At 47.1% G+C, this 1,153,433-nt stretch overlaps 4 protein-coding genes and 3 long non-coding RNA genes across 16 annotated transcripts; 1 reads left to right on the top strand and 6 right to left on the bottom strand.

The window, feature by feature from the left end:
* Nucleotides 1-243,200: 243,200 nt before the first annotated feature.
* KCNK9 (potassium two pore domain channel subfamily K member 9) lies at nucleotides 243,201-345,843 on the bottom strand. 2 transcript variants are annotated; one of them, XM_050800239.1, is made up of 4 exons: nucleotides 345,433-345,843; nucleotides 260,432-261,273; nucleotides 253,563-254,898; nucleotides 243,201-243,960 (listed from the first exon to the last, which is right to left on the bottom strand). In XM_050800239.1, the coding sequence occupies exons 1-2, from the start codon at nucleotides 345,713-345,715 to the stop codon at nucleotides 260,432-260,434; spliced, it is 1,125 nt and encodes a 374-aa protein (XP_050656196.1). In that variant the 5' UTR covers nucleotides 345,716-345,843; the 3' UTR covers nucleotides 243,201-243,960; nucleotides 253,563-254,898. The 2 variants fall into 2 exon arrangements, with proteins under 2 accessions (XP_050656196.1, XP_050656197.1); XM_050800240.1 differs by lacking the exon at nucleotides 243,201-243,960 and having other exon boundaries at nucleotides 254,662-254,898; nucleotides 258,611-261,273.
* Nucleotides 277,516-1,150,942, top strand: CHRAC1 (chromatin accessibility complex subunit 1). Of its 4 annotated transcripts, none has more exons than XM_050800247.1 (4): nucleotides 277,516-277,534; nucleotides 1,146,262-1,146,429; nucleotides 1,149,149-1,149,275; nucleotides 1,149,902-1,150,942. In XM_050800247.1, exons 2-4 carry the CDS (start codon nucleotides 1,146,283-1,146,285, stop codon nucleotides 1,150,021-1,150,023), a joined length of 396 nt encoding a protein of 131 aa, XP_050656204.1. In that variant the 5' UTR covers nucleotides 277,516-277,534; nucleotides 1,146,262-1,146,282; the 3' UTR covers nucleotides 1,150,024-1,150,942. The 4 variants fall into 4 exon arrangements, with proteins under 4 accessions (XP_050656204.1, XP_050656201.1, XP_050656203.1 ...); XM_050800244.1 differs by lacking the exon at nucleotides 277,516-277,534 and adding an exon at nucleotides 390,653-390,656; XM_050800246.1 differs by lacking the exon at nucleotides 277,516-277,534 and adding an exon at nucleotides 429,653-429,656 and having other exon boundaries at nucleotides 1,146,268-1,146,429.
* On the bottom strand, nucleotides 373,424-1,096,828 carry TRAPPC9 (trafficking protein particle complex subunit 9). Of its 4 annotated transcripts, XM_050800233.1 has the most exons (22): nucleotides 1,088,688-1,089,281; nucleotides 1,073,281-1,073,426; nucleotides 1,069,273-1,069,401; nucleotides 1,053,393-1,053,419; nucleotides 1,039,894-1,040,015; nucleotides 1,030,804-1,030,929; nucleotides 1,011,192-1,011,408; nucleotides 999,889-1,000,032; nucleotides 951,338-951,464; nucleotides 940,816-940,961; nucleotides 931,054-931,139; nucleotides 927,779-927,905; nucleotides 924,088-924,220; nucleotides 915,912-916,075; nucleotides 894,387-894,539; nucleotides 864,560-864,684; nucleotides 661,858-662,000; nucleotides 622,565-622,675; nucleotides 544,346-544,499; nucleotides 520,470-520,560; nucleotides 375,037-375,260; nucleotides 373,424-374,305 (listed from the first exon to the last, which is right to left on the bottom strand). In XM_050800233.1, exons 1-22 carry the CDS (start codon nucleotides 1,089,269-1,089,271, stop codon nucleotides 374,138-374,140), a joined length of 3,447 nt encoding a protein of 1,148 aa, XP_050656190.1. In that variant the 5' UTR covers nucleotides 1,089,272-1,089,281; the 3' UTR covers nucleotides 373,424-374,137. The 4 variants fall into 4 exon arrangements, with proteins under 4 accessions (XP_050656190.1, XP_050656189.1, XP_050656188.1 ...); XM_050800232.1 differs by lacking the exons at nucleotides 373,424-374,305; nucleotides 375,037-375,260; nucleotides 520,470-520,560 and adding an exon at nucleotides 1,096,810-1,096,828 and having other exon boundaries at nucleotides 542,479-544,499; XM_050800231.1 differs by lacking the exons at nucleotides 373,424-374,305; nucleotides 375,037-375,260; nucleotides 520,470-520,560 and adding an exon at nucleotides 1,096,157-1,096,631 and having other exon boundaries at nucleotides 542,479-544,499.
* On the bottom strand, nucleotides 589,787-605,764 carry LOC126960567 (keratin-associated protein 5-1-like). Of its 3 annotated transcripts, none has more exons than XM_050800242.1 (2): nucleotides 595,966-605,764; nucleotides 589,787-595,785 (listed from the first exon to the last, which is right to left on the bottom strand). In XM_050800242.1, the coding sequence occupies exon 2, from the start codon at nucleotides 593,169-593,171 to the stop codon at nucleotides 592,128-592,130; it is 1,044 nt and encodes a 347-aa protein (XP_050656199.1). In that variant the 5' UTR covers nucleotides 593,172-595,785; nucleotides 595,966-605,764; the 3' UTR covers nucleotides 589,787-592,127. The 3 variants fall into 3 exon arrangements, with proteins under 3 accessions (XP_050656199.1, XP_050656200.1, XP_050656198.1); XM_050800243.1 differs by lacking the exon at nucleotides 595,966-605,764 and adding an exon at nucleotides 595,866-595,931; XM_050800241.1 differs by lacking the exon at nucleotides 595,966-605,764 and adding an exon at nucleotides 595,826-595,925.
* On the bottom strand, nucleotides 813,179-828,858 carry LOC126960572 (uncharacterized). Its single transcript, XR_007728060.1, has 5 exons — nucleotides 814,676-828,858; nucleotides 814,094-814,559; nucleotides 813,918-814,035; nucleotides 813,559-813,705; nucleotides 813,179-813,384 (listed from the first exon to the last, which is right to left on the bottom strand). It is a non-coding gene; the product is annotated as an uncharacterized LOC126960572 (long non-coding RNA).
* LOC126960570 (uncharacterized) lies at nucleotides 829,359-850,701 on the bottom strand. Its single transcript, XR_007728058.1, has 3 exons — nucleotides 839,562-850,701; nucleotides 838,283-839,516; nucleotides 829,359-837,697 (listed from the first exon to the last, which is right to left on the bottom strand). It is a non-coding gene; the product is annotated as an uncharacterized LOC126960570 (long non-coding RNA).
* LOC126960571 (uncharacterized) lies at nucleotides 1,125,288-1,146,862 on the bottom strand. The gene is made up of 3 exons (XR_007728059.1): nucleotides 1,146,807-1,146,862; nucleotides 1,125,988-1,126,086; nucleotides 1,125,288-1,125,440 (listed from the first exon to the last, which is right to left on the bottom strand). It is a non-coding gene; the product is annotated as an uncharacterized LOC126960571 (long non-coding RNA).
* Nucleotides 1,150,943-1,153,433: the final 2,491 nt, after the last annotated feature.

Below are 1,153,433 nucleotides of genomic sequence, written 5' to 3'. Positions count from 1 at the left end.
TGGTCATATAGATGAAATGTGAAGATCATGTAATTCCATGTGGAAGTATATTGCTTGAGGTAATGGTTCTGAAACCTGAACGCACATTAGAATTGGCAGGCAACAGATGTTAATGACCCTGTCTGACAGCTTTGAAGAAAGCAGTGGATCTCCCAGCACGGAGGCTGAGATCTGAGAACGGACAGACTGTCTGCTCAAGTGGGTCCCTGACCCCTGAGTAGCCTAACTGGGAGACATCCCCCACTAGGTGCAGACCGACACCTCACACCTCACACCTCACACGGCAGGGTACACCCCTGAGACAAAGCTTCCAGAGCAAGAATCAGACAGCAGCACTCGCTGTTCAGCAATATTCTATCTTCTGCAGCCACTGCTGCTGATACCCAGATAAACAGGGTCTGGAGTGGACCTCAAGCAATCTCCAACAGATCTACAGCTAAGGGTCCTGACTGTTAGAAGGAAAACTAACAAACAGAATTGCCAGGCAAGCTAGAAATCAAACCAAACCAAACCAAACAAAAAACAGATTAATGAAATTAGACTGCCCAGGTGTGGTGCCTGCAGGTATGTTCATTTTTAAATTCTTCCTTAATGTACAGCTCTGTTGAGAAACACGGCACAGTGGAAACACTTACAAATGTTTATAGGGTGACAAGAATGTTCTTTGTACCACCTGTAAGAGAAAAAAAATGAAAATGATGTAAATATCTACCAATAAAACATTCAATATTGGAATACTATACAATGTTTTAAAATGCATGACATATGCCTAAAAGCATTGACATGGTTGACTCTCACATAGAATGAACAGTTTGCATTAAGAAAATTATAGTATAATATCAATTTTATAGAGTTTGCAAAGATGTAAAAATCTACATATTTAGAGTCAGTGGAGCATAGTAGTTAAGAACTCAGGATCAATTTCAGATATCAGCTTCCCTGCCAACAAGTGAGATGGTGGTGGTTATGTAATTTCTGTGTACCTCGTCTTCTCCCTCTACCCAATAAGGATTCTATGATCACTCACCTCAAACAGTTGCAGGGATTGAATGAGCCGATCAACATTTGTGAAGTGTCCAGCACATCTCAAGAGACTCACGGTTGTCTGTTGTTACTGTTGTTACAATGCAGAGGCTTCCACTCTATCTACAACATTTCATTTCTTTAAAGTCCTTTGTAGCTAATATGGCAAGATGTTCCAGTTTAACAGAACTGGCTTGTGAGTACACATCTGTTTCTTAATGTTGCTTTCTGTTCTTTCCTGCACCTTTAAAATACACCACAAGTAAAGCAATATGAGGCTCAGAGACCATGTTCACAAGTCAGGTCCCCTGTGTGGACTCATTGCTCGAGTTCCCTCCCTGTTGACTGGCCAAGATAATTGGTAACACCAAGAATTCTGAATCTACATAAAGCAGTGTCCTAAATTCCAAAAGTCATCTTGCCCCAAATATCCTGCCCCTAATTTATCAAATTTGATAGTGAGAAATTAAATTCATAATGTGCGTTGGAATCATTTCTATTCCAACCACTGAAACATTGCCTGCCGAAGTCATCGTTTCAAAAGCCCTTTGTGAGTCTATAATTACTTTCTTGTTGTGCTGGGTTATGTTTTTACTTTGCTCGCTTCTCCTCTGTTGACTTATGACTTAGAAAGCTAAATGGTAAAAAATCAACAACAAGAGACATTCCGTTGGTTTTCCACCCCACTCAGAATAAAATGCAGAACCAACCTCCTCAATGCTGTGTGTAATAGCTCACTTCCAAATGCACTGCTTCCCACGTACTTTACCACCTGCCCCTTCTCTCCCTTTCTCTGGCCACACTCACAACAGCTGTTTTGTCTGTTCCTTTTCAGACCTGCCAAGCCTCCCTTCATCTCAGAGTCCTGGTGCTTGCTCTGCCAGGCATCTGTCTTCTGCAGATCGCCTGAGCATGGCTCCTTCCCTCCCTCCAGGTCTCTACTTAGAAAGAGATCCTCCCCGACCAACTTGTCTAAAATAGTCATTTGCACCATTACTCTCTACCGGCCCTGGTGTACTTTTCCTCACAGCTCTTACCCAAGCCAGCCCCCAACAGGCACTAGATCCAGAGCAAGGCTGCAAAGGAGGACCCCTGAGTCTAAGTATTTACAAATTACAAGCCACGTTACAAGTTACTTGCCCAAGTTGTTAGTGAGATGTTTTCTACTCTCCTACACTCACAAATATGCAGTCATAACCACCTACCAGGCTCCATTTGAATTTAGAATTTTCAGGTTCCTCAGTTGCCTATCAGAAAGCAGGGAGAGTAGGGCTCTGGACCCTGGACTCTCTGTCTCACCCCACTCTTTTCCACCACAGCCCCCTTCCTTTCCAGGAATGGCCTCACACATGGTCGACCTGGCTCACCTGTCCAGAGGGTCCAAGCTCCATGTACTCTCTCCAGCTAGTCAGTACCTCTTAGACAGGGGCGTGTGGCAACCAGGATAAATAGGCCCTACCACTGAAATTCAACTGCCAAAAACAGATGTCTTTGCTAATACAAATTCACAAGGAAGGAGCTCTGATCTTCTTGGTTTGACACAGCCTTTCAAGTTATTGGCTGTTTCTCAGACACTACTACCTAACAAATGGCTCAGTGCCACTCCATACTCAGGGTTGTGGGCAGAGACAACTACCCTAAATCAATGGAGGATTGGATAAAGAAAAAGTGGTATATAGGCACACTGGAATACTATTCAGCCTTAAAAAAGAACGAAGTCATGTCTTTTACAGCAGCACGGATGGAACTGAAAACCATTATCTGGTTTTTTGTTTGTTTGTTTGTTTGTTTTTTGAGACAGTCTCCTTCTGTCACCGAGGCTGCATGAGGCTGGAGTGCAGTGGCACGATTTTGGCTCATGGCAACCTCCCCCTATCAATTCCTCGATTCCATGAGGTTCAAGGAATTCTCATGCTTCAGCCTCCCTAGTAGCTGGGATTACAGGCATCTGCCACCCCACCCGGCTAATTTTTGTATTTTTAGTAGAGATGGGGTTTTACCATGTTGGCCAGGCTGGTCTCGAACTCCTGACCTCAAGTGATCCACCTGCCTTGGCCTCCCAAAGTGCTGAGATTACAGGCATGAGAGTACACTGCACTCGGCCTGGAGTCTCTTATCTTAAGTAAGACAACTTAGACACAGAAAGACAAAGGCTACATGTTCTCACTTATGAGGCAGAGCTAAGCAGTGTGTGCACTTGGACGTAGAGTGGAATGATAGATGATGGAGACTTGGAAGGGTGAAGAAGAAGGAGAAGGTAGATGATGAGAAATTACTTAATGGGTACAATGTATATTATCTGGTTGGTGGTTACACTAGAAGCCCTGACTTTACCACTACACAATATATCCATGTAACAAAATTACATTTGTACCTCATACATTTATACAAACAAAGCTGTTATAAAGAAGTTGAGCACTACAGGCAGATTGGGATCGGCCTGATACAAACCTGCAGCTCAAGGGCTTGAAGGAGCTAGCTCAAGTCATTCTGTCATGACGGACAGTGTCAGGTCCCACGCCCAGTGTGGCAGAGGAGTTCACAATGTGGGCACTGCAGTCATCTGGCTCATGTTTAAATCCTGACTGTCCCTTACTAGCCTGATGACTTTGAACAAGTTATGTAACCACCCTCTGCCTGCTCCAGAGGGTGTTTGAGGTGATAGCTTGGGTTAGTACAAGTGATTAGAACAGGGCCCAGCAGTTATTAAATCACTGAGAGGTGTTAGGTAGCAGCAGTGGTAGTAGCCGTGAAAAAACTCGCTCTTCCCTGCCACTGAATCCTGGTGGCTTATAATAAAATGAGGGACTAATTTACAAATTAAATACCTCCTTGGAAATAAGTTCTGAATTGTAGACTTTATATTTCATAAGATTTCAGAGAAAGAAAAGGAGAGTAGGTACTGGAGTCAGAAAAGCTTCTTGGGGAGGTGGGACCAACAGGAGTTCTGCAAATGGGACCCTTTGGCTGGAGAAGAGCTTCCAAAGCTGTCCCTGCCAGGGCTGTTTCATTGGAGTAAGGGTTTTGACCAAAGGGCAATATTTTGAAGGACACAATGCATCTGGGTGTTGGAGCACCAGTTTGAAGACCAGTCATATCCTATTATAGTTGTAATTTACGATACGCTTTCTCCCTGGAGTGGCACAGGGAAAGTCTTCTAGGTCATTCTATTTCCTGTCCCTTGACAAGACTTTCTTTCTCTGTAAGACAGTCCCTCTTTCAAGGGGTCATCTGTGGTCTTGCAAGTGAGCTTGATAGAAACCCTGCCTGGAATGTTAACCAAAGTGTGTCCACAGAGCAATTCAGCTCTCTTGTCTAATTGTAGTTTTCTAGCACTATGTGGACCAGCAATGGTCTCTGCACAGACACCATACTGATTTCAGTCCATCCCTGAAGCCTTGCCTTCCTCGTGCCCACATTATGTTCTCCGCTAATTAAGCCCTGGTGTCTCTGGAGTCAAGCTGGATTCAGGAGGATCTCTCTGCTCCTCAACTTCTCCTCCCCTCATTTCCTAAAGGTTGACCTAAAGAGCAAGCCCAGGACTTATGTTTGGAAAGAGGATGTTTCCATGGTGAAATTAACATGGTGAATTTCCTATATCAAAATTGAACCTGGGAATAAGGTTGGTTTGCAAGAAATCGAGTGTTCAATTAATACTATATTAATAATGTATATTATTAGTGTATAATATACATTATGGATTAGGCATAATATAATACATCTCATATATTATATATATATATATATATATATAATCCTATTGTTGCAACATGTAGCTTTTGCTTTAAAAGCATTCAGCACGATACAATAGCTCTCTCCCAACTGATAATCATTTCCATTTGAAAGTGCTTCAGACCCTCAAAGGAAATTCCCTCCCTCTCTTCTCATTCCCTACTCCATGTTCTGATCTTCCGTACTTGGTCTGCCTGGTAAATGCTGGTGATTACTTTGCTTTTGTTCTTTGTCAGCACTTTTTTCTCCTCCTCACACTCTCCAGGGCTTAATCATGGTGCCTATCTAGAGTTTCAAGAGCTACCTCTCAGCCAGTGCTTCCTAATTCCAGCAATACTGACACTTGGGGCTGAATAAGTCTTTCTTGTGGGGGCAGTGCCTTGTGCATTGCAGGATGTTTAGCCACATTCCTAGCCTCTACCTTCTAGATGCCAGTCGTGTACTAAGCCCCCAAGAGTTGTGACAACCCCCAGTGTCTCCAGACATTATCAAATGTCCTCTAAGGGGCAAACTTCAGCACCACTGATCAAAAATGATGTTTTTCCAGTCTGCACTTGCAGCTCTGAAATGAAGAAGCTATAATCGGCAACTGCCTGTTCATCTCCACATGGAGCTTCCATACGTCCTCCTGCAACTGGTCTGGACCACAACATCCTCTTCCTGATGCTTTTCCTCTTTCTGAACCACTGGCCTCATTGTCCCCCAGTCCTTCCTTCTTCTCGCTGATCATTCAGCCTGCTTCAGCATTTCTTGTGTGCAGCCTTGCCTCTTCATTTCTACCACTATTGTTCTGGGCTAGTGCCTCACTTCCTTTTGTCTCAATTACAGACTCCCATCTTCTCTCTCTCTGCCCTGGGCAGGGGCTTTAACTCCAGCTTCCACAGGGCAGCTGGCTTGGTCTATTGCAAATGCAGATCATATCAGATCACCTATCACCCCACAATTTCAAAAGGGATCAGTAGCTCACTTTCTCCTGCACCATAAAGTCAAAGCTCTGAAACTTGGCCCTCAAAGCTGTCACCTGCTTTTCTTTGCAGGGTCCCTTACTGATATGTTTAGGCTTTGTGTCTCTGCTCAAATCTCATCTTGAATTATAATCCCCCAATCCCCATGTGTCAAGGGAGAGAACAGGTGGAGGTCATTGGATCACGGGGCAGTTTCCCCCATGCTGTTCTCATGATAGTGAGTGAGCTCTCCTGGGATCTGATGGTTTTACAAGCGGCTCTTCCCCCTTCACTTGGGACTTCTCCTTCCTGTAGCCTTGTGAAGAAGGTGCCTTGCTTCCCTTTCACCTTCCACCGTGATTGTAAGTTTCCTGAGGTCTCCCCAGCCATGCTGCATGCTGAACTGTGAGTCAGTTCAACCTCTGGCCTTTATAAATCACCAAGTCTCAGGCAGTTCTTTATAGCAGTGTGAAAACAGACTAATACTCTTCCCAGTTCTTCGGCTCTATTAAAACCAAGATGTTTGCAGTTCACCTGTAAGCCAGTGACAACGGAAATGAGTGACTGAGGCATGCACCAGCTCTAGGATGCATCTCACAAAAATACGAGCCACAGACACATCTGTGACTGTTTTTCTGAAGAGTTTCTCAGGAGGTTTGGTATTTATACATTTCCTTTAAGGGAGGGAAGACATTTAGGAAGAGGAGCTGGTAGGCAGTTAGGCAAATGGTAACAATCCTCTGAGATTTTAATTAGTGCCCAGTAAATCTACATTTTATATAAGATAAGGTGAAGATAAGGACACTGTTTGAAAAGAAAAAGGGAATAAAGTAAAAGTCAATTATGCAGATGTCTCTGGATAGGTGGAAGGAGTCGTGTCTTTGTTCTGTACCTGGGAAGATAAGCTTGTAATGGATATTATCAGTGTGGAATCCAGTAGACTTGAGTTTTAGGAACTAGATGTAGATTGTAAACCTAAAGCTAAATTGGCATGTCCTTATGTATGGGAGACCTGCAAAGAATTTACTTAGGAATGATCTGCAAGGCCTTATTACCTTTACATGGGGATCCAGCTGGTGAATGATGTTATAACAGCTTCCTTTGGAAGAAGGTGTGGCAGTGACTCAGTCTCTGGGCTTAACATTCCCTTTTGCATAAGAAGTTTGGGGGTCCTGATAGTTTTACTTTCCTTTACACCAAGGTTTTAGGTCACAGGCTTTAGTTCTTGACCTTTCCTCTGCTGGGAATATCCTTTCCTCCCTTAATATCCAGCTTTGCTTCTAGAACTTTTCCAAGTCAGCACACAACCTCTGTCTCAGGAAGCCTTGCCCAAGCCCTCAGCCAGGTCTCTCTCTTTCCTCTAGGTTCCCATGGCATCTTGTAAGCACCTCCAGCTGACACTTGCCACAGTGCCACCTTCCTCAAGAGACTGTGACTTTGCTCTTCTCAGTATGCCCAGCAGTCAAGCAGTGCCTGACTCCCGCAAGACCTGTCTGCCACACCCATCTTCAGCCTCTGGCTAATTATTTCTCATCTTCTCAGACTCAGTTTGGGTATCTTCTGCTTTCAGAATCCCTTCTGATCTCAAGTCCTCCCTCCCTACTCTGTGGTTGGGTGACCTTCCTCTCTGCCTTGCAAAGCACCCTCTCTGAAGAACTGACACGAAGTCCACCACATGTCTACACAACGGCCTTTTCCTTTTGCCTCCACAATGATACTTAGGCTCCAGGAAGTCCTAGTCCATCATGGGTAGAATTCTGTCCCCTTAGAAGATATACTGTAGTTCTAACCCCCAGTGTTGTGATGTGACTTTACTCGGAATTAGGGTTTCTGAAGATATAATCAGGTAAAGATGAAGTCATCAGAATGGGTCTTAATCCAACATGACTCAAATCCTTATAGAAGGAGGAAAAGAGATACAGACAGAAACAGGGAGAATGTCATGTGGTGACAGAGGCAGAGACCAGAGTGACGCAACTACAAGCCAAGGAAGGCCACGTACTGCTGGCACCCACCAGGAGCCACGAGAGGATTGGAACCCTTTCCTTCAGAGCCCTCCAGAAGAAACCAACTTGCTGACACCTAGGTTTTGAACTTCTAGCCTCTAGAACTATAAGATAATAAATTTGTGGCTCACACCTGTAATCGTGGTGGCTCACGCCTGTAATCCCAGCACTTTTGGAGGCCGAGGTGGGAGGATCACCTGAGGTCGGGAGTTCAAGACCAGCCTGACCAACAGAGTGAAAACCAATCTTTACTAAAAATACAAAATTAGCTGGGAGTGGTGGTGCATGCCTGTAATCCTAGCTACTCAGAAGGCTGAGGCAGGAGAATCGCTTGAATCCAGGAGATGGAGGTTGCAGTGAGCTGAGACCACACCATTGCACTCCAGCCTGGGCAACAACAGCAAAACTTACCTCAAAAACAATAATAATAGTAATAATAACAATAATAATAATAATAATAAATATCTACTACTTTAAGCCACCCAGTTGTTGTACTTTGTTATGCAGCCCTAGGAGACTAACGCAGGGTCAGCGTGCTTTTCAGCTTCCACACCACATGGTACAGCAGTAACATACAGGGACTTTACTGTTGACCTTGCATCCAGCTTGTCTGGAGGGGCCTCTGTGCATGTCTGTCTTCCTAGTTTTTGTGACTATTTAAACTATGTGTTAAGTTGTTCCTCCTGGATGCAAACTTCTACCATGCTGTTGGATCAATTGATGTAAACTTCTCACCCACCCTGAGTTTGGCCTAAAAAACCAGAAGCAGAAGCTTCTGGAGGAACACAGCAGCTCACCCCAGTGAGGACAAAACTGCCCAGAATTGTCCCCAGGGTGCCTACTTCATTAATCCCAACTGTCTATGCAGTCATCATTCTGAGAATAGATATTCTTTGACATCATTAATTCTTGAGATATGTCTCTTGCATCAACATTTGTGCATTAATCCATTCAACAAATATTTATCAAAGAAATGTTGTATTCTAGACATTGTTCTAACTACTGTAACTGCTGGGGACATAGGAGCAAACTAAATAGACAAAAGGCCCAGCCCTCATAGAACTTACATTCTGGAAGGAAAAAAAAAAAAAAAGAAAACATGTTTTTTCTCAAATTTATTCTAAGAAAATAAGATGTTGTTCTATTTCTTTTTTGAAAAGAGAGACGTGCAGTGAAGACAGGAGGTTTTTTTTAAGACAGAGTCTTGCGCTGTCACCCAGGCTGGAGTGCAGTGGCATGATCTCGGTTCACTGCAAGCTCCGCCTCTCGGGTCACGCCATTCTCCTGCCTCAGCCTCCCAAGTAGTTGGGCCTACAGGTGCCCACCACCATGCCTGGCTAATTTTTTGTATTTTTAGTAGAGATGGGGTTTCACCATGTTAGCCAGGATGGTCTCAATCTCCTGACCTTGTGATCTGCCCGTCTCGGCCTCCCAAAGTGCTGGGATTATAGGAGTGAGCCACTGTGTCCGGCCAGGAGATTTCTTTTTAAATGCCTCACTAAGGAGCTGTTATTATTTTGAGGGTTGTTGTTGTTGTTGTTGTTGTTGTTGTTATTTTTTATTGATCTGATATATTGGGCATCTTTTTCATCACGGTTTTGTTACTTTTCCTCTCATGTGGAACTAGAAACACATTTGCCACCTTCTCCAAAAATCTGGTTTTTATGATACTCAGGCACAAGATGTTTTGGGGATCTTTGCCCTCCCCACTTTACAGTAAATCTCTGCTGATGCTTTTCAGAGACCCTATTGGAGACAGGGAAGCGTGCCCTGGAGAGGAGCTGAGACCACATGTGACTCGGGCAGGCTGACCTGGAGGTGGCAGAAAATGGTGAAGTGGCTCCACAAGCCAATACTCAGGATTTATAATACCAGAACCTGTGTCCACATCCCAGCTCTGCCACTTAACATGCATGAGGCCTTTGGCAAATCCCTTCAGCTCTTTGATAAAAGTTTGCTCACCTGAAGTGGAGAAACAAGATGGCCCTGTTTGCATCTCAGAGTTCTGATAGACTTTGAATAACCTGGTATATGAAAATAACTTAAGACTGGGCATGATGGCTCATGCCCATAATCCCAGCACTTTGGGAGGCCGAGGCAGCTGGATCACCTGAGGTTAGGAGTTCAAGACCAGCCTGGCCAACATGGTGAAACCCCATCTCTACTAAAAATACAAAAATTAGCTGGGCGTGGTGGCACGCCCCTGTAGTCACAGCTACTTAGGAGGCTGAGGCAGGAGAATTGCTTGAACCTGGGAGGCAGAGTTTGCAGTGGGCCAAGATTATGCCACTCCACTCCAGCCTGGGCAATAGAATGAGACTCCATCTCAGAAAATTAAATTAAATTAAATTTAAAAATAAAATGGAGAACTAACTAAAGGCAATGGTATCATCATTATTAAATATGAGAAGGAGGGTGACATGTTCTTGAGAAAGCATACGATTTTGTACATATATTCTATCTTGTGATTATTATTACTCTCAAATGATTGGCTTCCCTTTCCCAGGGACACAATGGCACTGGGTGGGCAATGAGAGTTTGGACTCTTGAAGAAAAGAATGAAAGTTGATTCAAGGACCCTACAACCTTTGAGATCCAACAGTGAGAGACTTCCAGGATAACCATGTTTCTAGATTATACCTAACCCTGCTCACCCCCCTTATCTTTTTCTCCCTTTTCTTTTTATTTCTTTCTCTTTTATTCTTTTGTCTCCATCCCCCTTATCCTTCTTCTCTTGGCAGCGTGGAGGTGCACAGCTCAGGTCTCCCTTGGAGAAGGACCTTGCCCGTCAGCCTGGAGGGGTGTGGTTGGCTGACAGTATCCATCCTCTGGGCTCCTCTGTACATCTGAGCTGACAGCCCAACCCAGTGGCTGAGCCAGCAGGGCCAGCGGTCTAGCCATTTGCACCCAATGTGGGGCTCCTCTTCCAGATAATCTTTGCTTCAGACTTCTCTTGGAATTGATTGAGATACTGTTAGATCTGCCTTGAAGATGGAGGTGTTCTCAAGTCAGCTTCTTCCTTGATGTCCTCTCAGAGGTGCCAGATCTGCACTGGAGTGCAGCTGAAAATTTTCCTTGTTTCTTGGGTTTTCTGACCACTAACTCCATCTCAGTCTCTGCTTACTGACCTCACCCATTTTCCTTCCCTACCTTTTTTTGCTTCCTTCTCCTTTTATTGCACATAAACTCTGGTGCCCAACACAGGTGTGGGGCATGCAAGAAAATGCAGCCCCTCTCCTAAAGGATCTCGTCTTCTCTCAGGGTAGATAAGACACGTGTGTCCATATAAACCCCAAAGGCCTTTCCTCTGCAGACATAGATTTACCAGCTCTGGAGTGAACCTAGGAATTTGTGTCGTAAACACATTCCCTAAGGAATTGTTATAAATAGGCAATTTGGAAAATAGTTTGTAAGAGGAGGTAGGTAACTGCTGTCTGTGGCCAGTCTGGCCCTCTGCCTGTCTGTGTAAACCAAGTTTGAAACACAGCGACACCCATTCATTGATGGGTTGGCCATGACTGCTGTCGTGCCATAATGGCAGAGTTGAGGAATTGCGGTGGAGACCGTATGGCCACAAAGCCTACAATATTTCCTATTTGGCTTTTGGATAAAATGTTTGCTGACCTCTGCTCTAAGGCAGTAGTTTTCAACCTGGGCAATAGAATCACCTTCACCTAGGGGAAATATTTAAGCTTCCCATGACTAGAATGGACCCCAGGCAATTAAATCAGAATCTTGGTAGCTGGGACCCAGGCATCAACCCCAGACACAGCATGTTTGAGATCTCAGGTTAATACAGCACGCAGTCAAGTGTGAGAACTGGGAAACTGAATATATGAATGGACAGTGGCCAGTCCCCGCACAATAGAACTCTGACTGGCAGCCTCTGCAGCAACCTCCCGGGGAAGCCAAGCCATAGCCTCTGAAGCAACCATACCTAAACTGTCAGGACCACCAGATCCCCTCATTTTTGCCCCCATTTCCAACTCAGGACTGACCAAAGAAAGCCAAATATGCTCACCAAACCAATCACACAGGATGCCCCACTCCTGCTCAGCAACCTCCCTCTCCCTCACACCCACAGCCTCCAGCAGGAACCCACCTGCAGTCTTCTTCTTTTCCCACGACCAAGGGTTCCCACTCCCCTGCCTGCCAAATGCAAGTGATGGTGGCCGCCTCTCTCACTCTCGCAGGCTTTGGATATACGGCCTCTGCTTGCTCTCCTCTGTGTGGTCTTCACGTGTTTCTGCAGTGCTGCTGTTCCCAGGGTATCCCTTTGGCCTGCAGTGCAGGGACCATGCATGCTGGAGAAGTCTTTGCTTCTAGAGAGTGAAGAGGCTCCAGGATCCAGATTAAGGAAGGCTGGGACCACTGCTGAGGGACAAACTCAGGAGGGAAGTTTAAGACTTAAAGAGAAGGTGCAAGGTGTCCTTCCCCCTTTGTCTGGCCCGGAATTTCAGAGTGTCAGGAAACAAGCTTAAGAATATTCCTTCAAGGCCAGGTGCAGTGGCTCACGCCTATAATCCCAGCACAGCACCTTGGGAGGCTGAGGCAGGTGGATCACTTGAGGTCAGAAGTTCAAACCAGCCTGGCCAACATAGTGAAACCCCGTCTCTACTAAAAATCCAAAAAAATATTAGCCAAGCATAGTGGCATGTGCCTGTGGTCCCGGCTACTTGGGAGGCTGAGGCATGAGAATCACTTGAACCTGGAAGGCGGAGGTTGCAGTGCAGTGAGCCAAGATAGCACCACTGCAACTCCAGCCTGGGTGTCAGAGCAAGACTCTGTCTCAAAAAAAATAAAATAAAATAAAATAAAATTTCTTCTACTGCGGTCAGGGAGGACTAATGACCTGGGCCAGCACTGTGAAGAAAGCCCACCGTGTTCTGCATCTTAATCCCTGTGCAGAAGCAGAGTGGTGTGGGCAGAAGAGAGAGCAGCACCTCCAGGCTGGGCATCCCTCACAGGAGAATCAGCACCTCCAGGCTGGGCATCCCGCACAGGAGGAGCAGCTACACCATCGGGTGGAGGCAGGGCTGGCCAGCTGGGACCTCGGGGAGGGGTGGAGACATCATCTCAGGACGGAAAATGAGACCAGGCACAGATGACCGAGCAGTGGGAGGCTGCCCGGCATTCCTTTGTCAACTCCTTTTTCCAAGGGGATGATGATACTCTAGATACTGAAGTCATTTTCTCAGAATTTAATCTGGACCACAGAGTCTCCAGAAAGTGACTTGGTCAGTGTCCAGGGAGTCGGGGAGAAATGGAATGGGAAGATGCTTAAAAAGCAGCAGCCAGGTGCTTGCAGGAACACGACCTAGGAGCAACAGGGCAGGAGCAGAATCCTGGTTGCAGGCACCTGTTTTTGTCACCTCCTATCCCTTAGCTTTCCCCAGGCCCACACCCCTGGAGAGTTCACAGCCCCCCTCCACCCCAATCATTCGGGCCTTTTATCTCAACTCCCTGGAGAGAGACTGATGAACAGGCTGTGGCTATAGTGCCAAGACTCAGTAGCTTCAGGAGTTTCTTGAGTGACAATTGAACTTGCCCAGAAGGCATGCACATGTTAACAAGGGTGGAAGACAATGCCTTGAGTCAAATAAAAGAATTTTAAGCAGTCTGAGTCCAGATCTTATGGGATGAGATGGTTTTGTTATGCAGCACTTTACAATACTCAGATCACATTGATTATTCACCAACAGCTCTACCCGTCAAGCAGGCAGGAGGCCGGCCTTACCGACTACTTGCTCTGTGGGTGGCACGGTGCTAAGCTTTTAAACATATATGATTAGCAAGATTTATCTTATTCAAATTTTACAACAGTCTTCTGAGGTAGATATTAAGGAATCCTGATATTCAGATGGGAAGCAAGCATGGGTGGATAAGTGACTTTCCTGGAGTCCCCGGGCTATAGCGGAACTGGAATTGGGCCCCAGGTCTGGCCTCCAGGGCGCCCACGCTTTCTCCTTTCTAAGCTTGCTGCTAACCTTCCTGAACTCAGAGATGGAGACCAGAAATGCAAGTTCTGGAGGTTCCACCCTCGGGGCTCTGATTCCAGTCTGCAAGGGAGGAGTACCAGCCAGCTGCCTCCAGGCGGCTGCTTCGGTCCAGCTCCTGGAAGCAGAAGCGGGCTCTGAGGTGGAAACAGGTGAGGAGACTTACCTGCGAGAGTTCTCAGGGCCATCACGTAGGGCGAGGATAGGATGCAGGTCAGGCTGTTCTAAGTCAGGGCAAGGCCTCAGTGGTAATGATTGGAAGCACTGAAGCTGAGGCCGCCCTTCAGAATTGGCCTAAGTTGAAAGGAGGGAATCAGGGCTCTATACAGCTGCTTGAGCAACCACTGGGTTGAGTCACCCTGGAAGGTGGGAGATAAGATGCACAGCCAGGTAGCTCTCTTCAGCGGAGGCAGTCCCAAAAGTGGCTAAAGGTGGAGAACTGTTAGCCACCCGCCTCCCAGCAGCTGGTGAAATACACCCTTTCATGCTGACCCTTTAATGATGAAGAGCCATTAATGCTGTGGATACACAGGTTCACAACAGGAGCCCTGTATAAAATCCACAGAAACCATGTCTGAAGTCACGAGAGTCTCGCCTAAAAACCATTCGCGGATCCACCTTCATGGTTCTCACCGGTAGTTTATGAGCGCCAGTAGGGGGCAGCAAAGAGCTTCTCGGGTGCTGTTACCCTACGGTACTGAGTTGCCGAAGCAGGAGCCTGGTGCAAGCATCACCCGGGAAGGAATTGCTGGATGCCAGAAATGCAAGCGAGCCCAAGACTCCACCGTCATTAGCCAAATCTGACAGTAAATAGGTAGGTGGGACCCAGATCACAAGGAACGTATGTCATGCAAAGAAGCTGGGTGTTACTCTACAGCTGATGGGAAGCCCCTGAGTGGTTTTTAGCCTGGGAAGTGATGCATTTGATGTGTTTTAGGAAGCTTGTTCTGTCTTCAGGGAGGATGCAGGCAATGGGAATGCAGGAGATGCCTTATTAGGGGGTGCCACTTCTTTGCAGCCATGCAACAAATTACTTAACCTCATTGTCCAGGCCTGAAAAATTGCGAGGAGGTAACAGTGTCCACATTACAGAGTTCCCATGCCAGTTAAGAGAATAAACTATATAAAATGCTTAGCACAATTCTTGATAAATAATGCCTACTCACTAAACCTTATTAGAGTTATGATTTTCATTATATTTAAAGAGGCATTTGTGATTTAATCAAGCGGCTATGGTTACAGATTGGATGTAAGGAGAGGAGGATGGCGAGGCCGTTCACGGACACCAGACATGAAAGTGGAGGTCTGCAGGGAGAGGAGGAACCTCAGGAGACAGACAAGTCTGGGGCCTCCTGCCTGAGGGAGGATGGAGATATTGGGATCTGAGAGTCAACAGTGTAGTGGAAGAAACTATACCAAGAGGGATGCATGCAGTCCCCCCAGGAAATAACCAGACAAAACAGTAAGCATGCACTCCAAACAGCTTCAGAATGGAAAACGACTGAAGAAGAAATTGCAGGGGATGCTGACATTTTAAGGATGTTAAGGTACGAGAGGAGCAGCCCCTGGTGGAGAATATAAAGGCGGCCAGGCGGGTATAAGAACAACAGGAGAGGGCAACAGCCCAGGTGCCAGGAGAGCTGGGTTTTCAAGGAGAAAGTAGCTGGCAAAGAGTCCAGTGCAGCACAGATGTCAGGCAATATGGGTCTGGGGAGGGGAAAGAATGGATGGCTTTTCCAGAACAACCCTAGTGAGGGCAGAGAGCCAACTACAGTGAGCCCAGGAGATCAAGCGGGGAGACACAGCAGACAGTCATATGTGGGTGGTAAGGTGGGCAGCCTACAGGTTTTATTAAGTAGGCAGTGTAGAAGGACAAACATGGATAAATCAAGATATATGATTGATAGACAGATGATAGATAGATAGATAGATAGATAGATAGATAGATAGATCAATCGATAATCAGACTACAGCTTAAGTTCCACTTGTCAATTCTCTCTTCTGAGCACTTACCTGTATTATCTCATTTAATCATTTGAGATGTGTATTGTTATCCCTGTTTTAAAAACAAGGAGAATCTGGGCCCAGAAAAATTATAGAAGTTGCCCAAGATTACCCACTAGGAAGTGGTAGACCCAGGCATGGAATCCAGGCAGACATCTGAAGGCTTTATCTTAGGAAGAATTATTTAGTGATGGCATCTAGGGTGGACTGGTAGTGAGTAACCTAGAGATGGGGAGATGAGAGGGAGTGAAGGGACTGAAGAAAGAGGTAAAGGCCAGAATTTGAAGTGGTCACAAGAGCAAAGTATACTCAAGAACAGGCAGCCTGGGGTGTTTGAGTGTTTATTCGGCCTCACTAAGTGTTGTTAAAAAATTGTAGTGGAATAAATAAAATATTTAGAAAAGCATCAAGGTGAGAAAAAATCCATATAGCATGATTTATTTTGTAAGTAAAGCTGAGCATATATAAATATGCAACCACATAGTTACTTATATAGAGAGAATACTCCTGAAAAGATACAAGAACTGGCTAGGTGTGGTGGCTCACACCTGTAATCCCAGCACTTTGGGAGACCAAGGTGGGTGAATCACCTGAGGTCAGGAATTCAAGACCAGCCTGGCCAACACGGAGAAACACTGTCTCAACTAAAAACACAAAAATTAGCCAGGCATGATGGCGTGTGCCTGTAGACCCAGCTACTCAGGAGGCTGAGGCAGGAAAATCCCTTGAACGCGGGAGGTGGAGGTTGTAGTGAGCCAAGATCACACCATTGCACTTCAGCCTGGGCTACAAGAGCAAAACTCTATCTCAAAAAAGATAAAAAAGAAAAGATACAAGGAACTGAAGAGAGGAACTGGGATTAGGAATCAGAAGGAGGAAATCTCACTTTGTACTACATCAACTCTTATGTTTTTGATATTTTAGAATCATGAATATAGGCAGTGTGCAGTGGCTAACGCCTGTAATCCCAGCACTTTGGTAGGCCAAGATGGGTAGACCACAAAGTCAGGAGATCAAGACCAGCCTGGCCAACATGATGAAATCCCATCTCTACTAAAAATACAAAACTTAGCTGAGCGTTGTGGCACATGCCTGTAATCCCAGCTACTTGGGAGGCTGAGGCAGGAGAATCGCTTGAATCAGGGAGTTGGAGGTTGCAGTGAGCTGAGATCACACCACTGCAGTCCAGCCTGGCAATAGAGCGAGACTCTGTCTCAAAAAAAAAAAAAAAAAAAAAAAAAGAGTATATATCAATATTTTAACTTATAAAAATTTAAATAGAAATTTTATAGAAAATTTAGATATAAACTCATGTGTCCATCAGCCAGCTTTACCAAACATCTGTATTTGTGGGTATATACATTGTTTCACACATTAAAAAATGAAACAGAACAGAACCTTCCTTTGTATCTTCTCCATATCCTGATTTTATACCCTCCCTGTCTATCAGTAAGTCACTATCCTATATTTGATACTTTTCATACCCATGTATTTTTCATACTAAGTCTTTCTATATTATAGCTATGACTATATATGTATATCTATATATCAATATGGTTTAGAACTTTATAAAATAGTATCCTACAGATCCCGTCATTTTGTAGCTTGCTATTTTCATTCAAAAAGTGTTTGCGATATATCCAAGTGGATACATGTAGATCTAATTCACTTTTCATGGCTGTATGATATTCTATTTTATGAGTATATTATACAATTATATAATTATACATTTCTTGGTTTTGGCTTTTAGGTTGTCATTTTTCAAAAATAAAAATCATGTATACTCTTCTGTATGTCTCCATACGCACATGTGTCCCTAGGATTTATACAGTTACAGAAATTGGTGATGTGAAATTGTGGGCATCTTCAACATTACTATATAGCTCCAGTTTTTCTCCCATCAACTATGATGAGAGTGGACTTTGCTACAGATCCTAGCAACACACTGTTATGTCTTTCCAGCTTTATTAGTTTTTGCCAACCTGATTGCTGTGAAATCATATCTCAATGGGGCTTTTTTTTTTTTTTTTTTTTTTTTTCAGATGGAGTCTCTCTCTGTCACCCAGCTGGAGTGCAGTGACATGATCTTGGCTCACTGCAACCTCTGCCTCTTGGGTTCAAACGATTCTCCCACTTCAGCCTCCTGAGTAGCTGGGATTACAGGTGTGTGCTACCATGCCTGGCTACTTTTTTTGTATTTTAGTAGATACGGGGTTTCACCATGTTGCCAAGGGTGGTCTCGAACTCCTGAGCTCAAGCGATTCACCCACCCTGCCGTCCAAAAGTGTGGCTTTTATTCACTTTTCTCTGATTACCAGTAAAGTTGTGTACCTTGTTTCATAAGCTTCTTGTCATCTAATGAACTGCTAGTGAATTGCCATCTAGTGATATTGCTTGCTTATATCTTTTGTCTTTTTTCTCTGTTCAGTCTTTGTCTATTTCACATTGATTTGAAGGAGGTATTTATTCATCCTAGATACTAATACTTTTACCACATATATCTTCTCCCAGTTGGTAACTTGCCTTTATTTTTTTAATTTTCTTTATGGTTTCATATGACACAAAAAAATCTTTTAAGTTTAATTTGCTAAGGTTTATTGATCTTTTCCTTCATAATCTGTATTTGTTTATTGTCTTAAGACTTTTTTTCTTATCTCTAGAGTTATAAATATATTTTCCTAAGTGTTATTCCAGAAGTATTTTTGACTTTTTATTTGGGTCTTTCATATACTTGTAATTAATTTCTGGACATGCGCAAATAAAGAATCTGTCTTTTGCATATATAGAAGTAATAATTTTAGCACCATCTTTTCTTAACACATTTTTAACGATAGCTCTCTGATATATCAAATATATCTCTATTCTGATCCTTTGCCTATTTTCCTATCTCTATGCTAATAGCACATCTTCCTAATTGCCCATCTTCGTAATAAGATTTGATATCTGACACTTTGGGCTTTCTCTTTCATCTATATGTTTTAGATGCAGCTTAAATTAGAAGGGGAAAAAGTTTAGTTATTTGTAGTTATTAAAATTTTGTTAAAATTTTAGATTTAGTGATGACAGGAATCTTTACTATAGTCAATCTACTCTTCCATAAACATAGTATATATCACCATTTATTCCGTCTTCTCCTATATCCTTTAATAATGTGTCAGAATTTTCTACATGAAGCCTTGCATATTTTGTTAGATTTTTCATATTGTCTAATCAAATGGGTAGGTTTTTTTTTTTTTGCCATTACAGCTTCTAAATAGTTATTATTATAGTTATGCCATTGATTTATAAGAGTTTATATTGAATCCAGCTACTGTGATCCAGTACACCTGTATCCAGCACCTCTTTGATTTTTCTATTTTTCTACGTATTCATATTCTCTTAGATTCTCTATGTAGATAACCTTGTTAATATTTGTAAATATGGACAATTTTCTCTCTTCCTTTGTAATTCTTATGTATCCCAGTTTTTATTCTGCTTGTTTTACTGTGCTAATTAGGACCTCTAGTAAAATGTAAATTAGATATGTTCATAGGAAGTATTTAGTTCTGTTTTTAAATATAATTAAAATGCTTCTAATGGCTCACCACAAGTACAATCCTTACTATAATAATTTTTTCTTTCTTCTTTCTTTCTTTCTTTCTTCTTCCTTCTTTTTTTCTTTTTTTTTTTTTTCAGGGTCTCACTCTATCACCCAGGTTGAAGTACAGTGGTACAATCATGGCTCACTGCAGCGTCACCCTCCTCCCAGGCTCAAGCAATCCTGCCACCTCAGTCACTTGAGTAGCTGGAACTACAGGTGGATGGCACCATGACTGGATAGTTTAAAAAAAATTTTTTTTTTGAGATGGAGTCTTGCTCTGTCACACAGGCTGGAGTGCAGTGGTGCAATCTCGGCTCACTGCAACCTCTGCCACCTGGGTTCAAGTGATTCTCCTGCCTCAGCCTCCTGAGTAGTTGGGATTACAGGTATGTGCCACCACATCCGGCTAATTTTTTTTTTTTTTTTTGATTTTTAGTAGAGTTGGGGTTTCAGCATCTTGGCCAGGCTGTCTTGGGCTCCCAAAGTGCTGGGATTACAGGCGTGAGCCAAATTTTTTTGTACAGATGGGGTCTCACGATGTTGCTTGGGCTGATCTTGAACTCCTTGCCTCAAGTGATGATCCTGCCTTGACCTCCCAAAGTGCTGTGATTATAAGTGTGAGCCACCACACCTAGCCAGTTAGTACTTTTTAGCCAACAGAGGCTTCCTTTTGTTACTAGCTTTTTCAAAGAGTTATTATCATAAATTAATGTTGAATAAAATTCAGCACTTTTTTAATGCCAAATGATATAACCAAATCTTTTCTGGGTTTAGATATATTAATGTGTAGAATTACTTTAATGAATGTTCTAGTTCCAGTGTTAAACCATTTTTGTATTTCTGGAATAAGATGTTGCCACTTAAGATTTATTTAAAATAATTACAGCCAATTATCTTAATCTATTAATATATAGGGTTATGTCAATAGCCTTTCTATATAAGTGTTTTCTAAGAAGTATCATTTGTCTTCAGGATAAAACTGCATATCTAATCATCTCCTTCCGTGATTTAAAATCTTTCATTGGCTCTCTGTTGTTACAATAGAAAACATTATTTCCTGTACATGCAAGGTTCTTCATGACTTGATCCCCACATTTTATCGCTGAATTTTCTGCTTATCTCTGGCTCCTTTTCTTTGCTCATTGCATCTAAGCTGTCACCAAAGCCTGTTACCTTTCCCTTATAATATATAATTTCAATATATATTTGTGTGTGTGTGTGTACGTGTATGTGTCCTCCTCTGTCTAAATCTACAATCAGTTGTTTAGTTTAGCCTCAAGGATCTCTAATCCAGATTGTTTTGATGGGCTTCTAAATGATTACCCAGAGTGATGTTGTAAAGCACAAATTGGTTTATGTCACTCACGTTTTTGAAATCCTTCAATTGACTGTGTGCTGACATTTGCTCATACTGGCTTCAGAGAGTCAACTGTTAATATTCAGGAATTTTGCAAGCCAGTTGTTAAATTAATGTTAGCCTGAAATTGACTGTGGTGAGACAATTTAGGGAAAAAAATAGCAAATTCTACAAATCAGTGATTTCTTTTTTTTTTTTTTTTTTGAGAGGCAGTTTTCTAGCTCACCATTTATTCATGAGATGAAGGACATAGCCCATAAACAAGTTTCTACTTTGTGTCCTAGCCAACTTACAGTTTCCAGAGTTTTCTATTTCCTAGATTTTGTACTATCTCACTTCTGGTTGTAATTCACTTCCTTTCTCCATCCCATATGCTCCCTTGCCTGAACCCAGTTCAATGTTCATCCCCTACAGCAGCACCTACAAGATCCCTTTGTCCTGCATTTCTACAACAAGCACTTATCCTACAATAGCTCAGTCATTGGTTTCTGGTTCTGTATAGTCCTTAATATGCAAACTCCATAAAGGCACGCACTCCTATTCTTCATCTATTTGTTGCCCCATAGTTAACATGCTGTCTGGAACATGACAGGTGGTACGTAAATGTTGGCCAAATAAGAAAGGAATAAAAAATATATCTTTCCACTTTCAGCCAGGCACAGTAGCTCACACCTGTAATCCCAGCACTTTGGGAGGCTGAGGCAGGCGGATCACGAGGTCAGGAGTTCGAGATCAGCCTGACCAACATGGTGAAACCCTGTCTCTACTAAAAATACAAAAGTTAGCTGGGTGTGGTGTTGGGCACCTGTAATCCCAGCTACTTGGGAGGCTGAGGCAGGATAATCATTTGAACCCAGGAAGTGGAGGTTGCAGTGAGCCAAGACCACGCCATTGCATTCCAGCCTGGGTGACCGGGTGAGACTCAGAAAAAAAAAAAAAAAAATATATATATATATATATATATCTTGCTGCTTTTTAAAGTACTCACGTTTCCTTCATGCTCATAAGGAGAACTATAGCATGGTGCAACTTCTAATTCTGTCCTCAGTCACAAAGCAGAACTGGTCAATCAACCCCAAATCCAGAGAATATTCACTCATCCAGAAGAAACCAAACAAAATAGGAATTCTTGTCTTTCTTCCCATCTGACTGGACAGTGCTGGAAAAAGTTACTGGAACAAAATTGTTGAAAGTGGTTTGCTTCTGTTATCTGTTGCTGCATCACAAACTACCCAATATGTGGTGACTTAAAAGAACCATTTTATTTGTCCACAATCATGTGGGTCAAGATTCAGGAAACTGCTTGGCTGAGCAGTTTGACACTCATCCATGTGGTCTCAGGAGGGGGTGCCAGGGTTGGGGCACCCACTTCCAAGATGGCTTCTCCACTCAAATGTTTAGCATCCTGTGTTCTTTGGTCTCCCTCTCTCCTTGTGGCATGTCATCTGCCAGGGCCTCTCTGCATGACTTGGGCTTTTCACAGCATGATGATCTCAGGATGCATGTCCTTTTTATATGACAGCTATCTTCCAGCAGAATGAGCCAGAAGCCACCAATCTGCCTAAAGTGTAGCCCCAGAGCAAGCATAAGATTACTTCTCACATGCTCTATTGGTCAAAACAGTCCCAGGCCAGCCCAGATTCAAGGATGGGGGAGTAGACTCTGTTTTCCATGGAAAGAATATCAAATACTTTGTGACCATCTTTAATCAGCCACAGAGGTGACCCATTGTTGTCTCTCTCTGATGGGACTGAGGATAGAAACGCTACAGTGAGAGGAAAATATGAAGTCTAAAGATATCCCCCATGGAATTAGTTACTATCTCCAACAACACACAGTGACACCTGGCATCAGACATTTAATGAAATCCCAAAGGAAACTGCTAAACTCATTTTTTTTCTAGCATTGACCCTAAATCCATCCCAGCTGACATAACACCCTCTTAGCTAAACTCTAGCAATTTCCTAAGTCAGAAGAGTAGATAGAATATGTTCTTAAACTGTAGCTATTAGAGAAAAAGTGTTGCCTCACAATGATGAGCAGTGAGTGAAGAAGTCATACTCACTACAGCAGAGAAAATAGAAAGGATTGAGCCTTCTAAAGATGATCAAAAGGAAAAGTAATGGTGTGTAAGCTGCCTAACCACACCACAGAAAAGGGAAGCCAGCAGAAATGTGCACACTACATGCAAACACACACACACACACACACACACACAACAAGCAAGTAAAACTAGCTTCCTGCTCCCCACCCAAACATCTAGATTTCAAAGCTTGAATGTGTTTCCTGAGGAATATAAACTGTAATCATTAAGGGCTTTTGATGCTTCTAGATCACTGTATCCATTAAGGTTAAGCAGAACACAGACACCATACTCAATAGGGATGATTGAAAATTATGGAGCAAATTGCCTATTAACCAAGGTGAGGGGAGCATTGAGGGAAATCAACATGAGAAGGTGAAGCACAAGGGTGCAAACAAGAGAAGAATGAAGACCCTGGGCCTGAGGGGACCAGGAAGAAGCTAATGCTGGAAGCCAACAAGGAAAGACTGAAGCTACAGGAAAGGAGATGGGCATAGGTAGAAGAAAGCCACCGTGAAACCTTACAGCAGAAAGGAAGGAACTTTGGTAACAAATGCCCTGATCAACTTCTGCTTCTTGTTCCTCTTCTTCTACCAAGGCCACTCTTGGCTAAATGCAACTAGAAGGAGAAACAAAGCAAACAGAGCCTTTTTGATAAGGTCCTCAGAGCCCAGCCTACTGGAGCACAAGACGGAGCAGGGACGTGTGGAAATCGGGCCTGGAGAGACGGTGCAGATACTGCAACTGAGCTGGCCTGGAAACCACACGCAACCTAATCTCTGTAATATGTGAATGTATGTTAACAGCCATACCTCTTTTGAAGTAGAATCTTAGAATTATCTGTATCTCCCCTCTTGGTCTACAGAGCTTTTAAGGATCTGAATCCATTTGGTTTCTTATCTTAAACAATGCATATGGAAGATTTATTTAAGTTGACATTGTAGAACTAATAAGCTCTGGATTAAGCAGAATAAACATGGGTGACGATTGCTGCAGAAGATAGTTTTAAAATAGTGATTTTTTTTTTTTTTATTTTTTAGACAGAGTCTCACTCTGTCACCCAGGCTGGAGTGCAGTGGTGTGTTCTCAGCTCAGTGCAACCTCTGTCTCCTGGGTTCAAGCGATTCTCATGCCTTAGCCTCCTGAGTAGCTGGGATTACTGGCATGCACCACCACACCTGGCTAATTTTTGTATTCTTAGTAAAGCCAGGGTTTTGCCATATTGGCCAAGCTGGTCTCGAACTCCTGACCTCAGGTGATCTGCCCACCTCAGCCTCCCAAAATGCTGGGATTTAAAATAGTGATTTCTGATGAAAAAGAGAAATAGTGAAATGATGAAGGATAAATTAATAGATACGTAGGGCAAAAAGAAGCCAAACTAAGCATAATCAATGGCTCAAGTAAAAAAAAATCCACAAAGGATGCAGATGGTACATTTAAGGTAAAATACAAGAAAAATTTCTAAAATATAGAAATGATAAAGACTGAAATAATAACCCAGGAAAAAATAGTTTCAAATCCCTCAACTCCATGACACATCCTCACTGATGTATTGAACTCAACAGTAAAAATGCTTTTCAGGCAGCAAAAGCAAATCACATTCTAAAGAAGGCAAAACATGAGACAGGATACATACATCTCCAAATCAATATTAAATATCAGAAAACAGTAATGTCTACAAAATTCCACAATGAAAAATTTAAGCCAAGAATATGACTAAATTAAACCTAAGGTGGCCCAACTGACAGACACCCCTCTTATTCCTGGTAACAGACTTCAGATGTCTTTTTGTGGCACCAGGGTGTACATCCATCCAGGATACGAATCACCGTTTGTATAAGGCAGGCATGACAACGTACATGGCTGATGTAGTTGTGAGAATGGGCCCACTTCTGGCTACTGAAAACTGAGAAGTCTGATTGGGATTCCAATAAAACTTTTCCCCAAATGACTGGATAGAGAAAAGTTATTTTATGCTGCGCCTTTGATTCCTGCCTTGGTAGGTGTGACTTGAGAATGCACAGCTTAGAGTTCCAGCAGCCATCTTGAAACCATGATGTCTTCCGGCATCACCACGCAGGAATGGAAGAGCGCAGCGCCTGAAGAAGCCTCAGAGTTTAATGACATCCTTCAAACATTATCATCAAAACTGGCACTGCTCGCTTCTGGGCTTCTTAAGTAACTCAGAAGAGTCTCGATCTTAAGCTGCTATTAGTCTGAATTTTACTTACTGTTGAAATTATCCTAAGAACACTCTTTCCATTAACAAAATCTTTTGCATTGCAATTAAATCTAAGCTCCTTGGGGGCAGAAATTTTTGTTGGTTTTGTTTACTGCTGTCTCTTCATTGCTTAAAAGAGCTCAGTGGCATAGCAGGTATAAAATAAATATTTATTGAATAAATTACAGTAAAAAGAAAAGCAAAACAAAACAAACTCATTTTACTAGGAGTCTAAACATTACAAGCATTCCAACAGCAGAATTGCCCCAAAATGTCTTTAGAATGATCATTTTAAAAACAAATAAACACAACCCTGATTTACTGATGCAAAATCCATTGTCTGTGGTCCATGGCACACTCCCAGGATGTGTCAGGAAAGCTGTGAGTGATTGGTTAACAATGTTGCATCCTTGCAAGGCAGACTGCATGGGTCAGAGCACAGAAAACCAATGCAATGGCACTGACTACTCTTGAATATTCCATAAGAGTTGTGACTGTTCAAATCATTTATATGTTTCAGTAGGTGTTAACTTGTAATGCATATGTGTATATGTATATACTGCATATATATGTGTGTGTGTGTGTGTATATATATCCCATTTTAAAATTTCCGTTGTAGAAAAAAAATTCAGATGATGTGGGACTGGATTAAATCATCTAATTTTTAGATAATTAAACCCTTTTTTGAATTGATTGGTCTAACCTCCAGAAATATTATTTGCCCAGAACAGAGCAGGCGACAGGAATTCCGGGAAAATTATCTTCTAATGCATCTTCTCAGATATTCCTTATTATCTAAAAGAACAGTTCCCAAATATGGTGTCTACTCTCTGATGTATCTCAGTGAGCAAAAAGATGTGTCACAAGTAATCTGAGGCTAATAACCATTAAAGAACTGATGTACTTCAAATGATGTGCTTTATAAATAACTTTGAGAAAATTCAAGGTTACCTCTATGAAAGCATCCGTCTTGCTTGCACTCTGATATTTTCCTAAAGTGTTATGCCAGATCCCTTTCCTAGACCTTGCTCTGTGCCCCAGGCACTGATCTGAATTGACTACATCAATGAAATCTATGGGAGATTGCAAGTGATAGCCACAGATTCCTCCCTTCCCTACATCCATGCCCTTTTGCAAATGTGGCTTTGCTGTTCTTTCCACAAAGAGGCAGAGTCTATTTATGCATTTCCCCCTTCTCCTTCAGGCTGCAGAATCTGAGCCAGCTTATGACTTACTTTGACCTAGAGAATATAGCAAAACAAGTGGTGGGATTTCTGAGCCTGACCCTGAAGAGGCCCCACAGCTTCCGCCCTCTCTTGGAACCTGAGACCACCATATGAGACAGCCTGGGTTACCCTCCTGGAGGATGAGAAACCATATATAGGGAGAGGCCAAGCTGAGAGCCGACATCAACTGCCAGACACGTGATTGAGGCCATTGTAGACCCTCCCATCCTAGGTGACATCCAGACAAGTGTAACTGCATAAGTGGACTCAGGAAAAATAGCATATGAGCCCATTCCAAACTGCTGACCCACAGAATCTTAAATTCAAAGAAAATTCAGTGACATTGCTAATGAGTCCAGTGGCCTGGGGCATGTTAATATATCCTTTCCAAGATGAAGTACAGGTTGCTATATCTGGTGGCTCCTATTACTACGTTAAAAGCCTTAATGCTGTAGGAGGCAAAGGAAAAACTTCCCCCTTCACCCTCAGAAAATTCGCTGAAAAATCAGCTCACAAAAGGCAGGTTAATAAGGGAAGAGGCATACCAATTTATTAGTGTGCACAGGAGAGAATTGCAGAGTTAGTGCCCAATATCTCAGTAAGTACAGAATATACCCTACTTCTTAGGGGAAAGGAAGATGGGGAAATGTGGATGATTTGGGAGGATAGTAAATGATTTTTAGGGGAATTCAATGGGCTTGAAGCATATACAGTATCCTGCAACAAAGTGTGTTGGGCCCACAGAGCAAACACTGGTTTGTGACAAAAGTCTGTCCTGGTTTGTTGAAAAACCTCAGTCTCCCTTCCTATGAAATGGGTTCAGTTAATGAATACTCAGGGAAGGGACCGAGGGTGATTTTTTTATTTGATAATCCCAAACTTCAGGCAGATAAGGGAACTTTAGAGAACAACTTCATCCTGTGCTTTGAGAGGGGTAGAGGATTCAAAGACAGGAGTGGGGATGGAAGGAAAAACAATTGGTCTCCTCGATGGGTTTATCTGGTCTTTACGTAGAGAGGGGAAGTCTCTTCCAGCACCTGTTCATCTCAAAGGGTCTTTAATTCAAAATACTCATTATATCAGGGAGTCATATTTTGGAGTGAAGTTCCCTGTGTTCCTTCAATGCCTAATGGGTCTCTTTGGGTTTTAGAAACAACGTATATCTCACTTGGTCAGGCTACTCTGACCCATTTTCCAAGCAGCATAAAGACTGCCCATTTGGAAGACCCAGAGGGGGAAAAAATGCATGGATCAGGTCAAAGCTGTCATTCAAACTGCTCTGGCACTTAGGTGGTAAAACCCAGAAGATCTGATCATGTTTGATGTGTCTGTGACAGATAGAAATGATTTGTGGAGCCCTTGGCAAGCCCCTAGAGAAGAATCACAGCAAAATCCATGAAGAATTTAGAATGAAGCTGTGCCACCCTCTTCAGATACTATTCTTTTGAAAGTTTTTAGCTTGCTATAGGCCCTAGTAGACAGCAAATGCTTTACCATAATATATCAACTTACTAGGCAACCTGAGCTCCCCTCTCATGAACTGGATGTTGTCTGATCCTACAAGTTACAGAGCTGGTCATGCACCGCAGTACTCCATTGTTGAGTGGAAACAGTGGTTATAAGATTTGGCTAACAGGACCTGGAGGCTCAAGTAAGTTGTGTGATCAAATAGTCCTGATTCCCATGCTCCTACTCTTGCTACTTTGCCTTCAACCTCTCTATTTAGCACATATTGCTTCATGGAGAATTCTCTATGACCAGTCAACTGAGGAAGAAAAACTACAAGCTTGGTTTACAGATGGTTCTGCAGAAGATTCTGAGAGTATCCAAAAACAGACAGCAGCAACACGTCAGCCACATTCAGGAGTAAACCCAAAGGAAAATAATGTCAATAAAGTGAAATCTTTGCAGAACTTCAAGCAATGCACCTCTGGCTATTAAACGTGTCTTTAAAAAAAGATGATTAGATGATTAGATGTTTGTCTGTATACTGATTCATGAACATTGAATAAAAGTTTGGTTGGAAGGATGGAGACTTGAAAGTAAGATGATAGGAAATTTGGCGTCAGGGTGGTCTGGGGAAAAGCTGTGTGGATAGACCTCTCTTAATGGGCACAACTGTGAAAATTATTTGTATCATGTGTGAACGTTCACTGAAGAGCAGCCTTGGTTAAGGAGAATCTTTTTTTAAATTTAAATTTTATTTTATTTTATTTTTCCATAAGTTATTTGGGTACAGGTGGTATTTGGTTACATGAATAAGTCCTTTATTGGTGATTTGTGAGATTTTGGCACATCCATCACCCAAACGGTGTGGAGATTCCTTAAAATACTAAAACTAGGACTACCATTTGATCCAGCAATCCCACTACTGGGTATCTACCCAGATAAAAAGAAGTCATTATTCGAAAAAGATACTCGCACACGCCATGTTTATAGCAGCACAATTCACAACTGCAAAATCGTGGAACCAACCCAAATGCCCATCAATCAATGAATGGATAGAGAAACTGTGAGAGATATATATATATATATATACACACACACACACACACACACACACACACACATACATACATACATACAATGAAATACTACTCAATTAAGGAGAATCTTAATAGTCAAGTGGATACAATGACAAATTCTGTGGATGTCAGTTAATCTCATTTCCTGGTCAACCCTGTCTTTAACCAATGGACTCATGAACAGAGAGCATGGTGGCAGGGATGGGAATTATGCACGGGCTCAGCAACATCAAAGCCATTTTGGCTACAGCTACCACTGAACACACAGCCTGCCAACAGCAGGGACCAACAATGAACGTGCACAATATGTATTGATTAATTTCATCGTCTTACATGGCTGTGGTTCATGGTACCCCAAAAAGTTATAGTAGTAACATAATCACTGACCACAGATCCCCATAACAGACATAACAATAATGAAACAGTTGGACGTGAGAATTACTAAAATGTGACACAGAGACACAAAGTGAGAAGATGCTGTTGCAAAAATGGCAATGGTAGATTTGCTAGACACATGGTTGCCATGAAACCTTCAGTTTGTAGAAAATGCAATATCTGTAAAGCACAATGAAGTGAAGTGCAATAAATGAGGTGCACCTGTACTAAGAACCACTTCCATTATGAAAGAAGCAGTCCTTGGTTCTCAGGAAGAGAAACTTCCCTGGATGTGGACTGCTTTTTTCTGTCCACAATGCTTCTGTCAAAACCAGCATCTCTGGGCTTCTTAGTCGTCTTATTCACCATCATGGTAATCCACACTTCATTACTTCATCCGAGAAAGAAGATTTTATAGCAAATGAAGTATAACGGCAGGTTCGTGCTCATGTGATTTGCTGGGGTTACTATGGTTCCATGAATTAGCTGGCTTTATGAAGTGGTGGAATGGCTTTTTGAAGCCTCAGTTTTGGTACCAGTGGGGTGGCAACCCTTTGAGAGAACAAGTTGTACGTGCCAAATAAGCAATTGATACATAGGAGCTTCTTTCTTGCCAGGGTTCCCAGGGCCAAGTATCATGATGGAATAGTAGCAGTTCTTCATATTTTCCCTTCTTGTTCCACTAGCAACATTTTTATAATCAATTCCTGCAACTTTATACTTTTCTGCCTTAGACAGTTTTGTTCCTAAGGGAGAAATGTCTCCACCACGGGACACAGCAGTCATTCCATTAGACTGGAAATTGGATTGCCATCTGGACACGTTGAGCTCCTCAGTCTCTGACCAACAGGCAAATCTAGTATAATCGTACTGGCTGGTATAGTTGATTCTGACTATCAAGGGGATTGAGGGTTGCTACTAAAAAATAGGGTCAAGGAGGAATATGTCCAGAATGCAAGAGACTTTCTCTGTACCTGTCAGTACTCCTACATTCTGTAATAAAAGCCAATGAAAAATTACAGCAGCACAACACAGACAGACTGAAAATGGAACATACACTTCAAGAATTTAGAGTTTGTGTCATGTGTGAACATTCACTAAAGAGCAGCCTTAGGTAAAGAGAATCACCCCACCAATCCAGGAGACCTACAACCACCTGAGGTGCTTGCTGAGGGCAAGGGAAACATGTAGCGGGCTGTGGATGATGAAAATGTGTAAGTGCCTGCAACAACCATGTGACCAGTTGCAGACATAAAGGTAATAGGAGTTCTGAGCATTTATTTATTGCTTGTGTATGAATATATTTGTATAACATTAAACAAGTATTTTTGTGTTTCTCCTGTTTTCAAACTCTACCATTTCAAACTGTCTAGCATAAGATATATTATTAGCGGTTAACTTTATCTCTCAGGAATCGAGTTACAGGCTATCGGGGGAAATGTGATTCAGCTAAAAGGGAAACAAATACCATCAGATGGATGAAGTGAACATGGGGGACTTCATATTCTCCTTCCGGGGAACAGTTCATGTACTTGCACTTTCGTAAGGAATTGTTGCCTCATGTTAGGCAGAAGCACGATTTTGCTTGTGCTTTGTTTGGAAGGTAAATGTGGTTTAAAAGGCACATGTAGGGGTCAAATAGATGAGGAATGGACACTGTCGAATTGTGCTGTGCTGACTTGGCTGAGGTGGGGGTAGAATTTTCCTAGAATTTTCTTCCCTGAAAGATTCCAGATTATAGTCATCCAAAACAGGAAAATATTCCAAATTTGGAAGGCAGAAGTAAATCCGTCACCATTACACTCCAAAGGTTCTTGAGGTCAGATGCAGTAACAGAGAGATGCAGGAGTGCCCACCTGTTCCACATTGTCACGCTCACTCCAAGCTGCATCCAGCTCTTCTTCCAGGCTGCTTGTTCTGTTGACCCACGGGTATCCCAGATCCACCTCCAGGAGCTTGGCTGTGGACTCACAGAGGAGGTCACTCCGTGAACCCTTCCAGCACCACTTTGAAAGCTGGACACCTTATCAGGTTGACTGGTTAGTACCTCCTTTTCTGACCCTCTTATTCTTTCTTTCGAACTTTCATTCCCTGCCTCCTTCAACAAATGGGTAAGGTCTAATTCTAACAATGAATTCTATATTCCCTAATCTCACAATGACTCAGCTCCCTGAATAAATCCTGATTGATACAGTTTTGTTGTTGTCGTTGTCATTGTCACATCCTGGCTTCTAAGTGGGTTCAGCTGATGGGGATTAGCTGACGAGGCTGGAGGAAGGAGAGATTGGCCAAGGAATTAATTCCCCTGGTTCTCCCCATGTGCTGCTGACTCTGTCTGGCTAGGCTGAGTTCCTCAACCGAAGACCACAGCTCCTGAGACAGTCAGGCTTGCCCACAGAACTCATTCTATGTCCAGTTGCCTGTCATTGTTTCTTCTCCTTATACCTTCAGGTCCTGAAATCCGCAAAGCTTCATCCTATCACTAGCCCGAGGGAATTGCACTATCCCTTCTGTTTCCCTTCATCCTGCCCACACTTCGTCGATATTCACTTCAGTAAACACTCCTTAAGCTTAAGTGTGCCTCATAGACCTAAATGTAAGGGCTAAAATGATAAAACACTTAGAAGAAAACGCAGGAGTGACTCTTCATGACCTTAGGCAACGGCTTCTTAGATATGATAAAAGCACAGGTGACAAAGGAAAAAAACTGATACGTTGGGCTTCAATATTTTCTACTCCTAGGTATATATCCAAGATAAGTGAAAACATACACCAACAAACCAGGCACAGTTGTTCACACCTGGGCCAGTGACTTGGGAGGCTAAGACAGGAGGCTAGCATGAGCCCAGGAGTTCAAGGCTGCAGTGAACTGTGATGGCACCACTGCCCTCCAGCCTGGGAGTCAGAATGAGACCCTTGTCTCAAAAAAGAAAATAAAAAAGAAAGAAAAGAAAAGATATACCAATACAGAAACTTGTGCATGGTTGTCTATAGCAGCATTATCCATAAGCCAAAAAGTAGGAATAATGCAAATGTCCATCGCCTGATGAATAGGTGAGCAAAGGTGCTACATTCTTACAATGAAATACTGGCAATGAAAAGGAGTGAAGGGCTGGGCGCAGCGGCTCACACCTGTAATCCCAGCACTTTGGGAGGCTGAGGCAGGTGGATCAACTGAGCTCAGGAGTTTGAGACCAGCCTGGCCAACATGGCAAAAGCCTGTCTCTACTAAAAATACAAAAATTAGCTGGGTGTGGTGGGGGGCACCTGTAATTCCAGCTACTTGGGAGGTTGAGGCAGGAGAATCACTTAAACCTGGGAGGCAGAGGTTGCAGTAAGCTGAGATCGTGCCACTGCACTCTAGCCACTGCGCTGCAAAGCAAGACTCAGTCTGAAAAAAAAAAAAAAAAAAAAAAAAAAAAGCAGAGTGAAGTACTGATCCATGCAACAACACAGATACACCTTGAAAAATTATGCTAAGTGAAAGAATCCAGTTATAAAAGACCACATATTATATGCCTTCATTTATATAAATGACCAGAATCGGTCAATACGTTGAGTGGTTGCCAGGGGCTAGAGGCAGGGGAAAATGAAAAATGATGGCTAATGGTTATAGGATAGCTTTTGGGGGTGATGAAAATCTTCTAACATTAAATAATGGTGATGGTTGCACAACTCTGAACATACTAAAACCCACTAAATTATACGCTCTGGAAGGTTAAATTTTATGGAATGTAAATTACATTTCAATAAGCCTGTTATTTGAAAAATTAAGCATTCTATCTGCTTCCTGCTAGGACCCTGACTGACAAAGGTTGAAATAATATGTGTTCCAGCCTATTTTATTTTAAAATCTGGTTTCACCCACATTGGTCAGTCCTGAACCCAACATCATACATCATGAATGTCATGAAAGAAAAAAATGTTGTCTCACAGGTAAAAGTCTAAATTCTCAACCATGCCCTATGAGGCACTTCAGAAATAACAATGACTTTTAATAATACCACCCAGCCACAACCAAACCACAGAACGTCAGCTTTAGGAAGAACCTTAGCAGTGTCAATACTGCCCCCATCTTGGTTCAGTCGGCAAAACTGGGCTTCTAGATGGCAAAACACTATTACAAGAGCACAAGAGTTTGGTCAAAACACTATGGATGGGACTTTTCAGAATTTAATGAAGAGAATCATGAACTAGGAATGAGGAGCTTAGGGTTTCCATTTATTCTCTCAACAAACACAATTGAGGTGAGGGTGCAGGAAGGAGCTGAAGTTGCAGTCAAGAGCTGAGGTCTGTGGACCATGGTAGGCAGCCCCCAACAGCAGGACCTCTGAGCACTGGGAAGGTAGTGAAGCTGTCGCTTGCTCATCACTCAGTAGTTGTGCGTGATCTTGGCAAGTTCCTGGTCCTCTCAGAACCTCAGTATCCTTGTCTGTCAAATAACATAACTAAAGTCACTATTGCAGAGCTGCCTAGGAGGATTAAATGGGAGACATAACACATGCGAGGCACTTGGCACAGTGTGGGTGCTGCTGTGGTGTGATGTCCTGGGCGAGTCTCCTTGCCTGGTCTCTAGGTCTCACAAAGGCTGATGTCAAACTAGGTCCCTGACTCCTTAGCTGAACAGGCATCAGAACCATCCAGGAACCTGGTTAAAATAGAGAGGGAAGTATCCTTCTGCTCTGGGGCCAAACCCCGGTCTGCTGGCCTGGGATATGCCGGGGCAGGAACTGGGAAACTGTATTTTCAAGTAGGCTCGCATCAGGGGATTCTAATCCTCAGATGGCTCCATGGACCAGGCTTGGAAACTGCTGCACGAGATGCTCTCTGGGGTCCTGGAGCCCACAGGGCCTCCGGCTCTGGGCTGTGTCAAGTGTGACCCTCCCTGGAGGTCACCCCTGCACACAGTCTATTTTCAGATCCACCTCTCCGGCCTCTGGCAGAGCCTGCAGACTGCATTGGCTGCTGCTCTGTCTCCATCTCTCCGCTTCCTAATCTAATTATCACAACAACCAGATGTGACAGTCTCCCTCTCAAAGCCATTTAAACATCTCCAAAGGCACCTCTCACTATTTGGGTCTTCTGTAATTCTCCCCTCCCTCCTTCAGCCGGACACCTTGGCTCCTGACGCTCTCCTCCCTGTGTCAATTAGCAGTGAAGTATCCTTCCGAGAAAATAATCCAATTATGGAGCACTGAATAGCAGCCATGATCTGGCACAATCAAATCCTTGTCCACAGAGACGAGAAAGCCAAGCCTCTTAGCATCCTAAGGGGTCAGCCTACTGGAAGAGGATGCCATCTTCCTCTGACAGTCGCACTTCTCAACACTTTTGTGAGTCTGTACCTCTCTCCATACCTTTGAAAATGGGATAGATGAAGAGATGTCTTTCCCAGCAAAATGTGCATGTGTGCATTGATTTCTATCCAAATTCCAGAGTCCATGGCTCCTTGGAGACCATCCTTGGACCCCTGGCCTACCATGTCTCCTCGACAGCTGACATGACTGTAAACTAAAACTAAAATCCTAAGCCCCTGGTCAACTGAATGAACCCTTCTCTTGGCCAAGGGGACCTCAGAAAAAACTCAAAAACTGAACTCCTAGCCATGATTAAAAGGGAGGTCAGGCATGCCTCGTTATACCCCTTCCCTTTAGGAGTTTAAGCACAACTGACCAGCACTAATGTTCAACAAGAGAATATAAGACTAACGAAATGGGCCCTTTGTGACAGTAAGATATCAAATTATTAACAGGACCTAAGGTCATGCCAGACAAGGGTTAAATCACACACTCCTGCAGGTCTCTCTGACCCAGTGTATTGGTTAACGGACTTCCTTGTCTTCTCTTCAAACCTTCCTTTCTGCAGACTCCCAATTTTTGGACAAAGCTTTGCTTTCTTAACCAATTGCAAATTAAAGCACCTCTGAATCACCTATAACCTATAAGCTTCTGCCTTAAGATATCCCATCTTTTTGGGCCAAGCCAATGTCTACCTCCATGTAGTGATTTATGTCTTTGCCTGTCACTCCTGTCTCCCTAAAATGTATGAAAACAAACTGTAATCTGGCTGCCACAGGTGTACTTTCTCAGGACCTCTTGAGACTGTTCCCCTGGCCGCAGTCACTCGTATTGACTCAGAATAAACTTCTTTAAAATGTTTTACAGAGTCTGTACTTTCTGTTAACATGACCCAGGCCAGGCCTGTTACTCACTGTGTATACCTTCTGAGCTCCCTTCCAGACCTTGATACTGAATTTTCTTTTCTTTCTAAAATAGCGAGACCTTACTATGCCCGTCGTTCTTTGTGAGTCCTCTTTTCACTTAAGGGTACATCCTGGCCATCTTCCCATGTCAGTAACAGTTCTGTGTTACTGTTAATACTGTACCAACTGCATGATATGGATTTTCCTTAACCATTGATGTACGTTTAAATTGTTCCCTCCCCTTTAAGGCAAGTAACGCATCACTAGGATACAGAGAATTCAGAAATTATCATAAACACTGTTGATCAGAAATGGCTTCAGGGAAGAGAAAACAATATTTTAAAACACTACTACATACAGGTCAAATCACGTTCTAACAAACAGACCTGCCCTAGACCCCCATTGCCTGGCAGATAGATGCACAGTCCTTAGCATGGCCTGATTAAGGCTACCACCATCTGGCCCTAACACCATTTCAAGCTCCGCCACCCATCCTTCCACCTGCAAGCCCTCCCTGGGTTATTTATGATTTCCTGAGCAGGCTGTGCCTTTGCTCCTGCTAGTTCCTGCCTGGAACGCTCCCTCGCGCTCTCTTCTCCCCTTCCTGCAGGCTCAGACTCCCTCCAGGAGAGCCACCAGACACATTTACATATTAAAGGCTTAGAGAGGAACTGCAGGCCAGGCACAGATTTAACTTCCATTCACATAGTCATCTATTTCTTCATTCAGCCATTCTTCTTTCGCAGGATTTTTCAGTTGCCTCCCTCTGTGCCAGCTCCAGGGACAGAAGAGGGGACAAAGTAGATCTGGCTCCCTTTAGGGGACCCTCAGGTGGAGAGGCCACTGTTCAAAGTATTCGAACCAGGTCTTGCAGCTGCGCAGTGGCCATCCTGTGTCATGGATTTTCTCCGATCTGTAGCGTCCTGGACTGTAGTGGTGATTCGTTTCTATTTTTCCAGCAAGCTTGGCCGTCCTCCTTTTCAGAGGACACACCTGACCTCCCTCCCCCATCAGCCCTGGCTCAGATGCCCTAGCAAGGCTTCCTCCCCGACACCCGGAAGCTGTGGTTTGGCCAAGGGAAGGTCACATGATCAGATAAGGCCAATCAGCATTCATCCCTGGAGCTGCTATCATGGGCTCTAGAAGAAAGAAGTTCTTTCCACCAGAGATGCCAAGCTGGGACTGGCCTGGTAGTGAGGTAGAGAGGCTGGGAGATATGAGGCCACCATGCCAAAAAGAAAAAAAGCCAAGCTTCAGAGAGGGACAGAGAGAAAGGGCCACATGGTGTTCTATCCTCAAACCAAGTCTGGAGGCAAGGCTGCGGAAGCTCACTCTCATCCTCCAAGCAGCTCCCGACTGCTTTCCACCAGCGGGGGACAGTAAAATCCTTTTTTTTTTTTCCCAATTTAACTCGTTTTGACCTGGGTTTCCACCACCCCTTGAAAATAACTGTGGTGACAAATATATAAACAGTTTAGCAGCTAGCCCGGTCCTTCATACGAAAAGGCTCTGAGTTCACTGGCATTTCCACTTCTCTGAACTCAGCTTGCTCACCTAAATCCAGAATCAGCCTTTTTTCTGCTTCTCATGATGTGCACAAGGACTTCTGCAGGTACCACCGTTTTGCTTGAAATTGTCTTTGCCCGTATCTTCTTGTTCTTCGAATGAAGAGTTCACAGATCACCTCCACAGAAAAGCCTTCCCTAACACCAAAGGTAGCTTGCTGTGATTCTCATGGGCAGTATCCCAGGTCACGATCCAGATGACATTCTATGTTTACTAATCTCACTGTTTGCACTGTTTCGGAAGGTGAGCTCCAGGAGAGCAGGTAGTTTGCACATCTTGTTCCCAGCTGTGTCTCCAGCATCCAGGACATGACTGGCACATGGCATGAAGTCAGTAAGTACCTGTCAAATGAATGAACCAGCAAAGTAACAAATGAAGGAATTAATATAAAGCAAAGGGCTTAGACTTTGAAACAGATGACCTATCTTACTTAGTTCGGGAAGCTAAAGAGAATGCCATAAACTGGGTGGCTTAGAAACAGAAGTTTATTTCTCACAGTCCCAGAGACTGTAAATCCAAGATCAAGGTGCCAGCAGTTAGGTTCCGGTGAGGACCCTCTCGGTTGCAAACTGTCCGGTTGCAAACTGACGACTTCTCTTTGCATCCCCACATGACAGAAAGGGAGGTTGAGTGAGCTCTCTGGGCTCCTTTTCATAAGGACACTAATCCCATTCGTAAAGGCTCTGTCCTCAGGCCCTCATTACCTCCTAAAGGCTCACCTCTTAATGCTATCACATTGGGGATCGGGCTTCAACATATGACTTTAAAGGGGGCACAAACATGCAGTCCGTTGCATGACCTAAGATTGAATACAAGCTTGACCACAGATCATCTTACTTTCCTTGGGGAAAAGTATTCATTTTCTGAGATTCAGTAGCACCACTTGCAATGGGAAAAATATGAATGCACAATATAGTTGTATGTATTTATATATTTATTTAACTTCCAACAAGACGGGAATATATGAATGTTCTATGTAAACTATGAAGTCTGACCACACGATGATGATGATGATGCTCATAGCAACTAACAATTATTAAGCACCTACTGTATTTCAGACATTGTGCTAATGGTTTTATGATGTTAATTAATTAAACCCTGCTATGACTATTAAGTAGGTATTAACATACTGATTTTAATAATGAAAAGGTGAAACTGAAGCTCAGCAGTATGACTAGTATCTAGAGATCAGCTGCAGAAGGTGAAGTCTGGGATTTGAACATACTGAGCAAATGAGCCAGGGAGCTGGTGGAAGAGTTGGCCTAAGTTAAAAATACTGTTGAACTCTAGGATTCTGCAGCCTTTGAAGTCAACCAGCTGCCAGTCTATTCCTCCAGTGCAGCCGTGTCCTCTTGGTGGCTATTTAAACAGCACACCCCCAACTCTGCACTCCAGACACCCCTGACCCTGACACTTATGGTGAATTCAGTACACTCCATTACTGGATAAAGAGTGCTGTGGGTTTAACTTGTGAGCTCTGGACCCAGAATGGCTGAACTTGAACCAGCTCTGCCTCTACCTAGCTAAATGACCTTCGGTAGGTTGATAGCCTCTCTTTGCCTCAGTTTCCCCTGGATAAAAGGGGCCATAGCAAGTCTATTCTCATAGGGGGTGTGTAAGGATTACATGAGCAACATAACTGAAGCACATTGACGGGCGTCTGACCCAGAGTAAGCATTCAATAAACATGCACTATTTTAAACCGAACTATGAGGAAATGGGAAGAAAGCAAGTCTGAATTAGCAAAACATTCTGGGTTATATAACACCTTTTGGGAAACAAACAAAGTAATCTCAAGGCCAACTCCCCTAGTATAATAGTCTTTTGAATACTTGCATTCATCCACTCATGCATTCATTCAGAAAAAAACATGTTATTGAATGTGGAGAACACTCTTGTCCCTCCCCTTCTCCCACCTGAGACACATACAATTATTAGCCTGATGAATCAAGATGGAGGAAATGTGATTCACCAGAGTTCCTCTAATGAAAGAGTGATGCAGCACTGTGTCAGGAGAAACCCCACGGGAGCCTCCCGGGGCAGGGATGACTCTCCAAAGGCTCTTAGTAAAAATGGCCTCCTAAGAAAGGGATGCCTCATGCAGATGTGAACCCTTTGTGTGCAGATGTGAACCCTTTGTTTGCAGAGAACCAGATGGGTTCATACAGGTATGTGCAGGGAAAAGTGCTCAAGCAGAGCTCATCCCTGCATAATGGAGGGGGAGACTTTGATTGTGGAATTGAGGATGGAGTCTACAAAGAGAGAGGAGTGTGCAAGCTGGATGTTTATGAGGGAACAGGCAGAAGGGGCAAAGGGAAAACACATAACTCAACCATCCCAACACAAAGGCAGGGGTCAGAAGAAGACACACCCTCCATGCTTCTTCAAAGGGTGGGCTCCAAGGAACTGGGTGACTCTTTCAAGATGCCATTTGTTTTCCATATAAGGAAGATTTATTTATTTATTTATTTATTTATTTATTTATTTATTTATTTTGAGACAGAATCTCACTCTGTTGCCCAGGGTGGAGTGCAATGGCGTGATCTTGGCTTATGCACTCAAGTGTTCAAAAGCGAAAACGGCTTCTTTGAGAGGTGGTGAGCTCTCCAGCAAGGGGGTCATTTAAGCAGGAATAGGATGCTCTCTGAGTAAATAATTTGCTTCTGATTCACCTATTTGGAAAAGAGAAAAGTTGACTTGTGGTTATAATTGTGTGTACATTGTGTGTACACAATTGTGTGTGTAAATTGTGTGAAATCTTCAAGCCAGGCTTTTCCACAGGCAGATTATTTTAGCCCAGCATGAGGATGCACCTAGCTCTGTGTCCCAGTTAGTGATGGGATGAACACCAGAACAGTTCATGTAGACAAAAAAAAAAAAAAAATCTGAGGGTAGAAGGATACTATAGACTGGATTGTGTCACCCCAAAGTTCATATGTGGAAAGCCTAAACTTCAGTAACTCAGAATGTGATTTTATTTGGATTTAGGGCCTTTAAAGAGGTAGTTAAGTTAAAATAAGACCTTTAGGATGGCTCTAGTCTAACCTGACAGGGGTCTTTACAAAAAGAAGATATTAGGCTAGAGAGAGAGACATCTGGGATGCACTTACACAGCAAGCAAAGGAGAGAGGCCTCAGAAGAAACCAGACCTGCTGACACCTTAATCTTGGACTTCCAGCCTGCAATACTGTGAGGCTATTAAAAATTAAAGTTAAATGTAAATAAAATATTTAATAGTTTCTATTGTTAAACCAGCCACTCTGTTGTATTTTGTTATGAAAACCCTAGCAAACTAACGCAGAGAAGGCCGCCTCTATTTTATAGACAGGGAGTGTAAGGTTTGGTGAGATTAAGTGATTTGCCCCAAGGTAAATGAACAAAGAGGATTTTAAGCCAGGTGTGTCTGACTCCAATAATACAATGCCTGTGTTATTTCTGCTCTCCTGCAATACTTCTTGATGTAGGATATCATGCTCAACACTATATGAAATAAGAATAGGTGAATCCCAAGTAAATTATTTACCCAGAAAGCATCCCATCCCGGCTTAAATACCTCCATTGCTAGAGAGCTCACCATTGCTCAAGCCATCTCTATTTTTGAACATCTGAGTGTATAAAAATAAATCTTCTTTATATGGAAAACAAATGTGAATTTTAGAAGATTCACCCAGTTCTTTATGGCTGTCTCTTTGGAGCAGCATGGGAGAAGTATTTCTTTCTATCCTCAGAACATCCTTCAAGTTCTCTTAGAGGGCAATCTTGTCTACATTCTGCCTTTTCTTCTCAGACAAAGCAACCACACTATTACAAAAGCATCCTTATATGACAATAATTCCAAATTTCCTCCTTGTTATACTCAAATTAGGTTAACCAAGAGTTGCCTCGTCTAATTAGTAAAACCATCCTTAAAAAATGCAAAAGCAGGATTTGAAATGAGTATAACTTGGCATCTGTACCAATTCATAGGCACAGGAAATTATTCACCAACAGTTTGCCTTCTCCCTGAGCCAAAGGCATATTGGGAGTGACCAGGAGCATGGGCTTGGGCTGCCAGTGTATAAAGCGATGAAGTGAAAACCACCATCTGTCACATGGAAATGAGAGCTCCTGAGAGGTACCTGGAGAAAGCATCTTGTCTCAAAGCAGAATAACGAGTCGGGTGGTCACAAAATCGATGGGAAGAAGAGTCTAATCAAAGCCCCTGTGGCCGCCCCACCCTCCAGCACATGGTGCAGACAGGGAAGCGTGCAACGCAGCACTCGGATTCCCGGGGAAGCTGGCTCTGGCTGGTGAGTTGGAACACGGCAGGGACAGGTGCCTCCCTCTGCGTCTTTCTCTTTCCCTGGCTGTCATCCCCTTACCCCAGGGTTCAAGTCATTCCAAATCATTGTCAGGCCACTTCAAGGTCCCTGCCAAGGAGAGGAAGGAAAGGTGGTGTGCCGTGAGCCATGTTGTAGCCCAAAGAGAGACCAGCAACTGCAGGGGTTATGGAAAAGTCACTGAAATTTTGAAATGGTTTCAGCAAAAGGGCCAGAAGGTACAACAGACACCACAGGACATATTGACAGTGGTCACCAGTGCCAAGCGGAAAAGACGAGTTTGGGTGATAAACGTGCAGGCGTCTAAGGGGCATAATATAGCTGTGGCTATTTGATGAGAACACCAGTGGAAAATATGTTTTAAAATACTTTTAAGTATATCATATTCTACTTTCAAATACATGCAAATATGCAAATAAAGATAATAAAGGGATGCGAAGTGAAGAGTCTCAGAGAACCAGCTTTAATTAAGTTACCCGGTTAAGCGTTTTTTAATGACTTCTAATGTGCCCGAACATTTACTATTAAGTACATTAACACATTTTTCTCTCCTAAGAGCAACAAAAAGGATGAAATATTTGACAACCTTAAAATGAATTAACACAACTTTTATGAAAACAAACAAAATAATGAACACCAAAAATACCGCCTCACCACGCATTTACGTCTGACAAAAGTTTATTGATGGGCATGAAGCAGATTTAAATAGAGAACTGTAATTGTTCCCGGATAGGCATCCCCAACATTGCAGTATTGTCAGTTCTTTTTAAATTAAATTTCCACAACTCCATCCTAAATCTTAGTGTGATACGGTGAAACTTCACAAAGGATTTCTGAAGTTTATCTGGAAAAAAATAGACACAGGAACTAGCCAGGATGTTTTCAAAAAAGAGAACAAGGGTAGTTTGTCTTTCCAGGTAGCAAATGTATTAAGCCTCAGATAACTTAAGCAGTGTCGTACGGTTATAAAAATAGACAGAAAACTGAAATATAATAGATAATCCACAAAAAGACTAAATTACATAAAGTTTCAGACTACTAAGGAGTAGTATTTTAAATTAACAGGTAATTAGAAGAATAGTAATTAAAGAGTTATTTGAAACAATACGTTTTAGAGTAAAGCCAACTGAGATTCTCATCTAATACTATAGAAAGCTAATTGCAGATAGATTAAAACATTCAATATATTTTTTAATGTAGTCACGTAAGTACCAGAAGAATATATAAGTTCATAGTTTTAAAGAAAAGCTCATAGCAGTGGACTTTATAAAGTAAAAAAAGAATGGTTAAAATATTACAAAGGAAAGTAAATTTTACTAATTAAAGCTTTAACTTTCTGTAAGTCAACAAAATAAAATTAACAGATAAAGGAAAACCACAGTAATATTGGTGCTTCCCATGTGACATGGGAATAAAGCCTATAAATACCAATAAATATTCACTGAAAGCATAAAAGTTGGAAAAATCTGTGGACTGAAATCATACCTTTATTTACTCTGTTATTAGCATGATATTAGCTGATGTCTTTATACTTTGATAATAGGCTCTAGTAGACTAGGTGTTTCTAAAATATGTCCGTATCCCCATAGCATTTAGTACCAAGAGTCCAGTCTTAAATATATTCATACAATCAACTCATATACCAAAGCAAAATGATGTAGCAAAGAAGTAATCAGCTTTGAGAACACATGTATAAACAAAAGCACAGTTGACTTTCTAATAATTCTTCCCTCTGGAAAGTCTACTTTGTAAAATAAGTTTGTTTTACATGTTCAAAAGGCAGAATGGTTTCAATCAGTTTTTGCTACATACAAACCACACCAAAATGTAGTGGCTTAATGTAACACCCTGTACTGACTTTCCAGGTCTGTGGGTTGGTAACTTAGGTCGGGCTCAACAGTTCTGCTTATCTACCCAGGCTTAGCTGATCTTAGTGCTAAGTGTGGAGCTTAGTGATAAGTGTGGCCAGCTTCCAGGATGGCTGAGCCAGCAGGCACCCACCAGCGTTCTGTTTCACAGAGACTCTCAACCCAGCAAACCAAACTAGACCTGTTGCTGTGGAAGCTGGACTCCAGCAGTGAAAGTGGAGCTTGCAACTCCACTGGGGACCCAGGCTTAAAATGACATCCTATCACAGCTTTCTATCAGTCAGAGGGTAGGAAAATAGACTGTACTATTGCTGTTGTTCAAGAAACATTGTAAAGATTGTGGCTTTTTTTTTTTTTCAATCTACCATGGAAGTCTACCTAAGAAGTCCAAAAAAGTTCTGAGTTTCATGACAATTTGTACATATATGTTTTGAAATCTAGGCTGTAGACAAACACCTTACATTAAGGACCAGGGGTTGGAAAACTACCACCACTTGATCAAATCCAGCCTGCTGCCAGCTTTTTAAGTAGTTTTAGTGGAGCACAGACATTCATTTTATATTGCCTAAAGCTGCTTTCACCATAAAATAGCAGAGTTGAATACCTGCACCCAAGACTGAACGGCCCACAAAGTCTAAATATTTATTGTCCGGCCCTTTGGGAAAAGTTGCTGATGTCTGTTCAAAACCATTATTCAATATGAAGGCCTTATGTGCATTTTTGTTTATGATCATATTGGTACCAAGTAGGTAGCAATTGCATTATATGTCTCACACTAATGAGAGAAGAACACAGCAGATTAGCATGTAAAATAATGGGTTTGTGTCTGGGCAAGTAAAGTAAAATGATATTATAGTGAGCTATATATATGATTGTAAGCTTTTCAATAGTTTGGAATGAGACATGTGGGAGGAAATTAAGTCTTCATATGACGACAAGAGTGAAGGCATGAGAAAATCAACAGTTTGTTCTGCAGCAACCGAGATTGTCTATACTGCAATTAGCCATAGCAATGCAGAAGATAACTTCATCCATCATTTGAGTGTTGTCATGTTGAATTTTATTGTTGGTATATGTGTGTTTATATTTCTCTTAAAATGTTTCTTTGCTTCTGTTGTTGTGTTAGAGAGTTTGGTTATTCTCTCAAGGCAAGAAGAGAGTCTTTAACTCTGTCAACCCCACTTTTAATACAATTCATTAGGATAAACCTGGATTAGATGTCAAGAGACAGGGGAAATCTCTTTCCTGATCTGGACTTCAGTCATTATCTAGAATAAAGCATTTTTACTTAAACTGTGGCTCTCAAACTTCAGTGCACATGTTAAAAATGCATGGCTCTGAGCTTCATCTCCAGAAAATCTCATTGAGTAACAGAGGGTAACACAAAAGCAAAAGCAAACAAACAAACATGAAGCAAAAACTGGCAGAATTTAAAGTAGAAATAGACAATCCAACAAAAGCAGTTGAATACTTTAATATTATACTTTCAATAATGTACAAAGCAACTAGACAAATAATCAATAAGGAAATAAAAAACAACTAGACCTGCTAGACCAACTGAACCTAACAGATATCTATGGAACACTCCATCCAACCAAAGCAGAATACATATATTCTTGAGTACACATTCTCCAGGATAGACCATATATTTGGCCATAAAACAAATCTGAATACAAATTTTTAAAAAGTTAAATCATACAAAGTATGTTCTCTAACTATAGTGGAATAAAATTAGAAATCAGTACCAGAAAGAAATCTGGGAAATTCACAAGTACATGCACATTGAATAATGCATCCCTCAATAACCAATACGTCAAAGAAAAAAAATCACAAGGGAAATTAACTTTTGAGATGAATGAAAACACAAATGTAGAATATCAAAGCCTATGGGGTTCAGCTAAAGCAGTGCTTAGAGGGAAATTTATAACACTCACAACTATATTAAAGAAATATCTCAAGTCATTAACCTAACTTTCCACCTTAAGAAACTAGAGAAAAGAGCAAAGTAAACCCAAAGCAAGCATGGGAAAGTAAACTCTTGGGTAGACTGACCAAGAAAAAAGAGAGAAGGCTCACATAACTAAAATCATAAATGAAAGAAATGGAATGTCACTATGGACTTTATAGAAATAAAAAAGGACTATAAAGAAATACTATGAAAACGTTTATACTAACAAATTAGACATCCCAGATGAAATGGAAAAACTCCTAAGAAGACAGAATTAACAAAACTGATTCAAAAATATAGAAACATGAAGAGACCAATAAGACGTAAAGATATTGAATCAGTAATCCAAAAAGTTCCAACACAGAGAAGTCCAGGACAAGATGGCTTTCTTCATTAATTCTACCAGTCATCTAAAGAAGAATTAACACCTAATTATTCTCAAATTCTTGCAAAAGAAAAAAGAGTGAACACTTCCCAATTCATTCTATGAAAGTAATGTTAGTCTGACATGAAAATTCAGCAATAATATCACACAAAAACTGTAGACTAATATATTTCCTGATTATAGATGCAAAATCCTCAACAACTATTAGCAAACTGAATCCAGCAACATGTGAAGAGAATTATATAGGATGACCAAATGGGATTTATCCAAGGCATACAAATTGGTTCATCACACAAAAACTGTCAATGCAATACACCATATTAGCAGAAGAAACAACAAAAACCACGTGATCACCTCAGCATATGCAGAGAAAGCATTTGACAAAATCCAACACTCTTATGAAAAAAATCATCCAATAAACCAGATATAAAAGGGAACTTTCTCCACCTGATACAGAGCATCTATGGAAAACCCACAGCTAACAGGAGAATTAATGTTGAAAGATAGAAAACTTTCATGCTACGATCAGGAATAAGACAAGCATGTCCACTCTCACCACTGCTATTCAACATTGTTCTGGAGGTTCTAGCTAGGGAGATTAGACAAGAAAAAAGTATAAAGCAACCAGACTGGAAAGCAAGAAGTAAAATATCTCAAACTGCAGATGACATAACCTGGTATATAGAATCTGAAGGAATCCATAAAAAGAATAGTAGAGCTAATAAACAAATTCAACAAGGTGGCAGAATACAGGATCAATATACAAAACAATCTGTTGCATTCCTATACACTTTCAATGAACAATCCAAAAATGAAATTAAGAAAATAATTTCTTGTATAAAAGCATCAAAAGAATAAATTATTCAGAAACAAAGTTAATAAAATAAGAGTAAAACTTGTACATATATGATGATATATAGCATACATATGAACTGTTAACAAGGCTAAAATATTTATAGTGACAAATGAGCCCATTTATAAAGAGGACATAAAAATCTTAAACGTGTATGTGCCTAAAAAGAGTGCTTCAAAGGCCGTGAAGCAAAAACTGAAGACCTAAAAAGAGAAACTGACAAATCCATAATTACCTTAAGACATTTCAACAACCCCCTTCAATAACTGATAGAACAAATTGAATGAAAATTAGAGAAGACACAGAAGATCTGAGCCACATTATCAACCAAATTGAACTGATTGACATTTGTAGAACATTCTACCCCCAAACAGCAGAATACACATTAAGTGCAAATAGTACTCACCAAGCTAGACCATGTTCTGATCCAGAAGCAAGTCTGAATAAATTTAAAAGGATTCAGATCATACAAAGTGTGATCTCCGATGACCATGGAATTAAGTTAGAAATCAATAATACAAATATAGCTGGGAAATGCCCACAGAGCTGGAAAATAAATAACAATTCTAAATTATCATGCATTAAAGAAGAAATCAAAAGGGAAATTAGTATTTGCACTGAATGAAAAGGAAAACACAAAATTTTAATACTTTGGGACGTTACTAAAGCAGTCCTTAGGGAGAGATTGTAACACTAGCTGCCTGTATTACACAAGTGTCTCAAATCAATTGCCTTGATTTCCAACTAAAGAAAATAGAAAAGGAAGAGCAAATCAAACCCAAAGTAAATGGGAGAAAGGGATAAAGGACAGAGCCAACAATTAGTGAAACTGAAAAAGGAGAAACACAATAGAAGATTTGATTAAAATCCAAGTCTGAGTCTTTGAGAAATCAATAAACTGATGATCCTAGAGGCCAACTGAGCAGGAAAAGTGAATCTGTAGTGACGCCATATTTCTCACTCCTAATATTTTCAATTTGCATCTTCTTGTTTTCTTCTACATTCTTATTCATTGTTATTCAATGTGTTTTATCAGTTTTAAAGGAAAGGAACTGAAATATGCAATGAAGCCACTTTTGCAGGCTCATGTGGTTTTGTGGAAGCTGAGGGTACAAGATTCTAAAGTACATACAGATAGGTATCCCAGCTCAAGTCTCGGAGTCTGTACCCTTCAGGATATAAATGGAAAAATACTCAACATAATGTAGCAAGTTACATCCAACAGTATATAAAAGGATAATGCATCACGACCCATTGGGATTTATCCTGGGACACGAGACTGGTTGAACATTCAAAAATCAATCATAATTCACCATATAAACCAATCAAAAGAGAAAAATTATCTCAATAGATGCAGAAAAATTATTTGACAAAATCCACTGTGCATTTCTGATAAAAATTCTCAGCAATCTGGGAATAGAAGGAATCTTTGCAACATGATAAATGACATCTACAAAAACCTGCAGTTAATGTCATACTTAACAGTGAAAAACAGAATGTTTTCTCCCTAATTTGGAAACAAGGCAAGGATGTCTGCTGTCACCGCCACTATCCCACATTGTGTTGGATGTTTCAGCAAACGCAGAAAGAGAAAAAAAGAAAAATAAATTAAAGCCGTGTAGATAGAAAAGGAACAACAACAAAAAAAAAACCCTGTTTTTATTCACAGATAACAGAGCCATTTACATGAAAAATTCTACTACATCTAAAAAAAAGTTCTGAGAATGAAGGTATGGTTAGCAGGCAACAGGATACATAATAAATATAAAAATCAATTGTTTCTATATACTAGCAATGAACAATAAAAAATTATATTGAACACAGCATGGTGACCATAAGCTCACACCTGTAATCCCAACACTTTGGGAGGCCGAGGTGGGCAGATCACCTGAGGTCAGGAGTTCGAGACCAGTCTGGTCAACATGGCAAAACCCCGTCTCTACTAAAAATACAAAAAAAAAAAAAAAAAAAAAAAAAAAAAAATAGCGGGATGTGGTGGCACACGCCTGTAATCCCAGCTACTCGGGAGGCTGAGGCAGGAGAATTGCTTGAACTAGGAGATGGAGGTTGCAGTGAGCTGAGATTGTATCATGGAACTCCAGTCTGGGTGACAGAGTGAGACTCTATCTCAAAACAAAACAAAAGAATAATGTATATTTCAAAATTGCTAAAAGAAAAATTTTAAATATTCTCATCAGAACGTATGACCACATAGGGTGAAAAACACAGTGGGGCCTCTCGGAGGATGGAGGGTGGTAAGAAGGAGAGGATTAGAAAAAATAATTAATGGGTACTGGGCTTAATACCTGGGTGATGAAATAATGTGTAGAACAAACCCCCATGACACACCTGTACCTATGTAACAAACCTGCACGTGCACTGCTGAACTTAAAAGTATAAAAAAGTTCTCATCATACAAAAACAGCAGGTGAAGTGATGGATATGTTAATTAGTTTGATTTAATCTTTCTACAATGTATACATGGATCAAAACATCACATCATACCCTATAAATATATATGATTATTTTATTTGTCATTAAGATTTTTTAAATGTGATTTGAAGACAATACTATTGAGTCTTCTACTTCCAGGAAGATGAGCACGTGCCTTTCCCTATCCTTCTGCTAATGACAATGGGAAACCCTAGGCATTATACATAAAACAAATGTGGGAAGACTCTGAAAGGTAGGAAGCAGAAGACAGACCTACCAGGAACCTCAGGACCTGAAGACTGACAAGGATGTGAGTTCCCTGTTGTGGGTATGTAGTGGGAGGTACGTAATAGGTGTATATCTTTATGGGATACATGAGATGTTTTATACAGGCATGCAATGTGAAATAAGCAATCATGGAGAGAATGAGGTATTCATACCCTCAAGCATTTATCCTTTGACTTAAAAACAATCCAATTACATTCTTCAAGTTATTTAAAAATATTTGATTATTATTGACTATAGTTTTATATGTGTGTGTGGGCTTCATCTATCCCAGACTTGGGGCAGATGAAAATGGCAACACAGAAACTCCAGCAAGTCCCAAAAAAGTCCCAACAAAAAAGCTTGTTTTCTCTATCCAAAGGCCCAGGAAAGAGGCAGGCTAGTAAGACAGAAAACTTTCAGGCAATAACCCCTTTACTCAGCCAAACACCACAGAAAAAAACTGTGGCCGCAGCCCACCCACGTCAGCAACAGTCGTGGGGGAAGCCTGGAGTTCCACTCTTCAGACAAATCTCAAAATCATTATATAGAGTGAAAGAAACCAAACTAAAGAAATACATCCTGCTTGATTCCATTTTAAAAACATACTGCTTAGAACAACAGAAAGCTGATGAGCATTGCCTGGGAAGCTGGGAGAGACCAAGGGACAAGAAGAAGCTTTGGAACACGATGGATTTGCTCACTACCTTCATTTCCTACACTTCTCCTTATTGACTAGAACAGGAGGGTCTGGAACACGCATAAATTAGGTTGGATGCTCTCATTAGTTATAAAAACAAAACAAACAAAAAAATAAAAATAGAAGAAGATGAATTTCTTCTCTCTCTGAATTTGAAAAATATATATATATATGGACAAGTTTGGGGTAAAATATAAGATTTTATCACTCAATATATTTGAAAAACTTTAAAAGCAAACCACTTTAACAAATGGCAGGGTCCCGTCTGTGAGAGTCCGCAGGCTGAATCCTGAATGTGCCCACATCAGTTCAGAAACAAGGGCTGAACACTACGGTCCACAGAGCTGAAACTCTGAATCCAGGAAAACCCATTAACACCCTTGCATGGGATAAACTGGAATGCATAATGGATCATGGCTTCAAATTTATTTTAGTAAATGGTCCAATAATTTGAAGTGAAAATAAATAATTCATCCTCCTCTCCCTCTCAGCCCTCCAACTCAGAAGATATATCGTAAGCTGAAATCATGGTGCGGTCTTCAGCAGATTCTTTTACTGAATTTCCATCTTAAAGACACAACTGGGACGGTCCCTAATGAGCAGCGGTCCCCTGAACCCTGTGTGCTCCATGCATGGATAGACACAGATTCACAGCTCAGCAGGGACCTGGAGGTGGCCATGGATGTTGTTGTCCACCCTGCTGATTCAGCGTTCCTACTCTTCCCTTCTCTCTCCTTCATGGGGAACCACTCGGATCACTCATTCTGGAAACCTTGCCATGTTGCAGATGCATCATTCATGACGTTTCCTCCCCCACCACCTTGGAAACTACCATTCTACCTTCTGTCTCCCACTCCAGGAATTCAGCCCAAACACATCCAAAAGTGGGACAAAAACATCCCAAGCTGGCTGTGTTCCTTCGGTCCCATGAAGCAAAATCAAAGAACATCATACTAGTCACAGAAGCATTCATCCTCTTGTCGGGTTCCCTCTTCAGCAGAAAGTATTTCTTCGCTAAACCCTCCCTGCATGAAACTAAGCCAGTAAAAGAAAAACATGTTTCAAACTGTATTGTGTCTTTAAAAAAAAATCTTAGCTCTCCTACATATGGAGAAGGGACAAATTACATTTCATTCACAAAAAACACATTGAGCTCCTAACATCCTCCTCCGACACATATTTATTGATCACCTACTATGTGTTTTGACAGCACTGCTGATGACAGCAGTGAAGAAAGGAGACAAAATGCTTGTCTTTCTGGAGGACAGTCTAGTGGGGTCAGAGGAGACATGCAATAATTAACATAAGTCACTGTGAAAGTCTGAAGAAAATACTGCATTTTGGGAAGGACTGTGACCTAGGGAATGGGGAAGGGGAGTGCTAGGAGGAAGAGTTACAACTAAATCAGGAGACAAGATAAGCCCAAGGGGAAGATGGATTTGAGCAGCTGTTTGAAGTAGGTGAGGAAGGAAGCCCTGCAAATATTGCAGGAAAGAGGATTCTTGGCAGAGGAACCAGCAAAGGCCAGTGCTCAGAGCGGCCGCATGCCTGCAGCGTTCCAGGGTCTTCAAAGGACCCCTGTGGCTGAGAGAGAGAGTGAAGTCAGAGTTAGTGGGACCGGATCACCAAGAACCTTGAATGGAATAAATATGGCCTCATTCTGGCTGAAAGGAGATTACTGAGAAGGTTTCAGAAGGGGTGACGTAAGTTTTAGTTTTATTTAAAAATGTTGATTAAATACGCACAACATGAAATTTACCATCTTAACCCTGCTTAAGTGTACAATGCAGCCAGGTTAAATACATTCACATGGTTGTACATCCATCATCACCATCCATCTTCCAAACTCTTCGTCTTGCAAAATGAAAACTCTGTACCTATTAAACAATCACTCTTCATTCTCTCTTCCCCTCGCCCTGGCACCCACCAGTCTACTTTCTCTCTCCACGAATTTAACCACTCCAGGGACCTCATCTAAGTGGAATCATACCATATGTGTCCTTCTGTGACTGCCTTATTTCACTTAGCATAAAGTCCTCAAGGTTCATCCCTATCATAGCATGCATCGGAATTTGCCTTATTTTTAAGGCTGAATTATATTTCATTGCATGGATGTTCAACATTTTGTTTATTATTCATCTGTTAATGGACACTTGGGCTGGTTCCCTTTTGGCTGCAGCAGTGAATGTGAGTGTGCAAATACCTCTTCAAGACCCTCCTTTCAATTATATCTATTGAGTATATAGCTATATGTGCAACGCTGGGACATATGGTAATTCTATTTTCAACTTTTTGAAGAACTGCCATACTGTTTTCTTGCTACAGTGTTTAGGGATAGACTACAAGCAGATAAGAATGAGAACAGGGAGGTCACTGAGGAGGCTGCCTTAGATCTGTTTCCATGCCAGACTCCAAGATGAAAATTTGCCTGCAGGAACTTTACTGGAGATTTCATGGGAAGGGAGGGATGCATGTGAAGAGAGAAGTAGGATATGGCAGAGCAGAGAGATGGTTTGAACAGAGATGTGGTTGCAAAAAAGATTCATCTGATCCCAAAGGACTCTGAAGCTGCAAAGATTCTTTAAAGTTATTCCCACCTTGACACAACACCTTTCTAACCACACATTGATTGGTTGCTGGATGCATACTCACTCCAGAGTTCAGGTGTGACTTTGACTAGGTAGCTCTCTTCAATAGAGGACAATTTCCAGAGAGGGACTCACTGACAGCCTTCATCCACCAGCCCCACCAGCAACTGAAAAAATGTATGCTTCACTTCTGAAGGACCAGAACTAACCCTAACCCTAACCCTTCCCAGGGAGTCAGGGTAGCACACCACAGTATCCACTACAGAGACTTCCACGATAATCTATGCAATTGCTGATGGTGGCTTGCCCAAGGGTATTAGCAGTCGAGTCACCCAGAAGTGTTGAATCTTTGAGCTATTTTGAAGGTGAATCAAAAATTATTTGCTCAGGAATTAGATATTTGATGTGAAAGAAAAGGTTTAAACTAGAATGATTCCAAGATTGTTGGCCTGGCTACTAGAAAGATCAAGCCACCTTGAGCTGAGGTGCAGAAGACTGTGGCAGGGAAAGGTTTGGGGCTGGGCTCAGGCGTTTCACTTTAGACATGCTGTAGATGAGGTGCCTGCAGACATCCACAGGTAGAAGTGAGTAGTTGAGTACGTAAGGGCAGGTTTCAGAGGAAAAATCCAGCTGGGACCATGTAGGGGGTCTTTCGCATATAGATATTTAAAGCCGGAGACTGAAAAAGGTCATCAAGGAAATGTAGACAGGGAATAGAAGAGGAGGTCTGAAGATTGAGTCCTGGAATCGCAACTTTTAGAGGAGAGAGAGACCCAGCATAGAACAGTCAGTAACAGGAGGAGAAGCAGAAAATTTGTGTGTCCTCTGTTCTCTGTGTTTCACTACCACCCTGGATTTATTCTTCGTCCTTTCTCATTGTGATGTGTCCTGGAAGGCTGTCTATCTCTCCTTTAGCCACCTCCTGGGCTTCCATGCCCTCTGGCTTCCCTTTGCATTTAGCCAGTGGGAGGTGCTTTCAGGAAACCAGATGGGGCAGGGAGAGAGATATGGGGACATTTATCCCTCTCCTGCCATTTTTCTTCAAAGCTGTTCTGGCAGGCACTGTCTCACTCTATGACCATACCTTTTGGCTAGTTTCTCCTCCTTTGACTCCAAATCTCAACTAGATTCTGGCAACAACGTGTCCACAATTTACCCCTACAGGTCTCGGAGTGCTAGTGACTTCCTGGGATTGTTATTCTCTGGATACATCAACCTCCCTTTACCCTGTCACCCTTCTCTAAATAGTTTACTCATAACAATGTCTCTTTAAAAATCCCTGCCCAGTATTTCATCTGTATCTGCCAAGACTCTGACTAATGTATGTGTGGTCCTGGAAGAAAAGTAAAATGAAAAAGTTTGGAGGAGGAGGGCAAAATCAACTGTCAAAAACTACTTGAAGTTTAACTAAGAAGTGGACTGAAAAATGGCCAGAGTTTCACAGCATGGAAAAATGGTGATATTATCAAAAGCAATTTCCTTAGAGAGTGGTGGTGAACGGATGCTCAGGATGTGTTTAAGAGAGAAAAGGAAGAAAAGTATTTGAAAAAGCAAGAGTAGGCAACTATTTTAAGGAGTTTTGCAGTAAACAGGAGCAGAAAATGGAGCAGTGCAGGGAAAGGAAAATGAGATCAACTCCGGGCTTTTAAGATGGGAGAAATATTAGCATGTTTTCATGCTTACCAGAATGATCTAGTGTAGAGGGGAAATGATGCAGGGAGAGAATGGAAAATTACTGTAGCCATGTCCTTGAGTAGGTGAGATAGATGCTACCTCATGCATGAGAGAAGGGCCAGCCCTAAAAAATGTCGTGTAGAGAATTTATGAACAGTGCCAGGAAAGGAGGCAGAAGGTATAGGTACAGATGCCTTTAGGTGGGCAGGTGTGGGAGTAGAAATATGTGGAAATCCTTTTCTTATCATTTCTATTTTTTGAACTAGAAGCAATGGCATCACCTGAGTGTGAGGATGAGGGAGACAGTGTTAGAGGTTTGAAGAGAGAGGAATGGTGTGCCACTGTTATAAGTGGGAGAGTCAATGGACCAGGGAAAGCCATCATGATTGCGGCACTACACTGAGAGTCATTAGAGAGTCAGAGTCATGCATCTAAAGTAAGGCCATGATTTTTCTGTGTTTCTTCTGCCATGTTTAGTTACCTGGGTGCAGACACAACATAGAGAAGATTTTTGTGTGCGTGCAGGTTTGAAGTTTTGCTAAGAGAGTATTACAAAGCAAGAAAGGGTAAGAGAGCTGAGAGTGAAGAGAGAATGTCTATGGTTGCCCATATTAAGAGGAATGTGGACAACAATACAAAGGCGTGAAGAAAGGCAGTAGAAGGAATGATCTGGAATATAGGCAGTATATTAAATATATCAACCACCATCCAATGCACACTGAAGGATACACAAGGATTTTTATACACATCCCTTGCTCTTGATAGGCTTACAGTCTGATTGGTGAAGGGGGCAGGTGGAAGAGTTTACTAGCTTTCTTTGCATTCTTGCTAAATCCAAGGAACTTTGCCTACAATTTCTGATTTAAGACCCTTTGCAGAAGCACACTTAGGTGGTACCATTGTTCCTTTCTATAGATGAGGAACTTCAAGCTTAGTAATTTGTCTCATGTTGTAGGAGCTGGGAGAATTCAAACCAAATGTTTTTTGTCAGCTCCAGCTGCCATAACCAAATACCATAGACTGGGTGGCTTTGACCACAGAAATTGCGTTTCTCACAGTTTTGGAGACTGGGATATCGAAGCTTAAGGTGCTGGACAATTTGGTTCCCTGTGAGAACTCTCTTCCTAGATTGTAAATGGCTGCCTTCTCACTGTGTCCTCACATGGCAGTGATGCAGACAATGCTCTCACGCCCTCTCACTCTCGTGCTGTCTCTTCCCATTCTTATAAGCACACTAATCCTACTAGATTAGGACCCTACCTTTATGACCTCATTTAACTTTAATTACCTTCTAAAAATCCTGTCTCCAGAAAGTTACATTGGGGTTTAAGGATTCAACATATGAATTTTGGGAGGACACATTTCAGTGAAGGCACCAAGATTTTCTGATTGCAAAACACCTTGTTCTTGCCATTTGGTCTATGATAGACAAATGCAGAGAACATTTCTAGATAAAATAACAAACAAAATCAATTGGCAAGTTCTTTCAGGTTGACCTCAAAGCCCCTGAAGTGGTTCCTTTATAAAATAGAGGTGGTAATATACTACATTCATTCTCAAGCTTTAAAAAGAAGGATGTAGGGCTGGGAGTGGTGGCTCACACCTGTAATCCCAGCACTTTGGGAGGCCAAGGCAGGCGAATCACCTGAGGTCAGGAGTTTGAGACCATCCTGGCCAACATGGTGAAACCCTGTCTCTACTAAAAATATAAAAAATAGCTGGGCGTGGTGGTATGTGCCTGTAATCCCAGTTACTAGAAGGCTAAGGCAGGAGAATCGCCTGAACCTGGGATGCGGAGATTGCAGTGAGCCGAGATTGCACCATTGCACTCCAGTCTGGACAACAGGGCAAGACTCCTCAAAAAATAAATAAATAAATAAATAAAAGAAGGATGTAACATGGTTTTATAAATTCTACCATAGATACCCCTGATACAGTAAGTGAAAAAAGCAAGCTTCAGATAGTCAAACTCATAGAAGCTGAGAATAGAATAGGGGCCAAGAGGAGGGGAAATGGGGAGTTTCTGTTCAATAGGCATAAAATTACAGTTAAGCAAAATGAATAAATTCTAGAGATCTGCTGTACAACATAGTCCCTGCAGTTATTAATACTGTAGTGTGCACTTAAAAATGTGTTAAGATCACATCTGTAATCCCAGCACTTTGGGAGGCTGAGGTGGGCAGATCACTTGAGGTCAGGAGTTGGGGACCAGCCCGGACAAAACCCTGTCTCTACCAAAAATACAAAAAATTAGCCAGGTATGGTGGTGCATGCCTGTGGTCCCAGCTACTTGGGAGGCTGAAGTAGGAAGATCCCTTGAACCTGGGAGGCAGAGGTTGCCATGAGCTGTGATTGCACCACTCCAGTCTGGGTGACAGAGTGAGACCCTGTCTAAAAAAAAAAAAAAAAAAAAAAAAAAAAGGAATGTGTTAAGAGGGTAGATCTTATGTTAAGTGTTCTTACAGCAAAACAAACAAAAAATCCCCATGAAGGGACAAAAGGAAACTCTTGCACATGGTGAATATGTTTCTCACTTTGACTATGGCAATGATATCATGGATGTTTGTGTATGTCCAGACTCATCAAATTGTATGCATTAAACATGTACAGCTTTTCTGGTCAATAAAGTTGTTAAACACAAGCCTCAGAACATAAGTACGGTACGATAGCATTTTTTTCCCCAAAAAACGTATTAGTTTGCTAGGATTTTCATAGCAAAGTGCCACAGATGTGGTAGCTTAATCAACAGAAATTTATTTTCTCATATTCGTGAAAGCTGGAAGTCTGAGATCAAAGGGTCAGCAGGGCAGGTTCCTTTTGAGGTCTCTGTCCTTGGATGGCAGGAGGCCCTCTTCTCCCTGTGCCCTCACTTGGTTGTCCTTCTGTGTATACCAATATCTAAATTTCCTCTTCTTGTAAGATGTCTTATAAGGACATCAGTTAGATTGAGTTAGGACCCACCCTAATAAATTCACTTTAACTTAATTGCCTCTTTAAAGAGCTATCTCCAAATAGTCACATTTTGAGATAATGGAGATGGGGACTTCAACATACGAATTGCAGGGGTTACAATTCAGCCCATGCAGATATCAACATCACATGTATGGAGTGTCCATGTGTGGGAGCATTTGTGTTTGTAAAACATGTGTGTTTGTAAATACACAAGGTAGCATTGGGGAATGTTCGCAGTATAATAAAGAACACTTGCCTTTGGGTTGAGACATTGATTTTGGAGAATAAGCTGTAAAAGGGAACTTTTGCCTTTGTTTCTATACAGGCCTTCATTCTTGATTTTATAGAATGAAAATAGGTTAATTTGTATTGACAAGAATAAAACATTCTTAAAACAGTAGAAGAAGTATAGAACAAGGGCCGCTTGCACTTCATTATGTAAGTAAAGCTATATTCTGTAGACTCCAAGCTTGTCCAGTTTAATACCAAAACCAGATGGCCCAGGTGGGTATTACAGCACTCTCATGGGAACTTAATGCCTCTGTGAGTGTCTTAAGCTTCCTTCTCTGGGCTCCAGTGCTTTCATCTGTGGCATGAAACATCTGGCCAAGACTATGTGCAAGGCCTTTTCGTTTCTCAAAGCCCACAGTCCATAGTTTACGTAGATTAGAGTGAGAAACAATGGTCAGGAAAGACCACTGAGTAGCCAGAGATGGGAGTTGCAATCCTCATGCCAACACCTATGTCACTGTGTGAATTTGGGAAATTCACTTTTCCTTTCTGGGTCACGGTTTCACCGTGAGCAGAACAAGCAGCTGGAATTGGATCGATGGCTCTTCCCTTGACTCTGAAGCACCCTAACCAAGAGAAGCTTCACAGGTGGCTTAAAGCGCAGTAGATAGGGACCTCTTTCTCTCCTACCACAGTGGACAACTTTGTATCCATCGATAAAAGAACGAACTTCAGAAGAAGTTTCTACTTAGAAAGAGGAAAGAGTTCAAATGCTACAGGAAGCTTCTCACAGAGAAAAGGATAAAAGTTTTGTAGGCTGCCTGGAAGTTTATAGAAGCTTGGGATACTGAGGAGAAGGCAAAACATTGGGTGCATTCAAGCATTTATACATATCCTGGAGCATGGAGCATGCACAAGGATAGAAAACTGGGTAGGTTATTTCTGGCCAGATACAGAGGGTACTGGTTGCCTATTGGGAGAACCCGCTCCCGATGGTTAACGTGGGTTCTTTTCTATTTCCTAAGTGTCTTGGCTGGTTTGAGAAATAAAGGGAAAGAGCACAAGAGAAATTTAAAGCTGGGTGTCCGGGGCAGGAGTCACATGTTGGCAGGATCCGTGATGTTCCCCGAGCTGTAAAACCAGCAAGTTTTTATTAGCGATTTTCAAAAGGAGAGGGAGTGCACGAATAGGGTGTGGGTCACAGAGATCACACACTTCACAAGGTAATAAAATATCACAAAGCAAATGCAGGCAGGGTGAGATCACAGGACCACAGGATGGGGAGAAATTAAAATTGCTAATGAAGTTTCGGGCATGCATTGTCATTGATAACATCTTACCAGGAAACAGGGTTTGAGAGCAAATAACCTGCCTGACCAAAATCTATTAGGCGGGAATTTTCCTCGTCCTAATAAGCCTGGAGACTGGGGCTTGTTTCATCCCTTCAGCTATAGGAGACTGGGGCTTATTTCATCCCTTCGGCTTCGACCATAAAAGACAGCACGCTTCTAAGGGGGCCATTTATAGGCCTACCCTCAGGGCGCATTCTCTTTCTCAGGGATGTTCCTTGCTGAGAAAAAGAATTCAGCGATATTTCTCCTATTTGCTTTTCAAAGAGGAGAAATATGGCTCTGTTCTGTCCGGCTCACCGGTGGCCAGAAGTCTTATCTCTGGTGTTCCCTGAACATTGCTGTTATCCTGTTCTTTTTTCAAGATGTCCAGATTTCATATTGTTCAAACACACATGCTCTACAATTTGTGCAGTTGACACAATCCTCACAGGGTCCTGAGGCGACATTCATCCTTCTCAGCTTACGAAGAAGATGACGGGATTAAGAGATTAAAGTAAAGACAGGCATAGGAAATCACAAGGGTATTGATTGGGGAAGTGATAAGTGTCCATGAAATCTTCACAATTTATGTTCAGAGATTACAGTAAAGACAGGTGTAAGAAATTATAAAAGTATTAATTAGGGGAACTAATAAATGTCCATGAAATCTTCACAATTTATGTTCTTCTGCCACGGCTTCAGCCAGTCCCTCCGTTCGGGGTTCCTGACTTCCCACAACGGTTGCCCTATTAAAGGGCTTGACTTTTACTGTGCTGTCTATATTAGGAAGCTAAGTTATTATGCACATACCAATTCCTTGTATTATCTTGGTAAATTATCTTTTTTCATGATTTAGTATCCCTTTTTAACATTACTTGACATTAACGTTGGTACATTCATTTTTAATTTTATATCCCATCATTTTCATTTCAGCTATTTTGGCTTATTTTTATTTGCTGCTTTTGTTTTAAATGGGACTTTTGTAAGCAGCTTAGATACATTTTTTGTTTTGTTTTATCAAATCTAATAATATTTATTTTTTTATTTTTAAAAATAGAAGCAGGATCTTGCTCTGTTACCCAGGCTGATCTCAAACTCCTGACTCAAGCAGTCCTCCCACCTCGACCTCCCAAAGTGCTGGGATTACAAGCGAGAGCCACCGCACCCAACTGCATTTTATGTAAGCACACAAGCATAATCTATTTACTTTTATTATAATTATTGATATATTTTATGATTTTCATCAGTATACTTCTCTTTCCTCGCTTTTTCTTGAATTGAAAAAGGTTTATCCTTTGCCATTACAGATTATCGATTCTACTTCTTTTTCATTAGAGGTTACTATTAAATTCTCAAAGTATACCTACTTTTCTAACCACCTATGATGTTATCAGGGTCCATTATTTTTCACCATCTTTCTCCCCCAAAATGATAGAACCCTAGAACACTTTAATTATCCTTCAGACCCCTCTTTATTACTGTGCATATTATTATTTCTATGTAGTATTTTTCCATATTAGATAAAAACAAATAAGCAGATATTACTTGCTGTTATGTTTTTATAAAGGTAAGATTTAAGTAGATTTGCCATTATAGTTTACTAGTTTCTCTCTGCATATATTTTTCTTTTACTTGTATCCTAACCCAAGTTTCTGGGTTCAACTTTCTTCTTGCTGAAAAGCCTTCTTAAGGAGCTAGGTCTTTCAGTGAGAGTCAGGCAAGGTTAACTCTCTCTCTGTATGAATGAAAACATCTTTGTTTCATCTCACTTTCAAATAATAATGCAGGTTAGGTTTAAAATTCCAGGTTGATGTTTATTTCCTCTCCACATTCTGAAAATGGTAATCTAGCATCTATTGTCCTATATTGAAAATTTCCTATCAGTAGAATTGTTTCTTTGTACATAACACTTGTTTCTTAGTCTGGAAACTTTTAAGAGCACTCCTTTATCCTCGGTGTCCTAAAGTTTTACCACAATGTTACTAGGTGTGAATTTATTTCACTTAGCATGTCTGTCTTAAATAATGGAAAAGTTCTCCTAGAATATTGCAACATTTGACACTCCACCTATTTTCTAGTTCTGGGGAAAAATATGAGATGCATGTTAGAACACCGCAATCTATCCTCAATGTCTCATAAAATCTCTTTCATATCTGTCACAATTGTCCCCTTCTGTACCATATTCTGAGTGAGTTTGTCACAATTATTTCCCAATTCTGAGCTCTCTCGCTCTCTCTCTCTCCCTCTCTGACCGTGTCCAGTTTAGAGTTGTCCTGCCTATTGGTATTTAATTTTATCAATGTTTAATTTCGCCCCAGAATTTGTAAAGGCTTTGATTCTTATCCACCTGTTCCTAATTTTTTCTCTGTTTTTTTTTTAATTATATAATGTTCCAGAATTTTAGTTGAATTTTTCCTTCGTGGTTTCCTCTTATCTCACTCCCAAACAAGTATTCATTCATTTTTGTTTTCTTTTATAATGTTAAAATTTTTGGTTGCAATTACATCTCTAGCAGTTTTTTTCTTAGTATCATTCTTTCTGTGGAGTCTTCTAAGTCCCCAGTTTAAAACTATGTTCAACATTGTCAGCTCGGGATTCTCATCTCACAAAGATGCTCCTGATCTAATCCTTGAGTCAAGATGTATTCTTCCCAGTTCTTGACTTGGGCTGCTTCTGCTTATTTCGGTTCCTTTGGAAAAGCAGAACACTGCAGCCACAGCCTTGAACCTCAACACGATGTTTATCTGCCTCCTTTTAGAGGACAAGTTCACTCCCTAAAGTGATCTGGGATCACCTATTATCATGCTCAGAGCTTGAGTCCCTCTTATCCTTGGCCCCTGCAGGGTTTGAACACTTAGCTGCACAGATATGCTCCTGGCCCGGTGTCCAGTAGGTTTGCGTAGCAAGCGGTGTGTTTTTACTTGATTTCTGATCTTTGCAAATATTTATTTTTATTTTCAGTGTGAATATGTTAAGCAACATATTCAAGAGTAAGTAGCTGATGGAGCAGAGATACAAAGCCAGGCCCAAGGGGCTGTGCAGCCTCTGCTTTTCCCATTATAAGTCTCTTTGCTGGACTTCTGAAGTGGTATTCCAAGAGACCCAGCTCCTGTCCCTACTTTGCCAGAGTATCTTGCTACAGTGTAAACCTAACCTTATAATTCCCTTGCTCTGTGGGCACCCCTTGGCCTAAGGACTAAGTTTGAGTTACTAGGTTGGGGCACTGCACTCATTAGTTATCCAGCACAGTTTACATATAAGTCATATAGGTTTCTTTCTTATTTTGTTCAAAGACCATAGTATTATTTACTGTTAAGTAGACAGACTCAGGCAACTGGGAGGATTGTATTTTTGTATAAATGCTGTTGTCAGCATCCATACATATACACTCCCACTCCCCCCACACAAACATGCAACACATTATCATTGTTCCACATTTAGATTTGAGTTGGCATTAGTTCAACCTAGTAACTCAAACTTAGTCCTTAGGCCAAGGGGTGACCATAGAGCAAGGGAATTATAAGGTTAGGTTTGCACTGTAGCAAGATGCTCTTGCAAAGTAGGGACAGGAGCTGGGTCTTTTGGAATACCACTTCAGAAGTCCAGCAAAGAGACTTATAATGGGAAAAACAGACGCTGTGCAGCCCCTTCGGCCTGGCTTTGTATCTCTGCCCCATCCCCTACTTACTCTTGGATATGTTGCTTAACCTCCTTAACCTTAACCTTTTTCTTTTTTTATTTTCTTTATCTTTAAAATGTTTAAAATTAAAATGTTTAATTTTCTTTATCTTTAAAATGGGGATAACAATACCATTGACTGGTAATGTTTGGGGAATAAGCTCAAATCCTGGGGCTTAACAGTTCTGACTATAATTGATTGACTGGTTCCTGTGCTAAGTACTTTGCATATATTATTTCAGTCAATGCTTATGAAAACCCTGTGAGGTAAGTTTCATTACCCAAAGTATAGATACAAAAATCCAAGTCTTCAGAGAATTGAAATAATTTACTTGCCCGAGGTTGAACAGCAAGCAAGTAAGCTACGTAATCAGCATGTGATGCTACCTCTATCTGGCTCTTAATCAATAGGAAGATGAAAGCTCTTATTTCACTATTCCTATTTATAAGGCCAAGTCTGGAGGGATAAAGGGAAGAAGGTAACTGTGGACTAGAGAGGACAGATATGGCAGGTGAGGAACAGGGAAGAGTCAAAGTTAACTCAGGGCATGAATTTAAAAAGATACAAGGGGTCTTAATTGCAAAAAGTGAGGTACATCAATTTGTCTTCAACAACTAAGACCTGCAAACTTGGTTTCAAGGCAGACAGAGATAGGGTTAGGGAATCTCTGCTTCCCAACTCTGGAACCTTAGACAAGTCATTTCATTTTCTGAGCCCCAAGTTCCACATGTGTAAAGTGGGAATAAGAGTCCATTCTCTGCAGGCTTGTTGAGAGGATAAAAGGAAATAGAACCATCTCAGGCATAGAGTAGGCGTGCAGCCAGGGGTCAGGGTCCAGGTAATTTCAGAGCTCTTCTTTCCCACCTACATTCTGCTTCCTACTGAGGATGAGGCAGTTGACTCAGACCTCCAGGGACAAGTAGGCCTTAAAATGCAGAGGGAAGATCGAAGGTGTTTTAGTCAGAGAAGGCTGTAAACTCAGGAAAAGCTTTATTCATTTTCCAGCAGTTTTTAACTCTTAAATAGTTTTCATACTTTGGTAATAAAGCCAAATTTGAAACCAACATGAAGAATGTAAAGGTGAGGGATACTTCTTCTGTTTCTTTTTCTTTTTTTATGCAACTCTTGTAATTAAACACAAATCTTGAATAATGCAAACCTATAATTCATGCAAATTGATCCCTAATGAGATGGAAACAAGCCAGGTTTTAATTTGTTGAACTTGCGGGAGACAGCATAATGAGTTGGAAGGAACAGATGCAAAAATATGTCTCCTTTCATCTAAAATGAGCCCAACATTTCATTTCTCTGCTCAGTCTCATAAGCTTTTAGTATCTCTAATGTCTTCAATACTATTTCAATTTTTAAATTTTTTAAATTGTTTTGTTTTTTTGCTGAGGAGATGATCACTCATTGCAGGCACACTGACTCACCTTCGTGAAAACTTTACAGTCATCCCAGTTCCCCTTACTTGGCCAGACTCTCCAGTGACCTCACATCCTAAGACATTTAAGCCCCACAAGAGAACTCGATCCATTAGTGGTATGTAACCAACAAATGCTCTACATGCAACCTGATCAGAAGCCTCAAGATTTTTTGTAAATGGTTGGTTGGTAATTCGTTCCAAATACAGAAAAAAAAAAGGGTAAGGCACTCCTAAACTCTGTTCTGGTGGTAATCCTGAGAATGGAAGCCAAAGAGACAAGCTTTTCGGGCAGAAGAGTTGTATAAGCAAAAGTATGGAAGCATGAATATGCTTGATTTGTTTAGAATATAATGACTGGACTGGGATTATTCTCTTCTTATACTGATTCTTTTCATAGGTACACAAAATAGGAAGTTAAACACCTAGAATTACTCAATGTACTCCTTCCTCTGTTACAATCCTCCCAGTTGCCTGAGTCTGTCTACTTAACAGTAAGTAACACTATGGTCTTTGAACAAAATAAGAAAGAAACCTATATGACTTATATGTAAGCTGTGCTGGGTAACTATTGAGTGCAGTGCCCCAAAATATGTTCCACATTTGTGTAGTGGTTGCAACTTAATGGAGATGGACCTGGGATCCCCAAGGTAATTCACTAGGTGGATCCGTAGGACTCAGAATTTACTAGTACTCATGGCTAAGCTTGGTTATGGTGAAAGAACACAAAGAAAAATCAACAAAGGAAAAGTCAGAGGGGGTAATGTCCAGAAGAAACCAGGTGCAAGCTTCCAAGAGCCTTTTCCCAGTGGAGTCTCATAGGATGCACCTAATTCCCTCAGCAATGAGTTGTGAAACACGTGTGAAGTGTGTCTTCCAGGGCAGCTCACTAAGGACTCAATACCCAAGGTTTTTATTAGGGGGCTGGTCTTGCAGGCAGTTTTCTTGGCACGCACCAAACTCCAGATTCCCAGAAGGAAAGCAGGGGCTCAGCATAGACCACACAGTTTGTACAAACAGTTTACACACAGTGAGCCACTCCCATCAGTTCTGGGAATGGTGAGAACCCTCCCTGAAACCCAGGTTTTCCATCTTCCCTCCAGGAAGGTTGTTTTTAGGATAGCAGTCTCAGGCCTGCTATGCAAAATCTCCTCTTCACATGAGAAAGTACTCAAACAATTATCATCCAAAGAAGAATCAGAAAATTATACTGGAGAGTGCAACATAATCTGAATAGAAATACAGAAAAAACACTGGGCGTGGTGGCTTACACCTGTAATCCTAGCACTTTGGGAGACTGAGGCAGGCGGATCACGAGGTCAGGAAATCAAGACCATCCTGGCTAACACGGTGAAACCCCATCTCCACTAAAAATAAAGAAATAATAAAAAAAAAGAAATTAGCCTGACATGGTGGTGGGTGCCTGTAGTCCTAGCTACTCAGTTGGCTGAGGCAGGAGAATGGTGTGAACCTGGGAGGCGGAGTTTGCAGAGAGCCAAGATTGCACCACTGCACTCCAGCCTGGGTGACAGAGTGAGACTCCGTCTCAAAAAGAAAAAGAAAAAAGAAATACAGAAAAAAAAAGAAAGTATTTCTAGATTAGGACAATGCAATCAGTATTTATTACTGGGTTATGGAGGAACGTGGCAGAGACAATATGAGAGAAACCCATGAGCAGTGTTGAGCTGGATGGCCTTCCCTGACCTGGGTCTTGAGGGATGAAGAAGATAGATAGGAAGGCCACCTCTAGAGATGGAGTAAACAGCATGGGGACATGAGCAGTTCAGAGAATACACAGGATGACTGATTAGAATAGGTCCATTCATTCATGCATTCATCCAGCCTGCATTCACTTCCTATTACTGCTGTTAACAAATTATCACAAATGTTAGTAGCTTAAAGTAACACAGGCTTATTCCCTTACAGTTCTGGAAGTCAGAAATCTGAAATGAGTCTTACAGACTCAAAACTGAGGTGTCAGTGAGGCTGGTTACTTCTGTAGCCACTGAGGGGAGAATCCGTCTTCTTGCCTTCTTCAGTTTCTGTTGGCTACCCCCATTCCTGGGATCAAGGAGGAGGATGACTCCTTCCTCATCACTACAACCTCTTGCTTCCATATCATCACATCTACTGCTGCTCTTACCTCCCTCTCCTGAGGACCCTTGTGATGACATTAGTACCACCCACATGATCCAGGATAATTTCCCCATCTCGAGCTCCTTGACTTACTCACAACTGCAAAATACCTTTTGCCAGTAAGGTAACATTCATGTTTTGGAGATTAGAACATGGACATCTTGGTGGGGAGAGCATTTTTCAGGCCAACACACAGTCATCCACCCATGCATGTATTAACTGAACAAATACATATTAATCTGTTATTTGTCATGCACTGTATTAAGCAAAGGGAATTTTTTTAAAAACCATTTCAGTTGATAAGTATGCCTGTGTGTGTTAAGAGCTTTGATCAAGATTGTCCGTGGGTGTGGTAGGAGTATACAGGAGGCACATAACCCAGCACAGAATTAAAAAAATTACCAGTCATATATGGAAAAATAAGCAGGGAACTTTCTTGGAGCAGCATAATGAGCGTAGGTGAGGAAGGGCCTTGAAAACTCAGCAGAGGGTTTCATACTTTACAAGAAAAAATATTTGTTCCATGGTAGGCCCAGCCTCAGAAGACAGGGATCGATTTTTCAACAATTCATAGATTGTATATAAAAATATTATAGCTGTGGAACAGGATGAATTCTTTAGTCACTGAGGTTAATAGCCTGGGTCAAACAAAGAGGCTATTTTAAGATTAAACCAAAGAAAAATGGTCTGAGATGTTCTGATGCCAAATTATGGAATACATTTATTTGGCCAATTTTTGAATCTATTTTTTTGTAGCAATTTAACCAATTCCATAATTGTTAATGAAGATCTAAGTAGAAAAAATTAAAATATTCTTATATATGTAAAATATTATTGACCATCAGAAATCCAATGTGTGATATAACAGTACCAATCAAAATGTTAAATCTAGAGTGTAAGACACCGAATGAGCGTGCAAGTCCTTCCTTCAAGTTACAAACAAAAATCCCTTCGATATACATTTAGTGAGCACTTAAGATGTTCAATGTATTGTATTAAGGCAAGATTCACAGAACCTGATCTCCAGAAGTCTACAGGAGGAGACACGTACACAATCACACAAAACTCTGACCTTGATCAATGAAGCTCTTTATATGCTATGTGCCATGGAGACATAGGAGAAAATGTTTTAACTTTGACGGAAAGAGTAGCACAAAATCCATAGAGTGGGGAACATTTAAGTTAAGCCTTGAAGGGTGATGATGATAATAATCATGATATCTATATTTTAAGAATATAGAGAAGAGTCTTAAATTCTTGAGGGAAACACAAGACAACACTGTTTAAATGTGATCTAGTTCTTGCTAATATAGAGGAAAAAGCATAGGTTTTAGACTCACATAGTCTAAGATTCAAATGCAGGCTCTTGAACTAATTATCTGTGTTTATTTGAAGAACTTATTCTGTAAGTCTCAGTGTCCTCATTTATAAAACAAAAATGTTAATGAAACAACATTTTAAAAAGTTATTTTCTTCCAGCCCCTTAGCCATTGACTAACTGTGTAAACTTGGACAATTTCTTCATCATTAATTTCTTCAAATGCAAAATATGGAAAATTTATACTCTTTACTTCACAGAAGTAAATAATGCCTAAGTCATAAGGTAACAAAATAATGTATGCAAATATCTTCTCTGTAAATCATAGAATGCTAAATAAAAGTTAATATCTCCAATTTATATCATCTTTAAAGGGATAAAATTGTAGATATTTAGAGGTACAAGGAATGGGAGACTAAAATAATCTCAGGAGGCTTCCCGTAGAAGGTAGGATATGAATAGGTACTATTTATGTGACTTTTGAATCACTAGCTATAAAAACCACAATTCAAGACTCTGTGATAGAGTAGCAGGTACTAACACATCTAACGCAACCCCACTAGGGATATAATCAATGTGCTGGATTTCTACATCAGGATGCTATCATTAAACATGGGTTTAATTTGCTAATACAGTCAGCTTTACTGAAATAGAAATTCTTTTATCCAGGAAGTTGATGGGGACACAGCTCATTCAGGATCAGTTTCTAGTGCAAGGGTTGGTCAAAATCAACAGCAAGCGCATCTAGACAAGCAGCTGAAACTTTGCATTTTCAAGATCATGCTGCTAGATGATGTTGGGTTCAATGGGAGTTAGGGGTAATTAGGGTGGCTACAAACAGGAAGACGTAGTTGACTCAAGGACAGTGTATTAGTCTGTTCTCACGCGTCTAATAAAGACATGCCTAATATTGAGTAATTCATAAAGAAAAAAAGAGATTTAATGGACTCAGTTCCACATGGTGGGGGAGGCCTCACAATCATGGTGGAAGGCAAAGGAGGAGCAAAGGCATGTCTTACATGGCTGCAGGCAAGAGAGCTTACACAGGGGAACTCCCCTTTTATAAAACCATCAGATCTCCATGAGACTTATTCACTAACACGAGAACAGCAAGGGAAAAACCTGCCCCCATGGTTCAATTACCTCCCAGCAGGTGCCTCCCACGAGACATGGGGATTCTGAAAGCTATAATTCAAGGTGAGATTTGGATGGGGACACAGCCAAACCATATCAGATGGAGACTCAGGATGCTGGCCAAGGGAAACAAAGAATCAAAAAGAGGCAGTTAATACCCTGAACAGTGCCTGGAAAGCCTGCTTTGAGAAAGAGATCACTCTTCCTGGAGAAAGAATCTTCTCAGCTGCAGATCTGAGATGTCCCTGACCATCACCCCAGTGTGCCAAAAAAGGCACTGTGTAAACACCCTCTCTATTGGCAAAACTGTAATCTGAAAAAAATCAACCTCATTCCATACTGAATATAGACAAAAATAGAAAAATACATTGGTCCTATGAAGTATGGCATAAGCAGAAAAGGTCAAGTTCATCCACAGAGTATATCAGTGAAGATAATCTATTGCAGTATCCATAAAAAAAATCCTTGGATACTATTTCAAATTGTCAAAAGGTGCAAGGAGATATATGCCCCTGCCAAGACGACCAGAAAACCCTAAGGAGAATATGACTTGAGTCAGCTAGGCAAGATGGGGGAAAAATGAATGAGATAAAGTCAGAAAACCAGAACATGCATATTAAAAAATTGTACTAGAATCTAAAACAAATATTTTAAAAGTGAATGTAAAAATGGATAGAGTCAAATAAATAACATGGATAACAGATTTGCAAAACCACCCCACGATACAGAGAAAAAAGTAGAGAGACGAAAACACCAATATCCAAATTAGTATCTTAAAGCTGTAATGATAGACTTCAAGGAAATTAAAAATATAAAAACATCCTAATTAGAAAATCTGAATTTAAATATTTGTATAATAAAAAATTACTAAAGTAATACTAGAAAACACAGATAACCTGAATAAGACAGTAACTGTAAAGAAACTGGAATGAAAATAGTTACATAATTGCTTCTGAAAACGTGCTCAGCCAAGACCATTTATAAGTGAAGTTTTAAAAATCCTTATTCTTTGTAAACTATGCTAGAACATAGAAATGTTCTCAGTTTTACAAACCCAGTATGTAATCTGTGTCTAAATCCTGATGAAGATAGAATAAAGAAATTTCATACTCAAATCTCACTCTGAAATATTGCTATAAAATCCATATTACAGGCAAATAAAATCCAATAGTAAATTAAAATAATAAAGTATTATTTCAGAATGAAAGGATGGATTCTTAGTTGGAAAACATTAATATGTCTATCATGCATTGAAGAGATACAGACTGCCTGCCCTTAATATCTCTGTGTCCTCTTTACAGTAAAATTCAGCTTACGGTCTATTATACCCGTCCTCATTTCCTCAACTTTAATTCTGCCTCAACTAACTCCATCAGATTCTTGCCCTCAGTACCTCAATGAAACCTGTCCTCCACCGTGCAAAACTTCTTACCCTCAGTACCTCAATGAAACCTGTTCTCCACCGTGCAAAACTTACCCTCAGTACCTCAATGAAACCTGTCCTCCACTGTGCAAAACTTCTTACCCTCAGTACCTCAATGAAACCTGTCCTCCACCGTGCAAAACTTCTTACCCTCAGTACCTCAATGAAACCTGTTCTCCACCGTGCAAAACTTCTTACCCTCAGTACCTCAATGAAACCTGTCCTCCACCGTGCAAAACTTCTTACCCTCAGTACCTCAATGGAACCTGTCCTCCACCGTGCAAAACTTCTTACCCTCAGTACCTCAATGAAACCTGTCCTCCACTGTGCAAAACTTCTTACCCTCAGTACCTCAATGAAACCTGTCCTCCACTGTGCAAAACTTCTTACCCTCAGTACCTCAATGAAACCTGTCCTCCACTGCAAAACTTCTTACCCTCAGTACCTCAATGAAACCTGTCCTCCACCATACAAAAGTGAGGGGTCAACTTTCAGTAGACAGACTCAATTTCTCATCAGTATTAACATAGATGAATATTAACATTTCATCCTTCTTTTAAAAAAATTTCTTTCTCTCTTTTTCTTTTTTTTTAAGACAGAGTTTTGCTTTATCACCCAGGCTGGAGTCCAGTGGCACTAACAGAGCTCACTGTAGCCTCAACCTCTTGGACTCAAGTGATTCTCTCAGCTTAGCCTTCTGTGTAGCTGGGATTGTGGATCTACACCACCATATCCAACTAATTTTTTTAATTTTTTTTGGAGAGACTCTCACTTTGTTGCCCAGGCTGGTCTTGAACTCCTAGGCTCAAGCAGTCCTCCTGCCTCAGCCTCCCAAAGTGCTGGGATTACAGACATGAGCCACCATGGCTGGCCATTTCATACTTCTTGAATTTCTTTTCTACATGTTGCTTCTAGGATACCATACTCTTTGGGTACTTCCTCCACCCTTCTGGTTGCTTATTCTCTTTCTCATTTAAGTGCTGGTGCCCCAGGTTCATGCTAGAGACCTCTTCTCTATCTATACACTTGCTATATGGTATTAGCCAGTGCTATGGCTTTATATACCATTGCCCTGCTATCAACTTCCACATATGTAACTACATGCATTGCTAACTTGCGAGCTCCAGCTTCTCTATGCTACCATCTACTTAACCTCTATTTAGATGCCTGGTAGTCAAGATAACTTCACAGGTCCAAAGTACAGCTCCTTATCCTTTCATCCCTTGCCTGTCCTCTGCAAAGGTTTACCAACTCAGTCATTAGCAACATCAATCTGCTTCAGTCAAACCTTTGTGCCACCCTTCATGCTCCATGCACAATCTGTCAGCACATCTTGCCAGCTCTATTTTCAAAATTAATCCCCAAATTTGGCACTTCACTTCTCACCATCTTGACCAAAATCACCCTCACAGATAAATGTTTTAATCTGTGAGCTGGGAGCATGTGAACTTTCTCAGAATGTACGTAAGAACCTGTATGATATTCCATATTTGCCTTTAATTCCTTCTACTCCTACACTAGAATTAAGCATCTTCAAATAAATGGCATAGCTACAGAGTCAGCCCCCAACCAAAGGCATTGTGTTCAGAAAGATTATTCCACTCTGATGTGTTTCCATTTATTTAGAACCAATCTCAAACTTGAGTGATTGTCTCTCCTGACCCTTTGCCCAAAACTTTGGCCACAATTCTGCACGTGCCACCATCACAGGCTGTATCTCTTCTGGTTTTCTGAGTCTCCCCTCCCACCAATGAGAAACATGTTTCTATAATGTTAGTGGATATTCCTGTCCCACCTCCATCCCCCCATAGCTCCCGTCCCAACTTGATTACAAGCATCTGTGAAGGAGGGACTTACCAAGATTGAGGGTGTATGTGTGTGAGCATATTTTAAGATAAGAGCAAGCACCCCGAAATAAAGGATATTCGTTCAGAAAGAAACCATTTCTTGATAAGCTGCTTGGAGTAAACACTGAAACACTAAAGTCCTGAGTGCGCAGGAGTTGAAGAAACAGAAAGCTAAAATGCTTAGTCCTAGAAAAGAACAGAGCATATGGAGCTTATGCTGTGTCAAGAAGAAAGGAGAGGAGGAAGGGTTGCTGAGAAGTATGACTGACTAGTAGGTGGACCTTTTAAGGTCAGGGATCTAAGATCAAATTTCAATATGATTACAATTGTGTCCATGTAAACAACCTCACTCCTTCTTCTCAAACTCTCAGGATAGTTGACTACGCGCATCAATACTGTGCAATTGTACATGATGGGCGTGCACGTGGCAACTGAGAGAAGAGGCTGAGTTCCACATATGGACCAGCACAAGACAAAATAGGGCAGGCAGTGGCACAAACCAAACTAAGCAGAAACAAGAGCCTAGAGTCAAGGATAATAAAAATATGGGTCTCCTCACACACCTCATCATTAGAAATGTACAGAATTTTATGTACTGAGCTTTCAGATTATGCAGACATTTTATGGGTCATAGGGACAGGGAGACCCCAGTTGCTAGGTGGACTATGCATACTTATCAACCTCCAGTAATCACTCAAAAATTTACAAGCAAACCCAATGCCTACAGACTAGTGGTGGTGTTATTAAACAGTAAGGATGGAGGAAGAACTGCTAGACCCTCTTACCTGATAAGAAGATGTTGGTAGCTTTGATGGTTCAGTAAAGGATATTTGCTAACTCTAAGACATGTCCTTAATAAGTGCTGGTAAATGTTCAAGGTAAAAAAGAAAATATACAAACAGAACAAATCTGTGGTTTATCAAAGGTATAAACAGACGCTAAGTAAATGTGCTTAAAAGCAGATTTGCTTTCTTACGGCTTTGCGATGCAGTCACACACACATTTCCACAAAAGCTCAGCCCTCAAACACATGCAAAGGCACATCTTCTGCCACTTGTATGCCTTATCCCATTACCATCCAGCCTGACTCTATTCTTTCACAGTTAAAGACTATCAGGGGTCACTACACCGATTCCTAAATTTTCATCCCTGGCCCAGCATAGTCCGTAAGGGAGGTGCTCCTGGTTCATCATAAAGTGATCCAAAACATTTTAAAAGAAGACTAAATGGAAAAGGTCTAATTTTATTCAACTGAGGGGATTGAAAGACCACATATCATAGAGGTCAAGAATACAGTGGACTCTGGAGCCAGACGACCTGGGTACAAATCTCAGCTCTACCACTTCTTAGCCACATGACCTTGGTGAAGTTGCACAACTCCTCTCAGACTCAGTTTGCTCATCTGTAAAATGCAGATTATACTAGTGATATTACCACATAGTTTTGTTTTGAGGACTAAATAAAGTATTATTCGCAAAGCACTTACAACAGCGCCTGGCATATCGTAAGTGCTACATAAATGTTGGTTAAACAAATAAAATTTCATTTAATCTTAGATGATGTTACAACCGTATTTCTGGTGTTTCGTTTTGTTTTGAGATAGAGTCTCGCGTTGTCCCTTAGGCTGGAGTGCAGTGGCGTGATCTTGGCTTACTGCAAGCTCTGCCTCCTGGGTTCATGCCATTCTCCTGCCTCAGCCTCCCGAGTAGCTGGGACTACAAGCACCCACCAGCAAGCCTGGCTAATTTTTTGTATTTTTAGTGGATATGGGGTTTCACTGTGTTAGCCAGGATGGTCTCAATCTCCTGACCTCGTGATCTGCCCGCCTCGGCCTCCCAAAGTGCTGGGATTACAGGCGTGAGCCACTGCACCCGGCCCATTTCTGGTGTTTTTAATCGCTCATGAAATGCTTGGTTTAGTGAATTACATGTCCTTTTGTTGATTTGGTTTTCATATTCTTATTTGACAGAATGGTAAGTTGGTGCCCAGCTATAAGGTGGTTTTTTGCCCTCCACACCTATTTTTTCAATTCTTGCTGAAGTCTCCAAGTTTCGGAAATACTACTTATTCAGTTCCTCCATTTTATAAACAGAGAAACTGATGTTCATAGAAATTAGACAAGTCACCATGACCTAATGATCCCACAGGAGCTGGTTCCCACCTCCCAGAATGTCCTCTCTTCCCAGCACTTTTCCGTTTATTCAGCTTCTTCCAACTGCACTGGCCCTCTTTCTCTTCCTCAGCTACTCCGAGCTCATTACCCGTTAGGATCCTACTTTCTATTTAGAAGGAGAATCAGACACTACCCTTATATCTTTCTGCTAACACACAGCCAGTTGTTGAGTTTTTCATGAGAAAATCTGTTTTTCAGTGAATGGTTGTTAATGGATGTACATGGGATTAAAATTGCAAGGATTATGATATCATGAGACCTTTGCCTGATTCATTAATTCATGGGAGAATCTAGGAGCCGACTGGCTCAATGGGTTGCAGCACACTCGGAGATTTCTGAGCATCAGTTGACTGATTTTGCCAAAAAAGAAATTGGTGAAAATATCGAGTTAATTTTGCTTGAACCCCTAACTTTTGTACCCTCTGCAATTTGTAAAAGCCTTTAGAAATAAATAAATGCTTTCTATGAACATCAAATGTTTCAACTTATATTAACTATACAATCAAATTTGAAATTAATAAAATTTACTACAAATTTTAGTGAAGAGTTCCTTCTCCAAGAAGGTGGTAGATGGAATTGTAAGAGGAGCACTTTATAACCTGCCAAAATATAAAATATGTCTCTTATTTTCTTCCCCCTGCCCCAAAAGTGGTGTGAGACTAAATATCAATAGATGCGTGCTAAGAAATGCCCCCAGATATTAAGTCCTAACTCAGCTGAGAGCCTCGGCAGTCTGTACCACTGTTCCCTAGGACACTGGATACATTGTAGCCAGTCCAAGATGAAAACAACCGTCACTAATCTCTACCAGTGAAGTAAAAATAGTTTCATAGATTTTATTAACTTTAGAATGGTGACACAATCTAAGGTATATATGGTAACCAATGTAAGTCTTAAATAAGAATTCTGGTGTTTTAGGTTTGGGCTATTCTTTTTAAAGGGTTACATTTCTTGATAATGTTGCCTGAAGACTTATTTGTATAAAAATAAAGTACAAACTCTGGGATGTCCAAAAGTCTCTAAGCAGAAGGAAAGTACATTCCTGGTTTTATTCCACAAGATGGAGCCAGCTGCAGCTCTGTAATCTTGGATCTGCAGTCAAAAATCTGTTTCATTTGTAAAACAGTAAACTGATCCCATCGTTCTTATTTTTAGTGACCAACAGTGGGTTATAGCACTAAAGTGTTTTACTTCATTCATCAGTCTGAAGAGCTTTTTTTTAATGCACAGCAGTAGCCCATGTTTTCAAAGAACTGTCAAGAATGTCACCGAGTGGGGACATTTGTGGCATGGATTCTGACAAGATGGCCAGCATGGGAGGACAGAGGGCAGGAGCACTGCCACGCTCTCCGATGAGTGAGGCAGACCAGCAGGCACAGTTTGACATCAGCACACAGGGTTCCTGAAACCTGCTCTTCCAGCAACATATTTGGCATGATTAAAGGAGAGGAGACTAAAACTCTGGGGATATTTATCACTTAGATTCCTGGGCTACTTGGAAAATAAAGAAAATGCTTCTTTGTGAAAAAATTCCATGAATCATGGAGAAATGGGAAATGACTAATGAAGGGAACACTCTCTTATAATGGCCCCTACCCATCAAGGCCCACTTCCTTCCCATGTCCACCCACAAACTCAGAAACAACCAGTTTATGCTGATCTTTTCCCCCCTCTGAAATTCTACAGCAGAATCTACACGCATGCTATTAAATTGGCTTCATAATTTAAGCTGCTTTATCAGCCACTGGAAGGTTTATTCATTAGACAACTAGGGTCTGCTCTGTCTCTCTACGGATGCACCATGTCTCAGGATCTTGGAAAACATTACCTGTTGCAACCTTCATATAACAACTATGTCCACAAGTATATCAATCTCCTTCTTCTCCCTGTATAAACCACTAAGTAGAACCCTCTAGACCTACCCATCCACCTGCAATGCTAAAACTCTTCTCATGTTCAGTTTTAAGCAGTCACAGCAATGCTCGTGATGAAATCACCTGAGAAGATCTACCTGAACTCTACATCTACATTAGCCTCTCAGACCTAAACCTCAGATCCTTCTCCAGTCCAGAAGCTTGGGGTGGGGTGCAGTTCCAAACAGAAATGAATGAATGTCATCATCATCATGATTTTAAAGCACCCATATCCACTACAAGTGCATTTGTTAAGTAGCAATGAATTATTTCACAAAGTAACTCATTAGAAATGCTTGTGGTCTGAGAGTAAGGCCTTGCAGTCAGATAAATTGTGTTCAAGTCCAGATTTTTCACATTCTTGCTTTACAGCCTTGAGCAGTCACTTCACCTTTTTGAACTTCAGTTTTCGCATCTGGGAAATGTAGATAACAGCAACCCACATCTTCCAATCTGGGGTCTGTCCCCAGAAGCATTCTTCGTCCCTCTCTTCTCTGTTGCTGTTTTCCAAATGTAGTACCTTTGCTCCACGTTTATTTGATTGTTTACCAAGAAGTATCCCACACAGAGGACACACTCAATCGTGTAGACAAGATGACCATCCTGGGATGCCAATCAGCATCTTTCCCTACCCTGGTACTTGCTCAGAGTGGTCGTGGTGGCAGAGACAGAGGTCATGCACCCTTTCAGAACAAGAGACACGGGCTCAGCAAGGCTGCTCTGGGCACTGCACTATTATGAGTCCTATGTGCCAACAACACAAGCTACAGCCAACTGGCCAGTGTGGCTGTTCTCCTAGAAGCAGGTTGGTGACACTGGATCCAGTTCATGATGGAGAATGTGGTGATTAACAGTCACTGGAGAATGCGTATATTCTGGCTAAGGATTTGCCGTTCCTGCACATCACGCATCTGCTGGTACTCCTGTCTGTGGACTTACAGAATTACTTGTTCATTCCCTTGGTAAAACATGCTTTGACTAAGAGCTCACTTTATCACAGGAGTACAAAAATGGGCTCATGATTTAAGGTACATATGGTAATGAATTCATTGTATTTACTGCTCTGCCTCCTACACCAGCCACATGTAGAAGTAGTAGCCTGCTAGCTGTGACTACTGATGGGATGTCCTACTGAGGCCTGAGAGATGGCATCAACTAGCAGAAAACTTTTCCAAGTTGGGACCCTGTACTACACTATGTAATACATTTTTGAACTAGTGACGAAAATATGACATCCTTTCTTCCAAAGCCAAATACACAGGTCCAGAAAATAAGCGATGTGAGTAGGAGTGTCCCCATCGCTATGTCACCTGATGATCCACTGGTAACGTGTTTGCCTCCTATCTTGAAACCATGGGTGTTGCTGAGTTAGCAGTTTTAGTTCCCAAGAGAAAAGTTCTTCCAATAGGGACACAGAAATGGTCTAATTAAACTGAAGTTGAAACAACCACCTGGCTATTTTTAGCTCTACATATCAAGAAACAACAGGCAGAGACAGGGTTTCCATTATGGCTTGAATGATTAATTCAAATTTCAAGAGGAAATTGCTGGCTGCTACAGAGTAGGGCAGGGAGAATGATGAGTGGAATGTAAGGGATTCATTAGGGTGCTTCTTAATATATCTGTGTCCAACAGTAACATCAATAACAGATTACAGCAACCTGCCACAAATTAGGACCACTAAGGATCCGGGGACTTCAAGAATAAAGATTTAACCACATCAGGTTAAAAAATGTCAACCGAATGAGAGGCCAGTTGAGGGCAAAAGTGACATGGAGTGGAAGAAAAGGGGAGGAACAAATATCAGCTATGGCCTCATGACCATCCCATACATGGGAACTGTAGAGCTATGTGTATTTTCAACATCAACAAATGAGTTCTTTTTTCTTTTTTTCTTCTGTTCTCCTCTACTATTAGAATGAAGTATTTCATTGATGCTTTACCTCATGATTTAGTTCACAGACCAAGAAAAGCCTCTAAGGAATGGACCACTTATTACCTAGAGACCTTGAAGTCGAGCTCGATATCATTAATCAATGATCCTTGGTGATTCCCCTCACTGGCCAGCTGGCAGGAGTATCTTCATTTATACGATGTAATCTTGCCTCATGTTAGACAGCACGTGCAGGTGCGTAGGAGAGTTACACATGGCAGAAGTAATAGAATGTCAAAAACAGATGGTCTGTGCCCCTTTGGATCTGTTTTCTCTTAAATCCGTTCCTCCCTCTCCCCTGTCCTGCCTGTATCAAAGGAGCTGACCTGAGCAGGCTGATTTTTCCATTGTATTCACCCAAAGAGAAGCACTGGGGAGAGGCTAAAGGATTGAAGAAAGGGAGAATCCAGCATATTCCTTTTCTCTCTACGTAGCTCAGGCAGCGTTTCCATAGCAACTTCATATCTTCCATGGCTTCGTCTTCTACCAGATGGGTCCATGGTGGTTTCCTCTCTTGTCAAGGAATGCTAGCCCCAGGGATCCAGAAACAGTGCCTCCTCATTTTCTCCCCAGAGCCATGAAGGTAGAGGATTTCTGGTGCTATTAAATCTGGATGGCTCACCATCCCCTGTTGATTTATTGGCTTTTCTAATTACCTCTGTAACCGATTTCCTGCTTTAAATTCACTCTTTCAAATACTCAGAATGGTGTCCTGGTTTTATCCTAACTGATAGACTATCCTTCTGGGTTGTTGTAAAGTTATAAATTAATATACGAATGTACCTAGCACAATTCCAGGCACCAAGTCAACACTCAATAAATGGTAATTTTCTGGATACATTGCTTAGTAAGTAGTAAAGACCAGACTGCATGGAAATATGGTTCTATCACTTACTAGACATGTGGCCTCCTTGAACAGACTATTTAAAAGTTCCATGCCTCATTTTCTATAGAAACCAGGAAAACAGATAAATCTACAGAATCAGGATAACAATCATACCTACCCAGAGGGTTGGTGTAAGTATTCCTTGCATTCATGGAAAGTGCTTGGAATAGTCCTACCTATAAATAGAACCAACATATATGGGCCATTTTCATGAGATTATTGCTTTTTTAAAAAAGTCAGTTGATAACATTCCAACAGAAAAGAGAATGGAAAATAAAAGTTTTTGAGCACCTAGTTTGTGCATGACTCCAACAACAAAACACGTATCTTTTAAATTAGCTCAGGAGATAAGAGACATTACCCTGGGTAAACTAAGAGTCTCAAAACTGGATTCTCTTATGCCCTATGGAAACTAATGGTGACAATGTGTGTGTGTGTCTGTGTGTGTATGTCTTCATAATTGGCCAATATCAGCTATAGAAATATGCCCACTGGGTTTTTTCTGGCTTAACTGGTTCTACACCTCTACTGGAAAGAGCACTAGACATGGAGTTAGGAGTCTAGTTATGGTTTCATTGTGGATTTTGTGTCTAGTTATGGTTATAACAGTAGAATTTATGTGATTGAGAACAAGTTATACACCCTCTGATTTCACTTCCATTTATCTATAAATAGGAAATAATATCTGCTTTCATAATTGGTCCTACAGATGAAATGGAATTTCACCTATTATAAGATCACTACAAATTATGAAAAGATTTCAGGTGTTTTCCAGTAAGAAGCAGAGGTGGAATATTAGTCAGAAGAAACCAGAAAACATAGCTCTACCTTTATAAACATTCCAAATAAACCTATGGTTTGGGTTCCATTATTATATAATTTTCTTCAGATAGGAAACAAGTTTACAGAGAACATCAGTATCTTGCCTAAGATAAAGCAAGTAAGTTGCAGACACTGCATTTGAACCCAAGGTGTCTGCAGTGAGAGCTCAGGTCAGTAGCCATGACCCTGCCTCCCACCTCTACCCAGGTGGGGTGGGAGGCTGTAAATGTAGGTCAAGGGTCTGCATGAAGCAGGAATGTCATGCATATGGAGTGAGAACCATCTCAAAGGCAGCTCGGTGAAGGGGTGGGGAGCCAGAGAGATGAAAAAGCCTATGGGATGCTTTAGAAGATCATTCACAATAACTCTTCAGCCCACAGAAGAGTTTTCAACAACACGACTCTTGAGTGAAATTTAATTTATTGATAAGAATGGTGAAAGGCTAGAGTCTATACCAACTCACAGTAACTAAGTAGACACAGACATTTATAGGTATGCACAGAGAAGACCACCAGAAAGTAATAGTAAGACCTGACAGATGTGGGGAGGGTGTACCAAACCTAAGCTCTGATATGGGAGATTCAGGCCTTTGGGCAGGCCCCACGTCACATCAGGCCCCATCATTGCATGCAAAGAGAATCTGCAACATAGGAATCACCCTTTCCTCAGACGCCAAGTCGTGCTAAGAGAATCTGCAACAGCGTAAGGATCACCCTTTCCTCAGACACCAGGTGGCATGAGGCAGGTTCATTCACCTCTGTGTGCATAGGTTCTTAATCTATAATATGGGGACATTACCTGTCGTGTCTATGCCAGACCTTTAGAGTCATAACTCGTCCATTATATGCAGCTGTTTGCAAAATATTTTCAAATACATCATCCCAGTTGAACCTTAAACCAATCTGATCCCAGTTGAACCTTAAACCAATCTGGCATTATTGATAAAAACTGATAGTTACTGAAAACATACAATGGACTAGGCATAAGAGTGAACACTTGACCTGCATTTCTAATTTCATCCTCAAAACAACTCCATTTTATAGATGAGGAAGCTGTGGCAATGAGAGATTAAAGTCACCTGTTCAAGGCCTCCTATCTAGGATTGGTAAAGCATGGATCCCAACCCAGAAAGTCAGCTTCCAGAGGGCCATGAGGGTTGTGCAAGGCACATATGAAACTCCAAGCCACCGATGAGAGTGGCCGTAACACTCAGATGACTAATGGAGAAATGACTTTGAAAAGTATTGGGTGGTTGGCAAAGGGATCCCTTTCATGCAAATACAGACCTCATTGCTAGTGGCAAACATCAGACTTAAGTGCCAAAGTTTTCTCCCCAGCACCCGGACAGATTGCAGCCCTTCTGGTGCGTCTGCAGTTGGCTGACTCGCCTGACAAGTGCCACGCTGGAGTCGGCTTCCGAAGAGCAGGAAGAGCCCTCCCCAGCCCTGACCACACTGATCAAATCGCAGATTTTCAGGCCTTTACTTAGTCACTTGCATTTCAAGCAGAGGCAGGCCTACTCCTCTCGGAATATTTTATATTAGTTAAGACAAGAAAACTGCCTATTGTTTAATTTATACCTGAGTTTTCAGCCTTTAACCCCTCATCATCGCCTGAAGATGGAGTTAGAATTCGGGAAGAGTCTAGGGCTGGATTTAGAAAGGAATTGGAGTCCAGCAGTCCTTGCTTTATGGCATTATTATGTCACGTGTTAAATCAAGTGAAGCGGGTGAGTGGAGCAACCACTTCAACAGCTCAGGGAACCAGGGGATGATAAGGCCGACCTCCAGAGAGCCACAGAGCTGCTTCTTATCCAGAGGTTTCCTTGATCCAATGGAGTCAGTCCTGCTTCTAAATACAAGGCAGGAAGAAAATGGAGAGACACACCCACTTCATGCCCGAACCTCCTTTTTAGTTATGCTGTTTCTGTTCCTGAACATGGTGTTAAGGGGTGACTGACCCCAGCCGGTGCCAAGTCCTCTTCTGTTTGCACTGCTTCCTTGATGCCCTCACTGTTCTGATCCAGCAGCACAGGCGTGGGTGGTTCATCTAAAAACGATGGCCTCAGCTTCTCTGATGCTAGCCTGGACCCTGGCCCTGCACCTCTGAGCCAATTAGTTCATATTCGCAAATTCAGTCTATGTTCTCAGAGCAAACTCTGGGCCAGGTCTACCAGGCAATGGCAGACTTTGCTGCCAGAGCCTTGTACTACGTCAGCCCCTCAACATAAGAACAGCTGAGATGGTGGTTCATAAACTGCATAGAATAAAGATTTCCAGGCCTGTTTTATTGCTACTTCTAATATTAATGCTACTTCCTTAAAAAGGCTAAATAGGGACAAATGTTATAATGAACAAAAAGCTGATATTATCCATATAAACCCATCTGTGCAGGACAAACAGTTTCGACGTCACCAAAGCTATGAGTAATATCAAGTTGAAACAAATATGACACTTCAGCAAGTGGCCAAAACTCTGTGAATATAAATAACTATTTTATGGCATGTCTGCTGCTTTCTTGCATCCTAAAGGACAATGTAACAAAGAGAATAGCACTTAAATCCCATGATGCAGAGGGGGATAGAAAGGGTCCTAATGAATGAGTTTACATTTAAGGCAGGTCTTAAAGGCTGGTAGGATTGTAATCTCCCTCGGAGGAAAGAGAAGGGGGAATCTGGGTGGTGGGAAGAGCTTGGGGAGGGACAGGGAGTTGACCATCGCAGTGGCTGTTGTTGGGGTGACGAGCCTGTGATGAGGGAAGCAGAGGACTGATGAACAGAGAGGGAGGTGGGATGGAAAAGTAGTTTGCTGGGGCCCAGAATGCTCTCAAGGAAGTTTAAATTTCACTCCCAAGGGAATATAGATCCCTGCAGGGGACTGCAGTACAGAAGTGGCCCAATTAGAGCTCGATTTGAAGCAAATGCCTGCAGCTCTTTGTGCTTTTCATTAGGAGAATAGGAACTGGAGGCAGCGAACAAGTGAGGAAGCTGCTGAGAGGGTCCAGATAAGAAAAGCCTATATCAGGGCCACAGCAGGAGGGAAACAGACAAGAGAAGAGACATGGCAGAGAAAATCAACAGAACTCCATGTTCACCAACTGGGCAACGCGAAGCCCTTGTCATCTGCCCCTTCTGAATCAGGAGACAGGCTGAAGCCTGTGAATAATAGATGAAGTGCTATGTTGATGATGTCAATTAGAATGAACATTTTCACAATGTGCTTAAATGAAAATTTCAGGGCTGGAGGCTCCATTAGGAGTGAGTATCATTAAAAGCTCCGCACAAGAGGCTCCAGCTTGGTTCTCTGGGAGGTTTTTAGTGACATAACCAGTGTTGGTGAAGGGGAGAGACATGGAGTCTTTCAATGATGGATGTCACTGGTGTGGCATGATTTCTGGAGGAGTCCTAGAGGGCAGAGATCTGGAGAAAAGCACACTCCACCGCAACAGCACAGATCTGAAGATTTCACTTGATTCAACATTCGTCTTGCACCTGTTTCTGGCAAAAATAATTATAATTAATTTTAGGGTCATCTTTTGGATCCCTTCAAAATAGAACCTGTGTATTTGCACTGCAATTCCCATTTCGTAGGATCCAAAAGCACACTCATCTCAAAAGGGAAGACTTAGATAATTAGCAAAGGCTCCAGTTGGGGTTCTAAAGGCCCTTGCCACGTGTGCCAGTCTGTGACATTCAAATCCACCAATGTTGTGCCAGCCATGTGCCAGCCAACTGTTGCTTAAGCTTGGGTCTTCGGTGAGAACTTAGGCTTTAGAAATTTACATGGTAAATGTGAAATGAAGCTAATTGTCTTCAATATTGTTTTCAGTAATAATAACAGTGGTTGGTATTTGCTGATATCTAAATAAAATAAAGGATTAGTATCTAATCCTTTACTAGTACCAGGCTCTGTGCTTCATGATTCACACATGCTACCTTATTTAATTATTACAACAATTACTGAGGTAAATTCCAGGATCCTCATTTAACATACAAGAAAACGAAGATGAGAAGTGGTTGGCCAGTTTACCCGGAGTCTCCCAAATAACAAGAAGCAAGACAGGGAATGGACATCAGTTCCTTCTGACTCTGAAGATGTTGAGAGTGTGTAGTGTCTCAGACCTGACAAACCACTGTCACAAGCAGCAATTTGTTGTTTGTGGCTTTTTTTTTCTTTTTTTTTTTTCAAGATAACACAAAGATGTTTCTATTAATAGTCTCTTCTTGGAGCCAAAGTAACTGAGGCTCAGAGAGCTTAAAGTGACTCTCTTCAAAGTCATACGGCTTGTAAGCGGCTTGTCAGGGATTTACAACAAGGACTTCTCACTCCAAATTATGGAGGTGAGTCAGGTACAGAGCCCATCCTCTTCCTGCTCTGAGCCTGTTCCTCCTCCTTTCTTTATTCCCCATTGTGCATGGCGTTGCCAAAACCAGAACCATCCTCCCTTCCTCTCTCCCTCTTTCCCACCGACAACCATAGTCCCCTAAACCTGTCTTCTGTATTTCCTACATTTCTTTCCTTTGTTTTCATCTCCCCTGACTTAAATAAAGCCCAACCTCTAATAGTTCACTGGCCTTACCCAGTACTCTCTTCATGTTTCCAGTGGTACTCAAACTTACGCATGCATGAGAGGTACCTAGAGGTCTCTTTAAGACACAGATCTCTGGCCCTCACCCCAGAGGTTCTGATTCAGTAGGCTGGGGTGGGACCCGGGAATATGCATCTTTAGCAAGTTCCCAGTGGAGGCTGTACCTGTGAGTCTGAGAATCTCTGTCCTTCATTAAGACTGCCAAGACGGTCGCTTCTCCTCTGCATATATAAACTCTCCATGGCTCCTCACTGTCTAAGGTGTACAGACACCCAGCTTTTTGTAGCCTTTAGTCCACGTGAGCCCAAGGTAGAGAAACAAAAGATCCACTATGGATCAGAGAAACACCACTCACACAGATGGAGCCAGCACACGCATAAGGATGTTCCTCTACTCAGAGAAAGCCAAACCCTGAGAGTAAGAGAGGCTGAGTGACCAGAGGCAGGGGTTACTGGCCTTTGTTAAAGAATATTTCCCAATTTCAATGTTTCATTTATTTGTTTGACCATTCACTTACCATTCTGTCCATTCTGTGCAATTAGAATACATCTTTGAACAAATGGACAAATATCTTGCTCTCTTGGATTAAGTATTGTGACAGATGCACTCTGTTCCTAAGAAACACAAAGAAGAAAAAAAAGTTGAGTTCCCCAAGTTCTCTAGGAAGGCAGGAAGCACATTCCCTGCCTGGAGCAGCTTTTGGTGTCTGCCCTTGCCACTTCTTTTTTTTTTTTTTAATTGTACTTAGCATCTGTGGTAATTTTTAAAAATTTTTTATTTTTTATTATACTTCATGTTCTAGGGTACATGTGCACAACATGCAGGTTTGTTACATATGTATACATGTGCCATGTTGGTATGCTGCACCCATTAACTCATCATTTACATTAGGTATATCTCCCAATACTATCCCTCCCCCTACCCCTACCCCACGACAGGCCCAAGTGTGTGATGTTCCCCTTCCTGGGTCCAAGTGTTCTCATTGTTCAATTCCTACCTATGAGTGAGAACACGCGGTGTTTAGTTTTCTGATATTGCGATAGTTTGCTGAGAATGATGGTTTCCAGCTGCATCTGTGTCCCTACAAAGGACATGAACTTGTCCTTTTTTATGGCTGCATAGTATTCCATGGTGTATATATTTTCATAATCCAGTCTGTCATTGATGGACATTTGGGTTGGTTCCAAGTCTTTGCTATTGTGAATAGTGCCACAATAAACACGTGTATGCATGTGTCTTTATAGCAGCATGATTTATAATCCTTCAGGTATATGCCCAGTAATGGGATGGCTAGGTCAAATGGTATTTCTAGTTCTAGATCTTTGAGGAATCGCCATACTGCCTTCCACAAGGGTTGAACTAGTTTACAGTCCCACCAACAGTGTAAAAGTGTTCCTATTTCTCCACATCCTCTCCAGCACCTGTTGTTTCCTGACTTTTTAATGATCGCCATTCTAACTGGTGTGAGATGGTATCTCATTGTGGTTTTGATTTGCATTTCTCTGATGGCTAGTGATGATGAGCATTTTTTCATGTGTCTGTTGGCTGCATAAATGTCTTCTTTTGAGAAGTGTCTGTTCATATCCTTTGCCCACTTTTTGATGGGGTTGTTTTTTTCTTGTAAATTTGTTTGAATTCTTTGTAGGTTCTGGATATTAGCCCTTTGTCAGATGAGTAGATTGCAAAAATTTCCTCCCATTCTGTAGGTTGCCTGTTCACTCTGATGGTGAACAGAAGCTTTGCTGTGGAGAAGCTCTTTAGTTTAATTAGATCCCATTTGTCAATTTTGGCTTTTGTTGCCGATGCTTTTGGTGTTTTAGACATGAAGTCCTTGCCCATGCCTATGTCCTGAATGGTATTGCCTAGGTTTTCTTCTAGGGTTTTTATGGTTTTACGTCTAACATTTACATCTCTAATCCATCTTGAATTAATTTTTGTATAAGGTGTAAGGAAGGGATCTAGTTTCAGCTTTCTACTTGTGGCTAGCCAGTTTCCCCAGCATCATTTATTAAATAGGGAATCCTTTCCCCATGTCTTGTTTTTGACAGGTTTGTCAAAGATCAGATGGTTGTAGATGTGTGGTATTATTTCTGAGGGCTCTGTTCTGTTCCATTGGTCTGTATCTCTGTTTTGGTACCAGTACCATGCTGTTTTGGTTACGGTAGCCTTGTAGTATAGTTTGAAGTCAGGTAGCATGATGCCTCCAGCTTTGTTCTTTTGGCTTAGGATTATCTTGGCAATGTGGGCTCTTTTTTGGTTCCATATGAACTTTAAAGTTTTTTCCAATTCTGTGAAGAAAGTCATTGGTAGCTTAATGGGGATGTCATTGAATTTATAAATTATCTCGGGCAGTATGGCCATTTTCACGACATTGATTCTTCCTATCCATGAGCATGGAATGTTCTTCCATTTGTTTGTGTCCTCTTTTATTTCATTGAGCAGTGGTTTGTAGTTCTCCTTGAAGAGGTTCTTCACATCCCTTGTAAGTTGGATTCCTAGGTATTTTATTCTCTTTGAAGCAATTGTGAATGGGAGTTCATTCATGATTTGGCTCTCTGTTTGCGTGTTATTGGTGTATAAGAATGCTTGTGATTTTTACACATTGATTTTGTATCCTGAGACTTTGCTGAAGTTGCTTGTCAGCTTAAGGAGATTTTGGGCTGAAATGATGGAGTTTTCTAAATATACAATCATGTCATCTGCAAACAGGGACAATTTGACTTCCTCTTTTCCTAATCGAATACCCCTTATTTCTTTCTCTTGCCTGATTGCCCTGTCCAGAACTTCCAACACTATGTTGAATAAGAGTGGTAAGAGAGGGCATCCCTGTCTTGTGCCAGTTTTCAAGGGGAATGCTTCCAGTTTTTGCCCATTCAGTATGATATTGGCTGTGGGTTTGTCATAAATAGCTCTTATTATTTTGAGATACATTCCATCAATACCAAATTTATTGAGAGTTTTTAGCATGAAGGGCTGTTGAATTTTGTCAAAGGCCTTTTCTGCATCTATTGAGATAATCATGTGGTTTTTGTCTTTGGTTCTGTTTATATGCTAGATTACGCTTATTGATTTGCATATGTTGAACCAGCCTCGCATCCCAGGGATGAAGCCTACTTGATCATGGTGGATAAACTTTTTGATGTGCTGCTGGATTCAGTTTGCCAGTATTTTATTGAGGATTTGTGCATCGATGTTCATCAGTGATATTGGTCTAAAATTCTCTTTTTTTGTTGCGTCTCTGCCAGGCTTTGGTATCAGGATGATATTGGCCTCATAAAATGAGTTAGGGAGGATTCCCTCTTTTTCTATCGATTGGAATAGATTCAGAAGGAATGGTACCAGCTCCTCCTTGTACCTCTGCTAGAATTCGGCTGTGAATCCGTCTGGTCCTGGACTTTTTTTGGTTGGTAGGCTATTAATTATTGCCTCAATTTCAGAGCCTGCAATTGGTCTATTCAGGGATTCAACTTCTTCCTGGTTTAGTCTTGGGAAAGTGTATGTGTCCAGGAATTTATCCATTTCTTCTAGGTTTTCTAGTTTATTTGCGTAGAGTGTTTATAGTATTCTCTGATGGTAGTTTGTATTTCTTTGGAGTCAGTGGTGATATCCCCTTTATTCATTTTTTATTGTGTCTATTTGATTCTTCTCTCTTTTCTTCTTTATTAGTCTTGCTAGCAGTCTATCAATTTTGTTGATCTTTTTAAAAAACCAGCTCCTAGATTCATTGATTTTTTGAAGAGTTTTTTGTGTCTCTATCTCCTTCAGTTCTGCTCTGATCTTAGTTATTTCTTGCCTTCCGCTAGCTTTTGAATGTGTTTACTCTTGCTTCTCTAGTTCTTTTCATTGTGATGTTGGTGTGTCAATTTTAGATCTTTCCTGCTTTCTCTTGTGGGCATTTAGTGCTATAAATTTCCCTCTACACACTGCTTTAAATGTGTCCCAGAGATTCTGGTATGTTGTATCTTTGTTCTCATTGGTTTCAAAGAATATCTTTATTTCTGCCTTCATTTCATTATGTACCCAGTAGTCATTCAGAAACAGGTTGTTCAGTTGCCATGTAGTTGAGCGGTTTTGAAAGAGTTTCTTAATCCTGAGTTCTAGTTTGATTGCACTGTGGTCTGAGAGACAGTTTGTTATAATTTCTGTTCTTTCTTTTTTTTTTTTTTTTGAGACGGAGTCTCGCTCTGTCCCCCAGGCTGGGGTGCAGTGGCTGGATCTCAGCTTACTGCAAGCTCTGCCTCCTAGGTTTATGCCATTCTTCTGCCTCAGCCTCCCAAGTAGCTGGGACTACAGGCGCCCACCACCTCGCCTGGCTAGTATTTTGTATTTTTTAGTAAAGACGGGGTTGCACCGTGTTAGCCAGGATGGTCTCAATCTCCTGACCTCGTGTTCCACCCGTCTTGGCCTCCCAAAGTGCTGGGATTACAGGCTTGAGCCACCGCGCCCGGCCTGTTCTTTTATATTTGCTAAGGAGTGCTTTACTTCCAACTATGTGGTCAATTTTGGAATAAGTGTGATGTGGTGCTGAGAAGAATGTGTATTCTGTTGATTTGGGGTGGAGAGTTCTGTAGATGTCTATTAGGTCCGCTTGGTGCAGAGCTGAGTTCAATTCCTGGATATCCTTGTTGACTTTCTGTCTCGTTGATCTGTCTAATGTTGACAGTGGGATGTTAAAGTCTCCCATTATTATTGTATGGGAGTCTAAGTCTCTTTGTAAGTCTCTGAGGACTTGCTTTATGCATCTGGGTGCTCCTGTATTGGGTGCATATATATTTAGGATAGTTAGCTCTTCTTGTTGAATTGATCCCTTTACTATTATGTAATGGCCTTCTTTGTCTCTTTTGATCTTTGTTGGTTTAAAGTCTGTTTTATCAGAGACTAGGATTGCAACCCCTGCCTTTTTTTTGTTTTCTATTTGCTTGGTAGATCTTCCTCCATCCCTTTATTTTGAGCCTATGTGTGTCTCTGCACATGAGATGGGTCTCCTGAATACAGCATCCTATGCAACGTTTTGGTGGAAGTTCTAGCTGGCGTTGTTAGGCAGGAAAAAGAAATAAAAGTCATAGAAAGAAAGAGAAACTATTTCTATTTGCAGATGACATGATCTCGTATATAGGAAATATAAAGAAATCTAAAAAACTACTTGAGTTAATAAACAGGTTCAGCAATGGTATAGATACAAGATAAACATACAAAATCAGTTACAATTCTATACAGTAGCGATGAACAAACCAAAAATGAAATTAGAACATGACTCCATTTACAAGAGCATCAAAAAGAATAAAGCAACAAATTTAGTAAAAGGAGTACAATGCTTATACACTGAAAAGCATAAACTATTAAAGAATAATAATTAAAAATAAAATTAAAGATAAAAATTAAAGAAGATCTAAATAAATGTAAAGAAACCCATGTTCATGGATCAGCAGACTTAGTATTGTTAAATGACAATAATCCCCAACTTGATCCACAGATTCTATCTAATCCTTTTTAAAATTCAACTGGCTTTTTTTCCATAAATTGGCAAGATGACTCTAAAATCTGTTAACATTGACAAGGCCCAGAATAGCCAAAACAATGTTGAAATCTAACAAAGTCGGAGGGTTCACACTTCTCAGTTTTAAAACTACCTCAAAGGAAGAGTAATCAAGGTAGTGTGGTATAGATTAATGAAATAAAATTGATAGTAAAGAAATAAACTCTTACATTTGTAGCAATTGATTTTCGACTAGGGTGGCAGAACAATACAATGAGAAAAAAATAGTGTTTTTAACAAATAGGACAACTGATATTCGAATACAAAATAATGAAGGTGGATCCCTCCCTTGTAGTGCACACATGCTCCAAAAACTAATTCAAAGTTTATCAGAGATCTAAATAGAAAATCAAACTATAGAACTCTTAGAAGAAAAACTTGACATAAATCTTCATGACCTTGGATTAGACAATGGTTTCTTAGGTACAACACAAAAGAAAAGAATCAAAAGAAAAAAATAAACAAACTGGACTTTTAAAAAATTAAAAACTTTTGTGCTGAAATAATACCATCAAGAAAGTAAAAAGACAACTCACAAAATGGGAGATAACATTTGCAAGTCATTTATCAGATGACAGACTTTTATCTAGAATATATAAAAATAACTTTTACAACTATATAAGGAGAAAAAAGTATTTTAAATGAACAAAGGATTTGAATAGACATTTCTCCAAAGAATATATACAAATGGCCAATAACCATGTGAAATGATGCTCAATATAATTAGATATTGCATAAATGCAAATGAAAACTATGAGATACCACATCACATCTACAAAGTGAGGAAAACTATGAGATACCACATCACATCTGTGGTGATGTGATGAAAAGTATGATGTGATGAAAACTATGAGATACCACATCACATCTACTAAGACAGCTATAATAAAAAAGATAGATAATAATAAGTGTTGGAAAAGATGTGGAGAAATTGGAACCTTTATACATACCTGGGGGGAATGTAAAATTGTGCAGCCACTTTGGAGAACAGTTTGGCAGTTCCTCAGAAAGTTAAACATAGCATTTCCATATGATCCAGCAATTCCACTCCTAGGTATATACCCATGATAAATGAAAACATATATCCATGCAAACATTCATTACACGTGAATGTTCACAGAATGTTCATAATGCAGCATTATGCATAATAACCAAAAACTGAAAGCAACCCAAATGTCTATGAACTGATGAATGAATCAACAATATATATCTGTACAATAGAATATTATTCTACCATTAAAAGAATAAAATACTAATTCATGCTATGATAGAAATGCATCTTGAAACATTATGCTAAGCAAAAGAAGCCGGAAACAAAAATCCACATATTTTCTGAGTCCATTTATGTGAAATGCCCAGAACAGGCAAGCTACATAGATAGAAGGTAGATGAGTGGTTGTCCAGGGCTGAGGAGATGGGAGGAGCAGGGAGTAACTGCTAACGGGTATGGGGTTTTTTGGGTTTTTTGAGGGTGATGAAAATGTGCGAAAATTAAGTTGTAGTGATAGTTATTGATATGGGTTGGCTGTGCCCCTACCCAAATCTCATTTGAAATTAAAATTCTCATAATTGCCACATGTCATAGGAGGGACCCAGTGGGAGGTAATTTAATCATGGGGGCAGTTGTCCTCATGCTGTTCTCATGCTAGTGAGTTCTCATGAGATCTGATGGTTTTGTAAGTATTTGGAAGTTCCTCCTTTGCATTTATCTCCCTGCTGCCATGTAAGGTATGCCTGCTTCCCCAACCACCATGATTGTAAGTTTCCTGAGGCCTCCTCAGGCATGCTGAACTGTGAGTCAATTAAACCTCTTTCCCTTATAAATTACCCAGTGTCAGGTACACCTGTATTAGCAATGTGAGAACCAACTAATACAGTTATGCAATTCTATGAATATACTCAAAGATATGGAAATGTATACTTTATGTGAATAAAGTTTATAGTATATGAATTATATCTTAATAAAAAAATTTTAAATCACATTAAAACCTTTACTGGATCCTGCAGAAGAGATGGTGCATAGGAAGATAGCACTGATGAAACTGCCTAGAATGTAATATAGAGTGATACATAAACAAAAAATGAAATGAAATAACCTGGCAAGACATACAGAGACTAGATTGGGAACCTCCAACATCCATGTAATAAAAATCCCAGAAGAAAATAAATGGATGTTGATGAGGGAGATAATAACCAAGAATGTTCCAGAAGTGAAGAACTTTAAAAAAGATATGGGCTTTCACATTAGAAGAGGATATTCTGAGTTCTAGGCAATAGGCATGGATGTCTAAAAGCTTTAAAATGTAAAGAAAAATGAGAAAATCCTAGAAGCCTTCCAGAGAGAATAGATTACCTACAAAGAAATCTGTTTAAGAGCAGATTTCTCAACAGCAAGAAAACAGTTGCAGATGGAAATGGAATAATATCTTCTAAGTGCCAAAGGGAAATAACTGTCAACCCAAAATTCTAATCATAACCAAGCTATAATTTATGTGCAATGAAAATCAGTGGTTGAATGCCTAACTCTGAAGCCAGACCACATGGAAACTTAACCCAGCTCTGTTACTTATGATTTATGTGGCCTTGTGTGGAGTTTGCCTCCATTTTCTGACCTGTAACATAAAGATAGCCACCTTATTAAGGGGTTGTGAAAATTAAATGAATGTGTATATGTAATCACACTCAGAACAGTGCTCAGCACATGGTGGCACTATTTAAGGGTTACAAATTCAAGAAATCTAGTTTGACACTTAATACAAAAAAAACCTTCCAGTCTTGTAACCAAGAAAGTTATTTTAGTAATATTTAGTATCAGATTGAAAATTTAAAAAAGAACCAAAGGAGAAAATACTAAAAGAATAGAAATATCAACCAACAAAAGAATAAATTAAATTATCATGCTCAGGACCTTGTTTACACCTACATGCACAAAACATGGCCTCAAATTATAGGCAGCTGATACAAATTAAATAAAAAATTGACAAATCTACAATTATGTTTATTTTAATGTAAAAGATTAGAACAGAAGTAATACAACTGAACAAAGCAACACACACACACACACACACACACACATTCTTCATCTCGCAAGTCTCACAGAAATGTTTCAATGATTGGAAGATTTTTCCCAATATTTTGCCATATAGTAATTAAATTAGAAACCAATGTAAAAAAGAAGTAAAACAGAACAGTAAAAGAATGTGCACTTCAAAATCACAGAGAAAAAACTCAACAAGAAAGAGTAAATATAAATGAGTTCAGTGTTTGCAAATTAGAGAAAACATACAGTAAAGGAATGGAGTAAATAATAGAAGTTTATTGAAAATTCACAGTCCACTAATATAATATTTACTTCTAAGATTCTCCTCCTAGTTCCTCTCAACTGTAAAATATTGCAACATTTGCTTGTTACACATACATTCAAAATTATCTTAAATTCATTAAAATTGTGAGACTAATAACTAAACAGTGTGCCTATGTGCATGTGTTTGTAATGCTTAATTGAGGCTACACATTCCAGGAGGAGATAAATTATGATTTATTCACTACCACATCCTCATTCCATATAATAGTGCCTGGCATCTAGGAGAGTGATAAAAATTTATTGAATATTGTAGTTGCATGTATGAAGTCAAATAAGTCAGAAGTTAACCCTCAGAAAATTTTTCAGAGTAAAACAGAACTGGATTATGATCCTGGTTCTGGAGCACTATGGCTGAAATTTGGGAAGGTTTAATGCCTCTCAGCTACAGTTTTCTATGACACAAAATGAAAATGACAGAAGCTACTTTTCAAGGATCTTACAGGACTTAGAAAGATAACCATCTATCAACTATTAAATTACTGTGTATTTGTTCTGCACCCACCCTTCTATACTCTGTTCTGTGATACTGAGGCTAGGACCACAAAGCAGCTGGTTCTGTTAAAGAAAAATTATTCAATGACGCTGGTTAAAGCACGGTAAGGAAGACAATTCAAGCCCATCCTAAGACCGCTGCAAAGAAGTCTGGCAATGTGGAAGGGAGATTAGGCTCAACTATGAATACAGCACGAGCACGTAAGAATGTATAGCCAAGGAGCGAGGTGGGGGGTAGCAGATAAAAAGTTACTGAGAGGAAACATCAGAGATAAGGATTCTGGCTAAACCTAAACCAACGTAATAGGATTCCTGCTGAAGACAGGACAAGGTGATTAGACCACCCTTGAGGGATGGTGGAGAATGAGGAAACTGATCAGATATTAAGGAAGAGCAGACATGAAGGATGGGTGTTCTTGCTAAACTAAGCAAGGTTCTTTGCTAAAATGGGATTTTATAAGGAAGGGCACAGATGGGCCCAACTGAATATTCAGAAGCTGGAGCAAAGTTTGGGAAGCAAATAATCTTTGTCAGCTCTATGTTAAACTCGGCCAGTAGGGGGCACTAGAGCAGGGCTGAGAGAAGGAGGAAGAAGGGACTTGCTCCCTCCTGTTCCCTCTCCATGCACTTCCTGTCTAGTTCCTGTTTTCCTCAGCATAACCTGCAAGTCTTCTCCATGATGGCAGTAGCTCTTTTCTTCCTGTAAGAGCCACTGAATCCAGTTTGCATTTTCCCCAGCACTCACAGAACCAGCTTTTTCAGGGCCCATCAGACACACCAGCATCAACTGGGCAGCCCCCGACCTCAGATGGCTCCCTGACCCCACTTTTAATGTCTAAATTCCAACATCTGTTCCTCTAGCCATTTCCCTTTTGTCCCTTAGCCCTGCAGTTCCTACCTCTGTGATGTTCTTCAGTGGCCTTTCTGTCCTTTTGGTTACCTTGTCGACTTTTACCTAGTTCACAATTCTTTATATTAAATTCTTTCTGTTCACATTACTGTTGTGGGTTCTCTCTCTGGCCCCAGACTGATAAAGGACTCACAGTTCCTAACATGGTAGCTCCTAGTATCATTCACAAGGGAGTTTTTCATGTATTGTCACATGTAATGCTAAGAATAATGCTGAGAAGTCCTATGGTAGTTCCCCATTATACAGATGAGAAAACAGATTCACAAAGCCTGAATTTCTCAAAGTAACCCTCTAATAAGTGGCTGAGCCAGAGCCAGATCTGCCGTGTCCCAGATGTCACCCTGCTCCTTGTTAGATATCCTTTTTCCGAAATTTCTTGGCCACTATTTTAAGAGAACAACTTGAACCAGATATTACATTAGTCTTCATGGATTTATTTCAGCAGAATATTGAATATGATCAAAATCTTTCCATTCTTTTGAAATGTTTTTCCTTAAAGTGCTGCTCAAGACAATATAAACATTTGATAAATTGAAAATATTTGATGTAAAAGAACACAGGCCTTATTTAATTCAGCTAATGAACAGTCTTTGGAATCTGAAAAACCTGGGTTTGCATCTGACACCTCACAAGTTGTTAGCCATGTGAACTTATAAAAGATACTTTCTGAACCTAAATTTTCTCATATATAAAATGGCTAATGCCTAGCTGGACTTTTGTGAAGATTAAATGGTTTCTGTATCTGGTATATAAACAGCCTCAAATTAAAATTTCCTATCATTAGATACAGAGACTGGTCCTTCCTCAAAGTGAAATGCAATACACTTTCTTTAAAATTTCTTCAAAAATATAGTTAGATGACTTTTACACAGTTCTCTGAATCTAGAGAATAAGTTATTTCCCATCTTGTTGCATCTCTGAAAGAAGAGTTGTATTCAATCCATGGTTTCAGTTGCATGGTTTTCATTGCAGCCACAATGGTCATGAAGTCCTCCAGGGGCTGACATGAAGGCCAGCAGCAACAGAACAGGAGACAAGAGACCAATGAGGAACCTTCAACCCCCATATAGATTCTGGCTGCTGGTCAAGATGGCATTAGAAAAAAAAAGAAACTTAATCAACTCACATAATGGTAAGTACAGAGGTAACATAGGTTTCAGTTTCTTAAGGATACTCACAAGGTCCAAGGTTGGGGTTTTTGTTTGTTTGTTGTTGTTCTTTTCTTTTTCCATTTTGCCATCCTAAGTGCTTATTTCACTGTCCGGCCGGTGGAAGATTGCTTGCAACCTTACAAGCTTCACAGATGATCCACTGATATCTTGTGGAAGAAAAGAGTATCACCTCCTGCTTCTCTGTTAGGATTAAGGAATGTATTTGAAAAAGTTCATCAGACTTTAACTGATAACGCACAACCAGGGTGAGACCGTGTGTTTATTCATGAGAAGTGAATGCGTGCCCTGATGCTGGATGGGGGTCAACTTTCCCTGAGGCATATTGCTGCACGGAAGACAGAGATCCTCAGAAACAGGTTTCCGTTAGCAAGGAAGAAGTGGGACTTGACAAAAAGAGATCCCGTTTCAAATAAATATTAAGAGAACACTGACCCCAAGGACATCAAAGGTACTTCTGGGTTCTCCCCTTTCTGATACCTGTATAAACGCTTACCTTACAGTTCTAGAGCCAGAGTCAGAAACCAAGGTGTTGGTAGCACTATGTTATGGCAGCTCGAAGGGAGAATCTGTTCCTCGTCTATTCCAGTTTCTGGCAGCTCCAGGCATTCCTGGGCTTTTGGCTGCATCACTTCCATCTCTACCATGTTGGTGACATTGCCTCTTCCTCTTCTATCAAATCTCCCTTGGCCTCGCTCTAATGAGATTGGATTTAGGGCCCACTCAGATAATCCAGGATGATCTCATCCTAAGATTCTTAACTATATCTGCAAATGCCCTTTTCCAAACAAGATAACATTCACAAGTTGTAGGGATTAGAGCATGGACAGTTTTTTTGTTTTTTTTTTTTGTTTGTTTGTGTGTTTGTTTTGGCAGAGGGTGAGTGACCATTCGACCATTCACTCCACTGTACCACAGAGATGTCATAAGACAGTGTATTTAAAACTCCAGCAAAGGACTGGCACCAGTAGGCACATGGTAAATATTGGTTGAAGCTAAATTTATTTATATGTCTTTGCAGCCTCAGCTGGCACTTTACTCACTCCCTATGCCATTCCTTCTGGGGATTCTGGAAAAAGACAGCATTCTCTTGGCCTGAACAAAAAGAATGTGAGCCAACAGGACAAAGGGTATAACTGTGGGGATGTAGAGTCCTATGCGGGGAAGAGCAGGTTGACCCAGATGGCAGAGAGAAAGAACAAGATGACCATCACAGCAAGAGCTTGGAGGAGGGGAGAATAGAACATAAGCAAAAACACAGGACATGCAGAATTGCTGGCCACTCTGTCTCATCGCTTTTATTATTCTAGAGTGGGCTGAAAATAACTTAGAAGCATCGGGTCAAGCAGCAACCTTGAAAGTATGTAACTTCTTACTCTTGAAAAATTTACAGTTTCACAAAGGGTATACTTTATAGACCCTACATCTAAGCTTATTTTTCTTCTGAACAAACACATCAATCTTTCCTCTCCCTCATTTTTCAAATAATGAGCCAAAGCCATTTTCTCATTACTCTGTTTTCTGTTTTTCAAAGAAAGGTAATACTGAAATTTCATACTCAAATTTCATGCTCATAGAATTCCCCAATTGGAATGAAGGATCATAGGAATCATCTATCCTAGCCCTGTCTCTTACAGAGAAGGAATCTGAGGCTGGGAGATTTTAAGTTACTTACCCAAAGTCACAGTCAGTGGGTTGGAAGAAAAGGATGCACTGCCTGAAGAAACAGTTTGAGTCAAATCCCGGGTGGAAAAAGTTGCTGGAAACCTATGTAGTCAAGCTGGTCTGAGAATGTGGAATGGTTGATAAAGGTGACAAGCTAGTCACCTTCCTGGGTCACCAACTCTAGTCAAAAATGTCTCTATTTTATCTCTTAAATTATCCCTAATATTCTGTATGCAATCTCATTTGCCAAGTAAAGGTTAGACCCTTAAACCCATAAAAGGGTCATTATTAATGTTCTGGAGACTCTGAGAAAGTAAAGTGAATGCAAGGTATGAAATAATAAGATCCATAACTTTGTAATCGATTGTATTAAATGTACCATTCATCACCATCCATTGACATGCAGTCACCACCCTCATACCAGTCTCTATAATACTCACCTTTTTAAGAATACATTTTTTTCTTCACTTGGGCTGAAAGCCAAACATCTAAAATGACATGATAAATGAAAGAGGCCATTGAATAAAAGAGCAACCTTGAACTAAGCAAGCAAAATTGGAAAACTGCATCTCTCTTTGTGCCTCTGTCCACTTGCAGGCTCCAGCCAGACTCAGTGGAGCCCAAGGGAATGTCTGCCCAGGAGGGAAGACAGACCTAGAGAATTTAAGTGACTTTCCCATGATCGTACACTCAGTTGGCAAATTTGGTGAGCTGGGAACACAGGACATGCAGAATTGCTGGCCACTCCACAACCCCACATTGTTAAACTAGCAACTCAAGATTTAACATTGTCTAAAATGAAAGAATCTAAAGACTTTTGGAAGATTGCAGGTAGAATAATTGCCTTGGCAAGAGAGTAATTGTATCAATCAAGGTTCAATCAGAGAAATAGAACCAGCAGGCTATGTGTGTGTGGATAGAAAGAGACTGCAGGCCGGGCGCGGTGGCTCAAGCCTGTAATCCCAGCACTTTGGGAGGCCGAGACGGGTGGATCACGAGGTCAGGAGATCGAGACCATCCTGGCTAACACAGTGAAACCCCGTCTCTACTAAAAAATACAAAAAAACTAGCCGGGCGAGGTGGCGGGCGCCTGTAGTCCCAGCTACTCGGGAGGCTGAGGCAGGAGAATGGCCTGAACCCGGGAGGCAGAGCTTGCAGCGAGCTGAGATCCGGCCACTGCACTCCAGCAAGGGGGACAGAGTGAGACTCCGTCTCAAAAAAAAAAAAAAAAAAAAGAAAGAGACTGCAATGGATTTATTATAAGGAATTGGATTACACAGCTAGGAGTGAGGACTGACCAATCAAGTCTGAAGTCTGCTGGGCAGGGGAGGCCATCAAGAAGGGTAGCTCACAAGCAGTTGGAGCCCAGCAAGCATGGTTGTCCACTGGCAGAGGTCTCCCTCCCCAGGAAAGGTGTAAGCCCTCTTTTAAGGCCCCTCAACTGATTAAGTCAGGCTCACTCAGGATAACCTAATTTAAAGTCAACTGATTATGAACTTTAACTACATCTGCCAAATTTATTCACAGCAGCGTCTAGACTAGTGTATTATCGGGCAACCAGTGACTATTGTTCAGCCTAACCAAGTTTATATATCAAGAAACTATTGCAACAATCATGGATATCTATTGGCCAAATTTCCAGATGAGTGGAAAGTTGGACATGGAAAGAAATAATTACTGGTGAAGTTCATGATAAGGTTTTCAAGTTTTATTTACAATGGAAGAGCTGTTTCAAGAGACACTAAAGTTCCAGGTGCATCTTTGGACATATGTGGCTATCTTGCTGGATCCAGTTTGCTAACTGTTAAGGATCTTTGCATCTATTTTCATGAGATACACTTATCTCTAGTTCTCTTTTATTACACTTTTTCTCAGATTTCAATATCAAAAATATGCTGTTATAATGAAAGTCAGGATGAAGTGAGCCTTGGGTGAGGGCATATACTGGAAGGTAAACCAAAGGGACTTTTCTGACACTAGTGACGTTTTCTCTTGATCTGTGAGATGCCAACGTGGGTACATTCAAATGGGAGCTTAAAAAAAATGGACCTCATGAAGACAGAGAGTAGATTGGTGGTTCCAGAGGTCAGGAGGGTAGGAAGGAGAAGGTAATGAAGAGAGCTTAAATTAATGAGTATGAATATACACTTAGGTAGAAAAAATAAGACCTGGTGTTCGATAGATCAGTAGGATGACAATAGTTAACACTAACCCATTGTACATTTCAAAATAGCTGGAGGATAATTAGAGTGTTCCTAGCATAAAGATAAATATCTAAGGTGATGAATATCCCAACCACCTTTGATTATATGAATGTATCAAATTATCACATGTGCCCCAAAAATATGTACACCTAATATGTATCAATAAAATATAAATAACATTCTTTTAACATTGTGAAACTTTATTGGTTTGCACACCAAGGAAATTTGCACTTTTCCACATGTAGGTGTGACTGTTGAGGTCTTGTCAGAAGCAGACACTACAAGGAATTAAGCATGCAAGAGATTTATTGGTAGAAATGTCTGTCAGTAGGTATGGAGGGCTTTCAGATCTGACAACCATGAAAGGAGATGGGGAAGGAAAAGAGATCAGAGGGAAAGAGACCACAGTGCCACTCTGGGAAAGTCTCACTCAGGGCAGTGGGGTGGCTCAGAGTAAAGACACTCCATAGAGGTATCTACATTGGGCAAAACTGTTCTGACTATCATGTTCCCATTGGGCTCAGTCATCAGCTGGGAGCAGCTGCAAGCAACAAGGCATTGCCATGAAAATCTCGGCTGATCCCAGAGGTGCAGAGGCTAGGGCTGGCTGCTAATAGACCCCTTGTGGTAGGTTCTCCCTTGAAAGGAGAGCTGAGAGCCTCACTTCCCATCATTGCCATGGTGGGATGGGGAAAGAGCATTTGGGATTTAGTATTACTCCTAGTTTATGGATGAGAAAAGTGGCTTGGACACATTCAATACACTCAGCCCCAAACTAGAAAGTCTTGAGGATGCACAATTCTAACCTAGATCCTCTTGGTTCCCAAATCTTCTTTCCCTTTGTTTCCTTTCTATTATGCCAGACTCCAAATCAAGGCTTATCACATTGTCACATAATCGTGAGAAATCAGGTCTGCCCTTGACAACATTCCTCTTTGTGTTGTGGAAATACAGGAAACGTGAGGAAATGATGTGTTAATGAAGGCAACGTCCTCCTGGGTTATTTTGCAGACTACACTTCTCAGATATTGGAGATAATTAGTATTCTGGCTGTTTTTCTAAGGAAGAGTCTGTCTAAGGTGAAACAGTTCACCTCTGCAGTGCCCGAAACAGATATAACTCGTCATGAGCACAGGGAATAGCCAAGGACCACCAAAGGGTATCCACTTAGAGATTTAGATCAGCCCATTAAGGCAACAGGGCAAAGCAGCAATCCCAGCCCCTGCAGAAGGAAACAGGACCCCATGAAACTGGGGAATCCAGGATGGCTCCTGGGCCAGGCAAGGACGGCTCACCATCCTCAGGCCTGGGAGAAGCAGCCTCTGAGATTAAAAGAGGATGCACAGAACCCTCCCCCTGACAAAGCCCCTGGGGAACAAGCCAGGAGGCCGAGCTAGTATCCCTGTCTTGGAAGCTGTGCCCTCAGATGGACTTACACTCTGTGAGGTCTTATTACCCCTCTATTGGCTACCTATTGCCACTATAGCAAATTGCTCCAAATTTAGTTGCTTAAAAACATACAAGGTTATGCTCTTGCAGCTGCATAGCACATCCAATCTGAGGGTTTCCTATGAGAAATCTTCCCTTTCTCCTCTCCTTTCATCCTTCTTCCCCCACTCATTCTGTTCTCCCAGTGCCACCCAAGGAGATGGTTGTGGGTGTGCTGGTCAATGTGTGGACATCTGTGTGTTATATGTACACATACGAGTGTGTATGTGTGAATGTGTGTGGGTTTATGTCTGAATTTACATGTGTATGTGAATGTACATGTCTCTGTGTTTTATTTGTATGTGTGAGTTTATTGTGTGTGTGTGTTTGTGTATGTGTGGGTTTATGTATGTGGGTTTATGTGGGGGGATTGTGAGTCTATATATGAGTTTATGTATGTGTGCGTTTATGTGTGTGATGTGTGTTTGTATGTTTATGTGTGTTTGAGTGTATGTGAGTAAATATGTGTTTGTGTGTGCATGTGGTGTTTGTGGGTGTGAGTTTGTTTGCATTTATGTGTGAGTATGTGTTTGTGTATGAGTTTATCTGTGTGTATATGTGAGTTTATGTGTGTGGGCTTGTTTCTGTGTATGAGTTTACATGTGTGTTTCTGTGTATGTGAGTGTGTGCACGTGAGTTTATATTTGTGTGGGTTTGTGTGAGTCTATATGAGAGTTGATGTGTGGATGAGTTCATGTATGTTTTATGTGTATGTTTATGCATGTGAGTGCATATGTATGTGTTCATGGATGCAGCATCTTGGTTGTAAAATGAGTTTTCAGACTTCAACAGGTGCTGTCTCCATATGAAGATATTTTCCTCTCATCACGGCCGAGGTTCCTTCACCTGCACTCCAGCACACTCACACGCTTTCCTGGTTTCCTCCTGCTCCCTCTCAGCTCCCCCTCTGCTTCCTTCAGCGTCTCCTTAGCTCCTTGATCCTCATGAGCACGCCTGGGGAGCACTTCCTCTCTGCAATCCCCAACAACTTTGTGCATGGGTGACCTTGGCCCCTAACATGGCCTTAGCCACCATCTGCACATTGACAGCTCTCTCAAATTTATCCAGAGCTTCAGCAAGCTGCATCCACCTAACTCCTTTGCTTGGATGGCGAAAGGCATTTGAGACTTACCATGTCCAAAGCCAAAGTCTGGATCCTTCACCATGGAATCGTCTCCTTTCCTAGTCTTATCCATCTCAGTAAATGAAGCAACCATGGAGTTATCCCCAACTCCCTTCGCACACAGCTCTTCTGTACCATCAAACTCATCCAAAATCCAGTGTCTCCACTGTTGGCCCACCCTGTCCAAACCACCAGGTTTATGAAAATAAACAAAACAAAATAAAACAAAAACTTATTTCCCTGCTTCTATGCTGGCTGCAAGAATCTATCCTGAAAACACCAAGTAGCCCCTTGCCTTCAGTCAGGTTCCCTACAAGTGGGGCCCAAGATGGAGATTCTGGGTGCGTGTGATATTTGAGGGAGCTCTTGGGAGAGAATAATCTGTAAGAGATTCAGAGAAGAAGCAGGATAGAAAAGGAGTAGGAGGTCAGGTGTGGTGGCTCACGCCTGTAATCCCAGCACTTTGGGAGGCTGAGGTAGGTGGATCACCAGAGGTCAGGAGTTCGAGACCAGCCTGGCCAACATGGTGAAACCCCATCTCTACTAAAAATACAAAAATTAGCCAGACGTGGTGGCGGATGCCTGCAATCCCAGCAACTCGGGAGGCTGAGGCAGGAGAATCACTTGAACCGGGGAGGTGGAGGTTGCAGTGAGCTGAGATAGTGCCACTGCACTCCAGCCTGGGTGACAAAGTGAGACTCCATCTCTCAAAAAAAAGAAAAACAAAAAGGAGAAAGAGCAGAGCAAGGATGAAGACTCAAGTAAAGTCTGGCTTTGGCTTGATCCCGGGGCAGGACTCTGAAGCATGAACCATATGGCAGTTGTGACCCCTTGAAGCAAGAGGTCCAGGCATTTGTAACCCCCATCAGTCATTGGCTGGGGCCACTGGTGGTTCTGGTCAACCATGAGTGATTGTCCAGAGAAGGAGGCAGCTGGGAGCCATCAGCACTCAGTGCTCACAAAAGGCCAGCAGTGGTGACCCTGGCCATGTGAAGGGCATCTAATGTTAGACCACAACAACTCCTAGAACAGCTGTTCTCAAACTTCACCATGCATCAGAATCACCTGGAGGTGGGGCTGCCAGGGTTAGTAAATAAAAACTCAGGATGCCAGATACATTTGGATTTCAGATAAACAATTGTTTTTAGTCTAAGCATTCGCTATTGCATGGGACATACTCACTCTAAAAAATTATCCATGGTTTATCTGAAATTCAAATATAACAGAGTGTCCTGTAACTTATCTTTTCCCTGCAGGGTTTGTTGAAACAGATTGCTGTTGTTTCTGATTCATTAGGCCTGGATGGGGTCTGTGAATGTGCCCTGCCCTCTTAACAAGTTTCCGTGTTTAGCTGCATTACCGGGGAACGCACACATTGAAAACCACTGTTGTAGTATATCCTGGAAAATCAGACCAGACTGTGTTGCTCAAAATTTTCTAAGGTTTTCCAAACCCCTTAAAAGAAAACCCAAAGTCCTGACAATAGTGTTCAAGGTTCACATGACCTGGCTTTGGAGTCACCTCTCTTACCTCTTCCCTAAACGCCCCTATTCTTTCACCACTGTGGAAAAATGCTGGCTACGTAGCTGTTTTCTGGTACAAGCCAGGCACAATCCAGCCCGAGGGCCTTTGTACAGACTGGTCCCCGTGATTACACGATTCTCCCCTAAACAGATATAGGGGGTAGTCCTTTCCCCCCATCAACCTTTGCTTTTCAGCCCCGCCCTTTTGCCCTGTTTTAAATGGCACCCCACGCACAGTCCCACACTCATCGTTCCGCTCTACTGTCTCTCTGCAGCTCTGTCTCCCTCTGTCAAGCGAGAAAACATATCATTTGCTTATTGTCTACTTCTCTCCACTAAAATTTAAGTTCTATGAACACAAAGATTTGTGTTTATTATATTCACTGCTATTCACAGTGGTGATATCGTTCTCCATACATGAGAGGTGCTCGAAAATGTGTGGAATAAATATTTAAAGACAAGGAGATGCCCTTATCTGAGACTGCAGGGCCTGCCATTCATTCATTCTGTGAAGCCTTGCATCAAGCCACCCTGCATACAAGGCATAAAGAACCATTTGCAAAAAAGATCTCCTTTGTAAATGGATCAACTGAAGTTATCCAAGGGCAGGGGGGAAATATTAGGGCTTTAAAAAATGCTATTACAAAATGACTTAAGGCGATTTGGACCATTCAGCAATTGCAGTGTGTGTGTGTGTGTGTGTGTGTGTGTGTGCGTGTGTGTGTGTTGTGAATATTTTTGTTTTTAAAAATCAGTGGTCAAGCAATGGTCAGGAAGGACTGCCCCCTGTGCTATACCCCTATTAGCAGACAGTATATTTCAACTAAGATTTACAGCCCATTTTTCTCCCAGTTTTATTGGGGTATAATTGAAAAATAAAAACTGGATATATTTACCTCATACAATGTGAATTTTGATATATGCATACATTGTGAAATGATTGCCACAAACTATTAGAGCCCATTCTGAGAAATGTACAAGAATTCATGAGTAGGTTGGGCACAGTGGCTCACGCCTGTAATCCCAGCACTTTGGGAGGCCAAGGTGGATGGATCACGAGGTCAGGAGATCGAGACCATCCTGGCTAACATGGTGAAACCCTGCCTCTACTAAAAATACAAAAAAAAAAAAAAAAAAAAAAAAAAAGCTGAGCCTGGTAGCAAGTGCCTGCAGTCCCAGCTACTTGGGAGGCTGAGGCAGGAGAATGGCATGAGCCTGGGAGGCAGAGATTGCAGTGAGCTGAGATCGCACCCACTGCACTCCAGCCTGGGTGACAGAGCAGGACTCTGTCTCAAAAAAAAAAAAAATTCATGAGTAATCAAGTGCCAAACAGTCCTATATGTTATTTTTATAAATCAGAGAAGCCCCTACACTCTGGTCTCAGGCACTCCAAAAACAGGGTGAACATTTCACTGAGACAATTGGAAAGATGTCCTCTGGGCAGAACTGGCCAAACCTTCATCTCCTCCGGGGATCTGAGTTCTACATGAAGGCCTGGGGGCTGGGAAGGGAGAACGCAGGGCTGATTGCACAGGAGACAGTGTGCACCCAGGAAGTTGGGGGCTGCCAGGTGGCTCAGTTCTTAGACCTTGTTCACTCAAGGGTAGTGGCATCAGACAGTCTCTCAAGCCAGCCGCCAGGCTTGGCCCCTGCTCATTGTGCCAAAGAGACATTAAATTACTTCCAGTGTCCCTTAGAAACAGATGAAGGTATTTAAAGTGCTCAGCACTCTCCTCTTGAGAATTTCATTAAGCTACTGCCAATGATAACAAAAGGCGCCTAGGGTACGAAGGTGTGTTTATACTGAAACATTTTTATTTATGATACAAAGAAAGGTAACAAATGTCCTTACATATTAAGTTTGAAGTTTGTTAGTTAAAATCACATATATCAAAGTGAAACTTTCTTTGCAAATGGAAGATATTTCAAGATGCTTTAACATCCAAGTTGGCAACTGAAACAAAAACTTTTAATTTACTGAACTTGTTGGATTTCCCAGTCCTGTGAACAAATAAAATTAAATAAAGAAGCCCACAAATATTACAGTTAAAATTCCAAATTCTTAACTCTAGCCATTTACATTGTTTGTAGAATCATCTTTCTTTTATGCAGACAGAACCTTAACACTGAAAATCTGACATTTATCTTCAAAAAGGGGATAATCTTCAAAAAAAAAAAAAACTCCGTGAACACAATTGATGGGTTTATTCATAACAATTGCTCAGAGGTACACATTTAACAAATCTCATAAAACTCTTAGTCTTTTTACCAAAAACTGAAATAATTTGAATTGACAGTGATAGAAAATGCTTACTATCTTTAAATAGGCAAAGTTGGGATATATGTAAGGTAACTCATAACACTAATTTAGGAAAACTCCAGAATGCTTCATGGCTGCAGAATACCTGACAGCTGCCAGTCCCAGCCCGAATGATTGTGTGAGGCCTGTGCTGAGTCCCCTGCCCCAGAGAAGTCCAAGACCAATGGGGACAAGTTGGTCACCCTACCTGAATCAGCAGCCTCTCCAAGGATGACCCTTCCCTTAGGCTTTCCCTAATGGTCAGCAAGCACCTTCCATGTTTTCTTGTTCCAATAGGCTGCTGAGCCTCAGAGCTCCTTGCAAGCCTCTCCCCTCTATCCTGCTCAGCAATGTGCACAGCCACTGCCCCCCCTCAGCCTGGAAAACCAACAGAATGCTAAAGGGGGAAGGGCAGGTAATGGGCTGCGGGCCCAGGTGGTTGTAGTTCCAGCTAACTGGGAGGGTGGAGCGAAGAAAAGAGTATAAAGAGGGCAACTACAGCCTCACTCTCCTCACTGACTGCTGGGCCGGGTGGGGCAGTGCGGTCGTCATGCTATTGGGATTCGCTTGTTTTTAAGTTGGCAAGATTGGGTCTCTCGCTCAGGGTCCTTTCTGAAGATGATCGTCTTTCTTTCTCTCTCTCTTGCTCTCTGCTCTATGGCCTTTCTTTTCTCAGAAAAAGTTAATCGGGGAACAGCAAGTCCTTTAGCTCAGAGACTGGAGAAAAGCAGCCTTAGTTACTCTAAGAGAACAAGATGGGAAGGAGTGCTAGGCCCCAATGACCTACCCTTAGGGCAAAACAAGATGAATATTCCAGTAGGCCTTGTCCCCAGGACAACGTATGCTGTGGGAGAGCCATGGGCAGGGCTGTGCAAAGCATGTGAACCAGAGGCTGGGAGATGCAGGGGAACTGAGGCTCGGGCGGAAGACAGGCCGGCCCTGCAGTAAAGTTGATAGTCATTGCCTGCCTCCCATGAGAATCGGGGTCAGCCTGACCCTGCTAACACTTCAGATCAGAGGGAGAGTAATGAGGGTATTAAAGAGGCTAGCTGGAAATCCGAAACCATGAGACTGCTCTCGCCTCTCCTGAACAATAAGGGTAGCAGCTGCCGTTCCAGGGCCCCTGAGAACCAGGTGCCGTCTGCTAGGTGCTACTTCATCTAACACCTCTTTTGGGGGTAGTTCACATGGCTTCCTAGATAGAAGCCTCATGTAGACCTGAACTGTCCAGTCAAGAACAGCCAACATCATCCTCCAAGCCAGCAGCTTAGTCACTTGGCCCATAAGACCTTAGAGCAAGATAGCGCCCAGCAGCACTGAGATGTGCAAAGAAATCTTTCCAAGCTGTGCCTGGGGTTCGGGATACTGGCTGCCTCTCCAGCAGTAACTAAAACAGGTTCCTCTCCTTAAGCCTCTGACAATGAGATCAGACCACATACTCCTGGAATGAAGAGTCGGGACGGAGGGGCCACACCTGGCCACTAACCCTAAATTGCAAAATGTGGCCATGCTTCCTTCTGTCGCCTGGGGTGCTGTCTGGGTATGAGACCTTACAAAATGAGCCACAGAACTTGTAGGCTTGGTAGAAATCAATCTTCCATGAAGACTATCTTAGAATACTAGGACTTCCCGTCCCCCCGGCCCAGCAGGGGTTCAATGTGCTCCAACAATTGTGATGCGTCTGTGGCCAACACTTGAGGATAAAGTAACACTGATGTTTCACCATTTCACGGTGACATGTTTCCATACTTATTTTCATACAAATGAGGTTGAGAGTACATGCTACCCCAACCTTAAAAGGGAGGGAAGTATCTTATCTGTTGACTTTCTCAAAACAAAACTATTTAAGGGTAGGTAAGCGATTTGGGCTGGTTTTAAGTCCACTGACTTTTATTCCCTGATGGGAGCTAAGTGACTTCAGCTGTAGCTTGACTTCTAACCGCAGACCTGGGCTTAACTACACTGATGTTAAGCTGCCCTCATCTGAGAATCATTTCTGAGGCTTTCCCAGCTCCACTGAAGCATGCCTGATGTTGGGGAATACCAGCTGAATGACTTCTGCAGACAGAGGAACGGACCCTGAACCTGGAAGTGAGGTGCTAACTGGACTGCTTGGGGCAGCTCCCAAATGCTGCTGCGAACAGCCAACAGATGCAGCCCACTCTGAATGCAGATGGAACCAGTGCTCCTTCTGGAGAACTTTGAAATGCAAAAGACCAGAAAATGGCCTCTAAGCATTCATCCTAGAGCGTAGATTAACAGTGTGGGCTGTTGCCTAGCCTTTGCAATTTGCCATAAACATCAATACATTCTGAAATCGCCTTAAGGGGCAGAAAATGCTGCAATTCAAAGTGTATGTGCTTAATGACAGGAAGCCACTAAAAATCATCCCTGTACTAGTCACAAGCCTGCCCTTCTGGTCTGCCTTCTGCAGTCTGCCAACCTCTCTATGCTGGAAAGAATCTCCTTTAGGGATTTTTTTCTGGGCAAAATAGAGTATGAGGCCTTACGTCAGTGGGTTGACAATTCCTCCAGTGAAGCAATGTACATGAAGACTACAACACTCTAAGCTTGCCTCTTTTTAAGTTCTGGGATACATGTAAAATGCAGGTTTGTAGCTGTCTCCTTTTAATTTGGTGCATCTATAGTCCTTTTGAGATGTTGCGTAGAAAGTGTTTGGGTTAACCTTCGTATATCGAAGTCCATAGCCTTATGATCTTGGCCATCTTGTGCCCCAAATCTTGCCACCATCAAATGTGTAAATATCAGTAAACTGAGTGTGTAGCCAGGAGGCCAGCCTCGCTTGTGAGCTGTCCATAACCTTGTGACATCTGTGCTTGGGCCACGTGGATGTCATCCTGCCAGGGCTCTAGTTCTGGTGTCCTGATAACACCAGGTCCTCATAACATCTGGGGCTCATAACACCAGGATGCCATCCTGGTAGCTCTGGATGTTCCTGTGTTTGAATTTGGAGGTGCTGGGTTCTGAGGACACTCATTGCAGTTCCTGGGAGACAAAGCTTGTAACTCCTGGTTTAAAAGCCTGCACCTGTGGGTTCAGGTGGGGGAGAAACTCCTGAGGCTACCATCTCCATGAGCCTTCTGTGCCCCCTCCCTGAGTGAGGGACTCTTGAGGATGTAAGAATTGTTCTTAAACACCTCGGTCATCTAAACAGTGGGTCTTGTCAGACTTACAAGAATATTTAGAGTATCTTGACTAAAGGCTTTCAAGAGTCTTGAGTGACAAGGATCAGAGCTGGGAGGTACACAGCTTTAAGGGCAACATAACAGCAGTCTCTGCCCTTAACTAGAATCCACTCTTCTAGGGGCAGCTGTTGCTCCCGAGTTGGGAATCACTTTGATGTTGGACATTAGGAGAACAAAACATGCCTAAACCATGCTGTTTGGGAGGATCTTATTCTCCAAAATTAAGGTCCAGGCAGGAGCTAAATGGACTACAATGAGCAATCCTTGCACTTCAAGTAGGCCCCCTTAGAATTGGCTTGGATCACCGTGGGTTTGGGTTTACCTAGAGTTCAGGCCGAACTGCTTTACTTTCTCCTGACCCATGCCCCACATCTGGTTTTGGTGTTGACTTAAAGGCTTTGGTAGGCTATTCTAAGACATTCTCCAACCCTTCAGAGTTGCTGCTTCATGCCTTTATGACCCTGAGCCTAGCCCAGCAGCTAGTATGGATTTCACTTGTAAAAGTTGTATTAAGCTCACAAGAACTACCAAAAATTGGACTACCTACCAAACATTAGCCATGGGCTTTGGGAGTAAGATGCATGAGAGAAGTGTGAGTCACTGGTCTGCAAAGAGGTTGCCAGCTGCTGGTTGTAGGGAGTTAGCCCCGTAAGAAGGGGGCCCATCAGAAGGCAGCAAGGGTTTGTGCTGAAGCTTCCAAATAATGGGTATCCTTGCCCCATCTGTGTGTAGTCAGAGGATTGGAAGCTAACTGAAGTCTAAAGGAGACCACCGAACCTGGAGCTTCCAAGTTTCTGCTTGCTGGTCCTAAACTCCACTTTGGAGAGCCATGGAACCTGGGTGGCTGTGACAGGCAGCCATATCTTGCTGCCTCGTTCCCTGCCCAATGAAGCTGACTGGGGTTCATAACACATGCAAGGTGATAGCTGGCCTTCACCTTCTACACTCGCTGTCCTTGGGTGGGTGGGATCTTTCCCATATTTTTGATCCAAGAACAAGTATTCCTATAGTGTTCACAGCTAAACATAACACTGGTATAAAATCATAGAAGTTGACTAAGGAAACTGAACTTCAGGTTAATAGCACTTTGATGCTTGGCACCTAGCCCAGGAAGGTAACTGCCTTGAAGTAAACAAGCAGCTCAATCCAGAGTGTTGCCTTGCTGAGCTAGAGATGGAACGCTAGGATATCTGGGCCTGGACCAATGGCCTGTCTTTCTGTGGCACAAAATCCTGATGTTAAGTCCGGAAACCAGGCCATGTGAAATGCGTATACCAGCTGTGAATCTCAAAGTGACAGAGGGTTAGGATGACAGGATCCTCATGGGCATTTTAACCTGGGTCTTGGATGACATGGCATCCAGCTGAGCATTCCTGTGGCTGGATCAGCATCTCACTTCTTCCTTGTAGTGAAGTGGCATATCCAGGTGCTGCCCAAATGTCACGCACCCTTTGTGTGCAAATGTTATGGCTGGTATAAAACTGCAAAATGTGGGAGATCCGGGGCACGGGTGGGGCCCTAGAGAGATCCTCGTCTCCAGTGCTCCTCCTTACTTGCTTTACTCCAGTAAACTTGAAGTTAATGTGAGATTACTGTGCATGGAACAAGAACCACAGAATCGCAGTTGCATAAGCTTCAAAACCATGACTAGGAAGTTCCTAGTGGAGTTAGGGAACAGGTCTGATGGCCTCATCGGTTCTGGTTGTGCCTGAAGGTAGGGGGTCACTGAAACATTTCTCTGCTTGTAGCTTCTATGGAAACAAGCTGCAGGCGCCTGGTGTGGCTATCTACTATAAACATGTCAGGTAGGTGGTCTGTCTCCTACTTGTAAGGTGGGCTGCCAAAAGAGCTATCAGCTCTTGACCTAAATCATAGACTAGTATCTCCTGATTCTTTCCTCCAACCAGGAAGCACACTTGTGTCACCTGAACCGGAAGGTGGTACCTCAGCTTGTCTTCTCTAGTGACAAGATTACTGACATTGGCAATAACATGATGGTGCCCTCCCTGGAAGCATCACTTTCAAGGGATCAAGAGTGATCTCCTCAGTAGATCTCTGGTGTGCTCACAGGACAGCTTTGAAAACTAGGGCTCTCATGGGTGCATCTTCCTATGTAGTATTGGGGTACACCTTTGGGATGGGCAGTGAATAAGAACACTGGAAACCGTCTTTGTTCAGTCCCCCCCTCAGATTCCTGACTTCTGGAGCCCCCCTGAGAGCGGCGAATTGAGATTAAAGCACTCAGTTCTTAAGACCGTAGCAAAACCAAACTGCTTATGGGCCAAATGGTTGGAGTATAAACAAGTTCATCAAACTTATTCTTATTCCAGCAAATTCTGAGTCAGAGTGGATACCAACGGAAGAGAACTCCCAGGAAAGTGACCAGGCTAACGTGGTCAAATTTACTGTCTCCAGAGCTTTGTATTAACAGTAATCTCTTAAAAACCCAGGGGGTTTGGAGTAAGACTGAGAACTTTAAAAGAAAAAGTGCATCTGCCAGTTCTGACTCCTCTCCCCAGCATAACAAAAGTATAGCTTGGGGTTTCCATCAGGAATCAGATTTTTTGGGGGGGAAAAGGGGTGGCCAATATTGACTTAAATTATTAGACCACTTGAAGGCAAAATTGGTCTCTGCATCTATTCATCTCAAGTCTTAAATCCCATGGTTGTGAGTGGAGGAGGAGAAGGTCTCATTCCTACTATGATCCAGTAGCTTTGTCTGTCTTTGCAAATGATGCTGACCCCATGTCACTTAATACAATGCTTTCCCCCTTCCAGGACAGGCCTGGGTCCTGATCTAAAACAATCAGACCCAGGGGTATTGAAGATATCACTTCCAGGAGTGACCTGTCTGTGCTGATGACTTGGGAGTAAAACCCGTGGCAGATACAGGCCTGCAGCCTCGTGCCCAAGCCTTGAGTCCTAGATCATCCCCTCACACAAAAGGAGGGTACCCCTGCCTTGCATGATCCTCAACACCTCCAGAGGTGGAACTTGGATGAGTCTGACAAATGCTGTCAGGATCCACAAGGCTTGGTCTCAGCCCACAAAGGTCCTGAGAGTGGCTCTAGCAGGACCTGCGGTTTCTAGCCCCCAGGGCATCAGGGGATGAGGACACAAGACTCTCAGCTTGAGACCCAAAAGACCCAGAGAGATGTTAGTGCTTGAAGACTCGGCTCCTTCCTGCCTCTTGCCTGGAGGCTCCCCATCGGCCTAGGGGAAATGGCCTGATGTTGTCAATGAGGTTCCAGGTTACACATGTCACGGTATTCAGGGAAGTTTTCCCATGTCTGGGCCGCTCAAGCAGGTGAACACATCAGCACCTGTCCCCACACCTGGGAGCGTCTGAAACCCTGCCAGGCCACACCGCCTCTCCTTTGGCCGGCATCATTTGCTCTTCCCTCATGGACCCTCCAGGGCGTCTCCGTGGAAGGTATGTTGGGGTCCACATTGCTCTCGGGGCACTCTCCGTCCTGGAGAAAGGCATCTTCTCTGTTCTGCACATCCCTTGCCTCTCTCTGGGAACTCTACCTCCTGACAGGCCCTGATCTTCCAGGGCCCAGGACCTCAGCAAGGGGTCGTTTTCGGTACTATTAATGGTGACATGGAGTGCTCATCGGATCTCTCTGCCCTGCTGGGATCTGAAAACTCGTAGTTCCTCTGAATGCCTCCTGAGGAAAGTAGATTCTAAGTCTCTCTGCCATGAGGATGTGGTCTGAGGAGACTCGGGTCTGAACATTCCAGGGTCTGGTGGTCCACATGCTCCTGGTTATCTTGTCTCCTTTGCAAGCTGTTCTTGGCTGGTCCTCATAGCCCCAGCTGAGGCTGTGCTTTGGGGACACCTGTACCCCATGGCTTCACCTGATACCTGTGCTCCTGTTCCCTCTTCCTGTCTGCACCTCTAGTAGAGCTTCTGACCTTCCACAGGCATCCTCCAATACCTGCTGCCTGCCCCTATTGGGAGTCTCATAGGTGTTTCAAATGCAGGTGATTCTAAATGGAGTTCAACTCCCCTACACCATCTGCATCTCTGCGATTCCCCCATCTCACTCTGCTGTTTTAGAATGAGAGTAAGACATTACTTTTTAGTTTCCCTTTGTTCCATTGACTTATTGATGCCTGGACTTGAGCAACTATGCAGAGCCTAATGGCAAGGAGGGGCTGAGGGGCAAGATGGTGACCCCTTCCTGTTGGGCTTTAATCAGCAATGCTGCACTGCTGTGAGTCCCTCTTGGGTGCAGTGGCCACTCCAGGGCATTATCCCCTTCTAGGCCCCAAACCCACCACCCTTTTCATCAGATCTGAAATCTGCCTGATGACTGAGGCGGCCCTGAGTAAGGGATCATCCATGTTCCAAGGGGTCAGACCAAGCCTTATATGGCTCTCAACACAGTGAATGAGCCACTGAGAAGAGCAGGATCCACAGCACATCAGCCTGCCCTAAGCCTCTCCCCAAACCACGGGGACTGTGGCGGGGAGCAAGGCCCGGTGTAGGAACTTAGCCTGTGCAAGCTTGGCAAGTTACACTGGTATATGTGATTGATTGGGATGGCAAAAGTTAGATCTACCAGCTTTTTAATAGTATGTGTACTTTAATGAAAAGCTGGGGGGGCACTCAAAGGAAGCCTTGCAGAAACCAGTGAGGGGTCAGACTGGAGTAGAATCCAGAATCTTGTGTTGGAAAACAATTATCTTGGCATCCTCTGATAGCTATAAAGCCCTAAACCCCAAGACAGCTAATGGCTCTGCCTCCTCTCAGGTGGCACCCTCATTCTGTAATGAGTCCTCAATACAGTCACTCTGGGAGATTCAGGAATTCTACCACACTTCCTGGAAGCAGGCCAAGTCAAGAGTCATGCGCTCTGGTGATCAAGGGGGTTTCAGGGGAATCTGCAGCCGGTCTCTAGGACCTAGCCTTAACAACTCCAACTGCCGAGAATGGGGCAGACTTGCCAACTTGGACTGTCTGGAAAATTCACCAGCCTGTCTATCCTTTTGTTATTTCACTAAGAGAAGGTAGATTGAAGGAATGTGAAAATGAACATATCCACGAAACCACGACCCAGGAAAATGAGTTCTACCCGCAAACTACATGCTTTCTCAAGTTGCTATCGCCAAACATGACAATGACAATGACTCTCATCTGTACCTCATTCTGTGTATATTTCTATTAACTCATGACTTATGTTGTATGTAGCAGTTTCTCCCTATTTAGTATTTTATCTGCATGTACTCCAGCTTATCCATCCTACTGCTGAACTATACTCGGGTGGTAGCTTTGACTATTACAACTGGTGCTGTCAAAACACTGGATGTGAACTAGTACATACACATATGCTGTCCTGCTGTGTATATGCTTTGCAGTGAAATCTCTGGGTCATGGACCACAGTTGGCTTCAGGGCACACACGAAGCAGTTGTCCAGAATGTCATACTATGTTCCTGGTATGAGAGTTGCAATTGCTGTTCCTATTCAGTGCTTCATAATTCGGTCACTAACATGAGCCCTGCTGGTGGCTCGGAGCAGTTTCTCATAGTAGCCTTCTGAATTACTAAATGTATTAAGTTATAATTATCCTGCTGCATAACAAATACGCACAGTATTGTCAACATGAGGCAAATATGATCAGACTTACTAAATTGCTGCAAAAAGGAATCACAGGTTTTGACATTACTCTTAATGTGAAAAACCAACTACTTTTGCACTGACCAATACATTCTGCCACTTTGTTTGCTAGGACAGTACAAGGAGTGGTCACTATGGCAACAATCACTTATGAGGGATGGGGCACATAGGGGAATGGTGGCCCTCTCCCTTCTAGAACCTGGGACCCAGTGGGTAAATGGGTAAACAAAGACTTCTGTTCTGGTTGCAAGATGGAAGAACATCTTCCCCCAGCTCCAAAAATGCTGTGAGTTGGTTCTTCCCTATTCCCGTAGGTCTCAGTCCTATAACTGTAGACCTGAGTTACAATGGGGGTCCTTCACTCACTTGGATCTAGAGCAAATTTTTGTCCTTTCCCAGGAAGCCATATTTGTTTGCTGGGTCACTGAGTGGCCCTCTTCCCACTCTGTGGTTTCACATGCGTGGTGTGGCCTTGGGCACCTTGAGGCTGACCACACAGCTAGGTTGGAAGTCTTCCACCATCCATTCTTCTAGAGTGGAAGCAACTGGCAGACAAGGCTCCCTTCTTTAAGGTGGGCTCTGACTTTTTAAGACAATCCCTAAGAAAATCCTCATTCCCCATAAGGTAACACTTGCAGAGCATCAGCAGGAATTTCAGGGGTCCCCCCAGGCTCCTCTACACAGCTGCTGCTGGTGTTGGCCATGTCACCTGCTTCCAGGGTAACTTGCCAAGGGTGGTGGCAGCACCCCTGCCTGAGCATCTCCCCAGGCCCTCTAAGGATAAAAAGTGAGTGTGAAGGCATCAGGGGATGACAGTCGCTCACTAAGAACACCAGAGATAGAACAAGGATTGCTCCCCGAAGAACAAGGTAATGGCAAGCCCTGTTCTCATGTCCTTCCCAACCTGGTAGGACAAGGATGCAAAGCATGTTGAGATGGAAAGCAAGGGACTCCTTGGTTGATGCCCTAACATATTGGGTTGCAGTGTAACTTTGTTACTAGGGAAGAACACCAAAATGACTTCTAATCTTGCCCCTATCTCCTGAGCAGAACTCGGATCCCTCGTGTTCTACACAGGCAAGGAAACTGCATTTGTGGCTCTCTGGTTACCTGAAGCTGTGTGCTCTTTAAGAAAGCCAGGGCAGAGAGCTGCAGAAATGAACAATAACAGTCTCATAAAGCTGCAAATCACTTGGGCCACAGTCTGTCCCCAGGAAATGGGCTGGAAGTGCAGAGATGGGTGCACCAGTGCATCTCATGGGAACTTGGCCTGGTAAAGGAGCCCCAGCGAAATGGGACAAGACCCTGGCTCCAAGCCTGTTGGTGCCATCTCGGTCCTGGAGAGTGGGCACCGCACAGAAGATACCACACTCAAAGCCGCCTCCTAAGCCTAGTGGCCAACCCCTGTGCCAAGAAATGACTCCTGTTCTAGGTGCTAGGACTGGAGCTCCAGGAAGCCTGATGAGGAGCTAGAACCTTCCATAGGCTTGTCTCTGGGGAGCCAGGAGCCAGGGACTCCTGATAACACTGGGAGTATGTGTCTCTGCCTACCTCCCCAAGCTGGTTCTGGTGTGGTTTGTGGGTCTCGGCTCAATGCTCCTATAGTCACACTGGGATGGGTTACTTCCTAGATGTGATGCTGTACCACAGAAACATGCTGCTCAGTAAATGAGCAAATTAAAGCTACCAGTGTCTCCCTTTGACCTACTTTTTTCTTTATCTGGACAGTAAGTTACTCATTGAATTGAATTCTATGTGTAATAGAATTCTGCTGAACATATAACTGAACGAGGTGATGTTGACCTACAGCATATGGATGCTAGTCTAAATATTGAAATATCTGCAGCTGTAGTGTGGCTAGCAGAACAAGCATGACCCTGCCAGCCAGCAGGTTATATCCTAGAGAACAGAGATAAGACTGCATAGATACCAAAGTAGGTGTCGTGTTGAGGCCAAAGAATGGGGGGATGGCAAGGCCTCATAAACCTTCGTAAGGACTTTGTCTTCTACTTTGAATGAAATGGAAATGTATTGGTGAACTTTTGAATGGTAGACCTTATTTTAAGGATCTCATTGGCTCTGCATGGAAAACAGCTTGCAGGGGAAGACAAACCACTTGGGAGCATCATGCACAAAGTCAAGGTACAAAGTGACAGCTTAGTTCAGGTGTGTGTGGATGTGGAGGTGACAACTGGTCAGATCTGAGCCCATGTCGAAGGGTGGAAACTTCTGTATACTTGAAGAAGGAAACTTGTATGGGAGAAGTTTTGGGAGAAAGTATAGGTATAAGTTTGACATGCATAAAAGGAAATAGTCAAACTGCTGTTTGCTGGCTCTTAAAATTCTATTTCAAACTGTATACAAATTCCACTCCAGACAGCAGTAAAGAATGAATTTCTTATGCCAACTAAAAGTGATGGAGAGAAGAAATGGTTGAGTCTTCAAGCAAATAGCAATAGTTAGGGCCATCCTTCCTGAGTTGAGGGAGAGGTGGGTTGGGGAGTGGTAATTGGCTATAATAGTGAAAATTAGCCTTCACCCCTAATGAGGGTCCTCACTGTGACCCAAGGGTTAAGTGTGGTGTGGAACGACACTCACTGGCTGAGTGAAGTCGAAACTTGAAGGGTAGTCCATCTAAAAGGTCAAGATGGGGACCTACCGGTAACTATGGGAATTGACTTGGGCTCTTGTGTGGAATGGAAGGAAAGGTTTTGGGAGTAAAGTCGGGATAATGAGGCCGACTCATCTGGCCACATCAACATATGTGTTGACCTAATTGTGGCAGTGCTGAGGAGAGGGAGAAGAGGTGCAAACGGGGAGTCCAGGAATGAGGGATGGATGACCCAGCAGTTGGAGCATACATGCAAAAGTGGTTAAGAAGATGGAGAAAGTTCTCTCATTCCTGTGACATTGGGAACGTGGGAAGAAATACTATAGAAAAGGCTGGCCACGAGCAGATGCCATGCCCTTGAGGAGCAGCCAAGTTTCTTTTCCTGAATCCTGGGAGCTCCCAGGAGTTTGGGACTCTGGGCTTCCTTTTGGCAGAGTTGTCAAATTCTCAAAACCAGATGTGTGTCCTAGGCGATAAGGGTCCAGGCGTCTTAACGGTTGTCTGATTCCTACTTTTGGGTACAACACTTCATAGAATTGTTTTCCACCTTTCTTGTCTGACTTCTGTGGTTAGAGTAGACCCTGGAGCTCTAGACCCATTTTATTCACAAATTTGTTCTTAGTCATAAAAATGTGACTTTTCTGCTTATCTGACCGTTTTTTAAAGCCAGCTGACTTGAACTCTGATTTGCCCTGTTAAAGTACAATAGGTGCTGAAGATAAGAATCTAGAAATGGGCAACTTATCTAGAAAGGATGGTTCTTAAGCCAGAATTCCTCATTTGAGCTGGTCCACAACATGCATTTAGGGTTTCTCCTTTCCTCACTTCTAACAGGGCTTAGGTATTCAAGTCCTGTTAAATACCAACACTGTCCTCCCTAACTCCAAATGAAGGAAAACAATACTGGAGACAAAGTTGCTATGAGGCTAACTTTCAGTTGAACAGAATACTGAACCCAAAAGATAACCAGAGTTGTTGTTATGCTAGAATCAATCATAAGACTCAAATCGGGATCCTGAGCTTAGAACCCCTCCCAGTCATGGGTCTAATCTGGGAAAGCCTCCTGTGAGCCTTATTGTGTCATACTTGGCCTTTGACCCCACCCTGTGTGTTTGCTCTGAGAGGGTTATGGTATTACTGTGTCTTCTACATTCTAGCATCTTACTTGGGAAGGTCCTATTTTGAAAGAACCGTTGGTATCTTTGGCAAGCTCTCGGGGATTGTGCCTCTTAGCTCCTTAATGACAATTCAGAGCTAATAGCATGGTGAAGGCCTTAGAATTTCCGAGATGGTTAGATCTTGAGTTTCAGAAACAAGACTTGGTGCATACAGACCCAGAAATTGACATGGTTCTCCAGAGACTACAGAAATGTACCTATGGAGTGTGGCTTCATGGTGACAGGTGGCACTGGCAAGAAGGACTCCAGGAAGGCTGAGCTGAGAGAACTAGAGGAGGGACTCTGAAGGGTCTTTGTCCTGGGGGAGATTGTATATCCTTGGGAGGGAGGTAGCAGACTGCCTGGGAGATGGGGTTGTAGAACTTGCCATATCCTCTGATCCCAAAGAAAACTCGGGGAAAATTGAAGGGGAAACTCGGTGTTAGTAACCACACTTAGTGAAAAATGTCCTTGACCAAGGACAAAGGCCCATCCACTCCGGTGTTGCAGCTGGGCTAGTCTCTGTTCCTGGGGCTTCAGAGCAGCAACATCGGGCAGTCAACATCAAACTAAATGGCATGTGGCCTTTCAGTTCACCTCAAGATCCAACTCCTGTTTAGGGTGAAGCCAGGCTCTGGGTGTGCCCCGGGGTGGGAGTCTAAAGCTGCCTATGTTCCAAGTTGACATGAGAGGGTCAAATTCGTCTTTCAATCGAATGATAATCTGAACCTAAGTCAAAGGCTGAAATCTAAAGAGAAGCCCCCTACCAGCCCCCACCTCACCTGAAGGACATCGAGGGGGCCTCCTCGGATGATGTATCCCCACACAGCATGCACACAAGTCTGGCAGGAAGCTCCTTGAGAAGCTCCTTGAACTCCTTTCAGGTTCAAGCTGGTTGATTGAGTCCTATTGCCTGTGCAGATTCAACAGATCTGTCGCCCACATGGTTAGGATTCAAATCTAGCCAGACACTGTTGAACAGGCAGAAGTCTGAAATCATGAAATGGGACTTAGGTCCGCAGCAGCAGGATTCTTCTCTAGAGTCTCAGGACCAGCCCCTCCTGCGTCTCGTGCTGCCTCTGCTCCTACAGCAGCTGACCACTGACCTGGGGGCCCTCATCCTGGAGCTGCTCCCACACCTTCTCTAGCCCCCCACCCTGCTGGTGATGGTGCTGCTGTTGTCTCTCAGGAAAAGTGCTCTGTGCTGCAGCACAGAGCAATCTGGACACGTCTTCCAGAGTCCTGGTGTGCAAGCCCATGGGTTTAGTCCAGTCTTTACCAGCTTTCGTAGATCTCAGTTCAAATCAGACCAGAGATTGTTGAACATGCAAAAGTTAACCACAGAACTGGATTTAAATCCACAGCCACAAGGAAATAAAAGCCACATACGTTACCATGCTGCTGCTTATAGCTCATACGGTGAATCTACTTTTTAAAAGCCTGTGTGAGTGAACTTGGGACACTAAGGGAAGCTCCAGAGGCCTTAAGGCAGAAATAAACTAGTAATATATCGAGGCCCACCTTTTGAGGACACAGAAAGGAATAGGGTGGTCAGATCAAAAGATGAGGTTCTTGAACTTCAGCCTGGGCAAGTCCATAGACCCTTCCGGGAAGCAAACAGTATTTCTTACCCTCTGGATTGTCACCAGGGTAGGTATGGGTTCAAGCACAGCCTTTGTGATGACACAGTAACCCTGCCTTAGCAGCCTGACAAACGTCAACATACATCATGTGAGTGAAGGCCTTCCAGTTCAAGAGCCCTTGACAAGGGGTAGCAGGTGGGGTTTGTCTTATGGTCAACACCAGCTGGAGTCCAGTCCAGCAGACTAGACTCTGGGGACTATAGTAGCTACAAGGCCTAAGCTGTGTGAGAGCCCCTAAAGTGAGCCAGGGGAAAATGCCCTAGAACCACTTGCTCCTACTTCCTAAAGCTACTATGAGGGATGGAGACCTCCCTTTGGGACCAACCCTCCTGGTAGAGATCTTGCACCAGGAATATATGAGGCTTTCTATGAGATGGGCTTGGACATGGAGAACAAGTGTGGGAACTCGAACACAGAGGGCAGCAGCTCATCTAAAACTGGTAGCTGGAAACCACCCCTGAGATCAATCTCCTCGGGCAGGTAGCTTTCCTTTGCCTCCTGTCTCCATGCCCCCCACTTGCAGTCCCTAAAGACTGACTTCCTCACTCTTCCATGTTCTTTGACCTCTGTATTAGGGTTCTGTAGAGGGACAGGATTAATAGGATAAATGTGTATATATAATGGGAAATTGATTAGAACTGACTCTTATGATCACAAGGTAAAGTCCCACGATAGGCCATCTGCTGCAAGCTGAGGAGCCAAGGATGTCAGTCTGAGTCCCAAAACCTCAAAACTGGGGAAGCTATACAACAACACAGCCTTCAGTCTGTAGCCCTAAGGCTTCAGAGCCCCTGGCAAGCCACTGGTGTATAATCCAAGAGTCCAAAACTGAAGAACTTGGAGTCAGATGTTCGAGGGCAGGAGGCATCCAGCACAGGAGAAGGCTGGAGGACTCAGCCTGTCTAGTCCTTCCACGTTCCTCTGCCTGCTTTCATCCTAGCCATGCTGGTAGCTGATTAGATGGTGCCCACCCAGGTTGAGGGTGGGTCTGCCTCTCCCAGCCTACTGACTGAAACGTTTAATCTCCTTTTGGCAACACCCTCAGACACACCCAGAAACAATACTTTGCATCCTTCAGTCAAGTTGACAGTATTAACCATCACAGCCTCTCATTGTGTTTGGACAATGAGAAGCTCCACATGAGACGGAGGGACAAAGAGCAGAGTGTGCATGACTCTGCCTCCATCAAAGGTCATCTTGAGCTGCCTGTTCAACTGAAGGTGGCTGCAGTGCCAAGGTGGTTGTCTGTGTCCCAAAATCCATCTCCAAGCATCTGTAACACACCAAGTCTGGGAATAGCTCCTGTTCTTCTGGGCATCTGTAACACCCCAAGTCTGGGAAAAGCTCCTGTTCTTTGGGATTGCTAACCTGTATGCCAGCGGTCCTCAGTGTGTTTCCTTGGACCATCAGTTGCCTGGAAACTTACTGGAAATATGAGTTCTTGTTTTCTCCTACCCACCCCCAACTATGAGAGCAGAAATTCCTGGGGGTAACCTAGCAACTGGTGCCTTAACAAGCTCCTCCAGAAGATTCTGATGCCCACTAAAGTCTGAGCTCTCCTGCTCAGGATCACAAAGATTTTGTCAACTTGGATTGAAGGATGCAAGGTATTGTTTCTGGGTGTATCTTCGAGGGTGTTGCCAAAGGAGGTTCCCATTCTGCATGGTCCCTCCTTGAATCGCTGAGTTCAAGGGGCCACGTGTTTCCTGTCAGATCTCCTCTGATGCCTCAATGCTGTGGAGCTACACCTATATTGTGGCTATTGATCACTGCAGCGATGTGGCTGCAATGAAGGACAGATGCCTTAGGTTTCTGGATAATACTTAAGGTAGTGTTTCCAGGATGAGTGTCTTTTCCTCCCATACTAAAGAGCCTTAGGTAGCTCAGCCCAAGTTACTATACAGGGGAGATGATGGCATCAAACAGCCTCATTGTCATGGAGACCCTGTTGGGAATAATGAAGGCAGACTGTCTCAAACTGTGTAGCTTATCACTGATGCCTACAAAGTCGCCATCCCCTAATACAAAACTATAGATAGGGAAGCCATGGCTGACTGCCAATTCTGTCACTGCAGAGGTTGACATCCCAACTGGGAATTCCACGTAGGATCCCAGTCTGGATACTTGGGCTCAAGACCTGATATTTGGTTGGGAACAAGACCCAGGTGCCTGTGCCATTGGGCAACATACTGTTGGTAGGATATCACTGAGGATACAAAATTACCTTTCCTGGCCTCTTGTTTTGATGCTATAAACCTATCATCTTGGGCCTTAAGTAGTGGTTCACAAGCAAACCAGGGTACATGGAAGGAAAGATGCCTAACAGTGACTCATCTTTAGAAAACGGATGATGCTCTGTCATTCCCCAAAACAGATCTGAGTTATAGCTACCCCTAGGCACAAACAGTCTGCATATGAAATGAATAAACCTAAAGCAATATTGTCTTGCAGGATATATACCCCCTTTCACATCAGAGCTGTGTGTGGCATGAGTTGAGGGTGGGGGTGAAGCTCAGTGTTGGGAGCAGGCACCGTGGATGCCTGAACTTTCCTGCTGAAGTCTGGAGCCTTCCAGACCTGAGATGGCTCTTACTGTATTGGCATTTTACTGTGCAATACAATGCTTTTTGGCCTGCCTGGTATATCAGGTGGCATCCAGCTCGTTGGTCAAAGTTCAGCCACTGGGACTCTTCAGCATCTGATAGTCTTTTAGGTGTTTATTGCTACCAAGACCCTGAAAGAAAACAGGAGTTAATTTTTAAATGTAGAGCACTTACTGGCAGAAATAAGCACAGCTCAGCCATCTCCTGGAGCCCATGTTGTCATTCAATCTGGGCTTTCCAGTAACTGCACGTAGCCTCTGCCACAGGCTCCCACTAGCATACCTGCTGAGACACAGGACTTGAGGCATGGCAGCTCCACATCTCAGTCTGGACATAGCAAAACTTCTCTTGCTGTGTTAAACCCACAATGGCAGTTATAAGAATAACCTGGTTAGTGGATCTGAGTGGACTCCCCAAGTGTTAGATGCCCTCCAATTCTCGGAGCCTACCAAGAAATGTCTCAACATCTAGTGCAAAAGCAGCAGTTCACCCCTCATTCTTAATAGGCTGTCCCGACAAGGTCCAGATGTCTGAAGCACATGCCTGATACCAAAGGCAGAATGCTTTGTCTATGTTAAGCCAGCAGGACAGAGTTCTGACCAGAAAGAATGACATGTCCCCAGCAATGGTGTGTTCTGGCCTGGGGCAATAAAACTGTTCTCATTGCCCAGGGGAATTGGCTGCATGAGCAAGAGCTGCTTGGAACAAGCAGCCTGGAGATGTTAGTGATCAGGTCGACCTCTGGAGGTCTCCCCTGACTCCCTCAGCTTCCAAGGAGGTGGCTATTCTGCCTGGCACTTCTCCAATCTCCCTCAGAGTAGAGGCAGGACCATGGCTAGGAGGTCCATTTGGGTCCATCTACTTCAAAGCTTTGGCATTACAAAGCTTCTATAGGATGCCAGAGCTCCTTGCAGACATTGTATCCCCTGAGATTTTTCTCCCTGACCTTGACCAGTCTCATGGAGTGTCCTGAAGGAAGTCTTCCAGGTGGCCTGCTCCCCAAATATCTCTGGGAGGCCTGAATTTATTGTGGAAATAATACTGACAACCTAGAATCCCTAAGGCTGGCCCAATTTCCTGTTTCTGGAGTTGGGAGCACACCGATCATTCGGGAATGGGTCCTGGTCCCACAGTTCTGCTAGTGTTTTCTCTCCAGATCTTGTCACTTTCAGTAACATACCTTCAAATTCCTTGATTTTTCTCCTATCATCCCCTTCCTGCTACCTTGCGCATCCAGGGAGTTTTAAACCTTACATGTATAACTCAATCCTGAAATTTCCATTTTGTTTTTTTTAATAATCCACTTGTTTGAAGTGTTCACAATTGCTTGTTGGATTATTTTCTAAATCCTTTAATCCTGATATTAGTGTCTTCTCAGTGCTCACATCTGGTTGCCTCTTATTTAAATTGAAATGTTTTCTGGATCTTGGTACCATGGGTAAACCTAGGATGAATATTATAAAACTGAGTTTTACTAATAGCTTCTGTCTTTGCATGCAGTCCACCTGTTAACCTAATTGACCCTTGACCAGCGGCCTGTGAAAGTGCTGTGCATCTGAACATAAACTCCCCATGGTACGGCTCTGACCAATCTCCCTCCTCACCCAGATAGAGACGCCACCCAGGGTCTGCTCAGCACCAGAGTGTATGGGGGCTGCTGGGTGCCTCGTTAGCACAGGAGGGAAGTGTGGAAATCGGCGCCCTTCTCGCAGGCTTGAGCGAGAAGTGGGCAGCCCCTCATTACTGCAGGGGGTGAGAGAGAAGGTTCTTCCTGGGAGCTCTGCTGCATCGTGCCACTCTCAATTCATGCCTGCTTGCTTTGGTAACAGCACAGATGCTAATCTTTGCGGCTCGTTGCTGGCTTTCAGGGGTCTTTTTGATAGAGACAGGGGATTGATAATGTGAAATTATGGACAACACAAGCCAAAAGAGGTGTATATAGATACTCAAATCTTAAAGCCTTGTAGCAGTGAAAGGGGGACACAAGGTCACCAATGTCCCTGTGACAATACCCTGGGATTCGGGTCTTCCAAAGAGGGCTGACCCCATCTCACTCCACACAGATGGAGTGCCTTTTTGCCCTGGAGGACTCTGTCCTGATCTGAAGTGGTCAGAAACACCAGGAGAATAGAGAAATGAGTCTCCCACCAGTGACCTCTATGTAGCTGAGGGTTTGGGGTAAAACTGGTAGAACAAGGTGGTTGCCTTGTACTCATGCCTCAAGTCATAGGTTCCCTTTCCTTTACACAAAAGGTGACCATTTCTGTCTGCACAGGCTCTCATGATCCTCTCCGACAACACTCAAGTGAGTCCTGCTACTACATACAGTCGCAAGATCCTCCAGGCTTTGAAGTCACGAGGCTGTGGGGCTCTGTGACTTCCAGAGGGGCCGTGGTTTCTTCCGCTCCCCAATTTCCAGCCCCTGATGAGCTGAGAAAGTCACATGCAGCCTGAAATCCCAGGGGCCCACACAGGTCTCCACTCAATACCAGGCTTTTCTGCCTCCCTCCTTCCTGGTACTGGCTTGGATTCTCCACCCTCAGCCTGGCCTCTGTATTCCTTTCAGATTTACATCCTCCTTGCATATGTGGGATTTCTGCCTATCAGATCATGATATGCCTGGAGATGTTGTAGCTGGGCCCTGAAGGGCTGGCTCTCTGGGTTGGATGAACACGTAGACCCCAGAATACTTGGGACCTCCAGGAATCCTGCCAGGCCACACCATCTCTATTCTTGCCAGCATCTGTTGCACTTCCCTCATGTCCGTCAAGGGTGGATTCTCTGTGGTAGAAAGCATGTTAGGGTCCACACTGCTCCCTGGGGTGATCTCTGCCCTGGGAGAAGATCGTCTACTATCTGTTCTGCAGGATCCCCTGCTACCTTCTTGGAAAATATCTTACCTCCTGACAGGCCCTGACCTTCTCCCAAAACCAGGGTCTCAATCCAGATTGCTATTCTCTTGCTAGTAGTTGACATGGTTTGTTCATTAGACACTGATGTATGGGACTAAACTCATGTAGTCTGAATCCCCCTTGAACAAGTGGATTCCAGTCTCCTAGACATGCTGTGAGGATGGGGTCTGAGGGAGGGGTTTGGCATGAATATTGTCTGGTCTGGTAGTTCACACACATGCTTAGCTTAATTTTATATCATTTGCCAGCTATTTCTTGGCTTGTCCTCATTGTCCCAGCTTGGGTTGTTGGTGGCGGCACCTCTACCCCTATGACTTCACTGGTCCCCTCTCTACATCTGCACCTATAGTACAGCTCTAAGCTCCATCCGACATCCTCCAACACCTACCCATCCCTATTCAGGGATCTCACAGGGTCCACAAAAACGGTTGGTTCTGGCTGAACTCGACTTCCCCTATGTCAGCAGGATCACAGCCATTGTTAGGAGAAGGCAGGAAGAAGTCAGGCCATGCATAGCGTTTTCTGTTCTTACAGCACTTAATAGGGCTTTGAGAATCTGAAGACTAGACAAATTCTCTTCCTGAGCTACAGCTTGGAGGGACATCTGATGAAACTGAACCACACACTGAAAACATCTGTTTGAGACCTAATTGGATCCATAGAGCCCGGGGTCTCATTTGTTTCTGCCTCTGGTTAGTCAGGGTGCCCAAAGAGAACTGAGCCCAAGCAACACTGTCAATCAGAGGTGACTGGCTGGCTATGTGGGGGATGACGCAAGAGATGTTTACTCTTGCCTTTCAATGGGCAAATGGCTTCTTGAGATGGTGAAACTGCCAAAGATCCGCACTCAGTTTCTGGCAAAAATAACCCAGTGGACAAGTCTCTAGTTTCCAGAAGACTGAGATGCCGGAGTTACCTTAAGCCAACAAACAAAAATGTGGTGCTAAGTCTGCTTGGAAACACTTGGGCAGATCTGGGAGTCTTAGGAATTCTACCTCACTTCCTAAAAAGAAGGTGCACTTATGTCAAGTTCATTGTGACAGTCCTTGCGGGAGATCCAGGTCTGCAGTCTTCTCCAGAGCCCAGGCTGCAGGACCCCAGGTGCTGGGCATGGGGCGGCAGACCTGATGATTTGGACTATTGTGAAAGTTGAGCAACCTGTGAACTTGGTCCTTCTGGATATTTCACTAACTGAATGCCGTAAGATGGAATGTTAAAGTGAACACTCACAAACCCAGAAAGATGGAAATTTACTAGCAAACTAGACACCTTTCCATGCCTTTGCCAGTCACTAGTGCTAAAGGTAAAACAAATCAACAGTGACAGGTGTGACAAACATGGCCATATTTTTTTACTGATTCCATTTAGATATTTGTATCTTCTGAGACTGTATACAGCTGCCTGCTTGTTTCTGTTGCTGTCTAATCTATGAATATACACCGAGCTACTCTGCTCTGAGAACACACATGTGGTATCAGACTGTCATGGTTAACGCTCACATAATACTGGATGTGGAAACTGGTAATTACACCTTTCCTCTTCTGTTGTGTGTACACCTTGCTGTGAAAGCCCTGAGTTACAGGCTTCATATGATTGGCTTCAGGACCACTTCAAACATCCTTTCAAAAGAACATGTGGCCGGGTATGGTGGCTCACATCTGTAATCCCAGCGCTTTGGGAGGCTGAGGTGGATGGATCACCTGAGGTTGGGAGTTTGAGACCAGCCTGGCCAACATGGTGAAACTGTCTCTACTAAAAATACAAAAATTAGCCAGGCATGGTGGTGCACCTCTGTAATCCCAGCTACTAAGGAGGCTGAGGCAGGAGAATCACTTGAACCCAGGAGGTGGAGGTGGCAGTGAGCCAAGATCACACCACTCCAGTATGGGTGACAGCAAGACTGTCTCAAATGCTGCTTTCTTTGCTCAGTGTATGAGTCATTGGTCTACCTACCTGCCAGCACTTGGGAATGTCAGTCTTTAAATTCAGCCCTGCTGATGGCTTGGTGGCAGAATCTTGAAGTGGTAGTTTGAATTCCTGAAGTTTTATTTCTTCAGTTACACCTGCTGTCTGATTATAAAACATATGAGGTGTTCTTGTCAACATACCTGTCATAATGACCAGACTTCTTACATATTTGCTGGGACAGCACAAGGAGTGGTCATGGCACTGATCTGGGTATTTCTATGGGGGGGATGGGGTGAGTGGGGATAGGGGTGGGGGATGCTATGCCATCTAAACATCTGAAACTTCTGCAACTTCATTCTATAACCTGGAATCCAGTGACTAAACAGGTCCCAATTACAAAGTTCTGGCTGCAAGATAAAACCACCTTTTTCCTCAGCCTTCCTGGGGGCCTCAGTCCTATAACTGTAGATTTAGATCAGAAAGTGTTTTCCACTCACTTGGATCTAGAGCTGACTTCTGTCCTCACCCCAGAAATCATTGATTTATCAGGTCACTGAGTTCCTCTCCCTTTCCAGCCTCTGCCTGGGTTAGCGTACTTGGTGTGGCTTTGGGCAGCTTGAGGCTGACCACATACCTACGGTGAAGGCTTCCTGAATCTGGTCTTCAAACACTGGAGCTTTCAGCCAATGAAGCTTCCCTCCTAAGTGGGCTCTGACTTAGGAATTTTCCTTGCATTCAAAACATAAGAAAATGCCCGTTCCACATCATAAGGTGGCAATTTTGGGGGTCATCAGCAGTTTTGAGTCCTCCCCATCTCCCCTACACGGCCCCTGCTGGTCTTAGCTGTGTTCTGTTTCCAGAATAACTGTGCTGCTGAGGGGGGTGGTAGCACCCTAACCTGAGAACTGACCCTGAGGAAGGCAGATGCTAGTCACCTGGTCTATTCTCACTACTTTCTAAATGAAATTCAAGGATTTGTTTTGAACTTGGTGCCTGAGGGATCTTCTACCTTACCTATCAATATATTTCCTAGTAGAGCACAAGATAGTTTAAGACATCCTGAAGTGGATGAAAGACAAATTGTCAAAATGAAGGTAAAACATGATCTTTGCAATCAGATTTCTGGAAAAGGATCACAGGTATGGCTTGGGGTTTGTGAAGACCAACTTGCCTTTTACTGAGGTGCAATCAACTATCATTCCATAAAGTTCTTTACTAAGGGAGGGCATTGTCCAATCGTCTAACATGGCTATGACAGGAAGTCTCTTTAAATGTGGGCTCCTGTATAGTACAATGAGCACAAGACTGTCCATGGAAATCCAAAACTCAAGGTTAAGACCTTGGCCACCATGAATAGGTCATGAGCATGTGGAGACCATGTGGCCATGACACTAAGGATCCTCAATTTTGGGAGATGAAGCAGCCAGTCCTCAAAAGTAGAAGTAGGCGTAGGATAAAGTCATGACAGTAGAGAATAAAGCAAGGCTTTGCAAACCTTTGTAAGGACTTAGCTTTTGCTTTGACTGAAATAGGAGTGGATTGGTGAACTTTGAATGGTAGGCCTTATATTTTAAGAATCTCACTGGCTCTGTGTGGAAAACAGGTTGTAGGGAAGAGAGACCCATTAGAAGCACTATGTAGAAGTCCAGGTGTGGGCCGGGTGCGGTGGCTCACGCCTGTAATCCCAGCACTTTAGGAGGCCGAGGCAGGTGGATCACCTGAGGGTCAGGAATTCGAGATTAGCCTGGCCAACATGGTGAAACCCCTTCTCTACTTAAAAAAAAAATAAATTAAATTAAAAAATTACAAAAAATTAGCCGGATGTAGTGGCGGGTGCCTGTAATCTCAGCCACTTGGGAGGCTGAGGCAGGAGAATGGCCTGAATCTGGAAGGTGGAGGTTGTGGTGAGCCAAGATTATGCCATTGTACTCCAGCCTGGGTGACAGAATGAGGCTATTTTCTTTTTTCAAAGAAACAGTCCAGGTGTGCATGGGCATGGAGGTGAGAACTGGTCAGATACGAGCCTATGTGTCAGGAAAACCGACAACTTCTGGATACTTGAGGTGGGAATACTATATGGAAAACTCTGAGAAAGTCCGCAAGTTCAGCATAAGTTTGATAGGCATAAAAACTGCTAATTTCTTTCAAACTTGCTTTACTTCTTAAATCTTATTAATTGGCAAACAACTGCATATCCAAGGGATGCATAGCCATCTTTTGATACATAATTATAATCATATTAGGGTAATTAGCATAGCCATCTCAAACGCTTCTTCTGTGTTGGGATTATTCAATAGCCTCCTAGCTATTCGAAACCAGATAACTAACGATAGTCATCCTACAGTGCTCTATAGAGCATGAGAACCTCATTCCTATCTAGCTGTAATTCTGTATCCTTTAACAAGTCTCTCCCTGCCCCGCCCCCGCTACCCTTTCCAGCCTCTAGCATTGTCCTACTTTTTTCTCAGATCAACTTTTTTAGCTTTCACATACAAGTGAGAACATGCGGTGTTAACTTTGTTCCCGACTTATTTCACATAATGTCCTCCAGTTCCATGTTGCTGTGAATGACAGGATTTCATTCTTATGGCTGAAGAGCAATATATACCACACTTGACCCATTTATCTGTTGGACACTTAGATTGATTCCATATCTTGGCTATTGTGAATAGTTCTGCAATGAACATGGGGGTGCAGATGTTTCTTTAATATGTTAACTTCCTTTCCTTGGGATAAGTTTCTGGTAGCAGGATTGCTGGATCACATGGTAGTTCTACTTGCAGTTTTTGGAAGGGACCTCCATACCGTTCCCCAGTGTCTGTGCTAGTTTATATTCCCACCAACAGTGTATAAGTCCTTTTTTCTGCAACCTTGCCAGTGCTTATTTTTTGTCTTTTGATAATAGCCATCCTCACTGAGGTGAGATGATACCTCATTGTAGCTTTGATTCGCATTTCCTAATGAATAGTAACGTTAAATATTTTTTCATACTTGACCATTTGTGTCTTCCTTTTAAGAAATGTCCACTCAGATCATTTGGCCTTTTTAAAAACTGGATTTTTCTCTTGCTATTTGAGTTCCTTGTATATTCTGGATATAGATCCCCTAACAGACAAGTAATTTGCAGATATTTCTCCCATTCTGTAAGCTGTCTCTTCAGTGTTTCCTATGCTATGTGCCAGAAGCTTTAGTTTGGTATAATCCCTTTTATTTTTCCTTTTGCTTCCTGTGCTCTTTGAGGTCTAACTCATAACCTTTTCCCAGACTCATAGTCCTGAAGAGTTTCCCCTATGTCTTCTAGTAGTGCTGTTTTGGATCTAACATTTAGATCTCTGATTCATTTTTCGATTTAGGTCTCTGATTCACTTTTTGAGTTAATCTTTATATAGGGTGAGAGAAAGGGGTTGGTGTCTAGTTCTATTCTTCACATTCGGATATCTAATTCTCCCAGCACCATTTATTGAAGAGACTAGACTTTCCCCAATGAGTGTTCTTGGCACCTTTGTCAAAAGTGACTTGGCTATAGACGTGAATTTGTTTTATTGGTCTACATATGTGGCTTTTATGCTATTACCATGCTATTCTGGCCACTACAGCTTTGTAGTACATCTTGATGTCTGGTACTATACCTTCAATGTTCCTTTTGCTCAGAATTGTTCTGGCTCTCTGGGGTCTTTGGTTCCATTAAAAACTTCAGGAAATTTGTTTTCTATTGTGAAGAATTCCATTAGTACTTTGATAGGGATTGCATTGACTCTCTAGATTGCTTTGGGTAGTAAGGACACTGTAGATCTCACAATCTAAGTGTGGGATGCCTTTCCATCTGTACTCTATTTTCTCAGTTTGTAGTTTTCCTTGTTAGAGGTTTTATACCTTCTTGCTGAAATTTATTTCTAGGTATTTTTTGGTAGCTTCTTGAGATTCTTTCTCTCTTGGCTAGTTCATTGTTCATATGTAGAAATGCTACTGACTTTTGTATGCTTTGTATATTGTAACTTAATCTGTTTATCAGTGAAGAGTTTTTTGGTAGCATCTTTAGGTTTTTCTATATAAGACACCACCTGCAAATGCTGACAATTTGACTTCCTCCTTTTCAAGTTGGATGCCCTGTATTTTTTTTTTTTTTTTTTTTTTTTTTTTTTTTTTTTTTGCATAATTGCTCTGGCTAGGACTTCCAGTACTCTGAATAATGAATGACAATAGGCATTCTTAAAGAAAAAGCTCTTAGTAGAAAAGCTTAGCTTTTGCCCATTCAGTAGGATGTTAACTATAGGGTTATCACATGTGCAACAGGCTTTCCTACTGCCCAGGTAGAGCCAATTTAATAAGACAGGGGAATTGCAGTGGGGTTTTACACACACAGTCAGGTAAAGGAGACTAGAATTTTATTATCACTCTAATCAGCCTCCCCAAGAATTGAGGCTAGAATTTTTCAGATAGTTTGGGGAATAGGGGCAGCTAAGCAATGGATGCTGCTGATTGATTGGGAGTGCAATCATAGGGGTGTGGGAAATGGTCCTTGTGTGTGCCGAGTTGCTTCTGGGTGGAACCATACTTTGTCAGAAATGTAAAGGGAACCCTCTTGGCCAATCTTAGCTTCTTTAGTAGTGATATTATGTGCAGGAGTAACTGGAAGTTGCAAATCTTGTGACCTCTAGAATAATGGCTGATAATTGTCTATACTTTAGCAGAATTTAGGCTCCTCTTATCCTTCTAAACTGGTGGGGTCTCACTAGCTTTACAAAGGTGGCTGACTTGGGGAAGGTCTATTTTCATTTAGACTGTAAACTAAATGTCTTCCAAAGTGAGCTTGGCCAAGGCCCAGGAATGAGTTAAGAGCAGCTGTGGAGGGTAAAGACAAAGATAGCAGTTGGTTAGATCAGATCCTTCATTTTCATAACTTTCTCACTGTTATATTGAAACTGCCTTTGCAAAAACATTGCCCTTATTGAAGTGTACTTTTTTCTATACCTAATTTCTTAAGTGTTTTATGAAGGGGCACTGAATTTTTATCAAGCTTTTTCTGCATCTATTCAGATCATGGTTTTCTTTTTCTGTTGATCATGTTTGATTTGTGTATGTTGAACAAACTTTGCATCCCTGGGATAAATCCCACTTGATCATGGTGTATTCTTTTCGATATGTTTCAGAATTTGGTTTGATACTTTTGAAGTGTCTTGTGTCTATATTGATTATAGGTATTGGGTTGAGTTTCTTTTTCTCATGTCTTTGATTTTTGGTGTCGGGGTTATGCTGGCCTTCTAGAATGAGTTGGGAAGAATTCTGATTTAATTTTTTTTGGAATAGTTTGAGGCACTCTAGTGCTAATATTCTTTAAATGTTCAATACAATTCAGCAGTAAAGGCTTCCAGTCCTGGACCCTTCATTGTTGAAGACTTTATTGGTGATTAAAACTTGTTACTTGTTCAGATTCTTTCTAGTCTGTTTAATTTTGGTAAGTTGTACATGTCTAGGAATCCACTTCCTTTACACTTTTGAATTTATTGGGACATAGTTCGTAGTCTCTAATGATCATTTTGTATGTCTAATATCTATTGACAGCTCCCTCTTTGATCTTATTCATTTGGGTATTAATCTAGCTAATGGTTTGTCAACTTTTAACTCTCCTCAAAAATTTTTTGGTTTCATCTTTAGTCTCAATTTCATTTATTTCTGCTCTGATCTACTTTCCTTCTAATTTTCGGTGGGTGGGTTCTTGCTCCTGTAGTTCCTAGAGGTACATCAGTAAGTTAATTATTTGAAGTCTTTTTCTTTTTGACTGTAGGCATCTATTGCTATAAACTTGCCTCTCAATACTGCTTTGGCTGTGACACATGTTGGTATGTTGGGTTTCTATTTTCACTAGTTCCAAGGAATTTAACTTTTTTAATTCTTGCCTTCACCCATGGGTCAGTCAGGAGCATGTTATCTAACTTCAATGTATCTGTATAGTTTTAAATGTTCTTGTTATGGCCTCAATGGAATAAAACTAAACATCAATAAAATATTCTTTTTAAAACACGATTTGAGTCCCAGTATGTCACTCCTGGGGGATGTTTTATATGCTGATAAATATACCCTGCAGCTGTTGAGTAAAATGTTCTGTAAATGTCTGTTACGTCCATTTGGTCTGTGGTACAGTTATTTTCGTGCCTAGATGTGCCCAATGCTGAGTAGGGATGCTGAAGTCTCCAACTATTATTGGGGTCTAGCACTCCTTTCACATCTAATATTAGTTTTATATATCTGGATGCTCCTGTGGAGGTGCATATGGATTTACAATTGTTATATTGATGAATTGATGTTTATTATATAATGTCTCTTTACAGCTTTTAAAGTGTTTAGTTTGACAAGTATAGTTACTATTGTCTACCTTTTTGGTTTCCATTTGCATGAGATCTTCTCACTTTCAGTCTTCATGGGCCTTTTCTGATAAGGTGAGTTTCGCTTAGGCAGCATATAATTGGGTCTTTAATAGACTGGCTGAATGGATGTTTTAAATGGAGAATTTGTTTATATTCAAAACTATTATTGATGGATAAGGACTTATGCCATAATGTTTCCTGGTAGTTTTATGTATCCTTCTTTGTTTTTGTGGTTAAATGGCTTTCTATAGTAATAAGGCTTGACTCCTTTCTCTTTGTGTTTTGGCTCTACCAGTGAGTTATAGTTTCACATATTTTCATGATGGTTATTACTGTATTTTCACTTCTAGATACTCTCACGCATTCTTATGTAAGGCTACTCTAGTGGTAATGAATTCCCTTACTCTTTGCCTCTCAGTGAAATATTTCTCCATTTCTGAACAGCATTTCTGGGTATAATCTTGGTTGACAGTTTTATTCTTTCCGCACTTTCAACATATTCCATTGTTTTTCCCCTGACCTGGAAAGCTTCTGCTGAAAAATCTGCTTGTAGCCTAATAGGGATTCCATTAAATGTGACTTGATGCTTTTCCCTTGCAGCTTCTAGAATTTTCACTTTTGACAACTTAAATCTAACCTCGGACCTATTTAGTTTGAATAACTTGGAATTCCTTGAGCTTCCTCAGACATTGGCACATTCAGTTGGTAAGATAACATTGGGGTTATAAAAGCTACCTTTCCTGGCCCCTTATTTCAGAATTCATAACCCATCTTAGGGCATAACTGGTTTTCAAACCAAGTACATGAAAAGGGACAATATTTAACAGTGAAATCTCGTTAGAAAATGGGAAGACATTAGATTTGATCATTCCACAGAATTGTGGGGTCATAGTTAGAGCTACCCCAGAGTTCATGAGTTTTTGAAATAAGCAAGATAAAAACTTAGGGGAAAGCCATCTTTCAGGATACCACCCCCCATCATGACGCCATGGGTATGAGTTGAGGGCAATGAAACACAACGCTGCGAGCAAGTACCATGAATGCCTGGACTTCCTACTGTTGACGTTTCCTTCAGCCTTCTAGATCCACATCTTAAATATTTCCATTGTATTGGCATTCTGCTGTGCAAGTACAACTTTATCATCCAGTATATCAGATGACACCCAGTTTGTGGGTCAAAGTTCAGCCACTAGAAATTTTCAGGCCTTTGGTGTAACATGTCTTTAGGAATGTATTGCTACCAGGACCCAGGAATGGGCCAGGAGTTGGTTTTCAAATGTGTGGAGTACTTGCTGGTAGAAATAGGCACAGCTCTTCTCTTCCTGAATGTTGCAAATTATCCAACTGGGCTCTCTAGGGGCTCTATGTAGTAATTCTCTCTGCCATAGGCACTTCCACTATTCAGAGACAAAGACCATGTGGCATGGCAGCTTATCTTGGTCTGGACATGAAACAAAACCACCTCTCTCTGCAACTAATTCAATAATTGCAACTATAAGAATGATCTGTTTAGTGGATCTGAGAGGTATCCTAAATGTTATAATCCCTCCAATGCTTGAGAGGTCTACCAAGCGGCAGTGTCTTGATGTTAGCAGAAATGCAGCAACTTGCCCCTCATCTTTACAAGAGCATCCTGTCAAGTTCCAGATCGCAGTATGCAGCAGTGACTCTGGGGCTCACCTTGTCCTAGAGAGAATACTCATCACTGTGTTTGACACATAGCCACTTTCACTTTTTGACCCCTAGAAGTGGGGTACATTGTCCATATTGAGAAGCCAGAACAGACCTCTGACCAGGAAAGACAACCTGTTCCCCAAATGGGGTGTTCTGGCCTGCTCAGCCATGGTCTTACCTGAGACCAGAGTTGTTCTCAGTACCTGGAAGCAGCAGCTCCACAAGCAGGAGCTGCATTAGAAAAAGCATCTGCCTTAGAGATGTTAGTAATAGACTTTAGTTTTGCTTTTCTAGGGGTAAAGGGAATTAATGTTGATGTCAAATGTTAGACAACCTAAAGAAGCCATGGGCAATGCTGTGTCTATTAGTCACATGACAGCTTTAAAATTCTATAGCTTTGTATGAAGGGGAAGGAGGTCTCAAATATCCCTGTCCTAACCGTGTGGTTTTGTCTTTCCCAAGGAGCATGGGCCCTTATATACATGTTGAATGTATCTCTTTTCTCTCTTGAAATGGAGGGCTTTTTATATCTTGACTTAAAATAATCAAGACCAGGAATATAATATAATCTGCCTATAGTGGGGGTTTGGGTAAAACGGGCAGAACAGGACTGTCACCTTGTTCTCAAGGCTCTAGTCCTAGATTCCATTTCCCTTACCCAAAAGGGGAACCCACCCTGCATGGGCTTTACCATCCTCTCCAGAGATGAAACTTGGATGAGTCTCTGCTAAATGCAATGAGGATTCCAAGACCCTGAGGTTGCTATGCACTGTGGTCCTGGATGGCTCTCAAAGGAGCCATGGTTTCTCCCCTTCTCCTACTCCCCAACACTCAGAGATGAGGAGAAAGGAATAGTGTAGCCTCAAGTCCCAGGGACCCACTTAAGTCTTCATTCTATTCCAGGATTTTCTGCCTTTCTAGTATTTGCCTGGATTCTCCTTCATCAGTCTAGGGAGATGCTGGCTTCAGTGGGCCTTTATGCTTTGCAACCTCCTTGTGTGCATGGAACTTCTGGTCTTTTTGGGGTCATGGGGTGCTTGAAAATCTTCCCATAGTGGGACCCTTAAGGGTGCTCTCTAGGTTGGATGAACACATAACCTGCTGGCTCCGTACCTAGGAGTTCCAGGAATCCTACCAGGCCACACCATCTCTATTTTTGCCAGCATCTGTTCTGGTATGTCTCTCAATGGTTCATTCTCTATTTTAGAAGTCAGTTTGAGGTCCACATCACTCACTTGGGGTGTTTTCTGCCCTAGATAAATATCCTATATGTTCTACAGGATCCTCTGCCTTTTTTCTTCGGAATATTTTACCTCCTAACAGGTCCTGATCTTTCAAGACTGGGGTCTCAACCTCAATTGTTGCCCTAATAGTAGGGGTGACATGTCTTGTACGGAGAATTGCACCAGACATATGGGGCTAAACTCATGTAGTCAGTCTGCATGTCCTCCTGAATAAGTGAATCTCAAATCTCTCTCCCCCCAGCCCAGCCATGTGAATTTGGTCTGAGAAGATTTAACTCAATGCTAATTGGTCCAATGGTCCACACATGTCTGGTAACTTATCTCCTTTGTGAGATGTTCTTTGGTTGGACCTCATTATCCCAGCTGGGGCTATGTTTTGGTGGTACTTGTTCCATGGAGCTTCACCCAATGTGTTCAGGTTCCCCTCTTGCCATCTATACCTCTTATGGAGCTCTTAACTTCAACATCCTCCACTCTACCTACCTGTCCCCATTGGAGTCACTTGTAGGTTCTTCAAAGGCAGGTGGTTCTAAGTGGAGTTCATCAACTCGACTGCACCAGCTGCATCTCTGCAATTCCCCATCTCACTGCCATTTGTAAATACAGAATATTTTTTCTTAGTTTCCAATTCCATTGACTTGTGGTGGTGGTCTCAGGAACTTAAGCAGATATGCAAGGCAGATAGGAAGCGGGGATGATTAGGGAGAGATGGTGATCCCTTCAAGGTAGGTTTTAATCTGGCTAATGCTGCCACTGCCGTGGGTCCCTCTTAGGTGCAGCGGCTGTTCCTGCATGGCATTAGATATTTTATATGGTTGGCAGGGGCTGGGTCTGCATGGTCTGGGAGCAAGGGCAGCTACAGCAGGCTCACCACAAAAGGAAAAGCAGGGAGGTGACCCTGAAGGGTATTTAAGCCATGCAGGATCACAGCTGCTGCTAGGAGACAGGAAATAAAGTCAGGCTATGCAGCACTAATTGGACTCCAAGAATTTGAAGGTAGGACAACTTAGCTCTTCCTGAGCTACAGCTTGCAAGCATGCCTAATAACACCAAACCATATGCTGAGTATCTCCTTAAGGGCTGATCAGACCCACGGATCCCAGGTCTTCATTTGTTCCACTCCTGTGTATAGTTCGGATGCCCAAGGCAGACTGAGCCCAAGAGAACACACTGTTCTGTTGACTAGAGGTGACTGGCTATGTGGGTGGTCATATAAGAAGTGTCTGCTTATTTCAACAGGCAACAACATGAGCTCACAAAAGGTCCAAAAACCTGCATTAGGTTTGGAGCAAAAATAGCCAGTGGACAAGACTAGTTCCCAGAAGACTGAGATCCTAGAGTTACTTTAAGCCACTAAACAAAACAAACAAACAAAAATACCCCTGAGTGTTAGTCTGGGAAACACTTAGTCTAATCTGGAAGACTTAGGAAGTCTATCTCACTTTCTCCAGGTCAGGCAAGCCCAGGTCATGTCCTCAGTGACCAAGAAATTCCTTGGGGCAATCTGGGTTCCAGCCGTGCTCTACGGGACCCAGCCTGAAAGATCTTGGTTTACTGGAGATGAGACAGACTTGCCAAGTTCGGACTGCTTGAGAGCTGAACAGCCTATGAACCTGTCTGTCCTTCTTGCTGTGTATTTCACTAGGAGTGAAGTTAGACTGGGGGAAATATTAATGTGAACACACACAAACTACATTCCAAGAAGGTATGGAAACTTCCCACCAACTAGATGCCTTTTTCTCACCTCTGCTAGTCATTATCACTGAAGATGATAAACCAGTCCACGGTGATAGACATGGCAAAACAGTTGCATTTTGAGCTGTACCTGATTCCATTTCTCTGACCTCCTCTGAAATTTACATACATTGCATACAGATGTTTTCTCACTTCTGTTGATGTCTAGTATTTGAGTGTACTGCAGCTCATCCATCCTACCATTCCAGTGGTGGCTTGGGAAGTATCGCACCTAGCATTTTCACAAGTTTGGATGTGAAAACCCTAAGTATGTGTATGCCTTTTGGTGGTGTACCCTGTTTGAAATCTGTGGGTTCTAGGCTTCATATGGTTGACTCTGAGGACACCCCAGTCTTCCAAATCCGATGTGCCTTTTAACATTGTCAGTGTGTGAGTTGCAGTTGCTGTACATACTTGCCAGTGCCAGGGATGTTTAATTTCAGCACTTCTGGTGGCTGCATCTTATGGTAGCTTTTGAATTCTTAATCTCATCCAGATGTAATTACATCTCCTATTGGTATGAGGTATTGTCAACACAATACACGTGTTGACTTCATGATCAGATTCATGTGTTGCTACTTTGTTTGCCAGAATAGACTGAAGAGTGGTCACTGTAATAACAATTTATATATGTCTATCAGGGAGAGGGTGAGTGGGAAGTGGTGGCACATCAGATCATCTGAAACCTGTTCTGTAACTTTATTCTAGAACGTGGATGGGTAAACAGGTCCTGAGTATTTCATAGTCTTCCTACAAGATGAAAGGAGAACCTTTATCACCAACTCAAAGAATTCTACGGTCTTGCTCCTCCCCTTTCTGTGGGCCACAGTCCTATAAACACAAGTTTGGGTCAAAAAGTATTTTCCACTCAGATATAGAACTCTTCTGCCTGTCCCAAGAAGTCATTACTGGTTGTCTGGTCATTGAGTGCCTCTCCTCTCCAGCCTCTGTCTGGGTTCAGGTGCTTAGTGTGGTCTTGATGGCCTTGAGCAGCCTGAGGTTGGCCCCATACCTGGGGTGAAGGGCTTCTCCATCTGGAGAATTCAGTCACCTGGGCTTCCTAAGTGGGCTCCAAGTTATTTTTAAATGATAGAAGGAAAATTCCTAAGAGAATCCTAGTTCCATGTCATAAGGTGATGCTTGCAGAGCATCAGCAGGAATCGTGTGGGTCCTACCGATCTCCTTGACAGGGCCACTGCTGGTCCTGGATATGTCCCCTGTTTCCAGCATCACTGCTGCTGGCGGGGGGCGGGGGGCGGGGGAGGGCTGGCAGGGCATGGTGGTCCCCCTGCATGGACCTGACTGAGAAAGGAGGCAGTGCTGATCTAGCTAATCAGCTGGCTACTCTTTTTCTGACTTTTTTTCTTAAAAGATTTACTCTGAACTTGGTGCCTGGTGAACCTGCTACCTTACCTATCAATATCTTGCCTAAAACTAAAATGTGAAATAGAATTGGTAGCATATTCCATAGTATTTGTCTCCTTTGGCTTTTTCTTGGAAATTCTCCACTAAGATGCTGGAGTCCAGTCACTCTGCCTTGCAAGAAACAACTCAAGCCCAGAAGTGAGAGAGGAGAGATCGCTTGGCTTGCTGCCTGCTTTCTATTTTGAGTTAGGAGTTAGAAACTAACAGGTCACTTGAAAAAACTCCTTTGAGGTTAGAGGAAGAGCCTGAATCCTCTAGGGTCTCATTCTGTGTGAAGCCGAAAAGTGATCTGCTCAGTCCTTGACCCCGTGAAGTTGGGAAGAACTTCTGGTATATCAGTCCTTTGCTTACATGTCGGTTTCTATTCTCAAACTCAGGTGACAAACCAAGGGCCATAGACTTCCATGAGCTAGTTGAATCCTTGGGGCATCTTGACATCTGACTAAATCAGCCATAGCAGACAAACTAGTGGGGACAGGGGAGCTTCTGTCCCTTGCAAGATACAAAAACTGACACATAAGCTATGTAACTGAAGTTGGTGAGGTGAACACTTTTATGGAAACTTCACACTAAGAAATGGCAGGGAAAGGGGCATCCCAGGATGCTTAGAGATGAAACCAGCCTTCCTTCCCAGCCCAGTGTGTCTTCAAGTCCTCTAAGGACAGGATGAATGTTGAGGAATCGTTGAGGGGGTTTGCAGTCATTCACTACAGTGACAGGGTTAGAACAATACTTGTGCTACATAGAACGAGACCAGGGCAAGTTCTTTTCGCCTTGGTGGGACAGGTACAATGTGTTGAGACTGAAAAGCTCACTGGTGACGTCCTAATAGACAGTGGAGAACATGGTTGCAGTGTGACCCTCTTCCTGTTCAAGAAACTCCAGCTTATCTTCCCTGTCTCCTGAGCAGGACTCTGCTACCTTCATGTACCACATTAGCGAGGAAAATGCAGCATTGACTCTCTGGGTATATTTGGAGCTGCATAAAGTTTCAGAGAACTTGCCTTAGCTAATTTCCGCCTCCTAGAGCTGATGGCAACTTGGGTAGCAGTAGATGTCCCTGGGAAATAGGCTGGAAGTGCCAGAGATAGGTACAACCAACACATCTCCCAGGAGCTCAACCTGGTGAAGAAGGCAGGAAAAAACTCTGGCTCCAAGCCCATCAGCACCCACCCAAGCGTGGATAGTGGGTAACTCACAGAAGCTACCACACACTGTGGAAGACTTTCTAAGCTGGGCAGCCAGCCCCTGAGCCAAGTAATAACTCCTATTCTTGGTGACAGCACTGGAACTCTAGGAATCCTGACAAGGAGGTTGAATCTTCCCCAGGCTTGTCACTGGGTAGCAAGGCCTTGGGCTCCTGATACCAATAGGAGTGTGTGGCTCACGCTTGCCCACACAAAGCCAGTTTCTCAACCAGCTTGCTGTCCCCGTAGTCACACTGGGGTGGGTTACTCTCCAGATCTGATGTCAAGCTATGAAAGCATGCTGTCCAGTAAACTAGCAAGTGAAAGCCGCCAGTGTCTTCAATGTGCCAACTTTCCTCCTTGTATTTTCCCCTCATCCCAACAGAGGTTATTCATAGAAATTAACTCAATACATTTTACACTACATACCTCTAAGTGACAATGTGACCTATAGCAAATGGATACTAAAATATTGAATACCTACAACATGTAGCACTGCTAAGGAATAAGCGTGCCCCTGCCAGTTGGCAAGTTATACCCTAGTGACTAGGACAGAACACGTCTACAGTTACGAATTGCTTAACGATGGGGAGACTCTGAGAAATGTTAGGTGATTTTGTCACCGTATGAACATCATAGTGTACTTAGACCTAGATGGTATAACCCACCGTACACCTAGGCTATATGGAATAGCCTATTGTCCTGACTACTGTGGTATAAGCAGTCCATGGTTGACTGAAATGTCATCGTGGTTTATGACCATGTCCATATGTATATAGCCTAAGAGATGTAAAGCAAGACCTTGTAGGCCTTTATAAAGGGTTTGCCTTTTGCTTTGGTTGAAATGGGAATGGGTTCATGAGTTTTGAATGCCCAGCCTTATGTTTTAAGGACCTCGTTGGCTCTACAGACCATAGGTTGTAGGGGAAAAGGAGACTAGTTAGAAGCATGTAGAAGTCCAGATGTACCAGGGCAGCTTAGTCTAGGTGCATGGGTGTGGAGGCAGGAATCGGTCAGATACGAACTCATGCAGGAAGAATTGACAACTTCTGGATACTTGAGGTAAGAAGGCTGCATGGAGAAAGTTTTGCAGGGGAAGGCAAAACTTGGAGTGTAAGTTTTATATACATAAAAGCAAACCACCACTAATTTTTCTGTCATTTCAAACTCTGTCCATATTCTATCCTGACAGCAGCAAGAAATGGATGTTTTCATGTCAGTTAAACTAAGGTAGAGAGGGAGAAAAGGATGAGTCTGCGATGAAATGGTTATGGGGATGGATCATCAATGCTAAACTGGGAAGGGAGGGAAGCCGGTTGAGTGATTACTAACTGGAAAAAAAGCAGGATCCATAGCTGAATCGGCCTCCACTACAACAGTCCTCATAAGGGCAAAAGAATAAGTGCTATAGAATGACAAAATTCTCAGAGTAGGATGACTCACAATATGAAAGAGTTCCTCTGAAGATCAAGATGGCATCTACAAGTAACCACAGGAATCGACTTTCTTGATGGAGAAAGTCTGTGGAAGTGAGGTCAGAACGAGGTTCACTCATTGGTTCCTTCAGCATGCATGAAGATGACATGAGGCCTGACAGGTGGTGATGCTGAGTAGGGAGAGCAAGGTGCTAACACAGCCAAGGGATGAGAGGGAGCCGCCAGGTGGACAGGACATGCTTATAACAAGTTGGTAAAGAGAGAGAACTCCACTGCTTGAAGTTGGAAAGTGCTATGGAGTTGGAGTGAGGAATGTTCTGTAGAAGTTAGGAAGACATTCTCCTGCTCTACTCCCTGTAATGTTGGAGACATGGGAATAAGTTGTTTTCTGTAACCCTCATGAGCAGATGCAGTGCCCTCAAGGAGCAGCCGAATTACTATTTCACCACACCAATAAGGAGCCGCCAAAAGTTTGGGACTCTGGTCTTTGGCAGAGTTGCCAATATCCTCAAAGAATTCAGTGAAATGTTCCAAAACATCTCAAAGGCGTGTCTTACTATGGAATGACAGTTCAGATAATAAGTAATCAAGATCTGACATCTTAGCCTTTTCCCTTTTGATTCTCTATTTTCTTGACCACATTTGAAAATAGTTTTCTGATGTTCACAGCTTGCCGCCTCATGGCCTTCTGACTCTGCTTACCTGATGCTTTAATTATCTTGACTTGAATATTTTGATCTCCCAACTTATGGGTGCATAGTAGCCACTGGGAATGTGAATCCTAGGAATCTATCTCCTCCCAGAAAAGATGACTTTTGCACCAGAACCCCTAACCTGAATTGATGCCATGAAGACAGGGTTTCTCCTTTCTTTCCTTTTTATTCTTAGTCAGGGTTTAAGTATCAACACTTTAGTCCAAAAAGCAGAGAAATTTATATTCATGATAGCCTCATATTGATCTAATTTCCAGTTGGGAACAAAATCTGGACCCAAATGTTGATCTGGTTTTCATGCCAGAATCAAGTATAACAAGACTCAGGGAAACACAGGGAGCTGAGCTTAGGGCTATCCCTGTTCACAAGTCTGATCAGGAAAATCCCCCTCTGGGCCTTTGATGTCTACCCGGCCCTTGTGCCACCCTCTCTGCCAATGCCAAGGGGACTCTTCTATGAACTTTGTCCACTCGATTCTAGCTTCCTACTTGGGAAGGTCCTATCTTCCTGTAGAAAGCCCTGGTATCCTTGGCACAAGGACAAAGGGATTGTGCCTCTAAGCTTGTCTTTAAGGGGCTAACAGCATGACAAAGGCCTTGGAGCTTCTTAGATGGTTTAATCTGAGTTTTGGAAGTAAGGGAACTCTGAATAAGTATCGCATAACAATCACTGATGTGTTCTTCAGGGAACTAAGGGAAAGTGATGCAGGAACTGGGGTTTCCTGGTGAGAGGTGGTGTTGGGAAGGAGTCGGAGGCTGAGCTGGTGAAGTTAATAACAGTGGCCCTGCTGTCTCACTTATCAGACTGCTCCTGTACCCCTGGCAGGAGGGAAGGGGAAGCGAAGCAGGCTGCCTGGGAGACAAGTGGGATTTGCCATATCAGAGAAACCTAGAAATATGGAGGCAGGAAAGCTCAGGGCCAGAAGTAAGTTGAGTTTGAAGGAGTGGAGTGGAGTGCCCTTTAACCAAGGACAGATCACACCCTCCAGGGTTATGGCCAGGCTGACCTCAGAACAGGGGCCTAGAGCACCAACACTGGGCAGTCTGACCTCAAACCGGAGAACACTTAGCATTTCAGGTGAATTTAAAACTAATCCTGGTTTAGAGTGAAGCAGGACTCCAGCTGTGCCCTGAGATGGATTCTAAAGCTACCTATACTCAAACCATCACAAGGACAAATGTATGTCTGATTTACAGGAAAGCATCTTTGCTTGAGAAAACCCCTCACTTCAGGTTGGGAGACAGCGGTGGAGCCTCTCTAGCCAGCTTTTCCCAGCACAATATGCTCAAAGAACTACAAGCCTAGCAGTAACTCATTTCTTTCCTGCCAGGTTCTTGCTGGCTTAGTCCTGATGCCTGTGCACAGATACACCAGAGATTTTGTTACCCATGATGAGGGTTCAAATCAGACTAGATTGTTGAATAGGCAGGAGAAGTTCAAAACCAGGAAACTGAATTCAGATCCTCAGACTCAAGAAAATAGCATAACTAGAGGCAGTTTACAGGGGTTACCTTGCAGTTTTTTGTAGCTTAATACTATACTATCAATCTACTTGAGATCTGAAACTACTTGGATGAACCTGAGCAAATATTGCAAAGGTCTCAAGTGTTAGGAAGTTAATGTGGTCATATATCGAGGCTCACTTGGAGATACTGAGTTTTGTGGGGGCTAGGGTGTCGGATCAAAGGTTGATATATCTTGAATTTCAGTTTAGCAATTAAGACACTCCTAGGAGTAAGAGATGCCTCTTCTTGCCCCCTGTCAATTGTTACCTGAGCCAGGTACAGGTCTAAGCAAAGCCATCATAGCTCTGCAGTAACCCAGCCTTAACAGCCTGACATAAGCCAGGTACTCATAATGTGAGCAGAAGGTGGAGCTGGGCTCTTAGGCCTCCTAGATGAGGAGTGGGGCCTGTCTGGCCAACATGACTTCCTAAGTCCTGCTTGGGGGATGGGTGGGAGACTCCTGTCTTGCTATCAAATGTGAGAGTATAAAGTACACAGCATGGCCTTAAGGACTTCCAAGGTTCCACCATAAAATTGTCCATGGTGGAGCTGATGGTGGAGTATTCCAAGTTTCCACAGCAGTGCCCATGCTTCTGGTGGCTAAGCAATGGAGCCAGGTTTCTGGGAGTGCAGACATTTCAGCGGTGGTTCCATACCACAGAGGTATCCCTGTTCTACATAAGAGCAGACTGGGCTGTGGGCCCTATAGTAGCTGGAGGGTCTTAGCTTGCTAGAAGCCCTAAAGTAGGGGAGAAACACTAGAGTCACTGAGGCCTGCCATGGGATACATCAGGTATGAGGACTCTCCTACTTAATCCTCCCTTTTATGAAGGGCACCCATTGGATGAGACCTTGTCGATGAGTACCCAAAGCCCAGACACAGCTCTAGCTCTATTTCCTGAGCCACTTCTACAACTAAGAGCCACACAGACCAATGGGGAAGGAGGAAGGGAGGGACTTAGGTTTCAACCCTGTCTATCTCGCTCAAACTGACTTCACCTGGTGTCTCCAGGTTTGTGCCACTTCAGTAGCTTAAATGACGGGAAACCAGAGATTGCTCAACTCTTGCTAGGCTTTCTAGATTGAGAACCATGATATCTTTATCTGATAGTTTAATATCTACTCCTATGAGAGCTCAATTGTGAAGATGCAAGACTGTTAAAATAAATATGGCCACTTCTAATGTATTAGAAAGCAGCATGAACTCTTTCCTAAACATTCTTGGGTTGATGGAGCTGTTTTGAAACTGCAAATTTTTCACCAACTGAAGATCAGTAAGACTTTAAAAATTGGCAGCTGGAAAGTCCTGCTAAGACCAATCTCTTTGGGGGCAGATATCTTCCTTCTGTCTCCTGGATCTCTCCATCATACTTCCATACAGATATCTGTAGTTCCTGGAGCCTGACCTCAAAACCTTCCCATAGTCTCTGGCCTCTTGGGTTTTCCCAATGAGAAGTTCCACATGAGACAGACAAGGAAGGACAGACATCAGTAGTGAGTTTGCCGCATCCCTCAAAGGTCATCTTGAGTGGCCTGTGTCCCTTGACTGAAGGTGGCTGCTGTGCCTAGGTGGTTGTGTTACTTTGTCCTCTAATGCTCCAGTTTCAATAACAGCTCATGTTCCTTAATTCTCTGGCCCAATACTTATTTGTTCTCAAGCAATTCCTAGATAACAACTTATCTGGGAACTTACTAGAAATGTGAATTTTCACATATGGAGCCCAACCTACCAGAGCAGAAGCCCCAAGGGTGGATCCAGCAATCAGTGTCTTAACAAGTGCTGTATGAGATCCCCATGCCATTAAAGTGTAGATCGCTCCTGCTCTGGGCAACAAAGCCCCAAGGCTCCATTCCCTTGTTCCAATATTCTTCCTTCACTCTACATATTCCCTCAAATCATTGAGTTCAGGGTGCCATCAGTTTCCTGTCTGATCCCCTCTGCCTCAGGAATGCCATGAAGCTTTAGTTATATTGAGTTCTATTGTGGCTATTGATCATTTTTTTTCATGCTGTGGGTGGCAGGGAAGGACAAACACTTTAAGCTTTGGAGATAATTTTTGAAGGTAGTATTTCCAGAAGGGGGTGGTATCTTATTCCTGCATGCCCCACACAGCAGTTTAGGCAGTTTAGCCCAAGTTACAGTATTAGGAGATAAATGGGGTCAGAAGAGAGCCTCACTGACAAGAAAGCCCTAGTCACAATTATGGAATCGGGATCTTCTGTTGTCTTTAGGGCTGGGTAGCTTCGTACTGTAAAGTTGCCATCCCCAAATTCCAAACTGATCTAGAGAGGAAAGCCATATCTGACTTCCAGCTCTATTACTTTGAGATCACTTAGAATGAAGGAGCCTATGAGATCCCAACTTTTGGAATTCCCAGTAAAATTTCAATCTGGATACTTAAGCCCAAGTCTCACTGCATATAAATACTTGAGAGCCTGTGACATTTCACACCTTCTATTGGTACATTATTGCAGTTACAAAAGTTACCTTTGGCCTCAAGGTTGAAGCTGTAAACCCACCCATCTTGGTTACCTTGGCCTCAAGTTGGTGAGAAGGGAAAAACACTAAAAGCGACTTTGCGTCAGAAAATGCAAGAAGTTTGGCTTGGTCATTCCCTAAACGTGTGGTGTCAGAGTTACTGGTTTTCTAGAATTTTTTTTTTTAAGCTAAACTTAAAACTCCTTCAGGCTACACCTCCCACCATAGAGCCATGAGTTGAGGCGGATAAGCTCAGTGTTGGAAGCAGGCACCATGGACATATAAACTTCCTGCTAGTGTAAGTCTCCTTGAGCCTTCCAGATCTGAGCCAGCAGTCTTATAAATATTTCTACATTGTACTGGCATTCTGTGCAGTACAACTTTGATCAAGTACATTGCACCCAGCTCATGGTACAAAGTTCAGCCACTGGGAATTTTCAGGTGTCCAGGACCCAGGAACAAGCTGGAGTTGGTTTTCAAATATAGAATAATTGCTAGCAGAAGTAGGCATAGCTCTTTTCCTAGAATCTGACATTCAATTGGGGCTTTCCAGTGGTGTCAGGTAGCAACTCTGCCATAGGAACTCATCTATTGAGACAAAGGCCATAGGGCATGGCAGCTTGTTTTAGTCTGGACATGAAGCAATGCCTTCTCTTGCTGTGACCAACTCAACAGCAGCCTTAAGAATGACCTGGTTGGTGCATCTCAGCACCAGCCCCAAATGTGCTACAGGCCCTCCAAGTTTCAAGAAGGCCTATCAAGCATTGTCTTTAAAGTTAGTTACTGCAGATGAAGCAACTTGTACCTCTTTTGAGGGCTATCCTGATGAGTCCCAAGTTACTATAGCAGTGATTCAGGGGCATGTCTCCCTGGAAAATCATTGCATGTGTTTGAAACATTGCCAGCTTCTTGGGCTTTCTGACCCGTAGAATCAGGATGTTTCCCTGACTTCTCAACATGGACAAAGAGAGCTCTGACCAAAGAAGGGAACCCGTGCCCAGCAATAGTGTTTTTCTAGCCTGCTCAGCTGTGGGTTGACAGAGCTGTTCTCACTACCCAGGGAAATCGGTCCCATGAGCAGGAGCCACTTGGAACAAGTGTATGCCTGGAGGTGTGTGATCAGGTTGCCTTATGGCCACCTCAGAGCACCTGAGGAGGTGGCCGTTATTCCTGGCACTGCTCCATGGTCCCCTGAGAGTAGAAGGGACTATTGGGTCCTACTTGGGGCTTTGGTCAAAACTGACATGGGATGCCAGAGCTCTGTGCAGATGTTATACCCAATAAGATCTTTCTCCCTGATCCTGACCAGACTTTACTTGAGATGGTCTCAGTGTACTGAAGGAAGTTCTCTAGCTTACCTGCTTCATAAATATTTTAGAAGACCTGAGTTTGTTAATAAGACCAGAATCTAGACATTCGAGGCTGACCCAACCTCCGACCTCTTAGTGAAGTAGCACATTGATCATTTCAAGGTGGGCTTTGGTTCCACAGACCCACTTAATTGTTTAAACTCCCTCTCTGTTCAGGCTTTATTATTTCTATTGCCCCATCTTCAAGTTTGTGACACTTGTTACTGGATGGACTCGGTAGCAGAATAAAAGTGAGTTTTTACCTTTGTTTTATGTTTGTTTCAGTTCTAAAACTTTCACTTGTTTTCTCTGAGACTTTCTATTTCACTTGTTTCAGGAGTGAACTGCTCATTGGAGTCTCTTTAAACGTTTTTCTAATTCTGATTTTTTAGTGTTCATATCTGATTGTCTCTTGTCTGTTTTGGCTTAAAATAACACATTTATCTCACTTTCCGTGGGCCAGGATTTTGTCTCTTATTCAAGCTGAAATGTTTCTGGCTCTTGGTAATGACATGGAAAAGTTCAGACAGGGTGATCCCAAACCTATATTTAGGGGAGCCAATTGCTGAGGACAAAACCAGTCTTTAGGAAGACCTCTAGAACCTTAGGTTATTAGTCACTAATTCACTCCTCAGACTTGTATTGGGACTTAAAGCACATGAGAATGTGGGTATTTGTTATCCAAGATGAGAAGGCCACATGGTATTACACAGGAGCGGGATGGGTTTTGTTTTCTTTGGAGCAGCAGTAAGTTACAAAGGTTTGTAAAACTCTATAATCCCACTAACATTCCAGCTAAATAAAGTGGCTAGTGGCTAAGCCCACTTATAGAAGACTTAAATAACTTATAGCCAACAAAATCAGTTTTTATCTGAGAATAAGAACAACTCTAGTAAGGTGATAAAACTAGGAATGTCCCTCCACTCCTGCTAGAGGATTAAGCTAAGGGTAATGTCCAAAGTAACATGAAGCACCTAGGCCTATATTTCTCCCATCCCGAGTGCCATGCTCCCAGCCAACAAGGTGTCCACATTTTAGTCTCTTTGAATATCATGTCCACCTGTACACGTTCTGACACATGGGGTCTTATTGAAGTGCCATTAGAAGCCATGGCTTGAGGTGCATGACTAGCTCTGCCAGGTCTATTGGCCTCGCGGAGATGTTCTGGTCCCTGAAAGTTTTGACCTTGTAGTTCATGACTAACAAAACTCGCAGGTTACATGCTCAGGTGCAGCTCCCTATTCTCTTCATAACAGTTGACTGTCCTAAGGATGTATGCTGCCTCTACTGTAACCTGGAGAGCTAGATGAAAGGACTTTTTTTGGTGAAAAAGCAAAAGTCTCGATGAGCTACCTGGATATCCATTAACAAGCTTTTCTTTTAAATCGTTACTTTGGAAATTCTCTACTAAAGAATTGTAAATTACTCACATGTAGGCTTGTTGATGGTATAGAAGGTTCTTCCTAACCCTGCTGCCTAGTTCTTTATACATAGAGCCCCCTACATTGCCATAACTAACATGAGGGGATTGTCTAGGGCAAGGCAAAAACTATCAAGGCTTGAAAAAATCAAAAGGCTTTGAAATTATGTGCTAAATTGCAGTAGTGCTTATTAGTAACTAGCAAGAATATGAAACTTACAATCTGTACAATCTGCATTTTCTGCAAGGAAAATATGGGCTTTAACAAAGAAATACATTGAGTTTTGAGAAGTTTGGTTCTTAAAAGCAGTTCTTTGTTGCCCATAATAGTAGGAATATGGAGGCATTAAATAACCTATTCTTCTTTCCTTCTCCCTGTTAAGCAAGTTTTTTAAAATACCAGAACCGGGAGAAAAAATGTCTAGAGATACAAGAAGGTATACATGGAGGCCATTGCAAGAGGCTGAGAGTTAAATTTAAGAATTTAACCAAGAAGAGAGCCTTTTCTTGAACTCTTGTCTCCTTTTCCCAATGTTTCCCAAGTGTTTCTCCCATTGAGATGGTGAAACTTCCAGGTATCAGTATCCGCTGGTACATCCATTGCCTGCCCAGTGCGACAACTGCCACAAGACTCTCATTAACTGTAATTCTTGCCTTATGCCAGCCACATGCCTTGGACACATGACAAATGTCTAAACGGGTTTGGCTAAATAGGGTGCTGATCACCTTCCTTAGTGGAAAAAGGGACCTTTTCTAATCAATGACTCAGAGTGGCCATGTATCTGAGATCAGTGTGTTTCAGGATGATTCCAATCATAGCTCAATAGTACCACTGAGGCTGGGAAAAGGAAATTTGGTATTTGGAAGCTCAATTCCCTCAACAATGAGGTTCCATTTGCATCAACTGGGGTGAAGCTAGCATAGAATACATTGTGGAATCTGGTCGTATCCTCGGTGCCCTCGAGAAGGCTGAGGCACCGTTGAACAATGAGCAGAATGGATCATCCTTACCCCCTCTTCTAACAACCCCTATGTTGGTCACAGCTGATTCTCTCCTCTATCTGCTTAGGAGTCTCAGCCAATATCATCTTTGGTATAACGAAGGAACTGGTGACCACACAGTTCACATCAAGAAGGTACTAAACAAGGGGTAAAGGCATCTGCCTAGTATCTTGGTATATTGAAAAAGGGCTGTCCTCGCTGGAGTGAAAAGAATAGATGGGTGTTTTGTTTTGTTTTTGTTTTTGTTTCTGAAAACATATGTCCTGTTCAAAGTTTACAAATTGTCAATCCAAGTGATAAGTTTATTTCCATGTAAGTAGCTTAGCCAGTCTTTAATCTTGAAGTCTGGTCAACTCTTGGGTTCTAAAAATTTTGAGGTAGACACTGAGAATTGCATCCTATGCTGTGCTGAGCAATAGATGTAGGTACCCTACCAAGACCCCCATCCTGCCACCTTCATCTCGGTGCACACCTTTTGAATTGGCTTGTACAGACCTATGACCTGAGAAACAGCAGGAAGTGTATATCCTGGGGTGTCTATCTTCCTTTCCTCAATGCAGAGGTTATAAACTCGAATGCCTCTGAAGCCAGGCATGGGGTTTAGATCAGGGCAAAGCACCTGGGCAGCCTGTGGTGAACTGAGCAGGTCAGGACCTAGTGAAAAAAATTACTTCTCAGTTCAGTTACTTTTGCTGTATGTGAATTCAGGCCCAGTGTTGCATCATTCCCTTAAAAATCTAGATTTTTATATGAAATGTCTAGGTTTACAAACCCACAAAGCAAAAGCTGTAGAAAGCTTTTTATACAAAGTGAATATATATAACTAACATGAAGTTCTACAACATGTAAAGCTAATCTACAGTAGGGAACAGGGTAGGAAGGTGCGAAGTCCAAACTAGTAGTTCCCTTTGAGATGAAAAGGTGGGGGGTGATTAGAAAAGGTCTTCAGGGAAGCTTCTGGAATAGAGGTAATCTTGTGGTGGGGATTGGGTTACTGGTATATGCATTTACCAAAACCCGTTGAATGGCACACTGCAGATCTGTGCACTTCATGTGACTTCTTAAAAGTAACAAATATTGAACTTGAGCTTAAATATTGAATAACAAGTATTTAGGGGCAAGAGCTGATGCCAATAACTCATTTAGAAATTTATCAAAAAATTTTTGGATATGTACACAGCAAAGCAAATGTTTAAAATATGTAAACTGTGGCAATTAAATGGTAGATGACTATAAAGTTATTTCAGCTTTTCTATGATTTCCCTTTAATGTTAAAGGAGGAAACAAATAGCAACCAAAGAAAGTGCTTGGAAGTCAAAGCCTAATAGCTTATCACTGTAGCATTTATTCACTTGTAGAGAAAAGCATGATGCAAGGAATTTCTTAGTTCCTCTCTTCGAACTTGATTGTATCAATCCATAAATCACTACTGCACTGCTGAAATAAGGAGTTGCAGTTTGTGTAGAGAGAGATTATAATCAATTATCATAGACATTATAGGTAACAGTAAAACGAAAATAGAAGCCAGTTAATTAGTAAGTACTCTACCAAACATTGTCTTTTAATTCTCACAACAGACCTCCTAGGTGGCTACTCTCAAACTCCACTTTACTCATGTGGAAACTTAAGCTTAAGTAATTTAAGTCTTAAGTAAATCAAGAAACATGAATCAAGCTAAAAATCAGTCTGTAGGATTCATTTACTGGGGAAGTCTGGAGCCAGGTGTAATCTTGCCTTGGTATGAGATTAAGTTTATCAAGTGATTTTTTTGTTCAGAAAACTCTTTGTAACTTATCACAATATTCTGTGAACTCAGTTTCAAACTATTGTGGTGGGCTATCATAAAATAGAAGTGTTAATCTATAGGTACCTTTATAGCTGGAATATGGGAAATTCCTGTAGCTTTACATTAATGTCACGTCACTTTTCTGTAAATTTAGCAAATATAACCATGCTAACTTGTAGTGACAGGAAAACCTTGGCACAAAGCAAATAGAGCTACATACATTCCCGTGGAAATCGGTACATACCATCACAAACGAAATTCTAAGTTGCCAAGAAAGCGGAGCAGCACAGTGACCTGGAGGTGGAAGCCAGGGGCCAGCAGGTGTGGCCGGGACTGCACCAAGCCAGGGCAGTGGGACCAGACCCAGGCCAGGGGCTCGGCTTCCCTGAGGGCCTCTCTCTGCTGCTGTGGCTGCTATCAGACACTTCTACCCAAGCTTCTAGATCTTAACAGGGCCTCTGCCTGTGGGCTTTTCCCCTCTACTCTTCTTGATAGTGTTAGAAACTAGTCCACCTGCAAAAGTGAGTTGTGTGAGAGGGGCAGTTGAACCTCTGGGGACCTGCTGGTTTTTACATGAAATGTCTAGATTTATAAACCCACAAAGCAAAAGTTGTAGAAAGAAGCTTTTTATACAAAGTGAATTTATTATATAACATGAAAGTTCTACAACATGTAAAGCTAGTCTATACGTTTTTCATCGTATGTTTATGGGGAACGATGTGATATTTTGATCTACATATACATTGCAGAAAGATTCAAGCTAACTAATATCACCTCATTTTTGCAACAAATGTTAAATTTATGAATAATCTTGAAATATACAGTATGTTAACTGGTCATTCATGTAGTGCAGTAGACTAATAAGAGTTGTCCCTCCCACCTAATGGAAACTTTGTTCCTCTTAACATCTTCCACCCCAACCCAACCCAACCCTCCCCAACCCTCCCCAACCCTCCCCATTCCCATCCCCCAGGGTCTGGGGACCTGTCCCCCAACCACTGGCAGGGAGCAACGTCTGTGGGGCCTCCAGAGGGGCCTGAGAGAGCCACAGAGCAAGTGGAGGAGGAGGAGGCAGGTCCAAGACAGCTCATCTCCAAGTTCATGTTCAGTCCTAATTAAATGGTACCATTGGGGCTTCTGAAATGCCTACTGCATAATTCCATATTCCTGGTAAGGGCTGGGGCTGGGAAACACAAGATGAAGGGTCTCTGGTTCTGTAGCATGTACTGGGATTGAGTAGTTGGATGTTAACCCAAGAACAGGAAACGGGCTTCTAGGCAGAACCAGGGCCCACCCACACCACCCACACCGCCAAGATTAGACTGAGCCCAAAGCTCAGCTGCAGGAAGAAGAGATGAACCTGTATCAGCTCCTGGGCCAGGTGGGAAGGAGGAACAATGGGAAGGGCCAGCCTGGCTCAGGGGTTCCAAGGCCTGAGGTTCCCAGACCCTCCCCTATGCCCACACTCCATGTCAGCTGACCAACTCTCCCTGTGGCTACAAAGGCCAAGTCCCTCCTCAGGCCAGAAGAACCCTGAAGCTCCCCACTGGCTACATCTAGTGCTCCTCCCAAAGAGATGGCCTCTTCTCTGGTAGAGCAGACCCATGGGTCTTTAGTTCTCACTCTGGGAATCATATGGCCTTAATATGCAACTGGGCTCAGAGGCTCGGGTCTCCTGGAAGATTTGCTGTGGGCCTTCCTGGAACACAACACTCTTACCTGCCTCAGCTGTGAATCAGGACAGAAGTCTCCTCTGACTTCACAACAGAAGCCAGGGAGCTTTCATTCACACAGCCTGCACTGCTGATGCAGTGGTCAAGTTCACACCCTGTGGGCCAGAAGCAGGTGAGACAAGGGAACCAGAGTTGGTCTCGGCAAAAATTGGCCAGTGTATGCCCACGGGTGCCAGGGCAGCGCACAAAGATGCTTTATCAGTGGGGCTGGAATTAGATAAGCTTGTCGACTTGACACTTTGAGATACAGAATCTAACACTCTGGCAAGGACACCATAGGATGGTGTGAACTCACTGCCAGGTGTCACCTAGAAGCCTGGGGAAGCCCATTCTGAGCAAAGTTGAAGTGCCAGAGTCCCTGTGGCAGACAGCAGAGAAAAAGATGGTGCTCAGGACAGTGGGCATGCCAGGGTTGGGTGTATAGTATGAATTCAGAAGACAAGTAGGAGATTACACAATGGCCTGGAGGACATGTGCTTCACGAAGACCACCAGCAATGCACCGGTGAGGGGCACAGCATCACCGAGAAGTGCAATGGCAGCTCCTGCGTAGACCAAGGCTGGTAGTAGAAGAGTCCATGGAATTTATCCTGCTGTTAGCAATGGGGACTGTTCCATATGCTATTCCCATCTAAGCAACAGAGGTCTAGCTGTTGCTGCCTGATATCTCATGGTTAGCAAGGTGACTGCTGTAGCCAAGGGGCCATGAAGTAGGAAGAACAAAGATAACAATTAGAAAATGTCATACTAAGAAGTAGTACTTGGCTGACCTGTTTTGCCCCAAGGATGTAATCAAAAGAAAGCAAAAAGGAAGAATTAGGAAGTCGAGAGAAGTAAAATAAAATAGTCCTGATTTCTTACCCAATTCCTAGACCTAAGACAACTTTTAAGACCCAGAACCCATTGACTGAAGAAGTAACAGACTTCCAAAGAAAGAATCAACACCAAAATAATATTCTGACTTTTACTGGTTCTTTTCCAAAGAAACATGACCATTTATGGGTCTGTATCCCAAAGAAAGGGAAAACTCAGCCATTTCAAAGATTATTTAAACATGAGAGATGTGGAGATACCCAAAATTGCTACCATGATCATGACACTTGGTTAGATGGAAGCATTTGGCAACCAGTTCCCAAGTGTTCACTTGGATAAGGTCCAGCTTCCACTGGGTCTATTGCATCTTTAGACACAACTGGTGATTCCTTCCCCAGTCCCTGTAAAATATGACTGAGGATGACATCCTTGAGTCAGACCTTCACATTGGGTCCTTGGCCTGTAGAGTAAGAGCTGTCATTGCAGTCAAGGTCAAGTAGAAGCTGCTTAAACTACTCCCTTTTTCAACAGGATAACAAATCAAAAACTAGATTGCATGCTGGGGCGACAGCAAAGATTCATGCCACTCTTGAGGGTGATAAAGGATGTGTGGGTGTGGCTATCCTTCCCACGTCTCCATTTTTGCTACCTGTCTTTCCTCTACAGAAACTGGAAAGAGCCTGCAAAGGGACTGTGGGCCACCATGAGCTCAAGAAAGTAGAAATGATCCTAGCTGCTGTGCCAGACATAGCATTGTTGCTAACAGATTGGTGCTGTGCAGTATTGGGTACATGCTATGCACATGCTGACTCGGCAGATGCGCTACTTGAAATCTCAGTGTGGGGGTAAACAGAATTGCTTGCATTCACATAGAACATTCAACAGTATGCATTGTTTTGTTCCAAGACTATATAAGCACCCTGCTCTATCATAGTTCAAGAAGACTGAACTGAGAATCCTATAGAATGTCACACTAGTCCATTACTTTAACAACATCATGCTGATTGTGAAAGATGAACAAGAGGGGGTCAGCATGGGGGAGGCCTTGGCATAAAAAACAGACCTCAGAGGGTGGGGGAGAAACTCTATAAGAATTCTAAGAACATGTTGTTGCCCTTGGCCTCTTTATTGATCAGAGGTTGCTAATTGTTGGAACAAGCAATCACCAAGTCTTAGGTACACTGAAAGGGGAAGAGGAATTGTGGCATTTTACATCTATTACCACAAAGAATTGCAATGCCAGATTAGCCTCTAGATTTCCAAGAGGCATTACTCCAAAGCTAGATGTACTGTTCCAGCCCAGATCCTGGGTGACACACAAGTCTGCTGGCTTTGTGTGTGAGGCTGCAAGCAGGAAACAGCTCTGCAGCAGTCCAGGCTGGCCCTGACATTCAGACCATACAATAAAGTAGACTCTAAGTTGGTAGAGATGTCAATGGTGGGAAAAGGGTACATTTGTAAAGTTTGTGGCAAATCCCCATGGGAAAAATCACACTACAGATCCACAGGATTCTAGACTAAGACATATCTGTTTCCAGCACCACACAGAGCTGTCCTAACAAAGCAAAGTTATGGCCTCCCATACTCAGAACTGAGACTGGGTAACTTAGGAAAGAGGTTTAAGAAACTTGCAATCATGGCGGAAGGTGAAGGACATAGAACTGAACTACTAGCTCAGAGGTGATGCTCCGGGTGGGTGCTGTCAGCCAGGATGTAGAATGCATGCTCAGCTTTAAGAACTCTTTATGGCCTTCTACCCCAGTAGAAAGCACACATGGGTCTGGAAACCAACAGGTAGTAATAGGTGTAGCCCCACTTATCGTCATTCCCTGTGACTCATGGGAAACTTTGTGCTTACCTTCTCTAACTCTGATCTGCAGGATTGGAGATTCCAGTCCCAATGGGAAGGGTATATTCTTGACAAGGGATAAAGCAAGAGTCCCATTGAAGTATAAGCAATGACAACAGCTCAGGTACTTGGGACTTCTGTATCCAGGGACCATCAGGCAAGAATAGGTATCACCAGGATGATGGGAGGTGACTGCTCTGATGATCAGGTACAGGTAGGTAGAGCTGCCATTATAAAAAGGAAAGGGAGGGAAGCATGTGTTTCTCAGGGGATCTACCTGGAGACTTTTGTATCACCCATCCCACTTATGCTGGTGAGTGGACAAGTGCAATAACCCAGCCTGAGAAAGGTATGACTACCAGAGGCTCACACCTCTCAAAGGTCAAAGTGAGCTCATACCACCTAAGCCAGTAAGTCCAGTAGAAGCTGTGGCTGAGGGTCAGGGGAAACTCAGAGAAAGTGGAGGAGGGATACTGTGAGTACCAGTGTGGTTTTGAGACCAATTGCTGTGACATGGGCTGTAGCATGGCCCGCTAGAGCCCATGAAAAGCTGATTACCCCATAGCTGAGACTGTGGAGGTGCCACTCTGCCTTTGATTTGACTTGCATCACACTGTGGCCAACCTGATTCAGATTTCCTGGAAGAACTTCTACTGATGGTACATAAGAACTCGGGGAATGTTTCTCCATCTTCCTTGGAAGAATATCTGTATACTTAGAGGTCTAAAGGTCCCTGGCTCCTCTTCAGTAGGCAAATGTCTATCCTACCCACTCTGCAGAAAGAATGCTATCTATTAGTTTTTCACACTGCTATAAAGAATTGCCTGAGACTAGGTAACTTACTAAGGAAAGAGGTTTAATTGACTCACAGTTCAGCATGGCTAGGGGGAAGCCTCAGGAAACTTACAATCATGCAGAAGGTGAAGGGGAAGTGAGGCACCTTCTTCACAAGGCAGCATGAAGGAGCAATGCCCAGTGAAGGGGGGAACAGCCCCTTATAAAACCATCAGATGTCTTGAACTTGCTATCACAAGAACAGCATGGGGGAAAACCACCTCCATGATTGAATTACCTTTACCTGGTCTCTCCCTAGACACATGGGGATTATGGGGATTACAATTCAGGGTGAGATTTTGGGTGGGGACACAGCCAAACCATATCACTGTCCCATAAAATGAGTCTTACCTTTCCATGAATGTACCTTTTTCTGACCCTCACCAAGAACATATATCCTTCCAAAAGCTGGGTAACTCATGGCTCTGTAAATGGATGGATGTCATTGAAGGTTTAAGTACTTAGAGCAAAAACCAAACAGAACGCTTTTCCAGACTGAGTTGCTTTCCCTAGGCATGCTGGAATTTGGAATTTGGAAATGAGATGCTTTTTTATGGCATGTATGCATCTTTTCATGGGCAGATCTTTGAGAGGAGTCAAATGTGAAAGCTATTGTGATTAGAGGAATGTGTTCCCACGATTACCTTATCCAATGAAGTCAGGATTCTTCTAGGTTAACTTCATTTTTCTGTATTTCACTAGCACTACTCACAGTAGCAGAGCCCATAGAGAAGGACAAGTGCCTCAGAACATACATGCAGCTCTTACAATGGAGAGAAAGTCCTCACTGATTCTTGGAAAGACTTGTGGGAGCAGGTCTTCACTGACTCCACTGATGCCAGTGCAGGGTGAGGGCTTCTTCCTGATACTTTTGCACCACCAGATCTCTGTCCTGGGATGGTCCCACATACCCAGCTTCACTGGACACAGACCAGAGGGGACTCCAGAAGGCACCAAAAATAAAGGAGGATTCTCAGTCATAAGCCTTCAGGCAGAGAAGGGGTCCATAGAAGTTCACACTGAGATGCTGGCATCATAGTGCTCAGAAGAAAGGAAGCTGGAACCTTGGCCTGAATACTCCCCTATTCCAAGTAGGTAATGAGACTCTACCCCACGTCTTGCTATTCTATGTTCTCCTATCTCTGGCTGAGACATCTCTCCTGAAGCTAGTCTCGATATGGCACCTAATGACCACACCATGAGCTCTCCAGCATCCACACCAGGGAGTGTTGCCTGTTTTGGTGCTAAACCGATGGCTGCAGGTATGGGGCACATCAACTGGTCACTGTAGGAAGCAAGGCTAAGACATCCCTTTTGAAGGGAAGGCTTCGTGAGCAGTTGCTTGCTTCTGACATGGTCTTGTTCCACTTATGAGACTTCACAGGATGGCTTATTTATGGTGGCATAGCATGTTGGGCACAATTTGAACACCTAGGATCTTTTGACCATCTGTCTTGGGTGACAAACTGGCCTGTTGCTTGTTGCCCTTCTGTGTTCAGACCTGGTTGAAACATCATACCACGAAATGAGATCTGGGTTTCCAGGAAAATGGTGAAGGGGCTAGAGTGCAGGGTGCAACTCTTCACAGGATAAGCCTTGACCTGTGAAGAGAGGAAGCTGAGAGTCCAGGCTGATGCACTCTTGTTTCTCTTCCATGGATAACTCAAAAGTGCAATTATTCATTGTGACCCTTCTAGGCCCAGTGAATGCACCCGTTGAGCAATGTGGATGTCAATTTACACCTCCTCAAGACAGGGTAGCCAGAGTGGAACTGCATCACATTGCTTTTCCCCTTTCTTTACATCACTTGCTTCCTTATCCTCACCAACTTCACCCTCCTAGTTGGGCCCAGAACACAAGGCAGATGACAGGAACTCCAGAGCACGAGTTGCCCTATGAGAGCCCTGCACTGGGCAGAGAAGGCCAGGCCCTAGTACCCACCACACTCAGTCGTCAGCAGGGCCTGCCTGGGAGGAATAGATCCCCAACTCAGAGGCTGAGAAGAACTCTGAAGATGCTGAGAGCCAGAGGCTGTCAGACAACCGTTCACCTAGAGGGTGAACACATACCTTAAAGGGTGATCCAAGGTGTACACTTCTGTGGCTGCCACAGCCAATCACTTTGTGCCACATGGGTCCATCTCTCTACATGTGCAGAGCATCATTTTTTGCAGCCACTGGTTGGCCTTTCTTCTGGAGGGTGCTGGGGGTGGTGAGGGTGGTGGAACCTCAGCATTTAGGAAGGACAATGGAGGAGGAGGAAGGTGATCACCTCTTGTGGCCCAAGATCAACTTCTGCAACCAGGCTATAGTTAATTCCTCCAAACTCACTTTTCTGACACCTGTATTGCTCTCCATGGCTTACCTAGACCCTCATTCTTGAGGGGCCTGAGCCCCCGCTGCCTTCCTCTCTCAGGCTGGTGTTGCTGTACTCCATTCATTCACAACCAAACAAGGAAGAACAAAGATGTGTCCCAGAGGGCCACCTGAGTTCACAGGATCTCCACTCTTCCAACTTGTGTCACAGCAAAAACTTTGACAGGTCCAATGCCACTACCAAGCTGGTGACCCCTTTTTCTTGCCTGGCGGTCCTAGACACTGAGCCGCAAAGTATCCAAGCAGCAGCCATGGCTTGAGGTCCCATGGGACCCTTGCCAGGTTCCCTGGCAAGCATGTGCTGCTTTTGAGGGACTCTAATCCTGCAGAGCCAAGAGCTGCAAGAATAGGAAGCATGTGGTCCCTATGGGGGTCATTGGAAGTTACAGCAAGCAGGGCCTCTGTTTTTACCTGTTGACCCCCAGATCCATTAGCCCTCTCTTGGGGGGATGCAGCCCCCCAAAGCCATCTGTTTCAGTTCCTATTCTGCATCCAGGAGGATGGCACGATCTATGCCTAAGGATTGATCTGAGCTGGTGCCTTAGCTGCACCTCCAGGAGGCTGTTATGCTCTGAGGCCAACAGTGTCCAGATGGTGCAGCATGTGATGCCACCTGCCGGTCCCAGAGTCTCCTGCACATCCCTCACTACAAAGTGACTCTGCTAATACGACATTAGCCCATGCTATGGGTCAGGCCATTCAGTAACTCCCTCCACAAAAGCAGTTCTTGGTTGGATGTTCTGATGATAGGAAAGGCACATCTATGCCCAGAATGTGTGTCCATTAACATAAGAACAAATTGCTGTCCCCTCAAAAGAATCCAACTGAGTATATGTGATGCAAGGGAGCCAGCTCATCTCCTTGAGGCATGGTGCAATGGCAGGGACTCAAGACTAGGTCCACCCTGCCGGCCACAGAGGCTGTAGGAGTTGAGTGAACCATGCTTTTGGGCCTGCGTGCAGCCTCTGTCATGGATACCACTGCCTCTCTGTGTCTACTGTGCCAGTCCTCGGGTGACTGTTAAAGGCCAACTAAAATATCTAACAGGTTAACAGAACATAACCATTTATGTTAAATGGGTGAACATAAAATTCGCCCAATTAAAATATATAACTCGGGTATTTAGTATATTCGCGAGGCGGTTAAACCATCACCACTACCTGACTTTAGAACCCTGTACCCATTGGCATCCTTTACTCCTCTGCCCCAGCTCTAGGTGGGCACTGCTCTACTTCAGTGCCTGTGGAGCTACCAATTCTGGATAGTCTATGTAAATGGAATCTTACCACATGTGGCCTTTGTCTTGGTTCTTTTGCTCAGCATGTATCAAGGTTCACCCATGCTATAGCACTCGCTTCCCGTGGCCTCCGTGTTGTCGGTAAGCATGAAGGTGACCAAGGTGACCACCCCAGCTGTATCCCACCACATAGTCTGTTTGGATTTGATGGTGGCTTTTGAACAAGAAGTATTTTTTCATGTCTCGTGGCAGAATCACAAAAGACCTGCCGAGCTGGCTTCCTTCTCAGTTGGAAGCCTCTCCCAAAATAAATCAAAGTGAGTCTGTGACCTCAGCAGACTTCAGGCATCCTCCAATGACAAGGTGTCACCATGGCAGAACCTTGATTTGTTACTCAAAGGCAAAAAGTGGCAATTATTCTTCCATTGCCCACTGATGTCTGGAGATGGAAAAGCCACAGGCTTTTGGAACTCGTAACTAAAGGTCTTTTTGTAGCACAGGCCAAAGAAATCCGTTTTAGGTCCTCAACAGCACTACGCATGCCCAGGAAGGTCCAGATGATCTACGCAGTGTCCTCAGTGGACACTGACTTGCAGTTCAGGTTCTGTGTACTCTGCCCAGTCGCTTGTGCTGTTGGGCATCTGATTCAGGCAGGGGTAGGTAAGAGGTCCAGTGGTGTCCCCAGCTGTGACAACTGTTTGTCTTGCAATCAACAATGGATGGTTTTGTGAGGCTAGAAGCAGCTCCTCTGATCCCAACCAAGTCTGGGCCAGAGGTTCCATTTAAGAAGCAATCGTTGCCCTGGATGTTGGTAACAAAAAGGCCATGAGGTAAAGGCTGCCAGGTGAGTCAGCTGACTGCAGCTGCAGCAGTGTGTAGCAGATCTACTGTGCTAAGCATAAAAGTCAGGGGTGCCACTTCCCCAGGTAAGAATCAAGGGGATGGCTCTGCTGGCTTCCAAAACAGATGGATTCTCTACCAATGGAGAATCCACAGCCTTTAGCCTGCTTCTGGACCACATTTCTCACCCAAGTCAAATGGTATTAAGTGGTCCTGTCTCCGAAGAAGGCCGGTCACCTGCTGGTGCCATGACTTTGAAGGGCAACCATGCTCCCTGAGAGAAGGCACTGCTGTCAATGAAATGTATCATGGCTCATCTGAGAGCTGGCCCCTCTCAAGGGGCAAAGTCCTTAAGTGATCCTCCCACCGAACGCCCTCCACCCAAGAGCAGAGCTCTGGGACTGCTGCTGAAATAATCCAGATCTGACCGCTGACTGAAGGTGAATTCAGTGGGGCAGCCTGGTCTGGAGGGAAGGTTCTCCCTTAGAATTTTGGACTTTAAGAGGTTAAGATCCCTCGAGTTCATAGACTTGACCCTCTGCGTTGTTACCTTCTCTTTGCCTGCCTCACATGTGCTGTAGGTACTCAAAAGATAGGGAGGGCATCTGGTCTGGTGGTCTGATCTCTTTTCGCCTGATTGTGTTTTCCTGTACGGCCTTCAATTTGGTGAAATCATCCATGATAGACATTTAAGAGAAAGTCACAAAAACAAACTGGCAATTTTTCTTCAATCCCATCCCACTTGCTTTCAGTTTCTGATGGGTTCCTTTGTACAGATGTGGGTGTAGGGAGAAAATGTATCCTTTTTAATGTAAAAGATGAAATGATATACCATTTACTTGAAATTAGTGTTTCCTTTAAGTGTCTCTGAAGTTATAGCCTATAACTATTGTATCAGGAATAAGTATCACTTATTTCCTATACATAATTACTCTATCAATAGAAACATAATGTAAAGCTATTACAATGTCCCCAGTATTCTGACCTTTCCTTCAGTCCCCAGTGGAATAGAAGCCATGATTTGGAAGATGCTGGAAGCACTAGCTCCTGGTTACAGCAGGACATGTCCTGCTTCTACTTCTGTGTCCTTCACCCCCTCATGTCTCTAGCCTCCAGTGACACTTGAGGGATAGGGGGCAGGGCTTGCCCACTGCAGACCCATCTCAGTCCTAGTCACTCCCCTCCTAGGGAAAAGGCGCCAGACCCTCATGAGGATGCTGTTTGGGGCATGGGAGAAGAGTATCTCTTAGCCTTCATTAGATGCTAGGGAGACAGAACACTGACTTCCTCTGTAGGAAGTTAGAGGCATCTTCTATCTGGAGTGCCACTGATTCTTTCCCAGCCCTTAAGGCACTGAACTCGAGAGGGCAGTAGGGCAATGGAGGGTAGGGTGCAGTGGAAGTCTGACTCCTAGCATTGCAGCAGTGGAGCTGGCCTGGGGGTGGTGGCCCAGTTGACCATTCAGTCTTGCTATGCTGCTCATCTGGTTGGGGTCCAGGCTTCATGGTGCTCCAGAAACCTGGAGAACCTAGATAGAAGGGCTTGCAGACCTATTCTCAGTGCTCTGCTGGTGAGTGTTGAAGGAAACAATTGGTATCTTGGTTACTTGCTGAGGAATCTAGTTTAAGATCAGGGGAAGGTTCTTAGGCTGTGGCTAGGAAATGAATGTAAATCCCTATGTCTTGGTTCTAAGCTGGATACTGCAGACAAAGCCCAAGTGGAATTGCTTGGCTGGTATCTGGAGGTGAAAGAGGATGGATCCTAGATCAACTTGCATAAGTGGAACTATCATGGGGTGAGTGCAGCGTACAGCAGATCTCTTGAAAGTTGTTTATGAGAAAATAGAGCCCAGGTGAGTTTTGTTCACATCAAAATTGATTCTTATAAATACTGAGGCATCCTAGAAAACTCTTCCAAGAAGCTGTTCTTATCTTGCTGATATCTCCTGGATGTTTTTGGAGGATAGTTTCTTGGTCTCTTATTGCTTTTTTTTTTTTTTTTTTTTTTTTTTTTTTTTAACCCTTTTGTTTTATTGACAAATCCTGGCTTGGAACTCTTCAGTTCTCCTTGACTCTACATGGTTCTTCTCCTGCTTTATTTTCTCCAAAACCATGAGGCCAGACAGCACCCAAGGGCTTCAAAGAGTACCTTTGAAGGGTTGCTTAGTGTCCAAATTAATACCACATCACAGTGGGCTTTTCCACCAAGGGCTGTGATGTCTTCAACCCCAGATGCTACTTCTGCATGTTTTCCTGTGACTTCTCCAGCTGGAGTCTAACCCTGGTGCTTCTCATTCCTCCTCTCCAGGCATTTTCTACTTTTTCCTGGATTTCTTCTGGTGGGTGCTGCTGCTTTATCTCCTTTGCTGACTTTCTTTCCACCATGCTCCTTTAAATGGTCATGTTCCATGGGATTCTAGATTTTCTTCTCACGATGCATGATCTGCCTGGGTATAATATCTATCCCACCCTTTTCCAATTTGTTGTACACCCCCAGCCCAACTGTGTACTGAGTTCCAGACACATGTATGCATCTGCATATTTGAATGTTTCCAGTTCCTTCCAACCCAATTTGCCCTAAATGAATTGCATGTTCTTTCTCCCTTATCCTTCTCTCTCTCTCTCTCCCCCCTACCCTCTCTCCAGTGGTGCCCTGCACCCAGATGATCAAGCTGGAAATCCTCTACTTGACTCCTCACCCCACCATTCAAAAAAAAATCTAACCCATCACCAAATCTGGATTATTCTAATTATAAACCTCTTGAATTAAACTATATTCATTCAGCTCTACTGCTTAAATCCAGGTTCAAACCAACTTCACCCATTCTCCCTGTTCACTACAGCAGTGCCCTAACTTAATTCCCACCTTCTAGGCTTACCTCCTTCTAACACTTGATTCTCCCTGTATGAGTTCTGGTCATAGCTATGTTCCATTTCAGTTCACCTTGTACGTGCCTGCCCTGTTTCTGATCCTGTCAAAGTACAGGGAAGAATGTAGAATTTTTAATTGCCTGAGTTCAAATCTTACCCCTCTGCCTTACTAAATAAGACCTTGGACATGTAGTTAGTGCTTCTGTATCTGCTTCATTATCTTAAAACTGATAACCCTCACAATAAAAACCCTAGGAAGTCAATTCATTTACATGTAACTCTTAGCTTCCTATGCTGCTGCTTTGGAAATATTCAAAATATGACTAGATCTTGAAAAAACTTGCTTCCATGAAAGTAGACAGAAATTCCCTAAGCTTAGCTTTCTGAGCATTTGACAGATGACTTGATATTTCTCCTGCCCCCTTCCCCTGCCAGTTTTCAAGGAAAGGTCCCTTTTTGGTTCCTTTCTGATAACCAGAACTTTTCTCTTTTCTAAAAAATTACCACCTCTATTGAGGTAACTGCAGACTCATATGCAGGTATAAGAAATATGAAGAGCTCACATATACCCTTTACCTAGTTTCCCCCAATGGTAGTATCGTGTGAAACTATAGTGCAATACCACAACCCAAATATAGACATTGATTCAGTTGAGATATAAAACAACTCATCACAAGACCCCACACTTATCCCTTCACTGCCACACCTACTTCTACCCTACGCCTCCCTCAACCCCTGACAACCACTCATCTGTTCTACATTTCTGTAACTTTAATTGCAAAAATGTTACACATCTTATGATTCCACTTATGTAACATTTTGGGATTGGCTTTTTTCAGTCAGCATAAACCTCTGGGGATATATCAAGTTGTTGTATTTGCTGAGAGTATATCTTATATATTAATGCAGGAAAAGTAACAATGTAAAGTGATGGGTGTGCTAGCTTAAGTTAATCATCTCACAATGTATATGCATATCAAAACATCACAGGTATACACCTTTAAATATATGCAATTTTAATTTGGCAATTATATTTCAAAGCTGGAACAAAAAAGGTAGACAAGACAGACAGATGGCAAGTAAGTACACAATTTTCAAGACCATTAGTCCTCAGGATAATGGAAACTGAAACCACAATGATTTCACTGTATACCTATGAGTGGCTAAAATGAAAAATAGTGACCACAGACAATGCTGGTAACGATGTAGAGGAACTTAATCACTCATACATTGCTGTGGGTGGAGAGGTAAAATAATTATCTTTTCATGTGTTACTCCTGCCAGTTGAAGAATCATGTAGGGACAGAAAGTGGATTGGAGTCATCTAAAATCTTGGGGTCAGGAGTGGAAATGGGAAGATGGTGGTCAAAGGGTACATAAGCCTCTATTAGCAAGAGAAATAAGCTTTTCTTTGGGATATATTGTACAATTTGAATAGAGTACATTTCAAAACTGCTAAGTAAATTTCAAATGTTCTCAAAGTATTTGAGGTGATAATGTTAAACTTGATTTAATTGATTGTATTTGTAAATAATGACATCACTTTGTACCCTATAAATACAACATGTCAACTTATAATTTTTAAGATGTTTTTAAAAGTAAAATTCTGCCTGTACTTTCTTCCCCCCAGTATGACTCTTTGGCCGCATTTGTTCCACTCTTTACTGAGCAGGCATGTTTCTTCTGCATTAAAGGTACAGAAGAGTCCTCCTGATCCTCAGTCAAGCCCTCCTTCGGGATCTGTTTTCTCCATCGAGTCCTTTCAACTTCCTCTCCCTCCACTCATGACATGCTCAATTATCCACTCCCAGTCTCCCACTCCCAATAGGCCAGGTCACAAGGCTGAAGAAACCATGGAAACAAGCAGTTTGTTTTGGCTACCCAGTGCCCTCACTGGGGCAAGCACACTTGAACCTCCAGTCAAACCCCCACCACAACTCTTGACTTCAGCCACAGCTGCGCTGGACAGTCTCCCCCCGGCCCGCCCACCGCCTGCCCCCGTGAGCCTTCCACCTTCAGCAGGCTTGCAGCTTTCAGCTTTGCCTCAAGGCTTTCTCCAGTGCCCAGAAACCACTGGGCTTTCTAGGCTAGAAAAGTGGGGGCATTAATGCTCTTGGGGCAGCACTCAGATAGAAATGAACCAGTAGGCTCCTGACTTCTGAATTTGGCTTCTGATCCCAGGCGGCATCTGAAGGACCTGAGGTTCTGCTGATGGCAGTGGTGATAGCTGCGATGCTACCTTACTGTGACTCTTCCTACTTCCCTTTCTCCTCACCACTGCTTCCCTAGAATTATCTGAGATAGAGCTGGGTGCAGTGGCTTACGCCTGTAATCCCAACACTTTGGGAGGCCAAGGCGGGTGGGTCACAAGGTCAGGAGAGATGGAGACCAAGCCAGGTCAACATGGTGAAACCCCATCTCTACTAAAAACACAAAAATTAGCTGGGCGTGGTGGTGGATGCCTGTAATCCCAGCTACTTGGGAGGCTGAGGCAGGGGAATAATTTGAACCTGGGAGGCGGAGGTTGCAGTGAGCTAAGATCGTGCCATTGCACTACAGCCTGGGTGACAGGGCAAGACTCCGTCTTAATTTTATTTTTACTTTTTTTTTTTTTAATCTGAGATATACTAACATCCAAGTGCTTTTATCCAAATCTATTTTTGTAAAAATTTGGCCAGCCCAAGGCAACATCATGAGAGGAAACCAGGTTTTAAATGCCGAGACCTCTTTCCTGTTCCTTTCTCTGATATCCTGCTGGGACTCCCCTTAGCTAGACACCAGAGGGCACTGGAGCCTGTTGACAGGTACCAGGGAGGTCAGCCCCTGAGAAGACAGCAGGGAGGGGACACAGGGAGACTGAGCAAGAAGAGCCAACGGAAGGTGCCTTCTGTGGTCCCTTTAAACAAACAAACAACAAAAAAAAAACTCAGGCAAGACTCAGTGGCTTAGACCTGTAATCCCAGAACTTTGGGAGGCCAAGGCAGGTTGGATCACTTGAGGTCAGGAGTTTGAGACCAGCCTGGCCAACATGGTAAAACCCTGTCTCTACTAAAAACACACACACACAAAAATTAGCCAGGTGTGCCAGTGCACACCTGTAGTCCCAGCTATTCAGGAGGCAGAGGTGGGAGAATTCCTTGAACCCAGGAGGTTGAGTCTGCAGTGAGCCAAAATTGTGCCACTGCACTCCAGCCTGGGCAAGAGCGAGAGCCTGTCTCAAAAAAACAACCTCAGACAACAACTAGCTTTCAACTGGACACTAATTGTATTCACAATTACTAATTAACTCTAACATCATATTATGTGCTTTCTAGTTATCTTACATACTCTAAGTTACAGTCATCCTCCTTTCTGATTTTCTTTAGGTTAACTTTTACTTTATTTCCCCTCCAAACTCTAATGTCAAATCTTGTAGTTATGCTAGGGATTTCTATAACACTGACATCAAAAGCTAATATAAACAGACACTTACCTCTTCCTCAGAAAATGAGAGTACTGGTCCATGACCCCGGGAGCACAGGTTCTCAGGGCTTCTAGAAATGCCACTAGACTGTTGATCAGGGCTGCTAGACTCTGCTTTTACTCGGAAAACCTGGCTCCCTCCCTCCATCCCTAACTAGATCTCATGTCCTTGGCCTCCTTCATAAGGGGTTGGCAAGCATGTCAGCCTTTGACCAGTGAGATCCAGAAAAAGGCCTCAGGATGGTCCTGCCAGAGGTCCCTTCAGACATAAAAGCTCTTCTCTCCTGTGAAGTCTTCTCTTCTCTCCTCTAAGAATCTTGAACTGAATATTCCCAGCTCTGGAAGCCATGGTGAAGCTTGGGTTATTTATTCAAAAACATATGTTGGGGGCAGAGATGGCTGCACCCTGGACTGCCCTCACAACCTAGGGAGGTCCCCATCACAGAAATCAGTGACAGGCCAAGGGGCTTCATGCAGGTGCAATAGGGAGAGTAGCTAAGTCCTAGAGGCAGTCTGGAGCCCAAGTGGGAAAGCCAGGCAGTGAAGCCTTTCCTGGAGCCCTTGACTGAATTCCTTCCCATTAATTTCTATTTCTAACCTGGTAATTCTGTTAGAGACAGCCAAGTCTTGTGTGGTTCTCTACTGAATGTAAGCTGTCATGTCAACTTCTACACTGGAAGGTACACAATACTCTTTAGTGGACGTTCCATTTTGTCTGCATAATGAAGAAAATAGCTACCACGGCATTGCCCACTGAGTCGGGCCCTGTCCTCTTGGTGTTATTTAATTCAGTAGCTCTTTTGGTTTCTGAGGATTAAATGGTGATGGGTGTAGTCACTCATCTATCAGTAGATATCTTTGTAAAGCCTCAGCATGTAACTTTCTCAACCAAAAAAAAAACCCCACATTATAGCAGGTGTCCTATGGGACTGATGAGCAGAATTCTTGCCATAAAACCTGGCCTGAAATTCTCTAATGCTGGTTTTTAATCTGAAAAGTAAATGTGACGCTGTTGCCTCTAGGTATCCCCTTTAGTAACAAAACCAGGTCAGCTATTCCTGGGATGAGAGTTGATGATGGGGCCTCAGCAGGAACACAGGAGGCCATTAGGAACCTTCACTGTCCCCAGGAAACCTGCAACTCAACTTCAGTTCAAAGTACTGACTGGGCACCAGCATTACAGTACTGCTGTAAAATTAAACAGTAACTACAGAATTTGAGGACTTGTTTGTGGAATTTAAGTTCTAGTTAATCTCTTAGACAGAATGTCTGTCTCTAATTCCTAGTGTTTCCATGTTTTGTCACTATACCTGTGGGGATATGAGGACTATGGTCCCAGACAACTGTGGGAGGTTCCATGGTTGGGAAGGTGGAAGCCTATTAGAAACAAGGGCCTCAGGGTCACAAGGAAAACAAGCACTCAAAGGTTTTCTCAGCAAGGCAAATTTACTTCTGCAGAAGGGTGCTGCTCACACTTCTGACTGCTGTGAGAGAACACTGAATAAAGGAGGGGGGAAGGGGTTTTTATCCCTAAAACAGTTAGTCCCTGCTTCTGTGTCCTGTCCCCATTTGCTGGAGTCGTACCACACAATCTAAACTGACCCAACTGGCTACTGTTTAAAATTGAATGTGGCTAATTAGGCAGGAAGGGAGAGGCTGTCCATTATGGTATAAGGCATGTTTGGGTATGTCAGGGTGCGGCAAAGCCAGGAAGAGCTGTTTCAGCAGAGGGGCAGTTTACAGGAGTAAGAGGACTCTTTCCAAATAAGGAAGAGATGTGAGTTAGATTGGGACTGGTGGGAGAAGTTGTTTACAGACCAGGTAGCCTAGGAGAAAGAGACAAGGAAGTTGATCTTGAGAACAAAGAACAAAGGAAGTCAGAAATTAAACCTTTGAAGAGGAACTTACTGTATTTGGCACTATCATGATCTCTCTCTACTGAGGTGCACCATAAGCCATTGCCCCTACGTTGGAAGAAGAAACAAGTTTGCTATTTAACTTGCTCAAAGCAACATGGCCAGTTGCCAATGGAGAAGGAACTGACTCCCAGGTCTTCCAATTAGGTTGAAAGACCTTCATCACATGGGTGATAGGAATAAGTGGCATGGAGCTATAGCCCCAGACTTCATGAACCTTGTAACCTTGTGCTGGTCTCCTAAGTGATGTAGTACTGAGTTTTTCACATCTGCAAATGAGGATATATTCCAAAGGTTTTATAAGATATTGCCTCTATGAGTGATGTAGTCAAGGTTGAACACAGGAGCTGAGAGTTGGCCATGTCCCAGGCTTTGTTAGAAGTGGGTTTATTTGACACTGGCTGTGAAAATGCCACTCATCAGCAAACATGCTGCATTAGGACTCTCCAGAGAAATGGAATCTGTGTGTGTATGTGTGGTGTAGACTTACAAGAAATTGGCTCACGTGACTACAGAGGCCAAGTTTCAGGATCTGCAGGGTGAGATTAAAACCTGGAGACCCAGGAGAGCTGATGCTATGGTTCTGGTCTAAAGGCCAGTAGGTTAGAGACTGTAGAGAACCAGTGTTCTAATTGTTCAATGGCAGGGAAAGAAGGCAATGTCTCTGTCTGAAGGCAGGCATGAAGAATCTTCACAAAGGATTGACCTTTTTTTTTCCTACTCAGGTCTTCAACTGTGATTGAAAGAAGCCTACCCACATTACAGAGGACACTCTGCTTTATTCATCCTACAGATTGAAACTGAATCTCATCCAAAAGTACCCTCACAAAAACACTTAGAGTAGTGCTTGAGCAAATATCTGGGCACCCATGGCCCAGTCAAGTAGATACATAAAACTTCACACATGCCAACTGTCTTTAAAAAGTATAGGTGAGATTCAGTGTTCTTTGTTGAAAATGTAAGTAAAGAAATATAGAAGTGCTAGAAAATGTCTCAAATCTAAATCTTAGGTGAGTTAATGTGGTGTTTCTTAGTTTTGTTCTTGTATAACGAATGATACTAAAGACCTCTTATGGTGCGTAACACACTACAGTTTGACCTCCTTAGGATTTAATCGGGAACCTTTCTGAAACCCATCCTATGATGCCCACAGCTGTACTCCTGTTCTGCCTTCAATCTCTGCCCCTAGCACGTTCAGATTGTCAGTGTGTACGAGGGCAATGTTGTAAGATATCTATTTGCCAGGCAAACAAATGGTTCTCAAACAGCAGTATATGACCCCTTGCCAGCATAAAATGATTTCACTCACATTCCACAAAATAGGACTAATGTTGTGACTAACACAGCAACACTTATTGTTTCTGATATTCTTACTTCTGAAATGCTGAGTAGATGGTGTCTTACTCACCAATGTAAAGCCTGTAACTCAGTCATACCACACTTTTGCTTTGAAATCTAGAAGTCTGGGACCGCTTATTAACAGGGCTTGTTTCTGGAGATTAAAATTTGCTGATAACATCCACGTTTTCCCATGAGGTCTGAGTCTGGTCGTTATGATGCTGTGCTGCAGGTTGAGGGAGCCCCCTGTGACCCCTGAGGTTGACGTAACTTACCTCTGGAATGGATGAAGACAGAACCAATGTCATCCCAGGGAGAGAAGCTTGGTGGCCCCTACAGCTGGATCCTGCCACCATGATAGGTAGCACTGAGTATGTTCACTTATGGAATGAGGCCATGAAGAATGAGTGAAGATGTGATACTAAGATTCACACAAGGGATACTCAGGGTTGGAAGATAGTATTTGCTGGGATTGTGCTCACTCTTAAGTGCATGTGGCCACCAGGTTGAGAATCATGTACAAGGCACATGTCAGACAAGTGACAACTGGTCACTTAAGCATCTAATCAAGAATGAGCAATTTGGCTCCACACATGGACATGTTTCAGTTTTCTAGAATGTATTTTCTGGGAGGAACAGCTCACACACCAGGACCAGTTAGTCCTGAAGGCTTAGCGGCTATGAGACTTAATATATTGAAAGAACACCGTCCTAGTATAAGAAGGGTTGGTGTTAGTCACCATGTCAGGACTAGGGTCTGTGTATGTTAACAGCAAGACAGGCATGGCTCAGAATAAGGATTTTCTTACCAGCTGTTAAGAGGTGGAATGAGTTGGCTAGTCAAGTAGATATTTCATCTCCCTACTAATAACTAAGTTACATGGTTTGGATGTTGGTTTCACAATCTCACATTGAAATGTGATCCCCCATATGATGGGAGGCGATTGGGTTATGGGGGTGGGCCTCTCATGTGTTGGTGCTGTCCTCACAAGAGTGAGTGAGTTCTCATGAGATCTGGTTGTTTCAAAGCATGTGGTACCTCCCCACCTCTTACTTGGTCCTGCTCTGTCATGCAAGATGCCTGCTTTTGCCTTGCCTTCTGCCATGAGTAAAAACTTCCTCAGGCCTCCCCAAGGGCTGAGCAGATGCCTGCTCCATGCTTCCTGAATGGTTTGCAGAATCATGAAACAATTAAGTCTCCTTTCTTTATGTAAATCATGCAGTCTCGGGGTATTTATAACAATGCAAGAAATGATCTGATACACTAAGCACAGTTGATCATTTGTTCAATGTCTAGAGATGAGTGGAATCTGAAATGTGCATGACTCAAACAAAGATGAGCATGATGCTGGAGGCTCCTGTGTCCCATCCCCACCCCCTCACCCCCACTCTGATGCCTTCAGCTACAGGGTTCAGCATTAACTGCCCTCATCGTTGATGAGCCATGTGGCTGTTACCATAAGCCATATTGATGACTTGCTTATTTTACACTGTGTTCTTCCCCTTCCAGGACATAGGATGAGTCTCTGAAAGCACTCTGTCTCCCCTGGGTAAGATACCACTGGCTGAAGTGAGTGGAGAGTTTTCTGCTTATGCACAAATTCTTCCTTGGCCAAAATCAGTTAATTCCATTTTTCTATGAGGTATAACATTCTCTCTCTCTCCCTCTTGACCTCCATGCTGATTCTAGCATTCTTTTCCAGCTGAGCGGTTCCATTTTCATTGACCAGTTTTTCTCAACTATTAACCTCTAGAGTCTTCTATTCATTAACCAAATGTGGGTGTCTGCTATGCATCAGGCACTGTTCTGTATACAGGGACATGTCTGTGAACAAGATGAGATCCGTGCTGTCATGGAGCTTCTAGTGGAAGATACTAATGACTGCTCTGGGGGGGGCGGGGAGGGGGTTGGAATCGGGGGGAAAAGGATGTATGGACAAGGGGTGGCCTTCATTCAGCTGTAACACCTTCCTTCCTCCTCAAATGTCCGGTCCCTTTTGTCTCCCCTACACATATGAATTTGGTAAATTGGATACTCAATCTTGGCTGAGGCAGGCCTCTTCCTTATTCCTTCTTCCTCTGAGTTGACTTCCTTGATGTAACCAACACCATTCCAATTCACTTGCAATCTGAACTTTGGTAACTCCTTAGTAAAAGCAAATTCCCTGTGGTTCCTTCTACCTGGTTGTCTAGTCCACCACATGTGGCATTTCATGTGGTGGGTGGAGGGAAGTAGTGTCCAATCTTTATTAGAGCAAATTACACTGGTGGCCAGGACCAAATCTTCAGCTATGTTTTAATAAAACCAAGTTTGTCCCATTGTCTTCACTGGATTCCCCCCAAAGCAGACCCTGAGAGAGAAGCAAAGTAGACCCTGAGAGAGAAGCAGATCCTGAAACAAGGGTTTACCTTGAGCACACAAGGACCAGCCAGGAGTGCAGAGGTGATAGAGTGAAGGTAGCCAGGAAGAAATGTCTGAAGCCAGCTCACACAGGGAAGAACTGATGAGCCCTTCAGGAAAGCTCTAGGAATTCACATATAAAACAGACTTCAGAGTGGTCCTGGACTGACAGCTAGGTTATTGTATACCCCAAACAAATAATGCCATTAACTTAAAGAAAGGGTACTTCTTGGGGATGTTAATTCCAAGGCACTTCCAGCCCATTGTGTGTACCAAGTGGTTCTGTAGCCTGCAGGCAGCCCTCCAAGAAGATGCAGCTGTTTGCTCTGGGAAGTCAGTCTGGTATGCACAGAAATGGTGTTGGTACCCAAGGAGATGGGTGGAGGGTTGACAATGGGTTTAACTAGGGTTGGAGTATCAGGTGCTAAGATGAAGACTGATGTTTTCCTTTAAGTGTGGTCTATAATACAGACTAGGCACTAATAACAGTAAATGAGGCTGGTACAGTGGCTCACACCTGTAATGCCAGCACTTTGGGAGGCTGAGGCTGGCAGATCACCTGAGGTCAGGAGTTCGAGACCAGCCTGGCCAACATGGTAAAGCCCTGTTTTTACTGAAAATACAAAAGTGAGCCCGGTGTGGTGGTGCATGGCTGTAATCCCAGCTATTCAGGAGGCTGAGGCAGGAGAATCACTTGAACCTGGGAGGTGGAGGTTGCAGTGAGTTCAGATCGCACCACTGCACTCCAGCCTGGGCGACAGAGTGAGACTGTCTCCAAAAACAGTAAATGGTAAAGATAAAGGCAGAGTTTCCATCTTATTTGCATTAAAATATTTTTAAAAACGAATAGTATATAAGTACTTTTCTCTATTATAAGTTCATATTCTCATCCTGTGTCTTAAACTCAAAACCATCAAGGGAGAACTTGTTTTCTGATGGTAGAGTATTGGCCTTATTCTATCTTGGATGAAGTCAGCCCTTCATTGAAATCTCTTAATATCCTAAATTTAGTCTTGGATCTGTGGAAACCATGGGAAACATCCAGATAGAGTACTCAAGCCAGGTCACTGGCAGTGTCTGCTCAAAATGGCTAAGCCAAGGAGATGATCCTATCTGACCAGAAGACCATACCACACCCCTCTCTGCCTCAGTACTGCTTAGGATTCTCCAGCTTTGTTAGGAAGGTGAATAAGGTAAAGCTGGGCCTGGGGGACATGAATGTGGCCAACTGGCCAGGGACTTGGTGGCAGTGGGTTAAAATGACACCCAAGGCCCTTTGCAGTCCTGCAGGAGGGCTTCCGGAGCTGGTGGTTTTTAACTTATTAACCGTGTAGTTGCTGAACACTCATTTGTCCAATTTCCAGCAGGCTGTTATCTCAGACATTCTTCAGTTGTAAGAAGATTTTCTGGAATACCTTCAAGTATTCAATGGGGACTTAGTCCTGGTAGGATATAAGTTACCTCAAGGGTTACAGGGTTATTAGGACCCCTGTGATAACCTGAATGAGGACTTGAGAAAGTAATCAAGGTTCAAGATTAGCCTCTTCTACATGAGGAAAGAAATGGATCCTTTTGTTACATTTTTTGCTTCATACACTTGATGCATATGACCCTGAAACAACCAATAATTGCTCTAATTCATAAACTTATATACACATATTTAAAACTGGTTTTATTCACTAGAGTCTGATTAACAATTAATCTCCTTGGGAATTACCAAAAATGATAGAATGGGGAACTCCAAAACTTCATCCCTTCACAAAAGCAACTAATAAGCTGGCAAAAACTGTCAGAGGCAACTTAAGAACACCAGAATCTGATTAAACATTTAGCAAGGGAATGCTTAATGAAGAAATAGCTGAATTTTGGTAAGAAAATACATGTTGCATTTTTACTACCCCTGCTCACTATCTTCCTACTTACCAGCTGGGAGATTGCTACGAAAAACAGAGCCCACATTCCTGGGAGAGGTTGCTGGCACCACAGGAAGCAATGCGGACTTATTCTCGGAACTGTGGTTGTGTGTTTTGACCTACTTGGTGGTAGCTTCAGCTCAATGGCTTGTTCTGGTTTCAACTGTCTGTTTCCCCAGAGATTAAGTGGGTGGCAATTGTTAAAAGTATTTAAAGGCAAATGTGTTGCCACAGCTGCCTGAGGAAAGGAACAATGGTCAAGTGAACAATCGATACAAACGCCTGTGGGGAAGAGACTGGGGAAGGAGATATTTGGAGGAATAATGGCTTTGAAAGCAATTCCCATGTATAATAGAAATCTAGAATGCCATATATATGCACACCTGTCTGGGACTAGACTCCTACTCAAAAGTCCTGAAAAGGCTCTTGGTTTTCACCTCTGGCTGACCTTCAGGCTCTGTATAAGGAGGGAGAGCTATATGAAGGCCATATGAGGCCATATTAAGTCCATGTGAAGAAATCATGGTGTTTCCTTTTGGGGTGATAACTTTCTGGAACTAGATAAGAGTGATGGCTGTATAACATTGTGAATACACTAAATACCATCACTTGTATACTTTAAAATGGTTAAAACGACTTTGTTATATAAATTTCCCATCAACTAGTGTCTTCTGGGATACATACAGCAAACTGAGGAACTACTTAAGACTCATGATGGAACTATTATCCTCTTTAAAGGATCTCATGTCAGCATATCCAAGGCATATTTGTTGGAGCTGTACCATCTTTGGAACAGCCAAAAATATTGGAAAACGTGACTGGCAAAACAGATACACAGAACGGATTATCTTGATAGAATTGATCTCAACCCTCAACCTTGAGGAGCTAATAGTAAAGCTTTAGTTCAAGAATCATCCCATTAAATGAATGTCATCGTGACCCAGGCTGAGACTACCACTGAAAATCCCTGGGCATTGAAAGCCATGTGTTCAATGTTCTGTCTACCATCTCTCAGATCTAATTAATTTTAGGACTTAGGAATGAAGGTATATCAATTACTTCCTCTTTGAGCTATGTTGGATCTTCCTATCAAAGCAAGACCAGCCCTCTACCAAGACGATCTATTCCCTAGCAATAATGGTCTCATGATATGCCACACTTGAATCTCTGCAGTGGAGTTCCCTTTTGTCCTCTTATGCTAGGTCTTCCAGGATGAAGCCTCCATGGCCATTGCTAGCTGCTTATCACAGATTATTTCTGGAAAAAAAAATCGATCATTTAACGCAGAGTATGGAATTGTACAGATTCTCAGTCTGAAACTAACAGAATGAGCTCAGGAAGTCAAATGAGTCTGGCCCTAGTTCTTAAGCACCGACAGGGCTGCAGATTGGGAAGCAGACTGAGAGAGACTAATGCACAAGGTATTTATTGTAGAGTGATTTGGGGATCAATACCTGTGGAAAGAAAGGAAGCCAGGTTGGATAGAGGGGAAATTGAGCTATGACACAGTCCAGTGGAGGCCAGTTTACCCTGTAGAAAATCTTGAAGCTGGGATGATTCTTAGCTATCCCAAAATTGGGAGAAGGCCAGGCTTTTATATCCCTGCCTGTCAACACCATGGGCATGGTGACTGACCTTAGGCAGAGAAGCTCTTTTTGTCTGAGACAAAATCCCATAGAGCAGTGAAAGTTTAGGACTTCCTTCAGGTAGCACTTTCCTAGGCAGTTGAGGGGGAGAAGACTGTTTCAAAGGGGGATTTGACCAGTACATGAAGGTGTCTATCCCAGTCCAGTCCAGTCCATCCTTATACCACCAAGATCCACCTCTTCATATAAGTTCTAAAAGTTACCCTAGGATTTTAGTGGAGCTTGCTTTCTGAAGGAAATATGGAAGAGGGAGGTTAAAGAAGCTATACCGCACGAAGCAGCTGGTGTTGGGGCTGCCACCTGATGGACAGCATCACCCTCTACAAGCAAACTTCCCTCGCCCTCGTGTAGCCCCTCTGCTGGCCTTGGTGGCTTCCCTGATAGCATGACCCAGCCTCTCATCTCTCATGGGCCTGATCTCCTGGACATCACATTTTTCTGAGGCTGTGAATGCTGTTTGCTTGCCCATCTCTAATCAAAACAGAGCGAGAGACTGCCAAGAAGCACTCAAGTAGATCATCTGGGTACCAAAACATACTCATTCCTATTGCCAGGGTGAAAGCAACCCTACCTCCTCCCGATGGCCGGAGTCAATTACCCCTTCCAGGATGGTGTCCCTTCTTCTCTGCTGGTTCCTTAACTCAAGAAGTCTACAGTGCTTAGGGAGCAACCAGGGCTTATGGTTAAATAGGTCTCTTGCCCTTGCCTCTCTTGGGAACCAGTACCTCTGTCTGAAAAGCCCCAAGTTGTAGGATCAAGAACAGGAATTGAAACAAAACATGGGTCACTGAGAGGACAAGTCGAATCCATGTCTCCTCTCAGCCCTTGGTTCTCAGACCCATGGCAATGTCAACCACAACCCACATCTTGCATACTTAAATTCACTTCGTGTTAATGACTTGGCTCTAGAGAAAGATCTCTGACTTGAAGTGTTGTGCATCAGGAGACTGTCACCCAAAAGTATTTCCCCCAAACAGGTGCTTCAGCTCCCAAGGAAGGATTGTGTAGTAGGGGAAATAACTCGGCACCTCCGAGTGGTCTAGATCCTATGTTCCAAGAAAAGTTTGGCCCCTGCCTGGCTGCTAGGAGGTATCCTCTAAAACCTTGGAATATCCTGCCAGATAAGAGTGTCTCCATTTACCTGGGGGCCTTTGGCTATACCGGATAGTTTATACTAATAATGTGGCTTATACTGGAGGGGGTCTTGGGCCACATATAGCCTAACCTCTATAGGGGCTGGAGACTAAGGTTGGCCCCCAATGAAAACCCTGGACAGCAAGGCTCAGCTGAGCTTCCCGGGCAGGCAATATGCTCTGTGTTGTCATATGTCTTCTTGCTGGAAGATCTAAGAGCTGTCTGCCAGCTCTGCTGGGAGAGGACAACAGGAAGCTTGTGCCTAGTCTTTCCTGAACTCTACGCCAATATGGCTTTTTTCATTGCTGTTCTTATCTACAACTGTTTGCTATAATAACTGTAACAGCTGTTTTGAGTCTTTCAAGGGAATCATTAACCCTGAGGGTAGATTTCGGGCCCCCTGAACCGAGTACCCTAGAGTTGATCCCATCATGAATAAAGACCCAGGTTTTTCTACCTGATCGGTCCGTCACTTGTCATTGACTTTCTCAAGGAGGGGTGGGACAAGACCTCCCAAGTTGAGGTACTTTGGCACAGGGAAATTCCCCAAAGAGTACAGCAGCCGTTAGCAGCCAACACTGGGCCTGTGTAGGGTGTCTTGCCTGGGCAGGAGCAGCAGCCACACCCACTGCATGGGTTGTGCCTGAAATGGCCTTGCTTCTCTTCACCCCCTTCCTTGTCCCCCTAATCCCCACCCCCTAATAAATCACTGGCCTACATCCTCCTACAATGCTCCTGGGAAAAATCAGTTTAAGCACTATGCTACCAAGAGTGGTCCTAGGAAGCAGAGTTATAGAATGGGATTTTTGGAGGCAGATTATTCACTGGCCAGATGACAAGGACCCCATTGCTGCCAAAAGGTGGGCTATTGCTAATAATGGTAGAGGTAGGGGAGTGGTTCTCAATGTGTGGTCCCCAGGCCAGCAGCAGCATCTCTTAGGAACTTGTTAAAAATGAAAATTCACTGGCCCCACCCCAAACCTACTGAATCAACCTCTGGTGGGGCCCAGAAGTACATGCTAAAGGCAGAGGCTTTGCCCCTGGGAGTCTGTCTGATAAAAAGGCATGCACTGTCTTGAGCAGTATCTCTAGCATGTGAGAGAAAGAAGGAAATGGTACCTAATAAGGGCTGGAATCCCTTGAGTGTGACTGGGTCAGCCAGCTATTAAGTTGATATAAAGGTAATTGTGGTTTTTGCCATTGAAAGTAATAGCAAAAACCATGACTACCTTTGCACCAACCAAATACATTAAGGCACAATGTAAAGGTTAAAAGGGCCCCGTGGTGGTGATTAGAGGCCTGAAGCTCCTAAGCCCTGTCCTCATTCAGGGAGCCTGGCTTATGTGATTCTACTCAGGTGTAATTTAGGACCCTGTTACTTCACAGGTTTTAAGCTTTTGGTCACCTCTGGCTATTTCCAAGCTCAACATCCAGTGGGCCACAGCATCATGCCCTGATTCTTGCATGGTGCTGTCACTTTTAAATATATCTATTACCTATTTTGAGACCATGGGGCACTTAAAAAATGTACTCACCATATCACACTGGGATTGACTGGGATTTATTTTTTAAATAAAAATCCTAGGTTTATACCTAGGAATGGAGTTTCTGGATCATATGTTAACACAATGTTTAACAACTTGAGTGAATGTCACTGTTAGTCCTACCAGCAATATAGGAGAGGGTGAATTCCTGTAACTTTATGTTGCTTCTGTGTCCATTTTGAATGTAAGTTGGGACTTTCTCTGCCCAGAAACAGGGCTTAGTCACCTCTGATGCAGGTTCTAGTTCTGTGCCTCCTTCCAGTTCCTCAGGGTGGTCAATCCAGACATGTCTTATACAGCTGCCTCCTGGTGATGGCACCTCCCTATGGGATGGCCAGATACAACCTACCTGGTTCACCCCACTGATCCAGGTGAACTGCAGGTATGCTGCAGGAGTGACTACCTCTTGGTCACTGCATGATCCCATAAAACTCACACCTGCTTGCTATAAACCCACCAGTCAGTGCTTCCCACTGGAAACCTAACTGGGTACCTCCTGGACCCCAAAAAAGGCTTTGGCCCTCAAGTTACCCCCAGCCTCCCTTTCCTTCTCCAGAACGAGCTGAGCATGCATGTCCTGGATGACTTCCCTGCTACTCCCATTGGCCCTGTGAGGCATGCTGCTCTCTTCCTGGATCTGTAAATAAGTTACCTCTGTGATCTCAAGTTTCGTTAAGTTGCCACCTCTTTGCCTCACCTGATGGACACATCCACATCTAACTTCTTCCCAAGTTGGGGCTTTCCTTCTTTCTTTGAGTGGCCATAGTGGTAGAAATAAACTGGACACAGGTCAAACAAGAGCTGCAAAGGCATCTGCCAGTATAGACAAGTTTCCTGTGAGAGGTACCACCTGATCATGGGTCAGACGTTTGAGGATTAGGCCATCCTCCAGGATAAAGCAGTATCCCCTCGAAGGCACACTGCATCATGGATTAAACATTCCTGAGCAAACCTTCAGGAGGCCCCCACCAGGGGGAATAATGACTTTAATATTGACCTTTTTACCTGGCTAACCAAGTGTTTCTCAGGTTTCTCCATCATAATGTTCCTTTCATTTGCTCCCTTTCTAAACTGTCCTCTTTGGAAGGAAGTCGCAATACACAGCCCACATGTAAGGAGTGGGAGGTTATACTCCATCTTTCATGAAGCATCTCAATTAAAATTTTTCTGCATGAAAGATGTGTCTCCTCCACTGTTCATGAATGTATTCATATTTGTAGGGACTCATGGATACTTATTTTATACTTTGGTTACAATCTGATACTACCTACTTTTTGCTCAAATTGGCCAGGAAATTTGTTCCTATGCCTTTCTGATTTACTCCCCATCAATGTGTCTTGTTTAGTTTGAGCACATCTTTACTTCCTGGCATTACAAGATGCTACAGACTCACCTTGCAGATTTCCTGCCCCTGTCTCTGAATCATTCATTTCTCTAAGGAGCTCCTTTTATCGGAATGGTCTTAGAAACCAAGATCCCTGTCCTAGGTACACTTGTTGCTATTGAGGTGTCATTTCTTTTTAGGCCCTTGACATGGTTTGGCTGTATCCCCACCCAAATCTCATCTTGAATTGTAACTCCCACAATTCACACATGTCATGGAAGAGACCTAGTTGGAGGTAATTGACTCATGGGGGCAGGTCTTTCCTGTGCTGTTCTCACGATAGTGAATAAGTCTGAGATATGATGGATTTTATAAAGGGCAAGTTCCCCTACACAAGTTCCTTGCCTGCAGCCATGATTGGGAGGCCTCCCCAGCCACGTGGAACTGAGTTCATTAAGCCTCTTGTTCTTTATAAATTACTAGTATTGGGTATGTCTTTATCAGCAGCGTGAAAACAGATGAATACAGCCCTCTCAGCCAACAAAGCAAAGAAGTGCATGTATGTGTGGACACTAACCTTTGTATATATACATATCCATAAGTTTCTGTATGTTAAGCTAAAAATGAGTTCACATTAATGTCTAAAATTTTAATCCAGGCCGGGTGCGGTGACTCACGCCTGTAATCCCAGCTTTTTGGGAGGCCGAGGTGGGCGGATCACAAGGTCAGGAGATCGAGACTATCCTGGCTAACACGGTGAAACCCCATCTCTACTAAAAATACAAAAAAAAAGTAGGCAGGCATGGTGGCAGGCACCGTAGTCCCAGCTACTCGGGAGGCTGAGGCAGGAGAATGGCGTGAACCTGGGAGGCAGAGCTTGCAGTTGAGCCGAGATTGCACCACTGCACTCCAGCCTGGGTGACAAAGCAAGACTGCTGTCTCAAAAAAAAAAAAACCTCTAGTCCATTATCACATAGATCATTCTAGCTCCTTTCCTTGAGCTGTAAATTTCCATTCCTACAGTAAGACTTCTAGGTGCTACCACCATTCCATTTAATTATTCAACTTCCAATACTACTATGTATACACATAGAAGTATTAGAATCAACACCGCCAAGGGAAAGTACATTATCGACAAGAACATGCTTGTGTACATTTTCTTTCACATTTATTCTTACAAACTCCATTTCCAATTGTATTTGGGTCATATTTTCCCTCTCCCTCTCTAGAGTTGGTTTCATACATGTTTACTACAGTTAGAATCTTTTGTCAGTCTGCATTCTTTCATGGGATTCCCTGATCTAGATGATTTTTACTTGCATGCATTAGGATTTACTCCTTGTGCATAAAAGTTCTATGGGCTTTGACAAATGAACTAACATCATATATCCATCATTGCAATATCATACAGAATAATTTTAGCAGCCTTAAATTCCCCTGTGCTCCACCTATTCATCCCTTCCTGCTTCCCCGAACTCCCTGGAAAACACTGATCTTTTTACTATCTCTATAGTGTTGTCCTTGAATGAATGTGATACAATTGGAATCATAGTGTATAGCTTCTTGACCTTAGAAGTGTGTTTGAGGTCGCCTCGTGTCTTTTTGTGGCTTGACGACTCATTTATTTGTTCCTGAAACATCTATTGTATAGATGTACCACAGTTTATTCTTGTCATTGACAGTACCATAGTTGCTTCCAGTTTTGGCGATTATGAATAAAGTTGTAATATAAACATTCACATTCTGGTCTTCGAATGGATGTAAGTTTTCAAATCGATTGGGTAAAAATGATTGAGTACAACTTCTGGATTGCATGCCAAGGTGATGCTTAGCATTCAATCATAAGCATTTTTACCCAATGCTTGGTGAGAAACTACCAAACCATCTGCCAAAGTGGCTGTACCTTTTGCAAGAAGAGGGACAAGAGGTCCTGCTGCTCTGTATCCTTGCTAGCATTTGATGTTGTCACTTTTTAAAATTTCAATCATTCTAATGAGCATATAGTAGTATCTCATTGTTCTTTAAATTTGCATTTCCCGAAATGTGTTGCATCTTTTCATATCCTTGTTTTTCATTTATCTCCCTGAAGTATCTTTTGAGACTTTACCTATTTTTGAATTGGATTGTTTTTTTCCTATTGGGTGTGTAAAAGTTCTTGTATTTTGTGTATGTGTTTTTGTTTTTTTGAGACAAGGTCTTTCTCTGTTACCCAGGATGGAGGGTAGAGTACAATGGCACAATCTCCACTCACTGCAACCTCCGCCTCCTGGGTTCAAGTGATTCTTATACCACAGCCTCCCAAGTAGCTGGGATTACAGGTGTGCACCATGACACCCAGCTAATTTTTGCATTTTTAGTAGAAGTGGGGTTTTGCCATGTTGGCCAGGCTGGTCTCAAACTCGTGACCTCAAGTGATCCACCTGCCTCAGCCTCCCAAAGTGCTGGGATTACAGGCAGAAGCCACCACATCCAGCCTCTTGTATTTTGAATATAGCTCTTCTATCAGATATGTGCTTTGCAAGTATCTTCAGTCTGCATCTTTTTGTTACCTTAATAGCTTCTTTCACACAGAATTAGTTTTTAATCTTAATAAAGTCTAAGTTACCAGTTTTTGTCATGGATGGTGCTTTTGGTGTTATCTTATTAAAAACTCACTGCCAAGCCAAAGATCACCTAGATTTTCCCCAATATTATCTTCTAGTGTAGCAGGATGAGCCACAGACAAAACTCAGACACCAAGTTAAAGAAGGAAGGGGTTTATTTGGCCGGAGGCATTGGCAAGACTCCTGTTTCAAGAGCTGAGCTCCCCCAGGTGAGCAATTCCTGTCCCTTTTAATGGCTTGGGTGCATGTGAGAGAGGGTCATGATTGAGCAAGCAAGGAGGTATGTGACTGGGGGCTGCATGCACCGGTAATTAGATCAGAACAAAACAAGACAGGAATTTTCAGTGCATTTCTATACAATGTCTGTAATCTATAGATAACATAACCGATTAGGTCAGGGGTTGATCTTTACCAGGCCCAGGGTGTGGTGCTGGGCTGTCTGACTGGATTTTTTCTGCCTTTTAGTTTTTATTTCTTTCTTTCGAGGCAGAAATTGGGCATAAGACAATATGAGGGGTGGTCTCCTCCCTTATTCCCCCCTTTTGAGACTCACTCATTTTATTAGTGGGAGTTCTCACTTTCATTTTCACTACCCATGTCTTTTTGCAAGACAGATCAATAGTGATTCATACAGTACACTTGTGCTGAAGCATTTTGGTGAACTAAGGTAACAATGAAGCTTATCACTTGAAGTACAGGGAGCAAACAAGGGAGCAGTAAGTAGGTTCATATTACTATTATAACTCTTATAAGTGTTTTAGATCATCCTAGCACTGGGAACCATTTTCTAAACATAGCCGTAGGATCAAATCTATGCCACACTTGCACGGGCACATGTGCTAGTTTTGTCATATCTGTCTTCAACTACTTGCCCTTGATCATCTATCTGTAGACAGCAATTAGTAAGGTTAAATTTCCCATAGACCCCTTCTTCAGCTGCTAGCAAGTAGTCAAGAGTCAATTTATTTTGATAGATAGCATTTCTCATCTGAGTTTCTTGCCGGGCCAGAATAGTCAAAGTTCTGCCGGTTTTATTAGTGATGATTTCTAAGACAGCTTGTAACCATATAATTCAGTTGATCATGTAGATGGGGGTCCCGGTATCCCCACAAGCCATGTTGTGCCCAAGTAGCAGGCCCATAATAGTGTATGATTCTCTAAGGGGGTCAGTCATCATCTTTCCAATTCCCTATAGCTATGCTTCTCTTTTTTTGTGGGAAACATAGACAGGGAAACCCAGAAGTTTGCCTGTTTATGGGCAGGAAGAAAGATGGTTTAATAGTGCCAATAACACAACTACCTACCCACTGGTCAGGTAATTTGGTGTAAGCTCTATGCCCACATACCCAGTATAATCCAGTGGGGGCTGTCCAGTCCTGGTGGGACTCCAGGTGGGTCCACACAGTTTGCAACTTTGGGAATTTACTAAATGGATTCCTCTGTTTGATTTGAACTCCACCAAGTGATTGTTTTTGTGGTACCATTATACAGTTTCTGTTCCAGACAACTAACTCATCCTACAGGGTGAATTCTTTTCCTTCTCTAGCTACGCAATATTGTCCAATAATTGAGGCTTTTAGGACCCAGAAATTATCAGGGTGATTCTTTTGAGCTGGGAATTCATCAGTAACTGGGTCTGTAGGTACTAATTATCTGACTTCCCATGGCCATTGATCTCCTATTACAGTTCCTCCACATACATAATGTGAAGTGATATTGAGAGACTGGGCTACATGCTCGGCTAATTGCAAAAACAAATTTCTTGTTTTTCCTGGAATTTCTGGTACTGGTACATTTAGTTCATCATAGAAAGTTTGAAACACTGGCTCAGGAGAGTGTTTGTAAACTTCTCCTCGAACCAAGATATTTACCCGAGGATCGAGTCCAGCCCCATCGATTCCTAAGGTCACACACTCCCTTTTTCCAGCGAGGATCAAGGGGATTGATCTAAGCTCTAAGGGGTTACATTGTCCCTTAGTGCAGGAAGGGCCATTTTTTCCTTTCTGAAGGTAGACTGGATCCTTTTCATTTTTTATTCAAGTGGCCCAAATGACACAAGACCAGTATCCACATTCATTTCCACACAGTCCTAATTCATGACAAATGTACTCATTTTCGGTCATGTAGCCTTTTTCCCAACTAAAAGTCACATCCCCTTCCTAACTTATTGCTATTAATGACGGCACAGGCATCAAATTTCAAGATTATGCTTTTGGGCACCCCTTTTTCTTCTGGCTAATATTTGTATCATTTGAGTCCCCACCAATCTTCAGTCTTTAATCTTATTCCAAAAACTGGACATGGGAGACTCAGGGGTCATAACACACATCTGGTTGGTCGTTTGCTGGGCTACATACCTCGTCCTGAGTGTCATTATATAAACAGGTTCCTTTTAAAGTTCCTAGGCACTCGTAATAACTACAGAACAGAAAGATTGTTTTAACTTGTTGCCCTACCTCAGTAACCTGATGTATACACTGAGAGCAGATTTCCATGCAGGGAAAATCAGTGGAAGTTTTTACTATACAAGTCCAAATTATAAGGAAAATGAGTCCCACCATGATTCTCCTTGTGTTTCAGCCATGCAGAGACCAGTTAGCTTCTGGGTGTGACTGGAGCAGGGCTTGTCATCCTCAGTCACTTTGCAGGGGTTGTTTGGGCTCGGTTTTACCTCCTAGGTTTCAGTGGCTGCAGGTTTCACATGGCTCTGGTGGGTCCAGGCTGGGATTCCTTCTACCTTTACAGCCGTGGGGGTGGTCAGGATGACAGTCTGGGGTCCTTTCCACCGTGGCCGCAAAGGGGCTACGTTCCAGTCCTTGATCCACACGCGATCACCTGGAGAGAAAGGGTGAACTGGGGAGAATAAGCTGATGGGACACCTCTCATTTACCCAAGTTGAGATTGTTTGTGTAATTTTTCCTAAAGCCTGTAGCTGTTGCTGTGATTCAATGTCACTTAACTCTTGGGGTGTCTGGAAGCTCCCATAGTATAGGAGGAGGCCTATGATACAGTATTTCCATAAGGGGAGTATCCTGTTTTCTTAGGAGTACAACTAATTATAAACAATACCATAGGAAGGGCCTGTATCCACTTTAATCCTGTTTCCTGATATACTTCCCCTAAACTATTTGACAGTCTGATTCATTCATTACACCTTTCCAGAACTTTGACGTCTGTAGGTGGTATGTAGCTTCCAAGTGATTCCTAATGCCTTTGTTGTCTTCTGTACCAAGTCAGCCACAAACGCCGGCCCGTTATCTGAGCACATTCATAAGGGCAGTCCAAACCCAGGAATAAGATCTCAGAGAAGCATATGGGTTACCTCGTAGGCCTTTTTAGTTCTTGTTGGATAAGCCTCCACCCACCCAGAGTAAGTATCCACAAGAAACAGCAAATACTTGTTACCTCCACATTTTGGCATTTCTGTGAAATCCACCTGAAGATCCTCAAAAGGAGCCGCTCCATAAGCTTGTATGCCGGGTGGAACAGTGGGGCCTTGCCTCGCTTTGTGCTGTTGGCAAGTAATGCACCGTTGTTCTGCTACTGCTTTGGCAAGAGCTGGCAAGTGTGAGACGTAGAAGTACCAGCCTAAAAAGTTTTTGACCTAGGTGAGTGGTTTCGTGCATGGCCAATATGATTGTGGCTGCCAGCAACTGTGGCACAGCTACCCTCACATCTGGCAGTCTGATCCATCCTCCTTTTATTGATTGCCGCCCTCCTGTGTGGAAGAAGTCTTTTTCCTTAGAATAGGTAGGTACCAGGTCAGGTGTTTGAGGGACTAAGGGGGCTACTACTGATGCCCAATAAGGGGTAGATGCTGCTTTTTGAGCTTCTGAATCAGCTCAAGAGATTCCTAAGGCCACTGAGGTGGAGGCTTCCTGGTGTCCCCTGCAGTGCATGACAGCCACCCTGTGAGGTTTCCACACTGCCTCTGATAATTGTAGAATTTCTTGTTGATATTTTATGTCCTTTTCCCCCAGAGTTTAAAAGACCCCTTTCCTTATATAATGTTCCATGCACTTGGAAGGTTGGAAAGGTATATCGAGAGTCAGTGTAGATGTTTACAGTCTTACCTTCACTGAGTTCTAGAGCCCGAGTCAAACAATGAGCTCAGCCTTCTGGGCTGAAGTGCCCTGTGGCAATGGTTTGGCTTCAATGACAACATCCAAAGTTACCACCACATATCCTGCACATCTTTCTCCTTGTGGGTTAATGAAGCTGCTCCCGTCCACGTATAACTCCCAGTCTACTGATGTCCATGGCTGGTCCTGAAGGTCAGATCTGCTAGAATAGACTGAGTCCAACACCTCTACACAGTTATGCTCGACTGGGCTCTCTGATACTGGGAGCAGGGTGACGGGATTCAGGGTGTTACAGACTTCAATAGTTACGTGGGGATTTTCATATAGCAAGCTTTGGTACTTGGTTAATCTAGCATTTGTTAGCCAATGATGTCCTTTGGTATTCATCAAAGTGACCACAGCATGGGGTGCCTTTATATTCAGGTTTTGCCCAAGGGTTAGTTTATCTGCTTCTTGTGCTAACAGGGATGTTGCTGCCAGGGCCCTTAGACATGGTGGCCAGCCTTTGGAAACCCCATCTAGTTGTTTTGAGATAGGCCACTGGCCTTGGCCAGGGCGCCACAGTCTGGGTTAAAACTCCAACTGCCATTTTTTCTCTTTCTGATGGAGTGTAAAGGGCTTTGTCAAATCTGGTAGTCCTAGGGCTGGGGCCAACATAAGTTTTTCCTTTAACTTACAAAAGGGTTGCTGTTTTAGAGGTCCCCATTCAAAAGCCTCCCGGTCACCCCACTTTGTAACCCTGTACAAAGGTTTGCCTAGTACTGCAAAGTTTGGAATCCATAATCTGCAAAACCCACAGCTCCTAGGAATTCCCTTACTTGCCTTCTGGTTTTAGGTTCCGGTAGGCTGCGGATAACCTGCTTTCTTTCTGATCCCAGGCTGCACTCCCCTTTCCGAATAGTGAACCCCAGGTAGCGTACCTGCTGTCTGCATATCTGAGCTTTCTTCTTGGACACCTTATACCCACAGTCCTCCAGGTGCCAAAGCAGGGCATCAGTTCCTTTTGCGCACCCGACTGCCATAGAGTGTCCCAGCAGAAGGTTGTCCACATACATGGAGCAAGACGCAGCCTAGGTCTTTAGCAGGAAACTTTTGCGGGTCTCGAGCCAGGGCCTCCCCAAAGATAGTAGGGGAGCTCTTGAACCCTTGAGGAAGCCAGGTCCAAGTGTACTGACTAATGACACCTGACTCTGGATCTTCCCACTGAAAGGCAAATAGCTTCTGGCTCTCAGGAGCTATTCTGTTGCTAAAGAAGGCATCTTTTAAGTCCAGACAGGTAAACCAGCTGTCCTCAGCCGGCAGCAGCCCTAACAATATGTAAGGGTTAGGAACTGTTGGGTGCAGAGTCACTGTAGCTTGGTTGACCAAGCGCAAGTCCTGTACTGGTCGGTAGTCCTTGGTCCCTGGCTTAGGGACAGGCAGGAGTGGGGTGTTCCATGGAGACTGGCAAGGAACTACAATTCCATAGGCTTTCAAGCACGTGAGATGAACCTGGATTCCTTCGAGAGCTTCTCTGTAAACCGGATACTGCTTTCGTCTAATTGGTTGGACCCCAGGCTTAACTTCTATATGAGTATGGGGGCTTGGTTGACCGCCAGTCCCGGAGGATTATCCTCTACCCATACCCAGGGACGTCTCTTAGCTAGAGCTGGTTTTATCTCTTGGCCTGGCTCAGGTAGAAAGTCTCCATTCTTCCCAGGGGGACCGTAAGGGCCATGATAACTCCTGTTTCCAGTAACTTCAGCTGTAAAGAGCCCTGCTTTGTAAAGGAGATGGTGGCTCTCGGCTTGCTAAGCAAGTCTCTTCCCAGCAAGGGCAAGGGACAGCCAGGCATGTACAAGAAGTGGTGAACTGTGTCATGTACCCCCCACCGAGCAGGTCCGTGATAGAGAGAAAGCCTACTTAGCGGAAACTCCTGTTGCTCCGATTATCATTGGTTTTCTTGGATAAGGGGGTGCCTGGGGGTGGTCACTACTGAATGTTCAGCACCAGTATCAACCAAACACTTAATGTCCTTGCCCCCAATTGTAATCCTGACCGTGGGCTCCTTGGGGGCACTTGGGCCCAGTCCCCTTTAGTCCAGTAGCCCTTCAGCCAAATCAAACAAAGCTCCCTTGTCTTTATCTGAGCTCTTTTGTTCCAAATCACCTTGCTTTTCCTACAGTTGGGGACACTTGTCTTTCCAATGTCCTATTTCCTTACAATAGGTGCATTGGTTACGTTGCAAGCATGGGCAATTAGACTGGGTATTCTTTCCTGAAGCCCCCTTTCCCTCTCCTTTCAGTGGAATTCCCTTAATGGCCGTGGCCAGTAAGTCGGCATTTGGCCTAGCCTGGCGTTCACCTTCCTTACGGGTTTCTCTGCACCTTGTTACATCTCTATTCACAAACACTGGATTGGCTGTTTCCAGTAACTGAGGTATTCATACCCACAAACCCAGCCTGTTTCTGCAATTTTCTCCTGATATCTTCTGTGCTTTTACTATAGCCATGTTAATCACATGCTGATTTTTCAGGGATATCTGGATCTAAAGGAGTTATACATACAGTAAGCCTCACACAGTCTTTAATAGAGTTGCGCTGGACTCTTTTCCTTGGATGACCTCAGAGACCTTATTTACATTTGTAGCCTTTTGAGCCCCTTTCTTTAGACCTTCTATTAATGTCTCACGGTACCATCTTAGCCTCCCCATGACTGGTCCCTTGTTTGGGTCTCATTGGGGGTCTATTCCTGGCAGTTGAATTCTTATATATTCTTGGGGGTTTTGGTAATCGACTAGGACATGCTCCTCTAACCACTTAGTTGCTGCCTGGAGCACCCTTTGCCTTTCATCTGTATTAAAGAGGTACATGAGTAGCTGGTGGCAATCAGCCCAAGTAGGGTTATGAGTCTGTATAATAGTTTGGAGCAAGTCAATTAAAGCTTGAGGCTTTTCAGTGTAAGATGGAGTATTATTTTTTCCAATTGAGAAGGTCAGTAGAAGTGAAAGATTGACATACAAAGGCATGCCTTTCCACCATGTGTCCATCCTCATCTACCCTAGTACATCACTGCTCTCTCAGGGGCATTTGGATTCCAGTCTTGGGCCGTAAGTGAGCTGCCAAGGGAGGAGTTTCTCCCACGGCTTCACTTCCTCTCTTGTCTACTCTGGGTGGTCTAGGGGCGTGGTTATCTGGTGGAGCTGTAGGTGCCGTGGGCTCAGGGGTGGGGAGCCCTTCCTCCCGATAAGGAAGGGGTATTGCTGGTGGTACCAGTTTCTGCCATGATTCTTCTGGTGTTGGATCGGATAGGACTTTTGGTGCCAACTTACCTCAGTGGGTGGAGCGAGGACCTTCCTTAACTGTCGCTTTGCTACTAGTACTGCTGCTGCCTGTCCTCTTAACCACTGTGGAGGGTCAAAAACTAACTGTAACCAAGAATCTATATATGGGAACTGGTCTGGGTTCCCTGGCTTACAGGTTACCCTGTGCCATACCTTCAAGACAAGGGACCTGTCCAGGATTCCTTCTGATGGCCAACCCATCTCTAATGCTGGCCAGTCTATCTCACACAAAGTTCTAAGTTTTCCTGGTGTCATGGTGACTCCATAGTCTCCCTTAAATCCCTTTTTGAAATCTTTCAACATACTTCCTAGTGGAGTGGGCTCACTTTATGCCTGACCCATGTTTCCTCAAGACAAAACAACACGCTCACACCACACGCACACCACAAAACAAAGAACGGGTAAAAAGGGCATATATACACTTTCATAGTTTATGCCAAACCAGAATCAAAACCAAAATCAGAGTATCAATAAATGTAAGCCAGGTCAAAACCAAAGCATCAAGTAATCCAAGTCAAGTCAAAAACAAAAACCAAAGTGCCAGTACAGACACACTGGGTGATCAGGTCACGCTTCCACCCAAGTAGAGTGGGCAAGTTCCCAAGACTGGTCCTGTCAAGCAATTCAAACCAAGTCAAAACCAAAACCAAACCAAAGTGCTGATAAAGGCACGCTGTGTGTGATCAGGCCACGCTTCCACTCAAATAGAGTGGGCAAGTTCTCAAGACTAGTCTTACCAAGTTTCAGATGTCCAGACTCCAAGTGCCAGTTCCTTCTCGGTGTTCAGCCACTGCATTGATCCTCCACAGGGGCCTGCCACACACTGCTCTGGTGAGGTGTCCCACTGGGGCAAATGCCTACCCAGGAGGCTCTCAGGATCCGCGTCGCTTGGACTGGTCAGAGTCCCCCACAGGGATGTTCCACAGGGCAGGCTTAAGCCACCTAAGGAGCTGCCTCGACCATCTGCCAATAACCTCACTTCCCGGTCAGGGAACCAAGAAATGTAGCAGGACGAGCTGCAGACAAAACTCCTCAGACACTGAGTTAAGGAAGGGTTTTTTCCGGCTGGGGGCGTCGGCAAGACTCCCGTCTCAAGAGCCGAGCTCCCCGAGTGAGCAATTCCTGTCCCTTTTAAGGGCTCACAAGTCTAAGGGGGTACGTGTGAGAGGGCTGTGATTGATTGAGCAAGGAAAGGGGGTATGAGACCAGTAATATGAATGCATGCACCAGTAATTAGATCTGAACAAAACAGGATAGGGATTTTCACAGTGCATTTCTAAACAATGTCTGTAATCTGTAGATAACATAACCAACTAGGTCAGGGGTCGATCTTTACCAGGCCCAGGGTGTGGTGCCAGGCTGTCTGTGGATTTCATTTCTGCCTTTTAGTTCTTTCTTTGGAGGCAGAAATTGGGCATAAGATATGAGGGGTGGTCTCTACCCTTACTAGAAGCTTTAGTTTTGCATCTTGCTTTTAGAGCTATGATCTATTTTAAATTTTGTGAAAGGCATAAAATCTGTCTAGATCCATTTTTTTGCATATGGACATCAAAGTGTTATAGCACCACTTGTTGAAGACATTTTTTCCTTTGTGAGAGATGAGTACATATTTGTGTGACTCTATTTCCAGCCTTTCTACTGTTCCATTAATCTATGTGTATTCTTTCACAAATATCACTGTCTTGATCACAGTAGCTTTTATAGTAAGTCTTGAAAGTGGGTAATGTCGGACCTCCAACAATTTTCTTCATTGTGTAGGCTATTCTGTTCTTTTTCACATAAATTTTAAAATCACTTTGCCAATATCTATAAAACGCCTTACTAGAATTCTGGTTGGAAGTACATGAAGTGATATTTTAAATCGGGTAGAAAAGAAAACCAAACCATACATTCCTACTGTCTTTATATTCACCTATGTAGTTATCTTTATCAGTGTTCTTTATTGCTTCATGTGGATCCAAATTACTGCCTAGTATCTTTGATATCAGCCTGGAGGACTACCTTGGTATTTCCTGTGGGACAGGTATGCTGGCAGCTCTTACAGGTTTTGTTTACCTGGAAAGTCTTAGCCTCTCCTTTTGTGTTTGGAATATTTTTCTATCGAGAAAAATATGAATTTTTGGCTGATCAACCTTTCTTTCAGCATTTGAATGTGCCATTCAATTGCCTTCTGGTCTCTATGCTTTCTGATGAAGTCAGCTGTTAATCTTATTGTTTCTCTTACTGCTTTTGAGACTTGTACTTTCTCTTTGGCTTTTGACAATTTCATTATAATGTATCTAGGTATGAATGTCTTTGAGTTTATTCAATGTGGAGTTCATTAAGCTAATTTACATGTGCAGATGAATGTTTATCAAATTTTAGAAGTTTTCAAATGATTGTTTCTGTCCTTCTCTCTCCTATTCTGCTGCTCTCATTATTCATATGATAGTATTGATAGTGTCCCACAGGTCTCCTTAGCTCCTTTTCTTTAACTGGATAATCTCAAGTGATCTGTCTTCAAGTTTGCTGACTCTTGTCTTCTGCCAGTGCAAATCTTCTGTTGTGCTCATTCAGTAAATTTCATATTTCAGTTATTTTCTCCTAAATTCCAGTTTTATTTGGTTTTTCATTATTTGTGTGTCTTTATCAATGTTCTCCATTTGGTGAGACATTATCTGAAGTATTAGGATACCCAACATGTTTGCTCTGAGACAGTTTCTATCAGCTGTCCTTTATTTCTACCTATATGGGCATACTTCCCTATTTCTTGTGGGTCTTGTAATTTTTGTTGAAGATTGGACAATTTAAAAATTGGATCTCCCTTCCACTACCCTCTGCCAGGTTTTTACTGTTTTTGCTGCTGCTGCTGTTTTTGTAACTTTCCTAAATTGTGTAAGATTTTTACTTCTTAGTGGTCACGTACAGCTACTGAAGTCTCTGCTGAGTGTAGTGATCCCTTCATAATTAGAGTTCCTTAAATGCCTTAATCCAATAACCCTTCTAGCCTTTGCCAAGGGAATCTGTGCATGTTGGCAGATAGTTTACCATTCTTCCTCAGTCTTGACCTCCCGTTTTCAAAGAACTTAAAAATCAGAAGTGAGAGATTTAGGACTTTAAGTCTTTCCTGGGCATGCAACATCTTAGCACTTGTATGTGGCCATCTAGATTGACAGGAATATGTTGGAACTTATCACCATATAGACATCTCCACTTTTCCTTTTAAACTGTAGGGTTGGCCTCTTGTTAGCCCCAACTGGTAATGCTGCTTTAGACATCTGTGATGTTACATAATTGTCTGATTATCAGCAAACACCTTGACATAGGGGTGGTTACACAGGCAAAATAATATCCCTGAGGCTGGATCTTGTCATGGAGGTTTTCAGATTAAATAGTGGAAAATTCTGGAAGTGGGGCGACTAGGGAGCTCTGAATTGTTCTGCCTTTTCCAGTGGCTTACCAGGCTGCTAATTTTTAGAGCTACTGTAGTTGCAAAGCTGTTGGAGTTTTCAGGGTTACCATGAAGCTGAGGAGGAGGAGGATTGGAATAGGGCAAATTAAAATGCCCCAAAGTTCACTGATATTACTTGAAATCCATCCATTTTCCTTGAACATACACTCCTCAAATTGTTGTTTTAAGCCTTTAGACTGATTTCCAGGGTTTTGAAAGTCTTTTTGACAAATCGTGCCTGAATCACCACTGGTTTTTATAGAGTAGGTTTTCATAGGTGGTTGTTCAGCCTTTGGAAAAGTGCTTCTTTTTTGTCTCTTGATATCAAATGTTTCCATTGTTCTCAAAATGATACCCATATCTTCTCAAGTGTCTGGGTCCATTACAGATTATCCCCCATTATGAACAAAATCCAGAACTTTTTATTTCCAATATGATTTCTTTTCCACAGAAAATTCTGGTATTAAACCACAACTTCTCAATATTCTCTGGAAAAGGGAGGTTGGGGAGATAAAACTATCAAATGTTTAATATGAAGTTTTCAGGGAAAAAAAAGCACATCTTGCCATTTAAAGAATTATTCAAACTTCATGTGGAATATGTCCATTTACTATTTACTCTATCATAATGATCCCCAAAAGTCAAATGTTAGTACTACAAGTGCTGTTGTATTATAACAACAAACAAAATATCACGGAAAAGCCATGTTATATTTAACACTAATAACAAGCCAAGTAATTGATGCCTATAAACTTGAGCTTCTATTGAAAAGAAATTCACATACATTTTTAAATATGCAACCAGAGGAAGTTATCTCACCTTTAGTATGTGCATTTAAAATTTTGCATAGTTTATAATAGAATATGCCTGAAATTCTTAATTTTGTAACTTTTATTTGCTTAACTGTTAAAATAGCAAATACCATGAGAAGAGAAACTTCAGAAGAAAAAAGCTTTTTAGTGTCAATCATAGAGGTGAAACATGTAATAATGGTTAAATTTTTGAAGTCCACTAGCACTTTACTACAAAAATAAATGTTTACCCTAACCCAGTTAGCAAACTGATAAGGAAGTTACCCAAGTGAAACCTTAAATTTCCCACTTACATGATACTATATAATATCACTTTCTAACTTGTTTAAATTTGTGACATTCGATATTTTCATAGTCACTTTATTACAGGACTTAAAAAGTAAGGAGAACCAGACTAGCCAATTCCTACTTTCCACTAAGGCAATAGGCTCAACTGAGTTTTAAGACAAATGTTCTCGTTTTTCTCCTTTTATACTGAGCCTAAAAGCTTTTAATGTCTTGTTTTCTAAGTTCATGGAATCATTCAAGACTGATTGTTCCATAAAAGAATTCTTTCTCAAATGGGAAATTAAATTAGAAATAAAAGTTAAATCATACTTTATATTTAATGTGTTCAACTATTCAGTGTATTTTGCTGTAGAATACTTGGAAGCCATAAATCATTAATTTTTTTCTGAGCAATTAAAAAACTCAGATTTATCAAACACTCAGCTTGGCAAAGATGCAAACATATTATAAATAGGAGATTCTAAAATAAGCATCTGACAAATTTAGCAGTAGAAATTTCATGTATCCAATTAAGTATCATAATTGATTCTTGAAGGCATCTTTCCAAACAATTATTCTCAACTTTGCAAATACTGAACACTAATTTTAACCCAGTTATCTCTATACATTTGAACAAATCAAAGCCCAAGATCCAGAGTTCTCTAGTAAATTTTTCTATCAAAGGCTCTTGCCAAAACTGGGAATTCTTTTTTTCTCTATTTCAGAACCTGCACATTTCAAAGCCAAAAAAACTGGAACGTATTTTTGTATGTGCACTGGCTATTCAAGTTTGTTTGTGCGAAGAAGAAACCACTATTTTGCTCTCCCCTGTACCATGGGGCTAGAAGTCTAACAACTGTATCTGCAGAGTCCCTTACCTCCTAAGGTCCTAAATACAATCTGCATTTTGCTAGCAAGTAACACAAAAAGCCTGGAAAGTGGAATTGAAACCGCTCCCGTTTCTTCCTCTCCAGCATGTGTGCCTGTCAAATGGGAGCTTTAGCAGCCTCCAATTTCCTTTGTAATCCTGCCTCCGGCCTGTAGAAGAGCTGTAAAACCTGCAGTGAGTTCCTTAAGGACCTAAACCCTGTGTAGCAGCTGCAGCCTGCCTCACTGTAGCAGTGAACCTGGAAGTTGTTTGGTCCTTCTAACTTTCACTCCCCTAGTACTGCTGGCAGTTGATAAATGTGATTCCCTAAGTCAAACTATTTCTGCTTGAAATACAGAGACTTTTTGTTTTCCTGTAACCTGGATTTTATGGTATTTGATGCCCCCAAACAGGGCAGCCTGGCAACTTCTGAAGCTCCTGAAGCATTTACAGAGTGAAGCGTCTCCTCCTCAGCCTTCATTGCCACTGCGAGGCATTGTCAGAATCAGAACTTCTGAGACTTCCCTAATTTCTCATCTCATAGCTATGGGGTCGGTGTATCATCAAGCCAAACCCAGATTTTAATCCTGCATATTACAAAATAATCACAAAAGTTAGCTTAATATCTACATCAGGGATCTATATAAAACTCTAATTCATTCTCACCATCCCCATTCTCAGGATACTATCACTCTCAAATCAATCACCAACTCCCAAATCCTACTGAGCTCCACTGCTGCAGAAGCATCTAAGCCTTACCTGTCTGAGGTTTCAAACTTCCCTTGGCTTGAAGATCCTCTACTGACTTCACCCAAGGAAAAGTACCTTGCAAGGGGACTCTGAATCTCTACAAAGCACACCTCCACCACCTCTCATTTCTTTTAGACCAGTAACTAAATAGTTAGAGACACACACCCAGGGGACAGAGTTGCACATAGAAAGCAATAGCTTACACGCTGTCAGAATTGCAAACTTTGGTTGTTATATCAGCAGAAACCTAGAGGTGTGTCTAGAAATAGATTAGAAAGGTATTAGTCCAGGGAAGAAGAAACATAACATTGTACTGGTTTCAAATTATCAATAGAGCACTTACTATAAAAGTCTAGACTTAATGTGTTAAGCAACTAGCATCAGTTGTTTGGTTTAAACATGAGTTCAGTGTTGGCCTGCATTAAGTGAACTTAAGACGCTAGAACTGCTTTAGTAAAATATAGAAGTAACCCAAAGTCTTAGTTGTAGATATCAGAGCATGGGCTTAATCTTTCATGCCTCATCCCTCATGCCTTGGCCGACCACCTTCTAGAGTTGCTGCAGCAATTAGATAAGGGTAGTCGAACAATGCCCCATCTTAATTGTACCATATCTGCCTTGTTTTCTGCCCAGGACTTCTCTCTTGCTGTCCCGTGAACGCCTGTGGGGGAGCCCTCTTCTCCACTTTTGGCTCGGGCACAAACCTGAAATTGCAAGGTAGCTACTACCATCTGGCCAAAGGATAATGAAATACAGAACTAGATTCCTATCCCATGCCTTGTGCAGCACGTTCTATGTACTGAGAAGGCTCCAGAAAAGCTTAGTTAGCCCCAGTTTTCAGTAGTGATGAGAACTCTGATTATTCTTCCCATGACTTGTGCAGCACATTCTCCGTGGTTGCTCAGAAGGTTCCAGAAAAGCTGAGTTAGCCCCAGTTTTCAGTGGTGATGAGAACATAACCTCTGCTGCAGTGAATATCAGAGCCCCTTTCTGCCTTTTCCTGTAGTGCACATGGTGACCACCACCCTCTTGTCCTCATTGAGCACTGTTTCCAGCCACTGCAGCCTTCTGTCCTTGCACGTACCTCAGACCTCAGGCACCCAGAACTCTGCACCCCTAGAAGTCACCCAATCCTAGGGACTGATGGAAAGTCTTATATAAATACTCCAGCCCAATTGCCACTCAGGTTGAGTCCTCCCACAGGGTTAACTTGCTTGACAATGTGCCCTTCATTCAGAAGAGGATACTAGGAAATGCTAGTAAAGGACTAGGGAAATAAGGAAAAGGGAAAGGCAGAAAGTTAGCACTTGAATTGAGACCTGCTCCTAGGAAAACTTTAAGACGGCTGTTACTGGAAGCAGCTTTAGGAAGTGGATGATAAGGGAGATCTAGACTCGGGTCCCTTGCTGGCCAGACTGCAACTAGGACCCCATTACCGATAGTAAGTACATAGTGACAACCATTGGCATGCTGGAGACCATGTTACCAAGGCCCTTCCTGCAGTTAACTGGGATGGACATCAGTAGAACAGAACAGGGTGGGCTGTCCTGTATAGTAACTTTAGCACAGGGAACATCTGGCAATGTCTGAGACAGTTGGTTGTCACAACTGGGCAGAGGGTCTTCTGGTATCTAGTGGATAGAGGCAAGGGATGCCGCTAGACATACCATGATGTACAGGACAGTCCCCCACAACAGGAACAATTAGGCCCAATATCGCCCAGTGGATCAGAACCCCAGGTACCTGTCTAGTCTTTTGATTATGCTAGTCTCCAAGCTTTACACTTCCTCTTTACATTAAAACATTTAATTTTATTTAAAATGCAAATGAATCTAACAATAAGACTATGTACTAATCAAACAAAATACCTAACTTTTTAAGTGTTCGTAAATCAGTAAGAGATTCACACATTAAAATCCCCAAATAGAAAGCAAAATGACACGTGCAGATCTCTAAACGACCATGGCCAACAAACATGCGAGAAAAGATCCTCATTAATAACCAACGAAGTGTAAATGTATCAGGATTCAGTTAGGTAAACAAACTACTCGATGTTTCCAGTAGGCAGAGACCTAAAACAGGGTACCTGGCATGGTGGCACCTGTAATCGCAGCTACTCTGGAGGCTGAAGTATGAGAATCGTTTGAACCCAGGAGGCAGAGGTTGCAGTGAGCCAAGAACACACCACTGTACTCAAGCCTGGGTGACAGTGAGACTGTCTCAAAAAATAAAAGTAAATATAAAATAAACGGGGGGTGGGGTGGAAAACTAGGTGTTTACAAAACATCTGGGAAAGCTGGAAGAAGGTGGTCCACTGCTAGCTCTCAGATGTTGCTCAAAGTTGCTACTGCCACCCAGGCCAGGGGGAGCAGGAAGTCCCTGTCGATGGTGGTATTTACAACCAGCAGCAAGTAGACAGATGCTTCAGGGAAGATACCAGATCAAGGGCCCTTCAGAGCCCTGCCTCTGTCTACTGCCAGAAGATGGCTGTCACTTCCCGGGCTGCTTCTGAATCTTGCCTGAAGGCTCTTGTGATGGGGTCTTAAACCAGCACAGTGCTGGAGAGGGATTCCAGAAAATGTAGCTTCCAGGTAGCAGTCCCTGTGAAATAGAATAGAGGCGGGTCGGGGTGGGAGGGAAGGAAAGTTGCTGAATGCAACAGATAAGGTTGCACCTTAAAACAAGACACAATGCCAATCACAGCTCACTTACAAGACGCTGAGGGCTGTCAGTCAATGAGACTAGTTCCCTCTAGAGAGGCAGCGCAAACTCATCCTCTTACTGGCAGGATTTCCACTAAGATAAGACGTGATCACTGAAAATCTGCATATCAATTGACCAACCCAACTCAAGGAATTTCTTAGCATAATGTTGACACAAATCTGCAAAACTATATACACAGATATTCCTCACATTAAGATGCAAACCTGATACAACTTAACTAGGATTTTGATTAGTTGTATGTCAAAAGCATGCAGCCATACATGTAAGGTGTGTTCGTATTTGACAAAATATTCTATTTACTTCTATGTCTTTTGCCCTCAAGATAAAATCCAAAATACTTACCTGCAGTAGGTATCTCTGGCCCCTGCTTGGCTGACCAACCTCACCTCATGCCGTTCCTCCTCATTACCAACTATGCCTCAGCCACATGGTCTACCTTCCAGGACCTCTTCCCTTCTGGGGGCCCTCATTCACACAGTTCCTCTGCTGGAAACACTCAATATGATGTATGTCATCCTACAGAGGCACTTACGTAAAAGTACATATAAATATGTGCATTAAAAAATGGATTTTTTGAAAATATTCTTGTATTTCTGTATCTGGTTATATTTGCAACTCTAAAAAAGCTTATTAAATTACTTTGCAACTCTGATGGTTAATTTGAAAATCTAGATAAAATTTATACATGAAACTGCAAGAGATTTGAAATTCTAGCGGAAACAGATGCTTTCCTTATGAAATGTTTTTAAAAGAATGACTTGCCAAGAAGGTGATTTGACCAACCCCACAACCTAGAAAACCTTTGAGTCACTAAGTTATGAACTTCTCTCGAAATACCCTAGAGGTAGATTTTGTTTCATAAATTAGCTTCAATATGGTCTTTTTTTTATAGTGAAAATGTGTCATCCACATAGAAGGGTTTATAACATGAGTGCTTTTTCTTTAAATATACATTTACTGTCCAGGGTAAACTATAAGCTGTTCGCTAGTGTCTTGAAAGCTTTCTATGTGCCTCCCTTATGAAATCTTCTTTTCCTTCCAGCACCCAAGAAATAAACACAAACGTTAGCACACTGATTGTGGCTTATTTCTGTAATAAATGTAAATCCTCAATAGGGATAACAAAACATACAGTATAGCTTTTTAAATGAAGAACAAGCACAAGCCTAGATAAGGAAAAGGTACTGGTACCTCTGTTAGACAAAGAGTCCTGTGAGAAGATAAACCAAATGGACTCCTGGGTCCAAGGCCAGCATGACCTTCTGCTTACAAGGATCAGTTTGGTACAGAGTGGACAAGCTGAGTGAGTTCTGGGAAAGAAGGAAATGCCAAAGTTGCATTTAGCTGATTGCAAGAAGGAAGAGGCTGCTCTGTATTTTCAGCTTCTAAGCTTTCCCTTGCCTCCCTCCAGTTCTGAGAAATGTTTCTGAACAGAACTCTTCTGTTTTGACCTGAGTATCCTCCAGGGATTCCAGCATCCAGACCTGAGGGGAGAGCAAAAACTTCAAGAGCTTAACACAAACCAAATACTGAAAAAGGTGGGCCACGCTGACCTGGGGGATTCTGTCCTCTGGTTAAAGAGATGGGTCTCTTGGATGGCTCATCGCTGAGACACTGAGAACCCAGAAACCAGGCTGTGAGAAGTCCAAGCTCCAGGAAGAGGTCTTGTGAACTCAGCTAGTGTTTACCCCAGCTGACAGCTGAGCACCCAGCGTCAACTGCTAATCATGTGGGTGAGGCGGGATCGTGTCCCTGCCCAGTGGAGCCTCCAGGTGACTCCAGACTGTGAGACAGTTCATCTTACGGGTCAGCTCAATTGGGCTATGGGGCTCAATTTGTTTGGTCAAACACCAGTATAGATGTTGCTATAAAGGCTTTTGTATTATGTGATTAGCATTTACATCGCATAAATATATACACAATCTATGTGTATATATACATACATGCACACACATATACACCATATTGGTTGTTTTTGCAGAGAACTCTGTCCAATACATACACCCGCATTAATCACAACTACAAATGCAGACACAAAAATAAAACCACAATCGCACAAGTAAGGACCACCCAGCTGAGCCCGATTTCCTCAGAACCATGAGGAAGTTATGAATGGTGGCTCTAAATTATTAGGGTCCAGGCACGGTGGCTCATGCCTGTAATCCCAGCACTTTGGAAGTCTGAGGTGGGTGAATCACCTGAGGTCAGGAGTTCGAGAACAGCCTGGCCAACATGGTGACACTCCATCTCTACTAAAAATACAAAAAATTAGCTGGGTGTGGTTGCAGACACCTGTAGTTCCAGCTACTTGGGAGGCTAAGGCAGGAGAATCACTTGAACCTGGGAAGCAGGTTGCAGTGAACCGAGATTGTGCTGCTGCACTCCAGCCTGGGCAAGAAGGGTGAAACTTCGTCTCAAAAAAAAAATTAGGAACTGGTGGGGCTTGTTATACAATAAGAGATCATGGGAAGACTCAGATAAAGTGGGTTTTCTTGCTCATAACTGAAAGCATCTTCAGAATACATTGTCCACCCTCTTAACATACTTTTCCTGTGAGGTCTTGAAAGTTGAGGCTTATTTTGTTCTCTCCAGTTTCCTCTTGGAACTCTACTTCATTGGAGAATACTTGCTTTGTTTTTCCCAGACTAATTTTCTCTTTTGACCTTCTAAGTACTCTAAATATCTGTAGAGGATCTTGATCAATCAGGATGAAAAGACAGGAAATTTCCTTTCAACCCTGATTCTGCAATGATTCCTGATGTAAACATTAGAAGTTCAAAACAGGACTTTTCACAAGAATACACTAGCACTGAAAACATGTCACCATTCGATTGGTCATTTTAGCAGGACTTGGGGATGGTCACATAAGCATAACTGGTCATCCTTAGGGCTTAAAACATATTTGTATTGTGAATCTCTACTAAGCATATTCATATCAACTATTGTGCCTTCACTGTGAGTTGGATCACTTATAAACACAAACTAGCCTTTCATTTTATTTCATACTGTGCTTGAAATCAGTATGTCCCTCCCAGTTTTGTTCATTTGCATTGCCCTGGAATAAAAAGGACGTTAAAGATAAAAGGATAAACAAGTTTGTGAATCTCTTGTAAGTAATATATAGATGAATTTAAAACTGAGGTGTTTTGTTTAATGAGTTTAAATTGTTTACATTCTTTTCTACTAGGATAGTTATTTTACAACATTGTGTAGTGCTTTCAATTCTGGTGGTTCACATATGAAAAAGCAAGATAAGTTTAGTTACGGGTAGCCTTCAAAGTTATTTCAGAAAGCTTTTTTCAAAACAATGACAGTGTGTAAACCCGGTAAGCAACGCTATAATTGGATTAATTATAGCATCTAAGTCATAGAATTTTTGCAAGCATTAGATAATGTGTGTATATAACCTGTGACTCCACATATTATGAGTTAAATCTAGATAGTTTCAATACTGGAATTCCACTCTTAACTATATGCTTGTACAGGGAATTTGTTAGATACTTAATCTGGAATCTAAGAAATCATCTAGATCAAACTATTGCAAAACTTGAAGTGTGCAAAAGCAAACTAAGTTATTTGAGTGCCTTAGTCTATGCAGGCTGCTACAACAAGACCAAAGACCTGGGTGGCTTATAATCAGCAGAAACATTTCTTACACTTCTGGAGGCTGGAAGTCGAAGCTCCAGGGTGCCAGCATATTAGAGCTCTGGCGAGGGCCCTGTTACAAGTTGGAGAGAGCCAACTTTTTCTTGTAACGTCACATAGAAGAAAGAGGGCTGGAGAACCCTCTGGCTTCTCCTTTGCTAAGGGGACAAATCCCACTTAGGAGGGCTTTACCACCAAAAGGTCTCGCCTCCTAACACCATCACCCCTGGGATTAGGTCTCAACATGTGAGTTTTAGGGGCACACAAACATTTAATCCATTAAAGACGGACTTTGAAGGAACCAAGCAACCTAATACATCCCACCCTTCCATTCCCCACTGGTTTGGGAACACGTTTGGAGAGTTTATAAAACACATAGAATTCTAATGTGTCAGCCCCACGGCTGACAAAGGCAGAGCGGGAGGATGTGACTTCGTGTCAGAGTCAAAAATTAAGCCCCAAAATTAAGCGAACACTCCATGGACGTGTGGGACGGCGGCTGGCCCTAAAGGAGCAGAGGAAGAAGCTGTTCCCCTTTGGCAGACTGGGACTCCCAGGGAGGAAGGGAAGAGTCTGAGCTGAGCGTGTCCAGTTCATTGTTCCAAAATTCACCAGTCAAGTCATTCTCCCTTGATGCAAAAGGACAAGCTTGGTCAAAGCCAGGAGTTAACATTAACAGATTTTTCCACCTAGGAGGAAATGGTGCAAGTGGAGGAGCACCATCACGCTCATGCTCACCTTTCATAGGGAAATCAAATGACAGCTGCAGTGGAGCCTCTGACATGCAAACTCGCCTGGGGTTCTCAGGCCTCACCTTCCTCTTTGCCTCCTTCACCATGTCCTTTTCCCTCACTCAACCTGTCCTGGAAAGTCCCTCGGGGTTCACTCCTTGGTCCTATTCTCCATTTCCCTCACCTTCCTAAGTGAGCTTATTGAGAACCTTAAATACCAGAAACAGATTGAAAACTCCTCACTTAATTTTCTATATCTAGTGTAACTTTCATATCAAAATATAATGGTTATATTTATGAATATAAATGCAAAACATGGAACACACTAACGTATCAAAATACCAATTGTAGGCCGGTCATGATGGCTCACGCCTGTAATCCCAGCACTTTGGGAAGCCAAGGTGGGCAGATCACCAGAGGTCAGGTGTTTAAAACCAACCTGGCCAACATGGCGAAACTGTTTCTGTTTAAAAATACAAAAAAATTAGCTGGGCATAGTGATGTGTGCCTGTAATCCCAGATACTCAGGAGACTGAGGCAAGAGAATCACTTGAACCTGGGAGATGGAGGTTACAGTGAGCCAAGATCACACCGCTGTACTCTAGCCCGGGCGACAGAGCAGGACTTTGTCTCAAAAAAAAAAAAAAAATTGTACACATTTTAGTGTCCCACAAGGTCTCTCCCCACTCCTTTTATTATTGACTAAGTGACTACTAGATGATGGGAGTACTGGTGACTGATAGCTGTTAGCTGACTTCCTCTCTGGTCATTGATCTTGGCTGATGAGAGCCACTTTACCCACAGTCCAAGGGTAAACCCCCTTCCTTGCAGATGCAGAGGTACAAAGACCCAGCCACTGTGCCCCAGTCCAAGGCAACTCTGAGCCATCCAGTTCCAGAGTTCCCTGGGGGATTAGGAGTTCAATTACTCCATCGTTTCACCCTGCCTCTCCCATTGCCCCAGGGTTGTGCTGCTCATAAATTTTCATATAATGCTTCCATGGAACCCAACCTGCAACATCACCAGACAATGACCAAGTCAACTTAAATATGATTAGTAAAATACTTCAGGTTTTACAGACTTTTCCGTTTAATAAACTCCTGTGCAACGATTTAACATAAAGCTGCTGCAGGATATGCTGCGACAGAGGAAAGGGGGAGTACAGTGAAAGTGAAAGATGGAATGCATGAAACACATGAGAAACTTCAGGCAATATCTAAGATGCCTGCTGTGCACCAAGCAATTAGTCTGAATTAGAGAAGAGTGAATTGGGAACAAACATTTTAAAGGCTGCTGTTACCGAGACCCACCACCGCTGTTAGTAAGATCCAGGACTGATTTTTGTCTGTGTTTTTATTCAGACATCATATAGGATCATTTTGCTGGGTACAGAAGACAAAGTTGTGAATTTTTCTGTCCAATCTTCCGATAAGCCGAGGTGGGTAGATCACTTGAGCCAAGTTGGAGACCAGCCCGGACAACATGGCAACAACCCTGCTCTATTAAAAACACACAAAATTAGCCAGGCGTGTTGGCATGCACCGGTAGTCCCGGCTACTCAGGAAGGCGAGGTAGGAGGATGACGTGAGCTCAGAAAGTGGAGGCTGCAGTGAGCTAAAGTCATACCACCGCACTCCAGCCTGGGCAATGGGAGTGAGACCCTGTCTTAAAAAATATGATAAAACGCAGGGTGCAGTGCGCAGGGCAAGTGTAGCTTTAACTGAAAATGTTACGACCACTGGTCATGCAAATATTTTCTGATTTCTTTCCAAACTAAAGTACATGCCTGGCGGCTAATCCAGTGCTGCATACGCTCAAAGCACTTAGAGATTCTTGGTGAGAGTTATTTTAAGGAGGTATTCTCATTAATTCTTAGAGAAGTCTGGGAGTCTATGGTTTCTATCAAATTTTGACTGGGGTGAAATCAAAGAAATTTAAGGCTATTTCTACCAAAAGCAAGAACATGAGATTAGCTATGAGTAATTGCAAGAGAACGCTAATATATTGGTGTCTGTGATGACATCTGAAGTCCTGAAGTCAGATGCACGAGGTTTGGATGTTTTATAATGCCTAGAGTGAGGACAGAGCGACCTTTCTACCCCTCTTTAGCCCTTTGACGGTCACAGGATTGAAGATCTGTGGAAACTCCCTACTGTCTTCTCCCACTTGGGCTATCTCCATAGCCGCCTCAGTGACCTAAGATTATTGAAGTTTGTGTCCCAGGTTCCTCCTTAGGGTTGATTATCACCCACAGCACTCTCGTGGTTTCTGAGATTATGTATGCAAAGCACCTGAACCATGCCTGACACACAGAAGTGCCGCAGACACTTGCTAGATAAGAAGTACAGAAGCAGATGTCCCATAAGACCTCGCTTGATTCCACAGAGGATGATTCCCCAACTGTCTATTTTTCTCTTCCAAAAGGGGGCGATACTTGTTGCCTGCTGTGTGGTAGGTACCCTGGTGCTGGGCACTGAAGGTGTACCAATGACAAAGGCTCATTCTGCTCCGAGTGGGGAGATAGGCATATGTAGTCGATCGATTCTTAACGTCTTACAAATGTTGACAAATTTGGAGACAGTAGAATGATGAAGTCAAAGTTGCTAGGGATTGTCCTGGTGTTCACGTGGACAATGCTAAGACAGGGCATTTCATACACCACACCATGGGTTCCCCCAGAAGTGACATGTATTGCTTCTGCTCATCTATCTTCAGCCAGGAACATCTTTCTCCTCCTCATAAAACCCCTTCCCTCCACCTGACCAACTCCCACTGAGCTTTTGGGCTCTCTGAAGGAAAGGCTTTGAAGGCATTGTGAGAAACTAGAGGAACATAGGATATACGTGGCAGGGGCTGGGTGGGGGATGGTCGAGGAATCCCCCTCCGAGTCCAAAGGATGAGAAAGTGTTGACCAGGCCCCAGGACAGGGCATTCCAAGCAGACCAAGGAACAAGGGCCAGACCCTGAGTAAGGAGGACACTTGGTGCCCTGAAGAGGCCAAGAGATGATTGTGGCCGAGGGGCAGAGAGCCATGGAGGAGCATGTTGGAAGGTGAGGTGGGGTGGCTGGGCCAGGCCTCACAGCATCTTGTAGTCTCTGTGAAAGGATTCAGACAATAGGCTTCCTCTGCCCACTCCTGGCTTCTTGTTGGCTGATGATACCAGTATCCTGGTCGTGGTGGGAGCTGTCATGGATCAGAGAACGTGGAAGCTGGTGTTGTCATCACCCAAGCAGAGAGGGTCCAGATTGGAATCATAGCAGAGATTTCAGTCCTTACTCCCAGAGTTTGACTGGCACCTCCAATCCCCCTGTGAAGCCCCAGGGTGTAGGCCCCTAAGAGGGTTTGAGGAAAGGGCTTATCTGTAGAATATTGTTACAATGGGTCTGGTTCACCTAGGTGCAATAGGGAGGGCAGGTGACAGATGGGCGGAGGTGGGTGGCAGCGCACCGTGGAACTACCACTCTGCATTGCTGGTCTTGTCCAGTGTCCTCTGCCCAACTACTGGAGGATGCCTGGTGCTGAGTGAGCATGCATGGAAATGGGCTGTTCAGCCAGTGAGGGGAGGGATGCCCAGGCAGAGGGAATAACAGATGTAAAGGCAGTTTCCTATAACCTGCATTCCCTGCCTGACATAACTGATTAAACACAAACTGTTGCTCATTCTTCCCTATTGGGACTTCAAGGGGAGGTGGCCTGTGAGTTGACCTTGTCATTACAGCAAATAAGCATGCTGAGGGGATTGCACACTGTGTAGTGAGAGGCAGGGAGGAGGAGCACTTATCTCATTGTATTTGAATGATGATGAAACAGTCACTAATTGTGCTGGGGCCTGGGGATACAATCTGCCAAGCAATTACACCCAGCCAGGCCTTCCCAGACAAGCTGTTGGAGGTGGGTGGGAATAGCATTTCTAGACCACCCTCCAGGTGAGGTGGGAACAGACAGGAGGACTGCCTGGTGTCCCTTTCCCTCTGGGCTTTGGTCTCTGCAGGGTCAGTCCCACCTGCCTCCTTTGTGAGGCCTAGACCAGAGCTCCTGGGAGGACTGTGGGCATCTCCCAAGCATGGAGCATCCTCCATGGCTACAACGTAGTGATTGACGCTAGGGTGGCCAGCTGTGCTGGTCTTCCTGCGACTTAAGGGACGGAGAATGTGGGATCTTCAATGTTACCACCAGGATAACCCCTAGCAATTTTGACTTCATCAGCCTTTGTCCTGTGCACATTCAATGGTGCCAGGCCTGGCTGAGCCTTTCAAAGGCTCATGAGGGATGGTGGGTTTTTGCAGGGACAGGGATGCACTGTCTATGTAACACATTTTATCTGAGTCTGTGTTACAGCAATGCAAACATCTTGGGGAAGGTTGTTTACACGTACACATTGATTTTAACATTCCTGATCTATAAATGTCTGTTCTTTGGACTCTCCTTTGAACTAGTTTTAACACTTCATCGGTTTCCTCGATAATTAGATAAAAAGTTGAAATAGAAGTGATGGGAAGATTGGGCATCCTTATTTGTTTGTGACCGTCAAGGAAAAGCCTTCAGTACTGGAAGTCCTAGCCAGAGTAATTGGGCAAGAAAAAGAAAGCTCTGCAAAGCAGCAAGGAAGAAGAAAATTGTCTCTCTGCAAATGACACAATTTGATAGAGAAAATCCTAAAGACTGCACCAAAAAAGCCAGTAGAATTAATGAATGAATTCAGTAAAGTTACAGGATTCAAATTCAACATAAAGATACAAAGTTGCAGTAACATTGGATGAATAAGTCTAACATCCTGACGTATAGCATGGTGACTTCGGTTAATACTGAAGTACATACTAGACATTTGCTAAGTGTAGATTCTTAATCCTACCATTTTGATAAAAAGGCTACTATATTTTAAAAAAGGATATACTAATTTACTTGATAGTAGAAATCCTTTCACTGTATATGTAAATATATATCAAACACATTGTATGCTTCAATATATACAATAAAAATGCAAAATTGGCCAGGGGCTGTGGCTCACACCTGTAATCCCAGCACTTTGGGAGGCTGAGGCAGGTGGATAACGAGGTCAGAGGATCGAAACCATCCTGGGTAACACAGCAAAACCCCGTCTCTACTAAAACTACAAAGAAAATTAGCCAGGCGTGGTGGTGGGTGCCTCTAGTCCCAGCTACCCCAGGAGGCTGAGGCAGGAGAATGCTGTGAACCCAGGAGGCAGAGCTTGCAGTGAGCCGAGATGGCGCCACTGCACACCAGCCTGGGTGACAGAGCGAGACTCCATCTCAAAAAAAAAAAGTAAAAAAGGCCAAAGTCATAATCAGAGTTAGAATGGCAGTTGTCAGGAGTTGTAGCGGGTAGGGAGCATAGGGAAACAGGGAGCTGTTAGCCAAAGGGACAATATTCCAGTTATGCAGTGTGAATAAGCTATGGCGGTCTAATGTACACACTGACTGCTGAGACATCCAGCACTTTTCCTTTACTAGTGCCAACCTGGGCAGTCCAGCCTTGGTCCTTCAGACAGGAGTGGAGAAGGGTAGCCTCTTGAGACTCGGACCACCACCAAGGAGTCTTCCAACGAAGGCTCTGCTAGAGCACCCTACATTGAATAGAAATACAATCAACAAGTATTATCCTTAGCAAATTAATGCAGGAATAGAAATCCAAATTCTACATGTTCTCACCTATAAATGAGAGCTACATGATGAGAACTTGTGGACAGAAAGAAAGGAATGACAGACACGGGGTTCTACTTGAGGGTGGAGGGGTGAGAGGAGCCGCAAAGGTAACTATTGGGTACTGGCTTTAATACCTACCTGGGTGATGAAATAACCAGTACAACAAAACTCTGTGACGTGAGTTCACCTAATGTCAAAGAAGGAAGAAATGTCAGTCACTGATATCTCAGATGCTGCATCCCTGAGATTAAACAGGATGCTATTCTTTAAGAGAAAAACGTTAGGTACAGAATAAAAAATTAACTTTTAGGATATGAAAACATACAGATGTGAAAACCTCAATAGAAGTAAAGTCAATAGAAGCTTTAAAAACAGCTTCCTGAAGACATCCCCAAGAGGAAAAATAAGAAACCTAAGAATAGGAAAAGATGATCTCAGGAGAAGTCAGTTCTGGATCCTAGGAGTTCCAGAAAGGGATATCAGAAGATGACATTGAATACATTTTCAAATGTGTTTCCAGAGGCAAAGGACATGACTCGTTAGACTGAAAGGGCATAACCAAGTACCTGCATATCAATGCACATCATCTTCCAATTACAGAACAATAGAAGCGAAGGGATTGCATTCCTTCCACAGGAAAAACGAACTCCCATACACAGGAGCACCATCGGAATGCCTTTTAGATTTCCCGATAGCTGTGCTAGATTCGAGAGCAATCTTCCTTCATGAATGGGAGGAAAACTAGTATCTAACTTGGAATTCTATTCCTATTCAAACTGCTAGTCATATATGATTAGTAAAATATTTTGGGTTTTAGAGATTTTTCTGTGTAACAATCTCCTGTGCAACCATTCCATACAGCTGCTGGAGGACATGCTGCGACAGAGCAAAGGGGGGAGTACACAGTGAATGTGTAAGATGGGATGAGTGAAACACAGAGAAATTAAGGCAAGATCCAAGATGCCTGCAGTGCACCAAGCAATTAGTCTGAATTAGAGAAGAGTGAATTGGGAACAAACATTTTAAAGACTGCTGTTACCAAGAGACCTAATGCTGCTATTACTAAGATCCAGGACTCATTTTTGTCCGTGTTTTTATTCAGACATCACACAGGACCATTTTGCTGGGTATAGAAGACTAAGTTGTAAATTACTTTTTTTAAATGTTCTGATAAGCCGAGGTGGGTAGATCACTGGAGCCAAGTTCGAGACCAGAGTGAGACAGAGCGACTTTTCTACCCCTCTTTAGCCCTTTGACGGTCACAGGATTGAAGATCTGCGGAAACTCCCTACTGTCTTCTCCCACTTGGGCTATCTCCAGAGCCTTCTTGGTGATCTAGGATTATTGAAGCTTGTGTCCCAGTTTCCTCCTTAGGGTTGATTATCACCCACAGCACTCTTAGTTTCTATGAGATTATGTATGCAAAGCACCTGAACATGCCTGGCACACAGGAAGTGCTGCAGACACTTGCTAGATAAGAAGTTCGGAAGCAGATATCCAATAATGCCTCGCGTGTTTCCACAGAGGCTGACTCCCCAACTGTCCATTTTTCTCTTCCAAAGGGGGATACTTGTTACCTGCTGTGTGGTAGGTACCCTGGTGCTGGGCACTAAAGGTGTACCAATGACAAAGGCTCATTCTGCTCTGAGTAGGGACATAGGCGTATGTAGTCGATCGATTCTTAATGTCTTACAAATGTTGACAAATTTGGAGACAGGAGGATGATGAAGTCAAAGTTGCTAGGGATTGTCCTGGTGTTCACGTGGACAATGCTAAGACAGGGCATTTCATACACCACACCATGGGTTCCCCCAGAAGTGACATGTATTGCTTCTGCTCATCTATCTTCAGCCAGGAACATCTTTCTCCTCCTCATAAAACCTCTTCCCTCCACCTGACCAACTCCCACTGAGCTTTTGGACTCTCTGAAGGAAAGGCTTTGAAAGCATTGTGAGAAAGTAGAGGAACATAGGATATACGTGGCAGGGGCTGGGTGGGGGATGGTCAAGAAATCCCCCGCTGAGTCCAAAGGATGAGAAAGTGTTAACCAGGCCCCAGGAGAAGGCATTCCAAGCAGACCAAGGAACAAGGGCCAGACCCTGAGTAAGGAGGACACTTGGTGCCCTGAAGAGGCCAAGAGATGATTGTGGCTGAGGGGCAGAGAGCCATGGAGGAGCATGTTGGAAGGTGAGGTGGGGTGGCTGGGCCAGGCCTCACAGCATCTTGTAGTCCGTGGCAAAAGATTCAGACAATAGGCTTCCTCTGCCCACTCCTGGCTTCTTGTTGGCTGATGATACCAGTATCCTGGTCATGGTGGGGAGCTATCGTGGATCAGAGAACGTGGAAGCTGGTATTGTCATCACCCAAGCAGAGAGAGTCCAGATTGGAATCACAGCAGAGGTTTGAGCCCTAACTCCCAGAGTTTGACTGGCACCTCCAATCCCCCTGTGAAGCTCCAGGGTGTGGGCCCAGAAGGGGATTTGGGGTAAGGGCTTATCTGTAGGATTGTTACAACGGGTCTGGTTCACCTAGCTGCAATGGGGAGGGCAGGTGACAGATGGGTGTGGGTGGGCGGCAGCGCACCGTGGAACTACCACTCTGCATTGCTGGTCTTGTCCAGTGTCCTCTGCCCAACTACTGGAGGATGCCTGGTGCTGAGTGAGCATGCATGGAAATGGGCTGTTCAGCCAGTGAGGGGAGGGATGCCCAGGCAGAGGGAATAACAGATGTAAAGGCAGTTTCCTGTAACCTGCATTCCCTGCCTGACATAACTGATTAAACACAAACTGTTGCTCATTCTTCCCTATTGGGACTTCAAGGGGAGGTGGCCTGTGAGTTGACCTTGTCATTACAGCAAATAAGCATGCTGAGGGGATTGCAGACTGTACAGTGAGAGGCAGGGAGGAGGAGCACTTATCTCACTGTATTTGAATGATGATGAAACACTCACTAATTGTGCCGGGGCCTGGGGATACAATCTGCCAAGCAATTACACCCAGCCAGGCCTTCCCAGATAAGCTGTTGCAGGTGGGTGGGAATAGCATTTCTAGACCACCCTCCAGGTGAGGCGGGAAGAGACAGGAGGACTGCCTGGTGTCCCTTTCCCTCTGGGCTTTGGTCTCTGCAGGGTCAGTCCCACCTGCCTCCTTTGTGAGGCCTAGACCAGAGCTCCTGGGAGGACTGTGGGCATCTCCCAGGCATGGAGCATCCTCCATGGCTACAACGTAGTGATTGACGCTAGGGTGGCCAGCTGTCCTGGTCTTCCTGCGACTTAAGGGACGGAGAATGTGGGATCTTCAATGTTACCACCAGGATAACCCCTAGCAATTTTGACTTCATCAGCTTTTGTCCTGTGCACATTCAGTGGTGCCAGGCCTGGCTGAGCCTTTCAAAGGCTCATGAGGGATGGTGGGTTTTTGCAGGGACAGGGATGCACTGTCTATGGCACACATTTTATCTGAGTCTGTGTTATAGATAACTGATAGCAATGCAAACATCTTGGGGAAGGTTGTTTTCACGTACACATTGATTTTAACATTCCTGATCTATAAATGTCTGTTCTTTGGATTCTCCTTTGAACTAGTTTTAACACTTCATCGGTTTCCTCGATAATTAGATAAAAAGTTGAAATAGAAGTGATGGGAAGATTGGGCATCCTTATTTGTTTGTGACCGTCAAGGAAAAGCCTTCAGTACTGGAGGTCCTAGCCAGAGTAATTGGGCAAGAAAAAGAAAGCTCTGCAAAGCAGCAAGGAAGAAGGAAAATTGTCTCTCTGCAAATGACACAATTTGATAGAGAAAATCCTAAAGACTGCACCAAAAAAGCCGGTAGAATTAATGAATGAATTCAGTAAAGTTACAGGATTCAAATTCAACATAAAGGTACAAAGTTGCAGTAACGTTGGATGAATAAGTCTAAGATCCTGACGTATAGCATGATGACTTCGGTTAATACTGAAGTACATACTAGACATTTGCTAAGTGTAGATTCTTAATCCTACCATTTTGATAAAAAGGCTACTATATTTTTAAAAAGGATATACTAATTTACTTGATAGTAGAAATCCTTTCACTGTATATGTAAATATATATCAAACACATTGTATGCTTCAATATATACAATAAAAATGCAAAATTGGCCAGGTGCTGTGGCTCACACCTGTAATCCCAGCACTTTGGGAGGCCGAGGCAGGTGGATAACGAGGTCAGAGGATCGAAACCATCCTGGGTAACACGGCAAAACCCCGTCTCTACTAAAACTACAAAGAAAATTAGCCAGGCGTGGTGGTGGGTGCCTCTAGTCCCAGCTACCCCAGGAGGCTGAGGCAGGAGAATGCTGTGAACCCAGGAGGCAGAGCTTGCAGTGAGCCGAGATGGCGCCACTGCACACCAGCCTGGGTGACAGAGCGAGACTCCATCTCAAAAAAAAAAATGTAAAAAAGGCCAAAGTCATAATCAGAGTTAGAATGGCAGTTGTCAGGAGTTGTAGCGGGTAGGGAGCATAGGGAAACAGGGATCTGTTAGCCAAAGGGACAATATTCCAGTTATGCAGTGTGAATAAGCTATGGCGGTCTAATGTACACACTGACTGCCTAGACATCCAGCTCTTTTCCTTTCCTAACGCCAACCTGGGCAGTCCAGCCTTGGTCCTTCAGACAGGAGTGGAGAAGGGTAGCCTCTTGAGACTCGGACCACCACCAAGGAGTCTTCCAACGAAGGCTCTGCTAGAGCACCCTACATTGAATTGAAATACAATCAACAAGTATTATCCTTAGCAAATTAATGCAGGAATAGAAATCCAAATTCTACATGTTCTCACCTATAAATGAGAGCTACATGATGAGAACTTGTGGACAGAAAGAAAGGAATGACAGACACGGGGTTCTACTTTTGAGGGTGGAGGGGTGAGAGGAGCCGCAAAGGTAACTATTGGGTACTGGCTTTAATACCTACCTGGGTGATGAAATAACCAGTACAACAAAACTCTGTGACGTGAGTTCACCTAATGTCAAAGAAGGAAGAAATGTCAGTCACTGATATCTCATATGCTGCATCCCTGAGATTAAACAGGATGCTATTCTTTAAGAGAAAAACGTTAGGTACAGAATAAAAAATTAACTTTTAGGATTTGAAAACATACAGATGTGAAAACCTCAATAGAAGTAAAGTCAATAGAAGCTTTAAAAACAGCTTCCTGAAGACATCCCCAAGAAGAAAAATAAGAAACCTAAGAATAGGAAAAGATGATCTCAGGAGAAATCAGTTCTGGATCCCAGGAGTTCCAGAAAGGGAAATCAGAAGACGACATTGTGAATACATTTTCAAATGTGCTTCCAGAAGCGAAGGACATGACTTGTTAGACTGAAAGGGCATAACCAAGTACCTGCATATCAATGCACATCATCTTCCAATTACAGAACAATAGAAGCGAAGGGATTGCATTCCTTCCACAGGAAAAACGAACTCCCATACACAGGAGCACCAATAGGATGCCTTTTAGATTTCCCGATAGCTGTGCTAGATTCGAGAGCAATTTTCCTTCATGAACGGGAGGAAAACTAGTATCTAACTTGGAATTCTATTCCTATTCAAACTGCTAGTCATATATGATTAGTAAAATATTTTGGGTTTTAGAGATTTTTCTGTGTAACAATCTCCTGTGCAACCATTCCATACAGCTGCTGGAGGACATGCTGTGACAGAGCAAAGGGGGGAGTACACAGTGAATGTGGAAGATGGGATGAGTGAAACACAGAGAAATTAAGGCAAGATCCAAGATGCCTGCAGTGCACCAAGCAATTAGTCTGAATTAGAGAAGAGTGAATCGGGAACAAACATTTTAAAGACTGCTGTTACCAAGAGACCGAATGCTGCTATTACTAAGATCCAGGACTCATTTTTGTCCGTGTTTTTATTCAGACATCACACAGGACCATTTTGCTGGGTATAGAAGACTAAGTTGTAAATTACTTTTTTTAAATGTTCTGATAAGCCGAGGTGGGTAGATCACTGGAGCCAAGTTCGAGACCAGCCCAGGCAACACGGCAAAAACCCAGCTCTATTAAAAAAACACAAAATTAGCCAGGCATGGTGGCACGTACCAGTAGTCCCGGCTACTCAGGAAGGTGAGATAGGAGGATGACGTGAGCTCGGAAAGTTGAGGCTGCTGTGAGCTAAGGTCATACCACCGCACTCCAGCCTGGGCAACGGGAGTGAGACCCTGTCTCAAAAAACATGATAAAACACAGGGTACAGGGCGCTGGGCTAGTGTAGCTTTAACTGAAAATGTTACGACCACTGGTCATGCAAATATTTTCTGATTTTCTTTCCAAACTAAAGGGCATGCCTGGCTAATCCAGTGCTGCATACTGTCAAAGCACTTAGAAAGAGATTCCTGGTGAGAGTTATTTTAAGGAGGTATTCTCATTAATTCTTAGAGAAGTCTGGAAATCTATGGTTTCTATCAAATTTTGACTAAGGTGAAATCAAAGAAATTTAAGACTGATATTTCTACCAAAAGCAAGAACATGAGATTAGCTATGAGTAATTGCAAGAGAACGCTAATATATTGGGGTCTGTGATGACATCTGAACTCCTGAAGTCAGATGAACGAGGTTTGGAATGTTTTATACTGCCTAGAGTGAGACAGAGTGACGCTTCTTACCCCTCTTTAGCCCTTTGACGGTCACAGGATTGAAGATCTGCAGAAACTCCCTATTGTCTTCTCTCACTTGGGCTATCTCCAGAGCCTTCTTGGTGATCTAGGATTATTGAAGCTTGTGTCCCAGTTTTCTCCTTAGGGTTGATTATTATCCACAGCACTCTCATGGTTTCTATGAGATTATGTATGCAAAGCACTTGAACCATGCCTGGCACACAGGAATTGCCACAGACACTTGCTAGATAGGAAGTTCAGAAGCAGATATCCAATAATGCCTCGCTTGTTTCCATAGAGGCTGACTCCTCAACTGTCCATTTTTCTCTTCCAAAAGGGGTGATACTTGTTCCTGCTGTGTGGTAGGTACCCTGGTGCTGGGCACTGAAGGGTGTACCAATGACAAAGGCTCATTCTGCTCCGAGTGGGGAGATAGGCATATGTAGTCGATCGATTCTTAATGTCTTACAAATGTTGACAAATTTGGAGACAGTAGGATGAAGTCAAAGTTGCTAGGGATTGTCCTGGTGTTCACGTGGACAATGCTAAGACAGGGCATTTCATACACCAGACCATGGGTTCCCCCAGAAGTGACATGTATTGCTTCTGCTCATCTATCTTCAGCCAGGAACATCTTTCTCCTCCTCATAAAATCTCCTCCTCCTCCCTCCACCTGACCAATTCCCACTGAGCTTTTGGGCTCTCTGAAGGAAAGGCTTTGAAGGCATTGTGAGAAACTAGAGGAACATAGGATAATACGTGGCAGGGGCCGGGTGGGGGTTGGTCAAGAAATCCCCCTCCGAGTCCAAAGGATGAGAAAGTGTTGATCAAGCCCCAGCAGAGGACATTCCAAGCCGACCAAGGAACAAAGGCCAGACCCTGAGTAAGGAGGACCCTTGGTGCCCTGAAGAGGCCAAGAGATGATTGTGGCCGAGGGGCAGAGAGCCATGGAGGAGCATGTTGGAAGGTGAGGTGGGGTGGCTGGGCCAGGCCTCACAGCATCTTGTAGTCCGTGGCAAAGGATTCAGACAATAGGCTTCCTCTGCCCACTCCTGGCTTCTTGTTGTCTGAGGATACCAACATCCTGGTCGTGGTGTGAGCTATCGTGGATCAGAGAACATGGAAGCTGGTATTGTCATCACCCAAGCAGAGAGGGTCCAGACGGATTCACAGCAGAGATTTGAGCCCTAACTCCCAGAGTCTGAGTGGCACCTCCAATCCCCGTGTGAATCCCGAGGGTGTGGGCCCTGAAGGAGCTGGGGATGGGAGGGTAAAGGTTTATCCGTAGGATATTGTTACAATGGGTCTAGTTCACCGAGGTGAAATGGGGAGTGCAGGTCACAGATGGGCAGGGGTGGGCGGTGGCGCCGCGCCTTGGAGCTACCGTTCTGCATTGCTGGTCTTGTCCAGTGTCCTCTGCCCAGCTACTGGAGGATGCCTGGTGCTGAGTGAGCATGCATGGAAATGGGCTGTTGAGCCAGTGAGGGGAGGCACAGAGGTTGTCACCAGTGAGGTGAGGGATGCCCAGGCAGAGGGAACAGATGCAAAGGCAGTTTCCTGTAACCTGCATTCCCTGCCTGACATAACTGATTAAACACAAACTGTTGCTCATTCTTCCCTATTGGAACTTCAAGGGGAGATGGCCTGTGAGTTGACCTTGTCATTACAGCAAATAAGCATGCTGAGGGGATTGCACACTGTGCAGTGAGAGGCAGGGAGGAGGAGCACTTATCTCATTGTATTTGAAAGATGATGAAACACTCACTAATTGTGCTGGGGCCTCCGGATATAATCTGCCAAGCAATTACACTCAACCAGGCCTTTCAGATAAGCTGTTGGAGGCAGGTGGGAATAGCATTTCTAGACCACCCTCCAGGTGAGGCGGGAACAGACAGGAGGACTGCCTGGTGTCCCTTTCCCTCTGGGCTTTGGTCTCTGCAGGATCAGTCCCACCTGCCTCCTTTGTGAGGCCTAGACCAGAGCTCCTGGGAGGACTGTGGGTATCTCCCAAGCATGGAGCATCCTCCATGGCAACAGCACAGTGATTGATTCTAGGGTGGCCAGCTGTCCTGGTCTTCCTGGGACTTAGGGGACGGAGAATCTGGGACTTTCGATGTTCACACCAGGACAACCCCTAGCAATTTTGACTTCATCAGCCTTTCTCCCGTACACATTCAATGGTGCCAGGCCTGGCTGAGCCTTTCAAAGGCTCATGAGGCATGGTGGGATTTACAGGGACAGCGATGCACTGTCTATGGCACACATTTTATCTGAGTCTGTGTTATAGATAACTGATAGCAATGCAAACAAAACTTGGGGAAAGTTGTTTTCACGTACACACTGATTTTAACATTCCTGGTCTATAAATAGGTCTGTTCGCTGGATGTTCCTTTGAACTGGTTTTAACACTTCATCTGTTTCCTCGTTAATTAGATAAAAAGTTGAAATAGAAGTGATGGGAAGATTGGGCATCCTTATTTGTTTGTGACCGTCAAGGAAAAGCCTTCAGTACTGGAAGTCCTAGCCAGAGTAATTGGGCAAGAAAAAGAAAGCTCTGCAAAGCAGCAAGGAAGAAGAAAATTGTCTCTCTGCAAATGACACAATTTGATAGAGAAAATCCTAAAGACTGCACCAAAAAAGCTGGTAGAATTAATGAATGAATTCAGTAAAGTTACAGGATTCAAATTCAACATAAAGGTACAAAGTTGCAGTAATGTTGGATAAATAAGTCGGAGATCCTAATGTGCAGCATGGTGTCTTCAGTTAATACTCTAGTACATACTAGACATTTGCTAAGTGTAGATTTTTAGGTACTCCTACCATTTTGATAAAAAGTATACTGTTTTAAAAAACATACTTATTTTCTTGATAGTAGAAATCCTTTCAGTGTATATGTAAATGTATATCAAAACATGTTGTGCACTTCAATATATACAATAAAAATGCAAAATTGGCCAGGCGCTGTGGCTTACACCTGTAATCCCAGCACTTTGGGAGGCCGAGGTGGGTGAATCATGAGGTCAAGACATAGAAACCATCCTGGGTAACACGGCGAAACCCCGTCTCTACTAAAACTACAAAGAAAATTAGCAAGGCATGGTGGTGGGTGCCTCTAGTCCCAGCTACCCCAGGAGGCTGAGGCAGGAGAATGCTGTGAACCCAGGAGGCAGAGCTTGCAGTGAGCCGAGATGGCGCCACTGCACACCAGCCTGGGTGACAGAGCGAGACTCCCATCTCAAAAAAAAAAAAAAAAGTTAAAAAAGCGAAAGTCATAATCAGAGTTAGAATGGTAATTGTCAGGAGTCGTGGCGGGTAGGGAGCATAGGGAAACAGGGATCTGTTAGCCAAAGGGACAATATTCCAGTTATGCAGTGTGAATAAGCTATGGCGGTCTAATGTACACACTGACTGCCTAGACATCCAGCTCTTTTCCTTTCCTAACGCCAACCTGGGCAGTCCAGCCTTGGTCCTTCAGACAGGAGTGGAGAAGGGTAGTCTCTTGAGACTCGGACCACCACCAAGGAGTCTTCCAACGAAGGCTCTGCTAGAGCACCCTACATTGAAATTCAATCAACAAGTATTATCCTCAGCAAATTAATGCAGGAATAGAAATCCAAATTGTACATGTTCTCACTTATAAATGAGAGCTTCATGATGAGAACTTGTGGAGAGAAGGAACGGAACGACAGACACGGGGTTCTACCTGAGGGTGGAGAGGTGAAAGGAGGGAGAGGAGCCGCAAATATAACTATTGGGTACTGGCTTTAATACCTGGGGGATGAAATAACCCGTACAACAAACCTGTGACGTGAGTTCACCTCACGTGAAAGAGGGAAAAAATGTCACTCTCTGATATCTCAGACACTGCATCCATGAGATTAAACGGGATGCTATTTTTTAAGAGGAAAATGTTAGGCACAGAATAAAAAAATTAGTTTTTAGGAATTGAAAACAAATACAGATGTGAAAACCTCAATAGAAGTAAAGTCAATAGAAGCTTTAAAAACAGCTTCCTGAAGACATCCCCAAGAAGAAAAATAAGAAACCTAAGAATAGGAAAAGATGATCTCAGGAGAAGTCAGTTCTGGATCCTAGGAGTTCCAGAAAGGGAAATCAGAAGACATTGTGAATACATTTTCAAATATGTTCCCAGAAGCGAAGGACATGACTTGTTAGACTGAAAGGGCATAACCAAGTACCTGCATATCAATGCACATCATCTTCCAATTACAGAACAATAGAAGCGAAGGGATTGCATTCCTTCCACAGGAAAAACGAACTCCCATACACAGGAGCACCAATCGGATGCCTTTTAGATTTCTCAATAGCTGTGCTAGATTCGAGAGCAATCTTCCTTCATGAATGGGAGGAAAACTAGTATCTAACTTGGAATTCTATTCCTATTCAAAGTGCTAGTCAAATATGATTAGTAAAATACTTCAGGTTTTGGAGATTTTTCTGTGTAACAATCTCCCGTGCAATCATTTTCCGTACAGCTGCTGGAGGATGCGCTGCGGCAGAGTAAAGTGCGAGTACACAGTGAATGTGGAAGATGGGATGGGTGAAACACTAAGAAACTTAAGGCAAGATCGAAGATGCCTGCTGTGCACCAAGAAATCAGTCTGAATTAGATAAGAGTGAATCAGGAGCAAACATTTTAAAGACTATTGTTACCAAGAGACCTTCTGCCGCTGTTAGTGAGATCTAAGACTGATATTTGTCTGTGTTTTGATTCAGACATCACACTGGATCATTTTGCTGGGTATAGAAGACTAAGTTGTGAATTACTTTTTTTTAAATGTTCTGATAAACCAAGGTGGGTAGATCACTGGAGCCAAGTTGGAGACTGGCCTGGGCAACATGGCTACCACCCAGCTCTATTAAAAACACACAAAATTAGCCAGGCGTGGTAGCATGCATCAGTAGTCCCGGCTACTCAGGAAGGTGAGGTAGGAGGATGACGTGAGCTCGGAAAGTTGAGGCTGCAGTGAGCTAAGGTCATACCACCACACTCCAGCGTGGGCAATGGGAGTGAGACCCTGTCTCAAAAAATATGATAAAACGCAGGGCGCAGTGCGCAGGGCAAGTGTAGCTTTAACTGAAAATGTTACAACCACTGTTCATGCAAATATTTTCTGATTTTCTTTCCAAACTAAAGGGCATGCCTGGCTAATCCAGTGCTGCCTACTCTCAAAGCACTTAGAAAGAGATTCTGGGTGAGAGTTATTTTAAGGAGGTATTCTCATTAATTCTTAGAAGTCTGGGAGTCTATGGTTTCTATCAAATTTTGACTAAAGTGAAATCAAAGAAATTTAAGGCTCATATTTCTACTAAAAGCAAGAACATGAGATTAGCTATGAGTAATTGCAAGAGAACGCTAATACATGGGGGTCTGTGATGACATCTGAACTGAAGTCAGATGCACCAGGTTTGGATGTTTTATACTGCCTAGAGTGGGACAGAACGACTTTTCTACCCCTCTTTAACCCTTTGACGGTCACAGGATTGAAGATCTGCAGAAACTCCCTGTCTTCTCCCACTTGGGCTATCTCCAGAGCCTTCTTGGTGATCTAAGATCATTGAAGCTTGTGTCCCAGTTTCCTCCTTAGGGTTGATTATCACCCACAGCACTCTCATGGTTTCTATGAGATTATGTATGCAAAGCACCTGAACCATGCCTGGCACACAGGAAGTGCTGCAGACACTTGCTAGATAAGAAGTTCGGAAGCAGGTATCCAATAATGCCTCGCTTGTTTCCACAGAGGATGATTCCCCAACTGTCTATTTTTCTCTTCCAAAAGTTGGTCATACTTGTTGCTTGCTGTGTGGTAGGTAGCCTGGTGCTGGGCACTAAAGGTGTACCAATGACAAAGGCTCATTCTGCTCCGAGTGGGGAGACAGGCATATGTAGTCGATCGATTCTTAACGTCTTACAAATGTTGACAAATTTGGAGACAGTAGAATGATGAAGTCAAAGTTGCTAGGGATTGTCCTGGTGTTCACGTGGACAATGCTAAGACAGGGCATTTCATACACCACACCATGGGTTCCCCCAGAAGTGACATGTATTGCTTCTGCTCATCTATCTTCAGCCAGGAACATCTTTCTCCTCCTCATAAAACCCATTCCCTCCACCTGACCAACTCCCACTGAGCTTTTGGGCTCTCTGAAGGAAAGGCTTTGAAGGCATTGTGAGAAACTAGAGGAACATAGGATATACGTGGCAGGGGCTGGGTGGGGGATGGTCGAGGAATCCCCCTCCGAGTCCAAAGGATGAGAAAGTGTTGACCAGGCCCCAGGACAGGGCATTCCAAGCAGACCAAGGATTAAGGGCCAGACCCTGAGTAAGGAGGACACTTGGTGCCCTGAAGAGGCCAAGAGATGATTGTGGCCGAGGGGCAGAGAGCCATGGAGGAGCATGTTGGAAGGTGAGGTGGGGTGGCTGGGCCAGGCCTCACAGCATCTTGTAGTCTCTGTGAAAGGATTCAGACAATAGGCTTCCTCTGCCCACTCCTGGCTTCTTGTTGGCTGATGATACCAGTATCCTGGTCGTGGTGGGAGCTGTCATGGATCAGAGAACGTGGAAGCTGGTGTTGTCATCACCCAAGCAGAGAGGGTCCAGATTGGAATCATAGCAGAGATTTCAGTCCTTACTCCCAGAGTTTGACTGGCACCTCCAATCCCCCTGTGAAGCCCCAGGGTGTAGGCCCCAAAGAGGGTTTGGGGAAAGGGCTTATCTGTAGGATATTGTTACAATGGGTCTGGTTCACCTAGGTGCAATGGGCAGGGCAGGTGACAGATGGGCGTGGGTGGGCGGCAGCGCACCGTGGAACTACCACTCTGCATTGCTGGTCTTGTCCAGTGTCCTCTGCCCAACTACTGGAGGATGCCTGGTGCTGAGTGAGCATGCATGGAAATGGGCTGTTCAGCCAGTGAGGGGAGGGATGCCCAGGCAGAGGGAATAACAGATGTAAAGGCAGTTTCCTATAACCTGCATTCCCTGCCTGACATAACTGATTAAACACAAACTGTTGCTCGTTCTTCCCTATTGGGACTTCAAGGGGAGGTGGCCTGTGAGTTGACCTTGTCATTACAGCAAATAAGCATGCTGAGGGGATTGCAGACTGTACAGTGAGAGGCAGGGAGGAGGAGCACTTATCTCACTGTATTTGAATGATGATGAAACACTCACTAATTGTGCCGGGGCCTGGGGATACAATCTGCCAAGCAATTACACCCAGCCAGGCCTTCCCAGATAAGCTGTTGCAGGTGGGTGGGAATAGCATTTCTAGACCACCCTCCAGGTGAGGCGGGAACAGACAGGAGGACTGCCTGGTGTCCCTTTCCCTCTGGGCTTTGGTCTCTGCAGGATCAGTCCCACCTGCCTCCTTTGTGAGGCCTAGACCAGAGCTCCTGGGAGGACTGTGGGCATCTCCCAAGCATGGAGCATCCTCCATGGCAACAGCATAGTGATTGACTCTAAGGTGGCCAGCTGTGCTGGTCTTCCTGCGACTTAAGGGACGGAGAATGTGGGATCTTCAATGTTACCACCAGGATAACCCCTAGCAATTTTGACTTCATCAGCTTTTGTCCTGTGTACATTCAATGGTGCCAGGCCTGGCTGAGCCTTTCAAAGGCTCATGAGGGATGGTGGGTTTTTGCAGGGACAGGGATGCACTGTCTATGGCACACATTTTATCTGAGTCTGTGTTATAGATAACTGATAGCAATGCAAACATCTTGGGGAAGGTTGTTTTCACGTACACACTGATTTTAACATTCCTGATCTATAAATGTCTGTTCTTTGGACTCTCCTTTGAACTAGTTTTAACACTTCATCGGTTTCCTCGATAATTAGATAAAAAGTTGAAATAGAAGTGATGGGAAGATTGGGCATCCTTATTTGTTTGTGACCGTCAAGGAAAAGCCTTCAATACTGGAGGTCCTAGCCAGAGTAATTGGGCAAGAAAAAGAAAGCTCTGCAAAGCATCAAGGAAGAAGGAAAATTGTCTCTCTGCAAATGACACAATTTGATAGAGAAAATCCTAAGACTCCACCAAAAAAGCCAGTAGAATTAATGAATGAATTCAGTAAAGTTACAGGATTCAAATTCAACATAAAGGTACAAAGTTGCAGTAACGTTGGATGAATAAGTCTAAGATCCTGACGTATAGCATGATGACTTCGGTTAATACTGAAGTACATACTAGACATTTGCTAAGTGTAGATTCTTAATCCTACCATTTTGATAAAAAGGCTACTATATTTTAAAAAAGGATATACTAATTTACTTGATAGTAGAAATCCTTTCACTGTATATGTAAATATATATCAAACACATTGTATGCTTCAATATATACATTAAAAATGCAAAATTGGCCAGGTGCTGTGGCTCACACCTGTAATCCCAGCACTTTGGGAGGCCGAGGCAGGTGGATAACGAGGTCAGAAGATGGAAACCATCCTGGGAAACACGGCAAAACCCCGTCTCTACTAAAACTACAAAGAAAATTAGCCAGGCGTGGTGGTGGGTGCCTCTAGTCCCAGCTACCCCAGGAGGCTGAGGCAGGAGAATGCTGTGAACCCAGGAGGCAGAGCTTGCAGTGAGCCGAGATGGCGCCACTGCACACCAGCCTGGGTGACAGAGCGAGACTCCATCTCAAAAAAAAAAAAGTAAAAAAAGCCAAAGTCATAATCAGAGTTAGAATGGCAGTTGTCAGGAGTTGTAGCGGGTAGGGAGCATAGGGAAACAGGGAGCTGTTAGCCAAAGGGACAATATTCCAGTTATGCAGTGTGAATAAGCTCTGGTGGTCTAATGTACACACTGACTGCCTAGACATCCAGCTCTTTTCCTTTCCTAACGCCAACCTGGGCAGTCCAGCCTTGTTCCTTCAGACAGGAGTGGAGAAGGGTAGCCTCTTGAGACTCGGACCACCACCAAGGAGTCTTCCAGCGAAAGCTCTGCTAGAGCACCCTACATTGAATAGAAATACAATCAACAAGTATTATCCTTAGCAAATTAATGCAGGAATAGAAATCCAAATTCTACATGTTCTCACCTATAAATGAGAGCTACATGGTGAGAACTTGTGGACAGAAAGAAAGGAATGACAGACACGGGGTTCTACTTGAGGGTGGAGGGGTGAGAGGAGCCGCAAAGGTAACTATTGGGTACTGGCTTTAATACCTACCTGGGTGATGAAATAACCAGTACAACAAAACTCTGTGACGTGAGTTCACCTAATGTCAAGGAAGGAAGAAATGTCAGTCACTGATACCTCAGATGCTGCATCCCTGAGATTAAACAGGATGCTATTCTTTAAGAGAAAAACGTTAGGTACAGAATAAAAAATTAACTTTTAGGATTTGAAAACATACAGATGTGAAAACCTCAATAGAAGTAAAGTCAATAGAAGCTTTAAAAACAGCTTCCTGAAGACATCCCCAAGAGGAAATATAAGAAACCTAAGAATAGGAAAAGATGATCTCAGGAGAAATCAGTTCTGGATCCCAGGAGTTCCAGAAAGGGAAATCAGAAGACGACATTGTGAATACATTTTCAAATGTGCTTCCAGAAGCGAAGGACATGACTTGTTAGACTGAAAGGGCATAACCAAGTACCTGCATATCAATGCACATCATCTTCCAATTACAGAACAATAGAAGCGAAGGGATTGCATTCCTTCCACAGGAAAAACGAACTCCCATACACAGGAGCACCAATCGGATGCCTTTTAGATTTCCCGATAGCTGTGCTAGATTCGAGAGCAATCTTCCTTCATGAATGGGAGGAAAACTAGTATCTAACTTGGAATTCTATTCCTATTCAAACTGCTAGTCATATATGATTAGTAAAATATTTTGGGTTTTAGAGATTTTTCTGTGTAACAATCTCCTGTGCAACCATATTCCATACAGCTGCTGGAGGACATGCTGCGACAGAGCAAAGGGGGGAGTACACAGTGAATGTGTAAGATGGGATGAGTGAAACACAGAGAAATTAAGGCAAGATCCAAGATGCCTGCAGTGCACCAAGCAATTAGTCTGAATTAGAGAAGAGTGAATTGGGAACAAACATTTTAAAGACTGCTGTTACCAAGAGACCGAATGCTGCTATTACTAAGATCCAGGACTCATTTTTGTCCGTGTTTTTATTCAGACATCACACAGGACCATTTTGCTGGGTATAGAAGACTAAGTTGTGAATTACTTTTTTTAAATGTTCTGATAAGCCGAGGTGGGTAGATCACTGGAGCCAAGTTCGAGACCAGCCCAGGCAACACGGCAAAAACCCAGCTCTATTAAAAAAATACAAAATTAGCCAGGCATGGTGGCACGTACCAGTAGTCCCGGCTACTCAGGAAGGTGAGATAGGAGGATGACGTGAGCTCGGAAAGTTGAGGCTGCTGTGAGCTAAGGTCATACCACCGCACTCCAGCCTGGGCAACAGGAGTGAGACCCTGTCTCAAAAAACATGATAAAACACAGGGTACAGGGCACTGGGCGAGTGTAGCTTTAACTGAAAATGTTATGACCACTGGTCATGCAAATATTTTCTGATTTTCTTTCCAAACTAAAGGGCATGCCTGGCTAATCCAGTGCTGCATACTGTCAAAGCACTTAGAAAGAGATTCCTGGTGAGAGTTATTTTAAGGAGGTATTCTCATTAATTCTTAGAGAAGTCTGGAAATCTAATGGTTTCTATCAAATTTTGACTAAAGTGAAATCAAAGAAATTTAAGGCTCATATTTCTACCAAAAGCAAGAACATGAGATTAATTAGCTATGAGTAATTGCAAGAGAACGCTAATATATTGGGGTCTGAGATAACATCTGAACTCCTGAAGTCAGATGAACGAGGTTTGGAATGTTTTATACTGCCTAGAGTGAGACAAATTGACTTTTCTACCCCTCTTTAGCCCTTTGACGGTCACAGGATTGAAGATCTGCAGAAACTCCCTACTGTCTTCTCCCACTTGGGCTATCTCCAGAGCCTTCTTGGTGATCTAGGATTATTGAAGCTTGTGTCCCAGTTTCCTCCTTAGGGTTGATTATCACCCACAGCACTCTTAGTTTCTATGAGATTATGTATGCAAAGCACCTGAACATGCCTGGCACACAGGAAGTGCTGCAGACACTTGCTAGATAAGAAGTTCGGAAGCAGATATCCAATAATGCCTCGCTTGTTTCCACAGAGGCTGACTCCCCAACTGTCCATTTTTCTCTTCCAAAGGGGGATACTTGTTACCTGCTGTGTGGTAGGTACCCTGGTGCTGGGCACTAAAGGTGTACCAATGACAAAGGCTCATTCTGCTCTGAGTAGGAACATAGGCGTATGTAGTCGATCGATTCTTAATGTCTTACAAATGTTGACAAATTTGGAGACAGTAGGATGATGAAGTCAAAGTTGCTAGGGATTGTCCTGGTGTTCACGTGGACAATGCTAAGACAGGGCATTTCATACACCACACCATGGGTTCCCCCAGAAGTGACATGTATTGCTTCTGCTCATCTATCTTCAGCCAGGAACATCTTTCTCCTCCTCATAAAACCCCTTCCCTCCACCTGACCAACTCCCACTGAGCTTTTGGACTCTCTGAAGGAAAGGCTTTGAAAGCATTGTGAGAAACTAGAGGAACATAGGATATACGTGGCAGGGGCTGGGTGGGGGATGGTCAAGAAATCCCCCTCTGAGTCCAAAGGATGAGAAAGTGTTAACCAGGCCCCAGGAGAAGGCATTCCAAGCAGACCAAGGAACAAGGGCCAGACCCTGAGTAAAGAGGACACTTGGTGCCCTGAAGAGGCCAAGAGATGATTGTGGCTGAGGGGCAGAGAGCCATGGAGGAGCATGTTGGAAGGTGAGGTGGGGTGGCTGGGCCAGGCCTCACAGCATCTTGTAGTCTGTGGCAAAAGATTCAGACAATAGGCTTCCTCTGCCCACTCCTGGCTTCTTGTTGGCTGAGGATACCAGTATCCTGGTCGTGGTGTGGAGGTATCGTGGATCAGAGAACGTGGAAGCTGGTGTTGTCATCACCCAAGCAGAGAGGGTCCAGATTGGAATCACAGCAGAGGTTTGAGCCCTAACTCCCAGAGTTTGACTGGCACCTCCAATCCCCCTGTGAAGCTCCAGGGTGTGGGCCCAGAAGGGGATTTGGGGTAAGGGCTTATCTGTAGGAATCTTACAACGGGTCTGGTTCACCTAGCTGCAATGGGGAGGGCAGGTGACAGATGGGCGGGGGTGGGCGGCAGCGCACCGTGGAACTACCACTCTGCATTGCTGGTCTTGTCCAGTGTCCTCTGCCCAGCTACTGGAGGATGCCTGGTGCTGAGTGAGCATGCATGGAAATGGGCTGTTCAGCCAGTGAGGGGAGGGATGCCCAGGCAGAGGGAATAACAGATGTAAAGGCAGTTTCCTGTAACCTGCATTCCCTGCCTGACATAACTGATTAAACACAAACTATTGCTCATTCTTCCCTATTGGGACTTCAAGGGGAGGTGGCCTGTGAGTTGACCTTGTCATTACAGCAAATAAGCATGCTGAGGGGATTGCAGACTGTGCAGTGAGAGGCAGGGAGGAGGAGCACTTATCTCATTGTATTTGAATGATGATGAAACACTCACTAATTGTGCTGGGGCCTGGGGATACAATCTGCCAAGCAATTACACCCAGCCAGGCCTTCCCAGATAAGCTGTTGGAGGTGGGTGGGAATAGCATTTCTAGACCACCCTCCAGGTGAGGTGGGAACAGACAGGAGGACTGCCTGGTGTCCCTTTCCCTCTGGGCTTTGGTCTCTGCAGGTTCAGTCCCACCTGCCTCCTTTGTGAGGCCTAGACCAGAGCTCCTGGGAAGACTGTGGGTATCTCCCAAGCAAGGAGCATCCTCCATGGCAACAGCACAGTGATTGACCCTAGGGTAGCCAGCTGTCCTGGTCTTCCTGTGACTTAAGGGACGGAGAATGTGGGATCTTCAATGTTACCACCAGGATAACCCCTAGCAATTTTAGCTTCATCAGCCTTTGTCCTGTGCACATTCAATGGTGCCAGTCCTGGCTAAGCCTTTCAAAGGCTCATGAGGGATGGTGGGATTTACAGGGACAGGGATACACTGTCTATGGTACACATTTTATCTGAGTCTGTGTTATAGATAACTGAAACATCTTGGGGAAGGTTGTTTTCACGTACACATTGATTTTAACATTCCTGATCTCTAAATATGTCTGTTCTTTGGATTCTCCTTTGAACTAGTTATAACACTTCATCCGTTTCCTCAATAATTAGATAAAAAGTTGAAATAGAAGTGATGGGAAGATTGGGCATCCTTATTTGTTTGTGACCGTCAAGGAATAGCCTTCAGTACTGGAGGTCCTAGCCAGAGTAATTGGGCAAGAAAAAGAAAGCTCTGCAAAGCAGCAAGGAAGAAGGAAAATTGTCTCTCTGCAAATGACACAATTTGATAGAGAAAATCCTAAAGACTGCACCAAAAAAGCCGGTAGAATTAATGAATGAATTCAGTAAAGTTACAGGATTCAAATTCAACATAAAGGTACAAAGTTGCAGTAACGTTGGATGAATAAGTCTAAGATCCTGATGTATAGCATGGTGCCTTCGGTTAATACTGTAGTACATACTAGACATTTGCTAATTGTAGATTTTTAGGTACTCCTACCATTTTGATAAAAAGGCTACTATGTTTTAAAAAGACATTAATTTACTTGATAGTAGAAATCTTTCACTGTATATGTAAATGTATATCAAAACAAGTTGTACACTTCAATATATACAATAAAAATGCAAAATTGGCCAGGCGCTGTGGCTCACACGTGTAATCCCAGCACTTTGGGAGGCTGAGGCGGTTGGATCACGAGGTCAGAAGATGGAAACCATCCTGGTTAACACGGTGAAACCCCGTCTCTACTAAAACTACAAAGAAAATTAGCCAGGCGTGGTGGTGGGTGCCTCTAGTCCCAGCTACCCCAGGAGGCTGAGGCAGGAGAATGCTGTGAACCCAGGAGGCAGAGCTTGCAGTGAGCCGAGATGGCACCACTGCACACCAGCCTGGGTGACAGAGCGAGACTCCATGTGAAAGAAAAAAATAAAAAATAAAAAAAGCCAAAGTCAGAGTTAGAATGGCAGTTGTCAGGAGTCGTGGCGGGTAGGGAGCATAGGGAAAACAGGGAGCTGTTAGCCAAAGGGACAATATTCCAGTTATGCAGTGTGAATAAGCTCTGGCGGTCTAATATACACACTGACTGCTGAGACATCCAGTTCTTTCCCTTTCCTAGCTCCAACCTGCGCAGTCCAGCCTTGGTCGTTCAGACAGGAGTGGAGAAGGGTAGCCTCTTGAGACTCGGACCACCACCAAGGAGTCTTCCAACGAAGGCTCTGCTAGAGCACCCTACCTTGAAGTTCAATCAACAGGTATTATCCTCAGCAAATTAATGCAGGAATGGAAATCCAAATTGTACATGTTCTCACTTATAAATGAGAGATGAATGATGAGAACTTGTGGACAGAAAGAAGGGAATGACAGACATGGGGTTGTACTTGAGGGTGCAGGGGTGAGAGGAGCCGAAAATATAACTGTTGGGTACTGGCTTTAATACCTGGGTGATGAAATAACCGGTACAACATACCTCTGTGATGTGAGTTCACCTCATGTCAAAGGAAGAAATGTCAGTCACTGATATCTCAGACACTGCATCCATGAGATTAAACGGGATGCTATTTTTTAAGAGAAAAAGGTTAGGTACAGAATAAAAAATTAGCTCTTAGGATTTGAAAACGAATACAGATGTGAAAACCTCAATACAAGTAAAGTCAAAAGGAGCTTTAAAAACAGCTGCTTGATACTTTGGCATTGCTATGTTCATATTTATATATTCCTTATTTATAGTTCTGATGGCGTTAATTTTCTAAGCATTCTATTGGATGTGCACATCTGCTGTGCCTGGTTGAAGTATAGTGGAGAACCCATCGGTAGTAATGTGTAGTAGTTATGACTTGTTGACATTTCCATTATAAACTTTAATTTTGAATTGTTTATGCATTATAACTGTGGATTTATATTGTATTGGGCTGAAAGTTGGCAGGATTTCAGCCACCATTCGTGAATTTTGATTTAGATTCATTATGTATATCAGAATCTTGTTTATTAAAATAAGAGCATGGAAAACATTTCTTGTAATCTGCTCTTTAACAAAGAATACTTAGTTTTTTAAACAGTTTGTTGGGCAACCAATAGTGTGAACTAGGTCATTTTTGTATTGAGTAAAAAAGTAAACTTTCAGAAACTTGGATTTTAAAAGTAATGACAATGCTTAGGTTAGTATTTGTAAAATGAATCATTTACATCTAATGAGAATGTTAGTTGAGAATGTTTTCTTAAAGTTTTATACCCTATAGAGGACTAAAAAAATAATTTGTAAAATGAAACGTAGCAAACATGCAAAATTCCCATTTACTTTTATTATATAAAAGTAATTTTAGTGCTTACCTAATACATCTTGAATGGTTATTTAATAAATTATTAGATGGGTGATGTGTTACAAAAAACATTTGCTGTTCTTTGAAGAAATAAGGATTTGCAGTCATTAAACAAAACAAAACAAATGTTCTGTATTAGGAATCTTAAGTATGGCTTTTTGTTTGTCATTATTTTTGCCCTTAAAATTTTAACTCATCAAGTGAAGATTCAAAAACAAATTTTAGAAAATATAGAATAGTATTGATCCTGTTCCTGTAACAATCTCAGTGGAGTTTTTTTGAAAAACTAATATGGATTTAATCTGATGTTGTTATTTCTTAAATTTTAGATTTTGTTGGGTACCATTTATATGATTCTACAAGCATTCACTCTTTAGTATAATTTTTTGTTTTTCAGACAAGCTGAAGTGGTTTTATTAAGATTTAGTAATATGTAAATAGCAACCTTCTCTGCTATTTTTTTTTTTTAATCAAGAATTTTGGCCATTTTGACTTTTAAATGCCTGGCATCTTTACCAAGTAAACTTGGAAGGTCTGTTACTGGTAGAACAGGTTGAGGAGACATTAGGAATTTGTAAAAAGTCATTTGATGATAAACACTACAAATACTATGTGTTATTTATAAAATAAAAAAAAAAGCTGCTGGAAGATATCCCCAAGAAGAAAAAAATAATAAGAAAATATAAGAATAAGAAAAGACTCTCGGGAGAAATCAGTTCTGGATCCTAGGAGTTCCAGAAAGGGAAATCAGAAGACGACGTTGTGAATACACTTTCAAATGTTTCCAGAAGCGAAAGACATGACTTGTTAGATTGAAAGGGCATAACCAAGTACCTGCATATCAATACACATCATCTTTCAATTACAGAACAATAGAAGTAAAGAGATTGAGTTACTTCCACAGGGTAAATGAACTCCCACACACAGGAGCAGCAATCCAAATGCCTTTTAGATTTCCCGATAGCTGTGCTAGATTCGAGAGCAATTTTCCTTCATGAATGGGAGGAAAACTAGTATCTAACTTGGAATTCTATTCCTATTCAAACTGCTAGTCAAATATGATTAGTAAAATATTTTAGGTTTTAGAGATTTTTCTGCGTAACAATCTCCTGTGCAACCATATTCCATACAGCTGCTGGAGGACATGCTGCGGCAGAGCAAAGGGGGAGTACATAGTGAATGTGGAAGATGGGATGGGTGAAACACAGAGAAATTAAGGCAAGATCCAAGATGCCTGCAGTGCACCAAGCAATTAGTCTGAATTAGAGAAGAGTGAATCGGGAACAAACATTTTAAAAAGTACTGTTACCAAGAGACGTACTGCTGCTGTTAGTAAGATCCAGGACTGATTTTTGTCTGTGTTTTCATTCAGACATCACACAGGGACCATTTTGCTGGGTATAGAAGACTAAGTTGTGAATTACTTTTTTTAAATGTTCTGATAAGCCGAGGTGGGTAGATCACTGGAGCCAAGTTCGAGACCAGCCCAGGCAACACGGCAAAAACCCAGCTCTATTAAAAACACACAAAATTAGCCAGGCGTGGTGGCACGTACCAGTAGTCCCGGCTACTCAGGAAGGCGAGATAGGAGGATGACGTGAGCTCGGAAAGTTGAGGCTGTAGTGAGCTAAGGTCATACCACCACACTTCAGCCTGGGCAATGGGAGTGACACCCTGTCTCAAAAAATACGATAAAACACAGGGCGCAGTGTGCAGGGCAAGTGTAGCTTTAACTGAAAATGTTATGACCACTGGTCATGCAAGTATTTTCTGACTTTCTTTCCAAACTAAAGGGCATGCCTGGCTAATCCAGTGCTGCCTACTCTCAAAGCACTTAGAAAGAGATTCTGGGTGAGAGTTATTTTAAGGAGGTATTCTCATTAATTCTTAGAGAAGTCTGGGAGTCTATGGTTTCTATCAAATTTTGACTCAGGTGAAATCAAAGAAATTTAAGGCTGATGATATTTCTACTAAAAGCAAGAACATGAGATTAGCTATGAGTAATTGCAAGAGAACGCTAATACATTGGGGTCTGCGACGACATCTGAACTCCTGAAGTCAGATGCACAAGGTTTGGATGTTTTATACTGCCTAGAGTGAGACAGAGCGACTTTTCTACCCCTCTTTAACCCTTTGATGGTCACAGGATTGAAGATCTGCTGAAACTCCCTACTGTCTTCTCCCACTTGGGCTATCTCCAGAGCCTTCTTGGTGATCTAGGATTACTGAAGCTTGTGTCCCAGTTTCCTCCTTAGGGTTGATTATTATCCACAGCACTCTCATAGTTTCTATGAGAGTATGTATACAAAGCACTTGAACCATGCCTGACACACAAGAAGTGCTGCAGACACTTGCTAGATAAGAAGTTCAGAAGCAAATGTCACATAAGGCCTTGTTTGTTTCCACAGAGGATAACTCCCCAACTGTCTATTTTTCTCCTCCAAAAGTTGGTCATACTTGTTGCCTGCTGTGTGGTAGGTACCCTGGTGCTGGGCACTGAAGGTGTACCAATGACAAAGGCTCATTCTGCTCCGAGTGGGGAGATAGGCATATGTAGTCGATTGATTCTTAACGTCTTACAAATGTTGACAAATTTGGAGACAGTAGGATGATGAAGTCAAAGTTGCTAGGGATTGTCCTGGTGTTCACGTGGACAATGCTAAGACAGGGCATTTCATACACCACACCATGGGTTCCCCCAGAAGTGACATGTATTGCTTCTGCTCATCTATCTTCAGCCAGGAACATCTTTCTCCTCATAAAACCCCTTCCCTCCACCTGACCAACTCCCACTGAGCTTTTGGGCTCTGAAGGAAAGGCTTTGAAGGCATTGTGAGAAACTAGAGGAACATAGGATATACGTGGCAGGGTCTGGGGGTGTGGGGGATGGTCAAGAAATCCCCCTCTGAGTCCAAAGGATGAGAAAGTGTTGATCAAGCCCCAGGAGAGGGCATTCCAAGCAGACCAAGGAACAAGGGCCAGACCCTGAGTAAGGAGGACACCTGGTGCCCTGAAGAGGCCAAGAGATGATTGTGGCTGAGGGGCAGAGAGCCATGGAAGAGTGTGTTGGAAGGTGTTGAGGGGTGGCTGGGCCAGGCCTGACAACACCTTGTAGTCCATGGCAAAGGATTCAGACAATAGGCTTCCTCTGCCCACTCCTGGCTTCTTGTTGGCTGAGGATACCAGTATCCTGGTCATGGTGTGAGCTATCGTGGATCAGAGAACGTGGAAGCTGGTGTTGTCATCACCCAAGCAGAGAGGATCCAGATTGGATTCACAGCAGAGATTTGAGTCCTAACTCCCAGAGTTTGACTGGTGCCTCCAATTCCCCTGTGAAGCCCCAGGGTGTGGGCCCCAAAAGGGGGTTGGGGTAAGGGTTTATCCATAGGATATTGTTACAACGGGTCTGGTTCACCTAGGTGCAATGGGGAAGGCAGGTGACAGATGAGAGCTACCGCTCTGCATTGCTGGTCTTGTCCAGTGTCCTCTGCCCAGCTACTGGAGGATGCCTGGTGCTGAGTGAGCATGCATGGAAATGGGCTGTTGAGCCAGTGAGGGGAGGCACAGAGGTTGTCACCAGTGAGGTGTGGGATGCCCAGGCAGAGGGAACAACAGATGCAAAGGCAGTTTCCTGTAACCTGCATTCCCTGCCTGACATAACTGATTAAACACAAACTGTTGCTCATTCTTCCCTATCGGGACTTCAAGGTGAGGTGGCCGGTTAGTTCACCTTGTCATTACAGCAAATAAGCATGCTGAGGGGATTGCAGACTGTGCAGTGAGAGGCAGTGAGGAGGAGCACTTATCTCATTGTATTTGAATGATGATTAAACACTAATTGTGCTGGGGCCTGGGGATACAATCTGCCAAGCAATTACACCCAGCCAGGCCTTCCCAGATAAGCTGTTGCAGGTGGGTGGGAATAGCATTTCTAGACCACCCTCCAGGTGAGGTGGGAACAGACAGGAGGACTGCCTGGTGTCCCTTTCCCTCTGGGCTTTGGTCTCTGCAGGGTCAGTCCCGCCTGCCTCCTTTGTGAGGCCTAGACCAGAGCTCCTGGGAGGACTGTGGGCATCTCCCAAGCATGGAGCATCCTCCATGGCAATAGCCCAGTGACTGTGTGCTAGGGTGGCCAGCTGTCCTGGTCTTCCTGGGACTTAGGGGATGGAGAGTGTGGGATCTTCAATGTTCACACCAGGACAACCCCTAGCACTTTTGACTTCATCAGCCTTTCTCCCATACACTTTCAATGGTGCCAGTACTGGCTGAGACTTTCAAAGGCTTATGAGGCATGGTGGGTTTTTACGGGTTTGTTTTTTGTTTTGTTTTGTTTTGTTCCTCAACAGCTGGAGGGGCCCTGCTCACAATGGCCTCAATTCCTGTAAGCTACCCCCCATCACTCTAGGCAGACCCCCAACTGACATTCCTCCAGGCCTTGCAGTTGATGAGGGTTCTAACAGGAAGCAGATGGACGTCCAAGTGTTTCCTTCAAGAGAGTTCCTGAAGATACTATTAATAGACGTAAAGTCAGAGTTAAGGGAACCAGGAATGGAGAGTGGGGCACCTGGGGTCTGGGAACCTTGGGAAGCCTCTTTCCACTTTGGAAGCTGTGGGTTCTTAGGATGGGGGTCTTGCTAGACCCCAGAAAGTGACGGACCACTCCTTGACAAGGCAGCAAGGGATTTGAGAGTTCATAGGTATCTTGGTATCTTTCTCTCCACCCTCCCATCTTGTATCAGTGTCTCCCACTGACCAACTCCAAAGGGAAGCCAAAGTGGCCTGGAAGATGCCACCCTAGAATCAGCTTCCCAGGCATAGAGCAGGAAAAGGTGGGCAGAGAACAGATCTAGAGAAAAGCCAGTACATACACCAGTAAGGTAACCCCAGAGCTGAGCCTTGGAGCCTGAGTTCAAGTGCCAGGGCCAACCAGTTACTTTCTCCAAAGATGCAAAGTATCCAAGAATGCAGGGGCCTGGGATCCTCCGATCTTGGCTTGACTCCTTTCCTGACCTATAGGCAAGTCTCCTCTGTGTCCTAAGCTATCACACAAGGATAATGTCACCTCCTGTATGGGGGCATTGAGGAATAAAAGAGTAGAACATACTGGTGTGTGTGTTGGGGAGAGTGGTCTGTCACCTGTTTGGAGAATGAGAGTAGGATTTTTTTCTACCCTTATCAGATTGAATTTGATCCTCTCACAACACATGTAAATTACCTGGCATAGCACCTAATATGAAATATCTCTTTTGGTTTCTGGACCCTGCTGCTGCTTGTGGATTTTAGACTTAAGTAATTTGACTCAACCTCCCCTTTGGTAAATAAGGACTGTTATTTAAATCTGCCCCCCAAAATTCATGTGTTAAACTTAATCCCCAACACAATGGTATTGGAAGGTGGGGCCTAATAAGAGAATGAGCCATGAAGGTTGAGACCCCAGGAATGGATTAACTCAAAAGTGAGTCTTGAGAGTGAGTTTTAAAACCAAGCATGGCCCCTGGTGCCATCTCACACACTCTTGCTTCCTCTTTCCACCCTTTAGCCGTAGGATGACCCTTACCAGGCAACACCATGCTCTTGGACTTCCCAGCCTCCAGAACCATGAGCTAAATAAACTTCAATCCTGTATAAATTACCCAGTTGGTAGTATTCTGTTATAGCAACAGAAAACAGACTAAGACAAGGATCAAAATGGCACCTGCCAGATAGGTTCATTGTGAGGATTAAAGAGATATTTAGAACATGCCTGGAACCTATCAAGCACCACATAAAGGCCAGCTGTGGCTATCACTTTTGTTGTTACTGCTAGTATTAGGTTTAAATGAAATACCTCATGTAGGTCACTTAGTAGCCTCCCAAAAAACGACTAGCTCCATTTTACAGAGGAGGCACTTGCATAGCTCTTTTATGTGTTAAACTTAGACTACAGTCCCAGTTATTCAATTAAATGCTAATCTAGATGTTTCTGGGAAGGTACTTCATAGGTGTGATTAAAGGTCATAATCAGCTGACTTTAAGTAAGGAAGATTGTCCTAAGTAACCTAGGTGTGCCTGGTTCAGTCAGTTGAAAGGCCATAAGAGCAGAGCTGAGGCTTCCTGGATGGAAAAGACACTCCTCCTAGGGATAACACTTTTGGCCCACGCCTGAGAGTCCCAGCCTGCTCATCCTGGAGGCCAGCCCTGCAGATTTCATACTTGCCTAGACCTCACAATCATGTAAGTCAACTCCTTCCAATAAATCTCTTAATATGTTTCCTAATGGCTCTGCTTCTCTGGTGGGATATCTAGCTGATATAACCTTTGAGCCCTTGAGAGGGTGTAAGAAACTTGCCTAGGACTTGTTCTGCAAGAGGTGGAGAGCTAGAATTAGGATTCAGGCCTCCTGACCCCAAGCCCTGCTCTCTCCCATTAACTGTAGAAGACTGGCTGTGTGGCCAGGGGGTGGCCTGATCTCCAGGGCTCACAGGTGAGCAAATATTAATTACTTCCCTGCCATTACCCCAAATGCTCCTGAACTTCATACCTCATTCCCTTTCCATGGCCAGCACTGTGAGCTGCATTCCAGAATAAAAGGCAGAGCCATTGGCTGGCAGGACAGGAGGAAGGGAGCAGCCCTCAAGGGCACCAAAGCCCCAGACGGTAGCCCAGGCCCCTGCACCTGCCTGCTCAGAGGACGCCTTCAGGAAAACTCCTTACCCCCAACATGCTAACTTTTCTTTAAAACAAGATGCCACGTGCCCCAACCCCCCTTCAAAAACCATCTATTCCTGGTGTCCCACTGGGGCGTTGCCATGGCAACAGTAAAAGCCGGAGGCCCGGCAAACAGGGCTACTTTTCTTGATGGTTCTTTGGGGACTTCACTGCTCTCAAAGGCTATGCAAGCCAGCTTCATCTTCTCTGAGCACCAATGAACAAAGACACTCTCTTCCTTTTCTCTTTACCCCAGACCCAGACCCTGGGGGCTGAGGATTTTCTAGCTGGAGGAGCCAGAGAAGAATTGCAGAGAATCCCAAGTTCTGATTGTAGGGTCAAAGCCAAGAGTGGATTCAGCACCCCCTTTGCAGTTTGGGCCAAGAGTCAGGATAGTGAGGTTCCCCAAGAAATAATCCAGAGCTGTTAACTCCTTGAAGGTAAAGGTGGGTGATTCTTCCAAGGGGAATGGTAAGAGCTAAGAGCTGCTGTGTCTGGTCACATCAGCAAACCACATTTGAGCCAGCCATCCTGTAATGCTAGGAAGTTAGATCACGGGACAGCTAGGGGTGGGGACTCTCATTGCACTCCAAGGTTGCACGTATCAACAGCAATCACCACCCTAGGGTCCGGCCCTTCTCCAACTCATCCCTATTTGTCAGTGTAAGTTGGCATCTGCACTAGGTACTACAGCATGTGATGGCAGGTCAGGTGAGTCTGCAGTGGATGTGAGAGTGGCTAAGAGGAGCAGAAGGGGACACATGGACTGCACATTGCATCCTTGCCATGCTTTATTGACCCCACAGAGCAGGCATGTCAAGTCTGCGCCAAAGCCCCAGACCTTATTGTCTCACCATTGTTAGCCATAACCCTGCAAGAGAGAAATCGAAAGAGATCACTGCATGGGGCACGCGTTCTAACTCCTGGCCTCACAGACGCTGGGGTCCTGAAAAAGTGGGGAGGACCAGCAGGCGGGAGTTTGTTCCCTCTTCGTGCCCCCCACCTCCATGTGCCATTCCACAGATGTCCAACCTGCCTCCTGATTCTGCCGGCGACCTCTGAGCCAGGCTCAGCTGACCTAAGGCAAAGTCCAGGAGGATAAGGACAGCCCAGAGGGGTGAGAGCATCACAGGGTCTGTTGCTGGGTGTTGGGAGGCCTAGGGAGTAGAGGCCATCTTCACATCCGAAGAACATAGCAGGGATTCAGTCCCAGGGGCCTCCTGGGCCGCGAGCTCAGACATGTTTCTGCCTGAAGCCTCAGCTCTCACCCATCAGCAGCTGGAATGTTCTTCCTGCCCCCGTCTGCTCAAGCTCACTTTTCCAGTGGAGAACGGTCCTGACTGCCAACTGTGTACAGCCACCTGTTTCCTGCTGGGCTCCAAATCCCTTACTGGTTTTCTGTGTTCTATGACACTGCTTCAAACACATGGTATAATTATCTGTTACGGTGTTTTCTCACCCCATGATGGACTACAAGTTCCTCAAAGGCACTTGTGTATCTAATATTCACATCCTGAGTCCCTAGAGTTATAGTATCTGGCTTATAATAAGCTCTCAATAACTTTCCTAAATGAGATGGATCTTTAAGAAGTCTCAAAGTTGAGCCCACCTTAGATAAATATGGTTTTGTATAAAAGGGACTAGGCATGTACTAACCATACCCATAGGGCTCATCTGCCTTCCATCAAGGTAATACTCCAGCCTATTTGGGGTACAACTTTTGGTTAGTACCAAGGTCTCTGATTTGGCCTTTTCTGCATGGCCTTTGGCGTAATAACTTTTAATGTATCTGGTGTTCAAAACAAAGGCTGCCATACATTGTTGTACCGGTTGTACAGTGCACAGGTGAGCTCAACTAAGGTAACACAAAGAGGTAGAAATAGGGCCAACCCTCCCTAACCAGTGCTTCTGTGACCTGAAGCTGTGCCAGTGCGTGAACGAATGCCTTTGTCTTCCACGAAGGTGCCACTGCTCCCCGGACCCTGTGCCCACTGGACAAATCTCAATCGAGGTGCATGTTTCCAGAGTGTATGTCATGCTTCAATAAAAATTAAGTTTTGATTGGGGGGCGGTGGGTGGGAAACTTGGATCTAGAACTGCTTCCAGGAAAGGGATGAGTTGATGTTGAATGGACCATAAAAAAATGAGATATGGGGTGACCTGTAGATTTCTTCCCTCATAGTAGGGCCATCCTCACTTGCTGGGGAGGCCCGTTCCTTGGGGTGGGGGGATTGTCCCAGTAGGAAACCTGGCATCAGAGGGTGCCCAGCGCACATTGTGCGGTGATAGAGCAATGCTCACTCCTAAGTTAAGAAAATACTTTCCTTTCCTAGATCGCTTACATTATCTTTACCAAGATCTCTGCCTGGGCCAAGACTTGTACCTCGTTCTCCTGATGAGATGCTCTAGTGATGATCACAATGACATTTTGTCCACTTAGTCCAGGCTGTCTGGGTGCAGTGTGTCCAGCAGGCAGGGTCCACCAGGACACAGATGGCAGAGTCTGGCTGGGTAATTTGTGGATGCTTTAATGAAGGGACTATTTTCCAAAGCTCAGCAGAGTATAAGGAAATAGTAAAGGATAGTTCCGTACCCAATACTCACTTTCTTAGGCCAGGAAGAAAGGGCAGTTCATGAACCTGGAAACCAGAGACAGTGTGGAGAGGGCCTCCTGGCAGAGGCTGAGGCCCTTGCTTTAGAAAACATCCAGACCACAGAGTTGCCACAGGGGAAAGGGAATAAATCCTCCCTCCCTCTTTCCTCCAACCTCCTGACTTCCTGCCAGAGCTCCGCATTGACCAAGCCTACATGGAAGCCACACAGGTTTGTTTCCGTGGACACAGGGCAGAGTGGATAAAGGCGGAGAGGGATTTGGAGGGGAGAATAGAAGATTCCCCCTACAATGAGTCAGGGTGCTAGAGTCTGTCATTGCATCCAAGCTCACCTGGTTTATTAAAAACTGATGAGCTTGTATTAGCCAGTAGAGGGGACAGGGGTGGATCTGGCCATGGGGGTGATTTCACCCAGGACTTAAGGACTCTTAGACCTTACAAGATGCTTGAATGCTGGCTTCATCCCCTCCAGCCAGCCTGCCTCGGGGACAGAAAGCTCTTCCATCCAGTTCCTGTTAGGAAAGAATAGGGAGAGCTCCAAGTGGTCAATTTGTGACTGGAGTCTGTCCCCAGAGCCACCCCTGGCCCAGAGGACACACTGCCATAATTAGCTCAGCCTGCGTGAAGGTCCACCCTCAGTCCTGGCTGGGGGTGAGGTCTATTACCAGTGTACAGGTTCTGCCCATTGCTGAGTGTCTATTCCAAGGATGCATTCCATTACTTGGTCAGCAGCCACAGGATGAGTTGGGGAGACCCATGATACCCACTTTGAGATGGACCTGAGCTACAACTCCGTGGATCACCTCACTCCATAATCACCTCCTCTGATTGCTAGATTCCAGGTCTCCTGGAATCAGTGTCAGTTCAGAGCCAGGGTCTGGCAATCCCCAAAAAGTCTGATCTTTCTCCTACTCCCAGTGCACTGTGTCCCTGGTAAAGAGCCTTTCTCGAAGGCAGCTATGGCCATGAGAAAAATTCACAGGATAAATGTGTGGCAGTGTACCAGGGCCCTTCCTCAGGGACACCAGGTCTCCCTGTCATTCAAGGGGTTCTGGGTCTGTACTCTGGCTCAAGTCTGGGCTATTGCAAGGAGTAGCACAAAGGGGCAGGTGCCAGGCAAATAAACACGCCAGAAGCCACTTTCCATGGTAGACGCACAGCCAACAGGAACACGTTCCGGCACGCATACAGCTGAACTAAAAATAACCACAAAGGCAGTGTCTCAGAGTGCCTGGCACATAGCTGCATTTATTACAAGCATTACATACATTATCTCAGTAGGTGCTTTGACTCACAGGGAGATGTTAATAATTCCTCAAAAGCGCCCTGTTTACACGAGAAGCCTGAGGTTCAGCAAGGGTAAGCAGCAGGACCACCTGGCATCTGTATGACTCGGAGGCACTGAGCCCGGAAACAGACCCAGTCCCCGCCCCAGGGAGCACTGACCTTCCCCAGTCCCCGCCGGGCCCTGCAGGGGGACCAGGTGAGACAGTTGCAGATGGGGGAACCCCACAGGGCGCGGGCTCTCTGAGTCTGTTTATCAACACGATTCTTGGTTGGTGAGGCTGACTCATTTGAGCTGCCAGGCAGTGGACTTGAACTTCTCAGGCGATTTCCCCAACTGAGTGACAGACCTTCTAGCTCTGCGGCCCAGCCTTTAAGAGGTTGTCTGGGCTATGCCAGCGAGCCATGCACCTTGAGCTCTATCCAAACAGTTCTCTCTTTGGATGAATGAGTCGGCTCTCAGGCAGACTTGGCAGGATTAGAATCACAGCTGAGGCTTGATTGGTTCCTTACAGCCACCAGCTCTAGACACGTTTTGAAAAACGAGATCCGGATTTTTATCCGAAGCTGGTGCCATTCTAATTCAACCTTTGCCACTGCTGGTTAAGAGATGCTGAGGATCCAGGGAAGGATGAGACTGCCTCACTTACAGAAGGAGAGAGCTGTCGCCGTCCTCTGATGGGGCCGCCCACACAGTCCTGTTTTAAGGAGGAAACACAAAGAATTGAAAGTGAAAATCACATTTAAATGGAAAAGGCTCTATGGATTAAATATTTCACCCTGGATGAGGGTGAAACTGGAGTGGGCAATAATAATTAAGACCCCCTGCTCCTGATGTAAGATTTTATTGCATGTTGGAGCCTCTATAGAGACCCCTCTAATTGTTTGGGAAGATGATGTCAGCCAGTCATTAACTCATATTTATCATGAACCTGCATGCGCCAGGCACTGACCGCCTGAGGAACGGTGTCCCCAGGAACAAACGTGGAGCAATCAGGATAGGCTGACAACCATTACAACATAGCGGCTTGAAGGTTTTTTCTCACCGTGTGAGTCCAGCGTAGGCCGGCTGGGGAGTCCCCACCTTACCTCCTCTCTTCAGGACCTGGGCTTAGCAGCCACTATCTTGAAACTTGCCTGTCAGTGCAACAGAAGGAAAGAAAGTCCTGGAGACGCTCTCACAGTTCAGGTTGCAGCCGGGAAGTGATCTGTGCCGCTTCACCTGTGATTCATTGGCCAGAACTAATTACATCACCGCACCTACCCAGGGGACCAGGAAGTGCAACCTTGACACACCTGGAGGGTGCAGAGGTGGGAGGGGCTGCTGCACAGCCTTGCTGACCACAGGCATACAGGATGGGTTGGTGATGAATGCCACCAGTGCTCCGGGGAAAACGGATTCATCAGATTTGCTCAGGAACCCCCTAGGTTGGCAAAGTTCAAATTTTTCTTTAAGACAGTAAATGCTGTGAGATATCTTGTGGTGTGGGTTGTAAATCTGCACAAAAGGGACTTAGAACACAGCAATGCCTGTTACATTTTTTTGGAGGGTGATGGAGGACCCTGTAGGACCAGGATGCTATGGAAAGCATTTTAGGAGATGCTCTGAGGATTACCAGAAAAGAACTTAGCACACAATGCCTACCACACGATGATAGGAACTACTTAGCACAGGTGATCTCCTATGTCTTATTTGATAACGTCTACTTGACCATTTGCAGATGAGCCAAGTGACCAAGGACACAGGGATACTAAATAGTAGGGCTCACGCCTCTGGGTTGCTTGTGAGAATCATAAAACAAAGAAGTTCTGATACTGCTCATTCTAGAGCGTAACACAGAGGTGCTCACATGCGAAGGAGCTCCTTTGAAAATTGGCACCTGCAAACTGGAACATCTACTGTTGTGGCTCTTAATTGATAGGATTTTCCACTTGCAGAAAGGGAGAGTAAAACCTTTGAAACCTCACATTCTTTACATGGTGGCGTATGGCTGCCAATCACGACCTCTTTGTCGCCGTGGTTTCAGTTGCCCTAAAGCATAACTGCTTTTTCCTCAAGTGTCCTGTTCAGGGACCTCACAACAAGTATGCTGTGTATTCCTGCTGTGGTGTGCTCCTACAGCTCTCATCAGACCATCCCAAATGTAGCCTGCACAGAACATAGTAAATATCTAACCACATGATGGAGGAACAAATCAAGATATGCAGAAAAGTATTTTAAGTGGCCGTTATTTCCCTTAACAGGTGCATGGTGATAACAATGATGACAGTGATGAAGATTCCCTGGAATATGCTCCAAAGTCTCCTGCCTGCCCACTGCCCCCCATTCCTCATTTGGGTAGCAGCACAAGCCCCTGTGTGTTTGGATTGAATGACCAGCAGTAGGGGGATGGTGGGGAGAGGGGAAGGCGCTGATGTGGGGTTAGAATCTCAGGTGTCCTGATCAGAGTTCTCATTAGGGAGCAAAAAAATCAGTGGATCCTGCACTGATTAGCCAGGGACTCGAAAATGCCTCATCCACGACTGCCCTGGGTGTCCCTCTGAGCTAAGTGGGCCTTGGCTAAAATAACAGAAAAGACAAGAAAGGAATTCAGCCATATTATCCCTTGAAGATTCTGGAAAGCACAGAGTTCTTAGGAAGCACTAACCTGGTTCACTGAGGATAGAAACTCTTCCAAAGAGAAGAGAAATAGAAATTGCCTTAAGTCATAAACCAAGAGCCAGCCCTGCTGTGGATCCCCCAGTTCACATTCTTGGAGCCACTGGACACCAGGATGCATTTTAGCAACAGGACCTGCCTGAGTTGGATGGTCCCACAGCCTCTCTGAGCTCGTGTCAGGGTGCTGGGGATCTCAGATCCATCTCTGAGCCAGGAAGTTCTCCTTCAGGGCCAGTGCAGGTCACAAGACTAATGTTTGGGGTAGGAGGAGCAGAGGAAGAGAAGGATGCAAGAGCCTCACTGGCTCTCCAGGGCGCAGACTCTGACTTCATCCCATCATTTAGGTTTTCGGGGAATGCTGAAGGACTATTGTCTGCAGACGTGGCTCTAGGGTAGAGCCATGAATGAATAAAGCAAGTGAAAGTCCCTGCCCTCTGCCCCGTGGGGCTCATGCTCCCCTGGGGGAGATACAATAGACATGTCAAATGTTTAGTAGTTGGCAGATGGTGATCAGTGCTAGAGGAGAAAGCAGGCTGGAGAGGCACCCTCCAAGAAGGTCACATCTGAGCAGAGACACTGGGACGGGAGAAGGTGGGGTGAAAAGAGCTGCTGGTAGAAGGAACAGCAGGTGGGGGTGCCACGTGGGCACATCTGCACGCCATGGAGAGCACAAGCCGGGCACGCACATAGGAGCAAAGCTGACCGGTAGGAAGGACCTGGCTTCTAGCCCAGGCATCCACAGAAGGGTTGAGGAGAGAAAGCAATCTGTCCTTATTTACATTTTAAGAGGATTTAAGACCCCAAGTCACAACGCAGAGAACGGAACACCCAGGAGTAAGTTTTTCCGTATGTAAATTAAGCCTCAATCACTAAGAATTAAAATTCTTACCAGGGCTCTGGCCCATCTGTTTCCTGGATGAGCCCTGGGTAGGCGCCCTGGGGGAAGCCAAACAGAGCTGAGCAGGTAAGCAGGGAAAGAGGAGGCATGGCCTCCAAGACAGGCAAAAAGCAACCTGGCTTTGTGTGGCCAGGTTCAGGAACATGACCTGTGGCCATGGTCTGCTTTTGACCAGCATCTCCCATTAATCTCTGGGACAGCTGCTGCAGCATCACCTGAGTGCTCTTTAGAAATGCACCTTCTCGGCCCCATCCTAGATCCAGACTAAACCTGTCTTCATGAGCCTTCCAGGTGGAGCTCGGGAGCCCCAGTACTTGGGCAGCTCCTATGGAGCTGGAGGGAGCAGATTTGCCTTCGATATAAAGAACACTGAGCACCTGCTAACTGCCTCATTTTCCCTTCTTGTGTCCATACACACACCGGTGAAAAAGGGCAGCATGGTTTCTCATTTTTAACTCAGATTCCTTGGCCACGAAAGAAAAACAAAAATCAGCAAATCTGGTCTCGGTTCAGTTGAGGTCAAACTCTTGGTTTGGTTTCATTGCCTTCTGGAAGTGGTGTTCATCTACTTTCTGGTTCCTGGATCCAATTCAAGCTGCACAATATAACTGAGTCAGCACATAAAATCCAAGAAGGATAGTCTCGTATTTTAAGGCAAATTCCTTACTTGACCAAGGTTGTTAGGGGAACGGCCTCCAAGCAGGCCTGTCCACAACGAGGAAGACCAAGAGCAAACAGGGTATACGGCCAGGACTGTCGACCTTGCTCTCTGCTTTCAGAATGTGGTTTACAGGCAGGAAGACGAGGCATCAAAGCAAGTCTTGCCCAACCTTTCTCAGTGAAGAAAGACCAAGATACATTTGTAAACGTGCCATAGAGATTTTAATGGAAAAAAATTAGAAAAGTGCATTGTACAACACCACATTAAATGATTTTTTTTCTGTAAAGACATTGTAAAATATATACAGGGCTGCGTACCGCACTCGTTACAAAAGAAAGATGCAAACTCTTGTGTAAGTTACATACTCTACATGGGCTGGATGTCTACTAGGACTTGTAAACATTGGTGACTAGGTTTTTTAAATATTAGGTAAGCTGTGACAATAATAAATACATCTGATACTTGATGGTTGTCTCATTCTGTTGAACTTCAGAATGGCATTCTAAGGCCATTTGTGAAGGTGTGCCGTCTCCGCAGACAGAGAAGGCCAGAGAAGATGAACAAAAGACAACAAACAGAAGCAGTAGGCTCCTTTTGAATTCGGTTCTCTGTGGATAAGTTTGAACCACTGATTTTTGCCAAATCTGATACAGCTTCCCACCAAAGGCCTGACACCTTGACCACAGTAGGGCCTGTTCAAATCCCACTCACCAAGGTAGGAAGGTGGGTCCCTGCTAAGTGTCCGGGACCAACCATTTCATCCTCCTGGAACGTGAACACACAGTCCCAAGGTGATTAAGCCCATTTCTGCTAGAACTTTCCTGATTTCCATCACCCTCCCACAGGGAGTGCTCTGGCAGGCCTCTGGTAGCATCTTCACAAGAACCAAATCCAGGTCCCGTTACTGCACAGTCACAAAAATGCCCAGCAATGCTGGGGGCTGGAGAGGAGGAACACAAATCCAAAGACCCACAGATATCCAGTCAATGCACATGCGCACACATACCACAAATGGATGCACGAGGGTCCATATCCCCATACCCCACCCTCCCCAGGAGGCACCCCGTGAGTATATGCCAATCATTTTGATGGGTGTGAGTTCGAAACTAATTCAAGCTTAATTTCTTCCATGCCTGGAGTCACGACAAGTTTTCTTTCTTTTTGATGTTTTAAGGTACAAGGATACACAGTTGGCTGAAGTCAAAATTACTGTACATCTAAGAGGGATTATCAGCAATTTCTTGGCCTGCTGGGAATGGACTAGAAGTTTTTTCTCCTTAATTCAGTGGTTTAAATTCTGCTCATCTTTGATATCTCTGTCCTGTGTCTGTTTAACTGCAAGTTGCCTCAGCAATGTTTTTGGATATACCTGATATCTTCAAATCTCCCAAGTGGGGCTAATCTGTTTTCTTATTTAAATTTAATCAATGAAACCAACAGTTTTGCCTAACCCAGTGCAATGTCTATTTAGTGGACATTTCTGATAAAGCAGAAGGTGGACTGAGATGATCTCACAAGGTCCTTCCCCCCCACCCCCCACCACACACACACAAAACGGCTGTCAAAATGCTATTTGTGGGCTGAACAAACAAATATATAATTAGCCTTTTTCAGGAGTGTGTTCCTCTGAGGAGCTATCAAATTATAGAGAAATCGTGTTAATTGTGGGTTCTGCTTCACTGGGTTCCCACTAATCGTGTTTTTCCTTTCATCATATTTTTCCACCCAACTTCTAAAATTCCAAGTGAGAAAGTAAAACAGTTGCTGAGACTTGTTCTGGTTCCCATTCCTGCTCCCTGCTCCCTGCTCCCTGCTCCTCGGCCTTGCTTCTAGACTCCGTGCACTAGGGAGGCTGTGGTCCGTTGGCATCTTAGTCCTATGAAGGTAAGGACTTGATTGTCTAGCTCACCATCCTGGTCCCCTCTGAGGCTGACAGGCAGCACATGCTCAACGTGCTCAGTTAATAGTGGCTGGAGAAACGGCTGAATCAGCAGCCGGAGTTGCACAAAGGGGCCCCCGGGAGCTGCCGGGCCCACTGTTGCAGCAGCTCATGCCTCGTAGATGTGTCATCTGGGAGAAGTGGACTTTGGTTTCCTGGAGCATGCTTTCACCCACACCACTGTCCAGGCATCTGTTTCACTGGGGACTGAGTGCTGGGGTCATCAAGGACACCCCATCTGATGGGAAAGTCATCAAGGAGACCCCATCTGATGGGAAAATCCATCAGAAAGATCAAAAGTGCTCTGTGGGGACAGTCTCCAGTGAGAGGAGAGGGAGTCTACAGAACCAGTCTACCTGAAACAGGTGATGTCCTTGGGAGAGAGGATCTGGCCCCTGTGTAGGAACCCAACCCAGTGCTAGAAAGACTGGGCCCTGTCTCTCCAAATTCCCCCACTGAAATGTCAGTCCAGTATGTGACTACACTCTCACTTCATCCTCACCAGTATCTGCCTGGAAGACACCTGCCTCTTATCTCACCTGGCCATTTCATCTTCTGTAGGAGGGGAAAAATGACTTGCCAAGGCCAAGTGGTCCTACTACAAATGAGGAGGGCAAGGAACCAGGGTTGGGTGCTTACGAAGGCCCCCGATGTCTACACCACCCAGTGCCTGGTGGCTAGAAGAGGCAAGGCTGAGAGCTCAGACTTTAAGAGGCAAAGACTCATGGCTGAGGCTTACAAGACCTCCCTCCTCAAAATCAAGCACTGCTCTCTGGATACATAGAGGTCTCCAAGGAACTGACTCCCCCTTCTGTTTCCCAGCTGGACCCTTCAGGTGCCAGGACCAACCATCACCACATTGAGGGAGGTGCTGGTGACAAGAAGGACAAGCCCTGCCTCCCCACCAACTCCAGATTCCCTGCCACCCTGTGAGTCCCACGCAAAGCTTCAGACAAAACACAGGCACACCCTGGGGGCAGATTCCCACCCAGTGTTTTGGATGTTTTATCACAGCAGCATCTGCAGAACAGGGGTTTCCACCCCCAGTCCTTCCAGAACAGTCCTGTCTTCCAGATCCTTCTTTCACAGACGGGGAAATGAAGGCTCGGGGGGGCATGTTTGCCAGATGTGTTTGAGCACCGCTGTGCTTCTCCAGCTCCTTGTCAGATCTACCTCCTGGGACAGGCGGCCAGCCTGGGTCACACCACAGTGTGGGAGGGTTCAGCAGAGGCTCTTCCACCCCCCGTCGCAGAGCCCTGTCCTGTGCAGGGGCTGCTGCAGGCTTTGTGGGGCGGGGTGGGGGGATGCCTGTGCCCTCCAGCCACATTCTACTACACAACGTACTGCATGCCGTACCCAGCTCAGGTCCACCAGCCCACCCTTCAGGCCAGAGACCCCACTATTGCTGGTCTCAGATCTGCCCTCTGGGGGCCACTGTTATAGAGAAAAGACGGACAAAGCTCTGTGTGATTAATAACTAACAAAGGCTTCATCTGAACATGGCTCTTGGCTTACGGTTTTGTCTGCGGTGCTGAGCCCAGAGCTGGGCTTTTGAACCTGGTGAAGGAACTGGCAGACTCAGCACATCTTTCTCTGGCTGACCTGGTGCTCCTTCCTCTCTGATGCCTGCTGCCCATGTGAGATGCTCACCGCCCCCGCCCCCGCCCCCGCCCCCGCCCCCGCCCCCGCCCCCGCCCCCGCCCATGTATTTGATTGACCTGGAGATGACACCCCCTCCCTCTTTCTCCTGAGACATGCCCCAATCTATGTCCCTTCCTTATGGCAATCTGAGGGACCCGCCCCGTCCCGCCCTTCGAGCTTCAGGAGAGGTACCTGGAAATGTACAGTCAGGACACCTGACTTGGAGTTCCAGCTTTGCCACTTTTCTGAGCCCTGTTACCCCATATGCCAAATGGGAGTGCTCTGTGCCCCCACACCACCACCACCACCACTCCCCTACCACTCCCCTACCACTCCCCTACCACTCCCACCACTCCCCTACCACTCCCACCACTCCCCTACCACTCCCACCACTCCCCTACCACTCCCACCACTCCCCTACCACTAAGCATGAAGAGTGAGTGTGCCAATGGGAAGAAACATCTTCACTTGCACAGTGCTACACTATAGGCAAGTCTAAGAGGTCTGGGCCCCAGCCGAGCTGAGCTGACCGGAGGCAAGGCCCTTTGCTGGGCCAAGTGGCCCTCAAAAGGCGGTGGGGGACATATTCTCCCATGAAGCAAAGAGAACCCTGGAGTGAGGACAACCCAGAGGAAGACACAGCAGGGTGGAACAGCTGCTTCGGGCCAAGCCCAAAGGTAAATGCTGGGCAGGAGCAGGCCTCTCTCTCACCAGGAAGGGGTGAGCTCCAGGGGCCAGGCCTGTGGGCTGCTCTGCAAATACTGATGACTCACAGCTCAACTGGCTAAGGCTCTCTTCCTTTAGAGCAGGGTACCTCATGTGGTGAGGACGGGAGGAGAGCCTACCAAGAAATTAAGCAAAGATTGCAAAGGGCTGTTGGTTAATTAAGGATCCATATGTCATTAAAAATAAAGCCTCTGAGATTCACTTGCAACAGAAAGTGTCGGGGGACAGATTTTCCAACGCAGCTGAAGTCAGCCCAGCTAGTCCTCCCAGTCTGTCCTCCCCAGACCGGCGTTCTGTCCACAGTGGACACTGGGGCGGGGTGAAGTGGGCCTTGGGAGCTTGGCCAGACCCTTTAGAAGTTAGAAAACTCAGGCCCAGAGGAGTGGGGTGCCTTGCCCTAGGTCACACAGCAAATCACAAAGAGAAAGTCTGAGTTTTGATTCCACCCACATTCCCTAGACTTGACTTCTTTCCTGTATATCATCCCACCCTTACCCCAGCCTCTGCCCTCCCTCAGCTTCCGCCACCCAGAGGCCTCATTTCAAAATCAAGCTCATATTTCTAAGTCCTGATGGGGACAGCTTTGTACCCAGAGCTTCTTACCAGGAGCTGCTACCTCTGGGTCACCAGCACTCACCATGACAGTAGGCACTCCTGGATCATCTGACACCCTCAGAGGACCCTGTGCTGGGTGACAGACCCACAGAGAGGTCTCATCTCCTGGGGGTCGGGGGAGCAAGTGCCTACAAGGTCTTAGCCGGCTTCAGTCCCAGAGGGCACAGATGTAGGGGGTCATGATCACTGTTGTTCATGAAATCAATCAGGAAACAAGTTCCTCATGCCAAGTAAGCGTAAGAACTTATTTTATACCACATTTTCCTTTTGTTAGTTTCATGCTAGTCTTTGGTAAAACCGGCAGAAGACTTTGTCAGGATAAGACCCCAGGATGCTTAAGTGAAAGACCAAGATCTTCTCCAGAAAGTTCTCCATATGCAAATTTGAGCTAATGTCCACCACCTGTCAAAGAAAAACAACCCCACCCAACCAAGAGGCTACCACAGAATTCAAGTTTGAGACTCCAGGATCTATTTTATGAATTATGGGGGGAGGACCCAGGAGGGACATCTAGATGGACAGTGCCTCCTGGAAAGCCTGAGACTCAGGCTATGGTGGTTAGAGTGCAGGACCTTAACATAAACTAACTTTGTGGGCACTAGAGAGCCAGGGAAGGTTCTTGAGCAGAAGAATGGCTTGAATGACTTAGGATGTGGCCAGCTTGTGGAGGGCCTTGAGATTTATGCTGTCTGATCTCTCCCAAGAGTGGCAGGATTCCACTGATGGTGGGATGGAATCTGTGCCCCCTGTACTGTCGCACTCCTGGGCCTTGGCCCATGCCTTTGCCTGTGCTGTGTCTCTGCCTAAAATAGCACCCATTTGCTCCTCTAAGGCTCACCTCAATGATTTCCGAATCCCATTTCCCCAGTGAAGCCCTGCCTGAGTTCTTCAACCAGACTTGATCACTTCCCCCCGCCCCCAGTTTGATTTCAAGTCCAATGCCCCCAGAGTAACTTCCTCTGGGAGACATGGGCCTTGCTTTTATGAGAAATGCAAACATGTATAAGAACACTGGTGGGGTGCTTGGCACACAGCAGGTGCCATTAAATGTCATCACATCACATCTAGTCTTCACAGGCACCCTTTGCAGTAGGGGTTATGTATAATCTCCAATTTAAAGGTGAGGAAACTGAAGCTCAGAGAGGCAAAACCACCACCCACCTGTGAATGGCAGAGGCTGGTCCCAGGCGTGCGAGATGCCAGGGCCTGAGCAGCATCCACACCCCTACGCTGCTCTCTGGAGGCGAGAAGAGCGTGTGCTTGCCTCTCTCAAGGCCCCAGAGCTAGGGGTGGGCAGGAGCCAGGCCACAGAGGCTGGGGATCCTGAGTCACTCATGGTGCATGTCCCCATCCCCTCGCAGCCTCCACCAGAAGTGTTGCCACAAGAAAACAGTGCAGACCCAGTTTCCTGATGACATTCCCATCACGGGGCCCAACTTCTTCAGAGTGACATCGCAAGTATGCTCCTGTAGTCTGGTGCCATCCCTGTCAGCCGCCTTATGAGAAACGCCTGGCGTGGCAGCTTCCGGCCCTGTTGTATGGGGCACGCTCCACCCTGCCGGGCAGGTGCTGTTGAATCACCAACGCTATGATGACCAGTTTTCTTCTCATAAATCTGGATTGGTTTCCAGGGATGGTGCAGAGGTGTGCATTGAGTTACCCTGTTTCCACTTCAGCAAGTTAAGACATGCCTCAATCACGGTGATGAGTGGCCATTTGGGCAAGATGCCAGACATCTCAGTGCCTTTATTCTTGCGATGGTCCTTGCCTCTGGGGCACTGCCCAGTGCTTGCTGCTCCTGTGGCTGGGGCCACAGAAGGTTTGCTCCCCGGTGCGGTCGCTCACGACCAAAACAAGGACTAGGGGAGCCCAGAAGAGGACATTGCCAAGTCCAACAGGGAGCAAAAGGGTCAGGAGACACCAAAAGGAGGTGTGAGATGCTCTGTCTCCACCTCAAAGCTGGAGAGCAACAGGGAGACCTTCCAGGTAGTGGGAACGGCACGGGGAAAGGCGCAGAGGTAGGAGTCTGCATGGACAAATCTTGATCAAAACGAAAGGTTACTTAGCCACAGCAGGCAGACTGCATCACGATAGCAGCACTGAGAAGGCTATAGAACTTGCCAGAGCAAAGATCTCAAGGACAGAGGTCACAAAGGATAGCCCTTAATGGCCAAGAGGCTGCCATAGCAAGTTACATTTTTATGATGATGAATGAGTGGAAGGGCTTGGCAGTCTCTGCTCCTCGTTGAGGAGCTTTGGGGGCGGGTGCCGAAACAGCCCAACTGGCTTGCGGGGACCCTCACATCGAGCATTTCTCTGGGCTTCCCATCTATGTGTAGCTGGACCATCCCCACAGGTGTTTAGGGGAATGAGTAGTGGCATTCGCCCAGCACAGCAGAGGTCCACGTGAGAAGGCAGAAATCCCGAAGCCGTGTTCGGCTTTGGCAGTGAGACCCAGCATCCACGGACGCCTCTCTTGGATGTGCAGTTAGTTCCCCTGACAGAGGAAAACAACATTTAATATGACTTATTTATCCACACTGAAAGCAGTTACCACAGAGGTCCCCAGAGAGCCAAACACCAAATGCATAAATCACGGCTGCTTGACATCAACTGTTTTTTGTTTTGTTTTGTTTTTGTTTTTTTTTTTTTGGCCAAAAGTGTCTTAATCTGAGGAAACAAGCAGAGGAGATCACGGGGCATTATTCTACAAGACCCTGGCCGGGACTCCTCACAAATGCCAACATCGTGAAGACAGAAATGGTGACGGGGACGTCCTATTCAGGGGAAGTCTGGAACAAGACAAGCAATTGTGAGAGGCGGTCTTGGGTTGTATTTTAGACTCAAGCTCTTGACATTTTTGGGACAATTGGGGATTTACATGCAGATTGTTCCAGACAATAATATTGTATGAATGCTATGTTTCTTAGGTGTGACAATGGCACCATTAGGAAAGTGCACTTGTTCATGGCAGACAATTTCTTCTCTGGCTGAACCACTGAAAAGTTGCAGACGTGACAACACGTCGTCCAAACATCTGAGTGAGAGCTGGGGAGCAGGGTGGCAAAGTATTGAGGCTGGGGGGTCTGGGCGAGAAGTCTAGGGAAGCTCATTGGACCATTCTTTGTAATTCTGGGATCTTCAACATAGGTCAGTGTGGGGGACAGTGGTCATAGACTTCCTGTTTTCCTGAATCAGCAGCCTCTATCGGGTGTGGTCGAGAAAACCACATAAAATGGATTTATGCTCAGCGCTTTGGGGAGCCCGGAATGCACGTGGCCTTGGTTTGTGATAACCATGGTGCTCTCTGCTATTGCCGGTCCCTCTGCATCTTCCCAGCTCCCCATCCCCTGCCAAACAAAGTGATTTTTGGCTTTCTTCTGGGTGGCTCAAGCTTCAAGTGTGCCCAGGGATCAGAACATCCCGGCCAAATGCTTTTGTGGGTCAAATTGCTTTTGTGCTAAGTGCCCATAAATCTTGCCCAAGCTGTCTTATGTTGATGGGGAAGCCCCAGAGGCCCCGGGAGTGAAATGACTTCCAGGAGCTCAATGGAGCACAGCACAATGACAGGTCCCCTGCCTGCCACCCTGTCCTCATCTAGGGTGTTTCCAGGGTCCTGTGCTGGCCACAACTCTGGAGGAAACCCACTTTAGACCCCCAGGCAGCTGGCCCGCATGGGACAGACCCCAAATCATACCACTTTCAGAACAAAGTCACAGTTTGCCAGAGTGCCTCACTGATGACAGGGCCAGTGCACTGATAGGACGGGGGCATGTGCCTCTGCAGAGGGCTTCAAAGGGTATCTTGGGGCCTGTCATTTGAAAAAACATTACAAAAAGAAATGGAGCCATAAGCCTCAGTGATGGTGGTTTTTTGGTCATTTTCTCCTTGCTCACCTCCCTCTCCCGGCCAATGTGCACAGACAAGGGAGGCCTCTGAGAAACCCTGTTCTTCCCTCCAGCTTCCAGCTGTAAGTGATTGTCAATGAGAAACAGGACCCATTGGCTTCCAGATACGGATGCGGCAGAGAAAAACGACCTGCCTAGGCTTATCTGTGAGTTTCTCATACTGTCCCGATGTTCTCTTAAGGCCCTGTGCACAGATAAGGAACAGGTGAGCTGAGATTCATCAATCTCCCTCTCTTTGATGGGTGGGGTTTTAATGAGCACCTCCCAAGGAGGCTTTTGTGGGCAGTGGTCTAAGTCTATTTGCCACCTCTCCTGAAAGGATGATGGACCCAGGGGGAATCCTGGGCTGCAAATGAGCTGCTGTGACCATGCCTGAATGCAGGCATTCCCCTCCCAATCAGCCATGCACAGTGGGAGCGTGCAGATGCTTCCAAGAGGGTTCACATTTAAAGCCAGGCAGCCCCCTGTACTTCAGGGGCTGTTGCCAGGGTTTCAAGACGAAGCAGTGCAGGTGGAAAGAGCAGATCTGATACTAGCTGTAGGGATAACCAAGTATCTCAAAACCCAGAGGGGTTCAGTCCTACATAAGAGTCTAACAGGCGGAAGGCCAACACAGCACTTTCCACCCAGGATGGGTACAATGAGGATTATAGCAGGATGGTCTCTAGCAAGTGTTGCCCCCAGGGGTCTGAGAGATATTACTCTCACTTGACTTCTTTTCAACTAAGAGCTCTCTACCTTCTGTCCACTCCAAATAAGAGGAAGGTGGGCAGTGGTACTGATGATCCCTAAGTACCTACAAAGTATGCTGATTTCTAGGTACTGGATGGTGGGCTGATGGTGGGTGATTCTGGTAGCACGTGGCTCTTCCTGAGCTCATTCTAACAGAAGTTGAACCCTACATCCAAACAGCCTGCTGTGACTTTGACCCCCTTACTGAATGGGTATGGTTAACTGGGAGAAGGGTATGAGAATCACTTGGATGAATGAAAGAAATTACTAGGTGCAAGAGGGAGGAAGACCTGGGGCTAAGAAACTAAAATCACCCAGCAACAAAAGATCTTCAGAAGGCTGTAAACAGCAACAGAATTAGCCAGCAAAATGGTAGAGAAATCAGTGGGAAGACCTAGATTCTACCTCTGTGACCTTTAGGTAAGTGTTTACCTTCTCTGGACCTCAGTGTCCTCCTCTGAAAATAAAGGCTGTTCAGTGAGATGACTTTGGACCAAGCTTCCTCCTGGCTTTGAGGATCTGATTCTAATGCTGATTGAGTGGTAGAAGTTGGGCATCTGTTTAGCGCTGTTTTATTAAGAGAAGAAAGAACCCTGAACCTTTAACTTGGCCCCTGCCCTCCCTACTCTGAGATCATTTCATGATATACCTAGGTAACTCCTTAGCCAGACCACAGTGGGAAGAGATGGACCATCTGAGCAAAAGATGAACATCACCAAGCAAACCAAGGTTTGCCTCCATCCCCTAAACACTGACCATAAACAAGGATGTTTAACTTTGAAAGGGAAGACTCAGTGACCATCCTTCAAAGGGCTAAACCAGTAGCAAAGAGAAGACATAAGAGGGAAATAGAGCCAAGATAAATTACAAGTTGCCTCAGATACTTATGTCAGTGGTCATGTGAGGAGAAAAGACTTCATCCTATAATCCTTAATCCTATAGAATAGAGAATGTTTTTCTACAGTTCTTGGGAATAGAGAAGCTCCTTGTTACTTGAGGCATTCAAGCAGAAGTAGGGCTCCTATATGACCAACTTGACACAGATAGTGTAGTGTGGAAACCAGCTCTGTATGCGGGGTGGACTCGGTGTCCCTTTAATTGGCTCCAAGGGCCTGCTGCATGCCCCCAGTGGGGAAACAGGCAGGCGCCCTCCTCCGAGGGCTGAGTTAGGACATGGTGGTGTGAAGTCAGCTCCTTGGACTATCCTGGGCTCCAGACTGAGACACCTGTCTCAGTTCTGTCAACAGCCAGCCTGACACTGAGCAAATCACCCTCTCAGTGCCTTGGTGTCATCATAGATCAGATCACACCCCCCACCCCAACCATTTGAAGGCACCTCTTACAAAGGTTTTCATGAGAATCCCACATTTATTCCAGGCACACTCTTCCGAAGCAAAGCCTTCTGCAAATGCATTAGGGCTTTTATACCTCTGACCCCCTAGAGTCAACAAACTCATCCAAGAGAAAAAAAAAGTGAAAAGAACTGCTGCTATTCTCTGGACAGATTTTAGAGCCCCAAGTAGGGCCTCCCATAAAACAAAATCTTAAAACAAGTAAATCAATAAAGACCTTGAAGGTTGAGAACTGTCAACTTTGGCCTAGAGAATCTGAGGTTCGCAGACTCCTTCGAAGGCCCTGTGTCCTGGACGAAGGGGAAATTTCAACATGGGATGTAGCATTAAAGTACATGCACAGCTTTTTCAGAGGAGTCTTGAATGCTCCAGTGTTTCAGCCCATTGGCCCAAATGCTTGGGACTGGTGGCATTCAGATGTTGTCTCCTTTAAGAAATCCTGTAGGTCTACTCTTTCTAGGGAGCAAACCTCCTTTCTGGGAGATCTCGTTGGGGCCTTGAGACAGGCCAGTAAACGTGTTCCTTCTGAGCACAGCCAAGGTCCATTTCCATGCAAGAGCCATGAACTTCGTTTACAAAAGAGGAATGGGAGGATGGATGAATGGGTGATTTTTAGAAAATGGCAGGGATGGTAATGGGGGAAATTAAAGTCCCCTCAGTGAATCTGGAGGTCAAACTGTCCTTAAATCCTGTTACTATAAGAGCCTCCAATGTGCCATATTCTACAGCCTGATGACTTTGGGGTCATCCCCTATTGAGAGCAGGGAGGAATTTCTACACTACTCAGACAAAATTGTCCCCTGAGATTGGCAAGTTCCCAGTAGGCCAAGACAAAGCTCCTTGCCTCTAAACTCTTCCTGAGACCAATGTGAACTTTCCCCTATTTACAAATCAAATGCAATTAGAGACGATATTTCTTGAAATAGATATGTATTTTTAATGAGGAATGCCCTGTCACTTTTCATTAGGAAAAGGAAACACAGCCACATACTAATACCCATTCTCACCCAAGCATTCCAACACAATAATTATTTATGCAGGTAGGTGCTGCACAAAATCATCAATAAGAGGAAAATAAAACATACTCTAGGGTTCCAACAATTTTCCCATTTCCCCTGACGATTCCAGTTGCATGGTAAATTGTTGGAACTGGAGGTGACAAAATTAAAAAATTAATGTTACTGGCTTTGGATTATTCCATTTCTAGTTTTCTTGTTGATAGTGCATACCAGTTTAACAAAGTGCATGCTTTTTAAAAAATGTTTGAACTGGCAAGCTAAAATGATCTGGGTTTTCTTGCCCACCCGCCCCCGAAAAAAAACCTTAATATAATTTAGAACCTAGCATTTAGAAAACATGGCCATGACACATCAGGGATAAGGACTGCTCATGAAACATGCTTGATTTGGCAAAAGACGATAAATCTAAAACCTTGTGGGTTTTGTCTTTGTTTTTGTTTGGAAGCAGCCAAAAGCAGGCTATGAGATATGATGGGAAAGAAAAAGGAATACCTAATACTTCCCGTTTTGTCACGACACATGTGCACACAGAAGCACACACAACACACGCACACAGCCACTCAGTCCTTAGGGAGGAAAAGAGAAAGGAGTTAGGTCAGAGACACCACTAAGGGTGGGCGATTGAAGGCTCTGAGCGTGGTGTGCAGCTTTGGGGTGGGTATCCTCTCAGCTCTGTCTCCGTGGTCTTGGTCTCACATCTGTCCCGGGAAAACCACTGCAGAGATGGGGCGAGTGGGGTGAGAAATGTAAGGCATAGTCTGCTGGGAAGGAAGGAGGAGATCCATGCTTCATGCTCAGATGTGAGTTTCAGAGGAGAATGGGCCTGTATTTCCCTTTGGCCTGCTCTGTCTGGCTGGAAAGGTGGGGGAAAATGAGACCAAGAGACCAAGAAAAGAGGAAGGAGAGAAAGTAATAATGATGACAATAATAATAAATAAATAAGAAAAGACGAGTTGGACCAATGGAAATTAACACCAACTATGACAAATGACTTTTCTGTCCCGTTTCCCTCCCCACACCTAAACGGACTTCCGGCGTTTCATCAGCCTCTGGTGGTCGGTAAAGCTGTGTAACCCAGGAGAGATGGAGCTAATAGGAGATGGGAAGAGGCTGTTTTTTAATGTGCTTGGTGAGATCTCCTCAATCTTGTAAGAGATGGAGTGGAAGTAGTGGGGGGCAAGCTTGGCGCTGAAGGAGTTCTGAGGAGCCGCTGAGCGGCCGCCATAGTCCTGCGAGCGGTAGCAGGTGCAGGAGCACACAGACTGCAGGTCCGCGACGTCCGCCTTGTACCTGGGCCGGCTGGGGCGTGGCTCCTCAGGGATGTGAATGACCATGCTGTTACGGTTTCCAGCGAGGGATGCCCTCTCTTCGGCATCCCGCCGCTCATCCTCACTGTTCATGGTCAAGAACCTGAGGACGACCAGGTTGAGGAAGGCCCCGATGACTGTCAGCCCCACCAGGATATACATAAAGCTAAAGGCCACGTAGAGTGGCTTCTTCTGCAGGGCACCCTTGGTCTGCAGGGCCACGTAGTCCCCGAACCCAATGGTAGTCAAGGTGATGAAGCAGTAGTAGTAGGCGTGGAAGAAGCTCCACTCCTCACACTGGGAGAAGGCAGCCGCCCCGATGCACAGCGTCCCCATGCAGGAGAAGAAGCCCACAGTCACCATGTTCTCCATGGACACGTCAGTGTTGCGCATGCCACAGCACTTCTTGATGCGCTTCAGCAGGTAGCGCACGAAGGTGTTCATGCGCTCGCCCAGGCTCTGGAACATGACCAGCGTCAGCGGAATGCCCAGCACAGCGTAGAACATGCAGAAGGCCTTGCCCGCATCGGTGCCAGGTGCAGCGTGCCCATAACCTGTGGGGAGGGGACGAGAAGAACAGGGAGAACAAGTGAGGAGGGGTCTAGAGGTTGGGGAGGGGTCTAGAGGTGAGGAGGGGTCTAGAGGTCGACTTGGTGCAGTGCAGTGCAGTGCCGGGGGACCTGGTATGCTTCAGTTGGGCTGGAACTGGGGGAATTTCCTCTACAGGGTAGAAGGGCATGGCCATGTCTTGGAGGGAGGAGAACAAAGGAGAGCCAGTTTCTTAGAAGTCACATGAGGTTGGGGGATGGCACTGGGGGTAGGAACATTTCAGTAGGGAGGGGATTGGGGATGTTACAACCTGGGATGGAAGGGAAGAGAAAAACAAGGAAGAATCAAGGTCACTTGTGATATGCCACTGAGAGGGGATGGAGGGGCATTCCAGTGCCACCTTGGAGCAACACAAAGGCTTTAAAAAGATAAAAGCAGATTCACTACTAAGAGAACTCAAAGTACCAAGCCCAAAGGAGAAACCTCTCTATGTCCACTATGGATTGGCATGAAGAGTAGATTTTCAAAGGATGCTACCCGCCATGGACCAGGCACAGTGCTAAATCCTCTTACACACATCACCTCATTCTAGCCTCTAAACAACCATAATGATTCCAACCTCACTGACAAGAAAACTGAGTGAGTTACTTAATAGCAGGGTAGCTTGATTTCTTCAGAGTTGGGATTTCAGCCCAGAGTTTTCAACTGCCAAGAATGAGGCTCAAAAGCAGAGACTTTGAATCAAGAGAGGCGATTGCGGAGTGAGACATAAATGCCACAAAGGCATATTTTTAAAATGTTTTGTTCGCTGCTGTATTCCCCCATACCTAGAAAGTAAACTATTTAATAAAGGAATGAATACATTTGCACCACTCTATGAATGGAGCCTGGATAGAAATCAGGAAACAACCCTTAAAGACCTTATGTGTGTAAGTACTTTTGAAATTCTTGATGCAACTTCATTGCGTGGTTGCTGCAGGGAATCCAAGTGAAGCCTTTATTTCCTCACATTCAAAATGAAGGCAATGATGTTGAATAGGTGAAGTCAGCTGCAGGGTCACCCAGCTGGTCAGTGACAACGTCAGAACCAGGATGGGCTCTTCCCAATACAGCAGAAGGAACAAGGGACTCAGTAGGTTCAAACTGTGGCACTAACACTACCCAGAATGAAAACCTGGATCATGGACAATATTTGGACTGAAATTTTTGAGGGATGTACCTGGTCTTCCAACATCTAAAATCCTGCCCATCGAGACAGAGTTCCCAGACATAACCCTGTCACATGTTCATGGTCACTTAGCTTGCTTCTTTACCTTGGGTTCCATAAGCTTTACCTTGGGTTCCATAAGCTTTTCCAAACCCATGTGTCTTTATCTGTTACATGGGATAGGTGGCATTGTATGGATCTGCCGAGATCAGACAGCTCCTAGCCCAGAGTCTGATACACAGTAGGGATCTACCAGACCCCAGGATCCTCTACCACTGCCTCTTGCAGGAAGCTGCCCCTGACTGCTCTACCTCACGTTTCTCCATCAGGGCTTCATTGCCTGTGGCTCAGTCTGCCTGTCTCTGGTGGTGCGAATATGTGCCATGACCTACCTACCCCCACGGGCCAAAATGTCACTTGAGAAATAACATCACATATTTGCCTCCAGAAGGCCTTCTCCCCATCCTCTCTGGCCCTCAATCCCAGCTAGCACTGAGCTCTGACACCCCTTAGTCCTTACGAAAGAAGAGATGATGTGACAAAGTTAGTCCAGAAAGGACAGGGTAGGGAAAGAGAAAAGCTGAAAAAAAGAGTATATATATATCAATTGAAATTACCAACCTGAAAAGCAGAGAGGAATAAAAATGGAAAATAAAGCCTTGGGGGAGCTGTGGGGCAATATCAAAAGGTGTCCCAGAAGGAAAGAGAATGAGACAAGGAAAAGAAGAAATATTGGCCAAAAGTAGCCAAATTTAGGCCGGGCGCAGTGCTTTACACCTGTAATCCCAGCACTTTGGGAGGGCAAGGCAGGGGGATCACTTGAGGCCAGGAGTTTGAGACCAGCCTGGCCAACATGGTGAAACCCCATCTCTACTAAAAATACAAAAATTAGCCAGGCGTGGTGGCGCGTGCCTGTAATCCCAGCTACTTGGGAGGCTGAGGAGGGAGAATCACTTGAACCCAGGAGACGGAGGTTGCAATGAGCCATGATTGCGCTACTGCACTCCAACCTGGGTGACAGAGCAAGACTTCATCTCAAAAAAAGCTAAATTTGATGAAAGACACAAACTTATAGATTCAAGAAGCTCAGTGAACCCCAAGCAGGACAAATACAAAGAAAACCACAAGCCACAGTCGAGCTGCTTAAAGTCAGAAAATAATGAAAGCAGCCAGAGAAAAACAATTATACCACATACAGTGAAACAGCAACATAATATTGCTTACTTCTAAACATAAGCAACAGAGGCCAGGAAGCAGTGGAAGCACGGCTGTAAAGAACTAAGACTGCTCACTGGGAATTCCACATCCAGAGAAATTATCCTTCAAGAAAAGCAAAACAAAGACATTTTCAAATTAAGCAAAACCAACAGAGTTCAGTACCAGCATATCTGTACAACAAGATTACTGAAGGCTGCTCTGTCTGGGGAGAAGGACACCAGATGGAAACTTAGGTCTTCAGGAAAGAAGGCACATCTTGGCAAACAAGTAGGGTAAATATAAAAGATTGCAGGGGTGGGAATCCTACTCTATCTCCATATAGCTCACCCATAGAGCTGATACAAAAAAAGCCAGCTGGAATGCTAGAGAATAACAGAAGGTTGTTGGAAACTTAATAAGTGGTAATGTTCCGTATGTGATATATTTACTAGAAGAAGTCAACACAGCATTTTCTGGGTCAAAAACTGCATACCAGGTGCCACAGTCCTCCACCCTGACTTCTGTTCCTGCTAGTAAAAATAAGAAGCAGTTTGCCTTGGCAGGGCTTGGACAGCAGTACACTGGTATGTCCTGTCTCAGGCTTATGTCAATTCTGCTGTCTTACTAGAGCATGAAAACACTTGATCATTGACACCGTGTTTCTCACTGGTCCACTGCATCGATGATATCCCTTGGTAAGATACATGCATGAGAGAGTATGGGAGATGAACAGCACTGAGGTTCGGGGGTCTTCCACATTAACACATTTCCTGGGGGCCCAGTGGTCTGGGGAACAGGACCATTCCCTCTAAAGCGAGAGACAAGTTTCAGAACTCCCCAGGCCTTCGAGGAAAAAGGCGGTGCAGGGTATCCTCCCCGGTCCTGTTCAGGTGTTCCCAGCCACAGCCTGCTCTCAACCGTGGGAGCTACAGCAAGTGTCCCTTTGCCCTCTGGTTTCCAGTTGGGTCCATCCAATGGACAGCCCCAGTAGATCAGAGGAAGGGAAGAGGACTTCGGCAAGTAAGCTGCATCTGCCAGCAGGCTCACAGCAGCTACTCTCTACAAGTTCCAAGAACTGCACCCTTGGTGTGTTAATAGCTCTCCACTGGTGTTCCACATACCCCTCATTGCTGCCCCCCAACCCTGCCTATGTGTTCAAGAAGAATTTATCAATAGCCCATTTATTAATCATTCAGTGTGAGAGCTGTATTTCCTGCAGAGACCCTGTTCTCCCTCTGTTCTCCCCTGGGTCTGTTTCACAAATCTGTTTATGACAGAACACTGCAGGTACTGTGTACAAACAGGTCTGCAAATATTAAGTCCACATGTCAGATGTTCCCAAATACCTGTATGGAACACACATACATGGCATCCATGAAGACTTCATACAGAATACACACAGTATATACTTGGAACCTAATGTGTAGAATAACAGCACATGTGACAGTCTATACAGATAGATTAGACCAAGAGGCTCATAACTACAGCACACCCATATTCACCAGCAAATATTGTCTATGCAGTGTGTATGCCTATAGAACACACATGACACAGGCTGTGCATGTGCCATACCTATGTATATGCTGCAGACTGCATACATGTATGTTTTGGTAGCACACACCATGTCTACAGGTTATATGTAGAAGATACAATAAAGAACATAGAAAATGCCTGTATGCTAGATACATGACACAGAAGATGGCCTCTAAGCTCTTCCTAAGGGGAGAATGAGGTACAAATCTAATATATTCCCCCAGCACCTGTGTGACAACTCAAGTCTTAAAAGACTATTTTTTCCCATCTGCAAATGAACATATCCCAATACCCGCTGCCCGGGGCTCAGAAGACGTATTCATTCATCAACTCATATGTTACCCATTCAGACAACTCCAGAGACTTGACTGTGCCCGGGACCTGCTCTTGGCACAGGGGATTCCTGCAAATCTCCCAAGGGGCTCCAGCCAGCCTGTACCCAACACGAGCAGGTACAGATAGAGGCTGGGGCATGGATGTGGAAAGGCCACAAGTGACTCCTGGGCTATGTTCCTGGTCACCTCCCACCCCACCTGTGAGTTCAGGAACCACACACGCCCATGTGGATTTTCCCTCTAGGACTCCAGGCTCCTGTAATACCCCACACCCACCAGGCACTACAAGGGGTGACCGTCTCCATCTGAGGACCACAGAGGTGACAGAACCTCAGAAGTCCCACCTACCGCTGGCTACCCTATCCCTCGTCATAAAGGGATCACTCGTCCCTTTGGCAATGAGACTTCTGAAATGGATGTGCACAAAATTCAGGAGGCACACATACAGCACCGAAGGTAGAGATAACGAAACCAGGACTCCCAGAGGGGCGCCGCAGCCTGCGGGCGAGGTCCAGCCAAGCAGCCTCAGTCACTTGAACCACTTTACAGATGTGGAAGATGAGGCTGCAGGAGGGAGATTGGATCAACTCACAGCTGCCCTGCAAGAGGCCACATCATCCTTACCCAACCCAATGCCTGGCACCCCCTACAGGCACCCAGCCAACAGCAGGGGCCCTAAGCCAGAGCCCCAAGCCAGAGTCCCACCAACTGAGGAATGCAAAGGCCACACACAGGGTACAAAGCCCCTGCACACAAGGGACACAGCCAGCCCACACTGCTCATCTCCAGAGCTTCACCGCCTGTTTTGCTGATGTCTAAGGGGATGCGGAGTTAGAGACATGCCTGCCTTTGGGACCTGGATGGCCAGGAGTCAGGCCTCTGGGTGTGAGGTTAACCACAGTGGCACTGGTGACAGAGAGAGCACTGACAGCCTGAAATCTGGCCTCCAGCATTGCTCACGCAGCAGCGGCTCCTTGACACCATCCTTCCCAAGATTCCAGGATGCCGGCATAGTTCAGGGACCCTGGAGGGGCTTACAGTTAGTTCCAGTCGAGTGCCTGTCCCAGCTTCCTCAGCCCGGCTGGCCCCCGCATCACTCAGTGCTTCAGGCTCCAAGGTCCTGGTCTGCCCACCCACCTGCCCTTCCATGGCCTGCTCAGCTTTGCCGACAGGTGGCAGTGCCCAGGACCAGGCAGGGTGGGTAGATGTGAGTAGTGAAGGAGATTCAGGAAGACCCCCAGCTCAGCCCAGCCCCATGTCCCAGCACACGGAACCAACTCCTCAAGTGGTGCCCCACCAGGGGTCTGGAGCATCCTAGGTCACCTGCTAAGTGAAGCCAGTACTGAAAGAGAACCTCCAGTTCACCCTACCCACCTCCACAGTCAGAGGCAACTGACACCCGGGGGCCGGTGACGCCCACCTCCACAGGGCCGGCTGGTGATGGGGTTCCTGCCCGATAGATCTGGAAAGGGGACAGTCATTGTAAAAATGACAACGCCCACTTAGAAAAGCTGGCTCTGCACTGTGCACTATGACTCCTGAGCACTCTGGAAGGACCCCTCTGCTTCCTCATCTGTGAAACGGGGCATAGGACGTGCATCAGAGAGGAATGAGAATCGGCCCCACCCAGAATTGACCAAATTCATGGGTCCCTCACCGAGAGCTGGGCCCTACAGCCTCTGAACTGAGCCTCACCTCAGGCTGGTACGCAGCCCTGGGGGTCAGGTCTTCCAGCCCCCAAGTGCCCAGATGGATCCGCAGCCAACGATGTCTGGGCCCAAGGGGACTGACAGCCTGCCTGCTTCCACAGGGCCTTCTCAGCTGGTTACTAGGTGCCTCTTCCAGCCCCAGACCCTGGTGGAAGGCTGGGGGCTCCCAGGACAGCACCCACAGGCTGCACTCCTCACCTATCCAGACACTGACTGGCTCTGCTGGGGAGTCACAGCCTGGGCCACCTTAGGCCAGACCATGAGCTCCCGAGGAGAGCAGAGCCCACTGACTCAGCTGTGCAGATCCCAGGGCCCAGCATGGAGGAGAAGGCAGCACATGGTGTCCCCAGACACCTCGCTGTGCAATCGACTTCCATCTTCCCAGGCCTGCCTGGAAGTCCCAGCCAATCCCTAAGCCCAGGGCCCAAGGTGGCTGGGGGCAGCTTTGCCCAAGACGCGGCATCGCCCAGCCTGATTTTCATGGCCTCTTTAATATACTTAGTGGGTCCCTTTGATCTGTCCTGGGAGAGGCTTTGCAGAGAAGCAGCCTTCATCTCTCTGCGGCAGCTGGCTAACAACACAGAAAAAAGAAACAAATGAAGAGGCTCCATCTTCCCAGAGAGGAGACAGGCAGAGGAGAAGGATAATAAAACTAATCATTTCTACTGGGTCTGGAGCTCCCCAAACCACCAGCTGTGGCTGGAAGGCAGCATTCACTTCCCACTGGCTCTGCGAGATTTCCCAGAAGCCGTGGCGGCTACCAGGTACCAGAAGCTTCCCAGCTTCTCCTGTTCTGAACAGCATATTTCACTTAAAGACACTCTAAGCACATGGGACATAGTAGCACAAGATGCATACTATATGCATGTAGAGTAGACCATAAGAGGCACCTACTCTGAGCTCCATATTTTAATCAGATACTCAAAGTATCCAGTGGGCTGTCTCCACTGGAGAAAGGCAAATAGGGCAGCCTGGGCCAAGTGGACTGCAGACCAGCCTCGCTCCTGCACTCCAGCGCTCAAGAGCTGTCTGTGGCTCCCCATGTCCCCCCCCCCCCCCCCCGGGCAATCTAGGTACATCCACACCTGACCATGAGTGACTTTCACAGACTTAAAGGGTAAAACCCCTGCCTTCCACTGTGGAGCTTATTCAGGAGAGAGGTAGGGAGAGCAGGGCCTTTACCCTCCTGCCTCTGCAGCATTACTACCCCTATTCTTTCCACTTGGGAATGCCCAGGCCATTACCCCACTTACCTGATCCCTTCACCAGAACCCATCAAGCTGAGCTTTGAATTCCCACCACAGTGGGGTGGAGTGCAGGAGCTTAGCTCCTGGTGTCAGGCCAGCCCAGGTTTGAGCCCTGACCGTGCCCTTGTAGGGACTGTGGATGGTCACATCCCTCCCTGGGCCTCTTTCTCTTCTGTCACTGCAACCCCAGTCTCCCAGGGAGCCTGGCTGTTCCAGGAGCTGGAGCGGCTGTCCTGCGGGTGAGGGGTGAGCATGGCTGTCTCCCCTAGCCCATAGCTCCCCGGGACAGACTGCCCAGCACTGGAAGGAGATGGCCACACAAGTATTTAGGCACTGAGAAACTTCCCGCTGACAGAGAATAAAATATAAAGGATATGCAAAGGTTTGTGCTGGTAGGAATTAAAACAGCCACAAATTCCATTAAAGAATGACTCGGGGTGGGTTGGAGGAGGAGCAGGCTGGAGAGGTGAGCTGCCCTTGGGCTTCCCGGCTGGCTCCCACAGAAGTCTGCGGCAAGCATCGGCCCCACTCAGGCCCCCGAATGAGCTCGGCATGATTTAAACCCAGGCATCTGCAAACACCAAAAGCAAAGTGATGCATGGGTCACATGTAGGGTAGGAGGAATCAATGGGTCCCAAAGTCTGGGTCTGGCTCCATCTCCTACCTGCTAACCATGACCTTGGGCAAGACACCTTACATGCTCTAAGCCTTAACCTTCCCTTCTGGCAAAGGCAATATGGAATGAAGCAGCCTCCTCCAGTGGCACGGCACTTTACATCCACTCGACAATGCTTTTCCCAACTTGTTCTTTCATGGATAAGGGATATCAGTGCTGGTGTGTCAAGGGCTCTTGCAACATAACACAACCCCAATCTCTACTGGGCACTACACGCAGGCTTGGTCTCCTGTTCGGCCCAAGAAGGGAATGGGTAGTTTGCAGGCACTCTGATGGTTTCAGCAAAAGCCTCAGGGTTTGGGGCTTGATGGGTGACTCAAAGGCATCTGCTTTTTCCTGCCAGACGGGAGGGTGAGGTCCGGAGCTCCTGCAGTCGTTTCACTATCAGGATGAACTCAGCCGCAGAAGATAACATCCCGTCCCCGATCTCAGAGACGGGAGGCTGTACAGGGATGTTTCACGCTGCATCTAAACCTGTCCTACCTGGAGTCAGCCCATCTCACAGGCAGTTCATTCTGTCCCCCCTGTAAATGTGTTGGCTTTAGCCAGGGTTTCACTGGAGGTGATTAACACCCAACCCAGAGTACACATCCTAATACCCTAGCAAGACTACAAATAACCCACAACAGGTTTTTCAACAAAGCACTTTGCAATTCACACTCTCCTGTGTCTCTTGCTTCCAACTTTCTCTTGGAGGCTACCGCTGATATATATGTCCTGGGGAGAGGGGCTGGAAGGTGACAGGGCTGAGCAGGCAATGGCTAGCTGGCAGGCCAGGGCCTCTCAAAGAACAGCCGCTCCCGTCCCAGCCCCAGGATGCTGGGCCAGGGTGACTCAATTCTGAGTTTTAAAGAGAAGCTGAAAATATGGATTTTTTAAATGTGGTATCTAATTAGTGTCCAATTAAACATTTGAAAACATGGCACAGGCCAAACAAAATAAGATGAAACAGACCATCTGTCTCAAATGGAGGCCACACATGCTCCAGAAATGGTGAATAAGGAAGAGCGAGAACGGAAGAGACCTGGGGTTGTGGGGGAGGAGGGCAGCAGGAGAGTGAGGCAAGTTGGGGTAAGACCCACAGAACGCACGGCTCCCCATTTTCTTTGCCTTCCCTCCCTCGTGGCGAGGCTGCCTGGGACAAGAACCATCAGTTGGCTCCATTTCACAGATGCACAAATAAAGGTGACATAGAAGCACCTCCCACACTGGGCTGAGGTCAGCCCTGCCCTGCACAGAGAGCCGAGGGGCCCCCACCCTGGCAAACATGGTCATTCTGGGTAATCTAAGGCCTCTTCCCACAATCACCATGGAGAACTTGAGCCCCAGGCCCCGGCCCCTCATGCTGTTCAGGCAGGGCATGGCCCCCTCGTCTTCCACATCCACCCATGCCCCAGGATTCCAAGGCCCCAGCCCTGAGCTGCCCTCAGAGCCCTGGCAACTGGCTTATTCTCAGGCTTGGCACCCTGTGTTCCCTGAAGGAAAATCTGGCAGATTTGGTGTTTTATTTAATGAAAGCAATTTCCTCATATGATTTATTATTAATTCTCAAAAAGAACTTCAGTTCCCTTTTGGTTTCCCTTCATTTGATGCCTTAAGGGGGGAAATGGACTAAAGATATAAAATATATTTCTAAAACATGAGCTTGCAAAGCACAAATTTCCAACAACATTCATGAAGGCCTTTCTCCTCCTCTGCTCCATGTAGGGCCTTGGGTGAGGCCCCCTTGGGAGAGCCCTAGGGCCCCTTCCTGAGGAAGGCCAGCCTGAGGGAGCCCCGGCGCCTGGCCCAGGGTTGCACTGGATGGACATCTCGTCCCTGGTTGACCCATGGTTATCACTGACCCAGCACCTCCCGCAGTGGCCTCGGCCAGCCTGGCTCCGACTGTAGTCGGCCACTTTCCAGCTCTGCGGCTTCACCTCCCATGGGCCCCTGTCCCTTCTCATTATGAGGACACAGCTGAGATTAAATGAAGAGTCTTCGTCCCCATTCTATGGATTGGGAGGCTGAGCCTCGGTACACATCAGGTATCATAGTTACATGTGCTTCTCACCAGGTGGCATCAGGAAACACCTTCTGCTGGCCGGGGCCTAGATGCATGGCGGGGGCACCCCTGGGGAGGGCAGGAAGGCCTACACGGTGCACCCTGAGATGTTCTCCATTCCTGGCTCATACCCAAACACCAAAGAAATCCGTTCTTAAAGCATTTTTAGCAACTTCACACCTAGGTGTGTCACTAAAACCTAAACAAAGACTTGTACCCACGTGTTCACAGCCTAGCTTCACAATAGTCCAAACGTGCGTCGGTGGATGGACACCTAAACAAATGTGGTCCATGTGTATGACAGAACGTGTTCAGCCTTAGAGATGCAGTCCTGATGGGCGTTACAGTGCAGATGAACCTTAGTCAGCTCGGGCTGGGCTGCCATAAGAAAATGTTATACCACAGCACCGGGCAGCTTCAGCAAGGGACACTGATTTCTCCACAGTTCTGGAGGCTAGAACTCCACAATGAAAGGGGGGCAGATGAGGTTTCTGGTGGGGGCTCTCCCAGGCTGTCCCCAGATGGTACACAGAGAGACAGTGTCTCCATATCCCTTCCTCCTCTTAGGAATCCTAAACCTGCTGGATTAGGGCTTCACTCATATGACCCCATTTAACCTCAATTACCTCTCCTAAAGGCCCCATCTCCAAATACAGTCACGTTGGAAGTTAGGGCTTCTATGTGTGAATTTCGGGGGGACACAGTTCAGTCCATAACCTTGAGTGACGGAAGCCAGTCATGAAATAACAAGTATTGTAGGAGTCCACAAACACCAGAACAGGGACGCCTATGGGGACAGAAAGCAGGTTAGTGGTGCCTAGGGGTTGCAGGGGGAGGTGGTGTGGTAGGGAGGGGCCGCGAAAGGGTAGGGGTTTCTTTTGGGGGTAATGAAAATGGCTTGGAACTCAGTTCCAGTGGTCGTACAGCATTGCACTGAATTGTACACTGAACTATACTCTTTGAAAGGGGGAATTTTGCTACGTGAATTTTACCTCAATTTTGAAAAAGCATTATTTTTAATGCTTCTAAGCTCTAAAACTCTTAAGCTGAGCCTCAGAGGATAAGGAAGTGGTGGCGGCGAGGCTTTGTGGGTGCTGGAAAGAAAGGGTCTGCTCGCAGGGGCTTGCTACGGGCCTGGAAACTGCCGCCGCCGCCCCTCCCCGGGGGGCCTCTCTCTCTCAGAGGATGCAGGCTTGGGCCAGCCTCCAATCCTAGAACCAAACAGCAGCACCACCCAAGGCTCCAGGCTCCCTCGTCCCACTTAGCCACCTACCCTTCCACCCACTCCAGCCTCCAGGCACAGGCTGCAGACATGGGCCCAAGCCTGCACCGTATCTGCCAATGGAAGGCCCATGGAGTGGCTTTGGGGTGGCAGCTCCGAGAGAGTGTAGGTGAACTTCTCGGGTCCGGGGCCTTGGGCCTGCCCAGGGACACAGAGGGGAAGACAGGTGCCTAGAAGGCCTTCCCCTATGAAAGAGCCACACAAGCGCACTGCACATCGTGTGTCCTGAGCAGGAGGCCGACAGCAGGGTGGATGGAGAAGGCTGGGGTCCAGGCACACCCCTTCTCAGTCCCCCAAAATATCGAAGGCTGGGAAACACAGAAGCCTGCAATCACACTCTTGCAAGAGGCTGGAGGTCATCCATCCCCCAAGCAAGTCAGCTTTTGAAAGCGGCTCCTAGAAAGTGTTGCCAGGAAAGAGCCGAACGGTCCACAAGGACAGAGAGCCTCTGCCTCAGGGGCTCCGCTCCCTGCAAGAGGCGCCCTGCGCAGCGCCGGCCACCGGAGAGGCAACGGCGCCCTCTGGCGGTCACTTGGGTGACTGCAGGGACACGGCCGTGGGCGCGGGTCGGCCGCCCACGATTTCCGGTGACTGTGTCCAGAATCCAGAAATCATCTGGGAGAAGTCGCTAATCTTTCTTTCTCATAGATCAGATGTCATGTGATGAATCTTAGAAGCTGGCATCCATCAATGGCCTTTTAGCATTGACAAAAGATAAATAATGGTAACAATAACGACCACCAGATATTGCAGGCTGGTGCTGAGCCGGGGACTGCGCTAAAATATTTCTCCCCTTCCTCAACCCACTGGTTCTGGGGAAGGGGATACCCTTTGCAGGGTCAGTGGTATTCTTTCTGTGGCATGGGTAAGAAAACTCCCCCTAGCCCTGCGCAAAGCATGTTGCCTTTGTAAGCCCCCAAGCCAGCCTGATGTGATCTTCCGCCTCTGCACTCAGAGCCCGGCCCTGGCTGCAGGCCGGGTGCCCACACCTGGTCAGGCACTCGCGAGAAACCTGCATTTTCCTGCTGGCCACCTCCATCCCTTTCCAGCAAAATTCTCCTCACTCCCTTCCGTTCTACTCTTTCTTCCCACCACTAAATAATTCCTCTCCCACTCCAAAAAAATTTTTAGAAATACTACAAGAAAATGTGGGGAAACAAGCCCAAATTTAAAAAAACAAAGTACAGAGGGAAAAAAAATATATAAAATGTGGCTGACTTTTGAAAAGTCTGTGATAGAAGAACTGAAAATCAAGCCTAGGCCCTAATACTATCTGTAAGTAATAATTGATACATTTTGTTTTAAAAAAGTGAAATCAAATCAAACTTTAATTCCTGCTTTGTTTCTGCTGGATTCTCATTTAGGGCTAATTCACCTTATTGCAGGGTCTGAGAGGGAACAGGCAGAGTTCACCCTGGAAGGATCTACAGGTCAAAAGAACAAGAGCTTTGAATGCCGAGTTACTGGGAGCTGTAAGTTCCGGTCAAATCAGACCAGGTGAGAACCACAAAACCCGATGCCTCCTGGGAGGTCTGACAGTGGAAATAAAGGTAAGACGTGTTGCATGTGTGATGTCTAAAGCATTGCTTCCTAATAATGGGATCGCCTGGGATTTGCTGCAATGCCCATTCTGCATGGGAGGTGGGGGGTGGGGCCTCTGCATTTCTAGCAAGTGTCTCATTGACACGAGTCACCACAGACCCCACATCATGCAAAAAAAAAAGGCCTCAAAAAAGGAGCAGGTAAGATCTGTGGGGTGCCCCAGGCCTTGTTCCTAGCATGTTTTCACTGTTAACACTGAACTCAGTGCACGCTGACAACAGAGTCAGCCCACGCTAGAGTCTGATGGCAGCAAACTGGCTTCCACCAGGGCCTCCCGCGTGGAAGGATGCTCATTTTGTCAGGAAGCAACAGAAGCAGGTGGGTTCTAGCAGAGACCGTCAGTGTCCACCCACATATGTGACCTCTTCCTGCTCCTGGGCACACAGCTGGGCCAGAGTCCCTTGCAAGTAGACATGGCTGTGTGACTCAGTGCTGGCCAGCAGGGTTCCAGGCCTGGCCCACTAAAACCTGCCATATGATTTTCTCTCTGACCCTCCCTGTCTCTGCCTCTGCTTCTCTCTCCCTGCTCCCCATTCCCCCTGCTCCCTCCCTAAACATAGAAGCCTCAGAACCTAAGGTGGGATGATGCCTCCAGCTGTTAGGAGCCTGGGTTCTGAGTGACCTAGAGCAGAGCCCCTGCTGAGAAACAGTGGCTGTGATGCAAGAGAAGTAGTGACCCGTGATGCATGAAGCCAATGGCATTTGGGGGTACATCTGCTATGCACCTAGCTCATAACATGTACTTAAGATGATTCTGTACCAGCACAGAAGTTGAACTTGGAGAGCAAAGACGTACAGACAGGCCCACCCCGCTTATTGTTCAACGAAATGCGAGAAGAACCTCTGTTTGGTGCAGTCATGTCCATGGAACAGGTGAGAAAACTAGGGCTCAGGGACACAAGTAGCAAGGGGGCGATCTGGCAGGGTGCAGCCTGCCGTGTGACACTGACTGGCCATGTGCACATGTGGACACATGCAGAGACACAGATATGCAGACAGGTACACACAGGCACTCATATAAACAGACACACATGTATACAGAGACAGACATGCTCACATACACGAATATAAATACATATGACATGCTCACACACACATCTGGCCTGAGGCATTTGGCTGGGGTGGAATAGAAGTAATATTAACCTGAGGACTTGAAAGCCTTCCTCACTCCTTACCTAATTATAGTAAACATGCAATAAATGCGAACACTTGTAAAAGGCCTAGAAAGCTGCCTGGCACATAGTCACTCAGTCTCCTAGTTGGCCAAACAATGACAATCAGGACCTCCTGGAGCTGTAAGGATTAAATGATTTCAGCCAAGTCCCTTGCCCGAGGACACACGACTAATAGGTGGCAATCTTGGATTGCTGCACAACTACTGTGCTGACCTCCTTCCAAAAATGCTGCAGGCACACACACACGCAGATACACGTATACACTCAACAGGCACACTCAGTGACACATACATACGCAGCCCAGAGCCCCGGCTCTCCCAGGCCCTCCCTTACATAACAGCAACCTGAGGTGTCTCCAAGTCTGCAGAGCAGAGTGGAAAAACCCAGGCTGCGAGGCTCACCAGCTCAGCCCAGCTGCTCTCGGTCTGTGCAGCCTCAGTACCTTGTGTCCTGGTCTCCCATCCCAGACAACCACCACCACCCCACGGCCTGCAGTGAGTGTGAAGACGACGACACACACAAAGCAAGGGGCATGGCCTCCCTAAAGGCAGGGGCCTCTCCCCTGGAGCCTGCAGCCTTTGAATCTGCCCTTTGGTTCCCTAGAAGCCCTCTAACTATTGGCATCGAGCTTGTCACAGGCATCTGCTTCTTGTTTCTTCTGCTCTCTGCCCCAGGGCATTTGTGCCTGCCACACACAGGCCTTATATGTACCAGCAGTCCTCCTGACACGCCACATCTTGCCTGCTGGTTCACTCCCATATCCCTCAACCCAGGGCTGGGAGAGCTTAGCACAGCGCACTCATGGGGCTGAGCCAAGGAGCCCCTACTACTTGGTTTCCTTAGGCTGTTGGGTCTCAAGTTTAAATGGCTTCAGGGACCAGGTAAGTGCCAGTCATGGGGAAGGTGATTCCCTGATGAAGAGATCATGTGCCCGCCTAAGGGGGCAGCTGACAAGCAGCTCCAGTTACTGGCTTGAGGGAATACGGCTCAGGGAGGCCTGACCTAACCCTCCTGGGAAAGGCAGGCATACAGATGCACCTGTGGATGGGCCGTGGTGCCCCATGGCCTCCCTAGCCTCTTGTCTGCCCTCCAGATCCACCTTTCCTGAAGCCCCCACTGCCTTCAATCCACCAGTCCGCCAGTGCTGGCCCTGCAGGACGGCACATCCCGAGATGCCCCCAGCCGCTCACCTCTTCAGGAGCCCTTTTACGGAAGCTGCCTGGATTCTCCATGAGGGCAGGGCCAGCTCTGCCCTGCTGGGATGGACTGTCCTGCCCAGAGCATTGAGGATGGCTCGGACCCCAGTTTGTCTCCAGGTCCCCAGGGCCAGGCCTGGCACTTAGTAAGTAACCATCCCCCAAACAGCTGGACACGGGAGGCTCGCACCAGTGCCTCCTCCCGAGATCATTCGCCCTTGATTGAAAGTGGGGGGAAGGGGAATCATTGGGTGAAGGGGAGCAGGAGGAAGACAACAGCCATCAGCCGAGGCCTGCACTGAGAGCCTCTGTGAGGGGACAAGGCCCCTCCTTGGGTGTTTTACAAAGAGCTTCTGGGGCATCATCTAAAGGGTGTTGCCTGAGTTATCAGCGGGCAGGGACAGCCACCTCAGGTGTGGTGTGAGGTGTCTAGGGCCAGTGTCAGTGGATTCTCATGGATCACTGTCTGGGTTGTTCCCCTGCTGCATGAGGACCCCTGAAGGGTAAGGTGAGCAGGCAGTCCTGTCTGAGAACATTCTAGAGCCTGTTTTACTGCCATGCACAGCTCCGTTGCCTGGTACATAGTAGCTCCTCATCAAAAATTGTTAAATAGATAAATGAACAAACAGAAGTGTACAACAAATGTTAGGGTGCCAGGCACTGTTCTAAACAGAGTAACAGGTACTATCCCGTATCATAAACAAGAAAACGGAGGCCAGGGCGTCCGCCACCTGGTGACTTGGCAAAAGGTGGATGCAAACCCAGAACTCCATCCCAAACCCGTCACCCAGGCCACCTTGTTGCTAGGGCAGAGTCAGATTTTCTACATATGACACAGCAGCACTGCTCACTGTCCCCTGAGGGGAGCCTAGCCCTGCCCCAAAGGGCCAGCGGAGGGGACTAGGGCCAGAAGGAGGACAGCAGCCTTCAAAGAGGAAAGTGGGAATGTCAAAGTAGACAACACAGCTGAGGGCTCTGACACCAGGGACCTGTGGCTTGAGACTCTCCCAGGGTGTACACCTGCCTCCACAGGAACAAGGGTGACAGTCCTGGGTGGCGGGGGCAGCTCCTCCCCTCATGTCTGGGTGGGTGAAGTGGTGTCTGGCATTGCCTGGCACATACAGGCACCTTATCTCAGTCCTTCACTCAACAGATCATGACTGAGCACCTACCATGGGCCAGGCACTGTGGTGGGTGCTGGAGAGTCAGGACCACGATGATAAAAATGATAACAGTGACAACTTGATGCTAACGTTTCAGGCATCACCGTCAGCTCAGTGGAGCCCAAGACAGCTTTAAATCACCTGCCTCGTCAGCAGAGGGCACAGCGATCATGAGGGTGTAGCGGGGCTTGGGGAGAACAGCTCTGGGGAAGGCCTTCGGTATCCTCAGTCGGCAGAGGAGAAACAAGCACAGGGAGGCAGCCACTCACCTGGGGCTCACAGGCTGAGCCCCCTGACCAGCATCAGGCTGTAAATGGGAAACCTGGCCCCGGGCTCAGCACCCAGAGAGAAGGGGAGGGGGGCCCACCCACCCGGCTCTGAGGAAGTGGAGAACCGGCCCAGGCACCTCCAGCCCTGCGGGAGGATGCATTTACAAACAGGAGCTGGCCCCGATTCATCTCTCCAGAGCCATGGAGCCCTTTTAATTAAAGTGGCTGCCTGGCTGTCTGAGGATGAGGAATGGACCTCGGGGCGTGAGAGCAGCCCCGCATCTGTCTTGTTAGTGGCTGGGTGTCCAGGAGCTGCTTGTGCAGGGCTGGGAGACAGCCTGGGCCCAGGGAGCTGGAGGGAGAGGGCTACCCCATCCCAGAGCTGAGCAGGTGGCTGCTCTCAGGACCACACACTCTGCTCTACCCCTGCCCGAGGCCTCTGCCCCAGGAAGAAAGCGCAGAGCGGCTCAGCTGCATGGGCAATGGGCAGTCCCTGCCTAGCCGCATAGTGCTTGTCTGCGGCCACCTGATGCTGGCCCGAGGAGCCCGGCCCAGGGAAGTTGGCCTTCGACGGACCACCTGGGAGGAGCACTGGACTCAGAGTCCAACCCTAAGGTCAGGTTACAGCAGGGTCACTGTCTCCACTGGGGACTCAGTTTCCCCTGTCACAGATTGTCCTGCCATGTGATATAGCCATGAGGGTGCCACACTGGGCCAGCTGGCAAAGTACTGAACTCTGCTGAGCTGTGCCAGGCATAGAGGCATCACTGCCTTTACACTCAGAGCCCTCACTGGTGACCATCTTCCTGAGAGCACCGTGGTGGATATTAAATGAAATCACAATAGCAAGCCGTAGGAAACTGTCCATAGATGTTAGTAGAAGCCGAGTCCCTTCCCTTGACCCCATGGCTCTTCCGATCAAAACCTGTCCCCCAGACCACCACTCCTCCTAGGAGGATCTATGCACAAAGCTGGGGTGGCTGCATAGCATGAAGGTCCCTCCAACCTTTTTCAAACGGGATGAAGGGGACACTCGGGGAACTCTGGCCCACCTGAGAGCAGCTCGCTCAGCCTCTCCGAGCCTCTGTTTTCTCATCTGTCAAAGGGAAGGGTGTCCCTGCATCTTTCCCACAGCGAGTGGTAGCACACACAGCTCGGTCCCTGCCAGCCTCAGTGGTGACTGTCTTCTCTCCCAAGCCAGCCCCAGGTGGCCCTATGTGTCTTTCTGCAAAATCCCAAGTCCCTTTACTTTTGATGCCCCCCAACCACTCTCCCTCTGTCCCAGGCCAGGGTTTCTCAAAGCATGGCTATAGACCCTTCACGGGAATCTGTCAGGTACTGGTCAAAATGAAGAGTCCAGGCCCTGGCCCTAACCCTAACCCACTGAATCAGCCCCGTGAGAGCAGGATGATGACACCACATCACACAACAAGCTGGCTTGTGAGAGCAGCAGCTGTATCATGCACTGGGGTTTGGTACACATTTCTGGGCCTGTGAGAGGGAAAGTGGGAGTGCCAGGGGTCCTGCAGTTCAGAAGGTAGCCCATGAGGTCCCCAAGGACCAGTCCCCACAGATTCGAGCTTCTTGGCCCTCTCTCTGCTGGGAGAAAACCATGCCCTGTCAGCACATCGCCCTTGATACCCTTCCCAAAAAAGCCAAGGGTGACAGCTGCTGGGTGGACACTCTTCTGCAGCTGTCGCTGCTGATTCCCATCAAGGCCAATGCCGGGCAGCACCAGTGTGGGAGGCAGGCTGGCACCTCCGGGAGGGACACTTTATGGTCATAATTACTCTGTAATAACAGGGAAGACCCGGGTCCTGCTGAGCCCACCTCCTGTCTCAACTGTTTGACCTTGGGCAAGTCACCTAACCTTGCAGAGAGTCAGAGACCTAAACACAAAACCAAAAAAGAAATGGAAAAAGCCTGCTGCTGCAAATCCTGATTAATTTATCTCCTGGACTCCCAGCCACCTCTCTTTATTTTCTACTTTTTAGATTTTTCTATTTTGTATTTTGCAGATCACAGGAATAATACTTGCTCACTGAAGAGAATCACAAAGTTGAAAGAAATCTAAAGCAGCAGGAAAAAAAAATCACCCACAACCCCACCACTCAGGAGGCAGTCTGGGAGAATCTTAATAGTCCCTGCTAGTCCTTTTCCTGAATACCTCTCCTCTATGGCTGAGAGGAGGCTATGTAGAAGCAATTATGGAACCTGTTTTTTTCCTACTTATCAGAAAACGTGTATGCTATCATATTTCCGATAAAAATTCTTCATAAACATTTTAATTCCTCATAAGCTTCAAGTAGATGTGGCATGTCTTCACCTTAACGGGCTAAATAGGGAATCTGTTGGACCCCTATTTACGTTTTAGCCGAAAGCACACTGTTTCTGGCCCCTGGAATTATGTTCATTCCACATACAAAGACTAGAAACCAATATGGTGGCCGGGATTTGAGCTGGGCATTGCAAGAGTTCCACCCTTTATTGGCCCAGCACCAGTGATATTCTTCTCATGGCATGCCCAACTGCTAGAGATGATGGCTCTCATTGTCCTGGATGAAGGAACTGGCTCAGAGAGGCTAATTACCCTGTCACAGTTCACACAGTTCTCGTGTGGTGACACTGAGATGCCCACCCTCTTCTCTGACCCCCAGTACCTCAGCTGTTCTCATGCTGGTGTGCTGATGGTCATGGCCAGGTTGGGATGAATGGGCCCTGCCAGTTCCCCTGCCAAAGGTAGAACCACTTCTTAAGCCATTCACCTGGCCAGATGCAGAACCTCTTTTCCCTTCCCTATGTCCCTTTCCTTTCAGCAGAGGTAGACCCAGCTCCTGACCTAATGCTAAAAGTGCTTTCTGAGGTCACAAAACTTCATCCAACTTCCAGAAGGCCAGAGCAAGGACCTCCAGGAACTCAACTCTTCCAGAAAAGCAATGAGAACACTGGCAAAACCATCAAATCAACTTTTTTGAATTCTGGAAGTTAGCTGAAGTCTTGTAACAACTGGAAAAATGTTTACATAAGAAAAATGACTAAATTTCAGGAAGAAAAGAAAGTTTTATGGCATTTGAATCTGCCCTGGTCCTGTCTCCCTGCCTCAGCTCCAAGGTGACCCGGAACACCCATAGCTCAGCAATCATAATAGCTGTGAAAATAGCATCCTGGTGGCCATGGAAGGGCCACTCCTGTCTGGAAGCTCTGTCCCCAGAGCTCACTCAGTGAGAGGGCAGCATTTGTTGAAAACAATCAGAGGCAATGTTTTAACACAGCAGCTGTCCAAAGTACCATGACCATGTAGGTCTAACAAGAGGCTAACCAAAAGACAAAAAGGAAAAATGGGAATAGGAGATTCAAAGGAGGCTTTGGAAAGCTATGACATACTCCTGGGAGCCTACAAGGCCATGTGCATGTACATGGCAGTGCAATTGACATGGCCCCAGTATCTCACCTCCAACTGACCTTGAGGCTGTGCCCAGGCAGGAAGGGAAGGTGAAGACGGAATCATGAACTGCATGTCAGAGTGCTGACTGCATACCCCAACACACATAGGCTTCCTTGGCAGAGACCACAAGACATTTAAGGACATCTGTCCAGTCATCAGCCAACCACTAAGCTGACCAAGTGCCATAAGGATGTTCAAAGCACTAAAAGAACCATGTCTGAAGAATTAAAGGAAAGTATGAGACCAATGGCTCACCAAAGAGTATCTGTAAACAGAAATTTTTTAAAAAAGAGGAAGAAAATCTTGCTCTTTGTGACTAAATAGATAAACCAGGAAGAAATTATGCTAAGTGCAATCAGCCAGAGACAAATACTAAAAGATGTCATCTAAAACAGTCAAACTCATGGAAGCAGAGAATAGTGGTTAATAAGGGGCAGGGAAACAGGGAGGTCACAGTCAAAACATACAAAGTTTGTTATGCAAAAAAACCTTCTGGAGATCTGTTATATAGCACAGTGCTTACAGCTAGCAATACTGTATTGAATACTTAAAATTTGCTAAGAGGATAGATCTTAAGTATTCCTACTCTACACACACACACACGATAATAGTAAGGGAGGTGGGAGGAAACTTTGGGAGGTGATGAATATGTCTAAGGCCTGAACTCAGCAGCAGACCTCATCCCCCAGTATTCCCCACACTTCACTGGGCCACTGATGCCTCCTCCACACCCCTCTTCCCAGCCTTGGCCAGACAGAGGGAGAATGTGAGGAAGCTGTGCTAGTACCAACACATGTGCAGGTCAAACACATTTCCTGACCTCACTGAGCACTCACTGCTGTGACCTCCACAGGGATGTGTCCTCGTCTGTGGAATAAGAGAACAGGAAGTATGTTAGACCACATCCCCATACCTTTAGCTGGAATCTCTCTAACAAGCAGACAAGGAACAAAGAAGGAAGACATCAAGCTCCTATTCATCCTTCAAAACTCAACCCAAATGTCCCCATCTCCAGGAACCTGGGAAGACATGACATGGATAAGTTGCTCCTCACCTGTACATCCTGTTTATTTCACACTTACAAACATGAAAACAAACAGCTGCAGATGATGAGACCACACAGGTCATGAATTACCAAGCCTAACATAATCAGAATTCCCAATGCCCAGCAAAGGATCTGGCACCCAGCAGGTGCCAAATACAGGTGACTATATGAACGAACAGGAGCTATGGAAGACTTGGTGGGAGAGCCGTTCTTCTAGAATATTTGGCCATGATTAGGCCATGCCTTCACTGTTCAACACCTTCCATGGTGGCATTTAACTCAAACCAGAGCAGGACACAGGGCTGGTGAGGAGAGGGGCACACGGGCTACTGCAGGACCAGGAGCAGGAAGCTTCAGTGGTCCCTTTGACTTTCCCTGAGCCAAGTGCCAGCTGCTTTGCCTGGGGATAGTCCCTACCAGCCTCCCTGGATGCCTCTAATCTAGGACACCTGCACCCACCCCAGGCTCTGGGGTCAGGCAAAGTCCCAGCTGGGAGTGCAGTTTTCCTTACGAATCAGCTGGCTCAGCACCCGCTGGGGAGGTGGCTTCCCTGGGAGTCCCCAGGTTCCCCAGCCTGAACACATGGTACACAGAGGCATCATCCGCTCTGCCTGTTTAATTAGCTGAGAACGCAGGAGGCCTGGAGCGAGTCCACCAGCTCTCTCTGGTGAGTTGCCCCTTCTCCCATTCACCAGTCCAACTCCTGCTGGGCCTCCAGCATCAGCCTCCAACTGATCCCCACTCTCGTGCCTTTTTCCTACCCATGTCCCTCATCCCACCCTCCCCCAGGCCCACACTGCAGCCCACCCCTGTGCCCCTCGCTGCTACCTGCCACAGTCACTCCTGCCCCACCCCTTCCTGCAGTCTCTGCCACTGACAGGTTCTGGACAAAACCTGAGCTTTGGAGCCCAGGAGCCAGCTGTGCCACCTTCCTCATCCATAAAGCATCAGCTTTTACCACTCACTGAGCACTCGCTCCATGAAACAGCCCATTGACTCTCACCAGAATCCCCTGGGATGGTTCAAGCATCGTCCCCATTTTGCAGAAGTGGAAATGGAGGCATGGAAGGTGGAGACCGCTAGCAAGTAGTGATGCCAAGATGTGGCCCTGGGTGCTCTGCCTGCATCTGCTCATTTTGCAAGTGTGTCTGGCACGCTGTCTGGTGGGGAGTAGTGACCAACACAGGCTAGTTGTCTCCCTTCTCTGTCCCAAAGCACCCATGGAACCCCAGGACCACAGCCAGAGAAAGTCCCCTGTGCCAAGGAACTGATGAAGGACAAGGACTGGGGCTCAAAGCTGTTTGCCCTACAGTAGCCACGGCTCCCCAGCCCAGCACTGGGGGTCTGGAGTCTGGGCCCAGCATGTGACACAAGAAAAGGCTCAAAAAGCACATTCGTGTCAGGACTTGAAGCCTCCTGCTACTTCTGAAGCCCACTCTCTGGGTGACAAGACCCCAGCTTCCCTAAGGTGTCAGACTTCATGGCAGGGACCAGGCTGAGGACCCCAGAACAACCTCCCTAGCCTACCCACCTGCTAACTGCAGGGGCATGAGCCAGCCCTAGGAAGACCAGCCCCGCTACACAGCTGGCCCTTAACCTTTCTGGGCTCAGTGTCTGCCTCTGCAAGATGTGCTAAGGACCCTAGCTCTGCCCCGTCAAGGAGACGTCATCAGACGAGTGCATGACTGTGAAGGCCAGGACCCAGCAACAGTGGGGGCCTGTCTGGTTCCCATACCAGCCGCCACCCAATTCCTGCCAGGCAGCCCCAGTGAGCCAATACCTGCCTCACACCACACCCAGCCCTGGCTCATCCCCGGCCTCCCAGGCCACGCTCGGATGGATTTCGGGCCCCCTGGGCTCAGGGCCCTCTCCAGCCCCAGCCAAAACGCCCTGTCTGTCCCCCAGACACCATGCTAAGCTCTGTGAGGTTCCGAGGACGTGATGCATGCGACCTTCCCATCTGTAAAGCATCCCAGCTCAGGCACATCAGCAGCAGGGCTTGTGACTAGAATCCTGGTCTGCCACCAGACTTACCTGCTTCTCATCCTACCCCAAAACACCTCCTGAGCCCCTGACACACTGTATATCTAAGAATGAGCCAAATTGAGTAAGACTGCTGGGATGTGAATGTGCTCGTTCCACAGCCTGTGACACCCCACACCCCTTTCTCCAAGAGAACAGTCCAGGGGTCCTCTCCCTAGCCACCCTAGATTGGGTTGGGGTCCTCGCTGGGCTCCACAGCCCCCTTGCTCATCAGCATCAGAGCTCTTAGCATGGAGCACTGTACTTTCTTTGCTGTGTCCCAGTCACATACCTGCACCCCAAGCCACTGGGGCCTGTGCATCCTATAACCACAACCCCCCTTGCCCTGTGGGGCTGGCCAAGGACGAGCCTGGACAGGGCTCCTGAACCCTTGGCAGCTCTGAGTAAAATTCAGGAGGGTCCAAGAACCTGGATGGGGAAAAACCCACCATTTTCATTTCCACCGCCCTCTGGCTGAAACTTAGCATTTCTTGTTGCTGCGTCATCCACAGAAACAAGCTGTATTTTCATGCCACGTTCTGCGGTTGCAGACGTCTTGAGCGTTGCAGACGTGCACCATCACTCGGAGCTCACTGGAGGTGCCAGGCCCACCAGTAGCTCTCATTATTGAATGCATCAGTCAGGAAGCATATTTATCGCTGAATCACAGGTTTTTAAGAATTATTTTCATACCTGTGTTTGTTTCATTGGTGTCTTAGGACCAAATGAGATCACCAGGGAATTGCCCTGCCCAGGGCCTGGCATCAAGAAGGGGTCTAGCACAAGGAGGTGAGGCAGGTTCACTATCCTCTCCATCCCTGAGGCCCTGACCAGGGTGCCTTCCTGTGGGTCAAGGGGCCCAGGGACCTGTACTTTTGGGGGTAGCAGTGGGTGCTGTGGTGAGAACCCTGGGCCCAGACCCTGCAGGAACAGTTCATTCAGCTGCACCCAGCACCCACTCTCGGGGTGCCCTCACAGCACGGGGCTGCTGTCTGTGGGGCTCCCATCCTGCCCTCCTAAAAGTCATCCCAGCACTTTCCCGCCTGCAGTCAAGAGCCCACCCTGGCAGGACACAGGGCTCAGCCCAGACAGTCAAGCCAGCATTTGACTGGAGAGACCTGGGGCCCTGGATCCTGGCACTCCTTAGCCCCCTGAAATGGGCATCATGACCTTTGCTGTTTTGGAGGTGGAGCAGGGTGGACAGCGTCGATGACCAGAGCCTGCTGACATGTGCCCAGCAAAGGTGTGGCACACGGCGGGCCTCTCCAGAAGCTGGTGGCCTCCGGCTCTGCCCCAGCGCTCCGGGCTGCCCCTCATGTTCTCTGCTACACACCCAATTTCCAGGATACCTCGCTGCCACCTCTTCACTGACTGCTCTGAGCCTTCTCTCCCTAGGAGCCCTTGTCCCTGCCGTGCCCACTACATGGCTGCCCTCCTGGGGGAGGACCAGCCAACTTTTCTGGTGAGTCCAGTGCAGCTGCCCTGACACTGCTGCAGTGTGGCTGAGGACCGGGCCACACTGGTGTCAAGCAGGAGATGGAGTGACCACTCAGGGAGTAGTCACTGGAAGGGCTGCCTGGCTGGCAGAGCTCAGCTTCTGTGATGCACAGGCCTCCTCTCGGGCTCTGCCATATAGATGTCCACCTCAGCTCAGGAATGGGGGCCAGCCAGCCATAGCCTGGTGAGGTAGGGAGCTCCCCATGACTGGGAGCATGCAAGCTAGGGACAGATATGTACTCATCCAAGATAGTCCAGAACAGATTCCTGCATCAGAGAAGGGAATTTGAAGTGTCCTCCTGTTAGCCACTTCAGCCACTCCTATAATCCCAAGTTACATGTGTGACACAGGGGCAACCCTTCCCCCACCTAAAATTATAAAGCAACTAAATTTCATTCCCCACCAAGAGCAGCCTGTGCGAATGTAGTGGCTCCTTCAAAGAGAACTGCTGAGACTTGGGAGAGGCGAAGAACATGGCTGGGACCAGAGGTCATTGCATGAAGACAATTCTACCCCCACAGAAAAACTTGGAAATGGCACCAAAGCAATAAAATTAAAAACTTAAATTCACTCGTTTGTTGCAATCAAAAACAATACACAATTTTAGTGAGCTCAAAAGCAATAAATGCATGCTTTATAAAAAATGTCAAGCCTTCCCACACATCCTGCTTCTGCCTGGCAAGGGGACAGTCCCTGGAGGCTGCCCACAGGAAGTCATTCTGAAACCCCTGAGTCAAAATAGGAGGACGCACTGCCCTGGAAGGCTCCTCCCCGCACACCTGACCAGGCACACCCGGGCAAGGAGCACAGATGCAGGGATTCAGTGGGGAGCAACCACTTCCACCGCTGCTTCTCCTGAGACCTGCACCCAGTCCTGGGGAAGGAGCCGTGGATGGGCCCTCCAGCCCCCACAGGGCCTGCTCAGGCCAGGGCAGGAGGGGACAGTACTGTTTGTATGGCTTCATCTAAAGCAAATTCTGGAAGAGGGGATGCCAGGAGAGTGGCAGCCCCCACGGGGAGCCTGAGCAGTGGGGGGTGTTTTTGTTGTATCTGCTCAGGAAACCCCAGAAAGTATCGCTGTTGGCAGAACAAGATGGGGGTAGGTGGCCAAGGAAAAGAACTCGTCTCCTATGGTCAGATAGCTCCTGTCCCCTCCCACGCTCAGGACCCCTCTCTCCACCGAGGCCCAGCCTCTGCATCTGATAAGCCAGTATTCCAAGACCCATGAGCCCATGTGGTCCCCCTGCCTGACCTCCTTGGCCAGGCAAGAAGTAAACCAGCCTGCAAAGGACATGGGCTTCCTCACGAGCCAAGTGGGATTGTCACTCCCCTGTTCCATTCCCATCACTGCTCCACAAAGCAGGGGCTACACACCAGCACCAGGCTGTCACAGCCTAAAATCCAAAAGGCCAGTGAGCCGGGTCCCCTCTGAACGTCCCCCACCATTGGTCTCCACCCTCTGCTGGCCGCTACCCCCACCTCTGTCTGGATCTCCAAGCCATTTCTTTTTTTTTTTTTTTTTTTTTTTTTTTTTTTTTTTTTTTTTTTGAGACGGAGTCTTGCTCTGTGGCCCAGGCTGGAGTGCAGTGGCGCGATCTCGGCTCACTGCAAGCTCCGCCTCCCGGGTTCCCGCCATTCTCCTGCCTCAGCCTCCCAAGTAGCTGGGACCACAGGCGCCCACAACCGCGCCCGGCTAATTTTTTGTATTTTTAGTAGAGACGGGGTTTCACCGTGGTCTCGATCTCCTGACCTTGTGATCCGCCCGCCTCGGCCTCCCAAAGTGCTGGGATTACAGGCGTGAGCCACCGCGCCCGGCCTCTCCAAGCCATTTCTATGCCCCAACATCCTTCACCCAGACTGGGGTGTTCCAGGTGGCTCTCTGGAGGAAATGACATGAAACCTCCCTCCCCCTTCAGGACTCAACTGCAGCAAGACCAACCCCAGGGATCCCAGGACTCACTGGGGAAGGGGGCTGTAGGGACTGAGGGAAACAGGAGCGTTCTGGATCCTGAAGATTTCCCTCCTGGGCCAAGGTCACCATGCATGGAAAAAAGGGGCGGGCCCAGGGCTTGATGCCTGATGCCAGCCATGATGCCGGCCCTCAGCAGGGCACAGGTGTCCCCTGGCAGTTGCTGCCTGGATGAGCCCACGGCTTTCTGTTCTTTGGCTCAAGTCTAACCAGGCTGCTGGCAGCCCCCACCCCACTGCTGAGATGCATGGGGGTCTCAGGGGCCTCTGCTCCCTCTAGTCTGTGCCTGAAACTCCTCCCCAGGACCCCTGGCCAAAGCCTCTCCCCAGTCTACAAGCCCTAGTTCAACTGCTGCCACCTTCACGTAGGCCCCCAGGTTCAGCTGAGCCACAGTCCCCTTCCTCTGTACCATGGAAGGGGGTCAAGGGGGGCTCTTCCCACACCTGCCCTGGACTCCAGCTCTCTGGACCTGGGGTGGTGTCTGCCTAGATCCAGGCCCCATAAGGGCAGTGACTGTGGTCCCCACCTCTGCCACGATGGTCAGGAACTGGTAGCTGTTGCTGAAATAACTGACCCATGGTCAGGAACTGGTAGCTGTTGCTGAAATAACTGTAACTCTGGTTTGATTACCGTGCTTAGGAAGGGTCAGACCCAAGCCCATTGTAGTAAGGGCTTTCCAGGCACTATGGAATATAGGTGCCATTATTGTCCCTATCATCCCTGTCCAACCGATGTGGAAAGAACCAGTATCCACAGCTTGTAGGAGGCAGAGTGGACATCCAAACGCAGACAGGCTGAACCTGACCCAGAGCAAGAAATGTCCTTAGCATCCTGTCTCGGCAGCCATGGATATTCAACCGACATCCTCAGAACATTTCTCCTTCCAGCGGGCTCCCATTTTTCCTCTTCTATTATCTGATTCCATTCTGTTCTGTTTCGTTTTTTAATATTCTAGCTGTGACCCACTAACTTGATTTCATGACCCATTAATGGATCATAGCCCACTGCTGAAACCATATTCCAGGGTAGGGTTTTTCAGCCAGAGGCAGTTCGGGGTGGGCTCCCGCATGCGCGGGCTTAACATACTGAGTGGGTTCTGAGGCTCAGATCCACACCCTAAGGTGGGTGTCACTTCCTCCAATTCAGAGATGAGGAAACAGGTTCTAGGAGTCCACTCGGTGAACCTGGGTAGCACAGGTGGTTTCGCAACCAGGGCCATTCAGGCGCATGGCATCAGACCAGTCAGCCTGCTCCCTGGGGTGTTCCTGCCCTGTCCTCCCCCAGAGCCTCCCACTGCCCTCTGGCTGCTGCAATCCCAGCATGCCTTGCAGCAGTGCCCACTCAGGCACTGACCAGGCTTCAGGGTCACCTCCGCTGGGCCCTGGCACTGCCAGTGCACCTCTGCCAAGAGCCCTGCCTCCCCCGCGGAGCTGTCCACCCCCTGTTCCAGAGGCTGCTGCCATCTCTGATCCATTTGTGCCTCCCCCCACATCCCCGCCCACAGTGCAGACAGACACAGGCTGGCCAACCAAGCCCCCAGGAGGTTAGTGCCAGGCGCGAGGTGGCTGCAGAAGCCCTAGGCTGGTGTCAGACCCACGCATGGGGTGGCTTCCCTCCCACACCGTGGAGGCTTTTGTTGTCCCAGAATTAACAAAGAGAGTACAAGCCACAGACCACAGTCCCTTCTAGCAGGGGCTCCCACCAAGTGCTTCAGAGTCCAGAGTGGGGCACAGGGAGGCATTCTCCAGGTGCTGTGGGCCCGAGGAAGACCCAGGGCACCTCATCATCTCAGGGCCCCAGCAGCCCCACCTTCAAGAAGGGGTCAGGATCCCTTCACCTTCTGAAGGCTCAGACCGGCCCGGGGAGCCCAATGCCCCCCAGACTCAAGGATTCAGTTCTAGAGGGCAGAGGCTGCCCACCCATGCCTGCCCATGCCCACCTGCCCTCAGCATTGTCCAGGGAGGGGCCTTCAGGCTCCAGGTAGGGAGGAGGGGAAGTTGGCATAGTTGGGCAGTGGAAGAACTGGGACCTTCTCCAGCCCACGGCTTCCCTGTCTGTACACTGAGGCCGGTGCCACCTCCCCACAGGGCTGCAGAAAGGTCTACAAGACAAGGCATTCTTGAAAACCCTGAGCCTGACACAGGGCCCAGAGCAGGTGCTGGGTGACAGTCCCTTCCCTCCTGCCCATCCCCCACACTCTAGAGCCCTGGACGTGCCCCAGCAGCCTGGCACAGCTTGTTTTGCAGACAGCTTCAGCCAGAAGGCTCTCAAGGCACCTGGAACCAATTAGCCATCCATCCTGAGCACCTGCCCCGTGCAAGGCCCTGAGCGGTGCACAGGAGGAATCCGCCATCGCCTGGCCCCTCCTCCTGCCTGCTCTCTGCCTCCACCCAGCAAGAGGGAGCTTTCCAAGCCCCAGACCAGACACTGCCCTGCAGGTGCCAGAAGCCCAACCCCGAAGACTCCCCAACGCTAATGAGATGCTACCCCACCTCCTTAGCCCAGTGCCCCACATCCATCCTGTTCTTCCCCGTTCCCAGCAAGCTCAGACACTCCCTGGGGATGACCACAGCTTCCCCAGGGCCCATGCTCTCTGGCTCCCTCACCCCATGCCCAGTGGCTTGCTTTCCCAGAAGGCTTCCTGCTCCTCTAATTGTCAAGTTGGAATTGGATCCAGTGTTCAGAGACTGAGCCAGATGTCACCTGCCCAGGAAGCCCTGCCTGTGAGCAGAAGCCACAGGGTCACAGCCCTCAGGAAACACTGTGGGCACCACCCTTCTTAACTTCGGAGCTCATGGAACCACCTTTCTCTCCAACCAGCCATGTGCTGGTTCCATTTTGCAAAGCCCAAGGCCAACAACGGACACATTGCCAAATTCCTCCATTTCCGAGTTTCTTCCAGTATCCCGTAGAGAAGACATGTGATCACGGGCAGACGACAGTCAGCTCTGTGGCTTCTGAACATTGATAAATAAGCAGGACAGAGATTCTAGTGGCCAGGTCAGCATGGAAGGAGGCATCCAGGGGCAAGCCCCAGGGCTCCTAAAGGACTGTGCCATGTTTTTATGGCTGGGAAAAACAGGGATTCCAGGGACTATTTGCTGACTGACTGAATGAATTAATGAATGCATCCTATCTTAGATGAAAGTGCTGGCCATCTTTCCAGGCTTTTGAAATCTTTTAAAATCTTGAATCTAGCAAGATGAAATAAGTCATGACAAACATGAATTCCTACAAATGGACTCAAAATACCCATAGCAGAAACAGAGAGAGCACCAACCAGTACCTCTCAGTTTAACACAATAAGCAGCCAGCTGTGGCTCCCTAAAAGGAATGGCCGTGTGCAGCTCTATCATCTCTAACGAGGCCTCCTGGCTCTCTGTCCTAACACTGGCCGCCAGCCCAAACACGTGCACAAGGCGGGGTGTGCAGTGCACACAAAGGTGGGCTGGGTCCATCTGGGCACTGGGCTCCCAGACCCTACACAAGGGACCTCTCCCTCCCTCTGTTGGTGGCAGGAGGCTCTGCAGGTCTGAGGCTGGAAGGCAGGAGCAGAGAGGCTCAGGCTGGGCTCTGTGAGCATGGGCTTTTAGGGGAGCACCCACAGGGTGGAGCGGGCCCAGGATGGCGACTGGGAAGAAGACATGGGGGAGCCTGGGTGGAGCAGCTCTGAAGGTCTCAGGCTCCCCATCACCAGGAGCCTGGGGCGGTTGGTTGGAGGTCTACGACGGGAGCTACCCCAGCCATATCTTCATTCAGCCATTCAACAAACAGCCCATGAGCATCTGCTGCTTGCCAGGCACAGCTGTAGACATGTGGGATTCTTAGTGAATAAAGCTAGGTCTTCGCCTTTGTGCAGCTCAGATTCTTGTGTGGGAAGGGGCAGGGCGGGAGACAGTGCACACCCAGCATGATGAACAATAAATGATATGGAAGGACAGATGGCTGAATGTGCACGTGCACGTTCCTCTGCAGTGACCCCTGTGGCTAAGGGACAGCTGTGCAAAGGCCCTGAGACACCTGCATGCTGGCCAGATGGAGGAGGGCATAGAGGCCAGGACAGTCAGGTGCAGCTGGAGAGGAGGTGGCAGTGATGATGGCAGGGAGGTCACAGGGACCTGGTCACAGGGTCTCGGGGCCATCATAAGGGCTTTGGCTTTCACTCAGAGAGACAAGGAGTTTCCAGGGTTCTGAGCCCCTAAGGTACTTAAGTTCCACCTTAAAGAAGATCTCAGTTCTCCCCGTTCCACCCTTACCCCCTCTCAGGTGGCCACCCCAGGACTGAAAATGGCGCAGCTGCTGTGGGAGGTACTGTGGTGGTTTCCCAAAAGGTTAAACCTAGAATTGCCACGTGACCCAGCAATCCCATTCCTAGGAATATGCCCAAAGGAATGGGAAACAGGAGTCAAACACACACTTGTCCACCAACGTGCATAGCAGCACACTAGCCGAAAGGTGGAAAAAACCCATCTCCTTCAAATAAGACATGGAAGTTTATCCCTACAATGGAATATCATGTAATCATAAAAAGGAAGGAGTTACGGACACACTGCAACATGGATGAGCCTTGAAAACCTAATGCTCAGTGAAGAAAGCCACACACAAAAGGTCGCCTAGCACAGGATTCCACTGATAGGAAATGTCCACACTAGGCAAATCCACAGAGACAGAAAGTGGATCACTGGTCACCAGGGGCTGGGGAGGAGGGAATGGGAGTGACTGCTACTGGGAATGGGGTATCATTTTGGAGTAAAAAAAAAATGCTGTTTTGGAACTACACAGAGGTGATGGTTGCAAGACACTGAATATCCTAAATGCCACCGAATTGTACACTTTAAAATCGTTAATTTTGTAAAGCGTATTCTACCTCAATTAAAATGAGGGGAGGCTATTGCAACAACCCATGCAAGATGGTGATGGCTGCCACGTCACCCTGACGTGGCCCTCCAGCCTGCCTCCTGTCCCTCTGGACTGAGAATGGGCCACTAGCCCAGCACACACATTCACGAACTTGCCAGTCTCTGACTATTGATCATAAAACCCAGCCCCGTCACTGAGCAGCTGTGTCTCAGCCTAGAGCCTGGTGCAAGTGAGATTAACCAGTAGCAAATGCTTCCCCAGCTGACAGATGGGTAAGGACGTGGCCCCTGCCCTCAAAGAGCCCACCACCAGGCCCCTGGACTCTTATGGGCAGAGTCGGCTGGCACTGGGTAGTACCAGCCGCCAATGATACGTGCCGTGGGCAGATGAGGGCTGGAGTGCAGCCTCAGGGCTGGATGGGGTGTCGCTCCCATCCCCCCACTGCCTTTCCTGGATTTTAACCTGCAGCTTACATCTTCCCTGTGACAGGTAATCATCTTAGCACACGAAGGGGAAGAAAGCGACTGGACACCTAATAAATTACTTCTGTTGATTTTCATAATTCACTTCTATGAGCACTCTTTCAAAACCAAACCCAACCCAGCCCAAGAATGCAGAGCTAATATTTATCCTCCCAGGAGCCTTCTCTCCATCCCCGATGCTGTGGCCTCCCCTCCCACACCATTTGCTCCATATTTCAGGACCTTCAACTACAGACAGGCCAGAATTGCTCACTTTCACTGAAGATGGATGGACTCCGGTTAAATTATCCTTTTTCACAGTAACTCAGCTGGTGGAAAAATGACAGGATTTTCAAGTAGATGAGATCTGGAAAATTGGCCTGAGTGGCGCATCAAAAGTGTGTGTTTAATTATGTAAGCCCTGAAGCCTGGGGCACCGGGAGGCTCCAGAGGTGAGCGTGGACCTGTTGATTTGGGGGCTGGCTGCAAGTGGACACTGGGGGTGTAGAACGAGGAAGGATTTAGCAAAATCAGAATCATCGGGTTGGGTTAAAGTCACCCCGAGATGTGCCTTGCACACATGCTGTCCCTCACTGGGTCCCTGCCTCTGCCTTGCCTACTGTGGACCTTACCACCCTCCCCTGGGATAGCCACATGCCTGGATATGGTCTTTCCATGCCCGGTCTACTCCCACTCCTGAGCCCTTCCTCCTGCACTGTGCAACAGATGCACTCCCCTGCTCAAAAGCCTTCAATGGCTCCCCAGTACCTGCAAGACAACAGGGTGTGGCTCCAGGGCAGCACTGCCTGGCTTCCAATCCCAGCCCTACCACTTCTCAGCTGTGTAACCCTGGGGGAAAAATTGCTTAACCTCTCTACCTTAATCATTCATTTGAAGAGTATTTACTGAGCACCTAACATGTTCTTAGGTCTGGGGATACGGCAAAGAACAAAGTGGTACTGCCCGAAAGGCAATTAATGCTGGAGCAGAGGCTCCTTGGACAAGGAGGAACAGGAATTCTGCACTCCCCAAGGAAAGAGGTAGGTGTGGGAGGGACACCTAGGGAAGACCCTTCTGTGTCATCTCCCTGAAGGCAGTAGGGGAGCAAGCCAGGCAGCTACCTGGGGGAAAAGAAGTGGCAGGTGCAAAGGCCCTGTGGCAAGAGAGCCTCCCAGGAATGCCAGCCAAGTTAAGATCACGTGGGGCCTGTGGCTGTGGGAAGAACTTGGCTCAAAACTCTCCTGGGGCTTCTCATCTCCCCCAGAGTAAGATCCAAAGCAGAGCATCTGGGGTGGATTTTCAAGGGATCACGCTGGCTGCTGTTTGAAGAACAGACTGTAGGGGTGAGGTGGGAGCGCCTTCTGCTAACCCAGCAGAGCCTTAGCTCACTCACGTTACTGCACAGCTCGGAGTTACTGGCAACATTCCCATCCCTGCGAGCCTCCGTCACATCTCACCCTGAACACGCATCGACCTGGCACACACAGGGGTTTATTAAGCACCTACTATGATGACGAACAGAGCAACAAAGAACCTGAGGGTGGGCACCGACTCAGGATGGGGACAGGAGCTGAGCAGAACTGGGTCCCCTGTGTGCACCTGGGTGTCTGGCTGCTGCTCCTCTCCCTCCTCCCTCCTCCCTGTGTCCCCCGCTACCTGAGGAAGTAGACCCCAAGGAGGGGGAAGGAAGGTGCACACAGGGACCCTCTCCCCTCTCCACGCCAGGGTCCCAGAGCATCTGACTCCTGTGCAGGCAGTGGCTGGCACTGAATCGGATAGAGACGGAAGTTTACATCTGCACCAGAGGAAATTCCGACAGCCACACACCCCTGAGAAATGAGAAGTGTTCTCAAGATGTGGCTGCAGGTGCTCCGCCTGGCGGGGAAGGCAGCACGTGGGAGAGAAGCGGCAGCCCCATGGCCTTCAGGGAGCTGAGCCTGGCCATCCTCATTCGGGGATTCTGGAGCAGAGGCCCCCAGCCCCTAGACACCCTCGGAAGTGATGTTGCCATGGTTCAGAATGAGCCTGGGAGGCCCTCAGAGCCCCTCCCAACCCTGAGAATATTTGCTCCTATGAATGCTGAAAGTCCCAGAACATCGGGGCGGATGCAGAAGAGTACTAGGCTGCAGGTCATGGAGTGCATTTTCCATCCCCTTCTGCTTCTTCCCGGCTGTAAGCCTAAGACCTAGAAACTTCCCTCTAGCAGTTCACATGCCTGGTGGGGCTGGAGCAAAGGCACCTTGAAGATGCATTCAACCTGCACGGTCAGAAACATGAGCATGTGTCCCACGCAGCACTGCTCCTCCACCTGTGGGAGTCCCCCTACCCCCACATATCCTCCTATTCTTGGTCCTGGTGGAGGCTGCTGATCACAGTCCCACCCCCTGACCACAGATGGGCACAGCAACCACACCTGGCCACCTGTGGCTCCTCCCCCTGTAGTCACAGGAGGGGACAAAGTCATCAATCACACCTAGGGTGCAGATTGCTGTGAGTAGAGTGGTGATAACTCCTAGACATAATGTGAGGGTTTGGAGCATTGTTTTCTATTGAAGGGTGGAACCTGATAAGTAGGAAAACCCCTGCAATAACTATTGTGCTAGAATGGAGTAGGGTGAGACTGGTGTTGGACCTTCTGTAGCGGATGGACGGGAGTCAAGGATGGAGGCCGAATTGGGCTGACTTCCCAGCTGCTGCCAGAAGAAGACTAATTAGAGGAAGAGTACTGGGGTTGGGGTTTAAAATAAATATTTGTTGAAATTCTCATGTGTTGGAGAATAGGAGGAATCATGCTATTGCTAAAATAAAGCCAATATTGCCGACACAATTATACAGGATTGCTATATTCCCCCTGACCCAAGTCCTTCCCTGCTATTGCTCTAAGGGACTCTTTGATCTGGAGTCATTATCTCCAGATCTGGAGTGGGTACCAAATGCTGTGGTCTGAGTCCTAGGGAGACTCACCCAGTCCTCCCTGCTGCAATGAGAAGCACCTGACCTCCCACCCTTGGCTGGCTGACATTCTTTATGCACCTGGAGCCATAAGGACCTGAAATGTGATCTCCTCCTGAACTTCCCCATCTTGTGAATGCCTTGTGTTACAAGCCTGAGTCTCAAATGTCCTCCTTTCAACACTCTGAAGAGCTGGGGCACAGGATCCCCAGCTTGCAGAGATTATAGAGATAGCACAGCAGAGACAGTAGAAAACACCCATCCCAGTGCTTCCACAAGACGCCGAGCCCTCCCTCCCAGCAGACAGGTGGCCCCAACAACCCTGAATCCCACACAAGGGTCGACTAGGAACTGGTTTTCCCAAGACCGTGCTCCAAGAAGATTCTCTTCCAGGTCTGCTGACTCCAAGTGCAGTGCTCACGCCTGAGCCCATCATGGCTCTGGGATTCTGTGTCCTTGTTCTCTGCTAAGGTGTTGAAGGAGCAACACCTGGGCATCCTAAGGCACATATGGGGGGCTATGGGCATGCATGTGGGGTCCTTCCCTCTCTGCCTCGTACCTGCACCCCCTCCCTGTAAGCAGAGGGGCCTTCCGCCCATGCTCTGGGGATGGGGGCAGCCAGCCTGCCCTGGCACTCCTCCAAGGGCTGGATTCTCCTGCTGGGAGCTGAAGGCTGATTCAATGGTTATTTGCTCTGCCTTCCAAATGGGGGAAATACGGACCTTAAAGGCCTTTCAGGAGAAAAAGTGCTGCGTGATGATTTTTTAATATTTTATGGGTCCATAAATACACAGAGCACCATGCAGCCAAACGCTGTCAGCTACCACCTGCGGGAGCACCCCTTGGCAGGTGGCACGCTCCGGGTGCTCCTAGGGCCTAAATTCTGGAGGCCCTCAGCCGCTGAAGCTGCAGGGGCCAGACAGGGGCAGGATCATGGTCCCAGCTTCCTACAAGAGCTCCATCCTCCCCTGTCCTGAAGTCAGAATTCACCATCTTGGGGTTGGGGGCTGGTGCATGCACAAGCATTGTGTGCAGTGCTGACAATTTGCTGCTGTCCCTAATGATGCACCGCGTAGAGGCCCCCCTTCCGCCCCATGCCAGCACCCCAGCACTCCTCAAATGCTACCAGGCTGTGAATTTGACAGGGTGCAGCGCCAGGCCCAGTCCAGCTGCTCAGGGGTTTACTGTGAGGCTGAAGAAGCATCACGGATGCCACCAGCCCTGTCAGCCTCTGGTTCCAGACTGAAATTCCAAATGGCCGAGAGCCCTCCTTTTAAATGAATTTTATGATAAGATGCCACAGATATATGGCCAGGAATAGAAAATGTTATGAATATATTTACACACACTTGGCTTTATCATAACATAATCAAAACAGTACCTAAAATTTCTTTGTGACGTATTTGCTTAAGCCTAAGCAAAACTGAGGTCCCCTACCTGGAGTGCCTGCCTGATCTAGTCCCTCCCCAAGCCCCTGCAAGAGAGCCTCCGCTCAATTTCTAGGTCCATCGTTCCAGTGTCTGCACTCAGGACTCCCCCAACAGAGAACCCCCTTTCCTCTTGTTCTCTCCAACAGCTCCGGGGTGTGGCTGAGATGCTTCATGGGAATTTGAGCCCTGGAGGGGAGCGGGTCCAGCCCCACCCCCTCCCTCACCCCAAGGGCCTGGACCAGGCTCCCACTGCCTGCTATATGCAAACACTTGTTTAATAGATATTCAAACGCAAATCAGACAACACAAGGGAAAGTGCTTTCAAAACCCATAAATCGCTCTACAAACAGGAGGCGGCATTATCAGCTCAAGAAAAATCCATCTTCCACACTGTCCAGAGGCCCACGCGGAGCTCACTCCTCCCACCAGCCAGCTCAGCTCTCGGGCAACACCCTCCCAGGAATTTTGCTTGGGGCAGCCAGGGACCTCATCAATTCCAAGTCCCTAAACCCCAGAGCCTCAGAGGAGAAGGGGCTGGAGCTAAGGCCCATGTTCCTTTCTTCCACCCAGGGGAAGTAGAGGCCCAGGGGGGGCAAGTCCGTGGCTCAGGGGCCACACAAGTGGGTGCTCAGCCTGGACTCTGACCCCATCCCCTGCCTCGGACCTTGTTAAGTCAATTGCCTCAGGAACAGAGCTTTCCAGTTAGGAAAAGAACGATGCTGTTATTTAAGGAAAAAGAAAACTGTAAATAAGACTGAGAATCACCGAGGAATAGCTGAGGTTTGTCTGAATTTTCTGCCTGTATATCCAGCGAAGGCTCTGGGGAGAGTTTTTAATATTAACATGGAAAACGCAAGCTGCCAGATCGCTGGGTGCCCTGGTGACCTGCAGCGTTCGGCCCCTTTTGTCTGGAGATGGCTCTGCCTGGTCAAAGAGCAGAGATGCTGAACAGGACACTGGCCTCGGAGCGCGGCCAGACCCTGCCAGGCCTTCCAAGGACCACAGCCAAGGAGCAGATGCCCTGACCGCTCAGGCCCTGGTATTGTCTGACCCATCCCCACCCCGTTCCTGAGCTCCAGACCCTCTGGCTTTCTGGCTGATCCCCACAACCAGACAACAGACCCCTCCCCACCTCAAAGCCCCCCTGTGAGGCTCTTCCCTCAGGTAGATGACAGGCAGATTCTGCGGTAGCCCCCAGGCCACAGCTGAACTGTCACTTTCTCCAGGAGCCTTTCATGTGGGTCCCTACGCAGTTCCCTGTGCTAATCCTTCCAGGCACCTGAGGATACTGTAAGATCCACGAAGACGTGCATTACATGCCACACTGGTTGCTTACTCATAGCCTCTGGGCGGGGGAAGGCACATCAGCGGCTTGATCACCATGCTACCCCGGGGCCTAGCTCGAGATGCGCAGACACCTTGTGGCATCAGCTGCAGTGGGCTGCTGGGGCTAGAGGATGGCTGGGTGGGTGCAGAGGAGGGCGGCTAGAGTGGGCAGATAAATGGGCGAGAGAACGGCTGCAGGGGGCAGTGAATGGAAAGATGGGTGATGGATGGACAAATGCACGATGGATAGGTGGTCAGCTAAAGACACAGTTCCAGTGCACAGAGATGGATGGCAGGGGGTGGGCGCTGGTTTAGGTGGCAGAGCTGGAGATAAAAGTCTGGTGTCGAGATCCAAATGGCCTGGTTTCTCCAGGCTCCTCGCCCCCACTCCCCTCCCTCAGATACTGCTTGGGACCAAGCTGACAGTGACGAGGGAATGGGGTCAGGCTGCAGACCCATGTGGCCTCGGGTTGTCAAGAAGCCTGACAGTCCATCTCAGAGAAGTGCATCCCTCCTTCCCTCCCCATCCCTCACCCAGACCTCACTCAGTGCCCAAGAGCAGGAGCAGGACTCTGCCACCTCTTGTAATCACGAGGAGCAAACAAAACAAAACACTCCTTCCCCGGCTTGTTCCCAAAATAGCCTTTCTCGCCACCCAGACATGCTGGCTGGCTGGCTCTCTCCCATTCAAACCTGACTAGGCAGATTTTCTGGAGCTCTGAGTTGGGGCTGGGGGAGGAAGGGGCATGGGAGGCTGTGACCCCCATCAGGTCCAGGTGAAAGAACACCAAGGGCAGTGCCGCCCCAGGAGGGAGGCAGGAAGCTGAGTGGTACCCAGCTCTGGATGGGGGACGAGTCCCACAGCCACCTTGTGAGAAATCCCCATTTCTTAGCTGAGTAAACTGAGGTTCAGAGAGGGGCAGTGACTCCTTAAGGTCTCACATGTCTGACTCCAAGCAGATGTGGCCAACTCCAAACTGGGCTCCTCCCACACCCCTGGGCTCTCCCCACTCAGGGGCTCTGCCAATCAGAGCCAGAGGAAGAAAGTGGACGTGGTGGGCACCCCTAGATCATCAGGGAAGGCTTCCTGGGAGAGAAGACAGGATTTAAGAGAGGATTTCTGCCTACAGCAAGGGGGAGACAGAGCAATGCCGTGCAGCCTTGGGAACATCCCTGGAGCCCCCCAAGCCTCAGCTTCCTCCTCTGTACAATGGGAAGAAGAGCTCTGCCCCTGCAGGGGTCAGGTGAAGTTCAAGTCAGACAGAGGCTGGGACAAGCAGGGTGGCCCTCTAATGTACACTCAGCCATGAAGCTCCGGGACATTCAAACAATTCTGTACTCCCTCTGTCACCCCTCCTCATGGAAGCAGCAAAGGAGGTATGTATGAGCCAGGTTGGGGTACAGGCTGATGCCCCCAGGTGCAGGTAAATACACCCCACCTAGTGCCCAGACCTGAGTGGCAGCTGTCAGGCCCTCCCTGTAAGCAGCTTGGTCCTCAGGAGTACCAGGAAGAAAAAAAGTATAAAAAGCCAAGAGCAGCCTGAGCAGAGAGCCCATCCAGCTGGGGCTCAGCCTGGGCCACTAACTCTTTGGCCCCTCCAGCCCACATGCTCCTGAGGTCCTGTGCTCTCGGACACCCCTGCTGTCCAGATGCAGCAAGCTCTTACCACTTCTGGGTCTTCCCCACACCGCTCCCTCAGCCTGGAGTGCCCTTCCCCACTGTCCTGGGCACGCTTTGCCTCTCCCTCAAAATCTGTAGACAGGACCGGCCAGGTGCAGACAGAGGAGTGAGCAGCTTGGAATGCTGAAGCTTGTCAGATGACACCGGCCCCGGGAAGCCATCCATTCGCCCCAACCTTCCCTAACTGCTTCCCTGGAAATGACTGATGATTTTCTTCTTTACACCAAATTTCGGAGGAGCTCAACCCCACGCAGTGCCCCATCTATGCCACAAATGCTTCTTCAGTGACCATGGTTGTCTCCTAGGCCTGCAGTTTCTCCTAGTTTCCATGCAGAAGCCTGGCCCAGGCCACCGTGATCTCTCACCTGGACAGAGACCACAGCCTCTCAGGGCCTCCCTGGGGTCACTCTTGGCCCCACAGGCCATACCATCCACAACAAGAATCATCTTCTCCAACACAAATCAGATCCTGCCCTGGCCCTGCTCACCCTCCCAAGATAGGGCTCTCCCTTGCAGGCTCAGCCCTCCCCAGTGCAGCTTCACCGACCCTGCAGCCCCTTGGCCTCAGTATCCATTCCAAACCCACCACTTGCCCCCTCCACACCTTTGCAGGTACTATGTCCTCCAACAGGAACCACCCATTCTCCTGCCTGGTCTACCTGGTTGAATCCAGCTCTTCCTTTGAGGCTCAGCTCCAGCTTTGCTGGCCTCAGGAAGCCTCCACTTGTCTCTCTTGGGGAAGTGAGAGTGGTGGGAAGGCAGGTGCTAGCTTGAGGCAGGATTGGAATCAAGCATCCTGGTGCCCCTAACTAGCTGTGTGACCTTGGGTGGGTTGCTGAACCTCTCTGAGCTTAACTTCTCACGGGGTCTGGCCAGAAAACCACCACCACTTGAGAGAATTTAGAACAGAGGGAACTCAATTCAGAACATTAGTCACGGAGGTGATGAGGATAGCATAGGAAGCTGCCTTCACCCTTAGGCAGTGGGAGAAGGCAAGTCAGGATCAGGTCACCTGGCCAGAACAGCAGCCATGGAGGACCTGTGGCAGCTGCCAGGGGCATCACAGTGCACCCTGTCTGTCTGTGGATCTTATCATCCTGCCCTGTGAGCTTCCAGCACTGGTTCCCTGAGCTAAAACCCCCAGAGCCAGAGAGCGATAGAGCCTAAGAAACAGTTTCCCACCATACATTGCAGGAGAAGTAGGGGATGGATGGATCTGAGCATAGGACGTTGACTGGGACACTCCCTTTCCCCACATACAGAAGGGAGATCATTGCTAAGCTGCACCACATGGTTACTACTAAAGAGGCCCCATTTTATTCATAAAAGCTTTGCATGAACTAACTTCCTGTTTCCTCAGAGAGGAGGGACATTATCACCCTGGTGGGTAGGGAGGTCTCTCCGGGACTCACCTCTATCCCAGTGGTCCCCACCCCCATCACCCCCATCCAGGCAGAGAACGTGGCTAGCCCCTGCTCCCAGGATTCTCCCTGTCTCATGGCAGGTCTCCCCCACAGGACAGGCAGAGGAGATGCCATAGTGGGGTTGGTGGAGACGCAGACACATGGGCTGTGGTTTCCTGTTGGGTTTAGAATAAAATCTCAAGTCCTTGGCTGTCTCAGGTCAGGGTCATGGCATGAAACAGGTCATGGCATCCACTCAGATGGATCAAATCAGGGCAAAAACTCTTGTCTTCAATGAAGAGAGAGTTTGCAGAGGCAAGGAGAGGTTGAGGGCACCAACTAGGGCAGTGAGACACAAGGGGCTAGCAGGGGGCAGCTATTACCACCCACAGGCCCTAAGGGCAGAGGGGAGCCCCGTGAGCACTGCAACCAGGGGCAGAGACCACCTAGTGGATGCTATAAGTCATGGGGGAACCACCTCTGTTGGAAAAGCTGAGCAGGGAAGGTGCACCCATCCCAAAGCCCCATGGCTGGACCCACCTGGAGGCCCGCCCCCAGCTCTTTCCTCCAGAATGCCCCACAACGTTGCTGAACACAAGGAAGCCGGATGGCAGCCTCAGGCTACACAGGCCACACCTGACTTCCCTGCTGCCCAGCAAGTCCCTGGCTACTGGTACCCCTTTCCTTTTCTGCAGCTCCCCCTCAATCCAAGCCTCACTACCTCCACTGTGCAAGAGATACCAGGGAGGGGAGAGCCCAGTCCAGCCCCTGCCTTCCGGGGTTCAGTCACGCCCACCAAGAAGCAAGATCTGGGTTCTGGATGCTATTCTCACAAACCAGATGTGTCCAGGGACCAGCTCTGTGAAACCGGCGGACTCCAGAGCCCCAGCTTTGCAGCTGTCAGGCCTGGACTTCCCCACAGTCACACTGCCCCCAAGTGCAGGGCCACTGTCCAGGAAACGAAGTGGCTCTCCTTCTGGGCTGTTCCGTGCCCATGTCCTGAGTCTGTCACTGCCCTGGGACCTGGCCTCTAGAGTCCACCTGCCCGCGGGCGCTGTCCGAGGTGCTGACCACTGCTGTGGCTCAGGGTACACGGGGAGGACTAAGGTTTGCTGAGGCAGTTGTGGAAGGGGCACCCCAGCAAAGCTCCCAGAGGGTCTGCGATCAGAGGTAAGTGTGAATACAAAAATTCAAGTTGTGGGGAAAGACAAGTTAGCCAGAAAGGCATTTTAGGAGGAAGAAACAGCCTGTGTCAAGCCACTAAGTCTTCAGGGCCTTGTGAGTATCAAATGAATTCATAGGCAAGAAACCACTCTGGGACCTAAACACCTGCGTGGATGTGACCCTGACTCTTGGCCGCTGTCAGGGACTTGGTAAAGGTTCCCTGCTTGCTAGGGGTGGCTCCAGGCTGGAGTCCTGACCCCCTGAGACCTGACCCAAGGCTTTCCCTACCCACTACAAGAGCCGCCTTCAAATATTTGAAACAAAGCTCATGCCTAGGACTGAGGGTTCAGGCTGACTTTCCCTCTTCTCTTTGTCCTTTGCCTCAGACATATTGATTAAAAATAGAGAATACTCCCCTCCCCTACCCTCTAGCAGCAGGTTTTAGACCCCTGACCTCTGGCTTGGACCCTACTCCCTGTATTGGTATGGAAAGATCTCTGGGATTTTATTTTATTTTTATTGTTGTTGTTATCATTGAGACGGAGTCTCGCTCTGTCGCCCAGGCTGGAGTGCAGTGGTGCAATCTCAGCTCACTGCAAGCTCTACCTCCCGGGTTCATGCCATTCTCCTGCCTCAGCTGCCCGAGTAGCTGGGACTACAGGTGCCCGCCACCACGCCCGGTTAATTTTCTTTTTTCGTATTTTTAGTAGAGACAGGGTTTCACTGTGTTAGGCAGGATGGTCTCAATCTCCTGATCTCATGATCCGCCTACCTCGGCCTCCCAAAGTGCTGGGATTACAGGTGTGAGCTACCACACCCAGCCTATTTTTATAAGAAAAAGCAAGAGACAGAACAATGATCAAGTATACTGCCTTTCGTGCAAGAAAGGGGGGATAGGATTATATATATTTGTGTGTATACCAGAAACAATATATTGATTTTTAAAACAATCTCCTATTTGTGATAACAGGAAAAAGTGGGAGGGATGGAGATGGGATGGAAAGAACAGAGTAGGGTGGGAGTCTTAAGGAGCATCTTCAGATTCTGTCTCCACAGAAGAACTATGTAAATGTGTTGCCTATTCAGTAAAATAGCTGGTCAGAACTATTGTATTTGTTTGCTTATTTTTCTGTGACCCCGGGCACATTTCAGAAGGTATATGTTGAGCCTCAACCTCTCTGGAATATTATATTGATTAAGTGAAAGAGCCTCTAAAAAGCACTTAGAGCACCCCTTCACAGGCAGCAGAAGCCCCGTAATAACAGCCCACAATGAAGACTGATGATGGGCCCCCCGCCCCATTCCTCCACACAATGCATTAAAAATAGGATAGGCCCGGCATGGTGGCTCACGCCTGTAGTCCCAGTATTTTGGGAGGCCGAGGTGGGCGGATCACCTGAGGTTGGGAGTTCGAGACCAGCCTGACCAACATGGTGAAACCCTGTCTCCGCTAAAAATAAATAAATACATAAAATACAAAAATGAGCCAGGCAGTGGTGGTACAGGCCTATAATCCCAGCTACCCAAGAGGCTGAGGCAGGAGAATCACTTGAATCCAGGAGGCAGAGGTTGCAGTGAGCCAAGATTGTACCACTGCAATCCAGCCTGGGCAACAGAGGGAGACCCTGTCTTTAAAAAAAAAAGTCTGGATAAAACTGACATAGATGTGCTTTTCATTGAGTCAACAAGCATTTATTGATTAACAATAATGCATACTGGCTGTCATTAAAGGACTTAGCCCAGGAGACAGCCCCTCCTGGACAGGTTGTTATGAGAAGATGTGTCTTGCAACCATTCCCATTTTCCAGATGGGAAAATTAAAGCTCAGAGAGGTCACGTCATCTGCCTAAGGAGGCCTGAGAGCTAGCTGGTAGAGGAGCCCAGTTTCTTCCACTTTGAAAGCCCTTCTTTCCCCTGTCCTCTGGCCAGGGGAGCATCCTCAACCCCCAGCTTGTGACAGGCACCAGCACCGCTGTACATCATTGACAGAAAAGCAGTGAAAATGCCCAACTCAAAATAACTTTCCTGAGGCTCGCTTGAGAAAGTGGCAAAGCCAGGCCTCAAACCCAGTGGGGCTGGATATCAGGGCACCAGCTCTCCAGCCACTCCCAGGCCAAAGTCGCTGCAGTGGGGTCCGATCATGCAGACAAGGTAGAGAGCTTCTACTCCGCGCTGACCCAGTCTTAGACACTGAAGACGCTGAATTGGGCCATGTGCCTCTTGCTGTGTGACACACCATATGCCCCACATCCCAGTCTCTACCCACACAGAGCTTACATCCCAGTGTGGGGATCCCCCCCACCCCAACTCAGTGCTTTGGGCCATTTCCATTTTCCAGGTGGTCAGTCAGGGGCTGCAGGCTCAGACTCCCAGCACTTTCAGGTGGTCAACGCTGGCCATGGCTCAGGGCTCTTCCCATCCCAGCTGTTTAGAAATGGCCCAAAGTACCCAAAGTAGGGTCGTGGGTGTCCCCTCCCAGGCTTGCCCTCACCACAGCCCTGGGAAGCAGGCAGGGTCCACAGGAAGGGCATGCCCTCCCCTCTGGGGCCTCAGCTTCCCAGTGATAAGAATCGCCTGGAACAAGGTGTCCTAAGTGCCCCATCATCCAGCCCCCAGCACCAGCCCAGGCTGATGACCCAGCTCCAGGGAACTTGGAGTTTCAAGGGAGGTCCCAGGAGAGGCCAACAGAGACTGGAGTCTACAATTCCAGGGCCGAGGCCTGGCTTTGGAGCCTGACACACAGGAAGTGCAGGCTGTGTCACTTTGGGACCAAGCTCCCAGACCTCTGAGGATGTCCATTTCTGGGCTGCAAAGGGGACCATTTGACCCACCTGGGTGGGATGTAGTGAGGCCTAGCCCCAGGAAGTGAATAGAGGCTCACTCCCCTTTCTCTGTGAGGGCCAGCCTCCTGTTCCTGTGGGGAGGGACTGCTGGCTGCTGGTCCACAGTCCACAGTGGGTCCTCAAGCAGTGGCTTGGGGACCAAAGTGTGTCGAGAGGGGCTCAGGTCTGGGTGGTGCTGATGGGACAGAGGCAGCCTCAAGGCTAGGCTGATCTTCACTGAACTTCCCCAGTGCCTGCCTAGCCTGACTGCAGTCGGGGGCCCGCCTCTCCACACTGCTTGAGGAGGATCCTGTAGCTGTCCCACTCCCTGTGGGTCTCTGGGCCTCCCCCTCCTCCTGAGGCCCCACATCCCACTCTACTGCAGGCAGACGGCAGAAGCGGGCTATGGGGTGAGCTGGGAGGCTGGGGTCCTTCCTGCCCAGGGCTCTACAAGTAAAGCCACAGCAGGGACTCAGATGTGCCGAAGGCCTGGCATGCTAGGGGTGGGGTGTGGCCAGGGTGGGGGATGACGGGACACACAGGTGGCCAGGGCAGTGTGAGAAGGGGACTGGGATGAGTTCTTTATGCTGAGCTATACATGGCATCGACCCTGCTCCCTAGTGGCCACTGTATTCATAAGACAGGAACATGTAAAAAAAAGGAGGCTCAAGTTCTGTGCCACCACCAGCCACTGGCCTAACCCCAAGCACCAGGTCCTACCAGGTCCAGGCTTGGACCCTTCTGCTGGTCTAGACTGGACAGGCCTAGGCTGCTGGGTTAAGGCCTCAGTCAGCCATACCCCAACCCCTGCTCTTCTAGCTGCTCCTGGCCTTGAGGGAGGGTCTAGCCAGGGTGGGCAGCCACAGCCATTTTCAACCCAACTCTGTATTTCATGAGCGCCCACCCTGAGCAGACACTGTGCCGGCCAGGAGGATTTAGCAGGGAATCAAAGAGACACAGTCTGGCCCTCCTAGTGAGGTGCAGGGGACACAGTGGGGTGCAGGGGACAGAGGGGTGCAGGGGAAAGGGAGGAGTGGGGTAGGGGCAGAGGAGGGGAGAAGGGGAGCGGGGCGGCGGGGGTGCTGGAGGACAGATCTCAGGCTAGGAGCTTCCTGACCCTGCAGTCGGTAGATGCCCCTTAGTGTGCAGGGGCTTAGTAAAAGGGAGCACCCCTGCCTTCACCCCCAGCTTCTCAAAGCAGGGCAGCAAACCTCCAGCCCCACAAAGTGCCCCAGTGCTGTTCTGAGCCCGTCAGTAATCCATGGCATCTCCCAGACACAACATGCTCCCTGGGAGGAAAGGAGAGACTGTGTAGGTCTGAAGAGGAAGAGACCCACCCAAAGCCTCTGCTGAAATGGACTGAAGCTTCCTCATGCACACATGTGCACATGCCCGACATACATGTGCACACAGTGTCCCGGGGAATCCTCCCAGGCCACCCAGCATCAAAGCCTGGGAGAGTCCAGGTCTGGAGACAAAAGGAAGACAGGTCAGCGCAAGGGCAACACAGCAAACGTGTTCCTCCCATCCCTTTTGGGGGGACCACAGGTGGTCACACGCTCTCGGCCCCCGCCATCAACACAGAGCACCTCCTCTGGACCCCCTCTAGACCCTCACACACCACCACCTTAGCCTCAATCCCTGTAGCAAAAGACAGTGAGGCCACAGTGATGTTTGGTGATGACAGCATTGCTTCCCGCCCGCTCGTTCACCCTGAGGACGCACCTGTGCAGGAGTCCAGCTACTCTGAAGACACTCTGCAGAGAGACCACAGACACAGAGGGATCCCCAGGCATTCACATTTTCCCCCCAGGAACAGACACGTGTGTGTGTGTGTGTGTGTGTGAAGGTGCTTTCATGCCGATTCCAGCCTTAACTCAGTGTCACTGCAACCGCCTGAGAGACCTCGAGGAAGCACTGCCTGCCTGAGCCCAGCCAGCCTCCAGAAATGAAAGAGAACATTAGCAAACGATTGCTGTCGCTTTACACCACGGAGGTGGAGATGTTTGTTACGTAGCCACAGATAAGTGGAACAAGCTCTTACACAGGAAGCGTGAAGTCAGTCAAGGAAACGAGAAGAAATTGAGAAATAACACATCGGGGCCTGACACCCTGTGCCAAGTCCCTTAACGCTCCGGAGAGCCCTGCGAGGGCTTGCGGTTTTCCTACAGGGGAGGAAACAGAAGCAGGGAGAGATCAAGCCGCCTGTCCAAGGCCATACGCTAAGATTTGAACCCAGACAGGACTGACCGGGAGGGGCAGGAACCAGGGCTCTGATGTCTGACATTGGGTGACCTTGGTCAAGTCTGTCCTCTTTCAGGGCCTTCGTCTCCTCACCTGCAAGATGGGTATGCTGTGTTTAAAGATTTCTCTGCAGTCCTTTCCCCGCCCTGAATCTCCTTGAGAGCAAACCCTGCTGGTTCCACTCTTCAGCATGAGTCCTGCTGCTCCAGGGAGCTGCTCTGTCTCCCGCCCTAGCCCACCCAGCCTTCCCAGCCGGGCAAAGCCCTCCAGAGCCCGCCTCCTCTCCCCTCCGCAGCCTCCAGGCCTTCACATATCACTGCAAGCTGCCTGCATTTCAAGCTAGGTCCAGCTTCCTTTATTACCTAAATATGCTCCCCCAAATTCAAGCCCCCCAACAAACCTAGTTTCACCGAATTGAGAGTCCAGAAGAGGCTTAGCCACCAGGAGCTGGCAGCCAGGAACTGCCATCACCTTTGATTTGTCAGGTGCCAACCACAGACAGGGCACAGACCCCGCCCCTCCACTCTCCACTCTATAGGCATATCCTGACCACCAGCAAGTCCAGCCTGGTCAGGCTGGGAGCCGTAAGGCGTGTGACCACATCCCAGACTGCTGTCATGGCCCTCCAGGGTCTTGCCCAGTTCTCCTTGGGCCGAGTCCCCAGTCACTGGGAACTTCTGGTTCCCGAGAGCTAGCTCCTCCAGCCATTGCAGAGGCTCCCTCTGGCTTCATTTCTGGAGCTCGGGCTGGGTGGGGCCACGGCGTGGCTTTTGCAGAAGGGAGGGAAAGATGACCCTCCTCCAGCAATTAAAAAAAAAAATCAAACCTGAGGGGTCTGGAGGGGATGTCTCCTTTCTACAACAAGCACAGCAGGCCCAGCACCAGTATAATTCTCCACAAGGTAACGGGCCAGGAAGCCACACAGCCGTTGCTACTGCATGTTTGAGTTTTCTGAAGCTGCCATCACAAATTGCCACGAACTCGGTGGCTTAAAACAACACATTTTCTCTTGCAGTTCAAGAGGTTAGAAGTTGCAATGGGCCCCACTAAGCTAAAATCAAGGGGTTGCAGGGCTGCCTACCTTCCGGGGGCTGTCCGGGAGAGGTCACTCCCTGCTTTTTCTGGGTTCTAGATGCTTCTGCACTGCGTGGCTCATGGATGACCCCTTCCTCTGTCTTCAAAGCAGGGCTGTCGTCCTTCTCACAGCACACCCCGCCAACCTCTGCTTCAATCATCAGCACTCTCCTGACTCTACCCTCCTGCCTCCCTCTTATAAAGACCCTGATACCACATTGGGTCCACCTGGATTGATCCAGGAGCCTCGCCCTTTCTTAAGCTCAGGTGATCAGCAACCTGAGCTCCATCTGCAACCTTAATTCCCCCTTGTTGTGGAAGGTAACAGCCACAGATTTGAGAACATCTTTGTGGGGGTGAAGGAGAAGACATTATTCTGCCAACTGTTAGGTGTCTACCTTGCCCTGGCTCTGTGCCCACCTGCCCAAAGAGCTTCACAGGTGTTCTGTGGACCTTAGCTCCTTCACCAACCACCCTACTCCTGACAGCTAACTCTGTAAAATGAGGTGGTCACGCACAAAGGGCTGGTGTCAGATCACCCCACAGCCTGCTGTCCAGACCAGCCCTTCTCATACTTGAATGTGTACACAGTGCCCTGGGGTCTTGTCAGAATGCAGCTTCCGACATGGTAGGTCTGGCAGGGCTGAGCCTGCACCATCCACCCTGCTGCCAGGTGAAGCTGGCACTGCTGGCCTACAAACGTCATCAGTGTGGCTGAGCCGGAGAAGCTCAGCCCGAAAAACCACCTCGAGAGAGTTAAATGCCTCAACGCACACCACACAGCACCTGGGAAGTAGTGAGTGCTCCTAAAGCAAGCCAAGCACCCCTGGAGCTGTGTCTTGTAAGGGAAGAACGTGGGTCCCATCTGGGATTTGATCCCAGCTACCCGGTCACCAGCCATGGGCCCTGTGGCAATTAGGTCCCTGTTCTAAGCAGGAGAGAACTGAGAGGGGAGTCACAGTAAATACCTACTAGGGAGACAGCTGCAAAGCCTGGCTTTCCAGTGCACTGGCCAGGTGACAAGAGGCAAGTTCCTAATATCCCTGAGCCTTGGTTTCCCCATCTGTAGAGTGGAAGTCATTCTGTTGTGTAGGGTGGGGAACACAATATGTAATCCCATTACCATGTACTAAGCACGGCACTATGTCAGTGCTGTGTGAGGTGCTTTCTGTCTAGTAAGTGCTAATACAAATATCTAGCAGGAGCCCGTTGGGTTTAAATGAGTCAGCCGTCCGGTGGCACTCTCCAAAAGTGCTCAGGACACTGTGGTCATCCCCATTTTTACAGATAAGGAAACTGAGACAAAGAGGCTCCATCAGTCACTAAAAGCTCACAGGCCACTGAGCAGCATGGTCAGGACTTGAACCTAGGCCCGGCTCTGCACTCGCAGCCACCACGCCATTGCTGAGGCCAGGCTGCTGAGCCCAGGCTGCAGAGCCCAGCACTGTGCATACAGCAGGTACTCAAATCCCTGCTGACTGAACGGAGAAGGTGCTTGGCTGCATGGAAAGCTCTAGATCCATGTCTAGCAGTATCCACTAGTTGGCACATCACCAGCTCTTTACCAACATCTGGCTTGATTTTTGTCATTTCTTTCTGCTTAACATTTTCCTCATCCATTTTTCAACCTTAAGGCACCTGCCCCCCTCAAGATAAGACCCAAGCTGGACACTGATGCCCTTGGCCTTGCCCTGGCCCAGAGGGCTGAGTTTCACCCTTCAGCAATGGTGCCATCGTTCCTCCAGTGCCTGTCCCCTACAGCAGCATTGTCACGGCTGCATCTGAGGCCCTGCCCAGGTGAGGCCTGCCCCTCCATCCTGCCCATTTCTCACAGGGCTCCCACAAGGCTTGGTGCAGACCAGACAACCCAAGGGGAACATTGCTATGATGCAGACCTGCATGCCCAGGACGCAAAGTGGCCCAAGGCCACACCATCTCAGAAGCACCCAAGTGGGCTGGGATTCTGGCCCTGATCCCCCAATCAATCAGACCAGTTCCCACAGGGGATGCACTCCCAGCCGCCTGCTGGGCTTAGCTCCATCCTTGCTGCCCAGGCAGCTCTGTCCCTAAAGCCCTCTTCCATCAAGATGGAACTGAATGGGCTTGTAAAAGGTGTTTGTGACCCTCCCATTGCACTTCTAGGGATTTATCCTAAGGAGAAAATTGGACAAGTGTGGAAAGGAATGTGCATAAAAATGGTCCTCACGGCCAGGTGCAGTGGCTCATGCCTGCAATTCTAGCATTTTGGGAGGCCGAGGTGGGCAGATCACGAGGTCAGAAGTTCAAGACCAGCCTGGCCAACATGGTGAAACCCCATCTCTACTAAAAATACAAAAATTAGCTGGGCGTGGTGATGCGTGCTTGTAATCTCAGCTACTCAGGAGACTGAGGCAGGACAATCACCTGATCCTGGGAGGCGGTGGTTGCAGTGAGCCAACATCATGCCACTGCACTCCAACCTGGGCAACAGAGTGATACTCCATCTCAGGAAAAAAAAAAAAAAATGGTCCTCACAACTTTCCTTGTAACGGTAAAAAATGAAATAACCTACACCTCCAACACAGGAGAACAATTCCTGATGGCTGATTAAGATACCATTGCACAGGTGGGCCATGCACAGTGCTGCACATCCGCTTCACTCCACAGCCACACCGCCTTTTACTGTTCCTTGCTTTACTATACTTTGCAGATACTGTGTTTCTTATCAATCGAGTTTGTGGCAACCCTGCAGCAAGCAAGTCTATTGGCACCATTTTTCCAACATGATGTGCTCACTTCATGTCTCTGTGTCAGCATTTTTTAGCAATAAAGTATTTTTCAATTAAGGTATATGGTTATGAATTCAGTGATTTTGCATTTGCTGAGGAATGTTTTGGAGAGTGCAGGGTGAGAGAGGAGGGAGAGGAGCAGAACAATTAACTCATGGCTTAATACCTGGATGATGAAGTAATCTGTACAACAAACCCCCATGACATGGATTTACCTACATAACAAATCTGGACATGTACCCTTGAACTTAAAATAAAAATTAAAAAAAAATTAAGGTATGTACACTGTATTTTTAGACACAATGGTACTGCACACTTAACAGACTATAGTATAATGTAAACAATACTCTCTTTTTTTTTTGAGATGGAATTTTGCTCTTGTTGCCCAGGCTAGAGTGCAATGGCACGATCTTGGGTCACTGCAACCCCCGCCTCCCAGGTTCAAGCAATTCTCCTGCCTCAGCCTCCCGAGTAGCTGGGATTACAGGTGTGTGCCACCACATCCAGCTAATCTTTGTATCTTTAATAAAGACAGGGTTTCACCAGGTTGGCCAGGCTGGTCTCGAACTCCTGACCTCAGGTGATCTGCCCACCTTGGCCTCCCAAAGTGCTGGGATTACAGGCGTGAGCCACCGTGCCTGTCATGTAAATGGAACTCTTATATGCACTGGGAAACCAACACATTTGTGTGACTCCCTTTATTGCAATCTTCACTTTCTCGCAGTGATCTTGAACTGAGCCTGAGTATCTCTGAGGAAGGGCTGCACATGTCATTTCTGTTTAATCTGAGGCTCAACCTTGTCATATTCAGCTGCTTTCTTTTCTAGCTCACATCTATTCTCCATACCTCGGAGATAACGCAGGTTCGGTCTAAGACACCACAACAAAGCTACAGCAATAAAGCAAGCCACACACATTTTTGGGTTTCTCAGTGCATATAAAAGTTCTGTTTACACTATACTGTTGTCTATTAAGTATGCAATTGCATTGCGTCTAAAATGAAACAATATACATACCTCAATTAAAAGTACTCTATTGCTGAAAAAAAAAAAAAAGAGTTAATGATCATCTGAGCCTTGAGCAAGTTATAATTCTTTTGCTGGTGAAAAGTCTTGTCTTCATGAATGGCTGCTGACGGATTAGGGTGGTGGTTGCTAAAGGCTGGGGTGGCTGTTGCAGGTCCTTAAAATGAGACACCAATGAAGTTGGCTGCATAGAGTGACTCTTCCTTCCACCAAAGATTTCTCTGGAGTATGCGATTGCTGCTTGATAGCAATTTACACAGACTAGGACTTTCGAAACTGGAGTCAATCCTCTCAAACCCCGCTCCTGCTTTATCGATTAAGTGTATGGAATATTCTAAATCCCTTGTTGTCATTTCAATAATGTGCACAGCATCTTCACCAGGAGTAGATTCCATCTCAAGAAACCACTGTCTTCACTCATTCATGAGAAGGAACTCCTCATACATTAGTTTGATCATGAGATTGCAGCAGTTCAGTCACATCTGCAGGCTCCACTTCTAAATCTAGTTCTCTTGCTATTTCTACCACATCTGCGGTTACTCCCTCAACTGAAGTCTTGAACTCCTCAAAGGGTTGGAATCAGCTTCTTTCAAACTTCTGTTCATGTTGATATTTTGACCTCCTTCCACGAATCACAAATGTTTTTAATGTCATATAGAATGGTATATTCTTTCTAAAAGGTTTTCTATTTGTTTTGCTGAGATCCATCAAAGAAATCTATCTATGGCAACTACGGCATTACAAAATGTATTTCTGAAATAATAAGACTTGAAAGTCTGAATGACTCCTTAATCCATGGGCTGCAGAAAGGATGTTGTGTTAGCAGGCATGAAAACCTCATTAATCTCCTTGTACATCTCCATCAGAGCTCTTGGGTGACAGATGCATTGTCAATGAGCAGTCATATTTTAGAAGGAATCTTTTTCTGAGCAGTAGGTCTCAACATTGGCCTTAAAATATTCAGTAAGCCACGATGTAAACAGATAGGCTGCCATCCAGGCTTTGTTGTACCGTTTGTAGAGCACAGGCAGAGAAGAATTAGGGGGAATGGCTGGTGGGTGGAGCAGTCAGAACACACAACATTTATCAATTAAGTGTGCCCTCTTATATAGATGTGGTTTATGGTGTCTCCAAACAATTACAATAGTAACGTCAAAGATCATTGATCACCATAACAGATTTAATAAATAATGAAAAAGTTTGAAATATTGTGAGCATTACCAAAATGAGACGCAGAGACCCCAAGTGAGCACATGCTCTTGGGAACAAATGATGCCGGTAGGCTTGATGACATGGGGTGCCACGAACCTTCAATTTGTTAAAAAAAAAAAAAAAAAAAGCAGTATCTATAATATCTATAAAGTACAATAGAATGAGAAGCAACAAAACAAGACCTGCCTGTGCATTGTGTTAGGTATTAGAAGTAATCTGGAGATGACTTAAAGTATATGGGAGGATGTACGTAGGTTATGTGCAAAGACTGCACCATTTTATATCAGGGACTTGAGCACCCATCAATTTGGGGTTCAGAGAGGATCCATTCTCCCCCAGATACCAAAAGACAAATATATCTGAAAAGGAAGAATATGGGCCAACAACATCCTGAGTCTCAGAGCCATTGATTTTGGAGGGCAGGAGATCAGATCTTTCTGAACTCATCTGTATTTTCTTATATTTCTTACAATAATTACATATTATTGGTGTGATTAAAATGTTTTTGTTTTTTAACATTAAAAACAATGCAGCAGGTCAAACGTGGGTGGCCTGCCTACCCACCAGCCTCTTCTGCAGCTCTAGAATTTGATGACCACCCGGAGACACTCTCATCACAGGGCAGGACAGGGCCCCAAGCTGGCCTGTGACACACACCTGCAGCTGCATCCCCTCCACCGCTGCCACCCCCGAGCCATGCGGACAGCCCCACTCTGTTCTACATCCTACTCCTCCTATGGTCTTCCTTCCCTTGCTCCTTCCTGGAACCTCTATTCTAATAGCAATTATCAGTAACCAGAAGGAAGCATAACCACAATAGCAACCACAGGCCTATCGGGTGTCACTGGCCCTTCTGCTCCTAGAAGCTCATGTGCAGAGGAGGCCGGGGCTTCCGGCTGCCCAGCCTGAAGGGCAGGGCTTCTGTGGCGGCAGGGCACATCCCCGTCTCTTGCCTGGTTCAGCCCCCATCACTCACTGATGCGCCCTCCTAGGGGACGCCCTTTTGGAACCCTTGGGCCAACATCCTCACCTCTTTGTGCTGTGCTCACAGTGGAAGGAACCAAAAGCCAGCCCAGAGGAGGTGAGAGACACCTAAGCCATGAGCTCCCACCAGCAAGAGGCGGGAGGATGAGTCCCTGCGTGGCCGGCATTGAGCCCGTGCCCAAGGCCACTTGCTGACGTTCATTCTTCTTTTTTTAGTTTTTATTTTTCTTTCTTTTTTTTTTTTTTTTTTTTAGATGGAGTCTTGCTCTGTTGCCCAGGCTAGAGTACAGTAGCACAATTTTGGCTCACTGCAACCTCTGCCTTCAGGGTTCAAGCAATGAGCGATTATCCTGTCTCAGCCTCCCAAGTAACTGGGGTTATAGGCACGTGTCACCACACCTGGCTAATTTTTTTTTGTATTTTCAGTAGACTGTAATTTTTTTTCTATTTTCAATATAATTTTTTTTGTGTTTTCAGTTTCAGCATGTTGGCCAGGCTGGTCTTGAACTCCTGACCTCAAGTGATCCACCTGCCTCAGCCTCCCAAAGTGCTGGGATTACAGGTATGAGCCACTGCCGCACCCAGCCAATTCTTCTATTCATAAGTATTTATTCGAGGCTCCCTTGAGTATGGCAGGAGCACCACTGGCCCTCACCTGTCCTCATGGGGTCTGCAGTCCAGTGGGAGAGGTAAATGTTAAAATATTAACGCACTCACAGTTCCTGCTGTGATGAATGTGATGCAGTAGTGGCTTGAGACTAGGAGAACAAGGGCAGCGGTTAGATCCTTCCTCAGGCCGGGCAGGTGGGGCTGACCCTAGCAGCCACTCAGCAGGTGCTCGCCAAGGCTCGAGGCCAGGTTCCTCACTCCAGTCCCTCGCTTAACTCCCTGCAGCTTGGAGGTGGCTTTCTGGGTTCCTCCTCTCTAGGAGAGGACACACACCACCCACCTGACTGCACCCAGCTGCCCAGAGGAAGGATCGGGACCAGGGAAGGGCCTCGGGGCTGGTACAATTCCTTCCTGGGACTGTATCTAGTCACCTGCCGGCCACACTTCGTGGTAGCAGGCTAAGCCCAGTCTTTAAGAGGGTGCTCTGGGGCCCCTGTCACCTGCAATTAATTGTTCAGACAATGTTCTGGGTAACACCACATCTGAAGACAAAATCAGCTCAACGCTTTTGGTCAGTCAAAATCCATTCACTTGGGCAAATGTAGAAAAACCAATAGCCAACACCAGGCTGTATTAAAAATCACACTACAAGATGGTCTCAAAATAGACTCCAATACACAATTCCCATGGCAATGGTCCCTCACCTCAGGCTGTCCCCAAGGGAGCCTGGAGCAGAGGGGCATGGCTGTGGGGCAGGGTCGGCCCAGCCTATCCAGACACAGCCCCCATGGGGGAGCCTCTCTGTCCACAGCAGGCTTAGGGCCAAGAGCTGGGTCTCCAGTCCTGTTTCCTCTCCAGAGACAGGAGCCGCATGGGAAGGAGCTTGAGGAGTGGAGTGTTTGGGGGTCACCCACATCCTAGGGCGTGCAGGCTGGGAAAGGCCACAGGCAGAAGGGGTCCCAAGCCCTGGGGCACCTGTGTGGGTTCCTCCCTGCCCAGACCTTCACTGGCATCACAGTGCAGAAGGTGCTGCGCCAGGCGGGAGAGGGTGGGAGCATTCTGGGAGCAGCCAGTGTTGGGGAAGGACTAGAAGGCGGGAGGAACAACTAAATAAACAACCAGAGGCTCAACCCACCTACCACGTGCAGAATGGGATTCGGGCAAGGAGAACAAGAGGCAAGAAAGTCCTCAATCCTTGGATCTGGGGAGCTAATTGCCCCCTTAGTTGACAAATGAGTGTCCAGCAGAACTGGGCTCAAAACCTTATGTGATAGAGACAGAAAGTAGGTTAGTGGTGGCACAGGCCTAGGGGCTGGAGGGCTGGGGGTGATGGCTACAGGGCACAGGGTTTCTTTCTCAGGTGAAGGAAAGGTTCTAAAATCGACTGTGTAGATGGCTGTGCCTATCTGTGAAAATGCTCAATACCACTGAGTTGCAGAGTTTAAATTAGGGGATTGTATGCTATGTGAACGAAATCTCAATAAAGCTGCTACAAAAATGAAAAAATCAAAAGCCTTGCCAGACCTATGCCAGGAATTGTGAGGGGCAGCTTAGCAGCACCGGATGGGAGCAGGTGAGCAGTGGGGATGCATGCAGCCCACCCATCCCCTTGACAGGTGTCACCTCACTTAGCATCCCTGACAGTGTGGCTGGTAAAACACCACTGGCCCATTTTACAGATAGGGACAGCAGGGTTAGGAGAGCTTCAAGGGCTTGCCAGGGCCGCATAGCTGGCAAACAGACTGCAAAGAGAAAGAAAATGTGAGCAAAATATCAGCTCTACACATTTGGGATAGTGAGTTAAGCCCCTTTGCAGTTTGTAAAAATGCCACCAAAGAGATGATGGGCCCTCTTCTGCTGCAGTCAGGAGCGGGGTGGGGCCTCTCGGGGTGCTCTTGGATACCAGCCCCTCCCCACCCCTGCAGAGAGGAAAGTTTTCATCCCAGGATCACGCCGAGCCAGCATCCCACCTGCTCCCTGGCTCCTCCAAGGCCAGATTTGGGGACCCCTCCTCCTCCTGGAGCCAGAGCTGATGACTCCAGCCACAGCAGCCCCACCCCTGCCTCACTGCCCTGGCCTTGTGTTGTTCCCGTCTGCCTGAGCCCTTCCCTTCCTTAGGCCCTTCCTTCTGGCTCTAACCCCCTGCGGTGTGCCAGGGCAACAAGAACCCCAAGCTTGTTTCTAACAGCCAACCCATGTGGGGTGTGTTGTGGAATGAAGGTTTGCATTCCCCCAAAGTTCACATGTTGAAGCCCTAACCCCTAATAGGATGGTACTTGGAGTTGGGACCTTTGGGGGTGATCAGGCTTAGATGAGGTCGTGAGAGTGGGGCCCTGTGATGGGCTGAGGGCCCTCATAGAAGAGGAAGGGGATGACCTCTTCTCTTTCCACTGCCTGCCATGAGAGGACACAGCAGGAGGGTTGCAGGTACAGCCAGGAAGCAGGCTCCCTAGAACCAGGCCCTGCCAGCACTCTGCTCTCAGGCTTCCAGCCTCTATCCTGTGAGAAGTCCATGTCTGCTCTCCAGGCCGCCCCGAGGGCAGCCCGAGCTGATGAGTATAGGGGGCCAGGGCCAGGTGGGCGGGCACCAGTGTCTCCCGCAGTCCTCTCTGAGGGGCAGGGACCCAGCTCTCCAATTTCACAGCTCAGGAGCCTGGGGCTCCTTCATGCCCAGGTCACACAGCTTAAGGGAGGAGCCGGGACTCCAACCCAGGACCCCAGGCCCCAGCCCCCAGTTCTGCCCTCATGCCTTTACAGTGCCTCGCGGGGCCAGACGGCCTCTCCCTCTTCCGTGCTGCCTACACATGTGTGAGAGCCACTGGTGCTGTGACAGGGCCCAGGCTGTCAGTCACTAAAGCCAAGCACTCCAGTGACCCTGAGACCTAGCAGCAAGACAGCGACTCAGCCCGGGGTGGGGCCTGTGAGGCCCACACCCAGCAAGCACTTCCCTGAAAGCCACACCTACAGGCCATGTTCCCCTGGCCTGGCACCCCAGGGACATGGCTCTGGCTCTTCCTCCCCACGAAGCCTTCCCCACTCTGGATCCCCTCTCCCTACCCCTCTTAGCCTTATTGACAAGAGACACAGTTCCGAGTGTCTGCTGTCACCCCCAGAAATAACACTGGCCTTAGAGTCAGCCACAATGGATTCAATCCTGGCTCTCTACTTTTTGGCTGAGTGAGCTACAGGAAAATTACTTTCTCTTCCCAAGCCTCGGTTATCCACCAACCCCAAAAGGAGCAGCGGGGGAGGAGCGAATGAGGTAATAAGGTCCATGGCAGGCCCTACTCCAGGCAGTGGCTGACCTGGCAACATTCGGGACATGGGGCCGCATGAAGAGGGTGGGAGAGGTGGAGGGGAGACGTCCCAGCACCTCTTTGCTCACCCTTCCACCTGCCCCACTGCCTAGGCATCTTGTCCTTCCCAAAATGTATTCCATGCTCTGCAATGGACTCAATGTGTCCCCTAAAATCCATATGTTGAAATCTTAACCCCAATATGACAGCATTAGGTGGGGCCAGTGGGAGGCAATTAGGTCCTGGGGGTGGAGCCCTCATGAATGGGATTAGTGCCCTTATAAGGACAGGCCCCAGAGAGCCAACTCACTCTCTGTCCACCACATGAGGACACAGGAGAAGTCAGACATCTGCCCATCTGCAACCGAAAGAGGGCCCCCACCAGAACCCAGCCAAGCTGCCACCCTGATCTCAGATTTCCAGCCTCCAGAACCATAAGAAATCAAATGCTGTTGTTTCTGAGCTCCCCAGCCTGTGAAGTCTTGTTATAGCAGTCAGAAACAAGACACTCTCAGTCCTTGCTTTGCCCAAGCTGACCCCCTGCCTGGAGAGCTTATGTGTCCCCCACTCTCACTTCCCATTCATTCACAACCCAAGTCAACCTTAAGGTCTCCTAGAAGCCTCCTGTGACAAAACCTGTTCGTGTTCACCAAATGTCATAAACCTAGTGCAATTTCCTCCTGGGCACGCAGATAAACTACATTTCCCAGAATCCTTTGCACTTGGGTAGGGTCATGTGACCAAGTGCTGGCCAATGGAATGTGGGCAGAAATAATACACGGCTTTTCCAAGTCTGAGGCATGACAAATGTCCCACATCTTCCCATGGGCCTCTCCTTTTCTATTGGCTAGTTGAATGAAAGAATGCCAAAGCCCTAGAGGAGGGCAGGGCCACAAGATGGAAGGGGCCCTGAATGACCAACTGGAGCAGAGCCTCAACTCTGACCTGCATTAATGTGAAAGCCAAATAAATTTGTATTGTGTTAAGCCAGTGAGAAGTGAGGGCAGTTTGTTACAGCAGTTAGCCTGTGCTGACTACTACTACACATCTGTACATCCTTCCCTCTTCTTCCAACAACGAAGTGTCCAGTGGTGGATTCCCCCAAGCCACTTCTAGCCCTTGGTTTTCTGAGCTATCATCAGCTAGGTACTTGTCATCTCCTGCTCTGGTCTGTGGGCTCTCTGAAGACAGAACTACAACTTGTGAGTTACTTATTTCTGTTTCCCAGCTGGGGCTGGTACAGTGCAGGCACTCATAAATGTTATCTGATGAACACACCAGGATGTCTCAGAATAGGGCTACCTGGAAAATGAGAAGTTTGTCCTCAAAAGGCCTTCTAGACCCAGCCTGCCCCTGATTCTGAGAAGAGGCACTCCATGTGTGTAAGCCATATGCCAGGAACCATCCTAAGCTCTTCTCAAATATTTTCTCACTTTGACCTTCACGACATGGAGGCACAAAATAGGTGAATCATGGCTAAGCATGGTGGCTCACACCTGTAATCCCAGCACTTTGGGAGGTCAAGGCAGGTGGAGCACATGAGGCCAGGAGCCCAAGACCAGCCTGGCCAACACAGTGAAACCCATCTCTATTAAAAATACAAAAAAAAAAAATTAGCTGAGTGTGATGGTGCATGCCTGTAATCCCAGCTATTTAGGAGGCTGAGGCACGAGAATCATTTGAACCCAGGAAGTGGAGGTTGCAGTGGGCTAAGATTGTGCCACTACACTCCAGCCTGGGTGACAGAGTGAGACTCTGTCTCAAACAAACAAACAAAACAAAACAAAGGTGGTGAATCACTTGTCCACAGTCTCAGAGCTGGTAGGTTGCAAAGACGGGATGAAAACCTGGCCTGGCCAGCAGGCTGCAGAATGTATGCACCTCCCCCAAAGGCATGTTTCTGGACCTGCCTTTAGTTGGTGGCCGCAGGGGACCCTACCTCCTCCAGCCACCAACTAAAGGTTGATGCTGGGCACAGCAGGTGGTGCAGCGGCTGCACCTGTGCCTGTGCTGGGTGTTAGATGCTTCTCCTATCACCTGTGGGTGTGTGCACCCCTGGGTCACAGATGAGGAAACTGAGGCAGAGGCACTGAGTCACACCAGGAGAAATGGACAATGCTGGACTTATTTGGGCTCATCCAACCCTGGGGACTCTTTCCACAACACTTGTCCCAGGGGCTAGTCTGACCCCAAATGCCAAGAAGTATTCATCACCCAGTTCTCCTGGGTTGCTGGTTTGTTTAAACACCAAGAAGCAGCTCAGGGCCAAGAGAGAATACTCTAAATGCCGAGCATTTGACTGAGGGTGAAAAAGTGGACTGGACACTCTTACAAGGAGGAAGAAAAACAAAGGAGGTGTTCCCTGACTCCCCACAGCTGCAGAGTAATATCATGCATCCCAGCCCAACAAGACCCCAAGGCTGCAGAGTAACACCTCGCATCCTAGCCTGGCGAGTCCCCAGGACTACAGAGTAATACCTCGCATTCCAACCCAATGGGTCCCCGCAGCTGCAGAGTAACACCTTGCATCCTAGCCCGATGAGTCCCCAGGGCTGCAGAGTAATACCTCGAGTCCCAGCCCAACGGGTCCATATAGCTGCAGAGTAATACTTCGCATCCCAGCCCAACAGGTCCCCACAACCACAGAGTAATACCTCACATCCCAGCCCAACGGGTCCCCACAGCCACAGAGTAATACCTCGAGTCCCAGCCCAACGGGTCCCCACAGCTACAGAGTAATACCTCACATCCCAGCCCAACGGGTCCCCACAGCCACAGAGTAATACCTCACATCCCAGCCCAACGGGTCTCTACAGCTGCAGAGTAATACCTCGAGTCCCAGTCCAATGGGTCCCTAGAGCTGCAGAGTAATACCTCACATCCCAGCCCCACGGGCTCAGCCCCACAGTCTGTTCCAACCCATCCAGGCCCACTCAACTGCAGCTGGCAGACTTCTGCACCCACTGGCACCAAAGGCTGCCCCCTGCTTGGCCCTGGAGCTGACTGGACTTGTGTTCCACACAATCCCTCAGGTTTCTCAGGGCCATAAGAACTCCTTGGAAGCCACTGGAATCAAGATTCTGCCCAAGGTGCAGGCTGCTTTCTCTCAGAGGTGAAGGGATTCCAGGGTGCCGTGGAAGTGTCTTTCCTGATATATACGCCTTGCAGGCAGCTCCCTTCTCCAGTCTGAGGCAGGAACCCCCTCCCGTCTGGCTGAGAGCCCTGAGGTCACTGTCCCTCTAGGACCACAGCCCTGTGTCCATCCTGGTCTCTTAAGAAGTCCCACTCCTGCTCAGGGCGAGGTGCATCTGGCTTTTGATCGGCAGCCAGCTCGGCCCCTCTCCACTCATTCTCTGAGCTCCGGGGCCTTCACAGGCCCTTCTGCTTTTCCAGGAGGAGGCTCAGGAAGCCAGGTCTTCATGCAGCTGGAATGTTCTCTCAACACCCCCGAGGGCCTTGGCCCGTCCCTGGAGAAAGTCCTGGATGCAGCCTCACAGCGCTGATAGAAACTTCACAGCCAGTTGCAAGGTTCACAGGTACCTTCCTCTTTGGGGGTCAAGGCCTGTGGGCTTGGGTGTGCTGTTCTGGCCCCCAGACCTCACCTGGCCAGGGTTGAAGACCATCACTGGGCCCCTGATGCCACGTGGGCTCCCATTCTCCGACCAAGGTCCTAGGTCTACAGACAACACAGCAGTAAATGGCCTCTCTCCCCAGGTTTTAAACGGGTAAGAAAAATACAACCTTCATCCACAGGGCACAGATAAATCCAGCTTTTACATCTACACAGTGGCAAGACCAGGCAGCCCTGCAGAGGCTTGGGTCTGCCCTGGCTGAAAGAACACTGGCTGAAAAGATGCATTTGCAGGTCTGGTTTTGGGGTGTTAGGGTTTGCTTTGTTTTTTTAAAAGCCCACTTCATAGTCCTAAGCATCAGAGGCAGGGTGGGCTCTTCCCTTCTTCCTCACTAAGAGAACCCCAGTTTTATTTAAAACAACAACGGGCCCAGCTAAAAATACCAGGAGTGGCCATGTGACCCAGTTCCAGCCAATGACAGCCAGCGGGAGTGATGCCAGGTGGGTTCCCGGAGAGCGCCTGTGTCCCTGACGCACAGGTGCAGGCCCAGCTGCCACCTGCCTCTGCTCTCCCCTCCTCTCGCAGAGAAGGCAGGATGCGGAACGGCAGGTGAAAGGCACTCCCTGAGCACAGGGGTGCGGGAGCTGCACGGGCCAGGTCTGTGATGACTTCCCCAAGGGGCCCTACCAGCCGGGCCTGCTGACACCCACTTCTTGTCACAAGGGAAACCCGAAGTGGTCAGATTTTTCTGAAGTCAACACAGTCTAGCGATCATTCAGCCCAGGGCCTCTGGGTGTGCACGTCCTTGGATAAAGCTGATGGGAGCTTAGCAGGAATCTGTCGAAGTCACTGAGAGCTTAGCACGTGCCAGCATCTCCTCAGCTTGTTTGCTGGACGGATGGGAAGACTGCTCAGAGAGGCTACAGAGCTTGCCCAAGGTTACACAGCCTGTGTGAGAGGGTCAGGATTCAAACCCAGGTCTTTTCAAAGAAGCCTAGGTTCTGCCTTCACGGAAAGAGAAGCTAGAGAGGGAAACCTGGGAAACACAGGGGTCCAAGCCAATTCACTCAGCAACAAGCAAGTGTTTACGTCACCAGCCCTTCCTGTGATCCAAGGCTGTGGTGTCCCCAACCCCCACCTCCACTCTGCCCGGCAGCCTGTGCTTCCCTCAGCCTGGGTGCCTTTCTCACATGCACCTTGTAGTATGTCACAGCTGTGTCGCTCAGGAAAGATAGGGCATCCTGGGTGAGGTGAGCACACTCTGTGTGCTAGGCATAGGCCTTCCTGGGTGCATGGTCTGGGGACCATGGCTCCCACCCCCACCAGGTCTCTTCCCCTGAACCACCTGCTCCCACCTCATGCCTACGGGGACTCAGGAGTGGTGCCCAAGGCCAGCGAGGGCTGGCAGCATCCCTTCCGGCTGGCAGCGCCTCTGCCCAGAGCCAGCCAAGTGCAGGCTCCAGGCTCAGCCTTGGCCAGCAGCGGCAGGCACAGGGACCACCAGTTCCAATGTCTGGGTCTTCTGGGGGTGACAGAGGGGGCAGGTGGGGCCCAGCTTCAGGAAGGAAACTTCCCCAGGGCTACGGAGGCTCACTTTCCACCTCCCCACCCAGATCTGCCCTTCACCTTCCCCAGGAACCACAGCCATTATCCCAGGCCTACAAGTAGCAGCTTGGGGGCTAGCTGGGTCCTACACACCTCCGGAGGGGCAGTGATCCTGGACAGCAGGAGGGCCACCTCAGGGACAGTCCTGGGCTGGAGAAGGGACAGGAAGACAGATCCTTACCCATGGAGGAGATCAGAGGAGGAGGCTGCCCTAAGCTTCTGTGGCTTCAGTATCTCAGATCTACCCCTGCCCCATGCAAACCCTCCACCTACACGGCTGAGTGAGTGTTCACGGTGTCAGGCACTTCCCCTGCATGCTCCTCATCCCTGAGCCACACTCAGCCCCCTGAGGCTGACACTCTCAGGATCCCCACTTGGCAGGAGAGGAAACACAGCCCAGAGAGGGTGCTTAGCTTCTCTGGGGCCACCTACTATTAAAGGCCACACTAGGATGGAACCCAGCCGGTCTCATTCTCAAACTGCAGAGCCATGCCACCTCTCTCTGATCCCAAGGTCTAGGGTGCAAAATCTAAACTCCTCACAGCCTCCACGGTCCTGCCCAGCAGCCTGGGGCTCTCTCCAGCCTCACCCCAGCCTCCTGTCAGCCCCTCTCCTCCCACAACTTAGAGCTCCAGCTTTGTAACTGTCTCCTCAAGCACACATGTGGATTTCGTGTCTGCTCTCTTTGCCTTGGAGCCAACAGCCTCTAGCACAGCATCTAGCATGGCATCGAACAGGCAGATGAGAACACTAATCATAGTGCCCTCTGTGCATTCATCCTGTGCCATGTGGCCCAGCGCCTTCCCCATGTGATCTCATTTAAGCCTCACAAAATCTCCAGAAGGCAGTCATCATTCTACCCATTTCACATATGGAAATATTAGGCTCCAAGCTATGCCCACTGAAAGTCACACGACGAGAAAGAGGCAGGGAAGGAACCATCGGGCTGTGCTTCTCTCCCCAGCACACCGCCCACTGAAGTTCACCAAATGAAGAAACAGCAGAGTGGCCTTGAAAGACGCCAGCAGATGGAGTAACCTGGGCCAAGGTGTGAGGCAGGAGGCAGGGACCGTGTTGAAGGCACCAGCAGCCAGTGCCCAGAGCCCCATGCCCAGAGCCCCAGGGGAAGGAGCAAGAAGCTGGGAGAGCAGGGCGGAGTCAGGTGGGTGAGGTCCACACATCTCCTTACTTTGAACTTGACCGGGCAGACTTCCTGGTGCCCCCGAGTGCTTGGGAGCTGGAACAAGGGTCGCTGGCTTTAGGAGGTCACCCCATGCTGAGGGGCTGCAGGCGGCACAGCAGCACAGCAGGCTGCAAGCTGGCTGCTCCCTCTGCCACAAGGAACAAGAGTCTCCGAGGCCGCTGGGGCCAGCTCCCTGGGGAGGCTGGCAGTGGCCAATTTCACATCATGGTGTGGGGCTCCAGGCAACCTGTAGTGGACACCTGGCCTCAGCACTCTACTTGGAAAGAAGATGTCAGTGCACAGACACTGCTATTTAACCAGCTGGCATCTTATGTGGCCTGGACAGTCACAGCCATACCTGGAGCTCAGGGAGACACCAGGAAAGATGGCCCAGCCCCAGGTGGGGCAGAAGGGCTCCCTTCCTGTGGCCCACTCCATGGAAGCTTCCGGTGGTACCATGGGAACCAGGCCAGGACCTGCAAGTACCCTGGGATTTGGAGGAAGAACAGCAAGGTCAGCAGGCACCTCGGACTGAGTGGGAGCATGAGGGGTGCAGGGAGAAGCCCGGCTCCATGGGAAGCTCTCCCAGTGGGACCACCCACCTCTTCTCACAAACACCTGCCATTCAGATTCGTGGGCTGCTGTTTTTCAAGGATTTGCTTTTCTGAAAGATCTAGAGAATATTCTAGAACAGTTAAATATAGCTCTCGTGAAAGCTGTCCCATTTCCATGCCTATGTTCATTCAACAAACATTCTTGGAGGGCCTGCTTAGTGCCAGACACGGGCAGGTGGGGGCCTAAGCCCCTGGGAGATGAAGAAGAGGGTCCCTGCTGAGAGGTGCTGGGGGCAAGGGATGAAGACTGGCTTGGAAAGAGCTGAGCATGACACAGGGTGGCAGGTGCTGAACTGGCAGGAGCCCTGGAACTTCAGAGTCACATAGGAGAGACATCTCACCTGCCTGGGAAGGCTGCACAGAGGAGGCATCTTCAGTGGCTAGGGATGCCCCACTCTAGCCTGTGACTCGGTCTGCATGGGACAGGAGTGGAGAGAGGGACGGGGTGGAGAGAGGGACAGGGCTGAGAGGCAAGCAAGAGCTTAGACTTCAAGGGCCATGGTAAGCAATGCATTGCAGGTTGTGGACCACAGGGAGCCATGGATGGCTTGTAAGCAGGGCAGTGACTCGATCTCCTGTGGCTAGCTTGATGCACATCAGCACAGGCCCTGGGCCATCTCAGAAATGCATGCAGCTTGGAGAAGGCCGAGTGGGTGATATTGCTGTAGTGCAGTGTTGCATAATGCCTGATGACCCCCCCACACCCGCCCTTTAAAAACAAATGCTTAGGTCATCCCCAGAGGAAGCCAAAAATTAGAGAGGGCTCCTCTGTGTGCCCAGAATGGATCTAGACTGAGCTGGAAAACAAAACCCAAAGGAAAAAAACCAGAGCATTTCCAATGTCCAGGCCTCCTGGGGTGGGGAGGGACTTCAACCAGAGGCAGTAGGGGCCAGGGAAGAGGGCATCTATAATTCCCTTCTAAATCTAAGAAGCAAGATCCCAGCTTACAGCAAATGTCCACCTGATAGGAAGAAGTAAAGGGTCAAAGCACTGACACTCTGCCTGTACGGGAAGATTCTGGTCCCAGAACAAAAGGCTCAAGGAGATAAGAGCAGTGACCCACCAGCTCCAGATATCTCCCCTGCCAGATGAGGGTGAAGAGCAGGTGCCCTGGAAGCCAGGCAGAGAAGGAAGCAGCCAGAAAGAAGAGCACCCGCCCCGCCCCTGCCGGCAGCTTCCTCCTGCTCCCTCCCTCCTCCCCTCTGCTGTTCTCACTCTCAGGTGCTCTCCTGCCAAAAGCATTCCCCATTTCAGCTCCATCTCCTCTTCTGATTCTTTTATAGGGGACTCTTGGGACATCCCCAGATGCCAAATGAAGCAGCTAGTGGCCTCTTCCTTCAGTAGCGGTCTGAGGGTTTCCATCACCAGCCAGTAGACTTCAAAGCCAACCTTGTCCATGGGCTCACTTACACATGGGGAGACTAAAGCCCAGACCGGGAAGCCAGGTCTGCCCGAGGGGCTGCAGTTGACCACATGTTACCAGGTCCCATCCAGGATACGTGGTAGCTGACCACAGCTGAGGGCTCAGAGGGCTGTCCCTGTCACAGGAGGTGTGTGGGTGGAGTGTGAAGGGCTGCTGAACAGGCCACCAGAAGGTCCATTTCTTTCCAGGAGCCCAGATTGGATGTCCCCTATGTATTAAGGCAGGCATGAGATGGGAAATGCCGCCACACCTCCTTCTCCCAGTCATCTGCCAATGATGGGTCTAAGTGTGGCCATGAGGCCCACCCTTGGCCGATGGGGTAGAGGAGCAAATTGCTGAGTGGGGCTTCCTGGAAAGTTTGTTAAAAGGACAATCTCAACTGGTGTAACCCTTCCAACCTTTGCCCCCTCCTTATTCCTGCCTGGAACAGAGATGTGATAAACCCAAGTACAAATGCCAGCACACTAAGGGAGACAAAGCCAAAAAATCAAAGAAGCCCAGGTCCCAGGTGGCCCTGGACAGTGTACCCCAGAGACCACACCATCACTCACCGGACATCCCACCCAGACATGCCCTGAGAACTCCATGGCCCTGGATGTTTCCAAGTCAGCCACATTTCAGTGTAGTCCTCTTTGATGTTCCTCACACTAATACAACATTACTTGGTGAACATTCAGTGAAGGCATGAGAGCACATTCTTTTGTGCAATTTAGCACCACACATTTCTGATAGCAGTTATAATTTTTGACATATTTTCTTTCTGTCTTCTCTCCTTGTAAGCCACAAGTAAATGTGAACCTGTATCACAGCCAATATGAAGGTTAGTATACACGAATCACACACACAACTCATATTTTGGGACTAATTTTATACCTTATTTTTATGTCTTTTGTTATAAGCCATGTCAAAAACTTTTCTAGAAGAAAAACGGTAAAAATAAGCTAAAAATATGAACATGTATATAACAAATGCTAATTTTAAAAAAAGCAGGCACAGCAATAAGATCAAGGAGAAAAAAAAGGCAAAAGGATCAAATATAATAGAAAAGCTTGTTTTACATAGGCAAGCTTATCTCTGCCAAGAAGAAATAACAACAAACATAAACCTTTATGCATCCAACCACATAGCTTCAAAAAACATAAAACTAAAATTGTCAGAAATACAAGGAGAAACAGACAAGCTACAGTGACCAAGCACTGGTAGAGATACTAAGGGATCTCCCTCAGAAATTAAGTAGACCAAATAATTATAATCAGGTTATAAAGCAAGAGATACATATCAAAATGCCTATAGAGTGAGGCACCTAAAGCAAATGAGTGAGATGACCTGATATAATGATGCTAGGGACTATGGTAAACTAGACAGAGCACATGCTCCATTTAAGGCATAAAAGTTAATAAAATAATGATAATTTAAACACTATATGTGCTAAACCCAACATGTGTGCAAGCTGATTTAGCCAGGAATCACCAGTTTTCAGACTTTGAAAAGGATTTTGATTAACGTAACAAATATGTTTGATTTAATAGGTTTGTGTAGAACTTTATACACAAAAAAGAAATAAATGTTCTTTTCAAATGTTCACAGAACTCAACAAAAATTAATCATTGCACTACAAAGAAAAAGTCCTGTAAATTTTAAAATATAGAAATTATGCATTATAAATATGCCTTACAGATAGTGAACACTTGAAAGACATTAGCTATTTTATTTTTATTTATTTATTTTTTATTATCATACTTTAAATTCTAGGGTACATGTGCACAATGTGCAGTTTTGTTACATGTGCTATAGGTATACATGTGTTATGTTAGTTTGCTGCACCCATCAACTTGTCATTTACATTAGGTATTTCTCCTAACGCTATGCCTCCACCAGCCCCCAACCCCTCAACAGGCCCCAGTGTATAATGTTCCCCTCCCTGTGTCCACATGTTCTCATTGTTCAACTCCCACTTATGAGTGAGAACATGAGGTGTTTGGTTTACTGTCCTTGTGATAGTTTGCTGAGAATTATGGTTTCCAGCTTCATCCAGGTCCCTGCAAAGGGCATAAACTCATCCTTTTTTATGGCTGCATAGTATTCCATGGTGTATATGTGCCACATTTTCTTTATCTCATCTGTCATTGATGGACATTTGGGTTGGTTCCAAGTCTTTGCCATTGTGAATAGTGCCGCAATAAACATACATGTGCATGTGTCTTTATAGTAGCATGATTTATAATCCTTTGGGTATATACCCAGTAATGGGATTGCTGGGTCAAATGGTATTTCTAGTTCTAGATCCTTGAGGAATCGCCATACTGTCTTCTACAATGGTTGAACTAATTTATACTCCCACCAACAGTGTAAAAGCGTTCCTGTTTCTCCACATCCCCTCCAGCATCTGTTGTTTCCTGACTTTTTAATGATCGCCATTCTAACTGGTGTGAGATGGTATCTCATTGTGGTTTTGATTTGCATTTCTCTGATGACCAGTGTTGATGAGAAAACTGGCTAGCCATGTGTAGAAAGCTGAAACTGGATCCCTTCCTTACACTGTATACAAAAATTAACTCAAGGCACAGAGGGGCTGAAATGCACGTCCACGTAATTACATTACAATTAGTAAATGACCAAGAGAGAATAATACACAAGCAGTCTGGCTCCAAAACTCATTCTCCTACCTAATCATTTTGCTAACAAAAGTGTGTGTGTATGCATGTGTGTTTTGTGTATAACTTTAAAACACACACTTCAAATAACCCTTGGATTAAAGAAAAAAAAACTCACTTGCAAATTATTTACAAACAAATGATAATGAGAGACCTATGGGATGCAGCCAAAGGCGCACACAGAGGAAAACATATAGCCTTTAGTGAATTTATTTGTAATACGAGAAAGCCTAGTAACTATCAGTGCACAAAGGGAGGAAAAAAATAAATAAACCTAAAGAATGCAAATTAAGTGTATAATAACAATAAAAGCAAAAAATCAATAAAATAGATAACCTCCTATAATAAAACCAAGAGCTGGTTCTTTTAAAAGATTAATAAATGTTGACAACTAATTCCAAATATTTTAAAAGAATATAAGAGCCAAAGAAAACACATGTGCATGCCAGAGCCTGCAACAGAGCCAAGTATTTCATCCTCTTCTATGCAGCAACCTGCTGCTAGTTGTCACCTCTTAGATGTGGGGCTAAGGGGCTGGACCATGACAGGAGGCTTCTACTTCTATGCTATGTTTGTTTGGTTTTTCTCAAGTTTTCACTATGTAGATTTTCATACATAGCATATATATATATATATATATATATATATACACACACACATACACACACACAAACACACACACACACACACATATATCAAGGTAGAGAAAAATATAACTCCCAGATATGAATACTTAAGCTTCAGCAATCAACAACTCAAGGCCAATCTTGTTTTATCTAAACCCCCATCCACTTCCCCGTGTGATTCAGGTTATTTTAAAGCAAATCCCAGACATTTCATTTATACATGCATCATTATCTCTTAAATATAAGTACTCATTTATTATATACAGTCATAATAATAATCACACCAAAAACCTAACATTAATGTGTTTGTATGTTTAAATTACAGAGGTATTATATGTTACCAGTTTTTAAATCCAGTTAAGAAAAAGTTTAAAAGCACAGTAGACTTCATAGAACTCAAAACATGCTAAAGGAGATAGGATCACCCATACCCTACAAATAAGGATGCTGAGGATGAGAGCAAAAAAATGGTTTACTTGCTGTACCCCAGCTAATAAAAGGTAGATGAGGGATTTGAACTCAGGTCCCTCCATGACTGCCTTAATCTGTTCTCACACTGCTATAAAGAAATACCTGAGACTGGATAATTTAAAGAAAACAGGTTTAATTTACTCACAGTTCCACATGGCTGGAGAGGCCTCAGAAAACTCACAGTCGTGGTGGAAAGGGAAGCAGACACCTTCCTCACAAGGCGGCAGAAAAGACTGAGTGCAAGAACGAGGAAGTACCACACTTTAAAACCATCGGCTCTAGTGAGAACTCATTCACTATTATGAGAACAGCCTGGGACTGCTCCATAATACGATCACTTCCCTCCCTTGACACATGGGGATTACAATTTGAGATGAAATTTGGGTGGGGACACAGAGCCAAACCATATCAATGACTGATCCTGGGTTGGGTCCACTCCACCATGGTAGGCTTTCAGCCTAGCAGATGGTCAGATTTTGATAAGTAACAATAGATTAATTAACATGTTTAGACAACAAAGTCTTCTTGACCATAGTAAGATAAACTCAGATTCATACATGGGATTTGGCAGAAAAGCAACATGTGCTGAGTGACTTCTATGTGATGGGCCCTGAACTAGGTGCTTTCATCCCCCTGATCTCGCTTAATCCTCACAGCAGTCCTAGGAGGTTACTGTGGGCTGAATCATGTTGCCTCATCCCAAATTCATATGTTGAAATCCTAACCCTGAGGACCTCTGGATGTAACTGTTTTTGGAAAAACTAAGGTAAAATGAGGCCCTTCGTGTGAGCCCTAATCCAATCTGACTGGTGTCCTTATAAGGAGAGGAGATTAGGACCACAGACATGCACAGAGGGATGGCTGTATGAAGACACAGGGAGATGATCATCCACAAGCCAAAAAGAAAGGTATCAGAAGAAATCAACCTGCTGACACCTTGATCTGGGACTTCAGGCCTGAAGAACTGTGAGAAAAAATATTTGCTGCTGCTTAAGTCAACCTGTCTTACTTTGTAATGGCAGCCCCAGCAAACTGAAACTAATCCAAAGGTAGACTGTGGACTGTCTATTTTACAGATGAGAAAACAGCACATCAACTGAGAGTTATGCAATGGGCAGGATTTGAACCCACCTGGAAACCAAAGCTATGCCCTCCACTACACCAGGAAGGAAATCATGGTGACGAGCGGATGGCAGGAGGGACTTGGCAAGAGGCATGGTCAGACGGCAGGCTGAGACACTGTACCATTACTTTGGGCTCATTGTGGGCAGGATGTATTTCCCACCTTTTGACTTTGGCCTTCATCACATGACTTGCTCTGGCCAATGGTATGTGGGAGAAGTGACATCATCACAGCAGTGTCTTGGCATAAAAGTCATCACTTGCTTTTGCTGCTCTCCTGTGCCTTTGCCATCATTGAGTGAAAAACATGCAATGACTTGAAGCAGAGCTTTCCCCATCAGCCTGCAGACCAGTAGTGGGTAAAAGTTGCCTAGCTGAGCCTCAGACTGTGAACAGTAATAGACAGTGGTTGTTTTCAGCCTCTGTGTTTGTGGATGATTTGTTACACGTCACTAGCTAACTGATGCAGGTGAAAAGACACTGTATGTAACAACATAGCACAGACTCTGAAGTCAGACTTCCTAGGCATAACTCCTTTCTGCCACTTATTAGCTACATGACCCTAGGCAAGTTGCTTACTCTTTCTGATCTTCTAGGTCCTCATCTGTAAAATGGGGATACATGAAAATATCTATCTTATAGGGTTGTTGAGAGGATGGAATTAGTTGAGCTAGTGGCTGTAAAAAAAAACAGAATCCCACGGGCGTGCCATAAACAATAACTCTTTTGTTGTGGTAAGAGAATTGAGGTCACACTTATCCTGGGGAGCTCTGTTCAGGAGAACTAAGACAAACCAATGAGAGTTATTTTGACCTTTTATTTTAAAACTGTTGCCACATCTGCCTTTCCCTATGAGTGAGGCAGTGAACTCCTTATCACTGGAAGGTTCAGTGATGCTGCCATCCTGAGAGGGTGGGACCAGATGACTTCTGAGTTATCTTGACTGTCAGGTGATAATCACTGAGGCTGATCCTTCCTGTATCCCAGCTCTTAATTCTTCCTGTACCCCCCCAGGCAGAGGGACAGTGTCTGGGACCACACCCTGGACAGTCTGTGGGTGTAATGGAGACCACATCAAGCTTGAGGACAGATTTGGGTTCAAGTCCTAAGCTCCACTTCATGACCTTGGGCAAGTCACCAGATCTCTCAGAGTCTCATCAGCGTAACCAGGTAACCACTGACCCTATTTCATAGTCTTGTTAATGGATGAAAGATAGTTGTGGATGGGAACCTGTCTTGTAAACTAGATCACACCCAGGTCAAGCAATTATCCATAGTGATATCATTCCTGGCATAGTGATGAAAAGGTATCCACCTCTGAAATTCTTCCACCAGCCCAGGGTGGGCATATGTGGCAAACACGCTACCACTGCCTGACCCATACCCATGTCAGACATGACTAATCAATCAGAGATGGCACCCTTCCCCACTGAGACTGCTTCTTGGTACAATGTTCCAGTGACCAGAGCCAGTCAGCTGGGCCAGACTGCCAAGGCAAACTGTTTCCCTCCCTGGAGCTGAACTGGGTCTGCAGGCTCCCTTCTCTTCCCCCTCCTCATTTCATGTGTCCACAAGTACACTGCAGATCCCCCTGGACTGGCTGTGTCTGGGGTGAGCAAGGATTTCACTGTGGACACCAGCTTTCCAGCTCCACATGAGCTTGTCCCAGCTGCCTTTCCAAGGCCACCTGAAGACCGCTAGGAAAACATTCTGAAATAGTAAGAACATCAGAAACTTTTTCGACATTGCCGAGGGCTGCTGAAGTTGCAGTGAAGCTAGAAGACCCACCCCTGCTTGTACAGCTGTTGATGGAAACAACATAGTAACACAACTGAGTGCTGTGCCCTCTGATGTGCTGATCCCACTACAGCCAGCAAACCCTTAAAGGAGGACCTCACGGAATCCACACACACAGAGATGTCCAACAAAGTATTATCAATAGTTAGCCTAAAAAAAGAAAAAATACATTAAATCATTACAAATAGAGGCATGGTTCAATAGTTAAGTGTCCATTCATTCAGTGGATATATAGCCATTAAAATCATTCCCCTTCACTCTGTGGAAACTCAAGGTAATGTGTGATGTAAACTTAAAGAGAAAAGGGGCTCTGAAATGCTGTGCATTATCACCACAGACCCCGTGGGTACCTCCCAACACCTGACTCCACCCCCTCCTCACCAGCCGCACCCCACCTTGCTTTGAGAAGCAGAAAGCCCCATTTTCCAGGTTCTCTTGCAGCTAGAGTTGGTCATAAGACATAGTCCTGGCTGATGAGATATAAGTAGAAGCCGTTGGGTGGGTCGTCCAGGAAGGTTCTTTAGAAAGAAGCAGGCTCAGCTGGTGCATGCCTTTGACTTGTATTCTTCCTCTTCTTCCTGCCAGGAGGGATGCTGGAGAGGATGCTGGAGGTGGAGCAGCCACCATGGAACCATGAGACACCAACCAGAGGACAAAAGCCAAGCTAAGATGACTGAGCAGAAAGCTGGAAAGAACCTGCGCTCTCAAGGCATTGTGGAGCCACCTGTCAGCCCGTCTGCTTGCCCCACACTTTGCAACCAAGAAAGAGAAAACAGCTGTTTGCTCAAGTCCTTGTTACCTGGGTTTTCTGCTAGAGGCACCTGAACACGATCTCTACATGATCCACTCTAATGAAATGATAAAGTCAGCAAGCACCTTTGGGAAATGACAAGAAGGTGAACATGGTATGCTGAAGCCATTCTTGGACGTGATCATGGGGGTCGCAGGAGAGTCATGGGGAATTTCCTCCCTTTCATGAAACACTCTGCCGTGGCTTGCCAACCTTCCCTTTCCCATAGTATAAAAGTTATTTGGGGAACCAACACACACTGGCTTCCCCCTCCCTAGTGTTTGGATACCTATGGCCTGAACACTGTCCCAAACAGACACCAGACCAATTTCCCCAACTGCAAGAGCTCCTCAGCACTTGGGTGCTGTCAAAGAAGTTATCTCCAGGAAACTGCACAGGGAGAGCCTCTCATCAAGGCCAGACTCACTGGGGAATCTTCTCCCAGGCCCCACGGCATCCCTGTGCTGGGCCCTTCCCTGCAGCCCAAGTAAGCTCAGCCTAGGGCCACCCGGTATCAGCAGCTCCCACCCACGCCCGACTGAATGCCCACACCCTGGCACCCATGAGTGGCCTGGCACTGCCTGTTTCCAGACTACACGGGGCAATGCACCCATGCTGCCCTGACACAAAATGCTGCCTAGAGCTTCTGCTTCAAATGTAGAAACCAAGTGTCCACCCCACAGTTCTCTATATCACACAGCTCACCCTGCTCACCTGAGCAGACCAGCCCAGCCCCACCTGAGCAGCTCACCCTGCTCACCTGAGAGGCTCACCCCAGGCCCACCTGAGAGATTTACCTCAACTTCACCTGAGTTTTCACCCCAGCCCCACCTGACAAGCTCATCCCAGATGTATGCCTGTCTTCCACACCTCTGACAAACACCACAGGTGCACTGTGTGCCCATCAGCCGCAGGTAAAGGCCTCTCACCTTCCTGAGTGGGCTGCACCTCACATGTCTGACAGGGCCAGTGATAGCCAATGTCTATTTCACAAGTAGGCATCTCTTCCTGCCAGATGCCCTGCAGACTCACAGAGGCCTGGCACCAGCAGGTGGCCTTGGGGACCAAGATCACACATCTAAGCCTGAGTGAGAAGCTCCCCACTCAGCAGGATGGATCCCTAACCTGTCGTCTTCCATTAAAAGCAACAGCTTTAGTTCAAAAGGCTGCAGCCTGTCCTGCACCTGCCCAGTGGTCCCGAGGCACAACCAAGCAGAAAGATGTCACCCTAAACTGCTCAGCTCTCAGCCGCTCCTGCTCTCGGGGAGCCAGGAGTACAAGCCAGCATCCAGCCAGCCTTCCCTGAGCACCTGCTGTGGGCCTGGCCAGGTGCAGGGGAGCCTGAGACCAGCAGCCCCTGGGGAATCCGGATGTCTACTCAGGAGACTGAGGCACAGTGGGCTGGGGAGCAAAGAAACAAGTCCTTTGCTCAAGAGGATAAAGGACAATTGGGGAAAAGAGGAAGGCAGAGCCGGACACAGGGCAGAAGTTGTGGTCACAGGGCCTGGGCAGGGCTGGAGGATGAAAAGGGCTGCGAGCTAAAGACCTGGGTCTGACTCTGCAGGGGATGGGGAGCTGCTGGAGTCTGGGGCAGGGGGAAGATGGCAGCCATGGGCTTTTAAAGGTCATTGCAGTGGTGGAGTAGAAGGTGATGTCCCAGGAAGCCATAGTATCCCAACAGAACTGAGTTGGGGAAATCTTACTCCTTGAACTAGCCAGGGCTTGTATTTGAGTCCATACCAATCCAACACAGAGACACCTTGAATGCAGCCTGGGGCCCCCAAAGCCCCCGGCTTGACACCATCCCAGCCCCCGTCCACTGGATGGTAGCAGCATTTCCATTTCTGAGGAGCATTTCTCAGTCAGAGGGGGCCTCAGGTGGCCCCTTGCTAGGACTGGGGCCATGAGATTAGGATCAGGGGTTGGGCGGCAGCAGAAAGGGGGGTGGTGAGGAAGTGGTGAGGGGAAGTTGAAAGTGAATTTGCCGAGAGTGGACAGAGCACAACCAGACCCAGGTGACCGTCCCCTAATGAGCGTGCCCAAATGACCACCGTCACAACAAAGCTGCCACTCGTCAGCTCCTGGGTGGAGGAGGCGAGGAAACCTTTCAGATACATTTCCTCCCATCCTTACAAGGACACAAATTCTGAGCTCTCCGTCCCCATTTCATAGATGAGGGAGCCCAGGCTTAAGGAGTGTGCCTGGGATTGGGCTTCTGGGATGGGGCACAAGCCAGATGTGAGCCACCCTGCAAGGCACTGGCACCCCGGGCCTGCCTGCTTCCCAGCTGTGTGCCTTCACAAGAGAGGCCACAGAGGAGCCCCTGAAATCCTGCCCAAGCAACAGATGGCATCATGGCCCATTCACTGGATGGCTGACCAGGGGTAGGGTAGGGACCTGCCACCCAGTCTCCAGATGCCTGGCCCAGCATCCCTGACACCAACATTCCACCCACCACCCGCCACCCCAAGCTCCAGCCCACCCTCCTCTACTCCGGCCCCCTCCCTCCACCCCATTGCCACCTACTGGTCCCTCCCAGGGCTCAAGTTGTGATAAGGATGAGGACGACTCAGGGCAGGTCCACCCCACTCACCTAGTACCACCTTCGAGCAGCCACTCCTCGGCCAGGGTCTTCCATCACTCAGGGCTGGTTGACTCCAAGACCCCATGCAAGGGCATGGTTGGGCTGAGGCCAGCAAACTGTGAGCTGGAGGGACTTTCAGGCCCCGAGGTTGACATCCGCCCACGGTGTCCTGACAAGCCAGGCCAGCACACTCACAGATGCGCCTGAATTTTCTCATCTTCCCTGCCATGAATTTTTCCATCAACCATCTCTTCCTTTCTTGGTCCCTAGCACATAATTCTGCTTTGTGCTGAAGTGTCAATGGCAGGGTTTGTATTCGGGACCATACCAATGCAAGACAGGGACACTTTTGCTTAGTAGCACAAAATGGAAGTACATGTGCTCAAAACAAGTTAATGCAGGAAGGGGCTACCCAGAAAAGCTAGTATACCAACTGAGGACATTAACAGAAGTATATTGTGTAGACAAGAGGAGATGATGGTCAGCTCTCCCTGAATGCTCAGACTGGACTGGGAAAGCACACACAGGCTAAAATTGCTCAGAGGAGAGGAACTGGCTACAAATGGCATTATTGGAAGAAACTCGGGAGCCCAAGGCTATCCCCAAATCCCTACAGGCTGTTACAGAACAGGAGGGAGGCCAAGCTCCACTCAGCCCTCCCTTCGGAGGATCATAAGCTACACAGTGAGTGCCCTGACCTAAAAAGGGAGAGCTTTCTACAGGTGGAGCCCCAGGTGGGGATGGGAAGAAAAAGAGACCCTCACGACAAAATCCCTTGAGGAAAGGGACCCCAGACTCCAGGCTTCTTCAGGCTGGCCATGGCAGGGTGCTCCATCTGGAGGTGGGAAGGACCCTCCTCCAATTCTCGGGTCCCAGAATTCCTCTGCCTGTGGGGCTCTCTCAAGAATGCCCACTGCCTTTCTTTTATCAGCCCAGCCTACCTGGGCTGGTTGCCTCCTAGTTCCTGGGGCTCTGCTGAGAACCAGCATTGTATCTCTTTCTCCATGTTTCCCTCATCCTCTGGGTGGCTGGTGTACACACAGCCCGGAGCTGCTTGCTGCAGTCTGAGTCAGAGGGGCCAACCCTCTGGGACCAGCTCCCTGGGCCACTGTAGCATGCCGTTCCCACTCCAGGCTCAGCTTCGCATCTGTGGGCTAAAATCCCTCTCATTTTCCAGGTTTAAGCCCCCCATGTTCCAGTTTCTAAATGTACATCTGCTGGTTCCTCCTCGGGTGACCACTATAGAGACAAGCAGCCCCTTGAAGAGAAGCCACCCCAACCCACATGCACACACCTCTCCTCACCAGATCAGAACCCCACAAGAGACCATCTCAACATTCATCTAAACACATCCATCACCACTTCATTATGTGTTACATAATGAGCTCTTTACCACTGGAGGCATTCGAGATGACTAGTGTGGGGGGTTCTGGGGTACTAGTAATGTTTTGTCTCTTGTTCAGAGTGCTGGTTACATGGACAAGATTTCCTTATGAGAATTCACTGAGCAATACATTTGTGAAATGTGCACTTTTCTATAAGGACGTTATACTTAAATAAAAATGCTTAAAAATCACGAGTAATTGGGATTGGCTCACCATTTACAGGAAGGAGATGGGGCTAGAACATCTTGGAGATCCTTCATGGAGGCCACTGAGGCATTAACACTGAGGCTCTAGTCAGGGTACTGTGCCTGCTCACCACTGTGTGCCTCCCACCAGCACAGGGCTCCCACCCAGCGCATGGAAAGACAGGGGCAGAAATCCATCCAATAAGCAAGTGAGTTGAGGACCCACTGAGCACACAAAGGAGAGAGGGAAGGAGGGAGGGAAGAAGAGAGGGAATACACAGAAGGATGAATGGGTGGATAAATAGACGGATGGATGGATGGGTGAGTGAGTGGGTGGATGGGTGGGTGAATAGATGAGTGGGTGGGTGGGTGGGTGGATGGATGGATGGATGGATGGATGAGTGGGTAAATGGATATAAATGGGTAAGTGGGTTGGTGGGTGGATGAATGGATGGATGGATGAGTAGGTGAATGGGTAGATGGATGAAGGAGTGGGTGGGTGGATGAATGGATGGATGGATGGATGGATGGATAAGTAGGTGAATGGGTGGATGGATGAAGGAGTGGGTGGTTGGATGAATAGATGGATGGATGGGTAGGTGGGTAGGAGGATGAATGGGTGGATGGATGGATGGTGGATAGATAGATGGGTGGAGGGATGCATGGTGAATGAATGGATTAATGGATGTGTGGATGGGTAGGGGAACAGATGGATGGTGGATGGATGGGTAGGTGGATGGATAAATAGTGGATGAATGGTAAATGAATGGATGGATAGATGGGTGGGTGGACAGATGGATGGTGGATGGTTGGATGAGTGGGTAGATGGGTGTATGGATGGGTGAGTGGGTAGGTGGGTAGATGGGTGAATGGTAGATGGATGGATGGGTAGATGAATGGTGGATGGATAGATGGATGGTGGGTAGATGAATGGTGGATGGGTGAGTGGACGGGTGAATGGATGGATGGATGGATGGATGGATGGATGGATGGATGGATGGATAAGTGGGTGGATGGGAGGATGGATGGGGATAGATGGATGGATGTGTAGATGGGTGGATTGATGGGTGGCAGATGTATGGTAGATAGCTGGGTAGGTGGGTGGATGGATATGTGAATAAGCAGGTGCATGGAGGACTAAGTGAGTACACTGTAAATGGAGAGATGGAGGTGTGAATAACCGCTGCATGGAGGAAGAGGCGTATACTGAGGCCTGTTTCACCTACTGCTCTGACCTCCTTAGACTCCACTGATGAAAGTGACCCAGGAAAGAGTAGGTGAAGGCAATGGGTATCTCCAACTCCTGGGTCTCACCTGATTCCCACCCCTCCTCAGAGCACCATGCTGGGTGTCTCTGCATACCGAGATGTCTCTTTGATGTACCCCAGAATCAGAAGAAACCCCACTTCTGCCCCATTTCTTTGCCTCATCCATGACATCTATAAAGAGGCAGTGCTTCCTACAGGGCCCAGGGCTAAGTGAGCCCAGGTCTGAGAAGGGTCTGGGGGAGAGGAGCTGCCCACAGGCATCTCCTGGCTCACCAGCGTGGCCAGCTACTCTGCTGAACATTACCCAGGAGGCCCTACTCCTCTGGGTCCACCCCATGGAGCACTGGCAGCCCCTCATCTGGGTCTGCTGGGCAGTTTTACCGAAGGGTAGAGCTAAAAAGGGAGAAGGAAAAACATGATGGACTACTCTGCGAGCCCAGCCCTGACCCCAGGGAAAACACCACGGTTGGAGCCTTCAGTAAGGAGATCCCAACTGCATCACAGAGTTCAAGACCTTCTGCCTTAGTGTGCGTGGCCTTATCTGCCTCAGTTTCCTGATCTATAAAGTGAGGGAGGTGAGTGCATGCGTGTGGAGGCTCCGTGCTCCTCTGGCACCAGCCTGTGGGGTCTGCTTGGGGCTGCTTGTATTCTGCAGCCCTTCCAAGAAGCCCACTCTGGCCCAGGCATTGTCCTGGCCCTGCAGGGAAAACACACACAGTTAGGGCCTGGAGCAGAAAACATAGTGCTTATTAAAGAAAAAAGCTGGGACTGAGGGAGGCAGTGAGAGCAAAGGCTGGGAAGACTTCTTGGAGGGCAAGCACCTGTAAGATGGGTTCAAAGAGCCAACCAAGGAGCATACCCCTGCATGTGTTAAGCAGGATGGCAGGGAACGGGTTCAAGCAGCCACTGGGGTTAGCTGCCCCTGGACTGCAACCAACTGTTTGGGTTTCCAGCTCCCTCCTCCTTGCTCAAGGCCAGACCTTATCTTGTCATCTAGACTGTCCCCAGAGCCTCAGAGCCTTGGAGCAGCACAGGCCAGGCAGGGCCAGGTGCTCGCACAGAGTGTGAACTGTGTACCAAAAACCACACCAAGAGTGCCAGGAAAAAAATGGAAAATGCTGTCTGTTTCACAAAAAGTCTGTTGAAGGTGCCGTTTATGAATGAGAAAAGGAAGCTATCCCAAAGCACTCTGTTTCCAGCAGGTACAGGCCTGGGGGCAAGGCACCTCCAGGAGCCCCAAAGCTGTTTCTCAGAATGTACTCTGCCCCCAGCCAGTCAGCTCAACTCCCACAGCAACCACTCCTAGCTTCAGCTGGGCCTGAGGTTCTGGGGAAATACTGCCCCTGATGTACGGCTCCCCTTCCTGCAAACTGTAGCAGGAAAAGGAAAAACCCACCTCTCCTTCCCTGCCCAAACCCGATTTTAAATTGTCCTCCACACTCTGCAGATGAGACCTGATTTCTAAGCATGGTTTCTTCTTTTTTAATGATCCTGAAGGTGATAACAGCTCAGGTCACAGATGTTAGATTGGAAAAAGAAGTGTCAGGGAGACTGCAACTCTGTTAGATTGTGGGGAGACGCTAAAGCGCCTACTGTAGGAAGTTCACACGTATGTTCCCGGGGTCCCTTACACAACTGAGCTTTAGCCCCAAGCAGGCCAAATCCAAATAAAACTCCTCCACCCCTGTCCAGACCCTGGCCCAGCACTCCTGACTTTCATCACTTCCACCAACAGGTGGTGGGTTGGGGGTTGGGGGGCAGATCAGACTGAACCCCTAATCAAAAGGAAACTACAGGGTACATACGAGGGTCTCCCATGCAAAGGTCTAGCACTTCACAAGTTTAGAACTAAACATAATCTCTGCGGAAATAGCTACAAGTGGCACAGACATCAAAGGAAGCAAATGGGGAGGAATGGAAACAGAGCCTGATAAATGATGTAACTGAGTTTATCCTTTGCGGGGCCCAGCTGGACTCCCGTTCTTCCCTGGTTATGACAGTGGTCACCATGTCCTGGGATCCCCAGAGAGCTGGGGCGGGACTCAGGGTAATATCCCTCCAAAGCCTTTTAGGAAGGCGCGGCCACAGATTCAACGCGAAGTGGTAATTACATACGTTTTAAAAATCCATCTCACAGAGCAAGCTAATAGCTGCATCTGAGAAGAAGCCTTCATTCGTGGCTGCCCAGCACTAGCGGCTCCCGTCCCAGCCTTGGAGACTTGGACAAAAAGTTAAAGCACGCTCAAGAAATAGCTCAAGGTTAGATTAAAAATCAGAACGCCCATGAAGATTAACCTGACTCATTAATATCACTGCCCAATAGCAGACAAATCCTTAGAGGGCAAGGCTTGGGACCGGGTTTTGTTCTAGGCCTAGGAGCACCTTAATTTGCGTTTATATTAAAAAAAGAAAATAACAGAATTAACTGGAAAGGTGTTTTGTTTCCTGTAAATTTGAGCTCTTCTGCTAAACAGCTTCGTACGGCAGAGAGCGGAGGCTCAATCAGGCTTCGTCCAAGAGCGCAGATTCCATTCCTACTAAGCGCCAGCCACACTGTGCCTGGCAGCTGCAGCCCACGGAATCTCACCTGGACCTTAAAAGTCAGCCTGTCAGGTAGTTATTGTGAGACATCCCTTCTACAGGTGGGGAAACTGAGGTCAGGAGTTGGGGAATGCCCTCCCTATGGTCTTTACACTACAGCAGAATTCAGATTCCAAGTCAGGTCTGTGGGTTCCAAGTTGAATGTCTTTCCACAACAGGATAGCTATGTTAGTGTTAGAGCTGTGTTTTATTCACACACACACACACACACACACACACAATTTTTTCTCAACCTTTCTTTCCAGAAAATCAGTGGAAAGCCCAAAGAAGGAAGCAAGGAAAATCAGCGAATTCCTCAGATGGCCTCTGGTCCCTTGTTCGTACAAGTCCCACAGCCCTGAGCGAAGCCGACAGCCTCCATTAAGCTACACTTCCCTTGACAGCTTCTCTTTGGAGTTTTAACCGTGACAGGCATACACCCAAAGCTACCAATCAGAATCAATCACAGAAACAGACCTCAATAAAAACTTCATCAGTCTCAACAATGTATTTCTTAAGGAAAACTGGCACATTTCAGGGTTTGCTTTTAACACCAATCCTCTCCTCAATGTTGCAGCTCAACTCTTGGGATCAGCCAAGCATTTTATGTGCCTGTTTTACTACTGGAAGCCAGTATGCTAGCCAATTTCACCTGTCTTCCATCTTCAACCCGAAAGGCATGTTTAAGGGGCTTGGGGCTTTCTCCTCTCCCCAGGGGTGGCCAGTTTCAGAGGCGTATTTCTTACTCTCCAGCTCTCCAGCACACAGGCCCCTGTCCTCCAGAATCACTGCCCTGTGCATCTGCGTGCCACTGCCACAGTTTAAAGCCAGAGATGATGGGAATGACTGGCCCTCTCAGATGCAGGAATCACAGTGTGGGAAGGGAAGGAGTCATCTGTATTTGGGGTGCTGGGCAAAGGGCGTGGGGCAAGCAAGAGCCAAGCTGATTATGTAGATAACAGAAGGACAATTTCCTTCACAAACAGAAAAACCTGCACCAATGAATTAAACATTTAAAACAAGATGACTCTCTAAAAAGTATTTTCAACCAAGAAGGAAAGACAAGCCGTCCTGTGCTGGCGCTTCCTGTTGCATATGGCACTGAGAAATCCTGTTTTTTCAGTATGCAGAGATTTCCAGACAAAGAAAAATATCAAGAGGGAAATTAGAAGAGGAGGTCCAGAGAAGGGAGACAGGAGGAGCTGGGAAGGAGGGAGGGGGGAAGGAAGAGGTCCCTGCCCAGGGCACAGGAGTGTCAAGCCCTGAGGGGTGCAGGAAACAGACCACCCCCACTAACACACTGGCCTTGGCAGGTCCAAGGAGATGGCCCTAGAGAGGCAGCCTGCCTCACTGGGGCAAGTGAACCACAGAGAAACCACCCTGCCTCCTGCCATGCAGGGTATCCACAGCGTCCACCCGGATGAAGGGACCTGCCCCAGCTCCCACAGGTCTCCAAGTATAACGTCTGGGAGTCCTCCCAGCCCCCAGCCCTAGAGGGGACACTGCCCTCGGGACCCACCAGAGACCCTACTCTGTGAATAGCGCCCTTGGCAGTGGGGCTGGCAGGCATCCCTGCAGTTTACCAGCTGGACCCCCTCTCGTGACTGAGGCTCAAGTTCCCTGGTTTGTGGGCAATATCTAGACTGGCCTTTCCCATTGTCACAGCCTAGGGAGTGGGCAGGTTCTGCCCTGCCCCCACTCTCCACCTCTACTGAGGGCAACTGAGGGGCTGCCACCCCCACCGCAAGCACCAGAGAGCAAACTCTCTCCTCCCAGGGGCCTGGGAAGTCCAAGCTCCAGAACTGGAACTCAGGGAGAAAAAGGACCCGGGGAAGAAAGATGAAATCTGAGCTCAGCGAAGCCTGCAGGGGGGTCCAGGGGTTACGGAGGGTCAGTGCCTCCCATGCCTCAGGCGCACTCCCCTGCCACCTGAGTCCCTCTGGGAGCCATGGGTGCCAGGCCAGCCCTCTCCAACTCCCAGAGAGGTAGTAAGTGTAAGGCTCTAGAGCCCCGCGCAGCCCAGCCCGCGCCGGGGCGGTGGGTGGGTGGGTGTCTGCTATGGGATTATTCTTAGCGCTCCACTCTCTTCGCAAAAGTGGCGCCTCCGCCCTCCCGGCTCAGGCACACTCGCTCGGGGCTCGCACGCCCGGCCCAGACACCAGCGCGGTGGAGAGCACCGGGTGGGGTCCCCGAAGGGTGAGGCTCGGAGGCGCCGCAGAGGTGGGGGCTCCCTAGAGAGGAGGGGGCGCTGCGGGAAGGCCCCCAAGGGAGGCTGCGTTTAACCCTCGACGCCCTGCACCCAGCCCTGCGCCGCGCGCTCAGCCGCCTCCCCGGACTCCTCCCGGGGCACGGGAGCCCGGCGGCGCGCCCAGCCCTTACCTATGGTGGTGATGACCGTGATGGCAAAGTAGAAGGAGCCGGCGAATTTCCACTGGACGCCGGCGCGGTGCGGCTCCGACTGCAGGATCACCAGCTCCAGCTGCCGGTAGTCCTCGCTGCTGATGTTGTACTTCCCCTTGATCCGGATCTCTTCGGCTTTGAGTTTCTCCTCCTCGCGCATCTCGTGGTCCGACTCGAGGGCGTCGAACACGGCGGCGCCCACCAGCAGGTAGGTGAAGGTGCAGACGATGAGGGACAGAGTCCGCACGTTCTGCCTCTTCATGGCCGCCAGCAAGGAGCCGGCGCGGGGGGCATGTCCCGCAGGCTCACAGCCGCGCGCGTCCCACTGCAGCGCCCGGCGGCCGCCGCCGCCTCCTCCTCCGCCGCCGCCGCCGCCTCCAAGTTGTAAGCGGCGGCGGCAGCAGCAGCAGCAGCAGCGGGGAGGCGGGGGGCGGGGAGGCTGGGGGGGGCCCCCTCCGCTGGGGCCGCCACAGCCACCGCCACCGCGAGGCGGCTGGCGGGGCAGGGGCGGCGCGGGCCCGGGCTCAGCCGAGAAGGCGGACAGGCACAGGAGGCTGCTCGAGCGCCGGGGCCAGGCGTCCGGGAACCCGGACACCCTGCGCCAGACCCGGCCGAAGCAGCCCGCCCCACTGCGCAGGGCCATGCAGGGCGGCCCCGCTGGGTACCGCGCGGGCCTCGCTGCCCTCCGCACCCCGCCCCCCGCTCCCGCGGGAAAAGCAGGGACGGGAACCGGAGCCAGAAAGCGGCCGGAGGGCGGCCGCGGGGCCCGGTACCCCTGTGGGTCCAGCTCGCGGGTGGCGGCGCCCAGCAAGGAGCCTGCAGGTCCGCGCGCCCCGCGGGACCTGCTTCCCCTTTTACCCCTCCTCGCCCCCTCTCGGTGGTGGGGAGGAAAAGTTTGCGAAGTGGCGGTGTCTCTGGAGTCCCCTGCAAGAGGGGAGGGGGCCGAGCAGGTGCAGCGGGCGGGGCAGCCGGCTCCCCAAAGGTCCGCGCGCCTAGCGCCCACCCGGGCGCGCGGGTGCGCAGCGGGGTCCCCGCCGGGCGTCGGCCGGTGCGCGAAGTTTGCTCGGCTCAACCCCCAAAGCACGGGAGCGGGGCGCGGCCCCAGGACAGCAGGGACAGCGATGGAGCGGCTTCGGGGGCTGCCGGGGGACAGCGCGGTGGCGGTCAGCCAGCCCGCTCCTCCGGGGGCGGCGGGCGCGGCGGCGGCGGCGGGAGGGGTCCCGCGGGCCTCGCGGAGCAGCTGGGCGGGCGCGGGCGCATGAGCCGCGCGCGAGTCCGGGCCCTCCGGCGTCCGGGCGTCCCGGGAGGCGGCCGCGGCGCTGGTCTGCCCCGGGCGCTACGTGCGTGCGCGCCGTTGGGAGCCCGAATGTGTGTGTGCGCGTGTGTGTATGTGCGTGTGTGTGTGTGTGTGTGCGCTTGGCAGCCCCGCTCCGGCGGGAGGGCCTCGGGGAGCGGGGGCCGGGCTACGCCGAGGCCGGGCCTCCCTCCCTCCCTCCCGCAGCCTCCAGGGCGCGCCACCTCCCGCCTGGTCCCCAGCCAGTTGGCGAGGCTGCTGTGGCAGCTCCCGCTGCAGACCCAGCGCGGCGCAGGGCGCACGCGGAGGGAGCCCGGGAGGGGCGGCCTGAGCCGCCAGGGAGGGGGCGGGGGCGGAGCCGCCGGCGGGTTTTGGCGGGGGATGGGAGGATAAACGAGGCTGCTTGGGTTCTTCTAGCCCCGCTCCCCAAGAGCGCGAGCAGCCCTGGAGGGTGGAGAGTTTGAGGGACTCGGGGTTGGGGGAGGAAAATGGGATTCAGCCCGAGATGGCAAGCTGGCAGCTTCAGGCAAATCGGGCAGAGAGTGGGGAGCAGAAGGGGAGGGGGCCATGGGCACACAGGAGCGCGGCGGCAGCGGTGCACGAGGTCTCCCGCACCCCCCACACCCCACCTAGCCACCCGGCGCGGGAGCGTGTCATTGGCCAGGGACATGGCCTCGTGGAGTGGTAGGGTCCCGAGGGCTGCCTCGGACCCCTGGCCTCCCAGCGGCACAGCCCGCTTGGGCCAGCACCTGCAGACCTGAGTCGTTTCCCTGGAGAGAGCTAAGGACAGCATGGGCGGCCAGTTTTGGAGTCAGGACAGCGGGGAAAGACATCGCAATCCCCCGACCCAGTACCCTCTCTGTTGCTTTACTGAAGAAAAAAAAAAAACAAAAACCAATATACACACACACACACACACACACACACACACACATATATATATATATATATAAAATCACTCTTTGGTTCCCCACAGCTGGGCGCAAGGTGCGTCCTGGATGCAGCCCTGAGCCACGCAGAAGCCCCCTCAGGACCACCTGGGGTAGGAACACGAGGCTCGGGCCGGGGCGCACCTATTCCCTGCTTCCAGATGAGCCCTCTCCAGGCTTTATCTCCTTCCCATTTCAGCCTCCTTTGCCTCCTCCCCCTCCCCGCCCTCTCCGTTTAGGCTATCGAGGGGCTTTCCCTTGACCACCGGCTTCCTGAATCCCGCCTGGAGCAGTGGAGCTCCAAACGGACAGACCCAAGCCTCAGAGACCCCGGGGCTCCCCTTCCTCTCCTGACCCCAGCCAAGGAAGGGATGGAGTGGGAAAGGGTCGCCTGGCGGCGGGTTAGCAGCTGGCCAGGGGGTGGCTGGGGAATCAGACCTAACCCTCGCGCACCTCGCGGGCTCCAGGAGACCAGCCCCTCTGTGGGTCGCCCTCTGGAGCGGTGCTCCGGCTCCCCGGCCTCAGGGACCCCGGGCCCAGCGGGTCTGGGACCCCAGTGCTTCACCGAGGACCCCCAGCTGGGACTCTCTGCACCCCACTTCCAGGGCTCACGGGTGCCCACCAGGGAAGGGGAGCCCGCGCTGTGGGCTACGTCTGAGCCGTCAGGTCCCCGCTGGGTCTGCGGGCGCGGGGCGAGGGAGCGGGGAGCCCCACCCCGAGCAGGCACTCTCCCCAGATTCATTTTGGAAACCAAAGCCCCCGCGCTCGGCAAGTGAGCCTGGCTGCCGGGTGAGTCACCGCGAGCGGGCGACAAGGATTCCCAGCAGCTGGTAATTAATTGCGCCGTGGCTCAGCCCACGACGGAACCCCAGTCAGGCCTCCCGCCGCCCTGGCAGCGGCGCCACCCCTGAGTCACAGCCGTCGGGCCTCCGCGCGGTCCGGAAGCCGCCTGCCCGCCTCGGCGCCGCCAGGGGGCACTGGACTCCGACCCACGGGGCGGCCGCGCAGCCGGCCTCGCTGCGGGGAAGTCCAGGCTGTCCCCGCGGCAGCGCGGGCGGGGGAGGGGCGCACCGGCAGACGCCGCGCTCTGCAGAGCCACTTAGATTTGGTTTACGGAACTCCATTTGCATACAGCCTTTCAGGAAAGCGCAACCGCTGTGTGCGTACTGGAAGGACCTCTGAGATGAATTACTCCAAACCCCTTGTTTTACAGATGGGAAAACTTCCAGCAAGACAGGATCACGTGCCCAGGATCCCACAGTGATTCCGATGTGGAGCCAGTCCTGGAAGCTTCTCCCTGGCTTCTGTCTAGCGCTCCTTCGAGGACCCCCACTGCTTTATGGCCCCAAGCTTAGAGTGCCTTGAGTGGCCACCCACCAGCCCCCAGACGCTGGTTCTTCCTCTCTTCCACCTGTGGGAATAGACCCGTGGACTCAGGTCCTCCCAGGCAGTGTCTGAGCCTTGAAAGCAGAGGGTTCCTGGTCCGCCCATCCACACCCCACATGTGCCACCTTCCAAGGCTCTGGACCTGCGGGTGGAATGGGAGCTCCTTGGAGCAAAGCCTGGGGCTCAATCAAGTATCTTCCCTACATCCCCGGCATTCATCCTGGACCGTGTGTGCCACACGGCAGCCCAGAGAGTCTGGCTGGGGGCAGTGCCTCTGGATGCCTGCCTCCCTCGCAGCCCCTGTGGGTCTGGGTGTCCCAACTCTAGCTCCCCCTGGAGAAGGATGTGGAACTGAGGTGTGGCCAGAGTCCAGAATTCCCCAGGGCCACGATGATTGGCTGGACTTGGACGTGTGAAGGTGCACCTCCACCAATCAGAGTCCTCCTCTGGTTGGTTATAAAGCTGTCAGCAGATATGTGACCTGAGGAGGGAGGCGGGTCCTTCCTGACTCTTTGAGAACCCCAATGCAGGCACGTGGCACACATGAGAGCCACCCAACTGGGGTGAGCAGGTGCATTCTCTTGTGGGCTTAAGCCACCGTCAGTTGGTCCCAAGCCTGCCCGGTGCTGCTGGTGCCCTTGTGCTGTGTTCACAGCCTGTCTGCGCCCTCCAGCAGCCCCAACATGGGCCTCCCTTGGACCTCAGTTTCTGTGAAAACAGATGTACCTTATTAGCTAATAAAGAACATCATGGTTTTATAACTCTATCTGCTTGCTGCCTACTTGTTTGCTTCGTTCTTTACACACAGTGGGTGTGCCTGCAGCCCCTGTTCTTACCCAGAGAGGCCCACCAGTTTATCCTGGTCCCACACTAATGGAGGACCCAACTCCCAGGTCAGTGTTTCTTCCACATCACCGCAGTGCGTCTGGGCCAAGGCGGGCTGTCTGCTTCTCCACAACATCCTGATTCCTTGGGTATATTTAACGCTTTGTCACATTAATGCCCACATCTTTGAAAAAGGTAGGGGTGCCCATTTTACAGATGGGGAAGGCTAGAGAGGCGAGTGGGGCCATAGGTGGGTTCACTGATCCTGGTGTACAGCCTGCCCTTCCCTCCACCTTTGCCTGGGGCAGACATTGCTCATTGATCCCAGCACTGTCTTTGGCTGGGGTCTGTAACAGCTGGAGAATCTTGCACACAGGGGTACACATAAGGCCGTTCCTGGATTTAACACTGACCTGTTTACTTTCAAGGAAGGTGAGGCACCAAGGAGTCCAGTGGCCTCAAATCACAGAGAGAGGCTGTGATGAGTCTCCCCTTCCTCAGTGGCCTCCCTGCCAGATGTAGAGATTCCTCACTGCTCCTAGCTGATTTCTCAAGGCCAGTGACATTTGCAGAGTTGATGGTACAGTTGATAACTTTAGACTTCCAGTGTCAGATTCCAGAGAAAAGCACTCCCAAGACAGGCAGCCATGCTCATCCAGGGGTTCCCAGCCTCCTCCAGAATGTGAACAAGTGTGTTCTGTGGTTATACAGTTTGAGAAACACTGGGTTAAATAGGGGCAGGTGCAGGACTTCTCAGAGCCTTTGTTCTGCTAACAGGCATGGTGACCCCTAGACGCTGTGAGCAGCGTTTCCCAAACTCATTCAGCTGCAGCATCAGGTCCTGAGGACTGTGCGTTGGGGAATTGCTGGCCCAGCCCAGATACCTTTACTGGGAGGCAGGAGGTCTTAGTTCCGCTTCTGGCTCTGCATAGACAAGCCCTGCACCAGTTCTGGTCCTTCAGCCACCTCACTGGCCCTGCTGCCTGCAGCTGAACCTCCTACTGTCTTCTCCGCCTGCCACCAGGGCCACCTTCTTAAACAGGCTGACTCTTGGTGAAAACTGTCCAGGAGCCTGTGGGTCAAGTCTAAGCTCAGCCTGGCATTCCCATCCCGATATCTGGCCTCCATGACCTCTCTCACCCAGCCCCTCTTCCCCATCTCTTAGGATTCAGCTCTGGCGGTCTCTCCTCCAGAAGTTTCCCTGCCCCTACAGGCTGGACTAGACCCCTGTGTCCCTGCATATACTCCTGGCAGAATACTTCTATCACAATGACTCATTTGGGGACTGCCACTCTCCCCCAACAGACTATCAGCTCCTTGAGGGCAGGGGCCACATCTGACCCAACCTGGCCACAAAGGGCCTGCCACACAGTAGGTGCACAATGAATATTTGATGAGAATGAAAGAACAGGGTTTGGTTCAATCATCAGTCATCGCTCCTTGTGAGAGCTCTCACAGGAAGGCAGAAGAAGTAGATGCAGGAGAGCCAGGGAACACAAGGCTGTGCATATGGCAGAGATGGCCCAGGCCATGACTGAGAGAGTCCCCAAGGTTTAGGCCTTGGCTCTAATGTCTGTGGGTGTCCAATATAGTGAGGAGGGAGGAAAAGGAGCAAGACAGACAGAGGTGGAAGAGAAATAATAAAGCAAAGAGAAAGAGGCTCAAATGGTGAAAAGAGAGGGGAGTGGGGCTACAGGTGGGCTCACTGATCCTGGCATACAACCTGCCCTTCCCTCCACCTCTGCCCAGAGTAGACATTGCTAATCAATCCCACCACTGTCTCCGGCTGGGGTCTATTACGGCCTGAGAATCTTGAACAGGGGTACACATAAGGCCATTCCTGGACTCAGCACTGACTTGATTCCTTTCAAGGCCCCAGCTGAGAAGGCAAAGAAGATTTTAAACCCAGTGTGAGAGAAGAGAGGAGCCAGGAGGGAGTGGCAGTGATGGTGTATGCGGCATGGAGAAAGGAGGCCCCTGTGTGCTGATCCAGGTGACTGCATACGTCTCAATCACCTGCTGGATGTGGAGCCAGAGCTGGCGCATTCCCTGCTCTAACTTGAGTCTTCAGGATAAGACTCAGGATAAGACTTCAGGATAAGACTGTGAGACTGTCACTATCATTCCCACTGGCCAGTGACAAAGCCAAGGGTCTCTGAGCGTACAACAGTTGCTGTGGGAGGAGTCCTTTGAAAGGCACTGCCTCTGTAGGACCAGGAGTTGAGGAAAGGAGTGTCCTTCTTCACCAGGCACAGGCCACAAGGGTTTGGGCCAGTGTGGCAACCAGAAAACTGAGATGGAAGACGGAGGGGCGACCCAGGCCCTGGTACACAGTAGGTGCTCAGAACTTGTTTCATTGGCTCCCTGATAAATCCAAAAATGATAAGAGGAGTCCCCAGGACTCAGTTAGTGATGAGGTGAGCGCCAGGAGGAAGGGAGGCAGGAATCTGGCTCAGAACTTCTGAGAGACAAGGGGCAGAGCCAACAGTGGAAGAGGGGAACCGAGGCCAGGCCTGACTGAGCTCAGGCGACCTTTGAGTTATTAGACCTCCAGCTGCCCAGGAAGTGAGCGGGTGACTTGCGGACATGAGCCCAAACTGGATGGGGTCTCTCCCTTAGATGCCAAGCCCTGGTGGTCTTCCTGGGCATTTTCAAGCTCAAAGCTTCTTGGTGTGCCAGGGGGTGTCCTTGTGGCCACATGGGCAAAGGTGCTGGCATGGCTGACGCCCATACTGCACAGGAAGAGGATGGGAGGCGGAATCGGGCCCAGAGTGGGGTGGATCTGCCCCAGAGCTAGGGGACTTTTAAGAGCAGGGATTTCATTTGAATAGATGATGAGCAGATCAGTCCCAGACTCAAGATCACATAGCAAAGGAAGGAAAAGCCAGGCCAAGCCCCCCTCCTTCAAGGCCCTCTCCGCTTAAGCCAAGGACGCCCCCCCACCAAGCTGCACACATGCACTTGCCCTTGCTTTATTAGAGGAAATCTGATTAGCAGATATCAGGCTTCTTAATGCAGCCTGAACCACTGCCCATCTCCACGCCTGATCCATAAATAGCTGCATTGCATTCCCCACGGAGCACAAGCGGCTGCCAGGATCAATCGGACAATCTGCAGAGGCTCTTCTGGCCAACACATCCCAAGAGGGGCTGCAGTGGGTATGAAACCTACGTCGCCATGAAGGTCTCATTAACTGAGGTGAGGCAGGGTTGATACTCCGGGATACCCTGCTGTTCCAAAGCAAGGGGGTGGGGGGGCGTGGAAGGACAGTGTGTGTCTCTGCCCACAGGCTGTCACTGCGATCCAGGGCTGGGATAAGAAGCTGGGCCTCCTGGGCAGCAGGGAGCACATCTCTGTCCCCAGCTCTCACTCTGGGTGCCCCGGGCACAAATCAGAGGCTGCCAGGCATTTGTTGCTCTGATTAATAAAATAGATGTGGAGACAGCATAGTGACTGGTGGCCAGGAAATGGCATTGGTCCCCTTTCCCTCAGTCACCTACCCCCACCCAGTGCCCAGAATAACAGGATATTCGTAGTAAGGGGATGTTTGTTGGACCCAGCTCTCCTGTCTTCTTAAAATAAAGATAAAAATAAAAATGTGCTCTTAAAAACAAAGATCACAGCGTGTTGAGACCTCACTAGCTGTGAGGCCAGGAAAGCCACCCAGTCAGGTCTCCTCGTCTTGCACTTGGAGATGAGATGGGATTCGCCTGCAGGGCTGCTGAGGTTATGGAGCCGGAACACCTGTAAAGTGTCAGCACAGGTGAAGAGCCAAAGCAAGGCCTGGACCCTGGGTCTGAGGACTCTCCCTCCACAGCACGAGCCTGTCCCTGAAGCACACGCCTGGCATCCCCAGCTTCTCTATCACCAGAATCCTTGGCTTTCCCCAGATGATCTCTGGAGCCCCCTTGGGCTGTGGGATGAGCATGGCTTCCCAGTCAGGCCCAGTCCCAAACTCGATGTGGTCACTTGTGCCCTGTGTGACCTTGGGCAAGTGAGGGACCCTTTCTGTGCCTCTTTTGTTGTTGGTGAAACAAGAAGAAAGAGCCGGTCCCCTGCCAGGTGAAGTCATGATACGAGGCCGCACAGCTCTGGCAGAGGCCCGGGTGCCCAGTGTGCACTCAGCCAATGTTGATTCTCTTCCGAGTGTAGAGGGCATGCTGCCCTCCTCTCTCCACCTAACTGCCCGCCAGCCAGGGAGCGGTGCCAGCCGCCACACGCTGACGGTGGAGACGCTACTACACAGCCGGCTCCCTCCCCGCAGGAGCTAACTTTAGCCCAGTCACGTGGAGCATTCGTTGTGCCTATGCCGAGAGTTTACAGATCCCTGTGGAAGGTGTTTAAATATTTTCCCTTTTCAGAAGCCTGGTTGTCGCCTCTGCCATTTTCACCTTTGTGTGGCAGAAGGTATTTCTGCAAACGCAGCCGAGGTGGCAGCAACTTCGCAGCGTGATGCGGCATCCCTGCACACGCCGTTGCTATTTCGGGGACGCACAGGTGTATCATTTGTATCATTACAGGCGCTGTCAACTCCCAGAGAAAGGGAAGAGAGGACTGGGTGCGTTCAGAGGCCCCCAAAGGCCCCCCCAAGCACTGGCGCTGTCCCAGGATGCCTTCCTGGACCCCAGGCTGTTCTGAGCCATGGCCTTAAGAGCTCTCCACTGCAACAGCATCTGCCCTCAGCACTCGTCACTGTCACCTGGAGCTTCCTAAGGGCAGGGCCTGTATCCGATCCATCTGTGTCCCCTGGCATCCAGCACAGCACCCAGCACAGGGCCGGATAACATTTACCAAACTGAATTACCTCCTGGTGGCCTCTGGAAGTACACGGGCTTCAGAGAGCCTTCTCTGCTCCTGAGCTGCTCTCTGCTCCCTTCACTTGCTGGCAACATGAGGTTGATGGGAGATGGCAGGTGTGGGAAACAGAGGCCCATGGGATCATGTCGGGGCTGAAGGAGCCCTGGTCAGCTCAGGCTGGGGGGTCCCAGCAGGCTTCCCGGTAGAGGGTCTGGTATTGGTCCCCAGGCAGGGAGATGGGCGAATTCCCGGCTCACACAGTTGCTGTGAGCATTGAGCCAACACAGGCGATGCCTCTAGGATGTGCCTGGCTCACAGCAGGGGCTCATCCAAGTTTAAGTCCCTTCCCATAGCGCAAGAAGGCAGGTTGCCAATTAGGTATCTTCCTCATTTGACAAATGAGACTCTGGCACAGAGAACTCTAGGGACTTGCCCCAGGTCACGGAGCTAACTGTCTGTAAAAGGGGACACCATGCACCTTCCAGGTCCCCAGAACCCAGGTCCAGGCCGTCCTGAGTTCCCCAGGGTGTCTGATGCAGCTCAGAAACCCAGTTCTTCCCACTGGTATCTACAAGGGGTACTGGGGACCAGGCAGCAGAACCTGCAAGGTCCCTTCTCGCACGGAGCAGATATGCTCATGCACAGATGTGCAACGAGTCAGTTAACCGGCAGGATAAGCTGAGAGGATGATTGCAGGGAGATGATCAAACAGAAGGCAATTATTAGGAGGCAGTGTGTGGTGTAGGGGGAGACCTTTGGGATGCACCTGTCAGGGAAGAGTCCCCAAGGAGATGGGATTTGAGCTGAGGCCTGAATGACAGAGGGAACAGCGGATGCAAAGGCCCTGAGGGCGGAAGAGCTTGGCATGTTCATGGAAGAGCAAGGTGGCTGATGTGGCTAGGGTGAGGGCAGCCAGGAGAAGTGTCACAAGACAAGATCAGAGGTCAGCTTTCCTTGGCCCCAAGGAAGACAGGAGGCAGGGCTAGATTGCAATGGTTCCTGAAGGCATAGGCAGGACTGGACTTCCCTTGTGCATTCGCAGAAATGTGCTCTGTGCTTTGTGTAGAGGAGGGTGCTGAGGTATGGAACACCTTGTTGGATGGGTATGGGATCTCAGCACCCACATCCCTGCTGGCCTCTGGGGCACAGGGACCTGGGACCTAGGGAGCTCTCTGATAGTATTTCTGATTCTGGAGGGAAAAAGACCCCCAAGAAACGGGTGGCCAGTTCAAGCCATCATGACGGCATCACTGATGACTATAAATATGTGCAGGTTATGGTGTGCATGGCTCAGGTTCAGCTGGGCAACAGCTGAGCCTCCTTTGCCACGCTGACCACCTTCACAGTGTCAGGGTCCACTCACAGGGACCAGGGGCTGCTGGGGTGAGTTTGGTGAAGTTCCCACAGCTGCTTCTGACACCAACTGCCACCAGCTGGCCCCCAGTACCTTGGAACAGAAATGGAGAAGTGTCCCTATTTCTCCAGATCTCTCCCATCACCACTCCAATGCCTGAAGTCTCTTTAATGGTGGCAGGTTGAGTCATGGACCCTTTTTAAAAAATATCATGTTCCTTTTCTTCTTTTTCAGATGGAGTTTCACTCTTGTCGCCCAGGCTGGAGTGCAGTGGCACAATCTCGGCTCACTGCAACCTCTGCCTCCCTGGTTCAAGCGATTCTCCTGCCTCAGCCTCCCGAGTAGCTGGGATTACAGGCACACGCCACCACACCCAGCTAATTTTTGTATTTTTAGTAGAGACAGGGTTTCACCATGTTGGCGAGGCTGGTCTCAAACTCCTGACTTCAGGTGATCCACCCACCCAGGCCACCCAAAGTGCTGGGATTACAGGTGTGAGCCACCACACCCGGCCCTACCCTTTCTATTTTTGATTACAAAATTAATACCTTTTAACACAAAAATTTGAAAAATAAAGTATACATTTAAAAACGACTCCAAATCCTAAGGATTTTGCCTCTGGGGAAGTCTGGCAGTACCATTTTAGCGGTTGTGGGGGCCAGCTTCAGGAAACATAGACTTCACAGCCCCAAGTCAAAAGCTGAGTTCAAGGGAGCCATGGCAATGCAAAGGCAATGGAGCATTCAGGGGAGGAGGTCAGAGGAGGCCCCAGAGAGGAACAAGAAACACTGATGCCCCCACCAGCCCAGCTGAGAGGTTGTGTCTGGGCCCAGAACCACCATCCTCTCCAGCAAGCACATCTTGAGTGGTGCTCCTGTTTTGGGGGCACTTCCTACGTTCCCACAGTACAGCCCAGGATGGGACCAGGCAGAGATTCCTGTCTCCATTGAACACAGGGCTCAGCCCGAGGCCAGAGAGCTGGTCTGGGATATGTCAAGAGCAGAAGCCCATGCAACCAGTCCAGGCCCCATCTGTCCCCAAAATGGTCAGCCTCCCTGGGCAAGCCACATTCTATCTGATCCTGGCTGACTCTGACACGACTCCGGAGGTACCCAGAGGGGGTTAGAAGAACTTCCTGAGCATAAGGTCAGAGACGGTGCCACCTCCTGGGACGTCAGGAGGCATCAGACTGGTCTCCCCTGGGTAGTGACAACTCTGCAGTCTGGAGCACTGGTGAATATTCCCCAAATCAAAGCCAACTTGAGCATGGGCACTTCAGGACCGCCATGCTTGAGGGAGGATGTGGCTGGAAAGAACACCTTTTGCAAGGAGGGAGGCAATATTGGTCAAGAACTCAGGCTGTGCCCTTGGGCAGACCTGGTTCAGATCTTGGCCTGAGCACCAACATGTCCTGGGGTGAGGGCCCTGGACTCAAGAGCTTCAGGCTTTTCCCTTGCAGAATGGATGTAATGAAGCCCCCTTGCTAATCAGGCAGGGCGAGGGTGGATGAAAATCTATAATGTGGGCCATGTACTGCACTAGTTCAGTCTCTGACCCTAACTCAGGAGAGCACAAAAGAGTGGGCCTTGAGTCAGATGGTCCTGGTTTGGAATCCTGACTCCACTGTGTACCTGCTGTTTGGCTGTGGGCTGGTCACTTCGCCAGACTGAGTGTTGGTTTTCCTGTCTTGAAGTAGGGATGGGTGCATGTTTTCCTCTTGACAGAGTCCCTGGCACAGGGAAGCACTGATTGGATGTGAGCTGGTGGTGTCTGCCTCTGTCCTTAGCCTCGAACCTCACTCTGTAGCAAGCTACTCTTGCTTCTCCTGCCACAGGGGCACCAGTGACGCCTACACGCCAGCAGTCCTGGGGACTCCAAATCCAGCCAGGTAAAGGTGGTAGCAGGAGGATCCGGGCATCAGGGGGGAAGAGGGGAATGTGGGGAGAAGCAGAGGAACTCCCCCAATAGAAGGGAAAGTGAGCAGGTGGTCAGACAGACAGAAGAAATGGCAGAGAAGGCTTAACCCAGAGTGAGGTTCTGTGATTCTGGTCCAGGTGGACACCTCCTTGGTGCTTCCACTCCAGAGTCCTCCCTCTCCCAGACTAGACCTTAGAGTTCAACAGCCTCAGGACCAGAGGAGAAAAACACATGTTCATTCTTTCTTGACACAAACATCTGTTAAGCATCTATTTGGCCAATTCCCGGTCCCGGTACTGATGATACAAAGGTGAGGTGGGCACCATCCCTGCCCCCTGGGAGCTCATATTGCTGACAACACATGTTCATGTTGCCATCACCATGGCCATGGTTCATCATCAGCAACAAGGCCCCCAGGTCAGCTTCAAACACATCCCCTTCCCCTACTCCTTGTATCCTTGGCCAATCTGACTTTCAGCCAACCCAGCACTCATCTCTACTATGGCTTTGCCATCTCTTCTGGCATCATGGAAAGTATGCAGGAAAAAGATTCAAGGCCAGGCCCTGGGGACCACAGCTTCCTTCATCTTTCCCTCTGTCTTCGCCCGGGGCCAGGCCTACATGCTGGTGTGATAGTTCTCCAGCCTCTCCCAGACCCTCCCATTTTCTCTGAAGGCCTCCTCCCTAATCAATTTCTCTCTACTGGGTTCAACTGCATCTCAGCATCTTTACCCAGGGGCATTTGGCAATCAGACCTGAGCCCTCAAGAGCTGATAAAGAAAAATTATAACATGTAAGGGGCCGCCAGTCAGAGAGGAGAACAGTTACACCTAGAGAAAGGGCGCCCATATCCTATAGGTTTCTGAATCAATCAGGATGGGATAGGTTATGCAACAGTAACAAAAGATTTCAAAAAGTTAAAAATCGATGGCTTAAAACAGCAAAGGCTTATTTCCTGCTCATGTGAGTCAATGGGTGGCTTTGCAGGTAGCTCTGTTTCCTGGGGTCCCTCCCAGACAGGCCAGGCTCTTCTGATAAGAGCCTCATGATCCCTGGCAGGGAAAGGGAATGTGACAAATGCTGCAATGGGTTTGAAAACTTCTGCCCAGAAGTCCTACATCACTTCCAATCTCGTTTCCTGGCTGCAGCATGTCACAGGGTCATGCCTGGGGAGTGCAGTTTGGCTTCCCACCAAGCAAAGACCTTGACCCAAGAATCCTGTCCCCAGGCAAGCTTCCCCTCACCTGGGAAGGCAAATGAGAGAAGTTTGAGAGTGTGCTGCCTGAATCACCCACATCTCCCAGCTGAGGAAAAGACTTGGGAGAAGACTCAAACCCAAGAACAAATGAGACAGAATAGAGGCTACGAAATGAAGAGAGATGAAAAGAGAAAGACACAGTGGTGAGCAGCAGACCTTGATATGTGGATAAATTAAATCACAATGAATAAGGATAGACCTGTCTCAGACTGCACAGCAGAAGTGCTGAGTAAGGGCTCCTGAAATAGGAGGTCCAGACTGGAAGGGAAAATTCTGATGATAGGCTCTTCATAAAAGTCACAGCTCAGCAGCCTCTAGGAGCTGAGGGGAGGGGAAGTTAGACGTTTTCCAGAGTCTCATCCTTGAAGGGGAGGGGAGAGGAAGAAAATAAAAGAACTCTAGAAGTGTCACGTTTTTAGACCGAAGAATAATAATTATGGAAGAAATAGAACATCTTGTTGTGTGAAATAGTTGGCATGTTGTTTTCAGCTAATAGTAGAGAAATCTGTGCCTGGTTACATAAGATGGAAAAGGAGGTGGCTTTGAAAGCAATGGGAGGATATGGTAGGGACTTCCTAATTAACAAAGGGGAAGAAATGGAAGGAAGAACAACTTAATCAGACCATCAAAAATGAGAGAAAGGGAAAGGACAAAAAATGGCAAAAATCAACAAAAGAATATTGTAGGAATTACATTAATTAATTAAAGTTAATACTCTAAATGAAAAGAAGTGAATTCTCCCATTAGAATACAAACACTGTCATATCGGGTTCAACAAGCAAAATGAACAAAAAAAAGATAATAATAAGCCATGTATTAGAAATACACAGAAAACGGCCAGGTGTGGTGGCTCATGCCTGTAATCCCAGCCCTTTGGGAGGCCGAGGGGGCGGATTGCCTGAGGTCAAGAGTTTGAGACCAGTCTGGCCAACATGGTGAAATCCCGTCTCTACTAAAAATACAAAAAAATTAGTAGCTGGGTGTGGTGGTGTGCGCCTGTAATCCCAGCTACTCCAGACACTGAGGCAGGGGAATTGCTTGAACCAGGGAGGTGGAGGTTGCAGTGAGCCGAGATCAGACCACTGCACTCCAGCCTGGGGCAACACAGCGAGACTCTGTCTCCCAAAAAAAAAAAATATATATATATATATATATATATAAATTATATATATAATTTATATATATATAAATGTATATATATAATTTATATATATATGTGTGTGTGTGTGTGTGTGTGTGTATATATAAAATGAAGCAATATATAGCCATAAGCCTGTATGGGGAAAAAAAGAGGAACAAATATATAAAGCAAAAAATACTAGGAAAGAAAAGAGAATTTGATAAAAATAAAATTATAATGAGAGATAACTGCATACTTCTATCAGACATGGACACAGAAATACTAGACAGGGAAGCAGCAGTGTGATGTATTGTATGCCTACTGATTGAATCATAGTTTGAACAAATCAGATTTAAAGAGGCCATTTGAGGAACAATTAGGGGAATGTGAACGTAAGTGGAGTTTTAGAATGCCATAGGACATTATTGTTCTTTTCTCATGTGCAATAATGGTATCATGGTTATGGGGGGAAGCACCCTTTGTTATTAAAGGTGGATATGTAAGCATTTAGGAGTGAAAGTCCATGAAGACTATCATTTACTTTTAATACCCCAGTGAAAAACAATATAGCAATATACGCACAGTTATTGGATCTTTGCAATGTATATGGTGTTCATGATACTTGTTTCTCTGCTTTTCTGTACATTTAAAATTTTATGAGAACAACCAGCTTCAAAGAATGACATCAGAATTGAAAAATGCAACAAACAGATGTGACCATCCATATGATATACAATGGACAGAATACTTTTATTTGTTTGTTTAGAGGTGGGGTCTCACTATGGTGTGTGGGCTGGTCTCAAACTCCTCGAACAGCTCCAGCGATTCTCCCACCTCGGCCTCCTGTATAGCTGGGACTATCGGTGCATGCCACACACTATACCTGGCTAAAAATCAGTATATGATAGAAACTAAAGAACATTTTACCAAATTCAAGGACACAAGAACAAAGTTTTGCACAGGCCATGTGCTTCTGGCCATATCCCATATAAGTAGAAATAAATAATTAAAAGGGAGCAAAACAAGAAAAATGCTTTACTTAAAAATTTAAAATATCCCTATATAATCCTTGGATTAGAGAGAAAATCAAAGAAAAAATTAAATACTATTTGGAAAACAAAGAAAAAGAGAAGCTTTCCTATTAAAAGATAGGGAATGGGCCGGGCGCGGTGGCTCAAGCCTGTAATCCCAGCACTTTGGAAGGCTGAGACAGGCAGATCACGAGGTCAGGAGATCGAGACCATCCTGGCTAACACAGTGAAACCCCGTCTCTACTAAAAAAATACAAAAAAAACTAGCCGGGCGAGGTGGCAGGCGCCTGTAGTCCCAGCTACTTGGGAGGCTGAGGCAGGAGAATGGCGTAAACCCGGGGGGCGGAACTTGCAGTGAGCCGAGATCCGGCCACTGCATTCCAGCCTGGGCGACAGAACGAGACTCCATCTCAAAGGGGGGAAAAAAAAAAAAAAAAGATAGGGAGTGAAGTTAAGACTGTTTAGAAACATCCAGCCTTAAATGTCTTTATTAGAAGGGGAAAAAGACTAAACATAACATTATTTTACTACCTGTCTCAAGAAAGGAAAAGAAACAATAAAAGAAACAAGAAAGAGGGAATTCACAAAGATAAGAACTGAAATTGATGAAACAGAAAATTAAAAAATAGTGTAAAGAATAAGTAAATGCAAAAGCTGGTTCTTTGAAATGGCCGATAAAATAGAAAAAAACTCTCATGAGTCCAGTTACAGAGAATGAAGAAAGAGACCGAAATTAGACAAGATTAGGAATAAGAATGCAGAGATAACCAATATAACTACAGATACAGGGGAGATAAAAAATAATTATGACAGAATATTATATGCAACTCTGTGATAACAAATTGAAACCTCAAGGAAATGGATGATTTTCTAGTAGAATTACCAAAATCAATTCAAGAAAAAAATGGAAAATTCTAATAGACCAATTATCATTTGGAGAAGGTGATGGGAGATCTGTCAGTGAAAGGCAGCAGAATCAGACAGGCTTACAGCTGAGTTGTACCTAATTTCTAAAGAACTAATCATTTCAATGTTGTTTAAACTATTTTGAGCCATAAAAAAAGAAGCAAAACTCCCTTATTCATTCCATGCATCTAGAATAACTTTAGTACGGGTAATATGCGATAATGGAAACCACACATGAATGGCACTTATAAGTTAAAAGTTTCTAAATAAAATACTACCAAACATTAATAGAATCCAGTAACATCTCAAAAAGATAATACACTACCCTATGAGGTTTATTCTGGGAATGCACTGTGTGGTTGGGGACCCTTGGCCCTGGGGACACTGTAGGATATTGTCACCCCTCTTCTCCCAGCATCTTTTGGCATGACAGAGGCAAGTAGATGTTAGGCAATGGTTACTAGTGCATTGACGAGCTCAAATTAACAAGACTAGAGAGATCCAAGACATCCAATGGAGCCTTAATATCTTTTAGGAAATACCAAGATTTTATACGGAAATTTTACTGGGTTTATTTCCAAAGCAGGCTCTAAACAATGATATTGTTTCAGCATCTTTTATACATTCTATAAAACCAATTCCTTTCCCTTATGATTTGAAATACACTGTGGGAAAGGCTAAGGGAATTTTCCTGTGTTTGAAGTGAGCAGCACTGTGCACACTGCTATCCTGAGCATGAGATATACCTACTATCACTGAATTCTCTGTAGGGAGAAACTCTGTAGGGAGGCGATACTATGAACACTGAGGCTTGGAGAGGTGCAGTGACTTCCCAGGACATTCAAATGGCAAGGGCAGAGTCCAGATCTAAAGGGCATAGTCCAGATCTAAACCCAGATGAGACTGGATGTGACGTCCAAGCTTTCAATGACAGACATGGAAGCCCTACACGTCCTCTGGTGACTTCCTGGTTCATCGAAGAGTTCCAGTCCATTTATTCAAGGCCAGGCGGAATACAATAGACACTGAATTAAGCATCAGGAGACCTGGATTCTATTTCATGCTCTGCCACTACCTTTTTGGGGGCCTGGGCCAAGACTTTTAAGACTTCTGCCCTTCTGCAACTGAGTTCCTTATAAGGCTTGTCTCCCAAGTGCTAGCTGCAGGTCGCTGTCCGTGGTGCTAAAGGCGTTCCTGCCTGAGGGCTCCAGCTTCACTCACTTACAAAGGAGCAGGCTTGGGCGGCTGCCAGGAGCACACGGTGCTTAATCAGCAGGTTTGAAATGGCAAACTAAATTCTAAAGGTGGAAGGAAGGAAGAATTCTTTATTGGTTTGCTGGGTCAGTGCCAACGGATCTTAAAATTCTTTCTCTTTTTTCTTAACCAAAAGCCACGTCTTTGACAATTCTCATCACCTGAATTGAATATCTCACTTTTTGGACAGAGACCTAGAATTAAGTTTCCACTGTGCAGGTGAAGAAATGGAACATTTCCTAATTTCTAAAGCCCTTTGTTTGCTCCTCAAAAATCCCATTATTCTTTCCCCCAGAGGGAATCAGTGTGCTAAATTTCATGTTAATTACTTTTTGGTCTTTATCATTTGCTTGTGTGTGTTTCAACTTGTGTATATATCCTTCATAAACACATTGATTTACTTTTAAAACTGCACTTAATTGGACTCACACTGCATGTATTCTTCTATCCCCTGCTTTGTTCCTTCAACATTATGTGTTTGAGACGCATTCACGTTGTTGCATTTTGACCACTGTAGTATTATTCTATAGAATATGCCATAGTGTATCCATTCTATTCTTAATATGACATATGAATTTTGTCATTTTTTCCTATTATTAGTAATTATGCTATGAACATTCTGGAACATATATTATGTTGAACAAGACTTTGGGTTTCATTAAGGTATGTACCTGGTAGTGGAATTGTTGGGTTCTAGCCTGTGACTAGCTCAACTTTACTAGAAGTGGTAGGGACTTAAGGTGTTCACTATATCCCATTATCTCCTACTCCTATGGGAGATAGGACCCATTTGCAGTCAGTTGGAGTCATGAAACTTGCTCTGCCCCATGGATTCTGAAGATAAGTCACATATCCTTGCCAGGTTGAATATTCTTAGTACAGTGTCAGATCCTCCTCATATTACTCCGTTTGTGACTTGTCTTTCCATTGTTTGTGGTAAATTTTGATGAACAAACATTCTTAACTTTCATATAGTTGTATTTATCATTTGTATGGCTTGCACTTTTTGTGTCTTATTTAGAACATCCATTCACTATGCCAAGATAATAAAGATATCTATAATGTCTTCTATATGCTTGATAACTTTGCCTTTCATATTTACATATTTACCTAGAAAGCATTTTTTATATGGTGTGTAGTAGGGTCCAACATCTCTTTTTCCCTATGGTTACTCATTTTCCCAGCACTGTGTAAGGAACTGCCCCTCATTTCTCCACTGGTATGTGATAGTGATATGTCATGCATTGAGTCTTCACATATGCATGGGTCCCTTTCTGGGCTCTCCACTGGTCCATTTGTCTATTCCACACTGTCTAATTGCTTTAGCATAAAAATACATTTTGATTTATTCTTCAGGAGTATGTTGGCTATTGTTGGACCTTTGCATTTCTATATAAATTTTAGAATCAGCTTGCCAAATTCCACCAAAAAAAGTCAAGATTTTTATTGGTGTTGCATTGAATCTGTAGATCAATGTAGCAAGAATTTATATCTTTATGAGGAGTATTCCAACTCATTTATTTAGATCTTCTTTAATGTCCTACAATAAATTTTTATAACTTTCTCCATAAAGGTATTGGATATTAAAGAAAGATTTATTCTTGGTTTCTGTATTAGTTTCCTATTGAGGTTGTAACAAATTACCACAAACTTAGTGGCTTAAAACAACACAAATTCGTTATATTACAGTCCTGGAAGGATGAAGTCTGAAATGAGTCTCACCGGGCAGAAATAAAGGTGTCAGTAGGTCTGCATTCCTTATGGAGTTTCTAGAGAACATATTTCCTTGCCTTTTCCAGCTTCTGAAGTTTGAGGCATTCCTTAGCTCTTGACCCCTTCCTCCATCCTTAAAGCCAACAACATTGAGCTAAGTTCTCTTGCTGCCATCCCTCTGGCTCTCCTTTGCCTCCTTCTTTCCCTTTTAAGAATTCTCATGATTACATTACATCTACCTTCATAATCTCGCTATCTTAAGACCAGATGATTAGCAAGCTTAATTTTATCTGTACTCATTATTCTTCTTTGCCATGTAACTCAGTATATCATAAGTTTTGGGAATTAGGATGTAGACATCTTTCAGATGCTGTTATTCTTCCTACCATGGGTTCTTTATATTTTTTGTAGTTCTAAGAATAACATTTATAATTGTATTTTCTAGATGTTTCTTGCTATGGTGCAGTAATGTTGTAGATTTTTGTATATCGATTTTGTATACAACAACCTTGCTGACTACAATTCTAGTAAATCTAAAGATTCTTTAGTTTTTGTTATTGATGATATAATGTACACGAGTTTTGTTTCTTGCTTTTTAGATTTTATGCCTTTATGTGTGATTCTCTTTGCTTTTCTATGCTAGTATGGACCCCTTATACAATGTTGACTAAAGTGAAGATAATGAGCATCCTTGTCTTATTCCTGCTTCAATAATGAGAATAAGGCTTGCTGTATGTAGTTTTTATAGGTAGTCTTTTATCAGGTTAAGGGAATTATCTTCTAGACCTAGCTTGCTAAGAGTTCTTTTTGGGCTTGGGGAGTTTTTAACACTGAAATAATGTTGATTTTTATCAAAAGCTTTTGATATGATCATTAAAGGATGATCATATGATTTTTCTAATTTGTTAGTGGGGTGAATTCACTAATGCTTTTTTAATGTGAAACCAACCTTGCATTCTCTGAATGAAGACACCTTGATCATGACACACTAACTTTTTCACACATCATTGAATCGGTTAACATTTAGAAGTTCTGCATTTTAAATGATGCCTGATTTAGCCTGAAATTTCCTTTCTCAAATTTGTCAGAATTTTGGTATTAAGATTATACTAACCTTATAACAACATTTGAGTGTTTACTTTTTCCACATTTAGCACATTTAGAAATATTTTGTATATCATGACAATTTTTTGTTCCTTAAATGTTTATTAGATTAAAAACCATCTGGGCCTACAGTTTTCTTCTTGGAAAGACTTTTACCTTGATTTGATTTCTTTACTGGCTTTAGGATTATGCAGTCTATTATCATAAATTTTATTACATTTTTCTAGAAAATTCATATTTGTTTTCAAGTTTATTGATATAAAGTTCTTCATCATTTCCTCTTACGTTTATAATATCCTTGTATCATTGTCTGCAATATCTGATGTCCCTTTTATTTGTAATGCGGTTATTTGTGCCTTTTCTTTTGTCCTTATTAATCTAGTCAGAGTTTTCTCCATTTTATCAGCTTTTTCAATAAACAAACTTTGGCTTTTTTCTATTGTGTGCGTCTTTTCTATTTTATTAATTTATGATCTTATCTTTATTATATCCTTCTCTTTTCTTTGATCTCTACTGCCATCATTTTCAGTTCCTGGGGATGGTGCTTAGCTCATTAACTTTCACACTTTCCTCTTTTGATTACAAGCATTTGAGTTTATAAATTCTCCCTCTAAATACTGACTTATCTGAAGCCCTCGTTTTGACATATACTTTTATTATTGTCCATTTTCAATATTTCCTACTTTCCATGGTGGTTTCTTATTTCAACTATGAGTTACCTAGAAGTGTTACCTAATTTCCAAATACATGAGACTTTTATAATTATAAAAAATTAAAGTGATAAACAACAAAAAGGTGATCAATTTCTAACCGAATCATATTGGGTTCAGATAATGTGATCTACATAACAGTCCTTCCACTACATATTGGGCCATAAAACAAATAATAACATATTTGCTTGATGAAAATGTCTCTGTACAGCTGTTGAGTGAAATACTCTATATATGTCCATTAAGTCAAATTTATTAGACTTTTCAAATCTTCTATACCCTTAATAATTTTTGTCTTCTTAATCTTTCATTTTCTGAGAGAGCTGTGTTAAAATCTTCCACTGTAATTATTGGTTTGTCTATTTCTCCTTATAGTTCTGTCAGGTTTTGCTTTATGTATTTGACACTGTATTATTACTTGCATACAAATTTGGAGTTATTATAGCTTCCTGGTGAATTACTACTCTTATCATCATGATATTATTGTCTTTATTTCTAGAAGTAATTTTGTTTTTTGTGCCTTATAATTTCTTTTCACTAGGACTTTTCTGGTACATATTTTCTTGCCATTTTATTTCAACCTTCTGTATCCTTATGTTTTAATGTATATTGTAAACATCATAAACCTGATCTTGTGGGTTTTGTCATCTTTCATCTAACAGATTTAGTATATTTTCGTTTATTGTAGGTACTTATTTCCATAACTTATAATCACTTTTTAGCTGTTACGTAACTTCTCTGTGCCTCATTTTTCTCCACTGTAATACAGGGATAATAACAATATCTACTTTAAAGATTTTTGGCTGGGAGTCATGGCTCACACCTATAATCCCAGCACTTTGGGAGGCCAAGGCAGATGGTTCACCTGAGGTCAGGAGTTCAAGACCAGTCTGGACAACATGGTGAAACCCCGTCTCTATTTAAAAAAATAAAAAAAAATTAGCTGCGCATGGTGGCGGGCACCTGTAATCCCAGCTACTTAGGAGGATGAGGCAGGAGAATCGCTTGGACCTGGGAGACAGAGGTTGCAGTGACCTGAGATTGTGCCACTGCACTCCAGTCTGGGCAACAGAGTGAGATTCCATCTCAAAAAAAAAAAAAAAAAAAAGACTTTGTAAGTAAGCTTATCTATATGTATCTCCTAAGAAAGGAATAGAGACTTCCTTATAAGCATACTTTAGTTTATATTTTATAGCATATACATAAAGGTTATATATATATAATCTTAGAAGAATGCCCAACACATATGGCTATATTAAGTGTAAGCATCACTATTGGTATTACTGATACCATTAGGGTTGTGGTTTTATTTGCTCTACCATTTGTATTTCTTTCTGTAGTTTTTCTTCTTTCTTGACTTCTTTCAGACTGATTAGTTTTCCTTATTCCAGTTTTGGGGTTCACAAATTTAGAAGTTATTCATGCTATTTTTCATCTTCTTGATAGTTACCCCAGAAATGGAAACTTGGAAACCTTTTTTTTGAGAGGTTATCGTTCTGTCCCCCAGGCTGGAGTATAGTGGTACAATCATGGCTCACTGTAGCCTCAAATTTCCAGGTTCAAGTGACCCTCCAATCTTAGCCCTCTGAGTAACTGGGACTACAGGCATGAGCCACCACTTCTAATTTTTAAATTTTTTGTAGAGATGGGGTCTTGCTATGTTGCCCAAGCTGGTCTTGAACTCCTGGGCTCAAGTGATCTTCCCACCTCAGCCTCCCAAAGTCCTGGAATTGCAGGCATGAAACATCATGCCTGGCTGAAACTTTCATAAATAAAGCACCAAAGTCCAAGTCTAAGTGAATCAATATCTTTACCCTCCTCCTAAATCTTTGAAATTGAAATTAAAGGACCTCATCACACTTTAATTCCAATAATCCCCTCACCAACATTTATGTGCTATTTTGCTATATACGTTAATTCTATTATGCTGTAACTCAACAGTTCACATTATTACACGTACCGTAAACGTTTGTTTAGATTTACTGACATATGTATCACTGAATTTGTTCTTCCTTCCTTCTTGCATCTCTGACATTCCATCTGGTATCAATTTCCTTCTACTTGTATTTCAAATTCCCTTTAATGAGGTTTTGGTGGTGGAAAACTCTGCTTTTGTTTATAATACAATGTCATTATTTTTACTCATTGGGAAGTATTGTTGTTGCTCAGCACGTCTGGGTATTATTTCACTAACTCCTGGACCCCATTGTTGTTGGTGAGAAGTCAGCTGTTAATCAATTGCCACTCTTTGGAAAGTAATTTGTCTTGTCTTTCTCTTTTAAAAATCATCCCTTTGCATCTGGTCTCCTGAAATTGTATTATGATATGTCAACTGTGTATTTTAACTGTTATCCTACTAGGAATTTCTTGGACTTCGTGAATCTGTGGATTTTTATCCTTATGAGTTTTGAGGAGTTCTCAGTCATTATTTCTTCAATACTGCATTTTCTCCATTTTCTTTATCTTTTCCTCCAGAAACTCCAAGTAGATATATTTGAGAGTTTCTCACTTTGTCCTCCGTGTTTCCTTAAGTTTCTTTCATATTTTCTGGTTTCTGTTTTTAATAACATCTTCAATTCTACCTTTCATTCACTAGTTCTGTCTTGAACTGAGTTTAATCTGCTCTTCAAGTTATTCATTAAATATTTCACTTCAATTCTATTTTTCAGTTGCAGAAGTTCTGCTTGATTCTCTTATATTCTAGCTCTTTACCCATTTTAGTCTTTTTCATTTCTTGTAACACGTTAAGCATAGTCATTTTATAGTCTATGTCTGATAAGTCCAGTATCTGATTCTTTTTCAACCCTGCATTTGCTGATTTTGTCTCTCCTAGCTCTCACTCATGATGCATTGCTTCCTTGTGTATTTCATGACTTTCTTTGTTTTTAAACTCTGAAATAATCATTTTCCTTATAGAAACTCTTGCAGGTTTTTGGATAAAAATGAATTCCTCCAAAAATGATGTGTTTCTTTCTTTGTCTGGTACCTGTATGATGGAGTGCAGTCTGTCTTTGAAATTAATTAACACTTAAGGTTTGGAAGAGGCAGTTAGGGAGTGTAATTTGGGACTGCAAATTCATGGGAGGGTCAATTTGGAATCAAACGGTCAAGACAGGGAAGTGTTACATCTACTCTCCTAGTAGGGTGGGAAGAGGATTATTTTTAGTTCATCCTTTACTAAAGGTGTAATCTTTGGGCTCTCGAATTGATGGGAAGCAGTCACCTGTTCGATTCCCCAGCCAGTGGGCCCTGGGCTTTGTCATCTTTCCTCCAGTTTTGGAAGGCTGAAGAAATTGATACTCTGGCTTTGGCAAAATCCCTCAAAGTGGAAGTTGGCATCAGTGCACAGCTTACCTCTCAGGACACAGGTACTGAGCTGAGTATTTCTGACTCTCCTGCCAGGTCATGGATGCACTTACAAATGTGTTTTCAGTTGTTTTCAGTGAGAGGCTTAGCCTAGATTCCTAGTCTAGATCTCTAGTCCTTCATGTTGAAACCCTTTTTTGATCAAAATTTATTGTGTCTTAAGACATTGCTTGAGGTCCCAAGAGCCATATGGTCACATACATCTCACTCTCTCTCCCCTGCTTACTGGTATCAGAAATACCTCTTCACAAGTCATCATTGACAATTTCTTGGCTGGCAGGCTCAGAATCCCCAAATGATGCTTACATGTTTTGAAACCATCTACAGGTCCGGACTTTGCTCTATTGACAAAGAGCTCACTCCATCAGCATTCCCTGTCCCATTTTAGCATTTGTGTTAGAAAGTTCTTCCTTAGATGCTTCATGTTACCTAATACAGTAAGCCATGCAGGGGAGTAATGGAGCATAGCAATGTGGCCTGTTAAGGGTCCTAGGAGAAGAATGGAATTTCAGGCACATGGCACAGGATATTTCAGGCACAGGACATGTGGATGGAATTAAAAAGAACAGCAATGGGAAGGCTAAGAGAAGGGGCCCAGTATTTATTGAGAAGTTGCTATCATGTGCTAAAAAATCTAGGAGATTAAATCAAACAAACTGGTATGAAAGTGCCCATGAAATAAGTATTTGTATATCTATTTATTCAGATGAAAAAAATCAAGGCTTAATTTAAGTAACTTGTCCAAGGTCAAGGAATTGGCAAGTGGCTGAGCTGGAATTCAGCATCTCAGACATCTTCCTTTGAATCCTTGCCTTCCTTGTGAATTTCAGATGACAAGCATGACGGTTGCATGATTATGGGGTCACTGCAGGCCTGTCCTGCCCTGAGGGACCAAGGATCAGAAGGGCAAAACCAACCCGCTCAGCTAGTGAAGTGAAATGGACATGGTCTATTCCTGGTTTACCCTCCGCTGGCCTTCAGGAGGTTTCTGAATGCACCAGGGTCCTAGAGAAGCAGCAACCGCTGGACTGTATTGCCAGGTAGCCAGCAGCATGGGGCCCTGGAAGAGGCTGGAGGATACTGTGCTGTCACTGAGACACCTGCCTCAGGTCCTCCATCTCAGCCATTGCCCACGAACACAGCTCCACAGCCAGAATGACCCAGCCACAGAAATGCCAGCAAAAAACACCCTGGCTCCCCACATCCCATGGTAAAGCTCCAAATGCTTGGAGCACACACAAGACCTGACTCCAGGTCACCTTCTCTACTGGGACAGAAAGGGTGCCCTGGGGCTGGGGAAGGGCCTGGGGCTGGCACAGTCAGGCTGTATTTGGGTCATTTTCCAGGAGGTCTGGGTTATTTCTAACACTCTTTCCTCCAAGAAGACAACTTTGCCTCCTGCCCCTTGATATTCTTTCTTCTTGTGGCATCCAGCATTTTCTCTGGTAACTGTTGTGGGTATTTTTTGTATTTGGGGAAACTAAAAAATATAGAAAACTGCAAAAAAGAATTACAGTCACCAATATGCTTGCCACTCAGAATCAGACCTAGCAGAGTTTTCCATATTGGCTTTTCTAGGCTTCTATATGCATCTATATCTAATCTGGATCTATGGCTGGATCTATGTCTGTAGCATGTGTGTACCTGTATCTTCATCTCTTGTGCTTTTGAAGGGAAAGTACGTTACTCAAGTCCCCGGTGACCAGCACCCTCACTGTGACATCAGATGAGATGTCAATTGCAACCCCAGTTGAGGTCACTCTTCTACAGGGGATGTGTATCCTTTCTACCTTTAAACATGTTGTTATAGACACGTTCGCAGGCATATAAAATTTATAATTTGGGGGGCACACTGTCTACACAAGTGGGGTTGCGCTGCGCCCATCATCCTGCAAAGTGTTGTTTCATTCAATGGCATAGTTTTGGGCTCTGTTGAGGTTGACACACATGGATGCTGTTTGTTCCATTCAGAAACAGCCCAAGTGTCCAGGCCCTCAACTACACTGATGCGTCCTGAAGGGAAGGGCTGAAGAGACCGCCCTGGGGTCCCCACCCACTACTGCAGCCAGACCTTCTGGGGCTGCCTTCCCTGGGGAGCCTCGAGCAGATGCTGAATGAGCTCCAGGGACTGAGGGCCACTGGACAGCTGCCCCCACGTGCCCCCAGCCCACACCACATCACAGAATGCTCCCTTCACAGAGTGCTCCCATCATTCACAGAGTGCTCCCACCATTCACAGAGTGCTCCCATCATTCACTGGGCAACAACAGGAGGACATAGATGGAAGAAAAACCTGCTCCTCAGGACGGAGGCCACAGGGTGACCCTGCTCCCAGCGAGGGAGGTTTGGGCCTGGGGCTTCAGGTCCTCCGGAAGCTCCCTCAGCCCTGCAGGCCTCCTGATGCCAACAAGACTCTGCCGCATAGGGGGCCAGGGCAGCCACTTCCTGGCTCTGCCTGTTTGGCCAAGTGGCCTTGAGGAAGCCTTGCTCTCTGTCCCCAACACTCCATGGGACTTTCAGTGCCCAGTGGATGCCTGACAAGCCTGACATCTGCTGGGGACCAAGGGCTGTTTATCCTTCCCGGGAACTGGAGAGCCAAGGGTCAACACAGCCAGGAGCCTGCCCCCAGGCCAGGACTCTTGTGGGTGGTGTAGACACCCCCCAGCTCTGGCCCTCAAGGGAGATGTGAGCCGTGTGCTTTCTCTCTCCTGTTCTCCCTGAGGAACGCAGGGCCAGCTGCCCACTGTGGCGGCAGCTCGGGCCCAGTCACACTCCTTCACGGGTGATCTCCCTCCCCTGAGGGGCTCCCCTCCACCTCCCAGACAAGCAGCTGGTGCCCAGATTCCTGTCTCAGGGTTTGCTTATGCAGGATCTCGAACTCAGAGCCCGTCCCTTCCTGGGTCCGGCTTCTGCTGGGAAGCCAGCCACCTGAGGTGGGGGCTGACGGGCTGGGTGGGGGCCCTGGACTGCACTGGGCCAGCAGATGCAGGGAGGCAGGGAGGAGGAGGAGGCAGGCCATTTATTGAAGAACTGCTCACAGACATGGACACACATAGCCACGGTACCCAGATACCACCCTGGGGCCAGGGAGCACCCAGAAACAGCCCTGGGCTGGCAGCCCAGGCCTGGACATTTGCCCACCATGGGTGGAAGGCCTCTCTTGGTGTCAACCATCCATGACCACCTACGGCACCATCTCTCCTGCCAAGTTGCCCATGGGGGTCTCCAGGAAGAAAACCAGCCTTGGGGGATTCCAAGGCCCAGGGAGGGAGGGAAGCTGCCCACGCCCTCAGGCTGTGCCCAGCCTCATGCTCACCGTTTCTTTCTATGGCCAAAGGGAAGTGGCTGGATGAGGGAGGTCCCTCTGCTGGGGTGAGCAGCACAGCAAGGCTGGGGCCCCAGGTCACATAAACGGATGCAGGGATCCTGGGACCTGGGCTGAATGGGCACCCACTCTGGGGTTTCCTCTGCTCCGGCCTGTGTATAGTGCAGGGAACAGTGTGGGAAGGGGTGTGGCACGGGGTGGGGCTGCCATGTCTGGGGGCTTCTGCGTAGCCCAGCAAAGATGCTACAGGAGGAATGGGAGGAGAGGGTTGGGTGGGGGTTGGGGAAGGAGGGGGAGACAGGGCTGCAGTGAAGGCCTTGCTCATCGCAGGGGGTGTGGGAGGCCAGGCTGGGTCACCTCCGGCCCTGCAGAAACAGGGACGGAAGTGGGCGGGCTCAGGCCTGCGCCTCCAGGGCGCGCACGTGCACGCTGGGCAGACAGAACCAAGAGGGTGGCAGCTCCTTGCTGGTGCTGTCCTCGTGGAAGCGGATGTGGAGGAAGAAGTCGCCCGTGTAGAGGAAGAGGAGGGCCCCGAGGCAGGCCGACTGGCCAGATGGCTGTACCTGAGCAGGGAGGAGAAAGACGCGTCAGTCTGGTCAGCAGCATGGGCCACCCAAAGCCGCCAGGAATCTCAGGAACCTGCCTGGACATAGGTGCTATGGGGGAAGTGAGGGCGGCCCAGGCCTGGCTCCAATGCCCCCTCCAGCAGGTCACTGTGCCTCTCCAAGCCAGATTTGTCTTTGAGAGGAGCTGCCAACATTCCCATTCCTGAATTGTTTGGGGGCACAGGGGGGCAGGAGTGTGGGAGGGAGTGAGGGAGAGGTTGGGGCAAAGGGGAACGGAATGACAGCCTGTGCTGGGGCCTGACAGTGAGGGGCTGAGAGGCAGCTTGGGAGGTGGGGGCCAAGGGTGTGGGCTGGAGCCTCTCCATGGGAGGAGCGGCAGGCATGGGATGGGTGACAGTGACATCACAGTGATGCCACAGCAGGGTCCAATCATGGAGTGGCACCCTGTCCTGGGCATAGCTCCCATTCCCTGCACATTTTCCTGCTTCACCAACGCTCAGGGCCTCACTGCCCAGGACAGAGAACGAGGTGAGCTTGTCTAAGTTCCTGCAGTGGGTGGGGCAGGCTCAGACTCAGTGTGCACACGTGACCACAGAACCCCTGCTACTGTCGTCTGCTGGACGTATGCTGACCCCAAAGCCCACCACCCAGGGAAGGGGGACGATGACCATGAGGGCCTGGGCCACATGACCAGAGGCTCCCAGACCACCCTGCACACCACCACGCACCGCGTCGAGGTAGAAGGTGCTGGAGCCCACGAAGGAGATGGTGTCGTGCAGGTCGTAGTTGTGCACGCCATTCTGGTGGTCCTGGAAGGGGACCACGGTGAGGGCGAAGGGCCCTACGCTGCGCGGGCTCCGGTTGGTCAGCCGCACTTCCAGGCGCACGGGGTCGCCTACCTGGCAGGCCGCCGCAGACTCACAGTCACACGGCTGTCCGTCCACCAGCACATCTGCAAGGGACACGAGACTGTCAGGGGCTGGGCTGGCCTGCATGGCCCAGCCAGCCTACCCCACCCACTCGCTGATTCATTCCTTTCCTCCTTCACCCTTCAAGGCTGCCACCCACTCCCTGCCAGGCTGGGCACTGGGGACACAGATGCGTGACCAGTTCCTGGTCTCCAGAAGAGGAACCTGGCAAAGACAAGTGTGGTGGCTACAGCTATAACTCAAGGGGTCTGCACTCCACTGGAGGGGCCTCCTACCACAGCCCACCTGGAAGGGGAGGAGCTCTCTCGTGAGTCAGGGGCTCCTGTCTGGGTGAGCGTCTGACACCGTAGAAGTGAGGGCGTGGAAGGGACCCTAAAGTGCCCCAGGTCAGGGGTCAGGTGAGCTTTGGAGCACAGGCAGGCCCGGGGGTCCCTCTCCTCCGGGGGCTGCAAGACCACACACCCCGGGAGGTGGTGTCTTGATCTCATTCTCCAGGAAGAATGCACAATGGGCTCCGGCACTCCCTGCAAAGTGGCTGCACCGTGTTCTCCTCATCCTGTCGGCCTGTCCAGGGTGCCGGACACACAGCCCAGCACAGAACAGGTGCTCAGGGGAGCAGCACAGTTCTGGGAGCTGTGGACCCTGCCAGGTAGGGCCTGGGAGAAGGAGTATGGATTCAACCCCTTTTCCCTTCCTTGCCCACATGCTCCAGGAGCTTGCAGACAAGGAGGATGCCTGCCAACTGGGCAGCAGCAAGGAAGCAGCCCGAAGCCAGGGTGGGGCGGGGGGTAGTGGGGGTGCCCCCTCTCAGGGAAGCGAGCTGATGGTCAGGGTGGCAGGTTTGATGGCGAGCCCCGAAAGGCATGTGAGAATGTGGCCGCATTGGGGAAGGGAAGAGAAGGGGCTTTGAAGATGTCACCGAGTAAAAGGCCCTATAGGAGCTCATTCTGGATTCGAGCCAGCCCTGCAGTTAGTGACAATGTCCTTATACGGGGCAGAAGATTTGAGGGCGGATTTGCCCTCAAATCCCGGCTTTGGCTGCATCCTATGCTTTTGGATGTGCAGGGTCACCTGCACTGAGTCTGACCAGACCGGGATGAGCCCAGGGGTCCTGAGGCCCTGCCCACTGGGCTATGTATAGTTTCCCTGAGTACTTCCGACAGTGCCTGACATGCAGCAGACAGCATGAAGATGGGCTCTTTGTTCTCCCAGCTGGTCTGTTCTGCTGAGACCAGGAGGTAGGACCAGAGGGACCTGAGCTTGATCGCTTCTATCTATGGGGCCCAGGGTATGTCACTACACCTCCTGGGCCTCAGTTTCCTCTTCTGTAACATGGAGCCGACGCTAATGCTAACAGTTGTGATAAGCTCATATCCTTGCCGTGAGGAGCTCACTCACAGCACGCCCCAGTACCCACGAGCATTTTGAGGGACTCTGTCTTGGGAAGTGCCGTTGGGGCAGTGGCTTTCATCTCGAGCCTTGGTTACCTGTCTGTGCCGTGCAGCCCAGCACAGGGAGGCTCCCATCAATCCCCAGCCCTTCTCCCTCCTCTACCTCTGTGCCACCCAAGCCAGGCCTCAGTAAATGTTTCTTGAACAGTGAACCAAACGAAGCGCAGTCTGAGCCGCTTGAATAAAAGTGGGGGAGATAGAGAGAATAGATGTCGGTGCAGCCCGGTTGCTGGTTCCATCAAGGGAAAGATACGATTATGTGCAAATCAGTGAAGGGTGGCTGGCTCATTATCGTCCTGCTCTTTTTTTTTTTTTCTTTTTGCAGAGAACTGTGTGGGCTGCTGGGGCAGGAAAGGACTGGTCTGTGGGCTCCTGGGCAGAGCCACCCTGGCCTGCTTGTTTAACCCTTCCTAGCCCCAGCTCTGTACAACCCCTGGGGAAGAGAAAGCTGATGAAGGGTTAGAGCCAGCTCTCCCTGTGAATGCTGCTGAGGGAACCTTTCTTTGCTACTTTCTCTCTAGGAAGAGGGTAAGGAATGTGTGGCACTTAGGTGTGAGGTCAGGGCGGTAGGGGTTGGTAGGGGTTAGCAGGGGTTGTGGGCAGAGCAACACCTTTCAGAGCAGGCGACCAGGCTGCAGTCCCAACTTTGCCTCTGACTGCTCTTTACACTGGGAAAGACCGTTTGCCAACTGGTGCCCCCTCCATCTCACCTGTGAAACTGGGATAATGATCTTGACCTCCCAGGCTGGGGGCAGGGGTGAAGAGCAGAGAGGACACAGCCGGAGCGGGCGCTCCTGCCACAGGCTCTCCTGTGTGGCCGTCATTGCAGAAGAAGGGCAGTGCTCTGGAATGGCAGGCAGCACCTGTCTTGCTCTCTGCTCTGTCCCCGCTCCCAGGGTGACCAACTATCCCAGTTTGCCCAGGGCTAGTTTGGCTTTAGCCTGAATTGCAGGAAACCCTCAGTGCCAGGCAAACTGGGACGGTGGGTCACGTTACCCCGAGGTCTGGCATCCACAATGACTGCTGACCAAGTTAATGCATTTTTGTGCTCAGCGAGCAGCCGTTTCCTTCCTTGCACCACAGCTGGGGCAGCCCCTACAACTCCAGCAGCTCAGAACCAGGCACACAGGCCCCAAATCCCTGACGCTGACTCCTTCCCATGACCCAGAGGAAAAGCAAACCTTCCTACAACGGGGCAGAGCAGAGGTCTGTTTTTGTCTGAGAGCATTAAACTTCCCGAATTCAAAAGGATGCCCTGGTCTCTCCTGGGACCCACAGGGCACAGCTTAGGGAATGTGGCGGAAACGGGTCTAATGACCGTGATCATGATGGTGGCGACTCTCGCAGCTGCCTTGCGATGAGAACGTGTGACCGCATGGCAGGGCTGTGCCTGGGTAGCGGCAACGCCCCACCACGTCCATTGTTGCCAATTCACTTCTCTGACTCCGGGCCCGAACAAGCTGTGTCCCGTCCTGGGGCATCAGAGGAAGTGGGCTCATTTCTGCAGGGCCCCGCTCTCCACAGACACCCTGCTGAGCAGGGCTGCACGGAGCAGCTAGGACCAGGGAAGAGAAGCCGGGGTCATCGTCCATCACAAAATGGCTTCCCTGACTCCAACCAGGAAGGAGCTGGGATAAATAATGGGAAAAATTTCTCACAGACAAGCTGTTTTGAAGCAGTTTCTAAACTGCCGCTGAGGGACGGAAAGGAACCACATGTGAAACCGTGGGTGCTGCTGGGAGCTCAGCCCGGCCTGTGGCCACCGCGGGGGCTGGCTCTACTCCTGGCTCCCCCAGCACCCAGCTTCCATCCATGTTCCCCAGGCAGGCCATGAGGGACAGAGTGGGCAGCCCAAGGGCCACGCAGCCTGCCTGTCAGCTTCAGCTGGGAAGAGTGGGTGCTTCCTGGGGGGCCCGCTGCTCAATCACAAGGTAAGCCCTAGAACCGGGACCCTGCGAGGGGTGGACAGTTCTGTGACCACAGCAGCCCAGCTGGCTGGCCCCCAGGAGGTGGGCAGGGACGCCAGTGCATGTGTCCCCTCCCTCGAGTGCTCCTCACCACCCCCGAGAGCACCTTCCCAAAGCCTTCAGGTGGGGGTCATCCACCCTCCCCCTGGGAAGCCCCGAGTATGGCATCTGGGTGTGTGGGGTCCAGTTTTCTCCCACTGTTCTCTGGGGCTGGCCTCTGCCAGGCTTCCTGCCACTCTCCATTTCCTGGTCCACCAAATGAGCCGCCTCTTGGCAGGACTGGTTCCTCCTTCCCTCTCCCAGGCGGGATGGGGCGGGATTTGCACAGCTGTTTGTTGAGGAGCTGTTAGCAGCACAAGCCCCAGGCTCCTGATTGGCTGGAGAACGGATCTTGGGTTTGAGTTACTTCTCTGTGAATCTCCACCCCTCTGAGCCCCAGTCTAGGTAGAAAGAGACCACATCAAGTGGGGTTTTGTTAGGGGCCGCTTGATCCTAACCACCATGGCTCCCAGCCTTCCCTGAGGAGGGGAGGATCTGCAGGAGCAGCGGAGGGGAACCAGGATGGGGATGCTTTGCATTTCGACAGCTTCTCCAGGGTCCTTCCTCGCCCGTGGGCTGGCTGTGAACACTGACGAAGCTCCATGCGGGATGCAACTGAGAGGACAGACGCGGCGGGGCAGACCCTTCCGGCCTCTCCCGAGCCAGGCGCCAGGCAGGCAGTTTCAGCCATCTGACCACGAGGGAGGCAGACCCGGGACCTCTGGGGATGCTGGGTCCCTGTAGGCCTTTTTGCCTGGACCTGGAATGTCCTAGCCGAGGGAAGCAGTGGCCTAGGGAGGAGAAGGGGATCCTGTGTCCACGGCAGCCAGTGGTAGGGAGGAGAAGGGGCTCCTGTGCCCACGGCAGCCAGTGGTAGGGAGGGAAGGGGCTCCTGTGCCCACGGCAGCCAGTGGTAGGGGGGTCATGAGCTGAGAGACAGAATGACTGAAGGTCGAAACTTGCCTAGCAAAGCCTCCTGAATCCCCAGGTCTTCCTTCGCAACAGAGGGGGTGATGTGGTTGACAAAATAATGCGCCCCCCCCCCACTTGCCCATGTCCCAGTCCTGGGAGCCTGTATGTCCTCTCCTGTGGCAGAAAGGGCTTAGCCAATGTGATGAAATGGAGGTCCTGGAGATGGGGAGAGGCCCCTGGGTCACTGGAGTGGGCCCAATGGTGTCACGAGAGTCCTTACAAGGCAAGAAGGGAGGCAGGAGAGGGGCACACTTCGCTGCTGGTTATGAAGACGGGGGAAGGTGCATGGAGTGCAGGCACCCCAGGAGCTGGAGAACACCAGCCCAGGGAGGAAGGTAGCCCGCAACACCGATCAGACTCTGGACCCCAGAACCGCAGGGCGGGGATATGCGCTGTTTAAGTGATGAACCTTGTGGTGGCTTGTGAGAGCAGCTGGTAAGCCCAACACAGATAGGGGTCTAAGGACACATAAAGAGCCCCCAAGGGGCCCCAGTCAGCCTCGGGGCCACACTTCCCAGGCCGCTGGGGGAGACCCAGCCTGGGTGCAGAGCTGGGCCTGGGGCAGACGGCGCTAGGCAGGGTGCACAGCTCTCTGAGCCTCGGTTCCCTCATTTGGAATGGTCGCGTCGTCTTCTCAAGGATGTGGTGCGAGTGTCAGATCCTCTATGAGAAGTGCCAGACAGAACAAGGTGCTCCAGGAATGTCGGCTTCTGCCCGCCCCCAGCTTCTGAAACCCAGCGCACCCCAGGCTAAGATTCATTTATTTAACAAGCACCGAGAGGCCCTGAGCCTCAGGCACGTGCTCCTCTGGGCAACCCTGACATTTCGCCCGGGCATCTGACGGGGTCTCACCATCCACTTTCTCCTCCAGCCCTTCTTCCCCATGCCTTCCCCAGTGGAGTGGCTCCACCACCGGCAGCAGCTCAAGCTGGGTCTTCTCCTCCCGGACACCCGGCTGCAGTCTGGGAAATGTCTGGTGCCTGTGCAGTTGGGCCTCTGCTCAGCCTCCCCCGCCCTGCCATGGCTGGCTGCTCCCTCTTCTTTCTGCACGGCCACAGCACTGGTGTGAGATCCTGGTAGATAGTGTCACTTCCACGCTCCTCCCCTGCCTGGCCCATGGCTTCTGTTTATGCTCAGAATAAAAGAAAGTCTTGATGAAATTCTCACCCCAACTCTGGTCTCCTTGGCCCTACGAGTTTCCTCCCAGAGCCCATCTCCCAGGCTGTGTCCTCCCTGCCACTGGTCCCTGGCCATCCTGTCCCTCCAGCACATCCTTCCTGTCCCCGAGACTCTGCACCTGCCATCCTCGCCTCCCCACCAGCTCCATTCTGATGGTCAGGTCTTGGCCCTGCCAGAAAGACTGTCCCTGACCATACAGTAGAGGGTTTCCTGCCCCACCAGCCACTCGGCCACATTCGTGAATTTTCTCATGGCCCTAGCATCTAATCTGAAGCGACCTTGTTTATCCATTGGTTTCATTATTAACTACCCGTGTTCTTCCTTGTCAGGAAGCTCCAGGAACACTGACTGGCACTTGGCCGTCTCACTCACCGTTGTGTCCCCAATACCCAGCACAGGCAGGCAAATGGCAGACACAAATTCCATTTCATACATGCGGGACACATAGATGGATGAATGAGTGAGTGAATAACTGGGCTTTGGGGCTAGGTGCCCAGGTTTGAACACTGGCTCTACCGCCAACTGGCTGTGCCCTGCCCCATTCAAGCCCCTAGTGCATCATTTGGCACATGAGGGACCGGGGCCACGTCCCAGAAGTGTGTCTCGAATGAGGACTCTAGGACCAGCTACCATGCTCCCCTCTAGGCCCATACTCCATGGTGCGCTTCCAGAGATGACATACTCAGGAGAACCTCATGTTGTAAGGAATCTCCTGGGAGCCGATCAGCCTCCTTCCTCAAGGCATCACATCGGCACTGGCCCCCTCTTCCCTCCTACCCCTGGCCCTGCTTCTGCTTCACATTTAATACCAGGTAGAGTTACAGACATAATTGTGTCTGGCCCAGAATTCGTCCTGAAGTCCCTGCCACATTCATGCTATAGCACGTCCAGGCTCTGGTAGAAACATGGACTATAAATAAAGGCTGTGCTCGCCTGGGAGGGGCTTGGCAGGGCACAGAGAAAGGAAGCCATTGGCTAGCCTGTGCATGGGCCTGGGGGCCACTGTGGGGATGAGAACGAGGCAACGCGCACACGCTGGGCAGTGGTAGGTAGGCTGGCCGAGGCTCACAGGCAGTAAAGTATATCTCACTCGGTGCCCACATCCTTCTAGGAGGGCAGAGAGCAGGTGCAGCTTCACTGCATTTGCAGAAGCACACTGAGGTGTAGAGAGGTGACAGGAGCTGCCTGGGCCCTGCACAGGCCCTGTGGAAGCAGGCCTGGGAGCCCTGTCCTGGAGAGTGGTAGGCAGGGGAAGCAGTGCCAGCGGGGATGTTCAACAGGACAAGGCCAGCACAGGCGGTGAGCTCAGGTGCTCCATGGGGACAGGGGCCCCAACTGGAGCCATCCTGGGGCAGGCACATCCTTTGGCCTCTCCACCTCCGGCTGTCGTGACCCGCTCAGGACTCAGGCTCCTGGAGGGCAGATGTGGGGCTGCTGCAGGCCTTCCAGCCTGGGCTCTGCCAAACGCTGCTTCCACTGTGCTCTGGCTGTGTCAGGAGCAGCGTCAGGAGAGGTGAATCCAGGGAGATGCAGAGGCCCAGCCCTGGACAGCTGCCATCCCCATTTCATTCCACAGCTTGGGACTCCAGCCAGAGGTTTCTGTGACCCGAATGAGCCCCAGGAGGAGGGTGGAGGACGTGGAGGAAGGGGCCTCCCCTCCCTCCAGCCTGTCCCAGCAGGGTACTCCCCCTTGGGCCTGACGCTCCCCCTGGGCGTGATGCCCCCAGCAGGGCGTGGCGCTCCTCCTTGGTGCTCCTCTGGTTGTCAACTTCTTGAGCACTCGTTGTCTTCCAGGCCTGGGGCTCAGGGCTCTGTAGGTATCCCCTAATTCAGTCCTTAGAGCCGGCCAGTAGGAGGGCTGGCCCTGTTCCATTTTACAGATGAAGTCCTTGAGGCGGTGAGTGGCTCAGGAGCTGGTCCCAGGTGAACAGCAGCAGGTGCTGAGCCCCCGCTGGATTCCTGGGCTCCAGACTTGGTCTGGTTTGTTGTTTTTGTTGTTGTTGTTTTCCAAAAGCTTTATCGAGATAAAAGTCACATACCACACAATTCACCCATTTAAAGTGTACAATTCAGTGGTTCGTAGTATATTCAGATATGTGCGACCATAGCCAGTTTTCGAACATCTCCATCACCTTCAAAAGAAACTCTGTACCCTTTTAGCCATCACTGCCCCGCTCCCCAGGCCTGCTCCACCCCCAGCCCTGGGCAACCCAGTAATCTCCTTTCCAGTGCCATACATTTCCCTACTCTGAATCACATATAAATAGAAGTGGAGGGCAGTGAGCTGCGGTGCCTGGCTTCCTTCACAGAGCACGACGTCTCCAAGGCTCACCCGTGTTGCAGCATGGGTCAGTGCTGCGTTCTTTCTCATGACAGAACAATACTCCATGTCTGGATGGGGCACGTTTTGTGCATCATGCATCCACCAAGGGACACGTGGGCTGTGTCCACCTTTGGCTGTTATGAGTGTTGCTGCTGTGAACATTTATGGAGAAGATTTTGCGTGGACACGGGTTATCATTTCTCTTGGGTGTACACCTGAGAGCAGACTTGCTGGGACAAATGGCAACTCTGTCTAACTATTTGAGAAAGCACGAGACTGTTTTCCAAGGTGGCGGCACCCCCATTCCCAGCAGCAGTGCAGGAGAGGCCTGAGTGCTCCACGCCTTCTATGGCACTGTGGTTGCCTGGCTCTGGTTCACCCATCCTGGTGGAGGTGAAGTAACATCTTGCAGTGGTTCTCATGTGCATTCCCCCGATCTACCCCCACCCGTCCATGCTGCTGGCGCTCACTGCTCCCTGCGCAGACAGTCCCGCTGTGCCCCACCAGCCTGGGACAGCTGTTTGGAATGGCCCTTCTGTGCAGTCCTCTTTGCTTGCTACGTCCATAAGCCATGAGAACCCTCTAGAACTCCAAGCCCTTGACCTCTATATTTTGGGAGTTTCTCACATTTTGGAGCCTGGGGCCAGACAGCAGGCCAGGGCTGCAGCTGGAAGTCTCTTCCCTGAAACACAGCAGAACACAGCGTGCGATCAGGCGACAGACAAGTCAGGGGACACCAGAGAGGGTCAGGACCCAAACTTCGGGCAAACTATGGACCCAGAACATGGCCACGGGCAGAGGCACGATGGACTCAGGGGTTAGGGAGCCAAGAGATGGGGCCAGATGGAGACCAGACCTTGAGGACATGAGGACCAGCAGGTCAGATGGGCCCAGCATGCATGGTTGCTTTCAACTCTGATCTGCAGGGTGGGTGGGGGTGGGGAGCTGGCAGACACTCCTGGCACCCACGAGATGTTCACTGAAGTGCTGCATCTGTGGAAGAAGAACAGCCCCCACCTATGGACTCGGGTTCAGTCTACAGCAGAGATTTCACACCACAGTGGACTTCTCAAGAGACCTTCCTGACTGCACCCCAGAGAGGTGGGTTTCCTCTGTCTAGGGTGGTGCTGAGCACAAGTTTCTGACGTGCATGTGTCCAGGGTTGCAGGCCCAATGCACAAGTCATGTCCGTCTCACTCAGAGTGGGCTCAGAGGAGCCAGGGCAGGAGAAAATGTGGAAGGTGGTGGGGTGGGGCTACCGTGGGCTTCTTAGGTGGTTGAAGGAAACAGCTAAAATGTCCACAGGGCACAGGGTCGTGTGCAAATTACTTTACAGTGACAGAGGAATGATCTGTGGATTTCTTGTCCAACTGGCTCGTCCAACAATCTGTTCACTTGTCCTTCAGGGCACGCCCCTCCAAGGCTGGCTGCTGAAGGTTTATTTTTCCTCCAGAGCTCAAACTCCCAGCGACGTGGCCTCCCCGAACTGGCCTCACCACCCTACTCTCCCACCTTTTGTGCTGGCGAGAAACAGGGGACTAAGTAGACTTCAGGCGCAAATATCTAATTTGGGATTTAAAAATGTAAAGACAAGAACAATGCAGTGGAAATATACGACTTGAAGACCTAGGAACAAAGTGAGTCAGGTTTTTAAGGCTCTATCAAGCCTGCCTCAGCTGTAATATATTTAACTTTCAAATTTCAGAAGACACGCATTTTTCTAGTTGGCATAAATCTTGGGTGGTCCTAAATTTCAGAGCCAAATTTGATTCAGGCAAGGTTTGGCTTCAGAATTAAGCAAGGAGTTTTCTCCCTCTTCAGATGAAGTAAAAGAAGTTCTATGGAGAAATAAAATAGCCAAGACCCGAGATGAGAGAGGACTGCGAAGTCAAGGCTTTCTGCCCTTCACCAACACTAGGCCAGCTGTCCTGTGGGGGTGGGGGGCAGGCAGGCACGTCCCATATAAAACCCTCTAATTTCCAATTATCTAATATAACCGGCGAACTTTCTCTACTGCTAATGTAGCTGGTTGCTCGCTACTCAATCCCCCAGCCCGGCACATTTTCCCTCTTTATTGATGACAGCCAAGTAACTGACCTTTTCACTTTGGCTGTTAGGAAGCTCAGAACTAAACATGAATCCACCTAAAGCACCATGTTGGCCTTCAGTGACTGTACTCTCACAGCCAACGCCACGCACGTTCATGCACAGGTATGCATGAACGCGTGCTCACAGCCACTGCCACGTGTGCTCACGCACAGGTCCACACAAACGTGCGCTCACAGCCTCTCCTGCACAACTGCTCTTCCACGTCTTGATCAACTATGCCAATATGGTTTCCCTGGGTCCCGACTTTCTGCATTTTATTTCGCCTCTTTTTTGTGTATCGAGAGAGAGTTTGGAAAAGAAGTGAGAAGCGTGGATAATGGCCAGGAAATGGGGGTGACAGTGCTGTGACAGTGTCTAGTCAAAGAGGCAGTCCACAGCCTGGGATGTATGTGTCGAATCACACAGTCCCCACCCCTCCCCACCCCTGCTCCTTTCCACCACCCCTTCCCCACCTCCGGACCCTCCCTGATTGCTGGGAATGGGCCTTCTGTCAGGGTGCTGGAGTCTAAGGAAGGCTCAGACAGGGAGACAGAGGCCAGGTGAGAGCGACGGAAGAAGGGCTGGCTCCATCTCTGCGTCCCAGAGCACTGCTCCCCCAGGAGCTGAGGCAGGCCCAGCTCCGCACGCTCCAGCCAGCTACACTCCCGCTGACCCCATGAACACAGAACACAGGCTCTTTCCCCCGATCAGCGACTGTCAGGGCGCGCACGTCGTGAAGCTGGAGCTTTGCTCTCACTCCACCAAATGGCATGCATTTTTAACAGTTACTGAGGGAGCTAATTAGTTCATAAACCAGGACGCCTCTTCCCCGGCATCCTGGGAGGGCGGTGGTGCCAGCCCCGCATGTGTAATTACCCTCAAGTCGAGAACAGCTCCTGAGGAGCTGTTGGGCTCTCTTGGGTAAATAATTTACTTTTACAACTTTTCATTAAAGATTAAAGGGAATTAAATTAAAATTAGGGCAAAATGAAGTTGGAGAGGAGACCTGTGCAGCTTGAAGTTCTCTCATCGGAGGCTCTCGGCTTCCCGAGCTCACCCACCCTCCATCCAGGGATGCCAGGGCCCCTGTGGACGGGAGGCCCGGGGGATGCGCAGGAGGTGAGCTCTGGAGAGGAGAAGGACTGCCCTTCCAGGAAGGCCTCCTGATTACACCCTGCATGGCCAGGACCTCCTGGGGATGGTGGCCGTGGCTGCCTTGAGGATGGGGTGAAACACCGTCACCAACACAACACACTGAGGCCAGGGTCTCCCAGCCCACAGACACCCTCCACGGATACCAGGCCAGGATCCTCGAACTCCAAGGCTTTATGGCTTGGATGTTAGATGACGGTTGGAGCTTAGGTGCTGACTCAGGGGCCTGCATGAACCCCTTCAGAAGCCAGAGTTTCTGCTTCCTTGTCTAAAAAAGGGAAAGGTGGTGCGTGGGGTGAAGAAGATGTGTTAGGAGAGGGCTGAGCTCCGGGCCTGGCCGGAGAGAAATGCCCAATGAACAGAGGGGTGTGAATCACTGGAGCCCGGCTCCCACACCCAGGAGAGCTGAGGAAGGAGTTGTGGGTTAATCCAGGCCACGCACTTGCAGTGGCTCCTGCTCAGCTCCGCCTTCAGCATGCTCCAAGCGATTGGTAGGACAGCGGGTGAGTTGGGGCGGGCTGTGCACAGAGAGCTGAGCCTGAACACAGGCCAAGTGGTCCTGGCAGGGGCAGGACATGGGCTGGTGAAGAAACTAGTACTCCTTCAGGCCCAGGAGGCTCTGGGATTTGCTGCCCTGGCTGGAGCCTCCCTTGGGGACAAACAGAGAGCAGGACGGGGGCAAAGGGGAAGCCAGGGCATCTGGATGGTGCGGGCAGTTGGGGGACCAGGGGCTGGGCTCGCTGCCTTGCTGCTGTGTGCCTTTTGGCCAAGACTTCACCTCTCTGAGCTCAAATGTACAAATCTAGAGCACAGGGGTAAACTGAGTCAGTGGGCAGCAGCCCGCCTCCACGTGCCCATGGCGAGCACACTGGCACTGCTTCATTGAATATTCTCGGTGATGTTCTGAGAGGCATTGCCCTACTTCCTCGATGGACAAGGCTATTTTGGTTTGAAGAGACAGAGCCAGCACTTGAATCCAGGTCTCCCTGGCACCAAGGCTCTGTGCTCAGGGTGGCATCTGCTGCCATCTGTGCCCCTTGCCCTCTATGCTAGGCTCCTGCAGTCACCGCAGGCAGCACCCCAGCTCCGTGTCTCAAGGCCTTGCCCACGTGCCCCCTCCGTGAGGCGGTTCCCTGATCTCTCAAGGAACACTCAATCTCGAGAAGGTTCTGGCTGCAGAGGCTGTCTGGGAAGCCATCACCTTTCCTCCTGGGCACAGACTGCCGCCCCTCTCCCTGGGGAGTGAGTTGGAAACACAAGATCAAGTCCAGGCCAAAGGGACTTAGAGGGAAATGACAAACCTGACCATAAACACATCCGTCCTACAGTCCCCCATCTCCAGGCTGAGAGAACTTAAGAAACAGGGCTGAGGAGGGAGGAGCTGCAAGAGAGGTGGGCTATGGGACCGGGAGGTCCACAGGGTCAGGGAGCCTCTAGGGGTGGGGCCCCGGGTGGGCAGAGCCTCAGGGTAGGCAGGGACATACAGGGGATGAAGACACCAGGTGGTCAGAGCCAGAACATTGTGGAGCCTGGGTCCCCAGGTGAGCACCAGAAAGCTGCCTGCAACAAGAACACCATGAGATATAAACAAAACGGGGTTGGTGCATTAGGTCCCTGAAATTTGGGGCTGTTTGTTACAGCATTTAGCTGTGACATTTACAGGCCACCAGAGCTCAATTAACCAAGCCCTCCCTTTCAGGGGGAAGCACCAGGGCCCCCGTGTGCTGCTGTGCCTACGGCCACACTGGGCATCCATGGCAGGCAGGCACTGGGCCTCCAGTCCCTTCTCTCCCAACAGACGCAAGCTGTGTTTTGCACCAGGAACGCCTTGGCTCACGGAGACAATGACTATATTAAGTCCTTCCCCTTCAACCTTCTCTTTTTGGACAAGCACTTCAGACAACTGAAGATAAACCAGAAGAAAAAGAAAGGGGGAAAAAATGGAAAATATGCCTGCTGGCTGGTAGCATTATGCAAAGACAGCTTTCTGAGAACAGCAGAGAATTTAAAATGACTCCTCTGTCCCCAAGCAATGTCTCTACCTTTTCAATCTCTCATTTTTCATCTTCTCTCAAGCCTGTCTAAATAAAGCAAAGACTCTCGCCGCCCAGGCAGGCCCCCCACCCCCACCGCTCTGTGTGGCTCCGTGTTGAGCCCTTGTCCTCATCACACAATGCCAACCCAGCCTCAGACTTTCTCATCTGCCAATCAGATCGTACGCGCGGGCACTGTCGGCACCCAGGGGATTTGGAGGAATCATGAGACCCTTTCCTAGAGGAGGAAACTGAGGCCTGGAAGCGAAGGAGCTCGGGAGGGTCAGAGCAGATGTGAGGGGTGTGCAGGGGTCAGAGTGGGTGTGGGGGTGTCCAGGGATCAGAGCAAGTGTGGTGGTGTGCAGGGGTCACAGCAGGTGTGGGTGTGTGTGCAGGGATCAGAGCTGACGTCGGGGGCTGTGCAGGGGCCAGAGCAGGTCATGGGGGAGGGTGGGTGTGCAGGGGTCAGAGAAGATGCAGGGGGTATACAGAGCAGGAGTCAGAGCAGGTATGGGGGGCGTACAGGGGTCAGAGCAGGTGTGAGGGGGTGTGCAGGGATCAGAGCTGACATCGGGGCTGTGCAGGGGTCAGAGCAGGTGTGGGGGGCTGTGCAGGGGTCAGAGCAGGTGTGGGGGGCGTACAGGGGTCAGAGTGGGTGTGGGGGTGTGCAGGGGTCAGAGCAGGTGTGTGGAGATTTGCAGGTGTCAGAGCTGGCATGGGGGGCATGCAGGAGTACTGAGGGGCTGCAGCTGGCTTTCTGTGCCAGGCCTTGCATAGGCTGCTTGTTGGCTCTGCCTGGGCATCTGCCGTTGGCCTGTCCAACGCAGCCTCTCTTCCCTGGAAGCCTTCCTTCCCAGGGGCCTCAGTTGCCACTCTCAGCATTCTGCACCCGTGTGCCCATGTGTGCCACCTAGAAGGGCATTTACCTTGGGGGCAGGGGTCTGCCTCCACTAACAGGCTGGCACTTCCTCCCTCCATGCCCTAGTGCCCAGCAGGGCCTGTGTGTATGGGGCCTGTATGGGGCCTCCACCAGGATTTCTAGACCTTGAACTCTGGCAGTAGGGCCAGGCTTGGAAACCAGGTTTCTGGACTCCTGGTGTGTGCAGCAGGGAGACAGCAGGAAGAAAGAGTTTCCAGAGAGAAGACATAAAGTGATCATGGATGTAGAAATGACGACTCCAATTGCTCCTCCAAAGTATTCAAGGCCAAGTTCAAGGCTGTCTGGTCACCTCCCCTGTGGTCTCTCACCCCAGTGCCCTGCGACTTCCCCTGCTCCATCTGTCCCTCCTTCCTGCCGACTCCTGGTGGCCTTTCCAAAGCTCGGCTCCCGCAGCACCTGCTCCAGGAAGACTTCCTGAAGCATATCCAGCCCCCAGCACCCTGCCATGGCCTGCATGGTCCACATGGGAACCTGCTGCTGAGGGGCCGTCTCTCCTGAGCTCCTGGGAGACCTCTGCTATACTAATGGACAGATGATAGACGACCTTGGCCCTTCAATGGCTTACTGTCTGACCTGAGGTAAACAATTTAACCTCTCTAAGCCTCAGCTTCCCCATTGTCACATGAGAGGAATGGGCTGAATGGTTTCAAACAGGGTCACTATTTCGTGTTCTCATCTCTGGGCGCCATGTCCAGAATTTCCTCCTACCACGAAAAGGTGCCATGCTTGTCATGAAGCATGCCAGGAGCCCCTCACACCCCACACCCCCAGACTGTCCTCACTTAGCCCAGGGCTGACCCCTGCCTAGTGCTGGGTCAACGCTTACGAAGTTAAACAGACTCGACATGGTGACAGCCAAAGCTTCACATAGAACTACAAAGTCCTAGAGCACAAATGGGAAGGATACGAGGTACAAAAGGACCTTCAGTGGCCCATCTGCTTGAACCGCCAGAGCCGGGCAGCTGGATGAGCGGGCGGCGGTGAGCTGCTGCCGCTGTGCTGGACTGGAGGGGCAGGGCTGCCCAGCGGAGAGTGCCTCTCTGCTGAGACTCTGGGCAAGGGGCTTTTAGAAGCAGGGCCACAGGCAGCCTGGAGGTTCCTGAGGACCCGGTTAAGTGAGATGGGCCCGGACGCTCCCTCTGCCCTAGGCTTGGGCTGGCAACACAGAGACGACCAGGGGCTCACAGCCTGCAGGGGAGACTGAGGCCCACACACTCCAAGACCAGGTGGGGAGTGTCCCCCACCCCATCCCATCTCAGCTGGGAGTGGCGGGGGCTAGATACAGGAGGGCCCATAGGAGCCCTGGCTGTCCCAGTGTGGTACAGACCTTGCCTCACTCCTGAGGTACCCACCATGGGTTGCCCGACCTCCCCTGCTCCCCAGGCTTCTCTGATGGGGCTGCAAGTATTAATTCAATCCAGGGTCTCAGATGTGCACAGGATTCCTGCTCTCCGTTATGGCAGCCACCCTGAGAATGAATGCTGATGTGCCAGACCCTGGAGGCAAACCACGCCTCCCCAGGCCTCAGCGGGCTCAGGTCTACCATGCCTCTTTGTCCTCTTCCACTCGAGCCACCTCCAGCAGACAAGAGGCGCCCTCAGGCTGCCGCCCCTGTATTTATTGCTGGGCCTCCTCAGTGTGCAGAGGAGGACTTCAGGGCCAGGCAGCACCCCTGCATTGCACCCCCGCATGAAAAGGCCCATGGAGCTGTGCTGAGCATAGGCTGAGGGGCTCTCCAGGCAGCCTGAACCAGGGAAGAGAGGACTTGCTGGGACCCCCAAAGCTGACTTGTGGCCCCTGCTCCTGGGGATAGACCTCTGGCCTCTCTCCAAAGACGGTACGGCTTCTCTAAATGAGCCTTCCAGCACTGAGGGGGCAGGCACGCCCTGGGCCTGCCTGGGATGAGTCCCGTGGGACCATTCAAACTGCACCTGTCCACCAGGTCCCCGCCTAAGCCCGGATTCTACCTGCAGAGCTCACTAACACGCTCAACTGCTTCCATCTCCAGGAATCCATTTGTTCCCTGGAGCAGCAGCAGGTGACATCTGCAGGTGGGTCTTCACTCCACTGAACACAGGGAAACCAAGTGTGACTCCAGCACTAGAGCCCAGAGCCCCCACCCTCTGCCAGGCAGTGCAGTGGAATCTCTGACCCACCCCAAAGGCTGCAGACAGCCAAGCACAAGGGGAGGAGACTTTTTGGTGGGCTGTACCAGGGCAGGCCAGCAGGGCTATGGGGTCATCCTAGAGAATGGCTGGCTGGCCAATCAATACGCCATTTAAAATGAGCACAGCCCTGCCTGGGAGAAAGGTTATGGGAAGTCAACACAGCCAGCCCACCCAGCCACACATCTGAAACCTCCGGCCCAACTCTGTCAGGTGTTAGTCTGTAAATCACAGTGGATTTCTCGGCTGTGCAATGATCAGCAGCCAGAACTAGACAGAATGCATCTTTGCAGGGTCCAGAGGCTGGGGATGCCCAGGGGCCAGGCCCACAGCACCTGGGATTGACCCCTGCCATGGCACTTAGGTAAGCCTGGCCCTTGCAGACACCAGATCGCCCCTGCATATCCCTCCAGGCCATGCCCTGGACTTGCTCATTTCTGATTCTTCCCACTTCCCACTTGCTTCCAATACCAGCTTGTGGCCACTAGCAACAGGGTGGGGCTCCCCTGTTTCACTTCTAAAGTCGCTGACCTCAACTTTGTGAGGTTCTCTGCTCTATCTGCCTAGGTATCTGGACTCCTATGCCCCAACCCTAGAACAATGACCTGGACACAACCTATTCTGCCTCCACAAACTCAATCGACACTAGACTACATGTCATCCACCTATCCACCCGGCATCCAGCATCCACCATCCATCCATCCAGCATGCATCCATCCATCCATCCATCCGTCCATCCATCCATCCTCCAGCAGATAAGAGGCGCCCTCAGGTTGCCGCTCCTTTGTATTTTTGGCTGGGTCTCCCATCCACTATCCATTTATCATCCACCCATCTATCCACTATTCATCTATCCACTCACCCTTTACCCATCCATCCATCCATCCATCCACCATCCATCCACCATCCATCAATCCACCATCTACCCACCATCCATCCAACATCCATCCATCCACCATTCACACATCCATCTGCTGTCTATCTACCACCCGTCCATCCATCCAAAATCCAGCATTCATCCATTCACCCATCCATCTCTCTACCACCCATCCATTCATCTACCATTCATCCATTCATACATCCATCCACTACCACCTGCTCATCTACCATCCATCCATCTATATATCCATCCATCCATCTATATACCATCCATCCACTGCCATCTATCCACCATCCATCTACCATCTACCCATCTGCCGTCCATCCATCCATCCAACATCTACCCACCCATCCATCCATCCATCCATCCATCCACCCACCCATTTACCATCCATCCATCATCCACCATCCACCCATCTACCAATCCATCCACCCAATATCTACCCATCCATCTACCCATCTACCATCCACCCATCCACCATCCATCCAATGTCTACCCATGCATCCATCCACCCATCTACCATCCATCCAACCAACATCTACCCATCCATCTACCCATCTACCATCCATCCATCCATCCTTCACCTATCCATCTATCCCTCTTTTCCTCCCTCCCTCCCTTTATTCACTTTTCATCAGCTTTCCCAATAGCCGTTCATGCGTTTTACTGTTTTACTGATTTGTTCTATTCTTCCCTCAGGGGAAATACTCCCAGTGCCTGCTGAATGCTCATCTATCCTTTGAGGTCTGGATGCAGTAAGTCATTGCTGCAAGCCTTCTGTACTTCTTCTAGATTTCTCTATGCTCCCCTGAGGCCTTGGTCATACTCTCCTTGTTTGCCTGAGTCAGATGAGTCCCATTAAGCGTTATGTCTGCCATTATTAGCTGTGGCCCTCTGGCCAGCCACCCATTCTACAAGTCCTGGAATCCTCATTTGGATCACGGACTAAGGGTGATTGCGAGGATGAAAGGACTTGTATGAGTAGCGCTGCCACCTCAACACATGACGCTGCTCGGCAATGCCACCCCCTCTCCTCGCCTGTGTCGCGGCCATGGGACAGCGAGGTGTCTGCGTGTCTGTCTCCTCAGCTGGAGCACCCCCATTACGGTTGTTTGTGCATCCCAACCCTGCTTCTTGGCACACAGCAGGTATTCCATAAATATTTGCTGAATCAAACTGACTTCATCTCGGCACGTCTCAACCCTGAACGGAGAAGTGCAAAAAGAGAGACCATCCAGTGTGTTCTTAGCTCAGGCTGGCTCTGCGGGGAAAGTTGGAGCCATGTGGCATGAACTTGAAACAGCCAAGGCCCCCCCAGCCTGCTGCTACTCCATGCCTTGCTCCTGACCTCCAGAGGAGCCTGGCCCTCTCCAGACCCCGCTTTCCTTCCCTGGGAAACGAGGCCATCTAATGAGTGACCCCCACAGCCCTTTCCCCTTCGACTGCCTGGTCTCAGCTGCACAACTAACAGCAGACGTCACCAAGAACTGGTCAGTCTGTATCACCTGGGGCTCCCACATCTGCTCCCAGGAGTGCAGATGGTCTGAGGAGGTGCTCCTCAGGAATCAAAGCCGCAGCCACAGTCCATAGGCACCCTGGGTGCTGCCTGCAGACAGTCCCTTCCAAGATGCCTCGAATTGGCAGTGCTGCCTCGACTGAGATCACAGCCCCTTCCTGGGGTGACCCACATGTGGTGACTGATCCACACAGGGTATCAAGGCCGGGCCCCTCACCTCACCAGTCACACCAGGGAGCCATCCCAACTCCCGTAGGTCAGCTGAACTCCTCACTGGGCCTGCCTGGCTTCTTTCTCTGTCCATCTGCTTCCTCCTCTCCTTCCACCATGCTGACCTGAGGGTGCTGTGTGCCAGCCTCTGTTTTCCAGAGACCCTGCCCTGTGACACAAGCTGAACAGCACGTCTTCCTCCCCTGGCTGAAGACAGGCTTCCTGCTGGTGCAAAACCACATTTGATTTCCTGTCAGAGACTTAGCCTTGGCCTGACCGCTTACTGACTTTCTGAGCTTCCACTTCCTCATCTGTCAAATGGGCAAAACGTACTAAGAACTCAGTGGGTGGCTACCAGGGGAACTCCTGGAGCTGTGCAGCATATACAGCTGTCACTGCCAGGGCTCCTGTGAAGGACCAGCCAAGGCCATTGGTCTTGGCTGCCTGGGGTCAACAGGACAGGGGTGATGAGATGGCCCTCGGCCAGCCTTGAGGTCATCTGAGAGGTTATTGTAATTGGGGGAGCCATGAGCTCCGAGCCTGCATCTGCCCCAGCTCCCACTGCTGACTCAGTGTTGGTGTGGCACCTGAAGCCCTCCAAGTCCTCGGGTAACTTGTGCTGGGTCAATCAGTGAACCTAGGAGCATGCAGGACAGACCTGTGGAGGAGCCAGCCAGGGTTTGGGGACGAGGACAGCATGTTGCAGGAGGAGCCAGCCAGGGTTTGGGGATGAGGGCAGCATGTCGCAGGAGGAGCCAGCCAGGGTTTGGGGACGAGGACAGCATGTCGCAGGAGGAGCCAGCCAAGGTTTGGGGATGAGGACAGCATGTCGCAGGAGGAGCCAGCCAGGGTTTGGGGATGAGGGCAGCATGTCGCAGGAGGAGCCAGCCAGGGTTTGGGGATGAGGACAGCATGTCACAGGAGGAGCCAGCCAGGGTTTGGGGACGAGGACAGCATGTCGCAGGAGGAGCCAGCCAGGGTTTGGGGATGAGGGCAGCATGTCGCAGGAGGAGCCAGGGTTTGGGGATGAGGACAGCATGTCGCAGGAGGAGCCAGGGCGCATGGGTATTAGGATGGCCTGTCGCAGGGGCCCTGGAAGTGGGGTGTGCATTGGGCCCAGTGGCCGCTCTGGCAGTGCCTGTCAGTACCATCTAGAGGGAGTCGCCCCAGCCCAGGCATCATCCAACTTTTGACGCCACCGGCGAGGCCTGTCTCGTTCTTGAGGCCTGGTCTCTCGGGGCCCGGTGGGCTGAGTGCAGAGAGGACCTTCTACAGCACCTGCACTGCCCACAGTTCTCACACTTAGTAGGCCAGCAGTCAGCACTGCTGGCGGGCTTGCCTCCCTATCTGAGGGGGAATCCCTGAACTCGCGGCAAGGATGCTTTCTGCTGGGCTTCCTAGAGGGAGTCATGTGCCAGGAGGCTGCATGCCCTGATGCCAGGAGGATTTTTCCAATGATTAAAAATGTGGCCCTGCCGAGCAGCCTCATTTTTTATTTTAAACAACCATGGCCCCAGGGATTGGGCCTGGGCCTTGTGGAGGCCTTCTTTAGAGAAGAAAGCAATTAGAAGATGAATTAAAAACAAATTAATCTTTGTCTTCTTCCACTTGGAAGGGAATCCCGTGACAGCGAGGAGGCCAAGCGCTCAGGCCTGGGAAGCCAGTGTCACCCCTCAGGGCTGGCATGACTGGAGGTGTCCATAGCTGGACTTGCTGGCTGGGGCTGGAGCAAATGCCAGGCTTATGTGGGGTGGGGACAGGTATGCCTGTGGAGGAGACCGCCCTGCGTGGAATGGGACTCACACTGAGCTTGCCCATGTCGTGTGCTTTACATTTCTTACTTGGTGGTGGAGGCTTCATCCTGTCCATCTTGCAAAGGAAAGAAACGAAAGCTGAGCTTGGCTCACATATTGACTCTGTCAACGTTCTAGCTCTCATACTAGTTAGACCAGGAATACCCCAGGCTAGAAGGTGAGGCCGATGCAGAAATGAGGCCCGGTGCCCTTCTTCCTGCTGTAGGGAGGCCGGGGGCGCGGGGATGGGGATGCAGACACAGGGAGGCAAACGGGGTACAAAGGAAGCGCCTCGTGTGTTCGGCCAACAAAATGTTTACGGAGCCAGGCTCCCTGAAGGAGGGGCAGTCCCACGGCAGAAGGACCTGTGCTGGGAAGGCAGGGGCAAGAAAACTTTGTGTCGGAAGGCGAAGATGGTCGGGGCGGGCTGAGGAAGCTTTCCTAGCTTCAGTGTGGGGAGGCAGGGGCAGGGAAAAGGCCAGAGAGGTAGCGAAACCGGGTTATGCCACAAATCAGCCAAGTGAGTTATGGGAATTGCTCCCAGTCCCAGGTGGTGAGACTGAGTCGGGTTTCTGACGCCAAAGCCTGTGCTGCCTCCCCATCCTCCAGCGGACCCTAGCCAAGCATCTGTGGAGCCAGATGGAGACTGTGGAAGGGCAGGGGCAGCCCTAGCCTCCCTGGCATTGAACCCAAGACACTGCATGGGTGAGAGGTGCCTCTATTCTCTTTCTGGTCCACCTCAGCATGAGCAGTGGTAGAGGTGCTGATGGCAACTGGTGAGTGGGCCGGGTGCTGCTCCAGCTCCACCCACAGCCCTCTGAATTAGAAGCTATGACTGTCCCCATTTCACAGATGAGGAAACTGAGGGTCAGAGAAGTCAGCAACTTGCCCAGGCTGCATAGGGAGTGGCAAAGCTGGAGTCTGAACCTAGCAGGGACGCTTCCAAGCTCAGTCCCCTGGGAAAGGGAAGGCAAAGCTAGAGGGGGTGGGGAGGAGTGCCTGCTGCTCACTGAGTATTTATCATCTTCCTAGCATTGCACTGGGCTCTTTACATACATGGTCCCCTGGAATCCTTGCCTCCGCCCTCTGAGATGAGTACTATTGCCATGAGGAAGGTGAGAGGCAGAGGAGGAGGTGCCTTGGCCAGGCTGAAAGGCCAAGGCTGGTGTCCTGGGCCATGCCACGCGGGCAGTGCTGAAATGCCAGGACTGCTGGGAATTCAAAGGCGTGGAAGGATACGGAGAGGACGGACTCTGCTTCCTGATGTAGGGCTACAGCGGTTTCCTCTGCAGAGGAGCGAGCCTGGCGATTTTTCAGACGAGGAAAAATCATCTGAGACAGATGAGCGCTGTTCTAAACAAAGCCAAGGAGCTTTCTGAAAGGCAGCCTCCTCTGGGAAACACCAACCGCAGACGCGGGGGCTGGGCTCCCCAGGGGGACACAAATTCTGGATCCAGCTGCCACCCAATGCTCCCAGGAGGGCTGGCACCCGCTCCTGCACTCCCCCAGTCAGTCCTGCCAGGTGTGGAGGCAAGGTGGCCCTGAAGGCCAGATGTGCGGAGGGCCCAGGGCAGCGCAGCCTGCCGGCAGCCAGCACCATCACTGTCTCCAAGATAGACTCCCAGACCAGCACCCACCCAGCTGTCTGTGAAGCCGTCCCTGGGGGCTGGATGGACACAACTTCCAGCCCTGCCTCTCCAAGCCCAGGCCCCTGCACCAGCACACGCCTGTCATGTCTGATCCCCCATGCTCATCTCAGCATGAAGCATGCACATGTGTGTGTGCGTTTGTGCGCAGTGTGCTGTGTGTTGTGTGTGAGTGTATGTGGGTGTGGAGTGTAGTGCATATGACATACTCCCATAGCTTGGAGGCTGCAGCAAGGCCAGGTCTGTGTGGCTGTGTGAGTAGGGGAAGGAGGGTGGACGGGACCCTTCACTCTCCATCCTTGGAATACCAGATTCAGACAGCAAAGAGCAGGGAAGGAAAGCAATGGGGGCAGGAGACAGACAGCTCGGAGAAGGCCAACCCTGGGGAGTGGGCAGTGGGGCCGAGATGTGCTCTGCTTGGCCCCTCCCTCCCAGGGTGGCCTGTCTCAGGCAAACAAAAAGTGACCACATGCTCAGAAAATCATCCAAAGGGCATCCAGCAACTTGGCAAAGTAGTGAAGATTCTCCCCTTGGCCAAACTCTCAGACTCCCTGAGCTCTTTCTCAATGAGGCCTCGACTTGTACATTTCCTCGTTAATTTCTGCACTGTCCTTTTGCGAGAATCCTGCAAAGTCAGTTTATCCAGCCTCCACATCTGATCACCCTCCGTATCTGATGGAGTTCCTCGCCTTCCACCAGCCCTCAGATGACATCTGATCACCCCAGCCTGTCTCAGAAGTGGAAGGCAAGGAGGAGCAAGTCACATCTTACATGGATGGCAACAGGCAAAAAGGGAGCACTTGTGCAGAGAAACTCCCAGTTTTGAAACCATTAGATCTTGTGAGACGCACTTGCTGTGATGAGAACAGCATGGGAAAGACCTTACCCCATGAGTCAACCATCTCCCACCAGGCCCCTCCCACAACACATGGGAATTATCAGAGCTACAAAATGAGATTTGGGTGGGGACACAGAGCCAAACCATGTCAGATGGGGTGGGTAGCTGGGGTCTTTCTGCCTTATGAATCTCCTAGAGTCTCTGCACTCCCTGGCTTGGTTGCTTAACCTCTTACAATCCACCAAGGAGCAGTACAGGCCTCTCTGGGCCAACAGCACTGCTGCCAGGGGAAAAACAGGGTTTTTGAAGACAACTTGGAAATGAATGCCTCCCTGTTGTCTACTTACTTAACAGGAAGGCAATGTCAGGTCCCTGAATCATGTACTGGGCAGGGGATGAGATGCCTGTGCTGGGGGACCTGTTAGTAAAGGTTGGGGGAGAAACAGAGACCAACTGGGCCCAGATACACCATTCATGGGGTGCAGGGCAAGAGCACAGCTGTGGACCCACCTGCCACATTAGATCAACGTCTGAATCTTCAGAAGTTACCAATCAAGCTCACAGCTGGATATGACACTTGTTTAATCCTCCTGGCAAATTTACCTTTGTAGTGACCAACAAGGCCAAGTGAAAATGTAGAATTCCCGGGCCCCTCAGAGTTCTGGGCTGGAAAGTGATGATGCGGTGGGCACCAGTTCCCTGCTTCCAGCCCTGGTATTGGCTTGCCCACCTCCTCCTCCCAACTCCACACCCTGCCCGATACTATGACCCCACACTCTGACCACAGGCCTGGGACCCAACCCCTCAGCACAGCTCTGTCAGGCGTCATGCTCATGGCTTGCTGTCAACACAGCAACCTCGATGACCTTACCCCATCCTCCACTTCCTGGCTCTAGGTGCTGGGTCACCCCTATCAGGGACAGCCCACTGGACAGCGGCCCAAGCCCTGAACCCAGGCCCGCCCCGTTCTGCTGTCCTCTCATGGGACAGGGCCACTCTCCCAGGTCTGACACCACACCCTGAGTATTTCTCAACCCCAAGGCCTCCTGCACCAAGCCTGGCTGCCTGCATTGTGCATCTGCTTCTGCTTGTCTCCCCTGACTCCCCCTTGTTTATGCTCTGGTGCTAAGTTCAGAGAAAGATTCTTGACAGAGAGAAACAGATTGTTTCTTTTGCACTTGCACAGGTAAAGCCATGCCTGGATCTATAGGTGTCCCTCTATAACCCGGCCCTGTCAGGTTCCCAGGCCCAGGGATGCTCTGCTCCTTTCTGGGTCCCAGGCCCACCCTCTGAGCCACCCAGCCCTGCAGCCCGAGTGAGGTTGCATGTGATGCCACTGCTCATTGGAGAAGTGGGAGAAGGCCAGCTTTCAGCAGCCTGCATTCGGGCTGAGGAAGACCCCTGGAGTACCTCTAACGCAAGCAGAGCAGCCCGCTGCAGACGTGCCCTGAAGTGTTGCTTCTGAGAACCCGAAGAATGATGTGTAATTAGCATATTAAGAACTAGTATGCAAATCACAGTGTTTTAAAACAGTTTTTTTCTCTTAAATACACTCACACACATGGCTTAACACTGCGGATAGGCTCTGAGAAATGCGTCATTAGGCGACTTGTCCTAGTGTGAACATCACAGAGGGCACTCACACGAGCCCAGAGGTCAAGCCTCTACACACTGAGGCCGTGTGGTGGAGCCCACTGCTTCTAGACTGTAAACCTGTACAGCATGTGACTGTACTGAAAGCTGTAGACAATGGCAACACAATGGTAAGTATTTGTGTGTTACCCAAACATCTAGACACAGAAAAGATAGAGTAAAAATAAGGAATTATAATCTCATGGGACCACTGTCATACACGCGGTCCACCATTGACTGAAATGGCATGTGGCACATGACTGTAATTTAATGCTCTCCACTCCCCTCTTCTCCCCTCTTCTTCCTGCATGTGCCCAGGAAACAGATGGCCAAGGTGTGGAGGGCACCTGGGAAGGGAGAGCCCCAGGCAGCTGTCTCAGGTCTCAGCTGCAGGACCTTCAGCCTCTCATTCCACCTCTGAGTTGCCCACTGTTCATCCAGAAGGAACATCAGGACCAAGTTCCCAGTCTCAGCTGCCTGGTGATGGGAGGTGGAGCAGCGCAGTCCAGGGCAGCCCCTGCACACGCCCCGTGCCGGGTGTGAGCATGAGGCTGCAGCTGAAGCCAGGGCAGGGCCAGTGCTCACCCTGGCTTCCTGGAAGTGGGGTATGAGTCTCTGCTACGGACCAGCTGAAGCTTTCTTCATTCTGCGATTGAACACGAATAATTCCTCCGGAGGGCCTTAATTTAGCACTAACCAGGTGCTAGATACAGCAATAGGCATTTTCCAAGCAACTCATTTTTGTCTTCCTAATAACCCCGGAAGCCAGGCTTTATAGAGGAAAAAGAGCAAGGCTCTGAGAGGGTAAGCCATTTGGTTAAAACCACAGAGGAGCGCGGGGGATAAAACGTGGCTCTGGCTGAATATGAAGCTCGCGATCTTTCACTATGACTACAGGAAGGCCTCGCCTTTGCCATGAATGAAAAAGACCCATGGATTTATCTAGAAAACTAATTCCTTACTGAGTCATGGAGAACTCTGAAAATCTGACAGAAGCTACAGCATCTCTCCCGTGGGGACACGTTAAGCCCCTCCCTCCCTCCCTCCTTCACTCAGAGCAAATATTCACTGAGCAGTCACCATGTGCCAGGCTCTAGAAACAAAACAACACCCATGGCTTCCAGTCCCTTCCTTCTGGTAGGAGAAGAAGGCAGCAAACAAACAAGCGCACAGGCACATGCACACACATACACGTGCACAAAGGCACATGCACACACATGCACACACATGCACACACACGTCAATCATTCAGGTGCTGGTAAGTGGGGACAGGATAAAGGCGGTTGGAGGCTGCCACGTGGGTCGAGCAGTGGCTCAGACCAAGAGGAAGCTGTACAAGCTAAAAAGTGGTCAGGTCAGGCCATGTTCCAGCAGGCCAGTGATGGAGCAGGCGTAGTGTGGAAGGGGTCAGGTGTGGTGTTGGGCCTGAGCAGCCAGAAGAGCTGCCTGTTGACAGCTGGGGACAATGAGGAGGACTAGGACTTGGGAGATTAGCAGTATCGAGCATTTGATCTTGGCCTTGTGAAGGTGGAAGTACCCATTAGATACATGGTTGGTCTGCTGATGGGGGGTCGTAACCCCAGGGAGAACAGTGTCCCAGAAGCCAAGTGAAGAAGGGCCTTGGGAGGAGGGAGCTATCAGTGATGGCAAGTGCGGTGAGGGCACAGGTGTGGGGACTGTGTTGGCACACACAGTGACACATCCACTGTCTGGATGGATTGGTGGGAGCTGCAGCCTGGTGTGGGTGTGCTCGAGAGAGCTGGGGGGAAGGAGAGGAGGAATGAGAAGAGGCGGCACCTTGGAGTCTATGTGGCTGTGGCAGGGGCAGTGAAATGCGGTTGTTGGAGGAGGACGTGGGTCACAGGAGACGGTGGCATTTTATGATAGGAGATGCTGCAACATCTTTGCTGAAGAACCTGAAACAGTCCAGAAAGACAGACCAGGGAGCAGGGCAGGGCTGCAAAACTGTGTCCCAGAGGGACAACATGGGTCACCCATGAAGCCATGGATAGGCCATCATCCATCGTCCAGGACATGCTTAAAATGCAGGCACAACATTTCATTCCCCTCTAGTGCTGGCAGAACGGCTTTCCCAGCACTGAATGAGACCCAGGTTCAGCTGAGGTTGCTCTGCCCCCTGTGGTCTGTCCTACTATGGCCTTAGTTCACTTTCCAGAGCATGCTTATGTCCATAAGGACACACCACGCTCCACACTTAATGATCGTGGACCCCAAGATGGAGGCATCCCTGTCCTGGTGTGTACGTAGGGCATGTGCAGGAAGACAGCTGGATCTGGATCAGCCAGGCAACCGGTTAGAGGAGGTGATCCCTACCCCTGAGCAGCCCATTCCCCACCACGGTCCGGTGCATCGAGTCTGCAAATGTGTTGGGGAAAGAAGCAGCATGCATGGAGTGAGGAAGACGCTGAAACGTGGCAGCAAGTACTCAGTTCTCGTCCCAGAACCACATTCCTGTCTCCCCGCAAGACTGATCTATACACTCTGCCTTCTCTTCTCTCCCCTCATTGTCGCCATCACCCCAGTGCACAGTAGGTCTTCAGGCCATGTAAGACAATTTGTTCTAAAGGACATACTCCGTGACCTTCCTGCCAGTCTCTCTGAGCCAGCGCTTTGGTTCCTGCATGAGGATTCACTGAACACCTGCTCAGGCTGGAAAAGGATGCAGTCAAGGGTGGGGCTGCCGCCTGATCCCCCCCGACACACTCTCTCCAGTTGGTTTGTTCTCCATCCCATCGCTCAGAGGGGGACCTCACCACAGGACCTGGGTAAGTGCCCAAGTTCTGGTAGGAGAAGGGAGGAAAAGCCAGGCTGAGGTCAAGAAGACCCACTGAATGGGATTCCTAAAGCTCCCCCAGCTACAGGGTCACGGATGCCCTCAAGGGGTAGCGCTATTGGGTAGACGTGTGTGGGTTTTCGTTTTCCTAGACAAATAGCCCACAGCTTTCATCCAATCATCAAAATGCTCTGAGGCTCCAACAGGTTAGTAGCCAATATCTTAAAGGACAGGGTGCGGCTGGGCGTGGTGGCTCACACCTGTAATCCCAGCACTTTGGGAGGCTGAGGCGGGCGGATCACGAGGTCAGAAGATCGAGACCATGGTGAAACCCTGTCTCTACTAAAAATACAAAAAATTAGCCGGGCGTGGTGTTGGGCACCTGTAGTCCCAGCTACTCGGGAGGCTGAGGCAGGAGAATGGCATGAACCCGGGAGGCGGAGCTTGCAGTGAGCCGAGATCGCGCCACTGCACTCCAGCCTGGGCAACAGAGAGAGACTCTGTCTCAAAAAAGAAAAAAAAAAAAAAAAAAAAAAGGAAAAAGGACAGGGTGGCCTTGGGTGGGAGGAGAGGTGAGGGCAAGAGGATTAGACTTAAGGGAAGAACAGTTTAGAAAAAGGCAAGGAAGGGAGGGCTTTTCTTGGTTTCAGGTCAGAACCCCCATCAAGGGGCTGGGCAGGTGAAACGGTGGCAGGTTCTGGAAGCCCGTGATGATGGACAGGAGCTGGGATTCCTGGGAGGCTGCCAGAGGACCCTGTGTGGGGTAGAGAGGTGAGGGTCTGGGGGCAGAAGCAGGAACCGTAGGAGCGGGCACACAGATGTGTGCTCTTGAAATGCCAATCCTGTGCCAGTCTGGCTCTGAGGTATAACCCAGGAGAGCTCTTTCCCACAACTGAATTTGGATCACCCAGTCTGGCACAGAGCACACTTCATCCCCAGCCGGGGTCTGTGCCAGGGCGGGGAGCTGGCGGCACACGCAGGTAGGCTTCTCCCGCATCTGACCTCACCCTGCTGGGGCTGCCTTGAAGGGTGCAGGTATGGCCCTGAAGCTGTATCCCTCAAAGTGCTACCAGCACAAACATCATCACCGTATAATTTCCACAGACGTAACAGCTAAAGTACAAAGTAATCCAACAGTGAAATGTTTTGCTTTTCTTTATTCCAAGGCCTCAGGGAACCTGTCAAATCTCCTTGGCCCCAAACACCAGCGAGCAGAGATGGAAAGAAAGAGGAGTTCTGACAGCCTCAGGCTCCCTCACCAGCTCTGCCAGCCCTGACGGGACGTGTGTCCTTGGGCGTGTCTGCCACCTGCTCAGGCTCAGCCCATCTGTAAAAGGAGGGGGAAGGCCGAGGAGTGCCCCTGCTCCCGTACTGGGGTCTGGCCACCCACAGTTGGCTCTACACCCCTGCGGCTCCTCATGCTGCAATAATACCCTCAAGCTGGGCCTCGCCTGGCCTCCCTGTGCCCATCACGATCCTCCTACCCCAACAGATGGCACAGTGGCTGTGCTCTGGGAGCCTCTCTCCCCAGGTTGCCTCTAGTGTCACAATTGATTCTCCAAATGCAAGTTGTGGCTCCATCTAAGTCCTTCAATACATATGTACTGACTTCTGCACCAGGGGCTCTGGAATCAGACCTGTGTTCAGATCAGGACCTGGGAGGGCACATGTGGCCCCAGGTGCACCTCCTTATTGGTAACGACCTAACCAGCATCACACGGGGACTCAGCAGCCCTTCCATACAAGATGCTCAACACACAGTTTCTACCATTAAGGTCCCTGCTCCCGAGGTCGGTCACTGGAGGGAGACGACAGTTCGGCCTCAGGCTCAGCCCACTGCCCACAAGAGCCTCCCGCCTGGCTCCTCCTAAGAACACCTTCAAGGCCAAAGCTAACGGAATGTCACATCCTTTGGGAAGCATCCCTGTTCCCTGGGGGAATCGCTGTCTTGTGCGTCCCGCAGACCTGTGGCTACAGCACTTATCATATGTTCTCTTGAGTCCTCACCTGCATGTCTGTGCCCACGACATGACTGTGAGCCCCTGGAGTGCAGCCCTGGCACAGGGCCCGGCTGGCAGTTGCGGGACCATGTCCCCTGGACCGTGCCCCCCGCTATGCCTGCTGAGGATGCCAACGAGGACCCTGACGATGACAAGGCCACAGGTCAGCTACCATGTGGCTCCAGGTGCTTTACACATCATCTGATTTAGTGGAGACCTGGCTAGGCAGGAATTACTACTTCTTATGTAACAAATAAGGCAGCCACTGAGAGGCGTAGGGACTTGCCCACATCACACAGCTAGACAGGGTACAGCACAGAAGTGAGCCAAGTCTGCACGCCTCCAAAGCCCTGCTCTTCCCACTCTGCCTGTGCTTTCTGAGGTGAGCTAAGTTCATCAACACAGGTAGAAAATGCGAACTGCTACCAGAAAAGGAGGATCCATTTCTTCTGACACCAACAGGATGGCTGTCCCACAGAGCATCCCATCCTCACGAGGGCTCCGTCCCAGACAGAGTGGGAGGGAATGAAAGGCCTCCAATGCCGGGTGAGATAGATCCAGGAGGAACACGCTGGCAGGTGCATGTAGGGGTGGAAGGGGGAGGGAGAGAAGATTCCAGATGGAGGGAACAGATGAACCAAGGTGCAGAGGTAGAGGCTTGGGCTTAAGCTGCACCAAGTGGCTTCTCTGGCCAGGCCCAGATTCTGCACAGAGATGTGGAAATAACAAGCAGGACAGGCACTTCATCAAAGAAGAAACATGAGCCACCGATGAGCACGCGGCAAGGCGCCAGTCCTCTCCAGTAATCAAAGAATGCAGGCTGACAGACTGCAGCACCATTCTTTTTGACCTAGTAGACTGGCATAGATTTTTAAGGAAAATAAAAGCTATTGCTGGCAAGAGTCAAGGGAAATGGATATTTTCATACATGGCTGATTAGAGTCTAAAAGCTGTAACATTTATGGAGGGCAACCTCATAAGTAGCAAACAGCCTTGAAAATATACACAGACCCTTTGACTCAGGGCTTATTCACATTGTTAATATGGGCAGATTTATAATATAACATTAATAATATGGCCAGATTTATAATATAGTTAGTATTCTAACACTGAGAAACTAAACACTTCCTATAGTCCAAAAATATAGGGGGATGGGCTAAATACTTTTGGGAACATTTGCATAAAGGAATACTATGCAGCCATTAAAAATCATAATTTACACGTAGATTTGGTATGGAAAGACAGTGGTTATACATACCAAGTAAAAGCATAGTTTTACATATGAAGTAAAAGCATAGAAGCAATACATAAAGGATGCAGTCATTTACTCAGCATCGAGGATCTGGTGCCTCCCGGGTGCTGGACCCTGGAGCCACAGCAGTGAATATGACCGCTGTGACCCCAGCTCTTGCAGTTCTCTGGGCAGGCAGGGAACTGGGGGCACAGGGCAGGCAGGTTTTGCCACCCGCCAGTGGTGGGCCGGGCCCTGCAGGCCACACTGACTGCGCTGGCCTGGAAGACTCTAGCCATATTTTCAGTGATGTCTAATTTTGAATAAAATATGTACATGGAAAATCATCTGGATAGCTGTACGCCTATCTGTTAATGGTCACCATCTCTGGATGGCGGGATTTCTGGTAATAGTCCATTTCTTCTTTGTGTTCACCTCTAATTGTTAGTTTTCTACAACAAGCATGACTTCCATTTTCATTTTAATTCATCAACAGGGGTTATCTAGACACAGAGCTCATAGCTCACTTTTATTCTAATCTTTGTACAGCTATATTAAATGTCTACTAACATGTGACACGCAGTGTGAGGGGCTGAATCGTGACTCCAAAAATTCCCATGTTGAAGCCCTAAAGCCCAGTACAATACTTCAGGGTGGGACTGTATTTAGAGACAGGGTCTTCAAAGACGTACAAAGTAAAATGAGGCCCAAGATGGGCCCAGTTCTCTCTGACTGGTGTCATTATAAGAGGAGATTAAGACAGACACACACAGAGCGAAGACACAGGAAGAAGGTGGCCGCCTACAGGCAAGGAGCGCGGCCTCAGAAGAAACCAACGCTGCTGACATCTTAACCTTGAATTTCTATGAATTTCGAGACTCCACAACCGTCAGAAATAACTTTTTCTTGTCCACCCAGTCTGTAGTGCTTTGTTAGAAAACTAATACAGTAGCCCTGTTATCCTCGAGCGTATGTTCCAAGACCCCTAGTGAACGGCGGAAACCTCAGATAGTACTGATCCTACATACACTATGTTTTTTCCTCGACATACATACCTATGATAAAGTTTAACTTATACATTAGGCATAGTGAGAGACTTACAATATTAACTAGTAACACAAAAGAACAATGAAGTAAAATGAAAGTGACCGAATGCCAGCACCACAACACAGCAGCTGATCTGATGGCAGACACCTCCTAGATGGCTCAGGGTGGGGAGCGTGTACAGTGTGGATTCGCCGGACAAAGGGAGACGCAGGGCACGACGGGCGAGATGTCACCGTGGTACTCTAAGCGCTGCACAATTTAAAACCTATGAATTGTTTATTTCTGGAATTTTCCATTTAACATTTTCAATCTGTGGTTGAACAAGGGTAACTGAAACCAAGGAAAGCAAAACTGAGGATAACGGAGAATTGCTGCACTTCCAGATACTTTTAGAAAGAAGCAAATGAAAACATAGAATACAAACAAAAATAAAAGAATAAAAATAAGATTAAATAATAACGATCCAAAGGCTTAAAATAAACAGTAACATAGATTTTACAGGTCAGAGAAAATGAGTGGAAGAACTAATATTCACTAAATTTTAGGTACGACGTGAATTACTTTTACATTGATTTGTACAAATTGTTTATAACATGCTTTTAAAAAAGAAGAAATACATAAAGGAAGCAGTCATTTACTCAACATCTAGGATCTGGTGCTGGACCCTGGAGCCACAGCAGTGAATATGACGGTTGTGACCCCAGCTCCTGCAGCTCCCTGGGCAGGCAGGGAACTGGGGGCACAGGGCAGGCAGGTTTTGCCACCCGCCAGTGGTGGGCCAGGCCCTGCGGGCCACTCTGACTGCGCTGGCCTGGAAGACTCTAGCCACCCTGGGCAGCCTATCCTGAGTGCTGGTCTCCCATCTGCACTGTAGGACCCTTCATTTCCTAAGGTACCCACAGCACTGCCAGCCCTTTACTCCTGGCAGCCTGGCTCAGAGGGCAGCGGCGACAATGGAGTCCAGACACCCTGGACAGAGGCTCTGCTGCCACCTCCCGATCTTGTGTGCTGGGCTGGGACCTCTACCTGAAGAAGGCCTGGCTCCCGGAAGCCGGTCCTTACTGTGGCTCCCTGCATTTTGAGATTCATGTTTCTTTCCATGTTTTGCTCCTTTGCAGAGCAGGGAAGGCTCCAGATGAACCCACTGACGTGCAGGTCTGTGCCTGTGGCCCTACAGGCCCATGCAAGGCGGAGGGAGAGGCCCAGACTGAGTACCCTACCAGTGCCTAGTGCTACACAGAGGTCATTTCACATCACCTCATGGGAACCCAGCGAGGGGAGAGTATTATCCCATTTTACAGATGAGGAGATGGGGGCTGGGGCCTCGTCAGGGATTCATCTGACAGTCCCCAAACCCCTTCACTCTAGCCATCGCCATGGCCACCATCCCACCCACGCTCCTGGGATCCTGAGAAGTCCCACACTCTGCCCGTTAGCTCCCCAAGGCATCTGTCTTCGGGGTGCACACAGCCACCCCTACTGCCTCGCCTGGAGTCGGCTACGCATAAAATTCCCAGGGCCACAGCTAAGCCCAGGTGCATCACTGCAGAGCAGCTTCGTGAAGCAGGTGAGGCTGGAGGCTGAGGTCACTGTGTTCCTTTCCAGCCTAAAGTCCCAATAAGGCACTTCTCCAGGAGGCCCACAGCTCGTGCCCCGGGCCACGTCGCAGCGGCTGTGGGTCCCATGGCAGGACCATGCCTCTGAGGGAGCACTGGCTGCCTCGGGAGTCACGTGGGCTGCACCTACCCGGCAGGCAGGGCTGTGTGGGGTTAATCACCCAGCACGACGCCTGGCGCGCGCAGGTCTCTGCCTCTGTCTCTAACAGGTTTCAACGAAAATCCAAAGTGAATGCTTTGTTCAAATGAAGCCAAAGTTCCCCATGGCTGCCAGAGGCCCCGGCTACATTCCTGGAGCTCGTCCTGAATGCTTCCCTGGGAGCAGGCAGTGCAGCAGATAGCACTGGGTGGGAATCAGCAGCCTGAACCGGCGACTGCCCCGAAGGGAAATGGAGGAGGTGACGGCGCGAGTCCTCCCCGGTGGATGGACCTCAGAGGTCGTTCGGACAGCTGGGTCGCTAGGCTGAGCTGGACAGTGACAGCTACTTCCTGCTCACCACACCATCGCTCCCACACTCCTTGCCAGCCTGCGCCCTCCCTGCAGCCCCCACCCTGCCTTCCAGGCATCTGCCACCTGCCTCAAAGTCCCTCACCACCCGTTCACTCCAGCCGGCAGCAAAACCACCCACCAGCCACCTCTGTAGTGCTCTGTGCATGTGGAACCTTTGCCTGAAACTGACCAACCAATCAACCGTGCATTCATTCATCCAGTGACTCTCAACTCAGCTCTTCCTATGTGCCAGGCACCCTTCTAGAAAGAAAATTAAAATGTCTAAAAATAAATAACATAGGAAGACAAAGGGCCTGTTTTCAGGGAGCGCATGTTTAGTGGAGAAGTCAGAAGACATCGAACATCGGCCGGGCGCGGTGGCTCACGCCTGTAATCCCAGCACTTTGGGAGGCCGAGGCGGGCGGATCACAAGGTCAGGAGATCGAGACCACGGTGAAACCCCGTCTCTACTAAAAATACAAAAAATTAGGCGGGCGCGGTTGTGGGCGCCTGTAGTCCCAGCTACTTGGGAGGCTGAGGCAGGAGAATGGCGTGAACCCGGGAGGCGGAGCTTGCAGTGAGCTGAGATCGCGCCACTGCACTCCAGCCTGGGCGACAGAGCGAGACTCCGTCTCAAAAAAAAAAAAAAAAAAAAAAAAAGAAGACATCGAACATCATCTCCCACGTGTGGCAGCGGTCGACCCTACGAAGGAAAACCAGGCCGGCTTCAGGGGAGAGGGGCACGGTGCTGAGCTGGACCAGGAGCATGGGGAAGGCCGGAGCTGCAGGCTGCTGTGAGTGCAGCGGGAGGGAGACGAGCTCCCCAGGCCACGTGGATGCAGGCGAAGGCCACTGGGGAGGCAAGAAAGAGGCCACGAGAAGCTCCCACGCCTGCCCTGAGTGAGACAGAAGTCAGCAAGGGCTGAGCAGAGGGTCACAGATGGATTTATGGATCACAGGCCACTGGGGCTTCCCTGTGAGAAGAGACTGTGGGTGGTGACACTGAGTGGGGACATGTGGAAGGCTCTGGAAGGGGCTCAGGAGAAACCGGAGGATGGAGGCCGGGACTGGGGGCGCAGTGGGCTGGCCAGCTTCAGGTAGGGCTGTGTGGGCGTGTGTCTGCACGGATGCGTGCGAGTGTCTGTGCGTGTGCATGTGCGCACACCCTGGGGCAGCTTTATCTCCTCCCCCAACACAACCTCATCCCCGTGACCTTCACCGTCCACTCAAAAGCGTCACTGCCTGGAGAGGCCCCCTTCCCACTGACCACCAGGGACAGCAGCTGTGCCGCGTCCTCCCTCCCTGGCTCACCTGCCTTAGCACAGTGCAGTGTTTCCTTGGCCTCCCCAGGACCGGAAGCAGCACATGGCTGGGAGCAGGTGCTCGATAACGTTTCCCGAAGGAACGAGGGCATCTCCTGGCAAGGCTGACCTGTCTTATTATCATCAATTATTGAAATTGTCATTTCCTGATGAGGACAGGAAGACTCGGCAAGGGAGCAGAACCTCGCCAGTGGACAGGTGAGGGGCAGAGCTAGGAACGAACTTTGCTTTTCTGGCCCAGCCTTAATCCCTGTGGATGTCACACACTTTTGGGAGTGCCCGGGGGGACACAGAACACACAACATCAACAGCAAAGTCTGCAAGTCCCAGGAACAAGAACCTGAGGGGAACACTCGGATGGTATCATGCTGCCTCATGCAATGCTTAACCAGAGAGTGGGGCACAGGCTGCCACTAAGGGGTCCAAAGGGGCTCTGGTCCCCAAGATTGTCTAAGGACCAGAGTGGGCCCAGGAGGCATCTTTGGGGCTGTCCCGGGCTGTGGGGCACCTAGCACTGACCTGGGCGGGACTCTGGGGAACCCTGGGCCTCTACACAGACCCACACCCACCCAGGGGCTCACAGGGCCACCTCTGCACCAGATGGGAGGACCTCAGCCCCTTCCCACCTGCCAGTCCGGAGGCTCTGAGGGGCTGACTCCCAGTCACAGGGTGAGCTCTCTTCGCTCGCTTCTCTAATAAAAGCAAACTAGATGAGAATATTGGTCTCCGGAGACCGAGCTGAGCCCTGATTATTCATTCCCTTTGTGTCTTCCATTCCTGTAAACATTTCCCCTTTGCACAGGCTGATACATTTGCTTTTCCCAGAAATGCTTAAGAAAAGGCCTCTGGCCTGGGCTGGGCCCAGAGCATGTCGTTCTCAGCTAGAAATCACCGACCGCTTTTCTGGGGCACTGGGAAGTCGAGGGGCGCTGGGGAGTTGAGGGGCCGAGGCCACATCGTCAGGGGAGGGGTGTGGGCTGACTCGGGGCATGGCGGCAGCCCAGGGCTGAGTCCCAAGGGGATCTGAGGCCAACCTGGTTTCCCCCACAGATATGGCCTGGCCTCACCAGGTGTTAAGCCCAGAGCCCAGGCTGTGAGTCTGGCAGGCTGGGGCCACCCCGGCATCCCCCTAGCTGGCCACTTCCCTCTTGTTTCCTGTTGCCCCACAAGGTGAAGCCCAAATTCTGGAGCCTTCAGAGACCTGCCTGACTATGGTCAAGACGAAGTGCTTGGCTCTCTGTGGCCATCTGTCCTTCCTGCCCAGTACCTGGGCCTCAAAGTGCCCTGTGCCTGGAAATGCCCTCGTCCATTTCCACAGATGAGGGTCAACTCTGCCTTTGGGACACACCCAAGGCAGGTCCACTCCAGACAGTGTCTCTGGGCCATGCATCTGACAAGCGAGGCTGCCCCTGGACCAGCCTCCCAGCTTCTGTTGCTTCTGGCTCTGAGTTGTCTTCCTCCTCTCACCAGGCATTTTCAGAGGCCTTGAGCAACAGCCACCAGTCCTGACCAACATCCTTCTTGAGGACAAGAGGACAAGGCTGGTATCTGCCAGGACCACGTGCTAGTCATGGGGGCCTGGGACCCAGCCTCAGTCTCTGGGGTCCCCAACAGGATTCCTTCCACCCTGCAGGCCTCCTGCACAGAGATGCCAGGCTGCAGCCTCCCAGTCAGATGACTCAGTGCACAGATGAATTCAGCCACACCAGACAAAGCCAACAGGCCCAAATAGGGGACGTCAGCTGCTATGTGATGTCATCCCATTCGTCACAACACAGTATTGATCGGTCTGTCCTCCGTGACCCAAAGAGAGGGCACAACGAATTGGGAAGGACGGGGTGGCACCAGGGTGAAGACACATGCTTGTCACCCAGTGGTTAGCATCGCTTGTTTATACAGGTGATGCATCTCAACTCATTCGGCAAACGGGAGCTTCGTTATAAAATCGATTGCCTAATTAGGAAGGCACAGCTGACCACCCAGGCCTCGTTCGCAGCTGTGTTCTGAACCTGGACTCTGCCACATGGCTCGGAGCCTCTGGAGCTTTGGTCCCATCATCTGCCTGTGTGCACGTGTGTGTGTGTGCATGCATGCACAGAAAGGCACATGTGTGCTGGCTTCAAGAGTTTGGTATAGGACAGGCTCCCCAGCTAACAAAAGGAATGATAAATCTTACCTGGGAAACGACTGCATAAAAAGTTCCTCAGGGAAAACAAAAATGATTCTGAGGCAATAAAAGCCAAAGTCCATTGTGCCTGTGAATTACTATAAAATGACAACATGATCGCTTTCGCCTAAACCACCAATTCATGATGTGGGGGCTGTGTCTTATACCCTCTGTAGTTCCTGTGTGCCAGTTCCCAGTTTGCCTGTAACCCCTGCGGAGTCATTCTTGAACTAGCCCCAAACACTGAGGTTCTAGCCACACCAGGCCCTTCCACTCTTGGAACACACCACCAAGGTCCTTCACCTTCCATGGCCTCCTGCTCTGATCATCTTTCAAGACTCAGTTCAGCTGCCACCTTCTCTAGGAAGCGTCTTCTCTACTGCATCATCAAAATTAAACACAGTCCTCTTTTCTATGGATTTCCATTTCAGCAGTTAGCAGAAAGTACTTCTGCACCGTCTACCTTGGTTAGACCATGTGCTCCTCAGGGACAGGGCTAGGCAGGGTCTGACAGAGGCTGGGTGCTTAGAAAATGTTTGCTGAATGAAGGATAGAGAGCTTCATTTTTCTAAAGTTTACCCATGAGAGTTGTTAAAACTCCTTAGGTCTGGCTCCAAATAAGCCCCAGAGGGAACACACATGCCTGTTTATTCACTGTGTTATCCCCTAATGCAAGAGCTAAATGTACTACCTAATGCCTTGTAGGGCATTGTAGAGGAGAGGCCTTGTAGAGGTGAGGCCAACATTTCCTGAATGAGCAAATGAATGAAGGAATGATTTCCTCCTTGACAATAAAGGATTCATGTATTTATCCTGGCCATGAGACTTCTTACATAATGTGTATGTTGCTGAAACAAAATCTTATCAGAACATTCAGAATGAAAGAGGCTTCTGCTTCCAGTCAAGATGGAGTAACAAGGACAGATTAATCCTCCTCCTGGAACAAACAACATAAAACAATAAAACAGACAAAATACATGAAACAATGGTTTCCAAGACACTGGTCATTAGGGAACAAAGAACAGAGAGAGAAAAGACACAAATGAAGTGAACCCTAGAATCATCCCAGCTCATTGCGACAGCACAGGGAGTAGAGACCTCTGGGGCACCTCTAAAGACTGTGAGTTGAGAAGCTAGAACTGAGAGTCTAGGAAGGTGAATGCAGCTAGAGTTGACAGGACAGAATACTGGAGAGGAGACAAGAGGTCTGCAGTTGAGGGGGAAGGAGTGATGGAAGGAAGGGAGAGAGAGAAAAAAAAAAACAAAACCAACTATAGAGATTGGTGGAGAGTTCCCTTATGGATTCAGCAAGACACTGAAAGTACCCAAGACTAAGGGCAAGAAACACTTGAGAAGTTATAGGAAAATGTGCCTGATGCTCACACAGAGCGAGGAATAGTGCCTGTTTCCATCAGACAAACACACACATACACACACACACACACACACACACACGCACACATCAGAATTCATAAGGCATTAGGTAGCACATTTAGCTCTTGCATTAGTAGTGGGGAATAATTAGTCCTAGACTAAACACTGCTCTGTTTCTGCCTAAAAAAATCTTAAAAGCAAAACCCAAAAGGATATAACTGTTTCTGAGTAATTTAACTGTATCTTAGCATCTCAAAGATATTTATAGCCAGCACCCAACAAGACAAAATTTATAATGTCTGGCACCCAATGAAAGATTACCAGGCATGCAAAGAAACAGAAAAATATGACTCACAACGAGGAGTAAAAACAACCAATCAAAACAGGCCCAGAACTGACATGAATGTTAGAATTAGCAATGAGGACATTAAAACAGTTATAATTGTATTCTATTTGTTCAAAAATTTAATGACATAGAAGATACAAAAATGATCCAGACTGAACTTATGTCGATGAAATATATAACATCTCAGATAAAAACAAAAAGGATGGAGTTAACAGATTAGACCTTGCAGAATTAAAAATAGTGGATTTGAAGACACAGCTATACAAACTATCCAAAATGAAACACACAGACACAAAAATTTTATTAAAAGAAAACACTGGTAAGCTCTGAGACAATTTCAAGTTGCTGAACACAGCTGTAATTGGAGACCTCTGAAGGAGCAGAGAGTGGAGGGAGACACGAAAATAATTTTTAAAATAATGGCCAAAATTTTCCCAAAATCCATAAAAACTATAAACTTAAAGATCCAAGAAGCTACACAAATCCAAAGCATAAGACACATAATGTAAACTACACCAAGGCACACTATATTGTAAAATGTTTTTGCCATTACTTTTAATGGCAAATTAAAAGTAATGGCAAAAACTGCAATTACTTTTGCACCAATCTAATAAATACTGCTCAACACCAGTGACAAGAATATTAAAATTAGACAGAAAAGAAAGACATGTTGTATGCAGAGGAACGAAGATAAGAATGACAGCCAATTTCATATCATAAACAATATAAGAGAAGCGACGGGACAACATCTTTAAGTGCAGGCTGAGTAGGACAAAGAACTGTTAACCTAGAATTCTGAACCCAGCAAAAAATCAACTCTTTCAAAAACTAAGGTGAAACAAAGAATTTTTCAGCAATACAAAATCAGAAAGCATTCAGCAGCAGTAGACTTGCATTATCAGAACTGTTAAAGTATTTAAAGCATAAAGAAAATAGCACCATATGGAAACACAGATTAATAAAAAGAAATGAAGGTACAGGAAATGGTAACTACATGACTAAATACGTAAGATTTTCTTCTTGAAATCTTTTTACAGTAATAACAATGTCCTGTGGGGCTTATAACATAGGTGTAAATAAAACGTATGACAACAATAGTCTTAAAGCCCATAGGGAGGATTGCGACTATATTAGAATAAGGTTCTCATTGTACACATGGAGATGTATAATGTCACTTCATGACAGACTATAAGTCAAAGATGTACACTCTAAACTCCAAATGCGACCACTAAAATAATAAAAGAGTTATAGCTAATAAGCCAACAAAGGAGATCAACTATCTTTGTTCATAGATGACATGGTTGTCTATTAGAAAATCTAAAAGAATTGACAAAAAAACAAAACAAAACAAAACAAAAATCCTCCTGGAATGAAGAGCAATAATTAGAAGGATGCAGGACACAAGGTTCATATACAAAAGTCAATCACTTTCCTATATACCACAATGAACAAGGGAAATTTGAAATTAAAAACATAGTATCACTAGCATCCCCAAAATGAAATACTGTGATATAAATCTAACAAAACATGTACAAGATCTACACAAGGAATACTACAAAACTCTGATGACAGAAATCAAAGAAGAACTAAACAAATGAAGAAATAGTCTATGTTCATGGGTAGAAAGACTCAATATTGTCAAGATGTCAGTTCTTCTTAAGTTGATCTACAGATTTAATGCAATACCAACCACAATCCAACCATGGACATTGACAAACTGATTCTAAAGTTTATATGGAGAGGTAAAAGACCCAGAACAACTAACACTAACATTGAAGGAGAAGAACAAAGTCATAGTACTGACACTATCCTACTTTAAGACTTGCTATAAAGCTACAGTAATGAAGACAATGTGGTATTGGTGAAAGAAATAGATCAATGTACCAGAACAGAAACAAACAGATCATGGGAACAGAACAGAGAGTTCAGAAATACACTCATGTCTATATCATAAACTCTGACAAACGAAGAAAGGCACTAAAATAGAGAAAATATAGCCTTTTAAACAAATGGTGCTGGACCAACTGGACATCCACATACAAAGAAATTAATCTAGACATAGACTTTATGCCCTTCACAAAAAAATAGCTCAAAATGGATTGCAGACCTAAATGCAAAATGCAAAACTGTAAAGCTCCTAGAAGATAACACAGGAGGAAATCTAGACAACCTTGGGTATGGCAATGCCATTTTACATACAACACCAAAGGTAGAATCCATGAAAGAAATAACTGGTAACCTGGACTTCATTACAATTTGAAGCTACTGCTCTGTTAAAGACACCGCCAAGAGAATGAGAAGACAAGCCATCGCACATATTTTCAAAGATTTATTTGGCAAAAGACTGTTATCCAAAATATGCAAAGAACTCCAAAATCCCAATGATAAGAAAACAAACAACATGATTTAAAAATGGACCAAAGAGCTGAACAGATATCTCAACAAATAAGAGGAAAAAAAGCAAATAAACATATAAAAAGATGCTAAACATCATATGTCATTAGGAAATTATAAATTAAAATAACGATGAGATACCACTACATGCTTATTAGAATGGCCAAAACCTAAAACACTGACAATCCCAAATGCTGACAAGGCTGTGCAGCAACAGGAACTCTGTCATTGCTGATGAGAAAGCAAAATGGTACAGCCACTTTGGAAGAGAGTTTGTTGATTTATGACAAAACTGAAATACTCTTACTAGTATAATCTAGCAATTACACTTCTCGGTATTTATCCAAATGAGTTGAAAATTTATGTCTACACAAAAACCTACATGTGGATGTTTATAGAAATTTTATTCATAATTGCCAAAACTTGGAAACAACCAAGCAACCTTCAGTAGGTGAATGGATAAACTGTACATATCGACAATAAAATAGTAGCACTAAAAAGAAATGAGATACCAAGCCATGAAAAAATATGAAGGCAACATAAATGTGTATTAACAAGTAAATTAAGCCAATATGAAAAAGCTACATGCTGTATAATTCCAACGATATGACATTCTAGAAAACGCAAAACAATAGAGGTTAGGGAACAAAGAAGGATAAATAGGCAGAGCATAGAGGATATTTAGGGCAATAAACCTATTCTGTATGATACTCTAATAGTGGATACACATCATTAGACATTTATTCAAATGCATAGAATGTACAATACCAAGAGTGAACCCTAGTGAAAACTATGAACTTTGGTTGATATTGATGTGTTAATGTAGGTTCATTGATCATAACAAATGTACCACTCTAGTGTGGGATGTTGAGAGTTTGAAAGGTCTGCGTCTGTGGTGGGAGGGAGGGGTATATGGGAACTCTGTACTTCTACTCGGTTTTGCTGTGAACCTAAAATTGCTCTAGAAATAGTCTATAAAAATAATGGAATCATGAAAGTACTCAGTGAATCCAAAAGAAGTCAGGAAAAGAGAAACATAGAACAAAGAACAGTTGGGGAAGGTAGAAAACAAACAGAAGATGATATACTTAAATCTAAGTGTATTAATAATCACATTAAATGTAAATGAACTAAATGTAGGTGCACCCAATAAAAGGCAGAGATTTTCAGGATAAAAAAAAAAAAGCAAGCACTTACAAAAAATGTACTTTAAGTATAAAAAAAATTGGTTAAAATTTAAAGTATGGAAAAAGGGTCCAGGTATGGTGGCTCACACCTGTAATTCCAGCACTTTGGGAGGCCAGGGCAGGCAGATCACTTAAGGTCAGGAGTTTGAGACCAGCCTGGCCAACATAGTGAAACCCTGCCTCTACTAAAAATATAAAAATTAGCCAGGCATGGTGGCGTGCACCTGTAGTCCCAGCTACTCAGGAGGCTAAGGTAGGAGAATCACTTGAACCCAGGAAGTGGAGGTTGCAGTGAGCTGAGATCATGCCACTGCACTCCAGCCTGGCCACAGGGCCCCCTCCCATGAAAAAAAAAAAGTGTGGAAAAAAGTATATCATGTTAATACAAATGTAAAGAAGGTTACATTGGCTATATTAACATCATAGCAATTGATATTATAAAGTTACAAATGCCATTTCATAAGTATAAAGGGCTCAATTCCTCAAAAAATACATAAGAATCCTAAATTACGTACCTAATAACAGAGCTCCAAAATTCGTTAAGTAAAATCTAATGGAGCTGATTGGAAACAGACAAATCTACTGTGGTAGGTGGGCAATTCAATATCCTGTTTCAATGATCGATACCAGCAAACAGAAAATCAGCCAGGGCATAAAAGACAGAAATGATATTGTCAAACAACTTGTTCTAATCAATATTTACAGAACATCCTGCTTGAAAATAGTAAAATATAAATTATTTCCAGTGAACATTGAGTATTTATAATATATACCATATTCTTGACTAGAATTTAAGTTTAAAAGGATTCAAGTCATACAATGTATGTTCCCTGACAACAATGAAATTAAATTAGCAATCAATAATGGAAAAATACATGTAAAATTCCCAAACATTTAGAAACTGAACAACACACTTCCAAATAACCCTCAGGTCAAAGAAGAAATTAAGTGATAAATTAGGAATTATTTTGAACTGAATAAAAATGAAAGTATAACATATCAAAATTTGTGAGCCATCACTAAAGCAATCCTTACAAGGAAATTCATAGCACAAACCACCTATTAGAAAAAAACTCTCAAATTTATGATTTCATCTTCCACTTTATAAATCAGGAATAGAAGAACAAACTAAATCCAAAGAAAGAAAAGAAAAGGATGAACAGCAAAATGGAAATCAATGAAATAGCAAACAGAAAATCAATAGAAAAAAATCAATGAAACCAAAAGCTGGTTCTTTGAGAAGCTCAATAGAATCTATAAATCTCTAGCCAAACTGATCAGGAGAGGAAGGAAGATATAAATTATCAATATCAGGATAAAAGAGATGATATCACTGTAGGTTCTCTAAATATTGAAAAGAAAATAAATATTCTGAAAATATTTCATTACATATGACAACATAGATAAAATGGATAATTTCATTGAAAGACACACACTACCAAAGTTCACTAAAGAAGAAACAGCCAACCAGAAGATTCTTTAATATACCTATAAAAGAAATTGAATTCATAGTCAATATCCACAAAGAAACTCCAGATCACGATTATTTTACTAGCAGATTCTACCAAACATTGAAGAAAGACACAAACTCTTCCAGAAAATCAGAGGGAATATTTTCCAACTCATCCTCTGGGTCCAGCATTATCCTGATGCCAAACCAAGACAGGAATGTTACAAGAAAACTACAAATATTCCTTATAAACATAGATTTAAAAATTCTTACAAAGTTTTTCAGGATATTGAATCCAACTTACATGGAAAAATAATATCATTACCAACTAAAGATTATCTTAGGAATGCAAGGTTGGTTTAGCATTTGAAAATGAATCAATGTAATTCACCATATTAACAAATAAAAAAAAAGAAACCATATGATAATCTTAATGGCTGCAGAAAAAGTGTGTGACACAACACAACATTCATTCCTGATTAAAAATGTAAAAACTCTCAACAAACCAGGACAGGAGAGAGGTGCCTCCACTTGATCAAGACCATCTCTGAAAATCCACAGACATCATACTTAAGGGTAAATGATGTCTTTCCCCTTCAGACCAGAAAATGTCTTATTCTCAGCACTTCTATTCAACACTGCACTGGAAGAACTAGGCAAAGAAAAAATAAAATGCATTAGTTTGGAAAAGAATTAAAAGTGTCTTTATCCTCAGACGACATGACTGACTTTGTAGGAAATCCAGTGGAATCTTTAAAAACAGCCACTAGAACTAATAAGTAGGTTTAGTAAGGTTTTAGGCTATAAGATCAACATATAGGCCAGGCGTGGTGGCTCATGCCTATAATCCCAGAACTTTGGGAGGCTGAGGCAGGTGGATCACCTGAGGTCAGGAGTTCGAGACCAGCCTGGCCAACATGGTGAAACCCTGTCTCTACTAAAAATACAAAAATTAGCCGGGTGTGGTGGTGGGTGCCTGTAATCCCGGCTACTAGGGAGGCTGAGGCAGGAGAATCGCCTCAACCCGGGAGGCGGAGGTTGCAGTGAGCAGAGATCACGCCTCTGCACTCCATTTTGAGATGGAGTGAGACTCCATCTCAAAAAAATAAAAAATAAATAAAAGATTGACATATATATATAAATCAACTGCATTTCTATATAGTAGCATAAGCAATTGGAAATTTAAACTTAAAAAATACTATTTACAATAGCATAAAGAATACAAAATACTTAGGGCTGAATCTGACAGAAGGCGAGTGAGACTGGTATGTGGAAATCCACAAAATACTTAGAGAAATTATAGACGGCTCAAAAAAATGAAGAGATATACCTTGATCCTGGTTAGGAAAACTCAACACAAAGATGTCAGTTCTCCCCAGACTGATCTACATATTCAACATCATGCCAATAAAAATTCCAGCAGGCTTTTTAAAAAAAAATAGAAAGTGGCACACTGATGAGAAGATTCATATGGAAATACAAAAGACCTAGAATGGCCAAAATATTACCTGACTTCAGGAGTTTTCGCACAACAGCCATAATGAAGACTGCGTGGTATTAGTTTCAAGACAGACAAGCAGATCCATAAAACAGAATAAATGGTCCAGAAGTAGATCCGTCATATACGGACAAATGATGTCTGACAAATATGCAAAGGCAATTCAGTCAAGAAAAGATCGTCTTTTCAACAGATGAGGCTGGAGCAACTGAATACACACTCACTAAAATGAACTTCAGTCCCCACTCTGTATTCTGTAAAAAATTAACTCAAAATGAAACAGAGACCCCAATGTAGAACCTAATACTACAAAACTCCTGAAAGAACATGTGGGAGAAAACTCTTTGTGACTTTGAGTTAGGCCAAGATTTCTTAGATATGACACCAAAAGCACATGCCTTTTATAAAAGAAATACTTGGTCTGGCAGGGTGACTCACACCTGTAATCCCAGCACTTTGGGAGGCCGAAGTGAGTGGATCGTGTGGGGAGCTGGAGACTAGCCTGGCCAACATGGCGAAATCCCGTCTCTACTGAAAAAAAGAAACAAACAAAAAATTAGCCGGGTGTGGTTGTGGGCGCCTGCAGTCCCAGCTACTCGGGAGGCTGAGACACATGAATTGCTTGAACCCGGGAGGCGGAGGTTGCAGTGAGCTGAGATCGCACCACTGTACTCCAGCCTGGGTAACAGAGGGAGACTTTGTCTCAAACAAACAAACAAACAAACAAACCCAGTAAAATAATAGGCAAAAGATTTGATAGATGCTTTCCTAAGGAAGATAATATAGATGGCAGGTAAACATATAAGGTACTTAACACTGTGAGTCAGTAGGGAGATGCGAATCAAAACTCCAGCGAGACGCGAATTCACTCATCTGTTAGAGGGCCTAGGGTGAAAATCACCGACCACATCAAGTGCGGTGGGGAGGTGGAGGAACTGGAACTCTCATGCACTGCCAGTGGGCGTGTAAAATGGCACAACCACTTTGTAGAACAGTTTGGAAGTTTCTTAAAAATAAAAAAATAAAAAACACAACGACCACCTGACCTAGCAATTCTACTCCTAGGCAGTTACTCCAAATAAATGAAAGCACACGTCTACACAAAGCCTTTTACACAAATGGTCTTGGCTGCTTTACATTTGTAACAAGCCACAAACTGGAAGCAAGCCAAGTATCTATCAAGTGAGTGGATCAGAACTATTATGGTATATGCATACAGTGGAATACTACTCCCGGCGGAACAAAAGAGCTACTGGGACACGCGAAAACATACATGAATCACGCTGCATGAACGAAGCCAGTTAAAAAAACAGCGTAGGTATCCATTTATTTAAAACTCTAGAAAGTGCAACCTCATCTACGGTGACAGAAAGCAGGTCAGCGATCGAAGGGGAAGGCATCGGGGAGGGGCAGAAGGGAGCAGGAGGGAGCTTGGGAGAGATGAATGCGCCCCATCCGATCTTGGTGGTGGTGGTGGTGGTTTCATGGGTGTGTACACTACAGAACACGTCAAATGATACACGTTAAATGTGTTTCATTTATTATGTGTCAATAAGACTACAACAAAGCTGTTAAAAAAATTCAGAGACTGAGTCGGTCACGGCATACCAACAATCACTTTTATTACTAGCAGCACCCAATAAGGCCTTGCCTTTTATATGAAAACGCAGCGAGCTGACAGGCATGAGTGAGTATGGCCACCCAGCACAGTCACAGCCTGGGGGAATGGCCAGTCACCGCCTGATTTGAATTTGAGGAGGAAAAATCTTGTTCAGAGGCAACTGAGCTGGTTTATGTCTCTTGCAGCCTGAGCAGGGAGCGGGGAGGGGGGAAAGGTGGGGAGCAGATGTGGCTGGACCCGCTGTACAGTCACGACTCTTTCATCCTTACTGCAGCCTTGGGAGCAGGGGTTGCGGTTGCCACCCTTTAAGGATGAGGACCTGGGGTTCAGCGAGGTGACACCTTCTGTAAAAATCTCCCTGCCAGGCAGGGGCAGAGCCAAGGGAAAGTGGGAACTGGGCCTGCCTGACTCTGTCCTCCCTTTTGCCCGACCCTGCAGATGCTTTCAAAGTCTAATACAGAAAAGGGCCTCACCGAAAGCTTAAATGTAAATGAACCAAGCTAAGGACACTGATATACACAGAATTTCTTTCTACATTGTTATTAGGTTAATAGTTAAAAACTGGTGACTATTTAACTTTCACTTGAAGTTTATTGTTCAAGCTAACACCATTGTTTTTCAACATCCCTGTCTGGGGTTGGTGCTACCTGCCAATGAGCACCTGGGTGTGTTTCTGTCTAGAGACCACTGGGTGCTCACCAGACCCCACAGGAAGACGGCTCCCGGGGCGCAGCTTTGAGTAATTTTGATTTCGTCGCCAGGCCTCCAGGTGTGTCCTGAGTAACATGGGGGTAAAAATCTTCATTGGGCCTCTCTTCTAGGGCTACTGTCAGGACCAAATCGAGTGGGGGCATGGGAGAGCTTTGCAAGGCATGGGGTTATGGGAAGTGAGACTAGGAAGCCCACCGCGGGTATCTGACCCGGTGGCGTCCTCCACCACTGCCAACCACAGTACTACAAAGGGCACAGACTCAGAACTAGGAACCCGAATTCCAACCAGGCTTCAGCCCAGCAAGCTGCTTCCCCTCTGCACTGGTTTCTGCTGGGGACGATGATGACAACACGCTGAGTCCCACAGGACCGCCTCCCAGATCAAAGACCCACATGCCTCTCCCGGTGCCTGGCAGGGCAGCCCCTCCTGTGGCCCAGGACTCTGCCAAGCTTCAGGTCGCGGGTGGATAATGCGCGTGTCAGTGTGTGTTGGAGGAGGGGAAGGGTGGTGGATTAATTTTAAAATTTAACTTGCTTCCCTTTTTGCCACAGGGAAAAGGAGTGGGAACAGGTTTCTAAAAATAGCCTGGCCTGTCAAAACTGTTAACTATCAGGCAGGGCAAGGACGGTGGCTGCTGGGGAGGGAGAGCGGGAGCTGCGGAGGATCCCAGCCTGGCCCTTCCTGGTGCCGGCACCACCCAGGCACAGCCAGCCAGCAGGCAGCCCATGGTCCTGGGGCATGGCAGCTGCTTAGGCAGTGCCAGCAGACCCTGGCACGGAGGTCCATGGCCACTCCACAACAGCCTGTGAAGAATGGTACCCACCCCCCATCCCCATGTGAGACGCTGGCCCTGGGCACATGCTTTGTTCTCCCATCTCCTTCCTGATGGCCACGCAGAGTTGAGTTACCATCACGCCTGCCTTCGTGGGCACAGGCTGAGCACAAGGTCCCCAGCCCTCCCTCGACACAAAGTCAACTCACTGTGAGCCACAAATCACACAACACCCTGGGCCACCTGCCTTCACAAGAGGTGGGGGGCTTTCAAAAACAAAGCAAGATATTAGGGGCCGGCACAGGGGCCCTGTTGCCAACGTTCTGCAGGTCAGACCCAACCGTTTTAAAATAAAAGCCCACATGAGGAGCATTTTGTTTTGAAAAAACCAAAAACAAAACACTGAATTCTTTCTGAGAAACACTCTATCCATGAAGATGCAAACAAATTATGGGAGGCTAAGAACACAGTACAGCTAAAATCAGCATGCATGCTCATCTAAACATCAGAAATTATCCAAAATGCACCAGAAATGTCAGTCTGGAACTCTTGTGTGGGAAAGTGCTCCATTCACTTTGGCACTTGCTCACACTCATCTGCTGCAGCCCACTGCCTGCCTCGGAAGCACAGCCTGCCCAGAGGGCGGGAGACCCACGCCTGCCTCGGAAGCACACAGCCAGGTGTCCAGGGTCCCGGGCCTGCACCAAGCTCTGGTGCTGCCTTGAGGGGAGCTGCATGGTTGGGTTGTGAGATGGAAACTGAGGATCCCATGGTCTTCCCTGCCCACTCCCCAGGCCTTCTGGGAGCCACAGGGACGTGGCCCAAGGGTGTGCACGCTGCCCCTTGGTGCGTGGCTGTGTTTGGTTATCACAGCAGCCTCTCCTGACCCATCTTCACATGCCTATTTAGATGTGGCCTCATCACCCCCAGGATATTTACATTTCAGACCTACTGAACCATACTTAAACAGGAAGTGGCGAGTGCCTCTTTGAGAACTTCCTATAGGCCCAGCATTTTGGGGCCATCTGTTCGTGTAAACTGGCACCCTACCTGTGTGGTCAACAGTGCTGGGGGGACACCCAGACCTCCCTCTTCCGACCCTCCATGTGCTCCTGGCTCTTTGCTCCCGAGTGCCCTGTGCTGGGATGAAGGGTAAATACACCTGTGACCCCGGAAGCCTGTGTGGGTCCCAGGGGAAGGCAAGCTGGGAGGGCGGTGGTTAAGAAAACCGAGAGAATCATGTGATCGAGGGAGGACCAAATGGCGGCCGGACTGAGCAGAGACCTCGACTCCGGGACCCGTACATCCCTTCTGTAGGCCAGCCTCAGTGGAGCGTTTGAAGGTGGGGCTCTGATGAAGGCGGGCCCTGCCAACAGCCTTCTCGGGCTCCCATCCCTGTGCGTCCCTCCCGACCCAGGGGAAGGACATTTGGTGTGGATCATCCTTCTCGGTAATGGGGTTATTCGGGGCCTGGCCGGGCTGGGGAACATGACGCCGCGTCGCTGCTGAGCGGGAACAGCAGGTGTCTGTCGATGCATCTGCGGAAAATGCTCACAGCACAATCTCTACATCAGGACACACACACGGGCAAGGACACTGGGAAATTGAATCTTATTACTAATTAATGGCTTTAATGCCTATGATTAGGCCTCAAAAACAGCCTATTTTCTGAAAGATAAGTTTAGCCCTGTTTGAACAGGAACTCAAGTGCTCTGCTGCCTCTGACGCAGAGAGCCCAGCTCCACTAATCACATTCAGAAGTTCCGAGCCCACCACCTAGAGTTTCAGAAACCGCGCTGAGAATGAAAGAGACCGGGGGGCGCTTCATTCTTCAGCAAGAGGTGCCACGGTGGGGGCGCGGACAAGCGTGGGGTGTGGGGTTCAGAGACCAGAGCTGGTGCTCACAGGGGAAGGCAGGCCGCCATCTCTGCCCTGAGAGGCAGGCTCCGGGCACTGCCACAATCCGAGCGGTGGGGGTTCTCACCGGGGTGCTCCTGCCCCCGGGGAGACACTTGGCGAAGCCTGGAGACATTGCTGGTTATCACATCTCGGGGAGTGGGTGCTACCGGCATCCAGTGGGTAGAGAGCACGGATGCTGCTGCACGTCTGACAATGCACAGGACAGCCCCACGGCACAGGACGATGGGCCCCAAATGTCCATCTGTCCAGGTGGAGAGTGGGATATGGTTGGATGTTTGTCTCCACCAAATCTCATGTTGAAATCCAATCCCCAATCTCCAGTCCAGCACTGGAGGTGGGGCCTGGTGGAAGGTGACTCGATGTCGGGGTGGATTTCTCATAAACGGTTAGCACCAGCGCCTTGGTGCTGTCCTTGCGACAGTGAGGGACTTCTCACGAGGTCTGATGGTTTAGGAGAGTGTGGCACTGCCTCCTCCCTCTCCATTGCTCCTGCTCTGCCTTCTGCCATGAGTCAAAGCTCCCTGAGGCCTCCCCAGAAGCCAAGCAGATACTGCCATGCTTCCTGGACAGCTTGCAGAACCACAAACCAATTCACCCTCCTTTCTCTATAAACCACACAGCCTCAAGTATTCCTCGACAGCAATGAAGGAAGGCATGGGGCTCCCAGGGGAGTGCACAAGCCACGCTGGTGAGAACAGGGTTGCAGATCCTCAGGGACGGTCCCTGTCATGCTGCCAGCTGGCCAGCTTTAGGCAACTGCAGCAGTCCACTCACACTCGCACTCTCACTCTCACACGCAGACTCACACACACAGGCACCCGTCTCCCCTGCACAGACTCACACACACTCACACAGGTGTCTGTCTCCCCTGCACACACACACACTCACACAGATGTCTGTCTCCCCTGCACAGACTCACACACACTCACACAGTTGCCCGTCTCCCCTGCACACTCACACACACACACAGATGTCTGTCTCCCCTGCACAGACTCACACACACTCACACAGGCGCCCGTCTCACCTGCACAGACTCACACACACACACAGGCGCCCGTCTCCCCTGCACTAGGGCAAGGCGCTGGGCTCTGGCGCCCCTTCCAGCCCGGATGTTGTATGGATTGGCAGGGGAGCATGGTGGTCTCAAGCCCAGCTCAGGGGCAGCCCTGGCCCTGCCCTCACCTAGCTGGGTGGTTGCTGGCACACTAGAACCCCAGTTGCCTAACACAACAGGACAGGGACAGTGCACAGGCAACTCTGCATGGGATGTGGCTCTGCAACCCAGGACTCAGCACTGCCGTCACTCCTCTGCAGCACGGGTGGGGTGGGGGTGTGGAAGGAGCCCCTCGACAAGGATTCCACCATCACTGCGTGGCCAGGCTCCCAGGAGCTACTTGTCCATACCCCAGCTTTCAGCACACATGTCACCTCCCACAGGGAGCCCTCCCTGATTTCCTCCAAATAAAACAGGGGCCTGGCACCTATCTTTTTTTGTCTCCGTCAAAATTCGCCCTATGCTAGACTCCAGGCTTGTGCTGGTACGGAGGCTCCAGGGATAGACAGCACAGTCCCCCATTCCTGTCTGCTGGGGAGACAGACACTCAGACAGCAGGTTTAGTCTCACTTGAGGTCCTGAGATGGGGGGTGGCCAGGGGAGCAGGGGAACCTCCCCGTCTCAGGAGAGCTTCTGGAGGATATGCCTGAGTGGCATGCTGAGGGTGGAAAGAATTACCCAGATGGCAGCAGGCAGGAAAGGCCTAGAGGCAGAGAGAACAGTGTGAGCAGAGGCCACAGAGCACAGTTTGTGTGTGCCACACGCGTGTGCACGTGGGCCTGGCATGGTATGTTGTGGTGCGCTTATGAACACAGATGCACTTGGGAGACAAATACCCCACTGTTCCCACTGAATGGAGCAGCAACCTGGGGGCAGACGCCTGGATGTGGGGCTGATGGGGGGGCCGGGGCCAGGCTGGGGAGTCAAGGCCACCAGTCTAGGAGCCCTGCTTCCCTGTGTCTGAAAACTCCAACCCAACACCTGAAGACTAGTCCTGGGTGTCTGCGCTGCACAAAGAAGGAAGCAGGAGCTCCGGAGCTGCAGGCCTGGGACCCCTACAGTGCATCGCAGAGCTGGACCCCCGGCCAGCGAGGGATGGGCTCAGCCTGCACCCCACCTAGGGCAATAGTGCTGCTTTCTAGTCAGACTTTACATCCTATTCCTGCAGGGACGAGAACCAACAGCAGTTGGATAAAACATCCACAGGGAAGCAAGAGGAACACAGGGTCTCCATGGGCCATCCTCTGTCAAGGGACGGAGCTGGCAGGTGGCAGGGACAGCTCCACAGAGCAGCTCCTGGCATCTTGGGGCCCACAGGACTAGCTTGCTGCCTGGACAGAGTGATCTGCTGGGTCTGGCGTTGCCCTGAGATGCACACCCAGCAAACAGTCCAAGGTGGCCCAGCTGCCAGGGAGGAATGCTGTGCTCACATCCAGCCTCTGCCACTGACTAAGCTACGTGCACTGGGCAAGATGCTCCCTCTCTCGGAGCCTGCATTTCTTCTTGGAGTCACCACCAGGACTGAACCAGGGGACACGGCTGCCCCCTCCTCTGCAGCCTTCTCTTCTAGGACCCCCCTGTACCAACCAGACTCCTTTCCCTGTGTGTTCCACCCATGCCCAGCGCCTGCCCTGACTGTGCCCGCTCCAGCTCATGGGTGTGCCCTGCACTACTTGGTGCCAGTCTTTGCAGGAGACTGCAGGTCTGTCACCCATCCGGGGACTCCTGTTCAGCCCACAGGGCTCCACTCCAGCAGCATTTCTTCAAGGAAACCTTCTCCAACCTTCACAGGCTCCTGCCCGCCGCCTGCCGCCTGGCCCCTGGGAGCCCACTGTGCCTTGTGCTGACCTGGGGCCTGGACTGTTACTGACAGTCACCTGTTTGTGCCATCATGGCCCAAGAGTGCCGAAGACTGGATAGAGACTTAGTCATGTCTGCACCCCAGTGCAGAGTGCAGGAGCCTCAGCTGAAGGAGACACAGCTTCCCTGAGGGCTGAAGTCGCTGGGGGTGGCCGGGGTCAGAGGCTGTGCCTGTTTAGAGAGGTGGTACGGTACACCGTGGGTGGTACACAAGTCAGCCCACAGAGTCCCAGATCAACATCCGGCTTGAGCAGCTCCAGACAGTGGAAAAAGAGCAGTTCACTCGCTAACCTGAGTCGGAATGAAGGAGGGAGTGATATTTGGAATAAAATAGAAAGTCTCTCCCAGGACTGCAAGGCCACGTGCCCTCCTCTACTGTCATCCCTATACCCTCAAGCTCCCAGCTCCACCCCACTGGCTACGGCACCTCCCGATTCGGCCTCTGCACACTCGGGACTTCAGACACAGGCCCCTCCCCGTTGCCCCTGCAGGTCTCTTGGGAGAGGCCTCCCCTGCTGACCCCCTCCCTGCCCCACTACTCCTGTCCCCCACCCTGCTCTGCTGCTCTTCATGGCTCTGAGCGCCGCTGGGCAGACCCCACCCATGTGGCTCATGCCTGCCCTGTGCCACCTGCCCCAGGAGCTCCCAAGAGCAGAGGCCTGGCTCCCACTGTGGTCCCAGCACCAGGAATCCTGCCTGGCTCTGTGACCTTGGTGGTCCCCTAACGATGTGCCATGGGGTCAAACAGGGCCTCCTCTCCTCCTCACAAGCTGCTCGCACTTGTCCTCTAGCTGAACCTCGGGCACTCGCCTGCAGACATCTCAAACTATCACCCCATCTCAGGCCGTTTCCAGAGGTTGCTGTCCATAGACAGGTATGCCAGAAAAAGGGGAGTCCAAGGCCAAATGGAGGCATTCTCGCTTACCAAAGGGAACCGGTTTTGTTAGGCAGGGACTCCTGGGAGCCTCAGTGGAGCTGAGGTGCTGGCATTTCCACGACAGATGCTGGGCCCACTTCAGGGACACACTTAGGGAAACCCAGGTGTGAACGCTGCCCAGCAACTGTGTGCTCCCCCAGGGCAGGGCCATGACCTGGCCGTCCTCTTGGCTCCTGTTCCTGGCAGAAGCACTGGCGGGCACCCCGTGATTCTGCCTGGGGGTTCTTGGTGCCTGAGGCTGTACTAGTCCCTGCCATCCTCAGAGGGGCTGGCGAGGACAAGTGCTCAGTAAAGACAGCAATCCAGCCATACAACCCAGCCTGTGGGAGTCGCCTGCCATTCTGCATAAGCAGCAGTGGATGGCCCAGAAGTCATTGGACTTTTAAGGCCATTCACATGGCAGAGGCTGTGCCAATCTGAGTCACCTGACATCAGGTCCATAGCCCAACACAGATCCAGCTCCTTTCCTAAACCTGGGGTGAGGAGAACACAGGGAATATAAAGATAAGAACCAGCATTTATTAAGCACTTACTATGTGCCAGGTATTTGTCATCCCTTAGCTTGCTTAGACCTCTCAACTCCCCAGGAAAAAATAACTTATCAGGGTCTTGAAGGGAGACCAAAGACAATGGGCAGGCACAAAAATTGATTTCACCGCCAGCCCAGGTCCCCCACGGGCCCTGCTGGGAAGGCCTGGGGCCCAGGTGCCCTGGCTCCAGCACAGAGCCTGTTCTTCTCTGCAAGGTTTGCATCGTGCCCACGGCCCCATTTATCAGACAATTATGGTGAGAGGAAGGGCATTGCCGAGAAGTCTGGAGAGCCAGGCAGCCATCCTGTGTTTGCAGTTAATTCCCCATGGGCCCTTCAGGAAGATGTCACACTTCTCCTGGACACAGAGATCTCAAAACACTGCCTATGAGATGAGGAGTCGGGCCAGATGATCCCCAGGGACCCTTCCACCACTAGCAGCCTGTTTGCGTGATTCAAACACAGCTTTTCCCTCGAGCCACACATGGCTTAATTGCTAGGCAATGCAGCTGATAGGATCTGTAATCAAAGCTGGGCAGGGAGGGGGTGGGGGCGGCGGGGAGAAGTGAAGTCATCAGTAAGTGGACACTTTGATGAGTACTTACAGTCATCATTTGGCATCTGAAAGCATCCTTTTCAATTATCTGAAAGATAATCCACAAACTAACCTGAAACCCAGAGTACACAATTAAAGTGTTGGGAAACAATCAGATGTCATGATGCTCTCCTGGGCCAGTGAGCGTGAGGGGTGGGAGGCGGACCTCTGGGACAGAAAATCAGCTGTGCACAAGCCAATTACCACCCTGACATGGATCCTCATAATGGCACAGGGAGGGAACTGGATGCCAGTGTGTGAATGCACAGGGTCATCAGCCCATGGCGAATGCTCACTGAACAAACACAACACGGGAGAAGGCGGCCAGACTCAAATTGCTGTCTTTAAGAATCTCGCACCGTTGGTAAGAGCATGAAATGGGGGAGGGGGAGGAGGAGGAGATGCTTTTGCTCAAGAGGCTTCCCTTTGGTGCTATTCACAAAACTCAGTGCATTTAAGCAGAGCCCTGCTCCGCCCTATCTGAGGGCCTGGGCAGGTCACTTGGTGATACTGGGCTCACCAGCAAAGGGGGAGGAGCTGACCTCACTTTACCTGGTAGGTGGTTGGTTCCCGCCCAGAGACCCTGATCCAATGATGCATCAGACACCTCCCCATCCCCAGCAGCCAGCAACCACTCCTTGAATGCATGTGTCTATGGATTTGTCAATTCTGGACATTTCAAATAAATGGAATCATACAGTAAGGGGCCTGCTGTGCCTGGCATTTTTCACTTAGCATCATGTTTTCAAGGTTCATCCATGTTATAGCATGTGTCAGCATTTCATTCCTTTTCAGAGCTGAATAATATTCCATGTTATGGCTATGCCACATTTTGTTTATCCATTCAGCAGCTGATGAGCATTTGTGTTATTTTCACTTGTTGGTTATTATGAACAGTGGTGCTATGAAGATTTGTGTACAAGTTTTTGTGTGAACATATATTCTCCTGGGTATACATCCAGAAGTAGAAGTTCTGGGTCATATGGTAACTTTAACTTTGTGAGGAACTGCTAGACTGTCTTCCAAAGTGGCTGCACTATTACATTTCCACCAGTAGTGGGAGGGTTCCAGCGTCTCCACATCCTCATCAACACTTGTTACTATCTGTCTTTTTTATTCTAGCCATCCTGGCTGGTGAGAAGCAGCATCTCATTGTGGTTTTGATTTGCATTTCCCAAATGACTAATGAATGATGCTTGGCATCTTTTTGTGGCTGCTTGGCCATTATATTTCTCTTTGAAAAAATGTCTATTCAAGTCCTTACCCATTTTTAAGTTGGGTTATTTGTCTTTTTTACTGTTGAGTTGAAAGAGGTCTTCACATATTCTGGATACCAGTCCCTTATCAGATATATAGTTGGCAAATATTTTCTTCCATCCAATGTGTTGTCTTTTCACTCTCTTGGTGGTGTCCTTAGAAACACACATGTTTTTAATTTTGATGAAGTCCAATTTATTTATCATTATTTCTTGAGATGGAGTCTTGGTCTGTCGCCCAGGCTGGAGTGCAGTGGTGTGAACTCAGCCCACTGCAACTTCCGCCTCCCGAGTTCAAGCAATTCTGCTGCCTCAGTCTCCCGAGTAGCTGGGATTACAGGCGCCCGCCACCATGTCCGGCGAATTTTTGTATTTTTAGTAGAGATGAGGTTTTGCCATGTTGGCCAGGCTAGTCTCGAACTCCTGACCTCAGGTGATTGGCCTACCTAAGCCTCCCAAAGTGCTGGGATTACTGCCATGAGCCACAGCACCTGGCCATATTTATTTATTTATCTTTTTCCGCTTGTACTTCTTGTGCCCTACTAGGAAACCACCACAAAATCCAAGGCCATGGAAGAATTCTGTGTTTTCTCCTAAGAGTTTTATAGTTTTAGCTGTCATAGTTAGATATTTGATCAACTTCATTTTTTTGCATAAGGATCTCTGGTTGTTCAAGCACCATTTGTTGAAAATCCGATTCTTTCTCTATTGAACTGTTTGGCAGCCTTGTTGAAAATTGCTTGGCCGTAAATGCAAGGGTTGGTTTCCGGACATTCAATTTCAGTCTGTTGATCTGTACGTCCATCCTTATGCCAGCACCACGCTGTCTTGATTACTGCAGCTTTGTAGTAACTTTTGAAATTGGGAACTGTGAGTTGTCCAACTTCGTTCTTCTTTTTCAAGATTATTTTTGCTATTCTGAGTTCCTTGAATTTCCATATGAATTTTAGGATCAGCAGCTTGTCACTTTCTACCAAGAAGCCAGCTGGGATTTTGACAGAGATTGTGTTGAATCTGTGGATCAATTTGAGGAGTGTTGCCATCTTAACAAAATTAAGTCTTCCAATCCATGAACACAGGGTGTCTATTTATTTGGGTTTTTAAAAATGTCTTTAATTTCTGTTAACAATGTTTTGTAATTTTCAGTGTACATGCTATGCTCTTTTTGTGTTAAATGTACTCTTAAGTATTTTATTCTTTTCTGTTGCTATTATAGATGGAAGTTTCTCAATATCATGTTTGGATTGTTCACTGCTGGTGTATATAAACACAATTGATTTTTGTATACCAATCCTGCATGGCAATAGAGACTTTTAAACAGAGCTGTGATTCAGAAATACTACTTTAGCACTCTAAAGAGAAGATTCTGGAGACACTGGAGACACTGAAATCAGAAGGGGGTTGATGTGTAACCCAGGATGAGAAGACAGGGACCTGAGCAATGGCTGGATTGCTCCAGAGACTGCTTGCTTGTTTGGTTTTTTCAAAGACAGGAGCGGTGGGGAGGTCTGGACAGGGTGTGGCCCAAGGTGTGGCTTTCTCAGGAGCTGTGCTTTGAAAGAGGTCAGTCCTGTCAAGGGCGTAATTAAATATGCTTCCCTGGGGAAGAGCTGGTATGCCATTGGTTCTCTTCTGAAGCTCAGGGTCCTGACCAACACTTCCCTGAATTTATCTGGGAACACATAACCAGATCTGAGAAATACTCTTGCATCAGTTCCTGCTATAACAAATTACCACAAACTTAGGGGCTTAAAGCAACAGAAATGTATTCCCTTACAGTTCTGGAGGCCAGAAGTCTGAAACAGGACCACTGGGCCGAGTCAAGGTGTCGGCGGGGCTGTACTTTTTCTGGTGGAGATTCTGTTCCCTGTTTTCTCCAGCTTTTGGGGGCCCCTGGAATTCCTTGGTTTGTAACCACATCATTCCAATCGCGGCCTCCTCCTCTGCCGTGGGTAAAATCTCCCATCTCCCTCTTAGAAAAATGCATGTGATGATGGTGTTTAGAGCCTGGGATGGTTTGGATGTGTCCCTGCTCAAATCTCGTGTTGAGTTGTAATCCCTAATGCTGGAGTTGGGGCCTGGTGGGAGGTAATAGGATCCTGGGGGTGGATCTTCCCTTTTGGTACCGTTCTCATAATAGCAAGAAGACCTATCTTTTTTTTTTTTTTTCTATAGCAGTGTGAGAATGGACTAATACATAGCCCACCCACATAATCCAGGATAATCTACCCATCTCAAATTCCTTGATCGCATCTGCAAAGATCCACCCCAACCTTTTATGCACTATAAGGTAACATTCACACCATCCAGAGATGAGGACATGCATCTCTTTTGGAGGGCCATTTTTCCACTGACCACACTGCTCCTTGTGCAGATGAGGATAACTCTGTAGACACACGGCATCCCCAAAACCACATCCATGGAGGGGCCGGCCCTTACCCTTCCTGAATCACCTACTGAAGCCGTCAGTCCACCGCTGGCTCCCACGAGGGTCTGTTTCCTCAGACTGCATTTGCTATCCAGTCTCACGGTGTTCGGTCAGACCCTGGATCCCCAATTCTGTATTACCCCCATAAAAACTCCCTGCCATCTACAACTGTCCACACTCAGTCCGTGGGCAAGGAGCACGGAAGAGTTCCCATGAGCTCTTAGAGCAGTAGCAGGAAGAATGTCCTACCCCGGCCTGGCAAGGGAAGGAGCAGGGCCGGGAAGCCCTGGGAAAGGCCCTGCAGTCCCATGGGCTGGGGGCTCGTTCCCCTTTTCAAAGCCCCACACTGTGCCGTGCATGGGGCCACTGAGACAAATACAACAGAACTGCTGTCCTCAAGGGCTTCTCAGGCCGATGGGGAAAGACAGGCAAGGAAACTGATCACTACCTCCAGAGAGGGAAGCGAAACAGACCACTGTCCTCCAGAGACGGAAGACATGCGGGGCCCAGAGGGCAGCAGCTGAGACAGACGCGGAGATGGACAAAGGGCAGGACTCGCTCCAGAGGCAGTTAGATTCCACAGACACATGGAAGGCACAGCAAACAGATGCCACAAGACACCCACATGTGCTAGCACCTGGCCATGTGCCAAAAGATGGAGCAGGCGTTGTGCTGGATGGGCCAGAGTGCACTCCCGCCGGGGCGCCTTTGGCTGAGGTCCCCAGCCCGCTGCACTGTGTGGTGCAGTGAGACCTGTCACCTGTGCCATGCTGACTACACAAGTGGTAGCCACCTATGCCAGGGCAGCACTCTGTGGCTGGCCAAGGCCTAAGAAGCAGTCAGGCCCAAGAACTCAGCCAACAGGGCCAGGGATGTGGGTGACCAGAGCTGCTGTCCTGGGAGCATGTGCCCCAGAGACTGAGTGAGACTGAGCTGTTGGAAGAGGACACGCGTGTCCACGCAAAGGGGCCAAGAGCAGGGTTTCTGGTGGGTCCGTGCAGAGGTAGGAAGGCAATTCGGAAAGACCAGTTGCTTTCTGGGTCCCCTGTTCCAAAGCTGAGGGGCAGCGCAATGTGCAGCTCCCAGAAAGAGCAGGTGCCCCTCCCAGGAAGGAACCGACAGCTGTTCCTGAGGCGGCCACTACCACTGCCCCAGAAGGCAGGTTTTTCATCTGTGTGGCAAACGGTACTCTAAGACATTCGTCACTGGCTCGAGGTCCCAGAGCTGGTCCATGGCAAGGCAGCGACTGGAGCCCAGGAGAGCCGTCTGAAACCACACTCTTCCCTCCCTCCAGTATCTTCCTGCTCTCCAGTATCTTCCCACCCTCTGGTATCTTCCCTCCCTCCGGTCTCTTCCCTCCCTCCAGCAGCTGTCCATTGATGGGATGGGTGTTTGCACAGGGCCAAGTGTGAGGTGCCAGAGGAATGAGGGTGGGGAGAGACCACATAATGCCTTCCTCTTCCTGGAGCTTCCTGGGGAGACTCGGCTGGTGGCCTCCCTGCTTAGATGCGTCCTCCTGAAGGTGACAGTCCATGCCTCCTGCTCACGTTGGGCCACATACCCCAGCATCCCAGCCTGGACACCTCCTGAGCCAGGAGCAAAGCCACAGGCATCAGGGCTTACAAATGAGTGGTGAGTGGTGAGTGGTTGTGGCAGGAATCTGGGGCCGGGGGAGCCCATGCCTATGGAGAGGAGCACGTGGCCCCCAAGGAGGCACAGTGGCTGGAGCTCCTGCCCTGCCCCCCTTCCCTTGGTGCGTCCACTGTTATGTGAGTGAAGCAGAGGCAGTGAAAATGCCAGGAGCTGTAACCTGTAACAAGGGGATGGGAAAGTGGGGGGTGGGGTACAGTTATCAACCAGGATTCCTGTTCCAGTCAGGAGGCACTGTGACTTTTCGAGTTCTGGGTTTGAACTGCACAGTCGTAGACAGGACCTGCCAGGAATCCGCACGAACTTCTGTGTCAGTTATGCTGTGTTACCTCCTTTCTTCAAATCTGTTCTTTATCCTGAAACCTCTTAAGTGCCAATTAGCTAAAAAATGGGATTTGCTGAGCATGCAAAGCCTGAAGCAGTGGTCTACCCGTCAACAATCAGCGCCTCTCGGTAACCTCCTAATCCAGGATTGGGCCTGCAGAATCTGCCAGGGAGTCCCTGAGGCCTGTGGACATGGTTCCTGGACCTCTCCTGGGGCTCCAGAGGATCCTCCCCACCCAGGTGCTCTTAGCAGAGCCCACTCAAGGTGCTGTGTCCCCCAGGAATCAGCTGGAGCTTGATTGTCTAGTTCTGGGCTTCTTCCTTTAGCCCACTCCTCTTCCCTCCTCTCCACTCCGTTGTCCCATACAGCCCAGTACAGAACGGCACAGTCAGCTGAGCACAACTTCTGTGCCAGGCGGGGAACCAGCAGGGTGGAGAATCTGGCCCTGCACAAATGCACTTGGAGTGAAGACTGCCCACCTGACCATGGGGCAGGAGAGACCAGCGAGAAGATGAGGGCACGGGTTCCTGCTCACACCTCCGCTTTGCTGGCCTCACAGGGACTGGCTTTTCACAAGGGGTGGAGAGGAGACAAGGAGAGGAGCTGCATTTGGGAGAAAGGGGTCCCTCAGTGATCTGAGATCCTGGCTACAGGAGGGGTCCCTGGGGCAGTGGAGGAGAAGCGCAGTGAGAGGAGTGGGCTTCCCACCCTGGCTCCCAGCACCACCCAGTGAGGACTCAGGCATCCCGTGGCCCTCTGACTCAGTTCCTTCAACTTCGAAATGAAGTTGCTACTAAACAATTCACAGGATCGCTGTGAGGATGAAATATCATAGTGATCGCAAGTTTTCAAATCCTGCAAGGTGCTTACGTTAGTCCAGGAGTGCAAAGTTGAGTAATACTCTCTTTAACGGGCAAGAGATCAACTAGTATTCATTGCTGACGATGATGGGAATGCTTTCGACGTGGAACATTCTGTTTGGAAAAAAAGACCGTCAGTGCCTCTAGGCTCTGATTTGAGAATTGAAGCTTCGCAGTGTAGGCATCACCAGGGTGTGCAATGTGAAGTGTGTGCATCCGTATGTGAAGGTGTGTGTCTGTGTGCTGTCGTGTGAGTGCACTGTGTGCCTGTTGCGTATGTCAGTGTGTGTTGTGTGTGCATCCCTGTGTGAATGTGGGTGTATGTGAAGGTGTCTGTGTGCCGTCATGAGTGTGCTGTGTGCGTGTTGTGTATGTGTGTGTGCATCCATGTGTGACTGTATGTGAAGGTGTGTGTCTATGTGCTGTTGAGCATGTGTGTGTCATAGGCTCTCATCAGGCTCACAGCCTCTCAGGAAGGCAATGTCCGGAGGAAACTCTAGAGCGGCGAGTCCTGCAGCCTGCCCTGCCCTCCGGTCCCGTGGGCAGAAACTGACTCTACCACTGCCTAAGAGAAGGGATACAGGTGCTCGTGCCTCTGCTGCACCACACACAGTGCCAGGGGACACAGCCACCTCACGTGGGAGCCCACCCTCTGGACAGTGCAACTGCCGGGAATCCTCAGGCCCAGCACTGCTCTCCGTGCAGGCAGTCAGACCATAAGCCCACAGTTGGAGGGTGTGCACACACAGACCCCAAACACAGCTGGATGCCGACACCTCATGTCTCATGTTCTGCCTATCACTTGTACATATCAGCCCATCAACAAATGTTCATTTCCTTCCCAGTTTACTGGCAGAAGGTTTTCCAGAGAACTTCAAACCCATTTTTCTCAAAGGCGATGTGTGGCTGTTCCCCAGAGTCACTGGAAGGCAGGGCTATTTCTTGAGATGGATGCATCACGCTGTCTAGTTTCTTTTCTCAGAATCTGCTGCTCCACTTTACCACTTCCCCAGGAGGACCGGGCTGTGGCTGGGATTTTTATTTCAGTCACTTTGGCAGCAGTCTGCAATAAATGATGTCCAAATGTGTCATTTGAACTTTCAATGGAGTTTACCATAGATGAAGAAAGGTGCTCCCCAATCACCTTTCTCCAATGAATCCCTCGAGTCTGCAAACAACACAACAACAACTGCTCTCACCAGCACCACCACCACTACCCATCGCCGTCACCACCCACCACCACCACCCACCACCACCGCTGCCATCCATCGCCACCATCACGCACCACTGCCACCAAGCACCACTGCCGCCAACCACCACCACCACCACCAAGCACCACCGCCACCACCACCAAGCACCACCAAGCACCATCAAGCACTACTGCCACCACCCACCACCACCACCAAGCACCACCGCCACGACCCACCACCGAGGCAGCCACCATCCACCACTGAGGCAGCTGTCTCCCCACAGCCTCTTCCGTGCAGTGCTTCAGACATGTTACCGAATCCTCATGAGGTCCCCTGCATGGGAAGGAGTATAAAATTCAACCAAGCAAAGGTCCCCACCAGCCATCATGGTGGGAGCAGCAAGCTGGAGTTCAGGGCCAGGTCCTCAACTGCTGCCAAAGTGACTGAAATGAAAATCCCAGCCACATTCACAGCATGTTTCACGCACAAACTCACTAAGCCCCCTCCCCTGGAGAGGGGTCCTCATGTTGGGGTCGAGGGGTCCTCATGTTGGGGTCCAGGGGCATGATAGAACCCGAGGGAGGTGTCTCTTCATCATGCATCCCATTGGGGTTGCAGTGAAGGTCAGACTACAGCTCTCTGCCGGCCTCCTTCCACTGTCAGATCCACACCAAACCCTGCGGAGACCCCCTGGATGCAGAGTAGGCGTTCCCCCCGCGTGTCCTTTCGGTAGTTTCAGTGGCTTTGTGGAATCAGGCGTGGCGTGGGGTGTGCCTGGGCTGGCTCCCGCCTGGAAGTCTGAAAACTCCAGGCCATGCACAGGCATCCAGAGCCTACCCAATCCAACCTCCTCCCAGTGCAGGGCCCCCACCAGGGTAGGAAGTGGGAGAACCCCATGCTCCGCAGGTGGGGGCCCGCAGACCTGGCAGCCCTGCCGTTCGTCAGCTGTGCACTTGGGGTAAGACGCTGAACATTCCGGGGCCCCAGGATCTTTGTTCTCTCATTTGCCAAGAAAATATTTATTGAGCATCCAGTGTGGGCTTGGCACTGTGCTTGGTGCGTTCCTCTGGGAGTCGGGGCTGGCCAGGCTCCCCTACTGTCCAGGGGTGGTGAATTAATGATTTCTGAGTACTATATATTTCGACATATAAAACCTTTCAAAGTGCAGAGTCCACATATATAAAACCTTTCAAAATGCAGAGTCCACAAGAGGAGTTATAAAAGGAGCCCGTAGCATGAGTGGGAGGGCTGGTAATTCCTGACATGTATTAAAAACATCAACCACAGACCCAGAGAACACGGCCTCAGAGAACAGTTATTAAGTATAGACGAAAATACACAGAACCAAGAAGGAGGGCTCATAACACACTTTAAAGTACCAGAAAGCCCACTCCAGATTAGACTAAAATGCAAGCCTATAAGTGTCTCAATGTATAAAAGCCTGGTTAAGGCTAAGCTGTAATCACAACGTATCCATATAATCACATAATGATGCCTTCAGAGGCAGGGGTGTGTGCGGAGCATGCTGGAGAAGGAAGACCTAAGCTCTCAGTGTAACAGTCAAGGGCTGCAAAGTGTAGCTCGAGGAGAACAGGGCGTTAATTGAGAGCTTCCTACCTGCCAAGTACCGTGCCAGGCACTAAACATAAACTCCAAGGGCTTAACTCTTACCATCATCCCACATGGCAGCTATGGCTCCTGTTCCCAGTGAGGAAGCCAAGGCTCCCAGAGATTAAATGATCACCTACAATCAGAGGGAGCAGTGGATCTGCATTTTCTTTGTGTGGTCGTACAGTCTCCACCCCTTCCCATGGGTGGGTCCCGGCGGGAGGGGTAGATTTCCCTCCTGCGTGCAGCAGTGGTGGGATGCAGGTCCTGGCTGGTTTACTGGCTGCGGGGAGAGCTTCCCTGTCCCCTCTCTCATTGTCCTTGGTGGGCTAAAACGCAGGCACATGATCTTGGCCACCTGGATGTTTCCACTTGGGGCTCAGCGGGAATGACACCAAGGACTCGTGAAAACAATATGTAGCAGCTGCAGCAACAGGATTAAGAGTGGAACAGAAGTAGCCTCAGGTCCCAGAGCAGCTCCCCAAGGGTGTACCTGAACCAGACAGCGTCGGGGTGTGACCTTAGCTGGGGTCCGGCAGTAGCCGAGCCTCCTGAATCCCCATTCTGACTCTGAGTGGCTCCGTGAACTCCCTGATAGCCTTCCCAGGCACCTGCTGTTCTGCTGAAGTTGGCCAGAGTCCGTTTCTGTTGCTAGCAGCTAAGAACCCTGATTCTTAAGCAGCAGCTGCCCGATTCACACGAGGCCCTTCCCATCAAAGCTGAGCCGTTTCCCTTAGGATCCCGCTTCTCGTGATGGGGAGAGAGGCTCGCTCACTCCTCCGGTGTGCACACGCACGGGGGAGAAGCTTGTAGAAGGTGCGGGAGTGTTGAGGAAAATTGTCTTTCAGCTTGACTTTGGAAAAGAGCCAGTGCTTGGATGGGCCGCAGGCCAGGAAGGCCCAAGCACTTAGCGGCCTCCGGAGAGCTGCGTGCCGATGCCCTCGAGACACTTTCAGCCGACCAAGGGCCTCAGAGGCAGGAGGAAGGCTGTCACCAAAAAATGCCCTGCACAGCCCCCACCCACTCAGAAGGACTGTGGCTTACCAGGGAAGGGACAGAAAACTTGGGAAGCCAAGGATTTCCAGTGCAGAGAGCTGGGGCTGTCTGTGGGGTGAGGAGAGACTGGAAAGCATAGCCAGCAGGTCAGGAGTCCTTTGAAGAGAACCATTATTGCCAAGGCCATAGCAGTGCAGTTCACACCAGCCAGTTACAGGGATCAGAGACCCATCCCCAGAATCACATTCTTCATGACCCATGCATTCAGAAGAGCCTCTAAACTCCGAGGGGCAAAGTGGACAGCTGGCAGCCCTTCCCCTGGCCAGCACAGGTGGCAGCTTTGGTAAAGCTAAAGTGGGGAGGAATGTAAACTTGCTTTACCGATTCCCTTCCATTAATAAAACAGAGGGCCCCACACTGGGCGCTTCATAACTGTGTCCTTGCTTAACCACCAACAAAAATCCGCAAGGAAAACACGATGAACAGCACAGGAGCTGACGGATGTCCCAACACGACCATCGGCGGAGGCACTGCAGACGAAAGTGCGCAGAGATTGAAGCGGGTGCTCACAAAAGTTGGGCGAATGGCACCAAGTAGGGGTTCTGTGTTACAGCTCCTCTCTGTTTAATGCCCGAGAAATGCTTTCTTTGACTGTGAGCACAGAGGTGAAGAGCCTCAAAGGAAAGCCACAGTGTAGAGCCCACAGGAGGAGCTCAACACAAATAAGATAAATAAAATAATATGAAAAATGAAGCTCTACTAAATGAACAAAGCACGGGCATCAGATGGGTGGGTCCTGGAGGCAGGGATGAGCTCTGGCTGTGCCTTGGATGGGCTGGACTCATAACATGGGAATTTCTCCACAGACAGGAAGGGCATTCAGATGTGGGGGCAGGCACAAATGGAACATGCATCCCTGCAGGTGGGTATCTTGATGGCCCAAGAGGAGGGCAGGAGGCGGGAAAATCCTTGCTAAAGTCACCAAGCCCGAGGATCACAGAGGCGTGCAACTGGGTGCGGCCTCACCTTTTATGAACTATTATTTTTTTAACATCTTTATTGAGACATACTTCACATAGCATACAATTTACCCATTTAAAGTATACAATTCAGGCTGGGTGCAGTGGCTCACGCCTATAATCCCAGCACTTTGGGAGGCCGAGGCAGGCAGATTGCTCGAGGTCAGGAGTTTGAGACCAGCCTGACCAACATGGAGAAACCACGTCCCTACTAAAAAGTGCAAAAAAATTAGCCGGGCATGGTAGCACACACCTGTGATCCCAGCTACTCAAGGGGCTGAGGCAGAAGAATCACTTGAATCCAGGAGGTGGAGGTTGCAGTGAGCCGAGATAGTGCCACTGCACTCAAGCCTGAGCAACAGAGCAAGACTCCATTTAAAAAAAATAAAGTATACAATTCAGAGTTTTTAAAATATATCACAACTATCAGCATTATTACATTTCAGAATATTTCTATCTCTCCTCAGCACTATTTAATGTCAGAATATTCCCATGTCCCCCTAAAAAGCAATGCCATACCCACTGGCAGTCATTCCTTCCCCTCCCCACCCCCTCTGACAACCACCAATCTACTTTCCATCTCTACAGATTTACCAATTCTGGATGTATCATATAAACAGATTTGCATAATATGTGGGCTTTTGTGTCTGGCTTCTTTCACTTAGCATAATTTTAAAATGTTCCCCTATGTTTTCATGTATATTAGTACTTTTTTCCTTTTTCTGGCTGAGTAGTATTCCATTGTATAGATATACCACATTTTATCCATCAGCTGATGGATATGTAAACAAAAACACTTAAGCTGGCTGTTTCCACGTTTTGCTATTATGACAAATGCTGCCACAAACAGGCATGTACAAGTTTTGTGTGGATGTATGTTTTCAACGCTCTTTGCCTAGGAGTGGATGTGCCTGACTCCAAACCCCTTTGTGATTTCTGACTTGCATCTGACAAAGGTTCCAACATGGATAAACACCAGAGTCTACTGATTGTAATATTTCATTATCAAAAACATCTGATTTGATAACCCTTCTAAGGACTAGGAAACAAATGCCAAATCCAGATAATCCACTTAACTTGTCCCACTTAGCATTTGTCCAAAAAACAGAGAAAAAGTCACCTTGAACTGTACAGAAGCCATTTCTGAAACTGACTTCACAGTACAGTCTTGTCCAAAGGTAGATGCAGCAGTTCGCCCTGAGTGCATCAGCAACACTGACTAAGTGGGCACGGGGAATGGGAGTGAAGCATCCTCTTCTAGGCATGCCTAGCGACTGACAATGCTGGAGAGGGAGGAGATCGCAAACTGAGGAATAGCAGGAAAGTTCCCAAGAGCTACCAGGCAATTTCCTGCACCAGACAGGAGGCAGGCTATGAAATCACTGATTGTGGATGCGACAGCCGGGTGTAAATCTTACTGAAGCAGGGGACCTGGGCAATCGCCTCCGACTTCAGTCTCTGTCCCACAGCAGGGCCTTTCTGTGGCCCCGGGATACAAATCTCATTTTGCCTGCTGGCATCTGGGGTCCTCCAGAGCCTGGCCTCCTGACAGCCCAGCCCTGATCTTCCTGCTGTTCCTGCAGAAGCCCCCATTCTCTCTTAAGGAGTCCCCAGATGACAGCCAGCACAGCCCTGCAGGCACCATCCTCTCCCAGCCACAACAGCCAACCCCCACCTCAACCCCGGTAGCTGTGACTGTGCCTGCCATATAAACGGTGGCCACCACCCCGCTGAGTCACCAGACACTCCACGTGCCAGCCCCTGAGGTTGGCGAGGCATGCTCCCGAGCGGCAGGATACTGAGTGACCCCCTTCCTCCCGCCACCCCGGACCCTCTTCCTTGACTCCTGTGTGTGCTGAGAGCAGAGGTTGCTAGAGGCACATCTGGCATCTCTGCACATCTGCCTGATACGAAATCACTGGGTAACTGGAAACATACAGGTGGGGGGAGATTCTGCTCAGACGGGCAGACCTGGCACACACATTCACCCTGTTCCCTCCTGAAACCGACAGAGAGACAGACAGTGCCAGAATAAATAAGATATGAAGCCACTAGGAAGAGGAGGCAATGACAGCTGTGGAAAGAGGGCAACTAATTTTTGTAAGAAGCAAAGAGGATGGGTGAGAGGTAACTGACCTAACAGAGCAACAGAAACTAAACCCTGGGAGGCAACGCCAAGGAGACATGACTGCTGCTGGAGGCGGAGAGGTGGGGGTTCACAAAGCAGCCGCAGGGCATGGGCAGGGACAAGCAATGAGTGCAGAGTGGCAGCTGAATGACCATGACGGATCCTGCGAGCCAGGGTCCAGCCAGAGCTGACAAAGTTTCAGGGATTTCACGAGTTGGCTGACATCGTGTAGGGAGCCTGAAACTGGACACTACAGGAGTGTTTACATCTCAGACACCAGCAAATGCTACAGACCAGGGCTCCCCATCCCCTGAGAGCTGGCTGTTAAACCTCTACCAGCACACTACTGTGTAAAACTCTCCTCCTCCAAATGGCCACGGATGAACTGGACCTCGGTCAGACGGTGCAGAAGTTCTATTCTTGGCAGGACTCGGGCCAGGAAGCCTCTGGACTCAAGATTCCATGAAGGAGGGATGAAGGCAAAGTCCTGACACAAATTATGGAGAGGGGCAGCCCCCTCCTTGGATGTGGCTCCCTGAATTACAGAGTGGGACGGCCCCCTTCTTGGATGTGGCTCCCTGAACGTTGGCAGTGAGGTCCATGGCATACTCCAGGATCTCCTCTGGCCAGGCCAGAGGACAGACCAGGCCAGAGGACAGACTTGGGATAGCTGAGGGAGTCCCTAATGAACTCTGGGTGGGGCCCACCACACTTCCTGTCCATGAAGCCCACCAGTCAGCCATCCTGCCCAGTCACAGAGCCCAGCACTTCCCATCTGCTTTAGGGCCTCATAGGAACACACGCCAAAGGGCACAGCCATTTGAGGACAACCTTTAAAGTAAAAGAGACAAAGAGAAATAAAGGGGAAGACAAAGAGAAAGGCAGAAATAATGCAGAGAACAAAACAAATCTTCAAAGAAAGCAGCAATTAATATTCTCACAGAGATAAGAAAAGGCAGTCCAACCATTACAAAAGAACAAGGTTCTATAAAAAGGAATTGAGAACAAGGAAGAGCTCTTGGAAATTAAAAATTAAATAAAAAAATTTAATACGCAGATTGGACATGAAATTGTGGACATTTTCCAGGAAGCAGTATAAGCATTCTAAGAGATAGGAAACAGCACAGAAAAGAAAATTAAAGGAGTAGCCAAGGAGGCCCAAGAACCAATAAACAGGCATTCTGGAAGAGAAAACCCAGGAACAGGGAGGTAGAATTAGTGTAAAAGCCATTTTTCAAAGTCCTTGTTTTGGTGCCTGTGTTTGTTTTCACTGAAATGGCCCACTGAGGGCCTAGAACAAATGAGTTTCGAAGAACATCAGGAGACATTATGTGAAATTACAGAACATTGGAGACTGAAGAGAAGATACTAAAGGCTTCCCAAGAGAAGCAAGCAGGTCACCTGCAAAGGATAAGGAGCTCGGAATCTGGATGGCAGGGGAATTCTCAATAGGATGGAGGGAGCTCATTTTTTAAAGCTATGTATTTTTGGAAGCTAAAAGATGAGAGCAACACCTTCACAATTCCCAGGGGAAAAGAATCTAAATCCTAAATTCTGCTGAGTGATCAATTAAATTTGAGGGAGGTTTAAGATATATTTTTTTGGACATGCAATATTTCAAAAACATTTTTTTTCCTATGCACTTTTTCCTGGAAAAGCACTAGAAGATGCGCTCCAGCAAACTGAAGAAGTAAACCTCTAAAGAGAAAGGCAGGGGAAGCAGAAGCAGGATCTGGCACAGATGAGAGCCCAGGGGCTTGCTAGGGATGGTGGAATGTGCCAGGACCACAGCCCTGCAGCAGGCCTGGAGGACGGCAGGCCAGACGGAAGCAAGACAGGAGAATGCTGGAGAGCCATCTCCCAGAATCACACATGCACACATGATGTAGCTAATGGGTTTGGTGGTATTGAGAGGAATTTTGTGGTTCTGATGGAAAGTCCAAGAAAAGTTAGCATCATAGAAAAATAAACAGTAAGAAAATATAATTCTAGAAAAAGCAAAAAAAAAAAAACTGTTGAAGGAAGGGAAGTATAATCATAATACATGCTTGGCTTAGCTGTGAAAAACAATCGCATTGTCACAGTAAAAATGAACAGAAGAACTCTGTGGGGATTTAACCAAGAACTGTGATAGAACTGTAGTAGACAGGTAGAGGTGAGCAGCCCACAGATGATGTCTAACACTGAAAGATCACGCTACACCAGTGTACTCTATTTGGCATTAATTCAGTCATATTTTCAAGGTAAATGCCTAAGGAAACAGCTTAGCATTTGCAGAAGCGCCTCTGAGGACTGGCGCTGGGTGATGGGGAGGGTAGGAGTGAGGACTGTTGGTCTTCGTTATGTGCCTTGTGGAATGAATTGGCTTTTTAAGTCACATGTATATATCACTTAAAAATAAAAAACCTTTATAGAAAACTCATCATCAAAGGAAAATGTTAATGAGTTAAATAACAGATATTTTTAACTAGAGACTCCTATATAAATTAGTGTATTTTCTGCACCCCCAAAACACACAAACCAAGAGTAAAGGTGTTGGAATCAGGGCCTAGAATTTGAATCCTTGGAAGAGCTTTGCCTTCCAGGGGTATGGGCTATAGCTAAGGTGAACCTCAGTTTCCTCAACTACGGAATGGGGGAAAACATAAGCTACTTTACATGGGTTTGGGGAAGGTTAAAGACCCCGCATGTGTGAGGCTGGGCTGGAACGGTGCTTTGCAGACAGCTGCTAGAAGGGTCTGGAGCTGCAAGCTCCATGCCTGGCCCTGACAGCCTCCTCCGAACGGGAGTGACTGGCCTACTTCTCCGCCCTCCCTCAGGCTGTCTTCTCAGCTCTCCTGAGCTCTACCAGGGAAGGGGGCTGAGGATGCAGAGGCCGGGTGCCAGCTGCTTGAGGACTGTGCTGCCGGTCTCCCTGTGTCCCCACAAGCAGGGCATGCCCCGGCAGGCAGAACATAAAGAGGAGGCGAACTAGGCCCACTCTGATGAGGTCTCACATCTGTGAGACCTAGAGTAAGTCACGTCCCCTCTTGCACCTCAGTTTCCTCCTCTTAAAATGTCATGACAAGGCAGCTGCTGTGGGGCTGGTGTGGGGACAGTGCAAGAAGGGAGGGGGAGCACCAGCTCAGACCCCTCCTGTCCCACAAGCAACACGCTGCAGTGCCTCCCAGGTCCACGGCCAGCCCCCTTCTCGCATCATGCTCCAGAGAGAAGGCACCTTCCAGAACCATTCTCTAGAAGGATGGCAGATGCTGCAGGAATGAGACTTGGTGCTGGTCTATGAGGTGGGAAGGGCCAGGCCTAGTGAGGAGGGAGCCACCAGGCCTCCCTGAGCACCGTTTCTAGCACCTTGGCAGCAGCACTGGGTGGGGAGAGGCAAACAGCTCACCATGAGGCCTGAAGAGCTGACTCTGGGCCCAGCTCTGCTCAGCACTAGTTGGGGGTCCTCAGAAAGCTGGTGCTCAGGTCAGCAAGGCAGGCTTCCTGGGTTCTAATGTGTGCCAGGCCGCAGAATGGGCTGCCTGGGGACACAGAATGAATCAGGCGTCACAGGCCCTAAGGAGCCCACAGAATCACGGGAAAGACAGGCAGGTAGCAGACAAAAACCACGTGGTGACGGCACCAGGGCAGAGGTGACGGTGCCGGGGGAAAGGTGATGGTGCCGGGGCAGAAGTGACAGCACCGGGCAGAGGTGACAGCGTCAGGGCAGAGGGCTGCGGGCAGGAATGTGGTTCACAGAGGGCGGACTGCTCAGCCCAGCCCGGGGCTCGGTGAGGGCGCCCCAGGAAGTTCCTGGAAAAGGTGACCCCAGAATTCAGCCCAGTCTAACTGACTCAAAAGTCCCCTTTTCTCTCCCTCCATCTTCCCTCACTGCCTCTGAGCTCGAAGCCCGGCAAGAAGAAGAATCACGTTCCTTCGGCAGCCGCCGCAGCTGTTCAGTCCGCCCAGCATCCCTGTGCTCCGTGAAGCAGGCGGTGGGCGGCCAGGGGCAGGCTGTGATGTCAAACAGGGAGAATTATGTCTGCTGGGAGAGGCAGCGGGACAGAGACGAAGCCTCGAGTTGGGCCTGTTTCTATGCCAATGGCCTTCCCAGTGGAGACAGGGCGATGAGAAGCCAAGAACAGTCACTGTCACTGCTCAGAGCCCCTCAAGCTCTCAGGGAAGAGGGGAGAAATTGCTCAGCTTGGAGGAGCAGACTGTCTAGCAGGAGGGAGGGTTCGAAGTTCCTCAGGCAAGAGCAGGCCCAGGAAAAGGACCCTGGGGGCCCTGAGGAGGACATTAGGTCCAGGGGAAGGACCCAGGGTCCCCGAGAAGGACATTAGGCCCAGAGGAAGGACCCGGGGCCCTGAAGAGGATATTAAAGGACAGGACAGGGAATCCAGAGTTCAGAGGCTCCTCTGGGACCGGCTTTACTTCCCTAAATTCAGATCTCACAGCTCTCCTTCCAGGTAGACAGGAAGCTGAGACTCTGAAATACTAACTTTTCCAGTTGTACAGCCAATAAGTAGCAGGGCTAGAACCTGAATCCGGGTCTGTTTTCAAAGCTTTCCCTCCTAAACTCTGCTAGTTAGCCTCAAAAAAGAAAGGAAAAGAAAGGAAAAAGGAAAGCAAAGGAAGAAAAACAGTAGCTGTGAGCTCCAAGGGTTGCTATCCTAAAATACTCCCAGAAGGCGCCAAAGACAGACAGAAGGTGTGGTTTCAGAATCCTGCACCCAAGGAGTTCCTGTAAATCACCCAACATGCTTGCAGAGCAGGGTCTGGAAAACGACGCTGCTAGCTCCTTGAGGACAGACATGGCCGGACACCGAGTTGATGCCAGCAGGGCCACTGATGTTGCAGGAAACTCGCATGCTCCTTACTGCCACCAGTATGTGTACAGCAAAGCAGCCAGCACTTGGGCCTGGCTCTCAGCAGCTTCCCCCAGGTCCTGCTATGGGTCAGCTGCAATCCCAGGGTCACCTGTAAAGTCTTGCAGTGGACAGTCTGCTTTAGAACATCTGCATCAGTCAATTGAGGGGAAGGGACTGCAAAACGAGGAGAAGAAATGCAAGAGAGCCTTCAGTCCGGATAAGCTCCCATCACTACCAACTCCCTGCCCATCTTCCCTGTGGCAGAAGGTGCATGTCATCCTCTCTCATTGGAGATGAGAATGGGGGCAGGGGTAGCAAATAACTTGCTCAAGGTCACAAAGCTGATCTGAAATTCACATTCCTTCCATTTCTAAATCACCACAACTACTCAGCATTCATAACTTTTTTTTTTTTTTTTTTGGAGACAGTCTCGCTGTGTCGCCCAGGTTGGAGTGCAGTGGTGCGATCTCAGCTCACTGCAACTTCTGCCTCCTGGATTCAAGCGATTCTCCTGCCTCAGCTTCCCAAGTCGATGGGATTACAGACTTGCGTCACCATACCTGGCTGATTAATTTTTGTATTTTCAGTAGAGACGGGATTTTACCATGTAGGCCAGGTTGGTCTCGAACTCCTGACCTCAAATGATCTGCCTGGCTTAGCCTCCCAAAGTGCTGGGATTACAGGCGTGAGCCACAGTGCCCGGCAAGCACTCACTAACATTCAACAGTCAATCCACAGATATTTCTGACAGGAGGGACTGTGCTACCTGGGGACTCGTGGTGGGAAGGCGGGGTGAGCGGTGGCTCCAGGGGTCACCAGCAGGGGAACACATAGAGGGCAGGGAGGCTGAGTAGGCAAACACGGGTGAGGAGCCTCCCACAGAGGGGCGTTTCATTTGTACATAATATTCACATCTTAAAATGGAAGAGCACTGTCATGACCTCTGCAATGCCAAGCCACCCTTCCTGTGCTTCGTGGATAAGGACACTGTCTTGGGTCCGCCAACCCCTGCCAGGAACGGTGACTTCTCACCTCCTTCCATCAGCTGCTTGGAACCAAACTCACAGCCCGCCTCACTGCACGCGCAGGCAGTCTCAGCTGCATTTCTGTCTCCATTTAATAACCACTCTTTTTCTTTTTCTCCTTTTGCTCCAGATGATATACATTTAAGTGTATATTATCTTGCGTTTTTGATGAATCCTTGTGAGCCATTTAAGTCCTATCTTCAGTAATGAAGGACATAAACATACACACACACACACACACACACACACACCAGCCACTGCTTTCTGAGCACCCCCAGGGTGCTGCAGGCTGGGCCTAGTGCTCTGTGCAGGTCAGTCCCAGGCCTTGCAGGGGCCGCTGGAGCAGGTTCGCAGCGTCCTATTTGGAGTGAAGTCAATGAGGTTAGAGAGGCCGAGACACCTGTTCAATGGACATGGCTAGGGATAGCAGGTTCAGGCTGAAAATCTCATGTATTTCCGCATGCCATGCAGCAGTGGCAGTGACAGTTCTGTCTCTCTTTGAGGACAGAATGTTAGAATGCTACTTATGGCAGTTACATCTCAGGAGTTCCTTTTTCCTTGAAAACTGAGAAGTTGATAGACTACCGAGAGGATGAACTAGTGGGAAAGGAGCAGGATGGATCTGCGATTCAGGGCTGCTCCAGGCAGCCAGACCCATGGATCGTCTTCACGGCCCTCAATCGAGCAGCTGCGGCGTGCCCTCCTGGTCTCCCATTCCACAGGCCGGGATTCTTGTTCATTAACCCCTTACCTGTGGATGCGTCCTGGCAGCGGGCGCCACGTGGCTGGTGAGCAGGGTGAGGCTTGGGCTCACGGCTGCAGCTCACCGCATAGCCTTCTCTTTAGAATTTTTTTCCTTTGCAGGGGTCCTAGTGATTTCCGCTTCCTCCACTGCTGGGGGCCACTCAGCCGTGAGCTGCTCACCCCTCTATGGTATAGATGGTGAAATAGACGCAACTTAGGTAAAAGACTTTCGGGAATACCTCCAGGCTATGGAAACAGACAGAGCCACATACAACATGACCTGCACCCTTGGATCAGAGAGTAAGACTTGCTTACTCATGTCTTACAAAGTCATACTGAGATCCCCAAAGAGAAACAGGAGGATCACAAAAAGATGTGCTGAATTAATCCATTTTAGTTCTGTCATTTATTCTTAAGCTACTGCGTGTACCAGTATATGCTAAGTAATCGGCATACTTTGTTTACACATGAGTGTAGGGTTTACTATCCTCATTTCATGGATGAGAAAAGAAAGGCTCAAAGACTTTAGGTCATTTGCCCTTGGCTAGTTAGTGACTGACCCCAGGGCTTTCTGACTCCAAAGAGTATTCTTAACAGCTTCCTGCATGCATGCCCTGTCTCTAGGTGCTGGGCCCTGTGCAGTGACGAAATGATGTGATCCTTCCCTCAGGGGTGGAGAGTCCGATTAGGAGCTGTGAGGATAAGAGAAAAAGACAGGCCTGGCACGGTGGCTCATGCCTGTAATCCCAGCGCTTTGGGAGGCTGAAGCGTGTGGATCAGTTGAGGTCAGGAGTTTGAGACCAGCCTGCCCAACATGGCGAAACTCCGTCTCTACTAAAAACACAAAAATTAGCCAGGTGTGGTGGTGTGTGCCTATAATCGCAGCTACTCAGGAGGCTGAGGCAGGAGAATTGCTTGAACCCGGGAGGCGGAGGTTGCAGTGAGCTGAAATCATGCTATTGCACTCTAGTCTGCGCAACACAGCAAGGCTCCGTCTGAAAAGAAAAAAAAAACCATCCTGGCTAACACGGTGAAACCCCGTCTCTACTAAAAATACAAAAAAAAATTAGCCGGGCGTGGTGGCGGGCGCCTGTAGTCCCAGCTACTCGGGAGACTGAGGCAGGAGAATGGCGTGAACCTGGGAGGCGGAGCTTGCAGTGAGCCGAGATTGCGCTACTGCACTCCAGCCTGGGCAACAGAGCAAAACTCCGTCTCAAAAAAAAAAAAAAAAGTAACACAGTCAGTGGTGTGCTGGTATATGCTTAACAACTGGCTGTTGTGCAGGTAACCTGACTTTTATTATTTTCCAATTTCTAGGGTGTAAATACTTCCTGCCTGGCTGATTTCTAGTTACCAACGTGACGTTAACTGGCTCATGTAATTCCTGACAATGTGAGCTGTCCAAGCGGAGCGAAGGGTCTTGCTCCTCCGTCACCTGGCAAAGCTTTCCCTAATCTATGAGAACCAGATCAAACGGCAATGCCTAAGGAAAGCTGTCCTTGTCCTCTTCAGACGCAATTTTCTGTGACCCCTTAGTCCCTTGTACACATCTTAATCACAAGACTTATTCTCCAGTACAGAGGTCCCCAACCCCCTGGCCACACACCAGTACCGGTCCACGGCCCGCCAGGAACCAGGCTGGACAGCAGGAGGTGAGCGGCGGGTGAAGCTTCGTCTGTATTTGCAGTCATCCCCCATCGTTTATATTCCTGCCTGAGCTCCACCTCCTGTCAGATCAGCAGCGGCATTAAATTCTCATAGAAGCGCAAACCCTATTGTGAACTGCACATGTGATGGATCTAGGTTGTGTGCTCCTTATGAGAATCTAATGCCTTATGATCTGTCACTGTCTCCCACCATCCCCAGATGGGACCATCTAGTCTAGCTGCAGGAAAACAGGCTCAGGGCTCCCACTGATACTACATTATGGTGAGTTATAGAATTATTTCATGACATGTTACAACGTAATAATAGTAGAAATAAAGTGCACGATAAAGGTAACGGGCTTGAATCATCCTGAAACCATCCCCCGCCACTGACTATGGAAAAATGGCCTTCCAAGAAACCAGTCCCTGCTGCCAAAAAGGTTGGGGACCACTGCTCTAGCATTTATCATCACTCCTTGGAGGCCCCTGGGACAGGCACGATCTCATCGGTGCACAGAGGTGGCATATGGAAGACAATATTTCAGAGACAACTATAGATAAATTCCACTGATGAGCACAGGGGCAAAAATTCTAAATGAAGCACTGGCAAATCAAACCCAGCAGTGCACCGAAAGAATCATCCACCAGCACCAAGTATGATTAGTTCAAGGAGAGCTCACATCAAGAAATCTACCATCCAGGCTGGGCGTGGTAGCTCACACCTATAATCTCAGCACTTTGGGAGGCTGAGGCGGGCAGATCATGAGGTCAGGAGATCAAGACTATCCTGGCTAACATGGTGAAACCCCATCTCTACTAAAAATACAAAAAAATTTAGCTGGGTGTGGTGGCATGCACCTGTAGTCCCAGCTACTCCGGAGGTTGAGGCAGGAGAATCGCCCCACGTGGCCATTCAAAATCATTACAACATTGAAAAGGGAAAAAAAGTTACAAGTATGCTGATAAATGCCAAAAGACATTTGATTTTTTTTTTTAAATTTCAGATTTCAGAAAAAAAAAACTCTTAAAATGGGGAGAGAAGAAAATTATCTTATTTATTTATTTATTTATTTATTACTTTTGTGAGACAGAGTCTTACTCTGCCACCCAGGCTGGAGTGCAGTGGCACCACCTCGGCTCACTGAAGCCTCTGCCTCCCGGGTTCAAGCAATTCTCCTGCCTCAGCCTCCAGAGTAGCTGGGGCTACAGGCATGCATCACTACACCTGGCTATTTTTTTGGATTTTTAGTAGAGATGGGGTTCCACCATGTTGGCCGGACTGGTCTAGAACTCCTGACCTCAAGTGATCCACCTGCCTTGGCCTTCCAAAGTGCTGGGATTATAGGCATGAGCCACCACACCTGGCCAAATTTATAAGAACTATTTCATTAAAAAGCAAATATTCCACATATACACATTTTTATGTATTTCCAAATAGAATGCTAACTTTAAACTGTATAATATGCTTTTAAAGTTCAAATGGACAAATAACTACGAAAGCTGTAAAGAAACGTGAGAAAGAACTTGCTTTATCGGGTATTAAAACATATCTTAAAGCCCTTATGACAAAAGGGCATGGCATTAGCACAGCAGTCAGTAGAACAGATAATTCAGAAATAGATCCGCGTTTACAAAAGAACTAAAGATATTACAAAGGTGGCATATTAATTCAAGGAAAAATTGATGGTTTTTAAAATCAACTCTGGTCCTGGCATAACCAACTAAACACCAAGTAAAACAAAACAAGGATCTATCTTACTGTATATGCATAAATGAATTCCAGATGTTTTAAATATTAAAAATAATAAGAGAGTATGTGTGTGTGTATGTTTTATACATATAAAATCTGGCAATGGGGAGACATTCCTAAGAAGATATACTGGATTGCAGAAAAACGAGCAAATTTTATATGGCAAAAGCCATGAAAACAAAGTCAAAAGAAATATAACAGACCAGGAAATGTATCTGCAGCACACACAGCAGTCTTTTCCTACTCCAGGTCACAATCTCCTAAAAATGGACAAGAAAAAGCCACACAATTCTATAGAAGGGGCAGAAAATGTGAACAGGGCATCTAAGGAGAGAAATCCACATGATCAAAGAAACACATGAGCAAAGCCCAGCCTCACCAGCAGCCAGCGAAAAGCAAGTTAAAGCAGCAACTATGTGTTTCACCCAGTGGATGGCAAATGGCAAAACATGAAGCCCCTGCATGTGCACAGTGCTGAGAAGGGTGAGGCTGAGGGGCTGCTCTCCCAGGCTGGGGCCATGCAGATGCTGCAGCCCGGTACTTGGAGAGTACGTTGGGGCAAAGGTCAAAATGTCAGCATGCGGGTCTCAGAGGAATCTAAGAGTAGCAGGACCTAGCTTCTGTAAAACAAATCCATTTCCTATATGTTAATATATCTCTGTATGCATCGATGTGAGCCTGTAGAAATGTGGAAAACGTCCTACCCCAGGGTCTAGACTGGGCTTCTCTGAAGGATGGGAATGGAGACGGCAGAGAAGATTAACACTTTTCATACTGCTTTGCATTATTTCACTAGTTCAAATAAGCGGAGATTACTCTTACAACTTAAAAAACATAATCAATGTTTTTAAAGTGCTTTCTTGACTATGAACCGGCACCCATGCTGGGGCTCCATGACGGTTCAGCCACCATGGCGCACGGGACCCATGAGCTTGTTAAGGCTTCTGAGTAGAGATCAGCAGATTCGTGTGCCATCATAGCCTGGTAAATAGGAATCAAAAAGGTAGCAGCTGGAGTTCTCCCCACGGAGCTCGATGGAGAGAAAATGAATCGTGGTGCCATGCTCAGCTATTGGCTGGGCCTAAATTGTTCCTCACTCTGAGAATTCGTTAAGTGGCTGAGCAATAAAGAAGAGAGATTTGAGAGTTCTTTCTCGGCACAATGGCTTTGACCCCTACCCTTTCAGTCATGATGGCTTTATTAGGGACCGTGGGGTGCTGCAAAGAGCCTTGAGGCTGTGGGCAGAACAGTTCATCCAGCTCAATTAAAAACCCATCACCTGCCACTGAGCTGGGCCAGTCCTGGGCCAGGCCGTGGGGGAGGACAGGGGACTTCCTCAGTCCCTCCCTCAATTCTGTATTAGCATCTACTCCAGGCCACACGCCAGCACCGAGGAAGCAGACCTGGAAGACTGCACGACCCACTCCGAAGTGGCTCCCAGGTTACTGGGGTCAGTGACACATGAGGCGATGATCTCCACAGCCTTCTAAGGCACAGTCTCCCATTGTCAAACGGAAGGGTTGCCCAGGTGCTCCTGTGCTCCGAGAGAACAATGCCAGGTACCAGCTACATAGGGCAAGGAGACCCTGCCCCAGGCTCCTGGGGAGCTCAGGTGAGGGCACCAACACTGGCAACCCGGACCTGTGTATTCACACCCCATTGTGTGGTTGAAAAGAGCGCACCCAGGGGTCAGACCTCAAGGAGGTGCTAGAGACGGCCTCCCTCAAGGAGAGGACTCTGACCCGAGAGCTGCAGGAGGGCGGGGCCTGCCTTGCCTCCATTCGAAGGACAACGGAGGGGCTGCCACCTGCCAGAGGCCTGCTGAGTGCACGAGCCCTCTCAGCCACGCTGCCTGCTGCTGGCACATGGAGTCCTCAGACACCAGGACCATGGCTGGCTAGGGTGGCAGTAGTGCAAACATGAGCAAAGCCTTATTCCTGCCTGCCAGTCAGTTCAGGCAACCGTCACGTGTCACGACTGTGGCTTAAACAACGGACACTGATTTCTCACAGTTCTGGAGGCTGCAAGTCCAAGACCAAGGTGCCAGGAGGGTGGGTGTCTGGTGAGGGCCCTCCCCTGGCTGGCAGTCTGCTAACCTACTGCTGTGAGCTCAACATGGCCTTTCCTCAGGTGTGTGCAGCTCTCTGGCGCCTCTTCCTATGGGGACAGTAATTCAATTGACTCAAAGTCCCATCCTCATCCCCCATTTCAGCTTAGTTGCCTTCTCAAAGGTCTCATCTCCATATGCAAATCACACTGGGGGTCAGGGCTGCAACATGCAATTTTAGGGGGACACATTCAGTCCGTATCAGTACCCTTCCCAGTGCCCAGTCACCCCAGAGGCAGGAGGGGGGAGGAGCTTTGATTGTCATAGGAAGGCAGCGCTCGAGCTGGACCAGGTGCCCAGAAGTCTGACGTGGAGAAAGTGTGTGTATGTAAGTGGGGGAAGCAGGTGGGGACTGAGAGTTGGCATCCAGGCTAAGGGGCTCAAGCAAGCAGAGGCTTGGTGCCCGAATGCAGAGTGGGTTCACAGAAAAGAGAAGAGATCAAGGTGCCCAGGGTGTGGGTGGTTGAACAGCCTGAAAAGATGCCACCAAGAGCTTGAAACGCCACGCCAAGGACTTCAGAGGTCCCCTGCAGCCCCCTGCAACCCTGCAACTGTCAGAGACTCAGAGTGACCCACCCAGACCAGCAGATGCCCCCGTTTATCCCCAGCCTTGGGCCTGTGCTTCAGGAGCTGCTGTGCCCAGGAAGAGGGGTGCACGGGGGTCTCTCCCAGGTGGAAACAGAGACCTACAGAAAGACTTGCCGGCCGACGGACAGTGCTCCTGGGGAGCCCTGCAGCAGAGGTGCCATGTATGGGGCTGAGGCTGAGCTCTGAACATCCCTGGGACCTGCAGAGGCAACGGCGCTGACACAAAGAGAGGCCTGATGGGCATCCTCGGGATAACAAAATGTGAACGGCTGGGGTCTCACGGCCACGTGACAGTGTTCAAGCCCACACCTGCTCCCTCCCTTCACCCACCCTTGGCACAGAAGGTCTTGGAGAGAGTTGAAAGGCACTGGACTGACTGCTGATAATTTGTGAGACACGCCCATGAGGATCGGGATAAAAATACCCAGGCCTTCTATGACAGAAGCAGGCAGTTTACATGGGGCTCTCATGTGTATCATTTCACCCCATTTTCACTCAGAGCCAAAAGCTTATGGGAAGGAGGTGATGTCTTCCCCATTTTATAGAGGAGAAAACAGACGCAAAGAATTTGACTGTTAAAGAAAGTGGTCAGGCCTTGGCCACAAGGTTTTCTGGGTTTTGGAACTAGCCCTGAGCAGTGTGTGTACAGATCACGTAATTCCGGGAGCTCAGTTTCCTCCCCTGCAAAACGGACAAGGTGAGGAAGTCGCCAGGTCACTGAAGACGCCAAGCTTGTTTCCTGTGCGGAGCTTCAGGGGCCTGCAGGGACATCCAGCACCACAGTGCTGTCATTAACATCTGTCACCCTGTGGCCAAGGCCTTGGGGCTGCCAGGACCACCGGAGAGGCAGTGGAGCACGTCAGGCTGTAAAGGAAACCCACGGCTGAGTAGGGCGACTTTCCAAAGGATGCTCCATGGGAACACCCGTTTCAAGGGATTTAATGGACTTTACCTTTATATTTATTTTATTTTATCTTTTAGAGACAGATTCTCACTCTGTCACCCAGGCTGGAGTGCAGGGGTGCGATCTCAGCTCACTGCAACCTCCACCTCCCAGGTTCAAGCAATTCTGGTGCCTCGGCCTCTGGAGTAGTTGGGACTATAGGCATGTACCACTACACCCAGCTAATTTTTGTATTTTTTAATAGAGACGGGGTTTTTCCATGTTGGCAAGGCTGGTCTCAAACTCCTGAGCTCAGGCAATTCACCCGCCTCAGCCTCCCAAAGTGCTAGGTTACAGGCCTGCGCCACTGTGCCCGGCTAACTTTACCTTTGTAAAGGGTTCCATGCTATAAGGAGGCGGGGCCCAGCTGGGTGTGATGGGATTCACAGATTTCTTTACCCCAGACCTCCAGGGTTTTCTGTGTGCTCTCGTGAGTGCCCTGCGGGGTGGTGGACATGACCAGGGAAGTCCTTCCTCTTCACAGAGCGCCAAAAGGACCTCTCATTCCACAGAGAACACTCAGGGGTGGGGTTGCTGGAGTGGGGGGCCCAGATGACCTGGGCCCTGGACGTGGGACAGTGGGACTACAGGACTACAGAGGGGTCTGAGAAGGTCTTACTGAGGGGTGGGGTGGCCTCAGGGCAGAGCTGGAGCCCAACAGGGCAGCCCATGCAGGGTGGTCAGAGAAACGGCTCCTGTCTTTCCTGGAACTAGCCACTCGTCTGGGATCTGCGGCCACACTGGGTCCCGTTCTTTCCCGCTGAGTGGAGGAGAGGAGAAGCGCAGGGCCTGGTGCAGGCAGCACTGGCATCCTGTGAGGATAATGGCCTGTGCTTCCCATGGCTGTGCCGGATGAGGAATGACGGGCTGTGGGTCCAGGAAGTGATTCCTGAGTGCTGGATGGACGGGCACCAGGGCCAGGTGGGGGCTGCGTGGGTCACATACATAGCCTCAGACCTCAGGATCTGAAACGCTACTCAGAGAATCTCTGCCCTCAATCCCTTTGGGATCAATTAATGTTCCCAAGAAAAATGGAAATTTATTCTCCATAATAAGTTCTGAGAAAAAGGTCACTTCCACCTGCGGGAAATTTCATGGCCCGGGTTTATTTGCTTTGGGCCAGGGCTTCTGCAGGACAGAGCCAGTGACCAGACGCCCTGTGGAGGATACTGCCACGCAGCTGGCTCGCCCAGAAGGCAAAAGGGAGGCGATTCCGAAGCGCAGCCGAGCCTCCGAGACAACAGCTGTGAGATGATGGCCAGAGCTGAGTGTCAATGCCCAAGCATTTCCGGGGCTTCCTCACTCACAGGTTCCTGGATCTGAGTATTTCCTGTGCAAACTGTCGTGCCAGGCTCCGGTGGGGAGAGATGAGCTTCGGATATCACCCACCCGTGGACCAGCCCATGACAATGACATGTGACGGCAGGGGAGCTCCAGGGCCCCTGTCCTTTCCCAGGTGGGGGTGAGAGCCCATTCTGCCTGGAGGTCAAGGAAGAGAAGCGTGGAGAGGTCTTCCTGGCCAGGTCTGAAGTAGGGGAGGGCACAGAGAGCCCAGGGTGACGCAACCTGGAGCCTCCTTGGTTCTCCCAGTCTTACTAGGCCCAGAGGGGCAGGCTGTGAGAGGGAAGTGGAGGGAGAGGCTTTTAAAGCCAGACTCTGGTGGCCTAGAATCAATAAACAGGGAGTCCACTGGGTTGTGGTCCTAGGAGAGGTGTGACCAATCGGAGGGGCACTTCCAGAGGACTACTCTGCAGGTGAAAAGAGGAGGGATGGAACAGGAGAGTGAGAGACAGGGTGGGCCAGACAAGACAAGGCAGGGCTTCTCAGCAGATGGGGGCTGCAGGAGCCAGCTGGGTGAGCCTGGGCCAGCCAGCTTCAGCCCTGGCCAGCTGGGGCTGTGGCCTCCTCTCCCGGCAGGGTCGGTGTCTTGGAAGAACAGAGTGCCCCTGTGAGTGGCATTGAATAAAGGCACAACTGAATGAAGAGGGTGGGAACCACGGCAGAGGCAGTGGAAAGGGGCCACACGAGGGGACAGCAGAGACCTTGCCAGGCCATATGGGCAGGGCTTGGGGATGGACAGGAAAGGGCAGAGGAGCGTCAGGCTGGCCCGGGGCTCTGGCTGGTGTGCAAGGCTGGAGTTGATGCCGCTCCTGTGGACTGGAGATGCCGGGGGAAAAGCAAGGTTGGAAGGGAAGGAAAAGAACTCCATTCTGGAGATACACTGAACTGTGGACAGAAAGGTACAGGAGGAAGGCCTAGGATTCTGGAGAGAGGTCAGTGCAGGTCCCTGTGGAAGTCATCAGTACAGAGAGCAAGGCACAGAAGCTGGAGACACACCATGGGGAAGGAGAACCAGTTAGAAGCCCCAAGAGAATGGAACACACATGTCTTTAGGGAATATACGCGTGATCAAAGAAGGGACAGACTGCTTGCAGGTCCATCTTCTGGAACCTGGAGTCACTGCAGTAGCTCCCAATGCAGGAGCTAACACGGAACATAGCCATCACATGGAAACCCTCGCGGGACGCCTCTCACACCTGTTTGCCCATTTCTAAAATAGGGAAGGGATGACACTTGCCCTACAGCTGTTGCAGGATGGTGAGCTAGGGCTCAGGAAGCGCCTAGAGCAGGTCTCGGCCTGGAGCAGGGTCTCGCGGCTCGGGGTAGTGGCTCCCTGTGCCTGAGGAGGACAGGCACCTTGGTTTCTTCACCATCGCAGTATCTGCAGGGCCCAGGCATGTGTCTGGCACGGAGGAAGGCTGAACCATGGCTGATCCCTGTAATCCCTTTAGAAGGGCTTCTGAAGCTTCTTGCAGCTTCTGAAGACACCACGGCAAGCTGGGATCCCCCTGATGGGGACTCTGGGAGCAGGGGAGCAGCATTCAGACGGGGCCAAAGGAAACGGCCACAGACCACGTTTGCTTTCCCAGGAGCTGGGATACAAGCAAGAAGAGGAGGTCAGGCAGCCCCACCTTTTAACCCAGGCCGGCCATGTGCTGGGGTGCTGCCAATGAGGACTGCGTGTCTGCACGTGATTGATGAGTGAATGGAGGCTCTGAGAAGCCAGGTGTCCTGGCAAAGCCAGCCAGGACAGCAGTAAGAGGGAGGAGTTCGGTGCCAGGCTGTTCTTGCACTGCTATCAAGGAACACCTAGGGCAGGGTGGTTTACAAAAGGGGCTTCATCGGCTCACAGTGCTGCAGGCTGCACAGGGAGCATGGTACTGGCATCTGCTCAGCTTCTGGGAGACAGCAAGGAGCTTTTACTCATGGCAGAAGGCAAAGTGGGAGCAGGCGTGTCACAGTGAGAGCAAGAGTGGGAACAAGGCAGGGGGAGGTGCCATGCACTTTCCAACAACCAAATCTTACATGAACTCACCCATTACTGAGGGAAAGGTGCCAAGCCACTCATGAAGCATCTGCCCCCATGATCCAAACACCTCCCACGAGGCCCCATCACCAACAGCGGGGATTCCATTTTAGCATGAGACTTGGAGGGGACACACACACACACACATCCCATCTACAGCAAGCTCCCCCGGTGGGTCTGGCTGCAGGGCTGTGTTCCCCTCGCTCCATACCTCTCCCCAGCATGTTGCCCAGTGTGCCCACCTGACGCCTGTCTGCTGGGGGTCATGCTGGAGCTGGTACACGGAGGTCCTCAGTTTGTATTGGCTTGTCCTGAACTGGTGTGAGGACAGAATACCCTCTACTCTCTCCTCCTAGCATTCTCTTTTATGATCTGTTTGGCATCTCTGGTCCCCAGGAGCTAATCTAGGAAACCACACTACATGTTGTCCTCGAAATAAGCCAGACAATGCGGCCAAAGGCACACCAAAGGTTGTCAATTGAAGATAACCGTTCACATTTTCTACCAAGTGGTTCAAAGACCAAGCTCCATTGAGAAAAGTGATTACTAAGTCGGGAAACGCTTCTTTGAAGGAACATCCTGAGATTTCCCGGCATGGGGCTGGGCGATGCAATTAATATTTGTTGCTTGAGTTCCCCAGGGTGTCTGACACTGGGCTGTAACATTCATTAAGGGCCAGGCCTACAAGGTCAATCGACACATCATTTTGTTTCCCTGAAGCTGATCACCAGTGAGCAACTTGAAGGAACACTGCCCAGGTCTGTCTGGCTCCAGAGACGGAACCCTAGGACTAGGCCAGCAGGCCCTCTGTCCCCCAGAGCCCAACGTCTGAGTCTCAGCATGAAACCAATGAATAAGAGATGAGCAATATTTATACAAATACATGCAATCCGAGGGAGCGCTCACCCAATGAAATGACAGATTCATTGGAATAAAATCAGCTAAAGATACCCAACTATTCTATATTTGTAAGATCAAAACTTAGAAAAGAAATTCTTCTTTCCTTCCATATATGTTCTCTGCTTAAAAATTCCTACATTTGGAGAGGCAGAATGGAGGAAGAAAAAAAATGCCCACAGATCAACATGGCAAGCTTCTCTTTCCTTGTTCCTGTACAAATCTTTGTCTATATTTAGAGAGAGTTTCTTTTCTGACTGTAACATACATATGTGTACTAGACTAATGTGTGAGAATGTGTAAATGTACGGAGACGCCCTTCCGGAGGGTACAAAGTCTTTTCTCTCTCTTTGCTCTACGTACCAATCCCATCACTGCTTTGGCGCATGCACCACTTTTTAAAGCCATCGTCTCCTTTACTCTCACAACCACTGTGCAGACAAAGAGGAGGAAGCAGACGATAGGGATGTCAAATATTTGCCCAGGCTCACAGCTCCCAAAGCAGTGGCCTCTGTCTTAGCTGCAGCCTTGTGACCTGTTCCCGTCCCACCACCTGACATGGGTCTCCCACATGTGCTGTACTGGGAGAGCTCTGCCTCAATGCCCATCCGCACGCAAACACGAGTGCAATCTACTAACACACAGTCCCAGGAGGAGTGACGTCTGGATGCCCCAATCTGGAGATGCTCACAACCCTGGTTCTCACCAACAGCCTTGGGATGGGCGCTGTGGGAGAGAATCAACAGGAACTCTTGCACTCCAGGAGGGAGGGTCCTTCCAGCTCACATACTTTGCGGGGCTATGATCCCAAATATTATAACACAAGAGAGAAAAGAATGGGTCCTGAGAGACAGACAAGGGAGGAAAAATGCAGAAAGAATGGACATCTGCTCCTTACTGTCTCTAGTGATGCTACACACATGAGCTAGGCTTTCTCACTTTCTAGACCAGGAGACTGCGGCTCACGGAGGTCAATGGCTAGCCAAGGTCACATGCCTAGTGAGTGACAGAGCTGGGGCTGGAATCCAGCCTCATCTGTGTCCACAGACCATGCACTTCCCAGGCCCTTGTACCATAGAACTCTCCTCTCTACATGCATGGGTAGGGGTGGCAAGGAGAAGAGTGACATGGAAGGAAAGAGATAAGATGAACAACTGTGAACACAGATACTCCATTAGGATAAGCTGAAGTTACCTGGAAACAGAAATGCACCTATAGAGCTATCTAGAAACAGGATGATGATCTGTGGCCTGCCGGCGTGCAAGGAAGGGAAGGAACCTGACGTGCACGTGCACACACATCTATAGAAACACAAACATACACACGCATACACACGCAAATGAGCATCCACACACAAATGAACATACACACGCAAATACACATGCACACAAACACTACACACTTACACATGCATACGCACCCACGAGCATACATACACAAATACACATGCACACACATCCACATGCACACAAACACTACACACATACACATGCATACGCACGCACGAGCATATATACGCAAATACACATGCACACACATCCACATGCACACAAACACTACACACATACACATAAACAAATGCATACACAAATATAAATAAGGATGCACACATATACACACGAATAAACACACACATGCACAAATGAGCATGCACATGCAAATACACATGCACAGACACCACATGTATACACACACATGCATACACAGATACAAATAAGGATACACACATACACATGCAAATACACATACACATGCATATACACATGCACACGTGCGAATACACACACACACAGACACACACCCCTGGAAGGGGCCGTGTTAGGCAATGCCAAACACCAGCCTGGGCTACTGCACCAGGGACCCTGGAAGCCTCTCTGGATCCCAGGCCCACACTGTGAAGAGCAAGGCTGCTGGTGACCATGAACAGAGGGTCCCGCCCAGGACACCTGCTCTCCAGGGAGGCTGAGCCATCAGGGTTATTGAACAGTGATGATGTGCACGGCAGCAAGCTCCATCACTGGCCGGCTGACTGACGTTTATCCCGCACACAGCCTGTGCCGAATGCCCACGTGCACTGGGCACTCACAGCGATCTTGGGAAGTGGGAGCACTTGCCCCATTTCAGAAATGAGCCATCTGCAAAGAGACAGGAAGGAGCTCCCTGCGGGCACTCAGTGGGCAAACAGGAGAGAGGGCTGGGAATTGAACCCAGGGCTTGCAGGCTCAAGTTCACACTCTAAGCTTCTTGTTGTAGGCTCCAAGGACACATCTGGGGCAGAAGACAGCTGCCCACACGTCAGTTGGACTTCTGTGGTCTGCTGTGTCGTGTGTGTCTGACAGACTCTGAGGAGGACCTGCTTGTGCCAGGACCTGGGTTTCTGGGGTGGAGGAGGTGGGCAAGAGACTCCCCAGCCATCAACCAGGTTTCTTGATATTTGATCCTAACAGGGGCTACGGGAAGAGACCCACAACTTATACACACTTCCCACACACATGCATGTGTGCAGGCACACTAACACACACGCTCACTCAGTCACACATAGGCATGCAGAAACACACACGAATCACCTCAATTTAACTGAGAAATTAATTACACCATTTGCTCCCTATAAGGAACTGGCATAGACCTGGATCGCTACCCAAGTTCCCCACCCCGCTGGGCGCCCCACAGCCTGTGGGAACACCCCCACCGCCATACCCTGTGCACAGCCTCTCCATTCAGTCATCCGCCCCACCCACCCCTCGCTAAGCCCCACTGGATGGGGGGGTCAGGCATCACATAACAGGAGGCTCGTTTGCTATGCAAAGCAACTTGTGGCAGTGAAAGCATTACTCTCCTCAATTTAGAGAGGGGAGTGCAGGCCTGGGGGATGGACATGCTCGGAGTGTCTCGGCCTGCGGTGGGGAGAGCGGAAGGCTGCCCAGGCCTCTGCCTCCATGCTCTTTCCACAGTGCTTCCGCCCACTCCATCACATTGCCTTGAGTAGCCCTATTGTCCTGGCTATGTTTCGGAGCGCCTATTACTCAATTATCCCTTCTCCTCTCCGTGAAGTGTCCATTAACCTTGTGTCTCCAGGTTCCCGCTTCCCCTCCCAAGGTGCCCACAGTGAGTGCCCACCTTTCATGCTGTCACGGGCGTCCCCTGCCAGTAACCAGCTCTGAGAGGGTGAGGGCAGGGGCCACCTCTGACGGCCTCGTTCGAGCTCACAAGCTTCTCTTGGAAAGGCTCTCCCGGCCCTGCGAGACGCATCAGATCGAGTCTGATACCCTGTGAGTGCATTTTCTAATCAATGAGCAAAACGGCCTCTTTCTTCCTTGGCCTTCCAGTAAAAATAGCTACATTTGCATGATAACATCTGACGACCACCCAGCTCTGAGACTGCTTTTAATACTCGAAATCTGACAAGGCACGTACACCACGCAGACAGAACGCGCAGGGTGTTCGCGTGGAGCCGCCAGTGAGACCTGCCGCTCCTCCCAGAAGCCCAGCCACTGGTTGGTCTGGGATGAGAGGGTATGGCCCGAAGCAGGGGAGGCTGGTGGGGGGTGAGAGACCAGTGGGCACGGAGTTGGGAGAGGGTCCAGCAGGAGCACGATGCCATTTCCCCAGCCTCCCCAGGACTCAGCTTTGCCACCTTGAACTCAGTGAGCTCTTTGCCAAGGGCAGGTGTCATATTCTGAGGAAAGGTAAATAAAGGTCCTCCAGAGTGAGCACAGAGGGCTTCCCTCTGCTTGGGGGGCTCTAAGCCTGGCTGACTTCTCTTCTGCCTCATGACCCTGCCCAGAAGAGCCTCCTGCAGGAAGCAGCCTTGACCCCCCAGGTGGATGAGGTGTCCCTCCCTGCGGGGAGCGCCAAGATGGCCCCCGGAGACCCTCGCCCTTGGACAGTGTCCTCCCTGTGAGTGTGGGAACTTGGGAATGTTAGGGCTTCCATGATTATGGCATTCTCTGCTAAAAGGGAGACTCCTTGAGTGGGCCTAACCTAACAGAGTGAGCTCTTTAAAGGCAGAGAAGTTCTTCCAGCTGATCTCAGAAGGGGAAGTCAGAGATGAGAAGCATGAGAAGGATTCAATACCCCATTGCGGGTCTGAGATGGAAGGGGCCACGTGTCAAGGAATGGGGGTGGCCTCTAGGAGCTGACAGCAGCCTCCAGCTGATGTCAGCAGGAAGCTGGGGCCTCGTCCTACAGTCACAAGGACCTGAATTCTGTCAACGATAAGAACAAGCTTGGAAGTAGATTTTTCTCCATTCCCTGGTGAGAACTCGGTCTGACAAAACATCCTGATTTTAGCCTTGCGATCCTGGAGCAGAGAGCCTTCATAAAGCCCGTAGCCCCCTTCCGCCAGCCGACTTCCTCTTCCTTAGCTTTAAGATTCTGCTAACAGTGGGGCAGCAATTCTGCCTCAGTTTCTCCAGAGAACGTCCCTGCTACCTGCCAGGACAGCAGTGTTTCCAGGCAGGCTGCTGCCTGTGTCCTGCCTTTCCCGCATAGGCCCACCCTCTCTGGCCGATGGCCCAGCTTCCTCTGCTCTGGCAATGGAAGTTGCTGGTCATGAAGAACCTGGCCATGGCACCTGGCTGACTTCAGAAGATGGCAGGCCATATGGCCCGCAGACTAAATAAGTCATTTCCTTACTCAAAGCAGAGGCTTGCCCTAAACACAGGCCTTGACTGGTGGTTCGCAGACAGGGCACTGCACTGCCCCTCCCTGGGCGTGGCCGTCCCAGCAGAATAGGCAGGAAAGAGGCATTTCCAGAAGCAGCCGGGGCCACCAAAGAGGGGCCGCTGCTAACGTGCAGTGTTGACTTTCGCATAAGAAGAGCTAGGAGGTGTGCCCGTCATTGGACGGATTGATTTCAGCTTCCTTCTGCTTCAGGAGCAGGAGGGGCTGGGAATGAACTTGAGTGTGGGGGAGGGGAGGCAGGGCCACCTGGTGTTATTCCTGGGCCTGGCAAGTGGCTGGGGCCACTTCCAGAGCTACTGCAAGTCAGGAGGGATCAGAAACATGAGAGCCACTGGTGAGGAGGTACCTTGGCGGTGGAGGAAACACAGGCTTTCCTGTGGCATGACCTGTGTGCAAATCGCTACCCAACTCATACCAACCAAGTGGCCTTGGCAACCACGTGGCACTGGGCAAGTCATGGAGCCCTGTGTGGGCCTCTGGAATGAAGTAGGGGGAGACTCTCCAGTGCACAGAGTTGTTGTAAGACCGAGGTGAGGTTCTGCGTACCCAGCACCCGCCAGAGCCTGTCACAGTGGGAGCTGAGTCGCAAGGGACTCTGCTTGCTTGCTGGTGGTGTGGTTAGTGCCACCTGCTAGACTCGGCCAGGCAAGAACTTCAGTCAAGGTTAGGGATTCTTGCAATGATGGTGCCTATACCAGCTGGCAGCAGAAACCTGATGCAACTCCATGGCTGCAAATGGAGATCCAGGGAACGCTCCACAGACCACAGAGGGCTGTGTCGGGAGCAGTGAGTCTGACATTCCTAAGGACCTAAGACAATGATGTGTGTGTTCACTACGTGACATGCACAACTGAGAGACAGAGCTGGCTTCCTGAGGAAGGGAGGCGGGCACAGCTGCAAGGCACGGAAGACCCCCCCACCACCAGCAGGCAGGGGGAACATGGTGTCTGGTGAATGACAGGGAAGCCGCTCTCCATGATGCTGAGCCCTCAGGACCAGCACACTAGTGGGGACGTTGTTGCCCCATCTCACAGCTGAGGGAGTTGAAGCCAGAGAGGATGGCTTATCCTTGGTCTACCAGGAGTGTGGGCAGAGTAGCCTGAACTTGGAGTCCTGTCTGGCAGGCTGCAAAGTTCTTGGTATTTCCATCTCTCCTTGCTATGTCCAAGTTCCAGAGAGGGATCTCACACCTGAGAGATACAGGCACTGTCATCAGCAGGACCATTTCAGGATGTAAACTGCAGCTCAGACAACAAGTCATTTGCCCAAGTAGCGGGGCTGTTGCTGGGAGCCAGCTCTCCCAGGTTCCGAGTCCGATGTTTTCCCCACTACCCCGCGGCAGTCATTAAATAGGCGCTTTCTATTCCACTTGTTGAGGATTTATTTTATTCCGGTGCTGACTCGCCTGGACAGGGAAGCCCAGATGCCAAAGGTGAAGATTTCAAAGGTGAAAGCTCCCCCCACAGAGTGGGCATCAGACTCCTTAGGAGGTGTTTCTGTTGACTGGTTTTTTGCTGTTAACGAATGTGACCTTGGGTGAATTACCTCTCCTCTTGGAGCCTTGGACTAGAGCACTGGTTTTTAAATAGGGTAGCTGGAGGGGATAGGGGTGAAAGCACCCCCAAATCTTTACCCATCTGACCAGCTCCTCTGGCCTCCTCACCCACTTCGAGCAGAGCAGAGCTGCCTTCTATGTGTTTTACATACTGTGTTGTACACACATTGCCTTTGATTAATAAATTTCTGAAGTCACTGAGCCAAGGAACCCAGCAGGTCCTTCGGGGCTCCGCTGCTCCGTGACTCTGCAGCAAGCGTCCTCGCTGCCGTCCAGCCTTCCCTCCTGTGCCCCACTGTGTCACTATGACAGTGCGCACGTTTGCCCGCGCTGTGCGTGGATGCACGGATGGATGTCTAATATCTATTCATCTAGGTATCTATTTTTGTATCCACGAGACATCCTCACTAATAACCCTGGGGACAGCGGGGAAAGCAGCAAGAAAGGCCAATCAGTGCTGCCGCTGTAAAGCGATCGAGTCCCAAAGGATAGCAGATAAGAGACACCGCTGCCAAATCTGCTTTCTTTAATTAAGGCGGAGATTGATAAGAGCTGTCAGAGTGAAATGAAGAGACTCCAAGCCTCACTGGTTTGCCAAGACATGAGAGGGAAAGCTGAAGATTAAAAAAAAAAAAAAAAGTTTCCCTAGAAAGCCCACAGAATCCGTTACAAAAAATCTGAGGACAGCAGAGAGTGCAAGAATCGTAACCCCAGTCACCAGTGGAGGATGCAGCGTGAGCCTGCCAGCTGTTTGGACAGGTTGTATATATCTATATCTACCTACCCATCTATCTCTCATAAATGCTATTTTCCACCAAGGAAAGCTGGGTGTAGCACAAAGGGACAAAAGGAAGCATTTCTTTCTTTCTTTTTTTTTTTTTTGAGACAGAGTCTCACTCTGTCACCTAGGCTGGAGTGCAGTGGTACCATTTCACCTCAGTTGCAGCCTCCACTTCCCAGGTTCAAGCGATTCTCCCTCCTCAGCCTCCTGAGTAGCTGGGATTACAGGCGCCCACAACCACACTTGGCTAATTTTTACATTTTTAGTAGAGATGGGGTTTCATCATGTTGGCCAGGCTGGTCTCGAGCTCCTGACCTCAGGTGATCCCCCCACCTTGGCCTCCCAAAGTGCTGGGATTACAGGCGTGAGCCACCACACCCCACCAAAGGGAAGCATGTCTGAAAGAAGAACCAGCTCTCCATCTCAGACCCCGGAGCGGGACCCATCCTGGTCCTGACCCTGCGCCAGGCACTCGATGCGTGTGTTTCCTGCAATCCTCTACAAGGGCAAGTGCATGGGAAGCTGCTGGGGGGACCCGGAGGAGAAAGAGCTTCCATGAGCAAGCCCAAGGTTGAGCGAGGCAGGTAGGGTCCAGTCCAGGCCTACATGAAGCCCAACTGCTCCCCTGCAGCAATGCAGATGCTACAGCCACACAGGGCAGCTGAGGGAGACTGAAAACTCACTCGATTCATCCCAATTCCAGAGAGAGCTGAAGAGAGATGGGCGTGGCTTCCCGAGAGTCATGTGGGACATTCTGTGAATTCCCAGGAGCAGACACCGAGGTTCCACAAAATCTCGGCATGCACGCAATTAGTTATGGGGAGAAACGATGCTCTTTCAGGAGGATGCTTCTAACTGGAGGTGCCTCATTTTGTAAACTAAAAAATATGATCTTTACAAACCCTTGATATGTGCCATCATTGCCAGAAACAATGAGATGCGATTGTAGCCCACTGCCTCCAAGGAGGTCAGAAAGACTTCATGTGAACTGCTGCTTCTGTCTCTGCGGGTTTCGTTGTGTTTTGGCTGTTGTTAAAAAAAGAAATGATAATGAGGACTTGGGACCTAGCGATCTGGGTTCAAGTCCTACTTGCCTGTGAGACCCGGAGCAAGGAACAGGACCTGTACAGTTGACACTAAGGTTTTAATAGTCTATGCACTGGTGGTGTTAGTTCAGGGAACAAACCAGGAAGTGAACAGAGAAACCCCTGGTAAACTTTAAAGCTCAAGATAATACATCTGCAAAGCACAGAAAGGCTGGACTACAGTTCTTACCATCACCGTGACATACATGCAAGGGCCCTCCTGCTGTCGGTGTTCACACCAGCCGGGGACATGCTTCACTCTGTGACACCCTGTCGAGGCAGCACACTAACCAGAGGCACCACCCCCGCTGCATAGCAGCCACGGAGCAAGGCCTTCCAGCTCCCAACTGACAGCCCACCACAGCCCCCAACAGCGCTTCCAAAAGGCCCCTGTCCTCCCATAGCCATTTGTCCAAGGCAAAGCTAGCAACTGGGTGGGACCAAAGAGGAACTCTGAGGGGTACTTCTTGCCATGGCAGGAACTTAACAATATGCTCCCCCACCAACCGCCTGAAGGCTCATGTGCCCAGGGAGGGCCTTGCCTGCACTGCTTCTGTCTGCTCTCACTGAGTGACCTTCCAGAGACCCATGGAGTGGGCCTGGCCCCCTGAAGGTAGGCCTGTCTCCAGCCCAAGGGCGTTCCTGAGCTGCAGAGTCCTAGCTCTGTCCAGGCATATCTGCACACCCATGTGGCTGTCCCCTGCCATTTCTCCAGACCCCTGGTCTCTCGTCCTTCCAGGCACCCAACCCAGATGCCAGGAGCCCCTCAGCCGTCCTTTGTGCTCTCTGCTTCTCACTTGCCACCAAGATTCTCCTTCCAGAGTCCACCCAGTCAGCCCATGTCTGTCTGTCCACAGGGCTGGCATGGCAGTTCAGGCCAGCAGGAGCTTCTGGCCTGGTGGCTACACTGTCTTCTCATAGCTTATCCATCTCTAACCATGCTGTCCCCTCTTCCAGCCCAGGCTGCAGGCTCCTTCCACACTGCATATCTGATCATATCACCCAAAGCATTTGACGCCCCTGCTTCCAAGACAGAGTTTAAAGGCTTGCCGCACCGACAGGCCTCTGCACCAGGACCCGTCTCTCTCCTTGTGGAATTCTCCCAGTTCCCCACAGCCACAGCCCCAAGCCCCTGGATGCACTGCTCCCCATCCATGACTTGCCTCTCCTTGTGACTAGATAGCTCTTCCTCATCCTGCAGGTCTCAGCTGAAACATCTCCTCTGCCAGGAAGCTTCCCCTGCCCACTGTGCTGGGCACACGCACCTGCCTTTACCTGCCTTTACACTTGGCACACGTCGCTGAAGTGTGACATCCTTATGGCTTTTCTTCTCTGCTAGACTGCAAGCTCTGGGGGCCCAGGGGTCACATCTGTCATGCTTACGGTCATAACCCAAAACACAAACAAGCAAACATGAATAAACTTGTTTATTCCTGGGGCGGCACCAGGACCGAGCGGGGAGCGAGCCTGGGCCACAGAAGGGCCCTTTCTGGTGTGTGCCACTTTCATGAGCTGCTCGGAGTCACTCAAGGAAGAGAACATGGGAGCCTCCCAACCACCCTGGCAGGGTTCCTTGGCCACAGAGTTAGTCCACTTTCTTTCAGGGCCAGGCCTCTCCAGGAAGAGACTGATGCCGTGATGATGGGGGGTGGCAAGGTTATCGAGGAGGCCTGCCAGCCTCTGGGAGAAGGAGGAACAGCCTCAGGAACTCTTGACCTCATCAAAGTATCTTCCTGGCTGCCCCTGACAGACAGGCTCTCTAAATGAGGCCTGATGTCCAGGGCTTGCCTAGGACCTTAGACATTGATTTTCTTCCTCCTGCTGCTCTCCTGTCTAGCCCTGCTGTGGAGAGGTCCAGGGCCTCATCTGGATGGTACCAGCAGCGTAGCTGAGGGTCCAGGTCAGCTAATACGCAGCGAGGGGGACACACCAAGGGGCAAATCCACACGGCCATGTTGGGGTGGGGGGGATTCTCCCTTTCCACAAGGGAAGGCCCTATTTAGAAGACGCATCTCCTGAATAATGAAAGATGGTATCCTAGGATGGCTCAGCCCCGGCCTCTTGCTCAGGGTGTGTCTTTGGCCAGATGCCCTCCCGGGTCTGACTGCTGGGCCTAGCACGGTGCTTGTCTGGGATGTGGCACAGGCCTGGGCCCAGGCACTGGCTCCCTCACACATTCAGCAAATGCTGAGCACCTGCCATGCCAGACACTGTGCCCAGCACCAGGGACATCCTCAGGGGGTGTGAGCATCGTGGACACGCCATCATGGAGACCACTCTGGAATGAGACTCCGGGCTGGGCAGTGAATGCAGCAGAACAGGATCCAGGTGGAGGGGCCCATGCAGCCCCAGGGCAGGGACGGCTTTCGACAAGCCAAGTCCATGCTGTAGGAGGGGACAGATAGGTCACCAGGCAGTGAGGGGCTGACAGGTTGTCACTGCAGGAAAGGGAACAGTGGGGAAGAAGTGGCGGGCTCAAGAAAGGTTCTCAGGGGAGTAGATGGTGGGGTCAATGGTTTGGGCCTCTGTGAAGGGATTCAGCAGAGGGGAGACTGATCCCTCCTTGTTAGTTAGGCTCAGAACCTACAGCAGCTGCTCCCCAAACGGAGATGCTCATGGCGCATTCCTTCTTCCCACTGTTTGTTTCCGAGGGGCGCCCACCCATCCTTCAGGTCACAGCTGAAATGCTGCTGCCTCCAGCTCTGCTGGGCACTGCCTCCAAGTTCAAAGAATGTTCCAGGGTGAGCAAACGGACCATCCAAAAGGAGAGTGGGCATGGACCATTCCAGAGACAGAAAGTGCCAGCCGGTGCCAGGCCCTGGGACAGCGATGCAAACAAATGGCCTCTCCCTGCTGGATGCCTGCGTTCCTGGCAGTTCTCTATGTTGTAGCCAATGGACTTCACTTTCTGAGACTGCGTTCCAAAGAAACCCTGGCTATTAACAATGACTTTATTTCCGTAGTGAGAGTCACAGAGGGTGGTTATTTCCCACCGAAAGCACAGTAAATGAAACGTTCGGCTGGTTTGGGCACCACCAGAGGGTCTGTACTAAATTCCCCCAGACGGTGCAGTCCATCCCATGGCCTGGCAGAGCAGGCCCAGGAGATGTGAACCACACACAAGCAGACCTTATTACTGTCATGTCTCTCCTCAGAGAGGGCTCCACTGTGACACTGGCTGCGGGGGCCCTGGCCTCCCCTGCAGGGAGGTGGCCTGCAATGGCCGCTCCTCTCAGATGCTGAGGAAGAGCTGAGGAGCGGGAAAACTTCATTCATTTTTCATTGGTTCCAACAGAATTGATTCTACATCTCCTACGGATCAGGAGCGATCCTGGATTCTGGGAATGTGAGTTGATTCCCTTGAGACTCAAATGCTTAAGTCTTCACGGCAAAGGCACCATGTGAACAGGGCCTGAAAGGAGGCAAAGGAACTAACTTAGCAGCGGTGGATGTTGATGAGGAAGCTGCATGACTCAAATTGGAGGTCGGCAAGGGTAGCGTGTTCCTGGAGAACAGACCAGAAACACAGCCTGACCCTAAACCTTAGCGGGCCTTCAACACGTCAATGGGGATTCTGCACCAGACACTCGGGCCAGGAGGGCGGCGGTTTCCACGCGTGGGAGGTTCCTCAGCAAGGCAGTGGCACAGTCCACACTCTCACTCTCTTTACTGGTCTCGCCCCTACTCAGATGTGTCAATCAACAGGCACATCCAGCCTGTCCCGCCCACTGCCCAGGGTCGCTCACGGAGGCCTGGCTGCCTCTCCTAGGCTTGTCCTTCCCTTGTGCCCATGGCCAGAGTTTTCTGCTACTTTCTATGGCTGCCTGACTGACATTCCTGCAGCCAGCCCTTCTAGGGTGCTTGGAAGGGTAGGATCTGATGCCTGGGGTCTGGGAGGTACAAAGGGGATATGTTAGTTTCCTATTGCTGTGGCTTAAAGCAAGACAAATTCACTGTCTTGAAATTCTAGAGCTAGAAGTCTGAAAGGGGCCTCGCCTGGTTAAAATCAGGATGCTGGTGGGGCCGCATTCCTCCTGGAGGCTCCAGGGAGACATGCACCCCTCGCTTGCCTTTTCCTGCTGAGGGATTTACCACATCCCCTCGTCCCGGCTCCTTCTTGTGGCCCTTCTCACATAGCATCACTCCACCGGCCTCTTCTGCCTCCCTCTTCTCTGAAAGGGCCTTTGTGATTACCCCGGGGCTACCCAGATAACCAGGCTTGAAGGCAGCTGCTTAGTAACTACCTGCGCCTGCAACCCGAATCGCCCTTTGCCATGTAAGGCACCATATCTGCAGGTTCTGGGGTTGGGTTGTGGACATCTTAGGGGGTGTTGCTCTGCCTAGCACATGGGGGGCACAGGAGCCTGCTGGTGGGGGCTGGCAGGCCTCGCTGCTGTGCTGTTTCTTCCCCGTCTCCCCCAGGATGCCTGCTTGCCTGGCAGGAGCAGCTGACCCCTGAAGTCAGCCAGCACGGAAATGACTGTGCTCATGGTCAACACACCTGCCGAGTGCAGGCTCTGGCTAACCCGTCCCAGGGCAAGGCTGGCTGGGTAGGGAGGGTGGTGCCGCTGACAGCCTCCTCTGTCCCTGGTGTGCTCATGGGCACCTCGTGGATGCAGGAGCTCCTGGCACAGGCAGAATCTCCAGAACCCACAGTGCCCACAGTGGGGAGCTGAAGGGAGGCACCCCCATGTTGGGCCCTGCCCACTCACATGGAGCTCACTGGCCGGTGGGGGACCCAGCCCCCTACAGCACCCCAAGGCCATGTGACAGAGGCCCAGCACAAAGCCACCACCCACTGGGGAGCAGCCTCGGCTGGTGGCACAGCACAGGGAACCTCTGAATGACACGCCACAGGACCAAGTCCAAGTTTACTAGACAGTGCAGGAGGGAAGCGGGGAACCTGGGGTGGAGAGGACTGAGCAAGTGAAGACCTGGGACACAGGAGAGCCCAGACCGTTTTGGAAAACAGCAGCATGAGTCCAGCTGAAAGGCAGGGGCTTCGAAATGAGGAAACAGAACTCAGCAGAAGCCGGTCCATGAGGCCCCTGCATTAGAAAGTAGGAAGTCTTCAGTGGACTTTTGGCCACTGGTCAGAGCTGTGCTTTTAAAACACTGTCCTGGCATCAACCTGGCCAATTCGTGGCCTCTCTTTTGACAGCTGCAGGGAGAGTTCCTTTCATTGCCTCTTGAAATATGGCTGCTGCTGGCCTTGGGGATTTTTCTCCTCCTCCGCCTTCTTTTTAAAGAACAGTCTAGGCCCAGAGCTTCCCACCTGTGGAAACTTGCTCTAGAATTTCCACTGCTGTCCAGCTCTTTGTCCTGAGGAGCAGCCTTCCAGCCAGGCCTCCACACTCCACGTTCAAAGTGAACAGCAAGAGTTTCTAATGGAAAAAAATAAACCCCACTTCTAACTCTTGTCAAAGCGGATACTGGCTTCGATTGCACAGACATCCCCCACTGACACCAGCTTCACAGCAGCCCTGACAAATAAACACAGTCGGCAGGCGATTCATCACATTTGTGAATTGAATCAACATCGGCTCTCGCCTTCGTGCCCGCGGCCATGGTCACAGCATGGCCCCTGCCTGAGAAGGCCGGTCTCCCGTGGAGGAGGGGCTGGCAGGGGGTGGGGAGGGCCGGGCCTGCGGCACAGAGAGCTGTCTCCCCACCGCCCTGTCCTGCTGTTTGCTGTCCTGCCCATAGACACGTTCAGGGTGCTGGCCGGGTGCTTCTGGGAGGGCATCCTGGTCAGGTGGGTCCTCCCAGTTCTGCACCTACAGTCACTAATGTAGCAGCAGGGCTGCCAGGTCCTACAACCAGGTCTCATTTCATGTCACCCCTCTAATCTTACGAGGATTTTCATTGCACAGGCCCGGGCAGGTGAAGGAACGGCATGTGGCAGGCTGGGCCTACCTTGCCAGATGCTTCCAGCCAGCCTGGCCTGCCCAGCCACTGCCCAGCCCCAGGCCTGGCAGTCCAGGTAGAGGCAGCTGGAGGGCAGGGACTGGGCTGTCTTGTTTGCTGGTTTATACCTCATGTGCAATACCATGACTGGCACATGGTGGGCACTCGACAGATACGGATAAGTGGAAGAATACGTGGCGCGCTATAGGCATTTGGGCATCTGCTGAATAAACAGTCGTGTGAAGTAAACAAGGCAGAGACCGCTGGCCTCATTTTATACACAGATAAACTGAGGCTCAGAAAAGTGAATTCCCAGAGTCAGCAGGAGGGTGGCAGGGCTGAGACTCAGCCCCAAGGCTGGTCTCCGGCTCATTGTTCTCTGGGACTTCCAGGTGCCTCAGAACCAGATGGGAGAAGCCCTGAAATGTCCACTTGTGCATCGAGTGAACTTGGACTCCTCTGAATTTCTGTCATTCACAGCAGATGTGATAGGCAGAACAATTGCTCCCAAAGATCCTGACCCATGGAACCTGTGGACTGGTGTTCTTCCATGGCCAAAGGGGAATGGAGGTTGCTTATCAGCTCACTTGGAGACAGGAAGCTCATCCTGAATTATCCAGGTGAGCCCCATGTAATCACTAGGGTCCTTACAAGTGAAAGAGAGAGGTAGGAACGTCAGAACCAGCGAGGGGGCATCAAGAGAAAGGCTGGACCAGCCACTGCTGGCTTTGGTGGAAGGGGCTGGGAGCCAAGGAGAGCAGGTGGCCTCTGGGAACCAGAAAAAGCAAGGAATGGAACCTCCTCGAGGGCCTCCAGAAGGAATCAGCCCTGTGACACCTCAATTTTAGCCCAGGAGCCCCACTTCTGACTCTGCCGTCTGGAACCCCATGAGAATAAATCTGTGTTGCTTTAAGCCACCATGTGTGCTGATTCACCAGAGGAGCCTCCAGCCACTGCTGCAGCCGATGAGCTGCGGCCTCCAGCGCTGGGCCCTTACTCCCCATACGGTGCTCTCTAGCTGTTCCTTGGCAATCTGAGTGTGGCATATCTCGTCCTGTCCTCCCAACTCAGGCCGGCTCTGGGTCTCCAGAAGGCATGGGCTATGGACTTCTCCAGGCACAGCGGCTTCGCAGAGACCCATCCGCAGGCGGGCAGGTGACTATGCTCACCCGTCGGAGTCATAGAGTGGCTTTCATCAAGGAAACCTCCTCGTCGCTAGGAGGACAAATTCAAGGACAGCTGTGGACTCCTAACTCTGTCCCTGCCCTGCTGGTACAGCGCCTTCCCAGCTTCACCTTCCTGATGTGAAACAGGGCACCTGAGACCACACCTGGCTGTCGTGAATGTCATGTCCATCTCTCAGCAGAGTGCCTGGCAGGAGAAGGGGGTGGAACCAGGGTGGCCCCCTGCTTTGCCCTCCCCACATGAAATAACTGGGCTCTAAACATGTCACAGGATGAGAAAGAAGGATGAGGCTTTTCTATTTCGTCAAGACGTTCCTTACCCGCTCTTTCTGTGAACAACGGAGGGGCCATTAATTTTCCAGCAAGGAGAGTATGCAGAGCCCTGTGCAGGGCGGGCAGTGGGAGAGGACTGCTCTGTGGCTGGACTGGGCCTGTCTGGACACAAACCACAGACTCCAAATTTTACACCTTAAATTAAGGAAGGGAAAAGGTGGGGGAGAGGCAGGGAAGAACAGGAGCGTCGGGAGGAGCTCCACTGGCATGGACTGCTGGTGGGAGTGGGGACTGGAATAAGCTTCGGGACAGTCTGGGGAAAAGAGAACTGTTTTTCATTTTGTGGAAGGAAGGGCCGCCTCATTCACCAGCTAAGCAAGGCCTTTCTCCTGCTTTTTCAGACGGTCCAGGTTGCTTATAAATGTGACGCCCTTGCCCGGGGTCCCCAGCTGGCTGCGGCAACCTGCTGGCCAGGCTTGGCCTGAAGGCCTCAGCCACCCCCATGCTCCCAGCTCGTCACCCTGTCCCCAGGCCTGGCACCCCACTGGGCTACCAGCACCATGTCCTCCACTCCTTCCCACCTGCCCTCTCTCTGGCCTTGCCCAGATTTGTCGTGGTTTCTTGTGTGTCCCAGCACTCAGTCAACATGGAGCTGAGTTTCTCCAATTCGAGGTAGCTAAGGATGATGTCGCCTTTAAGGAGACACTAGGTTTGACCCCTGGTTTACCATCTAATGGTTGTATGGTTGTATGACTTGGACAAATTACTTTTTCTGGGTCTCAGGAATGAGGCTAATGCCACCAAGCGTTGTAGGGTTTGGGAAGGGGGAAAGGAGCTGCATGGGGTACAGTGCTGGCCCAGGCTGGTAGTCAACAGAGGCGCAAACTCTCACCTTTGCTCCGCTGCATTCCTGGCCCAGGCCTTTATAAACACACATGGGTTCCATCAAAGCATACAACATTAAAACTCACTGGAGTGCCAGATGGCTAATAGCTTCCTAATATCCACTTTCCCCCTCCAAAAGAATGGAACCCCAATATTTAGCTGGGCATATTAATGGAGCCTGTACTTCCAGGCTTCCCTTGCAATTGGGTATGGCACCGTCACTAAGTCTGGCCAAGGGACTAAGGGAGGAGGTTTGTGCAAATTCCAGGAGGTCTCCTTACACCAGGGAGCAAGCGCCTTCCTCCTTTCCTCCATGCTCCCTGAGGTGTGGGAGCAGCTGTCCGTGCCCCAGGGCAACGGCAGAGGTACAGTGCAGGTGCCTGGCACTGGCAGGTCGCATCGGCTTTGGCCTGTCTGCCACCAGATTTTAATGTGATGGAGACCTGAGAGCTTTACTGAAGCCTCTATTATTTGGGGGTGTCTGCTACCTGCAGCCAAGCAGACCCCAACAGACAAGCTGTGACCTTTGCTGCCAGGCAGGATCCTTGTTGTCAAAGGGTTCCCAGGCTTGCGGATGAGACCAGGAAGCAAGCCCGGGGGTCAGAGAAGTAGAGGACCCACTCTGAAAAGGGAGCAGGAAGGACCAGAGCACCAGGGAAGGACATGGGGACTGGGAAGCTCCAAAGGGAAATTTTGGAGGTTTCCCTTTGGAGGAAGGGGTGGGTGCCACAAGCTGAGACCAAGGCCTAGGGGGCCGGCCTGGCCATGATGGGCCTTGACCTTCATTATGTGAAGAAACACCGCTACAGGCTGCAGGAAGGGGAGCCATGTCAGACAGCTCGGCTTGGTGCCGGAAGCAGTAGGGACTGTGTGAACAGTCCCAGCAAGAAGTGAGGCCGGCCTGCACTCACGGCTCCCCACTGAAGCTGATGATCAACGATCAATCCCAGATTAAACTGAGCTCTTAGTTCCACCTCTCCCTGCAGCAGCCAGCACCGCGGTAGGGTGGGGACCAGGATAACACTCGCCTCGCTTGGCTGCTGTTTTCCTACCCATGGCCCGGGACCAGGCCCCACCAGTTGGCACCAGCCTGTGAAATGCGGACTCATCTCTCCAAACCGACTGCCTCTGGCAGGACGAGGTGAATTATATCCTAAATCAAGTGGAGGTAGTGAATACATTACCTCAGGAATAAGATGAAAAATGAAGATGGATATTTACAAACAACTTTTAAAGAAATTCACCCACACACACATATAATTTTAATGGTCTCTGAAAGAAAAGGCAACTATTTTGCTGAGCTCTAGTTAATCTGTGTCAGCAAACACGATGCGAGCCGCATTGGAAGCTGACTGATGCATTCAAAACTCAGACGCAAGGCCATCCCGGAGCTGCGCGTGGAGGGGGCCTGTTCCCACCCCCCCTCATTTGGTCCCTGCTGCACTGGGGCTGTGCCCAGTGGGCCACCCACCACGCTGCCTGTGGAGAGGCCTAGGCAGCAGGTAGGCGACTGACCATACAGGCAGGCCGTGCATTCGAGACCACAGCAAATCAATCCATTGTTTTGATCATGCCAACTGATTATCTAAATCCATTAACAAGCTATTGAAGCTGTCTGGTCCAGTCAATCACAATATTCACTCTTTCGATCATGTATTCAGCGATGACTTATTAAGAGATCACTGTGCTGAGACCTGGGCTTGCAACCATCCCTGCCCTGCAGGGTCCCCAGATGCCAGCAACTGTGGGCGCGCAGGCAGGACAAAGCTCTGACAACAGGGAGGGAAGGAGGCGCAAGACCATAAGAAGCAGATCAGAGGGTTCCTGGGGGGCAAATGCACCAGCCTTCTAAAACCAAGGGCTTTTGCCAACAAAGCTGAATGCTGGCTGATGGAAGACAGCAAAACCAATAGAGGGTTTCTGAGCAGGGAAAACGCTCTTCCATCCACACACCCCCAGAAGTGTGAGGTGAAAAACAAATGGAACCAATTTCCATCCTGGCTAAGGGATGGAGTCAATGCAATTAATTCAGTCAGAAGGAAAGACACGTGCAAACACAGGGGGTTCTGGAGCCAGCTCATCCCACTCCTTACCCAAATGCACGCCACACTTGCGGACCAGTGAGGAAACCCTGCAACAGTTCCGCCTCAGCGGGCCTGCGATGGACATGAGCACCTGCCTCTCCAACGGCCCGGCCTGGGGATGGGCATGAGCACCAGCCTCCCTGACAGTGGGTGGAGGCAACAAAAGCTTAAAGACCCTCCAAGGCTTAAAAAGCTCACCACCACCAAAGCCTCCACTCCTTGCTGCTGCCACCTGTGCCCCATGTCAGCAGCAGCCCTGGGGCATGTGGGGCCTGGACTTGGTCTGCTGGAACTGGAACAAGGCCCCCAGCCCCTCACACAGGGCCTGTCCCAGAAGCTCCATAGCCTCTTTCCTTGGACAAATCACACCATCTTAAGGGCTTTTCCCATAAGCATTGGAGGGAGAAGGGACGCAGGGATGGAGGGACAGGCAGATGACAGCCTGGGTCTAGACAGTCCTGCAAGACTGAAGACAAATGTCCACTGTCCAGCCAGCCACCGGCTCCTGAGCACTGAGTGTGCATCACACATGAGGGGCACTTTGCTCACTCCTCTGCTAGCTTCCCTGCAAACACTGCAGATAAAATACTATCAACTGAAGCCCATGTTGCCTCTAAAGATGACAGAGAATAGACAAAATACACACATGCCTGAGAGGCATGCACACACGCACACAGATACACATTCTAGAGTGCCATGTCACACAGTGATAGATTGCCTGCAATCCACAACCCAGAGAGGAAAACTCCCAGTGTTTATTAGGAAACGAGGACATGATATATAGAATAAACATATATGTGATATATATATACACACACACACACATATATATATCTCCAAAATCTGTGTGCATATAGCTCAAGTTGGATCACCTTCTATATATAGACACACAAATGTATAGATACAGCTCTCTTCATATAAATATGCATGTGTGTGTATATATATCTCCCAGCTCCCAAAATAGAAGCCTATATACTTAGATGAATTACAGTGTTTAAAAAGAAAGACGCAGGGGTGGTGTGTGCCTGTGTTCCCAGCGAGCCCTTGCTGTCTTTCTCTTCCCCGTAGGCAGCCTTCCCTCGGCTCAGCGTTTGCTTTTCCATCTCTAGATGCTGCTGCTTCACATACTGAAGCCCCTCAGCAGGTGTGCTGTCTAGCCTGACCGTGCATATGAGGCTAGAGACAGATTTGTTCAGAATGGAGTGTTCTGCAGACATCCAAAGTTGAACAGAATCATCTTGAAAAGCATTTGCCTGGTCAATTCACAACACTCAATGTGGGTGACTTCCCGGCCCCCTGATTCTGCCTGAGTCACTCAAGGTACCCACTGGCCCCTGAGTCAAACGAGAGTGCTCAGTGTCCCCTTGAACTCTGGATGACAAACCACCAGCCATTTATCAGGCAAAGCCATTCTCAAATCGCATTGTTCAAGCCTTTGTCTAGGACACCTGGAGAAAAGATCTCCCGAGACCTCTAAACGTCCACTTAGAGGGCCACAGCCAGAAACAGAGCAAATGGGAAGTGGATGATGTGGGCTGGGCCATTAAGACACTGCTCTCTTGACACCAGGAGAGATTCCCTGTTGACACCAAGCATCTGCAATCGTTTGCCACTGGGGCTGTCCCTGTGTTCTGCTCAGGGGTCAGCAGGAGCCAAGGCCACGCCTCTGGGAAAGTCCACTGTGTGCCAGATACCGCAACAGAAACCGGAACACGGTAGTTGCTCCCTCTCCTCTCCTTCTTCGTTTTCATTATGTACCTTATTCTAGCCACAAGAATGTCTTAAGGAAACTATGGAGTAATTATAGTTTTATAATGTAAATGTATTACATTACAATATGAAACAGATCACATGTTCCAGGTTACATATTAGAGTATTTGATAATACTCTAGACACCATATGGTGTGTGAACACTGTTGTGGTAACACCGTAAGTGTGAACATTTCTGAGCGTGTCCACACTAGGAAGTGTGCTCAGTGCTCTCTGCCCTCTGCCTCACTGAATTCTTGAGTTCTAGATATTAACGTCCTCATTTTACAGAGGATGAGATGGTCAGGAGGTAAAGCTACTTCCTCACAGTGGAGTCTGCCTGCCCAGAGAGCCAGCTCTGCCAGCATACCTCACTTCGCCCTGGCTCAGCACCAGCAGCTTCCCACCTGGAGGAGGCCCTGAGGTTGGTCCTGTCCAGGAGAGGGCCTGGAATGGTCTGAGGGCCTGAAAACTCTTATCCTCCTTGCCCACCAGTGACCAGACCTCCCAGGGGCTCTCTGCTCTGCTTCTCGGTTCCCGCATCAGCTCCCAGGAACACTTGACCCCAACTCTGCATCTCTGCCCAGTTGCTTGGAGCCCTGAGCCCCTTCTCAGTGCTCCCCTGGGGACTAGACCATCATGAAATTACTCTGACATCTCTTTTCTCACCTCGTACATATGACAAATGGGTATGACGGACTGAGAAGAGGCTCAGAAGAATCAAGTAGAAACTAGAATTTGTGAATGTCTACCATGGGCTGATCACAGTGGTAATTATCTTATGTGCATGACATCAATAAATGCTCAATCCTGCAGATGGCTGGTTCTCATGACAAGCAGGGGCAGAGCCAACACTAGAACCCAGTGCTCCTGACTCACAGAGTTCAGCGTTCTTTCCAGATAGCCCAAAGCACCCGTGCCCCTCATGGGGCAGGAGCTCTCGGTGGCTCTCTTTCCATTGCAATGCCCGAATTGCCTTGTCCTGGGGAGAAACTGAGCTACCTGTGACAACCCTGTAATCAGAAGTCATCATAACTGTTAAAGGAAGAGTGAAATGTTAATATCCATGCCAATGCATCTGAAAACCACTGGGCCGTATAATTAGCCATTTGTAGGGATGTAAGTCACAGAAGAAAAACTTTTTTCTGTGTCAATGAGTTGAACAATCAAGTCATCCATCCATCCATCTACAAATGCATATGGCCATCTACCCACTCATCAGCGGTCCAACCCTTTATCCTTTCACCACCAATTGTCTACTAATCCAGTCTTCATCCCTCCACCCAATTATGCACCAACCCATCTGACCATTGACCCATCTAGCTATCAACTCATCCTCCCGTCTACTCAGTCCCCATCCACCTTCCCAAAAATCACTTAATGAAGTCCTACCACACACCAAGAAGCACTCCTGATACAGCAGGATCAAGAAGAGTAAGATATTCTCCATGCTCAAAAGAACTCTGTCTAAAAGAGACCATCACGTAAAAAGAAGCTCTCCATCCACAGATTTTTCACCTCAGGAACTTTCACAAGAATCAATAATGGAGACAATGCACATCAGCTTGGCTCCCAAGCAGCAGATGATGCCATGGGTTCCTTACACACTGTTACTGTCAGAGCCTAACCTGTCAGTGAACAGAGGAACTTCTGTATAACAATGTGATCAGACAGTGGTATGAACCTCTGCAGAGAGGTATGAACAAAGGACGACAGGAGCCGAGGAGAACAGTGTATCAGGGTCAGGGAACAGCATACTTTCTTGAACTTGACCGAATTCAAACCTAAGTCAGTGTCATTCCAGAGCACACACTCTTTCTGTGTCACCATGCTACTTTCAAATGGAATTCAGGAGCTCAGGCCCAGAGCAACTCAAAAGATAGATACTGACCGCAGATGCCACCACCTGCTCCTCCATCTTGACTCCGGGAGCTGTATGAGTGACAACAGGATGGTGGTTGCACGGTGCTGTGTCCCGGAAGGCACGGGACCGGGCCTGCTTTCCACCTAGTACCTATTTCAAACGGGGATGAACGGTCAAATCATCCATCAGAGCAGGTCCCTGAGCTCTGGTCTCCAGAGGAAGCGGAGCAAGTGGAGTACCACTGACACAAGAACACAGCCTGGGAACCCTGGAGAGTGTCAGAAAACCACACCCAACGTTCAAAAGGGAAACGAGCTGGGAAGGGGAGAGGGTGTCCCGTGGACTCACGGCAAGTGTTTACATTTGACGATCTTTGGAGCATTATGTACGGCTGCATACAGTACTTGTTGTTAACGTTATAGAGGAACCTGAGCTGGCACCAGCAGGAGATCTCCAAAGCCATTCAGTCTCGCACAGTCTCTCTGAGGGATCTGGGTGGGCTCTGTGAGGGGCGGGTGGAGAAGGACGCTGGATTTGGTGAACGGACTGGCTGTGCATCCCGCAGGCGCTCCTGGAGGGTCTGCCAGGGGAATGAAGGACATCTCTGATATGGTTTGGCTGTGTCCCCGCCCAGATCTCACCTTGAATTCCCACGTGTTGTGGGAGAGTCCCTGTGGGAGGTAACTGAATCATGGGGGCAGGTCTTTCATGTGCCGTTCTCGTGACAGTGAGTACGTCTCATGAGATCTGATGACGGTAAGGAGGAGCTTTCCTACACAAGCTCTTTCTTTGCCTGCTGTCTTCCACATAAGACGGGACTTGCTCCTCTGTGCTTTCCACCACGATTGTGAGGCCTCCCCATCCATGTGGAACTGTAAGTCCAATGAAACCTCTTTCTTTTGTAAAGACATGCCCAGTCTCAGGTATGTCTTTATCAGCAGCACGAAAATGGACTAATACAGTCTCTGAGATTTAACCTCTCCCTCCTTCACACTCCAGAGCACTGGTGTATACCCATCTTATTTCTGGCACTGGATCATGAATTCACGGGTTGACGCCCACCTTCCCCCCTGGACGGGAGGCTCCTCACAGAGTGCCAGATACACAGTGGGTGCTCTGACAGTATCTGTTCTCCTCCCTGGTCCTGGTTCTGCCGCTGATGAACCTCCTTCTTGTGGGCAGTTTACAAATGTGTCAAATGACAGAGAATAGTCAGACTGATGATTTCTACCTGGGCTCCCAAAGGCACTAATGGTATTAATGGTAATGACTCTCAATATTTCAGACAATCCGTTGGAAATCATATGTTTATCTTCCATCAGTCAGCGCAAACCAAAGAACACATTCCATTTTCTCCCTCTGGGCTGGCATGATCTCTGTTCCATGAGGTTACACCAGTTACCTGGGGCTGGCTGGGAGCTCTGGTTGGCAGATATGTGTTTCTGATTGATAACATGAAAAGGTAAGTTCATCATCCTTTACTCAACGGGATGGGATAGCATCTCTCAAAATACGGGCAGCCCCTGGGGAGAGGACACCGCAAACAGAGTCTCTTGGAGGTAGGCAGAGCAAACTGGCATCTTGAGCTCTCGCTTGCTCCCCATCTGAGCATCTGGGTCAGCCGCTGACCAAGCCATACGCTACTGTTCATCATTCACAAAGGTTCTTTGTATCTTCTTTCCCCTAACAGTGAGTCTAGGCTTCCCATGAAGTGTTCTGTGGTGACGCCAACACCTAGCATTAAACCACTCCTTTCTTGTCAGCACAGGGACGCTCCATGCTGAATTCTGGAAAGGCCGCTGGCCCCCTGGCCTTCCCTGTTCCAGAAGGTTCTGGCCAGCCTTCCCAAGCTCGACTCCTGTAGCACATGGTGGTGGCAGGAGCAATGTGCAGGATGCCTGCCCTTCTGGAGACACAACAACCAGTTTCCCATTTGCAGTCTGGGTCCTCATGAGAAAAGGAGGAGGGGAGGCCAAGCGATCAGAGTCATTTTCCAAATCTCTTCTCCTTTTTAAAAGAGCCAGAAACTGTATCCCTGTGCCCATGGTACCTATGACTCCCGCATCTTATTCACCAAAGAGAATCCACCCCACAGGCAGAAGGGACTGGGAAGAAAGGGACAGAACTCTGTTCATCCTGAATCACCTCTACCTAGCACAAGGCAGGTGTGTTCAAGAAATGCTTGCTGAAGGAATGAACAAAGAAAGGAAATAATAAATGCAAGGACTAATGAATGAACACACAGGGCTTCAGCCACTGCCTCCTGCAGGGTGGGATTCAGGCCTAAGCTCCAAAAAAACAGGAGGCCTTTGCATCAGTTCCTCCTAGGCCAGTGATGGCAGGACCCGGGAAGGAGCAGGGCAAGGGGTAGGCTGGGGGCAGTGGACTGCTGAGAGCATCCTGTGCTCACTCTGCGTACCCAGGGTAGCCCCGGGGCAGGGGCCCCTCGATGGACAAGGGCCTGAGGGCCAAGGTAGGGGTATCTTTACAAAGGAAGCAAAGGGCTCTTAGTTTAGTTTTGGGGTTTTCTAATTATTTGCAAATAAATATGTAAATATTTAATATTTTATACTACCAACATATGTGTAGTTATCACATACATGTGTATACCATATGTATATAATACTATATTATACAAAAATATTATTTAATTTTATTGTTTAATTTTGTTTTAATCCTCAGGGCAAATGGTCTCACTGAAAGGGTCATCCAAACAAAACAATAAAACCAGGAAAATTAACACATCTGACGATGTTTTGTGTTCAGCATCCTACAGGAGAAAACTCACCATTCTCTATCTGATTATCAGACCCTGGAAGGGTGTGCGAGGCTTTCTGGGTTCAGAAACCTCTGCAGGTTGAATTCTTCCACATTCTGGAATGTTTTCCACCCCCTACACGCCTCTGGAACATCAGAACTGAAGTCATCTCATGTTCTTTGAGTCAGAATCGACAGGGGTGGCTGGTTCCCTGGAGCCTCAGCTCACAGACGCTGCCGTGAGTGACGCTTTTTAGTACAGGAAAGAGGCAAGGGCCCATGCTGGGGCAGGCCTCACTCTGCCACCTGCCAGCCATGGAAGCTGGGCACTGGCCAGGCCCTTGGTGTCTGTGTCTGTGCCCTGGGGTCGGGAAGTGACACCTGCGGCACCCAGCACAGGACCCAGCACACAGGATGCCTTCAGTAAGGGCAGCCCATCAACCACCCAGATTCAAACTCTGGTTCCTCTACTTCCAGCTGTGTGGCTCCAGGGAAGGAGCTTAACCTCTCTGAGCCTCGGTGAGATGGTAAGAGTAGCAGGGGCGGTAGCTATGCTTGGCATCATGCCTGCATGTGTAAAATCCTAGTAAGTGCTGCTCTCATCCTCTCCTCTCTGCTTTCTCTTTCCTGGTCAAAACTCACAGAACCTTGCTCACAGCTACCCTCAGCAGCATGTGAGGACTTGGCAGTGGCAGGTTCTCAAATAAGCTCAGCAAAGAGCGTGCCAAACGGGCACTGAGGCCAGCGCTGGTCTCCCTATGACCTGCCTGGGAAGCACACTGGCCTGCTCATGCCCCGCAAAATCACCCAGCCTGGCTAACCCCTTCCTGGCTTGGAGTGAGGGCCGATGGAGTCCTGAGCCTTGACATGGGCTGGCTCCTTCCCTTCCTATCAATCGTCTTCATTCAAAGCTGGCACGGTCTCCTGAAGCAGACGCATGAATTATTAAACCATTATTTGTTCATGTCTCTGAGAGGCAGGAGATGCTGCCTCCTCCACAAACATCCCTGGAAGCCAATAGGGCCCACCTGGTCTCCTTGTAACCCAGAGCTGGGCTGCAGATCAAAAGACAAATAAATACAATAGGCCCAATGATTCTGCATCTGAGATTATCAAGCCAAAATCGCTATGGGAAGTGAAGAGGCAGCAGCTAAATATTTGTTTTCCTCGATAATCAGGTGAGCAGGCCTGGGCTGTCCAGATCTCCTGTTTAGAGTCCCACGCTGCTCCCACGCGGCCCTAGGGGCAGTGCAGTGCTTGGCACTCAGCCCCGGCAGGCAGGGGTAGCTTGCCATGTCACTTCCTTCTCTGAACTTCAGATTCAACACCTTCAAATGACAACAGCATCACCAACATGGCAGGTCCACGTGGAGACCTGAGAGGATAAAAAGTAATTCCCTGGCAGCTCACCAGAGCTGTGCAAGTGCTTACGCGATGCGTGATCTCGGCTCTGCTCCTGACCTTCTAGATAAGATTCCCTGGAAGGTGAGGGAGTGGGAAGTCGCCTGTTTAAGCTCTTCGGGGGAATCTTATGCGGCCAGCCCAGGCCCTGGCGCCTCCCTCTGGGAACCTCTAATGTAAAGCCCCACGAAGGTGGGAGGGCGTCCAGGAGCTGCATGTGGGGCATGTGCTGTCTTCTGCCGCAGGCCCGCTCGACCCCAGCCCCTCAGGGTTGCCCTTGTGAAGGGGCCACTTGGTGCATGGTTTATAAAGCTCATACGGCTGGCAACTGCTTGAGGCACAGGCCAAGCCATATGCCTCTTATTTCATCAGTAACAGGAAGCCTGGGTTCCCCACAGAACTAGGAGGCAGTGAGGCCTGGTAAAAAGCATTTGCATGTTGAGACAGATAGAATTGGGTTCAAATTCTTGATCTTCTCTATCTGGTCTGACCTTGAGCAAGTTCCCCCACTCCAAGTCCCAGGGCCTTCATCAGCAAAATAAAAATGACGCTCTCCAGCTTCACAGGCTCTGTGGCAGGGTGACCGAGGCAACGCACACAGCCAGGGACACTGAGCACAGACTGAGCCAGGGCACCGAGCTTCTTTCCCTCTGTGCCATGCTCGCAGCCAGGGCCCCTCAGGTGTGGGGATCTGGAGGAGAGACCTGTGGGGGAGGGGCACACAGGCACCACAGGGGCTGCAGGTCGGGGACTGAATTTCAGGGCACCTCTTCCAGCCTTTGGCCACCTCTCCCTGCAACCAACTCAGGGTCAAGGCCAACACTCTCCAGGGCTTTTTTTCCTGAAGCCATCTATGCTCCCCAGAAAGCAAGACCTCAGACAGCCCTGCCGTTGCTGTCCTTCCTCTACTGCCTTCCCCCTCTGGGGCCAGGAGGCCGGGAGACTTGGCCTTGGGAAGCGAACCCACCATCTCCCCACAGCAGCCTGAGTCTGGCAGGAGAGAGGTGTGGGACAGTCTCCTCCCAGCCTCCCCTGAACTCATGGGTAACACAGGTCAAGAGCAAAGCAGTTGGACAGCAGCGGGGGGTGGTGTGCAAAATGGATTTGTGAATTTTCTCAAGAGCGACGGCATTAGTTGCGCTGTGAGCACTAATTCCCTTTGTAAATAGGACAGGCTTGCTTTCGGTGCTAATTTCCTCCCATGTCAAAACCCAGCACCTGCAAAAAACAGCAAGTGATTGAAGGGAGGGGAGGGAATGGAGGAAAGGTACAGGCAAAACCAGTGAGGTAGAAGGAGAATGTGCTCATTCATTCAAACATTCATCTACCCACCCATTCATTCTAATGTTGTCTGTCATGTTTCATTCAAGTATTCTCTAAGCTGCTGCTGTGAACCTGATGCTGCTCAGCACAGGGACACAGAGATGACTCGGGCACGCACCTCTGCTCCCGGGAGCACTGAGGTCTGAGAGAGGAGGCAGGGTGATAAGGAGCAACAGGACAATCTTGACACCCTGGGAATCTGGGCTGGGGGAGCTGGTTCAGACAGAAGAGGGTGCCTACCCTGCGTTTCGAAAGATCAGAAAGGTGCCCAGGGCACTCCAGGCAGAAGGAAAGCATGTGCGAAGGCAGCGGAGTGTGAGAGTCCACGGTTTCCAGCAAGTACACAGGGATCAGCATGGCAGAGGAGGGAGCGGTGGAGTGTCAGGAGGTGAGGCCAGAGGCTGGCGGCGGCTCATGGGCCTGGTATCGCAGGCCACACACAGGAGCCTGGTTTCTATCTTGAGGAGAAAGAGTACCAATGAGCATTTGCAGCAGAAGGCCTGTCCCACGGAGGCAAGGTTAGGCATAGCACTATCTCCAGTGTGCTCACCAAGAAACTGTGTGCCATTCTCCCTACATCCCAACAGCAACCCAAGGCGATCGTCCCCATTTTATCTCTACTTAACAGCTGGGGAAACTGAGAGTCACACAATAAACACAAGAGGCAAAATGTGGACCCCAGTCCAGGCCTGCTGACACCAAGTCCAAGGCCCGTTTACTCTCACGGTGGACCCAGTCCAGGCCTGCTCACACTAAGTCCAAGGCCTGTTTACTCTCACAGCCGCCACTGGCCGAGGAAGGCATGGTGGCCGCAGAGCTGCCTCACAACAGTCACAGCAGCCACAGGAGCTCTGTGTGGTGCCCTCTGAGAGTCAGGAGCTGAGCATGGGTCCATCTGACCACCTTCTGCCTCCTCCCTGTTTGGGTGGCCCGCTGCTTGTAAAGCAACTTCCTCACCAGGAAGCACGAGGCTGGGTGCCCTGGGCTGGCTGCCAACAGCCGCACACAGCCAGCAGCAGGTGGAAAGAGCAACTAGCCCCAAAAAAGGTGCAATGGACCCAGGTGGCCTGGCCAGGGACCCTGCTGCCTTCAGCTGTTATTGACAGGTCACTGAAGAGGCAGCTGTCCCCATCTCTAGCACTCGTCTCCCACCCATTGAGCCATCAGCTCAACATCAGGGCCTTCCCAGTTGTCCACTGTGGATAAACAGCCGGAAGTAGAAAGGAAGGGAAAGGAGGCTTCACCATCTGGGAGAACTGCTTCCAAAATGGCTACTCGAAGGAACCTGCTCAGAAGTGGGACCAAAGTATCATGGCAAATAAGATGTGACTGGGGCTTTGCCTTGAAAAATGAAATCTAAAAACATTATGAAAACAAGTTTATTAGAGGTCGTACTTAATAAAATTGAGGTTCCCTTTGCCATAAGTACTAACTCTTTAAAAAAAAAAAAGAAATAAAAAGAAAAAAACAAAGAAACAGTCAAGTTTTGGCTGCTTTTTCCTGTACTTTTCTGACAAACGTGTGCCTGACTTCTGCAATCATAAAGAGGGTTGTGCATCTTTGCATGATGCTTGCCGTGCCTCCCTGAGACCTCCACCCAGCTGCTGAGACCCAGGCCGGCTCCTCGCAGCCCTCTGCCGGACTGCTCCATTGCTCAGGGTGGGACTCCAGCTGCAGCTCTTCCATGCCATTTTTATCAATCTTGAGAAACGCTGCATCTTTCCCAAGATTTTTAGTTGACTTTGCAACTGACTCACATCTTCTCTGCACTCCACTGTCAGGTGCATATACACAATGGACAGCTGGGAAGGCCCTGGTAGATCTGGGGACTGGGTGGGTGGGAGATCAGTGCTAGAGGGGACAGGACACAGGCGAGGGGCTCCCTCCACAAGAGACCGCTCGTTCATGAGTGTCTACACCCACGACACAGCCGGCACCTGCAGGAACTTAACTGCTCAATGGTAATGCTCTGTGCCTTCAAGCAGCACCAATGGTTTTGCCGAGGCCAGAGCCGACAAGCAGCCACTGCGATCAGGACTGTGAATCCAGGGGAGCAGAGTCTGCACACCCTCCCCACCCGCTCTAAACCTGTCCCTTTAAACACGCCTCGCGTAACTGCCATCTCTCAGCCTTGCCTCCTCCTACTGTCTCCATCTAGAAGCCGTCTCCTCTGCTTCTGCACGGTGAAATTGGGCCCTGAGTTTCAGGCATCTCTGAGATGTCACATCTTCCTGGATTCTCCCTCCTTTCCCACAGCAGACACTGCCCTTTCAGCACTCCCTGTCCTCTATGCTGTAGGAGTGGCGTGCAGGCCAAGCTGAGGGATTTTGTTTCTCCAGGGTTACTCCTCCAGCCCTCCGGTTTCCGGCCCGAGTCAGAGTCCAGGAGGAGTCACTGACGTGCACTGAGCCGCCTGCGTCGGATGCCCACGTGCCCCGGTGTGGCCGTGTGACCTGAGGGGTCTCTCTGTTCCTGGACTCCTGGCTAGCAGCACCCAGGAGCTTTTAGGCCAGCTCCTTTCCAATCACCAAGCCCAGCCTGCGCTTCCATTTCTGGATGCAACCATCGCTACTGCTCACTGTCCTAATGACCCACAGAGACATTTAGTCAAAGCAGGGCTTCTACTGCTTACTAAGCAAAGCTGAATTTCTGCATAATAAAGTTCATGCTTCCAGAAATAGAAAAGGCATCTGGATGGTAACATGTCACAGCTTCAGAAAGAATGAAAATTAACACTTCTCCCTGATGACATCATGACACTTTCTCCATTCCAAAAAAGAGAATGACCAATGCCTGCTCTGCTCTGACTGGAGACACTCAGCCTGCACACACAGAGTGGGTCCTGATGTCAGATCTGCCCCATGTGACCAGATGGCCAGAGAAGCTGGGGACATATAACAGTTCAGCCAGGCCCTGGCGCCCAGAGGACGTGGGGTGCCAAGAAGAGAGGTATGTCTGTGGGAAGAGCTACAGTGTGCTCTGGTCACCATCAAGGGAGCTCTGTGGCCAGCAACCCGGGTTGGGGGACAGCAGGCAGTCTCTTGAAGGAACCACGATGGGAGAGGGAAAGAAACTACTTTGCTAATTCTTTAAACAAAGCAAGTCCAGCCCCTCTGGGGCCACAAACCCCTTGGGAATATGATGAAAACTATGGACCCTATTCCCAGAAAAATGAACTCACACTCATAAAATGAGTACAATTGTATATGCTTTGGGGATGACCCCTACCTCAACTCTTGGTTCAAACAATTGCTCACTGCAAGGTGAGCTTTCTGAGGACAAGTCATCTTTTATCTCTGCAGCTCCAGTATCAGCACAGTGTCAGGTACATCCAGTAGTTGGACAGATGCTTGTGGAGTGAATAAACAATTGAATAAATGATCCTTCCAAACCACCCATGGCTATGAGTGAGCCTTAACCAAGTACACGCCCTCTAGAGAAAAGTCCACATCATCTTCAAAAAGTAGAGCAAGCCCACTGAAGACCAGCCGGGTATGACCCCACACATGCTGAGGCTCTCAGAACCTGGTTCAAAAGGGGTTGTCACAGGGTTCCAAGGGGCAGAGGTGGGGAACAACCCCAGGGAGCTACCTGCCACTCCTGTGCAAGACCTTCTGCTGGCTCTGTGTGCTCCCCATAGGCCTCACTGCTTCATGAGATCGGCTGTCCTGAGGCGCAGCCACACTAAAGACCGGCGTGGACTCTGGAGAAACAAGTCCGGGGGGAAACACAGAGGCTTCTCAAAATCAAAACTACCACAGACATTTGAGCCAATCTACTCCATGCCAAAATCTCAGAATGGAAGAGAATTCCAATTCGGGGTAACTCTTCCTTCCCCACCGCCTGCCAGTCTTCCATTTCTCAACGTTTATGGTGATCTCTGAGCTCCCATTTCCTCCAACTGCCCTATTCCAGCCGCTGTGATGGTCCGGAGGCCACATGTCCACGTCTTCAGGGATGGCCTCAGCATGCTCAGGCCACCTGGTAAGCTCTGAAGCACCAAGACCCTGGGTCAGATGCTGAGCCTTGGTTTCTGCTTCAGAAATGATGGGCTATGCCAGTCTGTTTCCAAGACCCCACGAGACGTGCTGTGAGGGGCTGGGAACACCAGCAACGAACGGGTTCTGACCTCAAGACAATTATAGCCAGGATAAGAAAGCAGCCACGCAAGTGACCGTCCTCCATTGGAAAAAGCAGCAGCAGTGGAGAAAGGCAGGGCCAGAGTGGAGGCGGTCACTGCAGAAGCCACGGTGGAGTGCTAGGTGCTCAGCCCTGCTTGCTGAGAGGGGCAGGGAGCAGAAGCCAGCAGGGGTCACCGCGGACTCAGGGACTCACTGTTTGACCTCTGTGGCAAGTGGTAACTCAGGTCCCTCTCCCCAGAGCCCTCCCTGTCCAGTGATCCACTTCCCCCTTTCCCAGGCCTCTTCCCTCCCATGACTCTCTCCCTGCCCTGTGCATACCCACACGGGGACTCCCCGGGGACCCCCATACTCCTCATACCCTCTCTGTGGGTGACTCTGCTTGCTCCTCTGGCCGTGGGACCACCCAAAACCCCTCAGTTTCTATGTGACCTCTGTCTACATTGTGGAACCATAAGTCTACCTGCCTGTGGACAGCCCACTCGACGTCCCCAGCTGTGTCCAGGTCAACCAGCTCAGTGGGCCATGGGCTCCTCCAGGACCAGACTCGGACAGTCCCACCAGTATCCCCACAATCAGTTTAGGTTTGGGGGAGAAGTGAAGTTGGGAAAGGAGGCAAGGATGGGACACACCCGCATGGAAATTTGCTGACCACTAGACAGTGAGGCTTTCTCCTGCTACGGGCACCTGCCACGTCTGCCTGGCGCCTGCCCATGCTGTAGTCCTGAGCAATTCTCTGAGGATGTGCTGATCAAGAACCTTCAGTCTGTCAGGCATGGCACTCAACAATAGGCTCTGCTCATGCTGGCACCTCTTCCCGCCTCTTTTCCTACCAAATCCTTCTTAAAACAGAGTCCACCTTTCCTTGGTCATATGCCTCCCTTCCTGTGTCCCTCCCCTTAATTCAGTGAATACTGAATGAATCCTGACTGCAGGCCAAGTTCTCTCAGTGCCCTGCACTGTACATAAGCTCTCCCACAATCCTCAAACTTCTAGCATCCACTGGTGCCACCTCCCCAATCCCATGAGATGACCTCAATTCCTACTCACAAAGAAATGTAGCCCATCAGTTGGGCACTCTGCATTTTCCTACCACAAAGGTCACACCACGCCCAGGCCAGGCTAGCCTCCATCCCACCTCAACCATGGCAGATTGGAGCAGCATGAGGACCAGACCACCACAGCACCCCTGGCCTGGCCCTGGTCTCTGTCTCCTAGAACACAGGACCCCCACACTTGCTCTCCACTGCCCTCTGAGCCCAGCCAACACCTACTCTGCTTAGTCTCTGTTCAAAGGTCACTCCTCTGCAAACCCTGTCCAAACCACCCAGAGTTAATCCCATCTCCCTGTCACTCCCTCCCACTGCACACGTGCTGACCCCACACAGCATTTGCTGCTATCGTAATTCTGTGCTACGTGCATGATCATTTGGTGAATGAATGGCTGTTTCCAAGACAGTCACCCCCAATGCCAGGATCTGGGCCTCCCCTGTGTGTCACAGGATCTCCAGCCCCCAGCTCAAAGAGGCTCTAACAGTCCTCACCGCATGCTCAGGTCATCCAACAAACCAGGCCTGGAGCTCAGGGCTGTCTGAAGCCCAAACCTGGCTCTTTCCAGACTTCCTTCAGCACTTCCCCCCAGCTCATCCCTCCTGCACTCCAGTTCCTGGCCGAGAGCTGGGTCCATGGTCTATGGTCAGCAAACAAGTTCTAACCGAGTGAATCCCTCACTAAGCATAGACCAATGCCTGTTGCCATCCATGGGCCCTCATGTGGGGGGCAGCCTCTCTCCCGGGTTCCTCGGGCCCAGTGGCAGGTTCCCGCTGAGGGGCCTCCCAGCCCTGCACACCTCCAGGCTGTGAGCTCTGCACCCTCACCTTTACCACCTGGAAATAACTGCTCCTTACCAGGCTACAATCAACAAACACTACAGCCTGGAGAGCCTGGGAGCTGTGGCTGCCAGTGGAGCAGGCATCTCATAGGCTGGTGTCTGCCGGCTTTCTGGCACTTTCCCATGGCAGCCTTTCTATACTTTCTGTCAGGTGGCAGATGCTGGCGGGAAGAACTGGGTTCCATTTGTGCTTGTTAGAAATGCTTGTTCTCTGGTGCTGCAAAGAAATAGCACTCGAACATACATTTAATTTTCTCAGCAAGGCAATTTTTACTTTCTGCAGAAAGGGTGCTCCTCGCAGATGGAACAATGGCGAGAGCACACCTGGACAGGGGAGGGGAAGGAGTTCTTCTTCCTGATGCAGGTAGACCCTACTGCTGTGTCGTTCCCCTGTTGGCTAGGGTTAGACCACACAGTCTAAGCTAATTTCGACTGGCTATTTTAAAGAGAGCAGGGGTATGAGCCAGAGTGGTGGGGTGAGTAGTCTGGTGGGAAGGACAATTAGAAACAGGTAACTAAAGGTGACTTAGGTCAGAGCAGGTGACCAGGATGAGTCAGGATGGATCGGGTGACCAGGGGAACAGATGTGAATTACTAATTAGGACTGGTGGGAAAGTTGTTTACTGAAACTAGAAGCAAGGGGGTGAAGAGAACCAGGAAGTTAAACTTTAAAATGGAGAATCGGCCGGGCACGGTGGCTCAAGCCTGTAATCCCAGCACTTTGGGAGGCCGAGACGGGTGGATCATGAGGTCAGGAGATCGAGACCATCCTGGCTAACATGGTGAAACCCCGTCTCTACTAAAAAAATACAAAAAACTAGCCGGGCATGGTGGCGGAGCCTGTAGTCCCAGCTACTCGGGAGGCTGAGGCAGGAGAATGGCGTGAACTCGGGAGGCGGAGCTTGCAGTGAGCTGAGATCCGGCCACTGCACTCCAGCCTGGGCGACAGAGCAAGACTCCGTCTCAAAAAAAAAAAAAAAGGAGAATCAAAGAATAAGAGAGCTGAACATAATGACGTACTGATTTTTTAAAAAGAAACTTGGGGTTCACTATATTTAACATGCTCTGCACTTTTCCTTCTGCCCATTCTAGGCCGCAGGAGAGGGGATGTGCTTTGGCGTGCTACAGAATCCATAAATCGAGTAGTTTTGAACAGACCCTCTGAGTCTCTGAGCCTTGGTCTCCTTATGGGAAAACGTGGAGACGCACTGTCTCCCCTGCCTGTCATGCTTTGGTGCTGCAGCGCCCTATTCCCTACAAAGGCAGGGCTCTTCACCAAGAGCCTGGGGGCTCCCAGGTAGACCAAGGGTGAAATGGTCACCTCTCTGGGAAAGAGGAAAGATGAAACTTTGTGTCCATGTGTTTTCATCATTCCACTCCCCAATGAGCCTTGGACACAGATCGGCGAAGCACTACTTGTCTGTCTGAATGCGAGACCATCAGGCGCCTTTGCTAGGCAGATACAATGCGTACATTACCCGATTTCATCTCTCTGAAGCCATACACATTGGAACTCTGGTCCATTTTACAGATTCAGAAACAAGTTCTGCAAGGTCATGGTCACTGAGCAAAAATGGCTCTGCTGGGAGAAGCAGCTAGGGCACTTGGCCTCAGCACCTCGGCTCTTCCTGGACTGTGTTGCTTCACAAAAGGGCTGCTGCCTGTGTGTGCCCTGCCCCACCAAGTCTCTGCCTTTTCCACCATAAATGGGGACTTGTGAGCTTGTTTCTAGAGAAGGGGCTTGTCCTCTGGGAACACTGATGTCTCAGAGGGCAAAGGTTACTCAGCCGCGTTATTCCAGTTCTTAGGCTGGCCCAGCCATCCAGTGACGGAGCACCAGCCTTGGGCCTTGGGGAGAGGATGTCGGCAAGAGCTGCCTGGGAAAGGTCAGGGGCTGTCTTTGAAGTTGCCTCATCAGGCTCAAGGTCAGCTTCAAAGGGGCCCAGAGGCGGGGGCAGCTGTAAGGATCACTTCCTCTGTCAATTCTGCAAGGGGAAGGAGTGATTTCCCCCAAACCTCTTAGTACCAAGGCCTAAGCTGACCTACGTGTGCTTCCAGACCTCTCTTCTTCCTAGGACATTCAATATCTTAAATCTCACTCTCCATGAAGCACCTGCTCTGTGCATACTCAGCAAGTCCTGGGCAAGTCCTAAGTAAGCCACAGAAAGGGAAGGGAAGCACAGTGAGGCCAGGGGCTCCCCAGGGTCACAGCGCGTGATCCGGCCCCACGTGCACCAGGGCGCTGCATTCCCCCCGGGCGCCGTGTCCCTCCCACAACCCAGGTCATTGTACAGACACGTGTGCTCCGTGTGGCACCACCTCTCAATGGGGTGGGTGGCCCTTGGTAGCCTCTCTCCATCTCCTGGCACATGGCAGTGGCACAGGAACGCACAACCCCTCCTCTGCTAGGAAGCTCCAGCACCTGCACAGAGGGGAGGGCTCTGAGGCCAGGCCCTGCTCCCATCTCAGGAGACAGTTCCCAGACTACTGACAAAAGCTCATTTGGTGTGTCTTCTCTAGGAGAAAACACCATAGGAATTGGCTGCATTTTATGCAAAGTGGCAGAACCCAGGAAGGAGATGGACTTTGCAGCCCCTCTCAGCTCTCGCCCAGGCGGGGCCTAGCACTAACACACTAACCCCACAGTAGCCTGACACACTAACCCCACAGGTGTGGTCCCTGTCTCCCCAGGACTCAGTGAGCCGGCCCTGAGCCCCCAGGAAGCCCGGGACATGCAGAGATGGAAAGGGTCAAAGGACAGGGACCTGCCCGCTGCCCAGCTGCAGCACAGGGAGGAGGCATGGAGGGCCCAAAGAAGGGGTGTGCCTGGCCCCTACATACTCTCCAGGCTGCCTGGGAGTACCTCTTTCCCATGGCGCTGCTTCCTCGGCTGGGGATGCTTCACCAGGCCTGTGGTGAAATCCAGAATGTGGAACCTCGAGCACTGTAACAGGTCAGGCTTGGGACCTGGTACCTGGGGGGTGAGGCCCCTTCTACCCGCAGATGGTGTGAGGCGCAATACTACCCAGCAGGAGTGCTGCTCCCCCTCGCCAGGCACGGCTCAGCAGGCATTCCCTGAAGGGGCCTCCACTTCCCATTCAGAATCGCTGTTTCCACCTCTGAGAAAGGCTGAGATGGTCAATATGTCAACGTGGGGAAGGCAGGGACAACCCCGAACACCACCGCACTCACCCCACTGGCTCTGTCTGCAGCCCTGGCTTGAAGCTGCAGCTAAAAATAGATCTGCCACTGAGGGGCACGGGGAGGGGATGTGGAGTGGGCAAGGAGCCACATTCATGCCGGGCAGGCTGGAAAACAGTGAAGGTTTGAGGCTCTAGCTGACATCACCCAGGATGGCCAGAAAGCCCGACAGTTCCCAGCCAGGACTGGGACCAGAGCATCAAGGTGCTGGGGACAGCACTGCCCACCAGCGGGACCAATGCCTCCCCGCCCTGCTAAGCACCCAACATTCTGGCCCAGCTCCATCAGGCCACCACAAAGCCCCTCCCTCTCCTGCAGCCCGAGGCTAGTTCAAGGAGCCATTTATTCAGCTGGCGTCCAGGACTCTTTCCTGTGCTGTCCTTGGATGAGGCATCCAAGAAAAACAAGAGATTCCATTCACTGGTACAGTAAGTCCCAGCTGATCCACATCCAAATAGCCCATTCAATTACTCTTATCTCCACCAACAACATATGTTTTCTCCCTCCACGTCCGTCCTTCAATATGAGGGTTTGGAAAGGCTGCAAAATTCAGGGATATAAAAATTCCTGCAAGATGAAGGCGCCAGGGGTTAATTTTGTTTTTAATCTTATAAAGAAACAATGGAAAACTGGAGAAAGACTGAAATCTCCATCACTTATTTTTAGCACATCCTATCTTTTGAAATTCGTTTTCTCATTTAAGGGATGGAATACACCTGGGACACTGTGACATAAGCCACATCCTGTGGATGGCACCAGACAGATGCTGATTCAAATGCCCACTCTGTGACTTCCTGGCTAGGGGAATGCAGAGCCCCAGTTTCCATCTCTGTAAATGAGAGTGGCACACCTGCTCCACAGGCCTGTCGGGAGCAAGGGACAGCATCTGTAGAGCAGACAGCAGCGTGCTGACTGCCAGCAAGCCCTGCAGGGCTGTGGGCACTACCACCCTTTCCAGGGCCATTTTCCTGATCCTGGAGGTGAAGCCTCAACAAAAGAAAAGGGCTTGGACCCGGACTGGCTCATCTGCTGGGAACAAAGGTGTTTCACGCCAGCAGTTATTCACCTGCACCGATGTGGACACACCCCAGTCGAAAGCACCCTGAGATGAGGGGAATAAATATCACCAGGTCCAAGGGGGACAGCATGAGCTCCGTAGGAACCATGTCTCAACGCTGTCTGGAAGCTCACGTGAAACTCTGGAACTAAGAATCCCACAGAGACCTGGGCTTGATTCATATCTGCACTAATTAGCACCGGTTCAAGCCAGCAGTCTAAATTATCTTGATTTTGCTGTGATTAGGTGGCGGCAGAGGAAAAACTCAAGGAGGCCCAGCAAAAGAAGCCATCATCACAACTAAGGCTGTCCCCATGGAGTCTGAAGGAAGCGTTTCAGAAGGCTGCTCTCAGGGCGAGGGCCACAGGCATCTCTACAGACAGAGGAGGCTCTCCCCCAGCAGAAGGAATCGGGTCCCACGTCCACGCGTTCTGGTCTGGCAGAAGACAGACTTTTTCCTCTACACACCTGAGGACTCCTTGAGGAGAGGGACTGTTTCTCTCTGATTCATTCATTCACAAAACAAGTATTTGCTGAAGGCTTACTACAGACCACTCATCCAACAAGCATTTACTTTGTACCCACTTTGTGTTGTTAGTTCATAGAGGGGGTGAAACAGACACAGATCATCAGAGGGGAGTGAGAAAGAGCCACCCCTGGGATGGGAGCGGAGAGAGGAGAAAGCAAAAGGTATGTTTGAGACCAGGCCGCCACTGACCTAGGCCTGGAAGAATGAGTAAGAGTGAACGGCAAGGAAAGCTTATGGAGACACGGCAGGGAAGGGAATGTCACAGGAAAAGGCAGGGGCCTAAGGTCAGAGGCTGCCCCTTCCCTCCCCAGACAACTCAGCCCAAAGCCATGGAGTCCCAAGAGAACCGAGTTGGTCCAGGGAGGGATGTGGACCCAGGGCAGGGGGAGGAGGGTATCCGCACAGTAGAGCTGCCCCATGTGTGAGCCACCTGTTGACCCAAAGAGTCAAACTGCAAAATCTTTGAAGAGATTTAGTCTGAGCCAAATATGAGTAACCATGGCTTGTGACACAGCCCTCAGGAGGTCCTGAGAACATGTGCCCAATGTGGTCAGGACACAACTTGGTTTTATACATTTTAGGGAAGTCTGAGACATCAATCAAATACATTTAAGAAATCCATTGGTTCTGTCCAAAAAGGTATGACAATTCCAAAGGGGTGGGGATGTGGGGGGCGGGGGCTTGCAGGCTTCCAGGCTATAGGTAAATGTCAACATTTTCTGGTTGACAATTGGTTGAGTTTGTCTAAAAGACCTGGGATCAAAGGAATGTCGGGTTAGCATAAGAGGTTGTGGAGACCAAAGTTTTATCATGCTGATGAAGCTTTTAGCTAGCGGGCTTCAGAGACAACAGGTTGCAAAATGTTTCTTATCAGACTTAAAGTCTGTGTTGTGTTGATGTTAACGCTGGGGAGGGATAATGAGGAATATTCCAGCCCCACTTCCCATCATGGCCTGAACCCATCTGTCAGGTTCAATTTTAAGAGCCCTGGTGGAAGAGGAAGTCCATTCAGATGGTCGGGGGCCTTAGAACTTTATTTTTGGTTTATGCATCCTGTGTGGGGTACCAGAGCCCATTCAGGGGAGGAGGGCATCCACACGGTGGGGAGGCCTGGCCTGGGTGCCAGAGCAGGAGTGACAGGGGAAGGCAGGAACCTGTGGGATCTCTGGGATGGGTCCCCTTGGTGAGTGGTTGAGAGCTGGAGAGTGTGGGAAGGGCTGGGATGGAGATGGGAGATTGGTTACATACAGGAAGACTGATAAGTTACAGATTACAGTAAAGATAATGAAAGTCAAGCTTTCCATGCTGAGGAAATAAGGTACCAGAAAGGAAAACGGACAAACCATAAGGAACTCTGCAGTGGTGGATTGGAATTAGTGGTGTCAGTGTGGGCCTGTGGCTGTTAAGGTGGATAGACAGAGAGATGTTGAGGCTGTGTGTGTTTGTGTGTGTGTGTGTGTGTATTTCTATTCATATGTATATGTCTTTCCCAGCTCCATCCTCTGAGAACACTTGGGAACAGCAACATCCCAATATGAATGACCACCCCCTAAAGTATGGATCTTGGTTGGTGTGGGATCGCTGCAATTTCCACCTCTCGGGGTCAAATGATTCTCTTGCCTCTACCTCCTGAGTAGCTGGGATTACAAGCACCCACCACCACAGCTGGCTAGTTTTTGTATTTTTAGTAGAGGTGGGGTTTCACCAGGTTGGCCAGGCTGGTCTCGAACTCTAACCTCAAGTGGTCCACCTGCCTTGGCCTCCCAAAGTGCTGGGATTACAGGTGTGAGCCACTGCACCCGGCCCCTAAAGATCAATATTCATTAGAGGGAACCAAGACTCCTGTGAGAAATAAGTGACATCAGGGCTTATGTTTGAGATGAACCTGGAATATCTTGGGCCAGAAAATAAGTGTGTGCTCAAAGAATAATGATGGAGACAGGTCAAGAGACACAGAAGTCAGCCTGAATGAGCACCCAGAGGTCAAATCAGGATAATCTGGGTATCAAAAATAACTAACAATAGCAATGAATTTCAACCCAATGAATAAAATTGAAAATGATGAATCCATACAAATATAAATAAGCAAATTTAAAGGTCTGATGAGGACTCGGATATTCACACAGTTTCAAAGCACCTTCCCGCAAAATGCTTAGTAACAACAAGGAGAGAAAGAGTAGCTTTACAGTAGAAGGAAGCAAACACCATCTTAATCAAATGGTCAAATAACCGTCACCAGCAATGGGACTACTGGAGATTGTGGGCCACCTGACAGACACAAAGAGAAGGACTCAGCTTCACGTTTGTGATATTCCTGCCAAAAAGGTTCAAAACTGAATCTAATCATGCGGACACATCACACACACCAAAAGTGAGAGCCTTCTCCAGAACTGCTGATTGGTAATATCTTAAAGTGTCAAGGTGATGGAAGTCAAAGAAAGATGGAGGAACTGTTCCAGGCCGAAGGAGACTAAAGGTGTATAACAGCTCAACACAGCAAATGATTCTGCATGAGACCTAAATCTTAAATATAAAGGACACTATTGGGATAGCTGGAAAAACTGCAATGGGATCTCGGTATGAGATCATTATGTATCAATATTCATCTCCTGATTTTTATGACAGTGTTGTGGTTACACAAGAGAATGTCCTTGCTCGCAATACACATGAATAATTTGGAGGTGTCTGGGGCATCAGATCAACCTCATGTTCTAAAATGGTTCAGGCTGGGCGCAGTAGCTCATGCCTGTAATCCCAGCACTTTGGGAGGCCGAGGGAGGTGGATCACCTGTGGTCAGGAGTTCAAGACCAGCCGGGCCTACATGGTGAAACCCTGTTTCTACTAAAGTCACAAAAATTAGCCGGGTGTGGTGGTGGACACCTGTAATCCCAGCTACTCGGAAGGCTGAGGCAGAATTGCTTGAACCCAGGAGGCAGAGCTTGCAGTGAGCCAAGATTGCACCACCGCACTCCAGCCTGGGCAACAGAGCGAGACTCCGTCTCAAAAATAAATAAATAAATAAAATGTTCAGAAAAATTTTACTACCACACTTGCAGCTTTTCTGCGAGTTTGTGCATGATATTATTTCCTTTCTTTCCTCTTAAAGGAGCGTGTTGCAGTGGAATATGTGGTTGGAAGTCAGCAGACCAAGGCTTGAAATCCAGATGGAGGCCAGTAGCTCATCATTATGATTATGGGAAATATAAATATATTGGGAAAAATGCGAATTTTGAAACCACAGTAACTGTGTTCTGGTCCTTGCTTTGCAGGCTGAATCTCACATACTCTTTGTTCTTTCCCCTAAAGCATAGTAATAACACTACGTACTTTGGAGATGTGTTGTAAAGGCTGTATTATTCACTTCTTCATCAAATATTTATTGTGCATGTAATAGATGCTCCAGGGACAGTTCTAAGCTCTGAGAATACACTGACAACAAATCTGTCCTGCATGGAGCTTATATTCTAATGAGGGTAGAGAGAGAAACTAGAAACAAATCTGTGATATGACTAAATATCAGAGGATTATTATAATGATTGTGCAGAAAAATAAAGCAACTCAGACCTTGGAAAGAAGGGGTGGTAGGTCAGACAGAAGATGTAGAAGGAAAGTGTAAAAAGAAAGAGGAAGAAAATCACCATACAGAATAAAACCAAGAAAATGCAGATCACAAAAGTATATAAAAAAATTATAAAAACAAAAAGCAAAACAGAATGTATGACATAACCAAGAGCAAACATTTATACCATAGCAATGCGTATAAATGGCCTAAACTCACTTATGAATGAAAAAGACTTTGAAGTTGGATCAGAAAGCAAAACTCAATGCTTCATCCAAGAGAACCACATACAAACATGATTCTCAAAGGTTTAAATTCAAATGATAGGCAAAAGTATACCAGTCAAACAAAAAGAAAGCTGGGGTGGTAGTTATAATATCAAACAGGGATGAAACAAGGGCAAAAAACATGAAAAGGGACACAGAAGGGCATCTTAAATGATAAAGGGGACAACCAAAGGACACCAATTACGAGCACCTGTGCGCCACAGGCCATCAGCATTCACACTGCAGATATCATGGGACACGGACATGTCACATCAGTGGACAGAAGATCTCTCATGGTGGAATGGACCCACATCAGCATTAGTTGTGATTCACCTCTCAAACCCCATAGTAGATCAAATAAGAAAGGATCTTAATGAACTACCCCATATCATTAATAAGGTAGCGCTAATTGATACATTTTCAACTCAATACACTTAAAACATAGAACATAACTTGCTTAAAAATTCCCATGTCATAGTTACAAAAATCTTAGCACAAACAAAACTTGGTAAACTGTAAGTGGTAAAAATAGTACTGAACTGATAATGCCATTACATTAGAAAGCAGTAACAAAAGAAGAAAACAAAACGAAGTCATTACCATAGGAAGTTTTTTTTAAAAACTATCTTTTAAACAACTCTTGGGACAGAAGTGAAACATAAATTAACTGCAGAATGCCTAAAAAATATCAAGCAAGAAAACATTAAATTCTAGAACATGGAACAGAGTAGAAACAGGGACTACTGGAAAATTCATAGCCTTAAAGAACTGCATTTATAATAGGACATTTTAAATGAATTAAATGCAACCCACAGGTAGAAATTTAGAAAGGCAAAAAGGCACTGAGGGAGGACTATCTACAGCAGATATTAAAATATACTGTACTGTAAAGCTAGAATGATTACAAGGGTAGTGCTCACTCATGGGTACACGGACAGAAGAGGGTCCAAAAATCTCCCTAAACATACGAGAAAAGTGATTGGGAAAAGATAGATTATGGATTAAATGACTTGGGGACAATGAGGTGGCTTTTTAGAAAAAGAAAGGGAGGACCCATGCCTCATTCACACCTTAGTATATTCCAGATAAAAGATTTGAACAGTAAGCCAAATGAGACCATGAACGTACCAGGAGACAACATGGGAGAATGTTTTGAAAACGTAATCCAAATGAAGAAGGTCTTTTAAAGCATGGTTCCAACATAGAAGATATTTTTTAAGAGACTGCTCAGTTTGAAATAAATATCATACAGTGTGACTCACTCCAGTGAGGAATGACGTATTTACGAGGATATTTGTTGCCATCATGTTTATAACAGCAAAACATTAGAAACAACCTACGCCCATCAAAAGGTACAGAGCAAATGAATGAGGACGCATCTGATGCAGAGGTTCAAAAGAATGCGCCAGTTCCACAGGATTGCGATGGAACTATACCCGGGATCAACCATTAAGTGAAAAAATAATAATAATAAATAAATACGGTAGAACAGCTGTCACAGGATACCATTAAGGAAAAGAAATTTACAGACTATGTCTGCAGACACAACCAGAAACGGGACAACAGCAGCCCACAGGGAGACGATTGGGGTTAAGGAGAAGGAGACTTGCTTTTCATTGCATATCCTTTTGTACCTCCTAAATTCTGAAGTATGTTTGTGCATATTTTTTCTTTGCAAAACAAATAAAACAAATAAACACTTAGTGCATTGGCTTGCAGGGGCTACCACGCAACAGAAGAAAGGCTTTCCACTGATGTTGGAGGTGAGGAGTGGGACGGAGGTGAGGAGTGGGACGGAGGTGAGGAGTGGGGCAGTGCTGGGAGTGGGGCAGTCTCTCTTCACTCCCACACTTACTCGCTGGTGGTCATGAAATGAGCTTTCTGATTTTCAAGTTCCCTCTCGGTAAAACAAGGGTGGTTTTATGTATCTGATGAGGTTGTGTGAGGGCTGTGTGACATGAGTGAATTTAAATGCCAGCAGAGTCCCTGCAGTAGAGACTTCTCAGTAAAGGTAGTTATGCTGATTACAAGTGAGAGTCTGCCAGCTGAGATGTGCCTGTGTTCTGTGGCTCAGTTTTGTTATAACCCGGACACCTGGGCCCACCTTGGGTAAGCAGAGGGCATGCTACGTTGAGTCCATTTTTATTAGCTCTTGGCTTATCAGGATTAATAACTTGCTACTTGCCACTCTATGGAGATTTCAGACTTCTTTCCTTAGCTTGTTTTCAGAACCTGAAAACTGCACTCACAGCACCCTTTCCTCAGCACCTGCAGGCATTTATACTGCGTCTCTCATTTCCTGCTGGATGCCCCAGCCCGGTGAGCCAGAAGGCACTAGGAGCACACGAGTTGGCCAAATGCCACACCGAGGAGGACTATTAGAACCTTACATTTCCTGGAGTCTGAATCAAATGATGAAAGGCATGGCCCCATGTCCCATGACTGCAGAAATTACCGTTCCAAAAAAAGGAGGTGTCTCTTAAAGAAAGCAGCAGGCAGCTAGAGGAGGAGGAGTACGAGCTGAGGTACCCCAGAGGCAGCCCCCCTGAGTCTAGCACAGACCGGCACCAAAGGTGTTCAATAGCAATTTGCTGGATGGGTGAACAACTGGGTGAAAGGACAAATATGTGGGTGGGTAGGTGGGTGGCTGGATTGATGAGTGGACAGGTGGGTGAATGGATCAATGGGTAGGTAGATGAATGAGTTGGTGGGTGACTGGATGAATGGATGGGTGAGTGGGAGCAGACAGATGGTGGTCAGATGAATGAGTTGATGGATGGGTGGATAGGCTGGTGGATAAGTGGGTGGATAGGCTGGTGGATAAGCTGGTGGATGGGCTTGTGGATAAATGAGTGGGCTGATAGATGGGCTGGTGGGTAATGGTTGGATGAGTGGGTGGATGGATGGATGGACAGATGGATGAATGGTGGGATGGTAGGCGGGATGGTGGATGAGTTGGTGGGTAAATGGTTGGATGAGAGGACGGATGGATAGGCGGGCTGGTGGATGGGTTGGTGGGTAAATGGTTAGATAAGTGGATGGATGGATAGGTGGCTGGTGGATGAGTTGGTGGGTAAATGGTTAGATGAGTGGATGGATGGATGGGTGGGCTGTTAGATGGGTTGGTGGTAAATGGTTGGATGACTGGATGGACATATGTGTGGGCTGGTAGATGGTTGGTGAGTAAATGGTTGGATGGATGAGTGGGCTGGTGGATAGGCTGGTGGGTAGACAGTTGGATGAGTGGATGGATGGATGGGTGGGCTGGTAGATGGGTTGGTGGGTAGATGGTTGGATAAGTGGATGGATGGATGGAAGGATGGGTGGGCTGGTAGATGGGTTGGTGTGTAAATGGATGGATGAGTGGGTTGGTGGGTAGATGGTTGGATAGGTGGGTGGTTAGGTGGCAGGGATGGGAAATGGATGCTTGGAGGATAAAAGTAAGTGAGTGAAAGTCGAGAATAGTGCTTCAAGACTAGTCTTGACATTACTGCTGATTTGTATGGGAATGCTGGGTCAGTCCATCAGCATCTCCCAGCCTCATTTTCCTCATGGATAGAAAGAGGATGCCAATACATTGATCACTGATAGGTGATCATATTATTCATCAAAAAGGATAACAGTAATAAGTGAACACTCACAACTGCATCAGCTGGACCCTTCCCAGCATACTGGGTTGAGCAGAACTGTCCCCTTCTCCCCGGCACCCTCCCCCACCCCTCCATCAGGCTGTGTGTGAGTGTCAGGGGTAGGCCAGTTGCTCCCTGCACTTGCTCTCCTTCAGTGCCAGGCCCTGCTCAGGAGGATCCAGGAAGCTGTGCAGAGCACCTCCTCTCACCCGCCTGGACACAGTCACTGTTTCCAAGGAGCTCACAGTCTCGGGAAGAAGACAGACAAATGGCTAGGTAAATGGGAGAGGGTGTCGCGCAGGAGCAGACAAGGGTGATGAAGGCCTCCTGCAGGGAGACTTACTTCAGGCGGAAGCAGCCAGGGGCTGGGGGGACATTTTGTTCCACTTGGCTTCTGTTCTAGGCCATATTCCTGTCCTTTGTAGTAGAGTTTTCTCCAGGGACCTGGCTCAGAAAGATGTAGCCCCAGCTCTAGGATCAGAACCCCTAGTCTACCTCTGGCCCCCGGAAACAAACAAACACCAGCCCAGCCACCATGGCACCGCATTCTGTGCTGGCTCTGGGTGAGCACCTCCCTCTCCTGAGCCTGGAGCGCACATCCTCTCGAACTGGCTGCTGCCTTGCAGAGGATCCAGAGTGACCCACAGTCAGGCCGTTCTTATCGGCAGGAGCATGGGTCAGTCAACCACCCTGAAGGCCAGGCTGGCCACAGGCATGCACGCTGCACCAGTAAGGCTGTTCTGGGAATGGATCCTCAGGAACTGACCAGCGCTGTCACAAGGCAGATGCCAGGAATACCCGCCTCAGAGTTACAAACGGAAAAATTAAACAATTAATAAGCAATAAGAAGGGACTGTCTCAGTGCATCTGGGCACATCAACATGGAACTATTTAAATAACGTGGAAGAATGACATCTATGCCTACGCTCAAATCTGGCCTTGGACCGATAGGAGGAGGACGGCCTCATTCACTCTTTGATGGAGTCAGCAAACCCTTACTGAGCACCCACAGGTGCTGAGGATCTCTGCATTCTCAGGCACCCACCAGCAGTGGAAGACACAGCCCGCAGACAGTACAACCTTAAGGAGAAAGGCACCATGCTGGGGGTGGGGAAATGCGCAGGCGGAAATGCAGCTGGGCCCAGGCAGGGGACAAATGTATGGGGCCAGGGAGGCCAAGGCAGGCTGCCTACAAGAACCTGAGTTGGAAGGAAAGGGCTGGATAAGACTATGGGAAGCAGCAGGTATGAAGGCCTGTGGGGAGCATGGCTCATGGGGACAAGCAACTGCAGCTGAGGGAGCCTGGAGCCTGAGTCACAGGGAAGACAGACAGGCCCAGGGGAGGGAGGCAAGGCTGAGGAAGGTGCTGCGGGTGGTGGGGGGCCTTCTGAGCCAAAGGCCAGGCTTGGAAGTGCATCCTCAGGGCTCTGTAGCCGTGAGAATGCTCCAGGTAGGAGAACAACAAGCATGGCCACAGGTGGAAGGTCACCCAGAGCACCGTGGAGACCGCGAGTCCCACACGAGCATAACCGGGGGCAGGGACAGCAGCTGTGGGACCAGTTGCAAAGCCTCTCCACCCACCAGTTTCTTCCAAAAGCAGTCAGTGCCTACCCCACTGGGGAATCGGGAGAAACAGAGGAGGGGACGCCGGAAGTTACACCTTCCTGACAGGCGCGGTACATGCTCCACAAACGGTTTTTCTTTTGCAGAACAAGATCGCCATTAAGCAGGCTCCCAAATGGTATCTCAAACAGAGATGTTTGCAGCTAAATAGAAGACTCAGCAGTGAAGGTAGACACGATGGGGAAAGAAGAGACAGGAGGAAGAGGAGAGAGACGAGGTAGCAAGTGGGGTGGGGACAGGCCCTGCATCCAGACTGCCCGGGTTCAGATGGGACGAGGCCACCCTGGGGCTGCCGCATTTCCCATCCACATGAGGGATGTCACAGCAACCTCCTCCAGGGTTGCCGCGAGGATGCAGAAAGCATCATGGAGACCGCGCCTGAAACGCAGCAGCCACGTCCACAGACGGAACAGCAGGGGCCTGTGAGCAGGGGCCTCTCCAAATAGGGGATTAGGAGCTGGGGCTTTTCCTCTGAATATAGATTGCTTTCATCTTTTTCCCCCTTCAAAAAGAAGGTAACTACTTTTGTAAAGAAAAACAAACAATCCTCTTTGTCAACCCATGCCCAGAGAAGCCAACTGGGGCATGCTTTCGTCCCCCACACCCACTGCCGGGCAAACTGGGCCTCAGGCCAGTTGCCACAAGCCGTCATGGTCCCCAGGAAGTGGCTCTCAACTCAGGCAGACCAGGCCCTCAGAGTCACCAAAACCACCCAATTCACCTGCCCCAGTGGACGGGGACTCCTCCACAGGCCTCAGAAGTACTGACTAACACTGGCCTGGAGCAGATGTTTGAAGATGTGGGCTGTGCTGGGAAAATCCACTGCCGGTGCTGTTGCTAAGCTACCTGGGAAGGAGGCAGAGGGCCGGCGGGCAAGCCCAGCTGCCAGGGTGGCCTGGGGCACTCACTGCCACCATCGGTATGGCCATCCTACTGTCTGACTGGTAGGAGCTGGCTTTCTCACTCCCTTTTCCAGGCAGTCTGAGCTCTGAATGTATTCAGTGACTCTCAGCAGCCATTCTACATGCATTTCATATTAGAAATAAACAAAGCTCCTCACGTAATGTCCATGTCACACAATTTGATGAAAGGGCACGTTCTCAGTGTAGGGACACGTCTCTCTGCAAAGCCCCAGAAAGCACCAGGGTGCAGCTCAGTCTCAGAGGCACCAGGCAGAGCTCTGGCTGCTGGCACCATGGGCTCCAGACTCCTGAATGGAGCTGGTTCAGGGCAGAAGGTGCTGTTCAGATGGAAGCAGCAATACCCAGACACCAGGGGATCCACAGCCTGCTCCAGGTGGTCTGTCCCCAGGGAGGCCCACGGGTTCTGAGCCACATCCCCATGAATCCCAGGACTTCTTCCTGGGAAGGCGGCAGCTGGGGATCAGGCTCTAGTCTGTCTCTTGCCTCCGCTTCTAGGACGTCTGCACAAGCTCTGAGGCCGGCAAATACCAGGATCTGTGTAAACAACCTGCTGACTGATCTGGAACCCCAGCCCTCATTAGACTGAGAGAGGCTCTAAGGCAAGGACTGAGTTTATTTTTGGGTGCCCAGCACTGAGGACAGTGCCTGGTGCAGAGTAGTGATCAACAGATGTTTATTGAATGAATGGATGGATCAATCAATCAATCAACATCCTCCATGCAACCTTAGGCCCCCAGCCTTACCTCCCTCTCCTTACCAGCCCACCCATCTTCTCTGTGGTTCCAGGCTCCATCAACGGCAGTCATTTGTCCCCACAAACCATGTCCATCCCCACCTCACTCTTCCAGGCCTTTGTATCTGCTGTCCGCTGTACTCTCCTAGTCATGAAGAGTTTGGACCTTCAGCCATGCTCCCCAAATATGAGAGCACCACATCTCCCTGAGATAAGGCAGAGGACTGTCCCGCACACAAGCCTTCAGGTGGCTGCTCTGCCTCCCAGGCTGGTGTTCCCCTCATTCCCACATGTGCAGCCTTCACATCACAGCTCCAGAACTGGAGCTCATGATGGGATTTGCTTGGTGATTATTTGGAGAATGTGTACTGAAAATATCCACTCCTTAATGTGGCTAAAACCTAATCTGTATTCACTGGATGGCTATGAAAGACAGCACAGACCAATCATTGATGCATCTGAGAAAATACAAAGAGCTATAAAGAGGAAAGTGCTAGCAGTGGAAGAGGCAGGCGGAGGGTGGCACAGTCGTGGGACACTCAAATCCGCATGGCAAACGCTTAGCCCCATTAGTCACCATGACCGGGTCTCTATGGAAACGCCTGGAAGATGGTCCTCAAAATAGACAGTCAGGGAGCACGCTGGGTTTCTGCAGCAGGCACAGAAAGGCCCAGCCCTGCCTCCTGCTCTTCCTACCTGGAGGATGGGAGCAGCACACCCTTTCCAGGACTGTTCATGGACTGAGACGGAGGGGTCTCGGGAGCTCCAGCCCGATGTGCAGACTCGGGGTCCAGTTGTGAGCGTGGCCCTGCTCCTGGCCCAGCCCTGCCCTCTGCCTCCTGCCTTGCCGTCAGACCCTCTGCAGCAGAAACACACTCACTCCAGGATTCAGGCCCCAGAAGCAGGGAGATTCCAGTGGTCCCCCACTGCCCGAAGTCTGGCATCAGCACCCACAGCACAGCTCCCTAAAGAGCACGCCCGCCTCTATGAGCCTAAGGAACAGGCTCTGTGCTGGGCTCCCGGGGGTTTCCTCAAACCTCCACTGAGCATCTCCACTTTACAAAGAGGGAAACCCAAGTTCACAGGACTTGACCACCAGCTGAAGTCAAGACTCAGCACAAGGATGTGGCGGAGGCTGCGCCGAGACCCCAGTCGGCTCAGTGCTGACTCCATGCCAGTCCGAGCCATGCAACCGCTGTCATCATCACACAAGAAAGTTGACGGCTTTGCTCTCTGCCAAGATCCCATAAAATATTAATAACTTCTGAGAATCCACGCTGAGGGAATCGCCCCAAAACACAGAAAAGGCTCTACGAGAAAACCACTACATATAACTTTTATAATAGCAAATGTTTTGAAGCAATCTAAATGTTCAACAATAGAACAAGTATTAAATTATCTTGTATTCATTTGATAAAATATAGTTCAGCCCTTAACAATATGTGCGAGACATGTTTATAACATGGGAAATGCTTATACTTTTGTCAAGCATAAAAAGGGACACAGAAGTATAAATACAGTATGATCATCCCTATGGACAAAATTAGAATTGGAAAGTAGCAAAAAGACTTGGGAATGCACAAAAATGAATTAGAGGTTGTTTTGGGGATAGAGAAAGGCTATTTTTTATCTATGTTTTCTGATTTTCTCTCATCTTCTACCATGAGGATATATTCCTTTCATGAAGTGATCCAGTGGGAGGTTCAGATTCTGGTGGGAGGTTCAGATTCTGGTGGGAGGTTCAGATTCTGGTGGGAGGTTCAGATTCTGGTGGGAGGTTCAGATTCTGGGGGCAGGAACTCATATTTGAACCTGGGGATGTTCCCTCCCACCTGTGCAGTGCTGGAGGAGACCAGCTGCGCTGAGTTCAAGTTCCTCCTCTATACGGGAGAACCTCAGCCTTCAGGGCTGTGGAGAGCTCGGAAATAACAACATAAAGACCTCATGCCTGGCCCAGCAGGTGACCTGTACTGTGAAACAGTTGCTTTGAAATCAGAGGCTGGGCCTGTTAGCTCGCACCTGAACTCCCAGCACTTTGAGAGGCCAAAGCAGAAGGATCGCTTGAGGCCAGGAGTTCAAGACCAGCCTGGGCAACATAGGGAGACTCCATCTCTACAAAAATTAACAAATACGAATAACAAATACAAAAATTAGTTGGGTGTGGTCGAAGCGGGAGGATCGCTGAGCCCAGGAGGTCAAGGATGCGGTGAGCTATGACTGCACCACTGCATTCCAGCCTGGGCAATAAGCAGGAGCCTGTCTCAAAACTATATACAAATTCAAAAAGTCAAAAACTAAAGAAGAACCTTTTTCCTTTTTGAATTGAATTAGTGAGCCTGCTCTAAGTCAGAGAAAGAATCAGTCAGGCCAGGCCAAAGCGGGGGATACTGGGTCTGCCAGGGAACGAGGGCCCGGCCTGGCATGGCGGCCTACGGGTGTGATAGAAACTCCCTCAGGCCATGGGGGCTTCTAGGGAGCTGCAGCCTCAGTTTGTCGTTGGAGGGGACTCTGGAAGAATGGTGAGGGGAGCCCAGGTCATGGGGGGTGGGATGCAGGGAACGTGGCAGCCCCAAAGCCCTGGCTGGGGGTGAGGAGTGGGTGAGTCTGAGACCTGGATTCCACTGTGCAGGACTGGAGGGGAGCTGCCTGGGCTGTGTCCTGGGATGCGGATCCCGCACCACACCTGCCCCCAGTGGGCCTGAAGACGGCCGCAGGATGCAGTCAGAGTGAGGGGCAGACAAACCTCACCCTTTTCTCATGCACTGCCACGCTGTGGCTGGCTAGCCAAGGTCTGAACTCTCCAACTGTCCCTGTCCAGATGGTAAACACTGGTAAACTCAACCCAATCACCCATCCCTCCAACCCAACTGAGAGCTCCCTCCTCCACAACACCATCCCAGCCCCTTCCCTTCAGAGCCATCTCCCCTCCTCCCAAATGCCCTCTGTCTGCAGGATCAGGCTGCTCTGGCCCCTGCAGGCTCTCCCCAGGCCCCTGTGTTGGCGCTGCTGTCCTACACCAGGCACCTCCTCTCCTAGCCTGGAGTTCCTCGAGGGAACGAAGAGAGAGAAAGACAGAGAAAGAAACCAGGGAGATTTTCAATGCTCGATTTGTGAGCACTGGTTATATGGCAAGGAATTATTTGTATTAGCTTGTTTCACTTTGCCAGCATCCCTGCATGGTGGCTGAGTCACAGTGCTTCACAGAGAACCAGAGCTCAGAGCATAAGTGACTGCTCAGGGCACTCGGCCAACTTGGCAAAACACAGCAAACTTGAGACCAGAAGCAGGTCTGTGGGATTCGAAGCCAAGATCATTCCATGGGGTCTGCGTCTGCTTGTTCCTCCACATCCCAAGGGCCTGAACTATGAGTCACAGGGTGAGGTGCCTGTTCTCCCTCTCTTTGCATATACACAGACATATAAATGTGTGATCCCAAACAATGCTCAAAGAGGAGACTCTGCTCAGAAATGGAAACCCCCACACGGCTGCTCTGGGAAGAGATGCCATTCAACTCAGCTGACAAGGTCCCCGCAGGCTTCCACCGTGATCTTGCTACAGTCAGAGACCAACCCAGGTGTGCAAGCGGCCGGCATAGCCATGGTTCCCAAGCAAAGCAAAGATGCCAAGGGCCTCTTAAGTGGTGGAATGCAGTAGGAGTGGAAATGGATGCCCTGGTGGCCATGGCAAGACCCTTGCCCCACTGGGGCTCACAGATCCAGCTGTAGCATTGGGGAGGGGGCTGGAGTCACCATGACCCCTGCTGCCCAGTTCAGCTCCTATGCCCTGTGACTTGCAAAGTCTCAAGAATGTGCTGGGGTCCCGTTTAAGGTTTAAGGACTTGACCCAACCCAGACCATCCCAGCATTCCCCACCCTCCTCACACGGGAAGCCTGAGTGTCCTGTGTCCCCTCGGAAGATCACCTTGGAAATCCAAGTTCCAACAACGTCCACATCACGATTCAGAGTCACATGCCCACGTGATGAATAAACATCTCAAGATCCCTCAAAAGGTTCATAGCCTTTGACCTAGGAGTAACGCCTAACTAGAAAACTTGTCTAGTCAGAAAATCGAACCGAAATTTACATGTATTAACATGTTCACTGGAAACAGCCAGATATGATAATAGTGAGATAAACTGTGACACTGCAAACAGGAAAATATCATGCCCCGTTTCTGGAAATGGTTCCACACTGTCGTGCTAGGCCCTGGCCTTGGCAGGTGCCGCCGGCAACTGAAAGCGCACGGCTGGGCTGCTCGCTGTCAGGGCTCCCACAGGGACAGGCTCACCTCCTGAAGGCAGAAATGCCTTGCAGATCTTAGCACTGTTTTTTAAAAGCCATGCATTTCCTCCAGGATAAAGGGATTAATATTCACATTATTTGCCAACATGCCTCTGTGCCCACGACAACCCAAACACTACCAATTACCAAACAGAAAAAGCAAGCCTGGGGAAGAAACGACCTGGTGCTGCAGAAGCAGCCTCCTTCCCTCCCGAGGTTCCTCCTGGTGGCCTCTGGCAGGACAGATTGTCCACAGGCTCACTCCAGGTGTGGCAGCAGCTGACTATCCCTCCCTGGGGAATTTGTTTCTTTCGCCTGATAGAATATATTAAGACAAGTTGAACTTCATTTTTATTAGCCTTTTTAGGGAACCAAAATTCCTTTAGATCCAGGTGTGTTTTCTGTTCGAACCTTAATAATTTAACAAAAATAGATCTGACTGCCAATTGGTTCACTCAACACTCATGTACAGAGCATCACATGTGGTAAGCACCCCCACCTCCCATCCACCCTCTATACCACCTGAGCTGCCTAACCACCTGGTGAAGCGGGAATTATTATGTCCTCCAAACTAGCAAATAGACCTGCTCTGGCCTCATGATGAAGTCACTCAGCCACATCTGGCGACTGTCCTCAGATGTCCAAAGTGCTGCGTCTCAAACCACTACCCTAACAAAGGCAAGCCCACCCTTCTTTAGTTATGAGACAAAGAGGTGGCCTCCCAACTGCTAACCATCTTTCTATGCCATGCAAACGAGACCTCAAAACCACCTTCTCAAATTCTCCAAGAAGAGACAGTAAAGGACGGCAGCTCCTGGGCCAATTCCGATTTACTGAAAGCAAGAAAAACATGTAACCACCTCTTAATGCCATGGGCCACACTCCACACCGCAGGGCCTCACCCCTCTCCTTGCTGTCCCCCAGACTGAAGAGCGCCTGCCTGGGCCTCTGTCTGGAGGCGGCCCCACCATGCATGGATGCCAGGAAGGGGGTCCACGTGCTGCCCAGTCCCTGGGGTGGGCAAGGGGGTGTTGAGGATGAATGCCACAGATTCACGGAGAGCCCCTTGTGAGTTTTCACACCAGGGCTCGGGTATATGGCTCCTGGAACTGGGCTGATCTTCCAGGAATAACAGAAATATCGCATAAAAGACTGTAGCTTTTAAAACAGAAGTGATTATAATAAATCTTTGCTTTGCAGGCGGTAGGGATTTATGGTGTGCCAGACACATTTACAAATGTCATTTCACTTTGATTCTGAGCCTCAGAGCAATATGTGAGGTCGCCATGGGAGAGGTCCATGCCGCCCTGAGACGGGGAAATGGAGGCTCAGGGGGCATCCCTGATGCAGCACGTAGCAGGACCGAAACGTACATCCAGGTCCCCTGGCTCCACCAAAAGCCTCTACTACACCACAGAGGGGACTGAAGCACCATGAAAGGTCTTTGCTTTCAGACAAGAGTGCAGTGAAAACCACGGCTCTTCTCTCTCACCCCGTCCCCCTACCTGTTTCCCCAGAGGCTGCAGTGAAACAAGGTCAACAACGTCAATGAAATGTCACCTCTCACCCTGCACTGAGCCCGGCTGTGGGGGCCCAGTAGGCATCTGAGCAGGCCTGGTCCCACCGCTGGCCCACGATACCTATGGGGAAAGGGAGTCAGCACAGGCGGTAGGAGGGTGACGAGGAGACAGATGCGGGTCTGGAAACAATAGTGCATGGAGGCAGGGGCTGCACTGAGCACGTGATAGACACCATCTCATGTAATCCCTGGAGCAACTTGTGCAGCAGACACCACCCCGTTCCATAAAGAAGAAACTCAGGCTCCAAGAGGTAAAGTGATGCGTCGAAGGTCACATAGCTAACGCATGATAGAGCTGGGACCTGAGTCCAGGGCTGCCTGATTCTGAGAGGCCATGGAACCGAACTACATTTCCAAAAGAACTCCCTGAGCCTCCCTATGAAAAAAGGGTGCTACAGATTGAATGTCTCCTCCAAAACTCATGTCGAAACTTAATCCCCAGTGTGGCAGTGTTGGGAGCTGGAGCCTTTAATTGGTGACTGGGTCATGAGGGCTCTGCCCTCATGAATGGATTAATCCTTTCAAGGATTAATGTGCTGATGGATGACTGGGTTCTCGTGGGCATGAAAATGGTAACTTTATAAGAAGAGGAAGAGGGATCCGAGCTAGCACATGAGCACGCTCAGCTCCCTTGCCATGTGATGCCCAGCACCACCTGGGCACTCTGCAGAGTCCCCGGCAGCAAGAAGGCCCTCATCAGACATAGCTCCTTGACCTGGGACTTTGCAGCCTCTATAAGAAATACATTTCTTTATAAATTACCCAGTTTCAGGTATTCTGCTATAAGGAACAGAAAACGAACTAGTACAAAAAGGGGAAGAAAATTAGGGCAAGAAATGGAAGCAGCATGTAACGCAGCAGGGGGCTGAGCCCGACCCAGAGCCTTCACGCCTCCCGGCAGGCACCTCTGCCCACACAGGCATGTGCAGCTTCCAGGCTGTTCTGTGCTGAGAGGCAACCCGGGGCCAAACCAACTTCCTAGTCTTGGCTCTAATTGTCCACTGTTCTCTCTAATTTCCCCACTATTGTCAATTTTTAAAGGGTGTTCTTAGTACACCCAGGGGAGAGGCCAAAATGAACAGAAAGGACCTTTATGATCATTAAGGACTAAAGCTTTTCTTCATCTGAAATTCCCAAATTGCCCGGGCTTCTTCCAGCCGCCCCACCAGTATTCAGGCAGGACCGGTTCCTCCCTGGTTGGTGGAGACCTAGTGGCCCGTAACGCAGTGCTCCCAGCTCTGTTCACTCTGGAGCCCCTGGGGCAAGTGCCAGTCTCTGAGCCTCAGTCTCCCTGTTTGTAAATGATGGAGAAAACCTCACTCATAGGACTGTGGCAAGTAGTGCATGGCAGCTCTTATGCAAAATGCCCGGGACAGGAGATGCTCAGCAGTCTGAGGTCCTTCCCTTTTCTCTGTCCTCTGCCGCTCCAATTCTAGAACCCTCCTTACCCTTAGGGCCTACCTAGAACAGTGCCAAGGGCAGTCCGTGCCCTGGGAAGGGCATCGTTTCCAGACTGCAGGGACTTCTCCCCGTTCAGCCTTGTACCATCAGAACTTTTCCCCCAGGGCTCTGCTCCTAGGTGCCCCACTGGTCATCCAACCAAACAAAGGCCCCCAAGCCATCTCAAAAACCCTTACCTGGGGTTAGGGCTGCCGACCCTAAGACAGAAGGGAGGAGCCCACCTGCTGTCTACCTCCCCACCCCAGGTCACTCTGCTCTCTGCTCTTGGCACCCTGTTCTGCCTGTGGCCCTCCCTTCGCTCACTTGCCCCATGAAAGTCCTGCATAGCTGCCTGGTGGAATCTCCTTCGGTAATAGATAAAATACAGCTAGTCCCCCTGGGCCTGACCCCACCCCACAGCCAGGGGGACCCAGGTGTCTTCCCTGGCTCAGCTGTCTGAGTCCAGCGACACAGCTGACTGTGCCCAGGTCATCAGGAGACAGATAGGACATTTCCACCTAGAAAAGTGGCTGGGCTACAGGGAAGCCTCCAGAGAACCAAACAGTGAAACCCTCTGCAGGAACACCAGGCCTTTCCTTCCTGCCACTCAGGCGGGCTCAGAGAGGAGGAAGAGTCCACAGAAGGAGCCCGAGTGTAAAATGCAAACCCACAGCCGCCACGACGGTGCCCACCTGGTCCCAACAGCGTTCACCTATGAGGGGCCAGGAGGCAGCCTCTGCAGGACCAGGGGGTCTGCGGGCGGGACGAGGGGGTCTCCAGGCTGAAGGGGGCTGGTGGAGTGCAAGGAGAAAGGCTTGCTTTCTCCTCATGCCACTGGAATCATTTCCATATGTCTCTAGCCCATGAAAGGGGCAGAACAAGCTTATTAATGAACTGGATCCTGGATCAAAGAGGAGTTACTCATTCACAATGACCTCTTGGGTAAAGAAGAGGAAGAAAGGGGATATATATGCTTACAACTGACTGTCTGCAGCAGATCCAAAATAGATGAGCTGATTAAATAATTTCCAGAGAATAAAGATTCTCACTTCAATAGAAATACTAAGCTCGTTTCTCAGCAAAATATTTTTGAGTTCAATTTAGAAAGGCACAGTGTAGGGTGGAAGTTCCCAGGTGCAACAAGAAGAAGCCGTCAAATAAACTGTGCTAAGTGTCCAGTAATGGAGTTCTCTTGGGGTTGAACACAACATTGAGTTGAGGCATTTACAAAACAAACACTTTTCCGCACAAACAGCGTGAAAAGCTGTCCACACATCGTCGTGGTGAGTGGGGTGAAAACAACGGGTTCACCACACCCTGTTCTCTTCTGCCATCCCAAGCCACTCTCAGTTCTGGAAACAGTTGCAGAGCACACGCTCAGCCAGACACAGTCAACTGCCATTTCAGAAGGCAGCCCACTCTACAGCAAGTGCAAGTCAAGACGGAGGCCGAGATCCGCCTGCTGCACCTGTTTTGACGGGCACTGAGCCCTTCTCATGTCTGCACTGTCACCTGAGTGCCGAGCTGCCCGCCCAGGTGAACAAAGATGCCCCCACGCAGAGGTGCCGGCACAGCATGGGGAGCCCGTCTTTTTCCCCCAAGGTTTCCCGTGATGACCTTCAGCACCCACCCACATCTGGGGTGCCCGGCCACACCCCCCAAGACCTTGTTTGTGCATTTGGAGAAAAGGAGCACATCCACCCAGAATCAATGGGCGGCTGGCGGGTACTCACCCCACTGCAGAGGCGCCAGCTGCAGGTGCTCCAGGACAAGCTGGTTCAGGAGTCCTTCCACACTCGCCTCGCCGCTGCGCTTCAGGGACGGGTGAGTCTTGGTCAAGGAAAACGCAGCTCCTGCTGAGCCCAGAGACAGGAGAATATCTAGAAGTCTCTAGACAGAGACCCTCAGATGGGAAACCTCCTAGAGCAGATGTCTCCCCTCTTCTGAAGGGACTGTCTAACCAACCACTATGACATCACCCTGGGTATGTGGATATTAGGGGCATATGCAACAGCAAGTGCTTCTCCTTCTACCCCTCAAATCTAGTAAATTAAACTACTATTATGTAAGAAAGGGAAATCCACTGGGATAATTTTAATCCAATAACTATTCTTGCTGGGGAAAATAAAGAGAAATGGAAGGTTATTTTTCCTTAATAAAACATGCAAACTGGTTCACTGTTCAATACAACTCGTGAGTTCCTTGACGCACGTCAGTTTCATGCTGGTTTCACGTCGGTCCTGTTATCCGTCTTGATGTAACTACACATATTATTAAGAACGAGCTCACTTAAGAGAGCTCATAATCGAGGAAGCCATAAAGTCTCTCAGCAAGTATCAGTGGATGAAGTAATTAGGTCTAAAAATGTAGAAAACAGAAACCTCCCTTGCGCTAGTATTAAACAGCCAATGTGATTCGCAAAACAGATCTGTAAACCTGTTTCCCTTTTCCTACATAAGTTAAAGCCACCATATTTAAGTTGCAATAAAAGGGTAAATTTTTAGTTTCTGACATTCTCTAGTGATTGCAAAAGTGGAAAAAACACCCCACCTTCCTTCTTCCTTTCATGTTAATTCCATTCAACAAACACATCCAGTTCATCTGAAGCACGCCATGCACAGTGGGTGGCATGGCCTTGAGGATGAAGGAAGGGCGGGCCACGCACCCTGAAGTTGAGAGGTTCACATTCTGGTGAAGGCAGCAACATGAAACCTAAGACTTGCAATGGCCAACCCTGGGGACAGTCCTGTGAGAACAAAGCTCCTGCAGTTTGAGGTAGAATGGAGCAGAGGCTAAGCATTGCAAGCGAGAGACAGCAGGACGAAACGGAGGCCCCTGGGTCTCTCCTGCTGGCTGGTGGGGGAGTCGGGCTCAGAGGTGCTGAGCAGAGCGGGCACATCCCCCTCATCAATGGTCCAATGCACTAGCCAGAGAGGGCTGTCCAGACAAGAAGGCTGCCCAAGAGAGCCAGCTGGCCACAGCACCACAGCCACCAGCAGCAGTACAGGCTAAGGTCAGCAACAAGCTGGCCTGGGGGCTCAGGAACCCCTGCCCACTCCTGTGTCCTATTTTATTTTATTTATTTATTTTTGCAGATAGAATCTTACTCCGTCACCCAGGCTTGAGTGCTGTGGCATGATCTCGGCTCACTACAACCTCCGCCTCCCAGGCTCAAGTGATTCTCCTGTCTCAGCCTCTCAAGTAGCTGGGATTACAGGCACCCGCCACCATGCCCAGCTAATTTTTGTATATTTTTAGTAGAGATGGGGTTTTACCATGTTCACCCAGGCTGGTCTCAGACTCCTGACCTCAAGTGATCTGCCCATTTCCCAAAGTGTTGGGATTACAAGCATGAGCCACAGCGCCCGGCCCTATTTTAGCTATTGTGGACTTCTTTCAATTCTCCCCAAATACTGTGTGCTCTCTCTGAATTCCAAGCCTCCCCTCCCACACTCTGTGCATTCTGCCTGGGACGTCTTTCCCTGCCCTCTTCTCCTTCCTGACGTTATGTCTCAACCTGACCTTGCTTCTACAGGAACCCTCCAGAAGGCGTGCATGCATCCCCTGACAACCTGCGCTAGACGTGGTCATCTTCCTGTTTCTTGGCTTCAGCCCTAGCCTGTGAGCTCCATGAAGGCAGAGACCTGGTCTTAGGGCCTAGAACAGTGTTTGGTTCACTGCAGTTGCTCAAAGTATATTGCCTGATGAATAAATGAACACCAAATGAGCAAACATCCCAGGTGGAAGTGCAGGTGCCACGCCTCATTCAGCAGCACAGCCTGCAGCCCCTCCACACACAGCACAGCGCAGTGGCTGTGACACTCAGCAAACCTTCCTGCACCTGACGCCCGGGGCCTGCTGACGGCTTCTGCACATTCTCAGGCTTCACTGCTCAGGGTCTTCTTGCTCCTGGCCCCAGTCCACACATGCTGCTTGCTTCATTCCACAGCAACCCAAATGTCTAACTCATCCCGTCTTCCCTCAGTAGAGAATCTGAGGGCTTGGGAGCTGTGGCTGAAGCTCTGAGGCCGCCAGAGCTGCCCCAGCCCTGAGTAAACAGCTCCTGCTCTCACTGGCTCTGCTCCCTCTTTTCTCTTCGTGGAGCTTGGTGCCCAAAAGGGCAGGTTCTGGAGACTCAGCTCAACTTTGAATCCTGGCACTGCCACTGATGAGCTTTGGTTAATTTACTTAAAGTCCCTGGCCTCACTTTCTTCATCTGTAAGACGAGCATGCTAGCAGTGCTAACTTCACAGGGCCGCCACGAGGAGTGCCCAGAATCATACTCCTGGCCTGTGGGTAGCATTAAGTAAGTGTCGCCTACCGTTAGCATCAGCCTCATCCCCATTCTTCTCCTCTCTCCTGTTCCTCCTCCATCTCAGAGGAGATGCAGAAACTTCTCTCCTTGCCCCAGGAATTCAGCCATCATTTCTGCTGCCTCCAACTCCCTTGGGGATCTCACTCTCCCGCAAGCAATTTATCAAAGTGTTTCCTGCACAGATAATTCCCTCCTTAGAAGAATTCTCCAAACGAAATTTTCTCCATCTCATTACACACACGGCCCATGTCTGTTGAATTGATATGGCTACTGATAAATACTCTGCAATGAACTTTTAATTATCTTCTTTTGACCTGTGACAATCCTCATTCATTCAATAGTTAACAGGTAGCTACCTGAGCTAGGGTTTGGGGTTATGGAGCTGACTGTGACCCAACAGACGGCCCTTCAGAACACGGTGACCTCCAGCAATCACACTTCTGGGTTTATACCCAAAGAACTGAAAGCAGGGACTCAGGCAGATGTTTGCAAACCCATGTTCGCTGCAGTGATATTCACAATAGCCAAAGGGTGGAAGCAGCCAAAAGTCCGCCAATAGAGGAACCAATCAACAAAATGTGATCTATCTGCAGAACGGAATGTTATTCAGCCTTTAAAGAAAAGGAAATTTTGAAAACGTGCTACAACATGGATGAACCTTGAGGACATGATGCCAAAGGGAACAAGCCAGGTACAACAGGACGAACACTTACGATTCCACCGACCTGAGGCACCCACAGTGGTCAGATCCAGAGACAGAATGGATGGTGGGCACCGGGGGCAGGGAGGCAAGGAATGGCAGGGAGCATTTCATGGGTGCCCAGTTTCAGTTTGGGAAGGTGAGAAAGTTCTGGAAGCAGATGGTGGTAATGGCTGCATGATAATTTGAAAATATTTAACACTCCTGAGCTGTACACTGAAGCATAGTTAAGACAGCAAATTTTCTTAAAATGCCGACCTAGGAGGGAGGCTATAATTAGGAAGCGGAGCGACGCTAAGGAAGCCCGGAGGAAGCCATAATCAGGGACAGAGAACTGAGAAATCTCACAGGGTAGGGGCATTTGAGAAGACGGCCATGGCGGGAGCTCGGGAAGCTCTTGACAAGGACGGCCCCCCTGCGGCCCCCTCATCCTTCCTAAGCAACTTTGCAGGCAGCTTCCCCCATTCAAGCATGCAGCCGCCCCGTGTGTTCATTCATGTTGCATCAATGGCCATTTTCTCCCTCGGCAGTCAGGCTGCATCTCTGCGAGGGGTGCCCCTTCTCGGGCAGTAGGCACAGGAAGCAACAACTGGGGATTGGGGTCCTGCCTTCTTGCATCTCCCACGATGAGGATGGAGGCCGCAGCCCCAGGCCTATTTTGAGCGCCAGCAGCAGCGAGGCACCCCTCAAGGAGGCAGTGCCCTGCAGCTCCCTTATCTTTTTGCAAAAGCAAATCCGTCTCTCCCTCAAGAAGACAGCATAGGTGGAACCCAGTGGGTGCTTTGGATGTCCAGGGTGTTTGGGACCTTAGGCATGAGCTGCGTGGTCCCTTTCCAAGCCCTAAGTCAAAACAGGGAGGTCAGGCCCTATGGGCATCTGGGCATTAGGGCTGTCCATTCAGAGCCCCCCATCAGGGCTAAGGAGGTGCCCTGTTCCAGGCCCAGGGACGTCTGTAGAGGTTGAGCTTGCTCCCTTCCACTGCACCCTTCTCAGGAGAAACAGCCAGGCCCAAGGACACCATGTCCGCCTGCCCAGGGCAGTCCACTCCCAGACTCGTGGTGAAACCAGGTTCCCAGACGTCTCCTGGGAGGGCCTTAGGATCCAGATATGTGGCAGGCTCACAGGTGGAGCGAGGGCTGGCCTGGCTGGGCGACGAGGGGTCAAAGGCCATTGTGAGGGGCCCCTTCCGGGTCTGTTTTCTCAGTTTTCAAATAAGGGAAGGCGAAGGCTTGTCTCCCTGAGGGACTGAGCACTCCTGGAAACATTTGTTCTCGTAACCCAGCACCTAGTTCAGGCGATTCAGGCCCCAAGTGAGGTTAGAAAATATCTGGCTGTCTGTGCCTGAGTGCTGGCTCTCGAGAAGGGGCCACTATTCAGCTCAGTGGTTAGGCCACCTGCTTTCACTACGGCTGAGGCGAAGGGGTCTCCATTCCCCTACCCCGCCCACAGCCAAGTTCCTGAGTAAATGGCAACCCACGCTCAGTTTCCCAGAAATTTTATTTTCTTAAGAGGAGTTGCATAGTATTAAGAGCTAATTGGCTGGGAAGGTCTGTGTCTTTTTGAGCAGGGCATTGCAGGGTTTCATTTTCATGGATAATGAGTGAATTGTTTTTCTTCCTTTGAACCCACAGATTTGAATATCCCCATTTTAATGCTCAAGGCACCATATTAAATTACTCGTCAAGGTGAGGAATGTGAAAGTAAGGGAATCGCATCAGCCAAGATTAAAGAACTTTTCTGAAGGAAGAGGAGGAAGCACAGCATGTGCCTGGCACGTCGGAGAGGCCCAGGGACACCTGGCCAGTGGTGAGGGGGCAGGTGCTCAGTTCAGGGGCCTGTACTTCACCCTCCCTGCAGTCTTACTGGGTGAGGGCTGGAGCTAGGATGTGATCCCAGGGCTGTGTGGTTCCCATGCCTATGCTTCCCCATGCACGTGCTCATACACTCAGGCTGGGCCTTGTGCTGGATGCAGGGCCCTGAACCCAGCTCAGCGGCACATGCTGCACCCTCCTGGAGCTCCTAGTCTGGTGGCCACAGGCCAGGTGGGACTGGCTGCGCCCTGCTCCCTCCTGGGGCTCCCTGAATGCATGAGGCATCATCAAACTCGGGGTTCAAGGGCTTTTTAGAGGGCAGGCAAAAACTGCAGAGCCCACCATAACCCCATGGATCTGCACACTTGTGGGGGTGGGCAGACCAACAGCCAAGAGCTCCCATCTCCAGGGTGCGTGCTGCAGGCAGGGACCGCTCTAGCAGCTTACACGTGCTCAGTGATATAACGTTCATCATGGCATTACAAGGTAGGCATTATCTAATTTGCAGAGAAGGAAAGAGAGGCACAAAAAGGTCAAGAACCTGGCCAAGGCCACATGCCACACAGCAGCCCACTCTGACCCCAGAGGCTGCATTCTCAGCCACTGCCAACGGCCTCCAAGTTACAGAAACTGGGCAACAATACCAGGCCCCAATGTCATGTTTCTGTGTGAATATGTGCGTGCACGCCAGTGTGAATGGCCACATATCCATATACAGGCCGCCACGAGCACATGCGGCGCAGCCCCCTGAGCCCCGCACAAAGGCAAGGCTGCTAAGAAGCTTCGGGGCCCTGCTCCTTCCCGGCCGGGGAAGTCTCCTGCACTGCTGTGCTGCTCTGGCCCCCACCCCAGCGTGGGCCCCTCCCTCCCCATGTAGTACCCAAGGGACATCACAATGGCTCACACCAGGACCCTCCCAGGAGAAGGTCAGGGCACAGGGAGGGAAGCCCCAAGGCGGCCCTGAGACTCCAGCTGCCTCTCTCTGGAGAGGAGGTGAAGGAGAACCTGCTGCAGATGAACTGATGATGGTCTAGCTCTCAGGACTGTCTGTCCTCAAGAATCTCAAGGCAGAGGCCCTAGGGCCCCACTAGGAGAGAAGAGATGCAGGAGAAAATGTGGAGACAGAGGAAGACGAAGAACAGGCCAGAGGGCTGGCCCTGGCCCTGCATGCATTACGATGATGACATCTCCCAGTCACGGGTAACATGCACCACAGGTTTGGGACAGACACCCACAGTTTATTTTCTTGGAAACGGTACAGTGTATTCCAAAACTGCTCAATTCCAGGGCTCCTAAGGTTGTCCCAGCCTGACCCACACCTGCTCTGAAACCACTCTGGCTTTCCTCCACTGCAGAAACACATAGCAGCTTGGGCACTCCTCCACTATAGGAGCGCATCAAGGCGCAGGCATCCCTCCACTGTGGAAGCCACACCACGGCGCGGGCGTCCCTCCACTGTGGAAGCCGCACCACGGCGCGGGCATCCCTCCACTGTGGAAGTGTGTCAAACCACAGGCACCCCTCTGCTGTAGAAGCTGCACCATCACTGGCACCCAGTCGTCTACCAGCCGGGGAAGGGGCCCTGGGTGCAGTGTTCACAGCCTCAGTCCACAATGGCACCTCCTCTGGACAGAGGGAGTCCCCAGTGCCCATTCTGCAGGTGATCAGGAGGATGAAAAGATAGAGGTGAAGGCTTTCAACCTTACTAATTCTACAGGCCCTGTGGGAGTTAAAGAGTAACTCACTCTGCCCTCCAAGGGTTTACAAACCGGAGATGTGCCACGTTTCTCGTAGCCCCGGCGAGGGGCTCCTTCCTCTGTGCCCCACAGCCTTGCGAGATGCCTCTCCTGTGGAGCTTCAGGGACTCCATGCTAACTGTCCATTTCCACGTCTGTTTTCATAGTGGACTCTCCATATCCTCACCGCGTGCTGCAGACCTGGACGCACCCTGCTCTCTCCTTTCCAGGCTCTGTGCCCAGCTCTTCCTGGAATGTCCCTTCCCTTCTTCTGCCTGGTCAACTCCTCTCTTTCAGACCCAGCACAACCGTACCCCTCAGGGGAGCCAACTAAGCACAGCCACATGGCCGCCCTGCCCTGGCGGTCTGCACAATGCTCTTTCAAGCCTGATCCAAAAACGCTGCAGTTGACACTTGCATGTCTCTTTCCCTTGAGGCACTGTGAGCACCTTTCTGTGAAGCTCTCATGTCTCATGCAACTCCTGGGACCAAAAGTAGCTCCATAAACATGGACTAAACAATGTAATGAAAGCACGCATGGCAAGTCCGCATGAATGTAGCCATAAAGAAAAGGATGGTTTTCATCAAAAGCCGCCCTTCACTGGCAGTGCACCCACAACTTGTCTTCAGCATGAGGAAGAGAGTGGCTCCCTGACGATCCACCCTGGCACACCAGGAGGTAACTGATGCTGTCCCTCAGCACACAGCTGGCACACACAGCCAGTACCGTCTAACATGTGAGGGGACCGAGCCTCAGGAAGGTCAAACAACTCACTGGCTTTGAGTGACAGGCAGGACGCTAGCCCCGGCCTGGGATGTCGCTTAGCACCACGTGATGCTCACAGAGTGGAACTCCTCCCTGCCCACAGGGGCACCGGGCAGATGCAAGCCTGCTCCCAGATAACTCCGACCAGCCCTGTGGATTCTTCTGTGGCAACTGCTTGGTACCCGCATCCCTGCCCAGAGCCACCCTGCGGCTGCCTCCTCAATCCCTGTTACTCCATTGGCCACACCAGCCCTGTGTGCTGTGACACTGCCAGCGGGAAAACACAGCCAGTGCCCTTTATGAGAATTCTTAAGAGGTTTCGAGCAATTAATTTTGATTTAGGGTAAGCTTCTAGAAGGTCTCAGGCTGACTCAGGGCAGTGCCCTGCACTTTCTACCAGTCAAGTCCCTGCACCAACAAGACCCTCACCAAGCAGTGTGCAAAGCTGTTTCCCTCCCGAGGGCGGAAGCCCAGAAGTGGACCAATGCCAACCCCCGATGAGACCACTGGTCACTGTGCACACGACTGGGTGATCCTGGGGGATGCTGTCCTTTCCAGGAGGGGTCAGCTCTGCTGAGTCAGTTTGCCCCAAGCCCCCGCCCCACCATCGGCCTGGGCTCAGCCCCACTGCTGTGGGGCCCCGAGCATGCCACCCCTCCTAGGAAACGCCATCCCCTGCAGAGTGTGAGGGGACTGGACCCCGGGAACTAGAGTGCCTGCAGCGGAAGCAAGTGGGGCTGCTGCTTCTCTTTCCCTTGCAGCCACCACAGAACAGAGCAACTTCCTCTTCAGTAAAAAAGACATCAGATCTCCCTTCCTCTGCTCCTGACCAGACCCCTGCGAGCCATGCTGTGACTCACTCCAATCAAAGGCAGGGGAGAGTGGAAACGTGTGTGCCGTGCTGGCAAGATGAGCTCAGTTTCACTGTTTCTGGTTTTGGTGTTCAGCTGTCATCTCATGGCCCACATGGCTTACAGGCACACGAAGTCATGCTCAGAGCAGTGACCAATTCTCAGTGAAGAAAACGTTCCCACTGGCCCATTCTCAATCTCAGAGTCATCCAACCGGGTCCCAGAGTGGAAGGGGAAAGGGAAGACATGTCGGGACATGCCTGTAGTGTAGTGAGCACTACAGCAAGTGCTGTGCACGTTCCCTTCAACCAGGTGGGGCCAGGACAGCTGCCACTCTCACTCAGGGAAAGAACCAGAAAGCAGAGGGCTCAACAATGTGTCCCGGGCTACTCAGGGACAGAACGGCCCCCCCCCCCCCCCCCTGGAGCCGCTTTAACTCCAGAGGCCAGGCTCTTTGCTGCAAAACGACATCTCCAGAGGAAAAGGACCTCCTCAAGAGCCCGTCTGCCAGACTGGCGACAATATGGAAGTGGAAAAGCATCCCTATTGACAAGGCGGGGGCACACAGGCATGCTTCCGCTCTGCAGTAATATTCTGCAGCAGGAAAGAGGAGAGAGAACATTGTCTATGAAATAATACGAAAAGTTTCCCAAGATATGCAGTAAGTGAAAAAAGCAAGATGTAAAATGCATACCTTTTGTGTAAAAAAAAATTGGGGTAAAAAGGGTGTGTTTGCATGTACTTATTATTTCAGAAATAAATTTTTTAAGTTTCTATAAGAAGCAAACAAAAGTGGGCACTCTGGGAGGCGGGGAGGAAACAGGGCAGATGGGAATGTCTATTTTTTAAAACAATTTTGAACCATGTGCACTTACTTAAAGTAATACAAAAATTAGTATAACAAAAGTAAACAATAATGTGCCCTTGGTAACACCATGAACAAAACTAAATGCTGACAGTTCGCTACAGGCCTGGGACGCTGGGACACAGCCGCACTCGAGTGTAGCCTCACCCCGGTCAGCAGTGAGAGGCTCTAGGGACGGAGGCAAGTCACTGACACATTTGGGCTCAAAACACACATACTTGTTTTTCTTTCTTTCTGTTTTCCCTCCTGATTCTCTTTGGAGTTTATTTTCACTTTCATGAAATTAAGACCTAGACTATGGCATATTACACTCATTAAAAAGTCTCACACCAGGCTTTGGAGGCAGGCAGCAGCCCCGTGCCTGCAGAGCAGAGACCATGCCTAACAGGCCCGGCCAGGCTGAGAAGCTCTGCAGTGATTAGTCCGGGGAGCAAGTCCGCCTGTGAGTAATTACCAAGTTGCCAAATGGTGCTGGAGCTTTGGAAGCCATTCCAATAGCATATTTCTATATTAATTTGCTTTCGGACGTAAGCCATAAAATTATACAGCTGAGCTAATAAAGCTAATTACCTGCATGCATATCCGACTTCCTTTCAGCCCTGTAAGCCACCCAAACAGTCTTGCATCTCAGCCTGTGCACAAGAATGGCAAGGCTGGCTGAAGGGTCAGCAGCGACTACAGCCACAGTTGTAATACTACAACATACAGTGGCGATGGTGGCAGTGATGGGGGTGGCTACTGTCTCTTAAATACACGGACCCTGGCATTTGGAGCAAGAGGTCAATCCATAATGATGATGACAATAGTAGTTCCTATCATTATTGCCACCATAGAGAACATTTCCAAGGTGCTTGCTTGGAGGGACGCCCTGGGTAAGTGTCCAACCCACATCTTCTCACTGCAATACTCACTACTTTCAAGCTAAGACTTCAGAATATGGTGTGTATGAGATAGGTACTGTTATTTTCATTTCAAAGATTTTTCTAGAAAACTGAGGCTCATGGAAAGAAAAAGAAAGCCAATGCTGCTAGCAAGTGACAGGGACTAGGCTTGAACCCAGGCAGGCTGACCCCTGAGCCCACACTCTGCTCTCTGGCTTTCAGGGATTATTTGATATATTTTATTGATTCCTCACAGTAAACCTAGAAACTAGGAGCCATGAGTCCCACTGGACAAAGATCCTGCCATCCACAGGGCCAGGTTGTACCAGGGCCCCGCAGTTGGCTAGCGGTTGGGTTAGTGTCCACACCCAGCCTGGCCAGTGTTTTTCCAGCCCAAGGGGTGCCCAGCAGAGAGCTCTCCATGGTGCTGAAACAGCTGCCTCCCATCAAGGCTCTTCCTAGTCACTTGGGGATGAAGTTTCCAAACCGTCAACAGGTTTTTACCCCCACCATTCTGTCCCTGCCTCTCAGGAGACAGAGATGAAGACACTGGCAGCAGGACTGTGAAATCACTGCTGGGGCCAACCCAGGCTTCACAGAAGTCCCCTAACCCATGCCTACTGTTTAATGACTGACATCCCTGTGTGCCTGAGCGCTAAGAAAACGCACGTCCCAGCCCAGCTCATGTTCTCATAGCTGGAGCTGCCCACAGGCAGTTTCTAACGCCCTTGCAAGGAAATACAAATTCCTCTCACAGTGTCCTCCAAGCTTGCCACTTTCTGCCTCAGAGATGTGGCTGAGTTACTTGGAGTCCATTACAGTTTGCCCACATGCCCTGCTGGTCAAACACCTGTGGAGGCAGTGAGCCATGAGGTCCAGGGGCTGGGGCTATCTCTGCTCAGTTTAACCTTCCTCTGCCATCCCTGCTCAAACCAGCAAGGTCAATGAGGAGGCAGCCCCACCTTCCCAACTGCTTAGCTTCTGGGCCTTCCCATGGGAAAATATTACTTCGAAGAACAGAAAACATGCAATCCAATCCACTAAAGAAAGAATTCAGAGGACTGCTTGTGGCTCCAAGCCCTGGGAGAGGAAGGGACAGTGCCCCGGTCACTGCCACACGATACAGGCTCCATAAATGCCTGCTGCTTTTCACTGAGCACCTGTGGTGTGTCAGTTACCTACAGATCATCCCACTTAGTCCTCACAACAACTTCAGGTTTAGGAAGCCTCCTTGGGGATATTAGGTAATGCTCCCAAAGCCACACAGCCAGAAGCGGGTAGATTCAAACTCACCCCAGTGGGGATTCAAATTTGGGGTCTGCTGCTCCAAGAGTAGTGCCCCCTTCCCTGTCCAGACTCCTCTCACGAATCCATGTTTCCAGCGCAACCAGTCTGAAGTCCACGGCGTGCCAGAGTGACAGGATCAGGAGCTCACCTTCAAAGTAGCACTAAAGGCACAGAGACTTTTGGGTGCTGTGGAACCTTAGAGGCACTTGTGTTGGCCCCTTTAAGAGGTCAAGAGCCCCTTGGACTCGGAAAGCCTTTTTCTCCTGTGGGGTCACACATAAAGTTTTCTGGGGGAGGACATAAGGCAGTGGGAACACAGATGTGCTCTGCATTATTGGCTTAGGCCAATAACGGTGTCAGCTCATCCCCTGCCAGTGAGATGGTGATGCGTAACTCTAGGAGTAAGTGGCCTGTGCAAGTGGGGCTCCTCCTAGAAGAGGGGCAAGGGGTGGTGACTTGCCCAGGAAGAGGAGCCCCAAATCTGGCAGGCAGGGAGCCCCAGCACAGCACTTGGTAGGCTGCCCCTTGGCCCTGGGCCCTATGCCTCACTCCCACTGTAGCGCCAGCCACCCTGGGCTCCAGATACTTGTGGCCATGGCTGATTTCCCAAACTAGAAACCGGTGAGCATCCTGAGGATAAGAGGGAAGTTTACTGTCTCCGAGTCTCTAATTCATTTCCACAGAGTTGGCAGGAAGTACAAGTCAACTTAATGAATGAATTTTTTTTCCAGGGATGATGCAGAAGGAACCTGATGGTAGCTTTCAGCTACCACCTATGCAAGGCCAGTTTATCAACGAACATCCACCCACACAAGCTTGTGTCCGGGAACATTTACTGAGCACCTACTCTGTAGCTGGCACTGGAGGAAGCCATGCTTCCTCGGAGTAGTGGTCTTATGTATGTGTTCAGCCCACAAAGATTACACAGCATGCTCAACTCAGAGCCACATTCGAGCCTCATGCCCACCACATGCAAGATGCAGAGGATGTGGCTCTTCTGCAAAGGGGAAACTGAGGTTTACAAAAGTTGCATATGTCATACCCCGCTCTCTCCAACAGTATGAGAACTCAATCCCTTCCGTAAGTTAAAAAATCTGGCTTGAAGAGAAAAAAACACACATTGAAAAAACAGAAACAGACCAGGTGCAGTGGCTCACGCCTGTAATCCCAGCACTTTGGGAGGCCGAGGTGGGTGGATCACCTGAGGTCAGGAGTTCAAGATCAGCCTGGCCAACATGGTGAAACCCTGTCTCCACTAAAAATACAAAAATTAGCCAGGCATGGTGGTGAGCGCCTGTCATCTCAGCTACTTGGGACGCTGAAGGAAAAGAATTGCTTGAACCCAGAAGGCAGAGACTGCAGTGAGCCAAGATCGCGCCATTACACTCCAGCCTGGGCAACAAGAACAAAATTCCGTCTCAAAAAAAAAAAAAAAAAAAAAAAATTAAAAAAATAGAAACAAACAAAAAAGGATATTTAGTTGACCCTTGAACAGCATGGGGTCAGGGGTGCCTACCGCCTACACAGTTGAAAATCCACATGTAATTTTTGACTGTATCAAAACTTAACTACTAATAGCCTACTACTGACCCCAAGTCTTACAGATAACATAAACAGTCCATTAACACATATTTTGCATGTTGTATGTATTACATACTATATTCTTACAATAAAGTAAGCTAGAGAAAAGAAAACATTAAGAAAATCATGAGGAAGAGAGGACACATTTCCTATTCATGAAGTGAAAGTGGACCATCATAAAGGCCTTCATCCTTATCTTCATGTTGCGTAGGTGGAAGGGGAGGACGAGGAGGCACTGGTCTTGCTATCTCTGGGGTGGCAGAGGTGGAAGAAAATCTATACTTAAGTGGACCCACGTAGTTCACACCTGTGTTGTTCAATGGTCAACTGTGCCCTGAGCTATACTGGATACTTCCATAATTACCCACAAGAGAGAGGCCCCATCCTATCTTCCTTCTCTGCAAACTGCAGGGTTCAGAGAAGGGTCACTGCTCTGGTTTTCCACTGTAACCCTTTAGAGCAGAAATGAGTTTCACAAGTCAGGTAACCTATACACCAGCAAGAATCCTGTCCCTTGCTGGCTTCCTTCATTCCAACTCGACACCCTTTAAAGGCCTCACCAAGGGCTGAGGGCAGGAGGCCAGGAGAGAAAGCAGAAACAGACCTGTACTGCCCTATATGTACATTTGGAGACTCTTGTGCCTAATTTCCAAAGGCAGGGAGCACAACCCCACAGAACCAAACGTGTTCTAGACATACAAGGCCAGGCCAGGAGCAGGTGGAAAGGAAGACTTCATTCCACCATTTGATCACAGCCATCCGTCCTCCTCACGGTGAAGGTGATCCCGTTGCTCGCTGGGTCAAAACCCTTCAGGGCGACCCACTGCTTTCAGGACAAAGTCCCAACACCCTAGCACAATCCACAAGCTCCCGTACAGCTTGCTTTTCCTGTTGCCCTTTCCCCTTTTAGACCCTGAGCCCGTGTGCGCCTGGGTCTTCGCTTCCAGAGATGGGGCTATTTGCTGTCTTTGCTCGGCTTCCCCTCTACCTGGAGCACCCTTAGCCTTGTCGTTCTGGTGAACACCCCCATCTTCTAGAGCTCAAACATTGCCTTACCTGGGATGTCCCTACCCTGGAAACCAACCCTTCTGTCCTCCCTGGCTGCTGCCGCTGCACCCTGCAGAGCACCCGTCCTGTCCTTGCTGTGTTAGGTGCTGGGGATTCAGAGACCAAGGTGGGGGCCTCCCTATGTTTACGAAGCCCAGCCTCCTGGGCAAGTATTATATCCTACTTATTATCAGTAGTCAGTCTTCCCTATTTATCACATTATTTAATCAATATTTGTACAGAGCCTTTTGGTTTACAAACGTTTTCACGCATGCCATCTCAGTTAATCTCCATGTCTTGGGAACTATGAGTGTTCACTTCCAAATCTTTGAAAAACCCAGCCAGATGCAAAGCAAATGCACAAGGTTAATAAAACACCTTCCCTGTCATTTTCTGCGAGGCCATTAGCAGTAAAATATTTGGTAATGTACCGCAGTCAAAGACCATTTGAAACCATGGGGCAGCTTTGAGATCCTGTCTATATTTATGTGACTGAAGTCTGCCATGACCTGGTTTGGCATTTTAGGAAAAAATGATTGCTCGGTTCACTCTGCTCCTGGGGAACGTGAAGCCAGATGGGAATCTGTGAGGTTCTCTTCGGAACCTGTAGACCTGAGGTGTGTGAGCCTGATCTCTCAAAAAAAAAAAGTAAGTGCTATGCTCAGAACATTTGGTGAGTATCCAAAGTCTACAGAGCAAAAGCTTGAGCTCTGTCATGGAGAATTTGGTGTGAAGGTTTTCACACTCGATTTGGGTTGAGCATCATGAAGTGGGTGCTCTGGGGAGGGGGTGCCTTCAGACGGGTCATCTCTCCCTGCTCGAAAATAGGCTGTTTGCATCCCATGCACAAGCTTGGGAGTGAATGACTACAGGTGCAGGGGCTCAGCCCAGCCCCACTGCAGATCAAATAAATTAGCGAATTGTCATAAATAGAAATTACACTAATGGAAAGACTGCTTTAAATGATTAATGAGCCTCTTTGCCATGACTTTGTTTTCTAATTTGCATCATGAACTTTCAGAATGCTGATGCTCTTGCTGCTCTCATTTCAGTAAGTGCCCCCAGCATCTCGGCTGAGCTCCCTGGTGTCAGAGACCCAACTGGACAGAAGACGTCACGCAGTGGGGTGTGCTGCCAAGAGGAGAGGTCTGCAATTGGCTCACTGCTGCAAATCTTGCTTGGGTGAGACTATTCCAGAGTCCCACAATGGAGAGCGGGTGAAATGGACAGAGTTCTGCATGGGGCGATGGGTACCAATCAGTGGTGAGACCCAGGAATGCTGCCATCTCCATAGGCTTCCTCTGGTAAGTGGGGATAATGTGAGGCCATGGCAGAAGCCAGAGGCTCTTGTGCTCTTCCTAGATGGAGCTGAGCACACAGCACTGACGGCAGCAGTTGCTCGTGCCTCCCGCTCTGCCACGGACCAGCTGGGTGACCTACAACAAGCGAGGTGACCTCGCTGGGCCTCCCTGTTTTCTCATCTGTGCAACGTGGATAAAACTACTTCAGAGAGTTGTTGTGAAAGTCAAGGGAATAAATCTATATAAATTGCCCAGAACGGTACCTGGCATCTAGTAAGTGCCATATGGGTTTTAGCTGTTACTTAAGCTCTGTAATTTTATGATTCGATTACATAAGCTACGCATGCGCACAATAATCATCACGATAAAAATACAGTGTGTATATGTCCAACATGTACCTGATCACACAAACACAACGCACGTCGATCCATGTGCATGTTCACACACATATGCATGCACACACACGAAGATGGAAACGGTGCCGTGAATGCTGGGAAAGGCCCTTCCCCACTCTCGTGATCCAGATCTGAAGTCTGTGTTGCCTATGTGTCAAACCCCGACTACTTTCGAAGTCATTCCAAGGTGTGCAAGGCCACCAGATTTGGATTTGGGGGAGGCAGCAATCAAATCTGTGCCTTTCCCACCTTACCCCCCAGCCCATCGAAGGCCAAACAGCCAGGGCGATGTGACGGCCTTGTTGGCTGGCAAGGCAGGACGTCTCTCTGTGGCTGGCAGGGCTTCCCTGCTACGGGAGATTAAAGGCCTCAGAACCACGTTATTACAAACAGCTATAAAAGCCAAATTCCCTCAAGGCAGATACAAAATGCAACCCTGCATTTTACTTAAAATGATCAAGGAATCAGCTGTACTGATGGCAAGAGCCATTTATAGTAAAATTCATTTAGAGAAAACTATTTCTCCAAACATAACGATTAGAAAAACACAGTGTGCTATGTTTTTAAAGAATCTTGTTTAAAGACATTTAATTTTTTTCAGGAGATATGACGGAGCTCCATTAGGAAGCACGCCTGAGAATAGGCCAGAAGCCACTGTGAGAGGCCGAAGGGTGGGCCCACACAGCCCAGGTCAAGTGCTTGAGTCCCGCCTCTGTCCTGAAAGGGAGGACAGGTCAGCTGAAGGCAACTCCTCCTTACTGGAAAGAAGGCAGTCTTGAAAATGGAGAACAAAGCCCAGTGTGACTGTATTCTAGGTGGGATCACCCAAACAGGGCCACTGTGCCTAAAATCCTTATGCTGTCCTGCTTGTGAAGCCCATATAAAACTGACAAATACTGACGCTACTGTGGAGCCTCTTCACTTTGCAGAGGGTGACAGTTCTCTGCAAGACTCAACACCCCTTGGCAATGCACAGCCTGAGACCCAAGCTGTGCTTGGGCTCCCTGTGCCTGGGAAGGCAGCTGTTCGAGGACACGAGGCCCCCTGTACCGAGGTCATGGTTACACTGTCCACATCCCTCCGTTCTCCAAGTCATATCTGTTCATTTGGCCTCTGCGTTTCACAGATATTCCACTCCCATCCCCTACATTGGGTATCTAAAGCCGTTTGCCTTGGGCTTCTCTGGCCTGTGCCTCACTCTCAAAGCAGCCAAATTGGTTAAAAATGCTCCTCCAGACAGAATGGAGGAGGCGGATGCTTATCAGCCTGGTGGGAAGAGATTGCCCAGACAACCCAGGTCATTCGCCTTCATGGGGATCAAACTGTTGCACCCAATTCTTCCTACTCCAACTCACACAGCTGGATTCTGATACCTCAGCAAGCCTTGCACCAATCCCTGAAATGCTCTCCAAAGGGTGATTTGCAACAAAAACAAGGATAATGAAAGGGTGAGTTGACCCTAGGCTTGCCCAAGGCGTGCCCCTCCCCTGCTTCCACCACAGACGGTCTGTGCAGGGCTGCCTCTGGAAAAAGGAGCCAAGCTGTGCTGCAGACTCATCTCGTGAGTTGCAGCTCCTTTCACACATTCATCACGGCACTAGGCATAGCGCAACTGAGCTGGTAGCCATTCTGTTTGCTGTGTCATTGAAATGGAAACTATTCATTCAACAAATCATTTTAGGCTGGGCACGGTGGCTCATACCTATAATCCCAGCACTTTGGGAGGCCGAAGTGGGCAGATTACCCAAGGTCAGGAGTTTGAGACCAGGCTGGCCAAAATGGTGAAACCCCATCTCTACTAAAAATACAAAAGTGAGCCAGGCATGGTGGCAGGTGCCTGTAGTCCCAGCTACCCAGGAGGCAGAGGTTGCAGTGAACCAAGATCACACCATTGCACTCCAGCCTGGGTGACAAGAGTGAAACTCTATCTCAAAAAATAAAACAAAACAAAAAACAAACAGTTTTCATACCTATGTGCTAGCTATAGGTACCTGGGCAAGCAAAAGAGAATACACACTATCAGAGCAGGGTCCACATCTGATTTTGAGCATCTGGTGTGCCCTGGTGTTCAGTCCAACCTCTGGCACATGGTAGCTCCTCAGTAACAGCTATTGGATGAACTGACCTCAAGACGGCACAATCTGGCAAGGGAGAAAACCTGCAGAAAAAACTCATTTTCCGTACTACTTAAAGACTGTAACTAACGATAATAAAGCAGTGGGTGTCACAGGAGCCCAAGGGAAGGGGCTGTTGCAGCCAGGGCGAGATGGGAGGGTGGCTGATGGCAGAGAAGGCTCTGAGGAGCAGACAGTGAGGTCCATTCTGAAGGATGAGTGAGGAGGACCTCACCTGAGGTCAGGTCGCAGCGTGGCATGAGGTCTCCCAGCAGGAAACGGGCAAGGGGGATTCACATTTGCTGATGCCTTCCAGGGCCAGGAGCTATGTCTGCACCTTGCAGGTGTGACCTCAGTTGAAGCAGTCAACGGGAAAATAACAAGTTTTGGGATCCCGACTATCCTTCTAGTTGCACAATCTCTGGTGAGTTACTGAACTTCTAAAATTTATTTATTTTTTTGAAAGGGGTAGATACTACCTGCTTTGCCGATTTGGGGTAAGGAAAATGCTTCTGCTCACCCATAGGTGATCAGAAAGGCTGATGATTCTTAGAACTCATCCTGACAGCAACGGTCTGCAGCAGGTTTTGTCACACCAGCTGCACAGTTGAGGATGTGGCCCTCAGGTCACATGGCCTCCCCTTCTGGATGCTGGAAGGGGCAGGGCCAGCCTCTGACCCTAGGCTCCAGTCCTCAACAATGTGACATCATTAGTCCTACCCCAGAGTCAAATATAGAAGATTTCTAGATCATGTGGTAAAGGCTATGATCTGCTATTAACAGAGTTCACAGAGAGTTGGCTATGCTAAGGTTCCCCAAGTTCCGTAAAACAGTCCAGTACTGGTAGCTGGAGGGTAAGAAGAAGATTAAAAGAAGAGGGTTCCAAGGAGCTGAAAGGAAGGGTAGGTTTCATCCAAAAAAGCACTGCTGTATAGCAAATAAGTCCGGCTCTCTGGGCCAGATGCTGCCTGTACCAGGAAGAGAGGCCCCCGTCCTCCAGGGAAACCACACAGACATTACAAACAAGCATGCTCTTATCAAGCAGGAGAGGTCTGGGTCGAGGGGCTGGGGGGAAGGAGTCTCTTTAAAACCAGCAGGCTAATGTGGGCAAGAAAGCCTAGGAAATGTGGAAGAAAGGGCTTAAGAGATATGTGAGCAGGAGGAGTCCTTTGTGGAAACTTTGATCCTGGGATAGAATGAGGATAAATGCACGAAGACAGCAGAGGCCCTCCAACTTGGCGTACGCATGACAGGGAGGGACAGAGGGAGAGCGCTTCCCCTGAGTGCACCGCAGGAGCAGGGACTCGCCCTGTGCAGCTCTGGGGAAGCAGAAGCCCTCGCAGTCCCCACTTGGTGATGAGAACAGAGAAGCAGAGAGAGAAGGTGGCCATGACCAAGGTCACCCGGGGCAGGGACTGGTGGGAGAAAGGCGGGGACCTGCCTGTGTCTGATCAGGTTTCCCGGCCTCTCACGGGATACGCAGCCCCAGGCTTGGTGGCAGGTAGTGAGGACAGCTTGCTATACAGTAGCTAACACAGAGCAGCCACACAAGAAGTGGTTTTCATAGTCATAACAACAAGAAGAATGATAAATAGGGTTTAAGAAAAGAGATTTCCTAAAGAAAAAAAGGGTATCTGGCCGGGCGCAGTGGCTCACGCCTGTAATCCCAGCACTTTGGGAGGCCGAGGCGGGCAGATCACGAGGCCAGGAGATTGAGACCATTCTGGCCAACATGGTGAAACCCCGTCTCTACTAAAATACAAAAAAATTAGTCAGGCGTGTTGGTGCGGACCTGTAGTCCCAGCTACTCGGGAGGTTGAGGCAGGGGGAACTCCTGAACCCAGGAGGCAGAGATCACAGTGAGCCGAGATTGTGCCACTGTATTCCAGCCTGGTGACAAAGTGAGACTCTGCCTCAAAAAAAAAGAAAAGAAAAAAGGAAAAAGAAGAAAAGAAAAAGGGGTACCTAACCCATTAGCTCATCCGGTCTGGCCCAGCACCAGAATGTGAACCCCCCCCGGAAGCAGGACGGCTGACCACCCTGGGCCACCTCCCCCATAACAGGTTGCCCTGTCCATAGCAGGGACAGGACCTCGTGCCCAGCCAGTGCCTTGGGACACAATCCTAGGTGTCTTCATGGTAATTTCTCTGGCCCTGGGCTCCTTATGATAAACCTGCCCGGTCTCAGAGTGGGAGAAGGAGCTGGTCAGCAGGGCTGGGGGCTACTCAGAGGCCACCCACAGCCCTCCAGCACTCTAGGAGGAGTGCCTGGGGGTGCCCACTCACACACGGGGGCTGAAGGGAGGGACAAGAACAAGGAGACTACTAAGTTTAACCCTCTGTTTCGACAGAAATTAAGTAGGGAAGGACATGGGGGAGGGGCAGGAGGGAGAGATGGGGGAAGAGAGGATGGGGAAGAGAGGATTGGGAAGGAGAGGGGAAGGGACAGGCGCTCAGAGGCCACCCCTGTCTGAACCCTGCAGATTCTCGGTGATGAGTGGTCACCTTTGCACTTTCTTCCCATGCCGCTCCCTTTGTTCAAGCCCTCGTGGTCCCTCAACACTTTTTTCCTGGGTGCTCCATTCGCTCAGGCCCTCCTGGTTCCTGACTTAGAGCTGCTCATGCAGTGGTTCCTCAACCCACCAGCGTCCCCAGGGGCGCTTGTGTCTTTGCAACCCACTTGTCACACTGTGGCCAGCGTGGCTTTCTAAGACATCAATCTGGCCACGCTCATAGTCTGCCTTCTGGGTCCCATGCCAAGGACAGCATGCCACATGCTGCGCCCTGGGCCTGGGCCCTCTCCGGGAATGGGCTGAGATCTCCACCCACTCCTGCCGGCCGCGACCTGAGACCTGAGGGAAGCTCCCATCAGCTCCATAACACTGCACTGCAAGTACCCACCTCTGTTTCTTCCCCTCCCCTTCGATGGGGGCATCTCCAGGGCTCACCTCCTACGAACAAGCAAATCTGTATCATATCTGTCATTAACAGGTGAAGAGTGGGGCGAGAGCTCCCGGCAGCCCCGGGCTGCCCATCGTGTCATTGTAGATGCTGCGTAGACAGGTGTGCATCTACCCAGTGCAAGATCCCCAATTTCCTTTAAAACGCATCTACTCAGACCCATGTGCTACAGGTGGGCAATTGCTACAACTATGGATGGGTGTCAAATTAAGCCTCGATGTTCGCACAAAGTTGAAATGTTTAGAAAATATTATTAAAATGTATAATGAAATTATTAGCCAATTCAATCTTTGGTCTTTCCATCTGCTTGAATTCAGGTTTACAATAGCAAAATTCTGCTATTCCTCTGATGCCAGATGTCATTAACAGATGAGAGTGGGGGGGGAGGGAGAGGAGAGGGAGAGAAAGAGAGGGAGGGAGGGAGGGAGGAAGAGGGGGAGAGAGAGAGAGAGAGAGAGAGAATGTCCTTAATGTCAACTCTCTTTCATTAAATGTGCCTACAGGGACAATCAAGCTCTCAGAAACTTCCCATCAGAAAATGCATGGGGCAGGTGTGCCCAGCACATGGTAGGCAATCAATAAATATGTGTCACATGAATTACTAGGCAAATATACAGAAAATAGAGAAGTCAAACGCAAAGACATTTTGTACTTTTTTGATACTGGTTTTCAAAGAACACAAGAGTTCTGTGGGCCACTATCATCCCATTTGAAGGCAGCATGTGCTGGGCGGGGACTGCAGGCTGCGGACAAGCTACGGGGTGCAGGAGCTGGCCACGCCACTTTCTCTTTGTAAAGTGGAGTCGCAGTTTTCATCTGCAAGACAGGAGGACGGGATGATGAAACCACCCCAGGAGTCAGGTTGCTGACAACGGCGACACGGCCCAGGGCAGCACCAGCCCAGGGTGGTGTCTGGGAGGCAGCAGCTCTGACACTAGCAGGATGCCCCTATGTGCCCAGCACAATGAGACCCTGGGAGGGGAGGGGAGGGCTCAAACTCTGTGAAGTGTGGGGACACAGAGGTCAAAATCCCAACCATCCTAGGGCTCTGGCTTTTATCTGAGCGCAGAGAGAGATCATTCAGGAGAATGAATAATCTCCTGCCAGGCACACGATGCACCTGCCCCTTCCTCCACTGGTGCTGCTGGCGCTGAGCTGGGGCTGCATCAGACCCATCCAGGACCGCTTTGCCCTGCACGGGGCTCCCGGCCGAAGCTGAATCTCAGACCCCGAGTGAGAGATGCCTCCTGCCTCACATAGAGCCCCTCCAACCCTCAGCCTATCAGAAAGACCCAACAGAAAGACAGAAAGATGACCAGAAACATGGGCCCATCAGAAAGACCCAAGACCCAGCATAGACGCCAGGAGGTAAGCGCCAGGGGTCCCTCCTTTCCCCAGCCTGACAGTGTGGCAGTTGTCTGCGGAGCCTTCTCGTTTGAAGTCTGAGACTTGAGGGGTGAGCACTTTGCTGGCAAACTTACCTGGGTTGGTCCCTGGCCCTACCCCTCATGGCTGAGACTCAATTTCCTCTGTGGGAGCCACAGTGCTGGTCAGGGAGATGTGCAGGAGATAAATGGGGTGATGGGTGGGAACTAGTCTGACTTGCTTCCTTGCTATGGCATTTTGCTTATTAAGAACTGGCTGAACCCTGACTTTGTGCTGAGCTCTGAGGGGAATGCAAGGGAAAGACAACTCCCATTATCCCTACCTTTTTACTTCTCTCTGTACCAGAGACAAACGCCTGTAACTCCACAACAGACTGCTCCTGTTCACTCCGTGAGTCCCCAAGCACTCTATTTTTCGTGTCTGGTTCACAAAACCTTCCATCTACATGTACAGTCCTTATTTTCTCACAAACTCTTTGGAGACAGTGGGTCTGCCAGGCCCAAAATCCCTTTAGCTTGAACAAAGGAATTGACCTCAGGTTCTGGAACCTATGCTGTGTAGAGTGAGGACCTTTCGGAATCCAGGAGGCCATCTGGAAGGATCCCAGACCACACAATGGAGCAATGCGTGTATCCCCATGTCTGCAGAATGTGTGCATGACTGAGGTCATGAACAGACATTCCCATCAGAGCTGCCCCCTCCCTGGAGATGGGCTCTCATGCCTCAGTATTTTGGGGCTATTTCCTACCTTTGTCCCTGTAACAAACTTCTATCCACTTCCAGCAGCCACTCAACAGCTTCACCCCCTCTATGAAGCCTTCCTTGAATGCCCCCACCCAGTGGCTTCTGAACCTACAGCACTCGGCGGGGGGCTCTGTCCTTGCTCCCCAGCAGTGTTTAATTCCCAGAGGACACAGCCACTTCCTACTAGACAAACAACTGCAGGGAGACCTTGTCTTTGCGTCTCAGCCTTTTAAATGCCTTGCAGAACGCCTGACTCCAAAGCAGGTGCTCTCCAAAGATGGCTGAACAAACACATGAGGGAACCTGGGCTTCTCCAGAGCGCTGGGTCAGTCAGCGGAGTGTCTGCGAGGAGTCAGGCATTGATCTGAAGTCCAGACCAGGCTCCGTGACTTTGTGAAACACTGTGTTTATAGCACAAAATCCTTCTGAAAACTCTCTTCGCCTTTTCAAAACGGCATCTTCATGCCTCGGTAAGCTGTACAATCCGATTTCAGTTTCTCAGACAATTGAGCTCGTGTTTTCAGCTGTCAGTCTGTGAACCCCCCGAGCCCGGCACTGATAGGTGGCCATTAGAACCTGTCACTAACATGAATATCAACACTGGCAAGAAGCATGTGATCCAAAGACTAGAGCACCACCGGCTCCGAGAAGACCTTTCCTCGTCCCCAATCAATACTGCTCTGAGTCGGCCTTTGAAGCGTTAAGAGGTTAAGGAAATGCCAAGCCTTTGGTCCACATCTCCTTGCCACAGCATTTCTGAGCTATCTGTGGTGAAAATTCAATAGCTAACACCCTCACGGGTCTTTCTTAGAGGTCAGAACCCTGAGCAAAGGTGCCCCCAGGCCCAGGTGGCCCCCGGAAAAGGATATGATTCTCCAGCAGATGCCCAGCTTAGTGTGGATCTCCAGGCCTCGGGCTTCCCGCCGCTCTTCCTCCAGCTGCTTGGGGTTTGCAAATTGCCCCTTCTCCCCAGGGGACTCCGGGAAACTCTCAAAGTTGAACTTGTCCACTTGAATAGCCATTCTATGAGAAAGCGGAAAACACAGCAGAGAATTCATCAGCAGGGCAATTTCTGTCGGTTGTTGGAGAATCAGCACATGCCAGCGTGAGACACTATAATGAATCATTATCGTTAGTAATTCATAATGGATTCATTCCAAGAAAATGAAATAATAGACTCCCAAGGTGGCCCTGACTTCAGAGCTGGTTCAACACACAATTTGGAGCTGAAGACACAGTCATTGCTTCAAACCTCTGGGAAGACCTGTGTTACCCCAGACAAAAATTTCAGTTCCATAACACAGCAAGGCAGGGAAGAACCAATGTGCCATAGACAGTGAGCTGGATGGCGACTTACAGTCCTGTGCAGACAGTCATGGAGAACGCTGACAATTATTTAACCCTGGGGACCCATCGGGCCCCTGGGAACTTCCTGTTTATCCTCTGAGTGCTGCCTGCCTCCTCCCCCCACCCTTTCCTTCTCAGGCAGGTGGGCGTGCCCCTCCCACAGCCCCCCTCAGCTCTCATTTGGAATGGCTGTATTTACCCAATGTCTGTACCCTCATTGTATCTAGGAAATAATTAGCTTGCTTTTGATTTTACAGGTTCACAGGCGGAAGGGACTTGCCTTGTCTCAGATGAGACTTTAGACTGTGGACTTTTGAGTTAATGCTGAAATTAGTTAAGACTTTGGGGGACTGTTGGGAAGGCATGATTGGTTTTGAAATGTGAAGATATGAGATTTGGGAGGGCCAGGGGCAGAATGATATAGCTTGGCTGTGTCCCCACCCAAATCTCATCTTGAATTGTACTCCCATAATTCCCACGTGTTGTGGGAGGGACCTGGTGGGAGATAATTGAACCATGGGGCCAGTTTCCCCCATACTGTTCTCATGGTAGTGAATAAATCTCACAAGATCTGATGGTTTTATAAGGGGGAGTTTCCCGCTGCCATCCATGTACAACGTGACTTGCTCCTCCTTGCCTTCCACCATGATTGTGAGGCTTCCCCAGCAATGTGGAACTGTAAATCCAATTAAACCTCTTTCTTTTCTAAATTGCCCAGTCTCAGGTACATCTTCATCAGCAGTGTGAAAACAAACTAATACAATGACTAAGGGTTCATCACTCAATGGATAAGAGTAGGCGTTTTGGCCCAGGCACAGTGGCTCATGCCTGTAATCCCAGCACTTTGGGAGGCCGAGGCAGGCAGAATCACTTGAGGTCAGGAGTTTGAGACCAGCCTGGCCAACATGCTGAAACCCTATCTCTATTAAAAATACAAAAATAAGCCAGGCGTGGTGACGCACACCTGTAGTCCCAGCTACTCAGCAGGCTGAGTCAGGAGAATCACCTGAACCAAGGAGGCGGAAGTTGCAGTGAGCCGAGATTGTGCCACTGCACTCCAGCCTAAATGGCAGAGTGAGACCCCATCAAAAAAAAAAAAGTAGGCCTTTTTTATTATTGCACAGACTGTGCTACGGCCAAAATATTCAGCAAAACCATGCTCTAATTGGCCTCTGTGGCTAGTCCCTTGAACAAGCAAGAAATAAGAGGACCTGCTGTTAAGGGGATATAAAGACAAGATTAAACCCAAAGAAGAAGTCTCGGTCTCCAGGACAGCTTGGGAAAGAACTACGGCAGTGTCAATAAATCTCTAGCATTCGGCCTGAGGCATCATGTGTGGGGCTGAGCCTCAGAAGAGCTAGAGATGCTCCCCGTAAGCAGAGAACGGTGCTTTTGTTGCAAAACATGGTCTTTTAAAAAATCACTTTTACTATTATTTTCTGGTTATCTAAGTAGATAGCTTAAATAGCTGGAAGGCAGAAAAAGCATAAAAAAGAAAATAAAAGCATTCAAATATTATACTCTAATGTTAATATCTTTACAGTCTTTTCCCTAAGTATTTGTATTTAACATAGTTTAAAATCACTACATATATCTTTATAAATCATGATGTATCATATACACAAAGAAATACACCCACACACATAGTCTGAAGTCTTGTTTTATTCCTTTAATATGCCATGAACATTTTCCCATCATTAAAAATTAGTCTGCGAAATATTCTATCTTAGGGTGTATCGTAGCCTACAGAACGGTTCTCCTACTTTTGGACTCCCTGCTCTTTTTCATGTTTTAAAAAAAAAGACTGCTGTAGAAAAAGGCCTGACAAACACCTTTGTGCTGAGTGTTTCTGCCTGCACTTATGACTGACTCTCAGGATCTGTTTCCAGAAGTGGCGCCACTGATTGGAGGGTGTGAGGTGCTTCAGGCTCAGAGGAATCTTCCAGAAGCTCATCCCTGAGCAGCACGGACAGGCCTGTCTCCCTCTCTGCACCACGGCCAATACTGGCGATGATCAGTTTTTAATCTCTGCAGTAATAGGCAAAATGCCACCTCACTGATGTTTTAATGTGCAGGTCTGAATTCCCCCTCAGGTTGAACATTTTTTCAGAAGCTTACTAACCATGTCTCTTTCTTCCCTTGTGAGTAACCTACCCGTGCAGCGAGAGCTTCTAATTTTCCACCCAGCAAAAAGCTCCTCTTACTTCCCCACCTCAGAGGCAGATTGAAGCAAACTAGTGCTCTCTTCAAACAAAAGGTCAGAATATTTCCTAAGTTTTGCTAAAAAGGCCAGCTTAAGTTCACTGCTTGGTAATCCAAAAGGAACTAATAACTTTCACCTCTCAGTTGAGTTTGACAATAGTCCCCTGTAGCAAGTTCTCTTCCTGTTGAACACAGAAGGGAGAAGCAGCCAGCAGGCAGCTCCCTGGGTCAGAGCACACACCGGATGCTGCGGCCACTGGAACTACATTTGTGTGATTATCTGGGGGTATCTTTCAAACAATTTCTGGTTGAGTAATCATCATACTCTATTACCCACCTCCAACCTTAACAAAACTGTAGCCAACTCTGCCCATAAAACAGAAAAGGGAAGAAAACAAAATGTAAGGAGCACGTGCTGTGTGCCAAGCCCAGCCCTGGGTGTTCTGTGTGCATGCTCATCTTTTTTAACTGACAGCCAGCCCAGGGAAGGCCGTGCTCTGCTTCATGTTACAGATGACAGGCTGCAGCTCTCAGTGTCCAAGCCATCTGGCCCGACACCACGGAGCTAGCAGGCCTCGCTCAGAGCCTGGGTCACAGACTCCGTCCTCTGTGTTTTGTCTTGAGTTTTACTCGGCTCTGCTTTGCTTGGGCAGGACACCTAATGAGAGATCATTTCTTGCTTATGCTGTTTGCAGAGCAGCATGGGACAGAGACCCTGGAACTGCAGACCCTGCCCCCAACAGGCCTCTGCTGCTTGTGTTAACGGCCAACCACTTCCCACATTTATAATCACCCTCTCCTCTGCAGCCCTGGGATAGGCGACAAAGGCAGCATTCCTTTTCCTGCAGTGACAAAACTGGCCTACCAAGAAATTGAGTGACTCACCTAAGGTCAACCAGCTTCAAGTCCTATTGCCAGAATTCCGAGAGCCAAGGATGAAGTCCCCAAACCACAGAGGAGCTCTACCTAATACCTCTATCCACCTCTAATACTTCTATCCACGTGGTCCCAGGCACAGCCCCTAAACCCGAGCCCCCTTCTCCTGGTTCCTCCCCACCAGGAAGTGACGGCAGCCCTGTGACTGTTAACCTGGCAAACTGCAAGAGGTTTTCCCATGGAGGAGTCCTCACACCTGAGGTCACCTCTGCCGGAAGACACCATTGTGTTGTGTGCAGCGGCTGCAAGGCCTGCATCATAGAAGGTGAGAGCCCCTGGCTGGCTGCCCTGGTAGGTGACCTTGCTCTATATTCAGTGGCAGCACTGCCAGAACTTTAAATGAGAGCCAAGGCCATTAGGTTTGAGGCTTGTCACTCGTGTGGAGAGTAGAGCTCCCGATGATGGTGGGTGGCTGGAGAGAGGTAGACAGGGTGTCTGCCCCACAGGGAGTGCCAGAGGGCATGTGGGGTGGTGGCACTTGGCTGAGAGGCTCACAGGGAGATGACCTGCAGGCAGGGACACCTGGGTGTTGGAAGGTAAGGAAGAAACCCAGGGCCACCAAGGGGCCCGAAGTTGAGACCACCTACTGCAGTCATTGTCTTCCAGAGGGGAAGGGTGGAAGGTGCTGAGGTGTGGCTGGCAGTGGCCTGTCCATTATGGTGGGTACCGGGTGGCAGCACAGCGGGAGATGGCGGCAGGCTTCGGAGCCCACCACCTGGGCTGGATGCCCAGCTCGGCTTGGAGGTGACTTTGGGGCGAGGCCTGGCACTTCCCTGAGCATCTCTGCGGAATGCAGTCAGCGCTACCTGCACCTAACAGCTGGGAGGGTTTGCAAGTTCTTAGCACCAGCAGCAGGGTCTACCATCACCAGCCCACACTCCATGACCAGCTGAGTGCCTTGATGGCTCCGTAACGACTTTCTCAATGAGCAAGTTGCTTTTCATAACAACAACAAAGCAAGGACACCGTGATGCCACATTCATGCCACGGTCCTCACCACTTGGCCCCCGCAGCCTCAGAAGCCTGCCCACCTGCAGGTGTGGTTTGCATGCAGCGGCACATCCCTCCTCGCCCTGGGTTTAAGCTTAAACACACAGGTGAGGTCTTATGTTGGGGTGAGTGACACATCAGAGAATATTCATTTTCTGATGGAATATTCAACTTCCCATCAGAATGTATCCAAAAAGTGATTCGGAACCATGGCTGATGCTCTGACAAGTCTCAGCAAAGTGGTGGGAAATCGTTATCTTTGGAAACTGCGTGGAAAAGGTGAGTGAGGAAACCTGCGCAGAACTAACGGTAAAGTCGCCTGCCTGGTCTGCGGCGGGTGTCGGCAGGAATGGCCTTCTGGGCGGCTCCCAGAGGGTGGCGGTGCCAGGCCTGGCCCAGGGGTCTGCCCAGTATGGTAACAGCCTTTGAGTGATGCCTTTTCGCTAGAGTGGGTTCTAATGTTATTATTTTGATTTTTTTTTTTTTTTTTTGAGACAGAGTCTTGCTTTGTTGGCCAGGCTGGAGTGCAGTGGTGCAATCTCCGCTCACTGCAACCTCCGCCTCCCGGGTTCAATCGATTCTCGTGCCTCAGCCTCCCGAGTAGCTGGGATTACAGGCGCCCACCACCACACCTGGCTAATTTCTGTATTTTTAGTAGAGATGGGGTTTCACCATGTTGCCCAGGCTGGTCTCGAACTCCTGACTTCAACTGATCTTCCCACCTCAGCCTCCCAAAATACTGGGATGATAGGCATGAGCCACCGTGCTCAGCCTTGTTTCAATTTTTAATAAAGTAAGGACTTCATGCTGAGGACAAGGCATATTACCCGCTGTTCATGTCTGACCAAGACAAGAATCTGAGTCTGGCTCCCAGTCCAGGATCCTCTGCAGAACAGGAGGGGCTTTTGCAGGGAACATCAGGGCAAAGACATCTTCACTGAATGGGCAGAGGGGACAACAGGCCAGTCCTTGCACTGCCGTCTGCTGAACCAGAGAGCAATCTTTGGTCCTGGGCTGGGAGCTCTGTGAGGGAAGGGCTGTCTGAGTCACCTGCGTCTCTTCCACACAAGCCATAGCTTCTCTGCACCCAAACTTCCTTTTGGAAAATAAGATTCATACTAGCTGGGTCACTGGTCACTCTGTGAGGCAGAGGCTTGTGCGTGTAAATGCACTTGGCACTTTGAAATGCTCTCTAGAGATTCGCTAAAAGGAATAGATTTAAATCCCAGATGGAGGAAAGGACCAGGCCCACACAAATCTTCCAAGGCAGGACTTCAGGGGAGCTTATATTTAGGTCAGTGCAATTACTTTCGTACAGGCCTAGAAAACACACAATCAAACTATGGCTCTTCTAGGAGGCTTGTCCAACTACATAAACCCCCTCAGGACACTGTCCTCCTGGAATAGTCACATTCGCTCACAATTTTAAACTTCTTCACAAGGTGCAAAACAATGTGGTTTAGTTTTTAAAATCTGATTGAGGCTGATAAACCCCATTTTGTAAGATTTCGTGTAGATTAAATAAGATAGATGGTGGATACAAATGGTCAGCAAAGTATCTGGTACATAAATAGCACTCTATAAATAGTGGCTACTGTCATGATTCTGAATCCCGCGTTACAGATGAAGAGACTAAGGAGCGGAGGTGCTAAGATGACCTAAGGTTGCAAAGTGAAAAAGCAAGGCCAAGGAGGGGCCTCTTTTCAAACACCAGACACAGGGCCGGCCCTCCATTCGCTCCTCGGAACGTGACACTCCACTGCTACTTGATTCTGTTCATCTCTGAAGGCAGAGTTAAATAAAATTAATACGATTATTGAATGCCAATTCTCATGTTTAATTTTATGGCCAAATGTGACAATAATAGTCAAGAGTTGGCACTAAAAAAAGGTGCTGTGATTTTTGAAGAGTCTATAAAAAAATGGTGGTTTTTAAAATACCAGATCATACAATTCAGTCTTTGAACAGCTGATAGCCTCACCAGGGAAGTCACAATGACATTTAAGTACAAATCAAGGAGTCGGATCTCAGGGGACTGGCCGCATGTAATTCAACTGAACTTTCATTGAGAGATAGTTGTTAGTTATAGGACTACTTTTGCAAATGTATGTGGTACATCATATGGGAATCTATTGCCTGTGCGGAACACCAGCCTATGCTCTGTGTTGTACGGAAGTACAACGCCACGTGAGAGGGAAGCATCAGCTTCCTGACTCGTCCATCCCGAATGAGAAGGGACTTTGAGCAGACAAGGAAATGGCATGAACACGGACATATGGATCACATCCCAAGAGAGGATCATTTTCTCCTTCAGCCTCCTAGATCAATTATGGTAAAAAAGAGAAATTCTTCCTCATTATTGTTTTCAATTGAAGGGGAAAGATAAGCTGTATTCTGAAAGTCAAAGCTCTAGGTGATCCAATCACAGCACCATCAGGGACTGCACCAACACCAAAGCAATGGTGCCCCTGTCCCCTGGGCCTGCCGTGGGCCCGCCCCGCTGCCAAGCAACAGGCTCTGTCGCCACCACCTCCATCCCCGCAGCAGCCCTGGGAGGGAGCAGATCCGCCTGTTGCAGAAAATAAGGTCGCTTGCCCAGGGTCACAGAGATGGCAAATGGGAGACGGAGAATTCAAAGCCAGGCTGGCAGGAGCCAGGAACCTATGGTAAGTATCGACTATAAGGGTCCAGAGAGCCGTCCCTATCGCCTGAACTCGGGCACACATGCTGACAGGTGCTTGGAGATAATACCGCTCATTGTTAACAAGCAGCCCAGCACCCCCACAGCCAGCTGTGGCCCATGCAGTTAGGGGACTGAGAGCTCTGCCAGAGGTCCCTGCTGCAAATAAACAAGCTGTGGCCTGGGGCCAGGCAGTCTGCCGTCCTGTTCTTTGCTCCACGTAGGGCTAGAAAAACACTCAATGGGAGAAACTTGAGGAGGTGCAAGCGTGAGGCAGAGCCTGGCACTCCTTCAATCATGTCAGTCTATGATTCGGAGGCATCTCGTTTTTCTGAATCTTGAGCTCCTCACTGCAAATTGGAGGTTGAGTGGGGCCCATTGTTTCTTCAGTTTGGATTCTGGGAGTTCAGAGAAGGCCAAGGGTTGGGAGTAGAGTGAGCATCAGGGAACGGTGGCCTCTTGCTGCAGAGGTGGCTTCTCCGAAGAGAGATGGTGTGCTCTGAGCACTCTGCTTCCTCGATCAATCGGCCTGGCTGGTCTCCCACGGAGGGAACTTGCGAAGAGTCCCCTACTCTGCACTGGGAAAGCCCCAAATACACAGCATCTCATTTTATGCTTACAGAGATCCTATATCACCACCCTCACGTCACAGAGAGGTGTACTGAGTTCATACGAGTAGAAATCACCCGCCAGTCACCAGAGCGTGAGCAAGACAGCCAGAGCGAGGGGCCCTCCCCAGCCCTCCCACCATGGAGCCAGCTCCCCTTGTGCTTTAGGACTCAGCCAGACACCGCCTTCCCTGAGCAGTGCCTGTTCTCAGCTCGGAAGTGCCCGACGTTGGGAGCTTCTCCCTCCATCCCAGCCAGCACTGCCGTGGGAAGCACAGCCCCTCTGCTTGCACTTCTCCGGATCAATGTTTACTTTAGGACCTTTAAGTACTGTTTTCTTCAGCGCAGAAAATAGTGCTTAAGAAAATGGAATTCACCTAATGCCACTGGCTGCTGGCTGCCCTCCCTCTTCAAACGGCAGAAGGCAGCGCAAGACCTGGGCTCCTGCACCACGGGTCGTGTTTAATTGATTTCCTTCTGCAGAGGCCTCCTGAGGACTGCTTGGCCTGCTGGGTCCAAACGGCCACAGGTCCAGCAAAAGCAAAAGCAGGGAGGAGCCGGTGCCCAGGGCCTCATTCCCCATGGCCTCTGAGGCACAGCATGCAGGGCCAGGCCTTGGAGTCAGCAGGCAGAGCTCAGGTGCCCACCACTGCTCTCCACTCCCTGAGGGTCTGGCACTGGGGCGAGTGTCCCGGCTGCAGGGCTGCGTTTGGGATGGGGCGCTGTGCAGAGGAACGGGCATGGGCTTGCAGCAACATAGACTGGAGCGCAACCCTCTTCTCACCTATTTGCTTTGTGATCAAAGGCAAGTCACTTGAGTGTCCCCAGGCCTTGGTTTTTGATCCACAACGTGGATCTCCTATATTGCAGGGCTAGTCAGGATTTGGGAGAATTGATTTGAACCACTTGGCACATAATTGGTGCTCAAAACAATTATAGCTATTCTAATACTTTTGGGAGCAATTCAAAAGTTTTGAAGTGGACGATGGCGATGGTGGCACGACTCTGTGAATAAACAAAAATCACTGAGCCATACGCTTTAAATGGGTAAACTGCCTTGTGTGCAAATCAAATCTCAATAAAGCTGTTATTAAAAAGTATGGCTATTAAAGGAAGTTATCGTGATAAAGATCAAACTAGGTAGCTTTTATGAAGACATTTTGTGAAGGTATAAAATGCAAAATAAATATGAGATGTTCTGGGCATTATTTTCACCCACTGACCGTGTACATAGGTAACACTTCACTCAAGCTAATATCAGGGTGTCTGCGTCTCCACTCCATCCTCACCTCGGTTGTGTCAGAGCTGTTTTCTTCAACTTGCTGCCCCCATGCTACCAGCGTGTGGCCCAGAGCAGGTGCGGAGGACCCCATGTGCAGGAAAGCAGTGGCTCAAGGGCCCAAGGCAGCACGGTCTGCATGCTCCCTGGTTTTACCCTTCGTGACCCGCTCAGACCCCAGGCGCAGCATGGCATTGCCCAGACACTTCCGCCTAGTGCTGGGAATCGTTTCAACACTCTTCCAGATTTACTCTGTCTCTAAAGGTGGGTTTTTGGTTTTTCTCCAATGCTCCTCACTGAAAATTCTGAAGATGTTTGTATTAAGAGTAAAATACCTATCAGATTCTTTACCACTGGGGCACGGTGGCTCATGTCTGTAATCCCAGCACTTTGGGAGGCTAAACCAGGCAGATCACTTGAGGTCAGGAGTTTGAGACTAGCCTGGCCAACATGGTAAAACCCCATCTCTACTAAAAATACAAAAATTAGCCGGGCATGGTGGTGCAAACCTGTAATCCCAGCTACTCTGGAGGCTGAGGCAGGAGAATAACCTGAACCCAGGAGGCAGAGGTTGCAGTGAGCCGAGATCATGGCACTGCACTCCAGCCTGAGTGATAGAGTGAAAGTCTGTCTCAAACAAAACAAAACAAACAAACAAACAAAGATTCTTTACCACTTTTCTGCTATTCGTTTAAAGTCTGAAAGACCTGGTTTCCGCCTGGGTCTACTTCTAATCTGCTGTGCCCTTGGGCAAGTCACCCTGTCCCTGAGCCTCCCTCCTGGTCTGTAAAGAAAGGAGCCACTGCCTACACAGTGGCAGCCAGGAGCCAGTGAGCGACCTAAGTGGGCCCAGGGCAGGGCACCCAGCTGGGGCCCGAACAGGGCTCACTCCCTCCTGCTTTCTGAATTGTAATAGAAAATAAACTATTTTGAAGTTTCTCTGCCTTAGATGACAGAGAACCAGAGTGTTTCCTTGCTTTTCCAAAGGGTCATATTCAGCTCACAGTAGGCTGGAAAAATCTGCTACCACAGCAACTGCCTAGGTGAAGGAGCTAGGTTCAGGACCAGCAGCATCTGCTGAGGCAGCTAAGTTATGGTCCACACTTCCTTAAATGAAAAGCTGGTGCACCGACTAAATCTCAGCTTCTCTCAGTTCCTGTTAGGTTCTTCTGGAGTGCCTGTCTGAACTCGAGGAGAGGCCAAGGAACGGCAGTATGGTGGTCACAGAGCCTGCTTCTGCCTCCATCACCTCTGCCGCAGACGTGGCTACGTTCCACACCTGCTGTAACAGGTCTCTGAAGGTGTGGGTGCCACAACGGGGAGGCCACCCTGCCAAGCAGGCGGGACCCTGGCAGCCCCCATCACATTTGTGTAATTTGGATCTTGCCGGACAGCTAGAGGACACTGGCGCTCCTGTGAAACACAGGCTGATGGAACCACTCGGCTGTAGTCTCCCGAGGCTCTGCAGTCTTACCATACCACGCGACTTCTCCAGCAAATGTGCGAGGGCAGGCAGTCATAACATCACAGCAGAAACAGGGATGCTGCCCAGGGCCAGATCTGAGGGCAGAAGCTTGGGACAAACCATACTGGGGGTGGCTCAGCAGTATTCAGAGAACAGCTGTCATCTTGCAGGCCCTAAGCTCAGTGCATGGGGACATAAAATGAACCAGAAACAAGCCCTCATCTTTCCAGGAGCTTCAGAAGCCCATGAGAGAGATGGACAACAGAGAGCCAGGCTTTGTTTGTGTAAGCTGTGGTAAGCGCTGTGATACAGAACCTGTAGCATGTTAGAGGAATATGCAGTATCAGGCACTGATCCTGCCTGAGAAGCTTCAGGAAGAGCTGGAGAGAAGTGTTGACCAAGTTAAGACATGCAGTAAGGGGAGCTGGCAGGTAGAGGGCTGCGGGTGGAAAAGGACCATCCCAGATACACGCAGCATTACTTGCAAAGAGCCGGGTGGACTAGTGCATGCAGGCCAGCCAGGGACCCTGGATGATCATCGGAGTGGACAGAGGGGACTGGGGAGGGACGCAGCTGAGAGGCAAGCAGGGGCCATATAAGAAGTGGCTATGGGCTGCATTCAGGTGCACACCTGCCCCCCACTACCGCATCCAGGAGCGCACACCTGCCCCCCACTGCTGCATCTGGGAGCATACACAGCTCATCCGCCACCCCCCACACCAGCCTCATCCAGGGGTGTGCACACCTGCCCCTCCCTGCTGTCATGGATGGTCAAACAGATGGACAGAGAAGCCCACATGGAAATAAATGTCAAAGGCTAATGTTCAGAAGACAGGAAATCAAGCAAGGTAGCCCAGAAAAGAAACAACAGAAGAAAGTAAAGGACATAAACTACAGAGAGTGAGAATATTTAGTTTGCAACAATCACATATGTTAACTCATTTATTTTCATTTCCTTCCAAGGTTAATCCTTGAAATGGTTTGGTTTTCTTTTTTTTTTTTGGTGGAGTCTTGCTCTGTTGACCAGGATAGAGTGTAGTTGCACACTCTTGGCTCACTGCAACCCCTGCCTCCCAGGTTCAAGCGATTCTCTTGTCTCAACCTCCTGAGTAGCTGGGACTACAGGCACGTGCCACTACACCCGGCTAATTTTTGTGTTTTTAGTAGAGAGAGGGTTTCACCATATTGGCCAGGCTGGTCTCGAACTCCTGACCTCATGATCCGCCTGCCTCAGCCTTCCAAAGTGCTGGGATTACAGGCATGAGCCACCACTCCTGGCCTGAAATGGATTTTGTCTTCATAAAGCAGATGAGGAAACTGAAGCTCAGGCAATGAAGTGACTGCCAGGAGTCAAGTCCATGTGGACACACGACATGTCATTCCCTGGGCCAGACAGGCATGGCTGGCCGCAAGAGTTGGGGCAGCCTCCATAGGACAACAGGTGAGGCATGGCTTCCTCCCCCTGTTCCAAGTGAGAAGTGGCCCAGAGGCCACTTCTGAGCCCAGGACCAGATCTGAGGTTCCCAAAGAAAAGTGCATCTTCCTGCCTTCCTCACACGGAGGCAGGAGAGAGGTAAAGGATGGGTCCAAATCTATCCCGTGGACACCAGACAGAGCTGGGACATGAAGCTCAGGCCCAGAGAGCCGAAGGTAGACAGGAAAAGAATATGGAACCTCTCTGGCCACTTTTTTTTCCCTGGTATGTCACTAAAGCAAGCAAGCAAGAGAAATTGGCAAGAGTGTTTTTGGCACCCGGATTTCAGGAACACCGTGGCAGCCTCCCTCATCAGGCTCATCAGAAACCACAGAACCAGCAGAGTCAAGCCCTGCAACAGCTTTTGTAGAATAGCTGCAGATGGGCCAGACCGGTAAGCCAGCTAAAACACAGTATTAGGGTCCTGGGATGCCAGCCATTCCGGAGGTGAATGAAAATCTACGGAGGGACACCGTGCCTGGGTCATTGGCCTCCACGGAAGTAAACATCCCTGTATAATCATCTCCCCTTTGAGTGGAGCTGAACCTATACAAGATGACCACATTGCATCAGTCTTTTTCGACAAAAATCTTTCCATGTTAGGATGCAAATCTCTCTTCCTTCCACACGATGCCTGCCTCAGTGTGACCCTGTGACAACACCCCACAAGGGCTCAGGAGACATGTAAAACACCACGCCGTGGGCTTCTTCTGGCGCCCCATCTGAACACATGGGAGCTGCATGGGCCTCTGTGGCTGGCACTGCTCGCACTGGTGTCCCACCCCCACTCACGTTTCACGCAACACTCTGCTCCTGTCACTCCCAAGTTTCAGCCACACCTCCACCTGGCTAAACTCACCTCAGCCCTACCCTCACCTGGCTAAACTCGCCTCAGGCCCACCTTCACCTGGCTAACCTCGTCTCAGCCCCACCTTCACTTGGTGAAATTCCCCATCTGCCGGCCTCCTTCTCTCCCCGTGCTTCTAGTGGCTTCCCTGACGAAGCACGTCTGAGGGGGCCAGCATTGCACGTGTGCAGAGAGTCCTCAGAAGAGCGGAGACAGAAGGTCTGTGTGTTCACCTTTCTAGCACCTGACCCAATGCCTCAGACATAGCAGATGGTTGAAGAAGAGGCTGGTGGAACTAAGAGGCACCCAAAAGCCTCCTGGAGAGAACTACTCAGTAGAGAGCTGATTGGTTTTAAGGCAGTGAAATGCCCCCATTTCGTTAACAAAATGTCTCAATCATACTGAATCAGTAGCTATTAGTTTAAAAATGATATTATATCTAATTACATACTCCATCAATTCTAAGTGCAATCTCATTTTCCCTAGATTAAAGGGGGGAAGCAAACAGGAAAAGGAAATATTCAAATGTGCCTTGCAAACAATCGACAAGGTCCATGCCGAGCACGGGGGGAGGGGGCGTGGCCAGGGCCCCACAGGCCGTCTTGTCTCAGGCCCCAGAGCTTAGTGCAGGGTGACGGAGCAGAACTCCAGGGTGTGGAGTCACAGAAACCCGGACTTTCATCCAAGCTCTGCCTCAGTATCAGTGTCATCTGGATAAATCAGTCAGCCTCTTGAAGTGTTTTCTGACTGTGAAGGTAAAGGACAATAATGCTAACCTGAGAGTGTAACAGTGAGGTTTAAAAAGCCGCAGGCCAAGCGCTGGGCACAGAGCATGCACCTGAGGGCCAGCGGTGGTACCTGGCATCACTGCTTCCCATGGACAATAGGAGCCCTGCACCTGACCCGGCCACATGGAGCTGAAGGGAAAGCAGAGGTCACAGAAAATGCCAGAACCTCCTTAGGAAGGCATTCAAAATCCCCCAATTCCCTGGGCCCATGCACCTTTGGTTCTTGCCTGCACACCCGTACCATGGGACTGTATCCTGCCTGGGAACCATCAACGCACCATCATGCTGTTGGGCCCTGGCACAATCCTATTCCAGCCGCCAGGAGGCCCTGCCTTCAACTCTTGGCCTAGGAATCGACTGGTTCTTCAGGGATAAGCTCTAATGCATTCTGCTTTGTAAGCCACCTCGACCCCTCCCCACCCCCCACCCCACCCCCGAGAACCAAGCCCTCGCTAGCTATATACCCATCAGTCTGTGCTCACATTTTAATCCATCATCAGCCACACTTGACACTGGTTTCTCTGGAGGCCTGTTTTGTCTGCCTCCTTCGCTACTGGACCATGAATTCTACAGAGGGAGGGAATGACGTCTTACTCATCTTTCACAGGCCTAGAACTCAAGGGCTCATTACATGTTTGCTGAATGAGTTACTGGAAGCTGCCTTAGATCACCTGAATGACTTTCACGAGCAGGGGGGTCAGCGGTGTTCAGTGTGGCCCCAGAGGATGTGGCCAGAACAGATGGGCTGCAGTGGCCACCAGCTTTCTGTTCTCCAGCACGAGAGGCCACCTCACTGCAACTCCCGCCTCCCACTGCCTACAGGAGAGAGCTCCCCAAGACACACAGAAATAGCTCCCCAAGGAATCCAGGAGTGAAACAAAAGCAGGAGAATGTGGAGGAGTCAACACATACAATGAGCTCGCCCACGGGGTGGGGGCGTCTCCCACTTTTCCCTCCACCTTTTCTCCACAGGGTGGAAAAAATGCCCCGTTACAGAGCATCAGGCAGCAGCACTGGAGGCTGAAACTCTAACAGAAATACTGCCTTTCTGCCCAGGAAAAGGGGTGGAGTCTTTGTAGGCTGCAGAGTTGCATATGGAGGTGGGGGAATCTTAGAGGGGAGAGAGCTAGAGAAGCAGACCCTTTAATTCTGCATAGAAACCTGCAGAAATCTTGGATTGATCCCTGAGCAAAACAGACCCAGCCCAACAGTACAGAGCCATACAGGCCAGGCGTGGTGGCTCAGAAACCTGCAGAAATCTCGGATTGATCCCTGAGCAAAACAGACCCAGCCCAACAGTACAAAGCCGTACAGGCCAGGCGTGGTGGCTCAGAAACCTGCAGAAATCTCGGACTGATCCCTGAGCAAAACAGACCCAGCCCAACAGTACAGAGCTGAACAGGTCGGGCGCGGTGGCTCACGCCTGTAATCCCACCACTTTCGGAGGCTGAGGCGGGCAGATTGCTTGAGGCCAGGAGTTCGAGACCAGCTTGGGTATCACGGTGAAACCCCATTTGTACTAACAATATAAAAATTAGCTGGGTGTGGTAGTGCACACCTGTAATCCCAGCTACTTGGGAGGTGGAGGTGGGAGCATTGCTTGAACCTGGGAGGCAGAGGTTGCAGTGAGCTGAGATCGCATCACTGCACTCCAGCCTGGGCGACAGAATGAGACTCTGTCTTTAAAAAAAAAAAAAAAAAAAAAAAGCCTTAGAAAACAGAACTGGGGTTTGACTACCCAACACACACACACACACACACACACACACACACGTTTCAGATTTACCTCTGAGTTATGCACAGGATAGACCTCAGCAGCATGGGAAAGCCGTGAAATGAGATTTGAACCACACACGTCTCAGCCTGACTCCCCAAGAGGCACACAGGTGGTACAGACCCAATAGTGTGCTGCAGCTAGCTGGTTCCCACTCCCAAGAGCCAACTGTTAGCGTCTCTTCTCCACTCTACATTCAGTGACGTTATATGGATAGCTTGAAATTGGCCAGAAGGCAAGTATTTGCACTACAAAAATCAGCAACTGCTATAATCCAGGGCTGGTTGTTAAAAATTAATAAAGTCACACTGGAGAGACCCAGACCAATGCAGCAGAGGCCTAGGGAGTTGAGCTTGAGGAGCTGAGATGTGAACTTCCACCCAATAGGACCAGGCAGAACTTAAGGTCTGAACCTAACTGGACTGAGGACCTGCCAAGACTATACCAGACTCCTGTGGTAAAAGAAAACACATTCAAAATGAAGTTTTAAAAATAGGAATTTACAACAAAGAAATAGAAAATACAAAAGAGAGGCAAGTGGAAAGTTTACAACTTAAAAATACAAATAATTAAAAAAACAAACAAAAAAAACACCTCCTGGATAGCTTGAACTTGGGAGGCAGAGGTTGCAGTAAGCTGAGATCGCACCACTGCACTCCAGCCTGGGTGAGAGAGTGAGACTCTGTCTCAGAAAAAAACCAACAAAAACACCTCCTGAATGGAGAACAGTAGAATGGAGGTAACGGGGGAGAGGGTAAGTTAACTTGAAGATAGACAAGTCATAAAAGAAAATATTGAGAAACTGAACTGCATCAAATGTAAAACTTTTGATATTCAAAAGCAAATCACGACTGGGGAAAAAAAAATCACAACACACTGATTAAACAAAAGATTTGTATCCAAGACTATATAAAGAAATCTCAAAACCCAATAATAAGAACTCAAACAACCTAATGAAAAATACGTAAAATAGTTAAATAGACATTTCACCGAAGACAGTTTCAAATAATCCATAAATACTTGGGAAGATGCTCAGCATCCACAGTCATGGGGGAAATGGAAATGTTAAATTATCACAATGGGAAACACCCACAACAGCTACAGTGAAACAGACTGACCACACCAAGTACTGGCAATGACTGGCGTGGAGGAGCGAGAACTCTCACACACTGCTGATGGGAGCGCGCAAAGGAGTCTGCTGGTTTTTTTTTTTTTTTTAGACAGTCTCTTACTGTTACTCAAGCTGGAATGTGGTGGCACAGTCATAGCTCACGGCAGCCTAGACCTCCCAGGCTCAAGCAATCCTTCCACTTTAACCTCCCGAGTAGCTGGGACTACAAGTGTGCACCACGACACCCAGCTAACGTTTTTATTTTTAGTAGAGATGAAGTCTCATTTTGTTGTCCAGGCTGGTCTGGAACTCCTGGGCTCAAGCGACCCGCCTGCCTTAGCCTCCCAAAGCTCTGGGATTACAGGTGTGAGCCATTGCACCTGGTCTGGTCTGGTAGTTTCTTAGTTATCCACAGACCTATCACATGGGCCAAAATCCTACTCCCAGATATTCACCGAGAGCAATGAAAATACGTCTGTGCAGAGGTCTGTTGAGGAATGGTTATGGCAGATTTAATAGCAATAGCTAAAAAAGTAGAAACAATCCAAATGCCCATCAACAGGCAAATGGATACATAAATAATGGAATATTTTTAGAATGAAATATTCAACTATAAAAAGGAACAAACTATTGTTGCAGGCCAACCCCGTGGATGAATCTCCAAACCATCATGCTGAGTGAGTGATGTCAGACAAATGCAAGTCCTCGCTATGTGATTCCATTTATATAAAATCGGGGAACACACGAGCTAATCTACGGCAGAAGCAGGCCAGGGGCTGCTGTGGGACAGACTGCAAAAAGAGCACAAAGAACTTCTTGGGGTGACACAAACATTTGTTATACTGAATGTGCTGAAAATTCTCTGGGTGTAGACATGTATCAAAGCTGACCAAATTATTCACTTTAAATATGTACAGTTTACTCTTCCACAACAATCCTTCTATAAAGTTGTACCAAAACACAAGCCCTGTGTAAATGTCTCCCCACCAAAACCACTTGAGAAGTGTGTTGTCTAAAGTCAGAAACACCTGGGTTTGGGCTGGGTGCAGTGGCTCATACCTATAATCCCAGCACTTTGGGAAGCTGAGGCAGGTGAATCACCTGAGGTCAGGAGTTTGAGACTAGCCCAGCCAACATGGAGAAACCCCGTCTCTACTAAAAAGACAAAAATTAGCCGGGCATGGTGGCGGGTGCCTGTAATCCCAGCTATTCAGGAGGCTGAGGCAGGAGAATTGCTTGAACCCGGGAGGCAGAGGTTGCAGTGAGCTGAGATCGCGCCACTGCACTCCAGCCTGGGTGACAAAGCGAGACTCCATCTCAAAAAAAAAAAAAAAAAAAAAAAGGAACACCTGGATTTGAATCTTAGGCCTGGCAAGAGACTGAAGTTCCTTGACCTCAAGGTCTTTGTGAGTACAATGAAAAACCCCACAGCATCCACCGACCTCGGGGCTGCTGTAGGTACTGAGTGAGTGCGTGGCTGGGAGGTCTGTCCCGGCCCTGGAGGTGACGCATTCTCCACGCCATCTCCATGCTTGTGCGCCGGCCACAGTGTCCTGCCCTCTCTCCACTCCTGTGAGTTCCTTCCTGGGAATCCCAGGGCACTGTACAGTCTGTGTATGGCGCTCACAGGGTCTTGTCTCACCCTTTTGTGGGTGCATTTTTATCTCTAGGAAACCACAGGCGCTGCAGAGGAAGAATGCATCACAGTCTGTTGATTCTCCACAGTCCCTTGCATCACAGTCCGTTGATTCTCCACGGTCCCTAAGAAAACACCTTGCAAGCAGCAAGCCCCTCCATGCTGCTTACGGGAGACCCGTGCGTGGGTGCGGGAGGGTGCCCGAGCTGGTGCTGTGCATGCCAATGGCAATCCCATCTTGTGGAAAATCTATGACTAGCAAATACTTCACAAAATCAGGAATTATCTTTAGTTCTATTTGTTTAAAATAAAGAAGCCATTCTCTTAAAAATGTACTAATTAATGAACAAGCTTCTACATTTTAGGTTTTATATACTTTTCTGTCACTTTCCCTGACAAAATCACAGAGGTAGGAACCATGCCTGTCACATTTTAAACAACCACATCCCTAAATTCTTACAAACCACAGCACAGAGTGGAGGATCAATACATGAATCTACTGAAAGCTTGGGGCCACCAGGATAATAGATAAAGTCTGATACATTTGAGTTAAGACAAGGTGCCTTGAAATAACTTTAGCGCAATGCCTTTCTCAAACACAGCAGTGGTCCCAGGCTTACCAAAAAAAAAAAGCTGGGGGGTGGGCCAGGCGTGGTGGCTCACGCCTGTAATCCCAGCACTTTGGGAGGCCGAGGTGGGTGGATCATGTGAGGAAAAAAAAAAAACAAAAAACTGAGCTTTCCTGTGCTTCAGGCAGTTCTTGGCTTTGGTTTTTCTCTCCGCACAGAGTCACCATGCGCCTGCTTCTTCTTCCTGAGCTACAGGCTTCCATGGTCTTCCAGAAGAACAATACTGTCCTCTTCTGAAACCATGTTTCTGCACATACCCGGCTGCTTCAGGAACCATGGCGCCGTGCACCCGACACGTAGGTGTGTGGGGAGTGGACTCAGGTCCCTTGGCTGGTCACCCAGCAAGCCTGGGCAGCGCTGGCCAGGTGTTCAAGGAAGGCCCAGCAGAGCAGGCTGAGCTGGGATGGGCCTCTGGGGTCTGCCCTCCCCACCTTTCCATCCTCATCTCCAGCCCAGCCCTCTCTGCCTCAGACCCTTCGATGTCCTGTAAAATGGAGTAAGCACCACCTTGTAGTTGCAGTGCTCAGGAGCAGCACCTGACACACAGAAAGCCATCGGTATACATGTTTGGCACTGTGCGTGGATTCCGCCGCTTCTCTACACTTCTCTGTTATGCACAGGTAATTTAAACATTTAGCATCATGAATGGCATATGCTAGGGGCTGGACAAGCATAACTTCACTTCCCTTATTTCTGGGACCTCCTGGATGCCTAAGAGGTGGCAGCCAAGGGGGTGACACCCAGGAAGAGCTGAGCCCCTTAAGCCTCCTACACTCTATCTTAACGCATGTTTACCCTCCATCCCAACTCCTGGGATGGGAAGGCTTATAGTGTGGGGCAGTGGGGCTGCGCCAGCCGGGAGTTGACGTGTAACGTAAACAAGACACGGCCAAGGTGAGCAGTGGCAAGGCCAGCGCACTCACACATCACGGTTCTCGCCGGTCATCTTCTGCCGTGGTGTCGGTAGGGCAGGTGGGTGGCTCAGGATCACAGGGAAGACAAGGGGGTTAATGACTAGAGCCAAGCCTTGGAAATGGACTTCTGTTCTGCTTTCCAAGCAGCAATGCTAGGCAGGCATCGAACAGATAGGAGATAGTCACACCCTCTGTTTTCAACCCTAGACATCGAACAGACAGAATGGTAGCAGTGACAGATTAACATTCAAAGGCCATCTTGATCCTTCTAGACCCATCAAATCCAGTAAGGAGCATCCCCCTGTTTAGACCCATGGAGGAGGGAACTTACTTTGCAATGAGACTTCATTTTCAACCAGCCCTAGTGATTGGCCTTCCAGAGCTGGAGCTCCCTTAGAAACCCAACCTAATTCCACCACTATCTTACAGATGAGACCCTCTGAGGGGAGGCTCAGACGGGGAAGGAGGCAAAAATGGGGCCACCCCTAGGTTATCATGAGGATGAAATCACGATGACAGCAACACTGTAGAGTGCTCAGTGTATGCCGGACACCTGCATTAGCTCACTGACTGCGCCCGGCGGTGCCCCCTTTCACAGGTGTGGAAACAGGCACACGCAGGGTGCCCGCCCTGCTGGAATCAGCCCTCAGGTCGAGGCCCTGGCTCTTGTCCTCCCACCTCCAAAACTGCCCCAAAGGGGTGAGGAAAATAGCTTCTAGATGATTCTAACCCCACCTCTATAACCACAAGCTGTGAGATCCTTGGGAAACACTTCAACCTCATGAGGCTCAGTTTTCTAATCTGAAAACGAGAATATTAACCATAGATAACTGCCACTCACTGAACACCAGCTGCAGTAGAGCCGAGCACACATGTAATCCTCACCGCAACCACAGGAGCTAGATCCTGACATCCCCGTCTCAGAGCAGGAGACTGAGGTTAACAACGTGGCAAATATCCACAACGACAGTTTCCGCAAGGCTTTTCTAGTGGAACCACCTGCAACCACAGCCCTCGAAAGAAGGATGAACACTCTTCCACAGGGCCTGGCACGCACCTTAAGGCAGGTGCCCACTCGGACCCTGTCTGTGGTGTCAAGAATTTTACAGTTGACCTTGAAGACCACCTAGTCCAAAGCTCTCATTGTACAAAAAGCCAAGTCCTGAGGTCACACAAAGCTTTGGACCTGAGCCTCCGGGCCCCACAGTCTGGAAGGTGCTCCTTTCTCTGCATCCTATGGGGCTATCAACTCGGCTGGTCCAGTCTGCAGGTCTACATCCTGCCTGCACAGAGGCGGGGGGCACCGGTGCAGATCTCCACAATTTGTCAGCCCATCCTGGTAAGTCTGAGGCTCCGACCATCATATCGCATCACAGCGTCATTAGGATTACAAGTGCCACGCGGTAGAAGAGGAAGGGAAACACGAACAAAGTGATGAGAAATTAAGCCCATTTCACCCGGAAAAGATGACTCTGATTTATTGCTCTATAGCAGCTGACGATGGCCTGTCAGAGAAATTCTGTGTTGAAAATAAAGAATAAAAATCACCCAGAGTTGTTTTGCCACACATCCAAATTAGAAAATGCTACTCTCCAGATGATTTATGCTTCTATTTTTTTCCCTTATTCACAGAGAATTTGTCAAGCATTACAAGAGCACCTAAGAGCAATAATACAATTCAAAAGGAGACAGAAGGCCACGGAGGTGTTGACGTGCGGCTGAGGGCTGCGTGCTGGCCCAAAGGCAGGGCTTCAGTGCTCAGAAACATTAACCTTACAGGGAGGAACAAGGAGAAACCAGCCGGGCAGGCCCCGCAGGCAGCCCCCAGAGCCGCTTCGCCGTGCAGCCGAGGGAGTCCCGCACCACGGGGCCTCACTCAGGGCAGCCACCGTGGGAGAATGTCCCCACCTCACGGATGTCAGGCTTGGCCACAGGTCCTTGGCCACGGGATCTGAGTAGAGTGACATATGCCACACAGGATCAGAAGCACGCTGGATGGACCACCACGTGGTATGGCCTCCTTTCTTTCTCCCATCATAAGTACAAGATAACGTTGGCTGACCTGACTCCTGGGGTAGAAACATCATGTAGAGACCAGGCGCGGTGGCTCACGCCTGTAATCCCAGCACTTTGGGAGGCCGAGGCAGGCAGATTGCCTGAGCTCAGTAGTTTGAGACCAGCCTGGACAACATGGTAAAACCCGTCTCTACTAATTTACAAAAAAATTAGCCAGGTGTGTTGGCACATGCCTGTAGTCCCAGCTACTTGGGAGGCTGAGGCACGAGAATTGCCTGAACCCCAGAGGTGAAGGTTGCAGTGAGCTGAGATAGTACCTCTGCACTGCAGCCTGGGCAACAGAATGAGAGTGTGTCTTCAGAAATAAATAAATAAATAAAATAAAGCAATATCATGCAGGGCAGGGTCCCAGGCCCCAGCCAACCTCTCGTTGATATGTAATGTAGATGTCAACTCATGCTTATAGCCACTGACATTTAGGAATAGTCTGTTACCACAGCATAAGCTGGTTTAAAAAAAAAAAAAAATCATACAGCTCTTCTTCCCAGAATGCCCCTGCACCTCTGCTCTGGTACACAAATGCTTTCTCTTCAAGGCATGGTGCAAAAACCAGTACTTCCAGAAGCATCTCCTCATTCCCAGCCGGGAGCAACGTTTCTCTTCTCCAGACCCCAACCCCTCAGCTGTCTACCCAAGAACTTCCTCCGTGTTTGTTTTTTGCATGATTCTTTGTGACCAAGCTGTGTCTCTCCAGCTGCCTTGAGGACATGCCCAGGGAATGGCGCTCTGAATCTTACCTGCATTCTGTGCCTACTTGCTCCATCTAAAGCAGAAAACTCCACAGCCAAGATCTCTTCTAACATTTAAGGAACAGGGCCTAATTAGCACATGAATATGTGTTGAATTGTGAATGAATCAATGAGTATGGAAACTACGTTAGACGCAGTGCTTAGAGAACCAAGTTGCCAAGGGAGATACCATCTCTCCTGCAGGAAGGAAGTCCTGCCTCCCACTGACTCACTCAGCGCACAGCCTTGAAAAAAACAGAGCACGAGTTATAACCCTCAGATGTGGGGGCAGAATAGGACCCATTTGGGCTGACACAGGCCACGGAAACCACAGGGCCAGCGTCTTGAGCCCTTGATGGTACGCCTCTGACACACCGCGGCTGCAGCGGACCCTTCTCCACGTTTTTGCCCAGCTCTCTGCACCCCATGGCCGGGTCTTGCCTCCCTGAGGACCACACTGTCTGCAAGCCAAACCTGACTCTTCTACTTATACTTGCTCAGCATTTTTGTCATCCTTGCTCTTGGCCAGTCCCTGTCTTGGTTTCTGCTCTTCCCACACAAAGTTTTGGGAATCAGTTCATACATATTTGAGATTAATCAAAGTTCATGATCAGTTCTGGACTGCTATGGACTCCAGATCCACCTCATGTAGCCATGTGAGCTCTGGTAAATTACATAACCCATTGAGTTTCTTTATAAAGCAGCAACAATAATGTTATGAAGAATTAAGGTAAAGATGAGAAATAGTATAGCAAAAGCATCTACTATGCTATGTGGTTGCTAGTAGGTGCCATCTATTATTTATAAACCTACCTGATTGTAACACTATCCTGTCTATATTTCTCCATCCTTAGCTGATACATTATAGAAATCTCTGTGAGAATTTATACTCAGCAGAATTCATTTTTGAAAACAAACTTTTTGTAAAACAGGTTAAGCTATGTGATTGCCTTTATTCATTCAACAAAATGCTTTGTGTGCCAACACTAACAGCCACTGTTTTAGGCAAATGCGGCTGAATCCCTGACTTCAAGTCCAGTCAGACAGACAGAGAGAGAGAGAAGATGAGAGTAGCTGTACGTACAGCAGGAGCGTGCACAGGCTGCCTGGCAGGGGTGTCTCCTGTCATTATAGTTAGCAGTGATAATAATGACAAATATTCTACCACCATCAATGACAATTTGCAGAGACAATGGAAAATCTGGGCTCTTGAAACTTCATTCTTCCAATCTCTTGTAGGCCGTGCACTGCTGACTGGCTTTCCTGGTGCTATTTCAGTGGTACTCACAGTGTAGACGGCGCTTTTTACTTAATGATCAGCCCCTGTCTGAGTCATCACTTCTAAACTGCTCAGCAATTCTCTTTCAATCCTCTTCCACCTTCAGGAAACTGCCTTCCATCCACTGAGGAATCTCTAGGCTGCACATGTGGCCACAGGAGGCCCCATCCCTGCAGACCAGGGAAGGCGCGCCCCTCTGCTCTAGACTGGGGAAGGCGCGCCCCTCTGCTCTAGACTGGGGAAGGCGCGCCCCTCTGCTCTAGACCGGGGAAGGTGCGCCCCTCTGCTCTAGACCGGGGAAGGCGTGCCCCTCTGCTCTTGCAAGTAGACACATGGGGCCCAACCCCAAAGGTTCCTTGGTCAGTGTTCACTCAGACAGGTGACACGGCTCTGGACAGGGCTGTGTGCTGGCCAGAGGACAAAGAGGACCTGACCTGTAGCCACTCACACTTGAGATAGGAGCCCCAGCATTGCCAAGTCCTACTTGTGGGCTGGGTCAAACCAGGTTAGCATTCTGAGGCTTTGCCAGGACACCTGCTTCCCAGGTTTCTTGTGAGAATTAGACAAGACGATGTTCACGGAGTCTTCAGTACAACATATGGAGAAGACAGAGGACCACAGGTATTCCATAGGAGACCTGTCACTTCACTGCTTAGGATTTCAGCCCCTCCCTGTACATTATCTCATGGGAGCCCTGAAATACCAGACAAGATAGCACCGTGCAAGAGAAGGTGCGAGGTGAATGAAAGCCTACTGGCGTCTGCATGCAGGACCTTCTGTCCCAGAACCCCAAAACGGCGGACTCAGGACTTCTTCAATGTAGTGGCTGCCACGGAAGGAGAGGGGAAAGATTTCTTAAAAATTACACATGCTTTTGTGTTTGGGAGATCTCGCTTATCCTGTCTGCTTCTCAGGGTTACAGGGTGACCTGCCACAGTTCTGAGACCTTTGACTATTTCCTTGACTCTCTGGGTCTCAATTTCCTCATCCATAAAATAAGAAAAAAAAATGCGTATCCCATGGCATTCTTACAGGAATTCAATGAGAGAGAACAGACTGCATGTGCAGACAGCGCCGGGCAAGTCCATGGCCAGCGTGTTGGAGTCCTCCCCTCCCTTCCTAGCTGCTTGCCTACAAAACAGAGCAAAGAGGATGGTATCTAGCTTCCTTCCCAGAGCTCCAAGTTGGGAAACAGGGATAGGATATGGCATTTTTGTGCAAAGCATCTCTTAGTTAAAATATGCTTCTCCAGTCTTCACTTTCTTTTTTTTACATTTGTTCCAAGTTCAACTTATTTGCCGTATGAACGCTGGCAAGCCGCTTGATGACAGTAACAAAATAATTATTTTGCTATTATAGCCTACCATTATTTAGTGTGTTATAATTTAACACACCTTCAGAACAATCACCTCATTTCATCCATACAAGAACTCTTCCTCATTCACCGATAGGGAAACTGAGGCACACAGATGCCACACTAGTCACCCAAAGGGATGGAGCCGGAAATGCAGTGTCAGGATGGCACGTGACCTTTCCTGCTCCAGTCCCACAATGGGGAAGCCTGCACCATGTGGGGAGAGCCACTCCTGCCCAGGGCTCAGGGAACCTGGTACGAGCACAGGCCTGGAGTGGCATCACATGCTCACGCTGACCTCCACCTCATCTGCTCCACACCTGTTGGTCTCTGAAGACTCTCAGACTCCTCACCTGAGGATTCCTGGCATCTCTGACTCCAGTCCTGCTGAGATAGGGCCTACCAGAGCCCAGGAACGCCACAGGCCAACAAACCGTCTAGCACGTACCATCACAGCTCTTAGTCCTGCTGAGGGAGGCTTTAGAGATAGGAAATCCCAAACACCTCCTAAAGTGATTTCCGAGGGAGGCAGTGAGCTTCTTCACTCATAACATGCATGCTAAGTGCCAGCTCTGCAAGGAGCACGAGGCCACATGCTAGGAACACAAAGATGAAGAAAACGCAGCCCCTGCAATCAGGTGTGAATGATGAGTGGGGAGGTTGACGCCTATCTGCGGAGCTGTGACAGACGCTGTACCAGAGCTGGGAGCCCATCCGGTGGGAGCGTGGGGAAGTCACTGGGCTTAGTGCCTTCTAAAGGTAGAGCAGAGCCACTAGGCCCCTGAGCAAGGGCAGGACACCTCAGGACCAGGGCTGAGAGCTGAAAGGTAAGCGTGTGGCATGCACAGGGTGAGTGGACACTGCAGTGTAGTATAAAGCACGGAGAGAGTGGGGGAGTGGGCGCTGCAGTGTGGTATAAAGCACGGAGAGAGTGGGGGAGTGGGTGCTGCAGTGTGGTATAAAGCACGGAGAGAGTGGGGGAGTGGGCGCTGCAGTGTGGTATAAAGCACGGAGAAGGTGGGGCTGGACTTCAGGCTGGAAGCGGGGGCAAGGTCAGACCATGCCTTGCTGCATCCCAGGAGGGGGCTGCTTTAGTCCCCTGTGTCTACAGGATATTGTGAAACCATGAAACATCGTGTTCTTGGAGAGTAACAGTAAAAACTCTTTTTTTATATTATGGGGAAGAGGTTCAGAAGAGTGGACACAAAACGATCCCAATTTGGTGTGAATGAGGTAAAGTAGACACAGACAGCAATATGGGTATGGGCCCAGAGGGAGGCATTCTCTCTGGGTGCTGGGATTCCGTGTCATCCAAACATTATTTTCTCCATACTTTTCCTTCTTTTCTAAAATGAACACATGTTATTTTTGTGGGTTGGACTGACGTCTCAAAGAAGAAAAGAAATCCCCTTCCTGGGAGCCCAGGGCAGCTGCGGGGATAGCGCTGGGGGCAGCGGCTTCAGGAGCAGGCGGAGGCTGGAGGGCTGAGGTGGCGGGGCCAGTGCTGGAGCCAGTGAGGCCAGGCAAGAGGGAGGATCCATGTAAGCCAACAGAGAGACCCCTGTTGTCCACACTGGAGGCAGCAAGGAGAGGAGGGGAAGAGAACTAGAATGAGGCAGTTCTGGAAGTGCTCCTGGCAGACGGCAGGGCGGTGAATGAAAACACTTGGAAGGCACAGTGTGAAGCGGAAACGCGGATGCAAATGTCACGTATTATTACCGCTGCCGCCATGGTTTCTAATCGCGTTAAGCATGGGTAATGAAGCCTTCTCTGGCCAGCGCCTGACAAAGCCATCAGTGAGCAGCTGCCACCAGGACCCCACATGTACGCCGCTGCCTACTGTGGCGCAGGACGCTGACAGGTGAAACATGTTGCCAGATGCACAGAGACACCTCCTCAGCGGCCCTGCATCTTTGGGCATTTGAAAACAGAGTTCCCCTTGTGGGAGATCAACTCAGCCAGAAAAATCGTTTGGGAGTCCGGCTTAATATTGAAAATGCCACAACCACTGAAATAGAAATAGGACAATGTCTGTAACGATATGAAATTGACAATTAGGGATAAGAAATACATTCCTGAATTGAAACAATAAAGCAGCAGCCTCTCTCCACCCACCGGTGCCTGGCACGTCTTTGTCTGGGAAACTGACAAAGCTGCCCCACCTGTGTGTCAACTCAGCCGTCCCTATGCTGAAATCAGATGAGAAAACCACACAGCCAGTGGGTCCTTTGAAACAGTCTTTTTTTTTTTCGAGACAGAGTCTCGCTGTGTCGCCCAGGCTAGAGTGCAGTGGCGAGATCTCAGCTCACTGCAAGCTCCACCTCCGAGGTTTATGCCATTCTCCTGCCTCAGTCTCCAGAGTAGCTGAGATTACAGGCGCCCACCACCAAGCTCAGCTAATTTTCTGTATTTTTTAGGAGAGATGGGGTTTCACCGTGTTAGCCAGGATGGTCTCCATCTCCTGACCTCGTGATCCGCCTGCCTCGGCCCCCCAAAGGGCTAGGATTACAGGCGTGAGCCACCGCGCCCGACCAGAAACAGTCTATCTTAAATGTGCAATTCCTTGAGACACACAGAGATATACCCGATTAATTTTAAAAAGCCAAAGGAGAGAAATGAGACAAGTGAATAAAGTGCCACGTCCTCAGCTTCAGCTCCTCCCTTCCTCCCTGCCTCTTGACAGACAGGAGGGAATGCCCACTGTTCTCCAGATGCCAGGTACCAGGACACAAGGGCCACTCAAACATGACTTTGTCCTCAAAGAACTGGCCAGACAAGTAAGCAGGCGACTCCACCATACTTCGCTAAGGGCTATATTTGGGACATTTGCCATGGGAGCCAGAGAATGGGTGAAAGCCCAGAGTCCAAGGAAGGTCCTGGAAGAGGTAACACCTCTGCTGGACACGGCGGTCTGGAGAGGTCGAGGAGCATAGGAGCCAGGGCCCTGCAGTAAGTGGGCAACGCACAGCAAGAGGTATGGAGGGCAGGTGCCAGCACCTGAGAGGAGGCCAGGGACTGGGGCGAGCCAGAGAGGGCAGCTCCCTGTGAGTGAGGAAACTCCAGAAGGAGGTGGTCCGGCACACTGCATGGGGCTCAAAGGACAGAGCCTCCCCAGCCAAGACCCTCAGCCACCGCCCCCCAGGCCCCATTCCCAGGGCAGAATCTGCTCCCAGCCCATCCAGGTCCACAAAGGCTCCTGTTTGAAGCTGCAGGGCTGCAGGTGTGGAAAGCACCCCTGTTGCGGGGACCAGTGTGCATTCTGGCAGCCCCGTGTCCCAGGCCACCCCATCGCTGGTGGCTGCGTACCTCCCCCTGGTCCTTTTGAGCAACCACTCCCACCTTCTGTGGCTCCAGAACAGCCTGGTCACATCTGATCATGGCTTATTCAGTATTGCCCAAAACAGTTTCAGTTCCTAAGTCCTAGAATTGGAAAGAAATCTCTCAGTTCAGGATGGCAACAAAAATGCCTCCAGGGCCCAGGAAGAGAGGGAGCTGGTGGAGAGGCAGGCGCAGGTCTGGTCTGCGGGAAAGGCCTACCCCGCGGGCAGCCAGGCCGCAGCATGTGGCTCTACCCAGCTCCAGCTCCTGATCTTTCAAGAGAACCGGAAAGGAGATTGAATCCGAAATTCCTATATTCTTACAATGACAGCTCAATTTTTTTTTTTTTTTCACCCTAGGCAACCCAAATATATCTGCGAGCTAGACTGGGCCTGCTGGCCGCACGTCTGGGACTCTCGTCGTTTGGTCGGAACACACCATCAGCAGGTCCCCTCACCCCCGCCTCAGAGGAGCTGCCACGGCCTCCACCTTACACACAAGGAGCACAGGTGTGTGACTGCCCGCAAGTCGCTCTCACCTCCGAACTGCCCTGGCGGTCAAGTTTTTCTTACTACATCTTCTCCACCATCTCTCTAGACACTGACACGAATTACTAGACAGAGAAACATCCGATACTGAAGTTTGTGTTAATTGGGGAGTTTTTGCTATGCTCTATTTCCAACAAATATTATCATCTTCATCATCTTCATTTTCAGTTTCAGACTGTGAAAACCTCATAGTGCCAGAAGGAATGAAATGAATCATCATAATGAAATGGGGAGGTGGGATTTTGAAAAATTGAAAAGTACATGAATCCGACATACAGCTAGAGTGTATCTGCTCCCTCCTTCCAGAGGCAGGACGTGGAAAGCGGCAGCCCCAGACTCAGCAGAGTCACAAGCCTGGGCTCAAAGGTGCAGAGGGGCTGGCAGGGACACAGGGCAGGGGCCACGCTCCAGCTAGGCCAAGGGCAGCTCCACTGTCACCCACAGAACTTCCTCCAAGAAGCTATGACCAAACCAGCCAGAGGAGAGCCACAGGCACCTTAGGCCAATGTCCCTCTTCCTCCTTCCCCACCTCATGGCCGGCCATACAGAGCTTTGGAAATCAGAAGCCCACCACAGCAAAGGTGGCTGGAACCCTAGGGAGGGACAAACTTACTCTCCCACACAGAGGGAGGCTGAGTTCCAGCAGGGCGCTGGGCCAGGGTGAAGGGGAGCTGGGGAAGCGGACAAGGCTGTGGGTGTCCCCTAGCACCCACGATAGTGAAGTGCATAAGCCGGGCACCCACAGCAGCCTATGAAGGGGGGCTGGGGTAGCACCTCCCATCACTGTCCTCACTGGGACGTACCTGGGGAAGACCTACATGATTGGTTCTCTGGCAGGCCCAGAACCCCTTGGCATGGGCGAATGGCAATGCCTGTCGGGCCTCAGCACAGACACTGCAGAACAGGCAGCAGGGCCTGGGGGAGGCATGATCAGCTTGTCTTCAGAGCGGGTGGGCGTCCTCCCCGGCCCTCAGCCTTCACAGGAGGCTGCCAGGTGAGAAGGGTACAGTCCACATGCACTATGACCAGGACCCTGGGGCTGGGGAAGCCTCACAGGGGGACAACAGAGGCCGTCAGAGCAAAAGTGGTTTGTCCACTTCCCCAGAGGGCCAGCAGCCCCTAGCCAGGAAGTGGGGCCAAGATGCTGCCCCAGTGCCCAGAAGTGAGGATTCGGGGTGGAGCCTCTTACTCTAGGAAGAGGCTGTGCTCTGAGCTGCAAGGCTAGAAGAGTAGGACTGAAAAAGGGACACAGAGGGCCCAGTATGGCAGGAGGGCAGGCCAGAGGCTGGGCAGGAGGGCAGTCAGTGCCCTCATCCTATTTAGCCTTAACAAAGGCAGAGAGAGACTGTGCCAGGTGGTAACATCACCATCCAATTCAACAGCACAAGGAAAGGAATTTTCCAAGGCTAGTCACAGCTATCTACAACACACTGGTTTGCCCAGACAGTATGACTGTAACTGCGGCAAGCCAGTGCTCCCAAACATGACCAAATGCAAGCATTTCAGTGAAGGTCTCGGGGCAGACCGGCCGAGCAGGAGGCAGGCTGGGCAGAGGGCAAATGCCACTCCGCACCCCTGGGCTCAGTCTCTGGCCCACATGTGCTCCGGGCATGGGTTTGCCACACTGTTCTGCAAACTTCTTCCTAAGGCAAATGGGAGACAGTGCCAGAGCACATCTGAAGGACCCCATGGAGAGGGTCCTGCAGACCAGTGTGCAGGAAGGACAGAGACACATGAGGATGTATGAAGAACACGGGCTCCAGAATCAAACCCATCTGGGACAGAACCCGCTCCTCCACTAAGTCACTTACCTTCTCAAGCCTCAGTGTCCTTTTGTGTGCTTTACAGATTAGAAGAGTCGCCTTACTGATTTGTGAACACTGAACTGGGCTGACAGATGTGACAGCACTTTGTGGACGGTGACTCGGGATGGTAGTAACAGGGGGCGGCCACACAGCAACCTTTCTCTAGTTCTCAGCGAGGGTAATGACAGCTCTGTCTGCCAAGCATGGAGGTTCTCCCTCATTCTGGCATTTTACCTTCCTAGGGTCAGTTAAGGAATAGACACCCAACAGTTATTTATTGAATCCCTGGGTACTGACCCGAAAAGTGTTCTTATTTGGATCAGAAATTTGGTCATTGGTCATTTTATTTTATTTTATTTTATTATTATTTCTTTTTGAGATGGAGTCTCGCTCTGTCCCCCTGGCTGGAGTGCAATGGCGCAATCTCGGCTCACTGCAAGCTCCGCCTCCCGGGATCACGCCATTCTCCTGCCTCAGCCTCCTGAGTAGCTGGGACTACAGGCGCCTGCCACCGCGTCCGGCTAATTTTTTTGTATTTTTAGTAGAGACAGGGTTTCACTGTGTTAGCCAGGATGGTCTCGATCTCCTGACCTTGTGATCCGCCCGCCTCGGCCTCCCAAAGTGCTGGGATTACAGGTGTGAGCCACCGCGCCCAGCCTGGTCATTTTATTTTTAAAAAATCATGAGAATCTTAAGAGCTTCTAATGGGGGCAAGATGCTAGAGACAGAACTTGAGAAAAACCATTCTCAACATACCTGAGAAAAACCATCGTTCCCAGAACTTCTTATTGGTGCTTAATAGGTGTAACAAGAGGTCCACAGTCAGATAAACTGGGGAAGCATGAAACTTGGAAGAGTAGCAAAGTTCTAGTATATCTGAGCAAGCTCCAAAGCCTCCTGCAAATAATTACTATAAATTCTGGGCACATTTTTTTTTTAATAAGCAATCTGAAGGCACTGGCAGGAAAAGAAAAACAGACATAGTCGAGAGAACAGAGAACAGACACCAGGAAGAAGGAAAACCACGGTGCCAGGTACCCTTCCTTTATGACTTCTGGTCTGAGGACAGGCCGAGTCAGCACCACTTGGAAATGAAAGTTTGGGGAGAGACGCTGCCATCTTTCTTGGCCAAACAGTCTGAAAACAGAGTTTGGGCCAACCACAGCAAGGGAAAGGGAGGGAGAGTTCAGGAAAGGAGAGGGCCGAGAGCAGGAGTCCAGAATGTTGTGCACATGATCTGCCCAGAGCTCTGGCTTACTCCTGAACCTGGTGTGCATGGAGCAGAGCCAGTGAAGTCCAGCTCAGGAGAAAAGAACAAAACTGAGATTCGAGATGTTCAAGAGGCAGAGTTCTTTTTTTGTTTTTTAATTGAAACAGAGTCTCACTCGGACACCCAGGTTGGAGTGCAGTGGTACAATGTCAGCTCACTACAACCACTGCCACCTGGATTCAAGCAATTCTCCTGCCTCAGCCTCCCGAGTAGCTGGGATTACAGGTTCATACAAACACGCCCAGCTAATTTTTGTGTTTTTAGTAGAGACGGGGTTTCACCATGTTGGCCAGGCTGGTCTGGAACTCCTGACCTCAGGTGATTCGCCCGCCTTGGCCTCCCAGAGTGCTGGGATTGCAGGCGTGAGCCACTGTGCCCAGCTGAGGTAGAGTTTTCAACTGCAGTCCAACAAAGATAAACACCTGCTAAATAATAATTTTTTAAATGAACTTTCTCCAAAGGACCATAACAGAATCCAGAGACTCCACACATAAGATGACAATGCTCAGGATATAATTGAAAGTTAATTGACCTAAGAAGAACCAAGAAATATGACCCATCCTTAAGAGAAAAGACACTCAATAAGTTGATATCAATTTGAGGGAATACAGATGTTGCAATGAGCAGACAAATATTTTTTAAATTATTAAAACTATACTCCAGAACATTATTGAAAATACTTTGGCAATTCAGGAAAGAATAGGAAAACTCAGCAGACAGATAAAAATCACTTTAAAAAGTGGAAAAGCTAAAACTGAGAAATAAGAGTATCTTCAATAAACAATGCATTGGATAGGCTTCACAGAAGAAAGTGATGGAGGAAAGAATCAGTAGATGGAAGTCAGGTCAAAGTAAGTCATCCAATCTTAAGAAGACAGATAAATGAAACATGAACAGCTAGGAAAAAAAAAAAAAAGTTTCAGGGACCTGTGGAACAATATCAAATATTCTAACATACCTGTCCTTGGAGTCACAAGAATGAGGCCGAAAAACACATGTATTCAAAGAAGTCATAGCCAGTATTTCCCCTAATTTGGTGAAAAACATAAATATATAATCTCAAGAACTTTGGCAAAACCCAAGCAGAATAAGGGAAGGGAACTTTCAACTAGAATTCTATATCCAATTAAAATATCCCTCAGAAATGAAGGCAAAATAAAAACATTTTAGATGAAAGAAAACGAAGAGAAATTATCAACAGAAGTCCTCCTTTACAAGAAATGCTAGAAGAAAGTTCTTTGAGCTACAGGAAATGAGTACCAGATGGAAATGAAACTTGGCTATTTAGGTAACAGTGAAGACCATCAGAAATAGTAAATACTTGGGAAAATATAAAATATTGTTTTCTTATTTATTTTAAATACATAGGACTTCTTAAAACAAAACATATCATTATCCTTGTGTGATTTATAACGTACATAGATTTAACAAATTTGATAACTATAGCTTAAAGGACAGGGCCGAGGCACAGGAACCGATGTGGTTGCAAATATTCTATATTTTATGTGAAATGACACAATAATAACTTTAAATAGACCATGAAAATTAAGGTTGTGTATTGCAATCCCAAGAGCAACCACTAAAAACATAAAGAGGTATAGGTAAAAAGCTGACAGATAAATTCATATGTGAATATATAATTCATATATAAATACATACATATATGATATATTATATATAATTAAATAATACAAAAGACGGCAGGAAAAGGGAAACACATGAATAAAAAGCAGTGGGATCATTCAGGAAACAAGTATGAAAATGGCAGACTTAAAGCAAATACCAATAAATACCTTAAATATTAATAAATTCAATACTCTAAAAGACAGAGATTGTTACAATAGATTAAAAAAGCAAACCGGGCGTGGTGGCTCATGCCTGTAATCCCAGCACTTTGGGAGGCCAAGGTGGGCAGGTCACCTGAGGTTAGGAGTGGGAGACCAGCCTGGCCAACATGGCGAAACCCTGTCTCTACTAAAAATACAAAAAATTAGCCGGGTGTGGTGGCGGGTGCCTGTAATCCCAGCTACTCAAGAGGCTGAGACAGGAGAATCACTTGAACTCAGGAAATGGAGGTTTCAGTGAGCCAAGATCATGCCACTGCACTCCAGCCTATGCGACAGAGTGAGACTCCGTCTCAAAAAATAAATAAATAAATAAACAAATAGTAAAACAAAAAAATAAAAAGGCAAAATTCAACCATATGTTGTCTATAAGTAAAGTACTTCAAATATGAAAACTTAGGCAGGTTTGGAGTGAGTGGATTGAAAAAGGCATCCTTTGCAAGTAGTATGCTTGCATTACCATACTGGAGTGGTTATATTAACATCCTATGAAACAGACTTCAAGACAAAGAGTATTACCAAAGACTCATCATTGTCCATAACAAAGTGAAGTGAATCCATTAGCAGGACATAATACTCATCAACATATGAGGATACAATCAAAGAACTTCAAAATACATGAAGCAAAAGCTGACATAATTACAGGGAGTCAGACAATTCCACAATCATAGTTGGAGATTTTGAGATCCTGCTCTCCGCAATTGACAGCACAATTAGGGAAAAAAAAAAAAAAAAAAAAGTCGGTAAAGACGTAAATGAACTATGAACTGAGCAACACTTGCAACTCCAGAGCTGATGTGCAGAGAGCACTGGAGCAAACAACTTCAGATCCACGTCCTCTTCCAGCACATAAGGTGCGCTCACCAGGATGAAGCTGATGTGGGTCACAAGACAAGTCTGAATAGATTTAAAATGACTGAAGAGATACAGAGTACACATTCGACTCTAGTGAAGGATATATCTCCCTTGGTTGTTAGGGGAAATATACTGAGGTTTGCAATTTATTTTCAAATGCATGCACAAAATATGATGGACTAAGACATGGATAAAAAGGTGGATATAGTAATAGATACTCAATAAAGGAAATATAGCAAAACAGTAGTGGTACAATCACTGGTGTATGCACCACCTAGATTTAACTTTGCTGCATGTTTAAAAATCTTTACAATTAAAAACATATCTAAAAATCAACTCATTTTCTGAAATGCAAGACTTCTCAAAATCCTTAAGATACAAATGTGTGTGGAAATCCCCAAGAGGGGTAGGTGGATATGAGGAATTTTCCAACTGATCTGTCTCAAGAACCAACCCCACCCCTTTTAAGGAAGATCTCAAAGAAATCGAGGCTCAAAGACCCTCCTGGTGTGGTCGAATAGGCCCTAGCAGGCTTTGTGCCAGGCAGACCTGATCTTTATTCTAATTTCACTGATTCCTCACTGTGGAATTACTTCATCCTTCTGAGTCTCACTTTCATCATCTGTTAAATGGGGCTAAAAATTGCATGCACTCAATGGATTCTGTAAGAATGAAACATGGCCAGGTGTGTTAGAAGCCCACGTCAATGGCTAGTATATAGCAGGCGCGTGAGAATTTATAGTGACCCTCTCTCCTTCGTCCTCTGGAGTCGGGAGTGACATGCTTGGAGCTTTGCTTCTTTGCTCTTTCTCTAGCAGTGCTATTTACCATGAATGCTTATAGAGGAAAAGAAGCAGGAAAAGCAAGCATTTAGCAGGGTTACGCCAGTGTCTCAAAGGCCAGATAATAAAGATGTTGGGTGGCAGCACAAGGGCAAGTGAAGAGATATGAGAGAATCAGCAGGATTTTCTTCTTAAAAAAAAAAAAAAAAAAAAAAAAAAAAAGGCCCTGGCCAGGAGCAGTGGCTCACGCCTGTAATCCCAGCACTTTGGGAGGCCGAGGCTGGCAGATCACAAGGTCAGGAGATTGAGACCATCCTGGCTCACACAGTGAAACCCTGTCTCTGCTAAAAAATACCAAAAAAAAAAAAAAAAAAATTAGCCAGGTGTGGTGGCGGGCGCCTGTAATCCCAGCTACTTGGGAGACTGAGGCAGGAGAATTGCTTGAACCCAGGAGGTGGAGGTTGCAGTGAGCTGAGATCACGCCACTGTACTCCAGCCTGGGCAACAGAGTAAGACTCCGTCTCAAAAAACAAAACAAAACAAAAAACCAAAAAGGGCCTTGGCTGGGAAAAGGATTTTCACACCCCGTATGAGGAAATGGAGAGAGAAATGAGTTGGTAATTAAATTGCAGGGTTTCCGTGCAACTCACCTGGCAAGTCAAATAAGTACCATGCTGTAGCAAAACAGGGTGGTATCATTCAAGAAATATTAGCATGATGGGGAACAAAGGAAATGAACTACACGCGCGCTGCTTCTTCCGCTATAAATATTCTCACACTTCAGATGCGAGTGATGGGTTCTCACCATTTTCATAAACCACCATGTACTAACCTCCATCAATACCACCCAATAGCATTTACGAAGAGATCATGTGGTTCTGTAGCCGGGGCAGGCTGCAGGAAAAGCAATGGTGTGTTATTCAGGTGCCGGCAGTGAAGGACAGAGGAATGACAAATTAACCAGGACAAAGTAGGAAGAAAAACGGACCTTTGTTGTATATGCCAACATCTCCGTTGCTTTAATTGAAATAAAGCTTTGTTTTGTCCTTGTTGAAAAGTAGAATAAAGTTCTTATTCCCCTTGAAATCTTGTATAATTAAAATACAGCATGGGGCCAGGCGCGGTGGCTCACGCCTGTAATCCCAGCACCTTGGGAGGCCTACGTGGATGGATCTCCTGAGGTCAGGAGTTTATAATCAGCCTGGCCAACATGGGGAAACCCTGTCTCTACTAAAAATAAAAAAAAATAAAAAAAATAGCTGGACATGGTGGCGGGCACCTGTAATCCCAGCTACTTGGGAGGCTGAGGCAGGAGAATCGCCTGAACTTAGGAGGCGGAGGTTGCAGTGAGCTGAGATCACACCACTGCAGTCCAGTCTGGGCAATAACAGCGAAACTCTGTCTCAAAAAAAAAAAAAAAAAAAAAAAAAAAAAAACCAGCACATTAAGGGAGCCAGGAGCATTAACAGCACGGGATTTTGAGTCCAACAGACCTGGATTCTTGTCCACGTTCTTTCCACTGGCACCTGCATGGCCATGGGGATGTTACTGACCCACCCCGAGCCTCAGTTTCCTTATCTGTGGAGTGCGAATCATGAACCTTGTATCACAGGGTCTTTGAGTATTAAGTTCACTCTTTCATCCAGGAACTACCTTGTGCCAGGCACTGTTTTAGATGCTAGGGAAACAGAAGAGAACAAAATAAAGAGCCCTCCTTACACTGAGTAGGGGAAGATGCTTCATAAAACACACACACACACACACAGAGTGATGTACAGACCCTAGCATGGTCCCCATGACCCCTGCCCTGGTGTTCACATCCTCCCTTTTGCTTTTCCCAATGTGATGGCTTCCCCTTGAGCAGGGAAAAGAGCATCCCAGGGAGTGGTGACAGCAAATGCCAATGCTCTAAGGCGAGAGGACATCTGGGAAGGTCAGAAGACATCAAGGAAGCCAATGTGGCTAAGACAGAGAGGCAGGCAGGAGAGAACACAAATTACCAGGCTGGCCCGATGCCCTTCTCCCCAAGTTTTGTTCATTACGGCAGCCCCTTCCTTTAGGAGGAGCCGCCCCACCCCACCTCCATCTTCACTTTCAAATATAAAATTCTTATCAAGGTTTCCAATTACGGCAACAGGGTTAGGGCTAGGAGCCAGGCCTCACACACAGGTGCCCCCTTTGCAGCCTTTCCCATTATCAGGGTGAGCCTGTCAACCAAGCCTGCTCACTGAGATATTAAAAAGACAGTAACAGGCTGAGCGCAGTGGCTCACACCTGTAACCCCAGCACTTTTAAGAGGACGAGGTAGCGGATCACTTGAGGTTAGGAGTTTGAGACCAGCCTGGCCAACGAGGTGAAACCCCGTCTCTACTAAAAATACAAAAACTAGCCGGGCGTGGTGGCAGGCGCCTGTAATCCCAGCTACTTGGGCGGCTGCAGCGGGAGAATATCTGGAACCCTGGAGGCAGAGGTTGCCGTGAGCCGAGATTGCACCACTGCACTCCAGCTTGGGAGACAAAGGAAGACTCCATCTCAAAAAAATAAAAATAAAAAAGACAATAACAAACTAATTAAAACAGAAATCTCTGTGAGAATGATCACAGGAGAAAAAAAAACAGAAGACACAAATAATAATACTAGTGAATTAGTGAAAACCTGATTTCAATACAGGTACTAAGACTGTAAAGGGTAAAAGAAAATTATGAATAATTTTTTGCCAATAAACTTTAAAGCCTTAGACATAATACAATTGAGAAATAATTCTAAAGGAGAAAACATGTAACTCACCAAACTTGACTGAAGAAAAAGTAGAAAACATTAAACATGGCATTACCGTATGACCCGACAATTTCATTTCTAGGATACATCCGTGGGCAATGAGAACATTTCCACATAAAAGCGCCCACAAGAGCGCGCACAGCAGCGTCATTCACGACAGACAAAAGGGGCAGCAACGTAAGTGCCATCAATCAATAAACTGCTAAATAAAATATGCAATATCCATGTGATGGAATATCATTTACCAGTAAAAAGGAAGAAGTATTGATACATACTTTAACATGAATAGAACCTGAATACATTATATGCTGAGTAAAGGAGCCAGTCACAAAAGACCACACACGGAATTCCATTTATATGAAATGTCCAGAATAGGTAAATCCATAGATACCAAAAGTAGATCAATGGTTGCCTAGGTTTAGGGGTGGGGGGAGTGGAAACGGGGAGTAGTGGCTATAATGGGTAGGAGTTTTTGTAGCAGCATAGGTGATAATGTTCTAAAATCAATCATGGTTAACAGCTGCAAAACTCTGTGAGCATCCTCAACACCACTGAGTTACGCGCTGTAAATAGGTGCATCATAGGATATGTTAATTACATCTCAATAAAACTGCCATTCAAAAAGAAAAGAAACTGTTATTGATTATACATGTCTGACATAAATAACTCTGCCCCACCTTCAACACAGACATCTCAGCCTATACACCACATCCTACAGAACAAACGTCTATAAAATCATTCAAGGTAGCACAGCACCCCCTAGAAAGTTTTTGTTCCATGATGGCGGGGCAAGTGGCAAGTCCAGCTTCAGGTGACTGTAGGGGAAGTGGGGTGTGTGGCCACAGGAGCCCAGGACAGATTGTGGGTCCACACTCCAGGTTCTGCATAGTCCTTTCCTATGGAATGAAGGCAACTTTCATCCTCAACGAGTTCTCATGAGGATTCAAAGTAACAATACGCAGGAATACTTTTTACTTGGCAAACCGCAGAGCTCAGGCTTTTTATCACTCGCCTACGAAACGGAAGCTGAACCTGTCAGCAGATGATGGCTGTTGATTAACAATGGTTCTCGCAAATTCAAGGCTGAGGGAATTGAAGTTCAGAGCGGTTGGGGAACATGTCCAGAGTGGCATTGCTGATTTCACAATGAGTAAACCAGGGCTCAAGTCAAATCTGCTGCTGAACAGGCGGCATTAAGCAAGAGAGCCAGTTGGCCGAGGCGTGACTTTCCACAGGATGAATGCTTAAGTTGCCGCTGTGAGGCATACCAGACATCATGTTGACAAGGCTGCACCAGCCAAGGGCCTTCCAAGTACTGGTGATAAAAGCAACAAACCAACCCCCCAAACCTTAGAATGCTACAGGTATGAATCAGACCTTTCCCAAATCACCATGGGTTTCTTGATATAGTCCTAGAAATCAACAACTTAAACACTGGTGAAAACATTTGGCAACTGACAATTCAATCAGGGTACAAGAACAGAGAAAACAGACTGATGCAGTGGTTGCACACCAACCAGTAAGTGAGCACCAGGCTCCGAAGGCCTCTTTGGTACGCACCAAAACCCACTGGCACACAGCAAGAGGCGGCGAGGCGCGGTGTGGGGAGGGAGCCGCGCCCCCCTTACAGCCACACAAATGAACTATAAAAGGGTGAGGTGGGTCAACCGAGGACAACGCCCTGCCAAACAGAGTGCCTTATGTGCTCACGGTTTGGAGTCAGCCAGACCCAGGCAGGCATGTCCCCACCGCCACCTCCCCACCTGTGACACAGGCCTGGTTATGTCACCTCTCTGAGTTCCACTTCTTCCTCCTAAGGAGTCGGAGAATCACCCTAACGCCTCACAGAATCGGTATGGGAAAGAAACAAGGCCTCTGCCAACACTCCTCACACAAAGCCCGGCTCCTACAGGTGCTTGATGCCTGCAGGCCCCACGTTCTCTTAGAAGTGGTCACAGCTGGGTGTCCCAGTGGTTAGCACACAAGTCAGGCCAGTTGGAGCTACCCATTTTTTTTCTGTCACCTTCCTATTCAAAGAACTGAACAAAAAACCATGCCATGAGGGTTCAAGATGAGAAGAAAGGTGACAGTCACGTTCTGCTGCCCGGGGAGCAGGTGTCCTCACTGCCACCATCCCGGCCTTTGCCACTTTCCCCGGCAGAGTGCTCTTGCTTGCAGACAAAGTCCTTGGACCTCCAGCACCTCCTCTTCTGTTCATACCATTAGAATGTCAAGTCCAGAGGGCCAGAGGCACTACATGTCTGTTGCTCATTTAAGGAATAAATGCCCATTTTCCACACAGGGCACTGAAACTTAGGAGAAGTTGTACCCCACGCTGCAGAGTTAGAGGCTGGGAGGCAGAGGCAGGCCTTTGTTCTTCTCACTATGTGATTACAGACTCCAAGCTCACTCCAGCCACCTCTAAGTCTGCACCAAAGGGCACTGACAGGACAGAAAAGGGGTTCACAGAGATTATCTACAGGCCAGAGAGTGAATAGTGATTAGCTCTTTCCAATCTAATGCAAGCGAAGAAAAACACGCTCTTGCAACGCTTCGGGCCAAGCAGCAGGTGAATATACCTTCTCATCACCACGGCGATTAAGCGTTATCCGGGAGGAAGGTGTTCTGGTCTCCTAAATTGCCACATTCCAATCATTTACTCATCAGGCTCACACAAACACGTGTTTTCATCAAGGACACATTTTCTCTTCTAATTTCCTTCTTTCTAAGGAGTAAGGTGAAGGCAATAATCATCTCTTCAAGTTTAAAAGCTGAAGAAATACTTTACTTTCTTACCCACGACTTAAGCTGTTTCTAACTTCAGTCCAAAATGGCTGTTTTTCTTCCTTTTGCATTTTTGTGGCTAAAGCCCTGATCCACATTACTTTCAGAATTAGATTAATAGCAAATTGCATGCCAGAGACTGCATAAGGGGCTTTTGTATCCAGAATCTCATTTAATCTTCACCATAATCACAATAATGAAAGAGGAAATCATTTTTAATTATTATTATGACAGAAGAAGGGTCAGGCTCACTGAGTTCAGGTGACTTGCCTGAATCAAATGGTTAAACAAGTGACAAAAGCGTGGTGTGAACGTGGGTCTGTGTGACTCCAGGCACAGTGCTTTCTATTTCACAGAACTTTTGAGGAAGACTAAAGTAGAATGCACCAAACAGGACCTGAAACGGCAACAGTGCACAGGAGCCCGGCAGCTCGGGTCACCAGAGGGCTGTCCCCTGGGGCAGTGAACAAAGGCCTGGGCAAAGAGGGTACCAAGAAAAGGGAACAAGAGGATAGAAAAAAGACTCAGAGGCGAAGATCCTAGGATGCCTATGTTTGAGAACAAGATACTGCAAGACTAGGCACGTCACCAGAGGATGGTGCCGAGGGGTGCCGGTGGGGCACCTGGAAAGCAGCTATGGCAGTCGCCTCGCACTGCCAGGGTGGTGGCGGCAGTGACAGCGTTGATGCTGTTCTCTACTGAGCACTTCCTCTGCACCAGGCACTGTGCTAAGCACATCACATCCATTCTCTAATCAGATTCTATAACAACCCAAAGCAGCACATTCTATTATTAACACACTTTACAGATGTGGAAAGTGAAGGTAAAGAGGTCAGCTAACTTTCCAAGACCCCACAGCTTGTCAGGAGCAGAGCTGGACTTGAATCTGAGTTGTCTGACTCTAGACACCAAGCCTGAGATGCAGGCCAAACTGCCTGCCAGAAGAAGTAACAGGATGGCAGTTTCAAGTGCCCTGGATTCGGAGGCAGAGGACATGATGGAACAATCGATTATCTACATGCAAAAACACCCACTTCGATCCACCTTGCACTATCCACAACAATTAACAAAATGGATCGTTTTAAGATACGTAAAACCTACAACTATAAAACATGTAAAAGTAGGCCAGGAGTGGTGGCTCATGCCTGTAATCCCAGCACTTTGGGAGGCCGAGGCAGGTGGATCACTTGAGGTCAGGAGTTTGAGACCAGCCTGGTCAACATGGTGACACCCTGTCTCTACTAAAAATACAAAAATCGGCCAGGCATGGCGGCGCACACCTATAATCCCAGCTACTCAGGCGGCAAAGACAAGATAATTGCTTGAACATGGGAGAGGGAGGTTGCAGTGAGCTGAGATCGCACCACTACACTCCAGCCTGGGTGACAGAGCAAGACTGTCTCAAAAAAAACTTGTAGAAGTAAACATTAAAGGGAAAAAATTCCTAGAAAAGACATAGAAAGCATGACTCCAAACTGATAACTGGACTTCATCAAAGTTAAAAACTTCTGCTCTGAGTGACACTTGAAAAAATAAACTAGATTGAAATTAAATACTTGCAAATCATATATCTGATTAACAGCCTGCATCTAGAACATGTGAAGATCTCAAAATGCAAGAGTGACAAAACAAACAACCCAATTTTATTTAAATAAAGGGCTTGAACACATTCTTCACCAACAAAATCTACAGATGGCAAGGAGGCATATAAAAATGCTTCATTTGATAAAAATATATCACTATATACAATGATATCTATTGATCATCAGGGAAATTCAAATTAAAGCCATAATGATATGCCACTACACATCTGTTAGAATGGCTAACATGAAAAGGACTGACCACATCCAATGCTGGAGACAATGTGGAGAACCACTGATACACTGAAGAGTGTGGACAGATCTCAAAATAATTATCCTGAATGAAAGAAGCCAGACCAAAGAGGAATAGTACTACATGATCCATCCCCATATTAATAGAACTCTAGAAAGTGCAAACTTACCTACAGTGACAGAGAGCAGATTGGATGGGTGGTTACCTGGGGACTGGGCCAGGGGTAGGGAGTGATGATGAGGGCACAGGGAAACTTCTGGGGATGACGAATACGCTCACTGTCCAGATTGAAGCAATGGTTTCTTGGGTGTAAACATATGCCCCAAATTATCACATTGTACACCTGCATATTTGTAGTTTTTTGTATGTCAATTATACCTCAAAAAAGCAGTTGTGATGGACTGACTGTGCCCCCCAATAATTCATATGTGGTACCCTACCCCTCACAACCCCTCAGTGTGATGGTATGAGGAGGTAAAGCCTTTAGGAGAGAACCATGGTTACATGCGATCATAAGGGTGGGCGGTCACGATTGGATTAGTGTCCTTATAAGAAGAGATACCAGACAGCTTGCCTCTAGACCAGAGAGAAATAAATGTATGCAGTTTAAGCCACCCACCCAGTCTGTGGTACTTTGTTACGGCAGCCCCAGCAGACTAAGCTTTTAAAAATCAATATGAGCATATTCTAAAGCATCTAAATGGCCATTTGTAAGAAGAAACTGCCATGTAATCTCAGGACCTGTGTTTGCGTTTGTGTCTTTGGCTGCAAGTATTATTACCTTCACTGCCACCAGCTAACAATAAGGAACAAAGGTAGAGGTGCTCCCGCCACTTGACACTCAAGTGACATCACAGCGTGGCAGAGAAGGTTTGCCCTGGTTTGAATAAAGGCCAATGTTGAGAATACAGATCCACTCCATTGTATACACAGGCGTGTTAAAATAAAAGGAGCCAGCTCTGCAGCTGTCCATATACGTTCACAATTCTACTGGCAATTTAGTTGTACCAAAATATCTCATCAAGTTAATCTGGTAATTTTATTTGTATTGGTCTTACAATTTGGCATGTATATAATTTGGAAAAGCGGTTTCACAAATATAAGTATTATAAGCATAAGAATTCTGTATTTAATTTTATGTTGATGCATATTTAATGTTTTTATTATAGTACTGGTTACAGAAATGGTAGGGATCGAGCACATTTTTTCTTGTGAAAGGGGTCGGATTTCAAAGCCTCTGCCACCAGAGGCACTAGCCAACGGCACCATCTGACCGCTCCTACCCTCGCCTCCCCGTTTCTGGTAACAGTGATGAAGGAACGATCAGGGCCAGAAGGGATCCTGCAGGAGCCTCGTGTAGGCCTTGTTCATTGGGTTCTTGAGGTTCAATTCAGGAGCCTGATCATCTCCGTGTGGGGTCTTGGCATGCTGTGACACACAGCACCAGCCGCACAGGCTGGGAAAAAACCCTGGATGGCCCCAGGGGCTCCTCCGAGATGGATCCAAGAGCAAACTTGGTTTCAAGCGCCTACGTTCAGCATCAACACGTGAAGCAAATACAAACATTAAACAGCTCCTACTTATCAAAAAGGGGAAAGGCTCCAACCCCACTGTTGCAAATGCTCTAAGACAGGAAGGGATTTAGGCTCCCTCCCAGGCAGCCAGTCCAGAAACAGGCAATGCAGGATTCCTGGAGAACTGCACAATTGGAAGGAGATGAAAAGTATCTAATTGGAAAACAACAACAACAGCAAAAGTGGGAATGTGGGACAGGCCTTCTGGAAATAGGAAATCCACCTTTTTCAGCCGGCTATCAACCAGACTCACCTCCAGTCTGAGTTTCCTGTTTGTGAGGGCAGTGCTAACATTCAGCGTCCACCAACATCAAGGAATCCTCAAATAGGCGGCAGGGGCTTCTTTGAGAAACTGAAAGCTCTCTAGTGCTCCTGTGATGCCTGGTGTGGTCTGCCTGCTGCTGTCCAGCACCACTGCCCCAGCGCCTCGCCCTCCCTCACGCTCAGTTATGGATGCACCTTGGCTCTCAAGACTCTGTCTCGGTCCTCGTTTCTCCCACCATGTGTCTGGAGTGGAGGCAGCTGGTTAGCACGCAGAGACCTGATGAGAGTGCGGCTGTGCCTAGAACCAGCTCTGACGCTCCCTGTTCGACACACCCACCCCTGTGTGCACAGCACCTCATTCTTTCATGCATTTCACCCTACATGGGATGTTGTTACCTTTTTTATTTATTTTTTTTTTTTTGAGACAGAGTCTCACACTGTCGCCTGGGCTGGAGTGCAGTAGCGTGATCTCAGCTCACTGCAACCTCTGCCCCCCAGATTCAAGCGATTCTCCTGCCTCAGCCTCCCAAGTGGATTACAGGCGCCTACCACCACGCCCAGCTAATTTTTTGTATTTTTAGTAGAGACGGGGTTTCACTATGTTCACCAGGCTGGTCTCAAACTCTTGACCTCGTGATTCGCCCGTCTTGTCCTCCCAAAGTGCTGGGATTACAGGCGTGAGCCACGGCGCCCAGCCCATGGGATGTTGTTTCTCAGGTGTGTGTCTCCATCAGCTGCCAGCATAGCGTCTCCTTGATGTTGGGCCTACGCCTGACCTATTTCTCCATCCTCCACCATGGTGCCTCGTACATGGCAAATGCCTCCTAGGAATTGTTTCCCATCAGGACAGGCCCTTCTGACTGACAAGAAACAAAGACCTGCGTGCCTGGAAGAGCACTGCTCAGCTCAGCAGAGCCTGGCGCCTGTGGATGCAGAGGACAGTGAGCCACCTCGTGCACTGGCCAGGCTGCTTCTGTCCTGGCTCCGCACAGACTCCCCGTGCGACCCCCGGCAGGTCCTGTGCCTCCTGCTCCCCTCCCCCTACAGAGTGGCCTCCCACACCCTGGAGGACAAGCACCTCCTTCAGGCCGTGCTGAGGGGTGAGTTCTGAGGTAAAAGAACCAGCCTCTCTCTTAATTAACCCACAAATCTGATGAGATTTCAGGAGCTGAAGGGGGGATAGAACATCAGCGGGGACACCCGATGAGGCCCTGAGGGGCTGCCTTCGAGCGGGAGGGACACGGCTTCAGAGGCCACTTCCTCAGAGACGGCAAAATCGCATTCCACACAGAGCGGGCCCCACGCTCTGAAAACATATTTGATCCTGTGACATTTATAAGCCACCAGATTTTCCTCACAGGAGCTAAAAATAGCTAACACAGTTCCAATGAGTCCAACAGCAACAGCCACCCTAGTCCGGAAGCTTGGGCCAGCCCAGGCCAAGAGGGTTGCCATGGAAACAGCAGGCCTGGGAGGATGCCATGAACAGGGAGGGCTGCGCACCTGCCCCACAGCCTCAGGGGACTCGGGCGACCGAGGTGGCTGTCCCGGACGGGGCACGCCAGGGTAGGTGGCACCTGTCTGAGGGGAACAGCAGGCAACCTGTAACGCTCTAGTGTGTCATGTAGCCTTTTCCTTTTGAAATAAACGAAGGGATGTTTGGCAGACAGCAAGGACTCTGGAGTCTGAGAGAGGCAGGGACAGCAGGGGACCTGTCACAAGCTGACTCTGGGGACCTAGGTAGGGCACGCTGTGTCTGGGTGTCCTCGGGAATAAAATGGGGACGGCAACACGGCACCGCAGGGGCTGTGGGGCGATGTGCTGTGCCTTCTGGTGCCTGGCACGTGTCCTCAGTGCACAGGGCTGCACTCCCTCCACCTCCAGCTGTCCAAGCTTGGAGAGGGAGAAGGAGAAAGGAACAAGTGTCGCCTTCTCCGGCCCAGAAGGCCCGGCACCAGGCACATGTCATGGGGGAAACCCTCAGCCATAGCCGTGGGTCTGGCTCACTCGCTTGCTCAGCAGACCGAGGACCCCCCTATGCCATGCAGGTCGCACTGTCCCCCTCAGGCCAAGCCATCAGCAGCATAAGGGGAGCCCATCACACAGGGCTTGCCAACCATCCCAGCCTCCTCTTAGTCCCCTCCAAAGGTCCCGTGTCTAATCAAACTGACATCGTTTCTGTTCCCAAATGTATCAGAGGTTTCTGCCAACCTTCCAGCTCCACCCACAGCCCCTAAGAAAACGCTCCCTGAACAAAAAGACCCTGAGTGTGACATGGTGGCTGACTGGCCCACAGAAAGACACTTGATGCAAACCAGCCAGACCCCTTGCGGGCCAGATGCCAATCACAATCACGGGCGAGTCCGTTGGTGACAGGCACTTGGGCTGAAAGGACTCACTGCAACTGCAGGCATGAGGACAGCAGCCGAGACAGGCGTCCCAGAAGGAGGGAAGGAAAGTGGCCGCCTTGCCCCTGAGCTTCCAGGTCCCAAGGCCAGTCCCCACAGCTCCCTTCCCCTGACAACACACTCACACCTCTTACGCTAGCAGATGTGTATCTTTGTTCCTGCCACTAAATGCTCTGGTTTTTTAAACCCCAATGCCTTTTCTTTCCTTTCCCCATTATCTCAGCATGCTGGAACCACACCGTTCCCACAGCTCTGAGCTCAGGTGTCTCCATGAGAAGCACAGTCTTTGCCGACCCCATTTTCCAGGTGGCTGCCCCCACCCCCGGCTCTGCATGACAGCGTTTGCGTCTGTGCCTGCTCTGCAGGCTTACAGGAAGGCTGACTTCTCAACACTTTCTGTTATGCCCACTGCACTCAGCACAGAGCCATCACTCAGTAAAATGTGTCTAATTGGATAAAAGAGACCCATACTCAAAAGCGCTGCTTCCACCAAGAAAGGGACTCCAGGTTCCTGAAGGGAGGCTGACCGCTCTGTAGCCCCAGGAACACGGTGCCTGGGATGGTGGAGGCACCACACTTATTTACAGACACACACCCCCAGGCTGGACAGGGTGTGCAGTTGACTTCCTTAGACATGTAAGAAGTGCCTTTTCCTTTCCACAAGGACAAGGGGAGTTGTGTAGACACTATGAGATGTGACCACTGCCCGAGGGAACACACGCCAGAGATGACAGCCTCACACAGAGCACTGCATTCCGAGTCACATGGGGGAGCACTGCATTCCGAGCCACACAGGGGAGCACTGCACTCCGAGTCACAGAGGGGAGCACTGCACTCTGAGCCACACAGGGGAGCACTACATTCCGAGTCACACAGGGGAGCACTGCATTCCGAGCCACACAGAGCACTGCATTCTGAGTCACACAGGGGAGCACTGCATTCCGAGCCACACAGAGCACTGCACTCTGAGTCACACAGGGGAGCACTGCATTCCGAGCCACACAGAGCACTGCACTCTGAGTCACAGAGGGGAGCACTGCACTCTGAGCCACACAGGGGAACACTGCATTCCGAGCCACACAGGGGAGCACTGCATTCCAAGCCACACAGAGCACTGCATTCTGAGTCACACAGGGGAGCACTGCATTCCGAGCCACACAGAGCACTGCATTGCGAGCCACACAGAGCACTGCATTCCGAGTCATACAGGGGAGCACTGCATTCCGAGTCACACAGAGCACTGCTTTCCGAGCCACACAGAGCACTGCATTCCGAGTCACACAGAGCACTGCATTCCGAGCCACACAGGGGAGCACTGCTTTCCGAGCCACGCAGAGCACTGCATTCCGAGCCACACAGAGCACTGCATTCCGAGTCACACAGAGCACTGCATTCCGAGCCACACAGCGGAGCACTGCATTCCGAGCCACACAGCAGAGCACTGCATTCTGAGCCACACAGCAGGCTGGCTCCCTGCTTGGCCACTTTCTGGATAAGTGACCGGGAGCAGATCATTTAACCACAGTTACCTGTGTGTAAAATAAGGTTATAGACAGTTGTCAAGCCCCAAAAGCTGTCAGGAGAGTCTGATGAAGTATTTAGGTGAAGCGCCTGGTCTAAGACGCCAACACCAACGGAGGGCTTTAAACGCCAACTTCACCGAGCACTTGCTGAGGGCTTCCTTTGTGCCAGGGACTCTTTTGGGAGCCACAACATCCATAAATCAATAGCCTCCAAGGAAAGCTTGTAAAATAGGTCATTATCCCCATTTTATGGCCAATAAAATGGAGGCTCAGAGAGGGAATGAGTTGCTTCTCGCCCCACCGCTGGTGAGAGGTGAAGCTGAGCCGTGGACCTTGAGCTGTTGGGCACCAATGCTGGCAAGCCCTCTAGAGAACAGCACTGCCAGGGTCCACTTTCCCACCACCAGCACCCCTCCCCACGGGCTCCCTGGGCACTAACAGCTTTGTTTTAGGGAACAAATGGAAGGAGAACAAAAGACAGAGAACCCAGTGACCAGGACCATAAAGGGGGTCTCATCAGTGGAGCAAGCCACAACTAAAGGCACTGCTTTAGCCAGGACAGCCACTCGGCCACTACACCAGAAGAGAAGGGCGAAGGGAGCCACCCAGGACGTGGCCCTGTGATGTCATCCTAGCAGGGACACAGTAAAGACGCTAACTCAAGACCCCTGTCGAATTCACTCCAGGTAGGTGGAGAACTTCAAAGGGCCCCATGAGGCCACCCTGGCCACTGGGTCAGACCACACAAGACCCAGGAGTCTCAGCAAAGCCTTAAGTTAGGTCACAACCCAAGACACAGAGAGCGAGGGCTGTGAGCGATGGAGGAAGGAGGCGGTGGTAAGAGGCTCTCACAGACTGAGCACACGTGTCAGATGCCTGAGGAGACACTTTATAGAGAACAGCTCATGTATTAGTCACGAGGAATCATTTCTCAGATGTGGAAATCAAAGTGTCAGGGGTTAAGTATCTTGCCCAAGATGGATGGCAAATAAATGCCAGATTGGAATTTGAATATAACCCCATCTGGCCTCATCACCTGTGGTCGGCATACTTTGGACCCTACAGTGTGTGAAGCTGCTGTCAACAGACGATGGTCTGAGCCCCATCCCTTGATGAGACTCCTCTAACCACCACTGAACCTCCCAGAGCTGGGACACCCAAGTGGCAGAAGCCTTTACAAAAGAATAAAGGCCCAGTAAGACTCCTGTCGGGGTGAATCTGCCCAGCGTAGCCCTCCGAAAGATTCAGCCTGGCCCGGAGCCCCGACACCCTGTGTTCCAGAGCCCTCTCCCTCTGTACCTGGTCTGAACTGGCCACCCCTCCTTGGGTTCTCCTGCCTTTCAATGTCATTCATCCTTTTTTTCAGGCTGACCCTCTGTCAGGCCAGCTCCACTACCACCTGTGTCTGTGCCTTCCACAGGCCACACCGCCCCACGGCTACCAACCACTGCGACAGGGGACCCAGCTGTTGAATCCGGACTCTGCCTCTCGCCAGCTGTAGGCCAGGACTCACCAATCTCTCCATCCTCAACAGGGAAGCCAGAATCCTGCCTGTTAGCCAGAGTTGTGGAGAGGACAGTGACCATGTAGGGGACACCCAAGCACCCCACCTGGCCCTCAGGAAGAGCCCAAGTGACAGAGCTGCTGTCCCTTCTACACTCCTCCCACTGCAGCTGGTGGGGCTCAGCTTGCATGGGGGCTCCACAGCAAGTCACAATCTGTTCCCAGTGGTGCCTGCGAGAGGCCAGTAGGGGGATAAAGAACGGTTGTTGGGTGGCTTAACCCCTAACTTGTTAGGATTTCCCCTCAGGGTCCAATTGTCACCAATACCAAGTTCCATAAAACAAGCAAACAAATAACAGAACATCTCCTTTTGTAACCCCTTCAGAGCTAGAGACAGGAAGAAAAAAACGAACAAGCCAATTACAGGACATGAGATCCCAACACGGAATGTCCTTCTCCTGGTATATGCTGAAGAGGAGAACAGCAGGAAACCCCAATCAGGCAAACCATGTGTGTACTCAAAACCCATGTGTGTACTCAGACAAACCCATGTGTGTACTCAAACCCATGTGTGTACTCAGACAAACCCATGTGTGTACTCAAACCCATGTGTGTACTCAGACAAACCCATGTGTGTATTCAAACCCATGTGTGTACTCAGACAAACCCATGTGTGTACTCAAACCCATGTGTGTACTCAGACAAACCCATGTGTGTACTCAGACAAACCCATGTGTGTACTCAAACCCATGTGTGTACTCAGACAAACCCATGTGTGTACTCAAACCCATGTGTGTACTCAAACCCATGTGTGTACTCAGACAAACCCATGTGTGTACTCAAACCCATGTGTGTACTCAGACAAACCCATGTGTGTACTCAAACCCATGTGTGTACTCAGACAAACCCATGTGTGTACTCAAACCCATGTGTGTACTCAAACCCATGTGTGTACTCAAACTCATGTGTGTACTCAGACAAACCCATGTGTGTACTCAAACCAACCCATGTGTGTACTCAAACCCATGTGTGTACTCAAACCCATGTGTGTACTCATACAAACCCATGTGTGTACTCAAACCCATGTGTGTACTCAGACAAACCTATGTGTGTACTCAAACCCATGTATGTACTCAGACAAACCCATGTGTGTACTCAAACCCATGTGTGTACTCAGACAAACCCATGTGTGTACTCAAACCCATGTGTGTACTCAGACAAACCCATGTGTGTACTCAAACCCATGTGTACTCAAACAAACCCATGTGTGTACGCAGACAAACCCATGTGTGTACTCAAACCCATGTGTGTACTCAGACAAACCCACGTGTGTACTCAAACCCATGTGTGTACTCAAACCTATGTGTACTCAAACAAACCCATGTGTGTACGCAGACAAACCCATGTGTGTACTCAGCTGTGCCTGCACATTTCTACTGTCTGCCCACTACACAGAGCGGGGATAGCTGTGGGTGCACACGTTCGGGTTCAAGGGCCTTATTTCTATATGATGGCAGTAGCTGCTGCCATCATGCCGGCTGTGGCAGGGAGGCATGGCAGGGAGGCATGGCTGGGGCTGCACACTTCACGGAGCCGGTGAGAACTCCACACCTTCTGAATTGGATTGGAAGCACCTGAGGTGCCACAGCTGCCCAAACCACCATCCAAACCGTAGCTACAGACCCAGGCCTCCTGCTCTATGGAGCAGGCAGGAGCCCCACCCTACTGGGCAGGGCTACAGCCATCGAAACTGCAGCTATGGAGACAAGCCTCCCTGTGCTCTTGCGGGAGCTGGGAACAGGCAGGAACTGCCTTCCCAGGTGTGGCTGCAGCCACCCTCCCAGTGGCAGGACCTGGCCGTTTCTGCAGCCTGCACCCTTGGGGGCCCCAGAAAGGATCCTCCCCTAATCCCTGCAGGCTCAGGGGTGTCTGCTCCCACTGCCTGACCTCTCTCAGCTCCTAGTGCCTGCTCTGATCTCAGAGCGGGGTACTTGTGGTGCCTCTTCTGGGCCCACCCATGGCTGCCTATGGACCAGTCAGCAGGTACTTTCTCCCCTCTGAGGTTTATAAAGGCCCCAGACTCAGCCAGAGCAGCAGAGAGGATGACAGAGGATAGCCAGAGGACAAACAGGGCAGAGAGATGATGGGATGACCAGCTACAGAGACAACCCCTTTGCTGATAGCTGGAGATGATGGGACAACCAGCTGCAGAGAGGAGCTACTCTCTCTGCTGGGAGCTGCAGACATCAGGACAACCAGTTTCAGAGGAGCTACCCTCTCCAGGGCCTCCTCCCTGCTGAGAACTGAACACTCAAAGGATGACCTGCCTACAAAGAGGAGCTTTCCACTGTGGTCTCCTCTAGCTGTTGTAACACTCAATGACACTCACTTCATCTTGTTCACCCTTCATATGTCTGTGTACCTCAGTCTTCCTGGATGCAGGACAAGAACTCGGGCAAAGGCACCACCAGCCACAGAGATTTCCAGGAAGAAAGTTGACAGTCCAAAGATCCCAGAACAGTAAGATTCAGTGTCTGTAATATATCACATGCTAAATAGCTATTACAACACATCAGAATAAACTTGATAGCCATCCATAAGCCATGAAGCCTGAGCAAAGGCACCAAGGTGTAAGAACACAAGTTGTATGTTCTCTTTTTTTCATTCATCCATTCATCCAACAAGCACATAGTATTTGTGGTTTTTCAGTAGTGTCTATCATCTAAACACCATCATATCCTGCCTCTTCCATCTATTCTTTGGAACATTTATCCATGTTGCCAAAATAAACTTGGGGTGAGCCTGAAGCTGGGCCTTGACATGGTGCCAGACATCAGTCCCAATCCTGGGGAACCCACTGCCATTCTCCCAGCCCCACCAGAAGCATGTGGGCACAGTGACCAGGAGGACACATGGACTTTCACAGCAGAACCCAAAGAGCTTCTACGAGAGCCCACCAGAGCTCCCTTCCTGGTCAGCTCAGGAAGGCCTGGTCTCACAGCCTTGAGCACCACAAGGGTCCTTATAATGGAGAGAGGTAGGCAGTCAGTCAGAGCCACAGAAGGAGGCAAACTCAAGCAGAGGCTGGAGGGAGGCTGGGCCATGAGCCAAGGAGTGCAGGGGCCTCAGGAAGTAGGAGGAGCAAGGGAACAGATTCCCCACAGGCCTCCAGCAGGTACACAGCCTGTTCCTCCATGTTCTGACCTCTGACCCTCAGGAGCGGAAAATATTAAATGTGTGTTGTTTTAAGCCAATAAGCTCGTGGTGATTTGTTAGAACAGCAACAGAGAACTAATGCCACCAATGAGAGTCAGACGCGTCTTGGCCTGCACATTAAATATCATGTAGAAGGTTTAATTTTTCATAAGCCTTTGGATACAATACATAGAAATCGGTGATCATACTGGTATTTTTTCTACCCCAGTGGCTCTCATGGTGTCCCTTGCAGCCTTGCACTAAATCGTGGCTGACAATGCTGCATCTCCTCCTTCTAAGTCCATGCTATGGAAACAGTGTAGCAGATCCTTCTAGGAAGGTTAGATTTCACTCCAGGCTTCCCAAGGATGGCTGAGGTGGAGAGGAGTTAAGGAATTTGCCCATTTTCACTGATTTACTGTTTTGCTCACTCATTGCATTTCATCCTTGTTCCCAGGGTAAGTGTGGCTCCCTGTGACCACGTAGGAGCTTTTGGAGGGATGGGAGACTCGTCCTTTCAGTTGAAGGCAACACAACTCATTCTCCTTTCAGGGCCTCAGGTCACGTGGGCCCCTTTCCCTTCCACTTTTAGATGATCTGCCATGAAATGTTCAGGTTTTCGTGAAAATTAAGCACACCTGCATGCTACAGCACACCTGCAAAGCCATCTGATATACATAACACAAGACCTAAAGGGCATCAGAACCAGTGAAGGATTCCTTCCGAGAACCAATTCTACCAAAATAAACAAACAAAAAGAAAACAACAAAAAAACCCTACAGAGCAAGTCTCAAACACAAGGATGCTTATTTCTATGTTATTTAAAATATAGAAACAATGGAATCAATTAAAATGACCGATGATAGCGCATGATTAGTAAATTATGATACGTATGTAGAATTGACTTATGCAGCTATAAAGAAATTGTGTTTGTTTTTGGCCAAGTGTGGTGGCTCACACCTATAATCCTAGCACTTTTGGAGGCCAAGGCAGGCAGGTCACGAGGTCAGGAGATCGAGACTATCCTGGCTAACACAGTGAAACCGCATCTCTAGTAAAAATACAAAAAAATTAGCCGGGTGTGGAGGCGGGCACCTGTAGTCCCAGCTACTCGGGAGGCTGAGGCAGGAGAATGGTGTGAGCCCGGGAGGTGGAGCTTGCAGTGAGCCGAGATTGCATCACTGCACTCCAGCCTGGGCAATAGAATGAGACTCCGTCTCAAAAAGAAAAAAAAAGAAGAGGAGCACCTCAGGAGGCCAGGGAATGCCTCTGAGCAGAGAGGATGTCTAGGGTGGGTCTGGGAGAATGAGGCGGGATTCTCCAGACTGACAGATGGACGGCAGTGTCTCCACAGGGTGTGTGGAGAACCAGTTCATCGCTGACTCTGGGAATGCACTCCCTCACAGAACACTAACTCAACACTCCCTAAGAATCCTCCGCCTTGGGGAAGATTCAGCGGCTATGATCTAAGAAGCCGAAAGCCACGTTCTACTCAGGGCTCTTCTACCAGACCCTGAGAAGGCCACTCTGAGCCTCAGGATCCTCATCTGGGAGGCAGGGGCCAGGGCTTTCGGTTTCTCAAAGATCCCTTCCAACTTTACCAATCCAAAGCTAAAGGGACTTCGGAGGTATTTCTACACAGAAAAATCATTACAAATATGCAGAACAGCATCTCCAAGACGATAAAGCACAGTTACTTAAGAAAACATAAAGAGATGAAATGGTAGGAAGCACGGCAACATTGTATACCTTTGAGTCCTCAACAAATTTGGGGAAAAACAATATTTGCTGGAGATCAGATTTTTAATTTCTCTAAAGTACGATTCCCACCAAGGACCTTAGACCCCAGTGCTGCTCATACATGCACTTGAGAAGCTTACGTGACAGCAGGAGAGGAATGCCGTCCATAACACTGCCCAAATGCAACTGATCTATCGCACCGAGCGTAACTGCGACTGTTGCTCTCCTACTGATCCACTGGACTCGGGGCCAGGTGAAGGTGCTGAACTGTCCTCAGCTCTAGGACTGCATCTGTTCCAAGTCAGCCCAGGCTGGCTGTAACTCTCTGTGGACCTGCCTGTCTTCGTCCCTCAGTGGGGGTCTGTGGGGGAGACAGGGCCCAGCTGCCTTCCACACACTTCTAACCACAATGCAAGGATGACGGCCCATTCATCTGCAGACCCTCAGCCCCTAGCACAGTGCTTTGCATGTTCAGGAATCGAGAAATGATTGTCCAGTGGAAAATGACCATTTAGGATAGTCCTGTGTTTTCTGAAATGTGCCCTCTGTAACTTGTAATACTGGGAGATTCTCTCCACATGACAATCCTTGAAAAGCCACCTTTTCCCCAGGCTGACACCCTGGGGTGCTGCAGCAGCTCCCAAGGCTCCCAGCCACCTCATTAGCTTCCTCTGAATAGACTGAGGTCTGCACACGTCCTCCTCAGGGGAGTCCGTCGGAGCTGCGGAACTGGGGCTCACAAGGTAGGTCCTAGGATCTCATTGAGCTGAAAATGATGCATTCATGAATTTTTAATAGTCAGAAAATGTATCAAGAACAAAGAACAAAGGTTTCCAAGGCAAAGAAGCTTTGCTTGCTGGTCTCCAGGAGCCCTCAGGTGACACTGGCTAAGATTTTCCATCCCGTGTCCATTCACATTCACCAACCTAACCTCTGCTTCCCTATTCCAGAGACGTCCCCCAGTGCAAGGGGAAACATAAACAATGCAATTACTTTTAAAAAGCAGAGACGCATCACACCGGGGAGAGAAGGCTCCATGTTCAGCAGAGTTGGCTACGTGCTGAATGTGGAACAGGTTCACTGGGGAGGACTAATTGGAAATAAAAGCATTTCCTTTAACCTAATCACCAATAAACAGCAGTGACGGAAGCACAGCAGACTGACATCTCGGGCTGACATCTCCCACAGCCTGTGCCGCAAGGACTTCCGGCACAGCACCAGGCCTGTCTGCGGGAGGCTTTGCAAGGGGAAAATGTCCTTGGTACCTATTCATTTTGAAAAACAAAAACTACCACTACTGCTTTTACATAGGACTTTTCTATGAAGTCGTGAAGAGTTCTGCTCAGCCAGTGTCTCTGGGCCCCTCCTCTGAGCCAGTCACAGTGTGAGAGTTGGGGGCAGAACAGACAAGGCCTCTGGCTTGACCATCTCTCATCCTAGAAGGGAGGTGGACACAGGGCACAGTCATCCCATTCCACCCCAGAGAAGGAGACCAGACGCCAGACAACCTGCATCCACGCCCTGCTTTGCTGGGTTCTCGGCACACGGAGTGTTGGGGAACACAGGATCACCCCGGGCCTGCCAGCTCCTCTCTCTGTCAGAGTGGGGTGCTCTCCCCCAGGGCTGAGACTTCGCACCCATCAAACCCTGTTCTCTGCTCCCACAGGACACACGCTACACCCTTCCTCAGCCCTAGCTCCTGTAGCAGTGGGGCTCCTGCAGGGAGGTACACAGGGCCAAGCTTGGTCCCGCTTCCAGAAGAGCCTACTGCGCACACACTGCTTCTGTGTTTGTCTCAGTCTGTTTCTTCATGTGTCAAATGGGTACAAATCTACCCGTTCCTTAGGGCCACAGGTGACACGATGCTTGGCACACGCTGGGTGTCAATAAATGCCAGCTCCTTTCCAATCCCGTTATAACAAAACCTTCTCGAGAGCAGGGACAGTGCTGTTTTTCTGTACTGGCCATAGGGGGGTGAGTCTAATAAGTGCTCAGTGAATCCCAATTAAAAGAACAAGGGCCTCATTTACATGCTGCGTACACACATGCATCAACATACATCATGGCAGGTTTCAGATGGTCATTTCTGTGTGACCTCAGCACCATTCCCAACATACGGTTTAGCACAAAATGGTGCTCCATTAAAGTCTTTGGAATGAAAATACAAAAGAATAAGAGAATACAGAGTCAACTGTAACATGACATATTAATATAGGGTAAGAAAAAAGCAGGCACCCTTTAGAGAGAGCAAACAGTCAATGTAAAGACAAAGTTTTAATAAGCATGGTAGTTTCTCTTTAAATGCAATGGCAGTGTGGTAGATTGCATTACCGTCCGAAACACTCAGGGCCCCTTCCTACAGGATCATCCAGCCTTGCCTTGTTGGTTTCTAGCCGCTTCATGACTTGTTTGACTGAGAGCATAATGGAAGTCACACGGGCCACTGGCCAGCAGAATGCTCATGAGCAATCCTGGGGTCCTTCCCCTTCGCTTTTCCCTCTGCCATACTCCCCGGTATGTCTCAGAGAGGACTTGGGTCACGGAATGGAAGCAGATCGCAGCAGAGCCACAACTAGGCCGCGATGGACACAGAACTTAAATGAGAAGCAAGTATTTGTGCCGCTGCACTAAGTCACTAAGATTCTGGGCCATTTGTTACTGGAGAATAAATTGTTCTGCACAGAATGCTACAGATTAGGGTTCGAATCACTCAATCCAGTTCCTACTGTACTGGCCGCTCAGCTAGGCACTGGTACAGAGAGATGATGAAGACAGGATTCCTGCCAAAGGGGGCTCCCAGTGGAGAGACTGATGTCTACACAATGACACTAGGCATGTCCTGTGCGTGACATGTGGACAGAGTGCTCCAGGAGCCCTGATCACAGTGGCTGGGGAAGCTAAAGGCATGTGACATGGTGAGGAAATGACTGGGCCCTCCAGGAAGAAAGAGCACAACTGGCTGTTCATGGCCTCGCACCCACAGCACTGTATGTTGTATTACCCCAATATTTTCCCTTTGTCTTCTCCTTCTGCTATGGAATAATAACTGCAAACTGTATAATAAAACAGATTTTAAAAAGCATGCATGGTTTTTGTTTTTTTTAAAAAAAAAAAAAAAAAAAAAAAACGGTGGCTGGGCAAGGTGGCTCACACCTGTAATCCCAGCACTTTGGGAGGCCGAAGCGGGCAGATTGCCTGAGGTCAGGAGTTCCAGACCAGTCTGGCCAACATGGTGAAACCCTGTTGCTACTAAAAATACAAAAAAGTTAGCCGGGCGTGGTGGCATGCACCTGTAATCCCAGCTACTCAGGAGGCTGAGGCAGGGGAATTGGGGAATTGCTTGAACCAGGGAGGTGGAGGTTGGGAGGTTGCAGTGAGCTGAGATCATGGCACTGCACTCCAGCCTGGACGACAGAGCTAGACTCCGTCTCAAAAAAAAAAAGCACAATGGTGCTTCTGTGTGCTCTTTCATTATGTAAAGCTGAGAAACCCGCACCCCTGGCTCACAGCCTGATCATCTCCCCCGTGTTTAGGTGCCTATTATCTGTGTGTCCCCACGTCCCTAGCAAGTCCTGGAAACGGGCCCCCACTATGGAGAGCCTTATGTTCTTTCCCAGGAGGGGATACCCAGTCTGACTCCTGTCTTCCCTGGATCTCAGAGAGCTCCAAGATGACCCTGAAATATGGTGGGAACAAAGCCAGCAGGGACAATGGGACTCGGCAGCCTGGGCTCCAGAATCATGTTGCTGGTGGGCAGGGATATGTGTGCTCACAAAGTCACCCATTCCTTAAGGGAGACGTTGTCTACTCCGGACAAGGCTCATGTGCAGAGGCCTCTTCCCGTTCTTCTCTTCACAATGACAGGAGACTTCCACAGAAGAGTACTCCAAACTCTCCAAGGAAATTGGAGCAACTACGCTTTATGGATGAGTTGTTAAATACGAGACAGGCACTACACCAGATGCACAAGAGCAAGTCACCCAACTTGTCCTCATCCCGGCCTAGCGAGGAAGGTACTGACATCGTCCCCATTTCACAGATGCCAACACTGAGGCTCAGAGAGGTTAAGGAACTGGTCTGAGATTACACCATGTGCCAATGTGGTGAAGGAAGGACTCTAACCCCCATCTCTGCAGCCCAGAAGCTTATGGACTAGCCACAATTTCTCACATGGAAAGACCATCAGCTCCAACTGCACTTCAGACAAACTCCATGCTAGAACAGCAGGAGTCCAGAGATGGCAGGAACAGCAGACATGGTTTTGTGTGTGTGCAAGATGTGTGAACACAGCCACATTCTCTGAACACACGTGTGCACACTGCACATGGATCGTACATGTCTAACGCAGTCATTCCAAGTGGAAAGATGAGTGAAGGGAATTGAGAAGGTGGCCCCTGATGGGCAAATGCCTGTTCTTATGCTTCAAGATCCAGTGTTGCTGCTTTGGGCACAAGACAGAGGGCATCGTGTCACACACCTCCCACCCCAGGGCGGCTTCTGTGCCCCCCCTTGGATGCCCCCGCCTCCTGTGCTCATTTGTACTGCAGCCCTTGCCTCCCGCTAGACTGGGGCCTCAAAGCCACTGTCCTTTTAATATCTGCATCTGCAGCGCCTGGTACGTGGCTTGGCTCCTGGAGAAAACGTGATTCAGAGTTGCAATGGACAAGCAAGCAGGGTGTGACAGAAGTCACTGCAGGAGGGTCTCATGGCCTAGGTTCGGATCCTGGCTGGGACACATCCTAGCAGTGCCACCTGGGGCAAGGGGCTTCACCTCACCAAGCCTGGGTCTCCTCAATGGGCTCGCAGGAATATGACAAGGGTCACAGAGGTGACAAGGCAGATCTGCAAACCTGCAGCTAACACTGAAGGGCTGGAAAAAGTGAACCTGTAGAGCACAAAGGTGTCAGCAAATGTCAGTGGGAAGCCGTGGAGGGCTCCTCGTCCCCCAACACCACCAGGCATTAAGGTTCAAGTGCGGGAAGCCCAAAATGCTCTCCCCTGCCATGGATGCTCTGATTGTGTCTATCTGGGGCAGTTTCCAGTGGCTAATAGATCTTGAGTTAATGTAACTTCACAAAGACTTTCGGAACTAACACAAATTAAATGACTCCATTATGTCAGCCTCATTTCACTTTGGTTTTGCCGCCAACAGTTCTAAGAGGCAAGTACTTTGCTCTATGACACTGTCTTGTTATCCAAGTTCCCAGCCAGTTTTCCACATCGAAGTATTTCTTTCATTATGCAAAAAATGTTGTGTTAGCCACAGTCTAAGGAAAGACAGCAATTTTTCTTGGCCATAAACAGCCTGGTCATAAACCACAGCCTGTTTCCTACGAGACCTCCTACTCTTGCTCCTTCTGCAGCCCACAGTGGGATTAGAGTCCCCTTCCTAGGCAGAAAAGCATCATGTAAGGCTGAAGGGAAGCACCTCGGAAACAGGTGCCAGCAATGCCCAAACAGGAGCTGGGCATCAGGAGTCCAGGTCCCAGCTCTGCCGCCTGATGCTGGTGCCCGCAGCATCTCTGGGCATCACGGCCTTCTGCTGGGAACTGTGGAACTTGGTCCCCAGTGCTGTTCACAGCCTCACTGGCATGTCACATGAGAGAAGATGTGAAAGTCTTGGACATAAGGGAACCCAGGACATAGGAGGCATTTGAGGACCCAAGAATGGGCAGGAAGGAGAGGATCAAGGGGAGGGAAAGCACGAGGGAAGGCAGGAAGCCAGATCTGGGCTGGGAGAAGCAGATGCCAGTAGCCTGAGATCCTTCTGGCACCCCGGAGAGAGGCCACTTCATACATCCTGTACCAGACCCCAGACACACGGGAGAAGCGCAGCTTCCCTCCGCCTTTCCCAGGGTCTCACTCATGAGAGGGAAGAATAGAAAAAGGGTCAGGTTTTCCAGGTACCTTGCAGGGTTACAATCAGCTCTACTTCTGCCTCCTCATGGGACCCAGCAGAGGCCCAGCTTGTTGGACTGGACCTAAATGTCAAGGGCCAAATTCAGGGAGTAGGGCTGTGGCAGGGGTGGAGTCAGGTGCCAGGCCTGCAATGCCCAGTCCAGTGCCCTTTGTCCAAGATCACAGTACAGCCTTTCTGGTGTGGCCAGAAGCCAACTGAACCTGAAAGAATGGGGGCCACATGGCTGGACAATCGCTGCCCCCTGCTGAACCCACTCCACCCCACCTCTGACTCCTGCCCTCCCCGAGTGAGTGAACGGCAACCCCACCTACCCTGTGGCCCAAACCCTTCCCCTCCTTCTCCATACCCCACACCCATCCTTCTCCATACCCCACAACCCTAAACCCTGCCAAATTCTCTTCCTACCCACACATCCCGGAATCCACCTCCTCTCTCCACACCAAATGGCACCCCCAGGCCCAGCCACTGCAACCCACCCTTATCTCAGCACCCAGGCTCCCACCAGTTGTCACTCACTCCTTCCAGGCACTTCCCAAAAGGCCAATCTGATGGCACACTCTCCTGCCTTCTCATGACCATTCCTTGACTTCACAAGAGACCTGACTTCGACCTTGGCTCATGGGCCCTGCTGCCCCTCCAGCCTCACCCTGGACTCTCCTCTTTGCCCTCACTCCCACCCTGAACAGCCTCAGCCTCGGGAACCCAGTGTGCTTCCCTGCCCCCAACCTCCTGGTCTGGCACAGGCAGTCCTCACTGGTAAGCAACCCCCACCCAACTGCCCTCTGCCTGCCCAGCTCCTCCCGGCCCGTAAATCTCCCCTGAAGGCCTCTTCCACCAAAAAGCTGTCCCCAACACCTGCACCCAGGCTGGCTGGAGGATGAGCCCCTCCTCTGCAGTCTCTGGGGCTGCCCCTGCCTTCACACTCTGGCTCTATCCCCGTGAGCCCAGTGCTCTCTGCACAAAGAGCCATGCCTTGTTCTCAGCTGTTTCACCAGCACCCCTGGCAAGATGACATGCATTTAATATGAGGAATCAATGGCAAGAATGAATGCTAAAGTCCAGATACACACACACACACACACACACACACACACACAATTTTTTTGTTGTTGTTGTTGAGACGGAGTCCCGCGCTGTCACCCAGGCTAGAGTGCAGTGAGGGCTCACTGCAATGTCCACCTCCTGGGTTCAAGCGATTCTCCTGCTTCAGCCTCTCAAGGTTGCTGGGACTACAGGCGTGCGCCATCACGCCCACCTAATATTTTTTGTATTTTTAGTAGAGATGGGGGTTTCACCATGTTGACCAGGCTGGTCTCGAATTCCTGACCTCAAGTCATCCGCCTGTCTTGGCTTCCTGAAGTGCTGGGATTACAGGCGTGAGCCACCATGCCCGGCCCTAGTTATATATTTTAAATTTTCAGTATAAAGAACACACCCTAATACCACGCCATACCCATGCCCTCATGCCACCACCAAAGCTTCAGGGAGAATTGAGCAAAATGCATTTAAGGAAACAAATACCTTTGACTCTCTCAGCTTATAAAATGCCCGTGGCCCAACTCTGAGGAGGGGTGAGTCCCAAACTTACCCGGGAGGTGCTTCTGTACAGAACAACAATATGTGATACTTGTTTTTACCATTGATACTTGTTTTTACCAGAGTTTTCTCGCAGGAGTAGACTGAAATTAAGATGATGAAAATAACTGCATTTTAGGAGGCTCTACCCAGGAGTGCAGGAAAACACAAAACACCTCTGTATCCTTGCAAATGTGCCTCTCCGGGGAGGCTACGCCACAGAACCCCATTCCCTCTGACAGGCTACTTGGAAAAAGGGCACAGGGCCGCAAAAGCCCAAAGTTTTGGACTCCCCAGACCACGTACAACTCACACAAGACACAATCTGGGCCCCAGACACCACAGCCCTGGCCATGACTCAGCCCAGAGCAACACAAATCACAGATGCCGTGGCCAAAGTGTGTTTTATCTGTACCTCAACGAAGCCTCAGCATCTGAGGCTGGAGCCCTGGGGTCACAGAGAGAATGACAACTTAGACCCCAAAGAACTTCCCTAAAACATGGAGGATGCAAAATAAATACATTTTTTTTCCCATTGCCAAAATGCTTATAGATGAGGCAGATGGGGAAGAAGAAGGTCAGGGTTCCGGTTCCCCACAGCTGATACTCCACCCCAGACCCGGCCTCAGGCTCCCCTTGTCCAGGGGCTCGGCTGAAGCCCAGCAGCTCCTCTCCTCCTGCCGCTGACTCAGAAGGGACGACCGCGTTCTCGTTCCTGTCCCCAGCTACCCCAGGGACTAGGGGGAGGAGGAAGAAATGGCTTCAACAACTAGAGTGCAGGTGGAATTTAAAAGCCACCCTTTTTTTATGGCAAATGTTTCTACCATAAGAAAAAGTACGTGCCAGTTATTGTGGCCCTGCATAGACAAACATTTAGCAAGTCCTTGTCATGTGAACAGAGATGGACCCAGTGCAGACTGGCCTTTGAGGCATTGTCCAACAGGAAAGGTCTAGGATGGGGGAGCCTCGGAGGGGTCAGGTCCTGCACTGTGTCACCCCAGTGGCAGGGTGGCCATGTGCCAGAGCTCCTGGACAGTCCAGGTTTAGGCCTGCCGTCCCTGCAAGATCTGTGATCACTGTCTGCCCTTCATTCTCAAAAATCTGCAGTCCTGGAGGAAAATCACAGGGCTGTGGCGTCCACCCGCCTCAGCGTGTTCTCACAGTGACTGTGAGGGTCACACAAGGCAGGGCTTACCAAGTCCACCTTCCTACCAAGACCTGACCTGGACGGGGGGCAAACTGATGATGTCTGAAAAGGTTGAAATGTTACACTGCTAAGAGAAGAGGGAATAGAAAAGGGAAGAAAACTCACTGAGAAATTTCTGTGAAATTGGAAAATGACGAATGAACAAAAGTAGTTTCTGGCCTGGAGTCACTGGCGCTGACCCTGGAAGGCACGGGTGAAACCACGCCGAGTGAGCGGCACCAGGGCGGAGTCAAAGGCGGTACCGAGAAAGGCTTTCCTTCCCCACATGCTCCTTGTCCAGGAATTTGCTAGTCTCCAGGACCCTCTGGGAGGCTGTGGAGGAGGCTGAGGTGAGTGCCAGGCCCCAAAACCACCCCAGGGAACTTCTCCACAGACCCACCCCTGGATGTAGAGACACGCACCAGACCCTTCAAGCCACTGCCATCCCTCTCGAGTCCCTGCAAACCTCCCCACACACCCTGTGGGCCACCTGGGAGGACGAAATGATCTATAAGGACAAATGGCAGGTGACCAAGGGCAGAGTGTCAAAGAAAGCAGTAGGAGCTTAGAGTGTGGCCTGATGGCTCCATGGTCCCCCCATCCCCGCCGCCCAGGCCTCCAGGCCACACTGGGTACTGGTGGGGGAGAGGCGGTGAGAAAGGGAGTTTGAGATTACTCAGACTCAGGCTTCTCTCCTGGGCCTGCCATGGTTGAAAGATGGATGGGGAATCGGAGATAATAAGAGGCTGAATTCACAGCTCACCCAGCAGGCTCATGTATCGGTACTCAGGAGAAAACTGTGCGCTTCTACGAGAACAAGTTACAGGCAACACAACAGAAAATGGGAAGCTAGTAGAATCTCAGAGCGTGGATGTCAAGTCTCCCAGGAAGGGCAGGAATTCCGGGGATGAGCCTCCGCCATGTGACGGGTTCTTCCTGAGCTAACCCAACATCTCCCTGTTTCAGCAGCTGCAGCTTCGGCAGGGCAGAGAAGACCCCACCCCTGATTCCGTTAAGTGCCCACCACGAAAACATCCACATGACCTCATTACAACCCCCTGGCAACCTGGAGGGGTAGTTACGACAGTCCTGATTGTGCAGATATGGAAACTAAAACTTACAGAGGTTAAGAAAATGAAGTTGCTCAACCCAGGTTGGCTTGAGGTCAAGGTTTTTTCCATGACATTCAGCCAGCTGGGGCCAGGGCCCTGGGCCCACTAAAGCATCACCGTAGAAAAGGGAGGTGAGGCACATCCCAGGCTGCCCACTATGCTGGCCCTGCTGCGTTTGCGCTGTTCATGCTCCTTTCTCAGCTCCTACAATGCTCCATGTTACAGACGTGGACATGAGGCTCACAGAAGGCCAGCTCATGTGGAGGCTGGGCCCAGGTTTCCACGGTCTTCCACTCTGCCAGCCAGCCTCCAGCTGCCTCTCCCTCTCTGCCCAGTTTCCCAAGGGCTGTAGCTCTGCTGAGGGCACCTCCCACAGGCCATCCCTGGGGCTGCCTGCTCTCCTTCCCATCAGCAGACCTAGATCACCCGTACCCGATTCAAAGGGCTCCCCCATCACTGCATCCCCTGTCAGAATCAGAGCCCATCCTTGTCTCCAGACTGCGTCTCCAGCTCACTCTCCACGCCACAAAGCACCACCAAGAAGGGAGAGCGGTGATTCCAAGTGGACCTAGGACCAAGGTCTGGCAACTTTCACTAGAGGCCAATGAAAACAAGGACTGCCCTAGACGAGACTTCCCACCAAACTGCATGTGAATGAGGTTCCAGACACAAGCACGGCCTCTGGGCAGCACCTGAGACCATGGCCACCACGTGGTCCGGTGCTGCAGACACAAGCACGGCCTCTGGGCAGCACCTGAGACCGTGGCCACCGCGTGGTCCGGTGCTCCAGACACAAGCACGGCCTCTGGGCAGCACCTGAGACAGTGGCGACTACGTGGTCCGCCGGGATCGCTGGCCTCCACATTTCCCTAGCACACAGGTTCTGTGACTTCCCTGAACGGCAGAGCACCTGGAGGGCCTCTTAAACTACAGATCGCTGGGCCCTGCCCCACAGTAAGTCTGGCGTGGGTCTGAGAATTTGCATTTCTAGCAAGTTCCCAGGTGATGGTGCTGCTGCTGGCCTGGGTCCACACTTTGAGAACACGGCTCTGACAGGAGGCTTTGAAGCCAGCAGTGAAGTGGTCATTTACGCTACAGGTGAAAACAGAGAAACCCCAAAAGACAAAGATCAAGGCAAAGGCATCCTCTTCAAAAACCTACAAATCCCTCATTAAAAAATACAAAGATCCATTTCCCTCAACCTGGTAGCCAAGGTCCTCTAGGATTTGGCCCAGCCAAGTTGGCCCCTCACCACCCCCACACTCCTACATCAGTACCAAGCATCAGAGCCCAGGCCATGGGTCACCATCTCCCTCCCATCTTCACCCCACTCAAGCTGCTCAGGGTCTGCCAACGCCCCTCCTCTCCTCATGTCACCTGTCACCCATCCACTGGCATCCCCATCAGCTGCTCTCTCTTCTAATAAGTGCCTTCAGAAAATAACCCTCACGTTTATGGTCAACTGATTTTAGACAAATGTACTAAAGCCATCCAATGGAGAAAGGACAGTCTTTTTTAACGCCCCATGCTGGAACAACTGGATATCCATGTGCAACACAAAAAAAGCTTTCACCTCACACCCGACACAAAAAATAATTAGCTCAAAAGGATTATGGACATAAATGTAAGATTTAAAACTATACAACTTCTAAAAACAACATAGGAGCAACTATCTGTGACCACGGATTATGCAGAGGTTGATGACATCAAAGGTACATCCTATTTTTAAAAATGGATAAATTGTACTTTATCAGCACTTACAACTTCTCACACCACTAAGAAAAAGACAAATCACAGACTGGGAAAAGTATCTCCAAACCAGGCATTTGACAAAGGGCTTGCAACCACAATGCACAGGGAACTCTGACTCAATCATAAGGCGGCTACGAACCTGGTTTTAAAAAGGGTGCTAAAGGCTCAGGCGCCTCACCACATGGGATCTGCGCACAGCTTGTAAGCAGCTAAGAAAATGCTCCCATCAGCCCTCAGGGAGGTAAATGAAAACCACGGGGAGAAGCCACAGGCCAAGGCGTACAGGAAGCAGCCTTGCAGAGGCCTGCAGGGAGGACTCAGCTGCATTCCCAGTGCTCTTCATCCTCTGCGGGGATACTGGCACCAGAGTCACTCATTCACAGGCCCCTGGAAGGCAGGATGATGCCCGTTCACTTCTGCTTCTCTGAGAGGAGCAGTGTGAGGGACCTGTGGGGGGGAGATACAGGGTCCCCAAGACAAACTGGTGAGCTGCCAGAAGTCTCTGGAAGTTTCCAATCCTTCTGGGCCCCGGGACCAGGGCCAATGCTGCCCCATTTTCTCTCCCTAGGCAGCTACTGGGTCTGGATTATCTGATGAGTAAGACAATTCTGGCCTGAAAACATACAGGAAATGTCTTCACATCTTCACCTGATCACTTCCAAACCTCAGGCAGTAAAGCTCTTCCGTATTTCGTTTCGAGCCATGAAGGAGAAGAGTGAAGGCTTTCCTGGGGATGAGAGGGCTTGAATGTGCCAGGAACAGGTGTAACGGTCCGTGCCAGACAGGGCTGGGTAAGAGAACACCATCAAATGAAACGGCTCCATCACAGAACTCATAAACACTCAGTACCTGCCGATGGAGATTCACAACAGTATCCATGAAGTACTTTCAAAAAACAATGCTGAATACGATCAAGCCTCGCTCCTCCTCATTCATTCATTCATTCATTCATTCATTTTTGGATAGAGTCTTACTCTGTTGCCCAGGCTGGAGTGCAGTGGCGCGATCTCTGCTCACTGTAGCCTCTGCCTCCCGGGTTCAAGCAATTCCCCTGCCTCAGCCTCCCAAATAGCTGAGATTACAGGTGTGCGCCACCACGCCCGGCTAATTTTGTATCTTTAGTAGAAACGGGGTTTCACCATGTTGGCTAGGCTGGTCTCAAACTCCTGACCTTAGGTGATCCACCTGCCTCGGCCTCCCAAAGTGCTGGGATTATGGGCGTGAGTCACCGCACCCGGCCTCCTACTCCTAATTTAATGAGGAATAAAAAAAGAGAAAGAAGACCAAAAACAAGATTTGTTTTGTTTTGTATTTTTAGTAGAGATGGGGTTTCACCTTGTTGGCCAGGCTGGTCTTGAACTCCTGGCTTCAAGGGATCCTCCCACCTTGGCCTCCCAAAGTGCTGGGATGACAGGTGTGAGCCACGGCACCTGGCTGAAGAACAAGTTTAAAATGATCACAGGCACGCAACTGGCAGAACCCCCCACTGTGGTGCCTTGTTAATAAAATGCAAAATGTCCAAGAGTAAAAGAGGTGAACAGTCAATCTGCACTCACCAGCCAAAAGTCTATAGCCCAGCACATGCCGGATGGAGGACCAAGGTGGTGGGAAGGTTGGACATGAATGGACACGGGTGCTGCTCTCAGACAGCTCCACCCTGGTGTCACGGCTCCTGCGCTCGGGTGCACAGTCGGCACCAGAGCAGATTAAATATCCCAATGCCCAGGCTGCCCCCAGCCAGTCCAGTTGGGATGCTGGCGGGTGAGGGGAGGGGCAGGCACCCCTCTTTAGTAAAGACCCCCTGGTGAGGACAATACACAGCAAAGTCTACGAACCTCTAGTCCAGCAAGAGGGAGAATCTGACGTGGAAAACAACAAAACCCATCCAAGAGACCCACAGCGTCGGGGAGGGCAGGACAGCGCCCCTCACAGCAAGGCCGGGGGACCGAGAGACCCACGGCGTCGGGGAGGGCAGGACGGCACCCCTCACAGCAAGGCCGGGGGACCGAGAGACCCACAGCGTCGGGGAGGGCAGGACGGCGCCCCTCACAGCAAGGCCGGGGGACTGAGAGACCCACGGCGTCGTGGAGGGCAGGACAGCACCCCTCACAGCAAAGCTGGGGAACTGAGAGACCCACAGCTTCGGGGAGGGCAGGACAGTGCCCCTCACAGCAAGTCCAGGGGACCGGAGACCCAGAGTCGGGGAGGGCAGGACAGCGCCCCTCATAGCAAGGCCGGGGGACCGAGAGACCCACAGCGTCGGGGAGGGCAGGACAGCACCCCTCACAGCAAAGCTGGGGAACTGAGAGACCCACAGCTTCGGGGAGGGCAGGACAGTGCCCCTCACAGCAAGGCCAGGGGACCGGAGACCCAGAGTCGGGGAGGGCAGGACAGCGCCCCTCACAGCAAGGCCAGGGGACCGAGAGACCGATGGCATCCAGAGGGCAGGACAGCGCCCCTCATAGCTCGGCCAGGGGGACCCAGGACAGAGCTGACCTGAAGTGGGGCTTGAGGGAAAGAAGAGCTGTGGCCGATGTGCAAGTGGCGCACGCTGACTCCTCTCTGCCAGCCTGGGGTATGGGGATGAGACTCCGCAGACCACATTCCCGCTGTGCTCGTGGGTGCTGGCAGGAAGCCTCAGGACCACAGAGGGAAGAAGCAATCTGCTCTCTCCCCGGGCCTCCCCTTGCCCCTCGAGTGCTTTCTGTCTACAATTCCTGCAGGTGCCCCCCAGTGACATCGCACCTCACTTCCAAGACCCCAGGTGCCCCCTTCTCAAAGGGCTGTGGCAGCTCCATGCCCCCTGAAACTTCTCTAACGAGATGCCAACCCCGAGGGACCACACTCCTCCCTGCAGCTGCCCCATAACTGGCACACCTCAGTGTCGTCCCCTGCCTGCCCGGGGCCCAGCTACCAACATCACACCTCGGACACAGTTCTCCATAGCGAATCTTCTCTGTTCAGTGACCGGGTGGCTCCTCACTCCTGACCAATGCCGGGAGAACTTTCTCTGCCCCCACTCTCAGTGCCAGTGAGAATCCAGGCAAATGGGGCCCCAAATAACAACCAACTACTTGAGCAGAAATCGGGTCCAGTTACCTCCACAAGAAGGAAACACAAGCCCCCGAATGCCTGCCCTGCACACGAGCCATGACGTGCTCCGGCCGTGCAATCTGGAGGGGGACGGCTTTGAAATTACCCCTGTAACAAAGGGGTACCAGGAGGTAACAGCACCATCACCAACGGCTGGGCACCAGTCATGCATCAGGCATGGCCTCTAACACTGCTCTTTAGATCAACCTGCTGGGCATGGATTCGATTCCTACTTTACGAAGAGCACTTGGTGCACAGTAAGGCCCTGCCCAGGCCAGCGAAGCCAGCTCGGGACAGAGTTGAGGCTGCGGAGGGCTCCGCGTGGCTCCAGCCCATGCATGTTCATCTCTGCCCAGCAAGTGGACAGCTGGGAACAGGTCTGCAGACAGGACGGGCGTGGGAGGAGCCACACGCCCCCGATCTCCCACGCACTAGGAAAGGCTCCAGACATGTCCCCACCACAGAAGCCACCCACAGACAAAAGAGACAAAGACCCAGAAGGAAAACCTCCTGTCGAAGGTTTCTGAGGAACAAAGAGGCGCGTGGTGTGTGGAAAGCCAATCAAGTCATCTTATTTTTCTTTTCTCACAAAAAGAGAAGAATTTCTCTTGTCATCTGAGTCAGCAAACCACTGCATCTTCCCCAGTATTGAATTTCTCGAATCAAATTGCTTCTCCAGGCTGAATGCGAACGTTCCTTCCCTCTGCCTATTAATCACTGGGAGGTCCCTATTGATCCCAGAGCCATCTGGGTTTGTATCGGGAAAACTGTAAAAACTGCTCATTAGTGGAGCCAGTGGGGGTTGCAGAGACGGCTCTGGCCAGGGGCTCCAGAGCCCGGGCTCCAGCAGGCGTCTGCCACGGGCTCCCTAACGGACCTCGGGCCTCCATCTCCTCACATCAGCTGAAGGGATGAGGGCACATCAGGATGCTTTCTCCTTGTTTCTAGAAATTACGTTTCTGAGGGACTCTCCTCATTTCCTTTCAGTCTGAAAAACAAAGTACAAAGAAAATCCACACAAAAACTCATCTGTAACTCAGACTGCAGAAGGAACACAGAGGGACGAGCAATGCCAACACCGTATAAATAAGCTTCAATAACAACCTGCAAGAAGACTGGGCTCCACACGATTAACCATCACTTTGATGATTCACAAGGTTCTCTGGAATGTTTGAAGGAATTAAACAAGAAACAAAAAGTTAGAGACAGGCGAGAGGAGGAGCCAGATACTTGAGTTGGGGGCTGCTCTGGGCTGGGATAAACAGGAATGTGCAGCCCCCACGTAACCCCCAGGAGATGGGGTTGTTCAGAAACCACCTCCTCAAAGCATCCTCGAGGAGAAGTTCTGGAGCCCCCAGGTTGGCCATTGCCTGTGGAGCTCTTCCCTGCCCCTCTCGCAGCAAAGCCATGCCACGATCCACATGGGTGCTCTAGCAAGACACAGCCAGAGCTGGCCGCTCAGATCCTCCCGGCGGTCAATCTCCCCAGCAGCCACGGCGTGTGGGTGCTTCGGTGTCAGGTCCGCGGCACCCTCTAAATGCAGTGTCCCTGCAGCGAGGGACGGGGAGCAGAGCCGGGCATCTCAAAGCATGTAATGAGATAACATCTATTACCATACATTATAAAGAGGTTTATGCATACATGAGGGTTGTCATGAAATTTAATTTCAACGGTTTGATAATTAAGCAAAAAAACCCACAATAATTATCATATCTTAATTTCCAGTAAATGTGCTGAGCTGCCAACACTGTATTTTCCTAGGACAGCTCATGTGGTTTCACTAAGGTGAGACATCCACTGTTTCCAGTTGTGCATGAAAACTGGACGAGGAGGGAAAGCCGATTCTGGGGACGCAGCCCAAGGAACCGTGGGCAACTCCTGCAGAAAGGCGGGCAGTGGAGAACAGGTGGCTGGTGTGCAGCAGCCCAGTTCCAGCTCCAGCTGACTGCATGCCCCTGGTGGGTCTCGACCTCTTTTACTCATAGGGAAAAATGAGTGCAAAGCCCACTCCCTGTAGAACTGCCTATGAAAGCGGCATCTTTTCCAACACTGCCCCGGGGTAGAAATGTAAGTCAATACAGATCAGCTGCTCGACTGGGAACAGGGCTCTGAATGTCATGACTAACGGCAGGGGCCCAGGAAACATAATCACCAGGCACCAAGCATCACAAATCACATCTGGCAAACGCAAGGTTAACTAATGGTCCTTAATTACAGAACTGATACATCGCACATGACACAGAAACGCACAAGCTCAGGGATGAGTCACTAATTTCCAAAGGACCTTTTAAAGGAGAGATTAGGAAGGTGGAAAAGTACTTTCTATATCCAATCGCTTCAATATTCCATTGTAAAGTATGAGATTAACAAGATCTCGCTATGAAATATGATAAGAGTGGCACTGCTAATTTCTAAAAGCTCTAATATTCACAGTCTATGAACACCTCTTTCTTGCTTACCACCCCACCACATCCACCTCCACCATGCTGCTCCCCCTGCCTGCACCACTCTCCCTGGCACACTGGCCCTGGCCACCTCCTGCTCACTCATCACGTCATGCTGTAAATGAATGTTTATGCCCCACAAAATCTACATGCTGAACTCCTACCCCCCACGGTGATTACATTAAAGGGCAGGGCTTCTGGGAGGTGATAGCTCATGAAGATGGAGTCCACGTGATTAGGATCAGTGTTCTTCTAAAGGAAGTTGAGAAAACCCCTTTGCCCCTCCCACCATGTGAGGACACAGTGAGAAGTCTCTGTCTATGAAGCAGGAAATGGGCCCTCACCGCCCACAGAATCTGCCCAGCATCTTGATCTTGAACCTGCAGTCTCCAGAACCATGAGAAATAATTTTCGGTTGTTTATAAGCCACCCAGTCTATGGTATTTTGTTACAGCAACTTGGCATTTCCATATTCTCATCACCTCCAGGAAGCCCACCTAGCCACCTTCCTTGGACCCCCAGTCTGGGTTGGGTGCCTTCCTACGTGCTTTGCACTCTCCTCACACTGTGTAACAATTGCCTGTTTGTGTGCTTTTCTTCCACACCTAAATATAAGTGTAGTGAAAACACAAGCAGCACCACATGTACTCAGCAGCTTCACTCCCAGAGGGCCTGGCACCTGGGAGATACATAGGAAATACTTGGTGAATTAACAAATGAACACCCTGGACATCAAAAGGCCCAGTTTGCATCTCCACCTCACCCTTTCTTCAGCTGGGTGAAGCTGGACTTTACAATCCTGAACCCAACTTAACAAAGGCTACACAGAGCAGAATGTGGGAAATAAACAGAATTTTGTCCCTGCCCCGGCCTCTCTCACACCATCCCAAGCTTGGCTCCAGCATCATCCCCCCTTGGTGTGTGAAGCAACAGGGCAGAGCTGGATGTCAGACAGACGGGCTTCCACAAAGTGGCTTTGATCAGCCACTCAGTCAGCTTATCTATAAAATGAGGACACTGTTCCCACATGAGAATATTATGAGGACTGAATGTGACTTCATATGGGAAGTGCTCGGTAAATACTATTTCCATCCTCTCTTCCCCCAGGAAGCATGTTGCTCCTCCTCGTGCTGTTGGGGACACATTTCTATCCATAGCTCTTGCACTGGGTGAGATGAGATCACCCCTTCCTACTAGGAGGGAGGAGAGGCAGCGGCACCACAATTATCTAACTGGGGTTGGTCTCTCTCTTAGATTGCAGGCCACCTTTGAATGCCAGTTCTGCAAACGGCAGCATCAAAGCCATGTTAATTCCAGGAATCTGGCTCTTCCTTTAAGAGGAGGCTGTGCTATCTGCAGAGGAAAGTGCTGTGCACCTGCCTCCCTCAGGTAGCAGTAAGAGCACTGCTTGCCGCTCCCGCTGACAGAGATTAACCTGGAGTCTCAGCCCCACTACTGCCCGCACCTCCAGGCAGAGTCCACGCACTCCCCACTCCAGAGGGCAAAACACAGGCAGAGGAAGCTTCTTTAGGTTTAGCACAGCCTGGGGGGTGGCAGGGGTGCCTCCTCGTAGGGGAAGGGAAGAGCCAGGAGAGGGGTTTAGCTCAGGACTCTGGGAAGGAACTGGGTACTCAAGAGACAAAGCCTGGATGGACAGGGACCAGGTCTGAGGTCTGTAAGGTGCTGCCCGGCGTTGTGAAGTAAGGTACAACCATTTCCCTTCCTCCACCTGCACTGCTCTGCACAACCCCTCCACGGAGGCTGAGTGTGCATCTGACCCCCAGGAGGCTGGTGAGGCACTGAGAGAGGTTTGGGAAAGGGAGGGGAAGGGAATCATGCATTCTAGGGCTCAGGGCTCAAGCCTTCCAAACAGGCACTCAGGGCATTGTCACATGGATTCATGGGTGTCTACAGCAGTGGGCACAGCGTTGGGGGGGGGGAGCACCTAAGATGACTCCCTAGACAAATGTAACCTCACGGCCTCTAGTTCACCCGCCGCTCCCACCCGGCCCGGGACAGCAAGATGCCCTTGTCAGGCAGCAAAAGGCAGCTGCTCTGGCTGGGTTAGACACTTGTCCCAGTGTGTTGCCACTCCCCAGCGAGAAGGGGCCTTTATTTATTCTCCTTGGCACGCCTAAAGCCTGATGCGGGGCTTACCACACAGCAAATTCCTGAAGTATCAATATTTGTTGAATGAATATTTTATGAATAAATAAAAGAATAAGCGAGTTAGAAGCATTCAGAAATGAGAATTTAAGCAAAAACTTAATAACAAAAAAGCCTGAAGCACAAGACTAAATTGTGATTATTTGCAGCTGGGACTGTTAATGTCCTCAGCCTCGCATTGCCAAGAATGAGTCAAGCTTACTATACAGGACAAGCTTAGCAATTTATAATTTCTTTAAAGTGTTTTATACTAGTGTCATCAGAAGACCAGATTTATGTTCTCTGGGATCTTGGACTACATCAAGGCATTTAGACAAGAAAGAGTAGTCCGAGGGCCGACAGTTCTCTATGCAGCAGCACTGGACCCAGCACTGCCAAAGGCGTAGACCCCAGGGGATGCATCGGTGCTCCCTGAAGGCACCTGTCCTCATCCTTAGGAACCTGAGGTGCCGCAGCATCCAGCCACAGCCCTCACAGCTCACACACACGTGTTCCCACACCCAAGTGACAAGTCCTGTCCAAGGGATCTTGGGAAGGAGGGTTCTATGGCACCTCTCAAAGGCAGGCCATAAATGCCCCCCAAGCCATTGAATCTCTAGCTTCCAGCAGCCCAAGCAGGACCTGCTACAAGGTTGCAGGGCCTGGCTTGACATTCATGCATGTCATTAACAATAATCACATTAAATATGAATACCCTGGAAGCCACCTCACAGTGAGTGCATTAGCATGGAAATGAATAAAGTGGCATATTTACACAATGAAATATTAATAGCAGTTCAAATGAAAGAACCAGATTTATATTTAGCTCCAAAGAATAATGCTGATTTTTAAAGTTTTAAAAGGACATATATGATATGGAACCACTTATGTCATTTAAAAAAAAAAAACTCTCGGCCAGGCCCAGTGGCTCTTGCCTATAATTCCAGCACTTTGGGAGGCTGAGGCAGGCAGATCACAAGGTCAGGAGTTCAAGACCAGCCTGATCAACATGGTGAAACCCCATCTGTACTAAAAATACAAAAATTAGCTGGGTGTGGTGGCAGGCGCCTGTAATCCCAGCTACTCAGGAGGCTGAGGCAGGAGAATCAATTGAACCCAGGAAGTGGAGGTTGCAATGAGCCGAGATTGTGCCACTGCACTCCCGCCTGGGTGACAGAGCGAGATTCCATATCAAAAACAAAACAAAACAAAAAAACTCTCAAAATAATGTTTGGTTGGAGATATATGTATGTACAATAAAGTAGTAAAACATGGATGTGCAATGATACCATCACCTCTAAGAAAGAAATTACCCTGAAGAGGAAGGAAAGAGAAAAGAAGATAGGATGAGGTGGGCAGAAGAGAAGACTTTAGCTATTTTTACTTTTATTTTTCCCAATACTTTCTTCTAAAAAATTTCAAATATAAGGTGAAAAAAATTTACACTGAATACCCCATATGCCCATTAAGAGACGCTACTGTTAACATTATACTATATTTGTGTTAGCACCTAATGTATTCATCTGCCCATCTATTAATCTGTCAGATATTTTATACAACTCAAAGACTACTGTAGACATCATGCCCGGACCTCAAACCCTCCAGCGTGCATATCATTAACAGAGCTCCACACTGGTTTAGTTTTTCCTTCTGATACAAAGCTGATACATCAGGAAATGTACAAATCTCAAGTGATTATTTGCTGAGTTTTAACAAATAAATACATGTGTGTGACCCAAAACCCGACTGATATATACAACATGACCGTCACCAGAAAACTACCCTTATGCCCTTTCCCGATCAAACCCCGTTCCAGTCTCTCCAGAGGGAACCAATGTTCTGACTTTTTCCATCATAAACTGGTTCTGCTTGTTCTACAGGTTGGTATAAAAGTAATGGCTGTTTTCACCATTAAAAATAATGGCAAACGCCGCAATTACTTTTGCAGCAACCTCCAGTATTTCATATCAATGGGATCACATGGCATATGCACTTTGGGTAAGGCTCCTTTCACCCAGCATCCTGTTCCTGAGAGTTGCCTGTGCTGTTCTGTGTATGAGTAATTCATTAGTTTTTGTTGCAGAGTACCATTCCGTTTGTAAGAAAACACCACCATTTGTTTGTCCGTTCTCCTGTAACGGACACCTGGCCTCTGTTTTCTGGCTAGGAACACTGTTGTATAGGTCTTCTTGTGACCACATGTTTTATATTATCCTTAAATAAATAACTAGGGTTGAAATAGCTGGGCAAAGGGTAAGTGTACGTTTAAGTTTATAGGATAGCCCCAGACCTTTTTCCAAAGGAGCTGCACTATTTTATATCCCCACCCACAAGGCATGAGAGTTCCAGTTGCTTCACACCCTCACCAACATTTGGTGCTGTCTTTAACCATCCTGATGAGTGTGTCATGCTGTCTCATCGTGGTTTGGACTTATATTCCACCACTGATTGATAATGTTAACGTTGCCATTTTAAAAAACATTTTATTTCCTTAAAACAAATGAAAGAGGCAGAGAGAGGGAGAGAGAATGATCTGGGGCAAAAAAAAAAAAAAAAAAAAAAAAAGCAAAATCTAGGATGTGGGTATGCCAAGTTCAAAGTTATTTTCTGTATGTTTGAAGTCTTTAGCAATTAAAAATAAAAATATTATTCCATCTGCAATTCCATCTGTAAGCGGATGTCCCTAGAACCCAGGCTGGGCTCGGAGGCACAGCTTCTTAGTATGGAGGCAGGCTGAGTGGGGAGCAGGTCAGGGGCCCATGGAGGGGCTCCACCATGGAAGGACCGCATCACCCTGGAGTCACCGAGCTCCACCAGCCTCCAGACATGCCCTGGCGGCCCTGGCTTCGCTCCTGACCAGCTCTCACTTCTGCATCAGCCTTCACTCACCTCTGCTGGGCCAGGGGTCTCCTGAGGCTGACCCTGGCCAGCGTTTGGTAGTGCCACCTCTCTTTGCCCTCCAGAGACTGGGTTTGAGTGACTGTGCTCCCCTCCTGAAGGTCTAAGCCTGGCCTGTCTTTCTGTAGCATTAATTCCTCAGAGGAATTCCTATTGATGCTGACATGCAGTTCCCAAACTGATGCCAAATATTTCCAGATACTACCTTTTATTATTTTTTTTTTTGAGACAGAGTCTCGCTCTGTTGCCCAGGCTGGAGTGCAGTGGTATGATCAATCTTGGCTCACTGCAACCTCCGCCTCCCGGGTTCAAGTGATTCTCCCGCCTCAGCCTCCCAAGTAGCTGAGATTACAGGCATGTGCCACCACACCTGGATAGTTTTTGTAGTTTTAGGAGAGATGGGGTTTCACCATGTTGGCCAGGCTGGTCTCAAACTCCTGATCTCAGGTGGTCTACCTGCCTCAGCCTCCCAGAGTGCTAGGATTACAGGCGTGAGCCACCACGCCCCACCCAGATACCACTTTCTTAAGAATTTAACAGCGAAGATGCCGAGATACTGCCGGGTCCTCAAATGCGGGCTCCGAAAGCACATGTGTTACTTCCTCAGACGCCACCCGGCTTTACCTACTTTGCACTTAGCTCTAATTTAAAACCACTCCAGATTCTCCCACCAAACTTGAATAACCACTACGATATCTCTGAAAGGGAGACAAACTGCCCGTCCTCTCAGGACCTGGAGTGGATTAGCTCCACACCCTCCCAAGCAGGGTGGTGAAGGCAGAGGGCGGCCTGCGGTGGCGCAAGGGGCCATGAAGCACTTACCGCTGGCACTCGCCGGCATGCAGGATGAGCGCCTCGCTACTCCTGGTGCTGATGGTCAGCTCATGCTCGGTGGAGTTGAAGACATCCAGGAGCAGGTGACACTGCCGGGTACTGCGATCAAGACAAAAGAAAGTTCAGAATCTTCTGACAGCCAAAGAGGAATAACTTTTCCTATTTCTCCTCTCCAAAGATTTCCCGCAACTTAAGAGGGGCAAAGTATATCAAAATGCCAAGTGCTCCTGGGCTCAGAGGATTACGGAGACTGGTTCTGAACACGAGTGTGAACTCTAAGGAGTGGGTGTCGGCATCAGGTTCTCCTTGGGCCCGGGGTCCTGGGGACATGTGCTCACAGCCCAGCCATGCTTTTTACCAATCAAGTGGCCTTGGGAAGGTAACCTGAATTCTCCACACCTCGACATACACTGACGACTGGAACACCTGACTCTAAAGTCTGGTCATCCCTGACTCTAAAGTCTGGTCATCTGCGTCATATGCCTGCGGAGAAACGCAGGCATACAGTGCCATTCAAGGGTGCTGTGTCCAAGTCAGCATCCTCAGTTACCAGGTTCCACGCTGGGCCCCGAAGTGTGGCGACGCGTGTCCTGCTTGTGTGTGTGTGCACACCCAGTGTGAGCTTCTCCCATGCGGGCACCTCTAGAACTGGGGCAGACACTGGGGGGTTATTCACCACCCTCTGAAGCCTCTACTCCTTTGTTTCCTCTCTTCTAGAGGTGACAAGTAAAATGCTCAAGTTCCCATTGTTCCTTGCAGGGACTGGTCCACGTGGTGAAGTTCTAGCCAGTAAGGCACAGGCCCCTAGAGACTTTCCTTCCCAAATACAAACACCATGTCCTGGGAGAAGGCTTTTACCCTTCCACCTTCCTCATTCCCCTTCCTTCCTCCCTAGAAGCAAGCAGGATGCCCAGAAGCTCAGTAACCATCAGGGACACTGAGGACAAAAACCACAGGCTGTGGCTGGCAGAGCAGGGTCGGGGGTGCTTGAGAGCCACATCCTTGAGTGGTCGTGGCAGCCCTGCACTGCCAGCCTCCCTCTAGCCGTGTGAACTCCATGCAAAGTGGAAAAATCCAGCCCCACACGCGCCGTCTGTGTCCGTCATCATCTGATAGGTTAACGTTACAGTTGAATACTTGCCGAAAACTCATACGGTATCTCAGACACCAAGTATCACAGTCAGCACATAACAGGTCATCAATAAATGTCTGCTGAGCTCAGTGGATGGCTGCACCCACGACAGGACAGACAGAGATGACAGTAACTGAACAGAGGCCATTCTTCTTGGAAGAGCAGGGTAAACAGTTTTCATGGGGGGAGAAAACTAAGAGAAAAAGATCTGTGCTCTGGGTCATTATTAGCCTAGTGTGACTTCAAAACATGGCCTTCCAAAGGGCATTTGAATTCTCAAATGTATTTCTCCAAGTAGGAGGCAAGGCTTCGCTGGCTGTTAAAGGAAAGTCCGGTCAAAGGAAAGGGACAATCGCCTGTGACTTCATCACAACAGCCTTGGGGGTAGTCCGTGGAGCCCCAGCTGCGCTGAGATGGAGGCTCAGGAGAGGACAGGCATGCTGCTGTGATGCCTCAGGCCCTGGGTGCAGAGCTCGAAACCCCTGGCTTTTCCCGATAGATGTGGACCTCTATTCATTCCAAAGCCACACATGTCCTCGGCAATTCCCAGAGAGGGGAAGTGAGGCACAGGGGGTGCAGTGACAGGCCCAGAAGTTCACGCACACACATATACACTCTCACACACGTGCACGCACGCACACACAAGTATGACTTTGTCAAAAGGACACAGGGCATCTGTGAAATATCAATTTCTCAGAACATGGGCATGTGACCTGCTCTCAGGGGGAAAGCGGCAGCATGTCACCATTTCTTTTCCTCTTTTTTTTTTGACAGAGTCTCACTCTTGTCGCCCAGGCTGCAGTGCAGTGGCACGATCTCGGCTCACTGCAACCTTCACCTCCTGGGCTCAAGCAATTATCCTGCTTCAGCCTCCTGAGTAACTGGGATTATAGGTGCCCGCCACCATGCCCAGGTAATTTTTGTATTTTTAGTAGAGACGGGGTTTCGCCATGATGGCTAGGCTGGTCTCAAACTCCTAACCTCAGGTGATCTGCCCGCCTTGGCCTCCCAAAGTGTTGGGATTACAGGTGTGAGCCACGGCGCCCGGCCGTATGTCACCATTTATACCATGTAGCACAGCGTCAACAGGGTGCCGCACACCTTGAGATGACAGCTCCCGTCAGTTGAGTCTGGGTTTTCTGGGTGGGGCTGTCTTCCCCAGAGGTTTGGCGCTTGGAAAACATTCATTAGCTCTGACAGCTGCCTACAAGAGGCCTGTTCGCTCAGCTCACAGAAAAATGAGCTTCCGAGAATGAAGATCTATTCCTCTGTTGTCATAACTTCATGAAATCTTTAATCACAGCAAAATCTTTCATCAGAAAAGGGAACTCGTAAAACATTTATCAGAGGAGGAAAATTGAAGTGATTTTTTAAAAGCCTGGAATAAAAGGTTCAAATATATTTTGTTTTCACTCACAGAATAGAGTGCTTAGGAAACGGCACAGGAATGAGCAGCATCGATACACAATGCGTTTCTGTCCTCTTGCTCTTCTTTTTTCTGACTCACTGTCTGAGTGTGGGGGCGTCTGGATCTAGTGTTTCTATTCCTTCTAATTGTTGACATGATGATGTATTGGTGGAGCTTGGCTTCCTATCTGTTATTCATAAGTTTCCTTTCCCAGACTGCAGCAGCGGTTTGTGCCATCATAATGTCATTTATTCTATGTACCTTTCCATATGGCTCTGGATGCTTGGTTTTAAGGCTGATGCTCTGAGCATATGGTTTACCTTAATTCTTGTTTGCTTTTTGGGTTTGTTTACTTTCTGGACACATCTATCTGAAGTATGGGAAAATCCAAGAAAGCTTCCCAGAAGAGCTGAGACCAGGGCGAGTCTCTGAAGGGGACAGACACGTTTGCCTGGCTTAGAAGAGACAAGGGAACAAAGCCCCGGCAGCATGGAGGGGCCCAGTTATTTTGGGAATCTGGAGTCAGGTTGAGTGTGGGAGACCAGGCTGCCAGGTGAAAAAAAGAAGTCCTTTTTCAGCAGAGAGAGCAGTTATGTATTAATAAAACCACTTTGATAACAGTGAGTGGACACTATATCCCAAATTGGATATTTTATTAATTATTTCATCCAACAAATACCTCCTGAGGAACTGAATGAGAAAGACAAGATCCCTACATTCGTGGCTATTATACTCTTGTGAGGGAAAAGGGCGGGACTGACGGGGTTGTTTTAAAAAATAAAATTTGCTGTCATTTTTTATAAAATTTAAAAAAAAAGTTGAGAAAGATTGTTGAATAAAAGATTAAGGCACACAATCAATACCAGTCGTACACATCAACTAAAAACAATTACAATACAAACTTTTTGAGAAAATACATTTATAATAGCAACACAGCCCACAACGCAGGTAGAAATAAATCTAACAAAATATACGCATGATATTTATGTAAAAAAATTATAAATTCATGGAACAATATTAACGAAGAAAAATAAGTGTAGAGATGTACAGGCTGAGTATCCCTTATCTGAAATGTGTGGATCAGATGTGTTTCAAATTTTGGGTTTTTTAAGATTTTTGAATACTTGAATTATACTCATGAAGTGAGCATCCCAAATCCAAAAATCTGAGATGCAAAACACTCCAATGAACATTTCCTTCGAGCATCATGTCAGTGCTCAAAAAGTTTTGAATTTTGGAGCATTTCAAGTTTTGGGATGCCCAACCCACGTTATGTTCAAAGATGGAAAGACTTAATATTTTTAAAGAAGTTATCTCTTTCCAAATTTCTATAAACTCAGTGCAACTCAATAAGAAAAATCCCAGCAGGGTTTTGTTAAAACAATGATGTGGGAGGTTTCTGGAAGGAATCTGGCCTACTAGATGTCAGGAATTGTTATAAAGCTGTAATCATGAAGACAGTGGCACTTGGGGCAGTGACAGAGAAATGTGTTAGTGAAAGAAAAGATAGCCACAAAGGAGACCCATGAATATAAGGAAACTGGAGAGATGATTGTATTGATGGTGTTGATTAATTAGGACAAGATTCATCAAATAGTGCTGGGAAAAATGATTAAGAAGGAAGACAGAAAATTAGATCCCTACCTCACATCATATATAAAAATAAATTCCAAACAGAATGAATAGCTAAATATACAAAAACAATATTTAAAAATCTTTAGAAAAAATATAGATGAACAGTTCATGACCTTGGAAAAAAGAAAGATTTCTCAAATGAGTTACAATACATATAAAATACAAGGGAAAAGAATAAAATGTTTGGCTGCATTAAAATTAAGAATTTTGGTACAACGAAAAACATCAAAAATCAAAGCAAAGACAAGCTTCATTTTTAATGTGTTGCAAATATATTTTCACAGGCATTTGCAACACATTAAATTGACTAAGGATTAGAATTCTCAATTTATAGAGAACTCCTATAAATCAATAAGAAAGAAATGACCCAATAGAAAATCAAGCAAAGGACAAGAACCAACAATTTAAAGTAGGGGAAACCCAATGACCAATAAACAAGAACAGAAGCTCAATCCAACTAGTAGTTAGAGAAATGGAAATAAACCTAAAAGTATTCTTTCTCACCCAACCTATTGGAAATATTTTTAAAGTGTCCCAGTACCAAGTGTTGGTCAAGCTATAGATCAATAGGAAATATGGGAATTCTTGTCACTGCTGGTAGGGATACAAATTGGTACAACTCCTTCAGAGAGAAAAAGTTTGACCTAACAATTCCATTTGTAGCTGCCTGTCTTGGATCAACACAGTTTGGCAAAAGGGCACATTCAAAAGTGTTCAATGCAACATTGTTTATAAAAGTAAAGAACTGCTTTTAACTAAGTGCACATCAACTGGGGAGTAGATGCAGACATGCAATGGTCGAGTTATATGATGGAAACCTATGCAGAGGTGACAATGAATTTAAAAGAACTATATGCCCCACCACAAAGTTCAAGTTAAAACTCCTGGGTAAATAAGTTGCAGAAGATATCATACAATATATGTACATCAAATTTTTAAAATATGTTTTAAAATACTCGATATTGTCTATAAACATCACATTTAAGAGTGGTCATTCATGCTAAGAGAGCGAGAGACACAGTGTGGAAGAATATACAGAGCTTTAACAGCATATTTTTATTTCTTTAAATTAAAAACATAAAAGCAAATATAGTGAAATATTAAAAATGGATGAGTCTGTATGGTAGATGAATTGATACCTCCTAGACCTTTATTTATGTTTCTTTTACTTGAAATGTCTTATAAAAAGTTACTTTTAAAGTCACTTAGAATACTGTTAGCCTGGGATCCCCCCAGAAAGCAGAGCCTGAGAAAAAGGGTTTGCACAGAGCTAGTGCTTAGGGAAGGGATGCCAGGAAGCAGGTAGAGTGGGCAGAGTGGGGCAGCAGAGGAAAAGGCGATGACAGAGGGCACGTTGCTATGCTTCACTGAGCTGGCGGCCCTGTGGGCAGCTGGGGCTCAATCATCGTCCTTCTGTGGAGCTGAGAGGACTGTGCTTCACACTGTGTGCCTGAGGCACAGAAGAGGAAATAATTGCTCTCCCAACTCTTCCCCTCACTAGTCAAGCTTTCCCCCAGAGGGGTCAATTCTCTCACACTTCATCCATGAATTGTGCAGAGAGACTACCCATGGCCACCCAAACCTACAGCCTCAGAGAAGGCAGTTACAATATTCCAGAAAGCAAGAGACGCTCAGCACCGCTAAGGTAAGGTGCTGTCAGGTGACACCTGAATAAATTTGGTTGCCACGACAATAGCTAGTCTAAAAGTGGGCTACTATATGAGGCAGGGCAGAAGACATGTATGACACAAATATTTTTAAAAATTAAGTGAATCTCTTGACAACATTAACAAAGATGTTTTAAAATGACTTCAGATTTGATGGCAAACAAGAGCCTCTCTGAAGAAATGATGTTTCAGTTAGGAATCCAACGACAAGAAAGCAATCATGTGATGGTCTTGGAGGATAGCTTTCCAGAGAGAATGAGCAGTTAATGCAAAAATCGTAAGGCAAGTGTGATCAAGGAACAGAACAAGCAGAGAGTGGTGTAGGAGTAAAAACAGAGGAAAGGTCATGGGGAAATATTCATATTTCATTCCAAGCATAATGGGAAGCTATTTTGAGAGTTTTAAGCAGATGAGTGACATGAATTGGTTTGTGTTAAAAAAAAAAAAAAATGGTGAGTTCCAATTCTGGAAAAGATGGAGTAAGCACAATCTACCCTGTCTCTCCCACTGAATGCAACTATAAATCATCGATAGAATGCACTGAGCTGAAGATGAAGACTCAAAAAATAAATGTTAGAAGGTGGATCACAGGAGGAGCCAGAAACTGAAGTTATTCTGAACTGGCAGTGAGCTGCATCTCTCTCCAGTACCACCAGGCCTCAACTGAAAGGCAGCATGGAGTCCAGAGGCATGCCCTGGGTATAGCCAGACAGAGCTCCAAGGGCAGCCTCTCTTCCTGGTCCAACAAGTGGGAAAAGGCACTATGAAGGGCCACAGAAAGTAGGAGAATCCTTGAGTCTTTTCCTTTTTTTCTTCCCTTTTCTCCCAGCCCAGCCTCAAAGCAAACCACAGGAGATAATGACACCAGAGCAGTCTTGGCGGGACAGGTCACACACCTCCCTGATACAAACCACCTCACTGACTCAGAGAGCTGAGGTCCCAAAACCATGGGGCCAGTTTGCATCACTCTGATTTCCTTCTCTGCGCCTCTGGGCAGTCCGTCCTCCATGTAGACACACAGAGGGGGAAGCTCTCATCCTGGCTTTGTAGCAGGCACATAGGGATAGGAGTCCCCAGTACCTTGGGAATATTTCAGAAAGGAGATTGATTCAGAGAGCAAATAATGTCATGCATGACCTCCTAAGCTCACCAGGGAGCTGAGCTTGAGAGAATCAGACCCTCAAGAGCAAACCATGGGCTTTGATAACTGTTCCCCAGGCAAGAATGCTGACGGGAACTCACATGAGGCTGATCCAAGGAGCACCACAAATGCTTTGAAACTGGAACTGCAGCACAGCCTGCAAAAGGTACTCTGCTTAAAAAAAAAAAAAAAGTACCAACACTTTCCTCAGTCTTCAAACAAGACCCCAATGGTTCCCGATATTACAGTCAAGATGTCCAGAATACGATCTAAAATAACTCAACACAGAAAGAATAAGGAAAAATATCAAGTCACGAGGAAAAAGCAAATAACAGACAATAACTTGAAGATGACTGTCTTATTAGAAAGAGACTTTAAATGCATTCCAAGAAGTGACCATACTTGAAATAAGTGAAAAGATGGAAAATCTCAGCAAAAAAAAAAAAGAAGATATAAAAAAGAACCAGAAAAACTTAAGCAAAAAAAAAAAAAAAAAAAAAAAGAAAAATTCACCAGATGGTGAATTATCTTAGTAACTGATAGGACAAGTACACATAAAATCAGAAAGAATATAAGATAAACAAAATTACCATTGACCACCCAGACCTCACTAATACTGAGAGAACATTCCACCCAAAAGCAGCGGGATACTCACTACCCAAGTGTACATGCAATATTACCAACAATCACATTCCAAGACCACGGGTCAGGGAGGGGGACTCTAACAACTGTAAAATGAAAATCACACAATGTGTTTTTGGGACCACTAAGGAATTAAACAAGTCAATATGAAGACAGATTAACAAATCATCCAATGGAAACAAGAGGGAAAAAAAAAAGACAGAAAAAAAGAAACACTCTTACGGGACAACAAAACGTCTAAAAATCACGTCACAGGAGACTAAGAAGCAAAGAAGAAAATAACACGTCATTTTTACATAAATAATGGCCGCACCCCCCCAAAAAAATTTGGCAAACGACATAAACAGACTCAGAACCCAGAAAGGTTTTTGCTTTTGTTGCCGTTGTTATTTTGTTTGTTTGCTTTTGAGACAGAGTCTCGCTCTGTCACCCAGGTTGGAGTGCAACAGCGCGATCTCGGCTCACTGCAACCTCTGCCTCTGGTTTCAAGCAATTCTCCTGCCTCAGCCTCCTGAGTAACTGGGACTACAGACACACGTCACTACACCCAGCTAAATGTTTTTTATGGTATTTTTAGTAGAGATGGGTTTTTGCCACGTTGGCCAGGCTGCTCTCCAATGGCTGACCGCAGGTGATCCAACTGCCTCTGCCTCCCAAAGTGCTGGGATTACGGGTGTAAGCCACCATGCCGGGCCCAAAACCTATTTTTTTTTTAATCCTTGCCTGGAAACATAATCAAACTGTAGAAAGCTAAAGAACAGAAGCCACCTGGAAAGCTGCCAGAGCAAATAATGCATCCTGCACAGGGGAACAATGCATTCTACACAGAGGAGACAATGCATCCTACACAGAGGAGACAGTGCATCCTACACACAGGAGACAGTGCATCCTACACACAGGAGACAATGCATCCTACACACAGGAGACAATGCATCCTACACACAGAGGACAATGCATCCTACACACAGGAGACAATGCATCCTACACACAGAGGACAATGCATCCTGCACACAGAAGACAATGCATCCTACACAGAGGAGACAATGCATCCTACACACAGAGGACAATGCATCCTACACAGAGGAGACAATGCATCCTACACACAGGAGACAATGCATCCTACACACAGGAGACAATGCATCCTACACACGGGAGACAATGCATCCTACACAGAGGAGACAATGCATCCTACACACAGGAGACAGTGCATCCTACACAGAGGAGACAATGCATCCTACACAGAGGAGACAATGCATCCTACACACGGGAGACAGTGCATCCTACACACCGGAGACAATGCATCCTACGCACAGGAGACAATGCATCCTACGCAGAGGAGACAATGCATCCTGCGCAGAGGAGACAATGCATCCTACACACAGGAGACAATGCATCCTACACACAGGAGACAATGCATCCTACACACGGGAGACAATGCATCCTACACAGAGGAGACAATGCATCCTACACACAGGAGACAATGCATCCTGCACACAGAAGACAATGCATTCTACACAGAGGAGACAATGCATTCTACACAGAGGAGACAATGCATCCTACACACAGGAGACAATGCATCCTACACACAGGAGACAATGCATCCTACACACAGAGGACAATGCATCCTGCACACAGAAGACAATGCATCCTACACAGAGGAGACAATGCATCCTGCACAGAGGAGACAGTGCATCCTACACAGAGGTGACAGTGCATCCTACACAGAGGAGACAATGCATCCTACACAGAGGAGACAATGCATCCTACACACAGAAGACAATGCATCCTACACAGAGGAGACAATGCATCCTACACACAGGAGACAATGCATCCTACACAGAGGAGACAATGCATCCTACACAGAGGAGACAATGCATCCTACACACAGGAGACAATGCATCCTACACAGAGGAGACAATGCACCCTACACACAGGAGACAATGTACCCTACACAGAGGTGACAGTGCATCCTACACACAGGAGACAGTGCATCCTGCACAGAGGAGACAGTGCATCCTACACAGAGGAGACAGTGCATCCTACACAGAGGAGACAGTGCATCCTACACAGAGGAGACAGTGCATCCTACACAGAGGAGACAATGCATCCTACACACAGGAGACAATGCATCCTACACACAGGAGACAATGCATCCTACACAGAGGAGACAATGCATCCTACACACAGGAGACAATGCATCCTACACACAGGAGACAATGCATCCTACACACAGGAGACAATGCATCCTACACACAGGAGACAATGCATCCTACACAGAGGAGACAATGCATCCTACACAGAGGAGACAGTGCATCCTACACAGAGGAGACAGTGCATCCTACACACAGGAGACAATGCATCCTACACACAGGAGACAATGCATCCTACACACAGGAGACAATGCATCCTACACACAGGAGACAATGCATCCTACACACAGGAGACAATGCATCCTACACAGAGGAGACAGTGCATCCTACACACAGGAGACAGTGCATCTTACACAGGGGAAATGAAACAACAAATTTTTCTAAAGTCCGAAGGATCCTCATAAAAAACCATGGAGGCCTGTAATCTCAGCACTTTGGGAGGCAGAGGCAGGTGCACCACAAGGTCAGGAGATCGAGACCATCCTGGCTAACACGGTAAAACCCCGTCTCTACTAAAAATACCAAATCAAAATTAGCCGGGCGTGGTGGCGGGTGCCTGTAGTCCCAGCTACTTGGGAGGCTGAGGCAGGAGAATGGCGTGAACCTGGGAGGCAGAGCTTGCAGTGAGCCAAGATTGCGCCACTGCACTCCAGCCTGGGCAACACAGCGAGACTCCATCTAGAAAAAAAAAAAAAAAAAAACCTGGAGGGCAGAGAAAGTGAATCATTTTTAAAATGCTGAAAGAACAGAATGCCAACTCATAAGTCCATATCCATGAATGTATCTTTCAGGAATAAAAGTAAGAGTAAAGACATTCACAGATAAAGGAAAATTAAGAATGTCAGTCATCAGTATAACTTTTCTAAAAGAACTGGTAAAGAAAGTCCTTTAAACAAAAGGTGAATAATAATACAGGGAAACTTGAACACGAAGAAAAAAGAGCAACAAAAATGGTAAATATCTGGCTAAAATGTAATTTCCTATTAAGTTACTTAAAAGATATATGATGAGCTGGGCACGGTGGCTCACGCCTGTAATCCCAGCACTTTGGGAGGCCAAGGTGGGTGGATCACGAGGTCAGGAGATTGAGACCATCCTGGCTAACACAGTGAAACTCCGTCTTTACTAAAAATACAAAAAGAAAAGTAGCCAGGCATGGTGGTAGGTGCCTGTAGTCCCAGCTACTCGGGAGGCTGAGACAATGGCATGAACCCGGGAGGCAGAGCTTGCAGTGAGCCTAGATTGCACCACTGCATTCCAGTCTGGGCGACAGAGCAAGACTCTGTCTCAAAAAAAAAAAAAAAAAAAAAAAAGATATATGATGATTACAAACAAAAATTATAACATTGGGTTTACAGTGTATACAGATGTAATACATTATACAACTAAGACATGGGGAAGGGAAAGATATAAGAGCCTATATCTGAGATTCCACCAAGTGATAAAATACTATTTCTAAGTCAACTGTGAAAATCTAAGAGCACTTTTTATACTCCCTAGATAAAACACTAAAACAGCTCTGCAAAGAGATGAAGTTAAAAGCACAATGCTTAAAAAAATCAAATAATTTAAAAGAACATAGAAAAGGAGAAATAGAACAATAAACAACAGAGGAATAAACAAAAGACAAACCAAAAATAAAATGATAGACCTCAATTCAAACACACCAAGAATTACATTAAATACAAATGACCTAGTCTCATTAATAGACAGAGATTGCCAGAATGCATTTAAACAAAAAAGCACTCAGCTATATGCTATCTATAATAAATCCACTCTAAATATAATGGTATAGATACGTTAAAAGTAAAAGAATTATACCAAGAAAACACTAATCAAAAGAATACTGGACTGTTATATTAACATCAGACACTTAAAGAGGAGCATTACATAATGATAAAAGCATTAATTCACCAAGAATACACAATAATTATTAATGTGTATGAACCTAACTACAGAGTTTCAAAATACATGAAATAAAAAAGAAAACTGAAAGGATAAATGGACAAAATCACAATTAAGAGACTTCAACACTCTTCTCTCAGTAATTGACAGAACATAGACATGAAATCAATAAAGACATAAAAGTAATAACCACCACCAACCACTTCATACTGATTGATACTTAGTGAACACTCCACTCACCAAGAGCAGAATAAACACACTTCTCAAGCGCACAGCAACACTCAACAACGTAGACCATATTCTAGGCCACAGAAAAAATCTTAAACTCATTTAAAATGTAAAGCATACAAAGTATGGTATCTGACCAAAACAGAATTAACCTAGAATTCAATGGCAGAAGGAAAGCTAGAATATCTCCAACTATCTAGAAATTTAATCAACGCACTTCAAAATAACCCACTGTTCAAAGAGGAAGCCCCGATAGAAATAAAATACTTTGGAGTGAACAAAAATAAAATATGATATATCAAAATTCTGTGACTGGAGCTAAAGTAGTACTTAGAGAAAAATCTATATCATTAAGTGATTATATAAGAAGAAAGAATGGCTTCAAATCAGTAAGCCTATCTTCTATCTTAAGAAACCGGAAAAACATGGTACTGGTACCAACACAGAGATACAGGCCAATGGAACAGAACAGAGGCCTCGGAAATAACACCACACATCTACAACCATGTGATCTTTGACAAACCTGACAAAAACAAGCAACAGGAAAAGGATTCCCTATTTAATAAATGGTGCTGGGAAAACTGGGTAGCCGTATGTAGAAAGCTGAAACTGGATCCTTCCTTACATGGTATAAAAAAATTAACTCAAGATGGATTAAAGACTTAAATGTAAGACGTAAAACCATAAAAACTCTAGAAGAAAACCTAGGCAATACCATTAGGGACATAGGCATGGGCAAAGACTTCATGACTAAAACACCAAAAGCAATGGCAACAAAAGCCAAAATAGACAAATGGGGTCTAGTTAAACTAAAGAGCTTCTGCACAGCAAAAGAAACTACCATCAGAGTGAACAGGCAACCTACAGAATGGGAGAAAATTTTTGCAATCTACCTATCTGACAAAGGGCTAATATCTAGAACCTACAAAGAACTTAAACTAATTTACAAGAAAAAAACAATCACTTCGAAAAGTGGGCAAAGGACATGAACAGATACTTCTCAAAAGAAGACATTTATGCAGCCAACAGACATATGAAAAATGCTCATCATCACTGGCCATCAGAGAAATGCAAATCAAAACCACAATGAGATACCATCTCACGCCAGTTAGAATGGCGATCATTAAAAAGTCAGGAAACAACAGATGCTGGAGAGGATGTGGAGAAATAGAAATGCTTTTAGACTGTTGGTGGGAATGTAAATTCATTCAACCATTGTGGAAGACAGTGTGGCAATTCCTCAAGGATCTAGAACTAGAAATACCATTTGACCCAGCGATTCCATTACAGGGTATATACCCAAAGGATTATAAATCATGCTACTATAAAGACACATGCACACATATGTTTATTGTGGCACTATTCACAATAGCAAAGACTTGGAACCAACCCAAATGTCCATCAATGATAGACTGGATTAAGAAAATGGGGCACATGGCTGGGCGTGGTGGCTCACACCTGTAATCCCAGCACTTTGGGAGGCCAAGGCGGGCGGATCACGAGGTCAGGAGATCGAGACCATCCTGGCTAACATGGTGAAACCCCATCTCTACTAAAAATACAAAAAAATTAGCCAGGCGTGGTAGCGGGCGCCTGTAGTCCCAGCAACTCTGGAGGCTGAGGCAGGAGAATGGCATGAACCCGGGAGACAGAGCTTGCAGTGAGCTGAGATTGCGCCACTGCACTCCAGCCTGGGCGACAGAGCAAGTATCCATCTCAAAAAAAAAAAAAAAGAAAGAAAGAAAATGGGGCACATATACATCATGGAATACTATGCAGCCATAAAAAAGGATGAGTTTATGTCCTTTGCAGGGATATGGATGAAGCTGGAAACCATCATTCTAAGCAAATTATTGCAAGGACAGAAAACCAAATATCACATGTTCTCACTCACAGATGGGAGTTGAACAATGAGAACACATGGACACAGGGAGGAGAACATCACACACCAGGGCCTGTCGGGGGGTGGGGGGCTGGGAGAGGTATAGCATTAGGAGAAATACCTAACGTAAATGACCAGTTGACGGGTGCAACAAACCAACATGGCACATGTATACATATGTAACAAACCTGCACACTGTGCACATGTACTCTAGAACTTAAAGTATAATAATAATAAAAAGAAAGCAGAAAAAGAACAAATGCTTAAAGGAAGCATAAGAAGGAGATAATAAAGGGCAGAAATGAATTAAAATGAAAGCAAATAGAAAAATATCAATAAACTAAAAAACCAATTCTTTAAAAAGATCAATATAATTGATAAACCTCTAGCCACAATTACAAAAGAAAAAGGAGAGAGAACACAAATGACCAGTATCATAAATAAACGAGGGAATACCACTTCAGCCGCAGACATTAGAAGGACAATAAGGAAAAACTACAAACGGCTCTACTCACATAAATGTGACAACTCAGATGAAATGGACCAGTTTCTTGGAAGTCACAAACTACAGAAATCCATCCAAGAAAGCACGTATCCACTGCTAGTAGTGATGGAAAATGGTACTACCATTCTGGAAAACAGCTAGCAGTTTCTTACAAAGTGAAAAACCCATCATATTCCAGTAATCCCAGTCCTAGGTATTTACCCTAGAGACATGAAAAGTTAAATTGGTAGCCTGAAAAGTCCTGTATGTATTAAATAAATTAAATGTATTGTTTTGCAAATCATTCTGAAAAAGAAATCTCTATGCCCAGATTGTTTGCTTATGCATTTTACCAGGCATTTCAAAAAGAAACAATTCTATACAATCTCTCCCAGAAAACAGTAGAAGAAACACTTCTCGAAACGTTTTATGAGGCCAGCATTATCTAACACCAAAACTAGACAAAGACAGAAGAAAAAACGACCACAAATACCCTTCATACCAATGATCCTCAACAAAGTTTTGATACCGAAAAAGCATCTGACAAAACTCAAATTTCATTCATGATTAAAAAAAAAAAAAAACACTCAACCATTAATAGAAAAAAAAACCCTTAATCTTCAAAAATATGAATGCTAAAAAGTACAGAATTCAGATGAATAAAACCAAAGACCCACACAAACGGAAGTGTATGCAGTGCTCTCAGACCGGAAGGTGCAACATACGTACCAATTTTTCCCAAGTTAATCCATAGATTTAACAAAATTCCAATCAAAATCCTAGAATGACACTGTAGACGTAGACAATCTTATCTGAAGATTAATATGGAAATACAAAGAAACAATAGACAAAACCATTAAAAATGAAAGAAAAAAACACTGAGGACTCAAAGTTTTAGAGGATTTTACCCAATTTTCATAGTAAAAGACTTACTATAAGGTAGACTAACATAGTAGTAAAGACTTATTCTAGGGTACACTAATATAGTGGTAAGGACTTACTACAAGGTACACTAATCAGGACAGTGTTTGTATTGGTGAAAGAATATCCACGTAGTTCTCTGGAGCAGAGTAAAGTGTCCAGAAATAGAATTACACAGATACGGTCATTTTATTTTTGACTAAGAAGAGAATTCAGTGGAGAAGAGATAATCCATTCAACAAACAGTATTGAGACAACTGGATTCCACTTGTCAAAAAAAAAAAAAAATAGTGAAAGAAATTTAAACTTCACAATTTATACAAAAGTTACTCAGAACACACAGGTAAATGCAATACAAAACTATATGATTTTACAAGAAAACATAAAAGAAAAAAAAAGCATAACCAAAAGTAGGATCCATAGAAGGAGAATTAGATTCATTAAAATTAAAAATATCTCTCTGTGAAAGACACTGTTAAATGAATGAAAAAGTTATGGAATTCAAGAAAACATGTAGAAATTACATATCAGATAAAGGACTTATATCTATAATATATTTTAAAAACTTTCGAAACTCAATTGCAGATGACATGATTGTATATTTAGAAAACCCCATTGTCTCAGCCCAAATCTCCTTAAGCTGATAAGCAACTTCAGCAAAGTCTCAGGATACAAAATTAATGTGCAAAAATCACAAGCATTCTTATACACCAGTAACAGACAAACAGAGAGCTAAATCAGGAATGAACTTCCATTCACAATCACTTCAAAGAGAATAAAATATCTAGGAATCCAACTTACAAGGGATGTAAAGGACCTCTTCAAGGAGAACTACAAACCACTGCTCAGGGAAATCAAAGAGGACACAAACAAATGGAAGAACATACCATGCTCATGGATAGGAAGAATCAATATCGTGAAAATGGCCATACTGCCCAAGGTAATTTATAGATTCAATGCCATCCCCATCAAGCTACCAATGAGTTTCTTCACAGAATTGGAAAAAACTGCTTTGAAGTTCATATGGAACCAAAAAAGAGCCCGCATCTCCAAGACAATCCTAAGTCAAAAGAACAAAGCTGGAGGCATCACGCTACCTGACTTCAAACTATACTACAAGGCTACAGTAACCAAAACAGCATGGTACTGGTACCAAAACAGAGATATAGACCAATGGAACAGAACAAAGTCCTCAGAAATAATACCACACACCTACAGCCATCTGACCTTTGACAAACCTGAGAGAAACAAGAAATGGGGAAAGGATTCCCTATTTAATAAATGGTGCTGGGAAAATTGGCTAGCCATAAGTAGAAAGCTGAAACTGGATCCTTTCCTTACTCCTTATACGAAAATTAATTCAAGATGGATTAGAGACTTAAATGTCAGACCTAATACCATAAAAATCCTAGAGGAAAACCTGGGTAGTACCATTCAGGACATAGGCATGGGCAAAGACTTCATGTCTAAAACACCAAAAGCAACGGCAGCAAAAGCCAAAATTGACAAATGGGATCTCATTAAACTAAAGAGCTTCTGCACAGCAAAAGAAACTACCATCAGAGTGAACAGGCAACCTACAGAATGGGAGAAAATTTTTGCAATCTACTCATCAGACAAAGGGCTAATATCCAGAACCTACAAAGAACTCAAACAAATTTACAAGAAAAAAACAAACAACCCCATCAAAAAGTGGGCAAAGGATATGAACAGACATTTCTCAAAAGAAGACATTCATACAGCCAACAGACACATGAAAAAATGCTCATCATCACTGGCCATCAGAGAAATGCAAATCAAAACCACAATGAGACACCATCTCACACCAGTTAGAATGGCGATCATTAAAAAGTCAGGAAACAACAGGTGCTGGAGAGGATGTGGAGAAATAGGAACACTTTTACACTGTTGGTGGGATTGTAAACTAGTTCAACCATTATGGAAAACAGTATGGCGATTCCTCAAGGATCTAGAACCAGATGTACCATATGACCCAGCCATCCCATTACTGGGTATATACCCAAAGGATTATAAATTATGCTGCTATAAAGACACATGCACACGTATGTTTATTGCAGCACTATTCACAATAGCAAAGACTTGGAATCAATGCAAATGTCCATCAGTGACAGATTGGATTAAGAAAATGTGGCACATATACACCATGGAATACTATGCAGCCATCAAAAAGGATGAGTTTGTGTCCTTTGTAGCGACATGGATGCAGCTGGAAACCATCATTCTTAGCAAACTATCACAAGAACAGAAAACCAAACACCGCCTGTTCTCACTCATAGGTGGGAACTGAACAATGAGATCACTTGGACTCAGGAAGGGGAACATCACACACCGGGGCCTATCATGGGGAGGGGGGAGGGGGGAGGGATTGCATTGGGAGTTATACCTGATGTAAATGACGAGTTGATGGGTGCAGCACACCAACATGGCACAAGTATACATATGTAACAAACCTGCACGTTATGCATATGTACCCTACAACTTAAAGTATAATAATAATAAATAAAATTAAAAAAAAAAAAAAAAGAAAGTAAAAGACAACACAGAATGGGAGCAGATATTTGCAAGTCATTTATCTGAAAAGGATCTAGAATCCAGAATATAGAACCCTTACAACTCAAAAATAATTAGTCAATATTAGAGCAAAATATTGGTCAAAGGATGTGAATAGACGTCACTCCAGAGAAGATACACAAATGGCCAATAAGCATGTGAAAAGATGTTCAGCATCACTGGTTGCTTGGAAAATACAGGTCAAAACCAGCGTGAGATAGACTTCATAGCAACTAGGATGGCTATAATTTTTTTAAAAAAGAAAGGAAAGTGTCAGTGAGAATGTGGGGAAATTGGAACACATACACTGCTGATGAGAATGTAAAATGGTGCAGCTTCAGTGGAAAATTGGCAGTTCCTCCAAAAGTAAAACATAAGACCACAAGACCCGGCAGTTCCACTCCTGCATATATACCCAAGAAAAACAGAATGCATATGTCCACACACAAACATGTATGTGAATGTTAACAGCAGCAGTATTCACAATAGCCAAAAAGTGAAAATCACCCAATGTATATCATCTGATAATGGATAAACATCGCATGTTCATACAATAAAAGAAACCTCAGATTTCCGTGCCAGGTGCTTGCTTTCTGTTTCCTGATCAGAGGTCCATCCGCACTGGGCTATGGCCGTCCATTCTGGCTGCTGAAGTGTAGGGGACGGAGGGAATTCCTTGTGGAGTGAAGCTTGATCAGTGGAACTGGATCAAGCAGGAAGGAACCAGGCAGATGACTTCTCCCTTTCTCCTTCCATGGGCTACACAAAGATGCAGGCCTTCCTCTTAATCTTCTACCGTTGTGACATGATTTGAGGTGGTGAGCAGCATAGTACCCTACAAGCACATTGCCTCCCGTTTTCTAGGCTTGCATCTTCCAAATAGTGTTAGGATACCAGGGAAGGGCATGGTAAGAGAAGAGAGAACATTCTGTTTCATATTGAATCTATTATTTTAGAAGACATATGACTATTTTGAGGTTATGTTCATTGGTTTTAGGTGAAAATCTGACTTGTGCATAAAAAGTCTGTCAAACTCATTCTTTGAAAAATGTTATTAAAAGTTTTTTTCTCTATGAAATAATACTTGCTCATTAAGATGTTTTGAACATGTAAATGAATATTAAAATACTCCCTAAATCCTAAAAAAAAAAAAAAAAAAACGAATAACCTAATTGGGCAAAAAGACTTAAAAAGGTACTTTACCAAAAAGCCAGAAAGACAACAAATAAGCACATGAAGAAAGGATCAACGTCTTTCTCACTAAGAAAGCACAAATTAGGCCGGGTGCCGTGACTCATGCCTGTAATCCCAGCACTTTGGGAGGCTGAGGCAGGTGGATCACCTGAGGTCAGGAGTTTGAGACCAGCCTGGCCAACACGGTGAAACCCTATCTCTGCTAAAAATACAAAAAAATAACTGCGTGCGGTGCTGTGCGCCTATAGTCCCAGCTACTCAGGAGGCTAAGGCAGGAGAATTGCTTGAACCTGGGAGGCACAGGTTGCAGTAACATGAGATCGCACCACTGTACTCCAGCCTGGGTGAAAGAGTGAGACCCTGTCACACACACACAAAAAAAGTGCAAATTAAAACCACAGGACGATATCAATACATGCCTATTAAAATGGGTAGAAAAGTTTTTGAAAACTGACAATACCACACGCTGATGAGGAAACAGAGCACTTCTCCACTGCTAGTAGAGATGGAAAATGGTACTACCACTCTGGAAAACACCTTGGCAGTTTCTTACAAAGTTGAATAGTGAAAAATACATCATATAATCCAGCAATCCCAGTCCTAGGTATTTAACCTAGAGAAATGAAAAACTTAAATTCACAAGAATCACTCTACATGAGTATTTACAGCAGCTCGATTCATAATCACAAAAAGCTGGGAACAGCCCAAATGTCCTTTAAACAGTGACTGGATCCACAGGCCGTGATGTACCTGCACAACAGAAAGCAACTCAAAAATAAAAAGGATTAAACTGTTGATAGACACAGTAACACAGACAGATCTCAGAATGCAGAATGAAAGAAGTCACTCCAAGAAAGGAACATACAGTATTATTCCATCTATAAGACATTCTGGAAAAGCCAAACTATAGAGATGGAAAATAGATCAGCATCGCCACAAGTGAGGGGTGGATGCAGAGCATGATTCTAAGTGGCAGTGTGGTGAAGTGTTGGGGGTACTGGAACTGTTCTTTGTCCTGACTGTGATGGATACACCAAGCTATTTGTGTTGCTCATAAAAGTTAGAACTCAAAAAATTGTGCACGAAAAAAGTTCATTTTACTCTATGTTAATTTTAAAAATATTTAAATCAATGCAATTAAAAAAACAAACATCATGATGAGCTTGAAGGACCACAGTGCGTTAAGTTTACTCCAATACTGGACTTGTTACTTAATGGCTATAACATCATCAGCAAGTCATTTAATTTCTCTGAGTGTCAGTTTCCCCAGTCCTCCAATGGGGATAACAATGCCTATGTTATGGAATTATTAGGAGGCTCCAGTGAAAAAAAGTAAGTGAAAGTGCTTTGTAAAATCACAAGAAGAATACCACCATAAATATGGGGGGGGGTTGGTGATTATTATTAGCTTGGTTGCTGTCAGCGGAGCTGCAAAACCTGCCAGCCAACAACTCAATATTGACTCAGCTAAAAATGAGTACCCGCCAAGGTCCAGCATGTCTAAAAACCATAGTGCCATGACTAGAAATCAAGTGGGACTCTCTTTTCCCCAAGTCTGATAGGTACCTCCAAGGCCTGCCAGGGTCCAGACACCAATGTTTGCCCACTCCCAGGAGTGTACTAAAGGGAATTAATGCAAAACTAAAACAGGTAGGGATGGCCATCCACACCTGTGTTCAAATTCACGTGATCTTTTAAAATTCTATAAGCCTGCCAATCTTCTTAATCGGTCTTCTTTCCAGAATAGGTAGTCAATATGAGACTGGAGAGCTTTTTCACATTTTAAGAAAGTCAGGGAGCCTAATTCACTCTGAAGTCCTGAGAAAACACAGAACAAAGAATCATAGGGTTTTCTGCTGATGTAACCTCACGCTTACCTCTGCCACACTGCTATGGAGCTTCCTGATCTCACAGAGGACTATGAATGACTGCCCATCTACCAGATCAGGGTTTCTGAAACACAGCACACAAACCACCGAAAACCAAATCCTCGGCTCTAGACAAGACTCAATGAGTCAAAACCTCTAGCAGTGACACCCAGGGACTCTGACCTTCTCTGAGTTTGGGCTTCACTGTGCAAGCTGAACCTGCAGAGTAGGAAGACACTGGAATCTCGATGGGGAAGGAACACCAGCACACAGCACCAGCACATGAAACACAGCAGCGTGGACACCAGTCAGGGAAGGTTCCAAAAGGAAGTGGCCCCTGCACTCACAAAGGCACTGAGTATGATTCTAAGCAGCAGCCTGCTGAAGTTTTGGGGGTAAACAAGCAGGTCTACTAGGGAGAGGGCTCTCTAGACACTGTGAACAGTGTGTGCAAAGGTCTCAAGCTAAATCAGCACTGCTTATTGGGAGGGAACTTCCAGGACCTTCCTCACAGGAGTGAGGAAACGTGGGTTTTGGGAAGACAAGGGAGAAGGGCTGGGTCGAATTATAGGAAGTTTTGGGTACCAAGCTCTAGAACTGGAACTTGACCTACAGATGATGGGAATCACTAAAAGACATTAAGAAAATAGAGGAAAAGGTCTTAGCCAAGGATGGTGGTACACACCTGTTGTTCCAGCTACATGGGATGCTGAAATAGAAGGATCTCTTCAGCCCAGGAGGTTGAGGTTGCAGTGAACCATGATCACACTATTGTACTCTAGTCTGGGTGACAGTGAGACCCTGTCTAAAAAAAAAAAAAAAAAAGAAAAAGGAGGAGGAGGAGGAGGAGGAGGAGGAGGAGGAGGAGGAGGAACAGGAGGAAGAGGAAGGAAAATGTCATGTATGTGTTTTAGAATACTTTGGCATCTACTGAGAGAAATAATTGAAAAGGAAGAAATTGAAGGTAAAGTGGCTTTGAAAAGTTGTCACAACTATTCAAGGAAGAAATTAGGAGGTTTGTCCTGGGGGACAAAGGTGACAAGCCTGAGTCAACACATGGCTATTCAAGTACAAATAACAGGTTTGGTGGCAGATGGGAATGTGGGGGCATTTCCCCATCAATGACTGACAAGCAACCCAGTCTTTGTGAAGCGTCGCTGAAGCTTTACGTTATTGAAGACAGGAAGGATAACTGTTTCTAACTTTTTAGTTAGTAAACTTTAAATATCATTTTTAAATCTTCCCTTAAGAGAAACAATTTGGAATGGCTGGAATCAAAAAGATAAATATAATAACAAATACTGGCAAGAATGTGCAGAAATCAGATACTCGTACACTATGGGAATGCAAAATGGTGCAACCGCTTTGGAAAACAATCGGGCAGCTCCTTAAACTATTAAAACATAGAGTTATAATATGATCCTGCAATTCTGCTCCTAGGTTTATACCCAAGAGAAATGAAAACATGCATCCACACAGAAACTTACACACGAATGTTCATAATAGCATTATTCACAATAGCAGAAAAGTGCAATCAACCCAAACGTCTGTCAACTAATGAACAAAATATATTATATCCATTCAACAGAAAATTATTCAGGAAAAAGAAATAACATACTTATATGTAATTGTGGTCGAATCATGAAAACAACACGCCAACTGAAAGAGGTTAGTCACATGTTGTTTCCATGTATATGAAATACCTAGAGTAAGTAAATCTAGAGAGACAGAAAGTAGATTAGCGGTAGATTAGTGGTTGCCTAGGGTGAGGGAGGGAAGTAGGGAAAAAGAGAATGACAGCAACAGGAACAGGGTTTCTTCTGGGAGGATGAAACGGGAGGATGAAAAGTTTTAAAATCAGATTGTTGTGATGGCTGAACAACTCTGAATATACTAAAATGTTGAATTATACAGTTTAAGTGGGTCAATTATGTGGCATGTAAATTATATTTCAATAAAGCTATTTAAAAAGAAGACCATTTGAGATCCTGAGTGTACAGGAAGCAGGGTCGCCCAGGAACTGGGGGAAGAGATCCACCAAACACAGTCATGGCGCACACAGCAATGCTTCATTTCTCAACCGACCCACACGTAGTGCCACAGTTGAACAAACAGCTGAAGCTTTGTTACACTGTCTAATTTGTGCCCCCGAGGGATCACTGGTTAAAGAGGAGAGCCATGACGAACGCACGTTAATGAGGGACATAACAATAACTCCGCAATTGTGCCTCCGGGTGACAGTTACCAGGTCTCTTGAGTTGCATTCATCTAATCAAAATCCATTTGCAGCACATCAAGACATTTGTAAGGCCTCAAAATACAACGTTTAAAACACAACGTATAATGATGATTATGTCCAATTTTGCTTTTTGTTTTCTGGGAATTAAGAAAATCCAAATTCACAAGAAATTATTTGTAGAAAAGTACTTGCAAATAACAACCTGAAATCATGTTTCATGCATCACCATTTGGAAATTAAACTCTACAGTGATTAAACAAAGAAACGAAGAGAACTTTAAAAATGTAAAATGCAAGAATTCCAAACATAAGTTTGAAAAGAAACTGACTAATTGATGATGTTGAACAATCTACCTTTCAACATACATTCAATCCCCAAACCAAGTATGGTATGCTTGTTTTTAATTGATGTTTATAAATCAGGCTTTGAAATATATTAAAAAGTATACAGTGCTTATTAATACAAATTCTTTAAATCTGTTCTTAATATTATTACTATTTTAAAATGAACTTTAATATTTAGTCAATACCAATCTAAAATAAAATATAGATCACATAAAATTCTTGCTTTTAATAGTAATATGCATCAGTAAAACATAAAATAGGTCCTCTCAAGACAGACCTGTGAGCACACACAGAATACTGTGAGGTCATTCACTAGGAGAGGGTGCAGCTGCTTGGATAACAAGTGGGTGACACATGGAACCTGGGAGCACTAGTTATGGAGTCAGTGTCAGTCCAGACGGAATATCAACCTGCTCCTGTCTTGTGGAGGCTGGGTCCCAGTTCCTGCCCTGCACAGAGCTACAATATAGTAATAATAGGAATGGCAACAAAATGTGTGTTCATCATTTCAGGGCACACAAGCCAACAGGTGAGGGATGGGATGAAGCAGATACATTGAATTGTTAAGTTCCTTTCCAACAAGAGGGCCTATGAATTGACCACAATGGCAATTTCAGGGCAGGGGGTGCTGTGTGGAGCCTGTGACACGGGTTCCAACTTGTTCTCCAGCCTCCTTTTCTCACAAAAGCAGGTCTCAGTGCAGATCTCGCAGCATCTCTTCTTCAGTCTTCCTTGGGATGCTTCTTAAAGCACAGCCCTGTCCCTCTCATCAACCACCACGAGGGATTTGCTGACTGCGCTGTTTCTCTGCAACTTCCACAACGAAGAGGATGAGCCCCTTACCTTGCCTGGAATATTCTTTCGGAGGATTTCTGAGAGGTAAAGCAGCCGCTGACGGCAGCATCCGGAGGATTAAATCACTGTCAAAGAGGAAGCAGGGCCACGGCTTGCTTGGCAGACCCAGCCTGGCTTGATGCTGCGCGTGCATGGGACAAACAGCAGGCACAGGGCACAAGGGTAGAGAGTAAACTCCGCCCTCACCTGCGCCTGTTGTGACCACCTGTCACCTCCTGGCCTCCTAAACCTTGTCTACATCCGATGTCTCATTATAGACACAGAATGATTTTTAAAAAAAACTTGCAAAGTTGATCAGACTTTTAAAATATCACAAAGGAGTCTTAACGTGGCACTTAAGATAATTCCTTTCAATATTTATTTTCTAAATATCCCAGCCACAGACCTGAGAGTTTATATCCCAGTAGGAAAGGTTGGGTATAGGGTGCATAGAATTTCCCCATACATCTGTTTCTTTTGCAATTACTTGTGAATCTGTAATTGTTTCAAAATAAGCCGAAAAAAATACGACATGGGTCTGAATCAAACCAAGAGAATCTAAAAACTGTTTCTATTTTTAATCATCTAAGGAGGGGAACAGGGAAAAAGGTCTACAGTCCTGTAGCTCCTTCCAGGGCTTAGAAGCGTAATGGAAGTGGACCATTTTTCCCCTGCAGAAATGTACTTACCATGAAAAAAAGGAAAGTCTTAGCCCTTGATACTTCAGAAGAGCATCCGTAGACTCCCCCATTTCTACAGTAGGTCAACCAAGGCTTAGTATCACTTCTGTGGTTCAAATATGGTGCTCTTGTTATAACAGCAGACTGATATTGTCAAGACATCACAAGACAAATGAGCACTGGCCCAGTTTATTACGCTCATTTAAAAAAGTACAGTCAGCAAGGACCAGGAAAACCAATCATGTATATGACTTACATGATCTAAATAAAAAATAGTGAGAAGTGTTTTACATTTATTTATACTTTGTACTTATTAATTTAGCAACAGATTTGCACAAACTGTTTCCCCTACCATCTTCCCCTTCTCATACACGACATCTCCATTTTCCCAGATTCTCAGGAAAAAGGCCTTGGAGTCACCACACCTCCTGTGAAATAGCAAGGCTTAGCCTACTTAATGTTTCTTCCAAGGATATCCAGAACCTGACCATTCTTTCCACCTCGACCTGCTCCCATCCCAGAGTCACTGCGGCAGGACTGACACCCACTCCCACCTGTGGCGCTCTCCCATAGCAGCTCTTAGGCATTTCAGAGCACTTCCCACCTGCTACGCTGATGTTTGCTGTCTACACAACCTACTATATTTATGCTTCTCGCCTATCTCTCTCCACTCAAATATAAGCTCTTTGAGAGCATGAACTCAGCTTTACTCATTGCTGTCTTCAGTGCCTAGGGCAGTGCTTCGCAGAAAATAGGACGCAAGAAGTATTTGTTCCAAGGAAGGAGAAAGGGAGGGAAGATGAACGCTGGTCAGGCTGCAGGGAACCAGGTCCATTGATGGAAACTTCACTGTACTCTATACCAAGAATTTCTGATGAACAATTTAAAACAATAGACCAAAATCTAGAAATTACTTAAGACTTTTTGTAAGTCTTATTTCATTATTTATTTACACCATGAATAACAAATCAAAATTTAATTTTTAACAGTTATAACAACTAAATTTGTGAAACACTTTATACTTTAGATTTTGTAAAACCTTAGATTTTTGCAATTTAAAAAATTAGTTCCCAATATCACACCATCTACAAAAAACATATGAAAGATGGATGAATAAGCGCAATGTAAAATTATAAATATATTAGCAGAAAATCAAGGAGAACATATATATAATCTTAAGTAGGGTAAGTTTTTTTTTTAAATGAAGCCCGAATGAAACCAATAAGAACAAAATAATTTTACTAAAAATTTTGGCAAAAGGTGACCAAAATAATTTGTAGTAAAATACAAATAGCAAATTCGGATAAGGTTAAAATATACAGCACACAAAACTTCCTGAAGATCAATAGAAAAAGATTAATACAAATTTTTGAAGAGGCCAAGATTACACATAAGAGAAAACACAGAAATGCAAATGTTCAGTAAACATAAAGATGGTTTACCTTACTCAAAACTAAGGAAATTAAAATTATACACAGTGAGATATTTCACATCCATCCAACTGCAAACCGTGAAAAGAGTGAGCTATTCAATGATGTCTATGATAGGGAGAAACGAACACTCTCACATACTCGGGAGGGTAAACTACGGAGGAAGATTCCATATTAAAGCTAAATTTTTAGAATTTATGTTACAAAAACCACCCAAACACGCACAAAGTTTATATACAAGAATGTCCAATGCAAAACTGCTTGACACAGTAGAACACAGAAAACAAACCTCACTCAACAGAGAAGCATTTAACACGTTACGGGGTGTCGTGTTAATGGACAGAAGGGCATGCGATCTGTAAACAAATGAGGAGACCTAGATGTACTGATATGGAAAGATGATCAACATGTATAATATTTTTTTAATTTGCAAAAGATTAAAATTTTATTTCTATTTTTAAAATAATAGTAACAGGCAGGGCATGGTGGCTCAAGCCTGTAATCTCTGCACTTTGGGAAGCTGAGGAGGGAGGGTCCCCTAAGGTCAGGAGTTCAAGACCAGCCTGGCCAACAAGGTGAAACCCCGTCTCTACTAAAAATACAAAAATTAGCTGGGCGTGGTGGTAGGCACCTGTAATCCCAGCTACATGGGAGGCTGAGGCAGGAGAATCACTTGAACCCAGGAGGCAGAGGTTGCAGTGAGCCAAGATTGTGCCACTGCACTCCAGCCTGGGCAACAGAGCGAGGGTCAGTCTCAAAAAAATTAAAAATAAAATAATAGTAACTATTATATATACTTAAATGAATTAAAAAATTTGGAAAAATTTGTGTCAAACTTTTAATAATGGGTATCTATGTGAGATGATATTGCAACAGATACTCATCTATACTTAACATGCTTCCACAAGGCATAATTTTTTTTTTTTTTGAGATGGAGTCTCACTCTGTCTCCAGGCTAGAGTGCAGTGGTACAATCTCAGCTCACTGCAATCTCTGCCTCCCGGGTTCAAGCAATTCTCCTGCCTCAGCCTCCCGAGTAGCTGGGACTACAGGTGCATGCCACCACACTCAGCTAATTTTTTTTTTTTAGACGGAGTCTTGCTCCATAGCCCAAGCTGGAGTGCAATGGCACGATCTGGGCTCACTGCAACCTCTGCCTCCTCAGTTAGTAATTCTCCTGCCTCAGCCTCCCGAGTAGCTGGGATTACAGGCGCCCGCCACCTCACCTGGCTACTTTTTGTATTTTTTGTAGAGACGGGGTTTCACCATGTTGGCCAGGCTGGTCTCAAACTCCTGACCTCAGGTGATCCTCCTGCCTTGGTCTCCCAAAGTGCTGGGATTACAGGCATGAGCTACTGTGCTACCTAATTTTGTGTTTTTAGTAGAGATGGGGTTTCACCATGTTGGCCAGGATGATCTCGATCTCTTAACCTCGTGATCCGCCCGCCTCAGCCTCCCAAAGTGCTGGGATTGCAGTCGTGAGCCACCGCTCCCGGCCAGGCATACATTTTGTATAACAAGTTTGAATGAGTAGCTTTCGAAGAAAGTAGTGGGGAGAAAAAACGTATTCTTTCATATAATTGTCCTACTATTTATAGATAAGGTAATGCAGGGCTCAGAGCATCTGAGACACCTGTTGAAGGCAGGAAGTAGAGAGCCATTCCCTCTAATTTCAAATTCTTTCTTCCCTCCACAAAAACAAGGTACCCCGCCATAGTTATTTGCTATGTCTCTACCATGTGCCAGTCATCTGAGAGACTTACTTAAAAGGGGAGACACAGAAAAGACGCTGCCTGTAACACACCTGTAAAGACTGAGAAGGAGAGGGAAGAAGGGCGTGGACCCCGTGCGCTGCAGGCTTGCCACGCATCAGGCACACAGTTTCTTACTGGAATCCTCCCTATAGCCTGATAAGGAGGCCCGCTTTATAAAGATTCTGTAACTCGCCCAACACAGCAGAACTGGGATTCCAACACGAGGCACTTAGCCTCCGAAACCCAGATCCTCCACCTCTCGGCCCTGCTGCATCCTGCCGGTCAGATCGAGGCCCCCCAATGACTAGGGCCTGATGCAGCCAGGAACAACACCGAGCTCGTTCCTTCTCCTCACTCTGCCCGAGTCCCTCACCTGCAAAACAGGGCAACACGTTCTCCAGCCCACACTCCCTAGCATGTCAAATGTAAAAGGACAGGCGCGGAAGTCTCCCGTGAGCCTCTGAGGGGGATTCAGGGACTACCTCACTTTGCAGAGGGTCACCGTAAGTTCTGAAAAGTGGCAACACCTGGAAAATGCTTCGGAAGGGGACAAAGGGGCTACAGGGAGAGCAGCGTATCTAGCAAGGCACCTGGCACTTAGTGTGTGCTCAAGAATCAGCCAGTTCCTCCACACACACGGAGACGACAGCGCCTCAACACCTACATGCACAGGGCTGACCGGGCCACACAGAGGAAGGAAGAGTGCTAACAGCCTGGTCAATGGGACCCCAAGTGTAATGGATAATTAATGCTTTTGTGAAAAGACGACCCTGCTCTTGGGTACCTGCTCGGCAGGTAAGGGCCAGATGGAGGTCAAGCCCATCAAGCCCAGCACAGCCGCGGCAGCTGTGTTCCACTCCTCCAGGAACCTGTCTGTACTTGGGCTCCAAACTTCTCCCTTCCCCAGCACTGCACTTCCTGTCAAGCCACTCCTGACCCTAAGGGAAGGAAGCCGTACTCCCCAGTGATCTAAACAAGCAACTCAATTCCCACTGTAGGTCCTCCGGCTGCTCAACACAAATCTGGTTGTTCTTTCTTCAAAGCTCCTGCCACGTGTCGTTCATACCCCAGATGTCCCACTGCAGCGTTTCTTCAACAATTCGATGGACCACTGACTGCTCATTTCAGCTAGTGCTGCTCAAACAGCGAGTCACAGAGTGGCTGCCTTCAGAGAGCTGACCATGGGTGAAAAGGAAGGCCAACAAAGGCTTCAGGATCCGCTGAGGTCAGTGATGTCCTTCGCAAGTGCTGGGGCCAGCTGCTGCAAAGCCGCCTGTGTTTACAAGCCTGGCTCATCCCTTTGTCCCTGGAACCTGACACACAACAGAAGTGCACACACACAAGGAAAATGACAACCACTAATTTTCAATTATCTGCCTTGTGTCAGGCACTGTTTATAATTTTTCAGACACTCTATACACGGTATTTAAACACACAGTTTTATGACCCTGCACAATCAATGTTATCTCCTTTTCAAGATGAAGGAAAAATGAGGCTTAGAGAAATGTGAATGGCTTGCTCAAAACCACAGTGCAAATGAGCAGGAGAATCAACGCTGGAAATCAGATACAGGCACCTTTGGCTCTCACTCCTGGTGCGCACTACAATTCTAAATTCTTGTTAGATTTAAAACCAATCTAATAAATAAACATAGCAACTGGAAAAAGATCTACCATGATAAAACTCCGTAGTGCCCCTTCCAGGGGTTAGCTGTCCCCACCACACGGGGAAGTGTCTAAGGTCTCCGTGGCAGGGTGTCTATCAATAATGTCGTAACGATTACACCCCACGCCCTGCTCAGAGGAGTGCATTTTCCACATAGATCAGAGTAGAAATGTCTAAGATTGGATCGTTTATTGTAACAGGCTAGAAAGAAATTGCTCCTCAGGAGAGAGGGAGGCTCAGCACTCAGACAGGGACGGTCCAGCCTAATCCATTTCCATCTCGTCCCTAACAACGTTACCAGGCAGCTCTGTGTAAAAAGCAAATCTCAAAGGTAATTGATCTTCTAAATAAAAGTCAACTGAGACCTGTGTACTCCCTGGAGGGAGAACAGTAAAAAGAAAATAATAATGAGAATAATGAGAATTCTACCTAACCTCTATATTGCGCTTTGGCATTTAGAAAAAAACCGCCCCCTCTGCTATTTAAATGGATTCTCTTATCGCCCTGGTGAGGTGGGCAGAGCTAAGAGGCTCACTCTCCCCTAGGGAGGGCAGGGGCAAAACTGGGGCAGAGAAACACACTCCTCCAAAGATACGGCTCCTACGAAGGATGTCAGTGGCAGAACAGACACCAGAGCCCGGGACTCCAGGCTCCCAGGTCAGAGCGAGTGTGGTGGCAAGCTTTGGTCTGGGTGTCCCCAAGGCCACAGTTCAGACTGCCTCCCTTCCACTCACGAACGAGCAGGACAAGGTGAGGAATTTAACACCTCCAGCCAATGTCAGAAGGTTCTTGGGAGTATGCATGGGATGCCGAAGGCAACACCCAGGGCATGCCCTGGAGTGTAGCAGGCTGTGAATAAATAGGACTGCTCTTCCTTCCCACATTCTCATATAGAAAACCATCTTTTTAAAAAATACCAATAAGAAAAACTACAGAAATTATCAATATTAGTGAGAGGAGCAGACGCACAGACTATCCCAGGAGTCAATAACTCACATCCATTTGTATTTTGGTTTCACAATAGAATATATGATTCATGTCATGCCAGCAGTAGTCTTTCAACATATATTTGGCTTCTATTTGCATTAAAGTTAGTCTGAATCTCTGTGCAGGCTTGCACTGACACGTATATGGCCAGCTTCATTGTCCATGCTGCAGTGGCCTGGAAGCCAGGACATCTAGATGCCAGCCCTGTCACCTGCAAGCTGTGTGAACCTAAGCAAATCGGAAAACTCTCTGGGCCTCGTTTGTGATGCACATGTTTGAGATGGGCCATCTCTGGGGATGCAGAGAACTCTAACACGGCATGATGCCAGAGCAAACATCTTCACCCGTGAGCAAAATGAAAAGTAATGAATTCACAAGACACCATGCATCACGGAACTTCAACAAACTGCAAAGGCCAAGAGCCGAAAATGCATACTAATTCTGTTGTATTCCGGGCCTTGCAATTTACACAGGTCCCTATTAAGAAAAATAGAATTTAGCACTTTGGGAGGCCGAGGTGGGTGGATCACTTGAGGTCAGGAGTTAAGAGTCCAGCCTGGGCAACATTAGCCAGGCGTGGTGGCTCATGCCTGTAGTCCCAGCTACTCAGGAGGCTGAGGCAGGAGAATCACTTGAACCTGGGATGCAGAGGCTCCAGTGAGCTGAGGTTATGCCACTGCACTCAAGCCCGGGCAAAAGAAAAGAAAAATAGAACTTAAATATATATATAAACGAGGTCATCCCTTTTATACAAAAAAACACCTGAATGAATACAGTCTTGGTATTTTACATCCTGTCATTCCTAAGTCTTCACCGGCTGCCCACCGTGGGGCAAGGTGCTGGGTCCTGGGAGGCAGAGGTTAAACACCTGGCTCCCTGTTCCACAGAGCTCAAAATCTAGTAGAAGAACCAGAAACCCAGTGTTAACACTTCTCCTGTTCCTCCCACTGTGGGTGGTGAAATCCTTCTTTCTTCAAGAATTAGTACAATGTTTCATTTTTTGTGATGCCTTTCCAGATCTCTCCAGTAAAAATTAGGTGCTCTCTCCAATGTATATATATTTTCGTACATGAAATGTTAAATCAAGGTTATAATTTACATACAATGAAATACACAAATCTGAAGCGTCTACTAGTCTATTTGCGTACAACCCTATAACCCACACCCCTATCAATATATGCAACATTTCATCAAGTCAGAAAGATCTTTTCTCTTCCCTTTAAGATGACCAACTGTCCCGGTTTGTACTGAGGACTTTCCCAGGGTGAGGGAATTTCAGAGCTGATCTAAAAAATCCCAGGCAAACCAGACAGTTGCTAACCCTAATCCCTTTCCAGTCGATTCCTGCCCCATCCCACCTTAACCCAGAGTCAACCACTGGTTAGATTTCTTTTATCATAAAACAGGTTCTCCTGTTCTAGAAAGGTGTACGCATGGAGTCACACAGGATGTTTCTCTTATGACTCGATTCCTTTGACCAGCATCGTAACTTTGTGCTGACCCCATTTTGTCGCCTGTCCCAGCAGTTTTTATTTCTGAGGAGTATTCCATTGTGTGGGAGCACCCCACACTGTTTATTCATCTACCTGTTGAGGGGCATTTGGAATTCTTTCCAGTTTGGAGTTATTAGGAATGAAGCTGTTATGAAAATACTTGTAGGAGTCTTTTTGTGGATATGGACTTACATTTCTCTTGAGAAAATATCTAGGAATGAAATTGCTGGATTACTGGGGAGGAATATGTTTTAATTCATGAGGAACTGCCTGACTGATTTCTAAAGTGGCTATACCACATTACACTCCCAGAAGCAGTTTATGTGAATTCTGGTTGTTTCACATTCTCCCTAACATTTGGTGTTCTGTTCTTTAATTCTAGCCATTCTAGTGGGTATACAGTAGTATCTAATTGGGGTTTTAATTTGCATTTCTCTAATGATTAATAATGTTGAACACTTTTCGGAGATTACAGGTCATTTGAGAAATATCTGTTCAAATCTTCTGCCTATTTATCACCTTTTTAGAATTATACAACTTCATCAATAAGATACAAACGAATGTTACATAAATATGTTACAATTTTTTTATCTTAGAATGTAATTTGCCTTTTAATGAGCTGAAGTTTTTAATTTTGATGAAATTCATCCTATCAACTCTTAGTTTTATGGTTAGCAGTTTCTGGCCCCATCTAAGAAAATATTTGCCCCAAATCAAGAAGATACTCTGCTACATTTTCTTTGAGAAGGCTTGCAGTTAAAGTTTTTACTTTTAGGCCTAAAATTCATCTCCAGTGAATTCTTGGGCATGATGTGATGTATGGGTGAAGGGTTAATTTTATTCCCCCACATAGATGTCCAGTTGTTCCAGCATCTTTTATTAAAAAGACTTTTCTTCCCCCATGAAATTAGTTTTGCATCTTGTTAAAAATCAACTGATGAGATACAATTGGAACTATTTCTGGACTATCTATTATGGTCCATTGATCTCTTTGTGTTTACACCAATAACATACTCTCTTGATTACCATAGCTTTACATTGTCTTAAAATCATACAGTGTAAGTCCTTCAACTTTGTTCTTTTTTCTCAAGTTATTTGTCTATTCTAGGTCTGTTCAATTTCAAAATAATTTTATAATGTCATTAAACAAAAATTCTGCTAGGATTTTGATTGAATTGCATTAAACTTATAATCAGTTTGGGGAAAACCACTATCTTAAGAAAAACAAATTCTTCCAATCGCTAAGCAAGGTATACCTTTTTTTTTTTTTTTTTTTTTTGAGACAGAGAGTCTCGCTCTGTTGCTCAGTCTGAAGTGCAATGGCGCAATCTCGGCTCACTGCAACCTCCGCCTCCCGGGTTCAGGTGATTCTCCTGCCTCAGCCTCCCGAGTAGCTGGGACTACAGGTGCCCACCCCCATGCCTGGCTAATTCTTGTATTTTTAGTAGAGAGGAAGTTTCACCATATTGGCCAGGCTGGTCTTGAACTCCTGACCTTGGAATCTACCTGCCTCAGCCCCTCAAAGTGCTGGGATTATAGGCACGAACCACCATGCCCGGACACCTCTCTATTTAAGTCTTCTTTCATTTCTCTTTATCATGCTTGATCATTCTCTACGTAGGGATAATATTTGTAGAAATGTTTTCCGAAGTGTTTTATGATTTTGATTCTACTGCATACGTTATTTTTTAAATTTAATTTTCAAATTGTTAGTTGCTGGTATATAAACATAAGTGATTTTTAAATGTTGAGTGGCATCCTGCAATCTTGCTAAATTGACTTATTATTTCTAATAATTTCTTCGGTGTGGCAGATTTCTTATTTGTGTACATAATCATATGTACCATACAAAGACAGACATGTGAATAATAATTTTACTTCTTCATTTCCTATTTTAATACCCTTATTTATTTTCTTCCCTTATTGCTCTGATTAGGACTGCCAGAAAAATAATGAGTACAGTGGAAATGTGCCTTGTTCTTATTCTTAGAGAAAAAGTTATCAGACTTTCACCTCTAAGTGTAACATTAACTATGGGGTTTTTTGTAGATGGCCTTTGTCAGATTGAGGAAGTTCTCTTCTAATCCTAGTGTACTGAGTGTTTCTGGAATAACTGTTGACTTTTGTCAAATAATGTTTCTTCATCAACTGATATAATCATTATTTTTCTCCTTTATTCTGCTAACGTGTTAAATTCTAATGACTGGTTTCTCAAGGGTAAAACAACCTCATATTTCTGAGTAAAACCTGAATTGTTCATGCTGTTTTGTCCCTTTCATATATCACAGAAGTTGATTTGATTTTTTGTTTTCATATTTCACATGTATTTACATGAGGTTATTGGTCTACAGTTTTCTTTTCTCATAATGTCTCTGTCTGGGTTTGGCATCAAGGTGATGTTGGTATCATGAAATGGAAGTTGGGAAGTATTTCCTCCTTATTTTCTGAAAAAGTTTTTGTAAAGGTGATATTATTTCTTTAAAAAACTGCATGTATTTCAGAGTGGAGCCCTCTGGGCCTAAAGTTTGCTTTGTGGGAAGTTTTTAATTAAGAATTCAAAACCTTTAACTGATGTGTGACTATTTATTTTTTCTGTTTCTTCTTCCTGTGTCAATTTCAGTAATTTGTGTCTTTTTTTTTTTTTTTTTTTTTTTTTTTTTACACAGAATCTCACTGTGTCGCTTAGGCTGGAGTGCAGTGGTACAATCTTGGCTCACTACAATCTCTGCCTCCTGGGTTCAAGCGATTCTCATGCCTCAGCCTTCCGAGTGGCTGGAATTACAGGCATGCACCACATGCCCAGTTAATTTTTGTGCGTTTAGTAGAGACGAGGTTTCACCATGTTGGTCAAGCTGGTTTCAAACTCCTGACCTCAGGTGATCCGCCAACCTCGGCCTCCCAGAGGGCTAGGATTACAGGTGTGAGCCACCATGCCTGGCCGTCATTTTTCTTTTTTTTAAGAGACAGGTTCCTTCTCTGCCACCCAGGCTGGAGTGCAATGGCACAATCATAGCTCACTCCAGGGACCCTACTGCCTCAGCCTCCTGAAAGCTAGGACTACAGGGATGTCCCATCATACCCAGCTAATTTTTTAAAATGTTTTGTATGTTTTATGATTTTTCATAATATTATGTTATTATCCTTTTAATGTCTGTGGAATTAGTAGTAGTAAGGCCACCTCTTTCATTCTCATTATTGGTTATTTGTGTTTCCACATTTTTTTCTGACCACCCTGGTTACAATTTATTAATTTTATTATTAATTGTTTCAGAGAACCAACTGTTGGTTTCACTGACTGTATGAGTTTATTTGTTCATACTCTATAGCACTGATATCCACTCTTTATATTTCTTCTGCTTACTCTACGTACATTTTGCTCTTCTTTATCTAATAAACAAGAAATATCACTGATTTTAAACCATTCACCTTTTCTAATACAAACATTTACTGTATTATAAATAACAACTAGACATTTTGGGAGGCTGAAGCAGGATTGCTTGAGGCCGGGGATTTGAGACTAGCCTGGGCAAGATAGTGAGACCCTATCTCTACCAAAAGTTTTAAAAATAAGCCATTTGTGGTCCTGTGCACCTGTAGTTTTAGCTACTTGGGAGGCATGGCAGGAGGATCACTTGAGCCCAGGAGTTTGAGGTTACAGTGAGCTATGATGGTGCCAGTGCACTCCTGCCTGGACTATGGAGTGAGATTCTATCTCCAAAAAAAAAAAAATATATATATATATATATATATATACACACACACACACACACACTTATACACACACAAAAGTAGGTGGAGCTGATTAAAAGAATTGTCCAAGTTTTCTATATTTTTACTAATTTTTTTGTCTACTTATTTTACCAAATACTAACAGAAAAATGTTGAAATTTTCAACTATAATGGTGGGGTTATCAATTTCTCCCTTCAGTTTTATTTTGAAGTTATATTTGTAAACAGTTTCATTTGATCATTATGTACTTTTGATGACTTGATTCTGCTGTCATTAAAAATTGTCCTCTTTTTCTCTTGAAAGCCTAACCATTTGATATTAAGACACCCAAACCAACTAATTATTTGGGTTTACATACGTCTTTTCCTTCATCTTTTCGTTTTACATTATGCATAGTTAATGTCAATTTCTTATAAAAAGGTAGTTGGTATCTTACTTTCTTATATAGTTTGACAATCTCCATTTTTAAAGGTAGTATTAAATCTATTTACATTTAGTGTAACTCTGGATACAGTAGATTTGAGTCCTCCACATTGCCATCTGTTTCCTATTTGGCTGTATGCTCCTTGTTCTTTTCTCCTCCTTTCTTGATACCTCTTCCCCTTTTTTTAGATTAAGTATTTTTAAATATTCCATTTTATCTCTTCTGGCTTATCATCCATTCCTTAAGTGGATTGCTCCAGAGTTTACATGTATCTTTAGCTGATCACATCTTAACTTCAAAAAATATTATAACAATTTGCATATAACACAAGAACTTCTATTTTCCCACCCATCCTTTGTGCCGCTTTGTTACATATTTTATTTGTATATGCGCTATACACTACAGAATTCAGTGTTCTTATTTCTTCTTCAAGTAGTCAGTTAATCTTTCAAAGACATTTTAAAAGTGAAGGAAACACATCTTTTCTATTTATTCACTTATTTACTATTTATCAGGTTCATCACTGCTTTATATAGTTTCTGGTTTCCATTTGATTTCTGACTGACGAGCTTATATCAGGCAAATAAAAAACAGGACTTGTGCTCCCTTTGTCTCTTAAACCGTGATCTCTTTATATAGTACCTGAAACTTTGGAAGTGTTGGCTTAAGGAACACATGAAACTATTTCCAATACACTCAGGAAAGTGCATGAGCAGAAGTACGTGTAATGTTAAGGGACCCACAGAAGGGCCAATCCACTCTGCCTAGTCACACTCAGAACAATTTTACCAAAATGGTAACATGGGCCAAGGTCAAACAGATATTTTCCAAAAGGTTGAATACAGTATCTTCATTTAAGAGAGAGAACAGTGTTAGAAAAAGGTGTGTGCAGCAGCTCGTTGGTGTAAACCATCTGCACATATACCAGCAATGGCGAGGAGCAAGTGCCCTTTACGTGAAGTATGGGATTGGGGCAAAGGGACTGAAGGGGAAGATCTGGGCCAGATCCTTAAGTACCATGGATGTCATAGGAGGGACTCTGGACTTTATCTCATCAGCACTGGGAAAGTATGTACCAGGACAGTGGCACGGGCACGTGTGTACCGAAAGGATGACAACGGGAAACAAGGCTGTCAGCAGAGAGACCGACGGGGCAACTCTCTCTACAGTGACAAAGGCGTGCAGTGGACTGCAGAGTCATTGGGAGACATACAGAAGTCCAATCCACAGGGCGTAGGGACCACTTAGACTTGGGAATAACGGAAAAGGAGAATTAGAAGACATCGAATCTCAATTCCAAAAGCAGGGAAAAGAACCACAGAGACCAAAAGAAAAGGGAGCAAGGGCCACAGGCTGGGGGGCAGGATCCACATAGCGTTTCATCTGTCCACCCACGCTTCCAAACCTGTGTGTGCAGCAAACCACACGGCAGCATTTTTCTCATCTTCAACTGTCATTTAGAACTGCAGGGGTCATGACGTGAAAGCCAGATATCAATAGGGGGAAAAGAAAAGACGAACTCGGTGACAACCTGTGCCACTTCCAAGAATTATTTATATGGGTAACGGCAGCAGGAGATGAGGGGATGAGAAAGAAACACACACCAGGTTCATGATGGAGCAAATGGAATGCTCAGAAAGGGCCTGAAATACTCTAACATCCACAGCCGTCCTGGCGGAGCCTTCCCCAGGGCCAAGAGCTTTAATGCTTTATAGAAATTCAAAACAGAGGTGAGTCTTGGCAGGGAAGGCTCTTACTCTGAGGACTGAAAAAGTGACAGATGATGAAATAAGACGCTAAAAGGCCCAGCTAAACCATTAATTCTTGCTGAAGGCATTCTCCAATGGTTGGGAAGAAAAACAGTCTTTCCTATAAACTAAAATCACACTTATTATTTAGAGCTGTATCATTTTCAAGGGATTTTATGCCAACATTAACATGGACAACAACATGCTATCTTAACGCTGCGGCACACAGGGCCCTGGAGGAGGAGGGGCTGCATGGGATCCCTCTGCCTCCCCATTCGAGGACAGACAGGTAAGCATTTAAATAATACCCATCCAGCCCACGCTACTCAGATAAGCAAGACCTAGCTGGACAGGAACACCGGGACGAGCTCAGAGGTGAAGAGCACCTGCTTCCCAAAGGATGCTGGCACTGTGGCAGGAATGGGAGACTCAGTTCCACCTCCAGCTTCCAGATTCCGCTACTCCAACTTTGCCAGAAGGAAAAGTTTTGGTGAGAAACTGTCATTCTCCTAACTCAGAAAAGAATACCCTGAGTATCTCTTGCCACCTCTGGGTTTCAAGTGTACAAACTGTCCAATTTCTTTCTCCCTGAAGGAAGACGAGGTCTGGAAAGTAGGCAGGAGAGAAAGCCTTTGTATGAGAAGGGCCTCCTAGTCAGAAATGACCTGAGGCCCAGATGGCTGGGAGCTCCACAAAGTGCCCATCCTACGGGGATGCCGGGAGTGATGCAGAAGAGATGCTGGACTTGTCCAGGAGTTCCTAAGACATGTGCTATCCACTGAGCCCCCACTCACAGGAGAAGCAAGCCAGAATGGAGCCATGCCAGGCTGAGCGGGAAGTGTGTGTGCACAGTGAGAACCACACACAGGAATGCTGCAATCATCAGCATTATTATTACGGCATGGCATGATATGTAAAGCCCACTCACTTACGACCACCTGAGAGGCAGTTCTCATGTAACACCTGGTTTCCTAATGAAAAGCCTACATCCCAGAGAGGCTAAGCAACTTGGCAATGGCACAGATCTAATGGGAGGCAGGACAAAAACACACTGAGGTCAGGATTCTAAACGCAGTGCTGCTGAGACTCTAGAACAAGACTGCTGTGTGGCAGTAAGACATTTACCTGGTTGCTGGGAGAGTACTGACTCGGGTGAAAAATACAGACGGCTCGACTTCTATATGCAGCCCCAGGGAGAGGTTCCTGTAATATCCTTCAGTGTGGCCCGGGCCTCCAGAGTATTTGAAATTCAGGATAGCTTCCAGGGTCTACAAGATGTTGGGAAAAAAAAAACAAAAACACATACACATGTTAGTAACTCTCTAGTTTGATCCACCAGGAGGCAAGCGGCTTTGCTTAGGAAGAGTCTGAAGATAATCCCAACTAGTCAAGTCATCAGCATTGGCCGACTCACATCCCCCGCGGGCACTGTCTTACATCCCTGGCGGGCACCGACTCACACCCCCGGTGGGCACCATCTTACACCCCTGGCGGGCACTGTCTTTCCTGTAATGCCCCAGAGTGTACACAATTCTCAGCCTGTACATGCAAACGGAAAGGGCTTCCAAAACTTACTCTGTGGTTAAATACAGCTTTATTTTATTTTATTTAATTTTTTTGGAGATGGAGTCTCACTCTGTCGCCCAGGCAGGAGGCAGTGGCATGAAATTGGCTTACTGTAACCTCCGCCTCCCAGGTTCAAGCAGTTCTCCTGCCTCAGCCTCCGAGGGATTACAGACGCATGCCACAACGCCCGGCTAATTTTTGTATTTTAGTAGAGATGGGGTTTCACCATGTTTGCCAGGCTGGTCTCAAACTCCTGACCTCAGGTGATCCACCCGCCTCAGCCTCCCAAAGTGCTCGGATTACAGGCGTGAGCCACCGTGCCTGGCCTAACACGGCATTTTGGAGAGAGCATCATTTCAACATAAAATGTTGTGTGAGCATCATTTCAACATAAAATGAGGTGACAGGCGGGGTGGGGGTGCTTCTATCCAGAAGGTAGGGTCACTTGGGCTGACAGTGAGTAAAAGCTGACAAACTCCACATTCAGGATGCTTCCTGGAATCCATCCAAGAGATGACTTCACAGGGCAACTGAGGCATTCCAGGAGGGGCAGGGTGCTGCACAGCGGGGACTGCCCATGTGCTCCTGCTGGGGCCCAGTGGCACCCAGTGAGAGGCAAGGAACAGAGGTATGCGGAGACCCCCCCCAGTGGGGGTGGCGCTGCACACAGGATGGCTGGGGATGGAAGGGGAACATTACAGCTTCTCTGCATCCCCGAGTACAGGGTAACATCAGGGGACTGTGGAGCCTGGGGGGCACCCAAAGTAACCATAGAAACAAGAAGTTCAACCAGGTTTGCCTCTGGACTGAAGGACCCCGCCTTCCCCAGGACCGTCCTGAAGCAGCAGACAGCAGATCCGGCCCATGGGCCACATCTGGCCACCGCCTGTTTTTGTGTGGCCTGAGAGCTAAGAACAGTTTTTACATTTTTTTAAAGCTTGTAAAACAAAACAAAACAAAACCAGAGAAGAATATGCAACAGCGACCATATGCGACTGGCAAAGCTTAAAATACTTACTATGTGGACCTTTACATCAAAGATTTGCAGATAAAACCCAGAGGAAAACATAGGAACAAATCTTCATGACCTTAGATTAGGCAAAGGTTTCACAGATATGACACCAAAAGCATAAGCAAACCCCCCCCCCAAAAAAAATCAAAGCTTCTCAACTGTTAAATAGGGACAATCATTAATACGTATCTCACTAGAGTGCAGATGTGATGAGGAAACACAGTGACAGAACAAGAAGTCGCTCATTAAATAAATTCCTTTCTCCCCCGCAACGTACCCATCTGACACCCTGAGGCAACATGGCTTAGAATCGGAGAAACTAGTTTCAGTCCCGCTTCTTCTAGGTTTTGTTTTATATTCTTGTAAAGTGGCAAAGAATGCATAACATGAAAGTTACCATTTTAACAATTCTAAGTACACAGTTCAGTGGTGTTAAACACATTCATTCTGTTTATCAACCATCTCCATCATCCATTTCCATCCCCAGAACTTTTGAATCTTCCCAAACTGACCCTCTGAACCCATTAAATATGGTCTCCCTTCCCCTAGGCCCTGGCACCCACCATGCTACTTTTTGTCTTCTTGAATTTGACACTCTAGGCACCTTGCATGAGTGGAATCCTACAGTACTTGTCCGTTTGTGAGTGGCGGATTTCACTCAGCATCATATCCTTGAGATTCATCCGTGTTGAATCATGGGTCAGAATTTCCTCTTTTTAAAGACTGAGTAATATTCCGTTACATGTATGCACTGCATCTTACTCATCCATTCATCTGTCAGTGGGCACCTGGGTTGCCCCTACCCCTTGGCTCTTGTGAACAGAGCTGCTCTGGTTGGACAATGCCGTGACCCTGCTTTCAGTTCTTTGGGGTATATGCCCAGAAGTGGAATTTCTGAATCGTGTGGGTATTCTGTATGTACCTTTTTGAGGAGCCACCATATTGTTTTGCACAGTGGCTGCACCATTTTACATTCCCGCCAGTAGTGCACAGGGCTCCTATTTTCCCACATCCTTACCACACATTTGCTATTTTCTGTTTTTGTGATAACGGCCATCCTAAGGGGCATGAAGGGATATCTCACTGTGGTTTTGATTTGCATTTCTCTGGTGACTAGTAATGTTGAGCATCTTTTTACGTGCTCATGGTCCATTTATGTATCTTCTTTGGAGAAATTTCTATTTGAGTCCTTCAAGTCTCATTTTAAAAGCTCACTATTCCAAATCCCCTCTCACCACTCCTCAAGGTGTCTTTCATGACTACATATTGACAGGTTCCCTTCAATATCTGTACTGCCAGAGAAATACCTTCACTGATTCTCCCCACCTATGTAAATATTCCTCCTCGACAGCCCAAATAAAGCCACCCCTTCCCCTTACTTACAAATGGCTCAGTAAAATACAGATTTTTAAAAATATTCAAGTATCATATTTTGGCCTCACCAAAATCCCAAATCCTTTTTTCATTCCCCTTACTCCCAAGCACCACCCTGTCATCTCCAAAGCGTTGCTGATTTCTTGGGAACGTGTCTTAGACCTCTTAAATTGCCCTTGTCATCAGCAGAAGGTGAGTCTCGACACACACACATACTCAGTAAGTCTTTCTGTCAAAACTTTCAGAGTCCAACTGACTTTCACCTGTTTGATCTATTTTTTCATTCATCTTTTCTAACACTTCCTGGGTATCTTCTAAGTGCAGGGCTCTGTGCTCAGTACAAGATGAAGAGGATGTAGTCCCTGATCTCAGAAAGCTCAGTAAATGCTGAGTGAGTCAATGTATGAATAAATTAAATAATAAATAAATGAAGCCAACCAACTAACCAACTGCCTAACATCTATGCAGCATCTTCCTCAAACTGCAGGCACAGTGGTCATGGAAATCAACAAACTCCCAGTAATGGCTGTGAAAAGCCAAAATCTGTGAAGTAACAACAAATGTCACACTGGCTTTTTGGTTTTTTTTTTAAGGTAAACTTAAAAGTCACCTACAGAGAGTGATGTAAAAGAAATCACCTGGGGAATGAACAAAAAGTACACATAGACAACTCAAAGTAGCACATCACCAAGAAGAAATAGTCTGTGTTTCTACTTTCTGGGAATTTACTGTTTCTTTACTCTGTAGAAAACCACAAAAAAGATAGAATTATGAGGAGCAGTATCTAATTTAACAAAATCAAGCACAGAAAAGGTGTATTAGTCCATTCTCACACTGCTGTAAAGAACTGCCCGAGACTGGGTAATTTATAAAGAAAAGATGTTTAACTGACTCACAGTTCCGCACAGCGGGGGAGGCCTCAGGAAACGTAGAGTCATGGCAGAAGGGGAAGAAGCATGTCTTACATGGCAGCAGGAGAAAGTGAGCGAGTGTGTGAAGGAGGAACAGTCAAACACTTATAAAACCATCAGATCTCATGAGAACTCACTATCATGAGAATAGCACGGGGGATACCGCCCCCATAATCCAATCACCTCCCACCAGTCCCTCCCTCGACATGTGGGGATTATGGGGATTACAATTCAAGATAAGATTTGGGTGGGGACACAGAGCCTAACCACATCAAAAGGTTTTCTGAAGTTCAGTGTCACTGCCTTACTTCTTTGAGATAAAAACGAAAACCAGAAATTTTAAAAAAAGCCTCCTCAGTCTTTTAAAATTAGAATATTATATATAAGGTCGTGTGTGTGTGGGGGGGGTCTTATTAATAATCAGAATAATCAGAGCATAAGGGGAGCTGGGAAGTAGAAAGACACAGGATGTCCAAGCCCTTTTCCTCAATCCAAGAGACTTCGTAAGACGTTCCTGTCTGAGAGTATTTTTCAATCCTTGCTTTGACAGAAGACTATTACAGAAATCATTCATAAACAAGGGACTACAACCAAAATGTTTATTTTCTAGGCACATAACTTAGTATTCCAGCTAACATGAAAGGCCAGTCAGTGGGTACCTTGTATTAAAGGCACCTACTCCACGCCAAGTGCGGCACTGAGTGATCTACGCCCCCAACTGCAACGGTCATGAGAGCCCCAGAAGGGAAGCGCTGTTTTCATCAATGAGGCTCAGAGCACCCAGGAAGCAGCACAGGCAGGAACTGAATGCAGAGCAATGTACCTGCACAGCCCACTCTCTTGCCATTCAGGCAAACTGTTTAGAATAGCATTCATTCACCCATGTAATAATTCGCTCACTAACCCTGTCTACTATGTCGCAGGGACTATGGCACCTGAGAGGAAGAAGGCACAGTGCCACCCTTGGCGCACCTGACTCTAGTAAAAGAAACAAGCCTTGAGGCCTCTGAGTAAACTGTGACATGCTGTGTCATGGATAAGTGTATTACGATATATGAGAATACAGGAGGAAAAAGGACTACATGTGCCAGGTGGGTAGGAGTTGTAGAGGAAGGAACAACAAACCAGTAAGAAAGACAGGATTGGACAATTATCAAATTGAAAATGGATAAATAACAGAAAAAAACCCAACTATCCTTAAACCTACTTCTTGAAAGTATCAATAAATGTGACAATCCTCTAAGTTGAGTTGATCAAGGAAAAAGAGAAGAGAAAAACAAATCACCAACATCAGGAATGAAAATGATTATCGGTACAAATCCTACAGACATTAAAAAGACAATCAGGGAAGAGTGTCAACAATTTTGTGCCAATAGATGCAACAACTTACATAAAATGGTCACACATTACCAAAAGGAATCAAGGAAAAACAGAAAATCTGAAGAGCCTCATGCCAATTGAAGACATTGGATTCATAATCAAGAATATACTTCCAAAAGATGGCCAGGCATTGTGGCTCATGCCTGAAATCCCAGCAGTTGGGGAGTCTGAGCGGAGGCAGATCACTTGAGCCCAAGAGACTGAGATAGCCTGGCCAATGTGGCAAAAGCCCAACTCTACTAAAAGTACACAAATCAGCTGGGCTTAGTGGAGCAGGCCTGTAATCACAGCTACTCAGGAGGCTAAGGAATGAGAATCATTTGAACCCGGGAAGCGGAGGTTGCAGTGAGCCAAGATCACACCACTTTACTCCAGCCTGGGTGTCAGCAAGACTCTGTTTCCAAAAACAAACAAACGAGCAAACAGGAATATACTCCCAAAAGAAACTCCAAGCTCAGATGGTCTCTCAGCTGAATTCAAACAAACATTTAAATTAGAAAGAATATCAATTTTATATAATAAACATTTTTAGCCATTAGAAAAAAGGAGAAAACTTTCCCAATCTTTTTATGAGACCAATATTACTCAAATATCAAAATCAGATAGAAAACTTCCAAGAAAACTATTCATGAGGCCTATATCCCTCATGAATTTAAATGTAAAAATTATTTTTAGAGTACTAATGAATCAAGTTCAGTAAAATGTAAAATTGGTAATACATCATGGCCATCAATAGCGCAAGGTTGGTTTAATCTTCAAAAATCAATGTCATTTACCATACTAATAGGCTATTGGCAGGCAACAAAAAGAAAAGCCGAATGATCAACAGCTTCAGAAACAATAGCTGACAAAATTCAAAACCCATTTATAGTTTTTTAAAAGTTCTCAGCAAACTAGGCACAGAAAGGAACATCCTCATTCTATGAAATACACCCATGAAAAACCTACAGTCAAAACCTACTTAATGATAAGCAATGGAATGTTTTGCACCTAAAATCCAGATTAAGGCAAAGATGTAGCTGTAATAATTTTTATAAGCATTGTATTTGAGATCCTAGCAAGTTCAATAAGTCAAGAAACAAAGGGCATACATGTTGGAAAGGAAGAGGTAAAACTGTCTTTGTTTGCAGACAACATAATCATGTGCCAAAAACATACCAAGAAATCTACTGGAACTCTCCGAAATTGCTGGTGGTACTATAAAATAGTAAAATCCTCTTGAAAAAATAGCTAGGTAAATCCTCCTAAGCTTAAACCTATAATTAACATATTACTCAGCAAAGCAACTCCTACCAAGAAAAATAAAAACACGTATCTACACAAAACATGTATGTAAATGTCCATGGAGGCTTTATTCATAATAATACCAAACTGGAAATAACCTCCATGTCCAACATGAGGTAGGTGACCAAACAAATTGTAGTAAATTCATAAAATGAAATACTACTCTGCAAAAGAATGGAGCATATTACTCACACATACACAACATGGAAGAACCCAAAACACCTTATTCTGAAAGAAAGAAGCCAGACGCACAAGAGTGCATACCACTGCTTGTATGTATATGAGATACTAGAAAAGCTCAGCCTTTGGTAGCAAGAAGGAGATCAGTAGTTGCCTGGAGTTAGGGGCAGGAGATGGTTAGCTGCAAAGGGGTCAGAGAAACCATGGAGGGCAATAAAAATATTCTATATCTTGATGGTGGTGGTGGTGGTGATGGTGGCGGTGGTGGTGGTGGTTACATGCGGTATATATTTGTCACAATTCATCAAACTGTATGGTTAATGAGGCTGCATTTTATAGAATGCAAATTACACTCAGTAAAGTTGATTTTTGAAATTGATCCTGACCATTAATAGGCATACAATCACTTGTAAACATTATTAAAGACTCCAAGTCACAGTGTGGGCCACGTTGATGTGGGACTGGCCATGTCTAAGGGCGAATGTGAGGCCCTCGAAGAGGCTTCAGATGGAGACTTAAGAGTCCCGGGTTCTGCATCAGAAGAAACAGCAGTGAGGTTATTATTCACTATAATTAAAGCTTCACATGACCTGGGAGAAGTCACATCACTTTTCTAGTACTCAGTTTCCCCTTAAAACCTGAGGGTCATGCCAGATGTTGCCTGAGGTTTTGACCAGCTCTTATATGAACAGTTATTCTTATTTTCCTAATGTTCCACAACTTCCAATATAACTAAGACTATTGTCAGAGAAAAACAATCACCCTCATATGTATGTCAGCCAATTTAAATGTATATGAAGTAGATCTCTAAGATTTAAAGACCTCAGTTGAACCTATCACCACAGATTTCCTTCTGCTCTGTTTCTATAATATGACATAAAATTAATAGCTGTGATGTGATCCACTTAATAAGTCAAACATTGAAGACCAAAGGCTGGGGCTCATTCCTCAAGAGGCCAGCACAACGGTTTACTTAAGGTCAATGAAACTCACAAATGAAAGCCATACCATTACTTTCCAGTTAATTAGCACTTTCAGCCAAAGTCTTTCTTCAGTGTTAATGATGCCTTAAAGATGCCAAGTAACTACAAATTAAGTGATCCATCCACAGCAGTGCAGGCGTGGGTTTGAACAACAGCAGCCATCAAAACAGTTTCCAGCCAAGAGGCCCAGGAGTCCCATGGTGACTGAGAAGAGTTAGGACACAAGGTCCAGAGGAGGGGGTATGTCTAGGGACTGCTAGAAGACCAAGTTGAAAGTCTGGTTTAGGGTACTAAGGAGAGCACTGAGTCAGAGAGTCGAGGCCAGACAGAACCTGGGACCCCCAACCTAACTGCCCGGGTGATGAGCCCAACGCCATAGACCACAGCAGCGCAGAGGGCTACTACATCCTACCTGCACTTACACTCCAGCCAAATTTCACCTTCTCTGAGAAGCCTTTCCGGCATCTCCAAAGAAACTCTGCCACTCTCTAACATATACCACATGGACACTCTGCTTCTACACTGCTAGAGCACCCATCACACCTGGAGTTACATACTTTGTCAATAAGAAGTGTAGTCGATCGTTTAAAATGTAAGTGATATAAAATGGTCGGTGCTGAGATGGTTTGCTCCCACCTCTGTCACCACGTCCAGACCACTGTCCTCTCCCATCCCCTACAACCACTTTTATTAGTTTTCTTTAATGTGTCCACATGTATTTACATAGATTTATTTATACAGATACAAGAAAATACAAATGTAAAACCTTTTTCCTCCCCACCATCCTCCTCCACCTAGCATCACCTTGCAATAAATAAATTACACATGCTGTCCACCTTTGTATGCCTTATGGTTTGTTAACTTTCACTTAATAGATCCTGAAAATGTTTAGTTAGTACAGACAGAGCATCCTTTATAGAATATTCTTTGCAGGTTATTTGTAGACATGTGTGCCATTCCATGGAACAGATATGCTATAGCCTATTTAAACAGTCCCCTATATATTGGATTTTTGGTTGTTTTCAATATTTTGTTATGAATAATGTTATAATAAATAACCATAAACATAAGTCACTTTCTATATATGAAGATATTTCTGAAAGATATATTTTTCAAGGGAGATTTCTGGGTCAAAAAGCAAATCTTGTCATTTTAATGGATACTACCCATTTCACATGTTAACAGCTACGCTTGAGGGAGCACTTCTTTTCTCAAAGCCTTGAAAATAAGGTCTATTGTTCAACTTTTGACTTTTTGACAGTCTGACAGATGAAGAATCTCAATGTAGTTTCATTTTACATTTCTCTCATTATTAGAAAAGTTGAACACCTTTCCATAAACTTGGTGCATTTTCATGCCTTTTTCATGAATTACACATTCATATCATTTCCCTGTTTTTTTAGTTGACCTGTCTTTTTCGTCCAGATTCCTGGGAGGTTTTCTACACTAAGGAGATTACCCCTTGTACAAAATCATGTCGGCAGATAAAGACAGTTTTGCTTCTTCATTTCCAAAATCTATGCCTTTTAAATTTTCTTTCTTGGACTATTGCACTGGCCAGGACTAGTAAATCAATAGATGAGAATAAAGATTCCAAAAATAAACCCACACTGACACAGGTAATTTATTTTTTACCAAAAGCTAAGGCAATTCAATGATAAAATTTACCTTTTCTACAAACAATGGTGGAGCAACTGGACAAATGTGTAGAAACAAATAAATCTCGGCATTGACCACACATTATTTTGAGGTGGGTCATACATCTAAACATATAACACCTAGAATGTCTAGAAGAAGACATGGAATATCTTTGCAGTCTTGGGATAGGAAAAGAGATCTCACAGAAGACACAAAAAGCACTAAACAGCAAAGGAAAAAATTTTCATTTAAGATAAATTTTCATCCAGGGAAATCTCAAAAAAGTTAGAACACAAAATTTGTCCATTCCATCCAAGTTGTCAAACGTACTGAAACACAACTCTTCATAATGTTCTTTTTCTTTTGAGACAGAGTCTCGCTCTGTCACCCAGACTGGAGTGCAGGGACGCAATCTGAGCTTACTGCAACCTCCACCTCCTTGGTTCAACCGATTCTCCTGCCTCAGCCTCCTGAGTAGCTGGGATTACAGGGGTGTGCCACCATATCCTGTTAATTTTTGCATTTTTAGTAGAGACGTGGTTTCACCACTTTGGTCAGGCTGGTCTTGAACTCCTGACCTCACGTGATCCACCTGCTTTGGCCTCCCAAAGTGCTGGGATTACAGGCCCGAGCCACTGCGCCTGGCCCATTATGTTCTCTTATTAACCTTTTCATGTCTGTAAGATCCATAGTATGTCCCTCTTTCATTCCAGATGTTAATAGTGTTTCTCTCTTTTGTTGACACACCTGCTAGGGAATTATCAACTTTATTAATATTTTGAAATAATTAATTTTTGGCTTTGTTAATTTTCTCAAGTGTGTGTTTGTACCCAACACAGGACTTGCCACAAAGCAACTATTTAATAAATGCTTGCTAAGTAGAATTACATTTGAAGATGATTTATGTATTAACTATGTATCAATGTCCATTAAATGGATGGATGGATAGTCTTATTAATAAACATGTTTTTTCCAGACTCCATAACCTGGCTTTACAAAGATTTCCCCCACCTCTCCACTCTACCCTCTTCCCACTGACAAATTCTTCCTTGGTTATTAGGTTTCTGTGGACAACTCACATCACCTAGGGAGTCTCTGTGATCCTGCAAAGCCCAGGCTGGCTGCACCTCCTCAATAAACAGCAGAGAGCACTTTGCCTGCCTCTGACTTACCACACTGCAGCACAAGTGCTTGGATCCTTCAACAGAATAAAAGCTCCCTGTGGGCAGGGACCATGTTCCACACCTAGGTGTCTGGAAGAGCAGGTGCCCCACATGCATTCCGTTTAACCGAACGACAGCATCTTCACAACGAATCTCAGAGAAAGGAGAAAGCTGACACTCAGTAGGCTCATACTGTGCTCCAGGCACTGTGAGCAGCACTTCAGGAACTTTAAGTCCTACCACAATGCTACACAGGTGTTACTACCTAAAAAGCTCACTACTATTGAAAGCTTAGGGCAAGAAATAGCCTTGCCACAAAGCTCAAAGCCAGGCCTGAGTCCGAAGGTCCTGCTCTTCCAGCAGCCCTATGCTGTCTTTCAGAGAAAAGCTAAGGAGACAAAGAATGAGACTGTGAGCAGAAAGCTGGCACTGCCCTGAAGAAGTAGGCCTGGCTTCCCAAAGGAAGACCAGTTTCACAGAGGCCACACCATGAGGCTGCCCTGGACTTGGTGCTAAATGGTGCATTCAAGATGCTTACAGTTTTTCTCCTCCTGTATACACAGCTGGAGGAGGGTAAACTGTGGAAGGGATGATTTTAATAAATTTAGTAAAACTGAAATACAATCAGCATAAAAGTAGACAGCAGAGATTTGTTAGGAATCAGCAGAATTGTCCTTATATTAATTCACTGTTACAAGCCATAAGCAATTAGGACATTTTCCATTTGTACTCATTTAGTTATGAGAAACACTCTCTGGCCATAAGATGTGGACTTTTAAATACTGCTGATCTTCAATATTCTAGAAATGTACTTGAGAGCCAGGCACTTCAACAGACTTCTGGCTTAGAGAAAGGAATGCTATATCCTTCCAAAGCTGTATGACTGAAATCAACTCGAGAGGAGACACTAAGGTGTTACGCATGGGGAAGTTGATGGGGACCCACAGCAAGGATGCCAAACTAAGTAACTGCAGAGGGCTAGAAACTGCTAGCAGGTCAGCAAGAAGCAACCCTAACAACCAGTGTGTGTTGGATGGCCGGCTCCTGCCAGACAGAATGCTGGGAGCTGCACACATTGGGTCTCTCTCGGGACTTCCCCATCCTATCCGACAGGAAGGCCTTGAAGAGCAACTGTCGCTCGGCAAGGTAAGGTACACTGCTCCAGCTCCCGTAGCTAGTAAACCACAGAGCTCAGGTGCGTCTGAGCCCAAAAGCCACAATTGCCAGGCGCTAACCACATTGAAGGCCACTGATACAGGAAGGGGCATTGTGACTTCACCAGGAATTGGCCTGAAGAAGTGTCTTTCAATGCCTTGCTCCACGTGAGCCCACCGCCAACACCAGGCAAGGCGGTAAACTGAGAACCCCTGCAGGAGAATCCTGGAGTCTGGTCACGGCTCCCCTTCAAGCCTAGGTGTAGACTCGAGAAAGTCACTTTTCCTTTCTTGGCATCAACTTTCCCGTCTGTGAAATATGGACTTGGACCAATTAATCTCCAGTGGCCCTTTCCACATGACTGGGCTATACAGCAGAACTGAATGCCCAGCGCACCCATCACTGGACAAACACTGGCTACGAGGGGCCACGTGGTGGGGCTGCGGAGAGAGCAGAGGCAGCTGGAGCCAGACCACACAGGCACACCAGGCTCAGAAAGGACCCACGCCTGTGCTCCGAAGGAGCTGGGAAGCCTTCAAAGACTTTTTAGCTAAAGGCATGACCTCAACGACTTCTTTTAAAAAAAAAAAAAAAAAAAAAAGAACACTCTGGCTGTAATGTGGCAGACAGACAGGGGACAAGGCTACAGAGGAGGTGCCAAGCTAGCAGATAAGTCACTGCCAGGTGAAGACTGACGGGGGCGCGTTCAGGAGGTGGCACGGAGTGAACACTGATGCTCGGCCCCTGCACGGAGTGAACACTGATGGTCAGCCTCTGCACGGAGTGAACACTGATGGTCAGCCTCTGCACGGAGTGAACACTGATGCTCGGCCTCTGCACGGAGTGAACACTGATGGTCAGCCTCTGCACGGAGTGAACACTGATGCTCGGCCTCTGCACGGAGTGAACACTGATGCTTGGCCTCTGCACGGAGTGAACACTGATGCTCAGCCTCTGCACGCGTGCTGCCAATAAAGACGTCAGAGCTGACCAACTGTATGCTGAGTGGGAAGGGAAAAGGGGAGCCACGGTTCTCTTCAAGATTAGATTCTCGACCAAAGAAACGAGAAGAAGGCACTACCAGTTACTGAAGTCGGGGAGAGTGGGAGAGGAGCAAAAGGACAGGGTGTGGTGCGAAGATCCACGACTTTGATTTAGGACACAGTAAGTGTGAGATTCCCAAGGACATCCAAGTGATGACAGCGTGACACACGAATCCTGAGTGGGGAGAAGTCAGGCTGAAGAGACGTGGCTCACAGGGAGACGCTGCAGAGCTCAGAGCAGGGAGCCCATCTGTCCAGAGAGCGCGCAGGAGCTAGCAGAGCGACCCTCGCCTGATGCCTGGGGTGCCTCGGAAGATAGGCTTCTGCGTGTGTGTTTACGGAAACAAATCATCACTATCACGTTGTTTATATTTTAATTATAGTTTAATTTCTGGGGCACATGTGCAGAACATGCAGTTTTATTACATAGGTATACACATGCCATGGTAGTTTGCTGCACCCATCCTGTCACCTACATTAGGTATTTCTCCTAATGCGCCCCAGCCCCCGACAGGCCCCAGTGTGTGACCATCACATTATTTTATCATACAGTCTTTCAGCCCTCTTGCTGATAAACACTTGTCATGTGACGTATTTCAAATTTTTACAAAATGCATTTTACATTAAGCAGCAAAGAATAAAACAGTCAGCAGCGCCCGCTCTGAAAGCAGGCTGCCCGCACTCATACGCCATCGTCTTTCCTGCCCAGGCCCCTGAGGGAGCGATCTGATCTCTTCAGGCAGCAGTTTTTGCGTGTGGGTTATCAGGAAGACAAAACCAGTTAGTTTTAAAAACACCGAGAACAGTGCCTGGCGTTTGGAAAGAGTGCTGTAAGTACCAGCTAATATTATTATTACTCAATCAGTATTCAACAGTGAGAAAGGAAGATAAGATACTTGGAACAAATGAATTCATCAGTAGAGCCAAGAATAAAGGAACAAATTTCCACATCTGTCCCTACAGATAACCATCACTGGCCCCAATCACCCAGCTATAGTTCAGACCTCAGCACAGCCGCTCGCAGTCCTTCCACATCAGACCTCTACTCCTCCTCCTGTCTCAGGTCAAACACATATCCCCTCCCCCCTACACACACACACATGCACGCCACACACACGCACGCCACACACATGTACAGACACACATACCACACACACACACACAAACGCACGCCACACACATATACAGACACACATACCACACACACGCTATACACACACACACAGACACACCCCACACATGTACACACACACCACACAGACACACACACCCAACACACACATCCCACACTCAACACACACACACCCAATACACACACACACAGACATGCACACACACACACAAACGCACGCCACACACATATACAGACACACATACCACACACACGCAATACACACACAGACACACCCCACACATGTACACACACACCACACACCCAACACACACATCCCACACACACTCAACACACACACAGACACACACACACACCCAACACACACCTCCAACACATACACACACATGCACCCCCCCCCGAACTTCCCTCGTGCTGCATGGTGGAAAAGTTGCTGAAAGCTATATTGTTTCACACCTGTGTGCCTGAAATGAATGTCCTTACCCACTCTCTCCAACTAGGAAATTCCTAGTCCTTATTCCAGAAGACTAAGACACTCCCTCTGGGACTCCCTTCCCTGCCCTCAGCTTAGACACACTCTCTCTGGCCTCTGTGTCACCAGACATCTCCTCCATGTCTCCATCCCACCAAAGTGTATTTTCATCATGTGAGAAGTGGAGAATAAAAAGGACAGCACAGGACTGCTGTGAGAATTGAATGAGAAGGAGATTCGCCACAGTGCCTGGCCAAGGGCAAGGATTCCACAGGTGTTGGTTCCGGCATTCTCTTGTTCTCCTCTGCTCACTCATGCTCCATGGGCAGGGCCACACGGGCCTCCAGCACCTGGAACGTGGCCTGACACCCCTGAGGCCGCATCCCAAGCTGGCCTTCAAGTCAGGACGATGAGTAGGACCAGGCCCCTCACTCTAGAGAGTGGAGATGACAGTATTGTGGGGAACAAATAAGCTATGTCCTGTGCATCACAGGTCAGCAACAGCACATCTGGAAAACACCTTCAGCAAACAATGCGTTGACACAAGGTGTGTGTGGATGGACAGGTGGCCCTGGCTCCACCCACACCGCTGTCTAGATGGCAATCAAGTGGTGAGACAGAAGCAGAGCACACAGCAACTGATCCAGAGGGAGGCGGCCTCTCCTGATGCAACAACACCCAGTGTCAGGCATGACGGCGGCCAGGGTAAGGTCAAAGCAAAAACACCACAAAGGGAGGGAGGCAGCTGAGCACAGAGGTCTTGGTAGGAAGCCAGATGTGCCAATATCTGCTGAGTCTGTCTAATCCACGTGCTTAGATGGTTCCCATTAGCAGGGCTTGATGAGAGGCCCTCCTGGGAGCCTCCACAGGACGCAAGTCACAGCTTCAGATGGCTCTGTGTCCCTGCTAGACTGTGTGTCCCTCGAGACACAGCACCCAGCATTTCATCCTCACACGCTGGTACCTGTAACTCACGGGGAGCTCAGTACAGAGCCGGAGAAGGAACGGAGTGAGAAGGGGCCCATCCTGCATTGTCAAATCCTCAGGTCAATGTGGAATGATCTATAAGATCCCATCCGGTGTTAAATCTGTGGTAGCCAGTCCGTCTTTGATATCATTAGCACTACGCTTCCGTACCTTCATTAAGGTGCCAATAACATTCTAGCCTCAGAGTCTGGAAGCACCATCAAATCCACTTTTACTGTCCACAGCCTCTCTGATAGGCATGGGGCCACGTGCCCTATTAACCAGGACTATAAACATGAAGTTCATTTACTCAAATGGTAGAGATGCAATTATGGCCTCACCCAAGAGAGCTACAAGAATAAGAAAGGCTTGATTCACAGAGGGCACTTTCTTATTAATGAGGTTGGAGTAAGGAGCCAGGTTTACGTTTGGGAGCTGTAAATATATCAGATAAACAGTGGGAGGATTTTCCAGTATACTCAGTGCTTCCCTGGATTGTGTGATTTTAAAAAACATAATATATAATTATTACCCACTTTTTATAGGTAAGAAAACTTAAACACTGAATGATTTAATGTGCACAACAAATAAATAGTTTAAATGCCAGCTGTATTTAAATTCAAAGCCTGTGTTCTAGTCATTAAGCCATGGAGTACACTTGACTACTTCTTCTTCGATTTTCACTTCAATGTTTTGATAAAAAACTTGATGTATGAGCGTCTGTGGAAGGCGCAGCTGGACGCTCTCCAGCCTACTCTCTTCACTAGGTAGCTGCCTTCCTGCTACGGTGCTAGCGATATCCCTAAGAACTGATGGTGACGGTCAGAGCATGTGGGTTGGGCTGTGTGAGGCACCTGATCACCAGGGCTACTTTCAACCCTGGACAACTTGTCAGTGGCCAGCCATGATCTTTCCATTGCCCTTTTCATCGATCTCTTTGCTGAACAATTACACGGTGTGCGTGTTCTAGTATGACTCCACAACTCTAAAGGGACGGCCAGGGCTGCATACGGGAGGCTTGTGATCAAGGGAAAACCCATATCCATCTCCCAGGGGCGAGACCCCACCAAGATCAAATGGAGCAATTCTAATACTGACTATGTGGAGGAGTCTATAGCTGCCTTAAGAAATTTGAGACTCACCTGAAGGGAACCAAAGGAGTCACTATCTCTTCCTTCGTCCACTGCTGATAGACACATGTATGTAATGAGAAACATGAAAACTCCCTCGAGACTGTCAGCACTGCCCAGCCCACCACCAACTACTCACCACCCAAGCCCCCCAGCCAAGACTATCCACAACAATCATGGCCTAGTGGAGGTACTCACGACCACAGTGCACACCAACACTACTTCCCAGGAGACTGCCCCTCTAACAAAGGCAAACGTGGTGGCCTTGCTCACAACATAATCCGACATCCACAGACACTGCCAAGGTCAGTGATCAAGTGGCAAGGTCATCTCTGAGCTTCACAGGAGCACACTGGCAAGCTTTCTATGTCGCCATCCCAACACACATCATTCAGGGATATGACCTACTGTCGAGAGGAAGCCAATTATGATGACCTCAAGAAGGTGGTGATGCAATCACTAAAGGACTCCTTGGAAGGTGTCCTGAGCCATGGGGAGGCGCGAGTAAAGTGCAATAGAGATGTCCATGAAAAGGGGGAAACAGTCAAGAGATGTCCATGGAAAGGTGGAACCATTCAATAGAGATGTCCACGGAAAGGTGGAAACATTCAATAGAGATGTCCACGGAAAGGTGGAAACATTCAATAGAGCTGTCCATGGAAAGACGGAAACATTTGATGCTGGGGCTGGCATTTACCTTTGACAACTACTTAGTCGAGGTAATATCCAAGTATAAATGGTGGACCTCATGGTCCCGGTGACCTCCAAGAATGACCAGGCCCAACATCTCTTGCAATAGCAGAAGAGGAAAACAAGCCCTCAGCCACTGGAGCTCCCTGACCCAGCCCTACCCACAAGACACTCTGAATCTCCTCTCTCTGAGAGTTTCTATCCCTGAACCCATGAAGAAGGGAGATTAGGAGAATCATGTATAATCAATAACATCAACATACTGTACCTGGCAGGGAAAAAATATACACATATATAGTGAAGTGTCCAAATGACTAGAGGCCTGTGAAACAATGAGCTATCAGTACAGGTGTTCAAACAGTGTACACCTGCAGCAAGGTAAACTGAGCGACTTTGCAAGTACTCCCTCCCAACATTAAAGATTAAATGATTTTTTCCACAGAAAGTGAGAATTAAACAGAGGCTAAGAATCAAGTCAGTAACTTTGTTTTTCAACTGGGAAGCCCAAGATCCAACAGTCAACAGACCATACCCCTGAATTCAAGGCCAAGGCCTGTGTTCCACCCTAGCCCTGCCCATCACCCAACCCCTTCTGCAGGGGATGGGGAGAACGCTTGTGCCTTGCTCGCCCTCACGGCAATCACACCATCCTGGGCCTCAACATGGCATCTAAATGTAATCTAATTCCAGCTTCTGGGACAAACGCAGTGGTTCATGCCTATAATCCCAGCATTTTGGGAGGCCAAGGCGGGCAGATCACTTGAGGTCAGGAGTTCAAGACCAGCCTGACCAACATGGCGAAATCTCATCTCTACTAAAAATACAAAAATTAGCTGGGCGTGGTGGCGCGTATCTGTAATCCCAGCTATTCGGGAGGCTGAGGCAGGAGAATCACTTGAACCCAGGGGTGGAGGTTGCAGTAAGCCAAGATTGCACCACTGTACTCCAGCCTGGGCGACAGAGCAAGATTGTCTCAAAAAAACAAAAACAAAAATCTATTATAGCTTCTTATCAATGAAAGAAGCATAACAAATCAATATTCAGGACAACTGGGGCAGTTTGAATATGGAACGTTGATGACATAACACTATTGTACTAATGTCAAAGTTCATGGGTGTGACAATGGTTATTTAGGAAAGTATCGTTCTTAGGAGGCATGTAAAAATTATTTAAGGAGAGAAATAATATAAAGTCTGCAACTTACTTTCAATTGGTGGCCCAAGAGTGTGAGTGTGTGTGTGCACGCACACGCACGCACGCATGTGTGTGTACAAACATACACGGAGAGAAAAAGTAGAGAAAAACTAAAAATGGATATAGATGATCAGTATACAATTTTTTCAACTTCATAGCAGAGATATTTCAAAATAAAATGTTGGGGGAAATACTAACAAATCAAGTCTTCTAGAGTCTTTGACTTTAAAACAATCACTGAAAATGTGTAAAGGACGCAGCCACCTTGCTGAACACAGGCATGCTCCAAGGATGGTTCTGGCTGCTTTTTTTTTTTTTTTTTTTTTTTTTTTTTTGAGACGGAGTCTTGCTCTGTCGCCCAGGCTGGAGTGCAATGGCCGGATCTCGGCTCACTGCAAGCTCCGCCTCCCAGGTTCACGCCATTCTCCTGCCTCGGCCTCCCGAGTAGCTGGGACTACAGGCACGTGCCATCACACCCAACTAATTTTTTGTATTTTTAGTAGAGACGGGGTTTCACCATGTTAGCCAGGATGGTCTCGATCTCCTGACCTCGTGATCCACCCGTCTCGGCCTCCCAAAGTGCTGCTTTTTATAGAAGATTCCTATCACAAGAACAGAAAACCAAACACCGCATGTTCTCACTCATAGGTGGGAACTGAACAATGAGATCACTTGGACTCGGGAAGGGGAACATCACACACCGGGGCCTATCAAGGGGAGGGGGGAGGGGGGAGGGATGGCATTGGGAGTTATACCTGATGTAAATGATGAGTTGAGGGGTGCTGATGAGTTGATGGGTGCAGCACACCAACATGGCACAAGTATACATATGTAACAAACCTGCACGTTATGCACATGTACCCTAGAACTTAAAGTATAATAATAATAATAATAATAATAATAATAATTAATTAATTAAAAAAAAAAAAGAAGATTCCTGATCTTCCTGAGAAAGACCAAGGCATGGACATTAGTTCCCTACTTTTTCAGCTGAGATAACTGGGACTCGGCCAAGGTCCCAGAGTTTACCCCAGGACACCCAGTCTTTAGGGAGCCTAGCTGACCTCCCTCAGCTGCGCTTGCCTTCCCAGCACGGGGCTGCTCCTGACTGAATTTCCTCCTGCTGATCTTCTCAGTTATTCACTGACTCTTCTAGTCTGTGATCTTTGCTTCTTTCTCATGCCAGCAAACCTCCTTATTTACACAGAAAACAGAAACTTTCTGTCTGCTGAGCCAGCAGTTGTGCCTCCGGGCTCCTTCTCACTGGGCAGCCTTAGATGAACGGCTCCCATCTCAGGGACTCAGTCCCTTTGTCTTCACATGGGAACCAATGTAATAACTTCCCTACTGAACTGTTTTTCAGCTCGACTAGCAGAACAAGAGCCAGGGCCCGCCTGTCCCGTCTCCTCCATGGACATCAGCTGTCCCCACTCTGCCTCCCTGATTGTCCCCATCTCCTCTATGGACATCAGCCGTCCCCGACTGTGCCTCCCTGATTGTCCCGTCTCCTCCATGGACATCAGCTGTCCCCACTCTGCCTCCCTGATTGTCCCGTCTCCTCCATGGACATCAGCTGTCCCCACTCTGCCTCCCTGATTGTCCTGTCTCCTCCATGGACATCAGCTGTCCCACTCTGCCTCCCTGATTGTCCCCGTCTCCTCTATGGACATCAGCTGTCCCCACTCTGCCTCCCTGATTGTCCCGTCTCCTCCATGGACATCAGCTGTCCCCACTCTGCCTCCCTGATTGTCCCGTCTCCTCCATGGACATCAGCTGTCCCCACTCTGCCTCCCTGATTGTCCTGTCTCCTCCATGGACATCAGCTGTCCCACTCTGCCTCCCTGATGAAGATTAAGGTGCTAGGACTTGGTGAGAAACGCTGTTCTAAACCCTCTGTTGGCTTCTATGTGCAGTAAGAAAGGCTGAATCCAGCATCTAGAATTTCTCCTTCTAGTCTATAAGCTCTTCCACTTTTTATAGTTTCCAGAATATCCCACATAGGCCAATTGGAAAAGAGGGTAAAGAAAGGAAGCTACCTCTCAACAAACATCTCTTGTACACTAAATTCAGTTTTCTTTAATCATCTTGTGGTTTAAGCCTCAAAGTCATCCTATAGAAAAGAGCCCATATTCCCATTTTCCAGGTGAGGAAGATGAGGCTTAAAGAGCAAGAAGGAACACATCCCAGACCTCTCACCTTCAGGGATAAACCTTGTTCTCCATTCTTCCTGCTTCCATGGGAAGGACCTTCCCGGCACAGTCCCTTCGCCCCGGCTACCCCAAACCCCAGCCGACCACCCTGAGGCCAGATGGGGCAGTGGCATAACCCTTGAGATTCATTCACAGCACATCTCTCGAAGGAGCGGCTCTGCCCTCCAGCCTGCAGTAGGGTCACCAGGGGAGCTTGTTTGGACATCCAGATCGCTGGGCCAACGCCAGTGTTTCTGATGTACAGGTCAGTGAGGGGCCTGAGAATGTGCATTTCTAAGAAGAGTCCAGGTTCCTGAAGCTGCTGGTCCAGGGACCACACTTTCAGAACCACTGCAATGGAAATGGGCAATATAGGCAAGTTCCCTAATTAGTGAATGGGGAAAGCATGGTCACATGGGCCCTAGCCCTTGCCTCTCTCCTCCAGTGGCCCTGCCAGCCTGCCCCGAGTCCTAGAGCCTGCCCCATGTGTGGCCTGTCCATGACTGCCTGGGTACAAGGAATTCTACCATGAGGTCTGCCTATAGCCAGGTCAGACTCCAGCCACACCCTGTGGTAAGCAGACCCCCCATTCCTGCCCATACCTGGCAGTTGTTCTAAACTCAGATCATTGTGCCAGCAGGGTGTCAGCTAGGCGCCCTCAAACCTTGGTACTCGCCCTGAAGACGTGCCAAGGTAGACGGTCAAGCCAAGGATGACCCCAGTGCCATCCCCTCTTTCCTCTGCTTCATAGCAGGCCAAGGAAAAGCCACACCCCTCGACTACTGGACAAACATTTGCTGGGTGCCCCCCCTGTGCCAGACACTGTGCTGGTCCAGAAGCAACTGAACAATGACGATCAGAAACAGAAAAAAAAATCACAATGGGCTAGGATATGACATCCTACTTAGGCAGTCAATCCCAAGACATCAATCACCCTCGGCCACTGTTCCCCCACAGCCTCTCATGGTCCAGTAAAGAAACCGTGGCTTGGATGTGCAACTTGCCCAACGAATCCCACAACTTCAGTGGCAGAATTTGGTTCCAAACCTGCCCAACTTTGAAGACCGTGCTAACAGACAGCCATGACACCACTGTAAAAATTGGCATTATAACCTGTTTAACTCTCGAGCCCCACCCATGAGCGTTTCTCCAGGGCACAACGGTGCCCCCAGGGCGCAGCACAGAGCCTGGCAAGCTGCCCAACGGAGGTGGTGGGTAAATGCTGCGGACGGAATACATACATGACGAAAGCAACACCTTCGGCACTGATATGCAGGGCTCTCAGAAGATTACAGCTTCTCGCCTCAGGGAGAATAAGTCCCTATTATAAATGGAAACCTTATAGTCCCGCAGATGCTCTTTATTTTTCCTAATGCACAGCTGCAAAAGAGAAAATTATCCCTTGTGTGCTAAATACGCATTTCTAATTACTCTCACCTAAGACGCATTCACTAAAGACTAAGAATAGCTAACTGATATAATTTACAAAGGAGTAATATATTCTACGTCAGCTGGAAAAATTAAGCCAAAGGTAAACTAGGATTGGTGAAGAGTCAATAAGTTATTACAAGGAATCGCTAAGATTGAAAACAAAATGAGATGCAGAATGAAGGCATAGAACTTTACCTCCAAAACCAGAGCCAAGTCACCACCAAGGCATTTGACTTCCTCTTTCATGTGAGTCCTTGCTTCTGGTTACCCCATCTCCAGCAGAGATGGAGAGGAAAAGGAGAAGGTGGTGAGGAGTCTGAAGGCCCCAGGCCAGACACCAGTCCAGTGTTGCTGTTCCACGGGCTCTGAGACCTGGGCAAACAACCTGACCCTCTGCGCTTCAGCTTCCTTGCGTACACGAAGCGAGGATGGTGGCACACCTGCCTGCTGGGGGCTGTGAGCATTAAATGAGCACAAGGACCTTGGGTTTAACAAACCCAAGTCCAGCGGGTGCAGTGGCTCACGCCTGTAATCCCAGCACTTTGGGAGGCTGAGGCGGGTCGATCACCTGAGGTCAGGAGTTAGAGACCATCCTGGCCAACGTGGTGAAATCCCTGTCTCTACTAAATATACAAAAATTAGCTGGCTGTGGTGGTGCACACCTGTAGTCTCAGCTACTTGGGAAGCTGAGGCAGGAGAATCACTTGAACCTGGGAGGCGGAGGTTGTAGTGACCTGAGATCTTGCCACTGCACTCCATCCTGGGAGACAGAGCAAGACTCCACCTCAGCAGGAGAAAAACAAACAAACAAACAAACAACCAAAAAAACCCAAGTCAAGTTTCTTTGCTTCTGCTTGGAGAACATTACACATCCTAAGGAAGATGATGGTGGGTGCTCAGGTCTTCCGGGAAGATGAAACCCACAGTGTCCAAGGAGGACATGCCCAGCTCAGCCTCAAGGCAGCACAGTTCCAGATCAGTTACATTCCCTTATTCATCCTTTCACCAAATGGTGGTTCTGAGTCAATACCATTCTATGTAACTAAGAAAAACGAAAAGCAGTTATCACCAAGACTACAGTTTGAAGTTAGTTAATATTCTAGCAGCACTGGCTTTCCATAAATCAGCTGTACTTCTCAAAAGAATGGTGGGATTCTAACCAGAAGAAAAAGGCATCTGGAGACTCTTTTTTCATGTGGGGCTGGATCTGGAGGGGGTGATGGGACTCCTGTGACACAGTAAGCCACCCTTCTCCCTGAGGAACACCTGGATAAGAGCTGAGTGGTCTTGCCCGAGGAGACTGGCACCCCCTGCCTCGCACTAGCACTGTGCTCTCCAGTGGTGCCTGGCACGGTCCACGGTGCATGGATGCTCTGTGTGTTATCCCAGGTCTTCGCCGACGGCCATGAAACCTGTTTTCTCCTCTGTGAGACAGGGCAACAATGCCTTCTTGGCAAGGACAGGCAAGGAGCCCAGTGTGGCTACAGCTCAGGCTTTATAGCAAGAAAGAGAGCTGGATGGGGAGGGCGGGCAGGCCAAGGGGGCCTTCGCCCCAGACTCCCCACAGCCGCCGACTCCCTCCCTTTCCTTGCCCCTTCCTCCCTGTCTCCAGCAGCTTCTGTCACTCTGGCTAGAAGGCAGGAGGTTCCAAAAGGAGCCCCTGCTATCCGCAGCCTGGGAAGACTTCTGTGATGTTTCTCCTCCAGAAAATGGTTCCCAGACCATTCTTGGATGCCCGTCTTCCTTTGTGCTTTGGTGGACCTGGGCCCTGCTGCGTTCAAGAAAGTGCAGTCATCTCGCACTTTCTAAATAATCTAGCATGAAGAAAAGGACCCAGAATTTATTCTTCAATGCCTCATACCCCTTTTCTAAATTAGAATTGTCCCATATTTTATAATTGCTCTAAATTATAAGTGTTAGTAATTGGCCCTTCATCCTAAGATGTAAACTGAGATCTGGGTTCATATCTTAGCTCCACAAGCAACCAACCTGGGCACATTATTTCACGCTCTGGAACTCAACTTTTCTTCACCTATAAAATGGGACAAATATTACTTACTCTGTAGGCTTGTTCTGAGAACTAGCAATGTGTACAGAAAAAGTCTAGAAAGGTTCCTGTGAAACCCACAATAAACTGCTCTTGTTCCTTTCTGTGGAAGCTCTTCTGTGACCGTCTGTCTGTGCGGTGTCCTGGAAGGGAGGCCTGCAGCTCCCCCAGAGATTCTAGCCCAACCCTGCCTGGGCCCCGCCAGCCTCTCCTGGCACAGCCTCACAGCAGGCATGTTGGAGGAGCTAAATATAGCTCCTCAGACTCCAGGGCGGATGGTCACCCGCCCGGTCTGTGCCTCCTTCCATATCACGCACGCACACGCACACACATGCTCCTCGGAGGAGGCCCCTTTCGGAAACATGCACACAGAAGCTCAATCAATCCACCTCCAGTACACAGGGGACAGCTCACATTTCAGTGTGCTAAGAATAGCCCGGGTTGCAATAAGAGCCCAAATGCGAAGGGCATGGAAGTCATTCTCTGCGGAGGCCCTGCTGGCACCGGAGAGCCAGGCATGGCAGCCCGCGGGGTGAAAGGCGGGTCCGGGGGCCAGAGGAGAGGCTGAGAGAATGGAGAAGAAAATGAGTGACTGCCTTGGGATACACGGAAGAAAACACATCACGCATGAAGAAGGGGACAAGAGTGGGCTGGCTGGGCCTGGCGGCCGCTGCTCAGCTCTACCCACTTCTCCGCAGGCTGTGTGAGAGCAGACACAGCCACAGCCTCTGCTGAAGGACAACATGGAGAACAACAGGAACAACAACGCCCAGTTGGTGCTGAGGGGCTGGGTGCCAGCCCCGAGTTCCGGTGTGCTGGATCTTTCTTTACAGCAGACGTGGGACGTGAGCCCAGGCCAGCTGGCTCTACCACCACCCTTAGCAGAAAGCCAGATCAGACTCCAACCAGACTCCAGGCACACACCAGTTTCCATGACCTAGTGGAGGTTGGGGCAGAAGTGGATGGCGAGGTCAGGAGACAAAGGGCCACCAGGGCCCAGGTCACATGCTGCCAGTAAGGCAGGGTCCAGCCATAACCACAGGCCCCAGCCAGAGCTCAAACAAGGACGCATATGCCGCACTGGTCGGGCCAGCTGCATCTTCATGAATGGCCCAGCATAAGCTGGGCTGGCCTGAAGCCCCTCTGATAGGCAGACTCTCTGAAGTCCCCTCCTGGAAATGCCATCTTTGGAGATGGACATAATGGGCTTGTCCATACCAGCTCTGCACTAACAGCTGCGGGTCCCTGAGTACACCTATCTCCTTGTCTAGATGAGGCAGCCAACCACTGTGGCTTCACAAAGCTGCTGTGAGGACAGTGCCTGGCATACGCAATGTGTCCAATCAATTGTCATAAAGAAGATAATGACAATGATGACAGTGACTCCATCTTCTACAGGGTAACACTCATGTGGGATAAAGACAATCTTACTGGAAGCTCTGGAAGAAACAAAGAGTAACTCTTTAAGGGCCTGCCTCTTGGGAGGAAGAGCAGGAAAGTCAGGGGGTGAGGGCAACATTTCTGGACAACAGCCCTATGCCAGGTGCCAGGCCAGGAACATTAGAGCAGATGTGGGCAAGATGGTTGCTTGCAGCCATCCATGAAGCGGAGACCAAGAGCTCCATGGAACACATGAGCACAGCAAGGATCAGAAAGGCCAGGAGCTGTAGCTTGGGTGCAGAGGGACAGGCTTTTTATCTATCTGAAGACCCAAACGCAGATTCTAACTCTCAAGTCTCAATGCTCTTCCCAGAGGGGGAGACTGAGGCTTAGGGAGCTGAAGTGACTCACCCAAAGTCACAAAGCTAGTGGAGGTGCGGGGTCCAGCGTGAAGGGAGGGTGCCCATGAGCCCAGGACGCCCTCTCCCGCATGAACAGCAGGCCCAGGGCCGTTCTTACTTGCTTCCTGTCACCCATCACCTGCTCCCCTACTCCCAGCTCCAACCAGTACATCATTACCACCCCTCTTGTTGAGGGCAGGAATCAGTTGTCATTAATCTTTATAACCTCGGTGCCCTGAACACAGCAGAAATTCCAGAAATGTTTACCAAAAGATAAAACATGAGAAGTTGAGGCAGAAGGAAGGCAGGCCTCCAGGGGTGGTTACCAATCTAACCCAAGGCCCACATCATACCAGAGGCCCATAGCCACATCTGATTCCCCGCGATGACAGAACCGGCCCCATCCCTTTCATCTCACAGCAAGGGGACTCTTGCTGTATAGATATGGAAACAGAAACCCATACAGGTAAAGTAAAGCCCCACGTTCACAGGCCCAACTGAGGGCAGGGCCAGAACAAAAGCCCACGGCTGGGGCCTGCGGGTCCAGAGTTTGGTCCTACGGCATGAGGCCCCTAAAACTTTTGACAAGGAGAGTCATATCAACTGACTTAAAAAAATAAATGCTCCCTTCCTGGCTGAAGTGGAAAATCAACGAGCTGCAGCCCAGCCTTACGCTTTGCTGGAGGAAGGGGAGCGTTCCAAGGTTCCTGCCACTGCACCTGGGCTCCTGTTCTTTCACTAGGGGCCTGCGGAAGGCACCCCGTGGACACTGTGGGAAAAGCCAGCCCTCGGTGATGTGTTCTGCCCACCTCTCATCAAGCATGAAGGTAAATCCCACAGGGCCTCCCTCCGAGACCACCAAATTATTTCCCTGTCAACCAAGGAAGTGGACAGAAGGTTATGTATCCCTCTCATTTGCTCGTCGGTCTTTGAAACTCACATACAGCTGAAAGGGGAAGGTCACAGGGGCCCCCCTGTCCAAACACCAAACCCTGGGGTTTCCTTGAGGCTGGAAACGAAAGCAGATCTCTGAGCAGCCTTCCTGAGCACCTGTGTCCCACAGGGCAGGCACTGTGCGAGGTCTTGCGGAGGGTCTCCCACTGAGTCCTCAAGATCATTCTGTGAGGGGCAAGCTTTATTCTTCATTGTAGGGATCAGAAAACGTGTCCAAGATCAAGTGGGAAAGGCTCCTTCAATTCCACCACAACTCAGTCCCCAAATCGGATCGTCACTGAGCAGACGGTGTGTAACCGCTGCCTACACGCCAAGTGACACATGCAGGTGTGAGCAGCGACTGTCAGGCAGGCCACTGGGGTGTGTAACACCAGGGGCGTGAGTACAGCATGGGGGCAACAGGGCTAAGCCACTGAGTGTACAAGGGCCACCTGGGGACCCATGTTGACAGTGAGGCCACCCGATCTGAGGTCTGCCATGAGCTAGAGAGAGGATTCGGCAATGGGGGCCTTTGGTTTTCACACCGGGCAGTCATGTGCCGGGGCAGCCCAGGCGTAAAGCCTCCAGTGCTTCATGAGTCATCAAAGCCAATGAAGAAGTCCTTGGCAGAGGATTCATTTGAACTTCCCTTTAACACTTCAGCTGTGGGGAGTCTGGCATGAAATACGCACATTAGCTGCTCTCCAACCGGAGAATGCAGAATTAACGTTTGTGGAAAACCGATGTGCTGAGCGATGTGCGCACACGGTCTCATGCAGTTCTCACAACAATTTCCTACTTTGCAAATCAGGGGACTGAGGCTCAGAGAAGTATCATGCTGCGCCCTCATCTCCAGCCTCTACCAGGAGAGATGCCCAACCCCAACTCCCACCCCAGGTCCTCCCTCAGTGCCCCCACCCCTTAAACAGAATTCCCTCTGATACTGCGTGCACCGGCCTCCGTGACTCTGGGTCTCACGGTCCCCTGATGGGGGCACACAGGACTCAGGACACCCTTCCTGATCCCCAGCACCTCCACCTGGGGCACAGGAAATACTCATGAAATGTCTATGGAGGAAGAGAGACGAGAGATGGAGAGATGAGAGCTGGGGAGGGAAGAAGCGGGGAAGTAATGAGTCACCAGCCTGGGGTCCCACCTGGAAACACCAGACGGGAACAACTCACCACCAAGCCCAGGAGGGAAACAATGCCATCCAGCTTCCAGGGCACACACACTGGGTGGCCACACTGCCCTGCACAGGGGGAAGGGCACCTGCATGTGGCTTTTCTCAGCTGAGCATCTCGGTGCTCTCAGGTTCTTCCGGACATTGTCTTCCATGCTGAAGGAACGGAAGTCACCAAAACAGTCCCTGGTGGCTACTTTTAGACCTTCAACTGCCATTAAGACACAATCTTGTACAGAGATGGTTTGTGGCCACTCTGTACAAGGAATTAACAAGAAGGATGAGCTCCCACTACAGATAGCATCCTTAACTGAATGAGTCATCAGAGACCACCAGACGTTAGCAAGAGAGAAGTGGCTTCATTCCTGCACACTCCTCCCTCCCTCATGCCCATTAGAAGACCTGAAGGGGTGGTGGAGCCTTTAAAGTCAGGGCACAGGGCCAATGAGACCTCCTCCATGAGTACCGTGACCTCAGTGAGCACCATGGGACCCACCAGGATGGACACAGCAGCTCCACACTGGGATCTGAATGCTGGGAGTTCCTGTAAGCCCTGCACCATTGCTCGGTCATTTTTCACATGGGTGTATCTGAACCCTCAACCCTGGATTCAGGAGCCTTAATGGCTCCAGGTTTCTCAACTGCTTGCAGCAAGCATCTGAGGGGCCCTTCTCCCTTTCCTGACACAGACGATGAGGAGCCAAGGGTGCTGCATACACCTGCAAGAAACAGGCTTCCTCCTCCCGCCCCATGGCACCCACACACGAAGACACTGTTCATTCTTCTTTTTTTGCCTTTGAGAACATAAAGCAAATAGCAAATATAAAGCAAATTCTTAGGAAACAGAAAAATTTGTTCTCCAGAGATTTATAGTAAATGGTCTATCAAGGACATTGATAATTATTTAAGGATGCATGGTAAGGACGGCTGCTCCCCCACGTAGGACAGAGAGAGTATTTGTAGTCCTGGATCCTTGTGGGTAAGAATATGCAGAGAGGACTAATGAGAAGAGCAGACACTAGACTCATTAGTAGTGATTCAGTACTTTTCACTCTCCTGTAAGATCACAGCAGGAGTTTAAATGTGTTTCCAATTCAAATGCATCCACCGTATTTCTTTCCATTGTATGCAGGGTAGCAGACCCAGGAAAGGGAAGAGGAAGAGTGTGGAGAAGAAAACGTTCTCCCCTACTTGCAGCTTCTCTCCAGTGATTAAGAAAGGTGGAGCGCCAGGGGCCGGCCAAGTGACCACCAGAGGAGGAAGGCAGAGCAGGCAAAGCACGAGGAGCGGCAAAGAGGGTGCAGCCTTCTGCGTTCCAGCTCGAGGGCTTATAATGCTAATTCAAAATTACCACAGCAAATAAAGAACATCCAAAGGTACCTCATCACACAGTATTCTTCCAAAACACAAACAAACAAACAGCCAGCAACTGCAGTCCTTTCTCTTAATTGGATGTAAATGCAAGGAAACCTTCTCTTTAATAAGTCTGGAATAATTTCAGCCATAAATAATGATAGTAATGGCCGGGCATGAGAGCTCATGCCTATAATCCCAGCACTTTGAGAGGCTGAGGTGGGAGGATTGCATGAGTCCAAGAATTAGAGACTAGCCTGGGCAATATGGCAAGAACCCATCTCTATAAAAAATTATTTAAAAACTTAAGTCAGGGCCGGGTATGGTGGCTCATGCCTGCAATCCCAGCACTTTGGGAGGCCAAGGCGAGCGGATCACTTGAGGTCAGGAGTTTGAGACCAGCCTGGCCAACATGATGAAACCCTGTCTCTACCAAAAATACAAAAAGCAGCCGAGTGTGGTGGCGTGCATCTGTAATCCCAGCTACTCAGGAAGCTGAGGCAGAATTGCTTGAATCCGCGAAGCAGAGGTTGCAGTGAGCCGAGATCACATCACTGCACTCCAGCCTGGGTGAGAGCAAGACTCCAACTCAAAAAAAAAAAAAAATTTAGTCAGGCATGGTGGCATACACCTGTGGTCCGAGCTACTGGACAGGCTGGGGTAGGAGAATCTCTTGAGCTCTGGAGGTCCAGACTGCAGTGAGCCATGGCTGAACCACTGCACTCCAGCCTGAGTGACAAAGCGAGACCCTGTCTCAAAATAAATAAAAAATAATGATAGTAGTGGATTCAAATCCATTGAATAAAACAAATGCCCATGACCCCCTACTGACACTACTAAGTAAAGTGGGGGAAAAACAGACATCTCTTTCCTACAGAATTCCCACAAATGATTGTAGGAGGAATTATAAAAATAGAAAAATCACCATTTGGCAAACACATAATCATTGAAGGTAAGAATCATCGCAGGATTCGTGAGAGAAAGGATGATGAGACAGAACATTTATTTAGTCTCAAAGCTCCTCCCACAGTTATTCATTAAACACAGAGGAAAACTTTTTAGTGGAGCAGCCTGGCAGACACCCCCTGACCACGGTGACCAAAGCTACCACCACCAGGACAAGGCTGACCCAGTGGTTGTCCAGGAGTGTGCTGCTCAACTGGCACACATTTGTGAATTTTCCAGTTTTCCTTGTACAACTGATTTTTAGTTTTATTCCACTGGGTTGGAGAAGATACTTGGTACAATTTCAGTCTTTTTATATTTTGTAAGACTTGCTTTGTGACCCAATGTGTGATCTCCCCTGGAAAATGTTCTGTCTGCACTTGAGAAAAATGTATAATCTGCCACTGTTGGGTGGGATGTTCTGTGTAGATCTGTTAGGAACATTTGGTCTATAGTGTTGTTCAAGTCCACTGATTTCCTTCCTCATTTTCTGTCTGGATGTTATCCATTCTTGAAAGTGGGGTATTGAAGTCTTCTCCTGTTACTGTATTGCTGTCTTTTTCTCCCTTTAGTCAGTGTTTGCTTTATATTTAGGTGCTGTGATGTTGGGTGCATATATACTGGTAACTGTTACATCTTCCTGTTGAATAACCATTTTATCATTATACAATGGCCTTCTTTGTCTTATGGCAGTGTTTGCCTTCAGGTTTATTTTGTCTATCAAAGACACTTGTACTCATATGCTTACGGCAGCACTATTCACAATAGCAAAGTTATGAAATCCACCTAGATGCCCATCAACAGTGGACTGCATAAAGAAAATGTGGTCCATATATATGATGGAATACTAAGCAGCCATAGCAAAGAATGAAATCATGTCCTTTGCTGCAACATGGATGCAGCTTGAGGTGACTATGCTAAGTGAATTAGCACAGAAACAGAAAATCAAATACTTCATGTTTTCACTTAAAAGTGAAAGCTAAATAATGGCTACACACAGACATAAAGATGGAAACGAGAGACACTGAGGACTCCAAAAGAGGGGAGGAGGTCAAGGGAAGGTCTGAAACTCTACCTGTTGGGTACTATGTTCACTATTTGGGTTATGGGTTCCACAGAAGCCCGAAGCCCAAACCCCAGCATCATGCAATATATCCATGTGACAGACCTGCACATGTATCTCCTGAATCCAAAATTTTGTCTCAAAAAGAAATCAAAAAGGAAATTTCAAAAATATTTTCAGACAAAAACAAAAAAAAACAACATACGAAAACCTATGGGATGCAGGAAAGCAGTACTAAGAGAGAAGTCTCTGGCAATAAACACCTGTAATAAAAAAGAAAACCTCAAATCAACAACCTATCTCTACACCTTGAGGAATGAGAAAAAAACAAACTATGCCCAACATTAGCACAAGGAAGAAAATAATAGATTAGAGAAAAAATACATGAAATAGAGAATAGAAAAACAATTTTAAAAACAACTAAATTTTTGGAAAAGCTAAAATTGACAAGCCTTTAGTGGGACTAAAAGAGGAAGAAGGAAAGATGACTCAAATAAATAAAATCAGAAATGAAAGAGGAGACATTACAATCAATGCCAAAGAAATTTGAAAAATCATTAGAAGATGACTATGAACCATTATACACCAACAAATTGAATAACCTACGAGAAATGGATACATCCTAAAAAAACACAAAACCTACCAAGACTGAATCACAAAGAAATAGAAAACCTGAACAGAACCACAACTAGTAAGATGATTGGATTAGTAATCAAAAATTTCCCAGCAAAGGAAATTCCAGGACCAGATGGCTTCACTGGTGAATTCTGTCAAACATTTAAAGGATTAATTCCAATCCTTCTCAACTCTTCCAAAAACTGAAGAGGAATGAACACTTCCAAACAAATTTTAGGAGGCCAGCATTATCCTAATCCCAAAGCTAGACAAGAACCTTATAAAAAACTACAGGCTAATAACCCTGATTAACATAGATGCAAAAATCACCAACAAAATTTAGAAAATTCAACAACAAAATCAAATTCAACAACACATTAACCAAGTGAGATTTATCACCGGATGGAAGGAAGGGTCAACACAGGAAATCAATCAATGTGGCTATACCACATTAACAAAATAAAGGGCAAAATCACAGGACCACCTGCACTGATGCAGCAAAAGCCTATGACAAAATTCAACACCCTTTCATAATAAAAACTCTCAACAAGCCAGGAATGGGAAGAAATTACCTTGATAAAATAAAAACCATATCTGAAAAGCCCACAGCTAATATCACACTCCATGGTAAAAAATAAAAAAATAAAAAAACTGAAGGCTTTTCCTCTAATATCAGGAATGAAGCAAGGATGACCACCCTTGCCACTTCCAGTCAACACAGCAGTGGAAGTCCCAACCATAACAATTAGGGGGAAAAGCAAACAAATAAAAGGCATCCAAATCAGAAGAGATGTAAAATTATTACTGCAGATGACATGATCTTATATCCAGAAAACATTAAAGACTCCATAAGCTATTAGAACTGCTAAACAAACATCAGCAAAGTTACAGGATACAACATACAAAAATTCGTTACACTTCTAAACACTAACAATGAACTATCAGAAAAAGAAATTAAGGAAACAATTTCACTTATAATAACATAACAACATCAAAAATACTGAGGAATAAACTTAACCAAGGAGGTGAAAGACTTGTACATTGAAAACTACAAAATATCGATGAACAAAATTAAAGATACAAATGAATACAAGGACATCTCATATTCACAGATTGAAAAAATTAATATTGTTAAAATAGCTATATTACTCAAAGCAATCCACAGATGTAATCTCCATCTAAACAATGGCTTTTTAAAAACAAAATTACAGAAAAACCTTAAAATTCATATGGAACCATTATGAACCCAGAATAGCCAAAACAATCTTGAAAAACAAAAATAAAGCTGGAGGTATCCACTTCCTGATTACAAAATGTACTGCAAAGCTACAGTAATTAAAACAGCATGGTAGCCAGGCACAGTTACTCATGCCTGGAATCCCAGCACTTTGGGAGGCTGAGGCAGAAGGATCACTTGAGCCCAGGAGTTTGAGACCAGCATGGGCAACATAGAGAGGCCCCATCTTTACAGAAAGAAAAAAAAAATTGCCAGGTGTAGTGGTGTGCACCTGTAGTCCTAGCTACTCAGGAGGCTGAGGAGGGAGGATGGCTTAAGTTCAGGAGTTGGAGGGTGCAGTGAGCTATGATCCCACCACTGCAGTCTAGCCTAGGCAACAGAGTAAGATCCTGTCTCTAAAAAAATAAAAAACAAGTAACAACAAAAACCTAGCATGGTACTGACTGACAGACATATGAGATCAATGGAATAAAATAAAGGGCTCAGAAATAAACTTATGCATATAAAGTCAACTGATCTTCAATAAAGGTGCCAAGAATACACAATGGGGGACAGATAATCACTTTAACAAATGGTTCAGGGAAAGCTGAACACCCACAAGCAAAAGAATAAAATTGAATCTTTATCTTATACCATACACAAAAAGAAACTCAAAATGAATTAAAGATTTAAATTTAATATCTAAAATGTTAAAACTCCAAGAAGAAAACATAAGGGAAATGCTTCATGACTTGGTCTCTGCAATAATTTCTTGGATATGACACCAAAAACACAGGCAACAAAAGAAAAACCAGACAAAATGAACTATATCAAACTAAAACGCTTCTATACAGAAAATGAAACAACCAACAGAGTGAAAAGGCAACCTACAAAATGGGAGAAAATATTTGCAAACCATTTATCTGATAAGGAATTAATATCCAAAACATATAAAGAACTCATACAACTAACTACTGTAGTTAACTAAAACATAAATAATAAATGACTAATAAATAACCCAATTAAAAATGGGCAAAAGATTTAAATAGAAACATTTCTCCAAAGGAGACACAGAAATGCCAACAAATATATGAAAAGATGATCAACCTCACGAGTAATTAGGGAAATGCAAATCAAAAACACAATGATACATTACCTCGTACCTGTTAGGATGACTATTATCAAAATCAAAATGACAAGTATTAGTGAGGATGTGGAGAAACTGGAGTCCTTGGACACTGTTGGTGGGAATGGAAAAAGGTACAGCTGCTATGGAAAACAGCATGAAGTTTCCTCAAAAAATCAGAAATAGAACTACTAAATGATCCAGCAATTCTGTTTACGGGTATTTATCCAAAAGAATTGAAATCAGGATCTCAAAGAGATACCTACCCTTCCACGTTCACTGCAGTATTATTCACAACAACCTTGGTGTCCACGGACAGATGAATGGATAAGCAAACTGTGGTCGATAAATACAATGAAATGTTGTTCAGTCTTTCAAAAAAAGGAAACCCTGCCATATGCTACAACATGGAAGAGCCTTGAGGACACTATGCTAAAGGGAATAAAGCAGTCACAGAAGGACAAACACTGCACGATTCTGCTTAGTTAAGGGATGTAGTCAAACTCATAGACGCAGGAAGCCACGTGGTGGTTTCTGGGGACTGGGGGAGGGGAAATGGACAGTTGTGTCTCATAGCTATCAAGTTTTCAGTTACGCAAGGTGAGTAAGTTTAGAGATCTGCCATACGACATTGTGCCTGTGGTTAGCAATATTGTATTGCACTCAAAAAAATTTTGTTAAAAGCGATCTCAAGGGAAACGTTCTTCCTACAATGGAAAAAAAATGAGAGTAAATGCATACATGCAGTAGGTGGCCCAGCGTCTGATCCGGGATGAGCTCAGCACATCAGAGCTCTAGTGAAGGTGGTCCTGCCAGAGTCTCCGGCCACCTGCGCCACACCAGGGGCAGCATCCACCCGGCAATGGCTGGCATTCCAGGTGAGCTTTTGTTTTTTCTAAGCGCGCTGCATACAGAAGCACTGGCAAATGTGACAGTTCATGGGGCACGTCTACTCCGGACTTCTGGGACACCGTCCTGTTTGGTTTTAGAAACTTCCCAGGTCAGCCCTTAAAATGAGCTGAGATTGAAATCAGTCAGCAACAGTGGAACATTAATTTCCTTTTCTCCAGTCACTTCTCAGAATCTTTAATATATGATGTGCTTGGGAGTGGGTGGGGGAGGACGTTATAGACACTGCGGTGTCACTTTGACAACTAGTCCCAAAATGCCCTCCCTGTAAATGTCCACGGGGTTCAGTGATAATTTAAATCCACTGATGAAATATTCTCCACTGATTTGTCTTTCTCTGCATGAGAACCCAGCCCTCACCTCTTCCAGTCCCATGACTCTATGAACTATCCTCAACTACTGATTCATTCATTCTTTATTCATCCCTTCAGCCTCTTTTGCTCACTAGAGACCTCTGGGCCTGGGCTAGCTGTGTACCAGGAACACAGAGATGGAAATGCAGGGCCTGAGCCTACAAGGTTCTTACAATACAGGAGGAGAAGGAACCTCATAGACAAAGACAAGCCTGGACAGGGAGTGTCCTGACGAAACCAGCAAGAAAGACAGTGGAAGGAGGAACTAAGAACAGCCAGGAGAACCAGGGTTGCCAAGAAGGCCTGTGGGGATGAAAGAGAATGTGGAAGACAGACACTCAGGCAAACTGACAGATCTGGAAAAGAAAATGAACACAGGATGCCTTGTGCAGGAAGCTGCATGCAACTCCACACGGGCTCTGGCCAGAGCGTAAACAGCCACGATGGAGAAAGAGGCAGGAGCTGAGTCGGGAGGGCCTTTGCGGCAATGGTTCTCAGACTCCGCTGCGTACTACAAACCCCTGGGAGGCTGGTTCTGCGTTGTTGCTGCTGCTGCTGTTTTTAAATCTATCATAATGAAGTATGATTTTCATATAATAAAAAGTACATATTTAACTGTCAAGTTCAATGTATTTTGACAAATGTATACTTGTATAATCCATACAGAGAAAAGAAAAAGCCACTCCATCACCCCCTAAACCTTCCTCCTGCCCCTTTACAACCAATCCAAAGCCCTCTCACCCCCTCAGGACGGCAGAGATCTGCTTTCTATCTAGATCTATCTAACTAGAATTCATATAAATGGAATCTAACAGTGTGTACTTTCTGTGTCTGGCATCTTTCGCCCAGCATGCTTTGTTGAAATTCATCCACATTCTTAAGTGGAGCAGCAGCTTGTTCCTTGTTGTCAGTAGCATTCCACAATACTACAACTATTGATTTATATATAGTTGGCTACAGGGGTTATTTCCAGTTTGGAGCTATTCTGAATAAAGTTGCAATGAACATCAAAGTACAAGTCTTGTGCAGGCATGCATTTGCATTTTCCTTGGGTAAGTACCTAGAAGTGAGTTTGCTTCACTGTACAGGAGCTACGTGTTTAATTTTAAAAGAAACTGAACAGTTCAACAAAGAAGCCACACCATTGTACACTGTCACAATCAGTACAGGTGCGTATCAGCTATCACACGCCACTGGTCTTCTGGGTGCAATGTGTGTGTAGGAGAGTCTAATTGTGGTTTTGACTTGAATTTCCCTGAAAATCTGTGATATTGAGCATCTTTTCCCATGCTCATTGGCCATCTATTTACTTTCCTTTGTGAAATGTTTGTTCACATTTTTGCACACTTCTAATTGTGTTGTCTTCTTGTTGCTGAGTAACAAAATTTCTTCATGTATTCTTGACACGAGAGCTACATTTTCAGCGCTAAATGTTCGATTTTGTCCTTTTCCTTACAGTCCTTTCCTCATTATATTTATGATTTCCTTTAAATTCTTAAGCATAACTCTAACAATCATCTCAAAGTCTGTGTATGCTAACACCATCATCCTTATCATTTCTGAGTCTGCTTCCATTGACAGGCTTTCCTCCCAGTTACAGTTCCTATCTTCCTGCTACTTTTATAGGGCACTGTGAGTTTCCAGTTGATGAATGTCTGAATGTTGCTGTCATCCTTTAAAGAGTGTCGGGTCTCCTTTTGATTGGCAGTTAAGTTACCTGTGGACCAGCTCATTCTGCCTGATACCTGTTTTCTAGTCCTTTCAAGGCATATCTTAAAGTAGCCTTCACTCTGGGGCCAGGCTGGCCCTCCTGCTAAGTAGGGGGTTCTTCTGCGGTCTCTCATCCAGAAGGCCTTAGGTGTCCCGCCAGGTCACTCCCCTGCCTGCAAGGCTCTGGGACTCTTCAGTGTACACCTGCCTGGAGTTCTCTGCCTACCTGCAGCGGTTTCACTCTCCATGTGTTCAGCTGAGGACTCAGCAATGGCCTCAAGGTGACCCCCAGCAGACTCTGGAGCTCTCTCTTTGCTGAGTTCCTTTTTCTCTAGTGTTCTGCCCCATATTTCAGCCCCTTGGCTTCCTGCACTCTGACCTCCACCCCCGCCACTGAGCAAAGCTGCCATTCTTCACCATTCCCCATCCCTACCCACCCTTATCCATTCCTACCCATTCCTACCCAACCCTATCTGTCCCTACCTGTTCCTACCCGTCCCTACCCATGGGCACTACCAAATTGGCTTCTCTGCCCTCAGAGACCACAGTGCTGTCCTGGGTGGGTTTTGGTTTGTTTTTTGGGAGAGGGAAGATTAGGGAGAAAGGGTTTTGTCTATTATCTGACAACCCTTATTTAATTCATCACCCCCATAATTTTTAGTGGTTTGCAGCAGGAGGGCAGGCCTGGCACCAGTTGCCCCATCATGGCGGACCCAGTGTGCTCTTAGAGATCTTAGGGCAAAGGCCATGTCCAGATGGGCTGAATTCTTAGGCTCTCCAAATGATTCCAAAATTCAGCCAATTTGCAAAAACAAGGCATTAAGTGTGAGGGATCTAACTTTACAGGCCAGCATTTCCCAGTCACACTGTCACAGCCTGGGGAGGCTGTACACCATCCTCAGCTCCAGTGATGATTCAGGCAGTCTGGCATGGGGACTGGGCATTTTTTTTTAATATCCTCAGATCATTCAAATCTAATGAGAAGCCAGAATTGAGAAACAGATCTGTAGGCACTGGGGAGTCACTGGAAGATTTTGGAAACAGTTAAGGCCAATATTTGGTTTCAGACTGAAGTTGGTATAAGCCCTTAATTTACAAATACTCTCTTAGCAACGTGAAAGGGGCGAGTGTTCACGGGAAGAATGCCATTCCCAAGGCTGCCCGGCAGCCTGTTGTGTCCTCTACTGTAGCTCTTGAGGTCCCAATTTTAATTTTGATTCTTCTAATCAAGAAGCATTTTGTGAATACCTAATATGTGCCAGACGCTGTCTCAGAGCTGGGGATGGATACACAAGTCTGGTTCTCTGCCCTCAAGGAGCCCACAGTCAAGCAGGAAGCAGAGAAGCAAGCACAGGCAGTGGCACAGTGAGTACAGAGCCATGGCTGCTCTGACAGGCTTGGCAGCACGCCACAGAGCCTTGGACAAAGGTGAGGTGCCCTGTCCAGCCCCAGCAGTCTGGGAGGCTACCCCAAAAGACAGGCTGTCTGAGCTGGGCTCTGAAGGAAAAGGAGGTGTACACAGGGGAATGACGTGGAAGCACTGGGCACGCGCTCTAATCACAAAGCAACGAAAGTATAAAACTGAACAGGCCAGAAGCCTGGACGGAAGGAGGAGAGGCTGAGAACGGAGCAGCAATCAGGGCCCACATTGGGAGGGGCTTTGGAGACCTCTAATCCTGTCATTAACAGAGCACTGAAATCAGTATGTCCTGGAGGAACACTTTCTCCAGGCCAGTCCTCCCGCCACAGGCTTGGAGACCAGGCCCACTTCAACATTACAGGGAGCAGGGTGAGAATACAAAAGGGGCCACCTCCCACGCATCTCCACATTTACAACTGCAAATCAATCAAAGCTCACAGCCCAGTCACGCCCCATTCCCTCGCAGGTGTGCGCACACTCAAACACAAACACGCACAGTCAGGGGCCTCCCTGCAGTTCACCCATCTGACCTGAGGATAAAGGCAACACCTTCCAGGACTAGCCTGACCACCTGGGAGCCTGAGTGTGCACAGATCTGCAGGGCAGGACAGGATGGGGCCTGGGATGCACCTGCCTAAAACCAGGATGGGCCTCCACCTTCCCTGTACACAGTGGGCTCTCTGCAAGGGGCTGTGCCTGTCATTCCCCTCCTCCGAGATCTCTGATGCTTGGTATTCCATCCTACTGGGCATGATCAGACCTTAGCATAATCTCAGACATGGAATAAACCCACGCTACTGAGCGTGACATTTCGGCAGGATGTGTGTAACCTGGCTCCTGCCTGCTTTTCCAACTTCACCTTCTATTTCTCTTGCACATGCCTTGTGTCCTGGCCGTGTCCTCCCCAGCCCCAGCGTCTTTACTCCAGCTGCTGCTTCTCCCTGCCTCTTCCACTGGCGTCTGGGTCCCTCTTATTCCTCAAGGCTCACCTTTGACAGCACCCTCAGAGACCCTCCTCACTTCCCGTAAGCCCTGTTCAGCACTATCCCGTTCCTGTTTCCAGCCTTCACAGCACCTGTCACCAGCCACATTCCTGTCCACTTGCTTGTCTGCTCTCCTGCTAGAAGATGAGCTCCTTGGGGAGCACAAACCTGACCTTATTCACTGTGTCATTAACAGCATGCACAATGGCACCTGGCACATGGTGGCACTCAGAAAGCTTGAGGAAGCAATGGAGGGTCTTCATTCCACCCCCCTAATTTGGCCCCACAGCCACCCAGCACCCAGACTGTAACACACGACTTCTCAGTAGCCAGCTGTATGAGTCTGTTCTCATACTGCTACAAAGAACTTTCCGAGACTGGGTAATTTATAAAGGAAAGAGGTTTAATTGACTCACAGTTCAGCATGGCTGGGGAAGCCTCAGGAAACTTACAATCGTGGCAGAAGGTGAAGGGGAAGCAAGGGACCTTCTTCAGAAGGCGACAGAAAGGAGAAGTGAGTGTAGGAGGAACTACTGAACACCTGAACACTTACAAGCCCATCATATCCCATGAGAACCCACCCACTATCATGAGAACAGCGTGGGGGAAACGGCCACCATGATTCAATGATCTCCATAAGACACATGGGGCTTATGGAGATTACAATTTCAGTGAGATTTGGGTGGAGGCACAAAGCCTAAGCACATCACCAACACGTTTTGGTTTTCAGTTACTCCTCTTTGGTGCCCATGGCCTTCCACGTCCTGTGCTTTCACCTCGCGTCACCACGCAGTCAATTCTCACGTATCTTTCACAAGCCAGGTAACATGGTACTCACTTTGGGAAATAATCCTACGGCCATCTCATTCTTAGAGCTCCTAGTTGATTTAGTGTATGTCCCTGTTAGCATGTGGCATTCCAAACAGAGCTCTAAACACATCACACTGTGCCTTATCCAAGTCTATACCATAAAAGGCCCAGGAGAAAATGTTTGTTGAACAGAACAGTGAAAGGCAATAAAGAAAATTTAGATTTTGATAATCAGTAAAAATAGTGCCTGAGTACTGGTCACATGCAAAATTTAGTGCATACTTTTCTCCATAAAAGAATTGTTTCAGCAGGATGCTGAACTAATCATAACTAAAAATATTTCTGCTTTTGAGGAATTGCTCTGTATTTCCTTAAAGGTGGGACTTGCAGGAGGGGTACGCATCAAATTTCTCCTAGTGTCTCCTCAGTGGCCCATGTTGCCTACTCTCTGTCGCCCTTTCAGGTTCATGATTTGCCTGCTCCCTAGCACACCCCTAAATGCAAGGCACACGGGTGGCTCTGCCTCCCAAAACACGCTGGCCCCTGCTCTGCCTCTCTGTTGACACTGTGTCTCCTCTTTCCTGCCAGTGAAAATCCAATTCCCTGCTGCAGGCTGCAGGCCCTCCTAGAATGGCAGTTCTTTCATGAAGCCCTTCCTAGGAAAGATGAATTCCTTTTTCTCTGTGTAGCCATTACATTTCAGTTAGCCATTTATCTAGTGTGGTTTTTGTGACTCAATGCATCAAAACAGCATACCTGTCGACAATGACATAGTCACATAATTAATTTTCCCAACTCGACTGTTACATTTGGCAGGAATAACAAATTTCTATGCCAATTATACACTACCCTACAGGACCCTTTCCTGGAAAATATGAAGAATAGCATTGTGTTCATACAATAATGGGTTATGTGAAATGGTCAGCTTTCTTTTACCTCTTCTGGTTTTACAAAGTGACATTCATTGATCTATACCTAGAGTCCTGTGTAACATGAGTTGGAGATTGCAATTCTAAGGGTAAAAAGGAGCAGAAACAGAAAAGCACAGGAGCGACAAGGAGGCATTTTAAATCTGATGAAATATAAAGGCTCTTAGGAAACCAAAAGCTGGGATGATAGTCTTTATCTCTACCTGATAGCACAGGTTGCATGCCAGAACCAGAACTCCTGGAACGCAGGAAGGAGGTTTTACTTGTCAATTTCCCCTGCAGGTGCACAGGGTCCTCACAGAATTAGAGAGGTAACAAAGCAAAGAGAAATCGACATGTATATTCTAGAGGTTTAAATGCTGGAGGGCTAAGTGCAGGGGCAGGAAGCTGTGAAGAAAAGAAAACTTTAGATTCTTGTCCTGGGAATTGCACAAACATTAGCCAATGTTATCTCAGCAACATTATTAATTCCTGGCAATAGGATCTCTAGGAGGTATTTCTGTGTGACTGGTTTGGACACCAGATTAAAGAAAAAGGATACAATATTATGGCCTGGATGTGCTGCTAGTACACAAAAGACTTCCCCCATTCACTGCAGGACTGTAAAGGCCTCTACCCATCCAAGACTTCTGAAACAATGTTTGTCCATGGGAACTACAAGTGTAGTACCTCTTCACTTCTACAGTGAGAAGAAATGATCCTGTTATATTCACACAACTGTCATCTCCCCTTCCTCATGAGCACAGACTTCGCCCAAAGGAAAAGGTTGGTGATCTTGGCAGTAAGATATCATCCCCTGTATACCAAGGAAGACATTATATCCATATGCTTAATACAACTTGTATTGATGTTCCTTACCACTGTTATTTACCTTGCCACAATAATCCCTTCAGCCAAAATCTAATCCAGAGCAATGCCCTAACTCTCTTTAATTCTATGAAACATGAGAGAGATGAAGAAGCTGCAAAAGAAAAGTCTGCAGCCAGCAGAGGTTGGTTCATGCGGTTGAAGGAAAGAAGCCATCTCCACAACATAAAAGTGTGAGGTGAAGTGGCAAGTGCTGATGAAGAGGCTAGAGCAAGACATCCATTAGACCTAGCTAAGATCACTGAGGAAGACGGCTACACTAAACAACAGATTTTCAGCGTAGATGAAACAGCCTTCTACTGGAAGAAGATGCCATCTAGGACTTTCATAGCTGGAGGGTAGAAGTCAATGCCTGGCTTCAAAGCTTGAAAGAACAGGTTGATTGTCTTGTTAGGGGCTAATGCAGCTGGTGACTTGAAGTTAAAGCCAACACTCATTTCCCATTCTGAAAATTCGAGGACCCCTAAGAATGATGCTAAATCTACTCAGCCTGTGCTTTTAAGTGGAATAACAAAGCCTGGATCACAGCGCATCTGTTTATAGCATGGTTTCCTGAATATTTTAAGCCATCTGTTGAAACCTACTGCTTAGAAAAAAAAGATTCCTTTCAAATATTATTGCTTATTGACAATGCACCACATCACGTAAGACAGCTGATGGAGACGTACGAGAAGGTGAATGTTGTTTTCAAGCCTGCTAACACAGCATCCATTCTGCAGCCCATGGATCAAAGAGTCCTGGGAATTTTGCAAACATTGAAAGTGGCCAATGTATCTTTACATGTACATGTATTCTTTAAAAAATGCATTCCATAAGGCTAGAGCTGCCATAGATAGTGATTCCTCCGATGGATCTGGGCAAAGTACATTGAAAACCTTCTGTAAAAGATTCACCATGCTAGATGCCAGTAAGAACATTCATGATTCCTGAAAGGAGGTCAAAATAGCAGCATGAACAGGAGTGTGGAAGAAGCTGAATCCAGCCCTCATGGATGACTTTCAGGGGGCTCAAGACTTTGGTGGAGGAAGTAACTGCAGATATGGTAGAAATAGCAGGAGAATTAGAATTAGAAGTGGAGTCTGAAGATGTGACAACCGACAGACATGTGACTGTTGTTAATGAAATCCACCACGAACAGGAGGGAAACAATGGGAGCAGTAAGTGGGGTGGAGAGTTCACAGAAGCACTTTGTAAGCTCCGGGGAGACCTGAGCCTATGTGAAGGGAGACACTGAAGATGCCAGTGGTCATCAGATGGCTGTGAGCTCCTTAAGAACGGCAATTGTGCTGTGTTTAAGGTCGCTCCCCCACGGTCCACACAATGAATATCTCTTGAAGTGCAGTGAATTGAACTGAACTAAGTTGATATGAGCTGGGGCAAGACCCATGAGATGCAGAATACAGACAAAATGAAATGTCTCTCTGAGAAAATGACTACCAGAAGTTTTTATTAGGTTTACTCTAGACTACAATTTGTAAATACGCCAATGTAAAGACATTAATCAGTGAGTAATTACATGCAGCATGCAATTCTCAACTAGCAGGGATGTGCTTAACACCTACTCTGTGCAGAGCCTATATATAAATTCAATATATAATGGACAAGTATTGTGTTTAAAAAGAAATCTGAAAAGGAGACAGAGATCAAAGACACCTCGCACCAATGGATGGGAACCCATCATCTCAGGGAGCAGTGCCAAGGGGCACAAAGCAAGCCTGTTGAGGGGAAGCTGCAGTCTTTGCCTGCACACTTGCAGGGGAGCTGTCAGAGGAAGAAAGGCTCCTGCGTGTGAAGCCAAGCCATCTACTGACAGGCACCCTCTCCAGGTTCCAGCTGTAAGCTTAGGGAAAACATCTGTAAGGACAAGTGACAGGAGTCCTGAATAGGGTAAAACTATTTCCTCTGCTTCACATATTTTTGTCGCATATCCGTTTAACAGAATGTAAGGAGTCATTCAGAGAAGAAGCAGTGGCTGATGAAAGACTCATTTCTTTCTAATTCAATCTTTTAAGGTTTGTTTTGTTTTGTTTTGAGACAGATTCTTGCTCTGTCTCCCAGGCTGGAGTGCAATGGTGCGATCTCGGCTCACTGAAACCTGCGCCTCCCTGGTTCAAGCAATTCTCCTGCCTCAGCCTCCCGAGTAGCTGGGACTACAGGCGCCGCCACCACGCCTGGCTAATTTTTTGTATTTTTAGTAGAGACGGGGTTTCACCGTGTTAGCCAGGATGGTCTCGATCTCTTGACCTCGTGATCTGTCCACTTCGGCCTCCCAAAGTGCTGGGATTACAGGCGTGAGCCACCGCGCCCCACCAACCTTCTAAGTTTTGTTGTTGTTGTTGTTGTTGTTGTTGTTGTTGTTGTGAGACAGAGTCTCGCTCTGTCACCCAGGCTGGAGTGCAGTGGCCGGATCTCAGCTCACTGCAAGCTCCGCCTCCTTGGTTTATGCCATTCTCCTGCCTCAGCCTCCCCAGTAGCTGGGACTACAGGCACCCGCCACCTCGCCCAGCTAGTTTTTGTTTTTTTTTTTAGTAGAGACGGGGTTTCACCGCGTTAGCCAGGATGGTCTCGATCTCCTGACCTCGTGATCCGCCCGTCTCGGCCTCCCAAAGTGCTGGGATTACAGGCTTGAGCCACCGCGCCCGGCCCTAAGTTTTTAAATGATCAAATTGGGCTCTTGGCAATAGACCACCTGTTCTGATTTCCTTCAATCCCATGAGAACTACTGTCCACGTCCACTAATGTGAGGACAGAGCTTGGTCCCTGGTTGCATCTAAGCAAAGAAAAGAACTGAAAGGGAAGTTGGGGGCATCCTCCTCAATTTCTTCATTTTGCAGATGAAAATCCAGAGAAGAGAGTGACTTGATCAAGGCCACAGGGCAAGTAAAGGGACAATATAAGCACATGAAAGGAGGTGAGTATCAAATACAAGAGTCTTATTTTCTTTCTCTATATGTGTTATTAACCTAGACCAATCAGAGCTGATGCAGAGAAAAGGCAAGACTTGTGAGAAAAAGATGTTGAAACGGAAGGAAAGAAGTCAAGAGAAGCTTGGCTGCCAACTTCAGAGCTCTACAGGACCGCAGAAAGAGGAACTGAGGCACACACCATGTCTCCAGTGGGAGCACCTGGCCCACTGGAGCCATGTTTTCTCATTAGGCAAGTAAAACAAGTTGATTTATGTATCGTTTTTTGGTTGCCTGTATAGCTTCTGAATCTAACTTACCTATAGCGTGTACATGTGGATGGGTGGAGACCTCGTGTAGGAACTGTCAGTCTCCTGTCTCAGCGCCTTACAAGCAAGGATTATGATGGATTCACCCTCACAGCCCCAGTGCTATGCGTGGCACCCAGTAATAGAGCAGAGCTGCCTGGGGAAGTGGAAGGCTTCGTGGAGATGTGACATTGAGGCATTTAAGAAAGAAACGGTGGCTTCAGAAAGGATGAAGAGAACACAGACGGCTTTCCAGGCAAGGGAAGCAGCTCTGTTTTCTGCTGGCCATGAGGAGCCTTGAAGACACGGATGCCAAATGCTACCAGAAGACCAATTAGACTTGCAGGGAACTGAGAGAAGCCTTGGCGAAGACGCTTGGGCAGGCTGCACAAGTGACAGGAACTTTTACATTTGGAGGGAACCTTCACTGGGGAATTTTATACTATTATGAATTAAATAAGTTTCACTTTCAAAAACATTCCTATCATTAATATTGCTCTTCCAAATGAATGATTCAAACCCAGCCACGCTTGTCATGAAATCAGGCCACTGGTTAAACAAGAGTGGATGATCACCTGCCTTATGAAATTCTTAAATTGAAATAGCTTAATTCATCCATTTGTATTTTGCAGGCCACAATCACAGTCTAATTAGTTTACCACAAACAGCACTACTCTGGACGCTTGTTCAATCTGCATTCAGAACAACTCTTCATTTGGCACAACAATATAGCTTTGCCTAATAAATTAAATCGGTGAGTATTAACTACCTGAATTATGCATGAACCTTTCTGTGTCAATGCAAGTTTGATTATTTAATTTGTGTAACTATATTGAGTAATTCACCTTTGAATTTCCCTTGCATGTGCAATATACAGGGGATAAAAAATACAAGAAGGAAAAGAAGATTTTTAAATGATGCCGACAAACTCACTTTCTGAAATGCACAAGCCAACTGGCTGTGCCTGAGTCCAGTTCCCAGCACAAGCAGAACGAGCAGGCCACGCCCAGGGCTCAGAGCACAGTTACGCCTGTCAAAGAGAGCTGTCCTGATCCCCTCCTGAAGCCACTGTGCTCAAGGAACCGTTAAAGAATGCAAGCGTAACAGCAGAATTCAGTATCTGCTGAAGAAGAAACATGTTCAGTCACATGTTGCTGTTCTCTCACCACTGAGTGTAGCAGTGGCGCAGACACCTCAGGGCCCACAATCGGAAGGCTGGCTCAAAGTCCACTGTCAACCTTCACTGCCCACCCCACCTGGGCAAATCAGCAACTTAAGGCCTCAGTCCATTCCTCTAAACAGTAAGAATGTTATCCACCTTAAACGGCAGGGGTGGAATTTGGGGGGCAGGGGAAGGTACCAAGAATTAAGTGCTCGGCACAGAGGTCTGAAAAGGCCTCAGTGTTGCTTCACCGAGGGCAGTCTCTCTGGGCCCTGTTTACTCACACACAACCTATAAATGAGTATAATCTGCATAAACTTAGTAACTTTGATTGTGGCCTGCAAATCACATTAATATACCCCATATGACCCCATAATAGAGCATCACTTAAATAAACCGTAAGCCACCAAAAATGTTTTCTGCTGAGGGGTGTATCAGGCAGGGTTCTCTAGAGGACCCATCAGACACAGTGTGTGACATGAGACATGAGGAGGGGATGTATTAGGAGAACTGAATCCCCAGATCACAGAGGCCGAGAAGTCCCACACCAAGCCACCTGCAAGCTGGAGAACCAGAGGAGCTGCAGGTCCGAAAGACTCAAAGCCAGCAAGGCCAGTGCTGTAACCCTTGGTCTAAAGCCCCAGGCCGAGGGAGAACCCTTGGGGAAAACCCTCGGGGCTGCTGCTGTCAGTCCTAAAGTCCAAAGACCAGGGAGCCCAAAGTTCTGATGTCCGAGGGCAGGAAGAGAAAAGTGTTCCAGCTCCAGGAGGGAGAGGCAATTCTCCCCTCCTCTGCCTTTCTGTTCCACTTAGGACCCCAGCTAATGGACGGTGCCACCCACACTGACGGGGGATCGTCCCCACACAGTCCCCCAACTCACACGCCAGCCCTCTCATGGACACACCCAGAGGCAACGCATTACCAGTTCTCCAGGTACTCCTCAATCCAGTCAAGGTGACAACTGAAATTCAGCAGCACGAGAGGAACTGAAGTTGTTCTCGTATCTGCTAATACAAATACACTTGGAAGGGCATCTTCATGCATACCTTTTTTTTCTAGTTTTGAATTATTTTAAGGTAGAGGCAACATATAGAAATGTCACAGCACAGATGATATGTGTTGACATGCAGCCTTCTTAAGACATTGTACCAACTTACATTGGCAACAAAAACATATTAATATGTCAGTCTCCATAAACTTCTGTCAGCACTGGAATTAATGTAAAAAAATCCATGCATATATCCATAATACATATACATATATATAATATATACGTACATACCTACATAATGATGGCTCAAAGCTATGTGATTTTTCTTTCAATAATCAACACTTAATTAGTAATTCCACGAGGAAAAAGGATTAGAAAAACCAGACTGTTTCTTGCTCCATAATTAGACAAGGAGCTCCTTGAGGGGAGGAATAGTAAGGTCTCGTTTCAAAATTGACCATAGTGACAGAGGAGTGTGGCAGGTTCTCAAAACACGCCAAAAACTGGCTCAGAAAGATCAGGCTGCTCACCAGCAGGGCTGTCCCCTAAAGCCACACACACAGACTCTCCATAGAGCCACACATGGTCAAAGCCATCAGCAGGCCCAGGAAACACTTCCAAGAGGGCTGGAGACAGGCAAACAAGCATTGCCAGGCAGCCCTGGGTGCCAGCCCCTCCACATCTCTTACCTGCAGCTCAGGCACTGTTGTGACGCAGAGGGACGGGGGGCACAGACCTTGGCAGCACATGACCAGGAGCAATGGAAGCAGGGTTGCCACATGTGATCGTTCCAGCATGTCGAGCTTTGGTGCCCCATATTATCTCACCTAATCCTCACAGGTAAATATTATTTTTTTCTCCAATTTCTAGATGAAGAAATTGAGGCTCAGATCATGACACCTGCCTGAGCTGAAGTCGAGGCTAAGTGATACAGCCAGTTCAAACTCATGTCTGGCTTATCTTGAAACCCACGGCCTTACCTACAGCCTGTGGTTGTGCCTGATGGACTGAGCTGCAAGAAGGGACTGCCGGAGTCCAGGAACCTCTGTTGGCCAGCCCTCGACACTCAGTCTTGCTGTCACTCCAGCGATCATGCTGCTCAGTCCCTGGCCCTAAAAGACACCAGATCTGCTTTGTCCTTTAAGCCACAACCAGGCTTCCTCCGTGGGCAAGCAGACTGGCAGAAAGAACAGGTACTGTCCCTGAAGAGTGAGGAAACATGGGCTCGAGTGTGTCGCCTCCCTCTTAGAGAGCAGCCCTGTGATACTGGACGAAGCCATGGTGTCTTGGGAGGCCCCGATGTGCTGGATAACGGGGCCTTCCCTGGAGTTGCGCAGTCCTGCCAGAGGCCCAGTGCCTGCCTCTGGAACCCTCAGTCTGCCCATGTAGATGGGATGGTAACGCCTGCCCCACAGGGTCTCTGGGGGTTAAGCTGATGATACATGCAATACACCCAGGGGTTCTATAAGCAGTGGCTCCTTTCTCTCATTGGGCCTCTCTGGACAAGCAGATACCACACTCTGGCTCGGGGAACAATTCTGAGGATAAAATGAGGTAACACACACAAAAGCTCTGAGCAAATCGTTAAGACAAAAGCAGCTAAGAGATTTTGAAACACATGCATTGCGTCATGACGAGCAGTAGGGAAAAGACAAAAAACACCATAGCCCAGTGGGGTTGATCCCGGGGAAACAAGGACCAGTTAGCCCTGGAATCCATCAGTGCGCTATGCCACATTCACAAGATCAATGATTAAAATCACACGATCATCTCAACTGATGCAGAAAAAGCCTCTAACGAAACTATAAGACATAAAATAGAGCAGCAGCTGTCAAGAGTCTGGAGTAGAGGCCAGGGTCGCCTATAAGGGAGTATGAGGGGACATTTTTTTAAGGTGAAGAAATTGTTCTGCATCTTTATTTTGTTGAGTGTGATTTCACTCAAAACTCACAGAACTGTACACCAAGAAGAGTGAACTTCAGCACATGTAAACTATATTTCTATAGATCTGAATTTTTAACAAACGAAGAGGCAGCCGGGCACAGTGGCTCATGCCTGTAATCCTAGCACTTTGGGAGGCCGAGGCGGGCAGATCACAAGGTGAGGAGTTCAAGACCATCCTGGCTAACACGGTGAAACCCCGTCTCTACTAAAAATACAAAAAATTAGCCAGGTGTGGTAGCACGCGCCTGTAGGGGGCTGAGGCAGGAGAAGCACCTGAACGTGGGAGGCAGAGGTTGCAATGAGCCGAGATCGCACCACTGCACTCCAGCCTGGGCGACACAGTGAGACTTGGTCCAAAAAAAAAAAAAAAAAAGGAGGAAGAGGAGGAGGAGGAGGGAGGAGAAGGAGGAGAAGAAGAGGAGGAGGAGGAGGAGAGGCAATCCACAAATATACACTAGGAGAACGTGTCATATGTCTTCAATCTCTCTATTCAATGCATATATATATATCTCTTCACTATATGTGTGTATACATAACATAGTGTCACTATATGTATATAAATATATATGCATATGTATACATATCTTCACTAGATACATCTTCACTGTATATCTGACAAATTATTTAGATCCAGAATATTCAAGAACTCCTACGAGTCTATAAAAATACAAACAACCCATAAAATGCACAAAAGGCTTGAACAGACACTTCAGAAAGGAAAATATATGAATGGCCAATAATCACATGAAGAAGTGTTCAATGTCCTTAGAATGAGGGAACCATAAATTATAATCAACGAAAAGATAATCATCAGAATGACTACAATTTAGAATGTGATCCCACTGTGCTACAGTGAAGATGCAGAGCACCGGAGCTCTTACCTGCCAGGGGAATGTAAAACTGAGCAACGATTTTATCAAACTGTTTTGATAGTTTCTTATAGTTAAACCCACACTTAGTGTATATGACCTAACAATTCTACTCCTTAATAACTACTAGTATTTCCAATCTACCAATATTTCCAGGAAAGAAAAATCATGTCAACAAAATTACTTGAAAAATGTTCATAACAGCTTTATTCATAATAGCCAAAAACTGAAAACAACTTAAATGTCTATCAATAGAAGAATAAACAAATTACAGTATGTCCATGCAACGGATTCTAACTGAGCAATAAAAAGAAATGAACTACTGATACAACAACTGGGTTGATCTCACGAACATTACACTGAGCAAAGAAGCAGGACAGAAGAGCAGCTGAGATGCCTATTATGTGACACTCTAAACTAGGCAAAGGCGAAAACATCAGAACCGAGGACACCTCTAGTTAGGGTATGAGGATTAACCTTGATGGGATACAAGAGAACTTTCTGGGGAGATAGAAATGTTCTAAGAGGGAGAAGGTTTAATAGAATGTCTCCATCCATCCAAACTGTAGAGTTAAGATGTGTGCGTTTAAATGTGTGTAGCTTTACCTTGAAATAAAGTAACTGAAGCTCATTATCATCATGATTCTCCACACCGTCACTCAGTACAGGATGATGACCTGGGCAGAGATGATAAAGATGGGAATGGCTCAACGCTGATGATTACTGAAGCTGTTAAATGGATGTGTGGGTGGTTCCTCACATTCTTCTGTTTACTTTCTATATGTTAAAAGTTTTCCATAGTAAATGAGTTAAATTTAATCACCTATTGCATCCCTGATACAATCTGCCTTGCACATTCACACCTGTGACCTCATTAAGTCCTCCCAACAATCCTGTGAGGCAAGTCCATTGTCCAGGAGAAGAAAATGAGATGTGGAGAGCCAGCCAAGGACCCCCATGTTGCCTGTCAACCCTCCCACTACTGACCAATACAGGTCTTTACCGTCACAGACAGGAAGTGCTCCCGATCACGGACAAAGTCCCAAAGGCATTGCCGGGCAGACAGCAACGGAGTGAGTAGTGCAGGGCAGGTAAGCAGAGCTCACTGAGGTCCAGAGGGCAGGAGGCACGCAGGGCTGCTTTCCTGACAAGACTCCTCCTCCTCCTCCATCCCTCCAGACCAGGGACACCAGAGTGGGCAGGCCCTACTCTTCACCTCTCAGGACACAGCATCCCCCAAACTACCCAGCAATCAGAACTCCAGTGGTCACAGCCACGCTTCACTGTCCCCTAAGGAAGAAATGCTCAGAAAAGCCACTACTTTGGGCTTCAGGGCAAGTGTATCCCCTTCCAGCTTTTCCCCGTCCCTCTTCCTCATCTCCAAAAGGGAGGCCACTTCATCAACATCTGCCTCCCGTCCACCACGGTACCTCCGTAGGGGAGGAAGGAGAGGCACAGAAGATGGCAGGGTGGGAAGGATACATGGGGTTCTTGGCTGAAGTCACTGCACTTAACAAACACTTACTGGGCTCTCACTGTCAGCTGGACTTTGTTCTGGGCACTTGAAAAACTCAGAGGAAGGCAGTCCCCGCCCTGAGGGAGCCAATTCCTTAGGAGAAGACAAGCAAGATCAAGCTGTGAAAGACCTCAGCTCAGTGGAGTCCCAATCTAGTTGTGGGCAATGCAGGCCTCTTAAAAGAAGGGCTGCTGGGTGGAGAGCTCTGGAGGTCCTTCAGGAAGAGAGAACGTCGGGCAGGGACAGGAAGGGGTCAGAGGGCAGGGACTACGGGACCACAGCAAGTAGCTGGGCTTCTGGTGTGTTGCTTGCCAGTGCTATGACCTGAATTCAGATGCTGATCCCTGTAAGCATCTCAGGAAAATTGCTACCCGATTTTTTAGATGAGGGGACTGGAGCCCAGAAGAGAGACATCACTTGCCCAAGGTCAGCCTTCATGTTAGAAGAGATCTGAAGCCTAGACCTCCTGCCTCTGACCCACTCTCCCCTGTAATAAAAGGAGGCAGTGTGTGCCTATCAAGAAGGTGACCATCAGAGCCCTGCAGACAGGGCTCGGCCCCAGAGCAGGTGACTCCAGAAAATCACCTCCCTTCTTTGCCTCCTAGGCCCCGTGTCTTATAAAATGGAGTTACCGACACCTACCACACTGGACTGTTTTGGAGGTTAAATACTATAATGTACATAAAATTATTCACAGAGAAACTATGTTTTTATTGTTACTCTAATTATAAATATTATTTTAATAACTCTTGACTGGTTGGGGCCAACTTAGCAGCAGCTCTGTGTGGTCATCACGGAGTAAAGACAGAGAAGATCAGCCCACAGGCAGCAGTCAGCGCGAATGGTCAGATCTCAACTCTGTCAATATGGACAAAGTCCCCACATCCCTCTCCTCCTCCAGCCTGCTTACTGCCACCATGTTGGATGCAAAGGCACTTATTCCTCCTCCATTAGGAGGGTTGCAGCCCCATTGAACTGCCTTCGCTGCCGCCATATAAGTAGTTAGCCAGTGTCATCACTGCCACCACCATTATCAGCTCCAACATTTGTTAAGCATGTCCATTATATGCACATCAGTGAAGTGAGCACGGCACAGCATCATCCCCCTTCTTTCCTACAACCATTTTCCCTTAGGAGAAAAGAAGAGGCTGCCAAGTGTTCGGACGCCCCTCTCTGCTGTAGAGCCAATGTCTGTGATATTTCTAGGGCTGCACACATGTTCACCTTGAGCTGCAACAGCCACAAGGAAAACGTCCTTCTGAAGCGGGACACGGAGCATTCTGACTCACTTCTGCTTAGCTGCCTTTTGCTGTTACTGATTTGAAGCAACTAAACATTGGAGTGAAATCTCTTATGATAGCCCACTTCTAATGCAACAATAATGAGAAGAGCAATGCTATTAATAACAGCTAACAGGAAGCTCTTGCTTTCCTGCAGGCTTTGCACATGATTCTTGTAAGCCTCAGGCCAGTCCTGAGAGGAGGTGCTATCATGACCCCCATTTTACAGATGAGGAGATGGAGAGGCGCAAGCTGTCCAACCACTTTTAAGCAGTGTATACATACATAGCATCACTGTGATGAGTCTACATAAGGAAGACAGTTTCTGATTTGCACATGTGGAACACAGCATGGCCTATAAATGTCCACTTGATGACATCACTGCCAAAATGGCACCCCGGAGAGCCTCGAGAAGAGCTGCCCTCCCCCGGCTGCTGTGCGTGTGGCCCTTGCTCATCAGCGGGCCTTCGGTGACACTCTCCAGTGACCACTGTACGAGCCGCATCCTTGCTTTACAAAGTAAAAAGTCCACAGACGCTGTTCTTTCTGAAAAAGCCAGGATCTAGCCAGGATCAAACATCAAAGAAAGTGAGGTCAAAGAAAGAGTGCAGAGGAGAGCTCCAGGCCTCCTGGGCCAAGGTGTGCATCCATCTGCATTCCACGCTGTGTCCCTCGGGCCGTGGGGACCATCGCCTCTGGGTGCCCATCTGAAACTCAGAGATGACAACACCCAGTTCCTAGGCCACTCATTGTGTGGTCTGAATATGATCACGAAGATCAGCCATGGCACCCCAAGGCTGGCCTTGGCATCAGTGCCTAGTGTCACACAGCCCCACCAAGACCACATCCAAGCTGCTATGAGTTCATCCATGAAAACAACTATCATGCGCTAGTTAAAATTTGTAGTTGCCATAGATGTAATTATATCTGACATAAACATAAAATGTAAATAACATTTATATAATATATAGAAAATATAACCACAAAATCAGCAGGGTACAATAGTTCACATCTGTAATCCCAGCATTTTGGGAAGCTGAGGCAGGAGGATGGCTTAAGCACAGGAGTTTAAGACCAGCCTGGGCAACATAGCATGACTCTGTCTCTGCAAAAAATTTAAACATTAGCTGGGCATGGTAGCACACGCCTGTAGTCCCAGCCACTCGGGAGGCTGAGGCAGGAGGATCGCTTGAACTCAGGAGGTAAAGGCTACAGTGAGCCTCGATTGTGCCACTGCACTCCAGCCTGAGTGACAGAGCCAGATCCTATCTCAAAAGAAAAAAAAAAAAGGAAGAAAATGTAACCACAAAATATAAATGTTATATGATACATACTTCTTTGTATATTGAACAAATATCTTCCCATTAGACTGAAAGCTTCATGAGGACAGGAATCAAGGCTCACTTGTTCCACACAAGATACTCAATAAATAATGGTTGAGTAAATGAATAAATTGGTGAATGAACATAATCGTTGCTCTTAGGGAACATGCAGCTTAGTGGAAAAGAATAAAAAATAAACAGATAATCTAATGACTTTCCAACTTTCTTTTCTGGCATCTCACAGAGTTAGGTACCAAGGCAGGTGTGACCAGATGCCTACTCTCAAAGAGCTGACCCCAGAGATCCCAGCCTGAGCCCCAGGGCCAAGGCAGCCCAGAGAAGGTGCCTTCTAATATCTTTTGCTTGCACGCATTTGAGCAGGGCAGGTGCTGGTCAGGGGGACTCCATGGCCAAGAGGCAGGTCGATGTGACGTGACAGACAAGGCAAGGACACAGAACAGGGAGAGGACCCTTCCCACTGCGGACATAAGGAGATGCTTCCTGAACATGGCAGCAGCTGGGCCAGGCCCCAGGGATGGGACCGGAAATGCTGAGATGGGGAGAAGGCAATGCAAGCAGAAGAATGATCGCCTAGAAAACAGAGAGGCAGGAAAGCTGAAGAACCAAAGGGCCGGAACAAGAGAAACCTGGGAGAGGAGACAGAAAAGGCTGTGGTGGCCCCAGATAGAAGAGTCCAGCATGGACAATCGTGGTGTTTCTTATGGAAAAAACATGACTTTCCTCAGAAAATCAAGAACTTCACCCTGCATTTGTCATGGAGATAAAATAATTAAGATACAAAGTGTGAAAAACCAGTAACACTAGTAGAAACACTGCAAGGCAAACTGTCTTCAAAGCATGCGGTTCATCTCTATTTAACTGGAAATTACTCTGAAAGAAAGAAAAACTGTCCCGGAATCAGCTTCCAGACAAGAAAGAACCTGTTCCAAACCATCTCTTTGTGCTTTTCTCTGCGTTCAAATGTCCCCACACTGTCACTTGCAAGAATACAAACTTGTATAGAATTTTGGAAGAACTTTTTAGAGAACATTTCATTTTAACAAAAAGCAAGAAGAAAACTGCGAATGTGCTAGTGGTTTTATAGCAGTGCCATGGGGAGACACTGCCATCATGCTCAGAGAAGGACAGGTACGCCGGAGTGGCTGGACTCGAGTTCAAGCCCAGGCTTTGCAGCACTCTTTGACCCCACCAAAATCTTGGCCTCAGGCAGGGATGGTGGAGTGGCAACTGCACTGGATGGAGGCTTAGTGAGGCACAGGGTTGAACACAGGGGAGGGCTTCCAGAAATGGGACAGAAGGCCAAAGGTTGGATGGCCAGGGATAAATGGATGGAAAAGAGCTTCCTAGGTGGGGAAAGGAAATTATTCCAGGAACTGAAGGCAGTACGGGCAAAAACCTGAATTGCAAGGACAAAGAATGGTCTGGTGGAGGAACTGCACCCACTTTAAGAGGCAGCAGCTCAGGGTTGAGAATGTGTCATCTTCTGAGGAGCCCATGCAGGAACTGAGAGGATGTCACATGCAGGTACACAGGAGCCACAGCCCCAAACTCAGAGGTCTGTGCTCTAACACTAGGTCAGCCACCTCCCCTCCCTGCTCCTAGTCACCACCAGTCAGCAGGGGGCCTGCCCAGCAATGGCTCAAGGCTTTTCAGCTCTGACATTCCTAAAGCAGGATGGATCCTATCATCTCTCCAGCAACTGTACAGCTTTCCAGCCTTGGATGGTGATATGGTTTGGCTGTGTCCCCACCCAAATCTCATCTTGAATTGCGGCTCCCATAATTCCCATGGGAATGATGTCATAGGAGGGACCCAGCGGGAGGTAACTGAATCACGGGGGCGGGTATTTCCCATGCTGTTTTCATGATGGTGAATAAGTCTCATGAGATCTGATGGTTTTATAAAGAACTGTTCCCCTGCACACATTCTCTTGCCTGCTGCCATGTAAGATGTGACTTTGCTCCTCATTTCATTCACCTTCCGCCATGATAATGAAGTCTCCCCAGCAATGTGGAACTGCGAGTCCATTAAACCTCTTTCCGTTATAAATTACCCAGTCTCAGGGATGCCTTCATTCACAGAGTGAGAACAGACTGATAAAGATGGCCAGAAGCAACAAAGAATCTGAGACGAGTTCAGACCTTGAGTGGGTCACACTTAGTTCATTCTTGTTTCTGCTCCTTTACCAGGTGTCTGAATTTGGCAAGTTTCTTAACTTGATGAGGCCCCAGAGAAGTAAGATAACACCCCCTGCAAAGTGCCCCCAGGACCAGAGAGGTCACAAGCAGAGACTCCAGCAGAAAAGAGGCACCTGAGGAAGGGCAGTGAAGTTTGTTGATATTTATTACAAGTGCTCTCCCTACACTCAAGGACCTGGACTGCTGTTCTCCCCACTTTATAACAACAGTGGCACACTGGCAACAGAAACATCTAATTGTGCATAATAATAAAAAGGCAGGCCAGGCACGGTGACTCACGCCTGCAATCCCAGCACTTTGGGAGGCCAAGGCAGGTGGATTGCTTGAGGTCAGGAGTTTGAGACCAGCCTGCCCAACACGGTGAAACTCCATCTCTACTAAAAATACAAAAATTGGCCAAGCATGGTGGTGGGTGCCTGTAATCCCAGCCACTCGGGAGGCTGAGGCAGGAGAATTGCTTGAACCTGGGAGGTGGAGGTTGCAGTGAGACAAGACTGCACTCCAGCCTGGGCGAGAGAGCAAGATTCTGTCTCAAACTAATAATAATAATAATAATAACAGTAATAATAATAATAAAGAAGGAGAAGGAAGAGGAGAAGGAGGAGGAAGAGGAGGAGGAGGAGGAGGGAGGAGAAAAGAGAAAGAGGGAGAAGGAGGAGGAGAAGGACGAGGAGAAGGAGGAGGAGAAGACGGAAGAGAAGAAGGTGAAGGCATCACTTTCCTCAGTCAGATGTTATTTCAGCTCAAAGTTTGCTTTAAGAAATGACACTTTGGAATTAACGCTGTTTCATCAAAAGGCCAAGATTCCCAAGAAGAGATATTGAATGATCCAGGGGAATCAAGTACATACAAGGTCAGAGAAGGCACATATATAGTCAATGATGAACATTCCGTACCATGCATGGGTCCTTAATAGTTCTACCTGGAACTTAATGCTCAGCACTGTGGAAATTGAGAACCACACGAGTGAACTTTCCTTCCGCTTGCAATGCACAACAGCTAACAGTACAAAACACCATACCACACTCATTCTTGTCTTAGTCCATTTGGTGTTGCTGTAACAGAATACCCGAGGGTGGGTAATGTGTAAAGAAAAGAGGTTTATTGGCCGGGCGCGGTGACTCACACCTGTAATCCCAGCGCTATGGGAGGCTGAGGTGGGTGGATCACGAGGTCAGGAGATCAAGACCATCCTGGCTAACACAGTGAAACACCGTCTCTACTAAAAATACGAAAAAAAATTAGCCGGACATGGTGGCGGGTGCCTGTAGTCCCAGCTACTCAGGAGGCTGAGGCAGGAGAATGGTGTGAATGCAGGGGGCGGAGCTTGCAGTGAGCCGAGATCGTGCCACTGCACTCCAGCCTGGGCGACTAAGTGAGACTCCATCTTAAAAAAAAAGAAACAAAAGAAAAGAGGTTTGTTTTGCTGTGATTCCGGCAGGTGGAAAGTCCACAAGCATGGAACTGGCATCTGTTCAGCTTCTGGTGAGGGCCTTGGGCTGCATCAAGATGTAGCAGACAAGAAGAAATGCCCGAGGGCACGTGTAAAGAGATGGGCATTAGGAGTGGTCTTGCTTTATAACAACCCGCTCTCATGGTGACTGATCCAGCCCCATGACGGCGAGAACTCTCTCAGGAAGACAGCACCAATCTATTCCGGAGGGTTCAGCCCCCATGACCCAATCACCTCCCACTAGGCCCCACCTCCCAACACTGCCATGCTGGCAATTAAACTTCAAGTAAGAGTTTTGGTGGAAATAAACCACATCCAAACCGTAGCACCTGTCACACTCACATACCCTAAAAACATGAGTTCTAGTGCTATGGCCAGAGCCTTGATCATGCGTGTAATGACCCTGCAAATGAACTCAAGTGCCAAAGAAATAGGTACAGAACCAGAAAGCTTCTGTTGAATGCTTCAGAGTACAGAGTGCTTCACGTCCACTCTCTCCCTAGGTCCTCACGGAAGGACTGTGGGGAAGGCGTTGCTATAGCCCATGGTGTCCACGGTACAAAGCCTAGACTTCTCCTGTGCCACCAGCCAGGAAAGCCCCTTCCTCCAGGGAGGAACCCACCCTGGCTCTGGAGGTGTAACCAAAGTTTTATCAGAGAGGCAAGGCCAAGATTAACCATCCTATGCCATCTATCCCCAGTGTCTCTGCAGCTGAGAACCCTCCTTCTTCAGCAGCACACTCCACCTGGGCCTCTGCTCCTCACAGTCCACTCCCACATCTCAGGCTGCTCAGCACCCATCAGCCTGGAATTCCAGCGCTGGCGCCTCTCCACACAAGATGGCTCCAATGTCTTCTCTTTATTCTCAGCATTTTGCTCCATACAGTCAAGGTGAAGAATAAAATCAACGCAATTTTTTTTTTTTTTTTGAGACAGAGTCTCACTCTGTTGCCCAGGCTGGAGTGCAGTGGCACAGTCTTAGCTCACTACAACCTCTGCCTCCCAGGTTCAAGCAATTCTCGTACTTCCCAAGTAGCTGGAATTACAGGTACCCGCCACCACACCTGGCTAATTTTTGTATTTTTAGTAGAAACGGGGTTTCACCATGTTGACCAGGGTGGTCTCGAACTCCAGACCTCAGGGGATCTGTCCTCCTTGGCCTCCCGAAGTGCTGGGATTACAGGCGTGAGCCACTGCACCCAGCCAATCAGTGCATTTAGAAATGCACATTTGATTCCTCTGTAAGACATTTTGCATAAAAACACTTACAAATGAGGGGAAACTATGTCAAGTCACATGTTCTTTTGGGGCGGGGACTGGAAAAAGATAGTCACTCAAGTGTTTCAATCCGCTATTCTCTCAAGACAAGGCTGCCTTCCCCCCACCAGTCCATGTGCCTCTCAGTCCGTATCTCTGTCCTCAGCATTGCGTCCAAGGCCCAGCCTACGGGAGGAACTCAGTGAAAATGACTTAACTAGCACGCACTGCAGTTTGTAGATATCAGTACCATCTCTGCCTCTCCCAGGGGACCACGCACACCCGTGCTCACCTCCAACTGCTCAGGCCCAGCCTTCTCTAGCACACGGCTTGTCTTCAAAGCAAGCCTGGGAACCAAATCAAATTGAAACGTGCTTAACAAGGAAAGGATGTTGTCAGTGAAAGCAGCAGCTTTAAAATGTTTTGACCCATTTCTTCCTTATCTGAAATGTGAGTTTCTCTCCAGCCCATACGAAAGCCACATGTTTCTGTTATCAGACCCAACAGCCACATAAAAGCCACATGTTTTTCTGACCTGGGCCCAGCAGTGATTTTTTTTTTCCTAAGAATTTAAGGGAAGGAAGAACCTGAAACACAACATTAGACAGCAATGTGTTTTCTAAGGATGAAAAATGTGCTGAATAAAGTGGGGAATCATTTTTTTTCCTTGACACAAATATAACTCCATCCCAGCTTGCCCCAGTGAGAAGTAATGCCCAGAAGCATTAGCAGAAAGGGCATCTGCATTTCCCAAATAATAAAGGCAGGTGAGAGGCGAAAGTGCCACCATGTCTTGATACGTTAATGCATTTTAACAACCTAATTAACATTAGGTGGTGACAGATACACAAAAGCAAAAGGGTTAAGGAGTAAAGGAATAAAGGAATATAAATGACTGAACTTGAAAATACTGCTTTGAATAGCCTAGCCTTTGACAAACTGTTATTAACTTCATATTTTTCCAGCCTGACGTTCACATTTTTTCTGCTAGAAATACAGCTTTTGCAAAACATTGTTAAACACATTCTTTTCTCCTTTTGTTAAACAAAATACATCTAAATGGTCTGATTTAGTTCAAGATTGTGTGGTTGGAGGTCACAATTCTATGAATTTCAGACAAGGAGCATCCTCAAACTCAGCTGGTCACACTGATTTGGGACTGCTTTTCTGGGAAGCAATTTAACAGCAGGTAACAAAGGACTTAAAAACGTTCTCATCGGCCAGGCACAGTGACTCACGCCTGTAATCCCAGCACTTTGGGTGGCCGAGGTGGGCGGATCACAAGGTCAAGAGATCGAAACCATCCTGGCCAACATGGTAAAACCCCATCTCCACTAAAAATAAAAAAAATTAGCTAGGCATGGTGGCATGTGCCTGTAGACCCAGCTACTCAAGAGGCTGAGGCAGGAGGATTGCTTGAACCCAGAAGGCAGAGGTTGCAGTGAGCTGAGATCACGCCACTGCACTCCAGCCTGGCAACAGAGTGAGACTCCATCTCAAAAAAAAAAAAAAAAAAAAAGTGTTCACATCTTTGGACTCAAAGTAATTCTACTTCAGGGAATCTATCCTAATAATACGACCAGGAAAATCTTTCCACAGAGATAAACAGTGTTAATCACAGCAGTGTTTAATAAAATTACCAATAAATGGGGCAGTATCTCAATGTCTAACATTTGGAAAAATATTTAGAATATTCTGATAACATCATAGACAGTCTTTAAAATTACACTGACAAACATTGATTGGAATGGGAAAATGCTTCTGTATTAGTGCTGAGTGGAGAAGGCAAAGCACAGAAACACACACGCAACTCGGCACCCAGGGAAGAGTGAGAACCACAGAGAGAAAAGAGAGGACAGAAATCTCAGCTCCACCGTTCACAAGCTGCGAGGTCTTGGCCAAACCACCTAATCTTGCTGCCCTTCCATTTCTGTTTGTGTAAACTGGAGAAAAGAATATCCACACAACGGTTTGGTGGTTTTTTTCTTTCTTTCTTTCTTTTTTTTTTTTTTTTTTTTTTTTTTGAGATGGAGTCTTGCTCTGTCATCCAGGCTGGAGAGCAGTGGTGCGATCTTGGCTCACTGCAACCTCTGCTTCCTGGGTTCAAGTGATTCTCCTCCCTCAGCCTCCCAAGTAGCTGGGATTACAGGCGCGTGCCACCATGTCCAGCTAATTTTCGTATTTTTAGTAGAGATGGGGTTTCACCACGTTGAGCAGGCTGCTTTTGAACTCCTGACCTCGTGATCTGCCCGTCTCAGTCTCCCAAAGTGCTGGGATTACAGGCGTGAGCACCACACCTGGCCCGGGCTTGGGTTGTTTGTTTGTTTAAGAGTCAGGGTCTTGCCGTGTTGCTCAGATTAGAGTGCAGTGGCTGTTCACAGGCACCATCATCCAAGTGACCGTTTTAATAAAAAGCTTAGAATAGTATGCATCATGGAGTAGGCACTCAGAAAATGGTAGCTATTATTATTATAATTGTACATAGAAAAAGGAATAAAAACATAACATGATTGAGGCTGGGCAGTAGAACCATGGTTAATTTTTTTCCTCCAACATTCTTACAATTTTAGCATCTTCTATAGTAAACATGTTATACTGCTATAATGAAAATCAATCTCTATAAATCTAAAACTGTCCACTTAAAAATCCTAAATAGATAGGGTAATAAAAATATTATTAGTCTCCTCACTTTCACTTCCTTTCTGCCTCAGATGGGAACCCAGCTGTTTTAATCCATATATAACGGCCAATCCGTGGCAAACAGGCTGAGTGTGTCCCTTTTCTGGTTAAAAGCCTTCAATAGTAGCCTATAGCCTACAGGATGATATCCAGGCTCATCGCATGACACTCTAGGGTCTTCATGATCTGACCCCAGCCTACCTTTCTAAAAGGCCAGCATGGAAATCAGAATGTATCACTTCCCCAGTGCTAATGTTGCCTTCTGAGTTCTGCCCCAGAGCCACCAAGGACAGGGCTGCCCTCTGACTGACACGCAGGCCCAGGACTGTCCAAGGCTCCCTGTGATAAGCAGCATCCTGAAAGATCTGGCGTGGTCCTCGGCCTCTCAGCCAGGTGATGCATCTGTCAGAAAGCCCTGGCTCTGGGGCCTGAAACTTCAAAGGGTAAGATAAGGTTTTTCCTCCCTTGGAGACGTTTACTAAGCATGAGTAACTGCCAGCCACAGGGCTAAGCTCTTGTCTGGTATCTTCTATCCTTGGAGAAAGTGCATCAATAGGCTCATGTTACAGACAGGAAACTGGTATCTAGTGAGGTATGGTAACTTGCCCAAGAGGATAGGCCTGGGATGAGAGTTAGGCTGGACTCTGAGGCCTGTGCTCGCAACGCTTGACTCTGAAAGCTTTCTATCTGTGTGATCTATAGCCAAACCAGGTACAGATTCATGGATAGTGGAGATGGGGGTGCGGGGAGAGCACACTCTGCAGAGCTCCATGTTTCTCTGCAAACACCTTTTGCAAACCTTATGCCCCATGACTCTTTGAAAAAGAGAGCTCCCCAACGCTCCACAGTCTCTGCTGATGCAGTTACACGCATGATGGGGACTATGTGATGAAGGCTCCACGAGCCCACACGCCCACTTCCAGCAGGACTACACCACTGGTGCTTATTTTACACTTTGGGTTCCCTCTGCTTAAGTATGTTTGCAGAAAGAATCTTACTGTCTTTAAAAAAAAAAAGGCTTGGAAACCACTGGTCTAGACTGAAAAACAGAAATTTCAACCTCTTGTATCTTTACCATCCTGATAAAATCTCTCTCTTTAAATATAAACCATCCTTTCTTTTCCATGCAGAAGCTCTTTCTGTTGTCAAATGAGAACCACCAAAAACTCTCCCGAATGGAAACGCCAGGGAAGCCCCGTCAGGCAGCCTGGCCTAAGCTCTGGGGACTGGGTTCGCTGAAGCTGACGTGCTGGAGGGAGCCCAGGACTTTCGATCCCACCAGGTGACCGATTCTGCTGTTCCAGAGTGAGCATCCCTCTTCTGCCCTGCCTACTCACTCAGAGAAGAAAGGGGCAAGTCGTGGACTGCAGGAGCCTGCTGAGGTCCACGCCACCCTGCCCCTACAAAAGCAGATGACAGCCTCTGCTGCGGGGAATCGTGTCCCGATCTGGCGCCTTCCACATGGGGAGCTACAGCCTATCCCTGTCAACGCATCCCCTCTCATTTCTCTGATTCATTGTTAAAAATAAACATTTCTTCTTCAAAGTGCTGGCAGAACTCTCCCCTAAGCCTATTGCTTCCCCCACCCACCCCACAACCCCTTAGGAATCGCTGCAGTTTTTTCTAAGGGTAGGCTGGCAGAAGGAAGGAAAAATGAAGCCGTTCAGACTTGCACACACAACTCTAAGAAGACTTCTCCATTTTCTAACTATGACTTTCCCCACCTGAAGCAGAAGGCAACCTAGCAGGTTGCCAGATCCTTCCCATCCTCCTGGAGACTAAACCAGAAACACAGCCTAACCAGGGCTTGGATCGTGTGCTTGAGAGCGGGTATGGTATGGGTGAAAGACACAGGTTTTGAAATGTGCTATCACAAAGAAAGTACAAGAGGATCCCAGAGTATGGAGGATGAAGAAGGAGGGGAGAGAGGAGATGGTGGGAGAGAAAGGAGGACAGGGGAAGACGCTGAGAAGAGCAGGGAGAGGCAAGAAGAGACAGAAGAAGGGGGGTAGAAATGGAAGAGGAGCAGGTGAGGCAGTCAGCTGAAACGACACGTCTCTCCAGCAACCATTTCACACTGCAGCCCCACACAGCCCCTTTCCTCCGGGACGAGGGCAGCAGCCTCCCCCCATGGCTCTCAGGGGCCACAGCTCCACCTATGCCCTGGTGCCCAGTTCCTGCTGCCTCTGGGGGACTGGTCTTGGGCACCCCATCCTGACCTGCTCCACCCGTCTCTTCCACTGTTCGATCCTTGTCAGTGCACACAATCACACACTGCCAACACCACCTTCAAAACATCCCCCTCTCGGCCGGGTGCGGTGGTTCATGCCTGTAATCCCAGCACTTTGGGAGGCCGAGGCTCGGGATCCTGGGTGGATCGCAAGGTCAGGAGTTCAAGACCAGCCTGACCAAGATGGTGAAACCCCATCTCTACTTTTCTAAAAATACAAAAATTAGCCAGGCACGGTAGCAAGCGCCTGTAATCCCAACCACTCGGGAGGCTGAGGAAGAAGAATTGCTTGAAACCAGGTGGCAGAGGTTGCAGTGAGCCGAGATCACGCCACTGTACTCCAGCCTGGGCAACAGAGTGAGACTCTGTCTCACAAAAAGAAAAAAAAAAGCCCTCTCTTCATCCCACACCTCCCTCCAACCACCATCCTGTTTCCCCATTCTCTACAGCAGAGCTCCCGCAAGCACTGCCTGCTCGGGCTGGCTCCTCTTCTCACCACCATCAGCCTGCCATCCTCCTACTCCTCTGAAATGACTCTTTCCAATCTCAAAGCCAGTGGTCAACGTCCTGGCCTTGTCTTCCTGATGTTCTCAGCAGCTGTCATTTGCTCCTAAGCCACGCCCCATGTTTCCGGCTTTTGAGCTGCCTGCTTTACTCCCCACTCCCTGGCTCTTCCTCCTGTGTCTCCCGTGCCCTCCCCGCCGGCCCCATCACCCTGCAGATGTCGGGGTGCCTCGAAAGCACAGCACTCTATCTCTACAACCCCCTCAGGAATGTCATCCAGGCCCAGGATTTTAAACGCTGCCTCCAAGCTGCTGACTCTCACACTTCTCCCTCTAGCCCAGACCTCTCCCGGGAGCACAGATGGAGCGCCAACAGGCTCCCGCGCAGCCCCCCTGGAGTGCTGAACGGTGCTCACACATGACTCGCCTGAAGAATATGGTTGCGCTTTCCCCACGCTCAAATCCCCACTGAGCTGCCTCCATCTCAGTAAATAAAACAACCACCATCCAGTTGCTCAGGCCAAAACCTTACAAGGCACCCTTGCTTATTCTTAAGTGCATCTCAGGTCTGAGCACAGTCGCCAACCTCCTCTGCTGCCGCCCTAATCCAAGTCACTGTCATCGCTTGTCTGGACAATGCCACCGGCTCCCCACCTCGTCTCCCCTGCCTGTACTTGTCCACGTTTCCCTCTCCACCCTGCAATCCATTCCAACCAGCAGCCACAGTGACCATCCTCACACATGACGAGCAACCGCACTATTCCCTGGCTCTCTTCCGCGGGTTGTCGCCGCCAGCCCCAGAAAAACCCACCATCACTGACAAGGGCCTGAAGAGCAGGCTTCAGCTCCCAGCTCCTCCACCACCATGTGGTACCATCTCTGGACCTCTGCAGCAGCTGTGATTTCAGCTTGGAAGATATGGCTTACCAGAGCCCCTCGCTCTTTAGACGGCTATCTCTTTCTCATGGTTCAGACCTCAGGATAAATGCTACCTCCTCAAGAGATGCTCCTTGGTCACTTTGGCTATACCAGCCTCCCTAGTCCTGCTGGACCACATACTCATATTTCTTCCTGGAGCTGTCCCTTTCAGAAGCTATTTTATTTATTTGTTCACACTCACACTTTACCCTCTCCCCATTAGAATACAAGCTCCGAGATGGCAGGACTCTTAATTGTCTTGTTCACAATTGTATTTTCAGTGTCCTGTAACCCATTTGACACATAGTAGGTGCTCAGTATTTGTTAACTGATAGTTATGCAAGAAAGGTGAAAATCTATCGCCTAAGAGGTAGCCATCCTCGAAACCACCTCAGTGATAAGATCCCACCAACCTAGAGATAAATAAGAACAAACTTGGAAATGGAAAAGTTGTAGCATAGAAGCGGCAAGCCTCATCTCCACTTAAACACACAACGAGGACTGGGGCCTTTTGAAATTATGACTTGAGAGCAGAATATAAGCGCTATAACCCTTAACAAAGAAGAAATGGCCAGTACTTGAAGGTGGGGTGGGAAATGGTAGAAAGTCTAAGTGCATAAATTCCCTTATTTTTCCTAACAAGAAATTCATCACTAATTTGAAAATGTGACATACACCGTTTACCAATGTAACTATGCTACTTCCTCAGGTTTTCCCCAATCTTTTTTCTTCATCTTAAAGAGACCTTGTAGGAAATCGTATCTCTCATCATGAATAAACATATCAGAAGTTCAGCAATTCCATAAATTTCACTTCCATTTATGTTTTTCTCTGATACGCTCAAGTAAAATTAAATTAATAGCTTTATTTAAAAGAGCAAGTAGAGTGTGATCCACTTTTAGGGGAAATAACTTCTCCTTACTACCAGTCCTTCTCAGCACACATAAATACAGAGGACGGGTCTGTTTGAAGGTTTCTCTAATGTTAATAACATCGATTTCTGGGTGGTAAGGTTTGGGAAGCCTTCTTCTGTAGACCCTTCTGTTGTGCTTGCATTGGTAAAACTGAAAATCATATTTAAGCAAACTGCACTTAAACAACAAACACAGAAATAAAAATAGCAGCTCCACCTCATAATTTAGCAAACCAAGCTCCCACTGTGGGTTGTACAAGTTTCTCCTCGAAGCCCCTCAATGCACTGATGGGGCCTTTTCTCTTCTCTCCCACTGGGCAGCCCACTTCAAAAGCCTCTTCCCCGCCATGTGTTCCCCAGAGTCAGCACCTCATCCTCTTCTATCTGCATGAATTTCTCTATCTTCCAGAAGTCAGAGATACACTCATCTAAAGCCCTTGAGGCCAGGTGTTTTTCAGAACTGAGACTTGCTCGGGTTTTAGAAAGACCACAGGGTATATACACCATGGACCAGGCATACCCTGTAATCAGATGAATTAAGTCTGCAGTCAAATCAATAAATAGTCCTACTGCGTAAAATAAGGGAAGACTTTAAGTGGTCCCATACAAATTCATGCCAGGTTTCACCACTAATGGGCTTGGACACCATCTTTGTGAAAAGGAAAGCCTTTCTTTGGGGAGCTTTTTGGATTTTGCAATAGCAGGTGGAGGGCCACGGAGCTGCCTAAGCTGCCTTCCTGCCTGTCTCCCTGAGAGACACTGAGCTCCATAAAGATGAGAACCTCGCCTTCTTTATCACAGATCCCCAGAGCCAAGCAGAGGGTCTGGCACACAGGAGAAGTCCCGCACTTGATAGATGAGTAGGCTGGTAGACCTTCTGAGTGTTTGCTTAAAACATAAGGGCAGGCGGCCAGGCATGGTGGCTCACTCCTGTAATCCCAACACTTAGGGAGGCCGAGGTGGGCAGATCATGAGATCAGGAGATTGAGACCATCCTGGCCAACATGGTAAAATCCCATCTCTACTAAAAATACAAAAAAATTAGCTGGGTATGGTGGCACACGTCTGTAGTCCAAGCTACTCAGGAAGCTGAGGCAGGAAAATAGCTTGAACCTGGGAGGTGGAGGTTGCAGTGAGCCAAGGTCACACCACTGTACTCCAGTCTGGCAACAGAGCAAGGCTCTGTCTCAAAAAAAAAAAAAGAAAGAAAGAAAACATAAGGGCAGGCAACGTTTATGCAAATTCAAATACAACTGTGACTATGTTGGTCTCCACTGGCTATTATAACATGTAGGTTGACCGGTTTTGAAATCAGTTGAATGTGTCTGTATGAATTCAGTTTCTGCCCATAATACGGAAATACTCACACCAATATATACACATGGAAACACATTGTTCACCTGGCACCAGACACTGCCTCCCATCCCGTGAGCAGCTCCTACAGAAGCCCTCCGACGGTGCGCCGCACCTCTCAGACCCAGGGCTGAGAGAACTCAGCTCTCAGGATACCCCAGGTTCACAGTGAACCCTAAGTGGAGGGCAAGTTTCATTTCGTCACCTAACATTAAACAGCTTATACTTTAAAAAAGTAACCTATTATCTTATCTCCACTGGCGGATTATCAGGCACCAGGTGACTCATTTCCAGGTCACCTGGGAGACCAGGGGGTTGGAGCTAATCCAATAATTCCAGATTTCCTGGCCATTCCAGCTGTGCAGAGGTCCAGGCCAGGCCCTTACCACACTTCATGGCTAACCCTGAAAATCATCATCCCTCACCAAGTGTTCCCATCCCTGCTTTCAGAACAAAGTACATGAGTCCATCCCAGGATAAGGAGGGTAGAGAGCCGGGCATCTCATTAATGCCCGGCTCCATCTTGAGCTCACGGAGCAGCCTTGCCTTGCAGCCTGGCTTCCCACGCAGCTGCTCATGGACAGCGGAGGCCAACAGGCTGATGTGACACACAGTGGGATATACATGAAACCCCATTTCTAGGCCATATGAATGGGCTGGCTTCTGGGTGATAAGTCTTAGCTCCAGGAGCCAGACTGGTGTGGCCCTGCTCCCAGAGACTCGAGTGCTCCCAGTGCTACAAAAATTAAAAGTCCAAAAGGCTGAGGACTAGCCTCAAGGACTGACAGAAGACTGCAGAGAGAAAGACAACAAACCATAATTATATAAGAACAAGCGATAAAAAGCAAAACACTGGGGAAGGGATCACATCCCTTCTTAATGAAAGCAGAGGCACAGTGAGATGCAATAGCTCACCTGAGGCCCCACTACTTGGAGGTGGCAGTCAGGCCCCATGCACGCCGCTGCAGGCTCTCCCTCTCCTGCCCCCTCACCCTGAATCCCCTGGAATATCTGCCTTCCTGTCAAGGGTCCATCGTACCATAATGGCCTCAGCTGGCTTCATAACGCTAGGGCGTAATACTAGACCTGGCTCACACTAAACGCTGAATAAATGTCGTGCAAGAAAGACTGGCAGGAGGATGGATGGGTGAGGCTGAGTTAACTGGAGGGGTCTCCGTTTCATGCTCTGGGAAAGGGCAGCCAGGGCTTTCAGAGTCCCAAGAACTCCTCCCAAATTTCCAGCTGAGCTTGCTTAAAGGAAGCACCCTTTGAAAATGCCTCTACTTCTTAGGTACCACAATGCTACTACCACGGGTATTTCCTGTAGAAACCAGGAGGTTCTCTTTGGAAGATGATGGAAAACCTCATTATAACGTCTAGGATGGAGCTAATATTTGGAGAAATAATTAACTGCAGTGATCTAGATAACAGCAGAGATGAAAGACAGCAGGAAGTCAGCTGCGGCAGGGGCAAGAGGGGCCTCTGAAGTTGGCTTCAAAGGGTTCTGATCTGCTGTCCCGCCTGCTGCGATGAAGTTACAAAAATAACAGAGAATTAAAAACTGTCCTCAACCCAGGACTGCTCTACCCAGCAGTCTCCTCTCAACTGTCAGTGACTCCCTACTGCCTGGGGACAGAGGCCAACCCCAGCGTGGCTTTCAAGACCTTCCACAGTTGCGCCCATCCCACCTCTGCAGACCCATCTCCTGCCAGCCCCACAGCGACCCTTCGATTCAGCCGCAGAACCCTGACCACCCCTAGCCCAGACCTCTGCTGTCTCCTCAGTCTAGAATCTCCTCCCTCCTCCTGCCGGCCAGCTCCACTTAGCCACTTTCCAAGCATTCCAAAAAAAAAAAAAAAAAAAAAAAACTTTTTGTACCAAAATATTGATGGAAGCCACCATTAGTCATGTACTCTACTAATAAAAGACATTAATCTATTCCTCAACATTTTTTTTTTCACTTTTTTTTTTTTGAGACGAAGTTTTGCTGTCACCCAGGCTAGACTACAATGGTGCGATCTTGGCTCACTGCAACCTCCACACCTCCTGGGTTCAAGCAATTCTCCTGCCTCAGCCTCCCAAATAGCTGGGATTACGGCCCCCGATGCCACACGAGGCTAATTTTTGTAGTTTTAGTAGAGACGGGGTTTCACCATGTTGGCCAGGCTGGTCTCGAACTCCTGACCTCAGGTGATTCGCCTGCCTAGGCCTCCCAAAGTGCTGGGATTACAGGCATGAGCCACCACGCCCAGCCACAGTGCATAGAGCATCTAAAATATATATCATTTTATTTTCCAAGTGAGAAAAGGAATCAGAGAGACTGAGTAACTTATCCAAGAGCACACAGCTAATGAGTCCAGGAATCAAACCACAGACTGACTGTCCCCCCAAGCACTTCTCTTTCCCCATATCCCACCCCAATAAGACCAAAAGTGACGACTGCCTACCTCTGGTGACAAAGGGATGATGAAGAGAAAACATCTCACAATGTGATCATCTCTGGGTTCCAGAAATGATGGTGACTTTTCAAGACATTTCTGTATTTTTCATATTTTTGTATTTGTTTTAAACATACAGCAGAAGGGTTAAGAGAATGGAACTCAGATTCAGAAAGACCTTGATTCCAGGCTCAGTCACGTAGGAATTATGAGAGCTTACACCCTCCAGGCTTTATTTTCCTAATCTGTTAAAGGGAGATAATCCATTCACTTCAAGATTATTATGAATCAAGTTAGGCAGCATATATAAAGTACTTAGCACATGGCCTAATGCAAAAAAAAAAAAAAAAAAAAAATCAGAAGAAAAAAAAAAAAGCTTTCCAGAATGTCCCCCTGCTCATCTTCCTCTTATCAGCCTACACAAAAACCATCCCCAAACACTCAAAACTCTTTGCCATCAGAGGACCTCCAAAATCTAAGATAAGGACCTTTCCCTGTGGCTTTTGTTCTAGTAGCTACCAACACTTCTTGACAGAGATTCATGTTCTCTGCATTCCCTGGAGGTGCATCCTGTGCAGGAAGTTGCTATGGGGTCGCTGTGAGGCTGGAGTTCTACTGGTGTTCCTTGCCTAGTCTTGGGAATAGTGGATGATTCCCAGCAGTTGGTGACCTGAAGAACAAGCTCTTAAAGTCCAACAACTATTAAAAACAAGGCTTCAGGCCAGGTGCAGTGGCTCACACCTGTAATCCCAGCATTCTGGGAGGCCAAGGCAGGCAGATTACTTGAGGTCAGGAGTTCTCAAGATCAGCCTGGCCAACATGGTGAAACTGCATCTCTACCAAAAATATAAAAAATTAGCCAGGCATGGTGGCATATGCCTGTAATCCCAGTTACTCAGGAGGCCAAGGCAGTAGAATTGCTTGAACTCAAGAGGCGGAGGTTGCAGTGAGCTGAGATTGTGCCACTGCACTCCAGCCTGGGCGAGACAGCAAGACTTCATCTTAAAAAAAAAAAAAAAAAAAAGAAAGAAAGAAAAAAAAGAAAAAAGAAAAAGGCTTCAGACAGTAAAACTAAAGTGTTTAAAGCTGGATAGAATTTAGAGGCCAAGCCTGACTCCTCATTGGGCAGAGATGGAAGCTGAGTCCTCCAGAGACAAAGGTGCCTGCCTGAGGTCACCTGGCAATGACTGGCAGGGCTAGACTTAGAATCTCAACCATGGCCATACACCTAATTTCTTTCACCCTTAGTCATCCTCATTACTGTTGCTTTCTTTCCAAAATTCCCCCTGGAGTCCATACTGCATCGATTATGAAGTCTGAGGAAGCTCCCTCCAGGACACACCAGCCAGTCCAGGAGGGTTCCATACTGACCCTCTCCCCAGGTGGCTTCCCTTCCCTTGAAGAGCTGAGGAGGTCATGAGAGCACACCTAGACCATCTCCACTCTGACTACCTGGCCCATTCTGCCCACTCATCACTCTGGACCAGCTTCACCCCGCGGATTGACTCTCTCAGCAACACTCACCACTCTGAACTTACAGTTGCCAAATTCTTTGGCTGGAGGAGACATGGGGGTCACTTCTGAATAGCAATGGGCACCACTCACTGAGGAGCAGCTGCCTGCAGGGAGGCGCACCCACAGCACACCTCATCCCAGGAGCATAAAAGGGTGGTCGACTTCCATTTTGCAGAAGAAACTCATGCTTGGGTTTCCAGCAACAGGTAGACAGCCTGTGGGTGTGGCAGCGTAGACAGGAGCAGGTCGGGCTGGCTCCGAGAGCCATGCACAGTCACTCCATACCTCAAACTCCACGTCCCCCTCACACCTCCTGCCCACCACCATCCAGATGCTGCCAAAGGAAAGGTCAGAAAGGGGAAATGTCTTGCCTTTGGCCACCCTGTTAGCCACAGCACTCCACAGTGTATCCACCATGTAACCCAACACGACTGGTACCTACCAGTGACCCGACAGCTCCACGGGGAGGAAGGGGAGGGAAGGAAAGCGAAGTCGTCAAGAAGAGGACCGCGTCCTATAAGCAATCATATCCGACCTAGCACTGGGCACGTGCCCTGGCAAGCAAGACGTCTATGCTGCAACAGAGGCAGAGCCTGCACTCCGGGTCTGAATCCCAGCTCCCCACTTGCCAGCACGTAACTCTGGGCAGCTTCCTTCATTTTCTGGGTCCAAGTTCCCTCACCTACAAAACAGGACCAACAGTACTACCCAACTGGCTCTGTATCAAGAGCATAGCACATGAGGATGTATATCGCACCTAGTACATTTATTTCCTCACCTGCAGTAGGTACTCGAAAATATGACTGTTGATTACCAGAGTCCATCCATAAATGTTTTATTGAAATAGTAAATTCATAACCCAAGTCTGATTAGAATTGGATTTCCAGAAGCCAAATCCAGTGGTCACTCTACAATAACACAGGGTCTCTTCTTTCCAAACTCCAAACGATGGTGTGCCTGCCACGGCCACACCTGTCAGGCTACACAAGCAGCAAGGACCCCCTGAGACCTGAACATCAGATGTCTGGCTGGAGGCCTCAGCAGGTCTTCAACACCACGGCTGGCAGTTTCTAAAAGCTAAAGCTGGTGTGTGAGTGAGCTGATCATGACGGCAGCTTTATAACATGCACCTGACAGATGGCACGTTGACAGTGAGGGGACCTTCTCTGGGCTGGGACAGAGAATGGCAAATCAACCATCCCTGGAGCAAGGCTCTTCCAGCAGAGCTGTGGGGCACTGGTTAGAAAGCTGATGGCCGGCTGTGATCTCGAACAATGACATTAATTAAAAGGTGCATCTTTCTGAAGCAACGTTTCCCAGGGAGGGAGGAGTGAGAAACACAGAAGTGAGGAGTGAGAAACACAGAAGTGGGAAGGGAGGCTGCAGGAAGGGGACCCACTCCCCAGAAGCCCAGCGTGATCTTCGGGCCTCCAGACGGGACCCAAAGAAACCTGGCTGCCCTTTATGTGCCATGAAAAATCAACCCCCACCAAAAAAAAAACAAAACAAAAAAAAAACACTTTCTCATGGTCATTGAGAAATACTAGAAAAATTTATTACAGGGCATGATGTGCTAGACACCTGAAATGAGTGACTGAGAGGAGGGTCTTGGGAGAGTGGACAATGTTAAACGGGGTGCTCAGCATCAGCCTTGCCGTCCTGAGAAGGTTCTAATTCAGCAAAGACCTGAAAGAGGTGAGGGCTTCAGCCTCACAGATAACCAGCAAGGAGCACTTCAGGAGGAGGGGTGTCTCTCTGAGGTGCAGACAAAGCCTGCACTCTGGGTTTGAATTCTAGCTCCACCACTTCCCAGCATGTAACTCTGGACAACTTTCTTCATTTTTGGGTCTACATTCCCTCACCGACAAAGCAGGACCAACGGGACTACCTGGTTGGCTCTGTATCAAGAGCATACCACGTGAGGGAGGACATATACTCCACCTAGTACATTTACCCACTTGGAGGGGGACTCACAAATATGACGGGTGATTACCAGAGTCCACCCATAAATGTTTGAAATAATGAATGCACAACCCAAGCCTCTGCAAAGACAATAAATTAGCAGTGTGTCCACATATTCCTTCAATAGCTAAAATACACAGGGGCTGAGCGTCAGAGGGAGGAGAGGAGACAGGGAGGTAAGTGGGAGGGGACAAGGTTACGGAGAGCCTTTCAAGCCATTGTAAAAACTTTAGATTTTACTCTGAGCAGCCAGGGAGCCACTGCAGAGAAATGATACATTTCACTTAGATGTTAACAGGATCCCTCCGGCCACATGTTGAAAACAGAACGGACTGCAGACAGAAAAGCTGGAAACATGGAACCCAGTGAGGAAATCACTGCAATAATCCAAGTGAGTGTGAATGGTGACCCGAATCCGTGAAAGAAGGTAAGAAGTAGCTGCTTCTAAACACATTTTAGAGATAGAGAAAACAGAATTCTTGAGGAATAGGTGTGAAGTTGAACAGAATGGTAAAGAATGACTCCACAGTATCTGGCTTAAGCAACTGGAAGGATGAAGTTGCCATCATCAAAGTCAGGGAAACTGCAGAGCAGGTTGGGAGTAAACCATCAGTCACGCTGAGTGCAGGATGACGGGAAGACACCCCGTAGAGATACTAGGTAGGTAAGTGGAGAGGAGTGCTTGAAATTGAGAAAATGCAGAAGTTGCCCTCATCTGGTACTGACAGCCACGAGCGTGCAGGAGACCGCCGTGAGGAAGTGTGGAAGGAGCAGAGAGGAGGACTAGGACAGGGACGTGGACTGGATGTGAGACACTCCTATGCTGAGAAGTCAAGAAGAATGTGTCCTCGAAGCCCCTCCTGCAGCACCTCACAGTGCACAATCAGCTGAGCCAGCCCATCCAGCATAGAGGTGTGAAAACCTGTCCAGGTCGTTGGTGTATGGCCAGAACAATGGCACAGGGCAGGGCAAAGATGCTCACCCAGGTCTTCAAGGTGCAGGTGGAGCTGTGTTGCAGTCAGAAGGGAAGGGACCTCCTCTATCCGGCTCCAGGTCTGGTTCTCGTGCACTGCTGCAGCAGTGCTGTAGTCGACAAAGTAAAGACATCCGCCCTGGTCCTCCGTGCAGCTGGCACTGTGTCACAATCAGCAGAAGAGGAACACCCCCAACCACCAGGTCCTGAGTGCACAGACGCAACAGTAACACGGCCCACAGGAGGAGACCGCTCACCCGAGTCCTCCATGAGAAGCCCTGCCACTGTCTGCAGGGTAAGAACACCCACCTGGATTCTTGTGCCAGCCATAGCTGTGCCCCAGTCCGTGGGGTAAGCACTCCCCCAGAGTAAGGACTCCCGCCTGAGTCCTGGCTGCGCAGCCTGTGTTGCCATTCGCAGGGTAATACACTCGCCTGCATCGTGGGTGCCCCGCCACCGCCCTGCCACAGTCTACGAAGTAAGAACGCCTGACTGGGTCCCTAGTGTGCAGCCACAGCTGTGCTGCTGTCCACAGGATAAAAACTTCTGGCCACAGATGTGCCACAGGTGACAGGATAAGAATGCCCAGCTGGATCTTGGGGTGCACAGCCCCAGGTGTGCCTCAGTCCACAGGGTAAGAACATCGCGCCGGTCCTTGGTACCCAGTCGCCGCTGAACTGCTGTCCTCATAAGAATGCCTATCTAGGTGGGTCCTTGGTGCACAACCACAGCCGCGCTGCAGTCCACAGAGTAAGGAGCCTGCCTGGGTCCTCCATACGCAGTCGCAGCTGTGCCGCTGCTCCCAGGGTCATGACGCCTACCCAGGTCCTTGGTGCGTGGCTACAGACGTGCCGCAGTCCTACGGGGAATGATGCCAGCTCATGTCCTCAATAAGCAGCTGCAGAATAGCCGCCGTATGAAGGATAAAGATGCCCACCAACATATGCAGTCGCACCCTTGTCGCAGTCCGCAGGGTAAAGACGCTCACCAGGTCCTCCGCAGCCAACTGCAGGGTAGTGTCACCCAGGTAGCTCTCAGCGCCGGCTTCAGCAGCACCAGGCAATCCGCAGGGTAAGGGCGCCTGCCGGGCTCCTCGGCAGCCATCTGCAGGGTAGGGAACGCTCAGCTAGGTCTCAGTGCCGGGCTTAGCAGCGCTGAGATCAGTGGGGTAAAAAGCCCGCCCAGGTCCTCCACAGCCATCCACAGAGAAGGACACTCAGCTAGATCTCAGCGCGAGGCTTCAGCATTCCTGCGACCTCCAGAGCCACCCAGATCCTCCGTAGTCTACCACAGGGGAAGACACCCAGCTAGGTATCCGTGCGCGGCTTCAGCGACGTCGCAATCCACAGTGTAAAGAGTCCGCCCAGGTCCTCCGCAGGCTTCCGCAGGGGAGGACACTCAGCTAGGTCTTTGAGCGCGGCTTCAACAGCACCAGGCGATCCGTAGGCTAAAAACGCCCCCCAGGGTTCTTCGCTGCCACCCGCAGGGCAGGGACACCCAGCTAGGTCTCAGTGCACAGCGTCCACAGCACCAGCATCCGCAATATAATAACGCCCGCCCGGGTTCTCCGCAGCCGTCCACTGGGTGGGGACACCCAGTTAGGTCTCAGTGCATGGCTTCAGCATCCCCGCTATGCACAAAGTAACGATGCCTCCTCCCTCCTCATCCTCTACAGCCGTCCACAGAGGAAGACACCAGCTAGGTCTCAGTGCGTAGCAGCAGCATTCCTGCGATGCACAAAGTAATGGCGCCCACCCTGGTCCTCCGCAGCCCTCCGCAGGGGAAGACGCCAGCTAGGTCTAAGTGCGCAGCTGCAGCAATCCCGCGATCCACAAAGTGCTGACGCCCGCCCATATCCTCTGCAGCCGCTCATAGAGGAGAACACCCAGCTAGGTCTCAGTGCGCAGCAGCAGCATTCCTGCGATGCACAAAGTAATGGCGCCCACCCTGGTCCTCCGCAGCCCTCCGCAGGGGAAGACGCCAGCTAGGTCTAAGTGCGCAGCTGCAGCAATCCCGCGATCCACAAAGTGATGACGCCCGCCCATATCCTCTGCAGCCGCTCATAGAGGAGAACACCCAGCTAGGTCTCAGTGCGCAGCAGCAGCATTCCCGCGATCAACAAAGTAACGACGCCGGCCCAGATCCTCCGCAGCTGTGCACAGGGAAGGACACCTAGCTAGGTCTTAGTGCGGAGCTTCAGCAGCGCTAGGCCATTCACAGGGTAAAGACGCCCACCAGGGTTCTCCATCGCCATCGCAGGGTAAGACACTCAGCTAGGTCTCAGTGCGCAGCTGCAGGAGTGCCGCAATCCGCAATCCGCAAGGTACTGACGCCCTCCGTGATCCTCCACAGCCTTGGGCAGGGGAGACACCCAGCTAGGTCTCTGCGCAGCTGCAGGAGTGCCGCAATCCGCAGGGTACTGACGCTCTCCGGAATCTGCCGCAGCATACCGCAGCATGGCGCAGCGGAGACACCCAGCGAGGTGTCTGCGCAGCTGCAGTAGTGCCGCAATCTGCAGGCTACTGACGCCCTCCAGAATTCTCCGCAGCCTTCCGCAGGGGAGACACTCAGGTCTCAGCGGGCAGCTGCAGGAGTGCCGCAATGCACAAGCTACTGACGCCCACCCGGCTTCTCCGCAGCCTTCCACAGGGGAGGACGCATAGTTAGGTCTCAGTGAGCTGCTTCAGTATCCCGGGATCCACAAAGTAACAACGTTCGCCCAGATCCTCCGCAGTCGTTCCGAGGGAAGACACAGCTAGGTCTCAGTGCGCAAGTGCAGAAGTGCCGCAGTCTACAGGGTACTGACCACCGCCCGGGTCCCCCACAGCCTTCTGCAAGGGAGACACCCAGTTAGGTCCCTGCACAGCTGCAGGACTGCCGCAATCCACAGGGTACTGACGCCCGCCCGGGTCTCCGCAGGCTTCCACAGGGTAGGAACACCCAGCTAGGTCTCAGTGCCCGGCTTCAGCATCCCCGTGACGCGCAGGGTACTGACGCCCACCCTGGTCCTCCGCAGTCTTCTGCAGGGGAGGACATCCAGCTAGGTCTCTGCGCTGCTGCAGAAGTGCCACAATCCTCAGGGTATTGACGCTCACCCAGGTCTTCCGCAGCGTTCCGCAGGGAAGATACCCAGCTAGGTCTCAGCGCGCGGCTTCAGCATCCCCGCGATCTGCAGGGTATTGGCGCCCACCCAGGTCCTCCGCAGCCTACAGCAGGGGACTGCGGAAGGAGTACCGCAGTCTTCAGGGTATTGACGTCCACCCGGGTCCTCCACAGCCTAGAGCAGCGGACTGCGGAAGGAGTGCCACAATCCTCAGGGAATCGACGCCCACCAAGTCCTCCGCAGCCTTCCGCAGGGGAGATACGCAGCTAGATCTCAGTGCGCAGCTTCAGCATCCCCATGATCCGCGGGGTACTGATGCCCACCAAGGTCCTCCGCAGCTGTCAGCAGGGCATTAAAATAAGCAGGGTAGTGACATCCAGCCAGGTCTCCGTGCATGGTTTCAGGAGTGCCGCGATTCACAGGGTATTGATGGTCACCCAGGTCTTCTACTGCAGTATGCAGGGTCGGGACACCCAGTTAGGTCTCGGTTCGTGACTTCAGCCGCAACATGATCCGCGCAGTAAGGACGCCCGCCAGCCCAGGTCCTCCATGTACCACTGCGGCTCTGGCGCAGACTGCAGTGGAAACACCCCTGGTCGTACGTCCGGCCCCGCCCTCAGCCACTCCCTTCCTGGGCACCACTGGGGCCCAGGAGCAGGGCTGTGCTCGCACCGGATCCGAAGCAGACTCTGCATTCAGGCTCACGTGCTCTGGAAGGGGAGGGTGCTGGAGATGAGGGCGGCTGTGCGTCTGCGAGCTGTGAAGGCTGTTTGCAACTGTAATCTCGCTCACCGGAGACAGGCCCTGAGGATGACTCTGTGTCCTAGACTGCGGGTATTTACACGGGGCCTCTTCCGTGCCTTTCCGAAGCGAAAACCTGGGTGGGTTCGGGGGCGTCAGCGCTAAAATCCTATAGGCTAAGTTCCAGGGCCTTCTTGCTTTATTAACTAAAGGACTAGTAACAGCCTCAGAGCGCTCCCTGGAGGACCATTTGTGACTTACTAATTTCTAACAAAAAGTTGAAATTAAGAAATTTCCACCTTTTTATGCTTTTGTACATGGAGTGCTATTTGAACCATTTATGTTTTCTTATTTGTCCTTCCTCTTCTAGCCACAGGCCATCTTTTGGCCAGGAAGCTTTAGTCCAAATCGAAATGAGCATATTTTTTTCTTTGAGAGGAAGTCTTGCTCTGCCACCCTGGCTGGAGTGCAATGGTGCCATCTTGGCTCACTCCAACCTCTGCCTCCCAGATTCAAGCGATTCTCCTGCCTCACCCTCCCAAGTAGCTGAAATTACAGGTGCACACTACCATGCCTAATTTTTGTATTTTTACTAGAAATGGAATTTCACTATGTTGGCCAGGATGGTCTTGAACTCCTGAGCTTAGGTGATCCACCCGCCTCTGCCTCCCAAAGTGCTGGGATTACACACCTGAGCCACTGTGTCTGGCCATTAAAATAAGCATTTTAACATACATTTTTAGGTGCTGATCACAGAGAAATATTTGAAAATTCTGGTTACTATGAATTTGGGTTGGTTTTGTAGGGTCTTCTTCTTTTTTTTTTTTTTTTTTTTTTTTTTTTGAGACATAGTTTTCCTCTTGTCACCCAGGCTGGAGTGCAATAGTGCAATCTCGGCTCACTGCAACCTCCACCTTCTGGGTTCAAGCAATTCTCCTGCCTCAGTCACCCAAGTAGCTGGGATTACAGGCATGAACCACCACATCCAGCAAATTTTTGTATTTTTAGTAGAGATAGGGTTTCGCCATGTTGGCCAGGCTGGTCTCGAACTTGTAACCTCAGGTGATCCACCCACCTCAGTCTCCCAAAGTGCTGGGATTACAGGTGTGAGCCACCGCGCCCAGCCTGGTTTTTTGTTGTTGTTGTTGTTGTTGTTGTTTCCTTTCTTTTTTTTCTTTTTGGTAAATTTTGCATGAGGAAAGGAATGTCTTCAGAGTTGGGAAAAATATTTATTTCATGATATTCTGGTATACCAATATTTAAATTGCTATTTGGAGTGTCTTATCCCAGTTAAATATCAGATTGGCTCCAGAAAATGCATATTGGAGAGTAGTTTGCTTTTTGTTCCTTGTGGTTTTATATGCTGTTTTGTTGGTTTGTATCTGCCTAGTTACCAGAGTCCAAACTGTAACAGAATGTAGTTAAAACCAGTGATTGATGTAACTTATGATGCTCTGTAAGAGACAATAAATGTGGTATTTGGGGTTGTTGCTGTGATTACTAGTGCAACTCAAAATTATTGCTTCTCTCAAAGTTTATAATACTCTGTGTTAACTTTAATTTGAAAAAATGTGACTAATGTGTTTTCCTGACTACCCAGGTGGAAATGAAAGAAAGAGATGTAATAGACTCATGTGAATTTAATGGAAAATCTTAGCCTGGGTCTCAGAGAAATTGAAATTCTTATAAATGTCTTAAGTAGGTGTTTGGCACATACTGCTAGACAATAAATATTTGTCCAATAAATCAAATACCAGCCTCCCCCTACCACACACACACACAGAGAGAGACATGAGGGAGGAGAAGACATAGTTTACCATGTTCTCTCCCACACACAACTTCCTCTTTGGCTGGTCCACACACAACTCTTGGTTTGGTTTGGTATGGACCTGCCTAGTTCACTGCTTACTTCTGTCTCCATCTTCTGATTAGAGTAGGTTGAAGGGAGGACAGAAGGAGAGAGACTGGAGAAGTGAGCAGAGACAAGTTTTTCAGGAGGCTGGCCTGTAAAGGCCAACAAGAATGGCAGTGTGGACTCAGAGGACACATGGCTGCCTTTTGCACTTGATGCTATCTTGCTGCATGATTCTGGGCAAATACTTTCAAGTTCTGCCTCTCACTCTGTCCACCTGCAGAGCGAGGGGCTGGGCAGGGTAAAGCTCAACCCCCCACAGGCCTGCAGCTCCCATTTTGAGGGAGTTGCAACGCTGAGTGTCTGAAGAGCCAGGGTCATGTCTGACTTAACAAGATGATGCACAATCCTCACCAAACAAGCACCCAATGATGAAATGAAGGGATGCCAGAAAGCAGGAATTCCACTAGCAGAAGGAGGCATGAAAGACCTGCCACTCCCCACTCCCACAGCACAGACGAGAGGACCGAGGGACGAGGTAACAACAGAGGGTTAGCAGTAGGGTTTCCTCATACTCAGCCTGAGACACCCTCCTTACTTACATCAGCGCTCTCTTCCAGACCCTCGATGATAATTGTTTAGGAGCTTCCCTTTTTCAGGAGCATTTTGAATGTAGCATTATTGGGGCAAATATTTACCTCCCTGTGCCTCAGTTTCCTCATCTGTAAACCAGGACTAGCAATAGGACCCACCTTGGAGAATTGTGAAGATTTAATGACAGAACTCAAATGAGGCAAAGCCTCTCACCAGGGGCAATTCTGTCCCCAACCCCACCTGCAGGGGAGCTTTGGCAATATCTGGTTGACATTCTGGTTGGTACAAGTGATTGGGGCAGGAAGGGACCCTACTGGCCTCCAGTGGGTTGAAGTCAGGGATGCTGCTAAACATCCTATATCCTGTACCCACCCCCAATGACAAAGAATTATCTAGAAAAAATGTCATAGTGTTGCTGTTGAAAAGTCCTGATGTGAAATCTTAGAATAGTGCCTAGAATCTAATAAGTAGCAATAAAGAATAGTTGATACCACATTACTAATGATACCGTCATGACTACAAAGCACTCTCCTTAGCCATGATGCTATCTCAGCTGGTCTTCATAATGACCCTCGGAGATGCACACTACTATTCTTTTTACAGATGAAGGTACTGAGAGGTTCTAAGACAAAATGTGACTTGCCAAGAGTTGCCCAGCTAAGAAGAAACAGGATCAGTCTTGAACAGGGGCAGCCCAACTCCTGTGTTCTTTCTACCACTCCACCCTCCCACCTGGGAGAGAGAGGCAGTGTATACCAACAGCTGATTCCTGAGCAACAGAAATACGTGCTTTTGAGCATATCAATGAAGATATCTGAAGAAATAATTTATTGGCATGCATCTCTAAATCCAGACGCTGGACCATCCCTTTGCTTCCTATGTTTATTCATTCACTCAGCAGTTACTTAGCACTTATCCTGGGTACCAAGCATTGTACCATATGCCAGGCTGGAGACGCAGGGATGAAACTGTCTCCTGGGAGGGCAGATCTGTAAACAAAGAATGACAGTAGAATACATGTGCTACACTGCATGCCAGGGCTGTCAGCTATAAGCACAGAGCTATGGAGCCAGAGGAAAGACCTCTGCAACAGCTTGAATGGAACCAGAAGGGCTCCCCGCTCTGCGATGGGTCTTGAAGAATGAGGCGTTTTCTAGGAAGATCAGTGAAGAAAGATGTTCTTGGAAGGGAGAACTATGAAGCAACATGGCATATCATCAGGAATAAAGATGACTGAGCCCCTGAGGTCTGTGAGACACTCACAGGCCCCTGCAACAGCTGGATATCTACGTGGGCACTCACGATCTTAGACAAATAATATGCAAGTAGTATGATGGCAGGATGGGGGCAGATGTGAACTAGCTAGGGAAACAGATGAAAGAGGCCAAGTTTCCCCCCAGGTTTTCAGCCGCGGTCTGAAATGCAGCAGCTCTGAGGCAGGGAGATGACAACACAGGCGGCAGGAATGCTGCGTCACACACAGGTGCTGCGAAAAGCTATGACACACACCCTCCTGGGGGTGCCATTCCCCAGCCCAGGCACCAGGCTTGGACCAGCTGTAGTTACCCAGCTAACAGAAGAATGATTCACACCAACAAGCGTACTTCTTAAACATCCTTCTTGTGATTAGGACATTTCCCAGAGTTGCCGCGAACTGAAGCCTCACTTCCTCTTTCTAACCCTTTTAGAAACAGTGTTAATGGCGACATTTAACGACATGGAGCTCCCTGAGTTGACTCTGCCTCTGCTTGCCCCCTGGGCCTGTCATCCACGCTGCATCGTGGCAGGGTCCCGCTCAGCAGCAGCCCTGACTGCATGGCTCCTGGGACAGCCCAAATGTACTTAAGCACCACGTGGCCAGCTCCCGCCACCCACCCCGAGGACTGAAGGTTATACAGATACATAGACCTAGTCCACCCTCCGCCAGGTCTCCCCTTTCCAATCCCAGGTCATAAAGTCCTAGGTTCCTGTTTCTTACTGTGATTAGCAGCATATCATTATCGTTAGTGGCCTCACCCAGAGGCCTCATCTCAAGGGAAATAGTGCTTGACACATCATAAATGCTCTATAAATATATGGCAAACTGATGGATGAATTGGTAATTTATTCTGAACACTCAGCGCTTCTCTTGAGACTTTGGCTCACACTGTTGAATCTGTCTCCTCCTGGTTATCCGGTTTGACTCCCTGGGCTGGTCAGATGGCTCCTTCCTGGCCACAGTACAGGGTCCTTCTTCCCGGAACCACTGGGCCTCCTCATTGTCAAGAGAGAAAGAAACAACTATACTTCACAGACACCTGCTTAGGAGACAAAACAGAGCGCCATGTGTAGAAACCTCCTGATGTGCCTTATCTTTTCACACTTCCCTCCCTTTGAGCACCCTGTGGACGCTCCATCTACCCTTCTCTTGCCCACCTGGTAAACACCTCATCTCCTCCAAGACCAAGGGGTACCTGCTCTGTGAAGCCTTTCCTCAGCTCCTCCCTGCCCTCCTTGTGTCTCCTCTGGGACACTTTCTTCTTGTCTTTAATCACGTCTTCATTCCCTAACTTACCCTGTGGCGGGGAGGCTCCAGGAAGGAGACAGACTGCATGCGGTCTGAACTGCAGACCACCCGAGGGTCTATACTCAGAGGGCCAGCGGGCAGCGTTTCCAGGCTGGCCACTCCATCACAGGAGACCTCATGTGGCAGAAGGTCTCTCATTTTTCCTTAAAAGCAGAAAGGACAAGAACGAGTGATGAAAGGTCCAAGCCTATCCAAAGAGCTAAATCACCAAGTCAAATGTGGATTTTGTAATGATGAATTAAAAAAAAAAAAAAAAGTCTGGTGCTCAGATCAAAAAGCAACACCAATGACAAAGTGCTGGGTGATGAATCACACAGGGCTCAGCTCAACATTCAGAACAAAGGCAAGGTCAGTGCTGCCGGGGCGAGAGCCTCTCTGCCTGCTTCCTCATTCAGCTCCTGAACGACGGCCATCAGAGCGGAGGCCCTGGGTCCCAAAACTCAGCACCAGGTTTGCATTTTTGGGTCAGACAGCCGTTCACAGAAAAGCCAGAAGAGTTGCTGACAGGTGCCTAGGAAACTGATTTTGACTGAAGATCAAAAAGAATTTCCCAACTATCAGTTATCCCAAAACTAGACAAGATGCCTGAGAGGGGACTGCCGGTTCCTAGGCAAGTTCACACAACATCGGTCCCTGAGGAATGCAGGTCAAGCCAGGCCTCACCAAGATGCCTGCAGGGTGAGTAGATGCCATGGCCTATGGGGCTGCTGGGATGGCCGTTCAAAGCAACCATACACGGAGGGGCAGACACCAGCCGTGTTCTTGGTCGGGGGCTGCGGGGGGCGGAAGTGAGGTGGGACAGGGAAACCCAAGCTTTGGAGCGAGAGAAACGGACTGAGGTCTCTTACTGACCGGCTGTGTGACCTCGAAACGGCCACTTCACCTCTGAGGCTCAAACTCTTCCCGTGAAAAAGCAGGATAACGCCAACCTCAAATGTATTGTTATGAGAACGAAGTAAGGTAGCCTATATAAAGGGCTTGAACAGTGCCAAGCTCCACAGAGATACACAGAAACACAGACCCCTTTCCTGTGTTTCTCCTTGAATAGTACTGATCTTTACATCCCTGGCAATTAGCAAAGTGTCTGGCACATAATACAGTCTTAATAAACATGTGCAAACTTTCACATTTCAGTGGCGCCTCTGTTCAAAACAGGAGTTCGGATCCTGAGCTCCACGAGTGCCGGCAGTCTAAGAATCTCCGGGCATAGAGAGGAGATTTTGTGCATGTGTCCTTTCTTTTGAGGGAATGATCCATGGCTTTAAATTAGAGATTCAAAGGAGTCCTTGGCCAAAAATACAGCAAGGACCACCGTACTACAGGCATTGAAACCACCACTGGGAGCATAGCCTTCTTCTCCTCCTCTCTACTCTGCTTTCAAGTCCCGGTTCAATTCAAATCCCCTCCTCTGAAGTCTCAGAGCACTTACTGTCTGTACAAGGCCTTAGTAATTATGAAATCTCAGATCCACAGGAAGGTAGAAACGGAAGGCTTTTTACAGTCATTCCTTTGTTTATTCGCTAAGTATTCAGTTCAGCTCCTCCAATGCACCAGGCATGGCGCTCTATGCTAAGACCAGAACATCAAGTAAAATGGAACAGTCCCCGCCCTCCAGACAACTGCAACAAAGATAAAACTAAGTAACTGAATAACTGTCATTGTAAGAGAACCAAAGGATGCTATGAAAGGGGCATGAAGCCGAGCCGTCCAGAATTGGAGGCAAATGTTACTGTGGGAGCAGCCCTCAGTTCCAGCAATGCCTCTCAGAAGTGACACCGGAGAATGGAGGAGGAGGCAGCCAAGTGCAAGGGCGAAGAGGAATGGTGCCGCAGGCAGTAGGTAAGTATGGCCAAGGCTTACAGGCGAGAGCATGGGCATCATTTCCTTGTGGCCAGGCCACAAGACAGCCATGGGAAGAGCTGAGGCAAGACTGGCCAAGGGTGTGGGCTTTATTCTAAGGGAGGTGGGAAGGCATGCATGGTGCACTCTGATTGGGGGTCACAGAGGCAGCACGGAGACTCAATCTGTACAGGGCAGAGAGGAGTGAAACATTTAAAGTCTGGCAGTTTCCATCTTGCCCACAATTTAGGCCAGGAAGAGCAAGTATGGGGCTCTTGGTTTTCAAAATGTGTGTGGTGGGGGTGGGGTGTAGGGAGACGAGACAGACATGCACATATATATGCATGTAGATATGAGGATACATGTGTTTATATATAGACAGGCTATCCTCTGGGTGATATCTGAACTCAAAATTCACTGATTCATAAATCTGTGGAGGATGAATAGAGAAGGGGGTGGGTGGGGGGTTGAGAATTTCCCAGTACAGTCCTCTGTTTCCAAATAAGGAAACTGAGTCCTAGAGAAGGTAAATAGCCAAGTATATAATTATCAAATAAGTCTCTTAGTTATTTGGAAAACCAGAATCAGAAGCCAAACTGCAGATGCCCAGCCCTGCGCCCACAGGCTCTAGGGGCACAGCCCACAGCCCGTCGTCACACATCTTAGATCCCTGGCAGCCTCTCAGAATGGATGGGCAGCACTTGCTCAATTCTGATGAGCTCGTTTGGTCTTTCATCCCCAACCCAGTCACATAGAAGCTCTGCACCATACCCAGCCCGGTGCCTGACCCAGAGAAGGCGCTGAAAGCGAAGTGTCAATGTGACTTCACAGCATTTTGGTAGTACAAATCTTGATTCGCCCCCTTGCCCAGGGCCTTCCCAGCCCCCACAGCTACTCCTACCCTCAGGCCTCCCAGGTGTGTATGACCAGGAAGCTAAGTTGAAAGGATGAAGCCTTTTTGAAGGGTGGTTGTCAGACTCCCCCACCTTAGAAGAGCATCTTCCTAATGGTGTTTTTGGTTTGGTTTGTTCTCTGTTGTGTCCCAGTGCCTAGAAGCACGCGCGGTGTGCAGAAGGCCCTCAGCAAGTATGCAGGGAATTCACTGGCCGGATGTTCCCCATGACCCATGCAGCTACTATTTGGCTTCAGCGAGAGCAGTGTGACATTTATCTGTTATGTATTTGGGGGATCTGTGAAGGTTTCACTTGAAGCAGCAACATCCTATGACTAAGAATAGATTGAAAACCACTATCCAGAGGGGAGATATTTTTTTCTTTTCCTTATTTCGAGAAGCCTTTTTACTTACTGAAAAACAGTGCAATATAAATGGAGTTTCCAAAAACCAAAACAGAGGTAATTTATAACTACCCAAAATACTTTACTTTTCCTTTCCAATTCTGAAACAAATGTGATTCCAAAATGCCTCTAGGTACATGTTCAGATTTTATAAAAATTACATAATGAAAGTGATGCCTCACAAGCAAAGGGAAGGTAAGGTCGACACAAGCCTCTCGCCATCTGTGGGCAGAGCACAGAGACAAACAGAGGCCCCCCCCCACCTGCTGAGCACCAGGAGGACAACCCGAGTGACTCCAGGACATTCTGAGATGGGGAGGGAGCACTATTAATCACTCCTGGGCAGTATGAACAGGGCCTGTCTCGGACAAACCGGGACACAGGTCAGTCTGGTAATAACCAGCAGCAGGTCATTAAATGCAAGGTCACCATTGGTCAAAATGGATGATGATCATCTGGGAGGGTCAAGTCCTAGCAAAATATGATTGCCACTCAAAAATATGAAGACAAAACAGACCACGTGGCACAGTGATACAAACATATCTGGGTCTAAATTCCAGGCCTGCCATTTACTAGGTGCATCACCTTGAAAAAAATACTATACGATATATCCCTCAGGGTTAAGGATTAAATAAGAAAAAAAAATATGAGTGTAATCTACTGCACTCTACTGTGTTCAGAGGGTTGTGGGTATAGTGAGAAGCAGCTAAGGGTCAATGGTGCCTTCCCATTCCACCCTGTCAAAAACTGAGGGATATGAGGCAAGTTATTGAACCTCCCAAAAAATTCCTTTCCTCATTTGCCAACCAATAATCTCTCCCACCTGACAACATCAAAACAGATGACAGACACAGCCCCGTGTTTTACCCTGGACCACCCCGGCTGCCCAGGTCACTTTCCTGATCTGATGAATGCTGAGGAAAGTCAACAGAAGCTGGGGGGACTGGGCTTTGAATCCTTGTAAAAATTAATTACACTTAAACCCTTCATGCTGAACATGCTCTGTATGCTCCTCCTGATCTGCTTCCACCCTGTGCTGTGTTCCAAGAGGCAGACTCAGGTGACAGTATCAACAGGCTCCGCATGCCCCTGAGCTTCTGGCCAGGCTCAGCCCATGGGAGGCAACAGAGGAGACAGCAGAGAGTAGGGCTGCAAGTTGCTCCCTTGACCCCGGACTGCCAGGCTCTGCTCTGCTCTTCCCAAAGAGCCCAGCTGCCCTCCGGCAGCAGCTCCCCCTATAGCAGCTCCCCCTGTAGCAGCTCCCCTCTGCACCCCCTGCAGCAGCTCCCCCATGCTCTCCCTGCAGCAGCTCCCCCTGTAGCAGCTCCCCCCATGTTCCCCCTGCAGCAGCTCCCCCTGCAGCAGGTCCCCCCTGCACCCCCTGTAGCAGCTCCCTCCATCCTCCTACTGTAGCAGCTCCCCTCATGCTCCCCCTGCAGCAGCTCTCCCTGCAGCAGATCCCCCTGCACCCCCTGCAGCAGCTCCCCCTGCACACCCTGCAGCAGCTCTCCCCACACACCCTGCAGCAGCTCTCCCCTGAACACTCTGTAGCAGCTCTCCTCTGTACCCCCTGCAGCAGCTCCCCCTGCACCCCCTGCAGCAGCTCCCCCTGCACACCCTGCAGCAGCTCCCCCTGCACCCCCTGCAGCAGCTCCCCTCTGCACCCCCTGCAGCAGTTCTCCCCTGAACACCCTGCAGCAGCTCTCCCCTGCACCCCCTGCAGCAGCTCTCCCCTGCACACCCTGCAGCAGCTCTCCTCTGTACCCCCTGTAGCAGCTGCCACTATGCTCCCCCCATAGCAGGTCCCCTCTGCACTCTGCACCCCCTGTAGCAGCTCCCCCTATGCTTCCCTTGCAGCAGCTCCCCCTGCAGCAGATCCCCCTGCACCCCCTGTAGCAGCTCCCCCCATGCTCCCACTGTAGCAGCTCCCCTCTGCACCCCCTGCAGCAGATCCCCCTGCAGCAGCTCCCCACCGGTTTGGGTAACTGCTTCCTCTTGTCCTTCTACCTGGAGGGTCTAAAGCCCCCAGCTGCTGCTAGCCCCAGGCTGCTTCCCATGCCTCCTGGGTTTCCCTTTACCACGCAGGCCCTTGGAAAGTCCCCTTTATTAAACTGTCCCCAGTCACCCCTCTGAGTATGCTGCCTATTTCCTGTGGGACCCTGACTGATACATCCATTAAAAGTCCCTTCCTTTTTCAGTTACTCCTCAGTTTGGGCCTTAAACCTGGCACAGGCTGACCAGATTCCCTGAGGCTCAGTGAGGTCAGCTCCTCCTACCAGGCAAGCTCAGAGGTCACTGCCTTCAACACACCCATCCAGACTCTTCTCCACCTGCCTCTGCCCAGGCTGGCCTCAGCACCTTGGCTGCCAGCTCCATGAGCACCCTAACCCCATGCTGTGCTCCTTGGTCACTTCGCTGTTGCTGCCCCTGGAACGTGGTGGGGGGAAGCAGGAGCACAGAGAACAATGTACATTCCCCACACAGCCCCCTACCTAACAGCACCTGGAACAAGGTGGGCACTCAGTGACAGCTGCACTGATGCCCGTGAGCAGAGCGAGACGCCCAGAGCAGGTCTCCCTAAGATACAAACCCGGGTGCACACGCTCACGTTTCTCAGGCATGAGAGTCATTCATTCATTAAAAGAGTCCCAATGTATGGATGAGGACAACATAGAACTTTCCTTCAAAACAGAGGTAAAACAGAAAGGAAAGACACTGACAGCAGGATTTGCAACTCACTGGTAAGAACAAGGCAAGATACTTTGTCCTGGAAAAGTGATCAGTGTGACAGATTAATATACAGAAAACAGTGGGCAGATAAAACTCCTTAAAATATTTATGACTTTCGAGTGATTCTGAAAAGAAGCAAGCTCTCCCTGTATGTGCCAGCACACTCCATCAACGGGGACATCTTAATAAGGTGACTCCTGCAGGAGGCTCAGGCACAGGCGCCATGGCAGGACCTGGTGGTATGTTTCATAAAATATTCACAGCTTTCTCCAGAAAAGAACCTCTTTGGGTAGCCCTTCTCCTTCATCAATTTGGCCATGTTCATAAACAGAGGAGGAATATTAAAACTGACACGTCAATGGGAAGCTTTGGCTCGCCTTGCCTTGGGCGCGAGGAGATAACGGAGAATTCCAGATGTTGGTAGGACAGGTGCGAGGAGAGTAATGGAGAATTCCAGATAATGGTCGGAGGTCCCCTCCAGTAAGCCTCCATTTCATGTCAGGCACTGGGCTGGACACTGGAGATGCATGATTTTTCACCCTCTCAACAGATCTGTGAGCTGTCCCCATCTTTCCAGAAGAAACTACAGGTCACAGCGGGTTCATCATCATCTCCTAGTCTCATAACAGCCTGTCAGATAGAATGGCCACATTCACAGGTGAAGACATTCTACTTAGAGGCCCCACTTTTAATAGGTGGCCTTGCAGATCATGAGCTGCAATTCAAACCCAGGTCTGTCTGATTTGGGGGCTTGCATCATGCTATATCCCAGACATATCGCTATTTTTTAAATTCCTTTTTTTTATTTTTTATTTTTGAGACTGAGTCCCGCTCTGTCACCCAGTCTGGAATGCAGTGGCACAATCTCGGCTCACTGCAACCTCCACCTCCTGGGTTCAAGTGATTCTCCTGCCTTAGCCTCCCGAGTAGTTGGGACTACAGGCATGAGCCACTGCACCCAGCCTAAATTCCTCTTTTCTTGACTAAAAAAAAAATTCTCCCACATAATGTTTCCTTTGCTTACTTATATATGAGAGAGCAGTTGGGAATTTCAGGGGTTGGAAATATGTCTAATATTATGTGGGGAACAGAGAGATGGGTGAAGAAAGGAAAGAGCACAGGCCCAGCGGTGACCGATGTCCTGTGAAGTTTCGACAAATATAACATAGTCCACTGGACACAGGTGCTTCATTTCAGGGAGAATGACACAAGCAGTGCCATCCCAGGCAGCATGTGCTGTGTCATGGGGAGGCTGAAGCCTGCTCTCAAACTCATGGCGGCTGGGACGGTATTTCCAGCAGGACCATCAGGAAAGTGTCCAGAAGTAGGCAGCACAGAAGGTGGGCCTTTGAGAATGAAATGACACAGATGTTTGCCATCACTTACCATGGCAGGATGAACTGTTTTCATACAGCAAAAATGTCGGGTGGTGATTTCTATGTTAAGGATGGGGACAGAGACCACCCCTTCCTGGCTTTAGGGTTGCAGGAACAGGCACCTGCCTGGCCACTCACCGCTCAGAGGGAGTCCTGGGTGTGGGGAAGTAAGGGAGGAGACGCCAGGCAGGCTCAGCAGGGACCTTCCACTGTGAACCTGGGCTCTGCCTGTCCCTAGGAAGCAACAACTTCCATTTCCTACACCCCAAGTCACAGAGGCAGGTTCCTCAAGTTTTGGGGGATAAGTTCAACTCCAGGGAGGGAAGCCCACATGAGTAGAACTGATAAACTGAATTCTCCGCTGCCAACTTGATGAGTGGTGCACGTGGAGTTTTCACCTCCCAACCTTTAATTGGCCCTCAACTCAAAAGGCCCTCTACATGTCCACACTAGAGTCCCGGACACAGTCAAAGCCTGTGCAGCCCGCTCATCCGCGGAACTTCTGGCTCATTTACTTAAGAGCTGCCTCAAAGTCTCTGATCAGAACTGATTGTTTCCAGAATCCCTCCCTAAGCCCTTCCTTTGAGTGAGGTGCCTCTCGCATACTTCAGCAGCACCCAGTAGCGCCTCTGGTCGCATGGCTGGTGGCTGGTCTGAGTTCCTCACAAAACTCACTCTGCTTCCGAGCGGGGACTGTTACTCCTGTTTCCAATCCCATCACCTAGACTAACACCTCCAGGTCAGAAGGCACTCCTTACATTTGAGGAGTCAATGCAACACCATCCCCAGGCCATTTTCCAGCGAACCAGTCAACAATGAATGCCTCTATGTGCCTAGCGATGGGTTCATAAGGACGAAAAGAACTGAAGGAAAAAAAAAAAAAAAACCCTCCCAAAAGAAAATATTCCTAACAGCAACTGCTGACGCTGCAAAAGACACATGACACTTGAGGGCCATGTAGTCCAAAGTAGAAATCTGATATCATAATGTCATTAATTTGAGTGTTCTCATCGACAAAAATTTGAATTAAGCTTGATCAGAAAGATGACATTAATGTAGCCATCCTTGGCACTTTGTGGTAAAATCTTTAATCCCAGCACAGGATGGAATCATAATAGGACCATCCGTCACTGATGCAATCATTTTATAATTGCTTTTAGGCCCTGGGTCATTACATCCAAGACTTAAAGACAAAGAAGGAGGGAAGAGGTGAAGTGCCTGCGATTAGGAGAGCAAATACGTGGCACGTGAGGAGGAAGCATATGGGAGCGGGAGGGAGAACTGCAAAGCCTCCTCGGAAACACAGAAAGTTTCTGCAAGAGGAAGCAAGTAAAAGGAGCCAAGAGACAAGAGGAGGGAGGGAATTGTCGATGATCCGGAATATGTGAGTAACAACATAGGACTCAATGAAAAAGATGCAATATCCACGGAATAATACATTCAATTAAGTTCAATCAGGAGTCTGACCACCTCCTGAGAGCTGGGGCTGTGCTAGACCATGGAAGGAAAGAGAAGAATAAAGCAGGATACTTCCTGACTGAAGGAAGCCCACAATGGAAGCAAAGTACAACGGCAGGTAATAAATGACAATAGAGTTTGCTAATTGTAGCAATAAAAAGTGTAGCCATGGGGAACTGGCTCCAGGAACCCCACAAACACCGAAGTCCTTGATTCTTGAGTTCCGGTATAAAATGGCACAGTATTTGCATGTCACCCACATTCTCCTGTGTACCTTAAATCATCTCTAGGTTACTTACTTACAACCTAATACAATGTAAGTGCTTTGTAAACAGTTGTTTTTGGTTTTTTTGTTGTTTTTTTTTTTGAGATGGAGTCTCCCTCTGTCGCCCAGGCTGGAGTGCAGTGGCATGATCTCAATTCACTGCAACCTCCACCTCCCGGGTTCAAGCAATTCTCTGCCTCAGTCTCCCAAGTAGCTGGGATTACAGGCACCCACCACCACACCCAGGGAATTTTTTTGTATTTTTAGTAGAGACGGGGTTTCACCACCTTAACCAGGTTGGTCTTGAACTCCTGACCTCATAATCCACCCGCCTCGGCTTCCCAAAGTGCTGGGATTACAGGTGTGAGCCACTGCACCTGGCTGTTATACTGTATTTTTTCGGTTGTATTATTTTTTTTCCTCCAAATATTTTCAATCTATGGTTGCTTGAATCTAAGGATGTGGAACCGGTGGATGCAGTAAGGCCTAGCTGTAGAGTGAATGCACAGAGCAGGGGCTGGATAATCATCTGGGAGAAGCGGCCTGGCGAAGGGAAGAGCATACAGCCTTTGGAACCAGATTTGGGCCTAAAGGTTTGTTCCACACTTTTGGGCTATGGGACACTGAGGATGCTGTGCCCAGGGCCCTTGTTCTCCTTCCAAGGGCCGGTAATAGTCACCCTCCAAGGGACGGTGTGACGAGTGAATGTGACAGTGCTCGTGAACACCTACAAGAACACCTGGTACACAGCAGGTGTGGATTATGATTATTACTGGAGGAAGGAAAGACTGCATAGAAGGCAGTGCCTGAGCACAGATTGGAAGGAGCTCACGAGCATAAAAGGTGAGGAAGGCTGTTCCCAGCAGAGGGGGCAGCAGGCAAAGAGGTGTGACAAAGAACAGTGAGCCCAGGAACTGCACGCAGGATACGAGGGGACAGGGAGAGGCAGGGGCAGGGTGTGTGTCTGTCTGATGGGCTAAGGGGGTAAATTTTTTATTCTTAAGGCAATTAGCAGTAATGAAAAGGTTTAAAGTAGGGTGAGATGTGATCGTACCAGCATTATAGAAAGGCCATGCTGGCAGCTATATGGAAGCTGGACAGGGTTTATTTTGCACCTGTTAAAAGAATCCACGACCACCATTCAGAGGCAGAAAATTCATACCTAAAAGTAACGATTATCACTCCCCTAGAGGCACCAATTCTGCATGTGATGTGTTCTCTTCTTGTGAAATTTCAAAGGAATCCAGTTAAGCAGCCAACTAAGCACTCAGTTTTTTTCCTTTGAGAGAAGGTAAGAATTGTACAGAACCTGAGGGAAGGTGATGAGTCATTTGTTTGGCATTGCCGTTATTTTACTGATGCTGATGCCTGTAATTTACATATTTTAGGGGACCATTTTAAAGAGTCACATATATCTCTCCAGCACTAAAATTGATTCATGATGCTATTGTGTTTTAAAGACAACAAATGCTTGCTGTGGTTTTGAGTAGAAGTTACCCCAGGCGCTGCTCAGGTCTGAGGTACACCCTTCTGGCAGCAGCTGACAAGCTAGAGAAGTGATCTACGGTTTCTCAGTCCAAAGGTACCCTAGAGGTTTCCTACAGTGGGGGAAGCAGCAATGGTGGGGCTGAGTGGGCGGAGTTCAGGCTCTCCCACACCAACCACCCAGATGCAGCCAGAGCAACCGGTCACAGGCTGGATCGACACAAATAGGAGGAGATGTCCTCTCACCTGAAGTTCTAACACCGCCCTATTCTGACCCTTGAGCTAGCAGGGTACTAAGGGAAGAGAAGAGTCTTTGGAGTCTGAGAGTCTTACTGACTTAACTGTGCACATCATTTTGACACACTAAGACTCAGTTTCTCCATCTGTAAAGTGGAGATAATATGTTCTTTGTAGACTGGTGTAAGGATAAAAATGAGATGATACATGCAAAGTGCTCACCACACAGTAGGCATATCTTAGTCTATTTTGTACTGCTGTAACAGAATGCCTGAGACTGGGTACTTTATAAGGAGCAACTAGCTCACAGTTCTGAAGGCTGGGAAGTCCAAGATCAAGGCTCTAGCAAGTGAGAGCCTGGTTTCTCTGCTTGCGAGATGGTACCTTGCGTGCTACATCCTCTGGAGGAGGACACGCTGCTTCCTCACATGACAGGAAGACAGAAGGGCCAAGAGAGCTCACTCCCCAAAGCTCTTTTATGAAATCATTATGCCCACTCATTAGAGTGGGGCCCTCATGCCCTAATCACCTCTTAAAGGCCCCACCTCTTAACATTATTATACTGGCAATTAAATCTCAACATGAGTTTTGGAGGGGACAAACATTCAAACCATAGCAAGGCATATGGTGGCAGCTTTTATTTAGTGCTGAGCAGTGAAAAAACAAACATAGGAAGTAAGTGAGCCTCTAACATGCTACACAACAGAACTCATTGAGCAGCAAAAGTAAGCTTGATGTTTTTTTCTCTCAAAGAGAATTTGGAAAATAAATTCTGATTCATCACTACAGTTACAAGATACAACATCAAATGTACATTGTCTAGAAAACAAAAAATAGATTTCTCTCACGCTAAAGAGCTTCAAAGACCAACAATGCTTTTGTAATTTACCTCTCAGAACTGAACTATACCGTTTACCTGTAACCACTAGGAATTTGAAATAATAACTGTGTAACTAATTTAGAGCTTACAAAGTCCATACAAATATATTTTCTCATTTTTACCTCACAAACTCTATGAAATGGTCACTATTAATCCCATTTAAATCAGAAACCAAGATTTGCTCCAGGCAAAGCTCCATGAGATGCATGTGGGTGGTGCTTTGATACCGAGGAGGGAGACCCCAGTGGCTACAGCACCCACACAACAGCCCAGCTGCCTGGAAAGGGAACCGGACAGGAAGTTCACCTGAGTCCAGCTAGAACAAAGCAACTACTGCAACACACGCTTCACCCCCGGAATGTAGGTAGCGCCTGCCATTACAGGTGATTAGCACATGTTTAATGAATGAACATCCATCATTTCAACTGTTAGGGCCTTCAAGAGGCTCCAGAGATTCCAGGTTAGTAGTCAAAGGATTCAGCAACATCTGAGTACCTTAGTGGATACCCTGTGAAGTCTCTTCCTAGCCCACAATGGTCTCCTTCTTTGTGAACCATCGTCTGTGCACAGGAAAGGCCTTTGGTAGCCATGTCTGTCACTAAGGGGCTCAGGTCCCACTGGCCCCAGGTGGCAGGACCAGAGAAGGACACGTAATAGAAGCTGGGCCAATAAGATGCCTCCACCTGCCGGTCTGGAGTTGGTGCTGAGAGAATCCTATCAGGCTGTAGGTCTCATCTGTCATGATGTGAACTGGGGGCTGAGACAGCTATGGGTGAGGGGCATGGGTTTGAAGCAGCAGAGGAGCCACTGCATAGAAAAAGACAAAGGAAGGATGAGAAGCCACAGAGCAAGTGACAGCACTTGAGTGACAGTGCACAGTGGTGTGGAGAGTCCGGCAGGCTGGTTCTGAGGACTCTCCAGCCCAGGTTCCACCTGCAGCCTGGCCCTGCAGTGTGTCCTGGCTTCCTGTGAGACACTAGGACAGTCCCTCTTTGGCTTACGACAGCGTGAAGGTGATTTTGTTAACTACAGTCAAGGGTCTTCATTTAAATGGGCCCCTTCCAAATGCAGTCTAACGTCAGGCCAAGGCCATCTGAAGTGTAAGCATCTCCAGGAGACCCAGGTAGGCACAACTGTGTCACAGCAAGACAAGGCAGGGGAAAAGAGAAGTGGAAAGCCGGAGTGCACAGCAGGAGGCGAGGACAAAAAGAAGGCCAGCCGAACCATGCCAGGCGTGGCGTCCTGCAGCCAGCAAGCACACAGGGCTGTCATCTGGAATGAGTTCAGGAAACTCAGGCTAATTTTAGCCATAGCCTAAGAAAACTGTGATCAGGATGAATTGGCTGAGCAAAAACGTAATGCATGATAGGGCAAAACAGAAGTCCTTTCAGGATGGCCCCTCAAGTGGTTCCTCCCAACCCCCTTTCCCGCAAGTCCCCACCATGCCACCAGCACCGCTGACCAGACGCATCCTCACTCCACGGCTCGCCCCACCCCAGCCTCCTATCAGCCCCTCTGGCTATAAAGTGCTTTCTTCTTCATGTGCAACTCCCAGCCACCCTCTAAGGGCCAGCTCCCACAACCTAATGAAGATGAACGTAATCCCTCAAGGCATTTCCATAGCCTATTAAGTCATTAGACCATCACATATATACACACTTGGGTACATAGTAACATTCCCATCTTTGGGGTTAAAAACTGAGGTAACAAGAGGTCGCGTAACATCTTCAGAGTGGCTCATGCTGAGAAATAAACCAGGGATATTAACCAGGTCTTTAACTCCAAATTCTTCTACCTCATACCATGGGGTCTCTCAAATGTCACCTTCTCTATTAAAACCTTCCAAGTTCATCCAAACCAGAAAGGAACCCCTCTTCCTCTCACCTGGGCTCCTGTGGAACTGTTTGTGGGTTTCTCGCAGTATTTCCCTCCATCTCCCTCTAACCTACTTCCTTCTATACACATCTCAGTACCCTTGGCAAGACTGAATTCCTTCCAAGTCCCATTCAGATTCCAGGACGCCACAGTTTCACATAATGGGTGGTCAGTAGATGTTTAGAAAGCGAATGAAGATAAACTGACATAGCACATCCTTTAGGATTTATTTCTTAAGGTAACCCCTGGGTTTTTGGCATGTATGTGTTCAGCACTGGTCTAGGCACTGTGGCAGATGAGAGGCGACACAGCCCCAGCCTTGAGTTAGATAACTTATACCACAAGATGGAAATTAAGGCAGCCTTGAACTCCAATAGAAAATACCTTCAGCTCAAAGTATAGTGTAATTTCTTTTCCTTATTTACCAGAAAAATAAACACAACCAGCCCTGAGCTGAAATGATGAATGAGGCGGGTACTCTTCCAGCACCTCTCCTCAGCAACTGGAAGGAGAGATCGTTAGCATTTCCCTGATTAGCCAGCTGAGTTAATTAATACAATATAGAGCGCTTCTCCCAAGAAGGAATTTTAAATAGATTTTGTTTTTAAGATTTTCACTTCCACACAGCTTTTCTGCAATACTCTTATCCATCCAGCCTCCATCTATCTATCCATCCAACAACCATCCATCATGCAACATCCATCCAACATCCATCCATCCATCCAACATCCATCCAACATCCATCCATCCATCCAACATCCATCCAACATCCAGCCATCCATCCAACATCCATCCATTCATCCAACATCCATCCATCCATCCAACATCCATCCATCCAACATCCATCCATCTATCCATCCAACATCCATTCATCCATCCAACATCCATCCCTCCATCAAACACCCATCCATCTATCCATCCAACATCCATCCATCCATCCAACATGCATCCATCCAACATCCATCCATCCAACATCCAGCCATCCATCCAACATCCATCCATTCATCCAACATCCATCATCCATCCATCCAACATCCATCCATCCATCCATCCAACATCCATTCTTCCATCCAACATCCATCCATCCAACATCCATCCATCCAACATCCATCTATCCATCCAACATCCATCCATCCATCTATCCATCATCCATCCATTCTTCCAACATCCATCCATCCAATATCCATCCATCCATTCATCCAACATCCATCCATCCAACATCCATTCATCCAACATCATCCACTCAACCATCCATCCACCCATTCAATCAAGATGTGAGGGGCACATGCCGTCAACAAATACTGTGGAAGTTTCTGAGAATACAGAGGTAAATATTTTTTAAGGATCAAGGAATAAAACCAAATCACTAGGCAAGATGTTGGGTTCTCTAAGAGTTCTCTATGAACTTTCCCTCAGGATGTCAGGGATGCCTCCACTGAGGAGTAACCCTGAAAGAAAAGTAGGAATTAACTAAGTCACATATTTGTGTGGGAAATTTAAGTGAGGAAGGAGATGAAAGGAGATTTTTAGGGAGAGAACACAAAGGGTGCAAAGGCCTGAGACAGAACAGAGTGATCAGAACATCCACGGGCCTGGGTGTTGTTGGACCTTGAGATGCAAGAGGGACAGTGCCAAGGGTCAGGGTTGGAGAAGCAAGAAAGGAAAAGACCATGGAGAACTTGGTTTATCTAAGAAGTTTGAGTTTTATCTCAGAGCCATGGGGAAGTCACAGTCAGACTGTCACTTAAGATACTCTGGCAGTAAGGAAGAGGCAGGAAGGCCAGGGCACAAAGTGCTGCAGTGACCCAGGGGAGAAGTGGTGCAGGCCTGGGGCAGGGCCCAGGCAGCAGCAGCAACAGAAGCCCCAGAGAGGACAGAGTGGATTCAGAGAGATGACCTAGATTTTCCTGCCAATGTTATAATTATAGGCACACTGTGAAGTCATTACCAAAGGCAAACTTGTGTGCCTACCCTATTGTAAACTCAACTATAGGCCCTTTGATGAAGAATCACTGGCTTCCACTTCACCATCACTTATTGAAGGTATCCTCTGGAGAGCTCTGTGCTCCTTCCAGTAGGGGTGAAAGTGATAAATAGGGCAGGGTCATGTGTCTGCAGGGCAGGCTCTTAAAGGGGTCCCATGATCCCTACCCTCTGGTGTTCATACTACTATGTGATCCTCTTCCCTTGAGGATGTGGATGGGTCCTGTGACTTGCTTAAAGCAGAGGTGGTAGGACCTATGTGATTACCCATATACGATTACATTACAAGAGACTGTAGGCTCATGTTGCTGGAGTCCGTCTCTCTCTCAGTCTCTCTCTCTCTCTCTCCGCCCCCCCCGCCGCCACTTCCCTTTCTCCCTCCCACACTATCTTTTTTTTTTTTTTTTTTTTTTTTTTTTTTGAGACGGAGTCTCGCTCTGTCGCCCAGGCTGGAGTGCAGTGGCTGGATCTCAGCTCACTGCAAGCTCCGCCTCCCGGGTTCACGCCATTCTCCTGCCTCAGCCTCCTGAGTAGCTGGGACTACAGGCGCCCGCCACCGCGCCCGGCTAGTTTTTTGTATTTTTTTTTTAGTAGAGACGGGGTTTCACCATGTTAGCCAGGATGGTCTCAATCTCCTGACCTCGTGATCCGCCGGTCTCAGCCTCCCAAAGTGCTCCTCCCACACTATCTTTGAGGATGCAAACAGTCATGCTGGGAAACTTCAATGGGTCAAGGATCTGCAGGTGGCCTCTAGATGCTGAGGTGCATTCTCCAGCCAATAACCAGCTAGAAACCAAAGCTCTCACTCCTGTGACTACAAATAACTGAATTCCACCAACAATCAAAGGGAGCTCAGAAACAGATCCATCCCCAGTTGTGCTTCAAATGAGACTGCAGCTCTGGCCAACACCTTGACTTCAGCCTTGTCAGACTCTAAGCAGAGGACCCAGCTAAGCCATGCCTGGACTCCTGACCCATAGAAACTGTGTGCTAATTAATACACGTTGTTCTAGGCCACTACATTTGTGGCAAGTTGTTAGAAGGCAATAGATAACTATTGCATATAGTCGAAATGAACAAAAGTCTCAGATCTAATTCAGTGCCCATATCTGCTATTTATTACCTCTGTGACTTGGGTTAAGAGATAAAAGCTTTCCAAGCCTTAGTTTTCCCTTTCTAAGAGAAATAATGCCTACATCCTGATGTTTCTGTGAGAATTAAATTTTTTTAAGTGTATGTCTAGATTCAACACAAAGAAGAACTCAGTGCCTCTTCTGTACCTCAAAGACCGGGTAATGAGCAGGGAGCGGCAGAGAGGAACAAAGCTGCCTCAAGTGTCTGAGGAGGGGTTCCATGCTGCAAGGCAAGTGTGCAGCACAGACGGGAGGCAGGTGACTCAGCCGTGAGGCTCAGGAAGCCTCTCTCAAGAAGGGGCACCTGAGCCCATCTTGAAGGTCCCAAATGATTTTGTGAGGCTGGGGCCAGAAACATGGGATCCACAGCCATCCTGAGAACGAGGTCATTCACAGTTTGCATAGATTTAATGTTTGCTGCATGTGCACATCGAAAAGTGTTACTTGGTCCTATACATTTTTATTTTTATTTAATGTGTTGAGAAAGATGCACCCACACAACTGCCAATCTGACATCTCTATTTGGATGTCACACAGATACCTCAAATTACTGCCTCTTCAACCACATTTCTTAATTTTCCCTTTAAACCTGATCCTCTTCCAGGCTTCCCATCTCAGTAACTGGCCGCACCATCCACCTTGTTGCTGGTCACTGTCCTCGACCCCTCATTCTTCCTCACAAAGCGCTTCAGAGCCCTTTCCACAGTCACGTCCGCCATGACACCCCACTCTCACCCAAGCTCACAAGTGCTCCAGCCGGACCTCCCACTGCCACACTTGCCTCTTGCTCACATTCTCCCAAGTGGATCTGTTTTTAAGTGAAACTGCACATTTCACTTTCCTGCTGAAAAACCCTTCCCTGGCACCTACTGCCTCTTGATCAAATGCAGACCCCCGACCACCTCCACGGCCTTGCAGAACCCAGCCTTGCCAGCTTTGGACTGGTCACATCTGCTCTCCCTGCCCTGCCCTCACAGCCCAGTCACACCCACTCCGCCGTGGGCATCCAGGGTGCCGACATGCTGCTTCCTCTCCAGCCACGATCCCCACCCCAACTGCACAGCTGGGTTCTTCTTACTCCACCACACCTTATTTATTCCATCATGCCCCGTGTATTTCTTGCACATCACTCATCAAAAATTATAGTTACATAGTCATCTGTTGCTTATTTATTTTCTGTCTTCCCAGGAAAACTATAAGCTCCACGAGAGTAAGAACAATTGGTGTCTGTTTGTTACTGATTATATACTGGGGCCAAACAGTGCCTGGCCATCAAAGAACACTGCAAAGTATTTACTGAATGAATGGAAGTCTTGAGTTCTTTGTGAGGAGTGCAGGTGAAGTGGGACCATCAGGAGAGGCAAGGTTATGCTGTGGTAACAAGAACCTCCAAATCTCAGTGGCTTACAACCAAGGTTCATTTCTTCACTGGACAGGCTCTGGTCCATGTCTGTCTCACTCTGGACCCCGGCTGAAGAAGCACGTGTCCCCACCAGGACTTTGCTCACCTCATGCTGGAAGCAAAAGAAAGATGGCCACAGCCCCCCATCGGCTCTTTAAACTTCTGCTCAGCAGTTTACATGTGCCCCTGTATTAGGTTCCTATTGCTGTTATGACAAATGATCATAAATTTAGTGGCTTAAAACAACACAAACTGATAATCTCCCAGTTGTAGAGGTCAGAAGCCTGCACACCGGCGTGGCTCCAGGGCTGCGTTCTTGGGGTGGGGTGCAGGGGGGACTCTGCCTGAGCCCCTTCCAGCTTCTGGAGGCTGCCCGCTCTTCCTGGCTGTGACCCCTTCCTGCATTGCCCCAACCTCTGGCTTCCATAGTCACAGCCCCTACTCCTCTCTCTGCCCCGCCCTGCCTCCCTCTTAGAAGGACCCTGCTGATGACACTGGGCCCACCTGGATGATCCAGGATGATGGCCTCCCTTCTCAAGGTCCTTAACTTCATCACATCAGCAAAGTCCCTTTGGCTACGTCAGGTCACATGTACACAAGGTCTGATACACAAGGTCTGAGCATCGGGACGTGGACATCTTTGGGCAGGGGCATTACTACATCTACCGTGTGCCCTGACCATTCACAGGGGCCAAAGCAAACCACAAACCCAAGCCTGACACCGCCCAGGCAGGGAAGCACAGCCCCTCACGGGAAGGCCCTCAGAGGGGAGGACTCTCACAGGGGAGGCCCTCACAGGGGAGGACTCTCAAAGAGGAGGACCCTCAAAGAGGAGGACCCTCACAGGGGAGGACTCTCACAGGGGAGGACTCTCACAGGGGAGGCCCTCACAGGGGAGGACTCTCAAAGAGGAGGACCCTCAAAGAGGAGGACCCTCACAGGGGAGGACTCTCACAGGGGAGGACTCTCATAGGGGAGGACTCTCAAAGAGGAGGACCCTCAAAGAGAAGGACCCTCACAGGGGAGGACTCTCACAGGGGAGGACTCTCACAGGGGAGGACCCTTAAAGAGGAGGACCCTCACACGGGAGGACCCTCACAGGAGAGGACCCTCACAGGGGAGGACTCTCACAGGGGAGGACCCTCACAGGGGAGGACCCTCACAGGGGAGGACCATCTGAAAGGAGGACCACAATCACTCTAGAAGTCTGAAGGCAGTGAGGTGGGGGTATAACCTCCCACAGGGAGGGCAGCACATACCTGGTAGTAATCACAGGATCTGCCATAGTAGGGGTAGTCACTGAGAGAAAAGAGTCTTCATTATTTGGCTCTAGGAAATATTAATAAGTAGTTTCATATTTTGTAGAGCTTAAAAAGAAGACATTTGGGTCCAAATGTTGCCATTTTTAGAAAGAAAGCCCCATACCCTGAGGGCAAGTTCTTGATAAAAACTGTAGGGTATCACTGTCCCCCAACCAGGTGGCCTCAGAAAAAACCCGGACACTGCTCTTCACATTCTTCAAAGAGAGACGGCAGCATCCCCTGCCCACCTCCTCAAGGGGCTGCGAGGGGAAGTGAGGCAAGGGACAGTGGCAGGAGCTGGGCTGATGGTGATGCGGCAGCCGAGGTCAGCAGGCAGAGGCCCACCTAGAGCTCGGGGGCAGGACACGGCCTCCCTAAGGGCCTCAAAGGTAACTGGCCCAGGGGCACTCAGAGGGAACCACCAAGCTGGGTTGTTTCTAGGAAAGATCACTCTGGAGACAGAGGAGGCACCGAAAGGAGTGCTGCTCAGCAGATGGCTGCAGCAACCCAGGGAGAATCGATGGGAGCCTAGTCACCAGCACGGAGCAGGGGCACGCAGACCACGGGGTCAACTCAGGTTTACGAGGTCACAGATCATTGGCATGGAACTCTGGAAAGGGTGTCATCTGTCATTTCAGAAAGCATGGCAGTGTCTGTCCGGGAATGGGGGTGAAGGGAAGGTGTGCAGGGGACCTGTGGGTGACGGGAACATTCTAGGTCTTGGGCATGTTCATTTGTCAAATCTCATTCTTTTTTTTTTTTTTTTGAGATGGAGCCTCCCTCTCTCGCCCAGGCTGGAGTGCAGTGGCGCTATCTTGGCTCACTGCAAGCTCCGCCTCCCAGGTTCAAGCCATTCTCCTGACTCAGCCTCCCGAGTAGCTGGGATTACAAGTGTGTGCCACCACGCCCGGCTAATTTTTTTTTGTATTTTTAGTAGAGATGGATTTCACTGTGTTAGCCAGGATGGTCTCGATCTCCTGACCTTGTCATCCGCCAGCCTCGGCCTCCCAAAGTGCTAGGATTACAGGCGTGAGCCACCGTGCCAGGCCTGTCAAATCTCATTCTTTACACAATTCAAATGGGGGCATTTTGTGGTATGTAACTTCTTCCTTAGTAAAGTCGATTTGAAAGAGATTGTCAAGCAGACTCGGAGGAAAGCAGATGAGGGGCAAAGCTGCTCTCAGCTCTTCTCCTGGCTCCCCAGTGCGGGATGTCCACTGAGACGGCCAGGGAGGGAGACGACCAGGCTGGAAGAGGGGACACGGTAGGCCCCATCTGGAGCATCTTAAGTGTGAGACACCAGACACAGGAAAACTGACAGGTCCATTTCAGAACCGGACTCTCAGGCACCAGGTTCCAAACAAAGACGTTAACGAATCAGCCCCCCAGTCCCATGTCAAGGAGTTCTCTCAAGGAACATCGGCGGAAGGGAATTCAAACACCCCATCGTGAGAAGTTAATCAGACACTTGTAAGAACATAATATTTTACAGTGATAAAAGCTCTGAGATAGGGTCCAATTTAGTCTGCAGTTGAATACAAGAAGCACAATGATCCTGAAATTAAATGACATCATCTGTCAAAACAGCAGCTTTCTAATTTGAATTACAGCACTGTGGAATGTTAAATGAAAAAGAAACATTTAATTAGGACAGTGTATTTAGCCAGAGCATAAGTAGCGAGAAGTAGCTCAGTCTGGCTAACTTTACCAAATCTCATCTCCAGGCCCCACAAAGGCAGAGATGTGGAAGGGAAGCCTTGAAATCCTGCAGGGTGGGCCTGGCGTGGCAGGGGTTGGGGGCAAAGAGTGGATTCACGGGCGCTGTGACCCTCACTATTTGGATGACACTGAACACATCACTAATTGTGCGTCCCCAGCTTCATGGCACACCACTGACAGCCATGAGCTCTCATCCTCACCCAATCCTTTCCCGGATGGGGCTGGGTGCTAGACGAGGCAGAGGAGAGCTGGGTCTGGAACTGGAGTCTACCTTTCTCCAGCAGCCATGTCTGGGCATCTCTAACATATGTATCTGGAGACACCGCTTCTTCACTTGCAAACCAAGAGAGAGAAACCCTCCTCTCAATGGGCTCTGGAAATTAAAGATGGTCAAGTGCAAAAAGGCATTTAGCATGGCAGTTGGCTCAAAGGCAATGTCTGATCGTTGTCTCTCAAACACGCAGATTTGCAACAAACAAGGATCTGGACAGAAGCTCTGTGAGGCATGCTCCAAGCCTACCTGTGTGATGGACAGGGGCTCAGGACATATTTATCCATTGACTGAACAAATGAATGGATGAATGAAGAGAATCATGAACATACATGACCAACTATGTCAGAGTATTCAGAAACAGAATTAAATTTATTTTCAGTGATTTAAATCATACATCATACCCTATAAAACGCATTATCACAAAGCTCTCTTCAATCAGATGCTAAGCCTCTTGAGGACAGTGGCCATGCTTCATCTATGACCCTATCCCAGCAGCAAGGTTGGCACCTGGCATGGAGCAGGCCCTCAAGAAATATCCAAGGACCTAAAGAAACAAGTATCTCTTGGCCTCCTTGATTTATAATCAAGTTAAGGACTCAGGATTTTTTTAAACCACAGATTTCATTGATAATAAAAGTGCATATTCCAGAAATCATTTCATTTTATCAACAAACATTAAAGGAGATACGTTCTTGATTGCAAAGGCATTCCCATCACAGGAAATAGCTACCATATCCAAAAACATTGCTCCTATATAGAAACTAGCACGAGCCTAAAACCACGACACTAAAGAAAATCTGAGTTTACAAATCTGTGTGGCTCCACCAGGTTCTTGCCAAAAATGAGTCCCCAAGAATATAAGAGCTGAGGTGATTTTACTGAATTAACCTGAAGTCATAAATTCTAAAGCATAAATTCACCTGCATTAAGAAAGTATAAGCAGTGTGGTGGCTTTTGCAGGGTGAGTTATAAACCAACAGAGATAGCGTCTACTTGCCTTACTAAAATGATTCATGGTGAAGAGCTAAATGGGCTTTTCAGCCAAAAACAAAGACAGCACAGACAATGGCATATACAAAAGTTAGAATTTACAATTGTGTTAATTTGTTTTTATCAATACCAAAGGCAACAAATGTTTATCTTACTTTCCTGTGGCTCCTTTAGTGGCAGCCTAATTCAGATCACCATAGTACAGTTCAATCACAATTATGCTCGGTGCTGAGACAGCCTAAGTGTGGTTTCATTTACTTTAGAGCAAAGAAAAAAAAATACACACAAACACACACACACACACAGACACACACACACACACAAGTTTTCACGGAAACCAACTCCAGCTCCGGCGTAAGCAAGCTGTCCACGGGAGACAGCTGGTGCTCACAGAGAGACCGCAGTGGGTCACCCTGTGCCCAGCCAGAACGGAGACTGCATGCAACAAGCAGTGACTAATGGTCTGAGGTTGATGAGCAGGCTAAAGGCCAAGGGTGGGGACAAATGCTAGGGTATAAACTGTGTCCAATTTTTCCAAAAAAATCTGGGTGAGGCAAATTCATTCTCTTTGAGAGAAGTGAAGGCAGGAAACTGGCACTATTGAATACCCACTGTGCTCCCTGTACAGCAGATCCTCAAAATCATCCCGTGAGGCGGGGATTATCAATGCTACACTTTTCAAGAGAAAACTGAGGCTCCCAAGGGGTAGGCATGATTTAGCCAGTCAATGGCGGAGCTTAGATGTGGAGCCAGCTCTGTCCAGCTGCAAAGCCACTGCTCTTTCCACCTAGCCATTCTGCCTCGGTTACGCCCTCCTGGCGATGAGTCGGTCCTAGGAACAAGCCTGCACACGGGAGATCCCAAAGCTTCTTCCTTTTGAAAGCAGACAACTTCCCGGTCATTTAAGCTGCCCGTTAAGAAGACTCCTCTCCTACAGATTCGCTGCTCTGCCAACAAGGTTGATTTTCATGGGGATTTTCAGTTAGCAGAAGCAAAGTCCTTCTTTCTAAGTCTCCAGTCACCTCTAAAGCATATGCTAATTCCCTACTTAAATCTGTTTCTTTAACAACAGATTGGTGTACATTTCCTTTCTGAACAAGGCAAGCCTGAGGTTCCTGGGTGAGGCAGGGCAGGCAGGTATCCATGAGGAGGGGAGGCTGGCTTGCGGGGGCGGGTGTCTGACCTTGCAAGGTGAGGTGGCATCCACTGAGGGGGACGCCCAGGGGAGAGTCAGTGCCCCAAGAGGATGAAGTGGACATCTGTGTGTGAGATCTCAGGGCCTGAGCAGGGTGCGGGGGCCTGGAGGTGGAGCCCATACAGGCCGTGTGAAGAACCCAACTAGGGAGAGGAAGCGATCCCAGGGAGGGGCAAGCTGGCCCAGGGCATTGGAGCCAAGGAGGGGTCTGAAGGGTGTCTGCACATGGAGTTAGCCAGCACGGGGGATGCAGCCTGAGCTGGGTGGGCAGGATGTCCACACGGAGGGCAGGGGGCAGTAGAGGCGATGGGAGACTGGGTACACACAGGAGGACTGAACACCTAAGTCAACGTGGAAGGATGGTGAGAGCCAGCTTTCTCCCTGAGAGAAAAGGGAGTTACAAACACAGAGAGAGAAAATTAGAAGAAAGCCAGTGATACCGGATCGGAATTGGAGGGGTCTCTGAGAATTCATGTTTTTCGATGCACAGAGATGGACAGATAGAAATGTAAATGCATGTGTATGCATGCACACGTACATACATATATGACCCATTCACTGAGAGGGCCTGAAAGCAGTGGCATCCCAATCAGCTACATGCACACTTCAAGCCCCAACTGTGGCTCCGGAGCAATCAGGGCCCCTGGAGAGATGACTGATTACAGGGCTGGAGCAGGGAAAGGACAACGTTAGCCTGGAGCATCTCACGCCAGGAAGCAAGGAAGACCTCAAAGAGTGATGCCCATGTGTCAGAAGGACACAAGCAGCTTGAGGGGTGCCCACTGGTCAGGTCTGAGACAACCTGGGTATCAAAATAAAGAACCGGGGTGGATCATCACCATTAAACAGAATGAGACCTTGAATTCATAGTGCCGTGAAGACAGGCGTGCACACACCAGAAGTCTGATAAGAACAGGATCTTTACATCACTTTACAGCACCTTCGTAGAAATGCTTCCAAATTTCAGAGTAACTTCACAGTGGAGAGGCCAGGCACACACCACTTTACTCAAGTGATCATGGTGACACTGTCAGAACTGCGATGAACCACCTGACACGTACGATGGGAACATGGCATCATTCCGTAGTATTCCTGTCCGAATTACAGAACCTGACTCTTGTCATGAGGTAGCCTCAAAGCCAACTTGAGGGGCATCCTCCAAAATCACTGAATTATAATCTTGAACATTGAAGAAAGCCTGAGGAATGCTCCAGATCACAGACTGAGGCTAAAAGAATCAGATGATTCGAAATGGAACCCTTTCATCTAAAGGCCACTCCTGGGACAGCTGGCAAATGTGAACAGGGTGTGTGGACCGGATGACCATTTCCTTATTTTGATGGTTATGCTGTGGGGTACAGAGAATGCTTTGTGTTGTTTGGAAACACACAGGAAAGTGTTTGGGGTGACGGGGCATGAGGTTGATAGCTCAGCGGATTGAGGGAGTTCTTTGTACTATGCTCGAATCTTCTGTAAGTATGTGATTGCGTCAAAAGTTTTAAAAATCACACAAAAAAATTGCCAAGCACAATAAATGTTCATTGTAAAAAATTTAGGAAACAGGACAGAAAATTAAAATAATCTATTATTCTCATCACTGAGGTAACTGTCATTAATTCCATATGCAGCCTTCCAATGCTTTTGCTATGAATAGATTTTTAATAAGCTGAAATTATACTGTAAAGATATTTTATAAGGGCACTTTTAAAACTTTCTCAGTGGCTACATTTTATTCCATTGTAAAGGTGTTCAATAATTCAATTAACCAATCCTCTATTATTTCAAATTTAGATTGTTTCCAATTTTTCCTTTGTGATAAATAACACTGCAACACACATCGTTATGCCTGTCAGGTTTTGTTCCTTAGGGTATATTAGTAAAAGTGGAATCATTGGGTAATAGGGTACAGACTTCTTAAAGGTTCTTGATACATAAAGGACTGCCAAATTTCCCTGCAGAAACATTACACTAAACTATACTACACAACTGTATTCAGAGTATCTGCTAAAAAGTGCTTTGAATTTTAACACAATCACCATCTGTCCAGTGTTAGCTGCTTATAAGGCTTTTTCATAGACATGGTTCATCTGGCCTCTGCAACACCCCCTGAAGAAGAAAAGAGTAGCATGAACCTCTAACTACATCCTGAGAAAGCCAGGCTCAGAGGCTCAGTCATGAGCCAGGCCTCCTGGCTGCCAAGAAGTGCGGCTCTGGGGTGGAAACTGCACACCCCTTCTCCTAGATGACCCTGTCCTAGACAACCCTGCCACCAAAAAATGAAGGACTGACTTCTTTTCCCCTCTGGGTTCAAACCCAAGACCTGTTCTTTCACAAAGAACCTTGAGGGAGCAAAGGCTTGAGGGGGAGTCGCCTGGTGGTCCTCGCCAGCCAGACAATCCAGGGCTCCCAGACAACTCCTCACTCACACACATTCAGTAACATCTCAACAACTTCAAGGTTTAGCAAAAAGTCCACCAAAGCTCTCCTTAATCTGGCCCAAAGCTTACATTTGGCTCCAGCCTCACATCCTACAAGGGTTCGGAGTCAGCCCTTTTCCCAGGGGACCAAGGGGACCGCTGTCCCTGCACCTTACTGGATGCAGCGTGAACTTTCACATTCGGCCCCCCATGAGGACATCTCTCAGCCCTCCAGCCACAGAATTCCCACGTGCCCTGAAGGCCACGTAGTCCCCGCTCTCCAGATCCCCCGGTCACACCTCTGCTATCACCTTCCATGCTATGACAGGAGAGCCGTCTCCAATCCAGTCCCTGTTCCCTGGAAACTAAATAGGGGTGGTGACTGACGGGGACTTTCTCATCTCTGCATCCAGGGTCCAGCACAGCACGGTCCTCCGTCCAAAGGCTGCAGAAGTTGGTGCCTCCAAAACAACGTGCTCCTTGGACTTTCCCTTTATAGGAAGTGTTTATACTCAGAAGAGGAAAAGGCCATTAAAAAGGGGCCGAAACCACATAAGACTTCATTTCTAATCTTGACACCCACGGGTCTTTGTATTTGCCAGAGGCGTTTGTAAAACAGCATCATTTTCTCTCATATTATTTTATTATCACCCAAACCCCAACCTCAGTAGATTGCCATCATCTTCCCTGTTTCCACTGTGACTCACTGAAAAATGAGATTAGGGCTTTACTTTCACCACTGCAGCTTCACTCCATCAAGCCCACCATCGCAGAGCTTGACACAAACACAGAACAAACAGCAGTCCCCACGCACACGGCGGGGCCTCCTAATCCCTCCAACAAGCACTCACCAAGTGAAATGAAAAGACTTTAGCCCTGGAGACCTGGGTCTAGTGGGCAAGACAGATAGGACACAAGACAATGACAGGACGCTGATGAGGACAGGGTCATGCAGAATGCCCGGGAAAGGTGCAGGTGGGAGGCTCAGAATAACCTTCCAACAGGAGGCCAATTCTGAGGAGGAGGAGGAAACAGGAAAGGGGAGAAATCCTTGATGGTGGACACAGCAGCAAGTGCTAAGGCAAGGGAGGGCATGTGCACCCAAGGAACTACAAGTGGGATGGGTCATCAGAAACCTCCCTACCAGGAAGTCGAGGACCAGACGGCTTCACTAGAAAATCTGACCCAACATTTAAAGGAGAATTAAAACCAAACCTTGTTAAACTGTCAAAAAATATAAGAGGAAGGAATGCTTCTAAACTCACTCTATAAGGCCAGCAGCATCACCCTGAAACCAGATCAAGACAAAGACATCGCAAGAAAAGAGGAAAGCTACCAATATTCCTGATGAATATCAATGCAAAACCCTCAACAAAATACTAGGAAGCCAAATTGAACAGTAAACTAAAAGGATTATGTACCATGACCAAGGGGGATTTATTCTAGAACATAAGGAGAGTTCAACATTTTTTTAAAAATCAATGTGATGTACCATATTGATATAACAGAAAAGATCCACATGATCATCTCAATTGATGCAGGAAAAATATTGACAAAATTCAACATCCTTTCATGATAAAACATAAAAATCCAGCCAGCAAAACAGAAACAGAAGGGAAATTCCTCAGCACGATAAAGGGTATCTATGAAAAACCCACAGCTAACATCATACTCAACAGAGAAAGACTGAAAGCTTCCCCTAAGATCAGGAACAGGACAGCATGCCTGCTTCCCCCACTGCTATTCAATCCTGAACCAGAGTCATCCTCAGAGCAATTAAACAACAAAAAGAAATAAAAGGCATCCAAATTAGAAAGGAAAAAGTAAAACTCTCTGTATTCACAGGTGACATAAGCCTACATTAGAAAATCTCAAAGAACACACAAGAAGGCTACTAGAGCTAACAAATTCAGGTAAGTTGCAAGATACAAATTCAGCACACAAAAATCAGTTGTATTTCTACACACCAGCAAAGAGTAATCTGAAAAGAAAATTTAGAAAGCAATTCCATTTAAAATAGTATATGGAATAATACCTAGGAACAAATTTAACCAAAGAGGTAAAAGACTTGTACAGTACAAATTACAAAACATTGCTTTAAAAAAAAAAAAAAAAAAAAGATGACCTAAATAAATGGCAGACATCCCACATTCACAGATATTAGACTTATTATTAAGATGCCAATACTACCCAAAACAAAGATTCAACTCAATCCCTTTCAAAATTCCAACAGCATTTTTTTTCAGAAATGGAAAAAATGACCCTCAATTTCTCACAGAATTGCAAGGGGCCCCAAATAGCAAAAACAATATTGAAAAAAAGGAACAAAGTTAGAGGACTCACATTTCCTAATTTCAAAAGTATCTACAAAGCCATGATAATCCAAAAATTGTGGTTCTGACATAATAATAGACACACAGACCAAGAGAATAAGATTGAGAGTCAAGAAATAAACTCATACTTCCATAGCCAATTGATGGTCTTTCGTTGTTGTTGTTGTTGTTGTTTTGTTTTTCCGAGGCAGAGTCTTGCTCTGTTACCCAGGCTGGAAAGTTGTGGTGCGATCTTGATTCACTGCAACCTCCGCCTCCTGAGTTCAAGCTATTGTCCTGCCTCAGCCTCCCGAGTAGCTGGGATTACAGGTGCTTGCCACCATACCCAGCTAATTTTTGTGTTTTTAGTGGAGACAGGATTTTACCATGTCAGCCAGGCTGGTCTCAAACTCCTGACCTTGTGATCCACCCACCTCAGCCTCCAAAGTGCTGGGATTACAGGTGTGAGCCACCACACTTGGCCAGCCAATTGATTTTCAACAAAGGTGTCAAGTTCATGCAATGGGGAAATAATAGTCTCTTCACCAAATATTACTGGTACAACTGGAGTTCCACATGCAAAGGAATGAAGTTGACCCCTACCTCACCCCATATACATAAATTAACTCAAATAGTATCAGTGTCCTAAATGTAATGGGTAAAACCATAAAACTCTTAGAAGAAAAACAGATAAATCTTCATGACCTAGACTTGTCAATAACACAAGCAAAAGAAATAAAACAGATATATTGGACTTGATCAAAATTTCAAACTTTGGTGAATCAAAGGATATTATCAAGAAAATGAAAAGATAGTCTACAGAACGGGAGAACATATTTGCAAATCATGTATCTGATAAGGGTTTAAAATTCAGAATATCTAAAGAACTCCCACAACTCAACCACAAAAAAAAACCCAAATTAAAAATGGGCAAAGGCCTTAGAGAGATTTTTCTTCAAAGAAGATATAAAAATGGCCAATAAGCATATGAAAAAAACACTGAACATTACTAGTCATCAGGGAAATGCAAATCAAAAGCACAATGAGCTAACACTTCCCACCTAGTAAGATGGCAGTAATGAGAGAAACAGAAAATAACAAGTGCTGGGGGATGTCGAGAAATTGAAACCCTTGTGCATTGCTAGTGGGAGTGAAAAATGGTACAACCAATGTGGAAACTTTTGGTGGTTCCTCAAAAAGCTAACCATAGAATCCTCGTATGTCACAGCAATTCCACTCCCAGATGTATACCTCAGGGATTCAAACATATAATTTATCCCAATACTCATAGCAACATTAGTCACAATAGCCAAAAGGCAAAAGCAAACCAAACATAAATGGATAAACAAAATGCGCTATATATACATAATGGAATATTATTCAGCCATAAAGGGAAGGAAATTTTGACACATGCCACAACATGGATGAACTTTAACAACATTATGCCAGGTGAAATAAGCCAGGCACAAAAGGACAAATACTGTATAATTCCACATACTGAATCATCTAGAATAGGCAAATCCATACAGACAGAAAGTAGATGAGAGGTTACCGGGTGCTAGGAGTATGGAAGAACGAGGAATTATTGCTTCATGGATACAGAACTTCTATTTGGGGTGATGGAAAACTTTTGGAAATGGTGGCGAGAGTTGCATAACATGGTGAATGTAATTAATGCCACTGACTTGCACATGTGAAGATGGTTGAAATGACATACAAATGTCACAATACAACTTTTTAAAAGAGACAACAAAAACACGAAGTAGTTGCTGTGCTCTGAGTTAAGAAGCAGTGGTTGGTTCGGGGTTGCTGGTAAGGTAGTGGGAGCCTGGCTTTCCTTCTATAAAGAAAAGCGTAATGGAGTCAGCTCTGTGTTCTAGAAAGATGCATCATGATGATAAAACAAAAGTGATAAATTACTAAACTCTAATCAGGAAAAGATGAAATTACAAATTACCACACCACAGTGGGGCATGGGGAGAAAAAAAAGGAAATGGATTTCTCTCTCCATTTTCGTATCTGTTGTGTTTCCAGTAATTTGGAGAGGAAGATAGGTACATTCCCATGCCCTACGAAGGCTTAAAAAAAAAAGACAAGGGCAGTAGTGGCTTAGGGACCAGTGGGCAGGGGAGAGGGCTGTCGGAAGGACCTGGTCTGGATATTTCAGGTTCCACCGGAAAAAGCAAAGCCACACAAAACCAGGTGACCATCAAATCTGGGCGTGACCTCTCTGAAGCAGCAGGAGTCCACGCACGAGGACAGGGACACAAGGCCCAGCTGCCTGGCAGGCACGAGCAGGACGAACTCCCCACTCAGAGCCTGTTGTCTGAAGTGCCATCTTCATGGGGCCTTACTGAGCACATTCATGCATTTACTGCTCGGTACCTACCCATGGGCAAGGAACAGTGTGACACTGGGAAGCACAGAAATGAGTCTCAAACTCTAATCCTGTCCTCCAGGAACTTAAAACCTAGGGCAGTTTGGCTGGGCACAGTGGCTCACACCTGTAATCCCAGCACTTTGGGAGGCCGAGGCGGATGGATCACCTGAGGTCAGGAGTTCGAGACCAGTCTAGCCAACATGGTGAAACCCCGTCTCTACTAAAAATACAAAAATTAGCTGGGCATGATCATGGGCGCCTGTAACCCCAGCAACAGGGGAGGCTGAGGCAGGAGAATCACTTGAACCCGGGAGGCAGAAGTTGCAGTGAGCCGAGATCATGCCACTACACTCCAGCCAGGGTGACAAGAGCAAAACTCAGTCTCAAAAAACAACAACAACAACAACAACTAGGGCAGGGCCTACAATGGGAGCGGCCTCGAATGCGGAAAGGAACACCAGGGGAGGGGTGAGAGGAGCAGCCAAGGCTTTGGGGAGGACGTACCGCTTCAGTTGGGTCTTGAAGGACAGGGAGGACCCAGACAGGTAGAGACGGGCAGGAGCATTGTAGCAGCAGGAGGCTCACCCACCCCAGGAGGTGGCAGGGCACAGGGTCTAGACTCAGGTCCCCAGGCTGATGGGACAGTGGGAGGTCCAGGCTGTGCCACATCCTGGGTACAGCCCGAGTGGACAAGGTGCCCATGTCAGAGGGACAGGACCAGAGACATGAGCTGACCAACGGTGCCGAGGAAGTGCCTGATTCCAAACCAGAAAGCATGTGCTTTGCAGACTTCCCACCTAATTAAGAGAATTTAAACCCAAGGTTGAAGGGGGAGGGATAAAACTGCCCAACTAAACTGTAAAACTGGGCAGGACAGAAATGACAAGATACCCAAAGCACGACGGAGCAAGAGAAGGCAAAAACCTCTCAGGAAAAAGCGGGGAGAGGGGAAGGGAAGGGCCAGCACCCACAGGGCTCCGGCAATGCACACCCACCACGGCCTGACCATTTTAACTTGAAATAAACAGGGCCACAATCAGCAAATGGACAAAGCCATACAGTACGCCAAGAGGGCTCACTGCATGCCCTTACTTGAGTCATCCTGGAAGTCAGTGCTCCTCACTGAGCTGTCAGCAACTCCAAAGCAGAGACCACACGCTCCAGTGACCACCTTGGCCCCACACTTGGCACTCAAGGAGGTCTGTGTAATTAATAAGTGCTGGGTCTCATCATAGAGACGAGTGTCCAAAATGCATTGCTCCAGATCACTCTGGAGCAGGCAGTGAGCTCTCCACGGCGGATAACACAGTGGCGAGCATGTCCTGGGTGCCTACCGCAGACCGGCGCTGGGAGGCCTCACCCCACACCGCCCACCCACTGTGATGGCCAGAATTAAGCCACTGCAGCAGGATCTCCCACACCAGCCCCACCCCACACCTGCTGAATCAGGTCCTACATTTTAACAAGACTCTCCAACAGTTTACATTGTCTTTAAAATTTGAGATGCATCTGATTCACGCTTCGGTATTTCGTTTACAATACTACGCAGTAGATATTCGCAGCTCTATCTTATATATGAAACACTGGGGTTTGGGGATATCATTAATTTTGTCCAAGTAATGAGGTTAGCATTTAAATCCATGTATGTTTACTTTGTAAACCATAAACATATATAATTTTTCAATAAGTAAAACAAATCCAGGTATGTTTGATTCTGAAATGTGTGCACATAGGCATATCATGTGTTATTAGCAAAGCTCCATGAGATATTGGCATAATACATGCCAATATTACTGTCATCTTATTAAAGCAATAATTTAAATAGCAGCTGGCCAGGTGCAGTGGCTCACACCTGTAATCCCAGCACTCGGGGAGGCGGAGATGGGCGAATCACTTAAGGTCAGGAGTTTAAGACCAGCCTGACCAACATGGTGAAACCCCATCTCTGCCAAAAATACAAAAACTAGCCAGGCACGGTGGGCAAACACCTGTAATCTCAGCTACTCAGGAGGTTGAGGCAGAAGAATCACCTGAATCTGGGAGGCGGAGGTTGCAGTGAGCCGAGATCGCATCACTGCACTCCAGCCTGGGCAACAGAGTGAGACCCCAATCTCAAAAATAAATCAATAAATATAAAAATAAAATAGCAGCTAATCCTGGAGTGCACTAAACTACGTGTTAGGCACTGTGTGTGTGTTTAACACACAATCTCTCTCTGGGCTCTGGGTCTGTTAAGAAGGGGCTTGGGAGGGGTAAAAAGGATGCCCCATGTCCTAAAGGCCCTTTCTAAAGCAGCGTCTTTGCCAGTTCTCTCAGTGTGATGTGCTCTCACTGCATCCCCCAGTCCCTCCACGTGCTTGCTGGAATTTATGGTAATTTTCAGTTCTGGCCTGACTGATCCCAGAAGGTGAGACCAGCTTCTGTCTCTGGGTTGATGCTTCCCTGTATAGTTCAGAACAGTAAGCATATTCTGCCTGGTCCACTCGGAGTCTAAACCAGCAGAGACACACAATGGCAGGAATGCATCTGCCATGCTCAGCCTTCAGGAGACAGAAACAAGTGGTAAGCAAACAAACAGGTTGGTGTCAGGATTTTTTCTCCTAAAAAGGTAAATTAAATGGGGGGGGATCAGTGTCAGATACACGGCAGCATGCTCAACCCTGATCTAGGGAGTGGCCAATGTCTGTAGCCTAGGGCAGTGACCCAGGTGTGCAGTCTGAGGGTGCAGAGGGCTGAACCATCACAGAAAACTGTCTGTACTTGGTCAGAGTCAGAGACTCAATGGCATCCTAATGCTCAGAGAACTGGGAGTAGGCCACGCACGATACTTGGAAGCTTTAAGGTTTAGGCACAGAAGTCCACATCACGCCCATTCTAGAAAGAGCAGCCAACTAAAGGATTCAGAAGCAAAGGATGGCACAGGTAAGGAATCCTTGAAGTCAAGAGTCCAATGGGCAGAGGGCTGAGGAGGACAGCAAGTCAGGGAATGGTGGGTGCCTGTCACTCCTGTTCTCGCTGCCGGGAGCCTGTCCCACCCCTGGCCTGGCACATTCCTATCCATACTTTACGGCCTGCTCAGATTCGGTGAAACCCTCCTCAAAACCCTCCCTGGGAGAGTTAGGTCCTCCTCCCACTTTGTATCCCTTTCACCTTGACTACATGGTGCTCATAGGAATGTTCTCATAAATAAAGACACAGAACTTCTGATCCAGCATTTCACATGAGGGTTATACCCAACATAACTATGTGAATACGTGCCCCAAAAAGACCCAGACAAAAACATTCATCCAGCATCCTTATATAACAGCGCCAAATGGGAAATAATCCAAAGGCCCATCAACAGCAGAAAGAATCCACTGTGGTGTATTATACAGTGGAATACAGTAGTCCAGCGAAAAATGTGTAAACTACTGCCACATACAAAAACATAACACTGCAGAAAAGCCAGATACAAAAAAAAGTACTCATCATACAAAGCCATTTATGTGAAGTTCAAAACAGGCAAAATAACCTGTGGTATTAGGTTTGGGACAGTTGCTACCCTGGGGAGGAACGGACAGTGAATGCACAGGGGCACCGTGGGAGGCCCTCCGAGAGCTGCTTATGTTGCATTTCTCATTCTGAGAAGTGGTTATCTAACAGTGTTCAAAAGTTTGCAGTTTTGCCAAGGTAGGCAGTATTTCATTATGCTGTATGCCACCTGATGATTTGTGCGTTTTTCTGACTTTGTGCTTTAATTCAACAACAAGTTCATTTTTATACAAACAGCTACCATTTACTGAGGGAATGGTATACTATGTTCATTGTGAATAATAATGACCACACCCCGTGAAGGCACGACCACAAGGGGGCGCTTGTGCGCAGGCAGTCGTGAACAGCTGTGTGCCCCGCGAGGGCAGGTGAAGGGGTGAGCACGCGCAGAGGCAGGGGGCAGGTGAGGGGGTGAGCACGCGCAGAGGCAGGGGGCAGGTGAGGGGGTGAGCACGCGCAGAGGCAGGGGGCAGGTGAGGGGGTGAGCACCGGCAGAGGCAGGGAACCAGAAAAGGGCTTCTTGGAAGTAGTCCCATACTCTTCCATGAACCACTCACTGAATCATGAACTGCTCTCTCCTTTCCCTTAGAATTCAGACATCCCAGCTCCCTGTGGCAGCCCTTTGTCTTCCTCAAACCACTCCTTCACATGTTTATAAATTACACTTAACTTGTTCAGATAGGCTATTCATTCCAGAGATGCAAGTCCTCCAATTAAGTGAGACGTTCTAAAGAGCAAGAAACTTCTGTTTTCCTACTGGTGTTGTGTGGTGGTGGGTTTTTTGGTGGGTTGTTTTGTTTTGTGGGTTTTTTTTTTTTTTTTTTTTTTTTGGCCTGTATATTTAATACCTTGCTTTCCCCAGTATGCTGGGTGTATCTGGCATTGAACAAGAGCATCAAAGTGTCTCTTCTACATATCAATCAGCGAATGAAACATAATTCAACAAGGTATCCTCCCATATAGTGATTTAGAGAGAAAACTTGTATGCACTTCAGAATTCCACCCATAATCCCTCATGTCCCACTGCCTTTCTGCCTCCCAGATCTTGCCACATCACCCACATAGCTATCTTCGTAAAGCAGAAGTCAGATCAAGTCAGCTCTTCCCTCGGAAACCTGCAGTGACTCCTCAGTAAGTAGTCATTCCTCAGTGAGGTGCTCTTGGCCTTCAGTGGTCCAGCATCGTGTTATCTTTCCAGCCTCAGCTTCCACTAGATCCCTCCAGAGATTTATTTCTGCTACAATCACCACCCCAATGGGCTGCATGGTCAGTTTTCCCCTCAGCCGGTCATTTCTCTACTACTTTCCCTCGCTATGCTAATCATAGTTAATCCCGAGGAGTTATCCAAACGGCAGCTTTTCGACACTTCTACAGAGCACTTCTGCTATCTTTGTATAATAATTATTTTGTTCCTCCTGCTAACATACTTGTTTAACTATAAGCAACTTGTGGGTAGGAGAACCAACCACATTTCTAACATGGCGTGCCTCATGGGAGAGTTCATTAAAAGCATGGGGAATTCATAAGTCTACTTATTAGACTATATTCTCCCCTTTTCCCCTGTTCACTTCCCATGGTTTCAGCTGCCCATGGTCAACCATGGTTCAAAAATATTAAGTGGAGAACAGCAGAAATAAACAATTTGTAAGTTTTGAATTGAGTGCCTTCTGAGTAGCATGATCAATCTCTCACCGCCCTGCTCTCTCCCTGCTGGGACCAGCATCCTCCCTTATCTGGCGCATCCACACTGTAGACACTCTCAACCCATCAGTCACTTAGGAGCTGCCTCGGTTATCAGATTTTCTTAAAACCCAGTACACATAGGGTTCCATACTGTCCACAGTTTCAGGCATCTGCTGGGGTCTTGGAATACACACCCCCAAGGATAAGAGGGGATGACTATATGTCTCTGTTCTATTTGTTTTGAACCCACTGACCCATGAGTCCTTCTAGATAAATCAGGACTGCACCATGTCCTAAGGGATGTCAGGTTCACAGCTTGTTGTAGTGGTGCTCTAGTTAACAAATTAATATTCATAAAGAGATACTTTGATTTTTTAAATCAATAAGTTGCTAAATGAGAGAAATCATATGCAGTGAAGCAGGAACAACAGATCTTAAGGGACTGGTTAGTCCATATTCAAAATCAACAGATGACTTCAGCACCCCGGCGGGTGGCAGTGGCTACCTAGCTACCTTTACTGTTATATGTTAAGGACAGGGGGAACCTTGACTAATATTAATTAGTGGTGCTGCCCACTCATTTGTCCAGTGTATTCACTGTTGAAACATAAAAGGCACTCCATCTTGGTTTCCGTTTCAGAGTACATTTATGCATTCAAATGCTGCTGAGCACCCTGGGGGAACAAAGCACAGGGCTGATAGACTCTTCCAAGGCAAAAGGGTTAATGGTAACCATGGCAACTGCCTCCAAGAATAGCATCATCTGCAGCAGCATTCATGCTGGGGCAGTCGACAGAATGGTTATAAATATACCTATTAGCAGCCTGAGCTGAATCTTTAAACAGCACTGTTGGGAGGAAAGGTGCCTAAAAATAGCTCCCCACGCTTGCATTTGAAGCCATGTCCTCAGAAACACGGCATCTCGTGCACACATTCGCACACGCACAGAGAGAGTTTTCATCTTCATTTTTCTCCAAGTGCCAAGAATTGAACATTTGAGGCACACAATAGACAATGTGACATCTGATGACCTTCCTCTTTCACTGCCAGATTCCAAAAAGCACCCCCAAAAGAGAAAGGGCAGCCATATGCTGGTCCAGATTCAACAGTAGGCTGGTGTGGGCCGGCACCGCAGCAGCCCCACTGCCCACATGGCAGTGTGGCCCTGGCAGGCTCCATGTGCCCTGCTCACTGGGAAGGCTGCTCCTGCAACGGACCCACGTGGAGACGACAGGCTGGACTGAACAGCTGCTCCCAGCAAGGGGGTGGCTGATTCCCGCCCTCACAGCCCTGCCAGGTGGACAGCCCACTTCTTCCATGCAGTCTTCTCCTATTTCCCCCACTTTTACACTCCAGGGACATCTTATCCACATTTCTCATAAAAGACGGGTTATTTTCCACATACGAGCAGGGTGCTTGAAGTTAGACAGTTGCAGTCTTGAATTTCAGCTTAGCTGCATTATTAGTTTACTGGCCTAAATAAATTAGCCTCTCCGAACCTTCATTTCTTCATTTGTACAGAAGTATAACGAAATGCCAGATGTAGAGGGCTGCTGTAAGGAATAAATCAGAGAGTAAAAGAAAAATGCCTCACATCTGGTAGTGCCCAACTTGTGAGTTTTCTTCCTCTTCTCACTTTCTCTTCTACTCAGGTACATTAAAACCCTCTGAAAAGCGGGGACCACATCACCCAAAGTACACATCCAAGTAGCACAGCAACCAGGATAAAAGCAGCCGTTAGATGAGCGAGTGAATGAGTGGCTGCAGCTCCATACTGAGCTCTGGGACACATATATAGAAAGGAACAGGGCAGAGAATAAAGGGAGCTGAGACAGTGTGCTAGCTAGCATGCGTTTCCCTGATTAGTATTTGTAAATGCATTATGGGCCAGAAGCGATGGCTCATGCCTGTAATCCCAGCACTTTGGGAGGCCAAGGTGGGCGGATCACGAGGTCAGGAGATCGAGACCATCCTGGCTAACACAGTGAAACCCTGTCTCTACTAAAAATGCAAAAAAAAATTAGCCGGGCGTGGTGGCGGGTGCCTGTAGTCCCAGCTACTTGGGAGGCAGAGGCAGAATGGCGTGAACCCGGGAGGCAGAGCTGGGAGCGAGCCGAGATCGTGCCACTGCACTCCAGCCTGGGCAACAGAGTGAGACTCTGTCTCAAAAAAAAAAAAAAAAAAAAAAGCATTATCAAAAATATTTCATCTCCAGGTGGTGTACAGGCATCCATCAATCAAAGAAAGGATGGGCAGAAGCTTGGGCATGGTCATGCTAGGGACCCTGGCAGCATAATCTGTGCCCCACTCATTCAGGCTTCAGCTCCACCGCCCACTTCCCTGACTCCTCCTCACTGATCTATCAGTGGGACTCACTCTTATAGTCTACATACCAGTCCTTTGATGGCTATATGTGTCAGTCACATCTCCTCCCCTTTTGGAAATTCTCTAACTTTTCTTCATTTGGGATATTTCATATATACAGAAAAATGCATAACACATGTAACCTGCATGTAAATTTTGATCATCATGTCCTTCTTAAAAGTTTGTAAACATTTAATAGAATCAAACGGATCAATCTTTTCCTTCTTGGTTTGTGCTTTATCTGCCAAGCTTAAGAAACTCTTCTCTATCTCATGGTCTTTAAGACAGGCTCCTACATTATCTTCTAAAATGTTAAACATGTTTCTCATTCATACCTGTGTATTTATCCTAGCGGGTGCTGACTTTGTTGGTGGCATTTCACATTTTTTCGTATGTGTAACCAAATGTCCCAGCATCATTTATGAAAAGTTCTGACTTTCTCCCACTGATTTATAATGCCTCCATGCCATTCCATATTCCATCAACTCTAAAATTCTTATCAGAAGGTTTTCATAAAACTATGTATGGTCTGCCATCTGGCTGACAACAATTATAAAACTCCAGAGATTGTAAGATGAATTTGTATTTCAAGATAAAACAAAGATGCTTCTTGGAATTACTGACATAGTGCATATCAAACTTCTCTATACCTATAAATCTGATTTGGGGCTTTCTATTCTCATTCATTTGTCTATTTGTCAAATAAATAATCCATATAAGACTATTTTAATTACTGTTGCTTTATAAGCCTTAATATCTAATAGGCCAAGACCCCTTAACTTGGTCACATCCTTCAGTCTACCTTGGCTATTCTTGGCTCCTTCTTCTAGTATATGAATTCTAACATTTACTTCTTAAGTTGATTTTAAAATTCCTGTTGGAATTTTGCCAGGAGTTATGTGCAATTCATAAATAGAGAGTAAGTTGACACCTTCAAAATACGGTCTTCCAATCCATGAATATGGTATATTTTGCTATTTTATCAGGTCTACATTTACATTTTGCATGTTTATTGTTTTGTAATACTCCTCATAAAGTCTTGTACATATCATGAGGTTCTTTTCAAGGTACCTCAGGGTACTGTTGGTTAATGAATGAGACTATTTTTCTTTTATTTATTTATTTCGTTAGTTAGTTTTTCAGATGGAGTCTCACTCTTTTGCCCAGGCTGGAGTGCAGCAGTACAATCTCAGCTTACTGCAACCTCTGCCTCCCAGGTTCAAGCGATTCTCCTGCCTCAGCCTCCTGAGTAGCTGGGATTACAGGCATGCACCACCACGCCTGGCTAACTTGTATTTTTAGTAGAGATGGGGTTTCACCATGTTGGTCAGGCTGGTCTCAAACTCCTGACCTCGGGTGATCCGCCCACCTAGGCCTCCCAAAGTGCTGGGATTACAGGCGTGAGCCACCGTGCCCAGCTTTAACTGTATTTTCTACCTGGTTTTTATGGATCTAGATGAATGTTATTAATTTTTTATGTTGAGGAAACCTGTTGAACTTTTTCTCTCTCTGTTTTTGTTTGTTTGTTTCTTTTCCCTGAGATGGAGTCTCACTTTGTCTCCCGGGCAGGAATACAGTGGAGTGATCTCTGCTCACTGCAACCTCCGCCTCTCGGGTTCATGCGATTCTCCTGTCTCAGAGGCCTCCCAAGTAGCTGGGATCACAGGCACGTGCTGCCACACCCAGCTAATTTTTGTATTTTAGTAGAGACAGGGTTTCACCATGTTGGCCAGGCTGGCCTCAAACTCCTGACCTCAGGTGATCCACCCGCCTCAGCCTCCCAAAGTGCTGGGATTACAGGCGTGAGCCACCGTGCCCAGCCTGTTTCTCTAATTCTAACAGTTTATCCATAGATTGTCTTGAATTTTCCATACAGACAATCTTCTCTTCTACAAATAAGGACAGTTTTGTTTCTTCCATTCTAATTCATATACCTTTTTTTCCCTATTGCAGTAGCTAGAACGGAGAAATTCCAAGCAGGAGCAGTGACGGCAGACGTCCTTGTCTTGTTCATGACTTTAAAGGTAATATGCCTAGAGTTTCAACATTAAGTATGTTTCCTAGAGATTTCTGACAGACATGCTTTATTAAGCCAATAATGCTCTCTTGCAGTCTATTTAAAAAGAGCTATTATTATAAACAAATGGTGAACTTTACTGAATTACTATTTAAATTATTTTTTCCTCAATTAATCTGCTAGTATATACATAACATTGGGAAATGTTCTGCTGTAGAACCATCTTTGCATCTCTGAGATAAACTCTACTTGTTTCTGACATGGTATTTATTTTATACCTGGCAGATTTGGATTTGCTAATATTTCACTTAGTTGGGTTTTTTTTTTTTAATATGCTAAAATCCTAGCCACTGGTGAACTTTTTGGACCAAGAACCCAGCTAACTGCTTCATATTAGATTTTATTTCCATTTCATGAAACGTTTATCTTACTTTTTAACTCAGAGATATTTTTTATTTTCTCCCTTTACATGTTTTCTGTTACTGCCTAAGTCTTTTTGCTGGCAAGGACAAATCAAAGCCTGACCTTACTGAGCTATCTTGGTTAGAATTCCGGGCCAATTCCCTTTCAATCATTCCATCCTCATCATCTCTCCTGTTTCCAGACTTTCACCTAAACTCAGTACTTATCACCTCACATGGGACAGTGGACATTAAAGGTCCTAGTAAAATACCTGGAATATCATAGTGAGTCAATCCAATTAACTGATATATGTTCAACAAACTAGTCAAATTTTCAAAACCAACTTTTTTCAAGAACAAAGAGTTTGGAAATGTTATATATCTAATAAATTCTTGACCAGCTACTCAATTCTTCTATCTTCTGGACTTTCTAAATATCTTCTCTGCCCGGTTCAGAAATGCATTACGTGCTACTGTACATGCAGGAGGCAGCTGTGGGGGCCACCCCAGCATGGATGCCAGTGCCTACAGCAGACACCTATCTGCTCACTCAGAATAGGTTCCAAGTCGCATGTGGCCAGGAACTGAATCCTACACTCAACCTTGGGGAGTATTTGTCAGTGGGAACCGTGTGTGCTGGGTGTGGGAAAGGCGGTATAAGAATGTGACTGTGTGCATATACACATTGTTTCTAATTCGACTTCTATTTCAGCCAGTTTATGTATCTCCATTTAAAAAAAAAAAAAACAAAAAAAAACAGCATGACCTTGGAAACTACATCTACTTTAAAAGACTTTTCTTAAGTATGACATTTTGTAATTAATTTAAATTTTAAAATTTCCTTTAAAAATGTGACCTCCACCTTAACGAGATGGCTTTTGCCTGCCTCTCTCATCTTCCTATGCCTCTAATATTTCATAATGAATGTAACTCATAAGCTTCTTACAGCACCCCACGGGCCAGGCTCTGAAACCACTTGCTCTGTCATTTTATAAACTCTATAACCTTGAGCAAGTTACTTAATATCTATGAGCCTCAGTTTTCTAACTAAAAAAAAAAAAGGCGAGGAAAAGAGCACTTATTTTCCAATATGATTTTAATAACTAAATGTGAAAAAGTATGTGAAAGTACCCGTTACACAGACGCTCAATAAAGACTTATTTCCTTCTATCAACATTTCTATTCAAACTGTTGGCTTGGTGCAAAAGTAATCGCAGTTTTTGCCACTGAAAGTAGCAGTATCTTGTTTTCTTTCTACATTATTGCCTCCTCTCATTTTCCAGTTCCATATTTTACTCTACCCTACAATATTAAACAGCTAAATACCCACTTTGTTGTTCCTGCCTTTTCCTGGTTTTGTTGTTCCTGCCTTTTCCTGGTTTTCTTAGACTATTTCTGCCTTCTTAGAATGCACACTTTAGTGTGAACCAACGCAGAAAACCCAGGAAGGCGTAAGTGCTGCCACCGGTAAGAACCTCTTTTGATGTCTGGATCTCTCCTCCGGGTCAATCCTAATGCCACGAATCTCTAAAATAGATTTAAATGAATTCCTTTGTTTAGTGAGGGCAGCACAAATGCTCCTAGCACACAGGCACAACTTCGCAATTCACAAACGTCTCAATTCTGCAGGTGAGGCTTGTTCCCGGCCTGAAGACTGAGGTGCGGTGGCCGGCCCTGGAAAGGTGAGCTGGTCAGACAGGAAGTCCTATTTCAATGCCTTTCTCATAAGTGGTCATAATATTTATTATATATGGATAACTTCAGGGCAAGAAGATAAGAAATCAAAGCCTGAATAAGAACTTAGCAACATGATTAGAGTTATGTTTAAGTGAACATCACTCCGGCTTAAAGGAGTATAATTACAGTGATAGACAGTGGTAGACAGACAGACACAGCTTAATGAGTGTTTGACTAATAACACTTCGTGGTTTTAAAAGCATTTTCATATGGATTATTTTACTTGATTCTCAAAATAAGCCGCAGAGAGTTAATTTACAGATGACACCGAAGCCGAAGTAGAGACCTCAGCAAAGCGACACAGCATCGGCTCAGGACAATCACATGGAGCCTGCGCCCAGACCCGGCGGGTCTAAGGCGTTGCCTCCTCCTGCCAGGCACACGGAAGTGCCCGGCTTCTCACTGGAACTCAGTGGTCAGGGAAGGCAGCCATGCACTTACTCTCCTGCTCAAGAAACACTTCCTGAGATCCCACTGTGTGCCAGGTGCTGGCTCCGGCCAGCCCCGGGGACACAGCAATGAAGCAGACACATTCAGCCTCCTGGAGCCTGTGCTCCGCGCTCCCTTGTCACGCACACAGGCAGCCCCCACCAAGCAGGATGTGAGGTCCAGGGCTAGGGGAGTGCGCAGGGAGGAGGGACAGCCCTCAGACAGCCGGAGGGAGTCAGATATATCCTGAACATTTTGTATGTAAAAACCCAGATCATTTTAATAAAAAATGATGCTCTTGGTCATTATTCCACATTTTCAGAGCTAATTTCCATTCATCATTCATTCACGGGAGTAAACCACATTTCACTTGACTTTCACACCCACATTCTAGACTCAGCTTGGTTACACTGAACTCTTTTTCATGCCAAGTTTTCCATTGTCAGAGAAAAGAAAATTCCCGGTGTCCTTCATGGACTCACTATCTGCAAAGAAACTTCAGAGCTGTCCATTTATCACCTCATCCTCACTGTCCAGAGTCATTTTAATGTGCTGCAAGGCCATAAATAGTCCACACTGAAGCTCAGGGCACCAAGAACCCCTCTGGCCACATGCCAACATCCCACGGTCCCAACACATCTCAGTGAAAGCTTCATGTCCCCACTCACCCTGACCCTATGAGGTTCCCCCCAAAAAGCTTTCCTTTCCAGTATGCCTTCCAGCTACCTTGCTCCAGATGAGAGAAAATGCCAAGCAATTCATTTAGAGACTCACATCCCACCTTAAAACAGAAGGCATAAAAAACACTTTGGGGACTGGTGAGCTCATAGTTTTCAGCACAAGAAGAATGATAGAATGAACAACTTGGATAGAGTTATTCTCATTCTTGTATTCAGTTTTTCTGTTTGTTGTTGCAATCGGTTCATACTTTATTGGGATTGCAAATTGTTAATTTACAGCCATTATTTATAGCTGTGTTCTATCGATCATGCTTCCTGAAGAAGCTAATGCATTTGGGAGTGGTTTTCTTCTTATGTTCACCGTGTCTAAAACAAAAAAGAGCACAAGGGTTTTATATTTCAATGTGTGCTTTGCTGGGCTAAACCAGTTTGTCCTGTGGCACTAATACATATGAAAACGCTTTCCAGGTGGCAGGACGAGCGTCCGAGTGCCCCTGCATGCATCTAAGATGTCACCCTCTGCTCTTGTTCCATCACCCTCTGCTCTTGTTCCGTGCATCTAAGATGTCACCCTCTGCTCTTGCAGATAAGGACCAATGGGTCCCATCAGCAGCATGGCCAGCATGGGCCTAGAAGAAGAGCCACTCCCAATGGACCAGGAAGTTCAAAAACAAATGCAGGATCCTTGAGCTCTCAAAAAGGAATGAAAGGCCGGGCGCGGTGGCTCAAGCCTGTAATCCCAGCACTTTGGGAGGCCGAGACGGGTGGATCATGAGGTCAGGAGATCGAGACCATCCTGGCTAACACAGTGAAACCCCGTCTCTACTAAAAAATACAAAAAAAACTAGCCGGGTGAGGTGGCGGGCGCCTGTAGTCCCAGCTACTCGGGAGGCTGAGGCAGGAGAATGGCGTGGACCCGGGAGGCGGAGCTTGCAGTGAGCTGAGATCCGGCCACTGCACTCCAGCCTGGGAGACAGAGCGAGACTCCGTCTCAAAAAAAAAAAAAAAAAAAAAAAGGAATGAGAATATTATTCCCTAGGGCCAGGCATAGTGGCTCACACCTGTAATCCCAGCACTTTGGGAGGCCAAGGTGGGTGGATCACTTGAGCTCAGGAGTTCCAGACCAGCTGGGCCAACACAGTGAAACCCCGTCTCTAATAAAAATACAGAAATTAGCTGGGTATGGTGGCGCCTGCCTGTAGTCTCAGCTACTCAGGAGGCTGAGGCAGGAGAATCACTTGAGCCCAGGAGGTGGAGGTTGTAGTGAGCTGAGATCACGCCATTGCACTCCAGCGATTAGTGACTAGGCTTCAATTCCTCATTTGTGAAATGGGAATAAAATCTCTACCACGTGGGGATGCTGTCTGACTCGAATGTACGTCAGTCATCTTCCATGATGCCCAGCAAATATTTACTAATCCCCTTCTCATCTCCTCGAAATGTCTGCTTGCCTTGACGCAGCACATGAAGTACAAGTGCAAGCCCAGTGGAGCCTACGTGAGGTGGCTCTCTATATATCATGCATATATGCATGCATGTATGTATGTGTATGTGTTATATAAAACACTATTTAAATCTCATAGGATTCCAGACTTGGTAAGAGGAAGAAGGAACCAGGAGACCTTCTCAGCCAGAACAGAGCTCAAACATTTGTAGCCTCCATCCAATAGCAAGGACACAGAGGCAGGCCATCTCCGATGAGAGATGTGTGTCACATGATGACAGTGGCAGTGGTTATAATGATGGTGACCAGGTCTTAAGGGCTTAGCATGTACCAGGCACTGTGGCCAAGTTCTCTATTATCTTATTTAGGCCAGGTGTGGTGGCTCATGCTTGTAATCCCACCACTTTGGGAGGCCGAGACAGGCAAAGTACCTGAGGCCAGGAGCTTGAGACCAGCCAGGCCAACATGGCGAAACCCTGTCTCTACTAAAAATACCAAAAAAATTAGCCGGGTGTGATGGCAGGCACCTGTAATCCCAGCTATCCGGGAGGCTGAGGCAGAAGAACTGCCTGAACCCGGGAGGTGGAGGCTGCAGTGAGCCGAGATCATGCCACCGCCCTCCAGCCTGAGCAACAAGAGCAAAACACTGTCACACACACAAAAAAAAAAAAAAAAAAAAAAAAAAAAAATTATCTCATTTAATCATTCAACCTCATGTGTACGTATTATCCTCATTTTGTAGATGAGGAAACTGAAGCCCAAGAGTTGGTTGGGATGGATATTAAATAGACTAAAGGATTCATCCAAAGGGGCATGGATAGTAGCAGGCAGCAGCTGGAACCAGAGAGATGAAATCATCCACGCAGGGAAAGGAAGGTGTAAAGATCACGTGGGTGACAACCAGACCCTGGGCAGCACCCACATTCCAGGGGCCCGGGGAGAAGAGGAACCTAGGAAGGAATCAGATGAGCACAACTTCAAGGGTCCTGGGACCCAGAGGCAAGAGGAAGAAGACCTTCAACGCCACCTCCAGGCTCGGCCACCCTTCTGTCACCGTGTCTTGCAGCTTGTTTTTGTTTGTTTTCCATCAGCGACTTCAAATAAGGACAAAAGAAGTATGTTTGTTTCAATGCTGTGGACACCACAGGTCTGTAGGGAACACTATCCTGAAAGACAGCAGAGCTGAAATTATAAGCGACTTCTACTGGCTGATACACAGAACCAAAACCAGCACGATGACATTTAGCTAACAGAGACGCGTCTAGCTCCCACATTTAGGTTCAAAAAAATCAGCTGCACCGGAACAGAAATGGGGAAGTGGAGATTGACAGCAGGGGAGGGGATAAAGAACAAGGGAAGGTATCTGACACCCCCACTTCTCCTCAAGGGGGGCCAGAAGCACCACTCAGCGCTGGTGGGGGGCACAGCCTCAGGTGGCATCCACATCAAAGCTGCTCCCATGCAGCGGCTGTAATCTCAGGCCTCTGGGCTCAGACTCACAGCAGGCCTGGGGTTCTGTCCCCTGGTGACTCTGACCCTGCTGAGCTTCCTATGGGACGTCCTTCCTCCCGCTCTGTATTAGACTGGGAGGGCTGCTGTGATAAAGGCTGCAAACCCAGCAGCAGAAGCCACACAGATTCCTCGCCTTGTAACTTTGGGCGCCAGAAGGCTGAGATCAAGACATCAGCAGGATCAGCTCCTTGGAGGCCTCTCTCCTTGGCTTGCCAACGGCATCTTCACGCTCCCACGTGCCCTCCCTGTAAGTGTCCTGCCTCCAAATGTCCCCTTTTCATGAGGACACCAGGCATATTGGACTAAGGCCCACCCTGGTAACCTCACTTTACCTGGATGACTTCTGTAAAGACTCTCCATATAAGATCACATTCTGAGGTGTTGAGGGTTAAGAGTTCAACACAGGAATGTGGTGGGAATGTCATTTAACCCGTAATACTCTTTCAGCTCCTGTGACCCAGAAGGCCTGTCATCAGCTAGCGGCTCTCCTCACCGGACAGTCCAGTGATCTCCACCCCACAATGACGGCAACATCTGTCTTCACGCCAGTGACACTCAAATCTTTACCACAAGCCTAGTTCTCTCTCCTACTTCCAGATGTGATGCCAACTGCCTGCTCAACACCTCAGCCTCGATACGCCCCACACTGCTCTGGCATTCACTTTTGCCCTGGGAAAAGAGCCATATTCCATGGAGGCTAAGACCATGCACTGGGGAGCCGGAATGGCTGGAATTCTGCTCTCCTTGCTTCCCAGCCCTATGACCTTGGGCTGGTTATTTCCCATTTCCTCGCCTAGTTAATGTGGCTTGATAGGGTCCCTTTTACAAAGAGTAGTTAACGCGGCCGGGCGCGGTGGCTCATGCTTGTAATCCAGCACTTTGGGAAGCCGAGGCGGGCAGATCACAAGGCCAGGAGATCGAGACCATCCTGGCTAACATGGTGAAACCCCGTCTCTACTAAAAATAGAAAAATTAGCCAGGCGTGATGGTGGGTACCTGTAGTCCCAGCTACTCAGGAGGCTGAGGCAGGAGAATGGCGTGAACCCAGGAGGTGGAACTTGCAGTAAGCCAAGATCGCACCACTGCACTCCAGCCTGGGCGACAGAGCCAGACTCCATCTCCAAAAAAAGAAAAAAAGAAAAAAGAGTAGTTAACCCATATAAAAGGATTAGAAAAAAACCTCAGACAGTATAGTTCTAATACATATTGATTATTCATTAAGTTAACTATGTGCATGAAGGCATTCTCCCAGGAACTTAAGCTTCTTAAAAAAAAAAAAAAAAAAAAAAACAGTGACTCTTAGGATTAGCTTGTCAATTTCTACCAAAAAAACGAGATTTTGATAAGGAATGCATTGAACCTGTACATCAGTTTGGGTAATGTTGCCATCTTAATAATATTAAGTCTTCTGATCCATGAGCATGGTATGTCTTTACATAAATAGGTCTTGTTTAACTTCTTTCAGTGATGTTTTTATGGTGGTCAGTTTACAAGTCTTGCAATTCTTTTTGTTAGGTTTATTCCTAATTATTTTGCTATTTTTAAGGTCATTTGACTTCCTCCTTTCCAACCTGGATGCTGTTTATTTCAGTTTCTAACACAATTATGACCTTTTTGCACAATGTTGAATCTAAGTGGCAGGAGTGGACATCCCTGTCTTATTCCTAATCTTAGAAGGAACCCTATTTTTCTTTACCATTAAGTGTGATGTTAGCTGAGGGTTTTTCAAAGTTATCCGTTATCCATTTAAGGAATTTCACCTTTATTTCTAATGAGGCTTTGGTTCTGTTTCCTGCTCATTTGTATCATGAAAGGACATCCTCAGTCTCTTGCCTGCAAATCCATTCTCCCCCAGCTCCTAATGTGATCTTCCTAAAATGCGAAGCTCATGATGTCACAGCTTTTTCTTCAGACTACAGGACGCTGACCAAACACAGGCCCCTCCTCATTCCTCACCAGTTTTGCTTTGCCCCTTGACTTCTGGCAACAAATTGATTAAGATTTCCTAACATACACTGCTACTTCTTCCCTCCATGATTTGTTCTTTCTGTCTCTTCTGTTTGGAATGCAATTGCTATGACCATTCATTTGCTCCTATAATTCTTTTTAAATTGCATGATTTCATCTTAGAAAACTTCCCTAAATGTAATGTAGGTAAGCTTCCTTTCTCCTATGCTATCAACACTCTGTGTACATGTGTATCATTACAATTATCATACTGTATTCTAATGTTATGTTTATGGCTCTGTCTTTCCCCATAGACAATCAATTCGTTAAAGGCATTCTCTGCCTTATTGACCTTTGTTTTACAGCATTTAACACAGTGCCTTGCATACAGTATGTAACATATGACATTGTTGAATGAATGAATGAATGAATGAATGACTCATCAAATCAATCTTTCACTTAACCGGCACAGTGATTTTTCTAAAGTGCAAATTTGGTTGTAACATTCAATTGCTAAAAATCCTTCAATAGCCGCAGATACATTTCAGGATCAAGTCCAAATTTCTTCACAGGGTATCAAAGATTCTCCAGGATCTGCCCTGACCGCACCGCTCTCCATTCGCATCTTTTCTAACACACCCCATGCTCTAACTGGCACCCAGAGCTCATTCAAGCCTCCTACGTTTGCTTACGTCACACTCTCTGCCTCAGAGTGCCTTGAACAACCTTCCCTACTATTTACCTGGAACCACCCAATCATTTTCTCAAGAGTCAGCTCAAACATCACCTTTGAGCTCTAGATTTGTTTATACAGCTGTCGATTTTGCTTGGATGTTTTAAAGGCACCCTAAACTCGCCAGATCTAGGACTAAACTCATGATCGCCCCTACCCTACCTCTGCCCATAAAAGAGAACATCTTTCCTTTCCCATGTGCCCTAGCTCAACCGTGACTCCACTCCCCATCCAATACCCAGGCCAGAAATCTGTGAGCCATTACAGATTTCATCACCTCTCTCCATGTCCTTTTTTTGTTCCCAAGTGTCTCTGAAATCCACCCATTTCTCTCTGGCTCCACATCCACCTTGTTCCAAGCTATCACCGTGTTTTCCCACATCTCGTACAACAGCTTCTTCACTGACCCTCTCCGCCTCCACACTGGCCTCCCCATCCAGCAGCTGGGGTGCAAATCTCATCATCTTGCTCCTCCCCAAGCACAGTCCTGAAAAGGCTCCCGTTGCTCTGATGATCAATAATGCCCAACCCCACTGTGGTGTTGCTCTGATGATCAATATCCAACCCCACTGTGGCCTCTCAAACTGTGTGTTCAATTCTTCCCCCACCACTGCTCCCACCTCCTAGCCCTCTGCCACCTCTGCTTTGAGCATTTCCCCTCTCCTCCCTTCAACTCACTAACGATTACTCATCCTTCTGATCTCAGCTTGCACTTCATCTCCCCAGAAAAACCTGGTCTTACACCCTTGTCTAGGCCTGCCTATGAAATCACATCCCTTTTCTTCACAGCTTTTATCTCAGTTAGAAGTAATATCCTCATTTGAATTAAATTACTATGTCTACAGACTATAAACCCATGGAAGAAGGCACCATGTCATCATGTCCCTATTGTCCAGCACATGGCTGGCACAGAGAAGGCACTCAGTAAAGTATTTGTGAAGCAAAATCTTTATCATTGTAACTCTCGAGTAGGAATGGCCAGTTCCCCTCTGGAGGCTCCACTGTGCCTTGTCAGTATCCTAGCATAGCATGCAGGGCATCCTGTTAGAATCCTCTGTTGATGTATCTTCTCCTACTAGACTGTGAGTTTCACCTGGACAGGCTTCTTCATGGCAATCCCTGGCACTCAGCCAAGGCTCAATAAATATCTCATGACTGGAAGGTATATTCAAGGGCTGGGTGGATTCTGGGGGCTACAAGTGAAAACGACCAAAGGTTTCATTGGTAAATACCACAAAAGGGGTGAGGAGATCACGACGGGTTTCTCCACCGGGGCCATTTGGCTCAAAGACAGAGAGGCTTAGGAGAGACGGACTCCAGACTCCCTCCCCTCAGGATTAGGAGCTGCTAATGCCAACTTGGTGAGGCTCCAGAGGCAGGGACCAGGACCCATAAGTGGAAGCTGCAGGTGGCAGCTACGGGAAAGAGCCTGTGCTCCCACCACTGGCACCTGTTACCAAGCAGGCGGCCACCGCCACCCCACAGCCCTGCCTTTGCTACAGTTTCAACTAGATTCCTGATGTTCAAGAGCGTTTGCTGAACACCTGTGACATGAAAGCCGGGAACCAGAGAAAGAGATACAGAGAAGACCCATGTTGCAACAGAGGGGAGCTCGCAGATGATCACGCAGGCGATCACGCAGGCTGCTTCCAACCCTCGGGCTCTAAGAAATCACTTTAATAAATTAAAAGGACAATCTCGTTTGTTTTAACACGTAACCCTTCAGCCAAAAAGATAAATTTCTTTGGGTCTATTGATAGGGACCCCCTGGCTGTCAATCAATGTCCAAAAAAGCAAGATAGCTAAACCAATTGAACGTATCATTTGATTTTTCCAACAGTTGCCAAATGGATTGGCAATGCCTCATAGGAAAGGGGCTATGTTCTAACAACAACAAAGATATCATCTCTCTTTTTCCAAAGACACTTGCAAACCTTTAAAATAACTTATCTGAGAGCCACTACTGACATTCAAGGGCATACCTTGCTTGGGTAGCCATAACAGTCAATACACTTGCTTATGGCCCCCAAGGAAAACATGGAGGGGAGGGAGTGGAGGGGTTTGGAATCAGGGGGCCCGAGCTCCCGCCAGTCACGTTAGCTGTGTGACTGAGGACAGTCTTCTTGACTCTCTGAGCCGCAGCTACATGAAAGGGTACCATGCAATGCAGACAGGCTTGCTGGGTGAATCAGAAGAGAACCACCACAACGCCAGGGTCCCATTCGCATACTCAACACCTCCCGCCACCACCTGCTTCATGTAGCCTGTGTACCCTGACGAAAATGATAAACACACAGACATCTGGCAGCACAAACCTGGGAGCAAGGCGACCAGGGCATTCAATGCAACTTGGACATTCACTAGTTATGTAACTTCAGTGCAATCACTTAACATCTTAAAGCCTCAGTTTCTGCCCTGAAAAGTGAAAATAATGGTAATGCCTCCCACACAGGGATCCTGCGAGGCTCAAATGAAAAATGGATACAAAAGTACTCTGTGAAACTTGGGTTATTATCACTGCAAGTAGAAATACTAACAAATTATTTTGTAATTACACATTTATTTTCCTGCTTCTATCGTACAAGAAAAAGACTACATGATTCCTGAAAGAAATCTGTCAATAGGCTGTCTCTGCAGCGGGAGTCTCGGAGTTTTGTAATATTAGAACGGAACTGCTGAAGCAACAGAGCTCCAGCCCTGCTTCCTCCGTGACCTCTCCAGAAACAGAAGATGCAGCCTCAGGCTCAGAGAGATGAAGAAAAATCATCCGTTTTTAAGTTACAGCCATGAAGAAAAGAGTACCACCACTGATACAATATGAGGGCTGTCAGAGGAGCTGTAGAATGGAGACATTGCAGCGAAGATGCTAAAATAAAAAGGTGTGAAAACAGACAGAACGACAACAATTTTAATGCAAGAAGGGGAGAGCTTCAAAAAAGCAGGCCCAAATAAAATGAGCATAAAGCCATTGTGCTGCAGCAAAAATTGGAAAAGCATATTCCTTTTCCATTCAAAAGCCTTCCTTTTCTTCCTTCTGTGACAAGGTGGAGGGGAGGGAGGAAAAGGGAGGGAGGAACCAATCCACCATCAATGAATGACGAAAGGAGTACAGGGGTCTGGGAAGATTCCGGAGCAGAACAATGAGATTCCATGTAACACTGTGAGATGCTAAAGCAAGGGGACTCTCGTTCAATCTGGGGCTAAGAAGACAATTAAAATAAAAACCCAACTCATTTTCAACAAGTGAAACTCTCAGATGTCAATTCTGTATTCGATCATACATTTTCTTTTTCACTAAATTCAATTATCTTTCTTTAAAAAAAAAAAAAAGGAGGGGGTTCTTTTTCTAAGACTAACGCATTTTCACTGTCAAAACATTAGGAAACAGTGAAAAGCAAAAAGAAGAAAAATTGCCTATAATCCCAAAACACAGAAATAACCCTTGTTAACATCTTGGTGTATATTCCCCTAGACATTTTTCTATGCATATATATAAATGCATTTTTATAAGAACAGGATCATATCATTCACACTGTTTTATAACTTGCCTTTTATTTCTTAAGCCATAGATAGTTTTCTGTGTTAATAGTCTTTCTAGCCCTTTATTTTTAATGGTCATATGTCATAATTTCATTCCCTGTTGTTGGACATTTATGATGCTTCTGATAATCCTGGCATTATAAATAATGCTATAACAGATAATCTAATATACACATCTTGGTGCACTCGTCCATTTTTTTCTTCAACATGGAATTGTTAGTCAAAAGATTTGTATATGACAGTAGACCAAGTAACAGCCCCCCCTCAAATACATCCCAATCCCAAGAACTTGTGAAAACGTGACCTTACATACAAAAGAGACTGCAGATGTGGTTAAGATGAAGATTCTGAGATGAGGGGATTATCCTGGCTTATCCTAGTAGGCTCTCAGTGTAATCACAAGGGTCCTTATTAGGGAAAGAAGGAAGCAGGAATGTCAGAGGAAACTGAATGTGTAACACTGCAAGCTCTGGAGACAGAGGAAGGGGCCACAAGCCAAGAGATGCAGGCAGCCTGCAGAAGCCAGGAGGGCAGGGAGACAGACTCTCCCCAAGAGCCCTGGGAGTGAAGGCGTTTCACCCACTAAGACCTCTGGTCTCCAGAACTGCAAGGTAACAAATTTGTGTTGTTTTAAGCCACTGAGTTTATAGCGTCTCTTATAGCAGCAATAAGAACCACATACATGTTTAACAAATTTAAATGTTTATTTTAAAAGTAAGTTACTTCTAAAGTAAGCGATATTTGATAAATCACTACAACCTTCCCATTCTAGTCCTGCAAGCTGAGCAGCTTCTGTGCTCCAGAGCCATGCAGATTCCCCTGCTGTGGATGGTGGGCAGACTGTCCCCAGAATGGAAGTAACATTGTCTTGAGCATCTACTATGTGCCAAGCTCTACTCTGGATTCATCTCATCTCTTCCCCTCAACTTGGAAACAAGAACTTATTTGACACGATTTTACAACTTAACAAAACAAACGAGAGCTCAAGAATGTCAAGTGACTTCCCCTGGATGCATGTCTGTATTCATCCATCATCCATCAGCTACGGGAAGAACACCTACGAACATCCAGATGCTGAAGTTTACGCACTGAAGCTGGAGCGTGTGTGAGGCTGAGTCTCTGCCCTTGGTGGAACTTCCCTGCCAGGGACGGACCCGGGAAGCGGAGAGCCAGGCTGGGTGCCTAAGTCCCACCTGCCCACAACACAGAAACTCCTCTGCCCACCGCTGCCAAGCCTGCAAGTCTCTTCCTCTGCCTTTTTCTTTTGTTCTTAATACCTAGTACCTAAAATTCCACTTCGGGAAATTTAGATTTAAAATGCCTAAATCTATTATCACATTTACTATCACCCCTACCAGAACGCAGGCTCTACGGGAGCAGGAATCTTTCTTCCAGTCATGGATTTATCCCACACACCGGGAATAGTGCCTTGCACATAGCAGGCCCTCAGGAGATAATTGTTGAATTGCTGACCACAGCTCATGCAATTTCCCCAGTATCCCACTGTTCTCCAACTCCCTAGACATCTGCCGATGTCTCCTCTGCAAAGGTCTGCCTCCTACCTACCTCCAAATCATGTCCATAAATACAGCACATTAGGCAAGGAAGAAAGAGAGTACTGCATTTTAAATAAAGCAATATTTCATAGATAATGCCAGAATGTCTTCTGAATCTCATCCAAATCATTTAGCTAAAGTAAGGAAGGAAGTCGAGTCTCTCCGCAAATCCAAAGAAAACCGAGCATTACATGTACAAGAGGAGCAAAAAAACCCCAAATCAAATTCTCAATCCTATTTCTGAAACAAGCCTTGTGTAAGGTGCCCACGGTGGTGCAAAGCACTGTTTCATGAGAAAGGGCAGCCCTGTGTGGCCAAACAGATGAACTGCAATGTTCCACATCGCCTGCCACTGCATCAACCGCGTTCCTCTTCCTCACACCACCAGGGAAAAGAGTCTGCAGCCCCTGTTTTAGAAGTTACTGCCCTATTTAGGCTAATATCCAGAATCTACAGAGAACTTAAACAAATTTACAAGAAAAAAACAAACAACCCCATCAAAAAGTGGCCAAAGGATATAAACAAATATTTCTCAAGAAGACATTTATGCAGCCAACAGACACATGAAAAAATGCTCATCCTCACTGCTCATTAGAGAAATGCAAATCAAAACCACAATGAGATATATCTCACACCAGTTAGAATGGTGATCATTAAAAAGTCAGGAAACAACAGATGCTGGAGAGGATGTGGAGAAATAGGAACACTTTTACACTGTTGGTGGGACTGTAAACTAGTCCAACCATTGTGGAAGACAGTGTGGCGATTCCTCAGGATCTAGAACTAAAAGTACCATTTGACCCAGTGACCCCATTACTGGGTATATACCCAAAGGACTATAAATCATTCTATAAAGACACATGCACATGTATGTTTATTGCAGCACTGTTCACAATAGCAAAGACTTGGAACCAACCCAGATGTCCATCAATGATAAACTGGATTAAGAAAATGTGGCACATATACACCATGGAATACTATGCAGCCATAAAAAAGGATGAGTTCATGTCCTTTGCAGGGACATGGATGAAGCCGGAAGCCATCATTCTCAGCAAACTGTCACATGGACAGAAAACCAAACACCACATGCTCTCACTCATAGGTGGGAATTGAACAATGAGAACACACGGACACAGGAAGGGGAACATCACACACTGGGGCCTGTCGGGTGGTGGGGGGGTGCGGGGGTGGGGGAGGGATAGCATTAGGAGATACACCTAATGTAAATGACAAGTTGATGGGTGCAACACACCAACACGGCACATGTATACATATGTAACAAACCTGCACGTTGTGCACATGTACCCTAGAACTTAAAGTATAATAAAAAATAAAAAACAAAATAAAATAAAAAGGAAGCTTGAAGATTCTTGAAAAAAAAAAAAAGAAGTTCCTGCCCTATTTAATAGTCAGTGAAAGGGAGCAGATACCAATGAACCAGATTATCATGAGTTCTGAAACAAGAACGAGATTCCTAAGCGCTCGCTATGTGCCGTAGAATGTTTCCGGGGCTTAAATTAATTGCCTGACTTCATCAGAAGTGGCTATTTTTATCTGTTTTACAGATGAGGAAGTTGAGGCTTAGAGGAGTCAATGACTGCTAAAATGTCTCATGGCTAAGAACTCACTGACCCTAGAGTCTGCTGGGACTCAGTGTTTCCATCTAAAGCAAGAACGCCCATGTCCCCCTACCCCCTCCTCAGCAGGGGAGGGGAGCACATCACCTGCAGGCATTTGCTGGGCGCTTACCATGTTCCAGGCACTTTGCACACACACAACACTCGAGGTTACTCTCACCCCAATTTTACAGATATAGAAGCTGCAGCTCAAAGAGATGAAGTGGCTGGCCCCGGGTGACTCAGCTAGCACGCAGCAGAGTCAAGATTCATTCCCTGGTCTTTCGACTTCAGATACAGGTCAAGTAACCCCTAACTGAAATGCTTACGACCAGAAATATCTCCATTTTTTTTTATAATCTGCATATGCATAATGAGCTATCTGTGGGATGGGACCCAAGTCTAAACATGAAATTCATTTGTGTTTCATATATACCTTATCCACATAGCCCGAAGGTAACTGTGCATGACACTTTTGATAATTTGGCGCCTGAAACAAAGTCTCGACTGCATTTTGACTGTGACCCATCACGTGAAGTCAGGTGTGGAATTTTCCACTTGTGGCTTCATGCAAGCGCTCAGAAAGTTTTGGATTTGGGAGCATTTTGGATTTCAAGTTAGGGATGCCTGATCTGCACAACTGTTCTTTCTAGCATATCACAGGGCCACAAGAGAGGCACAGCAATGGCTCAGCATCTAGATTCGGGCAATGAGAGGCCTCAGAAGGGGACAAAGGGAGGGAAGGAGAGATAGGGGAAAGGGCGAGGGGCAGGGCGCTACAGATGCAGAGCAGGCCCCCAGGATGCCAGGAGCAGCGGCATGGTGCAGAGACACACACAAAGAGGCCTGGCTGCAGGCGGATGGGCAGCCCCCCACAGCCAAGCCCGAGTGTCCGGCAGCGAGGAGCCCTGAGCTGGCTTTCCCTGAAGGTGCCTCTGTGGACAGAGCTGCCTGCACCAGCCCCTAGTGGACCACTTAGGACGCTAGTCCTGCGGAGTGACTCTATCTGTCTGCCTTGAGTTTCTGGCTTACCACTCCATTTCTGCAAATTATACTGAGCTGTACCAAGAGAATCCAGGTGAAACTGAGAATGAGTGAAATACCGAGGTTTCTCTTTCAAGAATGAGTGATACAGGGGACAGCCACAGCCTGCCACCCTGCTCCTTCCCTCCCCTCCTGCCACTCCCTGAACTCATACTCAGCCTCATGCCTAGGCTCCGGGCCTACTGAACTGCTCGTGTTTCCCCCAAAACAGCATGCGGTGTCAGCCCCCTGCTTTTCCACATGGTGCTTGCGTGGAAGGCTTTTCTGTGGACTCTAACCTAGGCCAGTACTGCTTCCTTTATTGATCTGCATATTACACTGAGTGCCTTAAGGACAGTACCTATCTTATTTGATCTGTATTTCCAAAACTAAGTACAGTGATTATAATAGGTGCTCAGTAAATATTAAATAAATGAATGAATGATCAACAAACTATATCACCTGTCCACACTGCAAAATAATTCAGTTGAGGGGAAGAGGGCAGACTCAAAAGCATGAAGCTCTGTGGGATGGATGGTGGTGGTGGTTGCACAGCAATGTGAATGAACTTATTGCTGCTGAACTCTTCATTTAAAAATGGTTACAGGGGCCAGCACAATGGCTCATGCTGTGTTCCCAGCACTTTGGGAGGCTGAGGCACAAGAATTGCTTCAGGCCAGGAGTTTGAAACCAGCCTGGGCAATAGGGTAAAACCTCATCTCTACAAAAAAATATTTTTTTAATTAGCCAGGCGTGGTGGCACACACTTGTAGTCCTAGCTACTTGGGAGACTGAGGTGGGAGGATTGCTTGAGCCCAGGAGTTCAAGACTGTAGTTAGCTATAATTGCACCACCACACTCTAGTCTGGGCAACAAAGCAAGACTCTGTCTCAAAAAAAAAAAAAAAAAAAAAAAATTATTACGATGGTAAATTTTACATTATTTGTATTCTACCAAAATTTCTAAAAAAATTTTTAAAAACATAGTCCACACTCTTTCAGGTGTGGAGAACTGCCCAGATCCTGCAGCAAGGTGGCAGCTATACACGCAGAGGCTTGCCAACCGCCAGTCCCGCCAGCCCTGTGCAGAGCTGCTACCCACTCCACAGCCCCACGCCGGGGTCATCAACCCTGAGCCCCAGAAGCACAGTAGCTTGGTCCACCTCACGGTGACTTTCAAAACCAAATTCCTCGAGTTTCTAACTTGGGCTGTGAGTGCCTTAAAGTGAGGGACTAGCCTCTCCCAATGCCCAGAACCTAGCCCAGAGTCCCGGGCCTAGGCATCATTCAGTAGAAAACAACAGTAGCTCCCAGATGTGGAGCAGAGATTACGTGTCGAATTTTCTGGATGGTATTGCCATTTTCCCCCAAAGAGAATCAGTTCCAAGTCTGCTGCTATCTCAGTGCCGAATGAAATAACAAATAACTGAATGAAGCGCTGAATGAATGAACTTTGGTGGGAAACGGAGAGGGTGGCGGGCAGCGGGACCACACAGGACAACGCCGTGCGGTGCGTCTCACATGGCGGCCGGCATCTAGGGAAACGTCTGAGTCCGGAAATCAGATCAGCCTGACTATACCTACAGAACACAACCAGATTTCCCAAGAGTTACTGTAGCCTTTGTTTCAATAAATTGCCTTCTAAGGGAGAGAAGGGGGAGGGGAGACGACTCCGAATATAATTATTCATTCAGGTCTCCAAACATGGATAAGGTCAATGCAAAAGCCTATTAACTCCAGGAGCAAGAAGAGAGCTGCAAAAAGACAACTGACTTACAAACGATATTTTAAAAAGAAGGTTTAGCATTAATTAACAAATGGAAAGGGGGAGAAATTTTTAGAGAAACTAAAAATATCTCGCCTAATAAAAGAATTGCTAATTTAAATCGTTCATGAAGACAAGATACAAAACATTTAGAAGGAGTAAAAATCTCTATGCTGTGTATCTTTTATTAAAGTATTTGGCAGACAAATGGGGGGAAATCACCCAGCACCCACATGTACTCAGCAAACACAGCCACCACCCCCACAAACCAGGGCAGCTCCAGGCAGTGGGGACATGGAGATGCAGGAGAGCCACACCTCATCTTCCGACACAGTCTCTCACAATGCCTACAACCAAACCTCACAACAGAGAGACTGCGTTTGCTACTCACTTTACCCCAGTGGCTCCTCAGCACATAATTTGGCTTCTGCCCATAAACTCTATAGAAACCTCGCCTAAAAGCTTCCTAAGTCGTCAACAAATCCACATTGCCAAATTCAGTGGCTATCTTTCACACTTCTCCTGCTGGGCCTCCCTGCTATTAATCGTGTATATCTTTCCTGGACAATGCCTTGGTTTCTGCCACCCACCTTCTTCCTTCGTCCTCTTCAGGCTCTTCTGTGAACAGCTCTGCATTTTCCCACCCCTCAGACACTGGGATGCAGAATTCAGCAATGGCCCAATTTCCTCTCCCACAGGATCATGCCTTGAGTGACCGGTGCAATTCTGCGGCTGTCCTCTCCCCTGCCTGATACTAACAGCCATGTCTCTGTCTCTAGCTCACACTCGGTTGGACAGCTAGGCATGGTCTCCTGGGCCTCTGTGAAGCACAGGCCCACAGCCTCAGCGAGTACAGGTGGAACTCCGCATGGGCCTGTCACTTCCCCGCTCCATCCACAGCCACACAAGTCAGGAACCAAAATCCACCCTGCCACGTCCTGCCAATCCCTCATGTGTGTCTGTTTGATCACCTGAATGTCCCCTGTATACAGCTTCTCCTGCCCAAACCGAACTCCTGGCTCAAGCCCACATCATCTCTCAGCCCCCACCAGCAGCGGCCCCTGCCTCTCTCTAGTCTAGCATGAGCAGGCCGCTGCGATGATGGGGCCACAACACCTGGCCTTGCTCATAATAAGGTAATGCCATATGTGTAAGTACTTACTATGTACTAGGAAATGTGCCAAATGTTTTCATGGATAAACAGATTCAATGCCAACACTCCCTTTATAAAATGAGTACTAGGCTGGGCGCACTGGCTTGCACCTGTAATCCCAGCACTCTGGGAGGCCGAGGCGGACAGTTCACCTGAGTGAAACCCCATCTCTACTAAAAATATAAAAATTAGCCAGGCGTGGTGCCGTGTCTGTAATCCCCGCTACTAGGGAGGCTGAGGCAAGAGAATCACTTGAACCCGGGAGGCACAGGTTGCAGTGAGCTGAGATCGCACCACTGTACTCCAGCCTGGGTGACAGAGTGAGATTCTGTCTCAAAAAAAAAAAAAAAAAACCATAAAATAATAAAAATACAAAAAAATTAGCCAGGTACAGTGGTGCATGCCTGTAGTCCCAGCTACTCGGGAGGTTGAGCCAGCAGAATCACTTGAACCTGAGAGACAGAGGTTGCAGTGAGCTGAGATCACGCCACTGCACGCCAGCCAGCGCAACAGAATGAGTCTTTGCTGAAAAAGAAAAAGAAACGAGAGGGAGGGAAGGAGGGAAGGAGTGACGGAGGGAGGGAGGGAGGGAGGAAGGGAGGGAGGGAGGAAGGAAGAAAGGGACCATTATCCTCATTTGACAATGAGGAAGCTGAAGTCCATGGAGCTCAATTATCTTACCTGAGATTATCTGCAGGCAGGAGCAGAGCCACAGTTCAAACCAAAGCAACCTGCCCAGAGCCCAGGCTATTAGCCACTCTATCCTGGTGCCTCTGCCTACCTCTCCAGAATCATCCCTCACCCCTCACTGTACCCTACCCCCTGAAAACATGTGACCCAGTGAGACCCAACTGCTTCCTACGTCTGCACTTTTCTCTGCTCATGCTGCTGCCTCTGCTTAAGTGCCATGATCCTGCCTCCCTCGATGCCTGGAGCAGCCAGGGCGCCTGGACTGTCCATGGTGGCCGTAACTCCTCCAGAAGCCCCGCCTGCATGCGCCACAGCACGCTCTGTATACGTGCACCTAGGACGAGGTGGCGTGGAGTCCAGCTGGAATAGCAGCCTCAGTGGGGTAACACTCATCATGATGCCCAAAAGGCATGACAGAAAGCTCCCCAAAATCAACCCCTGTGCAATAAGGCATGCCATCGGGTCCCATGGTTCCCTTCCCAGCAGCCTTGCTGGGCATCAGCAATGAGTGCCGTCACACCAGTATCCAGATGTGAGGTTAGACCAACACAACTTTCAACTGGAAAGAAGAAAAGCCAGAAATGCGATCTCCCTCCAGCCCTAACCTTCTAGGGTACCAACTGCAACACTGATTGAAAAGTCATTCCTCCTGGACAGCCATGCTCTCAGTCACGCCCAGGGTAGAGAACAGAGTGGACACATGGTCCTCACCTCCAGGGAGCTCAAGTTCCCACGGGGAGTCGGGATTGTGAACACACACAGGAACGTCTGCAAGCCGTCCGACGGAATACGGTTAAAGAAGGGAAGGAATGCATGAGTATCATGAGTAGTGTTTCTAGGGAAATATTTTCCCCAGACATCCCAGGGTCTGGCAACATGTGTGACAAGATCCTCCACTCCTCCAGCATGAGGAATTTCAGGTACCAGGCTGGGGTCTGGAAGGCCACATGCAGCAAGAAAGCAAGCAGGCAGCCCTGTGGAATGGGAGTGCTGGTTTCTAGACACCTGCACCTAGAGCTTAGCCAACTCGCCTATCCGTCTTTCTCTTCCAAATGTGTATACGGCCTCTTCCAATGAAAGAACGGCAGTTCCCACATCTGAAGCCCTGGGCTGGGCCTAGGCCTGACATGTTGCCCCACTCCCTCCCAGCTGAGCCAAGAACTGGTACTGCCTCCACTCCACAGCTGGGGAGGGAAAGCCACTTGTCCTCCACCTCCCAGTGAGCATCATTGCTACTTAGCTTGTTTGAATGTAAAACACACGATTTCACCGTTACAGTACTGAAGACCAAAAAAGGTAGCTGAATCAGACATGAGTACTCACTGGCAGCTGCCTGTATTTTCACAATGGTACCAGGTTACACAGGACACAAAGGAATCTAAGTGATAGTTCATAGCTTAAAAAAAAAAGAAAAAACTCATAACAATCAGTTTGAGATCAGAGTATGCAGGATTAATGTCAATATCCATGTGACACAGAGCACAGGAATAAGCAAAGAGCTAAGGCTCTTGGGACATAAGCGGGACACTGACAATTAGGTAAAGGATTAATGGTTGTGCCATAGATTTTTATAAGAGGATTTCAAAAAAAAGGGTGAAGTGGTTTAAGGACTGGGATAGGAGGGGGAAGAAACGCCTCTGCGCACACACCACACGCCAAGAGCATGTGAGGTACTTTGTACACCACAGCATCCCTCTGAATTCTCATAACCGTCCTCGGAAAGCCGTCACCACCCCCACCGGACAAGGCTGGAAACGAAGGTTCTGAGAACTGACTGAGACCATACAGCTGGCAGCAGCTGGAATGGCTCTCAAGTCTCTGTCTGACTGGTAAAAAGACAGCTTCACCTTTAGACATGTGGAATTTATAGGAACATGAAGGCATGTGAATGGGAATAGCTCAAAGAAAATTGGAAATTTAAGAGGAAAGCTCAAGTAGGAAGATGGGGCTGATGATGAGCTTTAAGCTCCTGCTACTTCACAGGCATGAATGTGTATTTCTCTTTCTTTCATTTCTAAAGCAAAAGGCCACACGAAAGCTGACCCAGTACTTCTACAAAGAAATGACAGTAATTAAATGGGAACATCTCCATTTTCTCGATGATTAACTGCAGGGAAAAGCATCCCTCTCACAGGAGGGCTCTGCTCTGAATGAACCTACTCAAAGAGCAACAGTAACTCTGGCGCCCAGAAAATAGGCATTATGGAGAAAAGGAGAAGTTAATGTTTTGCAGAAATCTATGCAGCAACTGTATGAAATGTGGCTTACGGTTGTGAGATACATGGACGAGACTAAAAAAGACGCCAAGCCATCATCTCCCACTCCCCAAACGCCAGCTTTCTCCTCTATCAGGTCACTTGCTCAATAATGAAATGCACTGACAATGAGGTAGTTAAAGGTATCTAGGTGTCTTATTTGCGTGGCAACTTTATCATTTTGTCATCATACACTTTGATCATTTCAAAGTGATTAGGATGATTTTTAAAATTCGTCAATAACATATCGAAGATGACATGGGCATAATGTAAAATCAACCATTTTCAAGTGAAGGATTTGGCAGCATTGAGTGCATTCACAATGTTATGCAACTACCTCTATCCAGTTCTAAAACATTTTTTTCAACCCAAAAGGAAACCCTATACCCATTCAGCACCTGATCCCCCTTCTCCCCACCCAGGCTCTGAAAACCTCCAACCTGCATTCTGTCTCTCTGGATTTTCCTGTTCTGAATGTTTCCTATAAACGGAATCATAGACCCTTTCACTTCCCTTCTCTCAGCCTGTTCTCAAGGCTCGTGGACGCTGAGCAGTTGCTGCTAGCACAAGTCAGGAGGGCTCTTTGATGATTCCTCACTGTCCTTGGAGTGAAGTCTGTTTTCCTTTGGAATTTCTTGCTCTCATGTCTGGTCCTCCCTTGAAGGCAGGGACGGACAGATTGAGGGCCAGGAGAGGTGGCGCTGCCTGAGAGGCCAGTGTCCAGGGGAACAGGCCTGGGGCCAGGCCATCCGGATCTGGGGTGCATTTCACTCTCGCCAGCTTCATGCTTTCCCTCCCCAAGATGATTTTTCTCCACAGCCCACAGATCTTTTATGCATTTAATAGTTATTGTGTCCCCTTCACTAAAGTGTAAGTTCTATGGGGAGATGCACCAGGTTTTGTTTACTGCTCTCTGCTCCTAGAGTTTTGAACATAGCAGGCTTTTAATAAATGCCTGTTAAATGAGTGACTGGATACTGGAGATTCTGACACAAATCATTTTCGAGGGGCTGGCAGTCCCCTGGAAGGACAGGCAGATGAGCCAACATGCATGAGGTAAGCATGGGGGAAATATGAGCACAGTGGAGTCTGTACATCTCTGAGGAAACTGGGAAAAATTCATTTATTTTTAAGTAAATGAAAATAAAATTGCTATTAGCTTTTTACAGTGAACATCGATAATATTTGAAATAAAAAATAGTTACTGAGTGCAAATCAAAACCACAGCGAAGCACCACTTCACATCCACTAGGATGGCTACAATAACACAGCCAGCGGATAACAAGTGTTGATGAGGGTGTGGAGAATTTGGAACCCTCGCGCATGACTGGCGGGAATGGAAAATGCTTCAGCTACTGTGGAATACAGCTCCTCAAATAGTTCAACAGAGAGTCAGCCTAGGATCCAGCAATTCCACAGAGAGGTACAGACCCAAGGGGCAGGAAAACAGGCATCCAAGCAAATACATGCACACACATGTTCACAGTAGCATGAAGATGGAAACAGCCCAGATGGCCATCGACAGATGATTAGACAGAGAGAACGCGGAAGCACCGTACAATGACATATTGTCCAGCCGCGAGAAGGAAGGAAGCACTGACACTCAGCACGGCATCCATGAGCTTTGAGAACAGGCTGAGAGAAGGGAAGTGAAAGGGTATATGATTCCGTTTATAGGAAACATTCAGAACAGGAAAATCCAGAGAGACAGAATGCAGGCTGGAGGTTTTCAGAGCCTGGGTGGGGAGAAGGGGGATCAGCTGCTAAATGGGTATAGGGTTTCCTTTTCAGTTGAAGCTGTACCCTCAACCTCCCCGGCTCAGTCTCCTGAATAGCTGGGACTACAGGTGTGCACCGCCACGCTCAGCTAGTTTCTGCATTTTCTGTAGAGACGGGGTTTCATCATGTTGCCTAGGGTGACCTCAAACTCCTGGACTCAAGAATTCCACCCATCTTGGCCTCCAAAAGTGCTGGGACTACAGCCGTGAGCCACAGTGCCCTGCCATACATGAGTCTTTTACATGACTTTTAAAAGCACTTTATTGGAAGCAATACAATTATTATATAAATTTTCTTTTATTGCTGTTTTAACAAATAGAAGCCTTATCAGGATGATCATTATTTGGAATTTCTGGAAGTGGCAGTGGGGTAGGGACAGCGGGAGTTGCTGTGTGACCATGTCCTCTATGTCACACATGTGAGAGCCATGATGTTTAATTTCTGTCGGATGCTATGCTAGGCACCCTCCATAATCCTCAAATCACTCCACCAAAAGAGACAGTATCATGTCTGTTCTCTAGATGAAGAAACTAAGTTCACAGAAGGAAAATAATCTTCCAAAGGCTGCTCGGCCAATAAGCAAAACAGCCGCAACAGGAAGCCAGGTGTGTCTGATTCCAAATTCCACCTCCTCTTTGCCTGTGGCCTCTCTGAAGCGTTTGTTGAGAATCTGACACACGTCAAGGGTTGTGGGAGAAAGGTAGAAAAACAGTCTTTACCTCTCAGGAACTCAAAACCCAATTAGGGAAACCTATAGACATCCCACTCTGGTCTGTAACAGAATGAGCTACAGAGACTCAAGGAGACACGAAGAAGGCTCACTGGGAAACGGACGAGGATCAGAAAGAGCCTTAGAAAAGCAGGCTCGGGAGCACTCTTTGAAGGAAAGCATGGACGACGTGGTTGTTTTATAGCCCAACATGAGCTCATTCCTCTTCTGGTCACGACGCCCCCATTTCCCTCTGGAGAACCAGCCAGCTCCAGCGCTACTCCTGTGCTGGGGTGAGAATGGCCAGGCCTGCAGCCTCACCGCGGATCTCAGACTCAGGCCTAGCCAGCCCCAGCCTCCAAGAACCTCGGGCAGGTGACTGGGTCGTGAAGACGTGGGTCAGAGGTTTTTCAATCAAGACAGAGAAGTGCACACTACTTTCTCATCATCCCACACGGAAAACACCAGCCTGACACCTGGCCAGTCACATTCCTGCCACCTGGAGCCTAAGAATGATGTCAAGTTGCGAGAAACAGGTTAGAGAGTTGAGAGATGATGTCTGAAACTGAAAACAAACCTCCATCTGCACTTTCCCACTAAATGAGCTGATAAATGACCTCTTTGAATATACCACTTAGAGCTGGGGTTGGGCATTTCTGGGTCTCTGACTAGACAATCAAAATATCCTCTTCAATCTTAATATTCTTATGCATAAACATTACAGAGACCAAAAAAATACCTATCTCACTATAGACAGAAATAGATTGGTGACAGGATACATAGGTAAAGAAAAATACTCTTTTAGAAGAAGAAACAATTACTAAATAAATGCTGCAACTTTATTTATTCACCTATCCATTGAAAAGATTAAAATTTTACTATACGTATAAAATGGAACATCATCTAGGCCACTGCTGAAGACTAAGTTCTCAGGAGGAACATACCTGTAAAACTTACCCTCCAAGTCATTGAGGGTCTTTGTGATTCTCTATGCTTACAGCTATGTCCTGTTAAATCTTACAAGACTTATTCATAGCAAGAATCACAAACAGCAAGTATAAAAGTACCTGTCGAGTCAAAGCACACCAAGAGCCAAGGCCCTCTGCCATGGAGGTTCTCCCACTCTCGAGCCCCCAGCATCTGCACTGCATCTGAGGGGGACAAAGGGACCCTGTGGACCCGTAGGAGGAAAAAATTGAGAGAACTCAAAGTCCACATTCCTGAGATGCCCCCATGCTCTACTCCAGTGCCATGCTAATATTTATACTTTTTAGTGCATTAAAGCAGGACTTTGGGGTAGGAATATGGCCGCACCAACCAAAGCACTGTGCAGGAATCACCTGGGGTGCTAGGGGTCAACATTCAGAACATAAGGGCTCTGTCTTCAGGAGTATCTGGTGGCGTAAGGAGGGCAGAAAAGTAACAGAAAATGACAACTGCTATGGGTGCTGCACGTACTCGGAGCCAGGTTCAGAGAAAGGCTGAGTTCGTATCTGAAGGCTAAGCAAACACATAATAGAAATTCAGTGCAGTAATTGCTCCCAGTGAAGTATGTGCCAACTGCTGTGGCCACACAAAGGAAGAACTGTCTCTTTATTCAGGAGGAAGGGCAGACAGAGGCTGTGGCATTGCACTGGACCAAAAAGCATGAGCACCTGTGGAGCACAGCAACGTGAAGCAGAGCACTCTGAGCACACAGGGAGGACTCCACAGAGATGGGAAGAGATACAATTAAAAGCCAGGATGGTATCGGATTGAAAAAGGACCATGTGTCAGTTTCAACTAGTTCTGGACAACAGAGGGGGTTTAAACTACCTCTGGACAATGGACGGGGAGTTAAACTATCTCTGGACAATGGAGGGGGGATTAAACTACCTCTGGACAGTGGAGGGGGGTTAAACTACTTTTGGACAGTGGACAGGCGGTTAAACTACCTCTGGACAGTGGACAGGCGGTTAAACTACCTCTGGACAGTGGAGGGGGATTAAACTACCTCTGACAGTGGACAGGGGGTTAAACTACCTCTGAATAGTGGAGGGGGGTTAAACTACCTCTGACAGTGGAGGGGGGTTAAACTACCTCTGGACAGTAGAGGGGGGTTAAACTACCTCCAGACAGTGGAGGGGGGTTAAACTACCTCTGACAGTGGACAGGGGGTTAAACTACCTCCAGACAGTGGAGGGGGGTTAAACTACCTCTGGACAGTGGACAGGGGGTTAAACTACCTCCAGACAGTGGACAGGGAGTTAAACTACCTCTGACAGTGGACAGGGAGTTAAACTACCTCTGGATAGTGGATGGGAGGGTTAAACTACCTCTGGACAGTGGAGGGGGGTTAAACTACCTCTGGACAGTGGAAGGGGGTTAAACTACCTCTGACAGTGGAGGGGGGTTAAACTACCTCTGGACAGTGGAAGGGGGTTAAACTACCTCTGACAGTGGAGGGGGGTTAAACTACCTCTGGACAGTGGAGGGGGGTTAAACTACCTCTGGACAGTGGAGGGGGGTTAAACTACCTCTGACAGTGGACAGGGGGTTAAACTACCTCTGGACAGTGGAGGGGGGGTTAAACTACCTCTGGACAGTGGAGGGGGGTTAAACTACCTCCAGACAGTGGACAGGGAGTTAAAATAAACTACCTCTGACAGTGGACAGGGGATTAAACTACCTCTGGATAGTGGATGGGGGTGTTCAACTACCTCTGGACAGAGGGGGGTTAAACTACCTCTGACAGTGGACAGGGGGTTAAACTACCTCTGACAGTGGACAAGGGGTTAAACCACCTCTGGATAGTGGATGGGGGAGTTAAACTACCTCTGGACAGTGGAGGGGGGTTAAACTACCTCCAGACAGTGGAGGGGGGTTAAACTACCTCTGACAGTGGACAGGGAGTTAAACTACCTCTGGACAGTGGAGGGGGGTTAAACTACCTCTGACAGTGGACAGGGGGTTAAACTACCTCTGGACAGTGGAGGGGGGTTAAACTACCTCTGGACAGTGGAGGGGGGTTAAACTACCTCTGACAGTGGACAGGGGGTTAAACTACCTCTGGATAGTGGATGGGGGTGTTAAACTACCTCTGGACAGTGGAAGCGGGTTAAACTACTTCTGGACAATGAAGGGGAATTAAACTACCTCTGACAGTGGACAGGGGGTTAAACTACCTCTGACAGTGGACAAGGGGTTAAACCACCTCTGGATAGTTTAACCTGGATGGGGGAGTTAAACTACCTCTGGACAGTGGAGGGGAGTTAAACTACCTCTGACAGTGGACAGGGAGTTAAACTACCTCTGGACAGTGGAGGGGGGTTAAACTACCTCTGGACAGTGGAGGGGGGTTAAACTACTTCCAGACAGTGGAGGGGAGTTAAACTACCTCTGACAGTGGACAGGGGGTTAAACTACCTCTGGACAATGAAGGGGAATTAAACTACCTCTGACAGTGGACAGGGGGTTAAACTACCTCTGGACAGTGGATGGGGGAGTTAAACTACCTCTGGACAATGGAGGGGGGTTAAACTACCTCTGGACAATGAAGGGGGGTTAAACTACCTCTGGACAGTGGAGGGGGGTTAAACTACCTCTGACAGTGGACAGGGGGTTAAACTACCTCTGGATAGTGGATGGGGGTGTTAAACTACCTCTGGACAGTGGGGGGGGGGGTTAAACTACTTCTGGACAATGAAGGGGAATTAAACTACCTCTGACAGTGGACAAGGGGTTAAACCACCTATGGACAGTGGAGGGGTTAAACTACCTCTGGACAATGAAGGGGGGTTAAACTACCTATGGACAGTGGAGGGGGGTTAAACTACCTCTGGACAATGAAGGGGGATTAAACTACCTATGGACAGTGGAGGGGGGTTAAATTACCACTGGCCAATGAAGGGGGATTAAACTACCTATGGACAGTGGAGGGGGGTTAAATTACCTCTGGACAATGAAGGGGGATTAAACTACCTATGGACAGTGGAGGGGGGTTAAATTACCTCTGGACAATGAAGGGGAGTTAAACTACCTATGGACAGTGGAGGGGGGTTAAATTACCTCTGGACAGTGGAGGGGGATTAAACTACCTCTGGACAGTAGAGGGGGGTTAAATTACCTCTGGACAATGAAGGGGGGTTAAACTACCTATGGACAGTGGAGGGGGATTAAATTACCTCTGGACAGTAGAGGGGCGTTAAACTACCTCTAGGACAATGAAGGGGGTTTAGTTAAACTACCTCTGGACAATGGAGGGAGGTTAAACTACCTCTGGACAATGGAGGAGACTTAAGAAAGGAATAGCCAACCTGAGTTTTATAAGAGCTACAATCGCAGCAGCAGCTGACACTTCCTGGCACTCAGAAATGTCTCACACTGTGCTAAATGCTTTATGTGAGTTTAGAAAGTTTCTAGCACACAGGAAGCAGCAATAACATTACCTATTACTATTATCAAAAATAATTCTCCTAACCAACCTACAAGAAAAGTACTATCATTCCCAAATTTATAGGTGAGAAAACTGAGATTCGGTGAGATTCCTTTGACCATGGTCAACAGCTACCAAGTGCTCAGGTCCAATTATGTGACTGCTGACACTGTCTCTGAGCCACTATACTTTTTGGCTGTCCAGTGTAGAATGAACTGGAGGGAAGACACTGAAGCCGGTGGCCGGTTAAAAAGCTGCACAAAAACTGTGGTCAAAGCCTGAGATCATGGGGCCCTAAGCATGAGACAGTAGCTATGGAGACAGACACTGAGAAGATAAGCAGAGATAATGCTACTGTTCTATATGGTCTACATTTTTACTAGGTTTTATACTGATATATGCACAACCTATTAACTGACAACAGCTTTCAATTAATAATCTACAAGACTACTACAAGAATTACAAGGAAGGAGAGAACCAAGACAGAACAGATGCAGTAGTGGAATCACAAACTAGAACCCTTGGATTAAAGACATCTTCTGTGGCGCCGGCACGGTGACTCACGCCTGTAATCCCAACACTTTGGGAGGCCGAGGCAGGCGGATCATGAGGTCAGGAGATCGAGATCATCCTGGCTAACACGGTGAAACTCCATCTCCACTAAAAATACAAAAAATTAGCCAGGCGTGGTGGCAGACACCTGTAGTCCCAGCTACTCGGGAGGCTGAGGCAGGAGAATGGCGTGAACCCAGGAGGCGGAGCTTGCAGTGAGCCGAGATCTCGCCACTGCACTTCAGCCTGGGCGACAGAGCCAGACTCCGTCTCAAAAAAAAAAAGAAAAGGGAAAAAAAAAAAAAAAAAAAACTCTTCTGTTTAGCCCACTCAGTGTCATATGAAACTTGGTGATTGAATTGCCTTCAGTCAGGGTATAGATCTTCTGGTCCCCGCATACCTCCAGCAGGGGACTTGCTTGTCCCATGCAAGCATTTGCTCACCCTACTCTAAGATATGTCTATAGACCAGGGCATAAACTTAGCTTTCCATGCATTGGAAATATTTACCAGGAAGATTTCATGAATGTGGTACAAAAATATCAGAGACAGTAAAATGTGCCCAGCAGTCAGACTAGAATGTGCTTCAGTCCTGGCTCCACCTGCTCACTAGTACGTGAAACTGGGTAAGTGGCTCAGCTTCCCTGAGCCTCTGATGACATCAGCATCTGTAAAGTGGGGTTATTGTAATAATTAATAAAATGGCAAATACCAAGTGTCTAGCATAGCAGATGACATATGGTGGGAGCCTGAGCCACGGTAGCCATTATAATCATTTTCAGAAGACATGAGTTTGTGGAGTAAAGGGCAAGAAGAAAAGTGGAGAAGGATCCGTGGCAGCCACTATAATTATTATTCAGAGGACATAAGCTTGTGGGGGTAAAGGGCAAGAAGAAAAGTGGAGAAGGATCCATGGTAGCCATTATCATCATTATTCAGAGGACATGAGTTTGGGGGGTAAAGGGCAAGAAGAAAAGTGGAGAAGGAGGAAAAATGTTTAGCTTTAAGGATTTTTTTAAATTGAGGTATACACATATTCCCACTTAAAAGTGGGAGCTAAATAATGAGAACACATGGACACATAGAGGGGAACAGAACACATTGACGCCTCTCGGAGGATGGAGGGTGGGAGGAGGGAGAGAAGCAGGAAATATGACTAACAGGCACTGGGCTTAATACCTGGCTGATGAAATGACCTGCACAACCATCCCCCATGACACATGTTTAGCTACGCAACACACCTGCACATCCTGCACATGTACCCCTAAACTTAAAAGTTAAAAAAATTAAACAAATTGAGGTATAATTCATATACCATAAAATTCACCTCACCCCTTGAAAATGGTATACAAGTCAGTGGCTTTTAGTATATTCACAGAATTGTGCAATCATCATCACTATCTAATTTTGGAGTATTTCCATCATCCCAAAAAGAAGTCATGTACCCATTAGCAGTCACTCTCGATTCTCCCTCCTCCTTTCCCCCAAGCCCCTGGCAACCATCAATCTGCTTTCTATCTCCATGGAATTGCCTGTTCTGGACACTTCCTATAAATGGTGTCATACGATGTGTGGTCTTTTGTGTCTGGCTTCTTCCGCTTAACGATGTTTTCAAGGTGCATCATGTTGTAGCATGGATCAGTACTTCACTCCTTTTCAGGGCTAATAATTCTGTTGCATTAATCTACAACAGCTTGTCCATTCACCAACTGATGAGCATTTGGGTTGTTTCCACTGTTTGACTATCATAAATAATATTGCTATGAACACTGTGTTCAAGTTTTTGCAAACATGTTTTCAGTTCTCTTGAGTATAGACCCACGGTGGAAATGTGGGTTCATATGAGAACTATGTTTTTTGTGGAACTACCAAACTGTCTTTCAATGCACCTAGGGATATTTTTTTTACTGTAACCAAAAGTCAAAGATATTTAAAAATCTCTTTAGAATTTAACAGACAAGAAAAATGGGGAGCACATGGTGTTGCCTGGTTTCAGTCATCAAATCTCAGAATCTATTCAATTACAATCCAATTTCCTACAGACAACCACTTACCGTGTTTTAGAAAACAGTACACACAGCTAACAGGAAAATCAGCCAACAAAAGGATGCCAAAGAAATTTCATCCAATAGTTGCCCCAAATAATTGGTTTTTGAATTATGAACCTCCATTACACTGAGTGTCAGTAAGAGATGTATTATTTCTTTGAGGGAAAAGGAACAAGCAGACATTGGCATCAGAGACGCCACAGCAGTTTTGAGGCTTCTACCACAGAGGTCCTTTATTATGCAATTAAGCAAGCAGCAATGCTGCTCACCTGAAATGCCGGCCAGGTTCTGAAAATGCGTTGGTTCGAGCATGTTTCCTACTTTAAATCATTGCCTCAAACAAAAGAAATGAACACCAAAGAGATTAGAAAATGTAAGGCTCACATCTCCAGAGTAAACTCTACTTGCTGACAAGACCAATTCTAAAAACAGAAAAGTAACTGAGTCTTAAGTATGTGCAGACAATAGCTGAAGATTTAGATGTAAAACAACAAAATCTGACGACATCCACGGGTTTAATCCTGACACTGCCATTGAACAGAATATTTAAACCATCCGGCCTCCCTGTGTGCTGTGCTCCATGCTATACACTCCGTGACAGTGTGCCGCCGTGTACCATGACTTCTGGAACGCAGTGAGGATTCTTTATTTGTGTAGCAAACATTTACTAAGGATCAGAAATAATAAATGCAAAACATCTACTACTATCTTTGGCGCATAATAGGCAATCAATAAATTGAAGTCATCCTATTGAACACACACTTACTTGGCAAGGAATGTGCATGCCAGACATCGGGCTGTGCCCTGAGGACAGACACGTAAAAGACATTCCTTGTTCTTAAGAGACTGAGAGTCTGATGGAAGAGACAGGGAAGGAAGCAATTGCAACTTAGTGTGTGCTCAGTGATGTGACAAAGGAAAACACAGGGTCACTGAACACATCGACAGGCTGAGAGGTAAGGAAAGACAGTCAAAGACGATCTCTCTTGAACTATGAAAGTTGTTTTAATTCATTTTATTGAGAAATAATATGCAACAAAATGTTGCCATTCTAAGTGTATGCAGAACCACCCCTAATAAAGTATTGGTGTATCCACTTGCACAACATGTAGAGTATTCCCATCACCCCTAAAAGTGCCTTCCTGCCTCCTCCCTGGCCATCTAATGGCCCAGCCCAAAGCCCCCAGCAACGAGGGACCTGCCTGCTGTTATGACAGTTTCACTTTGCACATTCCAGAATTCCTTATGAACAGAATCACACAGTGTGCATTCTTTCGTGTCTTGCTTCAACAGACGGTAATGTTTCTGAGATTCATCTGTGTGTTGGGCATACCGGTAGCTTGTTTCTCTTCACTGCTATGTGGTATTCCACTGCACAGGTGTATTAAAGTTTATTTATCCATTCATCTGTTCCTGGACATTTTGTTTCCAGTTTGGGGCTATTAGGAATAAAGCTGCTATGGGCATCTGTCATGTCTTTGAGTGAACCCACATTTTCATTTTCCTACGGTACCCAGGGGAGAAGAGGAATTGCTGGCTCATCACGTAAGTATATGTTTAACAATAAATAGCTAAACATTTCCTCAAAGTAGTTATACTATTTTACATTCTCATTCATAGTATACAAGAGTTCCAGTTACTCTATAGCCTCACCAAAGCTTGCAATAATCACTCTTTTCAGTCATTCAAATGGATCACATAATGAAATCTCCTTATGGTTTTAGTTTGCATTTCCTTACTGACAAGTGATGCTGAGCATCTCTTCATGTGTTATTTGCCATGCGTGTATCTTCTTTGGTGAATTAGCTATTCAAATCACTTGCCTATTTTTAAAATCTAGTTATTTGTCTTACTATTGGTTGTAAGAGCTTTATGTCTATTCTGGATACAAGTTCCTTTAACAGATACATGTTTTGCAAATACTTACTCCAAAGCTGAGCTTGCTTTTTTATTGCTTTAAAAGTGGCTTTTGAAGAGAAGTTTTTAATTTTGATGACGTCTAATTTATCATTTTGTCCTTTGTGTTTTATAATTTCTATCCCAAGAAATCTCTACCCACCTCAAGACTGAGAAGTCTTTCTTGAGTGTTTTCTTCTAGAAACTTTAAAGCTTTACATCTCTTATATTTAAGTCTATGATTCATTTTGATCTAATTTTATGTATGTATGGGGTTAAGGGTAGGAGTTAATTTTTGGCATATAGATAATTAGTTGTTCCAGCATCACCTGTTGAAAAAGGCAATCCTTCCCCCTTTGAATTACCTTGGCACATTAGTCCAAAATCAATTGACTATTTATGGATAGGTCTATTACTATTAATGAGGACTTCTATTTTGTTTCCATTTATCTATGTTTATCCTTATGCCAATACCACACTGTGTTAATTACTGCAGCTTTGCTCTCTGGGATATTTTAGCTCCTACGTATGTCATACAAACTTTAGAATAAAGTAATCAATTTCTAAGAAAAAAAACAAGCCTGCTGGAATTCCGATTAGACCTGCATTGAATCTAAAGATCAATTTGGGAAGAACTGTCATCTTAATATAAGGTATTACTACTCATCACCATGTATATCTTTCAATGTCTTTCTGTTTATTTGGATCATTTTCTCAAGACAATCTTTTACAATGTCTTGGGAATAGACAATTGTTCATAATTGTCTTGAGAAAATGTATATTTTCTTGTAATTTTCAATGTACAATTCTTACACATCTTTTCTCAAATTTATCCCCAAGTATATAATTTTTGTTTTTATAAATGATATCGTATTCTTAACTTCATTTTGCAAATGTCCATTGATAATACTTAGAAATAGGTTTGACTTTTGTACATTGATCATGTATCCTATTACCTTGCTAAATTACTCTACTCTACTTTTTGTAAATTCCTAAGTATTTTCTATATGCATGGTAATGTTTTCTGTGAATAACGAGTTTTATTTCTTCCTTCCCAATCTGGGCACATTTTTTGTTCCTTATGGCACTATCTAGACTATTCAGCACAATGTTAAATAGAAGTAATGAATATGAACATCCTTGCCTTCTTACCGACCTTAGGAGGAAAGCATTCACCATTAAGTATAACGTTGAGCACAGATTTTTGTACAGAGGCCTGTTAGCAAGCGGCCTTCTATTTCCAGTCTCCTAAGTGTTTTGTATCACAAATGTGTGATGCATTTTATCAGAGGCTCATTATACATCTATTGCTATGATCATGGTTTTTATTCTCCTTCATTCTATTAATATAGTCAATGATACTGATTGAAATTTGAATACTTAACCAGCCTTGCATTATCAGAATAAATCTCACTAGATCACAATGAACCACCCATTTCATATAATGCTGCATTCTTTTTCTTTTAATAATTATTGGATTCTATTTGTTAATTTTTCAAGGGTTTTGCATACATGTTCATGATGGACATCGTTCTGTAATCTTCTTATAGTGTCGCTGATGTTGGTGTCAGGATAACGCTAGCCTAATAATACAAATTGGGGAATGTTCTCTCCTCTGCTTTCTGAAAGAATTTTTATAATAGTTGTATTTCTTCTTTATAATAATGTGACAAAATTTACCAGTGAAATTCCGTGACCAATATTTTATTTGGGGAAATATTTTTAAATAATTGACTTTATTTTATTAAAGAAAGGGCTATTTAGGCATTCTGTTTCATCTTCAATAAACAAACATTGGTGATGTGCATCTTTCAAGATATTTTTCTACTTCATCTAACTTATCAAATTTACTCATGAAGTTTTCCATTAAAATTATTATCCTTCTAATGTCTGTAGGAAAGACTGATGTCTCCTTTTTCATTCCTGATATTGTTATTTTATGTCTTCTTATCTTGGTAAAGTCTGGCTAGAGGTGCATGCATTGTATTGATCTCTTCAAAGAATAAGCTCTCAGTTTCACCGGGTTTTCTCCATTGTTGTAAAATTGATTAATTTCTGGTCTTTATTTTCTACTCCTTTCTAGTTACTTTGGCTTTAATTTCTTCTTTTGAGAGGCAACATAGCTCATGAATTGAAACAAGTCTCCTTTCCCAGTGTAAGCACCTATGGCTACAAATTTCCATTGAGGCAATGCTTTAGTTGCATCCAGAAATTATGAAATGCTGTGTTTTTATTTTTAGCCAATTCACAGTGTTTTCAAATTGCCCAGTGATTTCTTCTTGGAGCCCATGGGTTACTTAGAAACGTGTTGCTTAATTTTCAAATATTTGGGGCTTACCAATGAATCTTAATGCTACTGAGTTTTAATTTATTTCTGTTGTGGTCACATAGCATACTCTGTAAGTGATTTTAACATTTAAAAATTTACTGAGACTTGACTTATCACCCCAAATATGGTCTAACTTACCAAATGTTCAACATGTATTTGAAAATAATGTTTTTTGTTGTTGTTAAGCAATCTAGAAATGTGAACTAGATCAAATTGGTAGTGAGTGTCAAAGTCTTCTATATCTTCACTGAAATTCTATTTGATCTATCAATTATCAAGAAAAGAGTGGTGAAATCTCCAACTATAATTATAGATTTGTCCATTTCTCATTTCAATTTTGTCAGCTGTTTGCTTCATGTATGTTGAAGCTCTGTTATTGGGTGTGTACATATTTTGAAATGTCACATGTTCTTCAAGAATTTACCCTTTCATCATTGCAAAATATCCCTCTTTATCCCTGATAATACTACTGGTCGACTTTGTCTTATATTTAAAAACTTGTTCCTGCTTTCTTATGACAAGTGTTTGCATAATATATCTTCTCCAATCCATTTATACTTAATCTATATTTTTTATATTTCAATGAATTTCCTATAAACAATTTATAGTTATATCTTGAATTTTTTTTTCTTTTTTTTTTTTTTTGGCCAGTATGATAGTCTCTACCACTATATTGAAGTTCTTAGGCCATTTACATTTAATGTAGTTATAGATGTTGTTGAGCTTACTTCTACCACCTTGCTATTTCTCCCATCTCTTTTTTGTTCCTTTCCCCTTCTTTTCCTGTCTTATTTTATGATTGAAATTTTTGGAATTCTATTTTATTACAGATTTATCAGCTATAACACTTTGTATTGTTTTGTGGTTCTTCTGTGATTATAATGTGTATCTTAAACTTATCACAATCTATTTTCAAATAATATCATATAATCTTATATATAAGAATTTACCACCATATATTTCCATTTCTCCCTTCCATTCTGTGTTTGTCGTATTTTTTCCTTTATATATGTTTTAAAGACATAATAGTATATGGAGGTTTTGGCTTAAAATGTGATCAATATTCCTTCAAAGAAACTTAAAAATTGAAAACAAATTTCTATTTATTCTTATATTTACCTATATTTCTACCATTTCCAATACATTTCAAGATCTGAGGCATTGTTTTCTCTGCCTTAGAACCTCCTTGAAGCACTCTAGCAGACTAAGTCTTCTGGAGAGGAATTCTCTCAGCTTTTGTCTTTATTTGTATTTTTTTAAAGGATATTTTTGCTAGATTCAGAATCCCAAATTAACAGCTATTTTTTTTTTTTTTTAACCAAGTGAAAGATCAAATTCCACTGTCTTCCAGGGGCATTTTTTCAAACAAGAGGTCTACAATTATCATCAGTTTTGTTCCCAGGTAATTTGTGGCTTTTCCTCTGGCTACTTTAACGATTTTTCTCAATATAACCAGTTTTCAGTAATTTGATTAATTGATGTGATTGCGTGTGTGTTTGTCCATCCTGATTGGGGTTTGTTCAGCTTCTTGGATCTGAGGATTTATCATTCTCATTAAACTTGAAAACGCAAAACTTAATGTACTTGTTCAATTTAAGACCTCATGCATGCATTTCTCAGGCTAATTTTCAGTTGCCGTCTCTTTGAATATTTTTCTCTCTAGGATTTTTTCTGCTTTCTATTCCTGGACCTCTAACTAGACTCTTATTCTACGCTCTCAACTATTCTTTCACATTTTCTACCTGTCTCACTGTAACCCATTTTGTGAAGTTCCCTAAGCTTTATCTTCTCATTCACTCTGTCTTCAATTGCATCTAATCTCTTCTTTAACCATCCACTCTGTGTTTTAAGTTTTTGTTTACTTCAACCACTATATATCTATTTTGGGGGGTGGGGGACGTGGGGAGACAGAATCTTGCTCTGTCACCCAGGAGGGACTGCAGTGGTATCATCTCAGCTCACTGCAACCTCCACCTCCAGGGTTCAAACGATTCCCCTGCCTGATCCTCCCAAGTAGCTGGGATTACAGACACCTGACAAGACGTCCAGCTAAGTTTTGTTGTTTTGTTTCGTTTTGTTTTGTTTTTGTATTTTTAGTAGAGATGGGGTTTCACCATGTTGGCCAGGCTGGTCTCAAACTCCTGGCCTCAAGTGATCCACCCACCTTAGCCTCCCAAAGTGCTGGGATTACAGGTGTGAACCACCACACTCAGCCATCGCTATATATTTTTTATTTTAGAATCTCCATGAGGTTCTTTTTCAAATTAGCTTGCTTTTGTCTCATACTTGTGGTTTTATTTCTTCTAATGCCATTCTGACCATTTCAAACACGGTTCTTTAAAAGTCTCTTTCCTGAGGTATAAATTCTCCCATCTGCTGTCCCTGTAGATTCTCCCTCATAGTGGTCTGCCTCCTTGTGTAGTTTGTTGTCTGTGGCTGTACACTCATGATCCACAGAAATTACTTCCTATGGGAAGTCCATGTATCTGCGGCCAGGGAAGTGTCTCTATGGAGCAGTTTTCTACCTGGCTTGGCTGCCCCCTGCAGGTCTCCTATGGTAATTCTGTGCATCCTCAGGCGCTAGGCCATGGCAGGCTTCCCTGCCTCTCCCCAGTCTGGGGAACAGACTTTCCTGGTCCAATCTGAGGGAAGCCCTGCATGACTCAGCACCAGGGAGCTGCAGCCTGAACTCCCTTCTCCACATCAGCATAACAGGCCTAGTGCTGGTTGGTAAAGTTTATCACAAAGAGGCACTTTGGCTTTAGTTTCTGCTAATCACTCAGATTTTGAATTTCCTCTTTGCTTCAGGTACCTGGAAATCTTGCTTTCCAGTACATACATTTATCCAAAAATTCTTTACATTATGGTCTCTGGGTTGAAGCAGGCAAATGTTTCAGAAGCCTGCCTTTCCCTAAGAACTTGGTCTATTCATCTGTTTACATATTGTAACAACAACAACAAAAAAATACAGCTTGGGAATGTTGGCTTCCAAAAGTAACTGCCCACTACTCTAAATTCGATTTCACAAATATGTTGGAGAATGGCCGCTTCCCGAAGCTGTTATTTGATAGACAGAAAACAGCTTCACTACTGATACACTAGTGTCTGTTAATTCTGAAACTGTACAGCTCTACCTTCATACTATTTTAAGGAGATTTAGTGCACACTGATCTACTGCAAAGTGTCATATTGCCAAGTGTCCTCTCAACCTCTTGCTCAGAGCCTTTCCATTTCATTCTCCAATAAAGAATATTAGGAGTTGGCAGAACAAATCCTTGTGCCATTTGACTGTTAAATCCTATGAGCTTACTTTAAGAAATTTCAAATTCCAAAAATATAGCCTCTTGGCAATCAGGACCCTCTTGACCAGGCCTTGACCTATTACTCTCAGCTGAACACATCGTCACACACACAACAACTTGCGTCATACTGTTCCCCCTTCTCTGCCTGTCTACGCATCCCCCAAACTGTGGCTCACCCACCAGCTTCCCAGTGCAGCCTTTCCAATGCATGGGAGCCAGCACTCTCTCCTCCCAGAGCAGTTTGTCTGTATTACTATAATCAGCTTCCTATTACCTTCCAAAATAAACTAGAAGTCTGCATATACATCACCTCCCTTGTTTCTCACACAAAACTCTGTGTTATCGGAGGAAAAAAAAAAAAAGATGAGATTGAATTTGTCATATTTTTCCTCCAGTACTAGCTTTCTCTACCACTAAGCCATAATCTCCTTCAGGGACAGAATCATGTCTTATGTCTTCACCCATTCTTTAATCCAAGAAACATTTGCTGAGTCCACTAGGTACCAGGCACTGTGTTGGGCACTGGAAGAGAATAAAAGTTAATCCCTGCTTGGAGGTGTTCCCAGTGTGGCTGGGTATGGGGATGGTTGGTGGAAGACCTATGTACAGAGAAACTGGAACAAACTCTACAACCAGCTCTACAACCCCAGCTCCTGACACAACTTACTGAATACATGGGGGAGGAAAGAGGAGACACCATCAAGTTCAATGATATAACCAAAAGAATCCACTTAGGAAAGTGATGAACGCTATTAAAAACTACCAAGTGCAGAATTCCACCTCGATTACATATTCCACACAGCAGCTCTGAGTGTTCACATCGGAATTAAAAGGGTCTAAAAAACACATTAGCTGGTAAACATTCCTGAGCTTCTGCCAATTAGAAATGGAGACCCGGCTGGGTGCGGTGGCTCATGCCTGTAATCCCAGCACTTTGGGAGGCTAAGGTGGGCGGATCACCTGAAGCCAGGAGTTCGAGACCAGCCTGGCCAAATGGTAAAACCCCATCTCTACTAAAAAATACAAAACTTAGCTGGGCATGGTGGTGCACACCTGTAGTTCCAGCTACTCAGGAGGCTGAGGCAGGAGAATCGCTTGAACCCAGGATGGGGAGTTTGCAGTGAGCCAAGATCACCTCACTGCACACCAGCCTGGGTGACAGAACGAGACTTTGTCAAAAAAAAAAAAAAAGAAAAAAAGAGAGAGAGAAGAGGAGAGGAAAGGGAGAGGAGAGGAGAGGAGAGGAGAGGAGAGGAGAGGAGAGGAGAGGAGAGGAGAGGAGAGGAGAGGAGGAGGGAGGAGAGAAGAGAAGATCCTGGTCTGAGCACTGGCCTTCTCTACCCTGTGATCAGGCCTGGAGAACTGACTGCCAATGTCAGCAGTCGTGGGCTGAGAGTGGGGGCAGGGCCACAGCTGGTAAGAAAGCAGGACAGCAGAGAACCCACACAGAAACAGAGCAGACATATCCATGAGGCCCAGTGACATCTCAGAGAATTCTTCTTTTTAAGTCTACACTAGTCTAATTTACCCAAGATATGGCAGGTGGCTCTTTTTCCATTTTAAAAGCGTTATACTGTTCTTTGAAAAGCAACACACAAGGCAAAAAAAAAAGAATTGGAAGAAAGTTCACCAAAAGGTGACACTGCTTGTCTAATTGGTAGAAGTAATGCTCATTTTTTAAACATTTTTATATTTTAGAATCATTAAAATTAGCTATCTCTTAAATACCTTTACTTTTTTTCTTTTTTTTTAAGACAGAGTCTCACTCTGTTGCCCAGACTGGAGTGCAGTGCCACAATCTCAGCTCATTGCAACCTGCACCTCCCGGGTTCAAGCAATTCTCCTGCCTCAGCCTCCCGAATAGCTTGGGATTACAGGAGTGAGCCACCATGCCTGACTAATTTTTGTTTTGTTTTTAGTAGATACAGGGTTTCACCATGTTGGCCAGGCTGGTCTTGACCTCCTGACCTCGGTTATCCAGCTGTCTTGGCCTCCCAAAGTGCCGGGATTACAGGCATCCTAAATACTGTTTTTATAATGAACTAAAACACACATACAGAAAATTACACAAAATATGAATAAGGTCCATGAATTATTACAAAGCATACATCTAAATCCAGCACCCAGCTGGAGAAAGAACATGCCTGCGCCCACCACCCTCTCCTGTCTGCTCTGTCACCAAGCCCATCCCTCCCCAGAGCACCCTCTCTCCTGACTGCTAACAACATTTTAGATGTGCAAAGATGCAATAAATAAAAATAAACGAATTTTTGATTCTTCAGTTCATGATAGCATTTCTAGACAGGAGAGCACTCTTTCCACGAGACAGCTTGCCAATAACAGCAGGCTACTACCTATGATCCCACTATGTTCTCAGATGCAGCCATCAATTCACCTATAGAACAGACCGTTTTTCACAGCCAGAGACCACCACGTACGCCGAGTATGGTGGAAGACATGGGAAGCATCCAACAGGCACACTGGTGACAGGCACTCCTCACACAGCACACACAGGGACAGGATGCGCCCCTGCCCTCCCGGGGCTCTGAGTCCAGCGGGACACACGCACGTGGAGTTAGAGAACTCGGCAGAGCAGGGAATGCTGGACAGGCCCACCTGCACAGAGAAGGCTGGACAGGTGGCCTGGTCAGGACATAGGTCCAGGTGCTACACCACCACCAAAATGCTGGTGCCTTAAGGGCTGTGGAACTGGGTTTCTCTCTCCCTTAACAGCCATGCTCAGGCAATTCAGGCCTAACAGGACAGCTCTAGGAGGCTGAGGACCGAGTCCACCTTGCTGTTCTACCTACCCCAGGGTGTGGCCTGATCCTGCGAGCACAAGGTAGGCCACAACTCCTGCCAGGTCCCACCAGCCGGAGAAGACGGAGTTCGAGGCATGCTGCCCACCCTGCAGATGCCATTGCTCAGGGCTCAGCCGCATTCCCACATCAGGGCCAGGGGAAGCCACCACCAGGGAGGGGCGGGGACCGCGGGGTGCAGGGCCGCGGGGTGCAGGGCCGCGGGGTACAGTGTCGCAGGGTGCAGTGCCGTCTGGTGCAGGGCCGCGGGGTGCAGGGCCACAGGCGCCATGCTCGGCAACCCGGTATTATTTTGCAGCTGATGGGGAGATGGGGAAGGGTTTTAGGTGAGAACTGATACAAACAAATATATATTTTAGGAAGCGCTTAAGTATCCAGCAGATACTTTATAGCAGAGAGGAACTACAGGCTCAGGGTGCAGTCAGGATGCTGCTGTGGAGTCTGGGAGGCCTCGAAGCCTGACCCAGACACTGAGGGTAGGAATTACCCAGCAAAAAAGTCAAGGAGAAGAGGTGGCTGCCAAGGAAGACCCTTCCACGCCTCAGGCTCCTTGTCTGTGAAGCTGGGGTATTGTTACCCAAAAGCTACGTCTGTTGGGTAACAATTGTCATACGTCTGTTGTGAAGCGCGAATAATGCAAAAGATAATAACGCCCTGTGAAAATTATAAATTACTACACAAACTTCAAAGTAAAACATTTTCTCAAACTTAATTTGACCAATTTACAAAGCAAATTTAAACAACCCTATTAAAGAATTTCTATAGCTACAAAATAGTCACTTTACAATTTCTATACATTTTTATCACTGTTCCTTGCTCAATAGAACTACTTCTATCTTGTTTTAAAAGTTATTAGGCTGGGCGCAGTGGCTTATGCCTGTAATCCCAGCACTTTGGGAGGCCAAGGCGGGTGGATCACCTGAAGTCAGGAGTTTGAGACCAGCCTAGCCAACATGGTGAAAACAAAAAAATTAGTTGGGCATGGTGGCGGGCACCTGTAATCCCAGGTACTTGGGTAGCTGAGGCAGTAGAACTGCTTGAACCCAGGAAGCAGAGGTTGACACTGCACTCCAGCCTAGGCGACAGAGCAAGAGTCTGTCTCAGAAAAAAAGAAGAAAAAGTTATTAAATGGCTACTTATATTTAATATTATGTTTGTAATATAAGCAATACAGTTTATAATTATCCTTTTCTTCTTGATTGTATACTTCACCAAATATGAGGTCTCTGCAGCTCTTCATTACTCTTAATTAAAACAAGTAGAAACACAGGAATCCTAAAATGCTGGGATCTTGACCGTGTGAGTGGGAATGTATGGCTGGTGAAACACTTGCCCTAAGGTGCAGAATCTTCTTCATTATTTTTTTTTTTTTTTTTTTTGAGGCGGAGTTTCGCTCTGTCTCCCAGGCTGGAGTGCAGTGGCCGGATCTCAGCTCACTGCAAGCTCTGCCTCCCGGGTTTACGCCATTCTCCTGCCTCAGCCTCCCGAGTAGCTGGGACTACAGGCACCCGCCACCTCGCCCGGCTAGTTTTTTTTGTATTTTTTAGTAGAGACGGGGTTTCACCATGTTAGCCAGGATGGTCTCGATCTCCTGACCTCGTGATCCGCCCGTCTCGGCCTCCCAGAGTGCTGGGATTACAGGCTTGAGCCACCGCGCCCGGCCTTCTTCATTATTTTTAACAGTAAAAATTAAACCCAATATTGCAAAATCTTTCCTTTTTTTTTTTGAATCAAGCAAATCAATAAATCTATGGATGAAAGCCAGTTAAAAACCATAGCAGAGAGCAATGCTATGTTATTCTGATTCCAGTGGAAGTGAGCATCGGATCAACCACACCGACTCGATACTCATCTCTACATGGTACTCTACAGATTGCGTATCCCTTTTCCCAAGTACTTGGGACCACAAGTGTTTTAAAAGAATTTGGGATTTCTTCAGACTTCTGAATACAGTCACCCCTCGAAGCACACAGGTTTGACCTGTACAGGTCCACTCATATGCGGGTTTTTTCAGCCAGACGTGGGTGGAAAATACAGTATTTGTGGGATGTGAAACTCATGTAAACAGAGGCTGACTTTTCACATGCACAAGTTCTGCAAGGCCAACTAGAGTACTTGAGCATACACGCGGGCCTTGGAGCCGATGCCCCACCTAGACCGAGGGACAACTGTGTTTGCAATATACATACCGGCTGAGCATCCCAACTCGGAAAATCTGAAATGCTCCAATCACCATTTCCTTTGAGTGTCATGTCGGTTCTACGAAAATTTCAGATTTGGGGTTTTCGGAGTTGGGATGCTCGATCTGTACTAAGAAGCTGTAGTTGCAGTAGTTCCGAGGGTCCCACATATCTCAGACTCAGCTCAAGGCTATACTTCCTGAAACACAGGTCAACTGTCACATGTCATTGAAAAAATTCCAGTTCTTCACTTGGGCCCCTGAAGAGCACTGATGAGCAGCCACTGTATTTCTAAATCCCTTTTCTACATCCTTCTTTCACCAGCACAAACTCTGGACCTAACAAAAAGATACCAACTTCCCCTCATCGTCCTGGCCTCTCCCTATTGGTGTTTTTTTTTCTTTGAGACAGTGACTTGCTCTGTCACCCAGGCTGGAGTACAGTGGCTCAATCACAGCTCACTGCAGCTTCGACCTTCTGGGCTCAAGTGATCCTCCCACCTCTGCCTCCCTAGGAGCTAGAACCACAGGCACGCACCATCATGCCTGGCTAATTTTTGTATTTTTTGTAGAGATGAGGTTCCGCTATGTTGCCCAGGCTGGTCTCAACTTCTGGGCTCAAGTGATCTGCTTGCCTTGGCCTCCCAAATCCTACAGGTTCTTAAAAGCAGTGATGGGTCAGTGTGGTCGGGAGAGGAACTGGGCTCCTCCCACACCTGTACATCCTTTGGGCTCATTTGGCTCTTCTCATTATCCCAGTTTACTCCCCCCAAAATATCCAGGAGCAGCCAAGAAAATAGTGCTCCCTATCCTGGCCTCCCAGAGATCATGGGAGAAGGAGAAGCTAAATGTGTGAACAGAAATATAATATTCTTCAGCAGGTTGAGGGTGGGGGAGATTTCCCCAGTAAGAATGAGTGACAGTGTCAGTGCCTTCAGGGATTTAAATTTTATACAATCCCTGGTATCTACAAGTAGATACACAAAACATACAGATAATAAAATCAATGCACAAACACCGAATTGAAAAAATATATGACAGCATGAAGAAAAACCCGTGACTAAATGCATCTCTCCTGATCCCGACTGCTGCCTCCGACCCCTCAGATTAAGTAACATCTCCCTCCTCTGAACTCAAAACCACATTACTTCTCAGCACAGCTCTGGGGAAGCTGGGACTCTCTATTCTGCTACATGCTTGTTTCTATGCCCAGCTTCTATCTTTATCCCTCCTGAATCCCTGCTCCCTGCAAAACTCCAAACCTCTACAACTCTGACCTCGATGGCACAGCTCTCCCAGCCACGCTGGCCTATCCCTACCTTTAAACATGGCATTCCCCTTTACCAGCCTCTGCCTCGCACTTGCTGGCATCCAGGCCTGAAATGCCCTTGACCTCTTCCTCCTTCAAGTCTCCCTTCACTTTCCTGACTGCCCCCTGTTCCCCAGGGATCTACTTTTGCTCCTCTTCTCTCTTGATTCATTCCAAGGAACCACACACAATTTGACCATCCACAGCTGATTATCCTGAATTGATACCACCAAGCTGGATACCACTACCTCCCTCCAGAATTCCAGCTGAAATTGACTTCTTTAGTAGTACACATTCACCTGAATGGCCAAGAGGCAGCCCTGTAAGTAACTTCCCAAATACTCTCTGAAACCAGCCCTCCTCCCATTGTTTCTAACCCAGGGCGTGGCTTTGCCATCCGCTACATGGCCCAAATAACACTACAAATGCTTCTGTGTATGGAACCCATACCATACACAGATACTGTTTTTCAACCAAATACTTCTCACATCAATTCCCTCCTCTCCACCCTCACTAAAACTGCCTTCTGCAAACTTGAATCATTTCTCTGCCTGTGCTCTTTCAACAGCTTCCTAAGTGGCCTAACACATGCCTGGCATATATTTGCTGAAAGAATGCCGGAACCAAGGAACAGTTTCCCTGCTTCCTCCAGTACTTCCTCCTGCCAGGTTTGTTTCCGCATGGCCACAGAAGTGACTGCCCTGAAAGTAAGATCAGATACATAACTCCTTGCCTTAAAAGTTCTGCCAGCTCACTATTTCAGAAGATCAGCTCCTCTTGCCAAAGTGTTATCACTGGGAAAAACTAGCGACTGAAGCCTCAAACAAAAGGGGAGGCATTTTAGAAATCATGTTAGAGTTCTACTGAGCAGTAACTTAAATATAAGCTTGAAGGGGGTAAGAAAATGCTTATAACATAATTTTAGTAAAATAGAGGACTAGACTGCTCATAAGGTCTGATCTCACCTACATACAGAGATGCATGGAGAAAAACTGGAAGGAAATATGCCAAAATGAGAGTAGCACCCATTTCTGGGTAGCGAGATTTTGGGGAATGTTTTGCGCTTCTCCTTTAGAGTTTCCTCAAGTTTCTAGATTTTTTTTTTACAAGGATCACTCATTACTTTGTGATAGGAAAAAAATAAGCACAAATAAAAACAATCTCCCAAATCTTTTGCTTCGCATGTGCAGCTCTTAGCACAAGCCATCTGGTTTTCGGCTCTCTCTATGGTCTTATCTTCCCCTCCTCTCCACACCTCATGCGCATAAACTAAACTCCTCCTCCTCAGCAGCAGTCACATATGCCAGTCCTGGAATAACAGCCAGGTTCTGCAGGGCAGACGCACGGCCTCCATAGCTCTCTCGTCTATCTGAGGCATCACCACATTCTTGGTAAGTTTTGAAGCACAAATCCTCATAAAGATGTGATCAATTGAACTGAGAAGACAGAGAAACCAAAGCTAACAAGTGCCTGTTGATCACTGTCCTATATCAGGAGCCCTGGTCAGAAACCAGAAGTGAACGTGTTACTAAAATTCTATAGAAAACAGCTATAATAACAACCACCACTAATCCAGCCAGGTGCGGTGGCTCACGTCTGTAATCCTAGCACTTTGGGAGGCCAAGACTGGAGGATCACTTGAGGTCAGGAGTTCAAGGCCATTCTGACCAATATGGTGAAACCCTGTCTCTAGTAAAAATACAAAAAAAATTAGCCAGGCGTGGTGGCAGGCGCCTGTAATCCCAGCTACTCGGGAGGCTGAGGCAGGAGAAGTGCTTGAACCCAGGAGCTAGAGGTTGCAGTGAGCCAAGATTGTGCCACTGTACTCCAGCTCGGGCGACAGAGCCAGACTTCATCTCAAAAAAGCAGCAACAACAACAACAACAAAACAACCACTAATCCCTACTAAGGGATGATGAGCAGTGGAATTGCAAGCAGGAATTAACTGGTTCAGAGAGACTGGGCCCAACTGCCCAGGTATACACAGAAGCAGAGCCTGGAGGAACCAGATCTTACTTGAGAAAAGGTGGTCATTGTGTTAGACAAAAGGAGGCTGCAAAGAGAAAGAGGCAAAAAGCTGTGCTGAAGAACAAACTGCTAGCTGCTTCTCCGCCATGGCTTTCCCTCCTTCCTCTCTCTAGAAAGTGGCTATTTGAGAAGTAGGTTTCTTTTTTTAAACCCTTAGCAAATTTCAAGAACGTGCCCAGTTTCATTGCCCAGCCTTTCAAAGAAAGAAGGTCAAATATATAAGAACAGAGACTAATCGAGGGTAAAGCAAACCTTTGGAGCACTGAAGCGTGTTTTTGCTGCTGCCAAACAGATGCTGTACAGTTGAGGGATTCTCCAATAATGGGATTCTCAAGTTCACTGTCCAGGATCAAAGTCACGTCTGCTGTTAATCCCTGTTCTCGATGGGAAGAATGGGCAGTCTCTAGGAGTGGCCAGATTAGAGGAGGGGTGGGGTTGCAATAGCCTCTACAGTGCTCAGCATCTGCCCCCACCAAGGCACAGGTGCATTCGTTCAGGCTTTGATCACTAACAGAGACAGGAAACGAACTCAAAGCTTACTCTTATTGAGGGCCGACAAGGTACCAGATGCTCTCATATGCATTTTCTCCAAGCTCACAAGAGCTGTTTGAGACCCATATCATTCTTATTTTTGAAATAAAGAAACTGAGGCTCACAGAAACTCAGTAATTTGCCAGTGGGTGATACTAATAGTGGTGAAGCCAGGTCTGCCTTTAAAGCCTCATATGGTGATTTATGTGCCCACCAAATCACATCTCATGCTGACATGTAATCTCCAGTGTTGGAGGTAGGGCCTGGTGGGAGATGTCTGGATCATGGGGGACCAATCCCTCCCGAATGACTCAGCGTCATTCCTTTGGTGACGAGTGAGTTCACGCGAGATCTAGTTGTTTAAAAGTGTGTGGCACCTCCCAATCTCTCTCTTGCTCCTGCTCTGGCCATGTGACATGCCGGCTCTGGCTTCACCTTTTGCCATGACTGGAAACTTCCTGAGGCCCCACCAGAAGCCAAGCAGACGCTGGCACCAGGCTTCCTGGACAGCCTGTGCAGAGCCATGAGGCAATTAAACCTCTTTTCTTTTTAAACCACCCAGTCTCAGGTATTTCTTTATCACAATGCAAGAACAACCTAACAGAAAACCCAAATGCTTGCCCTGCCCCGTATTTCCCCCAATAATACTATGCTGTCCACAAAAACGCAGATGTCACTGGCTAATACCCCACAGCACAGCGGAAGGGGCACAGGTCTGAGAGTCAGTAACCCTGAGTTTAAATCTCCTCCCCTACACTAACACATCACTCACTCACTTCTCTGGGCCTAGCCACCACCAAAGGGTGAGAAGCATCACTCAGGACTAAAATGAGGATTTTAAAAGATCGTGGATGGTGCCTGGTATGTAGCAAAAATTTGAAAAAATACGGTATCCCTTCTCTTCTTTAAAAATGTTAACATCTTGAAGCTTTGGTTAATCAAAAGACTCTAAATCAGCTGTGTTCATTTCCAATCAACCCCAAGCTTCAACACAGGTTCCTTGAACAATCTATAATTTGCAAATCCAGATCCAGATAATGAAGGCCGAGCAGGCTGAGTAAATTGTCAAGCCTAAGAAAGGTTTCAGAAAGTTAAAGCAAGGTCACAAGAGTGGCACACGTGTATTTCACTTATTTAACTGAAAATGGTTTCCCCGCAGCCATGCAAGAGTGATGGGTGCCATATTCCATGGCATGATCACCTCAACGTAGGCAAAAGGACTCTGTTAGAAGTCACTGGCCAACTTCTGCAGTCAACAGGCCCAGTCCTCCACAGAGCAAGGTGATATGTGGCCAACTTCTGCAGTCAACAGGCCCAGTCCTCCACAGAGCAAGGTGATATGTGGCCAACTTCCGCAGTCAACAGGCCCAGTCCTCCACAGAGCAAGGTGATATGTAGACACCTCCTGGCACAGTTCCCGCGGCGTGTTTTGTAGCAGTAAAAACAGGCAGCATGGTGCAGGGGAGGAGCAAGCTGCCCTCCCACAGCCCTCGCATCAGCTGTGCAGTCAGGGCGGCCCCACTATGCAGAGCCTGGCTTCAATACCTGCAAAACCTGCTCCAACGAGGTTTAAGAACCAGACATAATATGCAATGCACTGAATTAACTGCTTGTCACATCATGGGTAACTATTAACTATTCCAACTAATCACATAACAACTAGTAGCCATTATTTATCGGATATTTTCCCCAAACACTCAAGGAATGACTAGTTATTTATTTATTTTTTGAGATGGAGTCTTACTCTGTCACCTAGGCTAGAGTGCAGCAGCACAATCTTGGCTCACTGCAACCTCCACCTCACAGGTTCAAATGATTCTCCTGCCTCAGCCTCCTGAGTAGTGGGGATTACAGGCATCCACCATCATACTCGGCTAATTTTTGTATTTTGAGTGGAGATAGGGTTTCACCATATTGGTCAGGCTGGTCTCCTGACCTAAGGTGATCCACCCGCCTCGGCCTCCTAAAGTGCTGGGATTACAGGCGTGAGCCACCATGCCCAGCTGAATGGCTGTTTAAATCTTGCAGAAGTAAAACAAGTATTTCACTGGGGAAAGACAGATTTCAAACACCTCTGCCACATATACCTTCATTCCAGAGTTGCGTGGAGGAAATTTTCTAAATCATCTATTAAATCCCTGGCTCATCAATCTAAAATGTGAAAATGTGTTCCGAAGTGATTTTCTAATGGAGATATTGGCTATTTCCCCACAGGAATAAATTTAAATTACACACTTAGGACTAAGGCCGAGATTCCTGCAGATCTAAGCTTTAATATCATGAACACAAATTTAACCCAAACAGAGTGACCTACCTTCAGATAGGGAGAAGTTTCATGGTGTAGGCATTGCAAAGCCTAGCTTCTTACCTGAGTCAGCTGAATATAAGTATTGGGTATAAATCTTCAAAGTTGAGCTGGAAACATATACTAAGACAAACTGTCCATTTTTTATATCACTGGCAAGTTTAAGAAGTTCATATCTGAGCCAGAAGAAATGACGCTCTCCCACAAAGTTCCATAAGGGCAGAAGGGATCTTTGTACTTTCAGGAAAAAAAAAAAAAAAGCTTGGTTGGTGCCTACTGCTAGAATGTCCACTGGAAAGACTGCAGCCGGTCCACAGGAGGCCCACTGTTCTAATGGGAAGAGCGTGCACTTTGAGGTCAGGCGGCCAAGGCCACCTCCAAGCTGTGTGATTGTGGACAAACTATCGCTGCAAATGAAGACTGCAATACCTGTCTTTCAGGGCTGCTCTGAAAATGGCTAGTAATGCATGCAAAGCACTCAGCACAGTGCCCAATGCCGAGAAGGCTCCCAGTATGTAGAAGCTAATACATTTTGTCATTTTGCACAAGGCAATGTTCTGGGAAAAGTCCAAGAAACAGATTCAGAAAACACAGGGTCCAGTCCCAGTTCCAGTACTTCCTTGGAGCCACAAATTCTAATCCCAGTTTTAATCCATTCTAACCCTGGGGTTCCCAGGGTTGAACTCTCTGAAAATTAATTCCATCCATACACTCTGCTGCTTAAAACCCCCATGACCACCCATTTAAAATCTAAACTCCTTAGTATGGCAAAGGCCCCTGTCTATCTTTTCTGCCTCTACATTCACTGTCCTCCTTTCTCTGCCTTCCTACCTCCTCCTATCCAATCTCTCCCCAGCCCGCACCCCTTCACACCCCAACCACATGAAATACAGTCATTCCCCTCCCACAGCATGATCTCTCTTGGATACCAAAATCGCTCAAGTCCCTGATCTAAAATAGCACATCTGTATATAACCCATGCACATCATTCTGTATAACTTACTCTCTAGATTTATTATACCTAATAAAATGTAAATGCTATATAAATAGTTATACTGTATTATTTAGGAACGAATGATAGGAAAAATGTCTGTACATGTTCAGTACAGATGCAGTTTTTTTGTCTGGATACTTTCAATCCAAGGTCGGTTGAATCCACAGCCGCTGAACCCGTGGACACAGAGGCCAACTGTAACTGAGGCTCCTGAGATACACAAGTCACACTCTGTGCCTGTACCTAGGGCACTCGATGATTGGAAGGTCTCAAAGGAACCTCAATACCGACTCATCTTTCAATACCCAGCTCTGGTATCAACTGTCTTTGAAGCTTTAAAATTCCTGTGAGCATTTGCATGACTACACTTACACATCCCTGACCGTGCATTCTGCACAGATCACACCTGTGACACTAAAACACACTCAACAACCCACCGTAGAGATCACACCTGTGACACGAAAACACACTCAACAACCCACCGTAGAGATCACACCTGTGACACTAAAACACACTCAACAACCCACCGTAGAGATCACACCTGTGACACTAAAACACACTCAACAACCCACCGTAGAGATCACACCTGTGACACGAAAACACACTCAACAACCCACCGTAGAGATCACACCTGTGACACGAAAACACACTCAACAACCCACCGTAGAGATCACACCTGTGACACTAAAACACACTCAACAACCCACCGTAGAGATCACACCTGTGACACTAAAACACACTCAACAACCCACCATAGAGATCACACCTGTGACACTAAAACACACTCAACAACCCACCGTAGAGATCACACCTGTGACACTAAAACACACTCAACAACCCACCGTAGAGATCACACCTGTGACACGAAAACACACTCAACAACCCACCGTAGAGATCACACCTGTGACACTAAAACACACACAACAACCCACCGTAGAGATCACACCTGTGACACTAAAACACACTCAACAACCCACCGTAGAGATCACACCTGTGACACTAAAACACACTCAACAACCCACCATAGAGATCACACCTGTGACACTAAAACACACTCAACAACCCACCGTAGAGATCACACCTGTGACACTAAAACACACTCAATGACCGACCATACAGATCACATCGCTGACACTAAAACACACTCAACGATCCACCGTAGAGATCACACCTGTGACACTAAAACACACTCAACAACCCACCGTACAGATCGCACCTCTGACACTAAAACACACTCAACGATCCACTATACAGCTGGCACCTTTGACACTAAAACACACTCAACAAACATACTGTATAGATCGCACCTCTGACACTAAAACACACTCAATGATCCACCGTACAGATCGCACCTGTGACACTAAAACACACTCAACAACCCACCGTACAGCTCACACCTCTGACACTAAAACACACTCAACAATCCACCATACAGCTGGCACCTTTGACACTAAAACACACTCAACAAACATACCGTATAGATCGCACCTCTGATACTAAAACACACTCAACGATCCACCGTACAGATCGCACCTGTGACACTAAAACACACTCAACGATCCACCGTACAGATCGCACCTCTGACACTAAAACACACTCAACGATCCACTATACAGCTCGCATCTTTGACACTAAAACAAACATATCATACAGATCACACCTCTGACACTAAAACACACTCAACAATCCACCATACAGATCACACCTGTGACGTTAAAACACTCAACAATCCACCATACAGCTCGCACCTGTGATACTAAAACATACTCAATGATCCACTATACCACTCACACCTGTGACACTAAAACATACTCAACAAACACACCATATAGATCGCACCTCTGACACTAAAACACTCAATGACCCATCGTACAGATGGTACCTCTGACACTAAAACACACTCAACGATCCACCATACAGATCACACCTGTGACATTAAAACACACTGATCCACTGTACTGGTCACACCGGTGACACTAAAACACACAACAATCCACTATACAGCTCATACCTGTGACACTAAAACACACTCAACGATCCACTATATAGCTCACACCTGTGACACTAAAACACACTCAATGACCCACCATACAGCTCGCACCTGTAACACTGAAACACACTCTATTCACCATACAGATCACACCTCTGACACTAAAACACACTTGACCCACCATACAGTTCGCACCTGTAACACCAAAACACTGAATCCACCGTACAGATCCCACCTCTGACACTAAAACACACTGAACGATCCACCGTACAGATCACACCTGTGACACTAAAACACACTCAACGATCCACTGTACAGATCACACCTCTGACACTAAAACACACTTAACGATCCACCGTACAGATCACACCTGTGACACTAAAACACTCAACAATCCACTGTACAGCTCGCACCTGTGACACTAAAACACAATGAACAATTCATGTACAGACCACACCTGTGATACTAAAACACACTCAACGATCCACTGTACAGATCGCACCTGTGACACGAAAACACATGCAATGATCCATGTGTGAACTCCTTTTGAGAAAGTATCATTTTATCTTTTATATCCACAGCATATAGCAATTGCCAGGAATAGAGTAACACTCAGTAAACATAAACTACATGCATACGTGAGTGCACCATAGATGAACGCAGGTTACATCACTGCCCCACAGAAAACTGTGGGATCGATAACAAGTGAGGGGACTGGATCAGGACACTAGGAAGAAAAGAGGAGGAGAATAAAGAGAGTGAGGAAGAGGAAGAGAACATAAAGAAAAGGAGAGAGCAGAAAGAGAAGACCTTGAGACAAATTTAGGATAATATTTTGCAAATAAACCGGGAATGAGCTTTGGAATTGCGAATCCTAACGTGAGCCGATGTTAACATAAGAGCACTGCAGTCTTAAAACACACATATCCTTTCTTCACTTGCATCCTCTTAAAAAGCCTGTAAAGAGGGCAGGGCAGGCACCTCCTCCTCACTTTGCAGATGAGAGCCGTGAGGCCCAGGGCAGCACTTCCCACGGAAAAGGGGCTGAGGAAACAAAGGCTGAATTCGAACCCCGGGGTGGTTGTGTTTGTGTTTTGTTTTGTTTTGTTTTGCTGTTTGGATGGTATGCAGCTCTGCTATTGAGATGTGTCTGCCTTGGTATCAAGGACTATCTAGATGAAATACAGTGATGTGGGTTTTAATTTCCTCTTTCCTTACCAGATGACATTTGGGCCACAATCCAACCCTTAGGGATATTTCATTTAATGAGCTCCATGTTGCTTTTTAAAACAGCCACATCTCTTCAAAAGCACAGAATATAAAACAAAAGAGAACAGAACAAAAGAAAACAAATCGAGATTTGTCACGGGGGAGCCAATATGGGCTAAAGACAAGGGCAGGGCAGGTGGTCTTGGGGGCTCAGGAAGAGCCTTTCCTTGACACAAGGACGCTTGGTGCACTGGCCATCCAGTCTCCAATGCTCAGCTTAAGCAACACCCATTCTAGGGAAACCGTCTGCTTCCCCCTCAGAGCATTCACAGCATCCACAGGGTGGCCCTGAAACCGCCTTTGCAAAATGATGACTGAGACAGTGAAAGAGATCTAACTTAACTGACTGCATCTTGCTTCTAACCTCCAAGCTGTCCTTGTTCATTCCTGGGCATAGGCTGAACTAACTTTGGGAGAAACTTCATAGTTTAAACAGAGACGGTAACAGCCCTTTCCCAAAGCAGACCTCCTCCTTGCCTGGGGACTAGATTGCCTTTGTAGTACTAACATTAGCCACAAGATTAAAAATTATGGTTTAGGAGTCATGCAGATGGAGGCTACAAGATTCTGACCCTCCCTGAACTGCTCCTAAGATCAGCGCTTGAGATATTTTGCAGACCCTGCACTTGATGGATCAGCTGGCTCCACCCGGATTGATAAACTGGCTTGTCTGATCTTGTGGCCCCATCCAGGAACCAACTCAGCACAAGAAGACAGCTTTGACTCCCTGTGATTTCAGCCCTGACCAATCAGCACTCCCGGCTCACTGGCTTCCACCAAGTTATCCTTAAAAACTCTGCTCCCCGAATGCTCAGGGAGGCTGATTTGAGCAGTAATAAAACTCTGGTCTCCCGCACAGTTGGCTCTGCATGAATTACTCTTTCTCTATTGCAATTCCCCTGTCTTGATGAATCGGCTCTGTCTAGGCAGCAGGCAAGGTGAACCCCTTGGGTGCTTACAATCCTATGGTATCAATGTCCACTCCAAGTCCGCCTCCTCTCTGGGCTGAGATTTCCTGAATGGCAGGAACCATGTCTCTCCTCTGGTAGTCTCAGAAGTTGGCCTAGCACCAAGGACGTTCCTGTATTCAGCAAATATTTATTAGCACATTCAACGTGCCAGATACTGTGCTTGCAACGAAGGACACCACAGTGAGACGGAAAGAGGGAGACAGATGACGCCAGCACAGCAGGCTGAACGCGGCAACACCCAGCACAGGGCAAGGGGCGAGTGCGGGACTCCTGGGGGAAGACGGCAGTGCAGTTGAGGTCTGGATCCCCAGGAGATTTCAGAGAGCGAGAAGAACGAGTGGAGCTGGGGAGCTGTGTGCCTCACAGCTTCTCAAAGCACAGTACAAAGCAGGGCTTCTCGCACGTGAACATGCATTCGAGTCACCTGGGGGTCTGTGGAATGTAGATTCCAAACTCAGGAGGTCTGGGAGGGGCCTGAGGGTCTGTATTTCTGACAGGTCTCCCAGGGGGATGCTGATGTTCTTAGCTGGTAAATCACACTGTGAGTAGCAAGAATTGTGGACTATCCCAGGTATCCGGATACATGTAAAGACACAGATCCAGGCCTAGACCTTCTGACCTACACAGGGATCCTGTGAAATGCGTATTAACCAACGTCACTGGAGGAAATAATTACGCAGACAGGTTAAGTAACCTGCCTGATGTCACACAGTTAGTAGGTGACCAAACTGGAATGTGAACCTAGGGCCATCTACGCCCCCAGAGCCTTTCTTCCTTCCACTGCATCATGCTGCTTTCTCAATAAATATCTGCTCAACTCAGTAAATCACTAAGTATCCCAAAGTCAAAGGTAAATATCTTTGCATCACCAGCACCACGATCTATATCCACAGATCTTCAATTGCTTTATTGCACACTCCTATGAGCTTAAAAAAAAACACTTTTGAGAATACATCCCCAATATGCACATTTATTTAAAGTATACATTAGTACATTTTTAAATGAATGCAAAAATAAGTATTAAAACAGATGAGACGGTAACTTTGGAAGACAATGTTTTGACTGAAAACCGTAGGGCTAAAGATAAAAGGAACTGCATACTACATACCCACAAAAATTAAAAATAATTTTTAAATAAAATGTTTTTTTAAAAAGGAATGGCATGGAAACCGTGTACTCTAGTTGGTAAAGTTGCTTCTCACAGGGTGCAGAGGAGCAACCCTGAAAGTGCTTTACATGCACACTGGAGTCAAGTCAACAAAGAGTAGCTGGTGGGACCTAGTTTCTCACAGCCGGAGAGGGAAGGCACAGATAAACCAGACAGGAAAGCTAGAATGAGCCCTGTGGGACTGGACTTAGTTACACTCATGTTTAACCAGATGGATAAATACAGAAATAATTACAGAGATGTGTAGCTGCATGGGTTTCCTAGCCCTATCCACTGAAGGGGCCTAGAAGCAAGGCCAACCAGGACAAATCCTCCGTAAAGAATTCCAAATAATGTCTGTAGATGCACCCCCACCAGAAGGGGGAGCTCAGTTCCCATCCTCCCAGCCCCTGCCTCCAGCCCTAGAGTGTGGGCTCCACTTAGTGATTTACTTCCCAGTTAGAGAATATAGAAAGTAGACCAAAAAGAGTCACTTTCCAATAGAGAAACCTGGCAAACACGACCCTGGCCAGGCGATCAAGGCCAACGACTTGATCACCAATGACTCAGATGGGCACCCCTGCAGTGGCGTCATGAGAAGGGCACGTCAACTCCTTCTCATTATAAGGAAAATATCAGAGAAACCCAAAATGAGGCACAATCTGCAAAATATCTGACCAGCACTCCTCAGTACTCTCAAGGTCATGAAAAACAAGGACAGATGAGCCATCATAAACCAGAAGACACTAAGAAGACCCAGAGGATAAATGTCATCAAGTGTCCTGAATGGGACCTGGGACAGAAAAGGAGAGGAGCAGATACACGAGTAAAATCTGAATCAAGGATACAGTTTAATGCACAGTGATGCACCCATGCTGGTTTCTTATTGTGTGGCAAATGTACCCTAGTAATGTACAACGCTGACAATGGAGAAAACTGATATGAAGGATATATGGGAACTCTCTGTTCCATCTTCACAGATTTTCTGTAAATCTAAAACCATTCTGAAATCAAAAGGTACTTTTCAAAAGGATGAGATGAAAATAGATGTAATATTCTTCCTGTGTTCCAATAGCATGTCACCACTGTGCTGTTCTAATGCCAGATGCAGGGCTCACAGACCCAAGCCTTTCAGAGTCCAGAGGGGCAAGAAGAATGTGAAGTAGGCAAGCGGTCAACCCAGGCAGAGGCAGGACTGTGACCGGTTGGGAAGCACGTGCCTGTCTAAGACATCCTAAAGCAAAATATTCTGAAAGAGAAAACAGAAACCTGCAGGCTGAATTTCCCAGCCCGTCCAGCCAGTTTGCTTCCTCTAAGCTGAAGTATAGATTGGAAACCAGAATGCAATTTCCACAATGGAATTAATTACAGCTGTTTATGCAGTTTCTTGAGAGAAGGTCTCCTGTCCTGTATTTCCCAAACACTGTTCACCTGCTGATCTGCCTTGATGCAAAAAACAAACAAACAAAACTGTTCTTGGATTCTTCCAAGGATGCTGCCTCCACTGAGTTTTCTTAACAATCATTTGATATTTGACAAATTTTATTTTAAACTTTTCCAGAAAACAGCTCATAGAGTTCTCATTTACTTACTCAATGCCTACTGTGTATACTGTTACAAAATATCTTTGATTCCCCTGAACAAATCTAATTTCAAATATTATATCTCATTGTCATTCATATGTTTTGTCGGATGATAGGTCTTGATATTTAATTTAAAAATACAGTCATACTCTGAGTCATTTTGATGCTGGGGACATTTTTATGTAATACATCTGACTCCCACTCAAACACTAAGTCAATATTCTCATCCTAGAGCTTATGAAGGGAAGAATGGGAAAAGGGGAGCAGCCAGGGACAGGGAGAGGCTGGGGGACAGGATGATGGCCAAGCTTGGCACAGCACACAGCAGCAGTGCCGTGTCGGGCGGGAGGGAGTAAGAAGGCTCAGCTGGCCGTGACAAACCATCAGAGCTATGGCAGGTCAGGGAGGGCTCTGAGGAAAGAATGTGGAAGATTCCAGCACCGCGGGAAAGATTTTGGAGTCAGGCACACCTGAGTTTGCACCACAACAATATCATTTATTAGCCACATTAGTTTATAAAGTATCTGCTCTAAGCCTCAGTTTCCCCATTCCAAATGGAGATATCAACACATTACGGCCGTTTGGTGAGATAAAAGCTCATCTTTTGTAATTTAAAAAAAAAAAAAAAAGCCAACAAGTCTTTCAAAGATTGTCCACAATGATCCTCAAAAACAGAAAAGGGAAATAAAACCCCAACTTCTCAACTTCTGCAGAAGCTCTTAAACAATACCTTACTTTCAAATTAGACAGTAAAAGGGAAAAAAAAGCAACATCCTGTTTCTGTTTTTCTACTAGGCACTCTATTCCTGGGTAATTAAATCGCCCCAGTGGTTGAGCTAAAAGTTCTAAAATTTACAAGAAAAGGTCACTTTATAAAAGTAGAAAAAATAACAGAGAAAATCCTTTCACAGAACTTGAATGACATTATTAAACCAGGCAAAGATTATCCATTGATTTTAAACATTAGATGCCTGACTGACGTATTTGTACTACTGCCAAAGTATTGACGCCTAGAATATTCTCTGGTTGCAAGGGGAAAGACACAATGGGCTCAGACCCTCATTGCCCTATCCAGGGGTCAATTCTAACCTCACTAGTGGTCGAAGGTAACGCAACCTGAAGTACCAGCTTCACCTATGAAGTATTCTAGGCAAAGAGGTTTTGTCTGAATCGTCGAGCTTTCGCATACAAATTCTAGTTTAAGGGAAATCAGGGGATGGAGAAACAGATCCAATAAAACAACTAGATAAATCCAAAAGGTAAGACATTCTACAGGACAACTGATCTGGTCTCTTCAACAAGCGTCCAAAAGAAAAAAGTGGTGCTAGCTGAAAACAAACTTAAAAGCAAAATGTGATGCATTGAGTGGTCCTGGATTGTGTACTGGTGTGGCTAATTTGTTATAATAAAATCTGGGGATCAAATGGGAAAAAATTTAAAATCATCTGCAGAGTAGAAGCAATAAAAAATTACTGAAATAGAAAATGGAATAGCACTAATTGAACAAAGCAAGATACAAAATAGTATTTACAGTGATCTAATTTTGAATTATAGGGAAAACACATCCACAGGTATTCATATAGGCAATTCATTAAATGATCCTGAGTGATACACACTCTGGCTTCACGGTCGTGATCTCTGGGCAGGAGGAAAATGAAATTTCTCTCCTTTCATTTTTGTCTCAACGGTATTCCTGCGCTAGTCTGTGCTGATAGTGCTTCTGTAATTATCAACCATGTGTTGTTTGTCCGAAAAGTCCCAGTGTCCTAACAGCCTCACAGTGTTGCCCAGTGAGGCCAGGACAGTGGCAGTGCTGAAAGCTTCCACCTGTGTGAGGGCTTGTCATTCAAAATGCGAGTGAGGACTTCGGAGCTTCACTTGATGAACGGCAAGTTTCCTAGCAGGAAGGAAGGAGTGAAAATCGGTGCTTGTGGGAAGGCTGAGCTAATAGACAAGCGCAAGGTAAATTTCGCAGAAGAGACAGAGGAAACCGGCTGGAAAAGATCAAAGGAATTCTGCTGGAAGTAAGAAGGACTCAGCCAAGGCAGTGGCTGTATGTGGCCATGGAACATCACAATCATCTAAGAGTCCTTTATAAGGAAGAGTGTGCAGGACTTCCCCACTGGCTGGGTACCAGGAGTGGTGGAAGGATCACATATGAGGCCAAGTATTAAGCTGCAAAGATTAAGAACATCAAGAAAACCCAGAAGCCCTCCACACGCACAAACTGGAGGAGGACAGGGCACATAAAGGAGATTACAGTGGCCAGTGCTGTCAAACTTGGTGAAAGATGGACAATGACATGGTTTGGATGTTTGGTCTCCTCCAAATCTCATGTGGAGATGTGACCTCCAGTGTTGGAGGTGGGTCTGGTAGAAGGCGTTTGGGTCATGGGAATAGATCCCTTATGTTTTGGTGCCCTCCACACAGTAATGAGTGAGTTCTCGTTCTGTGAGTCCACATAAGAGCTGGTCGTTTAAAAGAGCCTACCATCCTTATTCACAATAGCAAAGACTTGGAACCAACTCAAATGTCCATCAATGACAGACTGGATTAAGAAAATGTGGCACATATATACCATGGAATACTATGCAGCCATAAAAAAGGATGAGTTCATGTCCTTTGTAGGGACATGGATATAGCTGGAAACCATCATTCTGAACAAACTATCGCAAGGACAGAAAACCAAACACCGCATGTTCTCACTCATAGGTGGGAATTGAACAATGAGAACACATGGACACAGGAAGGGAAACATCACACACCGGGGCCTGTCGTTGGGTGGGGGCAAGGGGGAGGGATAGCATTAGGAGATATACCTAATGTAAACGACAAGTTAACAGGTGCAGCACACCAACATGGCACATGTATACATATGTAACAAACCTGCACATTGTACACATGTACCCTAGAACTTAAAGTATAATGAAAAAATAATAATAAAAATAAAAGAGCCTGCCATCACTCACTTGCTCCTGCTCTTGCCCTGTGACACAGCAGCTCCCCCTTTGCCTTCCAACATGATAGGAAGCCTCCTGAGGTCCTCACCAGAAGCAGATGCTGGCACCATGCTTCCTTGCAGCCTGCAGAACCATGAGCCAGTTAAACCTCTTTTCTTTATAAATTACCCAGTCTCAGGTATTGCTTTATAGCAATGAAAACAGACTAATAGAGATGATGAACAAGGGCAGTGAGAAAAAGATCACTGGACTTTATTGAGAGGAAATCTTAACAGACAATTCCAGTGAACGGAATTTCATCAAAATGCTGAGGATGTCGGCCAGATGCCAGAAGGTTACACCGGGGGAGCTTGCTCAATAAATTTAAAAATCATCTACGGAGATGTCACTTTAAAAACAGACAAACAGAAAGAAAAAGAAGGAAGAAAGTATGTGTAGGAATACTCAAAGTAGATACAGAATGATCACATTAAGTAGCAATATTGACATCTCCTTTACAATGATTCTAATGTCAAACTTATGCTGCCTAGAAAATTCTTAGTGTCACCAGGAGTTAAATAAGATATCACTGGTATTCAGAAGATATGAAGATTACCAAAAGTATGGATAAGTCATTCAACAAAGCAAAAGTTATCAAAAGTTTATGCTGCATGATACATGAAACCATTTCCTGAAGTCTACAGTAAATGTGTTCATTTATTTTTTGCTTTGTAAGAACAAGAACCCAAACTACAATATGTAGAAAGATTGGAAACATTCATCACTAAAAGCATCATTTACAAAGAGAGTGTTATGTAAATCTCATTAACACAGAATTAATGTTCAAGTGCTCTGATCCAGAGGAAATCGTTAAGATTAAGAAATTTAACTTAAATAAACAGAATTCTCAGAAGACTGCCACTTCACAACCTACTTGAAAATAAGAGATTTTAAATCATGAATGCACTACATGAACTATTTTAAAAATCAAAGAGAACAACTCAAATGGATTAATGAGAATACAGATGAGCAGGAGGAATCCCCACCCAGAAGCCGTGTTAAATGTAGCTCAGCTGCCACCCAGACAGCTGGTTCAGGCAGGCCTGGGCAACCTAATCTGAATCTGGGCTCCCGCTCACCGCCCCTCCTACAGTCTCCATCTCAGCTACCAGAGTCACCATCTGCCCAACCATGCGACCATTCTTGTCCTTTCACCTCACTCTCCAGATGCTGATTCCCATAGAGCATTACCGACATTACCTAGGAGACGTCTCTGACAAGTGGCCACTCTGGTCCACCCCCTCGTCCTCAGTCTTATTTCCAACCCTCACCATCTTCCCTATGACTCACTGAACAGATCCTTCACACATTTTGTCAGATTTATTCCTAAGTGTGTCATTTGTTTTGAGGCTGAAAAGGATGTTACATCATGACCAGATAAGGTTTATCCCCAGAATGCAAGGTTGGTTTAACATTCTAAAACCAATCCATGTAAGTCACCATATTAACAAAGAAAGAAAGGAAAAACATGATCATCTCAAAAGATACATAATAAGCATTCAGGAAAATTTGATGTCCTTTCCTAATTTTTAAAAAAAATTATCAGTAAACTAGGACTATAAAGTTCAGAAAGACAAAACAATTATCTTCTATGTTACAGAACTGCTTTATAAAGTCAGCCAAAGCCTAAACAATATCTAATACTTTTTCTGCATGTAGTCTTACATTTGCTTTCTTTCTTTTCTTTCTTATCTTAAAATTTTCCTTAGGGGCTATTATTTATAAAGCAATAATTTACTTTATCATAGGATATCTTATGCCTTGAAATGAATGTCAGAAAATTCTCTGTATGCTGTCTTCCTTGGCAGAACAAGAAAAAAAACTAGGATATTCAAGTTTTGATTTACCAAACTAATAAATTCTGGCTAGGGGTGAGTCACAGTATTACTATTTCCTTATGGTCTTAAGGTGGCTCCATGGTCTGCATCATGGAGTCTGGATCTTTAAAGTGGCATTCAGGAGTCTTCATTTGTGGTCTCACCTTATATGTTCTAACCTCATCTTTTATGGCCCTACTTCAACAATATTGCCCCAAATACATATATACATACATACATATATATACACACACACACACATATACACACATATATATACACACACACATATACACACATACATACACACACACACACATATACATATATATATATATATATTTAAAAAGCCCATTTCTCCTTGTTTTTGCTGAGGCTGTTCCTTTGGCTTAGAATGCCTTTCCACCACTCCCTGCGCCTTTTTGCCTGCCTCCTTCCCAAGCCATCTGTGACCCTTTCGGTGGCAACAAGCATCTGTCGAGCACCCATCATGTGCCATGCATGGGGAAAGATGAAAGCAAAGCATTTCTGCCTTCATGGAGCTTGAAGTCTAGTGGGATGACAGACAAGGATAGTGCCAACGACTCCGCCCAGTGATGATGAGACTGCACCTGGAGAAGGCATGCAGGAGCCGTGTGTCTCTTCAGCCCCCAGGAAGCAGAGCATTCCCTGCAGTTGGGTTCTGTGCAACGTGCTTCACCATAAGAACTGCTGTTGACATACTAAGGATGGTCTCCATTTCAAAGATGGCCTGAAGTAACCCGTCCACTCTAACAAAGCAGGGAAAAAGCTGAGGTTCATTACAGATCTGTTTGAAGCCAAATACATGTGGGGTTTTCCCTCCTTCATTCTGCCTGTTTCAGTAGTGGAGATATTTCTAGGGGTGAGGGACAGAATTCTTTGTTTGATGTGGTCTCTATTTCAACTGCTTTGGATTTTTTAGAAACTAATAATGTCACCTAATGTCCTTACCCAAAGCAAACATATTTGCTTTCTGTCAGTCATTCTGAATAGCAAATCTAACTCAGTTTTCCTGTTTGGCAAGAAATGCAATAAAAGCACACATTTCCTTCCACTGTCTGGTTTTTTCCTACTGTCTTTACATGGATCATGCTGAACGCACTGGTGGTGGCTGGTCTTAAGAGAATAGCTCATGAGTCTCACCTAGCACTGCAAAGATTCCCCAGAGTCCCTGTGGACGCTGCAGATGAACTACCTGGTGCTTCTCAATGACAGCATCCTGCAAAGATTTGAGGATTTTTGAGAATCCTGGTGTTTTGCTGCCATGAATCATAACCTGGGAGAATGCTGAAGCAGGGCTGGCGGCTGTAGACATTTGCCAGACAAGTGTTTCTAGACCTCCCCCAAATAAGCATGTCAATGCCTAGATTAATTAGATGCTTACATTAAAATTTAATCTCAGGCTGGGTGCAGTGGCTCATGCTTTAATCCCAGCACTTTGGGAGGCCGAGGCAGGAGGATCACGTGAGGTCAAGAGTTTGAGACCACCCTGGCCAACATGGAGAAACCCCGTCTCTACTAAAAATACAAAATTAGCCGAGCATGGTTGCACACGCATGTAGTCCCAGCTACTTGGGAGGCTGAGGCAGAAGAATCACTTGAACCGGGAAGGCAGAGGTTGCAGTGTGCTGAGATCGCGCCATTGCACTCCAGCCTGGGCGACAAGAATGAAACTCTGTCTCAAAAACAAAAAAGATTCATCTCAAATGTTTATTAAAATTCCTTCTCAGGAATTCAGGTATTATCAGTCGCTGAGGCATCCCAAACTAAGCTACTTAGAGAGAACTTACCATGTACCATTTCCATGAGACACACCAGAAGTGTTCATAAGGATGCTTGTGGTCTAGTCCTAAAGACAACAAAAAATGTCAAAACAACTTGAAAAATATTTCATCTCTTAAGGCGGCGATCCTCAAAGCATGGTCTCCACATCAGAAGCAGCGGCAGCACCTGGGGGCTTATTCTACATGCAAACTCCCAAGCCCTCTGAAAATGGGGTCCAGCAAGCTGCGGCGTAACCAACCTTCCAGGTGATGCTGATTCAGCCTAATGTAGGTGCCACTGCCTTAAGGCGCTGGCATGATCAAATGTAGCAGCCTGTGATCAACAGAAAGACACACTGAAGAGCAGAGCAATTCTTTAGAAGTCATTTCATTTGCTTTCTGGTTCGCTCGCCCAACATCTAATGACAGCCTGCTCCATGTCAGCCCCTATAGCAGGCACTGGAAATGCATAGGTTCCTGTGGTATCCCACTCTGATTCAGGCACACACAGTCTACTGGGGAAACTGCACGTACATGCCATCGGCCCTTGAACAACATGGGTCTGAACTGCGCAGGTCTACTTAGAAGCAGATTTTTTTTCAACCAAAGGTGGAACAAAAACACAGTATTGGTGGGATGTGAAACCCACATATTTGCGAGGCCAACTTTTCATATTCGGGGGTTCTGCAGGGCCAAGTGCAGGACTAGAGGATGTGTGGATTTGGGTGTGTGGGAGATCCTGGAACCAATCCCCCATGTATGCCAAGGGGAGACCATCATTTAAAACGCTGGCAGTTGGTGCTGATGTTGTTCAGATAGCGTTTGTTGTTCAGCACAGCAAACTGTCACTGACGGAGGCCGAGAAGGGGCCTCATGGACGCACTCCGCCTTTTCATGGCATCTCTGTGGTGAGGCCTTTGTGGGCGAGCAGGAGTCACTCCCACGTCTTTCCTTGTTTGTCCACACGGTATTTGTTTGCTGCTTGTCTCTTCTGCCGGATGTCAGCTTGGCAACTTCGCCTTGTTCACTGTTACGCCCCCAGCATTGAGAACTGGGTGTGCTCTGGGCGCTCACTGGATGTTTGCTGAAGGAACGGATTACATGAAACGTCACGGGAGTTCTGGGAGCCAGTGATCATCATGGAAGGCAAAGGTTCTAAGGTGTCACAGGAACTCAAGGAACAGGCCATCCACCCCTCTCTGTCCTTAACATCTGTGTTAGAATTCCACGCGCAGCAGACTCTCTCCACATCTCTCACTTCTACATTTCTTATTCAGTTTTGAAATTGTTGAGCAGATTAAAGGATTCCTTTGAAGCTTGTATGCTTAAACTTTGTAGAAAGAAATTCCCTGTCTCTGTAACTATTACTGGGACAGATTAGAAATAATTTGGAACTGAATTGGATTTGCCATTTTGTAAGCTTTTCTTATCTACCAAGGCTAATAGCAGACACTTAACTCCTCACAATAGCCCGAGAGAAAGTATTATTATCTGCATTTCACAGATTGGAAACTGAAGGTCAGATAGGCTAAAGGGTTTATACTCGACTGCTCTATAAATATGGTTTGAATTGAGAGAGAATGTTTTGTATCCCATAATAAGTTGGGAAACTTAGAAATTATACATAAAGGGGCAGCATGATATCATGGAAATGGCGTGAACTTTGGATTCAGACCTATCCTGATGTGAATTTTAACTTCTACTTAGTAACTGCTTGACCTTGGGCTAACTTCATCTTGCTAAGCTGTTCAGTCATTTCCACTTGAATGATGTGAAGTTGTAGTCATGAGGGAAGTAATCTGTAAACACTGTCACCGTGCTAAATCTCCCCGGCGTCACATCCCGAGCCTCTGTCTCGCTCTTCTTCTGGCCTCGGCCTGTTCGGCTGCCTGCCATGCCTGGGCGTGCCAGCCTAGTGGAGGGGCCGGAACTGTGAATTCTGCCATCGGCCGGCCCGGTGCCAAGCCTGCCTCCGCCGCTGAATTACTGAGGTGATTCAGGGCGATGCACCCAGCAGGCCATGACGCTGTCTTCATCTAGAAAACAGGAATGCTGGGAGTGACCCCCGCCTCACAGGTTCGTGGTGAGGGCACACCGTTAATGCAGGGGAAGCCCCAGGCGCAGGGCCCAGCACCAAGTGAGCGTCGGAAAATGCTGGAAGGACACTGTGGCTGCTGCTGCTGTTGGAGGGAGGTGGGGGGTTCCTCCACTCTCTCCTGACTTCCCCATCCCCCCGTCTGCCTGAATAATCTCGTCCGGTTCTCCGGGAAGCCTTCTCTCTTCCATATCACCCCACTCCCCCGCTAGCTGCGTCTCCCTCCCTGGCCTAGGCCCTTTCTCTCCTGGCTTCCCTTTGCCCCCACCCCCTTTCCCACCCAGCAAACCAATGATTACATGGATGTCTTGGGAACAAACAGATGACGAAGACACTGCCTGTCCCCAAGGAAGGCCACAGTCCCAACTGCACACCTCTACGGCAAGAGCAGCGCTGGGCGCCACTGCTTCTGTGGATGTTCTCTCCTCCGGCTCTACTGCAAGATCTCCAAGGGTAGAAGCATGTCTTATGCAAGCCTGTGGCCACACTGCCTCACACACATCAGGCTGCTGTAAGTGTTCCAGGAATAACGGGCATAATACATGTTTTCCTCACCGCTGATGGGAACATCCATTGTGCTGCCCCCAGGCCCCAAAGGGCTCGTGGAAACCATTTTTAAATTTGTAACACAGCTTGATTAAGAAACAATGCTATTTGTTATATATCGTAGGGTTTTTTTTTTTTAAACTTAAATATATTTGCTCTACGTTGTCTTTACAGATTCTTTTGGTCAATTTGCAACTGTAATTATTAAAATATAAAAGCTAGCTGGGTGTGATGGCTCACACCTGCAGTCCTAGTGCTTTGGGAGACCAAGGCAGGAGGTTCACTTGAGGTCAGAAGTTCAAGACCAACCTGGTCAACAAAGCCAGATCACATCTCTACAACAAATTAAAAATTTTAAAATATATATTTTTAAAATTAGCTGGAAGGCCAGGCATGGTGGCACATGCCTATAATTCCAGCACTTTAGGAGGCCGAGGCCGGCTAATCACTTGAGCTCAGGTGTTCAAGACCAGCCTAGGCAACATGTTGAAATCCCATCTCTGCAAAAAATACAAAACTTAGCCAGGTGTGGTAGTACGCACCTGTAGTCCCAGCTACTTCAGCCGCTGAGGCAGGAGAATCACTTGAGCCCAGGAGGTCAAGGCTACAGTGTGCTGTGATCACACCACTGCATTCTAGCCTGAGCAACAGAGTACAACTCTGTCTCTTAAGAAAAACATATAAAAGTATATAGAAACTTTATAAACATCCCACAATTCTTTATTTTAAAAGCTAAAGTAACATATTTTACACGACGTATCTGAATGTTGTTGAGATCCCAGAAAACCCAAAGGTAAGCTTTATTCTGATCGAATGAGATAAAACATACCTTACTGTCTTGCTTTGCCTCACTAATGAAGAGAATCTCCAGGCAACCCTGTGGAGAGGGGTTGTCTGGCCTCACTGTCTGGAATATCCAGGTCAAGAAATGTTTACAGAAGGCACGCGTCACAAGCCCATGGCCATGAGGCACTTACAGTGAAGGGAGCTCAGCAGTATAAGCAAAGGACAACAGTAACAGTGTGGGAGGTGCTACCATCTAGGAGGGAACCGACAGCAGGCGAGGACACAGGACCCAGAGGCCTGACTCTGGGTACACCACTTGCGGAGGAAGGCTCAGCAGACCAGGTGACCTCAGAGCTCACCCAGGAGGACTGAGGAGCACGCCAGGAATGAAAGGAAGTGAGCAAGAAGGCCCAGCCAAGCAAAGAGCCTGAGCACAGGGCCGGGAATGCAAGAAGGCACACCTTGTCCAGCCGAGTAAGCAGGTGCGGATGGCTGGCCTCAGGCGAGCACAGGCCACCTCTCACCTTGAAGGACATGGGTAGCTGCCCAGGGCTGATAGATGTGTTTCATCAGGCAGAGGAAGCTCCCTTCTGTTTCTAGTTTGCTGAGAGTTTTCATTCTAAATAGATGCTGGGTTTTTATCACATGCTTTTTCTGTCTCTTGAGATGGCACACATAGTTTTCCATTTTTAGTTTGCTAATATGGAGAATTACATTTGCAGGTTTTCTCGTTAAGCCAACCTTGCATTCCCCAGATAAACCCCAATCAGTCAATATTTTACTAATAGGGTTAGATAGTAGATGCTCAATTTTTGCTTAAAATGTTTGCATCTGTGGTCAGGAGGGATACTGGTCTGTAGTGCTTGGGGTTTTGTTCTTTGGGGATTTTTTTCCCCCATAATCTCTTTGCCTGGTTTTGGTATCAGAGAAATGTTGCCCTCACGGAATGACTTAAGAAGTATTCCTTCATTTTCAGGTTTCCTGAAAGAAGAATTTACATAGATTTCATATTATTTCTCCATAAAGTGTTTGGTAAGATGTATAAGTAAAGCCATCTGGACCCAAAATTTTCTCTATGGGAAAGGTTTTTTTTTTTTCTTTTGTCTTTTTAAAAAGTTTTTTTTTGGCCGGGCATGGTGGCTCACACCTGTAATCCCAGCACTTTGGGAGACTGAGGCAGGTGGATCATGAGGTCAAGAGATCAAGACCACCCTGGCCAACATGGTGAAACCCCGTTGCTACTGAAAATACAAAAATTAGCTGGGAGTTGTGGTGCATACCTGTAATCCCAGCTACTCGGGAGGCTGAGACAGGACAATCGCTTGAACCCAGGAGGCAGAGGTAGCAGTGAGCTGAGATCATGCCACTGCACCACTCTAGCCTGGTGACAGAGCAAAAAAAAAAAAAAAAAAAAAAAAAAAAAAGTTGTGTGTTTTTTTTTTTTTTTTACTTTCTGATCTTCTTTTTTTGTTGACTTTTTTATTTTATTATATTTTCCATTTCGATTTTCTTTCTGAGCCCTCATGAGCTTATATGGGAAGGTTTTAACAAAACATTCTGTTTCCTAAGTGGATATGTCTATTGTGGTTGTCTATTTCTGTGTGTAAGCATTGGTATTTTGTGTCTTCTAAGGAATTTGTCACATCATCTCAGTTTTCACATTTATGAGCATAAAGTTTTTATAATATATTCTTATCATTTTAATATCTATAAAATCTGTGGTAATGCCAGCTCTCTCATTTCTAATACTGTTAATTTGTGTCTTCTCTGATCAATCTGGCTGGAAGCTGATGAATTTCATTAATTTTTCTTCAAGAATAAGCTTTTGGTTGCTTTGTCTATGTTGGGTTTTTGTTTCCTATTTCATTGTTTTCCACTCTGATCTTTCCTTTTCTACTGACTTTGGGTTTAATCTACGTTTTTTTTTCTAATTTCTTAAAGTTGAAGCACAACCCCTGGCTCCCACGGGAGCTGCCCATGAATGAAGCTACAGCTATTACATCTACCTGCTCAAATTTTCAGAGACAAGATGTTGACAAGGGGGAGCATGAACCAATAGGCTTGCCAAAGCCAACTGTGCACAGAGCTTAAGGGAGGCCTGGCCCCACCTCCTGGCAAAATGGTTTTGTTAGAATTTCAAAACTGCTTTCCAGCAAGCTACAAGCAGGTGTGGAGTGTTTACAGAGCAGTACTGCACACGGAGGAAATGGAATCTATTCAGAGCCAGAGAGCGCACCATGATCAATGGCTGCAGCCGTCCACATTGGTGTCGACTTCCTGACGGTTCGCCGTCGTTCCAGCCACTTGGAATGCTTTATCCTCCGAGTCTCAGCTGGCTCCCACAGCTCTATGCAGCTCTGGAGGCTGTGAGTAAGTTGGATGCCTTCAACAGGCAAAGCCATGGGCACCTCCAGTGACACACAGCACTACTTGGGGTGTGCTGTGACGCACGGCACACAGTCCAACTCAGGGAAAAGCCTCCTGTTGCTGGCATTTCTGCAGCCCCAGCCCGTGATGTGGGCACCAAGTTTGGGCCCTTCTCAGAAGGGCTCTCAATGGAGGCCCTGCCATGTTCTGGTCACGATGACATGATTTTATGCACGTCATATCCAACTCAAAAGGTAGACACTAGCCTGGCTTTGCAGCTGGGGGAAGCCAGACTAGGCAGCACTAAGTACCTGGCCAAAGGTCCACAGTTGATCTGGGCAAAGACCAGACCCCCAGCCACTCAGGGGACCTGACACCTACCTGTTCCAGAGGCCCTTACACCCCTGCCTAGTCCAGAGCTGCTCTTGATGTTAACAACCAGCAGGACTGTGACTGACCTGGACTCACTGACCAAATCTCATTTTCCTCCTTATATACAAGAATGAAGTCCCAGTGAATTATTTCCTGACTTGGTCCAGCCTTCTTTCTTTCCCCTGCCAGGCTCTTTTATCATTTAAGCCTTGCAACCACCCTATGAAGGAAGCATTGTCATTCGGTTTTACAGAGGGGGATGCTGAGAGTCAGGAAAGCTGGACTGTCTCCTCTGGCTTGCATAAATATTGTTTCTAAGGCGCATCCAATTCACAAAGTCCCTATTTTCAGCCCTAGAAGATTCCTCCCAAGGCATGCAGGAAAGACAGTCGTGAACATGGACAGACACAGTCACTCTAGCTAAATGGAGGAAGGCATCTTTCTGGAAAACCTGAGAAACACACGTTATCTTTCCCACTTCTCAGGGTGCTCCCTAGGAGCAGCTTTCACTGAATTACTTGTTTCCATGACTACACCATTCCTCGGTGATAGTTTTATAGGTTTAGCACGATTCCAATTAAATCACATCATTCCTGCTTCAGGGAGAAGGGCTCTGTAACAAGCTCATGGTGCCAGATGCCCCTACAGCAATAGATGTCCCCACAGACAGCAGTGTCAGCCACTTCACTTGCACAGCTCCCGCTCCAGTCCCCAGAGAGGCTCAGCTGTCCCGCAGAAGACAAACCTCGACAACCAGAAAATGCCGCATGATTGCACAGGTTTGAAATTCACCACATTAGCCACTGACAGAGCTCAGGCAAACCCAACTGCTCCCTCTTACCGAGGACGCACCCACACTCCTCCCATGGGTGGCACAGCACCTTTGCCTGGAATGCCCTTCACAGACCTTTCCCATTAGATCCTGTCCGCCTTAAGGGTTGGACCACAGAATGAAGATTAGAAGAGACACAGAGGGCGGGCGCCGGGCACGGTGGCTCCGCCTATAATCCCAGCACTTTGGGAGGCTGAGGCAGGTGGATTGCCTAAGCTAAGGAGCTCGGGACCAGCCCAAGCAACACAGTGAAACCCCATCTCTACCAAAATACAAAAAAAAAAAAGTAGCTGGGCATGGTGGCAGGCACCTGTAGTCCCAGCTACTTGGGAGGCTGAGGCAGGAGAACTGGTTGAACCCGGGAGGTGGAAGTTGCAGTGAGCTAAGATCACGCCATTGCACTCCAGCCTGGGCTACAGAGCGACACTCCATCTCCAAAAAAAAAAAAAAAAAAAAAAACAAAACAGGAAAAGACACAGATTCACTCCACCAGCCAAAGACTCGGTGAACTTGGGCAAGTCTGCCCTAAACTTCAGTTTCCCCACTCACCTCACGGGATATTTACAGGGATTGAGGAAACTCGGGAATGGCAAGCACCCAAACAGTCCCTGCCCCACAGAGGCCAATCCATAAATGTTAGCTCTTTTACTCTCAGTTCCCACATTAAAGCCCTGGAGGGTGCCCAGGCCACTCGAGAAAAGCGGCTGGTCCCCAAGGGCAGATGGGGGTCGCATGGGAGCAATGAGACAGAGAACTGACGAACTGATGGTCCACAGGGAAGGCATCAAAGGCCTTGGGGGCAGGATACAGAGGCGTTGGGACTCTGTCCACAAGTAAAATTCAGAAAAGGTGTAGTGACAGAAGAAGGTGTCACAGTGTAACTGACAGAGACCAAAGTGGGTAACTTGGACAGTGCGACATCACCTCAAGGAGCCTTGGTTTTCTCCTTAGATAATAGCACCTACTCAAACAGCTCTCATGGGAATCCAAAAGGACCATTTAGATGCAAGTGCCTGATATACAAGAGTTCCTCGGTAAATGGTAATGATATTTTAATCATTACGTTTAAATACATGTACAAACATTCATCTATATCTATATACATTTATAATGATTCCAAAGGAAAACAGTGCATTCACCCTTGCAACACTCAATTGAAGAAAACAAAATTCATGCCACAGGCACCAAGACCCAACCAAGTGTGAAGAGTATCTCCTAGATTTTGAAATTGTACCCTAAACTGTAAGAGCCTAGCCTGTGAGAAAAAGAAAAAAATCCCCTTATTGTCTAACAGAGTACCTAAAATGTGAGAGATGCCCACAAAAGAAGTATGAGTGGATCACAAAGTGAAGGAAGGAACTAATGAACTTCGCATGCCTCTGAAACCCTTGGCAGCCTGGCCTCAGTCTCCTCTCAGCCCTCTCCGTGCTCCTGTGCTCAGGACAGCAGGCCTGCAGCAGCATGCCGTACGCACGCAGACCTCAGGGGCCTCTGCACCTGCCAGCCCCAGGTTCAGGAATGCCCTCTCCACTCTGGCCTGCTAGCTCACCCCAGTTTCGTCTTCCTTCAATACTCCATTTGAACGCAACTTACTCTCACAGGCCTTCCTCAGCTTCCTCTGTGCAGCCATAGCAATGAGGACCACCTGTATTCTAACCACTTTGTCTGTTTTATTTACTGGTATCTTGCCCACTAGCCCAGGAGTTCCATGACGTCAAGAGCGCCATGATGCACCCTTGTTTCCCCGTCACACGGCACGCTTCTCAACATTGTCCTCAGTGGACAAGGCTGAGTTACTGGCTTGTATGACAGCCCCAACTCGAGGGCTCCTAAAAAGGAGGCCCCTGAAATCCATCATTGCGTCCCCTCCCCCCGGAGCACCGTAACTGATCCACAACAGGAGCACAATATACGTTGTGCTTTAACTGAGCAAAGAGGCAGAGTGAGGGAGGGTCAGAAGGAAGCCTGAACCTGGGCTCTGCAGTCAGCACTGCCAGGATACAGATGCTGTCCAGATGCCAGAGTTCTGCTCAAGGCCAGAGGGTGGGGGCGCAGGGGCTTAAGGGAGAGTGCCATATCTGGTGCACTGCAAAACGGATGGAGTGATACAGCGGTGGCCAGGCAAAACAAGGACATCCTCTGTGGCCTTGAAGAGGTCCTACTCGGGAGGAAGTCTGGAATGGCACAAGGAAGGTGGAAGGACGACACGAAGCAGCACAGGGCTGAAAGTAAACTCTGTGGGGGGCTGGAGTCCGAGGATGAGAATGGGCTGCGCAATGAGAGGGCGCCGGTGGCAGGGGACGGCCTCTGGCAGGATCTAGGCACGAGGAGCAGCACCAGAAGGGGACACTAGTGAGGCTCCTTTCCCACAAAAGCTTCCATAACCCCACATGTGGACTTACAGCATAACACAAATAAATACACCACTGCAGCCGTGTCAAAGCGCTTCACAGACATGTGTAAACATCCCCCTGCTCCCCAAAATTCCCTGGGCCTGCCTGAGCCAGTGAATCCCTACCGTAACAAGGAACACAGATGGCGAAAGGGCCCACACTCGTGAGCAAGCTAGTGTATTCAATGCCATGGCGAGTCAGGCGCACTGGCTCACGCCAGTAATCCCAGCACTTTGGGAGGCCAAGGCGGGCAGGTCACTTGAGGTTGGCAGTTTGAGACCAGCCTGGTCAACAATGGTGAAACCCCATCTCTACTAAAAATACAAAAATTAGCCGGGCATGGTGGTGCACCTGTAATCCCAGCTACTGCAGAGGCTGAGGCACGAGAATCACTTGAACCCGGGAGACAGAGGCTGCAGTGAGCTGAGATCATGCCACTGCACTCCAGCCTGGGCAACAGAGCGAGACTCTGTCTCCAAAAAAAAACCATGGCGAAAGTCTAGAAGGAGTTCAAACGCTCAGACAAAAGCATGCCAATAATCTATACAGAAAATCGTAGCTGCTGTCACAGCAAACAGCCAGCAGAGCTGCAGGATGCCACCACGACACTTGAACCTCTCCACTACTCCACCAGCATTTAGGAATCAATACCTGAGATGCAAATAGGCCCAAAGGAACATCTTTCCAAACCAGCACTTTTCATTCTATCCCCAACTCTGAAAGAATAACCAGAAGGTAAATAGGTCTAAGGGGTGGTATTTCCAGAATTGCTTAGTGGGAAGCTTGGCTAAACCTCTGCCCAAAAAGCAAAGATGCAAACGGACAAAGTCGTCAAGAACAAGCATTTAAAGGTTTTCAAACTGACCAAAGGCGTGCAACAAATTGCGAAGCATTTATTCATGGCAATCTCATTAATCTTGAGAAGAGGAAGGGTGACTGTGGCATTTCAGCCAGGGGCTGATTCCACTGCCCCTGCTACCCCCAACTCCTTGGCACACAAGTTCCACCTGGCCAAGAGAGACAGGCAGAAGACTGCTGCTGCTCTGCTACCTGCTAGAAGAGGCTGACTTTATTTGGATCAGAGGGCGGAGGTCCAGGGTTGTTGTCAAAAATAACAGTGGGAGGCCAGGCGTGGTGGTTCACATCTGCAATCCCAGCACTTTGGGAGGCAGAGGCGGGTGGATCACTTGAGGTCAAAAGTTCGAGACCAGCCTGGTCAACATGGTGAAACTCCATCTCTGCTAAAAATATAAAAATTAGCCGGGTGTGGTAGCACACGCCTGTAATCCTAGCTACTCTTGAGGCTGAGGCAGGATAATGGCGTGAACCCAGGAGGCAGAGGCTGCAGTGAGCCGAGATTGCGCCACCGCACTCCAGCCTGGGTGACAGAGCGAGACTCCCATCTCAAATTAAAAGGAAAAAAAAAAAAAAAACAGTGGATTTTAGCAGGAAACAGGCAGGGAAGGTGACACTGCAGCTGGCCTAAAGTCACAAAAGTAGTCGTGGGAGATGGTAAAACAGCAGACCCGCCAGAAATTCAATAGGAAGAGCCAGAGCATGAAAGAGCACAGAAGGCTTTGGTAAGACCCTAGTTACCCCAGTGACACCGTTTCCATAAACTTTACAAAATTAATCAGGGAAGAAAGGAAGGGGAGAAGAGAAAATAAAAAAGCCTGCAGCACATTCATCATGAGGGCAGCCTGCCGGACCTGCTTCCTCAGCGCTACCGGTGCCTAAATTGCCCCAGAATCACACAGACCCTGCTCCAAGACCCTAGTTCCCCTAACAGCTCCATCGACAGCCACTTGAACATTACAAAATGTTACGTTTTCCCTTTGAGATATTCTTTCAGGTCCTGCATACCACTGTAACTACTGACATCAGCTGGCCTGAAGGACCCCACTTTGCCAGGTGTCTGAGGACCTCATGGAGACTTAATTCAGCAAAGAATGCAGTTTCCACATCCTGATGTTTCATCCCCCTCACCATAACCAATGACCCCAGCTTTTCAGGTCCTCACCCTCCACGACCCCCTTATAACCCGCAGCCCAAAATTCTTCAGGGAGATGGGTTCAAGGGTCTCCTCCCACCTCCTCGTGTGGCTTCCTGCTGTCATTAAACTCTTTCTTCGCTGCAAACCCTGCTGTCTCCATGTCATGGGTCTGCTACTATGCAGGACGCAAATGAGCCTGTTGGTCCCACAACGCTGGAAACCTGGGCAGCTGTGCACATGCACAAGCCCCCACACGCTCAGGACAAACCAGAGAGGGCCCCCAGGAGCCACTGGTCCTCACTCAATGTGAGGCCTTGTGAATTCAGACCAAAGAAACAGCCGTGAAGTTTGAAAGCAATCCCCAAGGCACATGCAGATCCATCGGAGAATGGTGGAAGGCCTGCTGAACTGAAGTGTGTCAGCACAACCTCTAGTCAAATACTGGCTGCCCACAAAGCTCTGGGGCACCTGGGGCATGCCCTGGGAATCCAGGTAAGCAGTAAAAATAGGAAGGAGAAAATCATCAACAAAGCGGAGACATCACACACTGAGGAAAACAGACTCCACGAAGATAAGTCAAGGCAAGTTTCCAAATTGACGGACAAACTAGAAGAACAGCAACACGCAGCGACAGGGGAGGGCAGGGGGCTCAGCCTCGAACTTGCTACGATCCATTATCTAAAAGATCCAGCTTTCCACAAAAAATTATGGACATGCAAAGAAAGGGGAACACATGACTCATGCACAGGTAAAGTTGGCGGCTTCAGGAGGTGCTCCGCTGCTCTGATCAGCCTTTGCCCACCATAGACTGTCTCACTCCCAAACCAGCGACTGATCACCGATCCATTGTACCCCAATCAGACAACAGCTCAGTGCAAAGCAGCAGGCAGCAGAGAGCCCCTGTGTGGTATAAGCCTTCCCCCACCAACACTCCCCACTCCAAAGTCACCGCTGTCTCCAGCAGCCCTTCTGAGAGCTCTAGGGGAGCATGTGTGTAGACATGGAGAAAAGAGAACGGTTGCTGCTCTCCACAGCAGACAGAGTGCAGCCACACAGTGGGGGCCTGAGCTGCAGCACAAACATAATGATGCCGGAGGGCCTGAACACGCAGTCAGAAGGTGGTGAGGATGTGGCTGCAGGAAGGCCGGAGGTGATGTGAAATCCGAGGGGCTCTCGGAGAAAGCCACCTCCCCAGTCCTCCCTGCCTCAAGCCCACCCGACAGCACCTCCTGTACCTGGTAGCTCCGTGCATGTGCTGTGCAGTTGCACACTGGGGCCTCTGCTGCGTCTGCTGGGAAGCTTCTCCCACACCAGTCCCCTTGGCTAACGCAAGAGCCCAACAACACAGTAACCAAGCTGCTGTGCAAACAGAAGCTCTCCAGGAACGGGGCACCCCCCGCTACCAACAACCCCTTTCTTCACTGCAGAGCTCGAAAGGGGAGAGGACTCTTCCACCAAAACTAGCTTCTTCAAAGTTCGATCCACTGACATGACCTCCATCCACCAGAACTGGCCTATGCCCTCTTGCCATGGGCTCATCAGACCCATGCTCCTCCACCCCTCCTCTTGGTTGAGTGACAGCGGCCCCGACGCCTCAAAATCCATTGTATCACTGACTCACAGGCATCTTCGCCAAGCGATTCTGACGTTCCTAACCCGTCCCTGCCCTCTTAAATTTGGCGTGAGGACTGTAAACAGCATCCCAAAGGCTGGTCCTGAACATATGCATGCCTGAAAGTGACATTGCCACCTGCAGCCCAGTCACAGCTCTTAGGCCCTGCTCTACACACTGTCCCCGGGACGGCTCAAACAGCCAGAGCTTCCCATGTGCTGAAGACTCAAAAACCCGAGCACTCATGTGGGCCTCGCCATAGAGCCAGCAGCTACCTCTGCTCACGCTGGCCCACAAGCCCGCAGCACGCAGCTTTGCACTCACATTCACTTGTTACCGGCGTATCTGTCTTGGCTTCCTTGGGGCTTCCAAACCAACAACAGGGAAGGGTTGCCAAAAGATTACGAAAAATGTACAGGGTAAACATCCGAACCGAGGATAAGTATGCAATCAATAAACTTTTCAAATGAATAGGGAAACAGCAGGAGAGATCCCGATTTAATCACCGCACGCCTGAATTCAGCCCACGGAATCTCCGTGTTCCAAGGACATAAGAGTTTGCAACACCAAACAATGCACTCAAGCTTCACTGTGACTGCTTTCCAAAACATTGTCCAAGAACAAAACCTACCGAGAATCCAGCTTTCAAATACACACAGCCTTTCCTTTCTGAAAAGGACTCAAAGCTGTGCTTCAGAAAAGGCTTTGCAGAGGCCCGAACGGCACGTGGCAGATGCCACCTGCCAAGCCCACTCACCTTCACGTGGCTGTAGTCACCTGCTTTGTTGCTCTCGGGTGGGTTCACAGGTTTGCCCTCCACTCGGGGCCGAACGACCTGCCGAAAAGGGCTGGACAGCGGAAAGCCACTCACACTGATTCCATCTACAAAATAAGAAAAAAATCAGAAGTAACATGTCAGCTTGGTTTTGGGGTTTGTTGTTTGTGTTGTTGCTGCTGCTGCTGCTGTTGTTGTTGTTGTTGTTGTTGTTGTTTGGGACGGGTCTCACTCTGTCGCACAAGCTGGAGTGCAGTGGTGCAATCTCTGCTCACTGCAACCTCTGCCTCCTGGGCTCTGGTGATCCTCCCACCTCAGCCTCCCTAGTGCCTGGGACTTCAGGCACACGCCACCACACCTGGCTGATTTTTGTATTTTTGGTAGAGGTGGGGTTTCGCCATATGCCCAGGCTGGTTTAGTTTTTGTTTTTGTTTTTGTTTATGTAGGGGATTTGTTCAGAAACTGGGACTGTAAGGAGCACGCCAGTTTCTGTCCTGACTATTCTATCTCGTATCAGTTACAACCGCCTGAGGCGTCCTCCGTCAGCCCATACTCATATCCGCTGAGTAAAAGTTGAGAGTGCATCACTCCTTAAAAAGGACAGCTCCTTACCACCTGGATGTGATGGCCGAGGCCCGGCCTGCCCTCTGCATTTGGACCATGCAGAGCCCATCTCTCCCATGAGCCTCTGCTGAGCCACTCCTCAGGCTGGAACGAGTTCCCCACCCTTCATGCGGCCAGCTCTCTCTTGCCACTTGACCTTAGTCTAAGCGCTACCTCCTCACCCAGCTTCAAGCAGCCACCACTCTCTGCCACAAGACCCTACTTAAACCTCCGAGGAGCCACACGCTGCCACCTGGGTTTTTTTCTTACTCGTTATCTATCGATTGATCAGTCTAACCCACGAATCATCTTTAAGTCCTCTCTGCACCTCATGTCACATGTCCAACCCAAAAGGAAATCCTGCTAGCTCTCAGAGTGTGCCCAGGGATGGCTTTCGTGGCCAGCACCCACTCAGAGTCACTGTTGTTACCCTCCTGGCTCTTCTCCCCCTTTGCCTTCACTCCTTTCCCTAAGTCAATTCCCCACACAGCAGGCAGAGCCGCCTGAGGAAAGGGGGCTCACCCCCTGCCCCTAGCACTCAAGAGGAAATGTCAAAGTCTGCACTGGTCTCCAAGGCCTCTGCATGATACCCCATTTAACAGAAGAGAAGACCTGGCGGAATGAATGAGTTATTTGACTGCAGTTTTATATATTCTCAAGAACGTAAAGATACTGCCTCCTAAGGAGTTATTTTCAAGGAGCTGCAGCTCCCTGACAGAACCCAGCTGGCATGCAGGAGAAGCCTACCTATAAGTATGGCAAGTATCACAGACTTCCAGCGTAAACCAGGCCAAGAGAACAAACCACCAGAGGCAACCTGTGCAAGAAATCACGTCAATACCGATTTTGGCTTAAGATACATGGAACAGCAGACACAAAAGAGCAAATGGTAGAAAGTGAGGTTGGTAAGATGTGGACTCACATCGGTACAGCACTTGATAGTTTCTAAGCTTGCCCTCATTTTAATTTTCTTTCTTTTTTTTTTTTTTTTAAGTTCCAGAGTACACGTCCAGGATGTGCAGGTTTGTCATACAGGTAAACGTGCCATGGTGGTTTGCTGCACCTATCAACCCATCACCTAGGCACTAAACCCAGCATGCATTAACTATTTTTCCTAATGCTTTCCCTCCCCTCACTCCACTCCCCAACAGGCCCCAGTATGTGCTGTTTCCCTCCCTGTGTCCACGTGTTCTCATTGTTCAGCTCCCACTTGTAAGTGAGAACATGCGGTGTTTGGTTTTCTGCTCCTGCGTTAGTTTGCTGAGGATAATGAAACTTGCCCCCATTTTATAGAACAGCAATAAACAACCTGCTCACAGTCATACTGGCGATAATTGATCGTAGGCATCGTACCACACATGAATGGATATTTAGGAAACTTGATTGGATGGATGGATGGGTGGATGGGTGGCAGGTCTGAAACTCACACTCGGTGTTTTTGATTCTAAGCCTAGGATCCTTTTCACTTTAACACAGTTGTTGGGAAAGAAAAATTCAATAGCTGCATATCTCAAACGAACCCATCTAAGTAACTTCTTATTAAGAAACTAAAGCTTCTTGTGATAAGATGAAGAATATTTACTTTTAATTGATACAAAACATATATTTCCAAATTCCCAATCACTTAGACCCAAGGCCATATGCCTAATATCTCTTTGCAAAAATATCAATTAACCAAGCATAATAGAAATAGTTCATAATTTAAAAAAAATAACTTCTCTTAAGCATCATTTGCTAAGGTATATCCCCTTAAGTAGTTCAATTTTCAGGGATGACAAACAATATTCAACTGGGTAAAGAAGAATTAAGCAATTTTCTATTTAGAGGCTTCAAATCTTCAAAAGTTAAACTGTCTTAAGTTAAAAAATTGTCTACTTGAAAAGTTCATGACACCTTATGCCCAAAATAGCACATGAAGGAACCAGACATTGTGCATCTATAATAAGAAAAATGACAAACTGATCTGTTTCTGTTGGTGGTGCCTATGGAAGACACATATGAAGACTGTGATCAAGCACTTAAGAGTAGGGTCCTCTCTGCACTTGGAAGAAACTGGAGGTGCCCAACCGGCCCCTCTTCAAGCACTGCATGTGGGCAGCAAAGATCCACCTGGCGTCCCACAAGCAGCTCGGGCTGCATAGGCACGAAACGAACTTCAGAAGATTATATTCCTCATAACAGGCTAGACAACTCAGACCAGCTCAGCCACCGAGAACAGCTAGAAAACATGGACAAAGTAGTCTTAAAATCCATGCAAGCATCAGAGCGCTAACAAGAACTACAGGGTTACTGTCTAGCAGAGGGGGAAATACAGATACATGAGCCTGACAAACATCCCCTAGAGGTGCCTGCAGATTTCAGAAGAGTTCACCAAGAGAATCTGAGCGGAATCCGAGGAGAACCTTTGACATATTCAAAGGACTTGATGTGAAAAACACTGGTGTTCAGTGTTCCCCGTGGAGAGTGGATAGTAAATCCAGGAAGCTTCAGGTAGGGCCACAAAGTGAAGGCAGACTGGAAACAAAGCAGCCCTCACTGGGCCTAAGGCCCAGCTTTGTACCATGTCAGTCCCTGCAACTGGTAGGCCATTTTTCTACCAAAATTTATTTCTTGTCACTCCTTGTTCTACCTCCATTTCTGTTTGCCTTTATGCATTGGTAATTATCTTCCCTCTGACAACCTTATATCCTAATATGCCCCTATTTTTGGTCACAGTTCAAATGCTACCTCTTCCATAATGCCTCCCTCAGCTGTCCTAATGGAAAGCAAGTACATCTTCCTCGGAGTTCCAGCATCTTCTCTATCCTAAGACTCGTGTCTACCTCCTGCTGACCTGTACACAGGCAGAGAGCCTGGTAGGAGGTCAGAGGGGTCGGGGCTCAGGTATGGCTCCCCTCCTACCTGGCTGAATGACCTTCATCAAGTCAAATAACCTTCTACGAGCTTTAAATCCATCATCCCCTAAATGGGAACAGTGAGAACACATACGCTGTGAGGTTATATAGAAGAATAAATGAATTATTGCACAGGAAGGATTCATCATAATGCCTGGCATGGGGCAAGCATTCAGTAAAAAGAGCTGCTCTTATTCCCACCGCAGCAAATTATGCACGTCTTCTTAGATTCCTTGATGACTATAAACTCCTTGAAGACTGAATTCTTGTCAGATTCACCATTGTGTCCCTCATAGTAGCTGACGCAGGCTCTAACAAATTGGAAGCCCTCAGTAAATAGTAACTAAATGAATGAATAAATCACAGGGTCAAATTCAGTATTTAGTTGACATGCACACAGTTTACACACACACGCTCAATAAAAAATTCCATCATCCCAAAGTCACATTCAACAACCAACTCCTGGTTAACTGAAATTTCATCAGGTAGATATGTGCAAAGACTTATTTGTAAAGACTCAATCAAAAGCTGTTAAGTTTGAATGAGTTAATTTTCTCTCTTTTTTCCTCATTTCTCTCAGCACCAGGGACACAATTTATAAAACTTCTCCATGACACCATGATGCCCGGATGCCTGCTGTGAAGGGTACTAATATTACGAACAGAACCATTTGCAAAACATAAACTCCACATTTGTTTAGCATCTTACCCCAGAAACTAGGTCAAGTGGACCTCTAAGCAAGCATGGTATGAAAGACCACTCAATGTGACTTCGCCCAATAAGTTGTCCTCTGTTGAGTGAAGGCCAGGTGCCCAACAGGGTATTTTTGCCATTTCGTGTCTGTTTGTGTCTGTGTCTCCCTGGGTCTCCATCCCTCTCTCTGACATATACACAGGGCCTGTAATACAGCTTGTCTAGCTCCTCCCAAGGGAGGCTCCATCCTTAGCAAGCACACAAACACTTTCATCGCCCGAAGGACCCTGATTCTTCTTTTTTTTTTTTTTTTTTTTTTTTTTTTTTGCTTTGGAAATACCAATCCTATTTTACACTTATAACAATGGTAAATTCTTCATTTCTGGAAATGGTCAGATGTTTTGGCCTGTAGAGGAAAGCAGAGTGAACATCTGGCTTTTGTCTGCCCCGCATTTCTCTTTTCTTTGGGGAGCAGCTCCTTCTTCGTCCCATGTGGTTCTGGTTGGATCAAGGTTGGCCTTGATCCTGCCATGGCCAGAGACGAAAACACCCCATCAACAGTGTTTATCCAGAGAACAAACAGAAGGTACAAGAAGGGACATGAAAAGCCCTTCTATGAGATTTGATTTACAAATTCTAGAAAGAAAAGAGTCTGGTTTGTCTTCCTCTGAATCACGTTATAAAGATCCAGCTATGGGCCGGGCGTGGTGGCTCATGCCTGTAATCTCAGTACTTTAGGAGGCCGAGGTGGGTGGATCACTTCAGGTCAGGGGTTCAAGACCAGCCTGGGCAACATGGTGAAACCCCATCTCTACTAAAAATACAAAAAATAGCTGGGCGTGGTAGTGCACGCCTACAGTCCCAGGTACTGGGGAGGCTAAGACAGGAGAATTGGGTGAACCTGGGAGGCAGAGGTTGCAGTGAGCTGAGATCACACCACTGTACTCCAGCCTGGGTGACAGGGAGAGACTCTGTCTCGAAAAAGAAAAAGATCCAGCTATGGGGCCTGCCTGCAGCCCTCCTTCCCCAACACATTGAGATACTCTGGGCAACACACAACTCTATGAACCTTAGTTTTCTTGGCTCTGAAATGGGAACCAACTAAAAAACTCAATGAGATTTGATGTAAAAGTACTTTGGAAAAACACAAATCAGCAATGTTTTGGAACTAGGAGGCTCTGGGATATGAGCACTTGGCAAAAAAAAAAAAAAGTCTTAAAATTCCATCTGAAATTTGCCTCCTTTTTGGACACAGACCTCAAAATCTCCAAGAAACCTCAAAAACCTGCCATCTTCAAGCTCAGAAAAACACTAAGAAAGCCACCCTATGGATTCTTTATAGACTATAGAAGCCTGTTCTCAAATCCAGCTGAAGATACAAAACACAAGAAGCATATAAATTATAAATGGGGACAGAATGTAACCAGCTCAAGTAGGAGGCAGAAGCCAGCCTTCAGAAAACTGAAGCTGAGCCCTTCGCCCATACAGGAACAGAGTTGGAGAGAAGGGGCAGCTGCAGAGGGATGGCGAGAGATGAGATGGAATAAGATGTCGTGAGCAGGGAAGCAAATCACAGGGCACGCCTGGGAAGGATCTCTCTCCAGTTGGGGTGGGGTGGAGGGAAGAAAATTATGTTCAATCATTTAGCCAATTTTTCTGCCAACACAGGCTATCACAAATAGAACAGAGAACAGATTGGGATGACAATTAATAGGAAGACAGGACAAAAAAAGTTACAAACAGATGAAGGCGGCCTAGTAGGAGGACTAAAGAGTTTAGTGGATTTATCAGGACAGAGGGTATTTAAGAATGGTATGAGTCTGGTAGATCATCATGAATAAAACTGAGCTTTTAGAGAGAATTTCATACTTACCATTTATAGTGCTCAACTTTTCTATTAAGAGCAACTCTGTGGGAAATTCAGAAAGACCATTTTGTATGCTAAAATAATACTTCTCTCTAGAATTCAGCCATATCCCAACCACGATGACAATTGGGGGAAATGACAGCTGAAAGCAGGATTTGTGCAGGGGAAAGAAAAAGCAGAGTCACAATAAAAACAGCTCTTCTAGGAAGGGGTGAGGGCTGAGAGCCACGTCCATGGCTTGGCACCAGGCGCTCAGTATGCACCATCCAACTCTTTACGCCCTGCAAAGTCAGGCGTTCTCTTACCGATTCTATAGATGAGGAATCTGAGGCTCTGAGAAGGTAAGTAACTTGCTCAATATCACACAGCTCATCAGAAGCACAGTCAGAAGTAGACCTCATGACAACTGGATTGGTCAGTTTTACCCAGCAAAACTGACCCAAATAATATATTTCAGTCCCCAAACTGGGCTTCCACAAAAGCTCACCAGCCAAGGTTGTTCTGCAGCACATCACCGGGCCAAAACTGTGTACCTTGCGTTCCACTAAACTAATCCCAAGGACCCTTGCAGGGGCTTTAGCATCTATCTCCAGTGGTGGGATCTACGCAGGGATGTGTCCATTTTGGTACACTTTTAAAAGAGACACTAATGCATAAGGCTGACTACATTTTCCTCTCTTGTGAGAGGCACCTAAAATAAACTAGAATAAAATACATTAACAAAGGCAACAGGAGGCAACAATTGCTCAGTGGGAGTTTGTCAGGGATATGCTGTTCCAGGTAGAATATATTTTAAAGATGCTTTCTCATTTAGTCATAAAATCCACAGGTGCCAAAAAAGCCCATCTGGTTATCATAAAATATCCTCAAGAAAACCAAAGCAGTAGAAGCAGTTGGCTAAGAAATTAGCCAATACTCATCCTAAATTTCCATAAAGAAAGTAGCATGCTCATTCATTCAGAAACTTTGGAATATGCTTAGGAAAGAAAAAATAATCATACAGGAATAGTGGCCTTCACATACTATTCAAATGGCAACAGTCCATCTTCCCCACGGGCAGCCTCACTTTGAGACCGGTCTTCCTTCTGTCGGATGCTCCCTGCAGCGGGGCCAGACTTAAAGCCCTCTGCCCTCACCGACACCGGAAGCCTCCAGGTACAGGAGGCTATAACTACCTCCTGTGAAATGTTCTGGGTGGTTCCCAACTTGTTCTAAACTTAGACTGTGGGGACAATTGCACAACCCTGTGAATACACTAAGTGACCGAATTGTATCTCACGTGAATTCTATCTCAACAAATATTTTTTAAAAACTAAAAGAGTAGTACAACTGTGTTAGGGTACAAACACACTTTGGGGGTAGGGAGGAGGATAAAGAGAAAAGAGAGATTATATCCAAAGGAATAACAATTAGACCAGAAGCTAACCTCCCAGCAGCAAGGGAAGTCATAAGAATTCATCTTCAAAATATTAAAGAAAATTCATCTGCTACACTAGACTATGTATACAGCAGAACTTTTTTAAAGAATGATGGTGACAAACACACTCTTTGGCTAAAAATTAAGAGAACTTACCACCAACACGTTCTCATTAGGAACTTCTAAATACTACACTTCAGGTACATAGAAAATCATTTCAGAAGGAAGGTCAAAGATACAGAAAAGAATGGGAAACACAGAAAGCAGTAGGCAAGTAGATACATCAAAACATTGTGCTTTAGTCAACTCCATATGTTTTCTTTTTCCTTTTTTTTTTTTTTTTTTTTTGAGACAGAGTCTCACTCTGTGGCCCAGGCTGGAGTGCAGTGGTGTGATCTCCGCTCATTGCAACCTCCACCTCCCGGGTTCAAGCAATTCTCTGCCTCAGTCTCCTGAGTAGCTGGGATTACTAGCACCTGTCACCATGCCCAGCTAATTTTTTTTTTTTTTGTATTTTTAGTAGAGACCAGGTTTCTCCATCTTGGCCAGGCTAGTTTTGAACTACTGACTGACCTCGTGATCCACCTGCCTCAGCCTCCCAAAGTGCTGGGATTACAGGTGTGAGACACCGCACCTGGCCTCTTTTTTCTTTTTTGAGACAGAGTCTTACTCTATCGCCAAGGCTGGTGTGTAGTGGCGCAATCTCGGCTCACTGCAACCACCGCTTCCCGGGTTCATGCCTCGGCCTCCCAAGTGGCTGAGATTACAGGCGCACGCCACCGCACCCAGCTAATTTTTGTATTTTTAGTAGAGATGGGGTTTCGCCATGTTGGCCAGGCTGGTCTCAAATTCCTGGCCTCAAGTGATCCACCAGCCTCAGCCTCCCAAAGTGCTGGGGTTACAGGCATGAGCCACCACACCCGGCCTCTATATGTTTTCAATGTACCAAATATTCCCTTGGCCTCTAAAATGTACAAAGCAACATCATATAGGCAGAAAAGGTCCTTTAAAGTTGCAGCCCTAAAATCTGAGAGTGAGATTTCCTTCTAGGGTCCCAGATAACTCCACATGGCAGTGTACACAGATGCACACTTCCTCCCAGTCATTTCACAGGGAGTCCAGACCGTCACCTGCCAGGGCAAAAGTAAACATTCATACAGCAGCAAGGCCATCTCACAACAGGCACAAGCATAAAATGTGCTCCAAGAGCTAATGTCCAACCAAGACTGCATGTGGTACCTACTGGTAAGAATGATCTCCTTTGCTGGACAAAAACACTGGCCACACAGAAAACCAACTACAAAGCACTTTGAAAGCACTGAACAGTCATGTTAGCATAAGGATATTATTGCATTTTCTTTCCTTCTAAAGATGGTTAAGAAAAAAAGAAGAAGGGCCAGGCGCGGTGTCTCATGCCTATAATCCCAGCACTTTGGGAGGCCAAGGTAGGTGGATCACCTGAGGTCAGGAATTCAAGACCAGCCTGACCAACATGGTGAAATCCCATCTCCACCTAAAATACAAAAAAAAATTCAGCTGGGGGTGGTGGCGGGCGCATGTAGTCCCAGCTACTCAGGAGGCTGAGGCAGAAGAATGGGGTGAACCCAGGAGGCAGAGCTTGCAGTGAGCCGAGATCATGCCACTGCACTCCAGCCTGGGCAACACAGTGAGACTCCGTCTCAAAAAAATAAAATAAAATAAAATACAAAATTAGCCAGGCGTGGTGGCACACGCCTGTAATCCCAGCTACTCAGGAGGCTGAGGCAGAAGAATTGCTTGAACCTGGGAGGTGGAGGTTGCAGTGAGCCAAGGTCATGCCACTGCACCCCAGCCTGGGCAACAAGAGCACATCTCCATCTCAAAAAAAAAAGAAAAGAGGCCGGGCACGGTGGCTCATGCCTGTAATCCCAGCACTTTGGGAGGCCAAGGTGGGCGGATCACAAGGTCAGGAGATCGAGACCATCCTGGCTAACACGGTGAAACCCCATCTCTACCAAAAATACAAAAAATTAGCCGGGCGAGGTGGCGGGTGCCTGTAGTCACAGCTACTCGGGAGGCTGAGGCAGGAGAATGGCATGAACCCGAGAGGCGGAGCCTGCAGTGAGCCGAGATCGTGCCACTGCACTCCAGCCTGGGTGACAAAGCGAGACTCTGTCTCAAAAAAAAAAAAAAAAAGAAAAGAAAAAGAAAGAAAAGAAAGTGGATGAAACTGAAGCAGGTGAGGACTCAGCCACAGGTAAGTAAGGCATTTGTGAGCACTGGCAATCGGTCCTGGAGGACGTGCCCTCTTCCGCGGAAATCGTCAAGAGAAGTGGAAACTGTGGCTGGGGGTCTTAGGACCCCTCTGACTGAGACAGGAAATCAGACTTGGATCTGGGCACTTAAAACAGTGACCTGCACTGACATCTTTACTAGACCATAGAGTGTTGGGGGCAGGAAACCTGCATTTAAAGTCTGTATCCAAATAGTTTGTCACAGTGCCTAGCACATAGTAGCAATGGAGAAAAATATTTGCTGGGTGAACGAATGAGCTAATGTCATTTCCTAGTTCCTGTGTGATGAGAAATGCCTCGCAGCCTCAGGTGCTGCCCGGCACATGGGAAGTCCAGGACACCCCTCCAAGGCCATCATTTCCAGGGACAGATGCACAGGCACTCCCTGAAGTTGTGTCATGTGGCAGCCAAGAACTGCATGCCTGCACTGAAAAGCGCCTAATAATGACAGGAATGAATGAGTTTGTGAATTAATGACTTCATGAATGAATAAGTAAATGACCAGCAAAAAGAGAGAAAAGCAGTTAGCAGTTTGTTGCCGGGCTTTCAAAACCAAAGATTAGTTTTAAAAACTGCTAGTAAATCACTGCTTTTTTTTTTTTTTCTTGAGATGGAGTCTTGCTCTCTCGGCCAGTGTGGATTACAGTGGTGTGATTGCAGCTCACTGCAACCTCTGCCTCCTGGGTTCAAGCAATTCTCCTGCCTCAGCCTCCCAAGTAGCTGGGATTACCTGTGCGGCACCACCACACCCAGCTAATTTTTTTTTTGTATTTTTAGTAGAGACCCCTCTCTCTCCCCCACCACATACATATACACACACACACACACACACACACACACACACACACACACAAAAACACAGTCTCTCCCCCACCACACACACACACACACACACACAGATAAACACACACTCTCTCCCCCACCACATACACACACACACACACACATGGTCTCTCCCCCACCACACACACACACACGTTAAGTCCCTGGAATTGACTTTGCTCTTTTCTGCCACAGTGTTTTTACACACACATAAAACAACATTTTCCCACCCTACCCTTTTCACCTATTTAAGTGCTGCCTCTTCTGTAAATCTTACCTCAGTAATTATTCCCAAAGAAAAGCCTTCCCAGCCCTTTAAATTAAGTCGAACCCTGATTATATACTCTCGGCATCATATATTCTGTAGCTGGCATTTAGCAGTTACAATTTTTCATTTATTTGTGAAATTGCTTATCCTTCTCACTAGACTTATGCTAATACAGTAGCCACTAGAGAAACGTGGGTACTTAAATTTAAAGTAATTAAAATTAAATAAAATTAATAATGAGTCATTGAGATCAGGGGTCCCCAACCCCCGGTCCATGGCCTGTTAGGAAATGGGCCACGCAGCAGGAGGTGAGTGGAGGGCAAGTGAGCACGCCTGAGCTCCGCCTCCTGCCAGATCAGTGGAAGCATTAGATTCTCATATGATCACAAACCCTACTGTGAAATGCACACACAAGGCATCTAGGTTGCGTGCTCTTTACAAGAATCTAACGCCTGATGATCTGAGGCGGAACAACTTTATCTAGAAACCACTGTCTTCCATGAAACCCATCCCTGGTGCCAAAAAAGCTGGGGACCTCTGCTTTAGACGCATCGTCCATGTCTCAAGTGACCAAGGCCACATGTGGCTGGTGGCTGCGAGGTGGACAGTACTGCACAGGTCACTCCCGCCAGTACATAGAGTCCTGTGGATGGTGCCACCCTGGATGCTAAGCTCCTAGAGGGCAGAGACTGTCTTATTTTACTCCAGACACTCCCAAGAGTAGCAGAGTGCATGCAATAAAACAGATATGCAACAAATATTTCTGACGAAGATGGAGAAAAAAAAAGAACTATGACTGCTTTCTTTGCTAAAGTATAAAAACCCAGAAAGAAGGAAATTGTGTAAGTCCTGTTACCTGATTAGAGAGAACATTAAGAACTAGTTACTTCCATAATTTAAAACTGTATGACATAATTCAAAATCTTCTATAATTCCTGCTCCCTATTCAACAAATACTTGTGAGTACTTTATATGTGCCACACAATACTACACACACAAGTTAATTCAAGATGGTTCATAGGCCTAAATGCAAAAACTGAAACAATACATTTTCTAGAAGAAAACATATTTCCATGACCTTGATGTAAGTAAAGATTTCCTAAACAAAAATTAGCACTAACCAAGAGGAAAATAATTATAATAAAATTAAGAAACCTAAAAAAAATTATAATACATATATATTTTTTTGAGATGGAGTTTCACTCTTATTGCCCAGGAGGGAGTGCAGTGGCACAATCTAGGCTCACTGCAACCTCTACTTCCCTGGTTCAAGCAATTCTTCTGCCTCAGCCTCCCAAGTAGGCTGGGATTACAAGCACCTGCCACCATGTGCTGTTAATTTTTTGTATTTTTAGTAGAGACAGGGTTTCGCCATGTTGGTCAGGCTGGTCTCTAACTCCTGACCTCAGGTGATCCACCTGCCTCGGCCTCCCAAAGTGCTGGGATTACAGGCGTGAGCCACCGTGCCCGGCTGAAAATTTACAATTTTTAGTTAAGAAATTTAATTAAGAAAATTGATAAATTCTCTTCATCAAAAGTCAGCATCAGGAAAGTAAAAAGCCTGGCCACAGATTCTAAGATGTGTGCAATACTCATAGCTGACAATGGACTAATATCCAAAATATGTTGAGTACTCCTATAAATCAGTTGGAAGGTAAATAACCCAATAAAAAAATGAAGAAAATGTTTTAATAGACACTTCACAAAAGTATATATCCAAATAATAAATAAGTATATGATAGACATGCAACATTATTGGCTACTTGGGAAAAGCAAGTTAATACCACAGTGAGACAACACCACATGTAAACCAGAACAGCTGTAATTTAAAATACTGACAACACCAATGCGTGGTGAAGATCTGGAGCAAGAGAGAGTTCATACGTAGCACTGGGATGTACAGAAATCCCAAGGAACATTTTGAAAATCTGTTTGGTTATGGAACCATGAAAGCCAACATAAACATGAGCTTATGTCCACCAAATACGTGCACAAGAATGTCTATAGCAGCATCATTCATAACAGCCCAAACGTAAAAACCGCCCACATGTTCATCACAAGTATAATGAATAAACTGTGGCATTTTCACGCAATACCGTCCAGCCATAGAAAAGAACAAATGCAAAATACAATATACATGCATCTCAGATATCAAGTGCAGGAAGAAGGAAAAAAACAAGATACAGACTTCTAACATGGAGAAATTAAGAGCATACAATTGTGTCACTTTAGGCCAAAGGAAAAAAGAAAACAAAAGAATGTACTTTTTTTTTTTTTTTGAGACAGAGTCTCACTTTGTCACCCAGGCTGGAGTGCTGTGGTGTGATCATGACTCACTGCAACCTCCGCCTCCCAGGTTCAAGAAGTTCTGCCTCAGCCACCCAAGTAGCTGGGATTACAGGCATGTGCCACCATGCCCAGCTAATTTTTATATTTTTAGCAGGGATGGGGTTTCACCATGTTGGCCAGGCTGGTCTCGAACTCCTGGCTTCAAGTGACCCACCCGCCTCAGCCTCCCAAAGTGCTGGGATTGCAGGCATGAGCCACAGTGGTCACTTATTTCTTCTACATGGAACTTAAGTAAAAACAAAACTAATCTATGATAGAAGTCGTAATTTACAGTTATCTTTGTGAGGAGTTATCGACTGGAGGACTCAAGAGAACTGGAGGGTGCTGGAAATTATTTATATCATGATCTGGGTGTTTACACAGATTAATATGAACATAAAAATAAAAATTCATCAAGCTATAAACTTAACCTTTGTGTTCATTACTGTATGTAAGTTATACTTCCATAAAAAAAGACTTCAAATACCACTTAACAAAAAATATTAGGGAATAAATGTAGTAAAATCTGTGGGACCTTTATAGAGAATATGAGGCAATATTTTTGAAAGACATTTAAAAAGACAAATAAATGAAGAGACATACAATATTCATAGATAGGAAGACTAACCACCATAAACATGTCATTCTCCTCCAAATTAATCTATAGATTTGATGCAGTCCCAGTCAATATTCTAACATACTGCTTTCAGGAACTTGACAAATTGATTCTAAAATTGATGTGGGCTGGGTGCGGTGGCTCACGCTGTAATTCCAGCACTTTGGCAGGCCAGGGCAGGCGGATCACCTAAGGTCAGGAGTTTGAGACCAGTCTGGCTAACATGGTGAAACCCCGCCTCTACTAAAAATAAAAAAAATTAGCTGGGTGTGGTGGCACATGCCTGTAGTCCCAGCTACTCAGGACGCTGAGGCAGGAGAATCACTTGAGCCTGGGAGGTGGAGGATGCAGTGAGCTGAGATCACGCCACTGCACTCTGGCCTGGGCGACACAGTGAGACTTCATCTCAAAAAAATATACAAAATAAATGAAATAAAATTGATGTGGAAGATCATCAGACACAGAGCATCCAAAAAGCTCCTGAACAATCATCTAGTGGGGAGACTTGCCCCATCAGACCTCAAAACTCATCATCACGGGGAACAGAGAATAAGCAGCAACTAGGTCTGCCTGGAGAAGCCCAGAATTTGGAACAACTGCCTTGAGATTCAGAGAATGAGTAAGAGTTTTTCAAGAAAACGAGCAGAAGAAAGACAGTCTATACCAATGGTTCCCAAACTTTGCTGCACATTAGAATCATCTGGGATACTCTGAAAAACTGTAAGTCCAGTTAAATCTCCAAATTTAGGACTAGGAGTCAGACATGTTTTTTTAAGATCCCCAGGTGATTCCAGAGTGCAGAAAAGCTGGAGAGCCACTGGTTTATTCTTGCAGTAAATATGAGGGCATGGCAAATCAGAGAAATGCAAGTAATTCAGTGTTCCTGGAATATAAACCACAGGAGGGAGGAGGGGGATGGCAAGGCAGCAGCAAGGGCACACCGTGCAGGCCCCGGGAGAGACCGTCCCAAGGATGACAGGACACCACCAGAAGTCACCCCACAGAAGAGGGGCAGAGTCAGATTCTGCCTTAGAAACATGACTGCGGTGACAATGTGGAAGATAGTGGAAAAGGGGACAAAATTAGCAGCCGGGAGCCCAATCCAAAGACTACTAAAATGGCAAAGATGAGAAATGACAAGGGCCTGAATCAGAGCAGTGACGCGGACACAGGGAGAAGGCGTGAAAATACTTAGAAAACCAAATTGGCAAGACTTGGTGTGATCAACACGATGAGCTAACAGTAAACCAACTGGCAGTGATCCGTAGAAATCTTCCCTTTCCTCTTAGGACGAAAATACTCTGAAATCCCTGTCCTGAACACCTAGCTGACTTGTCTCACGGTGAGTCACTGCCAGCCTGGGCGTAAAGGGCACTAATGAAAACAGCCAGCTCAGTGGTCCGGGAGACATCGGCTCCGGCTGCCTGCAATGGGGATCACCTGTTGCTGACGAATGACAAACACCTGGATTTTCATTCTCTCCTGCTGGTTTAGGAAGTTATTTTCCAACCCAAATTTAAATCAAAGAAGTGAGTCAACCTCCCCACCTACAGGCTAACAGTGGCTAGGGAGAAGTGCACTTACAGGTTATTAGACAGATGTCTGGAGCATATTCAGCTTAGGGGTGTTGAAAAACTTTCAGGGTCCGGAGGAGCCCCAGCACCAGAAAAGTGCTCCTGAGAGCTCCAGGGAAGCAGGAGCAGGCTGACCTTTCCCTAGGCTGCACCGCCACGCTGTGAAATTAGTGCCTGTGAGTCAGACGGCAGGGAGATGGCACAGGCTAAATATAACGATGGGCAGGCTGTCCAAAGCGTCATTAACCTTTTTCCTTCAGAACAAAGGCGGATAACCCACCGAACACAAGACAAAAGCAGCGCATAATATGACAAATGGCCAACGTAATCCGAAAATAATTGCAGATCTGAATTAAACCGTAAGATGTGAATTGATTTCAGCTCGAAGATGTAGAGAGCTGGGAACAACAATGCTCCCCTCTTGTGACAAGGAAAAAGAGTTGGATAAACTGAAAATTAACTTTCCCTGCCTGATCAGAGAGCTGGGGCGACGGGTAACAGCCAGCCTGGAATGCAGAGCGAGGCCCCCGCAGGGGAAGCGCGACCCCTGTGCTGCCAGGGCTCCAGCAAACACCAGGCAAGGCAACAAAAAGCTTCAGCTAGAACCTTCAGGAACTGCCCAAGGCTAGGGTGGGCTGGCAAGAGTGGAGGGGCCCGGGAGCTGCAGACCAAGGGGCTTCCCACCAGGAGCTCACCGGGAAGAGGGAGGAGGCCCCAGAGAAAGCCGCTCCTTGGAGCTGGCTTGGGGGCACCAGGCCATTCTCCCTTTCTGTTTCACGGAGTCAAAGCAGAGGGAAGAACAATGAAGACGGCAGCAGTGTGAGGGCACAGAGGGAAGCCCCATGCCAGCCTCCACCCAGACGCGCTTCCCTCAACCCCCTCAAATCAGGAGTCCACAGGCAGGCAGGCAGCTGGGGGTGGAGGGCCGCTGAGCCGCCTGAGCACACGAGGTCCTCTCGAGAGACGGAGCCCAGGAACAAAGTGTAAGAGGGCCTCGGATGGGGCCTTCGGGAGTTCCAGTGTTTCCCAGTAAAGAGGAAAAGGAAGAATCTCCAACTGAATGGGACAGAGGGCTGCTCCTGAGGCAGTAAGAAAAGCAGAGTATTGGAGGAAGATGCACTCACCAGGGGCTAGGAACAAAAAAACAAGACTCCGGCCCTGCCCGCGAGATGAGGGTGGTGGAGTGAGAAGCACGAAGTGCTGGTGTGCTTCCCGCTGCTCGGGACTCACTGGCATGGAGGCCGCATCCACCTCACCGCCCTGGAGGGGATGCGTGGGAGGCGCCTGGACAGCGACACCAAGGCACGCGCACGCCGCCAGGTCCTCTGCTCTCGCCGGCCCCTGGGCTCTCTGGTCTCAGGAAAGAACCCAAGTTTCCATGAAATCCCTGGCCTTCTTCTTAGTAACACATGTTTGTGGGAAAAACTCAGGCAAATAGAAATTGCAAAGAAAAAAAGAAATATTATGGTATTAAGATTCCAGTCACCTTTGTCTTTGAATTCTGGGCAATTCAGGATGAGTCACTGTTCTTTAAAAAATAAGACTACGAATTCCAAAAATTAGTATTTGTTTTCAAGAGCAGTAGCAGATGAGGACAAAGACACTGAATAACTGTCCCAATTTCACAGTACAATAAGGGGGGAAGGGGCAAGTTATGGAAGTGAATACAATGCGTTCAAGAGCGATGGCTCTCGAGTAACATTCATTCCTGACCACAATGATAAGGGGAAGCATCCATTATCATAAAACTGTGAAGAAGCAAAATATAATGAAATGCCAAATAGACGTGTTTTTTTCCCCCTAGTCCCCAATTCTGGACAAAGAACTGAACTGATTCCAACTTCCCAGAGGCAGTTTGTCTTTCGCCTGATAAGCATGAGGCATTTCAGGCAAAAAGAACTGCATTTTTCCAGCCGGACAGAAGAGATTCTAATGGGAGCTCACGAAACTACTCGACCTGCTACTGAATTGTGTGCGGCAAACCCAGCAGCGTCCAACGGTGACAGTGCGCAGGGGCGCTGGGGGGAGGACTGGGGAGAATTCTGATCCCCCAGGCTATGGGATCTCCCCTACCACTGCATGTCCACATCGCCTCTTGCTCTCCAGGACACCTGGCACACTCCTGGTTAAGACCGTCCTGCCTCAACTTCAGGTGGTTACACTTACCGCCTGCCATACCCAGGTGAATCTCAGATGACACTCCCAAATCTAGCCCGCTTACCTTCTTTTATTTTTTGAGTCAGTGTCTCACTCTGTCACCCAGGCTGGAGTGCAATGGCACCAACACAGCTCACGACAGCCTGGAACTCCTGGGCTCAAACAATCCTCCTGCCTCAGCCTTCCAAGCCCAGCTCATTTTGCTTATTTTTTGTAGAGATGGGGTCTTGCTGCGCTGACTGGTCTCAAACTCCCGGGCTCAAGTGATTCTCCCACCTCCGACTCCCAAATCACTGGGATTACAGGTGTGAGCCACCGCACCCAGCCCCACTCGCCTTCTTAAAGCAGAGTTTCCCATCATACCAGCCTTCTTTTAAAAAGCTGTCAGCAGCTCTCCAGTATCTTTCAATGAAGTCCAAATTACTTCTGGAACTTCAGGCCTTCCACAGCCTACCTGAGCCTGCCATTCCCACGAGGATCCCCTCCTGCTCCTGGGTCCTCTAAGCTGTCCAGACCAGCCTTTATTCAGGGCCACCCTGTCACCTGCATCCCTGCTGGTGGTATCCAGCTCATCTTCAGTCAGGATCTGTTCAAAGACCCTTCATTCAGGTCAGGCGTGGTGGCTCACATCTGTAATTCCAGCACTTTGGGAGGCCGAGGCAGGTGGAGCACCTGAGGTCAGGAGTTTGAGACCAGCCTGTCCAACATGATGAAACCCTGTCTCTACTAAAAACACAAAAATTAGCCAGGCGTGGTGGTGTGTCCCTGTCATCCCAGCTACTCGGGAGGAGAATCGCTTGAACCCGGGAGATGGAGGTTGCAGTGAGCAGAGATCACACCACTGCACTCCATCTCAAAAACAAAAATTGGGCCGGGCGTGGTGGCGCATGCCTGTAATCCCAGCACTTTGGGAGGCCAAGGCGGGTGGATCATGAGGTCAAGGGATTGAGACCATCCTGGCCAACATGGTGAACCCCTGTCTCTACTAAAAATACAAAACTTAGCTGGGTGTGGTGGTGCACGCCTATAGTCCCAGCTACTCGGGAGGCTGAGGCAGGAGAATCGCTTAAACCTGGGAGGCAGAGGTTGCAGCGAGCTGAGATTGCGCTACTGCATTCCAGCCTGGCAACAGAGCGAGACTCCATCTCAAAAAAATAAAATTAAATTGAATTAAAATTAAAAAGATTTTAAAAGACCCTTCATTCAGAGTTCAGAAAGCAACACCAGATCGTCACAGCCAGACAGCTCTCCCGTCTCTGAACTCAGGGTGAGGAACACTCGGCAGCCTTCGCAGCGTGCCTTCCGTCCCTCACTTGCTAAACGTATGCCAAGAATCTGCTCTGACCAGGCCCCGCTGCGTCCTGGGAAAGAAGAGAGCACAGGCCAGCTGCATGGGAGACTCCGGGAAGAATGACCCCGAGCTCTGCCGCCACAGGACATGGAGGGAGGGGACACTCAAGGGCTTGCAGGAGGGAGGGGCTGATGTGGGTTGGCAGAAAAAGAGAGACAGACGTTCCAGGTGGAGGGAAGAGCACAGATGAAGGGAAGAGCCAGGGTGGGGCATGCAAGGGCCCAGTAACACGAAGAGGCAGCGAGACAGAGAGAGAGAGAGAGATTGGGAGCAGATTACATAGAGACATAGACACCAAAGTGAGGAGCACATTTGTTTTTGAGAAAACTCTAAGACATACCAGAAGATGGATTCAAGAGGGACAGGCTAGTGACGGGGAGAAGAGTTACTAGGCTCCTGTGATGGCTCAGATAAAAGGTGCTTCGCGTGCGTACCAAGGCAAAGAGGGACAGAGGATGGAGGGATGTTTAAGAGAAAGAACAGATGAGCCTTGGGGAAGAACGGATGGAACTCTAACCGTGAGAGAACCATCCGGAACAGCCCCAGGCCTCTCGCCGGCACTTCCCGGCAGATGATGATGGCTTTTGCCACCAAAGGAAACCCAGAAAGGTGAGCCGGTCTGGAGAGAGTGACAATCCATCAGAGTCTGGACAGGCTGAACTGGAGGTGCTTTCGGGGCTGCCAGGTGAAAAAGTCAGAAAGCCAGCTAAAAACATTGACATGGAATTCAGGACCAGAAATAGACGTTTCAGAGTCATTACCATCGTGTTAGAGCCTGTGAAATCATTTAGGAAAAATATGGCGTAAGATAAGTATCAAGGACAAAACTGTTAGGAACATCCATAGCTGGGGATGCAGCAGCGAAGGAAAGTCGGGAACAGTCAGTGTGGCACGGCAAGGACCAGGGGAGAGAAGCTCCCCACCTACCGGAGGACTGGCCAGTCACTGGCGTCTCACGAGGATGAGTAAGTGGCAACCGCAGAGGGGGAGGGAGGTTAAAAGCCTGATTTCAACAGGCAGAAAAGTATAAGAAGGATGAAAAAGTGAAGGGGAAAGAGTAAGGAGGAGCCAGAGAGAAAGCCACGGTTGAGAAGAGGGTTTGGGCATGTCGGCTGAGGGCCTGGTACAAAACTGCTCAAAGTTTGGTACGCAGCATTCCCCAGAGAACGGGTCAGAAACACAGATCGCACCCCAGCGCCCACAGAAAGGGATGTCGAAGAGCTGGGTGGGCCGAGGAATCTGCATTTTAGCAGAGACACTTTGATGCAGGTGGTCCTTGGACCATGACCTAGAAAAACAAGGGAAAGTTCAAAAGACCAAAGACAAAGGATACCTGATCCGGAACACAAGTCGGACGATTCACCTCTGATGAGAGGAGGACCCCATCTTCCTCCAGAACGAAACAGATGGGAAAACAAGTGTATCCCAGAGGAAAAGGAGGCAGCAGAGAAGGTTTCTGCCTGATGGCCTCTAGTGGATCTTTGAAAAGAGACCATCTGCTGAGAGGAAGGGACACAAGAGTGGGGGAAAGCCTTAAAAAAGTGGCACGTTGACAACAGCCAAAACTAGGCGCACACTTGCCCCTGTGTTGTGATGAATGAATGTTTAGTGGGAGAGCCCTGTGATACAGATATGCATATTTTCCCCATGGTGTTCAAATCATGAGATAAAATGAACACTGCTCACCAAAGTCAACCTATCCCTTCTCAAGACACAAAAGCAGCAGATGACTTACAGGACCAGGTTTGCTGCCCACTCTCTATTACCCTCCTCTCTGACAAGGACTGAAAGATTCCTTACATGAACTGCTATCATATCCCCATTTCTTAAAAAATCAAGTCTCCATTTGTCCAACAGAATTGTGACATTCACTTCCCCGCAAACCAGAAGTTATAGGTACCACAAAGATGGACCTAGAAATACTGTTCTGTTTGTTCCCTAAGGCAGGGGCCCGCAACCCCCAGTACCAGTCTGTGGCCTGTTAGGAACTGAGCCGCACAGCAGGAGGTGCGCGGCAGCCTAGCGAGCATTACAGCCTGAGCTCCACCTCCTGTCTGCTCAGCAGCGGCCTCAGGCTCTCACAGGAGTGCAAACTCTATTGTGAACTGTGCGCGCCAAGGATCTAGGTTGCACGCTCCTTAAGAGAATCTAATGCCTGGTGATCTGAGGTGGAAGAGTTTCATCCCAAAACCATCCCCTCGCCACCCTGGTCTGCTGAAAAATTGGTCCTTGGTGCCAAAAAGGTTGGGGACCTCTGCCCAAAGGGAAGGAAGGAGTGGATAACAGCAGGACAAGCTCTGCAGCAGGCAGGGCCCCTGGTGCTGCTGTGTGAGGCCTTGGACAAATCATTCCACCTTCCTGGGACTCAGGTTCCTGTTGTAAACCAGATTGATTAGCTGACATCTACCGTCTCGTCTCATTCTGTGGTACTAGGGATCACTATTTTCCATACTGAAACTGAAATGCCACATTTAATTATCATGTCAAACAGAAACTGTCAGCAGGGAAAGCTGACATTTCTCTTACAAAACCAAAAGCCAAAAAGTACACAGAGAAAAAAAACCAAATTAAATAATTAATTAATTGAAAAGGAAACCAAAGCAGGTGATGCTTTCATCCCACTGTCAAGAAACAGCAACCCCGAAGGCAGTTTTCATCTGAGGCATCAATCCCAATAACATCAAAACACTAATTTATCAATCTTTCCAACAGCTCCCTGTGCTCAAACACGTCCCTCAGACAAAGAGGGCACACGCAGCAGCCTGGCTCGATCTTCCAGATAATTCCTTCATGAAAACCTTCTTGGATAAAATAATTTTTCAATCTCATCAGATGAGAAAGCTATTATGCAAAAGTATTATTACTAAGGTGTTTCCAATTCCTTTTTTTTTTTTTTTTTTTTTTTTGAGACAGAGTTTTGCTCTGTCACCAGGCTGGAGTGCTGTGGCGCGATCTCAGCTCACTGCAATCTCTGCTTTCCGGGTTCAAGTGATTCTCCTGCCTCAGCCGTCCAAGTACCTGGGATTAAGGTACACGCCACCACACTAAGCTAATTTTTGTATTTTTAGTAGAGATAGGGTTTCCCCATGTTGGCCAGGATGGTCTCGATCTCCTGACCTCATGATCCACCCACCTCGGCCTCCCAAAGTGCTGGGATTACAGGCATGAGCCACTGCGCCCAACCTCCTTTATTCTTTTAAAAAACACTTTATTATGAAATATAACACTGATTGACAAAACTGCCAAAAATAAAGGTATCGCTTAATGAATTATTATGAAGCAAACACCCTAGAAAACACCACACAGGTCCAGAAGCAGAATTTTACCAGCCCCCTAGAAGCCCTCGATTTGCCCATCCCAATGCTGATGTCCTCACTCACCCACAGGGCCCACCACCCAGACTTTGTGCTAGTCACTTCCTTGCTTCTCTTTGCCATTTTACCACCTAAGCACACTGTAATGAAACTACAGTTTAGCTGTGCCTATTTTTAAATGTGTCATTTAACTCTCTAACTACAGATAGCCTTTTCATCTCTTTTTTGTGGTGTGTGTCTGTAAAATTCACATAATTTAAAGTTTGCCATTTTAACCATTTGTAAATTATATGGGGTCAGCAGCATTAAGCACATTCACACTGTTGTACAATCACCACCATCATCCATCTCCAGAACTTCATCCCTTTTCCCCCCTGATAATTTACTTGTTGAGGGAACCAATTCATGGACTGCGGGGTTTCCTGGAGTCTGGACGGCCAACTGTGTCCCCACAGTGTAGTTTAACAAGCTTTTCTGCCCTCTGAAGTCCTGTAAATTAGTAGTTAGAGCCAGAGCGCTGATCAGCCTCAGGTGTGATTCTGGACCACTGCTGATTCACAGACGGTGCTGTGTTCTCGCAGCAGGAGGAACATAATGTGTGGCTGTCTCTTCTTTTGTTATGTGGATGCTTACTGTCTCGACCCATTAATCTATTAGGGATGGCAAAATGATGATATTCGAATTCTATCATCCTTTTCTCAATTGTTAGCTCAAATACTTCTATAAAGAGAGACTCCCTTCATCAACTGTTATTAGATCGTCCAATCGCACGGTCTGTATGAAAAGGCAGAATAAATACTCATTGCTTACCATTTTCAAAATGACAAATCGCTTCCCCATCATTTTCCAAGGGTGAACAATTCTCTCAAGCAGCATTGAGAACTCATGGACTGGAACACAGTTCGCATCCTTATTGATGCTCAAATTGCCAGGGGTCACCTCTCAGGCGGAGCCCTTCAGCACAACCTCAATGCTCTCTAATCGCCCCTTTGCTGCACGTTTGACAAGACGATCCGAGATCACCTTCCTGCTCTGTTTCCTGCTCCACATCTAGAACTGGCTATTTCTCCGAGAAGCGCTGGTTTCTCTGAGTGAGAAAGTGTGTTTCAAGACCAGGAGGTGGGCATTAGGAACACTCACTGCTGCTGGGCGGGTCCGTTTCTAGACTCGGACAGTGTACGAGGCTGGGAGATCGACAGATTTTCAAACAGTTCATGATTCCTTATTGATATTTTTTATTCAAATTCTAGACTACAAGGTTTTTACTTAACCTCATAATCTGACATCAGTTACTTCCTGTCTTCCATATGAGAATCCTAGTTCAAAACTAGATTCAGATGATAGAATGAGATTATCACAGAATTAATCATTTACTCCACACTGATACATAGTTTCAGAAAAATAGTACTAACACTATTTCTACCAAAACAATTATGGAGAACAGTTTAAAAATTACTTTTGGCCCAGTCATAGTGGCTCACGCCTGTAATCCCAGCACTTTGGGCGGCCAAGGCGGGCAGATCACCTGAGGTCAGAAGTTTGAGACCAGCCTGGCGAACATGGGGAAACCCTGTCTCTCCTAAAAATACAAAAGTTACCCAGTTGTGGTGGCGTATGCATGTAGTCCCAGCTACTCTGGAGGCTGAGGCAGGAGAATCACTTGAACCCAGGAGGAGGAGATCGCAGTAAGCTGAGATCGTGCCACTACACTCTAGCCTGGGCGATAAAGCCAGACTTTGTCTCAAAAAAAAAAAAAAAAAAAATACTTTTGCATATGATTTCCTGTGCTCCCCCTATCTTTTAAATTATTGTGATGGATACTGTAAGAGCAGATTACCATGACATACTATCTTCTCCCTTTGAATGCTCTTTTGGTCTTAGCTATACAAGCAACTGTATGTTTAATGCTCACCGCAAGTCCTTATAACAATGTCTCTCTAGTTATGTTGGCTGTCCTTCCCTAGTAGAATCCTCAAGAAACCATGAGAATTTAATCCTTCCAGTCTTGCATGTTGACAACAATTTGTCAAAGCCCTGTATACCTAAAAGTTAGTGTGGCTGTGCCTACAAATCTCTGGCTCAAATTTTCATTACATGAGTATCTAGACATAGTCTAGATACATGCTATTCTATTGACTTCTGGAATACTGCTGCTGTCAAAAACTCCAATGATAATCTGATTTTCTTTATTTCATAAATCACTTGCTATTTGAGTCTGAAAGCCCAGAAGACTTTCTTTAAGTCCAGTAATAGAACTAGAATATTTCCCGGTCATTCTAGGTCAAGATTTTCATGTATACAGTGTACACATTCATGCAATAGTTTCAAGGGTTGTTTCTGTTTCTTTTTTTTTTTTTTTTTTTTTTTTTTTTACAGAAAGTTTTCTGTGAATTATGGTTTTTAACATGTTGTGGCTCCATTGTTTCAGTTTCCTTCTCTGGTGTCTCATAGCAGATATATGGATGGATGGATGGATGCATGCATGCACGTACGTTAGATCTTCTTTGCCTAGCTTCTAAGTGTGTCACTTTCTCTTTAATCATCTTTCTTTCAATTGTTTTTTTCTCCTCTCTTTTCATCTTCTGCTTCCCTTAATGTATCTGGCAGGTATATGTAACTCACTAGAAACTACACTGCTGGAAAAAAAAAATTCTTCTAATTCTTTCCTGAGTTATATCCATCTCATTTCTGAGTTTTTCTCATTCAGGTTTATGTTATTCTTTTGTACTTTTTCTTCATGTCTTTTAGCTCCTTATGGGTTTTTGTAATTTTTATCAGCTTTTGAGCATGTTCTTGTATGTTATCTCACTGTTTATGTTTTCACTAGGATCACTTTACATAGAGTTTGGCCATAATCCTTTTCTGTTGACCATCTTTACATGAAATTAGTTTTCATGAATGTTTAGGAGATTCAGGACAGCTCTTCTAATTCTAGTAAATCTACACACTGTTTTCTGTGTTTTTAGTTGGTACTCAAGAATATAAGAAATTACTTTCTAGACCACTTAACTCTGTTCTCCTCCCCCAGTTTCAGCCAGACCTTCTCTTTCCTTGGTTCTGCTATCTCACCTCTGCTCCTAGCAGCTTCTCCACAGGTGAGGAGCTGTGGAGAAGCTTTGTTCTAGAGGAATTACTTGCACTTCTCCACAGCTTTGTTCTAGAGGAATTACTTGCACTCATCTGCTATTGGAACATAAAAACTCCTCCACATATCAACTGCTGTTCTCAACTTGGCCCACTGAGCTGTCCAATGAGTATCTCCTGGCTGTTTGGGGATCCCTGGGTGTGTGTTTCCAGCTTCCTCTTGTGCAGACGGTGAAACCGTGTCGTTATTAGTGGTTTGTCCACTTATATTTGGGGGTCTGTGGGGATACTCTGGTATCTGGTTTTGCTGTATATTTTTGCCTATGGGTATCTGGTTTTTCTCTTCTAGTTGTTCAGTCTATGTGACTGAATAGTTCATATATTCAAAACCTATGACAGTTTGCCACCATCTTCCAGGACTTCTAATTTTAAACATAAAATTCCAAGAAATCAGAGATTTCAAGTATTATAAGGATCATAGGAAAAGAATATCCTATTTTGTGGGTGAAAAGTTGACTTCTCTTACCCTAGGCTAGTTATATGAAGAAGATAGCTATCTATCATGTTATCTGAAGATAAGGGAAATAATTTGCTTTCTGATGTTTCATTTAGAAACAATTTCTAAAATTCACTTAGAAACCAAAATAATATATCAAAACGGTGCGCCACAAAATCTTTTTATTGTTATTTTTTATTTTGAAAAACATCGAGCCTACAGAAAAGTTACAAGAAGAGAAATGAAGATCTGTATCTCTTTATCTAAAGCCACTTTTTTAATATAATTTCAACTTTTATTTTAGATTTAGGGGGTACGTGTGTGTTTGTTTACAAGAGTATACTGTGTGATGCTGAGGTTGGGGAAATGAATGATTCTGTCCTCCGGACAGTGAGTGTGGTACCCAAGAACTGGTTTTTCACCCCTTGTCCCCCTCACTCCCTGCTTTCTCGAGTAGTCCCCCATGTCTGTTGTTGCCACCTTTATGTCTATGAGGACTCAGTGCATACCTCCCACTTATATGTGAGAACATGCCGTATTTGCTTCTCTATTCCTGCATTCATTTGTTTAGGATAATGGCTTCCAGATGCATCCATGTTGCTGCAAAGGCCATGATTTCATTCTGTTTTATAGCTGCAGAGTATTCCAGGGTGTATATGCACCACATTTTCTTTATCCAATTCACTACTGATGGCCACTTAGGTCGATTCCACATATTTGGTATTGTAAATAGTTAAAGCCACTAATTTTTAATAATTTGACATTTTTACTTTATTTCTCTCTAGATTCACATTCACACTGTATTTTTTTTTCCTTCACCCTATTAAAGTAAGTGCAGGCAAATTATTTTTCACTCTTTTTTGAAACAGAGTCTCGCTCTGTTGCCCAGACTGGAGTGCAGTGGTGTCATCTTGACTCACTGCAAGCTCCGCCTCCCAGGTTCATGCCATTCTCCTGCCTCAGCCTCCCAAATAGCTGGGACTACAGGCAGCCACCACCACACCCAGCTAATTTTTGTTTTTGCATTTTTAGTAGAGATGGGGTATCACCACGCTAGCCAGGATGGTCTCCTGACCTCGTGATCCACCCACCTCAGCCTCCCAAAGTGCTGGGATTACAGGTGTGAGCCACTGCACCCAGCCTGATCTTTCACTCTTAAATGCTTCTGCATTTATTTCCTGAGAACAAGAATTTTCTGCTAAAATTTCAATTTCATTCTCATACTCAATATATTTGTCATTGATACAATAGTATTATCTTATAGTATTCAATTTCCTCAATTGTCCCAAAAAAAAGTCTTTTTTAAATCCAGGATACAATTAAGGATCATGCACAGCATTTGATTGTTGTATCTCTTCAATCTCCTTTAAGCTAGAACATTCTTCCCACCTGCTTTCATAAAATAGGAATTATAACATTTACTTTATAGAGTTTTTACAAAGATTAAATAGAAATAATGCCAGAAAAAAAGTGGCTAGCCCAGTCTTTATACACAACATGTGACAATGCTCAATAAACATTAATTATCTTCCAGCTGTCTATGGCCCACACTGAATCCAGGATCCCAGCTTGTGCAACAGCTATCCAGGTTGCTGTGAATTTTTTAAGCGGCATTTAACTTCAGTAACCATAATTAATGCGAGTCCATGCCTGAGAATCAAATTGGGTCCACATGTGGTCCCCCGTTAGATGTCTCTGAGACTGTTAGACTGTGAGCTACAGGGGGTCGTCTCCCAGTTCCCAGAGGCCACGAATAAGCCTCTGTCACTGAGTTTAAAGCCGCTTCGCTTAAGGGTGCAGCAATGGTCTCGTGCTTCCTCAGACTGAACTGCACATAACAAGGCATCCTCCATGGACCAAGCTCTGGGAGGTTCTTCGTGCCTACCTTTTCCTCCATAAAACTTGACCTGGTTTCCTCTGTAAGACTTACCTAGAGATTCGCTGTCTCTTTCTGCCACATGCTGTGTGAATAACCAGCCAGAGCTCCTATTCACTGTTGTTAATAAAGGGGCATCTCATGAGTAACCACTATGTGCCGTGACCCGTAATCAGGCAAATCACATTTACAAACCAGTTCATGACCATAATTCGAGGTCAGGCCAGTCTCACATTTACAAACCACTCGGTGACCATAATTCGAGGTCTGATTTGGTTTTATTTTAAAAGATAGAAGAAGGTATTCCCAGACTACAAGTCCCAAATTGCAATTTTGCTCAGTTTTTCTCTCTGACCTCAGAAGGGCAGAGAGAATGCCCCCGTCCGCTCTATAAAAAAAGGCAGAAGCACAATAATAACAGGGCAAAATAGGTCTGCATTGAACATGTAAATTCAAACAACCAAAACACAAAAAGCCAAGCTTTCCCCTTAGAAGCCTTCCCCACTGTTCCTCAGGAATAAGACGACCCCAGCAGGCCATGCGAGAAACCACGGTCACCATTCCCTCACTGCTACCTGGAGTCCACATGCCAAGACATACCCCTCGTGTAATATCCAGTCCCAAGTATTCCAGGGGCAGGTGCTGGGCACCATTTATTCTGCCAAACCCCCTTCTTGGGCAAAAGAAGTCAGAACCTATGTAACCCTCTGTCTACTGATTAAAAAGAAAAAATGCAGTTCAGTGGTATAAAGGTGTTTACAAACAAACAAAATCCATTTCATCAGACATTTTTAAGTCTTGGTATAATTTTAAATCCTCTTGACTTTTTCATATTCTAATGTGTCCAACCCTAAATCTCTTTTTCTACTTTTGTGAATAATATAAAAAGAATATGTTACCAAGTACCAGCGCTATACAAGAAGCTTGTGCTGACTATTTGAACTGCAGAGGGTGCAGAGCACAAACTCTATGGAGGGCGTCTGCCAGGGACTGAGCTGCGCTCCCCCTGCCCCAGCAGGATCTACTGAAGGCCTAACCCACAATGGGGCAGCTTTAGGAGGTGGGGCCTTTGGGAGGTAATGAGGTTTAGATGAAGCAATGGGGGTGGAGCCCCCTCTATGAGATGAGTGCCCTTGTAAGAAGGGGTGGACACCAGAGCTCCCTCTCTCCTCCACGTGGCGACGCGGCACGAAGGTGGCCATCTGCAAGCCGGGAAGAGGGCCCTGCCTCACCAGAAAATCACCACGGCTGACACTCTGATCTCACACTCCCAGTCTCCGGAGCTATGAGGAAATAAATCTTGATGGTTTAAGCTGTTCTGTCTGTGGTATTTTGTTAGGGGAGCCTGAGTTGGCGGGTAGACTCCATATTGCCTCCAAATGAATGCTTCATAATTTGGCATAATCAATCTACGAAATCTTTTTTTTTTTTTTTTTTTTTTTTGAGATGGAGTCTCACTCTGTCACCCAGGCCGGAATGCAGTGGCGTGATCTCGACTCACTGCAACCTCCGCCTCCCAGGTTCAAATGATCCTCCTACCCTCAGCCTCCTGAGTAGCTGGGATTACAGGCGTGCACCACCATGCCCAGCTAATTTTTGTATTTTTAATAAAGACAGGGTTTCACCATGTTGTCCAGGCTGGTCTCAAACTCCTGGCCTCAGGTGATCCTCCCACCCTGGCCTCCCAAAGTGCTGAGATTATAGGTGTGAGCCACCACACTCAGCCAATCTATGGAATCTTATCTCTAATCAGTCCTAATGTTACAACAAATGTAAACTTCCATGTCTTCCACACTCCACCTCCTTATAGATATCATCAGACTTTGAAGGAAAACTTTATCATCACAGCTAATTAGATGTCTAAAGAATCACAGCATTTTTTACTTGAAAAAATGCAGTAATTCTTACATTCCACTAATTTAGAATGACCTGCTGGTAAATGAATACAAAATAATAAAGAGTGAGAATTAAATCAGCTAGATAAAAAGTACTTTTATTACTTTCAGACACATACAGTAACTCTCTGTTAACAAAGTGCCCAGGAGATGTCTCAGGCAGCTTGAGTTAATGAATGACAAGTGACTTACAAACAGCAAACAGCAGGCATCAAGGGACGGGGGTTGCTACACTGTATCTAGGACCCTGACGTGCTAATTAAAATTAGGAAAGTGCTTACCATCACTGAGATCCTGCAGGAGATTCTCCTGGCAGGAGAAATCCAGCTTCACTTTGATGTTGATTGTGAATGTGGCCACCTTCCCAGGCTGCAAAGGGAACTGAGCAAGGGTTTCTTCCAGCTTCCAGCTCAAGAAGTCACCATACAATTTTTCTATAATAATAACAATGACAGTGATAAGGATGTTGTAACTGAGGCAGTATGGGACTTACCAGTCCCCTAGAAAATTCTGATGCATTCTCAAAAGCAAAGGAAAACGAAGAGCTTTTAAAATGTATAAGATCAAAGTGACAAGAACATTCCAGAACCAGGAAGTGCTGCAAGGCAATCACCCCTGTTTATGAACAAGGCACAGGGAGGAGGAAGAACAGTTCATCTCTAGAGGCACCCAGCTCAAGCCAAGCCATCTTGACGCCTTAGTGAGCAACTTCTTCTCATTGACCAAAAAAATGCTGTTTGGCTCTTATAAACTAAATCAGAGTTAAACTAAATTTCTCCACAATGAATATTTGCTGTATTACATCACCTTAAAGAGAAACAGATCCAAGTGTAGTAGGGAAAGTATATATTCAATATGAGACACCTCTTCAGAAAAAGAGAATACAAAATCAAAACCCAAGCAGGACGCTTTGGCTCACACCTATAATCCCAGTACTTTGAGAGGCTGAGGCAGGGTGAATCACTTGAGGTCAGGAGTTCGAGACCAGCCTGGACAACATAGTGAAACCCCATCTCTACAAAAAATAATAAAATTTAGCCAGTGTGGCCGCGGATATCTGTAATCCCAGCTACTCAGGAGGCTGAGGCAGGAGAATCGCTTGAACCTGGGAGGCAGACGTTGCAATGAGCCAGATCGCGCCACTGCACTCCAGCCTGGGCAACAGAGTGAGACTCCATTTCAAAAAAAAAAAAAAAATCAAATCACAGAATTAAGGACAGCACCTTGGAAAGGCCTCCAGGAAGAGGTGTTTCCCTTGCTTTCTTGCACAAACACCGTGGTCTTTAATTAAAAATTCTTCAATGTTAGAGTCACATGGCCTTGACTTTGGTGCCTTTTTGACACTGACTAACTCAAGTGCCATGGAGACCAATGATCCCTTGGAGTCAAGGTTTCTTCGTGTGTAAAACGGGGATAACAATTAATGCACCACAGAGTCATTTTACAGATTCAACAAAGTACTATCTAAAAGCACCAAGAAGACCACAGCACTGTAAGAACCTCAGGCAACACGGGAGGAAGGAGGACAGGAAGGAGACACAGGGAGGCCATTGCTGGTGCCCTCTGAAGTAGCTGTGTCTCTCCCCAGCTCCAGTTCCTAAAATCCAGGCACAGTATGACATGCTACCTTGACATCCAGCGAAACTGGGAGGGCCCCAAATGGCCTCACCACAAGTCCTTCCTGACTCTGCTCCTGCAGACACAGGGTCCCTCAGCCAGGCAGGCTTCCTAGGCGTGGAAAGCAGGTGCAGCCCTGTGTATCCTGAGCAGTGGGTGTCAGTTCCCTGCCAGTCTGGGAGGGACTGAAATAAGCTGGTCACATCCTCCCCAGGGAGCCAGGGGCAGCCCTCCCTCTCCATACCCCAAAGCCCGCCTCCCCCCAGCCCCTGGGCAGCTGCTCTCTCTGTTCCTGAGTGCAGCCCCATGTGGCCCTACATGGCATGGAATCCTCCTTCCCCAGCTGTGAGTGTCTGTGACCAATGAACTGCTGTCAGGTGCACATGTCCTGTGTCACGTGCTAGGTGTCTGGCTGTCCCCACATGGTAGGGCAAGAAACCCTCCTGACCATCACAGGGGACAGGAAGCCATGAGTATGGTGCCCTCCTCCTACCAGGAAGGGCCCAGCTTCCAGGCTCTGCAAAGGCCCTCCTCTTGGTGCCCCTCCAGCCTAGGAGGCAGGAGCAACTTGCTGCTTTCCCACCATCCCTTTCTGGGAACCAGTTCTCTACGCTGAGCGTCTTCGGTCTGAATAGGGAGACAGTTTTAAAGAGATGAAGTCACTTATCCACGGTCACAAATGACGGAATCAGTCTAGAATCCGAGATCCAAATGATTCCAAAGTCACATTCACCTCCCACATGAAGATATTTCATGGTGACGTTCAAATATGAAGACCTGGTCGGAGAACCCAGACATGAGCCTCCCAGGAGCTCAGTGGCAGACGGAGAGCTTGACCAAAATCCCCATGAAAGAAAACAGATACGTGGTGTGCTACCTCCAGAACACGAGGACAAACTGAGCTGCAAAATAAGTGGACATATTCCTGGCCGGAGGTGTGCTCGACCACGGCACGGTCCTGCAGAACCGGCCAAGCTCCCTCTGGAGCACACCCGACAGATGGCGTTTATGTCTCCATGTTTCCTTAAAGAAGGATACTAACAGAGAGACAGATCCAGGGGACAGCGTCCTTGAAAAGTGTTTAGAAACCACGTCACATTCATTTATTTACTTAGTCATTCACAGAACACCTCAAATGTGCCAGACACTCCACTTGTTACCTCACTTAATCCTCCCAACAACCAGTGAAATCATGGAAGGAGGTTAGCATATGTAACAGGTCATTCAGCTGTCAGTGGAAGACTTGGCATATAATAGATGTTCAATGAATATTAGCTGCCCTTCAGCATCACCCAGTCTACCACCTTAGATGGTGTTCAGATGCTTTGTAAACTGATACTATCACAGTATTTTAGAATGATCTGGGAAAAGACAGACAGCTGGGAAAAGGATGATGGAATTGTTGAGCAGTCAACTTTAATGACAGCCTGAGGAATGAATCCCTATGTTCATATGATTTCGAGAAGCTGTGGGCTGGGCGCAGTGACTCACGCCTGTAATCCCAGCACTTTGGGAGGCCAAGGTGGGCAGATCACCTAAGGTCAGGAGTTTGAGACCAGCCTGGGCAACATGGCGAAACCCCGTCTCTACTAAAAATACAAAAATTAGCTGGGCATGGTGGCACATGCCTGTAGTCCCAGCTATTCGGGAGCCCAAGGCATGAGAGTCACTTGAACCAGGAAGGTGGCAGTTACAGTGAGCCAAGGTCATGCCACTGCACTCCAGCCTGGGCAACAAAGCAAGACTCCATCCCAAAAACAGAAGCAGCTGTGGCCATTGGATGAGATTCTTACAGGAATTTAGTGACAGAAAGGGAAATGGAGAATTGGAGGGAAGTATTATCCAAAACTCCAAGTGGGAGATGGAATGGGTCAACAAGAATCACCAAAAGTAGAAGAAAGTGCATCACATCCGATTATAGCCACTCTAATTACAGGATAAAAATCTAAACACTTCAGTCAAGCTTTGGGGGCAAAGGGTACCAAATGCTGGTCGCTTTGGTATTTCATGATGATAACAGGTTAGTGAACTCTCTGTTCGGAAACCCGCTTCAACACACAACATTTGGCCCTCGGCTGCTCAGGGGAATGTGTGGATACTCACATATGTGATTTATCCTTTAGAAGGTAAGTCACTCAGTCAGAGAAAGAACAAAGATCTGTCTCCAAATGGGAAAAAAACTTCAAAGCCATCTTACAGCTGAGAAAGCAGAAGGAAAAGGAGAGTCTGACATGAAATCATATCATCAATTGGGTTGCTGCTTTCTTCCCACTCCTTTAGAAGGGCTCTGACGACATCTTGGCTAGGTAACTGACTTCCTTCCTTCCCACCTGCTCTCTCAGGCCATGCCAGTTCTCTGCCTACTCAATGTGACCTCCTCCATGCAGGGCTCCCGGGCACGCCCACCTGGTTCTGCTCGGTTGCCACTCTACGTGTATTCTGAGAATCTACCCTCCCACGAGACACTGGAGTCCCTTTCCACTGTGCTCTTCTGTAGGTGCTGACATATCTGTGGGCAGCTGCAGAAGCTGTGGCTAAACACAACCGAAACTACAGGCCTGGGTTCATACCCCAGATCCTCACCTTCCTAGCTTGCCCTTGGCTGTGTTACTTTCCTGGGGTCTCAGCTTCCCCTTCTTTTACAAGTAAAGCGGGTAGAAATACCAGTACCTACTTCTAGGGCTGCTGTGAAGGTTAGCGGGTTTAAAACATACAGAGTACTTAGGACAGGTCACAGGGTCCACTGAGTTTCAGTTAAGTGTTTGCTCTTATAATTATTCAGGTTTGGCAAGAACACCACCAACGATTGGGGCTCGTAGGCTTCCATGCCTGCTACTTCCTGCTACTTCCATTACGGGATAGTCCCAATAAGCGTTCAGGTGTTTGAGCTCTCCCTCTGTGCCAGGCACTGTCTGAAGTTCCTATACTAAGGACAGAGGAGGCATGAGCATCAGCCATAGTGCAGAGTAGTTAGCTTACAGCATACCCTTGGCTCCCCCTAAAATCTCCATACGCCAGCATTACCCACCACATCACTCGAATGAGCAAGCTCAAGTTCAGAGAGATCAGGCAGCTTTCCTAAGCCCTCAAAGCTACGATGTCCCGGAGTCAAGAGGTGAACCCCGGCCCTCACACCCATTCACCATGCCTCTGTCCTCTGGCAGCTCAGAACGCAGTTGCTGCCTCTTGTCCACGCAGCAGCACTCGCACCGACCTGGGCCTCTTCTGTGCTGAGCTAACCTGTCCACCTTCCTTCTACTTCTCCTCCAATGGCACTCGGAGGTGCCATCCTGACGACACTACTTTAGACCCACCTTGGTTTGAAAAGAAGCCTCCCCAAACAGGAGCCAAGGAGTGGGAAAAAGGACCCCATGCAGTATGAGCGCACAGGGAGGGAGGAAAGAAGCACGCGTCCTTTCAGAAGTTGACATCTGGTGATGCCTCCAACAGACTCCTAGCATGGGGTCCCTGAATATGCAGAATGCTTTCTCAAGTCCAGACCTCTGCTCCCTCATGTGCCCACTCCAGAAATGTCTTCCCCTACCTTCTCTGCCTGGCTGGATTTTCTAGGGCTATTTAATACCCAGGTCCAGGGTATCTACTCAGATGTGCAACCATCCCACCCCTTGCTCTTAGGCTGGAGGCCCTCCCGCCGCGCCTGCAAACACCTGCACATGCCTCCAGGACAGACTCCAGCACTCTGCACCCAACTGTGTGAGTTGATCTTTCTGTTTGTAGCTATCACTGTGATGTGAGTGTGAGGACTGCATCACTGTCCTTTGGCAAAGTAAGTAGTCATTCTTCAGATAAATATTTATTGAGTATCTCCTGTGTGTCAAGCTCTGTAGCGGGCACAAAAAAACACATCAGTGGGCAAACAGGCCAGTGACCACTCTCCCAGGGCTCATGGTCTGACGGAGGAGACAGAAATCAGGCAGGAAACTGGACACAAGACAAACTCCCCGGAGAGACCACCATTCAGACACGACCTGAGGGAACAGGAGGGCTCAAGGAGGTTCAAAAGAGGGAGAGTGGCCCTGTGTGACTAACTCTGGACTTGTTCCCTGCGTTCACACGCTCCCTGGCACACGCAATGGATTTGACATTTCACTCAAAACGCCTCACACACAGGGCTCTTGCTATCTTCTTCCTCTATAATAATCTATGGAACATAAAGATTTTAGATGTCTGCTGATAATTTCTTTTATTCTTGGAGCACTAACCCAGTCCTCTGTCTGCTCTGCAGCACTGTGATGAGCCTTGGTTTTTACATTCTATGACTGCCCATTTCATTCATTCAATGGACACTTACTGCGGAGCCTTAAAATATCCTCATGGCAGGCGCTATGCTAGGTTCTGGGGACAGAGATAAAGAAGATGCAGCCCCTGCCCTCTGGGGAGGTTGTCTCTGACTGTAGGAAGAAACGGTATGGGGGCTACAGGAGAAGCCCCCAAAAGCTGGGACCAGATGAGAGATGAGGCTTCTCTCAATCTAAAAATTTCTGTAAAATGTACAATACCATTACGCAAAAAACAGGCTCAACAACTGCTTGCTGAAGTAATTGCCCAAGCCAGGACAGCATATAACTGAAAGAGGACTTGCTGCGAAGTAAAAGGTGAACCTGCTAGGGTCCCAGACCTCTATAAAATACCTTGTTCTTTCAGCTATCAGTCTAGCGTATCAGGACTGTACAACTAAATTCAAACACTATAATTATAGCACTATCCTTGCCCGTCGGGATGGCTTTTCATTTCTTAAACGTGCTTCAACTGAGAGATGAACCTTGTCAAAATGGACCGTGAATGCCCACCAGGCTTCCCCATGGTCATGGCTGCAGGATGCATCAGACACCCAGACCAGCAGGAGTGGCTTGTAATGGGAGACGTGAAACTAAAGAAATACCACCTACCAAACACAACCCAGAAGGAAGACAGGGGGAGGAGACAAACATTTAGCATGCTGGCTACTGTTACTTAAACCACCATCACCAGCCACCTAACTTCTACGGGGCACTTCCGTAAAACAGGTGCTAAGACCTGTACATCTACAGACTCATTAAATCCACACACCGACTATCTGAATAGGTCCTGCCATCACACCCATTTTAGGGAAGCTGCTCAGGCCATGCAGAAGTGGGTATAGCCAGGACTCAATATTCTGCTCTACAACCCACCCCTTAATAAGTTCACTGGCTTAATCCTAAAAGCCTGTGAAATCGTGCTGTAGTTCCATTTTAAGAAGTGTACTTTTTTCCTCATTTTTTTACAGAGACATGACATACCAAAGACCCCGAACAACTAACTGGGAGTTTGATTTTCAGGAGCTCCCAAGTGGCAGGCCAGACGTCTTCATCCCCTCAGCCCTCCCTGTGTTATTTATTTCCCATCCATGCTCCTGAGGCGCTGAACATGTCAGGACTCACAGAACTCATTAAAAGGCATTTCACTTTGTCTTAAGATCAGCTTGTTTTGTAAACCTCTCCAGTGTGACCCTAGAAATGTGTAAAATGCTGAACCGTACCAGAAAGCCGCTGCAATCGTATATACGAGGGGGCAGCAAGTTGAATGACTTTTAGTCATTCAGGAATTTCAATGTCTTTCTAGGAGACACACCAGTAAATCCATTCACTGTGGTTAGTCAACATGCAGCAGAAATAATACAGGATGTGCAGTTGGAATTCAGTTCAATTCAGTGCACACGTCTGCCTCCTACACTGAGCCGTGAGCTCCTTAGGACAGGGTTCATGTATTATTCATGTGCCTGCATGCTGACTGGCATGTCAATGTGATGTAAATGTTTGACTGTTGAATAATACAAAGCCAAGTGAGGTAAGTGTTATTGTAACAGAATATCAGCAAGGCAATGGACAGTAGAAGTGGCATAATTAATTCTACTTGAAGGGCTTGGGAAAGCTTTCAGGAGGCGGCAGTGGACGGAACTGCAAATGAGGGATAGACTGGGATGCACAGAGGACGTCTAGGAGTAAGCAAAGTTCCGAATACATAAAAGTGTGTTTGTTCAAAGACAGCCGGAGTACAAGGGCTGTGGCGGTACATTCTGACTCCCCAGGGTGGAGCCCTGGATCACATTCACCTGGGTGTCCCCAGTGCCCGACACGATGGCCACCACGTAGGAGGTGCTCAGTATGGGCTGCTGAGGAGTCCACCAAAGGCAAGAGCAGCTGGCAGCCATAAAGACAGACAGGGGAGCACCAGAGGGAGCAACCACTCCAAAAAGAGCAGAGAGGACGATCCCTCTGCTGCCCCCGCCCTGCCCACTGCTTTCACGGGACACCTTGCACCTGTTCACCACTGAGCCTCCCATGACTCTCAGAGCTCCAGGAGGACAGGGATGACTGTGGTCCCGCTCCCTAAGCCACAATACCTGAAGCACAGTGGGTACTGGGGAAGTGTGCAAGAAAGAAAGGGAAGGGAAAAGGCGGGCAGCCAGCCACAGGATGGATTTCACTGAATGCTGGGCTAAGAAACCAGGGACAGGAAAATGATTTCAGAAAGGTTTTAGAAAGGTGACAAATGAGTTGACATTTTTATAAGATGACAATGGCAGCAGCATCAAAGATAACAGCACCTTACAGGAGGAACTAGCATTTACCAAGCCCTAACTCATGCCAGGTACTGTATTAAGTGCCTTACATGTAGTATAACAACCAGAAGAGCTATGGAGTGGTAGCTCCACTAGGAGGGACAATGGTCACAGACACAAGTAACTTGGTCCAGGTCACCCAGCCAGTAAGTGGCAAAGCCAGGACTCTAACAAAAGTCCATCTGATCCTAAATATTATAATGTTGACCATCATAAGTAACTTGAAAATTGAGGGAGGCCTGACCTAGGGGCTTCCGACTAGTCTGCTGGCCTGGCTACCCGGAGCCGGCTGCCGCGGCTGTCCTCAGCTCCATCTCTACCTCTGTCCACGCCCAGATATGCAAGTGGGACTTGGTGTCAAAACTGAAGCAGAGATGGCAGAAACGGAATCCTTCCCCCTGCTCCCCAAGACGCTCCGCTCTGACAATACCAAGAAGCAGGAGCCACTTTTCTCCAAGACTGATTTCTAAAACTTCGCCCTGCCTTGCCGCAATTTTTTTTTTTTAAGAAAACAACTATATAAAAATAGCCTAAGAAAAGCACCTCGGAAACAGACCAGACCAGAAAGTTAGAAAGCCCAGTAGGGTGGGTAGCTCTCATATGGCACTTCAGCCAGCTTATTACCGAACCCCTCGGGTCCTGAGAATTGCACGAGTAACAGGTTTCCCTTTGTCAGCAGGAGCCAACCGTCTCCTCCCCATCGGCGCTGCTCACGGCCTCCCAAGGTGCTTCTCGCGCTCTTGCCTTTCCTGGGCACTGCCCGTGGCCTCCCAAAGTGCTTCTCACCCTCTTGCCTTTCCCAGCTTCCTTCCCTGTGTAATGAGCAGGGCTTATGCTGACTCTACTAAGTGGCTTCTAGTTTGGATTTGCTGTGGTTTTAATGCAAGTATACCTTTATTCATCTGGGGATTGTTACATTTCACCATCCCAGAAAGTCTGAGAACAAGGGGAAAGCTAAGACAGTTTCTGAAACATCCTAAGGAAAAAAAGAAGGAGGGGGAGGGAAGAGAGAGACAGAGAGAGAGAGAGATGAAGCCAGGAAACACAGACAAAGGCACCTGTCCTCCTCAAGCGGGGCGCGCATTTGCTTATTTCGAGTCAGCCTTAACAATTTGGATGTGCTGGTTTTCCAGGCCCTGGCAGACCAAGGAAGCCAAACCATCAGTCCTGGGACTGCAACTAAACAGCTACTCCCACCCCACCCACCCTATGCTAAGCACTGTGTTAGGTCCTCCAGAGACAGGAGCGCGTGTTCTGGGATGACCGAATGAGAGGGACTGGATCCCGGTAAGTATCCAGATGAGAACACCAAGCCTCCAGCAGTCGGTCAACTGGCTCAAGACAAGTCACACAGCTAATAATATGAGACGCCCAAACCCACGTTCTTGTCATCATTCTAGCTGAACAGAGGCTGTGCCAGACAACCTGCGCCGAGAGGCAACGAGCAACAGCGACAGCCACGAGAGAGAGAGGAAAAGCACACAGAAACCAAGAGGGACAGGCCGGCCTGTTCCACCAACGCAGAAGCAGCAGAGTGCGAGAAGAGATTCCACACTGCACCCCCAGGCCGCGCCCAGGCCAGTAACTGAAGAACGTTCCAAGTCCCACCTTCAGAATCCTACTATTTCCAAGTATAAGGTATGCTCAGAAGATGTCTAACCACACTGCTTATTTGTGTATTAAGTCCTGTAGCTTAAGAGTGACATATTCAAATAACAAGCAAATCCACACACATGGGAACAGCTTATTCCCCTCTGATGCCAAATAACCAAGGTATTTGTAGCTAAGAAATAAGAGATGAAATTCACAGTGCAGAGATGATTTTTCTGTAGCCACAGCACTGTGGAAAGCTGAATAGCTTGGTCGTCCGATTTAATATGTGTTTGCACCTTAAAAGTGGGCCTTTCTGTTTTCCCCCTTCCCTCCTGTGGCACAGAACTGGGTGTCTGAAGGGGCTTTGCAGAATCCTACACAGTAATATGCTGCAGGAATAACAAGAGAGCCATCAATTGACAGTGGAGCATCTGTCACCAATTTTTCCCCTGTGAAATTTCATTTCAGAAATAATAGTCATTATTTAAATGCTAGCATTTAGGTAAGGGCTATCAAGTGAAATTGGTTACTTTATGTTGATAATAGCAGAGGAATTACTGCTGCTGTGAACCTGAGACATGTAAGAAGCCATTAATATTAGCTTCTATCTCCAGGGATGCTCTGGTACAACATTCATGAGAAAAGCAATAAAGAGAATCTCGCCTCAAAACATTTATGAATTTTTAATTATAACAATACAAAGCCATCATTTTTTGTTAAAATATTAAACAGAAGAATGAAGAAATTAAGCAGTATGTACATTTATGTATACAGGTATGTATATGTTTCTTTTTGTATCACACTCACATACACATATCTTCGAACATTTGTGGAAAAGCTAATACAGTAAATGTTTCTTAATTTGAGCTTTATTATAATGAAATCTATGACTAAGCAAAAGCAAGAGTTCATGTCTTTCACAATCTACACATAAAAACTTGCTTACAAGTGGCCAGGCATGGTGGGTCACGCCTGTAATCCAACACTTTGGGAGGCTGAGGCAGACAGAGCATTTGAGCTTAGGAGTTCGAGACCAGCCTGGCCAACATGGTGAAACCCTGCCCCTACTAAAAATACAAAAAAAAAAAAAATTAGCCAGGTGTGGTGGCTCACACCCGGAGTCCCAGCTACTCAGAAGGCTAAGGCAGGAAAATCGCTTAAACCTGGGAGGCGGAGGTTGCGGTGAGTCGAGGCTGTACCACTGCACTCCAGCCTGGGTGAAAGAGTGAGACTGTCTAAAAAGGAAAAAAAAAAAAGCACTTGCTTACACGTAAATTCAAATTAGAAGAATCGCATGCCATCGCTAGACCCTCCTTGTCCAGAAATGGGGTGGGTTATAAACACTCATCTCTGTGGCCGGGCGCCGTGGCTCACGCCTGTAATCCCAGCACTTTGGGAGGCCGAGGCGGGCGGATCATGAGGTCAGGAGATTGAGAACATCCTGGCTAACACGGTGAAACCCCGTCTCTACTAAAAAATACAAAAAAAATTAGCCGGGTGTGGTGGCGGGTGCCTGTAGTCCCAGCTACTCGGGAGGCTGAGGCAGGAGAACGGCGTGAACCCGGGAGGCGGAGCTTGCAGTGAGCGGAGATCCTGCCACTGCACTCCAGCCTGGGCAACAGAGCGAGACTCCATCTCAAAAAAAAAAAAAAAAAAAAAAAAAAAAAAAAAAAACCTATTCATCGTTGTATTAGGGATTTGTGAACACAGGGACACACTCACCCCATAAAAGCCCCAGTGACAGTCTAGACTCCTGAGAGGCCCACAAAGGTCTGTCTGACCCTTAATATCGTGCATCCTTACCATAAACTTAAAATGCAGGGGATTTTAAAGGGAGTCTGTAATAGTAAGAATTAAAATAAGTCAAGAAAGCAAAGAAGATGAGAGGAGAAAACAAAGCAAGAAACTTCTTTATCTGAAGGTTGATGTCCGAAGAAAAAGCAGTTTATTCTGAGGGAGTGAAGAAGTGTGCAGAGACTAGAGGGGGCCCCTGATGGGACTCTTGGTGCCTCGAAGGTGTCAGGGATGGAAGGAAAAGGAAAAGGGTAAGGACAAGATGTAGGGTTCACAGGCAGGCTCTTGCAGGCATCAGGCATCGGCACGCAAACGTGGTCTGCAGAAACGATGCACACACCAATAACAACTGTTATCTATAAAGCAAACAAGCTCAACGTTGTCCCAAGAGCTTTCCCCATCCTCCGTTAACATTTCACGCTTACGACAACCCTATACAACTGGTAAGAGTGTTAATACTATGTAAGCACCTACTATGTGGCAAGCATTGCTCTTAGTTCCTAGGTGCTAAGGATGCAGCAGTGAAATAAACAGACCACCACCACCACCCACCCAAAAAGACCTCTTACACTGGTTGCGATTATTTCATCAGAAAAAAATTACATGAAGTACCACAGACCTGGTATGTGGAGAGCACTAAGTGTAAAAGCTATTCTTTTTAGTTTGTTGTTGTTGTTGTTTTTCAGACGGAGTCTCACTGTGTCGCCCAGGCTGGAGTGCAATGGCACAGTCTCGGCTCACGGCAACCTCCGCCTCCTGGGTTCAAGTAATTCTCCTGCCTCAGCCTCTCGAGTAGCTGAGATTACAGGCGCCCACCACCACGCGCAGCTAATTTTTGTATTTTTTAGTAGAGAGGGGGTTTCACCATATTGGCCAGGCTGGTCTTGAGCTCCTGACCTTGTGATCCACCTCGGCCTCCCAAAGTGCTGGAATTACAGGCGTGAGCCACCACGCCCAGCTGAGTAAAAGCCGTTCTTACTACTGAGATATAAAATAACTCTATCGTAGTACAAAGAGAATCATATGGGAACCCAGAGAAGAGGGTGTTTCATCCCATGTGGCAAAATTTTATACAGCAGACATTTTAGAGACAGTTAAAGAAGCTAAGCTCAATGGGCTTAGAATAAAGATAATGCTAAAATAAAAATCAATCCACAACCAAATCCTATACCATCTCCTATAGTTAACACCCACAACCAAATCCTACACCGTCTCCTACAGTTAACGCCCACAACCAAGTCCTACACCGTCTCCTACAGTTAACGCCCACAACCAAGTCCTACACCGTCTCCTACAGTTAACGCCCACAACCAAGTCCTACACCGTCTCCTACAGTTAACGCCCACAACCAAGTCCTACACCGTCTCCTACAGTTAACGCCCACAACCAAGTCCTACACCGTCTCCTACAGTTAACGCCCACAACCAAGTCCTACACCGTCTCCTACAGTTAACGCCCACAACCAAGTCCTATACCGTCTCCTACAGTTAACGCCCACAACCAAGTCCTATACCGTCCTACAGTTAACGCCCACAACCAAGTCCTACACCGTCTCCTACAGTTAACGCCCACAACCAAGTCCTACACCGTCTCCTACAGTTAACGCCCACAACCAAGTCCTACACCGTCTCCTACAGTTAACGCCCACAACCAAGTCCTACACCGTCTCCTACAGTTAACGCCCATAACCAAGTCCTACACCGTCTCCTACAGTTAACGCCCACAACCAAATCCTATACCGTCTCCTACAGTTAACATCCACAACCAAGTCCTATACTGTCTCTGCTCTGTCTCCCTCACCCTCCCTACCACCAGTAGCTCCTGCTCATATTCCCATGTCCTCAGAGCAGGTCCTCTGTTCACTGATGCTGGCAGTTCGGTGCTATAGGACTAAAGTGACAGGAATTACTCCCTTTGTGTATTTTGGAAACTGATGGTTTGTTTTCGTTAATGTAATTCCACATGTAAATGTATTGCAGCTTGGAACAAGAATTAAAAAAGAATGAATAGCTTTCATTTTTCACGTGTAACCCTGTTGTTTTGAAAATGGCTCTGCCATGCTATTTACATTTGTCATGATTACAGGTAAAGTCACAAGAGCTGGGAAGGAGGAGGCCTTCGTTCTTGTTCCGGTTCCTCATGCAGCTGACCTGTGACCCGAGGCCAGCCACCCACCTCTTCTGCTTTCGCTTTCCCTGTGCATAAAGCTGGGGTGGCCCTATGTGCCCTGTGCATCCTCTGACTGACTGGGGACCCCGACTGGAGAGAACCACAGAAAACTACACAATAACAAAGACAGACAAGGCTTGGGCAAGCCATGACGGGCAGCTATGCTTGAGGGCTGGGGAGAGAAGACGACCATGTTGATGGTCGCAGCGTGAACCACCGCCAAAAGCATCTCCCTTGGAATTCTGTCCCGCTGCCACAGTGCTCCCCACCTTCTACATCATCACTAGGAAGTGCTCACTAGGCCGACCAGGTAAATGGAAAGAGTGGCTTGCCCCAGGGCTGGGGCAAGGATTGGCTGGGAAGGAACATGTGGGAATTTTCTGGGGTGGCGGAAACGTTCTATACTATGCCCTGATAAGGGTTTGCGTTAGACAGAGCCATGTAGTTCTAAACCTCAATAAATGGTACACAAGATTTGTACATGTCACTGCACATGTATTTTACCAAAAAAAAAAAGTGAACTCTAGTTAATGATACACGTGCTACAGCATTTAGGGGTAAAATATACTGAAATCTGCAACTTACTTTAAACTGCATTAAAACAATAAGATGGATTGGGCCCGGCACAATGGCTCATGCCTGTAATCCCAGCACTTTGGGAGGCCGAGGTGGACGGATCACAAGGTCAGGAGATCAAGACCATCCTGGTTAACACAGTGAAACCCCGTCTCTACTAAAAATATAAAAAATTAGCCAGGCATGATGGTGGGCACCTGTAGTCCCAGCTACTCGGGAGGCTGAGGCAGGAGAATGCGGTGAACCCAGGAGGCGGAGCTTGCAGTGAGCAGAGATCCTGCCACTGCACTCCAGCCTGGGTGACAGAGCGAGAATCCGTCTCAAAAAAATAATAATAAATAAATAAATAAACGAGATGGATTAAAGGATGGATAGGAGGCTGGATAGATATGTAATAAAGCAAATATAACAAAATGTTCATCACAGAACCTAGATGGTTGGTATGTAAGTGTTTGCTATAAAATTCTTTCAACTCTTCTGCATGGTTCAGTATTTTTATAATAAAAGTTTGAGGATGGAAATGCTGGTTGATACAGAATAAGTTCCAGATGAAGTCTGAGGCATAAGGAACACCAAGGATGGTTGGGCACAGTTGCTCGTGTCTGTAATCCCAGCACTTTGGAAGGCCAAGGTGGTTGGATCACTTGAGGTCAGGAGTTCAAGACCAGCCTGGCCAACTTGGTGAAACTACATCTCTACTAAAAACACAAAAAGTTAGCCAGGCATGGTGGTGGGCACCTGTAATCCCAGCTACTCAGGAGGCTGAGGCAGGAGAATCGCTTGAACCCGGGAGGCAGAGGTTGCAGCAAGCCAAGACCGCGCCACTGCATTCCCGCCTGGCGACAGAGCGAGACTCCATCTCAAAAAAAAAAGGGAAACACCAAAGGCTAAGGTAGCCTAGAAAGGTGGGACAGAAGCTGGATCTTGAGATGAGACCTCAGATGACCAAGAAGCAGAGGCAGGCCTCTCCAGGAAGGGGCGGCATCTACGCAGAGCAGCGGAAGCAGTGACCCGCACAGAGCAGGGGTGGAGAGGGGAGCACCTAAGGCACAGCTATGCCCCACATTCAACATCGCAGAGTGGTTCCCACACGCTTGTCTACGTCCTCCACTCAGCCAACAGGAGGGACAGGCATGCTACCATCAGCCTCATTCTGGAAATGCGGCTAACAGGACCATGCCACAAAATGTCTTTCCGTCACCACCTACTCGGTACTGAGAACCTGCTATGTGCCAGGCCCTGGAAATGAAAGAGAAAACCCAGGCACTGCCTTGTAGAGACCATACCCTGATTAGAGAAAGAGACCGATAAACAAGCCATCACCATACACAGTGGCAAGACCTCCTGTGGCACTAAGTCAGAGCAGCCCGAGGCAGCAAAGAGGAGACCCAGGAGCCCCAGCTTAGGCAGGCTTTCCAGAAGGGGCAGCCAAGCCAGAGCCCAGAGGATAAATGCTCCGGAGCTGAGGAGGCAGGAGGGGTGGGAGAAGTCAGCACGGCGTGCCCGGGGAGGAAACGGTGTGTCCTCACATCTATGGCAGATGGCAGGAGCATCCAGGAAGCCAAAATTAGCTCCTGACAGCAATGCGACTCCAGCTGAGGAGGAGAAGCGGCCACAGATGAAGCCGAGCATGGGGCAGAGGCTCCGCCACACAGGCCCGCAGGGGCCACACAGGGCCACTGGGGCCAGGGGCGACAGCAGCCACTCACGGATTTCTGAAGAGAGAAGCAGGTGAAGACTTTTGCTTCAGAAAGAATGGGCGATTTTGTAATGAATAATGGGCACACAATTACCATGGAGTTTATTTGAGGGAAGGCAAAAACGTTTTCCAGTTGCTAAGCTGGGAGGGCAAGGTAAATTACAGATGTGAGAAACGTTTGCCACGTAGACTGTAATTTTCTGTTATTCAATATTAACTTGCTTGTTCAAATATCAACAAAACTCTATAACCAATTAATTAAGTTCAGAGTACCAGATGAAGGCTTTTATGCCAGAGAAGCACTTTCTACCTTACCTAAATTGGTCCCAAAAGGAGGATGGGTAGGAAAGCATGAAATTAAGGTAGTATCATTAAATTTCTCAAAGACTAAGAGTATACGAAGTTTTTAAAATAAGACACAAATAAACAACATTTTTAAAATAAAAAATGATTAAATGAACCACATTAAAGTTAAGAACTTCTCTTCATCCAAAGCCACCACTAAGAGGTAAAGGCAAACAAATTATAGTATGGGAGAGGATGGTCGTGCCATGTGACCAACAAAGAGCTCACATCCAGGGTATATATAAAGAAGTCCCCCAAGTCAGGAGAGATGGGGAAGGGGAGGGAGAAACAGAGATAGAGACAGACAGAGAGAGAGAAGACAACCAATGGGGGAAAAAAGGGCAAAGGCCTCATACAAAAGAGGATATACAAGTGACCAGAACATTGGAAAAGTGCTCAACTTCACCGATCATCAGGGAAAAACAAATTGAAACCCCAATGCTACACTGTTATATACCTCACTCTCACCACCAGAATGAATAACATGACTGCAAATACCAAGTAAAGGCAGGTGAAATGAATCTATGCCATTAGAAGTTGAATGGTGGTAGCCTTAGGCAGAGAAGTGGGTAGACATCTGATGAACAACTTCAATCCTCATGACAACTCTACAAAATGGTGGTGTCTGTGGCAATAGCAATAGTGATGGTGGTGGTGGTAGTGATAGTGGTAGTGGTAGCAGCAGTGATGGTGATGGTGCTTGTCCGAGGATGGCAGTAATGATGGTGGTGGTGGTGGTGGTAGTGATGGTGGTGACAGGGGTGATGGTGGCAGTGGTAATGGTGGTGGTTGTGGTGGTTCTAGTAGTGATGGTGATGATGGCGGTGGTTGTGTTGATGAGCTGATTGTGGTGGTAGCAATGGTGATAGTGATTATGGTGGTGGCGATGATGATGGTGATGGTGATGGTGATGGTGGTAGTGGTAGCAGTGATGGCAGTGGTTATGGTAGTGGTGGTGGTGGTGGTTATGGTGGTGATGGTGGCAGTGGTGAGGGTGGTGGTTGTGTTGATAGTGGTAGTGGTGGTGGTGGGGGTTGGGGTGGTGTTTGTGGCGGTGGTGGTGGCAGTGGTGACAGGGGTGGTTGTGGTGGTTATAGTGGTGATGGTGGTTTTGGTGGTCACAGTGGAGAGAGTTGGTGGTTGTGGTGTAGTGGTAGTGAGGGTAGTGATGATGATGGTGATAAGTGGTAGTGATGGTGATGGTGGTGGTGATGATGATAAGTGGTAGTGATGGTGACAGTGGTGGTGATAAAGGTAGTGACAGTGATTGTAGTGATGGTGGTGGTGATGGTGATAGTGGTAGTGATGGTGATGGTGGTGGTGATGGTGATGGTGGTGGTGGTGGTGATGGTGATGGTGATAGATAGTGGTAGTGATGGTGATAATGGTAGTGACAGTGATGGTAGTGATGGTAGTGGTGATGGTGATAGTGGTAGTGATGGTGATGGTGAGAGTGGTAGTGATGGTGATAGTGATGGTGACAATGGTAGTGACAGTGATGGTAGTGGTGATGGTGACAGTGTTAGTGATGGTGATAGTGGTAGTCATGGTGACAGTGGTGGTGATAATGGTAGTGACAGTGATGGTAGTGATGGTAGTGGTGATGGTGATAGTGGTAGCGATGGTGATGGTGATAGTGGTAGTGATGGTGATGGTGATGGTGGTGGTGGTGGTGATGGTGATAGTGGTAGTGATGGTGACTGTGGTGGAGATAATGGTAGTGACAGTGATGGTAGTGATGGTAGTGGTGATGGTGATGGTGATAATGGTAGTGATGGTGATGGTGACAGTGGTGGTGATGGTGGTGATGATAGTGATGGTGGTGGTGACAATGACAGTGGTAGTGATGGTGGTGGTGGTGATGGCAGTGGTGGTGGTGATAATGAAAGTGGTAGTGGTAGTGATGGTGATGGTGCTAGTGGTAGTGATGGTGATGGTGATGGTGATAGTGGTAGTGATGGTGACGGTGGTGGTGATAATGGTAGTGACAGTGATGGTAGTGATGGTGATGGTAGTGATGGTGATGGTAGTGATAGTGATGGTAGTGGTGATGGTGGTAGTGATGGTGATGGTGGTGGTGATGGTGGTGGTGACAATGACAATGGTAGTGATGGTGGTGGTGATGATGGTGGTGGTGATGGTGATGGTGGTGGTGATAATGGTTGTGACAGTGATGGTAGTGATAATGGTGATGGTGATGATGATGATGGTGGTGGTGGCGATGATAGTAGTAGTGATGGTGGTGGTGGCAGTGGTGATACTGGTGGTTGTGGTGGTGGCAGTAGTGGCAACAGTAGCAGTACATTAGTTCATTTTGCACTGCTATAAAGGAATACCTGAGGCTGGCTAATTTACAGGGAGAAGAGGTTTTATTTGGGCCCACAATTCCACATCCTATACAAACATGGTACTGGCCTCTGCTTCTGGTGAGGGCTTGAGGAAGCTTCCATTCATGGCAGAGGGCAAAGCGGGAGCAGGAGGTCACACAGTGAGGGAGGAGAGGGGAGGAGGCACCAGCACTAATGAGAACTAACAGAGTGAGAACTCATTCATTCCCATGAGACGAGTACCCAGCCATTCATGAGAGATCCATCCCCATGACCCAAAACCTCCCACCAGGCCCCCCGCTAACACTGGGGATGATATTTCAACATGAGAGGTGGAGGGGACACACACCTAAACCACAGCAAGTAGTAACTTGTGTGAGAACAAATCCGAGTGCTTATGCGCCAAGCACTGTCCCAAGCGCTTCACACATATTATCTCGTTTAATTCTCAGTTAAATCACTGAGATGTAGGTACCATTCTTAGCATCATTTTACAGAACAGCAGAGCCAGACGGTGCCCTCCCCAGAGGTCCAGATGCCCCGAGCTCAGAGACTCCAGCACCGGAGCCAGGCCACTCCTCTGAGGTCTCAGTTGCCGCTCCTGGGTACTTCTTCTCAACTTCTAGGCCACACTAGTCCAACCTCTTCACAGGCTGCCCCAGCCCAGGGCAGGAGCTGCCTCCCTCCTCACACCTCTTGTTGCTTTAATTATCTTTGCCTCTCAAACGCTTCGCACTTGTCGGCCGTTGTTCATAGTGATTCTTTCTGTTCCGGTGTGGCCTGTCTCCTGCCTGGACTTGGAATGACATGAGGAGGGACACAGCCCCGACAGCTGTGATCCAGCTTGGCTTGGGCCGCTATGCCACTAGTTCCCTTATCCCAGAGGCAGTCCGCCTGTGTTTTTATTGTTGAAAATGCAGGTGAGGCTTGCAGTGAAGGCTTTCACACACAGGTTCTGTGATCAGTGAGATCCACCGCCGCCTTCCCCTCCCACCCCTGGCCTCCCCTCTCTTGGCCAAAGACCTGGCACAGAAAAGGTAACCCCTCTGCATTCCCACTGCTCTAGGCGCCTGCCCAGGCCCCTCTGTCTGGTTTTCATTGTTGGGGTACTTTTGGGTGCTGTGTTGCCTACTCTCGGGGAACAGCTTTTCCTTAGTCCTCCCGGAGTCCCACTTCCACTCTCGCCCTCCCTTTAACCCAGCTTCCACGACACTTGTAGCCGATGCTTTGTTGCGTGGGGTTGAAATGATTTCCTTGTTTCACAGGGAATGGTTTTATTTTCACTGTTTCTTCATACTTTGTTGTTCGGGGGAGATTTCAAGAGAAAGAGTAGAATAAAAATGCTACTCTTCTGCCATCTTTGTGCAGAAACCATGCCAAGTTAACAACTTCCAGCAGGTTCTATACTGGGCCCTGGCTTCCCAGGGGATGGGACCACCTCACTGTGACCTCCTTAGGGCTGAAGCAAAGCCTTAGATGAGTGCAAGAACCACTCCTCGGGGGCAAGGTAGTAAGATGAACACATCAGACTTGCATTTTTAATAACTATTTAGCATATAACAATTTGCCACTTATGGCCTCGCTCAATAAAAAATATACTTGTTATTCCATGTTGTGTGACTAGCACTGAAAGGAAAGAGGAAAAAAAATCCCACCAAAAAGGGAAGGATTCAAGACAAGAAAAAATAAAATGAATGTGCACCGAGAAGCTACAGGGTTCCTGCTCCACCCCCACTCCCTGCTCTAGGCACACCTGGCCCTCCTGAGCAAGAACACAAGGTGAGCTGCCCCACGGCTCCAGTCCCATGACCACGCACACAAATCACTAAAGGACAGGCCTGGGTCACTCCCCAGGGCAAGGCTCCTTCCAGGGCAGACACGGACCCACCAGGAGAATGGGTTAGACAATGCAGATGCAAAGCTTCATGCTTTACTTCCTACAGACACAGATTTCTATCAAAATCAGTGGAAGAAATACGGGAATACAAGACACCCTGAAATTCTCCAGAGTGGTACAAGCCCAAATTCACCCTTTCTTACACACTCCAAACTCATCCTCTCATGACATAATTCTTTGCCTGCAAATTCTCCCAAGCTCAGCCCTGGGCCTTCCCTCAAGCTGGAACTAACCAGAGGGTCTGTGGCTCTACCCCTAATAAACTTGGTTTTTCACATTAGAATGTCATTAGCATGGGGAGGGAGCCCTCTGTCAGGAAGTAACGTGCGATTAGTACATCCTCTACTGGAAGCTTAACCAGAACCAGTCAAACTCCCATTGTACACCTGGTTCATCTCACCCATACGTCAGAAGCACGTAAAACACCCCCAAAAGCCTGCTGACTTGCTTTCCCTGTTTCATCCTCTGTCTGGTGTCATTAGTCTACAATTTCTCTCACTGTATTACATTACCCAGTTTTATTTCCACATATTACCCTTGATACCTTTCCCTCCTCCTATACAATACACTCCCCCTGATCAATGCACTCACTAGCCTCTGACATACCAGGTGTCCTGCCAACCACAACCTCCCTAGTTCAGTCTTGTAATGTATGTGCTAAATACTACCTCCCCTATTTATCCCAGAGGAAATCGAGGCACAGTAGTAACAGTTCCCCAAGGGCAAATAGCTAAGCTAGTAAATGGTGAAGTCCTAATTTCAACACAGGTCCCCTGACCCCAAACTACGTGAGCTGGATGCATTACGGGTGGGGTCCCAAACAGACTCCTTCCGGGCCTGCTAATGCTTCTCTCCCATTCATTGAAGAAATAGTTCTGCTGAGTAGCTGATGGATGTTGAGGCCTGGGAAAGGGCACTGGGGATACAGAGGTGTGTACTTGGTCCCACTGTCCGCTGCTGAGTGTCTTTCATGAAGAACCGGTTTCCCACTGTCATGACGGCACCAAGGCTCCCCGAGGCTCCTGCACTCAAGCTCTCAGCCTGTAAGCCCTCGCCTGACTTCTACTGACTTTCACTGAATCCACAAAGAAGCTTTTAGAATCTCTGGAAACGAAGTATTTAAAGTATCTCGTCTACAAGTAAACAATACAAACATTCCCAGGGTCAAAGCTGCTTACTACCTACCTTTAGTGGTGAGAACTTTCGAGGTGACCTCCAGTTTCTCCAGTGGTTCCATTCCAATATTTTCCAACTTAATGATTAGTTGCTGACTTTCTCCATTGTAAAGCTGGACAGATACATTAGTAGATATTTCATCACCAGAAGAAGGTTGCAATGAATGTGCAGATCTAAAATAATAAGAAGAAAGTTAAAGAAGAAATAAGGAAGAAGCCAAGGCCATTTTAGAATTACTCACATCAGGCAGAAAAATCGCCATACTCATGCATTTCAGAAACAGAGACTAGGAAATCTTGGCTTCACACATGGAGTTCACTACCCAGCTATCAGGAATGGAAAGTGAGCCGCCACATGCCTCATGCTTTCCTCATGAGACACGTCCAGGTCTTTGTGTGTCATAAACATGAACACCCTCACTCAGCGTTCATTTCTCATGCGTATGTGAAGCATAAAAATACTTAATTACTAAGTTATGGAGGATAAAAATTAAACAATGAATTGATTCAAATAAACCATGAGGGCATTGTTCTCTCAAAATCTAAAAAATGTCATGCTTAGAAGTGCCTTGGGAAAATCCAGATTTAAGAGGAAAACGTATACCAACCATTCCAGCTGATAACATGAGAGCTGAGGTCAAAGACAAACGAGAAGCTGTCCCACAGACCCCTTCCTACAGGTACAAACTGTGAGGAATGCCCACCAACACCTGGTGTCACACGAGGGCAGCTGGGCCAGGCCCTGGGGTCAGGCAGTATCTGTGGGGCTCCATCCTCACACCAGTCAGGTGAGGCCCTGGACTACAGGACAGGCCAATGCAGCCAAGCCAGACGAACGTGCAGCGCAGAGGCCAGGGCCTCCCTGAGGCTCCTGCACTCAAGCTGTCAGCCTGTAAGCCCTCACCTGACTTCTACTGACTTTAGCTGAATCCACAACGTTAACTGTCCTGGTTGTGTCCTTCCCACCCCACAGGCTGCAAACAGTGGGTTGGGAAGGAGGTCACTGGTGATCACAGAGAAAATATATCTGGTAGCACAATGGGGACAAATACCAGTGGACGACAAATAGAGGCACGTGACAGGTGAGGTTAAACACACACATGGCTCCCTGGAGAAGTCTGGCCACAAAACAAAGGGGCAGCCAGAGGAGGTGGCTAGAGCGGGGAGGCCGACATGTTCTCCTGGGGCCTGAAGGTTTCCTGAGTACCCCACTGCCTTCTTCCTGTCCCTGAAGGATTTCCACAGAGACACACAATTAGTCCAACATACTTGAGCCAACATCGTGTGCTTAGTGCAACGAAAAATGGCTCATGAAGTCAACTAAGCGGACTGCGGACCACCCCACCCCAGACACTCTCCAGCAGTCTTTCCCATGCCCAGCTCCTCCCGGCCCTGCTCCCGGTCACAGCGCACAGGATCGGAGTTGGATCTGCTTCCCATGCCATGGGAGCACTTGGTGTCACACACTACTTGGTCCAAAGGACAGAAAAGAATGTTCCAGACTCACATCTCTGCCATCCAAGGGAAGAAATGCTGCTTAACACAAGTCAAGCTCATAGCGCTGGGCACGTGTTTCCTGGGGACTTCCAGATGTAGACTCTGACAGAGGAGCTTCTGCGTCCAAACCAAATCTTGGTGAAATAATTGCATCATAAATCAAGGTGAGCTCCTTGGAATTTAAGTATCTTTAATGCTCATGAGTCAAGAAATAAACTTCCTCTGTCAAGGAAGGAAAATTGGATTTGTGTCCTTGCCATAAAGGGCTTCTTCCCATCTTTCAGCAGGCAGCCTTTCTCAAGCAAAAGTTTGTAGTCAATATGGATTTGCAGAGAAGGTATCAGGAAAAAAATAAAACATGGCCAAGACTCAGGATTTTGTGTCTCAAACAACAGGATTTTGAGACAAAACAAAACAATGCTTGACCGGAAAGTCACAGGGCCTGGGCCTGACACAGGCCCTGACGGTCCCAGCTGCAGCGTCCCAGTTGTCACGAGCGGTGGAGCTTGGGTGGGACTCAGGCTGGCACTGAAAAGGAGGTGAGTCCTAAACAGGCCATGGCACTAAAGAGATGGCAGCAGGGACCCCACTCCAGCCAAGGTCAGGCCCCCAGGGAGGGGCTGCAGAGGTTGGGCAAAGGTCAGGTCCAGTCTCCTAGGAGGAGATGGGGACCAGGAGCTTCTTGGCAGAGAGAAACTCCAATGTGGGACTATGGGCAAACTGTGGAAGGTAGGAGTAAGGTCTATGCCAACGAGACTCTCTTGTTTAAGGAGATGGCCCCTAATATGTGGTCTGTGTTAGATGAGTCAGCCCCTGGGTCTGAGCAGCAGAGGAAACTGCAAGGGGGAATCACCAGTGTCTGAAGCTTGGCACGCCTGTGTCCCCCGAGCACTCTGTGGGCTCAGCTGCCCTTCCTGTAGCTCTAGCCCTCCCCACTCCTGCACTGGACCAAAAGTTTTTTCAAGACAGGGACAATTTTTTTTTTTTTTTTGAGATAGTCTCGCTCTGTCACTCATGCTGGAGGGCAGTGGTGCAATCTCCACTCATTGCAACCTCCACCTCCCAGGTTCAAGCAATTCTGCCTCAGCCTCCCGAGTAGCTAGGATTACAGGCTCATGCCACCAGGCACAGCTAATTTTTTTGTATTTTTAGTAGAGATGGAATTTGGCCATGTTGGCCAGGCTGGTCTCGAACTCCTGACCTCAGGTGATCCGCCTGCCTCAGCCTCCCAAAGTGCTAGGATTACAGGCGTGAGCCATTGCGCCCGGCCATGTATTTTTATCTCTGCATTATCAGCTCCTACCTAGCCAGGTACCTGGCACACAGCAGGTACTCACTAAGTATGTATTGAACAAATAAATAAGCATCTCAAACTTGAACCACTGTGCGACACAGAAAAGCACCCTAGCAGTAATCAAAATGGGCCTGGGACAGAGTGGCCTGCTGCGCACTTCACGGCTGCCTCCCGGTGAGCCTCACCCTGTGCAGTGCGTCTCTGCATGGCTGCCTGGCCATGGAGAAGGCAGGACAACGCATTTCCACAGGAGACACCATCAGGCCACCTGCTCCTGACCTCGGCCCTCGTCACTGTCAGTGCTCAAGGCACCACTCCCGCCAGGCTCCATCTGGGCACCTCTGACTCCCACCCTGGAATGCTCTCTGCCGCGTCCCACCCACTGCTTACCGGCTCTGCTCCTCTGCGTGTCTCCTCGGCAGAGGCCTTTCCTGAGAAGCTCCCTGCAAAGCAGGCCTCGCCATCTGACGCTGCTTCGCAGAGTGACCTGCCTTCTGTCTCGAAGGCCTGCCTCTTCTGGACATCTCATCTCATCTGACCCGCTGTGTTTTCGTCACAGCACCAAATTCTCCTGCACCACGGTCTGTATTTGTTGGATTGGTTGACTCGTTGTTCCCTCTGCGTTTTCTTCCACGCTTGATTATCTGCCCAAGTGTTGTGGGTCTTGTCAGGCTCAGTAGAATACCACATGTTCTATGAAGCCTTCCGAACCCCAAAGACAGGGTCAACCTCTGCTTTGTTTTTATATGACAGGGCCAGTCAGCAAATTCGACTCTAGTTAGTCTGAGTACCTCCTTCCAGACTGTGAACTCATACAAGGGGAGCAGCCTAGGTTGAGGGCATTTTTTATTCATTGCATTTTTTATTAATTGCTAGTCCTATAGCACAGGGCCTAAAGCACATGGTAGGTGTCGATAAATGTTTGTGAGTAAATTTAATGAATAAGTCACTGGAATGTTCATATTAGATTAATAACAATCAAAACTCAAAGAATAATCACATTTTATTTCAGGAAGTCACCTTAGAAAAATATATACATTATATACAATTTTTTAAAATAAGAAATAAAAAACAAACATTTTAACTCCAAATCGGTTCCACTGGACCCTCTCCTCCAGCCCCTGGTCCTCAGCAGGACCTGCTGGGATCCACATTCCTCCCTAGGGCCCAGGCTCAGTGCCGTGGTGGCCGCCCACAGCGGCACATCTTCTTGTTGAGAGGTAGCAGGTACCAGAGCATGCATGCACCCGTCACAGCGCATCCACGGGACAATAAAAATGGGGCGTCAGAGGCATTATCTTTGGAAATGATTCTAAACACAGGAGAAAAATGTGGGGTGGGCAAAGAGAAGCAGCTAGAGGACCTGCTTTCTTCACTGCCTTTTACAGCTGGCAGGGACCTTCGGGGAGGCCTTATTAGCAGGACAAATGACAAAGTTAAAGTACCTCTTCTCAAGTTATTTTTCCCTTTTGGTAATAGCTGCCCTTAGCATTTCTTCGCCTTAAGCCACCCCCTGCCCTTTTGCTGGAGCGCTGGCTGGGGCTCACTAAGCTGGAGCCAGAGCCGCGATCTCCTTTATGAGCTCTCGGGGCTCACCTCCAGCTTTTGTTGGGCGGCTGGTGCTCTGTACAGGCCTGTACGCACGTGCCATGAAACTGTAGCTGAAGCTGCTGTCCTTCCTAGCCTAGCGCCCACCGGCTGCCACAGTTCTACGGACAGCAGTGGCAGAATTCAGCAGCCAAAGCCAGAGCTGGGAGTCTGCGCGTCTGGCTGTTCAAGCTAATGGGCTCAGAAGTGTCCAGGCCCGGGAAGTCCTGGTGGCAGGCTCAGCGGAAATCATGTGTCCATCCAACACTGAAGTCTTGCCAAAATTCATCTTTCTAAACAGTGTGTGGAGGTATAAAATCCACCTAGCTTAAGTATGCAATGCAATCATTTTTGGTAAATTTACACATCACTGATACCCAGTGTTTTTTTGTTTCATTTTGTTTTGTTTTTGTTTTGAGATGAAGTCTCGCTCTTTATCCCCCAGGCTGGAGTGCAGTGGTGTGATCTCGGCTTTCTGCAACCTCTGCCTCCCAGGTTCAAGTGATTCTCCTGCCTCAGCCTCCCAAGTAGGTGGGATTACGGGCGCCTGCAATCACGCCCAGCTAATTTTTGTATTTTTTTAGTAGAGATGGGGTTTCACCATGTTGGCCAGGCTGCTCTCAAACTCCTGACCTCAGGTGATCCGCCGGCCTCGGCCTCCCAAAGTGCTGGGATTACAGGCGTGAGCCACAGGGCCCAGCCTGATACCCAATTTTAAAACACTTGCAGCACCCCAAAGAGATGCCACAGGAGTACTTCCAATCAGTTTAGTCCCCACACCACTGGCAGCCTCAGGCAGCCAGTGAGCTGTGTCCCGCCACTAGAGACCTGCTTTCTGGATGTTTCACATCACAGGACTCACGCTCTGCGCCTCTCGCATCTGGCTTCTTGCACTCAGCAACTCGCCTCTGAGGCTGGTCTGCACTGGGGCGCGTGCTCCTTGGTCCCTTCATTGCAGAGTGGTGTTCCACTGCAGGGATGCACCGCATTCTGCTGACCATTCACCAGCTGACGGCCATCTGGGCCCTTTCCAGTTTTCTGACTGTGGACGATGCTGCTAGGAACACTCGCGCACAGGTTTCTGTGTCAACATATGTGTTCCATTGTCTTGAGCAGGTACCTAGGAGGGGAATTGTTGGGTCATATGGTAAACTTATGTGTAACTTCTGAAGAAACTGCCAATGTGTATTCAAAAGGGGTGTCCATCAGCATCCCTATCGGCCTTGCATGAGGTGTCCAGCGTCTCCAAAACCTTGCAGCCCTGCTCTCGTGAGCCCCCTGAGCCTCCAGTGTGAACTGGAGCCTCACGTGGTGCCAGTCCAGAGACTAAAGATGTCAACCATCCTTCCAGGTTGCTTATGAGCTATTTGTATACCTTGTGGTGAAACAGCTACTCATATTTCTTGTCCATCTTTAAAATTAGGTTGTACATCTTCTTTTTATTAAGTTTTAAGAGTTCTTAATGTGAATATAAACTCTTTATCAGATATTTAATATGCAAATATTTTCTTCCAGTCTGTAACTTTCATTCTCTTAATGGTGTCTTTGGAAGCGTAAAAGCTTTTAATTTTGACGAAGTCCAATCTGCAACGTTTTCTTCCAGGGATCCTGCTTTTGGTGTCACATCAAAGAACTCTGCCCAATTCAAGGTCATGATAATTTTCCTTTATTTTCTTCTAGAAGTTATATACTTTCAGCTTTTACACTCAGGTCTATGATCCCTTTCCAGTAAATGTTGTCTGTGTTTCATTTTATTCCCCGATTATACGTCAGTGTCTCCACCTCTCCTTCAGACCGCCCTGCCTGCCCCTGTACCTGGCCAGTCCCCTCCCCCACATTGAGCTTGGTGTTGCCTCCTGGAAGAACTCTTCCCTGAGTCCGTGACCTCCCCCAGCACGTGGGACCTCCCCCATCAGAGTCCTGACGACAGTGCACTGTGATTACTCCACGACTTGTCAATTTCCCCGCTTGACAGAACTTCCCATGAGGACAGAGACCAGGACTGTCATGATCACTGCTACAGCCCTAGCACCCAGCACAGCAACTGGCAAATGAAAGTGCCTATTAAACACATGAATGGGCTTTAAAAACATTTCAGAAAATCCCAAGACACGTTTTATAAAAATGGCCAAAAGGGTATCCGTTAAGTGTTATTCGTAAGTGCAAAAATTAAGAACAGGCTGGGCGTGGTAGCTCGTGCCTGTAATCCCAGCACTTTGGAAGGCGGAGGCAGGCAGATCACTTGAGATCAGGAGTTTGAGACCAGCCTGGCCAATGTGGCAAAGCCCCGTCTCTACTAAAAACACAAAAATTAGCTGGGCATGGTGGCGGGTACCTGTAATCCCAGCTACTCTGGAGGCTGAGGCAGGAGAATTGCTTGAACCTAGGAGGTGGAGGCTGCAATGAGCTAAGATTGTGCCACGGCACTCCAGCCTGGGCAACAGAGCAAGGCTCTGTCAAAAAAAAAAAAAAAAACAGAGAACATCCCAAATTCCAATAGCAAGGAAATTAATGGGTATGCAATTTTGAGATATCTTTATGATACACTTTGTTGAAGCAATTAAAATTGGATTTTCTCCAGAATTTGTAAAAGCATGAAGAAAAGCTTACATTATGTGGTTATGCAAAAAGCAACCTATAATACTATATATGATGTCGTGTAATCTCAACTATTCAAATACTTATTTTTAAATAGGATGGATAAAACACTGGAAGGAAATATCACAACAAATCATTTATACTAATTGCTTCTGGGACTCATGAGATTTCTTTTTCTTTCTTCTTTATGTTTTCCTATAATGCTAAAAAACAAATAAGATCAAAACTATTTCTTAGAAGATAAGAGTTGGCTGAGCACGGTGGCTCACACCTATAATCTCAGCACTTTAGGAAGCCAAGATGGGAGGATTGTTTGAACCCAGGAGTTCGAGACCAGCCTGGGCAACATGGTGAAACCCCATCTCCACAAAAAATACAAAAATTAGCCAGACATAGTGGTGGGAACTTGTAGTCCCAGCTACTCAGGAGGCTGAGGTGAGAGGATCACTTGAACCTGGGAGGTGGAGGTTGCAGTGAGCCGAGATCACAACACTGTACTCCAGCCTGGGCAACAGAGTGGGACTCTGTCTCAAAAAATTAATTAATTAAAATATAATATAATATAAAAGTTTAATTAAAATTCCCCCCCCCCCTTATTTTTTTTTTTTTTTGAGATGGAGTCTCGCTCTGTCACCCAGGCTGGAGTGCAGTGGCACGATCTCGGCTCACTGCAAGCTCTGCCTCCCATGTTCACGCCATTCTTCTGCCTCAGCCTCCCGAGTAGCTGGGACTACTGGTGCCTGCCACCACACCCAGCTAATTTTTTTTTTTTTTTTAAGTACAGATGTGGTTTCACCGTGTTAGCCAGGATGGTCTCGATCTCCTGACCTCATGATCCACCCGCCTCAGCCTCCCAAAGTGCTGGGATTACAGGCGTGAGCCACCACGCCCGGCCAAAATTCCCTATATTTTTAAGGGAATTCCTAAATTCCCTAATTTCGTTTTTCAAAAGAATTATGATTCCAAGGCTAATTTCACATTCTGTTCTGATCATGGTAAGAAAGATTTTAAGTTTGTTCTAATTCGTTTTAAGCAAAGCATATTGATGTTGCTTATCTTAAATAAATCCTTCACCTATATTCTAGTCATAAGAATTACAGGCTCTTTGTGCCATTAAAAATATATATATATATATAAATATATATATATGACCAAAAAAAACCAATGATGCCTCAGAGCCACTCTGGTCTGTGACCCTCGTACACACTACCTGGGCAGAGAGGTGCTGATCTGTAGTCTTGGCAAAGCGGGAATGACTTCGACTGTGGAGCCACTGGTTTTTATTCCCGGCAGGTTATCCAGCAAACAGTCACTGAACACGCCGAAGACCGTGGTATGGTAACCTGGAACAGAAAATGAGCATCTTCACTCCACTGGCAAGGCTTTGGGTCTCACACCCACGGCCGAAGCAGTGCAAAGAGCACGAGGCTCCTCCTCAGAAGACCTGAGTTCCGCAGTTGCCCAGGGCCCGCCGGCGCTCACCCACACTCCGGCCCTCAACCCCGCGACCGTCACTGGCCTTGTAGGTGATGGGGAGGATAACAGCATCTGCATTCCTGTTTCACAAGGCTGGCCTGGGTCCAAATGAAAGACTATATAAGTGAAGGTCCTTGTAAACCATAAATGTCTCCTTAATAATCAGTATCTCATCCCTTTACTCATTTGCTTTTCAGATTTATCCATCTCTAAAACGAGAACGTTAATATTATTTCCCAGGACATAATGTGACTTAATGAGTATTTGAAAAATGTTTCAAACCCTTCTGTTGAAAGATGAAAGTTCACGAGCCAAATGTTATTGTAGCTGCTGCTGATAACGGCAGATGTGCTGTATGTGTATAAGCACCATAATTTAAGATTAGCAAATTTCCCATGTTAAAAAAAAAAAAAAGTTCACTGGTTAGATAAGCACTTGAAATTGTTTAAGCAAAGCTTTAAAATGGCTTTTGAAATTTCACAAGATAATTACTATAAACAACATTCACTCTATAACAAAATTAAACAATACCCCGTGGCTAGATGCCTAGGGTGACAACATTTTTGCCTTCACACGAAACTATTCCACACTAAAAGGAGAGGCAGGCACTCCCTCAAGGGCAAATCAGGGACCTTACACAGCCTCAATCAGCCCTGCGCTCACCTCCTGCCAGCCCGAAGCTGCCCTATCAGCGTAACTCCCATTCAGAGCAGCCACACTTCCTCTAAAGTATACCTCTTCAAAAACATCTTTAACTGGCAAACATTCTCCTCCCCAGAACCACATCTGGCACTAATGTCCTTTCTATAATACCTGGTATGACGTGGTTTTGTCTGCTAAGCAGCCATTGTTTTGCAATTCTTAATTTAAACCATTTTCCTTTTCTTACCCGTTGCTTAAAATAACTGCCATATAAACCCAAAAGTCTGATGACAAATAGTACATTACAACGTCTGATAATACGAGGTCAGTCCTTTCAACTTGGATCCCAAAGCGGGCCAAAAATGAACACTCCCTAGTGTGGACCCAGGATAAACAACTAAGAACTGTGTGACTAAGGCTCTGACTTCTCATCTGTGAACATACTAGCTACGGGTTACATGTTATTCGGATTTAGGCCCTTCACTCCTCATTACTCCTCTCTCATCTATTCATATCTCCCATGCTCCACTGCCAGGCCATGGCTATGGTCCTGCCTCTGTCCCTTTCTTCCTGGGTCATCGCTGAAGCTTGATCACTGGTGTCCCTGCCTCCAGTCCTTCCCATCTCAACAGGGGTCCTGGATCCTGAGGATGGCTCTGAACGGCCCACCCGACCACATCTCTCTTCAAAGAACGCAGCAGCCCCACTGCCCTCCGGAGAAAGCCAGCATCCTTTGGCACAGGGTGTAAGACCCCAGGTCGGCACTCTGCCTCCCTTCCAGCCTGTCTCATCCCTGCCACCCTGGCCTGGACCACCCACTCTGACCATCCCCCGGTCCCCCAAATGCACCATGTTCTCTCTTACCACCACGTTGTTCTTTCTGCCTGGAATTCTCTTTCTGCCCCCTGTGTACTCCCCCCACAGCCCAGCCCCATTCACTTGAATAGTTCCTAGTTCGCCTTCAAGCCTCAGGGTCACTGACCAACCCACTCTCCCCACTGGGTCCATGCCCAGAGTCATTTGCTCCCACGGCCACTCCACTCCATCTTCCCACTTGGGGCAGCACACCTTCACCTACAATGACACCTGCTTCACCCACCCGTAGGGAGCACCCTTCCAGCAAATGTTTGCTCTTCCAGCCAACAAACACACACTGAAGACCTACTGTGTGCCAGGCTCCACACTAGGCATGGAGCTGCAGCTGAGCCAGACACACGGGGCCAGCAAGGAATCTATCGCACAGTCAGGAAGGAGACCACCGACCAGGGGCCTAGACCAGCGAGCACATACCGAAGAAGGCTCCCAGAGGAAGGGAAGCCTGTGCTGAGGACTGAGGGAAGCCCAGGAGCCAGCCAGGGTGATGAGCACTCAATGCGGCACAGGTAAAGCCTCAGAAAGCCTGGAAAACTGCCAGAACTAAAGAGTCTTCGGAGACTGAAGTAGGAGCAGAGGGGCAGAGAGGAGGTTGCGGAGGCCAGCAGGCGCCGGACCACAATGGGCTCCAGAGCTACCCTTAAAGACCAGGCCTTGATAACTCAGGCCTGGCGACAGCTGCGAGGCTCCTAGTTGAGAGATGTCAGGAGCAGATTCCCACTAGGAAGATTGCTGGGCCACAGATGGGAAGTGGGTCTATTAGCAAGCAAGACCAGGGCAAAAACACCAGCCCCAATGCTTTTCTGACAAACCCTAGAAGAGTTATGATCTGCAAGACAGGAAGGGGCAGTGGAGGTGGAGACAAGTGGCAGTTCTCAGGAAGCACTGAGGGAGGGGACGTGGGGGGGCTGTGACAGACAGCGAGGGTCAAGGATGACGCATATGGGTGATGGGGATGCCTGCGCTGAGATGGAGGCTTGACGGGGGCAGGGGCAGCTTTGGGGAGGCGAGGTAGGGAGTTCTGGTTTACACCTATTGTATGAGAGGTGCCCAGGAGCCAGCTGGGAAGGGCTGGAGGTGCAGGCTGGGAAAAAGCCCAGCCCTGGAAATCATCTGCACATTGGAGGAACTGGAAGACAAGAAGGTCAAGGGCATTGGTGGGATCACCTAAGGTAGCCTGTGGAAGAGAAAGAGTTAACAGGGCCAGGGAACACAGGATGAGGGGTGGGGAAGGAAAGAAGTGGGGTGTGAGGAAGGCCTGGCTGAGAGGGGTGGGCTGCAGAAGACAAGAGAGACCCAAATAGAAAGGCCAGAGAGGCGGTAAAACAGCCAGAGGGGCAGGGCCACAGCAGCCAGAGCAGAGAGGCGGTAAAGCATCCAGAGGGCGGGCTCACAGCAGCCAGAGGAGAGGGCATGCCTAGTGGAGGGTCAGCCAGGGACTCAAAGGGCACTGTGGAGCGAATTTAGGGGAAAAAAACTGAAAAGTAGGCCCTGGATTTAGCCCAAAAAAATACTGCTTGTGACAGGAGTTTTGGTGAAGTGAAAAGGGCTGAGTCCAGGATGCAGAGGGTTGAAGCCCCCTGCAGAGGCGGAGATTCAGCGTGTGTAGACACCCTCTGAGGAGTTCCAGCGAGAAGGAGCAGGAAGAAGGAAGGCTCACTGGAGGGAGAGGAGCAGAGGGAGGAAGGGCGTGGGCAGTAGGGTCAGAGCACAGGAAGGACCCCTCCCACCACCACACATCCTGCACCTCACGAACAGGTTTTTTTCATGCTTCCTGAAGAAACACGGTCTTCATTATCTTCTAACTGGTTAGGACTGGCAGGACGGGCGATCGGCTCTGGACCTCACGGAGGCCATGCAAGGGTGCAGCAGACCCTCCTGAGCGGGAACCACGAAGGGGCTCTCCTTACCGTTCACAGTGATCGTTCCAGTCGTCTGCGGGACCCCGACGAGCGTCACTGGGTACAGACCAGATTCAGCCGGAAGAGAAAGCGCCGCAGGGAGAGACTCAAACTCCACTCCGCTGGTGAGCAGCCCCTAAAACGAGCCACGCGGCATCATGAGCCCGGACCAAACCTACTGTGCGCTCAGTTCCAAATGCGCCTTAAGACACTGGCTATGGCACATCTGGAACTGCTGGAAGAAAATGACCAACAGTCTTTATAGAAACCCACAGAGAACTTCAGAGACAGTGAACAGTGTAACGCAAAACCACCTAAACGCAGTAGGCACGGCGGGTGCTCAGGCGATAAACCACAGAGCCACTTGGTTTTAGCCCTGTTTGCTGTATGTTTGATATTTGTTTTATCATTTTACCAAATGGGAATGTGAACACAAAGAGAAAATATTTTATTTATAAACAAAAATAAATAAAAACTTGACTGGGCATGGTGGCGCACACCTGTAATCCCAACACTTGGGAGGCCAAGGTGGAAAGAACACTTGAGTCCAGGAGTTCAAGACCAACCTGGGCAACATAGTGAGACCCCATCTCTACAAAAAAATTTTAAAATTAGCCGGGGAAGGTGGCACGCACCTGTGGCCCCAGCTACTTGGGAGACTGAGGTGGGATGATCACCAGAGCCCAGGAGGCTGAGGTTGCAATGATCACACCACTGCACTCCAGCGTGGGGGACAGAGTGAGATTCTACCTCAATCAATCCATCAATACAATGTGGAAATATGCCACGAGTTAATATCCCTGCCATACATCTATGAGTTATCAACTTATTTCAGTATGTACTAAGCTTGCTAGTACAGGCACTAAGCTTGCTAGTGAACAAGACGGGCAGATTCCCTGGCCTCAAGACGGTGGCCCATGATTGGAAGCAATGCAGGTATGTCGGCCCTCAGGACTTCTCAGCATTGTAACAGAGGTCCTACTCAGGGCACTAAAGCAAGAAAAAGGAAGAAAAGGCATAAAGGCAATTACTCACAGAAAACAAAACCAGGGTCATAGAATACGCTATGGAATCTACAATGAAACTTGAACTTTCTAGTACATTTAGCAAAGTGATACAGTCAGAAAAAAAAAAAAAAGGAGTTATTTCTATAGTTTAGCAATAAACAACTGGGGAAAATATCATTAACAAGCGATCAAAACCATCAACTATATTAGAAAAAACCTCACAAATGACGGGCAAGGCCTCACAACAGTTACAGAACACCGCAGAGATAGAGAAGCCCTGGGCGAAGGAGGAAATCCTGGATTCTTCTTAGCGGGTTGGTTTTCTGCAGCGGTATGGTCAACTCTCTCAGATAGGACAGGACTGAGCATCTGAGTAGATGTGCTGATGCTGGGAGTCTGAGTCTCACTCGGGAAGAAATGACACACGTGGATGGAGGAAGGCAAGCACCCTCTGGAGAAGCGCTGGAAAGCAAGGGCAGATGCTACATGCATGTCTGTGGTGCAGACGCAGGGATATACACATGTGTACATATATGTAGGCATATGGGCTTAGATAGATATGTGCGTTCTCATGTATGTGTATATGCATACAGACTTTTCCTAACTCTGTCTACAGAAAGCACCCAGAAGCAAAGCCACTCTCTCGGCAGTGAGTACACTTAGTGCCTGGACTTGGAGCCAAGGTGTGAAATGATCTATGTGTGGAACAGATGTAGCAGGCAAGGGTGGAAGCCGAGGAGCCAATTGTCTCTAGGCAAATATATTGGCATTTATTTCCTTTGAAAATAGCTAAAGCAATATGGCCAACTGTGAACATTTTTTAAATGTGAATGTTGGATATGCGCGTGTGTAGTATTCCCTGTAACATTTGGTATGTTTAAAATACTTCCTAATTTAATTTTTAAAACTTTGCCCATGAGTTGTGGGCTATCTCCATGTGGTGCTTTTTATTTTATTCCCTGCTTTTCCTCATTTGTTATAATAAGCACATATTGTTTTTAAACCAGATAAAAATGAAAGCTACATTTTAAGACCAAAAAAAAAAATGTGTAAGAAAGAGCAGCAGGCATTTGATACTTTAACCGCTTTGGGGAAAATTCTCTAAACTGCTTCTCCCTACTAAGGCTGAGACAGAAAGCCACGGGAAAGGCCTAAGCCAAATCGTACTGTGGGTCAGTCCTCACCCAATGGAAGGAGAAGCACTCCTCCCAAGTGCACCTCAAGACTACAAGCTGAACATCCAGCTGAGCTTCCAGGAGCTTCCAGGAGTTCCAAGCTGCAACTCAGCCTGTACTCATGGCCAGGCTGTCACATCTGTCCCAGGAACCCTTCCCTGACTCTCCAGGGCCAGGCAGACTCCCCTCCACATCAGGCCTGCAACACCTCGTGCACCCCAACAGAACCTTGATCACAGTCGCAGCAGGGACCAGGGCCTGACCATCTCTGTCCCCTCAGGGCCTTGCCTGGGGCCTGACGCGTGGCAAGAGCACTCAGCAAAATACCTGCACGAAGAGTCTGCCTCTTACCCTGAACACCAGTCATAAAACCCTAAAAGACAACGTCCACTCTCGCAGCACCATCCTTTGCGTGCTGCTGAAAAGTTACACAGCAGCGCCACACAGCAAAGCAGAGAAGACTCGAGGGATGGAACCTACATTGGCGTGGGGAGGGTCTGTTCTGAAAACATAGAATCAGCTTAGAGGGCCAGTACAAATCTCCTTCCCCCTGACTAGAGAATTGGGTAAGCATTTCCAACAGAAGAGATTACAAAGTGAATCTTTCACACCCTACACAAAGCATAGAAACGGGATATCAGGATTTCAAAACAAGAGAAAGCTGATGATGGTGGTGTGGTCATTTATCCTCCCATTCCACAGCTGGTTCTTCCCCGGGGCCTTGATCATCTTATCATCTTGCAGCGATAAAATAATGCTGATATCATTGAGTAGCAGGCATAACATGGACTTTGCAACCTCAACTCATCTCATGTAAGCTTCAAAATGATTATTTCACATCTTATACCCAATCAACTAAGCTCGGTATGTGTTCAAATCAGAGGTTTCTTTGTAGGTTCAAATATGTATTGAGAATCAAGCCTAAAGACACAGGAATAATGAAACATGGTCTTCATTCACAATAAGCTTATATGCTTTGGCAAAACAAACATAAAAAGAAACACATATCATAAGATGTGTGCCTCAGACATTAAGTAAAAACCTGCTTTAATGAGAAGTTTGTGTGTTAGCCCAAAAAGATCAAATGATGGGTGATACATACCATGTTTTCAACCCGAAGTTCAAACGGCATTGGGTTATACACCATCAGCTGAACTTCACACACATCTCCTTGAACCCACTGGAAATCTAGAAAATACACACACACACATCAACAAATCCATGTATTTGTTGGCATTTTTTCACTTTCCACATGGTTTCCAATTATTCCTCTGGCAATTTATATTCTCAACGAGGCAGCAGGCTCTATGATCATCTTGAGATGGGTGAGTCAAAGCTGCTTTTTCCACCGGCTTTCTCTGAAACAAAGCAAGGCAGCCGTCACTGGCGCTTTGATGCCACATGAATGGCGCTTGTCACCACCTTCAGCAGGCTGCATTCATGCCAGCATCTGTCCAGATGGCACTGTTCTTGGTACAGAGCCATAAGGCACACTGCGCTTCACGGGGCCCAGAGGCTGGCAACACAGAAAGATGGTACTGGGGTCACTTGTGAGTAATACGGAGTGTGATTTGCTCTACTCCCCGAAGATTGTGGGGGGGCGGGGGGCTTCTCCTCCCCACCCACTCCCAGGTCAACTGCAGTTCAGTACCTGTGCAGGGGCAGAATTCTGATGACCTCCAAAACCCCCAGCCTTGGTGTGCACAACCTGGTGTGCATGCACGGTGTAACCCCACTTTCAGTGTGAATATGATGATTAGGCTGGATTGTAAAACAAAGGTGCAAAGATTTTACAGATGTGATTGGGACTCCAATCAGTTGACTCTGAGTTAATCAAAAGGAAGGTTGTCCTGGACAGATTTGTTCTAATCAGGTGAGACCTCACAGGAGACCACGGCCTTTCCTAGAGGGCCTGTGGAGGGGACCACATGGCAAGGGCCTAAGAGCAGTCTCTAGGAGCTGAGAGCAGCACCAGCAGACAGCGGGGAACTGAGAGCAGCACCAGCAGACAGCCGGCGAGAGAACGGGGACCACGGGAAATGAATGAAGAACCACCTGAGGAGTCGTGAAAGCAGGCCCTTCCCTTAGTTGAGCCTCCAGATGAGGACACAGTCCCAGATGACACTTGAATTTCAGTCCTGTGAATCCCTGAGCAGAGGACCCAGCCGAAGCCCACACAAATCATGAGGAAGTAGATTTGTGTTGTTTTAAGCTACTGAGTCTGTGGTCATTTGTTACAAAGCAACAGAAAGCTAATTCAGCATCTGTCCCAATTTCCATCAACCCCTCCTCCCTTTACAATCCTCTCTTAGGCAAACCCGAAGGAATTTCAGAATCAATCAACAGGTGGCAGGCATGTGTTAGGTGTGAGGCGCTTCCACACAAGTTATCTCATTACTCAGCAGAAGGACCTCCTGAGACAGGCATAACCCCTATCACTGCAAGGCAAACACTCAAGGTCCAAACAGGGTAATAAATTGGCCCAGGAACCACCCAGCAAGCGAGAGAAGCTGCTGGATTCAGGCCTCTGAACTCAGAGGCATCCCAAGCAGACATGTGTGGCTAACAGGGCGGTGGAGGGCTTTTTCTCTAGCAGTAAGAAAGTCTGTTGACCGGAATTATTCAACTTTCACAGAGCTTTCATAAGCATGTTCTCAAGACACAGCTTTTTCCACACACTCTGCACCAAGCACCCTGCAAAGAGATGAGGACTGACTCCACCACACCTATGACATCTGACCCAGAGCTGGCATGTTGACATTGCATGAATTAATACAGCGTCCACCTGGTAAGCTAACAGCTCCCCTAATGCTTGCACCACCATGTACTCATCTGAGCCTCTGGACAATGCAGTGAATGGCTACAGTCTATGTCAGCAACACAAATGTTATGCCCGTTCTGCAAAAAAGGAGAATCCCCCTGACAGGCTGACCCACCTGCCCGTCCTATGGTCCTGGGAAGCAAGAGAACTGAGAATCGAACTCCAGTCTGTCTGGCTCCAAAACCTACGCTCTTTTCACCCTCTCAGGACTCCGGAAACTCAGGTCTTGTCCTTGCAGCTTCCATGTCATCCCAGCTCATCCCAGCTTCCATGCCCCCCACTTTCTAGGCCCACCAGCTTCTGAGGACCTTCAGTGGCGGGGGGCTCATCCGCCCTCCTCATTCATATAAGTCAGTGGCCAGAGCACAACATGCTCCCACGCCACCTGCCCCCGGCCTCACCCAGCCTGCCCGGGGCCACTGATGGTCAGCATCCCGGCCCACTCCTCACCACAAATGAAGAAGGTCACTCTCTTTAAACAAGTGGCTAATGCCTGGCAATTAAGAAATTGCTTGCCCTATCATGGTCATGATGATGATGATGATGATGATGATGATAAGCCATTTAAAAAATCATTTTCTGGGGTACTGAAAAAATAATGTATACTTAGATGGTCCATGTCTACTAAAGGGTAAATCTAAGATAAATCGTTGATTACATAAAAATTTATTTTTTTTCTTTTTTTTTTTTTTTTTGAGACGGAGTATCACTCTGTACCCAGGTTGGAGTGCAGTGGTGTGATCTCGGCTTACTGCAACTTCCACCTCCCGGGTTCAAGCAAGTCTCCTGCCTCAGCCTCCAAAGTAGCTGGGACTACAGGTGTGCACCACCATGCCTGGCTAATTTTTCTTGTATTTTTAGTAGAGACAGGGTTTCGCCATGTTGACCAGGCTGGTCTCAAACTCCTCACCTCAACTAATCCCCCTACCTTGGCCTCCCAGAGTACTGGAATTACAGGCATGAGCCACCATGCCCGGGCTAAAAAGTGATTTTCGCTGAAAGAAGGAGATAACCCCTTTCCACCCTCAGCATGTCAAAGCACACGGTGGTGGCCCTTCCTCACTATTTTGTCCCAGAAGTAGTGGGAAGGCACAAGAATTAGCGTCTCTGAAACGCCCTCGTCTCAGGCCCTGCCCTCCCTGTTGTGGGACACACTGTGCCTGCTGTCATCTGTGGACACACAGCATCGGGTGGTGGCGTTTATTGACAAGTTCGTCTCTTTCTGCTACACTGTATGGACCCACATGGCGGGAAAGACTCCTGATTTATCAATGCATCCCCAGCACATAGCACAGGGCATGTAACTGCTACCAAAAATGTTACTGAATCGCTGCCAGGGAATATTATCTCTCTTGATCCTCAGAACCACCCTCCGTGTCAGCTTCTAATGTCCCTATTCCATAGAGGGCATGACTGCAGACCACACAGGCGTGATCAGTTGTCCACAGCCACACAGTGGGGAGCTGCAGGGCCAGGCTGCAGCCCAAGTCCACCTGACAGCCACAGCCTCTCCAGGCCACCACACTGCCTCTGGGTCAGCAGTGGACCTTGGCACCAAGCCTGGCAGCACCACAAAGACCTATCACAAATGACAGAAGGCCTTCAAGCCAACACACTCAAGCTGAGGCCGGTGTTGCAGCCATCTTCGCATGGATGTAGCTCAGATGATGGCCACACCAGCCAACACACACAGACTCGGGAATTATTCCGAGTGAAAGTGGAAAATGGTCTCAAACGCTGCCCTCAAGAGTTTCCTCATCTCTAAGACCCAATGCCACCTGCTGTGATGATACCTCCCCCAATTATACACCAAGGTTCATTGAGAGACACTGGAACTTTAGGTTAAAGTTATGGGATCTGTCAAGCCTCTGGGCAAGCACTCACTGATCAGTACACTGCCAAAAAGATATTAGAAGCTATGGGATGTCAATTACACTTTCCTACCACACAAGTGTTATAGCTCAGAAAAAAAACGTACATCATCCACTGAATTCGTCCTCAGCCCAGATGAGCAGGTACTTCTTACTACATTGAGAAGCCATATTATAAAGGGAAAAGGCCCTGGGCATCGAGTCCTGCAACCTGGCATGGCGCCTGGGGGCTGTCACTGACAAACTGTCTGACCTGGAGCAGGTACTTACATTCATTCAGTCTTAATTTTCTCATCTGCAAACAGGGAATATAATGACACCTGCAGCATCAGCATCAAAAGTTTTGAGAATCACTGGATGATGTTTGCTTAAGCCCTCTTCAACAAATACAGACTGTAATTTTCATAAAAAGAATGCTCGACAATGTCTTTTTATTTGTTTTTTGAGATAGGGTCTTGCTCTGTCACCCAGGCTGGAGTGCAGTGGTGCAGTCTTGGCTCACTATAGCCTCAACCTCTTGGGCTCAGGTGATTCTCCCACCTCAGCCTCCCAAGTAGCTGGGACCACAGGTGCCCGCCACCAGGCCTGGCTAATTTTTCATATTCTGTGTAGAGATGGGGTTTTGCCATGTTGACCAGGCTAGTCTCGAACTCCTGGGCTCAAGCAATCCACCTGCCTCAGTCTCCCAAAGTGCTGGGATTACAGGCGTGGGCCACCACACTCAGCCAACAACTTCTTAAGATTGAAAAGGAAAAGCAGAGAGGCAGGGCTTGCAATCCATGCCATCAGTGGCGCAGGGCCCTGTGCTCTGGCATCTGGTTTGACACTCTGCTGTTATTGTCTTCAAATTCTCAGCGATGTTTGAACAAAGGCCCTGTGTTTGCATTTTGCACTGGGCCCTACAAATCATATGGCCCATCCCGAGAAGGGGAGTCTCACACTTCCAGTCTCCTAAATCACCTCTAGAAGTTTTTCTCAACAAAAGGACTGAAGCTTTCCTCAAAAGTTCTGTAGGGGAGATAGCTCATCACCAACCCTGATGAGAACAGAAAAGAGCAGCCAGAGACTCTAGAAGGTCCCGGGGGAAGAGCCTCAGCACTCATAGGACAGTGAGTCCTGGGCCAGGGGAGACAGAGGAGCCCTGAGGGTGGCCCGCCCATCCCCACAGAGCTCAGAAGATGCCCTCCAGAGAGGAAAGGTGGAGTTCCCACAAGAGGCCAGGAAACAACGTCCCCAAAACACAGCGAGGACGGGATTTGTACAGCTCTCTCCTGCTTACTGCAACACACGCTGGAGCATATCATAGGGGGCCGCCATCAGGCCCTGCCCGTTCATGCAGCACATCCACCCAGTGCCTACGCTTCCTGTCACCTCGTGTTCTCCAGAGCAGAGAAGCAGTGGCAGGAGAGACAAGGCTGGGGTGTCTTTCAGAATCAATAGACTAAAAATGGCATTTTAAAAATGCATACACACACACACACGCATACACACACTCATACACACAGGCATACACACACACACACACGCATACACACACTCATACACACAGGCATACACACAATACACACACGCATACGCACCATACACACACAGGCATACACACAATACACACACGCATACGCACCATACACACACACATGCACACATACATGCATAAACACATACATGCATACACACATACACGCATACACATACATACACACACACACACACATGCATACACACACTCATACACACAGGCATACACACACTCATACACACAGGCATACACACAATACACACACGCATACGCACCATACACACACACATGCACACATACATGCATAAACACATACATGCATACACACATACACGCATACACATACATACACACACACACACACATGCATACACACACTCATACACACAGGCATACACACACTCATACACACAGGCATACACACAATACACACACGCATACGCACCATACACACACACATGCACACATACATGCATAAACACATACATGCATACACACATACACGCATACACATACATACACACACACACACACATGCATACACACACTCATACACACAGGCATACACACAATACACACACGCATACGCACCATACACACACACATGCACACATACATGCATAAACACATACATGCATACACACATACACGCATACACATACACACACACACACACGCATACACACACTCATACACACAGGCATACACACAATACACACACGCATACGCACCATACACACACACATGCACACATACATGCATAAACACATACATGCATACACACATACACGCATACACATACATACACACACACACACGCATACACACACTCATACACACAGGCATACACACAATACACACACGCATACGCACCATACACACACACATGCACACATACATGCATAAACACATACATGCATACACACATACACGCATACACATACATACACACACACACATGCATACACACACTCATACACACAGGCATACACACAATACACACACGCATACGCACAATACACACACACATGCACACATACATGCATAAACACATACATGCATACACACATACACGCATACACATACACACACACACACACACACGCATACACACACACTCATACACACAGGCATACACACAATACACACACGCATACGCACCATACACACACACATGCACACATACATGCATAAACACATACATGCATACACACATACACGCATACACATACACACACACACACACGCATACACACACTCATACACACAGGCATACACACAATACACACACGCATACGCACCATACACACACACATGCACACATACATGCATAAACACATACATGCATACACACATACACGCATACACATACACACACACACGCATACACACACTCATACACACAGGCATACACACAATACACACACGCATACGCACCATACACACACACATGCACACATACATGCATAAACACATACATGCATACACACATACACGCATACACATACATACACACACACACACACACATGCATACACACAAATTCTACAGTAGACTATATAGTTAGCACTCAGGTTTTCATAAATTTTCCAAAATTCAGAATTGGCTGCACTTTTTCAAGGGCATGACCCCAGGTCTCTTTATTTTCTTCTCATTCTAACAATGAACAGCTAGAACAGCTGGAGCCGCTCCTTGCAAAGCCCACACGGCTCCTCCGAGGGAGGCTGCGTCTGAGCCTCCAGGGGGCTTCCCCAGGGTGTGCAGGGCCCCACCCCACACCCCACTCCCAGTTAGCCCAGTGTTTATTGTTCAAGTTCAATGTGTAAGTAACCAGGTACCCTGCTGACAGGTGTACATTTTTAGAGAGACCTTTTGTTCACATTTAGTCTCGATAGTCAGCTTCTCATGTTTGTGTCTTGCCTGCATGAACTGCATGACTGTGGGGTCCAGGTAGCAGGTCTCTCCCACACCCTCTATGCACGTGAGAGGAAACCAGAGGGTGCTCACAGGAACAGGACGCTTGGTCTGTGATGTGAAATCAAGCTTGTCACTAACTGAGTAATTTTTAGTTACTTCCAAAAGTCATTTCTCTGAGTTTGTTTCCTCATCTGTAAAAGGGAGATAAAAATGAAATCTTCCAAAACTACTGGAAACTCCGTAAGGCAACATATGATAGCCTCAACATATGATAGCACTGTTTGAATAAAAGAAATGAGGACCATTTTTAAAAGCACAAGGTTCTTTGAGTACTCCTTCCCTAGTTATGCCCTTTATCTTAGCAAACAACTTTATTTCTTCTGAAGCACTTTATTTTTTAAGGCATTCAGATAATTTACAAATATTTAATGGAGTTTATCATGAGACCCTTACAGAAGCTAAGAAATCCCAGAGCTAGTAATATACGAGAAATGCTCATCAAGACAATGTGCTGGCTGGACGCAGAGGTCCCCACCTATAACCCCAGCTCTCTAGGAGGCCGAGGCAGGCGATTCACTTGACCCCAGGAGTTCGAGACCAGCCTGGGCAACATGGTGAAACCCCGTTTCTACAAAAAATACAAAAATGAGTGGGTATGGTAGTGTGCACCTGTGGTCCCAGCTCAGGAGGCTAAGGCAGGAGGATCAATTGAGCCCAGGAGGCTGAGGCGGCAGTGAGCCCTAATTACACCACTGCACTCCAGCCTGGATGACAGAGCTAGACCCCGTCTCAGGAAAAAAAAAAAAAAAAGATTATGTGCTACATGTAATGCTCTTATTGTCCCTTCTGCCTTGAATTCTGCCATGCCCTGCCAGCAACACGAAACGTACAGTGAGATCTAGGTTCCCCTGTGAGTTCTTGGACAAGACACTTAAACGTCCTGAATCAGTTTCCCTGTCTACAAAATCTATAAAAAGGGATTCATAATAGGTACCCCATCCATTCATTCATTCTTCTGTCACTGCTCCAGCGGCTGGGGAGACAGCAGCCGCACACAACCTGACAGAATTCTGGCTTCAGGTGATACTGCGGGGCAAAGCATCAATGGGCCAGTGTGGATCTGGGCTGGAGAAAGGCGGGGAAGAGAATCCTGGGCCAGTGTGGATCTGGGCTGGAGAAAGGCGGGGAAGAGAATCCCAGGCCAGTGTGGATCTGGGCTGGAGAAAGGCCGGGAAGAGAACTGCAGACAGTGCCACTAGAGATGGCGGGAGGAGTGGCCTGCGAGGCGCTGGGATCAGAAAACACCCCTCTGAGGGAGGGGGCATGTGAACAAAGACCAAAAGGATGTGACAACAATGACAGAGGGGCAGGGGACGAGTTCCTGGCAGAGGAAAGAGCGAGCCCCAAAGCCCTGGGCCTGGAACAAGCCTGTTTCTTTCCAAGACCCGAAAGGAGTGGCTGTGGCTAAACCAGAGTGATGGTGGCAGGAGGCGGCATGAGAAACCTGACAGAGAGGGAAGGGTGTGGGCAGGGCGGGGTCGGGAAGCGCCTGCAGTCCGTAACTCGGGGTGTGGGTGAGCTTGTGAGTGCAAGAGGAAGCCTCTGTCCTGGAAAGAAAAGCATGGTGGAAAAAGGAGTTGGAATGCCTTTTTCCTAAATCGGAGTTAAAGGAATTAAGAGTAGAAATGAAGAAACAGAAGGAGAAGAAAGCACTGTATATCAAACGCAGAGCACCACGGTCGTGCAGGCCTTCCGCTCATACTCCTCGGAGGCCCCGGCTGTCGCCAAGCAGCGGGCAGCCTCTAGGCCCTCAAGGCTCTGTCACAGGACATGTGGGCTCAACCAGCAGTGGTCGCCAGTGACAAGAAATCACAATCTCCTGCAAGAGGCCTCAGGCGTGTCTTTGTGGCAGCAAGGGACAGGGAGCTTGCTGCCACAGCCGGGCTTTGGGAAGGCCACCAAGGGACAGGGCCGGCGGTGCATGCTGAGCCCTGGTGCAGGAGGGACGAGAGCTCAGACACAGGAAAGCTCAGGAGAAACTGTCCACTCCCAGTCTCTCCCACAGCACAGCTTAACCCCAGGACTGGCTATCCTGATCACCTGTGTTCACAAAAGAACAGAACACAATTACCTCATCCCCCGCTCAATCCTGAACACAACCCAACCCTGAATCTTTGATGATTCAAAAGTCACTTCAGCCCTTGGAAAATCAGTCTACATCTCCAATTGTCACTCTTCCGTAGTTCACATAAGTCTCAGTTAACAAAAGTCTTTCTGGTTTCTAGAACTTTCACAAAATTACCTTATATGAAATACATTTTTAAAAATTAGATCTATGGGCAATTGCCTGCCAAAAGCAGCAAATCAAATAAACTTCCGTGACAGACTACACACACACACACACGTGTGCACACATCCACACATGCACATCCACAAATACACATAAACACACATATGCATGCATGCACATATGCATGCACACAGGCACACACACACACACATATGCATGCATGCACACATCCACACATGCACACATACACACATATGCATGCATGCACACATCTACACACACGCATGCATGCACACATGCACACACACGTATGCGTGCACACATCCACACATACACGCACACATGCACATGCATGAACTGGCCCAAAATTCTGTTCTAAAAATCTAGAAAAGCCATTGGAAATCAGGTGGCATAGCACGGTGGGAAAGCCAGGATCAACATCCTACCTATTTTCTTGTTCCGCTCTTCTCCACGGTTGTGTGCGATAATTGGTGAATAGATGAAGGGACTTTTGGTCGACACGTTCTGGCCCAGCAAGCTCTTCATTTTGTGTGGCCGGAGGCTGGCAGGGAGATTCAACAGTTTCACATGCCTGTTGTTTCAAACAGAACACAAATACTTCAACTGTCTTGTTAGCCTGGTTTCAGAATAAACACAACCAAACATGATGTGTTAGAAAAACAGTAAATCGGTCAGAAAGAAGATAAATGGAGGGAGGAAAAGCACTCCAAGGCAGCAGGACAGACCAGGAAAGCATTGCAACAGTAACTCAAGACTCTCCCAGAGAGGGGAAATCGCTCCCTGGAACTCAGGGAGCAGCCACTTCCCACTGGGAGCTCCTGAACTGGGCCCAAGGGTGGTCTGGAGTCAGAAAGGCCAGCTTGCAATCTCGCTGCACACTTACCAGCTGTGTGCCTCTGGGCACGTGCCTTGACATCTCTAAGATGTAGGTTCCTTGTGTATCAAGTGCAGGTGGGGCCACCACCTTCCCCGTGGACCCATGGGGAGGATCCAGCTAAAGACTCCTAGCACGGGGCCCACTGCTCGGCCCAGAATGGCTCTTCTCTCTTTGCCTCTCCCTTTCCCAAGGGACCTGCCCGCAGCAAGTGGCAGCCAGACCCTGACCCATGGGAAGAGATGGCATCTATGAGAAGGTCAACGGCACCCTCTGCTCTACTCGCATGCATGACTGCCTCTCCAGCAGCAGCATCTGCATCTGACATTGCTTCCCACAGCATCCCAGCCATGGATGTCTGCCAATCTATACTCATGCTCGAATTCATCCAGCTAGCATTAAGATAAATGTACCAATCCATGGAGCCTGAGCATGATCAGGCACTGTGCTAACCACTGCATACGTATTATCTCACTGAAACATCACAACCACCTTCTTAGTTTGGATACTACTACTATTGTCTCCATGTCATCAATAAGGAAATTCACACAGGAGGGACTAAGTATATTGCCCCAAATCCCCCAACTCCCCCATGGCTGAAAGCAATAACAATAGGTGACACTATGCTCTTAAACCACAGCACTAGAAGGTGCTGTCGCCCTTGTGACCAGTCTGGGAAGACAGTGGTTAAGATCTGGAACACTCCTGGACGTCAGACAGAAAGGACGAGGGGTGGAGGTGGGAAAACAGGAAGATGGATAGTGACACTGATCGTGATGAATCTACGGGCCCCCACCCCCCGCCTCCTGGCCTCTGCAGGAAGGTGAGGCCCCCTGAGGAGCTCTGGCCAGTAGGTTATGAGTGGGAGCCACCGAGGCCTCTGTGAGACACACTCTAGAGCGATGGGCCAGCCCCCAGCTCTCTCCTTCGGCCGCACAGCCATGGCGATCCTGGAGGCTGGACATTGAGAAGGTGGAGCACCAGACAGATGCAGCCTGGAGCACAGAGCAACCTCCCAAAGCTCAGCTGCCCTGGAGAGCCGCCCAACCCGCATCAAACTTGTGTGAGTGAGGCAGAAACTGTTGTTACAGTAAATCACAAAGACTTCAGGGTTGATTTTTCTGCCACAGTGCACCCTAACCTATACCGTGTAATAACGACTGCCTTACCGAATCCACCAAATCACCACCTCTCTCAGTGAGGAGGGACCTCAGGTGCCTTGTTCCATGCTGCCCTGTGCAAAGCACGCCTCCAGTACTCAGCAGACAATCCCCACCAGAGACCCACATCCCAGCCCTGGGGAGCCTGCCATGTGCGTGGTTCTCTCCCGCCACCCTCAGTGACTCACGGCAGGAGATGGTGCTAACCCCGTGCCCTCCAGACCAAGGGCACACCCAGCACATGCTCCCCAGCTCCCTTCACTTTGTGTGTGCCCTTCATTACGCCTTTATCATACAGGATCAGAACCACTTCATTCTGTATCTGTTTCCACTCAGCTGTGAGCCTGCTGAGGACAGGGGCACCGGGCCTTGTCCGTCTCTAGCTGCAGAACTAATAAAATCGTACTTGGCCCATGAAGCTGCCAACAGTAAAGCAGAGGTCTAGGAATAAAGTGTCCAAGACAAGGATGATTTTGACAGAGTCCATTTGGAAACTGCTGACACCATAAAAACCTGACTTCCCTCAGGAGAAGCAGCCATCGGGCCGTGCAAAGCATTGCAGAGTGCTGATCAGGAAAGCGACGCCAGACAAACTGGTCAAGAGGAATGACAGCCAAAAACTACTCACCTTTTGTTTCCTGGTTTTTAATTCATCAACCTTATTCACAGGGAAATTCTCTAAGAAGAGACGGGTGGGGACTACAGCTGGCCTCTAGTGCCTCGTGTGTGTGACAGCGTGGAGGCCGCTTGCTCCGAGTCCGGAGTAACTGAGCGAGCTGGAAGGGGCGACCGCGCCAGCTGTGGCAGCAAGGTGGGGCCAGCCGCTCCCCTCCTGAATGCCGCTATACATTTCTTATCAGCTCCAAACAGCTCTGGTTTAAGAAATTCTTAAGGAAGTTTATGGCTTGGCCACCAGACCATGTATGGGAGCTCAACGTTAGCTCTCAAAAAAAAAAATATGCAATGAATCCCACTCGCCCATCACTGCCCCCAAATTAAAGATTCACTGGTTAACTGGAAATGGCACTGAAACTCTATTCCACTTCCTTAATAATAATTCAGGACTTACAGTGTGTTCATCATCTACATGCTTACTAGGGGCCTGATAGTCTACTGTTGGCTACTGTGTACACACTTTATCATTTTCGCGGAGAATTCCATAAGTAAGGAAAAAAGATCGCATATAGTTCTATCAGAACCATCCTCTGCTTTAACTCTGGGCAACAGTAACAGGATGTGGGTTCGGCCACCTCCTGGCAGATGAGATCACGCTTGGCCACTACCGTCTCCTCGCAATTAGCCTTGGGCCAAAAGCGCATCGTAGACACTCAATAAATATTTGATCAATTGAATTTTGGAATAGAATTAAAATAGGGATGTATTTTGGCTCCTTTTTCATTACCTGCATCATAATTACTTGAAACCATCTTTGCGTAAGCCTAGTTCAGGCTCCCATGCTACAGAGAACAAGTAAGTATTTTCCTGTAAATTGCTAAAATAGTTTTATTGTCAAATACTAAGAAAGGCCTCAAGGGAAAAGAAAATGGCTCTGATCATCTATTCTAAAACTAAAGTCACAATTAGGAGCCATCCCCAGCAGTAAATTCGTTCACGTCTAACAATTCTATATAGCAGGTCTGATAATTTACTCACCAATGCTGACATTTTTCAACTTTATCCTGTAACACTAACAGGAGCTTTAGTCTTCAGGTGCACATATTACTGAGCTCTTCTTATGTCATAGGGGTTGACCTGCAATGCCTGACTTAAATTTTTTTTTTTCTTTTTTAGCTGGAGTCTCGCTCTTGTCGCCCAGGCTAGAGTGCAATGGCATGATCTTGGCTCACTGCAACCTCCACCTCCTGGGTTCCAGCGATTCTCTTGCCTCAGCCTCCCAAGTAGCTGGGACTACAGGCACCCACCACCACGCCTGGCTAATTTTTGTATTTTTAGTAGAGATGGGGTTTCGCCATGTTGGCCAGGCTGGTCTCAAACTCCTAACCTCCAGTGATCTGCCCACCTCGGCCTCCCAAAGTGCCGGGATTACAAGCATGAACCATCACGCCCAGCCCCAATTTTTTTTTAATTAAACTGGTAAAATCCAGGTTTCCAGGCATAGGATGTTGAAGTGTTTGGCTGATATATGAAGACAGTCCCAGACTTTTTTCCTAAGGAAGCACCTTGGCCTAGTCAATAGCTACTGCCCAGGCTTCCCTTCAGGTGGAGATGAGGAACAAGGATTTAGGAAGAGGGGGACAACCCTACATGTGATGTGGACATTTAACCACTGTACACAGATTCACTGCAGGCCTGCCACGGACCAGGTGCTGAGGGCACCAACAACACGGGCCTGCTCCCCTCGCTCGGCATCAGCAGACACCTACCAGCTCTTCCTGATGCCTGGTACGTAACTCTGGATTATCTGTTGCCCAACTCCTGCCAAAAGCTCACTTATGAGAAATGGCATTCATGAAGGAGTGTGTGATGCACAGCGGCCCGCCTGTTATCCTAGATGCTGGCAACAGGAGGGCTAACTCAAGCCAGCCACAGCAGGCCACACCGCTGTGTTCTCTGGGAGAGCTGCCTTCATCCGCTGGTGCTCCAGCCCCATGCCCTCAGTGTGCATTACTGAAGGCTAACAGCAAAACAACGTCAGACACCTGCCCAGATCTTCATGGGGATGTTGCTGAGCATGTTACTGGAAACATCAGAATGTTCTCTTTGAGATAATCCACTAAAGGGGTTTCCCACCTCATTGCTGGGAAGAGATGCATTTCCCCAGTGTGACTGATACATGCTTATTCTTGAGAGAGAGGGGCTCTTGTAGCCAATCATGCTTCCTTCTTGTCAGTTACCTCAGAATCGTGCTCTCTCCCATCTCCGGCCATTACGTAGGACATTATAAATTCCAGGTACTAACAGAACTTGTCACTTTAATTTTCTATCCCACTGTTATTTTCCCTTCACTCTGGTTACCTGAACTTGTTCTTTTTTGAGAGACAGAGAGAGAAAGAGAGTCTCACACTGTCACCCAGGCTGGAGTGCAGTGGTGCGATCTCTGCTCACTGCAACCTCCGCCTCCTGGGTTCAAGCAATTCTGGTCCCTCGGCCACCCAAGTAGCTGGGACTCCAGGCACGCACTACCCCATCCGACTAATTTTTTCTATTTTTGGAAGGATGGGGTTCTGCTATGTTGGCCAGGCTGGTCTCGAACTCCTGAGCTCAGGCAATCCACCTGCCTCAGCCTCCCAAAGTGCTGGCATTACAGGCGTGAGCCACTGCGCCTGACCCAGGAATTTAAAAAAATAACTAAATAGCTACTTATCTGCTTTTCTTGAGGGAGTGATGGACCTAATTCATTTGATTTAATTTAACATGTACAAACAAAAGTAAAAACTGACAGGGAATGGTAAGGTGACATCTAATTAGAGGCAAAATTCCCTGAAACTTCTGTAAGAACTCATGTCTGCAAAGAGTTTTTCCGCTTATAAAACACTTTCCCAAACATTTCATTTGATCCATGCATGGGAGGTATGTCTCATCAACCTCAGTCCAAGAAGAGGAAGTTAAATCGTTCAAAGTCACACAACTAACTGCAGAATGTGGGATGGGAATATAAGACTACTAAACAAAAGCCAGTGGCTTTTCCAATTTTACATGAAGGGGGTTTATTGGCACTTGGCATAAATAATGTCAATGCATTTTAGTTACTATCCTTCCTTTCTGAAACCTACAGAGATGCGTACACATCAGTATCCCTCACACATCATCATGACAGTCTTAGAGGAGGAAGTGGCATATAGTCTGTTCTAGAAGTATGGCTCACAGCATATATTAGGAGAAAAAAGATCTTGCTTTGACAAGAAAAAGAAAAGGAGGAGGCTAAAGAATTACGAAGGCCAGGCACAGTGGCTCACACCTGCAATCCCAGTACTTTGGGACGCCAAGGCGGGCAGATCACGAGGTCAGGGGTTTGAGACCTGCCTGGCCAACATAGTGAAACCCTGTCTCTACTAAAAATACAAAAATTAGCTGGGCAAGGTGGCACATACATGTAGTCCCAGCTACTCAGGAGGCTGAGGCAGGAGAATTGCTTGAACCTGGGAGGCAGAGGTTGCAGTGAGCCTAGACTGCGCCACTGCACTCCAGCCTGGGAAACAGAGCAAGACTTTGTCTCCAAAAAAAAAAAAAGAATTATGGAGCAAGGACATCACATCTGTCCTAATTCTCCCTACTTTCAAATGGCAAAAACTTAGGAGAAGGGCATGAAAAGCTAATCTGGCCAGCACATTACAGTGTGCACATTTTTATCTACAGGTGAAAATTCGTCTCATATAAAACACGAGCCTGTTTATTAGTAAGAATGGAAGCATATAACCAGCTTTCTGCGTCAGAAAGTGTCACAATTCCAAGGAAGAGAACATGCAGTTCATAAAGCGTGCACTTGCTTCAAGGTTGTGCTTTCCCAAGGTATGCTTTCTGACTTGGGAAGGCAGCTATTCATCAACGCATTATCTTGACTCATAAGCATTACAGGTCACAAACCGAAACCAGGACTTTTGATCTGGAGCAGTGTGGTGGGATGAGTGGGTCTTAGGTGTCATTTGCTATTGTGTCCTTGTCAGTTGCCTCCTAACATCCACTTGCTGCTTCTCCTGTGCCCAACTATTCCTAGGTTTTGCTTTAGGGGAACTATATATGGTCTCCTTGCAGCCATGTGGTTTGCAGGGACTCAGTTCCATCTGAGCACATAACTCCATGAGGGGCAGTGAAAAGCAAAAGGACATTCTCCCCCTGAAAGAAAGCAGTGTTCCTTTACAGGTGTTACTAAAAGGCACCTGCTCTCTTTTCCTGGACACAGTAGTGAGAGGATGTGAGGCCTGGAGCTGACGAGCCACTCTGATAGCACCTGGGGCCTGCAACTAAAGCCAATACTGCAGAGGACAGAGCTCAGAAGGAAAGAAACCAAGTTTTGATGAGGTTGTTTGAGCCCTGACTCCAGCCCTACCTGAATTTCTCCCTGAACTTTCCAGGTACATGTGCCATAAATTATTTTTGCCTAAGTTAGTCTGGTTTCTATCAGCTGCTATTACAAAATATTCTAAGGGATCCAACTACTTACTCATTCAACACACAAGGTCACCTGGGGGCTACAAAGACACAGAAGAGAGAAGGACCCAAAATGTCAACAAAGATGCACAGTCAAGTTCCATAAGCGCCACGGAAGAAAGACATGGCATATACTGTTGGCTGGCTGACCAAGCACCGATTTCTGACCCCATTCTCATTCCCCACATATATCACAGATTCTAGGAAAGCTAAATATTTATTTTCTCAGCCTGTCTTGCAATTAGAGGTGGCTATGAGACACACTGCCTGTTAATGAGATGGGGGCAGAAGCCTACTCAAATCTGCCAAGAACATTTTTGCTTCCCTATTAAGCAAAAGATAGACATCCCTAGACCTGCCCCTTCTCCTTTCTTTCTGCCTGGGATGTAGATGTGTTGTCTGGAGCTGCAGCAGCCATCTGGTAATCATGAGGTAAAGACAGAATGACAGAGAGGCCACTTGTTTCCAGCTTCTTAATAGACTAGAAAAATAACTTCCTATTGACTATCTACTACTAGGTCTTTTGTCCTTTACAGTTGAAATAATTCCTAACTTACAAAGACAATATAGTCATTTCTACCTGGGTGACTCCAGAAAAGGCTTTATAGAGGACATAATCCTTGAACTAAAATCGTGAAAGATGACTAAGTATCGTCAGGCAGCGCAGGGAAGCACAGGTATTCCAAGCCAGAGATAAAGCCTAAATGCAGGAACAAAACCGGGCACACATTTGGCCCACTCTTAAGTATTTCCACAAGGAAAAGCAGGAGTGCAGGACCAGGAAAATAGGGGGCTCACAATCAAGTCTGGAGACAGGCAGGCCACAGAGGCCCTGCAAGCCATGCAAAGCAAGTACATTAGAGTCTGTTCTCTAAGCGGTGGGGAGCAGAGCAGGCTACGAGATATTCCGGCTCTCCAAATGTTCCAAAGACATTCCCTTTCATTTGACCAGTCGTGCTGACGTCCCGTGGGTTTACCACACTGAATCTCAGGCAGTTCTTCTTCCCAGTTTTCAACGAGACCAGGTACGATTCACGTGATGAAGGAGTCCCAGGACACTTAGGGGTTACTTCTCTAGCTAAATTCTTCAGAAAACCATCACGAATATGTTTACACAGATGGTGGGTCATACCTAAAATCAGATTTTTGAAAACAACCCATAGCCGGGCGTAGTGGCTCACGCCTGTAATCCCAACACTTTGAGGAGGCCGAGGCAGGCAGATCACAAGGTCAGGAGTTTGAGACCAACCTGGTCAATATGGTGAAACCCCGTCTCTACTAAAAATACAAAAATTAGCTGGTTGTGGTGCCACGCGCCTGTAGTCCCAGCTACTCAGGAGGCTGAGGCAGAAGAATCACTTGAACCCGGGAGGCGGAGGTTGCAGTGAGCCAAGATTATGCCACTGCACTCCAGCCTGGGCAACAGAGGAAAACGACATCCCCCTCCAAAAAAAAAAAACCACAGTCCATGACCACACCAGGCAAGAGCAATGGCACCAGGATGCCAGGCAAGACTCGGCTGTTTGCAGGGAGCTCCGCCATAAGGGCCACAGGACCCTAACAGTGAAAGAGACGCACTGCCCAGGAAAGGGAGGCTCACAGGAGATTTGGAAAACAGCGCCTGCCCAAATGGTAGACTTTTATACTTTCACCCAATCTGTCTTTTCTAATGTTTTAATAGCCAAGGGACCAAGATGTGAATGTTACAGTACTTTTCAATGTGCTGTTTGAAAACACAGGTGAAAAAACGTCTCCAAGAAGAAAACTAAGACGTACTGAGCGCTTCCCAGGCGCTAGGCATGGTGCTCTGTGCTTTCGTGTGCCTCTGCTCAGCTGAAACAGAACCAGACCACCCTGTGGGGGGCAATTTTTAAGCCTCGCTTAAAGATGAAGAAAACGAAGTGTAAAGAGGCTGCTTCTTTACCAAGGCCACGCACAAGCGAGAGTGAACCCACCGCCTCTCGCTTCACTCCAGGCCTGCCTGGCGGGCTGTGAGGAGAACAAGCATGCTCCTTCCTTGGTTCCAATGACCTGCAAAGACCAATCATCCCCAGCTTCAGGGACAAGAAGCCTGAGCTCCTGGATATCTACACACAGCACCAAACACCCAGAATGTTCTGTAAGCTTCATAACATTCTACTAGGCAAGGTTTTCTAAATTTAAAAATGATTCAAGTCATGATGTAAATATAAAATTATTAAGAAAGGCTTTTCTAGGCCTTAATCTTTAAGAAATGAATCATGCCCTTAATCCCAAGTCAAATACGTTCGGCTCTAAGTCTTAGTCATAGAAAAGCCTCAAAGGCCCTTCCCTCCACAGCCTGCATCAGTGCTGAGCAAGCACTGGGCATGCAGGGCAGCCATGCCATTCCTGGGCCCTCCGTACAGCGGTGCGGCAAGTCCCTCTGGACATTCGGAGGAGCAGCCAGAGCAACTTCTCAGGCCGCAGCCACGCCGTTTGGATGCTGCTCTTTGCAGCTCTGCCTGATAAACAATCTCAGCAGTGTCCTTCAGAACGCCTTAAAATTCCAGTGTGGCCTGCCAGGGGCTGCAATGCACAGCGACCCTTTCTGCCCCCACTTCTTGGGAGCACACAACTCTTTGGCAAAAAGAAACCATTTCATTTGGCAGTACTATACTTGCCTTCAAAGAAATGCAGGGAGAAAGAAAACGAACATTTGTTAAGCACCATACACATGCTTTTACATGTTACTTCATTGAATTCTCATAATAGCTTAATGCTATGGGTTTTCATTCTTAATTGCGGGAGCATAGTGGGGAGATAAGCAAACTGATACCCAGGAGGTTAAGTGACTCGTTCATGGAATGCAGCAGGCCTGTGAGTCAAAGCCCAGGGCATGGCAAGACCAAGTGAAGCTGGGGAACAACAGCCAAGCCAAGAGCGTTTTAAAGATACTTAGCATCTTCATCACACCGAATCCTAAGGCTACAGCACTTCCAACCAACAGCGAAATGTCAAATTCAACTGTTTCTTTCCAGTCTTCAAACAAATCTTTCAGAAATTCAGAAATCACCTCACAAGACTAGTTCATAAAGCTTTCGCAGGTCCTAAGCCTGGAGTGGTTAAGAAAAAACAAAACCCCTCTGCAAGGACCCACTTCACACGTGCCATAGGGTCTCCGCTCTCAAATCGCACACTCTTAGGAGTGACGGTTACACAGAAAGGACGGCACATGGCAGCAAATCCTGGGAGAGTGGTGAGCAATGGGTGCCCTGGAAAGTCAGGGAGCTCGCCTCTCAGAAAAGGTGTCCTGGAAACGGGGCTGAGGATGAGTGTGGAGGAACAAGGGAGCACAGACAGAATGAAGACGGGAGAGGAGACAGCCTGCCAGGCAGAGGCCGTGCAGAGCAAAGGCGGGAGCTGGCGAGTGCTCGTGTGGGCGAGGAGCTGCCCTGTTCCCGTGTGGCTGGGGTGCATGGCCTGCGGCAAGGGAAACGACTGAAAGCTTCCAAGGAGAAGATGATGTGGTCATGCCAGTTTCCACTGCGGTGTAGTGGTCGCAAGGCAGGCTTTGGAACCAAGCAAGGCTGGGTGCAGACGGGACTCTGCCATTCAATGGGCATGGAACTGCAGCAGTTACGGAATGTCGCTGGCCCTGACTCTCTCATCTCTAAAATACTTACTTCCATGTCATAGGGCTGCTTTCCAGTTTAATGAGATAATGAACCTGATACATAGCCAACCAAAAATGGGAGCTCTTCTAAAGACCTCTATTCACAATCAGACTAGCGGACGGTGTCCCGGAGGGCAGCTGCCTTTCCCGCTCCGCAGGGCCCATCTCACCTGACGATGGGAAGCTTGGTGAAGGGTACCGGCGGCAGGGTGAGGCCGCCAGGGAGCGCGATGGGTTCCATGGTCCCAGGACACTTGGACGTATAGTTCTCTAGGCTTTGGGTCACATCTTTCTTTTCTGAAGAGAAGATGAAAACAAAATAAAGATTTATTAGGCAAAAGTCAAAGTGGCTGGCTTTCATTTTACTTGGGGCATTTCATGACAGTCCAATGAGTCCAATCTTCTAACAGAAATTAAGGGGCAGTGAGCAAAAGAGGCCAGAACAAAACAGAAGCTATATTCCACTTATTTGAAAATCACCAGCAACTGCTCCTCGTAAGGGCCTGTGGATAAAAGGGAAATTAAGTTAGTATCCTCCAGGAGACTTCCATTTTCCAAGAAAATAAACCCTTATCAAATTTCAAGAAAGTCTGTAGGCAGGACTAGAGAATCAGTACATTTTATAACTTAACAATACTTTTTCGGCAATTACTAGGTAATTACCAAGCAAAACGCCAGGACCTGTCTGTCCCTCAGGAGTCTGTAATTTATCTGTATGACAGATACTTAGGCAAATAAGTGCAAATCAACATTTTTGAAGCAAATGTAGAGCTTTGTGAGAAAAGACTGTTGTTCCCCACCCCGCCCCCGTCCCTTTCACAAGGAGGGAGGAAAAGAGGACACAGGCGATAATCATGTCCGCTTACTGCCCACGGCACACTCTAGACAGGCCACAGACACAGACCCCTTCTCACCACAGCACGACAGAGCTCAGGAGCACCGCTGTGCTCTATGACTCAGGCTGGCTCAGGAAGGCAGGCACTCGGGTCCCCACTTTGCAAATGAAAAACCTGAGACCAAGTGAAGTTAAGCAGCTTGTCAAAGACCATGTACTTGGCCTTAGGCCTGTGGTTTTCTCACTAGAGTGTTTTAAAGAATTAAGGAAAGGATGGGATTACGGGACAGGTGTGAACAAGGGAGTCTCTCCTTGCAGCATCTACCTTCTCTGTGAAATACCGAAGTCACTGCTGATGAGGAAGACAGAGGACTTGGAGAGAAGAGCAGCAGAGGGACACGATCACCAGGGATGAGACCTAGAACAGCGAAGTTAGATCCCACTCCAGGAGACGCCTTGGTCTTTCCCTGTCTAGTGTGCTACCACCTTAGGGGAAGTCCTTCAACCGTTCTGCATCTTGTTTGCCTACAGTAAGAGGAGTGCCTGTATCAGGAATTACTAAGGATAAATGAGATAATGCATTAAAAAAAAAACAATGACTGGCAGATACGGTGCACTGAATAAACGGAAATGATAATAACCATTATCATCATTATCATATAGATGCACTGGAATGGACAAAGAGCAGGTAAATAGCTGCAAAGTGAAGCCAAGTGCTCCACTGAAGCTGGTGACCATAAATAATAAATATCAAGGCAAGGACTTCATAGAGCTCAGGCACATGTATTAATTGGTAAACTGCTACCATAGGAATTGTCTGTGCCTAAGCAAAGCATTCTTCTTTTTTTTTTTTTTTTTTTTGAAACGGGTTCTCACTAGTCTCCCAGGCTGGAGTGCAGAGGTACAATCTTAGCTCACTGCAACCTCCGCCTCCCAGGTTCAAGCAATCCTCCCACCTCAGCCTCCTAAGTAGCTGAGACTATAGGCATGTGTCACCATGCTTGGCTGATTTTTTAATTTTTGGTAGAGATGAGGTCTCACTACATTGCCCAGGCTAGTCTTGAATTCCTGGGCTCAAGTGATCCCCCCGCCTTGGCCTTCCAAAGTGCGGGGATTACAGGCATGAGCCATCACACCCAGCCTGCATCATTCTTAGGAAGCCAGAGAGCAGAGCAGAAAAGTGACCAAAATGACTTTTGAATACAACACAACAAGGTTAATCTGAAACATGAAAAAAGTCTTTAAATAACTTAACCATTCTCAATCTATAAAAATCTCCCAAAGGGCTCCAGCTGATACCATGTATATTATCTAATTTGCCTAATGTTAGGCAGAGCACTTATGGGTGAGGTATCCTATTCAGTTGAAATCTACCACCCCATACGCACTCTCGGTAAATGCTGCTGAAATGAAGAAGGAAAGGGATCTACTTGCAGTGCCTCATGCCACTTGCACTGTTATCCAAGAAAGGAAAGGCACCACAGTGTATCATTCGGCTAAGCTCTGAACGGCATTTCTAGACAGAAAATAACGTACACACTGAGTAGCACAGGGAAGCTGCTTCACTGCAGCGTGGTCTGGCTGTGCCATTTCATTAGAGAACCCCCGTGTTTGTGCTTTAGGTCTGGTCACTATCCTGTGGAGGAATTTCCTATGTAGGGATACAGCCTGGCTATGAGCACTCTCAGAGCTTTGTGGAAGGCCAGGTTGGGGGTACCTCAATATTCACTTATTCCCCTTGAGCGTTGCAGGGCACACCTCTCCGGCTGTGCCTGGTGACTCCCTGAAGGGAGTCAAATGCTCATCTTCTGCTGGGACGGAAAAGAGACCGTCGCCTGCTGCAGGGGCAGAGGTGATCTGTGGATATGTAACCGATCATCAGTGATTTTCAGCAGTGCCTACTGTTGCGTGGTGCTCCTGCTAGGCACGGGGAATGGGGGTTGCTTCTTGGCTTTCCCCTACTACCACACGACCCCATTGCCACTTCAGTGGGGTTTCCAGAGTCAAATGCTTATGCCCAATTGTCAGCATGGCCCATCCAGTGCAAAGGCCCCATCCACCTTCTCCTAAAGGATTCAAGTGTCGGCTATAAATTGTTGCCAGATCTATTATTTCATCAGGAATTACAAACTGGTGATTTTCTAATTCTCTAATTCCTCTGCACTTATAAGCTAGAACTTGTCTATAAGGAAGGATTTTTTTCCTCATCAATCATTTGGTTATCCTGGAACACAGACAACACAGACATTAATATATAGTTGAGTCTTTCCCTTTATTTACTGAGTGGAGAACTCTTGCCCTATCAAACTCCAGTAATGACCAATGCGTTGTTTTGTTTATTGTTTGGTATCATTACGTATTGATGGATTTTTATCTAACTGATGTTTCTGTTGTCATCACATCCTTTTTTATTTCTAATTGATACATAATAATTGTACATATTTATGGGGTACAGTATGATGTTTCAACGCACTTATTGTGTAACAATCAAATCAGGGTAATCAGCATACACACTGCCTCAAACATTTATCGGTTCTTTGTGATAAGAGCATTCAAATTCCTCTCTTCTAGCTTTTTTGAAATATACCTTTATGTGAACTATAGTCACCTAACCGTGCATTAGTATACCAGAACTTACTTCTTCCATCTAACCAGAGCATTGTATCCACTGTGCATCCTCTCCCCATCTCCCTTCCCCCGACCATCCCCAGCCTCTTCTAACCTCTATTCTGTTAATTCCATGAGACAAATGTTTAAAAATTTCATACCTGGCCGGGCGCGGTGGCTCAAGCCTGTAATCCCAGCACTTTGGGAGGCCGAGACAGGCGGATCACGAGGTCAGGAGATCGAGACCATCCTGGCTAATCCGGTGAAACCCTGTCTCTACTAAAAAATACAAAAAAACAACTAGCCGGGAGAGGTGGCGGGCACCTGTAGTCCCAGCTACTCGGGAGGCTGAGGCAGGAGAATGGCGTAAACCCGGGAGGCAGAGCTTCCAGTGAGCTGAGATCCGGCCACTGCATTCCAGCCTGGGCGACAGAGCGAGACTCCGTCTCAAAAAAAAAAAAAAATTTCACACCTGAGGGAGACCATGCAGGAGGACTTGTCTTTCTGTGCCTGGCTTTTTTCACTTAACATATGCCCTCCAGGTTCATCTGTGTTGTTGCAAATGACAGGATTTAATTCTTTTTTATGGCTGAATAGTATTCCACTGTGTATCTATATCACATTTTCTTTATCCATTCATCTGCTGAATGGCACTTAGGTTGATTCCATATCTCGGCTATTTGAACAGTGCCGCACTAAATACAGGCATGCAGTCATCCCTTCAACACTGACTTCTTTTCCTTTGGATATATGCTCAGTAGTGGAATGGAAGATTATACAGTGGTTCTATTTTCAAGTTTTCTGAGGAACCCCCATACTGTTTAACATAATAGCCGTACTAATTTACATGCCCACCAATAGTGTGTAAAGGATCCCTTTTCTTCACCTCCTCACCAACATTTCATCTTTTGACTTTCTGATAATAGGCATTCCCACTGGAGAAAGGTGATTTCTCATGGTGGTTTTGATTTGCATTTCCCTGATGATTAGTGATGTTGAACATTTTTTCACATATCTTTTGGCTATTTGTATGTCTGGGTTTTTTTTTTTTTTTTTTTGGTGGGGGGAGGGCATGTGAGATTATAAGGGCTGATTTTGAGAGATAAAATACGTTCAGTTTCTCTACATATTAATCATTATTGTCAAAGGCACACAGATGCAAGACCAGCATATGGGCCCCTGTGCCAGATTAACAAGGTTTTCTTGAAGCAGTAACCAACTCCTTAGTAAAGGTTATAAAGATTATAAAAGGCTTATGAAAGCTATATCTTACGTTCAAGATTAAAATTTTATAGATAGTTCATAAAATTTTGAAAAACAAATTTAATTGGCTTCATGCTATTTTATTAGGGCATATTGTTTGGAAAATTCAGTCTTCTTTCTCAAAGAAAAAAGGTTTTCACCTTTTTTTAAAAAATCCTTGAATTATTACTTTGGTCAAATGAATGACTTATTTTATAATTATCTGTGATACCAAGTGTTTTAAACTTCTGACCTTTCCAAAATCAAATTACAAATTATGTCTTTTTCTGACCTAATTAATCCTTTAAGATATTAGGTTCCCTAAAGTCCAAAAGTTATATAATTTGTCTTATTTGGTATAAAAATTACACAGGAAACATTGTCAAATATGAAATGGTGTTTAGTTCTCTTTAGGTTATATTTATACAAATATGTTATTGGTATGTGTTCCAAAATCAAGGGAAACTCCTATAATTCTGATATGACATAGTGTACATTATCAATAATAATTATAATTGTTATGTTAAATTATTGTGTGCTACAGAGGTAACAAATTTCTTTATGGATTATATCTTTGACTATGGCTGCCCTAAAACCTTTTGTCATCCACAGACAACTGTTGTCTGTTTTGGTCCTCTTTAGAAGGTGGTTTTATAATCAGCTATAAAACTCTACCCAGTGCTCTTGAATACAAGTTTCTGATAACTTTGGAGATTGTGACATCAGAACAAAAGAAAAACTTTCAGGACTCATGGAGATCTGAAATGTTCAGGAATATCAAGCAGAATAGGAATTAACTACAGACTGGACTAATACAAGACTTAAGTAATCTTTTTGACTTTTGCTTAAAACATTGCTGGTCCTTTGTTTTGTTTTTTCAGAGTCAAGGAAACTTTTCTTTTGAGCTATTAACAGCTTTTAATGATTGAGTGTATTATGAACAAAATTTAGAACCTATTTGTTTCATTCTACCTGACTCCTCCAGAATTTGGAAACTATTTGTGAGTATTCTTAATACCTAATTTGTTGAGAGTTTTTATCATGAAGGGATGCTGAATTTTGTCAAATGCTTTTTCTGCATCTATAGAAATGAAAATATGCTTTTGGTTCTTCATTCCATTAATGGGATATATCACACCTATGTTGAACCATGTTTGCATCCCTGGGATGAATTCCACTTGATCATGGTGGAAGATCTTTTAAATGTGTTGTTGAATTTTGTTTGCTAGTATTTTGTGGAAGATTTTTGCGTCCAATCTTCATCAAGGATATCTGTCTTTTGAGATTAGTTTTCTTTTGTTGATGGTGTGTCTTTGTCTAGTTTTAGTATACCAAAGTAATGCTGGCTTCACGAATGAGTTTGGAAGTAGTTTGAGAAAAATTGGTACTAGTTCTTTGTTAAATGTTTCAGCAGTGAAGCCCTCAGGTCCTGAGTTTTCTTTGATGGGAGACTTTTTATTACTGATTCAATTTTCTCACTCATTTTTGGTCTGTTCAGATTTTCTATTTCTTCATGATTCAATCTTGGCAGGTTGTATGTGTCCACGCAGTTATCCATGTCTTCTAGGTCACTGAGTTTGTTCGCATATAATTGTTCATAATAGTCTCTTGTGATCTTTTATGTTTCTGTGTTATCAGTTGTAAATTTCTCCTTTTTAATCTCTGATTTTATTGATTTGACATTTATTCTTTTTTTCATAATCTAGCTAAAGGTTTGTTAAGCTTTTCAAAACACCAGCTCTTCATTTCATTAATCTTTTGTATGGTTTTTCTAATCTCTATTTCATTTATCTCTACTCTGATCTTCATTATTTCCTTCCTTCTACTAACCTTGGTTGAGTCTGTTCTTGTTTTTCTAGTTCCTTAAGATGCAGTGTTAGATTGTTTATCTGAAAGCTTTCTTCTTTTTTGATGTAGGCACCATCTTTGGCCAGTGGGAGTCCCTTCTGGTTGGTTCCCATTATTCTTTGATCCCATTCTTTCTGGTTCATATCCAGCTCCAGGCCTACAATAAAATCATTTCTCCAAGGAGCTCTTACTCCCTTTGGTGGAAAGAAGTGTTTAAAGACTAAAACCCAGAGGCTAGAAGTACTCATTGCTCCTAGATTCTCATTGTCTCTGAAGGGCTTTACAAAGGACAGGCCAACTTACAAAGTTTTTACAGTGGTAAGATTATAAGTGCTTTCTGCTTTAATTTTTTTTTTAAGTTTGACAACTAAAAATAAAACATTTGGACTATCAGCTCCTTAAAAGGAAGAAAGTCGTGTCATTACTCACAATTACATTTACTGAGCACTTACTATGTGCCAAATATTGTACTATGTTCTTTAGACTATAAAATCTTTAAGGCAAGGGATTCTGGTATATATTAATAACAAACTTGTATATCTTTTATCCAAAATAGTCATATAATGCCCTCTTACAAAATACCTGCCAAAGAAGAGGGGAAAGGCATTATGATCCCCCTGTTAAAGTTCATAAAGATGAACCCAGGAACAACCCTGGAAGTTTGATTATGGATTGGTATGAAATGTCACCAAAAAATAATTATTAATGTTTTTAAGTATAATATTGCAGTTTTATAAGAAAATGCTCATATTTTAGCAATGCATACTAAAGTATATGTTCTCCAGTTCACAGATAGCTGTGCTTTCATCTCTTCTGACCTCAGAGGAGTCTGTGCAGTAGGCACAATTGTCTCCATTTTACAGGCCTCTGGATACTCAGGATTTTCCCATTTGTCTTTGTAGAACTGGCCTATTCTTTTTTAGAGAACTCCAGACATTGGCATAGAATATATATATATATATTTTTTAATGAGCTCTATTAGTCTCCCAGAGAGGGAGTAAATAGGGGGTATGGTTGGGATGGTCTTGAGATTATGTTCATACTAATCCCCTCTCTGGTTGGCTCTGGTCAGGGGTGTACATCTGCCCTAATTCTTTTTCCCTTTGGAAGCTCTTGAGGTTCAGCAGTGTTAGCATGAGAAAGAGTTCAAGGTCAGATTCTTTTCCCCTTTGGAAGCCCTTGAGGTTCCGCATAGTGTTGGCATAGGAAAGAATTCAAGGTCAGAATTTCTTCCCCCTTTGGAAGTCTATATGGTTCTGCATGGTGTTGGCATGCAGAAGAGTTCAAAGTCACAATTCTTCGCCTCTTTGGAAGTCCTTATGGTTCAGCACGGTGGTGTCATGGGGAAGAGTTCAAGGTCAGAATTCTTTTCTTCTTTGGAAGCCCCTGTGGTTCAGCATGGTGTTGGCATAGAAAGGAGTTCAAGGTCAAAATGTGTCCCCCTTTGGAAGCCCTTGAGGTTCAGCACGGTGTTGGCTTGGGGAAGAGTTCAAGGTCAGAATTCTTTTCTCCTTTGGAAGCCCTTGAGGTTCAACATGGTGTTGGCATAAGGAAAAGGTCAAGCTCAGGATTCTTTTTCCCCTTCGGAAGCTCTTATTAAGGTGTTGGCATGGGGAAGAGTTCAAGGTCTGAAATGATATATCTCTGAGATTTTCTTTAAAATAGTTCAGCAAATTTAAAAAGCAAGAGATGAAGTAATGTGTAAAAGTCTTGATAACCACTGAATCCAAGTAATGGATATATGAGGATTCATTTTACAATTTTTTTTACCTTTATGTTTGAAATGTTTCATAGCAACCAATTTTTTTTATATTTTGATAAATTATCATTGCATGTATTTATAGAGTACAAAGTGTTAGGATTTTTAATACAATGCGAAATGATTAAATGAAGCTAATTAGCGTATCCATCACCTGAAATATTCAACATTTTTGAGATAAGAGCATTTTAAATTTGTTCTTTTAGTAATGCTGAAATGTACAGCACTCAACTCTTAGCCATATTCACCAGGCTGTGCAATAGATCCCCCAAAAAAGTCAAACTTACTCCTCTTGTCTAACTGAGGCTCTCTACCTTTGACCATCATCTCCCCATTCCACCTATCTCCCAGCCTCTGCTAACCACCATTCTACTCTCTGCTTGTATGAGTTCAGTTGTTTAGGATCCCACATATAAGTGAGAACATGTGGTATTTGCCTTTCTGTGTTTGGCTCATTTCACTTAGCCTAATGCTCTCCAGTTCCATCCATGCTGTCACAAATAACAGAAATTCTTCCCTTTTTACAGCTGTATAGTATTCCATTGTGTATACATAGCACAATTTCTTTATGTACTCATCTGTTGATGGACAGAGCAATAAAGTTTAATGGGCTTGGAGAACTGAAATTATTTTCTCATGGTCATACAAAGGAATAGAGTTAGGATTCAGATCCAGAATTGACTGAGTCTTCCTGTTCCAACATATTAAACCTGACCACATGCACTATCCCATTAAGTGCCCATTACGAGTACACCTGTGGCAACTTCCACTTCTAGAGCAGCTTCTAGCAGAACAGCACTCCCACCAGTAACTTAAACAGACAGATAAAGTGTCAAAAAGAGGAGGGGGCGCTGGAGAGTGGCCAAGGCATGGAGGACTCGCAAGATTCCAGAGAGAAGGGAAGCTCGCTGAGAGGAGCCCAGCTGCCTGTGCGCCACTTCACCCTGGGAGTGGTGCAGATTCTCAACAGGGAGAGAACCAATGCCCAGGGCAGAGAAGCCAGCAGAGTTCCAGGCAGTCTCATGGGGCCAAGAGAGCCACAGCTAGAGCTGGAGCCACCAAGTGAGGCAGACCCTGAGGAGCCAGGTGCCAGGAGGAGCCAGGAGTAGTGAGAGTGAACCTGGAGCTCAGCATGAGCTCCCCCCTCATTTGTTCCCATTCAGTTCTGTAGGACAGGAGGTTGCCAGGTCCATCCAACACCGCCTCAAAAGCAGAGTTGCTGCTCAACTCTAAAACGTGGCACCAGATGGCCTTTGCACACTAACGATGAGAATGAGATGCATAAGCTGTAAAAGGGGCTTCTTGAAAAACCCATCAGAGAGCCGAGGAGGCAAAGGAATAGGCATGAACTAAAATCCAGGAAGTAGCAAGCTCTTTCTAGGAGAGAGGGCCCCACAGCTGCTTGTCCCTGGCAGAGCAGCAAGAGAAGGGGGAATTGGGCAGAGAACCAGGAAAGGAGAAAAGGGCTGAACTTGGAAGATACTTTCACTGCCTGCATGTAGGTGGGTGCAACAGAGCAGAATCCCACAGGAAAATCTACACGCATTCACCAACACCTCCCACGGGCTTTTGCAGATGGCACGGTGCGGTACACTGAGGCTGAGGGCAGGCAGAACAGCTAGGAAGACAGTCCCAGGCACTCAGGAACTCCCCTAGATGCCTGGCAGCTGCCATAGAAGTCCAGGCAGGGCAGGGAGCTGGCAGATGCCCTGAGGGGCACTGTGCTTTCTCCAAGTGCAAAGCAGAGGCTTGCTGAGCCTTGGTAGACAAGAGAACAACCGAGATTCCTCCTCCAAGACCATGGTTGCCAAAGGTTAGGGCCAAGCAGCAAAGCTTGAAGAAATCCCTCCAAAGCATCAGGACCCTTCATTGAGTGCAAGGCTAAGTACCCTGTGGAAGGCTGGGGGCAGGACCAAGAGAGAACTCCCAAAATGCAGAAAGCCAGAGATAGGGCTGGAGATCAAAGAAAACTCCCCCAAACTCACAAATCCAGCATCCAGGCTCAAAGCACAAAGACGGAAAGCTGGTGACTGGCTGCAAACCAAACACCAGTCTTTTCTATGCTCAGACCCCAAGCCAAGAGAAGGTCAAATCCTGACCACACCTTCAAACACCTGAAGCTAAAGATGAAACGACCCCCAGGAGAGCTAGGACCAAGGCTACACTCAGCTCAGCTACAGAACACACCGGCAATGCCCCACCCCCCTGGTGGCAAGCCTTTTGATAAGGGTAAATATTTACTTTACGCTTTTTAATACAAATCCAAAAGAGGAAGTAGTACAATATTTGAAGGGGGTTATGTTAAAAATGCATATTATAATCTCCAGAGCAGGCACTTTTTAAATAGAGACATGGCTTAAAAAGCCAACAGAAGCTGGATGCAGCGGCTCACACCTGTGTTCCCAGGACTTCTGGAGGCTGAGGCAGGAGAACTGCTTCAGGCCAGGAGTTCAAGGCCAATCTGGGCAACATAGCAAGACCCCCATCTCTACAAAAAAAAAAAAAAAAAAAAAAAGGTAAAAAGTAACCAGGCACAGTGGTATGCACCCGTATTCCCAACAATTCAGGAGGCTGAGGTGGAAGGGTTGCTTGAACCCAGTAGTTCAAGGCTGCAGTGAGCTATGATTATGGGCCACTGTACTCTAGCCTGGGAAACAGAGTGAGATCCTGTCTCAAAAAACAAAAAAGCCAACAGAAAAGACAAAGTAGAATACAAGTGTGTTATCGTAAAATATCTATTTGGTCTTTGACTACATTGCTGGGCATACAACTCCTAAAATCCTTAGAATCTTAAGACATCTAAGGTTTTACTTCATGTATTATAAAGCTCTGCTATTAAATACATACAAATTTAGTATTGTATGCCTTATAATCTCCAGAGCAGGCACTTTTTAAATAGAGATATGGCTTAAAAAGCCAACAGAATCTAAGACATCACTTAGAAGTGATGTCTTTTTGTGCACTGAGTTGACCGAAGGCTGACAGTCCCCAAGCAACTTCAGGATAAGGCTGGTCACCAGAAAGACCAAGGCATAAGATTAGAGGCCTGGGACTTTTAGCCCCACCACTGGGGATGGGAGAGAGACTGAAGGTTGAGTTGATCAGCAGCCAGTGGTCTAATGAGTCATGCCTATGTCATGAAGCCTCCATAAAAACCCAAAAAGACAAGGTTTGGAGAGCCTGCAAATAGCTGGGGGCTCCTGGAGGGTGGTGCACCTGGAGAGGCGTGGCAGCTCTGCGCCCCTTCCCCCACACCTCGCCCTGGGCGTCTCTTCATCTATGCTCTTTGTAATCTCCTTTATAATAAACCAGTAAACGTAAGTAAGTGTTTCCTTGAGTTTTGAGAGTTGCTCTAGCAAATTATTCGAACCCAAGGAGGAGGTGGTGGAATCTCTGATTCACAGACAGTCAATCAGAAACAGAGGTCATCACCTGGGGCCTCTAAGCGTATCTGAAAGGGTGGCGGGGAACAGTTTCATGGGACTGGACTCTCAATCTGTGGGATCCCACACTATCTTCAGATAGGTGGTATCAGAAGTGAATTAGAGGACAATCAGCTAGTATCTGTTGGAAAACTGACTGACTGGTTATTAATGGGAAGAAATCCTCACACACATTTTGGTAACCAGAGGTCACAGAAATTTTCTGTGTTGGTTGTTGCACTGAGAGAACAGAAAAAACACTTTGAGTGTGTTTTTCCACAGAACAAAATATATTTTATTCTCCCAAATAAAGGCATAAAAGGAGAAAAAAGAAGAGCAAAAAACAGATATGACAAACAGAAAACAAATACCACGATGGTAGACTTGAACCCATCCACACAAAACTCGATAAAAAACCCAAGATCCAACTATATATACTTTATACTTTCAGGAAACAAAGTATTTTAAAATATATATATATATGTGTGTGTGTGTATATATATATATTTTATTTCCATAGGTTTTTGGGGAACAGGTGGTGTCTGGTTACATAAATAAGTTCTTTAGTGATTTCTGAGATGCTGGTTCACCCATTACCCTAGCGATATACACTGTACCCAATTTATAGTATTTTATCCCTTACCCCCCTCCCACGCTTTCCCCGGAGTCCCCAAAGTCCATTGCATCATTCTTATGCCTTGCATGCTTATAGCTTAGATCCCACTTTTGAAGGAGAACATACGATGTTTGGTTTTCAGGAAACAACCTTTAAATATGAAGACACAGATTGAAAATAAAAGGATGGGGAGAAAAGATATACTGCATGAACACAAGTAATAAGCATAATAAATCTGGTGTGGCAACATTAATATCAGGCAAAGGGGATTTCAGTGTAAGCAAAGGGATGAATGGACACATTTCATAATGAAAAAGGAGGCAATTCATCAAGGAGATACAATACTAAATTTGCATGTACTTAATAGCAGAGCTTTACAATACATGAAGTAAAACCTGCTAGAACTAAAGAACAGAAAGATCCATGATTTTTTTAAAGTTGGAGGCTTTAACACCCCTTTGTTAATATAAATAAATGAGGCCAAGCATGGTGGCTCACATCTGTAATCCCAGTACTTTGGGAGACCGAGGCAGAAGGACTGCTTGAGCCCAGGAGTTTGAGACCAGTCTGGGCAACATGGTGAGCCCTGTTTCTACAAAAAGTAAGAAAATTAGGTGGGCGTGGTAGTACATGCCCATAGGCCCAACTACTCAGGAGGCTAAGGCTGGAAAATTACTTGAGCCCAGGAAGCAGAGACTGCAGTAAGCCACGATCGTGCCACTGCACTCCAGCCTGAGCAACAGAGAGAGACCCTATCTCAAAAATAAATAAATGAAATTTTAAAACTTTTAAAGTAAAAGAATAGACAATAATGATATGGAAGATTTAAACAAACTATTAAATAACTTCTTCAATTGACATTTATACAACACTATACCCCTCAACTGCAGAATACAAGTTCTTTTCAAGTACTCATGGAAAATCCACCAAGAAAGACCAAATGCCGTACCATAAAACACATCTCGATACATTTTAAAAGACCGAAATCACACAGAATATGCTCTGACCATTACAGTATTAAAACAGAAATCAATAACAATACCATTTCCACAACGGCTACAAATACCTGAAAAGTAAGCAATACACACACACGTCAAAAATAAAAACAAAAGTGAAATGTTAAAAACATTTCTAACTGAATGGTAATAAAAATACAACAGGTCAAAATTTGTGAGATGTACCTGAAGAAGTGCTTAGAGGGAAATTTATAGCTTTAAATGTTCATATTAGAAAAAAACAAAGATCCCAAACCAATATCTACGTCTGCACTGTAGAAGCTAGAAAAAGACATAAAATTAAATATATAGTAGAAAGAAAATAAGTAATGAAACAGGAAACAGGAAACAATAAGGAAAATCAACAAAGTCAACGGTTCTTTGAGAAAAAAGGAAAAACCCCTAGGAGAGAAACACAAATCATCTATGTCAGGAATAAAAAGGAGGCAGATCGCACACTCATTAAGAGGACAATAAGGGAATAGTGTAAACAACCATATGCCAATACATTTGACAACTGTGGTGAAACAGACAAACTCCTTGGGGGTAAAATGACACAAGAAAAAACTGACAATCTTAACAGTCCTGTATTTATTAAAGAAGTTGAATCTGTAATCCAAACTCCCACAAAAACTTCCATCCCAGATGGCTTTACTCATAAGTTCTATCAAACATCTAAAGAAGAAATAACATCAGTCTTATACAAACTCTTTCAGAAAACAAAGGAGCGAATACTTCCCAACTTGTGTTATGAAGTCAGCACAACCCTGACACCGAAACCTGATTAAAATAATTAAAAGAATAAACTTAGACAGTAAAAGCAGCGTGGAGTCTTCAGCGTTCTCACAGAACTAAAGAGAGAAACAGCAGCGTTCAGGATCCACCAAGGAAGAGAGACCCCCAAAAATACCACGAGTTCTCAGCTAGCACCCCCAAAGCACTATACAATAAGAGTACACTGAAGCCTTTTAAAAACTGCAATTCGTATGTCTTTATTAAAGAAGTTGATATACAAATGGATATACGAATGGAAATACACAAATGGAAATCTGATATACAAACGAAAATCTGGGTAGTTTCTAAGAAGTAGGGGGTTACTGCAGGGAAGGCACCTAAAGACCTGTGCAGTCACTACTTTTCGGGGAACCTTGCCTGGTGACTCTGACTTGTGCTCCGCTCTGTCATGTTTGGATTTGGTGATGCAGAGGCAGGCCATGTAGTGCACAGGTGGCCGACGTGCCTCATAGGTAGCAGTGATCTAGAAATGCTTTACATCCCCCCACCATGATCAAAGGGCCCGCTTTGCCTGCCACCACCCACAATGCTCCACAACCACGACAGTGATGTCTGACATACTAATGTCTCAACAAGACGAACATCATCAATGATGACTCTCAGATGTGCATTATGGCCGGGTGTGATGGCTCACATCTGTACTCCCTGCACTTTGGGAAGCCAAGGCAGAAGGATCACTTGAGCTCAGGAGTTCAAAACCAGTCTGGGCAACACAATGAGACTTTGTCTCCAATAAAATTCAAAAAAATTAAATTCGCTGGGTGTAATGGCACATGCCTGGAGTCCTAAGCTACTCTGAGGGCTGAGATGGGAGGATCACTTGAGCCCAGGAGGTCAAGGCTGCAGTGAGTCCTGATGGTGCTACTGCACTCCAGCCTTGGTGACAGAGCGAGACCCTGTCTCAAAAAAGTAAAATAAAATGTATATTGCTTATTTTCTCTTTTGGTCACAAAAAAGAAACATGATACAGTGATACAAAAAACAATCATCCAGATTGGGCGCAGTAGCTCATGCCTGATCCCAGCACTCTGGGAGGCCAAGGCAGGCGGATCACCTGAGGTCAGGTGTTCGAGACCAGCCTGACCAATATGGTGAAACTCCGTCTCTACTAAAAATACAAAAATTAGCAGGGTGTGGTGGTGTGAGCCTGTAGCCCCAGCTACTCAGGAGGCTGAGACAGAAGAACTGTTTGAACCTGGGAGACGGAGGTTGCAGTGAGCTGAGATCATGCCACTGCACTCCAGCCTGGGTGACAGGACGTCTAAAAAAGACGAGACAAGAATCATCTGACCCTCATGCACTGCTGGAAGGAACATAAAATAGTACATCTGCTGTGCCAAACAGTTTGGCAGTTCCTCAAAAACTTAAGCATAGAATTACCATATGATCCAGCAATTCCACTCCCACTACACATATACCAAAAAAGCATTGAAAATAGAGACTTCAACAGGTACTTGTAGACCAATGTGCATAGCAGCACCATTCACAATGGCCAAAAGGTAGAAACAACCCAAATGTCCGTCGACTGATGAACAGATAAACAAAATGTAGTCTATCCGTACAATGGAATATTATTCAGCTCTAAAAAGGAATGAAATTTTGATAAATGCTACAATACAGATAAACCTTAAAACATGCTAAGTGAAATAAGTCAGACACAAAAGAACAAATATTGTATGACTCCACTTATATGAGGTACCAAAAATAGGCAAATTCCTGGAGACGAAAAGTAGAATGATGGTTGCCAGGAGGACGAGAGGAGAGAGAATGAGAATTTGTGTGTAATGGGCACAGAGCTTCTGTTTGGAGTGACGAAAAAGTTCTAGAAATGGAGGGTGGTGATGGTTGCACCACACTGTGAATGTATGTACTCAATACCACTGAATTGTATGCTTAAAACAGTTAAAATGGTACATTTTGTGATGTGTATATCTTACCACAGTTTTCAAAATCAATGTAAAAATAATTTAAAATCGGCCGGGCATGGTAGCTCACGCCTGTAACCCCAGCACTTTGGGAGGCCAAGGCAGGTGGATCACCTGAGGTCAGGTGTTTGAGACCAGCCTGGCCAACATGGTGAAACCCCATCTCTACTAAAAATAAAAAAATTAGCTGGGCATGGTGGCAGGTGCCTATAATCCCAGCTACTCAAGAGGCTGAGACAGAAGAATCGCTTGAAGCCAGGGAGCGGAGGTTGCAGTGAGCTGAGATCATGCCACTTCACTCCAGCCTGGGTGAACGAGCAAAAGTCCGTCTCAAAAAAAAAAAAATTAATTAATTAATAACAATAATTTAAAATAAAACAATATCACTTACAAGCTCAAAAAAAGGAAAATATATACAACTCTAACAAAATATGTACATGATTAATTGTTGAGGCATGGTATGTGTCAGATGTGGTATAAGGACGTGGAGCTTTACATAAAAAGGAATGAATTAATGGCATTTGCAGCAACCTGGATGGGACGCAAGACCAACGTTCCAAGTGAGGTAACTCAGGAATGTAAAACCAAACATCATATGTTCTCACTCCTCAGTGGGAGCTAAGCTATGAGGATGCAAAGGCACAAGAATGAGACAATGGACTTTGGGGACTTGGGGGAAAAGGTGGGAGCGGGTGAAGGATAAAAGGCTACAAACTGGGTTCAGTGTACACTGCTCAGGTCTCAGAAATCACCACTAAAGAACGTACTCAGGTAACCAAATACCACCTGTTCCCCAACAACCTATGGAAATAAATTTTTTTTTTTAATTTTTAAAAAAGGTCCTGGAGATTTAGAGATGCTTAGTTATGACCAAAGAGGCCACAGTCTAATTAGCATGGTTATAATTTATGAATTAGGGTAAAAGGATTTGATGCTCGATTGGACACAGAAACTGAAGGAGACAGAGACAAGACTGGCACTGAGGGTGACAGCTTTGGGGACCGGGTGGAGGAGAGCCACTGGCCAAGACAGAAGCCCAAGGTCAGAGGAAGGGGAGGGCGAGCTCGTCGGAAGACAGCAGCTCAGGCAGGATGAGTCTAAAGCACCAGAGGGAGGAGAGACCCAAACTAGGGTAACTAGGAAAGTATACCGGGCACAAGCGGACCCCTGAGCACGATGAACATCAGCAGAGATAACACTCCCAGCTAGAATGTGAAGGTGACAAAGAAAAACAGAGGGCCCAAGATGACACCCTGGGGAACACAGAGGTGAGGGGCAGTGAGAAACACATCTGGAAAGAATGCTAGAGGTTCGAGATGAGACTCAAGAGGCCAAAAGGTGAGATCTTCTGGAAAGAAAAGAAATGGGGGTGGATATGAGAGAAACGTCCGTTGGGGATCACCACACGTGGGAGTTAAGTGGTCAATTGTGACCTTCGAAAAAGCTTTCATCCATGCAGGAATCCAGCAGCAAAAAATTCAAAATGGGACAGGAGCAGACGAAGCAATGGCTCATCGCCCAAGGAGCACGTGGTGTTTCAGGCGCACTCAGGCAGTGGTCTGGAAGACAAGTGCTGCATTAGAGGCTCACCTGCATTGCCTTACTTAATATTTACATTTATCCAATCAGTCAAATATTATCATTAGCCCCAATGTAGGGAAGAGAAAAGTGAGAATCAGAGATATTATTAATCTTTTCAAAGGCCACACTGCTAGTGAGTGAGGCTGAGATTTTAACCCCAGGCTTCTTGAATCTATTGCTCTTTCTACCATATTAAGCAGCTTCCTCGGCATTTTTGTGCCCATTTGGGAATCTAAGGCTTAGAAAGGTCATGTTACTTTCCTGGGGTTATTAAGGTAATAAGCAGCTAAATTATATTCAAACTCAATGCCGGCCAGGCGCAGTGGCTCACACCAGTAATCCCAGCACTTTGGGAGGCCGAGGCGGGCAGATCACCTGAGGTCAGGAGTTTGAGACCAGCCTGGCCAACATGGTGAAACCCCATCTCTACTAAAAAATACAAAAATTACCCGGATGTGGTGGTGGGCGCCTGTCATCCCAGCTAACTTGGGAGACTGAGGCAGGAGAATCGCTTGAACCTGGGAGGCAGAAGTTGCAGGGAGTTGAGATTGCACCATTGCACTCCAGCCTGGGCAACAAGAGTGAAACTCGGTCTCAAAAAAAAAAAAATCTCAATGCTATACGTTCACGCTTTTTGCTTTCTTCAGTTTGTTACTCTGCCCACCCAGATTGCCCCAAAATGTGACTAATACCCTGAAACAGCCACTCCAACATGGGAAGTTAAGCATCTTACAGAGCAAGAGAAATCAACTCAGCTTTTCTTCACTCTGCATATACATCCAGGTAGCGTATTGGTCTACCTAGAAAGGTTGAAAAAGTCATGTGCCACCACTATCAATATTAATGATATGGCAAACCAGGAGATACGGAAGAAGATATGTCATGTGACAAAAAAACAAGGCATTTCCTTAACAGAGTGTGGATTAACGTAGATAAATTTGCAGTGAGCCACATTAACTGCCTCCCATCAATAATTCTTTATATTTGCTAGTCACTTAATTTTCAGAGTGACCAGTTGGAGGTCCTGATGAACAATCATTCAAGTGCACCAAAAGACTGAATATTTTTCCTTGTTCCTTTCAGGTTTATAAACATGTTCTACCAAAATGAAAGGTAATTATGTTAAACCATCAGCTCACTATAAAAACGTCTATTTCAAGCACTGCCTAGAAAAATTTTCAACATCTCTAGAGATCTTAATTTAATGCCTAGAAGAAGAAATTATATTAAGAAGAAAGACTTGTACTACCCAGAGCAATCTACAAATTCAAATTACTTTCTTGGGGCTAGTCACATAATAAATTGCTAGATTATATTCAAACTCAAAGCTTTAAGTTCCAACTTTCTGCTTTTTTCATTTTGTCACACTGCCCACCCAGACTGCCCCAAAATGAAAAAGTATAAAGAAAACGCAGATATCCTAGAAATATTCCCTATTAAAATACCAATGATGTTTTTGACAGAAATAGAAAAACATATCCTAAAATTCATATAGAACCTTAAAAGTCCTCAAATAGCTAAGGCAATCCTAAGCAAAAAATAACAAAGCAGGAGGCATCACATTACCTGACTTCAAAATATACTACGAAGCTATAGTAACCAAAACAGCATGGTACTGGCATAAAAACAGACTTGTAGACCAATTAAAAATAAATAAATAAAGAACCCAGATATAAATCCAGGCTTTTACAGCCAAATAATATTCAACAAAGTTGCCAAGAGCATTCATTGGGAAAAAGACAATCTCTTAAATAAATGGTGCTGGGAAAACTGGATATAAGTATGCAGAAGAATGAAACTAGACCTCTATGTCCACTATATACAAAAATTGACTAGAAAGGGATTGAAGACTTAAGTGTAAAAACTAAAACTACAAATCTAACAGAAGAAAAACATAGGGAAAACACTTCGGGTCATTGGTCTAGGCAAAGATTTTATGGATAAGGACTCAAAAGCACAGGCCAACAAAAACAGAAATAGATAAATGAGATTATATCAAACTAAAAAACCTCTGTACAGCAAAGGAAACAACAGTGAATACAATCTGCAGAATGAGAGAAAATATTTGCAAACTATTCATCCAACAAGGGACCAATGTCCAGAATATAAAGGAACTCAACTCAACAGCAAAAAATCATCATCATCATCATCTCATTAAAAATTAAAAGACGTGAATAGATATTTCTCAAAAGAAGACATACAAAATGGCCAACAGGTACATGAAACAATGCTCATCACTAATCATCAGGGAAATGTAAATCAAAACCACAATGAGAGATCATCTCACCCCAGCAAGAATGGCTGTGATCAAAAAGACAAAGGATAACAAATGCAGCGAGGGTGCACAGAAAGAGGAACTCTTCTGTGTTGTTGATAGGAACGTAAATTAGTACTGTTATGATGGAAAACAGTTTGAAGGTTCCTCAAAGAACTAAAAATCGAAGTATCATATGATCTAGCAATCCCATTGCTGGGATTTCCAAAGGAAAAGAAATCAGGGTGTCAAAGAGATACCTGCACTCCCATGTCTACTGCAGCACTAAGTCACAATAGCGAACATATGGAATTAATCCAAGTGTCCATCAATAGAGGACTAGATAAGGAAAATGTGGTATATACACACAGTGGAATGTGATTCAGCCATAAAAAAAGAATGAAATTCTGTGATTCACTACAACATGGTTGAACCTAATGTCCTAAAGGATATTATGTTAAGTAAAATAAGTCAGGCACAGAAAAGCAAATACTACATGTTCTCTCTCATATGTGGAAGCTAAAAAAGTTGATCTCATAAGGAGAGAGTAGAGGCTGGGAAGGGTTGGGGGAAGGAAGAACAGGGAGAGGTTGGTCAACAGACACAAAATTTACAGCTAGACAGGAAGAATAAACTCTAGTGTCCTACAGCACTGTAGGGTGACTAAAAGTAACAAGAATTTTTTCTGTATTTTCAATTGGCTAGAAGAGAGGATTCTGAATGTTCCCAACACAGAGAAATGACAAATGTTTGAAGACGGATTTGCAAAGTATCCTGAGTTGAACATTATACATTATGTGTATCAAAACATCACAAAGTACTACACAAACATATACAATTATTGCATCAACTAAAAATACTAAAATAAAAAATATTTTAAGTTTTAAAAAAATAAAGATAATAAATCATTAGAATCTGCACATCTAACTATGAAGTAACAGTTAGATAAACTATGGTATAGCAGCATAATGCAAATTTATGCAATCATTAAAAATGACATTTATAAAGACTGCAACAATATGGAAAATGTTATGTCACATGGAAAATCAGGATACAGAATTATATTTACAAAATAAATTCAATTTAAGGAATTAACCTGCCCGGGCACAGTGGCTCAAGTCTGTAATCCCAGAACTTTGGGAGGCTGAAGGGGGAGGATCACAAGGTCAGGAGTTCAAGACCATCCTGGCCAACATAGTGAAACCCCATCTCTACCAAAACTACGAAAATTAGCTGGACACGGTGGCACATGCCTGTAGTCCCAGCTACTCCAGAGACTGAGGCAAGAGAATCACTTGAACGCGGGAGGCAGAGGTTGCAGTGAGCCGAGATCATACCACTGCACCCTAGCCTGGGCTACACAGCAAGATTTCATCTCAAAAAATAAAAAAAGGAAAGAAAGCAATTAACCCAATTTTTAAAAGAACAGAAAACAATACAAAAGAAATACACTAAAAATGTTAACAGGGCTTGCCTATATAGGATTATGCATATTTTTTTCCTGTTTATGTTTTCCAAGATTTCTAAAAGAAGCATACATTACTTGTATAATAAAAACTATATATATGTAGATAGATAGATAGGTAGGTAGGTAGGTAGATAGATAGATAGATAGATAGATAGATAGATAGGCAGGTAGACAGACAGATATAGATATATAGGTTTCTGGTTTTTGTTTGGTTTGTTGTTGTTGTTGTTGCTGAGACGGAATCTCATTCTTGTCGCCCAGACTGGAGTGCAATGGCGCAATCTCAGCTCACTGCAACCTCCGCATCCCGGGTTCAAGCTTCTCCTGCCTCAACCTCCTGACTAGCTGGGATTACAGGCACCCGCCACCACACCCAGCTAATTTTTGTACTTTTAATAAAGACAGGATTTCGCAATGTTGGCCAGGCTGGTCTTGAACTTCTGACCTCAGGTGATCCGCCTGCCTCAGCCTCCCAAAGCGCTGGGATTATAGGTGTGAGCCACCGCACCCGGCCATAAAACCAATATTTTTAATGCTCAAAATTGAATTTTCATAGAGGTTTTACAAAGAAAAATCAGGGTTTGTTTATAAATGCCCCATGAGTGAAGAACATAGTATCATAAAATGTCAATGGCGTAAGAAAACTTTGAAGTTCCTTCACTTTCACAAAGGTGGAAGTTTAAAGTAAGGGAATTTATAGCCCTTCCCAGTGTAACACAGATGTTTTATAAATAACAGTTGCATTGACAACTGACATTTAATGAGGTCTTACTACATGCCAAGCACTAGTCCAAGCACTTTACATATAACTTATTAAATTATTCCCAAAACCTTACCAAAACAGTGCCATTGTTTACAGATGAGGGAAATTCAAGCTTAGAAAGATCTCACCCCCATTCAGTTCATTGTGCCTTCTACTTCTCCACCACAATCTCTCATGTGTAATATGCTCAGCCATCTCCCTTTATTCTAAAATTATTTCATATTTCACTTCATATTCATTCGACAAACAAATATTGAATATCTACCCTCTATAAGGAAGAGGCCTATCTTAAATCGCTCAACTGGAGCCCCACATCGTCAAGCACAACAGCAAAATCTCGTAATTCCTTTGTCTGCCTGGTGGAGTCTCAATTGATACATTTTAGGAAATAATTTGAGAAAGGCAATGTGAAATTAAAGCAGTTCCACAGCTCAACACGGTGGCTCACGCCTATAATCCCAGTACTTTGGGAGGCCGAGGCAGGCAGATCACTTGAGGTCAGGAGTTCGAAACTTAGCCTAGCCAACATGGTGAAATCCTGTCTCTACTAAAAATACAAAAATTAGCCGGGCCTGGTGGCACATGCCTGTAATCCCAGCTACTCGGGAGGCTGAGGCAGGAGAATCGCTTGAACCCAGCAGGCAGAGGTTGCAGTGAGCCAAGATCGTGCCATTGTACCACAGCCTGGGCGACAGAGAGAGACTCTGTCTCCAAATAAATAAATAAATAAATCAGTTCCACATGTATTGACTACTTTCTAGGTAAAAGCATTGCCCAAAATGATTAAAGATAAAAAGTCACTAGACATGGTCCCTGTCCCCAAGGAGTCTGTAATCTAGTGAGGGAATCGGATAGGTAAATTACTCTGAAGGTAAAATAAAATGATGCTGAATTGAGAACTAAGCAAGATAACAAGGAGGTGCCAAGGAATAAATTAATTTCTTAATAACAGGAAACAGGGAAACTACAAAAACAGAGCATGCTCCAATAAGAGCAGCATGAAAACCATGTGATACACTTAAAAGCAAAAAATGTTCAGTGTCTCTGAAGGGTAGGTTACATGGATGGAAAAAGTATGCAACGAGGCTAGAAAGATGGTTTGAATCAAATTGTGAATGTCCTTGAGAAAGAGTTGAGACTTTACTAGATAGACAAAGGGTAGACACTGCAGATTCTTAAGGAACAGAATGTGATTTAGCTTGCATTCTAAGGAGGTAACTCCGGCTGCAATGCGACACACAAGCCGGAAGGAGCAAAGCCAGGGAACAGGACATGATGTCAAGAGTTTACCGCACTAATCCAAGTATAGGTGTTGAGTGTCTGAACCACAGTCATGACCACGACAGGGAGAGGGGAAATCCCCATGAGAGAAACTCAAGCATTAGAATGGGCATTCCAGGCAATCAATAGGATATAGGATAAGTACGACAACTTGGGGATGACTGCCAAAGTTTTAAGTTTCCAAGGCTAAGAAAATGCTGACACCCTTAACTCAAACGGGAAACGTGGAAGGAAAAGAGAATGAATTCAGCTGAGGATATGGTAACTGCAGGATCCTATGAGACGTTCAGGAGACAAACCCAGCCTACATTTGGAAACTGAAGTTCAGAGGTCAGGAGTGGAAATACAACTATGTGAAATCATGAATGAATTTTTGTTATATTTTGAATATATCAACAGCTTTGCTCTTGAATCCCACCATAAGTCTTCACAATTTTTATTTTATTTATTTATTTATTTATTTTTTGAGACAGGGTCTCGCTCTGTCGCCCAGGCTGGAGAGCAGTGGTGCGATCTCAGCTCACTACAACCTCCACCTCCCAGGTTCAAGCTATTCTCCCGCTTTAGCCTCCCGAGTAGCTGGGATGACAGGCTCCCACCACCATGTCTGGCTAGTTTTTGTATTTTCAGTAGATCTGGGGATTTTGCCATGTTGACCAGGCTGGTGTCAAACTCCTGACCTCAAGTGATAGGCCTGCCTTGGCCTCCCAAAGTGCTGGGATTACAGGTGCAAGCCACCGCACCTGGCCAACAATATTTTTTAAATTTATAATTTCACTGACTCACTGTGTAATTCCTTATTTTTAAGAACTTTTTTCCACAACTCAAATTATTACTTTTGATGTATAACTAATTTCATAATTTTTGAAACCAAACTTTCTTTTCCATCTGCTCAGTTTTCTCCCCCATGATGAAGCATACTTCTGTGTCACGTCCCTGACATCATGGGACTTAACAATTACAGTAAAAGCCCCTTTTTTATTTATGACATAATGATCACAGTTACAACAAGAAAAGATTTTGTTCAACAGATACTCCTGGAACAAAATTCCAGATTTTGTTCAACTGTGTATAGCTGTGGCTGCAAGCCAGCCAAGATTCCCCACCCTGGCTTGCCTCTGTCTACACCACGCTCTGCTCTGCGGAAAATGAGAGACAGTCGATGTGAACAGGGAGGCAAAGAAAGGCAACACCAAAACTGAGGGCCATTGGAAATACATAGAAAATGCACCACTTCTTTCATTTCCTGCCCTTCCCCAGCCCCAAGAAACATGGTAAAATGAGGCGAGGTCCATCTCACTAAGATCAAGGCCCCAGTAATGCACACCCTCACCCAGACCAAGTCCCTATCTACTCTGACACTGATGGATGACAAACTTTTAACACGTTTTCTTTGGGCTGAGTAGCAAAATAATGAGCAAGCAACAAAACGAAGGGGTAGCTGAATAAATTACATCTGACATTTTCTATCTCATCCAATCCTTGTCTTTCAAACAAATGACAACTGCATCAAAGTTGATAGATAACCTCCTTGGTACAGAAACAAACTAACACAAGTCATCAGTGTTGAAAGTCTAACCAGGGCCGTGATGATGGAAGGAAGAAGAGGAATTCCACATGCGATAAACTCAAGCATTAGAATGAGTATTCCAGGCGATTAACAGGATATGGGGTAAGTACGACAATTTAACGATGACTCCAATAGCTGTAAGCTTCCAAAACTTAGAAAACAGCAACACCCTTGACTGGTGTCTGACGCTGGCTGGTACAGCCTTCACCAGGTGCAGCCCCTTGTCAGTGTCAGACACTGAGATCCAACGTCCTCTGAGTGAGTGTCCTTAGCCGGCTGCAGGTGACCCAGGATGCGGGGTCAGGCATGTGCTCCAGAGCTAGGCGCCGGGGGCTATAATCCCAGCTCCCACACGCAGCTGCGGAGGCCCACCATGCCTCTACTGCCTCCTGCTCGTACTCTAAGCTGCAATGTGCCCTCTAACCACAACGATCAGAGGAGTTCACGCACACGAAGGCACATGTTACACCAGGCCCAGCACACAGGAGGTGCATAACGACTCCCGCCACACACTCTCCCAGGACCCAGAAACTGACTTCAGGCAAAGGCTGGTCACTTGGCCTCTACATCCAGAAGGTGCTGCATTTGAGGGAAGATAAAGCAGGAAGAACATTCTAAGAAGATAAATACTGGCTGGGGGAGTGAGAAAATTAATTAATCAAGTGTGAGCAGCCCAGGACTGTGACATATGAGCCACAGACAGAGAGGATCAGGTCTTGTCAATCCAGAAAGCAGACACAGGGAACAAGGCCATCGGCAAGAGAGAGAACAAACGGACCGCGCCTCATCCAGACGTGCCTCCCTCCGGCTCTGCCACGCAGCGCGTGAGTGCAGGCACTGGATCCACCTGCCCTGAACCTGCTGCCTCCTCCACCAAAATGGGCTGCCTAGGTGTCAGATGGGCACGGGATGAGCGGGGCTGTGAGAGTGGTTGTGGGAACAGAGGGAGGTGGAGACGAGGCTTAGGAGGGCAGTTAATAATAACTGAGAGGGCTGCGAGATTAACCCTCAGGCCCTCAGGGCTGTGCACAAACAGCCAAGCCAGCACCATGGGCTGGGCACCCTGTTGCCTGTGCAGGTGTTCCGCAGGGGCCTTCCAGCACAGGCTGGACCCCAGTGGACTGAGTAGAGAGTCTTCTCCCCTGCAATACAGGGTTGTCTGACAGTCAGTCGGGGAGGAGATAAACCTGAACGTTCTGAAGAGGGCCTCTATATTTTTATTTTATACCAAGGAATATGCCATTTCTTCCCCTAAAACAGATCCCTGCCACTTAGAAGTTGCTAAATAAATATTATTACTTTGAATTAAGCTCAGTGTCTTTTTTTAAATGACAGCCAGAAGTCTTATTTTTCTCTCCCAGATCACCGAAGTGGACACCAGCATGACTGAGTGGCTGCATGGGCCAAAGAACTATATTCTGTCCCCACGCCATACGTATAAGCAAAGTCTGCAAATTTGGACCAGAGGTCACAGGAGGCACAGGGCAGGTCTTCAGCTGACATTTCAAATGTGTCCACTCCACGACCACTTCCAAAAGAGCAACACAAGCATATAACGTACTGTCAGCCACTGTGACCTCCTTCGTGGGTCACAAAAATTAATTGACTGGATAGTGACCAGCGTCCCTTGGGATGGGACAGGACGGACGAGACCATGGTGCATGGTATAGGTTGAATCATTTCTCCTCCCCGCAAAATGCATCTGTTGAAGTCCTAACCCCCAGCACCTCAGAATGTGACCTGTGTGGAGACAGTTCTTCAAAGAGATAATAGAGGTAAAATGAGCTTTGTTATGGTGAACCCTAATCTAATATGACTGGTGCCCTTATAAGAAGAGGGGATTAGGACACACACACAGAGGAAAGACAATGGGAAGACCTGTCAACAAGACAGCCACCTACAGGCCAAAGGGACAGGGCTCAAAGAAAACCAGCACCGCCAACACCTGCATTTCAGATCTCCGGCCTTACGGCCACCTACAGGCCAAAGAGAAAGGCCTCAAACCAGCACCAACACCTGCATTTCAGATCTCGGGCCTTCAGGGCCAGAACTGCAAATTTGCAATATGTCAAACATACGGCAAAATTAAATTTTACAGTATATAATAATTATTTTCTGTCACTTCAACATGAAGTGACAGAAATACTAATAGATTTGAAATTACAAATCAAATCTGAGATTCAGTATGTAATACAGAGCTCTTTAACAAGTGAATGAACATATATGAGTGCTCATTTAATCCAATTCCTACACTTTTTATAAAGGAGAAAAGTGAGGGCCAGGGAGAAGAGAAGGTCACTCATGGAAAGGCTAAGGATAAAGTCTCACCTCCCAACTCCTCATCCTGCCCTTTGTCCAAACAAACCAGGCCGAACCCTGAGGAAGACCCACAGTCCTTGTGCATCCAGCCTGCATGCCCTTTTCCAGTTCGTTCCAATTTTCAGATTCAATACTTCCATGTGAAACCCTACCACTTCACTTTGGCTTCAATTCAATCATCAGAAATTCTGCTTATCTGATTCTCACGTGGTCCTGATACAGAGATGCCTACATTTTCATCACTGAAGTCACACTTAGCATTAAGTAAGTACCTGGAACATACCACTAAGATAAATTTTTTTTTTTTTTTTCCCCCCCCAGAAACGGAGTTTTGCTCTTGTTTCCCAGGCTGGAGTGCAATGGTGTAGTCTTGGCTCACTACAACTCAACCTCCACCTCCCAGGTTCAAGTGATTCTCCTGCCGTAGCCTCCCGAGTAGCTGGGATTATAGGCGTGCACCACCACACCTGGCTAATTTTTTGTATTTCATAGAGATGGGGTTTCACCATGTTGGCCAGACTGGTCTCGAACTCCTGACCTCAGGTGATCCGCCTGCCTTGGCCTCCCAAAGTACTGGGATTACAGGCGTAAGCCACCGTACCCAGCCAAGATAAACATTTTTTAAACTAAATTGGTCAGTTAAAGATTAAAGTCAGAGTCAGACACAGTCAAAAATAAAGGTTCCCCCATCTGTTCCCACCTGGCTGTGAAAATCCTGCAGAGAAACAATCTTTTCGTAACTTTAGTTGGTTACTCTGCTGCTAAAACTTTCAATAATACCCTCTGAAAGCTTAACATTTCACCAGAGAGATAGAAACTTTTCTTTCTAACTGAGAGACCTAAGTAAAAATACGTAGGTCTGTAAGTTAGAAAGAACTGTACAGCCTCATCGGGGAAACTGCCCACCTGCCTAGTGGGTGAAGTAAGCAAAGACACCAGCACTGTTGCACTCCCACTGCGGCAGGCGTGATGCCAGGTAGCTGACACACTCTTTCTGATAAATCCTCCACCTAACAAGGCACAACCTTCTTAATTCTGCAGTTGGAAAACAGGCTTGGTAAAGTCAGTAAATTGTTAAAGGTCACATTTGATAAGTACATGAGCCAGGATACAAACCCAGCTCTGCCTCAGCCCAAAGTTCACAGCCCCTGCTGTCCTCTGCTGAATTAAAGCATCATCGTCCCCTTCCTACACACGCAGTAGTCCAGGCTCAGGGACAGTCGGCATCTCAAATACCCATGAATGATATGCATACATCATCAAAACAGAAAACGGTGAGACTCTTTAAGAGCAGCATATGTTGAAACACTCTTTGGAAGTCACGAACAAATCCACATAAGCAACAACAATTACTATATATTGAACACAGGTTCTCAGTTGAGAACAGGTTGAGAACAGGTTCTTTATATACATCATTTCTAATCCTTCTGACAGCACAGGAGGATAGGTATTCCTCCTCATGTTACTGAGGAGGAAACAATGGCAGAGGAAAAAAAGGCAATTGGGCTTATCAAGCATTCATTGAGCCTCTATGATTAGGCTGGGATTAAAAAAACAAAAAGACCACATTCCAGCTGTCCCGCCTCACACCTCAGTCCACAGACATGAAAACTAATTAATATACATGAAATATAAAAAGTAATGTGTAGACCCTGAAAAAGCCAGCTCCACAGGATGAATCCATCCTGAGTGGCTAACAGGACCTAGATTCAAGTTAGACTCAAGCAGTCATCTGCTGACTAGAGGTCACACACAGACCTTGAGTTCCCGGAAAACCCTCGTGTCTGCTTAACTTAGGGGTCTACATAGCTGCCTGTTCCCATTCATGCCATCAACAGACTGTGACCTGCAACAACCAATCAGAACTCAGCAAGTCTGAAACCTTCAAGTACGTAAGTGAACCTGAGCAGGAACGTGGGCAGGAACTTTCTCTGTAACAGACAAACCTTTCTTTTGTTCTCTGGAATGGGTGGCTTCACTGCATCAAACGTGTTCTCCTCAGTTTGTAAACTATTCCCTGGAATAAAGTCTCTCCTCTAAAGTCCTTTTCAGGGAACTCATGTTCACAAATGTGATAAGCATTGTTATATACACATGGGGAAAAAAAACTTTGGAAAGAAAGAAATTTTCTTCTACCAAGAGGTGTCAAGGAAAGGGGCTGGGGGGAGGCAGGGAGCACGGGCAGGGGGCTGGTGCTCCATTCTGGGTAGTGAAAAGCCAGAAGAAACTCACAGTACGTGCGTGCAGAGCCTCTGCTCTGGGAATAGCAGCTAAGTCTCCCTCCCAAGCTAAAGAGACGGCCTGGGCCAGACTGAAAGAGCACTGCACACCACGTGGGGCCTTTGGCCTCTGACACTATTTCAGCAGAAGATTGCCGCAGATAAACACCAGCTTTAGAAAGATCGCTTTATCATGTGGGTGGAGGACAGGAAAGAAAGGGCGGATCTGGAAGACAGGGCGGTCTCTCAGGATGAGTTGCCATATTCCGGACCAGAAGTGGCAGAGTCCAGCCTGAGTAATGGTGTCTTGGCACTCTGTGCAGTAGATGGTGGACAGGGAAACGGAAAGCAGGATTGCACTGCACTGCTGGGGAGAGGATGCCACTTGGAACCACGTTGTCCCAGAGACAAGATCCTTCATGATGCTGCAGAAGGTCCCTTTTGATACCACCCTGGGATGTTCTATTTTGGTTCACCTAAAACTTGGCAAATTAGCATTTTCCTATAACTAGTAAATCCACTGATATATTTGGGATTTTGACTTACTGATCGTTTTTCTTCACTTCACTACTTTACATGTGTGGTTTCTCTACCAAGCATGCATTTTATTAGCAGGTACTTGTTATGTTCTACTACATGGTAGAACATACCATGACCTCTTCAACATACAACTAAAAGTACATGAAAAGCTTCCCTTCATTTCTGCTGGGGTTTTATCCAATCCTTTCTCTCTAGTTCTGAACAAACAAAAGGGATTTGCATAAATTGCAATGGAAACAAATTATACCCCTTTACTGACGAACTCCCACTGGGATTCCTTGTAACACAACAATGCATATGCATACCTTCCCTTCTCCCCAGCCCAGATGAAACATGAAATATATCAAATCAAAGTTCCCAAAGAAACCACATAAACCATCTGGAGAAAAAAATGCAAGGGGGGAAATGCATGTCAGGAATGAAAAATAGGAAATACATATTTTTATATATGTTTATATATACATATTGCTAAGGCCATATATGTCTGTGTGTATATATATGTGTATACACATATATGGCCTTAGCTATACAAAATCACACCATTCATTTTCAGCCAGAGTTCGTATTTTAGCTCTTTATGCTCTGCTATATGAAGCTAAGGGACAAAAACTCAAATGTGAAGTCTGCAGATACTTCACAATGGGAACAAAATATAACACATGACATCAACATACAACATATAGGGCCTTCAACCTGAACCCCATATATTTCAGTCTGTTAATCTATATAACAGGAAGCTTGCAATCATTATGGCCAAAATCTAGCAAAATTCCAAAATCCAGCAAAAATAATACATTCTTGTTTTAATACTATTTTAGAAGTTACTGAAATTCAAAAAATATAAAGAACATATATTAAAATATCCAGGATGATAAAAGATGACCAGAAAAGCACATCACAATTGAAAACTCCCCATAAGTGAAAAGCCAGCTTGGGGTAGGAAATGGAGGGGTGGCTCTGGCCCTGTGTGGTCCTGAGCCCGGCAGTGCTGGGCTGCGGCCTCGACCCTCACTCTCCAAGGATGACTGCTGGGCTGAAGCCCATGGCGTGCACATCAGCCTCAGCATTTTTCTTTTCAATAAAAGTGTTTCATTAAATCTTTAACCAAAGGTGATACATTGTTTTGCACTACTTTTCAAACATGTAAGTTTACAAGCCATGAGAAATCTCACTGGGTCACGTCGTGAATCTGACTTGGGAAATACTGCCACCCACAGAGGCAGGGCCACGAAAGGACAGGACGCAGAGTCCCTCTGGGGGTGACAAGCAGCAAAGGTGACTCTGTACATTTCACTTCCTAACCAGTCAAATGATCAGTGAGGAGGGGAAAGAAGGGAGGCTGGTTTTCAGAAAAGACAAAGACCTAGAGAAGGCCTTGGTGAAAAATACTTCACTAATAATTTCCACTTGTCAAAGCCTGTGTCTCAGACCTGACGCACACCTCCTGTGCTGGCCTCCCCAGGGTCCCTGCCAAGCACAGACTCCTGGGCCAGAGATTCTGACTTGACAGGAGTGGGGCCCTGGAACTGGCATTGTAAATTCTGAAGATTTTCTTTAAAAATGTAAGCACTGTCCCTGAGAACTAAGTCTTACTTGCACAGAACAACCAAATCCACACCCAGCTGAGTGTGGAGGGCAGAGGGAGAGAGGAACTAACAGCTGTCTGAGCTTCCCAAGCAGAGACAGAGCAGAGGGAATGATGGAAATGGAACCAGCTTTAATCCTCACATACACCCTGCTATGGTCTGTGTCCCCCAAATTCATGTTATACCCTAACTCCCAACGTGATAGGATTAAGAGACAGGGCCTTTGCAGGGGTCATCAGGGCATGTGAGTAGGGTTCTCGTGATGGGAGGAGTTCCCTTGTAAAGGAGATCCCAGAGAGCTCCCTCGCTTGCCCCTTCTGGCATGTCTCTGAGCCAGGAAGTGGCCCTACAGGACATGAATCTGCTGGCACCCTGGTCTTGAACTTCCAGCCCCCAGAGCTATGAGAGGTAAATGTGCCTTATTTATAAGCCACCTAGTCTGCAGTATTTTGTTAAAGCAACCAATGAAGATGCACCCCAGGAGGTGGGTCCTTCTTGTGCCCCTTTTCCAAATGGGGAAAATGAGGTGGAGAGAAGTTACATGACTTTCCCTTGCTGCACAGGGAGTCAACAGACATTTGCTGAGCCCCTGCCACACAGTGCTCCAGGCCACAGAGACCGTGCAGGATGGCAGCATGCCTGCCCTCAAGGAGCCTCCATCTAGCAAGGAGGGAGACTGATGGTAGCACCAGGCAGAGAGGGGTGGGTGTTTGGCTCAGAACTGAGGTGTGCAGAAATGGCAGCCATGCCGAGACCCAGGGGAAGCTGTTCATGCAGAAAAACACAAGTGCAAGGTCCCGGACAAGAGCCAGAAATCAAGCTTGTTTTCTCCAAGACACAGAAACAGACAAACCTGGCGGGTGCTGAGTGAATGTGCAGAAAACTGGAGAGAGGTGAGCAAGGAGAACTGAGGAGAAAACATCAGGTGGACCTGGGAAGCTTCCAAAAATAACCTGGCTTTCCTTCCATTTCCTGATATGTGTCCTGGGAGCCACTGGGGAGGTTTAAGCAGAAAGGTGCTATGTTACGAAGCCGTGGTCATATCTGGGATGTGCTGGGGCAGTGAAGCCTCCAGGACTTCCTGATGTACTAGACGTGGGGCCTGACAGCAGGGAAGCCACGATGGCGTCAAGGTTTCTGCCCAAGCAGCGGGCTGGCAGGGGCACCCTGTGCTGAGATGGGTGGCAGGGTGGGCAGGGTGGGCAGGTAGACAGTCAGGCCTACAGCACCGCAGAAGGAAGAAGTACAGGCACCGTGAATGCAAAGACCATTCCTGAAGCCCTAGGGCCAGGTGAGATCCCCCAGCAGGACGTGCAGAGGTGGGAGAGCAGGCAGGGTTGAGTAGGTCCTCTGTGTGGGTGCTGAAGTCGCCAGGAAAAGAACAGGGGTGGAGGTGCTGAGGACAGAGCAGGCCAGTATCGGGGTAACCAGCCCCCAAAATTTCAACGTAGGTTCTGTCTATTTTCCCTAAGTGTTGGCCAGTCTGAGAAATAAAGAGAAAGAGTACAAAGAAATTTTACAGCTGGGCCTCTGAGGGTGTCATCACATATTGGTAGGACTGTGATGGTGACCCCGAGCCACAAAACCAGCAAGTTTTTATTAGGGATTTTAGAAGGGGAGGAGGTGTACAAACAGGGAATAGGTCGCAAGGATCACACGTTTCAAAGGGCAACAAAGATCACAAGGCAAGGCAAAATTACCGATGAAGGTCCATGTCCCGCTGTGCACACACTGTCTTGGTAAACATCTTAACAGGAAACAGGGTTCAAGAGCAGAGAACCAGTCTGACTAGGACTTACCAGGCTGGAATTTCCCAAACCTAGTAAGCCTGAGGGTACTGCAGGAGACTAGGGCGTATTTCAGTCCTTATCTCAACCGCATTTAAGACAGACACTCCCAGAGCAGCCATCTATAGACCTACCCCAAGGAATGCATTCCTTCCCCAGGGTTATCCATTATTAATATTCCTTGCTGGGAAAAGAATTCAGCGATATTTCTCCTACTCACACAGTCATCTATAGGCTCTCTGAAAGAAGAAAAATATGGCTCTATTCTGCCCGACCCCACAGGCAGTCAGACCTTATGGTTACCTTTCCTTGTTCCCTGAAAATCGCTGTTATTCTGTTCTTTTTCAGGGTGCACTGATTTCATATCGTTCAAACACACGTTTTACAAGCAATTTGTATGGTTAACACAATCATCACAGGGTCCTGAGGTGACACACATCCTCAGCTTACAAAGATGATGGGATTAAGAGATTAAAGACAGGCATAAGAAATTATTAAGATTATTAATTGGGGAAGTAATAAATGTCCATGAAATCTTCACAATTTATGTTCAGAGACTGCAATAAAGACAGGCGTAAGAAATCATAAAAGTATTAATTTTGGTAACTAATAAATGTTATGAAATCTTCACAATTTATGTTCTTCTGCCACGGCTTCAGCCAGTCCCTCCACTCAGGGTCTCTGACTTCCTAAAACAGGCCAGGGACTGAAGCCCCCGGTGAGTGAGAAGTAGCCAGCTCACCTGGCAATGACCACAACACAAGGAAAGGCAGGAGCCATCAATCCTAATGGCACACCCTCCCAAAGAGCTGGAGTGTTCTGAAGAAGACTGTTTGGAAGTAGCAACGGAAAATGATGCCCGCCCCATCTCTAGGCCCTGAGGTCCTGGGGGCAGAGGAGAAAAACCAGCATGCATTTGAGAGAACAGCAGAGGAGGCAGGCCGAGGAAAGGGCTGGTTTTCATCTCCCTGGATTGCTAGGATGGCATCGTGAGTGGGACGGTAATTTATTGCCTGGCACTGGGCTACACTTGCATTTCACTTCCCTGTCCCTTCCGACTAAATGCTGGCAACAGGCCCTGGTCACAGTTATGCCAGAAACACTCCCACACATTTCCAAACCTCCCTGCTGAAGAGCCACTCGCTCCATATAAGAAGGTTAAGGGAACACTCGGGGAGGAAGAGGATGAGGAAATACAGGAGTCAGCTATCAAAAGACCTCAAGTTCCTGCAGTCACCACGGAAGGGATCATGGGAGTAGGGAGGGATGGGAAATGGGGCTGGGGTGAAGACTCCTGGAGATGGACCACCTGGGGCTTGGGCCACTGACAGAATGGAGACGCACAGAGATGTGGCCACCGTGGACATCCCGGGAGACCGAGGGGCAGCAGCTGAAGATGCAGGGAAGACTGGACACAGCCCTGGAGGTAGGGCAAATGCAAGGGGACAACCCAAAGGGGCTTACAGGACTGGAAGAGTTAAGGAAACAAACAGATCCTAGCGTTCAAAGCCAGCTCTGCCACCTCCAAATCCATACTCAGACATCCAAGGTAGGATGGCACCAAATAGAAACCGAGCCTTCTACCTAAGGAAGCTGAAACACGTGAAACTGCCTGGAGTGCATTGGCTGGGGAGGTTGAGGGCATGGAAAGCAGTAGCCAACCTCGGCTTCTCCCAGTTGCTCCATCTCCCCGGCCAGTTTCTCCAGGCCATCCCCAAAGGAACTGCGCGCCCCTCACACTGCGATTGCGCATAGTACCCAACTTAAGCGAGATGATCCACAAATACCTGCAGAAAGGAAGTAAAGAGAGCTGCTGCTCCTGTGCAGATTTTCCAGCTCCTCCTTGTCCCTTATTGTCCAAACAGTACTCCTAGAACCCGTAAAAGACATCCTTTGGAGTCCTGAGGGTCTACTAAAATTAAATGCTCAGCTTAAACACTGCAATTTTACATGCAAAAACCAAGATTTTTAAAGGAGTTAGTTACTTTATTTTTTCTTATGCTTTTCACTGTCCAATTCACCTCATTCAGAAAGCCTCACATAATATCAGATCAGTATTTTTCTATCCAAAATGGGAAGAGGGAGGAGGAGAATTGTTAGTATCCCTGTCTAACCCATCTAACTAAACATGTAAGGACGGACTTGCCAAAGAGAAAACAAAACAAAAAGTTGGTTCAGGTGTTAAAATTTCAACCAAATATCAAATATGCTAGAGAGAGATGCAAAGAAAATGAACACTTCTTCTTGATGGGGATTTATCTCCTGCTTTCTAAGAGTGGACTTGAGATTCACACCAGAAATTAAAATCTTCACCACTGAATCCACTCGGCTGAGTTGGAATGACACTTCCCAGCGCCTTGCCGCAGAGCTGAGTCGGCACCTGGTGTAAGATCTGAGGCAGACGCAGGGGGCAGCGTCGGTCCCGGGGCCCGGGGCAGGACACACGCCCACACTGGTGGGCCGGGCAGCATCCCACCCATAGCTCCTCTGCTCCTCCAGCTCTGGGCCAGGCGTGCATGTTTAGCACGGCCGCAAAGGGCAGGCACCGGCCTCTCCTCCAGGAGCCCCCACCCTCAGAGCAGCAGGCTGGGAGGTGGGGAGATGCTGACATGGGCTCCAGGCCATCCCTCTGGGGTCCAGCTCAGCCCCACAGTTCCTGGCTTACCCTTGCTTCCCTCCCTTCACATCTGCCTTCCCTTCCCAGCCACCTGCCTGCCTGAGGCCTTTGGGATCCAGCAGCAGACACCAAAACGATGCTTCACAGGCCTGGGTAGCCAGCTCCCACAGTGCATAACCCAGTCCCCCACAAGAAATCCTATCTATGTGTGCATATGTATAGACGTGTGCACTGACAAAGACTCTCTCCTTGACCAAACTTCAGATAAGCTCCTGTGAGTCCTCTTTCCAACGAGGCCTCATCCTTCAGCCCTGTCCTCAGCCTGCCTAGCCCAGTTTCGGCAAGAATCCTGGGAAGTCACCCTGGGCCTCCCTGTTAGGCAAGTTTAGCAAGAATCCCCTACACTTAATGTCTCCCCTCTTAGTAATTCTCCACCCACTGACCCCTCACTCTGCCCACTGGCTATAAAGCCCCACTTGGCCCTGTATTCAGAGCTGAGTTCAATCTCTCCTCTGTTGCAATAGAGTTGACTCCTACTGTAGTAGTCTTAAGTAAAATCCTCCTCACCATTTTAACAAGTGTCAGAATAATTTCTCTTTAATGGTGTACATGTATATCTCTAGAACTGTGACGAATACAGTGATTTTTACAGCTTTCTCATAATTTTCAAGGTGGTACTTCTTCCTTTTCCTTAAGTCCTCTAGTCAAAGGCTGTTTTGAAATTGTTCCAGGTTCAGTGTTCAATGGGTGTCTTTTCCTTCAAAAAAACATAAACATATATCATCACCCCACCACTAGGGGCCAGGAGCACTGCGCGAAGAAGAATTTGCCATCAGCAAGTCCAGCAGCTCTAAGAAGGGTATTCACTCACATGACAACTAAACAAAATGTCAGTCAAAGGTGTCATGGCAAGTGTTTCCCCCTTTCTGAGGCGCTGGGAGGCCAGGGGTCCTGCTGCTCTGCCACTCACAGCTGACTGGATAACTGGGTGACTGTGGGCAGACCACTTCATTCACATCACAAAGCACAATGGCAGGACACCATCTGCCCCACAAAACCCCAACTAAGTTTCAGTGACAGTCAAATGAGCAGGAGGGAGGAAGCAATCAGAAGACTGGAAAAGAACTTCACATAAAAGAGATACAACAAACAAACCTGCAGAAAAAAATCCAACCTTGCAAGTCACCAAGAAAACGCAAATTAGAAAAGGACGGCAGCGTCCTGCACACACTGAATTAGCAGCCCTGCTGTGGCCGCATCCACAGTGTCTCAGCAGCAATCACAACACCCAAAAAGGCTGACCCAGGAGGCCCCCTCCTGATGAAAACTCTCTCCTGCTAAAAAAAGCCAAAGGCCTAAAGATGTTCACCACAGTGTTATCAACAGTACCAAAAACAACCTGGAAAGCGAGCAAGAAAGGGAAAAGAAGAAAAGCATGTATTATTAATGCATTCAACAATATGTGACTGCCAACGTGTGCCTCTAGCTAGCGGTAGGGTGCGGGCTTCCTTTGGAGGTGATAAAAATGTTCTAAAACTGACTGTGGTGATAGGTGCACGTATCTGTGAACATGCCAGAAAGCTAAAGTGTACATTGTAAATGGCATCTAAAGGCATGGTCTGAGGGGAATCGCCAGACACTGGGAGCAAAGAGACAAGCGGACCCAGAACCAAGCCCTGACGCAAGTGCCCAGCACATGGGCATCAGAAGTGGGGAAGCTCCAGGAGGAGCTGGGGAAAGGAAAAAAGCACCACATAGAGGAAGCGCTGGACTGAGAGGACACTGTCGACAGAGAGAAAAAGAGGACAGGAAATGACTCCTGCTTTGGAAACTGGTGACCTTGGCAAGGGAGAGGAGAGGGACGTCCGGCAGAGGGGGCCGAAGGGGGCGCACGAGGGAAGGGCAAGCAGGGGGGCTGAAGAGGGCACGTGAGGGACGGGCAAGCAGGGGGGCTAAAGGGGACGCGCGAGGGAAGGGCACACAAGGGGGCCGAAGGGGGCGCAAGGGAAGGGTACACAGGTGGGCCGAAGGAGGCGCGCGAGGGAAGGGCACACAGCAGGGCTGAAGAAGGTGCGTGAGGGAAGGCAGACGACCCTGGCAGAGGTTCTGCTTCAGAGCGGAAGGCTGCTTGGCTTGGCTGAGCTGAGCTGCACATTGTGGTAATTACGGCACGTTTGCACACAGGGAAGCCAGTGGGGTGGGAGAAAAAGAGGCAGCAGGAGGGGGCGGGGAACACGGAGAGGACAGGAGGGCACAAGCCCCTGTGCCATGGGCTTTGCGGCCGTTCCGCAACATTCTAATGAGACACCAGGCCTGGTGAAGTCAACATCTGCTCCCTTCCAGCAGTGCCCCTTAAAGCATAGCACTGCGCCAAGAATAGGGGTGGGAACTGGGGAAGGTGAAGAAGACCTGATGAGGGTAACGGGCTGCCACCATGTCCAGGTAGCCCGGCAACGGCTGCACAGAGTGTCAGGCTGCAGAAGCCACCACTGCCCAGCGATGCCTCACTCTCACTCAGCTACACGGTCAGCAGATGATCTACATCCTCTAAGTAACCAAGCCTCGCTCTGACTCAGTAATCCTTCCCTTAACTTCCTTCTCGGCAAATGTCTTTACAGTCACCTAACATAACTGGTTCCCTCTGCCACAAAGTCAAGGAGCACCTTTTGAGGGCACAGTGGGATCTGCGGCAGCCTTGGTTAGGAAGACGTCGCTTTCCAGCAAACACGCGCACTAAGGTTTAGAAGCAGAGATCTGAATTCTGCTCTGAAAACAACATTTTCTGAAAGAACAAACTTTGCCTTCTTTCCAAATAATTGCAGTGATTATTTTGGTCTCCTGTATTCAGCGACGTCTGCTGCCACTTCCACCCTCCATCAAGGTGACTTTGATAGAGACAAGCAGCCCATGACAAGATGAGCGACCTGCAAGTGCAATCATCAGTGCCCACCCCGGGCAAGTCCCATTAGCAAACCAGATGAGGAAGTGACATTTAGACTTCTCCTAAACGGCCACCGCAATGTGACAGGGACAGTGGCAAAGCAGTGTGCAGGTAAATATCAAAGGGAGGTTGTCCATCCATTTAACGGTATTTCTTCACACCCACTGTGTTCCAGGCCATCCCAGGACAAGGCAGATGAGGTCTGCTAGCCTCTCATGTTAAGACTGGGAAACGCAAAGCACAGGGTATGATGCAGAAGAGCCGGGGGTCAGGGCGGTCTCCCGGGGAAGACGGTACTGGAGGTGAGACCTCATGGAGAAGTGCACCATTCAAGATCGCCAGGAACAGGCATGTGGGGCTCTGGGGTGGAAAAGGCTTGGCACGTAGGCATTAATTAAGGAAGCCAAAGGAACTGGAACCGGGAGCGGATGAGAAAGTAAGGGACAAGGTGGGAGAGAGGGCAGGGCCAGGGGCAGAATCTGCAGGCCACCGTGAGTCCTGGGTTTTATTACAGGAGCAACAAAATACGATCTGAGTTGCAGTTTAAACGGGTGTCCGGAGAATGAAGCAACGGGAGGCCGGAGTGGAGCCAGGGAGAGGGGCAGGAGGCTCCAGAGAGGAGATGATGGCAAATTAAACAGAACAAAGGCAGTCAGGGTGAGAAAGTGGAAGCAGGCTGGCTGGGCCTCTCGACGCATCCAAGGTGCATTGAGTAGAGGATGGCAGAAAAGGTGATTCCAGGGCTGGGCCAGAACAACTGCATGGGTAGTCTGGTAAAGGACAAGGAAGGAGAGGTGACAATGGACAAGAGACACAGGCCCACGCTGGTAGCTGACGGTGCTGCCATTCTCCCCGTACCCCTCCAGCTCCCCACGCTGCCTGCCCTTAGAGACAAAAACAGCCAAATCCATTTGGCCCTTCCTAGCCGTGGCACTGTGCCCATTGATTCAACCAACCAAGGACTGAAAATATTTGGGGAAAAAAATTGCATCTGTGCTGAACATGTATAGTTTTTTTTTTTCCTTTCCCTAAACAATACAGGAGAATAATGATTTATGTAGGTAGCGTTTACATCATATGAAGTGCTACAAGTGATCTAGAGATGGCTTAGACCATACAGGAGGCTGGGTGCGGTGGCTCACGGCTGTAATCTCAACACTTCGGGAGCCCAAGGCAGGAGAATTGCTTCAGCCCAGGAGGACGAGACCAGCCTGAGCAACATGGCGAGACCTCATCTCTGCTAAAAATAAAAATAAATAAATAAACAAACTATGGGGGAGGATGTGTATAAGTTATATGCAAATACTATGCCATTTTATATCAGGGACTTGAGTATCCCTAGGTTTTAGTATCCAAGAGAGAGCCTGGAGCCAATGCCCCCCGCCAATACTCAGGGATGACTGTGCTTCCCATCACACTTACAGTGGGCTGGCATGACCCCACAATCCGGTTCTAGCCAATGAGACAGAAAGGTCTTCTAGAGACTCTTAAAAACGTTTGTAACAGCTTTATTGAAATATAATTTGCATAGCAGTTGGCCCATTAAAGGGTGCAATTCAATGGTTTTGAGGATATGCCACAGTCGTGCAACAGTCACCACAATGTACCACTGGAATATCTTCACCGCCTCAACTCCATACACTTTAGCCATCGCCCCCACCAAGTCCCCCATTCCCCCAGTCCTAAGAAAGACTAATCCATTCTGTCCCTATAGTCTATTTTGGTCATTTCAAATCATTGGGATCATACAACGTGTGTGTGGAATTCAGAGCCTGGCTTCCTTCACTTGGCATCGCATTTTAAAGGATCAGCCATGCCACAACATGGATGAGTAGTTCACTTGTGGTGTGGCTGCACAGCCCTGTGAGTATTCTCACATACCTTAGATGGATAAATTGTATGGCATATGAGTTAGCTCTCAAAAACTGCGTTTATTTTAGTAAGGCTTTCGTTTCTTGTAGGCAAAGCATGACAGCAGCTATGGGGAGAGAGGCACTTTATAGCGACAGTTGTTTCGGAAGTTTAAGATGCTTCAACAACCTCAAGGTCTAACAGTAAGTCAGATTCGTGTTGGATACTATGAGACCTGGGATTCTATACTGCTTCCGCTGAACGAGGAACTGGCAGCCTAATCTTGATCTACGCTTTCAATGGCGAGGTGGAAAGGCCACCTTCCCAACACCTTAGGACTGGGCTGAGCATTAAACGCAGTGGAAAGAGCACGCACTGAAGCCCCGGTTACACGGGCCGCCGTTCCCTGCCTGGAAGAACACCTCTCAGCAGCACCATCCTTTCCTTCCCCTTGCTCCTCCTCCTCTGTTTCCACCTCCCACTCACCCCTTCCCCAGGCCAGTCAGAGCAGTGCTATGGGTAATTATGTTAGTATAATACAAATTATAACAGCAGCACATCTTGGAAAAGAATCACATCCACATACGATAGCCCTTTGGGGTGATTCTGCTGTTCCCTATTTCCCTCTCCAAGTCTTCTTAAGGTAACCTTGAGCAAAAGAACCACTAACGTCTGACCAAGGAGCTGGTGTCCAGGTCCCCCAGAAAGAAAACAGTGCCATCTTATGATATTTACTAAGCACTTCTTGGCAGCAGACATTGTTAGGTACTTCAAGTGTGTCACCTCCAGTCCTTAAAACAATCCCGCAGGTAGATGCCAAAACCAAGATACGGAGAGGGTTTGCAAGGAAACACCATCTACCCGGAGGCCTCCAGAAAGACACTGGACGACAGCAGAACAGGCAAACCAAATGCCTTCAGATCCCAACAAGACCAAGGCCAGGAAAGCACGTGCAACGCAAACCATCTGTACTCTAGCATGAGCACATCACACTCCCTGCCATCCTAACCTGGTCAAGTCATTCCAGCAGCAGAAATGCTGGGAAATAAGGCACATCCTTAACACAGGTTCATTCACTGGACCCCTCCCATCTCATGGGACCCCCCTTTTGTCACTCCTCAGTCTTTTCACAGTAGCATTAATATGACATATTTATAGTATGCATTTTTTCTTTTTTTCCCCTTCTTTTCGTAGGCATTGATATAGTATGCATTTTTAAACCACACTTCACTCACAGTAGCAGAGCCAACATATGGCTGAACCTTACTCGCTTACCTGGGGCTTTTGATCTCAGTCTCTGAAACAGTTTACCTAGCTAATTTTTCCCCTTGTTCCCTTTTTTAGCTATTTGATGTGAAAGCCACGAGTCTTTTCTATTTTCCACAGGAATTGGTGTCAGTAACTATAAACTCATCCTGGAACAGCCAATGCAAGGATGAACATCAGGCAGCAGGCCAGACGTGGTCCGTAGGCCACCGTTTGCCAAACACCGCTCAAAAGCCTGATCAAAGGCCACAGCAGGATCTTTAAAATCGCCAATTAGAAGAAATATCCATTTGGTAGCATAGCAGAAGGTGGGTTGAAAGAGACAGAAGACATCATTCATTCAGCCGGCATTTAAGGACCTGTAAGCTACCAGGTGCTGCTCCAGATACACATGACAGTTCGTGTCTTTGAGGAGCTTAGAGGCTTGCTGGGTGGGGAAACAGACCAGCAACTCCACAGCCCAGCATGCTGGAGGCTCTGACAGAGGCAGCTTCAGGGCATGGGAAGCTGCCAGAGGGGGCACTGCAGTCATGGCCGGGATGAATTCCTGGACAATGTAACAGTAATGGAAACAGCATATACAAAGGCAGCAGAATAGCAATGCTGTTGTATTTGGAGAACTGTCAGCAATTTAGTACGGCCAAATACAGGGTGAATGTGAAAGTGGCAAAAAATGAGGCTGGAAATTACAAATATGTGCCATTCTAAACCTTTCACAAAGGAAGGAATCCCTCTGCCCTTTTAAGAGACTCCTGTGCAGTTCACAGGACCAGGTTTGCACGCACAACCCATGAGGCTTCAGAGGATGACAGCTCCATTAATCTACTGCTGGAATGCCATGGAAGCTCTGTGCCCACACACACGGGAAGCCTCAACAAAGATGCCCTGTACCACGATCAGAAAAGCAACACAGTCACACTTCCTAAGAAGATTCCACAAATCATCAAGGTAATACTTCATCTTGTAAAAAATGACCAAAGTCTTGGGGAACTCAGAGCCTTTCTGTGTAAATACTTGCCCTCATAATGTATCTTGTAGGTTCAATCTTTAGCACATACTGGAGAGTACACATGGAGCAGAAGTCCCCAGATGATGCTGTCTTCAATGCATGTCACCAGTCTAGTTTCACAGATTACAAGAAGGCTAGAAAGACCCTCCTCAGCCCTGGGGTCATGTGTTTTCCGTGCCTGGCTGCTCTTCTATTCCATACTTTATTTCAACTCAGCAAAACGTAGAAATGTTAGTTATCTGTGAATGGCACCATGAGCTCTTCAGAAAAAAAAAGACCATCCAATAAATTATAGTATCTATCATTAAAAATAACAAACTGCCACATAGCGCTGCACAGCCTAGCTGTCCAAACAAGAAAATGGAGGCTAGGGAGGATGTCATTATTGATCGGCGGTTACAGTAATTAGAGGCTGAGGTGAGCGGAAAGAACCTTTCAGACCTCCTGACTTTTGTCCTTTTCTCAGACGACTCCAATTAGCCAAATACCATTATATAAAGGCCTTTCAAGAGACTGTTATTTGTTCAACAGTATCAAGCATCCTAAGTTCTTCTCCTTTCAAACTAAGCGTCTTTAAATCACTAATTAATATGACTTTAAATAACCATAAGACACTATCCACATTTCATGGGTAAACAAATTTTCCTGTCACCTAAAAACATACAGCCAGGACCCCATCAATCACAGTGTGCATCCTCTTTCCAGGACAAGGGGCACCTGACACCTCTAGACGGTTATGCTGACTTTTCATCAAAAATCAAACGCAATTTACACCTAATGGAAACACAGCCCATATGGAAGCATACTGATTTCATTCTCTGTTTTCTCACCGGGAATTAACAATCCACCAAAAACAACGGATCTTAGAAATACCTCATGATCATAGCTCCTCCTCTCTTTTCCCATAAACCGCCTGATTTGAAATCTAGCTGAGTCTGGTTGCAGCTTTGTCAGTCATCCAAACTGAGATGACAAATCTCTCCTCACTCACTCTACAAATACAATGGAGAAAACTTCCTACCATGACTAACTCAAACTCAGATTTTCAACATATATTCTCCTCCAGTATTCCTGGTAGATCTTAAAAAGAGAAAAAGAAAGAAAAAGAAACTGTCTTCAGGATACGAGTGTGGAGAAGATACACCGAAGAGAGATCACAGCATGGGGGGGAATTAACTAAGGGCTCTGGCCATAAAAGCAATGGCCAGTCGTGACCACGTGAGGGAGACAAGGAGTCTAATGGACGAGCCACATCCAACTCAAAGCCTCCGTCCTCACTTAGGGCTGGTGAAGACCACAGGCCACGGTTAAACATGCTGTTTCAATAAGAATTCACATTTACTTATTTTACACATATATATTAAAAGAGCCTCCAACGTGACCCGTTACAAAATGTCTAATTACTCAAAAATATAGCATACAGATCACCCTTTTTGAAAGATCACATGAGGAAAAGGTACAACTATCACATGATAGGCTTAGAAGTGAACAAAGCTTAATAATATAAACAGGATAAGAAAAAAAGGAGGGGAAGGCAGAGGTTAAAGCATCACCGAGAACCCTCGCTGTATTTTCCTGTAGAGGTTTTCTTTGCCACCCGGAGAAAGACGCTGACTCTGCGTTCTGGACAGGAAGGGCAGGGGAGATAGGCAGGCACACACCCACCACCACTCCCAGGCACAAGGATGCTCATCAACAATGCATGACTGCTATTAACAAAAAAGAAACACAGCAACAGAGCAACTAACAAGAGAGCCCTATGTGCTCATCCACTCTGCTCTTCCCAGCGGCCATCTCATGGACACGCGTGCAAACATCAACCTCTGAGCACGTGGGGCTGGGAAACACAGTCTACTTCTCAGTGCTGTCATCAAAACAAGACAAGGCCTCACATGTCTGGAGTGGAGACAGTCGGGTTCATCAGCCTGACACAGAAGTGTGGAATGGGTCACTCCAATTATTGGTCCTGCATACACGCTCAGTCATCTCACCATGTCCATGGAAACCACAGGGCACCCAAAGGGGAAGATATGGCCCATGCCCTTGAGAAATACAAACTCCAACAGAAAAACACAATACAGCATATGTATACATACACATTCAGTGTACACACACATATGTGTTCATTGTAAAAAGAACGTGCATTTTATTTTATTTTACTTTTTAATTTTGAGATGGAGTCTCACTCTGTCACCCAGGCTGGGGTGCAGTGGTGTGATCTCAGCTCACTGCAATCTCCACCTCCCGGGTTCAAGTGATCCTCCTGCCTCAGCCTCCCAAGTAGCTGGGATTACAGGCATGTGCCACCTCGCCCGGCTAATTTTTGTATTTTTAGTAGAGATGGGATTTCACCATGTTGGCCAGGTTGGTCTCGAACTCCTGACCTCAGGTGATGCGCTCATCTCACCCTCCCAAAGTGCTGGGATTACAGGAGTGAGCCACCATGTCTGGCCAAGAATGTGCTTTTGAAAAATGCCTGAGGACCCAAGTCAGAATCAACTTTCCCATAAGCAATCATGATGAAGGCAAGGGTTGTGACAACATCACTCACACCTCAGCAGCCATGCGCTTGGCATCTAGTCTTTGCCAGGTCCAGCTCCAGGTAGAGAGCAGGCAGAATGAGGTCTTCTCCCACGGAGGGAGACAAGCATGGACCAACTAAATATGCAACTGATGACCGAATTGTAACTGTGGTAAGTGCAGGAAGGAAGACAGCAGAGGCCCAGAGTTCCTGGCCTAGCTAAAGACTTGTGAAGGCTTTCAAGAGGAGGCCAGGCCCAAGAGGAGTCACGTGGTGAAGGCACAGGGTGTGGGGACAGGGGAGGTGCACCAGCCCTACTGTGGGAAGGAAGGTGTGTGCTGAAGAAGTTCAAGATGCAGCAGACACAGCAGGCAAAGGAGTGACACTGACGGCTCAGGCGAAGGGCTCAGGGCCATGTCACAACTCAGCAGCCGTGGGAACTGTGCTTGCTGAGGTGAGGTGTGTGGGGACACTGCCACCAGGAGAGAACAAAGTCCTGGCTACAGGGGCAGATGGATGTGCCATGGGTCAGGAATGGCACCCGAGATTCTAAGCCCCTGCACAAACAGAGTCCAGGCTCTGCCTCCTTAGAGTTGCTGGATCGCGGAGAGGCTCAAGAAATCCCAGCAGAGCGGGGGAGGTGGGCAGCACTCCCAGGGGCTGGGGAGAGCAAAAATGCACTACAGCAGGTAACACCAGACCACTGCCCAAGCCACCACGGAGCCACAGCCTCCCCAGCAGGAGACATAGGTGGCACTGGGAGCTCTGCCTTGGCCTGCTGCTCCCTCCCGTCACCGAAACGCCACAGTGCAAATGGGCCATGCAGCCAGCTTCCACGGTGGCCCTGCTGGCCACCTGCTCACTCTGCAGGTACAACCAAGAAAAGCGCAGTTCAAATGCAGCCCCAAAAGCAACAGCGACCCAATACACGCAGAAAAGCTGCATGCCTGTCGCAGGGGCCCCGGTCAGAGCAGAGATTCACCTGGGTCACCAGAAGTTCTCAATAGCAAACAACAGCTACTCCACACGAGGATGCAAACAGCCACAATAAGCAGTGTGTGCCTTCAGAACCTTGGCAACAAAGAACCACGGGAGTTCACAAAAGGAGAATTCCTTTCTCATAGAGATGGCCGTGGAAATCACTACAGAGAAATCAATGTTTCCTTTAAAGAATGCTAGCATTTCAACAGGTGCAGCGAGAAGAGGGGCTCTATGAGGGCTGCTTAGTGTATACTGGGTTTCTTTTTTCTTGGGCGGGGGTGGAAGGGACAGAGTTTCACTATTGTTGCCCAGGCTGGAGTACAATGGCATAACATTGGCTCACTGCAAGCTCCGCCTCCTGGGTTCAAGTGATTCTCCTGCATCAGCCTCCTGAGTAGCTGGAATTACAGGGGCCCGCCACCACCCCTGGCTAATTTTTGTATTTTTAGTAAACACGGGGTTTCACCATGTTGGCCAGGCTGGTCTCGAACTCCTGACCTCAGGTGATCCGCCCACCTGGGCCTCCCGAAGTGCTCAGATTATAGGAGTGAGCCACCATGCCCGGCCAGAATTAGTGCATTTAAACCTCACAACTACCCTCAGAGATGCACACCCCACATTACCCTGGAGCCAGAGCCTACTCGAAGACAGACAGCGAATAGCCAGGGGAAAGCAGTGGGTGGAGGGCTGGAGAGAAAGATGTCCTGCTTTCAGAAATGTGAAAAACAGAGAAGTACGAAATTTGTGAGGTGCCAGGACATGAGAGTGAGGGAGTGGAGTCCCTGCCTGGACAGCAGCAGTGATGGAGCAGCACTGCAGGGGGCAGTAATGAGCCAACCAGATGGCCTGCAGGGAGGAGAGCCGGTTCCCCAGGGGAGAGTGCTGCCTTCCCAGAAGCTGTCCTCGACAGGAGAGAGCCCTTCAAGACCCTACCCTTTCCTGGGAGTGGTGAGCACCCAGGGCCTGGCACGGGGACAGGAAGTCCCGGCCCTCCCATCGCCAGAGATCTCTCCAACAGCTTCCCAGCTGCACAGGCCCTGCTGGGTCAGCAGAAGCCTTGTCTCCTTGCTGAAGAGAACCACATCACCCAGGGTAGCCTGCATCCAACTGCTGGTCAGTGAGAGAGGAGAAAGGCCCGGCCCCTCAGAACAACATGGGACACGTCTGCAGGGCACGGCAGTGCAGAGCTCCCCATGCGGCTGAGGCCTGTGTCAAAGCACTGAAGCCCAGCTTCTCCCACTGTCCAGTCTTGCCTCCGTCTCTTTCTTTCCACGGGGCTGATCCCATGAGTACCTCCCAATACGCTCTGCACACATCAGTCTCCACAGCAGACAGCACTTCCCTGAGAACCCAGCCGGCACCACACACTGGGCCAGGGTCAGGGGTACAGGCAGGAAGGCAGGTGTGGGGCGGCTGAGCCACAAGTGCGTAGGGAAACAGGTCACGTTTCCTGCTATCAAAAAGCAGATAGCACCCAGGAGCAGCATAAGAAGAGAAGATGAAGGCCAAGAAAGGAGCCTGGGAGAAAGGCAACCTTGAAACAGGGGCAGAGACACCGCATGGCCCCATGAGAGCAAACACACGCAAACCTCATCTTTGGTTCTGGAAGGGAAGATGGAGTCACCCAGTGACTCGAAGGGGCACAAGGGACCCCTGGGTTCTGCTCATGCCCGTCTCTGATCCGGGTGTTGATTACAATGGTGGCCACTTGGTGAGAATTCACTGAGATCACTGAGACACATTCCTACGAGTCGTGTACTCCTCTATGTAAATGTTATGCTTTGACATTTATATTTTATAAAAGGCAGGCTAAGGAAATGGGAAGCAACACAGGAGGCTGAGAAGAAGCCCGAGAGGCAGAGGGAAAAGCCGTGGAGTGTGCTGGCCGGCCAAGGAGCAGGAGGGGATGGCGTCAAGGTGGGAGGAGGTGGCACAGGGGTCCCAGAGAAGTGAGTGTGGAAGGAGCGAGCCAAGGCATGGGGCAGGGACCTTCTCACCGACGAGGAGCTGCCCAGTGTCTTCCACCCACTGAAACCCAAGCCCAGGGTTTACATGAACCAGCATCTAAAGTGCTCTCATTCACAGTCCCTTGAAAAAAAAAATTGTGGTTTGAGCTCACTCACCCTGATCCGACAAGAAGTCCAGCATGGTCTGTAGAAGGAAGGACAGGTGTCTGACGGAGAGGGCTGGGTTCCCCATCCTTCGGGAGGCGTAGACCAGTTCATGGAGCAAACGCATCTGGACCGCAGCCCAGCCTCTGTGCGTGCCTGTGATGGAAGTTACAAAACATCACAAAAGTGCTTGGAGAGGGTGCAGGAAATACAGTTAATCTAAGTTGTAAAACTTGGCAATTTGAAGACAAATGCCTCAACCATCAAACTCAAAGAGCAACAAAAAATATTTCCTCTGTTTTTAATGACCCTGGAAAAGGACTTTAAAGTTGGCATGGGTTTCATACAGCAAAAACAGGTATTACATTATAGCTTCTCTCTTCTGCAAAGACAGGATTTGATTTTAAAAATTACCTGTTTTGAAATAATAAACTTAGAATAAAAGTTGATTTTCATATATCTGAGTTAGAGACATACTTTTTTTTCAAGAAAATACTCATATTTGAAGGGCCTTCATTATCAACAACCAAGAACATTAAATCAAAAATATTTCTCTAAAATATGAGAAAAATGAAGAAAAGTAGATAGCTAAATTAGAAAAAAAGTTAAATTCTACAGCTGCTCACTCCAAAATAGTTTAGCATCTTTGAATTAAAGATGGAGAAATTTGGATGCACAGACAGTCGAAAAGTATCTCTTTTTTTAAGAGATGGGGTCTTTCTCTGTCATCCAGGCTGGAGTGTGGTGGTGCAATCATAGCTTACTGCAGTCTGGACCTCCTGGGTTCAAGCAATCCAATCCTCCCATTTCAGCCCCCTGAGGAGCTGGGACTACAGGTATACACCACAATGCCCAACTAATTTTATTTTATGTTTTTTTGTTGTTGTTTTTTTTCCTGTAGAGACAGGGTCTCCCCATGTTGCCCAGGCTGGTCTTGAACTCCTGGCCTACAGCAATCCTCCCACCTTGGCCTCCCAAAGTGCTGGGATTACAGGTATGAGCCACTGCTCCCAGCCAACCTGTGTTAACACACACAGCCTACCAATAGTTCTAATAACCAGTCACACAGACTGGCTAATCACTGCTCCAGCTGATCCAAAACTTAAGACCATGAGAAAACACATAAAGGCTCATTCAAACTCCGACAAAACTGCCATGCACTGAAAGTCCATAATAGCTCACGACGGTTGGTTAACAAGTATTTACTGAGAACACAATACTGTGCAGGGCAGGTTCAGGAGAACGAGCAGGGAGATGAAGGGCCTGCTCTCATGGCATTGACACTCTTGTGGGAAGAGTTAGGCCTCAGCCCTGGGAAACAGCGTGCTGGTGGATGCTGGGACAAACACGAACAGTAATTGTGAGGGCTGATGGGGCTGAGTGGTGCTGCGTCAGCCAGGGTAGGTGGGCAAGGAGGTGACCTCTGGGGTGAACCCTCGATGAGAAGGGGGCCACACCAAACTGTAAAACGGAGACAGTAGTCATAGTACAAGTCAAAGTTGTGAGGTTTAAGTGCAATAACCCATTTAAAGCACTTCAGCAGTGTATTTATCATAAGTTCTCAATAAATGCTAGTTGCTACTAATATTATTATTCAATGAATATAATGTGGTTAACACACAGGCCAACTTTGACTCTAGCTGTGACATGATTAATGATCCATCCTGTTCCACTGTTCCACTAAGAATGAGTCCTCCATTTTCTCAGATCCCTGTTGAGGTTATGTATTAAAATTACCTGCTTGTGTGTCAAAATCCCCCCATTCAGGTATGACTTCCTGTACCTGAAGACTGTGTGTTACTTACTATTGCATGCCCAGGACAGGGCCTGGCATGAGATTGGGCGCTCGGCTGATGCTGACTGGCGAGCAAGCAGAATAAGAAGGGATGCTTCCTCCCTAATGCAAATAGCAGGGGCCCTTCCTTCTATCCTAACCTTTCTCTGTTTGCCCACTGATATTTGAAGACGCTGCCCCAAGAGTTCCGCCACTCACAGCCCTTCCTGACCTCTTCTCTCAGCACCCTGCCCTGTACAGCCGACCAGTCCCTCTTCTATATTTCCACTGTATTTTGCACAAAGTTCAGCTCATAGGAGTTATCTGGCAGGTACCATAAGGCATCTGTAATCTCATGTTTTTGTTTCTCTCATAGATCCTTAATTTCATTGGGAGACAGGTTTGGTCTTATCCATTCGAGTGTCCTTAATGCCTGGCAGGGTGCCTGATAACACAGTTGGTACTTAACATGCATGTAGATCAAGATGCAAAGCTGATGAAAGGAAACCCTCCCATGTTGTGGACATGCATACAGCTATGAAGGAGAACAGTGATGTGGTTTCTGGGATCTGCTATAAAATACTTCAACAAAAAATAAATAAAGTAAAAATAAAGCCAGTGTGGTCAAATCTTGATAATGATTTAATCTGGGCAATGGACTCATTATTCTATTCTATCCTCTCTAATTTGTATATATTTAAAGTATTTCTTCATAACTTCTCATTGAAATCCTTGGAGCTGACCCTACACACACTTAAAAAAATAAAAATAAAAAAAACCCACTACTTTATATCTCTGTAGTTGATCTTCGTGACATCTTTTGGAATATAAAATGGTAGTACTTCTCATACAACTGCAGGAAAGGAGAGAAAGACGAGTCCCTGCAATATTCCATATTGTCAAAAGAAGCCAAGACCAAATGCCAAAATGAAGAAGAGATTTTTTTAAAGATTATGAAGCTGAAATCAATGTCATGACTAACCTAGCCATGAATTCAGAAAGACCCAATTTAACTAATCTCAACACTACCATATCTAGAAGGTTTTCTCACATAGGAATTGGGCAAATATCACTTTGCTGATTCTTTTAAAAATAGATAATGATCCAGTTCCTACCACGGGCGATTATGAGTAAGACCGAGTATAAATGTTCTTAACAGTAAATAGTGTACAAGCCATAATTTCTACGTGGCTCAAAGTGCTCTCCCTATAAAATGTGAATTATTTTTCTGAAAACAGATTTGTAGCATATGACCCAGTGATAAAATTTTCAATACTCTTGTAATTAAAAAGTTCACCAATTTGGAGGTTTATTATATATATGAACTATTGCCTTTTAGCAAATCCATCTGCCTTAGCAGTCTCTTTCTTTCATAAGAGTTCCTAGGCAAAATTTAATCCCTTGTCCAGGAAAAGGCTTGAGCAAAAGGCATGATCAAAAATCTTCATAGACAGCAGCACAAATAAGATTTAAATGATACTAAGTGGCCCCTTAAGCCAGCAAATACACACAGCACGCATCAGTGTTCCTACCTCGACTGTCTATAACCAGTTAGTGCAAATGTTCATTTCAAGAAAAAGACAGAATACATTTTAGGACCTGAGAATACAGACAATTTGCCTTTTATTCACAGATACAGGGTGTTAGTAGATTTCCATTAAATTCTCTGGGAGCTATTTAAAGCAGTCCAGAGCCACACTGGAGATGGGGTTTAAAGTGACTTTTGTGTTTTGTTAAACACACAGTCAGCTGACATTTATCATTTTTACATTATTTAATCTCAGCCAGTCACCTTCTTTCTCTAGCCTCTTTCACAAAATAATGGCAAATGTCTCCTCCTGACACAGATATTTGTTTTTTTTTTTTTGAGACAGAGCTTCACTCTCGTTGCCCAGGCTGGAGTGCAATGCCACGATCTCGGTTCACCACAACTTCTGCCTCCCGGGTTCAAGTAATTCTCCTGCCTCAGCCTCCCGAGTAGCTGGGATTACAGGTGTGTACCACCATGCCCAGCTAGTAGAGACGGGGTTTCACCATATTAGCCAGACTTGTCTTGAACTCCTGACCTCAGGTGACCCGCCTGCCTCGGCCTCCCAAAATGCTGGGATTACAGGCGTCAGCCACTGCTCCCAGCCCCAAACGTTTTTCAGATGTACTTACAAATCATGAGAAGTGTTATAAGGAAGAACAAGAGAATTCAATGAAAAGAGAAAAATAACAGCGTTCGATGAAAGAGAAAAATAAAACAGTTCCACTTAAGACTGAAAGGACCACTGAGGACCTCTCTGAAGAAATGGCATCCAGCTGTGACCTGAGGATGACTGGGAGTGAGGCAGGAAGAATAGGGAAGAGCATCCCGAAGGAGGCAAGAGGCATCAGAAGAGCTCAGACTGATGCAGTCTTAAATGTTATAGATAACTGGCCCCAGGACAAGAAAAAAGGAGAATGAAGGCAACTCCTAAGACAACTTGCATAGAGCTCAGGAGGCTTGCTTTTACCCTGAAGCCAGCCTGGAGTTATATTCAAAGGATGCAAAAAAAAAAAAAGGAACTGAAAAGCAATTTAAATCTTGCCTGAAGTCTCTCAAAAGCACAGCAAATGGGGATTCCATTCACAAGTGCACATCGAAATCTATTAAAACACACTTTCTCATCACTCTACAAAGCAGTAGTGTGATTGCTTTAAAAACTCTTTCTTCTTCCTAAACACTACTCCTTCCCAATCAAATTTCTCCAGAATCCAGCCTAAATGAGCTTAGACACCCAACTCTCCCCTGCTGAGACTCTGGGATCTAATCTCTCCTCCTCCACCAGTAACTCTTAGCTTTTTTTTTTTTTTTTTTTTTTTTTTTTGAGATGGAGTCTCGCTCTGTCACCCCGGCTCGAGTGCAGTGGTACATTCTCGGCTCACTGCAACCCCTCCACCTCCCAGGTTCAAGCGATTCTCCTGCCTCAGCCTCCTGAGTAGCCAGGATTACAGGCATGAGCCACTACACCTGGCTAATTTGTGTTTTTTTTAGTACAGACAGGGTTTCATTGTGTTGGCCAGGCTAGTCTCGAACTCCTGACCTCAAGTGATCCACCCATCTCAACCTCCCAAAGTGCTGGGATTACAGGCATGAGCCACCACACCTGGCCACTCTTAGCCTTTTAAAATGTAAATCCTACAAGTTTTAGGGCTTGTCCAGTTATTTTGTCCAAAATTAACTGTGTTGCTAGGGCAGGCCCCTCCCTGGCCCTCATCCACAACCAAAGGCCAGGGAAGGCTGCCCTAGCAACACACACTTCTTCTGGGGGAGCCAGGGAGGGACGGGCCTTGCAAACCCCGTTCACGCTGGCCTCAGGGGATGCTACGGGAAGCACACTAGACCTGACCAAAGATCTCATTCGACTAACAGCCACTAACATTTGCTGAGCACCATCCGAAGCACCTCCCAAGGACTGACCAATTCAATCCTTACAACCTCCACCAGTAAACTAGTGTAAACCAGTGCCTCGCTTACGGATGAGAAAGTGGGCACACAGGACTCAGGGACACGGCCAGCATCCCACAGCTGGTCAGTAATGGCATCCTGCGCTCTCACCAGCTGTGCGACCTCAGGAGTAACACTGCACCCTGCCTGCCCTGGGCCCTCACATGGCACGTGGAACGTGCGGTCTCCACTCACCAGGCTGTAAGAAACGAGGTTACGCATGTGAAACCATTTACCACGAGGCCACAGCTAGCCTTGGCGTGGATTAGAAAGAGACGCCCCGTAGGCAAACGCAGCCTGCAGGCACCAGGCTTAGCAAGGCATGCCCGGAAAGTCCCTGTGGGAGGCAACAGCGCCCCTTCGTCTGAGTGCACCCCCAGCTGTGAGCCGCAGATGGCTGGCAAGCACGGCCCAGCACCCCACACAGGCCACAACTGCACGGCGACCCTGCCCAGCACAGCAGCTGCTCCAGGTATGTCACCTAAAATACCGAGAAACAGCGAAGAAAATGTGAACAATCACCTTTTCCGAACAATCAATTTTATGTAACATCTAATAAGGACAGTTTATTTCAACTTTTAAGTTCAGGGGTACAAGTGAAGGTTTGTTACACTGGTAAACTTGTGTCCTAGGGGTTTATTGTACAGATTAGTTTGTGACCCAGGTATTAAGCCTAGTATCCATTAGTTGTTTGTCCTGATCCTTTCCCTCCTTCTACCCTCCACCCTCCAAAAGGCACCCGTGTATGTTATTGCCCTCTATGTGTCCATGTGTTCTCATCATTTCGCTCCCACTTATAAGTGAGAACATGTGGTATTCGGTTTTCTGTTCCTACATTAGTTTGGTATGAATAATGGCCTCCAGTTCCATCCATGTCCCTGCAAAGAACATGACCTCATTCTTTTTATGGCTGTGTAGTATTCCATGGTGTACATTAGCACATTTTCTTTATCCAGTCTATCACTGATGGGCATTTAGGTTAATACCATGTCTTTGCTATTGTAAATAGTCCTGCAATAAATGTATGCATGCATGTGTCTTTATAATAGAATGATTTAAAGAAATATAAATCATTCTATTATAAAATTGTTTTAATAAATAAAAATATCCCTAATTTCGAATTACTATAAAGCCATAGTACTCAAGATAGTGTGGTACTGGTGAAAGAACAGACAAATAGGTCAATGGAGCAGAAGAGATAACCCAGAAATAGAACCTCAAGTATAGTCAACTGGTCTTTTTCCAAAGCAGCAAAGACAATCAATGAAGCAAAGATAGTCTTTTCAATAAATGGTGCTGAAATAACTGGACATCCACAAGCAAAAAAAATAACGCTAGACACAGACCTTACACTCTTCACAAAAATTAACTCAAAGCGGATCATAAACCCAAATGCAGAATGAGAAAATACAAACTTCCCAGAAGTTAACACGAGAGAAAATCTTGGTGACCATAGGTATACTAATGACTCTTTGGATATAACACCCAAGGTATAACCCATCAAAGAAAGAATTGATAAGCCAGACTGCATTAAAATTTAAAACTTCTGCTCTGCAAAAGACATACCAAGAGAATGAGAAAATAAGACACAGACTGGGAAAAAATATTTGCAAAAGACACAACTGATAAAGGACTGTCATCCAAATCATACAAAAAACTCTTAAAGTCAACAGCAAGGAAACAAACAACCCAATTAAAAAGGAGGCAAGGCCGGGCGCGGTGGCTCAAGCCTGTAATCCCAGCACTTTGGGAGGCCGAGACGGGCGGATCACGAGGTCAGGAGATCGAGACCATCCTGGCGAACACGGTGAAACCCCGTCTCTACTAAAAAATACAAAAAACTAGCCGGGCGAGGCGGCGGGCGCCTGTAGTCCCAGCTACTCGGGAGGCTGAGGCAGGAGAATGGCGTAAACCCGGGAGGCGGAGCTTGCAGTGAGCTGAGATCCGGCCACTGCACTCCAGCCCGGGCGACAGAGCCAGACTCCGTCTCAAAAAAAAAAAAAAAAAAAAAAAAAAGGAGGCAAAAGATCTGAACAGACATCTCACCAAAGAAGGTATCCAGATGGCAAATAAGTGTAAGAAAAATGCTGAATATCACATGTCATCAGGAAATTGCAAAGTAAAGCAACGAGATACCACTACACACCTATTAGAATGGCCAAAATCTAACACTGACAACCCCAAATGCTGGCAAGGATGTGGAGCAACAGGAACTCTCATTCATTGCTGAAGGGGATGCAAAATGGTTCAGCCACTGTGGAAGACAGTTTGGCGGGTTCTTGCAAAAGTAAACATATTTTTACCATATCATCCAGGAACCATGCTCCTTGATATTTACCCAAATGAGCTGAAAACTTATGTCCACACAAAAACTTGCACACGAATGTTTATGGCTGCTTTACAATTGCCAAAACTTGCAAGCAACCAAGCTGTCAACCAAGATTCATTAGATGAATGTATAAATAACTGTGACATATTCTGATAGTAGAATATTATTCAGCACTGTAAAGAAATGAGCTATCAAGCTGAGAAAAGACATGAAGGAAACTTAAATGTATATTACTAAGAGAAATAAGCCAATTTGAAAAGGCTGCATATTGTATGATTCCAACTATATGACATTCTGGGAAAGGCAAAACCATGGAGACAGTAAAAGGGTCAGTGGTTGCCAGAAGGTAACAGGGAGGGACGGATGAGAAGACAGAGCACGAAGGATTTTCAGGGCAGGGAAACTTCTCTGTATGATATCATAATGGTGGGTACTCGTCACTACACATTTGTCAAAACCCAGAGAATGTACACCACCAAGAGTGAACCCTAATGTAAACTATGAACTTTGGGTGATGATGATGTGTCAACATAGGTTCATCAATTGCAACAAATGTACCACCCTGGTATGGGGTGTTGACAGTGGGGAAGTCTGTGCGTCTGCAGGGGCAGGAGGTAAGTGGGTCATCAGCCTCAATTCACACATCCTCATGGTCCATCTAAAGGTGCCAATCATGAAACAAGGGCTGGGGAGACAGGCTCCATCCCATCCCTCCAGGGAACACAGAGGAAAAGGAAATTAGAGAAAGGGAGGGCAGGTAAAGAAAAACTGTTATAAACCTCATCTCAGAGTACACCTCATCCATCTTTGTGTATGACCTCGCCAAGTCTCCTCTATTCTGCACCCCGTCATGGTTTTTAGGGTTTCTTTAAACATGGGGCTTGACATCTGTCCGTGCTGGATGTGCTGATGATTGGACTCATACTGTTAGTGGAGTTCATTTTGAACTTGGATTTTATCCCTTGCTTTTGTCTTAGCTATTGGTGATGATCCTGAGTGCAAGAGGTCAAGAGCAGAGTTCAGGACCCTCTCCAGCAGGCCTTCTCTTCTGCAGGGACGTCTTGGTTCTTGCTTTATGCTGGACACCATTGACATGTCGAGGGTGAACACACAAACTCCCTGGCAGATCTCAGCCATTTCACCCGAGCGCACAGCGCCACAGGCTTTTATCACTTGCCCAGAGCGGTCATGAGCACTCCGCCTGCCCCTGTGGCTCCAGAGAGGCAGGATCTCTTCGGCTCTAGAGACAAAAACCCACAAAAATTGGGGATTCATATGGAGAACTGGATGGGACTTGGGGGATTTTCAACCATGAACACATCTGCTTGCACGCAGGGCCTCAGCTTCTCCTGGCATAGCTTCAGGCCAGACCACAGCAGTCAAGAGCAGAAGTGCCCTCCCCAGACTGCAAAAGCTCTCCTCAGGTCTAGTTCTCTTCCCTGAAGAGAAATAAGAGGCTAAAGTGCTGCGTACACTCCATCCCCAGCCTCCCTTCACTCCCCTTCACTGCCCGCCTGACTCTCCTCCTGCTATATTACTCACTCAATCTGCGTTTTCTCTTCCAAACCCAGTGCCCTCCTTTTAAATGAGGCAGGAGGATCACTTCAGCCCAAGAGTTTGAGGCCAGCCTGCGCAGCATAGCGAGACCTCATCTCTAAAAAATAAAAATAAATAAATGATTTCCGATACCACAGTGTTCTCAGCCACAGATTTCGCAAAGTACAGCTGCCATGCCAAATCTGGCCACCATGTACTAATGTAAACACAGTTTCGTGGTTTACGTGCTGTCCGTGGCTGCTTTCACACCACAACAGCAGGGTCGAGTCATTTCCGCAGACACTGTGTGGCCCATAAAGCCTGAAATATTTACTATCTGGTCCTTTACAGAGAACGTTCGCTGACCCCTGCTCGAAGCTAATCAGAATGCATCCTGAGAATCGGATTTGAGGTTCTATCAAATATAAGTGTTGCCTTGGGAAGATGGTTGAACAGTAAGAAGTCTGGGGAGTGTGACTTAGGAGTGACTGTCACAGCAACCATAGACATGTAAGTTAGAAGCAGGTTCTGGAAGGACCTGAGAGCTCTGTGCAAACACCAGGAAGCTGTCACATGTGAGAGGCACCTGTTTATTTCCACTGTAGAGGGCAGAAACTGTCTCCTTTGCCATTGCATCACTCACCCAACACACCACATGGCATGGGGACCGGAGTATAATGAATTACCTGTTGAATCAAAGTACAAAAAAGTCCAACAGATACATCTTCAGATATTCTAGCAGGTGAAAGTAAGGAGAAATTCAATGTTGGGGAGAGCCCTATCAGAATTATCCAAAAGCAGAACTGGATTCATCATGAAGCCATGAGCACCTCCAGTCAGCAGAGGCCAGTGAAATGGATGCACATGACCACATTAAAAAGATGCTGAAGAGGCCGGGCGCTGTGGCTCATGCCTGTAATCCCAGCACTTTGGGAGGCCAAGGCAGGGAGATCACCTGAGGTTAGGAGTTCGAGACCATCCTGGCCAACATGGTAAAACCCCGTCTCTACCAAAAATACAAAAATTAGCTGGGCATGGTGGCGGGCGCCTGTAATCCCAGCTTCTCAGGAGACTGAGGCAGGAGAATCACTTGAACCTGGGAGGCGGAGGTTGCAGTGAGCCAAGATTGTGCCATTGCACTCCAGCCTGGGCAACGAGAGTGAAAGTCTGTCTCAGGAAAAAAAAAAAGGATGCTGAAGAACCCATTTTTGCCGTGATGGGAAATGAACCTAGATGACATCTCAGTTGTTTCCTGTTAGAAGCCTATACCTTCACTAGCTCTAGGCTTGAACCGAAGAAAAAGTGCTGTATGTTCCCCATCTAAAAGCAACCCCTCAAAAATGGTTTCTTTGATTTGTTTTTTGTTTTGTTTTGTTTTGTTTTGTTTTGTTTTGAGACAAGGTCTTTCTCTGTCGCCCAGGCTGGAGTGCAGTTGCACGATCCCAGCTCATTGCAACCTCTCCCTCCCAGGTTCAAGCAATTCTCTTGCCTCCGCCTCCTGAGTAGCTGAGACTACAAGCACGTGCCACCATACCCAGCTAATTTTTGTATTTTTTGGTAGAGACAGCGTTTCACCGTGTTGGCCAGGCTGGTCACAAACTCCTGACCTCAAGTGATCCGCCCGCCCTGGTCTCCCAAAGTGCTGGGGATTACGGGAGTGAGCCACCACACCTGGCCCCAAAAAATGTTTTTTCTCCTTCTAATCAGACTTTGTCTAATACTGGGCATTATCCTTGTACATATTTGTTATTAGATTGATTGATAGCTTTATTTTTAATACATATTACCCTGCATTAATATTTCACAATAAGAATTTACTGCTGAATGCATAGCTCTGGTATACACATATACCCAAGGATATTTATTCTGGGTTCATTGATTTGTGCTAACCTAACTAAATCTCATGAGTAAAATTCATTAGGTATTTCCAGTGTTTGATTGATGATGACACACCACGCCAATGAACTCAAAGGCAAGAAACGACTCCTACTGATAAAGATTCAAGAATCCGAGCCCCAAGGCAAAGCACCAGTACTTTTTCCTATAATCTGATTAGAGTAGGCACCCAACTCCAGGGCAGGGATCTACTCATTCTGGAGCCACCAGCACCAACCACGATGTCTGCCACTCAGGGCAGGGGCTGAACAGCATGTGATCATCCGACAGAAAGCAACACCTCAGCGCCAGCAAGGGGATTCCAGTACCTCTGCTGAAATCCTTGGGATCCAGCGACAGACTGTAGCCGGGGAGCGTTTCCAGGAGGAGTTTGTAGCAGGCTCTCCACCCAGGCTCTGCGATGCTCGGGGCCACGCACTGCATAGCGGCCACGCGCTTGAAGAACGCAGACTTGCGATGGAAGCCGATCAGCTCGTAGAGCTCGGAGAGGACGCTGTAGCGCTGAATTTTCTCCTCCTCAGAAAGCTGAAGCACAGAGAAAAAGTAAAAAGCTTTTGAAAGAAACGTATAAGTGAAAAAAAGAAGCACACATTAAAAATGTTTCTTCATAAAACAAAGACCTGAGGAGACATCAAGGAGAGGGAATGCCTGGTGAGCAGTGCAGGGCACAGGCCCCAGGGCAGCGCCGGGTGGCTTGAGACCTTCCCCAGCCATGGCTGCAGGTGCAGCCCGTCCTCCTGCTGATAAAGCCCGGATTCTCTGCTACAAAGGTACTTGCTACAAATCTGAGACCTCTACTTTAAGTTCCTTTACAAAAGAAAAGAAAAGGAACAAGAGTTCATCTACACAACCGGATTTTATCAAGGTCTTTCATCAAACACAAAAACTCTTAAAACACAAGAAGACACAGAACCATGTAACTGGGTAATGAATTGCTAATAATACCATTGAAATTAGACTTAAGACTTCAGGGTTTACAAAAAGTTTTCTTTCATCCAAGACCCAACTGAATCCTCCCAACAACCCTGTAGTGGAGCAATCAGAACTTCTGTTTCTTTCTTTCTTTCTTTTTTTTTTTTTTTTTTTTTTTTTTTTTTTTTTGAGACAGAGTTTCACTCTGTCGCTCAGGCTGGAGTGCAGTGGTGCGATCTAGGCTCACTGCAACCTCTGCCTCCCAGGTTCAAGCGATTCTCCTGCCTCATCCTCCTGTGTAGCTGAGATTACAGGCGCACACCCCCATGACTGGCTAATTTTTGTACTTTCAGTAGAGACGGGATTTCACCATGTTAACCAGGCTGGTCTCAAACTCCTGACCTCAAGTGATCTGCCGGCCTCAGCCTCCCAAAGTGCTGGGATTACAGGTGTGAGCCACCGTGCCCAGCCGACAACTTCTGTTTCTTCAGCACCTACTGTATGGCAGCAGACTTAAGGTACCTGATTAACTCAATACAACCATCCTGTGAGCTGGCATATAAGGACATTAACAGCTCAGGGACACATTAATCACTGGTGCAAAATCACACAGCCAAGAAGTATCAGGGACAAGACCTGACTCTGGGCCTGGGCCCTGGTCACCACACAGCTGCCTTCAGAGAAGAAGGCAGGCAGAGCCCACTCTGCTGCTCCAGGAGCATTGCTTAAGGAAGCACTTCTCTCCCTCCTCTGCCCTGGATGATGAATGTTTCCCTGATGTTTCTGTGAGTACAGAGCCTTAGCTTGAACACCCCTCCAACTTGGGCCTCCAAACCCTCCCTCCATCCCCTCTCCTCTGCATTCACTGCCATGGCCTCGCTGGGGCCCTCGTCAGTCCTCATCTGGAAGAGGAATTGGCATTGTCTTCGTACCACTTCTCCACGTTCCTTCGCCTGTCCATACACCCATGCCAGACTAAGGCTCCTGAGACATGGCTCAGAGCCCATCACCCCAGCCACAGTTTGAGTGTTTGTGCCTCCCCAAAATTCACACGTTGAAAGCCTAGCCCCCAAGGTGATGGAATTAGGAGGTGCGGACTTTACAAAGTGATTGGGTCGGGGGGTGAAGCACTCACGAATGGAATTAGTGCCCTTATAAGAAGAGACCCTAAAGAGCTAGCTCACCTCTTCCACCATGTGAGAACACAGAGAAAAGATGGCGGTCTACGAACAAGCAAGTGGGCCCTCCCCAGACACCAAACCCGCTGGCACCTGATCATGGACTTCTAGCCTCCAGAACTGTGCACAGTACATTTCTATTGTTTATCAGCCACCCAGTCTGTGGCATTTTGTGACAGCAGCCTCATCGGACTAAGACAATCCCCATCTTGAAACCACTAGACCCCTCCAGGACTGTAAAACGGAGCCAAATGCCTTCACGGGCATGCCAGGCCCTCCTCAGTCAGGCCCAACCTGCTCTGGGAATTCGAGGCCCCACTGCCTACCTATGACCTCACCAAACTGAACAACTTTAACTCATTTGTCTGCTCATTCCGTCAACACATATTTACTGGACCCCTACTCTGTGCCAGCCACTCTGTGGTAGGGGATACAGCGGTGAACAAAACAGGCTAAGACCCCTACCCTGGGGGCCTCCATGCTAATGACGGGCGAGTCCCCTGGCTTAGAATCAGTGGGGAGGACGACAATAAATCAATGAACAAAGAAACAAAATAGCTGCTCTAAGTCCAGTGAAATACACTTTGACACAGAATCATGGGTGGAAGCGTATGAGGTGGAGTGCACCAGGTGACGCCGCCGGGGCGCACAGGCTCTCTGCTCCTGCGCTCCCTCCACAGCCACGTTTGACTCTCCCTTTGGAGCCTCGGTTCCAAGGCCACCCTCTGCAAGAAGCTCGTCCTCACACCCTTCAGCTGGAAGCTGCCGCTTCTTTCCCTAAATTCTCCTAACCATGCTGGGCTCCATAATGTCCTTTCTGTGTCTCCCGTACTATTTATGTACATGTCACATCTCTGCCACCCCCACTTTTCCTAGAGTGAAAGCTCATGCCGACGCCGACGACGTGTGAGAATCACCGTTGCTCCACCTGCTCACCAGCATATGAGGATATCAATCTTTTTTATTTTAGATGTTCTGGTGGCTTTAACTTCCATTTCCCTGAAAACTAATGATGTTGAACCTTTTTCATATGATTACTGGCTACTGGTATATCTTCCTTTGTGAAGTGCTTGTTCAAATCTTCTGACAGGTTTTAAAATTAGACCGTTTGTTTTATTACTGAGTCGTAGGAGTAATGTATATATTCTGAATGCAAGTCCTTAGTTATACACGTTTTGCAAATATTTCCTCCCAGTCTGTTGCCAATTTATTTTCCTAAGGGAGTCTTAATAAGTGAAAGCATTTCACTGTGATGTTGCTCAATTTATCAGTTTTCTCTTCTATAGTTAGTGCCCTTCTATGTCCTACTCTTAGACAACCTTTGCCCGAGGTCACAAGGATATCCTATGTTTTCATCTAGAAGTTGTGGTCTAGGTCTATGGTCCATGAATATTCAAATTTGAGTAGGACATGGCCTGTCCCTTTCCAGGAGTGCACAGTACAGCAGCAAACAGAGGCCCCAGTGCGGGAGGACAGCATCCAGGGAGGAGGTGGAGGTGGTCTGTAAAAAGGAGGCAGGGGTTGGCCGGGCACAGTGGCACACACCTGTAATCCCAGCACTTTGGGAGACCAAGGCAAGCAGATCACCTGATGTTAGGAGTTCCAGACCAGCCTGACCAACATGGAGAAACCCCGTCTCTACTAAAAAATACAAAATTAACCAGGTGTGGTGGCGCATGCCTGTAATCCCAGCTACTTGGGAGGCTGAAGCAGGAGAATTGCTTGAACCCGGGAGGCGGAGGTTGCAGTGAGCAGAGATCGTGCCACTACACTCCAGCCTGGGCAACAAGAGTGAAACTCCGTGTCAAAAAAAAGAAGAAGAAGAAGAGGTGGGGGTACTTAACACCTTTATCACAAATCTGGAAATGCCCAGACCTTCAGCTGCACCACTTTGTGCCAAACATGATAAAAGATGTTGGGGAAGAGAAGACAAATACTTATCTTAGCCAGTGCCCTTAAAGAGGCCAACATCTAAAACAAAGGTGACAGCCGGGAGGGTCACATGCCTTGGCCTCCAATGCGTTAGAACTCCCATTGATTCTCTCTAAGATGAAAGGTTGTGATACTATGATCAGTAATATATTATTTCATTCCTCTTATCATTTTAGTGTAATAAGAAATCAAATGATAAACACTATATTGCAAATGGAATTGACATCACTTCAAAGCCCTAAAACGGTTCCTTAATGGGAAAAGCTCAAGTGCAACTGCTTTTGGGCACTAGGCAGACACTTGACTAAGAAGCTGTGAGCCCAGGGAGCCTTGGGACAAAGCCATGTTTGGTCAACACAGGCACCTATGGCACAAGGAGCCAGGGAGTACAAAACGGTCCCAGGCAAAGCTAGGCCAAGATCCTCAAGAAATCTTGAGATGAAATCCCCAAACTCATTTCCAACCTGCTGCTCTTTTAGGGAATATTAATCGGCACATCTTTGTTCTAATCTTTCTACAGGCTGCACAGTCACGAAGTCCGAGTTCAGGGCCCAGATGTTTATGTGAGGTTCCAACGGAAGTGGCTCCAAGACTCCTCAAGACAAGGAGGTTTACTCACAAGGCAGACTCTGGGGGATCCGAATATTAATTCACTACTCCATTTCCAAGTAGAAAGTAAGTTTAGACCTGCTTTATTCTGTTAACAAGAAATAAAGTGATAACATCAGAGGGAAACTCCAGACACAGGACTGTCTCTGGCAGGATGGAGAGGGAGGAATACAGCCTGGAGCTGTAAAGTCCTGAGTTCCAGGGCCACATCTGCATTATCCCTAAGAAATAGGGATCATCAAATCTAATTACAGTTGTTGAAAAGACTCAATAAAATAATGCGAACACTAAGCATAAGCCTAAAACTCTCGGTGAGTGTTCAAGAAACAGAACTATCACTGTTAGTTAATGCCTTTGAAACCACAGGTTCTAACCCCAAGTTAACCAGCCACAGATGCTCAGAAAATGCCTTAATCCTCATTAGCCTTCTCAAACGTGGGCACTTGCAGTGACTAGAAGAACAAGGCGTGACAGATGCATAGGGGCAGCCTGGTGGCAGCACTCAAGTAAGTGATGACCGTGGAAGAATGCAGGATGGGAAACAGTGGGCCCCACACAGTCCCAGGTTTGGAAAACACACTCTGCTTCTCTCACCAGCTATTTCCAGCCATAATTACCCGGAGAGAAAAGACGTCTTCAAAATTATACAAACTTTCCATTTAGTTCTATCAAAAAAGTTTGGAAAAAACCTAACTTACTTTCTTACATCCCGGAATAGGAATATGAGGCATGCACCAAGGATTTTCCTTTAAAAAGCATCTGCCTAAAGTAATTGGATCCATTTTCAGTTTTAATCATTCAAAGGTAAGAAAGAAAACAAAACAAAAACTTCAATAAGACCCTATCCATCAAAAATTAATGAAGTAGTAGAGGAGATAGGCCCATAAAGAATCACAGTATTGGGGCCAGGCAATGTGGCTCATGCCTGTAATCTCAGTACTTTGGGAGGCTGAGGCAGGCGGATCACCTGAGGTCAGGAGTTCAAGACCAGCCTGGCCAACACAGTGAAACCCCATCTCAACTAAAAATACAAAAATTAGCCAGGAGTGATGGTGGGTGCCTACAGTCCCAGCTACTCGGGAGGCTGAGGCAGGAGAATCACTTGAACCCGGGAGGTAGAAGTTGCAGTGAGCCAAGATCGCGCCACTGCACTCCAGCACAAGAGCAAGGCTCCATCTCAAAAAAAAAAAAGAATCAGTGTTGGGAAGAAGATGGACAGAGAGATGGCTGAAACAGGGATGCTGTGCCCTATGCCTTGGACAGGTACCTGGAAGGTTCCTAGACTACCAGGTGTACCCACCACGTGCTAGAGGAAGGATACTTTGTAAACAGTCAGTGCCCTTGGTAAATGCACCATCCAAAAGAGATGGCCAAGCAAAGGCCACACTTGACCCCTGATCACCCTAGTTCCAGCCTTTGATTCACTCTTGGATAACCTGAAAAACCCACTCCTTCAAGAAATACTTCAAGAAAGGCTTCAAGAAATACTGCCTACTTTTACTATCTTTGGGTTTAGTGAGCAAGCGTGTTCATGTGTACTTTAAAGATGATTTGAACTCTGACTACAGCTTTTCTCCACATTCATCTTTCCATGCCAGATTTTTTTTTTTTTTTTTTGAGACAGAGTTTCACTCTTCTTGCCCAAGCTGGAGTGTAATGGCATGATCTGGGCTCACTGCAACCTCCGCCTCCCAGGTTCAAGCAATTCTCCTGCCTCAGCCTCCTGAGTAGCTGGGATTACAGGTGCCTGATACCACACCTGGCTAATTTTTGTATTTTTAGTAGAAGAGGGGTTTTGGCATGTTGGCTAACCTGGTCTCAAACTCCTGACCTCAGGTGATCTGCCCGCCTTAGCCTCCCAAAGTGCTGGGATTACAGGTGTGAGTCACCACATCCAGCCAAGTTCTGAGTTTCTCTAAGTCTGTTCTCCATAAAATCTAGTCCCTCCAATGACAACTCATGGAGCCTGAAATTAAAAACCAATTAAATAAGACCATACACAGCTAAAACGTCACCCACCCCCATCACTGCTTTCCTGAACTCCTCTCCTGCCTGTCCAAAATAGACTAATGCCTTCAGCACTACACTCACAAAACACTGCAGATCTGTCTCCTCAAACAGAAAGAGCTCTCTGCAGAAGGAGACCATTCGTATTCCCCTCTGAATTCCCAGCACATCGTGGTGACAACAGATATGACTGTCATTATAGTTTCTTTCCTATAAAAACACTTTGGGCCAGCCTGGCCAACATGGTGAAACCCCGTCTCTACTAAAAATACAAAAATTAGACAGACACGGTGGAGCGTGCCTATAATCCCAGCTACTTGGGAAGTTGAGGCAGGTGAATCACTTGAACCCAGGGGGCAGAGGTTGCAGTGAGCCACGATCATGCCACTGCACTTGAGCATGAGTGACAAAGCAAGACTCCATCTCAAAAAAAAAAAAAAACAAATACTTTGGGATACTTAAATGAGACCTTGGGAGAGAGACAAAAGTAGTATGTTTGGGGTCTAACATCTCTATCCATGAACCGTTTTTATATTTTCTGTTCACTGATTCATTCAGAACATAGCTTCTCACTCCAGAAGGATTTCTGTTTTTCTGCCAGGAGTTTGTGGTCACTCTTATGCCAGGACAACTTTAAAATAAACCCTCTTTGGATTGGTTTTATTTCCTTCCGTAATGCTTAATACTGAGCGTCAACTTGATGGAATTGAAGGATGCAAAGTATTGATTCTGAGTGTGTCTGTGAGGGTGCTGCCAACGGAGATTAACATTTGAGTCAGTGGGCTAGGAAAGGCAGACCCACCCTTCATCTGCTGCCAGCGCACTTAAGAATATAAGAAGACAGAAAAATATGAAAAGACGAGATTGGCCCAGCCTCCCAGCCTACATCTTTCTCCCATGCTAGATGCTTTCCCCCCTAGAACATCGGACTCCCAGTTCTTCAGTTTTGGGACTGGGACTGGCTCTCCTCGCTCCTCAGCTTGCAGACGGCCTATTGTGGAAGCTTATAATCACGTGAGTTAATACTTAATAAGCTCCCCCTTATATACATATATATCCTATCAGTCCTGTCCCTCTAGAGAACCCTAACACACCTTCCAACAAGATCAAGTTTCCTTATCTTCTTACTTTAAGGACTGAGATACTTTCTATTTCATTCTTTTACTAAGCGTGTCGTTTGGGGGATCTTGGCTTTACACATGGGTCTGCCATCCAGCTCCCAAGTCTGGGCAGGTCTAAGGTTTATTTCCTATCCTCCTATGTGAGCACTGAAAGCTGTTACCACAGCTAGGCAGGGCATTCTCTGCCTTCCAAGGCCCACTGACTTTCAGAATTCCTGCTTTTGGGAAAAGGATTTCCTTTTCCTTCTTAACAATGAGCTATGCATTTTGAAAGATGCTAGGGATGGGAATGGTGGGATTTTTATTTCTTCATCAGAATTTTAAGGAACTTGTGCTGAGAGTTTTTGGACCACTACATTGCCAAAACAAAAATCACTAGGTATTTTCCAAACTTAAATATTATTTGAAATTTTTCTTTTCTTTTTAACTATTAACATACTTCTTTTTTTTTTTCCATTAAAAAACATTGCTCAGTCCATGGCCCAGCCTGGTGTTCGGGGCCACAGGGCCTGCCCAGTGCTGGATTTTATCAGGGCGGCATGGTGCTGAGGTCCGAGGCAGGCCTGGCACTCACGTTGCTCTCCTTTCCCTGGTGGAGGTCGTCTCCCTCCATGCTGTGCTGCCTGGGGCCGGAGGAGGCTGACTTCGGTGGTGCAAGGCTGTCCTTCCCATCCTCTTGCATGCACCTTTTCTTATTTATGTGCGAGCCCTGGGTGTAGCTGTGGTCTCCTGTCTGGTTTCCTGGGTGTGGCTGTGGTCTCCTGCCTGGTTTCCTGGGTGTGGCTGTGGTCTCCTGCCTGGTTTCCTGGGTGTGGCTGTGGTCTCCTGCCTGGTTTCCTGGCTCCTGTGAAGGTGTGTGTGTGGATGGTTGTCAGGTTGTTTCTTCAGGTGGGCAAGTGCCAAAAGGTCCTACTCTGCCATCCTGCTCACATCACACCTCCCCTAAGAGAATTAATATCAGCCCCAAATCTTCACATTATACATGACACATTTAAGGTGAAACACATACAGGAAAGAAATACTAGAATAAATCACTTGTCCCCATATATTGTTTGCTTTATAAAAGAAGTATTTATTGTAATTAAATTGGTATAAAAAGAAAAAAGTAAGCCACCAACTAAAATGAAGCCTTGAAGGGACATACAAAATTAAGAAAGGGGGCCAGGCGCGGTAGCTCACGCCTGTAATCCCAGCACTTTGGGAGGCCAAGGCGGACAGATCACGAGGTCAGGAGATTGAGACCATCCTGGTTAACACGGTGAAACCCCGTCTCTACTAAAAACACAAAAAATTAGCCGGGCGTGGTGGCAGGCGCCTGTAGTCCCAGCTACTTGGGAGGCTGAGGCAGGAGAATAGCGTGAACCCAGGAGGCAGAGCTTGCAGTGAGCCGAGATCACGCCACTGCACTCCAGCCTGGTGACAGGGCAAGACTCTGTCTCAAAAAAAAAAAAAAAAAAGAAAAGAAAAGAAAAGAAAGGGATGAAGCCAAAAAATGAGAAGACAATCTATAAGCTTAATAAAACCCATATCCTACGGATGAAATTACTGATTCCTAGAACACCTAATCTAAACATGACAGTAACATAAGATGCCTTTCTTATTAGGAAATGGCCAAGATAAAAAATAATCAATTAAAACAAAAAAATTAAATTCTAAGTTTTGCCTGCCAACTAAATTTGTCTCCTTCCTGGAAAAAAGGAAGATTTGCTGGTTCTTTATTGTAGGTATCTCATGTTCATGGATTGGAAGACCATATTGTTAAGATGGCAAAATACCTCAAATTGATCCACAGACTCAATGCAACCTCTATCAAAATCCCAGCTGGCTTCTTTGGAGAAATTGACAAGCTTATGCCAAAATTCACATAGAAGTACAAGGGACCCAGAATAGCCAGAACAATCTTCAAAAAGAACGAAGTTGGAGGAGACACACTTCCCAACTTCAAAACTTACTACAAAGCTATAATAACCAAGATAGTGTGGTACTGGCATAAGTACCACATAAGATCAATGGAATAGAATTAAGAGTCCAGAAAAAAAAAAAGAATTACAATCAACTAATTTTCCACAAGAGTGCCAATGGGGAAAGAATTGTCTTTACAACAAATGCTGCTGGGACAACTGGATATTCATATATAAATGAATAAAGTTAGCCCAGGAGTGGTGGCTCACGCGTGTAATCCCAGCACTTTGGGAGGCCGGGTGGATGGATTGTCTGAGGTCGGGAGTTCAAGATCAGCCCGGCCAACCCAGTGAAACCCATCTCTACTAAACACAGAAAAAAAGTAGCCGGGTGTGGTGGCGGGCGCCTGTAATCCCAGCTACTCAGGAGGCTGAGGCAGGAGAATCACTTGAACCCGGGAGGCGGGGGCTGCAGTGAGCCAAGATCGCACCATTGCACTCCAGCCTGGGTGACAAAGAGAGACTTCGTCTCAAAAAAAAAAAAAAAAAAAAAAAGAATGAAAAGAATAAAGTTGGACCCTCTAACTCACATGATGAACAAAAATTAACTCAAAATGGGTCACAGACCTAAATGTAAAAACTAACCCTATAAAGTTCCTAAAAGAAAACAATAAATCTTCATTATCTTGGGTTAGCAATTTTTTTAAATATATAACACCAAAGACACATGATGAAAAAATAAATAAATTAGACTTCACCAAAATTAGAAACTTTTGTGCTGCCAAGGACACCATCAAGAAAGTGAAATGGGGCGAGCATGGTAGTTCATGCCTGAAATCCTAGCAATCTGGGAGGCCGAGGCAGATGGATCACTTGAGGCCAGGAGTTCAAGACCAGCCTGGCCAACATGATAAAACCCTCTTACTAAAAATACAAAAATGAGCTGTGTGTGGTGGTGTATGCCTGTAAACCCAGCTACTTGGGAGGCTGAGGCAGGGGAATTGCTTGAACCCGGGAGGCGGAGGTTGCAGTGAGCCGAGATTATGCCACTGCACTCCAGACTGGGCAACAGAGCAAGACTCTGTCTCAAAAAAAAAAAAAAAAAAAAAAAACTTGACAAAGTTTGAATGGATATACATGTGGCCAGGGAAATGTGAATCAAAACCAAAATGAGACATCACTTCATGCCCACTAGAATGGCTCTCATCAAAAGATGGACAATAACAAGTGTTGATGAGAATATGGAGAAACTAGAACCTTCAGACATTGCTGGTAGAAATGTAAAATGGCACAGCTGCTTTGGAAAAGTTTGACATTTCCTCAAAAAGTTAAACCCAGCAATTTCACTCCGAAATATATACCCAAGAGAACTGAAAATACGTGTTCCCACAAACACTTGTACATTCCCACAAAACTTTTTTCCCACAAAATACATGAGTGTTGATTGCAGCATTATTCTTAATAGCCAAAGAGTGGAAACAACCTAATGTCCATCAACCAACGCATGGATAAATAAAACATTTATCTCCACACAGCGGATACTACGTGACCATAGAAGGAATGAAGGACTGATACGTGCTACAACACGGATGAGCCATGAAAACATGACGCTAAGTGAGTAATCTAGACACAGAAGGACAAACATTGCTCTTGTCGCCCAGACTGGAGTGCAATGGCACGATCTTGGCTCACTGCAACCTGGCCTCCCAGGTTCAAGCAATTATCCTGCCTCAGCCTCCCAAGTAGCTGGGATTACAGGCATGCGCTACCACGCCCGGTTAATTCTATATTTTTAGTAGAGACGGGGTTTCTACATGTTGGTCAGGCTGGTCTCAAACTCCTAACCTCAGGTGATCTGTCCGCCTCGGCCTCCCAAAGTGCTGGTATTACAGGCATGAGCCACCGCACCTGGCTAACACTGCCCTTTTAGGTGAAGGGCATGTAAGTGTTCACTGGACTACTCCTGCAGCTTTTCTGAAGGTTTGAAGTCTTTCCAAGTAAAAATAAAGTATATTATACATTACAAATATAAAATAATAAAAGCAATCCCTTATGGGGAGGTTTTACGGATTAAATGCAGACACGGGTGTGCACACCCACCAATAGGTCACTGCTGTCACGGCTGCTCAGGCAAGTGGTGCTGACGCTGGTGAGTGCCACAGGATGCAGCATGAGTCATAGCTAACTCCACTTCATGCATCCGACAAACATTAATAAGTGCCTGGTCTATGACAAGTATTTTGCTTCGCACAGTGGCTAAAAAAATTAATAAGATACAGTCCCCACTCTAGAATCTGCATGCATTACCAAACTTTCCTATTAAAAATGTATCACTTTAATATTCAGCTCAGCTCTAAGGTAACCCCTAAGGTAAAGAGCTTAGAATTTCTAAAAGCAGTGAGTGTCTGTAATACGCTCTGTTTATGCATTTATTTACATTCTGCCTCATTCTAAAAAAGGATCTAAAATCAAATTTTTAAACACATACAATTTAACAACAATAACCAAAAAAAAAAAAAAAAAGATAAAAATCAGTCTAAAGAGAAAATGAGAATTCTAGTTAAAGGAAACCAGGGGAAGGTTAAATCACAAAAATGTCTGCCATGAAGTAGGTGTAATTATTAAGGGTAAGCTAGAGACTCAGCTCTAAGGCTCCTAACAGCTAAAGCAAAAAAATAAAGATGAAGGCCGGGCGTGGTGGCTCATGCCTGTAATGCCAGCACTTTGGGAGGCCAAGTCAAGTGAATCATTTGAGGTTGGGGGTTCAAGACCAGCCTTCATCATGGCCAACATGATGAAACCCCGTTTGTATTAAAAATACAAAAATTATCCAGGCAGTAGTGGTGGGTGCCAGTAACCCCAGCTACCTGTGAGGCTGAGGTAGGAGAATTGCTTGAGCCTGGGAGGCAGAAGTTGCGGTGAGAGGAGATCCGGCCACTGCACTCCAGTCTGGGGAAGAAAGTGAGACCCTGTCTCTAAATAAATAAATAAATAGAAAGGGATAAATATCAACGCCCATGAAATAAGTATTTGCACCAACTGCAGGCATGTCCCCATGCGGGAAGCTGTGAAGCACCATTCTCATCCTGGAGCACCATTCTCAATGCCTTCCTGGGTTAAACAGAACAACCCACAGCACAGATATGGGACTCATTCTCCAGGCTCTGGCTTTTCCTTTATTTTAGTCCTCTCCCTCTTTCACCACTTTCTGGGCTTCAAATGGAGATCTGAAACTCCAACCTAAGGACTGGGTCAAAGATTCCCACCGCTTTGCAGGCAGCTGCCATCCACAGCCCAGCAGGGCATCAGAGGCCCACCTGGCTTGCTCCTATCTCTGCAGCTTTGACTACTCACTCAAGAGAGATTTCCTTACATGCCTCTTTCTCTCTTCTAAAGACAAGGTGCTATACACCAGACTCTTGTTCATTCAGAAATGTCTCAGTTCCCTCTCTCTCCTTTTCTATCTCTAATAAGGAACTTGACTTTCCTCCTTCCCCATCCAACAGCTTCTTTGTGAGAACTATGAATTCCTCACAAACCATCTCTGAAAGCCACGCACCCTGCTGGCTAGACTGAACTGTTTCAGTCATAGCTAAGCTGCATTCCTACTACTTTCCCCCTTCTAGCTTAAAAAGCCTTTCCTAAATCTCCCCGTGCCTCTGATTTTCAGCTTAAATTGACATAAAGTTCTGAGGTTGCAATTATTATGTGCATAGCTAGCGGGCTTTTCCTGGGTTTCCTTAGCAACAGCTTCATTAAGGAACTGCATCAAAAATTTTAAAGAGGCTATTCTTACATCTGAACAGAGTAGCCTGCATAAAATTTGAATGGCTTTGAAGAGAAAATTAACCAGGAACAAAGAGGTGGCAGGTCTTAGTCAGCAGTATCATAAGCCAAAATGTTTTCAAATGGCTCAAAATCATTCCTGAATATTTGGTTTGTGGGAGGCAAAGGGTGTTAGATTCAGTGTGCATTAATCCTAGAGTATGTTCTCTAATCTGGTAAAGTCAGATTATTTTCTAGTTTTTCAAACAATTCCTTACTACCACTTTCTCTTACTGTCACTTGCCATTTTTGACTAATTAAGAATTAAGAAAGTGACCCAGGCGCGGTGGCTCACGCCTGTAATCCCAGCCCTCTGGGAGGCTGAGGCAGGTGGATCACCTGAGGTCGGGAGTTCAAGACCAGCCTGACCAACATGGAAAAACCCCGTCTCTAATAAAAATACAAAATTAGCCAGGTGTGGTGGCGGATGCCTGTAATCCCAGCTACTCGGGAGGCTGAGGCAGGAGAATCACTTGAACCCAGGAGGCGGAGGTTGCAGTGAGCCGAGATTTTGCCATTGCACTCCAGCCTGGGCAACAACAGCGAAACTCCGTCTCAAAAAAAAAAAAAAAAGAATTAAGGAAGTGAGTCAGGCATGGTGGCTCACGCCTGTAATCCCAGCTCTTTGACAGGCTGAGGCGGGCGGATTTAGGTCAGGAGTTTGAGACCAGCCTGGCCAACATGGTGAAACTCCATCTCTACCAAAAATACAAAAATTAGCTGGTGTGATGAGGGCACTTGTAATCCCAGCTACTTGGGAGGCTGAGGGAGGAGAATCGCCTGAACCCAAGAGGCAGAGGTTGCAGTGAGCCAAGATCACACCACTGCACTCCAGCCTGGGCTAAAAGAGCGAAACTCTGTCTTAAAAAAGAAAAGAATTAAGAATTAAGAAAGTGAATTTCAACCATTTGGGTAGTTTGGGGGAAACTACCTGATGTGGTACATAGAGCCTGGATTTTAGAACCCAAATGGTTTAAATACCAATGGTGGTATCTACAAGACAATCCTGGATACACGGCAAATTCCTCTCCTCAATTTCTCAACCTTAAAATGGAGTGTAATAAACTACTTTGCAAAGTTGTTGTGATGATTATGGCCAATATCTGAAAAGAATCTAGCTAAACGCATGCAACAAGCTGGCTGCTTAATCACTCGTATTATCAATGAGTTTCCGCTTATCCAATAATGGAGAGGCTCTGCTTTTTCATCCTTTCTGTGTGCCAACAGAGCTTATTTTACAAGATTAATACTGCAAGAGCAGGCCTGACTAGAAAATTCCCCAGGTCTACAAGGCAGAGCATGTTCTTTTCCTTGGATCAAATTTACAATTATCTATGTTTATGTTTATCTGCTCAGTACCCATTTCCCCCTCTAGACCTGAAGCTCAGTCAGTGCGAGACCACTGAACACTCAAGGCTAGCAGATGACTGACATAGCGCCGAGTGCCTGGCCTTTAGTGTGGAACATGTGAGTGAGGCCAGGAAAGAGAGAACCAGCACGCCTCCCAGAGGCCCTTCCCCTCTGAAATTATGGGCTGGCTTTGGACAAGCTGTACAACCTTTCCTTAGCCTGAGATTTCTCCTCTACAACCAAGAATAACTGTACTGGAAACACAGAATTATAAGGATTAAAGAAAATACCCAAATTCACAAGCCTGTAAACTGTCTGTTAATGGGTCCTCAACAAACAGGAGCTGCCTGCATCCCTTTGATACAACCAGCGAGGCGTGAGGCAGACATGTTTGCTGAATGCTTTCTAAAAGCCAAGCACACTGCTTAGCCCTTTATATGCATTATTCTATCATTTACAACTTACAGCAACTCTAGAAAGAAGGGCATATCATCATGCCTATTTCATTTTATTTTGTTTTTTTTTTTTTAGATGTAGTTTTGCTCTTGTCACTCAGGCTGGAGTGCAGTGGTGCCATCTCAGCTCACTGCAACCTCCACCTCCTGGGTTTAAGTGATTTGCCTGCCTCAGCCTCCCGAGTAGCTGGGATTACAGGTGTCCAACACCACACCCAGCTATCATTCCCATTTTATAGACTTGGAAACAGGCTAATGAGGTTACATAACTATTCCAGGTCGCACAGTGAGGAAATGGCAACTTCAACCTAAATCTGGGGGGCCAAAGTCCACGCTTCTTCCACCTCACCTCTACCTCACTATTTGCCTGTAAAATCCACATGTCCGACCCATAAATGTATAGGTAGACAGTTATTAAATGAGGTGTTTGCTGCCATTTGTGAATTATCTTACAGAGATAATTATCATAAGCCACTCACCTAAACAACTAAAGAAAAGACAGGTCAATCCGTATCCCTGCACACAAAGAGAAGGAACTCAGCAGTGAATTCCGTAAAACGAAAAAAATCCTTTCCAATGCCACTAAATCCAGATGTATTATTTATCAGTTTTTATATTTGCACAGGGATTCTTAAAGCAGAAGGAACCTGCAATAATTATATCTCGGTTCCTTTCAAAATTTCCACATTAGCCAAAGTCATTTCCAGGAATAGATACAACTCATCAATTCTACAATGGAACATACTTGATGAAGAACCAAAAGCTTGTTCTATTTCAGAAAAACTACAGACCCTTCTTCTTTATTGTTCTTATAAAATCCCACCAGAACTCATTATCTTGCTGCCTGCTCATCTGGCAAACAAACATGGAGATAAGTCAACTCAAGCCAAGCCTCGTGCTAGGGAAAACTCACAGGGCCAGGGAACCACATCTGCACTGTCCCCACCCGCCGAGCACTGGAGAGCGCTGTTCCCCTTCCCGCGTGTCTTTGCTGACCTCTAGTGGTCCACAGGAAGAAAGAGCAAACAGCAAAAGGACAGGCTGCTCCAAAGAACAAAATGTCCTCACATTTTAAGTGAAAACATTTTATTTTATGAAATGTGTGTTTCTATACCCACCAGTGAAAACGGATTCCCAGCAAGCCCAATTTGGCAGCATTAACTTGCAAAGGCAACTCCAGTTGTTAAGGGCAAGTCAGTCTCAAAGCCCTGCCCCCGGCTGCCAACCAAATTGTCTGCAATTCCACTGCTTCAGGCCTTCGGAGGGTCCGTTTAAAAGCACGGTCCACCCTCCACTGTCACAAATACATGTCTCTTTACACCCTCCAATCTGATCATAACACTTGCCCATCGCAGAGTCACTTTATGGGGCAGGCACCAAGACAGTACTGGGCAGGAGGTGTCAAAGCCAGTCCTTCCAGTGACCACATGAGCTTGTTATCCTGTCTTGTTGCAGACCATAACATTAAGAGGCAGAGACACCGAGTGACTGTCCTCAAGGTTACGCAGCTAACAGGTGGTAACGCAAGGGTGTGAACCTGAGCCCATCTGACAGCTCGACTCCACTGCAACTCCCAGCTTGGATTCTTCCAGAGATTCTCTCTTGACCACCTGATAACTTTTATGCAAGACCTACAACAGGAACTGACCGCAGCCTGCGTCGGGGCCTCTCTTCTCCACATTGTCCCTCACAAACAAAACTGCTCTGACCCCCAAGTGACTTCTGTGCTCAGAGCTCACACCCAGCCACATGTTTACACCCAGTCTCTCTGCTCAGAGGCTCCTCAGCCCCACTCTGCTGGGTACTTTTCAGTCTCCTCGGAGAGCACCTCCTCCAGGAAGCCCTCCACCCTCAGCACTTAGAGCATCAAGCTCTGGAGCAGGGACCACATCCTCATTGGCCCTGCAAATCTGTGGCCCGGCACAGTGCTGAACCCCTCCGAGGTCCCCTGAAAAGCGTGTCAAATGAGAGGTATGATCCAGATGTTGGTTCATTTGCCCGGAATCACCGGGGAGAATACCTCCCCTTGGGCGCCCAGGTAACTGAAGCTTCCACTTTGAAATGTCAGGTTCCCGCTTCTGCCCATCTTTACCAGAAACTTCAATATAAACTGAAAGATATGGACCTCTTCCTAATGCTCTCCTGATGACACACTGCACCAATAGTGGCGCTGTTTCCCTTACACAATGTGGCCTACAGCTTTGAGGGACTGTGTTGTCGTTTGTTTTTTACTTGGTTTACGGGCTTTACTCTGTTCTGGTCTCTCCCTTTGGTGTGATGCTGACACTTGCCACTTTGGCTTATCGGCCTCCCTGCCAATGTCTCATCTAGGAAATTAGCCAAGATGAGGGGTCCGAGGGGCAGTAAATACACTTTACAGAAGAGGGAACTGAGGCACACAGAGGTTAAACATCTTGCCAAGGCAAGTGAAGCTGGAATGACGACCCCAGCAGTCTGTACCCAGTCTGTGTGCTCAACTCTCATGCTAAACGCCTCTCTTTTTATAGACTATGGCTATAAACATTATAAAGTACCAAAATATGGACCAACTCTGAGATGGTGGTGAACTGTTATTTTGTTTCTACTTAGGTTATTTGCTTTTCATTGAAAAAAAATAAGAATCTCTGTAGTCAGTATGGCAACATTTCAACATATTAAATCTGGATGATAGAGGCATGAGTGTCTTATATATTAGTCACACATTTTGTGTGTCCAAAAGAGAAACTGATTTGAAAGTCTCTCTCCTCTCTCCTCCACCCCCTGCCCTCTCGCCTGAGCCCCCAGACCCACACCTCTCTCGTTATGTGCACAGCTGAACCTCTCCTCTTTCCCTCCACCACTGCCTTGCAGCTTGCCCTCCTCGGAGCCCAGCCTGACCATCAGGCACCTAATGGAGGAATACTGCATTCCAGCCGACCCACAGCCGGCCACTGACCCTTTCCACGTAGACCCCCAAGCACGTTTCCAGTGGGCTGGCCTTCCCGCCAACAGCCCCAGTCCTTTGGGGAAGCTGTCAGCACTGCTCGCCTGGGCTCCCCAAGGGCCTCTGCAATGGGCCCCCTCCCTCTCTCTCCCTCCACTCCATACAAATCTGGTTGCATCAGTCCCTGATGTTAGGACCTTGCTTTTTTTTTTCTTTTTCCTTTTTTTTTTTTTTTTTTTTTTTTGAGACAGAGTCTGGCTCTGTCGCCCAGGCTGGAGTGCAGTGGTGTGATCTCGGCTCACTGCAAGCTCCACCTCCTGGGTTCACGCCATTCTCCTGCCTCAGCCTCCCAAGGAGCTGGGGACTACAGGCACCCGCCACCACGCCTGGCTAATCTGTTGTCTTTTCAGTAGAGACAGGGCTTCACCGTGTTAGCCAGGATGGTCTCAATCTCCTGACCTCCTGATCCATCTGCCTCCGCCTCCCCAAGTGCTGGGATTACAGGCATGAGCCGCCGCGCCCGGTCAAGACCTTGCTTTTAAAACCTGCCACTCTTAGAAGCAGCCCTAGATGCTTCACCTGGCCGAGAAAGCCCTCCCGCTCGGACTCTGTCCTCCCTACCCCTCTCTCTTCCTCTCCCTCCCTCCCTCTTCCCCTCCCTCTCTATCTCCCCCTCTTTCTACCCCCACCGCCATCTCTGACTTTATTTGGTCTCTCCCAGTGATGTGTTCTGTTTCAGGACATCACTCACGCTGAGCCATTTTCTTCCTGAATGACCTTCTCCCATCCCCTCTTTACTTGGCTATCTCCTATTCATCCTTCAAGGCCCAGTTCCAGTCTCACTGACTTAGAGACAGTCCCTGGCCCCCACACCCTCCACCTCCATTAAACTAAGTTAACTTCTTTTGCCACTTGCTCCCTTGGCACCTGTACCTCCAATTTTTTTCCACTTACCCACTGTTCAATGTCTGCCTTTCCCACAAAACTGTCAGATGGATGAGGACAGGACCCGCCTGCCTCACCTCTTTCCCCCACCCTTAGCACAACACCCTCTTCACTAAGTATCTGCTGAATTACAGTGACCTATGTTCTCACACTCGTCTTGTATCCTTAAGCAAATTGTTTAACTTGGTCTCAGTTTCCCTATCTATAAAGATCCAAGTTCAACTAACTAAATATCTAAAATCCTTCTAAGACTATCAATTTTAGGATTTAGCATCATCAATCCACACCGAAAGGTTTTGATGATTGTTTTATTAAAAATCCATTCAGATTCAGATTTAAGTATTATTTGCTAGGTTACCACTGTGTCAAAGGAGCTATATAAGTGCTTTCATCAACTGCCTGTTTTATAAACCCAACACCCCAAATAGGGTTACAAATGGCAAGTACTTCATGAGTGACAATATCAAGACAAGAGGCATGAAGTTTGTTGAAGGTTGCCAAGCTGGTAAAACAGTTATTTCTCCAAACAAACAAACAAAAAAATGCAAAGAACAGCAAGTTCTAAATTTTGAAAGTTAAATACCACAATGAAAGAAGTAGAAGTAAAATATACAAATAACCACGTTAATTAGAAATCAAGTTAAGATTAAACATTTTTTATCATGGCATGCTGAACCTCGGCAAAACAAAAGAAGCTGAATTCATAGTTAATTCCACGAGAACTAGATTAACTCTTCCACTTATAGGTAGACGTACACTCACCTGTCGAAGGTTAATGTAGACTGCATTCTGAAGAAATTCTGACGCTTCCATGCTCCGTTTCTGAATTGCAAGGACACGTACGGCCTTGATGCATGCTTCCAACTCAATCACTCCCGCATTCTTATACTGCAGAGTGTAAAGAAAGTGCCTCAGTCAAAAAAGAGTTCAGATGTTTCTGTCACATTCTAAAGGGTGTGCTACTGGAACTCAATAACTACAACAGCACTTCCCCCAGCACAGGGCTCCAGATACCCCTCCTGATATGTAGCGGCAGCTCATCTTGAATTGTACTCCCGTAATTGCCACATGTTGTAGGAAGGAGCTGCTGGGAGATAACTGAATCATGGGGGTGATTTCCCCCATACTGTTCTTGTGGTAGTGAATAAGTCTCATGAGATCTGACGGTTTTATCAGGAGTTTCTGCTTTTGCATCTTCCTCATTCTCTCTTTGCCTGCCGTCATCCATGTAAGACCTGACTTGCTCCTCCTTGCCTTCTGCCATGATTTTGAGGCTTCCCCAGCCACACAGAACTGTAAGTCCAGTTAAACTTCTTTCTTTTGTAAATTGCCCAGTCTCAGATATGTCTTTATCAGCAGCACGAAAACAGACTAATAGAGTAAACTGGTACCAAGAGTGAAGTATTGCTGAAAAAATACCTGAAAATGTGGAAGCGACTTTGGAACTGGGTAACAGACAGAAGTTGGAACAGTTTGGAGGGCTCAGAAGACAGGAAGATGTGGGAAAGTTTGGATCTTCCTAGAGACTTGTTGAATGGCTTTGACCAAAATGCTGATAATGATATGGACAATGAAATGAACAATGATATGGACAACGAAAGAGGACTGAGGTGGTCTCAGATGGAGATGAGGAACTTGTTGGGAACTGGAGCAAAGGTGACTCTTGTTACGTTTTAGCAAAGAAACTGGTGGCATTTTGCCCCTGCCCTGGAGATTTGTGGAATTTTGAACTTGAAAGAGATGATTTGGGTATCTAGCGGAAGAAATTTCTAAGCAGCAAAGCATTCAAGAGGTACCTTGGGTGCTGTTAAAAGCATTCAAGGTTTTTTTTGTTTTTGTTTTGTTTTGTTTTTTGAGACAGAGTCTCGCTCTGTCGCCCAGGCTGGAGTGCAGTGGCATGATCTTGGTTCACTGCAAGCTCCACCTCCCAGGTTCACGCCAGTCTCCTGTCTCAGCCTCCGGAGTAGCTGGGCCTACAGGCACCCACCACCACACCTGGCTAATTTTTGTATTTTTGATAGAGACAGGGTTTCAATGTGTTAGCCAGGATGATCTTGATCTCCTGACCTCATGATCTGCCTGCTTTGCCCTCCCAATGTGCTGGGATTACAGGCATGAGCCACCATGCCTAGCCAAAAGCATTCAGTTTTAAAAGGGAAACAGAGAATAAAAGTTTAAAAAATTTGCAGCCTGGCAATGCAATAGAAAAGAAAATCCCATTTTTTTCAGGAGAAATTCAAGCTAGCTGCAGTAATTTGCATAAGTAACAAGCAGCCAAATGTTAATCCCCAAGACAATGGGGAAAATGTCAGAGGTCTTCACAGCAGTCCCTCCCATCACAGGCCTGGAGGCCTAGGAGGAAAAAGTGGTTTCATGGGCCAGGCCCAGGATCACCATGCTGTGTGCTCCTAGGGACTTGGTGCCTGTGTCCCAGTCACTCCAGCCAAGGCTGAAAGGAGCCAATGTACAGTTTGGGCCATGGCTTCAGAGGGTGCAAGCCCCAAGCCTTGGCAGCTTCCATGTGGTGTTGAGCCTATGGGTGCACAGAAGTCAATAACTGAGGTTTGGGAAGTTTCCGCCTAGATTTCAGGAGACGTATGGAAACAACTGGATGCCCAGGCAGAAGTTTGCTTCAGGGGTGGGGCTCTCACAGAGAACCTCTGCTAGGGCAGTGCAGAAGGGAAATATGAGATCAGAGCCCCACACAGAGTCCCTACTGGGGCACTGCCTAGTGCAGCTGTGAGAAGAGGGTCACTGTCCTGCAGACCCCAGAATGGCAGATCCACTGACAGCTTGCACCGTGCGCTTGGAACAGCCACAGACACTCAATGCCAGCCCATGAAAGCAGCCGGGACAGAGGCTGTACCCTGCAAAGCCACAGGGGCAGGGTTGCCCAAGACTACGGGAACCCACCTCTTGCATCAGGATGACCTGGATGCAAGACATGGAATCAAAGGAGATCATTTTTGAGCTTTAAGATTTGACTGCCCCTCTGGGTTTCAGACTTGCATGGGCCCTGTAACCCCTTTGTTTTGCCAATTTCTCCCATTTGGAATGGTTGTATTTACCCAGTGTGTGTACCCCCATTGTATCTAGGAAATAAACAGCCTGCTTTTGATTTTATAGGCTCATAGGCAGAGGGGACTTGCCTTGTCTCAGATGAGACTTTGAAGTGTGGACTTCTGAGTCACTGCTGAAATTAGTCAAAACTTTGGGGAACCGCCTGGAAGGCATGATTGGTTTTGAAATGAGATTTGGAGGGGCCAGGAGTGGAATGATATGGTCTGACTCTGTGTCCCCACCCAAATCTCATCTTAAATTGTACTCCCACAATTCCCACATGTTGTGGGAGGGACCCAGTGGGAGATAATTGAATCATGGAGGTGATTTCCCCCATACTGTTCTTGTGGTACCAGATAAGTCTCATGAGATCTGTGTTTTTATCAGGAGTTTCTGCTTTGGAGTCCTCTCCTCATTTTCTCTTTGCCTGCTGCCATCCATCTAAGACAGGACTTACTCCTCCTTGCCTTCCACCATGATTGTGAGGCCTGCCCAGACACAGGGAACTGTGAGTCCAATTAAACCTCTTTCTTTTGTAAATTGCCAGTCTCCAGTATGTCTTAATCAGCAGCATGAAAATGTACTAATACACCTCCCCACCAAGGCCAGAGAATTTGTTTGTGAGAAAATCTATCCTTTATGGAAGCAAAAGCGATTAGTGGGGCTGAGCAAGTCTATGAATGCCACATAAATGTGTATGCATTCATTAAAATAATATGACCATAGTAGCTTGCTATTTTGCAATATTTCAAAATATTATCAATGGATACTTTGCTATTCATTTCTGCTTATCATCTCTTGTAGTACTCTAAAACATTTTTAGAAACTCTCACACCTGCAGCTTTAATGCAGTTGTTGTAAATTCATTTTACTTAGTTGCAAAAAATCTGGCTCCCTGTGTGTTCAATGCTTTCTGATTTTGTCTCAGAGTTGCTTGTTCCTACTTCTCAGTTCCTATTATGGTTCCTGAGATGAAGAACAAATGAGGGCGTTTGGAACAGAAAAGGCTTTGTGGAATTTCATTCAACTACGTAATAAACTGGGGAGTATCTCTTAAGCTTCATCCCCAATTCTCCTAGCTTCAAGCCAGGAGAGCCACCCCCGGCCCCTCTTACACACCATATGGCTCCAGACCCAGGAGCAGGGAAAGGAGGAAGGATTCAGGTTCCAGAACTCTTCCAAAAAAGAAGAGTTCAGATGGATGGATCTGCTTCCTTCCCTCCGATGCCCTTCCCCTCCCAAGCCTCCACAGCAAAATCCTCCATGCTAGCTGTTCTGCTTTTTCTTTTCTACTCCAAACCTTCTTTATTTTTGTTATTTTTTTTTCCTAGTTATAGCAGCTGGAGTGATTTTCAACTGATGTTGCATAATTTAATTTAACGTTAAAGAAAGGTTTATAGAGGTTGTCCCTGTATACTAGTACCTGAAGACAGACAGAGGTTGGGAGGAATAACACACTAATATTCTTTTGCTGAGGCATTAGGACATGGGAAAACCAATGCATGTAATCGACAAGCTTTGCTGAGACCCACTAGAGGCCTGGTGTGGCATCACTGCTCATAAACATGCAGTCTATTTACCAACCATGAAGAAGCAAAGGCACAACTGGTTATCTTTCTCACTAAAATCACGTAGAAGGTGGGACGAGCAGTTTTATAATTACTATGCCAGAAAGGGTAGGGCTTCATTCCTCCCCCTTTCCACACACATAACGTACATGTAGTCTGTGTTATATTAAATATGAGTTATCACAGACGATCAGAAAAAGAAGCTATTTATACTTACTGAAATACCAACACTGAAGTCAGAAATCTATCAGTTGTATATACTGTTTCATGACACAAGAAAAAACTAACATAGGGGCTTGATTCTATGGAAATGCCAATTTTCCTCAAAACTCTTAAAACATTTTCTATTGACGTGAGAATAAAAGTCATCACAAATTTTTCCCACATATTTTTGGTTGAATTTACATTTTTTTTTTTTTTTTTTTGAGACAGAGTCTTGCTCTGTCGCCCGGGCTGGAGTGCAGTGGCCGGATCTCAGCTCACTGCAAGCTCCGCCTCCCGGGTTTACGCCATTCTCCTGCCTCAGCCTCCCGAGTAGCTGGGACTACAGGCGCCCGCCACCTCACCTGGCTAGTTTTTTTTGTATTTTTTAGTAGAGACGGGGTTTCACCATGTTAGCCAGGATGGTCTCGATCTCCCGACCTCGTGATCCGCCCGTCTCGGCCTCCCAAAGTGCTGGGATTACAGGCTTGAGCCACCGTGCCCAGCCAACTTTACATATTTTAATGTATATTACAAAGAGATTTAAAATGAAATCATGAAAAAAAAATTATTTTTAGACAGGGTCTTGCTCTGTTGCCCAGGCTGGAATGAGTGGTATGGTCACGGCTCACTGTAGCCTCAATCTCCCAGGCTCAGGTGATCCTCCCACCTCAGCCTTACTGGTAACTGAGACAACAGGTGTGTACTACCACACCCGGCTAATTTTTTTGTATATTTTGTAAAGGCGGGGTTTTACCACGTTGCCCAGGCTGGTCTGGAACTCCTGAGCTCAAGTGATCCTCCCACCTCAACCTCCCACAGTGCTGGAATTCCAGGCGTGAGCCACTGCACTCAACCCCTTTTTTTTTTAATTCTTTCCTCCCATCCAAATTTTCATGGCCAGTATGATTATTATTCCTCAAAAATTCTAAAATAATTTGTTCAAGTTAAAAAAAGACAAATTAGAGTTTTGATAGGGCTTTCGATATGTTTTATTCTGGGAGGTTATGTGTAGTGGCTTAGGCCTGTAATCCCCGTGTCTCAGGAGGCCATGGTGGGAGGACTGCTTGAGGCCAGGAGTTCCAGACCAGCCTAGGCAACACAGAGATAACCCATCATTACAAATAAAAAATAAAAAATTAGCCAAGCGCAGTGGCATGCACCTGTAGTCACAGCTACTTGGTCATCTGAGTGAGGCTGAGTGAGGTAAGAGGATGAGGGTGGGAAGATTGGTTGACTGAAGGAGTTTGAGGTTACAGTGAGCTATGATCATACTACTGCACTCCAGAATGGGCAACAGAGCAAGACCCTGTCTCAAAAAAAAAAAAAAAAATGAGTGGGCGCAGTGGCTCATGCCTGTAACCCCAGCACTTTGGGAGACCTGAAGCAGGCAGACTGCTTGAGCCAGAAGTTCAAGACAAGCCCAGGCAACATGGTGAAACCCCATCTCTACAAAAAATACAAAAAAAAATAGCTGGGCGTGGTGTTGCACACCTGTAGTCCCAGCACACAGGGAGGCAGAGGTGGGAGGATCACCTGAACCTGGGAGATCAAGGCTGCAATGAGCTGTGATCATGCCACTGCACTCCAGCCTGGGCAACAGAGCAAAACCTGGTCTCAAAAAAAAAAAAAAAAAAAAAAAAAAAACAAAGAAAGAAAGAAACACTCTTAGATAGCAAGTAAACCACTAAAATTAAGATAAAATATGGTGCTGAAGTAAGAAAAGAAAGATTTATAGAAAGGAATGAAAAGTTAATAAACAGACACAGTATGTGAAAGTATTTAGTACAGGTGAGAATTCAAATCAAAAAGAAACAAATATGAATTCAATACATCATGGTGCAACAATGAGGTAATGATCTGGAAAAAATAAATTGTATTCTTATGTCATAATACACACAAAATAAATTACAGATAATCAGATAATTATAGAAATATTTTAAATGCTAATAACAGTGCACGTTTGCATATATTATCTCAACTTATCTAAACCACAGCTCTATGAGATGACAGGTACTGTTATCACCCTCATTTCAGAGATTAAGAAACCAAGGAAAAGAGGTTTTTTTTTGTTTTTTTTTTTTGAGACGGAGTCTCGCTCTGCCGCCCAGGCTGGAGTGCAGTGGCCGGATCTCAGCTCACTGCAAGCTCCGCCTCCCGGGTTCACGCCATTCTCCTGCCTCAGCCTCCCGAGTAGCTGGGACTACAGGTGCCCGCCACCGCACCCGGCTAGTTTTTTGTATTTTTTAGTAGAGATGGGGTTTCACCGTGTTAGCCAGGATGGTCTCGATCTCCTGACCTCGTGATCCGCCCGTCTCGGCCTCCCAAAGTGCTGGGATTACAGGCTTGAGCCACCGCACCCGGCCGGAAAAGAGTTTTAATCTATCGTTAAGAAAGTGTTTCTAAGCAAGCCAGGTGCAGTGGCCAACACCTGTAATCCCAGCACTTTGGGAGGCCAAGGCGAGCAGATCATTTGAGGTCAGGAGTTTAAGACCAGCCTGGTCCACATGGTGAAACTCCATGTCTACTAAATATATAAAAAATTAGCCAGGCGTCGTGGCTCGCACCTGTAGTCCCAGCTACTCATGAGGTTGAGGCAGGAGAAATCACTTGAATCCAGGAGGTGGAGGTTGCAGTGAGCCCAGATCATGCTACTACACTCCAGCCTGGGCAACACAGCGAGACACTGTCTCAAAAAAAAAAAAAAAAAAAAAAAAGGTATTTCTAAGCATAATACCAAACTCCTGGCCTCAAGGCCGCCTGTCTCAGCCTCCCGAAGTGCTGGAATTAACGGCATGAGCCACTGCACTCAGCTGTATTGGCAAATATTTATTAAAAATAATAGCTGGTATTTGTTTATGGAGGAGTAAATTGTTAAAACCTTTTTGTAGGACAATACAGGAATATGTAACTCTTTAAGAAAAGTATACTTTTTTTTTTTTTTGAGACGGAATCTCAATCTGTAGCCTAAGCTGGAGTACAGTGGCACAACCTCAGTTCACTGCAACTTCTGCCTCCAGGGCTCAAGTGATTCTTGAGCCTCAGCCTCCCAAGTAGCTGGGACTACAGGTGCACACCACGACATCTGGCTAATTTTTTGTATTTTAGTAGAGACAGGGTTTCACCATGTTGCCCGGGGTTGTCTCGAACTCCTGAGCTCAGGCAATCTGCCTACATCAATGCCTCCCAAAGTGCTGCAATTATTGGTGGCGTGAGCCACTGTGCCAGGCCAAAAAAATATATATTCTTTAACTCAAGTCAACTTCTAGGAATTGTTCCCTTAAAAAAAAGGCAGTCCAAAAAGATGTATGTATAGAGGCATTGGTCAGAGAACTGTTTACAATAGGGGGAAGAAAAAACAGAAATAAATAACAATCAGTAACAGGATTGGTAAAATAAATAATTCTACATCTTTTCACTCTCTATTAGAAAAGGAATTTGGAGAGTAACTTGAACATAACCTATGATAAATGTTAATATTATATCCAGGATAGATTTCTATAAAAATTGAACCTAAAGGAATACTGATACAAGAACACAAGAATATAGGGGCAAAAATGTTTGGCAAAGCACTTTTTCTAATTCACAGTGAAAAAGTGAGAAACCCTAAGTATCCATCCACAAGAGAATAATTAAGCAAATTAAGGCAAGCTGTGAAATCTGTAAGAGCAGGCATTTCATCTCTTTGTAGGTGCTGTTTATGAGCATGTCTCACAAAATGTCTTGATGAATACATGACTACATCCACATTTTGGAAAACCTTTCCACACTCTCTGAAAGAAGGAAGCAGGATTTTAGAAAACTTTTCCACACGCTCTGAAAGAGGCAAGCAGGTCTGGAGGCGAGAGTACACCTATGGTCTACGATATACTGCTGAGTAGGTAAAGCAAGCTACAGGATAACATAGTATGATCCTATTTTTGTAAATAGGATATGTGTGTGTGTGTGAGCATGTGTGTGTACGTGCATGTGTGTGTGTGTGCATGTGTGTGTACATGTATGTGTGTGCGTGTGTGAGCATGCGTGAGTACATGCATGTATGTGTGCGTGTGCGTGTGTCTGTGTGTGTCTCATAGGCATGAAGGTAAGGGGGCTATGGACCAAGTTGTTGATAACCAATAAACCAAGTTGTTACTAAGAGTAGAGAAGGTAAAGGACTTTCATTTTTTACTTGATGCCACTCTTCAGCACAACTTTTCTTTTTCAGTATTTTAGTAAGTACATTTGGAATGCAAAATTGTTTTCAATCCAAACTAAAAAGAAGGGTGCCTCCATAAGATAGAATGCTCTACCGGTCACTGAAAATTATGCCATGGAAGATTTCAATAGCATAGAAAACACAGACTATCCCAAATGAAAAAAAATGGGTCACCACACAGTACATAAGTAAAGTATGCTCCATTTCTTATAATATAAATAATATACATTGATAAAAGAACCAGAAAATAGACACAATTTTTTTTTTTGAGACGGAGTCTTGCTCTGTTACCCAGGCTGGAGTGCAGTGGTGTGATCTCAGCTCACTGCAAGCTCCACCTCCCGGGTTCAAGCCGTTCTCCTGCCTCAGCCTCCCGAGTAGCTGGGACTACAGGCGCCCGCCACCATGCCTGGCTAATTTTTCATATTTTTAGTAGAGACGAGGTTTCACCATGTTAGCCAGGATAGTCTCGATCTCCTGACCTCGTGATCCACCCACCTCGGCCTCCCAAAGTGCTGGGATTACAGGCGTGATCCACTGCACCCCGTCGAAAATAGATATAAAATAATAACAATCATTATCTGTGAGTACAGGGGCCATGGTAGCCCTTTTTCTCCCTTTTCCAAATGTATTATACTAAACCTACAGTTTTGAATCAGAAAAAGAAAACATTTTAGGCATATAGTATTATGCATTAGAGAATAAGACATGAATACTTACAGAAATAAATAATTAAGAGACATTGCAGCATTACACAATGTAAAATGGGAACTTCTGATTAAAACAACACAACTGTGTAAAAAATTCACAAAGCCATAAAATCACCTTGCTGTAATAGGAAATCGCCTCTTTATACTTGTCAATTATGTCTTCAGGGCTAAGGCAGTTCTTAGCACGTCCGATCTCAGTACTGGTGTCAGGATTGATGCCATTGGTGGTGAGGGCACCTGCAAACCGAGAGGAAGAAAAGAAATAATCTTTTGCTTTTTCAGTATTATTTCTTTGTTAAAGAGGAGCGTGAATAAGATAAAACTTAAATATGCCCTAATGAAATTTAAATAATGTGTTTAGTCTTCACAGCTTATATGCTTCCTATAATAGCCTTGCTATCAAAGTATTCTACTAAACGTTAGTTAACTCTAAGTTTTCCTCCCTTTTGAAATTTTTTATTGAAGAACATGAAATGTATTACACAAAAGTAACATATTTACAGTAACTAGCTCAATTGTCTTGAAGGCAACGGTGAGGTCAGCATGCATTCTCTCACAGCTTGAAGCTCTTCATGTTAGAAAGGCACCACCCCGCATCCTCAAAGGAGATCAACTACGCAAAAGCATTTTCTGAACCATACAGCATATTAAAAAAAAGAAAATTATAAATGATAGTATGCTTTCTATTTCTGTCATTTTCTATTTCTGACCAACTCCTATCAATAAGCAGAAGCATCTGATTCCCTAGCCACCAAACCCACATGGGCAAGCATTTTGGAGAAACTTCCAATTAAAGAATATAACCAACTACACAGAGAACTCTGGCAGAAAAAAAATACAGATAAAATATTCATTGACTTAACAGAACACCCAAAAAATATTCTCCTAAATCTCAATAGCAGGAAAAGCCGGGCTTCTGTGAAACCACTTGTTTAGCTTACAGAGAGTGAGCATCTCCCACAAATCCTGTTTCCCTTGCGCCGCTGAGAGGCTCAGGGATGAGCTTGCCACCCATCTGTATAACCTCACACAGCCAAAGACGTGCATCTCACACTGGCCTCGTCACCCGTGCAGCTCACTTCTTACCCTTGTTTTATAATCTTGGTCCAGTTTTTTCATCTGCTTATTGTTTGTTCTCTAATTCTGTAAGCTCCCTCAAAAGGTTTTTTGGAATAAGACAGAAGAATAAACAGATAAGTGGAGAGATAGATGGACAAATGGACGGAGAACTCTAAGAAAAGGGGAACAAAACATTTCATATGCAAAATCCTCTTCTGGTAAGGGAAGAAAGGACTGTAACAGAACTGTGAAGAGGCAGGTGGTTTAGGACTTTGTTTCCTGCTGACTTTGTGAAAATCACAGCAAGAGACAACAGGGAAGGACTATAAATAATAATAGAAAAGGGCATGCTTGGAAAAATATATCTCAAACATGCACTTTTTAAAGAATAGATCCAAATCAGCAAGACCCGGTGACATCAACTGTGGGTAGAGAATTGCAAACTCCATCCCCCAGGCACCAGGCATCCCTTCGAGCAGAGTGCATTCACACAGGTTGTTATAATGCCATCCGGGCAAAAGCGATATTTTTTCACACTCGGCGGAAGCAGCACCTACGTAAGGAACATCCACACGTGTCATCACCTACAGCAACTCTATGAGAGTATTCTTAGTGTACCCCATCTCTGAAGGCGAGGAGACAAGATCCTAGAGAGGTTAAATCTCCTTAGTAGTTCTCACAATTACAGAGCTGGTAATCCCAAGTAGGAGGTCATCGTGGGCCTATGTTCTTAACCACAGAAGTGTGGTGCTTTGTGTGCTTTTCATGCTTATAATACATTTGTTTCCAGCATAAGTTAATATTTAATAAGTGACAAGGGGTCTTGATTTATTTCATTAGCTGTAATGAATTATTTTTACATTGTTGAGTTTTACTCTCTTTTTCCCTTGGAGAAATGGTGGTAGCGGTGTAAGAATGAGGTGGGTTTTTCATTCTTCATATGGTATCTCATCTCTTCTCTGAGAAGTAAATGATCAAAGCATAAGAGGGAAATCCCCCCATGGAGAAGGAACAAGTGTTCCCTCCATCTTTTAAACAAAGGGAATCTCCAGTCATGAGGGCTAATTTGATAAACTTAATTTCTTTTTTCTTTTTTTTTTTTTTTTTTTTTTTTTGAGGCGGAGTCTAGCTCTGTCGCCCAGGCTGGAGTGCAGTGGCCAGATCTCAGCTCACTGCAAGCTCCGCCTCCCAGGTTTTACGCCATTCTCCTGCCTCAGCCTCCCGAGTAGCTGGGACCACAGGTGCCGCCACCTCGCCCGGCTAGACTTTTTTTGTATTTTTTAGTAGAGACGGGGTTTCACCGTGTTAGCCAGGATGGTCTTGATCTCCTGACCTCGTGATCCACCCGTCTCGGCCTCCCAAAGTGCTGGGATTACAGGCTTGAGCCACCGTGCCCGGCCTTTTTTTTTTTTTTTTTGAGACAGAGTCTCTCTCTGTCACCCAAGCTGGAGTGCAGTGGCGCTGGAGTGCAGTGGCGCTGGAGTGCAGTGGCGCTGGAGTGCAGTGGCATGAAATAAACTAATGGGAGAATTGAAAACCAATAGAGAAAGGTCAACAAAACCAAAAGCTCTTTCTTAAAACAACCACAAAATTATGAACTAGCTAAGAAGAGAGGAGAATCAAGTTACTAAAAATCAGGGCTGAAAGAATAGACATTACTGCCAACCTTACAGAAATAAACTGTAAGACAATATTATGAACAATTATACACCAATGAATTATATAATTTAGATGAGATAGGCAAATTCCCAGAAAGACACAAACTACTAAACCCAACTCAAGATCTAGAAAATCTAAATAGACCCATAACAAATAAAGTGATCGAATCAATAATCAAAAAAATCTACCAGAAAAAAAAGCCAAGTACATAATAATAGACAAACAGAGAGCCAAATCATGAGTGAACTCCCATTCACAATTGCTACAAAGAGAATAAAATATCTAGGAATACAACTTACAAGGGATGTGAAGGACCTCTTCAAGAACTATAAACCACTGTTAAAAGAAATAAGAGAGGACACAAACAAATGGAAAAACATCCCATGCTCATGGATAGGAAGAATCAATATCATGCAAATGGCCACACTGCCCAAAGTAATTTATAGATTTGATGCTATCCCCATCAAGCTACCACTGACTTTCTTCACAAAATTAGAAAAAAACTACTTTAAATTTCATATGGAACCAAAAAAGAGCCCATAATCCTAAACAAAAAGGACAAAATTGGAGGCATCACGCTACCTGAATTCAAACTATACTACAAGGCTGTAGTAACCAAAAGAGCATGGTACTGGTACCAAAACAGACATATAGACCAATGGAACAGAACAGAGCCTGCAGAAATAATGCCACACATCTATAACCATCTGATTTTTGACAAACCTGACAAAAACAAGCAATGGGGAAAAGATTCCCTATTTAATAAATGATGTTGGGAAAACTGGCTAGCCATATGCAGAAAACTGAAACTGGACCCCTTCCTTACACCTTATACAAAAATTAACTTAAGATAGATTAAAGACTTAAACGTAGGACTTAAAATCATAAAAATCCTAGAAGAAAACCTAGACAATACCATTCAGGACATAGGCACGGGCAAAGACTTCATGACTAAAACACCAAAAGCAGTGGCAACAAAAGTCAAAATTGACAAATGGGATCTAATTAAACTAGAGAGCTTCTACACAGGAAAAGAAACTATCATCAGAGTCAACAGGCAACCTACAGAATGGGAGAAAATTTTTGCAATCTATCTATCTAACAAAGGGCTAATATCCAGAATCTACAAAGAACTTAAACAAATTTACAAGAAAAAAAAATCCCATCAAAAAGTGGGCAAAGGATATGAACAGACACTTCTCAACAAAAGACATTTATGTGGCCAACGAACATATGAAAAAAGTTCATCATCACTGGTCATCAGAGAAATGCAAATCAAAACCACAATGAGATACCATCTCACGCCAGTTAGAATGGCGATCAGTAAAAACAACAGATGCTGGAGAGCATGTGGAGAAATAGGAACGCCTTTACACTATTGGTGGGAGTGTAAATTAGTTCAACCATTGTGGAAGACAGTGTGGTGATTGCTCAAGGATCTACAACCAGAAATATCATTTGACCCAGCCATCCCATTACTGGGTATATACCCAAAGGATTATAAATCATGCTGCTATAAAGACACATGAACACGTATGTTTACTGCAGCACTGTTCACAATAGCAAAGACTTGGAACCAACCCAAATGCCCATCAATGATAGACTGGATTAAGAAAATGGGGCACATAAACACCATGGAATTCTATGCAGACATAAAAAAGGATGAGTTCATGTCCTTTTCAGGGATATAGATGAAGCTGGAAACCATCATTCTCAGCAAACTAACACAGGAACAGAAAACTAAACACCACATGTTCTCACTCATAAGTGGGAGCTGAACGATGAAAATACATGAACACAGGGAGGGGAACATCACACACCGGGGCCTGTTGGGGAATGGGGGGGCTAGGGGAGGGATAGCTTTAGGAGAAATACTTAAGGTAGATGACAGATTGATGGATGCAGCAAACCACTATGGCACGTGTATACCTATATGACAAACCTGCACATTCTGCACATATATCCCAAAACTTAAAGTATAATAAAAATAAAATAAAATAAAGCCAGGTACAGCTGTCTTCAATGGTGAATTCTACCAAATATTTAAGGACAAATTAACACCAATTCTTCATAAACTCTTCCAGAAAACATAAGAGGAAGGAACATTAACCAATTCATTATATGAGGCTAATGTTGCCCTAATACCAAAACCAGAAAAAGACATCAAAAGAAAACTACAGACCCACATTTCTTATGAATATAGACACAAGGCCAGGTGCAGTGGCTCACACCTGTAATCCCAGCACTTTGAGAGGCCAAGGAGGGTGGACTGACTGAGGTCAGGAGTTCAAGACCAGCCTAGCCAACATAGTAAAACCCCGTCTCTACTAAAAATACAAAAGTTAGCTGGGCATGGTGGCACATAACTGTAGTCCCAGCTACTCGAGAGGCTGAGGCAGTAGAATCACTTGAACCTGGGAGGCGGAGGTCGCAGTGAGCCGAGATCAGGCAACTGCACTCCAGCCTGGGCAACAGAACGAGGCTTCAGCTCAAAAAAAAAAAAAAAAAAAAAAAAAAAAAAAAAAAAAAAAAAAAAAAGGCCGGGCGCAGTGGCTCAAGCCTGTAATCCCAGCACTTTGGGAGGCCGAGACGGGCGGATCACGAGGTCAGGAAATCGAGACCATCCTGGCTAACACGGTGAAACCCCGTCTCTACTAAAAAATACAAAACACTAGCCGGGCGAGGTGGCGGCACCTGTGGTCCCAGCTACTGGGGAGGCTGAGGCAGGAGAATGGCGTAAACCCGGGAGGCGGAGCTTGCAGTGAGCCGAGATCGCGCCACCGCACTCCAGCCTGGGCGACAGAGCGAGACTCCGTCTCAAAAGAAAAAAAAAGAATATAGATGAAAATATCCTCAATAAAATACTAGCACACTGAATCCAGCATGATATAAAAAAGCTTATATAACAAGATCCAGTGGGATTCAGCTCAGAAATCTAAGGTTAATGTCTGAAAATGAGTAGAATAAAGGACAAAACCACATGATCATCTCAATAGACACAAAGAAAGCATTTGATAAATTCTACACCCTTTCGTGATGACACTCAACAAACTAGGCTGGCCAGGCACGGTGGCTCACGCCTGTAATCCCAGCACTTTGGGAGGCTGAGGTGTGCGGATCACGAGGTCAGGAGATCAGGACCATCGTGGCTAACACGGTGAAACCCCGTCTCTACTAAAAATACAATAAATTAGCCAGGCGTGGTGGTGGGCGCCTGTAGTCCCAGCTACTCGGGAGGCTGAGGCAGGAGAATGGCGTAAACCCGAACCCGGGAGGCGGAGCTTGCAGTGAGCCGAGATTGCACGCCACTGCACTCCAGCCTGGGCGACAGAGCAAGACTCCGCCTCAAAAAAAAAAAAAAAAAAAAAAAAAAAGAAAGAAAAACTCTCTCTCTTTTCAGATGACATGATCCTGCCTCTAGAAAACCCTAAAAAAACCACCAAAAAACTTAGAGCTAAGAAACGAGTTCCACAAATTTGAAGGATATAAAACCAATACACACAAAAAAATGTGTTTCCATATACTTGCAATGAACCACATGGAAATGAAATTAAGAAAAGAATTCCGTTTACAATAGCATGAAAAAGAAAATACTTAGGAGTAAATTTAACCCAAAAAAAGTATAAAATGATATTCTGAAAACTCAAAACATTGCTAAAAAAATTAAAGAAGGTAAATGTTGAAAAGACATCCCATGTCCATGGATTAGAAGATTTAATCTTCTTAAAATGTCAATATTCTCCAAACTGATCAACAGTATGGAGACTCTATCAAATCTCTATCAAAATCCCAGCTGGATTCTTTGTAGAAAATGATCATCTGATCCTAAAATTCATATTGAAATTCAGGGGATCCAGAATAACCAAAACTATCTTGAGAAGAAAGTAACAAATTTAGAAGACCTATACTTCCCAATTTCAAAATTTACTACAACTTACCCGGGGTAGGGGAGGTATGAGTAATGTTTTAATTTATTTATTTTCTTTACCTTTATTTTCTAAATTCTTTATAATGAAGATGACTTTTACAATAAGGAAAAAATATGGTTTTGTTTTTACTTTTTTTTTTTCTTTCCAACTTTTGTTTTATGTTCAAGGGGTACATGTGCAGGTTTGTTACATGTATAAGTTATTTTTTAAACATGCACACATACTCCTTGGAAAAAAAAAATGTATAAAGAGGTAAACAGGCCAGGCGTGGTGGCTCACACCTGTAATCCCAGCACTTTGGGAGGCCAAGGCGGGCATATCACAAGGTCAGGAGATCGAGACCATACTGGCTAACACGGTGAAACCCCATCTCTACTAAAAATACAAAAAAGTAGCCGGGCGTGGTGGCGGGCGCCTGTAGTCCCAGCTACTCAGGAGGCTGAGGCAGGAGAATGGCGTGAACCTGGGAGGTGGAGCTTGCAGTGAGCCGAGATCGCGCCACTGTACTCCAGCCTGGGCGACACAGTGAGACTCTGTCTCAAAAAAATAAAATAAAAATAAAAGAGGTAAACAAATATCTAGTGAAAAATAACTTATAAATAAGAGTATATTTAAGTTTTTCATAAATTGAAAACTTAAAAGCAAAAACCCATCACGTTCCTAGGGAAATGTGTATAACATATAAAAACAAATTCATTTTCAAAAGTTCTAATTGACTAATGAAAACCCAACAAACGGCCAGGCGTGGTGGCTCATGCCTGTAATTTCAGCACTTTGGGAGGCCGAGGCAGGTGGATCACAAGGTCAGGAGTTCAAGACCAGCCTGGCCAATATGGTGAAATCCTGTCTCTACTAAAAATACAAAAACTAGCCAGGCATGGTGGCAGATGCCTGTAGTCCCAGCTACTTGGGAGGCTGAGGCAGGAGAATCACTTGAACCTGGGAGGTGGAGGTTGTAGTGAGCCGAGATCGGGCCACTGCACTCCAGCCTGAGCGAGACTCTGTCTCAAAAAAAAAAGAAAAGAAAAGAAAAGAAAAGAGAAGAAAACCCAACAAACAAAGAGAAAATCACATCTGATAGTCAACTTTAAACACATGGAGCAGAATAGGCCTAGAAATTACAGCCCCAGCCAGGTACTGTGGCTCACGCCTAAATTCCTAGTGCTTTGGGAGGCTGAAGCAAGAGGCTTGCTTAAGGCCAGCAATTCAAGGTACCACAGCTCCTGTAATTCAGATATTAACTCAATATAATGGAAGGAAATCTTTCCCTAGGAGACAGTGGAATTCTGTGCATAAGACAGGATAAACTCAGCCCAAAGTGCACTAGCCACAGTGATGATTTTTTAAATAGAATTCTAAAGTTAGAATATTGTTGAAAAGCTGCCAAATTCTCTGAAAGACAGAAACACATGCATGAACACACATATATATAAAGTCTACCCCATGCTGCATATAAATGCTAGTTTATTTTTGTTTACTCATGGGCACTAATTACTTTAATGGAGGCAGAATATTTTAATTATGACAGGTAATCAATATTACATGACTTGTCAAATCTAGTTAACGAATTTACTCTGTTGTATAACCATAATACATCTAAGGCATCGCAGTGAAAACGCCTTTGTGTATTTTTGTTTTCTGGAAGTCTTTTAAAAATTCCAGGCTTTTTCAATACCTCTGAGAGATACTTCTATATGACTTTTTCCCTTGTGAAACAAACAACAGATACTGTTGTCAATATTCTGTCTTGTACACAGTGACTGAAGACCGCCATACTCTAGCTAATCCGCTGGACAATGAGGCACTATGCTGGACACTATGAGTGAACAACAGGAAAAAAAGGAAGACAACAACCCTATTCTGGAAAGGCTTACAATCTGCGTCAACACTGGGGATTTCTTCCTTTGATTCCATTGAAATGGAATCAATCAAATACTGTTTTTGAACTTTCCGTGGTCGTGGCGCTACTTTTATTAGTGTGATGAGCAGAAAAGCCTTAAATGGCTTTGTTAGGTCAACTAGCAGCGACCATCACTGGAGAGTAAGTAATGCAGAAATTAACTGATAGTAATGATTCTGCCTGCGTTAGACCAAAATAAACCTACGCTGAACTCTGCAAGGTGAATGAAGAGATGAGGTCCCTCATGACAAAAAAAAAAAAAAAGGCAAGAAATCAAATAAGCAAAGAGTTTTCAATAAATGATTCCCTATAAAAAGCAATAGAGCATGGTGGTTAAGAGGATAAATCCTGGGTGCAAACTCATGGGTTTGAATACCCACTTCACCACTTACTAACTATGACCCTCAGCGAGTCAGACAACCTTCCTGCATCTCAGTTTCCCCATCTGTAGACTAGGCATAACAACAGTACCTGTCTCCTAGAATTGTGAAGATTAAATTGCTTTAGGTGTAAAGTTTATATATAGCATCTTAAGTCGCAGATATGACATCAAAAGCACAGGAACAAAGACAACATTAACTGGATTTCATCCAAATTTAACACTTGTATGCTTCAAAGGACACCATATCAAGAAAATGAAAAGATAACACACAGAATGAAAGAAAAATCTTGCTAATCATACATCAGATAAAGGACTCATATACAGAATATATAAAAAACTGTTACTGGCCAGGTGCAGTGGCTCACGCCTGTAATCCCAACACTTTGGGAGGCCGAGGTGGGTGGATCACCTGAGGTTAGGAGTTTGAGACCAGCCTGGTCAAAATGGCGAAACCTCATCTCTACTGAAAATACGAAAATTAACCAGGCATGGTGGCAAGTGTCTGTAATCCAAGATGCTCAGGAGGCTGAGGCAGGAGAATCGCTTGAACCCAGGTGGTAGAGGTTGCAGTGAGCCGAGATCACGCCCCTGCACTCCAGCCTGGGTGACAAAGCAAGATTCCGTCTCACAAAAAAAAAAAAAAAAGCAAAGAAACTGTTACAACTCAACAATAAAAAGACAAAAAGACAACCCAATTTAAAAATGGGTAACTATCTAAATACATATTTTTTCAAAGAAAATATAGAGATGACAATAATCACATGAAAAGATGCACATCATTAGCTATAAGGGACACGCAAACCCAAATTACAATGAGACACCAGGTCACATCCACCAGGATGGCCACAATCAAAAAGGTAACAAGTATTGACAAGGAAGCAGAGAAATTAGAACTTGCAGTCATTACTAGTAGGAATGTAAAGTGGTACAGCCACTTTGGAAAACAATCTGGCAGTTTCTGAGAAAGTTAAATGTTGAGTTGCCATATGACCCAGCAACTCCCCATCCAAGGCATACACATAATAGAATTTAAAACATATGGGCCAGGCACGGGGGCTCACACCTGTAATCCCAGCACTTTGGGAGGCTGAGGTGGGATCACCTGAGGTCAGGAGTTCAAGACCAGCCTGGCCAACATGGTGAAATGCCATCTCTAGTAAAAATACAAAAAAAATTAGCCAGCCTTGGTGGCAAGCGCTTGTAATCCCAGCTACTTGGGAGGCTGAGGCAGGAGAATTGCTTGAACCCAGGAGGCGGAGGTTGCAGTGAGCCAAGACTGTACCACCGCACTCCAGCCTGGGCAACAAGAACAAAACTCCATCTCAATCAATCAATCAACCAATCAATAAATCAAACAAACATATGTCCACACAAATGTTTATAACATCATTATTCATAATAGCCAAAAGGTACAAACGATACAAATGTCCATCAACTGATGGAATGGAAAAACAAAATGTGGCATATATATATACACACACACACACACATATACACAGAATGAAATATTATTCTGCAAGAAGAAAAATAAATGCATACTGACACAATGCATACCGACACATGCTGTACGGATGAACCTTGAAACATACAGTAAGTGAAAGAGGCCAGTCACAAAAACGACATACCATTATATGTATGATGCCATTTATATGAGAAGTCCAGAACAGGCAAATAATAGAGAAAGAAAGTAGCTTACTAGTTGCTTGGGGGTAAGGGAAGGACGTAGGCAAAGGAGAGTGACTGCTAACGGGTACACGGCTTCCTGTTGGGGTTATGAGAATGTCCTAAAACTGATTGTGGTGAGGGTTGCACAACTCTGTAAATATACTAAAAATGACTGGATTTTACCCTTTAAATAGGTAAACTGCATTGAAACTAGTTTGTTTGTTTTTTTTTTTTTTTTTTTTTTGAGACGGAGTCTCACGCTGTTGCCCAGGCTGGAGTGCAGTGGCGCGATCTCGGCTCACTGCAAGCTCCGCCTCCCGGGTTCCCGCCATTCTCCTGCCTCAGCCTCCTGAGTAGCTGGGACTACAGGCGCCCGCCACCGCGCCCGGCTAATTTTTTGTATTTTTAGTAGAGACGGGGTTTCACTGTAGTCTCGATCTCCTGACCTTGTGATCCGCCCGCCTCGGCCTCCCAAAGTGCTGGGATTACAGGCTTGAGCCACCGCGCCCGGCCAGTTTGTTTGTTTTTAAAAAAAAAAAAAAAAGCACCTTAGAACATTGTCTGTCACATAATAACTGCAAACTGCTAATTTTTATTACAGGAAGAAGAAATTCTCCTCAACATGAAAATGGAAAAAGCACCTATGAGTTAACTAAAATTATCCAAAAGATCATTTTATGTAAAGTGGCTGCTGAATGTACATGAAATGTTTAGAAATTAAATTTAAAAAAAAAAAAAAAAAAAAAGGCCAGGCACAGTGGCTCACGTTTGTAATCACTTTGGGAGGTAAAGGCAGGAGGATTGCTTGAGGCCAGGACCAGCCTGGTCAACACAGAGAGACCCCATCTCTATGAAAAAATTAAAACATTAGCTGGGCATGGTGGTGCACACCTGTAGTCCCAGCTACTCCAGAGGCTGAGGTGGGAGAACTGGCCTGAGTCCAGGAGTTTGAGGGCACAGTGAGCTAGGTTCACGCTGTGAATAACCACTGCACTCCAGCCTCGGCGGCAGAGTGAGAACCTGTCTCCCAAAAAAAAAAAAGAAAAAAAGAAATGAAAGGAAAGGAAAAAAAAAAACAAAGAAAAAAGAGTTTTAAGAATCATGCCACTTTAAAAATGCAGATAAAGAACACAAAGGCCTAGCTGCTAGAAATGCAGGGAGGGGAAGCTTAGTTCTTAGGATAAGAGATGGAGGACCTCCCGAAAACCGTGAAACTCTTCTTCTGGTTTTGGAAACGGTGGTGGGGAAAGCTGGTAGGAAAAGAATTTGGAAACAGCTTGCTTCAAACATTATGTCCATTTAAAACTCAAAAATGAAATGAAAGTGATGTAATTTTGTGATAGCTTCATGTGAATGGGTTTTCCAGGAGCTGAACACTTTTATAACCCCTGAGAGAGTGCTAGCTATTCAGATGGAGAGGCTGTGGAGAAGCAAATTGCATTGCTCCTAGGAGCTGGGAAGATTCCCTACCAGCACTGTCACTGCTAACACATTTGCAAGGGTTTAGAAACGACCAACACTTGAAACACAGATATGATTTCAGTAGCGAGTCAGTCCTGATACAAAGGTCTCCGCAAGCAGAGGCCAGAAGGCATTAGCAGGAACTGGGGTGGCCTGGAAAGCAGGAATCAGAACGTGGGGCCAGGACGGCCTTTCATTCTCTTTACTCGCTCTCCCATTGGTAAAGAGAAGTCAGGTCCACACGTTTCTCATTTGGGACCATGACAGAGGATGTCCTGACACACCAAACACTGGTTTCTGGGTCCTTCCTGGCGGTTTTCACCTCTACAGCAGGACCCTGATGCACCCTGGAATAACAAAGCCCTACAGAATCTCCTCACTTTTCCTCCCAGCACTCTAAACTCAATTTCACCTCTACACAACCTTATCTTGAAAAGCTTCAGAAATGTTTTTAAAATGCCTTATCTCAACAAACGCCTGATTTTCCTTACAGCTCTGAGCTACTTCTATACGGTGGACACATCTAATTCTCCTACAACTAATGCGACTGACACACTGCAGTGCGGTATTTTATAGCAGGCATAACCAGCCAAACTGGGGCTCAGCAACTCGTACTGGTCAAATACCAGTACATTCAACATCCATTTCATTTGTCATCAGTGTTGGCGGGGCTTTCAGCACCTCCGTGGCATGAAGTCTACCCTCCTGACTGTCCCCCAGATGTCTTCTCATCAGCAACTCAGTTCTCCTGAAACCCAAACTGAGCATTTATTGTCCTTTCTCTACACATTCCACAAACCCCATCAGGAAACTTAGCCACTGGCCTAGAGAAAGGAGTAAATGCAAATATTAAAACCAACGCCTGCAAACCTGAGGCAACTTCATTTCGGAGCCAAGATGCACGAGGAGATGAAAGCAAACGTGTTAGTCACAAAGCCTGCGTTAAGCACAGCCATCTGATTTCAATTCTAGGCCGTTTTCATTTTGTACTATTTACCCTGTCATTGTTTCTCATTAAGTCAGAAAATAATAGAGCCCATCATGAAATAATTAAGCAGTGTAATAAAAGAGGTTTTTGCTGTATTAATTACAGAAGATATTACAAAGGGAAAGAAAAATCTGCCTCTGTAAAAAAATACAAGATTTTTTTTCTTGTTAAGAACACAGAGACGAAATGCAGTAGAGAATGAACTCACGTGGAAGGGAGCACAAGCCACAAATCAGAGCAAAGTCATGATTACAAATGAATTCAAAATTAACAGGACAAACATGCTCAATGCATTCAAAGAATTAAAGGCACAATTCTCCAATCATTCACTTAGCCATGCTAGAGGAAGAAGCCTCCTTGAAGCCTCCTCTTCAACAGATAACATAAAGCAACGGGGTGCCCATCAAGCAAGGACCCATCAATCATCACGTTTTAACAGTTCTGATTTAAAGTTACTTAAATCAGAATATTCCAAAGATCATCATCCAGAAATTTTAACCATTCATTCACATCACCATGAAACAAGCACTTAAAAAAATAACCAAAGAAACTAAACACATAGATCATGTACCTGGATCAATGAGAACTTCCTGTGCCCCTGGAAGAAAGAACAGATTATGGTATTTTATTTGGAAAACAAAACTACTTTTAAAAATAACTACTAAAACACATTTCATAATTCACATAGCCTGGAGAAAAATCTGACTTGTATCCGATCAGAAAAGCAATTCTGAGGAACCGTATGTTACAAGTTTGGTGCCTTTTTGCTTCAGACAGGAAAAGATAAAAGAAAAGCTACTATTACTCATACCCTAAACAAATTGTTGAGTGCCTCTTCACCTCTCTGCCTTCCCACTTTCTATGTTCATGCTCCCAGCTCTTCTTTTTTTTTTTTTCTGAGACACAGTCTTGCTCTGTCGCCCAGGCTGGAATGCAGTGGCGTGATCTCGGCTCACTTCATCCTCTGCCTCCCGGGTTCCAGCAATTCTCCTGCCTCAGCCTCCTGAGTAGCTGGGATTACAGGAGTGCACCACCACGCCCGGCTACTTTTTTGTTGTTGTTGTTGTTGTTGTTGTTGTTGTTGTTGTATTTTTAGTAGAGACAGGGTTTCACCATGTTAGCCAGGCTGGTCTCAAACTGCTGGGATTACAACCATGAGCCACTGTACTCGACCTCCCAGCTCTTCTTAAACAAATATGAGAATTCCTTATTTCCACAAATAAGCAAAGTGACAAAGGATAACTATTTGCGCAAATGTATGTCAGCAACCTAGAATGGGGGAGAAAAGGTGCCAGAGGCTCTATGGAACTTTTCACAACCCCCCTAAAATACCTCTCTCTCTCTCTTTCTCTCTCTCTCTCTCTCTCACACACATGCACACACACAACTGAATACTTGATCAAGTTAAAGATTTCCAACTTTTAGAAGCTAGCTTTGTAGTTAGTTTAAAATACAAAACCGCCGGCGCGGTAGCTCACGCCTGTAATCCCAGCACTTTGGGAGGCCGAGGCGGGCGGATCACAAGCTCAGGAGATCGAGACCACGGTGAAACCCCGTCTCTACTAAAAAATACAAAAAATTAGCCCGGCGCGGTGGCGGCGCCTGTAGTCCCAGCTACTCAGGAGGCTGAGGCAGGAGAATGGCGTGAACCCGGGAGGCGGAGCTTGCAGTGAGCTGAGATCGCACCATTGCACCCCAGCCTGGGCGACGGCGCGAGACTCCGTCTCAAAAAAAAAAAAAAAAAACCAAAACAAAACCATTAACTTCACTATTATGAAGAAACTTTTGAAAGCCTTGCTGGTCTGCTAAACTACCCAAATATCTGTGTGATCCAATTAGACTTCTCTATAGAATGCAATTTCCCATCACGGCAAAACACACCTCAAGAGGTACTGGTTCCAAGAGTCATGTTTATCATTAGCTATTCTCATTTTTAAACATGTTAAGAAGATTCAAAAAGGTATGTCCCAATAATCTTATGGAAATAGCACATCTATTCAATTGTCTACATAGAGAAGAGGCCCCATGATTATGGTGCTATTTAAGAGCTATTTTGTGTACAGTCATCTCTGTTTGTAAATGTAGACTAAAAATCACTGCAATCTTGAAGCCACCATTAAAATAAAAAACAGGTGTTTTCCATTGAATAACACCTTTATGCCAAGCATGATGCTTAACAAATACTATGTATGACCTTCAGAGCAACCCTACAAAGTAAACAGGTATTAGCCCTCACTGTCTATGGGGAGACGGAAGCCCAGAGGAGCCGAGGGAAGCCCCACCATCGCACAGGCGACGACACCAGGTCCCAGGTCTGCACTGAGCAGACATTCAGCTGCACAGACCTTGAGGACGTCTGGATTTCCAGATAATCCTACAAACGTTTTGTTCTGTGAAGAACCTGGCCAAATATATTATACTGTGCCATGTCCTTTAGATAGGGGATATGAATTAAACCTTTGATGCCTTGGAGTTATTATCACAGTCATCAATCATTCGATTATTAGTATCATCAGCCTCTAGTGGACTGATTTCACATTAACCAAACTTGCAAGAGACCGATATAGGAAAACTGGAGGTTTAACCATTAATGTAATAGGGGACACAAAATTATCAATCAAATCAAATATCAGGGTTCAGTGATCAGCACATTTTCTCTTCAAAGGCCAAATCACCAGCAGGAGGTAAGTAAAAGTCAGGTCCATACGTCTCATTTGGGACCATTACAGAGGATGCCCTCATACACCAAATGCTGGTTTCTAGGCCCTTTCCTAGTGGTTGTCACCTCTACAGCAGGATCCTGGCACCTGAATAACAAAGCCTAACACCACCACCCCTGTCTACAAGATGAAGGGAGGAGGCCGATGCTTCAGTTTGTTCCTGTTCTAAGATGAGCCTCTGTGAGCCCCTCTCTTTCGTTTTTATTTAGGGGCATTAAAGTGTTCAGATGGGGAACTGAATACCACTCCCTTCCCGGAAACAGAATTCAGTAGTTGTATTTTGTTGAAATACAAATCAAGTTCATCTAGAAAACTCCACTTTCTCTGAACAGGAGTTTTCCAGATGAATTTGATGGACTAAAGTTCTGTTACAAGGAGAAACCTGCTGCCTACACAAATGATTAATGCAAACCGCCGTGCACTCTCTGTGGACACTGCAAACCGCAGTGCACTCTCTGTGTCAGTGGCCAAGACACAAATGCCAATGCTGCATAACTCTCTCTGTCCCAGCCTTTCCATACAGGCCGGCCCGCTGACTGACGTATAGATGTACACATGGAACTATAGATATGCTGATACCTCTAAGTGCCTGAAGCCAGTCTACCAACGCTCAGTCCGACTGCCAGGGGTTTTTTGTTTTGTTTTTTGTTCTTCTGTTTTGTTTTTTTGAGACGGAGTCTCACTCTGTCGCCCAGGCTGGAGTGCAGTGGTGTGATCTTGGCTCACTGCAACCTCCGCCTCCCAGGTTCAAGCGATTCTTCTGCCTCAGCCTCCCAAATGGCTGGGACTACAGGCGTGCCACCACTCCCAGCTAATTTTTTTTTTATTATTTTTAGTAGACACAGGGTTTCACCATATTGGCCACGCTGGTTTCGAACTCCTGACCTTGTGATCTGCCTACCTTGGCCTCCCAGGGCTGGGATCACAGGTGTGAGCCACTGCGCCCAGCCAACTGCCAGGGTTTAAATCCCAGCTCTGCCACTTACTAGCTCCATAACCTTGGTCAAGTTCCTCAACCTCTCTATGCCTCAGTTTCCACATCTGCAAAACTGGGATGATAATCCAACCTACCTTACCTGGTTGTTGTGAAGATTAAAGGGTTAAATTAGTTTATGTAAAATGTGTGTAGAGGCCAAGGCGGGTGGATCACTTGAGGTCAGGAGTTTGAGACCAGCCTGGCCAACACGGTAAAATCTCTACTAAAAATACAAAACTTAGCTGGTCATGGTGGTGCACACCTGTAATCCCAGCTACTTGGGAGGCTGAGGCATGAGAATTGCTTGAACCCGGGAGGTGGCAGTTGCAGTGAGCCAAGACTGTGCCATTGCACTCCAGACTGGGCAACACAGTGAGACTCCATCTCAAAAAAAATAAAAATAAAAATAAATAAAATGTGTGTAGCACATTTTAAGTGTTCAACAAATGTTATCAGTCAGGTGTGGTGGTTCACACCTGTAATTCCAGCACTTTGGGAGGCCAAGATGGGCAGATCACCTGAGGTCAGGAGTTCGAGACCAGCTTGGCCAACATGGCAAAACCCTATCTCTACTAAAAATACAAAAATTAGCTGGGCATGGTGGCAGGCGCCTGTAATCCCAGCTACTTGGGAGGCTGAGGCAGGAGAATCATGTGAACCTGGGAGGCAGAGGTTGCAGTGAGCCGAGATCGCGCCATTGCACTCCAGCCTGGATGACAGAATGAGACTCCATTCCCCCTTTAAAAAAAAAAAAAAAAAGTTATCTGTTACAGTGATTTTACAAATCTCCCTCTAATCATCCTTTGTATTTCCTTGCTAGTCTAATCGCAAAGGATATCCTTTTTTCTGTGTTTACAAAGAAAGAACTGTCACCCCATGACCTACTTAAACTGAGGGGGAAGACAGCACTTGCTCCCCACTCCTCTGGTTTCCACAATAAAGGCTTTATCCTAAGCAATGCTGACCTCTCGCCCACCCCCACTTCTCCCCCACCCAAGGGGAGTGAGTTGTGAGATGAGTTTGTGAGACAAGCTGGGCACGTGAACCCCTTCTTTCGCCCTTGGGTGCTACACTCAGGAAGCACAGGGGATGCTCTGCTCCACCATGCCTATGTCTGACAGGGACAGGGCCCCTCATAGGAAGGCCCGCTGTGGCCCAGAGCCACTAGATCTTGGATACACAGTAGTAGGATGCCCATTTTTCTTCATCCCTCAAATTCATGGAAAATGTGGGGGTTGTTTTTCGTTAAGACAAGATCTCGCCCTGTCGCTCAGGCTGGAGTGCAGTGGCAGAATCTCAGGTCACTGCAACCTCTGCCTCTTGGGCTCAAGCAATCCTCTCACCTCAGCCTCTTGAGTAGCTGGGACTATAGGCCAACATTCCCAGCTAATTTTTTGTATTTTCTGTAGAGACAGGATTTCATCATGTTACCCAGGCTGGTCTCAAATTCCTGGGCTCGAGCGATCCACCCACTGTGGCCTCCCAAAGTGCTAGGATTACAGGTGTGAGCCACCATGCCTGGCAGAGAATGTGGTTTCATCACTAATAAGGGCGGCATTTTTATTCTCTACCTGCTTACTCTTGTCTCGTCTCTCAATTGCTTGTTGAAGAAAACAAGAGTGTTATTATTGGGCCCCTTTAAGCCCCAACATATACTAATCTGCAAATAATTCTGTGGCTTGGGTAGGGTCAAGATGCCTATATAACGGCCATGTCTCTAAACCTGCAGCTAAATTATGGGTATAAGAACTACTGACCCTCCTCAAGTATTTCCTTCATTTCCTAACTGAGTCTTTCTTCACGAAAACATTTTTCCTATTTCAATGCCTTAGTAATTTCCAAACACTATAAAATGATGACTTCATATAAAATAATAGCTAATGGTCATGAGGTATTTTATGAGATGACCACCATGCTAAACATTTTGTACACATTCTAATCCTCACAATTCTACAAAGCAGAAATTAGGAGCCCCTACTCACAGATGCAGAGCGAGGAGGTGGGGGGCACCTGGGAAAGAACTGTAGGACCTGCGTTCAAACACAAGTCAGCTGAATTAGACTGTTCCATGACACCACAACACCACCCACTAGCAAACATGCAAAAGTGGGTGCAATACTCAAGGAGTTCCAGGTTCCTCTCAGCTTTAAGGTGCTCCAGATGGTTTCTATCTCTTTTATAGATCATGGCTGACTGGTTTCTAACATTGGAGAAAAAGTCCAGTTTCACCACTGTCTACTTTGCACATCTGAAATTTTCACACTGAAATGACATAATAAAAATAAGATAACTAGAATATTTTTCCAGGTATCCAAATATAATGGGCATAATGCTATTCTGAAGCATTAAACAACAACAAAATTCAGATGAAGGAAGCCTTGTTTAAATCTTTCACCAACAGGAAAATTAGGATATTAAAAAAAATATATATATATATATATTTTTTTTATATATATATATATATATATATATATGTACAACAGCGCCACCTATGGCCAGAAAGGTCTTTCCAGGTTGCTGAAAAAAAAAAAAAAAGGAACAAATTTAATTGTTGGCATAATAAGAAATGATCAACAGGGCTTTTTAAAACACGATGCTCAGAGACCATAACTAAAAGTGCAGCTAGCACATATTGAAATCTACTTCAAGGAAGGGACCAGTATTCAGTATTTAATCCGAAAACTTTAACACTCCTAAATATAAACAGAAGACACAGACTCATAGAAACTAATCTTAGAACAGGAAGAAAACTCGAGCATCTGGCCCATTCTCTTCATTCTACAGGTAGTGAGGTTGAGACCCAGAGAATTTGTTCTTCTAGCAATCAGTGGCAAACCTTTTTCCTAGTCCTTGGATTTTGCACTATACCAAAAGCCACCTTAATCTATACCAACCCTATAATCATAAAAGTCACGTCTGGATGGGTGCAGTGGCTCAGCCTGTAATCCCAGCACTTTGGGAGGCCAAGGCGGGCGGATCATGAGGTCAGGAGACCGAGACTATCCTGGCTAATACGGTGAAACCCCATCTCTACTAAAAATACAAAAAATTAGCTAGGCATGGTGGCGGGTGCCTGTAGTCCCAGCTACTTAGGAGGCTGAGGCAGGAGAATGGCGTGAACCCCGGAGGCGGAGCTTGCAGTGAGCCCTCCAGCCTGGGAGCAGAGCGAGACTCTGTCTCAAAAAAAAAAAAAAAAAAAAAAAACCAGTCACGTCTGTATATTTCACTCAGTAAATAGCCTAAGTGTCTTACAAAAAAATACTTCCCAAAGGACTGGCAACTAACTATTGATCATACAATTTTGTTGAAATACAAACACATTTATTTATATATTAAAACAGCATAATCGGTCAAGCACAGTGGCTCACGCCTGTAATCCCAGCACTTCGGGAGGCCGAGGTGAGTGGATCACTTGAGTCAGGAGTTGGAGACTAGCCTGGCCAACATGGCGAACCCTCGTCTCTACAAAAATTAGCTGGGCATGGTAGCACACACTTGTAATCCTGTTACTCAGGAGGCTGAGACACAAGAATCACTTGAGCCCGGGAGGCAGAGGTTACAGTGAGCCAAGATCGTGCTGCTGCACTTCAGTCTGGGCAACAGAGCAAGACTTTGTCTCAAAAAAAAAAAAAAAACACATACACAGGCCGGGCGCAGTGGCTCACGCCTGTAATCCCAACACTTTGGGAGGCCGAGGCAGGCAGATCACTTGAGATCTGGAGTTCAAGACCAGCTTGGCCAACATGGTGAAACCGTGTCTCTACTAAAAATACAAAAGTTAGCCAGGCATGGTGGCGGGTGCCTGTAATCCCAGCTACTCGGGAGGCTGAGGCAAGAGAACCACTGAAACCCAGGAAATGGAAGTTGCAGTGAGCCAAGATTGAGCCACTGCACTCCAGCCTGGGTGACAGAGCGAGACTCTGTCTCAAACAACAACAACAACAAAAACAAAACATGATCTATTCAACAATGTCCCCTTGTAGTCAATCTATAAAGGAAAAGTGATGTCAAATCAACGTTTCTACTTTTTTCATCTATTACAGATACAGAAAAAAAAAATCAAAATTTTCTCAATCACAAAAAAAGATAAGCCTGAGGCAGGAGAATAGGATCTAGAGGCAAGGAACCTAGCATTGTTTCACACTGACTTCCTACAACTAAATTGAAAGGAAAACCCTAACTTTCCATGACTAAGTAACAAAAGGACCAGAGGCTGCTCCCTTTGACCTTTTCTGCATAGCAGATGGGAAATTGGCTGTCTGCAACCAATCAGACTGATTGCGGGTGGAGTCTTCGTTTGCATAGACGTATAACTATGTCTGCTTTTCATCTGCATAGAAGCATAACTTTGCAACTTCACCTTAGCCTCGGACTGGTTCCTTTTTGCAACCAATCAGATGTTTGCACAGGAGTGTGACCTTTGTTAACTTCAGCCTCTGATTGGCTGCTTTCTGAAACCAGTCACCAAGAGGTGAGCATGAAGTGGCCAATGGGAAACTTCTAGAAGGTATTTAGACCCAAGAAGATTCTGTAACGGTGCCCTTGAGCCGCTGCTTGGCCCACTTCACCACTGTGGAGTGTACTTTCGTTTTCAATAAATCCCTGCTTTCATTATTTTGCTGCTTTCTTCTTTCTTTGCTTTGTTGGGCATTTTGTCCAATTCTTTGTTCAAAACACTAAGAACCTGGACAACTTGCAGTCACGACCCTCTACCGGGGACAGGCTTATTCCATAAAAATGGCTCAGTATCAATTTGTCAAAACTTAATTGCTATGGTGAGCTCTGTGTGTGTGTGTGTGTGTGTGTGTGTGTGATGGAGTCTTGCTCTGTCACCCAGGCTGAAGTGCAGTGGCACGACCTCGGCTCACTGCAACCTCTGCCTCTCAGGTTCAAGTGATTCTCCAGCCTCAGTCTGCTAAGTAGCTGAAATTACAGACACAGGCCACCACGCCCGGCTAATTTTTGAATTTTTAGTAGGGACGGGGTTTCACCATATCAGCCAGTCTGGTCACGAACTCCTGACCTCAATTGATCCACCCACCTTGGCCTCCCAAAGTGCTGGGATTACAGGTGTGAGCCACCGCATCCAGCCACTATGGTCAGCTTCTGAATGACAAGTTTCTAGTAGTTTAAAGGCTTTAGTGGATTATTACAGGGCAATACGAATTTTGATATATAATATATATTCTGTATTAAAAAATTTTATATTCTTCAGCAAGGTAATTTAGGTATTCCCTATCTTACTAGAATGACACTGATTTCATCAAAACTTCATACTGCATTGAAAAACCATAACTGAACCCTTGTCACTTTAAATCATATTCATATATATGAACATACATATATTGAATGTGCATCAGAAATAAACCACCATCTTCATTATTCAAAGATGATGCTTCTAACCAATTTATGTCATTGGGACAACTAATTTTTTTTTAAGATAGGATCTCACTATGTTGCCCAGGCTAGCCTTGCACCCCTGGGCTCAAGTATCCTCCAGTCTCGGCCTCCCAAGTGGCTAGTGGTGCAAGCCACTGAGCCTGGCTTTGACCCACCGGCTAATTTTCATCGAGCCCCTTTTAGGTGCTTTGTACCCATGGTATCCAACTCTCACAACCATACAAAGTATATGGTATATATACTAATATACTATATACTAACATACTAATTTCACATATGAGGAAATAAATTTAGACCATAAAAAAGGCTGACAAGTCCAAAGTCCCACAAAACTTACATATTCATCATCAGCAAAGAGTATAGATTTTAAATTTCTGTCAAAATTCACTAACTTAATCTCCTCTTCCATTCTAAAGAGTACACTGAAGCCAGGCACAGTGGTGCGTGCCTGTGGTCCCACTACTACTGGAGAGGCTGAGGCAAGGGGACTGCTTGAGCCCAGAAGTTCTAGTCCAGCCTAAACAACATACCATAGACATGTGTCTCAAAAAAATAAAAAAAGACTGCATAAAATCAATTCAATATAACTTTTTCCCTTAGCAAGTATCACTAGATAAAAACAAGCAGTATGTCATCAGCAATGGTTGGATTTTTTAAACCACTTCTATTTTGTACTGCAATCATTTATTTTTCTTTAATTTTTATTTCTTTTTCCTTTTTCCCTCATTTAACACACCTGACATGTAATTATTTTTAATGTGCTTGCTTCCCATGCTTACAAAGTTAAGAAAATAAAAATATTATCTTTTTAGGTTGTTAGCCGACAATAAAATATTTGTGACAAGGCACAATTTTAATATATTCCAACTCTCATATTCTTACAGTATTTCTTCTTTTAAGCCCTAGTCAGGCTTAGACCACTAAAATTCATCATGTATAAACGCACAGAGTTTCAGGCAGCCAGTCAAGGGGAAGCTGATTTGAGGAGCAATTAAGAATACACACTCTGTAATCACATCAACCCAGGTTCAAATCCCAGCTCTGCCACTCACCACTGAAGGATATGGGGCAAGTCACCCAGCCTCAGTCCCCTCACCTGCAAAACGGAGGTACTAATCCCTATCTTCAAATGCCTGCTGTGAGGTAAAACTTAGGTAAAGCTTTTAGCATAGCCACTGGCCTACAACAGGTGCTGAATAATGTACAGCTATTTTGATAATGATGACAGTCCAAAAGGTAGAAATGACCAGAAAGAAGAAATACTTACAAGTCCATGATAAGTACTTTCTTTTGGATTAACTACAAAATGTCCTATTAATTTTTAAAATAAGCTTTGTCCATTAATTATAGGCTTACAGGTTCATACACAAGTCTCCAGATTAAGATTTAGTGGCCCCAACCTTTGAATACTGTGAAAGTAAAGTTAAAAAAAAATCAAAACAAAAGGAGAATTAAAGCAAAAAGTGGCAGGAATTAAGGAATTGTAGTTTAAACTAAGATAACTCAGCCGGGTGCGGTGGCTCACGCCTGTAATATCAGCACTTTGGGAGGCCAAGGCAGGCAGATCACCCGAGGACAAGAGTTCGAGACCAGCCTGGCCAACATGGTGAAACCCCATCTCTACTAAAAATACAAAAAATTAGCTGGGCACAGTGGCAAGCGCCTGTAATCCCAGGTACTGAGGCAGGAGAATCGCTTGAACCCAGGAGGCAGAGGTTGCAGTGAGCCAAGAACACACCACTGCACTCCAGCCTGGGCAACAGAGCGAGACTCTCATCTCAAAAAAAATTAAAAAATAAAAAATAAACTAAGATAACTCAGTTTTAACAAGAAATAAAACTTCCCTTTCTCATAGGAAACTGTTTGAAACTACGGAACCTGGATCTGAGCTGTCTAGAGTCTTTTCATAGTATTCCTGAATTCATGTTACTATTTGATAATCAGCAATAATAATATGGGTAATAATAAAGACAGGTGCAGTGGCTCACACCTGTAATCCCAGCACGTTGAGAGACCAAGGTGGACCGAGCACTTGAGCCCAGGAGCTTGAGACAGCCTAGGCAACATGGCAAAACCTCCACAAAGGCCGGGCGCGGTGGCTCACGCCTGTAATCCCAGCACTTTGGGAGGCCGAGGCGGGCGGATCACAAGGTCAGGAGATCGAGACCACGGTGAAACCCCATCTCTACTAAAAATACAAAAAATTAGCCGGGCGCGGTTGTGGGCGCCTGTAGTCCCAGCTACTCGGGAGGCTGAGGCAGGAGAATGGCGTGAACCCGGGAGGCGGAGCTTGCAGTGAGCCGAGATCGCACCACTGCACTCCAGCCTGGGTGACAGAGCGAGACTCCGTCTCAAAAAAAAAAAAAAAAAAAAAAAAAAAAAAAACCTCCACAAAAAAATACAAAAAAATTTAGCCAGGCATGGTGGCATGCACCTGTAGTCCCAACTGCTTAGAAGGCTGAGATGGGAGGATCCCTTGAGCCCAGGAGGTGGAGGCTGCAGTGAGTAAGTGAGTACAGTGAGTGCACCACTGCCTCCAGCCTGAGCAACACATACCCTGTCTCAAGAAATAATAATAATAATAACAATAGCTGCTAACATTACCAAGTGCTTGGTGAGGAGGGTTCTAGGACCTTCATATGTGTAACTCAGTCAACCTTCACAACAACCGTATGAGGTAGGGACTACTGTCATCTTCCCCATTTTACAGACAAGAAAACCGAGGCATAGCGTTGGGCGCAGTGGCTCATGCCTATAATCCTAGCACTTTCGGAGGTCGAGGTAGACCAGTTGCCTGAGCTCAGGAGTTCAACACCAGCCTGGGCAACATGATGAAACTCTGTCTCTACTAAAATACAAAAAATTAGCCAGGCACGGTGGTACACACCTGTTGTCCCAGCTGCTCGGGAGGCTCAAACACGAGAATTGCTTGAACTTGGGAGGCAGGGGTTGCAATAAGCCAAGATCGCACCACTGCACTCCAGGCTAAGCAACAGAGCAAGGCCCCATCTCAAAAAAGAAAAGAAAAAAAAGAAAACTAGGCTGGGCGTGGTGGCTCACGCCTGTAATCTCAGCACTTTGGAAGGCCAACGCATGGATCAACTGAGGTCAGGAGTTCGAGACCAGCCTGGACAACATGGTGAAACCCTACCTCTACTAAAAATACAAAAAATTAGCTGAGCGTGGTAGCAGGCGCCTGTAATCCCAGCTCCTCAGAGGCTGAGGGAGGAGAATCGCTTGAACCCGTGAGGCGGAGGTTGTAGTGAGCCAAGATTGCACCGTTGCACTCCAGCCTGGGCAGCAAGAGTGAAACTTCATCTCAAAAAAAAAAAAAAGAAGGAAAGAAAGAAAACTGAGGCACAAAGAGACTAAACAACTTGCTGCAGGTTACACTGATATTGACTGACATCTGTATTTTTGCTGTTTTGCTGCTGAAACTGGGACCTAAGATATTCATTCCATGAAATACAAGGGAGGATGTTAAATCATCAGGTTGGTCTTCATCTCAAACAACAGAGGCCATTAATTCCTGATGTGAGATGAGGCTGCCACTACAAACTGACTAATCTTGAGATTAATGTCCAAGATGAGATGGCATATCTGTTCCTGAGATCATGCCCATTAACAGATCTGGATGCTGTATTGCCTCGAAGGTAGTCAAATAATTGCCAAGCTTTATAATTTTTTTTTTTTTTTTTTTGACACAGGGTCTCGCTTTGTCACCTAGGCTGGAATGTAGTGGTGCAATCACAGCGCACTACAATTTCAACCTCCTGGGCTCAAGCAGTCCTCCCACCTCAGCCTCCTAAGTGAGACTACAGGTGCATGCCACCACTCCCAGCTAATTTTTTTAAATTTCTTATATAGACAAGGTCTCCCTATGTTGCCCAGGCTGGTGTAGAACGCCCGGGGTTCAAGTGATCCTCCCCGCTCGGCCTCCCAAAATGTGGGATTATAGGCATGAGCCATGGTGCCCAACCTACGAAGTTTCTGTTTTTAAGACAGAATCTCACTCATTGCCCAGGCTGGAGTGCACTGGTGCGACCTCAGCTCACTGCAACCTCCACCTCATGGGTTCAAGCAACTCTTGCTTCAGCCTCCTAAGTAGCTGGGATTGCAGGCATGAGCCACCACGCCTAGCTAATTTTTGTATTTTTAGTAGAGACAGGGTTTCACCATGTTGGCTGGACTGGTCTCAAACTCCTGACCTCAAGTGATCCTCCCCACACTGCCTCCCATAGTGCTGGGATTACAGGCATGAGCCACCATGCCCAACCTACCAAGTTTCTAAATGACAGCCCCATTGCCCTTTCTCCTGTCATCTAAGTGTCATTGTCACCAGATATTCTTCCCCACAGAATGTCTTCAACAGAAAAAAGTTCCCAAGTTTTTTACTCTATGCAAATCTAAATGAAGACATTTCTCTACTACAGACAAAGCAGTGTTTCAATGTCTTTAAATTTTATTTGCCCATAATTAGGAAACGGAAGAAATAAAATGTGGCCCTAAAAAGTTTCTGGTCTTACTCATCACATCGGTGAAACAGTTTCAACACATTTACAGCTCTTCAAACCACAGTTTAAAAAAATAAAAAGCCAAAAAAAACACCTAACCACCTCCAATGAAAGGCACTCCTAAGCCGGGTGCGGTGGCTCTCACCTGAAATCCTGGTACTTTGGGAGGCTGAGACAGGTGGATACCTGAGCTCAGGAGTTTGAGACCAGCCTGGCCAACACGGTGAAACCCCATCTCTACTAAAACTACAAAACTTAGCTGGGCATGGTAGCGGGCGCCTGTAATCCCAGCTACTCGGGTGGCAGGAGAATTGCTTGAATCCAGGAGGCAGAGGTTGCGGTGAGCCAAGATCACACCATTGCACCCCAGCCTGGGCAACAGAGCAAAACTCCATCTCAAAAAAAAAGAAAGGCGCTCCTAGAGAGAACAGAGACTTTTTTTTTTTTTTTTTTTTTTTTTTTTTTTTTTTTTTTTTTTTGAGACGGAGTCTTGCTCTGTCGCCCAGGGTGGAGTGCAGTGGCCGGATCTCAGCTCACAAGCTCCGCCTCCCAGGTTTACACCATTCTCCTGCCTCAGCCTCCTGAGTAGCTGGGACTACAGGCGCCCGCCACTACGCCCAGCTAGGTTTTTTTTTGTATTTTTAGTAGAGACGAGGTTTCACCGTGTTAGCCAGGATGGTCTCAATCTCCTGACCTCGTGATCCGCCCGTCTCGGCCTCCCAAAGTGCTGGGATTACAGGCTTGAGCCACCGCGCCCAGCCTTTTTTTTTTTTTTGAGACAAAGTTTCATTCTGTCACCTAGGCCAGGCTGGAGTGCAATGGCATGATTCCAGCTGACGCCCTCCCAGTTTCAAGCAATTCTCTTGCCTCAGCCTCCCAAGTAGCTGGGATTACAGGCATGCTCCACCACGGCCAGCTAATTTTTGCATTTTTAGTAGACATGGGGTTTTACCATGTTGGCCAGGCTTGTCTTAAACTCCTGACCTCAAGCGATCTGCCCTTCTCAGCCTCCCAAAGTGCTGGGATTACAGGCGTGAGCCCGTACCCAACCCAGAAAACTTTCTTTTAAAGAGAAAATTAAACCTGCTTTCACCTTTCTGGATGTGTTGGAGATTTTAGCACTTGGTTGCCGACTAAAGAAAACAGTGAAACTTAAACCACTGCCATCTCATACCAGAGACAGCAATTATAACCATGAGGAGTAAACACAGGTGGTGGACACTAATGGGGTGCATCCAAGTCAGGTCACAGTACAGGACGCAAACAGCAGGGACCTGCCTGTTTAAACCTTCAGACTTTCGACAGCACCCTCAGCCTGCCTCACTTTCCTCTTCAATAACTGAGATGCTACCAAGAGGAACGTCCCACGACAGAATAATAAAATTGTTTTCAAGAATCATTATAGTTCATCTAAGCAAATCTACAAAGAGGGCATGTGGCTTCAGACGGTGTCGCTACAGTCAGTAGCTCATCAAGGCAGCCTCTGCATTCTCTGCTGCTGATACGGGATAATACAATTCATGGAAAAAGAAATGCAAGACATTCCCCATCCAATACACATTAACTACCTTTTTTTGTCTGGAGGGAAAAATGTACAAAAATCTCACGGACAAAAAAAAAAAAAAAATTCCTAGCATTTTTGTGTATGGCCTGGAGCTCTGCATTATTTGGTATGATCTATGTGACCTATGCAACATGACGACTTAATCCTGAGCTATTAAAGGCAGGTTCATTCATCAAGGACCAAAACATTCACGTTCATTCAGCATTCATGGGTCTGCTCTGCCCAAGAAGTTTTTTCACTCTTCATTGGTTCTACCAAGCATAAGCAAATCAAACGACTCATTGAGAGAACGTCACCAGCCAATAAAATAAGAAACTGCGGCCAGGCACGGTGGCTCACACCTGTAATCCCAGCACTCTGGGAGGCCGAGGTGGGCAGATCACAAGGTCAGGAGATCGAGACCACAGTGAAACCCCATCTCTACTAAATATACAAAAAATTAGCCGGGCCCGGTGGCGGGTACCTGTAGTCCCAGCTACTAGGGAGGCTGAGGCAGGAGAATTATGTGAACCCGGGAGGCGGAGCTTGCAGTGAGCCGAGATTGCGCCACTGCACTCCAGCCTGGGCAACAGAGCAAGACTCCCTCTCAAAAAAAATAAATAAATAAGAAACTGCTCCCAGGCCCTGAATCAGCGTTAAAATTGACCTCTGGGACTAGCTTCTCCTAATACATAAAATTATAAAAAGACTTAGGCACAGAACCTCCAGTCTGTTATACCAGGAAATTTTACACAATTTTTCCAGAAATTAATCATTCTAACCCATTAGTGTATTCAATAAGATTGAAAATATTCAATAAAATCAGAACAAAATGTCTCATACAAGATTTCTGGGCAGGGCACGGTGTCTCATGCCTGTAATCCCAACACTTTGGGAGGCCGAGGCGGGTGGATCATGAGGTCAAGCAGTCGAGACCAGCTTGGCCAACATAGTGAAACCCCGTCTCTACTAGAAATACAAAAAATTAGCCGGGCATGGTGGTGGGCACCTGTAATCCCAGCTACTCGGGAGACTGAGGGAGGAGAATCACTTGAACCTGGGAGGCGGAGGTTGCAGTGAGCCGAGATCGCGCCACTGCACTCCAGCTCGAGTGACAGTGCGAGACTCCGTCTCAAAAAAAAAATAGAAAATAAAATAAAATAAAAAAAAGATTTCTGACTCAAAAGATTTTACAGTTTATTTAAATATTAGTCCTAACTCAAAGAAAAAAGTAGCCAATGAGTCTGCTTTATTTAAAGACTGCAAATGAGCAGAGGCCGGAAAAGGGCAGAGCTCACCTGGCCGGTGTCTGTTGGCTGCTTCAGCAGGAAGTGCGCTGCCCTGGAACCTCCGAGCTCCACTCTTCCCACCGGTTCCACCAGGATAGTGATAGATGACAGAAGCCGAACACAATCCTTCCAGGGCAGCTGGGCATTAAGAAAACAAAAACAAAAACCAGCATCATTAGGCAAGTCAGTGACCCATCATTAGCTCAAACTGCAGGGGCTAAGAATGATTTAAACAGGTGGATTATTTGGAAAAGCCAATTTTTCTCCCAAAACAGAGTTCAAACCTAAAGATCACCAGTTTTTTGCAAATGGGAACTTGCCACCTGTCTTTCCCGTGCCCATGTCCAGGCAGGCAACACAGAACACTCTCACCACACTCGAGGCTTCCCTGCAGGGCTGAGAGCACACGTGAAACAGGCCAGCCTCTGTGTTCATCCATTCACATGGCCGGCATTCCTACACAGACTGTGCGGTGTGTTCATCCATTCGCATGAACGGCATTCCTACACAGACTGCGCGGCAGACTGCGCCAGGTTCTGGAGCTACAGAGATGTATAACGGAAAGTGCTCTGGACTGAAAATATTTCACAGTAATAGCACCAAAGCAAGACCAGAATGCCTTTCCAGACCACGCGCCCCCTAGGCATCTGCTCCTTTTGGGGCTATAGACCTCCCTCTTCCTCAAAAACAGCCATATCAACTCCCTACCCAGCCCGTTCTTCTCTCATGGCGTGACAACCTAACAATCTCCAGCTATGCCACATGCCTTATAAGGTGTGCCGCAGTATTCATCTCTATCAACTTTATCCATTAATTCAGTGGCCCTTAAACTTTTGCTCTAAAAACTCCTTGATGCTCTTAAAACTGAGGATCACAAAGAGCTTTTTTTGTGATATGGGTTACACCTGTAGATATTTACCATGTTGGAAAATAAAACTGAGAAAAGGATTTAAGTATTTATGTATTAATTTCTTTTAAAATAGGCCAGGCATGGTGGCTCATGCCAGTAATCCCAGCACTTTGGGAGGCCAAGGTGGGTGGATCACTTGAGGTCAGGAGTTTAAGACCAGCCTGGCCAACATGGTGAAACCCCAACTCTACTAAAAATACAAAAATTGGCTGGGCATGATAGCACACACCTGTAGCCCCAGCTACTCGGGAGGCTGAGGCAAGAGAATCTCTTGAACCTGGGAAATGGAAGTTGCAGTGAGCTGAGATCACGCCATCACACTCCAGCCTGGGCAACAGAGTGAGACTCTGTCTCAAAAAAATAAAAATAAAAATAAAAAATAAAATAATAAGCTTGTCATGTGTTAACATTTTTATGAAAGATAATTGTGTTCCAAAACAAAAATAAAATACTGGAGGAATGGCATTGTTTGACATGTTCATATATTTCTTTAATGTCAGAGTTAATACAAGTTAGCTGGATCTTCTATCGGCTTCTACATTCAGTCTGCTGTGATGTCAGGCATAAGTAGCTTCTGGACAACTCCCCTGTCCACTTCTGAGGGGCTGAGCATGGAAGAGACCCATGGCACACAGCACCGTCCTTCTCCGTGTGCCCTTAAGGAGTCCTCCTGATCCAGTCCAGTGCCGCATGGGGAAGGCATATGGGCGGTACCAGTCTTTCTGGAGAAGCACCTGCTGCACAGGCCCTAGTCTCAGAGCCCACTGGGAGACGCAGAGATTCTCCAATCGATATAATAAGGAGTACTTAGGGAGACAGCGCTCTTTCAAGAAAACCAAGTAAAACTATGTCTTTCTCAGCCTGCTTAATCCTTTATCTGCTTCTCTTTTCTTTTCCATCCCTAATGCTCACTCCCTTTCTTTCCCCACTTTTATTTCTCTAGCCTATTTAAAAAACTAAATTTAAGTCCATTTTAAGTTTTGTTTTTGTTTTTTCTTAAGAGACAAAGTCTCACTCTTGCTCAGGATGGAGTGCAGTGGTGCGATCATGGCCCACTGCAGCCTTGACCTCCTGAGCCCAAGCGATCCTCCTGCCTCAGCCTCACAAGTAGCTGGGATTACAGGCACAGACCACCAAGCCCAGCTAATGTTTTTTAATTAGTTTATTTATTTATTTATTTTTGTAGAAGTGAGGACTCCCTATGTTGCTCAGGCTGGTCTCCACCCAGCTAATGTTTTTTAATTTTGTTTTGTAGAAGTGAGGTGAAGTAAGGTTTTTTTATTTTTTATTTTTTGTAGAAGTGTTGGGATTACAGGCATGAGCCACTGTGCCTGGCCATTTGAAGTATTTCTTATATTTGGCTGGGCACAGTGGTTCATGCCTGTAATCCCAGCACTTTGGGAGGCCAAGGCAGGCAGATCACCTGAGGTCAAGAGTTCAAGAGCAGCCTGGCCAACATAGCAAAACCCCATCTCTACTAAAAATACAAAAATTAGCCAGGTGTGGTAGTGCATGCCTGTAGTCCCAGCTACTCAGAAGGTTGACGCAGGAGAATCACTTGAACCCAAGAGACGGAGATTGCAGTGAGCCAAGATCATGCCACTGCACTCCAGCCTGGGCAACAGAGCAAGACTCTGTCCCCAAGAAAGAAAGAATTTGTTGTATTTAATATGTTCTACAGCACCTCATTAAACTTCTGTTACAGAACTCACATCATTACTTCATTCTGACTTGTATTATCATTAAGTGGTTGACAGGCGTCCTTGTTAAACTGTCAACTTCAACGAAAGAACCCTGCTTTAGTCCTTACTCACACATTGTTCTTTTAACAAGCATTTAGGGAGCATCTGCAACATGTCAGGCAATGGACACAGCCAGTCCATCCTCCCAGGACCACCCCCAGGAGGCGCAGTCCCCAAAGGGAAGACCACACACAGACATCCAATTCCAGCACAAAGTGTCGGCAACATCTCAGGTAGAGCACCTGCTCTGGCGACTGCTGTGGGGGATCGGAGATGGCTGTGCTTTGAAGTAGGATTTCTTCTTGCCTTTCTTTTAATTTTTAAGATTGACATAGAGTTCACACATCATATAATTCACCCACTTGAAGTGTACAAGTCAGCAGTTTTTAGTACATTCACAACTGTGCAACCATCACCACTATCTGACTCTGGAACATTTCATCACCCCAAAAAGAAACCTTATGCCCGTTAACAGTCACTTCCCATTCCCCCTCTTCCCAGCCCCTAGAAATAGTCGTCTACTTTCTGCTTCTATAGATTTGCCTGTTCTAGCCACTTCATATAAATAGAACCATACAATCTGTGGCCTTTTTCATGTCTGGCTTCTCTCACTTAGCACAAAGTCGTCAAGGTTCATCCGTGCTGCAGTGGTATCACAATTTCACTCCTTTTCATGGCAGAATAATATTCCGCAGTATGCCCATACCACATTTCGTTTATCCATTCATCATGTGACACATGGAGGAAGTTTTGAGGGATGAGTCTAAGAGGTGAAGATCACGGGGAATGGCATCCAAAGCAGAGGGCAAGTTAAACTAAGAACAGAGAAAAAGGGAAAGCGTGGACAGGGCCTCCTTCAGAGGACACATGGCACGGCGGGAGGAGGGCAGCAGATACGGCAGGGAAGCACCCCAGGTTGCCTGGTCATGGCAACCACCACAGGCTGGCTGCTTTTCCTCCCTCATCCCTCCTTTTTGGGGATTTTCTTTTTCCATTTCCTCTCATTTCTTTTTTTTATTTATTTATTTATTTTGAGACGGAGTCTCGCTCTGTTGCCAGGCTGGAGTGCAATGGTACAACCTCGGCTCACTGCAACCTCTGCCTCCTCGTTCAAGCAATTCTGCTGCCTCAGCCGCCCGAGTAGCTGGGATTATAGGTGCCACCACCACACCCAGCTAATTTTTTAGTAGAGACGGAGTTTCACCATGTTGGCCAGGATGGTCTCAATCTCTTGACCTCATGTTCCACCCACCTCAGCCTCCCAAAGTGTGGGGATCACAGGCATGAGCCACCAAGCCCAGCCTCTCATTTTAAATAACAGTTGAAACAATTACATATCAGATCATCTTCATCAGCTCATCTTACCTCCAAGCCACAGAAAGTCATTCACAGAACGCAGCAGCTCCACTGACATGTGGTAATGTACCAGGGAGTCCTGCAGCATCCCCGCCTGCAGGCACAGGTCCCCCACGTGCTTCCGCATGCGGCCTTGGCACCGCTTCTTGTAATGTCTAGAAAATAAATGAAAATGTATCTTCATTACTATACAACTCCCACCCAGAAAGCACTCTGACTAAGCACTATTCAGTTCTCTCACTACTAAAAATGCTAAGAAGGCAACTGTAGGCTCTATAATTTTAAGTCAGCAATAATCATTGCCAGTTATGTGAGCCGGAGTGGTCTTGACTTCAAAAATGTACTCCAAGCAATTTTTTTAAAGGTGATAGGTACATAAGGACTTCTACCATGTATTTCACGTAGGCAATGTTAGAGCTGGATTTTTCTTTTTAGATTTTTCAGTTGTGACATTAGCATAAAGCAGTCTATGTTTCAGCTTTTTAAAAAAAATCAACTATCTTCCACTTCTTAACATCAAACTTATTATTATTTTATAAAAAGAGCTAGGCTGCGTCTTATTAGCCAACCATTTGGCTTTAGCAAATAAGACGTTTATCCTCATTATTTCAGGGCAAGCTTTAGGAAAGCGTTCAAAGGGCAGGGCCTGGGGTGCCCACTAACAGCTCTTTAAACACTGGCAATGATATGCTATTAAATAATGCAAAGGCTTCTGAGTCCCTATCAACTCAGAAGCCAAAGCAACTGTACCAAAATATTCCTTTTATCATTTTTAAATACTTCTAATCTTTAAATGTTATATTTCTTAAGACAGATGATTTTTTTTTTAAAAAAGAAAAACTGCAGCTGGATTAAACTTTCCCTCATCGAGAAAGCAGTCTTATCAAGAATGAAACTCCTTTGGAAATCCAGAGGATGTGACGTTTTTTAAGTAAATGAATGTTACTGACACATCTCAATATAATGTTAAATCCTATCATGTCTAACTCTAACGAGTTACAAACTCTTTGTTACTCTGGAATTTAGCTTTTCCATTCTATATATGTTTGGAATAAAGATCATGATGTAAGGCAGATGCAGAAAGAAGGAGAAATGCCAGCCTTCGTTTGTCTCCTTCCTGGCCACAAGGCAGTGTCAGGATGGCCCCTGCTAACAGACCCTCACCATAAGAAAATACAGCATCTGGCAGGGCACAGTGGCTCACATCTGAAATCCCAGCACTTTGGGAGGCCGAGGCGGGCGGATCACGAGGTCAGGAGATGGAGACCATCCTGGCTAACATGGTGAAACCCTGTCTCTACTAAAAATACAAAAAATTAGCTGGGCGTGATGGCGGGTGCCTGTAATCCCAGCTACTCAGGAGGCTGAGGCAGGAGAATCACTTGAACTCAGGAGGCAGAGGTTGCAATGAGCCGAGATCACGCCACTGCACTCCAGCCTGGGGGACGGGGTGAGACCCCGTCTCAAAAAAAAACAAAAAAAAAAAAAAAAAAAGAAAGCATCTGAGCTGCTCCTCCCATCCCAACAGCAGTCACCTCAGCAGCCTCCGCCTAGTCTCGACTCCCCACTCTGCACCCCCTTCCCTTCATTGCTGCTATACACACACAGCCAGAGTGTCCTTCCCAAAGCACAAACTGGTCTGTGTTCCTCCTGCACTGCAAACCTTTCACAGGATGCTCAATTCAGTCGTAGGGAGAGGCATGCAGTCCACAGCCAGCCCCTCCCACAGCTCTGACCTCCCCTCCTACCACTGTGCCCTTGCACTCCACAGGCAACCTTGCTGCAATGCTGAAGGCCCCCTACCTCAGGCTCCGTCTGCCTCACAACTTCAACTCTCTTTTAGGCTCATCTCAATGACCAGTTTCTCAAGGAAGCCTTCCCTGACTCCAACCTCTGCACTTTGGGTTAAGTGTCCTTAATGTGTTTCTAGAACATTGTTACTGGGTGTTTTTTTTTTTTTTTTTTTTTTTTTTTTGAGACGGAGTCTCACGCTGTTGCCCAGGCTGGAGTGCAGTGGCGCGATCTCGGCTCACTGCAAGCTCCGCCTCCCGGGTTCCCGCCATTCTCCTGCCTCAGCCTCCCGAGTAGCTGGGACTACAGGCGCCCGCCACCGCGCCCGGCTAATTTTTTGTATTTTTAGTAGAGACGGGGTTTCACTGTGGTCTCGATCTCCTGACCTTGTGATCCGCCCGCCTCGGCCTCCCAAAGTGCTGGGATTACAGGCTTGAGCCACCGCGCCCGGCCGTTACTGTTTTTTTTTTTGGTTTTTTTTTGTTTTTTTTTTTGAGACAAGGTCTTGTTCTGCTGCCCAGGCTGGAGCCCAGTGGCACAATCACAGCTCACTGCAACCTCCAACTCCTGGGCGCAAGAGATCCTCCCCACCTCAGCCTCCCCAGTAACTGGGGCCACAGGTGTGCACCACAACACCTGGCTAATCTGTTTTTATTTTTTGTAGAGATAGGGTCTCCTTATGTTGCTCAAGCTGGTCTTGAACTCCTGGGCTCAAGTGATCCTCTTGCCTCAGTCTCCCAAAGAGCTGGGATTACAGGCATGAGTCACCGTGCCCAGCCAGCTCTTACTCTCAAAGGTAGACAGTGTTTTGCTCACTTCCTTGGTAGGTTATCCTGTTCCAAATGGGAAAAAAATTCAGTATCCAAATGGACATTTTCCTCCACCGGTAACATAACTGTCAACTCTTAATATATGAAAAAGTTTACAAATACTACTGCATATTAGTTTAATACATTTTAAATTAGACTTAAAAGCAACAACAAAACTTTACTCTTAACCAATCAGAAAAAGCTTTGCTTTAGAACATCCTAAAGAAGTAAATTAGGCCAGGCATGGTGGCTCACACCTGTAATACCACTTTGGGAGGCCAAGGCAGGAGGATCACTTAAGGCTAGGACTTCGAGACAGCTGGGCAACAGAGCAAGACCATGTCTCTACAAAGGTTCAGGTGATCCTCCCACCTCAGCCTCCCCAGTAACTGGGACTACAGGCGCACAACCCCTTGCTCAGCTAATATTTATATTTTTCGTAGAGACAGGGTCTCGCCATGTTGCCCAGGTTGGTCTGGAACTCCTGGGCCCAAGCAATCCACCTGCCTTGGCTCCCAAAGTGCTATATTTATAGGCGTCAGCCACTGTGCCCAGCCTACAAAAAAATTTTTTTAATTAGCTGGGTATGGTGGCTCCCACCTGTAGTCCCAGCTACTCAGGACGTAGAGGCAGGAAGATCACTTGAGACCTGGAATTCGAGACTGCAGTGAGCCATGATTTTGCCACTGCTCTCTAATCTGGGCAACAGACCAAGATCCTGTCTCTTAAGAATAAGAAAGGAGTACATTATTACATCTTCACATGAACTTCACAAAAGTGTACACCTGCTATAGCAGAACATAACCCACAAAATTTCAAAAATATTTTTCTAGTAGCATCTTCTAAATTAAATAAATAACTTGTTTTTAAAAGTGCAAACATTGGGCTGGGCGCGGTGGCTCAAGCCTGTAATCCCAGCACTTTGGGAGGCCGAGACGGGCGGATCATGAGGTCAGGAGATCAAGACCATCCTGGCTAACACGGTGAAACCCCGTCTCTACTAAAAACTACAAAAACCTAGCCGGGCGAGGTGGCGGGCGCCTGTAGTCCCAGCTACTCGGGAGGCTGAGGCAGGAGAATGGCGTGAACCCGGGAGGCGGAGCTTGCAGTGAGCTGAGATCCGGCCACTGCACTCCAGCCTGGGCAACAGAGCAAGACTCCGTCTCAAAAAAAAAAAAAAAAAAAAAAAAAGTGCAAACATTATGATAAACAATTTGTTTCGAAGACAGGACTTCTACAAAAAGAAGTCATACAAATACTCTTATAGTTTTTCATATGAAAGTCATGATACAATAAAACCATACAAATATTTTAAATTGTATAAAAACAAAATGAGCCAGGTATGGCTCATGCCTGTAATCCCAGGTGGTGGCTCATGCCTGTATTCCCAGGGACTCGAGAGACTGCCATGGGAGGATCCCTGGAGGTCAGGAGTCAAAGACCAGCCTAAGCAACACAGGAAGACCCTGTCTGTATAAGAATTTTAAAAATTAGCCAGGCCTGCAGTCCCAGCTACTCAGGAGGCTGAGGCAGGAGGATCCCTTGAGCCCACGAGTTTGGAGCTGCAGTGAGCTACGATTGCACCACTGTGCTCCAGCTGGGTGACAGAGCAAGACTCTGTTTCAAAAAAAAAAAAAAGAGGCCAGGAGCAATGGCTCATGCCTGTAATCCCAGCACTTTGGGAGGCCGAGGTGTGTGGATCACCTGAGGTCGGGAGTTCCAGACCAACAGGGAGAAACCCCCCTCTACTAAAGATACAAAACTAGCTGGGCGTGGTGGAGTATGCCTGTAATCCCAGCTACTCAGGAGGCTGAGGCAGGAGAATCACTTGAACCCGGGAGGCAGAGGTTGTGGTGAGCCAAGATCGCACCACGGCACTCCGGCCTGGGCAACAACAGTGAAACTCCACCTCAAAAAAAAAAAAAGAAATTGGAATTAAGAATTGACAGAAAAATCAATAAGAATCGGATAATCCCCTAATCCATACTGCTCTAAAAGCAAGAATTATGTATACCTATATAACAAACCTGCACATTCTGCACATGTATCCCAGAACTTACTTAAAGTATAATTTTTTTTAAAAAGTAAAAGAAAATTTTTTTAAATTTAAAAAAAAGCAATAATTAAATTATAGGCAAAAACCTGACAGTCTCGGCTGAAAAAGGGAGATGCATACCTTCTGGAAGCTGCAAAAAACGCCCATTACACAGCTTCAAACACTGTAACAGAAGGCACCCAAGCTGCACTTCCTCTCTGCACTTAACACTAATTAAATTTAATCAGAGATATAGGCTGTATTATTTTCATGACTCTTAATCAGATTAAAGAAGAGAATGGGCCGGGCGCGGTGGCTCACGCCTGTAATCCCAGCACTTTGGGAGGCCGAGGCGGGCAGATCATGAGGTCAGAAGATCGAAACCATCCTGGCTAAGACCATCCTGGCTAAGACCATCCTGGCTAACACGATGAAACCCCGTCTCTACTAAACATACAAAAAATTAGCCGGGCGAGGTGGTGGGCACCTGTAGTCCCAGCTACTCAGGAGGCTGAGGCAGGAGAATGGTGTGAACCCGGGAGGTGGAGCTTGTAGTGAGCTGAGATTGCGCCACTGCACTCCAGCCTGGGCGACAAAGTGAGACTCTGTCTCCAAAAAAAAAAAGAAGAAAATGCTTAATATGTTTGTGATTTTGGTACTATTTATATGGCTTATGGAAAACAAGAGCTTGGTATTCTAGTCCAAAAAACAATTTATCTGCAAAGAAATTCCTATATTCAAATCCAAACAAAAGCTAAAGCTGCTCAACAACAACAGTTTTCAATTAAAATCCAAGGGAACCTGGATAAAGAGACTGTCTTTTGCAAGGTCGGGGATGGTATTACATAGTTTAAGAAGTCCTTGGGCCTGGTGAGGCGGCTCACGCCTGTAATCCCAGCACTATGGGAGGCCGAGGCAGGCGGATCACAAAGTCTAGAGATCGAGGCCATCGTGGCCAACTTGGTGAAACCATGTCTCTACTAAAAATACAAGAATTAGCTGGGCATGGTGGGGTGCACCTGTAGTTCCAGCTACTCGGGAGGCTGAGGCAGGAGAATCACTTGAACCCGGGAGGCAGAGCTTGTAGTGAGCTGAGATGGCACCACTGCACTCTGGCCTGGCAATGGAAAGAGACTCCATCTCAAAAAAAAAAAAAAAAGGGGCCAGGAGCAGTGACTCATGCCTGTAATCCCAGCACTTTGGGAGGCCAAGGCGGGCTGATCACGAAGTCAGGAGATCAAGACCATTCCGGCTAACATGGTGAAACCACGTCTCTACTAAAAAATACAAAAAATTAGCTGGGCGTAGTGGCGAGCGTCTGTAGTCCCAGCTAATCGGGAGGCTGAGGCAGGAGAATGGCATGAACCCAGGAGGCGGAGCTTGCAGTAAGCCAAGAGCACATCACTGCACTCCAGCCTGGGCAACAGAGCGAGATTCTGTCTCCAAAAAAAAGTCTTTGTATACTTAAATAATGGTTACAGCCCATAATTTTGCACTACAATATTTTCGGGTGGGGAGCCTTTTTACTACACGCCTGATGTAAATACAATATGAATACTAAAAGGTGCTCACATGGTAGAGTTAAAGCGGCAAAGCAGACAACCTTAAGATGCAAGAGGCCGGGCGCGGTGGCTCAAGCCTGTAATCCCAGTACTTTGGGAGGCCAAGACGGGCGGATCACGAGGTCGGGAGATCGAGACCATCCTGGTTAACACGGTGAAACCCCGTCTCTACTAAAAAATACAAAAAACTAGCCGGGCGAGGTGGCGGGCGCCTGTAGTCCCAGCTACTCGGGAGGCTGAGGCAGGAGAATGGCGTGAACCCGGGAGGCGGAGCTTGCAGTGCGCTGAGATCCGGCCACTGCACTCCAGCCTGGGTGACAGAGCGAGACTCCGTCTCAAAAAAAAAAAAAAAAGATGCAAGAGCAGCCGGGCGCAGTGGTTCACGTCTGAAATCTCATCAGTTTGGGAGGCCGAGGCAGGTGGATCACCTGAGGTCAGGAGTTCAAGAGCAACCTGGCCAACATGGTGAAATCCCATCTCTACTAAAAATACAAAATGAGCCAGGCGTGGTGGCACACTCCTGTAATCCCAGCTACTCAGAAGGCTGAGGCAGGAGAATTGCTTGAATCTGGGAGGTGGAGGTTGCAGTGAGCCGAGATCGCGCCACTGCACTCCAGACTGGGCAACAAGAGTGAGACTCCGTATAAAAAAAAAAAAAAAAAAAAATTAACTGAGTGGTGGCACACACCTGTAATCCCAGCTACTCAGAGCTGGACGCACAAGAATGGCTTCAGCCTCAAAGGCGGAGGTTGCAGTGAACCAAGATCGCACCACTGCACTCCAGCCTGGGCAACAGAGACAGACTCCATCTCAAAAAAATAAAAAATAAAAAAATAAAAAATGCAAGAGAGCTCTAAACAGAAAGTAAAAAAAGAAAAGAAAAGAAAAAAAGAAAAAAAAAGAAATGCAACATTTTATACTCAGTTTCAGATGCTTTATGGATCATTAACTGATACTGTACCTTGCCTAATGAAAAACTGAAAACAAATTGTTAGTGTTGATTTCTTCCATCTGAATTTTTTTATGTTAAAGTTTGAATATTAAAACATCACTCCATAAAGAAAGAGCATGAAGCCAGCCATGGTGGTTCATACCTGTAATTCCTGCATGGATTACACAGCATGCCTGTAATCCCAGGCAGATTGCTTGAGCTCAGGAATTCGAGACCAGCCTGAGCAACATGGAGAAACCCCGTCTTTACAAAAACATACAAAAAATTTAACCAGGTGTGGTGGTGCATGCCTGTAGTCCCAGCTACTCGGGAGGCTGAGGTGGGAGGATCACTTGAGCCCAGGAGGCAGAGGTTGCAGTGAGCCAAGATCATGCCACTGCACTCCAGCCTAGGCAACAAGCCAGACCCCATCTCAAAAACAAAAAAGAGAGAGAACTGAGAAGTTCTCATTAAAAGTTCAGAAGTGTCTACATTTTATTTTGCATATGTGCATTATTTGCAACCATGTCAATGTAAAAGCAAAATGAAAAACCTATCTCCCTGGGATGTAAAACACTTTGATGCTACCTAACTATCAAGGAAGTCAGAGCTCTGTGAAATAAATCTGCAGCACTTAAGCAAGAGAAGTTCTTTTGACAATTTTTCTGAAAGGCTCTGAAACTGATTTACTTTAGTCTTCCAAGTATAAGAGGAAGGTAACATAATTAGGAGAGAGAACATGCATTTATTTAAAGTCTGAAGGACCTGAGTTTGAATCCTGCTGTTTCATTACCAGCTGGGTGATGCTGGACTCATTATTTAACCCCTCTGAGAATGCTTCCTCTCAGCAAATTGGGCCTGTTACCATCTGCTTCAGGTGGCATCAGTGCAACATAAATGAAATAGGTAGGCGGGTGGCTAACTGGTGTCTGACGTGTAGTCACATTTGTTTCCCCTCTTCTCCCCTTTTAAACTTGTATTACTCCCATAGTCAGGTTTAAGCCTCTGACGATAGGCTGTCTTATTTGTCCTTGTATCCACTCAGCATAGTGCCTTACACTTAGAAGTGTCAAAGAACTGCCTCCAGCCGGGCACAGTGGCTCACTCCTATAATCCTAGCACTTTGGGAGGCCAAGGCAGGTGGACTGTCTGAGCTCAGAAGTTCAAGACCAGCCTGGGCAACATGGTGAAACCCCGTCTCTACTAAACAAAATATAAAAATTAGCCGGGCATGGTGGCACACACCTGTAGTCCCAGCTACTCCGGAGGGAGGCAGGAGAACTGCTTGAATCTGGGAGGCAGAGGTTGCAGTGAGCTGAGAACGTGTCACTGCCCTGCAGCCTGGGCAACAGAGTAAGACTCTGTCTAAAAAAAAAAAAAAAAAAAAAAAAAAAAAAAAAAAAAAAAAAACTGCTTCCTCAATAGTAACTAGCAATGTTCATAAGAGGGTTTTGTTTTTTGTTTTTTATCTTTTATTAAAAAGAGCTATTCCAGAACTATCCAACAGTCCTCCCCCAACTCCCCAGCGCCTCTCTCCTCAAGGTGCCCTTCCTGATCTGCCCTTCTGGGTCCACGGGAAAGACAGTCTGTTCAGCTGGGACTTCATCCTGCTGCCAGGACAGAGGAGGCGAAGGGCAAATCTGGCCACATCATTCCCTTCGGATTTCTTTAGTAGCAGCCCCACTCCCAGCACCTTTAGAAGAAGTGGAAGCTGCACCTAAAACCCCAAACTCGGTGGAATAACATCGAAAACCCCAGCCAGGAGCGGTGGCTCACGCCTGTAATCTCAACACTTTGGGAGGCTGAAGCAGGCGGATCACCTGAGGTCAGGCATTCAAGACCAGCCTAGCCAACATGGGGAGACCCCCATCTCTACTAAAAATACACAATTAGTGGGGCGTGGTTGCAGATGCCTGTAATCCTAGCTACTCAGGAGGCAAGGCTGGAGAATCACTGGAACCAGGGAGGCGGAGGTTGCAGTGAGCTGAGATGGTACCACTGCATTCCAGCCTGGGCAACAAGAGTGAAACTCCGATCTCGGAAAAAAAAAAAAAAAAAAAAAGAATCTGGGCTGTCCTCCAGTCTCCTGGTCATGGCAAGCACCCAGGGGTCAGCCCGGGGCCTTCCTCCTGCCTCCATCTGCATTCTCCCTCGCTCTCACTCAGCTCATCCACATTCAGGATTTTCAACACAGGCTACATACGGCCAACAACCATGTGTCTCTCTAGTCCACCTCCTGCCCCTGAGCTCCAGACTCACATCCGATTGCCTCTTTAATGTCTCCACTTGAATGCCCAACAGGCATCTCAAAAAACACTTCCCCCATGGCCTCCCAGTTTTCCCCATGGTAAGAAACAGCCCACCAGTGCCGTGCTGTTTGAGTCACACTCTCAAGACAGATTTCTCCCTTCTGTCCATCATCTTTTCCCCAACTCTGTCTCTCAAGTATATCATAGCTTGGTGCCCCAGCACCTAGCACAGCACACAGCAAGCTTCCCATAAATGTGTGCTGAGTCACCTCGGGAGGGCACCTGCTAATCAGGGAGGTCTCTCCCGGCACAGGTCGCTTAGGAAAGGCACTTGTCTCTCACACAGGAGGCGGAGAGAGCAGCCCAGAACAAGGACTCAGGACTCTCCTGTGGTCTGAACTCTGAACGGCCTGCGGTCCAGGAGAGTGCCTGGGTTGTGAACTCAGAGACTCGGCTGCCAGGAGAGCGGGGAGGAGGGAGCCCAGGCCAGGCTGTCCCCATCGATTCTGGGAGCCAGTGGCAGCAGGAAAGGCCCACAGCCCGGGATAAACCAGCCACCACCGGATCCCTGCCCTGCATTTTCCAAGCTGGACAGCTACGACTGCCTGTACTTAATACATTCATGTCTCTTCTGTTCCGCCACCCTAGAATGTGATGAAATCTTTCAGAAAGCCCAGCCTGTCTCAACTGGGACAAAGCAAACGAAGAATGAAAGTGTTGGTACTTGGACTAGAGCACTAAGGAAGAAACAAGGCCCCTGGGCAGTGAGGTGGTGGCAGCAGGTCACAGAATGAGAACCTTTCCCTGAGAGGGATGAAACCACAGGGGACTAGGCCAGCCAAAGAGTGTCCCGCAGTGCTGCCCTTGGTGTTGGAGGCTCTAGATCAGTAATGCACACAAATGATGTGCCACCAGTGAGGGACATTAGCGTCAACAAATACAGACACAGGCTTGGCGCTGTGGCTCATGCCTGTAATCCCAGCACTCTGAGAGGCCAAGGCAGACAGATCACTTGAGGTCAGGAGTTCGAGACCACCCTGGCCAACATGGTGAAACCTGTCTCTACTAAAAATACAAAAATTAGCCTGGAGTGGTGGCACGTGCCTGTAATCCCAGCTACTTGAGAGGTTGAAGCAGGAGAATCACTTCAACCCAGAAGGCAGAGTTTGCAGTGAGCCAAGATCATGCCACTGCACTCCAGCCTGGGTGAGAGAGTAAGACTCTGTCTCAAAAAAAAAAAAAAAAAAAAAAAAAAAGGCAGACACAGCTATGTCTTACCTACATGAGGTTAAATGGAAAATCTTGGGCAGGTAAGAGCCTGTACAATAGCTACGGGTGAACTGCCTCTCTGGTTCTGAATGCTCATTGGCAGAAGCAAAAAGGAAACAGTGGTCACTTATATAGGGCCTTGTGTCTACAAGATCCAAGTGAACTAGAAGGCCATATTTCCCTGATACTTAAACAAATTGCCCTTGAGCCCTCATATGGGGCACAAAAGACGGGGGTGGGTTTTTTGTTTTTTATTTTGAGATGGAGTTTCGCTCTTGTCGCCCAGGCTAGAGTGCAATGGCATGAGCTTGGCTCACTGCAACTTCTGCCTCCCGGATTCAAGTAATTCTCCTGCCTCAGCCTCTCAGGTAAGCTGGGACTACAGACACATGCCACCACACGCGGCTAATTTTTTTATTTTTGGTAGAGACAGGGTTTCACCACGTTGGCCAGGCTGGTCTCAAACTCCTGACCTCAGGTGATCCACCCGCCTCGGCCTTCCAAAGTGCTGGGATTACAGGTATGAGCTACCGCGCCCAGCCTGGTGGGTTTTAGAATGGCCTATGTCTCCTTTATGGTGGAAGGTCGCTGAGGCGAAGGAAACGGGAAACGGCATGCTCAAGGCAGAAGCAAAGGAAAAGACGGGCAGCCGCGCCCTCCCGCAGCTCCCCTGGCCACTAGCACACTCCAGCACCAGCGCTCCTTGCCTTCATGCACGGCCCACAGCCACAGCCGGGAATCACATGCCAGAAAACGTTGGCTCAGAAGCCCAGGATCAAGCAGTTAAGCTATCCCAGGAAAACCCCCTACAGCCGCCTAAATCAATGAGCAATTCACGTCCTCAAAACAAACACACAAAAGAATAAAGGCTCATGTGTCACTCACTAAATGCTACAGACTGAACAAGATCCCCCAGAGCAAGTATTTTAGCAAACACCAAACGCCAATGGGTTACGTGCTAAAAAAAACAAAGCTAAAATTAAAAAACATATTTTAAAAAAATGAAAAGACTCTCCAGTTAACATAAGATTTAGGCAGCAGTGTTTGTTTTTAAAGCAGTGAAGGCTATGAGAAGGCAGCGCAGAGGGAAATCTAGCTACTTTTAATGCAACGTGTTCCCGGCCTACCTTTTCACACCCAATAACACACTCACAGGGCAGTATGACAGAAAAAAAGAAAAAGGAAAGAGGAACAAGCAAAAATTAGAAACATATAAGAACAGAAATAATTTTGATAGCTACAACACTACACGGACAAGAACGGGCCATGGGTTTTTGTGAGGGGCACATGTGAGCTTGTAAGTAAACTATACCTGCACCTCACGTCCCAGGAAGTCCAGGACCTGAAGGGAGAATGATCTGTCAGGGGGCCTATCAGCATGGTCAGTGTGTCAAACCATAACTGGACTTACATCTGGACATTTCCTGTTGAGCTACCAAATACTATCCCATTCCGGGTTGGACACTTTCTCACTCCTACCAAGAGTTGCAGGGGAGAGCAAGGCTCTGCTCCTGCACCAAATCATTCCTTCAAAAATTAGAGAATCGGCCACGCACTGTGGCTCACGCCTGTAATCCCAGCACTTTGGGAGGCTGAGGCAGGCGGATCACTTGAGGTCAGGAGTTCGAGACCAGCCTGGCCAACATGGTGAAACCCTGTCTCTACTAAAAATACAAAGATTAGCCAAGTGTGGTGGCACACACCTGTAATCCCAGCTACTCAGGAGGCTGAGGCATGAAGAATCGTTTGAGCCCAGGAGGGAGAGGTTGCAGTGAGCCGAGACGGCGCCACTGCACTCCAGCCTGAGTGACAGAGCAAGACGACATCTTCAAAAAAAAAACAATTGGAGAACCATGGAGAAACAAAAGCAACAACAGGTTACCCATTATGAGAGGAGGATGTATTTTATTTCAGTTCACTGGTGTCATGATCTCACCGAACTTCAAATGCTAACTGACGTCTAATTGCGGTTGTCCCACTACAGTGAGCAAGCAGCTGTATTTGCCGCTGTATTTTCAGTGGCTGGAGCCATGCCTGGCATATGAAGGCTCTGAACGAACACTTGTCAGTCATTATCCACTATGTGTGACACACCGCGTTGCAGCACACTCCCGTTCCTCCTGCGGGGTTGTGAGCACAGATTTCAAAAGGCAAAAAAGACCTGGTATTCGAAGGTGGATCTGCAACCTCACAGCCAAGAAGTGGGTGACTGAAAAATGTCACTGGTATTCATGTGGCAAAGGAGGCAGGCATGAGTGAAGGGGTCAGAGCGGGGTTCCTGACCCATGCTGCCTGTGAGCTTCAACCCTTCACCCCTTCTCTGTAAAGCAGGGGCAGGCCACTCCCTGCCGACCTCGCAGGTGGCCGCCAAGCTGTGCATAGCATAGAGCAACACCTTATCATGGATGACTCCCACAGATGCCTGCTGGCTGGACAGCAGTGTGCGCTCTTCAAGAGGCACAGGAGGCACAGCAGAAGGCAACGAGATGAGGTAGAAAGGTCCTGGGCCTTAGAGACAGACCTGGTGCTTATATCAGCTCTGCTGCTCAGTGGCTGCCCAGGTCTCTAAACCTTGCTGCCTCAGCCCCACATCAGCCAGCACAGCAACCCGGCGTATATCACAGGGCTGCCGTGAGGATTAAATACAGAGCAGGTCTACGGCATGCCTTTCCCTTTCCTGAAGCCAAATATGCACATTTGGGTGAAGAAATGAAAATTCCTTCCTTCCAGACCCTGCAAAGCACCACAGTCAGGTATGACTGAGGCTATTCTATGCTTCCAACTCTGAGGGCTGGACTTAGACTACTGTGTCTCAATTCTGTGATCATTTCTCCTCATACTTACCAACAACCAGAAAGACACCGTTTGACCTTAGATAAATTTTAGAAACATGCTGAGCACCTACTTTGCAGCAGGCACTGTGGTGGCATGCACATGACATCACTGAATCCTCACCTGTGGCTCATCAGCCAATCCTACACAGGAGGAGGGAGAGCCCTGTCCAAGCCAGGAGGCCAGTGACTGACACAGGGACACATCACTTTCCCTGGCAAATGGGGACGCCCTCTTGGCAAACAGTTGCTGCCTAGGCTTGCATCTCATCCAGCTCTGCAGAACAGCCACCATGGCAAGACAGAGCAGCGAACAGAGAGTGGAAGGAAGTGGCAAGGAAGAGCTCATCTGAAATTCTGATTTGAAATAAAGTTTTAGACTTAATAACAGGCAAGATGGGAAGCCGACCTTTTCCTGCTCTATCCAACACTCCTCGTACACAGAGAGAATAGACATACTTCCATTTGTATAAGGTAGCTGTTTAGGAGCTCCCAGGTGGCATTTCTGGCATCCGATACCTGTGCTTGGCTGCTCTGTAAGTGAGGAATTCGACACTGTGGCCATCAGGAGGGAAGAAGTAGCCACATACGCAGGGTGCACAGCCTGGCAATCAGGAGACATGGGCTCTACTTCTAGCTCAGCTAGGACCTAGCCCTTACCTCTCCAGATTCACCTCTCATCTGTGAACCAAAGGGATGAGACTGAATAAGTGTTCAAACTGTGCTCTAGCACAGTGCTGTCCAACAGAAATAAAACACAAGCCACATAAGTAAATTTCAGTTTCTAGTTGCCACATTTTTAAAAGTAAAAATGAGGCCGGGCGCGGTGGCTCACGCCTGTAATCCCAGCACTTTGGGAGGCCGAGGCGGGCGGATCACGAGGTCAGGAGATCGAGACCATTCTGGCTAACACGGTGAAACCCCGTCTCTACTAAAAATACAAAAAACTAGCCGGGCGTGGTGGCAGCACCTGTAGTCCCAGCTACTCGGGAGGCTGAGGCAGGAGAATGGCGTGAACCCGGGAGGCGGAGCTTGCAGTAAGCTGAGATCGCGCCACTGCACTCCAGCCTGGGCGACAGAGCGAGACTCCGTCTCAAAAAAAAAAAAAAAAAAAAAAGTAAAAATGAAACAGTTGATACTGATTTTTAAAATATAGTTTATTTAACCTAAGATAGGTAAAATACTATCATTTCAACATGTAATCTATATAAAACATATTAGCAAGAAAGTTGGCCAGGCACAGAGGTTCACACCTGTAATCCCAGCACTTTGGGAGGCCAAGGCAGGCGGATCACTTGTGGCCAGGAGTTCAAGACCAGCCTGGCCAATGTGGCAAGATCCTATCTCTATTAAATATACAAAACTCAGCCAGGCATGGTGGCACATGCCCGTAGTCCCAGCTACTTGGGAGGCTGAGGCATGAGAGTCACTTGAACCCGGGAGGTGGAGGTTGCACTGAGCCAAGATCGCGCCACTGCTCTCCAGCCTGAGAGACAGGCTGTCTCAAAAAAAAAAAAAAAAAATAGCAAGAAAGTTTATTTTTGCAGAAGTGAGTCTCAAAATCTGGCATGGGTTTTCTTCACCGCCCATCTCAACTCAAACTAGCCTCGTGTCTAGTGCTCAAAAGCCACAACTGGCTGTGGCTGCTGTATTGGACGGAGCTCCAGGAGTCCCACAATGGGAGCCCCACTAAAAAAAAGGGGAGTGTACACGACAACTCTAAAAGACTCCCCCAAACCAAAGGCTGTCTCTGTCTTTAAAAGTCACTGGTTTTTGTTTGGTTGGTTTTTTAGCAGCACTCAGATTCTGACAGGAAGTCATTAGTTTTAAAAAGCAAAGGACAACACCTTTCTACTCCTTGCTGCAATAAAATTCTGCCATGTGCTTTCCCTTTCTGATGTAGGGAAGCCAAGGGGCCTGGGTCTCTGGGTAAACTTACCTGCTGTCTGTGTCCAGTCCTACAAAATCCTTTTTCTCAAACGGGACACAGAGAAGGGGGATCTTATCCCCAGACTTGTCTGTGGCTCTGTCCAGACGCTTGGACTCCAGCACAATGAACAGTGACTCGATGAAGTCCTCGATTCTCTTCTCCACTGTCTGGCAGTCCTCGTAGTTGGGGTAGAAGGCCACGTCGGTGCGCGGCTGCTCCACGATCTCCCCCTGCAGCCCGAAGACAAAGAGCCGGGAGTCATACAGCGTGGAGCCGTAGATCTCCTTCTGCACGTGGAACTTCTCGAAGGTCTGCGGCCAGTCCTTGGCCGAGAAGCAGTCGGTGATGGTGATGAGGCCCACGACTTTGCGGTGGGTCTGGAAGTCTCCCCACTCGTTGTTCTCGGGTGGATAGTGGTGCCTGTAGCGGATGTAGAGGACTCGCTGGGAGTCCCGCACGCTGATCTGACTCACAGAGCAAATCCTCTTATAGATCCTGAAGAAGTTCTCCTCGGAGACGATGCCCACAGGCTGGACCACCACGAGCAGTGTCTGGTGGTCCTCAGCACACTGCATGTAGTCAGGGACGCTCATTTTGAAGTCCCTGTTCAGAGAGAAGAAATGAGGCTGTGAGACGCAGAGTCCTGAGAGCTGACAGCCCACTCTGGGAGGCAGTGACTCTGACCTTCACTAGCCAGAGGCAGGGGAAGCCCCAAGGAAAGCCATAGCATCAACAGGTCTTAGGGCTCTACACGTGGCTGTCACAGCTCTGATCATAATGCTGTAACTGTTGACCTTCAGTCCCTCGGCCTCAGCTTGGAGCTTCTGCAGAAATGGGGCTGTTTCTTGTCTTTCTATTCCTACCACCTAACCAGGAGTAGTAAGAGTCAGTGCTCAAAAATATCTGTTGAGTGAATGAATAAACACGTGTGGAATTGCTCCCCCATCCCCTCAATAGGATATTAAGAAAAATCCACCATGCAGTCAGATCTGGATTTGAATTCTGGGCTCCCTGGAACTCCTCAACTACAAAATAGTGGTGATAATAGAACTTGTCTTGGCCAGGCACGGTGGCTCACGCCTGTAATCCTAATACTTTGGGAGGCCGAGGCTGGCAGATCACTTGAGGTCAGGAATTCGAGACCAGCCTGGCTAATATGGTGAAACCCCACCTGTATTAAAAATACAAAAATTAGCTGGGCGTGGTGGCACGTGCCTGTAACCCCAGCTACCCGGGAGGCTGAGGCAGGAAAATTGCTGGAACCTGAGAGGTGGAAGCTGCAGTGGGCCGAGATCGCGCCACTGCACTCCAGCCTGGATGACAGAGTGAGACTCCATCTCAAAAAAAAAAAAAAAAAAAGAGGTGGGGCACGGTGACTCACGGCTGTAATCCCAGCACTCTGGGAGGCCGAAGCGGGCGGATCACGAGGTCAGGAGAGATCGAGACCATCCTGGCTAACATGGTGAAACCCCATCTCTACTAAAAATACAAAAAAATTAGCTGGATGTGGTGGTGGGTGCCTGTAGTCCCAGCTACTTGGGAGGCTGAGGCAAGAGAATGACATGAACCCGGGAGGCAGAGCTTGCAGTGAGCCGAGATCCCGCCACTGTGCTCCAGCCTGGGCAACAGAGCCAGACTCCATCTAAAAAAAAAAAAAAAAAAGAATTAAAAGAAAAAGAACTTACCTTATAAAACTATATTTAGATTGAGGAGGTTGCGAATGTAAAGGGCCTAGCATTGTGCCTAACATAAAAGGAGAGATTACACAAATATACCACCACTCCTTTATAAATGGGAGAGTTGCCATAACCTCTCTGAGCCAATTTTGTCGGATATAAAAAGAAAACGTTATTACCTGATTCCCCAGAGCTGGGGAAAAATTAAATTAGATGACCCACATGAAAGAATCTGGCTCATAGGAGATCCTCAATACATGTTTGTTGAAGGAATGAGTGAACAAACAAACAAATGGACAATCGAATGAATGCTGGCCCCAGCCCACTGACGGTCAGGATGGAAACCCCACTGCCTGGAAGTCAGGGCTGATATTCAACTCCCAGCTCTACACGCACGACCTGGGTGACCTGGAGCAAGCCTGTGCACCTCCCTGAACCCCAGTTCCATCGTGAATAAAAATGAGGATAGTAACACATACCTCAAGATGTCAGCGAGTCAACATTCTGGTTGTGATAACGTACTGTGGTTTTGTAAGATGGCACCACGGGGGGAAATTGGGCAAAGGTATATAGGATCTCTCGGTATTATTTCTGACAAATGCACATGGAGCTACAACTACTATAGTCTCAAATAAAAAGTCTAATTTTTGTAAAGGTGAGGGAGATTAAATGAGCTCTCTGTATCAAATAAGATGTCTCGATACACACCTCCACTGTCCCCATCAGCGGGCTCACACTTCCTCAGGGGATTTGGCCATGGTCCCCATGGCCAGAGGCAGCTGTACCATGAGCTAATGGGGTTCAGCTTCAGGCCCCTTCCATGGCCCTCTATCTAATTTTGCTTTTTTTTTTGAGACGGAGTCTCACTCTGTCGCCCAGGCTAGAGTGCAGTGGCGTGATCTCGGCTCACTGCAAGCTCCACCTCCCGGGTTCATGCCATTCTCCTGCCTCAGCCTCCCAAGTAGCTGGGACTACAGGTGCCCGCCACCACGCCTGGCTAATTTTTTGTATTTTTAGTAGAGACAGCGTTTCACTGAGTTACTCAGGATGGTCTCGATCTCTTGACCTTCTGATCCACCCACCTCAGCCTCCCAAAGTGCTGGGATTACAGGCGTGAGCCACTGCACCTGACTAATTTTGCATTTTTTTTTTTTTGAGACGGAGTCTCGCTCTGTCGCCCAGGCTGGAGTGCAGTGGCCGGATCTCAGCTCACTGCAAGCTCCGCCTCCCGGGTTCCCGCCATTCTCCTGCCTCAGCCTCCCGAGTAGCTGGGACTACAGGCGCCCACCACTGCGCCCGGCTAGGTTTTTTGTATTTTTTAGTAGAGACGGGGTTTCACCATGTTAGCCAGGATGGTCTCGATCTCCTGACCTCGTGATCTGCCCGTCTCGGCCTCCCAAAGTGCTGGGATTACAGGCTTGAGCCACCGCGCCCGGCCTGCATTTTTAATTTTGTTTTCTTTTTCTTAAATAGGAAACCCAAAACTGCATGACCTTCAGGTCACCAAAGCCTGACTGCAGAGATCGTGGCAGTAACTCTCCCAGGTGAGACACTAAGACTAAAATGACATAGCCACAAGACCTCTGTGAAATTCTAATGGCAAGCCTCTCACCCTGCACTGAGAGAAGGACTGCGTGTTGGGGGCTATCCCATTCTGACTATGCAGATCCCACAATGGACTATACACCGCAACCCCACCACTGCAAACTTCAAAAATGCACATGGATAGGGGAGTATGGACAAAATTATATTTAAAGGAAAGGAAACCCTAGCCTCCCAACATGTCTTGTTTCTGCCCAGGATCTAAACAGTTCACAAGTATATTGTATGTGTATGACTCGGCCCAAGTCCCCGACTCCGGTGCTCACACTCTCAAGGACGATGCCCCACTCTCTCCTGCCCTTTCCCCACAACGATTCCCTCAAGAGTCTTTTCTGCACACAAAAACCACCTTGGAAAGAACCAAAATCACATCATCTTCCAACAAAGAGGCATAACACCCCTCGGAGGACATATCAAAATACTGAGCAGGGGAGACTGGAGAGGGCATGTTTCTCAAAAGCAGGCATGGGTTTAACAGAAGTTGAGAAACACTGAAGCCGTCATTCTACAGAGAAGGAGAGTGCGGCCCACCGCAGATGAAGAAAGGGCCGTATTTTAAAAGTATCATCTCGGCCAGACATGGTGGCTCACACCTGTAATTTGGGAGGCCAAGGTGGGAGGATCACTTGAGGTCAGGAGTTCGAGACCAGCCTGGTCAACATGGCAAAACCCGGTCTCTACTAAAAATACAAAAATTAGCCAGGAGTGGTGGCACACACCTGTAGTCCCAGCTACTCCGGAGGCTGAGGCAGGAGAATTGTTTGAACTCAGGAAGTGGAGGAGGCAGTAAGTCAAGATCACACCATTGCACTCCAGCCTGGGCAACAGAGTGAGACTCCATCTCAAAAAAATAAATAAATAAAAATAATTTAAAAATAAAAAGTATCGTCTCATCTAAAAAGCAGCATAATCAGCCAGGTGCGGTGGCTCACACCTGTAATCCCAGCACTTTGGGAGGCCGAGGCAGGCAGATCACTTGAGGTCAGAAGTTGGAGACCAGCCTGACCAACATGGAGAAACCCTGTCTCTAATAAAAATACACAAAAATTAGCCAGGCGTGGGGGTGGGCGCCTGTAATCCCAGCTACTCAGGAGGCTGAGGCAGCAGAATCGCTTGAACCCAGGAGGTGGGGGTTGCAGTGAGCTCAGGTCGTGCCACTGCACTCCAGCCTGGGCGATAAGAGTGAGACTCCATCTCAAAAAAAAAAAAAAAAAAAAAAAAAAAACCTGACCTCATACCTGTGATCTCAGCACTTTGGGAGGCCAAGTCGAGTGGATTACCTGAGGACGTCAGGAGTTCGAGACCAGCCTGGCCAACATGGCAAAACCCTTTCTCTACTAAAAATACAAAAATTAGCCAGGCATGGTGACATACACCTGTAATTCCAGCTACTTGGGAGGCTGAGGCACAGGAATCGCTTGAACCCGGGGAGGAGGAGGTTACAGTGAACTGAGATCACACTACTGCACTTCCAGCCTGAGTGATAGAGTAAGACTCTTACCAAAAAAAAAAAAAAAAAAAAAAGGCCCCAGCCACTGAGCCAGTTCTGGTATCTGAGACTAAGCTAATACAGGTATTAAAACAGCAAAAATATATATCTTCAACTTGGTAGTTCCTCCATAGAGCTACCATAAAACCAGCAATCCAAGAGATCTGAAAACATGTGTCCACACCAAAAACTTGTACAGGAATGTACACGGCAGCATTATTCCTCTTTTCTTGAGACGGAGTTTTGCTCTGTCACCCAGGCTGGAGTGCAGTGGCAGGATTTCAGCTCACCTCAACCTCCACCTCCCAGGTTCAAGCCATTCTCATGCCTCAGCCTCCTGGGAAGCTGGGACTACAGGCGTGAGCCACCATGCTCGGCTAATTTTTGTATTTTTAGTGGAGATGGGGTTTCGCCATGTTGTCCAGGCTGGTCTCGAACTTATGACCTCAGGTGATCCACCTGCCTCAGCCTCCCAAAGTGCTCGGAATACAGGCACAGTATTATTCTTGTTTGTTTGTTTGTTTGTTTGTTTTCTCACTCTGTCGCCAGGCTGGAGTACAGTGGCGCGATCTCGGCTCACTGCAAACTCCGCCTCCCAGGTTCAAGGGATTCTACTGCTTCAGCCTCCCCAGTAGCTGAGACTACAGGCGCCCGCCACCACGCCCAGCTAATTTTTGTATTTTTAGTAGAAAGGGAGTTTCACCATGTTGGCCGATGGTCTCAATCTCTTGACCTCGTGATCCACTGCCTTGGCCTCCCAAAGTGCTGGCATTACAGGTGTGAGCCACCACGCCCGGCCAGGCACGCATTATTCTTCATAGCTAAGGAGTGAAAACAACACAAATGTCCATCAACTGCCTGATACACAAAATGTTAAATCCATACAATGGGATATTATTCAGCCACAAAAGGAACAAAGTGCTGATGTAAGCCACAATGTGAAAAACTTCTGAAAGCATTGTGCTGAGTGAAAGAAGCCAAATACAAAAGGTCACATGTTGTATGATTCCATTAATATTAAATGCCCTGAATATGCAAATCTATATATATCGAAAGTAAATTGGTGGCTGCCAGGGACTGTGGGAGGGGGAAATGAGGAGTGACTGCTAATGGGTATGGAGTTTCTTTCTGGGGTGATGAAAATGTTCTGGAATTACAATGGTTACACGAGTGTGAATATATTAAAAATCACTGAATTGGCCGGGCTCGGTGGCTCACGCCTGTAATCCCAAAACTTTGGGAGGCCAAGGCGAGTGGATCACGAGGTCAGGAGTTCGCGATCAGCGTGGCCAACGTTGTGAAACCCCGTCTCTACTAAAAATACAAAAAAAAAAATTAGCCGAGCATGGTGGCATGAGCCTGTAATCCCAGCTACTCGGGAGGCTGAGGCAGGAGAATCGCTTGAACCCGGGAAGCGGAGGTTGCAGTGAGCCGAGATCGCACCATTGCACTCCAGCCCGGACGACAGTGCGAGACTCCGTCTCAAAAAAAAAAAAAAAAAAAAAAAGGCACTGAATTGTACACTTCAAAGCAGTGGATTTTATGGCAGGTAATCGAGGCTCAATGAAGCTGTTATTTTTGACACACTAGATTTCTGAAACATTCATTGTTTACATGTTTCCAGACAACTATTTTTCCCTCTGGTCTTCCACACAATTTTAAAAAAAAACGAACAAACACACACAACAAAACCTAGCCAGATCTTTAGGACGGGAATGTTCCTGGGCCTCCAATATCATTAATCCGATGCTCTGTTTCATGTTAACAAATAAAGATGTCATAGGTAGCTATGACTACCTTAGAAACACTGGACAGTCACCAGTTTAAACTAGGGCCGTGGGGGATGGAAGGGATGTCACTCCCCCACACCTTCCAACTGGGCCTTGCTTCCAACGTTTTAATTCCTCTCTCTATAAAAACATTTGAAGACAGACAATGCATCCTAACACGGGAAAACTTTCGGTTAACAGACATTCACGTTGGGAAGGTCCGTAGGAGTGGAGGGGCGTGGGGTGGGCTGACAGGGAGAAGACCACAGGCCAGCAGGCTGATTTCCTCTCCCCACGCTTCCCTGGGATAAGTTGGAGTTGACAGCGCGCTTATCCCACAGAGTACCGCCTGATGCCGCCCAGCTAGATCGGAGGCACTTTGAATCCACGAGACAGGAGGGAAAGAGCTAGAGGAGAAGCCCGGGATCGCAGGGCGGGGAAAGCGCCGGGGGCGTGGGCTGTGTAGGTCCCCAGGCCCCAGCCGCGTGTCCCAGACCCCGCGGGCTCCAGGGGGCGTAGCCAGGCCCAGAGGCGGGGGGCTCCAGCGTCGCGGACGGCCCGGGAAGGGAAGTCAGGCGGAGACAGCTCGGAGGCGCAGAGGGGAAGGGGACCCCGCCGCGGGCTCGGGACAGCAGAGCCGGCCCGGGCAGCAGGTGTGGGCCGGGTCCCGGACAGGTGTCCGCCGGGTCTTCAGCGGGTGTGGACACGGCCTTGGACAGGTGTAAGCAGAGCGCCAACAGGAGCGAGGGCGCCTCGAGCAGGTGCAAGCTGAACCCCGGCCAGGCAGCGGACCCGGACAGGTGTGGTGGGCTCGGCCCGGACAGGTGAGGACAGGGCGAGCCCCTCCGCGGGACGCGCCGACTCCGCGGCCAGCCGCGCAGCCAGCCCTCCCCGCAGCCGGCCCGAATTGCCTGACCGGGAGCCCCCCCGCTTTGCACTTACACAGCCGGTGGCCCCGGGCCCGGAGCGGGAGCCCACGACCTGGCGGGCAGCGGGACCGAGCAGCCTCTGCGGCCACTTCCCCGGCTCGGGGCTGGCGCTTCCGACTAGCGGCCGAGCCGGCGCTGCTCCTGCGCCTGCGCGGAGGCCGGGCCCGGGCCCGGGCCCGCGATCCGTCCCGGGTTTTGCAAGAGATGCGAGGGAAGCCGGGGGCAGGAGCGAGGGAGAAAGGAGGGAGGAGGAGCTAGGGAGAGAAGAGGGGACAGGGGGATGGAAGGAACGGGGGAAGGAAGAGGAGGGGAGCGGGAGGAGGAGGGAGAGAAAAAGAAGGGGTGAAAGCAGAAGGGAGGTGGAGCGAGGGAGAGAAGGAGGGACAGGGAGGAAGGGGACAGAGGGAGGGAGGAGGAGGGGTGAAAGAAGGAGGGAGGGGCAGCGAGAGAGAATCGGGGACAGGGAGAGGGAGGAGGAGGAGAGAGGGAGGAGGAGGGAGAGAAAAAGGAGGGGAGAAAGAAGGAGGGAGGAGGAGAAGTACGGAAGGAGGGAGATGGAGGGAGGAGGCAGAGAGGGACGGGCAAGAGAGCGGAGACCGGGAGGAAAGTTTCTGCACCTGGGGCGGCGCAGCTGGAAGGAGGCCTAGTCCTGTCTCCGCCGCTTACCAGTCCCTCAGGGCGCGCAGCTCAAACTTCACTTACTCTGTGAAGCTCCGGGGTGGAGGCCCCGCGGAAGCACACTGTGGATACCCCTGGCACCCCACATGACCCCTACGGTCGTGACCCCCCTTTTCAGGTTGGGTGACCGTGGCGCGAGCGGCCTGGGAGCGCCTCTAGAATCGCAGGGTCCGGGAGGCGCGTGAGGTGCGAGCCCCAGCCTGGGTCGGCTGCCCCCTGTGTGGCGCGCGGTCTTGATCCCCAGCTGACACCATGGCACTCCCGACTTTGAGGGCCCCAACAATCCATCCACATAAAAGGTTCCAAAGAGGCGACAGGGGCTAGGACAGCTGTCGTTAGTTCAGTGCCAAGGCGCCAAGCTTGCTAAGTGCGGGCAGAAGCCATTTAAGGATTTAAAACCCTCTGGGTTCCAAAACAATAAAATAAAGCTGGAGATGGGGGAGGCTTACAGACTTAAGATGCCCAGCACATGAATTAACAGTGGCATCCTCAGGGAAGATGGAAAACAGAGCCGTTCTCCGTTTTGTATGTTTAATGTTCTGTTTGAATCTTTTAACATGTACATGTATTTCTTTTTCAATTAAAAAATCCTAGGCCGGGCGCGGTGGCTCAAGCCTGTAATCCCAGCACTTTGGGAGGCGGAGGCGGGTGGATCACTTGAGGTTAGAAGTTCGAGGCCAGCCTGGCCAACATGGTGAAACCCCGTCTCTAATAAAAATACAAAATTAGGCCGGGCGCGGTGGCTCACGCCTGTAATCCCAGCACTTTGGGAGGCTGAGGTGGGCGGATCACGAGGCCAGGGGATGGAGACCATAGTGAAACCCTGTCTCTACTAAAAATACAAAAAATTAGCCGGGCGCGGTGGCGGGCGCCTGTAGTCCCAGCTACTCGGGAGGCTGAGGCAGGAGAATGGCGTGAACCCGGGAGGCGGAGCTTGCAGTGAGCTGAGATCCGGCCACTGCACTCCAGCCTGGGCGACAGAGCGAGACTCCGTCTCAAAAAAAAAAAAAAAAAAAAAAAAAAAAAAAAAAAAAAATTAGCCAGACATGGTGGCGCGCGCCTGTAATCCCAGCTACTGGGCAGGCTGAGGCAGGAGAATCGCGTGAACCTGGGAAACAGAGGTTGCAGTCAGCCGAGATCATGCCATTGCTCCAGCCTGGGCAATAAGAGCAAAACTCTATCTCCAAAAAAAAAAAACAACTAAAAAGGGCCAGGATTGGTGATTCACGCCTGTAATCTCAGCACTTTGGGAGGCCAAGGCGGCTGGATCACCTGAGGTCAGGAGTTCAAGACCAGTCCGGGCAACATGGTGAAACCCCGTCTCCATTAAAAATACAAAATTAGTTGGGCATGGTGGTAGGTGCCTGTAATCCCAGCTACTGGGGAGTCTGAGGCAGGAGAATCGCTTGAACCTGGGAAGCGGGGGCTGCAGTAAACTGAGATCGTGCCACTGCACTTCAGCCTGGGCGACAGAGAGACTCCGTTTCAAAAAAAAAAAATCTTAAAAGGAAAAGTAAAGAGGACAGGAGTGGTTCTCTCAGCACATACAGCAGCAAGGGAGAAATGGTCTGAACCAGCGCTTTTCCTTTCAGCCAGCAGGCACTTACCCACTCTGGGCTGTGTGACCAGGGCTGTTTTATTATTCACATGTTTTATAAAAGAAGATACTATCCCTCATCCCTGCTCAGGGCTAATGGAAAACCAATTGAGTTTTTATTGAATTATTTTCTACAGAGTCAGAATGAGTTATAAATCAAACACATCTTCAGGGTAACACAAATGGAGCTGACTTCCAGCATGCCAGAGAGCCAGGAAGTTTGCAGCGGAGTGCCCAGGGGCTGAGGAAGAGTGTCTCCCTGACAACACAAAAGCTGCCCAACGTGGCTGCCCATAGTGTTACGACTGCATGGAGGACGTGCAGTGGCTCACAGCTGTAATCCCAGTACGTTGGGAGGCCGAAGCAGATGGATCGCTTGAGCCCAGGAATTTAAGGCCAGCCTGGGCAACACAGGGAAACTCTGTCTCTTGGAAAAAATACCTAAATTAGCTGGGCAGGATGGCACAAACCTGTAGTCACAGCTACTCAGGAGACTGAGGCAAGAGGATCGCTTAAGTCTTGCCAGGTCGAGGCTGCAGTAAGCTATGATCACTCCAGCCTGGGAGAGACAGCAAGACCCTGTCTCAAAAAAAAAGTTTAAAAAAAAAAAATTTTAATGAATAAATAAACAAAAGAGTGTATGGGGTTAACAGAGAATACAGAAAAGATACATTTAAAAGGCCACCACTAACAGAGGTCTGAGTGCAGAAACTAGGCTCCAAGCTTACCTCATAAGATCCAGGCAAGGCAGCTATTTTTAGTGCTGAGGTCCAGAAAGGATACCCTACTTGGCTGGGGTCACGCAAGTGGCTGGTGCTATTTAGGGATTCAAATCCAGGGCTGTCAGACCCCACAGACTGTACTCTTTCCATAGGTCTTTTCTTATTCTGTCTATAAGTGGATAAGGCAAGCAACTTGGAAAGCAAGATTTAAAGCTGGCAAAAGGAAACATTGCTTATTTGCAATGTACACACTTCAATCAATTTATGTTGTTGTCTCAGCAAATCTGTGGGGGAGGGCAGGGACTATTTCCTCTGCAATTTTTTCTTTTCTTTTCTTTTTTGTTTTTGAGACAGAGTCTCACTCTGTCACCCAGACTGGAGTGTAGTGGTGCAATCTTGGCTCACTGCAACCTCTGCCTCCCGGGTTCAAGTGATTCTCCTGCCTCAGCCTCCTGAGTAGCTGAGATTACATGCGCGTGCCACTATGCCCGGCTAATTTTTGTATTTTTAGTGGAGACGGGGTTTCACCATGTTGGTCAGGCTGGTCTCGAACTGCTGGCCTCGTGATCCACCCACCTCGGCTTCCCAAAGGGCTAGTATTATTACTCTGCATTTTTACCAATGAGAAAACAGAGGCTCAGATAGTGTGAGAGTCTGCCACAGCCCAGCCCACAACGATCAAATGAGAACATCCAAAGCAGTCCCCGTACTGTCTAGGTCCTGGGGCTGTGCTCCTTTAGTATCTTTAACATTTCCTAAGCATCTCCTCTGAAGGGTGACAATTCAAATATACAAAATCTGCCCTTAAGGAATTTACAGACACCTAAGGTTGGAAGGAGTTTCTAAAATAATCAGGTCCAACCTCATACTCACACTCTCTCCCCTCTACAAAAGTCCTAAAAGGCAGAACACTTTGAAGATGTGGCTATTTGTCTTAGTTGGTTTGGGCAGATATAATAAATTACTAGAACAACACTGAGATCAGGGCGCCAGCATGGGTAGGGTCTGGTGAAGGTCGTCTTCTGAGTGGCAGATGGCTGGCTTCTTGTATTTTCACATGACAGAGAGCTAGCTGTCTGGTTTTTGTTTGTTTGTTTGTTTGTTTGTTTGTTTAGATGGCATCTAGCTCTTGTTGCCCAGGATGGAGTGCAATAGCACGATCTCAGCTCACCGCAACCTCCGCCTCCTGGGTTCAAGCGATTCTCCTGCCTCAGTCTCCTGAGTACTTAGGATTACAGGCATGCACCACCACATCCAGCTAATTTTTTGTATTTTTTAGTAGAGACAGGGTTTCTCCATGTTGGTCAGGCTGGTCTCAAACTCCCGACCTCAGGTGATTCGCCTGCCTCAGCCTCCCAAAGTGCTGGGATTACAGGCATGAGCCATCGTGTCCAGCCTGGTCTCTTCTTAGAAGGGCACTAATCCCATAAATGGGGGTTCTGCCCTGTGACCTAATTACCTCCCAAAGGCCCCACCATATATGATCATATTGGGGAATAAATTTAAACATATGAATTTGGGAGGAACATGAACATTCAGTTCATAACAAGCTCTACAAGAAAATTCTCCAGTAAAGTCAGCCAGAATATGCTCCCTTGAAACATCCAGTCAAGGGGTCTCAAAAAATAGGACCAAGCTGCCCTCGGTATCTCATGCCTGTAATCCTAGCATTTTGAGAGACCAAGGAGGGAGGATCGTTTGATCCCAGGAGCTCGAGATGAGCCCAAGCAACATAGCTAGACCCCATCTCTACACAAAATTTAAAAAACAGCCGGCATGATGGTGCACACCTGTAGTCCCAGCTACTTGGGATGCTGAGGTGAGAGGATTGCTTGAGCTCAGGAAGTCAAGTCTGTAGTGAGCTTGACCGTGCCACTGCACTCCAGCCTGGGGGACAGAGCAAAGAGACTGTCTAAATACACACACACACACACACACACACACACAAACAAAATATTATATGTTATTAGTCCCATATATATTATATAGGATATATTATATATAAAATATGTTATATATATTATATAATATATAAAATATATAATTATATATATTTATATTTACATATAATTATCTATAATATAATTATAAATATATAAATATATATATCATATAATTATAAATATATAAATTACATATTAATAATTATACAATATTGACATATAATTTATTATATAATTATATAATATATTATATATAATAATACATATGATCTATATATATTATTAGATATAATTTATATATATTATTTAATATATAATATATATATGGGACTAATGCCCAAAGAGGCTTGCTGAGGTTGACAATTATCACAGCTGTGAGTTAAAAGTACAGGCTGGGCCAGGCACAGTGGCTCACACCTGTAATTCCAGCACTTTGGGAGGGCGAGGTGGGCGGATCATGAGGTCAGCAGTCTCAGACCACCCTGGCCAACGTGGCAAAACGCTGTCTCTACTAAAAATAATAATAATAATAATAATAATACAAAAATTAGCCGGTTGTGGTGGTGGACGCCTTTAATCCCAGCTACTCGGGAGGCTGAGACAGGAGAATCATTTGAACCTGGGAGACAGAGGCTGCAGTGGGCAGAGATGGTACCACTGCACTCCAGCCTGGGCAACGAGAGCAAGACTCCGTCTCAAAAGAAAAAAAAAAGTACAGACTAGACTCCAGCCTGGGCAACAGAGTCAGACCCTATCTCAAAAAAAAAAAAAAAAAAAAAAAGTGCAGGCCAGAGTCCCTGCTCCATCACTCCTTAATTACTTGCCTCCCATATTTTCAGTTATTAAATAAGGATAATCATTTCATAGGGCTATTATTAGGATTAAAGAAAGTGTGAGAAGGCAATTTGAGACAGAATGGACAATTTCTGTCACGTGCTACTTGTACAGCCTTAGGGTAAGGTGACCGACCATATAGCTTTACTTTCCTGGTACAATTCCAGCTTATGACTGCTGTCCTGGCTAACGATGTGCCGGTTGGGTCATACAATCACTCCATTTTGGGCAAAAACCAGCACCTTTCAAGGGTTTTGATGCCCCACCAGTACCATAAAGAGTTTCTTCTCCTTCCCATGTTACATGACTCCATAGTGTCACGTCTCACCTGGGCTTTCTAGCTCACAGGCCATGGAAGGAAGAAATAACTGTATTTATTTAGCACAACTAAGAACCAGCTACTTGGTTAGACCGTCACAACTCATCCTTCAAAATAACACAGTGACGGTAACTACCATTTACGAAACTTTTTTTTCTCTTTTTTTTGAGACAGAGTCTTGCTCTGTGGCCCAGGCTAAAGCTCAGTGGTGCGATCTTGGCTCACTGTAACCTCTTCCTCCTGGGCTCAAGCCGACCTCCCACCTCAGCCTCCCATCATGCCTGGCTAATTTTTGTAATTTTTTTTGTAGAGGCAGGGTTTCCCTACGTTGCTCAGGCTGGTCTGGAACTCCTGAGCTCAAGTGATCCGCCCGCCTCGGCCTCCCAAAGTGCTGGGACTACAGGCGTGAGCCACCATGCCCGGCCTCATTTATGAAACTCTTATCTGGCAGGCAATGTGCAATGTGATTGGCATAAATATCTCATATCCTCACAATAATCGTATAAGGAGGAAACTCGGATTCAACATCAAGATAAGCATCAAAGCTCATTTTAAACCTCACTGCCCTCTGCAAGATAACTATACAAATGCTCCTCGATTTATGATGGCTTGCTTCCTGATGAACCCATCGCAAAGTTGAAAAATCGTAAGTCGAGGCACCCTAAGCTGGGGACGCCTGCACCATGCTTTCAGAGGTGAATGTAAAGTGGGAAAAGGGGCTCAGTGATTGAGCGGCTAGCCAGGATTCCACTCCAGGCCTTTCCATGTTTATATCAGCTGCTTTCAGAGGTGTGGAAGCCTCCGAGAGGGTCCCTGGGGTAAGATGGGCTGAGCGTCGCCGCCTTCTGCGAGGACACCAGCCTTGAGAGAAGAGAGGAGATAAGGTGCAAAGGAAGAAAGGCGGGGACGCCGCGGTGTCAGTCGCAGCGTGGGCTCCTTAAGGACAGGGGCTGTGTCCGACTAGGCTCTGAATCCCCAGCGCCTACACAAGCTCTGACACAGCGTACACTCAGTAAACATGGAGTGAATCAGTTCATTCAATGAATGAACGAATGAATGAAACGCCAGAGCCCGCCACAGGGGTCTGCTGCCGCTCCACGCCCAGGCCTCTCACCGGCCAATCAACATCGTGGCTCGTATGCCCTGCCCCCTGATGCCGCGCCCATCACTCGCCCCTCTGGATTCCCTCCGGTTGCGTGGAAATCCCGGAGCAGTGGATTTCCCAGAGGCTCCTCCGGTAGCAGTGCGCATGCTCCAGGGCCGGTAGCTGAAGCATCATTTTCCCGCGGCGCCTAAGGGACGGATTAGAAAGCGATTGGCTTAGGGGACGGAAGCCAAGCTCCACCTGCCTGACGCCCGGTTCTTCTCGCAGAACCGAAGGTTTATTTTGGACCGCCCTTCCCCAGTACCACTCCCACCCCGACGTTGGTCCCAATCGGAACCTATCCCAAACAGGGCTGAAAAGAAGAGGGGAGAGACCGGAAGTGACGCACGAGCGCGAGCGGAAAAACAGAGGCCCAGCGCCTGTTGCCGTGGAAACCGAGCCCTCGGCTTGCGTCCCGCGTGCGTCACAGCTCCGGCTGACTACGCCCAGCGCGCGGCCCCGAGGCCCTGAGGCCCAGGGCGGGGACCAAAAGCCGCGCGCTTGTGACGGTGTCGCTGCAGGGCACGCTACGGGGCGGAGAGGAAATTTAGGGCCTGCCTTTTGTACATTAGGTTAGTCCGCCCAGAAATATGTATTCAACCTTAGGCGCGTGCCTGGCATTGTGGAAGGCGACACGTGGGGAGAATTGTGACTGGCCCAGATGTCATCCCCCAGCCCAGTGGTCATTCCTCCCTGGAAGTCCTTACCCATCTCACCTGCTCATTCTTCAACCCCCAGTTTCCCGACCTCTCTTTTTCCTCAAGCCACGCCCTTCCACGCTTTCTTTTCTTTTCTGTAGTGTTCCTTCAGTCTAGAATATTCTCCACCTAGCACAATCCTGCTCCTCCCCTGACATTCTGCTGAAATTGCACTCTTCAGCCTTCCCAGGCAGCTGTGGGCTGTGACATGTGTCAGAGACTGATAAGTTTTCTTTTTACTTTTCTATAGTGCCTAATTTTTTTCCGTTAAGCATACATACGTTGGTTTTATAATGAAACATAAATCGTTTTTAAAGAGATCAATTATTCTCAAAGAGCTTTTTACTTTCGGGAACACTTTTTGGGGTTAACATTTATATGTATTAGTATACATATACTTTATATATGTACTTCTAAATTAACAGAAAATTGATACGCATTGTAAAAAGAATCGTGATTATATCCTTTATCCATAATCACCAATTTTTACATTTTTGCCTCATTTTCGCATTCTTCCTCTTTCTCTGTGTCCCAATTATGTCCTTTATAGCTATTTCCCCTCTGTCCAGAATCATACTGTTGCAATTAGTTGTCAAATCATTTTTTAGTATCCTTTTATCTAGAACAGGGTCTCAGTCTTTCTTCCTCTTCTTTATGAAAGTTACAGCTACCAGGATGAGACAATTCTGCTCAGACCCAAACACACCAAGCCAGGAATGCACAAAGGAGGGCTTATGTTTGAGATAAGAACTGTCTCAAGGACTTTCTAAAATAACCACACAAGAAATTCCTCATGTATGTGACAAGTGCCATGCATTTCTCCACCTACATTTTGCACATATACACACATTTATTTATTTAGAGACAGGGATCTTGCTGGGCTGCCCAGACTGGACTCAAATTCCTGGGCTCAATCAGTCCTCCTGCCTCAGCCTCTAGACTAGCTGGGACTCCAGGCATGCGCCACCCTGTTATTTCTGTGACCAGGCTTAGCACTAGGCATTCTTTAGGCCGACAGCAGTTCAAATAAGATGCTCTCCAAAGAACACTTGCCTAGTAGCGGCATCTCCAAAAATGAATTGATGCCGCTCCAGCTTTGAGCCTCCAGAACCAAAGAAACGTGTTTCCAAACAGCTTATGTGAACTTCTACATTTGGCCAATAAAAGCTCCCACTTACTCCTGCCCTCTTCAGGTGCACCTGTGGCTTGCCATAGCCATATAGCCAGGTGCACCATCCTTTTTGCCTGCTCCTGAATAAATTAATTATATTAGAGGACATTTTTCTCTGATGTCATTTTTAGGTTAACAACTCTAATACGTTGGAAGAATACAGGCCAGCTACTTTGTAGAATGTTCCTCAATTTGAGTTTGTATGATGCTGTCTCATTATTAGATTCAGGTTATGTATGTTTTGCAAAAACACCTCAGAAGTGATGGCATCCTTGGTGTGTTATATCAGGAGGCAAATGATGCGGATTTGTCCCATTGTTTGTAATGGTAACATTGGTTGCTTGGTTAAGGTGAAGGGTGCCAAGCTTCTCCACTGCAAAGTTCCTGTTTTTTTCTCTGTAATTAATAAGTAATTTGTGTGATACTTTGAGATAACAAAGTAGCCTGTTCTTCATCAAACTTTCATCAATGAATTTAACATCCAAAGACGCCTCAAGAATGATCATCAAAAGCAGCCTAGTAATGACTGTCATTTACCATTTAATACATTTCAAACAGTGCACGTGCTCTGTGACATATTCTGGGAAAGAACATGTTACCTGATACATAATCGGTGATCAATAAATAGTATTTACTGATAGGTTTCCTTCCTTTGTAGATAAATGAAGTTTCTTGTTTCACGGGGTATAATTAGAAGCATTACTTTAATCAGCCATCCTGATTATTCTAATTTTGTACCAGCATCTACCTCAGTACCTGGTATATATTAGCAATTCACTTTTTGAATTAATAATGGAAAATTGTGTACACACATACACACATACACACCAAGAAATTATATCAAAAGATTAATTGTGATAATTGAGCAGTTAATGCTTAACCAAGTGTTTTCACCGATTCAGGGCAGTCACTGTTAGAACCAGAAAGCTTTTGAAAGTAAATTCTGATAAATCCAACTTAAGCAAATCAGATTTTATATTACAAAATGAAGTTTAAAAAAAGAAAGGATTCGAAAAGGAAAAAAATTCTGCCAAGGATTACATATGAGAAGCTGCAATTCCATGTGTGACCACCAGGTGCCGGAACAAGCTAGGTAGCCACACTAGAAAAAACGAACGTCCTCATCTGGGCTGAATTTGCATCTAATTGCCTCAAATTGCTTCTAAAACCCAGGATTTTTTTTGTCACTTTGTCAGTGGAGCTTAGGTCAGTGAGTTCTGGGCAAATCAGGAGTAGGCTGAAGCTGAGGAGGCATTCATAAGCGAGATTTAACTAAATTGGCAGTGGCTTATTCTTGACTGGGTTACTTAAAAATTCAGGTTATTATATATTACATCATATTGTATTATATATTTTATATGTTACAGACAATATCTAGTAATCCAACTGGAAATATATGTTGTGTATTACATATCAAGTTATTGTATTATAATTCAAGTTAACTTATTTTTTATACCTTTTGGTTTTGGTGTGTGGTTTTATTTATTTTTTTATTTTATTTTATTTTTTGGTTGAGATGGAGTCTCGCTGTGTCGCCCAGGCTGGAGTGCAGTGGCCAGATCTCAGCTCACTGCAAGCTCCGCCTTCCGGGTTTACGCCATTCTCCTGCCTCAGCCTCCCAAGTAGCTGGGACTACAGGTGACTGCCACCTCGCCCGGCTAGTTTTTTGTATTTTTTAGTAGAGACGGGGTTTCACTGTGTTAGCCAGGATGGTCTCGATCTCCTGACCTCGTGATCCGCCCGTCTCGGCCTCCCAAAGTGCTGGGATTACAGGCTTGAGCCACCGCGCCCGGCCTGGTGTGTGGTTTTATACCTTTTGGTTTTTGTGTGATCTCAGCTCACTGCATCCTCTACCCCCAGGGTTCAAGGGATTCTCCTACCTCAGTCTCCCGAGTAACTGGGATTACAGGCACCTGCCACCACACCCGGCTAATTTTTGTTTTTTCTGTTTCTTTTTTAGTAGAGACAGATTTTCACCATGTTGGTCAGGCTGGTCTCGAACTCCTGACCTCAGGTGATCCACCCGCCCCTGCTTCCCAAAGTGCTGGGATTACAGGCATGAGCCAGTATGCCCGGCCTCTTTATACCTTTTGTATGTCCTAAATATAACAGAGTTAAAGCAAAAGTTTTAAAGGAAAGACTGAGGCTACAGGGATTATGTGAATTTTTTCAAAGAACACAAATCAAGTGGAGCATTTGGGAGTTTTTAAAATTACAATTACCCACATCTCTGCGATTTTTTTTTTTTTTTTTTTTTTTTTTTTGAGGTAGAATCTTGATCTGTCACCCGGAGTGCAGTGGTGCCATCTCAGCTCACTGCAGCCTCAACTCCCAAGTTCAGGCAATCCTCCAACCTCATCACCCCAAGTAGTTTGTTTGGTAGACACAGGGTTTTGCCATGTTGCCCAGGCTGGTCTCAAACTCCTGGGCTCAAGCAGTCCTGTGGCCTCAGCCTCCCAGAATGCTGGGATCACAGACAAGAGTCACCATGCCCAGTCCCTTTCCTTCTGTTTCTGAACCAGGTAAAGAGGATTCAGATCAAACTGAACATCAGTGGGAATGGGGCAAATGTAAGTGGCTGGAAATATCCTGACAGGACGGAACTAGGAGAGCCCAGCAACGTGCCTGTGATGTATGCCCTGCATCTAATCATGGTGAAACCACAGACAAACCAAAATGGGGACATTCTGCACAACCACTGGCCTGTGACCTTCAAAAGCACTGAGGTCATAAAAATCAAGGAAAGCCTGAGGAACCTTTCCAGATTAAAGAAGACTAAAGAGACGTGACAACTAAATAACATGCGTGATTCTGAACTGGATCATTTTGCTGCAAAAATATGGTATTGTGGCCAGGTGTGGTGGTTCATGCCTGTAATCCCAGAACTTTGGGAGGCAGAGGCAGGTGGATCACCTGAGGTCAGGAGTTCAAGACCAGCCTGGCCCACATGGCAAAACCCCGTCTGTACTAAAAATACCAAAAAAAAAAAAAAAAAAAAATGTGCCGGGCACGGTGGCAGGTGCCTGTAATCCCAGCTACTTGGGAGACTGAGGCAGGAGACTCACTTGAACCCAGGAGGCAGAGGTTGCAGTGAGCCAAGATTTTGCCACTGCACTTCAGCCTGGGCAACAGAGTCAGTGAGACTCTGTCTCGAAATATAGATATATAAAACATATATGTGCTAATGGGACAAACATAAGTGGCTGCCTTATATGCTTATATTATATATAATTGGAATAATTGGCAAAATTTGAATAGAGCTTGAGGATGCTCTGGCAGCCACGTGTGGATGTTACTGTCCTGACCTTGAGGGCTGTGTTGTGGTTACGCAGAACATCCTTGTTTGTGGAAAAGACACATTCAGCTCTCTAGGGGTACTGGGGTACCCCTCAGCTACTCACTCTAAACCAATTCAACCAAATGAGCTCTGTGTACTGCACTTGCGACTTAAGTTTGAAGTCGTTTCGGAAATTATTAAAAAGAGGATTCCAGAGAAAATCCAAGCAGTTGAAAATACCCCATGATTTTCCTGGCCTGACTCAGAAATACTGAATGAGAACACTGGAGGCGTGGCCTTGAGATGTGTGTTTTCCAAAGTACAGCCAGGTCTGGAAAGCAGCTACTCCCCACGGGCTGGGAGAGGGAAGCACAGCCTGTGCACACAGACCAGTTCCTCGCATCCTCCTTTCATCCACATCACCATCCAACAGCTATGAGAACACGGATCGGTTCCTCTCATCCTCCTTTTATCCACATCACCACCCGGCTGCTACGAGAATTCGTTCCACACAAGTTTCGTGGTTCAATTCTGCCTACGCTGATCTCTGAGGTTTTTTGTTTTGTTTTGTTTTTTTGAGACAGAGTTTCGCTCTTGTTGCCTAGGCTGGAGTGCAATGGCGTGATCTTGGCTCACTGCAACCTCCGTCTCCCGGGTTCAAGCGATTCTCCTGCCTTGACCTCCCGAGTAGCTGGGATTACAGGCGCCCACCACCACGCCCAGCTAATTTTTTGTATTTTTAGTAGACAGGGCTTTAGTATGTTGGCCAGGCTGGTCTCGAACTCCTGACCTCAGGCGATCCTCGGCCTCCCAAAGGGCTGGGATTACAGGCATTAGCCATCGCGCCCAGCTGAGGTTTTGTTTCCCATTCCTGTCATTAAGCTGCAGGCCTTGTCTCTCCCACTTCAAAAAGAACCACTCTCAACTAAGAAAGCTGAGATCCTCTTTGGAAGTGTTCCTCCCAGAGCACTGCCCAAGGAAGTTCTGGGGTGCCTGGCAAATGAGAGGCTTCTGGGAGCCTCAGTCGGTCCAGCTCCACATTCCTGGTGCTTTATGTTCCCCTTTACTTTGACTATTAAGACACATTCCTGACCTAGTGCGGTGGCCCATGCCTGTAATCCCAGCACTTTGGGAGGCTGAGGCAGGTGGATCACCTGAGGTCAGGAGTTCAAGACCAGCCTGGTCAACATGGCAAAGCCATGTCTCTACTAAACACAAAAATTAGCCAGGTGTGGTGGTGGGCAACTGCAACCCCAGCTACTAGGAGGCTGAGGTGAGGCAGGGGAATTGCTTGAACCCAGGAGGCAGAGGCTGCAGTGAGTTGAGATTGTGCCACTGCACTCCAGCCTGAGCAACAGAGCCAGACTCTGTCTCGAAAAAAAAAAAAAAAAAAGACCTAGGAGCTGTGGCCTGTGGTGGGGAGTGGACTTGGGGGACCTCCTCCCCCTCCCTCACAATCCACAGGAAACCTGCTCCAGCTCTGCCTAGCTGGGTACAAAGAGTGCTGCCTTTCTTCTTTTCTGCCTGGACCTACCCTGCTCCAGCTCTGCCATCAGTCTTTATGCACCCACATATCCCCATAAGCCAGTTCAGGGGCCCCAAGCAGGCGAACCTCAATAGGACCTTATAAGGCTTCCTGACAGTGGGATGCAACACTCTGAACATACTGAAAGCCAATGAATGGTACTCTAAATGGGTGAATTTTCTAGCAGATGTCTTCTATCTCAATAAACCTATTCAAAACAAAGTGCTTCCTGCCTACCAATCCATCCTCACCCACTGCAGTTCCCAACCTCACACCATGGTTCAGCCTTGTTGAACTACTTGTTTTCTGGATGTCAATCTTTCTACACTACTGAGCTCTTGCAAATAATAAATCTCTTTCTCTTCCCTACCATGCTCATCTGACAAATTTTTACTTGCTCTTAAACCTTCTTTTCTTTTTTTTTTTTTGAGACAGAATCTTGCTCTGTCGCCCAGGCTGGAGTGCAATGGCACAATCTCAGCTCACTGCAGCCTCTGCCTCCCAGGTTCAGGCGACTCTTCTGCCTCAGCCTCCCGAGTAGCTGGGATTGCAGGCACATGCCCAGCTAATATTTTTGTATTTTTAGTGGAGACGGGGTTTCCGCATGTTGGTCAGGCTGATCTCCGACTCTGGACCTCAGGTGATCTGCCCGCCTCAGCCTCCCAAAGTGCTGGGATTACAGGCATGAGCCACCACACCTGGCCAAAGCCAATTTTTAAAAAGTGAAAAATAAATATAGAGGGGATTGCAGCTTCTAGACGTGTTTTCACCATAAACAAATAGAAAACCGGGGGTAGGGGACAGAAAAGGGAACTGTTTTCAGACTGGACAACAGGCAGCTCAGGACTGTTCCCTGAGAAACAAACAAATGAGAAATAAACAAGTGGAGCTTTGTGCTCACTGGGCTTTCTGCCTGGAGTCCATATCTGATCCATGGTACAGAGGGCGGGAACTCAAACAAAGGCCACCAGTGTCACCCAGTTGAGGAGACAGAGAATGGACAGGAAGGAGCTCGGGAGAGGTAACCCAAAAAGTTGTGTATGAGCCACTGGGCTTACCACTGAGATGTGCACACATGGATCAGAATGGCTGAAATTCGGCCGGGCAGGGTGGCTTACACCTGTAATCCCAGCACTTAGGGAAGCCAAGACAGGAGAATCATTGAGCCCAGGAGTTCCGGACCAGCCTGGGCAGTGTGGTGAGACCCCATCTCTACAAAAATCAACAAATTAGCCAGGTGTGGTGGTGCATGCCCATAGTTCCATCTACTCAGGAAGCTGAGGTAGGAGACTCTCTGGTTTGGGAGGTCGAGGCTGCAAGTGAGCTATGATTGCGTGACTGTACTCCTCCAGCCTGGGTAACAGAGTCAGACCCTATTTCAAAAAAAAGCTGAAATTATGACACTGAGTGTTAGGGAGAACTGGAATTCTCATGCATTGCTGGTGAGAATGTAAGATGTACAAGTACTTTGGAAGAAGGTCTGGCGATTTTTTATAAAATTAAACATATGCTTACTCTTTGCCCCAGCCATTCAGTGTCTAGGTATGTATCCAAAATAAATCAAAACAAACATATGTTCACCAAAATACTTGTCCAAGAATGATGACAGCAGCTTTATTTAAAGTTGCTGCCAGGCATGGTGGCTCAGGCCTGTAATCCCAGCACTTTGGGAGGCTGAGGCGGGCAGATCACGAGGTCAGGAGATGGAGATCATCCTGGCTAACAACGTGAAACCCCGTCTCTACTAAAAAATACAGAAAATTAGCCAGGCGTAGTGGCTGTTTAGTCCCAGCTACTCCGGAGTGCTGTAGTCCCAGCTACTCAGGAGGCTGAGGCAGGAGAATGGCGTGAACCCGGGAGGCGGAGCTTGCACTGAGCCGAGATTGCACCACTGCACTCCAGCCTGGGTGACAGAGCAAGACTCCCTCTCAAAAAAAAAAAAAAGTAGCCGGGTGTGGTGGCACATGCCCGTAGTCCCAGTTACCTAGGAAGCTGAAGCAGGAGAATGGCTCGAACCCAGGAAACAGAGGTTGCAGTGAGCCAAGATCGCTTTGCACTCCAGCCTGGGTGACAGAGCAAGACTCCTTCTCAAAATAAATAAAATAAATAAATAAATAAATAATTTTTAAAAATTGCCAAAAATTAGACATAACTCAAGTTGTCTGTCAATGGGAAGACTGATAAATAAACTGTTGTATATTCCTATATACATTGCATTTATCCTCAGAGCGATACTACTGAGCAATAAACATAAACCACTGATACGTGCAATGACATGGATGACTTTCACCAAGGGAACACTGAGCAAAGGAAGCTGCAAACCATGGAGTTCATGCTGTGTGGATCTGTTTACACAAAGTACCAGAACGGACGAAACTCATCCAAGGTGCAAAAAATCAGATACCTGACCCCACAGGTCTCCTTCTTGGTTCCCCTGGAAATGCATCCGTCTCAGAGACCAGCGCAGCCAGGGCAGGCCCATTTCATAAGGAGAGCTCCCATTTCTTAAAAAGGATGAGTGCGGGGGTTGGCTTGTCCACTCGGTCCCTGGGAAAGTTGTGTCAGGTCCTGGGTCCCAGCTGGGTACCCAACGGTGAGTCAGTTGGACACAGTCCCCACTGCAGGGAGCCCTGCAGCCTTTTCAGGGCAACAAACAAAACAAAAGGTGTTCACAGGACTCATCCATGTGTTATAAACTGAATTCTGTCTTCCCTAAATTCATATGCTGAAGCCCTAACCCTCAGTCCCTCTGAATGTTACCGTGTTTGGAGATACGGCCTTTAAAGTGGTGATTAATTAAGATGGGGTTGTTAGGGGTGGGCCCTAGGCAAATGCGCCCGGTGTCATTAAGAGAGGAGCAGACTAGGGCTCACATCTGTAAGCCCAGCCCTTTGGGAGGCAGAGGCGAAAGGATTGCTTGGGACCAGCCTGGGCAACATACAGAGACGCTGTCTCTAAAAATAAAAATAATTAGCCAAGTGTGGTGGCACGTGCTTGTAGTCCCAGCTACGTGGGAGGTTGAGGCGGGAGGGTCACTTGAGTCCAGGAGCTGCTTAGGGCTGCATTGAGCTATGATGGTGCCAATGCACTCCAGCCTGGGTGACAGAGCAAGGTCCTGTCTCTGAAAAAGAAAAAAAGGAGATTAGGATGCAGACATACACACGGGGAAGACCAAGACCATGTGAAGACACAGGAAGAAGATGACTGTCTACACACCAAGGAGTGAGGCCTGAGGAGAAACCAGCCTTGCCAACGCCTTGATCATGGACGTCCAGATGAGATTCAGTTCAGGATGCTGCGAAGAGAGACGACCCTGGAGGATCCTCATGGGCCCAGTGTAATCACAAAGGTCCTTTGAAAAGGGAGGCGGGAGGGAAGAGTCAGAGAAGGAGATGAGATGACAGAAGTGGGGGCCAGAGAGGGAGCTCTGAGGATGCTATGCTGCTGGCTTTAAGATGGAGGAGGCAGTGGCTCACACCTGAAATCCCAGCACTGTGAGGGGGCCGAGGCAGGCAGATCACTTGAGGTCAGGAGTTCGAGACCAGCCTGGCGAACATGGTGAAACGCGTCTCTACTAAAAATACAAAACAAAACAAAAAAATAGCTGGGTATGGTGGTGCATGCCTGTAGTCCCAGCTACTCGGGAGGCTGAGGCAGAAGAATTGCAGTGACCTAGGAGGCAGAGGTTGCAGTGACCTGGGATTGTGCCACTGCACTCCAGCCTGGGTGACAAAGTGAGACATCTAAAAAAATTAAATTAAAATAAAATAAGATGGAGGAGGGGGCTGGGGGCAATGAAGGCAGGCCCCTCTGGAAGCTGGAAAGAACAGGAAGCTGGCATCTCCCCCTGCAGCATCCATCAGAAAGGCAGTCCTGGCGACACTCTGATTTCAGGATTTTGACCTCCAGAACGTTAAGATAATAAACTTGTGTTGGCCACATGTATGTCTTTAAGTGTCTGTTCATGTCCTTTGCCCACTTTTTAATGAGGTGGTTTGGTTTTTTCCTTGTAAATTTGCTTAAGTTCCTTGTAGATTCTGGATATTAGACCTTTGTCAGATAGATAGATTGCAAAAATTTTCTTCCATTCTGTAGGTTGTCTGTTCACTCTGATGATAGTTTCTTTTGCTATGCAGAAGCTCTTTAGTTTAATTAGATCCCATTTGTCAATTTTTCCTTTTTTTTCCCCCTGAGACAGAGTCTTGCTCTGTGCCCCAGGCTGGAGTGCAGTGGCGCAATCTCAGCTCAAAGCAACCTCCGCCTCCCAGGTTCCAGCAATTCTCCTGCCTCAGCCTCCTGAGTAGCTAGGATTACAGGTGTGTGCCACCATGCCTGGCTAATTTTTGTAATTTTAGCAGAATAGGGTTTCACCATGTTGGTCAGGCTGATCTCAAACTCCTGACCTCATGATCCACTCACCTCGGCCTCCTAAAGTGCTCGGATTACAGGCATGAAACACCACACCTGGCCCAATTTTTGCTTTTGTTGCAATTGCTTTTGGTGATTTCATTAGAAAATCTCTGCCCATGCCTGTGTCTGGAATGGTATTGCCTAGATTTTCTTCTAAGGTTTTTATAGTTTGGGGTTTTACATTTAAATCTTTAATCCATCTTGAGTTTATTTTTGTATAAGATGTAAGGAAGGGGTCCAGTTTCAATTTTCTGCATATGGCTAGTCAGTTCTCCCAGCACCATTTGTTAAATAGGAAATCCATTCCCCATTGCTTGTTTTTGTCAGGTTTGTCAAAGATCAGATGGTTGTAGATGTGTGGTTATATTTCTGAGTTCTCTATTTTGTTCCAAAAAGAAAAAAAAAAAACTCAACATCACTGATCATTAGAGAAATGCAAATAAAAACCACAATGAGATACTACCTCACGCCAGTCAGAATGGCGATTATTAAAAAGTCAAGAACAACAGATGCTGGTGAGGTTGCGGAGAAATAGGAACGCTTTTACATTGTTGTGGGAATGTAAACTAGTTCAACAGTTGTGGAAGACAGCGTTGCAATTCCTCAAAGATTTAGAACTGGAAATACCATTTGATCAAAAAATCCCATTACTGGGTGTATATCCAAAGGAATATAAATTATTCTATTATAAAGATACTTGCACACGTGTGTTCATTGCAGCACTATTCACAATAGCAAAGATGTGGAACCAACCCAAATGCCCATCAGTGATAGACTGCATGAAGAAAATGTGGTCCATATACACTATATTAGTCCATTTTCATGCTGCTGATAAAGACATACCCAAGACTGGAAAGAAAAAGAGGTTTAATTGAACTTACAGTTCCACATGGCTGGGGAGGCCTCAGAATCGTGGCAGGAGGTGAAAGGCACTTCTTACATGGCAGCGGTAAGAGAAAAATGAGGAAGATACAAAAGTGGAAGCTCCTGATAAACCCATCAGATCTCATAAGACTTACTAACTACCATGAGAACAGTATGGGGGAACTGCCCCCGTGATTCAATTCTCTCCCACCGGCTTCCTCCCACAACATGTTGGAATTATGGGAGTACAACTCAAGATGAGATTTGGGTGGGGACAGAGTCAAACCATATCATTCCACCTCTGGCCCCTCAAAATCTGATGTCCTCACATTTCAAAACCAATCACGCCTTCCCAACAGTCCCCCAAAGTCTTAACTCATTTCAGCATTAACCGAAAAGTCCACAGTCCAAAGTTTCATCTGAGACAAGGCAAGTCCCTTCCGCCTATGAGCCTGTAAAATCAAAAGCAAGCTAGTTACTTCCTAGATACAATGGGGGTACAGGTTATTGGGAAAATACAGTCATTCCAAATGGGAGAAATTGGTCAAAGCAAAGGGGTTACAGGGCCCATGGAAGTCAGAAATCCAGCAGGGCAGTCAAATCTTAAAACTCCAAAATGATCTCTTTTGACTCCAAGTCTCACATCCAGGTCATGCTGATGCAAGAGGTGGGTTCCCATGGCCTTGGGCAGCTCTGCCCCTGTGGCTTTACAGGGTACAGCCTCCTTCCTGGCTGCTTTCACCAGCTGGTGTTCAGTGTCTATGCCTTTTCCAGGCACATTGTGTGAGCTGTCAGTGGATCTACCATTCTGACGTCTGGAGGATGGTGGCCTTCTTCTCACAGCTCCACTAGGCAGTGCCTCAGTAGGAACTCTGTGTGGGGGCTCTGACTCCACATTTCCCTTCTGCACTGCCCTAGCAGAGGCTCTCCATGAGTCCCGCCCCTGCAGCAAACTTCTGCCTGGGCTTCCAGGCGTTTCCATAAATCTGAAATCTAGGCGGAGGGTCCCAAACCTCAATTCTTGACTTTTGTGCACCCACAGGCTCAACACCACATGGAGGCTGCAAAGGCTTGGAGCTTCCTCCCTCTGAAGCCATGGCCCAAGCTCTACGTTGGCCCCTTTCAGCCACAGCCAGAGTGGCTGGGATGAAGGGCACCAAATCCCTAGGCTGCACACAGCTCAGGGACCCTGGGCCCAGCCCAGTAAACCACTTTTTCCTCCTAGGCCCCTGGTCCTGTGATGGGAGGGACTGCTGTGAAGACCTCTGACATGCCCTGGAGACATTTTCCCCATTGTCTTGGGGATTAGCATTTGGCTCCTTGTTACTTATGCAAATTACTGCAGCTGGCTTGAATTTCTCCTCAGAAAATGGGATTTTCTTTTCTATCGCATTGTCAGGCTACAAATTTTTCAAACTTTAGTACTCTGTTTCCCTTTTAAAACTGAATGCTTTTAGGCTGGGCATGGTGGCCCACACCTATAATCCCAGCACTTTGGGAGGCTGAGGTGGGTGGATTGCCTGAGGTCAAGAGTTTGAGACCAGCCTGGCTAACATGGTGAAACCACATCTCTACTAAAAATACAAAAATTAGCCGGGCATGGTGTCGCACGTCTGTAGTCCCAGCTACTCTGGAGGCTGAGGGAGGAGAACTGCTTGAACCCAGGAGGTAGAGGTTGCAGTGAGCCAAGGTCGTACCACTGCACTCCAGCCTGGGCGACAGAGCAAGACTCCACTGAAGAAAAAAAAACCTGAATGCTTTTAACAACACCCAAGTCACCTCTCGAATGCTTTGCTGCTTAGAAATTTCTTCCGCCAGGCTGCACACAGTGGCTCAAGCCTGTAATCCCAGCACTTTGGGAGGCCGAGACGGGCAGATCACCAGGTCAGGAGATGGAGACCATCCTGGCTAACATGGTGAAACCCCGTCTCTACTAAAAAATACAAAAAACTAGCCAGGCGAGGTGGCAGGCGCCTGTAGTCCCAGCTACTCGGGAGGCTGAGGCAGGAGAATGGCGTAAACCCGGGAGGCAGAGCTTGCAGTGAGCTGACATCCAGCCACTGCACTCCAGCCTGGGGGACAGAGCAAGACTCTGTCTCAAAAAAAAAAAAAAAAAAAAAAAAAAGAAAGAAATTTCTTCCGCCAGATACCCTAAATCATCTCTCTCAAGTTCAAAGTTCCACAAATCTCCAGGGCAGGGAGAAAATGCTGCCAGTCTCTTGGCTAAAACATAACAAAGAGTCACCTTTGCTCTAGTTCCCAAGTTCCTCATCTCCATCTGAGATCACGTCAGCCTGGACCTTATTGTCCACGTCGCTATCAGCATTTTGAGCAAAGCCATTCAACAAGTCTCTAGGAAGTTCCAAACTTTTCCCACATTTTCCTGTCTTGTTCTGAGCCCTCCAAACTGTTCCAACCTCTGCCTGTTACCCAGTTCCAAAGTTGCTTCCACATTTTCGGCTATCTTTTCAGCAACGCCCCACTCTGCTGGTACCAATTTACTGTACTTGTTGGTTTTCACGCTGCTAATAAAGACGTACCCGAGACTGGGAAGAAAAAGTGGTTTAATTGGACTTACAGTTCCACATGGCTGGGAAGGCCTCAGAATCATGGCAGGAGGTGAAAGGCTGAGATCGCACCAGTGCACTCCAGCCTGGGCAACAACAGCAAAACTCTGTCTCAAAAACAAAAGAAAAGAAAAAAACAAGATCATGTCTTTTGAAGGGACATGGATGGAGCTAGAAGCCATTATCCTCAGCAAACTAACACAGGAACAGAAAACCAAGCATTGCATGTTCTCACTTATAAGTGGGAGCTGAACAATGAGAACACGTAAACTCAGGGAGGAGAACCACACACATTGGGGTCCTAGTGGGGGGTGGGGGGCAGAACATTAGAAAAAAGAGCTAAGACGTGCTGTGCTTAAACCTAGGTGATGGGTTGATAGGCTCAGCAAACCACCATGACACACATTTACCTATGCAACAAACCTGCACATCCTGCACGTGTAGCCTGGGACTTAAAAAAATAAAATTAAAAAAATAAAATAAATTTGTGTTGTTTTAAGCAACTGAGTTTGCTCAGGCCAAACTCCCAGCCCCTCCAGCGCCAGGCCGACGCAGTCATCAGGCTTTTGGTGGAACATTTGCTGCATTATCAGACGCTGGACGCCAGACCTCGCAATCTCTTGTTAGTGCTTCTGCTTCCAGTGGAGGTGGGGGATGTCAGCCCTGGGAACAGCGTGTTCTTGAAATAAATGTCCTTTCAGAGGGACGTGTCTGAGCCAGAGCAGTCAGGAAAAAGTGGGTCAGTGCTCGCCTTTTTTTTTTTTTTTTTTTTTTAAACAAGTGCACTCATATCCAGAACTTGGTTTGGGCACAAAGTCAAGTAAGCTTGGACTTCCCAAGCTCCCGTCTGCACCCACGTTCCAGACAGAGACCACAGAGAAATGGCTTTGCACATCCATTCAGGAGAGCGGGGCCCAGGGCCACCCCAGGACCAGACGAGGACCAGCCCCTCCTCCCAAGGGAAAGGGAGCTCACAGAGTGCCTTTGTTTTCTTTGCAGCCATCACAAACTTCTACAAATTTGGAGGCTGAAAACGGCACAATGTATAACCCTGCAGTTCTGTAGTGGGGGCCGGTGGAGAATCCCTTTTCTGTGCTCATTTGTATTGTCTGCAGAATGCAGATCCTTGTAGTGTGGGACTGAGGTGCTGTCACCTTGCCGGGGTCAGCAGGGACCGTTCTGAGTGTCTAGGGGCCGCCCCCTACCAGCTTGCAAAGCCGACGATGGCTGACGAGCACACGGCGCCTCCCTGCCTCCTCCTCTGCCGTCGCTTCTCTCTGACGGGCTCTTCTGCTTTCGTCCTCCTCTTCTGGGGTTCATGCCATTCCGCTGGGCCACCTAAGTAACCCAGGATCACACTCCCAGTCAAGGTCATGACCTGACTCACACCTGCACAGTCCCTTTTGTCATGGAAGGCAGCAGGTTCACAGGTTAGGGCTGAGGGCAGGAACTTCTTCATGGGCGGTTATCTGGGAGATCACAGCGAGGAAGCAGAGATGTTAGGGAGACCTTCGCCCAAGTCAGATGGGCTGACCCCAGCCTGGGAGAGGAACAGACTCAGTGGCCAAGCTGGGGCTATTGTCTAGGGAGCCCGGCCTGGGCTGTATGCAGTTCCTCCGCACCTCCCTGCCTTGTTGTGGGCCCAAAACTCCACTGACACCTAAGGGGTCTTGGGCTCCGGGATGGCAAGCAATGTGCTCAAGGTGGATTTCAGGCCAGGTGTGGTGGCTCACGCCTGTAGTCTCAACACTTTGAGAGGCTGAGGTGGGTGGATCACCTGAAGTCAGGAGTTTGAGACCAGCCTGGTCAACATGGTGAAACCCTGTCTCCATTAAAAATACAAAAATTAGCCAGGTGTGGTGGCACGCACCTGTAATCCCAGATACTCAGGAGGCTGAGACATCACTTGAACCTGGGAGGCGGAGGCTGCAGTGAGCTGAGACTGCGCCACTGTACGCCAGCCTGGGCGACAGAGCGAGACTTCGTCTCAGACAACAACAGCAAAAACAAATGCAAGATGCTCAAAGAACACCTGGAAGATTCATTGAAAAAGATCATCACTTAGGCACATTGTCATCAGGTTATCTGAAGTCAAGATGAAGGGAAGAATCTTAAGAGCTGTGAGGCAAAAGCACCAGGTAACCTGGCTGGGCGTGGAGGCTCACGCCTGTAATCCCAGCACTTTGGGAGACTGAGGTGGCGAATCACGAGGTCAGGAGATCGAGACCATCCTGGCTAACATGGTGAAACCTCGTCTCTACTGAAAATACAAAAAATTAGCCGGGCGCGGTGGCGGGTGCCTGTAGTCCCAGCTACTCAGGAGGCTGCGGCAGAATGGCGTGAATCCAGGAGGCGGAGCTTGCAGTGAGCTGAGATCGCGCCACTGCACTCCAGACTGGGCGACACAGCGAGACTCTGTCTCAAAAACAAACAAACAAACAAACAAACCAGGTAACCTATAAAGGAAAACCTATCAGATTCACAGCAGATTTCTCATCAGAAACCCCACAAGCTAGAAGGCAGAGAACACTGAAAAAGTGTACGGTCAGCCCTCCATATCTGTAGATTCCTTATTCATGGATTCAGCCAAGTGTGGATTGAAAATACTCAGAGTGAAAATGGATGATTGCATCAGTACTGAACATGTAACTCACTTTGTTTTTTATTTTTTATTTTTTGAGATGAAGTCTCACCCTGTCATCTAGGCTGGAGTGCAATGGCACCATCTCGGCTCACTGCAATCTCCGCCTCTTAGATTCAAGCAATTCTCCTGCTTCAGCCTCCCGAGCTGGGCACACAGTCGTGTGCTACCACACCCGGCTAATTTTTCGTATTTTTAGTAGAGATAGGATTTCACCATGTTGGCCAGGCTGGTCTTGAACTCCTGACCTCAGGTGATAAACCTGCCTCGGCCTCCCAAAGTGCTGGGATTACAAGCATGAGCCACCACACCCAGTCCTGACTTTTAAATCTTGTTATTATTCCCTAAACAATACAGTATAACAACTTTTTTTTTTCTTTTGAGGCAGGGTCTCCTTCTGTTGCTCAGGCTGGAGGGCACTGACAAGATCACTGCTCACTGTGGAGGCTACAACCTCCACCCCTGGGCTCAATCAATCCTCCACCTCAGCCTCCCAAGTAGCTGAGACTTACAGGCATGCGCCACCATGCCTGGTTAATTTTTGTATTTTTTGTAGAGATGGGGTTTTGACCTGTTGCCCAGGCTGTCTTCAACTCTTGGGCTCAAGCAATCCACTAGCTTTAGACTCCCAAAGTGTTGGGATTACAGGCTTGAGCCACCTTGCCCAGCCATAGTTGAACAACTATTTACATAGCATTTACATTGTATTAAGCATTATGAGTAACCTAGAGATGATTTAACATATACAGGAGGTTATATGCAAATATAATCATGTTATATCAGGGACTTGAGCATTGTAGATTTTGGTTTCCGCTGGGGATCCTGGAATCAGTCCTGAAGGACAACTGTATTTCCGTGGAAAATGCATAACTAAGTCAGAGCCCGGTATTCTTCTGCCTATAAGTTGTCTGAAAAAGACGATCCTTCCTTCATTGAGGAAGCTTAGTTTTGCTGGATACACAATTCCTGGCTGATAATTGTTTTGTTTAAGGAGCCTGAAGATACGGGTCTAATCCCTTTCTGAGTGTTCTCTCCTGAATCTATATTGAAGCTATGGACAAAAGCAGATTTATTTCAGGGGTGAAAAAATAAGAGTGTAAATTCACCTGGACCCAGACTCAGGGAGGCTGCAGCCCCTGCTGCTTCAGGAGTGCAGGTGATTGCTGAGATACCTGGAACTGGGGTTCCTCCCCACACCCTAACCTCAGGAACCTGTGAACATATTAGGTTATGTGGTAAAGAGAATTAAGGCTGCAGATTAAATTAGAGTTGCTACCCAACTGATGTTCAAATAGGAGATTGTTCAATTGTTCTAGATTATTTGGGTGAAGCCAATGTGATCACAAAGATCCTTAAAAATGGAAGAGAGGCTGGATGCAGCGGTTGACACCTATAATCTCAACACTTTGGGAGGCCAAGGCAGGCAGATCACTTGAGGTCAGGAGTTCAAGACCAGCCTGGCCAGCATGGTGAAACTCCATCTTTACTAAAAATACAAAAAATCGCTATAAGCTGTAGGCTGGACTGTTCTGACTGGTCAGCTACTGGTGTCGGAGGGGGTCAGTCCCACCTGAAACATATGGTGGTAAGTTTCCTGAGGCCTCCCCAGTCATGCTTCCTGTACAGCCTATGAAACTGTGAGTCCATTAAGCCTCCTTTCTTTATAAATTACCAAGTCCCAGGTAGTTCTTTTTTCTTTCTTTTTTTTTTTTTTTGAGACGGAGTTTCACTCTGTCACTCAGGCTGGAGTGCAGTGGCGTGATCTTGGCTCACTGCAACCTCTGCCTCCCGGGTTCAAGCAATTCTCTGCCTCAGCCTCCCTAGTACAGGCACCCGCCACCACGCCTGGCTAATTGTTTTGTATTTTCAGTAGAGATGGAGTTTCACCATCTTGGCCAGGCTGATCTTGAACTCCTGACCTTGTGATCCACCCACCTTGGCCTCCCAAAGTGCTGGGATTACAGGTGTGAGCCACCGCGCCTGGCCTCAGGTAGTTCTTTATAGCAGTGTGTGAACGGACTCATACAGCAGGTTTGCTTGCAGCCTATTATAAAAGTTAGGACTTCCTAAGCTCAGGATTCCTCAGCTATGACGCAAACCTACTGAGTGTGTGGCATGCACCTGGATCACTTCCACATCATCCCCATGGAAAATCAAGAACTCAACCCCTTTTACAATAGCTTCAAAAATAAAAATAAAAAACTTAGGAATATACCTAACAAAGGACATGAAAGACCTCTACAAGGAAAACTACAAAGCCCTGCTGAAAGAAATCATAGACAACACAAACAAATAGAAACACATCCCATGCTTATGGATGGGTAGAATCAATATTGTGAAAATGACCAGACTGCCAAAAGCAATCTACAAATTCAATGCAATTCCCATCAAAATACCACCATTGTTCTTCACAAAACTAGAAAAAACAATCCTAAAATTCATATGGAACCAGGTCAGGTGCGGTGGCTCACGCCTGTAATCCCAGCACTTTGGGAGGCCGAGGCTGGCTGATCAACTGAGGTCAGGAGTTTGAGACCAGCCTGGCCAACATGGTGAAACCCCGTCTCTACTAAAAATACAAATAATTAGCTAGGCGTGGTGGCGAGCACCTGTAGTCCCAGGTACTCGGGAGGCTGAGGGAGGAGAATCACTTGAACCTGGGAGGTGGAGGTTGCAGAGAGCTGAGAACACACCATTGCACTCCAGCCTGGGCAATGAGAGCAAAACTCTGTCTCAAACAAAACAAAACAAAACAAACACAATGCAATACCACCTTATTCCTGCAAGAATGGCCATTATCAAAAAATAAAAAAATTAGAGATGTTGGCATGGACGTGGTGAAAAGGGAACACTTCTACACTGCTGGTGGGAATGTAAACTAGTACAACCACTATGGAAAACAGTGTGGAGCTAACTTAAAGAACTAAAAGCAGAATTATCATTTGATCCAGCAATCCCACTACTGGATATCTACCCAGAGGAAAAGAAGTCATTATTCAAAAAAGATACTTGCACACACGTTTATAGCAGCACAATTCACAATTAGAAAAATGTGGAACCAGCGCAAATGCCCATCAGTCAATGAGTGGATAAAAAAACCGTGGTATATATATATATGACAGAATACTGCATACGCAACAAGCTGGATGGAACTGTTGCCTATTATTCTAAGTGAAGTAACTCAGGAATGGAAAATCAAACATCATATGGTCTCACTCAGAAGTGGAAGCTAAGCTATGAAGATGCAAAGGTTCAAGAAGAATACAAAGGACTTTGGGGACATGGGGGAAAGGGGTGGAAAGGGGGTAAGAGATAAAAGACTACCAATTGGCTTCAGTGTATACTGCTCAGGTGATGGGGGCACCAAATCTCACAAATCACCACTAAAGAACTTACTCATGTAACTAACTCACGTAACCTAGTCCCCAAAAACCTATGGAAATAAAAAATTAAAAAAGAAAAAAAAAAAAAAGAAACTTGAGACCCACGCAGAATTGTCTCCCAAAAGTCTTTTCAGACTTTTTCTAGTCCACATTTGCAGTTAAAATGGTTATAATCACGGTATGTATATAACTTCATCCCATAAGATGGGATGCCAGGCTCCTAGCTTTTCAATCTCTCCAGCTTGCAGACAGCTTATTGTGGGACTTCGCCTCTGTGATCCTAAGAACCAAGAAGGTTCTTTTACATTTAATTAAAGTGTTTTTCATGCTGTTCAAAGTTATCCATAACCATCATTTTAAAAGCCTTTATGGGCCAGGCGTGGTGGCTCACGCCTGTAATCCCAGCACTTTGGGAGGCCAAGGTGGGCAGATCACGAGGTCAGGAGATCGATACCATCCTGGATAACACAGTGAAACCCTGTCTCTGCTAAAAATGCAAAAAAAAAAATAAATAAATAAATAAAAAATAGCAGGGCTTGGTGGCAGGTGCCTGTAATCCCAGCTACTCTGGAGGCTGAGGCAGGAGAATGTTGTGAACCCGGGATGTGGAGCTTGCAATGAGCCGAGATCATGCCACTGCACTCTAGCCTGGACGACAGAGTGAGACTCCGTATAAAAAAAAAAAAAAAAACAGACTTTATGGGCTGGGTGCAGTGGCTCACGCCTGTAATCCCAGCACTTTGGGAGGCCGAGGCAGGCAGATCACCTGAGGTCAGGAGTTCCAGACCAGTTTGGCCAACGTGGTGAAACCCTGTCTCTACTAAAAACACAAAATATTAGCCAGGCATGGTGGCAGGTGCAATGTCGACTCACTGCAAGCTCTGCCTCCCAGGTTCACGTCATTCTCCTGCCTCAGCCTCCCGAGTAGCTGGGACTACAGGCGCCCGCCACCATGCCTGGCTAATTTTTTTGTATTTTTAGTAGAGACTGGGTTTCACCATGTTAGCCAGGATGATCTCAATCTCTTGTCCTTGTGATCCACCCGCCTCGGCCTCCCAAAGTGCTGGAATTACAGCTGTGAGCCACCACGCCCGGCCGTGAGATCCTATCTTTAAAAAAAAAAAAAAAATTAGTTGGGCATGGGGGCATGCACCAGTAGTCCTGGCTACTCAGAAGGCTGAGGCCAGAGGATTGAGAGGATTGCTTGAGCCCAGGAGGTCAAGGCTGCAGTGAGTTGAGACTGCACCACTGCCCTCCCGCCTGAGCAACAGAGCAAGATGCTGTTCAATTACAAATAAAAATATGGTGCCAGAAATGGTGTATGAAAACAGAGAAAAAAATCAAAATAAAATAAAAATAAAAATGAGTGAGTGAATGAATGACATGTAAACATAATTGGGATGAATTCTAAGCACATCGACCAGGATCTGAGGTGCGTCTGGAATCTGTATGGCTCCTTCCCCGCTCCCACTCACTCCCTGCTACTGAGGGATGCTGACTCACGCCCGCCTTCAGGTTGCCAATCTGTAAAGTGACATAAAACAAGCACTTACATAAATAGTTCCTTCCAAAGTGAGAAAGGGGGCCGGGCATGGTGGCTCATGCCTGTAATCCCAGCACTTTGGGAGGCCAAGGCGGGCGGATCACTTGAGGTCAGGAGTTCAAAACCAGCCTGGCCAACATGGTGAAACCCTATTATCTACTAAAAACACAAAAATTAGCCGGGCGTGGTCACGTACGCCTGTAATCCCAGCTACTTGAGAGGCTGAAGCATGAGAATTTCTTAAACCCAGGAGGTGGAGGTTACAGTGAGCTGAGATCAAGCCACTGCAGCCTGGGTGACAGAGCGAGACACTGTCTGAAAAAAAAAAAAAGTGAGAAAGGACTGAGGTGGTTCATTGGCAATAGGGTAACAATACCATTTGTCATTCAAGCCAGAACATTTCTGAGAGAGAAAGGGAAATTTGTTAGTAATTATGCTGGTCTAAAGTGACTTTCCTGGCAAACGTTAGACACACAGCTGTTCACACATGGGAAAAATGAATGCATGGATGGACGGACAGATACTCACCTGCTGTGAGCGCCGTGCCAAGCTCTGGAGAGCCCTCTTCCCACTGGCTGGCTCTGTTCTCACTCTGCCCTGCAGGTCGGTTCTGTTCTTCTTTTACGGCTGGAGAAAGAGGAACTGAGAGAGCTAAAGCAACTGCCTGATGCCACCAGACCAGGAGAATGGACAAAGATTCTTTGCTTGGCCAATCTTTAGTCAACTTTAGAAACTTCTCCAAGGCCCATCTGTGCACTTCCTTGTAAAATCTCGTTTTAGCAAAGAACTCCTCTTTTTTTGAGACAGTCTTACTCTGTTGCCCAGTGGCACGATCTCAGCTCACTGCAACCTCCGCCTCCCTGGTTCAAGGGATTCTCCTGCCTCAGCCACCCCAAGTAGCTGGGATTATAGGTGCCTGCTACCACGCCCGGCTCATTTTTGTATTTTTGTATTTTTAGTAGCAATGAGATTTCATCATGTTGGCCAGGCTGGTCTCGAACACCTGACCAATCCTTGAGGCAAGTGATAAACTTGCCTCAGCCTACCAAAGTGTTGGAATTATAGGCATGAGCCACTGCGCATGGCCGAGTTTTAGCAAAGAACTCTTCTAAGTCAGTTTACCCCACCCTTCATATCCAATTAGATTACTCATTCCCTCTGCCCCCCAGGTAGTGTCTGAGCATCCTGGCCTGTCTTCAGCAAGCATCCTGCTAGGCTGGTTTAGCCCGCATCCCTTACTCCCAGTGCTTTCTCTTAGTAATTTTGCATCTGCTGTTCCCCATCCTGCTCCTTGGCTGTATGTAAATCCTCACTTGCCCGTGCTGTATTCGGAGTTGAGCCCACTCTCTCCTCGACCGCAAGACGCTGTTGCAGCGGTCCCCGCACCTATCATAAGGGGCCTGAACACCTCTGCCTTACTGTGCTCTAACAAGCAGCACTGGATAACCTGCTCTTCCAAACCCCAGATGGAAAGAACGAAACTGCAGCAAATCAGCAGCCGCAACAAAAAGCATTCGGTGGCAGGGGGAGGGGGTTAGGCGGGGGGCCTGCTGGAAGGCAGGGCTGGACGAGGGCCCTGAGGCGTCGCTGAGGGTCCTGTGTTGAAAGGTATCCACAGCTGAGTGGGTTACTGGGTCTGAGGGGGAGGGCCTTGCACGTGCCCCCAGCTGGGCTGAGTTCAGTCCCCCAGTGCTGGGGCGGGAGGTGCAGCAGTGCGGGAAGGGTCTTTGCCAAGTGAAAGCATGCCAGTCTTTAATTCTCCTTGACAGTACCACAGTGGAGGAGAACCCGGGGTGCCAAGAGGCAGCTGCCCCCAGGTCTCTTGGCAGGTCAGCAGCAGAGTGGGTCCCAAACCAGGCCCTTGCCTCCAGGCCCCCCAGGTTGCTGCTGCTTGTGGTTTCCAGCTGGCCAAGAAAGCGCCAAGACACTGATTAGAAACAGAAGGTTTTTACTGTGGTGGCGACCAGCAGAGGGAAGGACAATAGGGGTGTCTGAGACACCAGGAGACATTTAGCAGGCACTGCCTGGAGAGGAATCTGGCCATGTGGAAGACACATGAGTGCCCAGGGTGGGGGCTGATTCCCGAAAGATGCCTAAGCCTACTCACTGCTGGATGCAATTAAGAGTTTTGTGGTTTGATGCCAGGTGCAGTGGCTCACGCCTGTAATCCCAGCACTTTGGAGGCTGAGGTGGGCGGATCACGAGGTCAGGAGTTTCAGACCAGCCTGGCCAATATGGTGAAATCCCGTCTCTACTAAAAAATAAAAAAACTAGCCGGGCATGGTGGCGTGTGCCAAGTAGTGCCAGCTACTTGGGAGGCTGAGGCAGGACAATTGCTTGAACCCAAGAGATGGAGGTTGCAGTGAGCTGAGATGGCACCACTGCACTCCAGCCTGGGCAACAGAGGGAGACTCTGTCTCAAAAAAAAAGAAAATTGTTTTGTGGTTTGCAAGTCAAGAGCGAGTAAGCCCAAGGGCATGAATCCAGGCGGACAGTGGCGCCTTCCTACATCAAAGCCCCAATCCCGGAACCCCTCCCCTCTCACTCCCTCCAGTCACTCTGCACCTCTAACTGCGGCTGGGATTGTGGCCTGGCCTTCTCTCCCTGGTCCTGGGGAACTCACAGGGCATGGAGGAGCAGGACTCCTAGCAGGATCCCCTGCATGGAGCTCACTCCACCACCCACCATCATCCAGGCTGCTCCTCAGGCCCAAGCACCTTCCCTCCTTGGTGAGCTCCTCTTTGTCCTTCAAGGCCTAAATCAATAGGAAAGGTCTGGAGGGGAACATACCAGAAATCTGAGTGAGGCAGGATCGTGGATGGAAGCATGAGGTTTTTCTTTTTCTTTTTTCTTTTTTTTGAGACAGAGTCTTGCTCTGTTGCTCAGGCTGGAGTGCAGCGGAGCGATCTCGGCTCACTGCAACATCCTCCTCCCAGGTTCAAGCGATTCTCCTGCCTCAGTCTCCTGAGTAGCTGGGATTCCATTACAGGCACGTGCCACCACGCCCAGCTAATTTTTGTAATTTTGGTAGAGAGGGGGTTTGCCATCATGCCCAGGCTGGTCTCAAACTCCTGACTTTAAGTGATCTGCCTCCCTTGGCCCCCTAAAATGCTGGGATTACAGGTGTAAGCCACTGCGCCCGACTCTTTTCCTTCTTTTTGCCTATCTGCTTTTTTCTATACTGGAGAGGTGTTGCTTTGGTGATAAGAGGAAGACTGTAGTGATGATCATGATGCTAGTGACAAGGGTAATGATCTGTCCCAGGTTGGACCCCATCTCTGTTGTCTTGAAACTCCCCTCCCCACCTTTCCCAACGTTCCCCTCAGCAGGCTGGCTCCTTGGGGCTCCTGCATTGGGTCCTTATTTTTGTTATGTTGTTGTTGTTTTAGAGATGGGGTTTCACTTTGTCGCCCAAGCTGCAGTGCAGTGACGCAATCATAGCTCACTGCAGCTTGGAACTCCTGGACTCAAGCAATCCTCCTGCCTCAGCCTCCTGAGTAGCTGGAACTGCAGACACATGCCACTGCACCCGGCTAATTTTTCCTTCTTTCTTCTTTTTTTTTTCTTTGACACGGAGTTTTGCCCTTGTTGCCCAGGCTGGAGTGCAATGGCGCGATCTCGGCTCACTGCAACCTCTGCCTCCCGGTTCAAGCAATTCTCCTGCCCTCAGCCTCCCAAGTAGCTGGGATTACAGGCATGCACCACCACACCCAGCTGATTTTGTATTTTTAGTAGAGATGGGTTTTCTCCATGTTGGTCAGGCTGGTCTCAAACTCCCAACCTCAGGTGATCCCACCGTCTCAACCTCCCAAAGTACTGGGATTACGGGCGTGAACCACCGCGCCCGGCCTAAATTTTCTGTTTTACAAGTCCTTGTCTTTTATGCACAGCATCTGCACAAGCCATTCTCCGACCCTGGGGCTCTCCCTCCGGCCCCAGCCCCCTGCCCCACTGCCAACCAAACGCTGCCAGTTCACACTGTGATGTCTTCAGAGTCCCTGCGGCTTCATCACAGATTGTGACTCCACGTGCATTTCTGTCATAACTCGAATTACACCCCTCACCCCTGTCCTCCACCCCTGGCTTCATAAGAGCAGGGACAGGGCCTTTTCTTTTTTCTTTTTTTTTTTTTGAGATGGAGTCTCGCTCTGTCGCCCAGGCTGGGTGCAGTGGTGCAACCTTGTCTCACTGCAACTTCTGCCTCCCAGGTTCAGGCAATTCTCCTACCTCAGCCTCTTGAGTAGCTGGGACTATAGGCACCTGCCACCACACCTGGCTAAGTTTTTGTATTTTTAGTAGAGATAGGGTTTCACCATGTTAGCCAGGATGGTCTTGATCTCCTGACCTCATGATCTGCCCTCCTCGGCCTCCCAAAGTGCTGGGATGACAGGCATGAGCCACCGCGCCAGCCAACAGGGTCTTTTCTTTTAAATCAACTTCATTATGACATAATTTCATAGAGTAAAAGGCATCCCTTTTAAGTGTACAATGTAATTAGTTTTGACAAGTGTATACACCCTTATAACCACTTTCACAATCAAAATACAGACATTTCCACCATGCCCCTTGGCAGTCAGCCCCCATCCCCACCCTGGCAGGCAACCAAGGATCTGTTTCCCGTCACTGTGAATGTGCTCAGCCGGATCTAGAATTTCATGTAACGTGGTCCTGCAGGCAGTGCTTCTCTGTGTCTGGCTTCCCTTGGCACCGTGCTTCTGAGTCGTCCAGGCAGCTGTGTGTGCCAGTTGCTTCTCCCACTGTTGGTGTTCCGTGCAGGGATGTGCCATGGTTTGTGAACAGTCTCTCTGCTCACGGGTGTTTGAGTTGTTTCCAGTCACAGTTATTATGAATAAAGCTGACATGAACATTCAGGGGCAATCCTGTGTGGACGTACCTGTTTGTTTCTTTGGGTAAATAACAGAAGTAAAATTGCTGGCTCCCATGGTAAGAGGATGGTTAGCTTTTTAAGAACTGCAACCTATTTTCCAAAGTGTCTGGAATAGATCACATTGCCACCAGCAGTGTGTGAAGGCAGCAGTTGCCACACCTCACTCTCTAACATGGGGTACTACTGGATCATGAGTCTTATAGAGCGCACATCCTGGCTCCTGGCCCAGTGCTGGCCACTGTGGGTGCCCACTCTATTATTTTTTTTTTTTGAGACGGAGTCTCATTCTTGTTGCCTAGGCTGGAGTGCAATGGCGCCATCTTGGCTCACTGCAACCTCCACCTCCCAGGTTCAAGTGATTCTCCTGTCTCAGCCTCCCAAGTGGCTGGGACTACAGGCACACGCCACCATGTCTGGCTAATTTTTGTATTTTTAATAGAGACAGGGTTTCACCATGTTGGTCAGGCTGGTCTCGAACTCCTGACCTCAGGTGATCCACCTGCCTCGGCCTCCCAAAGTGCTGGGATTACAGGTGTGAGCCACTGCACCCAACCTTTTGTTTTTGTTTGTTTTTTTGCTTTTTTTTTAGAGATAGGGTCTTGCTCTATCCCCCAGGCTAGAGTTCAGGGGTGCAATCACAGCTCATTGCAGCCTCAAACTCCTGGCTCAAGTGATTCTCCCATCTTATCCTCCTAAGTAGCTGGGACTATAGGTGCCCAGCACCACATCTGGCTAATTTTAAAAACTTTTTAGAGTTGAGGTCTCACCATGTTCCCCAGGCTGGTCTTGCACTTCTGGGCTTAAGTGATCCTCCTGCCTCAGACTCCCACAGTGTTGGGATTATAGGTATGTGCCACCGTGTTCTGCCAGCTTTTGTTATTTTAAATATACCACTGGGCGTGGTAGCGCACACCTGTAATCCCACCACTTTGGGAGGCTGAGGTGGCAAGATTGCTTAAGCTCAGGAGGAGTCTCATACCAGTCTGGGCAACATAATGAAACCGTCTCTACAAAAACTACAAAAATTAGCTGGGTGTGATGGCGAACTCCTGTAGTCGTGGCCACTCAAGAGGCTGAGGTGAGAGGATTGCTTGAGCCTGGGAGGTCAAGGCTGCAGTAAGCCAAGATTGTGCCACTGCACTCCAGCCTGGGCGACAGAGCGAGATACTGTCTAAAAAAAAAATTACTCAAAGAATACATGGCCAGGGTATAGAAATTCAAATATTAATGAAAAAAATTTTTAATTACCCCTTAATCTGTCGGTCTAGAAACCCATTTTCCAGGCTCCATACCGGGCACCAGGACACAAAGATGAATAAAACACATTCCCGGCTGGGTGCAGTGGCTCACGCCTGTAATCCCAGCACTTTGGGAGGCCAAGGCAGGCAGATCATTTGAGGTCAGGAGTTCGAGACCAGCCTGGCCAACATGGTGAAACCCTGTCTCTACTAAAAATACAAAATTTAGCTGGGTATAGTGGCGGGTGCCTATAATCCCAGCTACTCGGGAGGCTGAGACAGGAGAATCGCTTGAACCCAGGAGGCGGAGGTTGCAGTGAGCCGAGATCGTACCACTGCACTCCAGCCTGGGCAACAAAACAAGATTCTGTCTCAAAAACACCCAAAAACACAAAAAAACCACATTCCCATCTCCAGGGGCTCTACAGGTTCCCGGGGCTCCAGCTGCACAGACAAGGCCCACGTAGGGGCAGGCGTGGGGTGGGCTGCAGGCGGGGTGCACAGGAAGAGGTGGCCTGAGCGGGCAGTTAGCAAACTCTTCGGGAGGAGGAGAGGCATGAAGAAAGCGTGTTCAAAGTCCTAGCGTGGAGCGCAGAGGAGCTGGAAGTGGGCTGTGTCTGGTGGATGGGGGTTTCCAGACCCCAAGGCTAATGAGAGTGCCAGTATTTAGCAATTGATCACTGCACATGCCCATTGGGTCCCACTGCCCACACAAAGTCAGGGGTCTCACCGCAGCAGAAAAACATCCACCTAGGATCTGCAGTCATGGAGGAGGCGCGGCTCCCGGCTTCCTTTTGATTTTCACTTGATTTTCATGCTCAGATCAACGGTAAACAAAGAAAGTCTGGCCCCAAATGTGAAATAACCAGGTGGGTCTGGGTCCTTGGACCTCCCCTTTTCCGGCTACTCTCCTCACTCAGTCACCCTACCAGGGGATGCTCACATTTCTATCCCAGCCTGCATGTCCCCCGTGAGCCTCCACTGACCTTCCCACCTGGCTGTCTTAGAGCCATCTTGGACTTCTGTGCCCTCATATAACTCTGGATACCTCTGTCCCCAAACCTATTCCTTCTCGTCTTCCCCATTCCAGAAATAGGCACCACCATTTGCTCTAACTTCAAACTAAGGAGTCATTCTTTTTTTGAGATGGAGTTTTGCTCTTGCCACCCAGGCTGAAGTGCAATGGCATGATCTCAGCTCACTGTAACCTCTGCCTCCTGGGTTCAAGCGATTCTCCTGCCTCAGCCTCCCCAGTAGCTGGGATTACAGGTGCATGCCACCACACCTGGCTAATTTTTTTTTTTGTGTGTGTATGTGTGTGTGTGTGTGTGTGTATATATATATATATATATATATATATATTTTTTTTTTTTTTTTTTTTAAATAGAGAAAGGGCTTCACCATGTTGGCCAGGCTGGTCTCGAACTCCTGGCCTCTGATGATCTGCCTGCCTCAGCCTCCCACAGTGCTGAGGTTACAGGTGTGAGCCACCACGCCTGGCATGAGGAGTCATTCTTGATTCCTTTTTTCACTCCTAACCCATCCAATCCATCACTAAATCCTATTGATTTCACCATCCAAACACTTCCCAAATTGTACAGGCTTCTCTGCATCCAGTGCCACCTCTCCATTCAGAAGCATTATCAATTTCTCCCTGAACTGCCTCCTACCTGGTCTCCTGTTTCTATGCTTACTACACCCTAAGTTAAAATAATATATCAGCCAACAGTGTTTTCTGTAGAAATAGAAACATCCATCCTAAAATTCAAGGGACCCCAAACAACCAAAACTATCTTGAAAAAGAACAAAGCTGGAGGAATCACGCTTCCTGATTTCAAAACTTACTATAGACCATGCACGGTGGCTCACGAGGTGTGTGGATCTTTTGAGGCCAGGATGTCAAGACCAGCCTGGTCAACATGGCAAAAACCCATCTCTATTAAAAATATAAAAATTAGCTGGGCATGGTGGCACATGCCTGTAGTCCCAGCTACTCGGGAGGCTGAGGCACAAGAATCACTTGAACCTGGGAGGCGGAGGTTGCAGTGAGTTGAGATCATGTCACTGTACTCCAGCCTGGGCTACTGAGTGAGACTCACTGTCTCCAAAAAAAAAAAAAAAAAAAAAAAAAAAAAAAAAAAAAAAAAAAAAAAACACCTGATTTGGGAGAAGTTCAGACGCTGAAGGAATTGTCGGATATCAATCCGTTTTTACCAGCAGAAAGCTGGGGAATATATGGGAGTGGATTCTAATGGGTCAGTCCAGAGCCTCTAGTTACCAACATATCTGACTTGCAAGAGAGTCTAAATCCAGTGTGTTAGCTTCGACAGCTGGGATGGCTCCAACTGTTTGCTTAGCTAAGCTAGTGGAATGACATCTGGACTTGAGTGTCCTGCGCCGGTGGCTTTCCTTGAGTTTTAGAGATAATAGCGACCACATTCGAGTATGTTGCTCCGGCCCATTTGACAGATAACCCTGCAGGTCCAGTGGTGCTCAGGGTGTCTGTGACAGGTCATGCTCCTGTGAGTTCTGGTAGGACCCAGTATAACAGTCACAGCACAGGCTGGGTGAGGTGGCTCCCTCCTGTAATCCCAGCACTTTGTGGAAGTCAAGGTGGGGTGGATCACCTGAGGTCAGGGGTTCAAGACCAGCCTGGCCAACATGGTGAAATTTAAATGTCTTTAAATTTAAAGTCTTTATTAAAAAAATACAAAAAATTAGCTGCGTGTGGTGGTGGGTGCCTATAATCCCAGCTACTCAGGAGGCTGAGGCAGGAGAACTGCTGAACCCAAGAGGCGGAGGTTGCAGTGAGCTGAGATCACGCCATTGCACTCCAGCCTGGGCAACAAGAGCAAGACTCTGTCTCAAAAAAAAGTCACAACACAGACGCCAAGGGGTTTGGAGCAAAGATATACCCTCCTCTGCAAATGACTATTCTCCATTTAAGCATTACGCAGCTTCAGATTTGCTACCAGGTACTGGTAGAGAACAAATGCCAGACTCTGGGACCCCAAATGAGGGTGTGACCTGGGCCAGCTGTGATCTGAATCAGGTGGGATGTGGCCCATTGAGCCACACACCACACTGCATTGTCAAAGGGAAGATCAGCCTTGAGCAGCTCCCAGGAACACAGGTAAGTCACAGGAGCAGGGCGCTCCCACAGCACCCCTTCCACTCCATCACCTCCTTAGCCACTCCCCACAGATACGGCTTCATGGGGATTCTCCGTGGGCAGAAGAATGAAGAAAGACACAGACCCAGTTAAAATATTGTTTTGTAAATACGCTGGCACCAGCCAGCAGTGGAACACTGTAGCATAGCAGCTTCATTTTAGAATGTGACTGAAAGGCAGAGGTGAAGGGAAAGTCCCCCAGTGGGCCACTTGCCTGGATGGAGAGAAAGCCAGAAGGGTCGTGGCCGGGCGCAGTGGCTCATGCCTGTAATCCCAGCACTTTGGGAGGCCGAGGCGGGTGGACGACCTGAGGTCAGGAGTTCAAGACTAGCCTGACCAACATGGAGAAACCCCGTCTCTACTAAAAATACAAAATTAGCCGGCTGTGGTAGCGCATGCCTGTAATTCCAGCTATTCAGGAGGCTGAGGCAGGAGAATCACTTGAACTCGGGAGGCGGAGGTTGTGGTGAGCCGAGATCACACCATCACATTCCAGCCTGGGCAACAAGAACGAAACTCCGTCTCAAAAAAAAAAAAAAAAAAAAAAAAGAAAGAAAGAAAGAAAGCCAGAAGGGTTAGGTCTACTCCAGTCAGAGACAGTCACTAACACTTTGAAAGTTCAGGAACTTGGAAAGAACATGTTTGGAGACAGAAAAACAAGAAGGTCTGGGGGTGGGTGTGGATGAACCTCTCGAACTGGGGAGAGATGTGAGGAGATTTGTATTCCATGTGAATGCTCATCAAAGGACACCTTCTACACAGGAAACCTGTAATCAGTAAGTGGCAGGACCTCCCGTTCATACATGTCCATTGGTCTCTTTTCCAGCAGCTCTAAGGTGCTGTGTTAGCGCTTATTCCATCAAGCTTACGTATAATGTGGCCATGGCCACATCTGGAGCTGTGGGAGCCAAGTCTGGAACTGATGCAGTAAGGGCGTCTGCAAGGGCCTTAGATATTTCAGTCTTTCTGCTTTGTCATTCTTGGCATGCTGGTTTTAGGCTTCATGCTTATTGCCTCACAGTTCAAAAATGGCGGCTACTGCTCCAGACTTGGTGACTGCATTAGACAAGAACAAAGGGAAAGGGCAGTTTCCACATTTCTTCATCAGGCCTCAAAGCTTTGTGTTTTTTTGTTTGTTTGTTTTTTTGAGACGGTGTCTTGCTCTGCTGCCCAGGCTGGAATGCAGTGGTATGATCTCAGCTCACTGCAACCTCTACCTCAATGGGTTCAAGTAATTCTCCTTACAGGTGTAGCCACTGCACCCAGACAGCTTTGTCTTTTTATTGAAGAAAAGATCTTTTTTTTTTTGGGACGGAGTCTCTCTCTGTCGCCCAGGCTGGAGTGCAGTGGCACGATCTCGGCTCACTGCAAGCTCCGCCTCCTGGGTTCACACCATTCTCCTGCCTCAGTCTCCTGAGTAGCTGGGACTACAGGTGCCCACCACCACACCCAGCTACTTTTTTTTTTTTTGTATTTTTAGTAAAGACGGGGTTTCACCGTGTTAGCCAGGATGGTGTCTATCTCCTGACCTCGTGATCCACCCACCTCAGTCTCCCAAAGTGCTGGGATTATAGGCATGAACCACCACGCCCAGCCTGTATCCTCTGATTTTATAAGGATGTTGGATATCTAATCCCTACTGAAATAAATTGGGGTGCGGGGGGCAGTGAGGTTTAAGGCAAGGAATGCCAAAGTTGCCAACATATAAAGTTGGAAATTTTATTTATAAATTCAAATTGAAGACTGGAACAGCACTCACTGATCCCACATTGCCTCATGGCAAAATTGGGCTGCCCTCTCGGATGAGCCAGAGCCGTCAGGTTTGCTACAGACCCCTCCATTCTCTATCACTCACCTGTCAGCTCCACCCATTTCCATTACTGCTTGGACCCTGACATAGGATACTGCTTAAGAGTTTTGTTTTGTTTTTAGAGACAGGGTCTCATTCTGTCTCCCAGGCTGGAGTGCAGTGGCACAATCATAGCTCACTGCAGCCTATAGTCACACGCCACCAGGCCTGGCTAGTTTTTAAGTTTTTTGTAGAGGAGGCTTCTCACTATGTTGCCCAGGCTCGTCTCAAACTCCTGGCTTCAAGTAGTCCTCAGACCTCATCCTCCCAAAGGCTTGGGATTACAGGCGTGAGCCACCACGCCTGGTCTGAGAGTGATCTTTTTTTTTTTTTTTTTTGAGACAGAGTCTCGCTCTGTCGCCCAGGCTGGAGTGCAGTGGCCAGATTTCAACTCACTACAAGCTCCGCCTCCTGGGTTTACATCATTCTCCTGCCTCAACCTCCCGAGTAGCTGGGACTACAGGCACCCGCCACCTCGCCCGGCTAGTTTTTTGTATTTTTTTTTTTTAGTAGAGACGGGGGTTTCACCGTGTTAGCCAGGATGGTCTCGATCTCCTGACCTCGTGATCTGCCCGTCTCAGCCTCCCAAAGTGCTGGGATTACAGGCTTGAGCCACCGCGCCCGGCCTGAGAGTGATCTTTTTGAGCATATGTTTCTCCCACTGGGTTAGCACAGTGTTTGGCACCTAAAGTGTAAACAGGATTTTTTAAAAAGGAAGTTGCCTATTCTAGTAAACTTGGCTAACATAGTGCATGAAAGGAGAGGGAGAGGCTTTGTGTAAAAAAGACCCACACGCAAATCCTACCTCTGCTACTTATTAATACTAGCTTCCTCAGCCTGATTGTTTCCTTATCTGTGAACTGAAGTCAACAGCATCTGCTCCATAGCATTACTAAGAAGCTCCGATAAGCTCGGGCGTGCAAAACCCCAGACAAAACACGGAAGTTCCCTCCTTCTCCAAGAAAGAAGAATAGCTTAAGTTGAAATGAATTTGGGTTGGAATTAGGAAGGAAGATTTTAAGAGCTGAGGCCACATCTTATTATGTTTGCACAGCTAGAAGTGCTTAATAAATATTTAATGATAATGATCATTTAGCTCAATAGAATATAATTATACAAATTGTGAAAATAAAATTATGCCAGGCTGTCATTACAGATAATGGCCTGAATACAGGGATAACAAGGGGCACACCAGAGCCCGTTGCTGTGACGGCTGCCAACAGGCAGGGAGCTCACAGAGCTGCTAAGGGCTCCATGCAGGGATTGTGGGGCCTGGAAGCTAGGGAAAGGGGTAGGAGCAAGCAATCTGGGCCAAGGGGAGAGGCTGGTGGGAGCCATACTGTCCAGAGCCTTGTGGTCCAGCACGGTGGACCCATCCCACGGGATGATGGAGTAGGAAGTCACTGGAGAGTTTTCAACAGGAGAATGGCAAGAGTTGATATATGATTTTAAAATGTTTTTATCATGGTAAAATATTTATAACATATATATTAACATAACTATTATATATTAACATATATTATTATTATATTGTTAATATTAATTTTATTATTTTGTTATAATTTTATTATTTTGTTATTATTTTGAGATAGGGTCTTGCTCTGTCACCCACCCTGGGGTGCAATGGCACAATCACAGCTCACTGCAGCCTCTACATGTTGGACTCAAGCAATCCTCCCACCTCAGCCTCCAAACCTCTGCCTCCTGGGTTCAAACGATTCTCCTGCCTCAGCCTCCCAAATAGCTGGAATTACAGGCTTGTGCCACCACGCCCGGCTAATTCTTATATTTTTAGTAGAGACGGGGTTTCACCATATTGGCCAGGCTGATCTCAAATTCCTGCTCTCATGATCTGCCCACCTCAGCCTCCCAAAGTGCTGGGATTATAGGTGTGAGCCACTGTGCCCCGCCTAAAGCAAAATTTTTAAAGGAAAGACTGAGGCTACATCTCTGCTATCTGCCAACTAGATACAGGGATTATGCAAATTTCCTCCAGGAAATCAAGCGGAGGGAGTGACTGGGATTACAGAGGCACATCACCACGCTCCATGCTGGGCTTTTTCTGGTTTTTCGATAGTACCCATCCCAATGGGTATGAGGTTGTATTTCACTGTAGTTTTGATTTTCATTTCCCTGATGACAGTGATATTGAACATTTTTTCATGTACTTATTGGCCATTTGTATATCTTCTTTGGAGAAATACCTATTCAAGTCCTTTGCCGATTTTAAAATCAGATTGTTTTTGTTGTTGAGTTTTCGAAGTTCTCTCTATATTCTAGATATTAATCATCCCTTATTGGAGGTATTATTTGCAAATATTTTCTCCTCTTCTGTGGGTTGCCCTTTTACTCTGTTGATAGTGTCGTTTTTTTTGAGATGGAGTCTTGCTCTGTTGCCCAGGCTGGAGCGCAGTGGGGCAATCTCAGCTCACTACAACCTCTGACTCTGGGGTTTAAACAATTCTCCTGCCTCAGCCTCCCAAGTAGCTGGGACTACAGGCACGTGCGCCATCACACCTGACTAGTTTTTTTTTTTTTTTTTTTTTTTTTTTTTTTTGAGAGGGAGTCTCGCTCTGTTGCCCAGGCTGGAGTTCAGTGGCACAATCTTGGCTCACTGCAACCTCCATCTTCTGGGTTCAAGTGATTATTCTGCCTCAGCCTCCCAAGTAGCTGAGATTACAGGCATGCGCAATCACACCTGGCTAATTTTTGTATTTTTAGTAGAGACAGGGTTTCAACCATGTAGGACAGGCTGGTCTTGAACTCCTGACCTCAGGTGGTCCACCCGCCTCGGCCTCCCAAAGTGCTAGGATTACAGGCGTGAGCCACTGCGCCCGGACTTTTTTTTTTTTTGCGACAGAGTCTCACTCTGTCAGCCAGGCTGGAGTGCAGTGGCATGATCTTGGCTCACTGTAACCTCTGTCTCCTGGGCTCAAGCAATTCTCCTGTGTAGCTGGGATTACAGGTGTGTGCCACCATGCCTGGCTAATTTTTGTGCTTTTAGTAGAGATGGGATTTCACCATGTTAGCCAGGCTGGTCTCGAACTCCTGACCTCGGGTAATCTGCCCGGCTTGGCCTCCCAAAGTGCTGGGATTACAGGCGTGAGCCACTGTGCCCGGACATTTTTTTTTTTTTGGCGACAGAGTCTCACTCTGTCGGTCACGCTGGAGAGCAGTGGCACGATCTCATCTCACTGCAACCTCTGTCTCCTGAGGTCAAGCAATTCTCCTGCTTCAATCTCAAGTAGCTGGGATCACAGGTGTGTGCCACCACGCCTGGCTAATTTTTGTCTTTTTAGTAGAGATGGGATGTTACCCATGTTGGCCAAGCTAGTCTCCAACTCCTGACCTCAGGTAATCCGCCCACCTTGGCCTCTCAAAGTGTTGGGATTACAGGCGTGAGCCACCACATTGGGCCTGGCTAATTTTTGTATTTTTAGTAGAGAAGGGGTTTGACCATGTTGCCCAGGTTGGTCTTGAACTCTTGACCTCTGGTGATCCACCCATCTTGGCCTCCCAAAGTGCTAGAATTACAGGCGTGAGCCACTGCGCCTGGCTGATAGTGTCTTTTTATGTACAGATTTTTAAATTTTTCATGAAATCCAATTTGTCTATTTTTTCTTTTGCTGCCTGCACCTTTGGTTATCTAAGAAATAACTGCCAAACCGTGTCATGAAGCTTTTCCTCTGTATTTTCTAAAAAATTTATAGTTTTATAACTTTCACTTCAGTCTTCAATACATTTTAATGTTTGCACATGGTATTAGATGAGGGTCCAACTTCATTCTTTTGCATATGGATATCCAGTTTTCCCAGCACATTTGTTGAAAATACTTTTTCCCATTGAATGGTCTTCGCATCCTTATTGAAAATAATTTGACCATATGTGCAAGGATTTGTTTCTGGGCTATCTATGCTATTCCATTGGTCTGTATGTTTGTATTTTTTATTTATTTTTTTTGAGGTGGAGTCTTGCTCTGTCGCCCAGGCTGGAGTGCAGTGGCGCGATCTTGGCTCACTGCAAGCTCCATCTCCCAGGTTCATGCCATTCTCCTGCCTCAGCCTCCCGAGTAGCTGGGATTACAGGTGCCCACCACCACGCCCGGCTAATTTTTTTGTATTTTTAGTAGAGACGGGGTTTCACCATGTTAGTCAGGATGGTGTCAATCTCCTGACCTTGTGATCCGCCTGTCTCGGCCTCCCAAAGTGCTGGGATTACAGGTGTGAGCCACCGTGCCCGGCCGTATGTTTGTCTTTATGCCAGTACCACACTGTTTTGACTACTGTAGCTTTGTAGTAAGTTTTTTTGTTTTGTTTTGTTTTTTGAGACAGGGTCTTGCTCTGTCGCCCAGGCTGGAGTGCAGTGGCGCGATATCTCATTGCAACCTCTGCCTCCAGGCCCCATCAACCTCTAGGCTACGAAAGGTAAGGGTCTCTTCTGGCCATCACACAAACTGGTTCTTTCATCATGCTTGATATGAGAATGCCTCAGCTTTTATTGAGCTGTTTTCTTTCTGAAATCTCTCCAATGCAATCAGAAGCAGCTGGCCCATCCCACAAGCTTTGTGGCCACCATTCCCACCATGGTGGCCACTTGTGGCAACTTTGCCTTCAATGGACACTCCATGCAGGCAATGACAGGTGATGGTTTCAGTAACTACTTTGCCAGGGCATGCTGTCAGTAAGGGCTTCTCTACATACCAGCGCAATCAATTCAGATGAACAGCCCCAGATCCTCATTTTTGTGGGTGTTTCCAAGGACCACTCCAGGGGGGGCTCCAAGTATGAATGTTTCAACGCTCAACCAGGAAAGCAGAAACTTCTTAGCTATTTCTACTTTTATTTTTTTGAGAGTGAGTCTTCCTCTGTTGCCCAGGCTGGAGCGCAGTGGTGTGATCTCAGCTCACTACAACCTCCGCCTCCTGGGTTCAAGCGATCCTCCTGCCTCAGTCTCCCAAGTAGCTGGGATTACAGGCATGTACCACCATGCCCGGCTAACTTTTGTATTTTAGTAGAGATGGGGTTTCACCATGTTGGGCAGGCTGGTCTCAAACTCCTGACCTCAAGCGATCTGCCTGCCTCAGCCTCCCAAAGTGTTGGGATTACAGGCATGAGTCACTGCGCCTGGCCGAGAATTGTTTTCAAGGGTATTGTCAGCGCTGGAGGCGCATGACTGAGAAGGAGGTGTGTGACTGAGAAGGCAGAGGTGCTATAGAGCAAGAGGGAGGAGATGCTACCTAGAGATCAGGAAGCTGGGACTGCCCCTGGCCCGGAGCCCACACTCGCTCTAGGACTCCAGGGCTGCCACTGTTGAGCAGACACTTAAGAGTGAAGCTGCTCAAAGCACCACATGTGCAGGTGGTGATCCCTATAACCCCACTGCAGTCACCACCCTGCAGTCAGCAGGCAGATAAACAGGCTTCTTCCTCCCACCCCACAGCAATCTTTCACAGGAGCCTCCAATTTGCAGAACCTATCCAGAAGCCAGCCAACAGGGCATTCTGGGAAGTGCAGAAAACTGCCTTGTACCACCCTGGGATGCCCATGAGAATGGTGCAGAGGCACTGTCGTTAAGACAAAGTGAGCCCCTAAAAAATGGAGCTAACAACAGGATGAGACTCACTCACTGAGCTTTTTCCAGAGCCGGGAAGTTCTCAAGGATAACAGTCTTGAATTCTGCCATTTAGGTTTAAAGCTTGTTTCCTTTTTTACATTTTTTTTTTCTTTTTGCAGAGACAAGGATCTTGTTATATTGCCCAGGCTGGTCTCAAACTCCTGGTTTCATGTATTTCTCCCGCCTCAGTCTCCAAGTGTTGGGATTACAGCTGTGAACAACCACACTGGCTTTTTTTTTTTTTTTTTTCAAATGGTAAGCACTTCTTTTCCAGTCTGGATTTCCGCTTGGCTTCTCTACTTCTCAAATTATTAATAACTGCAAACATCACCTGCCCATTCTACAAGCTGAGCTTCTCATCCCTATTCTTTCTCCCCTCCCTCCCTCCCTCCTTCCTTCCTCTTCCGTGCTCTTTCCTAATGTTAACCCACCCTGTTCTCACACATACTCAAAAGAGAAAGACAAGCCATACAAAAAACAATAGCCAGCTAGGGAAACAAAACATCTACCAGCTTCAAAATATGTCATCACTATGGCTTGTTTCTTGTGTGGACCAAAGGACCCTCTTGTGTAGCTGCTCTTGTGTAGCAGTTCCCTGCCCGTCTTTTGTGAATGTCAAGGGCTTTCCCACTTACAGAGGCAAGGCTGGGAGGGAGAGGGAGTCTGCAGCTCCACCTCCTGCTTGTGCAAACTGCCAGGCGTCGGCTCTGCATAAGGCACCGTGCAATTTCGTCATCACTCAAGAACTAGTGTGTGCTTTTAAAGTGGATCTGCTCCCTTCAAAACCTTTTTTTTTTTTTTTTTTTTTTGAGAGGAAGTCTTACTGTTGCCCAGGCTGGAATGCAGTGGTGTAATCTCGGCTCACTGCACCCTCCACCTGAATTCAAGTGATTCTTCTGCCTTAGCCTCCCGTGCAGCTGGGATTACAGGTGCTCACCACCATGCCCAGCTAATTTTCGTATTTTTAGTAGAGACGAGGTTTTGCCATGGTGACCAGGCTGGTCTGGAACTCCTGACCTCAGCAATCCATCTGCCTCGGCCTCTCAAAGTGCTGTGATTACAGGTGTGAGCCACTGTGGCTGGCCTGAAACTTTTTTTTTTGAGATGGAATCTCGCTTTGTTGCCCAGGCTGGAGTGCAGTGGCGCTGTATCTGCTCACTACAACCTCTGCCTTCCGGGTTCAAGTGATTCTCCTGCCTCAGTCTCCTGAGTAGCTGGGACTACAGGCGCTCACCACCATGCCCGGCTAATTTTTGTATTTTTAGTAGAGATGGGGTTTCACTACGTTGGCCAGGCTGGTCTCGAACTCCTGACCTCATGATCCGCCCATTTTGGTCTCTCCAAAACTTTTTTTTGAGACAGGGTCTTGCTCTGTTGCTTAGGCTGGATTGCAGTGGCACAATCACCGCTCATTGCAGCCTTGACCTGCTGGGCTCAAGCCATTCTCCTGCCTCAGCCTCTAGAGTAGCTGGGAACACAGGTGCATGCCATGATGCCCTATTAAATTTTTTTTTGCCGGGCGCAGTGGCTCACGCCTGTAACCCTAGCACTTTGGAAGGTTGAGGTGGGAGGATTACCTGAGGTCAGGAGTTCAAGACCAGCCTGACCAACATGGCAAAACCCTGTCTCTACTAAAAATACAAAATTAGCCTGGCATGGTGGCACATGCCTGTAATCCCAGCTACTCGGGAGGCTGGGCCAGGATAATTGCTTGAACCTGGGAGCCAGAGGTTGTAGTGAGCCGAGAGTGCGCATTGCACTCCAGCCTGGGCAACAAGAGCGAAATAAATACATAAATAAAAATAATTTTTTTTTTGTTTTTGAGACGAAATTTCTCTGGTTGTCCAGGCTGGAGTGCAAGTGGTGCTGGTCTGGAACTCTTGACCTCAGGTGATCCACCCATCTCGGCCTCCCAAAGTGCTGGGATTACAGGCGTGAGCCACAGCACCCAGCCGGAGGTATTCTTTATTTTTCAGTCTCCCTCAGACCTGAAGGTCAGCTCTAAGAGGGCAGGGACCACGCAGCCCTGCTCACTGGCTGTACCCTTGTGCTTAGCAATGCCTGACATGTATTTCTGTGCTCAATTATGTGCGCCAGGACCTGAGGTCACAGTGGTGAAGATGACACTACACTTAACACCCTCCAATTCAAACCTTTGCCAAAATGTGCTCCCTATCTCCGTAAATAGCTCTTTACCAAGGCCTTTCTGATATCTCAGTAAGCTGTGCTGATATTCCACATCAGCTCCCTCTTGAAATCAGACCCCAAACTCGACCACTTCCCATGATCCTGCTAAAAGTTAAGTTGGTGGCCGGAGGCGGTGGCTTACGCCTGTAATCTTAGCACTTTGGGAGGCCAAGGCGGGCGGATCACAAGGTCAGGAGATCGAGACCATCCTGGCCAACATGGTAAAACTCCGTCTCTACTAAAAATAGAAAAAAATAGCTGGGTGGCACGTGCCTGTAATCCCAGCTACTCAGGAGGCTGAGGCAGGAGAATTGCTTGAACCAGGGAGTCGGAGATTGCAATGACACGAGATCGCACCACTGCACTCCAGCCTGGCGACAGAGCGAGTCTCCGTCACCAAAAAAAAAAAAAAAAAAAAAAAAAAAAAAAAAAAAAAAAAAACCTGTTAAGTTGGACCCCTTACTCTTCCAAGGGCCTCCCCACTCATTCAGAGCGAATTCTGCAGTCTCCACGGCCCTCCCTGGTCTGGCCCCTGACCATCTCCTGCCTCTCTCCTCCCAGCTGCTGTCCCCTTGGTACCGCCGGCCTCCTGAGGGCCAAGTTCCTGGGTTCTCGTAATCATCTTCTACCTGGTCTCTGTGACTCCGCCCTTAAGCGCACCCACCCCCTCCCAGCCCGCAGCTGCAGGGATCCTTTAAAAACTGCCCGGGCCGGGCGCGGTGGCTCAAGCCTGTAATCCCAGCACTTTGGGAGGCTGAGACGGGCGGATCATGAGGCCAGGAGATCGAGACCATCCTGGCTAACCCAGTGAAACCCCGTCTCTACTAAAAAATACAAAAAATTAGCCGGGCGTGTTGGCGGGCGCCTGTAGTCCCAGCCACGCGGGAGGCTGAGGCAGGAGAATGGCGTGAACCCGGGAGGCGGAGCTTGCAGTGAGCTGAGATCCGGCCACTGCACTCCAGCCTGGGCGACGCAGCGAGACTCCGTCTCAAAAAAAAAAAAAAAAAAAAAAAAAAAAAACTGCCCGGGACTCCTTTGCTCAAACCCTACCACGACTTCCCATTTTTTTTTAGATTAAAAAAAAAAAACCAACAGGACCTAGCCCCGGGCTGCCTGTCAGACCTCAGCGAGCACGCCAGGCTCTGCACACCGTCTCTCGGAGCAGCCCCGAAGAGGCTGTTCCCACCAGGCTCCAGGACCTCCTCCGGGCAGCTCCCCGCCCTTCACCCCCAATTAAGGCGCCTCTCCCCATCACCCCGCAGCGCAGAGCGGTGCAGCAAGCCCGGCCCCGCCGCATGGCCCGTGCTGGTCTCTGCTCTTCCACCGGCCGCGTGGCTACCGGCGCAGGACGCATCCGCTGCCGCTTGGTCGCCCCCCCAGAACTTTGTGCTTCAGGAAAGCGTCACTTTTGCCCACGGCGGCACGCCCGGTCCTAGCACAGCGCAGGCCCTTAACACACAGCACCGAGCGACGAGGCCCGGACTCAGAGGGTTTTGCTTGCCCATTCGCAGAGCCCTCACCCGGATCAAAATCGTAGTCCGCGATCGCAGCTCGGAGACTCCCGAGAAGTGCTCGCCCCCCGCAGCGCCCCGACCCCCCGCCCCTCACTAGACTCTGGACTCCTGGCTCCACATCAGGTCACACACTCGGTAAGGGGGGAGGATCCGAAGGGCGGCGCATGCGCAGATGGGGCGCGCGAGGCATCACGGAGCTCGTAGTCTCCCGGACGGGCCGCTCCAGGCCTCGCGGCGGCGCCTCCCCACACTACAACTCCCACGGGGCAGCGGGCGCGGCTCCCCGCACCCACCGGCTGGCCGGCAAGGCAGCCACTTAGCAGTCGGGCCCGCCGGCTGCCGCCCGCGCGAGGGGCGGGAAGATGGCGGACGTGGTCGTGGGCAAAGACAAGTGCGGGGAGCAGCGGCTCATCTCGCTGCCTCTATCCCGCATCCGGGTCATCATGAAGAGCTCCCCCGAGGTGTCCAGCATCAACCAGGAGGCGTTGGTGCTCACAGCCAAGGCCACGGTGAGGGGGTAGGGCGGGGGTGTGGGCCGCCCTTACCCGTCGCGCCCCGCCCCGCCGGGCTCCGGGCACTGCCCATTCCCCTTGGGCCCGCGCGCCGCCGGCTGCCCTTGCCGGGCTCGCGCGCGCCCCGCTGTCCCCGTCCCACGCCGGCGCGCGCCACGGTGCCCCCGCGCCCCTACACTTTCTCGCGCGTCTTCGCCCCGCCCACCCCGCGCCGCTCCCTCCGGTTCCCGAGTTTTTTCGCCCCGCCTACCGCGCGCCTCTCCCGCCCTTTCTCTCCTTCCTTCGCTCCGCCCGCCCCTCCCTTCCTTGTGCACCTTCGCCCCTCCCACCCCACTGTCCTCCCGCCATTTCTCGCGCGCTTCCGTCCGGCAAACCTGTAAACTCCCGCGTTCCTCTGCGTGCCTTTCGTCCCGCCTACCTGTACGCTCCCGTCCTCCCTCGCGTGCGTCTCGCAGTTTCCGGCTCTACCCGTGGGCGTCGGTGTCGAGTGGCGCTTTTCTCGTTAGGTTTTTTTGGGGGCTTTTTCGCCCGAGATTCCCACTCCCGGCGTTCCTTTTCTCGTCACTGGCCTGCTTCGTGCTTTGGGGACCCTGACTCCTCCAATGTCCCGTGGGAGGTGCAGCCAGGCGCTTCACCCGCCACTCGAGGCTTTTTTCCCCGTAGGTGCGGTGCCAGCTCCAGCGGTCCGAGGCTTTCGAGCCCACCCGCCCGCCACACCTGGCCCCTCGTCTTAAGAGGCAGCACATACCGCAACCAGAATTTAAGGAAGTCCAGGGAACTTAGTTTTACAGCCTGTTTAGCATCCTCTTGGGTGCAAAATAGTTAATTTTGTCTTTTTTTAAGAAATTGCGTCTTGATAGTGTTAGGCCAGATGTTTTCCTGTTCTGAAACTGGGCCATGTTTCAGCTACACAGTTAAATGCTTTGGCTTGCCTTGGATTCCATTTTCCAGTCCCTACTTGTAGTTAAGTATATGATGTTCCAACAGTATTGGACTAGAACTAAGGGAAGTGGGAAATTACAGGTTTCTCGCCCGCTTTATATCAGAGCCATGTTTTCCTAGAGCCCAGGGAAATAATTGCATATTCAGCAATTATTGCACCTACGCCACAAACAGCCAGAGGGAAAGTGACCCTGGGGTCATCTGGGGGCATTTGTGTTTTCCTGTACAGTTTCATTCTGTTGGTATTAAGGAATGAGGATTTATGCAGGCACTTCTGATCCCTTATTTTCTGAGATGGAGTTGCCCAGGCTGGAGTGCAGTGGCGTGATCTCGGCTCACTGCAACCTCTGCCTCCCGGGTTCAAGTGATTCTCCTGCCTCAGCCTCCTGAGTAGCTGGGATTACAGGTGCTTGCCATCACACTTGGCTAATTTTTGTACTTTTTGGTAGAGACAGGGTTTCACCATGTTGCCCAAGTTGGTCTTGAACTCCTGACCTCTCGTGATCCGTCTGCCTCAGCCTCCCAAACTGCTGGGATTACAGGCTACCATGCCTGTCTTTCTCATCCCTTATTAACTGAACTAGATGCATTAAAGTCAAAACCTTGAGAAAGGCTCAGTTCAGCCTCTGTAAAAATGAAGACTTGGCCCTGCTATAAGAACTGGGGTGCAGGAGGGAGAAGATGATCAGTTCCGGTTGTTGCATTAGGTCTGAGGATTGTACGTTAGTTTCTAGAATAGAAAAGTTTCGGCAAAATGTGAGTTGTGGTCACTATAGTTGTAGGTGAACCACTTTAGAAACAGTGTATGCAAATAGAAGACTAAAAATGTATTACTGAGCCAAATAGAATTTTTGAATGGCTTTTTGCTTCTTTCTTTCTTTCTTTCTTTCTTTTTTTGAGACAGTCTCGCTCTGTCTCCCAGGCTGGAGTGCAGTGGCGCGATCTCGGCTCACTGCAAGCTCCGCCTCCCGGGTTCACGCCATTCTCCTGCCTCAGCCTACCCAGTAGGTGGGACTACGGGCGTCCGCCACCATGCCCGGCTAATTTTGATTTCGTATTTTTAGTAGAGACGGGGTTTCACCGTGTTAGCCAGGATGGTCTCGATTTCCTGACCTTGTGATCCACCCGCCTCGGCCTCCCAAATTGCTGGGATTACAGGTGTGAGCCAGCACTGCTGGCCGCTTCTTTTTTTACTCTAGAGGTTGGCCATTAAACAGTTATGATTAATCTTTTTCATAAGTTAGACATCTAAAGCCTCTGGAAAATGCCTGCTTCTCTGCCAGTTTTGATACCGGCTTTGCTTTCTTTCTGACCTCATGTTTTTCTTTTCCCCAGTGATTGATTTCTTTCTTTCTTTTTTTTTTTTTTGAGACGGAGTCTCGCCCAGGCTAGAGTGCTGCAACCTCCAACCTCCACTTCCCAGGTTCAAGCGATTCTCCTGCCTCAGCCTCTCAAGTGGCTGGGATTACAGGCACCTGCCACCATGCCCAGCTAATTTTTTATTTTTAATAGAGATGGGGTTTCACCATGTTGGCCAGTGTGATCTCAAACTCCTGACCTCAACTGATCCGACTGCCTCAGCCTTCCAAAGTGTTGAGCCACCACACCCGGCCTCCGCAGTGATTTCTTGTAATTTAAGAAACCAAGATAATCTGAAGTCTTAATGTAATTTTAAGCCTGATAATAAGGTATCAGCAATGTAATTTTACAAAATTAAGCTCTGTGGTACATTTTCAAAGCACACCTTTTATTTTCCTTTTTCATTTTGTTTTAGGAGCTCTTTGTTCAATGCCTAGCCACCTATTCCTACAGACACGGCAGTGGAAAGGAAAAGAAAGTACTGACTTACAGTGATTTAGCAAATACTGCACAGGAATCAGAAACTTTTCAGTTTCTTGCAGGTACTTAGTCTTTGAAACATTCTGGTTAAAAAATGATTAGTAATCAATAGCTCTTTCCCCACCCCTTGCCTCCCTTCTGCTTTCATGGAATTAGACTTTTTGCTACTCTTTGCAGGCCGCAAAGTGCTATGTGAGCTGTCACAGGAAGATACTTTTAGTCTTCTCTGTTTGAATGTGTGTGTTATGTGGTCCACCTAGAACAACAGTGAAGCCAACAGCATTCAGAAGATGTTGGTTGGCCGCCTGTGCTGGGCAGTCCTTTACAGGGACCCTTCCTGCCACTGAAGGGAAAACTCAGGGTGGGTCCACATGCCCATAGTTAGAGCTTAAGTCTGCCCTGGGGCTAGCCTAGCCTATCTCAGGTAATCGGGCAGGGTTGCTTATAAAAGCAGCTCATAGAGACACCATGGTTTGTACTCAGTGGAATAATGGAAAGAGGCCTATAGCATTTGTTAGGAGACAATGCTAGTTTCTGTGATATTTTACCCAGAAATGTAGCCTGAATTTCATCTTGTTTTGGAACCTCTTGTAGAGGTCAAAGCAGGAACTAGTACATTTTGAAATGTGCATTGCTGTGTTCATAGTCTACCATAACCAATTGCTGATGTAAGCTTTATGTTTTTAAGATATATTACCAAAGAAGATATTAGCTAGTAAATACCTGAAAATGCTTAAAGAGGAAAAGAGGGAAGAAGATGAGGAGAATGACAATGATAATGAAAGTGACCATGATGAAGCTGAATCCTAAACCAAAAAAGTGCTTTAAAAACCAGCCTGGCGAGGACTGCCCTGGACCCGCTCCACTGTCTATAAGTAAACACAGCACTGCCCGCTTTTAGCGTCTTCACTTCCTCACAGACTTCCAGTGCGTGATATTCTTTCGAGGTATTCTTTCCAGGCCAAGATTGAGCGCCTCATGCACCTGCGCCACAAACAGCCAGAGGGAAAGTGACCCAGACAGCAGTCCCTCCTTGACAGGCCCACCCTGCAGCTCAGGCACCAAGAAAGCAGCCGATACTGGCAGCCATTGCAGCTCCAAACTGCAGAGGCAAGGCCAATTTTAACTTTTCAATTTACAGTCGATTTTGAAGAACTTCTATGTATCAGTTATGTAAATTCATGTATGTATATTTTGGAATCAGTTCTTATAAACAGCTCGATTCAGTTTTAGCTAAATATATAGTTTATAGGTTGTATGTTATATTTGAATTTTTGTCTTAAGTTGACTTCAGATATTTTTCTACTGTAAAGAAACATACTTTTCTATTAAAGATCTGTACATGTTTTTACAGTAAAATGCTTTATGGAACTAGTTCTAGAGCCCTCTGTGGCTTTAAGGCCTTGCTTACTGCCTGCAAATTTTGAGAAACTTAAAAATAAGCATTCTAACACTTATTCCCACAGAAAAATTCCAAGTCAAATTATCAAATCAAATACAAAAATAAGTCTTACCTCTTGTATAAGCATGTTGTACTAAAAAAAAGTTTTGAAACATTTTGTATATTGAAGATCTCTCTCATCTTACTGTTCTTTGCTTTCAATTCCTGGCACTTGTTTTTACTGTCTCTAAGAGAAAACCTATCATAAGCCTTTTTTTTTTTTTTAAACCCCATATAGGGTAAATATTTGGTTCCTCTCATTTCATTATCTTTTTTTTTTTTTTTTTTTTTTTTTTTTTAAAGACAGATTCTTACTCTGTCGCCCAGGCTGGAGTGCAGTGGCGCTATCTCGGCTCACTGCAACTTCCACCTCCCAGGTTCAAGTGATTCTCCTGCCTTATCCTCCCGAATAGCTGGGATTACAGGCGTGTGCCACCACGCCCAACCTATTTTTGTATTTTTAGTAGAGATGGGGTTCACCATGTTGGCCAGGCTGGTCTCAAACTCCTGACTTCGGGAGTGATCTGCCCGCCTCAGCCTCCCAAAGTGCTGGGATTACAGGCGTGAGCCACCATGCCTGGCCTTCATTATCTCTTTTTTAAAAATAAAAAAGTTTATAATTTACATTCAGTAAAATCACCCTTTTTAGTGTCTAGGCTGTGAATTTTGACAAATGCATAGTTTTGTAACCAATCGATAGGACAGTTCTATCACCCAGGACATTCCCCTGTTCCCTGTACTTAGTCTCTTCTCCTGCACCCTGGCAACTACTGGTGTTTTCTGTCCCTCTTGTTCATTAGCATTTATTTTAAAATAAAATATTTTTAAAAATACTTTTTGGTGTAGAGTTCTGAGTTTTGGCAAATGCAGTCAAGTCACCACCACCACCACCACAATTAACAACTACATCACCCTCTAGAAAATTCCCTTGTGGCCAACTCCTTCCCCACCTTTTACTAAACTAGCAACTGTCAAGCTATTCTGTGTGCCTATAGCAGGTGTCAGCAAATTTTTTTCTGGAAAGGGCCATGCAGTAAATAGTTCAAGCTTTGTGGGCTTTTATAGTCTCTGTTGCTGCTGCTAAACTCAGCTGTTGTAGTACGAAAACAGCCAGGTAATTAATATATGAAGGAATGCAGGCGGCTGTGTTTCAATCGAGCTTTATTTCTGCAAACTGAAACTTGAATTTTGTGTAATTTTCATGTGTCATGAAATACTATTTTCTCCAACCATTTAATAATGTAAATACTTGTTAGCTTATATGCCATTAAAAAATGGCTGGATTTGGCTTCCAGACCACAGTTTGCTGACCTCTCTTTTCCAGAATGTCATATAAATGGAATCATTCAGTATGTAGCATTTGAGTCTGCAGTTTTGCTGTTTAGCAGAATGCATTTGAGATTCATCTGTGTTGTCACAGGTATCAGCAGTCCATTCCTTTATATTGCTGAGTAGGATTCCATTGTATGGATGTAACTGTTTATCCATTTTCCAGGTATATAGATGGTTTCTAGTTTTGGTGATTGTAATTTTTTTTTTTTTTTTTTTTTTTTTTTTTGACAGGGTCTCACTCTGTTACCCAGGCTGGAGTGCAGTGGCATGATCGTGGCTTACTGCAACTTCCACCTCCTGGGTTCAAGTGATTGTGTGTCAACCTCCTGAGTAGCTAGGATTACAGGCGTGGCATCACCACACTTAGCTCATTTTTTTGTGCTTTTAGTAGAGGTGGAGTTTCACCATGTTGGCCAGGGTGGTCTCTACTCCTGACATCAAATGATCCGCCCACCTCCGCCTCCCAGTGATGGGATTATAGGCATAAGCCACCACACCTGGCCTTGATGACTACAATTAATAAAGCCCTGTAAGTATTTGTGTACTGGTTTTTGTTTGTTTGTGTTTTCTGCGATGGAGTCTCACAAACTCTGCTCCCCAGGGTGGTGTGCAGTGGTGTGATCTTGGCTCACTGCAACCTCTCCCATCTGGGTTCAAGCCATCCTCCCACCTCAGCCTCCTGAGTAGCTGGGATTACAGGCGCTCACCACCACACCTGGCAAATTTTTGTATTTTTAGTAGAGATGGATTTTCGCCATGTTGGCCATGCTGGTCTCGAACTCCTGAGCTCAATCAAGTGACCTGCCCACCTCAGCCTCCCAAGGCGCTGGGAGCCACTGCGCATGGCCTGTGTACAGGTTTCGTGTGAACATAGGATTTCATTTTACTTGGGTATATGCTTATGAGTGGAATGGGATACAGAAGTTTCTAAGAAACTGCCAAACTGTTTTCCAAAGTGGCTGTGCCATTTTGCAGTCCCACCAGTAGTGAGTTCCAGTGGCTCTGCAGCCTCTACAAAAATTGGTATCAGTTTTTATTGAGTTTTGAGAGATTTATATATTCTTAATACAAGTTATTTGCCTGATAGGAGATTTGCAAACATTTTCTCCCAGCCACTTTTCATTCTCTTAATAGCATATTTTTTTTTTTTTTTTTTCGAGACTGAGTCTTGCTCTTGTCACCCAGGCTGGAGTGCAATGGCACGATCTCAGCTCACTGCAACCTCTGCCTCCCAGGTTCAAGTGATTCTCCTGCCTCAGCCTCTCGAGTAGCTGGGATTACAGGTGCGCACCACCACGCCTGGCTAATTTTTGTATTCTTAGTAGAGACGCGGTTTCACCCTGTTGGCCAGGCTGGTCTTCAACTCCTGACCTCAAGTGATCCACCCACCTCGGCCTCTGGAAGTGCTGGGATTACAGGCATGAGCCACCGCGTCCGGCCTGAAGCA

Source organism: Macaca thibetana, chromosome 8, assembly GCF_024542745.1.
Source record: "Macaca thibetana thibetana isolate TM-01 chromosome 8, ASM2454274v1, whole genome shotgun sequence".
Taxonomy (NCBI): domain Eukaryota; kingdom Metazoa; phylum Chordata; class Mammalia; order Primates; family Cercopithecidae; genus Macaca; species Macaca thibetana.
This window is presented reverse-complemented; position numbering and strand designations above follow the sequence as displayed.

Coding starts and splice junctions, on each gene's coding strand:
- CHRAC1 (XM_050800247.1), top strand. CDS start 1,146,283: ATGGCGGACGTGGTCGTGGGCAAAGACAAGTGCGGGGAGCAGCGGCTC. Junction 1,146,430..1,149,148: donor TGCTCACAGCCAAGGCCACG/GTGAGGGGGTAG, acceptor ATTTTGTTTTAG/GAGCTCTTTGTTCAATGCCT. Junction 1,149,276..1,149,901: donor AACTTTTCAGTTTCTTGCAG/GTACTTAGTCTT, acceptor TATGTTTTTAAG/ATATATTACCAAAGAAGATA.
- KCNK9 (XM_050800239.1), bottom strand. CDS start 345,715: ATGAAGAGGCAGAACGTGCGGACTCTGTCCCTCATCGTCTGCACCTTC. Junction 261,274..345,432: donor CACGGTCATCACCACCATAG/GTAAGGGCTGGG, acceptor CCCTCCCCACAG/GTTATGGGCACGCTGCACCT.
- TRAPPC9 (XM_050800233.1), bottom strand. CDS start 1,089,271: ATGAGCGTCCCTGACTACATGCAGTGTGCTGAGGACCACCAGACACTG. Junction 940,962..951,337: donor ACCAAGCTTCCCATCGTCAG/GTGAGATGGGCC, acceptor TTGAAACAACAG/GCATGTGAAACTGTTGAATC. Junction 375,261..520,469: donor GCTGGCGCCTCTGCAGTGGG/GTGAGTACCCGC, acceptor TGTCCCTTGCAG/ATGTGCTGGTGGACGGACAG.
- LOC126960567 (XM_050800242.1), bottom strand. CDS start 593,171: ATGATCTGCTCCCGGTCACTTATCCAGAAAGTGGCCAAGCAGGGAGCC.